Source organism: Bufo bufo, chromosome 2 (genome assembly GCF_905171765.1).
Source record: "Bufo bufo chromosome 2, aBufBuf1.1, whole genome shotgun sequence".
NCBI lineage: Eukaryota > Metazoa > Chordata > Amphibia > Anura > Bufonidae > Bufo > Bufo bufo.
The window spans coordinates 135,975,267-137,128,699 of NC_053390.1; the positions used below are offsets into that span (position 1 = coordinate 135,975,267).

Consider the following 1,153,433-nt stretch of genomic DNA (forward strand, 5'->3'; position numbering starts at 1 on the left):
CTATTTTGAATGAAACGCTTGATTGTTCGATGATCACGCTTCAGAAGCTTTGCAATTTTAAGAGTGCTGCATCCCTCTGCAAGATATCTCACTATTTTTGACTTTTCTGAGCCTGTCAAGTCCTTCTTTTGACCCATTTTGCCAAAGGAAAGGAAGTTGCCTAATAATTATGCACACTTAATATAGGGTGTTGATGTCATTAGACCACACCCCTTCACATTACAGAGATGCACATCACCTAATATGCTTAATTGGTAGTAGGCTTTCGAGCCTATACAGCTTGGAGTAAGACAACATGCATAAAGAGGATGATGTGGTCAAAATACTCATTTGCCTAATAATTCTGCACGCAGTGTATGTCCTACAGGAGGTCCAAAAATTTGGGAGACAAACTTGTACATTCTTCCTCGCGGAAGCCAGAGAAACGACATATCTCCAAGAAGGGCTGTTACCCCTGCCTCAATTGCTGTAATTGCAATAGTCTGCTGAAAGGGGAAACCTTCTCTCATCCCCAAACAGGGAAAAAGTATGATATTAGAGGTTTTTATACGTGTTCCTCTGACTTCATTATCTACACATTGCAGTACCCGTGTGGCCTCATCTATGTGGGTGAAACCACGCAGGCCGGCAAATTAAGGATTAACCAACACAGATACTCCATTCGGAAACTGTTCACAAAGATGCAGAGTCAATCAGGGGACGTGGAGGGTGAACTCCCTGTCCCAGAGCACTTCTACAGATGCAGACACAATGTGGCGCAGTTGCGGTTCAGAATCATTGACGGTATTCCCCCACTACAAAGAGAGGGTGACCGGAAACGATTACTGAAGCATTTAGAACTGAGGTGGATTTTCGAACTTGACACTATTGAACCTAAGGGTCTCAACCGGGAGTTCAAGGTGCGCTCCCTGTTCTAATCGCCACCTGGGATGTGGGATGGTGATATTTTAGTGTGATATAAGTTTTAGTACCCGATGTACCATCGTGATAATATACTCTTTGATTTGTCGTTTTTCTTTTTTCACTTTTAGATTGTGCTACCATTTGAAACCTGAGCGGAGGATCGTATACAGCCCCATCTATGAGCGACCAGAGAGCCGGCCAGTTGGATTACTTCGTTACACCAGTTGTACTCTTATGTTTATTACCTGTGCTGAATGTGTTTACTGGGAGAGTCATGTTGTGCCAATTGTATGATCCCCTCTTCCTAAAGAGCAGCACATTTGATATGGATGGAGGGCGCTGGGGGGCGTCATGGGGGCAATTCTATGCTATTTCACAGGATTTGACTGGCCCTGAACTCAAGCCGTTTACAGGATACTGTTGGGAATAAGCAGGGTAGGGGCGCTCTTCTTTTGGAGTTGGGCCCAGACCAGGCAAGGGCCATTATATTTCACCTCCCCTTGACCGGGGTGGGGGGTATGTCGGCCCTAGTATTCCCCTTCCAAAATGTACGTGTGCGTGTCTCCCCAGCACATCCCGGTGGTGGACACCATAGGGAGTCGTGCGGGGTGAAGCTCACGACTATTAGGCTTTTTGCTGTGGGGCTGCTTAGTTTGATCCTTGTGATTTTATTTAGCCTATTATTGCCCTTTTTCTAATGAGACATACTAGATATACCTCCACCCACGGCTTTGGTGGTGCTCCATCAGCATGGAAGGGGACCTGTAACTAACTATGGTCCATTCCACACTTCTCCCAAAACACAGTCCAGCTAGGTTACAACCACTGCCATTGCAGCGCCATACTATGTATGGGGTATCCACTACTGGCTGGTTCGATTGTTGCTGACATGTGGGCTATTATTTGCATTCAGTCTAAGTCTATATTCTGGATTCCATTATGCGTGGAATGAGTGGCATGACTGATATTACCGTATCTCGCTCACATAATGGTTCTTATCCTCAGCCCTATAGTAGCCTGTATAACAGATTAAGCTTTGGTTCAGGACCTTGGGTTGCCAGGATACGGTTGAAACGCCCTATCACATGACTTTTCATGTGATTGAGGGCGTTGGCGCAGCTTCGGGACTCCCGATCATGTGACCGCTGTGACGAGCACGTGATTTCCGGGAATCTCGTTTCAGAACTCGCGTATGCGCAGAAACAGACGAGGGACGCCACTCACCACACGCATACTGCTGGTAGGATACTCGGCTCAGGTGCATGGTAGGTTTTAATTGAAGTACACAACTGAGATTGTTATGCTGTTTGTCTACTGAATGTTATGATCTCAGAACACGATTAGGTGAATATGTAAGGAGAGGGTTTGACCTTTTTGTGGGACAACCCCCTTAGTCAACTTGGATTGAATGTCACACCTTTATAAGTATTGAAGTTCACTTGTAAACCACATGTAGCTTGAGAAAGACCTGTGTGTCAAACGTTGCTGTATTTTTTCGGTGTAATTAAACACTAAGCTTTGATTCAAGAACAAGAGTGCCGTGACTTTCCTGAAGTTTTATCTACGTTCGAGGGGTCCCTGAGGCCGGGACCTGACGCCACGAGCACCGCCGCCATACCATGGACTATTAGTCCCAGTAAGTGGTGCTGTCCTATTCCATTTTTTTGAAGGGAGCGAGCAGCACAAGCGCAGCCACCTCTCCATTCACCAATATGGGGTGCTGGAAATAGCCGAGCCAGCTTTAGTAACTCAGCATTCACAACTGCTCTCCCTTTACTTCAGGGGCCCTGGTCCCGCACCTATCTGTCATTCATGGCCTATCCTAGCACTATGTTATGAATGTTGAGAAGGGACAACCCCCTTAATATAAAATATTGATCCAGTGATCTGTCCAAGTGCATCACAGGTCAGGAAGGAATTATTTTCCACTTTAAGGTTAATTAGTCTATGCCATTTATTGGTTGCTTTTGCAGTTCTCCCGATAACCTTGGGTTTGTAAGTATAAGGCTATGAATACACAGTAACTGGCCATGTCAGACATGCAGTCAAAGATGATGCTACATCACAACATGTGGTCCTTTGTGACATGCAGGTTTCTGGCTTGTAGGATTTATTGATGAAGATGCTCTACAAATTTGACGCTGTGTGACTTGAACAGAGATCATTGTGCAGGGAGGGGCAAATAAGCTGTGACAGCACATATTGTGAATGTTGGATCCCGTGTTATCTATATATAGGTGATATCTGCCATTGTATTCATGTCTGTTATGATAATGAGATGACCACTGAAACGTGATCTCTATAGACATGGCGCCTATTGTTAGGCTTGGTGGATGGTGCAAAAACTGAAGGATTTTTTAAAATATAGACAGTATGGAGCATGTAAAAAAAAAATCCACCAAAAATTCTAGACAATCAAGAGATTTTCTAATTCCCTTTAAGAAAAAAAAACCTCTGATATCATCTGATGCATGCTGGCTCACCAAAGTACATCTCCCTAAAAACATTTCCAACAAAGGCACCACATAGCAGCACAGGGTATGTAGGGCTTAGAGGTGCACCATAGAGGATCTGTGGACCTGGCATTTACTTTTACATTAGACCTTAAAGGGGTCTTCCAGGTGTAGAACATTGATGACTTAATCTAGGGATAGGTCATCAATACTTGATCGGTCGGGGTCAGTCTCCTCAGACCACCACCAAATCATTGGTGGTGGTCTGAAATAACAGACTTTTGGTCTTCCGACCGTTTGCCTATGACATATCATAAGGTTATTTTGGCTGTATTTTCCCTTTAAAAAGTTTTAATTTAAAAAAATTACGTAAAATAATAAAAATAAAGCATAGCAACTGAAAACTGAGAGCAGGATACTTTGTAAAAACTTATGACTGATTGGGTCTGATCCATGGGCCAACAACTTTGCAAATTCTCCTATACATTTAGTATGTGTACATCTAAATTCACAGTGGCTCCAGATGAAGCACAGATGGTAGTGTGAAATTGGTATAGGACTTAATCTTCATGCTTCATCCTGTTAGAGCGCCTTGATACAGTTCTATCAGTAAATCAGCTCTGTCCAAGCATTTACAAGAACAAGACCACATGTCACAACGATGTACTCACTGGCAGAGTACTGTTTAAAATTCACATACCATATGGTCTATGGAGTTTGTCAGGAATGGCGGGGCCCTGAAACAAGCATTAGAGGACTGCATTTGCTCTCGAGCCACTAGCTGAAAACCGTAGACCTGTTACTAAATTATTCTTTCATAGATGCTAATTACAAACCACCAAGAAAACTTCCCTGATTCTGATCTAACCGTTGTGTAGCAGATGGATGGAGAACTTTCTTTCATGTGTTGAATTAACCTGACAGCAGAAAGGACAACATTCACCACTCGTGTGAGGTTCTCAAACAGCTCTATATACTTCATATTCTAAGTGTTTTCATAATGAAAAGTTTTGAAACTTTCTAATATACCAGACTGTGTGCTTTAAAGGGAATCTGTCACCTGGTTTATCATTTTAAGCTGTTACCATTGCCATGTTCAACAACCTACCTTATATCCTGCAGTGGTCTTCTTTCTTCATTTCGTGTTGTCATTTTGATAAAAAAAAGCTCTTTTTATGATATGCAAATGAACCTCCAAGGTGCCCAGAGGGCGTTTTTTTTCATCTCTGAAGCCCAGTAACTAGTGCCCAGCCCGCCTTAATTTGAAGCCCAAGCACGTCTCCTGATCCAGAAATATCCTCCCACAGCCGAGGCAAACAGCGTTGCCCTCAGAAGTTTTATGATCGCGCAGGTAGGCGCAGGCAGTCGGCGGCACTGTGCCTGCGCCAGATTTCCGGCGGCCGACATGAAGAATAATGGTGCGTATCTGGAAGGTTAAAGATGACGTAACAGAGGGGGCGGCGCCATTTGCCTCGGCTGTGGGGGGATATTTCTGGATCAGGAGGCGTGCTTGGGCTTCAAATTAAGGTAGGCTGGGTACTGCAGGGGGGGCGTTACTGGGCTCCAGAGATGAGGGGAAAAAAACGCCCCTCTGGGCACCTTGGAGATTCTTTTGCATATCATAAGAAGAGCTTTTTTTTATCAAAATGACAACACGAAATGAAGAAAGAAGACCACTGGAGGAAATAAGGTAGTTTTTTGAACATGGCAATGGTGACAGCTTAAAATGATAAAACCAGGTGACAGATTCCCTTTAAAGGGGTTGTCCACTTCATTAAATGGCATTTATCATGTAGACAAAGTTAATACCAGGCACTTAATAATGTATTGTGATTGTCCATGTTTCCTTCTTTGCTGGCTAGACTCATTTTTCAATATATTATACACTGCTCGTTTCCAGGGGTTATGACCACCCTGCAATCCAGCAGCAGTGGCCGTGCTTGTACAATATAGGAAAAAGCACCAGCCTCTCTGTTTGCCGGGACCATGGGGGCACACATAGGCACGCATGCACAGCAGCTCCCGCTAAGACCTCCTAGTATCTGCACCACAGAGGTTGCCATAACCCTTAGAAATGAGCCATGTATAATGAGATGGAAAAATGAATCCAGCCGGCAAAAGAGGCAATATGGAGAATCCCAATACATAGTAAATACCTTGCACTAAGTCTGATAAATAATACATGATAAATGTCATTTACTGAAGGGACACAACCCCTTTAATTCCTTATTACAGTATTTTCAAGATCTCTCTTTGGGGGTCAGTGAATCTGAAAATTCTTGTTTACATCTAGAGGCTGAAATCCCATACATGCCTAGTCCGTCATAAAACTGACAACTGAATGTAAAAAAAAAAGTTGTACAGTGCCTTACCCACCTTGTATTTCGGAATAATTGGAAAAGGTGTTTCATAAATATGGTGCTCATTCTTGTTACATATTGTAAAAGAGGGTGACTGCAGCCACCACTAGGGGCAGCACAAAGGCAGTACAAAGGAATTTATACAGTAAGGCCTCTTTCACACGGGCCAGATAAGATGCACAATTTTTTCAGTACAAGTGCAAAAACATTTTAATACGTTTTGCACGCGCGTGAGAAAAATCGGCATGTTTGGTACCCAAACCCGAACTTCTTTGCAGAAGTTCGGATTTGGGTTAGGTGTTGTGTAGATTGTATTATTTTCCCTTATAACATGGTTATAAGAGAGAATAATAGCATTCTTAATACAGAATGCTTAGTAAAATAGGGCTGGAGGGGTTAAAAAAAAGTATAATAATAATTTAACTCACCTTAATCCACTTGTTCGCGCTGCCCGGCTTCTGTTCTTTCTTCAGGACCTGGGTAAAGGACCTTTGATGACATCACTGCGCTCATCACATGGTCCATCACATGATCCATCACTATGGTGATAGATCATGTGATGGACCATGTGATGAGCGCAGTGACGTCACCACAGGTCCCTTTCCTCCTGCACAGCAAAGAAGAAGAAAGAAGAGATGCCGGGCTGCGCGAACAAGTGGATTAAGGTGAGTTAAATTATTATTATTTTTTTTTAACCCCTCCAGCCCTATATTACTAAGCATTCTGTATTAATAATGCTATTATTTTCCCTTATAACTATGTTATAAGGGAAAATAATAATGATCGGGTCCCCCATCCCGATCATCTCTTAGCAACTATGCGTGAAAATCGCACCGCATCCGCACTTGCTTGCAGATGCTTGCGATTTTCACGCAGCGCCATTCACTTCTATGGGGCCTGCGTTGCGTGAAAAACGCACAAAATAAAGCATGCTGCGATTTTCACGCAACGCACAAGTGATGTGTGAAAATCACCGCTCATGTGCACAGCCCAATAGAAATTAATGGGTCCGGATTCAGTGCGGGTGCAATGCGTTCACCTCACGCATTGCACCCGCGCGGAAATCTCGCCCATGTGAAAGAGGCCTTATTATTTAAATCAATAAAATCTATATATGCACTGAGCTCCTCCTAGTGAAGGACGATGCAGTGAATCTAGTGAAAATGCAGTTAATCATTTTCGGGAGTGCCAGTCCCATACTCATACTCTTTACGCTGGGTTCACACCAGAGCGTACTAAACGTACGCTTTGTATGCGCGATTGTACGGGCGTTTACAATCGCACCGCGGAGACAAGCGAACGCCCATTGTCGCGCATTCCCGGAAGTCTATGTACGGGAACGCGCGACGCTACACCCCAAAGAAGCTCCTGAACTTCTTGGGGCGTCGGGCGCTTTACAGCGCGATTGTACGCGCTGTAAAACGCCCAGGTGAGAACCATGCCGATAGGGAAGCATTGGTTTCTCCTTGTTGAGCGTTTTACAGTGCGTAGGAACGCGCAGTAAAACGCTCAGGTCTGAACCGGCTGCTAGTTCATGGTGAATTTTCTTGACTGAATATGATTGTAGAGAAGCATATATCCAGTTTATTATATCTGCATTTTTTTTTAAATCTACCTCTAGTGGATATTTCTGCAATCACTGTTGGATAGACAAAAGGACTGATTCCTCTTCTTTTTTGTTTTACTTTTATTAATTAAAAGGCCAAAGGAAAAAAAATGAAACTCTGCACTCCAGAATTCTGGGTTCAGAAAGTCGCAAAAAAGGCATCAAAAGGTGGGTGGAAAAACTGGCATGGTTAGCTGTGTTCATTAGTTTCACTCAATATTTATCACTGCGACTTTTTTAAAAAGTCAAAGAAAAGTCACAGACTCACCAGTAGGGGGGTGGCAAAAAAACTGAAGTAGCATTTCTAGAGAAACATGTTAGGCTGAGTTCACATCACCGTTTAGCTTTGCATTCTTCTTATCCGTCAGAAGAAGAGAGAGAGAAAAAACTGGATCCAGTAAAAAAACTGATCCTGTTGCATCAGTTGTCATCCGTTTGAGCCATTTCCGTCTGAGATCAGTTTTTTTTAGGCCCCATTCACACATTCACACATCCGCAATTCTGTTCCGGAACGGAATTGCGGACCCATTAGTTTCTGTGGGGCCGCACGTAGTGCTGCCCGGATACGGAAATGCGGAACGCACATTGCCGCTGTCCGCGTTTTGCGGATCCGAGGATCCGTGGAGCCGCAAAACACACACGGATGTGTGAATGGACCCTAAGACGAAAACAAAAGTACTGCATGCAGGACTTTTTTTCCCCATCTAAAAAACGGATCTCAGATGGAAATGGCTCAAACTGATGACAACAGATGCAACAGGATCCGTTTTTTTTTACTGGATCCTGTTTTTGTTTTTTTCTCTCTCTCTTCTTCTGAATGATCAGAAGAAGGGAAAGCTAAACAGTGATGTGAACTAAGCCTTAGGTTCAAAGATGAGCTAAATGTAACAAACAACACAACTAAATCCTCCCTTTGAAAGAGCAAATGGAGACTGCTAAATTATTTTGAATCTGTTGTATCTTGTGATTAAAATACTGACAGGACAAGGTCAATTTTTATACTAAGCAATGAAATAAATAGTAATAATATATTAATAAGCATTATGACTGATTTTGTTTCCAAATGCCTTATGTACTATTTATCAAACCTTTGATTGTGGAATAGTTTCATTTAGCTACAGTATATATGAAACCAATTACCTACTTTCATATGACAAGCTAAATTCAAGGAAACTGTCATTATTTAGTATTTGGAATTTTGAATTGAAAATGAGGTTAAAAATATAAAAATCTGTATTAGGCCTTATTCACACGTCCGTTGTTTCTTTCCTGATCTGTTCCGTTTTTTGCGGAACAGATCTGGACCAGATCTGGACCCATTCATTTTCAATAGGTCCTGAAAAAAAACGGACAGCTCAATGTCTGATTTTATTTCAGGACCCATTGAAAATGAATGGGTCCAGATCTGGTCCAGATGTGTTCCCGCAAAAAACGGAACAGATCAGGAAAGAAACAACGGACGTGTGAATAAGGCCTTAGGGCTCATGCACATGACAGTATGTATTTTGCGGTCCACAAAAAATGGACCAGCAAATAATACGGAGGACGTCTGTGTGAATTCCGTATTTTGCGGAACGGAACAGCTGGCCCCTAATAGAACAGTGCTATCCTTGTCCGTAATGTCGACTATAATAGGACATGTTCTATTTTTTTGCGGAACGGACACATGGACATACGGAAACAGAATGCACGAGGAGTAACTTCTGATTTTTTGGTGGACCTATTGAAATGAATGGTTCCACATACGGTATGCAAAAATAAAAAAACGGACACAAAAAGAAAATATGCTTGTGTCCATGAGCCCTAAGGCTGGGTTCAGACCTGAGCGTATTCGAAATGCGCGTTTAACGCGCGTTTTTGTCGCGTGTTTTTATGCACGTTTTTTGCAATAGTAAACGCGCGTTTGACGCGCGTTTGTGTGATTGACTGCAGTGTCCTATGGCCACAAACGCGCGTCAAAACGCCCCAAAGAAGCTCAAGAACTTGTTTGAGCGTAGGGCGTTTTTCAGCGCGTTCAAACGCGCTGTAAAACGCTCAAGTGAGAACCAGGGCCATAGGGAAGCATTGGTTTTCATGTGTTGAGCATTTTACAGCGCGTTTGAACGCGCTGTAAAACGCTCAAGTGTGAACCCAGCCTTAGGCTCAGTTCAGACCTGAGCGTTCTGAAAGGAGCGCTCTGTATGCGCGATTGTACGGGCGTTTACAAGCGCGCATACAGAGACAAGTGTACACACAGTGTCGCGCGTTCCCGAAAGTCTATGTACGGGAACGCGCGACAAGCGCCCAAAAAAACGCTCCTGTACTTGTGTGAGCGTCGGGCGTTCACCAGCGCGATCGTACGCGCTGTAAAACGCCCAGGTGAGAACCATTCCCATAGGGAAGCATTGGTTTCTCCTTGTTGAGCGTTTTACAGCGCGTAGGAACGCGCTGTAAAACGCTCAGGTGTGAACTGAGCCTTAGGGCTCATTCAGACGGCCGTATGCTGTCCGCAAAAATACTGAATGCTATCCGTTTTTTTGCGGATCCGCAAAAAAACGGATCTGCAAAAAAACGGATAGCATTCAGTATTTTTGCGGACCCATAGACTTCAATGGGGCCATGTCCTGATTTTCACGGACAAGTATAGGACATGTTTCATTTTTTTTGCGGATCCGCAAAAAAACGGATAGCATTCAGTATTTTTGCGGACAGCATACGGCCGTCTGAATGAGCCCTTAGAGTTAGTTTACACAGCAAAAATCCCTCTCCTTGAATGTGGTAGACCTATTCATGGTGTAACCCCACCGAATGGAACTAAACTGCATTTTTTGCGGCCTCTTATTGAAAACAGTGGACTATTTCAACATGGCCTGCGGTTTTTGGTGTGGAATCAGGCAGTTTTTTTATTTATTTTTTCCTTATAAATGTTGCCAAGTACATTTGCATATTTAGTTTTGTATCTTTTTCTGTGATTTCTGATAAATTTATGCTCTTGAAGGAGTGGCGCCTTCATGTGTTAATGCGCTCCTATTTTATCTGGGGAGCAACATTTTTGTGTACTTTTGCCCCGCCTATCCCATGGGCACCCTTGATTAGTTTGTACATATAGCGGTGTGTTCTCCTCCTCTCATTGGTTGCTTGATGCACCCAGAGGTAACTAGGAGCAGCTGACTATATGTGCAAGGTCTGCTCTCCTGAAAGTAGATGCCCAATGGCATAGGTAGGTTTAGAGTAGGACCTGCCTGACTGAGACCACCTTGGCGCAGGTAGGCGGTCACAGATGTGTTTTGATCAAATATATCGGCTAAGAGTCTCAGATTTTATTATATCAGAATGAGGGCTTAGTCCATATATAATGTTTGCATTTATTGTGTTTTTTTCATTGTGTTTTGATTTTTTCATTGTGTTAAACAGCTTAAAATGGGGAAAGGGGCAGATCAAAATTGTGCAAAAAAAAAAAGAGATAACGAAAAGATATAAAAATCGGAGTCCTATGAGGTAGGTTTAGAGTAGGACCTGCCTGACTGAGACCACCTTGGCACAGGTAGGCGGGCACAGATGTGTTTTGATCAAATATATTGGCTAAGAATCTCAGATTTTATTATATCAGAATAAGGGCTTAGTCCATATATAATGTTTGCATTTATTGTGTTTTTTTCATTGCGTTGTGATTTTTTCATTGCGTTAAACAGCTTAAAATGGGGAAAGGGGCAGATCAAAAATGTGCAAAAAAAAAAAGAGATAACGAAAAGATATAAAAATCGGAGTCCTAGGAGACCTCAGAGTGTCATGTACCAATTTTGCAGGCCAATTGGAGCATGTTTAATTTGTGTAGAATCAATTCAGATACAAATCAAATCAGGCTACAAAAGAATATGGGACTATCTGGTTTTTAATTATTAAAACAAAATAATATAAATTATATTATCCCGTTAAACAATCAATAGAGCACCTTCATTCTCAAAATCAGAAGTCAGGCTGATCAATTTCAAACCCACTTTTCATAACTGGAGTGAGTGGAGTAAATGAGCCCAAAAAGTCCCAAAGCCTTAATATGAGTCTTTTTGAAGGCAGAATTCTGAAATGCAGAGCTTCATAAATTCCTTCCAGTGTCTATACACATCCCAGCAATAAATATATAACTGTGGTTGACTTCACAGGATTTCTCGAAACATGTATTGTGCCTCGTTTGCCCTACAGCTCAATGTAATCAATTGTCGACTAGCAGCAATTTCAGGCTGGGAAGAGTCTGGATGAGATTTAATGATATTATTGACATTAAGTGCAGAAAAAAAGCAATCTGCCCCAATTTGATGTACGGTATATTTTCAGAAGAACATTACTAACATATTTGTGGATGGCAGTGGCAGTTCTTCTTTAGATGTGTGCTCTTGTCATATTACTTTCCCACACTGAATCCGAAATCTGAAGGAAATTTGGACGCGTATAAAGCATACTAGAACCCCATTATCAATCATTTCTGTGCATCTTTCTAATGACTGCCTTCTACTAATATCATTTTCATCCAAAGCAAACACAACTCCAAAATACATACATGAAATTCCCCACTGCCTGAGAGCAGCACACACACAAAAAAAACTAAAATCGTTGCTGACCTGGCCCCATCTGCACAAAAGCACTTTCAAATCAAAGATATTTCAAGAATAGTAAAAATGTCTTTTCTGTGATCTAAAACTGCTGATGTATAGTAGCTGTTTTCTGTGTCTTTGTGAAGCTACTCCCTGTGAAGTGGCCCCGTAGCCCTCGGAGTGATGTCAAGGGAGTACTGAGATGAACAGAAAGTTGACTCAAAAGCCAAACATATAAGATTTTCTCTTTGTTCTTCAGTGTTCAATTCAGGAGAATTTCTGCAACAAATTGCAAAGTCCGACCACAAAACAACATATCCCGATACTGAACATCCTATTTTCTCTTTTTCAACACAGGGGGAATTTTTCTTGATTATAAACAGTGTGCATGCCATTTCGTGCCAGAGGTTGCTGCTGTGCTGACATATGTGTCAATGAAATTATTAGCACTCTCTCCAGACCAGCGTGTAAAAAACATCCCACTAATTAGTTTAACTGAAATATTCCCTATATTTCAACTTTATTTAAAGCCATTGGACTGTATTAGTCTGCTGCGTGCAATAGAAGAGCCAATAAAACAGATAAAAAAAAAACAGATAAAACCGGGAGGTTCACGTGATGCCGCCACGCTGAACTTTTAAACTTTGCATCAATGTAACCTCTGCTAAAGATATTTGATTCATTCATCTTAACTGGTTTTGATTTTAGTAGAAAGGGTGACAGGGATTTTTAACCATTTTCAAATTGTGGAAAATAACACTCACCTTTATGTCTACTCATAGCAAACAGTGATAGGTAAAGGTAAAGGCAATGCTTAAAAGTATCCATACATCACAGCGTTGTGCAAATGTACAGTATCTCAAAAGAATTTCAGTAAGGGCTGCAGGTACGGATGCAGGTAGAAATTCTGCACTAATTTCCGTAAAGATTTCTGGACATTTCTAAACCAAATCTGCATCAAAATCTGCACGTGTTATTTGCAGATTTTATTGCAGATTTGATGTGATTTTGCCGCACTAAAAAGATCACACAATTTTCAAAGACTAATCTCCTACACTTTGCTGGCACTGTATTACACTATAATAACATTTGCAAAGACAGGTGCACTTTGCGGTCGTACTAAACCCTCATACTGATGGTAAAATTGAGAGATTAGCCAACATATCCTACTGTGGAGGACATGTCTAAGCCCGAGCACCGCGCCAAGGTTTCTCAAGTAGCTCGGGACCTAACACTCAGCTACCTATGCCATATGGGCAATGCCAGGGGCCAATGGGCAAATTACAGGAGCGTAAGGTCCGACCCATAGCCAACTCACCAGTTACCTTCAGCATGTAGCCATGCTTCCAATGGGAGGAGGGAGGAGTCTGCGAGTCCCACTCAAGACTGGCTGATATGGTCCAGGCCTCGCAGGTGCACCTAAATGTAGCCTGTGGATTGAAAACAGGGACATTTAAATTGGAGTTTATACACCTCCAAGCATCTCTATATACAAACCAACTGAAAAAATGGCGTGGTGTTAAACAGGCAGGAAATGCTCAAACCCATATGCAGTTGTGCATGTATATACAGGGGAGCAAATCCTGCCCTTGTAGCCTGTTGCTAATGGCGATCCCCAGCAAAAATGCATACAGTGGAGGATGCCCGCAGTGGACCACAAGTACCACAATAGACATCCTACACAAGATAGCAATTGTGGATGTGATAACCAATATAACAATATAATAACATTTGCAAATACAGGTGCACTCTGCAGTCATACTAAACCCTTATACTGATGTTAAAATTGAGAGATTAGCCAACATATCCTACTGTGGAGGACATGTCTGAGCCCGAGCACTGCGCCAAGGTTTCTCAAGTAGCTCAGGACCTAACACTCACCTACCTCATGCTGGAAGTAACTGGTGAGTTGTCTATGAGTCGGACCTTACGCTCCTGTAATTTGCCCACTGGCTCCTGGTATTGCCCATATGGCACAGGTAGGTGAGTGTTAGGTCCCAAGCTACTTGGGAAACCTTGGTGCGGTGCTCAGGCTCAGACATGTCCTCCACAATAGGATATGTTGGCTAATCTCTCAATTTTAACATCAGTATGAAGGTTCAGTACAACCGCAGAGTGCACCTGTCTTTGCAAATGTTATTATATTGTTATATTGGTTATCACATCCATATAATTGCTATCTTATGTAGGATGTCTATTGAGGTACTTGTGGTCCGCTGCGGGCAACCTCCACTGTATGCATTTTTGCTGGGGATCGCCATTATCAACAGGCTACAAGTGCAGGATTTGCTCCCCTTTATATATATGCACAACTGCATATGGGTTTGAGCACTTCCTGCCTGTTTAACACCACGCCATTTTTGCACTGTATTACACTGCATTTTTTTCGCATGAGAATCCACAAGGAAAAAAACATACATATTCTGTAATGTGTGCAGGTAGCCTAAGAGAAACATAATAGTCTTGAAGTTACAGTACAGACCAAAAGTTTGGACACACCTTCTCATTCAAAGAGTTTTCTTTATTTTCATGACTATGAAGGCATCAAAACTATGAATTAACACATGTGGAATTATATACATAACAAACAAGTGTGAAACAACTGAAAATATGTCATATTCTAGGTTCTTCAAAGTAGCCACCTTTTGCTTTGATTACTGCTTTGCACACTCTTGGCATTCTCTTGATGAGCTTCAAGAGGTAGTCCCCTGAAATGGTCTTCCAACAGTCTTGAAGGAGTTCCCAGAGATGCTTAGCACTTGTTGGCCCTTTTGCCTTCACTCTGCGGTCCAGCTCACCCCAAACCATCTCGATTGGGTTCAGGTCCAGTGACTGTGGAGGCCAGGTCATCTGGCACAGCACCGCATCACTCTCCTTCATGGTCAAATAGCCCTTACTTTCAAAGTTTTCCCAATTTTTCGGCTGACTGACTGACCTTCATTTCTTAAAGTAATGATGGCCACTCGTTTTTCTTTATTTAGCTGCTTTTTTCTTGCCATAATACAAATTCTAACAGTCTATTCAGTAGGACTATCAGCTGTGTATCCACCTGACTTCTCCTCAACGCAACTGATGGTCCCAACCCCATTTATAAGGCAAGAAATCCCACTTATTAAACCTGACAGGGCACACCTGTGAAGTGAAAACCATTTCAGGGGACTACCTCTTGAAGCTCATCAAGAGAATGCCAAGAGTGTGCAAAGCAGTAATCAAAGCAAAAGGTGGCTACTTTGAAGAAGCTAGAATATGACATATTTTCAGTTGTTTCACACTTGTTTGTTATGTATATAATTCCACATGTGTTAATTCATAGTTTTGATGCCTTCAGTGTGAATCTACAATTTTCATAGTCATGAAAATAAAGAAAACTCTTTGAATGAGAAGGTGTGTCCAAACTTTTGGTCTGTACTGTATATCTTTCAACAACTAAATGAAATTAAAAAAGATAATGCTAAACTCCAGGCTTTCAAGATTGCTTTCAAGTCTCTTCATCAGGCATGTGTATAACTGGTAATCCCCCAAAAAATATAAACATTTCCAATTTTTTTTTTATTTCCACATGACTCAAATGGCTTAAAATACTGCATAGGAGGTTTTTAGTTCACATACCGTATGTATCTTTTTAGGTAAGCTATGACTATGAACCCTTGGTTGGGTATATAAATTGCACAAGGTTAGGTTTTCTATATATAGCGTTAATTTGCCATATTGGTCCTTTGCTCAGTACTTAGTTAAAGAACCTTTGGCAGTGATTACAGCCTCCAGTCTTCTTGAGTATGATGCCACAAGGTTTGAACACCTGGAGTTGGGGATTTTCTGACATTCTTCTCTGCAGATCCTCTAAAGGTCTGTTGGGTTGGATTGGTTCGATTGGGTTTCAGTCAGCCACACCTATGTTGTCTTGGCTGTGTGCTCAGGGTCACTGTCTTGTTGGAAGTGAACCTTCAGCCCATTTTGAGTATCCAAGCACTCTGGGTAAGGTTTTTATAAAGAATATCTCTGTACTTTGCTCCATTCAGCTTTCCCTCAAACCTGACCAGTCTCCCTGTCCAAGCCGCTGAAAAAGACCCCCACAGCATGATACTGTCACCACCATGCTTCACTGTAGGGAAGTAATTGGGCAGGTGAGCAGTGCCTGGTTTTCTCCAGACATGGCGTTTACAATTGAGGCTAAAAAGGCAAATCTTGGTTTCATGAGACCAGAGAATCTTGTCTCTTGCAGTCTGAGAGTCCTTTAGGTGCTTTTTTACAAACTCCAGGCAGGCTTTTATGTGTCTTTTACTGAGGATTCTAAGGCTTCTTTCTGGCCATTCTGCCATAAAGCTTAGATTGGTGGAGTGCTACAGCAATGGTTGACCTTCTTAAAGTTTCTCCCAATTGCAAACAGGATCTGTGGAGCTCAGCCAGAGCGCCCATTGGGTTCTTGATCACCTCTCTTACCAAGGCCCTTCTTCCCTGATTACTTAGTTTGTTGGGGCGGCCAGCTCTAGGAAGAGACTTAATTGTTACAAACTTCTTCCTTTTAAGAATTGGAGGCCACTGTGCTTTTGGGAACTTTCTGTATACTTTTCCACACAATCCTGTCTATATAGCCAGTTCTTTTCCCCTCATGGCTTGGTTTTTACTCTGATATGCATTGTCAGGTGTGAGGCCTTATACATACAGAGCTGTGTCTGTCCAAATCAACTGAATTTACTACAGGTGGACTCCAATCAAGGTGTAGAAATATCTCAAAGATGATCAAGAGAAATCGGAGGCCCACCGCACCCCAGAGATAAATTTCAAGTGTCATAGCAAAGGGTCTGAATATTTATATCCATGAAAATTTTATTTTTATTCTTGCAGGAGGCTTTTTTTTATTTATTTAGCACAAGGTCATACCATAACAAAATGTGAAAAAGTGAAAGGATTTGAAGACTTTCCAGATGTACACCCTGTACAGAATTATTAGGCAAATGAGTATTTTGACCACATCATCCTCTTTATGCATGTTGTCTTACTCCAAGCTGTATAGGCTCGAAAGCCTACTACCAATTAAGCATATTAGGTGATGTGCATCTCTGTAATGAGAAGGGGTGTGGTCTAATGACATCAACACCCTATATCAGGTGTGCATAATTATTAGGCAACTTCCTTTCCTTTGGCAAAATGGGTCAAAAGAAGGACTTGACAGGCTCAGAAAAGTCAGAAATAGTGAGATATCTTGCAGAGGGATGCAGCACTCTTAAAATTGCAAAGCTTCTGAAGCGTGATCATCGAACAATCAAGAGTTTTATTCAAAATAGTCAACAGGGTCGCAAGAAGCGTGTGGAAAAACCAAGGCGCAAAATAACTGCCCATGAACTGAGAAAAGTCAAGCGTGCAGCTGCCAAGATGCCACTTGCCACCAGTTTGGCCATATTTCAGAGCTGCAACATCACTGGAGTGCCCAAAAGCACAAGGTGTGCAGTACTCAGAGACATGGCCAAGGTAAGAAAGGCTGAAAGACGACCACCACTGAACAAGACACACAAGCTGAAACGTCAAGACTGGGCCAAGAAATATCTCAAGACTGATTTTTCTAAGGTTTTATGGACTGATGAAATGAGAGTGAGTCTTGATGGGCCAGATGGATGGGCCCGTGGCTGGATTGGTAAAGGGCAGAGAGCTCCAGTCCGACTCAGATGCCAGCAGGGTGGAGGTGGAGTATTGGTTTGGGCTGGTATCATCAAAGATGAGCTTGTGGGGCCTTTTCGGGTTGAGGATGGAGTCAAGCTCAACTCCCAGTCCTACTGCCAGTTTCTGGAAGACACCTTCTTCAAGCAGTGGTACAGGAAGAAGTCTGCATCCTTCAAGAAAAACATGATTTTCATGCAGGACAATGCTCCATCACACGCGTCCAAGTACTCCACAGCGTGGCTGGCAAGAAAGGGTATAAAAGAAGAAAATCTAATGACATGGCCTCCTTGTTCACCTGATCTGAACCCCATTGAGAACCTGTGGTCCATCATCAAATGTGAGATTTACAAGGAGGGAAAACAGTACACCTCTCTGAACAGTGTCTGGGAGGCTGTGGTGGCTGCTGCACGCAATGTTCATGGTGAACAGATCAAAAAACTGACATAATCCATGGATGGCAGGCTTTTGAGTGTCCTTGCAAAGAAAGGTGGCTATATTGGTCACTGATTTGTTTTTGTTTTGTTTTTGAATGTCAGAAATGTATATTTGTGAATGTTGAGATGTTATATTGGTTTCACTGGTAAAAATAAATAATTGAAATGGGTATATATTTGTTTTTTGTTAAGTTGCCTAATAATTATGCACAGTAATAGTCACCTGCACACACAGATATCCCCCTAAAATAGCTAAAACTAAAAACAAACTAAAAACTACTTCCAAAAATATTCAGCTTTGATATTAATGAGTTTTTTGGGTTCATTGAGAACATGGTTGTTGTTCAATAATAAAATTAATCCTCAAAAATACAACTTGCCTAATAATTCTGCACTCCCTGTATTGTAGATAGCTAGGTAGATAGATATATGGATTACAGATTGATTGATTGATTGATTGATTGATTGATTGATTGAAAAACTGTATAGTCAGCCATTGACTATGACTGCTGTTAAAGTGGCCTTCGCTAGTCTGCTCACCTCTTCTAGAGGCAGTCCTTCCGTGCAGGCTTGCTGGTCAGTCAGGCCACTTCTTCTCTGTCCATAGGGCATGTGTACATGCTCCTGCTAGCTCCTGGGGGAAGGTGCCTGAGCAATACATATCCTAGCTTGCTAGTGCAGTGTCCTGAAACACACTGCTTTATACTGTGATTGTGTTTCATGTAAGTTGTGCTTGTATATCAGTTCCAATAAAGTTGCATAAGGAGAGGGAGGTTCTAACAAGCCTCCCAGGGCTGACTCCACCCTGGACTCTGTACAGAGGAGAAGGAGGTCAGAGTGTGTGTGTGTGTGTGTGTGTGTGTGTGTGTGTGTGTGTGTGTGTGTGTGTGATGTCTGTGGACAAAGATGCACCTCAGCAGCCATCTTGGAGAGTTACAAAAACTGCAAGGTTAGTTTCATGTACCAGCCCATAGAAGGGAAAGATTACAGAAGAATCAGGCAACTCAGAGGGGGAGTGAGAATATTGGTAAAGGAAGGTAACTGTCGTTTATCAGGCTGTAGTCTCCTTTGCATTAGGTGGAGAGATTCTAAGAGAGTGCCCCAGAGGATTTAGAGCTGTCTTCCTCATCACTGCACGCCGACCCAGGAAGCTGCAAAACCGTGAGTACGACTACTGCCCCCATCAGGCCACTGTGCACTCACATACTGCCCTTGCGGTCCGGTCCGGTCCACTGCAGTAGTGTCCTGCAAAGGTGTCAGTTTATTGGATTCCGACCCTGCACTGCCTGACCTCTGTATTGACCCTCCACTTCCTGTCCTGACATAGAACTGTTTATCTGATTGCTCATACTCTGCTTGCCCTGAATTCATAACTATGGTTTAGCCTGATCTCTTGGTGCTTTGCACCAGTGTCTCTTGACCCCTGTGGGTCAGCTATCAATCGCACAGAGACTACTCCAAGATTTAGCAACTTGGTGATTCCCCTGCATCAAAGTCCAGCTCCCTATACAGGGTTTACAGGGTAAACCCCCCTATGAGTACCCCAAAGCCATTTCTGTTGGTTGACACAGTGGTTCCACACCCACTGCTGAAACATGTGCCAACCATACAGAAAGACCATATTTCAAAGAAAGCCAACTTGAGACACACAGCCACTGCAATTTTCTAGTGCCACTATCATATTGTTGTGATGATTTTTGGAGGTGTCATACTCGTTGAGTCCTGCCAATCATAAACTGGATTGCCATATGTCCCCAGTGAGGCAACCCTTCAATAGCATTTTTCTGTTGCTAATAAGTCGCCATCTGCTTACACTCCTCTGTACATGGTTTTTATGGCTGTATGTTTGATTGGTGTAATGTTCTCTATCCACATCTCAAGTTGCTTTGTGGGTTTGATTTAATATGTATTATCTTTATAAGTTAAATGTGGTAATTGTTTAATTCCCCACGTGTCCAGAGAAGATCCCTGTTTCTTTCTGTTCTGCCTATGTTTTATTCTCCTGAATAGTGAAGAAGAACATTAGTTTCCTGTGCAATAATATAGTTGTGACAGGGCGAACAACCAACTTGAATCACACGGAACCCTGGACGGTAGATATGTAAAATGATTTGTGCAGTTTATATTGGACATAGTAATACATTTGTATAGTATCTTGCCAGATATATTTGTGAATTTAATATGCTAGAAATTGTCCAATTTTGTTCAACCTGTCTTCAGACACGATGCAGGATATTTATCAATTCAAGTGCAAAGGAAAAGTAAAGGAGTTGGTAACAGCAGCCAATCAGGTTATTCCTTTCATTTTGATACGAGATTTTGAAAAATGAGTGCTGAAATCTGGTTGTGCTAATGTTCGGCATTTTGCACTAGTTTTGATAAATCACCCTCAATGTCTAAACATCACAAAGGCCCATTCAATCTCTGCAGAAGTATCTGTTCTCTTCCAAGTGCCCCCAGTTTATAGCATGTTTGTCACACTGAATGCTTCTGCTGCTTAAATAAAATGTAATATTTTAGACATGGAATTTAACGCATCTCAGGGAATAAAAGTATCTCAGAGATTATTTTATTAAAGAGAGTCTGTCAGCAGTTTTGAGCCTGTAAAACTGCTGACCATGTTACTGGCCAACTTTTTTAAGTTGCTCATGGAGATTATGCCTCCCAAATTTTTCCCAGTGGAGACTTGTCCCCTTTAAAATCAGGTCCCAACCCCTTTACATATGCACTAACCCCTTGTGTCTCATGACTCTGGGTCCTGGATTGAAACTTCTATTTTAGTGCCAAGTGGCCATCTGTGAACAGATTGATTTGTACAAGTCAAATTTGTTAAAAAAAAACAGGCTTCCTGAGCAGAATTGGGCTGGCCCCACTGCTTAAAAGACACCCTCCCCCCCTTTGATTGACAGGGTCAGACATCTTGCCTGGCCCTGTCAATTTCTCACTTACGCCGTTGCTCAGAGTAGCAGCGCAAGCGCAGAGGATCTGTTGCCGCTACGTGAGCAGTGCCAATGCTGACTGTGCATGCTCAGCCCCACTTCCAGGTGTACCCAAACTTGAGCGGCGCATGCCATCTGTGCTGCTCAGGTGGCAGCAGCAGATCCTCTGCACTTGTGCCACTACTCAGAGCAATGGGGCAAGTACGAGATTCGCAGGGCCAGACAAGATGTTCTCTCAATCAAGGGGGAGGGGAGAGTCTTATGAGGGTCAGCCCCTCGCTGCTCAAGAGGCCTGATTTTTTACCGAATTTTATTCATATAGATAAATCCGCCCATCGCTAGAACTGTATATGTTTTTCTTTGGGCACTTGGCGTAAAATTTCTGAATACTATATAGTGTATACGTTTTTCTTTATAACGATCAACAAATGGGATGATGCAGAGAAATGTATTTTTTAGAAGGTGTTTTATTTCCACAGAGAGAAGGGATGGACAGTTTAATAGTCAATAATATATCAATATATTATACTCAAAATATTACCAAATTCATCAGTATCACTAAATGTAATTCAGAATTTTATAGAATACTAAATGTAATTTTATAAATGAGTCATTTTTAACTAAGTTTAGGATAATAGAAAGGATTTTCTTTTGTACTTTTTACAATAGAAAATATACTTCATTCTCTATTCTGTGCTTTTCTTTCGCTTCTCTAATGACAGTCCACGACTTAATATGTGGAGAACACACAGCATCTTCCCAGTAAGAGATACATTTTTCCCACAGAGTATTGATATGCTCTAACAGTGTCTGAAATATTCCATATTTGCATCCATTGACATGGACTAATACTCCCCCCTTCTGGATGGAACAGTCATAATGATCTTGGTGTATTTTATGCTTTACCAGGAAGAAATATATTAAAATTGAGGAAAGTTACAATTGTTGTATATTTAAAATTTCTAAATGTAGAAAATACCCATAAAATAGGCACAAAATCCCCAAATTCCTCCCTTCATATTCTCCTCCTTTTGTCTCAAATAACAATGAAAACTGGGCCAAATATACCGTATAAAGGACTCTATTATCTGTGTCCCAGGAGATCAACCACCTTCCCTGCTGTTTCTCAGTAAGCTCAGTCAGACCAGTCTCTGGCTGTAAGGCCTATTCATACTTCTGTATTACGGCATAATAATTCAAATTTAATGGTGCTCCTTTATTCACACTTCCGTATTTAGGTCAGTATTTTGCATCGCTCTAAACTATAAGTGGGTCCAAAACACGGAAGAGGAGCAAACCTGTCCACTATACTTTGTAACTGCTCTTGTTTGTACTCTCTATATATGCAGACTAAGGCCTCCTGCACACGACCGTATGGCTTTTTCAGTGTTTTGCGGTCCGTTTTTCACAGATCCGTTGTTCCGTTTTTTGTTTCCGTTGTGTTTCCCTTTCTGTTCCGTTTTTCCGTTCCGTTTTTCCGTATGGAATGTACAGTAAACAGTAATTACATAGATAAAATTGGGCTGGGCATAACATTTTCAATAGATGGTTCCGCAAAAACGGAACGGAAACAGAAGACATACGGATGCATTTCCGTATGTGTTGTTTTTTTGAGGACCCATTGACTTGAATAGAGCCACGGAACATGATTTGCGGGCAATATTAGGACATGTTCTATCTTTAAACGGAACGGAAATGCGGAAATGGAATGCATACGGAGTACATTCCGTTTTTTTTTTGCGGAACCATTGAAATAAATGGTTCCGTATACGGACCGTATACGGACCGTATACGGAACGCAAAAAACAGCCAGTAAACGGGGGGGGAAAACGGTTGTGTGCAGGAGGCCTAAAGAAGAGCACACTACTTGAAATTAATTTCATGTCTAGGTCATATAATGTTTAAAAAATTAGTTTCATGTCTGAATTGACTCTACCTGAATCAAAGGGCTCCATTTGGCCTGGAAACTGGTATGCTAGACTAATTTTTTTCTCTCGTCTTTCTACCTTTTTGAAAAAAAATTCAAAAATTTTTTGGCTCTCTCTTCCCTTCTCACTTTAAGCTCTAACACAATGACAGCTATAGCAAAAATTATCAGAATGACACTGACCTACATAGCTATGGATAAATACATGGTTGACGGTGTTAACAGTGTGTTTAAAAACACACCGTTATGTTTTTTAATATTAGAAACATTTTAAAAAATGTCCCTAATTGAGGTAAGATAGTGTGTAAAAACACAGACTATCTTATCAGGGGAAAAAACTGGCTTGTTGGGAAAAAGTGTCCAAAAATGATGCCTTAACAAGGGCAGAACGCCTATCCATATTTATGCAAACATGTTCATTGTCAGAAGAAACTGCTGTTTGTTATGAACAATAGTGATGAGCGGCAGGGGCAATGTTCGAATTTGCGATATTTCGCGAATATTTAGTAGAAAATTCGTCATATATTCGAGAATTCGCAAATTCGAGATTATTTTCTTGATTGTGAAAAATCAGCAATGTAATATTCGTGTATCTCTAGCTAACTCTTATCAAACTGATAAGAATGCAACTCAGACAAGTGTTTACGAGCTGTTAGGAAAGTGAAGATAAGGGCAGAGCAAGCAACAGCCTGCAGATGCAGCGAAACTCAACTCTGTTAGAAGACAATCTGTTGAAAATTTTTAATAAAGACCTATTGGAAAAATGTTTTTTAGTCCAAGATAATTAAAATGCAGTATTAAAAATGCTCCCAAAGGTATCCATAGCCTTTAAGTATGTGTACATTCTTAAGGGATCTATCAACTAACCTAGCCGCTAACTTAAAGGAGTAATACACAAGGCCATGTTACAGTTCTGTTTTCGTAGGACTTCCTTAAAGTTGCACAGGGCCTCTACCACACAACAGCATGCCTCCAATTTTATAGGCTGCATATGGAGGTGTTTTCTATTTGATTCCATATGAAGCTTTTCTCATAGGTAGAATTCTTCTGTACACTGGGCACCAAACTGAGCCTGTACACGACTGATCAGCTGTCAGTACCCGACTGATCACGACTGTACACGACTGATCATGACTGTACATGACTGATCAGCTGTCAGTACCCGACTGATCACGACTGTACACGACTGATCAGCTATGTCAGTACACGACTGATCACAACTGTACACGACTGATCAGCTGTCAGTACACGACTGATCACGACTGTACACGACTGATCAGCTATGTCAGTACCCGACTGATCAAAACTGTACACTACTAATCAGCTATGTCAGTACCCGACTGATCACGACTGTACACGACTGATCAGCTATGTCAGTACCCGACTGATCAAAACTGTACACTACTAATCAGCTATGTCAGTACCCGACTGATCACGACTGTACACGACTAATCAGCTATGTCAGTACCCGACTGATCATGACTGTACACGACTGATCAGCTATGTCAGTACACGACTGATCACGACTGTACACGACTGATCAGCTATGTCAGTACCCGACTGATCACGACTGTACACGACTGATCAGCTGTCAGTATATGACTGATCACGACTGTACACGACTGATCAGCTATGTCAGTACACGACTGATCACGACTGTACACGACTGATCAGCTGTCAGTACACGACTGATCACGACTGTACACGACTGATCAGCTGTCAGTATATGACTGATCACGACTGTACACGACTGATCAGCTATGTCAGTACCCGACTGATCACGACTGTACACGACTGATCAGCTATGTCAGTACACGACTGTACATGACTGATCAGCTATGCCAGTACCCGACTGATCACGACTGTACACGACTGATCAGCTATGTCAGTACCCGACTGATCACGACTGTACACGACTGATCAGCTATGTCAGTACACGACTGATCACGACTGTACACGACTGATCAGCTATGTCAGTACCCGACTGATCACGACTGTACACGACTGATCAGCTGTCAGTACCCGACTGATCACGACTGTACACGACTGATCAGCTATGCCAGTACCCGACTGATCACGACTGTACACGACTGATCAGCTATGTCAGTACACGACTGATCACGACTGTACACGACTGATCAGCTATGTCAGTACACGACTAATCAGCTATGTATGAATGAGCCGCATATCTTTAGATGAGAACATACATCCTTAAATGAGAATGAGTCCACATTTAGCCTCTGACCTCTGTCTAAAGCTCTTCTCATTTAGTGAATGTTCTTTCAATACTTTCAATGGAAAAGCCCAATCTTGGCAGATCTGCTTGGTACACCCTTTTGGAAACTGAAAATGTTTGTCCACGTCCTCTTCAAACAAGCACAGGGCTCTTCTATTTCTATCTTCTCTTTCTAAATATACTGCACTTTCTCTCACTTTTGAGATATATAAAGTGTATTGTGTGCTGCCTACAAAGTGATGTGGTTCATGTACAAAGTGTGTCCAGGTTCCAATCCCAGCTATGTGAACCATATCATTCCGGAACCTTTCTTTTCATAGAAATAGTGTCCCTTAGCGAAACATCCTTTAATTTAAGTTCTTCCCTCCTCTGTGGCATGATATGAAAGTTCTACCAATTCTAAATATACCGCTAAAGCTGCAACACTGTGATTGAAGTGTATACATTTTTTCTCTTTTTCATAGAAAGCACGTTTCTAAATCTGAAGGAAGAGAAGCAAAGTGAAACGGAAATATTTTCAACTCTTTTTCAACATTTTCAACCTCTTTTTTGTTGTATTTACTTAAAGAAGACCTGTAATCTCTCCTGTTTTAGTAACTTACGTGCATTCCCAATGTAATAACAATTCTGGAGCATCTATTCTTATGACTGTGCTGTGCCATTCCTTTATTAACCCCTTAGTGACCAGCCTGTTTTGGGTCTTACTGACCAAGCGTTTTTCTTACTTTTTTCATCATCGTGTTCAATTTATATAGCTTTATGAGAGCTTGTTTTTAATAGAAAAAAATGTTTTTACATTGCCGCATCCCCATAACTTTTTTTTTCTATGGAGTTGCGTAAGGGCTTGTATTTTTCATTGGTACCATTTTGGAGTAAATGGCGCTTTTTGATCACTTGTTATTAAGTTTTTTCAGTGGCAACTAAGGAAAAATGAGCAATTCTGTCTTCTTTTAAAATTATTTCTTTTTTTACGGCATTCACCGAAGGGGATAATTTATGTGATATTTATGTAGTCCGGGTTGTTACAGACGCGTCAATACCAAATATACAGGGGAGATTTTTTTTTTTGCAATTTTTTTCATTAAAATGCATATTTTTTCAGGAATTTTTTTTATTTGATAAATGTGTGTTTTTTTCTTTTTTTTTACCACTTAATAGTCCCACAAGGGGACTATAACATACAGTATTTTGATTGCTTTTAAAATGCAATGCACTATCCCTATAATGCATTGCATTGACCAGCAGGCTTGAGAGGTGCAGCCTGCTGGAAATTACTACAGCCGGGACCAGGGCCTACATCGGAAGCGGGGTAGCCTTCAAACACATCGGCCCCCCCGCGATCCCATTCGCGGGGTGCCGATGAGAGACAGGGGGAATCCGCTCCCTCTGTCACCGCTTTACATGCGGCGGGCGCCATTGCCTGTGGCAGCGTGGCATGTAAAGTGTTAAACAGCCTGGATCGGCACTCCTGCCGGTCCGGACTGTTAGAGAAGGGCCGCGGCTCTCATGGGAGAGCCGGGTCCCCGCTCCCCGCTGCACCATTGTTTCTACCATTTCATCTACAGTAATATATAATATAAACTTTATTTATAACTGGAAAACCCCATTAATTAAGCTGAATCAATTTGGTTGTGAATAAATTGGCAGAAAAGATAAAAAAGATTGCATTACAGTCATTCCTCTAGTGCTATCAGTGTCAGGATGTACAGTGAATCCATATGTATTATAAAGTCTTTCTACATGTGTATTTAATGCAGTCCATAGAGACGTCCAGAGAAAAGTCAGTGACTGTGTCATCTGATATCACAAAGATAGCTGCTCAATGGATAATCCTCACGCTTTTGTTGCGTCGAGCATTCCCCTGGGACGCGACTTTTACTAGGCACGATAGCCTTGAGAGTGGCCTCGCATTTGATGTATTTCCACATGGATAACAGCATTACAAGACTTCCAAGTGCTCTCACATTAGCTATTAATTGACAGCTCAGATCTGACAGACTCATGGGAAGATGGAAAACGTGTGAAGTTCGGGGCAGGTTAAAGTACAAAATGTCACTTTGGCACCAAGCTCAGCCTTCTACACCTAAAATGTTTTTCTAGGAACTTTTTTTTAATGGTAAATTTTATTTTATTTCATTAGTAGAGAGTGACTATATATTTTAATCATTTTAAGTCTCTGAAAACATAAATGTTTAGTCCCAGCTGATTTAACCCCTTCCCCATGTATGCATTTTGGGCCTTAGCGACCAATCTTTTTTTTCATTTTTTCTAAGAGCTATAACTTTTTTTATTTTTTTCCATTGATGGAGCCATATGAGGGCTTGTTTTTTGGCGGCACAAGTTGTCATTTTTAATTTTTGGGGTACACATAACTTACTGATTAACTTTCATTAACTCTTTCTGGTGGGGATGGGAAAAGCCAACAATACTGCCACTGTATTTTTTTTTCCATTTTCGAGCATAAATAACATGATCATTTTATTCTCTGGGCCAGTACAATTACAGAAATACCAAATGCAAATATTTTAATTTTACTGAAAAAAAAGAAAATGTTGCCGCATCCCAAGACTTTCTATGGAGCTGTGAGGTCCTGATTTTTGGAGGACAACGTGTAAATTTCATTGGTATCATTTTGGGTACATAACACTTTTTGATTGCTTTTTATTTAGTTTTTTGGTGGTGAATAAGCAAAAATCGGGATATCTGGCATAGTTTTATTTTATTCGATTTTTTTACAGCATTCACCGTAAATGACATGATAGTTGTGTAGTGTGGGTCGTTTTGGACATTTTTCTTTTTGTATTTTTCAACTTGGAATTTTTTTTTTCATTTAATACACTTTTTTGACCATTTTTAACCATTTACTAGTCCCACAAGGGGACTTTAATAGGCAATCTTTTGATCGCTTACATTGTATGATGCTGTCAGTGCTACACTGACAGTCACCACCAGGCTATGCCAGTGAGGCGCAGGATACTAGAAGCACATTACAAGCAGGCCTGGGGCCTTCACTAGGCATTAGGCTGCCATTCTCCTTCTGTACCAGTTTGTAACTCGTCTTGTTCATGCTTGTCAGTATTATGTATGTATACCCCTTTTCATATGTACAGCGCTATGGAATGAATGGCGCTTTAATAATAAATAATAATAATTATTATTAATAATAATAATAATAATAATGGTATAGTGCTGCTGAAAGGTAATGGAAAAACATAAAAGTAAAAAAAAAACACGGTTTTCTATGAATATTACCTTTTTCTGACAGAAGTGTCCCTTTTATGGGGTCCATGAGATGAGTCACCCACTGATCTCTAGAATGAATGGTTTGTGATGCCCTTCTAAATTGCTTTGGCCTAACTTAATCAAATGTTTCCATTTTTGTTTTAAATCAAACCATAAGCTTCCTTTCACATTTGCATAACCGGTCTCCGGCAGGCTGTTCCAGCAGAGAACAGCCTGCCAGAGCACTCTGGATCCAGCATAGCAGGATGTTACTCAGTGGCGTACATACAGGGGTCGCAGTTGCGACCGGGCCTGGCACTCCAGGGGGCCCGGCTGCCTGTGGACCCCTGGGCCCTGCAGTAGTGCCACTCAGACTCAGGTGTGGGCCCGCGGCAGCGGTGGCGGCAGGTGACAGGGAGATGAACGCTTCCATTGTGGAAGCGCTCATCTCCATAGTGATCTGTATCGCCGTCCTCCGGACAGCGATACAGATAGCTGTGCTGCGGCCGGGCAGGGGAGGGAGGCGTCTCCCTTCCCTGTTCCTCTGATAGGCTGCGGGCCTTATGCCGGCAGCCTATCAGAGCGGTGCAGGCGGCGCGATGACGTCATCGCACCGCCTGAGCCGTACAGCGCGGGACACAGGCCAGAAGAGGCCTGCATCGCATCGCTGCTAAGGAGGTAAGTATAAGGGTTTATTTATTGTTTTTAATACCGGCCTTTACTGGGACATGAGGATGCACTTCATACTGGCAAATGAGGGGGAGGGGGTTGGCACTTCTTACTGGAAAATAGGGGGGGTTGGCACTTCTTACTGGCAAATGGGGGGGGTTGGCAACTTGGCACTTACTGGCAAATGGGGGGGTTGGCACTTCTTACTGGCAAATAGAGGGGGGTTGGCACTTCATACTGGCAGATGAGGGGGGGTTTGGTACTTCTTACTGGCAGATGAGGGGGGGTTGGCACTTCTTACTGGCAAATGAGGAGGGTTGGCGCTTACTGGCAAATGAGGGTGGGTTGGCACTTCTTATTGGCAAATGAGGGGGGGTTTGGCACTTCATACTGGCAAATGAGGGGGGGTTGGCACTTCATACTGGCAAATGAAGGGGGTTTGGCACTTGATACTGGCACATGGGGCAGTTGGCACTTGATACTGGCACATGGGGGGTTGGCACTTGATACTGGCACATGGGGGTTGAGAGAGGCACTTGTTACTGGCACATTATTGGGGGCAGTATTGGGGACCACAGGGCACAGTATTGGAGTAGTAGTATGTTTTTTCCAGAAGATGGTAGGATGATGGAAAAGTAGTAAACTAAGATTTTTTTTTTGTCAAACTGCAGAGATTAAAAACGGCGTAAAAATGGTGGTCTGGTCTGAAAGGAGAAGACGAGGACAGAGAACATCTACATCGGAGGAGACGTCACTGGATGTAAGAGGTACGGGCGCAATTTATGTGTGGGGCTGTGTGTGGGTGTGGTTTTAGGGCGGGTGGGGACACAGGGCCCCCATAATCTCCTATTGCCCAGGGAAATGTCCCTCCCGAGACCGGGGGGGGGGGCCCATGGATCAGTTTCGCACCGGGGCCCCATGGATTGTGTGTACGCCACTCATGTTACTGCAATGTCCGCCAGCCCGATTGACTATAAAGGGATCTGGCAGAGATCCGGCCTCTACCCGGCAAATATCCCAGAATTCAGCCGCACAAAAATGGTTGAATACAGCGGAACAGCCGGCCAGACTTATAATGCTAATGTGAAACTAGCCTAAGAAGGGTTTGTTATGGGCCCATATACTGTGATATCAGGCCACTTTACTAATATCCCATAGTGTAAGTAAGGCCATTACGGCTAGATGTAGTCTGACTACTGAGGTCACTCCTGCGGGCTCATTGTCAGGTCAGCAGATGAAATACATTGCAGCGCTGTGATTGCAGTAATTCTGTGGAGATGCCCCACAAACATTTAGGTGCCTTCACATGCGGCACATTTAGGACTCATGCACACGACCATATGTATTTTGCGTGCCACAAAACGGATCCGCAAAAATGGATGACGTTCGTGTGCACTCCGTATTTTGCAGAACGGAACAGCTGGCCCATAATAGAACAGTACTATCCTTGTCCGTAATGCGGACAATAATTGGACATGTTCTATTTTTTTGCAGAACGGAAATACGGACATACGGAAACGGAATGCACACATTTTTTTTGCGGACCCATTAAAAAAAAACTGGAACGGACAAGGAAAGAAAATACGTTCGTGTGCATGAGCCATCAGGGCTTGTTCACACGACCGTTGCCCCTCCGTGCCCGTGTTGTGGACTGCAAATTGCGGTCCGCAATGCATGCGCACCGGCCGTGGGGCTGCCTCATGCAGCTCGTGACCCCATTCACTTGAAGATAGAGCGGTGCGGAGGCACGGAACGGAACCCACAGAAGCACCACGTAGTGCTTCCGTAGGGTTCCGTTCCGTGCTTCCGCTTCGTTACGCACCGCATCTCCGGATTTGTGGACCCTTTCAAGTGAATGGGTCCGCGTCCGTGATGCAGAATGCCCACGGCCGGTGCCCCATGTATTGCGGACCCGCCGTATGCGGGCTACAATACGGCAACGGTCGTGTGCATGAGCCCTTAGTTGCAGACATTTCTGTGACTGAAAATGAGTTCCATTCCGGTGAATGAAGCTTAGAGAAATATCTGGAGAAAGACCGATTCCTTCATAGAAGAAGCCAAGAAGAGTGAACTGCAGAGAGATCTCACTGTCAATGTGCATCCACGTCATGCCACGAGGTCAGAGCTATTTTAATGTATTCACACCTCCCCCTAAAATCTGTATAAATCTTCACATGTTTAATCATGCAACCTCTGCGTTAACACAGATAAATTTATCTTTATTTGCTAAAAGACAGACAAAGAGGAGCTGCAATCTAGACTTCCTCGCTGTAGGGCACACGGGCAGCTGGCTTCTCACATAAGTTAGCTTCCATACATTAAACTGCTGCCTATTCACAAGTCTTAGATGTTCTAATCACGTTTCTTAAGGAAACCAATTATCGATGAGCGGATTTGTGAATTATTGTATGCATCGGAACGTAGTCGTATGTCTCCTGTGATGTATGTTGTCCTTATACATGTACCTCATACTTACGATTCTGCATACATGCAAAAGTAAAAAAAAAGAAGACTTACCGGTCATGAGCGCTCTAGGTCCGGTATTGTGCTGGTCCCGCTAAGCTGCAAGAATGGCATGTGACTGCTGAGATCAGCAGCTCAGGATAAGGGCTCATGCACACGACTGTATGTATTTTGCTGTCCACAAAAAACGGATCCGCAAAAAATACGGATGACGTGTGTATTTCGTATTTTGCGGAACGGAACAGCTGGCCCCTAATAGAACAGTCCTATCCTTGTCCGTAATGCGGACAATAATAGGACATGTTCTATTTTTCTGCGGAACGGACATACAGAAACGGAATAAACACGGAGTACCGTCAGGTTTTTTTGTGGACCCTTTGAAATGAATGGTTCCGCATACGGTCCGCAAAAAAAACGAATGAACACAGAAAGAAAATACGTAGCCCTAAGGCTACATTCACACATAGTGTTTTGCGGATCTACAAAATTGCGGATCCGCATTGTGCGTACTGCAATTTGTGGACCACACCTGGCCGCCGCTACCATAGAAAATGCCTATTCTTTCCGCAATTGCAGACAAGAATAGGACATGCTCTATCTTTTTTGCAGGGCCGGGGAATGGAACTATGGATGGACTTTTGCGGACCTATTGAAATTGCGGAACGGATGCGGACTCATTCATATGGTCGTGTAAATGTAGCCTAAGGAGCACTACTGACAGCATTTTTTTTTGTTTTTTTACTTTTGGATCCTGCCCAGCCCTCAGGCCAGGGGTTCCAGTTCTGGAAAAACCCTCTTTTTTAAAGGGAACCTGTCATCAACTTTAGGCCTCATGCACACGACCGTGCCGTTTTTTGCGGTCTGTGTGCTTTCCGCAATTTGTGGAACGGAACGGGCGGCCTATTGTAGAAATGCCTATTCTTGTCCGCAAAACAGACAAGAATAGGACAGGCTATATTTTTTTGGGGGGGCCACGGAACTGTGCAACCGATGCAGACAGCACGCGGCCCCAATTGAATAGGCATATTCTATTAGTGCCGGCGATGTGCGGTCGCAAAACACACACGGACGTGTGAATGGATCCTTAAAGGGGCTCTCCACTTCCTATAATGATGACTTATGCTCAGGATAGGTGGTCAATATCAGATCGACTGGGTCCGACTGCCAGCACCCCTGTGTATCAGCTCTATGAAGAGAAGTAGTGTTGAGCGAACATGCTCGGCCGAACCGCTGTTCGGCTCGAGCATCGATATGCTCAGCACATTGCAGTGCTCCTCCGAATACTGCAGGTGCTTGAGTACAATTTAATACAGTGAAAGTCAATGGGAGACCCGAGCATCAAACCAGGCACCCCCTGCTCTGAAGAAGAGAGGGTGTCTGGTTCAAAAAAAAAGGTTAGAAATTGATTTAAACCCCATCAAAATGGTTTGGAAACAGCATTAAGAGGATGTCTGGATGCATCTTGGACTCCAATTATCTACGACATACAATAGACAACCACACAAAGGCCATATGCCAAAAGTCAAGTATGTGGAAGCCATCAACCTGTCCATGAGACAGATGACAGGCTTAGTCAGCATACCTTACAATGGCAGCCTTGTGCACTATGAGACATTCCAAACCAGCTCTCCTCTGAGCCAGTAAGCCTCAAAGTTGCTTCACATCTGTTAGATGGCTTGGGTGGACCTGCACACCTAGATCAATATCATTAGGGTGACAAAAGTTTTCTGATTGTCCTAACATAATATTCAATAACCTTTCTATACAGTTTTGTCATGTAAAAACTCATTTGCATAAACATGGGCTTATGGGAAAGACATGCAAATGAGCAGAATCTGCCTTGTTTTTCAGCTGAAAAAACATTTGCATGGAAAATTTGCAATCTACACTACTCATGAACAGCACCATCTATTGGATTCCTAGTCTTGTCATAAGACTATGAAACCAATAGATCGCGCTGTTCTTTATTCATTATGTTATTGATCTTGGGGAATTTGGAGATTTTAAGTTTGGAGTGACGTGTGCATGCCTGCCTCACCATCCGGGCCCGTACCAGCAGCGAATGAGCACCTAGAATATTAGCTTTTAGTTTTTAGTTTTTTTTTGCGTGTGCCAACTCTGGGGGACATTACTGGGGTGGGGCACAGGAGGACATATTAGTGAAGAAACAGTAGGGGCAAATTACTAAATGTGGGCAGTTTGGGGGCAAATTATTATGTTGGTCCAGATTACTATATGGGGGCTGTGTGGGAGTAAATAACCATATGTCTACTGGGGTCACTATTTTTTCAGTAGTATAGTACCTAGGGCATTGGGGAGCACAACGGGCACAGTATTGGGAGTGGCAGCAGGATGACATTGTTGGGACACCAGGATGGGGAGGTTGATGGAAAAATTGAGAAATCTAACGAGTCTGTGTTACAAACTGTAGAGACGAGATGCGGCTGAAAGAATTTGTCATGGTGGTCAGGACTAAATGGAGGAAAAGAGGAAAGAGGAGGTCTGCATGACAGGAGATATCACTGGATGTAAGAGGTATATGGTGCTGTATTAATTTGTCTCCTAAATCTTTCAGTTTAGGAGCCAATGGCTCCTGGGTATTTTTTTTTAGTCTGAAGCACTGTGTGCTGCTGTGTCCTAGATGAGTGTGATGTCGTATGGCCTAGGAAGAGACTGTGGCGCTCACAAAGCACCCAAGCCGCCTCATACAAAAAAAAAAACTAAAATGGAGGGAGGGGCCCAAGTTGGGTAGACAGCCTGGGGTCTATCATGTACTTAATCATGAATAATCGTGACTCTTCTCAGGCAGCTATGACTCTTTTCCAGGGCTGTGATGGCTATACAGCAAGTTCTTGGCAACTGCTTATACTGTATATAGTGCATGAGTGACAGACCACTGAAATCAGCTTATCTGTGGCTACTTTATGCTGCCCTTTAGGGCTCGTTCACACGACCGTGTGAAGCTCGTGCCTGTGCTGTGGACCGCAAATTGCGGTCCGCAATGCACGGGCACCGACCGTGGCCCAAACGCATGGGGATCGTGGACCCTCCGTTTCGCAAAAGCCTGTTCTATCTTTTTGCGGTGCGGAGGCATGGAATGGAACCCCAGTAAGAACTTTGTAGTGTTCCATCCTGTGCTTCAGTTCCGCATCTCCGGATTTGCGGACCCATTGAAGTGAATGGGTCCGCATCCGTGATGCGGAATGCACGCGGAATGGTGCCCGTGTATTGCGGATCCGCAAATGCGGTCCGCAATACGGCAACAGGCGGCACACATTCATGTGAACGAGCCCTTAGTGAGCACAGTATAAGGTCTTATGTACATGAACTTGTGCCGCCCAGTGTCTTGCATTGGGGACCACAAAATGCAGTCCCCAATGCACGCGCACACGTTCATGTGGTCTGCGCTGGTGGATGCAGGCCCATTCAACTTGAAAAAAAGAGCATGTTCTATTTTTTTGCGGTGCGGAGGCATGGACCGTAATGCCACATAGTGCTTCCATGGCCTTCCACTCCATGCCTCTGCTCCGTATTTTCCAGATTGCAGACCCATTCAAGTTAATGAGTCAGCATCCGTTTTACGGTGCGCACGCGGCCTGTGCCTGTATATTGCGGACCCGCTTGTTGCGGGCCGCAATACGGGCACGGCCGGTAAGTGTTCGTGTGCATGATCCCTAAAGGTGATGACAGGTTCCCTTTAAGGCTCCTTAGACAATCTTATGTTTTGTCTTTCAGAAGGGCAACTGCAGGGATGTCTCCGGGCTGCCGTACAGCATACAGTATTTATCAAAATCTAACCACAAACATTGAACACAGTTAAAGGTGTTTTTTAAACCAGCACCCAGATCTGAATACTTTTGTAATTGCATGTAATTAAAAATTTAGTATTAAAATGTATCTATATAGCGCCACCTGCTGTTTGTTATTTTCTTTATTTTTTGTCCATCTCACTGAGCTGGTCGCACATGCTCAGTTTAAATCTTCAACTGCCCCCAGCCATATGTTCTGTTAGAAGCTGTGGCATGTACAGGGAGAGAGCTGCAGCAGAAAGGACACCCCCCTGAGCCACCAGGCTGAAGATACTCAAGCAGAACAATTGGAGCAGTGAATGTGGAGATCTCTGGATCCATGTGAGGTTCAGGGCTGGTTCTAGCTTTCTTAGAAAGGTATTGTCATGTACTGTGTGATGTCTGATTTTCATTTTGTACAGCAATCACGGTATAACCCCTTTAATGGGGGCAGAGCTGTCATAAAACTTGCATCTGTAACACAATACAGACATCTTAAAATAGTTAGATGCAGTTCAGACAATTACCATAAAGCTTGAAACCAGTTGATAAATCATTGGCAGTTTTTACATAGCACCAGCCTATTAACTTCCAGCAGTGTCATAATGTTACACGGATTTGACGTGGGACAGAGAGAAAGGAGAAAACTAAGAGGTGAGGAGCAAGGTCAGCGTGACAAGAACATGGTGAACACGCTGCCAAGGTCTCATTCTTGGGATACTCATATCTAATACGGCATATTCCAAGGTTAGTAGTGTTATCGAACTGGCTCCTGCTGATCATCCGCATGTCCATCTTTATTCTGGCCACAGAAGCTCATCCAAGACCTCCGTTGGATGCTCAGCATGGGTCTCACCAATCAAAGGTTGATGGTCTATGCTTAGGGTAGGACATTAGTGCTTAAGCCTGTATTACACCAGGCAATTGTTGGGCCAATCATTGCTGATCACTGATGATCTGGCAGTGTAATACTGCCGCCAATTACCCTATGAACGAGCAAACTCATTCATCAGGATCTTTCAGCAGGTTTAAAAATCTTCATTTGTCTGCGGCAGATGGTGGTGTCTAATCACAATCTGCTGCTGGAAAACAACTAGACAGCATGGGGACGAGTGATGGCATAACAATCTAAACCCCCCCCAATACTCTAGAGGAGATCGCTCATGTAATAGCATCGGTCTCCTCCACTAGCGAGCAGACGATTGCCGAGAAGGAGCTCTTCCCTCCCAACATTGGGGCAATACTCCTATTTCCACCTTCTTCAGGAGGCTTTGTTACTACGAAGTTGCAATGACTCTAAGACGTAGCCGTTACAGACAAAACAGATGAATGGAAAAAAACTGTTTGTACGAGTCGAAAAGTCCCTTGGAAAAAAATGAATAAAAATAAGTCTTGCAACATGAATTATCCCCAGAGAAATTACCAAAATCATGCTATCCCCAGATGACCTGTACTATTCTTCTATAATTACAGCCCTTGTGCAAATCACAATAATTTTCTCTACTAAGTGTATATTTTCATAGATATATTGTATTCTACAGGACTGTTTCATTGCCAGTGTGTTTTGTTGAAAAAAAAATGTTTTGGATTGAAAAAGGGGTACAACCAAATTTTCATAATTTCTGCTTCTCAAAGCTAAGGCGGCTGAATCCGACCGATTCTAGAAGATGCCAGTGGATTGCTATGGTGTAGATTGCAATGGTTGTCATTTGTCTTGGATGACTACCTACATGGATATCGTTAGATCATGTAGACACTGCTCATGTCCAGGGATTTCAACCACCTTGCAATCCATCAGCGGTGGCCATGCTTGCACACTATAGGAAAATTTCCAGTGGCCAGGACCTTGGGAGCGCACATAGGCATGCATGCGCGGCAGCTCCCATCCCGGCCACCTCCCCTGGTTATAAGCAGTGTATAATGTAATGGAAAAATGAATCAAGCCAGCAAAGGAGGCAATATGGCATAGACAGCTGGCATAGATATCAGTCATGCTTTATGCCAGAAAACTGGTGTTGGCATAAATGATGATAAATGAGCCGGAGCTGAAGGCCCCACTCACACCCCGCATCCTTTTTGGAAAGTGGTGAGGGCGACATGGAAAAGCCACTCATAGATTTAGGTGCAATGGCATATTTTTTACGCCAGAAAACTGGCGTAAGAGGATGATAAATCTCCCGCTGTCTTCATTTTAAATGATATTAGTAAATCTTCATAAGTATTATGACTCTTTGGGTTCATTTATCAACTAGTGTAAAGTAGAACTGGCTTATTTGCCCATGGCAACCAATCAGATTCCACCTTTCATTTTTGACAGCTCCATTGGAAAATGAAAGGTGGAATCTGATTGTTTGCTATGGGCAAATAGGCCAGTTCTACTTTACACCAGTTTGACAAATGACCCCACTTGTGTCAACCCTTAACCCACGATGCTTCACTTCATGCTATTCATTTACAAAATAAGTGGATTTCAATAGGAAAAAGTCATTGGCAGGAGGAAATGTGGGCCAAATGCCCTCCATTATGTTGATTGGTGTTGAGCGAATCGAAGTGCATGAAGTAGACTTCGATCCGAATTTCAGGGAAAATCTTATTTGCCAAGAAGCTGAATTTTCTTGTGCCTCATGAAAACTAATCAATTTTCCCTGAAATGAGGTAAAAAAATAAATTAAAAAAATCATACTTACCTCATCCGCTTGAGCGTGCAGATTCCGCGAAAACCTGTGCGCAGTGACATATGACGTTACCACACCAGACGATATGATGATGTCATCATGGGCCGCGCGTTGGGGGCGACGGGCTCTTTGCCATCAAATGGATGAGTTAAGTATGATTTTTTTTTATTTTTATTATGGACTTAAATATTAAAATTAGATGTGCTGCGATCAGCGATGAACGCGGCATCTAGGGGTAAAATGACGGGAGGGGGAGGCGCAATCGCCATTCCCTGTCATTGCACCAGCTATTTACAAAGAAATGTGCTTCATGATGAAGTAATTGATCACAAAGCAAATATTTTGTAAAAATTAGGCGAAGCAGCCAAATTGAATTTTAGAGAACTTTGCTCAACACTGATGTTGATAGAGGAGGTTCTGATAGGACAAAGGAGCGGGGCTTGTCTGACTACTTCAATAGCTTACTGAATTGTGGGCTACTGGTGCTTGAAGTTTCAGGCTTAGGCCTCAATCACACGGTCAGTATTCGGCCAGTATTATTCATCAGTATTTGAAAGTAAAGCCAGAAGTAGGTCCAAAACAAGAAGGTAGAAGAGCAGATTTTTCCAGGATACGTTTTTCTCTGTTTATGTACCACTCCTGGTTTTGGCTTACATATACAGTGGTCCTTCAAGATACAATGGCCTCATAATACAATCCTTTCAACTTACAACGGTCTTAGGCTACATTGACACTTGCGTTTTTTGCTGGATCCGGCAGGGTTTAGCAAAAACCCTTCCGTTACTAATAATACAACCATCTGCATCCTTTATGAATGGATCCGGTTGTATTATCTTTAACATAGCCAAGACGGATCCTTCATTAACTCCATTGAAAGTCAATGGGGGACGGATCCGTTTTCTATTGTGTCAGATTGTGTCAGAGAAAACTGATCCGTCCCCATTGACTTGCTTTGGAGGTAATGCCGGATCTGTCTTGCTCCGCATCCCAGGATGCTGCGGTTTGCTCTCCGGTCTGGGAACGCAACTAAATGGAACGGAATGCATTTTGGAGCATTCCGTTCTGCTCAGTTCCGTTTTGTCCCCATTGACAATGAATGGGGACAAAACTGAAGCATTTTTTCCGGTATTGAGCCCCTATGACGGAACTCAATACCGGAAAACTGGTAGTCTAGTAGCGCCTCTCTACAGTACAGTGCGGTACTACATGTCCTGTACTGCTCTCTGTCTGTGAGGGAATAAGCTGCTCCCTTGGATGTCAGGAGAGGGTGACTCCCATTTATTTTTCTAGTACACTGTGTGCTATTACAGGGAGCGAAGAGCCTCCCGTCCTCATCATAGAAAGTGATTTACAGCTTCCAGCATCTATTTCTGACTAAGTGAGGACTTACTTTATCTGATCTGCTAATTTTTTTTTTCTTAAAGTTTCGTTTTCTCTTATCTTGGGAATACATTTTAGGACTTCAGATCCAATTACCAATTTTCCATAGATTTATGGTCTTAAAGTTACAATGGACTTAATAAACAATGGTCGGCACAGAAGCAATTAAGAGTACATTCACATGAACATAAGCTGGGCACAATGCATGGGCACCAGCCGTATGAATCCCATATTGTGGCGCGTACCCATTGACTTGAATCGGTCCACAATCCGTAATATATAGCAAAATATATAGCAGTACGGAGGCTTGGACCAAAAAGCCCACTGAAGTGCTGCCCAGTGTTTCCAATCTATACCTCCGCACCACGCCATATCTTGAGGATTGGGGACCCATACAAGTCATTGGGTCTGCATTCATAATACAAGATTCACACAACCGATGCCCGTATATTGTGGAACCACCGTTTGCAGTCCGCAATACGGCCTACAGTCATGTGAATGAGCCCTAATATTGTAACTTGAGGGATCAATGTATTGATGTAAAATACTGACCTAAATACACAGGTGTGAATGTGGTCTTATTCTCCATTTTCCACATGTACTCACTACACAGTAGTTATCTGGCAAATTCAGTGAAATCTTCGAGCTATTCCGTATATCCAAATCACCATCTGAATTAATATCCATATCTTAATCAGCTTAACCCCTTCAGGTCCAGACCAAATTTTGGAAATCTGACATGTGTCCCTTTATGTGGTAACTTTGGAACGGTTTTACTTATCAAAGCCATTCTGAGATTGCTTTCTCGTGATACATTGTAGTTCATGACAGTGGTAAATTTGAGTCGATATATTTCACCCTTATTTTAAAAAAATTCATCCAAAATTTATAAATAATTTGGAAAAATTCATAATTTTCTAAATAAAAATGTCTCTGCTTTTAAGACAGATAGTGATACCTCATAAAATAGCTATTACTTTACTTTTCCCATATACAGTATCAACTTTATGTTGGCATCATTTTGTAATTTTTTTTTTTTTGGGATGTTAGATGGAGTACAATTTAAGATGCAATTTGTAAAATAAAAAAAAAATAAAAAATACAAAACCCACTTTTTAAAGGACCAGTTCAGTTATGAAGTCACTTTGTGGGGCTTACATAATAAAAGCCACTCATAAATGACCATTTTAGGGCTCTTTCACACTTGCGTTGTCCGGATCCGTCGTGCATTCCATTTGCCGGAATTACACGCCGGATCCGGAAAAACGCAAGGGAACTGAAAGCATTTGAAGACGGATCCGTCTTCAAAATGTGTTCAGTTTTACTATGGCACCCAGGACGCTATTAAAGTCCTGGCTGCCATAGTAGTAGTGGGGAGCGGGGGAGCAGTATACTTACAGTCCGTGCGGCTCCCGGGGCGCTCCAGAATGACGTCAGAGTGCCCCATGCGCATGGATGACGTGATCCATGTGATCACGTGATCCATGCGCGTGGGGCGCCCTGACGTCACTCTGGAGCGCCCGGGGAGCCGCACGGACGGTAAGTATACTGCTCCCCCGCTCCCCACTACACTTTACCATGGCTGCCAGGACTTTAGCATCCTTGCAGCCATGGTAACCATTCAGAAAAAGCTAAACGTCGGATCCGGCAATGCGCCGAAACGACGTTTAGCTTAAGGCCGAATCCGGATTAATGCCTTTCAATGGGCATTAATTCCGGATCCGGCCTTGCGGCAAGTGTTCAGGATTTTTGGCCGGAGCAAAAAGCGCAGCATGCTGCGGTATTTTCTCCGGCCAAAAAACGTTCCGGTCCGGAACTGAAGACATCCTGATGCATCCTGAACGGATTTCTCTCCATTCAGAATGCATTAGGATAAAACTGATCAGGATTCTTCCGGCATAGAGCCCCGACGACGGAACTCTATGCCGGAAGAAAAGAACGCAAGGGTGAAAGAGCCCTTAGAAGCTACACCCCTCAAGTTATTCAAATATGATTTTACATACTTTAGGTGTTCCACAAGAGTTAATGGAAAATAGATTGCAAATTTTCCATTTTAATAAATTTTTTCCTGTAAGGCAGCAAGGGTTAACAGCAAAAAAAAAACTCAATATTTATTACCCTGATTCTGCAGTTTAGAGAAACACCCCATAAACTGCTGTATGAGCCCATGGCAGGGCACAGAAGGGAGAGAGCAGCATATGAATTTGTCACAAGCAGACAGCTGAGAGGCTCTGACAGGAGCCGTTCAGATCCTCCCCCTTGAGTTTCTTTGTTTTGGTTTCTGTTCCTCACCTCGTTAGGCTATCTCAGCTGTCATGCAGTCAGACTCATTACCTCCCTTTATATTCTCCCCCATAAGGTAGTTGGGTGTGGCTGATACTACTTCCTGGAATGAGTGTGCATGCTGACTTCAGCTCCCAGCTCTCAGTTCACAGTCGTCTTCAGATAAGTGCTGTTTTGTATTTATGATTTTCTGTTGTCTGGATCCAGGGGACCCTGACTCCCTCCGTGTCTGTGTAGGGAGCCGGTGGTCGTGTCCCCTCACTATTGTAGGGCCTTCAGGTTAAGATAGCCGAGGTACGTGGATATGCGCCCATTCACCTTTAGAGTGGTCGCATAGGCTGAGCATTAAGGGAGAGCGGCAGGTCGATTGCAGGGGTCTCCCTTTATGTTCTTTAGTTGTGGATCCAGTGAGTCATCATTTGTTATTTGTATCATCTTGTTTCCTGTACACCATCCGTGACATTATCAGCCACCAAAACCGTCTCAAGCATGGATCCGGTTTCACTTTTGGCTGAACGCTTCCAGGGTCTTTCATTGGAGGTAGCTGATCTCCGTAAGACTTTTTCTCAGTTTCAAGTGACCGGTTCAGCTTGCGTTCATGGAGTTTGTGCTGAGCCTAAGATTTCGCTCCCGGATACGTTTTCCGGGGGTAGTGAGAATTTTGTACGTTTTAGAGAGGCTTGCAAACTCCATTTTCGCCTTCTTCCCCATTCTTCCGGTGATGAAGAACGGAGGGTGGGGATCATTGTATCGCTGCTCAGGGGTAATGCTCAGTCCTGGGCCTTTTCCCTGCCGGAGGGGGCACAACCCCTCCGTTCAGTGGATGAATTCTTTTTAGCCCTGGGTCAGATATATGATGATCCGGATCGTATTGCTCTGGCTGAGTCTAGACTACGTCTGTTATGCCAGGGTAAACAATCCGCAGAGATATACTGCTCAGAATTTCGGAGATGGGCAGCAGATACGGGTTGGAATGATGCTGCACTCCGAAGTCAATTTTGCTATGGTCTTTCTGAGGGATTGAAAGATGCATTTGCCTTTCATGAAAGACCTACCTCCTTGAATTCTGCTATGTCTCAGGCTGTTCGTATTGACAGGCGTCTTAGAGAAAGAGGAGAGATTTCTCCTTCTTGTCATGCTCAGTCCCGGGACAGTGCACCGGTGTCATTCTGTGCACAGGGGTCTCAGTCGCTGTCAGCCCCTTCTGAGCAGGAGCCCATGCAGCTGGGGTTGATTGCCTCTGACAATAGAGGATTCAGCCCGCAGGGGAGTGTTTGCTTTTGTTGTGGAGGTATAAATCATCTGGCAAATGTTTGTCCCTCTAGGAGATTCAGGCAGTTTTCTGGGAGTAATAAAGAGACAAAAAGGAGGAAATCTTTTAAGAATATTCCGTCTGTTACTATTGGCAGGGTTGAGGCGGAAATTGAAGAATTGTCTTTTGCTTGTAGTTCCCGTTTTGTCCTGCCTGCTAGGGTGGCGCTAGAGAGCAAGAGCATTTTTTGTGAGATTTTTGTGGATAGTGGAGCAGCTGTCAACCTCATTGATAACCAATTTGCAATAACTCATGGTTTCCAGGTTTGCTCTTTGCGAAAAAATATTCCTGTTTTTTCTATTGATTCAGCTCCACTTTCTCAGAAATCATTAAAGGGCATAGTTCACAATATCCGTTTAATTGTGAATGATACTCATGTTGAGGATGTGTCATGTTTCGTCCTTAGCGGTTTGCCTACTCCTCTAGTGTTGGGGCTACCCTGGCTCTCTAAACATAACCCCACCATTGATTGGCCAGCGAGGCAAATAAATGGTTGGAGTGACTTTTGCAGAGAGAATTGCCTCATAACATCTATTTCTGAGGTTTCTACTAAAACTGTACCACCTTTCCTCTCTGAATTTTTGGATGTTTTCTCTGAGAGTAGAGTTCAGGATTTGCCTCCGCACAGGGAGTATGATTGCCCTATTGATCTCATCCCAGGTGCCAAGCTGCCTAAATCTCGTTTATACAATCTTTCCCAACCTGAGAGGGTCGCAATGCGTGCTTATATCTCTGAGAGTCTGAGAAAAGGACACATACGACCCTCAAAGTCACCTGTTGCCGCTGGTTTTTTCTTTGTTAAGAAAAAAGATGGTTCTTTAAGACCTTGTCTGGATTTCAGGGAGCTGAACAGTATCACTATTCGTGATCCGTATCCGCTTCCTTTAATCCCAGATTTGTTTAACCAGGTTGTTGGGGCGAAAGTCTTTTCCAAATTAGACCTAAGAGGGGCATACAACCTGGTTAGGGTCAGAGAAGGAGACGAATGGAAGACGGCTTTCAATACCCCTGAGGGCCATTTTGAGAATTTAGTTATGCCTTTTGGTTTGATGAATGCCCCAGCCGTTTTTCAGCATTTCGTCAACAGCATTTTTTATCATTTAATGGGAAAATTTGTATTAGTGTATTTGGATGACATTTTGATTTTTTCTCCTGATTTCAAAACTCATAAGGAACACTTATGTCAGGTCTTACTCATCCTGCGGGAGAATAAATTATACGCGAAACTGGAAAAATGTGTGTTTGCGGTTCCAGAGATCCAATTTCTGGGGTTTCTTGTCTCCGCTTCTGGTTTTCGCATGGACCCCGAGAAGGTCCGCGCTGTGCTTGAGTGGGAGCTTCCTGAGAATCAGAAGGCGCTGATGCGTTTTTTGGGCTTTGCTAATTATTACAGGAAATTTATTTTGAATTATTCCTCTGTTGTTAAACCACTCACGGATATGACCAGAAAGGGGGTAGATTTTTCTTCCTGGTCGGTAGAGGCGCGTAAGGCCTTTTCTGATATCAAGGAGAGTTTTGCTTCCGCTCCCATCCTAGTACAACCTGATGTTTCCTTACCCTTCATAGTTGAGGTTGATGCTTCTGAGGTGGGGGTGGGGGCGGTCTTGTCTCAGGGTTCCTCTCCTGCCAAATGGCAACCGTGTGCCTTTTTCTCAAAGAAGCTCTCCTCCGCAGAGAGAAATTATGATGTGGGAGATAGGGAATTGTTGGCCATCAAGTTGGCTTTTGAGGAATGGTGCCATTGGCTAGAGGGAGCCAGACACCCTATTACCGTGTTTACTGACCATAAAAATCTGGCCTACTTGGAGTCAGCCAAGCGTCTGAACCCGAGACAGGCCAGATGGTCTTTGTTCTTTTCAAGGTTTAATTTTGTTGTTACGTTCCGCCCTGGGGTTAAGAATGTGAAGGCAGATGCCCTGTCACGTTGTTTCCCGGGAGGTGGGAATTTTGAAGACCCGGGTCCCATTTTAGCTGAAGGTGTGGTGGTCTCTGCTCTTTTTCCTGATTTGGAGGCAGAGGTGCAGGCAGCCCAGTCAGAAGCTCCTGATCTTTGTCCTCCTGGGAGGTTGTTTGTGCCTCTCGCTTTGAGACACAAGATTTTTAAAGAACACCATGATACGGTCCTTGCTGGGCACCCGGGGACAAGAGCCACACTGGATCTCATTGCTCGGAGATTCTGGTGGCCTGCGCTTCGTAAGTCAGTTGAGGGTTTTGTGGCAGCTTGCGAGACTTGCGCTCGTGCCAAGGTCCCTCACTCACGGCCATCAGGTCCTCTCCTTCCTTTGCCCATTCCTTCCCGTCCTTGGACACATCTGTCCATGGACTTCATAACGGACTTGCCTCGTTCCTCGGGGAAGTCTGTGATTCTGGTGGTGGTGGACCGTTTTAGCAAAATGGTGCACTTTATCCCTTTTCCCGGTTTGCCCAATGCTAAGACGCTGGCGCAGGCATTTGTTGACCACATTGTCAAATTGCATGGGATTCCTTCTGACATAGTCTCTGATAGGGGCACGCAGTTTGTTTCCAGATTCTGGAAGGCTTTCTGTTCTCGCTTGGGGGTTCGCTTGTCATTCTCTTCTGCTTTCCATCCGCAGTCGAATGGCCAGACAGAGCGTGTCAATCAGAATCTGGAGACATATCTGCGCTGTTTTGTGGCGGAGAATCAGGAGGATTGGTGTTCGTTTTTGTCCCTTGCTGAGTTTGCTTTAAATAACCGTCGTCAGGAGTCCTCTGATAAGTCACCATTTTTTGGTGCATATGGGTTTCATCCGCAGTTTGGGACTTTCTCTGGAGAGGGCTCTTCTGGTTTGCCTGATGAGGACAGATTCTCCTCGTCTTTGTCATCTATTTGGCAAAATATTCAGGATAATCTAAAGAATATGAGTGAGATATAAGCGTGTGGCGGATAAGAGACGTATGCCTGGTCCGGACCTGAATGTTGGTGATTTGGTGTGGCTGTCTACCAAGAATATCAAATTGAAGGTTCCCTCCTGGAAGTTGGGTCCTAGGTTTATTGGGCCTTACAAGATCCTGTCTGTCATCAATCCTGTTGCCTACCGTCTTGATCTTCCTCAGACTTGGAAGATCCATAATGTTTTCCATAAGTCCTTATTGAAACCTTATGTTCAACCTATTGTACCTTCTCCTTTGCCTCCTCCTCCGATTATGGTTGATGGGAATCTTGAATTTCAGGTCTCTAGGATTGTGGATTCTCGTCTTGTCCGCGGTTCCCTCCAGTACCTCGTTCATTGGGAGGGTTATGGTCCTGAGGAGAGGATGTGGCTCCCAGTGACGGACATTAAGGCCTCTCGCCTCATCAGGGCTTTCCATAGGTCCCATCCTGAGAAGGTGGGCCCTGAGTGTCCGGAGTCCACTCCTAGAGGGAGGGGTACTGTCACAAGCAGACAGCTGAGAGGCTCTGACAGGAGCCGTTCAGATCCTCCCCCTTGAGTTTCTTTGTTTTGGTTTCTGTTCCTCACCTCGTTAGGCTATCTCAGCTGTCATGCAGTCAGACTCATTACCTCCCTTTATATTCTCCCCCATAAGGTAGTTGGGTGTGGCTGATACTACTTCCTGGAATGAGTGTGCATGCTGACTTCAGCTCCCAGCTCCCAGCTCTCAGTTCACAGTCGTCTTCAGATAAGTGCTGTTTTGTATTTATGATTTTCTGTTGTCTGGATCCAGGGGACCCTGACTCCCTCCGTGTCTGTGTAGGGAGCCGGTGGTCGTGTCCCCTCACTATTGTAGGGCCTTCAGGTTAAGATAGCCGAGGTACGTGGATATGCGCCCATTCACCTTTAGAGTGGTCGCATAGGCTGAGCATTAAGGGAGAGCGGCAGGTCGATTGCAGGGGTCTCCCTTTATGTTCTTTAGTTGTGGATCCAGTGAGTCATCATTTGTTATTTGTATCATCTTGTTTCCTGTACACCATCCGTGACAGAATTTTGGAGGGCATATTTAGTTGAAATAATTTTAAGTTGCCATGTGGCTTTTGAAGACCCCTTAATGCACCCCTACAGTAGAAACTCCTAAAAAGTGACGCCATTTTGGAAACTATGGGATAAGGTGTCAGTTTTATTGGTACAATTTTGGGTACCTATGATTTTGGATCACTCGATATTACACTTTTTGTGAGGCAAGGTAACAAAAAAATGGCTGTTCTGGCACCGTTTTTATTCTTTGTTTGTTACAGTCTTCACTTGACAAGACAGATCATATGTTATTTTTAAAGAACAGGTTGTTACAGACGTGACATTACCAAATATGTAAATTTTTTTTTTTTTTTTGTAATAAAGCATTTTTGGAAAAAAATCATGTTTTTTTGTCATCATTTTCTGAAGGCCATATTTTTTTATTTTTTTTATACCGATCATCTTGTGTAGGGGCTTGTTTATTTTGGGAAGCGTTGACATTTTTATTGGTACCATTTTTGGATGCATAAGATTTTTTGATCGTTCAATATTACACTTTTTTGGGGCAAGGTAACCAAAAAATGGCTATTTTGGTATAGTTTTTATTTTTATTTTTTTATGGTGTTCACGTGAGGGGGTAGATCATTTGATATTTTTATAGACCTCGTCGTTATGGATGCAGGAATCCTAATATGTCTATTTTGTATTTTATTTATTTCAAATTTACACAATAAAAAACATTTTTGGCAAAAAAGATTTTTGCGTCTCTCCATTTTCTGAAAGCCATATTTTTTTTATTTTTCTGCCAATTGTCTTATGTTGGGGCTCATTTTTTGTGGCAAGAATTGATGTTTTTATTGGTACCATTTATGGGTACATAAGATTTTTTGATCGTTCAATATTATACTTTTTTGGGGCAAAGAGACCAAAAAATAGCTGTTTTAGCACAGTTTTTCTTAAATTTTTTACGGCGTTCACCTGAGGGGGTAGGTCATGTGATATTTTTTATAGAGCTGCTCGTTACAGGCGCGTCGATATCTAATATGTCTATTTTTTTATTTTTTTTTTAACTTTTTTTATTAATTACTAGTACGTCAAGGGTCGTTAAGGGGTTAAAGATGCACTCTCACAAAAAGTTATTCTGTGACCTATTAGAAAGGTACATGATGTAAACTCTAGTGAAGATAATTTTCTTACCAGTGACTGTATTTGTGAGTTATAACCTCCCTTCTGATCCTCAGCTGTATCATGTGACCAACACTCTGCTTCTCCAAATAACACAGCATCTTCTTATGGGTGGACAGGTCAGTTTCTCTATGTATTCCTATGGCAGCCTCAATGTCAGTCTCCTAGGAATGAATAGAGAAGTAACTGACTTCCTGTCCTGTGTCAGTTGGAGATCAGAGAGTTGGTCACATTTACAGAATGCTTCTTTAAATGTACAGTAGGTAGTTTTGCATGTATTTGGGTAGACATTAATGTGAATAGTGATCTACATCTATACAGTGTGGCAGAGTTACTAATACTGTCAGGGGTGGATTAATTGCATCATAGGCCCGGGGCTGTTTACCCATCTTGGGCCCCCTCTCTCCATTTGCTCCGACCATACCCCCTTTCGTGTTTAGCCCTAAATTTTTTTTTTTCTAGTAAATATTTTTAAAAAATATACCACATTTCTAGTATAACACTCCCAGCCTCACAGAGTATATACGTAGTATAAAACCTCCAGTCCCATGCAATATATAATATAACACCCCAAGCCCGTCCCTCATAGGATATAGTATGTAACATCCCATTGTATGCAGTATGTAGTATACAACACCCTTCAGTATATGCAGTATATAACATCCTACAGTATGCAGTATATAACACCCTTCAGTATGCAGTATATAGTATATAACATCCTACAGTATGCAGTATATAGTATACAACACCCTACAATTTGCAGTATATAGTATAACACCCCATGGTATACAGTATATAGCATAACACCCCACAGTATATAGTATAACACCCCACTGTCACGACTCCCCCGGCCAATGCTGCCTTCATGCAGCAGCAGTATCCGATTTCCGGTGGAACCAGGGCTGCCGTGCAGTCCGTTCTGACATCGGAGCCCTGGGCCAATGAGGTGGTGGGCGCTCCAGAATGTCAGGGCGTACTGCCTGCAGCTCCACCCAGCGTGCAGGCATGCCAGCGTGAGCTGCTCTCTCCTCGGCATAAAAGGCTGGCGCCTGCATGTGCAGGTTCTGGTTTATTTCTCGTCCTTTGTCTCCCCTGCTGTTTCCTTATTGTACTGAAGACTCAGTTGGTTTGGATTTCTGGATTTGGTATTGTACTGATCTCCTGGTTCTTTTTTGGCATGTTGGTTTTTTCTCGTTTGCCTCTGGCGTATCTCGTACTTCATTGTCCGACTGGTATTTGACCGTTTTCTGTACGACCATTCTCTTAATGTTTGTTTGTTGTTCTCTGTTTGTGTGTCACCCTCACACGTATTGCAGGGGCTGTCGTCCAGTTGTGCAGTCACTGCCTAGGGTGACCGTGCAAGTAGGTAGGGATAGTGGGGTCCGGGAATATTTAGGGCTGCACTATCCCTGTTTGTGTGTGACGGTAGTCATTATCCTGACACCCACAATATACAGTATATAGTATAACACCCTTTATTACCTTCTTATGAGGTAATGTCAGCTACATTAAACTTCCACAGCAAGACTCCTCTTGGATGCTGGTAGGAGAAAGGATCTGTGATGACGTCATCGCCATGTGACTAATAACATCCATATGTCATCCCAGGTCCTTTTCTCCTTTGAGCATCAAGTGAGGCAGCAATGAATGTTAGCAGACAACCTGGACCCTGACACTCCTAATCTTCCTTACTGACCCCCCTCCCTCAAGAAGTCTCCTTTCTTTTAATGGATACTTTGGGTGGTGATGGGGCCTACAGGAACATTGGGCACAGGGAAGCCGTCTCAAACGGCTCTATTATAATCCGCCATTGAATACTGTACAGTGTAAACGTAGACTAGACAATCTAAAGAGGTGTCAGATTAATCACGGTGGCCGATGCTGGATGACCTGTCTACCACACCTCTAGGTTGTCTAGGTCTAAAGCCTGATTCACACAATGGATTGCATACTGCCCGAACACAATAAAGTTAATGGTTCAATTCACACATCTGTTCTTTAGCAGTGGCGGCATAAGCAGTGCTGGGTGACACAAAAATGTAGGTCAGTGTGGGAACCAGCATGTTTCACAGGTCGTCAAGAAGGTAATAGTCCAATTAGCTGGAGTAGAGAGTGGCTACTGATTTCAAGGTGACCATGTAATTCTTCATCCCCCCTGTGGTGGAACTGCATGGGAACTGAATACTTGTCACCACACACTGTTAGACCCTAATCGCTGTCGATGCAATATCCAAAGGGTAACCAACCAAGTTTGTCAGGTAAAAGCTATGAACTTATTGATTTCATGGGAATAATATACATTCAGGTGCATGATAAAATACCAAATATTTTTGCACCCTTCATTGCTAACTGAAGATTAATCATATTCATTGTTATGTAGATGAATATATGTATATATATATTTTTTTCAATAAAAATATTTAAAATCAGGTACCGGCCTGCAATCGGTAAACTACAACTAAACTTTTCAGATTAGGACTGCTTGGCTGTAGCTTCATGAACTGTATTCTTGTGGGATCAGGGACATCTAGTGGTCTTCCATGCAAATGACAATGATCTGAGTTCAATACAAGAAAACTCTTAGAATTGCTTTTAACGTTAACCCTCACATAAGCTTCTTCGACTGAATGTAGATAGAAATAAAATATACTAGAATTAAAGGCATGAAAGTTTAGCCTGGAATTCCTTAATCACATAAGGATACAGCCTACCTTATAAGGCCTCTTGTCCATGAACGTAAGGGCCTCATGCCCGTGCTGTGGACCGCATACGGCGGTTCCGCATTACACGGGTCACCAGCTGTGTGCATTCCGCATCACGGATGCAGACCTATTCACTTGAATGGGTCTGCAAATCCGGAGATGTGGTGTGGAACAGAAGCACAGAACATTCCGCGCTTCCGTTGCGCAAGAAAATAGAACTTGTTCTATCTTTTTGTGGAACAGACGGATGGCGGACACCATTCAAGTGATTTGGTCCGCAATTGGCATGCGGCTGCCCCGCGTTCGGTGCCTGTGCACGGAGCCCTTATGTTCGTGGGCAAGGGGCGTAATTCTGATTTTAAAGAGTAACTGTAGCTGGCGCCTGTATTAGCTACAGATAAAAACGACTACTACTTATTTTGTGTTGATGATGAAATGAACATGATAGGATGGAGGAGGTCTATAAATTACATCACAACCATCATGTAAAATTTCCTTTTGAACACCGTCATCCTAAACACTGGAAAATATAACAAACACAAAATAAGGGCTCATGCACACAAACGTGTCCGTTCTTTTTATTTTATTTTTGCGGCCTGTATGCAGAACCATTCGCTTCAACGGGGACACAAAAAAACGGAAATGACCCCGTGTGCATTCCATGTCCATAATCCCGCAAGGCCTATTATTGTTCGCTTACGAACAAGGATAGTACTGTTCGATTATGGGCCAGCTGTTCCGTTCCACAATATGTTGAAAGCACACAGTTAGTATCATTGTCTTAAGGATTTGCAATTCAAGGACCGCAAAACACCCAACGGTCGTATGCATAAGACCTAAGGTAATAGGTGGTTTCAATATAATGGCTTTTTCAGGTGTGGATCACAGTCACACCCATGTAGAGTTTGCTCTGTGAGGCCCCATGCAGACGGGCGAGTTTTCCGTGCAGGTGCAATGCGTGATGCGAACGCATTGCGCCTGCACCGAATCCGGGCCCATTTATTTCAATGGGTCTGTGTACATGAGCGTTGTTTTTCACGCATCACTTGTGCGTTGCGGGAAAATCGCAGCATGTTTTATATTTTGGATTTTTCACGCAAAGCTGGCCCCATAGAAGTGAATGGGGCTGCGTGAAAATCGCATCTGCAAGAAAGTGCGGATGCGATGCGTTTTACATGGATGGTTGCTAAGAGATGTTTGTATACCTTCAGTTTTTTATCATGCGCGTGCAAAACGCATTAAATCGCATTGCACCCACGCAATAAAAACTGAACGCAATTGCTTACAAAACTGAATGAACTTGCTTGCGAAATCGCGCATTTTTTACTGAACGCATCCGCAACGCATCCAGACCTAATCCGCTCACGCTTGTCTGCAAGGGGCCTTAAACCAGCGAAAACTTTTCAGAGCACAGGCTACTCGTACCTTCCCTGTTAATAGTTACCTCAGTTGTAACTCAGATCACGTCTTTTTCTTGTGTTGAGTGTAAAAAACAATACATGTACATCTAGACGTCTAAAGACCCGAATATTAGAACATTTGAATGACATAACTAACCCTAGAAACAGAATTAGGCCTCTTTTCACGGATCCGTTGTTCCGTTTTTGTTTCCGTTCCGTTTTCCCATTCCGTTTTTCCATATGGCATATACAGTATACAGTAATTACATAGAAAAAATTGGCCTGGGCATAAAATTTTCAATAGATGGTTCCGCAAAAACGGAACGGATACGGAAGACATACGGATGCATTTCCGTATGTGTTTTGTTTTTTTGCGGACCCATTGGCTTGAATGGAGCCACGGAAGGTGATTTGCGGGCAATAATAGGACATGTTCTATCTTTCAACAGAACGGAAAAACGGAAAACGGAATGCATACGGAGTACATTCCCTTTTTTTTTGTGGAACCATTGAAATGAATGGTTCCGTATACGGACCATATACAAAAGGCAAAAAACGGCCCGTAAACGGAAAAAAAAACGGTTGTGTGAAAGAGGCTTTATATCTAATGCATTGCAAAAAAAAAATTGCAAAAACACAATGGAGGAAAAAGTTATTTTGGGGTCACAGGCATTGGTAAACAATATTGCTTACCGGTAATTGGTTTTCTTGATACCCATGACGGCACCCCATGCGACCAGGGACCTCCCATCCGGGACAGGAAACCTGAGAAGATAAAAGGTTCACACCCCCACCAAGTACCAGTGATAGTAATAAACAGTACTCCGGAGGTGAACACACATAAGAAAAGAGAGAGAGAGAGAGATCCAATACGGTACATCATATCTCTTCTGAGGGTAACTATAATACCTATAAATCTTTTTTTTTTTTTTGGGGAAGGGAAAATTTTGGGGGTGCCGTCATAGGTATCAAGAAAACCAATTACCGGTAAGCAATATTGTTTTCCCTTCACCCATAACGGCACCCCATGCGAGATAGACTATTAATAAGGAAATTAGGGAGGGACCACCGCCTGAAGCACCTTCCTACCAAAGGCGGTATCTGCGTGAAGTTTGAGCCTGTAATGCTTCAAGAACGTGTGTGGAGGACTCCACGTTGCTGCTCTACAAATTTGAGCCAGAGAGGCATCCGCCTTCTCGGCCCAGGACGTAGCCACCGCACGGGTGGAGTGAGCTCCAAATCCCGAAGGGGGCGAGAGACCCTGTGCTAGGTAGGCTTCGGAAATGGTCCTTTTGACCCATCTAGCAATGACTGCCGTGGACACTTTCCTCCCCTTATTTCTACCCCAAAACTGAATAAGGAGGTTTTCGTCCAACCTCCAGGCCGAGGTAGACTCCAAATAAGCTAACAGACATCTTTTGACGTCCAGGCAATGATACTCCCTTTCTAAATTATTGGAAGGATTTGTGCAGAAAGATGGAAGAATAACATCTTGACTTCTGTGGAAGTCCGTAACCATTTTTGGCTGGAAGGACGGGAGAGGCCTAATAATAACTTTGTCATCTAAGATCTGGGTATACGGTGGAAAAGCCGAGAAGGCTTGAATCTCTGAAATCCTTCTAGCTGAAGTAATGGCCAATAAAAAGGACATTTTAAAGGAGAGCATATCTATGGGGATTTCTGACAGAGGTTCAAAAGGTTTCTGCGACAGGGCCGTCAAGACCGTGTTTAAATCCCAAGGAGGGGACAAAGGTCTTATCGAAGGGTGGATCCTGGAGGCCGCTGAAAGAAACCTCTTAACCCAAGGATGAAGGGCCAGCTGTTTATCGAAAAAGTAACCCAAAGCTGCCACATGCACCCTCAGGGTGGAAGCCTTAAGCCCTTTATCGAGACCAGCTTGAAGAAAGTCTAGGACTTTTGAGACGTTTGGAGGAGAGAAGGGGTCACGATTGACTCCTAAGAAGGAGGAGGATACCTCCCAGATCTTATTATATTTCCTAGCTGTAGTAGCTTTCCTACTTCCCAGAATGGTGATCACTACTGATTGGAACAGACCCCGACCTAACCAAATCCCCCTTTCAGTCTCCACACTGCCAGGTGAAAATTTTTTGGATTGGGGTGCAGGATTGGGCCTTGATGCAATAGATCCTCCCGGGGAGGCAGAATCCATGGAGGGGCTATCGCTAAGTCTAGGAGGCAGGAGTACCAGGACCTTTTCGGCCACACTGGGGCAACTAGGGTAATTATCGCTTTCTCCCTCTGGACTTTCTTCAGGACCTGCGGAATTAGGGAAAAAGGAGGGAAGGCATAACCCTCCTCCTGAGACCAGTCCTGTGCCAATCCGTCTAGGGCTGTTGGATTGTCCAAACGATTTAGGGAGAAGAATCTTTCCACTTTCTTGTTCTTCCTGGAGGCAAACAGGTCCACTGTGGGAGGCCAAATTTCTGAGTTAACTGGGAGAATACCTCTGGGTTTAGACACCAATCTCCCTGTCTTAGCTGGACGCGGCTCAGAAAATCGGCCACTACATTCTCCTTCCCTTTTATGTGAAGTGCCGACAGGGATAGATGTTTCTGTTCTGCTAACTGGAAAATCTGGTGACAGAGTATTGCCAGAGAAGGTACCCTTGTTGGTTGACGTATGCGACTGTTGTTGAGTTGTCCAAGTATAGAATTACTTTCTTGTGGGATATATCCGGAACTATCGCTTTTAACGCCATTTCCACTGCCTTTAGTTCTTTGACGTTAAAAGGTGGCTTTCCTGGTGTTCAAATCCCACCTCCCTTGCCAGACTTTGTTCTCCGAGTGAGCCCCCCACCCCCATGGGCTGGCATCCGTAGTTATTAGTATCGGATCCCGAAAGGACAAGGGCACCCCTGCTGAAAGATTCTCTGGCACTGTCCACCAAAGAAGAGACATCCTCGCTTCCGTGGATAAATGGAAAGACTGGTCTAACGACTGTTTGCAGCCGTCCCATTGGCGCAGGATACATGACTGAAGCTTCCTCGTATGGGCCTGCGCATATGGGACCGCCGGAATTGTTGCTGTCAGGTGGCCCAGTACCGCCATCGTCCTTCTGAACGAGCAGAGGTAAGACCTGAAAAGATCCCAGACATGTTCCCTGATGGAGATTATCTTGGTGGACGGGAGGAAAGTTTTTTCTACCCGGGAATCTAACAGGATGCCTAAAAACACACAAGTCTGAGATGGTGACAGGCAAGACTTATTCCAATTTATTTTCCAGCCCAGGTTTTTCAACAGGGAGCAGGAAACACTGATGTTCTGAATTAACTTTTCTTTGGTCTGGGAAATAAACAGGAAGTCGTCTAGATATGGCAGCAACGGAACCCCTGACAATCTTAGAAAGGAAGCCACCTCCGCAATCACTTTTGTAAAGATTCTGGGGGCTTGTGAAACCCCAAAGGGTAGGGCTTTGTACTGCAGGTGTAGACACTTTCCCTGAACCCAGACTGCTGTCCTTAAAAAATTTTGGGAGGACACATGAATTGGCACATGGTAATATGCGTCCTCTAAGTCCAGAGTCGCCATCCAGCAGTCTCTTGCTAGGAGATCTATGGTTGATCTTATGGTCTCCATGCAAAACTTCTTGTATCTGAGGAACCTGTTTAGCTTCTTTAAGTTTAGGATCACTTGGAAGGAGCCATTGTTTTTTTTATACTAAAAACAGAGGGGAGTAAAATCCCTTGCCTCTCTCTGCCTGTGGAACCGGGACTACTACCCCCTTTCGTAGAAGAAGCAACACCTCTGACTCTAAGGCCTGTCTCTTGATTTGGTCCTTGGGGCAGTCTGTCTGAACGAATGAATCCCTGGGACGGGTCAGAAACTCCAACCGGAACCCTTCTTCGATCCCTCCCAGGATCCATCCGTTTTTGGTTACCGTCTTCCAGGCTGGGAGAAAAAGAGATAATCTTCCCCCTACCTGGGATTCGGCGTCATTGTTTATCCTTAATTAAATATATATATATCCACGGCACACTCATGTAATTTTCAGTTGAATGTAATTTATTGTATTATCAACACGAACTTTATATTGCATATCAAGAAGATTTTGGCCCTAGCTTCTTGATATGCAATATAAAGTTGGTGTTGATAATACAATAAATTACATTCAACTGAAAATTACATGAGTGTGCCGTGGATATATATATTTAATTTGGTATAGTGGCGTGACAGCCCCTCCATTGAGCACCTCCTCCTGGGATCCACATTTTCCTTACCCGGAGTGCCTTCCAAATTTTTGATTGATTTATTGTTTATCCTTAGGCCTTTGGTCCTGGGGCTTAAAAAGGAAGCCGCCGGATTTTTTAGGGAATCTATCTTTTTCCCTTCTGTCATACTGTCTACCCCTTTGTTTTTTATTCTGGTATCTACGAAAAAAGGGGGGGCGTTGAGAAACCAGAAAGCCCTTCTTTTTGTCTGAGGCTTTTTCAAGTATGTCGTCAAGAGATGACCCAAAAAGCCTGTCACCCTCACAAGGGATGGAGCACAGTCTGGCCTTCGAGCCCTGATCGGCTTTCCAGGATTTCAGCCAGATCGCTCTCCTCGCCGCATTGGTCATTGCGGATGATCTGGCTGAAGCGGCGACAGCAGGTCTCAGGCTGGTAGAGGACGATTCCCACGCCTTCTTTAAATAAAAATCTGCCTTTTTGTCTAAAGGGTCAGATAGACTACCCAAGTCATCAAACGGTAGAGCAGACTTCTTGGCGATCTTTGCTACCGGGGCGTCTACTGTAGGGGCCTTGTCCCAAATAGCTGCTACTTTCTCATCAAAGGGATATTTCCTTTTAACTGAATTTGGAATAAAAAATTTCCTATCAGGATTTTTCCATTCCTTTCTAATTAATGCTTGTACGTTTTTGTGAATGGTAAAAACCCTATGCTTCCTGGGGCGTAAACCCTGAAAAGCTAGATCTGCTGTTGACTTAGCCTGTTTCACATCCTCTAGCTCCATTGTCGCTCTGACCAGCGATGGACTGGCCATCGGGAGTACCGGGAGAATCCCGGTGGGCCGATCGAATTATGGGCCGGCTGTCAATCACTGTCATTTTCTGTGTGATTTTGATTCATTTACCTGGCGGCTGGCGTCGGCGGCGCCGTCAGCCAATGACCGGCGTCCATCAAGCTGCGCTGGCCTGCCACTTCCCTCCGGCTCCGCCTCCTCCTATGTTTAGAGCGGCCCTGATCACCTCCCAGCGACGTGAGGTATCTCAGGGGTCACGCTCACGGCCGTATGCGGGAGGAGAGGAGGAGTATGGGAGGAGCCGAGCCCGTTCAAGCAACAAGAGGAGGCGGAGCCAGCGCCGCCGAGGAGGAACGAGGAGGAACGAGAAAGTGTACGAGTACAGCGATAATTCAGTGCCACCACCACAGCGTCAGCAAGTAAGGTTAACAACAAGTGTTACCTATTGCCATTAGGTGTGACTTGCAACAACAAACATGTTAAAACACAAGACTAAACGTAAGGGAGGAGCCGAGAAGTTAAGACACAAAAAAAGGCAAGCACTTGAGGCAGATGCCACTAAATGTGTAAAATTAGATGCATTATTTGCTGGAACGTCCGCAAAAGCTGAGAGCAGTGCGGGCCTGACTGCTATGGTAAGTCAGACATTATTATTTATTCCTTCTTAAACCACATACAGATTTGTGGACTTTATGGAACATATTTAGCCTACAGTTGTGACTTACTATATGTCTATTCTCAGGCTGGGTCCACAATAGAGGAGAGTGGAGAGGAGAGGGAGCATGAGGCAGGCGATGAATGTGAAGACGATAGAGGAGATGAGCAGGAACATGAGTGTAGACAAGAGAGAGAAGTTCTGAAAAAAGACAGAGGATTAGAGAGAGGAGAAGACATAACGCATGAGATAGTAGATGACAGAGGAGATGGAAACATACTTATACTTACAGTGGAATGTTTTTACTTATGTTTTTTTTTGAGTGTGTTTGGGAAAAATAAAGTGGGCCGGTCTGGCTGAAGTCCAGGGCCACTTTATTGTCCCAGTCCATCCCTGGCTCTGACTGCTTTAAGAAGGTTTTGGGTGTCCTCAGGTGAAAAAAAGGGTCTCCCTGCTTCCTCATTTTCTGACGATGTAGCGTCGTCAGAAAATAACTGACCCGCTTCTTTTTCCTCCATGTCGGAGAGGTCTAAATCAGAATCCCTAACTTCCGGGGATTTCTCTGGTGACCTATGGCGGCTTTTATTCAAAGACCTTAAGGAGGCCTTGACCTCGGATCTTATTAAGGACCTCATATTCTTGGAGAGACTCTGAGATTCTTCCGCCACCAATTTATCAATGCACGGCGTGCATAACGGTTTAGAATAGGAGGATGCCAGGGCCACTTTGCATCCCGCACACTCCTTATGTTTCGTCTTTGAAGCCGCTTTTTTGGGGGTCTTTGCCACCTACAACAACCAAACAAACAACACCCCATTAATAAAAAGATCCACCTCACCACTGATCTTTTGTCCCCACTCCTCAGGACTGGTACCGGACTGGCAGGCCTCGAGGGTTCCAGGGGTTCGGCGCGTCCATCTACTGGCTCAGATATTTTGCTGGAAAAAGAGCCTCTTCAGCACAGCACTGTGTGCTTCATCAGCTGGCTGGATTCCCCCCGAAGCCACATTTATATTTTAAAAGACACGCATAGGCTATTCCGGCGCTCTTCCCTACTTCCGGGTTAAGCCCCGCCCCCCTGTGTTGGAAGCGCACGCATGCGCAGACGCCTCCCTGACACCGACAGGAAGCCGGGCACAGATGCCGAACAGCATGAGGGAAGCCGCCTGAACACGGCCACAGCGGCTCCCTCGGGATCGGCGCCGGAATGCGGGGAAAAGGCAGACTATAGGCAGCGGCCCCTGAGAGCCTTCAGCCGCCTGGGGGAGGCCATCTACCGGATAAAAAACCTGGGCCTCCCCCCAGCTGCAGGTGAGAACCATTCTTTAAGAGTCTTCCAAGGAACTTACTTCCTATCCGGAGGACAGGAAACCTGAACTGGTGCTTGGTGGGGGTGTGAACCTTTTATCTTCTCAGGTTTCCTGTCCCGGATGGGAGGTCCCTGGTCGCATGGGGTGCCATCATGGGTGAAGGGAAAAAAATATATATGAAAACCTGGGAGAGGGCTTCAAAATCTGGATTTTTCAGTGCAACCTTTTGGTTTGAATTTCAAGCTGAAATGATGCTACAATATTAGAAGGGTTTTCTGAGATTTTATAACTGATGACCTATCCTCAGAATAGATCATCCGTATCTGATCTGTAGGGGTCCGACACTCAGGACTCCTGCCGATCAGCTCTTTGAGAAGGTAACGGGGCTCCAGTGCTTGGGATCACAGCTCCATTCACTTCTATGGGGCTGAGCTGCCCCTAGGCACTGATGAACATGTCGTCAGAAGGCCGATCAGATACGGGTGACCTAAAATCTCAGAAAACCCCTTAATCCTAATTCCTCATAATATCGTTTTAGTCCGAACCAAGCTTTTCTCTTTTTCACTTATATATGATTGGTCCTGTATTCTGGCGCCTGCTGCTTACAGGTATTGGTTTTTCGTGGAGAATCTACAACATTCACCAGTGTATAACATACGAATATTTGACGCAAAGAGTGGTACCACATCATCAGTGCCGCATAAATACTGCCCAGTATTATTTTCTAGTTTCGAACACTGGCGATGATTTCATATATTTCTCACGTACACTTTATGTATTATTCATTTTTTATGGGCTTTTCTATATACTCCTGTATATTTATTTCATTTTTATTATACATGTTATGTAGAGATCTGTGTACAAGCGGTGGGGTCGCCGATGACAGACCCTCAAACTGGTGCACGCAGGATTTTTTTTTCTGTCTAACATAATAAACGGCTAAAACGGATACAAAATGTGCATAACCGAGCATAATGGATGCTTAAAATACGGGATCCGTTTTTTTCTTCTTTTTTTTTCTCAGATCAGAGGAACGGAAAACTAAACGGTGATGTGAACCTGGCCTAACTCTGCTTTCTGGATTCCGTTTTATCATGCGCCCCCAATGAGGACTCCAGGTGAAATATACGCTCCTTTCAGCTCTTTTCCGCAAACCTCGTTACAATGGGCCAAATTTGTCTTTAAATTCACCACTGCACGTTTGCAACGGAAACTTTTTGTGCAAGTGCCGTTACTCCACCGGCCTTTTGCCAATTTCCTTAAAAGGGGGTGTGGTGAGGGCAGGGCTGGTAGCCCCACCACATTTGTCATCTTCTACGCCAATTTTCTGGCATAGAAGAACAGTGAAATCAGCGAGTCCGTTCAGGCGCACGCACTGCTGGAGGCGCATGCCTCGCCATAAATCAGGCACAGCAACCGACAGCGCGCCTGGTTATCACAGCCCGGTGACCGCTGCCATATCATTAATTTGCCCCAATGTCTGTACAGCACTGCAGAATATGTCGGAGATATGTGAGGAATATAAATTCAAAAATGGGTTATTGCATAAAGGCCACCATCTCGGAGAAAACCACTCGCGCCGAACCTGGCCTATATATTTATTACAGGGGCAGCCATTTATGTAACACTACATTTGGCCACCAGCTTAATCTTCGCCTGAGGCCTCATGCACACGACACGTTGTTTTTCTCGGCCTCCGTTCTGTTTTTTTTTTGCGGATAGGATGGGGACCCATTCATTTCAATGGGTCAGCAAAAAAATGCTGATAGTTCATCCGTTTGTGTTCCGTGTCCGTTGTCCGTGTTTCCCTTCAGCAAAAAAAATAGTGCATGTCCTACTTTTTTCACATTTGCGGACAAGGATAGGCATTTATTACAAGGGATCTGTGGAAAAAAACGGATCCTCCAAAAAAAAACGGAAGCCGCATCCGTTTTTTTTAGCGGACGCACAATTTGCGGACGCAAAAAACAACTGTCGTGTGCATGAGGCCTGGAGCTCATAGTCAATTGCTGAGGGTTTCTAAGGCTATGGCTATAGGCTGATTGGTGGTCAGGACAGCCCCCTGGGTTTGTAAGCATTATAGCAGTCCTGGGAACACAATCCTTTTAGAACAAAGACACATTTTATCGACTAAATTGTACGTTTTTTTGTTTATGCCTGATAAACGTGTATTAAATAAAAGTGAATTAAAATATATGAATTACTGAATGTAATAATTCCTACCACTTTGTAAAACCAGAATAATTCTAATGACTCTTTTGGCTATGATCATACGAGTTGTCCACACATGGTGATATCGGATGATTGCTCTCATGCTGGATAATTATCTGTCTGTATGATTTAGGCCTCATGCACCGTTGTTTTGGTCCGCATCCGTTGCCCGCAAAAAAATATATAACCTGTCCTATTCTTGTCTGCGTTTTACAGACAAGAATAGGCAGTTATATTAATGGCTGTCCGTGCCGTTCCGCAAATTGCGGAACGCACGCGGACGCCATCCGTGTTTTTTGGATCCACGATTTGTGGACCGCAAAACACACAACGGTTGTGTGCATGAGGCCTTAGGGAATTTTTACGTGTTCCTAATATCAGTTTATGAACCGGCTTATATGTCGTTTTGAAATAATCAGTGTCCTAAATCGTGTAATCGGGACGTAAAGACACAGACAAATATATACAAAGTTCTATGTGATTTAATTTCACGGCGGCATAAAAAAATATATTACAACAAAACAAAGTACACTGGAAAGTTGAGAAGAAATCCAATCTGACATAATATGCTACAAACACAGACTGTTAACATGGATGCTGGTCCTTAGGGAAGCGATCGCCGATCTTGACTCCTGGTTATTCATCACCGGTCATTATGGAGATAAATTCTTGCAGATTTACTGAAGAGAAAAGAAAGGAAAATGTAACCTTAGTAAAATAAACTAAAGCAGTAAGGTTCCCCAGCAAAACGACACAAGGGAAGGTAGGAGAACAGCTGTCACCCCTGGGAAGGTGGTAAGAATAGGTCTACACTCGGGATTAGACTGAAGACAGGTCACTATCTGAAGAGATCACTAGAGTTTGTTCAAGATATCAGGTGGCTGAACCAAAACATTGCTTTATTTTAGTCTTGATATGGCTCAGATGAAGAGCAAAGATTTGGCCCCGATCGGAAGGAACAGCTCGAGTCTTTAAGAGTGTATTAGGTACTTTCACACTAGCGGTTTTCTTTTCCGGCATTGAGTTCCGTCCTATCAGTTTTATCCCCATGCATTCTGAATGGAGAGCAATCCGTTCAGGATGCATCAGGATGTCTTCAGTTCAGTCATTTTGACTTTTCAGGACAGAGAAAATACCGCAGCATGCTACTGTTTTATCTCCGGCCAAAATTCCGGAACACTTGCCGGAATGCCGGATCTGGAATTTTTTCCCATTGACGAGCATTAATGCCCCGAGTGTTCCGATAAAACGGATCCGGCATTGCGGTCTGCGCATGCTCAGACCGCAAAAAATGTGAAAAAAATAAATGCCGGATACGTTTTTCCGGATGACAACGGAGAGACGGATCCGGCATTTCAATGCATTTGTCATACGGATCAGGATCCTGATCCGTATGACAAATGCCATCAGTTTGCATGCGTTTTGACGGATCCGGCAGGCAGTTCCGGCGACGGAACTGCCTGCCGGAATCCTCTGCCGCAAGTGTGAATGTACCCTTAGACGGGCAGATTTTCTGGCAGATGATCGCTAACGAGCGTTCCTATGAATGCTCGTTAGCGATCATCTGGCATTCTAATACTGCCTCCAAATGCCCGGTGAACGAGCAAACGTGCTTAAAAATCACAATGGTGCTGGCAGCAGATTGCGCTGTGAAATAGGTAGGGAGACGGGTATAATCTGCTGCCAGACTCCTCCAGCAGCAGCTTTCCTTCTCTGAGAACATAGGATCAGGTATGTTGAAATTAAACATGCCACAAAGTTGCCGGAAAAGTTCGGGTTCGAGTTTGGTGTTCAGGCATTTAATAAAGCTTTTGAAGGCTGCAGGGCAGCCAATCAACAAGCTTCTAAAACTGTGGGCACTTAGAAGCCATCACAGCCATGCCTAGTAATGGCATGGCTGTGATTGGCCGGTGCATCATGTGACCCAGGCTCTATACAAGCTGGATCACGTGTAGCACCGCCCATCAGCTCTGAGTAGTGCAGGGACAGGAAGCAGCTGAAGTGAGAGAGAGTGTTAGGAATCTGGCTATTTGTTTTGTGGGTGGCCTATAGTGATTTTTTGTGGGTGCAATATACCATTTTTGTACCCCTGACACAAAAATATAATAGTTAATCTGACTGTTAGTCTGGCCGGTGACATATACCCATTTTTGGTGTGAGATACACGTGCACTTTATACGTGACAGGGAAATGAATATAGTTAATCCGTCTGTTAGTTCGGGGAACCAGGCATGGATGCCACAGGACTTGTCCGTACCTTGTGCTGAGTAGACAAGTATACCGGCCGCACCCAGCCATGGTTATACTGCAGCGCACTTTCTCTTTGCATTCTCTTTTCTATTTCCCAATATTTTGGGGTCTTCCCAAATTTATAAAAAAATAAAGGGAAAAAAAATAGGCTACCTCCTCCTCCTCCTTCACCACGGCTTCCACCTACACCACCGCCGCATCCACCGCCTCCTCAACCTCCTACTCCACTTTGACCTCCGCCTCCTAGTTCAAGATTATTATTTTTTATTTTCTTCTATTCTATGTTTTTTTAAGTCATTTCCCTATCCACATTTGTTTCCAGGGCAACTGTCCTGCTCTTACCCCCATTTTGCTTCCTTATGCAGCTCTCTAGCCCTTACTATGACTATTAAACAGCCATTTTAGTGCACTAAAGTTCAGGTCCTCATTGACTTTAATAGGGTTCGGGCTCAAGTTCAGGTCGAGTTCGAGTCCCGAACCGGAACTTTGACCCAAAGTTCGGCCGAACACGGCGAACCCGAACAGCAATGTATCCCACCTAGTTGGAACGTATCCCACCGTATAGACATTCAGTGGGATACGCCACCCGTACTGTGCCCACTTAAAGGTAGTTTCTCATTTCAGCAAATGGCATTTATCATGTAGAGGAAGCGAATACAAGGCACTTACTAATGTATTGTGTTTCTCCATATTGTCTCCTTTGCTGGCAGGATTCATTTTCCCATTACATTATACACTGCTTGTTTTCATGGTTACGACCACCCTGCAATCCATTAGTGGTGGTCGTGCTTGCACTCTATAGGAAAAAGCATTAGCCTATGTGTGGTCCCACGGTCTCGGCCACCAGACAGGCCGGCATTTTTTCCTATAGTGTGTAAGCACGAGCACCACCACTGATGGATTGCAGGGTGGTCGTAACCATGGAAACAAGCAGTATATACTGTGATGGAAAAATGAGGAAGCAATATGGACAATCACAATACATTAGTAAGTGCCTTGTATTAACTTCCTCTACATCATAAATGCTATTTGCTGAAGTGACACAACCCCTTTAATCTTTCCCTAGATGCTGGATCCTCGCCGCACACTGAAAAAATGACAGAACCAGAATGTACATTAGTCCAACTAGTCCAGGAAGGTGACCCTCACCACGACAGAGCGTTTACGCTGTGCAGAAGGCAGCTGACAGCCATGTTTGGTCCCCTCTGAGCAGATGCAGGTTACCAGTGTCTCTTCAGCTGCTCAGAAATTGCGCTGCGTCCCCTCCAGTACCTGCTCAAACAGCCGCTGGAGGTGGGGGACACTCTTTTGGACTCCGTCACATGTTAAGCGTGTGCATGAGTACGCACAGAGTAAAAACATGGGGGCAGATTTATCATAGCCCACTCTATGACAGCCAGGCACACTGCCGGAGGCTGCGCTTGATTTAGGACGAGTCGTACGCCTAGTAATTGGGTGCAGCATCTGAGAGTCTTTGCTCCTGAACTGTCAGTGCACCCAAACGTGGCGTAGATGAAGATAAAGAGAGGGCTGCCAGCCCTGCCTCCTCCCGCGTGCCCTTTTTTGGGAAGAAGGCGGAGTAACTGTACTTGCACAAAAAAATTTGCAGTTTTTTTATTTTTTTCACTCCACAAAAATTGGCGTATCTGTGACCTATGAACAGGCCCTAATCCTGCAGGTGACTGTGGCGATCAGCACCCCAGCTTCTGGTGGGTGCTCACCTTGCCTCCTCCCCACTCTCAGGCCACATTGATATTTTATAGGACTGTGTATAGAGCGCTGCCATTCCTAGTCAACTTACTTTCTCCATCACCATCCTTGTCAAACTCCTCAATCATCGCTCGCAGCTCTTCATCCGTCATGTTCTCGTCAAGTTCTCTCGCCACTCGACGGAGATTTCTCAGGCTTATTCTTCCTGAATCATCGTCATCAAACAATTTAAAGGCTTTAAGCATCTCTTCTTGGGGATCACGGTCCAATATTAAATCTGTCACTAGAGCACAAGAGGATATAGAATTACTTTACATACCAAACTGATTTCTCCCAGGTGACTCACTGCCTAGAGGCCGAGGCGTCATTCATATGGACACCAACTGCATCCTCTATAGCGGCGTCACCTCTGCAACCAGTTACTTGCCCCAAATGGTCAGCTAATGGACGACAGGTGTGCAGGGGGGACACAAAGTACAGTGGGGGGGAGACACATTGCCAATAGGGTGTTGGTAAGGAATAAATAAAGTTCGTATATTGCAAAAACTTTTTTTTTTTTTTTCGCTTTTTGAGACCGCTATAAGTGGCAGAGCGTACTCCATTCAGGCCTTATAGGTCTAGCGGTGAGCAATGGCTTGCAAGTACTTTTCCTATAGACACCCTAAGAGATCATGTAAATAAAGCTTTATTCCACCCTAAATATATACTGTATATTTAACCCCTTAAATGCCGGAAAATGTTTCCATTTTAATTCCCTGCTTCTCAAAGCCATAACTTTTTTATTTTTCCATTCACATAGCCGTGAAGACTACCGTACTTTCAAGTTGTACTTTCTAACGGCACCATTTATTGTTGCATACAATGTAGTGGGAAGCTGGAAAAAATTCTAAATGGGATGGAATTGGAAAAAAAAAAAAAAAAAAAGCCACATTTTTTTTTTGTTTTCTTTTTTTTTTTTTTTACACCATTCCCTATGCCGTAAAACTGACCTATGCCCTTCATTTTCTGAGTCCGTACGACTACAGAGATACTACATTTGTATACATTTTCTTGTGTTTTCACACTGAAAAAAAATAAAAGATTAAAAACTTTGGAAAAAACGATGTTTATTCTTTTTATTACCATACTCTGACCCTCAGTACTTTTTTATATTTACATCTACGGAGCAAATTTTTTTGCGGGACCATTTGTAGTTTTACAGATAACATTTTGGGGTGTGTATGACTTTTTGATCACTTTTTATTTAATTGTTTTGGGAAGTGAAGAAACACAAAAATGCTGAATCGGCTTTGTTGTTTTTCTTTTCCAGTTATTCTCGATTAATATATTTATATTTTAACCCCTTAAGGACACGGCCATATTTCACCTTAAGGACCAGGCCATTTTTTGCAAATCTGACCAGTGTCACTTTATGTGGCAATAACTTTAAAACGCTTTTACTTATCCAGGCCGTTCTGAGACTGTTTTTTCGTCACATATTGTACTTCATGACACTGGTAAAATGAGTCCAAAAAATTCATTTTTATTTATAAAAAAAAATACCAAATTTACCAAACATTTTGAAAAATTAGCAAATTTCCAAATTTCAATTTCTCTACTTTAATAATACATAGTAATACCTCCAAAAATAGTTATTATTTTACATTCCCCATATGTCTACTTTATGTTTGGATCATTTTGTGAATGCCATTTTATTTTTTGGGGACGTTACAAGGCTTAGAAGTTTAGAAGCAAATCTTGAAATTTTTCAGAAAATTTCTAAAACCCACTTTTTCAGGACCAGTTCAGGTCTGAAGTCACTTTGCGAGGCTTACATAATAGAAACCACCCAAAAATGACCCCACTCTAGAAACGACACCCCTCAAGGTACTCAAAACTGATTTTACAAACTTTGTTAACCCTTTAGGTGTTCCACAAGAAATAATGGAAAATAGAGATACAATTTCAAAATTTCACTTTTTTTGGCAGATTTTCCATTTGAATAATTTTTTTCCAGTTACAAAGCAAGGGTTAACAGCCAAACCAAACTCAATATTTATGGCCATGATTCTGTCGTTTACAGAAACACCCCATATGTGGTCGTAAACTGCTGTACGGGCACACGGCAGGGCGCAGAAGGAAAGGAATGACATACGGTTTTTGGAAGGCAGATTTTGCTGGACTGGTTTTTTGACACAATGTCCCATTTGAAGCCTCCCTGATGCACCCCTAGAGTAGAAACTCCATAAAAAGTGACCCCATTTTGTAAACTACGGGATAGGGTGGCAGTTTTGTTGGCACTATTTTAGGGTACACATGTATTTTGGTTGCTCTATATTACACTTTTTGTGAAGCAAGATAACAAGTAATAGCTGTTTTTGCACCGTTTTTATTTTTTGTTATTTACAACATTCATCTGACAGGTTAGATCATGTGGTATTTTTATAGAGCAGGCTGTCACGGACGCGACAATACCAAATAGGACTACTTTTTTGGGTTATTTGTTTCAGTTTTACATAACAAAGCATTAAAAAAATAAATTCTTCTTTAGCGTCTCCACATTCTGAAAGCCATATTTTTTTAGGCGAATGTCTTGTGTAGGGGCTCATTTTTTTCGTGATGAGATGACTGTTTTATTGGCGCTATTTTGGGGTGCGTATGACTTTTTGATCACTTGCTATTACACTTTTTGTGATGTAAGGTGACAAAAAAATAGCTTTTTTTTTTACACATTTTTGCACAGTTTTTATTTTCACCTGAGGGGTTAGGTCATATGATATTTTTATAAAGCAGGTTGTTACGGACGCGGCAATACGTAATATGTATACTTTTTTTTATTCCCTTAAGTTTTACACAATACCAGCATTTTTTAAACAAAAAAAATGATGTTTTAGTGTCTCCATATTCTGAGCCATAGTTTTTTTTTTTTTTTGGGCGATTGGCTTAGGTAGGGGCTCATTTTTTGCGGGATGAGGTGACGGTTAGATTGGTACTATTTTGGGGGGCATACGCCTTTTTGATCACTTGGTGTTGCACTTTTTGTGATGTAAGGTGACAAAAATGGGGTTTTTTTTACATCGCTTTTATTTTTATTTTTTTATGGTATTTATCGGACAGGGTGGATCATGTGATATATTTATAGAGCCAGTCATTACGGACGCGGCGATACCTAATATCTGTGGGGTTTTTTTCAGTTTTTTATTATAAAATAAGGGGAAAGCCCCTTTTTTTACTTTAATTTTATTACTTTATTAATTTATTAAAACCACTTTTTAAACTTTGTTTTTCTTTACTTTATTTCTGACATTCACTTTTGGGGGTCTGATCCCCTCTGCAATGCTTTACAATACATCTGTATTGTAATGCATTGCCTGTTAGTGTATGACACTGAGTCATACACTAACAGGTTGCCTAGGAGACCAAGCCTGAGGCTGGATCTCCTCGGCACCCGTAGAAGGCAGCTCCCGATGCCATGCAAGGCATTGGGCAGCCTCTGCACGGCATCGGGCTGCCTTCTGTTATATCGAGTCCCCGCCACAGCAGCGCGGGGACTCGATGCGCTCCCTCAAACACAAACCCCTTCTATGCTGCGATAGCGACATAGAAGGGGTTAATCCACAGCGATCGCCGATAAGGGAGGGGTCACAGGACCCCCCCTCGGCATTGACCCAGGGTGCCTGCTGATTGATTTCAGCAGGCACCCAGTTCCGATCACAGCTTGCCACGCGGCGGTGATCGGAAATACACAGGGCGTACAGGTATTTTTTTTTTGGGAGTATTGGATTGTGGTGATTAATATCACCTTGGTGGCCCTATTTCAACTTTTCACTGTGTATTCAATTACCCCTTAATTCCACATTTTTGTTCTCTGTACTGCCTACGTTTACCTGTGCTTAAAATAGGGTTGCTAGGCATGGTCTGTCTATCTGTTGATAGACGGAGCACGCAGCGTGCAGGGTCACATTACTGACATCCAGGGACTGTAAGTACATGATTAAAGCCAGGTCCTCCCCAGCAGCTGATAACAGTGCCTGGGCTGTGTGCACTTCTCCCTGTCCCTGCGCTTGGCAGACGCTCCCTCACTCAGCAGACTTGGAGAATGCAGAGTTGGAGCAGCGCAGACCAGGGAAGGGAGATCTGCCATCTGCTCAGTGTACAAATGAAAGCAACATGTGGTAAGAGGACCCCTTTGTGCTGCAGGAGATTAACCCTTTAGGCAGGAGGGCTCTGGTTACTGACACTTTTGGGGGGCTATTGTTACTGGCTAGTGAGGGCAGGCGGGATTAGCTTCAGGGTGAGGGCAGTGGCGGCCATCTTAACTGAATAGTGAAATTGCAGTTTTATGCAGACTGGTTTCTAAGGGCTGAATCTTATTTAATATGGGGTAAGTCAGTCTAATAGTAACTGATTCTGGAGTATCATGTTATTAGTAACTACATATATGAAAATTGAAATTAGGGTCTAATTGTGACAGTTATCCTTTAAGTACCGGGACATCAGGGCGCCCTATGTCCGTAAGAGGTTAATAGTACGGGCGTTTTCAGATGTGGCAATGTCTATGATATATATATATATATATATATATATATATATATATATATATAGAACAAAGAAGTAGGACTGCACTCCAAGATAGTGATAAAATCAGCAAGTGGTTTATTCACCCATAATATGGCAAGTCTTGCGACGTTCTGGCTCACAAGAGCCTTCCTCAAGCATCCTTGAGGAAGGCTCTTGTGAGCCGAAACGTCGCAAGACTTGCCATATTATGGGTGAATAAACCACTTGCTGATTTTATCACTATCTTGGAGTGCAGTCCTACTTCTTTGTTCTCTATACCATTGGGGATTGCCGCTACCCTGCGTTGGACCTTGCACCCACATGCTGGCTGGTGCTCCCACTGGACTTTTTCTTCTCTATATATATATATATATCTATATATCTATATATATATATTTTTTTATTATTATTATTATTATTATTATTATTAATTTTTTTAGGAAAGGGGGTAACTATTTTTAGGCCCTCAAGGGCCTAACAGCATGCGATCATCAGATTCAATATAATCCAATGCAGTGTTGCCATCTGCTTGTACAGGCTTAGGTCTATTACTGCTAAAGAAATTCTTCTCCAATCTCAGCGAGGGAAAGGCGTTGCAGCCCTAGGAGCGTGCGTTCCTGAGCTTTTTAGCTCTCAAGATGCCGTGGTCACATTTCACCACGGCATCTGAGGGGTTAAATGTCTGTGACTGGTGTTATTGACGATCGTAAATAAATAGTCATAAATCAGCTTAAAAGATAATACTGGAGACGGAGTAGTCAGATGGATTTCACTGTGAATGGCACTGCGAAGCTTGTTATGTACTGTGATACAAAGAAGCTTCAAAAGAAGTCCATTAGAAAAGTCACATTTGTAAAAAATCTCTACTGCAAAGATGCCTTTCAGCAAAAAGTACATGCATGTCAGTAACAAAGGTGTCCATAGCCTTCAATGCATTTTGTTGTGAGCCATTAGCAAAAGCTTGAAAAAACACAACAAAAACACGGTAATCCTAGAAAGAAAAGACCCTCCGGATCTAAAGGGTTAAACAGGTAAAATGGCCAATAGGAAACAAGCACTTACCAACTTCATTGAAGTCATCAAACGTAATCCTGCCTGTTGATTCACTGTCATAATCTTTCAGGATTTTTAAAACATCTGCCTTCTTAACATCAAACCCCAAAGCTCGCATGGCCACCTAGCGAACACAAAACATGTCGGACCAGCGATTCACCTGGATTAGCGCACACATAAGGGAACACGATCACACCTGGTTATCGCAGACAGTTACAGTATGTGCGCGTGTCGCCTATTACGCGCTGATTTTCCAAGTAGGTTTTCGTGTGGGAAATGTGCACTGCGATACAGTCTGTGCGAGTCAACTGTGCGGGTTTTCAGGGCAGATTTCACCCTCTGGGGCAAAACCACAACAAAATTCCCAAGTAACGTGTGGGTTTTGGTGCGGAAACACAGGAAAAAAACACATGAAAATGTAAGTCTCAATGAGCGAGAACGTTATTTCCTGTTGTTTTGCCGCTAAGCAATGGTGAAAGCTTCAGGAGAGGCGGCTGAAAGGCAGTGGGACATCTCAGCACTGGTGTTAGGGCATCACTTTAAAATGTGCCGGATGGGCATGATGACACAGGCCTATGACCACGTCATCACACGACCCCTGACCTGGTACAGGAGTTTGCAGTGATGTCATTGTGATCGTCTGTCCGTGAAAATAGAAACTAAGGCCCTGTGGCCTGCATCACAGATGGACAACGTGGAGTAGTGGGGAAGGAGAGCATTATACATGGGGGCATTATACTACAGGGGTGAGAGCTTTATATATGGGGTAGGGCAATACATATGGGGGCATTATACTACAAGGGGAGAGCATCATATATAGGGGCATTATACTACAGGGGGAGAGCTTTATATATGGGGTAGGGCAATACATATAGGGGCTTTATACTAGAGGGGGCAAGAGCATTATATAAGGGGGCATTATAGTACAGGGGGAGAACATTATATCTATGGGGGGCATTATACTACGGGGAGGGGAACATTATACTACAGGGAGGGGAGCATTATATAAATGGAGGTGCTTTATGCCCTATGGAAGCATTATTGATATTGGGGGTACTGTGGAGGCATTATTATTGGGCACAATATGGAAGGCACTACTACTAATGGGGTTGCTATTGGGGGTACTGTGGAGGCATTATTATTGGGCACAATATGGAAGGCACTACTACTAATGGGGTTGCTATTGGGGGTACTGTAGAGGGCACTAGTACTACTTAGGGCAGTCTGGGAGCACTATTACTATGGGAGGATTATCTGTATAGCTGTACTATTTTTAATGATCATTGGGGCACACATTGGGCACAGTATTGGGAGTAGCAACAGGATGACAGTGTTGGGGCACCAGGAGGGGGAGGATGATAAAAAAGTGAGGAATCTATGATGTCTGTGTACCAAACTCATGGCGATCTGATCTTTGAATGGAGAAGATGAGGAAAGAGAATGTCTACATCAGAGGAGACGTCACTGGATGTAAAAGGGACATATGTGGCGCTGTGTTACCCTGTATGTTTAGCAGCACTATATGTAATGTCCATCCAAATATGTCTTTAAGGCCTCATGTACACAAACGTATTTTCTGTCTCCATCCGCATTTTTTGCGGATCGAATGCAGACCCATTCATTTCTAAATCCATGTGCCCAGGCCTCATTAAATAGTGAGGAACAGGAGATATTACTATAATATATGGGGGCAACACTGAGACATTTTACTGTATAAGCCCCATACAGTATGTCTCCTTGTGGCCCCCATACAGTATTATTTCTCCTTGTGGCCCCCATACAGTATAACTTCTCCTTGTGGCCCCCATACAGTATAACTTCTCCTTGTGGCCCCCATACAGTATAATTTCTCCTTGTGGCCCCCATACAGTATAATTTCTCCTTGTGGCCCCCATACAGTATAATTTCTCCTTGATGCCCCCTACTAAGAGGGCAACAAGGAGACATTACTGTATACTATTGTGGGGCCACAAGTAGACATTATACTGTATGGGGGCCACAAGTAGACATTATACGATATGGGGGCTATAAGTTGTAACCCCCATAGAGTTTTAACATCTCCTTGTTACCCCAACAGTTTTTTCTTCTAAATGGGTATTTATCACGATATATATCTTTATCATGGAAATATTTTTGACATTGCCCGACCCTAGCTTGACCAGTCAGGGCGAGTCTTAAGAGACCCCTTTACTGGAAACAGGTGTAAGTCCCAGGTGAGGGCTACACTCATCAGACATTTATTTGCCGTCATGTCATTACCTTTAATTCATGATAATCTATGGCTTTGTCTTTGTCGGTATCAAACAGATCAAATGCATCTTTAATTTCTTGCTTCTGTTCCTCGGTGAGTTCTCTTTTTTTCTTCTTTTTTGTTTTGTCAACTACTAAATCCGTTCTGGTAGAAAAGATGAGGACAAATTATTCACATATCACATCCACAGGTCACTGCAGCTACCAGGGGTAAAGAATACTGAGATCCAGATATTCAATCAAACTGCCGAGGACGTCACCATCACTGAAGAAGACCCCAAAGGATTTATTCTTCTTCTTACAAATCATTATGTATAACTTTAAACATAAACTTCATGTCTATAGAGACAGCCCCCCTACATCTGCTGACCTATAGGTCTATGGAGACAGCCCCCCTACATCTGCTGACCTATAGGTCTATGGAGACAGCCCCCCTACATCTGCTGACCTATAGGTCTATGGAGACAGCCCCCCTACATCTTCTGCCCTATAGGTCTATGGAGACAGCCCCCCTACATCTGCTGACCTATAGGTCTATGGAGACAGCCCCCCTACATCTGCTGGCCTATCGGTCTATGGAGACAGCCCCCCTACATCTGCTGTCCTATAGGTCTATAGAGACAGCCCCCCTACATCTGCTGACCTATAGGTCTATGGAGACAGCCCCCCTGCATCTGCTGACCTATAGGTCTATGGAGACAGCCCTCTACATCTGCTGGCCTATAGGTCTATGGAGACAGCACCCCTACATCTGCTGACCTATAGGTCTATGGAGACAGCCCCCCCCTACATCTGCTGACCTATAGGTCTATGGAGACAGCCCGCCTACATCTGCTGGCCTATCGGTCTATGGAGACAGCCCCCCTACATCTGCTGGCCTATAGGTCTATGGAGACAGCCCCCCTACATCTGCTAACCTATAGGTCTATGGAGACAGCCCCCCTACATCTGCTGGCCTATAGGTCTATGGAGACAGCCCCCTACATCTGCTGCCCTATAGGTCTATGGAGACAGCCCCCTACATCTGCTGGCCTATAGGTCTATGGAGACAGCCCCCCTACATCTGCTGACCTATAGGTCTATGGAGACAGCCCCCCTACATCTGCTGACCCATGGGTCTATGGAGACAGCCCCCCTACATCTGCTGCCCTATAGGTCTATGGAGACAGCCCCCCTACATCTGCTGCCCTATAGGTCTATGGAGACAGCCCCCCTACATCTGCTGGCCTATAGGTCTATGGAGACAGCCCCCCTACATCTGCTGGCCTATAGGTCTATGGAGACAGCCCCCCTACATCTGCTGTCCTATAGGTCTATGGAGACAGCCCCCCTACATCTGCTGTCTAATAGGTCTATGGAGACAGCCCCCTACATCTGCTGGCCTATAGGTCTATGGAGACAGCCCCCTACATCTGCTGCCCTATAGGTCTATGGAGACAGCCCCCTACATCTGCTGACCCATGGGTCTATGGAGACAGCCCCCCTACATCTGCTGCCCTATAGGTCTATGGAGACAGCCCCCCTACATCTGCTGGCCTATAGGTCTATGGAGACAGCCCCCCTACATCTGCTGTCCTATAGGTCTATGGAGACAGCCCCCCTACATCTGCTGACCTATAGGTCTATGGAGACACCCCCCCTACATCTGCTGACCTATAGGTCTATGGAGACATCCCCCCTACATCTGCTGTCCTATAGGTCTATGGAGACAGCCCCCTACATCTGCTGGCCTATAGGTCTATAGAGACAGCCCCCTACATCTGCTGTCTAATAGGTCTATGGAGACAGCCCCCTACATCTGCTGACCTATAGGTCTATGGAGACAGCCCCCCTACATCTGCTGTCTAATAGGTCTATGGAGACAGCCCCCTACATCTGCTGACCTATAGGTCTATAGAGATAGCCCCCTACATCTGCTGGCCTATAGGTCTATGGAGACAGCCCCCTACATCTGCTGACCTATAGGTCTATGGAGACAGCCCCCCTACATCTGCTGACCTATAGGTCTATGGAGACAGCCCCCTACATCTGCTGGCCTATAGGTCTATGGAGACAGCCCCCTACATCTGCTGGCCTATAGGTCTATAGAGACAGCCCCCTCCATCTGCTGTCTGCATCTCTTGTGGCCCCATTGTAATTAAGGGGTCCGCATCCAATCCCCCAATAATGGGAATTGGATGCGGAACAAAACTATCATATGTCTGTTCTGTGGCTTGGGTTGCCACCCGGCCAGTAGTTCACCAGCAAGGCTGGTATTTTAGTTCCCTTGCCGGTGCCAGAATTTTCCTGTAAGGACTGTTAGGCTCCTTTCACACTTTCGGCAGGACGGATCCGACAGGCTGTTCACCCTGTCAGATCCGTCTTGCCGCTATTTCGCCGGACTGCCACTCCCCATGGACTATAGCGGGAGTGGAGCTACGGCGCAGCATGGAAGTGCACGGCGTGAGGCCGCCAGACGAAAAAGTCGGACATGTAGTACTTTTAGTCTGGCGGCCTCTCACCGTGCTGCGCCGTAGCTCTGCCCCCATCCCCATTATAGTAGATGGGCACGGAGCAGCGGCAGGGCGAAGTAGTGGCAAGATGGATCTGACAGGGTGAGCAGCCTGTCGGATCCGTCCTGCTGCAAGTGTGAAAGTACCCTTACTAATGAGCGCTTCCATCATGGAACGCCCATTAGTACAGCCTTTACCTCCACCGCTACTTGTGCTAGTAAAAAAAATAATAATAATTACGGTACCTCCACCTCCATTTGCTGACGCTGTGGAGAACACTCCCTGCTGACTAGAAGCTCAGGACAGGACCTACAAGACGCCATCACGTTGGAGCACCGGTCCTGAGCTTGCAGTCAGCAGCGAATGTTCACCGCAGCCAGGTGAATGCAGAGAAGGGGGGCACTAATGGGGGCATTACTCCTACTGGGGGCACTAATGGGGACATTATTCTTACTGGGGGCATTATTCTTACTGGGGCACTAATGTGGCCATTACTAATTCTGGGACTTACCCGGGGCGCTCCACTAGAACTTCAGAGCGCCCCCACGCGCATGGATCACATGATCGCATGGCATCTTTACTGTTGGCATTCAGCTCAGACCCTCACCTGACTGCAGACCCAGGTATGTGGACCTTTAATAAAACTAGTTGAGTACCCCTGGTCTATGGAGACAGCCCTGCTACATCTGCTGGGAGCCGCTAGTTCACTGCCCCATCGATCAATGCCCCGCCTGAGGCCTATGAGGTAGTAAATCCCGGACATGATGAAGTCATGGCTCCCACCTTTGTCGTGACGCAGTGATGTGTGTGCATCTGGCCGCCTGTATCCCACCGTCCCAGGCCCTAGACCACAAGAGGTTGCGGTCTGCATCGTGAACGCCGGCGATTGGGACACAGTAATCAGTAAAATATCTTTAAAAGCCGGAGAACCCCTTTAAATAAACCTCCAGTAAAGCCTGTAGAACAGTATTCCTTGTATAATGAAATGTTATCGGCTCCTCCTGGGTTCTAAGATCTCTGCTTGCTGGCATTCAATAGAAACCTTCTTTCACTTCCAGCAGATAAACATACATCCTGGCCATGTGATGGTCCCATAGGTGGGGGGTCTCTTAGGGTGAGACCACGCAGTGCGGCTCCGCCAAGGGCCCCTGTATTTTGGGGTAAAATCACAAAGTCACCGCGTGCCCTCACAGCGCTGATCACTACAGGCAGTCCTCCATCAAGTGTTACTAGCTGGGAGTGAATAAAGCAGGTCCCTATTAAATGACAGCAAGCAGAGATCTTGAAATTCCTGAGGAACTGATAAAGAAAATGTATAGGAAAATGTCAGAACTTTTCATTACACAAAGAATAACCGATGAGAATAGCCCTGTGCCCCCGGCTCTGGTGGTGAGGAGGGGGCATTACTATCACCCCCAGCCGCACAGCCTGGTCCAGCTGGACTTCCGGGCAACCAGTCCTACCTCACAGCCAGGCTCATGGCTCCTCTCTCACCGCTGTCCGGCCTGGAAACCTAGACACTCCGGGCCCACAGACAGCCAGGCCGTAAGCCCGCCCAGTAAACAATGTTTCAGGTAGGTGATTGGTGAAGACCTCATCACTTCCCCTTAGAAACCAGAGCGGCTGGAAAACGGCTCTGCGTTGTAATTGGTTGTTAGGCCTGTCCATCTCAAAGAATTAGTTTTGATTGGCTGAAAAGCCGTACTTATAGTAGTAACGTATTGCCTGGGTTGGAGTAACGGAATGAACTGGAGGTGCAGGGGGCGGGGAAATCACACTATAGCCCCGCCCATCCGTGTATCCAGTGACGCTCTGGCGTCACCGTGGTGGCGCGGACCTCGGCGGCAGAAGAGAAGAGCCCCATGTCCGGGTAATGACGTGGGATGTGCAGGGGCCATGGGCTGAAGGGAGGACCCGGAGGAGAGAGATCTTATTTACATAGGACTGTGTGTTGGAAAGAGATGTTTACATGGGACTGTATTTTGGAGGTGCTGAAGGGAGGGGAGAGGTTATTTACATGGGGCTGTATTGTGAAGTGGGTTGGAGGGAGGAAATCATACTATTTACATGGGACTGTATATTGGCGTTGCCAGAGGGAGGGGAGGGATGTGATTTACATGGGACTGTACTAGGGATGAGCGAATTGCCTTCAGATGAAACATCCGAAGTTGATTTGCATAATACTTGGTGTGAATACCGTACGGAGCGAGCGCTAGTGTATTGGCTCCAATGAGCCGCAGTTATTACTTCAGGTAATAACTTCAGAAATAGATTTTTACTGTAAAAAAAAAAACATTTCTCAAACTCTGGTTCTGTTCTGTGGTACCTCGGGAAATGGTGCTGTGCTTGGCACCGCTGGGACCCGCACCTATATCGAGAACTGTGCCCCAAAAGTGAAGGAGAGCACACTGCGCATGCTCAGCCGCTCTCCATTCATTTCTATGGGGCCGCCGAAAATGGCTCTGCTATTGCAGTCTGCCCCATAGAAATGAATGGGAGCATGGGCTGCGCATGCGCGGCACGCTCCCATTCACTTCTATGGGAGAGGCGGGGATTAGCGCTTGGTGGTGGACGGACCCCGGGAAATCTGGGGTCCTCCAGCCACAGCGCTCCCCACTCCGTTCTCGATATAGGTGCGGGTCCCAGCGGTGGGACCCGCACCTATCAGACAATGGGGGCATAACCTAGCGCTATGCCCCTATTGTCTAAGATGGGAATACCCCTTTAAAAATGAGGATATGACTATGTGTTTTGTAATGTTTAAAGTTAGATACATCATATTTAACATGTTGTCTTGTTTTTTGTGAAGAATGGAGGACAACCTTGAGGAGACATTGGAGCAGCACTCCAGTGCACGTGAGGATGAAGGTCCAGCATCCCAACCTCCTCCAGACAGTGGTGAAGGGAGAGCCTCCAGTGTGTCCCATGTCAGTGTTCCTCCTCCAATGGAATTGGACCCAGCTTGGCCTCTCCAGACGCAGCGGAAGAGACCTGCTCCAGTTATAGAGACTGCAGTAAATACTCAGGTCCTGGAGTGTCTTTCACGAGAACGCCATGAGGACAGTTTTGATCTCTATGTAAGGAGTCTGGCTACTCGTTTTAGGAATCTGCCTCCAGAACGATACCTTAGAACTCAAGCAGCAATAGGTATTGTTCTGGAGGCAGCCACTCCTCCAAATAACCCCTCCAAACTTTTTATGGCTTTGGAGAACTGGTGCAGCCATGGGCACTTCCCTGGCCCTCTGCTAAGGCCACCTTCTCAAGTTTCACAGCACCCACCAGAATTCCCTCCTCAAGGGTGACATTATGGGCCTACATATAGTGGGGAGTCTACTTACGGCCAACATGTCCCCTCTTCTTCCCAACCTTGCCCTTCTCACCAGCCAACTACCTCTACACATGGCAGTTACCACGGCCAACAGGATGAGGGACCCCCATCCACACCTGGATGCTTTTTTTAATTTGTAATTTTATGTTTTATTTTGGTTTTTGGCCCTGCACAGGTTCATTAAGTGTAATGAAGGTGACAAATCTCACTTTTATAATAAAGGACGTTTTTCTTTGTTCACTTGTATGGTTTTTATTAAAGAGTGCATATTTATATTGTGTACTGACACATTCAACATATTCTTCCTATAAATAACATACCCAATGTACACTGAGGATGTGTTTGTGTGAAAATGTACCTACCGTATTTTTCGCCCTATAAGACGCACCCCCCCCCCCCAAAAAAAAGGGGGGGGGGGGGGGGGGGAAATAGCACTGCGTCTTATGGGGTGAATGCTGCAATTTTACACGCGGCCGGCATGTGTATAAGCGGGAGGGAAGCCGGCATCTTGTTTTGTAATGGCAGCGGGGCCCGCTCACTGTCTATATGATTACTACAATGTTAAACTGTAAATTCATTCATCCAGGCTGTAGTACGGTACTTACTACTAACTTCCATAGCGGGCGGGAGCCGGCAGCGTAACTCACTACGTCGTGCGCCTGCTCCGCCTACTTTATGAATGAAGCAGGCGCGTGACGTAGTGAGTTACGGTGCCAGCTCCCGCCCGCTATGGAAGTTAGTAGTAAGTACCGTATTACAGCCTGGATGAATGAATTTACAGTTTAACATTGCCTATATGATTACTACAGTGAGCGGGGCCCGGTGTAGTAGAATACAGTGACTGCACCGGGCCCCGCTGCCATTACAAAACAATATGCAGACCCCCCACCCCCTGTATTGGGGGTCATTCACTACACAGGGACACGGTTGGGGGATCTGTGGATGACACATAGCATAAGATGCTATGTGTCATCCACAGATGCCCCCCCCCCCCCATAGCAGTGTCATGCCATCCCCAGATGCCCCTATAACAGTGCCTCATCCACAGATCCCCCATAATAGTGTCATCCATAGACCCCCCCCCCCCATAGCACTGTCATGCCATCCCCAGATGCCCCTATAACAGTGCCTCATCCACAGATCCCCCCCATAAGTGTCATCCATAGATCCCCCCCATAGCACTGTCATGCCATCCCCAGATGCCCCTATAACAGTGCCTCATCCACAGATCCCCCCCATAATAGTGTCATCCACAGATCCCCCCCCCCCATAGCACTGTCATGCCATCCCCAGATGCCCCTATAACAGTGCCTCATCCACAGATCCCCCCCATAATAGTGTCATCCACAGATCCGCCCCCCCCCCCCCCCCCCCATAGCACTGTCATGCCCCTATAACAGTGCCTCATCCGCAGATCCCCCCCCCCCCATAATAGTGTCATTCACAGACCACCTTTTGGTTAAAAAAAAAAATTTCTTATTATTTTCCTCCTCAAAAACCTAGGTGCGTCTTATACTGTAAATAAGTATAACCATTGCCTCTAACTTGTAATAGAAAAATAGGTGCTTTATTATACATCCTTATTACAATACATGTCAGGGCTCCAAAAATCGATGACTATAATGTACCCAAATTGAAAAACAATGATCATGTTTTATTATTACTTTACATGTGTAACCATTAAAGTAGGCCAAATACAATTATTACATTGCTCTGTTCCTACCAATGAGGTATTAGTTCATGTTTCACAGACATGGAGAGAATTATCAAACAGCTGTTAGGGTACTTTCACACTAGCGGTTTTCTTTTCCGGCATAGACTTCCGTCCTAGGGGCTCAAATCCGGAAAAGAACTGATCAGTTTTATCCTAATGCATTCTGAATGGAGAGTAATCCGTTCAGGATGCATCAGGCTTTTCAGAAAACCGTAGCATGTTGTATTTTTACCTCCGGCCAAAAATCCTGAACACTTTGACTGAACGCCAGACCCGGCCTTTTTCCCATTGACTTGCATTAACGGCGGATCCGGCGCCGTGTGTTCCGTCAAACCGGATCCGGCTTTTGCATGTTAAACCCGAAAAATGTGAAAAAAAAGTTAAAGTCCATAAATGGCGGATCCGTTTTTTCCAATGCATTTTTTCATTGTGATCAAAATCCTGATCAGGATTCAAATGTAATCCGTTTTTTCTGGATCCAGCGGGCAGTTCCGGTGTCGGAATTGAACGCCGGATTCAAACAACGCTAGTGTGAAAGTAGCCTAAGCTCGTTCTTCTTTACACCAGTTCTGATAAATCTCCCCCAGTATGTCTGCAAAATATGTAAGCACGCAACCCACATGAAGGGTTCTCCTTGTCTTGCGCGTCCCTAACTAACAAATACGAAAACTAAAAAAAAAAAAAAAATCTTTCAGATGCCGATCTATCCACTTCGGAGTCTTCGTCAGGTGTCGACTCATAGGTGCGTATGTAGTTGTGCAGCGCTCACGCACGCTTTGATCACAACATCCACATTTTCAGGGGCCAGCCGTATGGCAGAAAGAAAAACACATCATTTGCTAGAAAAAAACAATTCCAAAGGTGCCCTCCACAAACCTTCTGGCCCTGCTTAAACGATAAAAAAGTGCGCCTCTTTTCTTCTAAACCTCGCCTTGGAAAGGGCAACACCCTTGTCCCCTACAGCCACATAAGGCGCAGGTGGACCAGAGGAGCCAGGAAGGTTTGCTGGCTGTGGTACATCCAGTTGGTTGGACTGAAGCCACCGACCCATTCTGGAAGCCCTAAATATGCGAGCATCTGCAGAACTTCCATAGGACCCAATATCTACAATTATAAACCTGTAGTTTGTGTCGGCCAAGGCCAACAAAACTACAGAGAAAAGCGGTTTATAATTATAGAATCGGGACCCTGAGTTCGGTGGCTTCTTAACCCGTATGTGCTTCCCGTCAAGGGCACCTATACAATTTGGGAATTGAGCCCTCTCCAGGAAGCCCTGGGCTATATCAAGCCACTGCTGCCTGGTTGTGGCAGCACCGAAGCTTTCAGTCCCAACCAAATGGTGGCACATGTAGCCCGTACCACACCAGCAATTGTGGAGGTCCCCATTTTAAACTCAAAATGTAAGGAGGAAAAAGGAATGCCAGATATCTGAAATGAAAAAATTAATAAATATTAGCACCAAGAATACACAAAATATTACATGTTGATAAAACTTCAGCATTACTTATAAGTGGGCAATGTGTCTGGCAAGTTGTAATACAATTATACCATACAACAAGATTGGGACTCTACATTATATTCAAATACACTTTAGGCCACTTGCACACGAACGTGTGCTGGCCGTGCCCTTGCTGCGGTCCGCAATGCATGGGCACCGACTGTGGGCCAGCCGCATGCGGGTCGCAACCCCATTCACTTGAATGGGTTCCGCAAAAAGATAGAAAAGTTCTATCTTTTTGCATAACGGAAGCACTCCGTAGGGTTCCGTATCTCCGGATTTACGGACCCATTCAAGTGAATCGCCATGGGGGGCACACAGTCTTGTGCAAGTAAGGAAAACCGTTTAGCGACATCAACTTCCAGACCATTACCCTATACACACAGGTGACGTATACTCATCATTACAGCCAGTCTTAAAAAATAAACCCCCATGGAACTTGAATACGGTCTGACAAAGAAATTACTTGGTAGTTCACCAAACTACACTATAAAAAGTGGCCGGGGGAAAAGCACACACAGTTTGTTACTCTAAATGTGCTATATACAATACATGTGTAATACTACATAGAAGAGGTAAAGTTCTGATTACACAGGTCATAGACCAAACAGTGGGTCATTCATGTCTGAGTCTGATAATATCGTCTTACCTTAAAGGGTAACTGTCACATTTAGACCAAAATTTCAATTTTCAGATATGTAGTTACTAATAACAGGATATTCCCGAATCAATAACTATTAGGCTACGTCTACACGACGACATTTGTCGCGCGACAGATAGGGCACAACTACACTGCAGCTTTTGTCACGTGACATTTTGTTGCACCAATGTCGCGCAACAATTTTTATAATGGCAGTCTATGGTGTCGCACTGCAACATGCTGCGACTGCGACGCAACAGTCGCAGAAAAATCCATCTCGAATGGATTTTCTGTGACTGTCGCAGTCGCAGCATGTTGCAGTGCGACACCATAGACTGCCATTATAAAAATTGTTGCGCGACATTGGTGCAACAAAATGTCGCGCGACAAATGTTGTAGTGTAGACGTAGCCTAAGACTTACTTACCCCATATTTAATAAGATTCAGCCCTTAGCAACCAGTCTGCACAAAACTACAATCTCACTCTTGTTAAGATGGCCGCCGATGCCCTCACCCTGAGACTAAAACAGCCTGCCCTCACTACCCACAATGCATTCAGCTCCTCATGAACGAGCTTCTGCACCTCAACCAATCGGAGCTCTCCCCACTTAAACACGCCCCCCTCCTCCTTCCATCACATACACTCCAATCTGATGGTATATTCTAACCTGGAGGCGTTCCCATGGTGATGGGGACGCACCTCTGACAGAAACGTAAACTGTTTTAGTCTCAGGGTGAGGGCATCGGCGGCCATCTTAACAAGAGAGTGAGATTGTAGGCAAGCGTCCCCGTCACCATGGGAACGCCTGGAAGTTAGAATATACCATCGGATCTCGGGCGAGACTCGGCTGTACAGCGCTCTCACTTCCGGGAATGGATGTGAGCGCGCACGCACGTAGCAGGGCAGCCTGCTCGTGCGTCTCCCGACCTCCAGCGCAGCCAACAGATAGACAGACCTCTCCTAGCAACGCAGTTTTAGGGTAAGGTGAGAATAGCCGCTATGGGGGACAAATTGAATGATTTTAAGGGTTTAGGAAGAATTAATATAAAATTTGAAGATGGCCACTAAGGTGATACTAATCACCTTTATCAAAATATGGAAAATATATATATATGACAGTTATTCTTTAAAGTAAGGGTACTTTCACACGTGGGTTGTTGGATTCCGGCAGGCAGTTCTGTCTCACAAATGCATTGCAATACTGGATCCGTCTCTCTGGTGTAATCCGGAAAAACCGATACGGTATATATTTTTTTCACATTTTTAATGTCTGCGCATGCGCAGATCGGAAAAAGCAGATCCGTTTTTCCGGAACACTTGGTGTTAATGCATTAATGCATTTCAATGGAAAATTGAAGCCGGGTGTGAACTGACACCCCGGATACCAGGTGAACGTTATTTTGTTTTTTCTGTGTGTGAACAAGCACCAAGCCTGAAAAGATACCATTGTGTTATGTTATGGCCTCATGCATACACGACCGTTGTTTTATTCCGTGTCCGTTGTTCCGTTTTTCGTGATTTTCTGCGGACCCATTGATTTTCAATTGGTCCCTTGAAAACTCGGCTACTGCACCGTTTGTCATCCGCGTCCGTGATCTGTGGTTCCAGTCCATCAAAAAAATATAACCTGTCCTATTTTTTTCACAGAAAACGGTTCGCGAACCCATTCAAGTCAATGGGACCATGAAAAAAAGCGGAGGCACACAAGATTGTCATCCGCGTCCACGTCCGTTTTTTTCCTATCATTTGCATGGCAAACTTGACTTAGATTTTTTTTTACTTTCCTTCATGTCTGGTGATCCTCCAAAAATAAAGGAAGACACACGGAAAAAAAACGGAAACGGATCACGGAACAATGGAACCCCATTTTGCGGAACGGAACACAACAACGGTCGTGTGCATGAGGCCTATGAGTGTGAATAAACACTGAAGATGGATTTAAAACCTGGTCCGTTGCCTCTATACTGCGTCCGCTAACCTGCCTACCAGAGCGAATCCCCACAGGACCTAATCTGTCACACTTGTGTCAAAGAGGCCTTAGGCCCCTTGCAGACAAGCGCGTGTGGATTATGTCTGTATACGTTCAGTGAAAACTGCGCGATTTCGCAGTCATTCAGTTTTGTTTGCATTCGCGTTCAGTTTATATCACGCGGGTGCAATGCGATTTACTGCGTTTTTCACGCGTGTGATAAAAAACTGTATTTTTACAAACAACATCTCTTAGCAACCATCCGTGAAAAATCGCATCCACACTTGCTTGCGGATGCGATTTTCACGCAGCCCCATTCACTTCTATGGGGCCAAAGTTGCGGGGGGGGGGGGGGGGAAATCGCAGAATATAGAACATGCTACGATTTTCACGGAACGCAAAAGTGATGCATGAAAACCACCGCTCATGTACACAGACCCATTTAAATGAATAGGTTCAGATTCCGTTTGGGCGCAATGCTTTCGCATCACACATTGCACCTGCGCGGAATTCTCGCTTGTGTGAAATAGGCCTTAGGATACTGGAGTTTTTTTTTTCATTTTTGTGTTTTCATTTTTCTTCCCTATCTCCCTTGATCCATAACTTTTTCTTTTTTTATCTTTTTTCCGTTCACATATCAATATGAGGGCTTATTTTTTGCGGGACAAGTTGTTCTTTCTAATGCCACCATTTAATATGGCATACAACGTAGTGGGAAACGGGGAAAGATTCCAAATGGGGTGGAATTGGAAAAAAACGCAATTCCTCCACCGTTTTACGGGTTTTTTCCCTATTGCGTTCCCTTTACGGCAAAACTGACCTGTGCCCTTCATTCTCTGGGTCAGTATGATTACAATGCCACATATTATAGGTGTAAAAATAAATGTAAACTTTGAAAGAAAATATATAGTTTTTTTAAGTCACCATATTCTGAACCCCATAACTTTTTTATAGTTATATCTACTGAGCTGTGTGGGGGCTCATTTTTTGCAGGACGATCTGCAGTTTTTATTGATACCCTTTTGGAGTGTATGTGACTTTTTATCACGTTTTATTACATTTTTTGGGGTAAGAGAAGCGATGAATAAATGGCAAATCAACCCTTTTTTTCTATTACGCCATTTATATTTTAATAGGGTGGGCGTTTTCAGACACTATGAGACCCATGATGTTTATATTTTGTTATTTATGTATTTCTTTTTTTTATTCTGTACCACTGTTTATTAAAGGGTTTCTACCACCAGATCGGCTAGTGTCTGCACTACCCAACAGTGCTCTTGTATCACCTTTGTCTGCTGCCGTTAAGCCTAAAAACATACTTTTATTGATATGCAAATGAGCCTCTAGGTGCTATGGGGGCGTCTTTTCAGCACCTAGAGCAGTGGTAGCAAACCTATAGCACTCGGAGCCCTCTCTGTGGGCACCCGCACCCTGGAAAAAAGTCTGTACTAATATGCCTTAGACTTTTCCTGCCATTCTTCAGCGCAGGGCGCACTATGAACAGCACAGGCAGCGCACTGAATGTAGGCAGGTTATTATAGCTAAATGATAAAGTACATGGAAGATATACCATATGGGACTGTAGTGTTCAGGTTACATTGCTGTGTTGGCACTTTGTGATAAATAAGTGGGTTTTGGGTTGCAGTGTGGGCACTCGGCCTCTAAAAGGTTTGCCATCAGTGACCTAGAGGCTCCGTCTACTCACTATTTCTGCCGCCCACCGCGTCCCTCCAGCCCGCCCCGCTCCTCTTGATAGACAGCCAACCTCGCTCCATCTCGAATTCCAGCACCTGCGCCGTGCGCTTCTATATTCGGCGCAGGCGCAGTGACTGTCGGACCACTCCCTGCGCCGGCATCTTCACTGCGGTCCGACAGTCACTGCGCCTGCGCCGAATATAGAAGCGCACGGCGCAGGTGCTGGAATTCGAGATGGAGCGAGGTTGGCTGTCAATCAAGAGGAGCGGGGCGGGCTGGAGGGACGCGGTGGGCGGCAGAAAGGCCCCTTTCACACGGGCGAGTATTTTGCGCGGATGCGATGCGTAAGTTGAATGCATTGCACCCGCACTGAATCCCGACCCATTCATTTCTATGGGGCTGTTCACATGAGCGGTGATTTTCACGCATCACTTTTGCGTTGCGTGAAAATCGCAGCATGCTCTATTTTGTGCGTTTTTCACGTAACGCAGGCCCCATAGAAATGAATGGGGTTGCGTGAAAATCGCAAGCATCCGCAAGCAAGTGCAGATGCGGTGCGATTTTTACGCACGGTTGCTAGGTGACGATCGGGATGGAGACCCGATCATTATTATTTTCCCTTATAACATGGTTATAAGGGAAAATAATAGCATTCTGAATACAGAATGCATAGTAAAATAGCGCTGGAGGGGTTAAAAAAAAATAATAAAAATTATTATTTAACTCACCTTAATCCACTTGATCGCGCAGCCGGCATCTCCTTCTGACTTCTTTCTTTGCTGTGTGCAACAACAGGACCTGTGGTGACGTCACTCCGGTTATCACATGATCCATCACATGATCTTTACCATGGTGATGGATCATGTGACGGACCATGTGATGACCGGAGTGACGTCACCACAGGTCCTGTTGTTGCACACAGCAAAGAATGAAGTCAGAAGAGATGCCGGCTCCTCGATCAAGTGGATTAAGGTGAGTTAAATTATTTTTTAGTTTTTTTTAACCCCTCCAGCGCTATTGTACTATGCATTCTGTATTCAGAATGCTATTATTTCCCCTTATAACCATGTTATAAGGGAAAATAATACAATCTACAGAACACCGATCCCAAGCCCGAACTTCTGTGAAGTTCGGGTTTGGGTACCAAACATGCCGATTTTTCTCACGCGAGTGCAAAACGCATTACAATGTTTTGCACTCACGCAGAAAAATCGCGCATGTTCCCGCAACGCACCCGCACCTTTTCCCATAACGCCCGTCTGAAAGAGGCCAAATAGTGAGTAGGCTCATTTGCATATCAATAAAAGTATGTTTTTAAGCTTAACGGCAGCAGACAGAGGTGATACAAGAACACTGTTAGGTAGTGCAGACACTAGCAGATCGCTAGTGTCAGTCAGCCAAAAATCTCAAAATCTGGTGGTAGAAACCCTTTAAATGTCTATATTGGTACAGAATTGCTTATTTCTTTTGTTGGCCTGCCACCTGCTGGTCAAAATAATAATTGCAGCTTAAATACCCTGGGTCTCTTTAGGATGAGGATGCTGGTAAGGGTACTTTCACACTAGCGTTTTTCTTTTCCGGCATTGAGTTCCGTCCTAGGGGCTTAATACCGGAAAAGAACTGATCAGTTTTATCCCCATGCACTCTGAATGGAGAGAAATCCGTTCAGGATGCATCAGGATGTCTTCAGTTCAGTCTTTTTTACTTTTCAGGACGTAGATAATACCACAGCATGCTACGGTTTTATCTCCGTCCAAAATTCCAGATCAGTTGCCGGAATGCTGGATCTGGCATTAATTTACATTGAAATGTATTAGTGCCGGATCCGGCATTAAAAATACCGCAATGCCGGATCCGTCCTTTCGGTTTGCGCATACCAGTAAAAATGTGAAAAAAGTATATAACGGATCCATTTCTCCGGATGACATCCAGAGAGACGGAAAACATGTTATAAGGGAAAATAATAGTATTCTTAATACAGAATGCTTAGTAAAATGTGGCTTTAGGGGTTAAAAAATAAAAAATAAATTAGATTCTGTAAAAAAAAAAAAAAAGATAAAAAATACCTGCATGCAATAATGGTGGCCACACAAAATAGTGACACTTTGGACACAATTTGGCCATTTTTACCTAGGGGTGTACTCAGGGCCGGTTTTAGACAAAGTGGGGCCCCAAGTCCTAAAATATTGGACCAGTAGTCTTTCAGGATTTTGCAGGCAGGGACAGCGGTTGCAACCACAGCAGCTGAGTGTAGAACGCCACATTCTCTCTATTTCGCCTTTCCACTGTAAGCTGCTGATCCTGCAGGCTCTTTGGGTATGTTCACACAGAGTATTTTCTGTGCTTAAAAACATCTGCATGAGTTTTTTTCTTTTTGTGTTTTATTTTTATACATTTTATAACACACTTTTTGATGCAGTTTTGGCGTGGCTTTTCATTCCTATCCATTATCCCCCATTATGCTATGAGTGTTCTGATAATAGCTGATCACTGGCTCTGCTATTTTTTTGACATTCTATAGCAGTGAATGGAGATAATCCTGGACATGCACACTGTTATGGGGGATCTGTGGATGGCGCACTGTTATGGGGGATCTGTGGATGGCGCACTGTTATGGGGGATCTGTGGATGGCGCACTGTTATGGGGGATCTGTGGATGGCGCACTGTTATGGGGGATCTGTGGATGGCGCACTGTTATGGGGGATCTGTGGATGGCGCACTGTTATGGGGGATCTGTGGATGGCGCACTGTTATGGGGGAGCTGTGGATGACGTATTGTTATGGGGGATATGTGGATGACGTATTGTTATGGGGGATATGTGGATGACACACATATGGGGTATTTGGCTGTGTGACAAAGCTTTACAGATGCCCTGGTCTGCTCCCCCCAAGTACTGAAAACAAAAAAAAGACACTGCTAATTTGGACTCAGATTCTTAATCTATACCCTCCCCCCCCCCCCCCCCCATTAACAATGCAGACCACCTAAACAATGCCGTCTTTATTAGTTTACCTAGAGCCCTCTATGGCCCAGACAGCCATGTGGTAGTTGAACCATGGCCACGTCACAAGCACCACACGAGCACACCATTTAGTGGTGTCGTAAAAGTGCTGCAGACCTAGCTCATACTGGAGTCACACGGAGTGCACAGGACACAAGGAGCTCATACAGGGGGCACAGGAAGCTTACATAGGGAACAGACAGCACACACCGTGAGCACAGGGAGCTCACATAGGGGACACAGCGGGAACAGGGAGCGCACACAGAGGACAGAGGGGGGCACAGGGAGCTCACATAGGGGACACAGCGGGAACAAGGAGCGCACACAGAGGACAGAGGGGGGCACAGGGAGCTCACATAGGGGACACAGCGGGAACAAGGAGCGCACACCGAGAGCTCACATAGGGGACACAGAGGGAACAGGGAGCGCACACAGAGGACAGAGGGGGGCACAGGGAGCTCACATAGGGGACACAGAGGGAACAGGGAGCGCACACAGAGGACAGAGGGGGGCACAGGGAGCTCACATAGGGGACACAGAGGGAACAGGGAGCGCACACAGAGGACAGAGGGGGGCACAGGGAGCTCACATAGGGGACACAGCGTGAACAAGGAGCGCACACAGAGGACAGAGGGGGACACAGGGAGCTCACATAGGGGACACAGCGGGAACAAGGAGCGCACACAGAGGACAGAGGGGGGCACAGGGAGCTCACATAGGGGACACAGCGGGAACAAGGAGCGCACACAGAGGACAGAGGGGGGCACAGGGAGCTCACATAGGGGACACAGCGGGAACAAGGAGCGCACACCGAGAGCTCACATAGGGGACACAGAGGGAACAGGGAGCGCACACAGAGGACAGAGGGGGGCACAGGGAGCTCACATAGGGGACACAGCGTGAACAAGGAGCGCACACAGAGGACAGAGGGGGACACAGGGAGCTCACATAGGGGACACAGAGGGAACAGGGAGCGCACACAGAGGACAGAGGGGGGCACAGGGAGCTCACATAGGGGACACAGCGGGAACAAGGAGCGCACACAGAGGACAGAGGGGGGCACAGGGAGCTCACAGATCAGTAACCATAAGTACTTGAGGGCAGTGCAGGGCATTACAATGAGAGTGTGACCACTAGCAGCCCTGCAACCTCCTCCTCCACAGACACTGCTGCATGTGTTTTACTCCATGGACTTACCAGCTGGAGAGGGAACATGCCAGGTGCTATGATAAGAGGGTCCTGGGAGCTCCTGTAGTCCAGCCGCTGAGGTCAGAGCCTGGGGATCGGATGCAGTAGCAGGCCCAGTCATCCCAATCTGGTTTGGGCCCTGCAGCCTGGAGCAAGTGCAGGCAAAGGATAGGGAGCTCACCTTATCACATGCTCTTCAGGTGTGCGATCCAGTTTCACTCTTTTATATTTTATATGTCCTGTAGAATCTTTCCTTTTCCCCCTCTGGTATCAGCACCCCTCCCCATTCGGCCCAGGGATTTCAATTAGCAGGAGTCTGCATAAGGGTATAAATCCCTACCACCTCTCAGTTGGAGTTCCTGAGAGCATGTGATAAGGTGACCTCTGACAACTGTTCACATGGTGCGGTGGCCATTGTTGCTCTGGTGCTGTGCTGGTAGGTTGGTGGGGCCCAGTGCCAGGGTGGCTCTGCCAGACAGTGGGGGCGTTGTTTGGCTGCTGGGTCCCGCTGCCTGTTGGTGCAGTGCTGTGGCGCCGGTGGTTGCCACACAGCGCCGGGCCAAATTTAGAGTAGGTTCCCACTCGAAGAGGCAACCTTGTTGTGGTGAGAGGGCCTATGCTTTTTGATCAAATTGTATACTAATGCCTCATGTACAGTATACAACATAGAGGTAGTTATACGATAAATTGCACTGAGAAACGATGTTAATTATGCTGAGAAGCAGTTATTAGATTAACCGCCTCCGGACCGCCTAACGCAGGATCGCGTTCCGGAGGCGGCAGCGCTGCGCAGAGTCACGCATATACGCGTCATCTCGCGAGACGCGAGATTTCGCTCAAAGCCGGCCCGCGCATGCGCATCGCGGGCCAGCAAAAGTTAAAGAACAATTTCGTCACCAGCCTGCCAGCAACGATCATTGGCTGGCAGGCTGGCGATTTTCAAAAAAACGAATCACAAGCCATATAACAGATCATATTAGTAAATATGATCTGTTATATGGCTTCTCTGCTCTCTGCTGGTCCTTTTCGTCGGTTGGATCCAGCAGAGGAGCAGACTTCACAGTGAGTAGCACCAACACCACACTTTAGCCCCAGATCACCCACTGCACCCCAATTAACCCTTTGATCACCCCTTTGATCGCCCCTGTCAATCACTTAGTAAAAGACAAAAAGTGATCAGTGTAAACTGTCACTTTTTTTTCCCACTAGTATTGGCTGTTAGGTTTTAGGATAGTTTAGGCCCCTTGGTTAGGGAGGTTAGTTAGCGATCGGTTAGCGCCCAGCCCACCTCACCGCAGTCACTGATTCGCTGATTAGCGTATCGCTAATCAGCATTTGTACTTTTATAGTATCTGTAAGTGATCAAAACTGATCACAGTCAGATCTATAATAGTATTAGTGTCACTTTAGTTCGCCCTCCACCCAAAATGCAGTGTTTGCCCGATCAGGCCTGATCGGTCGCCCACACGTGCGTTCACCCACGCCCGCCCCACCGCAGTGACAAAATTTTTTTATTTTTGATCACTGCACATTCATTTTACAAGCGCTGCGGCGATAAAAAAATCAGTTTTGATATTTTTTATCAACCGCAGCGGCCTCTGGTACTTCGCTAGCCTCCCCTTTGTAAGACAGGCTTGCTTTTTTTCTTGGGTAGTCTCAGGGAATACCCCTAAATTTAGTAGTCCATAATGTCAAACAGGGGGTATTCTTCTGAAGAGGCCTACAGGATTCTGACCCAGTCGGATGAGGAATGGGAACCCTCATCTGACAAATCTAGCGGGTCAGAATATGAACCTGTGGAAAGCAGTGGCTCTCTGACCCAAAGTTCGGACGAGGAGGTGGAGGTCCCTGATAGAACCAGGCGTACCCGGCCCCGTGTCGCTAGACCACAGGTTGCGCAGGATCCGCTTCAAGAGCAGCAGAGTGGGGCTGGCGTTGTCGGATTACGTGGTGAGGCATACACCAGCAGCGCAGCCCATCCTGGACCTAGTACCAGCACTGCCGTACAACATGGTGAAGTGGTGAGCACCAGAAGGGCAGTTGAAGCTGGTACGGTGGCACGTGCAGTAGTTACCCCGTCGCAGCCACCGCACAGACAGGCCCGTAGAGCCCCTAGAATCCCTGAGGTGCTGGCAAACCCTGATTGGCAGTCACCAACTTCAGCCGCACCTGTAGTTCCCCCTTTCACCGCCCAGTCTGGAGTTCGGGTTGAGACGGCTCAGATCGGTTCGGCCACACCCTGGGATTTTTTGAGCTGTTCTTGACTGCGGAGCTCTTGGACTTAGTCGTGGCAGAGACAAACCGGTATGCCACACAATTTATATCCGCCAACCCGGGAAGCTATTATGCCCAGCCTTTCAGGTGGAAACCAGTCCAAGTTTCCGAAATTAAAATTTTTCTGGGCCTTCTCCTCAACATGGGTCTAACTAAAAAGCATGAATTGCGGTCATATTGGTCCACGAACCCGATTCATCACATGCCCATGTTCTCTGCTGCTATGTCCAGGGCACGATTTGAGGCCATCCTCCGTTTCCTGCATTTTAGCGACAACACCACCTCCCGTCCCAGAGGCCACCCAGCTTTTGACCGGCTCCACAAAATTCGGCCCCTCATAGACCACTTCAACCAGAAATTTGCAGATTTGTATACCCCCGAGCAAAACATCTGCGTAGACGAGTCCCTAATACATTTTACCGGGCGCCTTGGCTTCAAACAATACATCCCAAGCAAGCGTGCCCGGTATGGGGTCAAATTGTATAAGCTCTGTGAAAGGGCCACAGGCTATACCCACAAATTTCGGATCTATGAGGGAAAAGATCAGACCCTGGAGCCGGTCGGTTGCCCTGACTACCTGGGGAGCAGTGGGAAGACAGTCTGGGACTTGGTGTCACCCTTATTTGGCAAGGGGTACCATCTTTATGTGGACAATTTCTACACAAGTGTGGCCCTCTTTAGGCATTTGTTTCTAGAACAGATTTGCGCCTGTGGCACCGCGCGAACTAGTCGCGTGGGCTTCCCCCAACGGCTCGTTACCACCCGTCTTGCAAGGGGGGAGAGGGCTGCCTTGTGTAACGAAGAACTGCTCGCGGTGAAATGGAGAGACAAGCGTGACGTTTACATGCTCTCCTCCATTCACGCAGACACGACAATACAAATTGAGCGAGCAACCCGTGTCATTGAAAAGCCCCTCTCAGTCCACGACTATAATTTGCTCATGGGAGGGGTGGACTTCAATGACCAGATGTTGTCTCCGTATTTAGTTTCCCGACGCACCAGACGCTGGTATAGGAAGGTGTCTGTATATTGGATTCAATTGGCTCTGTACAATAGTTTTGTTCTCTACAGTAAGGCTGGGAGAACAGGATCCTTCCTCAAATTCCAGGAAGAGATCATCGAGAACCTCCTGTATCCAGAAGGTTCCGTGGCCCCATCCACCAGTGTAGTTAGCCGTCTACACGAGCGACATTTCCCCAGTGTCGTTCCTGGTACCTCAACCCAACCGTCACCCCGAAAAAGATGTCGTGTCTGTAGCAGGAGTGGAATAAGGCGTGACACCCGCTATTTCTGTCCTGACTGTCCTGACCACCCTGCCCTATGCTTTGGAGAGTGTTTCCGGAAGTACCACACCCAGGTACACTTAGCATAGGGATTGCATCTCACAGGACAGGCACACAGGGCTATTAGGGACCTTTTACTCACAGCTGCTGCAAACCTCTCCTTTCACCTGGGATAAAGTGCATAACGTACTTCGCCACATCTTTGGGCGATTTGCGCTTTGCACATTGTCCCATGGGGAAGGAGAGGTTTGTTCTATAAAGGTAAAAAAAACTAAAGAAAAAAAAAATTACCGGTAAGTAAAAAAGTTAACGTTCAGTTAAAAAAGTTAAAAAAAGTTTATATGTTCTGTTCAAAAGTTAATAAATTTATTGCGTTGCGGCCTGGTTTTTTCTTTTTTGTTTTGTTTTTTTTACCTACCAGGTGGACCAACCAATCGACTAGCTGCAGCACTGATGTGCATTCTGACAGAAGCATTGCGCTGCTGTCAGATTACACGCAAGTCGGTGTATGCGGCGCTGCGAGACGAGATTTCTCCTCTGCAGTAAAAGATACGTTTGCCGAGGCATATGAGCTGAAGAGGTGGCGGTGTTCATATACTTTGGCAAACACTTTGTATATATATAAAAAAAAAAATCCCGGCAAGGATTTATTCATCCACATCGATTGATGTGAATGGAGAAATCTGGTTTGCCAGGGCATACGAGCTAAGTGGGTATGGATGTTGGGCGGAGCTCCTATGTCCTGGCAGACGCCTTTCCCCTCCTTTTTCTTTTTTTGGCAGAGATTTTTTCATCCACATTGATCAATGCGAATGAAGAAATCTGTGCCGTTCATTTTTTTTTTTCAGCCCAGAGGCTGAACGGAAAAAAAAAATCTCATTACCCGTATGCTCAATATAAGGAGAATAGCAGAAACTCCTAATGCTGGGCATACATGTAATGATTGCGGAGACCCTCAAATGCCAGGGCAGTACAAACACCCCACAAATAACACCATTTTGGAAAGAAGACACCCCAAGGTATTCGCTGAGGGGCATATTGAGTCCATGAAAGATTGAAATTTTTGTCCCAAGTTAGCGGAAAGGGAGACTTTGTGAGAAAAAAAAACCAAAAATCTATTTCCGCTAACTTGTGCCAAAATTTTTTTTTTATATGAACTCGCCATGCCCCTCATTGAATACCTTGGGGTGTCTTCTTTCCAAAATGGGGTCACATGTGGGGTATTTATACTGCCCTGGCATTTTAGGGGCCCCAAAGCGTGAGAAGAAGTCTGGTATCCAAATGTCTAAAAATGCCCTCCTAAAAGGAATTTGGGCACCTTTGCGCATCTAGGCTGCAAAAAAGTGTCACACATGTGGTATCGCCGTACTCAGGAGAAGTTGGGGAATGTGTTTTGGGGTGTCATTTTACATATACCCATGCTGGGTGAGAGAAATATCTTGGTCAAATGCCAACTTTGTATAAAACAAAAATGGGAAAAGTTGTCTTTTGCCGAGATATTTCTCTCACCCAGCATGGGTATATGTAAAATGACACCCCAAAACACATTCCCCAACTTCTCCTGAGTACGGAGATACCACATGTGTGACACTTTTTTGCAGCCTAGGTGGGCAAAGGGGCCCACATTCCAAAGAGCACCTTTCGGATTTCACCGGCCATTTTTTACAGAATTTGATTTCAAACTCCTTACCACACATTTGGGCCCCTAGAATGCCAGGGCAGTATAACTACCCCACAAGTGACCCCATTTTGGAAAGAAGACACCCCAAGCTATTCCGTGAGGGGCATGGCGAGTTCCTAGAATTTTTTATTTTTTGTCACAAGTTAGTGGAAAATGATGATTTTTTTTTTTCTTACAAAGTCTCATATTCCACTAACTTGTGACAAAAAATAAAAACTTCCATGAACTCACTATTCCCATCAGCGAATACCTTGGGGTGTCTTCTTTCCAAAATGGGGTCACTTGTGGGGTAGTTATACTGCCCTGGCATTCTAGGGGCCCAAATGTGTGGTAAGGAGTTTGAAATCAAATTCTGTAAAAAATGGCCGGTGAAATCCGAAAGGTGCTCTTTGGAATGTGGGCCCCTTTGCCCACCTAGGCTGCAAAAAAGTGTCACACATGTGGTATCTCCGTACTCGGGAGAAGTTGGGGAATGTGTTTTGGGGTGTCATTTTACATATACCCATGCTGGGTGAGAGAAATATCTTGGCAAAAGACAACTTTTCCCATTTTTTTATACAAAGTTGAGTAAGATATTTATCTCACCCAGCATGGGTATATGTAAAATGACACCCCAAAACACATTCCCCAACTTCTCCTGAGTACGGAGATACCACATGTGTGACACTTTTTTGCAGCCTAGGTGGGCAAAGGGGCCCACATTCCAAAGAGCACCTTTCGGATTTCACCGGCCATATTTTACAGAATTTGATTTCAAACTCCTTACCACACATTTGGGCCCCTAGAATGCCAGGGCAGTATAACTACCCCACAAGTGACCCCATTTTGGAAAGAAGACACCCAAAGGTATTCGCTGTTGGGCATAGTGAGTTCATAGAACTTTTTATTTTTTGTCACAAGTTAGTGGAATATGAGACTTTGTAAGAAAAAAAAAAATCATCATTTTCCGCTAACTTGTGACAAAAAATAAAAAGATCTATGAACTCACTATGCCCATCAGCGAATACCTTAGGGTGTCTACTTTCCGAAATGGGGTCATTTCTGGGGTGTTTGTACTGTCTGGCCATTGTAGAACCTCAGGAAACATGACAGGTGCTCAGAAAGTCAGAGCTGCTTCAAAAAGCGGAAATTCACATTTTTGTACCATAGTTTGTAAACGCTATAACTTTTACCCAAACCATTTTTTTTTTACCCAAACATTTTTTTTTTATCAAAGACATGTAGAACAATAAATTTAGAGCAAAATTTATATATGGATGTCGTTTTTTTTGCAAAATTTTACAACTGAAAGTGAAAAATGAAATTTTTTTGCAAAAAAATCGTTAAATTTCGATTAATAACAAAAAAAGTTAAAATGTCAGCAGCAATGAAATACCACCAAATGAAAGCTCTATTAGTGAGAAGAAAAGGAGGTAAAATTCATTTGGGTGGTAAGTTGCATGACCGAGCAATAAACGGTGAAAGTAGGGTAGGTCAGAAGTGTAAAAAGTGGCCTGGTCTTTAAGGGTGTTTAAGCTATAGGGGCTGAGGTGGTTAAAGCATAGTATTGAGGATGTGCGATCCAGTTTCACTCTTATATTTTACATTCATATAATTACACCTCACTCATTCACAAAATTGCACCTATTCCCAATCTTGGCCACCAGGGATCTCTCTCCTTTACTACCAACCTTCCCCCACTTCTTCCTTTTAACCACCAGAGGTCTCCATTCCCTTACTTCTAAATATCCCGTAATTGCACTTGACTTCGTTCAGACATCTAGCTGAAACACAATACACTGCGTAGAGGTATATTTTCAACTGCGTCCGTAAGCGGCCATCGAACGCCATCTAAATCACACCAAGCAGGGTTTTAAGTCGAACTCAACATTTAATCTGTGAGGCTGTAAGGTATCTAGTTCATAGATCCATTCAACTTCCCGACGGTTAATCCTTGCTATCAGATCTCCCCCTCCCCCCCGCCAATGTGGTTTAACTGCTTCAATCCTAGTATATTTCAACCCACTTGGATTTTTCTTATGGATTCTTTTAAAATGTGCAGATAGACAATGCGTCTCAAGACCCTTTTTAATATAACGTATGTGTTCTTGTATTCTTAATTTCAGTTTCCTAGTCGTTCTCCCCACATATTGGAGCCCACAAGGGCACTCCAATACGTACACCACTCCTACACATTCACCGGGAATATAACCTTGGATTTTAAAATCCAGGTTTTTCTTATTGGAGTGAACTATTTGCGTGTTTCTCAATCGGTCCTTTTTAGCCCTATTTTTACATGGACGGCAAAAACCGCACCATGTGAATTTGTTACTGCATCTTTCCGTACTTGACCTAGGGATGAAACTGTGAACTAAATGGTTGCGCAAATTATTTTTTTATAAATAATTACAGGTTGATCGGGAATTTTAGCACTGTCCAGTTCTTCTTATTCGCTTTCTTCAAAAAACCCGCACTGATGCTATATTGCGTAAGGCATGTGAACCAAAAATCTTTTTCTTTTTTCTTATTTTATTTCCTTTGTCACTACCCTCTATACTGTTACTACACCTATTAAAGGGGTTCTCCGGGCTTTTAATATTGATGACCTATCCTCAGGATAGGTCATCAATATCAGATCGGTGGGGGTCCGACACGCGGCACCCCGGCCAATCAGCTGTTTGACCGTGCCAGCGCTGCCTCCTCTTCACTGTTTACCTTCTCGCCGTCGCCTCTGCAGCGGTGAGCAGGTGTAATTACACCCAAGCCGTCCCATTCATTTCAATGGGACGGATCGCTCCCATACAAGTGTATGGGAACGATCCATCCCATTGAAATGAATTGGTACTGGGCGTAGTGGCATGACGTAGGACGTGCTGCACCCCACCTCCCTATCTCGCTCGGTAGCTCCATCGTCTGCGAGCCCTCCGTGCATCCCTGGAATGGTCGGGTGACATTGACCGTGCGGCTCTGTGGTCTCTCTCCGGCGTGCTCACCATCAGTTGCTGCTCGCTGCTGTAAGCATCCCCCGCTTGGTGCCGTAAGCATTTCCTGGAGTTGGGTCCCGGCATTTGGTGGCGTTTGATGCCCCTGACGAGAGGAGCTTTTCCGGAGGTGTGTGGGGCCGGTCCATATCTTTGGTTTACTTGGTCAGTTTGCCGGTGTGGTCTGTCTAGCCGCGGTGGTCCAGATACAGATGCAGGCATACACCTGGTCGTAAACGCTGCTCTCTCATGTCTGGTCTTCCGGGTGGCTTGCTTCAATCGGCAGTGGTCTGAGAACGTAGACGCCGTGTGGACTCGGTCTGTCTCTATCGGTGCTGGTGCGTGGTGCAGGCGCCCTTTCGCCGGTGAGGCTGTTGGTGTCCAGGGCTGAGGGGCTCGCTTGGTGAGAGTGAGAGTGCTCCCAGCCCTGAAAATTCTGTCTTAAATGCCCCTGGTACCGGCCTGGCCGTGTATTTTATACGCTGATCTCTTCTCTGCACTGCACTGGATGGTGAGGGGATGAAGATTGGATCCCTGTGAGAGAGGGAGAGACTCTCACTTATCTGCTTCTGCGCTGGCACTGTTTTGAACTGCACTGAACTGTATTGTTGGAACTTTGCAGGTCTTCTTGGCAGTCTCCTTGCTGTCCCCCCGATGAAATCCGAGAGAAAGGGGTCGAAGACTGGTGAGATCCGCAGGGGTCACCATGCGTTAGTGTTGGACTTGTGACTCCGTTGACTCTGTTAACAAACCGTAAACACAACCCACGCACTAACAGAGATTGATGTGGATTAACTGGGTCTGAGTGTTGTGTTTTCATATTTGTTGTAATAATATCTAACATCTAATTCAGTTCCTCCTGTCCTTTCCTGTAACATGTGGCCTTCTAGTATGTTTTGAAAATGTGACTGCAGTTTCATGCTCTTGGTCTATTCTGTGTTAAGCTAACTTTTCTCCTGGTAGTTTTTGTGTCTGCTATGTAAACCCTTCCCCTGTCCTTGGACAATTTGTAGTAACATATTTAGCCATAATGCCCCCCAAGTTTCGGAAATCGGGGGGGATAAGTTCCCCGAAAGGAGGCTCAGGTGGTAGCCCGCAGGCGGGATTAGATAAATTCTTGAGGTCACCAATGCCCAAAACCAGGGGGGATCCCAAAAAGCGGGAATTCACTCTGAATCAGGAGGAAATAAGTCTACCTCTACAGAACTGGTCGCCATGGAGGCTAAGGAAATTGATAGGGAAGGCATGGACACTGTTAATAAAAAAAAATAGCTGAAATCTTGGGGGCTGTGAATACGACTAACAGTACTGTATCACAACTAACAGTCACATTGGCTGCATTATAGGGGGGTGTTACGATAATTAGGGATGAAATTACAAAATTAAGAGTAAAAGTAAAAGATTTGGAGTTGGAGACGATGGCTGTAAAAAAGGAGCTGGGTCTTACAAAAAAACGTTTAGATGATGTTGATCAAGAGTGGCTAGGGATGAAAAACAAATTGATAGATCTGGAGGATAGATCGCGTAGGAACAATATAAGACTGCTGGGGTTCCCTGAGGGGGTGGAACAAGATAATCCAGCAGACTTTGTTCAAAAATGGCTGGTGCAAACACTGGGATCGGAGTATGATCTTTCCTCGTTCTGTGTAGAGCGTGCTCACAGAATCCCTCTGAGAAACCCCCCCCAGGTGCACCCCCCCCCCACCCCAGGTGCACCCCCCCCCCCCAGGTGCACCCCCCAGAGCTTTACTAGCCAGATTGGTCTGTTACAAGGACCGTGATTGGGTACTTAGACGTAAAAGAGAACTCCTTAAAACTGCTTTCGATGGTAACGACATCCAAATATACCCTGATTTCTGTCGTGAAACACGAAATAAAAGGCGTTCTTTTTATGATGTTAAAAAAAGATTAATCTCTGCCCGATTGGCTGCTGTTGCTGGGCTCAGGGGACCTCTCATCCCCCCCTGCCAGTCTGCGGAATGTTTTGTTTCTTGATAGCTTATAATGACGCGTAGGGTTCTGTGTTGGAATGTGCGAGGGCTGGGGGATAGAATTAAAAGGACAGTGGTTTTTGATGTCATGGCACGACATCTCCCGGCAATAGTGGCTTTATTGGAGACGCATGCAACGGTTGATAAGCTCCCCCAATTAAAGAGGCGATGGTCGAAACTGGAATATCACCCGTACCTCTCTTCATACTCGAGAGGTGTGAGTGTTTATATTTATCGTGGGGTTGATTTTCATCCGTTGGATGTTAGGGTGGATAGGGAGGGTCGATTTGTTTTCCTCCATGGTCTTCGGAGTGTACAGGAGACTATTTTAGCTTTTGTTTATGTGCCTCCCCCTTTCGCGTCTACTGTCCGATCTTTATTGACTACGTTTATTTGTAGTAAACCCCTGTGTCCGTTGTTATTGGTAGGTGATTTCAACTCGGTCCTAGACCCGATATTGGATAGGGTAGCTATCTCCTCTGAGCAGAAGCGGACTCTGTCTCCCCTGTGCAGTATAACTCGGGAGCTTGCATGGGTCGATATTTGGCGTCATTTGTACAGAGAAAAAAAGAGCATATTCATGCTTTGGTCAGACGTATAAGTCAATGTCAAGAATTGATTTGGCGTTTGCAAATGAGGGTATGTCTGATCAAGTTGTGAAGATGAAATATGAATTGCACGAAATCTCCGACCATTCTCCGGTTCTGCTTCTGCTCAGGGGAGTGGGTTTAAATGCAGGTCCTAATAGAGCCTTTAGACTGAATCCATACTGGTTGGAGGTTATCAGTGAGCGGGATCTAATTAATGAGGAGATTCTCGAATTCTGGCAGCGGAATGAGGGCTCCACCCATATCCATTTTGTATGGGACGCTTTTAAGGCCTATATTAGAGGCCTTTACTGTGGTAAAATAAAGAGACAACGAGTGGAGTTCCATAAGCAGGAAAACGCAATGAAGGAGACAGTTAAGAGGTTGCAGGGTGCTCTGACTAACTATGGCACGGATTCACTTCGCACACAGCTGAAAGAAGCTAATCAACAATATAGGACTTTTATGGTAAATAAGGCCCAACATAAACTTTTTTTTCAAGGACAGAGACGTTTCAGTGAGGAGGGGAAAACAGGTAAATTGTTAGCCGCACTGGTTGCCAATCAAAGGGGTGGGACTAAAATTAGGTCTATTAGAAATACTCGGGGCCAGATAGTTAATGACCCAGATCAGATCAGACAGGAATTTGCCAAGTATTATTCTACTATATACAGATCTGAAATGGTATGTAGTCCCTCTACAATCAATGATTATTTGGACCAATTAGAAATGCCCTTTCTCTCGGCTCAGGAAACCGAAATGCCTAATTACCCTATACGACTGGCAGAATTGCAGGCCGTTCTCTTGTCGGTTAAATATAATTCCTCCCCTGGGGCAGATGGTTTGCCATTTGAAGTATATAGATATCATGCCAAGGTACTCCTCCCTATTTTGCTGCAGGTTCTAAATGAATCATATAGTTATGGTTCTCTTCCCCCATCTTTTAGGGAAGCAATTATCACTTTAATTTAAAAAAAAGATAAGGATGGTAGTGAGGTTGGGTTATATAGGCCCATATCACTCCTTAATACAGACTATAAGATCTTTGCAAAAATTTCAGCAAATCGCCTTAAAAGGGAAATTGCATCCGTGGTTCATCCCAATCAAACGGGGTTAATACCCGGGAGACAGATTCAGGCGAACTTGTATGGGGTGTATCTGAACCTGCAGGTAGGGGGGAGTCCGGACCACTCCATCCTGTCTTTGGATGCTGCTGAAGCGTTTGACAGGGTGGAGTGGTCCTTCTTGTGGCAGACCATGGCCCATTTTCGACTGGGGACTACTTTTATTGCAATGACCCAATTGCTATATACTCAATCAATAGCCCGAGTTAATATTGATGGGGTTAACTCCTCCATTATCGAGTTACAACGCGGTACGAGACAGGGGTGTCCCCTCTCCCCCCTTTTATTTGCGCTTTTTATGGAGCCGTTGACCTGTAGGATTTGTTTGAACGGTCAGATTCGGGGGTTCGGGGTAGCGGGAGAGAGTGATAAAATTAGGCTGTGTGCAGACGATGTCATACTATTTTTGGACGAGGGCTGGAAAGCTGTTTCGTATGTTATGCAGGTGATAGAGGAGTTCAGTCAACTGTCGGGTTATTTAATCAATTGGGCTAAGTCCTCACTCCTCCCGCTAAATCAAAATGCCCCCGAAGGTAGCTCCCGGGTTCGGATATTGTCTTTGGATGATTCTCTGGACTACCTGGGAATAAAGATTGGTGTCCCTATAAGTAGATTTTATGAGTTAAATCTTTCCCCGGTAATAGACAAAGTGAAGGGGAAAATTAGAGCCTGGCAAAAATTGTTACTATCGCAATCTGATCGACTGGCACTAGTGAAAATGATCATACTACCCTTGGTTTTGTACCCGATCTGTGCCTCCCCCATTTGGATAGAGGATGTTTTTTTCTATAGATTAGAAACCTTAATAAATTATCTAATTTGGGGGAGGAAGAGGGTCCGTATAAAGCAAAGGTATCTGTGGTTGGCTGAGTCAGAAGGGGGACTATCACTTCCTTTTGTTCAAGTTATTATTTTTTTCGCGCAGCTACAAAGATGCTGTAATTTTAGAGAGAATGCACTAGGGTAGTATCTTTCCAGGGTAATAGGTAGGTCATCTGAGAATATTTTCATTCACTTGGAAACAGGACAGTTTGGAGTTTTGGACACTAGTTGTTTAATCCCGAGGACTCTACAGAGGGTTTGGGATAAATTGAAAATGATTTTGCAGGTTTCATACGTTTTTTATTTTACCCTGTTGTGGGAGAATCAGAATTTATTTGAATTTCTGAAAATAACAGATCACACTTATTGGAGTTGTAGGGGCATTACCAGAGTGGCACACTTGTTTGTTGCAGATCGGCTTAAAGCCCTACGGGATTTTAATTTCACAAACATCACCTTCCTAGATCGTATTATGTACGCACGCTTAAAACACGCATACGAAGCTACATCTAATAAAAAATACATGGTTACTCAACAACATCCATTTTTTGATTATTGTTTTGTTCACTCAGGGAAAAGGATTAAAATGGCACAGATTTATTTGAAAATGCGAGATTCACTGTCCACGGTTATTTCTTTCAAAAGTACACATAAATGGGAGCAGGAATTGAGATCTCCCCCTCTTCCCTGGCCACAGATCTTTAAAAATATTAAAAAGGTAGTATCTGCAACCAGTTATAGACTGATTCAGTTTAAGATTTTGCACAGGTTATACTATACACTGCAAATGCAGGCTAAGTTTGTTAAGAACAGAGGTCGCAAATTTTTGTGTCAGAAGTGTGGTAGTCCCAATGTTGGATATATTCATCTTTTATGGGAGTGTAGTGTGATAAAGCGGTTCTGGGAGCAGGTATTTACAGCGCTGCAGGGGGATCTTCCCCAATCTTGTGTCCCCCTGGACATGACCTCTGCGATTTTTGGGCCTGTATATACCAGAAAATTCTAACTTTCCCGGTTACCAATTAATCTGGCTGAAGGGCTGTTTGATAGCAAAGGTTTTGATAATTAAGAATACAAGAACACATACGTTATATTAAAAAGGGTCTTGAGACGCATAGTGCATCTGCACATTTTAAAAGAATCCATCAGAAATATCCAAGTGGGTTGAAATATACTAGGATTGAAGCAGTTAAACCACATTGGTGGGGGGGGGGGGAGATCTGATAGCAAGGATTAACCGTCGGGAAGTTGAATGGATCTATGAACTAAATACCTTACAGCCTCACAGATTAAATGTTGAGTTTGACTTAAAACCCTGTTTGGTTTGATTTAGATGCCGTTCGATGGCCGCTTACGGACGCAGTTGAAAATATACCTCTACGCCGTGTATTGTGTTTCAGCTAGATGTCTGAACGAAGTCAAGTGCAATAACGGGATATTTAGAAGTAAGGGAATGGCGACCTCTGGTGGTTAAAAGGAAGAAGTGGGGGAAGGTTGGTAGTAAAGGAGAGAGATCCCCGGTGGCCAAGATTGGGAATAGGTGCAATTTTGTGAATGAGTGAGATGGAGCCCTAAATAGTAAGGGAATGGTGTTTTATAGGAGGAAGGGGATACGCACGATGGATTTTATATCAGAATTATGGTTTTAGCTATTTGTTACCTTGTTTTAAATATGTATAGAAACACCTGTGAGTAATCAAAGGGGGAGGGATATGGTGATTTGTGGGAATAAAAGACAACCCACATTAGGGTGGGATATTCGCCCCTGACTAAGTGTGAGCGAAACCCGGGTCGGGCAGAATCCTGAGGGTTTCATTAATGACGTGCTGTCACGAGTTGGAGGTCCCAGGAGAGACCTCTGCGTCGTCAAGCAATAAACAAATGGAAATCAGGTACAGACACACAAGAGTTTATTGCACAAACAAAAACCAGGGAAGGCAGCACAGACAAAACATGAGCTCTATGTACCGTCAGCACAATGGGAGAAAACCCCCACTGCGCCACTGTCTAGTAATGCTCCAGAGGGGCGTGACTAAGCAACTCCTGGTATTCACTAGTGCCCCAGATGGTAGGGTTAGACTTTGCAGCAGAAAGTTGCCAGGGTCCACTCCAGAGCGTGAACTAGACAGTTACAACAACAGGTACCAGAAGGTACCGACGGCACATAGGCAAACATAACATAGACAGGCAAATACAAACAGGGAAACTAATAACACAAGCAGGAGTACATAGCAAGGAAACAGGAGTGACAATGAGCAGAGATGGACTTGCTCCACCAGTAGTAAACTGCATGGCTTTGCTCATGGCACTCTGCTGCAAAGAAAGGTGCAGCAAGGGCTTGCTGAACAGAGACATGAATACACACAAGGTAACAAACATAACTGGCAGAACAGATAACAAAACACAGGAAAAAGGACAAGAAAGAGGACGTCAATGAACAAGTAGGAAACCCACAGAGCACAGACAGACAGACAGGGATCCCATGGGTCAGCAGCATGGGAGAGTGAGTACATACAAGGAGCAGGACAAGACAACACACACCAGGAGAGCTGACACAGAACTGAGGAAACCTCAGCCTTAGGCCTCATGCACACGACCGTATTTTTTCACGGTCCGCAAAACGGGGTTCCGTTGGTCCGTGATCCGTGACCCTTTTTTCGTCCGTGGGTCTTCCTTGATTTTTGGAGGATCCACGGACATGAAAAAAAAGTCGTTTTGGTGTCTGCCTGACCGTGCGGAGCCAAACGGGTCCGTCCTGAATTACAATGCAAGTCAATGGGGATGGATCCGTTTGATGTTGACACAATATGGTGCAATTTCAAACGGATCCGTCCCCCATTGACTTTCAATGTAAAGTCAGGAGTCCCTATTATACCATCGGATTGGAGTTTTCTCCAATCCGATGGTATATTTTAACTTGAAGCGTCCCCATCACCATGGGAACGCCTCTATGTTAGAATATACTGTCGGATATGAGTTCGATCGTGAAACTCATATCCGACAGTATATTCTAACACAGAGGCATTCCAATAGTGATGGGGACGCTTCTAGTTAGAATATACTACGAACTGTGTACATGACTGCCCCCTGCTGCCTGGCAGCACCTGATCTCTTACAGGGGCTGTGATCCGCACAATTAACCTCTCAGGTGCTGCACCTGAGGGGTTAATTATGCATATCATAGCCCCCTGTAAGAGATCAGGGGCTGCCAGGCATCAGGGGGCAGACCCCCCTCCCTCCCCAGTTTAAATATCATTGGTGGCCAGTGTGCAGCCCCCACCCCCCCTCTATTGTATTATCATTAGTGGCCAGTGTGCGGCCTCCCCCGGCTCCCCCTCCCTCTATTGTAATATCATTGGTGGCCAGTGTGCGGCCTCCCCCCCCTCCCTCCCTTTATTGTATTATCATTGGTGGCCAGTGTGCAGCCCCCCCTCTATTGTATTATCATTGGTGGCCAGTGTGCGGCCTCGCCCGGCCCCCCCCTCCCTTTCTAATGCTCTTATGTGATGCCTCTCATCTCCCTTTAAATGTGCCAGGAGCTGTGTGGCATTCATCATTCGGTTCTACGTGGCATTGTTCACAATGAAGCGGCGGTCATCATTGTGGGATGTGGCCAAAGGACGTCCACTTCTATGCCTTTCTGTGACTCTTCCAGTCTCTGGAAGTTACAACCTGCTGATGACACTCTAAGCTGAGTGGCCACTTCCATCTGAGAACATCCTGCTTGAAGCCTCACGATGGCGAGGTATTGTTGATCAATTGTTAGGTGTCATCTTGGTCTCATGATGTCAAAATGTGAACTGCATGATGAGGACTGTTTAAAAAACTATTCGAATTGAACCAGGAAATTTATTGGGCGATACATTGATCAAACACTTGCTGTGAACTTTGCCATTAATCTCCTTGTTAGAGAACAGCAAGTTGTGCAAAAAGTACTGAAACATTGAACAGTTGGACATATTTATTCAAAAGTTTAGAGAAGGTCACATTAAGTTCACCTGTAAAGGTTAAAGTGCATTTTAGGTTTATCCCAAAATTCGCCCACAAGTCAAATATCCCTAACTTTTTGCGAGTGGTGTATACATATCCAAGATGTGAATGACCCTTAGGCCTCTTGCCCATGACCGTATGCCCTCCGAGATATACAGTCTGTGAGCGGGCCATATGTCCTGGAGCGGCATTGATCGTACGCACGGGAGCTCACAGCATCATAGATTACAATGATGCTGTGCACGTCGGGTCGCCCGCGGGGCTATTGTCCCGCACTCATATGATCATATGAGTGCGGGACAATAGTCCCGCGGGCAGCCTAAAGTGTACAGAATCATTGTAATCTATGATGCTGTGCACTCCCGTTCGCACACACTTGACTGATTAGCTGTGGATTTTCTGCAGCAGAAAACTTACAGCATTTCTGCTTTTAATCTGCAGCAGAAAAAAAATGCACTAAGGCTGGTTTCACACGGGCGTTGCGGAAAAAGATGCGGGTGCGTTGCGGGAACATGCATGATTTTTCCGCGCGAGTGCAAAACATTGTAATGCATTTTGCACGCGCGTGAGAAAAATCGGCATGTTTGGTACCCAAACCCGAACTTCTTCACAGAAGTTTAGGTTAGGTGTTGTGTAGATTTTATTATTTTCCCTTATAACATGGTTATAAGGGAAAATAATAGCATTCTTAACCACTTACCGTCACGCTAACGCCGAAAGGCGTCATTTCTGCGGCGCTCCCAGGTCACACTAACGCCGATTGGCGTCATCTCGCGTCAGCCGAGATTTCCTGTGAACGCGCGCACACAGGCGCGCGCGCTCACAGGAACGGAAGGTAAGAGAGTTGATCTCCAGCCTGCCAGCGGCGATCGTTCGCTGGCAGGCTGGAGATGTGATTTTTTTTAACCCCTAACAGGTATATTAGACGCTGTTTTGATAACAGCGTCTAATATACCTGCTACCTGGTCCTCTGGTGGTCCCCTTTGTTTGGATCGACCACCAGAGGACACAGGTAGCTCAGTAAAGTAGCACCAAGCACCACTACACTACACTACACCCCCCCCCCCCCGGTCACTTATTAACCCCTTATTAGCCCCTGATCACTCCCCTGTCATTGATTACCCCCCTGTCATTGATCACACCCCTGTAAAGCTCCATTCAGATGTCCGCATGATTTTTACGGATCCACTGATAGATGGATCGGATCCGCAAAACGCACACGGACGTCTGAATGGAGCCTTACAGGGGCGTGATCAATGACTGTGGTTATCACCCCATATAGACTCCCTGATCACCCCCTGTCATTGATTACACCCCTGTCATTGATCACACCCCTGTAAAGCTCCATTCAGACGTCCGCATGATTTTTACGGATCCACTGATAGATGGATCGGATCCGCAAAACACATACAGGCGTCTCCCTGGAGCCTTCTAGGGGGGGTGATCACCCCATATAGACTCCCTGATCACCCCCCTGTCATTGATCACCCCCCCTGTCAGGCTGCATTCAGATGTCCGTATGATTTTTACGGATCCACGGATACATGGATCAGATCCGCAAAACACATACGGACATCTGAATGGAGCCTTACAGGGGCATGATCAATGACTGTGGTGATCACCCCATATAGACTCCCTGATCACCCCCCTATCATTGATCACCCCCCCCCTGTCATTGATCACCCCCGTCATTGATCACACCCCTGTAAAGCTCCATTCAGACGTCCACATGATTTTTACGGATCCACTGATAGATGGATCGGATCCGCAAAATGCATACGGACGTCTGAATGGAGCCTTACAGGGGCGTGATCAATGACTGTGGTGATCACCCCATATAGACTCCCTGATCACCCCCCTATCATTGATTACCCCCCTGTCATTGATAACCCCCTGTAAAGCTCCATTCAGACGTCCGCATGATTTTTACGGATCCACTGATAGATGGATCGGATCCGCAAAACGCATACGGACGTCTGAATGGAGCCTTACAGGGGCATGATCAATGACTGTGGTGATCACCCCATATAGACTCCCTGATCACCCCCCTGTCATTGATTACCCCCCTGTCATTGATCACCCCCCTGTAAAGCTCCATTTAGACGTCCGCATGATTTTTACGGATCCACTGATAGATGAATCGGATCCGCAAAACACATACAGGCGTCTCCCTGGAGCCTTCCAGGGGGGGTGATCACCCCATATAGACTCCCTGATCACCCCCCTGTCATTGATCACCCCCCCCTGTCAGGCTGCATTCAGATGTCTGTATGATTTTTACGGATCCACGGATACATGGATCGGATCCGCAAAACACATACGGACATCTGAATGGAGCCTTATAGGGGGGTGATCAATGACAGGGGGGTAATCACCCCATATAGACTCCCTGATCACCCCCCTGTCATTGATCACCCCCCCTGTCAGGCTGCATTCAGATGTCTGTATGATTTTTACGGATCCACGGATACATGGATCGGATCCGCAAAACACATACGGACATCTGAATGGAGCCTTATAGGGGGGTGATCAATGACAGGGGGGTGATCACCCCATATAGACTCCCTGATCACCCCCCTGTCATTGATCACCCCCCTGTCATTGATCACCCCCCTGTCATTCAGACATTTTTTTGGCCCAAGTTAGCGGAATTTTTTCTTTTTTTTCTTACAAAGTCTCATATTCCACTAACTTGTGTCAAAAAATAAAATCTCACATGAACTCACCATACCCCTCACGGAATCCAAATGCGTAAAATTTTTTAGACATTTATATTCCAGACTTCTTCTCACGCTTTAGGGCCCCTAGAATGCCAGGGCAGTATAAATACCCCACATGTGACCCCATTTCGGAAAGAAGACACCCCCAGGTATTCCGTGAGGGGCATATTGAGTCCATGAAAGATTGAAATTTTTGTCCCAAGTTAGCGGAAAGGGAGACTTTGTGAGAAAAAAATAAAAAATATCAATTTCCGCTAACTTGTGCCAAAAAACAAAATTTCTATGAACTCGCCATGCCCCTCATTGAATACCTTGGGGTGTCTTCTTTCCAAAATGGGGTCACATGTGGGGTATTTATACTGCCCTGGCATTCTAGGGGCCCCAAAGCATGAGAAGAAGTCTGGTCTAAAAATGCCCTCCTAAAAGGAATTTGGGCACCTTTGCGCATCTAGGCTGCAAAAAAGTGTCACACATCTGGTATCGCCGTACTCAGGAGAAGTTGGGGAATGTGTTTTGGGGTGTCATTTTACATATACCCATGCTGGGTGAGAGAAATATCTTGGCAAATGACAACTTTTCCCATTTTTTTTATACAAAGTTGGCATTTGACCAAGATATTTATCTCACCCAGCATGGGTATATGTAAAATGACACCCCAAAACACATTCCCCAACTTCTACTGAATACGGAGATACCAGATGTGTGACACTTTTTTGCAGCCTAGGTGGGCAAAGGGGCCCATATTCCAAAGAGCACCTTTCGGATTTCACAGGTCATTTTTTACAGAATTTGATTTCAAACTCCTTACCACACATTTGGGCCCCTAGAATGCCAGGGCAGTAGAACTACCCCACAAGTGACCCCATTTTGGAAAGAAGAGACCCCAAGGTATTTCGTGATGGGCATAGTGAGTTCATAGAACTTTTTATTTTTTGTCACAAGTTAGTGGAATATGAGACTTTGTAAGAAAAAAAAAAAAAAATCATCATTTTCAGCTAACTTGTGACAAAAAATAAAAAGTTCTATGAACTCACTATGCCCATCAGCGAATACCTTAGGGTGTCTACTTTCCGAAATTGGGTCATTTGTGGGGTGTTTGTACTGTCTGGCCTTTGTAGAACCTCAGGAAACATGACAGGTGCTCAGAAAGTCAGAGCTGCTTCAAAAAGCGGAAATTCACATTTTTGTACCATAGTTTGTAAACGCTATAACTTTTACCCAAACCATTTTTTTTTTATCAAAGACATGTAGAACAATAAATTTAGAGCAAAATTTATATATGGATCTCGTTTTTTTTGCAAAATTTTACAACTGAAAGTGAAAAATGTCCTTTTTTTGCAAAAAAATCGTTAAATTTCTATTAACAAAAAAAGTAAAAATGTCAGCAGCAATGAAATACCACCAAATGAAAGCTCTATTAGTGAGAAGAAAAGGAGGTAAAATTCATTTGGGTGGTAAGTTGCATGACCGAGCAATAAACCGCTAAAGTTGTGGAGTGCCGATTTGTAAAAAAGGGCCTGGTCTTTAGGGGGGTATAAACCTGTGGTCCTTAAGTGGTTAATACAGAATGCTTAGTACAATAGGGCTGGAGGGGTTAATTTTTTTTTTAGCTCACCTTAATCCACTTGTTCGCGCAGCCCAGCTTCTCTTCTGTCTTCTTCCTTGAGGTATAGGACCTTTGATGACCTCACTGCGCTCATCACATGATCTATCACCCTGGTGATGGATCATGTGATGGACCATGTGATGATCGCAATGACGTCAAAGGTCCTTTTCCTGTGCACAGCAAAGATGAAGACAGAAGCATTCTGTATTAAGATTGCTATTATTTTCCCTTATAACCATGTTATAAGGGAAAATAATAATGATCGGGTCTCCATCCCGATTGTCTCCTAGCAACCGTGCGTGAAAATCGCACCGCATCCGTACTTGCGGATGCTTGCGATTTTCACGCAGCCCCATTCACTTCTATGGGGCCTGCGTTGCGTGGAAAACGCACAATATAGAGCATGCTGCGATTTTCATTGCCCGGCCGTGTGCACCCCACATCACGGATGCGGACCCATTCACCCCCAATCCGGGAGATGCGGTGCGGAATGGATTGGAAGTACTATGGAGTGGGTTTTGTGTCTGTGCCTCCACACCGCAAAAAAGTAGTGCATGCAGTGCGGACCGTCGGATGTGGATCGCGGACCCCATTCAAGTGAATGCGCCTGCGATCTGCATGCGGCAGCCCCACGGTCGGTGCCTGTGCATTGCGGACCGCAGCACTGGCCCGGCCAGCATACGGTTGTGGGCATGAGCCCTTATTCGGGAAGGAATTTTTCCCCTAAAATGAAGAAAATTGGCTTCTACCCCACAGGTGTTTTTTTATTTGTTTTGCCTTCCTCTGGATTAACTTGCGGGATAACAGGCCAAACTGGATGGACGGATGGCTTTTTTTTTTTTTTAACTGCAATTTCTGAATGCATTTTGGAGAATGTACAGAAAACTCATTCAGATACCACAGCAACAAAATCTAAGCATCCAAAACCGCATCTAAGGGCCCATACACATGAACGTATTTTTTTTCTCTCTCCGTCCCGTTTTTTTTTGCAGACCGTATGCGGAGCCATTCATTTCAATAGGTCAGCAAAAAAACTGAAGTTACTCCGTGTGCATTCAGTTTCCGTATGTCCGTATTTCCGTTACGCAAACAAATAGAGCTTGTCCTATTATTGTCCGCATAATGGACATGGATAGGACTGTTCTATTAGGGGCCAGCTGTTCCGTTCCGCAAAATACGGAATGCACACAGACGTCACCCGTATTTTTTGCGTATCCGTTTTTTGCAGACTGAAAAATACATACGGTTGTGTGCATGAGCCCTAAGGCTGGGTTCACACTTCAGTTATTTTCATCAGTTCTTATGAGCCAAAATCAGTAGTGAAGCCTCCTCAGAGATCAGGTGTATGGAAAGACTTTCTCCTGTTCTGGTTTTTTGACCCGGACCTGGTTTTGGTTCACAGTAAGGGTTCATGCACACGAGCCCATGCTGTGGACTGCAAATAGTGGTCTGCAATGCACAGATACCAGCTGTGTGCGATCCGCAAGATATGGCCAAAGATAGCACATGTTCTATCGTTTTGCGGTATGCAGGCATGAACCAGAAAGCCCACGGAAGTTCTTCGTAGTATATCCGATCCGTGCCTCGGCTCCACAAAATATAGGTGAAGTCCTATCTTCGGTCGTATCTAGCGAACCCATTCAAGTCAGTGGGTTCATGGCCCGCAATATGGGCACTGAGCCATTATGCTCGTGTGGATGAGTCCTAATGGATGGAACTGGCTTTAGGCCTCATGCACACGACCGTTGTTTTGCGGTCCGTTTTTCACGGATCCGTTGTTCCGTATCTGATTTAAGTCCTCTTCCATTCCGTTATTCCACAAAACATATCCGTATGGTTTCCGTATGCGATCCGTTTATTTTGTGGATCGGAAACAGTAACTTATTAATCATCAAACACATGAGCAATATGGGCTGGGCATAGCATTTCTACAGTATGGATCTGCAAAATACGGTTGACATATGGATATGTTCCGCGTGCGTTCCATTTTTTTTTGTGGACACATTGATTTGAATGGGGCCTTGGACCGTGATTTGCAGACAATAATAGGAGATGCACTACTTCTTTGGGGAACGCAAATACGGAATGCACATGGAGCACCTTCCGTTGTTTTTGCGGACCCATTGAAGTGAATCATTCCGCAAATTTTTTATTTTATTTTTTTACCCCTCCAGCCCTACTGTACTAAGCATTCTGTATTAGGAATGCTATTATTTTCCCTTATAACCATGTTATAAGGGAAAATAATAATGATCGGGTCCCCATCCCGATCGTCTCCTAGCAACCGTGTGTGAAAATCGTACCGCATCCGCACTTGCTTGCGATTTTCACGCAGTCCCATTCACTTCTATGGGGCCTGCGTTGCGTGAAAAACGCACAATATAGAACATGCTGCGATTTTCACGCAACGCACAAGTGATGTTTGAAAATCACCGCTCATGTGCACAGCCCCATAGAAATGAATGGGTCCGGATTCAGTGCGGGTGCAATGCGGTCACCTCACGCATTGCACCCGCGCGGAAATCTCGCCCGTGTGAAAGGGGCCTAAGAACCTAGGCTCACAATTATCGGAAACACTTTCTAATGAGCGATATGGAAGCCAGACAGCAGATCTTAGTTCCAGCATTTTATTTGCATATATAGCTATTTATATTTTAGCAAAACAACAAATGCATATAAACCGTACTTTAGAAAAATGAATGCACATCACGTAAATGCAATGCTGCTCTCTGCATCCGTATAAAATACATTCTTGGAATCATGTACTGGCATGGAGATATGGTTCATGGCTGCAAATACTATCTGGTGACGAAGCATAAGCATAGTATTATTTTATAGGCTCCAAAAATAATTTCAACTGACAGTAAATTTAACACTTCATAATTTAAAGAATATATTTATATATTATATATATTTGTATTACTTTAATAGAAAACATTTTCAGATAAACAATCTAGATGTCTACACAATTGCACGAGGACGTTCCATACATTGCACACTCATAGTAGTCGATTATACAGGCTTGCGGTTACTATCACTTTGGCCACTGGGTGGCAGTAAAGAGCTGAAGATAAAACTGCATCAGAACACAAGATCAGTACATGGATAAGGCTATGTTCACACTGACCTCCTACAGCTGTCATCTACATGAGATGTGGAATGGATGACAGCATGCATTCTCTGGTTGTGTCTATTCGTATCTGTTCACAAGAGCTATACCTACAAGACAGACCCACATCATGGTGAAGAATCAATGTTTCGTACGTTTTTTTTTTCTGTCCGTTACTGGAAGTTAGGTTGTTCTATTAAGTCCTTTTATTGGTATGGCAGCTGGGAGAATTATTGTAGGGTGCGGGCAACTATATTATGTAAACTAAAAGACATTTTCTGTGCAAGTACTCTTCCATATAATGAGAGGAATCGGCTTCCTGTGCAGCTCCCCCTGGTGGATACATGCTGAAAGGGATCAGAACACAATAAAAAAAATAAAAAAAACAGGATGGGCCATCAATATCTGATTGGTGGGGGTCCGCCACTTTGCACCCCACCAATCGGACACCAGAATTACACAGCTAGTGGCCAGATCTGGTTACTGCAGTGCTGTTTCCATTCATGTCAATGGTAGCAACTAGAGATGAGCGAATTTCCGCTTATGAAATTCGTTCACTTCGTTTGGTGGTAAAAGCAGAATTGCGTTATGGATTTCGTTACCACGGGCCATAACGCAATTCAATGATGGAATGCCTAACTGAATGCCTTTAGAGGCATTCCATTATTCATTCCGTCATAATAGAAGTCTATGGGCTGCAAAACGGATCCGTCCATAACGCAATTCACCTTTTTACCACCAAACTAAGTGTGACCGAATTTCAAAATATGAAATTCTCTCATCTCTAGTAGCAACATCGCGGTACCCAAGCTTTGTCCACTACACTATGCTGTCTAGTTTTCCCATGACGGGACTATTCCTCAACGAGTCGGACCCCCGCCATTCGCTGCTTGATGGCCTATCCTTTAAGACAGGGATGCTCAACCTGCAGCCCTCAAGCTGTTGCAAAACTACAACTCCCAGCATGCCTGGACAGCATACAGCTATTAGGGAATGCTGGGAGTTGTAGTCTTGCAACAGCTGGAGGGCTGCAGGTTGAGCATCCCTGCTTTAAGACAATATATGGTAAGCCATGTGTTCTCTAAGACGATACACTGGATAAAACAAGTCTAGTCATTCTCCGACAGCGACATCATCTTTCACTGGAAGCCTATGTCCGCAATAGCAGCCTATAGATCAGGGATCAGCAACCTTCTGCACTCCAGCTGCTGTGAAACTACAACTCCCAGCAATGCAAACATGCTCGGCTGCTCTTCTGACTCCCACAGAAGTGAATGAAGCATTCTGGGAGTTGTAGTTTCTGAACAGCTGCTATAGATTAATCCTACGCCTCTTCTTCTTGGCCATGTCCCACCTCTCTGTCCTCCTAGTAGCAGCAGAAATAAAGTGCCTGTTATCGAATGTGCACGTCCTGTATCCTGTTTGCCCCAGACAGAGGTCACCTATTGGCACGAATTTACTAATTCACTTTTAGGTGTAATTTGTCTTGTCTTTTTTTGCCAAACACAGGAGTGGATCCAGCAGGAAGGAAAAGTGTAAAGGAAAGCCGTCTCCTCTACTTTAGAATCCATTCCCCCGGAAACTGCACAGGGGGGACCGTGTCCATTCTGAGGTCCGCAAAACACTAATGCGGTCTGTTTGCATCCCGCACTTTTTGCAGGCCCAAACGTAGAAATGCATATTCTTGTGTGCAAAATGGAGAAAAATAGGACATGCTGTATAATTCTATTATTCTATAATAGTGGATCAGATGTGAACCAAAAATATAGTTGTGTGCACGTGCTTTCTCTTTGCCATAGACATATCAGCAGAGCAGGAAGAGAGAAGGGAGACGGCACGTGCACACTGTGTGCGCCTTCCCTTCACACAGCTGATCGGACCTTCGCTGACATCATCGCGCTCTCCACTGACGTCAGTGCAGGTCCTGCTGAATTAAGATAGAAGGTCATCATTACGTCATCAAAGATCCTTTTGCAGGTCCTGCAAGAAGAACAAAGAAAAGGATCCCGGCTGCGTGATCAAGTGGATGGGGCGAGCTATGGTTTTATTATTTTTTGGACTTTGCATTCTGTATTCAGAATGCTATTATTTTCCCTTATAACCATGTTATAATGGAAAATAATAAAATCTACAGAACACCGATCCCAAGCCCGAACTTCAGTGAAGAAGTCCAGGTTTGGGGTCTGGGTACCACATACAGTTTTTTCTCATGCACGTGCAAAACGCATTGCACTCGCGCGGAAAAAACTGACTGAACTTGCGTGCCTACTCGCACGGGTTTCCCGCAATGCACCCTGAATGCATCCGGCAATCAGCCGCGACGCTCGTGTGAAAGAGGCCTAAGGTTACCTGCACAGGGGGGGGCGGTTTAACAAACAGAATTTCCCCAGGGATTTTTGTGCTGATTTCTCTGTTTTTCTGCACAAATCCGCACCAAAATCCACATTTGTTACTGCAGATTTTGTTCTGCACCGATCTCACCCTTTGCAGTGCAGAGGATGAAATCCACACCAAAAATCTGCAGAAGCAAATGGCATGGTGTCGATTTCAAAATCTGCACGGCAGATCCATTTTTTTTTGCACGGACACAATAGGCAAAGCATACATGAAATTCGTCAAATCTCATTCACTTTGCTGGTACTGTATTAGGCCTCATGCCGGCCGGGGCTGTGCTGCGGACCGCAAGTTTGCGAACCCATTCACTTGAATGGGGTTCCGCGATCCGCACCACAAAAAAGTAGTGCATGGGCAGAAACCCCACGGAAGCTTCCGTGGGGATCTATGCCTTCGTTCCGGATTGTGGACCCACGGCCGGGCAACGGCTGTGTGCATGAGGCCTTACACTGCAGTTTTTTCGACATGAAAATACACACACACAAAAATGCACATAATCGGCAACGTGTGCACAACCCTGAAGTGGCTTTTTTTCCATCCAAAGGTGGACCGACGCTGGATCACTCTCAGGCAAAGTGACTAAATTCATTCTACTCCAGTCTGTACCTACTTCACACCATTTTTAAAGTTCAAGAAATTTTCAAAAAATTTCTTGTCTTATACTTGTATCACATTCACTTAATATTCAGCGAATCCTATGAGCTTGCATAACATTATAAAAAATACATTTTCCACCTCATTTTGTCCATCAATCTATACCTAGATTCATGGGCAGAACATGTCGATAATACAAGCTCATATGGGAGATACTGAAGGGATCTACACACTGAACACCTTGTGAACTTGTTTGGTTTTAGATGTTTGCATAGAAGTTCTCCGTGTTTCGTTCTTCGTTGGCGTTGCCGAGGTTCTCTAAGTTGTTCTCCGAGAATTTGTTACCCGGAGGGCTAATCCAGCAAAGGAGCGCACTGCATAGGTGGACATTTTGTGGCAAACTCCAGCATTTGCTATATATGTGGAAGCCAAACGATAAAGTCTTTCTGCCCCAAACGTGTTGAAATGCCCAGGGAGCACCTTGTCTACCAGACCTCGGTCCACCAAACCCTTGAGACGTTCACAGGATCGGACATACTCAGGGATATTACTGTAAGGAAGCCAGTCTATCATCGATCCATCATAGGCGACATCCCCACTGAACAGGATCTTGCGATCTCTATCATGTAAGCAGATACTGCCTCTGGAGTGTCCCGGCATATGCATCACTGTCAGCTGTCTGTCACCAAGACTGATGATGTCACCTGGAATACATAATGTGTGGCTTGTTTAATCACATGATCTTAACAAAAGATGAACAAGTAAAAGTCAGAGCTCAGCAACCAATCTGTATTACATGCTACATGTAATCCTGCTGATGGGTTATATTCCTCTTTACAGTTTGATCTACGGTGTACCACCTCCTCCCCCTCCCTGCTGCCATCTCTAAGGTTATATCTCTCCACAGCAGTCATGGTGACAAGAACAGAACCCCTAATAATACATCCCATCACTGAGAAAAGAGAGGGCAAGAGCAGAGAGAGAACAGAGTCAGGAGCAGTGTGCTGTATCTGTTAGATTCAGCAGGGCAGCCAGCTAGGTGAAGGAGTTACACAGACTCTACAACCGCAAACTGGCAGGAAATTTTTATTGAATGTGATTTATCAAGTTGCTTAATTTTGCATTTAGGAAGCAAATAAACAATATTCAGTGCAAAGATAGTCTTTAAAGCCAGAAGGAAGTAATCTCTGCCTCCCTCCTTGGCTGCTGTGCCCCACTATATCAGTACATGGGATGGTAATGGTTAAGGCCTCTCGCGCATTTGCGGATCCGCAATACACGGGTGCCGTTCCGTGGGCATTCCGCATCACGGATGCGGACCCATTCACTTGAATGGGTCCGCAAATCTGTAGATGCGGAATGGTGCGGAACGGAAGCACGGAACGAAACCCTACGGAAGCACTGCGGAGTGCTTCCGTGGGGTTTCGTCCCGTACTTCCGTTCCGCAAAAAGATAGAACATGTCCTATCTTTTTGTGGAGCGGCCGGATCGCAGACTCATTAAAGTGAATGGGTCCGCGATCCGCTGCCCCACGGACGGTGTTCGTGCATTGTGGCCCCCATTTTGCGGGCCGCAGCATGACTACGGGGAGCACACATTTGTGTGCAAGAAGCCTAAAGCTGCACCATTGCCGCACCCTGGCAAAAAGGCATTTAACTGTATGGCAGACTATTATCCTAAATAATCAATGGGGTGGGGGGGGGTGAGATTTATCAAGCCTTGCACTCCAGAAATCTGCCTTTAAAAAGTCACATAATAGAGCTTCCGAGGGGTCCCGTTCCGTGCGGCCGTTCCGCAATTACGGATTTGCGGACCCATTGAAGTGAATGGGTCCGCAACCGTGATGCGGAATGCACACGGAACTGTGGCCGTGTATTGCGGCCCGCAATACGGCCACGGATCACACACATTCGTGTGAACTCGGCCTAATAGTAAGTGCCTCCTCACATAATGGGCAATCGATACTTTGGGGGGGGGGGGGGGGGGGGGGGGACACAAAAACAATACTCACATTAACCCTATGTTGCCCCGGAACAAGGGGTTAATGTTTGTTTTTTGTGTAGTATAGCGTATCGCCTAGTGGGGATCCATCAAAAATCCAAGTGTCGGCTTCTGCAGACTGCAGTTCTGAGCTAGACCGATAACATATCCCCCCCCCCCTCATAACTGCAGAAGATAAATGATGATTGGCGGAGGCGGTAATTCTCGCTGCGCAGTGACCAGTAAGTGGCCCCCAGTGACGGAGCTACCAGCGCTCCTTCCAGGAAACCCTGAGATCATCCTCCCCACAGCTCCAAGTAATTATGGCTCGTGATCTAATCTGCACACGACGTCACATACATAATGGATGACCACCTCTCAGTGTGAACAAACATTTAGAAGCCATTACACGAGAAAGAAGCCGGTGCTCCCACAGACATGGGCTCACGTGGCACATTACGTGTCTGCTGCCCATTTAAGAGCTGCTTTCTGAGCGAACCGCTAAAAGGGGTGATCACCTCAATTTGTAAATAGATTGGAAAATGCTTCCGCCACGGGCAGCTCGTAATATCTCCAGGACCTGGATGTGCTTGGTTCACCAGGATTGATGCCAAGGGTTTATGTTACCCTCTACAGGAACATTATGATTACTTCTCAAATATACCGCTGGTGTGTATCAGATATGCGCCACTTTATCTCATCACGATACGGTAATTCAGCGTTCAGTTGACGCCGCCCCGCCGTCCAGTGGACTGCAGGTCCGGCTTCTGGAAACCGCGGCTGTCATGGGAAACTTCTGTCTATGCATCAGGCAACTGCCAGCCAAATAATACATGGATGGGTCAGGCCTATCAGAGAGAGAGACCCTCTTTGTTGCCCCCGTTCTGACCCAAATAAAGCACTGGAACCACTAAGAGGATAATGAAAGGAGACAACCCTTTTAGGGTCCATTCACACTTCCGCAAAATGGGTCCGCATCCGTTCCACAATTTTGCGGAACAGGTGCGGATCCATTCATTTTCAATGGGGCCGTGATGTGATGTCCGCATCCGCATTTGTGGATCCGCAAAAAAATAGAACATGTCCTATTCTTGCCCGCAATTGAGAGCGCCGGCGATGTGCGGAACACACATTGCCGGTGTTTTGCGGATCCACAAAACACATACGGACATGTGAATGGACCCTTAACCTTTTATAAAAGACTGACACAGTTAAAGGGCATGCGCCACAAATTGTTTTTTATTTTCTGTTTACAGATTTTTTTTTATTCTATTTCCGGAATATGATTATGGGGGCGGCCATCTTGCCTGAGCTGTTTACAAAGCATTAAAAAAAATTTGCTTTACGGCAGCCCATGGGTCATAGACACAATTGTCAGGAGAGGACCTCACTGACTTCTAGGGGAGAGTTTTCTGGACATGCTGTGCGCCCTGTGCAGAGGTCATTGTACAAGGAAAGGATATTGTAAATGGAGGATCCTGTGTTATCTATGCGCAGAGGTGGTATCTGTCATTCTAAGGCCCCTTTCACACGGGCGAGTATTCCGCGCGGATGCGATGCGTGAGGTGAACGCATTGCACCCGCACTGAATACCGACCCATTCATTTCTATGGGGCTGTTCAGATGAGCGGTGATTTTCACGCATCACTTATGCGTTGCGTGAAAATCGCAGCATGCTCTATATTCTGCGTTTTTCACGCAACGCAGGCCCCATAGAAGTGAATGGGGTTGCGTGAAAATCGCAAGCATCCGCAAGCAAGTGTGGATGCGGTGCGATTTTCACGCATGGTTGCTAGGAGACGATCGGGATGGAGACCCGATCATTATTATTTTCCCTTATAACATGGTTATAAGGGAAAATAATAGCATTCTGAATACAGAATGCATAGTAAAACAGCGCTGGAGGGGTTAAAAAATAAATAAATCATTTAACTCACCTTAATCCACTTGATCGCGTAGCCCAGCATCTGCTTCTGTCCCCTTTACTGAATAGGACCTGTGGTGAGCATTAATTATAGTTCAAGGACCTGTGATGACGTCACTCCGGTCATCACATGGTACGTCACATGATCTTTTACCATGGTGATTCACCATGGTAAAAGATCATGTGACGTACCATGTGATGACCGGAGTGACGTCATCACAGGTCCTTGAACTATAATTATTGCTCACCACAGGTCCTGTTCAGTAAAAGAGACAGACGAGATGCTGGGCTACGCGATCAAGTGGATTAAGGTGAGTTAAATGATTCTGTGAAGAAGTTCGGGTTTGGGTACCAAACACGCGCAATTTTTCTCACGCGAGTGCAAAACGCATTACAATGTTTTGCACTCGTGCGGAAAAATCGCGGGTGTTCCCGCAACGCATTCGCACATTTTCCCGCAACGCCCGTGTGAAAGAGGCCTAAGGGTCCTAATACACCAGCAGTAGAAGCAGGCGATTGTTGGAGGGAAGCGTTCCTTCCCGGCAATCGACTGCTTGCTAGCGGAGGAGACCGGTGCTATTACATGCAGCAGTCTCCTCCACAGTACAAGGAGGAGCGATCGTTAATGCCATCTTTCGTCTCAATACTGAATCACTGTTTGCCGGCAGAAGATAGCGATTACACGGCACAAACTGCCGTCGGCAAACGATTTTTAAACCTGCTAAAAGATTCCAATTACCCTATGAATGAGCGTTGACTTGTTCATTGGGTAATCGGCGGCAGTATTACACTGCCAGATCATCTCTAACGAGTGTTCATATGAAGGCTCGTTTGCGATGATCTTCACGATTATCTTCAAGTGTAATAAGGGGTTAATCCTGCCTGTAATGACGACAGTAAAGCGATCTGTACAGACCAAGAAGTGCTACCTAGTAGTTTTAGGCCTAATGGGTCAGTGCGAAAACTGCAGGAATTTTTTTTTTGTTGTTTAAATAAAAGGTATAAATATTGACATGGAAGATAAAAATATCAAAAATTCTTTAATATAAAAATGTGATTAAAACAAGAAGTCATTTTCTGATGCCATATTCCCTTTAAAAGCTGGCCATAAATATGAGATAGCTGTCAGCCATAAACGTCCAGGTGGGACCACCGATGACCCATCCCCAGGATACATAATCAGTATCTAATCAGAGGGGCAACTGCGGGCACCCCTGGCAATCAGTGCTGTGGAGAGAGCTGCAGCGATGTCACAGCTCAGCCCTAGTCAAGTGAATGGGGCTGAGCTGCAATACCAAGCACGGCCACTATACAATGTACGGCGCTGTGCTTGTTATACTATGTACAGGTTGCAGGGCTTGTCCCAGCAGTGGCTTTGTCAAGAGTCAGCCCCCCCAAGAGTCTTGCGGATAGGTATAGGACAAGTCACGGCTGCAGCGCTGGAAGCCGCGGGGATCGCAATAGGTGAATATATGTTCTTTTATTATTTTATGGCCATTCCTGCCTGGGGGGGGGGGTCATTTTATTACAACTTAGAGAGCCCCTTTAATCACTGATTTTTCGGACATTTCCCACAGCTCTGTCTGCATCTCTGTGACCTTGAAATGTGAAGCCACTTCTCCGACAATCTAGGAGAGGTGGGGGGTTGTCAGACTTTTCTGGTAGGGCCAGTGGATATCATGGAAGAACCTCTGTGCTTTGTATGGCGGCAGTACATCAGCACTGTGGGGCCACAGCCCCAGGCCTTGTTCACACCCATTTTTTCAATGTTTTTAACCATTTGTAAAAAAAATAAATAAAAAAAATACAGGCATTTTCATGGTGTTCTTACAAGCATTGTTGCATTTGTGTTTGTGGCCTAGAGAGCAACGTAGGGGAAAACTCCAGAAAACCAAAACTGCTGTACCGAGAAAACACCACTAACCCGCGGTCGTGTTTACTGGGTAGAAATACAGTACACGATAGATATTAGACAGGTAGGTACTGTACAGGGCAGGCTGCAGTATACATACATTATAGGTAGGTACTGTACATAGCAGGCAGAGATAGATGGATACTGTAGGTAGGTACTGTACATAGACAGGTAGGTAGATGTTGTAGATAGGTACGGTACATGGCAGGCTGCAGTATACAGACAGGTAGGTACTGCAGGTAGGTACAGTACACAGCAGGCTGCAGTATACAGACAGGTAGGTAGGTAAAGTACAGGGCAGGCTGCAGTATACTGACAGGTAGGTACACTACACAGGTAGGTGGTACAGCACACAGGTAGGTACAGCGCACAGGGAGGCACAGTACACGGCAGGCTGCAGTATACATACAGGTAGGCACAGCGCACAGGTAGGCACAGTATACATACATACAGGTAGGTAGGCACAGCGCACAGGTAAGCACAGTATACATACAGGTAGGTAGGCACAGTATACATACATACAGGTAGGTAGGCACAGCGCACAAGTAGGCTGCAGTATACATACAGGTAGGCACAGCGCACAGGTAAGCACAGTATACATACAGGTAGGTAGGCACAGGTAGGCACAGTATACATACAGGTAGGTAGGTAGGCACAGGTAGGCACAGTATACATATACAGGTAGGTAGGCACAGCGCACAAGTAGGCTGCAGTATACATACAGGTAGGCACAGCGCACAGGTAAGCACAGTATACATACATACATACAGGTAGGTAGGTAGGCACAGCGCACAGGTAGGCTGCAGTATACATACAGGTAGGCACAGCGCACAGGTAGGCACAGTATACATACAGGTAGGTAGGCACAGCGCACAGGCAGGCTGCAGTATACATACAGGTAGGCACAGTGCACAGGTAGGCACAGTATACATACAGGTAGGTAGGTAGGCACAGCGCACAGGCAGGCTGCAGTATACATACAGGTAGGCACAGCGCACAGGTAGGCACAGTATACATACATACAGGTAGGTAGGCACAGCGCACAGCTCAGTGATTACCGTCCTCCAGGATGTGGCTGGGGGTCACCGCCTGCACCTTGAACTGACTGGCGCTCCAGCCCGGGCTCGGGGGCTTCACCACTTCGCTGTCTGACAACCAGGTCACGGTCTCGAAGTTGTCTCCCCGGATGAGCGCGTCCGCCTCGTCCCGGTGCACCGCCACCTGCTCGAACTGGTGCAGGCCACCGGCGTGATCGAAGTGAACGTGCGTGGCCACAGCCATGAGCGGCCGGCGCCCGGACCCCCCCTGCTTGCCGTGCGGGAGCAGCCCGGCCGCGCACAGATAGTCCGGCAGGCTGCGCAGCCCGAGTCCCGTGTCTATAACCAGGTCCTGGTGGGAGCCGTGCACCAGCCAGATGTTCGCCCGGTTCCCCGACTCATAGAAGCGCTCCTGTATCCAGAAGACGCCGTCTCCCAGGGCCTTGTGTGCGTACCACTCCAGCGCGGCCATGGCGGGACCCTCTCCCGGGCGCACGGCGCCTGTTGCAGTCAGCACCTCGGGCAGCGCCCACAGACTTGTCATGTATGTGGAGCTTCCGAACGCCCTCCACCAATAGGAGACGGGACCTGAGCGGCGTCACACGAGAGCCAGCCAATGAGGATGAAGCACTGGGGAAGCTTCTGCCATATAGAACCGCCCCTTCGTCTGAGTTTCTGCAGCAGCTGACCGGAGCCCTCCTCCTGTCACCACAGCTCAGACCTCCCAACCTGCAGAATTGGGAATGCAGCTCTGGATGATCATACCTACCAACTTTTGAAAAGAAGGAAGAGGGACACTATGTGTCTGAAAATTTTTTCAGAACTAGAACACCTAATCCCACCCAGTCCCCACCTAAATGCCCCCAGATATGTGCCCCCTCACAGTAGTGACGCCTAGATATGTGCCCCCTCACAGTAGTGATGCCCAGATATGTGCCCGCTTACAGTAGTTATGCCCAGATATGTGCCCCCTGACAGTAATATGCCCAAAAAAGGCCCACCTGACAGTAATATGCCCAGCAAAGTGCCCCCTGACAGAAATATGCCCAGCAAAGTGCCCTCTGACAGTAATATGCCCAGTAAAGTGCCCCCGACAGTAATATGCCCAGTAAAGTGCCCCCTGACAGTAAGATGCCCAGTACATTGCCCTCTTACAATAATATGCCCAGTAAAGTGCCCAATAATAGTAATATGCCCAGTAAAGTGCCCCCTGACAGTAATATGCCCAGTAAAGTGCCACCTGATAGTATTATGCCCAGTAAAGTGCCCCCTGACACTAATATGCCCAGTAAAGTGCCACCTGATAGTATTATGCCCAGTAAAGTGCCCCTGACAGTACTATGCCCAGTAAAGTGCCCCCTAATAGTAATATGCCCAGTAAAGTGCCCCCTAATAGTAATATGCCCAGTAAAGTGCCCCCTGAAAGTAATATGCCCAGTACAGTGCCCCCTGAAAGTAATATGCCCAGTACAGTGCCCCCTGACAGAAATATACACAGCTGTGCGCCCTGACATTAATATGCCCAGTAAAGTGCCCCCTGGCAGTAATACATCCAGTAAAGTGCCCCCTGACAGTAATATGCCCAGTAAAGTGCCACCTGATAGTATTATGCCCAGTAAAGTTCCCCTGACAGTAATATGCCCAAAAAAGGCCCCCCTGACAGTAATATGCCCAGCAAAGTGCCCCCTGACAGTAATATGCCCAGCAAAGTGCCCTCTGACAGTAATATGCCCAGTAAAGTGCCCCCTGAAAGTAATATGCCCAGTACAGTGCCCCCTGAAAGTAATATGCCCAGTACAGTGCCCCCTGACAGAAATATACACAGCTGTGCGCCCTGACATTAATATGCCCAGTAAAGTGCCCCCTGGCAGTAATACATCCAGTAAAGTGCCCCCTGACAGTAATATGCCCAGTAAAGTGCCCCCTAATAGTAATATGCCCAGTAAAGTGCCCCCTGACAGTAATATGCCCAGTAAAGTGCCCCCTGACAGTAATATGCCCAGTAAAGTGCCCCCTGACAGTATTATGCCCAGTAAAGTGCCCCCTGACAGTAATATGCCCAGTAAAGTGCCCCCTAATAGTAATATTCCCAGTAAAGTGCCCCCTGACAGTAATATGCCCAGTAAAGTGCCCCCTGACAGTAATATGCCCACTAAAGTGCCCCCTGACAGTAATATGCCCAGTAAAGTGCCCCCTGACAGTAATATGCCCAGTAAAGTGCCCCCTGATAGTATTATGCCCAGTAAAGTGCCCCCTGACAGTAATATGCCCAGTAAAGTGCCCCCTAATAGTAATATTCCCAGTAAAGTGCCCCCTGACAGTAATATGCCAAGTAAAGTGCCCCCTGACAGTAATATGCCCAGTACAGTGCTCCCTGATAATAATATGCCCAGTAAAGTGCCCCCTGACAATAATATGCCCAGTACAGTGCCCCCTGACAGTAACATACCCAGTACAGTGCCACCTGACAGAAATATACACAGCTGTGCGCCCTGACAGTAGTATGCCCAGTAAAGTGCCCCCGACAGTAATATGCCCAGTAAAGTGCCCCCTGACAGTAAGATGCCCAGTACATTGCCCTCTGACAATAATATGCCCAGTAAAGTGCCCAATAATAGTAATATGCCCAGTAAAGTGCCCCCTGACTTTAATATGCCTAGTAAAGTGCCCCCTGACAGTAATATGCCCAGTAAATTGCCCCCTGACAATAATATGCCAAGTACAGTGCCCCCTGACAGAAATATACACAGCTGTGCCCCCCTGACAGTAATATGCCCAGTAAAGTGCCCCCTAATAGTAATATGCCCAGTAAAGTGCCCCCTGGCAGTAATACATCTAGTAAAGTGCCCCCTGACAGTAATATGCCCAGTAAAGTGCCACCTGATAGTATTACGCCCAGTAAAGTGCCCCCTGACACTAATATGCCTAGTAAAGTGCCCCCTAATAGTAATATGCGCAGTAAAGTGCCCCCTGAAAGTAATATGCCCAGTAAAGTGCCCCCTGAAAGTAATATGCCCAGTAAAGTGCCACCTGATAGTATTATGCCCAGTAAAGTTCCCCTGACAGTAATATGCCCAAAAAAGGCCCCCCTGACAGTAATATGCCCAGCAAAGTGCCCCCTGACAGTAATATGCCCAGCAAAGTGCCCTCTGACAGTAATATGCCCAGTAAAGTGCCCCCTGACAGTAATATGCCTAGTAAAGTGCCGCCTGACAGTAATATGCCCAGTACATTGCCCCCTGACAATGATATGCCCAGTAAAGTGCCCTGACAGTAATATGCCCAGTAAAGTGTCGCCTGACAGTAATATGCCCAGTACAGTGCCCCTGACAGTAATATGCCCAGTACAGTGCCCCCTGAAAGTAATATGCCCAGTACAGTGCCCCCTGAAAGTAATATGCCCAGTACAGTGCCCCCTGACAGAAATATACACAGCTGTGCGCCCTGACATTAATATGCCCAGTAAAGTGCCCCCTGGCAGTAATACATCCAGTAAAGTGCCCCCTGACCGTAATATGCCCAGTAAAGTGCCACCTGATAGTATTATGCCCAGTAAAGTTCCCCTGACAGTAATATGCCCAAAAAAGGCCCCCCTGACAGTAATATGCCCAGCAAAGTGCCCCCTGACAGTAATATGCCCAGCAAAGTGCCCTCTGACAGTAATATGCCCAGTAAAGTGCCCCCTGAAAGTAATATGCCCAGTACAGTGCCCCCTGAAAGTAATATGCCCAGTACAGTGCCCCCTGACAGAAATATACACAGCTGTGCGCCCTGACATTAATATGCCCAGTAAAGTGCCCCCTGGCAGTAATACATCCAGTAAAGTGCCCCCTGACAGTAATATGCCCAGTAAAGTGCCCCCTAATAGTAATATGCCCAGTAAAGTGCCCCCTGACAGTAATATGCCCAGTAAAGTGCCCCCTGACAGTAATATGCCCAGTAAAGTGCCCCCTGACAGTATTATGCCCAGTAAAGTGCCCCCTGACAGTAATATGCCCAGTAAAGTGCCCCCTAATAGTAATATGCCCAGTAAAGTGCCCCCTGACAGTAATATGCCCAGTAAAGTGCCCCCTGACAGTAATATGCCCAGTAAAGTGCCCCCTGACAGTAATATGCCCAGTAAAGTGCCCCCTGACAGTAATATGCCCAGTAAAGTGCCCCCTGACAGTAATATGCCCAGTAAAGTGCCCCCTAATAGTAATATTCCCAGTAAAGTGCCCCCTGACAGTAATATGCCAAGTAAAGTGCCCCCTGACAGTAATATGCCCAGTACAGTGCTCCCTGATAATAATATGCCCAGTAAAGTGCCCCCTGACAATAATATGCCCAGTACAGTGCCCCCTGACAGTAATATACCCAGTACAGTGCCACCTGACAGAAATATACACAGCTGTGCGCCCTGACAGTAGTATGCCCAGTAAAGTGCCCCCGACAGTAATATGCCCAGTAAAGTGCCCCCTGACAGTAAGATGCCCAGTACATTGCCCTCTGACAATAATATGCCCAGTAAAGTGCCCAATAATAGTAATATGCCCAGTAAAGTGCCCCCTGACTTTAATATGCCTAGTAAAGTGCCCCCTGACAGTAATATGCCCAGTACATTGCCCCCTGACAATAATATGCCCAGTACAGTGCCCCCTGACAGAAATATACACAGCTGTGCCCCCCTGACAGTAATATGCCCAGTAAAGTGCCCCCTAATAGTAATATGCCCAGTAAAGTGCCCCCTGGCAGTAATACATCTAGTAAAGTGCCCCCTGACACTAATATGCCCAGTAAAGTGCCCCCTAATAGTAATATCCCCAGTAAAGTGCCCCCTGAAAGTAATATGCCCAGTAAAGTGCCACCTGATAGTATTATGCCCAGTAAAGTTCCCCTGACAGTAATATGCCCAAAAAAGGCCCCCCTGACAGTAATATGCCCAGCAAAGTGCCCCCTGACAGTAATATGCCCAGCAAAGTGCCCTCTGACAGTAATATGCCCAGTAAAGTGCCCCCTGACAGTAATATGCCTAGTAAAGTGCCGCCTGACAGTAATATGCCCAGTACATTGCCCCCTGACAATGATATGCCCAGTAAAGTGCCCCTGACAGTAATATGCCCAGTAAAGTGTCGCCTGACAAGAAATATGCCCAGTACAGTGCCCCCTGAAAGTAATATGCCCAGTACAGTGCCCCCTGAAAGTAATATGCCCAGTACAGTGCCCCCTGGCAGTAATACATCCAGTAAAGTGCCCCCTGACAATAATATGCCCAGTAAAGTGCCACCTGATAGTATCATGCCCAGTAAAGTGCCCCCTGACACTAATATTCCCAGTAAAGTGCCACCTGATAGTATTATGCCCAGTAAAGTGCCCCTGACAGTAATATGCCCAGTAAAGTGCCCACTAATAGTAACATGCCCAGTAAAGTGCCCCCTAATAGTAATATGCCCAGTAAAGTGCCCCCTGACAGTAATATGCCCAGTAAAGTGCCCCCTGACAGTAATATGCCCAGTAAAGTGCCCCCTGATAGTATTATGCCCAGTAAAGTGCCCCCTGACACTAATATGCCCAGTAAAGTGCCCCCTAATAGTAATATGCCCAGTAAATTGCCCCCTGAAAGTAATATGCCCAGTAAAGTGCCCCCTGAAAGTAATATGCCCAGTAAAGTGCCCCCTGACAGTAATATGCCCAGTAAAGTGCCCCCTGACAGTAATATGCCCAGTAAAGTGCCCCCTGATAGTATTATGCCCAGTAAAGTGCCCCCTGACACTAATATGCCCAGTAAAGTGCCCCCTAATAGTAATATGCCCAGTAAAGTGCCCCCTGACAGTAATATGCCCAGTACAGTGCCCCCTGAAAGTAATATGCCCAGTACAGTGCCCCCTGACAGTAAGATGCCCAGTACATTGCCCTCTGACAATAATATGCCCAGTAAAGTGCCCAATAATAGTAATATGCCCAGTAAAGTGCCCCCTGACAGTAATATGCCTAGTAAAGTGCCGCCTGACAGTAATATGCCCAGTACATTGCCCCCTGACAATAATATGCCCAGCAAAGTGCCCCCTGACAGTAATATGCCCAATAAAGTGTCCCCTGACAGTAATATGCCCAGTACTGTGCCCCTGACAGTAATATGCCCAGTACAGTGCCCCCTGAAAGTAATATGCCCAGTACAGTGCCCCCTGACAGAAATATACACAGCTGTGCGCCCTGACATTAATATGCCCAGTAAAGTGCCCCCTGGCAGTAATACATCCAGTAAAGTGCCCCCTGACAGTAATATGCCCAGTAAAGTGCCACCTGATAGTATTATGCCCAGTAAAGTGCCCCCTGACACTAATATTCCCAGTAAAGTGCCACCTGATAGTATTATGCCCAGTAAAGTGCCCCCTAATAGTAATATGCCCAGTAAAGTGCCCCCTAATAGTAATATGCCCAGTAAAGTGCCCCCTAATAGTAATATGCCCAGTAAAGTGCCCCCTGACAGTAATATGCCCAGTAAAGTGCCCCCTAATAGTAATATGCCCAGTAAAGTGCCCCGACAGTAATATGCCCAGTAAAGTGCCCCCTGACAGTAATATGCCCAGTAAAGTGCCCCCTGACAGTATTATGCCCAGTAAAGTGCCCCCTGACAGTATTATGCCCAGTAAAGTGCCCCCTGACAGTAATATGCCCAGTAAAGTGGCACCTGATAGTATTATGCCCAGTAAAGTGCCCCCGACAGTAATATGCCCAGTAAAGTGCCCCCTGACAGTAAGATGCCCAGTACATTGCCCTCTGACAATAATATGCCCAGTAAAGTGCCCAATAATAGTAATATGCCCAGTAAAGTGCCCCCTGACAGTAATATGCCTAGTAAAGTGCCTCCTGACAGTAATATGCCCAGTACATAGCCCCCTGACAATAATATGCCCAGTAAAGGGCCCCCTGACAGTAATATGCCCAGTAAAGTGTCCCCTGACAGTAATATGCCCAGTACAGTGCCCCCCTGAAAATATGCCCAGTAAAGTGCCCCCTGACAATAATATGCCCAGTACAGTGCCCCCTGACAGTAATATGCCCAATACAGTGCCCCTGACAGTAATATGCCCAGTACAGAGCCCCCTGAAAGTAATATGCCCAGTACAGTGCCCCCTAACAGAAATATACACAGCTGTGCGCCCTGACATTAATATGCCCAGTAAAGTGCCCCCTGACAGTAATATGCCCAGTACAGTGCCCTCTGACAGAGATATACACAGCTGTGCCCCCCTGACAGTAATATGCCCAGTAAAGTGCCCCCTAATAGTAATATGCCCAGTATAGTGCCCCCTGGCAGTAATACTTCCAGTAAAGTGCCCCCTGACACTAATATGCCCAGTAAAGTGCCACCTGATAGTATTATGCCCAGTAAAGTGCCCCCTGACACTAATATGCCCAGTAAAGTGCCCCTGACAGTAATATGCCCAGTAAAGTGCCCCCTAATAGTAATATGCCCAGTAAACTGCCCCCTGACAGTAATATGCCCAGTAAAGTGCCCCCTGACAGTATTATGCCCAGTAAAGTGCCCCCTAACAGTAATATGCCTAGTAAACTGCCACCTGATAGTATTATGCCCAGTAAAGTGCCCCCTGACAGTAATATGCCCAGTAAAGTGCCCCCTGACAATAATATGCCCAGTACAGTGCCCCCTGACAGTAATATACCCAATACAGTGCCCCCTGACAGAAATATACACAGCTGTGCGCCCTGACAGTAGTATGCCCAGTAAAGTGCCCCCTGATAGTAATATGCCCAGTAATGTGCCCCATGACAGTAATATACACAGTAAAGTGCCCCCTGACAGTAATATGCCCAGTAAAGTGCCCCCTGACAGTAATATGCCCAGTAAAGTGCCCCCTGACAGTAATTTACCCAGTAAAGTGCCCCATGACAGTAATATACACAGTAAAGTGCCCCCTGACAGTAATATGCCCAGTAAAGTGCCCCCTGACAGTAATATACACAGCTGTGCCCCCCTGACAGTAATATGCCCAGTAAAGTTCCCCCTGAGAGTAATATGCCCAGTAAAGTGCCCCCTAATAGTAATATGCCCAGTAAAGTGTCCCCTAATAGTATTATAACCAGTAAAGTGCCCCCTGACAGTAATTTGCAAAGTAAAGTGCCCCCTGACAGTAATATGCCCAGTAAAGTGCCACCTGATAGTATTATGCCAGTAAAGTGCCCCCTCACAGTAATATGCCCAGCTGTGCCGCCTTCACAGGCAGTAAAAAATAATAATAAACTCCCCATACTCACCTTGTCCCCAGCAGTATACACGGAGCTCCTGGCCGGCCCGCCCCCTGCCGTGCCCCTTACCCAGACCTGCCAGGGGGAGGAATGATGAAGCAGAGGGCGGACGGACGGCCAGGGTCATTTTTAGACAAAATGTGGCCCTGGGGAAAATCAAAACTGGGGCCCCATATCTTGTAATAATGTACTAACAACACAGTTACATTCTGTCTATTCCGGCGCTCCCTCACAGATTTACACCCCATAAAGCTCCTCACACAGTTCTTCACCCTCATGGCCCCAGAATACGCCACATGCCCCCTCCCCTCACAGCAATGAGTTCCCCTCACTAACGGCATGTGAAAGTGTTAAATACCAGAAGCTCGGGATTCCTCTTCAGGCGCGCTTTCTTCGAGCGGAGATCAGGGAAAGCACCGTCCTAAAAATGAGCCGCAGCCTGTACTAGGCTTCAAGGCTCATTGTTAGTATATCCCAGTTCAGGCCACTAGATGGCAGCACTGAACTGTGATATAGTGATTTCTATACAGAATAATGGAGCAATTTCCATTATTCTGTATAAGTTGCAATCTGATGATTTCAAGTTGTGGTCCACTTGGGGACCTAACAAAAAGTAATAAAAAAAAGTAGTTGTTTGTAAGGCCTCATTCACACTTCCACGTCGCTTTGATGTCCATGGAAAGATTTGTCCGTGTTTCATCCGTGAAGATGTCCGTGAAGAATCTGTGTGTCCATTTGTTTGCCCTCCGTGTGTCATCTGTATTCCACGGACATTGCTCAGCTGAAAATTAATTTCCGGAGCATCTCCTATCAGTTGTCAATGAGAAACGGACCAAACGCAGATGCCATCCTTATTGCGTCAATGACTTTTCAGCACGGACCGAAGTAGTGCATGTCTCCGTGTTTTTTTTTTTACTGATCCACAGTAAGTAAAAAAAAATAATTACTGATGTGTGTACAGACACATTAAAAACAATGGGTACGTGTGCTGTCCATCAGTGAAAAACGGAAATGTTAGGCCTCGTTCACACACTGGTTCTGGCTCACTATAACTGATGGAAGTCACTGACCAAGTCACTGAAGTGTGAACGAGGCCTAACTGGGATATCACGAAGCTCCTGACAGGTTCCCTCTAAGAATGCACTTTTGGCTGCAGTTTGTAGATATCATGGACGCTTTCTTGCTTGCAACATACATATCCAGCATAATTGTAACGTGGGCGTTAGATAGCATGTGACATACTGTATCCGTGGTAACGGAGGTCCTCAGGAAGTGTCATTTATAGGCATGCAGTTTACTCTATGCTTGTAGCATACCACGGGTTTCTAATTTTTAAGAGGACTTGTCCCCTCTGCTGACATGTCTGTTTTACTAATGCATTCCTCATGAAATAACAATTCTGGAGCATCTTTTCGTATAACTGTGTGTTCTGCCATTCCTCTATTATTCCTGATAGAAGTTTATGAAGGAATTGCCAGCAGTTTGCCTCCAAGGTCCAGATAGGTGTTGCCAATTGGGGGGGGGGTGCCCTTGTACAGTCTGACACCGGTAGCACGGACTGAATAATGTCAGACTGTGCAGGGACACCTCCCCAGTTGGTAACACCAAGCAGGACCTTTATTGCAGAAGGCCACTTTTTGACCCGCACCTGGTTTTGGCTCCCAATCACTGATCAGATACCGACCAAACACTGTGGGATAGTGGCCTAATTCACACATCACTGAACCATAGGCTTGTGCTGCCTGTGTTCTCCACCAACAGTACACCTATCCACTGATTTTAATGTATTTAGTCACAAATCCCTGTGTAAACAGAGACCTTCATTTAGTGGAAAAACAACGCCATGTGCCTTACTTTGGCCCGTGCCGCAGACCTAAGGCCACTTTCACACAGACAGTGTTTGGTCAGTGTTGTTGATGGAAAATTGAAGAACCTAAGATGTCATGTGGCTGAGAGAAGTCATCATGGTGGTCTGGTCCGAATGGAGAATATATATATACACACAGATGCAGCTGAGCTAAACTTGATGGATAACGTGTTAAGTATAAAATGGCAAGAAAAAGATGAACTCATTTTTCAATGGATTTTGTCACGAGATAACCGAGATAACACTGAGTCAATTTTAGCTCGGCTACATCTGTAAGTGTACTTCTGTGTGGTGTCTTTGTAAATATGAGTTGTGACACCGCACGTCTGCTGTTCCCCGTTGAGTAGGGCTGTTCTGTAAAAATGGGAATCCCACCCCTGGACCTCAGTGTTGAGTTAATATTTGATCAGTGATTTCCATCAGTGATTGTGAACCAAAACCAGATACCAGTCAAAAACAGGTAAAGATCCTTCCACTCTGCTCTGGTTTTGGCTCATAATCACTGATGGAAATCACTGATCAAGTACTGACCAAATACTGATCGTGTGAGAGTGGCCTCATCAGGGGTGGGATTCAGTCAGTTATGCCCGGCTCTCCCGTTTCAGCTGTTAAAATTACAACCGGATGGTGGAACCGCTTGATAGCTGAATCCCGTCGTTCCTGTGTACGGCAGTACAGAGCACCTTGCCAGCTGCAGACAAGTGTACCAGCACCCTCAGGACGGCAAAACAGCTGAAGACTGCAGCAGGTATGAAACCCAATGGCTCCCCTCCCTACCGTTCACCTTCATAGGCTTCAGGCCACTAGACCTAAAGCCTTTGCGGCTACATTCACACGACCGTATGTGTTTTTCGGTCCACAAAACACTGATCCGCAAAAAATACAGATGACGTCCTTTTGGTGTCCGTATTGAATCTTTTTTTTTTGCGGATCAATTGTAACAATGCCTATCCTTGTCCGCAAAACGGACAAGAATAGGAAATGCTCTATATTTTATAGGGGGCTACAGAACACACATACGGATGTGGACCCATTGAAATGAATGGGACCTCATACAATAAGCAAAAAAAAAAAAACTGGAACGGACACGAAAACAAAATACTTCCGTGTGAATGTAGCCGTAGGCAGTAAAATGGCATATGAGGTCTCAAAGCAATTACATCATCATGACGATCATGCCATTGACCTGTGGCTGCATGGAGCTGGAGCCAGGCAAGTATTTGAATTTTTTTTGTCACTTCAGGGGGTATTCTAACTACTAGGGTACAGCCACATGGTCAGGTTTCTGTATGCAGTTTTGGAAGCCACAATTAGGAATGGATCATAAAAGGAAAGAAAGTATAAAGGCCAGATATGACTTCTACACTTTTTTAAATTCACTCCTGTTTTTGGCTTTCAAAACTACATGCAGAAACCTGACTGTGTGGCCGTACTCTGAGGATTATAAGTACTGATCCACTATAGGGGATATTATTAACCCCTTAAGGACGCAGGGTGTATCGGTACGCCCTATTTCCCGAGTCCTTAAGGACTCAGGGCATACCGGTACGTCCTAACTTGAAATCGGTATTCCGGCGCCCCAAGGGTTAATCGGAACGGGATTTCGGCTGAAATCATTCAGCCGGCATCCCGTAACAATGCAGGGGGGGGGGTCATTTGACCCCCCCGCATCGACGATCGCAGAAAACCGCAGGTCAATTCAGACCTGCGGTTTTCTGCGTTTCCGGTCCATTGGGGTGTCCTGTGACCCGATGAACCGAAAAAAGACTGCGATCGGTGGCGTAATTATACACCACCTATCGCAGTCCGAGGATTTGGAGAGGCGGTGCTGGCCCTGGTGCTGAACACTGCTGTCCAGGGTGCTGATTGGTGCAGGGGAGAGAGGCGCGAGATTTAAACTTCCTGCGCTCCTCTCTCCCCTCCTCTTCCTGTCCAGCACCCTGACCGTTCAGCACCAGCTCCTGTGTCCCCCTAATCGGCATCCATCACCCTCCTTCACCAATCGCCACCCAGGTAGGTTAGGGTCAGTGAGGGAGAGGCACCGTTAGGCAGGGAAAGAAGGGAAAAGTTAGTTAGGGAAAAAAAAAAAACTTTTATTCTAAACTTTTCTTTGATCCATCCATCAGACCCCAGACCCCCCCCCTGCCACTTGCCCCCCCCCCCCCACCAGCCCCCCCCCCCCCCCCCCCCCCCACCACCATTTTGCTGGCAATCCTGGAATCCAGATTCCCACAGTGGGGTTTACTGAAATTGACTATTTTTTTTTTTTTTTTTCAGTAACCCACTGGTGAATCTGATGGTGGAGCAGACGAATCTGTACGCCCAACAGTTCGTCGCTCAAAACCCAGGCTCATTTTTGGCTAGACCCGGTGGCTGGACGCCGGTCAGTGCAGCCGAGATGAGGACATTTTGGGGCCTCGTGCTGCATATGGGTCTAGTCCAAAAATCCAGTGTCAGGCAATACTGGAGTGGGGACGTCCTATACCAGACCCCACTGTACAGTATGGTCATGACACGTCCCCGGTTTGAGGCCATCCGGAAATGTCTGCATTATTCCGATAATGCAGCATGTCCACCCCAAGGTGATCCTGCCTATGACCGGCTGTATAAGATACGGCCGGTCATCGATCACTTTTGGGCCACATTTCAGCAGGCCTACGTACCTGGAAGGGAGGTCGCGGTTGATGAGTCTCTCGTTGCGTTCAAGGGGAGACTCAGTTTCCGCCAATATATTCCCACAAAGCGGGCGAGGTATGGCGTGAAGCTATACAAAATTTGTGAGAGTACCTCAGGGTACACTTACAAATTTCGTGTGTACGAGGGGCGAGATTCCCGGATTCAACCCCCAGAATGTCCCCCCACTCTGGGTGTTACCGGGAAACTCGTGTGGGACCTTATGTACCCACTGCTGGATAACGGTTACCACTTGTACGTGGACAACTTTTATACCAGCATTCCCTTGTTCAGGTCCCTTTCCGCCAGATCCACGTTCGCTTGTGGGACCGTGTGGAAAAATCAACTCGGCCTCCCTGCCTACCCCCTCCAGGTACCTATCCCCAGGGGTGAGACCCGTGCCCTTACCAGTGGAAACCTGTTGCTGGTCAGGTATAAGGACAAGAGGGATGTCCTTATGCTGTCCACAATCCACGGTAACAGCACCACCCCTGTCCCTGTGCGAGGTACCACGGCAACGGTCCTCAAGCCCGATTGTATCGTCGACTACAATCGGTATATGGGAGGAGGTGATCTCTCTGATCAAGTCCTCACGCCATATAACGCCATGCGCAAAACCCGGGCATGGTACAAAAAAGTTGCGGTCTACTTGGTGCAGGTTGCCATGTACAACTCTTTTGTACTATCCCGAAGCGCTGGCAGCACAGGGACATTCCTCCAATTCTTTGAGGCAGTCCTCAAGGACCTGATCTTTCCGGATCGGGAAAGAGCAGGCCGGAGTACCTCCATGTGGTCCCCCATACTGGAAAGAAGGGACGAACCCAAAAAAAGTGCAGAGTGTGTCGCAGGAGGGGGATACGGAAGGACACCACCACTCAGTGCGACACTTGCCCCGATCATCCGGGCCTCTGCGTTATCGATTGCTTCAGGGAGTATCACACTTCCATGGAGTACTAAATTTTTATAATCCCCAACAGTCCACTAGAGAACATAAAAAACTATGGCTCTCAGACTTTGGAGACACGGAAACAATTTTTTTTCCCCAAAAAAATATTAGTTTTAGTGCAGGCATCCTCAAACTGCGGCCCTCCAGATGTTGTAAAACTATAACTCCCAGCATGCCCAGACAACCTACAGCCATCAGCAGGGCATGGTGGGAATTGTAGTTTTACAACATCTGGAGGGCCGCAGTTTTTAGGATGCCTGCTTAGTGTCTCCAAAGTCTGAGAACCATACATATTGGGCATCGTCGCGTGCGTAAAAGTCGTGGCTATAAAAATAACTTTTGCCCAAACGCCTCGGATGAACGGTGTTAAAAATATAAAATAAAAACGGTGCCAAAACACCCATTTTTGGGCAAAATTTCCATTTGAATCCTTTTTGCCGGTAATAAAGCAAGGGTTAACAGCCAAACAAAACTCAATATTTATGGCCCTGATTCTGTAGTTTGCAGAAACACCCCATATGTGGTCGTAAATGGCTATATAGCCGCACAGCAGGGCATAGAACGAAGGGAACTCCATACGGTTTCTGGAAGGCAGATTTTGATGGACAGTTTTATTTTTGACACCATGTCCCATTAGAAGCCCCCCCTGATGTAGCCTAGACTAGAAACTCCAAAAAAGTGACCCCATCTAAGAAACTACACCCCTCAAGGTATTCAAAAGTTATTTTACAAACTATGTTAACCCTTTAGGTGTTCCACAAAACTAAATAGCGAATGTAGAAACAATTTTAGAATTTAATTTTTTTGTTACATTGCGTCAAAAAAGAGTAATATAGAGCAACCAAAATTCATATTTACCCCTAAAATAGTCCCAAAACAACAACCACCTTATCCCGTAGTTTCCTAGATGGGGTCACTTTAATGGAGTTTCTACTCTAGGGGTGCATCAGGGGGCTTGAAAGGGTACATGGTGTAAATAAACCAGTCCAGCAAAATCTGCCTTCCAAAAACCATATGACGTTCCCCTTCTTCTATGTCCTGCCGTTTAGCCAAATAGTAGTTTACGACCACATATGGGGTGTTTCTGCAAACTACAGAATCAGGGCAACCCATTTTGAGTTTTGTTTGGCTGTTAACCCATTTTTTCCAGTAATAAAGTAAGGGTTAAAATGGAAAATTTTCCATAAAATAGAAATTTCAAAATTGTTTCTCCATCTGCCATTAACTCTTGTGGAACACCTAAAGGGTTAACAAAGTTTGTAAACCCAGTTTTGAATACCTTGAGGGGTGTACTTTCTTAGATGGAGTCACTTTTTTGAAATTTCTATTCTAGGGGTGCAACAGGGGGCTTCAAATGGGACATGGTATAAACAAAACCAGTCCTGCCAAATCTGCCTTCCAAAACCCATACGGTGTTCCCCTCCTTCTATGTGCTCCCGTTCGGCCAAACAGTAGTTTACGACCACATATGGGGTGTTTCTGCAAACTACAGAATCGGGGAAACCCATTTTGAGTTTTGTTTGGCAGTTAACCCTTGTTTTACTCCTGGAAAAAATTTATTATATTGGAAAATTTTCCAAAAAATAGAAATTTCAAAATTGTTTCTCAATCTGCCATTAACTCTTGTGGATGACCTAAAGGGTTAATAAAGTTTGAAAAAACAGTTTTGAATACCTTGAGGGGTGTAGTTTCTAGAATGGGGTCATTTTTGGGAGGTTTCTATTATCTAAGCCTCACAATATGACTTCAAACCTGAACTGGTCCATAAAAAGTGTGATTTTGAAGATTTCTGAAAAATTTCAAAATTTGCTTCTAAACTTCTAAGCCTTGTAACATCCCCAAAAAATAAAATATCATTCCCAAAATGCTACAAACATGAAGTAGACATATGGGGAATGTAAAGTCATCACAATTTTTGGGGGTATTACTATGTATTACAGAGGTAGAGAAACTGAAACTTAGAAATTTGCTAATTTTTCAAAATTTTCTGTAAAATGTTTATTTTTTATGAAAAAAAAAAAACTTTTTTGACCCAATTTTACCAGTGTCATGAAGTACAATATGTGACGAAAAAACAATCTCAGAATGGCCTGGGTAAGTCAAAGCGTTTTAAAGTTACGAGCACTTAAAGTGACACTGGTCAGATTTGCAAAAAATGGCCAAGTCCTTAAGGTGAAATAGGGCTGAGTCCTTAAGGGGTTAATACTGGACGCAATATAGGGGCATTATAACTATTTGGGATGGGGGGTGATAAGTACTGTGCCATTATATGGGACATAATAAATACTGGACACACTATGGGGGCATTATAACTATTAGGAGCACTATGGGGGTATTATAAGTAGTGGAGGCACTATGGGAGGGCATAATAAATATTGAAACTATTATAGGGGCATTATAACTACTGGTGACACTATAGGGCAGGCATGCTCAACCTGCAGCCCTCCAGCTGTTGCAAAACTACAACTCCCATGCTGGGAGTTGTAGTATTGCAACAGCTGGAGGGCCGCAGGTTGAGCATGCCTGCCCTATAGTGTCACCAGTAGTTATAATGCCCCTATAGCTGGGAGTTGTAGTATTGCAACAGCTGGAGGGCCGCAGGTTGAGCATGCCTGCCCTATAGTGTCACCAGTAGTTATAATGCCCCTATAGCCTACAGCTATCAGCCTACAGCAGGGCATTGTGGGAGTTGTAGTTTTACAACAGCTGGAGGGCCGCAGGTTAAGCATGCCTTCTATAGGGGCATTCTAACTACTGGGACATTATAAATACTGGACGCACTATGGGGGCAGTATAGCTATTAGGGGCACTATGAGGGTATTTTAAGTAGTGGAGGCACTATGGGGGGGCAAAATAAATATTGGTGCCACTATAGGGGCATTATAACTACTGGTGATACTTTTAGGGGGCATTATAGCTATTGGACCACTAAAGGTATTATAACCATTAGGTAAACTATGAGGGGCATACTAACTACTGAGGGAATTATAACAACTGGAGGCACTATAGGGGGCATAATAGCTACTGGGGGCATTATGGGAAAAACTAGAGGGCATTATTTCTACCGTGAGTACTATGGGGGGGCCTGTGTTTAGTTAATATTTGGTTAGTGGTTTCCATCAGTGACTGTGAGCCAAAACCAGGTCAAAAACACAGAACAGGAGCAGAACTTTCCAGTATACCCGATCTCTGTGTAGCCTCCAGTCTTGGTTTTGGCTCACAGTCACTGATGGAATTCACTGATCGAACACTGGGGGAGATTTATCAAAACTGGTGCAAAGTAAAACTGGCTTAGTTGCCCATAGCAACCAATCATATTCCACCTTTCGTTTTTCAGAGGTTCTTTGGATAAATCTTCCTCACTAAGGCCTCATGCACACGAATGTATATTTTTTCCGTGTCAGTTCCGTTTTTTTGCGGACCGTATACAAAACCATTCATTTCAATGGGTCTGCAAAAAAAACTGAAGTTACTCCGTGTGCATTCCATTTCCGTATCTCCGTATTTCCGTTCCACAAAAAAATAGAACATGTCCTATTATAGTCCGCATTACGGACAAGGATAGTACTGTTCTATTAGGGGCCAGCTGTTCCGGTCCGCAAAATACGGAATGCACACGGACGTCATCCGTATTTTTTGCGGATTCGTTTTTTGCATACCGCAAAATACGTACGGTCGTGTGCATGAGCCCTCATGCACACGAACATATTTTATTTCCACGCCCGTTCCGGGTTTTTTTTTGGATAGGATACGGACCCATTCATTTCAATGGGTCTGCAAAAAATGCGGACAGCACACCGTGTGCTGTCCTCGTCAGTATGTCCGTTCCGTAGACCCGCAAAAAAAATAGAACATGTCCTATTCTTGTCCGTTTTGCAGACAAGGATAGGCATTGTTACAATGGATTCGCAAAAAAAATACGGACGTCAAAACACATACGGTTGTGTGCATGTAGCCTAAGGCCTCGTGCACACGACCGTTGTGTGTTTTGCGGTCCGCAAATTGCGGATCCGCAAAGCACAGATGGCGTCCATGTGCGTTCCGCAATTTGCAGAACAGCATGGACAGCCATTGATATAACTGCATATTCTTGTCTGCAAAAAACGGACAAGAATAGGACAGGTTAAATGTTTTTTGCGGACCATGGAACGGAGCAACGGATGCGGACAGCACACGAAGTGCTGTCCGCATCTTTTGCGGCCCCATTGAAGTGAATGGGTCCGCATCCGAGCTGCCAAAACTGTGACTCGGATGCAGACCAAAACAACGGTCGTGTGCATGAGGCCTAACTGTGTGAAAGTGGCCTGACGCATCCATTGAAGTCTATGGTTCAGTGAAAACCACTGACAGCATGTATAGCATCAGTGTTCTGTAGTTTTCACTGACCATAGGTAGGACATGCTTAGGCTACATGCACACGACCGTATTTTTTTGCGGTCCGCAAAAACTGTTTCCGTTTTTCCGTGATTCGTGACCGTTTTTTCGTCCGTGGGTCTTCCTTGATTTTTGGAGGATCCACGGACATGAAAAAAAAGTCGTTTTGGTGTCCGCCTGGCCTGTGCGGAGCCAAACGGATCCGTCCTGAATTACAATGCAAGTCAATGGGGACGGATCCGTTTGACGTTGACACAATATGGTGCAATTTCAAACGGATCCGTCCCCCATTGACTTTCAATGTAAAGTCAGGAGTTAATATACCATAGGATCAGAGTTTTCTCCAATCCGATGGTATATTTTAACTTGAAGCGTCCCCATCACCATGGGAACGCCTCTATGTTAGAATATACAGTCGGATTTGAGTTACATCGTGAAACTCAAATCCGACAGTATATTCTAACACAGAGGCGTTCCCATGGTGATGGGGACGCTTCAGGTTAGAATATACTAAAATAACCGTGTACATGACTGCCCCCTGTAGTTAACACATTGGTGGCCAGTGCGGCCGGCCCCCCCCCCCCCCTCCCCTGTAGTTAACTCATTGGTGGCCAGTGGGCCCCCCTCCCTCCCCTGTAGTTAACTCGTTGGTGGCCAGTGGGCCCCCCTCCCTCCCCTGTAGTTAACTCGTTGGTGGCCAGTGGGCCCCCCCCTCCCTCCCCTCTAGTTAACTCGTTGGTGGCCAGTGGGCCCCCCCCCTCCCTCCCCTCTAGTTAACTCGTTGGTGGCCAGTGGGCCCCCCTCCCTCCCCTGTAGTTAACTCGTTGGTGGCCAGTGCGGCCGGCCCCCCTCCCTCCCCTGTAGTTAACTCGTTGGTGGCCAGTGGGCCCTCTCCCCTCCCTCCCCCTCCTAATTAAAATCTCCCCCCCTATCATTGGTGGCAGCGGAGAGTACCGATCAGAGTCCCAGTTTAATCGCTGGGGCTCCGATCGGTAACCATGGCAACCAGGACGCTACTGCTGTCCCGGTTGCCATGGTTACTTAGCAATTTGTAGAACCATTATACTTACCTGCGAGCTGCGATCTCTGCGTCCGGCCGGGAGCTCCTCCTACTGGTAAGTGACAGGTCATTAAGCAATGCGCCGCACAGACCTGTCACTTACCAGTAGGAGGAGCTCCCGGCCGGACGCAGAGATCGCAGCTCGCAGGTAAGTATAATGGTTCTACAAAATGCTAACTAACCATGGCAACCGGGACAGCAGTAGCGTCCTGGTTGCCATGGTTACCGATCGGAGCCCCAGCGATTAAACTGGGACTCCGATCGGTACTCTCCGCTGCCACCAATGATAGGGGGGGAGATTTTAATTAGGAGGGGGAGGGAGGGGAGAGGGCCCACTGGCCACCAACGAGTTAACTACAGGGGAGGGAGGGGGGCCGGCCGCACTGGCCACCAACGAGTTAACTACAGGGGAGGGAGGGGGGGGGCGGCCGCACTGGCCACCAATGTGTTAACTACAGGGGGGGGCCCACTGGCCACCAATGTGTTAACTACAGGGGGGGGCTGCCCCCTGCTGCCTGGCAGCACCTGCCAGGCAGCCAAAAATGTTGCAAGACCCTTTTTGAACACCTATGCGACAATATGTTTGCCCTCGACACTTGGGAGCGGAGGGGCCCAGGCCGGGGGTTCAACAATTTTAATTAGGGAGATTTATCTAACTGGTGTAAAGTAGAACTGGCTTAGTTGCCCATAGCAACCAATCAAATTGATCCTTTCATTTTCCAAAAGGAGCTCTAAACATGAAAGGAGGAATCTGATAGGTTGCTATGGGCAACTAAGCCAGCTCTCCTTCACACCAGTTTGATAAAGCTCCCCCACTAACTTTTACACCTAAAAACATAAAAAGAAGGAAGAGAAAAAACTACTCCAGTCAGGGGCAGCAGTAGTTTTTAATCTAGGCGCGCACACACCTCAACATAAATTAGGCAAATTCTCCAGCAGCCCAGAGGGAAACAAAGACCAGTGCAAAAAGCCAGTCTTTGTAAATGGCCCCCATTATTTTCACTGTCACAGAAGTTATAATTTACCGGCAAAAGGTGATAATTTCCAGACAGATGACAGCAGCTCCTGAGCAGAGTATGATACGTCTCCTTCCCCTGCAGGACTGATCACAGGTGAGCTGATTATGAAGGAATTTTTTTTAAAGGAGCAGTGCCTTTTTTCTCTTTCCCTCCAGGTCTTTAGGCCTCATACACACTTGAGCATTTCTGTGAATATTTTGCTTCAGTATTTGTAGGCCATTATCTTTTTTTTATTTTTATTAACTTTATTAGTAGAAAAAAACATAGGCTATTTTCACACTTGCGGCAGGGTGATCCGGCGGGCAGTTCCGTCGTCGGAACTGCGCGCCGGATCCGCCGATCTGGATGTGACTGAAATTATTTGTGAGGCGCATCCGGATGCGGATCCGTCTCACAGATGCATTGCAAGAACGGATCCGTCTCTCCGCTTGTCATGCGGACAGACGGATCCGTCTTGTATCTTTTTTCACATGGATCCGGCATTCCGGTATTTTGAATCCCGGATCCGGCACTAATACATTCCTATGGGGAAAAATGCCGGATCCGGCATTCAGGCAAGTCTTCAGTTTTTTTTCGCCGGAGATAAAACCGTAGCATGCTGCGGTTTTATCTTTTGCCTGATCAGTCAAAATGACTGAACTGAAGACATCCTGAAGGATTTCTCTCCATTCAGAATGCATGGGGATATGCCTGATCAGTTCTTTTCCGGTATAGAGCCCCTGTGACGGAACTCTATGTCGGAAAAGAAAAACGCTAGTGTGAAAGTACCCTTATACAAACTATTATATTTTTAATTTAACATGACAGTATAGAATTATTCTTATTTTCACTTCCCCATGACCACCCATTTCCCAACCCACCCTACCCTTGCGATTATCATTATCTCTATATATTACTTGACTCCTGGCTTTAGCTCACAAATACATATACGATTTACTAAATACAGGTGTGAATGACGCCTTAGACAGCTCCCGGATAGCGGTAATATGGGCGCATTTCACAGTGTGTCCACAGTGGAAAATCCCAATGACTCTGCAGAAAAATCAGCATGAGTTTGGGCTCATGCACACAACCATTGCCTGTTTTGCGCAAAACACAGATACCGGCCATGTGCGTTCTGCAATTTGCAGAACGGAACATCCTGGTCTCTACAGAACAGTCCTATTTGTCTAAGCCATTTTCGTAAGAGATTCGTAATTTTAGATGGAAAAAATTCCTGCATGCAAGACTTTTTTTTTCTATCTAAAATAACGGATCTCTGACGAAAATGGCTCAACGAGATGCCAAATATACATAACTGATGCTCAGGATCCGTTTCTTCTTTATATTTCTGTTTTTCTGATGGATCAGATGAACGGAAAAATAATAGTAATGTGAACTCAGCCTAAGGCCTCATGCACACGACCGTTGTTCTGGTCCGCATCCCAGCCGAAGTTCTTGCGGCTCGGGTGTGGACCCATTCACTTCAATGGGGCCGCAAAAGATGCGGACAGCACTCCGTCTGCTGTCCGCATCCGTTGCTCCGTTCCGTGGCCCCATTTTGTTGCCATAATAGGCATTTCTACAATGGTCCGCCTGTTCCGTTCCGCAAATTGCAGAAGGCACACGGGCGGCTTCCGTGTTTTGCGGATCTGCAATTTGCGGACCGCAAAAACGGAACAGTCGTGTGCATGAGGCTTAAGGGCTCATACACACAAGCGTATTTTTGGTCTGCATCTGATTCTCATTCACTTCAATGGAGCCACAAAAATCTGTGATGTGAACTCAGCCTTAGGCCTCATGCACACGACCGTTGTGTGCACCCAAGGCCGTTGTGCCGTTTTCCGTTTTTTTTTGCGGACCCATTGACTCTCAATGGGTCCGTGGAAAAATCGGAAAATGCACCGTTTTGCAGCCGCATCCGTGATCCGTGTTTCCTGGCCGTGAAAAAAATATGACCTGTCCTATTTTTTTCACGGCCAACGGTTCACGGACCCATTCAAGTCAATGGGTCCGTGAAAGAACACGGATGCACACAAGATTGGCATCCGTGTCCGTGATCTGTAGGTTACTTTTTATACAGACGGATCCGAAGATCCGTCTGCATAAAAGCTTTTTCATAGCTAAGTTTTCACTTCGTGAAAACTCAGAACCGACAGTATATTCTAACACAGAGGCGTCCTTGGTGATGGGGACGCTTCAGGTTAGAATATACTAAAAGAACTGTGTACATGACTGCCCCCTGCTGCCCCCCCCTGTAGTTAACACATTGGTGGCCAGTGGGCCCCCCCCTGTAGTTAACACATTGGTGGCCAGTGCGGCCGCCCCCCCCCTCCCTCCCCTGTAGTTAACTCGTTGGTGGCCAGTGCGGCCGGCCCCCCTCCCTCCCCTGTAGTTAACTCGTTGGTGGCCAGTGGGCCCTCTCCCCTCCCTCCCCCTCCTAATTAAAATCTCCCCCCCTATCATTGGTGGCAGCGGAGAGTACCGATCGGAGTCCCAGTTTAATCGCTGGGGCTCCGATCGGTAACCATGGCAACCAGGACGCTACTGCTGTCCCGGTTGCCATGGTTAGTTAGCATTTTGTAGAACCATTATACTTACCTGCGAGCTGCGATCTCTGCGTCCGGCCGGGAGCTCCTCCTACTGGTAAGTGACAGGTCTGTGCGGCGCATTGCTTAATGACCTGTCACTTACCAGTAGGAGGAGCTCCCGGCCGGACGCAGAGATCGCAGCTCGCAGGTAAGTATAATGGTTCTACAAATTGCTAAGTAACCATGGCAACCGGGACAGCAGTAGCGTCCTGGTTGCCATGGTTACCGATCGGAGCCCCAGCGATTAAACTGGGACTCTGATCGGTACTCTCCGCTGCCACCAATGATAGGGGGGGAGATTTTAATTAGGAGGGGGAGGGAGGGGAGAGGGCCCACTGGCCACCAACGAGTTAACTACAGGGGAGGGAGGGGGGTCGGCCGCACTGGCCACCAACGAGTTAACTACAGGGGAGGGAGGGGGGCCCACTGGCCACCAACGAGTTAACTAGAGGGGAGGGAGGGGGGGGCCCACTGGCCACCAACGAGTTAACTACAGGGGAGGGAGGGGGGCCCACTGGCCACCAATGAGTTAACTACAGGGGAGGTCATGTTAAATTAAAAATATAATAGTTTGTATAAGGGTACTTTCACACTAGCGTTTTTCTTTTCCGACATAGAGTTCCGTCACAGGGGCTCTATACCGGAAAAGAACTGATCAGGCATATCCCCATGCATTCTGAATGGAGAGAAATCCTTCAGGATGTCTTCAGTTCAGTCATTTTGACTGATCAGGCAAAAGATAAAACCGCAGCATGCTACGGTTTTATCTCCGGCGAAAAAAAACTGAAGACTTGCCTGAATGCCGGATCCGGCATTTTTCCCCATAGGAATGTATTAGTGCCGGATCCGGGATTCAAAATACCGGAATGCCGGATCCATGTGAAAAAAGATACAAGACGGATCCGTCTGTCCGCATGACAAGCGGAGAGACGGATCCGTTCTTGCAATGCATCTGTGAGACGGATCCGCATCCGGATGCGCCTCACAAATAATTTCAGTCACATCCAGATCGGCGGATCCGGCGCGCAGTTCCGACGACGGAACTGCCCGCCGGATCACCCTGCCGCAAGTGTGAAAATAGCCTATGTTTTTTTCTACTAATAAAGTTAATAAAAATAAAAAAAAGATAATGGCCTACAAATACTGAAGCAAAATATTCACAGAAATGCTCAAGTGTGTATGAGGCCTAAAGACCTGGAGGGAAAGAGAAAAAAGGCACTGCTCCTTTAAAAAAAATTCCTTCATAATCAGCTCACCTGTGATCAGTCCTGCAGGGGAAGGAGACGTATCATACTCTGCTCAGGAGCTGCTGTCATCTGTCTGGAAATTATCACCTTTTGCCGGTAAATTATAACTTCTGTGACAGTGAAAATAATGGGGGCCATTTACAAAGACTGGCTTTTTGCACTGGTCTTTGTTTCCCTCTGGGCTGCTGGAGAATTTGCCTAATTTATGTTGAGGTGTGTGCGCGCCTAGATTAAAAACTACTGCTGCCCCTGACTGGAGTAGTTTTTTCTCTTCCTTCTTTTTATGTTTTTAGGTGTAAAAGTTAGTGGGGGAGCTTTATCAAACTGGTGTGAAGGAGAGCTGGCTTAGTTGCCCATAGCAACCTATCAGATTCCTCCTTTCCTGTTTAGAGCTCCTTTTGGAAAATGAAAGGATCAATTTGATTGGTTGCTATGGGCAACTAAGCCAGTTCTACTTTACACCAGTTAGATAAATCTCCCTAATTAAAATTGTTGAACCCCCGGCCTGGGCCCCTCCGCTCCCAAGTGTCGAGGGCAAACATATTGTCGCATAGGTGTTCAAAAAGGGTCTTGCAACATTTTTATGCCAAAAACTAGCATAGCAATGTTTGTAAGGGATCCCCAATCTGTAACAAAAGTGAAAACTGTGATTAATAGATGGTTTTATAGCTTTAATCTACATCTTTGCTGTAATATTGTGTATATGTGCCTCACGTATAATGACCCCACAGTACACCGTGATGGGACAGCTGCCATAGAAAAGGATGTTACGGTTTTACTTTCTGTTATATCCAAGGACATCTTTTCCTACTGGAACAGTCCTATTGCAGCCTTTTATATGGCATATTCCCCATTTTGCTTTCAACGGCAGTAAAATACCAAAGTCATGGGGGGGGGGTAATTTATCAAAGACCTGGATTTTTACGCCCCTGAACTGCTGGAGGATGTGCCTTAGGCCTCTTGCACACAAACGTTGTGAGCCCGTGGCCATGTTGCCGGATGCGGACCCATTCGGTTGAATGTGTCCGCAATCACGGAGATGCGGAACGGAAGCATGTATCGGAACTCCACGGAAGCACTACGGAGTGCTTCCGTGGTGTTTCTGTCCGTGCCTCCGCACCGCAAAAAAATAGAACTATTTTTTTGTGGTGCGGACAGATCACGGACCCATTCAAGTTGAATAGGTCTTGATCCGCCCTGGCCGCCGGACTGACGTTGCCCGTGCATTGGGGACTACAAATTGCGGTCCCCCAATGCATGGAACGGATGCATAACGTTCGTGTACAAGAGGCCTTATTGCCTTATTTATGACGAGGCACACGAACTGCTGGAGAAGGCCCCTGACTGGAGTATTTTTTTTTTATTTTATTTTTTGCAATTTTCCAGCTATAAATGTTAGTGAGTTTGCTGGGCCTGATGGCCCCCTGACACGCCCCAGTGGTGAGGACAGCATAAAAACGCCGCAAGTTACAAAATATTGTCACTCGAGCATTTAGAAGTGGAAAAGAGGAGTCTTGCAACCTTTTTTTCTTTTTTACACCAAACTGGTGGTAGTAAATGACCCCCATGGTTTCCTGTAGAAATATGACTGCTGACTGCTGTATTGGCATCCATATCACACAGGTAGGTACAATATTGGCCTCTACTGTACCTATTTGTCCCTACTAGTATTGAGTGAAGCGAGCATCGGATACTTCATCTGAATTCACTTCGTTCAAACCTTTGAATTATGCTGTATGGATATCCGTCTCCGTACAGTATTAGGCTACTTTCACACTTGCGTTTGGAGCGGATCCGTCTGGTGTCTGTACAGACGGATCCGCTCCTATAATGCAAACGCTTGCATCCGTTCAGAACGGATCCGTCTGCATAACTGTTTTTTTCAGATCTGATTTTTCACTTCGTGAAAACTCAGATCCGACAGTATATTCTAACAGAGGCGTTCCCATGGTGATGGGGACGCTTTAAGTTAGAATATACTAAAAGAACTGTGTACATGACTGCCCCCCCCTCCCCCCCCTGTATTTAACTTATTGGTGGCCAGTGCGGCAGGCCCCCCCTCCCTCCCCCCCCTAATTAAAATGACCGACCCCCCCCCCCCCCCCCCATCATTGGTGGCAGCGGAGAGTTCCGATCGGAGTCCCAGTTTAATCGCTGGAGCTCCGATCGGTAACCATGGCAGCCAAGATGCTATTGCAGTTCTGGCTGCCATAGTTACTTAGCAATAGAAGCATTATACTTACCTGCAATGTCTGTGACCGGCTCCTCCTACTGGTAAGTGACAGGTCTGTGCTATAAGCAATTGTAAGGTTGTTTGGACGGCACTCCGTAGTTGAGTTCCGGTGCTCAGCGGTAATGGCAATCAATATATAGGATATATGACCGCGGCACTCGATTTCAATAAGCAGTTGTGTTTATTAAATATTCATTCCAGAAATAGACATAGGCTAAGGCCAACGTTTCGGTCTCATCCCGAGACCTTGATCACGGCCTGTATGTAGAGAGCGTCTGGTGCGGTGGATGGTCATAGGCCTTAGCCTATGTCTATTTCTGGATGGAATATTTAATAAACACAACTGCTTATTGAAATCGAGTGCCGCGGTCATATATCCTATATATGTGCTATAAGCAATGCGCCGCACAGACCTTTCACTTACCAGTAGGAGGAGCGCCCGGCCGGTCACAGACATTGCAGGTAAGTATAATGCTTCTATTGCTAAGTAACCATGGCAGCCAGGACTGCAATAGCGTCTTGGCTGCCATGGTAACCGATCGGAGCTCCAGCGATTAAACTGGGACTCCGATCGGAACTCTCCGCTGCCACTAATGATGGGGGGTCGGTCATTTTGATTAGGGGGGGAGGGGGGGGGGGCGGCCGCACTGGCCACCAATGAGTTAAATACAGGGGGGGAGGGGGGGGGTCTGCCCGGGGGTCTGCTGCCTGGCAGCAGGGGGCAGTCATGTACACAGTTCTTTTCTTTTAGTATATTCTAACTTGAAGCGTCCCCATCACCATGGGAACGCCTCTGTGTTAGAATATACTGTCGGATCTGAGTTTCACGATCTAACTCAAATCCGATGGTATATTCTAACATAGAGGCGTTCCCATGGTGATGGGGGCACTTCAAGTTAAAATATACCATCGGATTGGAGAAAACTCAGATCTGATGGTATATTAATAGGGACCCCTGACTTTACATAGAAAGTCAATGGGGGACGGATCCGTTTGCAATTGCACCATATTGTGTCAACGTCAAACGGATCCGTCCCCATTGACTTGCATGTAAGTCTGGACGGATCCGTTTGGCTCCACACGGCCAGGCGGACACGAAAACGCTGCAAGCTGCGTTCGGGTGTCCGCCTGCTGAGCGGAACGGAGGCCAAACGGTGCCAAACTGATGCATTCTGAGCGGATCCGCATCCACTCAGAATGCATTGGGGCAGTACGGATCCGTTCGGGCCGCTTGTGAGACCCTTCAAACGGAACTCGCAAGCGGAACCCCGAACGCAAGTGTGAAAGTAGCCTTAGGCCTCTTTCACACGAGTGTCATGGATTTGGGTCGGATAAGATGCCGGTGCGTCGCGGGAAAAATGCACAATTTTTCAGCGCGAGTGCAAAACATTTTAATGCGTTTTGCACGCGCGTGAGAAAAATCGGCATGTTTGGTACCCAAACCCGGAAGTTCAGGTTTGGGTTAGATGTTGTGTAGATTTTATTATTTTCCCTTAGACCGTATGCACACGACCGTGGTGTGCTTTGCGGTCCGCAAATCGCGGATCCGCAGAACACGGATGGCATCCGTGCGCGTCCTGCAATTTGCGGAACGGCACGGACATCTTTCAATATAAATGCCTATTCTTGTCCGCAAAGCGCGGACAAGAATAGAACATGTTATATTTTTTGAACGGACCAACGGATGCAGACAGCACACGGAGTGCTATCCGCATCTTTTGCGGCCCCATTGAAGTGAATGCGGACCCAAACAACGGCTGTGTGCATGAGGCCTTATAACATGATTATAAGGGAAAATAATAGCATTCTTAATACAGAATGCTAAGTAAAATAGTGATGGAGGGGTTAAAAAAAATAAAATAATTTAACTCCCCTTAATCCACTTGTTCGCGCAGCCCGGCTTCTCTTCTTTCTTCTTCTTTGCTGTGCAGGAGGAAAAGGACCTGTGGTGATGTCACTGCGCTCATCACATGATCCATCACCATGGTGATGGATCATGTGACGGACCATGTGATGAGCGCAGTGACGTCACCACAGGTCCTTTTCCTCAAAGACGAAGAAAGAAGAGAAGCCGGGCTGCGCGAACAAGTGGATGACTATTTTACTAAGCATTCTGTATTAAGAATGCTATTATTTTCCCTTATAACCATGTTATAAGGGAAAATAATAATGATCGGGTCCTCATCCCGATCGTCTCCTAGCAACCGTGCGTGAAAATTGCACCGCATCCGCACTTGCTTGCAGATGCTTGCGATTTTCACGCAACCCCATTCACTTCTATGGGACCTGCGCTGCGTTAAAAAATGCACAATATAGAGCTTGCTGCGATTTTCACACAACACACAAGTGATGCGTGAAAATCACCGCTCATGTGCACAGCCCCATAGAAATGAATGGGTCCGGTTTCAGTGCGGGTGCAATGCGTTCACCTCACGCATTGCACCCGCGCAGAAAACTCGCCTGTGTGAAAGGGGCCTTAGAATGTATGGGCTCCGATGAGCCGAAGTTATTCATAAAGTCGCACGTAACTCTGCTTCGATTCCGAGGTACCAAAGAAAAAACAAAAAAAACTGTCAATATCCGAACTGCAAAACCACAGTAAAACGCATACAGTTTTGCTGCATATTTATTGGCCACATGGGAAATTATTTTTATTCCTCCTAGAATTTTTTTATATATTGACAACTGGATGTTACCATTCTCCTAGATAAAAGGACGTGTTCTAACAGTCTAATATCATCCGTACTGACCGGATAACACCAGAGTTTGTGGGGATGCTCCCCTAACTCGCCCATTTGTCAATTTATACCCTTTTTGGAAGAATAACAAGGGAACGATAAATTTTATTGTTATTGGTCCTGGACACATCCAGAGAGCTAGCAGATTCTTTTTAAGGCCTCTTTCCTACGGGCGTGTACGCCCCGTTGCCGTATTGCGGACCGCATTTGCGGATCCGCAATACACGGGCCCCGTTCCATGGGCATTCCGCATCACGGATGCAGACCCATTCACTTCAATGGGTCCGCAAATCCGGAGATGCGAAATGGAACGGAAGCACTACGGAGTGCTTCCGTGGGGTTTCGTCCCGTACTTCTGTTCCGCAAAAAGATAGGACATGTTCTATCTTTTTGCGGAACGGCCGGATTGCGGACCCATTCAAGTGAATGGATCCACTGCAGCTGCCCCACAGACTGTGCTCGCGCATTGCGGGCCGCAGCACGACCACGGGGCACACGCGCCCATGGGAAAGAGGCCTAAAGGGAATCGGTCACCTCACAGGGTTTTTTGCCTTCCTCTGGATCAGCTTGAGGATAACAGGCCGAACTGGATGGACAGATGTCTCTTTTTTTTCCGCCTTCTAAACTGTTACATGTTACATGTGCGCTTCTCAGCTGAATCCCATGTTTATAGGTGGGCCGAAGATGTAAGCAGTTTTATATTATGGAAATTAGCCCCTTAGGGCAACAAGTGTGTTGCTGTTATACCCAGAGCTCCAGTCTGTTTCTGTGCCGGCTGCGCCCCCCCTCGCTCTGACAGGGCCAGGGCCCTGAAATCCCTGAGCGTGGTGCAGGTTCCATCAGACTGACGGGCTTTAATGCTGTACAGCGTGTGCGACGATCTTGCTATGAGATATCGGGGCCAGGCTTGATTACCTCTGCACTGCCTGACTCTGTCACAGGAACTGACTGGAGCTCTGGGTGCAAAAGCAACACCTTTGTTGCACCAAGGGCTAATTTGCATAATATAAAATCACTTCTATCTTTGGATTCGTCCCACCTATCAACATGGGACAAATGGGGTTGATTCAGCTGACAAGTGCACATCGCTCATGTCCGCTGGATTTACTTCGAGGTATGTGGGAACAGATTCCATTTAAAATAAATGTCTGTATTTTTTATGCTGAGGCTGGTGTTCACATGAGGCAGTTTTGTAGGTATTTTTCGGAAAAAAAGAAATCCATATGAACAATGGCTACACAAAACGACAACTTTTCTGGCACAATTTGTGTAGTTAAAAAGCCGGTAAATGAGGGGGTCCCTTTATCATCAGTAGGCAGTACCGGTACACGGATGGTGGTAATGGTTTCACCGCTGGTACACCTACAGATAAGTATACATTTACTGGCTTTTCTTGTTGAGGGGTAGAATAAATGACGAGTATGTAGATGTGGTTTCTGCTGCGGTTTTTTGCTCCTGTGACGTAGTAGTACACAGATTTGAGACTGAAGATCATGGAACCCAGCGTAGGGATCTCATGAGAAGAAGGTAATAATTACAGTTCCGATATGATTCTGCTGTATTTTTTTACTTTGATTTTTGTATATATAATAATGTGCTGGATCCCACAAATCACTCAATAGTAATAACGTAAAAAGCACTCCTGTCATCAGTGACATTGCTTATACTGTTCTGTCTCAGGTATGGCTGGTAAAGCAAGGGGGCGAGGGGCAAGCTTTACATTTGACCTGCAAGCAATTGGCTTTTCAAGAGGAGAAGCCCTTCCAGAGACTCAAGCACAGCCCATGCCCATATACCCTGTAAGTCAAGCAATGGTGTTATTGATGAAAGGATTACAAAGTTGAAAAAACGCGTCCAACCCATAATCCTACTGTGCTGAATAGTGGCGTACATAGAAAAGTAAGGGCCCCATAGCAAGGAACAAACCAGGCCCCCCACACAGGACAGAAGGGTTTCCGCCTAAACCCTTTTCAATGACCCATAGGCTATTTTTTTTCCCACTGCCTCGTTTGCTAAAAGTTGTTTATTTAGAGGGTAGAGTCCTGACCAAGTTTTCACCCCCAGTAGAAGAGGAGTTGATCCCAACTGGGCCCCCTCTTGCCCTGGGCCCTATATCGGTCGCATGGTCTGCCACTATGGCAGTTACGCCCCTGGTGCTGATCCAGAGAGTCAAATCCCCTATGAGGCGGGTGCCAATTGCCCCATTAGGGGAAGGAATTCCTTCCAGACTTCAAATCTGGCTATCGACCCTTGATCAACGTCCCACCTCCAGGAATCTAGTTCCCATAATTTGTGATATGATTACCTTCAAGAAAGGCACCCAGGCCCATCTCGACCTTCTTCAGTGAATTGACCGCCACAGACTAAGGGCTCATTCACACGGCCGTTGCCGTATTGCGGCCCGCATACGGCAGGTCTGCAATACACGTGGCACCGGCAGTGTGCATTCCCTGAATGGGTCCGCAAATCCAGAGATGCGGTGTGGAACTGAACCCTACAGAAGCACTATGGAGTGCTTCCGTGGGTTTCGTTCCCTGCCTCCGCACCGCAAAAAGATAGAACTTGCTCTATCTTTTTGCGGAACAGACAGATCATGGACCCATTCAAGTGAAAGGGTTTGCGATCCGCATGCAGCTGCCCCACAGTCGGTGCCCGTGCATTGCAGACCGCAATTTGCGGTCCACAGCACGGGCACAGACAGCACACAGTCGTGTGAACAAGCCCTAACAATGAGGGCGCATTTTAATTTAGTTCTATATTCGGAGAGAGGCAGGGTCAGCTCCTTCCCGTGCCCTATGGTGATGGTTGAAAGTCCTCCTTATAGTTTCGGCTTAGTAAGGGGGTATCTTAACGTGCATCGTATGCTCCTAGTGCATGTTCTTGTCGTTATGGTATTGATGACTGGGTTATGGGAATGTCTGTGCATTATAGATCTATAGACGCTAAATTCTGCTTGTGTTCTTTCCTGCCTATTCTAGCATTCAGACTACAAACCGGCGAGCTTACTACAAGGGGAAGAATATGAATATTTATTGTCATTAAAACAAGAACTACGAGGAAACATGAAATATTTACCGTACTATATGGGAAGAGGCGAACAAAGGCAGAGTATGGTGTATTGCTTTCTGTATACCATGGTGCATCCCAACATAAGCTAGGGGTTATAGAGCTAATCTGTGCTTCCTCTGCGGTGTTTTTTTTTATATGTGACCTGCATCTGTTTCTGAAAATGTTGAACTTAAACATGGCTTCCTTTAATGTTTGCACAGATGTTGTCACCTAATGAGTCCTGAATGAAAAATCCACCTAGTTGTTGAGAGATAAAGGCCCTGTCTTATCATACCTTCACTCCAGAATTCTGGCGTCAAAAAGTCAAAAAAATAGGGCTTTTAAGACTTTTTGCATGTTCTATTTTCTTGTGGTGCAGTGCTTGTGCAAAATTTAAGCAATTGCACAAAATTTGCGACTTTTTTTGCATTTTTGCACCACTCATTCCAGTTTTGTAATGTGGGTGTGGTTAGCCATGTTAATGAGTTTCACTCCAGATTTATCATTTGAGACTTTGCGACTGGAGGAGTTTTTCTAGACAAAAGTGCTCGATTTAAGGATAAGACAAATTTATCAAGTAACATGAGACATTTGATAAACGCCGCATAAAGTTCTCCAAAGCAGACTCAAGCAAAAATGACTTAAAATTTTCCCCTCATGATAAATTCCCCCCCCCCAAAGTGTTTTGGGGAATTAAATATTGATGACCTGATGATGGTCCGTCTCCTAGCAGTCCTGCAGATCAGTTGTTTGAAGGGTTTGCAGTGCCCAGACAAGCGCTGAATCCTCTGCGCAAAGGCCACGTGACCTAACCAAGAGAGGGCTCAAGCCTGTAATTTGCCTTAGATCTACTCCTAATGGCTTTATCTAAAGGGCTCCTCAGTTTTCATCCTCTCACCTCTATACAGGGATCCGGACTTCACTGCAGGCGAACCATCAGGCCACAACCTTTTGGAGTGGTCTTCATTCAGTGACCACTGACCCAGGCAGGTGAAGAGACTGTGGTGCATGGCACCAAGGGGACGGGCAAAATCGCGGTCAGTGGGCAAGCCAAGGTCAGGGCAGACAAAGTTCATTCAATCCGGTAAACATCTAGCAGGTTAAAGCACGTGGCACATTCAGTAGCATAAACAGACAGAAGTCGGGGTGGGTGGACAATTTCAACATGATAAACAGGCAGAGATCAGGCACAGAAGTTTTGATTATGCAATATATCTTCTTGAGTACTATGCAAACTAGGGACCTTTTTGCTCAGGCACCTTCCATAGGAACATCAGCCATTGCCTGCAGACAGATTGGGTCACACAATGTCCCTTCAAGAGGCAAGGAAAGTGTAGGAACATCCGAAGGAAAAGATCACATTAGGAAGGAGACCATACAAAATTCTGATCACTTTAGTGGCCATGTTTGTCTGGAGGAGAGAGACATTGGTGGCCACCATGCTAGGGCTACAAGAAGGTTAAATGTTTTGGCAGTCATATCAATCGATGTGCACCAGCTATTGGCATAACCCTGTGCATCCTTGCTCCTCTTATGTCCTCTGCCAGCACTTCACTCTCTTTCTTGATAGACAGAGCCAGGTTCCTACATAATCATCTCACAACTATGTTATCATAGTTTAGTAAACTCTTAATGCACCAAGTCGTGTTTGGTCTATATTATTTTTTTTTTTTACCCCCCCATCTCAGATCTCATGGTAATACAACCTCCCATATTTTAACCAAAGAGTTGAGAATGACAGGAGGTTGGAGATCAGACAGGGCCATTATCAAGTAGGGTCCCTACTGCACAGGCTCATGCGACTCTACTAAATATTATCTTTGGCTTCTACAAACGTGGTGACTTATGTTTCAGGCATTGACAAATACAGTGTGAAGTATCTGCGGGAGGCGGAGAAGAAACGTACTGATGAGTGGACACCAGGTAATGCTGGATTCTGAATTAACATGAAACCCGCCCTATAAGGCCCCTTTCACACGGGCGAGTATTCTGCGCGGATGCGATGTGTGAGTTGAACGCATTGCACCCACACTGATCCTGACCCATTCATTTCTATGGGACTGCTGTGCACACGAGCGGTGATTTTCACGCATCACTTGTGCGTTGCGTGAAAATCGCAGCATGCTCCTCTTTGTGCGTTTTTCACGTAACGCAGGCCCCATAGAAGTGAATGGGGTTGCGTGAAAATCGCAAGCAAGTGCGGATGCGGTGCGATTTTCACGCACGGTTGCTAGGTGACGATCGGGATGGGGACCCGATCGTTATTATTTCCCCTTATAACATGGTTATGAGGGAAAATAATAGCATTCTGAATACAGAATGCATAGTAAAAATAGGGCTGGAGGGGTTAAAAAAATAAATAAAAATAATTTAACTCCCCTTAATCCAGGGGTCGAGTCGAGGGGGAACGCGTGGGAATGGCGTTGCTGCACTTTTTTCTTCAGTTGAGGAGGGAGGGGGAGCGGCTTCAGTTGAGGAGGGAAAAGGAAGCTGTGTGCACTGTGCAGCAGTGCTGGGCTGGCTGCGAGTGACTCACTGACTGACTCCCCCCCCCCCCCCCCCCCCCCCCCCTCCTGGCTGAGAGCTCCCCTCCTCCTATCCTGAGCCTGCGACTGGCTGACTGTCTGCTGAGGTGAGCGTGGCTGGACCATCCGACTGGACCGGGGTCCTGGTGGTCCGGTCCAGACCAGTCTAAGTGTCTGTGACTGTCCCTGAGTGAGTCCAGGGGCCCTAACCCGCCTGGTGGGAGCGCCGGTGGCCAGCAGCCCCAGACCAGACCAGTCAATACCCCCTCCTTTATCTCAGTCAGTACTCTCATCAGATGTGACTGCAGGCAGCACAGCAGCAGGCCAGAAGAGATCGATCAGCCAGGATTAATTTGCACAGCCTGGGTGGGAGGCCCCCCCTTACCCTGGCCTTAGGCAAGTGACAAACTGCCCCCCCCTTCCTCCTCAATCTTAGGCAAGTGACAAACCCAGCTCTGCTACATCTACAATGAGCAACTACAACAAATGTAATGCCAAACTGCAGTTCCTTTATGTGATTGTGATGCCTTGGATAGCTTCCACTGGACCCACAGCCTGTGGGTCCAGTGGAAGCTATCCAAGGCATCACATAGGGGAACTGCAGTTTGGCATTACATTTGTTGTAGTTGCTCATTGTAGATGTAGCAGAGCTGAGTTTGTCACTTGCCTAAGACTGAGGGGGGGGGGGGGGGCAGTTTGTCACTTGCCTAAGGGAGGCCTCCCACTGTGCACATTGATTCTGGCTGATCGATCGCTGCTGCTCTCACATCTGATGAGAGATTTCCTAAGGGGGTATTGACTGGCATTAGGGACGGGCTGGTGGATGAGGGCAGCCATCCGGTCCTGCCTATGGATCACCCAGTTTGCACTTGGCTATGCCCAGGCCCCATGCCAGGGGGTCCCTGATGTATTAACTGACCAATAACATGGAGATGCCAGTGCCAGCTGCCTTGCTGGTGGACGATTGGCATATACTTATGCTGTGGGCCACAGCAGAAGTATATGCCAATTGTCCACCAGCAAGGCAGCTGGCACTGGCATCTCCATGTTTATTTCATGTTAATTTTGCAGTTGTTTGTGTAAACTGGCACTTTACAATAAATGTTGCACTGAATTTTCAGCGAATTATTATTATTATTATTATTATTATTATATTTTTTATTTTTTTTTGGGGGGGGGGGGGGTTTGCAGTGGATATTGAGTGAGTTCCCACACTTTTTTTTTCCCAGGACTTGACCCCTACCTTAATCCACTTGTTCGCGCAGCCGGCATCTCTTCTGTCTTTATCTGTGAGCAATAGGACCTGTGATGAGCGTAGTGACGTCATCAAATGAACCTCCCCTCCCTATGCAACTTTATGAGAACACATTTACAAGCATAGTTTACATCAAGCACAACATTAAGCAGTGTGTTTTAGGATACTGCACATGTACTTGGCTGTTCTTGTAACTCCCATAGAAATGAAAAGAGGATTCTGGGAGTTGTAGTTTCAGGACAGCGGGAGTGCCAGAGGTTGCTAATCCCTGTTCTACAGCACTATGACGATAAGGCCGGGTCCTCAGGCTGCAGATAAAATCCTGGCACCATATCTTTTACATACAGATTTTGCTACAGATTTCACCCATACATTTTAAATGGTAAGTACAGTGGGATGAGATTGAGCATGCTGCAGATTTTGTCTTCAAATTGCATGTAAAAACACATAGTAGTAGTACATAACATAGTACATAAGGCCGAAAAAAGACATTTGTCCATCCAGTTCGCCCTGTCATCCTGCAAGTTGATCCAGAGGAAGGCAAAAAAAAACTGTGAGGTAGAAGCCAATTTTCCTCATTTTAGGGGAATAAAAAATTCCTTCCCGACTCCAATCAGGCAATCAGAATAACTCCCTGGATCAACGACCCCTCTCTAGTAGCTATAGCCTGTAATATTATTACGCTCCAGAAATACATCCAGGCCCCTCTTGAATTCCTTTATTGTACTCACCATCACCACCTCCTCAGGCAGAGAGTTCCATAGTCCCACTGTTCTTAGCGTAAAGAATCCTTTTCTATGTTTGTGTACAAACCTTCTTTCCTCCAGACGCAGAGGATGTCCCCTCGTCACAGTCACAGTCCTGGGGATAAATAGATGATGGGATAGATCTCTGTACTGACCCCTGATATATTTATACATAGTAATTAGATCTCCCCTCAGTCGTCTTTTTTTCTAACGTGAATAACCCTAATTTTGATAATCTTTCAGGGTACTGTAGTTGCCCCATTCCAGTTATTACTTTAGTTGCCCTCCTCTGGACCCTCTTCAGCTCTGCTATGTCTGCCTTGTTCACTGGAGCCCAGAACTGTACACAGTACTCCATGTGTGGTCTGACTAATGATTTGTAAAGTAGTAGGAATATGTTCTCGTCACGGGCATCTATGCCCCTTTTTATGCAACATGGTTTTTCTAATGCAGTGTAGAAAATCTGCATTAAATCTGTACTATGTGAACCCTGACCAAAACATAAGCCACTCTATATTGCAGAGAGTATATTGAAGAAATTCCTATAATGCATTCCCTTTATTATATCTACAAGTATTACCAGTGCAAGTCAGCACTGTTCTAAAGTGAGGAATGCTGACTATAAAAATTTAGAAAAAGAATTCTCCATAGACCTTGACTTTTATTTGTTCTCCTTTCCAATGATAGATTGGCAGTTACTTCCAAGAGAAATGAAAGCTGTCAAGATGAAGAGGAAGAAAGGTATAAACAATCAGGATGTAGACATAAGTGGTACACCAATAATGTAGCCTATAGTTTGCTGTCTATAATAAAAAATAATAATAATAATATAATCAGTACAGACCAAAAGTTTGGACACACCTTCTCATTCAAAGAGTTTTCTTTATTTTCATGACTATGAAGGCATCAAAACTATGAATTAACACATCTGGAATTATATACATAACAAACAAGTGTGAAACAACTGAAAATATGTCATATTCTAGGTTCTTCAAAGTAGCCACCTTTTGCTTTGATTACTGCTTTGCACACTCTTGGCATTCTCTTGATGAGCTTCAAGAGGTAGTCCCCTGAAATGGTTTTCACTTCACAGGTGTGCCCTGTCAGGTTTAATAAGTGGGATTTCTTGCCTTATAAATGGGGTTGGGACCATCAGTTGCGTTGAGGAGAAGTCAGGTGGATACACAGCTGATAGTCCTACTGAATAGACTGTTAGAATTAGTATTATGGCAAGAAAAAAGCAGAGCAAAGTAAAGAAAAACGAGTGGCCATCATTACTTTAAGAAATGAAGGTCAGTCAGTCAGCTGTAAAATTGGGAAAACTTTGAAAGTAAGGGCTATTTGACCATGAAGGAGAGTGATGGGGTGCTGCGCCAGATGACCTGGCCTCCACAGTCACCGGACCTGAACCCAATCGAGATGGTTTGGGGTGAGTTGGACCGCAGAGTGAAGGCAAAAGGGCCAACAAGTGCTAAGCATCTCTGGGAACTCCTTCAAGACTGTTGGAAGACCCTTTCAGGGGACTACCTCTTGAAGCTCATCAAGAGAATGCCAAGAGTGTGCAAAGCAGTAATCAAAGCAAAAGGTGGCTACTTTGAAGAACCTAGAATATGACATATTTTCAGTTGTTTCACACCTGTTTGTTATGTATATAATTCCACATGTGTTAATTCATAGTTTTTGTCACGGGGTTCCGAAGGTGCACTCGGTCCCCCATTGCCCGCAGAACTGTTGCTTAGCTTTTGGAATGAGGTTCTGTGTTTGACCTCATTCCCAGGGCGGCTTTACTAGCTGGGTGGCTCCCTGCTCCTAGTCTGCCTTGAGCGCCGAGCTGATCACTCGGTGCTCGACTGGTTGGTCTGTCGGTCATGTGACGCTGGCCACGTCACATGACCCTCACTCCCCACTATAAATACAGGCAGCCTGCTGGCTACAGGTTGCCTGTTAATTTCTAGGTTCCTGGCTATTTGTTGGACTACTGAATATTTACCTGATCCTGTTCCCTGACGATCCTCTGCCTGCTCCTCCTGTACTGCGCATACATCCTGGTATTGTGACCTCGGCTCCCACCTGACTACTCTCTTTGGACTCCTCTTGTACTTCGCTACTCTCCTGGTATTTGACCCCGGCTTCTCCTGACCATTCTTTGCTTAACCCGTTGTACTGCGTAGCTCTCTTGGTTCTGACCCGGTCCGTTCATGTTCCGTATTTTGTCTTGTCTGTCTTCCCTGCACATATCCTAAGTTAGGGACTGCCGTCCAGTTGTCCCCTGTCATCAGGACTCGTGAGGCAAGTAGGCAGGGCCAGGGGTGAGGGTGGAGCGCAGTGGTCACTACCCTTCCCCCTGTGTGTGTGTGTGGACGTGACCATTACAGTTTTGATGTCTTCATAGTCATGAAAATAAAATAAACTCTTTGAATGAGAAGGTATGTCCAAACTTTTGGTCTGTACTGTGTGTGTGTGTGTGTGTGTGTGTGTGTGTGTGTGTGTGTATATATATATCTATCAGTTGAAACTAGAAATTTACATACCTTATATAAAAAGACACACATGCATGTTTTCTCAATATCTGACATGAAATCAGAATAAACCTTTTAAACCTTTCCTGTTTTTGGTCAATTAGGATTACCATAATTATTATTTGCCAAATGCCAGAATAATGAGAGAGAGAATGTTTTAATGCATTTTTATTACTTTCTGCAATCTCAAAAGATTACATACACTAAGATTACTATGCCTTGAAACAATTCTGGAATGGGAAGTAAACCACGGCACTCGTAATTGTAATTCAGAAAATTTGGATTTTCATATTTTCATTTTTTCATTACATTTTTCATATAATTTATCATTTCATTTGCATCCAGGAATATTAGCAAAACTGGCCAACGTTTCGGTCCTAACACAGGACCTTGTTCACGGCCTTAGTTGTATGTAGAATGTAGCCTCCCAGAGGCTACATTCTACATACAACTAAGGCCGTGAACAAGGTCCTGTGTTAGGACCGAAACGTTGGCCAGTTTTGCTAATATTCCTGGATGCAAATGAAATGATAAATTATATGAAAAATGTAATGAAAATATGAAAATCCAAATTTTCTGAATTACAATTACGAGTGCCGTGGTTTACTTCCCATTCTATGACCTCCATTACCATTGAGCACCGTACGAAACGACACAAGAGGAGTGCCGCCCAACCCAAGTTATTGAAACAATTCTGGACTGCCCATATCATGATGTCATATGTTTGGAAGCTTCTGTTAGGTTTGTTGGCAACATCTGAGTTAATTTAGAGACACACCTCTGGATGTATTTAAATGCACACCTGAAACACACTGCTTCTTTATGTAGCATCATGGGAAAATCTAAAGAAATCAGCAAAGATATCAGGAAGAGAATTGTGGACTTGCACAAGTCTGGCTCAACCTTGGGTGAAATTTCAAGATACCTGAAGGTGCCTCTTTTATCTGTACAAACAATTATACGTAAGTACAAACAAGATGGGAATGTCCAGCCATCATACCGCTCAGAAAGGAGACTGTTCTGTGTCCCAGAGATGAATGTGCTTTGGTCTGACATGTGCATATCAACCCAAGAATAAAAGCAAAATTCCTTGTGAAGATAATGGCAGAAGCTGGTAAGATTGTGTCAATATCCACAGTGAACGAGTACTGTATCAACATGGGCTGAAGGGCCACTCTGCCAGGAAGAAGAGATTACTCCAAAAGAAACATAAAAAAGCCAGATTAATGTTTGCAAATGCACACAGGAACAAAGACCTACATTTTTGGAGACATGTCCTGTGGTCTGACGGAACTAAAATTGAACTTTTTGTCCATTATGACCATCGTTTGGATAAAAAAGGGAGAAGCTTCCAAGCCTAAGAACACCATCCCAACTGTGAAACACGGGGGTGGCAGCATCATGTTGTGGGGCTGTTTTTCTGCAGGAGGGACTGGTGGTATAGAATTGAGATCAGGGCTTTTGTGATGGCCACTCCAAAACATTGACTTTATCCTTAAGCCACTTTGTAACCAGTTTGGCAGTATGCTTCGGGTTATTGTCCATTTGGAAGACCCATTTCCGCCCAAGCTTTAACTTCCTGGCTGATGTCATGAGATGTTGCTTCAGTATTTCCACAATCTTCTTTCCTTGTGATGCCATCTATTTTGGAAGACCCATTTCCGCCCAAGCTTTAACTTCCTTTGCTGCATCAGGAACTGGTGCATTTCACAAAATAGATGGCATCACAAGGAAAAATGATTGTGGAAATACTGAAGCAACATCTCATGACATCAGCCAGGAAGTTAAAGCTTGGGCGGAAATGGGTCTTCCAAATGGACAATGACCCGAAGCATACTGCCAAACTAGTTGCAAAGTGGCTTAAGGATAACAAGGTCAATGTTTTGGCGTGGCCATCACAAAAGCTGTGTCTCGTGAATGTAAACTTCTGGTTTCAACTGTGTATGTATAAATTTAAACAGTTCAGTGTTTATTCACACATTAAGGCCTCATGCACACGACCGTTTTTTTTTTTAAGGTCCGCAAAAACTGTGTCCGTAGGTCCGTGATCCGTGACTGTTTTTTCGTCCGTGGGTCTTCCTTGATTTTTGGAGGATCCACGGACATGAAAAAAAAGTCGTTTTGGTGTCCGCCTGGCCGTGCGGAGCCAAACGGATCCGTCCTGAATTACAATGCAAGTCAATGGGGACGGATCCGTTTGATGTTGACACAATATGGTGCAATTGCAAACGGATCCGTCCCCCATTGACTTTCAATGTAAAGTCAGGAGTCCCTTTTATACCATCAGATCGGAGTTTTCTCCAATCCGATGGTATATTTTAACTTGAAGCGTCCCCATCACCATGGGAACGCCTCTGTTAGAATATACCATCGGATTTGAGTTAGATCGTGAAACTCAGATCCGACAGTATATTCTAACACAGAGGCGTTCCCATGGTGATGGGGACGCTTCAGGTTAGAATATACTAAAAGAACTGTGTACATGACTGCCCCCCCCCCCAGTAGCGTCCTAGTTGCCATGGTTACCGATCGGAGCCCCAGTGATTAAACTGGGACTCCGATCGGTACTCTCCGCTGCCACCAATGATAGGGGGGGGAGATTTTAATTAGGAGGGGGAGGGAGGGGGGGCCCACTGGCCACCAATGAATCTACAGTACTACAGGGGAGGCCGGCCGCACTGGCCACCAATGTGTTAACTACAGAGCACCTGAGGGGTTAATTGTGCGGATCACAGCCCCCTGTAAGAGATCGGGTGCTGCCAGGCAGCAGGGGGCAGTCATGTACACAGTTCAAAGTATATTCTAACTAGAAGCGTCCCCATCACTATGGGAACGCCTCTGTGTTAGAATATACTGTTGGATCTGAGTTTTCACGAAGTGAAAACTCAGCTCTGAAAAAGCTTTTATGCAGACGGATCTGCGGATCAGTCTGTGTGAAAGTAGCCTACGGCCACGGACGCGGATGCCAATCTTGTGTGCATCCGTGTTTTTTCACGGACCCATTGACTTGAATGGGTCCGTGAACCGTTGTCCGTCAAAAAATTAGGACAGGTCATATTTTTTGGACGGACAGGAAACACGGATCACGGATGCGGCTGCAAAACGGTGCATTTTTTTTTTTTTCCACGGACCCATTGAAAGTCAATGGGTCCGTGAAAAAAAACGGACAACGGCCACGGATGAACACAACGGTCGTGTGCATGAGGCCTAAGTAAACGACAAAACAAAAAGTCTGTTAAACACCATGCAGCAAAGAAGTCCTTTTACAAAGCAGAATCCACTGGCTTTCACAGCAAGAAGGTAGCAGGCCTTAATCCAGGCCCAAACTTGCAGGTCCCAACGCAGAGACTCACAGAGCTCCACTGTCAGAGAGGAGTAATCCACACAATCTGACAGTGCTGCCTGTGTTTTATAGCCCAAAACCAAGACCCGGCCTAGAACGTGGGGAGTAGTCACCCACCCAGCACTTTGACTACTCCCAGTAAGAACCATCCCGGATCAGCTATTACAGCCATACTAAATAGCAACGTGTCAAACAGCAACTGCTGCTAACACATGAAACCGGCTCTTACTTTACTGAGGCCAGGAACCTAGGTGACACATATCTATCATCCACGACCATCCCTTGAACCCTCCTACAATATATATATACATTCACTTCTGGTCTATCTGGCTTAGGATGTTAAACAGTCTGTCACCTCAGTGGTCTCCAGCGTGCTGGATTATCAAAATCTTAGTACTTTCAATTGCAGCTAGTTAGTGAAGGCGTCAATGTCACTTTGTCCATGAAACCTTTTGATATGTGAGACGTATCACATGCCCCCTATAGATATCTCTAATTATAGTGACCCACAGATCTCCTTTTAACGCATAAAGCAGCAGAAAGACCAATAATGGGTTTTGTGTGTAGTTTCAAATGTATTCTTAAATCCCTCATAGGCCTCTTTCACACCAGCGAGTTTTCTATCCAGGTGCAATGGTGAAAGTCATAGCATCTGGACTGTATCCTGACCCATTCATCTCAATGAGTCTGTGAACCTTTTTTAAAGAACATCCGGATGCAATACATTTTTCACTGATGGTTGCTCGGAGATGTAGATTATTTCTTACTTTTCTTACTGGTTGCGCCTGCGTGGAAAAAAGTTAAAACACTGAATGCAATCGCAGACAAAACTGACTGTTTTGCACGCAAGTGCAATCAGATGCACAACCAGGATTGGAGCCTATACAGAGATAAAGTATAAGGGCTCATGCATACGAATGTAAGGGCTCCGTGCCTTTTTTTGCGTACCGCAAAGGGCGGGTCCGCAATGTATGGGCCCTGGCCGTGTGCACTCCATGCTGTTGAATGGGTCCGCAATCCACAAGGTAAGGCAAAAGATAGGACATGTCTTATCTCTTGCAGTGCGGAGGCATGAACCGATCCATGCCACCGCTCCGCAAAAGATAGGAAATGTCCTATCTTTGGCTGTATCTTGCGGATCGTAGACCCATTCAATTCAATTGCTCCTTATCTGCAGCATGGAGTGCACACGGCCCATGCCTGTATATTGCGACCTGCCGTTTGCGGTCCGCAGTATGGGCTCAGAGCCTTTACGTTCCTGTACAAAGGGAAAGATCTGCACCTGTTCTTTTAGACCCGCACCTGGTTTTGGCTCAAAATCACTGATGGTAACACACTGACCGAACACTGTGTGAAGAAGGCATTAGTCTGGGTTCACAAGTGATGAAAAAAATCATTATTTTTTTTTTTTACTGCGTTTGCATAGCAAAAAATGCAGAACTTCATATATTGGATGCAATTATTATTATTTGCTTGCTGAGGAAAAGCCAGCAGATTTCCTCCTCTCCCTTGAGGAGGGTAAAGTCCACTGTATAAATTGACATGCTGTGGATATCAAATCCACAATACCGCAGCTTTTCTGCTGCGCTTTGTTTCACTCAGCATGTGGATGAGAATACAGATTCTCATCCACTTTGCTGTTGCTGTACAACACTGCGGATTAGCTGCATGAAAATCCCTAGCTAATTAGTTATGTGTGACCCCAGCCTTAAGGTATCATTATATTTTATGCCATTTTTCCACACTTTTTCATTTTTAGTGGCTTTTTTTGCACTTGCAATTTTGGTGCATTTATTGGTGAAAAAATGCCATCTACAGATATTAAATGAAAGTCTATGAGAAACACACTCCTCAACATTGCAATTGCAACATAAAAAAGGACAAGCCATAAGGATATGCAATCGAGGAAGTGGCAGGTGGGATCTGGAAATGATCAAATTTTCAAGCACCCGGCCCCAATGTGACATGTGGAGGGGGCATAAAAGCCATTGCCACTTGTCACAAATTAAGAGGGACAGAATCATTAAACTAAGACACCTTGGATGGCAAACACTGTCTACACAAACTATCAGAAAGCCTCTGCACAGGCCAGACGTCCAGCTATAGGTGTTCCATTGACCTCTCGCCACAGGTCTCAAAAGTTCTCATGGCATACAGCAAGAAGGCAATGGAGGCTGGAATGGAGGTCTATCCTCTTTAGCGATGAGTCCCACTTTTGTCTTGGATACAGTGATAGCCAGAGATTGGTCTGGAGACCCCACGGGCAATGCCATGAAAAGGCCTTCACAAGGGAATGTCACATCAGTTCAACTTCTGGTTTTATGGTGTGGGGAGGCATAACATATGGTAGCCGGACCTCTCTAGTCAGGTACATTAACAGCTCAGCATTACATTGATTTGGTTGTAAACCCAGTGGTACAGTCATTTCTCCAAAATGTCTCAGGAGCTGTTTCTAAAGAGGACAACGCCAGGCCGCATTTTGTTCTTGCTACTGTGAAAAGCCTGCATGGACTAAATATGCTATCCTGGCCGGCAGCATCTTTAGACTTGTCTCCCACCTTAAGCACATCTGGGATGTCATCGGTTGGCAAATGCAATGGAAGCTGGCAGCAGCCGATCTTGATGATTTGTGTGCCCAAGTGCATTCAGCGTGGCAGAACATTTCTTAGACAACCCTTAATAACCTCACCAGTGTGTGGTTCTCATACTGAATACTGATTAAAGTGTTTAGAATATTTTGTTTCCATATTTACATAATTTGCATATTTAACATGTCTAGTGATACTATGATTTCTATAATTCCAGGGCTTTTCCTTTTTGGTGTTGCAGTTTCAATGTTGATGAGTGTATGAAATGTAGGACACAAGTGTTTTTTGCCCAGTGGCATTTCTTTCTAATTGGTGCCCTTTTTGTCTCTCTGGCATTTTTTGGGGATCATGTTGAAGCTATGGCTTTTTTTTTATTTTATTCTTTCTATTTTTCCTCCTCTGACGTTTTTTCCATCTTTTTTCCCTGTAGGGAAAGAACACCTGAACAAAAACACCATCCACACATTTATTTTTTTTAAATGCCACAAAAAGCCATGAAAAACTAACTCTATATGTGAAAATAACATGAGTGGTTTCTATGGCATTTTATTAATTGTCAAAAAAGCCAGACTAAATTCATGTGTGTAGGACCCTAAATAGATGTTGTTGTTTTTTTCCTTTGGGGAAAACAATAACCAAAATTATTCTTTTTGGTAACTGGCTTAAATAGCCCTAAAACTTTATGCGACATTATACACCAGAACTTCACCAAACTTTAGTTCATATGAGCAGGTCTAGATGCAGACCGAAAACTGTCCTGACTGGAGCAGATACTATGAGCTGGTGTTTGGAACACACATACAGTAGCAACCCTTTATTTTTAATCATAAGAGGAGATGGAGATTTTTTCTTAAATCACTTGAATGAGTTTTTATTTATGAAGCTACTTCTTGATCATGCTAGTCCCACAGGGACCAGTTCTGTTTACAAAAAATAAGATGATGTCTTCCACCTCCTATAAACGGCCTAAGGCCCGTTTCACACGATCGAGTTTTCAGGGCAGGTGCAATGTGTGAAGTGAACGCCTAGCATCCGCACTGAATCCAGACCCATTCATTTCAATGGGTATTTTTCACGCATCAGTTCTGCGTTGTGTGAAAATGGCAGCATGTTCTATATTCTGCGTTTTTTCACGCAGCCCTGGCCCCATAGAAGTGAACAGGGCTTAAGTGAAAAACACATTGCATCCGGATGCAGTCTACTAACTATTTTATGAGGTATCACTATCTTCCTTAAAAGCAGAGAAATTCAAATGATGGAACAATCATCATTATAATAATTGTTCACCTTCCATTCACTTTGCAAATTGTCCTCCACCCTCTTCTCTTTTGCTCCAGACCAGGATTTTAGGTTCTACATGAATGATGAAATAGTCCACCAAGCTAGCGTTGTGCTCATTTGTCAGGTGATCAGCGGCAGCTTTTCATGGGTCAGTTATCGCTAATAAGAGTTTGTATGAATGTATGTTTTCAGCAGTTGGCCCAATCCTTGCACAGTGTAAAGAGGGTGCATGCACACGTGTACCATGGCTCTGTGCAGCCTCCGGGTTGTATGGAGCTGCAGGACGACTTCGGTGGACATCTAGTGTACCTCTGATTTCATTTGGATGCATACAGAAATGAATTGTTCTATTCTGTCTGATAGCGGCATGCTCTGTCAGATATTATATTGCACAGCTATTCTCTCCATGTGGTGATATAAGTTTGGTTCAGTAGAACTGTGGGAAATTTGGTAATTTGCCTGCTAAAATACAACTGGATTATGGCCACTTGGAACCAGATTTAGGTGTAAGCTCTCAGCCCTTTAGATGACCGTTTTGCAGTTATATAGGACAGGGTTTCATCTAGAGGGGTTCTTGCTGCATCTATTCTCATATTCTCTTCCATTTTCATATTGTGCATATCAGCAGATGAAAAAAAGGCCAAAGCAACTAAACCTGGCGCCGGTGTCGATGTTCTGAAGAAAATTGAGGTGAGTTTCTAATGTTTGCCTATTTGAATGATGCTGCAAATATAATGTCGGGTGATTTTTATCGCAGAATATAATGACTTGGGGATGATCGGATCGATCACATAAAACTTCGTTCCAATACTGTACGGAGCAGGAGCGCTCCGTACAGTATTAGAACGTATTGGCTCCAATGAGCCGCAGTTATTGCTTTGAGAAGTCTAACGAGACTTCGGGGAATAACTTCATAAAATAATTTGTACTGTAATAAAACATTTCCCAAACTCGGGTTCAGTTCCAACCCGAGTTCGGGAAATTGTTTTTTTACAGTACAATTAATTTATGAAGTTATTACCCGAAGTCTCGCAAGACTTCTCAAAGTAATAACTTCGGCTCATTGGAGCCAATACATTCTAATACTGTGCGGAGCTCCTGCTCCGTACAGTATTGGAGCAAATTTTTATGCGAATCGACTTCGGATGCTTCATCCGAAGTCGATTCGCTCATCCCTAATAATGATGTTGTGTTCATAGTCAGGGTAAGGTCCCATTGACAATGCCATATTTTTGGTCCGCATCCAATCCACATTTTTTGGCAGATAGGATGCGGACCCATTTATTTTAAATAATGCAGACATCACACAGTGTGCTTTCCGCATCTATATGTCTGTTCCGTAGTCCCGCAAAAAAGAGTTTGCAAACACGGATAGGCATCGTTACAATGGATCAGCAAAAAAATTGATGCAACACGGATGTCATTTGGACATCATCCTTATTTTTTGCAGATCCTTGTTTGGCGGACCGCAAAATACATACGATCATGTGAATGTACCCTAAGGCTGCTTTCAGACAAGTGAGTTGCACACTCCAGACCCTCAGCGTGAGTATAAGACAGCTCCCATCCTGATCTCCCAGCACTGATGGGGTTGCATAGCATTATATTGATTTATGATGCTATGTAACCCTTACAGTTCAGGAATGTATTGGATAACACTGACCTAATGCTGTCACTTCAATAAAATGCATTCCAGAATTGTAAGGGTTATATAGCATCATAAATCAATATAATGCTTCAGTATCATTTATCATAAAGGGTTTTACATCATTTACAATTTTGGAGTGCAGCCACTAATAAGAGGGGAAAAGAAGCCTACTGTAATATTGCACAACATGACAGTCACATGAGACTTCAGTTTAATCTTATGGGGAAAATTTAACTTTAAAACGCAGTATGTTGGTTACAGTCTCTCATTAGCATCTGTAATTTAGAGGCACAATAAACCTGTTGGCACTAACAGTGATTTAAAGGGGTTGGCCCGTCTCGCACATTGGTGGCATATCACAAGGATATGCTACCAATGACATATAGCTGCGGGTTCCAGGGTTGGGAGCTTTACCTATCTGTAGAACGTAGCACCCAAAGTGAAGGAGCGCACACCACACACGTGTCACGTTTCTCCATTTACTTCTATGGTAGTTCGGAAAATAGCGTGAGTGAGTGTGCTCAGCTATTTTCGGAACTCCTACAGAAGTTAATTGGGGGTTGCCGCACTTGCGCAGGGTGCCCTCCTTCACTTTGGGGGCCTCATTTTAGACATGGGTGCGGGTTCTACCTCTTTTTGACATTAATGGCATATCTTAGCAATGTGCCACCAATGTGTAAGATGGGCCAAATCTCTTTAACTGCATGTAATTACAGGACTAGATCAGGACCCTCCTGATCCAGAGGCGGCATTTGGCCTCCAGGTCTGAAGTGACTTAATTTTAAGCCTCCTCTCTAAATGCAGGTGTCAGAGTTGCATGGGAAATTATTCCACCCAATGCTCTAGCTTTCTCAGGGGCTGACTCAAGTCAGGGTCTTGGTTACTCTTGTTGCCGGTGATCAGTTGATAGACCTGGTCTGTGGCTTAGCGTTGGCCTTTGGGCTGGTGTATTTAGGTCCATCCCAGGGTAGAAAACAGGACAAAAAATAATTTTAGTATTTTAAGGAGGTCTTTAAGGGGATTGTCCACTTTCTGGTTACAGTTGACGAATGGGTTTGTAAGATGATTATATAGCACTTACTAATAAAGCTTTTGAAATTGTGCTCCATTTTCTATATTTCATAAAGTATGCCCCCATTGTTCACACAGAGGTCTTGTCCAAAAAATGGCTGTTGATAGAGGGTCATGTGACCAAGCAAATTATGTCCATCTGATGTGTTCTCCATTCAAATGCACTGTTGGGAGTTTAGAATAGAGGAGACATCACAAGGAGGTGATTTGCCTGGTCACATAACCCTCAATTGGCGGCCATTTTATGCACAAGACCTTTGTGTGAACAAGGTGAATACCTTATGAAATTTAATAAATGGAGCAGAATTTAACAAAGGTTATATGAGTAGGTGCTGTATAATCATCTTACAAACCGATTGGTCAACTGTAACCAGAAAGTGGTCAATCCCTTTAAAGACCTTAGTAAAATACTTAAATAATTTTTGTCCTTTTTCTGTACCCTGACTGGTACCTCCTAAGGCTATATTAGTAAGCAACATATAATCATCTTATATACACATTGGTCACATGTGGCCAAACCCTTTAACAGAAGTTTGTATGTGTGTGACCAGCTTACAGTGTGTACTATCAGAGTCATGGGAAAATAGTAGCTGTGAGCTTCTAGCAATTAGGTTCTTTTACGAGTATGTCGCTCCAAGACCTATGGTCATCACAGCAGCCAGGCTTTATTCCCTTGTAGATTGTTGTCACCAGAGAAGGTGATCTTGTAAGCTTCAGTGGGTTTATCGCTTTCTAGACTGAGGAGCAAATGTAAGAAATCTTCCTGTTCTTCACCTTGAATCTCTGAAGCAGGTATACACAATCGCAGTCTAATTCCCAGGTTATGGTCCACAGAATAGTGACCCATAGGGGGCAGGTGCACTATACTACAGAACTTGCAGTGAGGTCTGGAATGTAACCAAAAGTCTGGAATCAATGGAAAGCAGTTAGGGATGACGTAAGCCAGAGAATGAGACTGAACTGTAGTCAGGATACAAGCCAGAGTCAATTCCAGGAGTGGAAACTGGCAGCAAAACTAGAGGAGCAGACGAAAGCGTAATTCATAAATGAGCCAAAGTCAAAATTAGGAGTCAGTAGTTATATTTCTGGAGGATCCATACATATACTGTAATAAACAAGAAAACATGTCATTATTATATATAGAGAGAGGTGAAAATGACATTACAACCCTAGAGAGAAAACATGTAGAGGCAGATTTCTGATTGAAAATGTACTAGATTTTTGGTGCTTTTTGTCGGAGCTTTCTGGTGGGCAGATGGGGTGCATCTGAACGCGGTAGGGGTGGATATGTGGTGCTTGGCGCTACAGGAGGGAATTGAGGTGGCCCTGAGGATGTGGAGGAACACGCAGAGTTGAGGGGCCAAATCTATGCATTGGTGGCGGTGGGGGGTCCTTGGAGTTGGTTACGGTGGAACTTAAGGACATTGGGAGGGCCCCACTGTTAGGGCTGGCCTCCCATGGTGGCCGAGCTGTTGTGGTGGATTGAGGGGGGCCCATTCTGTGGTGCAGCTAGGGGTTTTGGGGCTTCAAGGACCTCCCCCGTTAGGAGGAATCATTGTTGGGAATTTTACGGTTATGTTATGTTTGTATTTATATTAATAAACGGCTGCTGTGGCCAATACATTCCAACAAGTGTCCGAGTATTTTATGGGATTGTTGGGTGTATTAGTTTGATGGGGTTGACAGAATAAGATAGAGCAGGTAAGTGTGAGAGGGGCGAGCGAAATACAGTCCTCATCAAAAGTTTAAGACCACTTGAAAAATTGCAAAAAATCATTTTACATTTTTGGATCTTAACAAGGTTCCAAGTAGAGCTTCAACATGCAACAAGAAGACATGGGAGTGAGGCAAAACATTTTTTGAGCATTCAATTAATTGAAAATAACGATTAAACTGAAACAGGCTGTTTTTCAGCTGATCCAAATTTTAGTACCACATGCCTTTAAAAGGCCAAGTATGTGCAAAGATGTGGATTCATTGTCATTTTCTGTCAGGTAGTCACACGTTGTGATGGCAAAGGCAAAAAAACTCTCCCTTTTTTGAACGTGGTTGTTGAACTGCATAAGCAGGGTCTCTCACAGCGCGCCATCGCTGCTGAGGTGGGAAGCAGTAAGACAGTCATTTGGAATTTCTTAAATGATCCAGAGGGTTATGGAACAAAAAAGTCAAGTGGAAGACCCAAAAAAATATCAGCACTGAGCCGGAGGATCCAATTAGCTGTCCGTCAAGACACTGGACGATCCTCGACCCAAATTAAGGCCCTTACTGGTGCTGACTGCATCCCCATAACCATCAGACGGCATCTGAGACTGAAGGGCTTCAAAAACAAAAAACTTCTTAAAAGACCTCGTCTCCTTGAACGCCACAGAACTGCTCGTTTGGACTTTGCAAGAGAGCACCAAACATGGGACATTCAAAGGTGGAAGAAAGTTTTTTATTCTCTGAGAAAAAGTTTAACCTTGATGGTTTCCAACGTTACTGGCATGACAAGCAGATCCCACCTGAGATGTTTTCTACGCGCCATAGTGGAGAGGGGGCTATAATGGTCTGGGGTGCTTTTTCCTTCAGTGGAACAATGGAGCTTCAGGAAGTGCAGGGGTGTCAAACGGCTGCTGGCTATGTCCAGATGTTGCAGAGAGCATTCCTCATGACTGAGGGCCCTCGTCTGTGTGGTAACCACTGGGTTTTTCAACAGGAGAACGCTACAGTACACAATGCCCGCAGGACAAGGGACTTCTTCCAGGAGAATAACATCACTCTTTTGAACCATCCTACGTGTTCCCCTGATCTAAATCCAATTGAGAACCTTTGGATATGGATGGCAAGGGAAGTTTAATGGACAACCGTTCCAGACAGTAGATGGCCTTTGTGCGGCCGTCTTCACCACTTGGAGAAATGTTCCCACTCACCTCATGGAAACGCCTGCATCAAGCATGCCTTTTAAAGGCATGTGGTACTAAAATTTGGATCAGCTGAAAAACAGCCTGTTTCAGTTTATTCGTTGTTTTCATTAAATTGAATGCTCAAAAAATGTTTTGTCTCACTCCCATTTCTTCTTGTTGCATGTTAAAGCTCTACTTGGAACCTTGTTAAGATCCAGCCACGCTAAGTATGATTTTTTTTTGCCATTTTTCAAGTGGTCTTAAACTTTTGATTAGGACTGTATAACCAATACCCCCGTCATAACTGTGGAGATTAGCTCTGGTAGACAGGACAAGCGGACGCAGTATAGAGGCAAAGACCAATTTGTAACTCAAAAACTTCAGTGTTTTATTCACACTTATGGCAACAAAACAGTACGACAGTCTATTTGCAGTTTTGGTGTTCGTTCACACCTAGACTGTTTTGCTGTATGAACTGTCACCTGTTATCCTAAGTGTTAGTTCACACCCGATCGGCATTGCTCAGGACAGAGCAGACCTCCCAAACTCAGGCCTCCAGCCTAGCACACGGCTCAGTTTCAAATCCAGCGATTGCCAGAGCTCCTCTGTCGGAGAGAGAGGTAATTACCACCAGCTGACACTGCTGGCTGTTTTTTTTTATATAGGCCAGTCAAGGCCTGGCCTGGAACATGGGGAGTAGTCACCCACCCAGCACTTTGACTACTCCCAGTAAGAGCCAACCTGGATCAGCTATTACAGCTATACTAATAGCAAGGTGTCAAACAGCAACACCCAGCGAGAGAGTAAATTTGCTTCTAACCACATAGTGTTATAAGTAAAATGAAATGCTACATACGTGCAAAAGCACAGCAGTGCAAAAAATATAACCAGGAAAGGCAGTCCTGCGATGACCGCTCTGGGTACTTGCTGAAAGCGCTCATTCGTTTCTTGGAGCTGTGAGACCCAAGATCTTCGGATTCCTAAAATAAATATATAACCAGAAAGCTCAGCGGCTCAACCTCTCACCGTGTGAGATAAGGTGCTCACCTACAAGTCCTACCCTAAGGACCAAAGTGAAACGTGGATGTCAAAAAGCAATGAAGGGGCACACTCAAAAGGGCTCACTTGAAAAAGCAACGATAGACACTTTATTTAACCTAAACATATCCCCTAAAAATATACATAAAATATAGAATACAAATATATGACATATACACTCACCTAAAGAATTATTAGAAACACCATACTAATACGGTGTTGGACCCCCTTTTGCCTTCAGAACTGCCTTAATTCTACGTGGCATTGATTCAACAAGGTGCTGATAGCATTCTTTAGAAATGTTGGCCCATATTGATAGGATAGCATCCTGCAGTTGATGGAGATTTGAGGGATGCACATCAAGGGCACGAAGCTCCCGTTCCACCACATCCCAAAGATGCTCTATTGGGTTGAGATCTGGTGACTGTGGGGGCCATTTTAGTACAGTGAACTTAGTCATGTTCAAGAAACCAATTTGAAATGATTCGAGCTTTGTGACATGGTGCATTATCCTGCTGGAAGTAGCCATCAGAGGATGGGTTCATGGTGGTCATGAAGGGATGGACATGGTCAGAAACAATGCTCAGGTAGCCCGTGGCATTTAAACGATGCCCAATTGGCACTAAGGGGCCTAAAGTGTGCCCAGAAAACATCCCCCACACCATTACACCACCACCACCAGCCTGCACAGTGGTAACAAGGCATGATGGATACATGTTCTCATTCTGTTTACGCCAAATTCGGACTCTACCATTTGAATGTCTCAACAGAAATCGAGACTCATCAGACCAGGCAACATTTTTCCAGTCTTCAACAGTCGAATTTTGGTGAGCTCGTGCAAATTGTAGCCTCTTTTTCCTATTTGTAGTGGAGATGAGTGGTACCCGGTGGGGTCTTCTGCTGTTGTAGCCCATCCGCCTCAAGGTTGCGCGTGTTGTGGCTTCACAAATGCTTTGCTGCATACCTCGGTTGTAACGAATGGTTATTTCAGTCAACGTTGCTCTTCTATCAGCTTGAATCAGTCGGCCCATTCTCCTCTGACCTCTAGCATCCACAAGGCATTTTTGCCCACAGGACTGCCGCATACTGGATGTTTTTCCCTTTTCACACTATTCTTTGTAAACCCTAGAAATGGTTGTGCGTGAAAATCTCAGTAACTGAGCAGATTGTGAAATACTCAGACCGGCCCGTCTGGCACCAACAACCATGCCACGCTCAAAATTGCTTAAATCACCTTTCTTTCCCATTCTGACATTCAGTTTGGAGTTCAGGAGATTGTCTTGACCAGGACCACCCCCTTAAATGCATTGAAGCAACTGCCATGTGATTGATTGACTAGATAATTGCATTAATGAGAAATAGAACAGGTGTTCCTAATAATTCTTTAGGTGAGTGTATATATCCATGAAAAATCAACGCAGCACTCTTCTTGTAAAAAAACCGCAGTGTCTTTATTCACACATGTGACACAAAATAGGCAACGTTTCAATCCCTTTCCGGGATCCTTCTCAAGCCAAGTGCACATGCCTGATGTCAAGGGTGAGACGCGTGCACCTGATAAACTATAAAAGCGAGTGCTGCCGGAATTTATATACTCAATATATATATATCTATATATAATATTGAGTCCCGTGTATCAGTACACCCGTCCCAGGGTGATTCCTGTAGCAAGTATGTCGGCTGAGACCCTTACTAATCGATAGAAAGGTGGTGCATATGTGCCGGCTATATATCACTCAAATGTGGCACGTATGTTAGTATACCGCAACCAAATGTAGATCAATGGACGTGCAGCACCTGTATAGGTGTTATGATGAGGGCTGTATAGCACTAAATGCCAATAGCTTCTGATCGTTCTCCGTCAAAGTCCAATTGATATAGGCGGCAACACGCTCACAGTTGATAACAGCAAAAGTCACTTAGTGCATTCACAATGCCACAATAGATGATCCCCAGGAGCTGGGTCTTACCAGGTCACGTGGGAAGCCACGCCAAGGTCTAGCACACCACGTGGGACGCCGCTGGTGTGCGGCCGCCTGGAATCAGCGCTGCAACAGAGGCAGTGAAGACTGGTAAGACCCAGCTCCTGGGGATCATCTATTGTGGCATTGTGAATGCACTAAGTGACTTTTGCTGTTATCAACTGTGAGTGTTGCCGCCTATATCGATTGGACTTTGACTGAGAACGATCAGAAGTTATTGGCATTTAGTGCTATACAGCCCTCATCATTACACCTATACAGGTGCTGCACGTCCATTGATCTACATTTGGTTGCGGTATACTGACATACGTGCCACATTTGAGTGATATATAGCCGGCACATATGCACCACCTTTCTATCGATTAGTAAGGGTCTCAGCCGACATACTTGCTACAGGAATCACCCTGGGAAGGGTGTACTGATATTATATATAGAGGTCCTATATTTGTATTCAGCCTATATTTTATGTATATTTTTAGGGGATATTTTTAGGTTAAATAAAGTGTCTATCGTTGATTTTTCAAGTGAGCCCTTTTGAGTGTGCCCCTTTATTGCTTTCTAAAATAAATAGAATTCATGTTACTGAAACAGTTTTCAACAATTACTGACTGTATTTTTTGCTTTATAAGACGTGGCTGTGCATCTTATAAAGCGAATACTAGTAAGTGCTTCCATTATGGAAGTGCTCACTAGTATACATTAGGTGCGGGGAGTGAAGCGCTGCAAGCGCTTCTGGTACTCACCCTCCCTGGTCTTCCTTCCTGGGGCCGGCACGGCACTGTCCTGACCCCATACAGTGCAGGGCACACACTATGACTTGACCCTGCACGCAGTCAGGTGATAGTGCAGCGTGGGATAAAGAAGACATGGGAGCATGACTGCTGCCGGAGATGGAGAAGAGCCCACGGTGCAGGACAGGTAAGAGGAGTATTTTATTTAATTCTAATCTGAGGTCTGATGGTTCTGGCAAGAAATTCTGGGGGGGTCTGACATTGAGGGCTCATCTGAGGTCTGATGGGGGGTCTGACAATGAGGGCTGATCTGAGGTCTGATGGGGGCTGAAATAAATGGCTGATATAAGGGCTGATGGGGTTCTGAAATGGAGGGCTGATTGGATGTTCTGATATTTATGGGGGGCTGACTGGATGTTCTGATATTTATGGGGGGCTGATCCGATGTCCTGCTATGAGGTCTGATGAAAAATATATTTTTATTTTTTTCCTCTAAAACCTGGAGTGCGTCTTATCATTGGGTGCGTCTTATAAAGTGGAAAATACGATATGTAAAAACATACATAAAGCATATTGCTGCCACTGTAACAATATATTCTATACAATATTCTATTTTGAACAATGTAAAAAAGGCACGATGGAGCCCTGTGTACTTCAAAATTATAGCAATTAAAACTATAGCTTATCTTGCTGAAAAGAAACCCTTATAGAGCTCTATCGGCATAAAAAAAATTAAGGCTTTTTGTACAGTATACTGTGCATTTGGAAAGGCTTCAGACCTTTTCACTTTTTTCACATTTTGTTATATTGCGGCCTTCTGCTAAAATAAGAGTTCACAATTTTCTTAATTATTCTGCACTTAATACCCCATAATGAGAAAGTGAAAACGGAATGTTCAAAATCTTTACTAATTTATTGACATAAGTATTCAGACCTTTTACTCAGTACTTCATTGAAGCACCCTTGCCAGTGATTACAGCCTTCAGTCATCTTGGGTATGATACCACCAGGTCTGCACACCGTGATTTGGGGATTTTTTGCCATTCTTCTCAGCAGACCCTCTCAAACTTTGTCAGGTTGGATGGGGACCATCTGTGGATAGCCATTTTCAGGTCTTTTTCAGAGATGTTTGATTGGGTTCAAGTCAGGGTTCTGGCTGGGCCACTCAAGGACATTCACAGAGTTGTCCCTAAAGGCCCCTTTACAAGGCCCCTGCTCAACTGAGCAGACAATTTCAGCAAGAAAGCTTTCTTTCCCAACAGTCGCCTTCCAGTCAGTGAATGAGACCAATGCATTTACATGCAGTGATCTTATCCACAGTATGGGGAGGAGTCATCTCTAATGCCATCACTCGTCCCCAGGGGCGTAGCTTTAGGGGGTGCAGGGGTAGCAGTCACTACCGGGACCAGGAGCCTGAGGGGCCCAAAGACCCTTGTGGTGCATAAGAAGACACCGGTATTATAGAAAGTGCAAGCCCCAAGCTGAACTCCTGCACCAGGGTTCCATGAGCCTTTAGCTCCGGCCCTGCTCGTCCCCATACAGAATCATTGTTTGCCAGCAGCTGGTTAGACTGCACGATCTCCTGCTGGCAAACAATGATTTAGGTCACTGCACCAACTGTCCTATTACTCAGTGAGCAAGTATTTTGCTTTTTCATTGGGTAATTGGTGAGGTCTTTACACAAGCAGATTATCGCAGTGTCTTGTTGGAAGGTGAACCTTCTGTCCAGTCTGAGGTTCACAGCACTCTGGATTAGGTTTTCATTAGGAATATCTCTGTACTTTGCTCTATTCAGCTTTCCCTCAACTCTGTCCAATCTCCCTATTCCAGCTTCAGCATGATGCTGCCACCCTAATGCTTCACTGTAGGGATGGTTTTGGGCAATGCCTCTGTCAGGAATAAGGACTGCCTTATCCCTAGTTATTTTAATGTTTGCTGTGATATTAAATGTTTTATGGTTATGTCGTAGTTTAACATATTCCGGTGTGATTCACATATATATATACAGTATGTATTTGTATTACAAGGGCCAGCAGCCATTTATGAATTGGTTTAAGGCTGCATAAAGAGAGAGTCTAGCTGTCTGCCTCGTACCTGGGAAACAGCCAAACTGGTCCCCGGGATGTAGTTAGCACAGAGCTGCTAACGAGGATGGACCCGTTTGCTGGTCACATCTCAGGACAGGGGACTGCAGACTCTCTAGCCCTGTGGCAGGCGCAGCAGTATGAAGTGCCTTTTGCGCTGTGGCATTAGAAGAATTTTGATATCTCTGACTTTTAGTCTAACCAGACTGTCTGTCTATTACTCTGTAATTCCTCTAACGCCGTTCTATGGAAACAGTAGGTCTAAAGAGCACACCAAATGCTTCAACTTTTATTAACTTCAACTTTTCTTCATATAGAACACTGCCGCCTCCACAGCAGATAGTCCATGTACATAACACATGTTGAAAAGATATCACAAAATGGCAGTATGCATAAGATGGTGGTTCAACTGTTCAATCTTGTCATTTAACGTAAAATGGTGGCTATATGTCTCTCTTTAGTAGATGTACTCTCACTTTAAGTTATTTAAGCACTTTTTATGATCTCTCTGAGAGGTATATCTGAGGTCTAACTAATAGTTCAGTTGCTGAATTTGGTCGCAATATGCAGTTAGCAGTGACTATTTGCAGATTGGTTGGTTTGAAATTGGTGGAACTATTTTGGCCTCTCTGCTTCCATAAAACATAGCTCTTAGTAGAGTGAATGTCTGTTCAGATTTTCTCTCTGGTGAATAATAATTTCTAGCAGCTCCTAATAGGGAATTTCCCACACAGGCTGTGTGTGAGGCTGGCTGTGATTGGCCAAGACTCCTGCATCTGAGGCTGGCTGTGATTGGTCTAGACTCCTGCCAAGCAACAACAGTTTAACTCTATACTTCCTGTTGTTTCTGCTGTGTCGTCATTGAGCTTACCTCACATCCATATAATGAATCTTAAAGGCATATTATCTTTTCTGCTTCTATGAACACAATATATATAACAGTTATATGACATCCAAACATGAAGTCAATGTAAATAACTATGCTTTTGTCTTTAACACACAAACATAGGAACTGTATTAAGGTTATTGGCAGGTCTAGCTGTATAAATATACAAGCTATGTTAGCAACGTAGGACAGGTCTTAGCTGGCCAGCTACAGGCCCCTTTTGTCAGCAGGGGGCTTTCTAACCAGAGAATGAACAATAATTTTGTAATCCTTCATAACTTGTTTAGGAGGGGGTGGATGTCCCCAAAATCAAGCTCATCACCGCTGGTGTGATGGAGGCATCGCATGGACCCCAGACATGGCGTATCAACTCAACTTAATCTTCTTAAACGAAGGATCTCACCTTCCGAGCGTCCTGAACATGTCATGTTTGATATGTTAGGACTCGAACGGTGAGATATGAATTATGAAGAAGCGCTGGGGCCTGTATATTTACCAAGTTTTTGGATATTTTCATACCTGTTCCCTAGATGGCCAGGGGGGCAGGCTGCAGGTGTAATGATGCCCAGCCCAGAGGGGCTGAGTCAGAGTTGTGAGGGAGAATCCCCCTCAGGGCTGCCCCTTGAGGGAAGACCTAAAAATGTAATCCCTGGATATTTGTGTGTCACAAAGTGGGAGATCCAATCGAATTGGTTTGTGCACCATTACTCAAATCTCCTGGGAGGAAAGGACTTTTACCACGCAACTGCTAAGTATCAGAACTTTCTATGTTTTCTCCTTTTTATTTTACAAGTGTTTGCCATTTATGTATGTCTCTTGTTAATCATTTTTTGTAACTAAATGCTGTCCATTTTTTAAACCTAAAAGTTTGATGGTTTGTCTTAAGAACTTGTTAGCTCCATGAAGAGTGTGTGTGCAGTCTGAGGCTGTATGTTGTTTTTCCGTGAGGCTTACTATCGTGTGTGTGTGTGTGTGTGTGTGTGTCTGCTTGCGAGTAGAACACTCAGGGATGTCCTCTCGACCTTATAACGGGCAGGTGGTGGCGGCAAACGTTTTTTGTTATTGCGCGGGTGTGCTTGCAGGCTTCAGGTGGCGATTTATGCTCGCATTACGGCCTGGTGCAGGGCGTAACGGCGTGTGAGATGGATCCGCCTGATGGGCTTGGGCAACCCTTGTCACGTGACGCGGTGGGCTGGTCCCCGGTACGTGACAGCCTTGTTTCCTCCAAACATGATGCTTAGAAATGAGGCCAAAATGTTACATTTAGGTTTCATCAGAGAATCTTGTTTCTCACTGTAACGGAACGCCTAGCACCCCGACCGGGTACCTCCGTTGATAGATGCTCCTAGTGCTTCCAGAGGACTCCAAGCACTCCACTTGACACCGTCAGCACTGCAGACCCCACGAACCGCCAAAGCTTGGTGGAGGTCTCGCCGTCTCCTACCCACCCTGGACCTACGACAAGGCTCTAGGCTCCAGTGGGTGAACCTCTCCTAAATGCAGAGACAGGAACAAGCTCCTACAAGAGCTTATACTCAGGGGAGTATTATGATATAGCAATCCCAAGAGTGCAGTTATCCCATCCCCCAAACATGAGCCAAGACTTCATGAAGGTATATAAACAGGAACTCTCTTTATTTGAACACACAAGCATTGATTTATACACTTCTTCCAACAAGGTTACCACCCACAGGGTTTTGTAAAAACAGCCAATCACATGCATTTCCAGTATTCAAACCTTCCCAGCAATTGTACACAAAATCCCCTTCCCTCTGTCTGTAACGCAATCAACAAAATACAATGAGCATTGTCTGAGACGCAATTAACTAACACCCTGGCATTGTCTGAGACGCAATCCACAAAATACAATTACCAAACGTAATGGGCTAACTTAATCACTACCAGACAGAAAACACACATTTTTCCCAACACACAGAAAACACCTCAAAACCCCACACATCCCCATAATGTATACATCCATGGATAGCTCTGATCTGGGTGAACAACATATCCAAAAATCACCCAGATCCGAGCAGGGGTTCCCGAATCCCATGGAAGTCACATTTGGCCGGCCGCAAGCATGGCTTTCTTGTCCAAAACAGTTCCACAGATTTAAGCTGTGCGGCCGGTCTGTCTTCTCCTTCAAAGTTAGTATGGGCCATAATCCTGGGGCAGGAGGCTGGCAAACAGCCCCCTCCAAAACACTGTGGCGAGGTTGGTTTCGCCACACTCGCAGTCTTGTGTCTCTGAGTTCTATGGGTGCTTTTATTTTTGTAAACACTTAAAGGGGTTGTCCGAGTTATGAAAAAAAAATATATATAGCACTGAAAATCTGATGGGCAGCAATATATAACGAAGCTAAGAAAGTTTTATGCAAAAAAATATATATTTCCTCATTTCCCTGGTTCTTTTCTGGCCCTTGTTTACATGCAATAACAAGAATCTCTGCCCCTCCCCCTGCTCTGCTAAGGGAGTGGCTACTAGAGCTGCCCTGAGTGACATGTCTGCCTGCTGGGAGAATCAGCAGCATGTTGTATGTGTAGGACTACAAGTCCCACCTGTATAATGACACTGCTAATACACACCTAATTTTCCCCCTACCTTCTTGTGTGCTCTCTCTAGTCTGTCAGCTCCTGTGCCCAGAATTGTCACTGCCTGCAGCTACCCAGTCTGTGCAGCTGAAGGGGTTAAGAATCCTAGGAGAGAGCAGACAGCCCGGCACTGAAGGGGGTGTGGCCAGCACAGTGACATTTACAGGCATGTGCAACTAATTTTATCAGAGCAGGGAGAGAACCTGACATCACAGGTCATGTGACCCTCAGTCAAATCTGATAAACCAGGCACTGCAGATAAAGTGGGTTAATTGTAAAGTTGTTATATTTGCCTAGTTAGGCACATAGAACAAAAAAATAACTCTGACAACCCCTTTAATGAGGAGAGGCTTCTTTCTGGCAACCTTTTTTTTTTTCTTTGGGTTCTTAGTCACCTCTCTTAGGCCTCATGCACTCGACCGCGCCGTGTGTTGTGGTCCGCAAATTGTGGATCCGCAAAACACGGATGCCGCCCGTGTGTGTTCTGCAATTTGCGGAACAGAACAGGCTGCCCATAATATAAATGCCTATTCTTGTCCACAAGGAACTAATAAAAGCATGGCTGCACAACATTTCACATTCAAACAATAGAACTGAGAAATGGGGATCATTCTAAATTAAAGTGGTATTATACCTACTATAAATGAAAAAATAGAAGCTCGACAAACGTTTGATCAAAAATGTGCGCAAAGAGCTTCTATTTTTTCATTTATAGTAGGTATAATACCACTTTAATTTAGAATGATCCCCATTTCTTAGTTCTATTGTTTTGCATGTGAAATGTTGTGCAGCCATGCTTTTATTAGTTCTCTGTATGCTTGCTTTATGGATATGCACCTGTGACCATGAATGTGCTAGTCAAAATTTTCTTGTAGTATATTCTTGTCCACAAAACATACAAAAATAGGACATGTTCTATTTTTTCTTTTGCTATCCGCATCTTTTGTGTTCGTGTGCATGAGCCCTTACCTAGGCCCTTCTCCCCCGATTTACGGTACTTAGTTTGGTGGGCCTACCAGCTGTAGGAAGAGTCCTGGTTGTTCCAAACTTCTTCCAGTGCTCCCGTGGCCGTATTACGGCGGTTCTGCAATATACGGGGCACTGACTGTGTGCATTCCGCATCACGGATGCGGACCCATTCACTTGAATGGGTCCGCAAATCCGGAGATGCGGTGTGGAACAGAACCACATGGAAGCACTACGGAGTGCTTCTGTGATGTTCCGTTCAGTGCTTCCGTTGCGCAAAATAAATAGAACTTGTTCTATCTTTTTGCAAAACGGACTGATCGCGGACCCCATTCAAGAGAATGGTTCCGCGATCTGCATGCGGCTGCCCCGCGGTCGGTGCCTGGGCATTGAGCCCTTACATTCATGGGCAAAAGGGCCTAAGAATTATGGAGGCCACTGTGCTTTTGGGAACTTTCAGTGTAGCAATTTCTTTTTTGTAACCTTCTTCAGATCTGTGCCACACATTCCTGATCTCTACAGACAGTTTCCTCCTTATGGCTTGGTTTTTGCTCTGATCTGCATCGTCCGCTGTGAGACCTTACATATAGACAGAGCTGTTTCTTTCCAAATCATGTCCAGTCAACTACATTTACTACAGGTGGACTCCAATCAAGGTGTAGAAACATCTCAAAGATGATCAAGAGAAATGGAAGGTCCCCAAAGCTAAATTTCAAGTGTGATACAGTCCTGATCAAAAGTTTAAGATCACTTGAAAAATGGCAAAAAATCATATTTAGCATGGCTGGATCTTAACAAGGTTCTAAGTAGAGCTTCAACATGCAACATGAAGAAATGGGAGTGAGACAAAACATTTTTTGAGCATTCAATTTAATGAAAACAACGAATAAACTGAAACAGGCTGTTTTTCAGCTGATCAAAAGTTTAGGACCACACCTCCAAAAAAAAACTAAACCCCCCCAAAACAGAAATCCAACTTCCAAACATAAACTCAGTAATGAGTAGCTCCGCCGTTATTGTTTATCACTTCCAAAATTCGTTTCGACATGCTTGATGCAAGCGTTTCCATGAGGTGAGTGGGAACATTTCTCCAAGTGGTGAAGACGGCCGCACGAAGGCCATCTACTGTCTGGAACTGTTGTCCATTTTTGTAAACTTCCCTGGCCATCCATCCCCAAAGGTTCTCAATTGGATTTAGATCAGGTGAACACGCAGGATGGCCCAAAAGAGTGATGTTATTCTGCTGGAAGAAGTCCCTTGTCCTGCGGGCATTGTGTACTGTAGCGTTGTCCTGTTGAAAAACCAAGTCGTTACCACACAGACGAGGGCCCTCAGTCATGAGGAATGCTCTCTGCAACATCTGGACATAGCCAGCGGCCGTTTGACGCCCCTGCACTTCCTGAAGCTCCATTGTTCCACTGAAGGAAAAAGCACCCCAGACCATTATGGCGCCCCCTCCACTGTGGCGCGTAGAAAACATCTCAGGTGGGATCTGCTTGTCATGCCAGTAACGTTGGAAACCATCAGGACCATCAAGGTTAAAAAAAATTCTCATCAGAGAATAAAACTTTATTCCACCTTTTGAATGTCCCATGTTTGGTGCTCTCTTGCAAAGTCCAAACGAGCATTTCTGTGGCATTCAAGGAGACGAGGTCTTTTGAAGACGTTTTTTGTTTTTGAAGCCCTTCAGTCTCAAATGCCGTCTGATGGTTATGGGGCTGCAGTCAGCACCAGTAAGGGCCTTAATTTGGGTCGAGGATCGTCCAGTGTCTTGACGGACAGCCAATTGGATCCTCCGGCTCAGTGCTGATGACATTTCTTTGGGTCTTCCACTTGACTTTTTTGTTCCATAACCCTCAGGATCATTTAAGAAATTCCAAATGACTGTCTTACTGCGTCCCACCTCAGCAGCGATGGCGCGCTGTGAGAGACCCTGCTTATGCAGTTCAACAACCCGTCCACGTTCAAAAAGGGAGAGTTTTTTTGCCTTTGCTATCACAACGTATGACTACCTGACAGAAAATGACAATGAATCCACATCTTTGCACAGATTTAGTCTTTTAAAGGCATGTGGTCCTAAAATTTGGATCGGCTGAAAAACAGCCTGTTTCAGTTTAATCGTTATTTTCAATTAATTGAATGCTTAAAAAATGTTTGGTCTCCCTCTCATTTCTTCTTGTTGCATGTTGAAGCTCTACATGGAACCTTGTTAAGATCCAACAATGTAAAATATGATTTTTTGCCATTTTTCAAGTGGTCTTAAACTTTTGATCAGGACTGTAGCAAAAGGTCTGAATACTTATGTCCATGCAAAATTTTAGTTTTTACTTTTTAATAAATTTGCAAACATTTCTAAAATTCTGTTTCACTTTCTCATTCTGGGGTATTGATGAGTGGAAATTTAGATTTTTTTATTTTTTATTTTGGCACAAGGCTGCAGCATAACAAAATGGAAAAAGTAAAAGGATCTGAAGACTTTCAGAGTGTACTATCCAGAAAGATATGTCATTTATACCACACGGTAAACACTGTGCAAACAAAATGCAGAACAAAGTTGTTGTTTATTGTTTTTTTATCAGTTAACAGCATTTTTGGGGGCTGGCATTTTCTTGTCACAATTGGGGAAATCATCAGATCTGATGTAAAGTAGAACTAGCTTAGTTGCCCATAGCAACTAATCAGATTCCACCTTTTCATTTTCTAAAGGAGTACAACAGTGATAAATTCCCCCCGTAATGTTTATCTTGTGTTTTTATTTTTTATTAGAGAAGTCTATGGGAAAAATGCCTTAAGCCAGGAAAATGTGTTAAAATGGCAATACAAAAAAATAAAGTTTCATAATTTCCATACTATGTATTCCATTATACAAGCGATTGCTTCATGTTCCATACGGGACGATATATAAAATTATATACAATAAAGATTCCTTGAAATGAAAAGATACAAAGCCCTCCTCCCCACCAAAAATAAACCCTTTGTCTATTAACTAATTATTTTATTTCTTTTTCAATGGTTAACCATATATATTTGGTGGTGCTGCTGCACTTGTAACGACCCATAGAATAAATATAACTTATTATTTATGACACCCAATGCATACTATCAAAAATTGCAGATTTGCCATGAAACCTCTTTATAAATTATAGGTATCCCAAAATGGGGCCAATAAAAATTACCATGCATCTCGTGTAAAAACAAGCCCTGACACAGCTACATTGATTGAAAAAGGTCTGGCTCACAGAATTTTTTCCCCCCATAAAAACATGTCTTTATTGCACAAAAGTACCAAGATTAAATGCTCCTCCACCGGAACAGCATGCGGGAACAGTTTAGCGCTAACTTGTCCCTTGCTGTACTTTTTCACATGAGGACACTTACTCACTATTTCCTGATTGTTGTTGGTGTTAGGTGACAATCCATCATCCTCCATAATCGGTGGTGGCATTGGATGGCATATAACGTAGGATATCCAGATCAGTAAGAAGTAAAGGTGAAGCATGCTTTCGGTAGCAAACAATCGATGTTGATGTTCTCTCCTCCTTTGCAATCATACCGGCATCTCCTGAAACTGACCTATATCCGAAACCCGATGATGTCATAATAGTTGCTACATCACTGGTGATGTCATAATGGTTACTGCATGACCTTTCTGTGACTTATTACATATCGCCTAGCACATTGTTGTGTTCTTAAAGGATATCTGTCACCTCCTGCAAGCCTTATTAATAATATATTACAGAAATACATGCATAGATGCCCTGCCTCTGATCCCATTATCATTTCCAGCTCATATTGGGTAAATTGTTCCTACCCTAGACAGAGCATGACATTTTGCACCCAACAGTCATCCACATATTTTCTCACCACTTTTCCATAGTGGCGAGAAAAGGGGCCAGGCTTAGCGTGAGGGGGGGGGGGGGGGGGGGGGGGGGGTGGTATGGGAATGCCAGTCTTGATAAATATCCCTCACTGACCCCTAGGAAATGAGGGTTGCACCTGCATCACTGGCCTTCAATTACTAGATACAATTGAGGGGTAGATGGTAAAGTGAGACCTACAGATGAAAGTTGTGGTGTGAAATGTAACATTTATTATAACCAAATTATGCTACTTTCCCACTAGCGTTCGGGGCTCCGCTTGTGAGCTCCGTTTGAAGGGGCTCACAAGCGGCCCCGAACGCATCCGTACTGCCCTAATGCATTCTGAGTGGACGCGGATCCGCTCAGAATGCATCAGTCTGGCAGCGTTCAGCCTCCGCTCCGCTCAGCAAGCGGACACCTGAACGCTGCTTGCAGCGTTCGGGTGTCCGCCTGGCCGTGCGGAGGCAAGCGGATCCGTCCAGACTTACAATGTAAGTCAATGGGGACGGATCCGTTTGAAGATGACACAATATGGCTCAATCTTCAAACGGATCCGTCCCCCATTGACTTTCAATGTAAAGTCTGGACGGATCCGTCTGAACTACTTTAACACTTAGAATTTTTTTCTATAAGCTATAATGCAGACGGATCCGTTCTGAACGGATCCAAACGTCTGCATTATAGGAGCGGATCCGTCTGTGCAGACAGCAGACGGATCCGCTCTGAAAGCTAGTGTGAAAGTAGCCTTAAAACGAGTTCTATGAAAAGTTGAAAGGGCTTATCTGTGGGCTAGGATGTAGGACCACAGTGTAGGTCACTCTGTGTTAGGTAGATGTCTATATTGGTTGGATTTGAAGCTATAATAAAATGCGGGGATTCATTGGGTGTCATTTACTAAGGCTAGAATTTCACACACCAGTCTTGGTAAAAAGCCGACCAATTTTATAGAATGCGCACATCTCTTCATAACTTTTTTTGTCTGTTCTGCTGTCCTTACTGAAAACTGAAGTCTGGCTGCGGAGCTCCTGCCCACTTTTTGTAAAAGATGCGAGGGTGTTGGAAAAATGTTAAGTCACAAACTTTATTGCAAAACACTTGTGATTTAAATTTTAAACTTTTTCTACATCATCGGTTGTTTATTTTATTTTTTTAAGATCCTCATTACATAGAGAAAAAAAAAAGTCGACAATTGAAACAAGAGGAATGAGGACCCTATGAGGAGATAGGGGTGATACATAAGGCTACTTTCACACACAACCATCTGCATGCGTTATGAACTGATCCGATTGTATTATCTTTAAAATGGCCAAGACGGATCCTTCTTGAACTCCATTGAAAGTCAAAGGGCGACGGATCCATTTTGTATTGTCAGAGAAAACGTCTGTAAAAACGTTTTATACCGCAATGCTCTGTGCTGCGTTCTGACAGACACTCGTTCTTATGTAAAACCACTTAGTTGTCATGGTTGGTATTGATTGCAACATCTAAGGAGCTAAATGCTTTGGGATCTCTGATTCTGGCTGTTGTAGTGGGAAGTCACGTGTATGTGTAGCTTACACTCCTCATTGTTGATCGCTCAGACAGTCTTTGGGCCTACACCATCCCTGCGCTGTACATGTACGGCAGTGTGCGACAACTAACTTCCACCAGTGAATGGCATGTATGGCAATGTGTGACAATGAGATCAGTGACCTCTGCAAGGAGACAATACTTTTTCACAGTACTCCACATAGACTATTTTGGGGTGCTCTTTGAGCCTCCCTCTGAAGCTGTTATAATTGTATACAGTCTACTGTTATGTCTAGTCATCTTTTAAGATTGCAGCTTCACCTTCTGATAGTTACTGTATGTTTTCTCATTGATAAAAGGAACTAGAAAAAAAAGGAGATGGCGAAAAATCTGATGAAGAAACTGAGGAGAAGAAGAAAGGAGAGGGTGAAGAGGAAGAGGAAGTTGAAGTAGATGTGGAAGAAGAAGAAAACGAGGAAGTAAATTGTTTATGTGCAGTATTTTATATAGTGCCCTACTATTCACTTTTCTAGATGCTCCTCTACTACCTACCTGTGAGCTAGTTGCTTTAATAATGCCATCAGATGGGTTGGGCCTGACCATCAGTACTTTAAAGGGAACCTGTCACCAGGATTTTGTGTATAGAGCTGAGGACATGGGTTGCTAGGTGGCCACTAGCACATCCGCAATACCCAGTCCCCATAGCTCTGTGTGCTTTTATTGTGTAAAAAAAAACGATTTGATACATATGCAAATTAACCTGAGATGAGTCAGAGCTTGAAAATATGACTCTTCTCTGGTCACACAAGTAAGATATGACTCTTTTATGTTAATTTGCATTTGTATCTAATCGTTTTTTTTACACAATAAAAGCACACAGAGCTATGGGGACTGGGTATTGCGGACGTACTAATGGGCATCTAGCAGCCCATGTCCCCAGCTCTATACACAAAATCCCGGTGACAGGTTCCCTTTAATGTTCAGCAAAATGAAGAGGCTTTGCCCTTCAAATTATAACCGAACACAGATACTTGTCCTTTCCACTCATTTACAATCCATAGTCTATCCTTAGGATAGGCCATCAATATATGATCGTAGGGAGTCCAACATCCCACACCCCGCTGATCGGCACTAAGAGCCGGAAATAGTCATTGGAACTACAGTGCTGTATCCATTGTGTAGTGGATGAAGCTAGTAACTGCAGTACAAATCAATCCACATCAGTGGGAGCAATTCTACAATAACCAGCTGTGTAGTTTCCGCACCTGAAGATCTACCCTGAAATAGCTGATTGGCGGGGTGCCTGATGTTGGACTACCACTGACCAGATATTGATGACTTTTCCTGAGGATGGGCAATCAATAGTAATGGAGTAGACAGCCCCTTTTAAGTGTAGATCTCCCTAAGAAATAAGCTAGAGGTATTTAACTGGCAGACATGATAAGAATTTAACCATGGACACCAGCTGTCCGCGGCAGTAGAATATAAATGTGCTTTGGGCTACAAAACATGCTTTGGTCCTTCTGGAACAGAGGAGGGACGTTGAACGTTGCAACCTTACATCATTGCATCTTGGATGGTGTTCAGCTCGAACCTTCACCTGGCAAAAGACTCGGGTATGGCTGCATTCACATCTCCATTTCGGAGACCCTGCTGCCTGATCAGGCGCAAATGCCAGCTATCGTCCGGAATACTTCCAGAGCTTTTTGCAGTCATTGGGGATCTGGTGGTGAAGAAGAGGATCCGGCAGGCTGCTCTGTGCCTGAACAGCCTGACGTATCTCGTAATGGAGATGTGAACGAAGCTTTAGTGGACTATAAGTGGATGCGTACCCCTGGGATATATTCAGACAGTCATCCCTTTAATTAACCCCTTTAATGCTAAGTTATGGATTTTGTAGCTAGGTCAAGTAAATAACGAGGCTATCTTGACAGACAAAGGGCTACTGTCATGTAAGTGTAAATCGTGTTCATGTTGATCCCATACTTCTAAACCAACATTTTTATTCCACATAGGATAATGACTACATTGCTTCCTATTTTGAAGATGGAGATGACTTTGGTAACAGTGATGACAACATGGATGAAGCTACTTATTAATCCTACATAGAAGCACATACACTACATAAACTATATCATGAATGTGTTCAATTTTCTATTCTAATATGAAAATGTGCCATAATTGTGTTCCAAAAACGACCTAATAAAATACAATGCACTGGGTGCACAAGCCTTAGATCTACCAGGAGAATTTATCAAAGGTGATTGCCTATTTCCAGATTTACCACAGAGTTGTATGTTGCCGCAGCGGACATGGTTTACCACTGCTCCATGTAAACTGTTACTTACCATTGTAGTGCTGAGAAGGGGAAACTGGGCTTTTTTGTTCTATCCGTTGGGTGGGACTCCCAGAGGTTGAACCCTCACCAGTTTAACACTTATCACTTGTCCACTGGATCGGTGATAAACTATATTGGCTGGAATACCCCTAACCTTTGTATGAATGGTTTATTCGAATATATAGCAAGGTATTTTAGTTTTCTTTTTCCCTTTAATTTCTTGTAATGTAGTTGGTTAGTGGGACATGGTGATACCTGGCTTTCCTGAGGTATGAAGTAACTGTACATGCGTACTGTACACTGAAGACTTTTAAGTGGGTCTAGGAGGGGGTGCAGGAGACTAGAAAACATCTAGCTATGTAACAAAGAGCTCAGCCCCATTGAAAACATCATCAGGGTATGTTGTGTCTTGCTACAATCACCTCTCTTTGTATCATCTGGGTGTCGGCTGGGTGCCATGTTGGGCCCTGGTTGATAGTAGGTGGCTCATTGTTCACTTTGTATATTATCCTGTGTGTATAACAAATAGATTATTTATATATATATATATATATATATATATATTATATAATCTCGTATTTTTTGCTTTATAAGACGCACCTGATGATAAGATGCAGCTAGGTTTTTGAGGAGGAAAATAATAAAAAATATATTTTGAATTAAAAGCTGTGCTTTTGGTGGGTTTAGAACGAATGGTGGTCTGTGGATGACACTATTATGGGGGATCTGTGGATGACGTACTGTTATGGGGGCATCTGTGGATGATGCACTGTTATGGGGGCATCTGTGGATGACACAGAGGGTATATAGCATCTTATGCTGGTCCCCTTGTGTCTTCTCATGTCCCTGTGTAAATAGTGACCCCCATTACATCGGATCCTGCTCACAGCAGTCTTCCCATGTAAAGATTAGTCATGTAATCCTCAACAAGTGGCTTCGCTTTGTTAAACTACCTTAATCGTCTGTAGTAGTACTCCCTATCAAGCAGGCAGCCCGGCAGTGTAACATCACTCAGTCAGTCACGCTCCTGCTCCGCCAGCTTCATTAATGAAGTGGGAGAAGCATGAATGACTGAGTGATCTTACGCTGCCTGCCTGCTAGCTTTATAGTGAGTACTACTACAGACGATTAAGGTAGTTTAACAAAGCGGAGCCACTTGAGGATTACATGACTAATCTTTACATGTGAAGACTGCTGTGAGCGGGGCACGGTGTAATGGATTACAGTGACTGCACCGGGCCCCGCCGCGAGTGAAACAGCAGCTGCCGGCCTCTGGCCCCTCCATCCACCTCACGTGATAGAGCTCTGATACATCGCAGGCCGCACTGTGCAGCATAGCGGCCAGCGATGTATCAGTGTCTGCAATGTAAAAAATGCAACCTTCTCTTTAGAAGACGCACTGCCATTTTGCCCCCACTTTTGGGGGGGGGTGCGTCTTATAAAGCGAAAAATACGGTATATATATATATATATATATATATATATATACATACACACAGTACAGACCAAAAGTTTGGACACACCTTCTCATTCATAGTTTTCTTTATTTTCATGACTATGAAGGCATCAAAACTATGAATTAACACATGTGGAATTATATACATAACAAACAAGTGTGAAACAACTGAAAATATGTCCTATTCTAGGTTCTTCAAAGTAGCCACCTTTTGCTTTGATTACTGCTTTGCACACTCTTGGCATTCTCTTGATGAGCATCAAGAGGTAGTCCCCTGAAATGGTTTTCCAACAGTCTTGAAGGAGTTCCCAGAGATGCTTAGCACTTGTTGGCCCTTTTGCCTTCACTCTGCGGTCCAGCTCACCCCAAACCATCTCGATTGGGTTCAGGTCCGGTGACTGTGGAGGCCAGGTCATCTGGCGCAGCACCCCATCACTCTCCTTCATGGTCAAATAGCCCTTACTTTCAAAGTTTTCCCAATTTTTCGGCTGACTGACTGACCTTCATTTTTTAAAGTAATGATGGCCACTCGTTTTTCTTTACTTAGCTGCTTTTTTCTTGCCATAATACAAATTCTAACAGTCTATTCAGTAGGACTATCAGCTGTGTATCCACCTGACTTCTCCTCAACGCAACTGATGGTCCCAACCCCATTTATAAGGCAAGAAATCCCACTTATTAAACCTGAGAGGGCACACCTGTGAAGTGAAAACCATTTCAGGGGACTACCTCTTGAAGCTCATCAAGAGAATGCCAAGAGTGTGCAAAGCAGTAATCAAAGCAAAAAGTGGCTACTTTGAAGAACCTAGAATATGACATATTTTCAGTTGTTTCACACTTGTTTGTTATGTATATAATTCCACATGTGTTAATTCATAGTTTTGATGCCTTCAGTGTGAATCTACAATTTTCATAGTCATGAAAATAAAGAAAACTCTTTGAATGAGAAGGTGTGTCCAAACTTTTGGTCTGTACTGTGTATGTATATGTGTGTGTGTGTGTATGTATATATATATAATATATATATATATATATATATATATATATATATATATATATATATATATATATATAATTTAGTAAACTTTAAAGTCCTGTTAAAAGGGTTTTACGCCTGGGACCCCTGCTGATCGCAGTAGCGCCACGACCTTCTCTCAGCTTTCCGTAGGCCATGTGATGGCACGTTCATTGGTCACATGACCTAGGCACAGCTCTGCACCATTGAAGTGAAATCGCAGCCGCCATATGACGTACAGTGCTGTACTTGGTGAGCAGAGAGAAGGCCTTGGCACTACTGTGAGTGCTGGTGCCTTCCCAAGCAGCTGATCAGCGGCGTTCCTAGGTATCTGTCCCCCATTGATCAGATACTGATGACCTATCTAGAGGATAGGTCATCAGTACAAAAAATAACCTGGAAAACCCCTTTAACGCCTCATTCATAAATCACACGTAAGTGTTTGGTCAGTGATTTCCATCAGTGATTGTGAGCCAAAACCAGGATTGAAGCCTCCACAGACATAAGGTATAAGGGAAAGATCTGCACCTCTTCTCTGTTTAGAGTCGCACCTAGTTTTGGCTCAAAATCAGTGACTGAACACTGATGTGTGAATGAGGCATGAGTCTGTTTTCTCGTAGATCTCATGATAATACATCTATATAGGACATATACACATGTCCATATTTTGGTGACCTTAAATGTCTCATGATACAGAAATTAGTGCTATATTGGTAATAAAGGAGTAGAGCAGGGATCAGCAGCCTCTGGCACTCCAGCTATTCTGAAACTATAACTCCCAGACTGCTCCTTTCATTTCTATGGGAGTTACAAGAACAGCTGAGTAAGTGTGCATGCTGGGAGTTGTAGTTTCACAGCAGCTGGAGAGCTGAAGGTTGCAGATCCCTGGAGTAGAGGGTTTGATGCTTTCCCTTCAGCTATCTAGTTATCATACAACTCATGGGATCTGATATTTTAGGAAAGCCATGTTTCATCTCCCCATTTCTTAGGCCTCTTTCACACGGGCGTTGCGTGTGAGGGCTGGAAAGGATGTGGGTGCGTCGCGGGAAAATGCGTGATTTTTTTCGCGCGAGTGCAAAGCGTTTTAATGCATTTTGCACGCTTGTGAGAAAAATCGGCATGTTTGGCACCCAGACCCGAACCCAGACTTCTTCACAGAAGTTAGGGTTTGGGTTAGGTGTTTAGATTTTATTATTTTCCCTTATAACATGGTTATAAGGGAAAATAATAGCATTCTTAATACAGAATGCTAAGTAAATTGGGGATGGAGGGGTTAAAAAAATAAATAAAATTAAACTCACCTCATCCACTTGTTCGCGCAGCCCAGCTTGTCTTCTTTCTTCTTCTTCTTTGATGACCTGGGAGGAAAAGGACCTTTTGGTGACGTCACTGCGCTCATCACATGGTCTGTCACATGGTCCATCACCATGGTGATGGATCATGTGATGAGCGCAGTGATGTCACCAAAGGTCCTTTAGCCAGGTCCTGAAGAAAGTCGAAAGAAGAGGAGATCCGCTATGCGACCAAGTGGATGGGGTGAGTTAAATTTGTTTATTATTTGTAACCCCTCAATGGACATTTTACTAAGCATTCTGTATTAAGAGTGCTATTATTTTCCCTTATGGTTATAAGGGAAAATAATAAAAATCGGGTCCCCATCCCGATCGTCTCCTAGCAACCATGCGTGAAAATCGCACTTGCTTGTGGATGCTTTCACGCAGCCCCATTCACTTCTATAAGGCTTGCGTTGCGTGAAAAACGCACAATATAGAGCTTGCTGCGATTTCACGCCACGCACAAGTGGTGCGTGAAAATCACCGCTCATCTGCACAGCCCCATTGAAGTGAATGGGTCCGGATTCAGTGCAGGTGCAATGCGTTCACCTCACGCATTGCACCCGCGCAGAATTATCCCCCGTGTGAAACGGGCCTTAGGTTCATGGTCTTGGTAGGGCCATGGGTACAAGGGGAGCACCCAGAAATGTTTTCTAGGGGGGTCAGAGTGGAAAAAAAAAAAATACGGTGCGCGCCACACAAACATTTTTCCCTCCCTGCGACAGGCATGGGAATCACCATCCAGTTCTGTTTTATAGACTGCCCACCACGTGGCTCCGTGGCAGGAGCTGTTGCATTTTCACTTCCTCCCTCCTAGTCCTGAAGGTGCCAAAAGAGGAGTGGAGGAGGAGCTACATGATATTTAAGGTGTGTAGGTCCGGGTGGAGGAGCCCAGCTCTACACATCACATCGGAGAGGGGAGGGTCTGCCCTGGCTGCACTGCGTGCTTCACATTATACAATAGAAAACAGCAGGCTACAGCCAGGAAGCTCTTCCCCAGATCCTGCTAGCGGCCTGTGGTTCCCCCCCCACCATCCGCCCGCAGCTTGCTACCCCCTTATCCCTCCTCAACAGGCCGAAGCCCCCTGCCCCATTTCCAGCCACCACCATGCTCATAGCTGCCCAGCTCTGAATCCTCCTTCTGCAAATGGCAGGGGGAGCAGCCAGAGCATCTCCTCTCCTACACAGCGCCACATATCTCGTACATCTAGTAATGTCACGTTTTGATGTAGACTTTCTCTTTCCTCATCTTCTACATTCAGACCAGACCGCCATGATGATTTTTCAGCCATCTCTCGTCTCTGCAGAGATTGACAAACAGACATTAGTTTCCCAGTTTTCCTTCATGCTCACATCTTCTAAACCCCCCCCCTGCCACCCCCAATACTGTGCCTGCTGTGTTCCCCAATACTATACTGCAGATATAGTCCCCCTAAAAATACTAGTAGCACAGAGATGGTGCCCTGTTCAATAATTATTGGTACACAGTGCTCTATATATACCTGCGTTCAGCAAATGGTATCTCGGACACAAATAGTATAAAAATAATGTACCCCAAAAATAATTGTGCGAAGCTGATACTGTGCCAGGGTGCCCACCAAAGTAATAGTAAAATCTAACCAATAGAAATAATTATCTGCCAGAGCACACTTAGTAGTAATAATGCCCCCATAGTGCCCATATTAGTAATCATGTTCCCCATAGCCCCCCAGTGGTAGTAATGCTCACCCCTCTTAGTGCCCGCAGTTGAGCTAATGTCCCCATATTGTATGCCATTATAAAATACCCCTATATGGTGCTCCCAGTAAATGCCCCCATAGTGCGCCTCTCCCCCTTCCCCATAGTGCCTCCCATAATTTGCCAGTAAAAAATGCCCCTTAGTGCCCCCAGCAAATGCCCCTATACTGTCTGCTCTAGGGGTGCATCAGGGGGCTTCAAATGGGACATGGTGTAAATAAACCAGTCCATAAAAATCAGCCCTCCAAAAACCAAACAGCGCACCTTTCACTCTACGCCCCGCTGTGTGGCCGTACAGTAGTAGTAGTGGAGATCACCTCTATCCTGTAAATACAGAGGTTGACGGAGCAGGTCCGTTTTTTTTTCTTCTTGTCCATGAGCTCTAGTGAATCCAGCAGAATTGTAGACATCACATTTCCACTTCTACATTTGACATTAAAATTGTCTGTGAAATTTACACAAATATTCAGTTTTGTGCACCAGAGGCTTCTATCTGCCGTCTGCAAATAGTATAATGTCCCTCCCTTTGGTCTTTTTCTTATTTTATAACTAATCGCAGTGGATTTAATTATGGGGTTTGTGATGCACATCAACAGAAAACGACTCTTTAATTTTAGAGTGAGAACAAAATCCCTGGAAATTCTCCCACATTAGCTACAGTCACTTACCAAAGAATAGCTAAATATATTCAACATGTCATTGTCACACCCCAAAATTGTCTCTGGAACAGTCACAAGTAATTGTAGTAGTATATATGTATCTAGATCTTCAGTTTTCTGGAGGAAATTATACCAGTAAGATTAAAGAAGGGGTATTCCGGTAAAGTAACTTAATTTTTGAAAAACTGCGTCAAGGCTATAAGCTGTCACCCAACCAGAACCCCTACCTAAACATATAACCAGAGCTTCAATTTACCTTGTAATCCATTTGTCTAGCCCCGATGTGAGCCTGCAACACACTGAGAGTATCATGGCATCTGATCTTCCCTCACAAAACTACAATCCCCACAATCCCTAGCTTTCCTGCTGTACAGCGCGGGACACAGGCCGGAAGAGGCCTGCATCGCTGACATGGAGGTAAGTATAAGTGTTTTTTTTTTTTTTGTGTGTGTGTGTTTTTTGTGTACAATACTGGCGGCTACTGATATGAGGGGGGGGCTCTGGCTACTGGCACATGATGGGGGGCCTCTGGCTACTGGCACATTATAGGGGGGACTCTGGCTACTGGCACATTATAGGGGGGGCTCTGGCTACTAGCACATTATAGGGGGACTCTGGCTACTGGCACATTATAGGGGGACTCTGGCTACTGGCACATTATAGGGGGGGCTCTGGCTACTGGCACATTATAGGGGGACTCTGGCTACTGGCACATGATGGGGGGGCTCTGGCTACTGGCACATTATTGGGGGACATCTATGGGGGCACTTCTTACTGGCACATTATTGGTGGGCACTATAGGGGCATCTACTGAGGCCACAAAGAAGGGGTATTTTATATGGGGGCTCTGTACAGTAGCATTTTATACTGTGACACATTATGGTGAGTACTATGGGGTCCTTTACGGAGGCACTAAGAAGGGGTATTTATACTTACAAATTATGGGGAACACTGAGGGCATCTACTGGGGTGCTATATATGGGGCATTTTATACTGGTACATTATGGGGGCACTAGGAGGGAGGGGGGAGAGGAGCACTATGGGGGCATTTACTGGGGGCACTATATAGGGGTATTTTATACTGGCACATTATGGGGGCACTATTTGGAACATTAGCTCAACTGGGGGCATTGCAAGGGGGTATTTTTTGCACTGTCACATTATAAGGAGAATTATTTCTACTGGGGGAGCATTATGGTGGGCTTTATTACTCCCCTATGGTATGAGCCCCTTAGTAGCAGCACCAGCCTCTCCCTGCTCTGCTATCCCTCTGCCCCTTCTCCAAATCCTTATTATGAAATCTTTCTCATTAGGATAAAACACAACATCCGCTCCGCCGAGCCCCCCGGCCAAAGTGGTGAAGTGGCGTCCGAGATCCCCAAGGGCCAAGCCAAGTAATTGTAAGTTTTCATGTGAAATATGTTTGTTATACACATATAGCATACCCTGTGCCACACAATATACAGTTTCTTCTGTATGAACGTCCACAAATTAAATCTCCAGAGTCAATACGGGACATTAAAGTCAGCAAGTGTCATGGGGGGGGGGGCCTTATTCTTTTTCGCCCCAGTGCCCCATTTCACCTAGAACCGGCCCTGGATGCATGGTAATTTATGAGGAAACAAAGTGGGTGGCAGAGGAAGAAAACTACTTTTATAACTAATAAACGGTAAATATGTGAAATGTACATTATATTAGGTCATTATTGATGATGAATTAGTCTAAAACATAAGTTATATTTATGGTAACCGGAATACCCCTTTAACCCCTTAAGGACACAGCCTTTTTACACCTTAGGACCAGGCCATTTTTTGCAAATCTGACCAGAGTCCCTTTAAGTGCTGATAACTTTAAAACGCTTTGACTTATCCAGGCCGTTCTGAGATTGTTTTTTCGTCACATATTGTACTTCATGACACTGGTAAAATGAAGTCAAAAAATTATTTTTTTTTGCACCAATAAATACCTAATTTAACAAAAATTTGGAAAAATGTAGCAAATTTCAAAGTTTCAGTTTCTCTACTTCTGTAATACATAGTAATACCCCCTAAAATTGTGATGACTTTACATTCCCCATATGTCTACTTCATGTTTGAATTATTTTGGGAATGATATTTTATTTTTTGGGGATGTTATAAGGCTTAGAAGTTTAGAAGCAAATCTTGAAATTTTTCAGAAATTTACAAAAACTAAATTTTTAGGGACCAGTTCAGGTCTGAAGTCACTTTGCGAGGCTTACATAATAGAAACCACCCAAAAATGACCCCATCTAAGAAACTACACCCCTCAAGGTATTCAAAACTGATTTTACATACGTCGTTAACCCTTTAGGTGTTGCACAAGAGTTATTGGCAAATGGGGATGAAATTTGTGAATTTCATTTTTTTGTCTAATTTTCCATTTTAACCCATTTTTTCCACTAACAAAGCAAGGGTTAACAGCCAAACAAGACTGTATCTTTATTGCCCTGACTCTGCCGTTTACAGAAACACCCAATATGTGGCCGTAAACTACTGTACGGCCACACAGCGGGGCGTAGAGTGAAAGGTGCGCTGTTTGGTTTTTGGAGGGCTGATTTTTATGGACTGGTTTATTTACACCATGTCCCATTTGAAGCCCCCTGATGCACCCCTAGAGTAGAAACTCCCTAAAAGTGACCCCATCTAAGAAACTACACCCCTCAAGGTATTCAAAACTGATTTTACATACGTCGTTAACCCTTTAGGTGTTGCACAAGAGTTATTGGCAAATGGGGATGAAATTTGAGAATTTCATTTTTTTGTCTAATTTTCCATTTTAACCCATTTTTTCCACTAACAAAGCAAGGGTTTAAACGCCAAACAAGACTGTATCTTTATTGCCCTGACTCTGCCGTTTACAGAAACACCCAATATGTGGCCGTAAACTACTGTACGGCCACACAGCGGGGCGTAGAGGGAAAGGTGCGCCGTTTGGTTTTTGGAGGGCTGATTTTTATGGACTGGTTTATTTACACCATGTCCCATTTGAAGCCCCCTGATGCACCCCTAGAGTAGAAACTCCCTAAAAGTGACCCCATCTAAGAAACTACACCCCTCAAGGTATTCAAAACTGATTTTACATACGTCGTTAACCCTTTAGGTGTTGCACAAGAGTTATTGGCAAATGGGGATGAAATTTGAAAATTTCATTTTTTTGCCTTATTTTCCATTTTAACCCATTTTTTCCACTAACAAAGCAAGGGTTAACAGCCAAACAAGACTGTATCTTTATTGCTCTGACTCTGCCGTTTACAGAAACACCCAATATGTGGCCGTAAACTAATGTAGAGTGAAAGGTGCGCCGTTTGGTTTTTGGAGGGCTGATTTTTATGGACCGGTTTATTTACACCATGTCCTGTTTCAACCCCTCTGATGCACCCCTGGAGTAGAAACTCCCTAAAAGTGACCCCATTTTGGAAACTACGGGATAAGGTGGCATTTTTTTGGGGACTATTTTTAGGGTAAATATGATTTTTGGTTGCTCTATATTACATTTTTGTGAGGCAAGGTTACCAAAAATTTAAATTCAGAAATTTCATCTCCATTTGCCATTAACTGTTGAGGAACACCTAAAGGGTTAATAAAGTTTGTATAATCAGTTTTGAATACCTTGAGGGGTGTAGTTTCTTAGATGGGGTCAGTTTTGGGGAGTTTTTACTCTAGAGTGCATCAGGGGGGCTTCAAAAGGGACATGGTGTCAATAAAAAAGGCCATCAAAATCGGCCTTCCAGAAACCATGTCAGTCCTTTCCTTTTGCGGCCTCCCTTTTACTGATACAGCAGTTTACGACCACAAATGTGGTTTTTCTGTAAACTGCAGTATCAGGGTAATAAATATTAAGTTTCGTTTGGTTGTTAACCCTTGTTTTGTTACCGGAAAAAACTGATTGAAATGGAAAAGTGCCAAAAATAGCGGTTTTGGCACCGTTTTTTTTTTTTTTTTTTAACCGTGTTAATCTGGGGGGTTAGGTAATGGGATATTTTTATAGAGGAGATTCTTACGGACGTGGCAATACCTAATAAGTCTACTTTTTTTTACAATTATTTAGGTTTTTGACTATATTATCTTTTTTGATACAAATCTTTTTTTTGGGTATCTCTAAAGTCTAAGGGTCATTTTTTTAATTTTTTTTTTATCCAATTATCTCATGTGGGGGCTCATTTTTTGCGGGATGAGCGGACGGTTTTATTGGCACTATTTTGGGGGCTATATGACTTTTTTTTCGCTTGCTATTAAACTTTTTGTTATGTAAGGTGACAAAAAAATTCTTTTTTTGCACCTATTTAATTTTTATTTTTTGACCATGTTAATCTGGGGGGTTGGGTAATGGGGTATTTTTATAGAGAAGATTCTTACGGACGCGGCAATACCTAATAAGTCTACTTTTTTTTACAATTATTTAGGTTTTAGACTATATTATCTTTTTTGATACAAATTATTTTTTGGGTATCTCTAAAGTCTAAGGGTCATTTTTAAAAAAATTTTTTATCCAATTATCTCATGTGGGGGCTCATTTTTTGCGGGATGAGCGGACGGTTTTATTGGCACTATGTTGGGGGCTATATGACTTTTTGATCGCTTGCTATTAAACTTTTTATTATGTAAGGTGACAAAAAAAAACTTTTTTTGCACCTTTTTTTTTTTTTTTTTCTTGACCGTGTTAATCTGGGGGGGTTGGTCATGGGGTAGTTTTATAGAGGAGATTATTACCGATGCGGCGATACCTAATATGTCTACTTTTAATAAATTATTTTAGTTTTTTTGGGTGTCTCAGGTCTGAGAACCATTTTTTTTTTATCCGATGTCAGTGCTAAATTGGGATATAAATTTAGTACTCCATGGAAGTGTGATACTCCCTGAAGCAACCGTCAATGCAGAGGCCCGGATGATCGGGGCACGTGTCGCACTGAGTAGTCGTGTCCTTCCGTATCCCCCTCCTGCGACACACTCTGCACTTTTTTTGGGTTCGTCCCTTCTTTCCAGTATGGGGGACCACACCTGGAAAGTGTTGGCCAGGGACGATCCGGGCACCTACAGTTCCCGAGGTACTCCGGCCTGCTCTTTCCCGGTCCGAAAAGATCAGGGCCTTGAGGACTGCCTCATAGAACTGGAGGAATGTCCCTGTGCTGCCAGCGCTTCGGGATAGTACAAAAGAGTTGTACATGGCAACCTGCACCAAGTAGACCGCAACTTTTTTGTACCATGCCCGGGTTTTGCGCATGGCATTATATGGCTTGAGGACTTGATCAGAGAGATCAACTCTTCCCATATACCGATTGTAGGCGACGATACAATCGGGCTTGAGGACCGTTGCCGCGGTACCTCGCACAGGGACAGGGGTGATGCCGTTACTATGAATTGTGGACAGCATAAGGACATCCCTCTTGTCCTTATACCTGACCAGCAACAGGTTTCCAGTGGTAAGGGCACGGGTCTCACCCCTGGGGATAGGTACCTGGAGGGGGTGGGTAGGGAGGCCGCGTTGATTTTTCCGCACGGTCCCACAAGCGGACGTGGATCTGGCGGCAAGGGACTGGAACAAGGGGATACTGGTATAAAAGTTATCCACGTAAAGGTGGTAACCCTTATCCAGCAGTGGGTACATAAGGTCCCACACAAGTTTCCCGGTAACACCCAGAGTGGGGGGACATTCTGGGGGTTGAATCCGGGAATCTCGCCCCTAGTACACAAGAAATTTGTAAGTGTACCCTGAGGTACTCTCACAAATTTTGTATAGCTTTACGCCATACCTCGCCCGCTTGGAGGGCACATACTGGTGGAAAATGAGTCTCCCCTTGAACGCAATGAGAGACTCATCAACCGCGACCTCCCTTCCAGGTACATAGGCCTCCATGAATTTGGCCCCAAAGTGATCGATGACCGGCCGTATCTTATACAGACGGTCATGGGCAGGATCACCTCGGGGGGGACATGCTGCATTATCGGAATAATGCAGACATTTCCGGATGGCCTCAAACCGGGAGCGTGTCATGGCTGTACTGTAAAGTGGGGCCTGGTATAGGACGTCCCCACTCCAGTACAGCCTGACACTGGGTTTTTTGACCAGGCCCATATGCAGCACGAGGCCCCAAAATGTCCTCATTTCGGCTGCACTGACCGGCGTCCAGCCACCGGGCCTGGCCAAAAAGGAGCCCGGGTGTTGAGCGACGAACTGTTGGGCGTACAGATTCGTCTGCTCCACCATCAGATTTACCAGTGGGTCACTGAAAAAATGACAAAAAAAGTCATATTCAGTGTAGCCCACTGTGGAAATCTGGATTCCTGATTGGCCTACAAAATCAGGAATCACAGGCTCGTATCGCTCTGGGCTACACCAGACAAGTTCACCGGCAGGGGGCTCCGGTGGATTTAACTGGTGGGCCGGGAAACCAGTACGAGCCCCAGAGCTGCTCGTACTAGTGTGGGCCACAGGGTCCCTAACAGCTGTGCTGTGGACCCCAGACACCCTAACTTAGGGTGATGCAATAAAAGTTAGAAAAGTTCAAAAACTAACTTTCCCTTTTTTTTCCCTGCCTAAACCAAACTTTCCCTATGCTGTCCCTATGTACCTGATGGGGGGTGCTGGGGCACAGATCGGGTCCTGGGGGCACAGATCGGGTCCTGGGGGTGCTGGCAGACACACGTGCAGGCAGCTCCTCTCTCCTCCGGCTCCGGAACACAAAAGGAGGAAGAGAGGAGCGCCTGCCTCTTTTGAATTTGCCGCCGGACCGCCCACAGACCAATCAGGAAGCAATCCTGAGTGGTGATGTCACCATCACCACTCAGGATCGCTGGATGGTGATTGGTGGGGTGAAATCACACCACCATCACTATCCTGTTCCGGGTTATCGGGTCTTCAGAGACCCGAACAACCCGGAAACGCAGAAAACCGCAGGTCTGAATTGACCTGCGGTTTTCTGCGATCGCATACTTGGGGGGGTCACCGGACCCCCCGGCGCATTTGCCCCAAGTGCCTGCTCAATGATTTGAGCAATCACGGGGTTACGATCACCGCCCGCCGCGCGGCGGTGATCGAAAATACACAGGGCGTACATGTACGCCCTGTGTCCTTAAGTACCAGGGCACAAGGGCGTACCTGTACGCCCTATGTCCTTAAGAGGTTAACCCCTTAAGGACTTGGCCATTTTTTGCAAATCTGACCAGTGTCACTTTAAGTGCTGATAACTTTAAAACGCTTTGACTTATCCAGGCCATTCTGAGATTGTTTTTTCGGCACATATTGTACTTCATGACACTGGTAAAATGAAGTAAAAAAAAACCATTTTTATTTATAAAAAAAATACCAAATTTACCAAAAATTTGTAAAAAATAGCAAATTTCCATGTTTCAATTTCTCTACTTCTATAATACATAGTAATACCTCCAAAAATAGTTATTACTTTACATTCCCCATATGTCTACTTCATGTTTGGATCATTTTGGGAATGATATTTAATTTTTTGGGGGATGTTACAAGTTTAGAAGCAGTTTCAGAAATGTTCAAAAACCCAATTTTTAGGGACCAGTTCAGGTCGGAAGTCACTTTGCGAGGCTTACATAATAGAAACCACCCAAAAATGACCCCATTCTATAAACTACACCCCTCAAGGTATTCAAAAATGATTTTACAAACTTTGTTAACCCTTTAGGTGTTCCACAAGAATTAATGGAAAATAGAGATACAATTTCTACATTTCACTTTTTTTGGCAGATTTTCCATTTTAATAATTTTTTTCCAGTTACAAAGCAAGGGTTAACAGCCAAACTAAACTCAACATTTATGGCCCTGATTCTGTAGTTTACAGAAACACCCCATATGTGGTCGTAAACTACTGTATGGGCACACGGCAGGGCGCAGAAGGAAAGGAATGCCATACGGTTTTTGGAAGGCAAATTTTGCTGGACTGTTTTTTTTTGACATGTCCAATTTGAAGCCCCCCTGATGCACCCCTAGAGTAGAAACTCCAAAAAAGTGGCCGCATTTTAGAAACTACGGGATAGGGTGGTAGTATTGTTGGTACTAGTTTAAGGTACATGTGATTTTTGGTTGCTGTATGTTACACTTTTTGTGAGGCAAGATAACAAGAAATAGCTGTTTTGGCACCGTTTTTATATTTTGTTATTTACAACATCCATCTGACAGGTTAGATCATGTGATATTTTTATAGACCAGGTTGTCACAGATGTGGCGATACCTAATATGTATACTTTTTTTTATTTATGTAAGTTTTACACAATGATTTCTTTTTTGAAGCAAAAAAAAATCATGTTTTAGTGTTTCCATAGTCTGAGAGCCATAATTTTTTCAGTTTTTGGGCGATTACCTTAGGTAGGGTATGATTTTTGCGGGATGAGATGACTGTTTTATTGGCACTATTTTGGGGTGCGTGTGACTTTTTGATTGCTTGTTAATACACTTTTTGTAATGTAAGTTGACAAAAAATTGTTTATTTAGCACAGTTTTTATTTTACATTTTTTACGGTGTTCATCTGAGGGGTTAGGTCATGTGATATTTTTATAGAGCTGGTCGATATGAACGCGACGATACCAAATATGTATACTTTTTATTTATTTATGTAAGTTTTACACAATAACAGCTTTTTTAAAACAATTTTTTTTAACTTTATTCGGGGAAAATGACGTTTTTGTTTATTTTTACTTGAAACTTAAATTTTTTTGGGGGAAAACTTTTTTCCCCTCCCTCACGACAGCACCATAGAGAGAGGGATCCACCCCCAGCAACAGGAAACCTACAGAAATAAAAGGGTGGAGCCTCTCTTCCCATGCAGTGGTTTCCTGTCCCTGGAGTGGGAGACCTACAGTTTTTTTCCTTTTAGGTCTTACCGTTGGTCTTTTTTCCTAGGAGGTTCCTAGAAAGCTGACAGTTGCTGCCGGGGTCCATCGCGCTGCTGGGCAGGCTGACAGAACCCTAGGATATGGAGGTGCTCCAGGGGTCCTCCGTGTCTTGCGGCAGGCATGCGGGTTACCTCTCAGGGAGAGCTCTGCCCCATGGAAAGCGCCAACTGGAATGGCGGTAAATGTGGTCATCCTTGAAGAAGGGGCTCTGCCACACAGTTTTTCTAAGAGAGAAGGCCGGTGCAGCGCTTCCGGACACGTGGTAGCGACGGGCGGTCACTTCCTGTAGGCGCTGCGCGTGATGACGCGCTTCTGGTTAGTCACATGGGCTCCGTCCGGAGGCAGTGGAATGCAGGACGTCCACGTAATGACGCAGAGTTCAGGTGAGCGGCGTCTTCCGGGAGCTGGACGTGACGTGCTTCTGGTGTGGACGCCGCTCGTGCGATTTTTAAAGAGGTAAAAGCCAGACCAGTCCCTGAGCCTGTACAGGACGGTCTGTGCTTGACTGCATGTATGAGGAACTTCCTTGGAAACATTGCTCGTTATGGACTAAAAGATTAATTATTCCTTTTTTTCCTTAAAGTGTATAGACTCCCTACCTTCTCCTTTCTGACAATGGAGGAAGAGAGAAGACAAGAATCTGCTGAGGGTGAAGTGAATCCCATCCTGGTAGTTGACCAATCTTCCTGGGGGTAAGTGGCTCAGTTCAAAGGCCCCATCTCAAAAATTGCACTTTGTGTTCTCTTTTTTCCAGCCTAAGCCGAAGAAAATGCTGGCAAAAAGAAAAAACAAGGAGTGTGCGCTGTGTAGAACACCGCTATCTTCTTCTTATGGGAAAAAATTATGCCAGACTTGCATCGACAAGACCATTCATTGGTCGCCTTCATTGTTAGAAAACATAAGATCACTCATCAAGACGGAAGTTAAAAATTCCTTAAAGTCAGGCAAGAGGGCGAGAAAATCTGTAAAGGATAAAAGTTCTAAATTTGGCCTATCCCAGGACTTCTCGTCCGATGACAGTGACACACCACCGGGGTCGTCTTCTTCTGGTTCTTCATCTGAAGATGAGACTATGTCTAATACCTTTTTTCCTTCGGAAGACATGGATAAGTTACTGAAAGTCATAAGATCTACCATGAACATTGAGAATGTCAAAGAGGATAAATCAGTAGCAGACTCTTTGTTTGAGGGGTTACAGGAAAGGAAAGGTCGTTGTTTTCCTGTACATGGTAGTATCATGTCCTTAATTCAGAGGGAATGGAGAAAGCCAGGCAGGAAAGTATTTGCCTCTAGGGCCTTTAAGCGCAAGTATCCGTTTGAAGAAGTAACTTCTTCCTCTTGGGGGAAAGCCCCTAAAATTGATGTTGCCATCTCAAAGGTGTCTAAGAGATCCTCGCTTCCCTTTGAGGATACCGGTATGCTTAAAGAGCCCCTAGATAAAAAGGCTGAATCCTTCCTTAGAGGAGCCTGGGAGGCCTCTACTTTATCCTTTGCCCTGCCATAGCTGCTACTGTTACGGTTAGAACTTTAGCTCTTTGGTTGCAGCAACTAGAAGTGCAACTAAAAGAAAGATCCCCTAGGGATCAAATTTTATCCTCCTTGCCAACTCTACAAAAAGCGGCTGACTTCTTAACAGATGCGTCAGTCGATTCTATTAAGCTCGGTGCGCAGTCTTCATCCCTCACCAATTCCGCACGGAGGGCCCTTTGGTTGAAAAGTTGGAGTGGGGGGGATATAGCCTCCAAACAAAGGTTATGTAACATCCCCTGCCAGGGAGAATTTTTGTTTGGACCAGAGCTAGATGACCTTTTAGAAGAAGCAGCTGATAGGGACCGGAAACCTTCTCTTCCTAATCCTGCTGCGGTTTTTGGTTTCAGGAATAGACAGTCCTTTCGTCCCTATAGAAGTAATGCGAGTAGAAGACCAGGCAGAGATAAAGATCAGAGATTCAGATCTAAGAATTTTGGGGGGAAAGGATTCCTATTTGGAAACTCTTCCTCTACTAATAAAAAACAACCCCAACAATGACGCCAGGTTAGAGGTGGGAGGAAGGCTAAAATTCTTCCAGACAGCCTGGGAAAGGGTTGCAGGACCTTGGGTCTTGGAAATTATTCAGTCAGGTCTGAAACCAGAATTCCTTTCCTTGCCTCCGCAAAGATTCATTATTACAAAAAGCATTTGTGTAAGAGGCTGTTTTCCCATAATAAAGGAAGTTTTAGACCTTATTAAGAAAAATGTCCTGATTCCTGTTCCTCCAGGAGAGCAATCCGAAGGCTATTTCTCCCATCTGTTTCTGGTTCCAAAACCGGATGGTACACACAGGACTATCATCAATCTAAGGGATTTGAACAAATTTCTGGTTTTCAAAAAGTTCAAAATGGAAACAATGAGGAATACGACCTAGCTTCTTTTTCCTCATTGTTTCATGGCCGTATTAGACTAAAAAGACGCCTGTTTTCATATTCCCATGCACCAGAAATTTAAAAAATACCTAAGAGTGGCTATTTCGATGGAGGGTCAGTGTCACGACCATGGTCATGACTCCTTAACCGCATGCTGTTGCCTGCAGTCTTGTGTGGTTGTTTCAACCACAGATGAGGGCCGCTTGTATGTTGCCTCACTTGTGGTTGCCGTTGGCAACATGTTCTTAGTATGTACTTGGCAGCATAGCAGCCTGAGCTGTTGTTTGGCAGCTTGCTGCCATCTGCATGCGGTTGCACCTGGCAACCTGTCTTTGTAGGTGTGCCTTTTTATAGGTTTGGTGTGCACGAGGTTTGTGTGTGTGCACTGTCATTTTCCCTTCACTTGTGGCTGCCCGAGGCAGCGTGTTATTGTGTACATGTGGTGGCAGTGTCTCGGCCTTCTGGCTGACTCCCGCGGTTGCCACGCATGTCGTTGCCTGCGGTAACAGCTGCAGTGTAATTGTGTGCGTATTTCCCTTTAAGTTGTGGTCTTCCCTTCCCTGGTGTGAGAAGGGTTAATTCCCTTCCTAGACTGTGAGCACTGGGTGTGTCTGTGTGGCTATTTGGGCCTATATAGCCTTTGCTGAGAGCAGTAGTCAGAGGGGTACTTCAGCCATGGTCTGCTGGAGTCATCCTCCGCCAGTGAGGGCCACCCTTGTGGTCATAGCAAATGTTTATATGTGATGTTAAGTTGATGTTGTTTTCCTTTCATGTTTAATGCAGCTATGGATCTGGGTTCCTGTGTGTGTATGTGTGTTTGCTGTGTCCATTTATGTATGGTGTGGACATCAGCTTGTGAGCACGGGATCCAGTCAGCAAGGCTGTGGCAGGTAGGTGTGAACTACAGTAGTTCTCCTGCCATATCCATACATCTGTTTATGTACCCCATCTCCTTGCAGCTTGGCCAGTGAGACTCCTGTTCCTCCGTGTCCAGAAGGAACTCCTGTTCCTCCGTGTCCAGAAGGAACAGGTCGTCTTACCCTGCTCCTTGTTCCAGGGCAATCCTGAGGGCGAGTAGGAATATTAGGTTCCGGTGTATGAGCCCTCCCACCATCAGGGTTGGCTCATATGGTTAGGATTCAGGGTCAGATTAGGGACGCGATAGGAGGTGACCTGCTCCCTAATTCTGTCGTCCTGGCCGAGCAGCCACTAACATCTTCTGGCATCGCACGTCTGAGGGTTTTCCCCATCCTCAGCCGTGACAGTCAGATTCATCAATATCAATTCCAGGCATTGCTCTTTGGCCTGTCCATGGCCCCAAGGATATTCACAAAGGTGGTGGCAGAGATGGTTTCATTCATAAGAATCAAAAATGTTTTGATAGTTCCATATCTGGACGATTTTTTGATCATGGTGAATTCCCGGTTGAATTGCGAGAAGAGCGTTCAGACAGTTGTTCAGACCTTTCAAGAACTACAGGGAGTGCAGAATTATTAGGCAAGTTGTATTTTTGAGGATTAATTTTATTATTGAACAACAACCAAGTTCTCAATGAACCCAAAAAACTCATTAATATCAAAGCTGAATATTTTTGGAAATAGTTTTTAGTTTGTTTTTAGTTTTAGCTATTTTAGGGTGATATCTGTGTGTGCAGGTGACTATTACTGTGCATAATTATTAGGCAACTTAACAAAAAACAAATATATACCCATTTCAATTATTTATTTTTACCAGTGAAACCAATATAACATCTCAACATTCACAAATATACATTTCTGACATTCAAAAACAAAACAAAAACAAATCAGTGACCAATATAGCCACCTTTCTTTGCAAGGACTCTCAAAAGCCTGCCATCCATGGATTCTGTCAGTGTTTTGATTTGTTCACCATCAACATTGCGTGCAGCAGCAACCACAGCCTCCCAGACACTGTTCAGAGAGGTGTACTGTTTTCCCTCCTTGTAAATCTCACATTTGATGATGGACCACAGGTTCTCAATGGGGTTCAGATCAGGTGAACAAGGAGGCAATGTCATTAGATTTTCTTCTTTTATACCCTTTCTTGCCAGCCACGCTGTGGAGTACTTGGACGCGTGTGATGGAGCATTGTCCTGCATGAAAATCATGTTTTTCTTGAAGGATGCAGACTTCTTCCTGTACCATTGCTTGAAGAAGGTGTCTTCCAGAAACTGGCAGTAGGACTGGGAGTTGAGCTTGACTCCATCCTCAACCCGAAAAGTCCCCACAAGCTCATCTTTGATGATACCAGCCCAAACCAGTACTCCACCTCCACCTTGCTGGCGTCTGAGTCGGACTGGAGCTGTCTGCCCTTTACCAATCCAGCCACGGGCCCATCCATCTGGCCCATCAAGACTCACTCTCATTTCATCAGTCCATAAAACCTTAGAAAAATCAGTCTTGAGATATTTCTTGTGTGTCTTGCTCAGTGGTGGTCGTCTTTCAGCCTTTCTTACCTTGGCCATGTCTCTGAGTATTGCACACCTTGTGCTTTTGGGCACTCCAGTGATGTTGCAGCTCTGAAATATGGCCAAACTGGTGGCAAGTGGCATCTTGGCAGCTGCACGCTTGACTTTTCTCAGTTCATGGGCAGTTATTTTGCGCCTTGGTTTTTCCACACGCTTCTTGCGACCCTGTTGACTATTTTGAATGAAACGCTTGATTGTTCGATGATCACGCTTCAGAAGCTTTGCAATTTTAAGAGTGCTGCATCCCTCTGCAAGATATCTCACTATTTTTGACTTTTCTGAGCCTGTCAAGTCCTTCTTTTGACCCATTTTGCCAAAAGGAAAGGAAGTTGCCTAATAATTATGCACACCTAATATAGGGTGTTGATGTCATTAGACCACACCCCTTCTCATTACAGAGATGCACATCACCTAATATGCTTAATTGGTAGTAGGCTTTCGAGCCTATACAGCTTGGAGTAAGACAACATGCATAAAGAGGATGATGTGGTCAAAATACTCATTTGCCTAATAATTCTGCACGCAGTGTAGAGTGGATATTAAACTACAAAAAATCCAGATTAAAACCTGTAAAAATACAGAGGTTCCTAGGCCTAGTTTTGAATTCAGAGACTCAAAGTATATCTCCCTGAAGAGAAAATTTCAAATTTGGAATCAAATCAAATCCCTTTCTTCCACCTCTCTGACTCTTCGAAAGGCCATGTCGGTCCTGGGGTCTCTAGTTTCCTGCATCCCGGCGGTGTAGTGGGCTCAACTTCATTCCCATCAGTTACAGTCAGAGATCTTGACAGCCTTCAAAAAGCACAAGGGGACATTGGATGTCAGGATAAAAATGTCAAACACGACAAGAAAGAGTCTATCATGGTGGCTGGACAGGAACAATTTAGTTCAGGGAGTTCCATGGTCCTATCCAGATCCTATTGTCCTGACCACGGATGCAAGCCCTTGGGGGTGGGGAGCCCATATTCGAGAGTACAATTTTTAGGGTCTATGGTCCCCAAGTCAAAAATCGTTCTCTTCCAACCGGAAAGAATTAGTGGCAGTAAAACTGGCCGTGAAAGCTTCTCAGTCCCTACTAGGCACAGGCCACGTGAGAATTCTTTCAGGAAACCGTGGCATATGTGAACCACCAGGGGGGGACAAGGTCGATAACCCTAGGGTGGGAAGCAAGGAAATTACTGGGGACATTAGAGAAACAAGTCAGCCACGTATCAGCTCTCCACATAAAGGGGAAGGAGAATGTTCAGGCAGACTTTCTCAGCAGGTATCCCTTGAAGCAAGGAGAATGGTCCCTCAACACCTCAGTATTTTCCAGGATCACAGAGTCTTGGGGCATGCCGATTATAGATCTTTTCAGTTCAAGCCAGAACAAAAAAGTGGAAGTTTTTTGTTCACTAAATCCAAGTGAATCCCCCTATGGGGTGGATGCCTTTCTCCTGAAGTAGGACTTCCCCCTAGCCTATGCCTTTCCCCCCTTCCAATTGATCCCAGCAGTCCTAAAAAAGATCAGGAAGGACAGGGCAAGGGTTATCCTCATTGCCCCCTTCTGGCCCAAGTGGGCATGGTTTACTCTGCTCCAGACCATGTCGATATCAGACCCCTGGATTCTACCAGACCTCCCGGATCTGCTGTCCCAGGGTCCGGTTTTTCATCCGGCAGTCAGTGGTCTCCATCTGACTGCTTGGAATTTGAGCGGAACTTATTAATCAAGAAGGGTAACTATTTCTATCTACGCTAGAACCTGGAAGAAATTTATAGAATTTAGTAATCTCAACCCAAAGCATTTACCCTTATCTGTCTCTATTTCCCAGGTCCTGGAATTTCTACAGAAAGGTCTTGCAAAGAGTACTCTTAAAGTACACGTCTCTGCCCTGTCAGTACTACATGAGCAAAACTTTGCTTCGAATCCATGGATCATTAGATTCTTTAAAGTGGTTGATAGGATGACACCAGTCTTATCCCCTAGGGTTCCCCCGTGCGATCTTAATCTCGTGCTAAATTCCTTAACCAAAACACCCTTTGAACCCATTGATTCTTCAGGCATAAAACTTCTTACTTACAAGCTCGTTTTATTAGTAGCCCTCACCACTGCCAGAAGGATAAGCAAGTTGCAGGCCATTTTCATCAATCCCCCTTTCACTAGGATTCTGGATGATAGAGTTATAATTCTACCTGATCCGGCCTTTTTACCCAAAGTGTCATCTAAATTCCATAGGTCCCAAGAAATAATTCTTCCTTCCTTTTGTGACCATCCAAAAAATTCTGGGGAAGTGGCATTTCATACCTTAGATGTACAGAGATGTTTATTACAGTATCTCAAAGTTACGGAAGAATGGAGAAAGGCTTCTCTTTTCAGGATCAAATAAAGGGAAGAAGACTACCAAAAGTACCCTGTCTAGGTGGCTTAGACTGGGCATTATACAATCCTACTTGGAGGAAGGCCTGTCTCCTCCAGTCTCGGCGAGGGCTCACTCTACTCGCTCGGTTTCCACTTCTTGGGCGGAAAGGTCGGGGGCTTCTATTGAGCAAATTTGTAAGGCGGCCACGTGGTCTTCACCTTCTACCTTTTTCCGTCACTACCGCTTGGATCTGCACTCTTCCTCTGATCTTTCTTTCGGTAGAAAGGTTTTACAAGCGGTGGTCCCTCCCTAGGAAGGGTTCTTTCCTCTGTAATTCTCTCTACAGGGTGGGCTTCCAGTATCCGTAGTTTCAGGTGCTGCACATCTCGTATCATCTGAAGGCAATCGTCTATGCTGTGAAGATACGAGATGTGCAGCACCTGAAACTACGGATACTGGAAGCCTGTGCTAGCATTTCTCCTGCGGTGTTGCTATCAGTGTGTGAAGAGTGGGAGAAGAGGGTTGCATTGACAATCCAACACAATGGGCAGCACATTGAACACATTTTATAAGTGGTCAGAAACTTGTAAATAACTCATGAAAGAATAAAGTTACGTTAAAACCAAGCACACCATTGTTTTTCTTGTGAAATTCCCAATAAGTTTGATGTGTCACATGACCCTCTTCCTATTGAAAAAACAAAAGTTGGATTCAAAATGGCCGACTTCAAAATGGCCGACATGGTCACCACCCATCTTGAAAAGTTTCCCCCCTCACATATACTAATGTGCCACAAACAGGAAGTTAATATCACCAACCATTCCCATTTTATTAAGGTGTATCCATATAAATGGCCCACCCTGTATTGTGCTGTCATGGGGGAGGGGAAAAATGATGATTACACTTACCGGTAATCAGATTTTCCAGACCCCACGACAGCACCCTTCCTAATTCCCTCCCTTGGTGATGGTTTCTGTATTTCACATGGAGTAGCAAAAAAAATAAAAATAATAATTCTTTCATATCTGTATTGTTTATGTGATTTATATGCTGGTTCAGCTCAGATTGATTAATGGTGTAGGAGTCCCTCTCTTGCTCTGTAATCCACTGAATGGGAAGAGAGGCTCCACCCTTTTATTTCTGTAGGTTTCCTGTCCCTGGAGGTGGATCCCTCTCTCTATGGTGCTGTCGTGGGGTCTGGAAAATCCGATTACCGGTAAGTGTAATCATCATTTTTTTTCACTTTATTTTTTGTCCCACTTTAGGACTTGAACTTTTGGGGGTCTAATCCTTTACAATGCATTCCAATACTTCTGTATTGGAATGCATTGGCTGTATGAGTAATACAGTGTGTATTACTCATAGAGCTTCCGGGCCTGTGAGATCCAGGGGGCTGGATCTCACAGGCTCTTTACCAGAAGGCAGCGCAATGCCTTCCTTAGGCATCGCGCTGCCTTCCATGCCATCGGGTCCCCCCCACAGCCCCATGGGGACCCAATGGCACGGCCGACCACCGCCGCCGCACCAGGTAAAACCCGCAAACTGTAGGTCTGAATTGACCCTCCCGCGCATTTAGCCGAGGTGCCTTCTCAATGATTTGAGCAGGCACCTTGTTCCGATCACCGCCCACCGGGCGGCGGTGATCGGAACAACACATGATGTCATGGGTCCTTAAGGACTTGGGAACCATGCCGTACCGATACGTCATGGGTCCCTAAGGGGTTAAAGAGCACCCCCAAGAAGTGTATGATATAGTGACTGAAGAGTACAGGCCGGGAGTCTGGTACAATTTCACTGAATATAATCTGGAATACAGTTAACATGGATCTGCTTAACCACCTCAGCTCCCCTAGCTTAAACACCCTTAATGACCAGACCACTTTTTACAATTCTGCACTACACTACTTTCACGGTTTATTGCTCGGTCATACAACTTACCACCCAAATGAATTTTACCTCCTTTTCTTCTCACTTATAGAGCTTTCATTTGGTGGTATTTCATTGCTGCTGCCATTTTTACTTTTTTTTGTTATTAATCGAAATTGACCGAAATTTTTGCAATAAAATGACATTTTTCACTTTCAGTTGTAAAATTTTTCAAATAAAACTACATTTCTATATAAATTTTTCTCTAAATTTATTTTTCTATATGTCCTTTGATAAAAAAAATGCAATAAGTGTATATTTATTGGTTTGCGCAAAAGTTATAGCGTTTACAAACTATAGTACAAAAATGTGAATTTCCGCATTTTGAAGCGGCTCTGACTTTCTGAGCACCTGTCATGTTTCCTGAGGTTCTACAATGCCCAGACAGTAAAAACACCCCACAAATGACCCCATTTCGGAAAGTAGACACCCTAAGGTATTCGCTGATGGGCATAGTGAGTTCATAGAACTTTTTATTTTTTGTCACAAGTTAGCGGAAAATGATGATTTTTTATTTTTTTAAATTTTCTTACAAAGTCTCATATTCCACTAACTTGTGAGAAAAAATAAAAACTTCCATGAACTCACTATGCCCATTACGAAATACCTTGGGGTGTCTTCTTTCCAAAATGGGGTCACTTGTGGGGTATTTATACTGCCCTGGCATTTTAGGAGACCTAAAGCATGAGAAGAAGTCTGGAATCCAAATGCCTAAAAAATGCCCTGTGAAATCCTAAAGGTGCTCTTTAGAATTTGGGCCCCTTTGGGCACCTAGGCTGCAAAAAAGTGTCACACTGGTGGTATCGCCGTACTCAGAAGAAGTAGGGCAATGTGTTTTGTGGTGTATTTTTACATATACCCATGCTGGGTGAGAGAAATATCTCTCTAAAAGTCAACTTTTCCCATTTTTTTATACAAAGTTGTCATTTTAGAGAGATATTTCTCTCACCCAGCATGGGTATATGTAAAAAGACACCCCAAAACACATTGCCCAACTTCTCCTGAGTACGGCGATACCACATGTGTGACACTTTTTTGCAGCCTAGGTGCGCAAAGGGGCCTAAATTCCAATGAGTACCTTTTAGGAGGGCATTTTTAGGCATTTGGATTCCAGACTTCTTCTCACGCTTTAGGGCCCCTAAAATACCAGGGCAGTATAAATACCCCACAAGTGACCCCATTTTGGAAAGAAGACACCCCAAGGTATTCCGTGAGGGGCATGGTTCCTAGAATATTTTTTTTTTTGGCACAAGTTAGCGGAAAAAGATTTTTTTAAATTTTTTTATTTTTTCTCTTACAAAGTCTCATATTCCACTAACTTGAAACAAAAAATTAAATTTTACATGAACTCGCCATGTCCCTCACAAAATACCTTGGGGTGTCTTCTTTCCAAAATGGGGCCACGTGGGGTATTTATACTGCCCTGGCATTTTAGGGGCCCTAAAGCATGAGAAGAAGTCTGGAATATAAATGTCTAAAAAATTTTACGCATTTGGATTCCGTGAGGGGTATGGTGAGTTCATGTGAGATTTTATTTTTTGTCACAAGTTAGTGGAATATGAGACTTTGTAAGAAAAAACAAAAAAACAATAAAAAAAAAATCTATTTCAGCTAACTTGTGACAAAAAAAAAAAATCTTCTATGAACTCGCCATGCCCCTCAAAAGTGATCTTTTTATAGCGCAGCAGCGATTTTACTGTGTTTTTGCAGTGATCAGAAAAAAATATTCTGTCACTGCGGTGGGGCGGACTGAACGCAAGTGTGCGCACAAGATCAGGCCTGATCGGGCAAACACTGCGTTTTTTGTAGAGCCTATAGAACATGTCCTATTCTTGTCCGCAATTGCGGACAAGAATAGGCATTTTCTATATAGTTCTGGCAATGTGCGGATCCGCAAAATGTGGAAAGCCCATTGCCGGTGTCTGTGTTTTGCGGATCCGCAGTGTCTGTGTTTTGCGGATCCATGGATCCGCAAAACACATACGGGTGTCTGAATGGAGCCTTACAGGGGGGTGATCAATGACAGGGGGGTGATCAGGGAGTCTATATGGGGTGATCACCCCCCTGTAAGGCTCTATTCAGACGTCCGTATGTGTTTTGCGGATCCGTGGATCCGCGTCTGAATGGAGCCTTACAGGGGGGTGATCAATGACAGGGGGGTGATCACCCCATATAGACTCCCTGATCACCCCCGTCATTGATCACCCCCCTGTAAGGCTCCATTCAGATGTCCGTATGTGTTTTGCGGATCCGATCCGCGGATCCGCAAAACACATACGGACGTCTGAATGGAGCCTTACAGGGGGGTGATCAATGACAGGAGGGTGATCAGGGAGTCTAATATGGGGTGATCAGAGGTTAATAAGGGGTCAATAAGGGACAGGGGGGGTGTAGTGTAGTGGTGTTTGGTGCTACTTTACAGAGCTGCCTGTGTCCTCTGGTGGTCGATCCAAGCAAAAGGGACCACCAGAGGACCAGGTAGTATGTATATTAGACGCTGTTAACAAAATAGCGACTAATATACCTTTCAGGGGTTAAAAAAATCGGATCTACAGCCTGCCAGCGAATGATCGCCGCTGGCAGGCTGTAGATCAGCTCGTTTACCTGCAGTTCCTGTGAACGCGCGCTCCTGTGTGCGCGCGTTCACAGGAAATCTTGCGTCTCGCGAGATGATGCGCCGGCGCGTCGAAGAGGAATGAATCAACCGCCTCCGGAACGCAATTCTGCGTTAGGCGGACCGGAGGCGGTTAATCCATATGCAAATGAGGGCTCGCAAGTGCCCAGGGGCGGTGTTTTGTGTGTAGGTGCCCAGGCTGCTCTGCCTTCTTTTTACATTACTCCTCCCCAGCTTCTTTCTTGGCCCGCCCTGCAAGTCCCTTGCGTCATCCACAGGAATAGCCGATATCCCGTGCGTGCGCAGTGCACCGCGGCCTCCAGTCCTCCTGTTTGCTTCTGGTCCACCCTCTAGTCACTGGTTTCATGCCTGTGCTGGCGCATGCACTGTATATCGGCCGGTCCTGTGGATTGATGTAAGGGACTTGCAGGGCGGGCCAAGGAAGAGGCTGGGGAGGAGTAACGTAAAAAGAAGGCAGAGCAGCCTGGGCACCTACACACAGAACGCCGCCCCTGGGCACTTGCGAGTGCTAATTTGCATATGGATTAAAGTGCGTTTTTCCTGCTGGTGAAACTCAGAAGAAAATTATAAAGGTACCATTTGAATCATGGATAGGTGTGCTAGAGAGCCATGTAAGTGGTGTACAATGTCATATTTTGGTGACAGACTCCCTTTAAATATAAAAACTATACTCTATACTATACTATACACTGTAAAACAAAACATGCAATGCAACAGCTCTCTGCAAACCAAATAAAGTACAAAAATGCATAATAATTGCTAGTGCTATACTTATAAATTAGAGATGCTTGGCAAATACATTTTGTACAAAATTATTTGAGCCCGTCTGCCGCACGTCAAGGCAATCTCTGTAAGACGGGTCCTAACACTAAATACTACCCTTTATGTGCCATGACGGCTACCATACAATTCAGGGAGTGTAGGTTCCACATGCATGCTGGGCCTGCTTATAATTTCTGTCATCTTTGGTGCCAAAATGGCCTCCATTATATCCAGCCATAGCAACGTGCCCCTGCGCATTGGGATGTGCTGACTGACCCCCTTTTTCTTTGCAGTTTATACTATACGGTGGTATAGGTCTAATCCAACCCAAAAGGTCTTGACATTTTTAGCAAAGAGTAAACTTTGTAAACACAACCCCTCAAAAAGGCAGATTTGTGGGGGGAGGGGGGGGGGGGGTTTCTCTCCAATTTAAACCTTCAACAGTTTTTTTTGCTATTTCAAGACATATGTCAATTAAATGGTGCATTATAAGATACTTGTCCCACAAAAAAAAGGCCTAGGACTACTTGATGTATGGCTCTTTGAAGGCCAAAAGGGAAAAACGAATCCGCAAGAACAAAAATTGACCCAGTCCTGAAGGGGTTAATCTGTTTCTATTCATTCCTATCTGTGCTGTTAAACAGAATTGAACACTGATGTTTCACTATGTAGTGAAAACTGCAATAAAACAAGGTATCACTTGGTGGCAGCAGTGAGAAAGGAAATGTCTTTTTGTAATCTGGACACCACAGAGCGGTAAAGGGTCAATGTGCGTTCAGAAAATTGGTATGTTATAGGCACATAGCAAAAATTCTCTAGAATGAGGGGAGAGAAGCGCTCACTTAGCACGCTCTCTCCTTGCTGCACAAGACGGGCCCATACACTTTGAATTGAGTCCATATCTTCTTGTCCAGCAGAGAGGAAAGAGTGCGCTAAGCGAGCGCTTCTCTCCCCTCGTTCTATAAGAAACCCTAAAACACAATATAATACTCACATTTTTTGGGTTGGGCTGTGTTCACTTGACATTTTTGTCCCACATTTAACAATTACGGTACTTTGGGGAAAAAAGAAAGCCAAAGCATAGTAGACAAAAAAAAAAAAACGGGTATGGTAAACAGATTTTTTTTTGGTTTCACAATAGAACCCTATCATGACCGATACCACGGTATGACATCCATTTAATGCAGGGATCCGCAACCTCCGACACTCCAGCTGTTCAGAAACTACAACTTCCAGAATGCTTCATTCATTTCTGTGGAAGTTAGAACAGCCGAGCATATTTGCATGCTGGGAGTTGTAGTTTTACAGCAGCGGAGTGCCGAAGGTTGCTGATCTCTGGCCTAACATATACATCGTGTATATGTTAAATGTGGGACAAAAACCTGATGTGAACACAGCATACCAAATATAGTAGCCGTAGTCACTGCAGCCCAGAACCAGGCACATTTTCCATATTTTTTGTACGTGTCTATTAGGCTACTTTCACACTGGCGTTTTGGCTTTCTGTTTGTGAGATGCGTTCAGGGCTCTCACAAGCGGTCCAAATCGGATCAGTTTTGCCCTAATGCATTCTGAATGGAAAAGGATCCGCTCAGAATGCATCAGTTTGCCTCCGTTCAGTCGCCATTCCGCTTTGGAGATGGACACCAAATTACTGCTTGCAGCGTTTTGGTGTCCGTCTGATGAAACTGAGCCAAACGGATCCGTCCTGACACAATGTAAGTCAATGGGGACGGATCTGTATTCACTGACACAATCTGGCACAATATAAAACGGATCCGTCCTCCATTGACTTTCAATGGTGTTCAAGACGGATCCGTCTTTGCTATGTTAAAGATAATACAAACGGATCCATTCTGAACGGATGCAGACGGTTGTATTATCTGAACGGATCTAGGTATAAACTAGAGTAGTGTGTAAATAAAAAATGATGATAATAAAATAGATGCTCACATAATTGAGATGAACAAAAGGCGATGCATAATAAATATAAGAAAAATTAGAGAGTAAAATATATATATATATATATATATATATATATATATATATATATATATAGATGAAAAAGTAGGACTGCACTCCTGAGTTGAAGTGAAATAGAGAAAACTTTTATTCACCCATAATGTGGCAAACTAGCGACGTTTCGGCTTGAGGAAGGCTCTTGAGAGCCGAAACGTCGCAAGTTTGCCACATTATGGGTGAATAAAAGTTTTATCTATTTCACTACAACTCAGGAGTGCAGTCCTACTTTTTCGTCTTCATATTATTGGGTATTGCTGTGACCCATTGCTGGACATTGCACCCGTCTGCTCCCGCTGGATTTTTTCTTCAATATATATAATATTTATCTCGATGGTAAAATTACTTGCGGTCCGAATATATCAATATAGGTAGACAATACTTAAATAAATAAACAAATGGATAAATAAATAGATGCATAATTAAAAAGCTTAAAGTTCAGAATATAAATAAATAAATTCGAAAAAAGTTTGAGGATAAAATTATAAATAAAGATTTTTAAATAAGAGATATCTGAGAAGGATTATTGATGGTGCTTTTATGTGAGCAAGTAGCCAAAGCCAAGATGAGTGCTAAGTAAGGAGAGATAAGCCAGAGAAAATGGTAGATCCGAAGAAATACAAGTCTTCTTTTATTACAACGTATAACTCCAATCATGAGGTCTTAACCCCTTAGGGACTCAGCCCTATTTCACCTTAAGGACCAGGCCATTTTTTGCAAATCTGACCAGTGTCACTTTAAGTGGTGATAACTTTAAAACGCTTTGACTTATCCGGGCCATTCTGAGATTGTTTTTTCATCACGTATTGTACTTCATGACACTGGTAAAATGAAGTAAAAAAAATAAATTTTTATTTATAAAAAAAATACCAAATTTACCAATTTTTAAAAAAAAATTGAAATTTTCAAGTTTCAATTTCTCTACTTCTATAATACACAGTAATACCTCCAAAAATAGTTATTACTAGAGTTGAGCGAACACCCGGATGTTCGGGTTCGAGAAGTTCGGCCGAACTTCCCGGAAATGTTCGGGTTCCGGATCCGAACCCGACCCGAACTTCGTCCCGAACCCGAACCCCATTGAAGTCAATGGGGACCCGAACTTTTGGGCACTAAAAAGGCTGTAAAACAGCCCAGGAAAGAGCTAGAGGGCTGCAAAAGGCAGCAACATGTAGGTAAATCCCCTGCAAACAAATGTGGATAGGGAAATGAATTAAAGTTAAAATTAAAAAAATAAAAATTAACCAATATCAATTAGACAGAGGTCCCATAGCAGAGAATCTGGCTTCACGTCAGCAGAGAATCAGTCTCTTCATGCCATAGCAGAGAATCTGGCTTCATGTCAGCGCAGAATCAGTCTTCATGTCATAGCAGAGAATCAGGCTTCACGTCACCCACCACTGGAACAGGCCACTGTCACATATTTAGGCCCCGGCACCCAGACAGAGGAGAGAGGTCCCGTAACAGAGAATCTGGCCTGATGTCAGCACAGAATCTGTCTTCATGTCATAGCAGAGAATCAGGCTTCACGTCACCCACCACTGGAACAGGCCACTGTCACATATTTAGGCCCCGGCGCCCAGACAGAGGAGAGAGGTCCCGTAACAGAGAATCTGGCCTTATGTCAGCACAGAATCTGTCTTCATGTCATAGCAGAGAATCAGGCTTCACGTCACCCACCACTGGAACAGGCCACTGTCACATATTTAGGCCCCGGCACCCAGACAGAGGAGAGAGGTCCCGTAACAGAGAATCTGGCCTTATGTCAGCGCAGAATCAGTCTTCATGTCATAGCAGAGAATCAGGCTTCACGTCACCCACCCACTGGAACAGGCCACTGTCACACATTTAGGCCCCGGCACCCAGGCAGAGGAGAGGTTCATTCAACTTTGGGTTGCCCCGCAATATAATGGTAAAATGAAAATAAAAATAGTATTGAATGAGGAAGTGCCCTGGAGTAGAATAATATATTGTTAAGGGGAGGTAGTTAATATCTAATCTGCACAAGGGATGGACAGGTCCTGTGGGATCCATGCCTGGTTCATTTTTATGAACGTCAGCTTGTCCACATTGGCTGTAGACAGGCGGCTGCGTTTGTCTGTAATGACGCCCCCTGCCGTGCTGAATACACGTTCAGACAAAACGCTGGCCGCCGGGCAGGCCAGCACCTCCAAGGCATAAAAGGCTAGCTCTGGCCAATGGACAATTTGGAGACCCAGAAGTTGAATGGGGCCGAACCATCAGTCAGTACGTGGAGGGGTGTGCACAGGTACTGTTCCACCATGTTAGTGAAATGTTGCCTCCTGCTAACACGTTCCGTATCAGGTGGTGGTGCAGTTAGCTGTGGCGTGGTGACAAAACATTTCCACATCTCTGCCATGCTAACCCTGCCCTCAGAGGAGCTGGCCGTGACACAGCTGCGTTGGCGACCTCTTGCTCCTCCTCTGCCTTCGCCTTGGGCTTCCACTGGTTCCCCTGTGACATTTGGGAATGCATTCAGTAGCGCGTCTACCAACGTGCGCTTGTACTCGCGCATCTTCCTATCACGCTCCAGTGTAGGAAGTAAGGTGGGCACATTGTCTTTGTACCGGGGATCCAGCAGGGTGGCAACCCAGTAGTCCGCACACGTTAAAATGTGGGCAACTCTGCTGTCGTTGCGCAGGCACTGCAGCATGTAGTCGCTCATGTGTGCCAGGCTGCCCAGAGGTAAGGACAAGCTGTCCTCTGTGGGAGGCATATCGTCATTGTCCTGTGTTTCCCCCCAGCCACGCACCAGTGATGGGCCCGAGCTGCTTTGGGTGCCACCCCGCTGTGAACATGCTTCATCCTCATCCTCCTCCTCATCCTCGTCCTCCTCGTCCTCCAGTAGTGGGCCCTGTCTGGCCACATTTGTACCTGGCCTCTGGTGTTGCAAAAAACCTCCCTCTGAGTCACTTCGAAGAGACTGGCCTGAAAGTGCTAAAAATGACCCCTCTTCCTCCTGGGCCACCTCCTCTTCCATCATCGCCCTAAGTGTTTTCTCAAGGAGACATAGAAGTGGTATTGTAACGCTGATAACGTTGTCATCGCCACTGGCCATGTTGGTGGAGTACTCGAAACAGCGCAACAGGGCACACAGGTCTCGCATGGAGGCCCAGTCATTGGTGGTGAAGTGGGTCTGATCCGCAGTGCGACTGACCCGTGCGTGCTGCAGCTGAAACTCCACTATGGCCTGCTGCTGCTCGCACAGTCTGTCCAGCATATGCAAGGTGGAGTTCCACCTGGTGGGCACGTCGCATATGAGGCGGTGAGTGGGAAGGCCGAAGTTACGCTGTAGTGCAGACAGGCGAGCAGCGGCAGGGTGTGAACGCCGTCAGCGCGAACAGACGGCCCGCACTTTATGCAGCAGCTCTGACATGTCGGGGTAGTTGCGAATGAACTTCTGCACCACCAAATTCAGCACATGCGCCAGGCAAGGGATGTGCGTCAAACCGGCTAGTCCCAGAGCTGCAACGAGATTTCGCCCATTATCGCACACCACCAGGCCGGGCTTGAGGCTCACCGGCAGCAACCACTCGTCGGTCTGTTGTTCTATACCCCGCCACAACTCCTGTGCGGTGTGGGGCCTTCTCTCTCTTGGAGAAGTAGTGCCGGCTGGGAACAACATACTGTGGGACAGCAAGCGACATGAGCTGTTTGAAGCTGTGTGTGTCCACCAGCCTAAATGACAGCATTTCATAGGCCAGTAGTTTAGAAATGCTGGCATTCAGGGCCAGGGATTGAGGGTGGCTAGGTGGGAATTTACGCTTTCTCTCAAATGTTTGTGAGATGGAGAGCTGAACGCTGCCGTGTGACATGGTTGAGATGCTTGGTGACGCAGGTGGTGGTGTTGGTGGTACATCCCATGTTTGCTGGGCGGCAGGTGCCAACGTTCCTCCAGAGGCGGAGGATGAGGCCGAGGCGGCAGCAGCAGAAGAGGCCGAGGCGGCGGCAGCAGCAGAGGAGGCAGCAGGGGGAGCCTGAGTGAGTTCCTTGTTTTTAAGGTGTTTACTCCACTGCAGTTCATGCTTTGCATGCAGGTGCCTGGTCATGCAGGTTATGCTAAGGTTCAGAACGTTAATGCCTCGCTTCAGGCTCTGATGGCACAGCGTGCAAACCACTCGGGTCTTGTCGTCAGCACATTGTTTGAAGAAGTGCCATGCCAGGGAACTCCTTGAAGCTGCCTTTGGGGTGCTCGGTCCCAGATGGCGGCGGTCAGTAGCAGGCGGAGTCTCTTGGCGGCGGGTGTTCTGATTTTGCCCCCTGCTCCCTCTTTTTCTACGCTGTTGGCTCGGTCTCACCACTGCCTCTTCCTCCGAACTGTGAAAGTCAGTGGCACGACCTTCATTCCATGTGGGGTCTAGGACCTCATCGTCCCCTGCATCGTCTTCCACCCAGTCTTGACCCCTGACCTCCTGTTCAGTCTGCACACTGCAGAAAGACGCAGCAGTTGGCACCTGTGTTTCGTCATCATCAGAGACGTGCTGAGGTGGTATTCCCATGTCCTCATCATCAGGAAAAATAAGTGGTTGTGCGTTAGTGCATTCTATCTCTTCCACCCCTGGGGAAGGGCTAGGTGGATGCCCTTGGGAAACCCTGGCAGCAGAGTCTTCAAACAGCATAAGAGACTGCTGCATAACTTGAGGCTCAGACAGTTTCCCTGATATGCATGGGGGTGATGTGACAGACCGATGGGCTTGGTTTTCATGCGCCATCTGTGCGCTTTCTGCAGAAGACTGGGTGGGAGATAATGTGAACGTGCTGGATCCACTGTCGGCCACCCAATTGACTAATGCCTGTACCTGCTCAGGCCTTACCATCCTTAGAACGGCATTGGGCCCCACCAAATATCGCTGTAAATTCTGCTGGCTACTGGGACCTGAGGTAGTTGGTTCACTAGGACGTGTGGCTGTGGCAGAACGGCCACGTCCTCTCCCAGCACCAGAGGGTCCACTAACACCACCACGACCATGTCCACGTCCGCGTCCCTTATTAGATGTTTTCCTCATTGTTCCCGTTCACCACAATTTTGAGAATGGCAAATTTGGGAATGCTTTTTCAACCCAGAACAAAAAGTGTGCTTTTACGGTCACTACAAATAACTTGACCAGCTAAAACAGTACAGATTTGGTTGAATAGAAATGTGAGGCCTGTTTTTTTTTTTTGCGCTGTGTGACAGGTATAGGTTTAATCACAGAATTAGACTTGTATCTGCACGGTAGCGTGTGTCTTAGGTTTTTCTGAATGACACTATCAGCACCTTCAATGTAAGATATTCTTTTTGGGATAGATTTCAAGTAGGCCTCATATAGCAGAAACTAGTTATTTTGAGAATGGCAAATTTGGGAATAGTTTTTCAACCCAGAACAAAAAGTGTGCTTTTACGGTCACTACAAATAACTTGACCAGCTAAAACAGTACAAATTTGGTTGAATAGAAATGTCAGGTCTATTTTTTAGGCGCTGGGTGACAGTCTCAACTTGCCCCTGATGTAATATATGGCCAAAAAATAACCACACTGTTGATGGTTAAATGCACTTCGGTGACACATGCTCAGCCTGCAGCTGATGTAGGATATAGCACAAAATAACCACACTATCGATGGTTAAATACACTTGGTGATAGCTCGTGCTGGCGCACCACAAGTCACAAAATGACCGCCGATCACCCCAGAAAAAAAGTGAAATAAAAATGCTCTGGGCAGCCTCAAAAAAGTGAGCAAGTCAATAATAGCACTTCAATGATCCACAGCTGCAGATCGATCACAGAATGAAGTCTTTTGGAGGAGTTAATCTGCCTAATCTCGCCCTAACGTCGCAGCTGCAACCTCTCCCTATACTGATCATAGCAGAGTGACGTGCGGCGCTACGTGACTCCAGCTTAAATAGAGGCTGGGTCACATGCTGCATTGGCCAATCACAGCCATGCAGTGGCGTAGGGATCGCCATAGCAACCATAGCAGTGGCTATGGGGCCCTACGCCACTGGGGGCCCGTCCAGACCGCATTCATTTTATTTATTTATTTTTTAATTAACACACACAGGCAGCCAGGCCGGGGCGCGGGCAGTCCGCGGCTCGGGCCTGGCTGGGGGGAAGCCAAGGAGTAGTCAGGTCAGGACTGGAGCAGGCGGGCCCGGGGCGCACTGCCGCATGAGCAGAATATGAGGTAGGCGGTGGAGGGGGCCGGAACGGGGGCGTACCTGTGGGTTGGCCACTCTGTGTGAGGTCTGCTGTAGTGTGAAGGACCTGCGAGGATGTCACAGTCATATGATCAATTACAATAGGGGCGGAGTTTAGTGTGGAGGGGATACTAAAGAGTGAGTGAGTGGAGGACCTGTGGTGATGTCACCCGGAGGCGGAGCCAGGCACCAGCGCAGGAAGGAAAGATTTCCTCCTAGTAACTAGAGGGAGGAGGCGGACTCAGGCGGTGGAGGGGGCCGGGATGGGGGTGTACCTGTTGTGGAGCCGGAGGCCTGGAGGGACTAGGGAGGGATTGGTCCCACCGGCCGCACTGGCGCCAGTCAGATTCGCGCTCTCTGACTGAGATTGAGTGAGAGAGCGGAACCTCAGTCTCGCACTGCTACTGCTGCCAGCCTGTGTCTGCGCTGTACTGGACCGGTCCTCTGCTCGGTGCTCCTGCCTCCTCCTCAACTGGTCTCCAGTCCTGCCACTCCAGTCTGTGCCTGCTGTGACTCTAAATAAAAGTAAGAAGTCAAAGTGAATTTAAGAAAGTGAGAAAGTGAGAACTTATGATTTCTGAGATACTTAATCTAAATTCTGAAGTTAAAAAGAGCTGCCTGCAGAGTGGGGCCCCCAAGAGAAGCAAGGGGCGCCCTCCTTATCATTGCAGGTCTGCAGGCAGCTCTTTTTAACTTCAGAATTCAGATCATCAGACTCTCACTAATTACAAATTTACAGCACACACCCCTGTAGTGTCCACCATCAGACAGGGGAGGGAAGAAACCCCAGAACTAGAGTGTGCCCCCCAACTTGGGGGGCACACTGACACTCTAGTTCTGGGGTTTCTTTTCTTCCCTCCCCTGTCTGATGGTGGACACTACAGGGGTGTGTGCTGTCTGATGATCTGAAGTTAAAAAGAGATGCCAGCAGTAATAAGGAGGGCGCCCCTTCTTTTGGGGGGCACTCTAGTTCTGGGGTTTCTATCAACCCCCCCCCCCCCCCCTTATATGACAGACTAAGGGTACTTTTACACTTGCGGCAGGATGGATCCGGCAGGCTGTTCAGCCTGTCGGATCCGTCCTGCCGCTATTTCGCTGGACCGCTGCTCTGTCCTCATTGACTATAATGGGGATGGGGGCAGAGCTCCGGCGCAGCACGGCACTGCGCGGTGAGAGGTCACCGGACGAAAAAGTCGGACTTGCAGTAGCTTTCGGCCGCCAGACTTTCACCGCACACTGCCGCGCTGCACCAGAGCTCTGTCCCCGTTCCCATTATAATCAATGGGGATGGAGTGGCGGCAAGGCGAAATAGCGGCAGGACGGATCCAACAGGCTGAACAGCCTGTCGGATCCGTCCTGCCGCAAGTGTGAAACTACTTGCAAGTGTAAAACTGGTGTGAGATCTAGGATGGGTGTTTGGGTGGGAGCTCTGGAAGGGGTGGTGGGAGGCCCGATAGATATGATGGGGCTAGGGGGGGGGCCATAATTTTTTTTTGCTATGGGGCCCATGCATTTCTCGCTACGCCCCTGCAGCCGTGCCAATAGTAGGCAAGGCTGTGATGGCCTCTTGGGGCAAGTAGTATGACGCTTGTTGATTGGCTGCTTTTGCAGCCTTTCAAAAAGCGCCAAGAAAGCGCCGAACACCGAACCCGAACACAGACTTTTACGAAAATGTTCGGGTTCGGGTCCGTGTCACGGACACCCCAAAATTCAGTACGAACCCGAACTATACAGTTCGGGTTCGCTCATCCCTAGTTATTACTTTACATTCCCCATATGTCTACTTCATGTTTGGATCATTTTGGGAATATTTTATTTTTTGGGGGTGTTACAAGGCTTAGAAGTTTTCAAGCAAATCTTGAAATTTTTCTGGAATTTTCAGAAACCCAATTTTTAGGGACCAGTTCAGGTCTGAAGTCACTTTGCGAGGCTTACATAATAGAAACCACCCAAAAATGACCCCATTCTATAAACTACACCCCTCGAGGTATTCAAAACTGATTTTACAAACTTTGTTAACCCTTTAGGTGTTCCACAAGAATTAATGGAAAATAGAGATACAATTTCAAAATTTCACTTTTTTGGCAGATTTTCCATTTTTATTTTTCTCCAGTTACAAAGCAAGGGTTAACCGCTAAACCAAACTCAATATTTATGGCCATGATTCTGTAGTTTACAGAAACACCCCATATGCGGTCGTAAACCGCTGTACGGGCACACGGCAGGGCGCAGAAGGAAAGAAATGCCATACGGTTTTTGGAAGGCAGATTTTGCTGGACTGTTTTTTTTGACACCATGTCCCATTTGAAGCCCCCCTGATGCACCCCTAGTGTAGAAACTCCAAAAAAGTGGCCCCATTTTAGAAACTACGGGGTAGGGTGGCAGTATTGTTGGTACTAGTTTAGGGTACATATGATTTTTGGTTGCTCTATATTACACTTTTTGTGAGGCAAGATAACAAGAAATAGCTGTTTTGGCACGGTTTTTATTTTTTGTTATTTACAACATTCATCTGACAGGTTAGATCATGTGATATTTTTATAGACCAGGGTGTCACGGATGCGGCGATACCTAATATGTATACTTTTTTTTTTATTTATGTAAGTTTTACACAATAATATCATTTTTGAAAAAAAAAAAAATCATGTTTTAGGTAGGGTCTCATTTTTTGCGGGATGAAATGACTGTTTGATTATTTTGGGGTACATATGACTTTTTGATCGCTTGCTATTATACTTTTTGTGATGTAAGGTGACAAAAAATGGTTTATTCAGCACAGTTTTTATTTTCTATCTTTTACGGTGTTCATCTGAGGGGTTAGGTCATGTGATATTTTTATAGAGCCGGTCGATACGAACGCGGTGATACCAAATATATATACTTTTTTTTTATTTATGTAAGTTTTACATAACAACTTTTTTAAAACAAAAAAAAAGGATGTTTTAGGGTCTCCATATTCTGAGCCATAGTTTTTATATTTTTTAAGCGATTGTCTCAGGTAGGGACTCATTTTTTGCGAGATGAGGTGACTGTTAGATTGGTACTATTTTGGTGGGCAAACACCTTTTTTATCGCTTGCTGTTGTACTTTTTGTGATGTAAGGTGACAATAAATGGTTTATTTAGCACAGTTTTTATTTTTTATTTTTTACGGTGTTCATCTGAGGGGTTAGGTCATGTGATATGTTTATAGAGCCGGTCGATACGGACGCGGCGATACCTAATATGTATACTTTTTTTTTTTTTTTTCAATTTTTTTTTTACTTTATTTGGGGAAAATGACGTTTTTGTTTATTTTTACTTGAAACTTTAAATTTTTGGGGGGGAAAACTTTATTTTTTCAACTTTTTTTTTCACTTTATTTTTTATCCCACTTTGGGACTTGAACTTTTGGAGGTCTGATCCTTTACAATGCATTCCAATACTTCTGTATTCGAATGCATTGGCTGTATGAGTAATACGGTGTGTATTACTCACACAGCTTCCGGCCTGTGAGATCCAGGGGGCTGGATCTCACAGGCTCGTCACCGGAAGGCAGCGCGATGCCTTCCTTAGACATCGCGCTGCCTTCCATGCCATCGGGTCCCCCCTACAGCCTCATGGGGACCCGATGGCACTGCCCGCCGCCGCAACCGCAGGTAAAAGCCGCAAATGACCTGCAGTTTGCGGCGATCGTCGATACAGGGGGGTCACATGAACCCCCCCCCGGCGTTGTGACAGGATGAAATCATTCAGCAGGCATCCTGTTCCTATTAACCCCCGCCGCGCCGCAATGTACTTTTAAAGTTAGGACGTACCGTTACATCCTGAGTCCTTAAAGGGAACCTGTCATGTGGATATTTGATTATAATCTAACTAATTATATACAATCATTAACTACTAAAAAGTACCTTAAATGTATTCACTTACTGGTGTGACAGATGGTTATCTCATAATATACACACAAAGATGCCGCATTCTAATGAGCTGATTTGAGTCCAGTGTGATGTCATTGAGTCCAGCGTATATTTAATTCAGAGCTATAGCCACTCCCCTGCCCACCTGCTGCTGATTCCTACGGAAACAAACTGTCATTCAGCAGCAGGTGGGCGGGGAGAGTCAGGAGCTCATGAATATTCATGACTCATCATTATCAGCTGGAGCTTTTCAATACAAGATGTTGGCAGATTGACTGGGTCAATTAAAGAAAGTGACCCAGCATTGTGCTAAGAGAATCAATCACTTTATTTATGTTGCCCTTAGTTAGGACACCATAAAACTGGTGACAGGTTCCCTTTAAGGACTCGGCAAACATGGTGTACCAGTACGTCCTACGTCCTTTAGCGAGTGATCCTTTTCTTAGGCTGGGTTCAGACCTTAGCGTACGGGATGGAGTGCTCTGTATGCGCGATTGTACGCGCGTTTACAGACGCGGCTCCGGAACAAGCGAACGCCCAATGTAAGTTTTACATAACAACTTTTTTAAAACAAAAAAAAAGGATGTTTTAGGGTCTCCATATTCTGAGCCATAGTTTTTATATTTTTTAAGCGATTGTCTCAGGTAGGGACTCATTTTTTGCGAGATGAGGTGACTGTTAGATTGGTACTATTTTGGTGGGCAAACACCTTTTTTATCGCTTGCTGTTGTACTTTTTGTGATGTAAGGTGACAATAAATGGTTTATTTAGCACAGTTTTTATTTTTTATTTTTTACGGTGTTCATCTGAGGGGTTAGGTCATGTGATATGTTTATAGAGCCGGTCGATACGGACGCGGCGATACCTAATATGTATACTTTTTTTTTTTTTTTTCAATTTTTTTTTTACTTTATTTGGGGAAAATGACGTTTTTGTTTATTTTTACTTGAAACTTTAAATTTTTGGGGGGGAAAACTTTATTTTTTCAACTTTTTTTTTCACTTTATTTTTTATCCCACTTTGGGACTTGAACTTTTGGAGGTCTGATCCTTTACAATGCATTCCAATACTTCTGTATTCGAATGCATTGGCTGTATGAGTAATACGGTGTGTATTACTCACACAGCTTCCGGCCTGTGAGATCCAGGGGGCTGGATCTCACAGGCTCGTCACCGGAAGGCAGCGCGATGCCTTCCTTAGACATCGCGCTGCCTTCCATGCCATCGGGTCCCCCCTACAGCCTCATGGGGACCCGATGGCACTGCCCGCCGCCGCAACCGCAGGTAAAAGCCGCAAATGACCTGCAGTTTGCGGCGATCGTCGATACAGGGGGGTCACATGAACCCCCCCCCGGCGTTGTGACAGGATGAAATCATTCAGCAGGCATCCTGTTCCTATTAACCCCCGCCGCGCCGCAATGTACTTTTAAAGTTAGGACGTACCGTTACATCCTGAGTCCTTAAAGGGAACCTGTCATGTGGATATTTGATTATAATCTAACTAATTATATACAATCATTAACTACTAAAAAGTACCTTAAATGTATTCACTTACTGGTGTGACAGATGGTTATCTCATAATATACACACAAAGATGCCGCATTCTAATGAGCTGATTTGAGTCCAGTGTGATGTCATTGAGTCCAGCGTATATTTAATTCAGAGCTATAGCCACTCCCCTGCCCACCTGCTGCTGATTCCTACGGAAACAAACTGTCATTCAGCAGCAGGTGGGCGGGGAGAGTCAGGAGCTCATGAATATTCATGACTCATCATTATCAGCTGGAGCTTTTCAATACAAGATGTTGGCAGATTGACTGGGTCAATTAAAGAAAGTGACCCAGCATTGTGCTAAGAGAATCAATCACTTTATTTATGTTGCCCTTAGTTAGGACACCATAAAACTGGTGACAGGTTCCCTTTAAGGACTCGGCAAACATGGTGTACCAGTACGTCCTACGTCCTTTAGCGAGTGATCCTTTTCTTAGGCTGGGTTCAGACCTTAGCGTACGGGATGGAGTGCTCTGTATGCGCGATTGTACGCGCGTTTACAGACGCGGCTCCGGAACAAGCGAACGCCCATTGTCGCGCGTTCCCGCTGAAGTCTATGTACGGGAACGCGTGACAAGACGCCCCAAAGAAGCTCCTGTACTTCTTGGGGCGTCGGGCGTTTTACAGCGCGATCGTACGCGCTGTAAAACGCTCAGGTGAGAACCATGCCCATAGGGAAGCATTGGTTCTTGCCTGTTGAGCGTTTTACAGCGCGTAGGAACGCGCTGTAAAACGCTAAGGTCTGAACCCAGCCTTAAAGAGACCATCCCATCCAGGCCGCGTATTGCATTCAGGAGGGCGAACTTTAAAACTTGTTAACTGCTCCTCGTCCTATGTGATCTACCTTTTGTAATGTGATTGTGGACTGCAATACGTTGGCCGCACGATTTAGGCCTTGAGGGAACGCCTGAACAAGCATCGTTGGAATATTAAACTGGGATACCCAAAGCACAGCGTATCACAATTTTTTTTCGCTACCCACGATAAAGATCCCACCAGGATGTCTATTACATCTATTGAACATATCTCTAACAGTTGTTCAGATAGATTTAAAACACTCCAACGGAGAGAAATGTTCTGGATTTTTAAATTACAGACGCATGAACATATGGTCTCAACGAGAGCCTCGAAAGCAAGTGCTCTTGACCAGTGCACCGAATGATTGCAATTACTTACCGGTAATTGGTTTTTCCTCTAGCCCCCACAGCGGCACGACAGGAGGATACCCCGCCTCCCCAGGGACAGGAAACAACGTGGAGATCTTTAAATACTCCCCTCCCCTTACCTGCTCCAGTAAATAACCGAGAAAATCTGGAATGGATGCAACAAAATGAATCTTTATGTGTTATTGCGAAATAAACAAGGATACTCTCCAAGAAAGAGAAAACAACTTTTTCCTTCTTTCATCTTTTTTTTTTTTTTTTTTTTTTAACCACCTCAGCCCCCAGTGCTTAAACACCCTGAAAGACCAGGCCACTTTTTACACTTCTGACCTACACTACTTTCACCGTTTATTGCTCGGTCATGCAACTTACCACCCAAGTGAATTTTACCTCCTTTTCTTCTCACTAATAGAGCTTTCATTTGGTGGTATTTCATTGCTGCTGACATTTTTACTTTTTTTGTTATTAATCGAAATTTAACGATTTTTTTGCAAAAAAATGACATTTTTCACTTTCAGTTGTAAAATTTTGCAAAAAAAACGACATCCATATAGAAATTTTGCTCTAAATTTATAGTTCTACATGTCTTTGATAAAAAAAAAATGTTTGGGTAAAAAAAAAATGGTTTGGGTAAAAGTTATAGCGTTTACAAACTATGGTACAAAAATGTGAATTTCCGCTTTTTGAAGCAGCTCTGACTTTCTGAGCACCTGTCATGTTTCCTGAGGTTCTACAATGCCCAGACAGTACAAACACCCCACAAATGACCCCATTTCTGAAAGTACACACCCTAAGGTATTCGCTGATGGGCATAGTGAGTTCATAGAACTTTTTATTTTTTGTCACAAGTTAGCGGAAAATGATGATTTTTTTTCTTTTTTTTTTTTTCTTACAAAGTCTCATATTCCACTAACTTGTGACAAAAAATAAAAAGTTCTATGAACTCACTATGCCCATCAGCGAATACCTTGGGGTCTCTTCTTTCCAAAATGGGGTCACTTGTGGGGTAGTTATACTGCCCTGGCATTCTAGGGGCCCAAATGTGTGGTAAGGAGTTTGAAATCAAATTCTGTAAAAAATGACCTGTGAAATCCGAAAGGTGCTCTTTGGAATATGGGCCCCTTTGCCCACCTAGGCTGCAAAAAAGTGTCACACATCTGGTATCTCCGTACTCAGGAGAAGGTGGGGAATGTGTTTTGGGGTGTCATTTTATATATACCCATGCTGGGTGAGAGAAATATCTTGGCAAAAGACAACTTTTCCCATTTTTTTATACAAAGTTGTCATTTGACCAAGATATTTATCTCACCCAGCATGGGTATATGTAAAAAGACACCCTAAAACACATTCCTCAACTTCTCCTGAGTACGGGGATACCAGATGTGTGACACTTTTTTGCAGCCTAGGTGGGCAAAGGGGCCCATATTCCAAAGAGCACCTTTCGGATTTCACTCCTCATTTTTTCCTGAATTTGATTTCAAACTCCTTACCACACATTTGGGCACCTAGAATACCAGGGCAGTATAACTACCCAACAAGTGACCCCATTTTGGAAAGAAGACACCCCAAGGTATTCCGTGAGGGGCATGGCGAGTTCCTAGAATTTTTTATTTTTTGTCACAAGTTAGTGGAAAATGATGATTTTTTTTTTTTTTTTTTTTTTTCAAACAAAGTCTCATATTCCACAAATTTGTGACAAAAAATAAAAACTTCCATGAACTCACTATGCCCATCAGCGAATACCTTGGGGTCTCTTCTTTCCAAAATGGGGTCACTTGTGGGGTAGTTATACTGCCCTGGCATTCTAGGGGCCCAAATGTGTGGTAAGTAGGTAAATGACCTGTGAAATCCGAAAGGTGCTCTTTGGAATGTGGGCCCCTTTGCCCACCTAGGCTGCAAAAAAGTGTCACACATCTGGTATCTCTGTATTCAGGAGAAGTTGAGGAATGTGTTTTGGGGTGTCTTTTTACATATACCCATGCTGGGTGAGATAAATATCTTGGTCAAATGCCAACTTTGTATAAAAAAAATGGGAAAAGTTGTCTTTTGCCAAGATATTTCTCTCACCCAGCATGGGTATATGTAAAATGACACCCCAAAACACATTCCCCAACTTCTCCCGATTACGGAGATACCAGATGTGTGACACTTTTTTGCAGCCGAGGTGGGCAAAGGGGCCCATATTCAAAAGAGCACCTTTCGGATTTCACAGGTCATTTTTTACAGAATTTGATTTCAAACTCCTTACCACACATTTGGGCCCCTAGAATGCCAGGGCAGTATAACTACCCCACAAGTGACCCCATTTTGGAAAGAAGAGACCCCAAGGTATTCGCTGATGGGCATAGTGAGTTCATGGAAGTTTTTATTTTTTGTCACAAGTTAGTGGAATATGAGACTTTGTATGAAAAAAAAAAAAAAAAAAAAAAAATAAGCATTTTCCACTAACTTGTGACAAAAAATAAAAATTCTAGGAACTCGCCATGCCCCTCACGGAATACCTTGGGGTGTCTTCTTTCCAAAATGGGGTCACTTGTGGGGTAGTTATACTGCCCTGGCATTTTCCAGGGGCCCTAATGTGTGGTAAGTAGGTAAATGACCTGTGAAATCCTAAAGGTGCTCTTTGGAATATGGGCCCCTTTGCCCACCTAGGCTGCAAAAAAGTGTCACACATGTGGTATCGCCGTATTCAGGAGAAGTTGGGGAATGTGTTTTGGGGTGTCATTTTACATATACCCATGCTGGGTGAGAGAAATATCTTGGCAAAAGACAACTTTTCCCATTTTTTTATACAAAGTTGGCATTTGACCAAGATATTTCTCTCACCCAGCATGGGTATATGTAAAATGACACCCCAAAACACATTCCCCAACCTCTCCTGAGTACGGCGATACCAGATGTGTGACACTTTTTTGCAGCCTAGATGCGCAAAGGTGCCCAAATTCCTTTTAGGAGGGCATTTTTAGACATTTGGATACCAGACTTCTTCTCACGCTTTGGGGCCCCTAGAATGCCAGGGCAGTATAAATACCCCACATGTGACCCCATTTTGGAAAGAAGACACCCCAAGGTATTCAATGAGGGGCATGGCGAGTTCATAGAAATTTTTTTTTTTTGGCACAAGTTAGCGGAAATTGATATTTTTAATTTTTTTCTCACAAAGTCTCCCGTTCCGCTAACTTGGGACAAAAATTTCAATCTTTCATGGACTCAATATGCCCCTCACGGAATACCTGGGGGTGTCTTCTTTCCGAAATGGGGTCACATGTGGGGTATTTATACTGCCCTGGCATTCTAGGGGCCCTAAAGCGTGAGAAGAAGTCTGGAATATAAATGTCTAAAAAATTTTACGCATTTGGATTCCGTGAGGGGTATGGTGAGTTCATGTGAGATTTTATTTTTTGACACAAGTTAGTGGAATATGAGACTTTGTAAGAAAAAAAAAAAAAAATTCCGCTAACTTGGGCCAAAAAAATATCTGAATGGAGCCTTACAGAGGGGTGATCAATGACAGGGGGGGTGATCAATGACAGGGGGGGTGATCAATGACAGGGGTGGTGATCAATGACAGGGGGGTGATCAATGACAGGGGGGTGATCAATGACAGGGGGGTGATCAGGGAGTCTATATGGGGTGATAACCACAGTCATTGATCACGCCCGTGTAAGGCTTCATTCAGACGTCCGGATGCGTTTTGCGGATCCGATCCATCTATCAGTGCATCCGTAAAAATCATGCGGACATCTGAATGGAGCTTTACAGGGGGGTAATCAATGACAGGGGGGTAATCAGGGAGTCTATATGGGGTGATCACCACAGTCATTGATCACGCCCCTGTAAGGCTTCATTCAGACGTCCGGATGCGTTTTGCGGATCCGATCCATCTATCAGTGCATCCGTAAAAATCATGCGGACATCTGAATGGAGCTTTACAGGGGGGTAATCAATGACAGGGGGGTAATCAATGACAGGGGGGTGATCAGGGAGTCTATATGGGGTGATCACCACAGTCATTGATCATGCCCCTGTAAGGCTTCATTCAGACGTCCGGATGCGTTTTGCGGATCCGATCCATCTATCAGTGCATCCGTAAAAATCATGCGGACATCTGAATGGAGCTTTACAGGGGGGTAATCAATGACAGGGGGGTGATCACCACAGTCATTAATCATGCCCCTGTAAGGCTTCATTCAGACGACCGGATGCGTTTTGCGGATCCGATCCATGTATCAGTGCATCCGTAAAAATCATGCGGACATCTGAATGGAGCTTTACAGGGGGGTAATCAATGACAGGGGGGTAATCAATGACAGGGGGGTGATCAGGGAGTCTATATGGGGTGATCACCACAGTCATTGATCACGCCCCTGTAAGGCTTCATTCAGACGTCCGGATGCGTTTTGCGGATCCGATCCATCTATCAGTGGATCCGTAAAAATCATGCGGACGTCTGAATGGAGCTTTACAGGGGGTTGATCAATGACAGGGGGGTAATCAATGACAGGGGGGTGATCAGGGAGTTTATATGGGGTGATCAGGGGCTAATAAGGGGTTAATAAGTGATGGGGGGGGGGGGGTGTAGTGTAGTGTAGTGGTGCTTGGTGCTACTTTACTGAGCTACCTGTGTCCTCTGGTCGTCGATCCAAACAAAGGGGACCACCAGAGGACCAGGTAGCAGGTATATTAGACGCTGTTATCAAAACAGCGTCTAATATACCTGTTAGGGGTTAAAAAAAACACATCTCCAGCCTGCCAGCGAACGATCGCCGCTGGCAGGCTGGAGATCAACTCTCTTACCTTCCGTTCCTGTGAGCGCGCGCGCCTGTGTGCGCGCGTTCACAGGAAGTCTCGCGTCTCGCGAGATGACGCGTATATGCGTGACTGTGCGCAGCGCTGCCACCTCCGGAACGCGATCCTGCGTTAGGCGGTCCGGAGGTGGTTAAATAAAAGTTAGAATAATCATAGGGAGGGAAATTCCCTGTGCCGCTGTGGGGGCTAGAGGAAAAACCAATTACCGGAAAGTAATTGCAATCTTTCCTAACACCCCCACAGCGGCACGACAGGAGGAATAACATGGGAATCCCATATCAGGGGGGGACAACCGCAGATAACACTCTGCGAGCAAATGATAATTCCCTGTTCTTCAACACATCTAAATGATAATGTCTAAAGAAAGTAGAAGGTGACGACCAGGTGGCTGCATGGCAAATCTGTTCCAACGGAACCTCCGCTGATTCAGCCCAAGAAGTTGCTACAGATCGAGTTGAATGGGCCTTTAAGCCTGCCGGGGGAGGAACCTCCCTTAAGTCATAACAAGTCAGGATTGTCGATCTAATCCATCGACTAACGGATGCTTTGCTTGCCGCGTTTCCCCTATTTGGGCCTGCAAACTGAACAAACAGTCTGTCCGTTTTCCTGAGGTCTTCTGTAGCCTTTAGGTAAGTAAGAACAGCTCTTCTTACATCCAGGTTATGGAAGCGTCTCTGCTCCTGACTGCCTGATGGGGATCCAAAGGAAGGGAGGGACACTTCCTGAAGACAATGGAACTTAGAGACCACCTTGGGTAAAAAAGAGGGAGAATGTCTCAGTACTATCCTATCATCCTTGATGGACAAGTACGGGGGCCTGCACGAGAAAGCCTGTATCTCCCCCACCCTCCTAGCCGAGGTGATGGCTATTAAGAAAACTGTTTTAAAGGTAAGCATCTTTAGAGATATCTCAGATAGGGGTTCAAAAGGGCTGTCTGATAAGGCTGCTAAGACTAGATTTAAGTCCCAAGGAGGGACAGTGGACTTCACTATTGGCTGCTTTCTCCGAGCTCCTTTCACGAATCTCCTAACAAGGTCTAAGTCTGCTAATTTTATATCAAGTAAGGCACTCAAGGCTGATATATGGACCTTTATAGTGCTTACTCTTAGCCCCTTCTGAAGACCTGACTGGAGGAGCTCTAGGAACTTAGTGACAATAAGGGGACCTCTGGTATCCCCCCCTGTAAATCTTCTGAAAGACTGCCAGATCCTTTCATAGATCTTAGAAGTCACCTTCTTGCGACTAAAAAGAATCGTGGAAATTACCGCGTCTGAGAGGCCCTTTCCCTTTTAATATTTCCCGCTCAGTCTCCAAGCTGTCAACTGAAGTTGTGTTGTCTTGGGATGCCATACTGGGCCCTGGTGAAGGAGATCCGGGATGTTTGGTAGATGCCACACGTCTCCTGCTGACATTCTCAGTAGGAGAGGGAACCATGACCTCTTGGGCCAGTAAGGAGCAATTAGGATCAGATTGTGGTTCTCCTGTAGTACCTTTTGCAGCACCTTGGGGATTAACGCAAAGGGAGGGAAGGCATACAAGTTTACTCTTGGCCACGGGTGGGAGAGAGAGTCCACTATAAGAGGGTGATCTGAATAAGCCAGAGAGCCGAACTTCTCTACTTGTCTGTTTTGACGCGTGGCGAACAGATCTATTTCTGGAAGGAACCATGTTTGTGCTATCTGATGGAATATCCTTTGGTTTAAGGACCATTCCCCTTCTTTCAAGACATCTCTGCTGAGAAAATCCGCCACTGTATTGTCTTCTCCCCTTATGTGAACTGCCGATATTGATAATATGTTCCTTTCTGCCCACTGGAAAATCTCTTTTGAGACCCTTGCCAAGGATGGGCTTCTCGTGCCCCCCTGTCTGTTCAGATAGGCCACCGCTGTGGTGTTGTCTGAGAGTATTCTCACTTCTTTCCCGTGGACTTCTGAGTGAAGGGCCTTCAAGGCCTCCCATACTGCCCTTAACTCCTTCAGGTTGGAAGAGGCTAGGATCTGATTTTCTTGCCAGCCCCCTTGTATTACGGACCTGTCTGAAAAGGCCCCCCAACCGTTCTTGCTGGCGTCTGTAGTGATGGTGACTACATCTGTTTGCTGCCACGCCTGTGTTTAGGTTTTGGTTGATCAACCACCAATTTACGGAGTCCTTTACGTATTGAGGGACTCTTACTCTCCGTTCTAGAGAAGCTATGCTCTTGTCCCATTCTCTGAGCATGAAAGCCTGGAGGGTTCTTGAGTGAGCCTGAGCCCACTTTACTGCTGGGATAGCTGAGGACATTAGACCCAAGATTTTCATTATTGATCTGATTGTCACTCTTGATTTGCTGCGGAACAGCGTAAATTCCTGTTTGATGGTCTGGACTTTTTCCTGTGGGAGGAAGGTCCTCATGAGGCTTGAATCCAGTAGCATTCCTAAAAAGATCTTCCTTTTTTCGGGCTGGAGGTCTGACTTTTCTATGTTTATTAGCCACCCCAGATCTGTTAGGCTTTGCTTCACTATCTCTATTTGTTCTAATAGGAGACTTTCCGATGCAGCTGCTATAAGGAAGTCGTCTAAGTACGGCACAACTAATATGCCCCTTAGATGAAGATCCACTATCACCTCTGCCATCACTTTGGAGAAGACTCTTGGTGCTGACGTAATGCCGAAAGGAAGGACCTGGAATTGATAGTGGAGTACCACCGAACCCTGTTATACTGAAAATCTTAGGAATTTCTGATGCTCTCTGCAGATTGGAATGTGGTAATACGCGTCGGTAAGGTCCAGGGTTGCCATAAAAGTGTTTCTCTGTAATAGACTTATGGTGGATTTTATGCTCTCCATCTTGAACCGTTTGTAGAGTAGATGTTGGTTCAGTCCCTTTAAATTTATAATGGCTCTGTATGAGCCGTTCGGTTTTTTGACTAAAAATAAGGGGGAATAATAACCTGTTCCCTGTTCTGCTAGGGGAACTGACACTATAGCTTCTTTTTGTAACAGGATTTTTACCTGATCTAGTATTAGAGCTTGGACTGGATCGGCTTTTTTGGTGATGTGGAACACCTCCTGGGGAAGAGTGGAAAACTCCAACTTTAGGCCTGATGAGACTACGTCCAAAACCCAGGGGGAATTGGAGATATTCTCCCAGGCTGGAAGGAAGTACTTCAGCCTTCCTCCTACCCTGCATCTGGCGTCATTGCTTTGATGACCTTTGGGAGGAGTCAGAGGGGTTGAATAAAAAACCTCGACCTCTTCCTCTTCCCGAGCGCCACCGGGGGGAAAAATCCTTTCTCTTTTGATCTTGCCTGCCCCTAGATGTGGGAAAAAACCGTCTCTGACGAAAATTCTTTTGTTCTGAGGGAAACCCTTTCTTTCTGTCTGTGGCTTTTTCAAGGATGTCGTCCAGTATTGATCCGAACACCCTATCACCTTCGCAGGGGATGCCGCAGAGTTTGTTTTTGGATGCTGCATCACCTGACCAGGACCTAAGCCACACCGCCCTTCTGGTAGAGTTTGAGAGGGCCGCAGACCTGGCTGCTAACTTAATAGAGTCGACCGAAGCATCGGCCAAAAAATTTGCTGCCTGTTTAAGAACTGGAAGAGAAGCTAAAATATCCTCTCTAGGGGTTCCTGATACCAGGTGCTCCTCCAGCTGACTTAACCAGATAGACATGGATCTGGCTGTATACGTTGCGGCTACGCTAGGTCTAAGGATGGACATGGAAGCCTCCCAAGATTTTTTTAGTAGAGCCTCACTTCTCTTATCCATTGGGTCCTTTAAGAGACCTAAATTCTCAAAGGGTAAGGCTGACTTTTTCGTAATCTTTGCTACGGGGGCATCCACCTTAGGACATTTGTCCCAAGAGGACGTATCTTCCTCAGCAAAGGGATATTTTCTTTTTAGGACCCTAGATACGCTAGGTCTTTTTTCCACATCGGTCTACTCCTTGTTAATTAACTTTATAATATTAGAGTGGAGGGGGAACACCCTCTTCCTTTTTTCTCCTAAGCCCTTAAACATTAAATCCTGTATAGTTTTGGACTGTTTAGACTCCTCTAGGTTTAGAGTTGCCCTAATGGTCTTCAATAATACTTCGGTCTCCTCAATGGAACAAAGAGGTTTCCCGGACTCATCTTCAGAGGAAAGGGGTTCAGACTCTGAGAGCTCCCCTTCATCAAAGTCCTCTTCCTGATATTCCGACTCTAAAGTCGCGGGTATCTCAGTCATAGAAGTAGAAGGCCTCTGGGATGTAGCAGCTAGCCTTTGATCCACAGCGCTGGTTACTTCATCCTTAATAATATTCCTAATATTATCCAATAAAGGAAGGGGACTCTTCTGCCACAATCTTTTCCAAACACTTGGCACAAAGGGCTTTTTTATATCCTGACGGTAAGGCCTTTTTACAGATGGAACATTTTTTGACACGCTGGGCGTCTGACTTCTGAACTTCCCTGACCTATATTAGATATAAGTCAAAAAACTTGTTTAATAAAATAAGGGGGGCTGTCTAGTCTGTAGAAAGGGAGAGGTACAGTCCCTTATCCAGTGCAGAGGTCAGAAACCTAAACCCACAGTGAATCACAGCAATATAGACATTTATCATTCACCTCCAGAGGAGGGTAACTTACCGGGCTGCCGGTCTTGGAAGGATCCGAGGGTCTACGCATCGCGTCCTCTCCTGATGCCGACATGCTGTTCTCCAGACGCCGCCGATTCCCGCCGCTTTTTTGAATCTGAGCAGGGAAGTGACGTCAAATTCCGGCGCCTGTGAGCTCCGCTCCCGCGATACCAGCGAGGAAGCGCTGCCCGGGGCTTGTGCCTGGTAGACAGGGAGAACCGCACCGCAGTTCCGCGATCCTGCTCCCCCGACTTGCCGGCGATCCTCTTGATGGGTGAAGAAATCCCACCAGCAAAAGAAAACTCCACGTCTTGCTCCCAGAGGGACCGGAAACAACTGGAGCAGGTAAGGGGAGGGGAGTATTTAAAGATCTCCACGTTGTTTCCTGTCCCTGGGGAGGCGGGGTATCCTCCTGTCGTGCCGCTGTGGGGGTGTTAGGAAAAGATACCTTTTACGCTGTCGAGGCGAATTCACTTGGCCAATCCTAGTTCTCCGTCATAATCTCTGTTTCTAAAGCATTATGGAGCCATGTTTATTGATTTATTTTTCACAATTTGCATTATATCTCATCCTCATAATGCATCTGTTAAAGATGTGTGAATTTTATTCTATATTTTGTATCTCTAGGACTGTAATGAGTTAACTTTTTTTCTTTTCCGAGTGCCTTCCTCCCACCCCTCTCTTTGTTTCAAGACTGTAGAAGAGAGGGGGGCAAAGAGCTGTGCTATGAGAGGTGTCTGGTTTCTCATCTTTCTACAGGTGTCCCATAGAGAGTGAAGGAGTGCATAAGCCAATCATATGGCTTGATGATATGTATATATCATTCACTGCCTATAGAGAAGCACCTCTTTGAAGTGTCACATATGACGTATGCAGTATTATTGTTAGAATAGAAGCCATTACAAAATGGCGATGGTAACCAGATGTTTACATTAGTTCACATTCCAAAGTAGGGCCCAGTGCGCAGATGCAGGTGTATTATCTCCTCTCGCTTATCTCTTCTTCCTTTTTAACCAATGAAACAATGTTTTAGCCTCAGAGAGGACTGCCCTCTTCTGAAGATGTATATACGGCTTACCCCATGTAATAAAAGTTAGAGATTGCATTGACCATGTATGTGTCAGCGTCTAGTCTGTCAGCCACGCGTGGATATTAACCCCTGGGGGGTACATTGATTTGGAACATCCACTAGTCCCTCTCTGTCCATATTATATCCTTTAGGCCTAGTTCTATCATCTTAGTCAACATCCAGCAGTTGTCTCTATTTATTTTCAAATTTTTTATTTTATATTTATCCTTTTTTATATTAATTCAATCACTTTTATTTTCATCTTCACACATATATATATATATATATATATATATTCTCACTTTTTTTTATTACCTAGCATTTTATTATTTTTCATCCATCTTATCTTTGCACATTCACACATACATTATCCCCCCTCCTGTGAGGGATACATAGTTTAACCCTTATTCATCCCTCGATCATTTACAAATGCACTCATTCCAGTACCCCTCATTACTGTTTTTTTGTTGCTCACACTCCCCCCGTCTAGCCACCAGCTGCATCGTTCCATTCGGTGAGCGCTGCAGCCAGTATCTCACTAGCTCCACCCTGCCAGAGACGCCGTTCTTCCAGCACTCCTGGTTCCCGCCCATCCCGCTGTAATGACCGGCGTCACGCAAAGGGAGGGAAATGGAAAGGCCCTGTCCAAGGGAGAGGGAAAGGTGGTGACCCCTGACTCACCTTGCGGCTGGCACCTGACTGCCCTGACGTCCCTAGACGGGTTCCTCACCCGTACGCCGATCACGTGCCTAAACCCTGGCTTTCCCTAAGATGAGCCCTATGTAGTGAACGGGGCGTCACTAGTCCGCACCACTGACACTAAGAGGAAAACACCAAGGAGAAGACAGACAATACAGACAAACATATAATCCCAGGTGAGCGACAACAGCAGACCACGAAGGCCCAACAGGGATCCGGAGGGTAACGTTCTGGAACAACCAGGGAACACAGTTACACAGCTCCAGTGGGTCAGTATAGAAGTCCAGGCAGGAAGCTCTATATCTGGCAACCAGAGAAGGTGGGAGAGGGGAATATAAGGAGGTTGGGAGTGCTGGACAAGAAACAGCTGAGGAGAAGGAGCTACGGATCCCTGAGTGAGCCAAAAAGGGTTGCAAGGCAAACCCAGAAAGCTACCATAAAGAAACAGCACAATCTTTCTACATAGAGCGCGCAGCCACCCGCTGCGACTTCCTGACCCTGGATATAACGGAGTCAGGCGTGGCTCTTGACACCCCCGTGACAGTACCCCCCTCTCTACGAGGGGCCTCCGGACACTCAGGACTAGGTCTCTCAGGATGAGAGGCATGAAAAGCCCGAACTAACCTGTCGGCATTTACCTCAGACGCTGGAACCCACATTCTTTCCTCGGGACCGTAACCCCTCCAATGCACCAGATATTGAAGAGAGCGGCGGACCCGACGAGAATCAACAATTTTGGATATTTGAAACTCTAGATTACCATCCACAACAACAGGAAGGGGTGGCAGCGGTGACGGTTCTAGAGGTGGAACATATTTCTTGAGTAACGACTTATGGAAGACGTTATGGATTTTAAAAGTCTGAGGTAGCTCCAGGCGAAAAGCCACGGGGTTAATGATGGCTACTATTTTGTAAGGACCAATGAACCTAGGACCCAGTTTCCAAGAGGGAACCTTTAATTTAATATTCCTAGTAGACAACCACACATAGTCATTCACTCCTAGGTCCGGACCTGGCGACCGTCTCTTATCAGCCATGCATTTATATTTACCTCCCATATTTTTCAAGTTAGCTTGCACCTTCTGCCATACCGATGAAAGAGATGATGAAAACCGTTCCTCTTCGGGAACCCCAGAAGACCCCCCCTCTTTGAAAGTACAGAATTGGGGATGACAACCATATGCACCAAGAAATGGTGACTTACCAGTAGATTCCTGACGGCGATTATTTATGGCAAACTCGGCTAACGGTAAATATGATGACCACACCTCTTGGTTTTCAGACACAAAACATCTTAGATATGTCTCAAGGTTTTGGTTGGAACGCTCAGTCTGTCCATTCGACTGAGGATGGAAAGCTGAGGAAAAGGACAAGTGTACCCCCAAACGGGAACAAAAAGCTTTCCAAAACTTAGAAATAAACTGGGTTCCCCGATCCGAAACAACATCGGAAGGGACCCTGTGAAGCTTCACGATTTCACTGATGAATACCTGAGCAAGAGTCTTAGCATTAGGTAGTGCGGGTAACGCAATGAAGTGTACCATTTTGCTAAACCTGTCCACTACTACCAAGATAACTGTTTTACCCGCAGACAAAGGTAAGTCAGTGATAAAATCCATTGACAGATGTGTCCATGGCCTATTGGGAATGACAAGTGGCAATAAAGACCCTGCAGGACGTGTATGAGAGACTTTCGCGCACGCACAAGTAGAACAAGAAGACACAAAATCCATTACATCCTGACGCAACCTTGGCCACCAAAAACGACGAGACAATAGCTCCAAGGTTGCTTTACTACCGGGGTGCCCAGCAAGTGCCGAATTATGATGTTCCTTTAATAATTCGAGACGCAGGTTCAACGGTACAAACAATTTCTCTGAGGGGCAAGAGACCGGGGCGTCCCCCTGGGCCTCTAACACCTTCCCCTCCAGAACAGAGTGTACCGCAGAGACAACCACTCCTCTTTGTAGAATGGGTACCGGATTACTCACATTACCCCCTCCAGGGAAACAACGAGATAATGCATCTGCCTTGGTATTTTTTGCCCCAGGACGATAGGTAATAACAAAGTTAAACCTGGTAAAAAATAGCGACCACCTAGCTTGTCTAGGGGTGAGACGCTTAGCTGATTCGAGGTACAGAAGGTTTTTGTGGTCCGTAATCACAGTGATGGGGTGAATTGCCCCCTCTAAAAAGTGACGCCATTCTTCAAACGCTAGTTTAATAGCTAATAGTTCCCTATTGCCAATATCATAGTTCTTTTCTGCTGCAGATAGTTTTTTAGAAAAGAAAGCACAAGGACGCCATTTGCCAGGAGACTGACCCTGAGACAGCACAGCCCCCACTCCCACCTCTGACGCATCGACTTCAACAATAAAAGGCTGGGAGACATAAGGTTGGATTAGTACAGGTGCCGAGGTAAACCTCTCTTTTAGAGAGGAAAAAGCAATTTTAGCGGCGTCAGACCATTTAGAAAAATCAGTCCCCTTCCTAGTCATGTCAGTAAGGGGTTTTACAATCACCGAATAATTTTTAATGAATTTTCTATAGAAATTTGCGAAGCCCAAGAACCGTTGCAGTGCTTTGAGGTTCTCAGGAAGATCCCAATCTAAAATTGCCTGGACCTTCCTAGGATCCATACGGAAACCTGAAGCAGATAATAAATAACCTAGGAACTGTATTTCCTGAACGGCGAAGACACACTTTTCAATTTTGGCATATAATTTATTCGTCCGTAGGACCTGCAGTACCTGTCTGACATGCACCTCATGTGTTTTCAGATCAGACGAATAAATTAAAATATCATCTAGGTATATCACCACCATCCTGCCGATAAGATGACTAAAAATGTCATTAACGAAATGTTGGAAGACAGCAGGAGCATTGGTCAGACCGAAAGGCATGACTAGATTTTCATAATGCCCCTCAGGGGTGTTAAAAGCTGTCTTCCACTCATCCTCTTCCTTAATACGAATCAGATTGTAGGCCCCCCTAAGATCAAGTTTGGAGAACCACCTAGCACCCGCAATCTGATTAAACAGGTCAGGAATAAGAGGAAGAGGGTATGGGTCTCGGATGGTTATCCGGTTTAATTCGCGAAAATCTAGGCAAGGACGCAGGCCCCCATCTTTCTTTTTAACGAAGAAAAACCCTGCAGCCACGGGTGAAGAAGAGGGTCTGATGTGTCCCTTAGCCAAGCTCTCGGAGATATAATCTTTCATGGCTTGTCTCTCCGGACCCGAAAGATTATATAACCTGGTCTTGGGTAATTTTGCACCGGGAATAAGGTTAACCGGGCAATCATAAGGACGGAGAGGTGGTAACTTCTGACAACCCTTTTCAGAAAAAACGTCCTCAAAGTCTGAAACAAATGTAGGTAGGGTAGCTATGGAGGCGACTAAGCAATTGCTATTTAAGCAATTTTCTCTGCAATGCTCACTCCACTCCAATATCTCCCTGGCCTGCCAATCTACCACTGGATTGTGCGCTACCAACCAGGGAAGACCCAACACCACCGGAGTGGGAAGCCCCTCCAGAACATAACATGAAAGCAACTCGTTATGGTGGTCCCCTACCCGAAGGTGTAAGTTATGGACAATGTGAGTGAGGTTTCTCTGAGACAGAGGAGCAGAATCAATAGCGAATATGGAAATAGGTCTCTGTAGCGTACAGAGAGACAAACCCATAGTGTGGGCAAAATGGGCATCTATCAAATTTACTCCTGCTCCACTGTCTAGAAAAAAAGAAATAGTCTCCATCTTAACGCCAAAAACAACAACCGCTGGCAACACAAATTGCGATGTTCGTATGGAGGAAACGTATACCCCCCGGCTGACATCCTCCACACAGCCTGGGGTTAGTAGTTTTCCGACGGTCTTTTGTATTTGAGGAAGGAAGGACAGACATTAATAAAATGACCCCTCTCCCCACAGAAAAAGCAAACCCCACGCCTACGGCGAGCCTCAGGAGGATGGACCTGACGAGTAGTTCCTTCTAGCTGCATAGGCTCGTCTAAGTCCTTACAGACTAACTGCTGCTTGGGAGGGGTTACCAATTGCTCCGGTTTTTTCAATCTGTCCCTAAGACGTCTATCTATTCTGATAGCAAGGGACATAACCGCATCAAGGGAAAAGGGAGTCTCATACAGCGCAAGCGCATCCTTAATCCTTTCGGATAACCCAGAGCAGAACTGACTCCTGAGAGCCGGGTCGTTCCACTGGGTATCCGTAGCCCACCTACGGAACTCTAAGCAATACTCCTCTACTGGCCGCTCTCCCTGTAGGAGTCTCCGTAATTTTGATTCAGCCAGTGCGACTCGGTCAGGGTCGTCATATATGAGACCCAAGGCGCCAAAAAATTCATCCACTGACCGGAGAGCCTGGGAATCAGCGGGTAAAGAGAACGCCCAGGATTGCGGGTCCCCCTGCAGCAGGGAAATAACAACCCCCACCTGGTGTTCTTCATTACCAGAGGAGTAAGGGTGCAACTTAAAATATAATTTACAGGCCTCACGGAACGTCACAAATTTGTCCCTTCCCCCAGAAAATCTGTCAGGAAGAGCAACCTTGGGTTCCGCAACAACCTGGTTACCTGTAGCAACCGCTGGGCTTGCGGTCTGTTGTAATTGCTGCTGTTGCTGGAGGACCGACGCCTTCAATCCTGCCACCTCCAAAGACAGGCCTTGAAGTTGCTTTGACAAAGCAGCAATTGGATCCTTACTGGATTCTAAGTAGGTAGAAAGAAAAGTTTTTTTTTTTTTGTTTTTTTTACCTACACAAAATAAGGGCCAGATATAATGTAATGACCGGCGTCACGCAAAGGGAGGGAAATGGGAAGGCCCTGTCCAAGGGAGAGGGAAAGGTGGTGACCCCTGACTCACCTTGCGGCTGGCACCTGACTGCCCTGACGTCCCTAGATGGGTTCCTCACCCGTACGCCGATCACGTGCCTAAACCCTGGCTTTCCCTAAGATGAGCCCTATGTAGTGAACGGGGCGGTGGGATCACTAGTCCGCACCACTGACACTAAGAGGAAAACACCAAGGAGAAGACAGACAATACAGACAAACATATAATCCCAGGTGGTCGACAACAGCAGACCACGAAGGCCCAACAGGGATCCGGAGGGTAACGTTCTGGAACAACAACCAGGGAACACAGTTACACAGCTCCAGTGGGTCAGTATAGAAGTCCAGGCAGGAAGCTCTATATCTGGCAACCAGAGAAGGTGGGAGAGGGGAATATAAGGAGGTTGGGAGTGCTGGACAAGAAACAGCTGAGGAGAAGGAGCTACGGATCCCTGAGTGAGCCAAAAAGGGTTGCAAGGCAAACCCAGAAAGCTACCATAAAGAAACAGCACAATCTATCTACATAGAGCGCGCAGCCACCCGCTGCGACTTCCTGACCCTGGGTATAACGGAGTCAGGCGTGGCTCTTGACACCCGCACCTTTAAAACTCTGCTGTGAGCGCATAGCAAAGCAGACACCCCACGTGCTGGCAGTGTACAGCCGTACTTCTGGTCTCTTCCTTTGCAGCCTCACAGGTAATCCTTCTTTATTCTTGCTTCTTCCACAGCATGAGCTTTTTTTATTTTATTTATTTATTTATTATTTCTCTTACACACCAATAGTTTTTGGGTCATGTTTTTTTATCCTCCTAACCACCCCTACCTCTCAGTCTGTCTAATCAGTTTAGAACATCAACATGAACCTCTTAGTTAGATATAGGGATATACAGTCGTGGCCAAAAGTTTTGAGAATGACACAAATATTAGTTTTCACAAAGTTTTCTGCTAAACTGCTTTTAGATCTTTGTTTCAGTTGTTTCTGTGATGTAGTGAAATATAATTACACGCACTTCATAAGTTTCAAAGGCTTTTATCGACAATTACATGACATTTATGCAGAGTCAGTATTTGCAGTGTTGGCCCTTCTTTTTCAGGACCTCTGCAATTCGACTGGGCATGCTCTCAATCAACTTCTGGGCCAATTCCTGACTGATAGCAACCCATTCTTTCATAATCACTTCTTGGAGTTTGTCAGAATTAGTGGGTTTTTGTTTGTCCACCCGCCTCTTGAGGATTGACCACAAGTTCTCAATGGGATTAAGATCTGGGGAGTTTCCAGGCCATGGACCCAAAATGTCAACGTCTTGGTCCCCGAGCCACTTGGTTATCACTTTTGCCTTATGGCACGGTGCTCCATCGTGCTGGAAAATGCATTGTTCTTCACCAAACTGTTGTTGGATTGTTGGAAGAAGTTGCTGTTGGAGGGTGTTTTGGTACCATTCTTTATTCATGGCTGTGTTTTTGGGCAAAATTGTGAGTGAGCCCACTCACTTGGATGAGAAGCAACCCCACACATGAATGGTCTCAGGATGCTTTACTGTTGGCATGACACAGGACTGATGGTAGCGCTCACCTTTTCTTCTCCGGACAAGCCTTTTTCCAGATGCCCCAAACAATCGGAAAGAGGCTTCATCGGAGAATATGACTTTGCCCCAGTCCTCAGCAGTCCATTTACCATACTTTCTGCAGAAGATCAATCTGTCCCTGATGTTTTTTTTGGAGAGAAGTGGCTTCTTTGCTGCCCTTCTTGACACCAGGCCATCTTCCAAAAGTCTTCGCATCACTGTGCGTGCAGATGCGCTCACACCTACCTGCTGCCATTCCTGAGCAAGCTCTGCACTGGTGGCACTCCGATCCCGCAGCTGAATCCTCTTTAGGAGACGATCCTGGCACTTGCTGGACTTTCTTGGATGCCCTGAAGCCTTCTTAACAAGAATTGAACCTCTTTCCTTGAAGTTCTTGATGATCCTATAAATTGTTGATTGAGGTGCAATCTTAGTAGCCACAATATCCTTGCCTGTGAAGTCATTTTTATGCAATGCAATGATGGCTGCACGCGTTTCTTTGCAGGTCACCATGGTTAACAATGGAAGAACAATGATTTCAAGCATCACCCTCCTTTTAACATGTCAAGTCTGCCATTTTAACCCAATCAGCCTGACATAATGATCTCCAGCCTTGTGCTCGTCAACATTCTCACCTGAGTTAACAAGACGATTACTGAAATGATCTCAGCAGGTCCTTTAATGACCGCAATGAAATGCAGTGGAAAGGTTTTTTTGGGATTAAGTTAATTTTCATGGCAAAGAAGGACTATGCAATTCATCTGATCACTCTTCATAACATTCTGGAGTATATGCAAATTGCTATTATAAAAACTTAAGCAGCAACTTTTCCAATTTCCAATATTTATGTAATTCTCAAAACTTTTGGCCACGACTGTACGCATATACAATTCATGAATTAACCAAGTCTGCAATTTTTTCTGTACTCATATTGAAACTAGTATACAGTCAGGTCCATAAATATTGGGACATCGACACAATTCTAAAATTTTTGGCTCTCTACGCCACCACAATGGATTTAAAATGAAACAAACAAGATGTGCTTTAACTGCAGACTGTCACCTTTAATTTGAGGGTATTTACATCCAATTCAGGTGAACGGTGTAGGAATTACAACAGTTTGATATGTGCCTCCCACTTGTTAAGGAACCAAAAGTAATGGGACAGAATAATAATCATAAATCAAACTTTAACTTTTTAATACTTGGTTGCAAATCCTTTGCAGTCAATTACAGCCTGAAGTCTGGAACGCATAGACATCACCAGACGCTGGGTTTCATCCCTAGTGATGCTCTGCCAGGCCTCTACTGCAACTGTCTTCAGTTCCTGCTTGTTCTTGGGGCATTTTCCTTTCAGTTTTGTCTTTAGCAAGTGAAATGCATGATCAATCGGATTCAGGTCAGGTGATTGACTTGGCCATTGCATAACATTCCACTTCTTTCCCTTATTAAAACTCTTTGGTTGCTTTTGCAGTATGCTTTGGGTCATTGTCCAACTGTACTGTGAAGCGCTGTCCAATGAGTTCTGAAGCATTTGGCTGAATATGAACAGATAATATTGCCCGAAACACTTCAGAATTCATCCTGCTGCTTTTTTCAGCAGTCACATCATTAATAAATACAAGAGAACCAGTTCCATTGGCAGCCATACATGCCCACGCCATTACACTACCACCACCATGCTTCACTGATGAGGTGGTATGCTTAGGATCATGAGCAGTTCCTTTCCTTCTCCATACTCTTCTCTTACCATCACTCTGGTACAAGTTGATCTTGGCCTCATCTGTCCATAGGATGTGGTTCCAGAACTGTGAAGGCTTTTTTAGATGTTGTTTGGCAAACTATAATCTGGTCTTCCTGTTTTTGAGGTTCACCAATGGTTTACATCTTGTGGTGAACCCTCTGTATTCACTCTGGTGAAGTATTCTCTTGATTGTTGACTTTGACACACATACAGCTACCTCCTGGAGAGTGTTCTTGATCTGGCCAACTGTTGTGAAGGGTGTTGTCACCGCCAGAGCTCTAAGAAGCTCTGACAGACGTTCTTCTGTACCTCCTGCATGAAGTTCTTTTGTTTTGGTTTCACTTTCTCATCTCTTTTCCTTCCCCCAGCTGTCATCTATTCACACTGATTGCCTCCCTTTATATCCCCTCCCATACTGCTTCACTTTGTGGTTTATACTACTTCCTGGATTGTGCTCACTGCTAGAAGCTGCAACTGCTGATTCCACAGATAAGTCTCTTCCTCTATTTTGTGTTTCTCTGCTGGCTTGATTCTAGGTGACCCTGGCTTCCTCCGTATTGAGTGCAGGGAGCCGGTGGTCGTGTTTCCTCACTATTGTAGGGTTTTCAGGTGTCATACAATCGAGGCACGAGGGCATGCAATTATCTATCATAGAGATCTTTGCACGGGCTGAGCAGTAAGGGAGAGCACTAGGGCTTTTATAGGGCTTACCCATTTGTTCCTTAGTTTGGGATCAAGTCAGTCTGTTGTTTATTTGTGACTTCTAGTTTTCTGCAACACCATCCGTGACAGGTGTTTTCTTCACCAGGGAAAGAATTCTTCGGTTATCCACCACAGTTGTTTTCCGTGGTCTTCCGGGTCTTTTGGTGTTGCTGAGCTCACCGATGTCTTCCTTCTTTTTAAGAATGTTCCAAACTGTTGTTTTGGCCACGCCTAATGTTTTTGCTATCTCTCTGATGGGTTTGTTGTGTTTTTGATGATGGCTTGCTTCACTGAGAGTGACAGCTCTTTGGATCTCATCTTGAGAGTTGACAGCAACAGATTCCGAATGCAAATAGCACACTCGAAATAAACTCTGGACCTTTTATCTGCTCATTGTAATTGGGATAATGAGGGAATAATACACACCTGGCCATGAAACAGCTGAGAAGCCAATTGTCCAATTACTTTTGGTCCCTTAACAAGTGGGAGGCACATATGCAAACTGTTGTAATTCCTACACCGTTCACCTGATTTGGATGTAAATACCCTCAAATTAAAGCTGACAGTCTGCAGTTAAAGCACATCTTGTTCGTTTCATTTCAAATCCATTGTGGTGGTGTATAGAGCCAAAAATTTTAAAATTGTGTCGATGTCCCAATATTTATGGGCCTGACTGTATATATTTATATGAAGTGCTTATTTATTGTTTGTAACTATTTATAATTTTATCCTCAAACTTTTTCGAAACAAGCATCAATTTATTTATTTATATTTTGAACTTTAAGCTTTTTAATTACTTAAATAAATAAATTGATGCATATTGTCTACCTATATTGATATATTCGGACCACAAGTAATTTTACCATCGTAATATATTATTTTTTTTACCCTCTAATTTTTCTTATATTTATTATTCATCACCTTTTTTTCATCTCAATTATATGTGAGCATCTATTTTATTATTTTTTATTTGCACACTACTCTAGTTTATACCTTTTTTTTTTAGACTTGATAAAGGGGTCCATAGAACCCCGAAACGCGTTGTCTTCCAATAAACTTCATGACATTCTACATCTGGTTGTGATCCTGCGCCTTATGTCCACACGCTCACTTGACTTCTATGGTCCAGTGGCGCTTTAGTACTATTGTTCACCCGGTTGGCGGTCTGGCCCCTGCCTAAGGAGATTTCGGACTGAATCGGCAGCACTAACCAGTTACTTCTCCAGTTGGCCTTCATTGAGGTTGCGCCCAATATTGGTGCAACCTGAACAGGTGAGCACAATTAACCCGCATGTGTTTGGAGGACACTGTTTATTTGACATACTTACCGTATGAGCGCCTTTCTCTCCCCGTGGCCATTTTTTGCTCTTTCTATTGCAATCAGCAGCATGGATAGGGCTGGGCAGGGGCGTAGCTGGAATGAGCCCCACAGAAAATTTTTGTATCTGGAGTGAAACACATTAACACAGCTAACCACACCTAAGCCTTTCAAATCATGTATTGTGCCTGTGAATAAACCAGAAATATGTATATTAGCTTTCTGAGCAGATCTCAGTGTGGTGAAGCTATAGTACATAGTGTATATACACCGCTCAAAAAAATAAAGGGAACACAAAAATAACACATCCTAGATCTGAATTAAATATTCTTCTGAAATACTTTGTTCTTTACATAGTTGAATGTGCTGACAACAAAATCACACAAAAATTAAAAAATGGAAATCAAATTTTTCAACCCATGGAGGTCTGGATTTGGAGTCACACTCAAAATTAAAGTGGAAAAACACACTACAGGCTGATCCAACTTTGATGTAATGTCCTTAAAACAAGTCAAAATGAGGCTCAGTAGTGTGTGTGGCCTCCACGTTCCTGTATGACCTCCCTACAACGCCTGTGCATGCTCCTGATGAGGTGGCGGACGGTCTCCTGAGGGATCTCCTCCCAGACCTGGACTAAAGCATCTGCCAACTCCTGGACAGTCTGTGGTGCAACGTGACGTTGGTGGATAGAGCGAGACATGATGTCCCAGATGTGCTCAATTGGATTCAGGTCTGGGGAACGGGCGGGCCAGTCCATAGCATCAATGCCTTTGTCTTGCAGGAACTGCTGACACACTCCAGCCACATGAGGTCTAGCATTGTCTTGCATTAGGAGGAACCCAGGGCCAACTGCACCAGCATATGGTCTCACAAGGGGTCTGAGGATCTCATCTCGGTACCTAATGGCAGTCAGGCTACCTCTGGTGAGCACATGGAGGGCTGTGCGGCCCTCCAAAGAAATGCCACCCCACACCATTACTGACCCAATGCCAAACCGGTCATGCTGGAGGATGTTGCAGGCAGCAGAACGTTCTCCACGGCGTCTCCAGACTCTGTCACATGTGCTCAGTGTGAACCTGCTTTAATCTGTGAAGAGCACAGGGCGCCAGTGGCGAATTTGCCAATCTTGGTGTTGTCTGGCAAATGCCAAACGTCCTGCACGGTGTTGGGCTGTAAGCACAACCCCCACCTGTGGACGTCGGGCCCTCATATCACCCTCATGGAGTCTGTTTCTGACCATTTGAGCAGACACATGCACATTTGTGGCCTGCTGGAGGTCATTTTGCAGGGCTCTGGCAGTGCTCCTCCTGTTCCTCCTTGCACAAAGGCGGAGGTAGCGGTCCTGCTGCTGGGTTGTTGCCCTCCTACGGCCTCCTCCACGTCTCCTGATGTACTGGCCTGTCTCCTGGTAGCGCCTCCATGCTCTGGACACTACGCTGACAGACACAGCAAACCTTCTTGCCACAGCTCGCATTGATGTGCCATCCTGGATAAGCTGCACCACTTGTGTGGGTTGTAGACTCAGTCTCATGCTACCACTAGAGTGAAAGCACCGCCAGCATTCAAAAGTGACCAAAACATCAGCCAGGAAGCATAGGAACTGAGAAGTGGTCTGTGGTCACCACCTGCAGAACCACTCCTTTATTGGGGGTGTCTTGCTAATTGCCTATAATTTCCACCTGTTGTCTATCACATTTGCACAACAGCATGTGAAATTGATTGTCACTCAGTGTTGCTTCCTAAGTGGACAGTTTGATTTCACAAAAGTGTGATTGACTTGGAGTTACATTGTGCTGTTTAAGTGTTCCCTTTATTTTTTTTTGAGCAGTGTAATATTGCTAGCACACAGGTCTTGAACAGGGCTCTGCATTTCTAGCCCTGTCAATCAAGGGGTGAGCGTGCAGAGCACAGGGGATGTTGCATAGCAGTGCTCAAAGGATTCAGCCGCGCCTCCTGGTGCTCGATCTTCTTATTTGAATGAATAAAAACACATCTCTCTGCAGCTGTTTATCATAAAGACTAAAGAAAGGTATACTTTTAAATCAGCATGATGAGCCCTACCAGGTAGTATGTCTGGTTTAATAGGGTTGATCCTGGGTGAATAGGTGTGAATAGCCTATTTAGGAGGTATCAAGGAGAGCCAAGCTAAATCCCGGACGAAGGATAGCAATCTATCAGAGACGCGTTGAAGTTTGGCACCCGTAGCTTAATAGTAACATCACTTAGTGCTCCCTTTGGAGCACGAGCATTAAGTACAGGAACGGAGTTGAGCTGCCGGCCAGGGCTCGCTTGCAATTCAGGTACCCACCTATAAAACCTTGGATTCCACCACCACTGCTCAAGAGAGAATAGCGCCATGGATCAGAATAACAGCAGAAAAATGTCAAGGTATTTGAAGTAGTCCCTGCATAGAGCTGCATTTTATTCACAGATACCTCTATACTAGCGGTAATAGCAGTTTTGGGATAGGGGAGGGTGATGCGCAGTACTGAGTGTTTAGATTTTTATCAAACCCAAGATTTTTTTTTAGGAAATGAAAACAAAAGCAGAAATTTTAAATTACAGTCCTTAGATTTTAGTATGATGAGAAATATAAAATAAAAGTGGTTATTTTCCACAGTGTAGAAATTTGGCAGCATGTACAAAACTAAACCACACACACACAAAGGAGCGATTGCACTGCAGTGCTAAACAACATCCTCACAGAATCTCATCTTTAAAAGAGTTGTCCAGGGTTTTTAGATTGATAGCCAATCCTCAGGATAGGCCATCAATATCAGACTGGTGGGGTCTGACATCTCGTACCCCCAGCAATCAGCTGTTAGGGTCTAGCGCTGGAACTACACAGGTTCGTCCATTATTTAAAGTAGGGTGCTGGTAAGTGCTACGTTGCTCCCATTCACTTCATCAGGACCAGGGCTGTAGTTGCCAGTTACATTTACTATATAATTTGACTGAGTCAACTTCCAGTGCCAGAACTAAAAGGCAACAGCTGCTCAGCGAGAATGCGGGGTGTCGACTATACCAATCTGAAACTGAGGATAGGTCGTCAATAACCCTCTAAGGTTATTACTGCTGTATGGCTCTTATCGAGGAGCACTTATCGAGGGGATCCTATTGTTAGCAACACCACTGATCATGAGAACGGGGGCCCCGTACCCCATGGAGCCCCCCCGAAATGGACAGAGCTGCTAGTCAGAAAAGAGCACCCCCACTCCTTTCACTTCTATGCAAGCTCCGAAGATAGCCGAGTACAGCATTCAGCCCCATAGAAATGAATGGAGAGGAGGCACACTTTTCCAATCAGCCAATCCATCCATTTCAGGGGGGCTCCATGGGGTACGGGGCCCACTTTCTCGTGATTGGTTGGGGTCCTACTACGGATCTGATAGTTATCCCCTATCCTCTGGATAAGGGACACTTTTTATAACCCGAATACCCTTTTAAATTACATTTAGGGTAATTTTACTGCTGTAGACTAGTTTCAGACTGCTATAATGTATAATTGCATCTGCAATGTCCTAACCTCCCATGGTTGTACTGTAACACATTTAAATCAACACAAAATTAATAAATGTAATGCAGTTGAGTTGGGGTAAGCCAGCCTAAAAACACATGGACCCAGCAGATCCCTGTATATGGAGCCTGCAGGGTCCCTTTTTTAGAGAGCCGCACAGCCTCCTTACACTGCTGAACACAGTCTCGTCTCTCATCTAACCCCAAGTGTATAGGGATATCCTCCCCTAAAAGCAATCCTTCTCAAAGGGAATACTTGGATACAGTACAAAGGAGAAGGATTCATTTTTGTCAAGATTCATACAAAATTTAACAAAAGAAAACCCATCTGCATGAATTAGGAGGCCACATGCACCTCTACAAAAGGTGCCATCATTTTTTTTTGTAGAGAAGTCTATGGGAAAAAAAAAGTCAGAAAAAATGACCCCCTGCCTCAGATTGCTACCAAAAAAAACTAAACAAAAAAAAACGTCAAGGATTATGATTTATAATGGTGTGTGTTACTGTCTGAACTGTACTGGAGTGATCTGTACTGACGGAATTATGTGAGTACCATTCATTAGACTTGACATCAGGCAGCATCAGCCTCATCATCATAACGATCATCATAATGCTGCATTCAGAACGAGAAATACCTCTGACACACGGAGCGTATGTCTCGTGTGAAGTTGGCCAAAGGCAGTGTTTGTGGAGTGTTTAATATCTGGCTGCTAACTTTTCTGCTTCAAAAAAACTACATTTCTGTAAATAAAATACTACCCTTAAAGTGGTTGTTTGAAAATTAACACTTATCACGTGGGACCAGACTGCTGGGACCCTCACCGATGACAGGAAGAGAGGTCCCTTGTCCTCAGGTTGAAAGGATCTGTGGTCATTCATGCAAATTACCGCTTCATTCAAAGTCTATGGCATAGACGGAGGTAGTCAAGCACTTTAGTTTACATTCAAACGGGGACGCCTCTTGTTGTGATCAATGGGTGTACCAGCATTCAGATCCAAAACGATCAGACACTTAACACCTATGCTGTGGACAGGTGCTAAGTGTAGTTTATGAGATAACCCTTTAAAGTGTTTTCTCTGCTCTGCAGTGCATTCCTTCTCACAAGGATACAAGGCTGGTTCTGCCTCACAGGATAATTGCACTTTGAATTCAACAGCAAACTGTGCAAAAATCAGCCTATGTGTGCGGAGTTAGATTCAGGTGGTTCTTTGTTTAGAACTTCATAATAAAGGAAATAAAATACTGGTGTGATTATTCCCACAATGACCATAATGACAACTGCTGTCCACCAGCCCAAGCCCCAGTCCGCTCCATGATCAGGATCTTTTGGTCGGGCCACTATAGGCTCCGTTTCAAAATGGAGTTCTTGACTTAGGGCGGAGACCACTTCGTGCAGACTTTCCTTCTTCATGTCTGTGACCCTCACAATCTGTTCAATATCTCTGTCTACTTCCTGTAAGAAAGAATCAACCGCCTCCTTAGAAAGTCCTTCAAGCGCTGGGTAGAGTTCCTGGGCTTCTAGAGGAGGCTGGGTAGGCACAGTCCTTGACATCTTTCCTTTTGGGGAAAAATGGGTCTCGGTCAGTAAACTGAACCTCTTTACTGGAATTTTTATTGACCGCAAGGCGTAAAAGTCCTGTTCATTAATGAGGTTGTTGGCTCTCTTGAGGTCTGCAACCTGTGGATAGAGAGTTTATAGCAAAAATTAAATACAGACTATGCAAAATATGTAAATTAAATATAACTGAATATGTGACTGCCATTTTAAAGCTCTACAGGTAGTATGTAAGGAATAGTATTGAAGGCTATGTACATCTCTGGGGGCATTTTTTATTATTATTGCATTGTACTAATTTGGAGCTAAAAATATTTTTTCAATTGGTCTTTATCAAAAAATTTGAACCAATGTCTATGTGCAGCCTTGAGTTTCTCTAGTAGCAGGATCTGAATTTTTACTCTGTTCCATAAGGCAGCTCAGCTTACGGCTCCTTATCGCTCATCTCTGACCTTATAAACACTCATTTATAGCTCAATTCTTATTAGTGATAAGAATGTGGCTTAAATAAGTGTTTATGACCTTCTAGTAGACCTTCAGAGACAAATGGGGTCATTTATCAAACTTGTGTACAGTAGAACTGGCTTAGATGCTCAAAGCAACCAATCAGATTCCACCTTTTATTTTCCAAAGGAGCTGTCCAAAGGTTTTATTAGATGACCGGCACAATGTGAATGTACCATTCACACAGCTAGACAGTTAACCCTTTGTAAGAGAATGGCTGAATATTTTTAATAAAGACCCATTGAAAAAAAAAAAAAAAAAAGTTTTTTAGCCCAAAATTAGTAAAATGCAATCATAAAAAAATTGCCCCCGAATGTGTACACAGCCTTTAAGAACTACCAGTTTTTTCTGAGTGACGGAGACCCTGATTCCAGCGCGGAGTCACTTACGTTTTTCTCTTGTAGTAAAGTCAGTTTATGAGATGCAAAAGGAGGAGATAGTAAAATCCTCATGTTTGCTAACCCAGCCATCCCGATTAACATTTTCTTTTCCTATACTGTGCCTGGGAGGAAGCTGTCAATTAGTATTCTAAGCTAACAGACATGTTAATAGCTTTTTGTAATACTAGAGAAATATATGTAATTATGTTTATTAAAAAAAAGCCTTTAAATTGCCCCTTTAACAAAACTTTAACTGAGTGTTGCTAGGGAGAATTTGTCCTCAGCAACCTGCTGAACACGGACAACGGCTTCTTATAAGAAGCAGGGGCTGGTTTCTCAGCCTGTCTCTGCTCTCTCTGTCCCAGCCACAGCCTCCCTATGTGTAACTAACCTATCTTTAAGAAGGAGTTTACTATGATTTGTAATTGCAACTCCTCTCACAATTTTCCCAGCGTTAACCAGAAACTCACTGAGAAGAGAGAGAGGAGCGGGCCCACAGAGATCAGTGAGTGTACTGTACCGCCTGGATTTATCACTTACTGTTCACTGTGGTGCTGTCCTCTATATTCTCAGGGCTTACTAACTAACCAGGGACAGCAGTGTAATAGGTCATCAATATCTGATTGCTTCCCTGGCAAGCAGCTGTTTGAAGGGGCCACAGATTCATAGTATACCAAGCACAGCATTGCTCACTGTAGAGTGACTACGCCTAGTATTGCCCCTCCGTCCCATTCACATGAATGGGACTGAGCTGCATAAGGGCCATGTGACCAGTAGATGTGATGTCACTGGCCAAAGAAAAGGAAGAGGCTGTGGCTCTCATCCAAGAGCCGACTGCCCGGGTTGCAGGGAGTCAGACCCCATCGATCAGATATTGATGACCTATCCTGGAGGATACGTCCTCAGTATTTAATTCCCAGACAACCCTTTCAATTTGTCAATCAGGCCATCTGCATTTTGTGTGTTGAAAGGTTTTTAGGGGCTCCAGATATTGGTGACCTATCCTCCACCGATCTGCTGTTTCCTACAGCCTTCGGCATCAAAACTAGCACTTTGAACAGAGTTGTCAGGTTACCCCAGCTTCGCCCTCTTGTCTGAGAGCTGAGCTGTAGGAATCCGGCACGGTCAGTACACTTTAAGGGGCTGCAGGGAACGGCTGACTGGTGGAGGTGGACCTCGGCTTGATCTGATGTCGCTGACCTATCCTGAGGATAGATCATCAATATCTGGAGCCTGGAAAATCCTTTTAATGTAATGGCCTTGAGTGTCTATTAAACGGTCTATCCTAATTAAGAAAAAATAATAAAAGACAGCGGGAGAGATGTATCAAACTGGTGTAAAGTAGAACTGGCTTAGTTGCCCATAGCAACCAATCAGATTCCACCTTTCATTTTCCAAAGGGGCTGTGAAAAATGAAAGATGGAATCTGACTGGTTGCTATGGGCAACTAAGCCAGTACTCACTGTTCTGAACCAGCTCCACCATGCTCAATGGTATACAACACGACACGGCTGAGACCTAGGATTTGCAGCGGCGATCATGTTCAGTACAGAGGTCACCACTGCATTTATGTAACCAGAGTATGGTGGGAAGATAGGAGCAGCAACGCTGGTGTTTCGGGAGACATGGGTAAAACATTATTTTTATTTTTTTTATGTTTTAACAACCTCTCTGCCTTTTTAGATATATTTTTATTATTATTATGACCACCCCTTTAAATTAGTTCTTGACCCCTTCCTGACTGCCTACTGTGTATATACGTCCTATCTGCACATACCCCGTACAGATAGCACGTATATACACGTTCAGGCAACGCTTTAATTAAAGCTCCTGCTAGATTTTAAACCCCTTTCACACAAGCGAGTTTTCCACGCTGGTGCAAAGCGTGACGCATAGCACCCGCACCCATTCATTTCAATGGGTCTGTGTACAGTACATGAGCGTTTTTTTTATGCATCACTTCTGCGTTGTGTGAAAATCGCAGCATGTTCTATAGCCTGCGTTTTTTTCATAGAAGTGAATGGGGCTGCGTGAAAAACGCTTTGCATTCGCAAGCAAGTGCAGGTGCGATGCGTTTTTCACCAATGGTTGCTAAGAGCTGTTGTTTGTAAACCTTCAGTTTTTTATCATGCGAGTGAAAAACGCATCAAAACGCATTGCACCTGCACAGAAAAAACTAAATGACTGAACACAATTGCAGATAAAACTGACTGAAATTGTTTGGAAAATGGTGCGCGTTTCACTGAACGCATCCGGACCTAATCCGTCACTCTCGTGTGAAAGAGGCCTTAGTATCTGACAGACACAGCGGGGACCCAGGAGTGGTTTATTAGGCCTCTTTCACACGAGCGCGACGGATTAGGTCCGGATGCGTTCAGTGAAACGCGCACCATTTTCCAAACAAGTTCAGTCAGTTTTATTTGCAATTGCGTTCAGTCATTTATTTTTTTCCGTGTGGGTGCAGTGCGTTTTGATGAGTTTTTCACGCGCGTGATAAAAAACTGAAGGTTTACAAACATGTCCTAGCAACCATCAGTGAAAAACGCATTGCATCCGCACCTGCTTGCGGATGCAATGCCTTTTTCACTAAAGCCCCATTCACTTCTATGGGGCCAGGGCTGCGTGAAAAACGCAGAATATAGAACATGCTGCGTTTTTCACGCAACGCAGAACTGATGTACACAGACCCATTGAAATGAATGGTTCAGGATTCAGTGCGGGTGCTAGGCATTCACGTCACGCATTGCACCCACGCGGAAAACTCGCTTGTGTGAAAGCGGCCTTACGCTTCTGCCTTCTCCTGTGCCGGTAGGAGAGCACTGCATGAGCACAGGGGGGAGAGCTGCTTTCTCTGTTAGTCCTGGTGCTCACATGACCGCCGGGTACCTCTGGGCAGGAACAGAGCTGCAGGGTCTAAGGAGATCCTGATCAGCTCTGTCTGTGTGTAATGCCCCTACAGGGGCCCTGTGAATGCCCCCGTTACAGTGGGGGGGGGTCCTCCAGAGGTCTTTTAATGACCTCCCGGGGACATATTATGCCAAAAATATTGTGCTAAAAATAACCTACAATATAAGTTTAAAAAAAATAATAAATATACAAATAAAAAAAATTAAAATTTCGTCGTTAATGGAAACCGTCCCCTCAAACCTATACATGTTATATATCAAAACAATTGTCACAAAATAGGGAACCCATATCAATAATGAATTTTTGCGTCAGTTTTTATAATTAAGGGTACTTTCACACTAGCGTTTTTCTTTTCCGACATAGAGTTCCGTCCTAGGAGCTCTATACCGGAAAAGAACTGATCAGTTTTATCCCCATGCATTCTGAATGGAGAGCAATCTGTTCAGGATGCATCAGGATGTCTTCAGTTCAGTCTTTTTGACTTTTCAGGACGGAGATAATACCGCAGCATGCTACGGTTTTATCTCCGGCCAAAAAAACTGAAGACTTGCCTGAAGGCCGAGCACCATTTTTTTCACATAGGAATATATTAGTGCCGGATCTGGCATTCAAAATACCGGAATGCCGGATCCAGTAAAAATGTGAAAAAAAATCAAAACAGATCAGTTTGTCCGTATGACAAACGGACAGATGGATCCGTTCTTGCAATGCATTTGTAAGACTGATCAAGATCCTGATCAGTCTTAAAATGCAATCAGTTGGCATATGTTTTGCCGGATTCCTCTGCTGCAAGTGTGAAAGTAGCCTAAGAAATAAATACCGTAGCTATAATTTTAAAAAAATGACTTTTTTAAATAAGAATTAGCGGTTTCCCCCCAAATTAAAACAAAACAAAAAAAATGCCAAAAAAAAGTCCTAAGCGTCAAGTAAAAAACATTGCAAAAAATATTTTGGTAGTCAAAACAAATAAAAAAAGTTGGGGTCACTAAACCACCACCTTCACAAAATCACTAAAAATTGCCTGGACATCCAGGCCTATTTTAGGCCCGGTCATGCAAGGGTTAAAGTGTGATCATATACTGTGGATGAGTCGGTACTTACAGTACAACAATGCTGTAGAGATATTGAATTTAATGTGTCCCCTTCCACAATGTCCTTAATGATAAATATAATGTCATCAAGACGTTCTCTGGACGTGCTTCTCCTCGACTTCTCTCTCCCTCGTGGTCGCAGTTCATATTCCTCGGCCTCTTCTTCTGACACGTCATTCTCAGAGTTAGCCATGGATGCAAAGTGATAGCTGTGCCCCGAGGTCGTGGACGATGCTGGTTTCAGGTAACTCCGAGCCTCATGTCTGCCGGCCATCTTCAGCTCATCTGCAGGAGGGACCATCAAGGCTAGATTTCAGAAATACATACAAGATGAAATGTGGATCCAACAGGGATACAGAAGAAGTAATCGTTCACATCTCCATTCGGAGATCCGACAGGCTGTCCAGGCACAGAGCAGCCCGCTGGGTCTCGCAGGACCCCCACTGCCTGCAATGAGGTCCAGACGGTTTGTGGCATATATGCCCAGTTGCATGCAATGTTTTTTTTGTCTGGCCGACAGCCGGCGTTTGAGCTGGATCTCTGAAACCGGGATATGAGGCTGTATTCAAGAAACGTATTTAAATATTAACGGGGTTATCCCATGAAGGATATTACTATGCAAGGAATAGGGTGTTTCTAATAACGTATTACTGCAGTATATATGCAATAAAAAAACTGTTAGTCTTTTATGTACATTTTCCTCTCCGATAGCGCCCCCTGCTGTTTCTAAAATAGGCATAAATGTTAAAAGGAGTTGTCTCACTTCAGCAAATTGCATTTATTATGTAGAGAAAGTTAATACAGGACACTTACTAATGTATCGTTATTATCCATATTGCTTCCTTGACTGGCAGGATTCATTTTTCCATCACGTGATACACTGCTCGTTTCCATGGTTACGACCACCCTGCAATCTATCAGTGGTGGCCATGCTTGCACACTATAGGAAAAGGCACCAGCCTATGTGTGGTCCCATGGTCCCGGCTGGCGCTTTTTCCTGAAGTGTGCAAGCACGGCCACCACTGATGGACTGCAGGGTGGTCGTAACTATGGAAACGAGCAGTGTATAATGTGATGGAAAAATGAATCCTGCCAGTTAAGGAAGCAATATGGCTAATAACAATATATTAGTAAGTGCCTTGTATTAACTTCCTCTACATAATAAAAGCGATTTGCTGAAGTGAGACAACCCCTTTAAGAGAGAACCAAGGAGACTTAGGCCCCTTTCACACGGGTGAGTATTCCGCGCGGATGCGATGCGTGAGGTGAACGCATTGCACCCGCACTGAATCCTGACCCATTCATTTCTATGGGGTTGTGCACACGAGCGGTGATTTTCACGCATCACTTGTCCGTTGCGTGAAAATCGAGCATGCTCTATATTCTGCGTTTTTCACGCAACGCAGGCCCCATAGAAGTGAATGGGGTTGCGTGAAAATCGCAAGCATCCGCAAGTAAGTGCGGATGCGGTGCGATTTTCACGCACGGTTGCTAGGAGACGATCGGGATGGAGACCCGATCATTATTATTTTCCCTTAGACGGAGACTTGTATTTTCCCTGGGAGCGGTTATCTTCTCCCTGGCTGTGAACGCATCCAATCAGAGCGCCCCGCTCTTAGCCAGGGAGAATAAGCTCAAGTTCTCGTGAGAATCGCGAGAACTTAAGCATGTAGCCATCCTCCCTGGCTAAGAGCGGGGTGCTCCGATTGGATGCGCTCACAGCCAGGGAGACTAGAGCCAGTGGTGTGCCCAGGGGAGGGGGGGTGCGGTACGCCCCAGGTGCCGGCTCTGACTGGGGTGCCAGCAGGCCCAGAAGCAATGAGCGCTTCCATCAATACAGATGGAAGCGCTCATTGCTGAAGCGCTGACACCCGTGACCCAGTCCAATATACTGCGGCAGGGCAGGGAGCAGAGCCCACAGTTCCCTGCCCCGCCGCCGATCACCGCCACAGGCTTCAGGCCTAGCAGGCCTGAAGCCTATACAGTAGTGAAATCCAGGTGCAGGCGCGTGTAATGACATCATCAGAACAGTGAAATCCAGGCGCAGGCGCATGTAATGAGACAGCAGAACAGTGCCGGGACTCTGCAAGCAAGTGCAGGTAAGTATTTAGCTTTTCGGGTTTCTTTCTTTCTTTTTTCTTTTATGTGGCAACTTTGGGGGACATGAGGGGGCCGGGGTGGACAGAGGACGTGTGGGGGCAAACTTTTATTTTATATTATAATGGGCAACTTTGGGGGATATGAGGGGGCCGTGGTGCACACAGGACAGAGGACGTGTGGGGGCAAACTTTTATTTTATATTATAATGGGCAACTTTGGGGGATATGAGGGGGCCGTGGTGCACACAGGACAGAGGACGTGTGGGGGCAAACTTTTATTTTATAATGTGGCAACTTTGGGGGACATGAGGGGGGTGCACACAGGAGGACGTGGGGGAATATGGTGGGATACTGTGTGACACAGTGGGGGGGGGGCAATTTATTATGGGAGGAATGGCAATGTGGGGGACACCGTGGTGGGACACTACTGTATAGGGGTAGTGTGGAAGACACTACTGTGTGGGGGGCAGCGTGCGGGACACTACTGTGTGGGGGGCAGCATGCGGGACACTACTGTGTGGGGGAAATTACTGTGTGGGGGAAATTACTGTGTGGGGGCAGTGTGGGGGAAATTACTGTGTGGGGGTCACTACTGTATGGGGGTAGTGTGGAAGATACTACTGTGTGGGGGGCAGCGTGGGGGACACTACTGTGTGGGGGGCAGCGTGGTGGGACACTACTGTATGGGGGTAGTGTGGAAGACACTACCGTGTGGGGGACACTACTGTGTGGGGGGCAGCGTGGGGGACACTACTGTGTGGGGGGAAGCATGCGGGACACTACTGTGTGGGGGGCAGCGTGGGGGAAATTACTGTGTGGGGGTCACTACTGTATGGGGGTAGTGTGGAAGACACTACTGTGTGGGGGGCAGCGTGAGGGACACTACTGTGTGGGGGGCAGTATGGGGGAAATTACTGTGTGGGGGGCAGCATGGGGGCCTTTCTATTGGGGAGGCACTGTAGAGGCCAGTCTATTATTTCTGGGGACACTATACAGGGATTATTACCTGGAGCACAATATAGGGTGTTATTACTGGGGGCACTCTAGGGGACATTATAGCTGCTGTAGACACTAGGGATCGACCGATATTGATTTTTTTTAGGGCCGATACCGATAATTTGTGAACTTTCAGGCCGATAATTTATACCGATATTCTATGAATTTTCATTTTTGAGAAAAAAAATATAAATCCTACACAAATCTGCTGAAAATGAATATGTTTATTGTTAACGTGTAGTTTTTTGTTTTTTGAAATCTTTCTTTTTTATTTATACTTAATATTTTTGGTGGTTTTTTTTTAACTTTTTTTTTTTTTACTAACTTTTAGCCCCCTTAGGGACTAGAACCCTTGTCCTATTCACCCTGATAGAGCTCTCCGCACTGCGCCACCAATGTTTTTAATACTGGGGTGGGGGGCCACAGCCCCTCCCCTCCTCATCTGTCTCTTCATTGGCAACAGCAGCACAGGGGGGGAGGGAGACACTGCTTCCTTCTCCCCTGTGCTGCTGAGGGAACACGGAGAGCGCTGACAGCAGCGCGATCTGTGTTCCCCATACGTTATCGGAATATCATCAAAATAGATGCCGATACCGATCAAAATCCTGAATATCGGCCGATAATATCGGTAAAACCGATAATCGGTCGATCCCTAGTAGACACTATAGGGACATTTGATGTAATTTATCAAACTGGTGTAAAGTAGAACTGGCTTATTTGCCCATAGCAACCAATCAGATTCCACCTTTCATATTTGACAGCTCTTTTGGAAATCCAGTTCTACTTTACATCAGTTTGATAAAGGACTCCAATTATGTCTATTAGGGTCACTATTTTTTCAGCAGTATAGTACCTGGGGCATTGGGGGACACAACGGGCACAGTATTGGGGGGTGACAGCAGGATGACACTGTGGGGACTCCAGGATGGGGAGGTTAATGGAAAAATTTTGAAATCTAACGTGTGTGTGTTACAAACTCTGTAAAGACGAGATGCGGCTGAAAGAATTTCTCATGGCGGTCTAACGGAGGAGAAGAGGAAAGAGAAGGTCTACATGACAGGAGATGTCCCTGGATGTAAGAGGTATGTGGTCAAGTATTGGGGGGGGGGGGCAGAGAAATGACCCGCCCTAGGTGCCAAACACCCTGGGCATGCCACTGACTAGAGCTAGTCTGATGAAAGGTCCTCTTTAAATATACATTCCACCTTTTTATAAAATATGAACTTCTACAGTACACTATATGCTCACTGAGCAGTGTGGCAGAGCCTTCCCCCTGCACTGCCAGCGTGCTGACTGGGGGGCGATGACTGTGTGAGCGGTAAGCGCTCACTCCGGGTAGTGCAGAGAGGCAGGGGGAAGCTGCTGTACAGTATATAGGGACATACCGTAACTGTTCTTATTTCTCCACCAGGCTGTGAGGGAGCAGGGCAGGCAGCTCCCTCACAGCTCTCCTATAGCCCTTAGCATCGCTTATTTGTAAGAGTGCTGCTAAGGGAGTTTTCTACCACAAATAAAGGTTTTCTCTAAATAAAGTATATTACAAAAATGTTCCTTGTCACTGTCCCTACACATTAGAAAAAAGAAAAAAAGAAACGCTAGTTACTCTTTAAAGGGTTTCTACCACCACATTTTCACCTATTTAGCTGTCAGACACTAGCGATCTGCTAGTGTCTGCTCTACCTAACCATGCTATTGTAATCCCTTTCTGTGCAGCGGTTACCCTAAAAAAACGTAGTTTTATTGCTATGCTAATGAGCCTCTAGGTGCTATGGGGGCGTCTTTTCAGCACCTAGAGGCTCCGTCCACTCACTATTTCCGCCGCCCAGCGCGCTCCAGCCTCTGCTCTAGATTGATAGCCCACTCGCGCCTGAGCCGTGTGCTTCTGTATTGGCGCAGTGACTGTTGGACTGCTCCCTGCGCCGTAATCGGCGCAGGCGCAGTGAAGATGCCGGCGCAGGGAGACAGTCACTGCGCCTGCGCCGAATACAGAAGCACACGGCGCAGGCGCGAGAATTCGGCCAAGATGCAGAGAAGTAGTCTGTCAATCTAGAGGAGAGGGGCAGGCTGGAGCGCGCTGGGCGGCAGAAATGGTGAGTGGACGGAGCCTCTAGGTGCTGAAAAGACGCCCCTATAGCACCTAGAGGCTCATTTGCATAGCAATAAAACTACGTTTTTTAGGGTAACCGCTGCACAGAAAGGGATTACAATACCATGGTTAGGTAGAGCAGACACTAGCAGATCGCTAGTGTCTGACAGCTAAATAGGTGAAAATGTGGTGGTAGAAACCCTTTAAATGGGACTGAGCTGCGGTCCTGGGCTTGCTGCCAAATGTGGAGGACATCTGGGGAGCTCCTGACACTCGGAATCTATCAAGCACCATCAGTCCAGGTACGGGCGCCTTCCCTACACCCCAAGCCTTTCATCTGACTTGGCGCATCCCCCGCTATCGGTGTGGACTTTTCTGGACCTCCGGCACTGGAGATCGGGCTGAGGCCTACTAAGTTCTAGAAATCCCCGGCCTCGATTTCTGGATGACGCAGGCGCCACGAGCGGACGCTCACGATCGGAGCACCTAACAAGTAAGCAGCAAGCTCCATCACACCATACAGACTGGCGTATGGTCAGCGCCACTCACCGGCTCTCCCAGACTAGCTGCTCCTGGTCAGGACGCCCTGGCGTGGATTCTCCATCTTGGAGGCCCCCCATCTCCAAACCCAGGACTAAAGCGTGCAGGATACCCCATCCAGCTTCCCAAACATCCCAGTGAGGCTAACTGCAGCATGGCACCATATATGTACTCCGCTTTTAAAGACCTGCTCATAGTGCCTTCTATGTTCTCAGCTTTTACAGATCTGCACATGGTGCTATTTATGTATTCAGCATTTACAGTTCTGGACACGGTGCCATCTAAGTAATCAGCATATAACTTTATAAACCATACCTGGTGTTCTGCCTGCTACTCTGATATTTAAAGGACCAGCGACCCAGGGGCGCATGTGCACCGCTTATAGGAAAATTATGTTTCTGTGAGCCCTGCACCACCTGCCGGATTAATCCCTCTCCAGCACCGATCTAAAGGCTCTACTAGCAATTTCTATCTATGCTAGGGTCCCAAAGAATGACCCGCACCAAAGGCAAGACAAAAGTTGCCGGTACGCCAAATCCGTCACAGACGCTTCTGGAACTATTCAGACTCCCTTCACAATCCATCATGGCAAATCCGGTGGCGTCTCCTGCCAGCCCTGCCTCGTCCACCGATAGTGGACCACCAATTGTCCATGCGACTCACGATCAAGGCCAGGGGGACCTCAGGAATATTGCCTCACGCCAAATTCAGGACATTGGAAACAGTGTCGGATCTTGAAACCCGTGCTGATGAGATATCTAATGCCCTAGGAGTAGACAGGGAAGATATAAACTTCCAAGCTGCCCAGTTGGCCGCACTTGAGCTCAAGATCGAGGGCTTAGAAAACAGGTCATGGAGGGGAAACCTGAGAATTCGGGGTCTGCCAGAATCGTTTCTGATTTTACCATCAACCCTGCTCTCTTTATTCAAGGCCTTGCTCCCTCAGGCTGCAGCGGATCAGTTGCGAATGGATTGGGTCCGCAGGGCCCTAGGTAAACCCCACACTCCAGACCTACCGAGGGATGTGGTCCTCAAATTTCATTACCCGGAGGTGAGAGACCAAATCCTAACAGCAGCCCGGAACATCTCCAACCTACTGGGACTCCCATCATCTGTCCACCTATATGCTGACCTGCTCCCTCCACTCTCCGTAAACGCAGAGAAATGGGGCCAGTGACACAGGCTTTACAGAAGGCTCAGATCCGCTACAGATGGGGGGGGGATTCCGCTTGCCCTAACATTTCCGTTGAACTCTCGCACCCACACGGTGCACTCTCCTCTAGAAGGATGTGAGGTTCTTCAACTTGCAGGGATCCTGCTGGACCAACAGCCACCACCTTCTGCGCCGCCTAGGCCTCAACGCTCAGCCAGGGTTTGGAACAAAGATCCAGCTAACACATCATCATCCCCACGTTCCCCAGCCTCCTCAGAACAGCCTTCTGAAGTTCAACACTCTTTAGAGAAGCGGAGCGGATTATATCTAAAGATGAACGACGCGTTTGCTCCTTTGTCTATGCCTCTATCCATTTGGCTCACCTTTTTGTGCCGACCTTAAAAACGGCACGACTGTTTACCCAGGTACTTAATGTTTTTGTTTTCGATGTTTTTCTTTTACTGTAGGGTTGTAACTTAAGGGGATCAATCTGCTCTCTCTTTTAAATAATTGCAGGTCATGGCCTGGTTGGGAGGTGCGGGTGGGCTCCTTCCAGTGGAGTAATCGGGCGCCCCATCATACATTAGCTTTCTTACCTTCCATTTTGTTATGTGTAAAATCATAACCCACAATGTGAGGGGCTTTAATTACACACAAAAACGCAAAACAGCCTTTTTTAACTATAAGAGGCATGCGCCTGACGTTCTCTACCTGCAGGAGTCGCACTTTACTGCTTCCTCACACCCAAAATATTTCCACCCACACTACACCAGGTTTTTTCCCCTCTACATGTTGCTCTAAAAGTAGAGGTCTCTGTAACACAATCTATCATAGACCCCGGGGGTCGTTATGTGATCTTGGTAGGCACTTATAGGGACGAAACATTGTGTATAGCTAATGTATATGCCCCGACGGAAGACTACATAGCCTTCTTCTGCCATATTAGGAGGATTATTGTACCCCTCACTTATCATAAACGTTTATGGTGCGAGGACTTTAATTTTGTCCACAACCCGGTCTTGGACCGCTCTTCTCCCCTCCCCCAGCCTCGCCCAGCAGGTGTATCGCTCCAAATCCGTCAGGTAATGGAATCCCTCTCGCTGGCTGATACTTGGAGGGAGCATAACGGTTCGCAGAGGAGTTATACTTACTATTCCCCAGGACATAATATATACACTCGCATTGTATCTTGCCCGTTCTGCCCTATTTACTTTACTCTAGGCATATAGTCTCACCCTGGTCTGATCACGATATGGTCATGGTAGAATTAGCTCTCATGGGCCCCAGCTATGCTCCCTATACGTGGAGACTCAACGAATCACTTTTAACCCGCCCGGCCATTCATGACCAGCTCCACATTGATTTGCAGAACTTCTTTGCTGATAATACCACTCCAGAGACTAACCCTATGTTAGTATGTCTTACCCACAAAGTTTTTATTAGGGGCAAGCTGGTGGGAGTAGCGTCCCGGCTAAAAAAGGAGAGGGACTCCACGCAACTTGCACTAGAAGCCAAGCTAGGTAGATTAATTAGAGCTCATCAACAATGCCCCTCCCTGTATCTGCTTAAAGCGGTGAAAGACACTAAGCTACAACTGAATATGCTATTGTCTAAAAACACAGAACGCTCTCCGCTGGACTGCCTCCTATTATTATAAATATGCTAATAAACCTGATAGGATGCTAGCCTGTCAACTAAAGGCCAGGCAGAAGATTAATCAGGTTTACCAGATCCGCACCCGAAAGGGCTGTACTACCTCCAATCCCGATAGCTTCCAGTCGTACTATCAACACTTATATTCCAGACCTCAAACGGTTCCTGGGGCCACGGGGGATGAGTTTCTGACAGCAACCCCTCTCCCTAGGGTTTCTAACGAGGCATTGGGTGCCATCACCCCGGAAGAGGTGGAGTACACTATCAAAACATAAAAAATAGGAAAGGCCCCCGGGGCCAGATGGGTTCTCAGCACTTTATTATAAAAAATGTTCCTCCCTGTTGGTCCCACGTATTACTCAGTATTGTCATTATTTATTACAGGGGGCCAGCCACACCCCATTCAGAGTTTCTCTCTGCCAGAATCACTGTCATTCCTAAACCGAACAGACCCTTTACTGCCCTCTAATTACAGGCCTATCTCCCTACTCAATTTAGACAATAAAATCTTCACTTCTATCCTAGCTCGTCGTCTTAATAGGTTACTACCTGACATCATACACAAGGACCAGGTGGTATTTATCGCAGGTAGGGAAGCCCCGGACAATATTCGAAAAATATTGAATATAATACAAGAGGCTAACAAGACTCATATGCCTCTAGCTATTTTAGCTCTAGATATCAAAAAAAGCTTTTGATACCCTAGATTGGGATTATCTCTCCAAAGTTATGACTACTATGGGTATTGGGGGCTCATTTCTGCAGGCCATTTGCTCCCTGTATTTTACCCCTGAAGCATATCTAAAACTTCCTGCATCCCATTTTTCACCCATTAAGATTCAGAGGGGAACACGTCAGGGGTGTCCCTTGTCACCGGCGTTATTTGCTCTCACCATGGAACCGCTAGCTATTTGCATCAGATCGCATCCCGATATAACAGGACTCCCTATAGGTGGCCACGAACACAAACTAAGCCTTTTTGCCGATGACCTCATTCTTACCATTACCAATCCTGTAATTTCCTTCCCGTCACTGTTGAAGGTGTTGGGTTCCTTTTCCGCGGCCTCTGGACTCTCCATCAACCATTCTAAATCTGAACTTCTCCCTTGTAATTTAAAGGGATTCGGTCACCTGGATTTTAGTGACAGAGCTTTTTACATCATCACATCAGTCTGCTCGTTTTGTATTAAAATATACTGGTATTACTACCCTAAGTGTTGTCCTTTGTCTAGAAAATCGCTTTTATTAATATGGTAATTACCTGAGTAAGGAGCCCAAGGGGCTGTCCCTCCGGCCGTTGGAGCCCAGACGCGCCCCTTCTCCTGGAGCCCAGCACCACCCAACTGCTAATATATTCACTCCTCATTGCCGGCTGGCGCATGTGCAGTGCGTCCTGTGAGGCCAATTCCAGGCGCTGACATGTGTATCCACGGAATGCGTTCGCTGAGCCATAAGCTCGCGCATGCGCTGTTGATACACATGTCAGCGCCTGGAATCTGCCTCAAAGGACGCACTGCACATGCGCCAGCTGGCAATGAGGAGTGAATAAATTAGCAGTGAGGTGGTGCTGGGCTCCAGGAGAAGGAGCACGCCTGGGCTCCAACGGCCGGAGGGACAGTCCCTTGGGCTCCTTACTCAGGTAATTACCATATTAATAAAAGCAATTTTCTAGACAAAGGACAACACTTAGGGTAGTAATAATAGTATATTTTAATACAAAACGGGCAGACTGATGTGATGATGTAAAAAGCTCTGTCACTAAAATCCAGGTGACAGAATCCCTTTAACACCCCAGATCCGGTCCCTTTTACTACAAAACTTCCCATTCCAAATTAAACATCACTTTATCCCCTATCTGGGAATATCCCTAACTAACAGGATCGACAAGGTCTACAAAACCAATTATCCCCCTCTCTACCATAAAATTAGAGAGGACCTTAGAGGCTGGCGTTTCCTTCCAGTTTCTTGGGTGGGTAGAATCCACATCATCAGGATGGTGGTCCTACCCAGACTGTTGTACTTGTTTAGAGCCCTCCCTATGCTGGTGCCCACTTCAGATTTGAAACAGCTGCAAACTGATATTCAAAAATTTACAGTATAGACCAAAAGTTTGGACACACCTTCTCATTCAAAGAGTTTTCTTTATTTTCATGACTATGAAGGCATCAAAACTATGAATTAACACATGTGGAATTATATATATAACAAACAAGTGTGAGACAACAGAAAATATGTCATATTCTAGGTTCTTCAAATTAGCCACCTTTTGCTTTGATTACTGCTTTGCACACTCTTGGCATTCTCTTGGCATTCTCTTGATGAGCTTCAAGAGGTAGTCCCCTGAAATGGAATTCCAACAGTCTTGAAGGAGTTCCCAGAGATACTTAGCACTTGTTGGCCCTTTTGCCTTCACTCTGCGGTCCAGCTCACCCCAAACCATCTCGATTGGGTTCAGGTTCGGGGACTGTTGAGGCCAGGTCATCTGGCGCAGCACCCCATCACTCTCCTTCATGGTCAAATAGCCCTTACTTTCAAAGTTTTCCCAATTTTTCGGCTGACTGACTGACCTTCATTTCTTAAAGTAATAATGGCCACTCGTTTTTCTTTACCCAACCCCATTTATAAGGCAAAAAATCCCACTTATTAAACCTGACAGGGCACACCTGTGAAGTGAAAACCATTTCAGGGGACTACCTCTTGAAGCTTATCAAGAGAATGCCAAGAGTGTGCAAAGCAGTAATCAAAGCAAAAGGTGGCTACTTTGAAGAACCTAGAATATGACATATTTTCCGTTGTTTCACACTTGTTTGTTATGTATATAATTCCACATGTGTTAATTCATAGTTTTGATGCCTTCAGGGTGAATCTACAATTTTCATAGTCATGAAAATGAGGAAAACTCTTTGAATGAGAAGGTGTGTCCAAACTTTTGGTCTGTACTGTATATGGGTGGATAAACGCCCATGTATAGCTATGCGCACGATGTGTTGCCATAAATCCCAGGGAGGCTTTTCTGTTCCTGATCTTCACAAATACTATAAAGCTGCTAGGATAGCATAATTGTTTCTGACACATCTTAACCCTGGCGAGAGCAAATAACGCCAGAGACAACGGACACCCCTGACGTGTTCCCCTCTGAATCTTAATGGGTGAAAAATGGGATGCAGGAAGTTTTAGATATGCTTCAGGGGTAAAATACAGGGAGCGAATGGCCTGCAGAAATGAGCCCCCAATACCCATAGTAGTCATAACTTTGGAGAGATAATCCCAATCTAGGGTATCAAAAGCTTTTTTGATATCTAGAGCTAAAATATCTAGAGGCGTATGAGTCTTGTTAGCCTCTTGTATTATATTCTATATTTTTCTAATATTGTCCGGGGCTTCCCTACCTGCGATAAATCCCACCTGGTCCTTGTGTATGATGTCAGGTAGTAACCTATTAAGACGACGAGCTAGGATAGAAGTGAAGATTTTATTGTCTAAATTGAGTAGGGAGATAGGCCTGTAATTAGAGGGCAGTAAAGGGTCTTTGTTCGGTTTAGGAATGACCGTTGTGGATTGTGTTGGAGCAAACCCTATTTGCCCCATATTCGTGGAAGGCTTTGATTTGGTCAACCCGTCCATTACCGTCTAATGTCTGGCCCAACTCTTTACTATCCCACTACTCGTTATTGCTCTGGAGGTCGGTCAGGTTTAAGGTTTTGGGAAATCCCGCATTTCTGCCTGGCCTTCAAGATCACGCATTTGTTTGGTGGAAATCCAATAAATTATGCACTCTACACAGGTTCCTAGTAAGAGGTAAGCTTATCTCTCTTGCTGACTTCAGGGAGAGGTTTAACCTTCCAATGAGAGAACTATACAATGCCAAGCAGATTTTCTCATTCTTATCTTCTATTCAAACGCATACTGGCACCATCGACTATACTCCCTTTGAACGCTCTATAGCCTACTCGTTATACAAACAAGGTCTACTGTCCAGGATATATGGAATACTTAATGGTGTAGCCGAGGGTTCCAAGTTACCTTACATGAAAGCTTGGGAGAGGACTTAGAATACCCCACTTCTCAACGGTTCCAGCGCCCCAGATACTCACTAAAGGCTCTTGGCAAACCACCTTAGCTGAAATATCTACAAAAATACTTCATAGGACCTACATGGTTCCAGCTAGACTGCACCGCATATACCCTGATGTTTCCTCCAGATGCTTCCGCGATTGCAATACCGAGGGTACAATGTACACATACAGTCAGGTCCATAAATATGGGACATGGACACAATTCTAACATGTTTGGCTCTATACACCACCACAATGGATTTGAAAAGAAACAAAACAAGATGTGCTTTAACTGCAGACTGTCAGCTTTAATTTGAGGGTCTTTACATCCAAATCAGGTGAACGGTGTAGAAATTACAACAGTTTGCATATGTGCCTCCCACTTGTTAAGGGACCAAAAGTAATGGGACAATTGGCTTCTCAGTGTTCCATGGCCAGGTGTGTGTTATTCCCTCACTATCCCAATTACAATAAGCAGATAAAAGGTCCAGAGTTCATTTCAAGTGTGCTATTTGCATTTGGAATCTGTTGCTGTCAACTCTCAAGATGAGATCCAAAAAGCTGTCACTATCAGTGAAGCAAGCCATCATTAGGCTGAAAAAACACAACAATCCCATCAGAAAGATAGCAAAAACATTAGGTGTGGCCAAAACAACTGTTTGGAACATTCTTAAAAAGAAGGAACGCACCGGTGAGCTCAGCAACACCAAAAGACCCGAGAGACCACGGAAAACAACTGTGGTGGATGACTGAAGAATTCTATCCCTAGTGAAGAAAACATCCTTCACAAGAGTTGGCCAGATCAAAAACACTCTCCAGGAGGTAGGTGTATGTGTGTCAAAGTCAACAATCAAGAGAAGACTTCACCAGAGTGAATACAGAGGGTTCACCACAAGATGTAAACCATTGGTGAACCTTAAAAACAGGAAGGCCAGATTAGAGTTTGCCAAACTACATCTAAAAAAGCCTTCACTGTTCTGGAACAACATCCTATGGACAGATAAGACCAAGATCAACTTGTACCAGAGTGATGGGAAGAGAAGAGTATGGAGAAGGAAAGGAACTGCTCATGATCCTAAGCATACCACCTCATCAGTGAAGTACGGTGGGTTAGTGTCATGGCGTGGGCATGTATGGCTGCCAATGGAACTGGCTCTCTGTATTTATTGATGATGTGACTGCTGACAAAAGCAGCAGGATGAATTCCTGAAGTGTTTCGGTAATATTATCTGCTCATATTCAGCCAAATGCTTCAAACTCATTGGACGGCGCTTCACAGTGCATATGGCAATGACCCAAAGCATACTGCAAAAGCAACCAAAGAGTTTTTTTAAGAGAAAGAAGTGGAATGTTATGCAATGGCCAAGTCAATCACCTGACCTGAAACCGATTGAGCATGCATTTCACTTGCTGAAGACAGAACTGAAGGGAAAAATGCCCCAAGAACCAGCAGAAAACTGAAGACAGTTGCAGTAGAGGCCTGGCAGTGCATCACCAGGGATGAAACCTAGCGTCTGGTGATGTCTGTGCGTTCCAGACTTCAAACCACCGTCTAGTTTCTATCCCATTCACCATAAGGGCAATTTTCTTGGAACGTTCTACTCCCTGGTATCAAATGATTTTAGACAAATAAACCAAGAGTCTATTCCACCTTCCCATAGGAAACATAATCTCAAACCATATGAGAGAGTAGCCCTTAAAGAGGACCTTTCATGGATTATTACACTATGAACTAACTATACAGACATGTAGAGCGGCGCCCGGGGATCTCACTGCACTTACTATTATCCCTGGGCGCCGCTCCGTTCTCCTGCTATGCCCTCCGGTATCTTCGTTCACTAAGTTATGGTAGGCGGAGTCTGCCCTTGTTCTTCTGTAGCGCTGGCCAATCGCATTGCAGAGCTCACAGCCTGGGAGAAAATAACCTCCCAGGCTGTGAGCTCTGCGCTGCGATTGGCCAGCGCTAGAGCAGAATAAGGACAGACTCCGCCTACCATAACTTAGTGACTGGAATCTCCACCTACTATAAACTTAGTGACGGAGCGGCGCCCGGGGATAATAGTAAGTGCAGTGAGATCCCCGGGCGCCGCTCTTCATGTCTGTATACTTAGTTCATAGTGTAATAATCGGTGAAAGGTCCTCTTTAAAAACTTACAATCAAACACAAATATCACAATAAGAAGTGTCGATAAAGGAGGAGGAATCGTAATCCAGAACAGAGAGGAGTACATAAAATAAGCTTTAAATATACTCTCAGATACAAACTATTATAAACCGCTATATAGTGACCCTTCCAGCCAATATAGAGACGAATTTGAAAAACTAATAAAATCAGCAGACACTGTTTTAGATAAAAAAGAAAATAAATATATTTTAGTGAAAGAAGGAACCCTTACGACTTTCTATCACCTTCCTAAAATTCACAAGGACCTAAAAAATCCCCCCGGTAGACCAATAATCTTTGGGGTGTCCTCCCTCACCAGGAATCTCTCCCATTACATCGACGTACATCTCCAAAAACATGTTCTTAACCTGAAATCACATCTTAAAGACTCTGCATCGTTAATAACATCTGTAAAAGATATCAAATGGAAAGAAAGCTGGTTGACTTTAGATATATCAGCCCTATATACAAATATACCTCACAATTTGGTACTGGAATGTGTATCCGCTTTTCTAAACAATGACCATGAAATGCCTATGGAACAAAAAACTTTTATCAGTAAAAGTATGGAATTCAACCTCACTCATAATATATTTACTTTCCAAGACCAGATCTATAAACAGATATGGGGCACCGCGATGGGGACGCGTTTCGCGGCAAGCTTTGCGAATCTGTTTATGGGTAGGTTTGAAGAATCTTTTATATATCAAGCTAAGTTCTGGCTCAATAATATCATCTTTTTCAAAAGATACATTGACGACCTGATTTTTATTTGGGATGGTGAGCAGTCCACAATAGAGGAGTTTATATATCTCACTTAAATACCAACAACTGGGGTATCAAATTCATAGGAACGTATGATAAAACGAAAACAGAATTTTTAGACTTAGAGATTTTCATCCTGAATAACTAAATTAAAACCCGAACCTTTTTCAAAAAGGTGGATAGCAACAGCTATCTTGATTTTGGCAGCACACACTATAGAAAGTGGAAGTCAAATGTTCAGTTTAGCCAGTTTAAAACGCATTCGGCGAGATTGCACATTAGATACAGACTTCAGTTCACAATGCAACATCCTCACGTCCAGATTTAACCAAAAGCGGTACCCAAGCAACATCATTGCGGGCGCTAGAGAAAAAGCTAATAAGCTAACACAATCGGAAAGCCTAGCCCCAGCACAGAAGATAGGGGGAAATACTGATATTAGCTCCTACTGCTATAACTTCATAACAACATATAACCAAAACCATAATGCTATTAAGGCGACACTGGGGAAACATTGGCACATCCTAAATAGAGACCCTATACTCAGCCAAATCATTCCGGAGATCCCTCGCTTCACGTATATTAGAGCTAAAACCCTGAAAAACATCCTAGCGCCTAGCAAAATGAGAGCAGCAATACATCCCTCTAATGAGGATAAGGACAGCGAGGCCCCCAAAGGTAGTTCCAAATGCGGTCACTCAAGATGTCTCTGTTGCATTAGTATCAACCAACGATCATCTTTTCATAGTAAGAGTACCGGAGATTCATTTAAAATCCAATACCATTTAACCTGCAATTCGAATTATGTAATTTATTTGCTTGAGTTCTATGTCACCTACAATATGTAGGTCGCACCATACAGACCCTACGTAATCGATTCAACAAACATCGTTCAAACATTAGGAAAAAGTATATGAAACACAGTGTGTCCAGACATGCGGCCGAACACCATGAAGGTAATGCTGTAGGGTTTACTATAACACCTATTGAGTTCATTCCAATACATCAGACGTCGTGAGATGTATTGGATCTTCAAACTCAATAGCCTCAATCCTTATGGGCTCAATGAGGCCTTTGAAATCAATTTATGAGGTGAAAAGATGGCAATAAAATATGAAGGAAGGCCCTATTCTCCCCCTTGCTGTGTACCCAACCATCTTCTGTTTCCACCCTCCCCCTCATTTATCCCATATATAATTTTAGATCTCTCATCCCACATCTCCTCTGACAAAGTAGGAGTCCACATATATAAAAGGATCGAAACAAGTAGAAAGAGAACACGTGCTGGAATGAGACGCTATTTCAGACAGGTTGCAGTGTATGCTACATACTCTATATATTATATTTGAGATTTTATATATATTTGAGGTTATATATATATATATATATATATATATATATATATACACACACACACACATATGAATTCATCTATTTATTTCTTTATCATAATTTTATATATTTTATTTGAGTCCTATGGACATTTTATGATTTGTAATATTTTTGGTCAAACACACTCTTTTTATATACAGTACATATGCATCTATTAAGGATCGTTTGAAATCGTTTGAAATGTACCGATTCCCATGAACTATTAGCTTCTGCGCTGCTGGGACAACGGGTCACATGACCGCACAACTGCGATCACGTGACACCCTATGTCATTGATTGCAGCCGTCGGCTCAGAACATTCATCTGAGCATGCGCTCTTCCTGCGATCAAAGTATCGCGACTTCCGCCCTCTCTCCCCTTGCCTGGCCAGAAGAGAACGGCGCTCAACAGAGAACACTTCCGGGTTCCCGAGTCATGTGACGCTTGTACTTGCGATCACATGACCGGGAGTTATATCGAACATTAAACTAGGGATCGACCGATATTGATTTTTTAGGAAAAAAAAAAATTTCCTACACAAATCTGCTGAAAATTAATATGTTTATTGTTAACGTGTATTTTTTTTTGTAAATCTTTTTCATTTATACTTAATATTTTTGTGGGTTTTTTTTACTAACTTTTAGCCCCCTTAGGGACTAGAACCCTTGTCCTATTCACCCTGATAGATCTCTATCAGGGTGAATAGGAGCTCACACTGTCCCTGCTGCTCTGTGCTTTGTGCACACAGCAGCATGGAGCTGAACATGGCAGCCAGGGCTTCAATAGCGTCCTGGCTGCCATGGTAACCGATCGGAGCCCCAGGCTTACACTGCTGGGGCTCCGATCGGAGGAGGAGGGGAGAGGGGACCCTGTGGCCACTGCCACCAATCATTAATACTGGGTGGGGGGGCGCACTGTGCCACCAATGTTTTTACTATTGGGATGGGGGTGGGGGGCGCACTGCGCCACCAATGAAGATAAGTCTCTCAATCATTCATATACAGGAGGCGGGAGCTGGCTGCAGAATCACATAGCCGTCTCCCGACCTCTATGAGCGTTAGCTGCGATCCGCGGCACCTAAGGGGTTAACTACCGCGGACCGCAGCTATTGCTCATAGAGGTCCGGAGCCAGCTATGTGATTCTGCAGCCAGCTCCCGCCTCCTGTATATGAATTAATGAAAGACTACTCTTCATTGGTGGAGCGGTGGCCACAGCCCCTCCCCTTCTTTTCTCCTCTCTCCTCTAATTGGCGGCAGCAGCAGCAGCAGCACAGGGGGAGGGAGACACTGCTTCCTTCTCCCCTGTGCTGCTGAGGGAACACGGAGAGCACTGACAGCAGTGCGATCTGTGTTCCCAATAAGTTATCGGTATATCGGCAAAATAGATGCCGATACCGATAACGGTCAAAATCCTCAATATCGGCCGATAATATCGGTAAAACCGATAATCGGTCAGTCCCTACATTAAACGATCCTATGTATAATGAAGAAGCGATTCTATCTATAAACCATGTGAACGGTTATACATTGCTATTTTGCCTTGGTTTTATGAAATTAAGTTTGCACTCTGGATGACACCTGGTGATGGCTCCTCCCCACAGAAGGGCGTCACCCAGGTGCATCCTTTTGGCGGTTTTTTGGACACATTTTGTCTATAAATATTGATCTATTTGTATTATTTGTTATATTATTGTGAAACCTGATGAAGGGGAGATCCTGATCCCCGAAACGCGTTGTTTCTATTAAACAGGAAGAATCCATCCATTAAGACCGCCTCTACTAGTGATTTTTTGCGCCGAGGCAGAACCTTTTTCTTTTACTACGAATTTATTTTGGGGGACTGGACATCCTATCCTAGAGATCGTACAATCTGCGGCTGCAGTCCTGGTATAAAAGGTCCTATTTCTATTAAGTCTACAGTAGAGTTGTGCCTGCTGGAGCACAACCCTATAAGGTGAGTCTGGATATTCCTCACTAGATAATATTATCTGGTTGAACATACTACCCTCTTGTGCGCTCTTTTTCCTCTCTGTTTCCCTCTCCTGGAGGGTTATTTAGATTCGTCCTCGGTATATCGTTCCAGACTTCAGGCTGTAATTGACTGCAAAGGATTTGCAACCAAGTATTAAAAAGTGAAAGTTTGATTTATGATTATTATTATACTTGTCCCATACTTTTGGTCCCTTAAGAGTGGGAGGCACATATGCAAACTGTTGTAATTCCTACACCGTCACCTGATTTGGTGGATGTAAATAAAGCTGACAGTCTTGCCGTTAATGCACATCGAGTTTGCTTCATTTCAAATCCATTGTGGTGGTGTATAGAGCCAAAAATGTTAGAATTGTGTCCATGTCCCAATATTTATGGACCTGACTGTATGGTGGACTTGCCCACTAGTTAAAAACTTCTGGGGAAGAATCTGCTCCCTTGTGTCGGCTGTGTTGGGTTGTCAGTATCCTGTCTCCTTACCGCTTTGCCTCCTAGGGGACAAACCGTCCTGGTTGACGTTCACTAAATTTAAGCTGTCCCAATTCATTCTTTTAGCTGCCAGAATTCATATAGCTTTTACAGTAAATGGCGCTCGGCCTCACTTAGTTTTCAGGCTGTACTAGATAGAAGTATCTTATTGTGTCTATTTGAACGACTAACCGCCATAGGTACCGCCACTTATGCGGCCTTTGAGAAGCTCCGGGAGCCCTGGCGGTCCTCCCCTCATTCTACTGATCTCCGCTACTGTATTACTTTATAGCACACCCTCAATGTCATACAGTTATTTTATTGACTGATGATTTACAATCCCCACTGCACTCCAATGTTTAGTTCGTCGTTTCATTCTTGAAATGTTACTAGATTTTTCCCTTTACTTATCTTTTTATCCATGATTTTTTTTTTTTACCTTGTTATTGTTACCCTTTATAATGCAAAATGTATTAGGCCTCTTTCACACTTGCGTTGTTGGGATCCGGCATGCACTTCCGTTGCCGGAGGTGCCCGCCGGATCCGTAACAACGCAAGTGTACTGAAAGCATTTGAAGACGGAACCGTCTTCCAAATGCTTTCAGTGTTACTATGGCACCCAGGACGCTATTAAAGTCCTGGTTGCCATAGTAGGAGCGGGGAGCGGGGGAGCGGTATACTTACAGTCCGTGCGGCTCCCGGGGCGCTCCAGAATGACGTCAGAGCGCCCCATGCGCATGGATGACGTGATCCATGCGATCACGTGATCCATGCGCTTGGGGCGCCCTGACGTCACTCTGGAGCGCCCGGGGAGCCGCACGGACGGTAAGTACACTGCTCCCCCGCTCCCCGCTCCACTTACCATGGCTGTCAGGACTTTAGCGTCCCGGCAGCCATGGTAACCACTCTGAAAAAGCTAAATGTCGGCTCCGGCAATGCGCCGAAACGACGTTTAGCTTAAGGCCGGGTCCGGATCAATGCCTTTCAATGGGCATTAATCCCGGATCCGGCCTTGCGGCAAGTGTTCAGGATTTTTGGCCGGAGCAAAAAGCGCAGCATGCTGCGGTATTTTCTCCGGCCAAAAAACGTTATGGGGATCTGGGGATGACGCACTGTTATGGGGGGATCTGTGGATGACGCACTGTTATGGGGGGATCTGTGGATGACGCACTGTTATGGGGGGGATCTGTGGATGACGCACTGTTATGGGGGGGATCTGTGGATGACGCACTGTTATGGGGGGATCTGTGGATGACGCACTGTTATGGGGGGATCTGTGGATGACGCACTGTTATGGGGGGATCTGTGGATGACGCACTGTTATGGGGGGATCTGTGGATGACGCACTGTTATGGGGGGGGATCTGTGGATGACGCACTGTTATGGGGGGGGATCTGTGGATGACGCACTGTTATGGGGGGGGATCTGTGGATGACGCACTGTTATGGGGGGGATCTGTGGATGACGCACTGTTAGGGGGGGATCTGTGGATGACGCACTGTTAGGGGGGGATCTGTGGATGACGCACTGTTAGGGGGGGATCTGTGGATGACGCACTGTTAGGGGGGGATCTGTGGATGACGCACTGTTATGGGGGGATCTGTGGATGACGCACTGTTATGGGGGATCTGTGGATGACGCACTGTTATGGTAGGGGGGATCTGTGGATGACGCACTGTTATGGGGGGATCTGTGGATGACGCACTGTTATGGGGGATCTGTGGATGACACTGTTATGGGGGATCTGTGGATGACACTGTTATGGGGGATCTGTGAATGACACTGATGGGGGGCTCTGTGGATGACACTGAGGGGGGCTCTGTGGATGACACTGAGGGGGGCTCTGTGGATGACACTGAGGGGGGCTCTGTGGATGACACTGAGGGGGCTCTGTGGATGACACGAGGAGGGGGCTCTGTGGATGGACACTGCGGGGGGCTCTGTGGATGACACTGAGGGGGCTTCTGTGGATGACACTGAGGGGGCTCTGTGGATGACACGGAGGGGGGCTCTGTGGATGACACTGAGGGTGGGCTCTGTGGATGACACTGAGGGGGCGTCTGGTGGATGACACTGAGGGGGGGCTCTGTGGATGACACTGAGGGGGGCTCTGTGGATGACACTTATGGGGCTCTGTGGATGACACTGGTTGGGGCTCTGTGGATGACACTTATGGGGCTCTGTGAGACACTTATGGGCTCTGTGGATGACACTTATGTCATCCACAGATCCCCATAAGTGTCATCTACAGATCCCCCATCAGATGCATCAGTGTGGAGGGAGGAGGCGAAGACACTCATGGCGGGGCCCGGTGCAGTGACTCTACTCTAATACACCGGGCCCCGCAACTGTTAAACATTCAATCTGATCTATATCTAATAGTATATGCTCTGTACGGCTCTTACTGTAGTACCGTAAGTATAGCGCAGACCGGCATCTCCATCAGTCATGCGCCACCTGCCGCAGCTCCCTCCTCATGCGCCGCCTGCCCCAGCTCCCTCCTCATGCGCCGTCTGCTCCAGCTCCCTCTGTCATGCGCCGCCTGCCCCAGCTCCCTCCTCATGCGCTGCCTGCCTGCTTATCTCACTTTATGAATGAACAGGCAGGCGGCGCATGACAGAGGGAGCTGGGGCAGGCGGCGCATGACAGAGGGAGCTGGAGCAGACGGCGCATGACCGAGGGAGATGCCGGTCTGCGCTATACTTGCGGTACTACAGTAAGAGCCCTACAGAGCTTATACTATTAGATATAGAGTCAGATCGAATTTTTTATTCATAGTTTGCGGGGCCCGGGTGTATTAGAGGAGAGTCAACTGCACCGGGCCCCGCTCCTCCTCCACACTGTCACTGATACTTCGCTGGCCGCGCTGTGCAGCATAGCGGCCAGCAAAGTATTCGCTTTATAAGACGCACGGCCATTTTCCCCCCACTTTTGGGGGGGGAAAAGTGTGTCTTATAAAGCGAAAAATACGGTATGCAGTATCTGCACACTTTACTCTATGGTGTGGAGGAGTGGGCTCATTACCCTGCCCCAAATTATCATATTTATGTATATGATTAAAGGGGTTTCTGTCACCACTCTATAAGCCCTGTGAGGTGAAGATATGCTCATGTCCAGGGCAGCATTCTGATTTCTAAGGTGGCCTTATAAAAGCTATTTGTGGCTTTATTCTGCGGAAAAACAGGTTTTACTAACCTGTCAATCATTGAATTAAGGTGCCCCACGCAGGGGAGGTCTGAGTGGAATGCATAGTGCCCGCCGCACGCATCGCCGTTTGTGCCCAGCGCCCCTTCTACTCCTCAGTGCCGCCTCGTCCCTCCCTCCCCCTCCTCCCGCTTTGAGAATCCCGCTCGTGCGCACAGGCTCAGCCTGATGCCCGTTGCGGGACTAGCTGACATACGGCTTCTTCTTGCACTGTGCACACGCGCCGAGAAGTGGAGCACTCGCTCACAGATTGCCGGAAAAGGTTTACTGCGAGTAAACTAGAGATGGGAAGTTCAGATCTTTCACATGAATCGGTTCATTCGCTGAGCCGACAAGAAGCAAGTGAACCAAAGCTTAGGTTGCGCAATGCGCATGCTTCGATTCACTTGCTGATTCGGCTCTTGGTCTGAGTCAGGAAGTTTATTCTATAAAACCCTGTGTGTAATTATCTACCCCACTGTAGGAAAAAACAAGCATCGGGGGGGGGGGGGGGGTGAATTTAACACTGGGGTAAATAATATAATTAAAATGGAGAGTTAAATGTGTAAATGTATTTAAAAAAAATACATCTCTCTCAATAGTTCTATAGCTACTGAATGAGACAGAAGAAGGGATGCCTTTTAACATATATTTCTCCTTGAGAAGCCAATTTGACCCTAAAGGGTTAATTCAACCTGTAATGTAAACTCTGTCCTGTCACTTCTCTTATCTCTCTGCTCTGCTATCAGTGAACCTTTCAGGATATATTGTCTCACATGCGGGGGTCAGGGAGCCGCTATCTAATAGCGGGAGACTCCCTGAACCTCCGGGAGACTTGAGATCCCTGAGAACATCACTTCTGGATGGATCATCCCTGTAATGAGTCACATGAAGAGCGACACTGATGACAAGGAGGGACACAGGACGGACAGGCTGAACCGGTAGTCACTTCCATCATACCGCACCGCGCGCCCTGCAATGTCACAGCACAGGTAGCAGTTGTCACTGACACCACATGACTGAATATTTATGTGCCAGCTGGAAACTAAAAAATACATAATAACCAGTTATAGATTTATGTAAAAAAGGTTTTACAAGTAAAAATCCTCCCTGGACACTACAAAGACCTAGTGCTGAACTTCCACACATTAAACATGAAGCCACCAGTACTAGAGTCCGACAACCATCTGAATGCCACCCCCATAAACCGCACTCTGACAACAGTTCACCCTCCGGTACCGCTACAGAGACTTTACTGAGCAGCAGGTGCTGACATTCGCTGGCACTGCCCACTCTCACCTTCATCGCGCGGCCTCCGCTCTTTTTGCTGGACTCCTCTCGGCCACCGTCCACTCCACTATTGCTGCCTCCGCGCCCCCGCCGACCATCGGAAGCTTCCAGGGGGAACGCGCATCCCTCAAGCCACGTCCTCAAGCGACGTTCTCGCCTGCGTTCCTGCGCGTACGTGTGACGTAGGACGCCTGAGTCCACCTGGTGCCATGTCTAGTGTGGGCAGACGGATTCTTTAGGAGATCTGAATGTGGTGGTTGTAGGTGCGGACTGTTTATTTCTCGGCAAGCCAGCATGTAGGGGCATTGCTGGTATTATTCCGGAGATGCGCACTGAGAATACATCTGGTAACTTTCAGGAGGTCGCTATCCTGTTACTTGGAATGTATATAGGGTTGCCACTTTTCCCAACAAAAAAACACCAGCCAAGTTAAGCCACACCCCAAAGATGGTGTGGTTGTGAGGGGTTGTCATACTGTGGCTCCCAATAATTGTTAATGCCCCCAGAATTAATAATGCCCACATTAGTGCCCCCAGTAATAGTAATGCCCACATTAGCGCCCCCAGTAATAGTAATGCCCACATTAGCGCCCCCAGAATTAATACTGTTCATATTAGTGCCCCCAGTAATATTAATGTCCCTAGTAATATTAATGTCCCCTTTAGTGCACCCCAGAATTGAAGGGGTTCTGCAGTTTCAAGTGAACAGAGCTTAGCCCCGCCCAGGCCAGTGATACTAGTCGTGACGTCACTGGTCCTGCGGTAAACAGCGAGAAGGCCGCGGCGCTACTGCCAGTGCCGCTGCCTTCTCAAACAGCTGATCGGCAGGGGTCCAGGTGTCGGACCCCCGCCGATCAGATGGTGATGATCTAAAACTGCAGAACCCCTTTAATGCCCCCCATTAGTGCCTCCCAGTAAGAGTAATGGCACCATTAATGCGCCCAGTAAGAATAATGCCCCCCATTTGTGCCTCCAGGAAGAATAATGGCCCCCATTAGTGGCCCCCAGGAAGAATAATGGCACCCATTAATGCCCCCCAGTTACAATTATGCCCCCATTAGTGCCCCCAGTTACAATAATGCCCCCCTCTAGTCCCCCCAGTTAGAATAATGCCTCTCTTTAGTGCTCCCAGTTACAACAATGCCCCCTTTATTGCCCCCAGTTAGAATAATGCCCCCATTAGTGTCCCCAGTCTGCCTCTGCAAAAAAAAAAAGGCACTCACCTCCTTCATTTGCTAGCGCCACGGTGAACGCCCCCTGCTGACTGGAAGCTTAGGACAGGACCTGCGTTCCAATGTGATGACGTCTCGCAGGTCCTGTCCTGCACATCTAGTCAGCAGCGCGAGCAAATGGAGGAGGTGAGTTTTTATTTTTTTTAATTAACACGGGGGGTAAAGGCTGCACTAATGAGCGCTCCACAATGGAAGCACTCATTAACATTGCAGGTAGAAAAAAACTACCGGCACTGGCAGGGCCACTAAATTACCAGCCTTGCCGAAGAGATACCGGCAGGGTGGCAACCCTAAATGTATAGCGGCACAGGACCCAACATAATGAAGTAAAAAAGGAAGCATATTACCCCGCACTGCCTCTTACAGTATGTCCAGAGCATATCCATTCCAGTGTCCACGTATCCACTAGAAATCACATGGACAAGGACAGACTTATACCCCCCAATAGCAGCACCTACCACAGAAGTGCCAATTAGGCACACAACCGTATTTTTCGTCCGCACCCGATGATCACACATGGACACATTCATTTCTATCGGTCTACAAAAAATGCTGCCAGCTCACGGATGTCATCCATGTGGCCTTTCCACAAATTATAGAACATTACCTATTCGTGTCCATTTTGTAGACAGGCATTTCTACTGAAGGGTTGAGAACATTGCAGAATACACACGGGCGGTATCTGTATTTTACAGATTGTAGACCACAAAACGGATCTGGTCGTATGCATGAGGTCTTATAGCAGGGATCAGCAACCTCCGGCACTCCAGCTGTGCTGAAACTACGGCTCCCAGCATGCACACTTGCTTAGCTGTTTTCAGAACTCCTATAGAAGTGAATGGAGCATGCTGGGAGTTGCAGTTTCACCACATCTGGAGTGCCAAAGGTTGCTGACCACTGTCTTATAGTATCGCAATGCAGCACAAAATACCGCCCCTGCAGTGCTTAATACCACAGTGCAGCACAAAATACCTCCCCTGCAGTGCTTAATACCACAGTGCAGCACAAAATACCTCCCCTGCAGTGCTTAATACCACAGTGCCGCACAAAATACCTCCCCTGCAGTGCTTAATACCACAGTGCCGCACAAAATACCTCCCCTGCAGTGCTTAATACCACAATGCATCAAAAAATACCTCCCCTGCAGTGCTTAATACCACAGTGCAGCACAAAATACCTCCCCTGCAGTGCTTAATACCACAGTGCAGCACAAAATACCTCCCCTGCAGTGCTTAATACCACAGTGTAGCACAAAATACCTCCCCTGCCGTGCTTAATACCACAGTGTAGCACAAAATACCTCCCCTGCAGTGCTTAATACCACAGTGCCGCACAAAATACCTCCCCTGCAGTGCTTAATACCACAGTGCAGCACAAAATACCTCCCCTGCAGTGCTTAATACCACAGTGCAGCACAAAATACCTCCCCTGCAGTGCTTAATACCACAGTGCAGCACAAAATACCTCCCCTGCAGTGCTTAATACCACAGTGCAGCACAAAATACCTCCCCTGCAGTGCTTAATACCACAGTGCAGCACAAAATACCTCCCCTACAGTGCTTAATACCACAGTGCAGCACAAAATACCTCCCCTGCAGTGCTTAATACCACAGTGCAGCACAAAACACCTCCCCTGCAGTGCTTAATACCACAGTGTAGCACAAAATACCTCCCCTGCAGTGCTTAATACCACAGTGCAGCACAAAATACCTCCCCTGCAGTGCTTAATACCACAGTGCAGCACAAAATACCTCCCCTGCAGTGCTTAATACCACAGTGCCGCACAAAATACCTCCCCTGCAGTGCTTAATACCACAGTGCAGCACAAAATACCTCCCCTGCAGTGCTTAATACCACAGTGCCGCACAAAATACCTCCCCTGCAGTGCTTAATACCACAGTGCAGCACAAAATACCTCCCCTGCAGTGCTTAATACCACAGTGTAGCACAAAATACCTCCCCTGCAGTGCTTAATACCACAGTGCCGTGCAAAATACCTCCCCTGCAGTGCTTAATACCTCCCCTGCCGTGCTTAATACCACAGTGTAGCACAAAATACCTCCCCTGCAGTGCTTAATACCACAGTGTAGCACAAAATACCTCCCCTGCCGTGCTTAATACCACAGTGTAGCACAAAATACCTCCCCTGCAGTGCTTAATACCACAGTGCCGCACAAAATACCTCCCCTGCAGTGCTTAATACCACAGTGCAGCACAAAATACCTCCCCTGCAGTGCTTAATACCACAGTGCAGCACAAAATACCTCCCCTGCAGTGCTTAATACCACAGTGCCGCACAAAATACCTCCCCTGCAGTGCTTAATACCACAGTGCCGCACAAAATACCTCCCCTGCAGTGCTTAATACCACAGTGCAGCACAAAATACCTCCCCTGCAGTGCTTAATACCACAGTGCAGCACAAAATACCGCCCCTGCAGTGCTTAATACCACAGTGCAGCACAAAATACCTCCCCTGCAGTGCTTAATACCACAGTGCAGCACAAAATACCTCCCCTGCAGTGCTTAATACCACAGTGCCGCACAAAATACCTCCCCTGCAGTGCTTAATACCACAGTGCCGCACAAAATACCTCCCCTGCAGTGCTTAATACCACAGTGTAGCACAAAATACCTCCCCTGCAGTGCTTAATACCACAGTGCAGCACAAAATACCTCCCCTGCCGTGCTTAATACCACAGTGCCGCACAAAATACCTCCCCTGCAGTGCTTAATACCACAGTGCAGCACAAAATACCTCCCCTGCAGTGCTTAACCCCTTAAGGACCTAGGACGTACCGGTACGCCCTATTTCCCGAGTCCTTAAGGACCTAGGACGTACCGGTACGCCCTATTTCCCGAGTCCTTAAGGACCGAGGACGTACCGGTACGTCCTGACTTAAAATCGGAACTCCGGCGCCGCAGGGGTTAATCGGAACGGGATTTCGGCTGAAATCATTCAGCCGGCATCCCGTAACAATGCAGGGGGGGGTCATTTGACCCCCCCGTATCGGCGATCGCAGAAAACCGCAGGTCAATTCAGACCTGCGGTTTGCTGCGCTTTTTGCAGTTTCTGATCGCCGCGGTCCCTGACCGCGGGGATCAGAAACTTTAGAGTGGCTAAAATCATTATTTTTCACCCCCCCCCCTGCACCCCTGCACGATTTTATGCCGGAGGGTGGTGCGGGGGGGGGTGTCGCAGGCGGTGGGGGCGTTGCGGGAGGCGGGCGGTGCGGCAGGCGGGATCGCGATCCCCCGCCCGCCTCCCCATGAACGATCGTTGGCTTCTAGTGGGTATACCAGGGTGCCAGCACATTGCTGGCACCCTGGTATAAACGGCTGACATCTGTGAAGATGTCAGCCGTTTAACCCTTTCCATACCGCGGTCCGTACGGACCGCTGTATGGAAAAAGTTAACTGTCATCGGTCAGGGAGCTCCCTCCCTCTCCAGTCGGGGGGCTGCTGTGGCTTTGCAGCCCCCCGATGGGAGAGGGAGAGAGCCCCCATAAAGCCCCCCCTCAGCCCCGTCCTTAACCCTTTCCCGTCTGCGAAGTTCTGAGCAGACGGGGAGGGGTTCCCATGGGCAACAGGACGCCTGCTGCAGGGCGTCCTGCTGTCCATGGTGCTGAACAGATCTGTGCTAAAAGCACAGATCTGTTCAGTGTAAGTAAAATACAGTACAGAACAATATATATTGTTCTGTACTGTTTATTATACAGACACCAGACCCCACTGGATCTTGCAAGAACCAAGTGGGTCTGGGTCACAAAAATGTAAAAAAAAAGTGAAAAAAGTTAAGATAAAAAAAAAAACATTTATCACTGAATAAAAATTAAAAAAATAAAATAAACTACACATATTAGGTATCGCCGCGTCCGTAATCGACCTGATCTATAAAATGGTCATGTTACTTTCCCCGCACGGTGAACGCCATAAAAATAAAAAAATAAAAACTATGAGAAAATTGAAATTTTGCCCACCTTACTTCCCAAAAAAAGTAATAAAAGTGATCAAAAAAGTCGCATGTACGCCAAAATAGTACCAATCAAACCGTCATCTCATCCCGCAAAAAATGAGACCCTACTCAAGATAATCGCCCAAAAGCTGAAAAAACTATGGCTCTTAGACTATGGAGACACTAAAACATGATTTTTTTTTTTTCAAAAATGAACTCATTCTGTAAAACTTACATAAATAAAAAAAAAGTATACATATTAGGTATCGCCGCGTCCGTATCGACCGGCTCTATAAAAATATCACATGACCTAACCCCTCAGATGACCACCGTAAAAAAATAAAAATAAAAACAGTGTAAAAAAAGCCATTTTTTGCCATCTTACGTCACAAAAAGTGTAATAGCAAGCGATCAAAAAATCATATGCACCCCAAAATAGTGCCAATCAAACCGTCATCTCATCCCGCAAAAAATGAGACCCTACTCAAGATAATCGCCCAAAAACTGAAAAAACTATGGCTCTTAGAATATGGAGACACTAAAACATTTTTTTGGTTTTAAAAATGAAGTTATTGTATAAAACTTACATAAATAAAAAAAAATGTATACATATTAGGTATCGCCGCGTCCGCGACAACCTGCTCTATAAAAATACCACATAATCTAACCTGTCAGATGAATGTTGTAAATAACAAAAAAAAAAAACGTGCCAAAAAAGCTATTTCTTGTTACCTTGCTGCACAAAAAGTGTAATATAGAGCAACCAAAAATCATATGTACCCTAAACTAGTACCAACAAAACTGCCACCCTATCCCGTAGTTTCTAAAATGGGGTCACTTTTTTGGAGTTTCTACTCTAGGGGTGCATCAGGGGGGCTTCAAATGGGACATGGTGTCAAAAAAAACAGTCCAGCAAAACCTGCCTTCCAAAAACCGTATGGAATTCCTTTCCTTCTGCGCCCTGCCGTGTGCCCGTACAGCGGTTTACAACGACCACATATGGGTGTTTTCTGTAAACTAGCAGAATTAGGGCCATAAAGTATTGAGTTTTGTTTGGGCTGTTAACCGCTTGCTTTGGGGTAACTGGAAAAAAAATATTAAAGATGGAAAATCTGCCAAGAAATGTGAAAATTTTGAAATTGTGTCTCTATTTTCCATTAAATCTTGTGCAACACCTAGAAAGGGTTAACAAAGTTTGTAAAATCAGTTTTGAATAGCTTGAGGGGTGTAGTTTCTTAGATTGGGGTCACTTTTATGGAGTTGTATTCTACTCTAGGGTGCATCAGTGGGGGCTTCAAATGGGACATGGGTGTCAAAAAACCAGTCCAGCGAAAATCTGGCTTCCAAAAACCAAACCGCGCACCCTTTCACTCTACGCCCTACCTGTGGTTGCCCGTACAGTAGTTTAGACGGGGGCCACATATGGGGTGTTTCTGTAAACGGCAGAGTCAGGGGCAATAAAGATACAATCTTGTTTTGGGGCTGTTAACCCTTGCTTTGTTAGTGGAAAAAATGGGTTAAAATGGAAAATTAGGCAAAAAAATGAAATTCTCAAATTTCATCCCCATTTGCCAATAACTCTTGTGCAACACCTAAAGGGTTAACGACGTATGTAAAATCAGTTTTGAATACCTTGAGGGGTGTAGTTTCTTAGATGGGGTCACTTTTAGGGAGTTTCTCCTCTTGGGGTGCATCAGGGGGCTTCAAATGGGACATGGTGTCAAAAAACCAGTCCATAAAAATCAGCCTTCCAAAAACCATATGGTGCACCTTTCACTCTACGCCCCGCTGTGTGGCCGTACAGTAGTTTACGGCCACATATTGGGTGTTTCTGTAAACGGCAGAGTCAGGGCAATAAAGATACAGTCTTGTTTGGCTGTTAACCCTTGGTTTGTTAGTGGAAAAAATGGGTTAAAATGAAAAATTTGACAAAAATATGAAATTCTCAAATTTCCTCCCCATTTGCCAATAACTCTTGTGCAACACCTAAAGGGTTAACAATGTATGCAAAATCAGTTTTGAATACCTTGAGGGGTGTAGTTTCTTAGATGGGGTCATTTTTGGGTGGTTTCTATTATGTAAGCCTCGCAAAGTGACTTCAGACCTGAACTGGTCGCTAAAAATTGAGTTTTTGTAAATTTCTGAAAAATTTCAAGATTTGCTTCTAAACTTCTAAGCCTTATAACATCCCCAAAAAATAAAATATCATTCCCAAAACAATTCAAGCATGAAGTAGACATATGGGGAATGTAAAGTCATCACAATTTTTGGGGGTATTACTATGTATTACAGAGGTAGAGAAACTGAAAATTTGAAATTTGCTAATTTTTCAAATTTACGGTAAAAATTGTATTTTTTTATGCAAAAAAATTAACTTTTTTGACCCAATTTTAGTAGTGTCATGAAGTACAATATGTGACGAAAAAACAATCTCAGAACGGCCTGGGTAAGTCAAAGCGTTTTAAAGTTATGAGCACTTAAAGTGACACTGGTCAGATTTGCAAAAAATGGCCTGGTCCTTAAGGTGAAAATGAGCCTGGTCCTTAAGGTGAAAATGAGCCCGGTCCTTAAGGGGTTAATACCACAGTGCCGCACAAAATACCTCCCCTGCAGTGCTTAATACCACAGTGCCGCACAAAATACCTCCCCTGCAGTGCTTAATACCACAGTGTAGCACAAAATACCTCCCCTGCAGTGCTTAATACCACAGTGCCGCACAAAATACCTCCCCTGCAGTGCTTAATACCACAGTGCAGCACAAAATACCTCCCCTGCCGTGCTTAATACCACAGTGTAGCACAAAATACCTCCCCTGCAGTGCTTAATACCATAGTGCAGCACAAAATACCTCCCCTGCCGTGCTTAATACCACAGTGTAGCACAAAATACCTCCCCTGCAGTGCTTAATACCACAGTGCCGCACAAAATACCTCCCCTGCAGTGCTTAATACCACAGTGCCGCACAAAATACCTCCCCTGCAGTGCTTAATACCACAGTGCATCAAAAAATACCGCCCCTGCAGTGCTTAATACCACAGTGCAGCACAAAATACCTCCCCTGCAGTGCTTAATACCACAGTGCAGCACAAAATACCTCCCCTGCAGTGCTTAATACTACAGTGCAGCACAAAATACCTCCCCTGCAGTGCTTAATACCACAGTGCAGCACAAAATACCACCCCTGCAGTGCTTAATACCACAATGCAGCACAAAATACCTCCCTTGCAGTGCTTAATACCCCAATGCATCACAAAATACCGCCCCTGCAGTGCTTAATACCACAGTGCTGCACAAAATACCTCCCCTGCAGTGCTTAATACCACAGTGCTGCACAAAATACCTCCCCTGCAGTGCTTAATACCACAGTGCAGCACAAAATACCTCCCCTGCAGTGCTTAATACCACAATGCAGCACAAAATACCTCCCTTGTAGTGCTTAATACCCCAATGCATCACAAAATACCGCCCCTGCAGTGCTTAATACCACAGTGCAGCACAAAATACCGCCCCTGCAGTGCTTAATACCACAGTGCTGCACAAAATACCTCCCCTGCAGTGCTTAATACCACAGTGCCGCACAAAATACCTCCCCTGCAGTGCTTAATACCACAATGCAGCACAAAATACCTCCCCTGCAGTGCTTAATACCACAGTGCTGCACAAAATACCTCCCCTGCAGTGCTTAATACCACAGTGCAGCACAAAATACCTCCCCTGCAGTGCTTGTGAAGAAAACACTGGGACCAAGAAGAGGCAATTTAGACATCAAACTCCTACAGGAAGAGGCCAGATGGATACACAGACTACAGACCCTAAGTCCAGGTGGCCTAAATGAGGGCTTTTCATATACGGCCTTCATCTAAAATTTAACATAACATAATAGTGACAAGTAAAAGAGAAAAAACAAAAAAGTAAAAGAACTAACATATTAAAAACACTAAACCAGAAGAAATGTCAATATAGACCTCAGGTTGACTACAGAGATTACCGCCGTACAACCACAGGACAGCCACAATAAATCCCCCCCCCCTCCTCCCCCCGAATAGACTGCTTATAGAACTATCCTATTAATACAGCCTCCTCCGCCGCCTAACTTAGAAGGCAGGGGGAGTGTTTCAGGATAGTGGGGGAGGAGACTAGTGACGATCGAACCACCTTAGATAGAACGTAGGCGTCCCTCCATTCATGCCCCACGTTATGATTACCTTAGATAGAACGTAGGCGTCCCTCCATTCATGCCCCACGTTATGTTTACCTGTTGGTGGAGATGACGAAGAGGCATAGGGAGGCGCATAGGATATGGCGTCAGTATATCGACCTGGCCGGAAGGCGGGGGGGCTTGGTTGAGGAAGCCACTGTGACTGGTCGCCGGGGGATGGCTCCGACATCTGGGCGGGATCTGTAGAAGTACAAAAGAAGGTCCTATGAAGCGCGCTCATATACCCCGCATCCCCTGACGAAGCCACAGTGTGTGGTGAAACATGTCGGGAGGGGTGGTATAGAGCGATTTTTAAACAGTGAGCAGTTATAGGGTAAACACTGTGAACATGCTGCGGATGAGCAGCCGAGCATACTAGGAGAGATTGTGAGGCTACAGGAGTGTTGAGTGCAGTGGTCACACACACCGCCCATGAGCAAGCTATAGAGGATGTAGTGTAGTGCTGGTAGAGTTCAGAAAGGAGGGCAGACAGTGGACAAGGAGACCGGTGAACTAATGTAGCCCCCACAGCTATACAAACAGCTACAAGTAGTAAATAGCAACAATGTTAGCTGCTGGTAACCTTGTATATAGTGACCAGTTATAGAGGTATTTGGCGGCAGAGAGAGTCTCACCAGTGTACCCTTGTGACCCACTGTTACTAATCTGTCCAACAATTGCCAGCGTGAACACCATCGCCCATCAAGTGGTGGAATGAGGTTTACCCCAAAAAAGGGATCCGTATAAAATTACTGTGCATACAATCACACCCTGTGAAAGCCATCACACTACTCCGATAATATCCCAGATTATACTGTGACACTGACAATTTTAATAGTTTTTCTTTCTGTTGTGTGTGTTTTTCAAATAAATAATAAAGTACAAAAAATTTTAACATTAGTTAGGGACCCCTACAGGGATTCAAGGTCTTGCCAGACTTATGCTGTATTTATATAAATATCCCGAGGGTCTCTAAAAGGGACTTTGAACAAATATTTAATACCACAGTGCCGCACAAAATACCTCCCCTGCAGTGCTTAATACCACAGTGCAGCACAAAATACCTCCCCTGCAGTGCTTAATACCACAGTGCAGCACAAAATACCTCCCCTGCAGTGCTTAATACCACAGTGCCGCACAAAATACCTCCCCTGCAGTGCTTAATACCACAGTGCCGCACAAAATACCTCCCCTGCAGTGCTTAATACCACAGTGCAGCACAAAATACCTCCCCTGCAGTGCTTAATACCACAGTGCAGCACAAAATACCTCCCCTGCAGTGCGTAATACCACAGTGCAGCACAAAATACCTCCCCTGCAGTGCGTAATACCACAGTGCAGCACAAAATAGTAATACCACAGTGCAGCACAAAATACCTTCCCTGCAGTGCTTAATACCACAGTGCAGCACAAAATACCTCCCCTGCAGTGCTTAATACCACAGTGCAGCACAAAATACCTCCCCTGCAGTGCTTAATACCACAGTGCAGCACAAAATACCACCCCTGCAGTGCTTAATACCACAATGCAGCACAAAATACCTCCCTTGCAGTGCTTAATACCCCAATGCATCACAAAATACCGCCCCTGCAGTGCTTAATACCACAGTGCAGCACAAAATACCGCCCCTGCAGTGCTTAATACCACAGTGCAGCACAAAATACCTCCCCTGCAGTGCTTAATACCACAATGCAGCACAAAATACCTCCCCTGCAGTGCTTAATACCACAATGCAGCACAAAATACCTCCCCTGCAGTGCTTAATACCACAGTGCAGCACAAAATACCTCCTCTGCAGTGCTTAATACCACAGTGCCGCACAAAATACCTCCCCTGCAGTGCTTAATACCACAGTGTAGCCCAAAATACCTCCCCTGCAGTGCTTAATACCACAGTGCAGCACAAAATACTGCCCCTGCAGTGCTTAATGCCACAGTGCAGCACACAATACCTCCCCTGCAGTGCTTAATACCACAGTGCAGCACAAAATACCTCCCTGCAGTGCTTAATACCACAGTGCAGCACAAAATACCTCCAATGCAGTGCTTAATACCACAGTACCGCACAAAATACCTCCCCTGCAGTGCTTAATACCACAGTGCCGCACAAAATACCTCCCCTGCAGTGCTTAATACCACAGTGTCGCACAAAATACCTCCCCTGCAGTGCTTAATACCACAGTGCAGCACAAAATACCTCCCCTGCAGTGCTTAATACCACAGTGCCGCACAAAATACCTCCCCTGCAGTGCTTAATACCACAGTGCCGCACAAAATACCTCCCCTGCATTGCTTAATACCACAGTGCTGCTCAAAATACCTCCCCTGCAGTGCTTAATACCACAGTGCAGCACAAAATACCTCCCCTGCAGTGCTTAATACCACAGTGCATCACAAAATACCTCCCCTGCAGTGCTTAATACCACAGTGTAGCACAAAATACCTCCCCTGCAGTGCTTAATACCACAGTGCAGCACAAAATACCTCCCCTGCAGTGCTTAATACCACAGTGCAGCACAAAATACCTCCCCTGCAGTGCGTAATACCACAGTGCAGCACAAAATACCTCCCCTGCAGTGCGTAATACCACAGTGCAGCACAAAATACCTTCCCTGCAGTGCTTAATACCACAGTGCAGCACAAAATACCACCCCTGCAGTGCATAATACCACAATGCAGCACAAAATACCTCCCTTGCAGTGCTTAATACCCCAATGCATCACAAAATACTGCCCCTGCATTGCTTAATACCACAGTGCAGCACAAAATACCGCCCCTGCAGTGCTTAATACCACAGTGCCGCCCAAAATACCTCCCCTGCAGTGCTTAATACCACAGTGCAGCACAAAATACCTCCCCTGCAGTGCTTAATACCACAATGCAGCACAAAATACCTCCCCTGCAGTGCTTAATACCACAGTGCAGCATAAAATACCTCCCCTGCAGTGCTTAATACCACAGTGCAGCACAAAATACCTCCTCTGCAGTGCTTAATACCACAGTGCCGCACAAAATACCTCCCCTGCAGTGCTTAATACCACAGTGCAGCACAAAATACTGCCCCTGCAGTGCTTAATACCACAGTGCAGCACACAATACCTCCCTGCAGTGCTTAATACCACAGTGTAGCCCAAAATACCTCCCCTGCAGTGCTTAATACCACAGTGCAGCACAAAATACTGCCCCTGCAGTGCTTAATACCACAGTGCAGCACACAATACCTCCCCTGCAGTGCTTAATACCACAGTGCAGCACAAAATACCTCCCTGCAGTGCTTAATACCACAGTGCATCACAAAATACCTCCCCTGCAGTGCTTAATACCACAGTGTAGCACAAAATAGCTCCCCTGCAGTGCTTAATACCACAGTGCAGCACAAAATACCTCCCCTGCAGTGCTTAATACCACAGTGCAGCACAAAATACCTCCCCTGCAGTGCGTAATACCACAGTGCAGCACAAAATACCTCCCCTGCAGTGCGTAATACCACAGTGCAGCACAAAATAGTAATACCACAGTGCTGCACAAAATACCTCCCCTGCAGTGCTTAATACCACAGTGCAGCACAAAATACCTCCCCTGCAGTGCTTAATACCACAGTGAATCACAATATACCTCCCCTGCAGTGCTTAATACCACAGTGTAGCACAAAATACCTCCTCTGCAGTGCTTAATACCACAGTGCAGCACAAAATACCTCCCCTGCAGTGCTTAATACCACGGTGCAGCACAAAATACCTCCCCTGCAGTGCTTAATACCACAGTGCAGCACAAAATACCTCCCCTGCAGTGCTTAATACCACAGTGCCGCACAAAATACCTCCCCTGCATTGCTTAATACCACAGTGCAGCACAAAATACCTCCCCTGCAGTGCTTAATACCACAGTGCATCACAAAATACCTCCCCTGCAGTGCTTAATACCACAGTGCAGCACAAAATACCTCCCCTGCAGTGCTTAATACCACAGTGCAGCACAAAATACCTCCCCTGCAGTGCTTAATACCACAGTGCAGCACAAAATACCTCCCCTGCAGTGCGTAATAGCACAGTGCAGCACAAAATACCTTCCCTGCAGTGCTTAATACCACAGTGCAGCACAAAATACCTCCCCTGCAGTGCTTAATACCACAGTGCCGCACAAAATACCTCCCCTGCAGTGCTTAATGCCACAGTGTAGCCCAAAATACCTCCCCTGCAGTGCTTAATACCACAGTGCCGCACAAAATACCTCCCCTGCAGTGCTTAATACCACAGTGCCGCACAAAATACCTCCCCTGCATTGCTTAATACCACAGTGCTGCACAAAATACCTCCCCTGCAGTGCTTAATACCACAGTGCAGCACAAAATACCTCCCCTGCAGTGCTTAATACCACAGTGCCGCACAAAATACCTCCCCTGCAGTGCTTAATACCACAGTGCCGCACAAAATACCTCCCCTGCATTGCTTAATACCACAGTGCTGCACAAAATACCTCCCCTGCAGTGCTTAATACCACAGTGTAGCACAAAATACCTCCCCTGCAGTGCTTAATACCACAGTGCAGCACAAAATACCTCCCCTGCAGTGCTTAATACCACAGTGCAGCACAAAATACCTCCCCTGGTGTGCGTAATACTACAGTGCAGCACAAAATACCTCCCCTGCAGTGCGTAATACCACAGTGCAGCACAAAATAGTAATACCACAGTGCAGCACAAAATACCTTCCCTGCAGTGCTTAATACCACAGTGCAGCACAAAATACCTCCCCTGCAGTGCTTAATACCACAGTGCAGCACAAAATACCTCCCCTGCAGTGCCAAACAAATACCACAGTAGAGCACAAAATACTGTCCCAGCAGTGAACAAACAAATACCACGGTACAGCAGAAAATACCGTCCCTGCAGGGCCAAATAACCTAGGTAATTACAAAATACCTCCCCTGCAGTACCAAACAAATACAACAGTACAAAATACCACCCCTGCAGAGCCCAGTAACCCAGTGCAGCACAAACTACCACCCCTGCAGTGCCAAACAAATAACCCAGTGCTTTACAAAAAACCTCCCCAGCAGGTCCACATAATTTAGTGCATCACAAAATACCTCCCCAGCAGGGCCAAATAACCCAGTGCATTACAAAATACCTGTAATGCATTGGAGTGTGTGAGAGAAGCAGTCTGGTGATTGCTTGTTAGAGTTCTCTATGGGAACTATAAAAACGTGTAAAAAAATAAATACATGTTTTAAAAAAAAAATTACAATTTAAAAATTCAACTCACCCCCTAAATAAAAATATGTAAACAATAAAAAAGATACACATTATGGGCATCGCCACGTGCAAAATTGCCTGTACAATTAAAATATATAAATATTTATCCCATATGGCGAAACTGAAAAAAAGTCAAAATGTCCAATTTGGCATTTTTTGGTCACTTCACCTCCCACAAAAGAATTAAATAAAAAGTGATCAAAAAGTCATACACATCCCAAAATGGTATCAATGAAAAGTACAGATTGCGCCACAAAAAATGAGCTGTCACACATACATGTATCTACAAAAAAAGTTATAGGGGTCAGAATATGGCCATGAAAAGAAAAAAATTATCTTTTTAAAGGTTTTTATTTTTTTCAGTATTAAAATGCAAGAAAAACTGTATTTATATGCTATCATCGTAATCGTACTGACCTGGAGAATGAAAGTAACAGGTCAGTTTTACTGTATAGAGAACGCTACAAAAACAAAACTCATAAAACTGTTGCAGAATTGCCTTTTTTTTTTTTTTCAATTTCACCACATTTGGATTTTTTTTCCAAATCCCCATTACGTTGTATGCAATATGAATGGTGGAATTAGAAAGTGCAACTTGTCCCGCAAAAAGCAAGCCCTCATACAGCTTTGTGAATGGAAAAAGTTATGGCCCGGAAAGGCAGGGAGTGAAAAATAAAAACCCAAATGCGAAAAAAAAAAAAAATCTCAGAGGCTGAAAGGTTTAATTTTCACCCAAAAACTGACATACATGCCTTGTTCTACACTTACTGTTTTAGCCATTTTTTTTTTAGCTTGCCTGACATGGGGGCATGATTTAGCAGGGCAGGGCTAGTGGTGTTCTGTAAAGGGGCATTTCTCAAGGTGTGACAGTGTTCCTCAAAATTTTGAATCAAAGTTCTGGTGCAAAGCAAGCCAATTTATCGGTGGTGTAAACCTAAAGGGGTTGTGCAAGATCGGTGGGGGGAAGATTCACGGCACCCAAGCCAGTCCGCTGTTTGAAGAGGCTGCAGCACTCACCCTCTTCGTAGGGCAATGACGACACGTTTATCGGTCACTGGAAGGCGCTGTGCTTGGCCTCCTCAAACAGCAGATCGGCGGGTCCCGAGTGTTGGACCTCTGCTGATCTGAGGACAGGTCATCAATATCAGAATTTCACAAAACCCAGTGTAAAGATGTAACAAAGGTAACCGCTATGATGGATCTGACACATTTTTTAGACTGTCTACATTCAGAAATATCAGAGAGAACTATTAAATCTGCCCCCCGCTGTTTAGCAATAAGACTCCCATAATGATCACTCTAATATTGCCTCCAAAAGGTTTTAACTAGTAATGTTTTTTTCAGTACTTCCAGCAGTGTGGATTATACCTTCATGCACGGTTTTGTAGGAGAAGGGAATGGACGACTCTACACTTCCTAAGTGCTCGTTCTTCCTTCAGTCTCTCTAGAAAGCAGCAGCTTGGTATTAATTTGGCTAATCCACTGTGGCATCCCTTTCATCAGCATCCAACAATGCAGGAGAGGAGGCGGCCGGCACACATTTTCTCAGGTTCTTAATGAGCAAAATTATCAATTTCTTTATTACTTTCTGTTTTATAATACGTTTTTCAAAGGCAGAGAGATGATCGGTTGGTAGCAGTTCCCTACAGTGGAGCGTAGTAGCGGTAGTACCCAGGATACTCAGCTTGAAGTACACTATTTTTTTCGGTGGTATTCATAAATCACTTTGCTTTTAAGAGGAGCAGTGCAGTATATAATCAGTATCCTGGGAGTACTGGGATAGAGTTTGAGTAGGGAAACACTTGGTAGCTGTGAGATATTGGTGGCCATATATTTCAGTGAGGTGAAATTGTGGACCTTTAAAGGTTATGTACACCTTCGGGGACATTTTTTTATGACTGCATTTTACAAATTTTGGGCAATTATTTTTTTTTTCGATTGGTCTTTATTAAAAATGTGCAGCCGTTTTGGAGGTACAAGGGTTAAAGATCTTGTAAAATATGAGATAGTGAAACTGGATCGCACATCCTCAATACTATGCTTTAATCTAATAACTGCTTCTCAGCGCAATTTATCGTATACCTACCCCTATGTCGTATACTGTACATGAGACATTGGTATACAATTTGATCAAAAAGCATAGGCCCTCTCACCACGACAAGGTTGCTTCCTTGAGTGGGAACCTACTCTAAATTTGGCGCAGCGCTGCGCGGCGACCACCGGCGATCCAGTTTCACTTTCTCATATTTTACATGTCCTGTAGAATCTTTCCTTTTCCCCCCTATCAGCACTCCTCCCCATTCGGCCTAGGTGATTTTTATTAGCAGGAGTCTGCATAAGGGTATAAATCCCTACCACCTCTCAGTTGGAGTTCCTGAGAGCATGTGATAAGGTGACCTCTGACAACTGTTCACATGGTGCGGTGCTATGCGGCGGCCATTGTTGCTGGGTTGGTGGGGCCCAGTGCTTTGCCACCTTATCACATGCTCTCAGGAACTCCAACTGAGAGATGGTAGGGATTTATACCCTTATGCAGACTCCTGCTAATAAAAATCACCTGGGCCGAATGGGGAGGAGTGCTGATACCAGAGGGGGGAAAGGAAAGATTCTACAGGACATGTAAAATATGAGAAAGTGAAACTGGATCGCCGGTGGTCGCCATGCAGCGCTGCGCCAAATTTAGAGTAGGTTCCCACTCAAGGAAGCAGCCTTGTTGTGGTGAGAGGGCTTATGCTTTTTGATCAAATTGTATACTAATGCCTCATGTACAGTATACGACATAGGGGTAGGTATACGATAAATTGCGCTGAGAAGCAATGTTAATTATGCCGAGAAGCAGTTATTAGATAAAAGCATAGTATTGAGTATGTGCGATCCAGATTCACTTTCTTACACTTTACAAGGGTTAAAAATCAGTCTGTTTTCAAGCTGTCACAGTTTGTTTTCTTTGAATTCTGTCATCTGACAACTCATGTGTAGCTCTTATCTCTGAGTTTCTGACCTTATAAACACACATTATAGCTCAATTCTTATAAAACTGATAAGAATATGGCTTAAATAAGTGCTGATGAAGAATCAATAAATGAATTCTCTGGAATTTACATATTGATGACCTATTCTCGGGACCTATCTCATGAGCGGCCTTCTTGCAGCTTACCAAGCACAGCGTTGAACACTGTATAGCGGCCGTGCTTGGTATTGCGGCTCAGCCCCATTCACTTAAATGGGGCTGAGCTGCGCCTAGGCCATATGACTGATAAGCGTGATGTCACACGGCCTAGGAGGAGGCCTAAACACTCACAGAGAGCCGTGGTCTCTTCATACAGCTGATGGGCGGAGTCGGACCCCCACCGATCTCATGTTGATGACCTGTCCTGAAGTATGTAAATCCCAGAGACCTCCTTTTCTATACCTCATTAGCCATGGTAAAGTAGGTGAGGGTGACAATGCATGGCACTTTTCTTTGGTTGCCACTTGAAATGCATTCACAACTATAGGGGTGGACTGGCCATAGACCGTACAGGGAAATTTCCTGGTTGGCCGATGCTCGGGGGCTGCCTGATCCTTCCTCATGGCCGCCACATGTACATAATGATCTGATACTCTCAGCATTAGGGTCCATTCACACATCCGTGCATGTTTTGCGGACCGCACATCGCCAGCACTTAATAGAAAATGCCTAATCTTGTCCGAAATTGCAGACAAGAATAGGACATGTTCTATTTTTTTCGGGAACAGAATTGCGGACCCGGAAGTGCGGATCCACAATTTCGGATCCGGGCAGCACATACTGCGGCCCCATAGAAATGAATGGGTCCACAATTCCGTTCCGCAAAATGCAGTAACAGAATTGCGGACGTGTGACTGGAGCCTTAATCTGTGCTAGGAGCATTAGGTACTGGTGGCCCCTGAACTCAACTGTATCACCGTCTTCAGAACGGTGATACAGTTGAATACTGTGGCGAGAGAGGCAATACACTAAATAGGTCATCAGCATCAGATCAGTGGTGGTCCTATTCAAGGCACCCCAAGATAACTTTTTTTATTTTGCTACTGCTCTCAGTTCCCCTGCTGTCAGTACTCAAAGCTGCCCTGAAATACGCAGTCCGGATTGCCCCGCTGTTCTAACATTGGAAAGGACTCATGCGCATGCACAGCGGTCCTGGCAATGTGTTTAAACTCTGATCGCTGACTGCGGGGGAACAGGGGACAGTAGGAAAAAAATATATAGTGATCTGGACTCCATATCTGCAGTACTACTCATGTTTTATTGTAGATAATAGTCCAAAATCGGGGTGACAGATTCCCTTTAAAGGGTTATTTGCCTACACCTATGCTTCTTTTTAACACTGGTTAAGTAGGGTGTATAAGTCTAGGATGCAGTAAATCTGCACTTAATTACAGTAAGTGATCATAATTAAGTGGACCAGTTACCCTATGGAACCCAGAACCCTGAAATAACTATAAGCAGATGTATCTTGTAGGATCTAATTCCTAATGTAAAAAATCTATAGCCTGACCTGGTCCAATACCTGATGTCCAATGGCAGGCATTTGCTTAGGGCAGCACATTGCTCTGTCGACAACCATCCGTAGAGCTAGACACGAGCAGAAGTTAGAGGAGCTAGTTATGAGCCACGTGGTTGGCAGAAGTGGCTGGCACTCTGCAGGAGCATGCACAGGACAGCCACAGGAAAGTGATCACAAGGTAGCATGGCAGGCAATAACTACCGGCTCTCTGAAAATGTAGTTATGGACTAGCACAGGGGTGGCCAACCCGTGGCTCGCGAGCCGCATGCAGCTCCTTGCACCTTCACCTGCGGCTCTCAGAGGAGCGCGCTCTCCTTTACATATGCGGCTCGCAGGGGAGCGGGCCAGGATTCTCGCTGGTATCAAAATATTAGCAGCACAAGGGAGAAGGAAGAAGAAAGCAGTCCGCCTCCCCCCTGTGCTGCTGCCGCTGCCACCAATTAGAATGCAGAGGGGAAGAGGAGGGGAGGGGCTGTGGCCATTGCCACCAATGAAGGTAACTCACTCATTTATTCAAATACAGGAGGCGGGTGCTGGCTGCAGAATAATTTAGCCCACACCCGACCTCTATGAGAGGTCGCTGAGATCCGCGGCATTTAACCTCGCACCTGAGGGGTTAACTGCCGGGGATCACAGCGCTGTCATAGAGGCCAGGTGTCGGCTATGTGATTTTGCCGACACCCGCCTCCTGTATCTGTATTAAAGGTTGTCATTGGTGGCGCAGTGCACCCCCCCCCCCCCTTAATACATGAAGGCCCGCGCTCTGACCTGACGCTGTGCACGTCAGGTCACTGTGGAGAGGGCGCCACAGTCTTCAGAGCAGCGGCAGCAGAGGTAGGATAAGCCTCCTACACAGTTTTATTTTATTAAAGTACTGATCTGGAGTCTTATCTGACATGGGGGTAGTATGAGCTCAGATAAGACCCCCAAATCCTCATCAGACCCACAAAATAAGCCTCACCAGTGCTCATATAAGACACCAAAAATCACACACCCCATACTCACATCTCCCCTATGTCAAATCACCCCTGAGCATCTGAGCATGGGGTGGTCATCTGAGCATGGGGTGTCATCTGAGCATGGAGCGTCATCTGATAATAAGGCGGTCATCTGAGCATGGGGCAGTCATCTGAGCATGGGGCGGTCATCTGAGCAAGGGGCGGTCATCTATGCAAGGGGCGGTCATCTGAGCAAGGGGCGGTCATCTGAGCATGGGGCGGTCATCTGAGCATGGGCGGTCATCTGAGCATGGGCGTCATCTGAGCATAAGGGTGTCATGTGAGCATAAGGGTGTCATCTGAGCATGGGGCAGTCATCTGAGCATAAGGCGTTCATCTGAGCATGGGGCGGTCATCTGAGCATGGGGCGGTCATCTGAGCAAGGGACAGTCATCTGAGCAAGGGGCGGTCATCTGAGCAAGGGGCGGTCATCTGAGCATGGGGCGGTCATCTGAGCATGGGCGGTCATCTGAGCATGGGGCGGTATTCTGAGCATGGGGCGGTCATCTATGCAAGGGGTGGTCATCTGAGCAAGGGGCGGTCATCTGAGCATGGGGCGGTCATCTGAGCATGGGCGGTCATCTGATCATGGGCGTCATCTGAGCATAAGGGTGTCATGTGAGCATAAGGGTGTCATCTGAGCATGGTGCAGTCATCTGAGCATAAGGCGTTCATCTGAGCATGGGGCGGTCATCTGAGCATGGGGCGGTCAACTGAGCAAGGGGCGGTCATCTGAGCAAGGGGCGGTCATCTGAGCATGGGGCGGTCATCTGAGCATGGGCGGTCATCTGAGCATGCGCTTCATCTGAGCACAAGGGTGTCATGTGAGCATAAGGGTGTCATCTGAGCATGGGGCGGTCATCTGAGCATGGGCGGTCATCTGAGCATAAGGGTGTCATTGTGAAAAACAAAGATTGCCAGAAGTCTCATGTTGACATTACACCTAGAGGCTCTGCTCTCTCTGCAACTGCTGGACCCATTCCATATTGATTGACTTTAAGTCAGGGCTCGATGACATCTTCACTGCTTGGCCCTGTTAATCAAAGTGCAGAGGACGTGGCAGTTGCAGAGAGAGCAGAGCCTCTAGGTGTAACAGCGTGTTGCTCCTACAGGCTCATTCACATATGAACATGGAACCAACACAGATGCCTTCAGCTGCCAAGTGTCAGCCAGTTTCATTGGTGCAAAGCTGCCGACAGATGTCCTTTAAGGTCAGAAGCAATCTTAGAAGACCAGGTCAAGATTGCAAAGAAAAGCAGAGCAAGATAGGCAGTGCTCGCATGGGCAGGAGGCAATGTTGAGAAGCAAGAAAATACCAGGAAATCCGCACCAGGGGTTGTAAGAAGCCAGCACTGACGGCTAGAAAAGCGGAATATTCTGCGTTCTACCAGGTGATGAGGTCTCCCTCCTCTGCAGCCAAAGTATCGTAACATTTTGGCCGGTCACATACAGCATGTCATTTCTAGCATTGTGCTTGGGTTGAAAAACTAATAATGTTCTACATCTTATATCAATATCAACAAGAAGCAGACTACCTCCTGGACACCTGGTCACTTTCTGACCATAAAATCGATCACCTCAGTAGTTTTACTTTTTTGCCTGTAGAGTTCAATCGGATTTAATTGCTTATTCCATGAAGGCTGCAGATGAAGAGCTGCTAACACCATGGCTTTCATTCTGTGCACGTTTTGTACAAGCCCCCACCGTGACTTAGTAACTTGAGGGCAGCTGTCCAGCTGTTACCCTTTTGTTTTATAAGTTGTTAACATCCAGCGGCATCAGATTGCATATGTTATAATACAGTTACATGGCATTTACTTCAAGTACACATTAAATAGTTGCTGTGTGATAGAAAAAATGTGTAATAAAGTGGAAAAAGAAGAAATCAAAGACATGAGAAATTGCTGGCACTTTCATTGCTATACAGTTCTGTTAAGCATTTCGCTGTGAAGGCTTCAGACAGTACCCTTTGTAAGGGACAGGGTCAGGATCTGAAACAAGGACAACTGGAAAATAAAAACGGAATTATACTACAGTGACTGTGACCCTCTGAGATCCTGTGTTCAGATCTGACCCCAGGATGAGTGTCCTCCTAACCTCTAGAAGCATGCGGACAGGTTGAATTTAGTCCCATTGTGTTTTGTGTGTTTGAGACAGGGCACTTAGATTGTAACCCCCCGTTGGGTACAGTGAATGATCTCGGCACAGCTCTGCAGAATATATAAGGCTCTATTCACAATTTTTTTATTTTTCTGTTCCATCAGAGGAAAATAAACATGGATGAAACAAAGTGCCTCATCTGTTATATGATGTCCACCAGCAGCGCCCAATTAATTTATAATAGGAACCGTTGGACTCCGCCGCGGTGTCCGTCATTTTGATGGGAGCAGTAGTGCTACATGGTGCGCTATTCTTCCTGTCCAATATGTTCAGTTAAAGGGAACTCGTCCTCATGAAAATACAGTGCAGTCTGCAAGCAGCGTGTTATAGATCAGGAGGAGCTGAGCAGATTGATATATAGTTTATGGGAAAATATTCAGTAAAACTTGTATTTCTCCCATTAAAATTCCTACTTTTTAAGCTTTGAAGTCAAAGAGGTGGTCCTATCAGTGACTGACAGCTATCCTCTATGCCTGTGTGTACAGAGATAGCTGTCAATCACTGATAGGACCGCCTCATTGATTTCAACGCTCAAAAAGTAGGAATTTGAATGGGAGAAATACAAGTTTTACGGAATCTTTTCCCATAAACTATATATCAATCTTCTCAGCTCCTCCCGCTCTATACATGCTGCCTGCAGATTAGACACCGTGTTCAACCTGACAGGTTCCTTTTAATGAACTGTAGTTTTAACATAATATTTAGAACATTTATAATATTTGCTATCAAATACGCCATTTGGACATGTCATTGTAATAGCTTGTTCACAGCTCAATGACTTGTAACTTCAGGGCCTGGAGTATACATTTATACGGCATCTTATCAGTATAAGGACAACAAAGGGATGAGGTCAGTCCACATTAGGTACGAATGACACAATAACTAGGAAATAATTTGTTTAATCGACATTCCTAAAGGCTGCGGTGGAAAACATTGCACTTAGCATTCCTCAGACTAATAAATCTTAAAAGCTTCAATATTGATTCATTGAAGTGAATGGCCGGATCATTTCTGGGAGGCTCTGACAAGTGGACAATTGCTTCCATGGTTACATTTTGATATGCAGTGTGGTCAGTGCACTTTGTTGGGTTCCTCCCCCCTCCATTGAAGTAAAATAACAAACCACAGGAGACCCTGCCACACATGGTGAGCATCACCCTGGAGCAAGCTGACTGGTCAGAAATAAGCCTTCTTCTAGAGTGGGACTTTTTTTTTTTTTTCGAAAAAGGGAGAGAGAAAAAAAAATCTTGTTGCACACATTAGGTTTTGACGGATAGACACATTTTACTATGCATCAGAATAAAGCTGTAGCAAGCATTTCACGTTCCCGCGGCTCTGTGGAGAGGAGAGGAGTGTGAGCGTAACAAGTGGGACGAGTCTACATCAATTGCCTTTGCGCTTCCAACATCCTGAACATCTGAAGGTAATGTCTTTACTTATGTTCCAGGGTTATGGGACTTTGGAATATTAATATAGAAATGTATTTAAATTACAAGCCAATATGTCACCGAAGACATGAATTTGCAACAAATGTCCAAGATTTTAATTGGTATTTTGCACAGTTTATGAACTGTGATCACTCAATGAGTAATTTGCAGTCCTTTGTAAATATCACAATGAGTTGTGGAAATGACAAACTGCTAACTTTTGTTTTGTTCTGCAAATAAACTTTATTAATAGAGTTTTGTATAGTATATATATATATATATACACAAAGTATACAGAAGAAAACCTTAGGGCCATAGATTATCGTTCTATTTTTGGTACAAATCATTCAATTTTTGGAACAAATAACTTGGTGGAGCAGGAGGGTGAGCTACTGAGCTCCAAAAAAAAAAAGTTTTTACAAATGACAAATTGAAACCAAGTGAGCAAGTAGGATATATAGGAAAAGTCAGATAAACCACATTGATGTTTGCTATACATTAGTAATGATTAAAAAAAATAAGTTGATATATGAAAAAAGCAAAAGATAAAAGAGCAAATAGTAACAAATGAAGACTGGTAAGGCTAAATCTGGGGTAAAGATAAACCGGCACAGGAGAGGAGGGAGGTGTAGAGAAGACAGTATCCAAGTCATGGGCATGACCTAAATGAGGGAGAAGAAGCAAGGATCATCCAGTTTTTGCCATATAGTGGAATATAACTCAGACAGATCCTTAAGTTTTCCCAGATCCTTAAGCCAATCCGTTACAGTGGGAGGATGGGTGTTTTCCCAAAACCTGGGAATGACTGTTAGGGGGATTCTTTTTTACAGGACTGAGTGAAGTGAGTAGTGCATGGAGAGTAACTACAAGTGTCTAGCTTGGTCACACTGTCTTTATATTATTCTCTTTGATAGGTGATGGCTATTTTTTGTGAACAAATAACGGTTACAGTGGTGGGGTTTACAAAGGACCCTGGTAAAATTTATAACCCTTATTGTGTGACAAGTGGGGCTTCTGAGAAAAGATTTGTCCTGAGAAGAAAGCTCATTCAAAAGTAAAGGTCTAGATGCTTCTCTAATAGTCAATGGCTTTGATGGTTAGAGATCTCTGGGTTTTTAGGAAATATTTGTAACTATTATGTGTTTTTTTGTACTATGAGTATTTATCTCATTTAAAAAACAATAATCTAACAATAAATGACAGATTTGATCTGGGAGAGGTTTAACTTGATAGACCTTTATCTTTTTTTCAAATCTATGAAACAATTTGCATTAAGAAAAGTCTAGTTTTGAGTCAGATAACTGATCATTCTTCCTACATAAAAGTAGAGAAGTTCTTCTTCTGACCAATGCAAAAAGCCACAGTGTAAAGAGAGTAAAAGTTGTGTAGGGTAAGTAGCATTGTAAGTTGAATTGTCTCTCCTGTTAAAAATGAATTTATAAAGCCAGCACCCCCAGAGGTGAGGACTGGTGGGCACTTTTACTGGCATAATACATCAGGGGGACGAGAAAGCAATATGTGTTATAGGAGACAGTTTCTGGAGATGTAACCAGTCTGGATGCCACAAAAACTTGGAGTATCAGGGTAATTATGGGACCTCTGATGACTAGGCCTGTTTATAGCCAATCACCTATATTTATTTAGTCTCTTCCTAGCAAGCTCACACTGTTCATTCATAATCCTAAAGTCTAAAGATCTGCCTTGTTAATAAATATGGTTGAAATTTCCCCTTTTTTTCTCCCGAGTTTCATACAGAAGAGAGTTATAGCATAAATTGTCTGTGGTTGTTTCTAAGATATGATCCACATCTTCAAGTAGAACAGAAGTAGTCTTTAAGATACACTAACAAGTATTAAATTGGTTATCAGCAGAAATGGGGATTACCTTTTTGTTTTGACAATGTATCAAGATGTGTATTCGATTACCCCAGACATTGTTGGAAATGTGAACAAGTCTCTTGTATTTCTTAAGCCTTTAGATATGGTGCTCATCTCCTGGTAGTTGAGAACATACAGTATATAGAAAAAGTAATAGAGCACACCGCGGCAGCAGATCTGCATTGCAGGAGATGGTTACATGTTGTTTACTACTGTATTGTAAGCCTGTATTGCACTATTACATAACTGCTGAGGCTGAGTTGAAGCATGGTGGCTCAGTGGTTAGCACTGGTGCCTTGCAGCGCTAGGTTCGAATCTGACCAAAGGCAGCATCTGTATGGAGTTTGTATGTTCTCCTCGTGTTTGTGTGGGTTCCTCCGGGTGCTCCGGTTTCCTCCCACACTCCAAAGATATACTGATAGGGAATTAGATTGTGAGCCCCATTGGGGAAAACTTGATGCTAATGTCTGTAAAGCGTTGCGAAATATGTCAGTGCTATCTAAGTGTGTTAAATAAATAAAATTAAATATTAAGTATCCGAACCCCTATAGTTTTTATTTATGCACAGTAGGGTGTTTCATTTTTCCAAAGATGTGATTTTCATAGGACTTTGCTTACGCCCCGAGTCTCAGTGATGTAAAAGATATTTATGCCAAATTTCAAGAAGAGTGGATAATATTTACGGGTTGCACATATTGATCACTTTTATTACTACTCTCACTCCTGTACCCAGGAGGTTGGTCTAAGAACGCCTTCAGTTTCAGGATCCCACGGGCTCTGCATCAAGCAAGGTGGATGGCAAAGGCAATGTATGCACTTAAAATTGTCCTGTTCACTAAACAGTTAAATATTCCTCAACGAGAATTGAAAGGAATCAAACGGGTTGCACATTTTGTCAGCCTCATATATGTTCGCTTTTTGCGCAAGGCAATTGTAAGTTGATGGGCTCCAAAGAATGATTTGGATATGCTACAGCTTCTGAGCACTTACCCAGATGCAGACGTCAAAAAAAGTGCTCTCACAGTTGCTAAGAGACACCTTTGGTATCTGTCAGAAACAAATGTAGGATTGGCTTTTTTGGACGAACGTATTACTCAGGCTGTTAAGGAAAATATGACAAAAAATTTAGAAACCAAACCTGCAAAGAAAAAGGAAATGAAACGATTAGAGGGTAAAAACCTAGTTTTTGAAGGAAAAGACCTGAGCCATTTCGTTACTAATAAAACAAAGATGTTCTTTGAATTGTTTGGGATCCACGACGTGACAGAATACTGCAGTGAAGAAGCCACGTGAACACTCTTAAGATGGTCAATGATACCGCAGAAAGAGGAATTGCTCTGATAAAAAAGTTTAACAAATCGGTCAGGGGCGAACAACAAAAACAATTCTTGTTGAGGGTAGTTGAGCATCACAGAAAAGTCGTCACCAAGCTAACAAAAGAAGGGATCGCATTGTTCAAAGTTGATTAATATAACCTGTTTTACCTATCATACTACCTATTAATCTTAGTGTCTAGTTTAAATATTATTTTTGGTCTGTGATTTCTAGTTTTCCCAATAAAAGTAATTAACATTGAAAAATCATATTTTTTGCCTAGCTTTACAAAACTGTGTGCAACCTCTATTATCCAATCTTCTTGAAATTTAGCATATATATCTTTTACATTACTAAGACTCGGGGCGTAAGCAAAGTCTGCAAAAATTTTACATTTTTTTTTTTCCATTCCAAAATGAAACACCCTAATGTACAAACATAGTCACAGGTATGTAGAGTAATTTGGTTATTAATTGGCCTCTATTAAGATTTTTATAGCTTCAATTATTACTAGGTTCTGTCATTTGAAATTCAAAAAGTAATGAAAGCAAAGAATTTAAGACTTTGGCATCCACACAGAGCAAACGAACATGAAAGCTTTTCAGGTCCTAAAATCTTGAGCTTCCTGTTAGTCTTTCCTAGATAGTTTACTTACAGAAATATACAAGTAATCATTTACTCAGTGTATGATATTTTTGGTTTTACCTGTTTTCTTCTGAGATGTGTGTGATATGGGTGGGTAAGAGCGCAGCTGGCTAATCAGCTTATGAGTTTAAGTAATCTTCTCTAATTTCGTTTACTCAGCAACTGTTGTTTTTAGGTGACTGTGGTGTCCCATGAAGCATGCGCTGCAAGGATGAGCCGTGGCCGAGATGCAACTGTAGTGTTAACTGGTTGTTAATTTTTATGTTAATAGCCACAGTTTAGGCAACCAGTTAACACTTAAAGAGGGCCTCTCACCTCTCCTGACATGTCTGTTTTAGGAACTTCTTGCATTCCCCGTGTATTTGCAACTCTGGAGAATCTTTTTATATTACTCTATGTTCTGCCGTTTCTTTATTATTCCTTCTAAAAGATTATGAATGAATTTGTTAGCACTCTGTAATAAAAGTCCAATTGGTTGTTACCAGTTGGGGGGGGGGGGGGTGTCCCTGTACAGTCTGACACTGGCGGCACTGAGTGGATAGTTGCTATGCAGGAACAGCTGGACCTTTATTGCAGGCTGCTGGCAATTCATTCATAAATTTAGCTTTGGAATGATATAGGAAGTACACAGCATAGAATCATAAGCATAGATGCTCCATGAATTGTTATTATATGGGAAATGAGAGTAGTTACTGAAATAGACATGTCAGAAAAGGTGACAGGTCCTCTTTAACCACATGATAGTCACATAAATTGAAAAACCCTCCCAAAAATGTCACTTTTTATTGTAGATTATGTATTTATGTCCGAAGTAAATAATAGTTTGCACAAAACTCAGCTGACTTAAGTGCACTGGCGTAACAAATTTTAGCCTTAAGGACCAGTAACTTTTTCCTCCTCTGTGTGCCTATTAGGCAATGAGGGGTGATTAGAGAATAAGTGTTCATCTCACTCCTTTTTTGGAAAAAAAAGACCTCATATGTGGCAAGTTTGCTCTCTGATTCACAGAAGTCCATGTTACCCTCCCCCCTGGGGTTGTTTACAGTTGTGCAGGGAGGTGATCTAATTCTCTCTTCTCCCTGCAGCCTGTCATCACATCCCTCACTGGTCCCCCCTCTCCTCCTCCATCTTGGCGGAGATCACAGCTGGTTCAAGGGGGAGAGGGTGCTGTTTTAACCTTTAATATCTCAGGCTGCAGTTAAGCTAGAGCTGTGTAGAGCTAGCTGCCATAAAACTGAGAATACAGCCAGGAATGAGAGCTGCACATTTAAGTAGGTTTCAATGGGACCCATTTCTAATAGCTGTATGGGTGCTGTGATGCGGCTTAGATTATCAGCTTTAGAACAAGGTGAAGATCATGGCTCTAGCTCGGTTGTAGTCTAAGAAAGAGCCCTCAGAAACTCCCCTCTTTGCATCCACACAACCCGAGCACAGGTCGCTCAAAACAGTATTTTTTTCCTTTTCTGCCTGAATGAAATGCGTTCAGTATGATCAGCATGGGAGGGGAGGGGGGGGATTACTTAATTTGCAAACTGTGCAGACTTGGGGCATTTGGCCACCCTGTAGCGGCACCACTCTGAAGCAAGTTTATCAGGGCATCATTTTAAATTAAAAATCTGGTCCCTGAGAACTGTTGTTAATAATAATCAAGGGGCTGAAATTTTTTCAAAATGGCTAATGATATTACAGGGGTGTAGGCTATTAGTTAGGCATACAAGAAATATTTATCATCATTAACCCCTTAAGGACACAGCCTTATTACACCTTAGGACCAGGCTATTTTTTGCAAATCTGACCAGTGTCACTTTAAGTGCTGATAACTTTAAACGCTTGACTTATCCAGGCCGTTCTGAGATTGTCTTTTCGTCACATATTGTACTTCATGACACTGGTAAAATGAAGTCAAAAAAATTATTTTTTTTGCACCAAAAAATACCTAATTTAACAAAAATTTGGAAAAATTTGCAAATTTCAAAGTTTCAGTTTCTCTACTTCTGTAATACATAGTAATACCCCTAAAAATTGTGATGACTTTACATTCCCCATATGTCTACTTCATGTTATGATAAAAAATTATATTTTATTTTTTGGGGATGTTACAAGGCTTAGAAGTTTAGAAGCAAATCTTGAAATTTTTCTGAAATTTACAAAACCCAATTTTAGGGACCACTACAGCTCTGAAGTCACTTTGGGAGGCTTACATAATAGAAACCACCAAAAATGACCCCATTCTATAAACTACACCCCTCAAGGTATTCAAAACTGATTTTACAACTTCGTTAACCCTTTAGGTGTTGCACAAGAGTTATTGGCAAATGGGATGAAATTTGAGAATTTCATTTTTTTTGCCTAATTTTCCATTTTTAACCCATTTTTTCCACTAACAAAGCAAGGGTTAACAGCCAAACAAGACTGTATCTTTATTGACCGACTCTGCCGTTTACAGAAACACCCAATATGTGCCGTAAACTACTGTACGGCCACAAAGCGGGGCGTAGAGTGAAAGGTGCGCCATATGGTTTTTGGAAGGCAGGTTTTGCTGGACTGGTTTTTTGACACCATGTCCCATTTGAAGCCCCCCTGATGCAACCCTAGAGTAGAAAACTCCATAAAAGTGACCCATCTAAGAAACTACACCCTCATGGATTCAAAACTGATTTTACAAAACTTCGTTAACCCTTCAAGTGTTGCACAAGAGTTATTGGCAAATGGGGATGAAATTTGAGAATTTCATTTTTTTGTCTAATTTTCCATTTTAACCCATTTTTTCCACTAACAAAGCAAGGGTTAACAGCCAAACAAGACTGTATCTTTATTGCCCTGACTCTGATGTTTACAGAAACACCCAATATGTGGCCGTAAACTACTGTACGGGCCCCACAGCGGGGCGTAGAGTGAAAGGTGTGCCATATGGTTTTTTGGAAGGCAGGTTTTGCTGGACTGGTTTTTTGACCACATGTCCCATTTGAAGCCCCCCTGATGCACCCCTAGAGTAGAAACTCCATAAAAGTGACCCCATCTAAGATACTACACCCCTCAAGGTATTCAAACGATTTTACAAAGTTTGTTAACCTTTAGGTGTTGCACAATATTTAATAGAAACTCCAAAAAAGTGAACCCCATTTTAGAAACTACGGGATAGGGTGGCAGTTTTGTTGGTACTAGTTTAGGGTACATATGATTTTTGGTTGATCTATTACACTTTTTGTGCGGCAAGGTAACAATAAATAGCTTTTTTCGGCACCGTTTTTTTTTTTTGTTATTTACAACATTCCATCTGACAGGTTAGATCATGTTGGTATTTTTATAGAGCAGGTTGTCACAGACGCGGCAATACCTAATATGTATACAATTTTTTTTATTTATGTAAGTTTTACACAATGAATTAATTTTTAAAACAAAAAAAAGTTTTAGTGTCTCCATAGCCTAAGAGCCATAGTTTTTTCAGTTTTTGGGCGATTATCTTAAGTAGGGTCTCATTTTTTGCGGGATAAGATGTCGGTTTTATTGGTACTATTTTGGGGTGCATATGACTTTTTGATCGCTTGCTATTACACTTTTTGTGACGTAAGATGACCAAAAAATTGCTTTTTTTACACATTTTTTTTTTTTTTTACGGTGGTCACCTGAGGGGTTAGGTTCATGTGATATTTTTATAGAGCCGGTCGATACGGACGCGCCGATACCTAATATGTATACTTTTTTTTATTTATGTAAGTTTTACACAATGATTTCATTTTTGAAACAAAAAAAATCATGTTTTAGTGTTTCCATAGTCTAAGAGCCAAAGTTTTTTCAGTTTTGGGGCGATTATCTTGGGTAGGGTATGATTTTTGCGGGATGAGATGACGGTTTGATTGTTACAATTTTGGCGTACATACGACTTTTTTGATCACTTTTATTACCTTTTTTGGGAAGTAAGGTGGGCAAAATTTCAATTTCATCATAGTTTTTTATTTTTTAGTTTTATGGGGTAACATGACCTTTTTATAGATCAGGTCGTTACGGACGCGGCGATACCAAACATGTGTAGGGAATTTTAATTTTTAATCAGTGATAAATGTGTTTTTTGATTTTTACTTTATTTTCACTTTTTTTCACTTTCTTTTTGACCCAGACCCATGTGGTTCTTGAAGATCCAGTGGGTCTGATGTCTGTATAATACAGTACAGTGCAATTTATATTGTACTGTACTGTATTTTACACTTTGTCTGAACAGATCTATGCCTTTTAGCACAGATCTGTTCAGCACCATGGACAGCAGGACGCCTGAGACGGTGTCCTGTTGCCATGGGAACCTTCCCCGTCTGCTCAGTACTGGTCAGAACTTCGCAGACGGGGAAGAGTAAGGAGGGGGGCTGTCTGGGGGCTCTCTCCCTCTCCCATCGGGGGGGCTGCTGTGCCTTTGCAGCCCCCTGATGGAGAGGGAGGGAGCTCCCTGCGCTGTTAACCTTTTCCATACAGCGGTCCGTACGGACCGCTGTATGGAAAGGGTTAAACGGCTGACATCGCAGCACAGATGTCAGCCGTTTATACCAGGGTGCCAGCAATGTGCTGGCACCCTGGTATACCCACTAGACGCCAACGATTATTCAAGGGGAGGCGGGCGGGGGATCGCGATCCCGCCTGCCGCACCGCCCGCCTCCCGCACCGCCCGCAACCCTCCCCCTCCACCTCCCATCGGGATAAAATCACTCAGGGGTGCAGGGGGGGTATACAGATAAACTTTAGGAATACTAAAGTTTCTGATCCCCGCGGTCAGGGACCGCGGGGATCACAAACTGCAGAAATTGCAGCAAACCGCAGGTCTGAATTGACCTGCGCTTTGCCGCGATCGCCGACATGGGGGGGTCACGGGACCCCCCCCGCGCATTTAGCCTAGGTGCCTGATTTGAGCAGGCACTGGGTTCCGATCACTGCCAGCCGCACGGCAGTGATTGAAAATACACAGGGCGTACATGTACGCCATGTGTCCTTAAGTACCAGGGCACAAGGGCGTACCTGTACGCCCTATGTCCTTAAGGGGTTAAATGGGTATTCCTGTTTCAGAAAATAAATGTTATTCATTGTGTAATAGAAAGTTATACTTTTTCCATAAACATTTTGTATCAATGATCAATGATTAAGAGACCTCTGCTTGCTGTCATTCCATAGGAATCGACATTGTTTACCTCCAGGGAACAAAACATTCTGTCCTGGTCATGTGATGGACACACAGGGGCAATACGTGTATCAGAGCTGGGTCTCGAAACGAGCTGTGCACTTGTGTGTCCATTAGGTGACCGGGACAGATTTTTATCCACTGAAAGAAAACAATGAGAGTTTGTGTTCAATGACTGCAGGCAGTGAAGGTAACTGTACGTCAAGGTGAGGAATAACTTGCACCTCGATAAACATTTACAGCACAGCAGTTGTTCCTGCCAAATGGCTGCTGATAGTATACAGTGTGATCCTGCTGCAATGACCAAGGATTAAATATTTGTGTGTGTGTGATAGTACAGCACTTCTGATCCCAGCAGTTTAATTCTCAAATTCTGTGATCAATAGTGATGCAATGATGGTGATGGTTCCTATAGTTGATATGGCAGCCAGAGGCCCGTCATTGGCAGGGTCTAATAGGTAGAATACTGACAGATATAATACAGTGCAATACATAAGTGGTGCAGTGAACTATGTAAGCAATCAAGAGTAGGGATGAGCAAATCCGAACTGTACAGTTCGGGTTCGTACCGAATTTTGGGGTGTCCATGACACGGACCCGAACCCGAACATTTTAGTAAAAGTCCGGGTTCGGTGTTCGTCGTTTTCTTGGAGCTTTTTGAAAGGCTGCAAAGCAGCCAATCAACAAGCGTCATACTACTTGCCCCACGAGGCCATCACAGCCATGCCTACTATTGGCATGGCTGTGATTGGCCAGTGCAGCATGTGACCCAGCCTCTATTTAAGCTGGAGTCACGTAGCGCCGCACGTCACTCTGCTGTGCTTAGTGTAGGGAGAGGTTGCAGCTGCGACTGTTGTTAGGGCGAGATTAGGCAGTGATTAACTCCTCCAAAACACTTAAGTCAGTGATCGATCTACAGCTGTGGATCATTGAACTGCTGCTATTCAATTGCTACCTGTTTTTAGGCTGCCCAGAGCGTTTTTCAGTCACTTTTTTCTGGGGTGATCGGCGGCCATTTTGTGTCTTGTGGTGCGCCAGCACAAGCTGCCACCAAGTCCATTTAACCATCAATAGTGTGGTTATTTTTTTGCTATATCCTACATCGGGGCAAGCTGCCACCAAGTCCATTTAACCATCAATAGTGTGGTTATTTTTTGGCTATATCCTACATCAGGGACAAGCTGCCACCAAGTCCATTTAACCATCAATAGTGTGGTTATTTTATGTCTATATCCTACATCAGGGGCAAGCTGCCACCAAGTCCATTTAACCATCAATAGTGTGGTTATTTTTTTTTTTGCTATATCCTACATCAGGGGCAAGCTGTCACCAAGTCCATTTAACCATCAATAGTGTGGTTATTTTTTTGTCTATATCCTACATCAGGGGAAAGCTGCCACCAAGTCCATTTAACCATCAATAGTGTGGTTATTTTTTTGGCTATATCCTACATAAGGGGCAAGCTGTCACCAAGTCCATTTAACCATCAATAGTGTGGTTATTTTTTGGCTATATCCTACATCAGGGGCAAGCTGCCACCAAGTCCATTTAACCATCAATAGTGTGGTTATTTTTTTTGCTATATCCTACATCAGGGGCAAGCTGTCACCAAGTCCATTTAACCATCAATAGTGTGGTTATTTTTTATCTATATCCTACATCAGGGGCAAGCTGCCACCAAGTCCATTTAACCATCAATAGTGTGGTTATTTTTTGCTATATCCTACATCAGGGGCAAGCTGCCACCAAGTCCATTTAACCATCAATAGTGTGGTTATTTTTTGTCTATATCCTACATCAGGGGAAAGCTGCCACCAAGTCCATTTAACCATCAATAGTGTGGTTATTTTTTGGCTATATCCTACATCAGGGGCAAGCTGCCACCAAGTCCATTTAACCATCAATAGTGTGGTTATTTTTTTTGCTATATCCTACATCAGGGGCAAGCTGTCACCAAGTCCATTTAACCATCAATAGTGTGGTTATTTTGTATTTATATCCTACATCAGGGGCAAGCTGCCACCAAGTCCATTTAAACCATCAATAGTGTGGTTATTTTTTGTCTATATCCTACATCAGGGGCAAGCTGCCACCAAGTCCATTTAACCATCAATAGTGTGGTTATTTTTTGTCTATATCCTACATCAGGGGCAAGCTGTCACCAAGTCCATTTAACCATCGATAGTGTGGTTATTTTTTGGCTATATCCTACATCAGGGGCAAGCTGTCACCAAGTCCATTTAACCATCAATAGTGTGGTTATTCTTTGGCTATATCCTACATCAGGGGCAAGCTGCCACCAAGTCCATTTAACCATCAATAGTGTGGTTATTTTTTTTGCTATATCCTACATCAGGGGCAAGCTGTCACCAAGTCCATTTAACCATCAATAGTGTGGTTATTTTTTGTCTATATCCTACATCAGGGGCAAGCTGCCACCAAGTCCATTTAACCATCAATAGTGTGGTTATTTTTTTTGCTATATCCTACATCAGGGGCAAGCTGTCACAAGTCCATTTAACCATCAATAGTGTGGTTATTTTTTTGCTATATCCTACATCAGGGGCAAGCTGTCACCAAGTCCATTTAACCATCAATAGTGTGGTTATTTTTTGGCAATATCCTACATCAGGGGCAAGCTGCCACCAAGTCCATTTAACCATCAATAGTGTGGTTATTTTTTGGCTATATCCTACATCAGGGGCAAGCTGCCACCAAGTCCATTTAACCATCAATAGTGTGGTTATTTTTTTGCTATATCCTACATCAGGGGCTTGGCTGTGCTTGCTATTTTATTGAGGGGTGAAATACAATTGCCAAAATAGCAGTACCCTAAATCTGGTGTTTCAGCTGTGGCCAGCCAATTGTACTACTGTCTGCTGTTTGGCAAAGGATATATTTTTGTTCTGGGTTGAAATACAATTCCCAACTTAGCAATTTCCTAAATTAGTGGTTTCTGCTGTATCAGGGCTACTTTAAATCTATTCATTAAAAGGGTATATTAGATTCAAGGTGCTGATAGGGTCATTCTCAATAACTTCACACACACGCTACTGTGCATTTCCAAGTCTAATTCTGTCTGTAAACGTATACCTGTCACCCAGCGCCTAAATAATAGGCCTCAAATTTATATTCAGCTAATCTGTGGTTATTGCTGTAGCTGGTCAAGTTATTTTGTGTCCGTCAAAGCACAGTTTTTGTTCTGGGTTGAAATACAATTCCCAACTTAGCAATTTCCTAAATTAGTGGTTTCTGCTGTATCAGGCCTACTTTAAATCTATCCATAAAAGGGTATATTAGATTCAAGGTGCTGATAGGGTCATTCTCAATAACTTCACACACACGCTACTTTTTGCTATATCCTACATCAGGGGCAAGCTGTCACCAAGTCCATTTAACCATCAATAGTGTGGTTATTTTTTGCTATATCCTACATCAGGGGCAATCTGCCACCAAGTCCATTTAACCATCAATAGTGTGGTTATTTTTTGTCTATATCCTACATCAGGGGAAAGCTGCCACAAAGTCCATTTAACCATCAATAGTGTGGTTATTTTTTGGCTATATCCTACATCAGGGGCAAGCTGTCACCAAGTCTATTTAACCATCAATAGTGTGGTTATTTTTTGGCTATATCCTACATCAGGGGCAAGCTGCCACCAAGTCCATTTAACCATCAATAGTGTGGTTATTTTTTTTGCTATATCCTACATCAGGGGCAAGCTGTCACCAAGTCCATTTAACCATCAATAGTGTGGTTATTTTTTATCTATATCCTACATCAGGGGCAAGCTGCCACCAAGTCCATTTAACCATCAATAGTGTGGTTATTTTTTGTCTATATCCTACATCAGGGGCAAGCTGCCACCAAGTCCATTTAACCATCAATAGTGTGGTTATTTTTTGTCTATATCCTACATCAGGGGCAAGCTGCCACCAAGTCCATTTAACCATCGATAGTGTGGTTATTTTTTGGCTATATCCTACATCAGGGGCAAGCTGTCACCAAGTCCATTTAACCATCAATAGTGTGGTTATTTTTTGGCTATATCCTACATCAGGGGCAAGCTGCCACCAAGTCCATTTAACCATCAATAGTGTAGTTATTTTTTTTGCTATATCCTACATCAGGGGCAAGCTGTCACCAAGTCCATTTAACCATCAATAGTGTGGTTATTTTTGGGCTATATCCTACATCAGGGGCAAGCTGCCACCAAGTCCATTTAACCATCAATAGTGTGGTTATTTTTTGTCTATATCCTACATCAGGGGCAAGCTGCCACCAAGTCCATTTAACCATCAATAGTGTGGTTATTTTTTGCTATATCCTACATCAGGGGCAAGCTGCCACCAAGTCCATTTAACCATGAATAGTGTGGTTATTTTTTGTCTATATCCTACATCAGGGGCAAGCTGCCACCAAGTCCATTTAACCATCAATAGTGTGGTTATTTTTTGGCTATATCCTACATCAGGGGCAAGCTGTCACCAAGTCCATTTAACCATCAATAGTGTGGTTATTCTTTGGCTATATCCTACATCAGGGGCAAGCTGCCACCAAGTCCATTTAACCATCAATAGTGTGGTTATTTTTTTTGCTATATCCTACATCAGGGGCAAGCTGTCACCAAGTCCATTTAACCATCAATAGTGTGGTTATTTTTTGTCTATATCCTACATCAGGAGCAAGCTGCCACCAAGTCCATTTAACCATCAATAGTGTGGTTATTTTTTGTCTATATCCTACATCAGGGGCAAGCTGCCACCAAGTCCATTTAACCATCAATAGTGTGGTTATTTTTTTTGCTATATCCTACATCAGGGGCAAGCTGTCACAAGTCCATTTAACCATCAATAGTGTGGTTATTTTTTTGCTATATCCTACATCAGGGGCAAGCTGTCACCAAGTCCATTTAACCATCAATAGTGTGGTTATTTTTTGGCAATATCCTACATCAGGGGCAAGCTGCCACCAAGTCCATTTAGCCATCAATAGTGTGGTTATTTTTTGGCTATATCCTACATCAGGGGCAAGCTGCCACCAAGTCCATTTAACCATCAATAGTGTGGTTATTTTTTGTCTATATCCTACATCAGGGGCAAGCTGCCACCAAGTCCATTTAACCATCAATAGTGTGGTTATTTTTTGCTATATCCTACATCAGGGGCAAGCTGCCACCAAGTCCATTTAACCATGAATAGTGTGGTTATTTTTTGTCTATATCCTACATCAGGGGCAAGCTGCCACCAAGTCCATTTAACCATCAATAGTGTGGTTATTTTTTGGCTATATCCTACATCAGGGGCAAGCTGTCACCAAGTCCATTTAACCATCAATAGTGTGGTTATTCTTTGGCTATATCCTACATCAGGGGCAAGCTGCCACCAAGTCCATTTAACCATCAATAGTGTGGTTATTTTTTTTTGCTATATCCTACATCAGGGGCAAGCTGTCACCAAGTCCATTTAACCATCAATAGTGTGGCTATTTTTTGTCTATATCCTACATCAGGGGCAAGCTGCCACCAAGTCCATTTAACCATCAATAGTGTGGTTATTTTTTGTCTATATCCTACATCAGGGGCAAGCTGCCACCAAGTCCATTTAACCATCAATAGTGTGGTTATTTTTTTTGCTATATCCTACATCAGGGGCAAGCTGTCACAAGTCCATTTAACCATCAATAGTGTGGTTATTTTTTTGCTATATCCTACATCAGGGGCAAGCTGTCACCAAGTCCATTTAACCATCAATAGTGTGGTTATTTTTTTTGCTATATCCTACATCAGGGGCAAGCTGCCACCAAGTCCATTTAGCCATCAATAGTGTGGTTATTTTTTGGCTATATCCTACATCAGGGGCTTGGCTGTGCTTGCTATTTTATTGAGGGGTGAAATACAATTGCCAAAATAGCAGTACCCTAAATCTGGTGTTTCAGCTGTGGCCAGCCAATTGTAATACTGTCTGCTGTCTGGCAAAGGATATATTTTTGTTCTGGGTTGAAATACAATTCCCAACTTAGCAATTTCCTAAATTAGTGGTTTCTGCTGTATCAGGGCTACTTTAAATCTATTCATTAAAAGGGTATATTAGATTCAAGGTGCTGATAGGGTCATTCTCAATAACTTCACACACACGCTACTGTGCATTTCCAAGTCTAATTCTGTCTGTAAACGTATACCTGTCACCCAGCGCCTAAATAATAGGCCTCAAATTTATATTCAGCTAAATCTGTGGTTATTGCTGTAGCTGGTCAAGTTATTTTGTGTCCGTCAAAGCACAGTTTTTGTTCTGGGTTGAAATACAATTCCCAACTTAGCAATTTCCTAAATTAGTGGTTTCTGCTGTATCAGGCCTACTTTAAATCTATCCATAAAAGGGTATATTAGATTCAAGGTGCTGATAGGGTCATTCTCAATAACTTCACACACACGCTACTGTGCATATCCAAGTTTTATTCTGTCTGTAAACGTATACCTGTCACCCAGCGCCTAAATAATAGGCCTCAAATTTATATTCAGCTAAATCTGTGGTTATTACTGTAGCTGGTCAAGTTATTTTGTGTCCGTCAAAGCACAGTTTTTGTTCTGGGTTGAAATACAATTCCCAACCTAGCAATTTCCTAAATTAGTGGTTTCTGCTGTATCAGGCCTACTTTAAATCTATCCCTAAAAGGGTATATTAGATTCAAGGTGCTGATAGGGTCATTCTCAATAACTTCACACACACGCTACTGTGCATATCCAAGTCTAATTCTGTCCGTAAACGTATACCTGTCACCCAGCGCCTAAATAATAGGCCTCAAATTTATATTCAGCTAAATCTGTGGTTATTGCTGTAGCTGGTCAAGTTATTTTATGTCTGTCAAAGCACATTTTTTGTTCTGGGTTGAAATACAATTCCCAACCTAGCAATTTCCTAAATTAGTGGTTTCTGCTGTATCAGGCCTACTTTAAATCTATCCCTAAAAGGGTATATTAGATTCAAGGTGCTGATAGGGTCATTCTCAATAACTTCACACACGCTACTGTGCATATCCAAGTCTAATTCTGTCCGTAAACGTATACCTGTCACCCAGCGCCTAAATAATAGGCCTCAAATTTTTATTCAGCCAAATCTGTGGTTATTGCTGTAGCTGGTCAAGTTATTTTGTGTCCATCAAAGCACAGTTTTTGTTCTAGGTTGAAATACAATTCCCAACCTAGCAATTTCCTAAATTAGTGGTTTCTGCTGTATCAGGCCTACTTTAAATCTATCCCTAAAAGGGTATATTAGATTCAAGGTGCTGATAGGGTCATTCTCAATAACTTCACACACACGCTACTGTGCATATCCAAGTCTAATTCTGTCCGTAAACGTATACCTGTCACCCAGCACCTAAATAATAGGCCTCAAATTTATATTCAGCTAAATCTGTCATTACTGCTGTGCCTGTATTAGTGTAATACGGTACCTAAATAGATAGCCAGATAGTGTTAGGTGTAAAAAAAGGCCTGAATTTGAATTCAATGCATTGGGCCAAATAATATTTTTCTTATTGTGGTGAACGGTAACAATGAGGAAAACATCTAGTAAGGGACGCGGACATGGTCGTGGTGGTGTTAGTGGACCCTCTGGTGCTGGGAGAGGACGTGGCCGTTCTGCCACAGCCACACGTCCTAGTGTACCAACTACCTCAGGTCCCAGTAGCCGCCAGAATTTACAGCGATATTTGGTGGGGCCCAATGCCGTTCTAATGATGGTAAGGCCTGAGCAGGTACAGGCATTAGTCAATTGGGTGGCCGACAGTGGATCCAGCACGTTCACATTATCTCTCACCCAGTCTTCTGCAGAAAGCGCACAGATGGCGCCTGAAAACCAAGCCCATCAGTCTGTCACATCACCCCCATGCATACCAGGGAAACTGTCTGAGCCTCAAGTTATGCAGCAGTCTCTTATGCTGTTTGAAGACTCTGCTGGCAGGGTTTCCCAAGGGCATCCACCTAGCCCTTCCCCAGCGGTGGAAGACATAGAATGCACTGACGCACAACCACTTATGTTTCCTGATGATGAGGACATGGGAATACCACCTCAGCACGTCTCTGATGATGACGAAACACAGGTGCCAACTGCTGCGTCTTTCTGCAGTGTGCAGACTGAACAGGAGGTCAGGGATCAAGACTGGGTGGAAGACGATGCAGGGGACGATGAGGTCCTAGACCCCACATGGAATGAAGGTCGTGCCACTGACTTTCACAGTTCGGAGGAAGAGGCAGTGGTGAGACCGAGCCAACAGCGTAGCAAAAGTGGGAGCAGTGGGCAAAAGCAGAACACCCGCCGCCAAGAGACTCCGCCTGCTACTGACCGCCGCCATCTGGGACCGAGCACCCCAAAGGCAGCTTCAAGGAGTTCCCTGGCATGGCACTTCTTCAAACAATGTGCTGACGACAAGACCCGAGTGGTTTTCACGCTGTGCCATCAGAGCCTGAAGCGAGGCATTAACGTTCTGAACCTTAGCACAACCTGCATGACCAGGCACCTGCATGCAAAGCATGAACTGCAGTGGAGTAAACACCTTAAAAACAAGGAAGTCACTCAGGCTCCCCCTGCTAGCTCTTCTGCTGCTGCCGCCTCGGCCTCTTCTGCTGCTGCTGCCTCTGCCTCTTCCTCCGCCTCTGGAGGAACGTTGGCACCTGCTGCCCAGCAAACATGGGATGTGCCACCAACACCACCACCTGCGTCACCAAGCATCTCAACCATGTCACACGGCAGCGTTCAGCTCTCCATCTCACAAACATTTGAGAGAAAGCGTAAATTCCCACCTAGCCACCCTCGATCCCTGGCCCTGAATGCCAGCATTTCTAAACTACTGGCCTATGAAATGCTGTCATTTAGGCTGGTGGACACAGACAGCTTCAAACAGCTCATGTCGCTTGCTGTCCCACAGTATGTTGTTTCTAGCCGGCACTACTTCTCCAAGAGAGCCGTGCCTTCCCTGCACAACCAAGTATCCGATAAAATCAAGTGTGCACTGCGCAACGCCATCTGTGGCAAGGTCCACCTAACCACAGTGGACCAGTAAGCACGGCCAGGGACGCTATATCTCCCTAACTGCACACTGGGTAAATGTAGTGGCGGCTGGGCCCCAGGCGGAGAGCTGTTTGGCGCACGTCCTTCCGCCGCCAAGGATCGCAGGGCAACATTCTTTGCCTCCTGTCTCCTCCTCCTTCTCCTACTCAGCTTCCTCCTCCTCTTCTTCCACCTGCTCATCCAGTCAGCCACACACTTTCACCACCAACTTCAGCACAGCCCGGGGTAAACGTCAGCAGGCCATTCTGAAACTCATATGTTTGGGGGACAGGCCCCACACCGCACAGGAGTTGTGGCGGGGTATAGAACAACAGACCGACGAGTGGTTGCTGCCGGTGAGCCTCAAGCCCGGCCTGTTGGTGTGCGATGATGGGCGAAATCTCGTTGCAGCTCTGGGACTAGCCGGTTTGACGCACATCCCTTGCCTGGCGCATGTGCTGAATTTGGTGGTGCAGAAGTTCATTCACAACTACCCCGACATGTCAGAGCTGCTGCATAAAGTGCGGGCCGTCTGTTCGCGCTTCCGGCGTTCACATCCTGCCGCTGCTCGCCTGTCTGCGCTACAGCGTAACTTCGGCCTTCCCGCTCACCGCCTTATATGCGACGTGCCCACCAGGTGGAACTCCACCTTGCACATGCTGGACAGAGTGGAGTTTCAGCTGCAGCACGCACGGGTCAGTCGCACTGCGGAACAGCACCACTTCACCACCAATGACTGGGCCTCCATGCGAGACCTGTGTGCCCTGTTGCGCTGTTTCAAGTACTCCACCAACATGACCAGTGGCGATGACGCTGTTATCAGCGTTACAATACCACTTCTATGTCTCCTTGAGAAAACACTTAGGGCGATGATGGAAGAGGAGGTGGCCCAGGAGGAGGAGGAGGAAGAGGGGTCATTTTTAGCACTTTCAGGCCAGTCTCTTCGAAGTGACTCAGAGGGAGTTTTTTTGCAACAGCAGAGGCCAGGTACAAATGTGGCCAGACAGGGCCACACTACTGGAGGACAAGGATGAGGAGGATGAGGATGAAGCATGTTCACAGCGGGGTGGCACCCAACGCAGCTCGGGCCCATCACTGGTGCGTGGCTGGGGGGAAACGCAGGACGATGACGATACGCCTCCCACAGAGGACAGCTTGTCCTTACCTCTGGGCAGCCTGGCACACATGAGCGACTACATGCTGCAGTGCCTGCACAACGACAGCAGAGTTGCCAACATTTTAACGTGTGCGGACTACTGGGTTGCCACCCTGCTGGATCCCCGGTACAAAGACAATGTGCCCACTTTACTTCCTGCACTGGAGCGTGATAGGAAGATGCGCGAGTACAAGCGCACGTTGGTAGACGCGCTACTGAGAGCATTCCCAAATGTCACAGGGGAACAAGTGGAAGCCCAAGGCGAAGGCAGAGGAGGAGCAAGAGGTCGCCAACGCAGCTGTGTCACGGCCAGCTCCTCTGAGGGCAGGGTTAGCATGGCAGAGATGTGGAAAAGTTTTGTCACCACGCCACAGCTAACTGCACCACCACCTGATACGGAACGTGTTAGCAGGAGGCAACATTTCACTAACATGGTGGAACAGTACCTGTGCACACCCCTCCACGTACTGACTGATGGTTCGGCCCCATTCAACTTCTGGGTCTCCAAATTGTCCACGTGGCCAGAGCTAGCCTTTTATGCCTTGGAGGTGCTGGCCTGCCCGGCTACCAGCGTTTTGTCTGAACGTGTATTCAGCACGGCAGGGGGCGTCATTACAGACAAACGCAGCCGCCTGTCTACAGCCAATGTGGACAAGCTGACGTTCATAAAAATGAACCAGGCATGGATCCCACAGGACCTGTCCATCCCTTGTGCAGATTAGACATTAACTACCTCCCCTTAACCATATATTATTGTACTCCAGGGCACTTCCTCATTCAATCCTATTTTTATTTTCATTTTACCATTATATTGCGGGGCAACCCAAAGTTGAATGAACCTCTCCTCTGTCTGGGTGCCGGGGCCTAAAAATATCTGACAGTGGCCTGTTCCAGTGTTGGGTGACGTGAAGCATGATTCTCTGCTATGACATGAAGACTGATTCTCTGCTGAGTCGCTGACATGAAGCCTGAATCTCTGTTATGGGACCTCTCTCCTCTGTCTGGGTGCCGGGGCCTAAATTATATGACAATGGACTGTTCCAATGTTGGGTGACGTGAAGCATGATTCTCTGCTATGACATGAAGACTGATTCTCTGCTGACATGAAGCCTGAATCTCTGTTATGGGACCTCTCTCCTCTGCCTGGGTGCCTGGGCCTAAATATCTGACAATGGACTGTTCCAGTGGTGGATGACGTGAAGCATGATTCTCTGCTATGACATGAAGCCAGATTCTCTGCTGACATGAAGCCAGATTCTCTGCTATGGGACCTCTCTCCTCTGCCTGGGTGCCTGGGCCTAAATATCTGACAATGGACTGTTCCAGTGGTGGGTGACGTGAAGCCTGATTCTCTGCTATGACATGAAGACTGATTCTCTGCTGACATGAAGCCAGATTCAATGTTATGGGACCTCTCTCCTCTGCCTGGGTGCCGGGGCCTAAATATCTGACAATGGACTGTTCCAGTGGTGGGTGACGTGAAGTCTGATTCTCTGCTATGACATGAAGACTGATTCTCTGCTGACATGAAGCCAGATTCTATGTTATGGGACCTCTCTCCTCTGCCTGGGTGCCGGGGCCTAAATATCTGACAATGGACTGTTCCAGTGGTGGGTGACGTGAAGCCTGATTCTCTGCTATGACATGAAGACTGATTCTCTGCTGACATGAAGCCAGATTCTCTGCTATTGGACCTCTCTCCAATTGATATTGGTTAATTTTTATTTATTTTATTTTTATTTTTATTCATTTCCCTATCCACATTTGTTTGCAGGGGATTTAACTACATTTTGCTGCCTTTTGCAGCCCTCTAGCCCTTTCCTGGGCTGTTTTACAGCCTTTTTAGTGCCGAAAAGTTTGGGTCCCCATTAACTTCAATGGGGTTCGGGTTCGGGACGAAGTTCGGGTCGGGTTCGGATCCCGAACATTTCCGGGAAGTTCGGCCGAACTTCTCGAACCCGAACATCCAGGTGTTCGCTCAACTCTAATCAAGAGATCACATGTTCATGTCCACTTGTGGGACTAGTATATATAGTAAAACAATATATATATATATATATATATATATATACAGTACAGACCAAAAGTTTGGACACACCTTCTCATTCAAAGAGTTTTCTTTATTTTCATGACTATGAAGGCATCAAAACTATAAATTAACACATGTGGAATTATACACTGCGTGCAGAATTATTAGGCAAATGAGTATTTTGACCACATCATCCTCTTTATGCATGTTGTCTTACTCCAAGCTGTATAGGCTCGAAAGCCTACTACCAATTAAGCATATTAGGTGATGTGCATCTCTGTAATGAGAAGGGGTGTGGTCTAATGACATCAACACCCTATATTAGGTGTGCATAATTATTAGGCAACTTCCTTTCCTTTGGCAAAATGGGTCAAAAGAAGGACTTGACAGGCTCAGAAAAGTCAAAAATAGTGAGATATCTTGCAGAGGGATGCAGCACTCTTTAAATTGCAAAGCTTCTGAAGCGTGATCATCGAACAATCAAGCGTTTCATTCAAAATAGTCAACAGGGTCGCAAGAAGCGTGTGGAAAAACCAAGGCGCAAAATAACTGCCCATGAACTAAGAAAAGTCAAGCGTGCAGCTGCCAAGATGCCACTTGCCACCAGTTTGGCCATATTTCAGAGCTGCAACATCACTGGAGTGCCCAAAAGCACAAGGTGTGCAATACTCAGAGACATGGCCAAGGTAAGAAAGGCTGAAAGACGACCACCACTGAACAAGACACACAAGCTGAAACGTCAAGACTGGGCCAAGAAATATCTCAAGACTGATTTTTCTAAGGTTTTATGGACTGATGAAATGAGAGTGAGTCTTGATGGGCCAGATGGATAAGTCCGTGGCTGGATTGGTAAAGGGCAGAGAGCTCCAGTCCGACTCAGACGCCAGCAAGGTGGAGGTGGAGTACTGGTTTGGGCTGGTATCATCAAAGATGAGCTTGTGGGGCCTTTTCGGGTTGAGGATGGAGTCAAGCTCAACTCCCAGTCCTACTGGCAGTTTCTGGAAGACACCTTCTTCAAGCAGTGGTACAGGAAGAAGTCTGCATCCTTCAAGAAAAACATGATTTTCATGCAGGACAATGCTCCATCACACGCGTCCAAGTACTCCACAGCGTGGCTGGCAAGAAAGGGTATAAAAGAAGAAACTCTAATGACATGGCCTCCTTGTTCACCTGATCTGAACCCCATTAAGAACCTGTGGTCCATCATCAAATGTGAGATTTCCAAGGAGGGAAAACAGTACACCTCTCTGAACAGTGTCTGGGAGGCTGTGGTTGCTGCTGCACGCAATGTTGATGGTGAACAGATCAAAACACTGACAGAATCCATGGATGGCAGGCTTTTGAGTGTCCTTGCAAAGAAAGGTGGCTATATTGGTCACTGATTTGTTTTTGTTTTGTTTTTGAATGTCAGAAATGTATATTTGTGAATGTTGAGATGTTATATTGGTTTCACTGGTAAAAATAAATAATTGAAATGGGTATATATTTGTTTTTTGTTAAGTTGCCTAATAATTATGCACAGTAATAGTCACCTGCACACACAGATATCCCCCTAAAATAGCTAAAACTAAAAACAAACTAAAAACTACTTTCAAAAATATTCAGCTTTGATATTAATGAGTTTTTTGGGTTCATTGAGAACATGGTTGTTGTTCAATAATAAAATTAATCCTCAAAAATACAACTTGCCTAATAATTCTGCACTCCCTGTATACATAACAAACAAGTGTGAAACAACTGAAAATATGTCATATTCTAGGTTCTTCAAAGTAGCCACCTTTTGCTTTGATTACTGCTTTGCACACTCTTGGCATTCTCTTGATGAGCTTCAAGAGGTAGTCCCCTGAAATGGTCTTCCAACAGTCTTGAAGGAGTTCCCAGAGATGCTTAGCACTTGTTGGCCCTTTTGCCTTCACTCTGCGGTCCAGCTCACCCAAAACCATCTCGATTGGGTTCAGGTCCGGTGACTGTGGAGGCCAGGTCATCTGGCGCAGCAACCCATCACTCTCCTTCATGGTCAAATAGCCCTTACTTTCAAAGTTTTCCCAATTTTTTGGCTGACTGACTGACCTTCATTTCCTAAAATAATGATGGCCACTCGTTTTTCTTTACTTAGCTGCTTTTTTCTTGCCATAATACAAAGTCTAACAGTCTATTCAGTAGGACTATCAGCTGTGTATCCACCTGACTTCTCCTCAACACCACTGATGGTCCCAACCCCATTTATAAGGCAAGAAATCCCACTTATTAAACCTGACAGGGCACACCTGTGAAGTGAAAACCATTTCAGGGGACTACCTCTTGAAGCTCATCAAGAGAATGTAACATTTACTAAATCATTTAAAATAATGGTTTCTGTAAGGTGATGGACAACAACAATATCTCCAATATACCACTTCAAATGCATGAAAAGAGGGTGGATCTTACCCCATTCTGTGGGATCCACATTCAATGGAGAAATTTCCTGGTCTTGAATAGTACCAGGAACCGGTGTGACCAGGGTGCTTGCGTCCGTATTGGCACTGCAGATAACTCCTAATAGGCCCTATTCTGCCTTTCCTACCTCATTAGGGGTCAGGGGCTACAAGCAGCGCCTACCTATCACACATGGAGCACCCGCCCCGACAGGGGCGACCCCACACCGAACCTTTCCCTCAGTATGGGTCTAGTGTTCTATATGGCCCTAATTACAAAGCCCTACATGCCATGTTTCAGTCTTTCTTTTGAGACATCATCAGGGGACTTCACACATGTATTCAAGGGCAGCTGGAAATAAAATCACAAACATACACTAAATACAGGTCACATATATTACTGAATACCGCATATGAAATAATCATCAGCAGGCTCAGGTTACTTACTAAAGATCAAGGTGGTTTTGGCCTCGTGTCTTCACTCAGGATATTCAGTTGTTCCTATCCATGCTGTACAATGGGAAGTGTCCCATGGCAGCCAGTGTCTCACCACAAACAGCAATGATTTGGGTGAGCACTCAACAGTTGTTATCCTCATCCTTATATACCTCACCTTCCGGTTAGTGTACCCCCCCCCTAATTACCTACCTCACCTGTCCGTATCCATTGTGGTGCATGTTGCTGCAAATGGAACGCACGCCGCTCCCATGCGTTCCACCGGACCGGAAGTTGCAATCACATGGGTCGGGCTGACCGGAAGTGACGTAAAGACCTGCATCTAAGCGTCGCTGGTAACATAGCAACCTCCAGACGCACGGCCAGTTCCCAGGCATATGATAATTTGCCTGCTCTTTTCTATATGCACAATCGCAAACTAGATTTATTAGGCAGGATTGCCAAACTCGATCTCCCACTCTTCACAGCCTTTACCAAATAGGCCTGGGGGACATACGATATCAGAATTCCATCTGGAAGGGGAGCAAGTGGATCCATATTCATACCGAATAGGCCATCACATCTCACATTTTTTTATTATGAGCGATGATGTTTCCACTCTATCCCAAAAGATCTTCAGTATTCTGGTCAGATCATCCATTACATCTCACATGCCCATCACTGTGGATGAGCTACTGTGAGTGGGAGGGAGATCTGGCCATTTTACAACACTAAACCGCTCCTAGGAATCAGGATTATTCATATAAAGCAGCAGTAATTTTGTTGTTCGTTTAGGCCAAAAGGGTGAACTGTCTTCAAATAGAAGATCCATTTTGCTTCACATTGAAGGATCCTTCTATCAAAGTCGCCCCTTCTTATTCCTGGCTTGATTTTTTCGATCCCCATAAAGGAGAGACAATCAGGCCTGCCATCATGTTCAGTATTCACGTGTCGTGCCACCGACGTATCTCTGCCATTTCTGATGTCACTCACGTGTTCTCCTATCCTTCTCCTCAGTTCTCTCCCTGTCTTCCCCACATATTCCTTTCCACATTTGCATGTAATTTTGTACACCAGTCCCATGCTTTTACAGTTACTCATATCATTAACTGTATACATTTTGCCAGTGTTATTGCTCCTAAATGACTTTGCCTTGGCCATAAAGGGGCACGCCACACATCCTCCGCACCTGAAATTACCACTGATGCCTCTCTCAAGCCATGTTTTTTTATGAGGCACTGGTGTATAGTGGCTATGCACCATCATATCACGGATGCTTTTACCACGTCTGTACGTGATGCTGGGGTGCCCCTTTATGACCCTGCAAATGTCCGGGTCCATCTGGAGCACATGCCAATGTCTTGATATAATATCTCTTATTGCCGAGGAACAGCCATTGTATGTGCTAATGAGTCGGATTTCCCTGTTTTCACTGGCCCCACCAATCCTGGGGATATCAATTTTTGGGGCCAATAAAGACCCCCTGTCCTTGTTTAGGGCCATTTGGTACGCTGGGGTAAGTACACCTCCTGGATATCCACGATCTAAGAAGCGGGTTTTGAGGTCATCAGCCTGTTTAATGAACTCAGAGCGTCTGGAGCAATTCCTCCTTAGACGTAGGTATTGCCCTCTCGGTATTCCCTTCCTGAGGGGATATGGATGGCTACTTTCCCATCTCAGGAGTGAATTTGTGGAGGTCGGTTTCCGATATATGGTTGTCTCCAGGCAGCCCATCCCGTTTATACTGACGCAAATATCCAGAAAGGGGAGTTTAGATGGATCACATTCTGATGTAAAATGGAGGCCTATCTCGTTCTGGTTCAATTCTTGAACCCAGGCAGAGAACGTCTCCTTGCTCCCCTTCCAGATGACGAAAACGTCATCTATAAATCGCGCCCACTTTTGGACACACTGTAATTCCATTGTGGACTCATCCCCAAATACTATGGTGTTCTCCCACCAGCCCAGGAACAGATTAGCATACGATGGGGCACAGGGGCTCCCCATCGCAGTGCCCCTGAGCTGGTGGAAGAAACGCCCACTAAACAGGAAATAATTCCTTTTCAATGTGAATTCCAATAATTCCAACACAAAAGCATTGTGTGCCCCAAAATGTTTGCCTCTAGACGATAGAAAGTAGGCCACTGCATGCAAGCCCCACTTGTGTGGTATGGATGAGTATAGTGCTTCCACATCTACACTCCCCAATATACAGCCTGCATCCAGATGAATACCCTCCATCTGTCTAAGTAAATCCCCCGTATCTTTTACATGGGATGATAAGGAAAGGACGAAGGGTGCCAAGATCTTGTCAATGTACACTCCTAGGTTTTGATTCAGGCTATCAATGCCCGATACAATCGGACGCCCTTTTAAAGGGTCATAGCCCTTATGTACTTTTGGCAGACTGTAAAATGTGGCGATTTGTGGGCATTCTGGGTATAGAAAATCCATTTCTTCCTGGCTGATTAGTTTATTGAGTTTTGCTTTGATCAAAATATTTTTTAACTCTTTTTGATAAGCTATGGTTGGATCACTTTTTAGGATTTCATAGCAATCCCGTGGAGCTAGCAGTTTCTCGCACATCACCTCATAGTTCTTTGTACCCAGGATGACTGTGTTGCCACCCTTGTCTGATGGCTTGATGACAATACTTTTGTTCTTGGACAATTCCTCCAAGGCACACAGTTCATCCTGGGTACAATTATGAGGTGATGAATGCAGGTGGGTGGTCTCCAGGTCAGTGCTGACCAATTTGAGAAATACATCCACGCAGTTTGTCTCACCTACCGGGGGTGTCCTCCTGCTCTTAATTTTAAGAGCTGTAAAGGGCCCTTCACCCAATGACGGTTCATTAGTCCCTGTTAGACTTTCTAAAAGTTTTACATCAGGTACCATCTCTCTGGGGACACCCATCTCTGCACTTTGTTTTTTCTCAATGTTGCAAAAGTACTTGTACCAACGCAATTTACGCGCAAACAATTGCAGATCCACAATCGTTTTAAACGGATTATATTTAGACGTAGGGACAAAGGAGAGACCCTTCTCAAGGACCTGTGTTTCTATCTTTGTAAGGTTATGATCTGACAGATTAATTATTTTAGGGCCAGCACTGTTGCTGTTCCCTGAGGTTGTTGTGGTGCTCGATTCCGTAGGGGGTATGGCGAGTTCTGATCTAAAAAACCTTGTCCACCCTTGTTGTAATATCCCCCCCGGTAGTTTTTCTTCCCACGTCCTCTACCTTTAGTTGGATTTTTTCGATTACCTGTGTATTGTTCTTTCTCTGATCCTGAAAGATAATTATTTGGGTGTAATCAGATATCGCCACAGATTTATCCAGTGTGGTGATATAATTAATTTTATTCTTGAATTGAACAAATACTGGATATGGCGGGATTCCTGAGCACGGGCTTTGACTCGGATAGCTGGCTGACTGAGGCCAAGGAGGTTTTCTCTGACAGAGCATTCTGCCAGAAGAAATATATTCCATCGTATGGTGCTTCCTTTAAGGAGCTAGAAAAAGTGTATAAAGAACAAATAGTTTCCTGGTGGGAGGTTCAAAGTTTGGAACACTATTTAGAACATAATATTGTTCCGCGGGGTCTACGCATTAACCTCACTCCTGCAATTCGTTGCAGAAATACCACCTTAATGAATAAATGGGAGTCTGAGGCCACCAGTAGCTCATTAAGATTTATGAGATTATTAATAGAACAGGAACGACTGACCCTGGCAGGACTTGACACCAAATTACGAGATCAAATAGCAATCACGCAGTCTTTTTCACAGGAGACGGATTTTGGGACAAAGGAGAAACAGCTTCAGACCTCCTTAGATAAGTTTCAATACCATCTTAAGGAGCGTAAACATAAACAGTTTACACGGGACCTAGCCGATTTTAAAGAAAATAAGGTATATGTACAAATATTAGAAAGGAGAAGGGTAATAGAGAGAGACACTGATATCTCATCAACAGAGACAGATCTTTCAGGATCAGAGAAAGAACAATACACAGGTAATCGAAAAAATCCAACTAAAGGTAGAGGACGTGGGAAGAAAAACTACCGGGGGGGATATTACAACAAGGGTGGACAAGGTTTTTTAGATCAGAACTCGCCATACCCCCTACGGAATCGAGCACCACAACAACCTCAGGGAACAGCAACAGTGCTGGCCCTAAAATAATTAATCTGTCAGATCATAACCTTACAAAGATAGAAACACAGGTCCTTGAGAAGGGTCTCTCCTTTGTCCCTACGTCTAAATATAATCCGTTTAAAACGATTGTGGATCTGCAATTGTTTGCGCGTAAATTGCGTTGGTACAAGTACTTTTGCAACATTGAGAAAAAACAAAGTGCAGAGATGGGTGTCCCCAGAGAGATGGTACCTGATGTAAAACTTTTAGAAAGTCTAACAGGGACTAATGAACCGTCATTGGGTGAAGGGCCCTTTACAGCTCTTAAAATTAAGAGCAGGAGGACACCCCCGGTAGGTGAGACAAACTGCGTGGATGTATTTCTCAAATTGGTCAGCACTGACCTGGAGACCACCCACCTGCATTCATCACCTCATAATTGTACCCAGGATGAACTGTGTGCCTTGGAGGAATTGTCCAAGAACAAAAGTATTGTCATCAAGCCATCAGACAAGGGTGGCAACACAGTCATCCTGGGTACAAAGAACTATGAGGTGATGTGCGAGAAACTGCTAGCTCCACGGGATTGCTATGAAATCCTAAAAAGTGATCCAACCATAGCTTATCAAAAAGAGTTAAAAAATATTTTGATCAAAGCAAAACTCAATAAACTAATCAGCCAGGAAGAAATGGATTTTCTATACCCAGAATGCCCACAAATCGCCACATTTTACAGTCTGCCAAAAGTACATAAGGGCTATGACCCTTTAAAAGGGCGTCCGATTGTATCGGGCATTGATAGCCTGAATCAAAACCTAGGAGTGTACATTGACAAGATCTTGGCACCCTTCGTCCTTTCCTTATCATCCCATGTAAAAGATACGGGGGATTTACTTAGACAGATGGAGGGTATTCATCTGGATGCAGGCTGTATATTGGGGAGTGTAGATGTGGAAGCACTATACTCATCCATACCACACAAGTGGGGCTTGCATGCAGTGGCCTACTTTCTATCGTCTAGAGGCAAACATTTTGGGGCACACAATGCTTTTGTGTTGGAATTATTGGAATTCACATTGAAAAGGAATTATTTCCTGTTTAGTGGGCGTTTCTTCCACCAGCTCAGGGGCACTGCGATGGGGAGCCCCTGTGCCCCATCGTATGCTAATCTGTTCCTGGGCTGGTGGGAGAACACCATAGTATTTGGGGATGAGTCCACAATGGAATTACAGTGTGTCCAAAAGTGGGCGCGATTTATAGATGACGTTTTCGTCATCTGGAAGGGGAGCAAGGAGACGTTCTCTGCCTGGGTTCAAGAATTGAACCAGAACGAGATAGGCCTCCATTTTACATCAGAATGTGATCCATCTAAACTCCCCTTTCTGGATATTTGCGTCAGTATAAACGGGATGGGCTGCCTGGAGACAACCATATATCGGAAACCGACCTCCACAAATTCACTCCTGAGATGGGAAAGTAGCCATCCATATCCCCTCAGGAAGGGAATACCGAGAGGGCAATACCTACGTCTAAGGAGGAATTGCTCCAGACGCTCTGAGTTCATTAAACAGGCTGATGACCTCAAAACCCGCTTCTTAGATCGTGGATATCCAGGAGGTGTACTTACCCCAGCGTACCAAATGGCCCTAAACAAGGACAGGGGGTCTTTATTGGCCCCAAAAATTGATATCCCCAGGATTGGTGGGGCCAGTGAAAACAGGGAAATCCGACTCATTAGCACATACAATGGCTGTTCCTCGGCAATAAGAGATATTATATCAAGACATTGGCATGTGCTCCAGATGGACCCGGACATTTGCAGGGTCATAAAGGGGCACCCCAGTATCACGTACAGACGTGGTAAAAGCATCCGTGATATGATGGTGCATAGCCACTATACACCAGTGCCTCATAAAAAAACATGGCTTGAGAGAGGCATCAGTGGTAATTTCAGGTGCGGAGGATGTGTGGCGTGCCCCTTTATGGCCAAGGCAAAGTCATTTAGGAGCAATAACACTGGCAAAATGTATACAGTTAATGATATGAGTAACTGTAAAAGCATGGGACTGGTGTACAAAATTACATGCAAATGTGGAAAGGAATATGTGGGGAAGACAGGGAGAGAACTGAGGAGAAGGATAGGAGAACACGTGAGTGACATCAGAAATGGCAGAGATACGTCGGTGGCACGACACGTGAATACTGAACATGATGGCAGGCCTGATTGTCTCTCCTTTATGGGGATCGAAAAAATCAAGCCAGGAATAAGAAGGGGCGACTTTGATAGAAGGATCCTTCAATGTGAAGCAAAATGGATCTTCTATTTGAAGACAGTTCACCCTTTTGGCCTAAACGAACAACAAAATTACTGCTGCTTTATATGAATAATCCTGATTCCTAGGAGCGGTTTAGTGTTGTAAAATGGCCAGATCTCCCTCCCACTCACAGTAGCTCATCCACAGTGATGGGCATGTGAGATGTAATGGATGATCTGACCAGAATACTGAAGATCTTTTGGGATAGAGTGGAAACATCATCGCTCATAATAAAAAAATGTGAGATGTGATGGCCTATTCGGTATGAATATGGATCCACTTGCTCCCCTTCCAGATGGAATTCTGATATCGTATGTCCCCCAGGCCTATTTGGTAAAGGCTGTGAAGAGTGGGAGATCGAGTTTGGCAATCCTGCCTAATAAATCTAGTTTGCGATTGTGCATATAGAAAAGAGCAGGCAAATTATCATATGCCTGGGAACTGGCCGTGCGTCTGGAGGTTGCTATGTTACCAGCGACGCTTAGATGCAGGTCTTTACGTCACTTCCGGTCAGCCCGACCCATGTGATTGCAACTTCCGGTCCGGTGGAACGCATGGGAGCGGCGTGCGTTCCATTTGCAGCAACATGCACCACAATGGATACGGACAGGTGAGGTAGGTAATTAGGGGGGGGGTACACTAACCGGAAGGTGAGGTATATAAGGATGAGGATAACAACTGTTGAGTGCTCACCCAAATCATTGCTGTTTGTGGTGAGACACTGGCTGCCATGGGACACTTCCCATTGTACAGCATGGATAGGAACAACTGAATATCCTGAGTGAAGACACGAGGCCAAAACCACCTTGATCTTTAGTAAGTAACCTGAGCCTGCTGATGATTATTTCATATGCGGTATTCAGTAATATATGTGACCTGTATTTAGTGTATGTTTGTGATTTTATTTCCAGCTGCCCTTGAATACATGTGTGAAGTCCCCTGATGATGTCTCAAAAGAAAGACTGAAACATGGCATGTAGGGCTTTGTAATTAGGGCCATATAGAACACTAGACCCATACTGAGGGAAAGGTTCGGTGTGGGGTCGCCCCTGTCGGGGCGGGTGCTCCATGTGTGATAGGTAGGCGCTGCTTGTAGCCCCTGACCCCTAATGAGGTAGGAAAGGCAGAATAGGGCCTATTAGGAGTTATCTGCAGTGCCAATACGGACGCAAGCACCCTGGTCACACCGGTTCCTGGTACTATTCAAGACCAGGAAATTTCTCCATTGAATGTGGATCCCACAGAATGGGGTAAGATCCACCCTCTTTTCATGCATTTGAAGTGGTATATTGGAGATATTGTTGTTGTCCATCACCTTACAGAAACCATTATTTTAAATGATTTAGTAAATGTTATGTTTTAAAGTAATCCCAGTTTACAAAACGAATCTGATAATTATTTGGGTGTAATCAGATATCGCCACAGATTTATCCAGTGTGGTGATATAATTAATTTTATTCATCAAGAGAATGCCAAGAGTGTGCAAAGCAGTAATCAAAGCAAAAGGTGGCTACTTTGAAGAACCTAGAATATGACATATTTTCAGTTGTTTCACACTTGTTTGTTATGTATATAATTCCACATGTGTGGATGCCATAGTTTTGATGCCTTCAGTGTGAATCTACAATTTTCATAGTCATGAAAATAAAGAAAACTCTTTGAATGAGAAGGTCTGTAACTTTTGGTCTGTACTGTATATATGTTTTAAGTATTAAAAATACATTCTAACGATAAAGAGGCTTACAAAAAATACAGAAAAAGCAACAAAAACTGATACAAAATTGTTGCATCTGTACCCCCTTAATGACCGCTTATTTGCCTTTTTTACAGTGGTCATTAAGGGGGCTTATTCTAGGCCGCCACCTTTTTACGGTCGCCTACACTAAGCAGAACAGGATCTCCACTCTCACATGACAGCCGGGCTTCTACTCTAATGGCTCAGATAACAGTATAATACACTGTACTACATGAGCAGTACAGTGTGTTGTGTTACAGAAAAGATTGCATGTCCAAGTCCCCTTGTGGGACTAGTAAATGGTTTAAGAAAAAACAATACAATTATCATGTAATTTATCCAACACTGTGAATGCCATAAAAAAGAAACAAAAAAACAATGCAAGAAGTGCTTTTTTTTTTTGCATATCCATCACCAAAAAAAGAATTAACGGTGATAATTAAAAGTACTCTAAAATTATACTAATGATAACTTCAAGTCGTCCCGAAAAAATCAAGCCCTCATGCAGCTCAGTAGAAAGAAAAATAAAAAGGTTATGGGTCTTGGAATACGGCGATGCAAAAACATAATTTTTTTGAAAGACGTTATAGTAAAAAAAAAAAAGTTGTAAAGTATGCAACTAATGCCACAGTGCCAAGTGTAGTAAAAAGTTTTGTCCCTCAAAAAAAACAAAACTGTCAACAGAAAAAAAGGTTATAGTTCTGAGAATATGGCCACACAAAGACGAATTATTTAAAACATGTTTTTTGTGAGGTCACTGTGTAATATCAGTGGGTTTTCTGTGTTGCCAATTTGCTTTAATATTGTAAATAAAGAACTATGGCAGAGATTTATTATGGCTGTGTGCTTGTTTTCTCGTGTACAAGTCACAAATTTTATAGCATGTGCAGTTGTGCAACAAAATGTGTGACTTTTTGGCCTTTTCCAATGTCCTCGCCACTTTACCAAAAAAGTGGGCAAGGGAGGCAGGTGGGTGTTGGGAGCCTCGCAGCCCAAGTGATTAGATGCACAAAGTTTGCTTACATTACACCTGAAATCTACTCCTGCTCATGACTGGCATAGATTTCAATCTGGCTCACAAACAAATCTATTCAGACGCATGAGCCTTTTAATAAATTTGGGGCATCTCACGCCAGTGCAGGGCAAAGTAAGACAGGCGTACACAAACCGGTCTTAATAAGTCTCACCCTAAATGCAGTAAACACACAAAATCTGAAAATTATATATTCTAGTCTTTATTTTTTTTTATTATTATTATTATTATTATACATTTGGGCTTTTAGTTATAACGTTTCCATGTTGTATTTCCAGCTTTGTGCAATGTAAGCACCTCGGAGGAGGTTCAGAAAAGAGCAATGGGAAGAGAATTTCATCTGTTTCTCCAAAGGGACACAGGTGCTGTACCAGATTCATCCTCTGTCATACATTACACAGGTTTGATGCTATTTGATTGTAGTTCAGTGATAACATGTAACACAATATTTGACCTCTTCTTCTGTAATTGTACTTTAGAAAAATTTACAATATTAACGAGTGGTCCAGCACGGTTAAATGTGGTTGCAATGTGTTTTAAATTGAAATTGATAAAATCTACTGATATACTTGTATTGTGAGAGCTGCTCCGATGTCCTGATATCAGCTCCAGACCTGTTCCATTTCCTCAGCCCCCTCACCATTTTTTGGCATGTGACAAGTGACGTTCTTGAAGAGGGCTGGCTGTTTGACGTTGCGGGGGGGGGGGGGTTCATTCTGAGACAGAGAAGGGATCTTAGGTATGTCAAACAGCCAGCCCCCGTCAAGCACATCATGAGTCACATGCCAACACAGAAGGGGAGCAGCTCCGTTTCTATGTCTTAATGAACCTGGAATTGGAGTAGGACCAGGGCTAATATTGGGACATCAGGGCTGATGCTGTAATAGAAGTTTATCAGTTGTATCCATTTCAGATTAACACACATTGCAACAATTTTTGTCTGTCTGGACAACTCCTTAAAGGGGTTGTGCCAAGTTTTCAAGTTATCAGAGTGGGGTCAACTACTGGGAACCCCACCGATCCTGAGAACAGGGGTCCAGTTCCCCTGTTCTGATGGAGCGACAGGTCGAGAATGCACCCTGCTCAATGATTACGATGTTAAACATATATATTGTGGATCTGCTGTAAATTCATTGCCCTTATATACAGTTACTTTGCAATGAAGCTTCACTTTTCTAGACACTTTGGTCAGAATTTATACTGAGGTAAGATTTTTTGAAACAGAGGCATAGCTAGGGGTCAGCACAGGGGAGGGGGGGACAAAACTCATGTTAGTGGGCCCCCAACCCTATGGTTTACAAATGCAGAGGTGCATTCTAAGGCCTCATGCACACGACCGTTGTTTGGGTCTGCATCGGCTCGGATGGAGACTCATTCACTTCAATGGGGCCGCATGCTGTCCGCATCCGTTGCTCCGTTCAGCGGCCCCGCTAAAAAAATATAACATGTCCTATTCTTGTCCGCGCTTTGCGGACAAGAATAGGCATTTATATTGCCGGCGCCCATTCCGTTCCGCAAATTGCGGAAGGCAACACGGGCGGCTTCCGTTTTTTGCGTATCCGCGGTTTCGGACCGCGAAAAAACGGCACGGCCGTGTGCATGAGGCCTAAGGCTGGCTTTCCACACTCAGGTTTTGTTCAGGTTTTTTGTCGAACATTTTTTAAGCCAAAACCAGGTGTGGATCATAAAGGAGGAGAAAGTACTGTATATAGGACAGGCGCTACTACTCCTTTTATTCAATGCACTCTTGATTTTTGGTTTCAAAAACATCACCAAAAAGGGCGAAAATCAAAAGATGTGCACCCCCAACATCAAATAAAGCTTCCTGGCTGTGGGGAATACTGTCAGTTCAGTTCTTCCTACATGCTGCTCGAGGGTGTAACCGTAGTCCAGCAAGGAACATGTTTTTCTGTTTCTGTGCTGGTTTCTTTTGTGACCCGTATGCGGATCCATTCACTTCAATGGGTCTGCAAAAAAACGGAATTTACTCGTGTGTATTCCATTTCCGTATATCCACATGGCCATTCTTCAAAAAAATTGAACGTGTCCTATTATTGTCCGTATTACGGACAAGGATAGCACAGTTCTATTATGTGCCGGACCAGTATCAGATCAGCCCCCAAATTCATACAGACCCCACATTAGCCCAAAAATTCGTACAGACCCCAGATCAGCCTCCAAATTCATACCAAACCCCGATCAGCCCCCATATTTACACAAACTCCAGATTAGCCTCACAATTTATACAGACCCCAGCTTAGACCCAAAATACATACAGACTGCATATCAGCTCCCAAATTCCACAGACTCCAGATCTGCCCCCAAATTCATACAGATCTCAGATCCGCCTCAGATTCATACAGACCACAGATTAGACCACAGATTCATACAGACCCCATATTAGAACCAAAACCTCTTCTCAAATTCACACAAACCCCAGATAGGCCCACGTTTTCATACAGACCCCTGATCATCCCTAGGTGAGACCCAGGAATTAATACAGACCCCGAAAACAGCCCAGAATTAATATAGACTCCTAGACCAGACCCAAGATCAGGTCCCAAATTTATGCAGTCCCCAGATCTCACCCCAGATTCATTCAGACCCCAGATCTGACTCCAGGTTCATTCAATCCCCAGATCTGACCCCAAGTTCATTCAGACCCCAGATGTTACCCCAAATTCTTTCAGACCCCAGATCCAACACCAAATACATCCAGACTCCCGATCTGACCCCAAGATCATTCAGACCCCTTTGCCCCCTATAACTCCCACCCCATCTTCCCCTAAAGGCAGACCTCAGACCAGATAAAAAAATTAAAAAAATACTTAACTCTTCTCCTGTGCCAGCATTGCACACATGCTTTAGCACTGTCCAGGTGCCTATGCGGCACTCTGACCTGACGTTGCACAGGTCATAGTAAGCACCTACATGCTCTACGTCCTGAAGCTGTACACTGTCAGCCTGGGCGCTCATGGAAGAAGACCAGGGAGTGGTGAGTAATGTCTGTGGTGCTATATCCACCACTCCCTGGACCTCCTGTACTAATGGGCGCTTCCATTATTAGTTAGAAAGCATTTCCACATTTTTTTGCCCTTGGTGGGCCCCTTCCTCCTTAGTGGGCCAAACCCGAGTCCGGTACAAAGGTTTTTTACAGTAGAAATTCATTTACAATGTCTAGGGAGACTTTGCAAAGTAATAACTTTGGCTCATCAGAGCCAATACATTCTAATACTGTACGGAGTGCCCGCTCCGTACAGTATTAAAACAAAGTTTTATGCGAATCGACTTCGGATGAAGCATCCGAAGTCGATTCGCTCGTCCCTACTCATTAGTCAAACAGCTGATCATAGAGCAAAAAAGGAGAATTAATCCTTGCAGTACTGCAGAGAGAGGTTCAATGAATAGACACTAATGCACACACAGAAAGAGACCTAGCAGCCAAGCTGCAGCATGGGACACAGGAGTATTGTGGCTTAGTATTGAAAAAGTGACAATCCCAGTATCGAACCATACCAGGTAAAAAAGTATAAAAATAAGTACTGATAATTTGATACCGGGTGCAACCTTAGTCCGGACAGGATTTTTCCTTGCGGAGCCAGACTCATCTGATATATGTGCATTTAGTGAATAGGTCCAGAGGCTATAGACTGATAGTGCCCGACAGAAAAATGTAGCATACAGCATCTTTCTTTCTGGTACTATTTGTCATCCAGCATCACAGCAGATGTGCCACATAGAAGTGATAAAATACTTAATTTTCTACCCCTAACTCATTAGATGACATTATAGATTTCTCATAATTCGTCAAACATCTTGGGGGTCTAGGAGGCCACCACTACTCATTCCCCCAGATGGCTAGTCAGTAATCCAACCTACCTGAGAAGAAGATTTGACCACCAATGTGTGTGGCTTTCTTTATAGCATTATCAGCCTCTGGCACAGTTGTCTCCATAACAAATGAGAAACTTGAGTTGTGCTACGAGGGGTCAGATGGGGTTTTGTTCCCAGCGGTGGGATGTCAGCCTGCTAGGGTTCTCCATCCGCCTTAATTTGGTTCTGGGTCTCTTTACTAGTCTACAATACCTGAAAAGCCACAAGTGGTCTGAACAAGCTTCAACCTTCATGCTAACCAACTCAAAAACCGGTCTGAGATGTATTGATGATCCTGTATGTCATCATGTCCATTCCTAAACACTGAAGATATAGGATTGTGTTACTACACATCACAGCTCCCATCTGTCATATGTCAGACTTGTATATTTTCTATGCTGTGATGTCTGTGTTATAAGCTGCTTCTGACCTGTGTTGGTGATGTCAGTGGCTGGGGCAGAAGGGCAGTGATAGCTTTCAGTGATGTTGTCTGGATTAGTTGCAGGCTGTCCTGCTCCTCCCTCCTCCGTGTACTCAGAATAAGACACTGACAATGTGATACACTCAAGAAGCTCAACACAGCAAGACATGTCCCACTAACCCACCTCATCAGCCCTCTAGCCTTCTGTGCTATCAGCCCCATGGTTCAGGTAAGTGGCATGATCCATGTCAGCTCTTCACCCAGTGCTGCTTCATTAACTTCTACACGTAGAGATGAGGATTTGCTGAAGGCAGGATTACTGATGTGTAGTCAATAGTTCCAGATCATCCCTATGGTCATAGTTTAGGGAATCCCTAATTCAAAGTAATATGAGAAAATAATTATTTCTTCTGTCCCATGTCCCAGAGAATATTTGAATGTTATATGACGACTCACACATGCCTTGTTATATAATTATGCTTTGTTATAATTAGACATGTTGATGACTGCAGTTTCCACAGTGACCTCTAGACATGTGCTTCATCTGATATCCGTGGTGACCTGCATATCTAGAAGTCAGTCATCTATCTGGCCGGTGCGGAATTAGACATTTGGATATACATGATGCTCGGCGCATGCGCAAGGACTCGTGTGATCCTTTGCCTTTTCCAATATGGCCGTGGGAGGTGAGCAGTACAAAGTGCGCAAACTCCACAGACGTTCAATCATGCACGCAACCTTGGGCATGCGCCATGTAGTTACAGACACACTGTTTGCACGGTATCCACGTTCATCCTTAATTGTCCCCTTTTGGTTGATCTTCTGCACATGGCACTTTATTAGGGTATTATTAATTACCTCTCTGTCCACTATATGTATATTAGCTTGTTATTGATTATATCTGGAATCTTTTACACATTTGTTTGGCACATCATCCACATGTATTTATTTATACACTTTAATCATGGTCGATATGTGGTTTTTATGCACTTTTTGGAATCAGGTTTTACATGAATAATGAAATATTATGGTTTGACGTTGATTGATTAATTGATCACATGCTGTAATGATTTAATTACACATTTGCCAGTTACTGGTCACTTTGTCCTGTTTCTTTGCTTGAGAAAGGCTCTGGTATTGAGCCGAAACGTTGCCTTGCCACATGGGTGAATAAAGTTTGAGTTCACTATTCCACGAATTAGAGTGCTGCCCGTTTTTTGTCTTCTGTATATTGGGTAAGCTTATTCCCATTGGGCTTTGCACCCTCTTGTTTTCATTTTTTCAGTCGGTGCTGCCATTTTTTCCCATATATATATAATCTGTAGATGTTACAATAAATGTAGACAGGATAACATAAAAATCTATATATATTAAAAAGGACGTATGTATGTATGCATGTGTGTATGCAAAAACTCAAAAACGCAACCATCCATTTCAACGAAACTTGGTATACACATCCCATGCTACCTGGAAAGAAATTTTGCGGGGGTCTCAGCTCTCTAGGAGGTACCGGTTCCGAGATATTCCCAAAAAATGACCTGCATTATCCAATACAAGCCTGCCAGCCTTTCACTTAAATCCTAACTGCCATACACACGGTCACATGTCCCTTATCAGTCAATAGAAGCTCGCAGGTCCTACTCCAAGTTGCCATAACAACTGATCACAGGTTTTAGCAGTTCACAGGGGCGGGCACAATGGAGTTCACTGTTAAAGGGGCGAGCACCGTGGAGATCACTGTTAAAGGGGCGGCCACTGTGAAAATCACTGTTAAAGGGGTGGTCACTGTTAAAGGGGCGGTCACTGTGAAAGTCACTGTTAAAGGGATGAGCACCGTGGAGGTCACTGTTAAAGGGGCGGCCACTGTGAAAATCACTGTTAAAGGGGTGGTCACTGTTAAAGGGACAGTCACTGTGAAAGTCACTGTTAAAGGGGCGGTCACTGATAAAGGGGTGGCCACTGTTAAAGTCGATGTTAAAAGGGCGGTCACTGTTAAAGGGACGGCCACCGTGAAAGTCACTGTTAGGCGTCACCGTTAAAGGGGCGGCCACTGTGAAAGTCACTGTTAATGGGGCAGTCACCATTAACCCCTTAAGGACGCAGGGCGTATCGGTACGCCCTATTTCCCGAGTCCTTAAGGACTCAGGGCGTACCGGTACGTCCTAACTTGAAATCAGTATTCCGGCGCCCGAGGGGTTAAACGGAACGGGATTTCGGCTGAAATCCTTCAGCCGGCATCCTGTGACAACGCCAGGGGGGGTCATGTGACCCCCCCGTGTCGGCGATCGCAGCAAACCGCAGGTCAATTCAGACCTGCGGTTTGCTGCGCTTTTTGCAGTTTCTGATGCCCGCGGTCCCTGACCGCGGGGATCAGAAACTTTTGAGTGCCTATAATCTATATTTTTCACCCCCCCCTGCACCCCTGCACGATTTTATGCCGGCGGGTGGTGCGGGGGGGGGGTGTCGCATGCGGTGGGGGCGTTGCGGGAGGCGGGCGGTGCGGCAGGCGGGATCGCGATCCCCCGCCCGCCTCCCCATGAATGATCGTTGGTGTCTAGTGGTTATTCCAGGGTGCCAGCACATTGCAGATGTCAGCCGTTTAACCCTTTCCATACCGCGGTCCGTACGGACCGCTGTATGGAAAAAGTTAACTGTCGTCGGTCAGGGAGCTCCCTCCCTCTCCATCGGGGGGCTGCTGTGCCTTTGCAGCCCCCCGATGGAGAGGGAGAGAGCTCCCAGACAGCCCCCCTCAGCCCTGTGCTTACCCTTCCCCGTCTGCGAAGTTCTGAGCAGACGGGGAGGGTTCCCATGGCAACAGGACGCCTGCTCAGGCGTCCTGCTGTCCATGGTGCTGAACAGATCTATGCTAAAAGCATAGATCTGTTCAGTGTAAGTAAAATACAGTACAGAACAATATATATTGTTCTGTACTGTATTATACAGACATCAGACCCACTGGATCTTCCAGAACCAAGTGGGTCTAGGTCAAAAAAAAAGTGAAATAAAGTGAAAAAAGTTAAGATAAAAAAAAAAACATTCATCACTGAATAAAAATTAAAAAAATTAAATACACTACACATATTAGGTATCGCCGCGTCCGTAACGACCTGATCTATAAAACGGTCATGTTACTTTCCCCGCACGGTGAACGCCATAAAAATAAAAAAATAAAAACTATGAGAAAATTAAAATTTTGCCCACCTTACTTCCCAAAAAAGGTAATAAAAGTGATCAAAAAAGTCATATGTACGCCAAAATAGTACCAATCAAACCGTCATCTCATCCCGCAAAAATCATACCCTACCCAAGATAATCGCCCAAAAACTGAAAAAACTATGGCTCTCAGACTAAAGAAACACTAAAACATGATTTTTTTTGTTTCAAAAATGAAATCGTTGTGTAAAACTTACATAAATAAAAATAAAGTATACATATTAGGTATCGCCGCGTCCGTATCAACCGGCTCTATAAGAATATCACATGATCTAACCCCTCAGGTGACCACCGTAAAAAATAAAAAATAAAAACGGTGTAAAAAAAGCCATTTTTTGTCATCTTACGTCACAAAAAGTGTAATAACAAGCGATCAAAAAGTCATATGCACCCCAAAATAGTGCCAATTAAACCGTCATCTCATCCCGCAAAAAATGAGACCCTACTCAAGATAATCGCCCAAAAACTGAAAAAACTATGGCTCTTAGACTATAGAGACACTAAAACTTTTTTTGGTTTTAAAAAGGAAGTTATTGTATAAAACTTATATAAATAAAAAAAATTGTATACATATTAGGTATCGCCGCGTCCGTGACAACCTGCTCTATGAAATTACCACATGATCTAACCTGTCAGATGAATGTTGTAAATAACAAAAAAAAAAAAAAAAGTGCCAAAAAAGCTATTTCTTGTTACCTTGCCGCACAAAAAGTGTAATATAGAGCAACCAAAAATCATATGTACCCTAAACTAGTACCAACAAAGCTGCCACCTTATTCCGTACTTTCTAAAATGGGGTCACTTTTTTGGAGTTTCCACTCTAGGGGTGCATCAGGGGGGCTTCAAATGGGACATGGTGTCAAAAAAACCAGTCCAGCAAAACCTGCCTTCCAAAAACCGTATGGCATTCCTTTCCTTCTGCGCCCTGCCGTGTGCCCGTACAGCGGTTTACGAACACATATTAGGTGTTTCTGTAAACTACAGAATCAGGGCCATAAATAATGAGTTTTGTTTGGCTGTTAACCCTTGCTTTGTTACTGGAAAAAAAATATTAAAATGGAAAATCTGCCAAAAAAGTGAAATTTTGAAATTGTATCTCTATTTTCCATTAAATCTTGTGCAACACCTAAAGGGTTAACAAAGTTTGTAAAATCAGTTTTGAATACCTTGAGGGGTGTAGTTTCTTAGATGGGGTCACTTTTATGGAGTTTCTACTCTAGGGGTGCATCAGGGGGGGCTTCAAATGGGACATGGTGTCAAAAAAACAGTCCAGCAAAATCTGGCTTCCAAAAACCAAACGGCGCACCTTTCACTCTACGCCCCGCTGTGTGGCCGTACAGTAGTTTACGGCCACATATGGGGTGTTTCTGTAAACGGCAGAGTCAGGGCAATAAAGATACAGTCTTGTTTGGCTGTTAACCCTTGCTTTGTTAGTGGAAAAAATGGGTTAAAATGGAAAATTAGGCAAAAAAATGAAATTCTCAAATTTCATCCCCATTTGCCAATAACTCTTGTGCAACACCTAAAGGGTTAACAAAGTTTGTAAAATCAGTTTTGAATACCTTGAGGGGTGTACTTTCTTAGATGGGATCACTTTTATGGAGTTTCTACTCTAGGGGTGCATCAGGGGGCTTCAAATGGGACATGGTGTCAAAGAAACAGTCCAGCAAAATCAGCCCTCCAAAAACCAAACGGCGCACCTTTCCCTCTACGCCCTACTGTGTGCCCGTACAGTAGTTTACGGCCACATATGGGGTGTTTCTGTAAACGGCAGAGTCAGGGCAATAAAGATACAGTCTTGTTTAGCTGTTAACCCTTGCTTTGTTAGTGGAAAAAATGGGTTAAAATGGAAAATTAGGCAAAAAAATGAAATTCTCAAATTTCATCCCCATTTGCCAATAACTCTTGTGCAATACCTAAAGGGTTAACGAAGCTTGTAAAATCAGTTTTGAATACCTTGAGGGGTGTAGTTTATAGAATGGGGTCATTTTTGGGCGGTTTCTATTATGTATGCCTCGCAAAGTGACTTCAGACCTGTAGTGGTCCCTAAAAATTTGTTTTTTGTAAATTTCTGAAAAATTTCAAGATTTGCTTCTAAACTTCTAAGCCTTATAACATCCCCAAAAAATAAAATATCAATCCCAAAATGCTACAAACATGAAGTAGACATATGGGGAATGTAAAGTCATCAAAATTTTTGGGGGTATTACTATGTATTACAGAAGTAGAGAAACTGAAACTTTGAAATTTTGCAAATTTTTCAAAATTTTTGGTAAATATGGTATTTTTTTATGCAAAAAAATTTACTTTTTTGACCCAATTTTAGCAGTGTCATGAAGTACAATATGTGACGAAAAAACAATCTCAGAACGGCCTGGATAAGTCAAAGCGTTTTAAAGTTATCAGCACTTAAAGTGACACTGGTCAGATTTGCAAAAAATGGCCAAGTCCTTAAGGTGAAATAGGGCTGAGTCCTTAAGGGGTTAAAGGGGCGGTCACTGTGAAAGTCACTGTTAAAGGGGCAGTCACCGTTAAAGGGGCAGTCACTGTGAAAGTCACTGTTAAAGGGGCGGCCACTAAGAAAGTCACTGTTAAATGGGTGGTAACCATTAAAGGGGTGGCCACTGTGAAAGTCACCGTTAAAGGGGCGGCCACTGTGAAAGTCACTGTTAAAAGGGCGGTCACCGTTAAAGAGGTGGCCACTGTGAAAGTCACTGTTAAAGGGTTAAAGGGGCGGTCATCGTTAAAGGGGCGGCCATCATAAAAGTAACTGTTATTTAATATAAAATTACAATAAATAAATGCCCGAGCAACACCGGGTCATCAGCTAGTAATAAAATAAAAATAATTATAAATAATTGTATTAAAATGACTTCAGCCTTACATTAGACAAATATTACAATCCTGGAGAGTGAGAACTATTATATTTGTGCTTGTACACTGTATCCAGTAATAATAAATATATTATTACTATCACATATAGAATATTTGATTGTTATATGACGACTCACACATGCCTTGTTATATAATTATGCTTTGTCATAATTAGACATGTTGATGACTGCAGTTTCCACAGTGATCTCTAGACATGTGCTTCATCTGATATCAGTGGTGACCTGCATATCTAGAAGTCAGTCATCTATCTGACAGTCAGAAAGTAACTGTGTAGCTGTGCCGTTCACCTGAGCCCATACCAGGATTGTGTTACCATATTTCAGCTTTGCATTGTCGTGTGGGTTGCATTCTTTCACAATGAGCGGCAGTCAGGTGTTAATATTAAATAATTCAGAGTTTTGGGGTTTGCTAGAGACAGCACAAGCCTTTCTGTGCATCAAGTGGTTCTTTGGTGGAAAATGACGTTACAGTGAAAGAATAGTTTTCTTATTGTATAAGACGCTATTTTCAATAACATCTACATCCACATTTATATAGCATTATTGGCAGTTTCACAATTTGTAGGTTATGCCTACAGCAAGCCACAGGCCACAGATTCCCTGAGGTCTGCAAGCTGACTATTGCTCTGCTGATTGCCGACTGTCTCTAATGTTAAGGAAATGAAAATTTTAGCTTTTATGAAATTATTAATTTGCCTTTCATAAAAAAAAATAAAAAAATTCCTTCAGATTCCTGGTAGAATGCAGAAGCATTTTGTATTATGAGAGCACAGTTATATAGGCAATGGAGCTGTCCTTAGTGGGGTTCTCTTATGTGTGCATTGCTGCTGTGTTTATGGAGGCACTGATATTGGGGTGGTGGTCCTTGTGAAAACACATTTATAAACAGTTTTTGACCCTTTTTGCGACTTTTTAGACACCTCTGCTACAATATTTTATTGGATAGGCATTTTTACACAATCCTCGCCACTTGGTCATGATGAAGGACCCTGATTTACTTGCGGTCTGAAACGCGTTACTGTAACCTGTGATGTCTTGCATTGGATTTTAAACGCACAATAAAGATTCCACCTTTTGCATCTTGGAAGCTGGATTTTTCTTGGTCTTGAATATTTCACAGCAATCAAGTCCGGAGGTTGCCATCCGTGCTCCAGGCAGGTGGACGGTCGGTGAGAGATGCTTTACTTTCCCTGTTTCATATAGTTACATAGTTGATACGGTTGAAAAGAGACATAAGTCCATCAAATTCAACCAAGGGATAGGTGGGGACACGAATCCCAGAAGGAAGTGAGACTCAGATTTCTACACGTTTTCATAAGCATAAATGTTGTTTACTAAGAATTCATCTAAACCCTTTTTAAAACTGTCCACTGTTCCTGCTGTGACCACGTCCTGAGGAAGTCTATTCCACTGAACTTTTTCTTCTCCAGTCGGAGGCAGTGCTCCCTTGTCTTTTGAGGGCATTTTACATGGAACAGTTTTTCACCGTATTTTTTGTATGTCCCATTTATATATTTGTATAGGTTAATCATGTCTCCCCTTAGACGTCTCTTCTCTAATCTTTCTGCATAACTAAGACCCTCCATGCCCCTTATCAGTTTAGTCACTCTCCTCTGTACTTTTTCCAGCTGCAGTGCATCCTTTCTATGGACTGGTGCCCAGAACTGAACTGCATATTCCACTTATGGCCGCACCATCGCTTTGTAAAGTGGTAGTTACATCCCTGCCCCTCGAGTCCATGCCTCGTTTAATGCATGACAATATTTTGGTGGCCTTAGAAGCAGCTGATTGACATTGTATGCTGTTATTTAATCTACCATCTACAAGGACACACAAATCCTGCTCTATAAGTGACTCTCCCAGTGTTACATCACATAGGACATATGAAGCACGGAGATTATTACTACCAAGATGCATAACTTTACATTTTGATGCTCAATCACTCAGAGTGTTCAAGTCAGCTTGTAGTTTATGGACATCTTCCATAGACCGTACAGTACTACATAGCTTAGTGTTATCTGCAAAAATAGAAATGGTGCTATTAATCCTGTCCTCGATATCATTAATAAAAATGTAAATAATAGAGGGCCCAGCACTGAACCTTGGGGTACACCATTTATAACTCGGGACCATTCTGAATAGGAATCATTGACCATAACTCTCTGGACACGGTCCTTCAGCCAGTTTTCAATCCAATTACAAACTATACTTTCCAAGCCTATAGACCTTACAGTACTTTACCTATTAAACGGCTATGAGAGACAGTATCAAAAGCCTTTGCAAAATCCAGAAACACTACATCCACAGCCACCCCTCTATCCAGGCTTCTACTCACCTCCTCATAAAAACAAATCAGGTTAGTCTGACAACTTCTGTCCTTGGTAAACTCATGTTGGTTATCACTTATAATATTATTTGCAGTCACATACTACTGTATACAGTCCCTTAAGAGTCCTTCAAACATTTTTCCCACAACAGAAGTTAAACTAACTGGTCTATAATCACTGGGCACTGTACCAGTACCTAAAGAATCTTTAAAAATTATAAACAGGGGCACAGCAATGACTGAACAGAGCTCTTTAAGCACTCTTAAGTGTAATCCATTTGGACCCGGAGCCTTGTTCACATTTACCTTATTTAACTTATCTTGGACCATATCTACAGTTAGCCAATTGAGTATATTACTGGATGTACTAACAGCCCCATCACCACAGATATCAGCTCCTTTCTCTTCTTTTGTATATACAGAGCTAAAAAACCCATTTAGTAACTCTGCATTTTTCTTAGCTCCCTTTTTACAGTAGCTGTAAGCCATGGGGGGGTTTAATTTTAGCCATTACCTAAAGGAATACATTTTTTTGTGCAATTACTCAATTTGGATTTAAAGCTCTCCCATTTATCCTCAGTATTATTTTGTTACAGTAGATGCTCCCAGTCTATGCATTTTTAAAATTCAGTGTCTTTGCTTTGCCTGACAGAGTTTGCTTCTTATAGTTTAGGGGGAATATAATTATATTACCACCTACACAGCTCAAAGAGCAACCACACAGAGAACCACTATAATTTAATTATTTCCTTTATTGGATATCCAAAAACATTATATGGTATATCAGTTAAAAATATACAAAAAACAGTACGTAATGGGAACGCTACGGTGTAATGACAATTATATAAAAACAGAGAAAGCTCCAAACCAATAAGGGACTAGTATCCCCCCATGCACAAATAAGACAGTATCAGCTTGGTGGGGCACACATAGCAACATAAGCACCCAGCATATGTATACAAGCACACTCTAAACAATTGAAAGGGTGTGAGTCTGGGTGCAGCCCACAACAAGCAGAGGCTGCCAAAGGAGAGGGGGGGAAGAAAAACACACACAATATAAAGTGCAAGTGCAATAGTACCTACTGACCCTGGTCTGAAGCAGCCGCCCGACGATAGTTTCGCTAGTGCTTCCTCTTGGGGCATGATTATATTGTATAATTATATTGTGGTCACTATTACCTAGTGTTTCTCGAACAATAACATTTCCAACAAGTTCTGCATCATTAGAAGTTACCAGATCCAACGAGCTTCTACAACCTGTCCCATAAACTGGTCCTGCAGCAAGTTGAGGAATCTTCTCCCCTTTGCTGTTGAGGCAGAACCATGACCCCAGTCAATGTCTGGGAAGTTAAAATCTCCCATTATGACCACTGTACCAGCCTGTGCCGCCCGCTCTATTTGGTTATACAATTGAGTTTCAATCTCCTCTGTGATGTTAGGGGGTCTATAGATTACATCATGTATTATTTTTTCAGTGTTTATATCCCTTTGAACTTCCACCCATAAGGTTTCCACATCTGCACCATCCTCACCCACAATTGCCTCTTTCACACTTGTCTTAAAATCACACCTCACATCCAGGCACACACTACCACCTTTTCTATTGACCCTGTCTTTCCTAAATAGTGTAAAACCCTCAATATTTACAGCCCAGTCATGCGAAGAATTCAACAATGTTTCAGCCACACCAACTACAGCTATGTGTTATTCTCGTACCATAGCCTCCAGCTCCCCCATTTTTCTACCTAGACTTCTGGCATTTGTGAAAATACATTTTAAATTACTATTACCTATAAAGTGAATATCTGGGATTTTTGGGTTACCTTGGTTGATGTTTGTATGTAACAGGTTCTTGTTACGAGCAGTTCTATTTTTCATCGGTGTATAGTTCTGCCCAGTCTTCTCCCTACTTTCCTCACTAACCCCTAAGGTGCAGCCCGTCCCTATTGTAGAGCCTGTAACCGACAGAGAAGTCGGCCCAGTTCTCCATGAACCAAAACCCTTCCTTCCTGCACCAGCTTCTGAGCCACTTATTTAACTCCCTAAGCTCCCGTTGTCTCTCTGGTGACGCTCGTGGCACTGGTAGTATTTCTGAAAACACTTCCTTGGAGGGCCTGGACTTGAGCTTCTCTCCTAGTTCCCTAAAATCATTTTTAAGGACTTTCCATCTCTCCCTGACTTTGTCATTGGTGCCAATGTGTACCATGACCGCCGGGTCTTCCCCAGCCCCACCCAGCAATCTGTCAATCCGATCGGCAATATGCTGAACCCGAGCACCCGGAAGACAACACACTGTTCGGCATTCATGTTCTCGGCGACAGATGACCCTGTCTGTCCTCCTAATAATAGAGTCCTCTACCACCAGCATCTTTCTGACCTTTGCTGCACTCCTTTTCCCATCCTTCCTGCAGCGGTCATCCTCCCGGTTGCTAGAAGAAACGCCCTGCTGCAGTGTTGCTGGAAAACAGGCATATTTACTAGGGCGATCCAGCTCAGGACTAGCCTCCCTGGCACTTTTCCCTCTACCCTTTCTTCCTACATTAACCCAACTGCTGACCTGATAGTCCTGATCTTGCCCTCCTCCTCCCACCTCCATTTCACTGACCCCAGTCAGTGCCTGCACAGTGAGGTCTAGTCCTCTCTCCAGGTCTGCAATGCCCCTAAGTATTTCAAGCTGCTTATTGAGATCCAATTTCTGGGCTTCCAAATATGCAACATGCTTGCATCTAGTGCAAATGTATTAACCCTCGAATGGCTCTTCAATGCACGCAAAATTGCACAGGACACACACTTAGTAGCATTGTCCAAGGAGCACATGTTTAAATGGGGATGAACAGTAAAGTAGGAAAACAGTAAATATGAGTTAGAATTAGCCCCTGTCTGCTGTAGTTGGAGGACTAGCTAGACTCAAGCCAACAACACACAAGGAAAATCTATCAAACCTTAGTTTCTTGCTCCTTGTCTTAAACTCTGATTTTTTAAACTCCACTTATACACAAGCCCACTTAGTACAGCAAGCCCAGGTAGGGCCTACCTGATTTTGCTAGCAGGAATACACTACTTGGAGGTCTCATATGGACATTTGTCTGGTACTGTTGGGTGCAAAAATCTTGTATTCATCTACATTCAAAATCCCCAAAATCAGCCCTTCGTGGAATAGTGAAAGACTGTTGCAGTTATTTTCTTTTTACAGTCTATGTACTGTGAGTGGTAAAACCTTCAGTGCTGGGAAAGCTTTCATACACACACAGTGCACCTTTCCATTGCTCCGGAGCTGGAGAGCCTTTTGCTATTAAAAGCAATCTTGGCATCTTTGGTTTTGAAGTAGCTGGATGCTTTTATGTGACAACTCTCTTGCATTGTCAATACATGGATTAAAGGATTGCTGTTCCAGCATGCAGGACTAAAGTGGGGAAATTAGAAAGGTTCCCCTTTGGTCACGGCAACTTGAGTTAGTCCTGATGAATAGAAACCATGGTCTGGGTATAAATACTGAGCTGTGTTGTGTCTGATCATTCAGAATAATCCAGGTGGGGGCATTGTTATACCTTCTTGCTGTGCACTTTCTATTCAGAACTAGCCCGTAGGAAACACAAATTGGCTGAAATGCCGCAGATTCTGAAAAAAATAAAATAATTGGCTGAATTGTCTGAATTTGTATTTGGACAAAGAAGGAAGACATCTTGCTGTGTCAGTATAATAAATCTTTGGAAGCGGTAGAAAGAGTTTTTTGTGGTAGAAAGGGTCCTCCACAGCCTGTCTTTAGCAGTGATGTGCTGCTTGTGGCCACATCATCTCTGAAGCCAGCCATTGGCTACTGGCTGGAGCAGTGCATGTGACCATGCCTATGCAGAGCCAGATGTGAACGGGGATAAATGTGCGGGGACCGGAAGATGGAAAAAGTTGAGGCAGCGAGGGGACAGGAGCAGCATGGAGCAGGAAAATATGAATCATCTATTTCAGGCGGTAGGCTGCGGGCACTTGCTTAAGAATCAATATTACCAGAAAACCTCATTAAAGGGCATCTGTCAGCAGATTTGTACCTTTGAAACTTGCTGACCTGTTACATGTGCACTTGGCAGCTAAAGGCATCTGTGTTGGTCCCATGATCATATGTGCCTGCATTGCTGAGAAAAATGATGTTTTAATATATGCAAATTAGCCCGCAGGAGCAGCATAGGCATTACCGTTACACCTAGAGGCGCCGCTCTCTCTGCAACTGCTGTGCCCTCTGCACTTTGATTGGCAGGGACAGGCAGTGATCATGTTTACACTGCCTGGTCAATTAAAGTGCGGAGGGCACAGCAGTTGTAGAGAGCAGAGCCTCTAGGAGTAATGACCACGCCCCTGTTGCTCCTAGAGACTAGGGATGAGCGAATCGACTTTGGATGAAACATCCGAAGTCGATTTGCATAATACTTTGTTTAAATACTGTACGGAGCGAGCGAGACTCTGCATAATAACTTCATAAATCAATTTCTACTGTAAAAAAACATTTCCTAAACTCAGGTTCGGTTCCAAGTGGTACCTTGGAACCGAACCCGAGTTCGGGAAATGTTTTTTTACAATAGAAATTGATTTATGAAGTTATTGTGCGAAGTCTCAAGAGGCTTAGCGAAGTAATACAGTGAGAAACATAAGTACGATTTTGCGATTTTGCAAGTTCTCCCACTTAAAAATCATGTAGGGGTCTGAAATTCACATTTTAGGTGTATTTCCACTCTGAGAGACAGAATTTAAAAAAATTCAGGAAATCACATTGTATGATTTTTAAAGAATTTATTTGTCTTGCACTGCTGAACATAAGTATTTGAACACCTGAGAAAATCAGTGTTAATATTTGGTACAGAAGCCTTTGTTTGCAATTACAGAGGTCAAACGTTTCCTGTAGTTCTTGACCAGTTTTGCACATACTGCAACAGGGATTTTGGCCCATTCCTCCACACAGATCTCCTCTCACACGGAGTTTCAGCTCTCTCCAAAGATGTTCTATTAGGTTTAGGTCTGGAGAATGGCTAGGCCACTCCAGAACCTTGATATGCTTCTTACGGAGCCACTCCTTGGTTATCCTGGCTGTGTGCTTTGGGTCGTTGTCATGTTGGAAGACCCAGCCACGACCCATCTTCAATGCTCTGACTGCTCAAAATCTCACAATACATGGCCCCATTCATCCTCTCCTTAATACAGTGCAGTTGTCCTGTCCCCTTTGCAGAAAAGCACCCCCAAAGCATTATGTTACCACCCCCATGCTTCACAGTAGGGATGGTGTTCTTGGGATGCAACTCATCCTTCTTTTTCCTCCAAAGACGACGAGTGAAGTTTAGACCAAAAAGTTCTACTTTAGTCTCATCTGACCACATGACTTTCTCCCATGCCTCCTCTGGATCATTCAGATGGTCATTGGCAAACTTCAGACGGGCCTGGACATGTGATGACTTAAGCAGGGGAACCTTCTGTGCAATGCATGATTTGAAACCATGACGGCGCAGTGTTCTACCGACAATGACCTTTGAAACTGTGGACCCAGCTCTCTTCATGTCATTGACCAGCTCCTCCCTTGTAGTTCTGGGCTGATTCCTCACCTTTCTTATCATCAGTGATACCCCACAAGGTGAGATCTTGCATGGAGCCCCAGTCCGAGGGAGACTGACAGTCGTCTTTAGCCTCTTCCATTTTCTAACAATTGCTCCAACAGTTAATCTATTTTCACCAAGCTGCTTGGCAATTGCCCCGTAGCCCTTTCCAGCCTTGTGGAGGTCCACAATTTTGTCTCTGGTGTCTTTTGACAGCTCTTTGGTCTTGCCCATGGTAGTAGTTGGTGTCTGACTGACTGTGGGGTGGAAAGATGTCTTTAACCCCTTAAGGACTTAGGATGTACCGGTACACCATATTTGCCGAGTCCTTAAGGACTCAGGACGTACCGGTACGTCCTAAGTTTAAAAGTAGATTGCGGCGCGGCGGGGGTTAATAGGAACAGGATGCCCACTGAAATCATTCAGCGGGCATCCTGTCACAACACCGGGGGGGTCATGTGACCCCCCCGTATCGGCGATCGCCACAAACCGCAGGTCAATTCAGACCTGCGGTTTGCGGCTTTCACCTGCGGTTGCGGCTGTGGGGGGGACCCGATGGCATGGAAGGCAGCGCGATGTCTAAGGAAGGCATCGCGCTGCCTTCCGGTGACGAGCCTGTGAGATCCAGCCCCCTGGATCTCACAGGCCGGACGCTGTATGAGTAATACACACAGTATTACTCATACAGCCAATGCATTCCAATACTTCTATACAGTGTATGCATTGTAAAGGATTAGACCCCCAAAAGTTTAAGTCCCAAAGTGGGACAAAAAATAAAGTGAAAAAAAAGTTTCAAAAATAAAGTTTTCCCCCCAAAAAATTAAAAGTTTCAAGTAAAAATAAACAAAAACGTCATTTTCCCCAAATAAAGTTAAAAAAATTTGGTAAAAAATAGGGGTAAAAAAAAAGTATACATATTAGGTATCGCCACGTCCGTATCGACCGGCTCTATAAACATATCACATGAACTAACCCCTCAGATAAACACCGTAAAAAAATAAAAAATAAAAACTGTGCTAAATAAACAATTTTTTTGTCACCTTACATTACAAAAAGTACAACAGCAAGCAATCAAAAAGGCGTTTGCCCACCAAAATAGTACCAATCTAACCGTCACCTCATCCCGCAAAAAATGAGCCCCTACCTGAGACAATCGCCCCCAAAAAATAAAAAAACTATGGCTCAGAATATGGAGACACTAAAACATGATTGTTTTAAAAAAGCTGTTATTGTGTAAAACTTACATAAATAAAAATAAAGTATACATATTTGGTATCGCTGCATTCGTATCGACCGGCTCTATAAAAATATCACATGACCTAACCCCTCAGATGACCACCGTAAAAAATAAAAAATAAAAACTGTGCTAAATGAACAATTTTTTGTCACCTTACATCACAAAAAGTATAGCAAGCGATCAAAAAGTCACACACACCCCAAAATAGTGCCAATAAAACCGTCATCTCATCCCGCAAAAATCATACCCTAACCAAGGTAATCGCCCAAAAACTAAAAAAATTATGGCTCTCAGACTATGGAAACACTAAAACATTATTTTTTTTGCTTCAAAAATGAAATCATTGTGTAAAACTTACATAAATAAAAAAAAGTATACATATTAGGTATTGCCGTGTCCGTATCGACCGGCTCTATAAAAATATCACATGACCTAACCCCTCAGATGAACACCGTAAAATTTTTTGAATAAAAACTGTGCTAAATAAACCATTTTTTTGTCACCTTACATAGCAAAAAAGTGTAATAGCAAGCGATCAAAAAGTCACACGCACCCCAAAATAGTGCCAATAAAACCGTCATCTCATCCCGCAAAAATCATACCCTAACCAAGGTAATCGCCCAAAAACTGAAAAAATTATGGCACTCAGACTATGGAAACACTAAAACATGATTTATTTGCTTAAAAAAAGAAATCATTGTGTAAAACTTACAGAAATAAAAAAAAGTATACATATTAGGTATCGCCGCATCCGTGACAACCTGGTCTATAAAAATATCACATCATCTAACCTGTCAGATGAATGTTGTAAATAACAAAAAATAAAAACGGTGCCAAAACAGCTATTTCTTGTTATCTTGCCTCACAAAAAGTGTAATATTGAGCAACCAAAAATCATATGTACCCTAAACTAGTACCAATAATACTGCCACCCTATCCCGTAGTTTATAAAATGGGGCCACTTTTTTGGAGTTTCTAGTCTAGGGGTGCATCAGGGGGGCTTCAAATGGGACATGGTGTCAAAAAAAACAGTCCAGCAAAATCTGCCTTCCAAAAACCATATGGCATTCCTTTCCTTCTGCGCCCTGCCGTCTGCCCGTACAGCTGTTTACGACCACATATGGGGTGTTTCTGTAAACTACAGAATCAGGGCCATAAATATTGAGTTTTGTTTGGCTGTTAACCCTTTCTTTGTAACTGGGAAAAATGGATTAAAATGGAAAATTTACTAAAAAATTGAAATTAAGAAATTTCATCTCCATTTGCCAATAACTCTTGTGGAACACCTAAAGGGTTAACGACGTTTGTAAAATCAGGTTTGAATACCTTGAGGGGTGTAGTTTCTTAGATGGGGTCACTTTTATGGAGTTTCTACTCTAGGGGTGCATCAGGGGGGCTTCAAATGGGACATGGTGTCAAAAAAAACAGTCCAGCAAAATCTGCCTTCCAAAAACCGTATGGCATTCCTTTCCTTCTGCACCCTGCCGTGTGCCTGTACAGTAGTTTACGACCACATATGGGGTGTTTATGTAAACTACAGAATCAGGGCCATAAATATTGAGTTTGGTTTGGCTGTTAACCCTTGCTTTGTAACTGGAAAAAAATTATTAAAATAGAAAATCTGCCAAAAAAGTAAAAAATTTTAAATTGTATCTCTATATTCCAATAATTCTTGTGGAACACCTAAAGGGTTAACGACATTTGTAAAATCAGTTTTGAATACCTTGAGGGGTGTAGTTTCTTAGATGGGGTCACGTTTATGGAGTTTCCACTCTAGGGGTGCATCAGGGGGGCTTCAAATGGGACATGGTGTCAAAAAACCAGTCCAGCAAAATCTGCCTTCCAAAAACTGTATGGCATTCCTTTCCTTCTGTGCCCTGCCGTGTGCCCGTACAGCGGTTTACGACCACATATGGGGTGTAAAATCAGTTTTGAATACCTTGAGGGGTGTAGTTTCTAGAATGGTGTCATTTTGGGATGGTTTCTATTATGTAAGCCTCACAAAGTGACTTCAGACCTGAACTGATCCTTGCAAAGTGGGTTTTTGAAAATTTCTGAATAATTTCAAGATTTGCTTCTAAACTTCGAAGCCTTGTAACATAAATAAAATGTCATTCCCAAAATGATCCAAACATGAAGTAGACATATGGGGAATGTAAAGTAATAACTATTTTTGTAAGTATTACTATGTATTATAGAAATAGAGAAATTGAAACTTGGAAATTTGCTAATTTTTCAATTTTTTTTTGCAAATTTGGTATTTTTTTATAAATAAAAATGAATTTTTTTTACTCCATTTTACCAGTTTCATGAAGTACAATATGTGACGAAAAAACGATCTCAGAATGGCCTGCATAAATCAAAGCGTTTTAAAGTTGTCACCACATAAAGTGACACTGGTCAGATTTGCAAAAAATGGCCTGGTCCTTAAGGTGAAATATGGCCGTGTCCTTAAGGGGTTAAGCCACCTAGGTATTTCTCTTAGACTCCAGCATAAACCTACATGTTTGGCTTGGCCTAGCATGTTCATAGCAGCCTATGTCCTGTGGAAGCAAAGAAGGGGTCATATTGAAATCCAACATGCTCGAAATCTCTTTCCTCTGCCATCAAGAAGAGGATCAGTGGCAAGCGTATACATATAGGATTGTTGGCCAGTATAGTCTAATATGGCCTAGTCTAGCATGCCAAAAACAATAGAGGACGGCGCATGCAGAAGATATCAGATTCATTGCGCTAATGGCTGTCCATCAAGATTGAATAAGGCAGGAAGGGGGCGTGGCAAGCTTGACATGAAGCGTGAAGGTCACTGCCCCCTTGACTTCAAGCTGCCTGACTTACATACGCCAAGCCAGTGAAATAAAATGTATTTTCAGCTAACTTGGCCAAAGCAACCAGCTATATCTCCTGGAGGACAAAAGGTACTTCAGGCAGTTGGAGGGAGGGGGGGAGTGCATTACTGAGATGTCAGGTTTCCTTTTTCCTATTCAACACTGATCTGAGCATGCATGTGTATGGAAGAATCAGGAGATATAGCTGTCAGCTGAACAAGCGTAGGCTACTTTCACATATGCGTTTTCCTTCCCAGTTTGAGATCCGGCAGAGGGTCTCAAAACCGGATGAAAATGCTTCAGTTTTGTCCCCATTCATTTTCAGTGGGGACAAAACTGAACAGACTGAAACGGAGTGCACCAGAATGCGGTTTGTTTTGTTCCCATGCCGGCAAAACCACTGCAAGCAGCGTTTTTGTGTGTGGCATGGGAAACTGAACTGAAAAACAATGTAAGTCAAACTGGAGGCGGCGCCACCGGTATGTTCATATTCGATATAATACAACTGGATCCGTTGTGATCAGATGTAGACTATTGTATTATTCAAACGGATGCGTTTTGCTGTGGTTTTGAGATCCCATGCCGGATCTCAAAACCAGAAAAACGCTTATGTGAAAGTAGCCATAGCCATAGCTGGAAATACCGCCAGTGTTATTTTTTATATGTACATTTTAATGTGTGGTTTGGCATTGATATATTTGTTTTATTATAGTTTCTGGAGCGCCTGACACATCATGGTGTTACAAGGATTTATACCAGCCCTGAGATAAAATGAAGTCATCATCCATTATAGAAACATGAAAACCACTTATTGGCGAGGGCAAACCAGTTGCCAGTCTAAACATATTTTTTTATGTAACACACTGCCCAAAATATGTCCTTTTAATCCTTTTTTTAATAATGAAAAACACTCTGCACTGCTTTTCTCAGTCATGGACACACAGTAAGAATATACTCCAAAACCAATAAAGAAAAACACAATAGGACAGAAGAAGTGATGGCTCTGCTCACTGGAGCTTACACTCTAGAAGATTTTAGATGTATTAAATATACCAGTCTAGTTAGGCCTCTTTCACACTTGCGTTGTCCGGATCCGGCGTGTACTCCACTTGCCGGAATTACACGCCGGATCCGGAAAAACGCAAGTGTACTGAAAGCATTTGAAGACGGAACCGTCTTCCAAATGCGTTCAGTGTTACTATGGCACCCAGGACGCTATTAAAGTCCTGGTTGCCATAGTAGGAGCGGGGAGCGGGGGAGCGGTATACTTACAGTCCGTGCGGCTCCCGGGGCGCTCCAGAATGACGTCAGAGCGCCCCATGCGCATGGATGACGTGATCCATGTGATCACATGATCCATGCGCTTGGGGCGCCCTGACGTCACTCTGGAGCGCCCGGGGAGCCGCACGGACGGTAAGTACACTGCTCCCCCGCTCCCCGCTACACTTTACCATGGCTGCCAGGACTTTAGCGTCCCGGCAGCCATGGTAACCATTCAGAAAAAGCTAAATGTCGGATGCGGCAATGCGCCGAAACGACGTTTAGCTTAAGGCCGGATCCGGATCAATGCCTTTCAATGGGCATTAATTCCGGATCCGGCCTTGCGGCAAGTGTTCCGGATTTTTGGCCGGAGCAAAAAGCGCAGCATGCTGCGGTATTTTCTCCGGCCAAAAAACGTTCCGTTCCGGAACTGAAGACATCCTGATGCATCCTGAACGGATTTCTCTCCATTCAGAATGCATTAGGATAATCCTGATCAGGATTCTTCCGGCATAGAGCCCCGACGACGGAACTCTATGCCGGAAGACAAGAACGCAAGTGTGAAAGAGCCCTTATATGAATACATCGACAAGTTCTTGTTTTTTTAGTTCATTATTTTTTTTAAGACTTACTGCCCTGGAAGCATTGTGTAGACGACTGTTTACAGCCTGATCACAATCACAACTTAAGTCAATAGTCAAATCTGTTTAAGTGGAATATTTTGAGGCACAATCTGTTCCCGTACACACAACTCTGTTCCTCTCCAGAAACCTTTTCTTCCTTTACCAGCTTCAAGCATTATTTTATTAAAGCATTAACAAGGACTTAATCCCGCCATCTGGTTGAGGCTTGCTCAGGCCATCCAATTTGTGACGGCCGTCTGGTCTTTAGAAAATTCCCACATTTTTAAAGGTTAGACAAGGAGCTACCTTTATGAATGGATTTTGAATAATTCTCATCAAGACAATGGACCAGGAGTGGAATAAAAAATGTGCGTCGCTCTCTGAGGCACAAGATCTCCTGGCTGTCTATCCCCCATGGCTGAAAGGCAATTAGCATTTCAACTAGCCAATTTGGTGAGATGCAATGAAGTGCATGGGTGTGTAATTTGCTGCTCTCTGCTTGATGCTGCTGAGAACTCACCATTGTGTTGTCCTGCCAAAGTAGCTCGGTCTCTAGCACAGTCACCATTGTCTAGGGTCCTGCAGAATGAATCAACAAAGACATTGCTGTACATCAAGCCATGGGGAATCAGAGGAGAGGAGGCAGCTAAATATTTATTAAATAGAAATTATGATAACACTAGCAGAAGATCTATTTCATTAAATGTTTGTGTGTGTCGTTAAAAGATATCAACAGTATCCACTATAACAGTGACATCTACAGTACCCCGACACCTTAACAATGACCTCCACAGGGGCCTGCCCCCTTAACAGTAATATCCACAGCGCCTTCCCCTTAACACGGTCCTTAGTGGACCGTCCCCTTAACTGTGACCTCCACCATTCCCTGCCCCCTTAACAGAGACCTCCACAGCGCCCGCCCCTTTATCAGTGACCTCCACAGCGCACGCCCATTTAACAGTAACTGCCACAACATCCCACCCCTTTAACAGTGACCTCCACAGCAGCCCGCCCCTTTAACAGTGACCTCCTCAGCATCTCGCCCCCTTAACAGTGACCTCCGCAGCGGCTGCCCCTTTATTAGTGACCTCCACAGTACCCCATCTCCTTAACAGTGATTTCCACAACACCCCGTCCCCTTAAAGGGGTTTTCTCACTTCAGTAAGTAGCATTTATCATGTAGAGAAAGTTAATACAAGGCACTTACTAATGTATTGTTATTATCCATATTGCCTCCCTTACTGGCTGGATTCATTTTTCCATCACATTATACACTGCTCGTTTCCATGGTTACAGACCACCCTGCAAACCATCAGTGGTGGTCGTGCTTGCACAATATAGGAAAAAGAACTAGCCTATGTGAGCTCCCATGGTCCCGGACACCAGAGAGGCTGACTCTTTTTCCTATAGTTATTATGACCTTGCATTTAGTATTTTGTAGTCTAGTGATATCCAGTATATACAGAGACTAACATTTCCATTGAATAACAACCTGTCAGTTTCTCTCCACCTTACTTGGCTCTCTGTTTATGTTCTGTGATGTAAGTCTTTGTACACATATAAGATCAATCACATCATGCATAACTGATAATGTGTTAAAGGGGTTCATTTAAATTTATCACGCAGAGGTTTTTAGCTGGCCAAATCCCGGCATATTTGCCGGGTAGCAGCCGGTTCTCCGCCGGATCCCATTATAACTGCCTGAAGAGCCTGGCGGAAAGACCACTAATGCGAGAGTGAAAGAAGCCTAACTCTATTAACAGGACTTGGCAGCAATCTGATCTTACTTGTAGTTCCAAGATTTCAGAGTCTTACATCTCAGTCAGCAACATAAAGAAATTCTAAAATTGCTTACACGCATAAAAATTGGCCTTGTCAATCTCCTGCCTGCGCTGCTGTCTAAGCTCAAATTCCGCTTCAGGAATGGCTATTGCACATTTGCTGCTACACTTCTGGGTAGGCGACTTGGTAGAAGCTGAGCGGGCGTCATAGGTACCAGGTGCCTTTTTTACATAGTAGACACCCAAACGCATTGTCTGCGATTGGCGATAATGGCAATCATGGAACTTTAGCCCCTCGTCATCAGTTGTGGCATCTGAGTAATAAAATACAGAGAGCACTGTGCTCCTCAGAGCCGAACGGCTCCCCCAAGCCATGATCGAGGGAGCCGTTTATTTGCCATGGCAGCCTCAGGCCTTCCAAGGCCAGCCAGCGTGAAGTTCCTGTGGACCCCTTCCTGTGGCAGGATGCCATAGGAACATAGTGAATCTCCCATAGTCTGCAATGTTAAATCATTGTAGTCTATGGGAGAAGTAATCAGACAATTGCATGTTAGTCCCCTAGAGGGACTTAAATTAAGTGGGAGAAAAGTTCTAAAAAGGTTTTAAGAACAAAAAAATATATACAAATTCAAATCACCCCCCTTCCCTATGTTAAAAATGAATAATAAAAAATAAAGATCAAGAAAAATCCTCCAGTCGTCCGCTGTTAAAATCCAAGTTTTATTCGGTATCAATTAAAAGTACAGGAACATGGATTTCATCCTCCCCGCTGATTTATCTTTGGAACATCTTTGAAATTATATTTCAAAGATGTCAGAAACAGAGCCTGAGGGGGGTCTGCAGAGGCAAAATGCTTATTTGACACGCTGGACTGCACAAAAAGGATGGATAAAGCCACAAGTATGTTTGAGTCAAAGGACACTGTTCAGAACGGCTGCGACTCCCCTGAGTTAATGTTATGGCTCATGTTCCTGTACTTTTAATGTATACCAAATAAAACTTGAATTTTAACAGCGGACAAGAGTGCTGGAGAATTTTTCTTTTTCTCATTGCAAGTTTCCTGGTCCGGGAGCTCCGTGCACGTCTCTTGCTAGCAGCGGGTGAGTTAATAAACTTTATTTATTTTGGTGTAAAAAATAAAGATCATTAGCACCATCTCATCCCCAAAAAAGCCTGTATTAAAATCTAAAAATATAGACCCCACACAATGAATTACCTAATAGATAAAAATCAAAATGTCCAATTTGCCTTTTTTCATCACTTCACTTTCCAAAAAAATTAAATAAACTAATACAAAAAAGGCATTAAAACAGAAGAAAAACTATAAAAATATGGTATCACTGTAATCATACTGACCCAGAGAATGGATTAACATGTCCAATCCTATCACATAGGGAATGCCTTACATCTGTCTATTTGTAAATACTTGAAATATTTTTAATGAATTATAATTTGGATTTTATCCAGAGCAGTAGTTAGAGGGGAATTCTTTTCTGGATTACTGGTTGTGGTCTATAGGTGATGGGAATAAACTGCAAACCACCAAATAAAATAATGTTCAAATAGAGACCGTGCGTGGCTACTAAGAAGGGGAAGGTTTTACTGAATTATTGATCATAATATTATGAAACCTCTTAGGCCACAGAAGTAATTGCAGAGTCTTAAACATCCTTTAGTCTTGGAAATTGAAGACTTGTAACATAAGACATTGTTAGCATCCCTGGAAAAGGTCTTGTTGCTGGTATTAATTACTTGCTGTGTGCACTCAGGGAAGACACATATACAGTAGTAAGTACACCGAACACCTATGTATTTCTACTTGTTTACGACCTTTATTTGTAAGGAGAATTATTTTATACCCTAGATTTCCTTGTGTGACTATGTTATATGCTATGTTTTCATTCAAGTTGATTCTGTTTTGAGAATCAGATCAAGTAATATTAGCTTAGTAGTAGCCCTGTACTAGATGATGTGCATTATTAACTGCTTGTGAAGTTGCACAACTGCTTGTTCGATTGCTACACAGATAGGATGAGTGGTGACTAGGGGCGGATTGGCCATAGACCCTACAGGGAAATTTCCCGGTGGGCCGACCGAGCCCTTACTGCATATGCCCTCCTTAACTCAAATGTATCACCGTCTTCAAGAAACCGGTACAGTTAAATACTGTGGTAAGGGTAGCGGTATTTTGTCCTGCACTGTGGTAGTTGCTTCTGCTGAGGCAGTATTTTGTGCTGCACTGTGGTATTTGGTTCTGCTAGGGCGGTATTTTGTGTTGTTATCGCAATTCATGTGATTCTCATCTTCTTTGTGTGGTGCCAAATCAATTAGAAGAATAAGTACGTACCATACTGCTTTCATAATGAGACCAGACACACAAGTTGGTTTCATGAAAGCATCTTTTCATCCCCCTGAGCAAGGGCACTTTATTCAAGTTACATTCACTTAAATAGCAGATATGACATCACAAAAGGGGGTTCCTTAAAGGGATTCTGTCACCAGGTTTGACCCCTGTCAACTAAACATATGCTGATGTTCAGGGCGTCTTCACGATTCCTAATATGGGCTTATAAATGTCATCTGTGGGCTTATTTAGCTTAAAAACAGCTATTACTAACCTGTCAATCAAACAAATAAGGTGCCCAAGGGGATGTTAATGGGTGCAAGATGCCCGCCGCACCCACCGCCGTTCGTGCTCAGCGCCGCCTTTCCGGACTTCTGCGCCACCTCCTAATCCTCTGTGCCGCCTCTCGCTCTCCCTCCCTCCCCCCTCCTTCTGCTGTAAGATCTCGCGCTTGCGCACAGGGCTCTGCCTGATGCACCCTTGCGGAATTCTCCATTTGGCTTCTTACAGCGAAGTGCGCATGCGCCGGCACTTCGCTCAACCCCTGTATGCGCGAGATCTTACAGCAGAAGGAGGGGGGAGGGAGAGCGAGAGGCGGCACAGAGGATTAGGAGGCGGCGCAGAAGTCCGGAAAGGCGGCGCTGGGCACGAACGGCGGCGGGTGCGGCCGGCATCTTGCATCCATTAACATCCCCTTGGGCACCTTTGTTTGACTGACAGGTTAGTAATAGCTGTTTTTTTAGCTAAATAAGCCCACAGATGACATTTATAAGCCCACATTAGGAATCGTGAAGATGCCCTGAACATCAGCATATGTTTAGCTGACAGGGGTGAAAACTGGTGACAGAATCCCTTTAAGAAAAGACTATTGGCTCTTTAACAAAATGGGAGTAGTTTGCTAATTTTATCCCCGAGTTTCATTGGCAGATTAAAAAATGACAACCTAACTCCCCCTCCCCCAGTGACCTTAAGACAAAGAAATGCACTTGAGGCTCACACATCTGGTTTGCTGCCATCTTGTGGACAGAAAAGAGTAATACAGTACATATATATAGAGAAATAAAACCTATCTCTCACACACTACAGTATTGCGGGCCCTGCCTACTTCTGTTGCCTTGCCTTCTGTCAGCCTGGTTACACATACAACATGGGCCACTTTTAGTTTTTTTTTTCCAGGCCACTTTAAAGGGTTTCTATCACTTTGTTTCACCTATTTAGCTTTCAGACACTAGTGATCCGCTAGTGTCTGCTCTATCTAACCATCCTAATATAAGAGCTTATTGTCCTGCCGTTTAGCTAAAAAAATAACTTATATAGATATGCAAATGAGCCTCTAGGTGCTATGGGGGCGTGATTAGCACCTAGAGGCTCCGTCTACCTTAACAAACTGCCGCCGCCCAGCGCGTCCCTCCAGCCCGCCCATCTCCAGCTGAAGCGATCCTCTCCGTGCGCGTCTCTGTTCTGCGCATGCGCAGTGAATGTCTGATCGCTTCCCTGCTCAGACATCTCCACTGCGCCTGTTCCTCGGAGCACTATGACGTCATCGGCGCAGGCGCAGTGGAGATGTCTGAGCAGGGAAGCGATCAGACATTCACTGCGCATGCGCCGAATACGAGGAGCATCGCATTCCGGAGGAGATGGGCGGGCTGGAGGGACGCGCTGGGCGGCGGCAGTTTGTTAAGGTAGACGGAGCCTCTAGGTGCTAATCACGCCCCCATAGCACCTAGAGGCTCATTTGCATATCTATATAAGTTATTTTTTTAGCTAAACGGCAGGACAATAAGCTCTTATATTAGGATGGTTAGATAAAGCAGACACTAGCGGATCGCTAGTGTCTGAAAGCTAAATAGGTGAAACGAAGTGATAGAAACCCTTTAAGTTCCCTGTTTGCCCCTGATGGTGACCAAAGAAGTCGTTCAAGTGAAATTCAGTCTTTCTCTTTAACAGCTTAGAGGAGCTCAGCTAAACAAATGTATGTGTCAGTGTCCAACATTCCCGAAAAGGCAGATGTTTGTGGAAAGAAGGATTGGGCATGTTGGATTTCAGAAAACATGCATTGTCAGCCAAGCATGCATGTTTACAGGAGAGAATCGGATTGAAGCTAGCTAAGATGTATAGCCACCATTTGACAGAGATTTTTAACTCCTCTCCATCTTTGATCAATGCCCGCATCCTAGCTGCTTTGTCTGCTGTGGGTCATTGGTAATCCGAAGTCCTCCTCCTATATCATCATAGGCTGGTGCTCTGTTTCCTCACTATGTTTAACACTGCAGCTCTTCATGCTTAGATTGCCTGCGACATACAAGCACGAGGTTCGCATAATCTCACCAGCAAGTGGAGATCTGTGTTCTATTAAAGAGGACCTGTCACCAAGAAAAATCCAGTGAAATCTGCAGGCACCATGCTATAGAACAGGAGGAGCTGAGCAGATTGATATATAGTTTTATGGTAAATGATTCTGTAAAACTTGTAATTTATTCATTTCAATCCCTCAGTGACTGACAACCTTCCCCATATGCTTAGTTATGCAGAGATGGCTGTCGGTCATTGAGTTGGCTCCTAAGTACAAAAAGAGCAGAGATTTAACTATACATCAATCAGCTCCTCCTGCTCTATATCCTGCTGTCTGCAGATTGAGCTGCATTTTTATAATGACCAGTTCTCTAAAAAAGCAAGTATAGCAGCAGAGAGTGGCAGCATACATTGGGAAACATTTTTCCATATAATATACTTTTTTTAAGTTTAAGTTCAGTCTTTAGCCATTTACGCATTTCTACTAGAGGTCCCTCAAAGCAGAGGTCTTGCAGGTTTTTGTTACTATTAGATCCAGATGAAATCAGATTTCTTTATACAGATGGCTGGATGTGTTACATAATATGTAGACAGTAAGAGTAGGTAGCCCCTCTCCATTATGTGTGGATCTCATGTTCACTGCCATCTTATTTCCTTCCTCCTGCTACTGTAGGACAATAGTTTTAGACTCTTCTGGGGTTTGAGTAACTTAAAATGACAACAATGCCTACTTAAAGATTACATTGGACTAAAAACGTAACTTGTGTAGCCTGGGGGAAAGAAGAGCAAGAGACAACATGATTTAAACCTTTGAGGACCGTAAGATTACCGTCATCAATATAAACATAATTATATTTTTTTCCATTTAAGAATGTATTTGAACAATAAATAAAACCATTTCCACACTTGTGTCATTTTTGGGGGAGGAGTTATGACACGGGACAAATGTGAATATTTAGGTTACTTTTAATGGAAGGCCAAAAGAAGCTCCATTTTTTTTTACGGCAACTGAAGTTCGTACACTTCAGTTGCTGTAACTAAGCCATTTCATGAAATAACTGGCAAAAAGCTAGAACCATTTGTTGATAAGAACTTATATTTTGACTCAAACAAAAAAAAAAAGTATTTTAAGTTCTTATTCAGACAATACAGGCAATTAAAAAAATGGGACGAATACGTCCCTTGGTCCTCAAAGGGTTAAACCTTGTTAAACGTTTTGATAAGGTTCAGGAGGGAAGTGTTTTACAAGGTATTCCCAGCTCGGACCCAGGTTGTTCTCACCAGGCAGAAAGTGAGGGCCTGGTTTTGAGATAGATGCAGTTCCCTGAGCTTATCCTGTGGAGATGCCATAAAATTCCAAGATGGAAATACCCCTTTAACCCTTTAACCCAAAATCACAGACATGTAAGTAACTTGCGTCAATAGTGATCATGGCTCTGATTGGAGCCCCAGTGGCAAAATTATGGGGCTCCAATTGGTTGCTATGGCAGAATAGGACCTTATGAAGGCTCCTAAGCCTGTCATAGTAAGCTTCCCGTTAACCTCTGCCTGAAGCATCGCTTAACAGGAAGCTCGTCAAAATATTCCCATGACATACTATTGCAATCTATGGTACAAGGGATCAGAAAATCGCATATTCAAGTCCCCTAAGGGGACAAAAAATTACAGTCCAAAAAAAGTTTTATTTTTATAAAAGTAGTAAATGACTAAATGGACCATGTTCTATCTTCTCAAGGCATGAAGGGCACCAAGTATAGCGATTACTGTGGCTAATGTGGTTTCTGCCAAGTGTTTTCAGGTGACCTACAGATGAGTAGAAGGTACTGAAGGTGCAAACTGATAAAATCCTGTCAGTGGGTTGGAGTGTAGCTCTTTCTGCTGGGGGATTCTCTCAGCCCCCAGGTGCTTTCATTGTAGATTCACAAACTGCCTCAATTTGGACTCCTGCAGCCAAGGGCCACATCTTTGGTTGCTTACTTGCTTTTCAAATGATAATTAAAGGAATTGGTCAAGAAGTGTGGTACAAGATCTTGTTGGGTGCGGCCTTCTGCATTGAATTTGAAACACAATTGTTTGCTGCTGATTTTCCTCTCTTGATTGACTTCCTGCTGATATCAATTCCACACCACAGGTCAGCTTACAATGCAAATTTTCATTTTGTAGCATGTGCAAAATCTCATCCACTTCTTCCCCTGTAAAATGCTGCGGATTTGCCCGTATAGGACAACAGGTGGATAACAGTTACCCATGGTGTAAGCCTTTGGTGCAGTGAGGCTGTCACCATTGCTGTGGTTGTACCGAAGCTCCGCTCCTTTCTGTGGCCAGCACTGCTTTGCCACTTGCTGGCCCTGTCAATCAATGCAGCGAGGAAGGCACTGGAAACAGAAATGAGTAGAGCTTGTGTGCAACAAGAGCAATGGTGACACCCGTATTGCACCAAAGGCCTAATTTGCATATTTAGAAAAAGTGTCATAACTCGGAAATGGAGCTTCAGATCAACAAAGGAAAAGCAGCGTTTTAATCAGGTGAACCACAGCTATGTGTCTATGCAAAACTTTGATAGGGAGGTCACTGGTAACAGGTTCCCTTTAAGAGGTTTTCTAGCCTTTATTCTGCTGCTTAGTGTTCTGTGTAGGTTTGGCGGCTTGGGCAGATAAGTGGCAGATGAGGTTTAACATTGACAAATGTAAGGTTATGCACATAGGAAGGAATAATGCAAGTCACCAGTACATACTAAATCGTAAAACAATGGGTAACACTGACATGGAAAAGGGCAACTAAAGTAATAACTGGAATGGGTGGACTACATTACCCTGAAAGAAATTATCTAAATTAGGGTTATTCACTTTAGAAAAAAGACGACTGAGGGAAGATCTAATAACTATGTATAAATATATCAGGGGGCAGTACAGAGATCTTTCCCATCATCTATTTATCCTCAGGACTGTGACGAGGGGACATCTTTTACGTTTAGAGGAAAGAAGGGGGGTCATTTATCAAACTGGTGTAAAGTAGAACTGGCTTAGTTGTCCATAGCAACCAATTGAAGATTATGCTAGCTTTAGTGTACTAATAATCTTAATTTTAATAAAGACAGGAGGCGAGTATTTTGCATTAACTCTCTTTACTAACTCCACAGCAGTGAAGAAAAAAATGTAAAGAGTAACAAGTAGATCACTCCGCCGCATAGTATATAAGGGTCATGCTGCCTGTACACTTCCTCTTTCTAAAAGCGACATCAAAGTCCAGGTTGAGCTCGAACATCCAGAAATTCAACGAAAACTGTAACAGCGGTTTCTGGCGAGCAGAACTTGAGGAGACTTCTGGTAAACGAGGTTGGAGGTAAGACCGAACGAAGCTCTCATCTCATCCTATGGGGTCGTAAGATTAACAAACCAGCGACCAGTGGAGGACCTGAAGAGGGTTACGCTGAAAGGAGAGTATAAAATAGGTTAGGTATAGAATCGTAACTATTCACGCTTATGGGCTTTAACGGAATAGTGTAAAATTAAATCATTACAAATAGCGTGCAAATTATCTAGTGGCTAAATGTATGGTAGGTGTAAGTATGTAATACAACTAAGAACTGCCCGTCAGGGAGGCAATACTTAGGGTGAGAAATTCTGAATATGTCCCAAAACAGAGAGATTATTAAAATCGAGCCCCATATCCGACACCTTGAGATTCACTCCCCCAAAGAGTCAGGGTAGGGAATAGAAGGGAGGGAAAATACTCGCCTCCTGTCTTTATTAAAATTAAGATTATTAGTACACTAAAGCTAGCATAATCTTCAATTTTAAAACATGACAGGAGGCTTCCTATTTTGCAATTTTAACGCTGAAGAAGAGATGTCCCAGCAGAAGGGGGATTGCGAAAATAAAAGGTACGGAAAGTAGATTCCCTAGACCAGTCTGCCGTTCGGAGAATATCCGAAAGGGACGCCCCTGCCATTAGGGCTGCTGAAGCCGCCGCTCCGCGAACGGAGTGGGCGCCGAAAGCGGGGTCTATACCTGTGAGGGAAAGGATCCAGCGGATCCAACGGGCCAGCGTGGTGACAGAGACTGGGGCGTAAGGGCGCACGTAGGAAACTAGGAGTTGACCCGACATAGAGGAATGGAGTGAGGAGGTAACCGAAACATAACTGCGAAGGGTGGACACAACACAGAGCTGCGGGTCGTCTGGAAAAAAGGGATAAGAGACCGACGTCGAACCTGATTTAGTGCGACGAGAGATATGGAAAGTGACTCCTTCAGGGGTCACCTCAACGGCATCGACATCCAAGGCCCGAACGTCCGACACCCGTCGGAAAGACACAAGACAGAGGAGAAAAGCGCACTTAGTGGATAGTTGGCGAAGGGAGAGGCGGTCATTCGGAGGCCAATCCCTGAAAAAACAGAGAACCAGTCCCACGTCCCATAGGTGATGGTATTTGGGGGCTGGGGGGCGGCGAAGCCGCATGCCGCGGAGTAGGCGACAGACCAGAGGATCTTTGCCGACTGGGAGGTCCCCGACGGGAGTATGGGCTGCCGAAATCGCGGAGCGAACGACGTTGATAGAGCGATAAGAGCGGCCAGAAGAAAACAAGGAGGAAAGAAAATTGAGAATCATGGGAACAGGTGCCGTAAATGGATCGGAGTCCCGTTCCATGGACCAAGTAGACCAGGAGGCCCAAGCTGAAAGGTAGCAGCGTCTAGTTCCCGGGGCCCATGAGTCCCATAAGAGGTCCCTAGCAGTCTGCGATAGTCCGCTGACTCGCCAGGAACCCCGGAAAGAGACCAAGCCACCAGGGGTAGTCGATCTTCCAGGATGAGCGGGTGGAGACATCCTTTGGGATCCGTGAGCAGGTCCTGGAAGGATGGAAGGAGGAGAGGATCCATGTAGGAGGAGGCCAGGAGGTCCGGGAACCATGGTTGACTCTGCCACAAGGGCGTTATGAGAACCAGTTTGATTTGCTGTGTCCGCATCTGGTGTAGTGTTCTCGCAATCATGGAGAATGGGGGAAAAGCGTAGGCTCCTGTCGCCAGCCATTGTTGGAGAAAAGCGTCTGTCGCCTTGCTCTCCGGGTCCGGAAGCCAGCTGAAGAACTCCGGGGTCTGGTGATTGTTGCGAGAGGCGAACAGATCCAGGTGAAAGGGACCCCTCCGGGCTGCCAGGGCCCTGAAGATTCTCGTGTTCAGCTTCCAGTCGCTGACGTCTCTCCAGTGGCGAGAGAACCAGTCGGCTGTGAGGTTGATTTCTCCCGGCAAGTATTCCGCTTGTAACGTGATGTTGCGAGGGAGGCAGTAGTCGAAGATGTTCCTCGTGATATCCGACAGTAGGCGTGAGCGAGCGCCTCCTAGGCGGTTGATGTACTGGACTGCGGAGATGTTGTCCATGCGAAGGAGGATGCAACAATTGGAGCTCTCCCGAGCCAGGCTGCGAATCGCGAAGGATCCAGCTAGGAGTTCGAGGCAATTGATGTGCATGGAGAGCTCCTGCGTCGTCCATGCTCCTCCAGTGGAGATGGTTCCGTTGGTGGCACCCCATCCCCACAAGCTGGCGTCTGATTCTAAAACGAAATCTGGAGTGTCTCCGAATATGGCCTTGCCGTTCCAGGCTTGCATGCTGTCCAGCCACCATGACAGCTCTTCGCGAACTTCCGTCGTCACCGGGACGGGTTGATCGTAGGTAGGTCTGTGGCGAAGGTATTTTGCCTTGAGTCGTTGCATGGCCCTGTAGTGGAAAGGACCCGGAAATATGGCTTGAATGGAAGCTGAGAGGAGTCCCACAATCCTAGCCAGGTTGCGTAGAGGGATGGAATCGAGTCGGAGAACTCTGCGAATCTCCTTGCGAATGGTTACGATCTTTGAGGTTGGTAGCCTCAGAGTGCACGTCGTCGAGTCGATCTCGAAGCCGAGGAATTGTATCGTCTGGATAGGGGTCAGCTCCGATTTCTGTTGGTTTACCACGAAGCCCAGAGATTCCAGTAGGGATACTGCCAGGTGAATGTGTTGGCGTAGTCTGCGTTCGTCGGAGCAGAACAGGAGGAGGTCGTCCAAGTAGATGATGCATCGAATGCCCCTGGACCTCAGGTGGGCCACCACCGGTTTTAGGAGTTTGGTGAAACACCATGGGGCTGAGCTGAGCCCGAAAGGGAGGCAAGTGAATTGCCAAGGGCGACCATGCCAGAGGAAACGTAGGAGTGCTCGACAGTCCGGGTGCACCGGGACTGACAGGTATGCATCTTTTAGATCGAGCCTGGCGAACCAGTCGTTGCTGCGAAGAAGGTCCCGCAGGAGGTGGATGCCCTCCATCTTGAAGTGGCGATAGACAACGTACGCGTTGAGGGCGCGAAGATTGGTAACTGGGCGGTATTCTCCCGACTTCTTCCGCACGAGGAAGATGTTGCTGAAGTAACCTCCCTGTTCGTGGACTGGTTGAATAGCCCCTTTGTCCCGAAGCTCGCGTAGCTCCGTGTTGACGAGGTTGTGGTCGAAAGACGACATGTGGATGGGGTGAGGGGGCTGAACCTGAAAGAGGGTTCCCACTAGGTCTATGATATATCCCTGCACTGTTTGTAGAATCCAAGCGTCTGAGCAAAGGGCGGCCCAATTGTGGAAAGAAAGGGAAATACGGCCCGCAGTGCGGGTACATGGTAACAACGGAGGAATATGGGTCCTTACCTGCAGTAAAGCGGGAACGTCCGCAGATTCCACGGCCTCTATCCGAGCCTCTGGAAAAGGGTCGTTGCTGATGATCCCTTGTCGGATAAAATGGTGTTGGTTGAGTACGGGGGCCTGAAGGCCAAAATCGGCTGGCGGCACGGCCCCGTTGCCGGCCAGCCTTTTCAAAAACCCCTCTGGTAGGGTTGCTCCTGAAGACACTGCACATTGAGGATTGCGCCTTATTAAGGGAGGTGAACACGTTGACATGTTTGTTTAATTCCTTGAGGAATGGTTCACCGAAAAGTTTCCCTTGTGCCTGGGGCCCAATCTCTTTTGTGCCAAGGTCTGCCAATTTACTGTTAATACGGAATAACGCTGCTTTTCGTCTCTCCGAAGAGAGCGTAACATTGGCGTTTCCGATGAAACAAAAACAACGTTGTGCCCACTCACGAATGTCATGTGCCCATTCCCTGAAGTCCTCGGTGGATAAGGAATCGGCTTTGGCGTAGGCATCATCCGCCAGATACATAATGCGAGCCAGGGGGCCTACGGAATCCAGTAGGTTATCTTGGGCGCCCCATAGGCCTTTCTCTACCCCCCGTCGAGGGTCTCTGCCACTGCGCATCATAAAGGTCGTCATAACTTTGTCAAATTCTGGGGTCTGAGCGACCTTATCCGGCAGGGAAGGGCGTGGGCATTCAGACCTGAGTCGGTTGCGGACCTCTTTCTCCAGAGGTTTGCGGAGCCACAGGTGCATGAACCTGGAAAAGTGTTCCGGAGGCGACCATTCACCCGATCTGGGGTGTCGTATGTTGCGAGGATCGAACATCGCCTGACCTGAGGGGTCCATAATGGTGTCTGAGTCAAGAGGAGGTTCTGCGTCAGCAGTGTCTTCGATACCTCTTGCCTGGGCCGCACCCAGGAGGGTCTCCTGCATGAAAGCGGAAACAGACTTCTCGTCCGAGCCCCATGCGTCGTAATCCGAATCTGAAGCGTCAGCTTGCCATTCATCTAGCACTGACATGGAGTGGGTAGGGTCCTGTTCTTCTTCTGAAGAGTACTCCTGACGCGGGGCCGGAGTGTGAAGTTTGGCAGTTTTACGTTTGGCAGGTGCCTTACCCTTGGGTGGTACGTCAGGAGCCGAAGCTCGGGCCTTGGAGAGTGCCTTCTCCACAGAGGCAGCGACAGCTGCGTTAATCATAGCCTGGAAGCCTACAGGGACATTCTGGGAATTCTCCATGATAAGGGTCGGCTGGTATGTCACTGAAAGGCACAGTAATAAACGGGCACCCAGGTATTGAGAACAGGCGTATGGTCAGTTTTAATAGTATGGGAACAAAGCCCAGTATAAACCCCAGCAGGGTAAAGTAGTGACCTTATAAACTGGGGCTCACCCAGTTAGAGAGAACTGCAACAGCTAGTCTCTCAATAAGCAGCGTATTAATAGTGGGGGCTCACCCCGGTCGCACAGGGTTGAAACCCTTAAGTGCAGGTCACAATAATAAACAGGCAGCAGCACTGACCTGACTGACCCAGCCACATGAGGCACAGAGAGAACTGAATAGTAGTCTGAGATAGGCACAGGGGTGAAAACCAGTAATGAGGGAGTAACAGCTAATTAGTACAGTCACACTGAATCCCCAATGAGATGTTATGAGGTAAAATTAAGATGGCTGCAAAATCCCGCGATGTCCGCAATCCAAAATGGCGGCCACAAGTGTAGGCTGTAAGCCGGGGACTAAATTTTTTGGGGCCAGCCGTGATTTGGAAGCGGGCCGGCACGAAAACGGCGGGAAAACGGCCGCGAAAATGGCGGGAAAACGGCCGCGAAAAGGAGGGAGCCAGGAGGCACTCCAGGCTAGAGGGGGACCTGAGGAACCCAAGGTAAATGATAATAATACGATATAGTAAGAAATAAATGCACAAGAAGTAATATAGCTCCAGGGGAGCAAAAAGTCTGATAAAAGCCAAACAAGTGGAATGTTTATATCAAAAGGTATCATTTATTATAAAATATAAATAATGGAGAGCAACAGGATGTAATACAGTACACGGAGAAGCACAGGGTAAGTAGATTCAAAGGAACCACCATAGGACTGCGCAAGATAAGGCACAGTTCTTGCGCAATGTAAAGCACAAAATAGGTACGACCAATAAAGCAAAAGCTAAGACTCTGGGAAACCAGATGAATATCACATATATGGTCTCCCCAATAAGGGTATGGTACACAAGTACCACAGGCCAGATATAGTAACCCCAGAGTCGTAGCTAGCATACACGGTATGATGTAGATATCACAATCAGCCAAAAACAGTGATATGATAAATACAAAATCACTAGGCTGACGAAGCCGTTGAGGTGAAACGCGCGTCGAGGTCTCGCGCCCAGGGCCGGTCATTCATCTTGCCACCATGTCTTCAGGTACGTCCTGTACTTAAGCGCGGTTCCATGCTACGTGCGGGGTACCCCTGTATGTATCCACGCTGGGTCCCTTGTACTTAGGCGCACGTTAGTTATGGTTTGATTTCAGCCTAGTGATTTTGTATTTATCATATCACTGTTTTTGGCTGATTGTGATATCTACATCATACCGTGTATGCTAGCTACGACTCTGGGGTTACTATATCTGGCCTGTGGTACTTGTGTACCATACCCTTATTGGGGAGACCATACATGTGATATTCATCTGGTTTCCCAGAGTCTTAGCTTTTGCTTTATTGGTCGTACCTATTTTGTGCTTTACATTGCGCAAGAACTGTGCCTTATCTTGCGCAGTCCTATGGTGGTTCCTTTGAATCTACTTACCCTGTGCTTCTCCGTGTACTGTATTACATCCTGTTGCTCTCCATTATTTATATTTTATAATAAATGATACCTTTTGATATAAACATTCCACTTGTTTGGCTTTTAGTTTACTCTGGATGTGGTACAAGTGGTCATTATAGCTGTCTAAGTTGACAGAGCTGCCTTTTTGTAGGTTAAGAGCAAAAAGTCTGACCTGTCTGCTGATGGAGCAGTAAAGAAAGAGGAAGTGTACAGGCAGCATGACCCTTATATACTATGCGGCGGAGTGATCTACTTGTTACTCTTTACATTTTTTTCTTCACTGCTGTGGAGTTAGTAAAGAGAGTTAATGCAAAATAGGAAGCCTCCTGTCATGTTTTAAAATTAGATTCCACCTTTCATTTTCCAAAGGAGCTGTCAAAAATGAAAGGTGGAATCTGATTGGTTGCTATGGGCAACTAAGCCAGTTCTACTTTACACCAGTTTAATAAATGAACCCAAAGGTTTGTACACAAACATAGAAAAGGGTTCTTTACGGTAAGAGCAGTGAGACTATGGAACTCTCTGCCCGAGGAGGTGGTGATGGTGAGTACAATAAAGGAATTCAAGAGGGGCCTGGATGTGTTTCTGGAGCGTAATAATATTACAGGCTATAGCTACTAGAGAGGGGTCGTTGATCCAGGGAGTTATTCTGATTGGAATTTTTTTTTCCCTAAAGTGAGGAAAATTGGTTTCTACATCGTGTTTTTTTTGCCTTCCTCTGGATTTCATTTGCAGGATAACAGGCTGAACTGGATGGACAGATGTCTTTTTATCAGCCTTATAAACTATGTTACTGTGTTACTATGTATGTGACATTAGATCATATGCTTCTATTTTGTTTTCTATCACAGGCATGCCCCCAGTTCCCTCCTCTGCACTTATTTTCTTCGCATTATTAGTCACTGGGATATCTGGAGAAACACAAGTGCAGTTTGCTGGACAAACTGAATTTTTTGTAAATGAAACTGCGACCACAGTCATACGTCTGGTAATTGAAAGGACAGGAGACCCCGTAAACATCACGGCAATAGTCCTGGTAAGTGTATGGAAATGAAGCCAGGGGTATCGTGCAGATTACATTATATCAGAGGTTATCTATAGCCACTGACTATTTATTTGTCATAAAGGATACATATCTAAAACGTGTAAAAGGGCCAGTCTGCCTTCTGTCATTTTACTGGCTTTGAATCTGCACAATACAATACCATGCAGCACTTTTAAGGCCTCTTGCACATGAACATATTTTTTTTCCATTTCCGTTCCGTTTTCGGTCCGCATTCGGAACCATTCATTTCAATGGTCCAGCTAAAAAAACGGAATGTACTCCGTGTGCATTCCGTTTCTGTATTTCCGTATATCCGTTCCGCTAAAAGATAGAACTTGTCCTATTATTGTCCGCAAATAACGTTCCGTCCCTCCATTCAAGTTAATGGGTCCGCAAAAAATACGGAATGCATACGGAACACATCCGTATGTCATCTGTATTTTGCGGATCCACACCCACTTTGCCCATGTGTTTGCTATTTACAAACATTACAGTACATTACAGTAATGATTACAAATTTTATGTTTCCGTTTGCGATCCGCAAAAAACAGATCACATACGGAAACCATACGGAGATGTTTTTGTGGAAATGTGGAACGGAAACACAATGGAAACAAAAAAAGGAACAACAGATCCATGAAAAACGGACCGCAAAGTACAGAAAAATACATACGGTCGTGTGTAAGAGGCCTAAAGCTGATAGCGTTTGTTTCTGCACTTTTTCGATGTAAATTGGCATTACAGCTGATAAAAGGAGACTGGCAGATCATTACTGCCTATTTAATTATAGTTGGCATACCAGATACAATTATCTTAGCCGGGTTCACACCTGCGTTGTGAATGCACCATTATCTGGTCACTGTATCCAGCGTACATGCTGGCTTGCAGCTGGACAAAAAATGCTACACGCAACAAAAGTCAGCATATATGCCGGAAAGCGGCCCAATTACCGTTGTATCCCCTTACAGTGAATGGGGATCAGGCGGGATATTTTATCAGCATTCTATATTGAACTGTATTCCCTAAGGCACTAGACCCCTCTAATATTTTAGGTATGTGTCAGTGACTGTCCTGTAATCCAGAATATTTGCAGATTCATCACCCATCTGATCCTGTTTAAAATTAAAGGGGTTTTCCAAGACTTTTATACTCATGACCTATCCTCTAGACAGGTCATCAGTATCTAATTAATGGGACCCCCACCAATCAGCTATTTGAGACAGCATTGGCGTCACAATAGTGCAATGACCTTCTTGCAGCTTAGCTGATGTCACGTTTATCGGTCATGTACCCTCGGCGTAGCTCAGCCCCATTGAAGTGAATGAGTGCAATACCAAGTACATGGTGAGCAGAGAGAAGGCCGTGGCACTACTGTGGACAGGACAGGTCCTCAGGAGAGGTCATCTATATCACATCACTAGGGCTACCACTCTCTACACCTTTGCTGATAAGCAGTCTGAAGGGGTCATGGCATGCACTTCATTTTATACATGAGCCATGCCATCTACTTAGTAACGGTTCTGCAGAGTATTTCAGCTTCATCCCATTCAGAAGAACAAAGTCAAAGCTGCAATCCCCCGCACAGTGTGCAGGTAGACAGACCCATATAATGCAGTTGATCGGCTGGGCTGCCAGGAATCGGACTCCAGCCAATCTCATATTAATGACCTATCCAAAGGATATAGGCCATCAGTATGAAAAGCCCTTTTAATACTGACTTAATCAAGTACTGCTGCTCTCTACTGGTTAGTCCCACTCAAATAAATAGGACTGAGTTGCAAAACCAGGTACAGCTATTACTAAAAGTACAGAGCTGTGCCTTGTAAACAATGAAGGGGACGTGGTGCCCGCTGTCTACTTGGGTACCAACCCCCACCAGTCTGATATTGATGAACTATTCTAAGAATAATACATCAGCTTTTGTGGCGTTTTAGAACCCCTATAGCGTGACAAAAGATTACATGATGTCCATGGTAAAATCACCCTCGTCTGGAAAAAGTAAAGGTGATGTAGGAGAGGATTTTCACAGTTTATTATATTGTATACACTAGCTGATGACCTGGCGTTGCTCGGGTATTTATTTATTGCATATTTTATATTAAATAACAGTGACTTTCACAATGGCCGCCCCTTTAACGGTGACCGCCCCTTTAACAGTGACTTTCAAAGTTGCCGTTCCTTTAAAAGTGACCGCCCTTTCAACAGTGACTTTCACAGTGACCACCCCTTTAATAGTGACCACCCTTTTAACAGTGACTTTCATAGTGGCCGCCCCTTTAATGGTGACCGCCCCTTTAACAGTGACTTTCACAGTGGCCGCCCCTTTAACGATGACTGCCTCTTTAACAGTGACTTTCCCGGTGGTTGCCCTTTTAGCAGTGACTTTCACAGTGGCTGCCCCTTTAACGGTGACCGCCCCTTTAACAGTGACTTTGGTGACCGCCCCTTTAACAGTGACTTTCACAGTGGCTGCCCCTTTAACGGTCACCGCCCCTTTAACAGTGACTTTCAAAGTGGCCACCCCTTTAACGGTGACATCCCGTTTAGCAGGGACTTTCATAGTGGCTGCCCCTTTAATGGTGACCGCCCCTTTAACAGTGACTTTCACAGTGGCTGTCCCTTTAACGGTGGCTGCCCTTTTAACAGTGACTTTCACAGTGTCCGCCACTTTAATGGTGACTGCCCCTTTAACAGTGACTTTCACAGTGGCCGCCCCTTTGACGGTGACTTTCACAGTGGCCGTCCCTTTAACAGTGACCGCCCTTTTAGCAGTGACTTTCACAGTGACCGCCCCTTTAACAGTGAACTCCGAGGTGCCTGCCCCTTTAACAATGAACTGCACAGCGCCCGTCCGTTTACTAGTGGCCCCTGCCCCCCATGCATGTAGCAGTGTAGTTGTGCCGTCATACGTCATATGACTGAATATTTCAGGACCTGCGAACTGCTAAAACCTGTGATCAGTTGTTATGGCAACCTGGAGTAGGACCTGCGAGCTTCTATTGGCTGATAAGGGACATGTGACCGTGTGTATGGCAGTTAGGATTTAAGTGAAAGGCTGGCAGGCTTGAATTGGATAATGCAGGTCATTTTTTGGGAATATCTCGGGACCGGTACGTCCTAGAGAGCTGAGACCCCCGCAAGATTTCTTTCCAGGTAGCAAGGGATGTGTAGACCAAGTTTTGTTGAAATGGATGGTTGCGTTTTTGCAAAACATACACACATACATACATATATACGTCCTTTTATATATATAATATTACTCATGCTCGTGCTCTTTAAAAAACATTACTACTTCTTCTACTTACTTGTAGCTACAAGAGGAAAACACAGGAGACTTTATAGCTACTGCTGCTGCTGCGTTCATACCCGAATGGGAGAAGAATCGGACGGTCTATATTTCTATATGCGACGATGACTTGCCAGAGGCAGACGAGACATTTCATTTCTTTTTGATATTACAGGTAAGTAGAAATAAGTAAGTTATACTTAGCACATTCAGTTTATGGGTAGTATGTATAGATGCCTTACAGTCTGGACGTGCGGCCGCACTGCCCTCACCTCACAATTCAGCAATGACAGGTGGGTCTTCTCTTTTTGGTTTACCCGTAAAACCTTTTATACATGACAGAACAGCTTTTTACATGAATATTTCTCTTGGACAACTTACAGTAAAATTAAAATGAGTATCATATATTGCTCGATAAGATCTAGGGCTTCATTCTTGAGATCGACTCAAATAGCAAAGTTGTACATTGTGGTTTCTGAGTTAAATGCAAATGCAGATCTGTATGTAGTGTAATTCTGATATCTGTCATGTGGAAAGCTTTCAAATGGTGGCGCATGGTTACAAGTACTGCTCCAGACCATGGTTAGCTCCAGCGGTGAGGCAACATCCGTGCGGTGGCCAGGACATATCGAGACCCTAATCCGTCCACACCGCAAAAATATAGAACATGAAGATCCCTATTAAAAAAAGGCACTGGAAAAAACACCATAAAGAAAATACAACACATGTGTTTTTTTGAAGCCGGGCAAAAAAATATATATGGATGTCGATGGCACAAAACCGCCATCAAATGAGCTAAAAAATGCTATAGCCATGAAAATAAGCCATGGAGCCAACAAATGCACCACTGTTGAATAAAAGACCACTTAAAAAAGAGATATGTGTGCTGCGTTTCATATGTTTAAATGTATAATGTTTAGTCTTATACAACATCTGAATATTTGATTTCCTTTTCTTATTTCTATGGTGTCAGTAATAGACTGTCAGCCTGTGATTAATGGCCTCCTGAATGTCCTCGTACAAATCTTCCCAGGCGACAATACACCATTCCGTAATGTCCGTCACCCTGGACTGTTTGCATTGCATCACTTGAAAGCATTATTTGACATGAAACAAATTATGTGTTGTTCTCTCGTTTCCAGAATCCCCCACTAAACACACAGCTAGGACCCCAGAAAGTTGCCACTGTCACCATACTGTCCAACGACAATGCCTTCGGGATCATCTCTATCAATATGGTATGGAAGCTTTTTTTTTGTCACATGGAGTAGATGACAAATCCTGTTATATCTGCATTATAAACTAGACAAATATTGAGATTCCTAAAATACAATTTTATTTTGTTGTGCTTGTGTTTCCTTTCATGGGCTTAACTGTAGCCATAGCAGCCATAGCACTTGCTATGGGGCCCAGAGGTTGATAGTGCCCAGTCAAGTGCAAGAACATTCACGTCGGGATTGGGAATAACAATATGTCAGTTTATTGCTATAATGTGGGTTTTCTGATATATTATACCTACTTTTAATTATCGCTGCTTGTGCTACTCTTTTAGTTTTCTTACACTAGGTGGTGGGGTCCCATCTTATTTTGCTATGGGACACTATGAATTGTAGTTATGACCCTGTTGCCTATTTGCAAGGGGTCAGGCTCAGTGTTTAGAACTTTGGGGGTAATTTTCAGCTATTTGTGTATACTTTATTAAGTAAAATATAAAATAAAAAAATAGAAGGAAAGTGCTAGGAAATTGAAGTCAAGGAAGCTGGTTCTTTTCAACTCCAAGTCATGCTTTTTCTGCCTCCTACCCCTTGATGGAGGTTTATGACTTGTGGCACATCATCTCCTTGATTCTCACACAGGAGTGCACTGCCCCCCTTGTCTGGCGCATGCGCAGGGAAATGGGGAAGCTAGGTGCTGAAAACCAAGGTTCAATGTGCAGGCGCCATGGATGAGACAGTGCACCCTGGGTGCAAGACTTGGAGAAACAAGGAGATGACGTGCCAAAAGTCGTAAATGTCTATCAAGGGGCAGGAGGCAGGAAAAGAGCGCAGAGAGCATGACTTGAAGCCTCCTTGACTTCAAAGAGCTTATGTACATACCGCAGAGTCGTTGAATAAAATGGTTTCTCACATCGTCCATTGAACAAACAAGTGCACCAATCCGGCGTCCATAGCCTGAAAATGTGGAGCGTTTGTTTCTGTCTAGTGCTAGGAGACATTTGGCATTAAAACTAATGTACTGGATCCCTTGAATGATAACACAGAAAATTATGGGATCAGTTCTGACATCATTTAACTGATAACTTAACTCTGACATCCACAGTTAAGTAAACAGAAGACAGAGGAGCGTTTCTAAGGCACAAAATGGGCCACTTTAGAGCTATTTTTCTAATAGAAATGTACGATTTCAGTAATTAAAGTATATTACAAAAATGGTCAGTATCACTGCCCCTACACATTCCAAAAATAAAAAAGTTCTAACATCCTTTGTCACTGCTATTCCTCAGATTCCAGAATGGTAAATCTACTATTATCACATGTAATGTATGGTGCAGTTAGGTAAATTTTGATCTCTGGAATTCAAGGAAAGTTGTCTGACAACTCATTTAGAAGGTGTTATTGCAGCTATAATCAGGGAAGGAAGGGTGGTCACACAACTTTCCTAGTAATGACTGGAGAATAACGTTTGTAACAAGACTTAAATTATAAGATGTTGTCCAGGAAAATTATGTAAAATGAAATAAAAGAAACATTACCCACCTCTACAATCCCCCACCACTGCCATACTGTTTTGATGCTTACATGGTCTCCACTTCCTGGTCCCTGTTCAAAGCACACACATTACTAGCTGAGGTGGGTCTCCTCTGCAGCCAGTGATTGGCTGAGAAGGAAGTTCCTGCCATTTTCTGTGCGTTGACATGGGACCAGGAAGTAGTGACCAGTGGCGGATGCAGTAAGCATCTGAATTGGAGTGGCGGGGATCAGTGAGGTGAGTAATGCTTCTTTTATTTTTTAACCTACGCTAATCCCTTTGCATACAATTTTCCCCTCTAGATAACCCCATTAATTAGCACAGAATTTGGAGGCTAAGCATGATACGCTATATAGAATATTAAGTAATCAAATAACTTACCTGCGAGATTGTTTGGAACTGTGAGGGTTTGAAGGTCGCATTGTAATTACCGAGGTGACTCATGCATCAATGCAGACTTCAGAAGATGTTAAGGGAATGTTTTATTTAATCCTTGTTCTTTACCATTTACTTGTCTTGAGATTGAACATTATTGCCCAGAAGCAGTGTCTATTGTAGTGCTTCATAAATATTAATGAGTATTTGGGAAAGATAACAGAACACCTCATGTAAGACATTGGTTTCAATTAGGGATCTTGTCTCAACTGCACTCCTGAGATTCTTATAGTCTGCTAACAATACTCAATGTCACATCACTGCTTAAAAGAAAACAATAATAAGAACAAAGTGGTCCCCATGCTTTAACATACCAGTCCACAAAAAAAAATTCCCCAGTTAAACTTTGCGCTGGCCGCTGTGATTAGTAGACTCTAAAGCCATACACATTCATTAGCTGTTGGCTGAACAATCATTTGGCCGACAGCTGTCTGTCCCGATTCCTTCCCAACTCTCAATGTATTCAGTTAGGAGAGAGGAGAAAGCCACTGCAAAACACTTCTGTGGCACCTTATCTTCTGGGAGAACAAAAGGATTGTCTGAAAATATTCAATTCCCCCTATCCTTCTCAACCCGACGTAATATGTCTAGGAAGAGTTGGGAGCTCCCCAGACATATTACACTGTTGGCCAAAGGCACCGTTCTCAGCGGACTCAGCTGCAGCCACAGTTGTGTATTGTGGGCCTTAAGTGCTAAAACAGGTTTTCCCCAGAGCTCACCATGAGGCACGATGGACTTGGCTGCTGTTAAGCTTCAGGTGATGTCCGCAGAATAGTTACCGACAGACAGAGCAGCAGCAGAGGACACGGTAGGTTAAGGAACATATACAGTAATCAGGGACATCAGAGAGGTTACCCATTTTGGTCTAAACCAGCAAAGCAGACGAAGTACAAGAAGACAAAATAGAGTCTTTACTGAAGTGCGAAAGCTACAAACTCTTCCACACAAGATGGAGGCACAAAACTTAGTAAACGGTGTTCCAACAAATGTTGGTTAAAAGAGGGGTTTTCTCTGGAGCTCCTCTCAAATACAGTCTTATACATCATTATGCCTCACATTCCATCCCAGCTGAGGGGTGCACCGTAATCCAACTTCTTTAGTTATGTCTGCAGTTTCTGGCTGCGAGGTGCAAACTCAAAAGGCAACACTACAAGCTGTCACATGTGTAGGAAAAGATTGCCAGGAGTAGTAAGTACACTAATCAAGGCTATGGGGGTCCAGAGGCTAAACATTTGCACTTCCTATTTCAGCTGCTCAACCTTCTTAGAGTTCTTTATCCACGTACCATCTCAGGGTTTACTCCTTGGAGTTTTCCTTTGGTCTCAGATGAGCTGAGGCTGCATCTGACTGGTTTTGATCGATGGGGATCAAAGTGCTAAGAGAGGATGGAATGGAGATTAACTCATAAAGGTTCTATGGAGCCCGCCTCTTGCAGTGATGAGAGATAACGTGTTATGTGAGCACTTCTTTCTCCTCGTTCTACCTATCGGAGGGGGTTTCAGCACTCATGCCTCCATTGATCAAAAGTTTTTTCAAAGTGCAGTAACACTTTTAAGTCTGTGTGTTAGGTCTCCTTGTTTAATGGTTGAGCTGCTTTTAATACTTTCTCATTTATTTATTTTTTGCACAATCAGTCATCATTCATCACAGTGAATGAGCCATGGGGTAGAGACCAGTCCTTGCCTGTCACACTTCTGAGAGAGAAAGGCACTTACGGAAGCGTGACCGTGACTTTTGAGGTAAGTTCAGCTCCATTTGTCTGAGGATAAGTTTTGTCAACTTGTCATTGTCATTAATTGCTAAAACATTCTTTTCTCCTTTCAAATGGTTTTCTACTCAGAGTGTGGGCAATGTTTGTTACAATATACAGATAGTTCAGCTTTATTTTTGATATTCATACAAATATGTTGTGTTCAAAATAATAGCAGTCAGACATCACTAACCTGATGAACCACTGTTTTTGGTAGAAATGATATTTCTACATGGCAAATAATTTACTAGCAGGTGTAGTAAAGTAATAGAAATCCAACAGACCCAACAGTCATGACATGCATGCTGCTGATTCTCTGTAATTAAATCACTAATTGAAAGGGGCATGTTCAAAATAATAGCAGTGTGGAGTTCAATGAGTGAGGTCATTCATTCTTTGAAAAACAGGTGGCAATTATTGCCCTTATTAACGAAGGAAGGCAGCAAATGTTGCACATGCTGGTTACAGTGTATCTCTCTCAGAAATTCTGAGGAAAATGGGTTGTTCCAGACATTGTTCAGAAGAACAGCGTACCTTGATTAAAAAGTTAATTGGAGAGGGAAAAACATATAAAGAAGTACAGAAAATGATAGGCTTCTCAGCTAAAATGATCGCATATGCTTTAAAATGGCAACCAAAACCTGAAAAACGTGGAAGAAAGCGAAAAACTACCATTCGAATGGATAGAAGAATAGCCAAAATGTCAAGGACTCAGCCAAAAATCAGCTCCAGAAAGATCAAAGAAGGTCTAAAGTTACCTGTGAGTACTGTTACAATTAGAAGATGCCTATGTGAAGCCAAGCTATCTGCAAGAAGCCCCTGCAAACTCACACTGTTGAAAAAAAGACATGTGCTGAAGAGGTTACAATTTGCCAAAGAGCACATTGACAGGCCTAAAGAGACATTTTGTGGACTGATGAAAGTAAGATTGTTCTTTTTGGGTTTACTGGCCGCAGACAGTTTGTCAGATGACCCCCAAACACTGAATTCAAGCCACAGTACACAGTGAAACATGGTGGCGCAAGCATCATGATATGGGGATGTTTCTTATACTACTGTGTTAAGCCAATTTATTACATACCAGGGATCATGGTTCAGTTTGAATACATCAGAATACTTGAAGAGGTCATGCTGCCTTATGCTGAAGAAGAAATGCCATTGAAATGGGTGTTCCAACAAGACAACTACCCCAAACACACCAGTAAACGTGCAACATCTTGGTTCCAGACCAACAAGATTGACGTTATGGAGTGGCCAGCCCAATCCCCGGATCTTAATCCAATAGAAAACTTGTGGGGTGACATAAAAAATGCAGTTTCTGAGGCAAAACCAAGAAATAGAGAAGAACTGTGGAATGTAGTCCAATCATCCTGTGCTGGAATACCTGTTCACAGGGCCAGAAGTTGGTTGACTCCATGCAACACAGATGTACAGCAGTTCTCAGAAACAGCGGTTATACAACTAAATATTAGTTAAGTGATTCAAAGGAAAGCAAAATTTTTAAACATTTTTCAGTTTATATAGTGAATGTTTAGTTTGTAAAGAAGAATACAAACACTGCTATTTTTAATACTCACTTTTCTATTTTTTTTTAGAGGAACAACACAAATTTGATCTTTTTTTTGTTTTGATTTGGAATAGAATGTGTAGTGTTCCCATTGCATTTGTGTGTAAGGAAATAAAAGTTATTAGAAGGATTGTGAGCTTTATTCACCTTTTTAAACACACTGCTATTATTTTGAACACAACTGTATATATATTCAGGCCGTGAAACCGGACATCTGCATCATACAGCTTGATGAAGGGCACCAAGTTTGGGCCTGAAACATTGCTATAACATGTACCACTGATGTTCAGAAATCAATAAAAAAACTATTTTTTTAAGACCAGTTGGTGTGCTGTCTCAAACTAAAAATTGAGGATCTATATACATTTCTGGGGGTGGAAAAAATCATTCTGGGACGTGCACCCACGCAAGCCCCTTTTGGAAGAGTGCTGTGGTCGTATCTCTGTATATACAGTCAGGTCCATAAATATTGGGACATCAACACAATTGTAACATTTTGGGCTCTATAGACCACCACAACGGATTTAACAAACAAGATGTGCTTTAACTGCAGACTGTCAGCTTTAATTTGAGGGAATTTACATCCAAATCAGGTGAACAGTGTAGGAATTACAACAGTTTGCATATGTGCCTCCCACTTGTTAAAGAACCAAAAGTAATGGGACAGTTGGCTTCTCAGCTGTTCCATGGCCAGGTGTGTGTTATTTCCTCATTATCTCAATTACAATGAGCAGATAAAAGGTCCAGAGTTCATTTCAAGTGTGCTATTTGCATTTGCAATCTGTTGCTGTCAACTCTCAAGATGAGATCCAAAGAGCTGTCACTATCAGTGAAGCAAGCCATCATTAGGCTGAAAAAACAAAACAAACCCATCAGAGAGATAGCAAAAACATTAGGCGTGGCCAAAACAACTGTTTGGAACATTCTTAAAAAGAAGGAACGCACCGGTGAGCTTAGCAACACCAAAAGACCCGGAAGACCATGGAAAACAACTGTGGTGCATGACCAAATAATTATTTCCCTGGTGAAGAAAACACCCTTTACAACAGTTGGCCAGATCAAGAACACTCTCCAGGAGGTAGGTGTGTGTGTGTCAAAGTCAACAATCAAGAGAAGACTTCACCAGAGTGAATACAGAGGGTTCACCACAAGATGTAAACCATTCGTGAGCCTCAAAAACAGGATGGCCAGATTAGAGTTTGCCAAACAACATCTAAAAAAGCTTTTACAGTTCTGGAACAACATCCTATGGACAGATGAGACCAAGATCAACTTGTACCAGAGTGATGGGCAGAGAAGAGTATGGAGAAGGAAAGGAACTGCTCATGATCTTAAGCATACCACCTCATCAGTGTAGCATGGTGGTGGTAGTGTGATGGCGTGGGCATGTATGGCTGCCAATAGAACTGGTTCTCTTGTATTTATTGATGATGTGACTGCTGACAAAAGCAGCAGGATGAATTCTGAAGTGTTTCGGGCAATATTATCTGCTCATATTCAGCCAAATGCTTCAGAATCGATTGGAAGGCGCTTCACAGTGCAGATGGACAATGACCCAAAGCATACTGCAAAAGCAACCAAAAAGTTTTTTAAAAGAAAGAAGTGGAATGTTATGCAATGGCCAAGTCAATCACCTGACCTGAATCCGATTGAGCATGCATTTCACTTGCTGAAGACAAAACTGAAGGGAAAATGCCCCAAGAACAAGCAGGAACTGAAGACAGTTGCAGTAGAGGCCTGGCAGAGCATCACCAGGCATGAAACCCAGCGTCTGGTGATGTCTATGCATTCCAGACTTCAGGGGCTGCAATTGACTGCAAAGGATTTGCAACCAAGTATTAAAAAGTGAAAGTTTGATTTATGATTATTATCATGTCCCATTACTTTTGGTTCCTTAACAAGTGTGAGGCACATATGCAAACTGTTGTAATTCCTACACCATTCACCTGATTTGGATGTAAATACCCTCAGATTAAAGCTGACAGTCTGCAGTTAAAGCACATCTTGTTCATTTCATTTCAAATCCATTGTGGTGGTGTATAGAGCCAAAAATGTTAGAATTGTGTTGATGTCCCAAAATTGTATGATGACCACACTTAAAGAGGGTTGTCCTGCTCAGGATCACTCTCTTTAAGCTGGTTCCCTCATCAATAAGAGATGATCAATACATTTTTGAAACTGGACATTGCAGGCATTTCTCTTTAATTTTATGCATGTTTTTCTGCATTGTGAATAGTGTACATATTGTGGTCAGTTACATATCTTATCAATTTACAGATTTTACCAGTAGCTTCATACATCTTAGGAACATTGAAAATTTCATTTATGTTTATTTTTCGAAAAGAAGAATCTAAGTACGATAAAATAATTAAATTTTCCTCCGATTCATATTCATTAGACAACTATATCCTGTAGGTTAAAGAGACACTCATTGTTAAGAAAATCTCCATGCACATTATTTTATAGTTTCATATGTTTTTGCAGATTGAGGGAGGTCCCAATCCAGCTGATGAAGATCTAATTCCAGCTAAAGGAAACGTCACATTCCTCAGTGGGAGGTCAATCTTCATTTACAACCTGACAGTTCTAGATGATCAGGTAAGATAAATGATTTATCTCTTGACAACTGCACTTTCCGTAAAAAAAAATGTAAACTTGATATCACATAATAAAGTTGCAAACCTGGAAATTGTGAGTATTAGCAATGGTGGATTTGGACTATGAAAATCATCTAAGGCTGTGCTTTACAACAGTCTATAGACATCTCAGATGCAGGGACCGAGGCAACGTTCCATTTCAAAGAATATAAAGGGTAGCCTTGAATTTTATGTAGGCAAAATGGGTTAAAGTTAGCGGTGGTGCAGCACAAGGTTGTGTATTGGGCACAGTTTTTTTCCCTATTTTTATTAAAGGGGCTCTCTGGTCCCCAAATCATTTTTTATCGACTTTTAGTACCTCGAACACTTCATATTTATGCACACAATGTCTGGTTTTCTTTTCTCTGCTTCCCTTCACATTGACTGAGCAGGAGAGGATTTTGGCAGGATGTTTACTTTGTGTATTCATCATTTTTCTGTTGGTGCTTCTAACCAAACCCAGCTCTCGGCTATCTCCATAAGTCCTGTAGAAGTGAATTGAGTCCACGGCCACTCCATTTATTTTGGGTGGCTCCACAGGGTACAAGACCCTATTCTCGTGATTGGTGGGGTTTCCAGTGGTAGAACCCCCACTGATCTAATAGTTATACCCTATCCTGTGGATAGAGGATAACGTTATATAACTGGAATACCCCATAAATGTTTCCGTGTAGACCCTTGTAAGTGGAAAACTAGGTAGAATATTTAAAGCCTTGTTTAATTGTGAAATATTACAGAAAGCTCTTGAAAAGATGGTAACCTGTGTGGGTAAATGGTAGAAGAAATCAAATATGTGTCATTGTAAAGACCTAGACCATGGTAATGGGATTGTCACGGCTGAGGATAGGGGAAACCGTCAGCCGTGCGATGCCAGGAGATGGTAGGTCGCTACTTGGCCAGGACCACAGAATTAGGGAGCAGGTCACCTCCTATCGCATCCCTAATCTGACCCTGACTCCTAGCTGCATGAGCCGACCTTGATGGTAGGAGGGCTCATGCTCCAGAACCTCGGATCCCTACTAACCCTCCGCAGATCCCTGAGCTAGGAGCTTGGTAGACAGCCCGTTCCTCCTGGACGTGGAGAAACAGGAGTCTAAAGTGGCCAAGCTGCAAGGGGATAGGAACAAGAACAGCCTATGGATATGGCAGGAGAGCTACACTAGTTCACACCTACCTGCCACAGCCGTGCTGACTGGATCCCGTGCTCACAGCTGATGTCCACACTATACATAAATGGACACAGCAAACACACATACACACACAGGAACCCAGATCCATAGCTGCATTAAACATGAAAGGAAAACAACATCAACTTAACATCACATATAAACATTTATGACCACAAGGGTGGCCCTCACTGGCAGATGGTATAAGGGACCAGGAGGGTGCCTCCAGCTTACAAACAAGGCTGGAGTACCCCTCAGACATCAGGTCTCAACTGAGGCTAAATATCCCATGTAGCCACACCCACACAGACACACCCAGTGCTCACATACTAGGAAGGGAATTAACCCTTCTCACAGCAGAGAAGGGAAGACAGCCACTTAAAGGGGACGTGCACCCATAAATAAACCTTGTGCACAAAAACAGAGACAAGGCACACCTACATAGACAGGTTGCCAGGTGCAACCGCATGCACAACATAGCAAGCTGCCACGCAACAGCTCAGGCTGCTATGCTGCCACATAAATAATGTTGCCAGCGGCAACCACAGGTGAGGCTACATACTTCAGCCCCCACCTGTGATTGACAACCAGACCTAGACCGGAGGCAACTGCATGCGGTTACAGGAGTCAAGACCATAACCATGGTCGTGACAGGGATGGCTACTGTAAGGGATCACTCTCTCACAGGGGGTCGCAATCACAGATTTCTCCTCTGACAACGGGGCTCAAGTCCAAATGGTGCTTTATTCTGGCACTTCAGCACAGCACAAACATAAACATAAACCAAAATAAACACCTGCCCGTCTAATACAGAGGTCTTCTCCCTGACTCAAAAAACGCAGTTTACACACAGGGTCTTCGGGTCCAACCCTCTCTGTAGGGTCACTTCCTCCCCCCAGTCATACACACAGAGGGTTATCTTATCCCTCCTTGATTATAGCCCAGCTGACCTCACCTGTGATCTCAGCTAAAGGTAATATCTGTAGTGGACTAGGGGTGTGGACTGAGAGACTCCCACTGCCAACCTTTCTACCAGTCCAAAGAAATCCAGCCCATACAACTTTAAACAAAACAATCTCCAGCAAGCTATGCCTTGCTAATGCAGCACCATTTCTGAATTTCTCTCACCCAACTAAACTGAACCACCAGGTAAAATACAAACCCCCACCATACCTCTATCATGCACTTTATCACACTACATATTCAGTAAAAGGATGACAAAAGCAATAGTAGTATTTTGGTACGCTGAATGAGTAAATAGCAGCATTTAATGCTAAGCGGCAGCTGTGAAAGCAAATGTACTTTTGGGGTAGATACAGGAGATAACAAAATAGTGCTTTAATAATATTGAACCCGTACAGATTATGTGTAAGCTGGCTAAATAATGGAGAGCCGGAGACAATTCAAGGACAGTTCATTTATAATGAAAGGATGGGAAAACTTTGCAGATGACATAGGTGACCTTATTTATATAGACGAGTACTTATAAGGTCCAGACAGTGAATAGTTGAATAAACTATTCATTAGCAATGTGCAACAGACCAGAGGACATCATCTATTTGTGGAGGAAAGGTTATTTCATCATCACTATAGGAAAGGGTCCCTTACAGTAAAGTAGTCAGACTTTTGAATGTGCTACCATAAAAGATGGTATGACAAAACTGAGATTTTTCTAATGTCTAATAGTATGGAGTTATAATTAACTAGAGGAATTGTGCTGGTAAGTTTGTGCAGGAAAATTATCTGGTGGCTCTATGAGGCCAGGAACAATTTAATTTTTTTGTCTTCTGAATTAAACCATTTGGGTTTGAAAATATGTGAACTTAATGGACATTTGTCTTTGTTCAACCCAAGTAACGATGTAACAGTAACAAATGAAACAAACACGGAAAACTCTTTTTACTACACATTTTCTATTAAAATGTGAAACCTGAATGTAGATGTGTCTAAGCACGATGAATATACCCATTCAGCAAGCTTGATTTGTTAATAATCAAAGACATTACTGATACATACCCACAAAGATATTCATTAGATTCTTGTTTTATTCATAAGCTCCTCAATGTACTGTAATTGATATCCTTCATATGAATATTCATTCAGCCACAAGACAGCTGCCTTCACTGTGCCGATTACAGCATATTCCTTAATTCTTCGTTCCTTTGTTTCAGAATACCCATTGCTTAAATTTCCAATTTCTTAAGAATCTCCATGATTTAGCTTGCTCGTTTTCTGCTTCCTTACCACTCCATTAACTTACTGCATTCTTAAAGGGAATGTCCCATGGAAAATAGTCTGCAGTTTTCACACCAGCAAAAAATCTAGCATAGTAATTGTAGCAATGAATGGAGAGATCTCTGGATCCATGTGAGGTGCAGACCTGGCTCTAGCTTTGTTAGAAAAAGATTGTCATGTACTATATGATGGCTGATTTTCCTTTTTTCCATTAATTATGGGTAGAGATGAGCAAACTCGAACTGCAAAGTTCGGGTTCGTACCGAACTTTCCAAGTTCGGGTACCCAGACACAAACCCGGACTTTTTCACTGAAGTTCAGGTTCAGTGTTCGGGTGATTTTATTGTTTTGCGTTATAACATGGCTATATCTGAATAATAACATTCTTAAGACAGAATGCAAAATAATATGGCCATTTAGGGGTTAAAAAAACAACTAATCTCATCCACTTGATCGCGCTGCAGCAGCTTCTTCTATCTTCACTGAACAGGACCTGCCAAAGGACCTGTGATATGTGTGATGACCTCACTACATCGGAGAGCGCGGCGACGTCATGGCGCACATCACCGATCCTTTGGCAGGTCCTGTTAGGTGAAAATAGAAGAAGCTGATGCAGCGCGATCAAGTGGATGAGGTGAGTTGTTTTTGTTGTTGTTTTTTTAACCCCTAAATGGCCATATTGATTTGCAGTCTGCCTTAAGAATGCTATTATTTTCCGATATAACCATGTTATAACGGAAAATAATAAAGTGAAGTTTGGGTCCCCGTTGACTTCAGTGGGGTTTGGGGGCAAGTTCAGGTCCCGAACCCGAACTTTGACCTGAAGTTCGGCAGAACCCGGCGAACCAGAACTTCCACGGGTTCGCTTATCCCTAATTATGGGATAACCCCTTCAAAGAAATCTGTCCTCCCAATCTTCGACTATTATCTGCAGTAATACATTAGTAGTACTGAAGATAAAGAGTCCATATCACTATTTTGTTTTAATTGTCCTACTGCCCCCTGTTCTCCTGCTGTCAGAATTTAAAGCTGCACTAAAATATTTTGTCAGGACTGTTGTGCATGTGTATAGGAGTCCTCTCCATTGTGTCAGCATGGCAGGGGCATTACTGATGAAGTCCAGAATCACGGTGACAGATTCTGTTTAAACTCTGTGGGCACATTGGTGAATACACCGGTGCAGGATCGGACTGGCCCACCGGGGAGGCGGGAAATTCACCCCTGTACTGTAAGTGAGCCTTCATGTTTGAAAGCTCACTGTCACTAAAACTTTTTCCTTGAGCTGCAGACAGGTGGCGGTCAATGAGCTGTGTGGAGGGGCCCGCCTCCTGCCTACATGGGCCCTGCCCCCTGAACATATCCATGATCCCCTGCTGCAATCTACAAAGATGTCAACCACTCAGGAGCCCACCATGCTGCCCCAAGCTGTAGTACAGGCAGGGCTTCCTTCCTGAATAGAAAGGCTGATAAAGCGGAGGAGAGCCTCCAGTCAGCACTCCCTGTCAGTGAGCTAACAAGCTTATATCCACATGTTCTGATCTTCACAAAAATCGCGGCAAAATGCAACGTTTTTTCCCCATGATTTTTGTGAAAATCAGAACATATGGATATAAGCTCACTGACAGAAAGTGCTGGCTGGATGCACCCCTGTTAATTAAAAGTACTCACAGGCTCTCCTCCGCTTTATCAGCCTTCCTACTCAGTATGGAAGCACTGCTGACACCACTGTGGAGCCCTGCTGCTATGAGAGGATGCTGCAGCCCCAATACACATGCCAGAGAGGGCCACCATATGAAGTAGGTAATGGAGATCTATACTGTCCAGTATGTAGTGCAGTGTTAAAGGGTGCCTTCATATGTAAAAGTGTGTATAAAACCATGCCTTCTTGTGTAAAAGTGTGTATAAAACCATGCCTTCTTGTGTAAAAATGTGCCTGCCTGTGAAGTGTGTTAGGGCTTGCGCTACACACCAACTTTGGCTCACAACACACACTGTGCGGCCAAAAATTGCAGCAACACAATGCTACATTGCAACTAATGAAAGTGAATGGGGTTGTGACTCGCCAGTCACCCCATTCACTTAACTGTAGCACCGCATTGCTGTGCAACATGTGTCACAGGCCAATGATGCTGTGTAGCCCAAGCTTTAATGTGTGTTTATGTGGGTAAAAACGCCTGCCTGTGCATGTTGTATATAAAAGTGTGCCTTTATGTGTAGAAACATAAATGCAGTACCATAAAATAGTAGTGTGCTACACTGGTTTTCCGAATTATATTTCTTTTTGGGGCAATGGCAGGAACATGAATAAAATAATAAAATAAACTCACCTTTCCACTCCTCTCCAATCCATCCAATCCAGTACTACCACTTCCTATTCTTCCAAAGGCTACAACACTGATATACTGTTGTGGTTGCAGTGGTGACATCCCATATACCGCTGCAGCCAATTGCTGGTCTCAGTGGTGTTTGCAATTTGACGGCTGCAAGCTCAACAATACGTCACTATTGCAGCCTGGAGAAAAATACAAATTATTGCATATAAACGTATGCTTGTGTGTAAAAAGAGCATGAAAGTTGCTTATGTGTGTGTGTGAAAACATGCATCTTAGGCCTCATGCACACAACCGTATTTTTCATTCGTGTGCTAGCCACATTTCATGCAGGCAGTACACAGACCCTTTCATTTACACAGATGTCATCTATGTGCTGTCTGCATCCCTATGTCCATTCCGCAAATTATAGAACATGTCCTATTCTGTTACGTATTGCGGACGAGAATAGTTATTTCTAGTGGGAGTGAGAAAACGGTGGAGCACACAACAAAGGTATCTGTATTTTGCAATTCTGTAGTTTGCGGGATGAAATATGAATACAGTCATATGCACAAGCATGTGTGCGCTATTGTCTGTATGCCTGGATGGAGAAGATCGTATTAGGACCCTGAGAGATCTGTTCTTCCCTACATCACTTTAAATCAAAAGAAGCATCAGAGTGACTCAAAGGGGAAAGGATATGTTCACTAATACTTTCTTAGGAATGGTTTCTATTTTTCTTAAAAACACACTGCATTCCTCCTTTTGATCTAAAAATATGTAAGGGAAAACAATCTCCCAAATTTGAAGTAAAAGGGAATGTATTTTGGGGATAGACAGAAGCTGCATGCAACTTAGTGATTTCATAAGGAAAGAACTATAACCCGCAAAGGCCACTGGGTGAAGGAGGGATAAAAAGCCTGAGGGAAGGTGGATCCAGCTCAAACCCAAATCAAAACAAACAGAGAAGTCAGACATGTGCAGCCAGTCTGACAGACCTCCGCACGTTCACAGGGCAAGGCATGACAGTACCCCCCCCCCCCCCTTCTATGGGTGACCTCCGGACACCCCGGACCAACTTTATCTGAGTGTGCCCTGTGAAAGGCCCTCACCAGGCGGCTAGCACTGACATCAGTAGCCAAAACCCACATTCTTTCCCCGGGACCGTATCCCTTCCAGTGCACCAGCTACTGGAGGAAACCCTGAAGAACACGTGAGTCGAGAATCTTAGAGATCTCAAACTTCAAATTGCCATCCACCAGGACAGGGGAAGGTGGCAATGGAGATGGTTCCACAGGTTCCACATATTTCTTTAATAAAGACCTGTGAAACACATTATGGATCTTTCAGGTCTGCAAAAGATCCAGACGAAACGCCACCGGGTTGACAATCACAGAGATTTTGTAGGGGCCAATAAATCTTGGACTCAATTTCCAAGATGGTACCTTCAGCTTAATGTTTTTAGTGGACAACCACACCGAATTACTCACACACAGGTCCAGACCAGTCATACGTCTCCTGTCAGCCATCCGTTTATATCTTTCACCCATCTTTTCCAAATTAACTTGGATCTTCCGCCAGATAGATGACAAGGCGAAAGAGAATCTCTCCTCTTCTAGCATCCCAGAAGATCCAGTCTCAGAAAAACTACCAAACTGTGGTTGAAAACCAAAAAATGGAGACTTATCAGTGGACTCCTGTCTACGGTTATTCAAGGCAAATTCGGCTAGAGACAAGAACGAGGACCAGTCATCCTGGTTCTCAGCAACAAAACACCTTAAATAGGTCTCCAGGTTTTGGTTAGTGCGCTCTGTCTGACCATTCGACTGGGGATGAAAAGCGAAGAAAAAGACAGTTGAATTCCCAGACGAGAGCAGAACGCCCTCCAAAACCTGGAAACAAATTGCGTCCCCCTATCAGACACCACATCAGAGGGAATGCCATGTAGTTTCACAATGTTATCGATACAAACCTGAGCGAGAGTTTTGGCATTGGGCAAGCTAGGTAACGGTACAAAGTGGGCCCTCTTACTGAAGCGGTCCACTACCACCAAAATCACAGTTTTCCCAGAGGAACTCGGTAAATCTGTAATAAAGTCCATGGACAAATGCATCCAAGGATGAGACGGGATGGATAAAGGAAAAAGAGATCCTGAAGGCCAAGTGTTAGCCACCTTCACGCGTGCACAGGTCTCACAAGCTGTCACATAACCCTCCACACCCTTGCGCAACCCTGGTCACCAGAATCTCCGGGAAATAAGATCTATGGTGTATTTGCTTCCAGGATGTCCCGCAAGGACCTTATCATGATGTTCCTTGAACACCTTGTATCGCAGTTCAGCAGGAACAAACAACTTGTCTGGAGGACAAGAATCAGGAGCCGTATCTATGCACAGAGCTTGGTTCTGTTATCGTATCTATGCACAGAGCTTGGTTCTGTTACCGTCTCTAGGCACAGAGCTTGGTTCTGTTATTGTATCTATACACAGAGCTTGGTTCTCTTATCGTATCTATGCACAGAGCTTGGTTCTGTTACCGTCTCTAGGCACAGAGCTTGGTTCTGTTATTGTATCTATGCACAGAGCTTGGTTCTGTTATCGTATCTATGCACAGAGCTTGGTTCTGTTATCGTATCTATGCACAGAGCTTGGTTCTGTTACCGTCTCTATGCACAGAGCTTGGTTCTGTTATTGTATCTATGCACAGAGCTTGGTTCTCTTATCGTATCTATGCACAGAGCTTGGTTCTGTTATTGTAACTATACACAGAGCTTGGTTCTCTTATCGTATCTATACACAGAGCTTGGATCTCTTATCGTATCTATACACAGAGCTTGGTTCTGTTACCGTCTCTATGCACAGAGCTTGGTTCTGTTATTGTATCTATACACAGAGCTTGGTTCTGTTACTGTATCTATGCACAGAGCTTGGTTCTGTTATTGTATCTATGCACAGAGCTTGGTTCTGTTACTTTATCTATGCACAGAGCTTGGTTCTGTTATTGTATCTCTACACAGAGCTTGGTTCTCTTATCGTATCTATGCACAGAGCTTGGTTCTCTTATCGTCTATGCACAGAGCTTGGTTCTGTTATTGTATCTATGTACAAAGCTTGGTTCTGTTACTGTATCTATACATGCAGCTTGGTTCTGTTACTGTCTATATACACAGAGCTTGGTTCTGTCACAGTATCTATGCACAGAGCTTGGTTCTGTTACTGTATCTATGCACAGAGCTTGGTTTTGGTATCATATCTATGCACAGAGCTTGGTTCTGTTACTGTATCTATGCACAGAGCTTGGTTCTGTTATCATATCTAGGCACAAAGCTTGGTTCTGTTATCGTATCTAGGCGAATAGCTTGGTTCTGTTATCGTATCTATGCACAGAGCTTGGTTCTATTATCATATCTATGCACAGAGCTTGGTTCTGTTATCGTATCTAGGCGCAGAGCTTGGTTCTGTTATCGTATCTAGGCAAAGAGCTTGGTTCTGTTATCGTATCTATGCACAGAGCTTGGTTCTGTTATCATATCTATGCACAGAGCTTGGTTCTGTTATCGTATCTAGGCGCAGAGCTTGGTTCTGTTATCATATCTATGCACAGAGCTTGGTTCTGTTATCATATCTATGCACAGAGCTTGGTTCTGTTATCGTATCTAGGCACAAAGCTTGGTTCTGTTATCGTATCTAGGCACAGAGCTTGGTTCTGTTATCATATCTAGGCGAAGAGCTTGGTTCTGTTATCCTATCTAGGCACAAAGCTTGGTTCTGTTATCGTATCTAGGCACAAAGCTTGGTTCTGTTATCGTATCTAGGCACAGAGCTTGGTTCTGTTATCGTATCTATGCACAGAGCTTGGTTCTGTTATCGTATCTATGCACAGAGCTTGGTTCTCTTATCGTCTATGCACAGAGCTTGGTTCTGTTATTGTATCTATGTACAAAGCTTGGTTCTGTTACTGTATCTATACATGCAGCTTGGTTCTGTTACTGTCTATATACACAGAGCTTGGTTCTGTCACAGTATCTATGCACAGAGCTTGGTTCTGTTACTGTATCTATGCACAGAGCTTGGTTTTGGTATCATATCTATGCACAGAGCTTGGTTCTGTTACTGTATCTATGCACAGAGCTTGGTTCTGTTATCATATCTAGGCACAAAGCTTGGTTCTGTTATCGTATCTAGGCGAATAGCTTGGTTCTGTTATCGTATCTATGCACAGAGCTTGGTTCTATTATCATATCTATGCACAGAGCTTGGTTCTGTTATCGTATCTAGGCGCAGAGCTTGGTTCTGTTATCGTATCTAGGCAAAGAGCTTGGTTCTGTTATCGTATCTATGCACAGAGCTTGGTTCTGTTATCATATCTATGCACAGAGCTTGGTTCTGTTATCGTATCTAGGCGCAGAGCTTGGTTCTGTTATCATATCTATGCACAGAGCTTGGTTCTGTTATCATATCTATGCACAGAGCTTGGTTCTGTTATCATATCTATGCACAGAGCTTGGTTCTGTTATCATATCTATGCACAGAGCTTGGTTCTGTTATCGTATCTAGGCACAAAGCTTGGTTCTGTTATCGTATCTAGGCACAGAGCTTGGTTCTGTTATCATATCTAGGCGAAGAGCTTGGTTCTGTTATCCTATCTAGGCACAAAGCTTGGTTCTGTTATCGTATCTAGGCACAAAGCTTGGTTCTGTTATCGTATCTAGGCACAGAGCTTGGTTCTGTTATCGTATCTATGCACAGAGCTTGGTTCTGTTATCGTATCTATGCACAGAGCTTGGTTCTGTTATCGTATCTAGGCGAAGAGCTTGGTTCTGTTATCCTATCTAGGCACAAAGCTTGGTTCTGTTATCGTATCTATGCACAGAGCTTGGTTCTGTTATCGTATCTATGCACAGAGCTTGGTTCTGTTATCGTATCTATGCACAGAGCTTGGTTCTATTACTGGGTCTAAGTACTTGGCTCTTCAGCCATATCTATGTTTAAAGCTTATTTCTGTTACCATATCTGAGCATATCTTATTGCTAAGCTTAGTTCGGTTAGCATATCTAAGTAGCAGCTAAAGCTAGTTTCACACTAGCGTTTTTGCTGGATCCGGCAGGGTTCCGAAAAAACGCTTCAGTTACTGATAATGCAACCATCTGCATCCGTTCTGAATGGATCCGGTTGAATTATCTTTAACATAGCCAAGACGGATCCGTCATTAACTCCATTGAAAGTCAATGGAGGACAGATCCGTTTTCTATTGTGTCAGATTGTGTCAGCGAAAATGGATACGCCCTTATTGATTTGCATTGGGGGTCATGACAGATCCATCTTGCTCCGCATCCCAGGACGGAAAGCAAACTACAACATGCTGCGGTTTGCTCTCCGGTCTGGGAACGCAACTAAATGGAATAAAAAGCATTTTGGAGCACTCCATTCTGTTCAGTTCAGTTTTGTCCCCATTAACAATGAATGGGGACAAAACTGAAGCGTTTTTTTCTGGTATTGAGCCCCTATGACGGAACTCAATACCGGAAAACTTTAACGCTAGTGTGAAAGTAGCCTTAGGATAGTATAGATAATTTAGTGTATACAGGTGCAAGGATTTTTGCCGCCCCCTCATGTCACTCACTCACTGACAGACACACACACTGACAGACACACACACACACTGACAGACACACACTCACTGAATGACGTACACAGAAACTCACTGACAGACATACTCACTGACAGACACACATACACTCACTGACAGACACACACTCAGACACTCACTGAATGACATACACAGAAACTCACTGACAGACACACATACACTCACTGACAGACAGACACACACTCACTCACTGACAGACATACACCTACCCACTGAAACACACACACACACACACATATACTCACTGACAAACATACACATACAGTACTCACTGATAAACACACAGACACTTACTGACCGACAGACATCCACACTCACTGACATACACACACAGACACTCAATGACAGACACACATACATTTACTGACAGAAAGACAGACATACATATACTCACTCACTGACATAAATACACAGGCAGACACTCACTCACTCAGTCAAACACTTAAACTCTCACCTCCCTGGGGGCCAGTGTGGTGCAGCTCCTCAGTCCTCCGCGCGCCGTTTAGTATGTCGGGGCCGGAATGACATCATATTCCAGCCTCCCTTGTCGCCCGCCTCCTCTCCTCCGGTAATTTACTGGCAGAGCAGGCACCTGCCATCAGGGTAAGCAGATGCCTGCTCTGCCATATTTAAGAAGGACTTCCACCTCCTGGCCCCCCTGTAACAGCGCTGGGGGCGGATCAAGAGCCGCTCGCCCAGGGCTGCAGCCCCAGTCAGGGGGAGCCCACCAGGGCTAGTTCGCCTATATGGTTGCATCGGCCCTGAGTGTATATATCATAGTGATATGTTGCACGACATTAACTTTACTAAAATGTACTCTTTTCAAAGGCAATAACTTATATGTATAACAAAGGGGAACCTGGGCACTCTCAAGATAATCAGACTATAAAGAATTTATTGCTACACAAATAGATTAAAACACAAATAGATTAAAACACAAATAGGTAAAATACAAATTAGTTAAATATCCGCTACCCATAAACGTCCTATAGATGCTACTAAAAGACAGGAATATTAATACCAACAAAAAAATCCTAAAATATCCTTAAAATATGGGGGTAAATGCAAAATTAAACTCAAATAGCCACAAGTGGCAAAATGTAGCCAACAAATAAAACAATACTGTCAATTATATAGCGTCCCGCTATATAATATCACCAGCGGCGTCCCACTGGGGAAAACTTTCTTGTGCTCATTGTGACAGCCTGCCAGAAGAATCAGGACGGTCTTACCGTGTAAGTGAATGTCCCACAAATGCTCGGCTAGGTGGTCCTGTGTTTGTCAGACCAGTGTTCACGAGCGTCTCTCGTTCCCGTTCTCCCGCGCTGGTGGTTTGTTTGCCACTTGCAGCTAGACTCCGGCTTATATGGTTAGTCTTGCGCTATATAGTTCAACCTTCCATTCGCGCGGCAGACGGTATTAAAATATACGGCAGGCTAGTCACGACAACTGGGGTCCTGGCTATACGCGTTTCGGGGTATCTGGTCACCCCTTCCTCAGTAGCTGTCGGACCCCTTGGATAACCCTCTCTTTTATAGTCCATGGGCTACTTCAAAACCCTGCATGGATTTTGGGCAAATAGATGGTCTTTCCGGTTATTTTTGGACTTCATGTTCTTGAGTATTTGTAAATCTCTATTAAAAAGGTCCTCACCTCATAGTAAATGATCACGTAGCGGATATTTCTAATATAAGTTCCATCTCATGACAGTCGTATGCGTATATCTCCAAAAATAGCATGAACGCAACCTTCTGCATAAAAAACCTCCCATACACCTGTTTATGGGTATCCATTACCTCCATATCACTCGAAAACGCATCAGCGCCTATGCGGTACCGATTTTTCATATTTTCACCCTAAAATCAATCCTATATCCGTTTGGAATTATGTTAGGTAATAAATTAGAAATAGGAAATAAATACCTTTTATTATACAGAATACTCCTAAAACTCTCTCATACCGATTTTTCCTATAGCATATCCTAGTTATAAATATACGTGTATAATACCTAAATCTAAAATAAATGATGACTGGATAAAATCTAAATAACTATATAAAAAACTATATAACAAAAAGGGACAATAAAAAATACTATAAAAAGTATTAAAGTGCTTCATACAGCTTATTATATACTCTTAGAATTCTTCAGATCAATAGGGAATTGGATCTAGGTGGAAGCCCACTGCCAAGGGAAAACTCCCCCAATAGTGAATACTGGGTGGAGTTGACCATCAGCAGGGGGCATCCACCAAATCTACAGGAAGCCAAATAATTCAAATTCCGCATTCAGTCCCCCTGCAAAAATGCGTTGAGATTCTAAATACTCTTTCTCCACAAAACATACTTTTACAGTTCGAAATTTGTAAACTGAAATAATCTATACAAATCTTATTAATAATGTTATTTATACTGCACTGTTCATGCAATAAAAAAGCCTTGTAATGATAGCGGTTTTACTATTTAAAAAGTTATGTGTCCTGGAATTCTGTGTAAAATTGCTGTGTCATATAGGCCTTACAATGAATTAGCAATATTTGCATGCAACTGTAGGGTGGGCCCCCAAAGTCACTTCCATTGGTGGGCCCTAGGGTTCCCAGTCCAACACTGCACCGGTGGTGTAAGACAAACATTGAGGGAGTGAATCAGGTCTAACACATAAGATATGCTAATGGTTTGAAATATGTGTTGCTTTGATGCTTTGATTGGAAATAATAAAATATTAAAATATTGGGCCAGATGGTTTAATGATTAATGATGACCATTATTCACCAGTTCATTTTCATACGAATTGTGTAAGATATAGATAGCATGGGACATACCAATTGTTTTCTTTATTTTTTAGATACCTGAAAATGATGAAAACTTTACTTTAAGACTTACACATGTATATGGCGGCGCAGAGATCAACACTTCAAAGAGCATGTTGCAGATCAATATTAGAAAAAATGATAGCCCAGTACGATTCAGTCAGAGCACTTACATGATACCTGAGACAGAAGATGTGATAAGTATCCCTGTGATTCGTGGAAGGACTCTTAATGATGTAGTTGTTGGATCAGATGATTCCGTAGTGTCCATCAAATACAGAGTCATAACTGGGAACTCAACATCTAGCGCACAGCTCAGAAATGACTTCTTAGACCTTCAGCCAAACAACACAATAATATTTCTTCCAGGGGTCCAGGAGATTGCACTAAAATTTCAAATAATTGATGATGCAATCCCTGAAATAGCAGAGTCTTTTCAAATTGTTTTGATGGAGGAATCCCTACAAGGTGACGCCGTTTTACAATATCCAAGTATTGTCTACGTCACCATTGAACCTAATGACAAACCCTATGGAGTTTTGTCTTTTAACAGTGCCATTCTTGCACAGATAGCAACTATTGATGAAGATAAAGTATCAAGGTAAGTTTCAATCTTGTATCTTTATTTATATTTTTCATAAATCAATAGAATATATATATATATATATACACACACACACACACACATATATGTACTGAACAGCTGCTGTAACACCATTACCTTGATATTGTGTCTGTAGAAAGCCTAAAAGGAGTCTTCCACCTCCAAATTGATTTCAAAGTAAACATACCACCATGCAGAGTAGGTACCCCAAAGCTTTCTTGGTCCTCTAAGGATATGGATTGTGTCAGGAACTGGTTAGGAAAAAACTGATGGTTTTACATGCAAGTTCAATCAGTTTTGTCTGGGATTGCCTTCAGTGTTTCATTTTTTTTGTCAAATCTCTATTATTGAGTTTAAACATACGAGAAAACAAGTGAACTAGATGTACATGTTTTCAGTAACACATAAGCTTCACAAGAGTCAAAAAACTACAGTTGTACAGTTGTGTTCAAAATTATTCAACCCCCACTGAAATTGAGTGTTTTGGCCAGTTTGACATTGATTTTGATCATTTCAGTCATCTTGTTTACAATTAAATCAAAGAGGCACTTGTAAGTCAGACAAATATAACATAACATTTATAATGAAATAACCACAAATGTCTTTTCTGTGCTCACATCATTATCAGTTTTATTCAACCCCCAAGTGACATTCAATCTTAGTACTTAGTACAACATCCTTTTCCAGTTCTAACAGCTTTTAAACGTGAAGCATAGCTTGACACAAGTGTCTTGCAGCGATCTACGGGTATCTTCGCCCATTCTTCATGGGCAAAAGCCTCCAGTTCAGTCACATTCTTAGGCTTGCGCGCTGCAACTGCTTTCTTTAAGTCCCACCAGAGGTTCTCAATCGGATTTAAGTCTGGTGACTGCGATGGCCACTTCAAAATGTTCCAGCCTTTAATCTGCAACCATGCTCTAGTGGACTTGGTGGTATGCTTGGGATCATTGTCCTGTTGAAAGGTCCAACGTCTCCCAAGCCTCAGGTTTGTGACGGACTGCATCACATTTTCATCCAATATCTCCTGGTACTGAAGAGAATTCATGGTACCTTGCACACGCTGAAGCTTCAATGTACCTGTAGAAGCAAAACAGCCCCAAAGCATGATTGACCCCCCACCATGCTTCACAGTAGGCAAGGTGTTCTTTTCTTCATAGGCCTTGTTCTTCCTCCTCCAAACATAGCGTTGATCCATGGGCCCAAACAGTTCTAATTTTGTTTCATCAGTCCACAGAACACTATCCCAAAACTTTTGTGGTTTGTCCACATGACTTTTGGCATACTGCAGTCGACTCTTCTTATTCTTTGGAGACAGCAAGGGGATGCGCCTGGGAGTTCTGGCATGGAGGTCTTCATTACGCAGTGTGCGCCTTATTGTCTGAGCTGAAACTTCAGTACCCACATCTGACAAATCTTTTTTCAGTTCCTCAGCAGTCACACGGGGACTTTTCTCCACTTTGCGCTTCAGGTAGCGCACAGCAGTCGAAGTCAGCATCTTCTCTGCCACGACCAGGTAGCGTTTCAACAGTGCCCTTTGCCTTGAATTTGCGAATGATGCTTCCTATGGTGTCTCTTGGTATGTTTAACATCTTTGCAATCTTCTTATAGCCATTGCCCTTCCTGTGAAGAGAAATCACCTCTTCTCTTGTCTTCCTGGACCATTCTCTTGACTTCACCATGTTTGTAAACACACCAGTAAATGTCTAGAAGGAGCTGAGTATCACAGTCCTTTTAAATCTGCCTAATTGGTGCTTATTATGCTTGATTGCTGCTCCTTGACATCCACAGGTGTTTTCAATACCTAATCGAAAACACTTGAATGAACCTCTGTTCTTAAGAGTGGTAGTCTTTAAAGGGTTGAATAATTGTGTCAATAAAGAAATCACAAAAAAAACATTTAATACTGTATTACAAAAACAATTGATGTCATTTTAGTTGCATTTGGTTCTTTAAAAAGTCCTTGTAAGATTTCATTCTGAACACAATTACAAATGTACACTAAATTCCCTAAAACCCTTTACAGCATTGGGGGTTGAATAATTTGGAACACAACTGTAAATGTAAAATGTATCAATAATCAACAATGTTATGTTATGGTACATATTGCTTTAGTTTTGTTCATGGAACCATATTATTTAACATAGTGAGATAAAAAAAAGGTGCTTTAGGATCATGAGCTTAATATCTCAAGGGGCATCCATGAACCAATTCCGCTTCTGAGGTACAGTATAACAAAAACACAGGGGAAAAAAAAAAAGTGAGACAAGGACAGAAAGAGAAGGAGGGATCAACAACAACCAAAAAAAGGGAGGAGGGGTAGAGGTAGGGCAGAAAGGGGGGTGATGGGGGGGATTTATGTATGATTTCTGAAGGTCCTCCATGGGGAACAGATTTTTAAAAATTTGTCATGTTTCCTCTCCGTCCACCTTACAAGTTCCTCACAATTGCACACTTGGTCGACTTTCGCCAGCCATTCCTCCATTGATGGTGGGGAAGAGTGGGATCAACATCTTTGCTATTGCTAAGAGATGTGTGACAAGATTTGTCTTAGACGGACGATATGTGTCACTAGGCTTCACCAGGAATATCATGTCCGGCGAGATATCAAGGGAGATTTGGATATTTCCTGAATCACCAATTCAATTTGTTTTCAGAATGCTCTGATTTTGTTACAATTCCACCAAATGTGCAAGTAGGAGCCCCTAGTGTCCCGGCATCTCCAGAAAACATCTGTGTCAGACACGTTGCGTAAAAAGAGGAACTCCGGTGTTTTATACCAACGGCACAATACTTTGTAGTGATTTTCCTGTAGCCTCACACATCTCGAGAACCCTTGAGAATATGATAGAATAAAGCGGGTTTCTGTGTCTGAAACATTAGCGTTTAAAATAAACTGGTGGTATAAGTGTAAAATTTTCCTGCCTTTAGGGGAATTCCCTAGCATTAGTTATTCAAAGACCGTGAGGCTCCTTGTTGGGGAACCTAGGGAGAGGAATTTAGAGCAGATATATTTGAAATGTGCGTAATAGAAAATAATTTGTTTCAGATATGTCTGAGGGAAGATAACTTCTAAAAGCCTAGATGGGCAGGGTAGAGCTCTGGGCCAGAGCTTCTTCTAGTCTCCAGGTTCTCATTGTTTGCCAAATACCTTCCTTGGCCAGGCCGGGAGAAGCGACAAGTGCAGGAAGCAGGACCATCGGTGTTAGGGGGGAGGGTCATGGGGCCAGAGTTTGTCCCATTTGTGGCCAAACATCTATAGGGCCATGTAACATTGGGCTGATGTCTGACAATGTTTTGGTGGAAGATTGGGGAATCCACATGTATTCTAGCTCCTTATAAACCTTGTGAGAGGGAGCTATCGCATAAGGGTCAACCTCTCCACATGGGAACATTAATTGCAACCATCTATTTAGTTGTACCTCCTTATAGTAAGCATGTATATCCAGGAGCCCCAGCCCCCCCATCTCCCTCTTTCTAATCATCATTGAGTGTGAAATGTGTAATTTTTTATCGTTCCATAGGAATTTAGAGAAAAGGCTTTTTATAGTAGCGAAAAAAGCAGGGCTTAATAAAATCGGGACCATTTGTAAGTTGTATAATGTTTTCGGCATTATGTAGGTCCTAAGTAAGTTTCTTCTGCCAAGCCAGGATATCCACATGGGGCTGTACTCCTTTAGCATCTTTGAGATTTCTCCAAGTAGCGGGGTATAGTTCAGTTGATAAAGCTCAGAGAGGTTTTTTGAAAGGCGTACCCCTAAGTAAGTGATTGAGAACTGAGCCCAGGCAAAATCCATACTGGACCTTAGCTTGGCTAATCGCGAGTAAGGCACCGATATGTTGAGTATGTCTGACTTGGTAGAATTTACCTTAAAATTCGAGAGGACTCCAAATTCCTGAAGCAGAAGTGAGACATGAGATAGACTGGATTCTGGTTCAGATATTAGAAAGAGGAGATCATCTGTGAAGGCAAGGAATTTTAGTTGTTTCTTTCCTAGTTTCAGCCCCTTGATGTTCTCCGTCTCCCTGATCTTTTGTGGCAGAGTTTCCATGACTAGAACAAAAAGGGTGGGACAGAGGGGGCAACCTTGCCTCGTTCCATTTGTTATTTCAAAGGTCGGTGACAGGATATTGTTGATGTTGAGTCTAGCATGGGGGGACTGATAAAGCGTAAAAATAGCATGGATTAGAGGTTTCGGGAACGCAAACTTGTCAAGGGTTGCCTCCATGAATGCCCATTTGACCCTATCAAAGGCCTTCTCAGCGTCAATGCTCAAGAGGACTAAAGGTGTCTTAGAGGCTTCGGCGGCATAAATGGAGTGGAGCAGCCTCGCAGAGTTTGTCTTCCCCTCCCTACCTTGGACAAAGCCTGTTTGTTCGGGACCTATTAGAGAGGGAATGATGGGTCTGAGTCTGTTTGCTAGAAGTTTGGCCCAAATCTTCAGATCCTGAATTAAAAGAGAGATTGGTCTATAGCTTCCGCATTCTGCAGGGTTTTTCCCTTCCTTAGGGATAAGTGTAATAAAAGCTTCTTGAGTTTGTCTGGGTAGGGAGCCACCGTTCAGTAGAGCGTTACAAACCTTAGTGAACTGGAGGAGAAGGATTTGTTGGAAAGTTTTAAAATAATGTAGGGAGAAGCCATCTGGGCTCAGGCTTTTATTGGGGGAGAAGCTACTTAGGACCCCTCTAAGTTCGTCCTCAGTGAAAGGGCGGATCAGATCCGCTGCTACTGTAGGGGAAATAGAGGGGAGTTTTAGGGGGAGAATGAACTTCCGAGCAGCCTCTGCAGCATTTATATCTGAGTTCTTCTCTACTGAGGGCTCTAGATTATATAGGTTAGAATAAAAGTGGTGGAATGCTCTAGCAATGTCTTTCGTCGAGGTAACCAGTTTTCCAGTATCTGTCATGGTACTCCATGATAAGACAGTGCCTCTTGTTGGTTGGTCTGCAAAAGCACAGGGAGGAAGGAGCACTGTACAGGTGGGGGCGCAGAAGCTGTTTTAACAGATGCTGGAGGTGGGTAAGGAGGGGTAGCGAGTAGGGTGGTGGTATTAGACAAAACAGACGTAGGGGGAGGGGAGACAATTAGACAAGACAAGACAAATAAGAGCTTTAAAGTGGATGGATGCACAAAGAATAGTGTTATACTGTCTCAGCAAAGATCGCCGAATTGAGGTCTTTGTAAATTAATAACACAAACAATAAAAATGAGAGAAAAGAAAGGACAAGAAAAAGAAAACATACCGCGAAAACAGACAAACATTGCAGAATTCTTGTCGACTATGCGGCTAGAAACGAGCTGTCTTGAGATTGGGTAGTTGGGGTGTGGGGTGTGAGTGGAGGGGGAAGGGTCCTAGACCCGGCATGTAGCTTATAAGGCAAAAGAAATGATGAGCAATTAAAAGTGATTAACTAGCATTATACTCATCAATAAGTTCTTTGGGAAGCTTGGGATGGTGGTTTCGGAATCCTCTAATAGGAGGCGAGGTAATCAGAGTCCTCTCGGATTGATAGTAGACGTCTGCATATCAGGATAAGATCTTAGGCATTCGTTCGAATCATGTGGGGGAGATAGCCCTCTGAGACTGTCTCTTCCTGGTTTTCGGTGAATGGTTCTTATGCTCCACTCTCCACAGTTTGGATCTAGGCAGCTGCGAAAGGCTCGGTTAATCCGATATCCGGAGCCAAGATGGTATTTCCACCGGCGAGATCTCCAGTGTGTCCCATATTTTGCTCAGATCTGATGGAGTATGCACTGTCAGACGACGCCCTTTAGCCCATATCGCTAGGCCAAACGAGAACATCCAGGTATACTGTATATTCTACTCCCGCAGAACATCCAGTAATGGCTTCAGGATTCGGCGCTTAGCCAAAGTAGACGGTGCAATGTCCTGATAGAAGTGTAAGGTAGAATCACCGTATTTAACAGGAGCTTTTTCCCTAGAGGCTGCAACTATTTGCGAAGTGTCTACAGAAGATAATAGACCACAAATGACATCCCGCTGCAGATCACCTTGCTTTGGCTTGCGGCGTAGCGCCCTATGTAAGCGCTCGATAATAATGCCCGACGCTCTGTTAAGGGCCAGTAGAGCACCGAAAATTTTCAGCGCCACTTTCCTCAAGGCATCATTTGCAAACTGTTCAGAGAGGCCCTTGATTCTTACATTCCTCCTTCTGCTCCTGTTTTCCTGGTCCTCGATGAGCAAGTGGGCCTAAGGTTTGGGAAGGTTTGGCTTGCTAAACTGGTGTTCTGAGGTGCCTTTGTGAGGGAGCTGCAGGCTCACGCGTCCATCTCACACAGCGGCCAGGTTCCGCCCCCCCAGTGTTTCATTTTTTTTTCAGGTGGATGTAATACGTTTTTGAGTCATTTTTCATGTATTAGAATTAAAATTGAATAACAATCTAGATCCATCAGTGAAAAGCGCATTGCACCCAGATACCTTTTGTTTTTCATGCTAGCCACATTCATTCCTATGGAGCCAGGGTTATGTAAAAAAAAAAAAAAAACGCACAATAAAGAACATACTGCAATTTTTTCCTGAATGCAGAGATGATGCGTTGAAATGAATGAGTCAAAATTCAGTCCAGATGCTATGAATTAACAATACACAATGCCCCCGGAATAAAAACTTGCTCCTGTGAAATGAACCTAATCCTGAGAAATGCTTTTTTATTTTTATGTACATAAGGTGGGGTGGGGCCACTCCATTTAGTGCACCATCGCTCCACCAGTAATGTCGCACAGGGCCCTTCGTTTCGTTTGACTGTCCTTGAGATTTCAGTGCAATGACACGGGATTCGAGATGCACTAGAACGGAGTTGTTGAACCAAAAACCTTACTTAAAATAAAAAGAAGCATTTCTCAGGATTAGAGGACCGGGTGTTTACAAAAAAGGTATGAGAATGATTCACAACACCTACCCTACCTGGCGGTATGCTTAAAGGCGATGTACACCTTCAGAGGCAATTTTTGTTTATGATTGCATTTTACTCATTTTTCACTAAAAATCATATTTTCATTTGGCCTTTATTAAAAATATTGAGCCGTTCTGCTACAAAGGGTTAACTGTTTTCCTAACTTTGTGACTGGTACTTTAATTTTCACTTTGTGCCGGTTATCTAATAACCCTTATCTCTAAACACTTATTTAAGCCACATTCTTATCAGTAAGATAAGAACTGAGCTATAATGAGTGTCTGTAATGTCAGAGAGCAGAGATAAGGAGTCCATCTGCTCCTCAACTGACAGAAAAGAGAGAAAATCCATAGGCTGCTACTACAGCTTCTCAGCTATGTACACAAAAAAGTGTTCCATATTTTTAATAAAGACCAAAGATCAAAATGAGTACAATCAGTGGCGTAGCTTGGGTTGGCAGCACCCTTGGCAAGTCAATTATTGCGCCTCCCCCAACGCACTTTTTTTTTACAGATAATGTAGTAAATATCAACTGCAGTCCTATGTAACACCACACGTAACACAGTGATAACTCTCAGAGTACAGATAATCTAGTAGATGGATGGGAGGCCCTAGAATTCAGAACACGCACAGTGTCGCCTGAAGTCCTCCCCCCCAACCCTACCATGAATGAAATATGTGGATGGACTTTACATATATTGGTGCACAAAATACAGCAGAATACAGCAGCACATACCTCTTACATCCAGTCACGTCTCCTCTGATGTAGACTCTTTCCTCAATGTCTTCATTCGGAGATAAGACATTTCAGCCGCGTCTCTTTCAGCCGCTTCTCGTCTCTGAAGAGTTTATCACAGAATTTGTTTTTAGATTCCTCACTTTACTATCGTTCTCTTACTCCTGGTGCCTCAACACTGTCATCCTGCTGCTACCCCCAATACTGTGCTAGTGCCATACAGATAGTCCCCCATAATAATGCACTTCCAAACTGACCTCAATGGTAATAGTGTTCAACCCCACTACTAATGGGTGGCATCACCTTCATTAGCAACCCCATTAGTAGTAATGTCAATCCATATTGGGCTCAATTATAAACCCCCCTCAATAATGTCCCCATAGGGCTCCTAGTATAAATAAGGCCTCCTATAGTGTCCCCAGCAGTAACAATGCCCCTCTATAAGGTACCCCTATAGAGCCCACAGTAGTAATAAAGTCCCCTATAGTGTATTCAGTAGTTATACCTCATACAGTGGTCCAAGTATTTATAAAGACCCCTGTAGTAGTCCCAGTATTTTTAAAGACCCGTCGCAGTGTGCTCACTGTATAATTATTATTATTATATGTAATACCCCCCTCTGTATTGTTATTATTATGGCCCCCTCTGTATTATAAGTATAATGGGCCTCTCTGTATTAATAGTATGATGACCCACTCTGTGAGCTGTGTGAGTGCTGTTTTTTTGTGGGGTCACTGGGGAGCTTTTTTTTATTTTGAGGGGACATCATTTTTTTGCAAATTTTTTTAGGAGCACTAAAAACGTTGAATCACGCAATTGGCAAAGACACCTATTTTACCCACAAAAATGACCCCTCTGGGCAGCAAGCCCGGGTCTTAACTGAAGAAATACTTCTCTGAGCAGTACTAACTAGCAGTGCAATCCACTCCCTAACTGGTCTGAGCGGTGCAGCAGGCACGGTTTACTTTACTTTATTGAAATTGTGATTGAGCTCAGGCCCTGAGCCTCAGGGGGACTTGCTTGCAAGCGTTTTGCTGTCCGCTTGACCAAACTGAGCCAAACGGATCCGTCCTGACACACAATGTAAGTCAATGGGGACGGATCCGTTTCCTCTGACACAATCTGGCACAATAGAGAACTGATCCGTCTCCCATTGACTTTCAATGGAGTTCATGACGGATCCGTCTTGGCTATCTTAAAGATAATACAAACAGATCTGTTCATGACGGATGCATGCGTTGTATGGATCCATTTTTGCAGATACATGACGGATCCGCCCAAAACACGAGTGTGAAAGTAGCCTTAGGATAAGGCTGAGTTCACACGAACGTGTGTGGCCCGTGCCCATGCTGCGGCCCGCAATGCACGATCGCCGGCCGTAGGTCAGCCGCATCGGATCGCGGACCCATTCACTTTAATGGGTCCGTGATCCGCCCGTTCCGCAAAAAGATAGGACATGTTCTATCTTTTTGCGGAACAGAAGTACGGGACGCAACACCACGGAAGCAGGGGACCAGTTCCCTGCGGCCTTTCCGCTATTCCGGATTTGCGGACCCATTGAAGTAAATGGGTCCGCATCCGTGATGCGGAATGCACACGGAACTGTGGCCGTGTATTGCGGCCTGCAATTTGCGGGCCGCAATACGGCCACGGATCACACACGTTTGTGTGAACTTAGCCATCAATATTAGATCAGGGAGAGTCCAACTCTTGGCAGCCCTGCCAATCAGCCCTGCCTAACCTTTGTCCCATTCATGTAACCCCTCTAAATGCTATGCAAATTAGATGACCTTTTCTTTGATTTTTTGGGATAGATATGATGGAATAACTATAGTGAGAAATGGAGGGACACACGGCAATGTTTCAGTAAGATGGGTCATTAAGCGGAACAGCAGTGATGTATCACCTGTGACCACCGACATCCTGCCCGATTCTGGAGAACTTAAGTTTTCACAGGGGCAAATGATGGCAACAGTTCCCCTCACAATTGTATCAGATCTTGTTCCTGAAGAAGCTGAGGCATATCTGTTCCAGATCTTTGCAGCTCAAGGTGGAGCAGAACTTGGCTCTCCAACAGAGGTTTGTATTCTGAAAAAATATAAATTTTTCTTATATTTCATCCACAGCTGAATATTATATTTTCTTGTCTTGACCATCTAATATGTGTTTTGCAGCTTCTGTTCTACATCCTAGACAGTGATGATGTATACGGTTTGATTCAATTTCATGCCATACAAGAGCAGAAAATTGAGAGCAGTCCTGAGGGGCGATACTTGACCTTGAGTTTTCTGAGGCAAGGTGGAACCAGAGGAGATGTGAGATTAGTTTATGATGCATTGTACATCCCGGCTGGACCATTGGATCCTATGAGAGCAAAAGACAGAGTCCTCAATGTTTCATCAAGAAACAGTGTTATATTTGAAGAGTCGAGATCAGTTATTACAGTCCAATTGTCAATAAGAAACGATGCATTTCTCCAGAATGGGGCTCATTTTCTTGTACAGGTACAGTATCTTTAAACTGTATGAAAATAGATTTACTAACCTTATGAAAACCTGTAATATGAAGGTGACTAGTGTTAGGGTACTTTCACACTAGCGTTATTCTTTTCCGGTATTGAGTTCCGTCCTAAGGGCTCAATACCAGAAAAAAACGCAATCCGTTCAGTATGCATCAGGATGTCTTCAGTTCAGTCCCTTTACGGTATTTGGCCAGAGAAAATACCGCAGCATGCGGAATGCCGGATCCGGCATTAATTCCCATTGAAATGTATTAATGCCGGATCCGGTACCAAGTGTTCCGGTACTGGAACTTTAAAAATGCGAAGAAAAAAAATACCGGATCCGTTTTTCCGGATGACACCGGAGAGACGGATCCGGAATTTCAATGCATTTGTCAGACGGATCCGCATGCGGATCCGGCTACAAATGATATCTGTTTGCATACGGATTTCCAGATCCGGCAGGCAGATCCGGCAGGCAGATCCGGCGACGGAACTGCCTGCCGGATCCTCACAACGCAAGTGTGAAAGTACCCTTACCAGGATCTTAACTAGTTAAGCTATAACATCAAGAGGCCCTTTGAACATGTTCCAGTCATGAAAAACCATTGGAAATAAGTTTGTAAATTCTGTGGGGAGATTTCTGGCAGAAAAGAGTCACAAACCCTGTGTTTTGCAACTTTATAAACGCCACTGCGGCAATTTTTTTTCCGTATGTGGCGTTTGTATGCCACCCTCGCCACTTTCAGAGAAGGGGGTGTGGTGAGGGTGGGGACCTGGCACATTTACCTTCTTTTACACCAGTTTTACCCCAGCTGGGTACATACTGTAAGTACCTGGCACTCCCAGCATTAACCCCTGAAGGACTCTATTTAACCTTAAGGACTTGGCCATTTTTTGCAAATCTGACCAGTGTCACTTTAAGTGCTCATAACTTTAAAACGCTTTGACTTACCCAGGCCGTTCTGAGATTGTTTTTCGTCACATATTGTACTTCATGACACTGCTAAAATTGGGTCAAAAAAGTAAATTTTTTTGCATAAAAAAATTCCATATTTACCAAAAATTTAGAAAAATTAGCAAATTTCCAAGTTTCAGTTTCTCTACTTCTGTAATACATAGTAATACCCCCAAAAATTGTGATGACTTTACATTCCCCATATGTCTACTTCATGATTGTAGCATTTTGGGAATGATATTTAATTTTTTGGGGATGTTACATAGCTTTGAAGTTTAGAAGCAAATTTTGAAATTTTTCAGAAATTTTCCAAATCCCACTTTTTATGGACCAGTTCAGGTTTGAAGTCACTTTGTAAGGCTTACATAATAGAAACCATCCAAAAATGACCCCATTCTAGAAACTACACCCCTCAATGTATTCAAAACCGTTTTTACAAACTTTGTTAACCTTTTAGGTCTTCCACAAGACTTCATGGCAAATGGACATAAAATTTACGAATTTTGATTTTTTTGGAAAATTTTCCAATATAATCAATTTTTTCCAGGAAAAAAACAAGGGTTAACTGCCAAACAAAACTCAATATGGGTTACCCTGATTCTGTAGTTTGCATAAACACCCCATATGTGGTCGTAAACTACTGTTTGGCCAAACGGGAGGACATAGAAGGAGGGGAACACCATATGGGTTTTGCAAGGCAGATTTTGCAGGACTGGTTTTGTTTATACCATGTCCCATTTGAAGCCCCCCGTTGCACCCCTAGAATAGAAATTTCAAAAAAGTGACTCCATCTAAGAAAGTACACCCCTCAAGGTATTGAAAACTGGGTTTACAAACTTTGTTAACCCTTTAAGTGTTCCACAAGAGTTAATGGCAGATGGAGAAACAATTTTGAAATTTCTATTTTTTTGAAAATTTTCCAATATCATCAATTTTTTCCAGTAATAAAGTAAGGGTTAACTGCCAAACAAAACTCAATATGGGTTGCCCTGATTCTGTAGTTTGCAAAAACACCCGATATGTGGTCCTAAACTACTGTTTGGCCAAACCGGAGGACATAGAAGGAGGGGAACGCCATATGGGTTTTGCAAGGCAGATTTTGCAGGACTGGTTTTGGTTATACCATGTCCCATTTGAAGCCCCCCGTTGCACCCCATGAATAGAAATTTCTAAAAAGTGACTCCATCTAAGAAAGTACACCCCTCAAGGTATTCAAAACTGGGTTTACAAACTTTGTTAACCCTTTAGGTGTTCCACAAGAGTTAATGGCAGATGGAGAAACAATTTAGAAATTTAAATTTTTTGGATAATTTTCCATTTTAACCCTTACTTTATTACTGGAAAAAATGGGTTAACAGCCAAACAAAACTCAAAATGGGTTGCCCTGATTCTGTAGTTTGCAGAAACACCCCATATGTGGTCGTAAACTACTATTTGGCTAAACGGCAGGACATAGAAGAAGGGGAACGCCATATGGTTTTTGGAAGGCAGATTTTGCTGGACTGGTTTATTTACACCATGTTCAAGCCCCCTGATGCACCCCTAGAGTAGAAACTCCATAAAAGTGACCCCATCTAGGAAACTAAGAGATAAGGTGGTTGTTGTTTTGGGACTATATTAGGGGTCAATATGATTTTTGGTTGCTCTATATTACACTTTTTTGAGGCAAGGTAACAAAAAATTGTAATTCTAAAATTGTTTCTACATTCGCTATTTAGTTTTGTGGAACACCTAAAGGGTTAACAAAGTTTGTAAAGTAACTTTTGAATACCTTGAGGGGTGTAGTTTCTTAGATGGGATCACTTTTTTGGAGTTTCTAGTCTAGGCTACATCAGGGGGGCTTCTAATGGGACATGGTGTAAATAAACCAGTCCATCAAAATCTGCCTTCCAGAAACCATATGGAGTTCCCTTCGTTCTATGCCCTGCTGTGTGGCTATATAGCCATTTACGACCACATATGGGGTGTTTCTGCAAACTACAGAATCAGGGCAATAAATATTTAGTTTTGTTTGGCTGTTAACCCTTGCTTTATTACCGGAAAAAAAGATTCAAATGGAAATTTTGGCCAAAAATTGGTGTTTTGGCACCGTTTTTATTTTATATTTTTAACGCTGTTCATCCGAGGGGTTTGGTCAAATGTTATTTTTATAGGGCAGATTCTTACGGACGCGGCGATACCTAATATGTCTACATTTTAAAATTTATTTAGATTTTACACTATATTATCATTTTAGGAACCAAAAAAAATATTTTAGTATCTCCATAGCCTGGGAGCTACAGTTTTATTTTTTTTGCGGAATGAGATGGCGGTTTTATAGGCACTAATTGGGTGTGTATATCACATTTTGATCGCTCGCTATTACACTTTTTCTGGTGTGAGGTGACAAAAAAATGGCTTTTTTTACACGTTGCCCAACGGACGCGACGATGCCCAATATGTATGGCTCTCAGACTTTGGAGACACTAAGCAGGCATCCTAAAAACTGCGGCCCTCCAGATGTTGTAAAACTACAATTCCCACCATGCCCTGCTGATGGCTGTAGGTTGTCTGGGCATGCTGGGAGTTATAGTTTTACAACATCTGGAGGGCCGCAGTTTGAGGATGCCTGCACTAAAACTAATATTTTTTTGGTGAAAAAAAATTGTTTCCATGTCTCCAAAGTCTGAGAGCCATAGTTTTTTATGTTCTCTAGGGGACTGTTGGGGATTATAAAAATGTAGTACTCCATGGAAGTGTGATACTCCCTGAAGCAATCGATAACGCAGAGGCCCGGATGATCGGGTCAAGTGTCACACTGAGTGGTGGTGTCCTTCCGTATCCCCCTCTTGTGACACACTCTGCATCTTTTTTGGGTTCGTCCCTTCTTTCCAGTATGGGGGACCACACCTGGAAAATGTTGACCAGGGACGATCCGGGCGCCTCCAATTCCCGAGGTACTCCGGCCTGCTCTTTCCCGGTCCGAAAAGATCAGGACTGCCTCATAGAGGAATGTCCCTGTGCTGCCAGCGCTTCGGGATAGTACAAAAGAGTTGTACAAGGCAACCTATACCAAGTAGACCGCAACTTTTTTGTACCATGCCTGGGTTTTTCGCATGGCATTATATGGCTTGAGGACTTGATCAGAGAGATCAACTCCTCCCATATACCGATTGTAGTAGAGACGGGGGTGGTGCTGTTACTGTGGATTGTGGACAGCATAAGGACATCCCTCTTGTCCTTATACCTGACCAGCAACAGGTTTCCACTGGTAAGGGCACGGGTCTCACCCCTGGGTATAGGTACCTGGAGGGGGTGGGCAGGGAGGCCGCGTTGATTTTTCCGCACGGTCCCACAAGCGAACGTGGATCTGGCGGCAAGGGACCTGAACAAGGGAATGCTAGTATAAAAGTTATCCACGTAAAGGTGGTAACCCTTATCTAGCAGTGGGTATATAAGGTCCCACACGAGTTTCCCGCTAACACCCAGAGTGGGGGGACATTCTGGGGGTTGAATACGGGAATCTTGCCCCTCGTACACACAAAATTTGTAAGTGTACCCTGAGGTACTCTCACAAATTTTGTATAGCTTCACGCCATACCTCGCCCGCTTTGTGGGAATGTATTGGCGGAAACTGAGTCTCCCCTTGAACGCAACGAGAGACTCATCAACCGCGACCTCCCTTCCAGGTACGTAGGCCTGCTCAAATCGGAATAATGCAGACATTTCTGGATGGCCTCAAACCGGGGACGTGTCATGACCATACTGTAGAGTGGGGTCTGGTAGAGGATGTCCCCACTCCAGTATTGCCTGACACTGGGTTTTTGCACTAGACCCATGTGCAGCACGAGGCCCCAAAATGTCCTTATCTCGGCTGCACTGACCGGCGCCCAGCCACCGGGTCTAGCCAAAAATGAGCCCGGGTGCTGAGCAACGAACTTTTGGGCGTACAGGTTCGTCTGCTCCACCATCAGAGTCACAAATGGGCTACTGAAAAAAAAACTAAAAAAGTCAATTTCAGTAGACCCCACTGTGGGAATCTGGATTCCTGGATTGCCAGCAAAATCCGGAATCTCGGGCTCAAAGTCCACTGGGGGACACCAGCTAAGTTCATCGGCAGGGGGCTCCGGTGGGCTTATTTGGTGGGCTGGGAAACCAGTACGAACCCCAGGGCGGCTCGTACTAGGGTGGGCCACAGGATCCCTAGCATGTGGGGCCCCTGGCTACGCCTGGCGGCGTCTCCGCCGCCTTGGGGGCTCATCGTCATCAGATGATGATGAGGAGGATGCGGATGACAAAAGGAACGTGGGGTCATCCTCATCCTCACTGGGGCTCTCGGAGTCGTAGGCAATCTGGGCGTATGCCTCCTCCGCCGAGAACATCCGGCGGGCCATGGGTATGTGTGTGCGTGTGTATGTGCGTATGTGTAAACCTTTATTGTATGTGCGTGTGTGTGGGGGCACGGGTGTTCGCGTACTAAAAAGTCCAAGCAAAAAAAAGTTCAAACTTACTGATCAGCGGTACAACGCTGATCAGCGGTGGGGCGGGCGATGCGCTAACAGTGGCCGGACGCTAAGAGTGCCGGCCAGTCAGCGCACGCAGAAAAAAAAATATAAGTGATGGTGGGGGGGCTAGTGGTGGGGGGGGGGGGGTGGGCTGGTGGTAAGGGGGGGGGCTGGTGGTAAGGGGGGGCTGGTGGTGGGGGGATGGGGGGGCAAGTGGCAGGGGGGGGGTCTAGGGTCTGAAAGCTGAAACTAACTTTTCCCTTCTATCCCTGCCTAACGGTGCCTCTCCCTCACTGACCCTAACCTACCTGGAGGGCGATGGGTGCAGGAGGGTGATGGATGACGATTAGGGGGACTCAGGAGCTGGTGCTGGACGGTGCTGCAGGGTGCTCGTGCAGAACAGGAAGAGGAGGGGAGAGAGGAGCGCAGGAAGTTTGAATCTCGCGCCTCTCTCCCCTGCACCAATCAGCACCCTGGACAGCAGCATTCAGCACCAGGGCAGCACCGCCTCTTCAAATCTTCGTACTGCGATTGGTGGTGTATAATCACGCCACCGATCGCAGTTTTTTTCCGGTTCATTGGGTCACCGGAGACCCGAATGGACCGGAAACGCAGCAAACCGCAGGCTTTGTTACAGGATGCCAGCTGAATGATTTCAGCCGGCATCCCATTCCGATTAACCCCCGTGGCGCCGGAATTGCGATTTAAAGCCATGACGTATCGGTACGTCATGGGTCCTTAAGGACTCGGGAAACATGCCGTACCAGTACGTCATGCGTCCCTAAGGGGTTAAAGGGGATGGCAACTTTGTGGTTATTTATGACCAATATGTTTGTGTATGGCACTATCTAATATAGTCTTCGCTGAAATTCTGCATCAAATTGTATATTTTATAAGGTATACTCCCTTGTTTACAAAGTTTTTTTGTGCTGTTTTTTTGTGATGGAGGGCCATGTGACCAGGTAAATCAGCTCCATGTGGTGTTTCCTCCATTCAAACACACTGTATCTGCACTAAATTCCCAATAGATCAAGTAGAGATGGAAGGTGCAGTGTATTTGAATGGAGGAGATATCACATGGGGGTGGTTTGCGTGGTCACGTGACCCTCCATTAGCAGCCATTTTATGGACAGGACCTCTGTGGACAGCACAAAAGACTTGACAAACAAGAGGGCATTCCTTATGAAATATAGAAAATGGTGCAGAATTTCAATGGAAACTATATTAGTAGGTGCCATTTAATCATCTAGTATAAACACCAAATATGAACCTGTAGATTCTCACAGAAAACTCCCCAAAAAAATCTAATTATAGAAGCAGCTATCCCAGGAGGGGAAAGGTGAGGGAGATAAAACGTAACTTTTAATTATAGTCAATAAAAATAATGCACTACACCAAATTAGCCATTAAATACCAAATAGTCAATAATCAAAACACCATACTCAGCCAACCACTGAATTGGGATGCAGTAGATGCAGTAGTCCAGTAGATGATCAATCACAGGGCACAGATAGTTAAGGATAATAATAATTGGAAAGTTCTTACCAATCTTTAAGTGCCTCATGCAAATATGATTCAAATGCATGTACTTCAGCTGCAAATGCGCTTCAATTGCATGTAGTTGAGCTTTTGCCATTTAATCATCTCACAAACTCATTGGTCAACAGTAACCAGAAAGTGGCTGACCCCTTTAATTAATGCTGGAAGTGTCGGATCATTATGTACCTGGCCGGCAGCCATAAGGAGGACTCTTACGGCCCACCGGGAATCTTCCTGGTGAGTTCTATGGCCAGTCCACCACTGGCTGTCGGCCAAGCGCAAATATTGTAGGTGTATGCGCACCTTAAATATAGGAGTGGTGACCAAGTAGTAGAATGCAATCTAACAGTTTTTGCTAGAGCAGTGGCCTGATGGCTTCATCCTTACGATGGGTAAACTGGCTCCTCGAAGGTTCATGCTTTACTTTGTCTGTTCAGAACCCTTTTCTAGTAAAAGACTCATTGATAAATGATATACAGTAAGGACTTATACCCCAACCATGCCATTTGCTTGTATGGGTCTCATTTACTCTCTGAAGAGCAGGACAGAAGGTAGAAGCAGCATGGTCATGTATAAGAAGGCAAGACTATGCAAGGATGGAAGTGCAAAAGGTTACCAACTACTATCAATGGGGCACTAAGGCAACTGAAAATGGGGCTTGCAACTTTTTCAACAGCATCCTATGCATGCCGCATGTGACTATCTCTTGTCTCCTGGTAGATCATCTTAAGACTTCACGAAAAGTAGATTATATAGGGAAGAAATGCTGTTTTTGAAATACAGTACATATTTTCCCATCATATGATTAGTGATAAATTCCCAGCCATAGCAACAAGAAGAGCCTTTTTTGTTTGCAAGCTGTGTTTTTTATTAAAAGACAACAATGTACAGCAACAGTGAAGAAGTCTAACCCTTCAAAGATTACGTAATATAACCCGATTTGCAAGAAGAGCTTGTTGAGATCATGAAAATCTGTGGTTCTTGAAGTAGATGGCTGGCTGCCCTCCCAGAAAAGCTTTACTTTTCCTTATAAAAGGCTAAAAACAGTGACCCACTGCTTTATACTAAAAGATTTCTTTTTATACAAACCTCCCTTTCAAGGATAAATGATCTAAAAGATCAGTGTACATGAAAAACACAGCCACAGTGTTAACAAGAAAAGCCCCGACTTTTGTTGTGCTACATGGTTTCGAACAAGAGATTTGGAAAAACTTCCAATATATTTGGGCATTGGGCAAAAAGAAAGAGCCCTTTCGAACTGCAGTCCTGACACTGCTCAAATACTCAATGGAAGGCAAAAGACTATTGAAATGATAGTATTTCAGAATGGCTAAGTGTACGTTTTTCTATCAACATACTGTGAAAATGTCACCTTTTTTTCTGCACTGTATTTAGAGGGATCAGATGATGGGGAGTAGCACATGACTGTAATGGTTGCAAAAGTATCCGGAGAAACAAGGAGTTTTCTGGAAATATTATATTGATAGCCTGTCCTTAGGATATCAGAGATAAATATCAGATCTGCGGGGGTCTGACACCCAGCAACCCTACTGATCAGCTGTCCGGAAGCAGCTCTGGCGCTGGAACTACACAGCTTTATCCATTATGCAGTGGACTGAGCTGGTTACTGCAATGCTGTTCCCTTTCACTTCAATGGGAGCAGCAATCCAGAAATCCAGTGACTACTGCAAATCTTCTTAGCCCTATGTATTCTGCTGTGGTCACTGTAGATGTTTTAAGCTTATTATCAACCAGTAGCCATCTCTGTAGTGGTCTGGATTTTGCACCTGGCACCATCACTGCAAGACACAGTGACCACACCAGTAGTGCTGCGCATGCGCAGCAAGTATAGTGAGGCCGATGCCCTTACTATATACTGTGACGAGCAGGCCAAGGCAGAGTGCAGAGAGGGAAGGGCGTTGGTGACGTCGCAGGCAGTTAAGAGCGCGGGGGAGGTACTGGGCTCTGTGAATGGGCTAACTAAATAGGTGCACTTGGGCTCTCAGAAAGTTTGGTAGCGCCCTGCTGGCCCCCTATTTTGCTTATACAATAAACACATGCCTCCCAACTTTTTGGACATTCAAAGAGGGACACTTATGGTTCATTGTGTGAATAGTTTTCCCTTACAAATTTGTGCAAAAATTATTTGAATACTTTATAGACATTCTTAAAAATCCAATTGCATCAAATAATGAAATAATATACAAGGAGGGCTCTTATATGCTCATGGGAACCAGCCAAACACTTTCTGGATCAGTATTGTAAACGCATCAACAAAAATCTATACCTCAGATCAAAAAGAGAGACATTTATGGAGCAAAGAGGGACTGTTCCTCCAAAAGAGGTCTATAAAGGTTGTTTTCTGAAGATAGAAAACCCACAAAGAAATACCAAAGGTATGTTTTAAAACCAAAAATTAAGTCTGACTGCACAACAGTATGGTAGTGTTACTTACGTAGGCCAAAGGTCGGTGACATATACCCTTTGAAAGAGAACCAGGCAGCAGTATTATGTCCCCTAAATGGCGATATCCTGTTGGTACTGGGCAGATCTTTCTAAACCTAGACGTATGTGGCACCCATTGTACAGTTTAGTCTAGAAAAAAAAAATTTTTGCCTTTCCCTCTCCATATGCAAATGAAAAATGTCCGCTGGGCGCTAAACTGCAAAGTGTTCTGCCACCTTGGGTCCAGTTCTGCCCGGCTTCCTATGATTCAGGTGTCAGACACCGTAGACTAGAATGACGGCACAAGCACAGTGTAGGCATCCCAAAGGCATGTGGAGCCGGTGCACAGACCAGGCTGCTTCCACCGTCCGCGAGTTGGTATTCTAGTCTGGGGCATCTGACAGCGTACATGGTTACAGCAGTTTAGGGGTAAACAATTGCTGACAGGTTCCATTACATTTTAATGGTGTTCAACAACAGTCTCAAATAAAGTGTCACCTTCATTGCTCAGTTTTCTTTGATTTTGAGGCTACAAAAAGCGCATATGTTAGTTACTGTTTTATTACTGATTAATTACAAATGAAAGGCTAACATCCCATAACTCTTACTGCTGACACGAGTGACCAGGCTTCGTTCAGCTATATCAACGTAACAATGAAAACCTTTTGTCAGAATGTAGGCCCAAATGTTTCTCGAAGAGTTAAATAATTTATTTTTAGTGTCTAAATTCTCTTTTTACCCTCAAAGTAATTTCCACTAATGACTGAGCCAAGTTGAAGCGTAATAACACTGGCTGAATTGGCTGAATGTGGCATTTATGTGGAATTCTGTGTTCATGGAATAATTTGTAATTAATAATTGTAATTCATTTTTAGCTGGAATCCACTGACCTGCTGAGACCCAGCCCCCTAGTGCCGCCATTAAGCCCGAGACTTGGAGCGCCGCAAAATGTTTCATTGAAAGTTACTCCTGACATTGCAAATGGAGAAATTGGATTCACAAGTAACCTGCCAATAGTTGTCTCAGAGCCGGAGAATGTCTCCTATAACGTGGTGAGTACAATGGTAATGTATGACGGTGGCTGTTTGATATAAATTGTATTTATTTCTCTTTTGTACCATTATTCGGTATTCTAAATGCAGGCAGCAACGTACAGTAAGTAATGGGTGCTTCATTCTGGAAGCTGTTCTCGTGTCCAGGGGCATGTAGTATTTCTATTGTCATTTTGTTCCTATTTTGTCTAAGGGAAAACATACGTACATGCTGACATCGCACATGTAATGCTCTGTTCACATTGCCATGCTCAGAGGAGCAGAAATATAGGGAAAACAGAGTGCCGGATCTGTCACCCGACAGATACTGTAAGGAGTGCAGATTTCCCTACCGCCCTCCGATCCTCCAGTGTCCGTGCTCGGAGCTGCACAGAAGTACATTGTCAGGACTGCCATGCAGGAGCACTGGAGTCCTCTCCATTATGTGGGCATGGCACAACAGTCCGGACTGTTTTGAGTGCTAATAACGGGTAACGGGGGCTGTAGGAAAATAAAACAAAGTGCAATCTGTTCTCCTTACGAGCAGTAGTACTCATGTAGTACTGCAGGTAACAGTCCAGAATTGTGGTGACAGATTCCCTTTAAACATGACTGCATGAACAATCACAAAGCATAAAAACACGCTTGCTGTCGTGAAAGCAAAACTTTGGAAAATACATAAAAAAATGGTGGTTTTTCATTTTATGTAATACAATATAAGAAAAATTATGTAAAATAGATTGTTTTCAGGTCCATACCTGATGTATTCTTCGCCAGCATTGAACCCCTTCAGGACCTCCCCCGTTATTGTACGGTGGAAGTCCAGCATTTAAACATGGCGGCTGCTCAGAAGCTGAGCATATGCCAGAGCTGCCGGGGTTCTGCTGCTAATGTGTAAAAAAATAAAATAAACAATAAAGAAATGATGATCATTTTTGTCACTTCACCTCCCAAATAAACTTGAATAAACAGTGATCAAAAAGTCATACGCACTCCAAAATGGTAATAAAGAGTACAAATCGCCCATCAAGAATTAAACCCTCTCACAGCTCAGTAGATGTAACAATAAAGTTATGGGGCGGAGGGGGGGGGGGGGGTCAAAATATGGCCATGAAGTTGTTTTATGTATTAAAGAAAAACTACATAAATGTGGTATTGCTGTAATTGTACTGACCTGGGAAATAAAAGTAAGAGGTTAGTTTGACTGCATAGGGAACGCAGTAAAGAAGGTCATTTATCAATCTGAAAAATGCCTAAATTAGGTATTATGTTAGTTGCGCTGCAATCTGTAACTTTTCCCCACTCGCTAAAAAAGTCTAAAAAAGTCGGTGTAGTGTGGGCAGGAAAAGGTCTAAATGTAAGACAGATCGGAAGCTGTCTTACATTTAGAACTGGCAGAGGATCTGCCGGAGTTATGGAGAGGCGCTGGGTTTATTAAGACCATTATCTAAAATGCCGGTCTTAATAAATGTGCCCCAAAATCTCTAAAACTGTGGCAGATTAGTATTTTTTCCAATTTGGAATTTTCCGGCTTTCTATTACTTCATATGCAACATTTAATGGTACCAGTAGAAATTACAACTTTTCCTGCAATTTTTTTTTTATAAATAATAGTCACACATCTATGTGAATAGAAAAATAAAAAAGGTATCGTTTCCGGAAGGCAGGGGGTGTAAAACGCAAAATAGAAAACCATAAGGTCCTGAAGCGGTTAACATTTGCAGTGTGCCGGCCATGCCGTATCGCGGCCTGCCAACAGCAGGTCCGCAGTATACAGGCGCTGTGTGTGCGCACCATATCATGGATCAGACCCCTTCACTTAAATGGGTCCGCAATCTGGAAGATACGGAGCGGCGGCACAGAGCGGAAGGCCACATAAGCATTTGCGGACAGATCACGGACCCATCAGCGCCGGCCACACAGATGGTGCCCATGCATGGGCCCTATTCTTTATAATACGGTGTATTTGGTGTCTCCTGACCTTAAGGAGGTGCTCCTCAGGAGTTGTGGATGCTCCCTGTTGCTGTGACTGATATTTTGTGTAGGCGAGGGGGAGTTTTCCTGGTCTGATGTGGTAGTGAAACCTCCATGGGGATTAGTTTCAGAAATCTGTGTGACAATCCATGGGACAATGCACATGTCAAAGTGAAATTTCTGAGGCAGGTTACCTTGATCCTTTCAGAATCTCTGGCAGTCCCATAGAGAATGAATGGCGTGGCAGCATGCAAGGGCGACCTGCTGCTCCATTAGTAAGGAGAAGTAGGACCCCTCTTCTTTTTTGTACCTTTTTCCTCCCTTTATGACCTTTATAGTAATGCTATTACCGGTCTGCTTTTCCATTTTGATCTTATTTTATACTGGTTTCAGGTGTCGATTGTGCTACATCGTGATGGAACAGGCGATGATGCGGTTGTATATTGGAGCATCAAACCCTATGGCGTCAATAAGAATTCCATCACTCTCGACGATTTAAGTCCCTTCAATGGATCTGTGACTTTTTTATCTGGACAGAATACGACAGAGATAAATGTCACCATTAAAGCCGATGATTACCCCGAAGTCAATGAAACTGTGATCATATCATTGGACAGGTATACGGCCTTTATGTAATAATTTCTATAGATTACTGTAACTCATCATATAGGCACTGTACCCTGCGTCACATTACGGAGAGATGCCAGTAATGGCCACAGTTCAGCAGTGATGCAGCTGCAGTGCAGGCGACAACCGGGCCAGATGTGCTTTTCATTTTTAATGTCGATGCTTTGTTTTTCCTATACATATCTCCACGTTCCTTCCATAGACATATAGACAATTTTAGGCTACTTTCACACTTGCGTACTGTGACATCAGTGTTTGTATAATTCCTGCACTGTATTGTCACTGTGCACATTATGCCTGCAGTGTGCCATCCCCTGTATGTATTATCCCTGTGCTGTGACATCACTGTGTGCATGATTTCACTATTATGACAGCATTGTATGAATTATCTCTGTGCATTAGGGAAACCAAAATCATCTGAAGCTTTTCATGTTCTAAGGTTTATCATGGTGGCAGGGGACCCAGTCTAGGTTTGCTCTGGTGCCCTATAGTCCATACTGCACCCCTGCATACCATCAGAATGTACAGAACAGTGTACTCAGCCTCCCAGAAGCCAATGTGATGCAGAGAATTAGGGACCAATCTTAAAGGGGTATTTCACCCTGTCAGGGATATGCTCTGGAGGATCCCCTCTGGGTCACAGAGCAGTTCTAGGGGCTGGAGCTTTGGATGTACAGATGTAGCAATCCTCATCCTGATTCTTAACGAGTTAAATAAACAATGGCAAAACATTTGTAATTGACTTTTCAATAGCTTTTGGGAGATGAGATCACACTTATGTCTGTAATCATTTCCCTGATGTCCCCTGGTGCTCACAGCCGATCAGGGGGGCGACTTTATGCTGAGAACGGGTTACACCCTGAAAGAATGCCCAGCGTTTGGTCCTAATAATAGAAGCAAATGACTGATGACTGTAGTAGTGGAAGCTTAGTCTGTATGGAGAGGAGATCTGCATCACGGTAACTGCTTAGAAACATTCAGGAATCAACAAGATTACGGAAAAGCAAATCCCTGACTTTCTTTCCAGATGAAGCAGCGCTGGTTGTAGCTTGGCAGCCGTCCTGTGGAGAGGGGCTGGCACGGGAGGTGGTAAATGGGTTCTGACACACTGTCTGGTCGTCTCTCATTAGGCAGAGCTGACAATTCTCTTTCGAGGCTTTGTAAACAGGGCAGCACCCAACAAATAGCACCCCCCGAAAGTCAGCAGCATTATGTGTGCTCAAGGAATAAAAGTGCCTTCTTCTCTCCCCCTGTCGTCCTGAGGTTTTGGCAGCTCTTTCACCCCCTTCTCTTCCTCCCTGATCCCTTTCCTGTTTTGCCAGGGTAGAGACAGACAGATTTGTGGTTTACTTTGGGTAAGTGCTATATGTGTGTGCCCTGCGTGAATAATGCACTTCCAAAAATGTCCGATCTTGTTCTCAATAAACCCTCAGGCCTGTGCATTAGGGCTCATTCAGACGGCCGTATGCTATCCGCAAAAATGCAGATCAGTTTTTTTGCGGATTAGATGCTGACCTATTCACTTCTATGGGGCCTGTTTCTATTCCACGGTTCCGCAAAACAAATGAAACATGTCCTATACTTGTCCCTGAAAATCAGGACATGGCCCCATTGAAGCCTATGGGTCCGCAAAAATACTGAATGCTATCCTTTTTTTTGCGGATCCACAAAAAAACGGATAGCATTCAGTATTATTGCGGACAGCATACGGCCGTCTGAATGAGCCCTTATTGTGATGCTGTGATGTGTGATATGCAGTGGTCTTCAGACGTCTAGTGCAATGTATCTGCTTTCTGTGAAAATATTTCTTGTTCGATTTGTGCAATGGACAAAAACCCCAGGTAAATCCTGCTGCATAAAACTGACATGCTGGTGATTAAAAAACCTTCAGTGTAAGGCCTCATGCACACGGCCGTTGTTTTGGTCCGCATCCGAGCCGCCGTTTTGGCGGCTCGGATGCGGACCCCTTCACTTCAATGGGGCCGAAAAAGAGGCGGACAGAACTCCGTGTGCTGTCCGCATCCGTGTCTCCGTTCCGTGGCCCCGCAAAAAGAAATATATCCTGTCCTATTCTTGTCCGCGTTTTGCAGACACGAATAGGCAGTTATATTAATGGCTGTCTGTGCCGTTCTGCAAATTGCGTAACGCGCACGGACGCCATCCGTGTTTTGCTGATCCACAATTTGCGAACCGCAAAACATACAACAGTCGTGGGCATGAGGCCTAAGTCAGGTAAGTCAGCATAAAGCTGAATTCTTGCAATTTTATGAGCTATAAAACATATTTCCTATTGTTGTTGTTTTTTTTCTAGTAAACATTGTTTTATTATTGACATATTGTGACCACTAGGTCTCTGAAGTTTTTTATTTTAGTTTTTTGTTTACTGCACCAGACATGCAGATGTCGGGCACTGTTCAATGGGATCATGTCAAATAGTCCCACTGAAGATACCCTGCAGCTGGACCTGTTGAGCTTTGTCTTAGGCCGAGTTCACACAAACGTTTTTTTGCGAGTGTACGGGCCGTTTTTTTGTGTTCCGTATACGGTCCGTATACGGAACCATTCATTTCAATGGTTCCGCCCAAAAAACTGAATGTATTCCGTATGCATTCCGTTTCCGTATTTCCATTTTTCCGTTCCGTTGAAAGATAGAACATGTCCTATTATTGCCCGCAAATCACGTTCCGTGGCTCTATTCAAGTCAATGGGTCCGCAAAAAAAACGGAACACATACGGAAATGCATCCGTATGTCTTCCGTATCCATTCCTTTTTTGCTGAACCATCTATTGAAAATGTTATGCCCAGCCCAATTTTTTCTATGTAATTAATGTATACTGTGCATGGCATACAGAAAAATGGAACGGAAAAACGGAAAGGAAATGGAAACACAACGGAAGTCAAAAACGGAACAATGGATCCGTGAAAAACGGACCGCAAAAAACTATAAAAGCCATACGATCGTGTGAACTCGGCATTACAATGTGGCCTGAGAGAATGGGTCTTTTCTATCTGTACAAAGCACTGTTCAGCTGTTTTCCTGGGGCTCCTAGTTTCAGGGTGCGACAGCTCTATACATACAATGACCGTAGGCCTCCGCTACAAGTCACCATATTATTTTTCTATCCTAATATTTAGCGGTGCTACCAATTTCTGCTTTTCTATATGTATATGTGTAACAGTTTGTTTCTGTTCTGCACACTGAAGGGTCAGTGAAGAAAATCAAGTCCTCAAGTCTGGATTTACCAGTTGCGAACTTACAATACTGGAAAATGACAACCCGGGAGGCGTGTTTGAGTTCTCCCCATTTTACAGAGGACCTTATAATGTAAAAGTATGTGTATTATTTCATTCATCCTTTAATTCACACAACTCAGATGAAAGCTAAAAGCTGAAATGTCCTAATTGCTTCTAATATTTAGTATTGCTTTTCATAAGGTGATCTCTTATTTTGGGCTGCAAACATCACTGTAGACCAGGGAACAGATAATGATACATAAAACTAAGGTCCTCGGTAGCTGATGCTTGATAATAGTTTTGTTAACTTAGGGTTGTCGTCTGAAAATGTATAGTAATAGCTAGAGGTGTGTGAAGTTCTCAAAACTTCGATTCGGCTGCTTCCCCGAATTACACTAAGAAATTTGCCACAAAGCGCATTTCTTTGTGAGTAGAGGGCGCAATGACGGGGAATAGCAATTGCTGCCCCCCTCCCCATCATTGAACCCTTCAGATTCCGTGTTCATTGCTGATCATGGCATGATGAGATGACCATTGAGGGTTGTCAGAGGTTAATCTATTCGTGGTAACAAATTAATTTTCCCTGAAACGGTGGTTAAAAAAAATAAATCATACTCGCCTCATCCACTTGTGCGTGAAGAGTTCGCCATGGCCATCTTGATTGAAGATCCACCGTCAAATCTCGCACTGTGCAGCCATGGTGACGTCATACGTCACCGTGCACGAGATTTCGCGCGGGTTTTTCTATCAAGATGGCTGTGGCCAGGGGTGCACCACCAATGAGCCCATACAGCACCAGGTAGGGGAAAGAAGGGGGCACCGGAAGGGCCGTGGGCAATGAGCGCTTTTATTGTGGCAAAGGGGTTAGGTTAAGAAATTGCCATTGGGGGGGAGGCGCTGTTTTAGTTTTCGCCTCGGGCAGCAGAAAGGCTAGGCACATCCCTGGCTGTGGCGGATTCTTTATGCGCAAATGGATGAGGTGAGTATGATTTCTAATTAATTTTTTTACCGCCATTTCAGGGAAAATTGATTCATCCACGAAGCACTAGAAATTTGGATTTGCGGCGAATCAAACCGGGGTTATCGGTAAACTGTGACATCACTGTGTGAATATTCTCTTTGATATTAGTGTGGAGTTTAACTGTACTGTGACTCCTGTGCACATTATCCCAGTACTATGTCATCACTGCAGATTATCATAGTACAATGACATCAGTTTAAACATTATCCAAATACTATGACATTACTGTGCACATTATTCCACTACCATGACACCATCATGCACATTATTCTACTACTATGACATCACTGTACAGATTATCCCACTTCTAGGACATCACTGTACACATGGTCCCACTAATATGACATCACTTTGTGCTTTATCCCACCACTGTGGCATTATTGTGCACATTATAACACTACTATGACATCACTGTGCACATTATCTCTCTTCTGTGACATCACTGTGCACATTATTCCACTAGTGTGGACTATGCATTTTATCCTACTAATACAGAATCTTCATTGTACATTATCCCACTTCTATGACATCACTGTGACAGTCCAACATTACTATGACATCACTGTGACATTCTCACATTACTATGACATCACTGTGAGTCAGTGGTTTAAGGGCACACTCTCATAGTCTTGAGGGTGCTAGAGATGGGTCCCGGACCAGTGTTAACAGTATAGGGGTCCATTCACACATCCGCAGAATGGGTCCACATCCGTTCCGCAAATTGCGGAATGGGTGCAGACCCGTTCATTCTCTAAGGGGCAGGAATGGATGCGGAAAGCACACAGTGTGTTGTCCGCATCCCCATTTCCGGAGCGCACCCCTGATCTTCCGGTCCGCGTCTCCGGAAGAAAATAGAAACATGTTCTAATAGGCAGCTCTATGGGGGTGCCGGCCGGGTGTATTGCGGATCTGCAATTTGCGGATCCGCAATACACTACGGACATATGAATGGACCCTAATAGAAACTCTGCACTCCAAGGAATAATATGCAGTCATTCCAGTAGTATAAATGTTTTCGGCAGTAAGCCTTCTTCAGATACTTGGATGCCGTACTGGATAGGGGTGTAATGAAGTATAGTACAAAAGTTGGAACAGGAAGCTCAGGTAGGTAGCGCTTCAGTGGTAGAGAATGGCGCTCTGGAATGGAGCCTGGGTCCATTGCAATGGGATTTTTTTTTTTCCGCTCTCTCTCTTTCTTTAACCCCTTTTCAAGCTCTTTAACACATAGACAGCAATAGAAAATAATGTCAGAGTGACACTAGCATATATAGCTAAAAGGGAAAACCCATTGTTGATGATATTAATAAACAGTCTGTTTAAAAACACACCACAATGTCGTTTTTGTTATGCTTTTTCAAATAAAAAAAATTGCAACAAGTTTTTGGGAAAAAAAATACTGGCCTAACTGGTCGTCCCCTGAGGGTGACTATACTATTCACTGCTATTAATGCACAAAAATTGCGCACTTCTAAACAGTAGAAAAATTGCAATAGGTTTTTGTAAAGAAAAAAGTTCAAATGCTCAGCATACGCAGAGAAATATATGCCGCTGGTACTGCTGGGAACATGCCTATAAAACACTTATGTTGAAGCTTTGCAACATGTTTTTAAACAAAAAGAAGGCTAGCGCATGCACCGAAAAAGAGTACTGTCCCTTTAAACTGTCTCTTTGTGCAGTCGGTGTAACACATATAGTTATGAATAGCTCCAGCAGCCCTGACTGTAAGACACACAGTACCCTAACTTCACCTATGCTGTCCCTAATGATAAAACCTGAATTCTACCTAGTAATTAAATCTACCTAACTACCGTAAGTATATCTTCTTCACAATCAGTAGACTATTCCTGGCTTGTGTGTCTAATTGGTGTCTGTCAGAGACATGTCCTATCACATCAGTGGTGAGCCCAGCATAGAGCCTGGTAGACTAGCCAATATCCTTCCTCCTTATTGGCTGCAAAGCATTGTGGGCAAACTTGCTGACTGGGGCCCCTCCCAATTTCATGTGATCCTTCATCTTCCCAGCCCTATTTCCCTCATCGAGAGTACTGAATTTTAAAAGTAAATCGGCGGGCACAGTTTTGCACGATTCATCTGAACCAAATCGCTAAAACTTTGGATTCGTTCAGAAAGAGAATTTTTGCCAAATTTGCGATGGATCCAATTTGTTTAGAATTGATTTGCCCAATACTTAATAATAATAATAATAATAATAATAATAATAGCAAATCCTCAGTAGATGACAGGGGCTCAGGTAGTCATTGCGTGAGTTTGTAATGTACAGTGATAGTTTTCTCCCAGATAAGAGGTTATCCCATGACTGATGTAAAAAATGAAAATCAAACATAATCTAGTACATGACAGTCTATTTCTGACAAAGCTAGAACCAGCCGCGTACCTCGCATGGATCCAGAGATCTCCTCACTCCATTTGTTCTGGTAAATTTATTTTAGGCTGGCAGCTCGGAGGGCATGTCCTTTCTCAGGGGGCATGTCCTTTCTTAGGGGGCATGTCCTTTCTCAGGGGGCATGTCCTTTCTCAGGGGGCATGTCCTTTCTTAGGGGGCATGTCCTTTCTTAGGGGGCATGTCCTTTCTCAGGGGGCATGTCCTTTCCCTGCAACTGTTATAGCTTCTAATAGAAAATATGGCTATTGAAGGTTGAAGATTTAAACTTAGCACGTGCGACCACCTCAGTGAGGTGGACAGGGAATATGGAAAAAAAACAAACAGCAGGTGGCGCTATACAGATACATTTTATTGAATAACTCAGTGGCTATACTACATTTTTAATTACAAGCAATTACAAATGTATTCAGATCCAGGTGCTGGTTTGAAAAATGTAGAATATTTTTCTCTATTTAAACATATTAAATCTTTTTCTTTTCCCCAGGAGGGAGATTCTGTTGAACTTAGAATTGCTCGATCCAAAGGGCTTCTTGTTAAACAGTTCCTGCGGTATACCATTGAGCCAAGGGACAGCAATGAATTCTATGGAAACACTGGGATCCTGGAGTTTAAGACTGGTGAAAAAGAGATTGTAATTACATTGTTAACAAGGATGGATGGGGTACCAGAGGTATTAGACTTCTTCACTCACTGGCTGCACTTCTTTCCTGAAGGCTTTGTGCAGAGGTTAACTTTGTCCACAGCTAACACTTACAGCGCTGAAGGAGAGGTTGCATACACTGCCACAAAGGGAGCGATACATGATTAAATAGTTATTAAGAACCTGTGAACCACTATTCACATCCCAGAGGATTGATAATGGTGTGAAAATCCTCTGACACCTATTTAGCATAAAGAACCAATCATTTGCCAATTACACCAGCTTGCTATGCGCAGAGCTGGGGCTGGGGCTGTCGGCTCCTTTGTTAGCGGCTTCTGGTGGAACATGTGAGATGCATGTGAATTTCAGCCCCCGTGTGTTAGTTGTTAAGGACAAAGCTGTACGGAAAGGAAATATGTGAAAATGCATATAACATCCCTGTCAGCTGCAGGAACATGTAGTGAGAAGGAGAAATGCGCACAACATATATACAAATGTAGCAGTACAAGATTACATTTAGGGTAACATTATCGGTGCAGCGGGACACAATATAGGAGGTTCATACAGATGTGCAGACTGAATATGTACTTAGGGGCACATTTATTTTTAATAAAGCCCTGCACTGGCGGTGGATCCGCTGCAGTTATTTAGCGGCACCAGCCTCTATATAACTTCAGCGGATCCACCGCCGACTCTAAATGTAAGACAACTTCCTTGCTGTCTTACATTTAGACCATTTCTACGCCTGAAACAGGTGTAGAAAATGGTAGATGAGACGGCCGACCCGTCCCCTTCCCCGCCCACGTTTTTTAGACCTGGCACGAGCGGGGAGAAGTCGCAGATTGAGGCGCAAGGCACCTGTTTAATAAATGACCCCCTTAGTGTATTCTGTTCTCAGATCGATGTGTAAAGGATTTCTCGACAGAACCTTAGGCTGGATTAATGCTGTATTATAAAACAGGTTGTGTTTGGGACCTGTCTCTTTTAGTGGCCCCTCCGATGACGAGCCATCTGCTGAATTCTTCATAAGCAGCGTTATGTTGGGTCCCACTGATGGCTGTCCATCCCATTCTGTTCAATGGATGCACTGTGTCCTCTAGAGGGGGATATGCTATTTACAACTGATCCTGCCAATAGAGGAGGGTCCTGAATGGGGCGCGCCATCCATTTTATTTGTCGAATATGCACAAGAGCAATCAGTGATCACACATGCTGCTTAAACTTTTTTCTTTTGGGGGGGGGAGCACTCTACTGATCATAGAGAGTGTGCAGCTGTTCAAGCACAGTATTAACCCTTTCTCACCCCAGAGCACTAGTGATACTGATATTAATACATTCACTACTTTAGACAACAAGAATATAGACAATAACCACGTCAATGCCCTAGACCACCAGGGATATTACCATAAATCTATTCACTTTCCCACTAAGCTTCAAGTTTGGCTTGTAGACTATGACGCCAACCATTCTACCTTTTTACTGTAAACAGCTATTTGGATTTTGGGAATACCTGGATTACACATGCATTGTACACACAAGTGCCCACGATACACACCCAAGACAAGAATTCTGATATAAATCTCATTCACACATTCAGGTAGCGTGGCATTACTAACCATATGTAGATATTACATGAAATACAGAATGGTATCTCTACTTTGCTCTTCACAGTTAGAGGAGATGTACTCGGTGGTGCTGAGCAGTCATGGAGAGTTTCCCATCACACTAGGGGAAGCCATAAGAGTCAACATAACCATCTTAAAAAATGATGACCCACATGGAGTTATTGAATTTGTCTCTCCTGGAATAGTCAGAAACATAAATGAAAGCAAAGAAAATGACATTCACTATGGTAAGGATAAGAACTGGTACATTTTATTCTGATAACATCTTAACAAGGGGGTGCGGATTATGCCATAAGGTTACCCCTCCAGCTGTGGTGAAACTACGACTCCCAGCATGCTTCATTCATTTCTATGGAGTTCTGAAAACAGCTAAGCAAGTGTGCATCTTGGGAGTTGTAGTTTTACCACAGCTGGAGTGCCGCAGGTTGGGCTTCCCTGCACTAGTGCATGATATTACTCAGCACTGCACTGACTAGTGCCTGATATTACTCAGCACTGCACTAACCTAATGGGAGCAACACAAGGAGTTAGCAATGCAAGTTAACAGATCAGATGGCCCCTATGCTAATCCGCCATTGGTATTGTACGAGGCTTAGACAAATGAGAATGACATGTCTGATTATGAAGCTTTGCTTCTAGTTTGCCTAGTCTGGATAGTCAGTGCTCTGACCAAGTGATCATATCACATGGAAACTTGTTAATGAGTTAAAAAGGAGCTGTCACCTTTCTCGACTTGTCTGTTTTAGTAATTACCTACTATCCCTATGTAATAACAATCCTAGGGCAACTTTTCATATCTCTATGATGTGCCATTCCTCTATTATTTCTACTATAAGTTTATGAATCAATTGCAGCAGTCTGCGATAAAGGTCCAGCTGGGTGTTACTAGTTGGGAGTGTGTCCCCGCACAAGTTTGCCACTGGCAGCATTGGTTGGATAGTGTCACACTGTGCAGGGACACAACCCTAACTGGCAACGCTCACTTTATTGCAAGCAAACAAACGCTTGGATAATCTGAAGTTTTATGCGGAGCGGCTGCCTGCAAACAATTAATCTGTATGCGGATGACTGATCTCCGCACTGATTGCTTGTTCCCATACAGAGCGTATGATCGCTGCATGTAAAGGCGGTTACCACTCCTATTAAACAATTAGGCAATTATCGGTAACATTTAGTTTAGTTCATGGTAATTGCCTGCCCATTGTCCTGCCTTTACGCCTATCGTGGGAGTTCGGGTATGTACAGATTTTATGGAATAAAATGACAACATGTACAATATCATCATGAACTTCCTTTTACCAACCTTTTTGTAACTTGCCAGAAATATCCAATACTAACTAAATATTATTTGGCTGAAAGTATTTTGTCCAGGTTTCTATGTTGTAGATTTGTCAGTTTTGTCTGTGTTCGCTTTCTTCTACGTGATTACTAAACGTCATAGGAGGATTGTGTATAAGCGTCTCTTTATTTCCAGCTGCATTTGATGTCATGAGGCGACAAGGCAGCTTTGGCGCCATTAATGTGACATGGACTGTAAGCCCAGATTCCACCCCTGATGTTTACCCCTCACATGGCGTACTGCAGTTTAAAGATGGGGAAACTGTGAAGACAATAACCATTTCATCGACTCCAGACGAGGTAAAAGCAAGCCTTCTATTCTCTGTACTAACAGACCTGTAGCACTAGCTTTCTGCTGTTTTGTAAGATAAGAAAAGTCAAAGCTTCCACAGAGAAAAAATAGTATCTGTGAACTTCCGAGCTTCCGGCACAGTTTCCTGGGACCTATCAGATCGGTCGGGGTCCTGTGCACGGATGGAGCCGTATTGGGTGTGCTTTGTAGCGCAACTCAGTCCTATTCATTGGCAAAACCCCTACAAAATGTCCAGTAAAGGGACAGTAATGAAGGGGGTGCAGAGTTCGGCTGACCGCTGTGGCCTCTGAAACCATAAGAAAACCATTGTTGAGGCACCATCTTAAGAGCCAAGGGGGTGGTAATACAAAACCTGTGCGCCTGTCGTATAGAGTCTGTCCACTCAGCTTTGACAGTAGGCCTCATTTATCCAAAATATGTAACAGAAAAACAGGACTTTTTACCACCAGCTACCGATTGCAGCTCAGATTTTAGCAGCTGCTTTGGGGCCCAAACTCAGAAGGGGCCCACTCAGGATGAGGTCTAAAAGATTTTGTCAGGGCCCCCTCAACATTATTATACAGTGATGGTATATATTGTGAAACTGTAGTAACTGGACACAGCAGCTCCCGGGCCTGGTCTGAGAGAGCGATCTTGACTAGCCACAGGAGTGGGGGTTACACAGGAGGAGGGGTTGGATAGACATTTCTGGGGGAGGAGCCCCATTTAAAGATTTGCTGTGGGGCCCACTCATTTCTAATGACGCCACTGAGCAGGAACTCTGCGCTACAATAGATAGTAATGACGTGATCCTGTGTGCAATGTGCTGTGGGGCCTGAGCAGCTGGACAGGAATGGGGAGTTGGATCACATCCCTCCTCCTTGTTCCTGTCAGGCTGCTGAGCCTTGACAGCCTATTGCACATAGAATTGCTCAGTTACTATTTACAGAGGCGGACTTGGCATTTCTGGGGCCCCAAGCAAAGTTAAGCCTGGGGGCTCTAATAAGGACGGCCAGCCAGGAATCACTATTCCCGGCAGCGGTTTCCTGTCTGTCCACAGGGAGGCGTATAACAGTGAACAGCAGGGATGGGAGTCACGAGCTACTGTGTCCCACCGTCAACTAGCACTGTCTGACTCATCTGTCAAGGGGCCCAGAGGACCAATTGGGTGGTTTGCATGGTGGTCAAGACAGCCTCTGACTGTCTGTTGTAGAGCAGAGTTCCCACTTCACAATTACATAATAGAGCGATTGCGCGTGAAATATGCAGTAAGGCTGAGCAGGCTGACAGCGTATCTCAGACACCAGCATGCAGTGTAGCAAGGCCTCGCGCCCTCAGACCCTAAACAGCTCTGCAAGTGGAGACCACCTGTCCTAGTCACATTCTAGATTGGGCTGCAGGAGGCCATTTTTATATAATTCCCAGAGAACCCCTCTAAACAGGTCTGATAAACGAGGCCCATTGTTTGCATTACAAGAAGTATATCCAACAATTTTAGACTAATGAAATCTGGATTGTTTGAAATCCGGTATTATTGTGAAATGTGCATTGGGTCTGGTGGGTTTCCTGATGTAGGAACAGTCTGAGTCATTTATCAAACTAGTGTAAATTCAAACTGGCTTTAGTTGCCCATAAAAACCAAATTTCAGCGTTCATTTTTGAACAGCTCCTTTGGAAAATGAAAATCTGATGGGTTGCTATGGGCAACAAAGCCAGTTCTACTTTACACCAGTTTGATAAATGACCCCAAGTTTGTTTTCTTTTACATTTTGTTCCTTTCTGTTTAGCTGTGCCGTCATGTCTTTACAAGCACTTTTTGCACTTTAGTTATAGTACATATGGTTTGAATTGGTTGATAGTATGCCATGGTCATTCATATTTAGATACATGTGTGCAGAATATCCACCCTTGTCATGTACTGACATACATTTTTTTTAAATACTAAAGATTTGTGGTTGTAGATTGTGTTTTAGTTTAACATTTTAATGTGAAAATAAAGCTCCACGTCCACGTATACGGTCTTTAAAGGGGGTCTGTCACCTGGAAATTCACTGCTACACCAGGCACAATGCCTTGTAGTGCTAGCTCAGATGAATGTCATGATACCTTTCATTTAGCGATCAATTGCTTTATTGTGGAGAAAAAGTATTTTTCCTTTATATGCAAATAAGCAGTTAAGTGCACCAAGGGCGGGTCTAAGGCACCCTTGCTCCTCCTGCTTCCTTTGCCAACCACTTCCTCTGCTTAATGATTGACAGGGCTAGGCGAGATGACTATGGATAAACCTGGCCCCGTAAGAAGGCTAGGGAGGGACTGGCAGAGGAAGCCGGAGGAGCAAGGGGTGAAAAGTATCTTGGGCCCGCTCTAGGATGATGACTATAGCCTAACTCATATGACAGGACAAGCTATATGACATGTAAAGTACCAGTTATATAATCTACATATAGAATCACTGCTCTACTATCTCATTGAGCAGTAAACACTAATTATAAGTAGTTCATACAACATAGTAATTATACAGCACTGATACCTCTAAATGTACTTTCTTGTAATCTGCAACCAATCTATGACACTTTCTAGATTCCAGAGGAGAAGGAAGCATTCACTATAACCATTTTCAACCCCACGGGTGGTGCCAGGATGGGAAACGTCACCACAGCCACACTGGAAATAAAAAAAAATGATGATGCCATTTTCTTTGCAGGTAATATTTGAGCTGAATGGCTTGTATGATGACAGCGCTTTGCTGCTTATAGCTGTGATTTGTCTGTGACGAGCCTTCCAAAAACAAAAAGAAGCATTAAAGGGGTTGTCTGACTTCAGCACATGGCATTTATCATGTAGACAAAGTTAATACAAGGCACTTACTGATGTATTGTGATTGCCCATATTTCCTCCTCCACTGGCTTGATTCGTATTTCTATCACACTATACACTACTTGTATCCAGGGGTTATGACCACCCTGCAATCCAGCAGCGGTGGTCGTGCTTGCACACTATAGGAAAAAGCGCCGGCCTCTCTAGTGGCCGAGACTGCGGAAGTTCGCATAGGACTGTGCTTTTTTCTATAGTGTGCAAGCACAGTTGTAATCATGGAAAGGAGCAATGAATAATGCAATGGAAAAATTAATTAAGCCAGCAAGGGAGGAAATATGGACAATCACAGTACACTAGTAAGTGCCTTGTATTAACATTGTGTAGATGATGAATGCCATTTGCTAAAGTCAGACAACCCCTTTAATGATGCAGCTAGGATTCTCAAAGAGGTTTTTAGTATGTTAAAATCCACCTAGAGCTGGGTCTATGGAAAACAGAGCTGCAGTGATGCATGAAAAAGCAATAAAAAAAAAAATCTTGATTTATGATATGATATGGTTTTCGACATTGAGGGAATTGGGGAAACATTCTGCAAACTGAACAAACTTACAATAGGTCATGCTACACCAGTTAAACTCCAAACAGTTATACCCATAACCATACCTTTAGATCAACGATCTTCAAAAACTCAATCTTAGTAGAGTTGAGCGAACACCTGGATGTTCGGGTTCGAGAAGTTCGGCCGAACTTCCCGGAAATGTTCGGGTTCGGGATCCGAACCCGATCCGAACTTCGCCCCGAACCCGAACCCCATTGAAGTCAATGGGGACCCGAACTTTTCGGCACTAAAAAGGCTGTAAAACAGCCCAGGAAAGAGCTAGAGGGCTGCAAAAGGCAGCAACATGTAGGTAAATCCCCTGCAAACAAATGTGGATAGGGAAATGAATTTAAAAAAAAATAAAAAAATAAAAAATGACCCAATATCAATTGGACAGAGGTCCCATAGCAGAGAATCTGGTTTCACGTCAGCAGAGAATCAGTCTCTTCATGCCATAGCAAAGAATCTGGCTTCATGTCAGCACAGAATCAGTCTCTTCATGCCATAGCAGAGAATCTGGCTTCATGTCAGCACAGAATCTGTCTTCATGTCATAGCAGAGAATCAGGCTTCACGTCACCCACCACTGGAACAGGCCACTGTCACACATTTAGGCCCCGGCACCCAGACAGAGGAGAGCGGTCCCGTAACAGAGATTCTGGCCTTATGTCAGCGCAGAATCTGTCTTCATGTCATAGCAGAGAATCAAGCTTCACGTCACCCACCACTGGAACAGGCCACTGTCACACATTTAGGCCCAGGCACCCAGTCAGAGGAGAGAGGTCCCGTAACAGAGAATCTGGCTTGATGTCAGCACAGAATCTGTCTTCATGTCATAGCAGAGAATCAGGCTTCATGTCACCCACCACTGGAACAGGCCACTGTCACACATTTAGGCCCAGGCACCCAGGCAGAGGAGAGAGGTCCCGTAACAGAGAATCTGGCCTTATGTCAGCGCAGAATCAGTCTTCATGTCATAGCAGAGAATCAGGCTTCACGTCACCCACCACTGGAACAGGCCACTGTCACACATTTAGGCCCCGGCACCCAGACAGAGGAGAGCGGTCCCGTAACAGAGAATCTGGCCTTATGTCAGCGCAGAATCTGTATTCATGTCATAGCAGAGAATCAGGCTTCACGTCACCCACCACTGGAACAGGCCACTGTCACACATTTAGGCCCAGGCACCCAGGGAGAGGAGAGAGGTCCCGTAACAGAGAATCTGGCCTGATGTCAGCACAGAATCTGTCTTCATGTCATAGCAGAGAATCAGGCTTCACGTCACCCACCACTGGAACAGGCCACTGTCACACATTTAGGCCCAGGCACCCAGTCAGAGGAGAGAGGTCCCGTAACAGAGAATCTGGCCTTATGTCAACACAGAATCTGTCTTCATGTCATAGCAGAGAATCAGGCTTCACGTCACCCACCACTGGAACAGGCCACTGTCACAAATTTAGGCCCAGGCACCCAGGCAGAGGAGAGAGGTCCCGTAACAGAGAATCTGGCCTTATGTCAGCACAGAATCTGTCTTCATGTCATAGCAGAGAATCAGGCTTCACGTCACCCACCACTGGAACAAGCCACTGTCACATATTTAGGCCCCGGCACCCAGACAGAGGAGAGAGGTCCCGTAACAGAGAATCTGGCCTTATGTCAGTGCAGAATCTGTATTCATGTCATAGCAGAGAATCAGGCTTCACGTCACCCACCACTGGAACAGGCCACTGTCACATATTTAGGCCCAGGCACCCAGGCAGAGGAGAGAGGTCCCGTAACAGAGAATCTGGCCTTATGTCAGTGCAGAATCTGTATTCATGTCATAGCAGAGAATCAGGCTTCACGTCACCCACCACTGGAACAGGCCACTGTCACACATTTAGGCCCAGGTACCCAGGCAGAGAAGAGAGGTCCCGTAACAGAGAATCTGGCCTTATGTCAGCGCAGAATCTGTCTTCATGTCATAGCAGAGAATCAGGCTTCACGTCACCCACCACTGGAACAGGCCACTGTCACACATTTAGGCCCCGGCACCCAGACAGAGGAGAGCGGTCCCGTAACAGAGAATCTGGCCTTATGTCAGCGCAGAATCTGTATTCATGTCATAGCAGAGAATCAGGCTTCACATCACCCACCACTGGAACAGGCCACTGTCACACATTTAGGCCCAGGTACCCAGGCAGAGGAGAGAGGTCCCGTAACAGAGAATCTGGCCTGATGTCAGCGCAGAATCTGTCTTCATGTCATAGCAGAGAATCAGGCTTCACGTCACCCACCACTGGAACAGGCCACTGTCACACATTTAGGCCCAGGCACCCAGGCAGAGGAGAGAGGTCCTGTAACAGAGAATCTGGCCTGATGTCAGCACAGAATCTGTCTTCATGTCATAGCAGAGAATCAGGCTTCACGTCACCCACCACTGGAACAGGCCACTGTCACATATTTAGGCCCAGGCACCCAGGCAGAGGAGAGAGGTCGCGTAACAGAGAATCTGGCTTCATGTCAGCACAGAATAAGTCTTCATGTCATAGCAGAGAATCAGGCTTCACGTCACCCACCACTGTGACAGGCCACTGTCACACATTTAGGCCCCGGCACCCAGACAGAGGAGAGGTTCATTCAACTTTGGGTTGCCCCGCAATATAATGGTAAAATGAAATTAAAAATAGTATTGAATGAGGAAGTGCCCTGGAGTAGAATAATATATTGTTAAGGGGAGGTAGTTAATATCTAATCTGCACAAGGGATGGACAGGTCCTGTGGGATCCATGCCTGGTTCATTTTTATGAACGTCAGCTTGTCCACATTGGCTGTAGACAGGCGGCTGCGTTTGTCTGTAATGACGCCCCCTGCCGTGCTGAATACACGTTCAGACAAAACGCTGGCCGCCGGGCAGGCCAGCACCTCCAAGGCATAAAAGGCTAGCTCTGGCCACGTGGACAATTTGGAGACCCAGAAGTCTAATGGGGCCGAACCATCAGTCAGTACGTGGAGGGGTGTGCACAGGTACTGTTCCACCATGTTAGTGAAATGTTGCCTCTAGGTAGTGGTGCACTTAGCTGTGGCGTGGTGACAAAACTTTTCCACATCTCTGCCATGCTAACCCTGCCCTCAGAGGAGCTGGCCGTGACACAGCTGCGTTGGCGACCTCTTGCTCCTCCTCTGCCTTCGCCTTGGGCTTCCACTTGTTCCCCTGTGACATTTGGGAATGCTCTCAGTAGCGCGTCTACCAACGTGCGTTTGTACTCGCGCATCTTCCTATCACGCTCCAGTGTAGGAAGTAAGGTGGGCACATTGTCTTTGTACCGGGGATCCAGCAAGGTGGCACCCAGTAGTCCGCACACGTTAAAATGTGGGCAACTCTGCTGTCGTTGCGCAGGCACTGCAGCATGTAGTCGCTCATGTGTGCCAGGCTGCCCAGAGGTAAGGACAAGCTGTCCTCTGTGGGAGGCGTATCGTCATCGTCCTGTGTTTCCCCCCAGCCACGCACCAGTGATGGGCCCGAGCTGCTTTGGGTGCCACCCCGCTGTGAACATGCTTCATCCTCATCCTCCTCCACCTCCTCCTCATCCTCGTCCTCCTCGTCCTCCAGTAGTGGGCCCTGTCTGGCCACATTTGTACCTGGCCTCTGGTGTTGCAAAAAACCTCCCTCTGAGTCACTTTGAAGAGACTGGCCTGAAAGTGCTAAAAATGACCCCTCTTCCTCCTCTTCCTCCTGGGCCACCTCCTCTTCCATCATCGCCCTAAGTGTTTTCTCAAGGAGACATAGAAGTGGTATTGTAACGCTGATAACGGCGTCATCGCCACTGGCCATGTTGGTGGAGTACTCGAAACAGCGCAACAGGGCACACAGGTCTCGCATGGAGGCCCAGTCATTGGTGGTGAAGTGTGTCTGATCCGCAGTGCGACTGACCCGTGCGTGCTGCAGCTGAAACTCCACTATGGCCTGCTGCTGCTCGCACAGTCTGTCCAGCATATGCAAGGTGGAGTTCCACCTGGTGGGTACGTCGCATATGAGGCGGTGAGCGGGAAGGCCGAAGTTACGCTGTAGCGCAGACAGGCGAGCAGCGGCAGGGTGTGAACGCCGGAAGCGCGAACAGACGGCCCGCACTTTATGCAGCAGCTCTGACATGTCGGGGTAGTTGCGAATGAACTTCTGCACCACCAAATTCAGCACATGCGCCAGGCAAGGGATGTGCGTCAAACCGGCTAGTCCCAGAGCTGCAACGAGATTTCGCCCATTATCGCACACCACCAGGCCGGGCTTGAGGCTCACCGGCAGCAACCACTCATCGGTCTGTTGTTCTATACCCCGCCACAACTCCTGTGCGGTGTGGGGCCTGTCCCCCAAACATATGAGTTTCAGAATGGCCTGCTGACGTTTACCCCGGGCTGTGCTGAAGTTGGTGGTGAAGGTGTGTGGCTGACTGGATGAGCAGGTGGAAGAAGAGGAGGAGGAAGCTGAGTAGGAGGAGGAGGAGACAGGAGGCAAAGAATGTTGCCCTGCGATCCTTGGCGGCGGAAGGACGTGCGCCAAACAGCTCTCCGCCTGGGGCCCAGCCGCCACTACATTTACCCAGTGTGCAGTTAGGGAGATATAGCGTCCCTGGCCGTGCTTACTGGTCCACGTATCTGTGGTTAGGTGGACCTTGCCACAGATGGCGTTGCGCAGTGCACACTTGATTTTATCGGACACTTGGTTGTGCAGGGAAGGCACGGCTCTCTTGGAGAAGTAGTGGCGGCTGGGAACAACATACTGTGGGACAGCAAGTGACATGAGCTGTTTGAAGCTGTGTGTGTCCACCAGCCTAAATGACAGCATTTCATAGGCCAGTAGTTTAGAAATGCTGGCATTCAGGGCCAGGGATCGAGGGTGGCTAGGTGGGAATTTACGCTTTCTCTCAAATGTTTGTGAGATGGAGAGCTGAACGCTGCCGTGTGACATGGTTGAGATGCTTGGTGACGCAGGTGGTGGTGTTGGTGGTACATCCCATGTTTGCTGGGTGGCAGGTGCCAACGTTCCTCCAGAGGCAGAGGAAGAGGCCGAGGCGGCGGCAGCAGCAGCAGAAGAAGCCGAGGCAGCAGCAGAAGAGGCCGAGGCGGCAGCAGCAGAAGGGGCAGCAGGGGGAGCCTGAGTGACTTCCTTGTTTTTAAGGTGTTTACTCCACTGCAGTTCATGCTTTGCATGCAGGTGCCTGGTCATGCAGGTTGTGCTAAGGTTCAGAACGTTAATGCCTCGCTTCAGGCTCTGATGGCACAGCGTGCAAACCACTCGGGTCTTGTCGTCAGCACATTGTTTGAAGAAGTGCCATGCCAGGGAACTCCTTGAAGCTGCCTTTGGGGTGCTCGGTCCCAGATGGCGGCAGTCAGTAGCAGGCGAAGTCTCTTGGCGGCGGGTGTTCTGATTTTGCCCACTGCTCCCTCTTTTGCTACGCTGTTGGCTCGGTCTCACCACTGCCTCTTCCTCCGAACTGTGAAAGTCAGTGGCACGACCTTCATTCCATGTGGGGTCTAGGACCTCATCGTCCCCTGCATCGTCTTCCACCCAGTCTTGACCCCTGACCTCCTGTTCAGTCTGCACACTGCAGAAAGACGCAGCAGTTGGCACCTGTGTTTCGTCATCATCAGAGACGTGCTGAGGTGGTATTCCCATGTCCTCATCATCAGGAAAAATAAGTGGTTGTGCGTTAGTGCATTCTATCTCTTCCACCCCTGGGGAAGGGCTAGGTGGATGCCCTTGGGAAACCCTGGCAGCAGAGTCTTCAAACAGCATAAGAGACTGCTGCATAACTTGAGGCTCAGACAGTTTCCCTGATATGCATGGGGGTGATGTGACAGACCGATGGGCTTGGTTTTCATGCGCCATCTGTGCGCTTTCTGCAGAAGACTGGGTGGGAGATAATGTGAACGTGCTGGATCCACTGTTGGCCACCCAATTGACTAATGCCTGCACCTGCTCAGGCCTTACCATCCTTAGAACGGCATTGGGCCCCACCAAATATCGCTGTAAATTCTGCTGGCTACTGGGACCTGAGGTAGTTGGTTCACTAGGACGTGTGGCTGTGGCAGAACGGCCACGTCCTCTCCCAGCACCAGAGGGTACACTAACACCACCACGACCATGTCCACGTCCGCGTCCCTTATTAGATGTTTTCCTCATTGTTCCCGTTCACAACAATTTTGAGAATGGCAAATTTGGGAATGCTTTTTCAACCCAGAACAAAAAGTCTGCTTTTACGGTCACTACAAATAACTTGACCAGCTAAAACTGTGCAGATTTGGTTGAATAGAGATGTGAGACCTGTTTTTTTTTGCGCTGTGCGACAGTTATAGGTTTAATCACAGAATGACACTTCTATCAGCACGCTAGCGTGTGTCTTAGGTTTTTCTGAATCACACTATCAATACCTTCAATGTAAGATTTTCTTTTTGGGATAGATTTCAAGTAGGCCTCAAATACCACAAACTAGTAATTTTCAGGATAGAAAAAAGGGAAATAGCTCACCCTCTCACAGTCACAAAGAGGTGCTCTGGTCTAAAATGATTCACCCTTCAAAATGCAAGAAAACGTATATGATTGAAAAGACCGGCACTCTCAACACACGGGACCATATGGTTAAATGCAGATCACAATGTTTAATTGATACATATATAAAAGAATAAAAATATATAAAAATATAAAATATACACTAATATTGGGTGATAATGGTTTCACACAATGTTGTGCCAATCCTACAAAGGTAACATTAATTTAAAACGTCCAATATTCAATACTGGTTTATATCATGTAAAAAAGACCGCTGTAGGTAAAGAAGACCATGAATATTCACATATAGATTCCTAGAAGGAAAGAGAATAGAAGTCCTTTTTGGTTCTGTCCCGAATATAGACAGACAGTGCAAGGTGGTATTTGCTAAAATAAAGTCAATGTTATATTGTATATAACTGTCTTTTTCTTCATATGGATATCGCTTTAGCGATTAATGGTCATATGCGCTTGATGATCACCCACTGTGTGGGCTTACCTTCCCTTTCTGCCGGTCTGTCAGTCGGATTCCTCGGGGCTCGCTGAGAGCCGGCGTCCCGGCTGAAGCGCTGTCAGCGTCCCACGTGGGTTTGGAGGAAAAGTTTGTCGCTCCGGAAGTGACGTATCGGCATGCAGGAAGGTATTCAATACTTCGCTCAGACTCGGCTGTTCGTTGTAGCGGCTGAGGTAAAACTTACAGTGCACTGTAATTGGAATTATTTGCTTCTCACAGATGGGTCATAATTTGATCTCCAATTTGGATCTCTTAATACCAAACGCGTTTCGGGAAACACTCTTCCCTTCTTCAGTGGTGATGACCCTCCTTCATGCCTGATTGGTTTTTATACCCTCTGTCGGTAATTGCCAAAAACAGACATGGAATCTGTCCATTTTTTTCTTTGTTTTCTTTGTATGTTTTTAGTCATCTACAATATAGTTATTTGGTATCTGTTGTTCTTAACATCTCTTTTATACATAGTTCTTTTCATGTGTTCAGTATTTTTCCATTTTTTCATCTTTTTTTCTCTTTGCGGTTGTGCCGCGTTTTTGGTGCGTTTTATTTTTGACATATGCGGGGGGAAAGGCGCACGTACCCCTCCTACATCCAAACAAAATGACCCTTGGGAAAGAAACGTCCCAGAAGAAATTTTTGTAAAAGAAGATGCAAAGCATAATCTATAGGTACATCCGCACTAATTTGCGGCTGTATTTTTAACATATCACAAGCCACCTAACAACACTAAGATATGCTCTTCACACTCCAGGATAAACATATAGATAGAAATATACATAATGTTATATATTGTTACAACCAATAAAATATGGAGATACAAAATGTATCATATTAGTCAGTCACAATTTTATAATTTTTATGTACTCAATTTTAACATTGGCAAAATTTCTAATATATTCATCAGATGCAAATATATGTTCATATGTTTACTTGCCCATATGTTTATCTGCCCATATACACTTAACAACTATAATAAATGATATATAAGGTTAACCATGGCCCATGCAATGAAACCCTTTATGGACTTTGTACTACAGGGTAAATTGCAACCTTTTGACAAAAAAACGCATATGTCAAAAATAAAACGCACCAAAAACGCGGCACAACCGCAAAGAGAAAAAAAGATGAAAAAATGGAAAAATACTGAACACATGAAAAGAACTATGTATAAAAGAGATGTTAAGAACAACAGATACCAAATAACTATATTGTAGATGACTAAAAACATACAAAGAAAACAAAGAAAAAAATGGACAGATTCCATGTCTGTTTTTGGCAATTACCGACAGAGGGTATAAAAACCAATCAGGCATGAAGGAGGGTCATCACCACTGAAGAAGGGAAGAGTGTTTCCCGAAACGTGTTTGGTATTAAGAGATCCAAATTGGAGATCAAATTATGACCCATCTGTGAGAAGCAAATAATTCCAATTACAGTGCACTGTAAGTTTTACCTCAGCCGCTACAACGAACAGCCGAGTCTGAGCGAAGTATTGAATACCTTCCTGCATGCCGATACGTCACTTCCGGAGCGACAAACTTTTCCTCCAAACCCACGTGGGACGCTGACAGCGCTTCAGCCGGGACGCCGGCTCTCAGCGAGCCCCGAGGAATCCGACTGACAGACCGGCAGAAAGGGAAGGTAAGCCCACACAGTGGGTGATCATCAAGCGCATATGACCATTAATCGCTAAAGCGATATCCATATGAAGAAAAAGACAGTTATATACAATATAACATTGACTTTATTTTAGCAAATACCACCTTGCACTGTCTGTCTATATTCGGGACAGAACCAAAAAGGACTTCTATTCTCTTTCCTTCTAGGAATCTATATGTGAATATTCATGGTCTTCTTTACCTACAGCGGTCTTTTTTACATGATATAAACCAGTATTGAATATTGGACGTTTTAAATTAATGTTACCTTTGTAGGATTGGCACAACATTGTGTGAAACCATTATCACCCAATATTAGTGTATATTTTATATTTTTATATATTTTTATTCTTTTATATATGTATCAATTAAACATTGTGATCTGCATTTAACCATATGGTCCCGTGTGTTGAGAGTGCCGGTCTTTTCAATCATATAGTAATTTTCAGAATGGCAAATTTGGGAATGCTTTTTCAACCCAGAACAAAAAGTCTGCTTTTACGGTCACTACAAATAACTTGACCAGCTAAAACTGTGCAGATTTGGTTGAATAGAGATGTGAGACCTGTTTTTTTTTGCGCTGTGTGACAGTTATAGGTTTAATCACAGAATGACACTTCTATCAGCACGCTAGCGTGTGTCTTAGGTTTTTCTGAATCACACTATCAATACCTTCAATGTAAGATTTTCTTTTTGGGATAGATTTCAAGTAGGCCTCAAATACCACAAACTAGTTATTTTCAGAATGGCAAATTTGGGAATGCTTTTTCAACCCAGAACAAAAAGTCTGCTTTTACGGTCACTACAAATAACTTGACCAACTAAAACTGTGCAGATTTGGTTGAATAGAGATGTGAGACCTGTTTTTTTTTTTTGCGCTGTGTGACAGTTATAGGTTTAATCACAGAATGACACTTCTATCAGCACGCTAGCGTGTGTCTTAGGTTTTTCTGAATCACACTATCAATACCTTAAATGTAAGATTTTCTTTTTGGGATAGATTTCAAGTAGGCCTCAAATACCACAAACTAGTTATTTTCAGAATGGCAAATTTGGGAATGCTTTTTCAACCCAGAACAAAAAGTCTGCTTTTACGGTCGCTACAAATAACTTGACCAGCTAAAACTGTGCAGATTTGGTTGAATAGAGATGTGAGACCTGTTTTTTTTTTGCGCTGTGTGACAGTTATAGGTTTAATCACAAAATGACACTTCTATCAGCACGCTAGCGTGTGTCTTAGGTTTTTCTGAATCACACTATCAATACCTTCAATGTAAGATTTTCTTTTTGGGATAGATTTCAAGTAGGCCTCAAATACCACAAACTAGTTATTTTCAGAATGGCAAATTTGGGAATGCTTTTTCAACCCAGAACAAAAAGTCTGCTTTTACGGTCACTACAAATAACTTGACCAGCTGAAACTGTGCAGATTTGGTTGAATAGAGATGTGAGACCTGTTTTTTTTTGCGCTGTGTGACAGTTATAGGTTTAATCACAGAATGACACTTCTATCAGCACGCTAGCGTGTGTCTTAGGTTTTTCTGAATCACACTATCAATACCTTCAATGTAAAATTTTCTTTTTGGGATAGATTTCAAGTAGGCCTCAAATACCACAAACTAGTTATTTTCAGAAGGGCAAATTTGGGAATGCTTTTTCAACCCAGAACAAAAAGTCTGCTTTTACGGTCACTACAAATAACTTGACCAGCTAAAACTGTGCAGATTTGGTTGAATAGAGATGTGAGACCTGTTTTTTTTTGCGCTGTGTAACAGTTATAGGTTTAATCACAGAATGACACTTCTATCAGCACGCTAGCGTGTGTCTTAGGTTTTTCTGAATCACACTATCAATACCTTCAATGTAAGATTTTCTTTTTGGGATAGATTTCAAGTAGGCCTCAAATACCACAAACTAGTAATTTTGAGAATGGCAAATTTGGGAATGCTTTTTCAACCCAGAACAAAAAGTCTGCTTTTACGGTCACTACAAATAACTTGACCAGCTAAAACTGTGCAGATTTGGTTGAAGAGAGATGTGAGACCTGTTTTTTTTTTTTTGCGCTGTGTGACAGTTATAGGTTTAATCACAGAATGACACTTCTATCAGCACGCTAGCGTGTGTCTTAGGTTTTTCTGAATCACACTATCAATACCTTCAATGTAAGATTTTCTTTTTGGGATAGATTTCAAGTAGGCCTCAAATACCACAAACTAGTTATTTTCAGAATGGCAAATTTGGGAATGCTTTTTCAACCCAGAACAAAAAGTCTGCTTTTACGGTCACTACAAATAACTTGACCAGCTAAAACTGTGCAGATTTGGTTGAATAGAAATGTCAGGTCTATTTTTTAGGCGCTGGGTGACAGGCTCAACTTGCCCCTGATGTAATATATGGCCAAAAAATAACCACACTGTTGATGGTTAAATGCACTTGGGTGACACAGGCTCAGCCTGCACCAGATGTAGTATACGGCCAAAAAATAACCAGACTGTTGATGGTTAAATGCACTTCTTTGACACAGGCTCAGCCTGCAGCTAATGTAGTATATGGCCAAAAAATAACCAGACTGTTGATGGTTAAATGCACTTCGGTGACACAGGCTCAGCCTGCAGCTGATGTAGGATATAGCACAAAATAACCACACTATCGATGGTTAAATACACTTGGTGATAGCTCGTGCTGGCGCACCACAAGTCACAAAATGGCCGCCGATCACCCCAGAAAAAAAGTGATCTAAAAACGCTCTGGGCAGCCTCAAAAAAGTGAGCAAGTCAATAATAGCACTTCAATGATCCACAGCTGCAGATCGATCACAGAATGAAGTCTTTTGGAGGAGTTAATCTGCAACCTCTCCCTATACTGATCATAGCAGAGTGACGTGCGGCGCTACGTGACTCCAGCTTAAATAGAGGCTGGGTCACATGGTGCACTGGCCAATCACAGCCATGCCAATAGTAGGCATGGCTGTGATGGCCTCTTGGGCCAAGTAGTATGACGCTTGTTGATTGGCTGCTTTGCAGCCTTTCAAAAAGCGCCAAGAAAGCGCCGAACACCGAACCCGAACCCGGACTTTTACGAAAATGTTCGGGTTCGGGTCCGTGTCACGGACACCCCAAAATTCGGTACGAACCCGAACTATACAGTTCGGGTTCGCTCATCCCTAAATCTTAGGCCTCATGCACACGACCGTTGTTGTGTTCCGTTCTGCAAAATGGGATTCCTTTATTTTTGGAGGACCAACAGACATAAAGGAAAGTAAAAAAAAGACAGGTTTGCAATGCAAATGATAGGAAAAAAACGGACGCGGCCACGCGGACGCGGATGACAATCTTGTGTGCCTCCGCGTTTTTTAGCGGTCCCATTGACTTGAATGGGTCCGCAAACCGTTTTCCACGAAAATAATAGGACAGGTTATATTTTTTTGACTGACTGGAACCACGGATCACGGATGTGGATGGCAAACGGTGCATTAGCCGAGTTTTCAACTGACCTATTGAAAATCAATGGGTCCGCAGAAAATCACGAAAAACGGCACAACGGACACGGAATAAAACAACGGTCGTGTGCCTGAGGCCTTAGGTTGTTTTTATAATTATGACACATTTTGGACCTGTAGTACGGTCACTATACCCTGGCCATGTCCTTTTAATGAACTGAACATAAACCAAGGCTACATACATAACTACTCTATATTTTATAAAATCATTTTTTTCTAATATACCTTATTTATGTTTTATTAGGTTTTCTATATGAAATAGACACCTGAAGTTCTGTCTCACTTTGGAATCTGTACAATTGTACACCGCTGACCAGGGTGATAGCTAAAGGCTTATGGGCCCTGGTCCAAGAGTTAAGCTTGGGTCCCCCTTCCCTCAGTGCTTTCTAGCCAAGGGCAGGGGAGCAGCTAGCCTTTCTGCTGCCTGAGGCAAAAACGGCACCCCATGCCATATTCTCAACCTAACCCCTTCCCTCCATCCTTACTGTTAAATACATACTTGGAAAACATTACATACAGTGCTACAAAACATGCAGGGTAATACAGTGCCACATACCTCTTACATCTAGTGATGTCTCCTTTGATGTAGACGTTCTCTTTCCTCATCTTCTCCATTCAGACCAGACCGCCATAGTGATTTCTTTCAGCTATCTCTTGTCCATGCAGAGTTTGACAAACAGACATCTTAGTTTCTTACTTTTCCATCATCCTCCCCACCTTCTCAATACTTCATCATTCCACCCCAATAGTGTTCCCCAATATTATAATGCTGAATTAGTCCCCCTGAAAATAGTACCACGCACATAGTGCCCCTTCAATAAGTATTGGCATACAGTTCCCTAAAAAATAACTGTACCAAACAAATAGTGTCCCTGACAGTAATAGTGTAAACATAATGTCCCCCCAAAATAATTGTGCTAAGCTGATACTGTGCTGAGCTCCCCAAAGTCCCACCAGTAGAAATAATCTGCCAGAGTGCACTTAGTGTTAACTGTGCCCCCAATAGTAATAATGTCCCCCATTGTGCCCCAGAAGTAATGCCTCCATAGTGCCCATACTAGTAATCATGTACCCCATAGTCCCCCAGTAGTAATAATTCTCCCTATAATGCGTGCCAGTACAAAAATATCCCCTTATAATGTGACAGTACAAAAACACCCCCTTATAATGTGTGCCAATACAAAAACACCCCCTTATAATTTGTGCCAATACAAAAACACCCCCTTATAATTTGTGCCAATACAAAAAAATACCCTCTTACAATGTACGCCAGTACGAACCCCCCCCCCCCTTATAATATGTGCCAGTGCTAAAAATTCTCCTTACAATGTACGCCAGTACAAAAAAAAACTCTTATAATATGTGCCAGTGCAAAAAATACCCCCTTATAATGTGTGCCAGTGCAAAAAATGCCCATTTATAGTGTGCTCTGGTACAAAAAATACCCCCTTATAATGTGCACAAGCACAAAAAATACCCCGTTATGTGTGCCAGTGCAAAAAATACCCCCTTCTAATGGATGCCTGTGCAAAAAATACCCCTTTATAGTGTGCGCTAGTACAAAAAATACCCCCTTATAATGTGCACAAGCACAGAAAAATACCCTGTTATGTGTGCCAGTGCAAAAAAATGCCCCCTTCTAATGGATGCCAATGCAAAAAATACCCCTTTATAGTGTGCGCTAGTACAAAAAATACCCCCTTATAATGTGCACAAGTACAAAAACTACCCCCTTGTAATGCAACCATGTGGGCCCCTGGCTTTTGAGCCTAGTCTCAATTGAGACCACTGAGATCCCTATAGCTACGCCCCTGCGACATATCAGTGGTTTACAGGTGTAACAATTCCACTGGGGTCACAGTGATGCACAGGCAGGAACACACATCACTACTCCTGCCTGTGCCAGCTCCACTCTGCTAAAGCCTGGCATACATGTGCTATGCCATGCTTTAGAGGAGCGGGTACAGGCAGGAGCAGCAATGTGCTATACCGAGCTCCTGCCTGCACGCTCTTGCTTTGCTAGCAGAGCAGAGCATTTTTTACATACAAGCATTTTACTTGCATTTGGCTGCATTTTATAAAAATTCTGCTTTGCATGTGGACTAGTAGACACTACGTATAAATGCTATGTACGATATAACATCTGCTATATCCTGTGTGAAATTAGCCCTATACTCTTACAAAAAGCATAGCCTTAGGTTTGTTTTGTCTCTTTTCTGCACCATACATTAATAATCAACGTGGAACACTGATTTGTTGTACTTTCCTTCCAGAACCAGTTGTTTTATGGGTTAATGAAGGTGAGAGTGCAAACCTCACTATTATGCGGAATGGATCAGCTGATTTTATCTCTTCTGTCGCCTATGCAACTTTCAGTGGAACAGCTATTGCCGAGGAAAGAGATTTTACTCCCGTTTCTGGAGACATACTAGTGTTTGAAATTGGCCAAAGAATGTTGAATATAGCAGTAAAGACAAATGAAGATGATGCACCAGAGACAGATGAATACTTTTATGTATGGCTTTTTAACTGTACAGGTTAGTGCTGTTGAGTGATTGTTAATTTCATAATAGACCTATCATCCAGGACTTTATTTCAGCATAGACCTAACATAGGACTGACTGTAATGCAGTTTTATTATTCAGAGCACTGTTGTGGTGTTATTTGAAGAGACGTGGAGCATAGGAGTCTGTGGCTGTCATCTAGGTACTCGTTCCCCAGAATCCACCAGGGTTAGTTTTTATAGAATAAAAGTAACCTCTTAGTATATTTTTAGAAGTGTGGGAGAAAACGGGGAGAGCTTACAAACTCTGTGCAAAGATAGTCCTTGGTCAGATTCGAACCCATAACACCAGCACCTCCACCAGAGTCTCCATGCTGTCCTAAAATGTCAAACTAAATTAAGTGAGTACATCACTTCTTTGGACTTGCTGGCAATGCGGACAATTTTTTGGTTTCTTTGTTGTATGTGACTGATATGATTTTGAATTTAAGCACCCAGCCCCAGAAACACACACACCAGAAATGACCATAAAGCACCCATTTTAGGGTGAATTTGCAAACCCTACCCATTTCCTGTGACTATTAGCAAATCTCTCTCTCTGTTCAAAGCCTCCATCCTTGTCTCCCTGGCAATAGCGACTGTAAGTTCTGGTAACACTTTCCAAGCTACAGCACATTTTTTATGACAGATTACGTGAATGGTTCTAATTTGAAAATGGCACGAACAAGTGACTCCTAGTAATTTCATTTTTTTATTTACAGCCTTCTTTCTTTCAATGTCTATCAATAACAACTGTATATAAATGGCACAAAATTCTGCTAAACAGAAACTGGTTATTAGTTTTACCTTGGTAATTCATTTCATACAGTGCTTAGATGATATCCTCCTAGCCAAAACCCAGAGCAGATCCAAAAGAGAAGAAACATATACAGGATAGACCTATTAACATACAACTTTGCCTGTTTCTGCTCCAGAAGCCAGACAAAGAGGAGGAGATGGCACAGATTGAGAGCTGTGATGAACTGATCTGGGCTTTGCTTGAGAGCCAGTCAGTTAGATTTGTGCTCTTCTTAAACCTTGCTCTTTTTTTTGCTCAGTGGCAGCTAGTATTCATTATTTTGGTTTGTCTGTACTTATTTTATTGACCTGATATCATTTACCTGAGTACTCTTTGTCTTCCCCTTTGTATTTGCTACTGTGTATGACCTTGGACTCTTCCTGAGCCATTCTCCTACCTTTTGTTACAATGCTGTTTGTCTTGGTTTGACCCTCATTGTCTCTGTTGGGGATACAGATTTGACTTTGATGTTTTTTGCCCACTGGTTCTAACCCCATTTAGCAAACCATGCTATATGTTCACTCGACCTGCAAGCAGCTCCCCTGACATCGCAACCTAGGATTCTATACCACAAGCAGAGACTGCTCTGGGTGAACTAGTTTTGGTTCCTGAGTGGGATCGCCTTTATTGAGACGGGTGTTCCGTTTCCAGGTTTAGTCCTCCATACTCTAGTTCTTGCTAAGCCAGATGACTAGCGTCAAGACAGATTACAGTTCCCTTGCCTTGTGCTCCAAGCATAATTTTGACTTTAGTAGCACACAAAAAGGACATCAAAGCTGGTTTTGGCAGCTTTCTTTTCTATCTAGAACATTTTTATAGAAATACTTATCTTTTATGTAGGAGACACTGTGGTGAGTGGAAATGGAAATGCCACAATAATTATCAAGGCTAATGACGACCCCAATGGAATATTCTACTTTGAATCCATTGATAAAACTGTAGAAGAAAGTGGAAGTAATCAGTTCAAGTAAGTCTGTGCTAAGTGTGTATTTCATCTTCAATTTCTAATTAGGAAATGTATTTATTTATTAAAACACATCTAATAATATTTTGTAAAAATACAGTACTAAACAAAAATTTAGATCCTTAGTAAATGCATTGCACGACTTATGTTCACATATGGAATATTTGGTGCAGGAATTTCTGTACCTGCCCCATACATCTTAATGGGAGTTGTAGAAATTCATGTGCATGCTGTAAAAAACAACATTTATTCTGCCACAATTCTGCCCTATGTGTTAACATACCCTATCTCTCAGAGATACTTTCACAGTTCTGCTGGTTACTATTAGAAACAGTTAATACCTTTAACTTCAGCTAGGAGTGCTTTGCGTAAAGACTACATTTCCTGAAATAAAAATTATTGTTATATTATGGATTATATGGGATATGGCATTTTACTTTATAAATAAATTGTCCCACTTTCTCAGAATGCTAAGCATGTGCTGCTTTGTGGTTAGGATTAGCTATAGTAATGCCTTTTTTATCCTAATGTCATCACTGAAAATATATTGCATTATGGTTATTATTTATGATATATCCTATTACAAAGTGTTATCCTTTCAGGGTGCTGCGAGACAGAGGACATTTTGGCAGTGTTTTTCTGCACTGGCAGATTATGCAGAATGGATCGGTTTTACGGCCAGGCCAGGAATTTAATGAAACATGGGGCATTCTCTTGTTTAATGACCAAGATGCTTTTAGATATATTACTCTCCATGCAATTTCTGATCAAATTCCAGAGTTCAACGAGTTCTATGTTTTAAAGCTGATAAATATTTCCGGTGCGTATATTTAACATTGTAAGCAGAAGTCAAGCATATTTTTTAAAGATCCTGTTCATTTAGCATATATAACATACATTAATATCTATCTATCCGTCTATCTATTGATTGATCACTATAGATATATACATACAGTGCCTGGAAAAAGCATTCATACCCCTTGAACTTTTCCACATTTTTTCATGTTACAGCCGCAAACTTAAATGTATTTTATTGGGATTTTATGTGATAGACCAGCACAAAGTATCAAGTATGTGTGAAGTAAAGAGAAAATGATACATGGTTTTCAAACTTTTTAATAAATAAAAATCAGGAAAGTGTGGTGTGCATTGAACCCCCCTGAGTCAATACTTTGTAGTACCACTTTTTGCTGTAATTACAGCTGCAAGTCTTTTGAGGTATGTCTCTACCAGCTTTGCTCATCTAGGGGCTGAAGTTTTGGCCCATTCTTCTTTGCAAAATATCTCAAGCTCAGTCAGAATCTGATTTAGGTCTGGTCTTTGACTGGGCCATTCTAACACATGAATATGCTTTGATCTGAACCATTCCATTGTAGCTCTGGCTGTATCTTTCGGGTCATTGTACTGCTAAGAGGTGAACCTCTGCCCCAGTCTCAAATCTTCTGCCAGGATTGCCCTGTATTTAGCTCCATACATCTTTCCATCAACTCTGTCCCTGCTGAAGAAAAGCATCCTCACATCACACATATCATTTTGGATTTAGGCCAAAAAGTTCAACTTTTGTCTCATCTGACCAGAGGACGTTCTTCTGCATGTTTGCTGTGTCCCCTTACATGACTTGTGGCAAACTACAAACAGGACTTCTTATGGCTTGCTTTCAAAAACAGTTTATTTCTTGCCACTTTTCCATAAAGGCCAGATTTGTGGAGTACACAATTAATAGTTGTCTCGTGGACAGATGCTCCCACCTTAGGCTACTTTCACACCTGCGTTAGGTGCGGATCCGTCTGGTATCTGCACAGACGGATCCGCACCTATAATGCAAACGCTTGTATCCGTTCAGAACGGATCCGTTTGCATTATTCTTTGAAAAAAAAGTCTAAGTCAAAACGGATCTGTCCTGACTTACATTGAAAGTCAATAGAGGACGGATCCGTTTTCAATTGCACCATATTGTGTCAGTGAAAACGGATCCTTCCCCATTGACTTACATTGTAAGGCAGGACGTTTCCGTTTGGCTCCGCATCGCCAGGCGGACACCAAAACGCTGCAAGCAGCGTTTTGGTGTCCGCATCCAGAGCGGAATGGAGGCGGAACGGAGCCAAACTGATGCATTCTGAACGGATCCTTATCCATTCAGAATGCATTGGGGCTGAAGTGATCTGTTTTGAACCGTTTGTGAGATCCCTGAAACGGATCTCACAAACGGAATTCAAAACGCCAGTGTGAAAGTATCCTTAGCTGTTGATCTCTGCATCATCTCCAGAGTGACCATGGTCCTCTTGGCTGTTTCTCTAATTAGTGCTCTACTTGCCTGGGCTGTCAGTTTAGATGGACAGCCATGTCTTGGTAGGTTTGCAGTTGTCCCATACGCCTTCTATTTTCAGATGATGGATTAAACAGTGCTCCGTGAGATGTTCAGAGCTTTTGATAATTTTTTAGAACCTAACCACGCTTTACACTTCTCCACAATTTTATCCCTGTCCTGTCTGGTGTGTTCCTTGATTTTCATGATGCTGTTTGATCACTAATGTTCTCTAACAAACCTCTGAGGCTTTCACAGAACATCTGTAGTTATACTGAGAATTAATTATACACAGGTGGACTCTATTTACTAATTAGGTGACTTCTGAAGGCAATTGGTCACACTGGATTTTATTTAGGGGTATCAGAGTAAAGGGCGCTGAATATAAATGCACACATTTCAGAATTAAAAATGTTTAAAACCCTGTATAATTTTATTTTCTTTTCACTTCACACATACTTGCTACTTTATATTGGTCTATCACATAAAATCCCAATTAAATACCAGTTTGTGGGTTTAATGTAAAAAAAATTGTAAACATTCAAGGGGTATGAATACCTTTTCAAGCTAATGTACATACATTAAACCTTAATGTGCCTTGAGATCTTATGATTCATATGTTCTCTTAAAAAAATCATTTAAAAAAATCGAAATGCTTCCATTTTAAGACAGTTGTTGACATATATGCCAGTTTTCCCAAAGGATAGAACATGATATGGATTTGATTTTGTGCATAGTGCCCTTTAATTAGCATGGAACAACAGCACCAGTACATTGGAGATTTCTAATAATCCATTGTCTGTAGCAAGAGGAAGACTGATGTGTGTTCATACCATATTAAAACAATTATTTCAGAGAGTGATCAAATAAGTGACATTCAGGGCTAAGACCAACAGTGCCATACAATGCCTGAACTAAAAGTGCCATAAAATGCCCAAACCAAAAGTGCAGTAACGTGAAACCTAGACCAATAGTTCTAAACAGATCCCTTTTACCTACCTGAACCATCTCACATTTACCTTTTACTTGTACAGGCTGCATTATGGCGTCAGAAATTATAGACCACAATGTGGTCTGGGAAGTAAATTACCAGACAAGGAGCTAAGGGATCATACCGTAGTAATAGGAAATTTTGGGATGAAAAAATTAGAATCTAAATAGATGGCAAGAATGCTTAATGTTGCAGGGTTAATGTTAATGTTACATATACAGCGGATGTCAGCATTTTACAGATGGCACCCTCTCCAGAGCAGAGCGGGCTGGCATATCCTGCAGGGGGCAGTGCTCCATAAGAATATACAGAATCTCCAATACACTGTATTAAAGTACAGTAGTGTATGAGAGAAGCGACTTAAAGAACTCATGTTCAGCTCCCCCCCTTTCTTAAAGTAGAAAAGAAAGTAAAAAAAAGTTATAAAAATTCGAATCACCCCCATTTCCCCATAATAAAAATAAAGATAAACAAAAACGAAATATATAAAGATGATTTGTACCACCGCTTCCCAAAATGCCTGAACTATTTACAAACATATTTATCCTGTACGTTGAATGCCATAACCGAAAAAAATCTAAATGGCCAATTCACAGTTTTTTCATCCCTTAACCTCCCGCAAATTTTTTTATCAAAGAGTCATACACCTTGCAAAATGATGTTACTGAAAACCGTACAGTGGTATAAAAACTTGAATCTTTATTTTATGACATCAACAGGGATAGCGTCTTCAATACACTTGTTGACGCATTTCGATCAAACAGATCTTAATCATAGCATGACATATTACTGATGACTAAGATCAGTTTAATTGAAGTGCTGCAGTGAGTGTACCCATGTTGATGTCTTGAAATAAAGATTCAAGCTTTTATACCACAGTTCAGAGTGCTGGATATTCCTGATCATCAGTTTCTGAGGTCTCAAGGTTTTTTGCACCTAGCAGACAACTGTTTGAGAACCTGGGGAGTTGACCAAGTTTTTATTTATTTTTTAAGTATTAAAACACAAGAAAAAAAAACTATATAAATGTGGTATCACTGTAATTGTACTGAACCAGAGAATGAAGGTAACCTCCTAGGGAACACCTTAAAGGGGTTGTCTCGCTCCAGTAAATAGCATTTATTATGTTGATAAAGTTAATGCAAGCCATTTACTAATATATTATTATTATCCATATTGCTTCCTTCGCTGGCTGAATTCATTTTTCCATCACATTATACACTGCTCGTTTCCATAGTTACGACCACCCTGCAATCCATCAGTGAAGGTCATGCTCGCACACTATAGGAAAAAGCAACGGCCTCTCTGGTGGCCGGGACCATGGGAGCTTTTTCCTATAGTGTGCAAGCACCACCACTACTGCATTGCATGAAAAAATGTGATGAAAAAAATTGTGATGAAAAAATGAATCCAGCCAGCAAAGGAAGCAATATGGATAATACCCATACATTAGTAAGTGGCTTATAGTAACTTTCTCTATATAAATGCTATTCTCTGAAGAGAGACAACCCCTTTAAAAACAAAACCCATAAAACTATGGCGGGTTTTATATTTTTTCCCCAATTCTACCCCACTTGGAATTTTTTCCAGTTTCCCACTACATCCTATACAATATAAAATGGCGCCATTACAAACTACAACTTGTCCCGTAAACAGCAAGCTCTGATATGGTTATGTGTATGGAAAAATAAAGAAAAGTTATGGATTGGGTAAGGCAGGGAGTGAAAAACGAAAACGCAAAAACTGATTGCTGTGTCATGAAGGAGTTAATCCAAAATTTACCATGAAGATTATTTAGAATAGATCTATTCTCTTGGCGCATTGTTCACCATATTGAATCTGGTGGAAAGTTTTCAATGAATGTTCAGTTTGCTTACATCACCACCACAGGGGAAATGAAGCATTACATAGTTTCCATTCAAATGAATGGGCTGCCTGTGCAATGGAAAACAGGACAGTTCCTCCAGAGCAAGGGGTGATGTTTGGAACCACTCCATTCTGAGATGAGGATTCTGAATTGGAAACACTCAGAATTTCCTATGGGTTTTATAACCTACATTGTTCCTTTAAGTCATATATCACCTTTAACATCCTGTTAGTAAGCTTCTACATAGTCATAGAGGAGGCCCCAATTCACACAAGTGTTCAGTTGCTGAGCTCGTTTTTTGTTGTATTTGTTAAATATTATACTTTCCATACACAGGGGGATTTCCAGGCCCAGGCGGTCAGCTGGCAGAAACAAATCTAAATGTGACAGTGATGATTCCTTTTAATGATGATCCATTTGGAGTATTTGTCATTGGGCCAGAGACACAGAATCAGGAGGTGGCTGAAGATGTCATATCGGTAGACGATATGAGATACATCATCAACATCTCCATTTGGAGACGTCAGGGTACATTTGGAGATGTTCGCATTGGCTGGGAAATTTACTCCACAGGCTTCAAAGTGGGCCTACCTCCTATGGTGGATCTCTTGCTTATTGCCTCATTCCCATCTTCTGTGCAGTTGCAACCGCATATGCGCCGACACCACAGTGGAACAGATGCCTTGTTCTTCAGTGGCAACGAAGGTGCTTTTGGAGTGATTGAGTCCCAGTATTATCATAGTTTAAATACGACTCTGACAAACTTTACCTTCTCAGCATGGACCATACCCACCATTAACACCAATGGATTTATCATTTCAAAGGACAATGATAATGGGACAATGTATTATGGTGTGAAAGCTGAAACCAATGACTCTTATATCATGATCCTGCTATACTATGTGACCTTTGGTTCTGATACTACTTTTGTGGCTAAAGCAGGAATTTCAAAATTTATGGAACAAAATGCTTGGACCCATATACTGATTACATTAGATGATGGATTTATAGAGTTTTATATTGACGGAAACCTTGTCCCTGGAGGAGTGAAAAGTCTGAAAGGAGAAGCAATACTGAATGGTAAGTTGAAAATCTATTTCATTCCACATACAGTAAATAAATATATCAGGCTGTATATTTTACAGCTTATTCTGAGATGAGCTTTATGTTAAAAGGTGAAGCTCAAATTTGTTAGGTCATGTCAACAGAGGGGAAATATTGTTGTCTGTTTCCAATGGTAACCAGCAGAATTTTGAAAGCGATCATATGTTGTCATATATTGCACTAGGGCTCCATGGGCCCACCAGAGGAAATTATTCTTGGGGTCAAACCCCTATATCATCAATAGAGGTTTTAATCAATTTTAAATCAAAGAAAAAGACCCCAGTGGCAAGTGATTGGCTCTAAAGGCAGCCAAATGTTTTTTTTTTGTTATGGACCTTTAGGGCCCACTAGGGTATTAGAGCCCGGGACTACCGGAGGATCCTCTGTTACTCTGGTGGGCCAGTCCAACCTTGTATGCAGTATAAGAAGGGAGAAATGAAGTGAAATAATTTCATATGAAAACAGTAAAGCAAACTGTTCATGCAAATGTGCCTTCCCTTAACTTCTCCCTTGGCTCAACATATTCTGAAATAAATTATATGTGGTGACTTAAGCATGTAAAATTTTTAGACATTTAACACATTCTATTAACTGTGCCAAGAATGTATCAATTTTGTATCCTCAGAAATGGTAGACCTTAACAACATTCAAGCAAATCGAATGGATTTCTATAGTTACTCAATACAACTAGAGCCTTTTTCAGTAAAAGTATCCATACAGGCCCAAAAACCACCAGGAACCAACGTGTTTCAGGCTTTCTCATCTCTTAGGCATAACTTCATTATATTATTAATTTCTATTATTAATTTCTTCAACACTTTTACTATTCCTTTAATGCACACTAGTGGAAAATGCAGAAGAGATGTAAAAAAAAGAAGAATCTAACTCCAACATGCTAAAAAATTCCGGGTTATGGGACAGTGTTTTAGACATTTTTTTTTACTCGCCCAACTAGGGGTGTGGCTTAGTGGGAAAGGGGCGTGGTCTAGCAGGAATATGATGCCTTAAGATACAACAATGTGTGCCATATTTTTGGTATAAAGTAAGTCTGTTCACATCACATTTTTGTCTCACTTTTTACATATATTTTGGGGGGAAAAAGAACGCAAAAGCGTAAGACTATGCTTTTCCATCCTGCAGAAAAAAAAAGTAATACCTTAACAGATACATTTTTTTCACAATGGAACCTTATGGTGATGGATACCACTGTATGGCATGTGTGAAAGGCATCCAGTTAAAGGGGATGTCTCACTCAACAAATGACATTTTTAATGTACAGAAAGTTAATACAATCTACTAATATATTGTTATTACCCATATTGCTTCCTTTGCTGTTAGATTCATTTTTCCATCACATTATACACTGTTTGTATCCATGGTTACGACCACCCTGTAATCCAGCAGCGCTGGCCATGGTTGCACAATATAGGAAAAAGCACTGGCCTCTTTAGTGGCCGAGACCGTGAGAGTGTGCATAGTCTACATATCTGGGTGGTGCCAACCATGGAAACGAGCAGTGTATAATGTGAATAAAAAATCAATCCAGCCAGCAAAGGAGACAATATGGACAATCACAATACATTAGGAAGTGCCTTGTATTAACTTACTCTACATGATAAATCCCATTTACTGAAGTGAGACAACCCCTTTAATATGTATTTCATATGTGTGCATTAAAGGTGGGACAAAAACGTGATATGAACACTGTCTAATAGGTCTCAGCAGTCAGAGCCCTGGCAAGTAGACACCTATCGTTTATCTTGTGGATAAAAGATCTGTGCTGCTAAGTGAAAAACCAGGGAATGCACTTTCCTTGCCAACTGCCTAGTAGCTACTGCAAGCAGAAGCCAACTGAAGCTATATGATGTAAGCTTTCCATGATTTCCATCATCTTCACAGAGGATTGACTGTAGTTAATTCTGTGTGACAAGTATTAAGTCTGTACAGGTTTTCAGCTTCTGAGCAGATATGTAGAAAGATATGTAGCAATCAGATATGGAGAAAATTAAACACAGAGATGTAAGTATGTATTATGCAATGAATATAGAGGAGCTGGCCGGTCTCCTGCCTTGTGTGTGTCAGTAAATACTTGCAATGCCCACGAGATGCTGGAGCATCTTTTCAGTGTCAGACATACAGTCATACATTTCTCGGATTAAGGCTCCATACACACGTCCGTGCTGTGTTGCGGACCCGCAAATTGCGGATCTGGAACACACCCGCCCGGCACCCCCATAGAAATGCCTATTCTTGTTCGCAAGCTGCGGACAAGAATAGGACATGCTCTATCTTTTTGCGGAGCTGCGGACCCAAAGATCGGGGCCGCGCTCCGCAAATGCGGATAACACACTGTGTGCTGTCCGCATCCATTCCGTCCCCATAGAGAATGAATGGGTCCGTTTTGCGGACGTGTGAATAGAGCCTAATAGTGGATCGGCTCAATAAGTTGTTCAACATGTCAGGAGAGCTGACAGATCCTCTTTGAGATCAGGCTTAAATGGTATAGATTTTGATGCATTTTTTGGCCAAAACAAGATATTACCATACCATATATTTATTTATTTTATGCACTTATATAGCGCTACTATATTACGCAGCGCTTTACAGACATTAGCTTCCAACTATCCCCAACGGGGCTCACAATCTAAGGTCCCTATCAGTATGTCTTTGGAGTTTGGGAGGAAACCAGAGAACCCGGAGGAAATCCACACAAATACGGGGAGAACATACAAACTCCATGCAGCTGTTGTCCTTGGTCAGATTCGAACCTAGGCACCAATGCTAACTAACCACTGAGCCACGTGCTGCCCATATATAAACAATATAATTTGTATTCCACAGACTAGGAGCTCAAATCATGTAAACTTCTGTTAAACTAGCTAAAGGAGTAGTTCCACGAAGAATATTGTTTATAGCTAAATCCAACTCATAGTTATAAATATTTTTATATTACAAAATATTTATATTAAAGATTTAAATTAAAAAAGATTCGAGGAACAATGTTTAGTATAGAGTCACATGCTGTTTTTGTTGAATAGCCTTCCTGTGGCTACCTCCAAAGTGGACCCACATGCCCAGTCTTGCTTTTTAGGGTTTGTGGAGGGATTCCTAGTGTGGTAAGTCAGCTGCTTCTCTGGGGAGATGCTGAGCGAGTACATTCAGTAAACCTGTCTCACCCTCCTATCACTTGCTCAGCATCTGTTCATAAGAAACAGCAGATGGAGCTATACTAACATTATTTCTGGAATATCTGCAGATGTAATTAATTAATCTGCAGATTAATTAAGGGCTGGATTTAACTATAAACAATACTCTTCATAGGAGAACCCCTTTAAGAGCCTGTTAACCTGCGAGGAAACGTGAGCCACAACCTCTTTAAACAGCTAATCGGCAAGGATGCTGGGTGTTGGACCCCTGCTGATCTGATATTGATAACCTATCTCGAGGCTAGGTGATCAATATTAAACACCCAGAAGACCCCTTATAATTTTAATATCACTGTAATTGTACTGACCTGCAGAATTTTTTTCCAGTTTCACCCCACATAAGTTTGTTCCCATTTTTTTATGCAAGACATTGTAAATGAAATGAGGTCATTGAAAAATACAAGTTTCCCCAAGATATCTATGTGAACAGAAAAGTGAGGGGGGATTGAAACCAAAAAAATAAAAATTGGCTGGGTATTAAAAGGAGTAATAGAAAATGATCATTGACAGAAACGTCCTGTAGTAATGGTCACACAACAGAAAAATTTACTTTAGAATTTACATTAAAGAGAAATCATGGGAGCATGAGAAAATTTAGCTTTTGGTAAAGTAAGGTCACTGGGCATCTTTGTCTAAAATGATAAAAAAAAAATATAAAAATCTATCCTTTTGACATAGCAAAAATACTGTTTTGAAGAACATTTTGTGTAAAAACTCTCAGTTCATATTCACAGATACACAGTATAAGAAAGTTACTTAAACCAAGTTGTTTTGTATTCTAGGTCCAGGAACATTGCGTATTGGTGCAGGAGTAAAAGGAGGCAGCAGATACACCGGCTTTCTCCAAGATGTGAGAATATATGAACAACGACTTTCTCGAGCAGAGATTACTGAACTTCATGGCACTCCAGCCAGAAGTGATCTACACCCAATATCTGGCTATTTGGAATACAGACAGGGAGAAATACATAAGTCATTTGTTGTGTCTGCCAAGGATGACAATGAGGAAGAAGGAGAAGAAGTCTTCATGCTAAAACTGGTGTCTGTGTTTGGTGGAGCAAGAATTCCAGATGAGAACACAACAGCCTTAATAAGGATCCTAAAAAGTGATAATGCCAATGGCTTGTTCGGCTTTACTGGACCATGTATTCCTCAGGTGAGAAAAGAAAGCCATGAAACACAACTCTGCATTTATAATCGTTAATGGTGCCAAAATATATTGGATGTCTTGTTATGTTTTTAGTCTTCAGAGGAGGGGTCTACCATCTCATGTGTTGTGGAACGCACACGAGGAGCACTGGACACTGTTTATCTCTTCTACAGCATTAGTCAGACAGAATCTGATGGCCCAGTAGTTGACTTCAGTACAAGCAGTGGAAATATCACTTTTCTACCATCTCAGAGATCAAAGGTAATAATATATATGTATAAATACTTGAAGTGATTGCTTAGAAGAACACATTAAATCAGGCACTAAATTGGCAGTGTGGTCTCATGTGTACAGTATGTTGGAGGCTTTATGGTACCTTTGCCTAAAGAAGGTGACCAGTTCTGCTGTTACAAATTATACAATATATTCTTTAAGGCAATTTCCGTACCAAAAAGCCTAACCCCTTTTTCTTTTCATCATTGTTGGCTGGTCAACTTTTTTATTTATTTCTTCTGTACATGATTAATGGCTACAGGCTAGGCTATGTGAAACAGGAACAAGTGTCACCAAACATATGCCCCAGAGATGTATAACTGTATAAATTAAAAGGGTTGTCCAGAAGGCTCAGAGTAGGCTAAAAATATTCACCTCACCAATCCCCTGCTGCTACCTTTCCATGCTTACCTGATCCCTGCTGATTTCAACTTTATGGAAATTGTGATCAATGATTGGTGAGGTATCACTGCTGTTATTTCACTCTCAGACCTTTTGCCCATTGGACAGAGAGAGAGAGAGGAGAGGGAAAGAGATTTTATTAATCACAAAAAGTTATCAAGACCTAAAATTGTCTAAAAATTACTATAAGCCCCTTTCCTGATGTCCCTCTCTCAGTAGCAAGCTGATTTTTTTTTTGTACACATGGAGCAGCACTATTTTCTGACCACATATTAATGTATATACTTATTTATTTGCAATTTGTTTGTAACAGGTGTTAAATCTGGATGTTCTAGATGATGATATCCCAGAACTCATGGAGAATTTTCGAGTGACTCTCACACATGCCATATCTGGTGATGGGATACCTGGGTCTACTCCTACCAGCGGAGCCAGCATAGATCCCAATAAGAAATCAGAAGATATTAGAATTAATGCTAGTGATCACCCTTATGGTAAGAGAGTACTGTGATGAAATGGGTGTATTGTTCTGTATGAATGATCACAAAATGTTAAGACAAAGTATACACATGTAGATAGCACCTATGTTCTTGGTTACTTCTAATATCAGCATCAGCACTCAAGATATTTCGCATTGTTTGTAAAGTAAATGTATTTGCAAATGTATATAAGGATTAATGGGGTAATTGATTAAGACCAGTGTTTTAGATGCCGGTCTTAATAACTCTGCACTGGTTCCTGATGCGCCTAAGTTGTGTAGAGGCGCCAGCCTCTACATAACTTAGGCGCATCCACTGCCGGCCTAAATCTATGCCAGCTCCCTTTCTGGCATAGATATAGATAATTTTCTACGCCTAAAACAGGCGTAGAAAATTATAAATGAGACAGGCCGGCCCGCTCCCTTCCCTGCCCACGCCACCACCCCTTCTTTAGAGCTGGCGTACGTGGCGTGGATGGGGGAGAAGTCACAGATTCAGCTGCAAATCCCTCTTGCGACTGAATATGCGACAGAGATACGCCGAAAATTGCCATATATCTACTCATAAATGACCCCCTAAATGTTCAGATTCTCCTGCATTAGACATTTAACATGTTAATCTCAGTAGCATTTTATGAGAAATGCCAAATGCCTGTGAAATAGTTGTGGGAATTGCTTTAAAATGCCTTTTTGTGTTTTTTGATCTATTATCTGTCCGCATATTCTACCAACAGTCACCCTTTCCCAAAACATTCACAGTATGACACCTATAGCAATGCTGTATAATTAGAATTTTTACAGCGCCTATGCCAGCAGTCTATAACTATGGCAACAGACGACAAACAAGCTCTGTGTAGTCTGACCTTGCAGTCTTGCAAACTGAATTTAACATGCAAACATAATACAAAGGACTGTCAGTATACTATGATGTCTGCACCTTTTATTTTTACAATAAATGCAGTAAGAGAGAGGGACGAAAACACTTTGTCATGGCAATGGCCTCTACTTGCATTGAACACAACAAAAGACATCAGTTATCTAAATGGCACACGTATGTAGGGCACTGTTACAACAGCAGCTTGATGGTTGATATGTGTTTTATACAGGATTACTTCAGTTCTCTGTGGACCCTCCTCCAAGACCAGGTGATAACATGACCATTCCCTCAAAATCTGTTCCCTCTATAAAAGTCAAGGAGGAAGTAGGACAAGTTAAGCTGCTGGTGGTACGAGCTCAAGGACTTTTGGGCCATGTAAGAGTTGAATATAGGACATCTCCAATGACTGCATTCAGTCCACAGGACTATCAGGTGACTAGTGTGGAGTGATATATCCTGCATGCATGGTCCAGGAACGAGTAGCCAGCTCACACGTGTGTTCACTATTTTTGTACTTTAAGGAAACAGCTGATTTTTTGGAATTCCAGCCTGGAGAGCGATATAAATACATTTATGTTAACATCACTGATAATGTTGTACCTGAACTGGCCAAATCCTTTAAAGTTCAGCTGTGGAATGCTGATGCTGGAGGTAAGTGTTCCTTTATTCATTTGTCAAAAATGCTGAAACCTGTTTTCTTCACATTTTCACATGTCTACATTTGATACATTTTGTCTCTGATTTGGCCTATTTATTTTAAGATATATTAACATCAAGTGAATCCATGTGATCAACCATTGTTCGGCACTCATCTCCTTTCACTGATTCTTAGGTTATTGCCCCTTTATGGAGCCTTTAGGCCACCTGTATACGAGTGCGGATGGGCTCACATAAGATCCACACAAATTTACATGCGGGTTTATCTGCTTTTTGCACCATATCTGCACCAAAATCCGCAATTTCTAATAGTGTTTTTGGTGCGGATTAGATTTGGTTTTGCCGCAGATCTCACCCTTCATTTGACAAGGGTGAAATCAGCAGATAAAACCTAAAACCAAACATAATTGACATGCTGCAGATTTGTAAATCTACATGGCAGGTCATTTTCTGCAGGGAAAAAAAATCTGCAATGTGTACATGAGATTTGTTTATTCTCATACACTTTACTGGTACTGTACTACGCTGCGGCTTTCCCGCATAGGAATCCGCACAGAAAAAAAGACACACATATAACTCAATGTGTGCAGGTGGCCTTAAACCTCCATGCACAGCTTCTCCGCACCCATTAAAATAAGGGTTGGAGGCAACCTGGCCTGGGCTCCTCTCTTCTAGAGCCCCATAGCAGCCGTATGAGATGCCTCGCTTTGTGGTACATATGCTCTTGCAGCTGCATGCTATTTGTATTCCTAAATGTTAGTTATTGCACCATCTCAGAACTGGCAAAAACTAGTCCTTGTTATATATCTCAAATGGAATGCATTGTCAATTGACCAGGACACTTCAACAGAGAAATGCATTACTCCATGTCAGGTAGGGCAGTCATCAGTAGGGCTGCTGAAGCTGCAAGGCACACAGGGAAAAACAAGTTCTCACTGGATAAAATAGAGAGAAAGAGAGTTTCCTAATTTCTTGAAAAGGTCTCTATCGATTTGTATTGAATTTATTTGGAGTTGGACCCAAATTGAATTGGACAGCCAAATCGTCTGAATAGGACTGAATAGAATTTTAAGAAATTTGTCCATCTCTAGCCATTCATTTATAGAAACCCCTGATTCAGTCTGCTTCCTCAGAGCATACACTTTGTATAAAAGTCCACAGCACACACATTGTATATCCCTTAGGGGATTAAAGCATACAGTGCCATCAGTCCAGGAATCCATAATGGACATCAAGCACAACATAGTAGAAGAAGCGACAGCTTGTGAATGGGTGAAGTAAAAGAGCCTTTATTCTTCCAACATATGTAGCTACGTTTCAGCCCACACCTGGGCCTTTCTCAAGTGCATTGCTGAGAAATACCCCTGTTTGGATTAAAATATTGCTATATTGGAATAAAGGCTGTTTTACGTCACTCATTCCGATGCTGTCACCCCTTTTACCATTTTCATAACCTCTAAGCAGGGGTGGACTGGGAACTTAAAGTGGCCCTGGAAAAAATACTAAAAGTGGCCCCATTTTGTAGTTGGGTGCAAATTGATGGAAGGCAGGGCCAGCAATACCATATTGTGGCACATTATTCCACCCCAACAGAGCCAAATACGACAGTCCATCACAAAATACTACCAGCAGCACAAAATGTATCCCAAAAAACTTCCACTGGAAGGCTGTGAGGAGGGCTCAGGCAGCCCCCATGGGCATCGGCCCACCGGGAAATTTCCCTGTAAGGTCTATGGCCAATCTGCCCCTGCTGCTAAGTTATCATGATATTTCTATGTATAGTACAACACCTCACCTTCTTTTCATTAATGAAGACGTAATCCTTCAGGTCCTTAATGTCAGGCCTCAGTAAGGTTATTCTGCGGTAACCTTTCACTTACTCTACTGTTGAAACCTATCAGTTTAATGTAAAGTTTCATCCTCTGTTCTGCTTGCTAGTATTTGTGCTATCAGTGTCCTGTCTATCTCTTATATGTGTATGTATATATGTGTCTTCTGTGTGTCTCTTCCTGAAGTGGCTGAACTCTTTAGGGACGATGCGTTTGGTAGTGGTGATGGTGAACTGGAGCTGTTCCTTCCAGCTGTACAGCAAAGGGGTAAGCACTTCACGCTCAGTCCTTTCTACTGGAGTAAAGCAGTGTAATGTCATTTCATACCTTTATCTACTGTGTGTTTACAAAATTAACCCTTGGAATTATTGCAAAGAATTAACCTCCCCATACATTAAGGGACCCACATTAGATATATAAGTCAAAAACGCTGATTTTGACGGGACCCACCAACCATCTAATGTGGAGTTGTGAAGGTTCAGGTATGCCTAATGCCTAATTCTTTATTCCCTGTGAGACATAAGCTGCTGTCAGAGTATGGCATTGACTTATTCCCCTCTCCCCTCACGGCTGAGCCCAATGGGCATCGATATGAGGGAGTCAGAGTGGAATAGCTGTCTGCCAGATGAGCACACACCCCCATATACATTAGTATATCAATAAATATTTCGGTCACCATGCAGTTCTTCTTTTACATGTTTATGATTACTTATATCTGCATTTGAGCGATCATAGAACTAGACAAGAAAACTTGCTGGAACCGTGAGGGCCCTAGTTCTAGGATTAGCAGCATATCGTTAACCAGTTCCTGATTGCCCATAGACTATAAACGTCCTAGCGGGCGGGACTGCTCTCTGAATGGACTTTCTGAAACGTCCATTCAGGGATTGCAGCTGCTGAGCAGGGAGCCCACATAGAAGGCAGGGACTGTTCCTCTGTGTCCCTGCCTTATAGATCGCTGGATGAGCGCTGTGTATACAGCTGAGGAAGCGATCTGCCATGAGACTGCAGGAGCTGCCGTGTCTTCCTGAGACCAAGATCAGTCCTGTAGTGAGGCTGTAAAATGTTGTATTGCACTGTACGGCCTCTCTGGGGGTTGTATTCCCCCTGTAACTGGGGCTGACATAGAAATGAGCAGTAAAAAAAAAATTATTGAAAAGTCCCCGAGTGGTCTTGTTTGACCTTATGGGGGACACAAAGTGTAAAATAAAAAAATAAAATAAAGAACTATTTTATAAATAAAGTTTCACATGTAAAAAAGCACCCTTTTCCACAATTAAGTCATTTTAAAATCTTTAAAAATAGAAAAAAAAATAACAGCATCAAATGGCTCTATATAAAATATCACATTAGCTTTCCCATCAGGTGAATTCTGTAAAAAAATAAAATAAAATTATGCCAATACAACAGTTTTTTAGTCACCTCCCAAAATACATAATATCAAGCAATCAAAAAAAGTTGTATGTACCCCAAAATGGTACCAATCAAAATGTCACCTCATCCTGCAAAAAACAAGCCCTTACACAAGATCACAAGATCACAAGAAGAATTAAAACAAATATAGCTCTAGGAAAATGGCAAAACAGAAACATGATTCTTTAAAAAAAAATATATATATATATATATATATATATATATATATATATATTTGGTATTGCCGTGTCTTTAACGACCAGCTCTATAAAACTATCACATGAGCTACCCTTTCAGGTAAACGCCATAATTATTATTTTTTTAATTATGCCAAAAAAGTCTTTTTTGTTTCCTTGCCTCCCAAAAAACTATATCAAGTCATCAAAAAGTCTTTTATACCCCAAAATGATACCAATGAAAACATAACTTCATCCAACAAAAAAAACGAGTCTTCACATAAGACCATAGGCAGAAAAGTAAAAAATATGACTCTAAGAAAATGGCAACACAAAATGTTCTTATTGTGCAAAACATTTAAAAAAAATAGACAAATTTGGTGTTGCTACGTCCGTAATGACTGGCTCTATAAAAATATCACATATCACATCTACCTCATCAGGTGGATGCCATAAAACCATAAATAAAAATTGCACCAAAACAGCTTTTTTTGGCACCTCGCTTCCCAAAAAATCATAATATTAAGTCGTCAGAAAGTCTTATCTACCCTAAAATGGTACTGATAAAAAATGCAGTCTGTCCTTTACAGTCTGCAGAAAAGCCCTCACAAATCTACTTTGGCAGAAAAATAAAAATGTTATGGATGTTTGTTATGTTATGGTGATGCAAAGATTAAAGATTTTTAATAAAAATAGATTTTATTGTGCAAAAGTCTTAAAACATGACAAAAACGATTTCACTTTGGTATCCCCAGTTACCATATACACTGCATGGTGAACCTCCTAAAAAGTTAAAATAGAAAACACTAACAAAATTTTAATTTTTGTCCACCTCACCTCCAAAGAAATGAGATAAAAGGCGAAGAAAAAAACTAAATGTACCCCAAAATGGTGGCAATACAAATTATAGCTTGTCCCACAAAAAATAAGCCCTCACACAGGTCAGTCAACAAAAAATGAAAATGTTATGAGTCTTAAAAACCATTTCAGCAAATTCCATGTTACAAAATCCAGATTACGCTCCTTCCCTTCTGAGACCTGGTGTTACCCCAAACAGTTTACAACCACAAATAGGGTGTTACTGTATTCAGGAGAAAATGAGTAAGACATTGTGGGTGATATTCTCCTGTTATCCCTTGTGAAAAAGAAAGTTTGGGCCTAAAGCACAATTTTCTTGTTAAAAAAAATTGTTATAAATTCTATAAAATGCCTATTGGGTCAAACTGCTCACTACCCTCCTTAAAAAGTCCTTGGGTGGTAGTTTCCAAAATACAGGTATGGTCACTTTTTGGGTGTTTTCACTGTATGGATACATCAGGGTCTCTTCATACGCAACATGGCACTCAAAGACCATTCCAGCAAAATCTGCCCTTCAAAAACCATATGGTGCTCCTTTCCTTCTGCGCCCTGCAATGTGCCCATACAGCAGTTTACAACCACATATGGAGTGTTTCTGTAAACTGCAGAATCAGGTTAATAAATATTGAGGTTTGTGTTGCTGTTAACCCTTAATGTGTTACAGGAAAAAATGGATTGAAATGTAAAATCTGCAAAAATAAGTTACATTCTAAAATTTCACCTCCATTGTGCTTTAATGCCTGTGGTATACCTAAAGGGTTAACAACATTTCTAAAATCATTTTATAATAGTTTAAGGGGTGTAGCTTCTAAAATGGGGTAATTTATGTGTGTTTTTTTTTTATTATTTAAGCTCCTTCTAACATTACCAAAATGAGGCCGACATAAAGTAGACATATGTTGCATGTTAATTTATATGTCTTAAAAACAGAGAGATTCAAAGCAGTGAGATTCAAAGAGTGAAAAGTGAATTTTCCAAAGTAAAAGCATTCCAAAGTTATTCCCAAATAAAGTGACACAGGTTTGCCAAATTAGGCTTGGACAGGAAGGGGGGTAGATGGCCTGGTCTGGAAGTGGTTAAAGAATATACTGTACACATTTTACTGAAGAGCAGTATATGGGCTGGAAAAACAGGAGTTATGGCTTTGGCATCAGGGAGCTTCTTGAAGTAGACCTCCAGGAATATATAAAAAGCTCTAGAAATACAAAATTTTAATACAGTTTGGTTATTCCGTGTGGTTATATCCATATGGGATGTACATAATAATAGCGTGACATTTATGTAAGCTAACTTGATGGTCTACTGAAGAAGGTGAATGTATAAGGAATTTAGAATTTTTCTAAGTACAGTGTATATCTTTGGGTTAACAACGAGGGAGAAAAACACATTTAAAGAATATCTTAGTTAAATTGTTATTCCACTTAAAGATGCAAATAAAAAAATTATATAATTATTAAACTCATGAATGATTTATAACACGTATAACTTGTTTTTAGTGTAAAATGTAGTAGCTAGTATATATTTCAATCATGCTGCTAATTAATATTTTACTATCACATCTAGTCAGAGGGCACCTTCTTTGCTGCACCATGCTAACCTTAGTATTTCTATCTTAATGGCTGTTATTTGAACAGCTAGCCTAGGTATTGCCTCGCACATAATTGTGGTCATTGAAGACTCTGATGATGCTCATGGTGTGTTTGAATTCAGACGAGATTCTTTGTTCATGAACGCAACTGAGCCCGAATCTGGATACAGCGCTGTTTCATTTCAGGCAAGTGCAAAGTGTCTCCCTCAAGAGGATAATTCATAAATTACTTAACCAAACACACATTTCTGCGAATGCATCTGGCATTTTGGATCTCATTACACCAGAGCAGAATTTGAATTGTATATCCAGTGTAGATCCTCATGTCATATTTTCTAACCCTTTTTGGATTTTCTGGGAGAGTTCTTTAGAAAAAGGGGATAATTTCCTGAAACACATTTTCTGAATCCCAGAAGAGGAGTCAAGTTTATTTTTAAAGAGAACATTTATACATCTTGATTCATGTATTGTATATTACAGTAGATGAATGACCTGCAAATCTGAATGATCCTATTCACATGATTTCCATATCTGAATTTATTTCACATTTAATTAACTGTGTGGGCTAAGTGGTGGAAAGAATAATGAACATCAAATGTTTATTAATGTATCTGCTTTTCATAGGTTTTACGTCATCGCGGTGCCTTGTCTTTGGTGTTTCTGTTTTGGAGAATAGAATCTGACCTATTTGGAGACTTGGCTTTTACATCTGGAAATGTAACATTTCAAATAGGACAAATGGATGCAAATATTACAGTTTTTGTGTCTCCTGATGATGTTCCGGAACTGGATAAAGAATTTTCCATTGTAATCACTAATGTTTCCAGTGGACGACTGGGGAATTTTACCAGTGCTTCACTTACCATTTTTGCCAATGATGACCCATATGGTCTTTTTATATTTTCCGAACTTAATCGGCCCATGAAAGTTGAGGAAAAAAATCTCAATGTTTCATTAACAGTAAAACGATTAAGTGGACTGATGGGATCGGTCATGGTTTCCTATCAAACTATTATGGACTCTGAAACATTTTCATTTTTCCCACCGAATATTGCAAGAGCCACTCAATGGAAAGACTACTGGCCCATCTATGGAAGTGTTCTTTTTACATCAAATATCAGTGAAGTCAAGATCTTTCTCCCAATTTTGGATGACAATGATCCAGAGAGATCAGAGTCCCTATTTGTTGAATTATTCAATGTCACATTAGTAGAAAAAATGCAAAGTCGCCCTGGTAAGCTATATTTTCATATACAGTTGCAAGAAAAAGTATGTGAACCCTTTGGAATGATATGGATTTCTGCACAAATTGGTCATAAAATGTGATCTGATCTTCATCTAAGTCACAACAATAGACAATCACAGTCTGCTTAAACTAATAACACACAAAGAATTAACTGTTACCATGTTTTTATTGAACACACCATGTAAACATTCACAGTGCAGGTGGAAAAAGTTTGTGAACCCTTGGATTTAATAACTGGTTGAACCTCCTTTGGCAGCAATAACTTCAACCAAACGTTTCCTGTAGTTCAGAGATCAGACGTGCACAATGGTCAGGAGTAATTCTTGACCATTCCTCTTTACAGAACAGTTTCAGTTCAGCAATATTCTTGGGATGTCTGGTGTGAATCGCTTTCTTGAGGTCATGCCACAGCATCTCAATCGGGTTGAGGTCAGGACTCTGACTGGGCCACTCCAGAAGGCGTATTTTCTTCTGTTTAAGCCATTCTGTTTTTGATTTACTTCTATGCTTTGGGTCGTTGTCCTGTTGCAACACCAATCTTCTGTTGAGCTTCAGCTGGTGGACAGATGGCTTTAAGTTCTCCTGCAAAATGTATTTATAAACTTGGAAATTCATTTTTCCTTTGATGATAGCAATCCGTCCAGGCCCTGACGCAGCAAAGCATCCCCAAACCATGATGCCCCCACCACCATACTTCACAGTTGGGATGAAGTTTTGATGTTGGTGTGCTGTGCCTCTTTTTCTCCACACATAGTGTTGTGTGTTTCTTCCAAACAACTCAACTTTGGTTTCATCTGTCCACAGAATATTTTGCCAGTACTGCTGTGGAACATCCCGGTGCTCTTGTGCAAACTGTAAACATGCAGCAATGTTTTTTTTGGACAGCAGTGGCTTCCTCTGTGTTATCCTCCCATGAAATCCATTCTTGTTTAGTGTTTTACGTATCGTAGATTCACTAACAGGGATGTTAGCATATGCCAGATACTTTTGTAAGTCTTTAGCTGACACTCTAGGATTCTTCTTCACCTCATTGAGCAGTTTGCGCTGTGCTCTTGCAGTCATCTTTACAGGATGGCCACTCCTAGGGAGAGTAGCAGAAGTGCTGAACTTTCTCCATTTATAGACAATTTGTCTTACCGGGACTGATGAACAGCAAGGCTTTTGGAGATACTTTTATAACCCTTTCCAGCTTTATGCAAGTCAGCAATTCTTAATCGTAGGTCTTCTGAGAGCTCTTTTGTGTGAGGCATAATTCATATCAGGCAATGCTTCTTGTGAAAAGCAAACCCAGAACTTGTGTGTGTTTTTTATAGGGGAGGGCAGCTGTAACCAACACCTCCAATCTCATCTCATTGATTGGACTCCAGTTAGCTGACACCTTACTCCAATTAGCTCTTGTTGATGTCATTAGTCTAGGGGTTCACATACTTTTTCCACCTGCACTGTGAATGTTTACATGGTGTGTTCAATAAAAAAATGGTAACATTTAATTCTTTGTGTGTTATTAGTTTAAGCAGACTGCGATTGTCTATTGTTGTGACTTAGATGAAGATCAGATCACATTTTATGATCAATTTGTGCAGAAATCCATATCATTCCAAAGGGTTCACATACTTTTTCTTGCAACTGTATGCTATAAACCTTTGCATATGTTTTATTATTCATTAGATCCGGACTACTTTCTGTAACTAGTATACAAATGGTCAGGTGACGGTCCAATGGTAAAGTTGTCATCTTGTTAACATTTCATAAACTTTTTTGAACTATTTGCGTCAATAGTTATTATATGTTAGCAGGGAAACCAAACCCTAAATTAGTAACCTAAATGAATTCAGACTAGACTCCAAATTAATTAAAACCTCATAACCCTTAAAGTAGTTGTCTCAACTCGCTGCTAGTAAGGCAAAATGAGACTAACCCCTGACCACCAGACAGCTTGGAAACAGCACAGTGGGCCGGTGCTGCTCTGTTTCAGTAGCTCCCAGTGTAGTGCATGGGCTACAAAAACAGCATAGCACAGCAAGCTATACTGTTTCCCTAACTCGGAAAGAGCATAGCTTGCTGTGCTATGCTGTTTCTGCAGCCCCCATGCACTGCAACGGAATCTACAGAAACAGTGTAGCACCGACCCGCTGTGCTGTTCCTGGCCACCTTGTGATCGGGGTTTAGTATCATCTCACCTTAGTAACAATTTGATGAGACAACCCCTTTAACTTATTCAGATCTCAGATGAGATCCCTAAACTCATTCAGACCCTAGACTAGACACACAAACTCATTCAGACCTCAGACCACGCCCTTAAAATTATTCAGACCCCTAATCCCATTCTAAATCTAAATTAATGCACCACACCCCTAAACTGATTGCCGCCATTGGTCAGCACTGGTGTCTTGCGGCACTGGGGTCCTAGGTTTGATTCCAACCAAGGAGGACACCATCTGCATGGAACATCTGTATTTATTACCTATGTTTGCATGGGTTTCCTTTGAGTACTCCAGTTTCCTCCCACACTCCAAAAGACATACTGATAGAGAACATAGATTGTAAGCTCCACTGGGGACAGCATGATGATAATGTCTGTAAAGTGCTGCGGAATATGTGAGTAAGATACGTTAATAGTGCTAAAATAGTGCTCATTCTTTCCTTCAGTGCTTAATTCCCCCCGCCTTGGATCGAAAAGTGACACGGTCGCACATGTCATTATAAATGCCAGTGATGATGCATTTGGAGTCCTTCAGCTTTCTACCACCTCTGTGCGCATTGCGGAAAGTTATGTTGGGCCAATAATTAACGTCACTAGAACTGGCGGGATGTTTGCTGATGTCTCTGTGAAATTTAAAGCAGTGCCAATAACAGCTACAGCCGGTACGTCCAACCTGATTTGATTCTGCTAACATTTTGCATTCATTCACTATAATATCTCCAAAAGGGTTTTCTTCATTCAGCAAATATTTTATGTCCTCCTTGTCCTTGACCACTTTGTCAGCGTCGTGCTTGTTACTCCACAGCCAGCCCAAGAATAACAGGGTTATTAACACGTTCGTTGTTCTGGGTCCGCATCCGTTCCGCAGTTACTAGGAACAAGACTTCCTAGAAATGTTCCTTCCTGATAATTGCCCTGATCATTGACAAATGTAAAAGGGGCTTTTACGTGCTTTTAGGGGTGATTTGTTTCAGTCCTACATTTAATATTGGCCATACACCACAGATAGCTGTTGGACAAACACTTGTTCAGCTGTCAGCTACTCCTCCTGACCCCACCATACATGTGCATCCTTGGCCAAACGTGCATGTGTTTTTAATGGGTGGCTTCATCTCTTCAGAATGAAAGGACCAAGCATGTTGAAACCCAACATGCGTGACCCTTCTTTCCTTTAGTATCCTCCATCAAAGGAAAATCATTATTGCCCCATACAAATTTTACATCATTGCCATCTTAAAAATAGGACCATGCATTTCCTTGAAAATAACATTTACTGTAGCATTTGTAGTAATAATTGTGAAAAAAAAGATGAAAATAGCGTGGAAACATTGTTATGTCTCTTGCTAGATCGTGAGAAAAATTGCTATGTTTAGTTAGGGGGTTGTCCAAGACTTATTTAGGGTTTTTCCAGGATTTTAATATTGATGATCTATCCTCAGGATAGGTCATCAATATCAGACTGGTGGAGGTCCAATACCCCCGCCGATTAGCTGGTTGAAGAAAAGGCTGCGCTCCGAACCTCGGAACCAAATTGAATTCAGTTTCAAGTTTTAAAGTGTTTTTTTCCCACTTTTTCCACCTGAAGATAGGTCATCAATATTTAAATCCCGGAAAACCCCTTTAAATACTGATGACTTATCCTCTAGGGCATCAGTATCTGATTAGTGGGGGTCCAAAACCTGGGACCCCTGCTGATCAGCTGTCTGAAATGGCAGCAGCACTCCCAGTAGTGCCATGGCCTTCTCGCTGCTTTCCCTAGGCTGAGTGACGTCACGGTCATCGGTCACATGGTCTAGGCGCAGCTCAGCCCCATAGAAGTGAATGGAGCTGAGCTGCGATAACCAGCACAGCCTCTGTGCAATGTCCTGCTCTGTGCTTGGTGAGCACGGAGAAGACCACGGCGCTCACTAGAGTATCAATGCCTTCTCAAACAGATGATCGGCAAGGGTCCCGGGTGTTGGACTCCCACCTCATAGTTTTCCTTGTGAAATAGGTGCCTATAGTGATTTGGAGTCTGTACAGTCATAAACTGCTGACATGTACTGGTGTATGGACTCCATTATGGCGCTGCAGTAAATGATGTACAGGCAGGAGACCCTGTACCGATGTGGTATGCAAGGCTTTTAGCAGAGCACATCGCTGCTCCTGCCTGCGCTTGCTCCACTTTAGCAGAGTGGAGTTGGCACAGTCTGGCACAGGCACGAGCAGTGATGTATGCCTGTCTGTACAACGTTCACTGTGGTCTGACTGCGGAATCTGTAAGTACCAAAAGTATTATTAAAATGTAAAAAAAAAAGAAGTATAATACAAAAATTATTTTATGTCATTTAGAATAGTTTTTAATAAAGTGATTTAAAAGTTTAGGTAAAGGAAACCAATTCAGTGCGATGTTGCGATATGCTAGCAAAATCCTTGACAGGCTGCAAGCCACAACACAACCACTGGGTGCCCAGACATAGATACATATGGGATAGAGATCTCATGACACAATATTGCAAAATCATGTTTTTCAGGACATGTGAACCAAGAGGAACAGTAAGGAAGGACATGTTTGAATAAAATAATCTGAGCTATGCAAGTACATTATATGTTGTCATACTCCATGAGACATGAGTTATTTATGATGTGTTCATCGCTGTAACATTTTATACTAATTTTATTTTATTGAATCGGTCAGGTGAAGATTACAGTGTAGCTTCATCAGATGTAGTTTTACTTGAAGGAGAAACAAGCAAAGCGGTGCCAATATATATCATCAATGACATCAACCCTGAAGTGGAAGAGTCATTCCGCGTCATATTGTTAAATGAGACGACGGGGGGAGCATTTGTAGGAGACATAACAGAAGCTATCATAGTTATTGAAGCATCTGATGATCCCTATGGCTCTTTTGGTAAGAGACTTATACATTTTTTTTTTTTACTTTTTTAAAGGGTTATTCCCATCTCGACTATTAATTCCTTAGAAGCAGGGTTTCCGAATGTTCAGGAATTCATAGATGGTCCATAACAATAGGGACTTAGTTCAATGTTTGTGACTTTTTCTTAAAGTTGGGGAGGCTTGTTCAGGTTATTGTAATTCTAATTATCATCATTTTACAGTTCACCGTTAAATGGGTTTTCTGAGATTTGAATCCTCTGGATAGGTCATCAATATCAGATTGGTGGGGGTCCGACACCTGAGACTCCTGACCATTAGCTGTTTGAGCAGGCACTGGTTCTCCTGTGAGTGCCGCGGCCTTCTTGCAGCTTTTCCTAGGCCAGTGACATCGCGTTCATCTGTTATGTGGTCCAGGTGCAGCTCAGTGAATGGGACTGAGTGCAATACCAAGCTCAGCTGCTGTACAATGTATGGCACTGTGCCTGGTAATCACGGTGAAGGCCACATCGCTCACAGGAGCACTGGTGTCTACTCAAACATCTGATCGGCAGGGGTTCTCGGAGTCTGACCCCCACTTATCAGATACTGCTGACCTAAGAAAAAAAAACTCATTCAGCAAAGAAAAAGTTTTAGGTCTTTGAATTCAGTGACACAGTTTGTTTTTAATGTTTTTATTGTGAAATAAAAGATAAAAATAAACAACCGATATATACATTTTATTTTGACATGACTGTACTGACCCACAGAATAAAGGTAATGTCACTTATACCACATGGTGAACATCGTTAAAAAATGCCTTAAAAACAATGCCAGAATTGCTGTGTTCTAGTTCATCTCGCCTCCTACAATTTGGAAGTAAAGGGATCAAAATATCTTATGTAGCCCAAAATGGTACCAATGAAAACTGCAGCTTAAAGCGGTTGTCCGGGTTCAGGCAGCCCCCTGTTATGAGCATCGGAGCATTTCATGCTTCGATGCTCTCCATTGCCCTGAACTGAATTGCGCAGGGCAAGGGCTTTTTCTGTTTATAACAACACACTGCTGGGCGGGGGCTACAGGCTAGGGCAGCACTAAAGCCTGCCTATCAGAGCCAGTGATGTCATCGGGCTCACTGCTGGACAGAAGCTTCCGCCTAGCAGTCCCTATGGAGAGCCCGGTACGTCACTGGAACTCAATAAAATATCTTTTCCCTGCGCTGATAACAGGAAGCTGCCTGGGTTAAAATTCTGGGTATGTCCGGGATCAGCTCTGAACCCGGACAACCCCTTAGTGACCACCCATATGCCTTTTTACGGCGGTCACTAAGGGGCCTCAGGCTGGGCCGACGCTTTTTTAAGGCAGCCCAGTCTAAGCACTGGACGGGTCCTGCCGATCCGGGCTGTTTAACACTTTACATGCCACGGGCAATGGCGACTGCCGCATGTAAAGTGCTGACAGAGGGAGAGGACTTCCTCTGTCTCCCATTGGCACCCTGCAAATGCGATCGCGGGGTGCCGATGTGTGTGAAGGCTGCCTGGGGTCTGATGTAGGCCCCAAACCAGCATTCAGTAATTTCCATTGCAAAAAGAAAAATCTTCCCCATATGTTTGGTATTGCGACCTGGACTACATAAATATCACATAAATTATCCCCTATGGTGAACGCCTTAAAAAAAAAGAAACAAAAAAGATAGAATTGCTCATTTATTCTTAGTTGCCACAGAAAAAACGTAATAACAAGCGATCAAAAAGCGCCATTTGCTCTAAAATGATACCAATAAAAAAATGCAAGTCGTCCTCCAAAAATCAAGCTCTCACACAACTCCATATAAAGAAAAATAAAAAAGTTATAGGTCTTGGGAAGTGGCAATGCAAAAACATTTTCTTCTTTAAAGAAAAAGGGTGTTTATTGCAAAAAAGGTGTAAAACGTGAAAAAAACTATATGCATTTGGTATCACTGTAATCATACTGACCCAGAGAATAAAGATGTTATGTTATTTAGGCCTCTTTCACACTTGCGTTGTCCGGATCCGGCGTGTACTCCACTTGCCGGAATTACACGCCGGATCCGGAAAAACGCAAGTGTACTGAAAGCATTTGAAGACGGAACCGTCTTCCAAATGCGTTCAGTGTTACTATGGCACCCAGGACGCTATTAAAGTCCTGGTTGCCATAGTAGGAGCGGGGAGCGGGGGAGCGGTATACTTACAGTCCGTGCGGCTCCCGGGGCGCTCCAGAATGACGTCAGAGCGCCCCATGCGCATGGATGACGTGATCTATGTGATCACATGATCCATGCGCTTGGGGCGCCCTGACGTCACTCTGGAGCGCCCGGGGAGCCGCACGGAAGGTAATCCATGCGTGTACTCCACTTGCCGGAATTACACGCCGGATCCGGAAAAACGCAAGTGTACTGAAAGCATTTGAAGACGGAACCGTCTTCCAAATGCGTTCAGTGTTACTATGGCACCCAGGACGCTATTAAAGTCCTGGTTGCCATAGTAGGAGCGGGGAGCGGGGGAGCGGTATACTTACAGTCCGTGCGGCTCCCGGGGCGCTCCAGAATGACGTCAGAGCGCCCCATGCGCATGGATGACGTGATCCATGTGATCACATGATCCATGCGCTTGGGGCGCCCTGACGTCACTCTGGAGCGCCCGGGGAGCCGCACGGAAGGTAAGTACACTGCTCCCCGCTCCCCGCTACACTTTACCATGGCTGCCAGGACTTTAGCGTCCCGGCAGCCATGGTAACCACTCTGAAAAAGCTAAATGTCGGCTCCGGCAATGCGCCGAAACGACGTTTAGCTTAAGGCCGGATCCGGATCAATGCCTTTCAATGGGCATTAATTCCGGATCCGGCCTTGCGGCAAGTGTTCCGGATTTTTGGCCGGAGCAAAAAGCGCAGCATGCTGCTGTATTTTCTCCGGCCAAAAAACGTTCCGTTCCGGAACTGAAGACATCCTGATGCATCCTGAACGGATTTCTCTCCATTCAGAATGCATTAGGATAATCCTGATCAGGATTCTTCCGGCATAGAGCCCCGACGACGGAACTCTATGCCGGAAGACAAGAACGCAAGTGTGAAAGAGCCCTTATACAGAGAAATGAACGCCGTAAAATTTATAACTTAAAAACGCAGTGGCAGTATTGCTGTTTTCCAATCTCCCTCCCAGAAAGAATTAATAAAAGTTAATCAGAAAGTTATGTGTACCCCAAAATGGCGCCATTAAAAACGATATTTTGTCCTGCAAAAAACAAGCCCTCATAAACCTTTATAGACGGAAAAATAAAAAAAGATATAACTCTTGGAACGCTATGATAAAAAAAAGGAAGAAAAACGCTTGGTTAGTAAGGCCCAAAAGAGGCTGGTCACTAAAAGGTTAACAACAAAAAAATAACGAGTCCAAACAAGAAAAATGTATGACTTTGAGAATATGGCGACACAAAAATAATTATTTTTTTCAAGTTTATTGGTGGGCTAAAGTGGAAAAACAATAAAAAATTAATAATTTGTTATCATCATAATTATACTGACCCATGCTATAATTTTTTTTGCAGAATTGCTATTTTTGCTATTTTTTTACCATCCGTCAAAAAGAGTTAATAAATGTTAATATGTATACCAAAATTTAAAATAAAAAAATAAAAAAATCTTGATACAACTATGTCAACAGGAAAAAAAATTCGGGCTCTTAGAGGGCAGGGATGAAAAAATGAAAGAAAAAAAGCCACATCATAAAGTAGAAAATTGTAAGAGGGTAATAGAGGACTGAGCTCTCTCTGCATGTAAGAAGAAATTCCAGCATACTCATGTCCGGTTCTAACAATAAAGGACAATTCTTCAGTTTTTCAGGTGACCTCTATCTCTGTAGATGAGCCTGACTTCAATACAGTTCCTGTGAATCTGACAGTAATTCGGAATGCTGGCACTCTTGGCAATGTTGTAGTTCAATGGGTCGCTACCGTCAATGGAAAGGTCGCCGCAGATGACCTCCGAGTGGCATCTGGTAATATTAGCTTTGCTGCTGGGCAAACTGTTCGGACCTTGTTATTAGAAGTCATGCCAGATAACGTTCCTGAAATTGAAGAGGTGAGCAAATATATATGTGCATCAAGGAGATATCTCTTTAGCTTTTGAATTGACCCACACAGGAAAAAAAAATTTGATGGTTAATTTAAAAGAGGAAATATATACATTGTGTTATGCCTGAGGAAGGGCTTGAGAGGGAGTTGCATGGCAAAGATATTCACAGAACATGCAGCTCCCCCCTCATATCCAGCACTAGACTTAGTACAATGTTCAGTTTTGCCCGGAGTTGCATTACCCTCTCACCTTGCTATAATAGTTGTAAACATATTAGTACATTATTTTTCTCATTTATACATAAAACTGACTACAGTGATCCCTCAAGATACAATGGCCTCAGGATACAATATTTTCAGCCTATAATGGTCTTTTCTGACCCATCGTAAGTTGAAAATAGATTCAACATGCAATGTCTCAGACTCAGATCCAACCAATCAAGTCCATTTGTCTGGTAAAATAGCTGGATTATTTGCTAGTTAGCAGCTATTCCTAACTGTTAGGGTCCATTCACACGTCCGTAGTGTGTTTTGCGGATCCGCGGATCTGCAAAACACGGACACCGGCAATGTGCGTTCCGCATTTTGCGGACCGCACATTGCCGGCACTAATAGAATATGCCTATTCTTGTCCGTAATTGCGGACAAGAATAGAACATGTTCTATTTTTTTGGGGAACGGAAATGCGGACCCATAGAAATGCGGCCCCATAGAAATGAATGGGTCCGCAATTCCGTTCCACATTTTGCGGAATGAAATTGCGGACGTGTGAATGGGGCCTTATATGTAAGGACTTGTTTTATCCGTCTTAGTTATCTGCTTATTTTTCTTAAATCTTAATTTTTTCTTATCTTGGATGACATTTTGGGGCATTGGAACCGATTACTCAACTTACAATATTTTAAACATACAATGGTTGTCCTGGAAGCAATTAATATTGTAACTTGAGGGACATACATTGTATATGTATAAATTATTTACTATAGAAGAAATAAAGGATATGACAAATGACATTGTTTTCCTACTAGGTTATTCTAATACAGCTCACAGGGGCCTCAAATGGAGGAATCATTGGACAGGAAGGAGTGGCTAAAATCGTTATTTCACCCAATGACAATCCCTACGGAACCATTTCATTTGACAAGACAGTGTACAAGATTCAGGAACCATTGGAGAAAAGTTATTTTGCAAATATTACCATCAGGAGGAGGTTTGTTCAGCTTTTCTACTAATAGTAATCCTAAAAGGATACTTCATTCAGAAAAAGCATATATTTTTTTTACTTAAAGGCTATGGACACCTTTGTGCACAAAAAAATCAATAACCCCATTTCTTACCATAATGCAGCACATAATACAATTGCACTTGTCAGTTTACTGGTATCAGCTCTGCTTCACATGCACTCAGAAATGCTCTGATATGAGTTTTTCTCAGTGCTGTCATCTCCTGTGAGAATCTGTGGGCGTTCCTGTGGATTTCACATGCACCAGCCCAGGCTCTTTTGCCCCGCCCCCATATCCTGTTACATAGCACAGCTAGCAGCCACTTACATATAGGCTGCTGGAACTTGTAAGATTTCATTCCAATCCACAACATGGTGAGTCTTACAGTATGCTACAACCTGTAATCAGCAGATCTATTTCTCACTTTCCATTCTGTAGGAAGTCCATTATTTGTAGACACAATAGATATTTCTGCTGATAATGTTAGTGCAGCGATCTACAGTCAGAACCATAGCGTTATAAGCCTGATATAAATCTCATTACTGACAGCTCTCACAACATGCACTCTCTTCTGAATACAGTATCGTGTGCAGTCCACACAGTGAGCGGTCACTTTTCCCACACAGATTAGTACAGTGTGACAACACATAGAAGTACACAGTCTGGGAGATTTATAAAAACTGGTGTAAAGTAGAACTGGCTTAGTTGCCCATAGCAACCAATCAGATTCCACCTTTCATTTTCCAATGAAGCTGTGAAAAATGAAAGGTGGAATCCGATTGATTGCTATGGGCAACTAGGCCAGTTCTACTTTACACCAGTTTGATAAATGACATATATATATATGTCTGCACTCTCAAACACTTTATTCACCCCTGTGGTCGCAATGTTTTCAGCTCATTCACAGAGTCTCTTTTCAAGCTATGATCTAAAACATTGCGACTAGCGTTGAGTGAACTTGTGTTTCAAATTCGGCGTACAAGGTTCAGGTTATCTAAGAATTCCGTTATGGATTCTGCTACCACGGACCATAAAGGTCCATTCACACGTCCGCAACTGTTTTGCGGTCCGCAAATTGAGTATCCGCAAAACACGGACCGCACATGGCCGGCACTATGATAGAAATGCCTATTCTTGTCTGTGGCTGCGGACAAAAATAGGACATGCTCTATTTTTTTTGCGGGGCTGCGGAACGGAAGTGCGGTTACGGACAGCACATGGTGGTGCTGTCTGCATCTTTTGCGGCCCCATTGAAAACCAATGGGTCCGCACCCCTTCTGCAAAATTGCGGAACGGATGCGGTCCCATTATGCGAACGTGTGAATGGGCTCTTAGTTATGGTCCGTGGTAGCAGAATCCATAATGAAATTCTTACATAACCCGAACCTGAACCTTGTATGCCAAACTTGAAACACAAGTTCGCTCATCCCTAATTGTGACCACAGGGGTGAATAAAGTGTTTTTCTTTTCACTAATTTTTTGTGAGAGTGTTGCTATTTTTTAAAATTCTTATATTTTCCTGAATTTGTTGCCGGATCCATTGGCCTGCACCTCCATATTGATATTTGGCCTGATGTGCTGCAGTTGTTATATATATATTAGGGTTATTCCTGCAGTAAAGAAATCTTTTGATAGAGGTACTTGTGTATTTTTGCATTTACACAATAAATATATATAAAAAAAATCATGTTTTTGTGTTTCCATTTTCTGAAAGCTATAAATATATAATTCTTTTTTGGGCGATTGTCTTGTTTGATTGGTACCATTTTCGGGCACATATGACTTTTTGATCACTTGGTATTACACTTTTTGTGTTGTAAGGTGATAAAAAATTGCTTTTTGGCACGGTTTTTTATTTCATATATTTTTTTACAGCATTCACCAGACGGGTTAGCTCATGTGATACTTTTATAGAGCAGGTCGTTATTGACGATAACTAATATGTATGTTTTTTTATATATTTTGGTTTTACACAATAAGAGCATTTTTTAAACAAAAAAATCATATTTCAGTGTCTCCATTTTCTGACAGCCATATCTTTTTTTTTTTGGGCGATTGTCTTAGGTAGGGGCTCATTTTTTGCAGGATGAGATGACGGTTTGATTGGTACTATTTTGGGGTACATATGACTCTTTTGATCACTTTTTATACCATTTTGTGGGAAGTGTGGTATGCAAAATTGCAATTCCATCATAGTTTTTCTATTTTTTTATTTTTTTTATGGCGTTCACCGTGTGGTAAAAGTATGTGATCCTTTTATTGATCAGATCGTTACGGATGTGGAGATACCAAATATGTTTAGTGTTTTTCATTTTTTATCAATTATATGTGTGGATATAGGAAGCATTTTTTTTCTTTGTTTTTTTTTTTGTTTTTTTTACACTTTTTTTGACTCAGACCCACTTGGTTCTTGAAGATCCAGTGGGTCTGATGCCTCTAAAATACACTGCAGTACACTGTATATTGTACTGCAGTGTATTGTCACTCACAGTGATCAGGCTGATCAGGCTGATCACGCTTCCACAGCAGAGCAGCAGCCAGATGGTTTTCCCCTCCATGCAGCAGTCCCTAAGGACCGCGACATGGAAGGGGTTAAACGGCCATTTCAAGCAGTGTCAGGGGGGTGACGACTTGTATGGAGGTGAGGACGGACATCCTACACGGCGGGAGAAGGGGTGGGGAGAGGGATGGCCACTGGTTAGCCACTTCCATACAGCGGTCCCTAAGGACCATGACATGTAAGGGATTATGTCTGCTGTTTGAAGCAGACTATCAGCTGTATGTTACAGAAGAGCAAAGATACTCCTCTTAACAATTTTGAGAAGTATTTTTAGCCGAGGAGGAGTACAAATTTTGCAGTAATTTACATATATAATGCATAGGCTACATAGCATTATGAGGCTGATATTTCTGCAGGGAAACCATTGCTAGTCTCCCATGCAGAAATAAATGTAGACAATTTTACATTTATCCAACATCATACACTAAGCGTGCAGTGCACACGTGCCGTCTCCCGTCGCTCTTCCTGTCTGCTGCTGCTGTCTCTGGCAAAGCAGCGGTGAACAGGAAGAGAAAAGAGAGGCGGCACATGCGCACTGCACGCCGTCTCCTCTTACAGCTGATCGGCGGGGGTGCAGGTCATCAATATTAAAAGCCCGGACAACCCCCTTAAGTGGAATTGTAATTACACAGTAATTCCACAATTAATTTTGGGGTTTTGGGGTTTTTGTCATTCACTATGTGTTATAAATGACATGATAACTTTTTTCTACCAAAATGGTAGTTTTTTTAATCATATTTTACTTTTACACAAAGAAAACACCATGTTAATGAGAATCATTTATGTCTGTATGTAGTATGTATTCAAAGGCTTAAAACATTTTATAGTTCCATTAACAGAGTTGTGTCAGGGCTTATTTTTTGCAGAGGTCATATATACAGATATTTACAGATATTTTGTGTGTTTTTTTTCCTCAGTGGGGGGCGATTTGGCCACTTACAGTTACTATACAGTACTAATGAGTTGGATGTGGTTGGTCTTGCAGTTGAAGAAGGACAGGACATGTTGGCTTATTATGAATCTCCATTCCCAGCAGTCCCATTGGTGTCTTCAAGAATTGCTGTGAATGTTTCCTTAGCCAGAGACCCTCTTCAGGCCTGTGCCATCGCATGTCTTAAAAACCAAGTATGCTCCTCTTTTTCTTATAATAATGCCTCCGGCAGTCTTCAGTGTTTCTGGTTAACAGCGCTATCATATCAGCTTGAGAACAGTACACAGTTCTGGACCTATAAGAAGAACAGTACCAGCGTGTCAGTGCTGTTTGGCTCTCAAGCCAGAGCCGGGAGCGATTATGAAACTGTTACAGGACAGTGGTTCACAATGCAGGAAGGAGAAGAGTTTGCAAATATTACAGTTTCAATACTTACCGACGGTTTTCCAGAATTAGATGAGCAATTCCTTGTGTCAATTCTCAAAGTCAGGTTGCTGGACATTTCTGTCAGCGTAAAGAATCAGCCAACAATAGGTCAGCCAAACACATCAGTGGTGGTGATCATGATGAATGGAGATGCCTTTGGCGTGTTTGCCATTTACAGTCGAAGTCCAAATGCCACTGATGGGGGGCACTATGTGGAAGTACAAGAACAACCGCATACAATGGTTCAGCTGGTAATAGAGCGCCGAGAAGGCAGTCTAGGACAAGTGATGGTTGAGTGGGGTGTCATTGGAGGAACTGCATCCATAAATGAAGATTTTATAGCAGATGGAGGACTGTTAGTCTTCACTGAAGGTACAGTTCTTATTCTTTATACATGAAGATTAGGGGTATCAGACATGTTCTGTGCTCTAGTACTGTATTTAAAAGGATTATCTGGGACTTGAGAATTGATGGCCTGTCCTTTGCATAGGCCATCAATATTAGATTAGTGGGGGTTTGACTCTTGACAGCCCTGCCGATCATCTAGAGGAGCCATGGCACTCAACTTCATTGTGTACCATGCACAGCTCCTGAGATTAAGTTGTGGCTGTGCCTGGTATTACAGCTCAGTCTCATTCATTTGACTGAGGTGAAGCTGTGGTGAAATGTAATACAAGATACAGCTGCTATGAAGAGTACAGAGCTGGGCCTGGTAGACAATGAAGAGGAGCGCCACGGCCCCTTCAATCAGCTGATCAGCAGTGGTGCTGGTAGTCAGATCTAATATCGATGGCCTATCCTAAAGGGGGTCTGTCTGCAGTTTTATGCTGCATTTTTCCAACTGAATCAGTTGCAGAGGGGACAGAGAAAGCCAGGAGTTCATAAATATTCAGGACTCATCGTCATGTGCTGGAGCTGTTCAATAACTATTTGTAGCAAAATGGCTCGGTCAAAGTGACCCAGCATTTTGCTAAGGGGATCTGGTACTAGTAAAGTGGCTGAAAGATTCCTTTTAAAGGTACACCATCAATTTTAAAGTCCCGGATAATCCCTTTATTACTTACTGTTATGTTGATACTGATTATTGGATCATCTGTGATTGCCAGCGATCACTTTAGTACTCTATGCAGCATTTGGAGGCGCCACAGTGCTGATTTAGCATTGTGTCCACTTCACTGTTATGCCATCACTTTATAAAACGTTAACAACCCTTTAATATCAGTGTGTTTTAGGTTAGTTTGTTAACAGTACCAGGCTGCAGGATTCTGGGAGCATTCTGCATTAAATTCCTTGAAGTATTACGGTATATAGTTTTATCAGATATTGGTGAATTCATCTTGATCATGGTATTGTTTTGGCAGGTGAAACAAGCAAAATGGTAACGGTTATGATATTGGATGATACAAACCCTGAGGACAGTGAAAGTATTGTAGTTGGGCTGACGCATACTGAAGGAGGAAGCCGTATTCTTCCTAGCTCCAACACAGTCACCATCGTCGTTTTGCCAAATGATAATGTTGCTGGCAGGATTGGTTTTCAAACAGCATCAAGGTCGGTCATTGGTCGGGAAGGTAAGTTCTGTTTGCGTTCTCACATATGTAAGGAGGCATAAGGCTGTATTCACAAGCTGTGGCCTCTCTCACATGCCATAAGGTTAGGCTTTAATACATTCAGGAGATCCATTCTCACATGCATCTCTTTAGATCAGGAGGAGGATCGGATCTTGGGTCACAGGAATGGGAAACATTTCCTAATATTTCCTTAGAGAATGTTTCCCCTCTCCTTTGTGCCATGATCTAATCCTCATTTCATTTTAAACAGATTTCTCAAATGTGATGAGAACCTCTTCGTATACTTCAGTACTCTACAGACTTGCACCCTTCAGTCATCTTAACCATTAGCCAACTATTATCTTAGATTGACCTGAATATGCTTTACATTTACTGTGTAATATTGCAGGTGAAAAACTGCAGTTCCATGTGTTACGGACTCCGCCTGGACGAGGCAATGTGACTGTTCAATGGAAAATTATCGGACACCATATAGAGCTGAACTTTGGAAACAGTACAGGATTTATTTTCTTCCCAGATGTAAGTGTAGGGAACATGTCTGCCTGTTTTAATACAAAAACACTGTTATTAAAAATATTAGTGTGAATGAGGTCTTAAAGGAAAAAAAACAAACATAAACAGACCATACTGTCAATCCTGCATCATGTTTAACATGTTTATGAGCTTTTTGTTTGGTATGTATCTGGTAGACAAATTAAGTATGGCAGAAACTGGATGGAGCAAAGGTGCTTTGGACTGTGGACATGTGTGGGCATTTCCCCATATTGTTTAAAGCCATCAGCTCCCTTCTTTATTGCACTTTGAAGGATTGACTTGTTGTGTGCACTTATACTGTTTCATATTGTTGTAGTGCATTTATATGTTTATTGTAATATATCCTGTTTATTTGCACTATATATTACACTATAGCTGCATTACACTGTGTAACGCACAGCCAGCTAATACTGACAGGCTTTATAACATTCTACCAGTGCAAAATTTTGGAGGGAAAAACAGACCAACTGACCTTCTGACTGTCTGATTCAGCTCTGTTGTTTATGTCTGAAGACTTGTTTATGCCTGGAAAAACTGCTTAGTCTTTCCATATACTTGCATTGAATCTCTGTATAAGTCTATGATAGACAGAAATTGTAACAATGTTTTTGTTTAAGCAATGCTTCTCTACTCCACCCCTCCCACTAGAAAATGTTAGTCCAGCTAGAAACTGTATATAAGGAGAGCAGTCAGAGACCCTAGTTGTCTGCAGATAGGGACCAGTGCTTAATAGGAGAGACTTTGCCAGACTGCATGAGTGACCAGAAGAAGACACGGAGACTGGGATACTCTGCCAGAGATCCTGGGTCACCAGCCCTGTGACCAGAGAGCTAACCGGACGACTGAGCTACAGAGGGACAGATAGCTTAGGCCTTTCTTCAGCAGAAAACTTTTTTCTGCCCAGGAGGAGACTGGAGAAGCCAGCGCAGTGCCATTGCTGTATTTTTTTGCACTTGAGTTCCTCCCCCTGCAGACCCTGACTCTCTGAACTTATTTCCCATTGGGGTGCGAAATACCTTTACCATCCTTTCCAGAGAGCAGCAACATGTGGTGACACCTCAAAAGTATCAGGGGGAACCAGCAAAGTGTTGGGGCCACCTCAAACCCGGCTACTGCATATCCAAGAAGTCTTTATAACGTGAATATTTTTTTTGCATATTTAGGCCACTAGAGATGAACTCTTGCTCTACCAGTACAACAGTTTCATTTTAAGGGCTCATTCAGACTACCCTATTTCTGGCTCTGCATCCATTCTGTAATGGGTGTGGACACATTCATGTCAATATAGAGACTGTCCTAATTTTGTCCGCAATCTGCAAAATTCGGAACGCACACGGCCAGTATCCTTGTTTTGCAGACCGCAAAAACTGATATGGTCGTGTGAATGAACCCTAAGGACTAGATACAACCAAAGACTTCCTTCATATTGAATGTTAAGTTTCCTTAAACACAGAATTGAATGGAGCGTTTTTTTGGATTAAAGTTATGGCTGTCCATGCAGCATGAAACATGTCTAGAATATACAATCCCTTGAAAATGAACACAAATAATTGTATATTTACATTCTAAGTAATAAAAATCAGATGACACATATTTTACTGCTTATGTCTAGGGGACACTGAACACAAGTTTTACTGTTCATCTGCTAGATGATCAGATTCCTGAGGAGAGAGAAGAGTATCAAATTGTCCTACACAATGCCATAACTCAAGGTAAAAAATGTAATAATGAAATATTTTATGTAAAGAAATGTTCCTGTGTCTACCGTAGGTATTGCTGTTACACACTTGTTATGCTGCCCCCCGCTGTACTTTTTGTTTGCTACCAGAACATCCATCTAATGCATGGCAATATTCAACTGCAATATCTATGCACAGGAGAATTTTGATATTGTGTGTGATCTAACAGATCAGTAGATTAGCAGATTAATAATGGGACGCCTTTAAGGGTTTTGCTCGTTCTTTTACAGTTTTATTGCCTGTAGTTATATTGCCCTAGAAGTGTTTTATACACTTCTCTTAGGTTCAGTAATATTTGTAGTTTCACACACGTGTAGATCCTGGAGCCATAAAATGTAAGAATGACACCATATTACAAAATTTACTGTTGGCCCCTGGAATTTTAGGTTTACATGTTTGCGGTGCATAATGTCATCCGCAATTTTACATTGATTTGTGTATTTGGTAAAGAGCAAATGCCGCCGGCAGCAATTACTATACTCTTGTGTCACTGACTTTTGTATCAGGTATTTCAGGCCCTGGTGAGGCTGTTCTTGATGAACAAGGATATGAAGCAGTACTTACTGTGGAAGCCAGCGATGAGCCACATGGACTGCTAAATTTTGCTCCCTCTTCAAGGACTGTGCTAACTCAAGAAGCAAATAAAACCATTCAGCTATTTATCAACCGAGAATATGGATCCTTAGGTTGGTCTAAAGTGACAAAATAATTGTAGGAATATATAAATTTAATAATTTCAGTCTGGATTAGGGATGAGCGAACACGAACTTTACAGGTTCGGGGTTCGGGTGGTGTATAAATTCCGTTATGGATTCCGTTATAACGGATTATCACGGAATTTGTAGACGGAATGCAAAACGGAAGCCTTTAAGAGGAATTCAGTTTTGATCCATCATAATAGAAGTCTATGGCCAAGCATAACGTATCCGTCTGGTTTCCATTATGCAGGACTTTGTTTTTCGTCCTGCATAACGGAAACCAGGCGGATCCGTTATGCTTGGCCATAGACCTCTATTATGATGGAGCAAAACTGAATTCCTCTTAAAGGCTTTCATTTTGCATTCCGTCTACGAATCCCATTATATTCCGTTATAATGGAATTTATACACCACCCTAACCCCGAACCTGTAAAGTCCGGGTTCGCTCATCCCTAGTCTAGATACATCAATAGAGATAAAATTGATTAATAGAAATCACATAGGTGGATTTTACTTTGCCTTAAAGGAGTTTCATAATCATTTTATTTATTTTTTTAAATCTGCACAGAGTACCTCAAACACTGCATATTTTCCTCATTCACTTGTTTTTCACATGTCAGCATTTTCCTTTCCCTTTTCTCTGCCTCCTAACAGGGTGTTTACATGCAGAACGTCCCATTTTCCTCAGCTTCCTGCTGGATTGTCTAACCAAACCCAGCATGTTTTTCTCTCTAATGTATTACATGGCTTGCTCTTCCTAACTAATATGGAGAGGGGAGGTGTAAGTGGTGTGACTACTGCAAAGCAAGAGCAAGACTTGAGAAACATTACAGAGCAAAGCATGCTGGGTTTGGTTAGAAAACGCAGCAGGAAGCTGAGGAAACAGGAAGTTCTGCATGTACACATCCTGCCGAGATGAAACGATGCAGAAAACAGGAATGAAAGTGTTGAACTGTTCTTGCAAAAACAGGTATATGGGGCAAATATATGCAGATAAAAAGAAATTAATTCTGAAACATGAGAGCTCCTTTCATTGTTCTTATTCCTTAAATATCTTTCCATTTGTGAAACCAACATTTGAATCAGATGACGCTGCTATCATACTGTTTGAGAAATGTATTGAATAGCCCACTTGGTCAATAATAGCATGTTGTCTGTGTTGTTTGAAATATCAGTGTTTTACTTTGTGCACTTGTCAGGAGATATTAATGTCACTTACACCACATCTGTGACGCATGCCCCGAATGAGACCAGTATGCTCCCAGCAGAACCAGGCCTCGACTACATTGGCACATCTGGATCTCTGATCATTTTAGATGGGCAAACAACTGCGGCCATTAATGTGACTATTTTAGAGGTAAGGTTATGTTGACTTTCTTAAGTTACAGTGTAAGATAAGAGCATATAGGAAGGGATCACATACTGTACTGCAGCCTTCCTGTAGTTTAACACAAGTGACTCAGTCAGTCTTGTCAAGTAGCTTTCAGTGAATCTAGCCACAAATTTCACATTGCATTATAGCCAAATTGACAAAAACCGTATGTATGTTCTTTTTTCCCTTAGGATGATATACCAGAACTCCAGGAGTACATCTTAGTTACTCTAGTGTCTGTGGACCTGACTGTGAAGGTAGTGACAACCTCTCCTCCACGCCTAGGTATTGCTCCTGATTACTTTATAATATACCAGAGATGCAACTGTTTAATCCTGTGTTTTATGAAATTCTTGCACTTTACTTTCCTAATATTACTGTTTTATGGAAACCTCTCCTGGAGGTCTCCAGTTTGGAGGACTATTATCTTGAGATAGGGAACAAGCAAATTTCCCCAAAAGAAACATAGGGGATAGGAGATAACTTTTAGATCGGTAGGAGTCATGCACCATTCATGCACCTCTGGCTGTAGAGGACAGGGGTTTGCTGCAGCAATCACATGTAAATGGCAGGTGACTGCTGTTGGCCCAGCAGGAATCAGTGCGTCGAGCACCAGAACAAAGGCACAGAAGCGGTAGAGCATTTAAATGGTGAGTGTGGGTTTTTCTTCATTTCATACAGCCCTGTGCTCTTTGCCACTTACAAAGAAATCATGGAAAACCCCTTTAACCCCTTAAGGACACAGCCTTATTTCAGGGACCAGGCCATTTTTTGCAAATCTGACCAGTGTCACTTTAAGTGGTGATAACTTTAAAACACTTTGACTTATCCAGGCCATTCTGAGACTGTTATTTCGTCACATATTGAACTCCATGACACTGGTAAAATGAAGTAAATTTTTTATTTATTTTTTTATTAAAAAAATACCAAATTTACCAAAAATTTGTAAAAAATTGCAAATTTCCAAGTTTCAATTTCTCTACTTCTATAATACATAGTAATACCTACAAAAATAGTTATTACTTTACATTCCCCATATGTCTACTTCATGTTTAGATCAATTTGGGAATGATATTTTATTTTTGGGGGATGTTACAAGTCTTACAAGTTTAGAAGCAAATCTTGAAATTTTTCCGAAATTTTCAAAAACCCACTTTTTAGGGACCAGTTCAGGTCTGAAGTCACTTTGTGAGGCTTACATAATAGAAAACACCCAAAAATGACCCCATTCTAGAAACTACACCCCTCAAGGTATTCAAAACTGATTTTACAAACTTCGTTAACACTTTAGGTGTTCCACAAGAGTTAATGGCAAATGGTGATAAAATTCCAGAATTTTGATTTTTTGGCAAATTTTCCATTTTAATAAATTTTTTCTAGTAACAAAGCAAGGGTTAACAGCCAATCAAAATGCTATATTTATTGCCCCGATTCTGTAGTTTACAGGAACACCCCATATGTGGTCGTAAACTACTGTACGGGCACACAGTAGGGCGTAGATTTAATGGAAGATTTAATGGAAAATAGAGATTTAATGGAAAATAGAGATACAATTTCAAATTTTTTGGCAGATTTTGCATTTTAATAATTTTTTTTCAGTTACAAAGCAAGGGTTAACAGCCAAACAAAACTCAATATTTATGGCTCTGATTCTGTGGTTTCCAGAAACACCCCATATGTGGTCGTAAACTGTACGGGCATACGGCAGGGTGCAGAAGGAAAGGAATGCCATATGGTTTTGGAAGACAGATTTGCTGGACCGGTTTTGTGACACCATGTCCATTTGAAGCCCCCCCTGATGCACCCCTAGAGTAGAAACTCCAAAAAAGTGACCCCATTTTAGAAACTACGGGATAGGGTGGCAGTATTGTTGGTACTAGTTTAGGGTACCTATGATTTTTGGTTGCTCTATATTACACTTTTTGTGAGGCAAGGTAACAAGAAATAGCTGTTTTGGCACCGTTTTTATTTGTTTTTATTTTCAACATTCATCTGACAGGTTAGATCATGTAATATTTTTATAGAGCAGGTTGTCACGGACGCGGCAATACCTAATATGTATACAATTTTTTTTATTTATGTAAGTTTTACACAATGATTTCATTTTTGAAACAAAATAAATCATGTTTTAGTGTCTCCATAGTCTGAGAGCCATAGTTTTTTCAGTTTTTGGGCAAATATCTTGGGTAGGGTATGATTTTTGCAGTATGAGATGACGGTTTGATTGGCACTATTTTGGGGTGCGGGTAAAGTAACATAACCGTTTTATAGATCAGGTCGTTACGGACGCGGTGATAGCAAACATGTGTAGGGATTTTTTTTTTTCATTTTTAATCAGTGATAAATGTGATAAACTTCCGAAACCGCAGCAAACCGCAGGTCTGAATTGACCTGCGGTTTGCTGCGATCGCCGACATGGGGGGGTCACAGGACCTCCCGGCGCATTTAGCCAAGGTGCCTGCTCAATGATTTGAGCAGGCGTCGGGTTCTGATCACCGGGCGGCGGTGATCGGAACTATACATGACGTACCTGTACGTCATGTGTCCTTAAGTACCAGGACAACATGCCGCACCGGTACGTCATGTTTCCTGAAGAGGTTAAAGAAAATATATCACCCAAGATTTTATCTGCTAGTTAAAACCTGATAGAGACACATATCCTTTTTTCTAATCTGTTTACATTTTCTGATTTGATTTTTTTTATTCTATTTCCTGAACATGATTATGGGGGCGGCCATCGTGCCTGAGCTGTTCTTAACAGCATTTAGAAAGCATTAAGAAAACTGCTTTGTGGCAGCCCCATGGTCCATAGACACATTGGTCAGGAGAGGAGAGGACCTCATTGACTCTATGGGAGAGTTTTCTAGGCCTGCTCTGTGACCTGTGCAGAGGTCATTGTACAAGGAAAGAATAGATAAGCTCTGACAATCACCTATTGTGAATGGTGGATCCTGTCTTATCTATACACAGAGGTGATGTTGTTAGAGGCAGTATTAGAATGACAGATAAGCAGATAACTGCAGTGAAGTGATCTGTAAAGACCAAGAAGTGGCGCCTATTATTAAGCTTAGTGGACAGTACGAAAACTGAAGGATTTTATGTGTTTTGTTTAAATATAGATATGGAAAATTAAAAATAACATAAAACACCAAAAATTCTTTAAAAATATGTTAAACATTAAACCACGATTTAAAAAATAGGACATTTTCTGATGACACATTCCCTTTAAGTCTAACATCTTTGCATATCTGTTGAGCTACATTTATGTGGACATGACCATGGATTCATCTTGGTTTTGCTTCATCAAAGCGAACCTGTCACTAGGTTTGTAGCCACTAAACCACCAGCATTATATCATTATACAGCTGGCGTTTAGAGTTCCAAACCTTGCCATATCAAAACCAATTGTTTCTGTATTGTTTAGTAAAAGAAATGATACAATTCTGAAGATAAGTCCTGACAGGAACGGTACATCTCACTGCACTGTGCATGCAGACAGTATATTTTCCCAGTATACACTGTCTATTGTGGAAGATTCCTTATTATATTCTGAAGACGTTTGATATACAGTATTGCTTAGATTATCACTGTTTCAGAAAGTACATATACTGTAACTGAGATATCTGACAATCACCATTGCAACTTTTCCCTGACTTCTCCTATGATGAGAATTTTAGGGGCTCTTTCAACATCTAAATATATTGAATGTACAGTATTTGCCCGTCCCAGATGTCCTCTCTTCTTGCTCATCACACAAGGGGTGTCTGACCTTAATCACAGAGGTGTGAATGAATGCTAACATTTTTTTTTTGTAAAAGTGTTGCTGAAACAGTTTCATAAAATAGGTTAAACACTGTTTTGATATAATATATATATATACCGATGTAGAAGGGTTAACACTCAAGCTCTGAACTCAAATTTCTTAACTCATTGCGTTATCTTGAGACAAAAGCCATTGAAAAGCAATTGAAGGTGTTTGCTTAACGCATTTAGTTTTGATATCATGTCTCATAAATCATGAGTGTTAACTCTACTACATCCGTATATATACACACAGATGCAGCTGAGCTAAACTTGATGGATAACGTGTTAAGTAAAGAATGGCAAGAAAAAGATAACTTACTTTTCAATGGATTTCAATGGCTTTTGTCTCGAGATAACCGAGATAACACTGTGCCATGTGTTATCAGAGTTTTAGCTCGGCTACATTTGTATATTATTGTGTATTCAAGTAACGTTTAGAGTAGAACAAAGGCTACAGGCACTTTATTCTGTTTCTCAATAATCTGCAGTTTACTTTACTTCTTATTTTCCAAAATCTTACAGTTACCTTCTGTTTTCTTCTGTGCATGCTCATAGACTTTATAAGTTACAGGATACAAGGTAAAGAACAAGCTGTCAGCACTTACATTTTGTATGCAATTGATCAAATAATAATAATTTTGCAGAGACTATGAATCCTGGTTTACACATTTGTATAAGAAACAGATCAGATATTATCTGCAGTGGTAGCTTTGAAATTGTCTGCAGGGTTTTGGTAATATAAATATGTCTCTATTACATTTGATGTTTGTACGTTTTGCTTCCTACACTTTTCGAGTCTATGCAATAGGGCAGTAATGGCGAACCTTTTAGAGACCGAGTGCCCAAACTGCACCCCAAAACCCACATATTTATCACAAAGTGCCAACATGGGAATTTTCCCTGAATACTACAGTCCAGTCTAGTATATCTCCCATGTACTTTTCGCTATAAAAGCCTGTTTACACTCCGTGCGCTGCCTGCGCTGTTCATAGTGCGCCTGCGCTGATGAATGGCAGGAAAAGTCTAAGGCCTCCTGCACATGACTGTAGGTGTCCCGTTGCCATATTGCGGACCGCATTTGCGGATCTCCAATACATGGGCACCGTTCCGTGTGCATTCCGCATCTCGGATGCGGACCCATTCACTTTAATGGGTCCGCAAATCCGGAGATGCGTAACGGAAGCACGGAACGGAACCCTACGGAGTGCTTCCATGGGGTTTCATCCCGTACTTCCATTCCGAAAAAAGATAGAACATGTCCTATCTTTTTGCAGATCGTGGACCCATTAAAGTGAATGGGTCCGCAATCCACTGCGGCTGCCCCATGGTCGGTGTTCATGCATTGCGGCCCGCAGCACGGCCACGGGATGCACACGTTCGTGTGCTGGAGGCCTAAGGCATATTGGTACACCATAGACTTTTCCAGGGTGCCCACAGAGAGGGCTCTGAGTGCCGCCTCTGGCACCCGTGCCATAAGTTCGCCATCACTGCAATAGGGGATGCAGCCAAGGAGACGGTCACATGCCACCATCTTGGAAGCTATAGACACACTGGTCTGTTTACATACTGTGCCCATGGACAGCAGAGGGTTTAGGGGGTTGTTTCTGCAGTAAGTGTAGTTTCACATATGCGGCCGTGTGCAGCGGTTTTTATCCGGCCGATTCTCTGCATATTTGCTTGGCAGTGTCCAGATCTCTGCCAGACCCCAGTGGGGTCCAATGGGCAGGCAGCTGTATCGAGCAATGCCGGATCCAAGGAACTCCAACAGGCTATTCTCTACTAGAACAGCCTGCCAGAGGCTTTTCCACATATGTGAAACTAGCCTAAGTAGTTTTAATGTTTCATATGTTGTTATAATGTAAGGGTTCTATGTCAGGAAGCTGGAGAAGGATTTAAAGGGGTTATCTTACTTCAGCAAATGGCATTTATCACATAGACAAAGTTAATACAAGGCACTTACTAATGTATTGTGATTGTCCATATTGTCTCCTTTGCTGGCCGGATTCACTCATTATACACTGCTGGTTTCCAGGGGTTCCGACCATCACTGCAGAACAGATACAAGGTGGCTGGGATGGAAACTGCTGTGCATACGTGCCTATGCGCTCTCCCGCGGTCCCGGCCACCAGAAAGGCCAGAACTTTTTCCTATAATGTGCGACCACTGCTGCTGGATTGCAGGGTGGTCGTAACCTCTGGAAACGAGCAGTGTATAATGTGATGCATCAAGTCAGCAAAGGAGGCAATATGGACAATCACAATACATTAGTACGTGCCTTGTATTCATTTTGTTTACATGATACATGTCATTTAACCCCTTTAACTGTGTCTACAGTATCTATATTTAACAATATCCGATTTCTAACCTAAATCATACATATAGGGTCCAGCATATCTGTGCTGATGTATACAGCGATGTATAAGAGTGTGTGTGTTAACCCTGCTACATCTGTATTTCCTGAACTTTGACAGAAGTTAATGGAGAGCACACCACGCAAACACGGTCACCTCTATGGGAGCTCCCATAGAAGTGAATTGAGGGTGGCCACGCTTGTGTGGTGCGCCTTCGTTCACTTTGGAGGCCCCCTTCTGGAGATAGCTGTGGGTCCCAGAGGTGGGACATGCACCTTTCTGACATTGGTGGCATATCCTAGTGATATGCCACCAGTGTATGAGATGGCCCATTCCCCTTTAACAAAGGAGACAGTTTAAACGTAGACAGAAACACTATTCTGTATTTATGACATTGTCACAAAGTAACACAGCCTGTGAATAAAGAGAACACTGTTCAGACACGTTGATGCACAGGCTAGCATTGAACATATCACTATTAACCTCGCTGAGGATATACATATTTATAGTTGTAAATTCATGCAGTAGGAGCAAATGGATCATAGTGAGCATGAATAAAACGTAACTTTTAATGTTATTATTAAATAATTAATGATCCACCCACTTTAAACAAACAAAGATAAAAATGAACATATATAAGACCTGATAGTCTCGATAGTAATTGAGGGGGAAGACAGAGTAAGAGGGGGAGGACAACGCGAGGGACCTCACTATCCCTATGGGGACCCTCACTATTGCCTCAACCCACAGGAACACCCTGATGGTGGATGGCCTGTGGTCCCGTACCTGCCCTAGCTCTCCCTCAAACAACCCTAAGACCTTACAACGCGTTTCCCCTAAAAAAGGTTCATCAGGGGAGAGATAATGGGTAAAGAAACAGATCAACACATACAATAATATATAAGTCTTGGATAAAAGTTTGATAAATCACCCAATGCCGGGTACAGATATTGCTGTTAATCAGAGGCACCTAAAATAAATAAATAGTCACGCCTATGACACCAGCTCATCTAGTTATAACAGATATACAGGAGTCACACCTATGTAAAGAGACACATGTTGGTCCCTTTACTGATCATTATTCAGATGTCACAAATGATAATCAATCAAGCACTTGTTGCTCAGGGTCACATGTATGAAAATAGCGATGTCACATACTGTGAACCTTATTTTGATGCAAGCACTTAAATCCACCAGTCCACATGCATAAGATTAATGCTACAGATCTTATTGTCACTGCATACTATGACATAAATACATACTACTCCTGTTCATACCCTACGGAGTCAGGGCCGGCGCCCTGTTTGTGCCAAAAACGGGTCTCCTCTTTATAGGGCTGGAGTAAATTGTATCCTGTTAAGTATTTCCGGTCGGTGGAACGCACGCTGACTTCGCCTGCATGCGTTCACCGCCAGATCTTCCCTTGTGTGGAGCGCTCGCTTCACTTCCGGTTATTGGAACGCATATGCTCTCCACCTGCCGCTGACTTCCTATGAATGGAACGCAAGTCCGATGGATTACGTAGGCAAGACGTTTAGAGAACTGCGTCGTCGGATATGTGGAGCATATCAATGGCATAGAAAAAAGAAAAGATACACCTATTGCTAATCATATGGTAGAAGTGCACGACGGTCGTTTGGAGACCCTCAAGTTCTCGGCTTTGGAGGTTATACATGAGTCTGAGAGGAGGGGAGACTGGGATTGATGGATTCTCCAAAGGGAGTCTGAATGGATTTATCGTTTTCGGTCCCAGTCCCCCAACGGTCTCAATGAGAGATTGACATTTTCATGCTTTCTGTGAGGTCCGGTCTCCCTGGTGTATTAACTATGACGATATGGTCTTATTTATAATAATTCTTTTTTCCGTCTCTGGTCTCTTAAAAAAGTGTGTTAGGGACACTATCTGGTCATTAAATTAGACACGGGAAGTGTCACTATATGTATATTCATATATAATTCATCTTTAGGTCTTGAAACTGGTAGCATTATCAGAATCATGAGGCTGCCAAATATAGAATGATACATCTCTGTCCACAGGTGGTTTTTATGCAGTAATGGAAGTCTTGCATGATAGACACTATAGCACCCTAATTAGATGCCACTGGGTTTAAATTGCCCCCCTATATATTAGGTGTGAGGAACGGATGGCCAATTTTATCCAGAAATACAGTACTAGCTTTGTATTTTCTTTCCCAGCCCTGCTAGACCATCGGCATCGTTGTGGAACGCACTTGTGTTCCATTGACAGGAGGTCAGCGGCAGGTGGAGCACATATGCGTTCCAATAACCGGAAGTGAAGCGAGCGCTCCACACAAGGGAAGATCTGGCGGTGAACGCATGCAGGCGAAGTCAGCGTGCGTTCCACCGACCGGAAATACTTAACAGGATACAATTTACTCTAGCCCTATAAAGAGGAGACCCGTTTTTGGCACAAACAGCGATTTTGCTCCCAGGATGTCCGCCTCTGCACAAGTTCCCTTCACCAGCGACGGACATGTAATGTACCCATCAGATTTTCTATCAAAGGACAAGTAAGAGGTCCTTTGGACCGCACCTGTTACTTATTCTTAAGCCGTATAAAAGATTGATATGTACTCCGTAGGGTATGAACAGGAATAGTATGCATTTATGTCATAGTATGCAGTGACGATGAGATCTGTAGCATTAATCTTATGCATGTGGACTGGTGGATTTAAGTGCTTGCATCAAAATAAGGTTCACAGTATGTGACATCGCTATTTTCATACATGTGACCCTGAGCAACAAGTGTTTGATTGATTATCATTTGTGACATCTGAATAATGATCAGTAAAGGGACCAACATGTGTCTCTTTACATAGGTGTGACTCCTGTATATCTGTTATAACTAGATGAGCTGGTGTCATAGGCGTGATTATTTATTTATTTTAGGTGCCTCTGATTAACAGCAATATCTGTACCCGGCATTGGGTGATTTATCAAACTTTTATCCAAGACTTATATATTATTGTATGTGTTGATCTGTTTCTTTACCCATTATCTCTCCCCTGATGAACCTTTTTTAGGTGAAACGCGTTGGGGGGTCTTAGGGTTGTTTGAGGGAGAGCTAGGGCAGTCACGGGACCACAGGCCATCCACCATCAGGGTTGAGGCAATAGTGAGGGTCCCCATAGGGATAGTGAGGTCCCTCGCGTTGTCCTCCCCCTCTTACTCTGTTTTCCCCCTCAATTACTATCGAGACTATCAGGTCTTATATATGTTCGTTTTTATCTTTGTTTGTTTAAAGTGGGTGGATCATTGATTATTTAATAATAACATTAAAAGTTACGTTTTATTCATGCTCACTGTGATCCAATAGCGTTGAACATACACATGAGACACCTGCCACCCAAAAGCTCCCCATATACACCCCCCTTCCCCCCCACTGTACATGCACACATGGCCCAAATTGAACTTGTCCCACTTGAGATTACTGTATATAAATAAAAACTTTTTAATGGGACATCATCCAGATAGCACACAGTGAAGACATCATGACATTATCACAATAGAATACAGCCTAGATATAAAAGCAAACACTATTGAGACATCATTTCAATAAATGAAGGCACAGACTATAGTAATGCTGCACATTCCATACAGTTTTGGCAGTCTGAAGCCCCTCGAGGGGAAAAAATTCCACCTTAAAAATGTTGTTCTCATAACTAACTAGATGTGAGACACTATGGGGTGATAAAAAGTGTCAAATTATGGCCCACGCTATATCTGCCCCATAATTTGCAACTTTTTGAATTTCTCGCCCCTTTTCTAAACTTGCACAGCTTAACTGGAGTGATTGGAGCCTCGTACAGCCCACCTGATTTACTATAATTTTTGACAGAAACTGGCGTAAGTTATAGATCAAGTCTATGCCAGCTGGGATTTGACATCATGGCGCACGAAGGGCCAGAGATGTGCCTAACTTATTAGAGGCGTCTGGCGTAGGAAATGCTAGTCTTGATAAATCTCCCCCTATATCCTTGAAAAAATTTGCAAATTCAAGAAGCACATTGCACATCTGACATTTCTTGTTCTGTCCTTATGCAAAAAATATGTAATGAACTGCAAAAACTGCTTTAATGTTCATTGAAAACTGTTTTAATTTTTTGTACATTTATAGTGTGTTATTTTTTTATGTACTAATGTATAGATGCTGAAGGTTTGACAGCCCAGATTATTATTGATGCAAATGATGGGGTCCAAGGAGTTATCGAGTGGCAGAGGACAAGGTATGTGCAAATTAATTGTTAAATAGTCTTTAAAAGCTGCTTGTTTTCCTATCATATTGGTAAGTAAAGTTGTGCATATACAAAAGTATTGACCCCAATCTCCCCATAAACCTGCACAGCTTGGAGAAGTGTTAATGTTTATGTCAATGGGGAAAGATGTGAATTCTGACAGCCACTTATCTCCTACCGGAGCAAAGGATCAGGCAGCTTCTTTCTCTCGACTTCTGCCATTGAGGGACCTTGGTCTGTTGCTGCATTTATGTGGTGACCCGGAGGGGGAGAGCTGAGAGGAGGATGGGAGTGATAGTTGTGGCACTGATAGGAGTGATGGTGTTTCACGGTGGCCGTCCTCACGCCAATGCTTCCTAGGGCCGTGCAGTGAATGGAGGGCCCACCCTTTCTTCCCTCAGGACACACCCTGGTATTGGGGTTCTGCCTGCTGTTAGGTGCGGTGCCCTTTATTTCAGATAGATGGCTGCAAGTCAGGAGGGCAGAAGTAAGGCTGCTTTCACACTAGCGGCAGCCTTCTCCAGCAGGCTGTTCCAGCGGGTAAACAGCCTGCCGGATCTGTGCTGCCGCTAGTGCACGCATGCCGCCAGAGGTCCGCTCCAGCCCCTTTGACTATAATGGGGGCGGGCCGGAGTTCCGGCGGCAGCACGCCAAACATGCCTAGAGGCGGCCGGAATAAAACTACGACATGTTTGTATCTAGTGAGGTTGTAATCATTGTGTTGTTTATTAGATTTGCATTTATATATTGCAGTGAGTTCCTTCTCAAGTACCTCCTGAAATTTGCACATACTTTCCATATGTGATTTTACTGGGTAATATTGTGTGTTGGTAAATTTAATTTCTTGCCTTGAAATTGTTGGAAAAAAACAGGCATTCTCTATTTGTAAGTTTGTGAGACAAACTAGGGAACATTGTTCCTGAAAAGAAAGACCAGTATATATATTTACAATTGGCTCCATAATCACCCCATCTCCCCCGCTTCTATCCGAAACATCTGAGAAATGTCTCTTAAGGGTTAAATTTCTCAAAAATTTATTAACATCAAGAATCGTAGTGAATAAATCAAAGTCAGTTGTGGGAACAAAATTCAATCCTAGGGATAAGAGATCCACTTGATCTTCCGTTAGTGTTACTTGGGACGAATTAATGACATCATGCCACTTTCGATCATCTGAGCAGTCTTTTACTTCTTTTGATGTCTGGTTATTTTGTTTTGTATCCATTATTTTCTCCTCGAGATCTTTTACGAGGGCTGTAGTTTTTTCTTCTAATCATGCATAGTCTCAAACTTCTCCAGAGACTTTTTACAAACCTATATTTCCTGTTGTATCATGATAGGTTCTCAGGGGGTGTTGATGACTTTATTTGGTTCAGGGAGTCCTGCAGGTTGTATTTTCGTCTGTGGCCGATTTCATCTGGTGACGAGAATCAATGTGTGGGAATCATTATATCTCTGCTCAAAGGGACGTGCGGTCCTGCGCTTTTTCTCTGTTGACCGGTTCACCATCCCTCATGGATGAATTTTTTAGAGCCTTGGGCTTGATTTATGATGATTAAGTAAAAGAAAGGGGTAGTAACGTATTAAAACCTAACTTTTATAAGGATAATTAGAAGTCCCAATGATGGGAAAAGAACCCCTACCAGACAAACAAAACACACAACAACAGGAGACCTGAGGTGGCAGGTCGCCTGATGGTCAGATACACGTTCACGTCTCCGAGTAAAGCGGGAGGTGGACTGTATGACCTATAGACATAAACAAAAAGTGGAGACCGTGGCAGGTCTGCCGTGGTCTATAAACATGCCATAAGGCGAGATAAGGGTGGGTCTAAAAATCAAAATCTGTACAAAGTGACCGCCAACTGGAGTCCACCTCCCACTTTACTCGGAGACGTGAACGTGTATCTGACCATCAGGCGACCTGCCACCTCAGGTCCCCTGTTGTTGTGTGTTTTGTTTGTCTGGTAGGGGTTCTCTTCCCATCATTGGGACTTCTAATTATCCTAATAAAAGTTATGTTTTAATACGTTACTACCCCTTTCTTTCACTTAGTTTCAATCAACGAGTAGTTATTTCGGGGGGTGCCCTCGCACCACCCCTAAGGGACCACCCCTTGCATTTCTTGATTTATGATGGCCCAGACCAGGTCTCTATGGCTGAATCTAAGTTGCGCAGTTTGTTACAGGGAGAACGTACTGCGGAGTCGTATTGTGCAGAATTTAGAAGATGGGCAACTGACTCAGGAAGGAATGATCCTGCACTCCGGAGTCAGTTTTGTCAGGGGCTATCTGAGAGGTTGAAAGATGCCCTTGCTTTTCATGAGTATCCTGATTCATTGGAGACGGCCATGTCTTTGGCAGTGCAGCTTGATGGACGTCTTAGATAGAGGTATAAGATTCCTCTCGAGCGAGGGGTCCCGTCTGAAAGTGGATCCGTCCCACCTCTTTCCCCGGGTAACATGACATTTGAATCTGGGGCAGGAGAGGAGCCTATGCAGTTGGGCCAGGTTTCCTTTCGCTCTGGTGATAGGGATTTTAGGAAGCTGAATAAGCTATGTTACTTCTGTGGAAAAGAAGGTCATTTTGTTTGTGCGTGTCCTTTTGTTAAACCTCAAAGCGGTAATGAAAATCTACGCAGGTATTCACATAAAGAAGAAAAAAAAACTTCCTTGACCCTTGGTAGTGTGAACGGGGAGTCTGAGAAAGCAAATATGCATTCTCCCTGTAATACCCGTTTCCTCCTGCCTGCCATGGTGGACTCAGGAAATTTTGATTTTGAGGTATTTGTTGACAGTGGTGCGGGGATAAACCTTATTGATTTTCATTTCCTCCAAAATCTTGGTTTTAGAACTAGCACATTAGATAAAGAGAGATTAGTGTTTGCTATTGATTCCTCCCCTTTCTCACAAAAGAGCCTTACTCATATCGTTCATGACATTCAGTTAAGGGCGGGTGATTCATATGTTGAGTTCATTTCTTGTTTTGTTATGAAGGGCTTGCCTGCTCCGATGGTTCTTTGTTTACCGTGGTTGATAAAGCATAACCTTACTATTGACTGGCTAACAAGACAAATCAGTAGCTGGAGTGAATTTTGTACGGACAACTGTCTTTGTGCTTGTATTTCAGGGGTGTCAACTACGGTCCTACCTCAGTTTCTCTCTGATTTTGCGGACGTATTCTCGGAGGGTGAAGCTCAGGAGTTGCCCCCCCATCGAGAATATGATTGTCCGGTAAATCTCATCCCTGGAGCTAAACTGCCAAAATATCGGTTATACAACCTTTCCCAAACCGAAAGAGAAGCTATGTGGAAGAATATTGCCGAGAGTTTGGCAAAGGGACATATTAGGTCATCTAAGTCCCCTGTGGCCGCCAGCTTCTTTTTCGTAAAAAAGAAAGACAGATCACTTAGGCCGTGCTTGGATTTCCGGGAATTTAATCTCATTATGGTCCGTGATCTGTATCATCTTTCTTTGATTTCTGATCTATTTGATTTCTGATCTATATTTCAAATTGTCGGAGCCAAGGTGTTCTCGAAGTTGGATTTAAGAGGAGCTTATAATCTGATCAGAATTAAGGAAGGAGATGAGTGGAAAACAGCCTTTAATACACCTGAAGGTCATTTTGAGAATCTTGTCATGCCCTTTGGTTTAACTAATGCGCCAGCGGTCTTTTAGCGATTTATCAATGATATTTAGTGGGAAGGTTCATTGTTATTTACCTTGATGACATACTAATTTACTCACCCGATTTGGAGACCCATCAGGATCACGTGAGACAGATGTTGTCGATCCTTCGGGAGAATAAATTGTATGCAAAATTGGAAAAATGTGTATTTGCTGTCCAGGAGCTACCGTTTTTGGGATACCTGCTTTCTGACTCTGGCTTTCGTATGGACCCCGAAAAGTCCGGGCGGTACTAGAATAGGACCGGCCTGAGAATCAGAAAGCTCTGATGCGGTTTTAGGGTTTTACCAATTACTACAGAAAATTAATCTTGAATTATTTCACCATTGTAAAACCTTTGACAGATATGACTAAAAAAGGCGCCGACTTCGCAGTCTGGTCGGATAAGGCACTACAGGCCTTTTCTGCTATTAAGAAATGTTTTGCGTCTGCTCCCATTCTGATGCAACCTGATGTGTCTCAACCGTTCATTGTGGAGGTTGATGCATCAGAAGTGGGGGTTAGAGGAGTTTTGTCGCAGGGTTCATCTCCTAGCAAATGGCGTCCGTGTGCTTTTTCCTCCAAGAAACTCTTGACCGGTGAAAGAAATTATGATGTGGGAGATAGAGAATTACTGGCCATCAAATTGGCCTTTGAGGAATGGCGTCATTGGTTGGAAGGGGCTACTCATCCTATTACGGTATATACCGACCACAAGAATTTGGCTTACCTGCAGTCTGCTAAGCGCCTGAATCCTAGACAGGCTAGATGGTCACTGTTTTTTACTAGGTTCAATTTTGTGGTCACCTTTTGCCCTGGGGTTAAAAACATCAAGCCAGATGCGTTGTCACGTAGTTTTCCTGGGGGCAGTGATTCGGAGGATCCCGCTCTGATTTTGGCTGATGAGGTGGTGGTTTCCGCTCTGTACCCAGAGTTGGAGATGGAGGTGTTGGGGGCCTCTCCCTGACTCCTGCAAGTATGAGTAGACCCTGAAGATGGAAATACTCATACACCGTAACCTTAGCCTGGAGACCCTGGAAGGCCCGAGGAGTGGTGGCAGGGAATGAGACTACTGGTTCCTCCCCAGATGAAGGAACCAGCATCTCCCTGAGATCTAGACAACAACACACACAAGCGAACGACAAAATGCAAAACAAAATGCACTTAGCTTAAATAAGAATGGAGGAGCAGGAGATCCAAAGGAACAACACACCAGCTCAACCAACTCCAGCAGGAAATATCAATCGCATGGAAAGCAGTGTGATTCAGAACTAAATAGAGCCTCAGTAATGACCACAAGCTGCACCTGACAAGAGGTGTGGTCATTACCAAACAACAACACTGCAAGATGAAAACAGAGAGACTGTCAGATACCCTCACGTGCCGCCAGTCTCTCAGATCTTCTCACCTCTGTCATGGGAGGGACTGTGACAATATCTCTATATGCTGTACAATTTCCACAGTGGAGTGTAGATTCAGTGGATATCGAATCCATGGTAAAAGGGTGGTGGGTGCCTGAGGCAATATACTCTTTCAACTCGCAGTAAGGTCTGTTGCCATTAACAAGCTATTGCACTTATTGTCTGTCCTTTGCACCAATCCTTTAAATGGCCTCAACAGTCTGTATATTCTGTACTTCTTTCTCTCTCAAAGGATGGTGGTAGTTGTTTGGTATGCAAGGATTAAGGTTCCTTGTAACAGTTCTCATTTCTCCACAGGCACATGCAGAAAGTACCTCTCACTTAGCCTGTCTAGACCAGACTGTCTAGCTCCTCACACAGAAAGGGAGGGCTATCCTTCCTCCTGCTGAGAAGGTCACAAAAACTATATGGTGTTCCCATTTCAGCTCTTGGATTACAAAGATTGCATAGAAAAAGTGCATTACCATCAACAATAAACATTAACCTATTTAGTAGGAGAAATACATGGAATTGTAGCTGAGCTGCAGTACTAGCAACCTATGGGCAGGTATGGCTCAGTTTCTAGAAGGAAGCAGCCATGCCTTTCTAATCCTCTATACAGCCTCTTTCACAATCCAGGAACGAATACCATTTGTAATTGTTTTTGTTCCATAGCTCAATATTACTGGTTAATCCAGAAAAATCCTGTTTGTCCAAAAGTTTTGTGAACTAATATGCATAGTATTGCCCGTCTTGTTTTTCAGCTTTGAAGTTAATGAAACCCAGGGTATATTGACCCTTGTAGCTTATCGAAACAAAGGAACCTTTGGAAACGTGTCATTGTTTTTCTACGCACAGAATATAGGCGCTCTGTTAGGAATGGATTATAATGTTTCCTCAACGGTAGGATGTTGCTTCTATCATATGCATTCTAATTTACAAGATTATAGACAAATATCTCCATCCATGGTGATTATGATACAAATCCAACTTGCCATTTACTGTGTAGAGATAACTGTGAACCTGATAGGAGTGCTGGGATTCCTGCAATACTTTGTTTATGTGCATGCAAAGCAGTATCTCCCAAGGTAGAGAACCATCTCACTATCGCCACCTTGTGAAATTGACTCCCTATGAGTCAAAATCTGACTTTTTAACAAGGTTTGGATTTTGACAAGGGAATACAAACAAGCCAAATATCCCTCCATAGACAGCAGTTCAGTTTGCTTGCCCTTCGTCAGTACGGAGTAGGATTCTGACTGGCTGAGTGCGATGCCTTGAATGCGGCTTAGGCAGGGTACTGGATCTCCTTACTGAGACCAGTTCTGTATGGAGACTTATTGGGAATGCTCCATGGGAAAAGAATATGCAAAGTGTTATCTCCCAAGGAAGAAAAACATTTTGCTAGCGCCACCTTGTGAAAGTTCTCACATTCCAGGCATCGCACCCAGCCAACCAAATCTCAAGGCTTGTTAAAAAGTCACATTTTGACTCATAGGCAGACACTTCCACAAGTTGACACTAGCGAGATGGTTCTTTTCCTTGGGAGATAACTCTTTGCATATTTTTGGCCCATGGAGCATTGCCAATAAATCTCCATACGGAAGTGGTGTCTTTAAGGAGATCCAGCACCCTACCTAGGTTTTTTTATGTACAGTAATCGTCTGTCTCAAACCACAATGAATAGGAATTACTTAAAGGCTTTGGGAACTTTATTGTTCATTTGCTTCCTAAATGCAACAGTTAGAAACTTTCAAAATAATCTTTATTAAAAACTTTCTACCATTTTCTACTGTGGAGTGTGTGTAAGTCCTTCATCTAGCTGCTGGTGCTGCCTTTGGCAGCATTGCTCCAGTTTATAAAGTTCTACTCTCCCCCTATCTTCTCCCAGTGTTAGAAATAGTAGCACAGAGAGAGAGAGAGAGAGAGAGAGAGAGAGAGAAAGAAGGACAGCTCACAGAGGCTGTAAGTTGGGAATAACGCACATTAAGGCCTCATGCACACGACCGTTGTTCTGGTCCGCATCCGAGCCGCAGTTTTTGCAGCTCGATTGCGGACCCATTAATTTGTGTGCTGTCCGCATCCGTTACTCCGTTCCGTAGCCCCGCAAAAAAAAAATATAACATGTCCTATTCTTGTCCGTTTTGCAGACAAGATTAGGCATTTCTACAATGGGCCGCCTGTTCCGTTCCGCAAATTGCGGAAGGCACACGGGAGGCTTCCGTGTTTTGCGGATCCGCAATTTGCGGACCGCAAAAATTGGAACGGTTGTGTGCATGAGGCCTAAGGCAGTTTTCAGTGAGAAGGCAGCAGGATCCTAGAAACACAGATCCAGCATGTATTATTGGGAGGGTCACATCCACATGAGAAAAGTCTAAAACTAGGAGCAGGTTACAATCTGAATATTAAGTATTAAGGCTACATACACTTCTGCGTTTTTGCAGATGATTAGCAAAAACGCATTCGGTCAATAATACAACCGTCTGCATCCTTTCAGAACGGATCTGATCGTATTATCTCCAAAGAGAACAAGACAGATCCGGCACTAAAACCATTGTAAGTCAGTGGGTGTCAGATTAGTTTTTTTTGTGTCCGAAAAGACGTATCCGGCACCATTGTGTTTCATGCCGGGTCTGTCTTGATCAGTATCCCATGCCGCACACAAAACGCTGCTTGCAGCAGTTTTGTGTGCGGCATGGGACTGCAACAAAACGGAACGGAAAGCATTTTGGAGCATTACGTTCCGGTTTGTTCAGTTTTCTCCCTATTGACAATGAATGGGGACAACACTGAAGCATTTTCCTCAGGTTTTCAGACCCTCTGCCGGATCTCAAAAACTGAAAGGAAAACGCAGATGTTAAAGTAGCCTAAAGGCATCTGAAAATGAATTAAGGCAGATTGCTGACTGTAATGAACTGAAGCTTTTTTTTTTCACTCAAGGTAACCACTAACATGTAAAATCATTTGTTTCCACTTTTTTGGTGTCTATAGCTTTTAAATATTATATATAAAGACAACATTCTTAAGTGAACTAAAGTAAACAAAAATGTTGTTTCAGATTTTAAAATTTGCTGATGGAGAAAAATACAAATTTATTGATGTAATTATCAACGATGATGATATCCCAGAAGGAGATGAAAGTTTCCAACTGATACTTGCAAATCCTTCCCATGGACTGGAGTTGGGCAAGAATACAACAGGTGATGGCTGATTACACACTACAGTATATTGTAAGGAGTTGTTCTAGGCATATTGATATATGATTATGATTATATATGATTGTATTTTTGTTTTATGGCAGCTACTGTTACAATCCTTGCCAGTGATGATGGTCATGGTGTTATATATTTTAACAACACTGAGCACTTCTTCCTGAGGGAACCCACAGCACTGTACTTGACGGAGAGTGTTGCAGTGCTCTGTATTATCAGGGACCCTCCACAAGGAATATTTGGGACTGTAACCGTCCAGTATTTTATCACCGGAGAGAATGGGTCCGATGCTTCTGGTGATCTGAGTCCTACAGAAGGCTATGTCATACTAGAAGAAGGAGTGAGGTTCAAGGTAACTTCCAGGCAGGGATGACCATTTGTAGGCAAAGCATCAAAATGGGAATTTTCTCTACATGCGTAGGATTTACTACATTATTAAAGAGTTGTCGGGCTGTACGACAAAGTAGGTTCCATTTCTTATACAAGTATCATATGTTTGGTTATTTATTTTTATGCACTTATATAGCGCTACTATATTCCTCAGCGCTTTACAGACATTAGCATCACATTTTCCCCAATGGAGCTCACAATCTAGGTTCCCTATCAGTATGTCTTCGGAGATCAAAAAGTCACACGCACTTCAAAATGGTATCACTGAAAAATACAGATTGCCCAGCAAAACAATGAGCCCTCACACAGCTCCATACACATAACTACAAAACAGTTATAGGGATCAGAATATGGTGATAAAAAAAAAAAAAAAACTTTTTTTTTTCAGTATTAAAACACAAGGAAAACGTACTGACCTGGAGAATGCAGATATCAGGTCAATTTTACCGCATAGTGAACGCCGTTCAAAAATTCCACCCCATTTGGATTTTTTTTTCCAATTTCCACTACATTGTATGCAACCGTAAATGGGGCCATTACAAAGTACAACAGGCCTTGTGAATGGAAAAATAAAAAGTTATGACTCTGGGAAGGCAGGGAGTGAAAAAGAAAAAAGGAAAAAAAGGAAAAGGTCCTCTAAGGGTTAAGAGTGAATAGGCAATCTGAACAGTCCATATTTTTACCACAATCCATGTCCAATATATTGAATAATTTTATATACACGTTTTAGATAGAAACCATTGTCCACGTTGCATTGTATTTAATAGTTATTGGGTGCGGATTTTTATTTCTTGATTTGTTTACAGACCTTGGAAATTGCTGCAGTGCTGGATGAGGAACCAGAGATGGACGAACATTTTACTGTCACGCTGCTTAATCCCACAGGGGGCGCTAGACTTGGCACTAGAATCCATACAGCGATAACTGTGCTCCAAAACCAAGCACCTCAAGGACTGTTCAGCATCTTCCCCACAAATAGGAGGTAACAGGCAGAAAATTTCTATCACAGATTAAAATGTCAGTAATCATAAAGTATACGTGGACAGGCAGTACAACTTGCCGACACGAATAGTTATGTAACTTTATCTCTTTCTCCTTTACATCCTGCTCCGATGTTTAGAACAAGTTCTTTAACAGTTGAGGAGAACAATGTGACGGTCTATCTAAAAGTGTCCCGAAGCAATGGCCTGAACATGTCTGTGAGCGTGGAATGGGAGACGGTCTCAGGGAGCGCCTTTGGCATAAGTAAGACAGATATCTACGGTTTCTCAATGTCCCTAGAGGTGTGATGTATCTGCCACTTCTACACTTCAATCATAGCATGAAAAGGAATAATGCATCTATCTGAATCCAGTTGACCTTCCTTGAAATGTATGTAATTCCCGTATCCAGTATCACATCACTTAGTGTGGATCCAGAGTCTGTATGTATATACAGCATCATTCTTCCACAGCTGTAAGAAAAGATTTCAGATACGTCTTAGGGCTCAGGCACACAGCCATAGTTTCGGTCTGCATCCGATCCGTGTTTTTTGCGGATCAGAGGCGGCAAAAGATGTAGACAGCACACCCATGACGCTTTGTCCCACATGTGTCTAAGGGCTCTTTCACACCTGCGTTATTGTCTTCCGGCATAGAGTTCCGTCGTCGGGGCTCTATGCCGGAAGAATCCTGATCAGGATTATCCTAATGCATTCTGAATGGAGAGTAATCCGTTCAGGATGCATCAGGATGTCTTCAGTTCCGGTACGGAACGTTTGTTGGCCGGAGAAAATACCGCAGCATGCTGCGCTTTTTGCTCCGGCCAAAAATCCGGAACACTTGCCGCAAGGCCGGATCCGGAATTAATGCCCATTGGAAGGCATTGATCCGGATCCGGCCTTAAGCTAAACGTCGTTTCGGCGCATTGCCGGAGCCGACATTTAGCTTTTTCAGAGTGGTTACCATGGCTGCCGGGACGCTAAAGTCCTGACAGCCATGGTAAGTGTAGCGGGGAGCGGGGGAGCAGTGTACTTACCGTCCGTGCGGCTCCCCGGGCTCCCCAAGCGCATGGATCACGTCATCCATGCGCATGGGGCGCTCTGACGTCATTCTGGAGCGCCCCGGGAGCCGCACGGACTGTAAGTATACCGCTCCCCCGCTCCCCGCTCCTACTATGGCAACCAGGACTTTAATAGCGTCCTGGGTGCCATAGTAACACTGAAAGCATTTGGAAGACGGTTCCGTCTTCAAATGCTTTCAGTACACTTGCGTTTTTCCGGATCCGGAGTGTAATTCCGGCAAGTGGAGTACACGCCGGATCCGGACAACGCAAGTGTGAAAGAGGCCTTAGACAGCATGTAAATAAGCTGGCTCTCTAGTCCCACCTAGTGGACAGCAGTAGTTCACTCATGCTGACCTGATGTGATCATAGCTTTAGGAACACATAGATGTGGTTTCAATAAGGCCTCTTTCACACGAGCGTGACGGATTAGGTCCGGATCCGTTCAGGGTGCGTTAAGTGAAACTCGCACTATTTTGCAAGCAAGTTCAGTCAGTTTTGTCTGCAATTGCGTTCAGTTGTTTCCGCACGGGTGCAATGCGTTTTGATGCGTTTTTCATGCGCGTGATAAAAAACTGAAGGTTTACAAACAACATCTCTTAGCAACCATCAGTGAAAAACGCATCGCACCCGCACTTGCTTGCGGATGCAATGCGTTTTTCACGCAGCCCCATTCACTTCTATGGGGCCAGGGCTGCGTAAAAAACGCAGAATATAGAACATGCTGCGATTTTTACGCAACGCAGAACTGATGCGTGAAAAACAACGCTCATGTACACAGACCCATTGAAATAAATGGGTCAGGATTCAGTGCGGGTGCTATGCGTTCACGTCACGCATTGCACCCGTGCGGAAAACTCGCTCGTGTGAAAGGGGCCTAAGGCCCCTTTCACACGAGCGAGTATTCCGCGCGGATGCGATGCGGGAGGTGAACGCATTGCACCCGCACTGAATACTGACCCATTCATTTCTATGGGGCTGTGCACACGAGCGGTGATTTTCACGCATCACTTTTGCGTTGCGTGAAAATCGCAGCATGCTCCTCTTTGTGCGTTTTTCACGTAACGCAGGCCCCATAGAAATGAATGGGGTTGCGTGAAAATCGCAAGCATCCGCAAGCAAGTGCGGATGCGGTGCGATTTTCACGCACGGTTGCTAGGAGACGATCGGGATGGAGACCCGAACCTTATTATTTTCCCTTATAACATGGTTATAAGGGAAAATAATAGCATTCTGAATACAGAATGCATAGTAAAACAGGGCTGGAGGGGTTAAAAACACCATGGTAAAAGATCATGTGACGTACCATGTGATGACCGGAGTGACGTCATCCCAGGTCCTTAAACTATAGTTAATGCTCTCCACAGGTCCTATACAGTAAAAGAGTCAGACGGAGATGCCGGGCATCGCGAGCAAGTGGATTAAGGTGAGTTAAATGATTTTTTATTTTTTTTAACCCCTCCAGCCCTGTTTTACCATGTTATAAGGGAAAATAATACTATTTACAGAACACCGATCCCAAGCCCGGACTTCTGTGAAGAAGTTCGGGTTTGGGTACCAAACACGCGCGATTTTTCTCACGCGAGTGCAAAACGCATTACAATGTTTTGCACTCGCGCGGAAAAATCGCGGGTGTTCCCGCAACGCACCCGCACATTTTTCCGCAACGCCCGTGTGAAAGAGGCCTAAGAGTTACTGGGTTTGGGAACATTGAGAAATATTGCTATAAAATATTAGTGTTATAAGCTCTGTTCACACTAGTCTCGCAGATTTCATTTGTAACGGGGCAATGACATTATTCCAGATCTGCTTTTAAACATTTACCAATGAAACTGAATGGACCCCTTTGACTTATAACATAGTCTATTAGGTTTCCCTCAGGGTTCCAGTATTTTTAAACCACAAGAATGGCTTAGTTCTGATGTAGATTATCCACATACAGGTTGTAGAAGACTGCATACAATCTGAATACTAATAAATAAAAACAGTTAAAGAGGTATTCCGATTTTAATGCTTACATTTATTTGTTTAGAACAGGCATGCTCAACCTGCGTCCCTCCAGCTGTTGCAAAACTACAACTCCCAGCATGCCTGAACAGCCTACAGCTATCAGCCTACAGCAGGGCATGGTGGGAGTTATTGTTTTACAACAGCTGGAGGGCCGCAGGTTGAGCATGCCTGGTTTAGAAAATAGGCAGTTATACTGTTTTCTAATAGAGATGTATTTAAAACTAATGTATTTTTAAAAAAAATGGTATGGCTGTTTTAGTCCTGTAAAATGCATCCGTAGGATATCTGAATAAGACTAAAATGGCATCATGTGACCTCTGACATTCAGTTATCTATCCAAATGTCTAACATTTGGATAAACATGCAAAACATATAAATACAACATATACAGTTTTATTTTTTCCTGTAGCAGCATCTCATCATGTTTGTCAGTATCAGGGTAGAAGCACATCTAACATTGTTCTCCCTGTCTTCCTTGTATGTTTGTGTTTGTAATTTTTACAGTTAATTTTATTAACAACATTATTAAATCACCTAGAGACATGCAGCCATTTTACATATCACTTCAGAACAGGCTGCCATGTAAATACACATGCAGTGAAGTAGTTCTTCTAAGAGCCACCATTAGTCCTATGTAGTTATCCCATGGAAGTGTCCTGAGTGTTGACGCAGCACATGTATGATGAATATAAGGGATTATATGATGTGAAGAATGTCACATGACTGATAACATGTTTCAGTTAGGCCCTGGATAGATTGCGCAGGACTGACTGATTCATGGGCTAAACCATTCTACTAAGCAGATAGGGGTCAACCATCTAAGAAAAGTGTTTAAGCACAATTTTAAATGTATATACAGTACAGACCAAAAGTTTGGACACACCTTCTCATTCAAAGAGTTTTCATTATTTTCATGACTATGAAGGCATCAAAACTATGAATTAACACATGTGGAATTATATACATGACAAACAAGTGTGATTCAACTGAAAGTATGTCATATTCTAGGTTCTTCAAATTAGACACCTTTTGCTTTGATTACTGCTTTGCACACTCTTGGCATTCTCTTGATGAGCTTCAAGAGGTAGTCCCCTGAAATGGTCTTCCAACAGTCTTGAAGGAGTTCCCAGAGATGCTTAGCACTTATTGGCCCTTTTGCCTTCACTCTGCGGTCCAGCTCACCCCAAACCATCTCGATTGGGTTCAGGACCGGTGACTGTGGAGGCCAGGTCATCTGGCGCAGCACCCCATCACTCTCCTTCATGGTCAAATAGCCCTTACTTTCAACGTTTTCCCAGTTTTTTGGCTGACTGACTGACCTTCATTTCTTAAAGTAATGATGGCCACTTGTTTTTCTTTACTTAGCTGCTTTTTTCTTGCCATAATACCAATTCTAACAGTCTATTCAGTAGGACTATCAGCTGTGTATCCACCTGACTTCTCCTCAACGCAACTGATGGTCCCAACCCCATTTATAAGGCAAGAAATCCCACTTATTAAATCTGACAGGGCACACCTGTGAAGTGAAAACCATTTCAGGGGACTACCTCTTGAAGCTCATCAAGAGAATGCCAAGAGTGTGCAAAGCAGTAATCAAAGCAAAAGGTGGCTACTTTGAAGAACCTCGAATATGACATATTTTCAGTTGTTTCACTCTTGTTTGTTATGTATATAATTCCACATGTGTTAATTCATAGTTTTGATGCCTTCAGTGTGAATCTACAATTTTCATAGTCATGAAAATAAAGAAAATTCTTTGAATGAGAAGGTGTGTCCAAACTTTTGGTCTGTACTGTATATATTAGAAAACTGTATCATTTCCTATTATTTAAATATAGTAACATAATTTGTAAGGCTCAATAAAGACATCTGTCCATCCAGTTCAGCCTATTATTCTACAAGTTGATCCAGACGAAGGCAAAAAAAAAGTACCCTGTGAGGTAAAAGCCAATTTTCCTCACTTTAGGAGAAAAGAATCCTTCCCATCTCCAATCAGGCAATCAGAATAACTCCCTGGATCAACGACCCCTCTCTAGTAGCTATAGCCTGTAATATTATTACACTCCAGAAATACATCCAGGCCCCTCTTGACTCATCTTTCTGGCCCAATATATCGTCCCTCTATTCTAAGTAGAAAATAGTAAATGGGTCAGACATCAAGAATTTCTAACTCACTGCCCCTTCCCCTTCCCAATATTATTTGTCTCAAAAGACTTTATACATAAGACCCCAGATGTGATATTTATGCCAGAACCCATAAATTCATGCATAAACCTGCCTCTTCGATTTAAATTGGTGATTTAAATTCCCTAAAGCAAATATACCCTGCAACACTGTAAGGGCTCATGCACACGAACATAAGATCACAGATCAGAAACACTACAAAGCACTTCTGTGGGCTTTCTGGTCCGTGTCTCCGCACCGCAAAAAGATAGAACATTTTTTATCTTTGGCTGTAACTTGCGGATCACGGATCCATTCAAGTCAACCTGCAAACACAGAGTGCACATGGCCAGTACCGAGTATTGTAGCTCCGCAGCTCGGTCACTGAGCCATTACGCTTGTGTGCATGAGCCCTAAAGCTGTAAAGAATTATTGATGGAAATATAATAACTATACTAGCAACTATAACAGAATTTTGTGTTTGGATTTTTAGAGGGTCCCTACTCTGTGCTGTCTGTTTTGCAAAGTTTCCCGAATGAGTCATCTTCTACTTGGTGTTTCTTCTCTCACGATGAAGTAAAATATGGTGTTTTGCTGAAAAAATATTCTGCAACAAACTCTACTTGCACAGTCTATGAATGGCGTGGCGTATTTATAGCTATTCAGGTAGGTATTTGTAGAATATCATCCAGAGGGAACGACTGTAACTGAAACCTACCTACGCTGTCACAGCAGCAGTATCTGCTGTAACTTAAAATAAACATTCAGCATGTTACCTGACACGTGATGTAACAGTGAGTTATCCTACTTTTATACACGTGTGAAAATATATAGCCTCTCACCCCCACCATCACCACCATACTAATATTAAATACAAAACACTGTACTAAGGGCAAAATTGCCACCTTAAAGTGACCGTATAGTGGTACATAGATGCCAGTTCTACACAGGAGCTCTGCAATCTAGATAAGTGAATAAAGTAGAGTTACATGTCTGATTGGTGTTGTTCACTTTCCCGATTCTTCTCCATCTGGCCCAGACTGCCATTAGGACTTTTTACAGTCACAGCTTGTGCCTGCACAGTGTCACACACAGACATCTTTGGCTTATTACTTTCCACCATCCTTACCTCCAGTGCCCTACATAGTAATAATACTCCCCTTTTGTGCTCCCATACAATAATGTCCCCCTTTGTGCCCTCATACAATAATAATGTCTACCTTTGTGCCCTCAAACAATAATAATATGCCTCTACATAGAAATGATACTAATAATCTTTATTTTTTTAGCGCCAACATATTCTGCAGCGCTTAGTTAATAATATGCTCCTTTATGTTAACATACGATAATAATGCTCCCCTATGACTTCCCATATAATAATAATAGTCCCCCTTATGCCCTGTACAATTATAGTGTGCCCTCTTTGTGTTGCCATGCAATAATAATTTCCCCCTCTGTGCCCCTACAATAATAATGTGAACCCTTTGTACCCCATACAATAATAACATGCTCCCATACAATAATAATGTGCCCCTTTGTGTCCCCATACAGGGCTGTTTTTAGACAAAGTGTGGCTCAGGGCAAAATTAAAAGTTAGGCCCCATCTACTGAAATGGTGTACCATTAACACAGTAATATTCAGCCATTTCAGAATACAGTGGACAAAGTGTGTAGCGTGATCTTAAAGGGGCATTGTTGGGGTCTTAAAGGATCAGGTGCACAAGCTCCAAGCTATATATACCCCAACCACACAAAAAAATTATATGAATATATATATAAATATATCAAATAATCCCATTATACTAGGATCAAATATTACCACCGTACAATGATGAAATATTACCTCCCATGTTACTGAACAAAACACCTTATTACAAAGACCAGTATACCAATGATACCAATACACTACACCAAATGAATAACATTACACTATGATCACATATTCCCACTACAAACTGACCAAATAATGTCTATACTGTCAATGCATAAAAACCATTATACAAAGACCAATGTTACCACCAGGGGCGGACTGGGAACTTTAAGTGGCCCTGGAAAAAATACTAAAAGTGGCCCCCGTTTTGTAGTCAGGTCCAAATTGATGGAAGGCAGGGCCAGCAATAGCATATTGTGGCACATTATAGAACCCCAACAGAGCCAAATACCACAGTCCATCACAAAATGCTGCCCCAGTAGGACAAAATACATCCCCAAAAATTTCCACTGGCCAGCCATGAGGAGTGCTCAGACGGCCCCCTGGGCATCGGCCCACCAGGAAATTTCCCTGTAAGATCTATGGCCAATCCGCCCCTGGTTACCACTATAAATTGACAGATACCAGTTCTACACAGACAGTCTGCAGAGCGTATAAGTGACTTCCGTACAGTTACATTCAACGGCTAACAGGTGACGCCTTCTCTGACTGTGGTCGGTCACTTTATCCATCTTTTTCATCTGGCCAAGACCATGACTTGCATCTTAGAGTTGCATAGACTGCTCATCCTGCTGGTAGCCTCAATTCTAGGCCTATTCCTTCCCCATTTGCCCCAGTTACAAACACAAAATAGGTTATTACTGTTTTGGGACAGAAAGCAAGTTTTATTATTAATAATACCACCGTCCTGACCTAAGATAATAATAACCTCCTGTGTGTCCCCTTACAATAAGCATTTCCACCCTTGTGCTGCAAAATAGTTAACAGTACCTCCTTCACAGATTACAGTGCCCCCTTCTCAGACATCAGTACAGTAACCCTTGGCAAAATAAAGTGTACCTGCACTATATAGCTTGTAGTGCCCCCTTGGCAGATTACTGTGCCCCATTTAGATTATACTGCTCCCTTCACAGATAGTTTGTAGTGCCCTCCATAAATAACAGTGTTCCTTTTTGTCCAGAAAAAAAAAATCTTGTTCTAACCTTACCCTGATCCCCCAACGAGTGAAAAGGCTGAGACCTTTTCCAGCCTCCAGCAGTCTGGCACAATGCAGTGATGTCATCACGCCACCTGCGCCGGGACTCTGATCTACTGTGCAAAGTCCTGTAGACCTGCAACTTTAGTATACGGAAAGTTAGTGTCACAAAGAAAGTTACTGTCACAAGTGAAGTTTTCAGATAGCTGGAACTTATGAATAAACGAGCGACTGGCTTGATCCCAAACTAAGGGCTCTTTCACACCTGTGTTCTTTTCTTCCGGCATAGAGTTCCGTCGTCGGGGCTCTATGCCGGAAGAATCCTGATCAGTTTTATCCTAATGCATTCTGAATGGAGAGAAATCCGTTCAGGATGCATCAGGATGTCTTCAGTTCCGGAATGGAACGTTTTTTGGCCGGAGAAAATACCGCAGCATGCTGCGCTTTTTGCTCCGGCCAAAAATCCTGAAGACTTGCCGCAAGGCCGGATCCGGAATTAATGCCCATTGAAAGGCATTGATCCGGATCCGGCCTTAAGCTAAACGTCATTTCGGCGCATTGCCGGACCCGACATTTAGCTTTTTCTGAATGGTTACCATGGCTGCCGGGACGCTAAAGTCCTGGCAGCCATGGTAAAGTGTAGCGGGGAGCGGGGGAGCAGCATACTTACCGTCCGTGCGGCTCCCGGGGCGCTCCAGAGTGACGTCAGGGCGCCCCAAGGGCATGGATCATGTGATCACATGGATCACGTCATCCATGCGCATGGGGCGCTCTGACGTCATTCTGGAGCGCCCTGGGAGCAGCACGGACTGTAAGTATACCGCTCCCCCGCTCCCCGCTCCTACTATGGCAACCAGGACTTTAATAGCGTCCTGGCTGCCATAGTAACACTGAAAGCATTTTGAAGACGGATACGTCTTCAAATGCTTTCAGTACACTTGCGTTTTTCCGGATCCGGCGTGTAATTCCGGCAAGTGGAGTACACGCCGGATCCGGACAACGCAAGTGTGAAAGAGGCCTAAGGAGCTTATAGGTGAGCCCTATAAAACCCCAAGAGCTCTCCCTGACTGCTATGCACATGCAAGGGTCTCGATGATAGACGATTGCATGCCCACGTACCTAAGTCTGTGTGACACCCGAAAACCCTATAATAGTGAGGGGACACAACCACCGGCTCCCTGCACTTAATACGGACGGAGTCAGGGTCACCTAGAATCAAGCCAGCAAGGAAACACAATAAAGTAAAGGACTTATCTGAGCAAACAGCAGAAGCAGCCTCCAGCAGTGAACACTTCATCCAGGAAGTAGTATAAACCACAAAGTGAGGCAGTATGGGAGGGAATATAAAGGAAGACGATTAGTCTAAATAAGTGACACCTGGCAGAAGGAAAGGAGATGAGAAAGTGAAACCAAAACAAAGAACATCATACAAGAGGTAGAGAAGAACATCTGCCAGACCTTCTCACAGAACTGGCGGTGACAGTTAGGGCAGAGAATATATTTCTACCTGCTGCTATTCCATAAGTGTCAACTGAATCAGCGTCTTGAGGACACCGATACAGTTACTGTGCCACTCATCCAATATGTGGCACCAAGCCAAAAGTCTGATGCACCCAGATCTCCAAGAGGCTCCTTTGGAGATGTGGGCCCTATACAGTTGCCCAGTTTGTCCCCCTTCCCTCTACCTGCCAGCCCTGTCCCCATGCCCTTTTTCACCAAATAAAATAAAAAAGGAGTGGTAGTGGCTATGATGCAGCTAGTAATACTCACAGTTTATGGTGGTGGCCCTCACTATCACTCTGGCACCCCTGGGCCGTTCTTTCCTCAGGGCACACTTTGGGGCTCCTGCTTGATGCTAGTCGGGGTGCTCATTATGGCAGACAATATAAGGCTGAATACCATTTAACATAAATTATACAAAGTCCATCAATCCCCTGACGTACCAGTCAAAAAATTCATATATAAATCCTGTTAACATAATTGTCTGCATTCTGTGTTCATACAGGACCTTGTCATTGAAAACCCCGTGCATTGTGCTGCTTTTCCAACCAGTGACTCTCAGGTTGTTGTTATTACAAGTGGAATTGGTAATCGTCCTTCGAATAACAAGGTCTATACATTCACTCGCAAGAATGGATTATTGCTGGTAAATACGATTATTATTGTATTGGGATGTTGCAGCTGGTATTAAATACATTCTTTTCGGTATAGATTTTTTTTTTGTACTTACACCAAAATGTTCCTGGTTACAAGAGTTAAAAGTGTACGTTGTCTGTGAATGGTATATACTGTACATAGTGTAGGAAAAGTTCTACAGTACTGTATGTTGGCTCAAAATGTCCATTGGGACAATAGTCAATGAACCTACTGATATATTCCAGCTCTCTACCCTGCTCCGCTGTTCCATTACTTTAGAAGACTGAACCAGCTCCATTCTCTAATTTTAGGAGCACCCTACATTGTATGAAGTATATATATATATCGTGGCTCACCTGTGTTTGTTACTGTGGTTAAGGTGCTCTGCTTTTTGGATGATTCACCTATTCATCCCACATAAAGAAATATATAAATCAAAAATAAAAGCAGGCACTCACCAGCTGGCAGGTCTAAGAATAGTAGCTTTATATATTGTTGCATAAAATTTACAATAAAATATACGAATGAAATATTCACATAAAATGTTCACATAAAATTTAACATAAATTGCACTGGGGACAATAGATCGTTGTGTATCTTCCTTATATTAGCTAACTGGTTGAATGATAGGCTCTAGGTCAAATCCTTATTATCATGTGTAAAAAATCATGTGTAAAAAATCATGTGTAGAAAATCAAGAGTAAATATCCTCCCGTGAAAATCTGTGAAAAATAAAATACAATAGTAATGGTATCCTGTGGAGAATAAATGTGACACAAAATATATAAATATAAATATAATAATATTTGGTGAAAGAGTGTTCCAGTAAGGTTTTGAGATGGCCTAGTAGCAATTCCTCAATTGAGGTATTAGTTCAGTAGCAATTCCTCTATGCGCCAGAAAGTAAGGGTTTAGGTAAAGAGTAGTCGGGCTTTAAAACTGGGGCGTCCCCCTAGTTCTTCAAACCCTCTTACCTTACCCTTGAATGTGAATTCTCATAGGCGCTAGGGCTCTCGGTTCTCCCGGAATGATGTGGGATCCAACGCTGCAGGAGTTACCTCTCGCCGATCTCGGCGTTCCACGAGGCTACCTCCTTGTGTGTCAACAGTCAGGAAGTAACTTCCAAAGTTCTCGTGGTCTCGCGTAGTCTCGCGATAGCTTGATCCAGCTAGGTTTAGACTGGAATATCAATACAAGCTATATGGTAGTCTTCCGATTGTTATTATGGTCGAATTCAGATGGGTAGTTAAACTACCCATCTGAATTCGACCATAATAACAATCGGAAGACTACCATATAGCTTGTATTGATATTCCAGTCTAAACCTAGCTGGATCAAGCTATCGCGAGACTACGCGAGACCACGAGAACTTTGGAAGTTACTTCCTGACTGTTGACACGCAAGGAGGTAGCCTCGTGGAACGCCGAGATCGGCGAGAGGTAACTCCTGCAGCGTTGGATCCCACATCATTCCGGGAGAACCGAGAGCCCTAGCGCCTATGAGAATTCACATTCAAGGGTAAGGTAAGAGGGTTTGAAGAACTAGGGGGACGCCCCATTTTTAAAGCCCGACTACTCTTTACCTAAACCCTTACTTTCTGGCGCATAGAGGAATTGCTACTGAACTAATACCTCAATTGAGGAATTGCTACTAGGCCATCTCAAAACCTTACTGGAACACTCTTTCACCAAATATTATTATATTTATATTTATATATTTTGTGTCACATTTATTCTCCACAGGATACCATTACTATTGTATTTTATTTTTCACAGATTTTCACGGGAGGATATTTACTCTTGATTTTCTACACATGATTTTTTACACATGATTTTTTACACATGATAATAAGGATTTGACCTAGAGCCTATCATTCAACCAGTTAGCTAATATAAGGAAGATACACAACGATCTATTGTCCCCAGTGCAATTTATGTTAAATTTTATGTGAACATTTTATGTGAATATTTCATTCGTATATTTTATTGTAAATTTTATGCAACAATATATAAAGCTACTATTCTTAGACCTGCCAGCTGGTGAGTGCCTGCTTTTATTTTTGATCTACATTGTATGAAGGTTCCTGAATGCACTAAGAGGACATTATGATAGCCTGCCTTGGGAGGTATAGAGAGATGTGCCCTAGCCAGCTTCTCCCCGATCTATTTATTATCTGTAGTGTTCCGATCTTTCTTATAGATTTTCTTAGTACTTTTACTGATTACAAAAATACTGGAAAATTCGGTCAGTGGACAGCATTTAGGCGATCTTTAAATGTTAACATAGGAAAGTCAACAACCTTCTGTCAGCTCTCCCAAGGCACTGTGCACCAATTTGTAGTGAGTCCAAATCTCCTAACCACTTTACTACTAGAACATCTAGGTTCTGCAAATAAAGGCAGATTCGCAATCCAAATAGCTGCTGAATGCAAGTCTAAATCTATGGAAGTCTCTTTTGGCTGCCCTTCCCAGTAGTTACTTTGAATCCTACTTTCAGCTGATGGAGCTCTGATGTTCTATAATGTAGAAGTAAGGTGATATACCCAGATAAACACATAACACGGTGAATGATAAAAGTTGGCAAGCTGTCCATATTTTCGTAAAATGTGTAGAGGTGAAGATTTAGCTATTTGCAGTAGGTTAAATGCAGAACCGAGTCATTCTTGTAGTTTCCTGCTAAGTCTCTGCTTTACAACTAATACCTGCTACATATGCCTCCAAATGTAGAAACAGACTCTTCAAGTCCTAGGAACGACCAGTTTAAAGCAGTTCTCACTGGGAAATCAGGAATATTATCTGATCATTGGAAGTAATACAAGCAGTTCTCAGGTTAGTTATCTTTTGAGTTATGTTATTACACCTGTAAGCCTTAATAGTGTGTCCAAAAGGTTTTAAGAGAAATTGGCTGTCTGTCTGTCCATCCGTCTGCTTGTCTGTATGTCTATTTATCTGTCTCTTCTAGCTGTCTGTCTATCTATCTATCTATCTACATTATCTATCTATTTATCTGTCTCCTCTGGCTGTCTATTCTATCTATCTATCTATCTATCTATCTATCTATCTATCTATCTATCCCTTCTGTCTGTCTATCTATCTATCTATTCATCTTTCTGTCAATATTTCATTAACTTAACTGTCCGGGCTCCAGCGGCGAGATCTTCAGATTCGGTGCAACCGTGCTGGGAGAGACGCTCTGCGAAGCCGTGTGCTGGAGGAAAACTAGCAGTCCTTGATTATTCAGCTGTTCTGTTCCTTTGTGCTGTGTCTGACTAATGGAGCACCGAGTCATGGACCTATCAGGTTCTGATCCTGGGACTTGGTGCTCTACTTAAATGCCTTGCTGGCAATTCACCCTTGCCAGTTATAGGTTTACTCCCTTGCTGTGCTCGTGGTTCTGTCTGTGAGTGTTTTGGATTGGTTAGTATATTGATCTCGGCTTGCCTCTGATCCTCCTTTGTCTTGTGATTTTGTACTTGTGATACCCGTATGGTTCTGACTTTGGCTTGGCTATTTTGACTACCCTCCGTCCTCTGATTTTGTATTGTATTGTCCTCCCGGTTTTGACCTGTATCTGTATGACCCTTCTCTGTGTGGTTGTTTCTCTGTGTCTGTCTGTCTTGCATTTAGCAGAACAGGGAACGTTGACTAATTGCGGACTTGCCACTACAATGCTGACACTATCTAGCTGTCTGTATATTTGTCTCTTCTGAATGTCTCTTCTGTCTGTCTATCTATCTATCTATCTGCTTATATATAGCCAAAGGTATGTGGCCATCACATCTACTGTATATGAGCTTTTTGGACATCTCTACATTCCAAACCCATGAAGCCCTTTTGTGCTTCAACTCTTCTGTGAAGGCTTCTTACAAGATTTTGGAGTGTGCTTGTGGGAAATTGGGCCCAGTAAGCCACAAGACCATTTGTGAGGTCAGGGACTGATGTTGGAGGAGAAGGTCTAACTTACAATAAGTGTTCCAATCCATCTCAAAAGTGTTGAGGTCAGGACAGCCTCTTGAGTTCCTCCACACCAGACTTGTCAAACCATGTCTTTATGGACCTTGCTTTGTGCATAGGGACACATGCTGCTTTCGCCAAACTCATAAAACAAAATTAGAAGGATAGAATTATCTAGATAGCATGTTCTTGTGAGCAGGGCTTTCACTCCTAGTGTTTCAATTGTATATTAGCATGTGATGTCAATTGTATACTAGCCTGTGATGTCTTTTGATTTGTACATGTAGCCTCTGAATTGTAAAGTGGGATATGGTGGTGCTGTATAAATAAAGCTTATGATATTATTTGTATGCTGTAGCCTGTAACCTTAACATTATCCTACATAAGCCTAGAACAAATCTCAATAAAATATCTCCCTCCACAAAATTTTGGCAGATATCATTCTCCAGGTATTTGTCCATCAGACTGCCAGATAGTAAAACATCCACCAGAGTCAAGTGACAATGTGCCTAATACCACCCCAGCCAACACTTGACATTGCTGATTGTGAATTTAGGATTGGGTGCACTCACAGTCTAGTGGGACGTATCTAGCAGATTAGAAATCTTACAAACTAACTTGTGGCATCAAATTGACTTATCACTCAACATTACAACCAGATCTCTTTAATACGTTTGTTCAAGAAGGAAGTCTTCTCAGAAGAGTATAAACAATAATTCTATATTAAAGCCTATGGATTTTGAATGTTCAACAGTCACTTAAAGTGGTTGTACAGCCAGTACATACAGATGTAGCCGAGCTAAACTTGATGGTTAAAGAAGCTATGTTACTAGGATCAACCCTGTTAAACTAGTATACTGCCTGGTAGTGGTTATCATGGTGATTAAAACTGTACCTTTCTTTTGTCTGTATGATAAATAGCTGCAGAGAAATCAGCGTTTTTTATTATTCTGCAAATGAGAAGTTCGAGTACCAGGAGGCGGGGCTGAATCCTTTGAGTACTGCTTTGTAACACTCCCCTGTCCCCTTGATTGAACAAAATATAGCAAAAAATAGAAAGGAAAAGGCGCTCAGTGGATGTTACGTATAAACCCGTAGGTGCAACAGTTGAATAATTATGCTCACATTTTTGTGTGGTGCAACCATAGGGGTGAGGACGTGTGGATATAATTGGTCGGTGCTGGTGATGTGGTCAGATCCTCACTTTGAGGGGTAACCAACCCTCTGGAGGAGTATATATACTGTAGACGAGAAAAGGGAATGCAGGCTAAGGGTAGCCTGTGTTATTTTGACACATCCTGACGCAATATCACGACCACAATAGGATACATGAAATGTCTTTTATTAGATGCCAAGGTAAAAACGCGTTTCACAGATACAAAACTCCTTTTTCAAGTTGCATGAGTGACTGTCTCCTCTGCCAGTCCTCCTCTTCCGCTGGTTCGCCTCCTTCCCCCCCAACGATTAAGTGACAATCAAACCCCCCCTCCGATCAGCTGTTGGTATAGGAGGCGGAGCACCTCATCTTCATTAATACACAGTGTGTCGTCTCGCTTGCAATGGCAGTGAGTTGTAATTACAAGTACTTGTTCCATTACTTGAATGGAACACTTATAATTACACTGCACCTCCAAGTGTCACGACGGAGCGTGGGGGAAACCCCCCACCGTGCAGTGTCAAAGGGAAAAAGGGGATCAGCCTGGCCAAAAGGAGTAATAAGGGAGCAGGTCACCTCCTACTGCGTCCCTAATCCTCTCCCTGACTCCTCACTGTATGAGCGGACCCCGATGGTAGGACGACTCATACTCAGGATTCCTAGAAACCCTAAGTCGCCCTGGTAATCCCTCACTTAGGAGCAGGGGAGCGACAACCTGTTCATCCCAGTAATGGAGGAACAGGAGTCTCTATCTGAGGCCAGGCTGCAAGGAGAGGGGAACACATACAGCTATAGAGATGGCAGGTAAGCGAGACCACTAACACACTTACCTGCCACAGACACACTGACTGGAACCCGTGCACAAGTGCTGGTGTCCACACAAACGTTAAGGACACAGCACACACCACAAAACACACAGGGACCCAAGACACCCATAGCTGCAATAAAAATAAGACACCATAAAAACATCTTCTATGACCACAAGGGTGGCCCTCACTGGACAGATGGAATATGCCAGGAAGATAGCTCCAGCATACACCATGGCTGGAGTACCCCCCAGCTTCAGGCATCCAGCAGAGGCTAAATAGCCCAAGCAGCCACACCCACACCCACACACACATAAACATAAACCCAGTGTTAAAACACTAGGAAGGGAGTTAACCCTTCCAACACCAGACAAGGGGAGGAAGCCACTTAAAGGGGAAGTGCACACACAAGCATAACATGCGTGGCAACCATGTCACGGCAATCACCTACAAGGCCGAGACACTGCCACTGCATGCACACACAGCAACACGTTGCCGCGGGCAACCGCAAGTGTAGCAACAGTGTCACAGCAAACACCATAGGCCGTGACACTCCCACCCCTCAAAGCCCCCCCACCAAAAAAAAAGGGGAACAAAACAGAACACCCAAAAAACAACAGGACGGGGGGGTGTAGGGGAAAGTAAAAGGATCAGCGTCAGAGCAAGGATGTCTCTCTAAGACTGCCGCCAGCCCCTGGAACAACAAACAGGAACCAGGGCACCAGCCACCAAACAGTCCAGAGAAACCGCACTGAACACTGCGTCCACCACAGACACGGTTCACAGCAGGTCGCTGCCGGCATGCATCCCCAACCAGCACACAGCCAGTACACCAAGGAAAGCATCCAGCACACAACACACGCACCTGAACCACTGAGGAATGGACGAGGAGGGACGCAAACACCAGTGACGGTTCACACCAACTGCGACCAACTGTCACAGAGAATCGCACTGTTAACAGCATCTCGCCTTTCAACCTCCCTCCGGAGGATAAGCATGTGCGCCAGAAAATGGCAGGCGACACATGCTGGGCCCTCTTTCGAAGGCACCAAGCAAGGAGCCTTAGTGGTCATACTGTCACGACGGGGAGTGGGGGAAACCCCCCCACCGTGCGGTGTCAAAAGGAAAAAGGGGATCAGCCTGGCCAAAAGGAGTAATAAGGGAGCAGGTCACCTCCTACTGCGTCCCTAATCCTCTCCCTGACTCCTCACTGTATGAGCGTACCCCGATGGTTGAGCGGACCCCAATGGTAGGACGACTCATACTCAGGATACCTAGAAACCCTAAGTCGCCCCGGTAATCCCTCACTTAGGAGCAGGGGAGAGACAACCTGTTCATCCCAGTAATGGAGGAACAGGAGTCTCTATCTGAGGCCAGGCTGCAAGGAGAGGGGAACACATACAGCTATAGAGATGGCAGGTAAGCGAGACCACTAACACACTTACCTGCCACAGACACACTGACTGGAACGCGTGCACAAGTGCTGGTGTCCACACAAACGTTAAGGACACAGCACACACCACAAACCACACAGGGACCCAGGACACCCATAGCTGCAATAAACATAAGACACCATAAAAACATCTTCTATGACCACAAGGGTGGCCCTCACTGTACAGATGGAATATGCCAGGAGGATAGTTCCAGCATACACCATGGCTGGAGTACCCCCCAGCTTCAGGCATCCAGCAGAGGCTAAATAGCCCAAGCAGCCACACACACACACACACACACACACACATAAACCCAGTGTTAAAACACTAGGAAGGGAGTTAACCCTTCCAACACCAGACAAGGGGAGGAAGCCACTTAAAGGGGAAGTGCACACACAAGCATAGAAAGCTACACGTTGCCGCAGGCAACAACATGCGTGGCAACCATGTCACGGCAATCACCTAGAAGGCCGAGACACTGCCACCGCATGCACACACAGCAACACGTTGCCGTGGGCAACCGCAAGTGTAGCAACAGTGTCACAGCACACACCATAGGCTGTGACACCAACACGACACGCAATGCAATCTTGAAGCGGAAGCAGTGCTTGTATGAGTGCCGCTTCCTCTTCAAACAGCTGATCGGTGGGGAGCGTTGGCCCTCCACCGATCAGATACTGATGATCTATCCTGAGGATAGGTCATCAATATGTACTGTCTGCACAACCCCCTCAACATGTGAAGATTATCTCTCCAAGTACTTGTGACTGTGCAGTAGCGATGAAAACTATCATAGAGTTAGGCTACTTTCACACTAGCGTTCGGAGCGGATCCGTCTGATGTTTCATCAGACGGATCCGCTCCGATAATGCAGACGTTCGCATCCGTTCAGAACGGATCCGTCTGCATTAAAACTTAGAAAATTTTCTAAGTGTGAAAGTAGCCTGAGCGGATCCGTTCAGACTTTACATTGAAAGTCAATGGGGAACGGATCCGCTTGAAGATTGAGCCACATTGTGTCATCTTCAAGCGGATCCGTCCCCATTGACTTACATTGTAAGTGTGGACGGATCCGCTCGCCTCCGCACGGCCAGGCGGACACCCGAACGCTGCAAGCAGCGTTCAGCTGTCCGCCTGGCCGTGCGGAGGCGAGCGGAGCGGAGGCTGAACGCCGCCAGACTGATGCAGTCTGAGCGGATCCGCATCCATTCAGACTGCATCAGGGCTGGACGGAAGCGTTCTGCTCCGCTCGTGAGCCCCTTCAAACGGAGCTCACGAGCGGACAGCAGAACGCTAGTGTGAAAGTAGCCTTATTGTGTAAAATGGAAAAAGTTATGGGGAGATTGATATTGACAATAATGTCGCTGTTGTCTTGCTTTCTCTAGGTTTTTAAATGGAACAATGGTATATTTGTACAATACCAAAATCTTCCAAGCCCTGGTGTTACAGGTCTAACAGTTTTCACTCGTGGGGAAGCTGTCTACATGGTGGTGTCCCGTGGAGGCTCTGACCAGAATTCTTTGATGTTCTTATGGTCTGATAATCAGTTTGGAAATCCACAAGATGTGCCAATTACTGGAACTATGGATGTGCAATCTCTAGCTTTTGGTGGAGACATCTACATTGTATTTCTACAAGGTATGCTGGTGGTAAATTTCATTTTCTTTCTGTGACACCGGCCAGCAGTCCTTCCTGGAATTATATTATGGAAGTCCTGAATATACAGTGAATATCTATTTGATTGTTTCTCCTTAGCCATTGGGTCACAAATTGTACAGCTGCCATCCAATCTCATGGGTATAGTGGCAGTACATAAAAAGGTTAAACTATCTTTTTTTTTTTTACATTGATTTGAGGTGTATTTTTAAAGCGGTCATCAACCCTACCAGGATATATGCCTGGTAGGGTAGTATAGGGTTTATCCGGGTGACAGAGCCTCTTTAAGACATATTGGAAAATGTAAAACATGTTCATGTTTTCCTATTATCAAGTAGTAGATGACAGGAATTAATGATTGCACTTCTAGCCTTGCGAAATGTACTGATCTAATGAATGATGTGTCAAATAATAATAATGCTACAAATACATTGTCAGATAAAATTAAGACCTTTCAATTTTTTGTTCTGTTTTTTTTTTTTTTCTTGTAGCGGCAGAAACAGATTTTATTCATATTTTCCTGTGGGAATCAGGACAGACACTCATTAAAAAACTGCAAGTTATTTCATTTAAAGCTGCGCACACAATTCATACATTTGTCCCGTCATCCGGCCTTGGTAAGCTATACTATTATTTAATGTATGGTGCATTTTTGTATTATAGAAGAGAAAGTTATGGGGCTCAGATTATTGTTGCTTTGGTCAGGAAGCTGCAGCAATAGGCTAGGGCGGCACAGTGATTTATGGCCGTGCAACACTTAAAATTCAAGCGTTATTATGAATTTTGTGCAAATTCAGTGTTTGTCACATAACTATCGCAAGAATTGTAATCTGCCATATAATCATGGGGCCAAAGATTCTTTAGAATCGAAATTTGAACTGATTTTTTTTTAAAACTCGAATTCATTAGAATCAGAATTTGTTTCGATTCAATTTGGGGGAGGTTTTCCAGAGAGAGATATTTAACGTCATTTGGGTGCAAAATTCGGGTAGAATTGATTCATACCCAAATCAAATTTCTTGGCCTATTTGGATGAATGGTACCTGAAACTAATTTCAGGAAGTCCTCTCATCTCTACATGGTAGTCATTTGACTAACGCTGTTGAGCCCTTGAACTCCTGGTTACTGTGAAGCCATTAAATGCATTTACATTTTTAAACAATGTAAAGGGGCATTTTTTTGGCACGGGCATGACAAATTTGGTGCAACTAGACATTTCTTTACTTCATCTCATGCCTGGCATATATAAATGCTAACATTTTGCACCAAACGATAGCACATACAGTCCTGATCAAAATTTTAAGACCACTTGAAAAATTGCAAAAAAATAATATTTTACATTGTTGGATCTTAACAAGGTTCCAAGTAGAGCTTCAACATGCAACAAGAAGAAATGAGAGTGAGACAAAACATTTTTTGAGCATTCAATTAATTGAAAATAACGATTAAACTGAAACAGGCTGTTTTTCAGCTGATCCAAATTTTAGGACCACATGCCTTTAAAAGGCCAAATCTGTGCAAAGATGTGGATTCATTGTCCTTTTCTGTCAGGTAGTCACACGTTGTGATGGCAAAGGCAAAAAAACTCTCCCTTTTTGAACGTGGTCGGGTTGTTGAACTGCATAAGCAGGGTCTCTCATAGCGCGCCATCGCTGCTGAGGTGGGACACAGTAAGACAGTCATTTGGAATTTCTTAAATGATCCTGAGGGTTATGGAACAAAAAAGTAAAGTGGAAGACCCAAAAAAATGTCATCAGCACTGAGCCGGAGGATCCAATTGGCTGTCCGTCAAGACACTGGACGATCCTCGACCCAAATTAAGTCCCTTACTGGTGCTGACTGCAGCCCCATAACCATCAGACGGCATCTGAGACTGAAGGGCTTCAAAGACCTTGTCTCCTTAAACGCAACAGAACTGCTTGTTTGGACTTTGCAAGAGAGCACCAAACATGGGACATTCAAAGGTGGAAGAAAGTTTTATTCTCTGACGAGAAAAAATTTAACCTTGATGGTCCTGATGGTGTCCAACGTTACTGGCATGACAAGCAGATCCCACCTGAGATGTTTTCTACGCGCCACAGTGGAGGGGGCGCCATAATGGTCTGGGGTGCTTTTTCCTTCAGTGGAACAATGGAGCTTCAGGAAGTGCAGGGGCGTCAAACGGCCGCTGGCTATGTCCAGATGTTGTAGAGAGCATTCCTCATGTCTGAAGGCCCTCGTCTGTGTGGTAACGACTGGATGTTTCAACAGAACAACGCTACAGTACACAATACCCGCAGGACAAGGGACTTCTTCCAGGAGAATAAAATCACTCTTTTGGCCCATCCTGCGTGTTCCCCTGATCTAAATCCAATTGAGAACCTTTGGGGATGGATGGCAAGGGAAGTTTACATAAATGGACAACAGTTCCAGGCAGTAGATGGCCTTCGTGCGGCCGTCTTCACCACTTGGAGAAATGTTCCCACTCACCATGGAAACGTTTGCATCAAGCATGCCGAAACAAATTTTTGAAGTGATAAACAATAACGACGGAGCTACTCATTACTCAGTTCATGTTTGGAAGTTGGATTTCTGTTTTGGGGGGGTTTCGTTTTTTTTTGGAGGTGTGGTCCTAAACTTTTGATCAGCTGAAAAACAGCCTGTTTCAGCTTATTCGTTGTTTTCATTAAATTGAATGCTCAAAAAATGTTTTGTCTCACTCCCATTTCTTCTTGTTGCATGTTGAAGCTCTACTTGGAACCTTGTTAAGATCCAGCCATGCTAAGGCTACTTTCACACTAGCGTTCGGGGCTCCGGTTGTGAGCTCCGTTTGAAGGCTCTCACAAGCAGCCCCGAACGCATCCGTACTGCCCCAATGCATTCTGAGTGGATGCGGATCCGCTCAGAATGCATCAGTCTGGCAGCGTTCAGCCTCCGCTCAGCAGGCGGACACCCGAACGCTGCTTGCAGCGTTCGGGTGTCCGCCTGGCCGTGCGGAGGCAAACGGATCCGTCCAGACTTACAATGTAAGTCAATGGGGACGGATCCGTTTGAAGTTGACACAATATGGCTCAATTTTCAAACGGATCCGTCCCCCATTGACTTTCAATGTAAAGTCTGGACGGATCCGTCTGAACAACTTTCACACTTAGAATTTTTTCTAAACTATAATGCAGACGGATCCGTTCTGAACAGATCCAAACATCTGCATTATAGGAGCGGTTCCGTCTGTGCAGACACCAGACGGATCCGCTCTGAACGCAAGTGTGAAAGTAGCCTAAATATGATTTTTTGCAATTTTTCAAGTGGTCTTAAACTTTTGATCAGGACTGTATCTTCAGCTAATGGTACTTTCACACTTGCGGCAGAGGATTCCGGCAGGCAGTTCCGTCGCCGGAACTGCCTGCTGGATCCGTCTATACGGACGCAAACTGATGGCTTTTGTCAGACGGATCAGGATCCTGATCCGTATGACAAATGCATTGACATGCCGGATCCGTCTCTCCGGTGTCATCCAGAAAAACGTATACGGCAATAATTTTTTTCACATTTTTTGCGGTCTGAGCATGCGCAGACCGTAATGCCGGATCCGTTTTGCCGGAACACTTGGGGCTGGATCCGGCATTGATGCATGTCAATGGGAAAATGCATGTCAATGGGCAAGTGTTCCGGAATTTTGACTGAAAAGTCAAAAAGACTGAACTGAAGACATCCTGATGCATCCTGAACGGATTGCTCTCTATTCAGAATGCATTAGGATAAAACTGATCAGTTCTTTTCCGGTATTGAACCCCTAGGACGGAACTCAATGCCGGAAAAGAATAACGCTAATGTGGAAGTACCCTAAGTTTATATATTTTATGACACCGCTTAGTTTACTACTTTTTGTAGAGGTAGGTAGAGATAATAAATTTGGTGCATTCAATTTGTAACATAATTTTGACACCTTTTGCTTAGTAAAGCTTGCCTGCTGTTCCATGATTATATATGTATTACTGCTATTTGATGTATAATTTGGATGTGACACAGAGTACTGTACTTCTGCACCCCTTTACGGGACACTGGGGACCTTATGTTCTCATCTCAAAACCTAAACAATATTGCAAAAAGACACTGTGGACTTTGGATGGAAATTTCAGCTTTATTAGACATTTTTTTTAATGGGATAATCAATTTAAATCATGTTAAGCATTACACATGTTAGAAGCTGATCTGTTAGAAGTTTATCACTAGAGAGAATATAAAGGTTGAAAAGGACATTGTCGGCCACAGGTGGCGTCTGCCTACAGATGTGGACAAGAGAGGTCAGACCTTGTCCATTCAGCTCTTTCTTATTTCCTGTAATGATGTGTCCATGGGTGGGGCAGTGATAGGGGAGTGTATGGTGGGAGGAGCAATAAACTAGCTGGGCGTTGTTAGGGGCGGCGCTGGAGCGTTGGCAGAGGAAGGAGAAGTGCATCATGGGTTTGGTTGAAAACAGCAACAGGAAGTGCTACATACAGGATGTAAAGAAACCAGAAAAAATCATTTACATGTTGACAAAGGGTCAGGAGAGTCCAAATTGAAAAATAAAGATGTACACCAGGTAAAGAACTACAGTCAGGTCCATAAATATTGGGACATCGACACAATTGAAACATTTTTGGCTCTATGCACCACCACAATGGATTTGAAATGAAACTAACAAGATGTGCTTTAACTGCAGACTCAGCTTTAATTTGAGGTTATTTACATCCAAATCAGGTGAACGGTGTAGGAATTACAACAGTTTGCATATGTGCCTCTCACTTGTTAAGGGACCAAAAGTAATGGGACAATTGGCTTCTCAGCTGTTCCATTGCCGGGTGTGTGTTATTCCCTCATTATCCCAATTACAATGAGCAGGTAAAAGGTCCAGAGTTAATTTCAAGTGTTCTATTTGCATTTGGAATCTGTTGCTGTCAACTCTCAAGATGAGATCCAAAGACTATCAGTGAAGGAAGCCATCATTAGGCTGAAAAAACACAACAAACCCATCAGAGAATTAGCAAAAACATTAGGTGTGGCCAAAACAACTGTTTGGAACATTCTTAAAAAGAAGGAACTCACCAGTGAGCTCAGCAACACCACAATACCTGGAAGACCACGGAAAGCAACTGTGGTGGATGACCGAAGAATTCTTTCCCTGGTGAAGAAAACACCCTTCACAACAGTTGGCCAGATCAAGAACACTCTCCAGGAGGTAGGTGTATGTGTGTCAAAGTCAACAATCAAGAGAAGACTTCACCAGAGTGAATACAGAGGGTTTACCACAAGATGTAAACCATTGGTGAGCCTCAAAAACAGCAAGGCCAGATTAGAGTTTGCCAAACGACATCTAAAAAAGGTTTCACTGGAACAACATCCTATGGACAGATAAGACCAAGATCAACTTGTACCAGAGTGATGGGAAAAGAAGAGTATGGAGAAGGAAAAGAACTGCTCATGATCCTAAGCATACCACCTCATCAGTGAAGCATGGTGGTGGTAGTGTCATGGTGTGGGCATGTATGGCTGCCAATGGAACTGGTTCTCTTGTATTTATTAATTATGTGACTGCTGACAAAAGCAGCAGGATGAATTCTGAAGTGTTTCGGACAATATTATCTGCTCATATTCAGCCAAATGCTTCAGAACTCATTGGAAGGCGCTTCACAGTGCAGATGGACAATGACCCAAAGCATACTGCGAAAGCAACCAAAGAGTTTTTTAAGGGAAAGAAGTGGAATGTTATGCAATGGCCAAGTCAATCACCTGACCTGAATCCGATTGAGCATGCATTTCACTTGCTGAAGACAAAACTGAAGGGAAAATGCCCCAAGAACAAGCAGGAACTGAAGACAGTTGCAGTAGAGGCCTCGCAGAGCATCACCAGGGATGAAACCCAGCGTCTGGTGATGTCTATGCGTTCCAGACTTCAGGCTGTAATTGACTGCAAAGGATTTGCAACCAAGTATTAAAAAGTGAAAGTTTGATTTATGATTATTATTCTGTCCCATTACTTTTGGTCCCTTAACAAGTGGGAGGCGCATATGCAAACTGTTGTAATTCCTACACCGTTCACCTGATTTGGATGTAAATACCCTCAAATTAAAGCTGACAGTCTGCAGTTAAAGCACATCTTGTTTGTTTCATTTCAAATCCATTGTGGTGGTATATAGAGCCAAAAATGTTAGAATTGTGTCAATGTCCCAATATTTATGGACCTGACTGTACATGTGCATATCTGTTAAAACCATGGTAATCCTGGAAAATCCCTAAGATCTTCCTGTAAATAAAAAGTAAAGGTCATCACATAGAGTACAATCAAGTAGATGATGGAACATATCTTTTCATATTTTCTTTCTTTTTTTCTTTCTTTTTAAGCTCACCTTTTAATTGCTGGTGGAAATATATCTGAATTGTATCTCTTGAACTCTGAAAGGGGACAGTTTTCGCCATTACTGGTTGCTCCACCCTCTAAACAGTTGATCTCCTCTACTGTCCTCTCCTTAAATGTGTCCAGAACCATCATATCCTTGGCTGGAGATTACCACACACAGATCTTTGAGCTAACTTCAGTGTCTAATCAATCTGATTTCATACCAAGGTAAATGCCAGCTGTCTAAGGGGGAACTCTTAGAGTTAGGCTACTTTCACACTGGCGTTTTTGGCTCTCCGTTTGTGAAATCCGTTCAGGGCTCTCACAAGCGGTCCAAAATGGATCAGTTTGGCACTAATGCATTCTGAGTGGAAAAGGATGCGCTCAGAATGCATCAGTTTGCCTCTGTTCCGTCTCCATTACGCTTTGGTGTCCGTCTGACGAAACTGAGCCAAACGGATCCGTCCTGACACACAATGTAAGTCAATGAGGACGGATCCATTTACTATGACACCACTGAAAACGGATCCGTCCTCTATTGACTTTCAATGGTGTTCAAGACGGATCTGTCTTGGCTATGTTAAAGATAATACAAACTGATCCGTTCTGAACGGATGCAGACGTTTGTATTATCTGAATGGATCCGTCTGTGCAGATCCAAGACGGATCGGCACCAAACGAGAGTGTGAAAGCAGCCTTAGAATACATTGAATACAAATGCTCATTGTGAATATTATGTCACTAAGTAAAAGGAATGCATTAGGCTCTATCCACATTGCATCTAAACGCTTTGCATATGAACCAGAAAAGCTCTTCACATATATGTCAAATGTATCCATAGGGCTGCATTCATCTGATGGAGGCCAAAAAAACCTGTCCTTTTGGCCTCAGTCATGATCGCATGTGTTAGTATATATATACAGTGGATATAAAAAGTCTGTTAAAATGTCAGGTTTCTGTGATATAAAAAAATTAGACAAAGATAAATAATTTCAGAACTTTTTCCACCTTTAATGTGACCTATAAACTGTACAACTCAATTGAAAAACAAACTGAAATCTTTTAGGTGCAGGGAAGAAAACAAAAAAGACTAAAATAATGTGGTTGCATAAGTGTGCACACCCTCTTATAACTGGGGATGTAGCTGTGTTCAGAATTAAGCAATCACATTCAGAATCATGTTAAATAGGAGTCAGCATACACCTGCCATCATTTAAAGTGCCTCTGATTAACCCCAAATAAAGTTCAGCTGCTCTAGTTGGTCTTTCCTGAACTTTTCTTAGTCGTATCCCACAGCAAAAGCCATGGTCCACAGAGAGCTTCCAAGCATCAGAGGGATCTCATTGTTAAAAGTTATCAGTCAGGAAAAGGGTACAAATGAATTTCCAAGGCATTAGATATACCATGGAACACAGTGAAGACAGTCATCATCAAGTGGAGAAAATATGGCACAACAGTGACAATACCAAGAACTGGACGTCTCTCCAAAATTTATGAAATGACGAGAAGAAAACTGGTCTGGGAGGCTACCATAAGGGCCTACAGCAACATTAAAGGAGCTGCAGGAATATCTGGCAAGTACTGGCTGTGTGGTACATGTGACAACAATCTCCCATATTCTTCATATGTCTGGGCTGTGGGGTAGAGTGGCAAGACGAAAGCCTTTTCTTACGAAGAAAAACATCCAGCCGGGCTACATTTTTCAAAAACACATATGAAGTCTCCCAAAAGCATGTGGGAAAAGGTGTTATGGTCTGATGAAACCAAGGTTAAACTTTTTGGCCATAATTCCAAAAGATATGTTTGGCGCAAAAACAACACTGCACATCACCAAAAGAACACCATACCCACAGTGAAGCATGGTGGTGGCAGCATCATGCTTTGGTGCTGTTTTTCTTCATCTGGAACTGGGGCCTTAATTAAGCTAGAGGGAATTATGAATAGTTCCAAATAGCAATCAATATTGGCACAAAACCTTCAGGCTTCTGCTAGAAAGCTGAACATTAAGAGGAATTTCATCTTTCACCATGACAACGACCCAAAGCATACATCCAAATCAACAAAGGAATGGTTTTCACCAGAAGATTAAAGTTTTGGATTGGCCCAGCCAGAGCCCAGACCTGAATCCGATTGAAAATCTGTGGGGTGATCTGAAGAGGGCTGTGCACAGGAGATGCCTTCGTAATCTGACAGATTTGGAGTGTTTTTGCAAAGTAGAGTGGGCAAATCTTGCCAAGTCAAAATGTGCCATGCTGAGAGACTCATACCCAAAAAGAGTGCTGTAATAAAAACAAAAGGTGCTTCAACAAAGTATTAGTTTAAGAGTGTGCACATATTATTTTATTTTTATATTTTTTCTTCCCTCTACCTAAAAGATTTCAGTTTGTTTTTCAATTGACTTGTACAGTTTATAGGTCACATTAAAGGCAGAAAAAGTTCTGAAATGATTTATCTTTGTCTCATTTTTTTTACATCACAGAAACATTTTAACAGGGTTTTGTAGACTTTTTATATCCACTGTATATACAGTAAAGACCAAAAGTTTGGCCACACCTTCTCATTCAAAGAGTTTTCTTTATTTTCATGACTATGAAGGCATCAAAACTATGAATTAACACATGTGGAATTATATACATAACAAACAAGTGTGAAACAACTGAAAATATGTCATATTCTAGGTTCTTCAAAGTAACCACCTTTTGCTTTGATTACTGCTTTGCACACTCTTGGCATTCTCTTGATGAGCTTCAAACTCTTTGAATGAGAAGGTGTGTCCAAACTTTTGGTCTGTACTGTATATTATTATTTTTTTTACAATTAATGGATGTTATATGTTTCTACATGCCTATAAATTTGCATAAATGCAAGCCTTCCTTCGTATACCCCCAGTCCAGTGGAAGGCTCAAACTCAGTCTGCACAGAGTCATCTGGATGCCGTGGCCAGAGTCAAGTGGGCTGTCTTCCAGTTTCTATAACGTCTATACAAGTGAGTGGGAGTTAGATGAACAGCATGACACAGCCCGCTCTGCTGTTCGTGTAGCTCTGAACACCTCTAGCTATGGCATCCAGGTGGGACAAGGGGGTCCATACCAAAACGGGAGCACCCCATCAATCTATAAAATGCATCTGTTACAGAAGGAAGGAATATGCTTTTTCATTCAGGGTATTTAGCAACTTAAACAGATATATTTATAAGACCTGAACAGCATTGACACCTAGATCCCCAGTAATATAAATTAGATTCTTCTACTACCTGTAATCATATTGCAGTGTCCATTATTGAAAATAAATAGGAAGATTGAGAGCTCCATTGGCATATGCGATCATGGCAAGTCTACCAGTGTTACAAAGATATGACCTTCATCAGCCATAAATATATTATACTATATAGCGACGCGTGTGAGCCTACATGCTGCAGTAGTATCAATTTAGTATGGACATTTGGTATTTTCACTGCACTGCTCCACCTTACAGGTAACACTTTTCATGTCAGATTACATAATGCGTAAGATGGCATGACAGAAGAATCCTTCACTACAGTAGTTTGCACTTCTCGCTCTATATAGTGTACGTTTTAATTCATTTTGCCTTTTTGCATCATTATTTTGTTGTTTTTTCCATTTTTCGATAGTTTGCTCCCCATAGATAAAGATGCACAAACTGACTTCACACCTGCTGAAGGCAGAAGTGAAAACCATTCTGATTTGATCCCCTACAGCAGGCATGCTCAACCTGCGGCCTTCCAGCTGTTGCAAAACTACAACTCCCACAAAGCCCTGCTGTAGGCTGATAGCTGTAAGTAGTTCGGGCATGCTGGAAGTTATAGTTTTGCAAGAGCTGGAGGGCCGCAGGTTGAGCATGCCTGACCTACAGTATATACTTGTTAGTTTTTGCTTGTTTCTCTGGAGTCCACTGTGTGTTACTTATGCCGTTATATTAATCTTATGCTGTGTATACCTTTCTGCTAGTTCAGGTGAGTTGAAGTTTGAGCCTGGTCAGAGTGAAGCCATATTCGCAGTTAATATCCTTGATGATTCAATCCCGGAGGAGGATGAAACTTTCAGAGTGAGGCTGAGAAACCCAAAAGGAGGCGCAGAGATCGGTGTACATTCCTATGTCACCATAATCATTCCAGCCAACGACCATGCCCATGGAGTTATTGCTTTTGCTCAGGTGATGGCATGATTTTACTTGACTTTCTAATGACACTATTACTATGCTGCATTATATATAAACTATGTTGTTGTTTTTTGTAATTTTTAGAACTCATTAATGAAACAAGCAGAAGAGATGGAACAGGATAATCTCATCAGCTTTAGCATTGAGCGTCTCTATGGAACCTACGGCCGGGTTGTGGTAGAATGGTTTGCCAATGGCAGTGTAACTGATATATTTCCTGCATCAGGAGTGGTATGCAAAATTCCCTATCATATGTCTCTATGAGAAGAGATATAGCATTCTACCTTAAAGGGGTTATCCCATGAATAATGTAAAAAATGAAAATCAGACATCATATAGTCCATGACAATACCTTTCTAAGGGTACTTTCACGCTAGCGTTTTTGTTTTCCGGTGTTGAGTTCCGTCACAGGGAGTCAATACCAGAAAAGAACCGATCAGTTTTATTCTAATGCATTCTGAATGGAGAGCATTCCGTTTAGGATGCATCAGGATGTCTTCAGTTCAGTCCCTCTTTTTTGGACGGAAAAAATACCGCAGCATGCTGCAGTTTTATCTCCGGCCAAAAATACTGATCACTTGCCGGAATGCCGGATCCGGCATTAATTTACATTGAAGTGTATTAGTGCCAGATTCGGCATTAAGTGTTCCAGCAAAACTGATCCGGCTTTCCTGTCTGCGCATGTGCAGACCTTTAAAAATGCAAAAAATAATAATACCGGATTCGTTTTTTCCGGATGACACCGGAGAGACGGATCCGGTATTTCAATGCATTTTTCAGACGGATCCGCATCCGGATCCATCTGATAAATGCCATCAGTTTGCGTCCGTATTGACGGATCCCTCAGGCATTTCCGGCGACGGAACTGCCTGCCTGAATCCTCTGCCGCAAGTGTGAAAGTACCCTAATAAAGTTAGAACCAGCCCTGTACCTCACATGGATCCAGAGATCTCCCCATTCATTCCTCTGCTAGATTTATATCAAGCGGACAGCTCAAGGGGAGTGTCTATTGTGCTGCAGCTCAGGGGGTGTGTCCATGCTCTCCCTATCACAGCTCAGGGGCAGTTGAAAGATGAAACTGAGCATGTGCGGCCTTCTTAATGAGCTGGTCAAAGAAATAAGAAATTAAGTGGCACTATACAGATACATTTTATTGAATAACTCAGTAGCTATACAATTTTTTTTATTACATGCAATTACAAAGTATTCAGATCCAGTTGCTGGTTTGAAAACTGTAGAATATTTGTCGTGGGATAACCCCTTTAAGTATAATAGTTGAACTATAAATCATGGTCTTTCAGATGCTGTTAAAGGCTTTGAAGGCCTTTGCACTCATTTTTTTTATTGTTCATAAATGGAAAATCAACCAACTTGGGGAGATCACACAGGCTGTAGATAGGAAGGTGGCAGACACAAAGCAGTCTGCAGGAGGAGGAGGTTGAATCGCTTATTTTGTGTGTGAGTGTAAAGAAAAAGGAGAGACAACGCAACAAACTCAGCAGTAGAAGTGTCTGTCAACAATAAATCCACCCAGGAATGAAGCTGTGCTAATACATGAGAACTAGTGAAGATAGCAGCATCCTGGATCCACATCCAGCATGTATTGCTGGAAGTGACACATCTGCATGAAAAAAGTTTACAACTAAGAGCAGGTTACAAACTGAATATTAGAGGGGTGAACGTGAATAAAGAAATAAATATTGCATCCTGCAACTTAGTGTTATATGCAACATCTTATGTAACATATGCAACATCTTTTTTTTCTGTGTCAAATGTATCCAAAGCCCTTAAGCTTCATCACCATGACCAATTCAATACATTGCAGAGGCTATACATTTCCAACCTTACTTTTAGTTTAAGCATAGCTCTGCATTAGTGATGATTGAGCATGCTCGGCCGAGTACCACATGTGCTCGAGCGTAATGCTTGAGTCTCCTCCCCGCATAGAAGCACTCACTAGAAGCGCTCACTAGTATAATTGGGCCCCCTCACATGCCAGGCCTCTGTGCAGCTTAACCGGCTGTACAGGCGATATGTCCGCCCCTTAGCACAACGCCATAGAGCTGTGGGAGGGGATAAGAGACCAAACTGAGCTGTGGCTCTCGCCACTCAACCTAGAACCAGGCATGGTTGTGTCTAATAAAGGCCGTAACTTGGTGGCGGCTTTGGAGTTCGGCAAGCTCACACACATCCCATGCCTAGCCCACTTCTTAAACTTAGTAGTTAAGCGGTTTCTCAAAACCTACCCCAATTTGCCTGAGCTACTGGTGAAGGTGCGCCACATGTGTGCACATTTCCGCAAGTCATCGACAGCTTCATCTGGTCTGTCAACACTGCAGCATCGCTTGAAATTGCCAGCTCACCGACTTTTGTGTGACGTGAGCACGCACTGGAACTCGACGTTCCACATGTTGGCCAGGCTTTGTGAACAGCAGAGGGCAGTAGTGGAATACCAGCTGCAACATGGTCCTCGCCTTTCCAGTCAGCTTCCGCTATTCACAAGCGAGGAGTGGGCATGGATGTCTGACCTCTGTGAGGTTTTAAGAAACTTTGAGGAATCAACACAGATGGTGAACGGCGATAACGCTATTATCAGCGTAACCATTCCACTTCTGTGTCTACTCATACGCTCGCTGCTCACAATTAAGGACGACGCTTTGCATGTGTAAGAGGTGGAAATGGGGGAAGACATTACACAGGGTGATAGCCAGACCACCCTCAGTTCGTCTTCTCAGCACAAATTGGACGATGAAGAGGAGGAGGAGCAGGGGATGGTTGCCTCTGCTACAGAGGGTAGGATCCGTGGAAGTTTAATTCCATCTGTTCAGCGTGGGTGGGCAGAAAAGGAGGAAGAGGATGATGAGATTGAGAGTGATCCTCATGATGACAGCAAAGTCTTGCCTGTTGGTACTCTGGCACACATGGCTGACTTCATGTTAGGCTGCCTTTCCAGTAACCTGCGCGTTATACGCATTTTAGACAACACAGATTACTGGTTGTTCACCCTTCTCGACCCCCACTACAAAGAGAACTTCTCATCTCTCATTCCTTTGGTGGAGAGGACAAGCAAAACGGTGCAATACCAGAAGATCTTTGCTGAAAAATTGCTCCAAAAATTTCCATCTGACAACGCTGACGGCAGAGTCCGTAGTTCCTTGACCAACCGAGGAGGGGAGACAAGGGGAACACATAACAGTTCCAACAGAGGCAGGGCAACACTCTTCAAAGCCTGGGACAGTTTCATGACACCCCGACAGCACCCTCACCCTGATGCGTGGCCTAGTGTCACAAGGAGGGAAAATTTTTGGAAGATGGTGAAGGATGGTGAAGGAATATATAGCAGACCGTGTCAGCATCCTCAATGATCCCTCGGTGCCTTACAACTACTGGGTGTCCAAGCTGGACACTTGGCACGAACTGGCGCTCTACGCCTTGGAGGTGCTGGCCTGCCCTGCCGCCAGCGTTTTGTCTGAGCGGGTATTTAGTGCTGCTGGTGGCATTATAACAGATAAGCGTATCCGCCTGTCAACTGAAAATTAACAAGGCCTGGATTGACCAAGATTTCTCTACTCCACCAGAGGAAAGCGGCTGAACATAAAGGCACTTTAAATGTGGCTTTTATGGTGTATTGAATACACTGTATTCCCATGCATCCCTTCCACCACAAACAAGGGTATATGGTTGAATCTTCCCAGGGGCGTTGCTAGGGTCTAAAAAGATTTGGGGCCCAAGCCCCAATGCATATGCCCCAATTCTCTAAGTCGAACAACCGACCCCTAAGCCCTCTATAGCTATACAGCAGCACGTACCTCTCACATCCAGTTCCTCCCAGGTGACGTCTCCTCTGATGTAGATCTTTTCTGTCATCATCTTCTCCATTCCGTCCGGACAACTCTCAGCCGTGCCTCGTCTCTACAGAGTGTAACACACAGACATCTTAGCTTCCTTATTTTTCTGTACCCCCAGATACTATCATGAAGAAAAATGAGTGTCCCCCCATAGTTATAGCACTCCTCATAGTCTCACCAATAGTAATTCCCTTCTAGAATTCCCTCATTAGTAATAGTGCCCCCAACTGTGATAATGATCCCCAAGAGTGCCCCCATTAGTAGAAGAGCCCTCCAGTATTAATAATGCCCTTACAGAGCCCCTAGTAGAAATAAGGCCTCCTATTGTTCCACTAGTGGTAATAAAGCTATCTACTATCCCCTCGGTAGAAATAAGACCCCCACAGTGCTCTTAGTAGAAATATTGCGGATCTATAAGTCCCTCCTATAGAGCCCCCAGTAGTAATAAGAATGCCTAATGTCTCCTGGATTTAAAATGCCTCCACAGTGCCCCCAGTATTTATAATGCCCCCTACTGTTATAATGCTCGCCCTGAAGCCCTCCCAGTATTTATAATGCCCCCCGCAGTGCCCCCTGTAGTTATATTCCTCCATTTACTGTCCTCAAAAATTATAATTCCTCAGCCCCTCCACCATACAGTCCCATGTAAATAACATTATTTCCCTTCTCCGCCATAGAGTGCCATGTAAATACCATCACACCATCTCTCCAGCCCCCTCCATTATACACTCCCATGTAAATAACATCCCTTTCTATCTACAGCCCCCTCTAAAATACAGTCCCATGTAATTAACATCACACCATCTCTCCTGCCCCTCAATATACAGTCCCACGTAAATAGCATTACCCCCTCCCCAGCCACCTTCAACATACAGTCCCATGTAAATAACATCTCCCCCTCAATATTCAGTCCCATTTAAATAACTTCACTTCCTCCCCAGTCACTTTCAACATACAGTCCCATGTAAATAAAATCACCCCCTCCCCAGCCACCTCTAACATGCAGTCCCATGTAAATCACATTACTCCTCAACATTCAGTCCCATGTAAATAATATCACTCCCTCCCACAGCCGCCTTCAACATACAGTCCCATGTAAATAACATCACCCTGCCACAGCCACCTCCAACATGCATTCCCATGTAAATAACATCACTCCCTCAACTTTCAGTCCCATGTAAATAACTTCACTCTGCCCCACTGTCCCATGTAAATAACTTCCCTCCCTTCAGCTCTAACATACAGTCCTAGTTAAATAACTACAACTCCCAACATTGCTCTGCCTCTCACACTGAGTAATCTACCCCTTTACTTACCTCTCCTCATGTAGCTGAGCCGTCCTCTTCTGCACTGGTCACATGACGGTGAGATCATTGCAGTTTTTTTTCAGCTACTGCATCTGATCACTGACCTGTGATGTCATCACAGGTCAATACAGCTGGATCTAGAAGGCAGGCAGTACATTCGGGGCCTGGGACAAAACATCAGGGGCCCAGGCCTTGAATGTTTTAACCTCGCATATTATGTTTTACAGGGTCAGCTCACCAGCAGGCCCGCACCTAAAATCTTTTACAGGGTCAGCTCACCAGCAGGCCCGCACCGAAAATCTTTTACAGGGTTAGCTCATCTGCATACCCACGCATATAATGTTTTACAGGGTCAGCTCACCTGCAGGCCCTCGCATATAATTTTTTAGAGGGTCAGCTCACCAGCAGGCCCTCACCTACAATCTTTTACAGGGTCAGCTCACCTGCAGGCCCTCACCTACAATATTTTACAGGGTCAGCTCACCTGCAGGCCCTCACCTAATTATACCTAATAGTTAATTTGCGCGCATGCTGCCTTGCTTGGATGTGGTAGCCATAGCTGTTTCTCTGTCGCCCGCTCTGGAATCAAACCCTGATTCCCCGTTACCCATGGTCACCGTGGTTCGTTCTGAAAATAACATTGAAAGTTCATAGGGCAGACGTCCGAATGGATCGTTGCCGTCACGGGGACGTGCGATCGGGCCCAGGTTATCTAGAGTCACCAAAGAGGCAGCAGGCCCTCGCACAGAATGTTTTAGATGGTCAGATCAGCAGGCCCATGCTCCAAATGTTTTTGAGGGTCACCAGCAGGCCATCAATCATAATTTTTCAAGGCTGTGCATGATGCCCTCCTTTATGTGTAACAAAGGGAGTATTGTAGTGCCGGTTCCTTGTAATTTTTGGCAGCCCTTTCCTGAGCCCTTTCCTGATCACACTACCTGAACAATTGTACCACAATGTGAATGAGGCCCTCCTTTATGTGATATACAGGTTGTATCAGAGTGCCTCTTCCTTGTAATTTTTGGCAGCCCTTGCACTTTATATACAAGTAAATATACAGGAAAGAATGTTTCCTAACAATTTTCCCTCTAAAATCGATTTTATCTTCGGTTTTGTGCATATTATTGTCAGTCTGTAAAAGTGGCGTACTACTCGGACAACATCCTTCCCAGCAGCGACCTGGGAGTCCAAGATGCATCCAGACATCCTCCCCATGCTGTTCTCGAACCATTTTGGTGGTGTTTCCATCAATTTGTGACCTTTTTCTATGAACCAGACACCCTCCCCTCTTCAGAGCGGGTGGTGCCTGGTTTAATGCTTGGGTTCTCCCATTGACTTCCATTATACTTGGGTGCTCGGTAGAGCACCGAGCATCCTGATGTGTTTGGCCCGAGCAGTCGAGCACTATGGTGCTCGATCAACACTACTCTGCATAGTTCATTCTCAAGCCGAACTTGGTGTTAGCTAGACTGGGGTTGGAGTCTAAGGTATTCCACAAAATGTATCATGTAACCTCTTTACAGAGCTGTTGATTTCGCTGCTAAAGATCCCCAGGTCACAGCCCCCAGAATAGTCACAGACTGGCGGCAGTAGAACAAGTGAAGCAATCACTAAACAGAAGGTGGAGTAGTAGAGTTACTTCAGGTTTTAGGAACATAACCAAGGGTCCAGTGAATAGGCTCTGACATTTTAGTATATTCCAGATGTGGTATTCAAAACGTAAAGTAGGAGCATAGTCTAGTCAGGAATAGCCAGGAGTCAGGTCAGGGTAGGAATTCACATTCCAGGCATGCAAACCCAATGAGCTAGGTGAAAGGCAGAGGGCAAGAACAGAACTGACATCAAAACCAAGATTATACAGAGTCCTCAGAGCAATCCAGTAACAGTCAGCAAAGCTGTGTACAGACCCCATAACAGCACAAACTAAGATTATCCAGAATTACTTTACTGCTATCCTTAGTGTACATAGAAACTCTGCCAATGACAAGGTGGTCTGTTTATATGGGAACATTCACTTATCAGACTTGTGTCTCCTGGGCCTAGGCCTAAAAGATGATCTCAGGGTATGTAGGATCCAGCTGTACTTTGCTGTAATTAAAAGTCTTGAACAGGGGCAGACAGAGACAGGAGAGAGTCCCTTTGCAAGACCAGTATATGTGCCCCTGAGAATGAAAATTCTTAGCTCAGTCCATTTCATGCACTCTAATAGGCTGCAGAAAGCATTGTTGCTTGTGGGCCCCTCTAGCTTCTGGACTTTTATGCATCTGTACAGGTTTCACATATGGTATATCTGCCCCTGGATGGGTAGGAGTGCATGGTCCAAATGGAGGAAGCAATTCTTCTAAATGTACAATGCAAAAATCTAAGTTAGACCAGCACCCCTAAATAATTTGAAATAAATGTACACGTGCATACTACCAAGCACAAAGTTATATGCAGACATTGAAAACTTACCCTGAAATGCATTGCAGCTCTATTTGCTGTACATAAAAATCTGAGGCTCTTAGAGTAGTGCAGGTTCCCACCTGAAGATCCACCTTGTCGTTGGTAGATAAGCAAACAAAATTTTGATCAAAAATGTGCATTAAGCCTCAAATTTCTTGTTCATGAACTATAGCAACAATGCAATTCAGTATAATCCATCTTTTCAGTGTTTGAGCAATGTGCTTCCTCATGTAGTGTGTGTGGCAGCGTGCACCTGTAACTTCACGTCATATTGTTTGGAGGTGCTTGTCTAACGTTGTTTTTTGCAGACAGCCAACTAAGTGGACCAGAGTTCACCCAATAAACGCTCGAGTGCAGCATTCTGAGGATTCATATGGGACACCCAGCTCTCTGGCTCAGATGCTCTGATTGTCTTGGTGTTGATCTGTTTTGCAACCGTGCAATATTTGCATATACCACGTGACCATGACACTCATAGCTGTAGTGGCAGCATCTTTGGCATTGGTCTATGGAGTAACATATTTTGCATTTCTCTTTATATTATAAAAGCCAATTAAACAGTTTTGCTTTTGTCTCACTTTCACTCCTCTGTGTAGGTTACCTTCTCAGAAGGCCAGGCCCTCACCACAATCACTATCACAGTTGTTGCAGATAATATTGCTGAGCTTGCAGAGACTGTCATGGTTGTCCTTACAAAAGTCACCACTATAAATATTGAGGATTCCAGTAGAGGCGCTATACTGGACCCTAAGAGATCAACAGCTGTGCTGACCATCCTGCCCAGTGACTCTCCACATGGAGTGATCGGCTGGCATGCCAGTTCATCTTCTGTTAAAGTGGAAGAACCTGTAGGTAGGTAATTAGTAAAGAAAACAGAAACAAAGATATAAAATACACACCAAGGGGAAGATTTATCTTGAGGGGAATTTTTTAAGTCAGTTTTGCAGCATTAAAGGCTATGGGCACCTTTGGGGCAATTTGTTTTAAATGATTGCATTGTACTCATTTTGAGCTAAAAATAATTTATTCAGTTGGTCTTTATTAAAAAATTGTCAGCCCCTTTCTCTCTACAGCCTTGAAATTTTCTGGAGCCAGTTTATACTGTTTCCTGTCAGGCAGCTCAGCTGACGGCTCCTTATCTCTGATCTCCTGACCTTGTAAACACTCATTATACGGTAGCTCAATTCTTATCTTACTAATAAGAAATCGGCTTAAATAAGTGTTTAGGAGCTGTTAGGCCACGTTCACATCTGTGTTGTAAACTCCGGCAGTGTGTTCCTCCACCGGAGTAGACTGCCATAGTTTACCATATCCGACATAGCCCCGCACCCCACCGCATTCACATTCACTATAATGGGATCCAGCCACTTTCCAGTAGATATGCTGGCTTTCGGCTGGGTAACAAATGCTGCATGTAGTATTTTTTGCCCAGCTACTTTCCGGCATACCGTATATGCCGGATACAGTGACTGGAAAAGACTGTCGGAGTTCACAATGCAAATATGTATATTAATTAGTTTTAGTAATTCAAAGTATTACTCATAGTAATTCAAAGATAATGGATATACATAGCCGGCAGATAATTGCTCAGAGTGAAAGTAAGATGCTCACAGCTAGGCTAAGAGTTAATTCTTTATGACAAAAACTGCAGATTTTTTTTTTATAAAGATCAATTGAAAAAATGATTTTAGCCCAAAATGAATACAATGCAATCATAAAAAAATGCCATTGAAGTCTAACACTTCTGTCCTCAGATGTTACTAGGCCACCCCTTTACCAGAGTAAGATTGTGGCAACTTTTTTTCACAGTTAATAAATCTGGCATAAACCAGCTCGACAGGCCAACCACGGCTACTTTCCCAAACTGGAGTGATTAGTGTAAAAATGTAAGATGTCCCAATTTTTTTTAACAAATAAGCTATAATAGTTATAATAGCAGAAGTGGATATTTTTTCAATTCCAAGGATGTTTGGCGGTATGCTGTGGGCTGGGTTTCATTTGTGGCAATGCTGTATAAGATCACAATTTATGTCTACTAAACTCACAACTACTGAGTCAGTGATTTTGATTCCCATGTTATATGTCACAGTCACAGTGTATTATATCAGATCCAACGCTGTAATACTGTATATTTTCAATTTGCAGGGAAGACCATGATCGTAACCCTGCAAATTACAAGGGAACAAGGCTTTGTGGGCGACATTGCCATTTATCTTCAGTCCGTACCAAACATCTCTTTGCCACTCATAAACAGAGCCACGGAATACGAAGATTATTTCATAAAAGATAAAGTCGTGATTATAAGAGAAAACAGAGCTTTTGGTCAAGTTAATATTACTATCCTGTCTGTAAGTAAATGCAAAAAAATACAATATAAGTCCTCATGCACATTCCCGTTGTTGACCTGTGCCCGTGCTGCTGACTGCAAATTGCAGTCCGTAATGCATAGGCACGGACCATGTGCCCGCCGTATGTGGACGTGGACCCATCTACTTAAATGGGGTTTGCAATCCGCATCCGATGGGCCGCACTGCAGAAAAGTTGTGCATGCACTACTTCTTTTGCGGTGCAGAGGCACGGACAGAAAACCCACAGAAGCACTCCGTAGTGCTTCTTTGGGGTTCCGTGCCTCTGTTCCGTGCCGCACCTTCCAGATTGCAGACCTATTCAAGTGAATGGGTCCGCCTCTGTGAAGCGGTGCACAAACGGCCTGTGCCCATGTGTTGTGGATCCACTGTTTGCGGGCTGCAATACGGGCACTGGCCAACAATGGCTGTGTGCATGAAGCCTAACATGCCGTTCATGAGTTCGCCCTTGTTGAACCTACACCAGTATATTGCATAAGTAGTGTCCGTGACCAGTAAACACGTTTTCCTCTTTGCAATTCTTCTTTCAGGATGATATTCCAGAGTTAAACGAAGCTTTTCTCTTAAACATCACTGATGTCCAGTTTGTGAACTCATCCACCTCACGTGGAGTACCTCTTGTCAAGAGGCCAGGGCTAGAAATCTGTGAAGTAACAATCCTGGAGAATGATGAGCCAAGAGGGATATTTCAGTTCAATGTTACTAAGGTAAGTACATTCTGCTCCATTTAATCCTGTACATTTAGTATGTATATTGTATACCTTTGAAGAGGACTTTTTCGGCCTTCCCGTCATTTTTAGTAAATATATGTATCCTTCATGAAATATCAATTTTGAATTATGTTTTTATCATCTTCATGCTTTGATTTTCCACTGTTATTCCTCCTATAAATCTATAAATAAATATTCCACTGGGTGTTACAAATTGGGGTGTACTGCTGTGTATTCTGACTCCGTCCAGTCAGTGATGCAGGTGGCAGACTGTGTAGAGACACATCCCATTGACAAGCGGAATGGTAGAACTCAATTGTCAGTTTATTCATGTATATTCAGGAGAAATACCAAGGGAACAGCACAAGGCAGTGTGTTCCAGAATTGTTACTTCGTGGACAATGCAATTTGTGTAGAGACCTTGTGTACCCATCCTGTGTTACAAACTTTTCTTCAGTAGCCCTCATTCACACACCAGTGAATCATGGATGTGGTCTGTCCCTGTTTTCCACGGACTATGCGCTGATCCATTGACTTCTGTGTGTCTATTCACACATCAGTGGTTTTCCACTCACCGTGAGCAAGTGAAAAAACAATGGAGACATGCACTGTAATAAGGACCAATCATACTCAATGAAGTCTATGGGTTTGTGAAAACCACTGATGGCATCCATGTTCTCTCAGTGTTTTTCACTGACCATTGGTAGGAGATGCTCTGGAAATGTCTTCTTCAGCCTTGCAGTGCATGTGGAACACAGATAACTGAGGGCAAAAAGTGGACACATGGACCAACAACAGTCCCTTCGTAGTCATCTTCACGGACAAACACTGGCCATCTGGTCACAGACTTCACGGACGTCACGTCACATAGACATGGACATGTGAATAAGGTCTTAGGGTCCATTCACACGTCCGTTGTTTCTTTCCTGATCTGTTCCGTTTTTTGCTGAACAGATCTGGACCAGATCTGGACCCATTCATTTTCAATGGGTCCTGAAAAAGAATCAGACATTGAGCTGTCCGTTTTTTTTCAGGACCCATTGAAAATGAATGGGTCCAGATCTGGTCCAGATCTGTTCAGCAAAAACGGAACAGATCAGGAAAGAAACAACGGACGTGTGAATGGAGCCTTAAACTTACAATTCTGGCTGAAAACAATCAAGAAGGTTGTCAGCTGATATAATATATCTGAGTTCATCTGCATTAGGACAATTTTTCCTACATCTGATTATAATAGAACCTGATGTAAGTATTATACTTCCCAGAGTGCGGATCACTGCAACAGGTTCTGTGGATACATTGGGAGGGAATGATTGGAGATTTCATCTCTAAAGTATGAATGCAACTAGTGCTCAGGCAGCATTTCAGAATGAAGTTAATGAAATACTAATTTAAATGAGGTGTGTAAGGGCTGTATTTTTTTTTTATGATGTCTCATTGAATTTTATTCCAAAATCAAATTTTATGACACATGTAAACTTATATTTATTCACTAGGTGGCAGCACACTATCAGACTATGCTTAGAATGCAGTCCTTTTTAAACGTTTCAGCTGATGGCCTTTGTAAAGGCTAATTCAGACAAGGGACATTCCTATCCAGGTGCCATCCATGTTTAGAACAGACATCACCTAGACTTAACACTGACCCATTCAAGTCAATGGGTAAATTTACTTGAGCAGTTTGGGTAATGTTACTTGAGCCTGATTCTTGTGGCGAAAATCACAGAATGCACCACCCAGCTCCGATTTTTCCACAAGACTTATTCACTCAAATGTGACATTCACTGCAAGAAAAACGGATAGCATATGGACACCAACTGTGTACGGTCTGATTAAACACCAATCTGTATTTACCATCCAGAACACTGAATAAGCCCTTAAACTGACCCAATGTTTTGTTCGATTTGCCGCCATCTTTTAATATTAAATACAATTTTGGTTTAAATCTATAAAAGTTCTTACTGTGCAGTTGCCTTAAAATTTCAGTTAGAGAATTCACTTCACAGAAATGCTCTGGTGACTTTTTCTTTTCACTTTCAGTGTCAGGTCAGACCATGTATACTTTGTAAATTAATCTATCGAAAAATATGATTTCCACCCAGAATATAACATTTTAGTAAACTGTCCAAAAAGACAATATTTCTGTAAGTAACATCAGACATAATCAGGCTCCGACTGGCCCACAGGGGTACAGGTGAATTCCCCGGTGGGCCCCTAGTCTCCCACCCCCTGCACGAGTGGCACCTAACACAGTAGACTTACTGCACTATATACATATTCAATGTACAGCACCTCAACCAGCCTATGTTCATAAACGTGACAGATTCTTAAAGAAACTACCCAGTTTATTATTATAGACACGATCAGATAGCTGACATGAATTCTAGGTACAGAGGAAAGCTAGCCAGTGTTCTCTTTTCCCCAGGACCTACATTGTACCTTCTCAAAGTTGCTGCAGGGACCCCTATATTCAATCATCTGGTAGTATCTTGCTGCTGGTAATATTTGAATGTATCTGTGCAGTAGGCCCCCAAAATAAATTTTATTGGTGGGCCCTATTCACCCCAGTCCGACACTGAACAGAATTATCATATGTTGGCTATCACTTTGACTTCTAATTTAGTATGTTTATTCCTCAGATAATTCTTTACTTGAACAGTTCCCAAATAATGGCGCAATACAGTGTCCAAGTAATACTACCAAATAGTGACCAAACAGCAGTAGTATGGAAATGCAATCCTTTGACGATTCTGACAACCTATGTCAATTCTGTATGAACATTTTGCTCAAACATGCCTGTAAGAGTACAATACAGTGGTCCCTCAAGTTACAATATTAATTGGTTCCAGGATGATCATTGTATGTTAAAACTATTGTAAGTTGAGTAATTGGTTCCAAAGCCCCAAAATGTCATCCAAGATAAGAGAAAATGAAGATTTAAGAAAAATAAGCAGATAACTAAGACGGATAAAACAAGTCCTTGAATATAACAGTCAGGAATGGCTGCTAACCAGCAACTAATACCGATATTATATCGGAGAAGTGGCCTTCATTTGGTTGGATCTGAGTCTGAGACATTGTATGTTGAGTCTAGTTTCAATTTACGATGGGTCAGAAAAGACCATTATATGCTGAAAATATTGTATCCTGAGGTCATTGTATCTTGAGGGATCACTGTACTGTATTTCTAATGGGGCCCATTAACAGAAATTACAAAAACATCTGGTCTGACGTGGCAATGGGCGGCCCTTGCACTATCATGTGTCATTTATAAGACTGGGGTCATCTTATTTGGCAGGGGAGCTGTTGGCACCAGGTGTATAAAGTGAAACCTACATAATACATTTCCCTTCAGTCTTTTCACACAGGACCAATTTATGTAAATAATGTTGGGTAGAAATCGACAGTGTTGCCGGTCAGTCTGTCCTGAGATCTTCGAAATTAAGAGTGACGCCACTGCAAATGAGACAACATGTTTTGTGATGTTGAAGAGGAAGCAGTGCTCACACGAGTGCCACCTCCTCTCTTCAAACAGCTAATCAACAGGGGTGCCCAGAGTCAGACCCCCACCAATCAGATATTGATGACCTATCCTGAAGATAGGTCATCAGTATTACTGGCTTCAAAACCCCTTTAATTACAATGCAACGTCATCTACTTTTTTTTGTGATGTAGTTTTCATAATATCACTGTTGAGCAGCTCCAGTGTGAGCCAGAGCTGAAGTCTGCTAAGTGATGTGCACCAGCTCTAAAATCCTCAATATTCAGGAGATGTTGGCTTCCGCCATAATTGGGGGCCAACCACTGACCTTAGTGGTGTACTCCTGTAGACTGCTGAAGCTATTGACTTGCTGCAGTGTTCACATGTGTAGACGAGCACATGACTGCATTAAACAAGTAAGCGGAGAACTGCGGGGAGCGCAAGAGCAGTGGCACTGGAATGGTGGAGGATCTGAGGCCTGTTTCGGACGGGTGTGAGTAGTCCATATAATGGCAGCATTTCCTGGACCGACCGCTGCTCTTCTTACCCGAACTCACTGCATTATATGAAGTACAATACAGTTCAGCTGGAACTCACGGCATGATAACTTACTCTGATGCTGTGAGTTCAGGTCAGATGGACAGTGTTCAGACCAGGAAATGTGACAGTCACCTGGGCCCTGTTTCATGGACCGCACATGCTCATCTGAAACTGGCCTAACAGGTGAGTAATGTTTAAGCCACAATACCCCAAATGGTGTAAAGATATTATAGTAAAGCATAAATTATTTTCTGTCCTACTTCAAGCAGGTCTGTGGATCCACACTGTGATTTTTCTTTGGCCATAAGCGTATATATTTTTTTGTGTTCCAGGGTGTAACTGGAGCTGTGATAGGTTATGAGGTCCCTCCTCCGCAAAATGTTCTCAGACTCCCCGTTGTCAGACAAGCTGGAAAACTTGGCCTTGTGACTGTTTATTGGGAAGCAATGCCAATCACCGCAAGTCATGAAGATTTTACACCAACCTCCGGGAATCTTACATTTTCTGATGGACAGGTCTGTGTTTTGTAAAATGCATTTGTATGTTTTAATAAATTCACGCAGCGTGCATTACATATCGCTCAACGTGTAAACATTAAAAATCTCCCAGTCATTTACACACATACACAAATTTAATTTTAATATTTCTTATGATGGTCAATATTGAGCTGTATACTTATATATTTGAGGATAAGTAAGGCGGACACATGGTAAATGTAAGAATTGGCATTAGTCAGTTTGCAACAGTTATACAAAAAATGGAAGAATATACAAAAATATAAAGAAATCCTTTATAGTTTCTACTATGCTGTGAGAACATGGAATCAACCTGACTCTTTCAGAGGGGGGTAAAATCCAAAAGCTTTCTAAGGCAATTTCTGGTTTACTGAAGAAATCTGTCTAGAATGTGGTGTATATTGGTGCAGTTTGGTGCAAGTAGGGTTTCTACGTTCTTTCAAAGGGCCGTTCCCGATAATTGCTCCATGTAGAGGTGCACTGATCGCCTGACTAAAGACAGATTGCTCGTTCATCAGGTGGTCAGATCACATCCTTGTTCGTCAGCAACATATCACCCTATGTAAACAAGTATTTGCTGCCAACAAACAAGGAAAGTGTAAGAAGAGAAAACAGTCGTAGTAAGGATCATTCAACCTATTCCATATAGCCCCGATTATCGCTGCATATAAATGCAACTGATAAGTGGGCAATGATCAAATATATAGGAACGCTCGTTCTCGATCTTTGCCCACGTTCTCGGCCCACAGGGCCTTTAGAAAGTAGTATACCTACTGTATAATTCTCAAATTAATTAAAAGTAACTTGTATTTTGCCTTAACAGTCTGTGGGAGTAATTGAAATCTTTATATTGGATGACACCATTATTGAGTTCTTGGAAACATTCAATGTCTCCTTAAAACAAGTGACAAATGGTTCCACACTTGGGAAAGAAACTACAGTTATGGTCAACATCCCCCCTAATGACTCTCCATTAGGATTGTTTGGCTTTGAGAAAAAAGTTGTAAGTATTTGATAAATTCTGTATGTTCTGTGTCTTAACCCACCCCCCCAAAAGGGTTTCAACACCACTGAAAAGATATACTATAATTGTCACAGCACAATTCAGTATTAGCATGTGTTATGTAGTGGTTTTATAGAAGACTGCAGGTTAGCCCCCGGCATTATCTTAACTCAGAATATTCACAGGTACAACCCCCTAAGATGCAGCCCTGGAGTTAAATTCAGCTATGCTATATCAATGCTGTGGCCTCTTCACTGTTTTTCTCTGCTCAGCAGCACCCTCAACCTCATGATGTGCAGAGAAATTTAGCTGGCCCCACTCTCTTGCTGCAGTTCTTCTGCACAGAGTTTACTTGGCACCACTGTGCAAAAAAAGACCGTGCAGGGGCCGTAACACTGCCAGATATCAGACCACCAGCGATCATAAAGTGATGGCACATTTTAGTAATATGTCATTCACCTTTATAAGCGATAAAAGGTTTTTATGAGGTTCTTTTTAAAAATGCATTCTAGTTTTCTGGTTTTCCTTAAAGTCTCCCAGCTTCTCTCTCTAACCTCCTCTCTTGGCCTTTCACAACTTTCTAACTCTCAGACACATAAAGATGGTAACACACTTGGCCTGGTCTTCTTCCGGCTTTGTTCAATCTCCAATAACTCACCTCTCCTGCTTTCTGACTACAACGTCTTCTCCTTCACTCTCTCAAAGCTTCACCCATCCCAGCACACTCCTACTTATTACACATTCAGAAATCTACAGGCCATTGACCCTCATAGACTTACAGACACTCTACACTCAAAACTTCTCCCGAGCTGCACCAGTTTTCTGAAATGCTCTACCCCAAGAAATGAGGTTAGATCACAATGTACACAGTTTTCGGTGCTACCTAAAAACACATCTTTTAGGATGGCCTATCATATCTCCTGATCTAACCCCTCTCCATATATAGACCATTTATCATCATTTCAGGAACCTGATCCTCCACCAAACTGTCCACCACACCCAGAAGCACTTCATATATCGCCTGGTGACTGGCTCATGTCGTTTTATATCTGCTCCCCTATTTCCCCAAGATAGCTGGACCATTGTATAAAGCAAGCACTTTTACCTTTTGTCTCACCCCTATCTCCTCATAGATTGTAAGCTCTTGCGAGCAGGGCCCTCATTCCTCTTGGTGTAATTATTGACTTGTCTGTTGCTATGTTATTTATGAGGGTTTGTACTTGAACCCCTGAACTGTAAAGCGCTGCGTAATATGTTGGCGCTATATAAATAAAGATTATTATTAGGTGGCAAACATACTATAGCCAAAATGGCAACCCAGAGTTAGACCTCAAGTAGAAATCTTGCAAGGCTACCCACTAGGAAGCTGTAGGGACTCACCGTGTGACCATATACTGCTGTGCATAATGCCATATGTTGGAGCTATTCTCCCCTAGAAGCAACGTTCTATAATATGGCACTCAGGCTGAACTGGTAGGATGGATGTCATTTTTCAGCCTAAAAAACTATGTTGCTATTAAGTGGAGCAGCAATCCCTAAAATTTAAAAACCCACCAAAAAAACTTTGTATGCCTTCGTATTATATAGATGCCGATGGGTGCCCTTAAACAGCTCCAAGTTTATATGGGGACATTGCCTTAGTCCTAAGATGCATGTTTGTAACATAAAGTATCGAAATCAGCTGCCGTATACTGTTGTAAATGGCGCCAGTGCAGAGAATATCAGGACTATCAGTTCCGTGTATGACATTGTAACTGTATCACACATTGTGAATAAGATACATCTTCATTCTTTTCTTATTTGCAAGGTACTGGTTTCTGAACCGCAGAGAACAGGAGACCCGGCTGGTGAAGCATATTTGAGTGTGGTGCGAAGTCAAGGTGGTCACGGAGCTGTCAAAATAATTTGGATGGTAGAAGAAGCTGCACAATATGACCTCAGTCCATTAAATGGCACCCTTATCTTTAATGAGGTGTGGAATTTGTAGGCATTTTTAAGACTCTTCTCATTGTATGAGCTGTGTTACATGTTCCTAATGTACTAGACAAGGCTGCTAAAAAAAAAGATGACGTAAGCTGAATGAAAGGATAAGACCTTCTTTCTGAGAAATCACTTTCCATTGTACAAATTGTCACAATACGGTATAAAATGAAACTTACATAATACATTTCCTTTCAGTCTTTTCACACAGGACCAATTTATTTAAATAATGTTGGGTAAAAATTTACAGTGTTGCCGGTCAGTCTGTCCTGAGATCTTCGAAATGATTTCTATATTACGTTTTATCATCTAATGAACTACTACTCATCAGCAAATCAAATAAACAATAAAGCCTTTAGCAGAGGACATCATGTTTTTCATTTTAGGCTGTGTGTGCTACAGAGACTGCAAAAATAGACATCACAGGGATTTGGTTAATATCAGAATGTGTTAAAGAGGATCTATCGGTAGATCACAATACAAACTGCATAGATTACAGTGGTCCCTCAAGACACAATGGCCTCAGGATACAATATTTTCAACATACAATCGTCTTTTCTGGCCCGTCGTAAGTTGAAACTAGAATCAACATACAATGCCTCAGACTCAGATCCAACCAATCAAGGCCACTTATCTGGTAAAATAGTTGGATTAGTGTATTTAGATCTCTTAGAACTGATGAGGCAGGTGTACTTACTTTGAAAACCCATGTTAGAATGGCTGTGCAATCTGTTATACAGCTGGAGAGTGAAACCGATCAGCTAAAACTCAAGTTTGCCCACCTAGAGCTTAACTGACAAGCATCTTTAACTCAACTTGTACTGAGCAGTGAGAAATGTCAGCATCAGCAGGGGAGGAGGTATACTGAAAGGCGCTTGTGGGAGAAGATTGAGTTTACTTTGTGAATACACTTGGACTTATCAGCTATCTCAGTCTTCTCAAAGTTAGTACCCCGGTCTTATCAGGTCTAAGATCTACTTAATAACGTATGCAGTATCTATTGTGGAATCTGGTGACAAATCGTCTTTAAATGCATTGAAGCAGTTGTGCAAGGGGTTTATATTGATGACCTATCCTGAGGATATCAGAGCGGTGGGGGTCCGACTCCTGGCACCCCACCAATCAGCTGTTTGAGGAGGAAGTAGTGAATGTGCGAGCGCTGGTTCCTCTTCAAGATTACCCTGCACGTTGTCTTACTTGCGCAGAGTAACTACAAGTGCTGATCTCTTATACTTGAATGAGACAAGCTCTTGCAATTACACAGTGCTGCCGCTGCAAGCGATAGAAGGGGCCATGTAATCTTGGGGAGGAAGAGGAACTCACACGAGCACCGCATCCGAGGTGGGAGTGTCCTCTTAAGTCCAGACTACACATCAACTTATGGTTGATGTGTTAATCAAGGTAAAATCGACAAGGTGATAGCCATTTTCTTTGCCTGAGGCAATCATTGATATTGTGTTTTACTGCAACGTACAGCTGCAAGCCCCGATGGAGCCCAAACCTAAAGCAGACAGCTTATTGAAATCTTCAGGTGTTAAATGTAGCATTTCATGTTCACCATTGTACAAATGATATTGATTTTCTGGTAACTAGTGATGTAGCTTAAGGGGCTCAAAAGACCTCTCTGCCATATTATAGAATGTGGTGTCATAATTGACCAATATTGCCCTGTCACTAGACCAAAAAATTCCTATTGATGTCTGTCTGTCTGCCTATCTATCTTGAAATCATTACATTTGAGGGCATCTAGACTCTGGTAGAGATTTTACATCATGGGGCAGGTACTTCCAGCTGTCCCTGTAATGACTGATTATACCACACTAAAACACTGGTTATGCTAGATTTGTTATTAAAGGGTTTCTATCACTTCGTTTCACCTATTTAGCTTTCAGACACTAGCGATCCGCTAGTGTCTGCTTTATCTAACCATCCTAATATAAGAGCTTATTGTCCTGCCGTTTAGCTAAAAAAATAACTTATATAGATATGCAAATGAGCCTCTAGGTGCTATGGGGGCGTGATTAGCACCTAGAGGCTCCGTCTACCTTAACAAACTGCCGCCGCCCAGCGCGTCCCTCCAGCCCGCCCATCTCCTCCGGAATGCGATGCTCCTCGTATTCTGCGCATGCGCAGTGAATATCTGATCGCTTCCCTGCTCAGACATCTCCACTGCGCCTGCGCCGATGACGTCATAGTGCTCCGAGGAACAGGCGCAGTGGAGATGTCTGAGCAGGGAAGCGATCAGACATTCACTGCGCATGCGCAGAACAGAGACGCGCACGGAGAGGATCGCTTCAGCTGGAGATGGGCGGGCTGGAGGGACGCGCTGGGCGGCGGCAGTTTGTTAAGGTAGACGGAGCCTCTAGGTGCTAATGACGCCCCCATAGCACCTAGAGGCTCATTTGCATATCTATATAAGTTATTTTTTTAGCTAAACGGCAGGACAATAAGCTCTTATATTAGGATGGTTAGATAAAGCAGACACTAGCGGATCGCTAGTGTCTGAAAGCTAAATAGGTGAAACGAAGTGATAGAAACCCTTTAATCATGCTCTATTAATATATCCTTTTTTTTTCAGAGCGATACCAAAAAAACATTCACAATCCAAGCTATACAGGATGGCCTACTTGAGGGAGAAGAAAGGTTCACAGTTCAGTTGGTGTCAGCAGAGTATTCCGTCATTTCCCCAGTAGATGGTAAAGCTTATGCTTTCAACATGGCCGATTCTTTTGAAGAAGTTTCTGACAGCGCCATTTTCTCCTTTCACTGTTTAGAACACAAGCATTCATGTGCATGGGAGTGGGGGTCAGCCGATAGCTATCAAAAGATTATGGTCAGCCTCATATCTTATCTGCTGCAGCAAAAATCACAAATTTTTGTGCAAAAGGGGGTTTTGCGGAAACGTTTTTGACGTGGCACCGCCAGTTTTATAGTGCAAGGGACTAGATAAATACCTCCAATAAGTCTACACAAATAGGGACACAAATAAGCACCTGTATTACACCTGCCTGAACAAGGTCCCCTACTGTTTTCTTTTTGTAAAACTAACGAACAACAATTGACAAAGATTGTTTATGGAGGGATTTAGTGAGTAGGAAATGGGTTTTCTGACTGATGAAAATATGAAAATCTTTCCCATCTCTCAATACAGTACATATTCCTCTTTAGTGTTATTCGTTTTCTCTATTACTGTAGTAGTAGTAGTAACAGGTACAGTCTCACAGAAAAAGTGGTCAGTATATTTTACTCTAATGATTGTATATGGACAGCGATACAGTGTAAAATGTACACCTTAGTGATGTTTGTGTGTGTGGTGCAAGTGTTTGCTGTGATTTATTCGACACCGGTGTCCAGATGCTGTTAATGTCTAGGTCATGGCATCAGTAAAGTCAATAAATGACCTAGAATGTAAGTGGGAAGTGGAGGGTGCGTGACTAGATGAGCAGGTATTGATCATCTTGCTCCATAAAAAAAATAAAAAAAAGGCATGACAATCAGAGAGCAAGTGTGCTCCTGGATTATATTGAGAGGAAGGTTTATAACATGCAGAGAAGTCCAAGTTACCCTTCCCCTGTGGCCATGTACGGGTATGTAGGGAGAGGAGGATCTATGTCTGTCCTCCTTTCTCTGTAGCTTGTCGGTACTTTACCACTGCCCCTCCATCCGCGCTAGCGAAGATCATAGCTGGCTAAAGAGAAGGGAGTTATTTCAATCTGCCATATCTCAGGGTTGTTTAACAGATAAGAATCTAAGATTTTTTGGACAACACTACTGTATATGCTAGCTGCAGTACAGCCCAAGATTTAGAAATCTGGTTGGGAGTAAGAGTTGCTGGTTTTTTCAGCTCTCAGTTCAGGGCTCTATTTCCAGCTGTATCTCTGGCAGTTTTTCTGCTTTAAAAGACCTTGCTCATATCTCTGGCTGCTGTACAGCCTGAGATATAGCCATTAGTAGCAAGGACTATCATATATCCTTAGCTACTAAAGCACCACCCTGCAAGGACATATGAAATATGTCTTTGGCAGGGAAAGGGTTAAAAGAGTATTTACAGATCACATTTCATGACATAACGTTTATCACAAAGTTGGTTGTGTGTTTTGTCCTTTGACATGTAATATTATATTTACAATTTCTCATACTGCATTTCAGGAGCAGCCACTGTTGTTATTGCTGGAGATGTTGGAGCTTCTGGTGTGGTTGGGATAGCACCCTCATCCCTTCATGTCCTTATTGGTGAACCATCTACAAACTATAATGGAACAGCTCATATCAGGTATGATTATATCTTAATGGGCATCTGTCAGCAGATTTGTACCTATGAAACTGGCTGACCTGTTACATGTGCGCCTGGCAGCTGAATTCATCTGTGTCGGTCCCATGTTCATATGTGCCTGCATTGCTGAGAATAATGATGTTTTAATATATGCAAATGAGCCTCTAAGAGCAACGGGAGCGTTGTCATTACACCTAGATGCTCTGCTCTCTCTGCAACCGCCACTCCCTCTGCACTAGGATTGACAGGACCAGGCGCAATATCGTTTACCTGGCCCTGTGAGTAAAGTGGAGAGGGTGCAGTAGTTGCAGAGATAGCTGTCACGTTCAGTGTGGGGGAAAAACTCCACACTAAACACAGGAGGGAAGGGGAACAGTAACTGGGCCTGGAAACTAGGGAAGAAACAGGTCACCTCCTAAACAACCCTTATCCGAGCCCTACCTACCTATCAATATGAATAACCCTTGAAGGTAGGAATATTCATATGCTGTATACCTAGGCCCTTATATCCCTATAAGGCCCTGGAATGAGATTAGGACCAGAGACAAACCATTCCTCCCCAGATGGAAGTCTCTGTCTTAGGCCCAGATACAAACAACAGGAAATATAACAAACACAAAACAATAAGAACAGACAAGACTTATGTGAAAGTAGAAAACTGGCAACTCCAGAAGCACCACAGAGTACAACCGACCAACTAGTTAGAAGGCAGGAAGAAAATCTATAAACCGCACCTCCAAGAGTGAGAAGCAGCTACTTATGGGAAAGGTAGTTTACCAACAAGCAACACCTTAAGCAAGGGGTGTGGTATTCACCAAAACACAACCACAATAAGATCCACAGTGAACTTTTCGCTCCGATCTCCTGGTACCTGCCACGGGAACGTCCGTCACCATAGCAGAGCGGACCGTATGCGGAACCATTCATTTCAATGGGTCCGCAAAAAAACTGAACAAGGATAGCACTGTTCTATTAAGGGCTAGCTGTTCTGTTCCACAAAGTAGGGAATGCACACGGACGTCATCTGTATTTTTTGTGGACCGCAAAATACATACGATCGTGTGCATGAGCCCTAAAGCAGCTGAAAAACAAAGACGCTAACTACTCAGTAGAGTGCTACAACCACTTAGTTCTAGCGAGTGGTGAGGTCACAGCACTCATCCATCACAGCTTCTATGATGTTCTCTTTGACATGTCAGAGTTTTTTTTAAATGACAGGGAGCCTTTAAGTGAAATTCTTCAATATGTATTTCCATCTATTGCCCAATGTTTGTGGCACACTGTCAAATGTCTCAATTAACAACCAGGTTTATTATACAACTTTCTTGGACATCAATGATACCTACCTGAATCCAAGAATCCCATTGCCACCATGTTCCTGTGTAGGTACGGCATCCAAAGCAGAGAAATGTTTATCAGTTGATGCTTCTGATTGTTGTTTAACAGATACATAATATCATTTCAATCTGTTATTTTTGGGACCTTTCCAAACAACATTTATGACAATGCAAGATCATAATTTTTCCACTGTTAAATTACAGCACAAAAAAAATCTTGGCAACGTCTTACATGGGGCAATGAGGTCCTTCTAGTTTTCTGCTTAAGCATAATTTGCGTGTTTACAAGGCATAAATGTGTTTGGCTTGACGAAATGGAATAACTGTTTCTGCTATCAAATATCTTTCCCATAGTCTGATCCGTGGTCCAGGAATTTTCGGTGACGTAACAGTGTACTGGAACATAACTCCAGCCCACCCTAATGACTTTGTAGAGACATCAGGAATGTTGACATTGAAAGACAGGCAGTCTGCTGCCGTAGTCATTATACAGGTGGGTTATATCTTCAGTGGAATAACTATTTATACATATCATGTAGTGTGCTACATATTATCATTTAGGTGATTCAGTATTTTAATATTCATTAGCCCATTAGAAAAGTAAAGGTAGGCTTTACAAAAGAACAGATTTTTTCTATCACAGAGTAGACTTCCACATTAAGTCTACACAGTAGGATTCATTTTTTTTCTATAATTAGGCCTCATGCACACGACCGTTGTTTTATTCCATGTCCGTTGTTCCGTTTTTCGTGATTTTCTGCGGACCCATTGACTTTCAATGGTTCCGTTGAAAGCTCAGCTAATGCACCGTTTGTTATCCGCGTCTGTGATCCATGGTTCCAGTCCGTCAAAAAAATATAACCTGTCCTATTTTTTTCACGGAAAACGGTTCGCGGACCCATTCAAGTCAACGGGACCGTGAAAAAACGCGGAGGCACACAAGATTGTCATCCGCGTCCCTTTTTTTCCTATCATTTGCATTGCAAACTTGACTTACACTTTTTTTTACTTTCCTTCATGTCTGGTGATCCTCCAAAAATAAAGGAAGACACACGGAAACAAAAACGGATCACGGAACAACGGAACGGAACACAACAACGGTCGTGTGCATGAGGCCTTAGATTGAGTTCTTACATCTTCCTGATTATCCTGTGGAGATGATGAACTGATTATATAAATGATTAGTATTTATTCGCTGTGCAGACATTACATTGTCCAGTATCATATTTATAGGGGTGGGAACCCTACTCCAGCAGAACATCCACTGTGTGCTACAAGGGCTCTGCTTGCAATTGTCCAGTATCATTTCATGGTGCTAAATAGTGAAAATCTACATGAATATCATAGCAACCCTTTCACAGTTCGCATCTGTCAGCAGATTTGTACCTATGAAACTGACTGACCTGTTACTGGTGCGCTTGGCAGCTGATGGCACCAGCCTCTCCCCTCTGCTCTGAGTGATAGCTGTAGCATCCAAACAGGAGACTACTACAGCTGTCAGACAGAACAGCAGGATTAAGAAGTCCCTACCTAGCACTGTCAGCAGATTTGTACCTATGAAAGTAACTGACACCTGTTACTGGTGCGCTTGGCATCTGATGGCACCAGCCTCTCCCCTCTGCTCTGAGTGATAGCTGTAGCATCCAAACAGGAGACCACTACAGCAGAACAGCAGGGCTAATAAGTCCCTACCTAGCACTGTCATCGGTTTTGTATGGTTAAAACTACTGGCAGACTCAATTTAAGGTAAGAAAAGTAGAGACTTTACCATTTTAGGGCATTTTTCAGCAGATTTGTATCTATTAAACCGGCTGACCTGTTACATGTGCTCTTGGCAGCTGAAGGCATCTGTGTTGGTCCCATGTTCATATGTGTTCACATTGCTGAGAAAAATTATGGTTTAATATATGCAAATGAGCCTCTAGGGGCAATGGGGGTGTTACCGTTACATCTAGAGGCTCTGCTATCTCTGCAACAGCCATGCCCTCTCCACTTCGATTGATAGGGCCAGACATGATGACATTTTCACTGCTTGGTACTGTCAGAAGGCACTTCAATTACAGAGAGAGCTGAGCCTCTCTGTGTAATGGCAAAGACCCCGTTGCTCCTAGAGGGTCACTTGCATATATTAAAACTTCATTTTTCTCAGCAATGCTGGCACATATGAACATGGGACCAACACAGATGCCTTCAGCTGCCAAACACACAGCCAGTTTCATAGGTACAAATCTGATAACAGATTGGAGTCTGCCAGTAGTTTTGACCATACAAATAGAGTCTGCCAGTAGTTTTGACCATACAAATCGAGTCTGCCAATAGTTTTGACCATACAAATCGAGTCTGCCAGTAGTTTTGACCATACAAATCAAGTCTGCCAGTAGTTTTGACCATACAAAACTGTTGACAGTGCTAGGTATGGACTTGGAAGAGCAGGACTTCTTAGCCCCGCTGTTCTGCGTGACAGCTGCAGTGGTCTCCTGTTTGGATGCTACAGCTGTCACTCAGAGCAGGGGGGAAGCTGTAGAGCAGCTTCACAGTGAAGCTCCACCTTCTGGACATTTGCAGGAGCAGAACCTTTGAGAATGAAATTACATATTCACACTGCTCCTACTATTTTGCAAAAGGTATATTTGTTGTGCTCTCCCTGGCTCCAACCTAGCTGCTGACATGTACCCTTTGATTTAATGAGAACAGTATCATGTGCTACCTCAATGTTTCCTTATCACTGAAAATCATATAATTGCTACTTGGAAATAAAATTTGATGCTACACCTACAGCTCTTCTCCTCCTTTATGTTCTATTTCCCATATTTAGGCTCTTGATGACATTGCTCCAGAGGAAAAAAGCTACTATCAGTTTTGTCTAAGTAAAATCAGTGAAGGAGGAATAATAAATGAATCAGCTAGAGTTGCCAATATCACCATGGTTTCCAGCGATCTCCCATATGGAAAATTTCAGTTTTCACAAACACTGCTGCAAATTTCTGAAGATGTTACTTGGGTAAATAACCATAAACATCCTGATTGTCATATAAATATAAATTTTGTCTCCTGTAACTTAACTAACATTTCATGAAACTTACTTTTATTTTCTACTTCTAAATTTTGACACATATAATTGTAGTTGTATCCATACATGTTAAATCCTTTCTTTATGGACATCTGTGTCATGTGATCCCCAGTCTAACTGCCAGTCCAGTGCTTGCTCTCCTGTATGGTTGACTTCCTGTGAACTTCAGGATAGCATTATCTTCTGCCAAAAGTAAAATCTCAGACACTGCTCCCCTCTATCAAGCAGCATCCTCTTTGTTGCCCTGTTTGTTTCTACATGTACAGAGTGTTACTGAAAATATCATTTATGCCGTATCCAAGACAGCTGTAGTGTCGTGAAATAGAGGACGAGTCCATACAATGATTTGCTGCAGAGTTATACAACTCCCCTGACTCATACTACCTGCCTGTACTATCTGTGTGTGCAGAATCTCCAGGGTATTTCTATGCTCTGCCCTTCCTCCTTCTCTTAGAAGCACGGAAGGAGTAACCTACAACAAGCAGGAGGCAGAGGAGAAAGGCTGCAGCTGCTTCACAAAGAAATTTACTAAGGGATAAGAAGTTTTGCCTCATTTGCTGCCATTAGATAGGACTCAGAGCAGAGCAAGTGCAGTGTAGTGAGACTCCAAACCCTCTGTCTTGAGCAAGCCAGAGATATAGGAGCACATTTATTAAGACCGTCATTTTAGACACTTAATAACCATTATACCTGGCGGTGGCGCCGGCCTCTTCATAACTTCGGCGGACCCACTGCCATTTCTAAATGCAAGACAGCTTCATAGCTGTCTAACATTTAGACCGTTTTCTACGCCTAAAACAGGCGTAGAAAATGGTAAATGAGACGGGCATGCCTCTGTGTGTAATAAGATTTTTCATGGTAATGTAGTTAGAAATATCATGTTTAAATATGTTGTACAGTATGAAATACTATAATGAATAACCTGTTGTTTGAATTATATATATAATGATGATGATGATGATGATGGTGGCACAACACATGGAGCTCTGTGGGATGTCACCCAGTATCTCTTGCTGTTTTAGCCTACTTCTGGACTTCTTTCTTGACCTAAGCCCAACTTCATTACGCAGCATTCACATCACTGTTGTTCAACAAATCCAAAAGTTTATTTCTAAATGTATCTCTGTTGTTAACAATTTAAAAGGTAAATGCTACCATCGCTCGTTCGGGTGGTACATTTGGAGAGGTCCAGCTCAAATTTCAAACCAAGAGTGGATCTGCACAAAGGGATTTGGATTACACAGACATTTCAGGACAAATCGTGTTTGGACCATATGAAACCATGAAAAGTGTTTCTGTAGAAATTAAAAATGATCTATTACCAGAAGGACCCGAAGATTTTTTCATCATCATCACAGAAGTGACCCTTCTTGGAAGGTAATATAAACTTCACTTTGTACCCTTACCTTTACATACAATGGATAGCTAGAAACGGATATGCTTCTAAAACCCTTTCCCAAATAAGTGGGGAGCATCTCAGTTCAGGGACCCTCAAGGAAACATATATTGGAAGTGTTCTAGGTTGTTGCCGCTGCCGAAATGGACGAAGTTGACCTTCCAGGGCCAGCCTATGTGTGAACTTTACAGTGATATACAATACCTACCTCACAGTGGTGATAGGACTTGGAGAGAGAACCATCTTGCTAGTACCTCCTATTAGCAATCAATTTCTGACACTTTAGCAAGCCCTAGAATGTGAGATATTAGCCAAGCCATATATACATCTGTAGAGAGCTGTCCCTCATCAGAATAGAGTAGGATTCTAGCTGGCTGTTTGAGATGTGCTTTTTGCGGCTTTAGGGTACTTTCACAGTAGCTTTGTGAGGATCTGGCAGGCAGTTCCATCTGGAAATCTGTATGCAAACAGATCTTTTTTTTCTGGATCCGTTAGACTTATTCTTTGAAATACCAGATCCGTATTTCCGGTATCGTCCGGAATACCGGATGCGGTATTTCATTTTTTTCAAAGTTAGAAAGAACTGAGCATGCGCAGACTGGAAAACCGGATCCGGCGATGCAGCAACTTCCGGCGATGCAGCAACTTGGTACCGGGTCAGGCATTAATACATTTCAATGTAAATTAATGCCGGCAAGTGCGGTAGTGTTCCGGGATTTTGGCCAGAAAAATACCGTACAAGGAACGGAACGGAAGACATCCTGATGCATACTGAACGGATTGCTTTTCATTCAGAATGCATTGGGACAAAACTGCAGCGTTTTTTTTCCCGTATTGAGAATAACGCTAGTGTGAAAGTACCCTTAGGCGTGTTGTAGATGCTCTGATGTACAGCCGATTGTCGAAAAGGAAGCGTTCCTTCCCGACAGTCGGCTGCTTGCTCAGTGGAGGAGACCCCTGCATTTACATGCAGCAATCTCCTTCACAGTATGATGACGAGGGATCGGTATTGCAATCGCTCGTTCTTATACAGAATCATTGTTTCTGGGCGGCAGATCGCTGTTTAGACCACATGATCTACTGCCCAGAAACGATGATTGGTTTGCCTGCACGAACGACAGGATCACCCAATGAACGAGCTCATTCATTGGGTGATCGCTGGCACATTTAGATGGGCAGATTGTCAGGAATGAGCGTTCGCAGGAATATTCGTTCCCAATAATCTGCCCAATTATCGGGCAGTGTAAATCCACCTTTAGGGAAGATACTGGCTCTCCTTAACAAGACCAGCAGCATATGGAAATTTATTGGCAATGCCCCATGGGAACATAATATGCAGATTGGTATTTTCCAGAGAAAGAGAGCCATCTTGCTAGTGCCACATACTGAAAGCCAATATCTCCATATGCCACTGGTCTCTTCAAGGATAGCCAGTACCTCCCCTAGTGTCTATATCCTGCAAGGATTTTTGGATACAATCCTGGATTACGCTAAATAAAAAGTGCTTACAGAACAGGGTAAAGGTTCTTTTATCTGTACAATTTGGACGTTTAATGAAAAATTCCCCCAAACCGTACCGTAACTACACTGTGTGCAGTCCACACAGGTATACTTTCTAGATACTGCTATTTTGATTCTCATAGTTTTGTATGAATTGAATTGCCCCAATACTTGTCATGCATGTTTATTTTTTATGAATTTTACACAGAGGCTATGACCATACTGTTAGAGAGAACGGACTCCAGATTGATGAACTGCCTATAATAGGGAACAATTCGATGATCCGAATCATTATTCTTATTAACGATAATGCGGAAGGGATCATAGAGTTTGATCCACAGTTTGTTTCATTACAAGGTAAGTTTCTGCTTTTACTTAAATATTCCGTTTTATTCTTATATTAGTATATCAAGATTATTTTTCTAGATGTAATCCAGTATGCTCTGCTTATACAAAGTACAGGATGATATACATTCTTCCACACAAGGCTCAATTTTCAACTGATCGGTTTTTAGTAAAGACATTTCATTGTAGAAAAATAAGAAAATGTTACTGATTTCAGTATCAAATATGCGTTTCATTTCATACATTGGTGGGTCAATTCTCAAAGATCGATGTGTGCTACATATCACTTGTTACATGGAAGATGCCCTTAATTTATGACGAAGTGCACGCTTCATAATACACTTAGGACGCTTTAAAAAAATTTTTGCGTGACATTTTCTATATTCTGCGTTTTTCACGCAGCCCTGGCCCCATAGAAGTGAATGAGACTTCAGTGAAAAACGCATTGCATCCGGATGCAATGCGTTTTTCACTGATGGTTGCTAGGAGATGTTTGTAAATCTTCAGTTTTTTTTCACGCACGTGAAAAACACATCAAAACTGATTGCACCCGCGTGGAAAAAACTGAAATACTGAACACAATTGCAGAGAAAACTGACTGAACTTGCTTGCAAAATGGTGCGAGTTTCACTGAACGTACCCTGAACGCATCCTGACACAATCTGTATCGTTCGTGTGAAAGAGGCCTCAGTGTATCGTCCTGCAGCCTGAGCGAGCTGGTGTAGATTTTAGTCATCATTTACTCCAGAAAACTGGTGCACATGATATTAAATGCACAGGGGTTCGATGGCCTCACCCACACCATGCCCCCTGCAGCACCCCTCTTGAGAAAGTGGGGAGAGCAGCATAGAAATTCCATTTGCACTTAAATTTACATGCAATGGCGTTTAAAATGTTGCAAACTTGCCATTTATGACGTGTGCCATAGTAAATGACCCCCACTGTTCTATATGTAAATTGCAGACTTTATTACGTAACTTTTGAGTAATATACATTTTTTTGCAGTGGAAGAAGATATAGGAACGTTATTGATTCCAGTTTTGAGGTTACAAGGTGCATATGGATATGTGACAGCTGATTTCATCTCTCGGGGTATTTCCGCTTTGCCCAGTGGTGTTGACTATGAAATCTCTAACACTTCAGTAACATTTCAACATGGACAAAATAGGAGCTTTATCCACATCTGGATTACTGATGATGAAGAAAGGTAAGACATTCACAGCCAAACACGCAGCATGTATACACACATAGTATTGTACAGCCTGTGGCAATGGCAGCATTCTTTTCTGGATGGACATTGGCCACAGCTTCATTAACAAAATGCTGGTACGGTACGTAATGAAACCATATGGCTCCTGATCAGTTATCACAACAGCATATTGACTCCCAGCAGTGACCGTCAGAATTAATAGACCAGCAATGTTGTTCATGTTATTTTTTCTTACATATAAATTAGAACCGTATGGGCTGGGTGTGTAGGAGCCACAGTTTCGGGGGATGTGATAGACGAGCCATCTGACAGCACCTCAACCATTTGTAGAAGGACTCACAAGTCCCTGTGAAGGCTTAACTATTTCCAAACAAAAAGTGGATTTATTCATTGAAATACACACATACACACACTGTTGGGATATCATCACAATAACGGCTCATGCACACAACCGTGGTTTGGGTCCACATCCGATCCGCATTTTTTGCAAGCAGAAGCACAAACTACTAAGACACTCCCAGGGCCGGTGCAAGGATTTTTGCACACACAAGCGAAGCTACATTTCGGCGCCCCCCCCCCCCCCCACAACTCGGTGGGGTGATGTAAAAAGGAGGGCGTGATGTGACATGGAGGGGGTTGAAATGTGACATGGAGGGGGGAGAAATGTGACATAGGGGGGTGATGTGACATGGATGGGGAGAAATGTGACATAGGGGCGTGATGTGACATGTAGGGGGAGAAATGTGACATTTCTCCCCCTCCATGGCACATTTATCCCCCCATGTCACATTTCTCCCCCCATGTCACATTTCAACCCCCTCCATGGCACATTTATCCCCCCCCCCATGTCACATCACCCCCCCAACATGGCACATTTTTCTCCCCTCTATTAATGTTGTGTAAAAAATTATGCTCCTCACCGGGCCTGTTCCCGTCTGCAGCAGCTCCCCTTCTCCTACACAAAAAGACACTATAGTTACATCTTCACAAAACACTCTGTGATGGCAGCCTATTACTTCACATACACAGAAAAGACCACCACAACAGAGTACAGCCTTTAAATACACATATAGCATTATGAGATCATCAGAACAAAGCATAACCTGAAGACGCACATGTGACAATAGGGCACATTGTACAAATAGACATAACAGTACAGTGCAGTCTTATGTGACACCATCAGAGTGCAGCTTAGTCAATAAATACACACTTACTTAATCATGGAGAACACCGAGGCAGTGTGCAGCCATTAAATGTACACACTCTGTATTGTGACATCACAATAAACTGTTACACAAGCTATTGTGACATTATCACACAGAAGCCTGTGACATCTTGACAGATATAAAGCATAGTTGGCAGAGGCACACAGATCCTGGCAACATACAGTAACGACGGAGCCATTCATATAAATATGCATTGAGCATGAGGGTCAAGCACAGAAGATTCAAGTGTATAAAACATATATTTTATTGCAGTCAACAGGGGCATACTGCCCATAGACCCTACAGGGAAGTTTATCTGTGGGCTGATGCCTGCTGGCCAAGTATATAATGATCTCATCCTCTCAGCTCTAATTAGTGCTGGGAAAATCAGGTACTCGTGTACCTGGCTGGCGGCTGCTGATGCCCTCCTAAGTTCAATTGCATAGCTGTCCTTAAGACGGTGATGCAGTTGAATACTGCAGTGGGGCATGGGTGCTCATGGCTCCATATCTTAACTAGAGACAGCTGGAGGAGGACACAACTTGCATCTATTGATGGCCACCACAGAAGGACAGCTTCTGGAGCAGTATCCAGTGCTGCACTGTGGTATTTAGTTCTGCAGGGGCGGTAGTTTGTGCTGCACTATGGTATTGCTGACCCCGCCTACTTGTGTCGGCCCCATCTACTATCAATTTAGACCCGCCTACAACTCTTTTTTTCCAGGGCTATTTAATGCTCCCAGTCCGCCCCTGGTAGCCAATCATATGCAGAAATTCAAATGCCAATCTTAACTGGCTACAATTTGCTAAAATGTGTGGATCTGAATTTTTTTATATGATTGGCCGCAGTAACAGCTATGATTTTTACACAGTAATCCTGTTTTATGCTGGAACTTCAGTCTTTTACCGATCCATTGGACAAGGCATTTCCTTGCATGAAGAGACGAGTTGCTTTATTGTGACATTAACACAATAGAGCTCAAGCTACCAAAACCTGCACTCTGTTGTGACCTCATGGCAATAAGGCACAGCCTATAAATACGCACGCAATATTGTGATTTAGTGACTTTCTTTTCACACTGCCGTTACTAGTTCCGTCATAGAACAGCCTGTTCTGTTCTTGATCTTGCATTGCTGGATGTTACTGAAATGCCCACCAGCCCCAGTGACTATAATGGGGTCCAGCAGAGATCCTGCAAAATTACTGGGATTCGTCCGGACCCAGAGAGCCACCATGAATACACATATAGGTGTAATTGTGACATCATTACAATTCAAGCTCTGCACACATAACATTATTATTACAACAGCCTATTGATGTAGCTAGCAGTATAAATCGAAGCAGAAAATAATTGAATACAGAAGATTTGTCATTCACTCTGTTTTGTAGTATACTTATTTTAAGCTGTTTATTAAGCATAATGGAAACAGAGCAGTGATTCAGAGCTGTCAGATACAGCTAATCAACCATTGCTATTGTTTTATTGTCATTAACAATCGTGGGTTTTACTTTCCTATTCAAGTGAGTTCGCTGAGCAGTTTGAGATTCGCCTGGTGGGAGCGAGTGGAGGAGCCATTCTGGGCCAGCACATTGTGTCAGTGATTACAATAGCTAAAAGTGACTCCCCCAATGGAGCTGTGAGGTTCCTCAACCAAAGTCAGATAACACTCCCTAACCCGAATGTGACAGTCACCATATCGTTGATGTTGGAGAGAATCGGTGGACATATAGGAGAAGCTCAGGTACTGTGTAGACACTGCTACTTCCGACTAATGTATGAATTATATGATTAAACATAAAAGTTCATGCTTACCGTATATAGTACATCAATGAGATGTCTCACAAGATGTCATTGACTGTCTATGGCTTCTAAACCCCATCGAATACAAGAATGAAGAGGCCTGCAGAGCTTGTCTGATCTCCACACATCTTTGGATCTTGGAGTGCTGAGTGGCTGTCCCATTGAATTATTTCAGATTTAAACAAGCTGTCCCAAAACTACAGGGTGGGCCATTTATATGGATACACCTTAATAAAATGGGAATGGTTGGTGATATTAACTTCCTGTTTGTGGCACATTAGTATATGTGAGGGGGGAAACTTTTCAAGATGGGTGGTGACCATGGCGGCCATTTTGAAGTTGGCCATTTTGAATCCAACTTTTGTTTTTTCAATAGGAAGAGGGTCATTTGACACATCAAACTTATTGGGAATTTCACAAGAAAAACAATGGTGTTCTTGGTTTTAACGTAGCTTTATTCTTTCATGAGTTATTTACAAGTTTCTGACCACTTACAAAATGTGTTCAATGTGCTGCCCATTGTGTTGGATTGTCAATGCTACCCTCTTCTCCCACTCTTCACACACTGATAGCAACACAGCAGGAGAAATGCTAGCACAGGCTTCCAGTATCCGTATTTTTAGGTGCTGCACACCTCGTATCATCTGAAGGCAATCGTCTATGCTGTGAAGATAGAGATGTGCAGCACCTGAAACTACGGATACTGGAAGCCTGTGCTAGCATTTCTCCTGCGGTGTTGCTATCAGTGTGTGAAGAGTGGGAGAAGAGGGTTGCATTGACAATCCAACACAATGGGCAGCACATTGAACACATTTTATAAGTGGTCAGAAACTTGTAAATAACTCATGAAAGAATAAAGTTACGTTAAAACCAAGCACACCATTGTTTTTCTTGTGAAATTCCCAATAAGTTTGATGTGTCACATGACCCTCTTCCTATTGAAAAAACAAAAGTTGGATTCAAAATGGCCGACTTCAAAATGGCCGCCATGATCACCACCCATCTTGAAAAGCTTCCCCCCTCACATATACTAATGTGCCACAAACAGGAAGTTAATATCACCAACCATTCCCATTTTATTAAGGTGTATCCGTATAAATGGCCCACCCTGTACATGTTATTTAATATAATTGAAAATGAAAAATGCAGTTACCTTTGTAGTTTACTTTCTGGTACAAAAATGCTCCAGTTGCCAGATATTTCCTTTACATTACTAAGGCACCAACTGGTGTCCAATATGTATAGCACGTCCTGCTACTGAGCTAAATGAGCGGGTCACACATGCTCAGTTCTATCCTTCATCTGCTACTCTTCGGAGAAAATCGAGCAGAGCAATTGGAGTAATCACTGGGGAGATCTATGGATCCATGTGAGTTACAGGTCTAGCTTTGGTGGAAAGAAATGGTCAGGCATTACATGATTTATGCATGGGATAACCTCTTTAAAGGGCATCTGTCAGCAGATTTATACCTATCAAACTGGCCGACCTGCACTTGGCAGCTGAAGGCATCTGTGTTGGTTACTTATTCATATGTGTCTGCATTTCTGGGAAAAATTATGTTTTAATGTATGGAAATGAGCATCTAGGAGCAAAGGGGGCGTTGTCATTACACCTAGAGGCTCAGCTCTCTCTGCCAAACTGCCACGCCCCCTGTACTTTGATTGACAGGGCTAGATATGATGATGTTTTCACTTCCTGGCCCTGTCAATCAAAGTGCAGAGGGCGCAGCAGTTGCAGAGAGAGCAGAGCCTTTAGAAACATAGAAACATAGAAACATAGAATGTGTCGGCAGATAAGAACCATTTGGCCCATCTAGTCTGCCCAATACCCTTTAGGTGTAATGACAATGCCCCCGTTGCTCCTAGATGCTCCTAGAGGCTCATTTGCATATATTAAAATATAATTTTTCTCAGCAGTGCGGGCACATATGAACATGGGACAAACACAGATGCCATTAAGCTGACAAGCTCACATGTAACAGGTCAGCCGGTTTCATAGCTACAAATCTGCTGACAGATGACCTTTAAAGGGGTTATCAACCCCTATAATGCCCCCAAAATGCCCAGGCCCCTCATACTGGTTATACTTAGCCTGCTCCTGCACCTGTGTTGCTTCTGAAGCCCGCACGGCCGCCGCTGCATTTCTCTGTCGCGCGGATCAAAACATCCGGTGATGGGGAGGAGAGGGGTGGCCAATGGCAGGCCGCGATGGGAACGAGCCTCCCTAGCATCGCGGTTGATGCTTTGATCCGCGCGACAGGGAGAAGCAGCGGGACATCAGAAGCGATGCGGGTGTCGGGGAGCAGGGTAAGTATAAACAGTATGAGGGGCCCGGGCATTTTGGGGGGCATTATATTCTTAAAATTCTAAACTGCACAAGCAGTGCATACTTTATGCATGATACTTTGAAAGGGTGATCTTGCAGTCTAGGGCTACAGGGTTTGTGGTATAAATTATTGCACCTTTTTCTGGACAAATATTTTTGTGAACATAAGTACATAATGTATTGTTTTTTGGACAAATATTTTGCATTGTGTAAATATATGAACTGGTACATAATGTGTTGTTTGAATATGACTATGACATACTGTGAAGGATATGAGGTGTGTGTTGTGCCAAGAACACCAACGGGAAGTGAATAGCTCCTGAACAGTCTGGTATCCTATAAATATACCCACTGCTCAGGAAGTGGGATACTTTACACCTCTCATCAAGCAAACAGCAGGAATCGCTGGTATGTTCCATGTCAGCCAGGCTGTATTTATATGCTGGTACCTGGAAGTGTGTCCATGAGATAAATAACCAGTTGTCAGGTAGACATCTGGTAGATTGTAATCGCCCTGCTTTGTGTTTGTTTATGGGTAAAATGTAGTAAAATGTATTTAACTCTTACGGCCCAAACAGTCCTGTATTTGATTTTAGCGCAGACGTTAGAAGGTCTGTATATGAGAAGCATTAGATCACAAGCTGGACATGACCTCAGAAATGAAGATTTTCAGAATCTCTCTAAAGATTCTGAAAATCATACACAGTATGTTGAGTATATTTTAAGGCTCCATTCACACGACTGTGTTTTTGGTCCACATGAGATCCACATTTTTTTGCAGATCGGAGGCGGACCCATTCATTTCATTCCAAATCCATGTGTCCATTCTGCGGCCCTGCAAAAAAAGATAGAGCACGTCCTGTTCTTGTCCGTTTAGTGGACAAGAATAAGCATTGTTACAATGGGGCCTGCAAAAAGTGCGGGATGCACACAGGCCGCATTAGTATCTTGCCGATCCGCGATTTGCAGATTTTATAAGCCATATAAAATGTTGATTCTGGGGCTTCTATTCTTATGACTCTGTTGGCCATTCTGCTGTTATTCTTACTGGATGTTTCTGAATTGAGTATTTACCAGATGAGGATGTGTCCCTGTCTGACACTGTCCAATCAGCGCTGGCCATGGCCGACTGTGCAGGAACAAAACCCTTCAAAAAAGGAATAGTTACATCCAATTGACAATTCATTCATGCATCTAGGAATAGGAATAACAGAGGAACAGCAAAACATTTAGTTATATGAAAAGACTGCTCTACAGTTGCTATTTCATGGGAAATGCAAATATAAGTATGCACTAAAACAGACATGTCAGGATATGTCCTGTTTAAAGGATGTTATTACCAGGAAACTCACTGTTAAACCAGGCAGAAAGCAATGCAGGACTAGCTCGAATGAATGTTGGGATGTCTTTCTCTAAGCATTATGTTGCTTCATTCTGGAGAATAAGTTCTTTTAATCCATATGTAAATGAAATGTAAAGTGTACTGTGGACGGGGCCAAGACGTTCTGTGCACCCTTGCTCGTCCTCCTTTCTTTCCTCTCCTTCTTGAGTGACAGGACCAGGCAAGATGACTTTGCAGGGGCCCGGCCAATTCCCATCCACATTAAGCCAGGTATGTTCACATGCCTCCCAGCTTTTTGGACGGTCAAAGAGGGATACTTATGGTTCATTGTGTGAAAGTCCATTTTTAATAGACACTTTAATAGTTTTCTTAGAGCACAATAGCGCAAAAATTATCTGAATATAGACATTTCTAAAATCCTAATTGCATCAAATAACGAAATAATATACAAGGCAGGCTTTAATATACAGAGAGGAACCAAACAAACATTTTCTTGATCAATATTGTAAATGTAATAATGGAAATCTATACCTCAGATCAAAAAGAGGGACATTTAAGGAGAAAAGAGGGACAAAGGGACTTGAGTCCAAAATAGGGACTGTCCCTCCAAAAAAGCGACACTTGGGAGGTCTGTATTCATATTCATCAGTCAGGGCTGCCATCAGGAAATTCAGGTCAAACCACGTGGCCTCCCCCCCCAGCCCTTCTCACAGTCGTAGCAATTTTACAATATACATTTTTCATTTCTATAAACTTTATTATTATTATTATTATTATGTATTCCATTAATTTCATGGCGCTGTACATCCAGTCGGGGTTAGGGTACTTTCCCACTTGCAGCAGAGGATTCCGGCAGGCAGTTCCATCGCCGGAACTGCCTGCCGGATCTGGCAATTCGGACGCAAACGGATGGCATTTGTCAGACAGATCCGGAAAAACGGATCCGGTATTATTATTTTTTCACAGATTTAAAGGTCTGCGCATGCGCGGACCGGAAGAACGGATCCGTCAATGCGGCAATTTCAATGCACTAATACATTCCAATGGAAATTAATGCCGGCATTCCAGCAAGTGTTCAGGATTTTTGGCTGGAGAGAAAAATACAGCATGAGGGACTGAACTGATGCATCCTGATTGCTCTCCATTCAGAATGCATTAGGATAAAACTGATCAGTTCTTTTCCGGTATTGAGCCCCTGTGACGGAACTCAATACCGGAAAAGAAAAACGCTAGTGTGAAAGTACCCTTACACGAATATAAAAATACAATAAACAAGAAACTATTAACAGACTGGTACAGAGAGGTAGAGGACTCTGCCCGCAAGAGCTTACAATCTACAAGAGAAGGGGAGAACACAGTAGGTGAGGGTATAGGCTGCTCTTGTGGCAGTGTGGGGGCAGCATGCTCATTGCAGATGGTAGGCTTTCCTGAAAAGGTGGGTTTTCAGTTTACTCTTGAAGGTTTAGATGTTGGGGGAGAGCCTGATGTGTTGGGTTAGTGAGTACCAGAGTAGGGGAGAAGCTTGTGAGAAATCTTGTAGTCGATTGTGTGAGGAACAGATGAGAGGAGAACAGAGGAGGAGGTCCTGTGAGGATCTGGGATTACGCGTAGGGATGTATCGAGAAAGCAGGTCAGAGCTATAAGGAGGGGACGGGTTGTGGACGTCCTTATATGTAGTTGTAAGTATATTAAACTGAATTCGCTGGGCAATGGGGAGCCAGGGAAGAGATTGGCAGAGGGGAACAACAGTGGAGAAACGAAGGGAGAGGTGGATTAACCGGGCAGTGGAATTGAGGATAGATTGGAGGGGAGTGAGAATGGTGGATGGGAGGCCACACAGGAGGATGTTGCTGTAGTCCAGGTGGGAGGTGACGAGAGCATGCATTTTATGGGTTAAAGGGCATCTATCAGCAGATTTGTACCTATAAAACTGGCCAATTTGTTGCATGTGCACTTGGCAGCTGAAGGCATCTGTGTTGGTCCCATGTTCATATGTGTCCACCTTGCTGAGAAAAATGAAGATGCAAATGAGCCTCTAGGAGCAAGGCCATCAATATCAATGGATTATCCCATAAGAGCTAATTGAAATGACTCCTAGCAGAGGCAGGTGCTTGGCAAGCTGCTGCCCACTCACAAAAAAAGCCAGCAAGTCCTCCAGATGTTTCAGTTAAATTGCTGAAAACCCTTTTAACATACTGTCACTATATCATATGGGGGATATTTACATACTTTGTATCTGCAAAATAAACAGGACATCTGCTCAGAAAAAAATATACCGTATATACTCGAGTATAAGCCGACCCGAGTATAAGCCGAGGCCCCTAATTTTACCCCCAAAAAATGGGAAAAATTATTGACTCGAGTATAAGACTAGGGTGGGAAATGCAGCTATAATGCAGAGTGTATGTGTACAGGGAGTGCAGAATTATTAGGCAAGTTGTATTTTTGAGGATTAATTTTATTATTGAACAACAACCATGTTCTCAATGAACCCAAAAAACTCATTAATATCAAAGCTGAATATTTTTGGAAGTAGTTTTTAGTTTGTTTTTAGTTTTAGCTATTTTAGGGGGATATCTGTGTGTGCAGGTGACTATTACTGTGCATAATTATTAGGCAACTTAACAAAAAACAAATATATACCCATTTCAATTATTTATTTTTACCAGTGAAACCAATATAACAGCGCAACATTCACAAATATACATTTCTGACATTCAAAAACAAAACAAAAACAAATCAGTGACCAATATAGCCACCTTTCTTTGCAAGGACACTCAAAAGCCTGCCATCCATGGATTCTGTCAGTGTTTTGATCTGTTCACCATCAACATTGCGTGCAGCAGCAACCACAGCCTCCCAGACACTGTTCAGAGAGGTGTACTGTTTTCCCTCCTTGTAAATCTCACATTTGATGATGGACCACAGGTTCTCAATGGGGTTCAGATCAGGTGAACAAGGAGGCCATGTCATTAGATTTTCTTCTTTTATATCCTTTCTTGCCAGCCACGCTGTGGAGTACTTGGACGCGTGTGATGGAGCATTGTCCTGCATGAAAATCATGTTTTTCTTGAAGGATGCAGACTTCTTCCTGTACCACTGCTTGAAGAAGGTGTCTTCCAGAAACTGGCAGTGGGACTGGGAGTTGAGCTTGACTCCATCCTCAACCCGAAAAGGCCCCACAAGCTCATCTTTGATGATACCAGCCCAAACCAGTACTCCACCTCCACCTTGCTGGTGTCTGGTGTCTGAGTCTGCCCTTTACCAATCCAGCCACGGGCCCATCCATCTGGCCCATCAAGACTCACTCTCATTTCATCAGTCCATAAAACCTTAGAAAAATCAGTCTTGAGATATTTCTTGGCCCAGTCTTGACGTTTCAGCTTGTGTGTCTTGTTCAGTGGTGGTCGTCTTTCAGCCTTTCTTACCTTGGCCATGTCTCTGAGTATTGCACACCTTGTGCTTTTGGGCACTCCAGTGATGTTGCAGCTCCGAAATATGGCCAAACTGGTGGCAAGTGGCATCTTGGCAGCTGCACGCTTGACTTTTCTCAGTTCATGGGCAGTTATTTTGCGCCTTGGTTTTTCCACACGCTTCTTGAGACCCTGTTGACTATTTTGAATGAAACGCTTGATTGTTCGATGATCACGCTTCAGAAGCTTTGCAATTTTAACAGTGCTGCATCCCTCTGCAAGATATCTCACTATTTTTGACTTTTCTGAGCCTGTCAAGTCCTTCTTTTGACCCATTTTGCCAAAGGAAAGGAAGTTGCCTAATAATTATGCACACCTAATATAGGGTGTTGATGTCATTAGACCACACCCCTTCTCATTACAGAGATGCACATCACCTAATATGCTTAATTGGTAGTAGGCTTTCGAGCCTATACAGCTTGGAGTAAGACAACATGCATAAAGAGGATGATGTGGTCAAAATACTCATTTGCCTAATAATTCTGCACGCAGTGTATATAATGCACACACTCTACATTATATACACACATCTGCAAGAGGGTTACTCCCTGTATTTAATGCAGAGTGTGTGCATTATATACACACACACTCTGCATTAAATACAGGGAGCCATCCACAGATCTCCCCCCTAAACAGTGCCATCCACAGATCTCCCCCCTAAACAGTGCCATCCACAGATCTCCCCCCTAAACAGTGCCATCCACAGATCCCCCCTAAACAGTGCCATCCACAGATCCCCCCTAAACAGTGCCATCCACAGATCCCCCCTCCCCTAAACAGTGCCATGATGGCACTGTTTAGGGGAGGGGGGATCTGTGGATGGCACTGTAGGGGGATCTGTGGATGGCACTGCCATCCACAGATCCCCCTACAGTGCCATCCACAGATCCCCCTACAGTGCCATCCACAGATCCCCCTCCCCGACGCTCACAGCAGTATATTTAAACTAATCAGTAACCTTTAACTTTGGATATCTTACTTTGTCTTTGCTCCGGTAATAGCAGGTAGTGCGGGGAGCGGCGCTCACTCACTGACGTCACGCGCCTGCTCCCACTAGGCGGCGCAGGCGCGTGACGTCAGTGAGTGAGCGCCGCCCCCCGCACTGCCTGCTATTACCGGAGCTAAGACCTAGACTCGAGTATAAGACGAGGGGGCTTTTTGAGCACAAAAATATGTGCCAAAAAACTCGTCTTATACTCGAGTATATACGGTACATTGGTGATTGTCTCCTACTTCTGTATTCTTCTCGTGAGTTCCTGATTCTTATGCAATTTTAGAGGAACAACTTTAAGGTCATCCGATAAAATTTGCCCTGCTGTGCTGCTTCCATTGCTGCCTTTATAATGATCATGTCCCATGATTACTTATTCAGACTTGACCAATATTCTTTATTTTATTTTTCTATTTTAAAAATTATAGCAAACTTAGGTTGAGTTTTGGGTGTACATACCTGACGCCACTTATGTCCATGCAGTGGTGTATTCTGTTTTCCCCTGTTCTGTAATATTAATAATTCACTATGATTAGCTATAACTACAATATGTCAGATTGTTCATCTGCTTCTAATCCACGTTTAAATAGCAATTAGTTTTTTTCCGCCTTCATTTTACTGTTTTTTTGATTGTTTTCAGATTTTGTGGCACATATTAGGGCCTAACTCTAAAGCCATCTTGACCTCAGGTAATAATGACTTTGGTGAACCTGTGAATGGCTCTTTCCATTACAATGATGGAGAAGGAGGACTAAGGATAATTACCCTAACTGTTCTGCCTCATGGAGAAATTGAAGTCCAAGAAAAGTTCATTGTTGTATTACGTGTGGCAAGTGGGACTACCGAGATTGATCCAAAAGCTGAAAATGTGACTCTAACAGTAAGAATTTTTATTTTACTACTAAATTGGTTTTCTGAGACTTTTATACTGATGAAATATCCTCTGGATAGGTCATCAGTATTGCATCTGAGGGGGGTCCAGCACCTGGGACCCCCGCTGATCAGCTGTTTGAGAAGGCACAGTTCACAGTAGCGCATCTGCCTTCTAACAGCTTTTTCTATGATGTTATGTTCATGGGTCACATCACCTAGGTGCAGCTCTTCCCCCTTTGAAATGAATGGGGCTGAGCTACAATACCAAGCACATCCGTTATACCAGGCATCCTCAAACTGCGGCCCTCCAGCTGTTGTAAAACTACAACTCCCACAATGCCTTGCTGGAGGCTGATACCTGTAGGCTGTTCGGGCATGCTGGGAGTTGTAGTTTTGCAACAGCTGGAGGGCCGCAGTTTGAGGATGCCTGGGTTATACAATGGACGGCACTGTACTTGGTGAGCTAAGAGTAGACCACGGCACTGCCTAGAGCGCCGCTGCCTTCTCAAACAGCTAATTGGTGGGGGTCCTGGGTGTTTAAACCCCCCCCAGATACTGATGACCTATCCAGAGGATAGGTCATTAGTATAAAGTCTCGGAATACCCCTTTAATTATGCATGAAAGCAGAGAAATATTACATCAGATTAATTTTAAATGTTTTTAAAGTGATTCTTGTTGTTGTTAGTTGTTCTTAGTTGTTGTTTATTGTTTTTTTTTTCTTTAGTTTGCACACTTTTTCCCATGTGTTTGAGTAGTGTCTTCCTGTGAAAGATCTTCTCACTAGTATTACTGGCTGACCAGAAGGGACAGGGTGTGTTGCAGTTATTTCTCAAATTTACAAGTCTTGCTCATAAAATCAAGCACTGACTAAAACATAATTGGAGGTTTTGTTAAAATAATCCAATAGCACAAGTCCTGGTTCCTAATGTAAAATTGCATTATGATTGTTACTAATTGTAGTCATTTCTTTGAGTTTCCAAAAGAAAATTACAGTATTTGACCAAAGATGAGATATGTCTAATAGGCAGTTATATAGAAAATCTGAAAGGGTTTAGAAATTAGCAGGTTATTGGGAAATTCATGAAATACTGGCCTACTATGTTTTATATTAACTGTATTTTTCAATATGCTTTTTTTAACTTCTTCAGATACTGAAATTTGGAGATCTAAATGGAATTGTACAGTTTGCAGCTGAGTCACTTCTAAAGAAGAACTATACAGAACCAGAAACCACGGACGGTCCTTTAAATATAACTCTCATTATAAAAAGAATTCAAGGGACACTAGGAATCCTTACGGTACTGATGTTTTTTTTTGCTATTTTATTATACTCACTTATATATCGCTGACATATTTCGCAGCGCTTTACAGACATTAACATCACACTGTCCCCAACGGGGCTCACAATCTAAGGTCCCTATCAGTATGTCTCTGGAGTATGGGAGGAAACCAGAGTACCTGGAGGAAACCCACACAAACACGGGGAGAACATAAAAACTCCATGCAGATGTTGTCCTTGGTTGGATTCAAACCAAGGACCCCAGCGCTGCTGGTCAACTAACCAATAAAACAGAAACAATTCATCATTTACAGTGGGGAAAATAAGTATTTGATACACTGGCGATTTTGCAAGTTTTACCATTTACAAAGAACGGAGAGGTCTGTAATTTTTATCGTAGGTACACTCTAACTGTGAGAGACAGAATCTAAAAAAAATCCTAAAAATCACATTGTATAATTTGTAAATAATTCATTTGCATTTTATCGCATGAAATAAGTATTTGATACAATAGAAAAACAGAACTTAATATTTGGTACAGAAACCTTTGTTTGCAATTACAGAGGTCAGACGTTTCCTGTAGTTCTTGACCAAGTTTGCACACACTGCAGCAGGGATTTTGGTCCACTCATCCATACAGATCTCTAGATCTTTCAGGTTTCCGGGCGACCGCTGGACTACATTGAGTTTCAGCTCCCTCCAAAGATTTTCGATTGGGTTCAGGTCTGGAGACTGGCTAGGCCAGGGATGGGCAAACTGTTGCAAAACTATAACTCCCAGCATGCAAAGACTGTCTACATCTATCAGCCTATAGCAGGGCATGGTGGGAATTGTAGTTTTTCAACACCTGGAGAGCTGCAGTTTGCTCATCCCTGGACTAGGCCACTCCAAGACCTTGAAATGCTTCTTACTCCTTATTTGCCCTGGCTGTGTGTTTTAGGACATTGTCATGCTAGAAGACTTAGCCACGACCCATCTTCAATGCTCTTACTGAGGGAAGGAGGTTGTTGGCCAAAATCTAGTGATACATGGCGCATTCCATCCTCCCTTCAATACGGTGCAGTCGTCCTGTTCCTTTTGCAGAAAAGCACCCCCAAAGTATGATGTTTCCACCCCCATGCTTCACAGTTTGGACAATGTTCTAAGGGTTGTACTCATCCTTCTTCTTCCTCCAAACACGGCGAGTGGAATTGATACCAAAAAGTTCTATTCTCGTCTCATCTGACTACATGACCTTCTACCATGCTTCCTCTGGATCATCCAGATGGTCACTAGTGAACTTCAAACGGGCCTGAACATGTGCTGGTGTGAGCAGAGGGGCCTTGCGTGCCCTGGAGGATTTTAATCCATAATAGCATAGTGTGTTACTAACGGTAAACTTTGAGACTGTGGTCTCAACTCTCTTCAGGTTATTGACCAGGTCCTCCCGTGTAGTTCTGGGCTGATTCCTGACCTTTCTCAGAATCATCCTTACTCCACGAGGCGAGATCCTGCATGGAGCCCCAGACCAAGAAAGATTGACAGTCATCTTGTGTTTCTTCCATTTTCAAATAATTGCGCCAACAGTTGTTGCCTTCTCACCAAGTTGCTGGCCTATTGTCCTGTAGCTCATCCTAGCCTTGTGCAGGTCTGCAATTTGGTCCCTGGTGTCCTTAGACAGCTCTTTGGTCTTGGCCATGGTGGAGAGTTTGGAGTGTGATTGATTGAGTGTGTGGAAAGGTGTCTTTTGTACAGGTAACGAGTTCAAACAGGTGCAATTAATACAGGTAATGAGTGCAGAGTAGGAGGGCTTCTTAAAGAAAAACTACGCTCTCCATTCACCACTATGTGAGTTCCAAAAAAAGCTTTGCTATTTTCAGCATTCCCATAGTAGTGAGTGAGAGCTTGACGAACATGCGCAGTGTGCTCTCTTTCACTTCGGACGACCCATTCTGGACTCACACATTTTTATACAGAATAAAATTTATTAAAGGGGTATTTGCATCTCAGACAATGGGGGCATATCACTAGGATATGACCCCATTGTCTGATTGATGTGGGCCCCACCTATGGGACCCGCATCTATCTCGTAAACTGAGCTGGTAAAGTGAAGGAGGGCGCACCACGCATGCGTGGCCACCCTCCATTCATTTCTATTGGTTTGTTGAAAATAGCTAAGCCCCATAAAAATGAGTGAGAGCGCACCAGCGCTCGGCTTTTTTCGGCGGGCCCATAGGAATGAATGGAGGGCGGCCATGCAGGTGCGGTGCACCCTCATTCCCTTTTCTGGCTCAGTTTACAAGATAGTTGCCCCCACCTCTGGGACTCGCACCTATAAGACAATGGGAGCATATACTAGCGGTATGCCCCCATTGTCTGAAATGGGAATACCCATTTAAGTCCCAAGATACAACAAAACGTAGACATTTTGGTATCTTCAGAACTTTAACAACCTGTAGAATAAATTAGCAAAATCGCTTATGATAATAATTCAACTTACAAAGTAAACTAAATTAAATGTTAATATGTTTGTACCCAAAAAATGGCTAAAAGTAAAAAAAAAAAAAAAGCTTCATTCAGCTAGTGAAAGTTGTGTCTCTCAGAATGGAAAGAGGCATAATCAAAAATGTCTCAATGTCTAAATTGACCAGATCGTCAAGAGGTTAATTTTTAAAAATGTTTTCCATAATCTTGTTTTGATTATTGTTTCAATAAGTTACTTACATAATTATGAGTTTGGGATAGGTTTTTTATTTTATTTCTTCCTTCTGCTTTTCATTTTGATGTGCAATTGTCTCAAATTTTCCATGGAAACAGGAATTGTCTGTTACATATAGAGATGAGCAGTCTCAATGATTATCAGTTACAATTCTGAAATTACTGTCCTCTGCGTGCACTCTGCTCATAGGTCAACAGGGGAACTAGATGAAAAATGCAGACATTGCTTACAGACATCAACTCTAAGCAATGTCTACATTCACCTCTCAATTTTCAATAATGTATCTTCATGTTTTAATCATTCATATATAGTTCCGGGAGTTACGGTATTAGCTTTGGACAATCTCTTTTTCTGTGAAAGACTCACAATTAGCAGTACTTTGATAAGTAGCAAGTTTTCAATTCCCCTGCACTGCTACCCCAGGACAATTGAAGTATTACATTATGTCCATTGAAATTAATGGGCTGTCCTAGCATGGACACACTGGGTCCTCCAAAGGACTAGACGTTTTTTGTAGCTGCTTTGTACTCTGACAAAACAATGTATATCCCAAAGGAGATGCTAATCTTTATTTACACCTTAATCAGAGCTTAGGCTACTTTCACACTCGCGTTTGGTGCGGATCTGTCATGGATCTGCACAAACGCATCGGTTCAAATAATGCAACCGCATGCATCCGTTCAGAGCGGATCCGTTTGTATTATCTTTAACATAGCCAAAACTGATCCGTCTTGAACACCATTGAAAGTAAATGGTGAACGGATACGTTTTCTATTGCGCCATATTGTGTCAGTGAAAACGGATCTGTCCCCCATTGACTTACATTGTATGTCAGGACGGATCCGTTTGGCACAGTTTCGTCAGACGAACACCGAAACGCTGCAAGCAGCACTTTGGTGTCCGCCTCCAAAGCGGAATAGAAGCGGAATGGACCCAAACTGAGCCAAACTGATGCATTCTGAGTGGATCTTTATCCATTCAGAATGCATTGAGGGCAAAACTGATCCGTTTTGGACCGCTTGTGAGATCCCTGAACGTATCTCACAAACAGAAACCAAAACGCCAGTGTGAAAGTAGCCTTAGTAAAACATACACCTAATTTAAAGTTGTCCTTAAAAGCTATGAACACCTTAAGGGGTATTTTTTTTTTTTTACAATTGCATTTTACACATTTTGGGCTCAAAATATTTTTTTCAATTGATCTTTATTAAAAATGTTCAGACGTTTCTGAGATACAGTACAAGAGTTAAAAAATCTATCTGTTTGCAAGCTGTCACATTCTGTATACTTTGAATCCCATCAGCTGGCGGCTCATGTGTACCTCTTATTTTTGACCTCCTGACATCATAAACACTCATTATCACTTAATTCTTATAAAACTGTTAAGAATATGACTTAAATAAGTGCTCATGAGATCAGAGATAAGATGTACACATGAGCTGCCAGCTGACGGGATTCAAAGAAAATAGAAAATGGCAGCTTGCAAACAGAGTAATTTTTTTTAACAGCTTAACATTTTTTATATAGAAATGACTTTTAACGCAAAATGAGTAAAACACAATCATAAAGTGTACATAGCCTTTAATGATAATATCAAAGTGAAATGTACATTTTATTTACCCCAATAATTGTATTGTAAGATATGCATGACGTGAACCAATCACTTGTTCCCTGTTTTAGGTTTATTGGCAGCTGACGAGCGTCTCTGACATTGATGGTGACTTCACAGCGACTTCTGGATGGATTCTTATTCCTGATGGGCAGACCGTTGCAGAGATAACTCTTCAGCTCCTACCAGATGATGTACCGGAGCTAGAGGAGACCTATATGGTACAGCTGACCTCCGTAGATGGAGGGGCAGACTTGGATAAAGGCAAAAGTGTGGTGTGGTTCACTGTTTTGGCAAATGACGATCCTTATGGTGTTTTCGTTTTGGACCCAACAAGTCAGAGCATTATTGTACACAGTGACATGGGTCGTTATGTGCAGGTTAATGTCACGCGGCTTGCTGGAACATTTGGCAATGTCACTGTGCAGTATCAGATATCCTTGGGAAAGTTAGAAAAAGTTAATCTAACAGAAACAATTGAGGGGAATGTGCTGATCCAAGATGGTGCAAGCTTTGGAGTTGGTACAGTGCCAATCAGCAGCCAGGTCAGTTATTTTCTAGCTACAGTATATGGTATGTAATCAATGTAATATTGATATACTATGGTTATGTGTTATTTATAGGTTTTCCTTTCACCTGGCTTTAATTTTACCCTTGAGTTGACAAATGTCACACTAATGGGTGAAAGTAGCTTTGGAAAGCCCCATATACATAAAGAACAGAAGCCAACTCCAGTACCGGTACCAAATCATGCTGCCAACTCAGAGGTATAGTAACAATAATTAACACACGTCTATAATACATTTAACAAAATTTTTTTTTAAAGTTATGCCGATGTATACCATGCAGTAAGCATAGTCTTCTACAGGGAAGACTAATATTAAAGTATGTCCTTTTGGCATAATTCTGTCAGGTTTACATTTAGATACTTTTTTTAAGGCCCCCTGCACACGGCCGTTTTTTTTCCTCGTTTACTGGCCGTTTTTTTTGCGTTCCGTATACGGTCCGTATACGGAACCATTCATTTCAATGGTTCCGCAAAAAAAACCGGAATATACTCAGTATGCATTCCGTTTCCGTATTTCCGTTTTTCCGTTCCGTTTTAACATAGAACATGTCCTATTATTGCCCGCAAATCATGGTCCGCGGCTCCATTCAAGTCAATGGGTCCGCAAAAAAAACGGAACACATACGGAAATGCATCCGTATTTCTTCCGTTTCCGTTCCGTTTTTTGCTGAACCATCTATTGAAAATGTTATGCCCAGCCCAATTTTATCTATGTAATTACTGTATACTGTATATGCCATACGGAAAAACGGAACAGAAACGGAAACACAACGGGAACAAAAAACGGAACAACTGATCCGTGAAAAACGGACCGCAAAACACTGAAAAAGCCATACGGTCGTGTGCAATAGGCCTAACTCTGAAAGCTGCTATACATTACAAAACAACAGACAACTACAAAAAAGCATGTGTGAAGGTATACTTTTTCCATAATGGGGGTCTTTGGCAGATTGATCTAGATGTATGGTTATGCATCAGCGTGTTTTTTGATGGCATACACTTGGATCAGTCAGAAGTAATTATGGTCTGTGGATATGATATAATTCATATCAATGTTATCCTGTTGTTACTGCTATAATAAAGATTTAGGCCCCTTGCAGACAAGCGTTTGTCACGCTGTGAGTCCGCAGCGCAGCTCCCATCCTGACCTCCCAGCACTGCTGGGGTTGCGTAGCATTATATTGATTTATGATGCTATGTAACCCTTCCAGTCCTGGAATGTTTTAGATGACACTGACATAATGCTGTCAGTGTTATCCAATACATTCCAGAACTGTAAGGGTTACATAGCATCATAAATCAATATAAAGCTATGTGACCCCGTCAGTGCTGGGAGGTCAGGCCTGGAGCTGCGCTGCAGACTCGCAGAGCGACAAATGCTTGTCTGCAAGGGGCCTTAGGCAATGTCGTTCTTGCTCTAGATTGGTTTTGAATCAGTGGCCTTTCACCTTACAAATATCACATCAGGCATGGGCCATGCTGTTATATACAGAGAAGGATCTTATGGTGCTGTAACTGTAAGTTGGAGAACTGGATATCCCACTGGCCTCATGCCAAAGAACATCCGTCTTGGTAAACTTACGCCAGAGTCCGGTAAGTCATTTGTTGTTGTTAGAACCATTATTTCTAAGTTACAGTACAAACATATAAAATTATTCACTTAACCCCTATCCGACATCCGCAGTACATGTATTGCGGATGTCAGGTCTTTAAAGATGGCGCCCGCTCCGGAGTGAAGGAAGCGCAATAGTGACTGATGTGACTGATGTTACACACAGTAGACAGTGAGACACCCGCGGCTAATTTCTGCAATCCCTCGGTAATGCCAATCGGGGACATTTAACCCCTCAGGCGCTGTGGTCAAATGCGACCACAGCATCTGAGATGCCAAAAACCTGGAAGTGCACGCTTCACGGGCAGGAATGCCTCCCCCGGGCAGAGATCGGGGGAGACGTTCCATGTCAGTAATGAGCCAGAGCCTGTACTAGGCTTCTAGGCTCATTACTTGTATATTACAATTCAGGCTAGCAGGTGGCAGCACTGAATTGTAAAATAGGAATCTATGGGGGAGATTTATCAAACTGGTGTAAAGTAGAACTGGCTTATTTGCCCATAGCAACCAATTGCATGATTTTCCTAACATATGACGTAAAGTCATGATTTTATTAAAGACACGGAGGCGAGTATTGCTTTCTCTTCCTTTACTGACCAACCAATAGCAGCAAAGAAAACAAAAAGAAGTATCCATGGTAACAAGAACCTCCCACATAAGACCCATATAATAGTCCTGCTTTGCATAGATTCCTCCTCTTTCTTTGGCGGTGACACTCCTCTGTAGACGCTGAAGGTCTATCCACTAAACTCCAACAAAGAACTGAACTCGAACAGCACATGAACTCTCCAACTGAAGAACGGAACTGGAGAATAACCAAAACCGACTGTAGGTATCAGGCGGAGCTTGCCGGAAATATTCATCCTAAAGAAAACAAAAAAGAAGAAAAAAACGGTAAAACGGAACTGCTCAGAACTATGGATCAATTACCAAACCTGAAAAAATGCATATACAGGCGTCCGTAATTTGCAAATTACACAAATGAAGGCAACAATAGACCCCACACCAAACTTAGGGAGGGAAGAAAAAACGGGGAGGGGCAATACTCGCCTCCGTGTCTTTAATAAAATCATGACTTTACGTCATATGTTAGGAAAATCATGCAATTTTATTACATGACACGGAGGCTCCTATTGCGAGTTTAAATCTGACTTACCACCGAGGAAAAAACATGAACAGGAGGACGAAAATAAAATTCACGAAACGTAGACACCCGAGGCCAATCTGCTAGCTTCATGATGTCTTCTAACCTCGCTCCCGCAACTGCCATGGAGGTCGCAGAAGCACCTCTCGTAGAGTGTGCAGTAAACACCGAAGTGTCCACCCCTGCCAAGGCCATAATCCACTTAACCCATCGAGCCAGAGTGATGCTAGTGACAGGGAGAAAGGGACGCCGGTATGACAGAAAAAGCTGAGGGAGCGTTGTCTCGCGGTGCGAGGCAGTGCGTGACTCATACTCCCTCAGACAGGCGACTGGGCCGAGGGCTGGAGCATCCGGGAAGCTGGGATAGGAAACGGATCTAATTTTGGTCTTTGTGCGGCGTGTAATATTGAACACTACCCCGATCGGAGTGAAGGAACGAGCGTCATGGTCCAAGGCTCGGACATCTGAGACTCTCTTACAAGAAATCAAACAGAATAAGGAGACCAACTTGGCTGAAAGTTGACGCAAAGCAAGATCCGCGTTAGGAGGCCAAGAAGAGAACAAGGATAATACAGAAGCCACATCCCACATGGCTGAGAAACGGGGTCTGGGAGGACGGGAAAGACGAGCGACACACCAAAGGATGTTGACTAGCTGGGCAATCGTCGAATCCCTGATGAGAGGAAGAAATAGCTGAGCGAAAAACATTGATGGTACGATATGCCTTACTATCCTCGAAAAGCGAAGTGAGAAATTGAAGGATCTCCGTCACAGGAGCTGAAATGGGATCCACGTGCCTAGCCAGGCACCAATCAGCCCATGACTTCCAGGCTGCCCGATAAGCCCGTCTAGTACCGGGGGCCCATGCATCCTCCAAGAAGCATCTAGTAGATTCCGAAACTCCTGCGACGTTCAAGGGTTCCCTGAAATCTTGCAGGCTAGGAGTTGGAGGGTTTCTTCTAAGACGAGAGGATGTTGCAGACCTGACGGGTCTAACAAGAGATTCGGAAAAACTGGAAGAAGGAGAGGACACTGAATCAGGCATTGCATCAGCTGAGGAAACCATGACTGGGAGGTCCAAAAAGGAACCACCAGGACTAGTTCGGCCTCCTGTTGGGGGGAAGGCATACATGAGGTTGTCGGACCAGTTCTGTAGAAAAGCGTCGGTGGCTTCCGCGTCCGGATCCGGGCGCCAGCTGAAGAATCTGGGAAGTTGGGTGTTCAAGCGGGATGCGAATAGATCTATACAGCAGGGACCCCATCGGGAGGGTATAGATGAGAAGACCGTCTTGTCCAATCGCCAATCGCTGGAATCGGAGAAAAAACGAGAGCTCCAGTCTGCGTGCGTATTGTGAAGGCCGGGAAGATACTCCGCAACAACGGTGATCTCCCTGGACAGACAGAAAGTCCAGAAGTCTCGAGCCAGATGGGACAATGCAGTCGAGTGTGTGCCGCCCATGGCGTTGACATATCGCACTGCAGAAATGTTGTCCATCCGTAATCTGATGCAGGTGCTGGTCAGTCCGTTCGCAAAACTGCGAATAGCGAAGAATCCTGCGAGAAGTTCCAAGGCGTTGATATGGAGTCTGGACTCTTCCTCGGACCAGCGTCCCCCGGTGTTCACTCCGTCGCAATAGGCGCCCCATCCCAACAGGCTGGCGTCTGATTCTACTGTGAAGTCCGGACGCGGGCTGAAAATAGCTTTGCCATTCCAAACTTCCAAGTTCCGGATCCACCATGTCAGCTCGTCCCTGGACTCCTCGTCTAACGTTATAAGGTCTGCGTATGATGCACCCGAGCGAAGGTGAGATATCTTGAGGAGTTGCATGGCACGATAATGTAATGGTGCTGGAAAAACTGCCTGGATAGAGGACGAGAGGAGGACTATGATGCGGGCCAGGTGACGTAAGGACACTTGTGGAAGGGATAACGTCTGGCGGAGTTCCTTTGCGAATGGCCCGGACCTTGGATGACGGAAGGCTGAGGGTTTCCGTCTTTGAATTGATTGTGAAGCCTAAAAACTCCATGGATTGGGAAGGAGTATGGCAGGATTTCTCCAGGTTGAGGAGAAACCCGAGGTGGGACAACAGGTCCATTGTCCAGGATAAGTGTGTGAGTAAGGTAGGACGGTCCTGGGCCATGAGGAGGATATCGTCTAGGTACACAATTAGACGAACTCCGCGACTGTGGAGGCAGGATACCACAGGGCGCAGTAACTTGGTGAAGCACCAAGGATCTGAGGAAAGCCCGAAAGGGAGGCAGGTGAACCGCCACATCTTCCTGTTCCATTGGAAACAAAGCAGGTTCCTGGACGTCTCGGAAACCGGTACTGTTAAATAGGCATCCAAGAAGCACCACGGTGGGGAATAAGGCGGAAGGCTGGCGGAATTCCTGGTTGGAGGATCTGAATGACACGGAGCCTCGACCCGAACCACGGGTCTGGAAAGATGACCGGCCGGACAGACAGCCCCTAGCACTGCCGGCCCTGGTGGAGACCCGTCCCTGGAAAACCCGTCTCATTGACGATTGGGCTTTATCCAGCGCCGTGAAGGCACCAACAAAACGGGACAAATCTTTAATAAAAGAGTCTCCAAAGAGGAGACCCTGGGCATCTTTGCCCGCCTCAGTCAAGGCCAGATTGGAAAGCTTCGGTTCTATCTTGAACAGAATGGCCTTCCTTCTCTCAATGGAGAGAGAGGTATTAGCGTTGCCAGTGAGACACAGAGCCCGCTGTATCCATCCCCGGAGTTCCTCCGGATCTACCAGTGTTCTGGGTTCTGGCGGATTCCGCCAACTCAAAGATCTTAGTAAGGGGCCTAGGACATCCAGTAATTTATCCTGGCAGGCCTTTAGAGCTGACTCAAGACCCTTACGTGGGTTCCACCCAGACTTGGCCAGAAATTTTATCATTTTTGGATCCACAACAGGTGTGTCACAGACCTTGTTAGGGACAATGGGCCTAGGGCACTCAGCCCTCAATTTGTTCCTAGCCTCCTTGCTAAGGGGCTGACGTACCCGTGACTCCAAATATTTGGCAATGTGGTCCGATGGGAGCCACTCCGCGGACCTCGGATGATGGAGTGCATCCGGGTCGAATAGCGGCTCTCCAGAAGGGTCCAGTATAACCTCTAATGTATTAGAAGGGACCTTGGGGGGGTTGGAAAGGGGGGGGTTAGGAACTGACGGTGGCCCTGGAGCGTCCACCTCCAATAGTTCCAGGTCCTCCTGCTCTGATCCAATGTCAGGATCTGACTGCGCCTCCTCTTCTGATCCGAGTTTGGACTCGGACTGTGTATCAAATTGCGCTCTGGCGCATTTCCATGGCCTCGCCTTTTCTGCCTGGCAGGCATAGGCTCTTTTGCGCGAACTCAGCACGCTCTCTTGGGTGGCAAGCATCACACCAGTCTTAGTGGTTCTGGAGGCTGGAGGATCAGCATTAGCCGTCCCTGAGGACAAGGGTCTAGGTCGGCTACTGGGACCAGAAGAAGGGCGATAAGGGCGTCCGAAATAGACAGCGAAATAGCAGTGGACATGGAACCCATGGCGGCCTGGATAGCCACAGCCACTGAACGTTGGATTGCCATAGCCTGTGCCTGATCAGAATTGGAACCCGCGGCCTGGGCATGGGGCTTGTCCTCCATGTCCTCAGGAATGCGGATACTGGGGAGGCGTCCTCTGACATGATATCTGTTAATATAGGGGCACACAGAAATACCTCTGACTACTATGGCTATAATCTACTGTGTTTACAGAAGGGGGGGACCAGGTGGTAGAGAAAAGTAGGCCAAGAGACAAAGGGTTAATACCAGAGGGTCGCAAGGGCTGACAAGAGCGACGGAGCGTCCGGAGTATACTAAGAGCGCTCACGAAGGAGAAAACGCTGGTGAGCGTGCAGGTAAAAGAACCGGAGGCAGGAGAATTAAATAGCAGGTAGAAAATAAGAGATAAGAAATGACAAACCAAATCAGGAAGCGACTCCTGAAAGACAAGTGGGGAAAAAGCAAGAACTGAAGGGAAAATCAGAAAGGAGGGGGAAAAACCCTGTACAGGATATAAATAGATACTGAATATACACTGCGTGCAGAATTATTAGGCAAATGAGTATTTTGACCACATCATCCTCTTTATGCATGTTGTCTTACTCCAAGCTGTATAGCCTACTACCAATTAAGCATATTAGGTGATGTGCATCTCTGTAATGAGAAGGGGTGTGGTCTAAGGACATCAACACCCTATATTAGGTGTGCATAATTATTAGGCAACTTCCTTTCCTTTGGCAAAATGGGTCAAAAGAAGGACTTGACAGGCTCAGAAAAGTCAAAAATAGTGAGATATCTTGCAGAGGGATGCAGCACTCTTAAAATTGCAAAGCTTCTGAAGCGTGATCATCGAACAATCAAGCGTTTCATTCAAAATAGTCAACAGGGTCGCAAGAAGCGTGTGGAAAAACCAAGGCGCAAAATAACTGCCCATGAACTGAGAAAAGTCAAGCGTGCAGCTGCCAAGATGCCACTTGCCACCAGTTTGGCCGTATTTCAGAGCTGCAACATCACTGGAGTGCCCAAAAGCACAAGGTGTGCAATACTCAGAGACATGGCCAAGGTAAGAAAGGCTGAAAGACGACCACCACTGAACAAGACACACAAGCTGAAACGTCAAGACTGATTTTTCTAAGGTTTTATGGACTGATGAAATGAGAGTGAGTCTTGATGGGCCAGATGGATGGGCCCGTGGCTGGATTGGTAAAGGGCAGAGAGCTCCAGTCCGACTCAGACGCCAGCAAGGTGGAGGTGGAGTACTGGTTTGGGCTGGTATCATCAAAGATGAGCTTGTGGGGCCTTTTCGGGTTGAGGATGGAGTCAAGCTGAACTCCCAGTCCTACTGCCAGTTTCTGGAAGACACCTTCTTCAAGCAGTGGTACAGGAAGAAGTCTGCATCCTTCAAGAAAAACATGATTTTCATGCAGGACAATGCTCCATCACACGCGTCCAAGTACTCCACAGCGTGGCTGGCAAGAAAGGGTATAAAAGAAGAAAATCTAATGACATGGCCACCTGATCTGAACCCCATTGAGAACCTGTGGTCCATCATCAAATGTGAGATTTACAAGGAGGGAAAACAGTACACCTCTCTGAACAGTGTCTGGGAGGCTGTGGTTGCTGCTGCACGCAATGTTGATGGTGAACAGATCAAAACACTGACAGAATCCATGGATGGCAGGCTTTTGAGTGTCCTTGCAAAGAAAGGTGGCTATATTGGTCACTGATTTGTTTTTGTTTTGTTTTTGAATGTCAGAAATGTATATTTGTGAATGTTGAGATGTTATATTGGTTTCACTGGTAAAAATAAATAATTGAAATGGGCATATATTTGTTTTTTGTTAAGTTGCCTAATAATTATGCACAGTAATAGTCACCTGCACACACAGATATCCCCCTAAAATAGCTAAAACTAAAAACAAACTAAAAACTACTTCCAAAAATATTCAGCTTTGATATTAATGAGTTTTTTGGGTTCATTGAGAACATGGTTGTTGTTCAATAATAAAATTAATCCTCAAAAATACAACTTGCCTAATAATTCTGCACTCCCTGTAAGACAGCTATATATACCAAAAGAGATATAACAGTATAATACTCAAATCACTACTGAAAAGAAGACCACAATGAGTACTTATCTGAGTGGTCAGCAGCAAAGAAAGAGGAGGGATCTATGCAAAGCAGGACTATTATATGGGTCTTATGTGGGAGGGTCTTGTTACCATAGTTACTTGTTTTTTGTTTTCTTTGCTGCTATTGGTTGGTCAGTAAAGGAAGAGAAAGCAATAGGAGCCTGCGTGTCATGTAATAAAATCAGATTCCTCCTTTTATTTTCCAGTTTGATAAATCTACCCCTATGTGTAAAATAATTGAGAACACTCCATTACTCTATTAAAATTACATGTTGTGGTCCATTTGGGAACCTAAAAAAAGTGAAAAAATCTAAAAAAAATAATATATAAAAATTAAAATTATCCATCTCAACCCCAAAATCAAAATACTTAAACCATAAAAAAATAAACATCATGGTCATTGCCGCATGCGAAAACGCCTGCCTGTACTTCTAAAATATAAAAATGTTATCCCAAATGCTGAATGGTGTAAAGAAAAAAAAATAGAAAAATGTCCAATTTGCTGTTTTTTCATCACTTTACCTCTCCAAAAAATTTAAGAAAAAGTGATCAAAAAGTCATACACACCCCAAAATGAGCCTCATACATCTCCGTAGACATAATTATAAAAAAGTTATTGGGGTCAGAATACAATGAAAATAACAAATTTATTGTTAGAAAAGTTTTTTTTTTTTTCAGTATTAAAATACAAGAAAAACTATACAAGTGTAGTATTTCCGTAATCATACTGACCTGAAGAATGAAGAGCTCAAGTCAGTTTCACTGTATAGTTAACGCCGTGAAAACAAAACCCATAAAAATGTGGCAGAATTGCATTTTTTCCAATTTCACCCCATTTTAATTTTTTTGAGCTTCCCACTACATCCTATTAAATGGATTAGAAAGTACAATTTGTTCCACAAAAAGCAAGTTTTTATACGGCGATGTGAACAGAAAAATAAAAAAAGTTATGGCTCCTGGAAGGCAGGGAGCAAAAAATAATAATTGCAAAAATATCAGGAAAGGGCTACAGTTATTGATGATCATCAGGATAGGTCATCAATATCAGATTAGTGGGAGTCTGACTCCCGGCACCCCCACAAATCAGCTGTTTGAAGGGCCCGTGGTGCTTGTGCTATCGCTGTGTCTTCCTCAATGTTTACCTGCACCCCATATAGATTGTAGTGGTGGTGCTGGGTAATTACACCTCCTTCTCCCATTCACTTGAATGGGATTAACAACTGTCATTACACTGTACCGCCACTACAATGGAGACAGCATGCAGTGTAAACATTGGAGAGGACAGTACCATTGCCTCTTCAGCTGATCTGCAGGTGTGTTTGGAGTCAGACCCCCAATGGTCTAATATTGATGAGGATAGGTCATCAGTATTTGTAGCCCAGACAATCCCTATAAATCAGCCATAAACTCCTTGTTGACCAAAAAAAAAATAATGGAAAAAAAAAATTGCAAGACATATTTTAACATATAATTGTAACAGTTACAAAGCAACTGTTTGATAAATGTATTAATTTATTTAAAGGCAGTTTGTCAACAAATCTATGTTCCCCTCACTGAGGACGGCATAAAGTAGTGGCAGATGTGCTGATTTCAGCAGTCTGTCACTCATGTGCTAATATTAGGTACAGAAGAAGAGTCACAGTCTGCCTGAGAAGAGTCATGAGCTCTTTCTTCCCCACACACCTGCTGATTGACAGTTTTCTCCTAAGCTTTCTTTCTATGAGAAAACGGTCAATTATTGGTGCATGGACAGTGAAACCAGGAGCTTCAGCGGGTAGTCATGGTCTCCTGGTCTCCTAGTCCATCCACCAATGATTGACAGTTTTCTCCTTTAAGGTGATTAGTGAATGGTGTAAAAAAAAAAAAAAAAAGTACAATAAAGTATTTTTATTGCATTTCTGTCAAAATGTATATGAATAAAAGGATTAACATATTCCTACACATGGTACTTAAAGAAAGAGAAACTTTTTTTGCAAACACTATGGCCATAAAGTGCGTTGTCCTAAATTTAAAAAAATATGACTGCCAGAATACCGAAAGGCAGAAACAAAAAATACAATTTTTGGGCCTTCCCGGTCTTCAAGGGGTTAAATCACTTAATTTATTCTTGTCCATATCGAGGCTAGACTAAAAATGGTGAATAGGATTTAGAATGTATACAAGTTTTATTCCTTAATCCATGTGTCAAAGTGCCTTCATATAATTTTATCCTAGGGGTTGTTGTCTTTAAGCATGGAGAAGACTGGAAATCAGTTCCTCTGCACTTGGAGGCAAATACTAGTGGGCCAGAAGGTTTTGCTTTGCAACTAACCGGGTTGAATAGCAGTGTACCCAGTGGAGCACGTCTGAGGTAAGCGTGCAATGTATATACAAACTCATTGACAATAAAATTACAAAGGATTTGTTGGAATCGTATGTAACTTTACGGGCGTGAGTACAATGATGATAGATAGAAGTGATTACAATATTACAGTGGAAGGATAAGTTTATTGGGGAAAACTGTACAATTGAAAGGAGGCTCTGATGGGCCGCCTCTAGCAAGGATACAAGATGAGATATGATTTAGCATGGAGGCCTACAGGTTCTGTATGGTATCCTGCGGAACATTTGCATACAGATGTTGCAGCTGGGCCTGTAGATCTTGTGTTTTTGCAGGTTGCCAAAGTTGGCATTTATGATCCCATAAATGCCCAATTGGTGATAAATCTGGCGACTGTGCAGACCAATGAAGGGTTGTAATCTTGGAAAAGCATTCCTGGGAAACCCTTGCTGTGTGTGATTGAGCAACATCCTGCTGAAAATTACCAATTGGAAGCCCTGCCATGAGAGACAACACATGTGGCCACAGGATGTCCTGCACATATCATTCGTATCACTACTTGGGGTGACCGACTATATTATGCGATGGCTCACCGATCATTAAACCAGCAGTTGGGGCTGTGTGTTGCTTCACAGCAAAGGTAGGACTGAAGTCCTCACCACAAGGCCTCCATACTCAAATCTGACCATTGCCAGACCCCAAACAGAAGTTAAATTTGTCGCTATATGGTTCTAGCCCATAGCAGGTCGAGTTTCTCATTCACGACACGACTGTAAATGAAGGTCACAGTGGCTGGCTGTCAATGACAGAACATGTAATAGACTCCATAAAAGCAACTTTCCTTCTGCTAAGTGCCTGGAAATGGTTCCGGCAGAGACAGGGGTGTGTAATGAAGGTGCCACCTTTGTCTGGATGGTGGACAACAAAATTGTGGGAGTTGCATGTGATTGTTGGCATATCAAACAATGCTGTCTTCTGGTAGTCTGTCTGGGCCATCTGGAGCCTATTTGCAATATATGTGTGTACTGTCACAAAACCACTGATCCCAACACCTCTTAACAACTAGGTCGGAATGGCCTAGATAACAGGCAATTTGTCTGCTTTTCTCAGTCCTATAATACACTTAATATATGTCAATTGTGCAAAATGTCTTGGAGTGTGTCGTAGAGGCATTTTTAGCAGTCGAATATCTCTCATTAAGAGGTACACTATTCAAAGGTAGCCTCTGAGAACCTTTTATATTTCAGCAGGGGAAGCATTTCCGTGCCCTTTTGTGGCAAGACCCACTGTCTAATAAGACTACACCTGTAATCATTCACATTTCTGTGCATTCTGCATGCTGAGTTTTGCAGTAATTCAACATTTATATCTGGTATGTGTTGATACAAACATGGGCTCATAAGAATAAATGTTCCAGAATTGACACTTCGTGTGGTATAAAGTACTAAAACAGGCATGTCAGGTAGGTGTGATGACAGGTTCTCTTTAACCCATTCCTAACAGTTGCTATACAGGCACGGCACACTGATCGGGCAGGTGCAGAAACTTTGCCCGCTCAATCAGCGGAAGGGGCCCGGCTGTTCCTGACAGTTGAGCCCCTGCTACATCCACCGGCATTGCTGAAGACACAGATGCCGGTGCATTAACCTCTGTATGCCACTGTCAGTGATGACTGCAGCATTTAAGGGCTTTGCGGAGGGAATGGGCTCCCTCTCCAACCTCATTGGGTCCCATTTCTGAGGCGTCGGGTCCCTTACTGGTATGGCAGCCCCATGCCTTCCACAGACATCGGAGCCTGCCAGCTACGGATGCCTTTGAGACTCTGGGACTCATAAGCACTATGTTAGTGTAAAATCTGACAGGCAATGTATTACGATACACAATGTATTGTAATGTATTGTAGATCAGATTGTAGATGTATTGTAGATCATCCAGTGGCACACACCTGATTTCAGGCAGTCAAGGCTCCACCACCTCAGCCGAAGGGAGCTGTCTGTCCTTCCCATCATCTACCAGTCCTAAAGCTCCTGCTCCTCGCCCTCCTACTCCTCGTCAGTCATTCCGTCAGCAATTGATCACCAAAGCGATTTCCAAGAGACAAGAGTATGCGTGCACTCATCCAACGGCGCAGAAGCTGAACGTGCCTGGCCAAGTTGCTGGTGCTGTAGTCCCTCCCTTTTCAAGTGGTGGACTCTGCACTTTTCAGAGAACTAATGGCTTGTGCCGAGCCGAGGTTGAGAGTTCCAAGCTGTCATTACTTTGCCAAAAAGGCAGTACCAGCCCTGCACAAATATGTAGAACAGAAGATGGGACAGTCCTTGAGCCTGTTGGTGTCTGCCAAAGTGCTTGGCAGCGCAGAGATGTGGAGCTGTAACTACGGGCAAGGACAATATACTGTATCTACTTTACAGCCAAATCAGCAACTTGGCCATGTGACGCCGCTTCCGCCTCCACGTTCTCACACCGCTGGTCCTGCGACAATGTCCGCCTCTGCCTCCTCATCCACCACCGTGTCCTCAGCCTCCACTGCAGGGACAATTCACAGTGCTCCTCCAGGATACCACATGTGCAGGGCACATTGGAATTCCACCCTCCATATGTTGGACCGACTATACGAATAGAGAAAGGTCATAAACGATGTCTTGATGATCCAAGCAAACAGGAGTACTCCCCTGTGTAACTTTGATGTCAGCCAGTGACAGCTCATGCATGACACCTGCCGTTTGCTCAGGCCCTTTGAGGATGCCATGTTATTTGTCAGTGACCAGGACTACGGGATGAACGTCATTCCACTGCTTCATATCCTGGAACAGATACTGGTAAATATGGCTGGTCAGGGGACTGGAGACGTGGCGCCTACATCTCACGGCCTTATGAGCCCTGTGGGGGCTGAACTGGAGGAGGAGGAGGAGGACATTGGAGCACAAGCAATGTGTAGCGAAATGGGTGGTTTTTCTACACAGGTGACAGGAGAGGAGGAGCAGAATCAGCCGGAGGAGCAAGAGGCAGATGAGAAAGATGAGGCAAATGACCCAGGCACACCGTGGCAGTATGCAGTGGAGATGGAGGCAGGGAGTCCCTCGAAGCCACTTGCACAAATGGCCCGCTGCATGCTCACTTGCTTGGGTAGTGACAGCCGAATTGTCACCATTCGGCAGAGGGATGACTTCTGGCTCCCGGCCTTGTTGGACCCTCACTACCGGTCCAAAATGGGGGCCTTTTTTTACACCCGCTGAGAGACATCTTATGTAGTCAGTTGGCCGCTGCCTATCTGCACCATCGTCTATCCTCTCGCAGGTCTGACTGGGGGGGCGCTCTGTGCTCTTGTTCCAATGCCATGGCTGCTGTGGCAGGGTGGGGAGGGGTAGGAACAGTACCAGCTCCATCAGCAGCAGCTTGAGTCTAGAGTCGATGATGAGCAGCTTTTTTAACCCGCCTAGTGAAGAAACTACTCACCAGCAGCATCAGCTAGACCTGGACCAGCAAGTGGTGGCATACTTGGACAGCACCCTGCCACCCCACATTGAAGATCCGCTGGACTACTGGGCAGCCAAACTGGATTTGTGGCCGCAACTGGCCTGGAAAAGCTGTCCTGCCCGGCCAGTAGTGTGGCATCAGAGCGGGTGTTTAGTGCAGCTGGGGCCATAGTTTCCCCAATGGGGAACTCGCCTGTCCACCCAAAATGTGGGGAGAATGATCTTTGTCAAGATGAATCAGGCGTGGATCAGCCAGGATTTCCACCTACCAATGCCTGATGCATAAGATTAGATCATCCATGCTGCCTCACCCAATCCTTGACAAAAGAGACCAGTTTCTTCTGGCTACCTTCCTCAGCTACTATTCTGATGCTGCCACCCGTCTGATGCCACACCTCTGATGCCAAGTGCTCCTTCTTACACCCACCATCGTCAGTGGGTACTGTTATTGTCACCTACCTTCCTACTCTGTCACCAGGTCACTCTGTGGTCCCCTGATACTGCTGCCACCTCACCACTAAGGTCTCCTCATGCTGCTGCTGCCACCTCCACACTCTGTCATTGTGCCACTCTGTGGCCTCCTCATGCTGATGCTGCCACCTCCACACTATGTCACATTGCCAGTCTGTGGCCTCCTCATGCTGCTGCTGCCACATCCACAGTATATAACCATGACACTCTGTGGCCTCCTCATGCTGCTTTATATAAAAAGAGACCGCGCAGCTTATAAATCTTCAACGGGAAACTGTTTAGTCAGATTCAGAAGCAGAGAATATCCGTCAGATGTATTTGATCACTGGGCTTGTAATCCCATTCCAATCTCAGTCATTCACTCTATTTCCTAGATGTTATACGGAAAGAGCTTGACATAGTGAAGTACTGCAAGTATTTCTTTGGTCACACATTTTTTTTTATATTCAGCACAAATAAAATCATATGAAGTATTTTACTCTTGTGAGTATAAAAATGAATGCGTGACCAAAGAAATACTTGCAGTACTTCACTATGCCAAGCTCTTTCCGTATAACATCTAGGAAATAGAGTGAATGATTGGAGTGGGATTGCAAGCCCAGTGATTAGCCCCTTCAAGACCAAGCTAGTTTTTACCTTCAGGACCAGGCCATTTTTAGCAAATCTGACATGTGTCACTTTATGTGGTAATAACTTTAAAACGCTTTTACTTATCCAGGCTATTCTGAGATTGTTTTCTCGTCACATATTGTACTTCATGACAGTGGTAAAATTGAGTAAAAAATTGTAATTTTTATTTATAAAAAAATACAAAATTTACCAAACATTTGCAAATTTCCAAATTTCAATTTCTCTACTTTTATAATACACAGTAATAACTCCAAAAATAGTTATTACTTTACATTTCCCATATGTCTACTACATGTTTGTTTCATTTTGTGAATGCCATTTTATTTTTTCGGGGCGTTTAGAAGGCTTAGAAGTTTAGAATCAAATCTTGAAATCTTTCAGAAAATTTCCAAAACCCACTTTTTAAGGACCAGTTCAGGTCGGAAGTCACTTTGTGAGGCTTACATAATAGAAACCACCGAAAAATGACCCCATTTTAGAAACTACACCTCTCAAGGTATTCAAAACTGATTTTTACAAACTTTGTTAACCCTTTAGGTGTTCTACAAGAATTAAAGGAAAATGGAGATTAAATTTCAGAATTTCACTTTTTTGGCAGATTTTCCATTTTAATCCATTTTTTCCAGTAACAAAGCAAGGGTAAACAGCCAAACAAAACTCAATATTTATTACCCTGATTCTGTAGATTACAGAAACACCCCATTTGTGATCGTAAACTGCTTTACGGGCACACGGCAGGGGGCAGAAGGAAAGGAACGCCATCTGGTTTTTGAAAGGCCATGTCACATTTGAAGACCCCCTGATGCACCCCTAGAGTAGAAACTCCCAAAAATGACCCCATTTTGGAAACTACGGGATAAGGTAGCAGTTTTGTTGGTACTATTTTAGGGTACATATGATATGCTATGAGTTGCTCTATATTACACTTTTTGTAAGGCAAGGTAACAACAAATAACTGTTTTGGCACCATTTCTATTTTTTGTTATTTACAATGTTCATCAGATAGGTTAGAACATTAGCTATTTTTATAGAGCATGTTGTTACAGATGCGACAATACCAAATCTGGTTGTTTGTTTCAGTTTTACATAATAAAGCATTTTTTTTTTAATGATTTTTTTGGGTCTCCATATTCTGAAAGCCATAGTTTTTTTTATTTTTGGGAGACTGTCTTAAGTAGGGTATCATTTTTTGCGGGATGAGATGACGGTTTAATTGGTACAATTTTGGAGTGTGTATGACTTTTTGATTGCTTGGTATTACACTTTTTGTGATGTAAGGTGACACCGGGTGACAAATGGGTAAGGGGGGAACTAACTCTCCTTAGGGAGAGAGCACTTTAATCAGTTAATCAGTTAGTTCTCCCCTCACCTGGACACAGGCCTCTCACCCAGTTAAGCCAGTACTTTCTGCTCTGCACTGATGAAGAGCAATTACCCCGAAACAGCTGTCTGCAGATGAGGTGCTGGCTTATTAAATATCCAAGTCATGTCTCAAGGCTTATTTTAAGAGCTGAACATTGACTTATAGGATAGCTGCCTTACATCTGGTGGCATTAAAGGCAGAGCTTGTTAAGAGCTCATTTGCATCCCTTCCCTCCTTGGGGGGTTATTGTTCTGACAGATCAGAGGAAGGGCAAAATAATCAGTGACGTCAACACAAACTTACTGCTGACACCCTCTCCACTCTGTCAGGGGGGCTCTACTTGTATAAGCGTTTAATAGAACAGGTTCTGATAACATCTATGTGGAATCAGCTGACGCTACAGTAGGATCTTGGCCGCTGCACGGTTCTTTATACCTGGCGCTAACATTGACCTGTAAGGCTGAGTTCACACTTGAGTTATTTGGTCAGTTTTGGTCCTGTAACTGCTCAAATAAGTGAAGTGTACACTGATTCTAACAGCGACGCCTGTCATCTGTCATACTGACCCACAGCAGACTCCCTGTACGTGTTACTGCAAGGCACAGTGTTCTACACCACTATACAGGCTCTCTGCAGCTAGGAAATAGCAGTTTTTCAACGCGATTTGCCGCAAATAAATTTGTATCGAATTGAATTTTTTCGGAAAATTCAGCGAACCGTCCGAATCAAATTTTTGAGAAATTCGCTCATCTCTAATAGTACTCTTAGTGTATGTAAACTTTTGACATTGCAAAAAGTTATAAAAATGCCTTAAAATATTCTCCCTCTCTCATTATTCTGGCTTTTGGCAAATAATAACAATTATGGTAATCTAATTGACCAAAAACAGGAAAGGTTTATTCTGATTTCATGTCAGATATTGAGAAAAACATGCATATGTGTCTTTTTTATATAGTGTATGTCAACTTCTGGTTTCAACTGTATAAAGACCACACCGCTCCTGTGGGACCTGTGATAAAAGGGGGCCCTGCTGCCCTCTGCTTCCATTCTGCTTCCTGTAGCGAAGATTAAGCTGACATTAGATGTATGTTGGTCCAACCCAATGATGTTCTTGTTGTAGTACATGTCAGCAGAATGACGAATTGGGCAAGTTGGTCTTCAGCTGTTTGATCATTTTGTTTTTGGAGAGATGACTGCTGTATAAATACATAAGGTTACTTTCACACTTGCGTCAGAGTGATCCGGCAAGCAGATCCGTCTTACAAATGCATTGCAAGAACGGATCCGTCTGTCCGTTTGTCATACGAACAAATGGATCTGTTTCTATTTATTTTCACATTTTTAAAGGTTTGGGCATGCGCAGACCGGAAGGACGGATCCGGCATTGTGGTATTTTTAATGCCGGATCCGGCACTAATACATTCCTATGGAAAAAAAATGCCAGATTCGGCATTCAGGCAAGTGTTCAGTTTTTTGGGCCGGAGATAAAACTGCAGCATGCTGCGGTATTATCTCCGTTCTGAACAGTCAAAAAGACTGAACTGAAGACATCCTGATGCATCCTGAATGGATTACTCTCCATTCAGAATGCATGGGGATAAAACTGATCAGTTCTTTTCCGGTATAGAGCTCCTAGGACGGAACTCAGTGCCGGAAAAGAAAAACGCTAGTGTGAAAGTACCCTTAGCTATACTCATCATCCAGTGGCTACCAGAATTGTATTTTTTAACTTTGTCATCCATATGAATAGTGGAAGAGGAATTAGAGCTCCGTGGTAGAGAAAAGGGCTCATTCTGAGATTAGTTTTGAGACCTTACAGGCCCCTTATTCCATCTATATTGTTAACATTATTGTGACATCTTTCATACTTTATGTGGCATTTTGTAAATATATAGGAGGACATTTATTAAGACTGGTATTTTCCATGCTGGTCTCAAGTCCCTCTGCACTGCCGTAGTGCCATCCCTCTTGCTGGCATAGATTTAGGCCATGTTTCACGTGAAAAACCGGTATGGAAAATGATAAATCAATCAGGCCTGCTTACTCACACCACACTGCTTTTTTCAGCACTGTGGAAAAGTGGCGTGAGCGGGGAAAAGTCGCACATTTTACCACACACATGGCGTGCAACAAAAGTGGCCTAAATAGATTAGTAATTGTCCTCCATAATCTTCTTTAACTTTTTTGCTCTTTATCTAATTTTCTGACTTTTATTCCCTTTTTTTTTTGCAGACAGGGGTTCACTTTTGCAGAATTTGAACCAATGGGAGTTTTCCAGTTTTCTCCTTATTCAAAGTACATTGTGGTGCAGGAAGACAACCATACAGTGTCACTACACGTTCAACGGTTGTATGGTTTCAGTGGCAACAACACAAGAGTGACTTTTCAGACCATTGCAGGAAGTGCCAAACCAAAAGAAGATTATGTGCCCGTTGATAATGGAGAAGTGATATTCGAAAAATATCAAACAAGTTCTATGGTACAGGTTTCCATAATTGATGATAAAGTGTATGAACCAGATGAAGTATTTTACGTGAACCTAACATCTGTGGACAATGTTGATGCTCACCATGAGAGACCACGATTACATTCTGACTTTAGTCTTTCAACTATACAAATTTTAGCAAATGATTTAATGTCTGGGGTCTTAAGCATTGGACCTGCCGTTACATATATCGATGAAGATTCTAATCATAGTGCCCTGAATATAGTCACCGTTCACGTCAGACGCACCCATGGATCTAGTGGGATTGTTCAAGTCGTGCTTTCAACTTTTGGAGGCCGGAAGGCTCAAAATGGTTTACAGGGTCTTCCTTTTGAACAAAGCCATGGAGCCAGAAATATTTCATGGGCTACCGAGGGCTTAGACTTTGAAGATCAGGCTGTGCTAATCACAATGCTGGATGGACAGAGTGAAACAGAAGTCTCACTCAGGATTATAGACGATGAGGAACCAGAGGGTATGGAAATATTCTATGTCTTTCTCACAGAGCCCCAAGGAGGAGCTCATATAATGGAGGGGAAAGATGAAAGTGGATATTCATCATTTTCAGCCATTGTTATTCAAGGTAGTATTTTTACATTTTATCTTGTACTGTTTTTATGAAATATGCAAAATATAACTATATCTATGACAGAAACCTCAAAGTAAGCAGGATTCCTATACTACCTACAGCCTTTATTCAAACATCTGCAAGTAACATTGCTACCTCATCATGGGGATATATGGGATTTAAATATTGATTACCTACCCTCAAGATAGTTCATCAGTATCTGATCATTGGGGGTCTGACTCTTGGCATCCCTGACAATCAGCTCTTTGAAGAGGCTGTAGCTCCTTGTTGAGTGCCATGGTCGTTTTCTAGGTCAGTGATGGTCACATGGCCTTTGTGCAGCTTAACCCCATTCAAATGAATGGGATTGGGATGCAAAATTGAGCACAGTCACTATACCATGTGCAGTGCTGTGCTTGGTATAGTATGAAAGAGGCTGCAGTGCTATAAAATGATCAGTCATCAATACTTAAATCCTGGAAAAGCCCTGTAATAGAAGTAGCTTCAGTTTTATGGTTGGCTGTTAAGGGCTAATGTGCATTAAAGAGGACCTTTCACTAGTTTAAAAACTAAAAACTAACTATATCAGTGGGCAGAGCGGCGCCCAGGGGTCCCCCTGCACTTACTAGTATGTCTGGGCGCCGTTCCGTTCGCCCGGTATAGGCTCCGGTGTCTGCAGCTCCCTCTGTTGTACTGGGTGGAGTTTTTGTATTAGGGTTGTCCCTTGCTGCAGCGCTGGCCAATCGTAGTGCACAGCTCATAGCCTGGGAGTCCTGTAATTAACCTCAAGACTACCATAATTAAATATAAAAATAGCCAATGTCATCATGAATCTAATGAAAGCTTACTCAGGTAAAGAGTGTTGCACCGTGAGTAACAGATCTACTTCATATTTTAGGAAATGATATACAAAATGGCATCTTGGGATTTTCTATAGAGTCAATAGATGGCCATGTGCTTGATGAAGACTCAGTGGATAGGACAACTCAGTTAAAAGTGTCAAGACAAGAAAACAGGTTGGAAATATGCTCTTTCAAATAATTTTTGGGTCTTTACAATATTTATGTAGACGTCGTTTAAACAAAAAATAAGCATTTATAATGGACTACTCAAAAGGGTATTTTGTGAATTTAAAATTGATGGCCTATCGTTAGAATAGGTCATCAATATCTAATTGTGTGGATCCAACACCTGGCACCCCGTAGATCATCTGTTCTGCAAAAGCTTTGGTGCTGGAACCACACAGCTCTGTCCATTGTTTAGTGGACATTGAAATGAATGGGAACAGCACTGCAGTTATCACCTCCGTCCACTGCATGATGGACAAAGCTGTGTAGTTCGAGAGTCACTGCAGAATAGCTGGCTGGTGGGGGGTCCAACCACCACCAATAAGATATTGTTAGCCCATCCTGAGGATAGGCCGTCCATATTGAAATCTAAGAAAACCCTTTTTAAGAGGTTGTGCACCTTTTGGGGGGAAGGCAACCGGCCTCCTTCTCAGTCCTGAGAAGGGAAGCTGTCACGCCCTGCCCTGTGGGTGGTTTGAGGAGATCTGTCAGAATTGCTGCACGTGACTCGACCTGATAGTTTGTTTGTTGTGGGTTTGAGCACAGTTCCACCTTCTCTCAGGTGGTGTTCTTTTGGTGATTAGTGAAGCTACTTGTACCTCCCCTTTTCCCTATAGCCTTTGCAGGTTATAGTTCTACCTTGTGTAAGCTTTGGATGCTTGGTGGATCGTCTGCTCCTTCTCATATCAGATAAGTCTTTTCCCTTCTCTTTTCCCTTTTGGTTTCTGTTTTGTCTTGGCCTCTAGTGGGGACGCTAGCTCCTTTGGTGGTAGAAGGCGCTGGGTGTCTCTTACCCTTTTTCCCTTTTACTGAGGGTCTGTTTAGTGTGTTATAGCCTTAGGCACGGGGACATGTGTATATCTACCATTGAGGTATGCACATGGGCTTAGCAGCCTAGGGAAAGTGTGTCAGGGATTGCTAGGAGGTGACCTTGTTTTTCCCTAGCTTGTGGGTCCTAGTCCGTGGTTTAGTTTGTCTTTCAGTTTGCTGTTCTCTTCCCTACCTATTGTGACATTATAACCTGCCCTACCATCATCTTTTGCAAAATGGAGACTATTGATGCTTTGGTTGATCGCATGCAGGGATTGTCTTTGGAGGTAGCTGACCTCCGCAATTCGGTTGCACGGTATCAGAGTACCTTGGCGTCTGGTGCCGCCGGGGGAAACCAGGTCTGCCTGGAACCTAAGGTCGCTCTCCCTGATAGGTTTTCGGGGGAAGTGATAACTTTGTCCGGTTCAGGGAGTCCTGTAAATTGTATTTTTTTGTCTGCGTCCGATTTCATCTGGAGACGAAAACCAGAGAGTAGAGATTATTATTTCTCTGCTAAGAGGTGACGCTCAGTCCTGGGCTTTTTCTCTGCCGACCGGTTCTCAGTCCCTCCAGTCGGTGGATGAATTTTTTGGAGCCCTGGGCCTGATTTATGATGACTCTGACCGGGTCTCCATGGCTGAATCTAAGTTGCGCAGCTTGTGCCAGGGAGAACGCACTGCTGAGTCGAATTTAGAAGATGGGCGACTGACTCGGAGTGGAATGATCCTGCACTCGGTAGTCAGTTCTGTCAGGGGCTATCAGAGAAATTAAAAAATGCCCTTGCATTTCATGAAAAACCTGATTCTTTGGAGGCGGACATGTCTTTGGCTGTACGGATTGATAGACGTCTTAGAGAGAGATGCAAGGTTCCCTTCGAACAGGGGGTCCTGTCTGGTGGGGAATCAGTCCCTCCTGTCCCTCGGGGTACTTTGACACCTGAATTAGGGACTGGAGAGGAGCCTATGCAATTGGGTCAGGTTACTTCTTGCTCTGGTAATAGCAATTTTAGGAAGCTGAATCGACTGTGTTACTTCTGTGGTAATAAAGGTAATTTCATTAATGTATGTCCCTTTATTAAACCGCTAACTGGTAATGAAAAACAATTAGGGTATTCATTCAAAGGAAAAAAATACTCCCTTACGCACGGTAGCGTGAATGGGGAGTCAGAGCAGGCATATTCGTATCCCACCTGCAGTACCCGATTTCTCCTGCCTGCCATGGTGGCGCTAGACTAGGGAAATTTAGAGTTAAAGGTATTTGTTGACAGTGATGCAGGGGTTAATCTTATTGATTTTAAATTTCTTCAGAGTCATGGTTTCAAAACTAGCTCTTTAAGCAAAGAGATACCAGTGTTTGCTATAGATTACACCCCTCTCTCGCAAAGAAGTCTAACTCATATAGTTCAGGATATTCATTTGAGGGTGGGTGATTCTCATGTTGAGTTTATTTCTTGTTTTGTTATGAAAGGTTTGCCTGCTCCGAAGGTTCTGGGTTTACCATGGTTGATAAAACATAACCCTACCATTGACTGGCAAACTAGACAAATTTGTAATTGGAGTGAATTTTGTATGAACAACTGTCTTAATGCATCTATTTCGGGGGTATCCACTATGGTGTTGCCTCAGTTTCTTTCCGATTTTTCGGACATATTCTTGGATGGTGGAACTCAGGAGTTGCCCCCTCACCGAGAGTATGATTGTCCGGTCAAACTTATTCCCGGATCTAAAATGCCTAAGTCTCGTTTATATAATCTTTCTCAACCCGAAAAAGTAGCTATGCGGGAGTATATTACCGAGAGTTTGGCAAAGGGTCATAATAGACCATCTTAGGCTACTTTCACACCTGCGTTCAGGTGTCCGCTAGTGAGCTCCGTTTGAAGGGGCTCACGAGCGGTCCCGAACGCAGCCGTCCAGCCCTGATGCATTCTCAATGGAGGCGGATCCACTGAGAATGCATCCGCCTGCCAGCGCTCAGCCTTCGCTCCACTCAGTGAGCGGACACCTGAACGCTGCTTGCAGCGTTCGGGTGCCCGCCTGGCTGTGCGGAGGCGAACGGATCCATCCAGACTTATAATGGAAGTCAATGGGGACGGATCCGTTTGAAGATGACACAGTATGGCTCAATTTTCAAACGGATCCGTCCCCCATTGACTTTCAATGTAAAGTCAAAACGGATCCGTTTGCATTATCATGAAAAATGTTTTTTTTTTTGTTTTTTTTGTTCATGGTTATGCAAACGGATCCGTTCTGAACGGATGCAAGCGTTTGCATTATAGGAGCGGATCCGTCTGTGCAGATACCAGACGGATCCGCTCCTAACGCAAGTGTGAAAGTAGCCTTAGTCTCCTATGGCCGCTGGCTTCTTTTTTGTAAAGAAGAAAGATGGATCCCTTAGACCGTGCCTAGATTTTTGGGAACTGAATCTCATTACTGTCCGGGACCCTTATCCCCTTCCCTTGATTCCGGATCTATTTGATCAGATTGTCGGTGCCAAGGTGTTTTCTAAGTTGGATTTAAGAGGAGCTTATAATCTGATCAGAATCAGGGAAGGGGATGAAATGAAGACTTTGAGAATTTAGTCATGCCCTTTGGTTTAACTAATGCCCCTGCAGTCTTTCAGCGCTTTATCAATGACATTTTTCATAATTTGGTGGGGAGGTTTGTGGTTATTTACCTCAATGACATACTTACAGTCAGGTCCATAAATATTGGGACATCAACACAATTCTAACATTTTGGGCTCTATACACCACCACAATGGATTTGAAATGAAACAAACAAGATGTGCTTTAACTGCAGACTGTCAGCTTTAATTTGAGGGTATTTACATCCAAATCAGGTGAATGGTGTAGGAATTACAACAGTTTGCATATGTGCCTCCCACTTGTTAAGGGACCAAAAGTAATGGGACAATTGGCTTCTCAGCTGTTCCATGGCCAGGTGTGTGTTATTCCCTCATTATCCCAATTACAATGAGCAGATAAAAGGTCCAGAGTTCATTTCAAGTGTGCTATTTGCATCTGGAATCTGTTGCTGTCAACTCTCAAGATGAGATCCAAAGAGCTGTCACTATCAGTGAAGCAAGCCATCATTAGGCTGAAAAAACACAACAAACCCATCAGAGAAATAGCAAAAACATTAGGCGTGGCCAAAACAACTGTTTGGAACATTCTTAATAAGAAGGAACGCACCGATGAGCTCAGCAACACTAAAAGACCCGGAAGACCACGGAAAACAACTGTGGTGGATGACCGAAGAATTCTTTCCCTGGTGAAGAAAACACCCTTCACAACAGTTGGCCAGATCAAGAACACTCTCCAGGAGGTAGGTGTATGTGTGTCAAAGTCAACAATCAAGAGAAGACTTCACCAGAGTGAATACAGAAGGTTCACCACAAGATGTAAACCATTGGTGAGCCTCAAAAACAGGAAGGCCAGATTAGAGTTTGTCAAATGACATCTAAAAAAGACTTCACAGTTCTGGAACAACATCCTATGGACAGATGAGACCAAGATCAACTTGTACCAGAGTGATGGGAAGAGAAGAGTATGGAGAAGGAAAGGAACTGCTCATGGTCCTAAGCATAGCACCTTATCAGTGAAGCATGGTGGTAGTGTCATGGTGTGGGCATGTATGGCTGCCAATGGAACTGGTTCTCTTGTATTTATTGATGATGTGACTGCTGACAAAAGCAGCAGGATGAATTCTGAAGTGTTTCGGGCAATATTATGTGCTCATATTCAGCCAAATGCTTCAGAACTCGGCGTTTCACAGTGCAGATGGACAATGACCCAAAGCATACTGCAAAAGCAACCAAAGAGTTTTTTAAGGGAAAGAAGTGGAATGTTATGCAATGGCCAAGTCAATCACCTGACCTGAATCCGATTGAGCATGCATTTAACTTGCTGAAGACAAAACTGAAGGGAAAATGCCCCAAAAACAAGCAGGAACTGAAGACAGTGGCAGTAGAGGCCTGACAGAGCATCACCAGGGATGAAACCCAGCGTCTGGTGATGTCTATGTGTTCCAGACTCCAGGCTGTAATTGACTGCAAAGGATTTGCAACCAAGTATTAAAAAGTAAAAGTTTGATTTATGATTATTATTATGTCCCATTACTTTTGGTTCCTTAACAAGTGGGAGGCACATATGCAAACTGTTGTAATTCCTACACCGTTCACCTGATTTGGATGTAAATACCCTCAAATTAAAGCTGACAGTCTGCAGTTAAAGCACATCTTGTTCGTTTTATTTCAAATCCATTGTGGTGGTGTATAGAGCCAAAAATTTTAGAATTGTGTCGATGTCCCAATATTTATGGACCTGACTGTATTTATTCTCCCGATATGAAGACCCATCAGGATCATTTGAGACAAGTGTTATTGATCCTTCGGGAGAATAGATTGTATGCTAAGTGGGAAAAATGTGTGTTTGCTGTTCAAGAGCTGCCGTTTTTGGGGTACTTGCTTTCTGCCTCCGGTTTTCGTATGGATCCCGAAAAGGTCCGTGCGGTACTGGAATGGGATCGGCCAGAGAATCAGAAAGCCCTAATGCGGTTTTTAGGATTTACGAATTACTATAGAAAATTGATCCTGAATTATTCCACCATTGTCAAACCTCTGATAAATATGACTAGGAAGGGCGCTGACTTCTCTGTCTGGTCAGAGGAGGCATTGCAGGCCTTTTCTGCTATTAAGAAATGTTTTGCTTCTGCTCCCATTCTGATGCAGCCTGATGTGTCTCAACCCTTCATTGTGGAGGTTAATGCATCAGAAGAAGGTGTCGGATCCGTCTTGTCGCAGGGTCCCTCTCCCAGCAAATGGTGTCCGTGTGCTTTTTTCTCCAAGAAACTCTCAGACGCTAAAAGAAATTATGATGTGGGGAATAGAGAGTTGTTGGCAATCAAACTGACCTTTGAAGAGTGGCGTCATTGGCTGCAAGGGGCTACTCATCCGATTACGGTATTTACCGACTATAAGAATCTGGCTTGCCCGCAATCTGCTAAGCGTTTAAATCCTAGGCAGGCTAGATGGACATTATTTTTTACCAGGTTCAATTTTGTGGTCACCTATTGCCCTGGGGTTAAAAACGTCAAGGCAGATGCGTTGTCACGTAGCTTTCCTGGGGGAGGGGGGAGATTCGGAGGATCCCCCTCCAATTTTGGCTGATGGGGTGGTGGTTTCCGCCCATTACCCAGAGCTGGAGACGGAAGTGTTGGGGGCCCAAGAGGAGGCACCTGATTCTTGTCCTCCAGGCAAGTTGTTTGCTCCCTCTGAACTGCGATACAAAGTGTTCAAGGAACATCATGATACTGTCCTTGTGGGACATCCTGGAAGTAGATCCACGGTAGATCTTATTTCTCAGAGATTCTGGTGGCCTGGGTTGTGTAAAGATGTTAAAGGTTATCTAGCAGCTTGTGAGACCTGTGCTCGCGCAAAGGTGGCTCACACGCGGCCATTGGGATCTCTTCTTTCTTTGTCCATCCCGTCTCGTCCTTGGACGCATTTGTCAATGGACTTTATTACTGATTTGCCGAGTTCTTCTGGGAAAACTTCGATTTTGGTGGTAGTGGACCGCTTTAGCAAGATGGCTCACTTTGTACCATTATCAAGTTTACCCAATGCGAAAACCCTTGCTCAGGTTTTTATTGATAATATTGTGAAACTACATGGTGTTCCCTCTGATGTGGTGTCTGATAGGGGGACGCAATTTGTTTCCAGGTTTTGGAAGGCATTTTGTTCTCGTCTGGGTATTCCGTTATCTTTCTCTTCGGCATTTCATCCTTAGTCGAATGGTCAAACAGAGTGCACTAACCTAAGCCTGGAGACATATTTGAGGTGTTTTGTCGCTGAGAATCAGGATGATTGGTCATCGTTCTTTTTTTTAGCGGAGTTTGCCTTGAATAACTGCAGGCAGGAGTCATCTGATAAGTCGCCATTTTTTGGCGCATATGGTTTTCCCCCTCAGTTTGGTACTTTTTCTGGTACCATATCTTCTGGGATACCGGAGGAGGAGAGGTTTTTTTCCTCTTTGTCATCTATCTGGCGGAAGATTCAAGTCAATTTTAAAAAGATGGGTGAAATATATAAAAGGATGGCTGACAGGAGACGTATGAATGGTCCGGACCTGTGTGTGGGTGATTTGGTGTGGTTGTCCACTAAGAATATTAAGCTGAAAATACCCTCTTGAAAATTGGGTCCTAAATTTATTGGTCCATACAAAATAGCGGCCATTGTTAATCCGTGGCGTTTCGTCTGGAACTTCCGCAGGCTTGGAAGATCCATGATGTATTTCACAGGTCCTTGTTGAAAAAGTATGTAGAACCTGCGGAACCATCTCCTTTGCCTCCTCCTCCTGTTTTGGTTGATGGTAATCTGGAATTTCAGATCTCTAGGACTCTCGACTCTCGTGTTCTTCGGGCTTCCCTTCAGTACCTGGTGCATTGGAGGGGATATGGTCCCAAGGAAAGAATGTGGGTTCCGGCTACCGATGTTAACGCTAGCTGCCTTCTGAACGTCCTTCACAGGGCACACCCGGATAGAGTTTGGCCTGGGTGTCCGGAGGTCACCCGTAGAAGGGGGGATACTGTCACGCCCTGCCCTGTGGGTGGTTTGAGGAGATCTGTCAGAATTGTTGCACGTGACTTGACCTGATAGTTTGTTTGTTGTGGGTTTGAGCACAGTTCCACCTTCTCCCAGGTGGTGTTCTTTTGGTGATTAGTGAAGCTATTTGTACCTCCCTTTTTCCCTATAGCCTTTGCAGGTTATAGTTCTACCTTGTGTGAGCTTTGGATGCTTGGTGGATCGTCTGCTCCTTCTCGTATCAGATAAGTCTTTTCCCTTCTCTTTTCCCTTTTGGTTTCTGTTTTGTCTTGGCCTCTAGTGGGGACGCTAGCGCCTTTGGTGGTAGAAGGCGCTGGGTGTCTCTTACCCTTTTGCTGAGGGTCTGTTTAGTGTGTTATAGTCTTAGGCACGGGGACATGTGTAGATCTACCATTGAGGTATGCACATGGGCTTAGCAGTCTAGGGAAAGTGTGTCAGGGATTGCTAGGAGGTGACCTTGTTTTTCCCTAGCTTGTGGGTCCGAGTCTGTTGTTTAGTTTGTCTTTCAGTTTGCTGTTCCCTTCCCTACCTATCGTGACAGAAGCATACTTATCTTCTTCCCAATGCTGGCTTCTGGCTCCTTCTCTCCCCGGATCCTGTGCTGGTAAGTATGCTTCCCTTTGAAGGTCTTCCCAGGAGGAGGAGTTGGCAAAAACACTGCCCCAAAGGTGCACAACCTCTTTAATGTTACATAAGTAGGCATTGCAGTGAGGTACAGTGTATGCAACTAGTGCAGGTAAGAAGGGAGGCTGTTACCTATAGTTACTATATCTGTAGACCATTATTTTAAACTGCCCGTACTGAGATTTAATTGATTACTATACAAAACGGTACCTTTTGTGTGTGTTAGTCTTTATGCATCCTCTACTCTTCTGAAGAAGGCTTTTTACAATATTTTGGAGTGTGAAATCTGACAGTGATGGTGGATCAGAACGTCTGGCTTTCAAATGGTGTTCCATTTCATCCCCAAAGTGTTTCAAGGGGTTGAGGTCAGGTGTCTGTACAGGCCATTCGAATCCCTTCACACCAAACTCATTACACTATGTATTTGTGGCTGGTGCCACTGATTACTTAAAGGGGTTCTGCAGTTTTTTTAAACTGATGATCTATCCTCTGGATCGATCATCAGCATCTGATCGGCGGGGGTCCGACACCCGGGACCCCTGCCGATCAGCGGTTTGAGAAGGCAGCGGCGCTGACAGTAGTGCCGCGGCCTTCTCACTGTTTACCGCAAGCTCAGTGATGTCACAACTAGTACTAGTCAAATGAACAGAGCTTAGCCTCGCCCAGGCCATTGACACTAGTCGTGAGTCGTGACATCACTGGGCCTGTGGTAAACAGCGAGAAGGCCGCGGTGCTACTGCCAGTGACACTGCCTTCTCAAACAGCTGATCGGCAGGGGTCCTGGGTGTCGGACCCCCGCCGATCAGATGCTGATGATCTATCCAGAGGATAGATCATCAGTTTAAAAAAACTGCAGAACCTCTTTAATGAACGAGTGAAACACTCGTTCATCGGATAATAGGATTGTTGGTGCGGTGACTTAAATCATCATTTGCCGGCAGCAGATCATGCTGTCTAAACAGCCTCTGCTGCCAGCAAGCAGTGATTCTGAGATGGATGGCATTAGCGATCATACTGTAGAGGGGATCCCTGCATGTACATGCAGCGGTCTCATTCACTGATGAAAAGGCACTTGTCAGGAAGGAACGCTTCTTTCCCGACAATCGTCTGCTCCGTCGGGCCATGTAAAAGGGCCTTTAGTTTCACCTGTTAACCACTGATAAATTAAGTCTCCTATGAACCCAGGGCATTTCAAAATGCGAAAAAAATGTCATTGGTCCTGTCTAATATTATCTTACTGTGCTATTTTGCTATTCTCTTTTTTTTAGTCTACATCTTGGTTCTGCTTCCATGTTACTCTAAATTGCCTTTCTGTTGGTTAAATGTATATTTCTGTACTTCAGGGCATTTGAAGACGTGAAGATCTATTGGCGTGCTACCTTTAATAAAACTTCAGTTGAACTTTCCAGGGATGATGTGAGCTTGGTTAATGAACTGCAGGCAGTATCAGGATACACCATCTGCACTGCTGGACAAACAGAATGCTTAATTACCGTGGCAGTACAAGACGACAAGGTCAGTGCTGAGAAAGCAGTGAAGGCTAATTTCGTGGGAGTGCAGTGTTCAGCACAGCAAACACGTGCTCCTGGAATGTTAAAAAGTGTATTTTGCACCTTTATGGTGGGTGAAATGACATTTCTAAAATATTTGATTAGTTGCCTTTATATGAAATGAAGCATTATTAGATTTGGAAGTAAATGTAAGCATAGAGGTTGCTAGCCTCTTCTTAGGATGTGCAGTATTCACACATAGCAGTTGAGGTGCTGTTAAAACTGCATCAAAACCACATCTGAAAATTTACATGGGGTTGTGCTGCTTGCAATAATTGACCATGTGGCTTTTAAAACCCATCAATTGAAAGAAATTCACACAGTTTTTCCGATGACATTTTGATGTAGTTTTAACTGCACCTCATCTGCTATGTTTGAATGCACCCCTCCTATCGGATTAAACTTTAGCAATGTCTACCAATGTATGTCTAGTTCCATTCCTTAAAATAGTGGTCTTCAACCTAGAGCTCTCTAGTTGTTGTAGAACTACAACTCCCAAAATGCCCAGACAGCCTATACCAGGGGTCAGAAACCTCCGGCACTCTAGCTGTTGTAAAATAACAACTCCCAGCATGTACACTTCCTCACCTGTTCTAAGAACTCTCATCTAAGTGCATAGAGCACGCTGGGAGTTTTGTAGTTTTGTGACAGCTGGCATGCCAGAGGTTGGCAACTGGTATTCCCATATAGTGAGATGAATAAACATGTTTTAACTATTTAATATAAATTAAATTTTTTGTGGTCAGCATGTGAAAAACCCCATCAGATGGGTACTAATTTAAAGAGGTTATTCCAAGAATAATGTAAAAAGTGAAAATAATATTGTACATGACAATCTCTTTCTAACAAAGCTAGAACCAGCCCTGTCCCTCACATGCATCCAGAGATCTTCACATCCACTGCTCCAATTGCTCTGCTAGATTTATATCAAGCTGGTAGCTGACAGCATGTCTTTCTCAGGGGCATGTCCTTTTTGCTGCAGCTGTCTCCCTATCACAGTTAAGGAGGCAGCTAAAGGGTGGAACTGAGCATGTGCATCCACCAAAAATTTGAATTACATGCAATTACAAAAGTATTCACATCCAGATGCTGGTTGGAAAACTTGATAGTTTTTCTTGGCACAACCCTGTGGAACCTGCAATCTCCTTCTCCCTGTGAGCTGCCCAATCGCAGCGGAGAGCATCATAGCCAGGGAGAAGGTTAGCTTTTTTTCTCTCTCTGTCTGCGACGCTCTCCGCTGCGATTCGGCAGCTCCCAGCCGGACAGAAGGAGACGCCCATTAAGAACCAGAGCTGTCTCCTTCTCCCTGTACTGATGCAGCTAATTAGCATACAGGGTGGCAAAAGTGAACGGGGGGTACAGTGGGGCAACAGAGCAGCCAATGTGAAAAAGTAAAAGTGCCCTGACATCTAATAAAGCCCTACACTGTCAGGTAATAATATTGTAATGTGAGGACCAGTGAAAAATCATTTTATCAGCAGTATCCGTAGATGGCTGTTTCTCCCCATATATGTCCTTCATATGTGCCACTGTAGAGGCTGGACAGTTGCCACACATGCCCCTATCCACCATAAACTCTTTAAACGGTACAACCACATGACATGCGGCCGTGTTCTGTTTGAGTATCGTGTAGCCAAACAGACCACAGGGGGTTCTAATTAAACTAATGAAGACCACATTGTTAGGTTTTTCTCTATTGTTAATGGCTTGGTGGCACCTTCAATGTTTTGCTGCCATTAACAATAAAGACCGACTAAACAGTGTGGTCTTCATTAGATACTCAAATGCAGCACGGCCGTGTCATAAGTGCCGCACGACAATGCCATGTGGTCGAACACATGGTCAATTTTCCATATGCAGTTTTGGAAGCCAAAACCAGGAGTGAATTTTAAAGGGAACCTGTCATCAACTTTATGCTGCCCATACTAATGGCAGAATAAAGTAGACAGGTGAGTTGATTTCAGCGGTCTGTCATTTATAAGTTAAAAGTAAGTGGTCGCCAAGAACCAACATCACAATCATTGCAGACTGGGCCTGGAAAAGAGTCACAGCCACCTGAGAAGAGTCATGGTTACTCATGAATTCCTGCTCCCCCTGCCCACCTGCTGATGACTGACAGCCTTCTACCTAGTTTTCTCCCTTTCTGTCTAGGAGAGAACTGCCAATCATCAGCAGATGGGCGAGGAGAGCAGGAGATTATGGATATCCATGACTCTTCTCAGGTAGATTTGACTCTTTTCAAGGCCTGGGCTGTAATGATTATGATGCTGGTTCTCGACAACCACTTACTTTTAGCTCATGAGTGACACACCGCTGAAATCAGCATTTCTGTCACTAATTTATGCTGCCCATAGTGAGGTCAGCATAACGTTGATGACAGGTTCCCTTTAAAAATCGAGAAGTTGTATGTGTCCTTAATACTCTCCTTTTATGATGCACTCCTGAGATTGGCTTCCAACTCTGAATTAGGAAATCTGACCGTGTGGAAGCACCCTAATATATCTGCTATGCTTCTTATGAAATGAACTAATCATGGGGCCATAAATTAGGCACGCATACACCCTCTAGTTCAGATTTAATAGGACAATATAAAGGGTCATATCTAGGGAGGCTGGGTGGTGCCAAACAGCGACTTTGCCTTGGCTAGGTGTGCCCTGGATAAAGGGAAGACTAGCTACTGCTCTGATTCATGCAATTGTATCGCGAGCAAGCTTCCCTTCAAAGTCTGCTTATATCAGTGCCAATACCTAGACTATCTAATTTTGGAGTGCATTATTTTCATAGTAGACCGTATGTGACAAAACCAGCCTTGTGTATAGCAACCAGTTTATATTTCTATTTCATTATATATATATATATATATATATATATATATATATATGTATGTGTATATGTGTATATATATATATATATATATATATATATACACTCACCTAAAGAATTATTAGGAAGACCTGTTCTATTTCTCATTAATGCAATTATCTAGTCAACCAATCTCCTAAACTCCAAACTGAATGTCAGAATGGGAAAGAAAGGTGATTTAAGCAATTTTGAGCGTGGCATGGTTGTTGGTGCCAGACGGGCCGGTCTGAGTATTTTACAATCTGCTCAGTTACTGGGAAAAGGGAAAAACATCCAGTATGCGGTAGTCCTGTGGGCAAAAATGCCTTGTGGATGCTAGAGGTCAGAGGAGAATAGGCCGACTGATTCAAGCTGATAGAAGAGCAACGTTGACTGAAATAACCACTCGTTACAACCGAGGTATGCAGCAAAGCATTTGTGAAGCCACAACACGCACAACCTTGAGGCGGATGGGCTACAACAGCAGAAGACCCCACCGGGTACCACTCATCTCCACTACAGTTAGGAAAAAGAGGCTACAATTTGCACGAGCTCACCAAAATTGGACTGTTGAAGACTGGAAAAATGTTGCCTGGTCTGATGAGTCTTGATTTCTGTTGAGACATTCAAATAGTAGAGTCCGAATTTGGCGTAAACAGAATGAGAACATGTATCCATCCTTTGATGGCTACTTCCTGCAGGATAATGCACCATGTCACAAAGCTCGAATCATTTCAAATTGGTTTCTTGAACATGACAATGAGTTCACTGTACTAAAATGGCCCCCACAGTCACCAGATCTCAACCCAATAGAGCATCTTTGGGATGTGGTGGAACGGGAGCTTCGTGCCCTGGATGTGCATCCCTCAAATCTCCATCAACTGCAAGATGCTCTATCAATATGGGCCAACATTTCTAAAGAATGCTATCAGCACCTTGTTGAATCAATGTCACGTAGAATTAAGGCAATTCTGAAGGCAAAAGGGGGTCCAACACTGTATTAGTATGTTAGCAATAAATTATCTGTGGATCGTTTCAGCTGGACAAGATGTAATAGGTGCTCTTGGTCTAAGTGGCACACCCAGCCACAAGCAAGTATGTATTAGTATGGTGTTCCTAATAATTCTTTAGGTGAGTGTATATATATATAGTAGATTATAAATTTGGACACTTTTGATAAATGAGGCCCAGTAGTTACTATATTTTGTAGCCTTGGGTACAAGGCTTTATTAAAACTCTACTACAAGAAGATTATTAAAAGAGAAGTCTCTTTACTATGCCAAATATCGGGAGATATACTGTATTTAGCCTTAACAGTATGTAGTGGATGCTGTGGCCTACTGCTTCCCTGACTTCTGATCTTCCTGGTAGTGATGTCCCTTATGATGTAACATGACTATGGCAGCCAATTATGGCACAGCGATCTGGACTCAATCTATTTGGCAGACATTTTTGCCCCACTGCTTATGGTATGATACATTGAAATAATAATCTCTCCATGTTTGCCGCCACAGATACCTGAATTTGAGACATATTTCTTTATTGAGCTCTATGACGTAAGTGCTGGTGCATTAATAAATGGCAGCACTCGATTTGCCAAAATAATAATCGTGGAAAGTGACTCCCCTCGTGGCCTGATTTTCTTTGCTGTGGGATCTCGAGTGGCCGTTGCAGACAAGAAAACAACTGTAATCAGTCTGCAAATTTCCAGGCAACCCAGCTCTGTTCAGTCCATTTCCTTGACATATATTCTAATGGTGAGTTGTACTGTCGTAGACTGTAAATGATTGATAGCTATTCCATACAGATGCTGTATACTTTTATAACTTTGTAATATACTTGTTGTGGTCCCCAGTTTTCCTCAGTCCTGTAGGCCTCATGCATGTGGCCGTAGTATCGGTCTGCATTCAAACCGCGTTTTTATGTAACGGATGTGGACCCAATCATCTCAATAGGGCCACAAAAGATGTTAAGTCTGTTATGCGGCCCCGCAAAAAAGTAAAACGTCCTGTTCTTGTCCATTTTGCAGAATAGAAAAGAATAGAAAAAAAAGGCGGCTGGGATCCTTGTTTTGCGGATCCACAATTTGCAGACCACAGAACACTTACAACTATGTACATGGGGCCTTAGACAGCTGTATACTATGGCCCCCAGTTGTCAGCATTCACATTTTTCATACTGATTCTCCTTTTCTTGTATTCCTCCATTCAACTAAATGCATTGATGTGCATCACCAATTCTCTAGAACGGGTGCATATTGCGAAATTTGTTCCAAATGCATATACCGCTCCACGTTGGAGATAAGGTTGCAGCTGAGTAAAAGCAGCCTTTAGGGAAAAAAAGGGTTGTACGGTGGGGGAGATTTATCAAAAGTGGTGTAAAGTAGAACTGGCCTAGTTGTCCATAGCAGTCAATCAGATTCCACCTTTCATTATTCACAGCCCTTTTGGAAAATGAAAGGTGGAATCTGATTGGTTTCTATGGGCAACTAGGCCAGTTCTACTTTACACCACCTTTGATAAATCTCCCCATATACCGTATGTATATTCTACATCTTTTGGCTTTTTCAGGGAGACAAGGCGAAACCTAAGTGTGTTTTAATGGAATTTTTTGGCAAGGAGAATATTTCCACTGCCATTTAATCAGTGTCGGACTGGGACTCCTTGGGCCACAAGGCTTTATTCTCGAGGCCCAACCCCTATATCATTATTAGAGATAAGCAAACTTTAGAAAAATTAAATTCATCAGCCTCACCGAACTTCGTCAAATTCAATTTGTTATGAATTACTTTGTCACAAATCTCTTTTCATTGTATGTAGCGGGCGCAATGAAGGGGCACGGCGATCTCGCTGCCCCAACGTCATTTAACCCCCCTGATGCTGCGTTCAACGCTGCTCACGGCATCCGAGACTCATATTTAGGTGCTCTAGAGGTTAATCCAGGGTTAAATTATTTTTTTTTAATTACTCACCTCATCTAGTTGATCGCAGAGAAGCCACCAGCTCCCGTCTTGGTTGAGGAATCGAGGAAACCTCGATTGAAGGTTTTCTTCAATCGAGACGGGTGCGGACAGCCTCTCCGCAATCAAGTGGAATTTTTTTTATTTTCAGACACCATTTTAGGGAAAATTAATTTGTTAACACAAAGCGTGAAGAAATTTGGATTTGTGCCGAATCAAATTTTTCCTAAAATTCGGATGCTTTGATTCACTCAACACTAATCATCATCTAATAGGTTTTGAATTAAAAGAAATAGACCATAGTTGCAAGTGATTAGCTCCAAAGGCAGTGACATGGGGCTTTTTTTCTCCTGGACCTGTAGAGCCCGGTATGGTATGAGAGGCTGAACCCAGGAACACTGCATATGAGGCAACGGCCTTACCACTGAGATAAAGGCCTTTAAAAAAAAAAGACAACCCCTTAGCTCAGTGGTAAGGCTGTTGCCTCATATACAGTGTTCCTGGGTTCAAAACCCCTTTCAGCCTTATGGTATTAGAGCCTGGGCCCAGTGGAGGATCCTCTGGTGGTCCAGCCCAACCCTGGTTTTAATTCATTAGCAGTTTATGTATTTCTAAATGGGGCCTTTTGAACTGATTTTTTTCAGTGCTTAGCCATTTGCAATACAGTCTTCTCCTGCTTTCTAATTTAAAAGCAGGAATGTTTCTCATATTTAAAATGGAAGGGCTTTTTGTTCTCTGGAACTGGCCAGTAGCCACATGATTTGCTTCTGATGGTCAGAGCTGACAGTTAATGACCTGCTAAACTGTGACATCACTATGTGAATGACCCTGAACCGACTGTAGTGAAGATCCTTTTATTACAATATCTGCAAATGAAAGGAGCAGCTTCACTGAAATTAAAAACAGGTTTCAAGCAAGATTATCACAAAACAAATGATGAAAAGTCTAGAATCTATTTTTGTTTTTACATTATGTCACGGTCTTTTCAGCTTCATATGATGAATTGTCTTAAATCTCACTAATTAAACAACACATTGCATTCTCACAAATGCAGCACAACTCAAAGTGGTTCACACATGGCAGATTTCATGCAGAAATTTCTCCGACTGAAAATCAGTTGTGCTCATCATTTTGAGGCAAGAACATGGATTTTTGCAAGCCTCATGTAGACATTTCTACAACAGAGAAAAGTCCAGCTCAACCCAATTATCCAAACACCTGCGTGCACGGAAAAGGCTGGTGAGCCTGTATATCTTTAGTATGAAGCACAACAAAATTCCAGCACTCACGATTTTGGTAGCTAAAATCTTCGTCTTTTATTCAGGCAGTAGACAGTTTAGACAGGACATCCACCCACAAGTGTAGCAACTTTGACGCGTTTCGAACAATAGTTCTTAGTCGTAACAATGAGCTGTGTTATCTCTGGTGGTTTTATGTTGGTTTGTAGAGTAATTACTCACTGCCCCCCACCTGCAGGGCGGGGGAGCAGAGGAGGCAAAGCACACTTTAACCTCTTATTTTCCAGATGTAGCAGTGCTCATGTGTTTTACAATATGCATTGATAATTTATGCATCCACATATAGTCATCAGTTTGTCAATTAAATCAAACGTGAAATATAACATAAATAAAAACAGTATACATAATAAAATTAAGGTAGAGTATCAAATGTCATGATAGCAGTAGAACACCACACCAGCTATATACAAACGCATCCATGCATGGATCCATATGTGACAGTGTTCCACTGCTATATTGCTATATCTGACATAGGCTCTTTCCCTCTCCCCGCTCCCGCTAGTACTCTCAATTGCAGTGTAAAAGGTAATATGATGCAAAAAGACCATTGGTCAATAGAAATACAAGCAATTTCAAAGCTTTTGCAATAGAACAAGTGAGACTACCTAGCAGAGGAGGAGATTTTAAACGTCTAGTGAGATTGAGAGAAGCCTTCTGGATTTTCAAATTGAATACCTGGCATCCTAATGGCCTGAATATGAAAAAAGAGCTCTTGTATTTCTATTGACCAATGGTCTTTTTGCATCATATTACCTTTTACACTGCAATTGAGAGTACTAGCGGGAGCGGGGAGAGGGAAAGAGCCTATGTCAGATATAGCAATATAGCAGTGGAACACTGTCACATATGGATCCATGCATGGATGCGTTTGTATATAGCTGGTGTGGTGTTCTACTGCTATCATGACATTTGATACTCTACCTTAATTTTATTATGTATACTGTTTTTATTTATGTTATATTTCACGTTTGATTTAATTGGCAAACTGATGACTATATGTGGATGCATAAATTATCAATGCATATTGTAAAACACATGAGCACTGCTACATCTGGAAAATAAGAGGTTAAAGTGTGCTTTGCCTCCTCTGCTCCCCCGCCCTGCAGGTGGGGGGCAGTGAGTAATTACTCTACAAACCAACAAAAAACCACCAGAGATAACACAGCTCATTGTTACGACTAAGAACTATTGTTCGAAACGCGTCAAAGTTGCTACACTTGTGGGTGGATGTCCTGTCTAAACTGTCTACTGCCTGAATAAAAGACGAAGATTTTAGCTACCAAAATCGTGAGTGCTGGAATTTTGTTGTGCTTCATTTCTACAACAGATCTGCAATGGGTGAATTTACCTAAGGGTATTTTAACACGTGTTGGATACGCTGTGGATTTTATGACACACAATTGTGATGAATAGCAAATCCACACCAAAATTCATGTGTTACATGAGGATTTCTCACAGATTTTCCGTTAAAAAAAGACTAAAGTATTATAGCAGTGATACCTTTATTGGCTAACAACATAATTTTCTGGTTAGCCAATAAATACTTTTTGTCTTTTTTAAGGCAAAATCTGTGAGAAATCCTCATTTAACACCTGGATTTTGATGTGGATTTGTCTATGCAGAAACTCAACAAAATCTGAGTTGGAAAATCTGCTCTGTTTGGCCTTACCTTAAGTTACATATAATACGGTTGAAAAAAGACATGGGTCCATCAAGTTCAACCAAGGGAAGAGTGTCATGGTCTTACCTGCTTGCTGCTCTCCTTCGTTTGACATGTGCTGGCGGCCATCTTGGGTCCTGGGTTTCTTGTAGCCTTCCACCCTGCGGCTCCTCCTTCCCCTGGGAGGAGCTGGATGCCTAGCTCATATATATAGGAGGTCTGTGGCTTCAGTTCCTTGCTTGGTCCTCTTGTGTTCACATGCTTCTAAGACTGCTGCTGCTTCTGGTTCCTGATCCTGGCTTCGTCTGACTACCCTGCTGGTTCCTGATCCTGGCTTCGTCTGACTACCCTGCTGGTTCCTGATCCTGGCTTCGTCTGACTACCCTGCTGGTTCCTGATCCTGGCTTCGTCTGACTACCCTTCTGGTTCCTGACCTCTGGCTTCGCAAAGACTCTGCTCGGTTTCACCATCCGTTTGGACTTTTGCTTTACAGCTTTATTTTCAATAAAGCCTTCTATTTTCACTTATCTCTTGTTGTACGTCTGGTTCATGGTTCCGTGACATTAGGACCAAGCCATGAATTCTGACGGTACAGGGCCATCCTCGCTACCCACGCTGGTTGCCAGACTTGATCAGCAGGATCACCTGTTGGGTCGGTTCGCTGTGGCGTTGCAAACCCTGCTTGAACGCACGGCTCATTTCGCTCCCGTTGCCGATGGGTCGGTTGTCGCTCCTGGGCTCGCTCCTACTGCCGCTCCGGTTGTTGCGCCAGAGTCTACCCCGACACCTGTTGTTGCGCCTGCGGTGTTTCGGGGTATGACCGGTTCTGCCCCTCTTCCACAGCGCTTTGGGGGAGAGCCAACTCAGTGCCGAGGTTTCCTTAACCAGGTGGGCATTTATTTCGAGTTGCTGCCACATGCCTTTCCTACTGAGAGATCAAAGGTGGGCTTCTTGATCTCTCTGCTCTCGGACAAGGCCTTGGCCTGGGCCAGCCCTTTATGGGAGAACAACAATCCGGTGGTTGCCGAGTTTTCCGGTTTTGTTGCTTCTCTTCGGAAGGTATTCGATGTGCCGGCTCGTGCTGCCTCTGCTGCGAAGCTCCTTATGTCCATCAGACAGGGTTCACGATCCGTAGCTGAATACGCCATTGAGTTTCGTACCCTGGCAGCAGAGGTGGGCTGGAATAATGAGGCTCTGGTCGCGGCTTTCTCTCATGGTCTCTCGGATGCCTTGAAGGATGAGGTTGCAGCTAAGGACCTACCAGTTGAGCTCGAGTCTCTTATTTCTTTCCTGATTTTGATTGACACCAGACTCAGGGAGAGACCTTCCTTTAAGGAGAACCTGCGGAGGTCTTCTAACAGATTGGTGCCTACGTTTGCTGTCCCACCCGTGCCTCCCTCTCCTCCCACGCCTCCTGGGGATGACTTGTCTGGGGGTGAACCCATGCAGCTGGGGTTTGCTCGCCTGTCCGAGGGGGAGAGGGCACTCCGGAGACGCGAGGGCCGATGCATGTACTGTGGTCTCGGTGGGCATTTTCGGTTGGCATGTCCGAAACGTCCGGGAAACGCTCGTACCCTGAGATCCTGTCGGGGGCAGATCTTGGGTGGAGTCTCCTCGTCCCCGGTTTCCCGTGTTGACAAACCACTGATCACTGTTGTCCTCTCCTGGGTCGGGGGCTCGGTGACGACCCAGGCGTTGGTGGACTCTGGTGCTGGTGGTTTGTTCATTGATAATGTGTTCGCTGCCGCCAATTCCATTCCTCTGCAGGCTCGAGGTTCCCCACTGGCTCTTGAGGCGATAGACGGCAGACCCCTTCTGCCGCCACACGTGACTCATGAGACCCTTCCAGTGGGGATAGCCATTGGTGCCGTTCACAGAGAGTCGGTCTGCCTCCAGGTTATTTCGTCTCCACACTACTCGGTGGTCTTGGGGTACCCCTGGCTCCAGAAGCATAATCCGACTTTCGATTGGAGATCGGTCGAGATCCTCTCGTGGTCACCGCAGTGTGGGGCTAGTTGCATCCATGGGTCTGTCAAGTTGCTGTGTACTTCCTCGGACTCTCTGTTGCCTCCTGAATACGAGGAGTACCGGGATGTATTCGATAAGGTGCGCGCGGTTGCCCTACCTCCGCACCGCCCATACGATTGTGCCATAGAGTTACAATCTGGTGCCGTTCCTCCTCGTGGCAAAGTCTATCCACTGTCGGTAGCGGAGAATGAGGCCATGGAGGAGTACGTGAGGGAGGCGCTTTCACGCGGACACATTCGCAAATCTTCGTCCCCGGCAGGGGCTGGATTTTTCTTTGTGAAAAAGAAGGGCGGTGAGTTGAGGCCTTGCATCGATTACAGGGGTCTCAATCGCATCACGATCAAGAACGCTTACCCGATACCCTTGATTTCCGAGCTGTTCGATCGCCTTAAAGGGGCCACGGTCTTTACCAAACTCGACCTGAGGGCGGCATATAACCTGGTAAGGATCAAGGCGGGCGATGAGTGGAAGACCGCGTTTAACACCAGGACCGGTCATTACGAATCCTTGGTTATGCCCTTTGGGTTGTGCAATGCGCCCGCAGTCTTTCAGGAATTCATCAACGATGTTTTCCGTGACCTGTTGCAGCAGTGTGTGGTAGTCTATTTGGATGACATCTTGGTATATTCTGAATCCATGGAGGCCCACATTCTGGATGTCAGACGAGTGTTGCAACGGTTACGAGAGAACAAGCTGTTCGGTAAGCTTGAGAAATGCGAATTTCACCGATCCCAGGTAACCTTCTTAGGTTACATCATTTCCGCTGAGGGGTTCTCCATGGATCCTGAGAAGGTTTCGGCTGTCTTACAGTGGCCCCAGCCCAGTGGTCTTCGTTCCCTGCAGCGCTTTTTGGGCTTCGCCAATTATTATCGGAAGTTCATCAGGGACTTTTCCATGCTGGCCAAGCCTCTCACGGATCTGACCAGGAAGGGCAGTAATTCCCAGGTCTGGCCGCTCGAGGCCATCCGAGCTTTTGAGGCCCTAAAGTCCGCCTTTGTGACGGCTCCGATTCTGTCGCATCCCAACCCTGGGTTGCCCTTTGTCCTCGAGGTGGACGCGTCTGAGACGGGAGTAGGCGCCCTTCTGTCTCAGCGTAGAACACCAGAGGGTCCTCTGCTTCCTTGTGGGTTTTACTCCCGGAAACTGTCTTCCGCGGAGTGCAACTATCAGATTGGTGACAGGGAGTTATTGGCCATCGTGCAGGCCCTTAAAGAATGGAGGCACTTGCTCGAGGGTTCGGTGGTTCCGGTTCTCATCCTGACGGACCACAAGAATCTGACCTACCTTTCTGAGGCCAAGAGATTGACACCACGTCAGGCCAGATGGGCTCTGTTCTTGTCACGTTTTAATTACGTGGTCTCCTACCTACCCGGTTCCAAGAACATCAGGGCGGATGCCTTATCACGGCAGTACTCCGAGCTGTCCAGGGAGGAGTCGATTCCGACTTCGGTCATACCTCCGAATCAGATCCTGGCCGCCATTCGCACCAGCCTGACCTCTCCCCTGGGTGAGCAGATTTTGGCGGCTCAATCTGGTGCTCCCTCTGGGAGACCCAACGGCAGATGTTTTGTGCCTGAGGAGTTGCGCACTCGGTTGTTGCGAACCTACCATAACTCCAAGACCGCGGGGCATCCTGGAAAGAATCAGCTGTCCTGGGCTGTTTCACGTCTGTTCTGGTGGCCTTCCCTACGTTCCGACATCGCCGCATATGTAGCGGCATGCTCCGTTTGTGCCCAGAGTAAGTCCCCTCGGCACCTTCCGTTGGGCCTTCTGCAACCCATAGCCACCGGGGAGCGCCCATGGTCACACCTGGGGATGGATTTCATTGTGGACCTCCCTGCATCCCGAGGCCATACGGTCATTCTCATGATTGTGGATCGGTTTTCCAAAATGTGCCACTGTGTTCCTCTCAAGAAGTTACCCTCTGCACAAGAGTTGGCCACGATTTTTGCCAGGGAGGTCTTCCGGTTGCACGGTTTGCCTAAGGAGATTGTGTCGGATCGGGGGAGTCAGTTTGTGTCCAGGTTCTGGCGCGCCTTTTGCTCCCAGTTGGGGATTCATCTCTCCTTCTCCTCGGCCTACCACCCTCAGTCCAATGGGGCCGCAGAACGATCCAATCAGGCCTTGGAGCAATTCCTTCGTTGCTATGTCTCCGATCACCAAGACAATTGGGTTGACCTCCTGCCTTGGGCTGAGTTTGCCAGGAACACGGCGGTGAACTCTTCCTCTGGGACGTCTCCCTTCATGGCCAATTATGGGTTCCAACCTGCCGTGTTACCGGAGGTATTCTCTCCCCAGGATATTCCGGCTGTGGAGGATCACCTTTCCGTCCTACGTGCTTCTTGGGTACAGATCCAGAAGTCCCTTGAGGTCTCTGCGCAGCGCCAGAGATTCCAGGCTGATCGCAGACGAGCGCCTGCTCCTTCCTACCAGGTCGGAGACCGTGTATGGTTGTCCACCCGCAACCTCAACCTTCGAGTGCCCACTCCCAAGCTGGCGCCTCGCTTTGTTGGTCCCTTCCGAGTGCTTCGCAGGGTAAACCCGGTAGCCTATGCCCTTGCGCTTCCTCCTGGCATGCGGATCTCCAACGTGTTTCATGTCTCCCTGTTGAAGCCACTGGTGTGTAATCGTTTCACTTCCTCGGTTCCTCGGCCTCGTCCGGTCCAAGTGGGCAATCGTGAGGAATATGAGGTGAGCAATATCCTGGACTCACGCCTGGTCCGCGGTCGGTTGCAGTTTTTGGTCCATTGGCGTGGTTATGGTCCAGAGGAGCGTTCCTGGGTTCCCTCCGCAGATGTCCATGCTCCTGCCTTGCTCCGAGCCTTCCACGCACGCTTCCCTCAGAAACCGTTTTGTGCTCCGCGGAGGAGGGGCCCTTGAGGGGGAGGTACTGTCATGGTCTTACCTGCTTGCTGCTCTCCTTCGTTTGACATGTGCTGGCGGCCATCTTGGGTCCTGGGTTTCTTGTAGCCTTCCACCCTGCGGCTCCTCCTTCCCCTGGGAGGAGCTGGATGCCTAGCTCATATATATAGGAGGTCTGTGGCTTCAGTTCCTTGCTTGGTCCTCTTGTGTTCACATGCTTCTAAGACTGCTGCTGCTTCTGGTTCCTGATCCTGGCTTCGTCTGACTACCCTGCTGGTTCCTGATCCTGGCTTCGTCTGACTACCCTGCTGGTTCCTGATCCTGGCTTCGTCTGACTACCCTGCTGGTTCCTGATCCTGGCTTCGTCTGACTACCCTTCTGGTTCCTGACCTCTGGCTTCGCAAAGACTCTGCTCGGTTTCACCATCCGTTTGGACTTTTGCTTTACAGCTTTATTTTCAATAAAGCCTTCTATTTTCACTTATCTCTTGTTGTACGTCTGGTTCATGGTTCCGTGACAAAGAGAGGGAGTGTGAATTTTAGGAAGGAGAATGAGACCCAGACTTTTTACACATTTACAGTACATAAGCATTAATCTTATTTAGTTCTAAGAATTTATCTAAGGCTTTTTTTTAAACTGTCCACTGTTTCCACTGTGATCACGTCCTGAGGTAGACTATTCCACGGATTCACAGTTCTTATGGTGAAGAAGCCTTGACGCCTCTGGAGACTGAACTTTTTCTTCTCCAGACGTAGGCAGTGCCCCTTGTTTTTTTAGGTGATTTTACGTAGAAAAGCTTTTCACTATATTTTTTGTATGACCCATTTATATTTTTGTACAAGTTAACGAGGTTCCTCCTTAGATGTCTCTTCTCAATACTAAATAAATTTTTGTCTTTAATCATAACCCTCCATGCCTCTTATCTGTTTAGCTATTCTCCTTTGTACTTTTCCCAACTCCAGGGCATCCTTTCTATGGACTGTGCACAAAACTCACCTGCATATTCTAGATCAGGCCTTACCAGAGCTTTGCAATGTGGTAATATTACATCCCTGTCCCACAAAACAATATCATGCTTGCTTTAAAAGCCACTGATTGACATTCCATGCTCTTATTTTGTCTATGATCTACAAGTACACCCAAATCTTTCTTTACAAGGGTCTTTCCTAATGTTGCTATTTCTACACAGAAAATGAGAGTCACTTAGGATAGTAAATATAGCTAGGTGTAAATGAAAATGATATCTAACAATATGATATTTATTTGTGTTTCTTAAGGAACTGAAAAAGTCTGCAGTGGTTGGACATACAGTGATTTATCCGGCTGTTGCAGGACAGGATTTTTTAAGCTCAGAAGGCAAACTTACCTTTGGACCAGGACAAAAAAATATTGTTCTGGATATCACCCTAACACCAGAAACTGCATCACTCAATCCTTATCCAAAGCGGTTTCAGGTCCTACTTCTCAATCCCACAGGAGGTGCCAAAATAGATAAGGAATATGGGACTGCCAACATCACCATCTTGTCAGACTCTTCTTCTCAGTCTACCTGGGGGTTACTTGACCAACTCTATCAACCCTATGATGAAGCTGTTGTAAACAGGGTTCTCCAGACCCTCAACAATAAGGCAGGTGCTGAATTCACACAAGAACAACTCGGTGCCACCATGAATATCCTGGAAAAGGTAAACATGCAAATGCCCAATTTTATCACAACAATTAACACTTCAGTTTTGCCTTTCATTATTCTTTGGACATATTTGTGTGTTTTTTTTTCATGTAGAGCTACATTTACATAGAACAGTCTTTTAGTTAAGGCATTTACGGGCACATTACTTATCTTTTACACTTGGACAAATGACCAGTTAAATTATTTATTTTGTAATATGTGGATGCACTAATGTAATCTCAACATTTATAAAAAAAAAATAAATTAAAAGTTAATAGCTGAGCACTCAAGAAAACTGACAACTATTTTCCTTGAGGCCTTGTAATTAGACCTATATAGTTTAGTGGGAAGACTCAGTCATCATTGGAGTACTCACCACAGAGGTAGACCATAGCCCTGCCATGGGGCCTCTGTCACGGCGGACAGGATATAAGATACACAGAAAAATAAACAAACAAGTTTCTAGGTGAGAAGCTGGGGATAAAGGTCACCTCCTAACATATCCCTACCAGCTCTCCCTATACTGCTATGCCCACGATCAGACCCTTAAGGTGGGAATACTGTGTCCTCGTGCCTGGGCTGAAAATACCCTAAAATCCCTAAAATGGTGATAGGGAAATAGAGGCAGCCTGCTCCCTCAGAACCTGGAGGGGCAGGTGTCTCTCTAACAGCCTAGACAGAAAAACCACAAGAGAACAAAAACCAACTTATCTTTTGAGCAGGAACAGCCAATCCTTCCTTCCTTGCATACACAGACCCAGACAGAAGCTATAACCCGCACGGAACACTGGGAGTGGGTGTGATTTAAACTGAAACCAACGACCCCACCCAGTGCACCTGAAGGGAGGCGGATCTAGCTTGACTCCAAAACAAAACAAAAAGCTAGACACGTGCTGCCAATCTGGCAGACCTCCGCACATAGCCTGAGCAGGGCATGACAGCCCCTTGTAAAAAGGGAGCTCCACATTAAAGATGTTGTCTCACTTCAGTAAATGGCATTTATCATGTAGACAAAGTCGATACACTTACTAATATATTGTGATTGTCCATATTGCCTCCTTTTCTGGCTTGATTTATTTTTGCTCATTTTGCCTCTATGGAGGCCGGGACAATGGGAGTGCAAGTAGGCCAGAACTTTTTCCTACAATGTGCAAGCACGGCCACCACTGCTGGATTGCAGGGTGGTCGTAACCCCTGGATACAAGCAGTGTATAATGTGATGGAAAAATGAATCAAGCCAGCAAAGGAAGCAATATTGACAATCACAATACATTAGTAAGTGCCTTGTATTAACTCTGTCTACGTGATACAGTAAATGCCATTTGCTGAAGTGAGACAACCTCTTTAAGTCCTTCTCCAGCTTCCTGACATAGAACCCTAGCATTTTTCTGCAACCACCACTATGAAGAGCTCAGCTTATAAAGATTGTTACAGTTTCTATTAAATTTAATGGTAGTAACTAGCTATAAGTGATGACTGTTGGCATTCATTTTTAATATAATTTGTGAATGGCAGCTGGTACTTACGGTTGTGTGAGGGAAATCAATGCATAGCAATGTATTTATGACAGCTACCGCCTCTTTACTTAAAAAAAAAATTGAAAAGGTCCAGCCTGGCGTTTTAAGCCTAAGTCAGATTTATTAATGGTTATTTGCATATGAATATTTAGGGCATATCCACAAGATAGGAGATCCCCAGTCTTGCAGGTGCTTTGAATGCAATGGTAGCCACGCATTAACTGTTTTTTCCAATCACTTCTATTGGAGTTCTGAAAATAGCCAAGTAAGCTTGCTTGGCTTTTTAACAGCTCTCACAGAAGTCAATGGAGAGAACTGTGCATGTTTGGTCACTTCTCCATTCACAGCAGCTATGTAATTGGTAATGTCACTGTTGTGCCATATGTGCCATATTTACTCCACTAGATGATGACTGTCTTCACTGTGTTCCATGGTATATCTAATGCCTTGGAAATTCTTTTGTACCCTTCTCCGGACTGATACCTTTTAACAATGAGATCCCTCTGATGCTTTGGAAGCTCTCTGTGGACCATGGCTTTTGCTGTGGGATGCGACTAAGAAAATTTTAGGAAAGACCAACTAGAGCAGCTGAACTTTATTTGGGGTTAATCAGAGGCACTTTAAATGATGGCAGGTGTATGCTGACTCCTATTTAACAGGATTTTGCATGTGATTGCTTAATTCTGAACACAGCTACATTCCCAGTTATAAGAGGGTGTGCACACTTATGCAACCACATTATTTTAGTTTTCAGTTTGTTTTTACAGTTTATAGGTCACATTAAAGGCGGAAAAAGTTCTGAAATGATTTATCTTTGTCTCATTTTTTTACAGCACAGAAGCCTGACATTTTAACAGGGGTGTGTAGAATTTTTATATCCACCGTACGTTCCTGTTAGGCCTCATGCACATGACCATATTTTCCGCTTTTTTGTGGATTCGAACCCGTTGATTGTGATGAGGCTGCAAAAGACAACACACTGTCCATTTGTAAATTCCGCAAAAAAGATAGACTGTGTCCTATTCTTGTCTGCTTTTATGTGGGCAAGCATAGAACATTCCTGCAGGGGTAAAAAAAAAAATGGCATCATGCGCATGGCCGGGATCTTTGTCTTGTGGATATGCTTTTTGTGGAGCCCAAAACGCACATGGTGGTATGCATGAGGCTTTACACTGAAACTAAGCTCAGCCCAGACAGGTTAGAAAACAGTGGTTGGAAGTAATGCAGCATGGCAACTAGCTAACAACATACATATATAATGTTTTTATGCATTTTATATCATTATCTTCAACCCTTAATCCATGAAGGATTCCAGATTTATTTAATAACCCGCTTTACCTAGGTAATCTCATGGTTGTGAGGGTCAGATGACTTGAATTCTTGTGTTTCCACCTGAGCAGTAGATTGAATAAAATGTTAATATTTTTGTGATCTGGCAGGTAGCAAGTGATGGAGAAATACAAGTTCTAAGTGAAGAGAGCCGCATTCTGTTTTATGATATACTCTGTAGTCTTGTTCATCCAGACCGTTCGGACACACGTGGATATAGCCCATTGATTGAAGTTGCTGAAGATTATTCCTTCTCCCTCCTTACTGGAGTCACCTGTGGGTCCCCGAGCATAAGGTAACAATGATATCAGGAAGATGTGAGAAGAAATATATTGTCCTGGCTGGTTGTATGGAAAGACAGAATCAATGCAGGCCTAGGAGCAGAGTACAAGGCGTGTTTCTGCTCTACTTAGCATATCCCATACTGTGAGACTTGTTACCGTACCTTTTTATACTATATACGCCTACACAAAAAAAGGCTGAGTCTACAGGGCCTTATATAGAAAATATACCTTTATTAAATATAAAAAAAACAGAAGCAAAGACAAAAAATACATCAATGTGGTGCGGTATACACCTGAGGAGGACTCATGGTAGTATAATTATCACAGGATAATGTAAATATATTCATCACAAGGAGGGGAAACAAGTATCAGGCATAAAAAAATATATAAATAAACATCCCTGACCCACAAAAAAAGGGGAAACATAGGGAAATATATAAGGGCAAGTGCATTATACTGGTAAAAAGTTCCACACCAAACATCCTACATGAGAATAAGGAATGTAACATTCACATACCCATAAGAAGAAGTCACCTCATGAGAACCGCACACCCCGACGCGCGTTTCAGAAACACCTTCATCTGGTTGTGCGATTCGCTTAGAAAGGGCAACACATTTAAATACCAAGCCCACCAATCAAATAACAGTGATTAGTTACCCATATCAGATCCACATGTGGGAGATATAAATGTAAACAGTCATGCACCTGTGTGCAACCGCCAAACCTGTTCAAACAGGTGCATGGCTGTTTATATATAGGGGTGGTTATGTGGTGCCCGACAGCATAAAATCTAATTTGATACAAGTTAGCGAGAACAATTTAGAGTCAGTTTGGGTTACCTTGCAGCTTGATAATCATAAGGTAACTTGTGTAGGTGTGATATATAGACCACCTAGCCAAGTCAAAGAATTAGATGATCTACTAGTTGAGGAAATGGCTAAAATGACATTGAAGGGGGAAGTTATCATTATGGGAGACTTCAATCTTCCTGATGTAAACTGGAAAACCAAAATAGCTAGTTCTGCCAGGAGTACAGATATTCTAAATTCCCTACTGGGATTATCTCTACAGCAAGTAGTTGAGGAGCCAACCCGGAAGGAGGCCATTTTAGATTTAGTATTCACAAATGGGAATTTGGTATATGATATTACTGTAGGGGAAAGCTTGGGATCTAGTGATCACCAGTCAGTGTGGTTTACTATAAGCACAGTGACTGAGTCACACCACACAAAAACAAAAGTTTTAGATTTTAGAAAAACTGACTTTTCTAAAATTAGATTAGTGGTATACGAGTCCCTATCAGATTGGAACAGTTTCATTGGAGTCCAGGAGAAATGGGACTACTTAAAAGAGGCACTATTGAAAGCAACAGAAAATTGCTGGATGACAGGCTAATTTACAAGATTAGGCAGAGAGAGGCCAAACAAGTTATAAGAGCTTCTAAAGCACAGGCAGAAGAGAAATTAGCTCAGTCAGGGAAAAAAGGCGATAAGGCATTCTTCAGATACATAAATGAAAAAAGGAAACTAAAACAAGGAATTACAAAATTAAAAACAAAAGAAGGAAGGTATATGGAAAAAGATAAAGAACTAGCTGACTGCCTCAATGAATACTTCTGTTCAGTCTTTACGAAGGAAAATAAAGGAAATGGACCTCAGTTAGGAAAGAAGACTAATGAATCTTTTGATGCATATGTCTTTACAGAGGAAGAGGTCCTAAGTCAGCTGTCTAAAATCAATACAAATAAGTCACAGGGGCCTGATGGGATACACCCAAAACTATTAAAAGTGCTCAGCGGTGAACTAGCAAAACCATTAACAGATTTATTTAACCAATCACTGGCAACAGGAGTCGTCCCAGAAGATTGGAAATTAGCAAATGTTGTGTCGGTTCACAAGAAAGGTAGTAGGGAGGAATCGGGCAACTATAGGCCAGTAAGCCTGACATCAATAGTGGGGAAATTAATGGAAACCATGGATTGAACGATGAAAAACAGCATGGGTTTACTTCAGGGAGATCATGTCAAACTAATCTTATTGATTTTTTTGATTGGGTGACTAAAACAATAGATGGCGGAGGTGCAGTAGACATCGCTTATCTAGACTTCAGTAAGGCTTTCGATACTGTCCCACACAGAAGGCTTATTAATAAAGTGCAGTCTTTGGGCTTGGACTCCCATATTGTTGAATGGATTAGGCAGTGGCTGAGGGACAGGCAACAGAGGGTTGTAGTCAATGGAGTATATTCAGACCAAGATCTTGTTACCAGTGGGGTACCTCAGGGATCTGTTCTGGGACCCATATTGTTTAATATCTTTATCAGCGAAATTGCAGAAGGCCTCGATGGTAAGGTGTGTCTTTTTGCTGATGACACAAAGATTTGTAACAGGGTTGATGTTCCTGGAGGGATACACCAAATGGAAAAGGATTTAGGAAAACTAGAGGAATGGTCAAAAATCTGGCAACTAAAATTTAATGTGGATAAGTGCAAAATAATGCACCTGGGGCGTAAAAACCCAAGAGCAGAATATAAAATCAGTGATACAGTCCTAACCTCAGTATCTGAGGAAAGGGATTTAGGGGTCATTATTTCAGAAGACTTAAAGGTAGGCAGACAATGTCATAGAGCAGCAGGAAATGCTAGCAGAATGCTTGGGTGTATAGGGAGAGGAATTACCAGTAGAAAGAGGGAGGTGCTCATGCCGCTCTACAGAGCACTAGTGAGACCTCATTTGGAGTATTGTGATCAGTACTGGAGACCATATCTCCAGAAGGATATTGATACTTTGGAGAGAGTTCAGAGAAGAGCTACTAAACTGGTACATGGATTGCAGGATAAAACTTACCAGGAAAGATTAAAGGACCATAACATGTATAGCTTGGAAGAAAGACGAGACAGAGGGGATATGATAGAAACTTTTAAATACATAAAGGCAATCAACAAGGTAAAAGAGGAGAGAATATTTAAAAGAAGAAAAACTGCTACAAGAGGACATAGTTTTAAATTAGAGGTGCAAAGGTTTAAAAGTAATATCAGGAAGTATTACTTTACTGAGAGAGTAGTGGATGCATGGAATAGCCTTCCTGCAGAAGTGGTAGCTGCAAATACAGTGAAGGAGTTTAAGCATGCATGGGATAGGCATAAGGCCATCCTTCATATAAGATAGGGCCAGGGGCTATCCATAGTACTCAGTATATTGGGCAGACTAGATGAGCCAAATGGTTCTTATCTGCCGACACATTCTATGTTTCTATGTTTCTATGTGGTCCATTATTGGTAGTTGGCCTTCGCTTGTTGTTGCTGTTGGTAACCTGTGTGTACTACTTTTTTATACTATCTAGGATTCCAGGACTTGTCTTAAGGTCAGGGTTTAGGTTGTAAGCATTAGGGTACGACCACACTGTCAGATTTCTGCATGCAGTTTTCGAAGCCAAAACCAATAGCGAATTCAAAAAAAGTGGAGAAGTCGTATCTGTCCTTTACACTTTCATTTTATGATCCACTCCTGGTTCTGGCTTCCAAAACTACATCAGGAAACCTGACTGTGTGCCCGTACCCTTATTCTGCTTTCAGTAGTATTTCATTCATGCACAAACATAGGAAACCTTTTAACATTTGCTTACCTTGGTATGCCAAGAATAAATTTTATCAGAAGTTTTATCCGAAATCAATTTACATCCCCACATGCAGCATGTTTGTAATTTTCCTAAATTTTAGATTCTGGCCCAGTCTCTCGGCTGCTCAAGTGACCCCGCCAGCGTTGTACTTTTTTTTCAGTACTGTTGTCACATGAATGGGTCACTTGTTTTTCGGCTTCCTTCTCCGTTGCCTTGTCAATGGAACACCAGCAATTACTTTGTACTGTGGTGCCGAAAACGCTCATGTGCAGATCAAAAACACAGTAGTTGGATCCACACATGTGTGCATGAAAGAGTAGGGCCTAACCTTTTCTGGAGTAGGTCTACTATAGCGTATGTGCCACAGACATGCCTGTCAGCTCAGCCACGGGATGTAAACAGACAACCTCTTAATTTAGCCTTATAACTTAGCCAACAAATAAGTGATGTAAAGATAGACTAGACAGTCTACAGATGCGCGAAGATTTATCATCCAGCATCAGCCAGTGTGACAGAGTTTGCGTAGGTTTAAGGGATGTTCACATATACCTTGAAAAAAAAGTATAGTATAGTATAAAATATAGTATATTGCCCTTATACATCCTGCAGAGTACAGCAAAAAGTATGTTTACGTTTAACGGATACTTTTTTTTCACAATGGAACCCTATGGTGAAGGATGCAACTGTATAGTATCCATTGGAGGCATCCGTTTAACATATATGTCATGTGTATAAGTTAAATGCAGGACAAAAACATTATGTGAACACAGGCTAAGACTGTCTAGTAGTAACTATTAAACAGTTTGTAAATTTGCCCCATTGTGTCTTTAGTATGGAGCAATACCGAACTCCATGTGTAGTTCCTCAGGCTCCACGGTAATGTGCTTGTGGGTACCACAAATGATGTGGTAAAATGAAATGTTAAGATCCAATGTGACTGTAAAAGGACACACTACAGTGGCATGCAGAATTTTGAGCACCCCTTATCAAAATGACTATTAATGTGAACAATTAAGCAAGTTGAAGATGTAATGATCTTCAAAATGCATTAAGTTAAAGATGAAAACCCACACCCACAAAGCAGGAGAAGGCTATAAGAATATAGCAAAGCTTTTTCAGGTTGCCATTTCCTCATTTTGAAATGTAATCAAGAAATGACAGTTAACAGGAACAGTGGAGGTTAAGAGAAGGTCTGGAAGACCAAGAAAAATTTCAGAGACAGCTGCTGGTAGGATTGGTAGAAACGCAACTCAGAAACACCTCTTGACTGCAAAAGACCTTCAGGAAGGCCCTGGAATTGTGATACATTGTCTGACTCTTCAGTGACACCTGTACAAACTAGTCTTCAGGGAAGAGTCATCAGAAGAAAATCTCTCATGTGTCCTCACCACAAAATTCAGTGTCAGAAGTTTGCAAAAGAACATCTAAACAAGTCCTGTGGACCGATGAGAATAAAATAGAACTCTATGGCCACAATAGGCAAAGGTACAGTGTGTTTGGAGAAAAAACGGCACAGAATTACATGAAAAGAACACCTCTCTAACCATTAAGCATGGGGGTGGATGAATCATGCTAGGGGTTGTGTTGCAGCCAATGGCATGGGGAACATTTCACGAGTAAAAGGAAGAATGGATTCATGAAATTCCAGCAAATTCTAGAAGCAAACATAGCACCAATTGTAAAAAACCTGAAGTTAAAAAGAGCATGGCTTCTACAAATAGATAATGATCCTCAACACAACTCAGAATTAACAATTCTCACGCTGAAGGTTTTACCATTGCCCTCACAGTCCCCTGATCTAAGCATCATTGGAAATCTGTGGATAGACCTCAAAAGAGCAGTGCATGCAAGACTTCCCAGGAATCTCACAGAACTGGAAGATTTTTGCAAGAAGGAATGGATGAAAATCGCTCAAGCAAGAATTGAAAGACTTGGGTGGCTACAAAAAGTAATTACAGACTGTGATACTTGCCAAAGGGGGTGCTACTGGGTACTAACCATGCAGAGTGCATACTTATGCTTTGGGCCCTTTTCCTTTTTTGTTATTTTGAAAATGCAAGAGATGAAAATAAAAAATAGTTTTTGTTTAAAATACAAAATAAATGTGTCACCTTTAACTTTATGCCTTTTGGAGATCAGTTCATCTTCAATATGCGTAACTGTTCACAGTAACAGTCGTTTTGACCAGGGGTGCCTAAACTTTTCCATGCCAGTAAATACACTATTCTCTTTTGGATTACAATCCTTCACCTATTTTTTTGTTCCATGTACTGTATCAAAATCTGGCCATAAACCTGAGATTTGATTCTGCCAACATATACACAAATGACCGGATATCTGACTATACTTTTGGCGGATAACATTAGAGACCTTCTATCCTATCAAAGATTACCAGATGCAATAAAAAAAAACAAAAATAAAAAAAAATAAAACATTTGTCATGTTCCATCAGCTGTGTATTAGTTTGGATGTACCACGAATGCCCGGATGTAGTTGAAATGTACTAATGTATAAACAGCATATTTGCCAATTAATGGTCATTTACATGAAAGTACGGTACGTGACCAGTTAATGTGTGACAAATGAGAAAATGCTGGTAATACTATCATTTTACTGTATATTAGTATTCTGATACTATCTTTGATGCCACATAAAAGTGTGTAAATGTAATCTCTTTTATTTAACAGAGGGAAGACCCAGTTTGACACATGCCCCTTTATTTCTATAAGTGCCTATCATTGGTACCCACAGCAAATCAATGGACACAAGTTTGATGGAAAGAATGATGATTCGATCCGGCTTCCCGAAAGGGTTTTGGCAGTATTTCCTGGGAACACAACTTCAGATGAAGGCTGTACATTCTTACAGTTTATAGAATATAGCAGCCAGCAGTGGTTTCTTACAGGAGGAGAAGAAAGTGCATTAAATAACAAGGTAACATATGTAGCTATAGGAGAAGTCTTCCATCCCTTCCCCCTGATGTGCCCATGGCAGGAGCCTGTGATGCTTTGCCTGTTTATTTTTACACTCATGTCTGATTCATTGCATTCTTCCTGGAACTGAGATGCAATGAACTTCACTGTTCCAAAAGAGCAATTAGTTACAAGCTTTATTTATAGCTATGCACCATTGACATGTCTGGTAAATATGTGTGTACACCATGCTGTCTAAGAGAACAAATGCAAAAATGATATGTGTTGTGGAGATTGAAGAAAGATCCATCTTCGTGATAGCTCTAGCGATTCTGTCCCGAAGAATATGAAACACTCACCACACAGTTATTTTCAGTATGGAGAATGGGATGGCTGGGAGGTGGCTTGGTACCATTTAAAATGTAAACTTTACAATATATTACTTATGTGCTGAGATATGATCCCTGGAAACTTAAGAGAGTTTTCTGGGACTGTAATATGGATGTCCTGTCCTTAGTATAGGTCATCCTGATCAGAGGGTCGGACTGAACCTTGGGTTGAACTTGCCACCTTTCCCAATAAAAAATACCAGCCAAGTTTACACGGAGAAAGGGGATGTGGTTTCAGGGGAGTGGCTGGATATTATTTGGCAACAATGCCAAATGGCACTGAATGAAAGTAAAATGCACAGGGTTGTCCCCAGGCATACTGACCTAGTGCTTTGGAATACCTGTCCTGCAAGGTCAAGGGACTCCTAAGCCATATATGGAGTCAGAGAAGGGACTCCTAAGCCATATATAGAATAAGAGCAGGGACCCCTAAGAATATATGGAGTCAGAGCAGGGACTCCTAAGCCATATATGAAGTCCGAGCAGGGACCCCTAAGCCATATATGGAATCAGAGCAGGGACCCCTAAGCATATATGGAGTCAGAGCAGGGACCCCTAAGCATATATGGAGTCAGAGCAGGGACCCCTAAGCATATATGGAGTCAGAGCAGGGACTCCTAAGCCATATATAGAGTCAAAGCAGGGACTCCTAAGCCATATATGGAGTCAGAGCAGGGACTCCTAAGCCATATATGGAGTCACAGCAGGGACTCCTAAGCCATATATGGAGTCAGAGCAGGGGCTCCCAAGCAGCGCAGAAAAAAGTCAATGAGCTGCTAAAAAAAATACTGTCAGTTTGAGCAAAATAACCCCTATGCCGGTGGAATACTGGCCAGGTGGCAACCCTACCTGTACCCATACCGATCAGCTATTAACTGTAAATAACTCATGAAAGAATAAAGTTACGTTAAAACCAAGCACACCATTGTTTTTCGTGTGAAGTTCCCAATAAGTTTGATGTGTCACATGACCCTCTTCCTATTGAAAAAACAAAAGTTGGATTCAAAATGGCCAACTTCAAAATGGCCGCCATGGTCACCACCCATCTTGAAAAGTTTCCCCCCTCACATATACTAATGTGCCACAAACAGGAAGTTAATATCACCAACCATTCCCATTTTATTAAGGTGTATCCATATAAATGGCCCACCCTGTATATTACTCATCCGGCTTATCAAACCCCTCTTCGGTTACATAGAGCTGGTGACATACCTACTCCTCAGTGCCATAGATGTGCTGCTATGGATGTGCCTTTCTGACATCTTGTAAGGGCTTGCCCATTATTAGTCATCCTTTGGAAGGAGGTTATAGCAACTATAATGGCCATATTACCCATTCATATCATCCTAGACCCCAAATTATTTCCCTTTGGCTTTGCGTATGATGTGGAAAATGACCCCGTTCATCAATTTATCTTCCTTTGGGAGTCACTCTTTATGGGGTGTAAGGCTATTGCACAGAGATGGATGGCTCCATCTTCATCCACTAAAATGCAACGGATGCAACTTATTAATGATATGTTGTCCTATGAGAGGCTGGTCTATCATCATCGTCAATGCCCAGAAAAGTTTGAGAAGATCTGGGCCCCACGCTGTTGTGCTCACTGCACTGCACTGATGATGCTACGGGAGGTTAAAGACTTTTATCCACTATCTAATGTTGTTTTTAGTGACTTAGACGATGCCATTTGGATAACACTTTTCTTCCTTTATTGGTTTTCCTCTTCTTGTTGTTAATCTGTTTTGTTAACTAATTGTTCTTCATCTCTTGCTATTGCATGTGATGTAACATGCTTTGTTATGAAACTTTTTTTGAAATTGAATAAAAATAAAATCTGCATAAAATATAAACTAGAGAGTTACGGTTACTATTCAACATATATAGCTTTGTGTTTTAAGCGGCTTCTCCAAGACTGAGAACAGCAGTCTGAAGGGGTTAAAAAAAAGACACCTTGTCAATGGCAATCCAGTCCTAGCACTAAGCTCCCTTCTTCTCTGTTACCAGTTCCTGGCTAGACTGGAAATATGATATGAATTGTACACACGCGTCCCCACTGTCTGCCAATCCGTGGCCTCAGAGTTGGCAGTGGTCACCTGCCTGCACACATCTATGATTAGTCTGCATTGGTGATGTGCGGGTAAATGAAATGCCACACTTCTCCTCTGCTGCTGGACTGGGTACTTGGCACTGGAACCAGAGTGTCAGTGACAGGGGAGTATTTTTTTAATTTATTTTTAACCCTTGCAGCTTGGCCTTATGAAAAGAGCTTCCTGGTCTAGTAGAAGCCATTTAAAGGTTTGTCCAAGAAAATATCCCTGGCTTGTTAAACAAGAGCTATACATAACTAAAGTCCTGTCTAATAGAAGTCATAACAGTGGAGAACTGGTGTTTACCAGTAGATGTGATGGTTTAAGGAGTCACAAAATGGGTCCATCAGAGTCAATATCTTGGGGGTTATACAGTGAGATTAATTTCCAAGCGCTAATTACACCCCATGTCAGTCAGTTGGCAAAGGTGATTTCACACAGACCAGCAATCAGAGCAATTATTGGAAACCAGTGTTCCTAGAAGCGCTTATTCCCAATAATTGCCCTGTGTAAATGTGCCACCTGTCACCCACTGAATGACCAAATGCTATTGATCGGGTGATTGTATCATTCCTACGGCACATTAAATCATTCCTTCTGCTTATATAGTCTTTCTGACTGCTGTTGATCAGTGTTTGTGACTATATCACATCTGTCACTTACTAATATAGCCTTTGTAGAAATTCTGTGCCATTGTCTGTATGCCATAAGCTATGACCCTTTTGTTGTCCAAGTATTTTGGGCTGCCTGCACAGAAGTCCTGTCCATAAAACGGCCACTGAGAGTAAGTCACTCAGTCTCCTCCTTTCAAATAAATTGTACCTGCCGTCTGCAGCTGCACTGTTGGGGATTTAGTACAGGTGCAGTGTGTTTGATTGGATGAGGCTGAGTCATGTGTCTGGTCACATGACCCTCCATCAGCAGCTGGACAGAAGATTTGCCCAACAAGGGGGCACAGCTTCTGAAATATACTGAAGCAAACGGCATAGAATATCAACAAAGGCTATACTAGTAAGTGCCATATAGGTCAACTTAAGCCAGAAAGTGGACAACCCCTTTAATGATCAGTTTGTTCCCAATAATTGCCTGTTCAGACTGCCAATGTAAAATATATCCTTTTTTTTGCAATGGAGGATGCAATTGAATGTATTTTCAAGGCATTTTGGTTATATTTGACTAATAATTTACTGTTCTTATTTGTCTGACTGCAGATTTTATCAGTGAGTTTGAAGGTTAACAGTTCTCACCGCTTAGCCGATAGCAATGAGGTCATCTATAGAATTAATACAGCTGGTGGGCGCATCATTCCACGCATGTCACTATGTCTTCTGTGGAACCAGGCGGGAGAAAGGTACCTTTTTTAGTATCATTTAATAGACATATCTTTCATTCTCAGTACAAGAATTATTAAAAAAGTAGTTGTATCTCCCAATTTTGGAGGCATCTTTTCTCAGAACTCTGTCTTGTGCCGTATTCTTGTTATTCTTCCAAGCGAAATAATTAATAAATTAACAACAGGGTGTTACCGATTAGGGGTGTGTCTCTGTAGACCCTAAGGTTACAGCCATACATTGCAGCCGTGCCACCGTTGGGACACGTGGCCGAGTACCATGTGGCAGTACAAACCTCAGGGGGATCATATTAACTAATTAGAATTGTATCATTTTTTCGGTGTTCATTGTTAATAGCCGCAAAGTGTTAATAATGAACACCGAACAGGATATTTGGTTCTTATCAGTTAAGGCTAGTTTCACACTAGTGCTATGGTCCCCGACAGGTTGTTCCGGCAGAGAACAGCCTGCTGCAGCTGTCTGGATCCGTTGTGTGCAGCGTTTTTTGTCCGTCCGAATCCTGGCATATTTGCCAGGTAGAGATCTGATTTCTGCCAGATCCTTACATGGTTACATAGTTGTTGAGGTTGGAAAAAGACAAAAGTCCATCAAGTCCAACCTGTAATCCTGCTATATTGATCCACAGAACAAATCCCTATTATAGTCAATAGGGCCGCTAGACATTGAGGTGACATCCGGCTATGATGGTTCCAGAGAGCTCTGCCAGGCTGTTCACTAGCGGAAGTGTGAAAAAGCCTAATGTAATCCAGCGCAGCTTTGTGTGACTGCATAAGGACAGACCAATTTGACAGTGAGAATGGTAAGACTCAGTTACCAATTTATTCTTAAATTACTAGGAGCAATAACAGGGGGATGGCACAATGCATAATTCTAAGTAAAACGCCCCAGAATTGTTGTTCTATTCGTTATACAAGTATTTCCCAAAACAGACATGTCAGTAATGGTGACAGTCCCTCGGTACATGTTGTTTACACTTGATCATGTATTTTTACACACCATATAAAACCCTTGGATGCCTCTGTAGTGCAGTAATAAGGGTTTGTGACTACTGTGCATATTAGCCTTTTTTAGCCTTTTTTCCCTCTGTTTAGAGAGCCGTCCCTTGCTCGGATTTTATCCTCATTCACTCTCATGTTATCTGTTAGGCTCCACCGGTTCGAGCCTAGGCAGAGCCACACCGCCAGCGTGCTCTCCTACATCCTCTACTGCCACGCCGGCAGCCTCACCGAATGCCTCCATTGGCGCCATAAGGTCGGAGCATGAAGGGCAACCTGCCGCTCACCTCACTGAGGATATCATGCGTGCAATGTTAGAGACCCTGCGTTCCTCTATGAAAAAATACCTGATGGGATTGCTGCGGGACCTCAAACGGGATATTCAAAGTATTGGAGACCGCACAGCGCATTTAGAAACCAAGGTGGAATTCGACACTTCTCATAATTCTCTCATAGACACCTATGAGGCCATGGAGGAAGTGATTGCCAAACTCACAGCTTAACTGCATGATTTGGAGGATCGGCACCGCCGTAATAATATCAGAAAACCCGTGCTTAAGGAGCTCCTCAAAGCAGCGTTGCTGAAGGCCACCGACAGGGACCTGATTATTGATCGTATCCACAGGCTGCTGAAACCGCAAGGTCTGGATGCGTCCCTGCCTTGTGACTTAACAGCAAGCATTCATTTCTACACAATCAAGGATTCATTCCTCTGAGCCCTAAGGCTAAACCCCACACCAACAGATATGTTCAGGTATTTCTATCTACTCAGATCTCTCCGCGGCAACGCTGGCCAAGTGAAAGGAGTTTGCCCCTCTCACCAAAATCTTAAGGGATCATCATGTAAAGTACAGATGGTGGTTTCATTTAATGGGGCCTCTCATGTGCTCAAATCTGTTAAAAAGACACTAACAAGATCTGTTCATATGACTGACGTACCTACATTAGAAAGAGAAGCTCGGTGCTGAGAGTGCTCTGGGCTAACAATGGTTCTCTAGTAAGCAAATGTGCAGTCTAGCATCTTCACAGTGTATCTTCATTGCTATCTGGAAAGGGTCAACAAGCTGCTGCCAAGGGTCTGCTTTTCTGTGGTTTTAATGAGGCTGTGAAAAGCACTAGTCTCTTTAACGAATGCCTACCGCAGCATTGATGGTTAATACGTGAATACAGGTATTACGGTAATACATTAATACAGCTATTAGGTAGCGGTATTATTAGGATGATCATATGTCCTCTTTTTCCTAGACATGTTCTCTTTCTGAAACCTAAAAAAAAAATTCCAACAAGGAGAGGGCACCGCTGGGGAGGCTCTATTACTTATGAGTGTGTCCTGCCCTAAGTGTCCTCTTTTTTTTAACCAAAATATGGTCACCCTAGGTATTATATACAGTGGATATAAAAAGTCTACACACTCCTGTTAAAATGTCAGATTTCTGTGATGCAAAATGAGACAAAGATAAATAATTTCAGAACTTTTTCCACCTTTAATGTGACCTATAAACTGTACCACTGAATTGAAAAACAAACTGAAATCTTTTAGGTAGAGGGAAGGAAAAATATAAAAATAAAATATGGTTGCATAAGTGTGCACACCCTTAAACTAATACTTTGTTGAAGCACCTTTTGATTTTATTACAGCACTCAGTCTTTTTGGGTATGAGTCTATCAGCATGGCACATTTTGACTTGGCAAGATTTGCCCACTCTTCTTTGCAAAAACACTCCAAATCTGTCAGATTGCGAGGGCATCTCCTGCGCACAGCCCTCTTCAGATCACCCCACAGATTTTCTATCGGATTTAGGTCTGGGCTCTGGCTGGATCAATCCAAAACTTTAATCTTCTTCTGGTGAAGCCATTCCTTTGTTGATTTGGATGTATGCTTTGGGTCGTTGTCATGCTGAAAGATGAAGTTCCTCTTCATGTTCAGCTTTCTAGCAGAAGCCTGAAGATTTTGTGCCAATATTGACGGGTATTTGGAACTGTTCATAATTCCCTCTAGCTTAACTAAGGCCCCAGTTCCAGCTGAAGAAAAACAGCCCCAAAGCATGATGCTGCTACCACCAGGCTTCACTGTGGGTATGGTGTTCTTTTGGTGATGTGCAGTGTTGTTTTTGGGCCAAACATATCTTTTGGAATTATGGCCAAAAAGTTCAACCTTGGTTTCATCAGACCATAACACCTTTTCCCACATGCTTTTGGGAGACTTCAGATGTGTTTTTGCAAAATGTAGCCTGGCTTGGATGTTTTTCTTCGTAAGAAAAAGGCTTTTGCCTTGCCACTCTACCCCATAGCCCAGACATATGAAGAATACGGGAGATTGTTGTCACATGTACCACACAGCCAGTACTTGCCAGATATTCCTGCAGCTCCTTTAATGTTGCTGTAGGCCTCTTGGTAGCCTCCCAGACCAGTTTTCTTCTCATCTTTTCATAAATTTTTGAGGGACGTCCAGTTCTTGGTAATGTCACTGTTGTGCCATATTTTCTCCACTTGATGATGACTGTCTTCACTGTGTTCCATGGTATATCTAATGCCTTGGAAATTCTTTTGTACCCTTCTCCTGACTGATACCTTTTAACAATGAGATCCGTCTGATGCTTGGAAGCTCTCTGTGGGCCATGGCTTTTGCTGTGGGATGCGACTAAGAAAATTTCAGGAAAGACCAACTAGAGCAGCTGAACTTTATTTGGGGTTAACCAGAGGCACTTTAAATGATGGCAGGTGTATGCTGACTCCTATTTAACATGACTTTGAATGTGATTGCTTAATTCTGAACACAGCTACATCCCCAGTTATAAGAGGGTGTGCATACTTATGCAACCACATTATTTTATTTTATTTTTGTTTTCTTCCCTCCACCTAAAAGATTTCAGTTTGTTTTTCAATTGAGTGGTACAGTTTATAGGTCACATTAAAAGGTAGAAAAGGTTCTGAAATGATTTATCTTTGTCTCATTTTTTTACAGCACAGAAACCTGACATTTTAACAGGGGTGTGTAGACTTTTTATATCCATTGTATGTGCTAACCAGACTACTTAGATGTCCATATTCTATTGAGCTGAGATACACAATCTTGCCATATTTAGAATAAGACTGACACCATGATAAGATCTGTCAACAGCAGCTAATGGATGATTCCTAAAGCTGATCATACATTTTTGATTGCCAGTTATTACTCCTAATCCTCCCACTCAACCGAGCATGCATGTGTTCCGAATGGGAAGAGCGGAGATGAATTGTCTGGCAGCAGCTTATCTCTCCAAAAGAGAAGGATCAGGCATGTTTAAGTCCAAGTGTCTAATCCTTCTGCATTCAGAGGAGAGTCTGGAGGCCCCCCATACGCATTAAATGGTCAGCCAGACAAGATGAAATTAGTGGGTTCGGTTGACATTAATTTAATGTGTACGCCCAGCTTAAAGGGGTTATCCCATGAATAGTGTTAAAAAATGAAACCTGTACAAAGTCTAGTACATGTCAATCTCTTTCTAAGAAAGCTAGAACCAGCCCTGTACCTCATATGAATCCAGAGCTCTCCCCATTCACTGCTCCAATTGCTCTGCTAGATTTATTTAAAGCTGTCAGCTTAGGGGGTGATTCCTTTCTGCTGAAGCTGATAACAGTTGAAGGATGGAACGAGCATTTGCTTCCGTCTCAGTGAGCAGGACAGAGAAATTAGAAACAGAGCAAACAGCAGGTGGCGCTATACTAATAGATTTCATTGAATAACTCAGTAGCTATAAAAAAAATTATAATTACATCAATTACAAAAGTATTCAGATCCAGGTGCTGTTTTTGAAAACTGTCGAATATTTTTCATGAGTCACCGTTATCCCATAATTAATGTAAAAAATGAAAATGATACGTCATATAATACATAACAATCTCATTACATACAGCCCTGTACCTCACATGGTTCCAGAGATCTCCCCATTTATTGCTCTGCTAGATTTACACTCACCTAAAGAATTATTAGGAACACCTGTTCTATTTCTCATTAATGCAATTATCTAGTCAACCAATCACATTGCAGTTGCTTCAATGCATTTAGGGGGGTGGTCCCGGTCAAGACAATCTCCTGAACTCCAAACTGAATGTCAGAATGGGAAAGAAAGGTGATTTAAGCAATTTTGAGCGTGGCATGGTTGTTGGTGCCAGACGGGCCGGTCTGAGTATTTCACGATATGCTCAGTTACTGGGATTTTCACGCACAACCATTTCTAGGGTTTACAAAGAATGGTGTGAAAAGGGAAAAACATCCAGTATGCGGCAGTCCTGTGGGCAAAAATGCCTTGTGGATGCTAGAGGTCAGAGGAGAATGGGCCGACTGATTCAAGCTGATAGAAGAGCAACGTTGACTGAAATAACCACTCGTTACAACCGAGGTATGCAGCAAAGCATTTGTGAAGCCACAACACGCACAACCTTGAGGCGGATGGGCTACAACAGCAGAAGACCCCACCGGGTACCACTCATCTCCACTACAAATAGGAAAAAGAGGCTACAATTTGCACAAGCTCACCAAAATTGGACTGTTGAAGACTGGAAAAATGTTGCCTGGTCTGATGAGTCTCGATTTCAAATTGGTAGAGTCCGAATTTGGCGTAAACAGAATGAGAACATGTATCCATCCTCTGATGGCTACTTCCAGCAGGATAATGCACCATGTCACAAAGCTCGAATCATTTCGAATTGGTTTCTTGAACATGACAATGAGTTCACTGTACTAAAATGGCCCCCACAGTCACCAGATCTCAACCCAATAGAGCATCTTTGGGATGTGGTGGAACGGGAGCTTCGTGCCCTGGATGTGCATCCCTCAAATCTCCATCAACTGCAAGATGCTATCCTATCAATATGGGCCAACATTTCTAAAGAATGCTATCAGCACCTTGTTCAATCAATGCCACGTAGAATTAAGGCAGTTCTGAAGGCAAAAGGGGGTCCAACACCGTATTAGTATGGTGTTCCTAATAATTCTTTAGGTGAGTGTATATCAAGCTGATAACTCAAGAGGAGTGTCTTTTCTGCTGCAGGTATAAGAGAGAGAGAGAGAAAGTGTGAGGGTCAAACGGATCTCTTGGAATGGCTTTCCACTAGATCTGAAAGACTTGAGGCGCCTCGGGTGGATAGGAGCGGGGTGGAGAGAAAGTAGGGTGATAGATGCTAGAGGCTGCTCCGGGTTTGGTCAGGTCGACAAGGGAGTCTGCCTGTATAGGGTGAGGTAGTGAGCCAAAAAAAGGGGGACTGGTGGGTGGGGATACCCTCCAAATCTCGCCTCTTATTTATATAAACCCTTGTGAGCGCCAATAGAGGATTAGTGTTGGGCTGCTGGAGTGTGTGATAGGTTGTTGTTGGGGTTATGTTATATTAATATGTAGAGGGATATCAATTGTGTAGGAAAAAATTGTACAGGAAAAAAGTTGTACATACATGTAAAAAAATTTTTTTTTAAAACAAGCGAAATAAAACAAAATCTGCATACAAAGAGCGAGTGAAAAGTATACACGTATAAAATCTGCTGAGAGAATAAAAGGATAAAAAATAAAAAATAGATTGTACGTAAAAGTGGGATCACTGCATACAGCCTCTATTGCCTAAGAGGCCGTGTTCTGCAGCGTCGTACACAATAGATGTGGTACAGTAGGATAGAGCAATGGATAAAAGTTTTTTTTGTTTAAAATACCGACATATATATTATAATATTGTGGTATCATAAGTAAGTTTACTCACTTCACGGGGGGGGCGGTTTACCAGGATAAGCATAATACACCTGTAAACCGAGTACCCCCCCAGCCTGGATCGCTTCTAGAGTTATAACGGATGAAGGCAGCCAAACAACACGGGTGCTTCTCTTCAAAGGTCTTTACTTGCAAGTAAAAAAATCCGGCTCAACGCGTTTCGGGACAGGCACGTCCCTTCATCAGGAGCAATAGTGTCTCTATGTATGGTCACAGGTATTTATACCCTAATAATCCTATTAGGATCTTTGTTAAAATGCTTTTAACAAAGATCCTAATAGGATTATTAGGGTATAAATACCTGTGACCATACATAGAGACACTATTGCTCCTGATGAAGGGACGTGCCTGTCCCGAAACGCGTTGAGCCGGATTTTTTTACTTGCAAATAAAGACCTTTGAAGAGAAGCACCCGTGTTGTTTGGCTGCCTTCATCCGTTATAACTCTAGAAGCGATCCAGGCTGGGGGGGTACTCGGTTTACAGGTGTATTATGCTTATCCTGGTAAACCGCCCCCCCCGTGAAGTGAGTAAACTTACTTATGATACCACAATATTATAATATATATGTCGGTATTTTAAACAAAAAAAACTTTTATCCATTGCTCTATCCTACTGTACCACATCTATTGTGTACGACGCTGCAGAACACGGCCTCTTAGGCAATAGAGGCTGTATGCAGTGATCCCACTTTTACGTACAATCTATTTTTTATTTTTTATCCTTTTATTCTCTCAGCAGATTTTATACGTGTATACTTTTCACTCGCTCTTTGTATGCAGATTTTGTTTTATTTCGCTTGTTTTAAAAAAAATTTTTTTTACATGTATGTACAACTTTTTTCCTGTACAATTTTTTCCTACACAATTGATATCCCTCTACATATTAATATAACATAACCCCAACAACAACCTATCACACACTCCAGCAGCCCAACACTAATCCTCTATTGGCGCTCACAAGGGTTTATATAAATAAGAGGCGAGATTTGGAGGGTATCCCCACCCACCAGTCCCCCTTTTTTTGGCTCACTACCTCACCCTTTTCTGCTGCAGCTCAGGGGACGTGTCTCAGCTCTCTCCCTATCACAGCTCAGGAGGTAGTTGAAGGATGAAACTGAGCATGTGCAGCCTTCTAAGTGAGCTGGACAAAGAAATAAGAAAAAGAATAAAGACAGGTGGCGCTATACAGATATATTTTATGGAATAACTGTCTATCCCAAATTTTTTATTACATGCAATTACAAAAGTATTCAGATCCAGATGTTGTTTTAAAAACTGTTGACTATTTTTTGTGGGACAACCCCTTTAAGTAGCGACAGATTTCTCTGCTCAGTAATGAATATTTACCATACAGCTATTAAACAGACTGACAACATTTTTGGGGACAAATTGGAAACTCATAATGAATAATAAGGATTATAAGTAATAGGCCTCTTTCACACGGGCGTTGCAGGTGAAGGCCGGATGCGTTCAGGGTGCATTGCGGCAAACCTGCGCGAGTAGGCAAGTAATTTCAGTCAGTTTTGTCTGCGATTTCGTTTCGTTGTTCAGTTTTTTCCGCGTGAGTGCAATGGTTATAAGGGAAAATAATAGCATTCTTTAATACAGAATGCTAAGTAAAATGTCCCTTGAGGGTTAAAAAATAATAAAAAAAATGACTCACCTCATTCACTTGATCACGCAGACGGTATCGTCTTCTTTCTTCTTCCTGCAGGGCCTGCAAAAGGACTTTCGATGATATCATTGCGCTCACTATAGAACATGCTGCGATTTTCACACAACGCACAAGTGATGCGTGAAAAACATTGCTCGTGTACACAGCTCCATTGAAATGAATGGGTCCGGATTCAGTGCGGGTGCAATGCGTTCACGTCACGCATTGCACCCGCGCGGAAAACTCGCCTGTGTGAAAGGGGCCATACAGGTCTTTAGCTCAGTATAATGATAAGAATTCATTACCAGCATTAACTGGAAATAATAATTACCACAATAACCTAAGTATCACCGGCCTCAAGAAATTACGGACACATCTGTTTTTTTTCACGGACACCAGGAAAAAGTCGCCTATTTTAACAGACTGTCCAGGAATTTCTGGACGGTTGGCAGCCCTGCACATCATATAAAGTAGAAAGCTTGTAAATGAAAAGCTTATAGTAAGACCTGCTGTCATTCACAATTATGTATATACTGTAAATGTTTCTAAAGGATCTCAGAACTGGAGATATGAAATAAAGTACTCTTTTTTTTCTAAGTTTTTGGAAAAAGTGGAACAATTAGGAAGGGTGCACTTGCCATTAAATTGTCTAGAGCTATAAAATGTGAGACTAAGGGCATTCTCTGTAGAGCTGTACTTTGTATTGACTGTAAATGATTAAGGAGAAAATGGCTATGTCACCCAGTCCTTTCTGTGTATTATATTAATAGCCCCTTTTACTGACACTCTGGTATTCCTTGCAGGCTGAAGTGAACGAAAATAGTTCCTACCCTGAAGCTATGCAAACTCAGTGACCTGCACTATGGGAATGAGGCCTGTCAACAGTGTCTTCATGCCCTCGGGTCCCAGCAGGCAGTCACTATCGGTGCCGTATTAGAAATTTGTAAGCTTCACCAAGGCCAAAGTGCTTATAGGGAATGTGTTGCCAAAAGTTTTTTTCTACCAGTTAAAACTAGAGAGCAACACATCTCCTTTTTTTCTAATCAGTTTTTATTTTTTGAATACAGATTATTTTAATTCTATTTCCTGAACATGATTATGGGGGCGGCCATATTGCCTGAGCTGTCATTAACGGCATGTAGAGAATTGCTTTATTGCAGCCACATGGGCCATAGACACAATGGACAGGAGGGGACCTCATTGACTTCTACTGTATGGGAGAGTTTTCTAGGCAGGAGAGGTCAGGAGGGAGATGATAAGTTTTGACAATCCCCTATTGTGAATGGTGGATCCAGTGTTATATATACACACAGGTGATATTTAACACTATATATATTGTAATCCTGCCTGTAAGGATAAGCAGATAACTGCAGTAAAGTGATATGTACACACCAATAAGTAGCCCCTATTGTTAGGTCTAGTGGCTGGTGAAAAAACTGCAGGATTTTATGTTTTTTGTTTAAATATAGATATTAACGTGGAAAATTAAATATAACATCATCAATTAAAAAAAATATGTTAAACATGATTGAATTAAACAATAGGCCATTTCCTGGTGACACATTCCTTTGAACTACACACGACTACTGTGAAAGAGTTAATAAATCAGTGCATTTTGTTTTGTAGGTGGCTGTCAAATGGACAGCTGTGCAGAGTGGTGGCCGACACGACACAGTATGTGGAATGTGCTTGTACTCACATGTCCTCCTATGCTGTGCATGCTCATACTGACAAGCTCTCCTCCTACAATGAAGCCTTCTTTTGTGCTGGATTTATATGCATTTCTGGTTAGTGGATATATGTTTATATTGTAAACCTGCTGCAATTAAGTTATCATTATACTTATTATATGCAATGATTTAGAAGAAGCTGGACACCTTTATATTGGATGTCCCTATCCTGCCTCTGAGCAAGGCTTACCCAAGGGTACAGTGTTATAAACATGGGGGGAAATTTAGCAAAGCCAGTACAGCAACTTTCCGGTAGACAAAAGTCACACGTTGTTTGCACTAAAAATGTTTTTGTTTTTGCAAATTGTGCCATTGAAATCAAAGCGGTAGCAGAGCTCACATCAGGCTTGCCGTGCCACTAGACAGCGTGTTTACTGCCGCTTAACATCTATAAACCAGCAGATGTCAGACACGATGGGCCCGAGATCCTGTGCAAGCGCCGTTTAAGATTCTCTCCACGCCCATTCCAGTATACTCTTGGTTCCCAGATGTTTGCTTCTCTGAAGTCTAAGAGTCTACAGTAGTGTTGATTGAGCACCAAAGTGCTTGGGTGCTTGGGCCGAACACCTCGGGATGCTCGGGTGCTCTACCGAGCACTCGAGCACAATGGAAGTCAATGGGAGAACGCGAGCATTAAACCAGACACCCTCTGCTCTGAAGAGGGGAGGGTGTCTGGTTCATAGAAAAATGTCAGAAATTGATGGAAACACCTCTGAAATGGTTCGGGAACAGCATGGGGATTATGTCTGGATGCATCTTGGACTCCCAGGTCGCTGTTGTCAGAGTAGTACGCCACTTTTACAGACTGACAATAATACGCACCAAACCGAAGATAAAATCAATTTTAGAGGAAACATTCTTTCCTGCATATTTACTTGTATATAAAGTGCAAGTGCTGCCAAAAATTACAAGGAAGAGGCACTAAGTTACAATCTGTATATCACATAAAGGAGGGCCTCATTCACATTGTGGTACAATTGTTCGGGTAGTGGGACTCCTACACTCATAAAGCCTATGCACTAAGTGAAAGGGCTGCCAAAAATTGCTAGAAACTGGCACTCCAATACACCCTTCATTACACATAAAGGAGGGCATCATACACCCTTGATAAATTATGATTGATGGCCTGCAGGTGAGCTGACCCTGTATAAGATTGTAGGTGAGGGCCTGCTGGTGAGCTGACACTAAAAAAATATATGCGAGTGCCTGCAGGTGAGCTGACCCTGTAAAACATGATATGCGAGGGCCTGCAGGTGAGCTGACCCTGTAAAACATTATATATGAGGGACTGCAGGTGAGCTGACCCTGTAAAAGATTGTAGGTGAGGGCCTGCTAGTGAGCTGACCCTCTAAAAAATTATATGCGAGGGCCTGCAGGTGAGCTGACCCTGTAAAACATGATATACGAGGGCCTGCAGGTGAGCTGACCCTGTAAAACATTATATATGAGGGACTGCAGGTGAGCTGACCCTGTAAAAGATTGTAGGTGAGGGCCTGCTAGTGAGCTGACCCTCTAAAAAATTATATGCGAGGGCCTGCAGGTGAGCTGACCCTGTAAAACATTATATGCAAGGGCCTGCTGGTGAGCTGACCCTGTAATAAATTGCAGGTGAGGGCCTGCAGGTGAGCTGACCCTGTAAAAGATTGTAGGTGAGGGCCTGCTGGTGAGCTGACCCTCTAAAAAATTATATGCGAGGGCCTGCAGGTGAGCTGACCCTGTAAAAGATTGTAGGTGAGGGCTTGCAGGTGAGCTGACCCTGTAAAACGTTAGGGCCAGATTTATCATTAGCTCAAGTCAAAATTATGGAGTGAAAAAGTTGCAAATTTTTATGCAATCATTAAAACTGCGCAAAAATTGGTGACTTTTTTATTGGCTCTGCGCTATGCACTCTAGTTTTCTGAAAGTGGTCGTGATTTCTTATGTAAATTAATCTCTAGACAGATTTACTATTGCGACAATTAAAAAAGTCACAAAAAATTGCGCAATTTCACTCCAGTGAGGACCATGCTTATCTTATGCGACTTTTTAATAGAACATACGACTTTTTCATAAAGACGTGCGACTTTTGTAAAGCCGCTTACTGAAGGATAAACTGCTACTGTCAAACCACATTTATCACAGTATTAAAGGACCATTAATAAATCTGACTTAGCCAAAAGTGACTTTGGACATATGTAAAAGTGGAGTAAGATGTAAGTGTAATGATAAATCTGGCCTTATATGCAAGTGCTTGCAGGTGAACTGACCCTGTAAAACATTATATGCGAGGGTATGTATGTGAGGGCATTATATGCGACGAATAAGCATGTTGATGTGATGGAAGAGGAGGAGGAAAGGAAGATTCAACCATATACCCTTGTTTGTGGTGGAAGGGGTGCATGGGAATACAGTGTATTCAGTACATTATAAACAACACATTTAAAGTGCCTTTATGTTCATCAGCTTTCCTCTGGTTGAGTCGAGAAGTCATGGTCAATCCAGGCCTTGTTCATTTTTTGAAGAATCAACCTGTCAGCATTTTCAGTTGACAGGCGGATACGCTTATCAGTTATTATGCCACCAGCAGCACTAAATACCCGCTCAGACAAAACGCTGGCGGCAGGGCAGGCCAGCACCTCCAAGGTGTAGAGTGCCAGTTCGTGCCACATGTCCAGCTTGGACACCCAGTATTTGTAAGACACTGAGGGATTATTGAGGAAGCTGACACGGTCTGCTATGTACTCCTTCACCATCTTCCAAAATGTTTCCCTCCTTGTGACAGTAGGCTGCGCATCAGGGTGAGGGTGCTGGCAGGGTGTCATGAAATTGTCCCAGGCTTTGGAGAGTGTTGCCCTGCCTCTGTTGAAACTGCTGTGTGTTCCCCTTGTTACGGGACACATGTTGGTGTAAGACGGGCACGGCACACCTTGAAAAATAGTGGCTAGGGACTGCGTAACGCAGGACGGCCGCCGACATCAGGCTGCGGAAGGCCTAAGTGTCCACAAGCCTAAATGGCAACATTTCCTGGGCCAGTAATTTGGAAAGCTGCACATTTAGTGCTACGGCCTGTGGGTGGGTGGCTGGGTATTTGCGCTTGCATTCAAATGCCTAGGGTAAGGATATTTGGACGCTGCGCTGGGACGCGGAAGTGGATGTGGTCGCTGATGGTGCTTGCGAAGGTCCAGGTGCAGGGCGGGAGGCACTCGGGCCTGCGCTTTCGACAGGGGATTGGCCAGCATGTAACACAGGGGATTGGCCAGCATGTAACACAGGGGAAGAGGATGCAGTGGTGTGACCTGCAGACACAGATTGTGGACCCAGGCATTCTTCCCAATTACGGTTCTTGGATGCCATGTGATGGATCATGCTGGTGGTGGTGAGGTTGCTAGTGTTTACACCCTGGCTCATTTAAGGGCAGCACAGGTTAAAAACTACTATTCTTTTGTCATCCACACTTTCCTCAAAAAAGCGCCATACTGCGGAACACCTACCCGTTGGCAAGAGAGATTTCCGCAAGGAGGTGCTCCGTGGAACAGTTGCGGGCCTGTTTGGTGTTGTCCGCCTTCTCCCTTTTGGCACCCCACTGCCTCTTCCAGCCTGTTGCAATGCTGCAGATCCCTCCACCTCTGTACTGCTGTCCTCGCTCAGCTTTCCACCTTCCCAGGTTGGGTCAGTGACTTCATCATCCACCACCTCCTCTTCCACTTCCTCACTCTGCTCATCCTCCTGACTTGTTGACCTAACCACAACCTCAGGGATTGACAACTGTGTCTCATCCTCTTCATCAACCTCTCGAGACAGTAATTGCCGTTAACTTATTAGCAACTGTGTCTCATCATCATCCACCTCATTATACAGTAATTGCCGTTCCCCACCGTCATCTTTTTGTGACTGTGGATGCTCAAGAGTTTGGGAATCTGTCCCTCTTCAAGCGTGCTTGGCGAGAGGGCCAAATCAAGGAATGGTGCTAAACAGAGCTCCTGGGAATATCCGAGTGTGGGATCACTTGTTTGCCCAGACTTTCCATGGTGGGAGGAAGGAGGATCAGGGTGAGGATTGTGTTGATCAGACCCGTGGCTACTAAGACTAGACTTGGTGGAAGACAGGATGGTGCTTAAACGACTGGAAGCATTATCTGCTGCAATCCAACCGACCACCTGGTCGCACTGGTCTGACTTCAAAAGTGGTGTCCTCTGCGCCACCCTGCAAACTGGGACATGAAGCTAGGTATCGTGGATGATTGTTTTTCTTGTGCTCTAGCAGCTGGCACAATTTCCACGGCCTCTGCGTGCACCATCAGCATCACGACCACTTCCCCGTCCCTTACTGCTCGCCTTCTTCATATTAAATGTTATATATGCTTGAAAGTATGTCACACATACAGTAGCGTAGGATTTGGAAGTGTATGCGCAAACAAGTTTAAAAAGGTATTTGGGGTTTTTAAACTTCACACAGGAGATATACCGCAGATAATGTCAATGCTGTCACCAGCGGCTAATAAAAAATTACAGATATTTTTTGGATGCACACACTTTACACAGGAGATGTGGCACAGCTAATGTCACTGTCCGCAGCGGACACCGTCTATGGAAAAAGTACACTGGATGTCAGATATTTTTTGGATGCGCACACTTTACACTGGAGATGTGGCGCAGCTAATGTCGCTGTCTGCAGCGGCCTAACTATTGTACGCTATTTAGCGTAGGATGCGCTAAAAATAGATATTTCTGCCACACACAATAGTCCTTAAAAGGACTTTTGGGTCTGTAGAGTTTTAGCTATTTAGCGCAGTTTGAGCTAAAAATATATTTTTATAAGAACTTTTGGGTCTCTGAAAAGTTTTTCTAATAAGAATATTCCTATATCACTCCCTACACTGTCTGTCCCTTCCTCAACACAGCTCTCCCTGACTAAGACTGAGTCGAACACACGTCATCGGGTGCTATATAGCACCCGATGACGTGTTCCGGCCAGCCAATCACTGTAATGCCAGTAACCAACATGGCTACGGCATTACAGTGAGGGCAGTGCTTACTTGCACGTTTATTGGCTGCATACCAGCCAAGAGACGTGCGGAGAGGAGACTCGAGCATTGCGCTCGAGCACATGCGGTATTCGAATACCGCCATGTGCCGAGCATTGAAATGCTCGAGCCGAACTGGTGTTCGGCCGAGCATGCTCGATCATCACTAGTCTACAGCTGGGCACACTTCGCAGGCGCAGAGAAGAATCACTAAGAGCACTTGCACAGGCTCTGAAGTATATCACATACAACCCTTGAGCCCCGCCTCACACTCCAAAGGCACAATCTGCTTGTGTATGGGCTTGGTGTATCTAAAAAAAATTTTTTACAAAATGAAAAAACTGAAAAATTTACAATTAACATGAATGGAGACTTAAGCAAGAAAGTTAGGGCTTGTTCACATCACCGTTATGTATTCCGTTATTGCTTTCCATTATAACATGGTTATAAAAGAAAATAACGGAATCCATAAGATGGAAATCAAAATGGAAACCTTTTGAGGCATTCTGTTTTGATCGTCACAATAGAAGTATATGGGCAAGCGTAACAGAATATATAACGGTAATATGAACAAGCCCATACTTTTGGTAATTGGGGGGGGGGGCTGATATGGTGGTGACAGGTTCCCTTTAAGAGGGCATGAAACACTTGTGTTAATAAATTCCCCCCACTGTGTTTTTTATATTTTTTTATTTATTTTATGTCCTGGCTGCTTAAGTGGCAAGGACATAGGGGCAGATTTACTAAGACTGGCATTTCATAAGACAGTGTTAGCATAAAATCTGGTGTAGTAAGTTGCACAGACCTCTTAAGAAATGCAGTAGATTTTAGCAGTAATTTACATCTGTTTTCTGGTGCAAAAAATGATGCAAGTGATAGGCCAAGGAGTCACTCCAGCTAAGCCAGTCCACTTGTTTAAAAGTGCCTTAAAGGGAACCTGTCATGTGGATATTTGATTATATTGATTATAAGCTAACTAATTATATACTATCATTAACTAATAAAAAGTGCCTTAGATGTATTCACTTACTGGTGTGACAGATGGTTACCTCATAATATACACACAAAGATGCCACATGCCGCATGCTAATGAGCTGATTTGAGTCCAGCGTGATGTCAGTGAGTCCAGCGTATTTTTAATTCATAACTATAGCCACTCCCCTGCACACCTGCTGCTGATTCATATGGAAAATAACTGTCAATCAGCAGCAGGTAGGCGGGGAGAGTCAGTAGCTCATGAATATTCATGACTCATCATTATCAGCTGGAGCTTTTCAATACAAGATGTTGGCAGATTATTTATGTTGCCCTTAGTTAGGACACCATAAAACTGTGACAGGTTCCCTTTAAGCCATGTAAAATACCAAAAAGTTACAAATATGTGTAACTGCTGTATACCTGAAAACTGACATAAATTTCCTCCAAAAGGCCCTTTTACATCAGGGGAGAATTGGGGAAATTTTCTGGGATGAACTTTCTTAAGAACACTTGTTCCCCATAATTGTTCTGTCTAAATGTGCCACAGATCACTCAACAAATGAGCAAAGCACTGTCATCTTGTTCAGGCCGATATGTAAAAATTTCTATAATCCTGTATTCAGATTTGTGAAATGGAAATTAGCTGCAGTTGCACTCCCCCTGCAACCAGAGCCTGCTAGAGAGTCTAGGCGCTGTTGCAGTACCCCGGAAGAACAAAGGGTTATTTTCTATTGACAGACTTAATGCAATGTTTCTTAATGGCATTGTATGGACAACATATGGTTAACAACTTGGCAAATTGGGTTAGGTTGGTCGGAGATACTATAGAGTAGGTCCGCCCCCTGACTGTTTAGTCTAGTCTGAAGCAGCCTGGAAGGAAAACGTGATATTGATGGGCTATCCTCAGGGTAGGTAATCAATATCAGATTTGTGGAGGTCTGAGCCCCGACACTCCCGCCTATCAGCTGTTTGAAGCGGCTGTGATGCTCCAAGAATGCTCAGGCCTCTTCCTAGGACAGTGATGTCATTGTACATCGGTCACATGACCTATGTGCAGCTAAATCCCATTCAAATGAATGGGTCTGAGCTGCAATTCCACACACAGCTACTATAGAATGTATGCTGATGTGCATGATAAGCTGTGAGGAGACTGCAGTGCCCATTGGAGCGCTGGTGATAACCTCTTTAAGTAATTATACTAGTATTAAAGGGGCTATCCAGTTTCACGTGAATGCCGCAATGGTGGTTAGTGCAGTTAATTAAAAAAAGCTCCTGTTTTTCTGGCCAGGCTTTGTTTACCTGGCTGCAGCGGTGACATCAGGTCTCCATGCTGCAACGAGTCACTGTATTGGCTGCTTTTGCATCATTTTCACTTGAAACTAAACAACCCTTTTAAATCAACTGTGGCTACCCTTAGGCCCCTTTCACACGGGCGAGTATTCCGCGCGGATGCGATGCGTGAGTTGAACGCATTGCACCCGCACTGAATCATGACCCATTCATTTCTATGGGGCTGTGCACACGAGCAGTGATTTTCACGCATCACTTGTGCGTTGTGTGAAAATCGCAGCATGTTCTATATTCTGCGTTTTTCACGCAACGCAGGCCCCATAGAAGTGAATGGGGTTGCGTGAAAATCGCAAGCATCCGCAAGCAAGTGCGGATGCGGTGCGATTTTCACACACGGTTGCTAGGTGACGATCGGGATGGGGACCCGATCATTATTATTTCCCCTTATAACATGGTTATAAGGGAAAATAATAGCATTCTGAATACAGAATGCATAGTAAAATAGGGCTGGAAGGGTTAAAAAATAAATAAAAAATAATTTAACTCACCTTAATTCACTTGTTCGCGCAGCCGGCATCTCTTCTGTCTTTAACTGTGAGCAATAGGACCTTTGATGACGTCACTACGCTCATCACATGATCCATCACCATTGTGATGGATCATGTGCTGAGCGTAGTGACGTCATCAAAGGTCCTATTGCTCACAGTTAAAGACAGAAGAGATGGCGGCTGCGCGAACAAGTGGATTAAGGTGAGTTAAAAAATTTTTTTCTTTTTTTTAACCCCTCCAGCCCTATTTTACTATGCATTCTGTATTCAGAATGCTATTGTTTTCCCTTATAACCATGTTATAAGGGGAAATAATACACTCTACAGAACACTGATCCCAAGCCCGAACTTCTGTGAAGCCCGAACTTACAATGTTTTGCACTCGCGCGGAAAAATCGTGCATGTTCCCGCAACGCACCCGCACCTTTTCCCACAACGCCTGTGTGAAACCAGCCTTAAAGGGGTATTCCGGTTGGTACAAGTTATCCACCATCCACCGGGCCCCCACCGATCACGAGGGTCTCTTACCCCTTGCAGCTGCCCTGAAATGAACGGAGCGGCCAGTCGTACATGCGCAGGGCTGATCCATTAATTTCTATGGGAGTTCTGAAGATAGCTGAGTACAGTGCTCTGCTATCTCTGTAACTCCCATAGAAATGAATGGAGCAGCTGTGCGCATGTACGACTAGCCTCTCTAGTCATTTTAGGGGAGCTGCAAGTAGCCTTCAGGGGGTATGGGACCCTCGTTCTCAGAATCCGTGGGGTCCCAGTGGGAGGACCCCCGCCAATCTAAAAGTTATCCCCTATCCTGTGGATAAGGGATAACTTGTACCAACCGGATAACCCCTTTAAGAGAGGGTCTGGCAGGGACACTGTTAAAATAATAATGATCTACTCCTCTGCTCCACGCTGCTGCAGTCATGACATCATGCTGTGGCTGCAGTGATGACGTGTCAATATATCGCTGCAGCTGAACACCGGCCTCAGCGGTATAGTGCACAAGACCGCTGAGGCCAGTGATTGGCTGCAGTGGTCACGTGCGACTTATGGGCAAGTCACCCCTGCACTCAGGAAAACTAAGGGCTCTTTCACACTTGCGTTATTGTCTTCCGGCATAGAGTTCCGTCGTCGGGGCTCTATGCCGGAAGAATCCTGATCAGGATTATCCTAATGCATTCTGAATGGAGAGAAATCCGTTCAGGATGCATCAGGATGTCTTCAGTTCCGGAACGGAACGTTTGTTGGCTGGAGAAAATACCGCAGCATGCTGCGCTTTTTGCTCCGGCCAAAAATCCGGAACACTTGCCGCAAGGCCGGATCCGGAATTAATGCCCATTGGAAGGCATTGATCCGGATCCGGCCTTAAGCTAAACGTCGTTTCGGCGCATTGCCGGAGCCGACATTTAGCTTTTTCAGAGTGGTTACCATGGCTGCCGGGACGCTAAAGTCCTGACAGCCATGGTAAAGTGTAGTGGGGAGCGGGGAGCAGCATACTTACCGTCCGTGAGGCTCCCCGGGCGCTCCAGAGTGACGTCAGGGCGCCCCAAGCGCATGGATCACGTGATCGCATGGATCACGTCATCCATACGCATGGGGCGCTCTGACGTCATTCTGGAGCGCCCCGGGAGCCGCACGGACTGTAAGTATACCGCTCCCCCGCTCCCCGCTCCTACTATGGCAACCAGGACTTTAATAGCGTCCTGGGTGCCATAGTAACACTGAACGCATTTGGAAGACGGTTCCGTCTTCAAATGCTTTCAGTACACTTGCGTTTTTCCGGATCCGGCGGGCACCTCCGGGAACGGAAGTGCATGCCGGATCCCAACAACGCAAGTGTGAAAAAGGCCTAAGCTCTGGAACAGAGGAGTTTTGAGATGCTAAGTATAACATGTATTTTATTATTCTCATAGATTCTCTGTCTTTAAGAAAATAAATGAATGAATAACACAGACAACCACTTTAAGATTTATGTGACTTTTCAAGTTATGAAGACCATTGATCATTATCAGCCATTAGACCAGCATTCCTGCTATACAGTTTACAATAAGAGATTTATGATCTGTTAGGGTCAAGATGAAATTCAGCCCTGTTACCAATACCGTTCTGTGGGCACCAATGTTTCTTCTTTTTATCTGCAGGCTTTACCTTGGCCATCCTTTCCCAGCTATTCTGTACAAGGTCTTCCATGTTTGCAGCTAAACTCCTAACTCATATGATGGTGGCTTGTCTAGGGACACAGGTAAGTCCACCATCATTTATTGTTATGGTAGAGCTCAGATATTGAAATCAGCAGGAGTTTCACATTTGTACATGAAAATTAACTCTTCTCTTAACACAGGCCTAAACGAGTGGTTATGACCACCATCTACATGTAGGTTGAAAATGGTAAATATGGGATTAGGCCATGCCAGATGTGTTCTGTGCGTTATGGTATGGAGCATGTTGTAAGGGTTGTAAACTACTTGACGTCCACATGATTTGACCAAGTTGAGAAATTACAGGATTCATCTGGCATTTGGATTTCTAGTAGGTTACGCATTATTATTCATGGCATATTCATTTATGGCAGCTGAGCCATGTAACTTTTTTTTTTTTAATCTGGAAATAGTGTCTTTAATAACGGTAGGTATCAGGTGCTGGATGACGCATAGTCGATTTTAATGTTTTTTTTCTTTGCCAAGCTTCTTTTTTTTTTTTCAACAATTGCTCCTTGAAGATTAAGTTTTTCCTGCATGCTATTCTAGGTTTAGATACTTCCTATGGATGCACGAAACAAACTGACCTAGTTTTATCATAGATGGCCCAACCAGACACTACCAAGGAAAAGCAAAGTAAGGGCACCTTCCGTGGGGCAGGCGCAATGGGATCGCAGACCCATTCACTTGAATGGGTCCGAGATCCCTCCGTTCCGCAAAAAGATAGAACATGCTCTATCTTTTTGCGGGGCGGAGGCACGGAACGGAACGCCAGAAATCACTCCGTAGTGCTTCCGTAGTGTTCCGTGCTTCCGTTCTGCACAGTTCCGCATCTCCGGATTTGCGGACCCATTGAAATGAATAGGTCAGCATCCGTGATGCGGAATGACAATAGAACGGTGCCCGTGTATTGCGGATCCGCAAATGCGGTCCGCAATACGGGAATGGGACACCAACGGTCATGTGAGCGAGCCCTAATTTCCATGTTCCTATATACAGGCATAGAGCCTTTCAGATACACATTGACCCAGATTCACTGTGCCAGAAATCTGTCCAAAAAAAAAGCTGCCATTTGGCACATCTAAGGTGCTTCACGTGAAAGGGGGAAGGCTTAAAATGCGCCATTTTGCTTCAAAATTTTTGAACAATTCTGGGGTAACAATCTTAAAGGGAACCTGTCATGTGGATATTTGATTATAATCTAACTAATTATATACAATTATTAACTACTAAAAAGTAGCTTAGATGTATTCACTTACTGGTGTGACAGATGGTTATTTCATAATATACACACAAAGATGCCACATGCCGCATGCTAATGAGCTGATTTGAGTCCAGCGTGATGTCATTGAGTCCAGCGTATTTTTAATTCAGAGCTATAGCCACTCCCCTGCCCACCTGCTGCTGATTCATATGGAAAATAACTGTCAATCTGCAGCCGGTAGGCGGGGAGAGTCAGGAGCTCATGAATATTCAGGACTCATCATTATCAGCTGGAGCTTTTCAATACAAGATGTTGGCAGATTGACTGGGTCAATTAAAGAAAGTGAGCCAGCATTTTGCTAAGAGAATCAGTCACTTATTTATGTTGCCCTTAGTTAGGACACCATAAAACTGGTGACAGGTTCCCTTTAAAGTAAGCCAGCCAATAGTTAGTATGGAGTCAGAGAAAAATGTCTGTCCCTGCACCACATTTATCATCCAGCGTGAGCCCCGGTGATAAATCCAGTGCAGGTCTAGACAACCTACCTAAGCTTCAGACATCTACAGGATTAGTAAATCTGGACCTTTTTATGTATGTATGTATGTATGTATGTGCTAAAAAAAAGCTAGCTAAACCCTACAAAATTGGGGATATTTGCAAATGATTTCAAATAGAGTTTATTACTATCGTCACAGAAAGAGATTAAGCTGGTGTTCCAGCCATGGCAAGAGGAAGCATATCCCAGAAATGGTAGATGCATCACTTGCTGAATGGATCCAGCTAACCTAACCCATCACAAAGCCATTTTAGCAATTTTCTGCAGCATTACTCCCGTCAACTGAATGGGGCTGAGTTGATGTAACTGCACAGCACCCCGGTGACCTGTTTGTTTAAGCAATCAGTGCTGGTCTCTGGTCTGTACCCAATTGATTTTAGCAATTGATGGCGTAGATAAGCTGTTACTTGATATAATTGGGCTACCAGTTTAACTTTTTTCCAGGTACATAAAACTGTATACATAAAAGCTCCTAAAGGTGCCTTTAGACAGAGCAATGGGAAGCTGATTGTTGGGAAGGATGCATTCCTGTTCAGTGGAGGAGACTGCATTTACATGTAGCCATCTCCTTCACAGTATGAGGATGAAGGATTGCTCCTCCTCATACAGTTGAATTTTTTCTGGGCAGCAGATCGCTGTTCAGACAGCACGGTAATTTAGGAGGAACGACAGGATCACCTGATGAACGAGCAGGCCGAAAAATGGATACGGTCCTGGGCATGAGGCCTAAGGGGATTGTGTCATCAAAAAAATGACCTATTATTTAAATCGCTGTTCTATATTTAAAACAAAAGTACCTAAAATTGTGCAGTTTTCACACAGGCCTAATAATATGTCAAGACTTTCTGTTCTGTACAGGTAACTTTTCAGTAGCTATTATCATTATCTCCACAGGCAGAATTACAATGACAAGTAACACACGGGATCCACCGTTTACAATAGATGATATGGCAGCTTGTCTACTCCCCCTGACCTCTGCACAGGTCACATGCCTGGAACACTCTCCCATAGAAGTCAATGGGGTCCCCTCCTGTCTGTTGTGTCTATGGCCCATGTGGTTGTTCTCAAAGAACAGGCCAGTGTGAAAACAGCAGGATTTTAGGATTATTCTTTTTTTATATAGATAGGAACGTGGAAAATAAAAATAAAAAAATCTCCAAAAATTACATAAAATTTTATGAAAAACAAGAGGTCATTTTCGGATGACACATTCCATTTCACCTTGCAATTTTTAGTTCACATGACATGAAAAGTCATTGTCAAACTTTTTGTCCTTCATGTGTCTGCCAAGTTCTGCACTTCTCATAGGAACTGTCAGCAGATCTCCCTTCTTTCACATTACTCCTCTTCACGGCAGGCTACGTCTATCTCGGGAATTCCCAGGATGATATGTGAGCTATGATTTTAGAGTAAAAGCACTGCAGCCTGTTACATCCCATAATAAGCAAACAGGGTTCTGGTGTTTCTTCTTATGTGGTGGAACAAAGCTAATGTTTATACAGTCACTGGTCCAAATCCTGCAGCAGAGCGTGCAGCAGGTATAGTCCAAGATCAGTTAGAGGGCCAGGTATTTCAGGTGTGTTTTGCCACAGGCAGGAAACACTTAATACAATCTTCCACAACATATTTGTGTACAACGTGATCCTTACTGTTCAAGAGACACAGAGAATATACCGTAAATCACACTTCCATTATGTGCACAGCAGGCTGTGTCAATAGAATTATCTGTGTATGCATTCAGGACATACAGCTATAGGCCTCTTTCACACGCGCGTGTGCGCCCTGTGGTTGTGCTGCGGCCCGCAAAATGCGGGCTGCAATGCACGAGCACAGTCCGTGGGGCAGCCGCAGCGGATTGCGGACCCATTCACTTGCGGACCCATGTTCTATCTTTTTGCGGAACGGAAGTACGGAACGAAACCCCACGGAAGCACTCCGTAGTGTTACGTTCCGTGCTTCCGTTCCGCACCATTCCGCATCTCCGGATTTGCGGACCCATTCAAGTGAATGGGTCCGCATCCGTGATGCGGAATGCCCACGGAACGACACCCATGTATTGCGGATCCGCAAATGCGATCCGCAATACGGCAACGGGGCGCACACGCCCCTGTGTGAAAGAGGCCTTAATGCCACTGTTACTTTGGGGGTTTTAAAGAGAACTTGCAACCTTCTATGTTATTTCCAGTGCCACCAAAACTACTGTTTACCCCCCCCCCCCCCCCCTCAGCTTAGACACATTTATCACCTTATATGCATTCTATCCTCTAGTCCAAGTGTCCTCTCAGCCCCTGCTCAGAGATAACTCCCCCTAGGCCCCTCTTTGAACAATTTACTATGATCATCACAATTAAAGTCCTCATACACATTAGTGTTTTGTTGGCCGAACCTGCCAAGAGCAATGGGTTTGGCCAATAATCTAATTTGTATGGGTAACTCCCAACAGTCCCTCATAGAGGACTCCCCTGCATAACAGAAACGGGACGGATCAGTTATGCAGCCCATAGACTTCTATAATGACGGAATGAATAACAAAATGCCTCTTAAGGCATTCCGTTATGCATTCCGTCATAGAATTGCGTTATGGTCCGTGGTAACAGAATCCATAACGCAATTCACCTTCTACCAACAAAGTGTGAGCGAATTTCATAAGCGAAAATTTGCTCATCTCTAAAGATCATACATCAATTCATATACAGAGTTATTATCATATTATATAAAGCCACATATAGCATCCAAACGTTTCGGTTACACAGTGACCTTTGTCAACAGAATCTGTGGCCATCGGCATGTATTGTGTGTCTGGATATGCACTGTTTGACTGAAATGTTTGGATGCTATATGTGGCTTTATAAAATAAAAGAAGTGTAGCTTTCAGAAAATGAAGACACAAAAACATTATTTTTGTTTTCAAAAATGCTTTACTATCTAAGGCTACTTTCACACTAGCGTTCGGAGCGGATCCGTCTGATGTCTCATCAGACGGATCCGCTCCTATAATGCAGACGTTCGCATCCGTTCAGAACGGATCCGTCTGCATTATAACTTAGAAAATTTTCTAAGTCTGAAAGTAGCCTGAGCGGATCCGTCCAGACTTTACATTGAAAGTCAATGGGGGACAGATCCGCTTGAAGATTGAGCCATATGGTGTCATCTTCAAGCGGATCCGTCCCCATTGACTTCCATTATAAGTCTGGACGGATCCGCTCGCCTCCGCACGGCCAGGCGAACACCCGAACGCTGCAAGCAGCGTTCAGGTGTCCGCTCACTGAGCGGAGCGGAGGCTGAGCGCTGGCAGGCGGATGCATTCTCAGTGGATCCGCCTCTATTGAGAATGCAACAGGGCTGGACGGCTGCGTTCAGGACCGCTCGTGAGCCCCTTCAAACGGAGCTCACGAGCGGACACCTGAACGCAGGTGTGAAAGTAGCCTAAGACTGAAACAACAACAAAAAATACACATATTTGATATTTTTGCATCTGTATCAACCTGCTCTATAAAAGCAACACATGATCTATCCTGTCAGGAGCACTCCGTAAAAAACTAAAAATATAAACTGTTCCACAAAAGCCATTTTTTGGTTACCTTGCCTGACAAAAAGCGTAATATAGAGCAATAAAAAATCATATGTACCCCAAAATAGTACTAATAAAACTGTCACCTCATCCCGTAGTTTACATAATGGGGTCACTTTATGGAAGTTTCTTCTCTAGGGGTGCATAAGGGGGTCTTCAAATGTGACATGGCACATCTGTCCTTTAAAATCCTTATGGCGTTCCTTTCCCTCTGCGCCCTGCTGTGTGCCCATACAGCAGTTTACCACCATATGTGGGGTGATTCTGTAAACTGCAGAATCAGGGTAATGAATATTGAGTTTTCTTTGGCTGTTAACCCTTGCTATGTTACAGGGAAAAATAGATTAAAATGGAAAATCTGCAAAAAAAAGTGAAATTTTGAAATTAACAAAGGGTTAACAAAGTTTGTAAAATCTGTTTTGAATAACTTAAAGGGTGTAGTTTCTACAATGGAGTAATTTATGGGTGGTTTCTACTATGTAAGCCCCACAAAGTGACTTCATAACTAAAAAAGTCCTTAAAGTGGATTTTGGAAATTACCCTAAAAATTTTAAGAATTGCTTTTAAAATTCTAAGCCTTCTAACGTCCTAAAAAAATAAAATGACGTGCAAAATGATGCCAAAATGAAGTAGACATCTGGAAAATGTAATGTAATAGCTATTTTATGAGGTATCACAATCTCCTTTAAAAGCAGAGACATTTAAATGTCAAAAAGTTCGAATTTTTCCCAAAATTTTTTGTCCTCATGGTGAAAACTGGCTTGGTCATAAAGAGGTTAAAAAAAAAGCACTGAACAAATCATTCCAGGAGTGCCGTGGATTACTTCATATTTAAATTTTAGGCTTTAACACCTTAAGGCCTCTTGTACATGAGCGTTGTGCATCCGTTCCGTGCATTGGAGACCGCGTTTTTTTTGCGATGCGGAGGCACGGACAGAAACACCACGGAAGCACTCCGTAGTGCTTCTGTGGGGTTCCGATCCGTGCTTCCGTTTCGCATCTCTGTGATTGCAGACCCATTCAACGTTCATGTGCAAGAGGCCTAATACTTGAATTTTAGGTTTTAACACAAAGCCAATTCCACTAATAATAACTGGATTCACCGTGGGTTCACACCAGGCAGATACACAGTGCAGTTTAGTGCAGAAAAAGCCACAGCATTGTACAGTACCAGCAAAGTGGATGGGATTTTAAGAAATGTCATCCACATGCTACATAAAAAAGTCTGTAGCATAAACTGATTTTCAGGAGCGGATTTGAAATCTGCAGAATGTCAGTTTACGCTGAATACTGTATCCCACTGTGGATTTCACCCTTTGCAATGAACAGAGGGAAATAAATCCACAGTCATTTCCATGGCAAAAAACACAATTCATGTGCCTTTTGCCACAGTTTTTGCCGTGGACCCACTACATAATCTGCAGGCAACCTTTCTGCTGTATTTTACATCTCTTGTGGAAGTATCATTAATTCTGTGAGGGATACAGAAAAGGCTGAGTTTGATTATGGAAATTTTAATAGCGAGTGACCCTTCAGAAGTGGCCACTGCACCATGGGAAATAGAACTCCATGTTTTTGGGATCAATGACACTTCGGTGATAAGGCTTTTTTTTGTTCTATGTGGTCTAAATTTGTGGAAAACACCTTCAGCCATTTGTATATCACAGAGACTGGGTTATCTAAAGGGGAAGGTCAAGGGGCCCTGAAACTTTGGCTGTTAGAGGCCCAAGAAGTTTTGATGATGGCCCCAATTAAGTGCACTGTTCTGTAGTAATGCAGGCATAGTGGGACACCCTCTAATTGTGGAATCTTTCTTGACGGTATACCTCGGCCTAATATAGAAGAAAAGCAGCAGCTTGATCAAATATAGTTGACACATCAAAAAGGACTTATTTCCCAGCTCTTGCTAAAAAAACTGTCCTGAATCATATCTCCAAGGTCTGATCTGAACAACTGTGTAGAACATAGATCTGGTGACTTTGTGCTTCTCATCTTTTGTACCTTCTTCTGTGGTATTCCGATATCCACCTATTCTCAGTCACTGTAGTATTTGTTGGCTGCTGATGGAAGTGTTTAACGGTTTCAAGCATTTGGCAGAAAGCATACTATCAGCATTGTGCATGTTCACGATCTCATTGTTCACAGGGGCTGCCTCCTTTGTGTGGATGAAACCACCAAAAAAATGATTAGTACATTTCTTCAAAAAGTCTCCGAACCTTTTCCATTTTGTAAGAATTTTTTTTAACTTTTACTTCTCAGTTCTTTCAATATGCATTAAACTCTTCACTTGTCCTACCACCTCCTGTCCTATGGGTATTTCAGAGTCTAACCACCTTTGAAGTATTATTAGCTTTGCTATCATCATTGTATTCAACAATTGCAGTACGTTATTTTGCATTGGAAGGTTTTGGGGCTCATCTGCCTTTACTTAATAATTGACATCAAAGATGCATCACTGAAACCCCCTCCCTCATATATAACTCACTCTGTCCATCTAAAACCCGGATACCCTTGGACATAGTCACAAGCCTTTATAAAGATCAGTTTTTCCTTCCTGGCACCTTGGACAAGTCATGTTTCTAGGCGGGTGGACAGTTAATGTCTCTTGTTTCTGTTCTTTTGAAAGGGCAAATAGCTGTATTGTATTGTCAGATAAAATGTCAGATTAAGGGCTAATCCACACAGCAATTTCCCAGCCATTCCGTGCATTGGGGACCGCAATTTGTGGTCCCTAATGCTCGGGCAACATCTGTGCGGCTGCCACAGACAGATTCAGACCCATTCAGCTTGAATGGGTCCGTGATCCGTCTGCATCACCAAAAAATAGAGCATGTTCTATTTTTTGTGGTGTGTAGGCACGGAGAGAAACCCCACGGAAGCACTCTCCTGTTAGCGGGCCGCAATATGGGCACGGACGGCACACATTCGTGTGTATGAGCCCTAAGATGTGCAATGCAAACTAGTCTAGTTTTCACACATGTTAACACAGGGCAAGAATCACGACAAGAGTAGGGGACACTTTTTCCAACCTCTCTTTTTCCAATTAAAGTATATAAAAATGGACAAAAAATCCCCCTTTAAATTGTTTTATTTATCCAGAGTCTCAAGGCTATCCTCACTGTGTTGCACAATCCTCTATTCTTCAGTAATATAATAATAGCATTTTTACATTTCCTCTTTCACGTTATCTCTCTACCACTGGCACCACTAGAATTATACTTCAACATATTGACGGAGCGACAGTTGGGTGGTTTGACATCACTGGGTCCCAGAAGGCTCCGGCCTTGTTTTCCACAGCTTGCCATTTATGCATTCATGATGCAAATCTATATTAATAGCATGACAATACCCTACGCAGTTTCTCCGAAGCCTGAGAAAACAAGAGCTGGCTGCAGCACGGAGAGGGGAAGTGGAATGTAAACAGTGTTGTGAGAAACTAGTAGAAGAGGAAACACTCCGGCCCTGCGATCCGTCAGATTTATCAGATATCCACCCCTTTACAGTTTATATACTACTGCCAAGTCCTATCCAGTTCACGGTGCATCTCCTCGGGGGCTCCTTATTCACTTTATCCATTACGTCAGTGACACCCTCTGATGGCTAAGATCATGTTTGTCCAAGTTCCTTTTGTAATAGATTTTGAAATACATTATATAACTATTGTTTTTCTTGGAGGAAATGTGCGTACAGAAAAACTACTGGCAAAGGTGGAGGTTGTATTGTGCTACACATAAAACTATATGGTATCAGAGGCGTTTTTATGAAACATAAAACACAGAATGTTATCTGTTTTTACTGAGGGTGTGCATGCGCCCAGCAGCTAATGATAATGGAATAAACTGCTGTGATTGCCAAATCATCAGGTTTGTATATTTTGGCCATTTTAGGAGAGCTCAAGTCCAACACAGGATAGCTGCGTTAACATCAGTAGTCATGTTATTGTGATTATGTCCAAAAGTTCAGAGCCTAAAATGGAAACACATTGGGAGTTAAATTGTAAGTTAAAGGCTCTGGACTCCTTTGGAGGCTTATTATTATTTTATTATTATTATTAATACATTACCAATTATCTTAGGCTAAATATCATTTTGAGTTGGAACCCTTCTACAGCCTTTAGTTTTTACTGATCTGCAGACTGTTCTTCCCGCTTCTCACTGAAATCCATCAGATTGCTCGGAGTGCTTGATCTGTAGCCCTTATCTCTGGTTCCCTGATAGCTAAACACTCATTGAAAGGGAGTCTGTCACCATGCACAATGTCTTGTAGCACTACTGTAGCTCAGTTGAATGTATTTATACCTTTCACCAAAGGGTGTATTAGACACCCCGATGCTGCAGATTATTGTCGGGAGGGAAGCGTTCCCTCCTGGCAGTCGTCAGATAACTAGTGGAGGACACCACTGCTATTACATGGAGCGATGTCCTCCGTGGCATGGGGATGGCTATGCCATCGCTCGTCCCCATGCAGGGCAGTGGTGTGCCAGCGGCAGATCGTTATTACACAGGGCAATCTGCCGCCGGCATCATTATGATTTTTAAGCATGCTGAAAAATCACAATTGCCTGATGAACGAGCAGGCTCGTTCATCAGGCATTTGGAGGCAGTATTAGGGTACTTTCACACTTGCGTTTTTCTTTTCCGGCATAGAGTTCCGTCACAGGGGCTCTATACCGGAAAATAACTGATCAGTTTTATCCCCATGCATTCTGAATGGAGAGTAATCCGTTCAGGATGTCTTCAGTTCAGTCGTTTTGACTGATCAGGCGAAAGAGAAAACTGTGGCATGCTACGGTTTTATCTCCGGCGAAAAAAACGGAAGACTTGCCTGAATGCCGGATCCGGATTTTTTTTCCCATAGGAATGTATTTGTGCCGGATCCGGCATTCAGAATACCGGAATGCCGGACCTGTCCTTCTGGTCTGCGCATGCGCAGACTGAAAAAAAAGTGAAAAAAATAAATGCCGGATGCGTTTTGCCGGATGACACCGGAAAGACGGATCCGGCATTTCAATGCATTTTTTCAACTGATCATGCATTTTTAAGACTGATAAGGATCCTGATTAGTCTTACTAATGCCGTCAGTTGGCATACGTTTTGCCTGATCCGGCAGGCAGTTCCGGCGACGGAACTGCTTGCCGGATCTCTCTTCCGCAAGTGTAAAAGTACCCTTACACTGCCAGATGATCGCTAACGAACATTCATAGCATCTGCACTGTGAACTCTGACAGTCTGTTCCGGCGGAGGAACAGACTGCCGGAATTCACTGTATCTGGCGTAGATGCTGGATTTTGGCCGTACACAAAATACTACATGCAGCTTTTTTTGTCCGGTCAAAAGCTGGCATGTACTCAAGAAAGCGGCCGGATCCCAGAATAGGGATCTGGCAGTGCACGGTGGTATCTGGCTATTCTGGATATGGTGAACTCTGGCAGTCTGTTCGTTCTGGAGAAAAAGTACATTCAATCCATATGCAAGGGAGCAATTCAGTACACCAAGGTGGGCCCAAGTTACTCTGTGCACCCTTGTACCTTCTGCTTCCTCTGCCAGCCCCTCCCTCTCCTTTTTGATGGACAGGGCCAGGTTCCTGTGTAGTCATCTCTCCTGGCCCTGTCAGGGTGCACAAAGCGAATCTCGCGAGAACTTGAGCTCCTTCTCCCTGGCTAAGAGCGCGGCGCTCTGATTGGATGCGCTCTTAGCCAGGGAGAAGAAATCCGCGCCCTGTACAAATCTTTGTCAATGCCTACTCAAACCGAATCGCCTCATTAGCATATGAGGTGCCAGAATTACCGGAGACCACAGCGGACGAAAGAGGGGGTCCTCTGAAAAAATTATAATCGGAATTACATGACTGGGGGCCGCACTGTTAGGTAATGTTACTGTTTCCATACAAGTTTTTTGGTTAAAGGTCCTCTTTAATGAACAGACTTGACATGACATTGACATGGCTGCATGGGGCCTTGTTTTATGCATTATTTTTCCAAACTGATTCTTATTTTTTTTTACCATTCATGTTTTACACTAACTACACTAATAAATGTATTCTTCAGGTTATTACAATAGCATTTTTAAAAGTTAGCATTTTACATATGCACAATAAATTATATTTTATGCTTAATAATAACTTTTCTATTTGCATTGTTTATAACCTTTTTAAAATTCTATCATGGAATTACTTTAGTGCAGACATGCTCCGAAAGTTGGTAACCTATCTCTACTGCAGCAACACCAGTAGATGTCGCTACACACTGAGGATCTACATTGTCTGCTGTCAAAAGATGGTGGGGTGTCATTAAGGGTTTAAAATATTTTTTAAATCTTTGCAGATTTTTCCTAATCTCTCATATAATTTTCTATATTTAAAAAAAATTATGGAATTATGCAGCTTTTACTCTGTTTTCACTGGACCTAATAATAAGCTGATACATGCTGCTCTGCAGAGATCACTTCTCAGCTGTCATTTCATTATCATAATATATATGAATGTAGTGTCCCACTACGTAAAGGTGGGCACTACTCAAGGGTCAATTGGGTCATGTTGTTCTCCACCTCCTGTGGAACATGGTCCTGGTATTTTATATTGCATTGTAATGTATAATTTCATGTTATTTCCTGTGTACCAGGCCTGTTAGGGGTGTAGTTTCTCCTCCCAAGCTGTAGAGGGAGCTAGGGAACCACCTAGTATATATAGACAGGTGCAGTCCAGGGAGAGAGTGTGTGGTCAGAAGCCAAGATTTACTTCAGCCAGGTAGGAGCTGAGGTCCAGCTTCTAACATGCAGCTAGATAGCCCAGGATCCTAACTAGTTTCTAGGAGAAGAAGTTCCCTCCTGAAGTTATCCTGCATCAAGCAAAGTACAGAGCAGAGCTTATTGTATCCAGCCAAGTAGCAAGCTGAAGGGCAGAAGTTTATTTGCAGCAAGTGGATTTATACCAGAGGAAGGTTTCCCTACCCAAGGATAAAGACAGCTATTAGGCATTCGGGCCTTGGAGAAAGTCAGACAGGATTCTGCAGAAAGTACAGCCTGATCTGTGAGTTTATTCCCTCTGATGTAGATAAAAAAGAAAGAGACAGGAGACAGCGCCTCGTGTGTAAAACCGTATGGTGGTTTAAAACAACAATACACTGATTGTGCTTACCACTTTTGCTGGTATAAGCCCGTCCAGCTTGCGGGGGTGACTGCTGCTGCTGCCGAGGTTCTTACCTGTTGCTGTGGGATACGGTGTCTGGGGTATGGAGAATAATGGATCGATTGTAAAAATTGAACCTTATTAAGAAGCGCCGCTGCTGCAGAAGACAGGACTCAGGTAGGTAAATAAAAATGGATCTTTATTTGTATTAGTCTACGCGTTTCAGGGGCGGACTGCCCCCTTCATCAGGACAATATGTCTGTACCTAGTTATGTTTATTCCCTCTGAGATATCTTGCTAGGATTCTACCTGCCATTTATGTAAAACCTGCCTGTTACTAAATCTAGTTCATATGGAACTGTCTGAAGCCTGTATATAGTTGAACTGTTCAGAAAAGAGGAGTTCTAGTTCACCATAATCGTGTGTACCTCAATTATTCCTCCAACAAATCGGTGTGCCACCGTTACCGACACTGGCGTCATGAACTATAAGGGATCTTGCCACCGGCATGCTAAACTTCCAACACCCAGGGCACCTCACCTACCATCCGGCCTGGTCCCTACATACAGAGAGTGCCCCAGAGGATCCACGTGCCAGCCTCTCCATCACTGCTGTACGCCTGCCCAGGGTATACTACAAACTGTGAGTACCAAGAGCAACCCTCGGTCTGTTAACTGACCCCCGTGACCTCACATTCGCTCCCCCTGAAGGACTGGCGTACTGCAAATGGTAACATCTCTTTTATGAAGCTTTATAAATCTGGAGGCAGATAACAGAAGACCTTCCATTAAAGGGATTGTGTGAATTATATAAAAACTCCGGCAACCCCTGTAAACAGCCTAAAATAACAAATGAATGGATACTCACCTATTTTCTCCACTGTTTCTTGGAGCGTTGCGCTCCAGTCCTCCCACTGCTGACATCATCCTCTTGGCTGTAGCAGTGACATTCCGTATATATTTAAAAAAATCACAATTACCAGATTGTATCATTTACTTTTTATACCAGTTGGAAAGCAGACATCTGTTTGGTTTATCATGTGCTTTACTTTCTCACTGTAGTCATTCTTTTCTCTTGGTCAAATCAACAGAACTCACTCACTAGGCATACATGGATGCTGAATTATACAATTGTATAATACTTTTAGTAGAAATCCTGAACGGGCATAAGCATGCTTTTGCATGGCCATTTGTGGTCCATGAAACACAGTCCATGTGTCCACCGCATTTCTCTGACCAACATCATAGTCATGTACTGATAAACTTTGGTCTCTGTCCGGAACCACAGCGAGTGGACTACAAAACTGGTACCAGTCTTCCTAAACCACTCTGGTTGGTAGGAATCCAAGGTTACCTCTCGGTATTCACCACAGCCTGCTGCAAGGAAGGATGGATTTGGCTGCTAGAGACATAGGTTACAAGTGTGGAGTAAGACAGTGAACTACTGGTGTGAGCTCGCTGGAAACAGATCTGTGAGAATGAATGAGGGGTAGTCGACAAGCTGGGTCAAAACCAGGAGAGATGGATAAAGCAAAAAAAGCAGTCGACAGGTTAATCCAAAAACAAGCCAAAGTCAAGTCACATACTAGTACTAATTAGAAGAATCCAAATCAGCAGACAAGAAGTAAATCCAGAAAACAGGCTACAGTCAGGTACCAGGAGTACTAAAGAAGGAATAGTGAGAAGCACAATGGTCAAGAACCAAGAATTTAATATAGAAAATCACAAGCAAATCAATTAGGAATCAGCGGTCCTAAATGCCCCTTTTAGTTCTGGGATTGGACACATAGTCAGAAACCTGATTAGCTTTTCTACCAGTCACACTAACATCTCGACCAGCTGGCTGTGAGTTCCAGCGAGTCTACTGTCTATTCACAGCATCATTTCAGCACAGGACCACAGAGACCTGTGGTGGGACTAGATCTCACAGCAAAATAGATCACTATTGACACCATTCAGAGGTTTTATTGGAAATCTGACAACCTTCTAAGCACATTGTGATGGATTTCAATAATACTGTTTTGCTTAGAATGTTCTGTCATATGTACTGCACAAAGAAGTTTGGATTCCTCTTTATATGGTAATGCCCACCAGAGATTTTACAACATATAGAACAGACATGCTGTGAGTGTCTGACCTGTGTGGTCCAAGTTGCTTGGACATTCATGATGCCAAGAAAAGGTGTACATACTTTTTTCAGTGGAGATGTAGTAATAAATAGATGGCCACTCTCCAAAAAACGTTTCATAGCACAATTGTCATAACAATGAGACTTTTAATAAATACAAAGGCCATTAAAGTGTTAAAAGAGTGGACTCAGGACTCTTTGTAGGAGCCTCAGGCACAGTGCATGTGTCTGTCCTATAGTCCTTTTGAAAACAGCAATGTTGGGAGCGAGTCTGGTCGCTGGCAGCCCACGTGCCATGGGTTTGTCTCCAGGGCATGTACACACTTCCTACGGTCCTTTAATGTTCTGTTCTGCGTACCCTAGTCTTCCCCAGCCATTGGCTGGGCACTTAAAGCACTTTCCCCCTAGGGGAAAGTTCCTGGGCATTAGGTTACCTAGCTTGCTAGTTACCCGTGAGCATGTGCTGTTCTGTTTTTCTTCTTGTGTACCGATTTCTGCCTATTTACTGACTCTGACCCACCGCTGCCTGCCCTGACCATAGCCTGTTTACCATATTGACCCTTTGCTGCCTGCCCTTGGACTAGTTTCATGAATTAGCATTAACTGCTAATTGCCCTGACCTGGGCCTGCTTCCTGATCACAAGTGTTTCCTGAGTGCTCGGTGCTTTGCACTAGTGTCTCTGTCAATCACATTGGGACTATTCCAAGAGGTAGCGGCCTGCTGCCTCCCCTGCAGTGAAGGCCAGATCCTTGTATAGGGATTAAAGGGGGAACACCCAGGGACTGCCTGGATGATGCCCTTATGTCTGGCCAAAGTCAGACTGGTTAGTTGGTGCACCGGTTCTACACCATCTGCCCGTAACACCAATGCTGTGTCTTGTAGGTTTCTAAGTTATAAAGTGTCTGATAGATGTGCCTAGGCCATTGAATGCAACAAATGTTAACCTTCTCCAGTAGTAAAATAGTCTTGCCTGTCATTTTGATTGCATTGATGGCATAGTTATCTTTCCTATAGCAAGAGAGACAATTTACCCCTGGATTACAGTGAGTTCACCCTTGAGTCTTCCTGAGTTTCTTCAACTGATTTGCTAGCCAGTATAACGATTGACGGCGAATCAACTAAGTTTTGTTGTATCTTTGAAGAGTAATTACAAGATTGAACCAGTAGAGGAGCTTTGGGACTTTACTATTTAACTTGTTAAGCTTGCTTTATAAATGATTTGCTCACATATTGTATTTCTATTCTGACTATTGGCTTCCAATTTGTTCTGCTAGTAAGTACAAATTTACTCAGTCTTTGTTTCATCCCATTAGCAAATATAAACATTGGAGCTTCCTGCATGCTCCTACTAACCTACCGGCCCTAATAGCTCTTATCAAGGTTCAAAGTGTTCACATTAGAGAAAAACATCCACTTGTCCTTAACTGCACATGATCCTGCAGTTACAGAAACTGCTAGAAAAAAATGCACATAGATTTCTGCTTTGTAATATAGTGTATTTGAGTAGAAGTCCTAAAGAAAAATTGCAGTGTGCAGTGTTATACTTCTGCTTATTTAGGATGCATCCCAGTTGTGTAGAAGCATGATGGCAGATTCTTCAGAGATGGGCAAAGTAATCCTGAGTAGGTATGGTACCTAAATGTGCCTCAAGCTTGTGATACACATCTCTCCCAACTCCCTCCCGACTCCCTCATAAAAATACACATTTGGTTCTACCGAGTGTGTAAGTGTTGTCAATAGGGTAGAGGAGTGAGCTGCTGACAAGTCTATGTTAGTCTATGGTTGTGGCTTATCTCCTGAGAAAAGAAAAGGATAGGGAAAAAATGTAATTCACGGAATCCCTTTTTCCACCCAACATTATCTTTCGGGGAGTCATTCAACTCTGATTTGATTTAAAGGGGTTATCCAATCCCTATAATGCCCCCCAAAATGCCCAGGCCACTCATACTGATTATACATACCCCTAGTTGCTTCTGATCCCCGCATGGCCGCCGCTTCATCACCCATGATGCTAGGGAGCTCATTCCTGTCGCAGGCTGCTATTGGCTGCCTATCATTGAAACCCCCCCCCCCCCCCTGTGCTGGATTTTTTGATCCGCGCAACAGGAAGAAGCAGCGGTGGCTGTGCGGGCATCAGGAGTGACGCAGGTAAGTATTACCAGTATGAGGGACCCTGGCATTTTGGGGGGCATCTTCCACTTTAATTTTAACAGTGGAAGATATCTGGTTTTATTCTTGTACCTATGATATATTATAGCTTGTATCATAAGTAGATTTCTTTAAATGCATGTGTCCAACATGAATAAATCATGAAAGTAGGTCATCCAGGCCACAAAATATGTCCTGATACTTAGATATGGCATAATTTGGTGAAAATTGGTCATTCTATTCTAATAACTTTCTGTTCCAATGCCGCCAGTCAAGGTATGTACCTGCACATGACCATCCCCAAATGCCCCCTGCTGCCTGATCCTGAGATGGTCTCTGGAGCTTTGACTGCACAGACACATGACCAGTCCATCCAATCACTGGCCACAGCAGTCATCTCAGGAAGTACAGCCCATGACCATCTCCATGGTCCGCAACTCCACAGTTATTGAGGTCACCACTGCCACCAGAGACAGCCTGAAGTGGTCATATGCAAGTATCACTTGTTACAACTCTAACATAGACTAAAGGGATCCAGGCCTGGAGCAGCAAGGAATTAGAAGGTGAGTGTTAGCTATTTTTACAAAATGTTGCCATATGCAAGTTGTGGGGATTCGCTCTGGTAGTTAGGATAAGCGGGCGCAGTACAGAGGCAAAATACAAGTTCGTAATTCAAACTTCAGTATTTTTTCACACATGATGCCAAAAATAAAACGTCACTTTTGCAGTGTTGGTGTTACTTCACACCCAATGGCAAGTTAATATAACAAAAGTCACCTTGGTGGCAGTTCTGCCTCAGAAAGTTCAAATACAGGCTTTAGGGGCCTGTTCCCCTGACACACGGGTCTCCGCTCTCCATTCCAGCACAGGCCTCAGATCCCAGCACACAGACCTCCTGAGCTCCACTGTCAGACGGAGGTAATCCTCTCCATCTGGCAGTGCTGGCTGGTTTTATGAAACCAAAAACAAGCCTCAATATACAAAGCTATAAGTCTGGGCAAAAGATTAGGAACCAATATAAACCTACAGTGTTGTTTACCAACAAACAATGACACAATGCCCAAAATAATCAAAAATATAGTTCATTTTATTATAATAAATACATAACATATCATAATGTACATAAAAATAGAGATAGTGGAGAAAGAACCAACAGAAAGGCACATGCCATAATCCACTGGCCTATGCCGCTGTCACCCACCAAGAGATGTAAAACATGTCAGGCACACAGGTTACACATGCATAAATTATCCAATCACAGAAAATGATATCAATGATAATATGGTTAATATATGACATAAAATGATCATCTAAATAAATAACAGTCCCAGGGGGAAGAAAACTCTAAAGTGAAACCTATCACTCAGATAGGGTGATAGAGATGATAGAGACAATAGCCAAAGACAGACATTCAGCAGAGGCTAAGTATAGAAACAAGAGAGAGGATTAATCCCTCAAAAAATAACAGTGCAAAACCCTATAGTTAAAGGGTGAACTGAGCCAGATAGATAATCATAATCAAATCAATGTATACCGCAAGACATGATGGGGGGTGAAGAAAGCAGCACAGGTCAGGATAGGAACCTTGACGCACGTTTCGCTTCAGCTTTGTCGGGAGGTAAGGAACATGTAGCCATAAGCCCCTATTTATACCTCCCATAAATGCCAGGTGCATGTGATGTTAATAAAAATCAAACAGCTGCTGCCTAATATCGAGCGCTTCATACGTGGTGATGCAACAATGGCGACGCCGCACTCATCAGGAGGCGGGGTGGAACGCAAGCCATGCGTTCCAGCCCGCCTCCCAAGGAAACGTTGTGGCGTTCTCATGTGACACGGTGCACAGTGCACCACTGCAGAGCGTTGCATCAGCTGATCTAGTAATCAAGATACCCAGGTAAATAGAAATGTGCCCGGCGCCTCAACCCCATAAATATGTAGTCCGGCAAATGGGAGATATGAGCCACCATCTAAAATGGAAATACATATAAATATAAGTATAAATATAAGCAGAGGGATAGAGAGATCCCCCTAGATATTTTCAGGTGATCCCTACATAGCATGGGATAAATCGCTGAATATAGTAACCAAACATTAACCATCACCAGGTATGAAGCGCTCGATATTAGGCAGCAGCTGTTTGATTTTTATTGACATCACATGCACCTGGCATTTATGGGAGATATAAATAGGGGCTTATGGCTACATGTTCCTTACCTCCCGACAAAGCTGAAGCGAAGCGCGCGTCGAGGTTCCTATCCTGACCTGTGCTACTTTCTTCACCCCCCATCATGTCTTGCGGTATACATTGATTTGATTATGATTATCTATCTGGCTCAGTTCACCCTTTAACTATAGGGTTTTGCACTGTTATTTTTGAGGGATTAATCCTCTCTCTTGTTTCTATACTTAGCCTCTGCTGAATGTCTGTCTTTGGCTATTGTCTCTATCATCTCTATCACCCTATCTGAGTGATAGGTTTCACTTTAGAGTTTTCTTCCCCTGGGAGTGTTATTTATTTAGATGATAATTTTATGTCATATATTAAGCCATATTATCATTGATATCATTTTCTGTGATTGGTTAATTTATGCATGTACAACCTGTGTGCCTGACATGTTTTACATCTCTTGGTGGGTGACAGCTGGCTGGTTTTATGTCTGGCAAAACCGGGCCTGGAACGTGGGGAGTAGTCACCCACCCAGCACTTTGACTACTCCCAGTAAGAGCCGTCCCGGATCAGCTATTACAGCCATGCTAAGTACCAAGGTGTCAAACAGCAACTGCTGCTGACACATAAAAACCGGCTATTACTCCACCGAGGCCAGGAACCTCAGTGACACGTATCCTATCATCCACGATGATTCCTTGTACATTCTTACAAAGTTCAAAGTATTTTTTTTAATAAAGCCCAGATAGTGGGACAGTGAGTTAGGTTTATCTAGTTTACTTATAGATATCCCAGTTTCCTCACACCTTTTCGAAACATATATTGGTCCTAGTGTGTGCCTCTCTGATATATGGAAATTAGAACAGTAAGTTAAATACATTTTGGACAGTCTTTTGGAACACAGTGGCAGGATATAATAAAGAGAAATACGTCAATAAGCAAATTACAAAATTATTGACGACCTGTTATTACCAGAAGACGTGTTTGTTTCTGATGTTTTTCTCCAGGTTGCCTTAAAGCCTCATTGGCAATTACGATTAAGAAGATTAACTCCACCCTGGAGAGTGGTTTCAGGTGCTTGATGTGACTGCTTACAGGGTGATAGCTAAGCGTTTTCTGTTTGGGGTTTTTTGCAGATCAGCACCATAGCTTCCTCTCTGCCATGGATACCAGTTGATAGGCTCTGTAGTGAAAGCTATGCAGTACAGAATGTAAGCAATCACACGCAAGTCAGAGAATAAAACCGAGACAGACTAACCACTCATCCATGAAGGCAATGCTCAAGTACACTGCTCAAAAAAATAAAGGGAATGTCACGGAACCATGAACCAGACGTACAACAAGAGATAAATGAAAATAAGAAGGCTTTATTGAAAATAAAGCTGTAAAGCAAAAGTCCAAACGGATGGTGAAACCGAGCAGAGTCTTTGCGAAGCCAGAGGTCAGGAACCAGAAGGGTAGTCAGACGAAGCCAGGATCAGGAACCAGCAGGGTAGTCAGACGAAGCCAGGATCAGGAACCAGCAGGGTAGTCAGACGAAGCCAGGATCAGGAACCAGCAGGGTAGTCAGACGAAGCCAGGATCAGGAACCAGAAGCAGCAGCAGTCTTAGAAGCATGTGAACACAAGAGGACCAAGCAAGGAACTGAAGCCACAGACCTCCTATATATATGAGCTAGGCATCCAGCTCCTCCCAGGGGAAGGAGGAGCCGCAGGGTGGAAGGCTACAAGAAACCCAGGACCCAAGATGGCCGCCAGCACATGTCAAACGAAGGAGAGCAGCAAGCAGGTAAGACCATGACAGTACCTCCCCCTCAAGGGCCCCTCCTCCGCGGAGCACAAAACGGTTTCTGAGGGAAGCGTGCGTGGAAGGCTCGGAGCAAGGCAGGAGCATGGACATCTGCGGAGGGAACCCAGGAACGCTCCTCTGGACCATAACCACGCCAATGGACCAAAAACTGCAACCGACCGCGGACCAGGCGTGAGTCCAGGATATTGCTCACCTCATATTCCTCACGATTGCCCACTTGGACCGGACGAGGCCGAGGAACCGAGGAAGTGAAACGATTACACACCAGTGGCTTCAACAGGGAGACATGAAACACGTTGGAGATCCGCATGCCAGGAGGAAGCGCAAGGGCATAGGCTACCGGGTTTACCCTGCGAAGCACTCGGAAGGGACCAACAAAGCGAGGCGCCAGCTTGGGAGTGGGCACTCGAGGTTGAGGTTGCGGGTGGACAACCATACACGGTCTCCGACCTGGTAGGAAGGAGCAGGCGCTCGTCTGCGATCAGCCTGGAATCTCTGGCGCTGCGCAGAGACCTCAAGGGACTTCTGGATCTGTACCCAAGAAGCACGTAGGACGGAAAGGTGATCCTCCACAGCCGGAATATCCTGGCGAGAGAATACCTCCGGTAACACGGCAGGTTGGAACCCATAATTGGCCATGAAGGGAGACGTCCCAGAGGAAGAGTTCACCGCCGTGTTCCTGGCAAACTCAGCCCAAGGCAGGAGGTCAACCCAATTGTCTTGGTGATCGGAGACATAGCAACGAAGGAATTGCTCCAAGGCCTGATTGGACCGTTCTGCGGCCCCATTGGACTGAGGGTGGTAGGCCGAGGAGAAGGAGAGATGAATCCCCAACTGGGAGCAAAAGGCGCGCCAGAACCTGGACACAAACTGACTCCCCCGATCCGACACAATCTCCTTAGGCAAACCGTGCAACCGGAAGACCTCCCTGGCAAAAATCGTGGCCAACTCTTGTGCAGAGGGTAACTTCTTGAGAGGAACACAGTGGCACATTTTGGAAAACCGATCCACAATCATGAGAATGACCGTATGGCCTCGGGATGCAGGGAGGTCCACAATGAAATCCATCCCCAGGTGTGACCATGGGCGCTCCCCGGTGGCTATGGGTTGCAGAAGGCCCAACGGAAGGTGCCGAGGGGACTTACTCTGGGCACAAACGGAGCATGCCGCTACATATGCGGCGATGTCGGAACGTAGGGAAGGCCACCAGAACAGACGTGAAACAGCCCAGGACAGCTGATTCTTTCCAGGATGCCCCGCGGTCTTGGAGTTATGGTAGGTTCGCAACAACCGAGTGCGCAACTCCTCAGGCACAAAACATCTGCCGTTGGGTCTCCCAGAGGGAGCACCAGATTGAGCCGCCAAAATCTGCTCACCCAGGGGAGAGGTCAGGCTGGTGCGAATGGCGGCCAGGATCTGATTCGGAGGTATGACCGAAGTCGGAATCGACTCCTCCCTGGACAGCTCGGAGTACTGCCGTGATAAGGCATCCGCCCTGATGTTCTTGGAACCGGGTAGGTAGGAGACCACGTAATTAAAACGTGACAAGAACAGAGCCCATCTGGCCTGACGTGGTGTCAATCTCTTGGCCTCAGAAAGGTAGGTCAGATTCTTGTGGTCCGTCAGGATGAGAACCGGAACCACCGAACCCTCGAGCAAGTGCCTCCATTCTTTAAGGGCCTGCACGATGGCCAATAACTCCCTGTCACCAATCTGATAGTTGCACTCCGCGGAAGACAGTTTCCGGGAGTAAAACCCACAAGGAAGCAGAGGACCCTCTGGTGTTCTACGCTGAGACAGAAGGGCGCCTACTCCCGTCTCAGACGCGTCCACCTCGAGGACAAAGGGCAACCCAGGGTTGGGATGCGACAGAATCGGAGCCGACACAAAGGCGGACTTTAGGGCCTCAAAAGCTCGGATGGCCTCGAGCGGCCAGACCTGGGAATTACTGCCCTTCCTGGTCAGATCCGTGAGAGGCTTGGCCAGCATGGAAAAGTCCCTGATGAACTTCCGATAATAATTGGCGAAGCCCAAAAAGCGCTGCAGGGAACGAAGACCACTGGGCTGGGGCCACTGTAAGACAGCCGAAACCTTCTCAGGATCCATGGAGAACCCCTCAGCGGAAATGATGTAACCTAAGAAGGTTACCTGGGATCGGTGAAATTCGCATTTCTCAAGCTTACCGAACAGCTTGTTCTCTCGTAACCGTTGCAACACTCGTCTGACATCCAGAATGTGGGCCTCCATGGATTCAGAATATACCAAGATGTCATCCAAATAGACTACCACACACTGCTGCAACAGGTCACGGAAAACATCGTTGATGAATTCCTGAAAGACTGCGGGCGCATTGCACAACCCAAAGGGCATAACCAAGGATTCGTAATGACCGGTCCTGGTGTTAAACGCGGTCTTCCACTCATCGCCCGCCTTGATCCTTACCAGGTTATATGCCGCCCTCAGGTCGAGTTTGGTAAAGACCGTGGCCCCTTTAAGGCGATCGAACAGCTCGGAAATCAAGGGTATCGGGTAAGCGTTCTTGATCGTGATGCGATTGAGACCCCTGTAATCGATGCAAGGCCTCAACTCACCTCCCTTCTTTTTCACAAAGAAAAATCCAGCCCCTGCCGGGGACGAAGATTTGCGAATGTGTCCGCGTGAAAGCGCCTCCCTCACGTACTCCTCCATGGCCTCATTCTCCGCTACCGACAGTGGATAGACTTTGCCACGAGGAGGAACGGCACCAGATTGTAACTCTATGGCACAATCGTATGGGCGGTGCGGAGGTAGGGCAACCGCGCGCACCTTATCGAATACATCCCGGTACTCCTCGTATTCAGGAGGCAACAGAGAGTCCGAGGAAGTACACAGCAACTTGACCGACCCATGGATGCAACTAGCCCCACACTGCGGTGACCACGAGAGGATCTCGACCGATCTCCAATCGAAAGTCGGATTATGCTTCTGGAGCCAGGGGTACCCCAAGACCACCGAGTAGTGTGGAGACGAAATAACCTGGAGGCAGACCGACTCTCTGTGAACGGCACCAATGGCTATCCCCACTGGAAGGGTCTCATGAGTCACGTGTGGCGGCAGAAGGGGTCTGCCGTCTATCGCCTCAAGAGCCAGTGGGGAACCTCGAGCCTGCAGAGGAATGGAATTGGCGGCAGCGAACACACTATCAATGAACAAACCACCAGCACCAGAGTCCACCAACGCCTGGGTCGTCACCGAGCCCCCGACCCAGGAGAGGACAACAGTGATCAGTGGTTTGTCAACACGGGAAACCGGGGACGAGGAGACTCCACCCAAGATCTGCCCCCGACAGGATCTCAGGGTACGAGCGTTTCCCGGACGGTTCGGACATGCCAACCGAAAATGCCCACCGAGACCACAGTACATGCATCGGCCCTCGCGTCTTCGGAGTGCCCTCTCCCCCTCGGACAGGCGAGCAAACCCCAGCTGCATGGGTTCACCCCCAGACAAGTCATCCCCAGGAGGCGTGGGAGGAGAGGGAGGCACGGGTGGGACAGCAAACGTAGGCACCAATCTGTTAGAAGACCTCCGCAGGTTCTCCTTAAAGGAAGGTCTCTCCCTGAGTCTGGTGTCAATCAAAATCAGGAAAGAAATAAGAGACTCGAGCTCAACTGGTAGGTCCTTAGCTGCAACCTCATCCTTCAAGGCATCCGAGAGACCATGAGAGAAAGCAGCGACCAGAGCCTCATTATTCCAGCCCACCTCTGCTGCCAGGGTACGAAACTCAATGGCGTATTCAGCTACGGATCGTGAACCCATGTCTGATTTACATAAGGAGCTTCGCAGCAGAGGCAGCACGAGCCGGCACATCGAATACCTTCCGAAGAGAAGCAACAAAACCGGAAAACTCGGCAACCACCGGATTGTTGTTCTCCCATAAAGGGCTGGCCCAGGCCAAGGCCTTGTCCGAGAGCAGCGAGATCAAGAAGCCCACCTTTGATCTCTCAGTAGGAAAGGCATGTGGCAGCAACTCAAAATAAATGCCCACCTGGTTAAGGAAACCTCGGCACTGAGTTGGCTCTCCCCCAAAGCGCTGTGGAAGAGGGGCAGAACCGGTCATACCCCGAAACACCGCAGGCGCAACAACAGGTGTCGGGGTAGACTCTGGCGCAACAACCGGAGCGGCAGTAGGAGCGAGCCCAGGAGCGACAACCGACCCATCGGCAACGGGAGCGAAATGAGCCGTGCGTTCAAGCAGGGTTTGCAACGCCACAGCGAACCGACCCAACAGGTGATCCTGCTGATCAAGTCTGGCAACCAGCGTGGGTAGCGAGGATGGCCCTGTACCGTCAGAATTCATGGCTTGGTCCTAATGTCACGGAACCATGAACCAGACGTACAACAAGAGATAAATGAAAATAAGAAGGCTTTATTGAAAATAAAGCTGTAAAGCAAAAGTCCAAACGGATGGTGAAACCGAGCAGAGTCTTTGCGAAGCCAGAGGTCAGGAACCAGAAGGGTAGTCAGACGAAGCCAGGATCAGGAACCAGCAGGGTAGTCAGACGAAGCCAGGATCAGGAACCAGCAGGGTAGTCAGACGAAGCCAGGATCAGGAACCAGCAGGGTAGTCAGACGAAGCCAGGATCAGGAACCAGAAGCAGCAGCAGTCTTAGAAGCATGTGAACACAAGAGGACCAAGCAAGGAACTGAAGCCACAGACCTCCTATATATATGAGCTAGGCATCCAGCTCCTCCCAGGGGAAGGAGGAGCCGCAGGGTGGAAGGCTACAAGAAACCCAGGACCCAAGATGGCCGCCAGCACATGTCAAACGAAGGAGAGCAGCAAGCAGGTAAGACCATGACAGGGAACACAAAAATAACATCCTAGATCTGAATTAATTAAATATTCTTCTGAAATTCTTTGTTCGTTACATAGTTGAATGTGCTGACAACAAAATCACACAAAAAAAAAAATGGAAATCAAAATTTTCAACCCATGGAGGTCTGGATTTGGAGTCACACTCAAAATTAAAGTGGAAAAACACACTACAGGCTGATCCAATTTTGATGTAATGTCCTTAAAACAAGTCAAAATGAGGCTCAGTAGTGTGTGTGGCCTCCACGTGCCTGTATGACCTCCCTACAACGCCTTTGCATGCTCCTGATGAGGTGGCGGACGGTCTCCTGAGGGATCTCCACCCAGACCTGGACTAAAGCATCTGCCAACTGCTGGACAGTCTGTGGTGCAACGTGACGTTGGTGGATAGAGCGAGACATGATGTCCCAGATGTGATTCAGGTCTGGGGAACGGGGGCGGGCCAGTCCATAGCATCAATGCCTTCGTCTTGCAGGAACTGCTGACACACTACAACCACATGAGGTCTAGCATTGTCTTGCATTAGGAGGAACCCAGGGCCAACCGCACCAGCATATGGTCTCACAAGGGGTCTGAGGATCTCATCTCGGTACCTAATGGCAGTCAGGCTACCTCTGGCGAGCACATGGAGGGCTGTGCGGCACTCCAAAGAAATGCCACCCCACACCATTACTGACCCAATGCCAAACCGGTCATGCTGGAGGATTTTGCAGGCAGCAGAACGTTCTCCACGGCGTCTCCAGACTCTGTCACGTCTGTCACATGTGCTCAGTGTGAACCTGCTTTCATCTGTGAAGAGCAGAGGGCGCCAGTGGTGAATTTGCCAATCTTGGTGTTCTCTGCCAAACGTCTTGCACGGTGTTGGGCTGTAAGCACAACCCCCACCTGTGGACGTCGGGCCCTCATATCACCCTCATGGAGTCTGTTTCTGACCGTTTGAGCAGACACATGCACATTTGTGGCCTGCTGGAGGTCATTTTGCAGGGCTCTGGCAGTGCTCCTCCTGTTCCTCCTTGCACAAAGGCGGAGGTAGCGGTCCTGCTGCTGGGTTGTTGCCCTCCTACGGCCTCCTCCATGTCTCCTAATGTACTGGCCTGTCTCCTGGTAGCGCCTTCATGCTCTGGACACTACGCTGACAGACACAGCAAACCTTCTTGCCACAGCTCGCATTGATGTGATATCCTGGATAAGCTGCACTACCTGAGCCACTTGTCTGGGTTGTAGACTCCGTCTCATGCTACCACTAGAGTGAAAGCACCGCCTGCATTCAAAAGTGACCAAAACATCAGTCAGGAAGCATAGGAACTGAGAAATGGTCTGTGGTTACCACCTGCAGAACCACTCCTTTATTGGGGGTGTCTTGCTAATTGCCTATAATTTCCACCTGTTGTCTATCCCATTTGCACAACAGCATGTGAAATTGATTGTCACTCAGTGTTGCTTCCTAAGTGGACAGTTTGATTTCACAGAAGTGTGATTGACTTGGAGTTACATTGTGTTGTTTAAGTGTTCCCTTTATTTTTTTGAGCAGTGTATATCCTGCCTTTAGTGGTTGGTAATGGGTCCATAACCTTTAATGACTGGACACAGATCACTCTCAGGCCATCCCTGGAATTGTTTTTTTCTGTAAACCTTTACTCAAAGAAAAACTTTGCAGTGTTGAGTTGGCTGCCAACCCCTTTATGTGACCATAATTTTATTTTTCACCTCCTAAAAATGTCAGTTCACACTTGGAGAAAGAAACTGTGCACACAAGTCATACACCTGAGGCCAAGTTCACACTACACTTATTTGTTCAGTTATTTCCATCAGTTATTGAGACCCAAAACCAGGTATGGGTCAAAAACACAGAACAGGTGAAGCTCTTTCCATTATACCTGAGCTCTGTGTAAGCTTCACTAATGGTTTTGGCTCACAATAACTGATGGAAATAACTGACCAAACTGAAGTGAGAACTTGTCCTAACTCCTCTCTTAAGCCTCATGCAGACGTCCATGGAACAAGGTCTGTGAGATACCGGAGTGGCATTGCAGGAGCGCACGGTGTCATTGGTTGCTATGACGCTGTGCGCTCCTGCAATGCCAGTCTGCTATCTCACGGACTGTGTTCCACGGACATCTGCATGAGGCTTAAGAGAGGAGTTAGGACAAGTTCTCACTTCTGCATGAGGCTTTAGACATCGGTGTCCAGTGTTCAGCAGTCTACAGTTGAGTATCTCTCTAGCTGACCTCAGGTGTCCTAACACGGAAAATATGTGGAAGATTATATCTCCAGTTGCAGGATGCCCATTTCAAGTCAGAGTGTTGCTATTAAAATGTAGGGAGAAATATACACTGCTTTATTGTATTCACCTTTGATTGAAAAACAAGATTTTATCATATCATCAAACCATAGCACACTGACAACGCCCCAACAGCCTCAATCTAAGCTGGATGTGCCTGCTCTTATCAGATCCAAGGTGTTACACAGCTTCAGGCCTGGCAAGTACCAGCATGGGAGACTGGCTAGGACACCCTGGTTTTGTTGACTCTGCATGGTGTCAGGTTGTAGTCTTTTACAGCATTACAGATATATGTAATTTATTGTTTTTTTTTATGAGTTGAATGGAAAAAAAACTATCTCTCCATTCTTTTCACGCCATGTGTGCTATAAGTAATTTGTTATCTTCTTTGATTTGATTTTTTTTATTTGATTTCATTTGATTGCTTAAATTCTTGGTCAACCTCCAATTGCATTACAAGGTGCCAATTGGCTGACAGAGGTAGCTCCCTCTTTTTGTCAATCTTCTTAGACTATGTTCACATGAATGGGAACAACCGCCGTCAAACTGTCATTTTCAGAACCAGCAGAAGTCTATGAGGCTCTTCACTGGTTTTTAACGGTCAGTTTTTAGCGGCCTTCAAAAAATTGTACATATTCTATTTTTGGCCATTTTCATGGCCACATGGACCCCATTGAAAACACTGGGCCCATTTTTAATCGCCGTTTTGGAGTCCACACATCTAACAGCCGTTAAAAACTAAAAACAAAATACTCACCTTATCCACTTGAATGTGCGGAAACACTCACTGTACACTGGAGGGATCAGGATCTGATGCTCCTAACCTTGTGACATCCCTTCAGCGCAGAGCAAGTGTTCCCTCATGTTCAAGTGAATGAGGTGAGTATTTTATTTTTCACACCCAGCAGAATGTAGGGCACTATTGGGAGCAATATTTATACTTGAGGGCACTATTGAGTGGCATTTTATTTACAGGGGCCACTATGGGGGGCATTATAGATACTGGCAACTGATGGCCACAGTTGGCTATTATTTATAATAGGCCACTGTAGGGGTGTATAATATATACACAATCATGGATTTTTTTAACAGCCATGAAAAATGAATGAAAAACGGCCATTAAAAACAGATAATTGACAAGAAAATGGAGGCAGAATGGCCATGAGAAACAGTGTGTCCGTTTTTAATAGCCGTTTTTTTTTCACTGTTATGTGAATGTAGCCTTAGATAATGTGGTCTGGGTTAAACAGCCTGGATCTAAGATAACTGTAAACCCAGGCATGATATAGGTTGTATATTACAGTCCAGGCACAACTGGTAACATGGGCACTGTTCTTCCCCTTTATAAAGGTATGGCCCTTGTGGTATCTTGTGCTGCTACCTACATGAGGCCAAGCCAATGGCAACCAGTGGCCATATGATTTAACCGCAAATCGTCCAACCATTGGTTTCTGTGGGTGGGCTTTGGTTTTCTGTATGTGACCAACTTCAATATTGGGCCATACTATGTTGCTCAGTGAGTTCTTATCTAAACCAATATGGTTCATTGCATTCATGTCATTCATACTGCTCTGAACCCATATCATGGTGTATATTTTATGTTGTACTGTAGGTTTCTCTTTAATGTCAAAGAGCCGTACGAAAAGTGACAAAGGGTCATGTCATCTTACGATGGTTTACTTATTAACCAATGTAGACATTTTTTAGTAGAGAATTAATTTTTTTCTGTTAATTTTGTTAAACATTTTTGAATACCCATGTCCTATGTAACCTTATCTCTATGTAAACAGACAGGTATGCCAACATTTCCAAACCCAGTCATCACTCTCTGGCTGCATGCTGGGCGCATTCATCGTTACCTTTGTATTCTTCCCTGAGTTCATCCTGAGGTCTCTTCTATGTTCATTCTCTTAGTGTTTCCAGGGAAACAATCTGTTCTGGCTACGAGAATTTACTTTTGAAATGACAATATCTAGGAGCAAAGTACACTTAGTGCACTAGTTATGTTTAGATTTTTCTTCCATTTTCAGAGACTGGATATTATTTTGCTAAAAGGGCTCATTCGGATGAGTGATATAAAATTCATCCGGATGATTTTCCGTCTGCGTTGAATCACTTTTGTCTCAGTCGGTTTTCTGTTTGTGGTATCGGTATGTCGTCCCTATTTCATGCCTATCAACAAAAAAAAGGATGCACACCCAGCATCTATTAGTAACCATCAGTGAAAAACTGTCCACACATGAATGGCGTTTTTTTCACGGACCTATTGATTGAGTGGGTGAGTCTAGCGGGAAAACAGACCAGAATAGAGCATGCTGCAATTTTGTCTGAACGGGCCAATGGTCTGTGAAAAAAAAACTTGACATGGCAATTAGCCCTAAGAGGGATGCAGCAATACAAAAACAATGTGGCACTGTTGTGATCACACTATTTTGGACAATACAGTATGCCATGTATTGTGTTTGGATAATTAAAGGGGGTCTGTCAGCAGTTTGACCATTCTAAACTGCTGACAGCACTAGCTAGGACCTGAGAGGAGTAGGGCAAACATACCTTTTTGTGGAGCTTTTATCATCAAGAGTAGTGAGATTAAGAACTGTTATTCTGCTCCTGCAAGTGCCCAGGGCTGGACTTCACTGTGAAGTGCTCTCTGCATCGAGCGGCTTCATAGGCCCTCATGCAGAGGGGAGGGGCTGTAAACCAGGTTAATGCAAAGAGCACTGCACAGTAAAGCCCCGCCTCCTGGGCACTTGCAAAAGCACAATGTGTCAGAATCAGACATCATATCCTCACTTCTCCACAATAACAGCTCCCAGCAGGTGAAATTGCGGTTCATACCTCCACTCCAGAATCAGCTGTGCGCTTTAAACTGCGGCCTCCTTGCAGCTTACTAAGCAAATCTTCGTACATTGTATAGCGACTGTGCTTGGTATTGCAGCTCAGCCCCATTCACCCCAACTACTAGTGTGATAATCTGGGAGCCATCGCATACAGTCAGTCACCCCTAGTAGTGATACGAGGGACACTAGCAGCTCAGTAATATCTGCAGGACATCCTGCGCCCACAGTAATATCTGCAGGACATCCTGCGCCCATTTATTGCCATGGCAGGGCTTCCAACTGGCGTTTTCCAGCAGGATAATGCTTGCCCACACATAGCAAGGATTTCCCAGGAATTTCTCCACCAGATTTCAAAACTGTCTTGACCTGCCCAGTCGCCAGATATATCGCCAGTAGAGCATTTATGTGACCAGCTGGTCTGGGCTGCCAGCTTCCGCATCCTACAAGTGTGTGCAGGAACAACAGGCCCAGCTGCAACATCTAGTGGCTAGTGTTGGGCGAGCATGCTCGGCTGAACCCCATTTTGACATTGCTGTGTTCGGTCGAACACCGCGTGTGCTCGAACAATATGCTCATATCTCCTCCCTGCACATTTGTTGGCTGCTACGCAGCCAATAAACGTGTGGGGAAATACTGGCACTCACTGTAATGCCATAGCCATGTTGGTTACTGGCATTATATTGATTGGCTAGCCGGAATGCGTCAGCACCCGATGACACGTGGTTTGGCTCAGTCTTAGTCAGGGCGAGCTGCAGCAGAAGGAACAGATAGTGTAGGGACAGGAACAGTTTTTTTTTAGGCAGGGTTTAGTGTTGAAAGGTGTTAGAGACCCAAAAGTCCTTTTAAGGACTATTGTTTTATCTGGCTGCAATATATATTATTAGTGCAACCTGCGCTAAATTGCGTGCAATTGTTTGGCCGCTGCTGACAGTGACACAACCTCTGCTAGATCTGTTGTGTTACATTTGCGCATTCTAAATATCTGTGACATTCAGCGTAATTTTTTCACTGCTGGTGACAGCGACATTACCTGTGCTACATCTCCTGTATAAAGTTTGCGCATCCTAAATATCTGTGACATTCAATGTAATTTATTTGCGCAGAAACTTACAAAACCTGCGCTACTGTACGTGTGACATACTTGCAAGCATATATACCATTTAATATGCTCAAGGCAAGCAGTAAGGGACGGGGAAGTGGCAGTGCTGCTGATGGTGCACGAAGAGGCCGTGGCGCTGGGTGAGGTGAAACTGTGCCTGCTGCCAGAGCACAAGAAACACACTCATCCACGATACCTAGCTTCATGTCCCAGTTTGCAGGGCGGCACAGGACACCACTCTCGAAGTCACACCAGTGCGACAAGGTGGTCGGTTAGAGCATATAATGCTTCCAGTCAGTTAAGCACCACCCTGTCTTCCACAAAGTCCAGTCTCAGTAGCCAAGAGTCTGGTCAACAGAATCCTTACCCTGATCCGCCTTCCTCCCACCATGGAGAGTCTTGGCAAACAAGTTATCCCACACTCGGATATTCCGAGGGGCTCTTTTCATAACCATTCCTTGATGTGGGCCTCTCGCCAAGCTCGCTTAAAGAGGGACATGAAGAGATCTTGTGCACTGATTCCCAAACTCTTGAGCATCCACTGTCAGAAGATAACGGTGGGGAACGGCAATTAGTGTTTCACAAGGTGGATGATGATGATGAGACACAGTTGCCAATAAGTCAACGGCAATTAGTGTCTCAAGAGGTTGATGATGAGGATGAGACACAGTTGTCAATAAGTGAGGTTCTTGTTAGGTCAAGAAGTCAGGAGGATGACCAGAGTGAGGAAGTGGAAGAGGAGGTGGTGGACGATTAAATCACTGACCCAACCTGGGAAGTTGGCAAGCCAAGCGAGGACAGCAGTACAGAGGAGGAGGGATCCGCAGCACCGCATCAGGCTGGAAGAGGCAGTGGGGTGGCAAAGGGAGAAGGCGGGCCACGCCAAACAGGCCTGCAACTGTTCCCCAAAGCACCCCCTTGCGGAAATCTCCCTTGCCAAGGGGTAGATGTTCCACAGTCTGGCGCTTTTTTGAGGAAAGTGCGAACGATGAAAGAATTGTCATTTGCAACCTGTGCCGTACCAAAATGAGCAGGAGCGTGAACACTAGCAACGTCACCACCGACCAGCATTATCCACCACATGGCATCAAAACACCCTAATAGGTGGGCCAAACGCTTGGGTCCACCATCAGTATCTGCGGGTCACACCACTGTCTCCTCTTTTCCTGTGTTATGTGCTGGCCAATCCCCTGTCCAAGACACAGGCCAGGATGCCTCCCGCCCTGCACCTGGACCTTCGCAAGCACCATCAGCTAGCACATCCACTTTCGTGTCCCAGTGCAGCGTACAGATGTCCATACCCCAGGCCTTTGAACAAAAGCCCAAATACCCAGCCACCCACCCACAGGCCATAGCACTAAATGCGCACCTTTCCAAATTGCTGGCCCTGGAAATGTTGCCATTTAGGCTTGTGGACACTGAGGCTTTCCGCAGTCTGATGTCGGTGGCCGTTACTCAGTCCCCAGCCGCCACTATTTTTCCCGTTTTGCCGTCCCCGCCTTACACCAGCATGTGTCCCGTAACATCACCCGTGCCCTGATCAACGCAGTTATTGGGAATGTCCGCTTAACGACTGACACATGGAAAAGTGCTTGTGGCCAGGGATGCTACATTTCCCTGACGGCACACTGGGTGAACGTTGTGGAAGCCGGGAGTGAGTCGTACCCTGGGATGGCACAGGTGTTACCGACGCCAACCATTACGGGCCCTACTTCCATCAGGATTTCCGCCACCAACTACATTAGTGGCTGCAACCCCCCCTTCTCCTCCAACACTTCCACCTCTGAATTTTCATCTTGGAGCACCAGTCAGCCATCAGTCAGTAGCTGGAAGCAGTGTAGCACTGCAGTGGGGGAGCGGTAACAGGCCGTGCTGAAAATAATTTGCTTAGATGACAAACAGCACACAGCTGCAGTGCTGTGACTGGGTATAAGGGACCAGTCTGAGCTGTGGCTCTCCCCATTCAACCTACAACCAGGCATGGTTGTGTCTGATAATGGCCGTAACTTGGTGGCGGCTTTGGAGCTCGGCAAGCTCACACACATCCCATGCCTAGCCCACATGTTCAATTTAGTGGTTCAGGGGTTTCTCAAAACCTACCCCAATTTGCCTGAGCTACTGGTGAAGGTGCGCCACGTGTGTGCCCATTTCCGAAAGTCATCTACAGCTGTCGCCGGTCTGGCAACGCTGCAGCAGCGCTTGCAATTGCCAGCTCACCAACTGTTATGCGACGTGAGCACGCGCTGGAACTCCACATTCCACATGTTGGCCAGGCTTTGTAGTGGAGTACTAGCTGCAACATAGTCATCGCCTTTCCAGTCAGCTTCCGCTCTTCACAAGTGACGAGTGGGCATGGATATCTGACCTCTGTGAGGTTTTACGCAACTTTGAGGAATCAACACAGATGGGGAGCTGCGATGCCGCTATTATCCGTGTAACCATCCCACTTCTGTGTCTACTGAAATGCTCGCTGCTCACAATGAAGGCGGACGTTTTGCATGTGGAAGAGGTGGAAATAGGGGAAGACAGTACACAGAATGATAGCAAGACCACCCTCAGTTCGTCTTCTCAGCGCGAATTGGATGATGATGATGAGGAGGAGGACGGTTGCCTCCGCTACAGAGGGTAGTACCCTTAGCAGATTTATTCCATCTGTTCAGCGTGGATGGGCCGAAGAGAAGGAAGAAGATGAGGAGATTGAGAGTCATCCTCCTGATGAGGACAGAGAAGCCTTTGCTGTTGGGACTCTGGCACACATGGCTGACTTTATGTTATGCTGCCTTTCCCGTGACCCGCGCGTTATACGCATTTTGGCCAACACCGATTACTGGTTCTTCACCCTTCTCGACCCCCGCTACAAAGAGAACTACTCATCTCTCATTCCTGTGGTGGAGAGGACTAGCAAAATGGTGCAATACCAGAAGGTCCTTGTGGAAAAATTGCTCCAAAAATTTCCAGCTGACAACGCTGATGGCAGAGTCCGTAATTTCCTTGGGCAACCAAGGAGGGGAGACGAGTGGAACACACAGCACTTCCAACAGAGGCAAGGAAACACTCTCCAAGGCCTGGGACAGTTTCATGACACCCTGCCAGCACCCTTACCCTGATGCGCGGCCTAGTGTCACAAGGAGGGAAAAGTTTTGGAAGATTTTGAAGGAGTACGTAGCAGACCGTGTCATCGTCCTCAGTGATCCCTCTTTGCCTTACAACTATTGGGTGTCCAAGCTGAACACGTGGCACGAACTGGCACTCTACACCTTGGAGGTGCTGGCCTGCCACCAGCTTTTTGTCAGAGGGGGTATTTAGTGCTGCTGAGGGCATAATAACTGATAAGCGCATCCGCCTGTCAACTGAAAATGCTGACAGGTTGACTCTTAGCAAAATGAACAAGGCCTGGATTGCCCCTGACTTCTCTACTCCACCAGAGGAAAGCGGCTGAACATAAAGGCACTTTAAATGTGGCTTTTATGGTGTATTGAATACACTGTATTCCCATGCACCCCTTCCACCACAAAAAAGGGTATATGATTTAATCTTTCTTTTCTCGTCCTCCTCCTCCATCATATCAACATGCTTATTAGGCTGCCCTCGCTCTTAATGTTTTAGAGAGTCAGCTCAGCAGTAGACCCTCACCCCTTATGTTTTAGAGGGTCACCAGCAGGCCCTCATCCATAATGTTTTAGATGGTCAGATCAGCAGCAGGCCCTGGCCCCTAATGATTTAGATGGTCAGATTAGCAGCAGGCACTCGACCCTAATGTTTTAGAGGGTCAGCTCAGCAGCAGACCCTCACCCCCAATGTTTTAGATGGTCAGATCAGCAGCAGGCCCTCTCCCTTAATGTTTTAGAGGGTCAGTTCAGCAGCAGACCCTCGTCCCTAATTTTTTAGATGGTCAGATCAGCAGCAGGCCCTCACCCCTAATGTTTTAGATGTTCAGATCAGCAGCAGGCCCTCGCCCCTAATGTTTTAGAGGGTCACCAGCAGGCAACGAATCATAATTTTTCAAGGGTGTGTATGATGCCCTCCTTTATGTGTAATAAAGGGTGTATTGGAGTGCCGGTTCCTTGTAATTTTTGGCAGCCCTTTCCCTTAGTGCATAGGCTTAATGAGTGTAGGAGTCCGACTACCTGAACCATTGCACCACAATGTGAATGAGGCCCTCCTTTATGTGATATACAGGTTGTATTGGAGTGCCTCTTCCTTGTAATTTTTGGCAGCATTTGCACTTTATATACAAGTAAATATACAGGAAAGAATGTTTCCTAACAATTTTTCCTCTAAAATCGATTTTATCCTTGGTTTTGTGCGTATTATTGTCAGTCTGTAAAAGTGGCGTACTACTCGGACAACATCCTTCCCAGCAGAGACCTGGGAGTCCAGGATGCAACCAGACATTCTCCCCATGCTGTCCCCGAACCATTTCGGTGGTGTTTCCATCAATTTCTGACCTTTTCCTGTGAACCAGATACTCTCCCCTCTTCAGAGCAGGGGGTGCCTGGTTTAACCCCTCAGGGACCCATGACGTACCGGTACGGCATGGTTCCCCAGTCCTTAAGGACCCATGACGTACCGGTACGTCATGTATAGTTCTGATCACCGCAGCCCGGCGGGCGGGGATCGGAACCCGATGCCTGCTCAAATCATTGAACAGGCACCTTGGCTAAATGCGCGGGGGGTCCCATGACCTTCCCTGTGTCGGCGATCGCCGCAAACCGCAGGTCAATTCAGACCTGCGGTTTGCGGCTTTTACCTGGTGCAGCGGCGGCGGCGGTGGTGCCATCAGGTCCCCATGGGGCTGTAAGGGGGACCCGATGGCATGGAAGGCATCGCGCTGCCTTCCGGTAAAGAGCCTGTGAGATCCAGCCCCCTTGATCTCACAGGCCGGAAGCTGTATGAGTAATACACACAGTATACAGCCAATGCATTCCAATACAGAAGTATTGGAATGCATTGTAAAGGATTAGATCCCCAAAAGTTCAAGTCCCAAAGTGGGACAAAAAATAAAATGAAAATAAAAAAACTTGAAAAAATTACGTTTTCCTCCCAAAAATTAAAAGTTTCAAGTAAAAATAAACAAAAACATTTTCCCCAAATAAAGTGAAAAAAAATTGGTAAAAATTAGGGGGGAAAAAAGTATACATATTAGGTATTGCCGCGTCCGTATCGACCGGCTCTATAAACATATCACATTAACTAACCCCTCAGATGAACATCGTAAAAAATAAATAATAAAAACTGTGCTAAATAAGCCATTTTTTTGTCACCTCACATCACAAAAAGTCCAACAGCAAGCGATCAAAAAGGCGTTTGCCCACCAAAATAGTACCAATCTAACCATCACCTAATCCCTCAAAAAATTAGCCCCTACCTGAGACAATCGCCCAAAAAATAAAAAAAACTATCGCTCAGAATATGGAGACACTAAAACATCATTTTTTTTGTTTTAAAAAAGCTGTTATCGTGTAAAACTTACATAAATAAAAAAAAGTATACATATTTGGTATCGCCACGTTCGTATCGATCGGCTGTATAAAAATATCACATGACCTAACCCCTCAGATGAACACCGTAAAAAATAAAAAAATAAAAACTGTGCTAAATAAACAATTTTTTTGTCACCTTACATCACAAAAAGACAATCGCCCAAAAAATAAAAAAACTATGGCTCAGAATATGGAGACACTAAAACATCTTTTTTTTTGTTTTAAAAATACTGTTATCGTGTAAAACTTACATAAATAAAAAAAAAAGTATACATATTTGGTATTCATATGCACCCCAAAATAGTGCCAATCAAACCGTCATCTCATCCTGCAAGGAATGAGACCCTACCTAAGATAATCGCCCAAAAACTGAAAAAACTATGGCTCTCAGAATATGGAGACACTAAAACATGATTATTATTTTTTTTCAAAAATGATATTATTGTGTAAAACTTACATAGATAAAAAAGTATACATATTAGGTATCGCCGCGTCCGTATCGACCGGCTCTATAAAAAGATCACATGACCTAACCCCTCAGATGAATACCGTAAAAAATTTAAAATAAATACTGTGCTAAATAAACCATTTTTTGTCATCTTACATCACAAAAAGTGTAATAGCAAGCGATCAAAAAGTCAATCACACACCAAAATAGTGCCAATAAAACAGTCATCCCATCCAGCAAAAAATTATACCCTACCCAAGGTAATCGCCCAAAAACTGAAAAAATTATGGCTCTCAGACTATGGAAACACTAAAACATGATTTATTTTGCTTCAGAAAAGAAATCATTGTGTAAAACTTACATAAATAAAAAAAAGTATACATATTAGGTATCGCCGCATCCGTGACAACCTGGTCTATAAAAATATCACATGATCTAACCTGTCAGATGACTGTTGTAAATAACAAAAAATAAAAACGGTGCCAAAACAGCTATTTCTTGTTATCTTGCCTCACAAAAAGTGTAATATAGAGCAGCCAAAAATCATATGTACCCTAAACTAGTACCAACAATACTGCCACCCTATCCCGTAGTTTCTAAAATGGGGCCACTTTTTTGGAGTTTCTACTCTAGGGGTGCATCAGGGGGGCTTTAAATGGGACACGGTGTAAAAAAAAAAACAGTCCAGCAAAATCTGCCTTCCAAAAACCGTATGGCATTCCTTTCCTTCTGCGCCCTGCCGTGTGCCCGTACAGCTGTTTACGACCACATATGGGGTGTTTCTGTAAACGACAGAATCATAAATATTGAGTTTTGTTTGGCTGTTAACCCTTGCTTTGTTACTGGGAAAAATGGATTAAAATGGAAAATTTGCCCAAAAATTGAAATTCTGAAATTTCATCTCCATTTGCAAATAACTCTTGTGGAACACCTAAAGGGTAACGACGTTTGTAAAATCAGTTTTGAATACCTTGAGGGGTGTCGTTTCTTATATGGGGTCACTTTTATGGAGTTTCCACTCTATGCAACCCGCATCAGGGGGGCTTCAAATGGGACATGGTGTCAAAAAAAAACAGTCCAGCAAAATCTGCCTTCCAAAAACCGTATGGCAGTCCTTTCCTTCTGCGCCCTGCCGTGTGCCCGTACAATAGGTTACGACCACATATGGGGTGTTTCTGTAAACTACAGAATCAGGGCCTAAATATTGAGTTTTGTTTGGCTGTTAACCCTTGCTTTATAAAAGTAAAAAATCTGCCAAAAAAGTGAAATTTTTAAATTGTATCTCTATTTTCCATTAATTCTTGTGGAACACCTAAAGGGTTAACGACGTTTGTAAAATCAGTTTTGAATACCTTGAGGGGTGTAGTTTATAGAATGGGGTCATTTTTGGGTGGTTTCTATTATGTAAGTCTCGCAAAGTGACTTCAGACCTGAACTGGTCCCTAAAAATTGGGTTTTTGAAAATTTCAGAAAAATGTCAAGATTTGCTTCTAAACTTCTAAGCCTTGTAACATCCCCAAAAAATAAAATATCATTCCCAAAATGATCGAAACATGAAGTAGACATATGGAGAATGTAAAGTAATAACTATTTTTGGAGGTATCACTATGTATTATAGAAGTAGAGAATTTGAAACTTGGAAATTTGCAATTTTTTTACAAATTTTTGGTAAATTTGGTATTTTTTTATGAGTAAAAAAAAATTATTTTTACTTCATTTTACCAGTGTCATGAAGTACAATATGTGACGAAAAAACAATCTCAGAATGGCCTGGATAAGTCAAAGCGTTTTAAAGTTATCAGCACTTAAAGTGACACTGGTCAGATTTGCAAAAAATGACCAAGTCCTTAAGGTGAAATAGGGCCGAGTCCTTAAGGGGTTAATGCTCTGGTTCTCCCATTGACTTCCATTGTGCTCTGGTGCTCTGTAGATCACCCGAGCATCCCAAAGTGTTCTACTCGAGCACCAGAGCACCCGAGCACTTTGGTGCTCGATTAACATATCTCCTGGGAAAACAAAAGTATTGGTGAAAAAAAATGTATTTGCATGATTCCTTTCTCCTCCAACATCATCTGTTTTGGAAGAGCTGGGAGCTCCTATAGATGGTCAGCCGGTCGAACGATAGTTTTATCACCAAGTTAATCACAATGGCTTATACTGCATGATTAGTTTGGTGAACACATTGCCATGCACCATTTCTGCTATGTCACAGCCCTCTAGCACTTAGCCACACCCATTTCCCGCTAAGCTACACTCCCTAATGAGGTACAATGGAGTGGTATATTCTTTTTAGTGCATTTACCTAAGAAATGAGTCTAAAACATGATGCAACATTATGCACCAGGAATGGCACCAAATGTGGCAGTCTTTTATGACACAATATATGTGTAATCACATTATTAATTGCTGGCCAGTATTATCTCACTTAGTTATTTCATAATCTTTCTTTATAGGAACTGGAATATACTTGAGTTGCCTAAATATGATATATATATATATATATTTTTTTAGAAAATATCATAATGCTGAAGGTTTTGTGCTGACCTTCCATTCCTTTTGTCAAAATAGGACCTGCTGTCAAACCACACTTCAGTCATATCCACATTTAGCTCATCTTATTATTAACGGGTGCAAGATGGCCATCGCCAGATAAGTGTGCACAATTGTTCTTCATTCTGGACATCCCCTTTAATAACTGTTTCAAGATACAGCTTGTCACCTTAGCCTTTTTCTGTTTCCATATGAAGAAAAATTGATGAAAAACAAATATAAGTAAAAGATAAAATAAAGGACATTTGCTGTCATTTGTGCCATCGGCCTTTTGTTGTAAAATAAAGGCTCAGAAAAAAAAAGATTGAATGTCACTCAGCTTTTTTCACCTGGAAGTCAATAGGAAAATGGATTGAGAGAAAGCATACGCCAAAAAATTTTCTACTCATACATCTGTTGCCTCACAGATTTCAGTGAAAAGGCCCTTTTACTGGGGTCAAAGATTTTAAGCAATTATCGGGAATAAACATTTTCCTGTATAAAGGAGCCACTCATCATCCGACGCTCCTATGTCAGGTGACTACATCTTTAATGTGGCACCTAAAAATCATCTTATGTGGGCAGCAGATAGGTCTGAGGAAACAGGGATGTATTGCCCACAAAGAATGCATTTGTATGGGGATGAATGATCACTTCACAGCAGTGGCGGATCCAGAGCCTGGTCCCGGGAGGTGCACTTCCAGATTATTTTCTGTCTGCCACAAAACAATGGTGCTTATAGAACAGACTACACAGTGTAGCGGTATACTGTATATTGTGTGGCACAGTGTAGGCTATATGTGTATAACAAACATATTTCACATGAAAACTTACAGTTACTTGGCTTGGCCCTTGGGGATCTCGGACGCCACTTCAACACTTGGCTGGGGGGCTCGGTGGAGCTGAAGTTGTGTTTTATCCTAATGAGAAAGATTTCATAATAAGGATTTTGAGAAGAGGCACAGGGATAGCAGAGCAGGGAGAGGCTGGTGCTGCTACTAGGGGGTCATACCATGGGGGAGTAATAAAGCCCCCCCCGTAGAAATAATTCTCCTTATAATGTGACAGTGCAAAAAATACCCCCTTGTAATGCCCCCAGTTGAGCTAATGTCCCCATAGTGCCCCCATAATGTGCCAGTATAAAATACCCCAATATAATGCCCCCAGTAAATGCCTCCATAGTGCTCCTCTCCCCCCTTCCTCCTAGTGCCCCCCCCCATAATGTACCAGTATAAAATGCCCTAGTAGATGCCCTCAGTGTCCCCCATAATTTGCAAGTATAAAATACCCCTTCTTAGTGCCCCCCGTAGATGACCCCATAGTACTCCTCTCCCTCCTTCCCCATAGTACCAACCATAATGTGTGCCAGTATAAAATTCTACTGTACAGAGCCCCCCATATAAAATACCCCTTCTTTGTGGCCTCAGTAGATGCCCCTATAGTGCCCCAATAATGTGCCAGTAAGAAGTGCCCCCAATAATGTGCCAGTAATAAAAGCACTCCCCCCAATCATGTGCCAGTAATAAAAGCACTCCCCCCAATCATGTGCCAGTAATAACAGCCCCCCCATTATGTGCCAGTAATAACAGCCCCCCCATTATGTGCCAGTAATAACAGCCCCCCATTATGTGCCAGTAATAACAGCTCCCCCATTATGTGCCAGTAATAACAGCCCCCCCATTATGTGCCAGTAATAACAGCCCCCCCATTATGTGCCAGTAATAACAGCCCCCCCATTATGTGCCAGTAATAACAGTCCCCCCATTATGTACCAGTAATAACAGCCCCCCATTATGTGCCAGTAATAACAGCCCCCCCATTATGTGCCAGTAATAACAGCCCCCCCATTATGTGCCAGTAATAACAACCCCCCCATTATGTGCCAGTAATAACAGCCCCCATTATGTGCCAGTAATAACAGCCCCCCCATTATGTGCCAGTAATAACCCCCCATTATGTGCCAGTAATAACACCCCCCATTATGTGCCAGTAATAACAGCCCCCCCATTATGTGCCAGTAATAACAGCACCCCCCAATATGTGCCAGTAATAACAGCCCCTCCATTATGTGCCAGTAATAGCAGCACCCCGCATTATGTGCCAGTAATAACAGTTCCCCCCCAATGTGCCAGTAAAAGTATTGTGTGTATATATATATATATATATATATAAAATAAATAAACACTTATACTTACCTCCTTGGCAGCGATGCGATGCAGGCCTCTTCCGGCCTGTGTCCCGCGCTGTACGGCTCGGTAACTTCATCGCGCCGCCTGCGCCGGCCTCTGATAGGCTGCCGGCCTAGTGCCGGCAGCCTATGAGAGGAACAGGGAAGGGACACACCTCTCCCCTGAGGACAGCGATACAGATGACTATGGAGATGACTATGACTATGGAGATAAGCGCAATATGAGCGCAATGGAAGTGCTCATGGGCACAATGGAAGCGCTCATCTCCCTGTGTCCCGCCGCCGCCGCCCCCACCTCTGAGCAGCTGGGGGGGGGGGCAATTGCCCCGTTGCCCACCCTGGATTTGCCACTGCTTTACAGTAGCGATTATTCATCCCGAAGGGATGATGGCTGCATGTAAATGCTTCTCTACTGCAGCGCAGTGATTGCGAATGAACAGTTTGTTTCAAACATTGCTCTGTGCTTCGGCTCATGTAAAAGATCTCTAATGCTCTGTCCACATCAGCAACATGGTTTCCATTATGACTTAGACGATGATACAGGACTGGATCTATCACATGATGGACACCAACAGGGCCCAACAGACGCAAATAACTTATAATGAGGTCTGTGGGGTTCAGTTGAAGTGTCCGTCATTTTGTCAGAAGAATAGCGCTGATGGAGCCTCACACACAGACATGAACAGAGCCTAAATAAGACAGATGGAAAAAATGTACAGTTTTGCCCTGCACTTGCATAATCTAATATTTCAAGGCAGTGAACATACCTGAAACCCAAGTACTGTGCACATTCATACATTACTATTTCACCACTGTCATGGCAAGACATTTATCAAATACGAGAATGTGTATTACACCCAACATGTGTATAACCATTAATGCGGTGTAGTTAAAAATATCTCTGAGAAATGAAATCCATAGCTTCTGTAGATCGTTGTGGAGGGATACTTTACCTTTGAGTTTTGACCTATATTTTAAATGTAACTAAATGAGTAAACGACAAAATGACATGACCCGGTCACTAACAAAAAAAAAGAAAAAGAAAACCCATACATAAAGTTCAGTGCATACATGTACATGTTAAATTATTCATTTTAGGGCAACTCAGTTTGCTGCGTGGATGTTGTTAGCTGAGCCAGATGAGCTGTCATGTTAACACACAGAGGATATAGTCCAGGTGATATCAAGGGCATGGTCTTCAAATAGTGTGAGCTGTCTAAAGTGCTGGCCTCTGGCACATTGCACTCATTTTTGTATACTTTGAAAACAGAGGACATGGATTCTGGATTATTCGTTGATGATCTGCAAATATGTTGTTTTCTTCAAATTGCTGGGATAAACCCTTTCCATTTGATTTATGAGAGGACGTAGATGTAATAGAGAGTTGTCCATCACTTAGGATCCCCTTTTATTGGTTATAGATCTACTGGAAAAAATGTGTGTTAAAGGGAACCTGTCATGTGGATATTTGATTATAATCTAACTAATTATTTACAATCATTAACTACACTGCTCAAAAAAATAAAGGGAACACAAAAATAACACATCCTAGATCTGAATTAATTAAATATTCTTCTGAAATACTTTGTTCTTTACATAGTTGAATGTGCTGACAACAAAATCACACAAAAATAAAAAAATGGAAATCAAATTTTTCAGCCCATGGAGGTCTGCATTTGGAGTCACCCTCAAAATTAAAGTGGAAAAACACACTACAGGCTGATCCAACTTTGATGTAATGTCCTTAAAACAAGTCAAAATGAGGCTCAGTAGTGTGTGTGGCCTCCACGTGCCTGTATGACCTCCCTACAACGCCTGTGCATGCTCCTGATGAGGTGGCGGACGGTCTCCTGAGGGATCTCTTCCCAGACTTGGACTAAAGCATCTGCCAACTCCTGGACAGTCTGTGGTGCAACGTGACGTTGGTGGATAGAGCGAGACATGATGTCCCAGATGTGCTCAATTGGATTCAGATCTGGGGAACGGGCGGGCCAGTCCATAGCATCAATGCCTTCGTCTTGCAGGAACTCCAGCCACATGAGGTTTAGCATTGTCTTGCATTAGGAGGAACCCAGGGCCAACCGCACCAGCATATGGTCTCACAAGGGGTCTGAGGATCTCATCTCGGTACCTAATGGCAGTCAGGCTACCTCTGGCGAACACATGGAGTGCTGTGCGGCCCTCCAAAGAAATGCCACCCCACACCATTACTGACCCAATGCCAAACCGGTCATGCTGGAGTATGTTGCAGGCAGCAGAACGTTCTCCACGGTGTCTCAAGACTCTGTCACGTCTATCACATGTGCTTAGTGTGAACCTGCTTTCATCTGTGAAGAGCACAGGGCGCTAGTGGCGAATTTGCCAATATTGGTGTTCTCTGGAAAATGCCAAACGTCCTGCACGGTGTTGGGCTGTAAGCACAACCCCCACCTGTGGACGTCGGGCCCTCATATCACCCTCATGGAATCTGTTTCTGACCGTTTGAGCAGACACATGCACATTTGTGGCCTGCTGGAGGTCATTTTGCAGGGCTCTGGCAGTGCTCCTCCTGTTCCTCCTTGCACAAAGGCGGAGGTAGCGGTCCTGCTGCTGGATTGTTGCCCTCCTACGGCCTCCTCCACGTCTCCTGATGTACTGGCCTGTCTCCTGGTAGTGCCTCCATGCTCTGGACACTACGCTGACAGACACAGGAAACCTTCTTGCCACAGCTCGCATTGATGTGCCATCCTGGATAAGCTGCACTACCTGAGCCACTTGTCTGGGTTGTAGACTCCGTCTCATGCTACCACTAGAGTGAAAGCACCGCCTGCATTCAAAAGTGACCAAAACATCAGCCAGGAAGCATAGGAACTGAGAAGTGATCTGTGGTCACCACCTGCAGAACTCCTTTATTGGGGGTGTCTTGCTAATTGCCTATAATTTCCACCTGTTGTCTATCCCATTTGCACAACAGCATGTGAAATTGATTGTCACTCAGTGTTGCTTCCTAAGTGGACAGTTTGATTTCACAGAAGTGTGATTGACTTGGAGTTACATTGTGTTGTTTAAGTGTTCCCTTTATTTTTTTGAGCAGTGTACTAAAAAGTACCTTAGATGTATTCACTTACTGGTGTGACAGATGGTTACCTCATAATATACACATAAAGATGCCACATGCCGCATGCTAATGAGCTGATTTGAGTCCAGCGTGATGTCAGTGAGTCCAGCGTATTTTTAATTCAGAGATATAGCCACTCCCCTGCCCACCTGCTGCTGATTCATATGGAAAATAACTGTCAATCAGCAGCAGGTAGGCGGGGAGAGTCAGGAGCTCATGAATATTCAGGACTCATCATTATCACCTGGAGCTTTTCAATACAAGATGTTGGCAGATTGACTGGGTCAATTAAAGAAAGTGAGCCAGCATTTTGCTAAGAGAATCAGTCACTTATTTATGTTGCCCTTAGTTAGGACACCATAAAACTGGTGACAGGTTCCCTTTAAGCCATAGATCTCCTAGGGGAGTGTTTCAGCACCAGCAGCATCGCATGACTATATGGACAGCGTTTTCAAAAAGGACTTTCCTAATTAGACAACTGCCCTATTTCAAGTTAACGAGGACCTGTCACCACAAAATGCAGTGTAATCTGCAGCCATGATGTTGTAGAGAAGGAGGAGCTGAGCAGATTGATATAGTTTTGTGGGAAAAGATTCTGTAAAACTTGTAATTTATACATTTATATATTTTCTTTTTAAAGGGGTTCTCCATGCTTGTAATATTGATGACCTATCCTCAGGATAGGTCATCAATATCAGATCCATGGGGGTCCAACGCGCGGCACCCCTGCCGATCAGCTGTATGAGAAGATGGTGCGCATGTGCCGTCTCCCTTCTCTCTTTCTGTGCACTGCTGCTGCTGTGTTTATGGCAAAGCAGCAGCGGACAGGAAGAGAGACGGGAGACAGCATGTGCACGCTGCACGCTCCGTCTCCTCATACAGCTGATTGGCAGGAGTGTTGGAACCCCGCTGATTTGATATTGATAGAGTGAGATGCTTCTTAATAAATAAGTTGCATCTTTGGCATTCTGTGCGCCATGAACTCAAGGGACTAGTGTAGACTTCAGTTATAACGCAATAGAGGCTGGCTTCATTTCTGGTGTAAATTATAGAAATCGGTTGGGCTGTGCAAAGCTCTTCCCCTTCTGCTAAGCCCTGCCCCTTTCTCCTAACTTTAGAAAAGTGGAGAGAGGCTTAAAAAGTTGTGGCATAAATAGGTTAATAAATGTCCCCCACTGACTTTAGGACAGTGCTAGTTGTTCACCTACTGGCTGGAACAAAGAGCCAACCAGTACTGTGAATCAGTGGTTCGGACCTTTAGAGGTGGTGCATGGATGGAATGAGCTCACAGACCCTCACTGCATCTCCAAATGAAGTACAACCCTTTTGTTGTGTTCAATACCCCTTTAGCGCCGGTTCATATGAAGAAGTTGATGTTACTTCCCAACCAGTAGACTGAGGTGGCCTGAGAAAGCTGTATTTTTTTTATGAAAAAAGTTTATATACTGTATGGGTATTTCAGCAGAAGATAATGGCTGCAGTATTTTCATTCATCATAAAACACATTGCAAAGCAGGTTGTGGGTTTTACAGGAGCAAAAAAGTTGAAGTTAAAGAAACCAGGCAGGAAAATGCTATATTTTTCCCTTGATATTTGAAATAAGAATACCGGTCGGCAAAGATAATAAATAAGTGGGTCCTTTAATATGGCTCTTTAAATAAATCAGGCTCATTTTTGCATCAGAAAGGCTGAATGTTATTTGGGACAAAATAAGATGGATGAGATAACAGAAATCACGACTTCATCGTCAAAAAGTCAGAAGACTCAAACTGAGGACATGACAGTCTGGAAAAATAGCATTCATATTACCAAGGAATAACATGAGTAAAAGATAAAGATTGCCACAAGAGTGTAGCCATAGTCTGTGCAGAGGTAGCAGTTACACTCAAGCCCCAGTACACGAGGGTGCTCCAAAAGCCCCTTTACCACAAGATACCCATATTATAAATGGCATATGGTTGCTGGAGGGATACTGTTACAAATTTGACATTGAGGCCCAGGATCTTCATGGTACACCTCTGCATTTCTATCAACCTAAAAAGTGCAATTTCAGAAGTGGAAATTTACTTGACAATAAACCGATGTCTTTGCTCGAAGGACTGGGACATTCACGTTTATCTAGTCTGTTGATAAACAAAGCCAGTAGTTAGGTACAGGGTCAATTTGGCAAATGAAGAGCAATGTCTTTCACAATCCTCTTTACTGTGGCAAGTCTTCCAACTGTGCAAGAGGTGACTGTTGTGACAGCACCTGATCACAGAGGAGAGACGCCAGAGCCTGGCAAAGGTCACACAGACTTGGAGAAAAGTGGAATTTTGTGTCAAGCATAATTTACTTCTCAATGCTGTTATCCATCACTTCTGACTATTTAATAACATTTTAACTTGGGTGTCATTTGCAAATGAGGGGTTTTACTGTTTGTAGGTCACTGTGTTGTTTGATTTGGCTGGAAAATGACAATATCTGCCTGTCCAGCACTTTTATGTGCTGGGGATAACTTACTGATCTGTTGATCTCATCATGCTACATTTACTAACAAGAGCAGTTTTTAACCCCTTCATTACGGGAGTGTTTACCCCCTTCCTTATCATGCGAATCTTCCAGTTTTAGCAATGGTTTACGGTAACTGCAAATAACGAATTTCTGAGCCAACCTACCTGTATTTGATATTATTTTTCACTGGACACCTTATACCTTTCTTTTTTGCCATTAGATATAATATTAAAAAAAAATATTTAAGGAACATGTGAAAATTATGAATCAAATTATGTATCAATATTTTTTCTGTCACAAAAGATTTCAAGACCAAACATTTCAAAATCCGTTACCATAGTTTTTACTATGAAAGTGGATGCTATTTTTTTTATGTATCTACAGGCTGTAACCACTGCATAACTTTCACATTTTGGAGGCCTATTTTTCTATTGGTGTTTCTATTGCACCATACTGCCAGAATAGATGTTGTACAGCGCCAAAACATTAGAAACTCCTTCAAAGTTACCTTTTTATGTGGATCCCCTAAGGTATTCGTCTTTGGACATTTGGACATTTTAAGCTTTTGGCTTTTTTGTATAAATGAAAAAATTATGCATGCACTTGTATATTTTTATGCACAAGCCACCCCCTGCTATAGTAAAAATAGCTATATAATACCTATATTTAAAAAAATATATATATTATAGAAAAAGGAAAAAAAAGTGTGTACATTTGCTATACTATTGCTAAAACTAAAGCTATAACCATTTAATTTTTTTCTATTTCACTTATAATTATATTTTTTATTTTTAACGAAAATGTGAATTAACCCCTTCCTGATACAGTCAGGACAGGAAGGGATTAATTCACAGACTGGAGGCTCGCAGTTAATTTTACAGCCAGTAGGGGGTGCTCGCACATCAAGTAGAGCACACTCTGCTGGCTTTCTCACTTTACATTGCGATGGATCGCAGTGACCCCCCTGTTACAACCATACCATGCAGGGAGTCCACTTTGGCTGGTCTCCGGGATACTTATGGGGTGCCAGCAGATCATTATGTAACCCTGTGCATTTATCCGTTGGGTTACAGATAAGACCTTACTGCCATGATGTTTATAGTCGTGTGGTTGTAAGCAAGAGGTTAAAGAGGAACCACCATCATTCAGCTATTTGAAGAGGCCACGGCACTCCGGTGAGCGCTGCAGCCTCCTCACTGCATACTTAGAACAGCACTGTATATTGTATATGGCTGTGCTTGGTATTGCAGCCAAGGCTCATTCACTTGGATAGGACTGAGCTACGCCTAGGCCATGTAACCGATAAATGTGATGTCATTGGCCTTGGAAGAGGCCTGCAGCATTTTCCTGGAGCACCGCTGCCTCTCAAATAGCTGAATGGTGAGCGGTCCAAGACCGCCACCATTCAGATATTGATGACCTATCCTGAGAATAAGTAATCAATATTGTACTGCATGAAAACCCCTGTAACATTAATGCTCATCTTACATTTAAAAAACACCTGTAAGAAACTTAAGCTACGTACTTGTAAATTAGATTATGCAGTTAGAAAATTATCCATCTCGTTATGACTTCCAAAAGGTGAAGGTTATTTATTCAAAAAACATTTTCATATATAATTCACTTGTGTGTGAATGCAATTTGAGGATTGTGTTGTTGTTAATTGCCCATAAGAGCATTTACTATGATTCATAAATCATCAGACCTTCCTGCTTCATGCATTAGGCAGTATAAACTTACTTAATGGTGTTAAGTAGGCCAAGATATTGCAAGTATCACATTACAATTTTGGCCTGTAGTGCAACAAATATTGTTTGATATTGCAAATAACTGGTTTCTCATAGTAACAGTGTCAGACTTAGGTTCCATCTTCCATCTAAACACAACATGTGCAAATCCACATTTAATTGCATTGTAATGTTTGCAGTTAAAGGTCAATAAGGTCAATATATTACTTGTGAAATAAACCCGTAAGAAATAGAGATTAGTAGTAAGTAATTGTCTCAAACTCCTGCACAGGAGAGAGAGTAAAAATGTTTACAGTATACTGTCCAGAACCTGTATGACTACTTATTGCCCAACACAATAGTTATTCCCCCTTAATGCCTCCTTCACAATAATGATACACCCTTATTGCCCCCATACAGTAGAATGCTCCATTAATGCCCCCTTGACAGTAATGATGCTACTTTTATGCCACCATGGAATCCATGCTCCCTTAGTGCCCCCATACAGTAGAATGCACCCTTAGTGCCTCCAACACGGTAAATACAGTATTGCTGCTCCTTAGTGCCCCCCTTGCAGTAATGCTGCCCCTTAATGCCCCCATTACAGTAGTACTGCCCCCTTACAATAGAAAAGCCCCTGTAGTGTTAATAAAATTAAAAAATGAATACTCACCTATCCCCATTCCCCCAATGAATGCAATGATCCCTGACCTGTGCGCTCACCTACTCAGCCCAGGGAATAAGGCCCAGGCCATAATGGATGACAAACACAGCAGCCAGACTCTGGCCCAATTTTTGTTTGTCATCCCAGGCTTCTCCTGCCAGTTCACACAAACAGTAATCATTACTGTGTGTGTACTGGCATGCCCCACTACCGCTAATGCTTCTACGGTGGTAGTTCTGCCCCTGCTTCAGACCTAGGCCCTTCGCTGGATCCTCTTGTCCAACCCTGATATGCAGTGGCCAGGTTTGGGGTGGCCCCAAGACTACACCGGGCCCCCCAGACACCATCGAGGTGTCACCACATATTGCTGCTCTCCGGAAGGGATGGTAAGGCATAGTGCACCCCAAGGGGAAATAAGTCCAGAGAGTCAGGGTCTGTAATGTGCTGTCTTTACTGAAGGAATTCAGCTGTAAAACAATACACGGGCGGGCAGAAGAAAAGTTTAATGCTGAGGAAAGACCTTAGCTAGCTGTCCCTCTTTCTCTCAGAAGGTTGGTACCCCGACCAAAGGCTGGTGGCCCAGGATCTGTGGCAGAGTATCCTCGTCTCAGCATCTTCTTCTGGTCACTGAAGTAGTTTGGCAGAGTCTCCTCTTCTAAGCACTGTCCCCTAAGTGAAGAATTTCAAAGGCTTTGGCTGCTCACCTTATATACAGTTTCTAGCTGAACTAGAACCTTCTAGTGAGAGGGGTGGAGTGGAGAAACTCAGCACAAACAAATACAATGTTAAACTTTCCATCTCTCATAGACTTGCATTAGAGCTTCAATGATACGCAATAGCAATGACACAGCAGTTTTTCCAGACAAAAACAGGTTTTCAGTAGTGTTGATCACTAATATTCGAATTTCAAATTTCTATTGCGAATATCGGCACTTCGAGAATTTGCGAATATTTAGAATATAGTGATATATATTTTTTTTTAAACAGTACACATGATCTCTCCCTGCTTCTAGCTTGTGGGCCAATGAGAAGGCTGCAATATCTTTGACTTAAGGAGTAGTGTTGATTGCGAATTTTCTTACTGCGAATTTTTATCGCTAATTTTTCAATTGCCGATTTACGCAATCAAGAAAATAATGACTGAGATAACGAATTCTCGAATTAGTGATTATATGGCGAATATTCGCCCAAATATTCGCCAAATATCACAAATTTGAATATTGCCCCTGCCGCTTATCACTAGTTTTCAGATGTAACAACATAGCAGCAACTGCCATTCAAAAGGTCTGTCTGGGTTTTGGTGGTAAACAAGTCTGGCTTTTTCCCTCCAAAACATGCTCTTTTTTAAACTCTATGGTGGCTGTTGAAAATTACCAACTTCTCATTATTAACTAGAAAGTCCCAAAAGTCTGTCAGCATTCATTAACCCTTTCCGCAGTTCAAATCCAGTGCAAATGAACAGGCTATATATATATATATATATATATATATATATATATATGCACTCACCTAAAAGAATTATTAGGAACACCTGTTCTATCTCTCATTAATGCAATTATCTAGTCAACCAATCACATGGCAGTTGCTTCAATGCATTTAGGGGTGTGGTCCTGGTCAAGACAATCTCCTGAACTCCAAACTGAATGTCAGAATGGGAAAGAAAGGTGATTTAAGCAATTTTGAGCGTGGCATGGTTGTTGGTGCCAGACGGGCCGGTCTGAGTATTTCACAATCTGCTCAGTTACTGGGATTTTCACGCACAACCATTTCTAGGGTTTACAAAGAATGGTGTGAAAAGGGAAAAACATCCAGTATGCGGCAGTCCTGTGAGCAAAAATGCTTTGTGGATGCTAGAGGGCAGAGGAGAATGGGCCGACTGATTCAAGCTGATAGAAGAGCAACGTTGACTGAAATAACCACTTGTTACAACCGAGGTATGCAGCAAAGCATTTGTGAAGCCACAACACGCACAACCTTGAGGCGGATGGGCTACAACAGCAGAAGACCCCACCGGGTACCACTCATCTCCACTACAAATACGAAAAAGAGGCTACAATTTGCACAAGCTCACCAAAATTGGACTGTTGAAGACTGGAAAAATGTTGCCTGGTCTGATGAGTCTCGATTTCTGTTGAGACATTCAAATGGTAGAGTCTGAATTTGGCGCAAACAGAATGAGAACATGTATCCATCCTCTGATGGCTACTTCCAGCAGGATAATGCACCATGTCACAAAGCTCGAATCATTTCAAATTGGTTTCTTGAACATGACAATGAGTTTACTGTACTAAAATGGCCCCCACAGTCACCAGATCTCAACACAATAGAGCATCTTTGGGATGTGGTGGAACGGGAGCTTCGTGCCCTGGATGTGCATCCCTCAAATCTCCATCAATTGCAAGATGCTATCCTATCAATATGGGCCAACATTTCTAAAGAATGTTATCAGCACCTTGTTGAATCAATGCCACGTAGAATTAAGGCAGTTCTGAAGGCAAAAGGGGGTCCAACACCGTATTAGTATGGTGTTCCTAATAGTTCTTTAGGTGAGTGTATATGTATATATATATAAATATATATATATATATATATATATATATATATACATACACAAGAAGCATATAAAATGCAGTTACACAATATTAAACAGTATAAAGTAAAATAGAGTGAAGTGTTGGTGACTTTGCATAGGGAAACAGGGGCAAAAGTCCAAAAATGCCCAGACTTCAAAGTACCCCTGCTCCAGGGCACTACAACTACTGTAGTTAACCACCATTATCAACATCCCAGTATACCATACCATGAATTTCCACTGCAGAATCTCTGCTGCAGATTTTGCTGCATCTTCATGTGTTACATGCAAATTTGTTACGGGTTTTGCTGTAGATTTGCAGAAGATTTCACCTTAAATTGACATACCGTTCTGCAGATTTTGTTTGCCACTGTAAAATACTGCAGATTTACCACACGCAAATCTTTGGCTGCAAATCCGCAGTGCATGCATATTGTGTGGACGTACCCGAGGAATATTTCTCTGATGGCCCCTTTAGTGTCTGTGATCACAATGACAGCGAGTGATCATAGGGTTTTCAGCACTCTGCTGGCTGTGCAGCTTCCTCAGCAGAAAGCTACAGCTATGTAGGCACATCACTTTACCCACAGTGTTCAGCAAAGGACAGGCCTGAAGACCAAGATCATACTAAATCATTTGCTGACAATTCTGGCCATCGATTTGTACCAGGGAGTCGATGGGAATAGACAAGCGGCGATATTGTTTTCTTTTTAACCAACCTATATCTGTTAGCGTTAGATGTCATGTCCTTCTATGATAACCAACATTAGTCTACAGTTTATACAGCGCTCGGTTTACATTCCTCATCCTGTTTTGTAATAAAGCACATGTTATATAGAGAAAATATCTGCTGATATGTAAAGGTTATCTCTGAAAGAAAGTACTGTCCGTTTGAAGGATAAAACCAGAAAAGTCTGACTGTGACCTGGGGCAGCCTCCTTGTGATAGCCCTCTGACTATGGTATGATCAGCTTCATACTGTATATGAGTGATCGTCTTCACTCATTTATTTACTGTTGTTTTGTGGATACTTTTCTTTTACCTATTCGAGTACATGGGCATTACGGTAGACCCATGAAACAGGCATCCATGTGACTTTATAGTTTATGCGTATCTAATCGGATCATTTCCACGCTGTGTGCTGTCCTGATATAAGGAGTTCATGTATTTAAGTTATCTAAACAGAAGATACTTTTTATTATCAGTAGTACTCATTGTTCACTGGAGGAAGGCCAGCACCTTATGATCCCTTGTCTTTGCCTACGGAACAGTTAAGCAATGAAGTACAATTCGATGACGTGCAAGCTGGGGGCAAAAGTGTTTCAAATTAGCAGAACTATGTAAGAACGTGTATTGGCAAAGTATCTGTATTAGCAGACTGTTGGACAGAATGCATTGTGAATTGAGGAACATGCGGGATTTTTATTTTTTTAAGTTACATGAGATTTCTTTGGCAAAAGCCAGTTATGCAATCATCATTTAAACTGAAAATAAAACGTAAATGTCCCTGAGATTTCTGTACTCCGTGTACAGTACATGTGAAATAAATCATAGTATAAAAAAAATGCTCAAGTTCAACAAATCAATGCTAACTGACAACTGCTGGTAAGAACATTTAGGTTCAAGAACACAGGACTTCCAGGCCTCCTTCACACGTAAGTGAATCATGGACGTCTGCTGTCCAAGGTCTCCACAGACAGCACACATACCCATTGACTTTAAAGGGAATCTGTCACCACTTCTATGGTGTCCTAACTAAGGGTAGCATAAATTAGTGACAGATCCCCTTAGCCAAATACTGGGTGACTTTCAATAATTGACCCAGCGATTTTATCAAAACCTTGTATTGAACAGCTCCAGGGCATGGCGAGAAGTCTTAAAGGAAATATGTCATGTTGAACATGGAGTTTGAGGTGCAGGAGGATTGAGCCAATTGATATATAGTTTTATGGGAAAATATTCAGAATAACATAATTTATACATTTATATCCATGCTGATTCTGGGCTTTGAAGTCAATGAGGCGGTCCTATCATTGGATGACAGACTTTCTTCTAGGACTGTGCATACACAGAGATAGCTGTCAATCACTGATAGGAAACCCACTTGACTTCATAGCCCAGAATGAGCAGAATTTTAAATGAATGAAATACATGAATATTTTCCCATAAAACTATATATCAATCTGCTCAGCTCCTACTGCTCTATAACATGCTGTTTCCTAATTATTTAGCATTTTCATGGTGACAGGTTTCCTTTAAATATTTATGAGCTCCTGACTTTCTCCACCCCCTACTGCTAATTAAGTTGGGGAAAAAACTGTCGATTAGTGACAGGGGGCCGAGAAAGCCAGAAGCTCATGAATATCAGGACTCACTGGCATGGGCTGAAGCTGTTAGAACCTAGCAACATAAAACTGATTCATAGTAACATAGTAACATAGTTTATAAGGCTGAAAAAAGACATCTGTCCATCCAGTTCAGCCTGTTATCCTGCAAGTTGATCCAGATCGTGGGTCTGTGGTGCCACCAAGGAAGCATGTTTGTCTGTGATAATAGATACTTCACACATATTGTTGTCTATGGGTCTGTGAAAACCACAGGCATAACATGGATGCCATCTGTGTTTGGTTTACAGTTTTTACAGATTGCTGCTAGGAGATGCTCTGGAAATAATATTCAGCCTAGCAGTGTCCTTTATATACTGATAACACATGAAGGGCGGAAAACAGACACACGGACCAAACGCGGATTCTTAATGGATGAACCACTGACGATCTTGTCACATGTTATCACAGATATATGAAAGAGGTCTAACTCTGTACAGGTTTGTGATTAAAGGCTATAGATACCTTTGAGATAAAAAAATTTATGATTGCATTTTACTCATTTTGAGCTAAAAATATATATTTTTAATTGGTCTTCATTAAAAATATTGAGCCACTCTGTCACAAAGAATTAGCTGTTTCTCTGGCTGTGTGAATCGCCCTTTTTACTTTGTGCCATCATCTAATAAACCTTAATCTCTAAATTACTAAGAATTAATAAACACTTATTTAAGCCACATTCTTATCAGTAAGATAAGAACTGAGCTATCATGAGTGTTTATAATGGCAGAGATCAGAGATAAGGGCCTGTGAGGTGGGCTGGCTAATGGCTCAGATAGAAAATTGATATCCTGCTACTAGAGAAACTCAGCCGTCTACAGACAAAAAGACTCCGCATTTTTAATAAAGACCAATTGAAAAAATGACTTCAAGCTCAAAAAAAGTACAATGCACTAATAAAAAAAATTGCCCCCAAAGGTGTACATACCCTTTAAGGCCCTTTTGCAGACGATTGTCAGGAACGAAGTTCCTTCTCGGCAATTGCCTGCTCATCAGTAGAGGAAACCGCTGCATTTACATGCAGCAATCTCCTCCCCATACTGGGGAGGAGCGATCGCTAATCCCAACGCTCGTCACCGTACAGAAGCATTGTTTGCCAGCAGCAGAGTGCCGTTTACACACCATGATCTGCTGCCTGCAAATGGTGACCGCACCAAAGATCTGATGAACGAGCGTCACCATTACACAGGCAGGTTATTGCTAATGAGCGTTCCTACGAACGCTTCTTAGTGATGATTTGCCCAATGCTCGGGCAGTTTAAAGGGGCCGTTAGACAATCAGGTCATTAGAAGATGAAATGTAATATGGTGCTGGTCCTTCCAGATGCTGGTTCACAGAAGTGATGAGCACTCATCCCCTAATATATGTCTAATCTTCTAGAAGACAATAGTCGCGTCTCCCATGAACTAGCTTCTCCTTTCCTTGCTTGCTAATTTTTGTGGTGCCTGTGAAGAAGAGGAACCAAGTACAGGTTTTTAACACCCGTAAGGTTGAGCCAGGGCTGTGTCTCATCACAGATCCACAGCAGGGTTATCACTAGAGTATGTGCAGATGTAGCAGGGATGGTTTGGTGCACCAAAAAAGAAAGGACAAATAATAGAACATATGTATATAATGATATCAGATATATGCTATAGATTATGGCAACATCCTTATCTGTGGCCTCCTATCTAAAACTCTTGTGCTCCTCCAGTCTATCCTCAACTGTGCTGCCTTGTTAATTCACGTCTCCCCTTATTTCTCCACCATCTCTCCCCTGTGACAATCCCTTCAGTGGCTCCCCATTACCCAGTTACATCAGTTCACAATATTAAAAAGTATATACAAGCTGTCCACAGCCTGTCCTCTCCATACATAACTGACCTATTCTCCTGGTGCTACCCATTTGTAATCTCCGGTCCTCACAAGACTTCTTCGGATGCTCTCTTGTATGCTTTTAAGATTTTCTCTTGCATAACCCATACTTTGAAACTCAAAGATCAGACTTTTCCATTGAACATCCAAACCTTTAAAAGCAACCTTAGAAGTTGTCCACATTTTTGTTTTTTTTCTTGGCAAACCTCCTTCCTGGCCAGATGTACAAAAGGGAAGCATGATCATCTGCTCCCCGCCTCTAGTTCCCAGCTCCTTCACTCCCTGTCGTCCACTGCCACCCTTGGGTTCCCCCTCTGTCAACATTGATGTGATGCTGTGCAGCCAATCACTGGGCACACCTGTAACCTGCTCCCATTGCGTCAGAACAATTGGTCATGTGACACAAGGGCGTGCAGGTTTCCAATGCAGCCAATCACTGGCCGCAGCAGTGACCTGCTCACCTTGCGTCATCTCTGGTTACGTGATGCAAGGGGGCAGGTCACGTGACCAACTGACCCAGAATAAGGCGAGCAGTGGCTCAGTGGAAAATTGGGCCCAGTGGGATCAAATCAGATGTTGACAGTGGGGGACTCGAGCTAGACAGCAGAGGATAGGAGGCGAAGGAACTGGGACCCAGGAACAGGGAGCAGGTAACTATGTTTGCTGGTCTGACCAGGAGGGGGGTTTAACAAAAACATCCCCAAAGGTGGCCAACCCTTATAAAATCCACCTCTTTACAAAAACCTACAACCTACAGTATCCCTGTTGCCACTACACTGCCATATAAGTAGCTTCTACCCTCACGTACTGTCTCCTTCACCCTTCTCTTGGAATTTGTAAGCCCTCATGTGCAGGGTCCTCTCTCCCCTTTACCAGTCACTAACAGTATTCAGTTCATGTATATTGTACTTGATCTTAGTCTTGCTCTGAAATTAATGGAACTTTAAAATGAATTATAATTATAATGTTACTTGTGCTTGAGAAGGGAACCATGGGAGAACCATGGAAAAATACTAGAAAAGTAGCTGTTTATCTGAGTATGGCAGGTTAGTATTTCATGGGTTGGGGTACTGTAATAAGACTATGTGTGAAATATAAATAATCTACATAATACAATTATTAGGCAGTTTAATGACTTATATGGGTTAAAGCTGATTATGGGGCTATATCATGGCCATTGATATCTGTACACCCACTGCTTAAAGCTTGTCTGGACTTATTATGGTGCATAACATCTTTATACATATTATTTCAAGTATGACTTGGAGAAAATATGTCTGATAACAGTGTTAGTCCTTTCAGCATATTTATTTTTTACTGTAATGACACATAATGAATGTACACCAGGAAAGTCAGGTGGGATAAGGGAAGTTACTTGTGTCACGCCTAAATCATGCCTCACGTAAAGAAGTAGGTCAAAAGAGCCTATTGGTTTTTGTTACATTTAAAATTCTGCCCACAAGGGGGCACTCTGTACTTGTTTTCAAGCCTGTATAGTTTGTATCTCAATGAAGACTGCTCAACAGGTAATTTTGGAAAATTATAAAATGTGGGTTCTCTAGCTTTCTAGCAGGAGAAAAAATATAGAAAAATACATGTTGACCGCAATTAGAGCTCAAATACACTAATAATATGTATAGGGAAGCAGAAATATACAGATCCAATAAAATATTTTTATCAAAAATCTTTTACAGTCGGTGCTGTAATATTAACCATTAGATGTAACATAGCATGATGTCATGGGACATCATAATAGTGACCATAACAATATAACATAACAATATAAGCTGTAAAAAAACAAACATTTTAATGGCATTTTAAAATGAAAGTGGTATAGCATCCTAAAAAATGAGTGCAGTAGCTACATAGGATGTATTTAAAGTCTCTTGTGTATGGACTGAAAGAAATACCTTGTGGAAATAAAGGAGTTAGACTTTTGGTCTTGTGAGGTTCATGATAAATGTTTTACTATGTAGAAAAAAGTTAATAACCGCTGGCAGCTATCACAAGAATTTGGAGCACGTCAGATTTATTGTGAACATCACACAACTTTGTACTTCATAAGGAAACACTGAAGTCATGCAGCGGCTGCAGTACCCTGCTGTTCTATTGTAACTGGTGCGTGACCAAAGTCACTGTCGAGCCCTTTCCTTGGAAATAGAAGTCAGGGATGAGACTAGACATTAGCTAGGAATCATTATAAAAATTTAAATCTGTATTCATAAATTATATACAGTACAGACCAAAAGTTTGGACACACCTTCTCATTCAAAGAGTTTTCTTTATTTTCATGACTATGAAGGCATCAAAACTATGAATTAACACATGTGGAATTATATACATAACAAACAAGTGTGAAACAACTGAAAATATGTCATATTCTAGGTTCTTCAAAGTAGCCACCTTTTGCTTTGATTACTGCTTTGCACACTCTTGGCATTCTCTTGATGAGCTTCAAGAGGTAGTCCCCTGAAATGGTCTTCCAACAGTCTTGAAGGAGTTCCCAGAGATGCTTAGCACTTGTTGGCCCTTTTGCCTTCACTCTGCGGTCCAGCTCACCCCAAACCATCTCGATTGGGTTCAGGTCCGGTGACTGTGGAGGCCAGGTCATCTGGTGCAGCACCCCATCACTCTCCTTCATGGTCAAAAAGCCCTTACTTTCAAAGTTTTCCCAATTTTTCGGCTGACTGACTGACCTTTATTTCTTAAAGTAATGATGGCCACTCGTTTTTCTTTACTTAGCTGCTTTTTTCTTGCCATAATACAAATTCTAACAGTCTATTCAGTAGGACTATCAGCTGTGTATCCACCTGACTTCTCCTCAACGCAACTGATGGTCCCAACCCCGTTTATAAGGCAAGAAATCCCACTTATTAAACCTGACAGGGCACACCTGTGAAGTGAAAACCATTTCAGGGGACTACCTCTTGAAGCTCATCAAGAGAATGCCAAGAGTGTGCAAAGCAGTAATCAAAGCAAAAGGTGGCTATTTTGAAGAACCTAGAATATGACATATTTTCAGTTGTTTCACACTTGTTTGTTATGAATATAATTCCACATGTGTTAATTCATAGTTTTTTTGATGCCTTCAGTGTGAATCTACAATTTTCATAGTCATGAAAATAAAGAAAACTCTTTGAATGAGAAGGTGTGTCCAAACTTTTGGTCTGTACTGTATATACAGTGGCGGAAATAATTATTTGACCCCTCACTGATTTTGTAAGTTTGTCCAATGACAAAGAAATGAAAAGTCTCAGAACAGTATCATTTCAATGGTAGGTTTATTGTAACAGTGGCAGATAGCACATCAAAAGGAAAATCGAAAAAATAACTTTAAATAAAAGATAGCAACTGATTTGCATTTCATTGAGTGAAATAAGTATTTGAACCCCTACCAACCATTAAGAGTTCTGGCTCCCACAGAGTGGTTAGACACTTCTACTCAATTAGTCACCCTCATTAAGGACACCTGTCTTAACTAGTCACCTGTATAAAAGACACCTGTCCACAGAATCAATCAATCAAGCAGACTCCAAACTCTCCAACATGGGAAAGACCAAAGAGCTGTCCAAGGATGTCAGAGACAAAATTGTAGACCTGCACAAGGCTGGAATGGGCTACAAAACCATTAGCAAGAAGCTGGGAGAGAAGGTGACAACTGTTGGTGCGATTGTTCGAAAATGGAAGGAGCACAAAATGACCATCAATCGACCTCGCTCTGGGGCTCCACGCAAGATCTCACCTCGTGGGGTGTCAATGGTTCTGAGAAAGGTGAAAAAGCATCCTAGAACTACACGGGAGGAGTTAGTTAATGACCTCAAATTAGCAGGGACCACAGTCACCAAGAAAACCATTGGAAACACATTACACCGCAATGGATTAAAATCCTGCAGGGCTCGCAAGGTCCCCCTGCTCAGGAAGGCACATGTGCAGGCCCGTCTGAAGTTTGCCAATGAACACCTGAATGATTCAGAGAGTGACTGGGAGAAGGTGCTGTGGTCTGATGAGACCAAAATAGAGCTCTTTGGCATTAACTCAACTCGCTGTGTTTGGAGGAAGAAAAATGCTGCCTATGACCCCCAAAACACCGTACCCACCGTCAAGCATGGGGGTGGAAACATTTTGCTTTGGGGGTGTTTTTCTGCTAAGGGCACAGGACAACTTATTCGCATAAACGGGAAAATGGACGGAGCCATGTATCGTGAAATCCTGAGCGACAACCTCCTTCCCTCTGCCAGGAAACTGAAAATGGGTCGTGGATGGGTGTTCCAGCACCACAATGACCCAAAACATACAGCAAAGGCAACAAAGGAGTGGCTCAAGAAGAAGCACATTAAGGTCATGGAGTGGCCTAGTCAGTCTCCGGACCTTAATCCAATCGAAAACCTATGGAGGGAGCTCAAGCTCAGAGTTGCACAGAGACAGCCTCGAAACCTTAGGGATTTAGAGATGATCTGCAAAGAGGAGTGGACCAACATTCCTCCTAAAATGTGCGCAAACTTGGTCATCAATTACAAGAAACGTTTGACCTCTGTGCTTGCAAACAAGGGTTTTTCCACCAAGTATTAAGTCTTTTTTTGTTAGAGGGTTCAAATACTTATTTCACTCAATGAAATGCAAATCAGTTGCTATCTTTTATTTAAAGTTATTTTTTCGATTTTCCTTTTGATGTGCTATCTGCCTCTGTTACAATAAACCTACCATTGAAATGATACTGTTCTGAGACTTTTCATTTCTTTGTCATTGGACAAACTTACAAAATCAGTGAGGGGTCAAATAATTATTTCCGCCACTGTATAAATGTAAAAATAAATGAGCACACATATCCCATGTTGTTCTTATAGGTAAAAGGGGCAATTTATCAGCATTGCTAAAAGAGATGATGATTGGCTTTCTGGCCCTGGGTGGCAGTATTTCTGACACTGTGTAGTTTGTGAACTGTTCGTGTGCTGCTGTGGTGAGTGTATCGTAAGTGAACAAATGGCACCACTGCAAATAAGCGACATGGAAACTAACAGAGCACCATGTGCCATTGATGTAAAAGGGCGAATGGCTACGACGGTGCGCGAGGGTGGCCTGACACTCTACTGTGGAACAGCTTACCACCAAAATGAATCAGTGGGCTACCAGATGTGTGTCTAAAACAGTTCGGTAAACCATACTGCGTATGGGGCTCCAAAGCAGATGGATGGTCACTGCATCTCTGCTAATGAAGTTGCATTGGCAGAAAAGGATTCAAATTTCTCAGCATAATTAAATTGGACCTCTACTGATTGGCAAAGGGTTACCTTCTCCGATGAGTCATGTTTTCTGCTGCATTGAACCGATGGACGTTGGCGTGTCTGGCGAACAAACACCCTGCAACCATTGCTGGAAAAACACAAGCTGGTGGTGTTAATGTTATGGTCTGGTAATGTTTTCATTGTATTCTCTGGGCCCACTGATCCATGTAAAAGGCACTATCAATCGATTTGGGTATGAATCCATCCTTGCATATCACATACACCTATACATCCTGATTGCCTTCCCTGGGGTGGATGGGATCTTTCAGCAAGACAATAAAACATGTCACACATCTAGAAATGTCCGACATTGGTTGGAAGAGCATGACCAAGGCTTCAAATAAGACCACCTCGATCATTGTGTTCCCTCTATGGATCCTCTTCCATGCACCCTGCAGCAGCTGTAGGATGCACTGCAGTTATTATGGCTTCAGATACCTATGACAACCTACCAGGACCTTATTAAGTCACTGTATAAAGGGCTTTCCGCCCTTTGATCATCACCAAATGCTGTGCCTTTTATACTACTGGTGCTGCCTTCTTTGGCAAAGTGACCTTTGAGCTTCCTCAGACCAGACACTAGGAGCCTGGGTACAACTGCAACCTCTACCCACTGTAACTATGTTTGATGGGCCAGAGTCCTGACTTTTGGCACCCCCAGCGGTTCTATGAATGAAGGAGCCAGTGTGCGCCACAATAAGGATCCTCTATTCCAGTTAAACCTGTTGGCCAGCAGTGTTACTGCACAGTGCTACACCAGCGTGGCGACCAAACAATATGTCATCACTTTTTTTTAAGATGGAAATAATTCTTTAACACTGAGTTTTTTGGTACGTTTTCCATGTCAGAATCAGCACAAAAAATGGCTCTAAACAGGCTCCAATTCATTTTAATGTGAAGCAGCACTTGCTTTTTTCTGGTGTTGTTCATACCAAGACAGAAAAAAGAAGCAGCGTGCCCTATCTTGGCATGGAATCCGCTCTGAATCTCACATTGTAAAGACACCAATGGGCTAAGGTCATCGCACCGTTCCTGGCGTCTGGACCCCAGCGGGTGTTTTTCAACTTACCAGATGGTCAAGTGGCCAAATACCGTAAAGGGTGAGATTCTGGCAAGACTGGGGGTAAATGTATTGGTCCGGGCCCAGCGGGTGCATCAGTGGGAAATTAACCCGGCTGAACCTGCCAGACCGCAGTATTACGATCTGCTACACCGGTTGCAAAAATGGCTGCAGCCTGAGTCCCACTGCTATGCTGGACCGTCTGTTGGATGATGTGTTCTGGAGGGCTTTGCCATACCCTCTCCAGCACTGGATCGGCCAGGTGTCCCCTGGTAATTCCCTAGAGAGGGTCGACCTGGTATAGCGCTGTGAGGCCACCAGAAACCCACAGTTTTTTTTTTTGGGAGGGGGCCAGTTAAACCCCGGAAATCTCCACCCTCGACCAGGAGGCCAGTGCCAGCAAAACCCGCTCGGGATATACTCCCTACAGTCCCAGCTCCGATGGTCTGTTGGCGTTGTCAAGAGCCTTGTCACATAAGGGCCAACTGTCCCCATGGGGGGAACCCATGGACGCTAACTATGGCTTCCGCCCCTCAATGTATGCCAGGAGGCTGTGTGCAACCGGTACCCCCGAGACAATAGACAATAGTCACCTGTGCCAGGTGCAAGTGGGAGATACCCTGGCGGTGGCGCTGCTAGACTCAGGAAGCCTGGTGTCCCTGGTAAGAGCTGCCGTGGTGCGGCCCGCCAAGTGTACTGGCTGAAAAGTCGGCGTTGTGTGCATACTTGGAGACTTAAAGGACTATCCCACCGCCCTGGTGTCTCTATCCACGGTGGCTGGCAGGTGGACTCATGAGGTGGCCGTCGCCACAAATTTACATTATGAACTAATAATTGGGAGAGACTTCCCCGGTTTCCCGTCACTGTGGCCTGAGGCGAGAGTCACCGATACCCATGGGTCAGGAGTAGCCCCAATAGAATGGCCTTGCTCAGGGGGGAAACCGGAACGCTCGGAACCTGAGGCCGAAGAGCCAGCAGTAGGGGTGGCCACCACTGCGGTGGAAGGGGGGGAGCCAACCCCTCTGAATGTAATGGTGGGAGACGTGGAGGATTTGCCCCCGGGTCTGGAGTTGGCAGACCTCAATGTCTCAATGTCTCAATGGTGGGAGACAATTTTGGTAGAGCACAGCACCAGGACCCGACTCTAACTCGGGCCTGGGAAAATGTGGTAGTGGTTGAGGCTGAGCCGTAACAACCGGGGGCTGAGTCTATGTTTCCCCGTTTTGTGGTTCAACAGGAGATGCTGTACCGGGTAAATCAAGTACGGGATGAGCATATTGAACAGTTGGTGGTTCCCAAGGCATATCGCAAGCTCGTGTTGGAGTTAGGCCATCAACATGTTCTTGAGGGACACCTGGGCCTGCAGAAAACGCAGGATCGGATTCTACAGTGTGTTCAGAGAGGTGGAAGAGTATTGCAAGTCTTGCCCAACCTGCCAGATAACCAGCCCCCAGCCACATTTCCGTAGTCCCCTGGTACCTCTCCTGATTATTGAGGTTCCATTGGAGCGGATCGCTATGGATCTCATAGGCCCAGTACCGAAGTCCGCTAGAGGGCACCAACACATCTTAGTAGTCCTGGACTATGCCACTCGATACCCGGAGGCGGTGCTGCTGCTACATACCTCCGCTAAACTCATAGACTAAGAGTTAATGAAGATGTTTTTCCTGAGTGGGCCTACCTAAAGAGATTCTGACCAACCAGGGGACTCCTTTTATGCTAAAAGTCATAAGGGAACTCAGTAAACTACTACAGATAAAACAGTTATGGACGTCCGTCTATCACCCACAAACGGACAGCCTGGTAGAGAGGTTTAATCCAACCTTGAAAAAAATGTTAAAGCGGGTGGTGTCTAAAGATGGGAGGGATTGGGATCTTCTACTGCCCTATCTCATGTTCGCAGTGTGAGAGGTGCCCCAGGCCTCTACTGGGTTCTCGTCCTTCGAACTGCTGTATGGCCGACATCCGTGTGGTCTGTTGGACATAGCCAAAGAGGCGTGGGAACAACAACCCACACCGCATAAAAAAGTGATTGAGTGTCACTCGGATGCAAGAGCGGATGGAGACAGTGTTGCCGCTGGTTAAGGAACATATGGAGCCAGCTCAGAGAGTCCAGAGTAGAGTCTATAATCGCCAGACTGCTGGTATCCAGGGTAACAGGGGGGAGGGGATACCACCTTTAACTCACCCTTGGCCCCTTTACCCAACCTTGACCCATAACAAAAGACACGACAACTGTATCACTTTATTGCTGGATGGTGATCGGCCACAGCTTCTTTATTAAAGCGGCAAACCTTAATAAACCATAATATCGGAACGGTATGCCAAAGGCTGGACTCCCAGCGGGCAAGTTAAACCGTAATCATCCGAGCTGTCTGCCAACCGCTGGACTCCCAGCGGGCAGTTACTCCATCTGCAACCACCATATCTCCGCTGTACTCAAATGCCGCCAGCTGTGACTTTTTTTTTATTTATTTTTTATTTTTTCACTTTATTGATAAACTCGACCAAAATTCGCAGCTTCTCCAAAGCCGTAATCATCGGAGCAACATCCAAAACCGCTGGACTCCCAGCAGGGTCTCTTAAAAATAGAAAAACAAAACAGAATAACCAAGTATCCATAACTGAACAGAACCGTGCACTTCGACCCGCCTCCCAAGAATAACCGCAAAGGGAGGGAGGGAGGGCCAATCTGCTTCCACTTGCAAGAGGAAGTGACCAGGAGAGAGAGGAGGTATATGTGACCTTCAGGATTTCCTGCACCGCCCTCATCCTGTCTAAGGAGGTTCCCCAGTGATTAACCCTCAATGACCCTAATCTGCAACCTACTTAACCATTACTGAGACGGGGCCAGATTCCTAAATGCCCCTAAGGGGAAAAGGGGGGGGGGGGGAGGACCATCAGTCCCTAAGCACCCTCCCTATACAGTCAGGCGCTTTCCAGACTGCTGGTATCCAGGGTAACAGGGGGGAGGGGATACCACCTTTAACTCACCCTTGGCCCCTTTACCCAACCTTGACCCATAACAAAAGACACGACAACTGTATCACTTTATTGCTGGATGGTGATCGGCCACAGCTTCTTTATTAAAGCGGCAAACCTTAATAAACCATAATATCGGAACGGTATGCCAAAGGCTGGACTCCCAGCGGGCAAGTTAAACCGTAATCATCCGAGCTGTCTGCCAACCGCTGGACTCCCAGCGGGCAGTTACTCCATCTGCAACCACCATATCTCCGCTGTACTCAAATGCCGCCACGGAGGAGGCCCGTTCTCCCAACGGGGCTCCGACCACCACCCAGCATAACCGAGTCCGTTTTAGCTCACGTACAGGCCAGAAAAGGAATTGTCCAAATTAACACCCAAAAGGAAGACACCATCAGGTCCCATTAAAAACCAAGGCCAATAAGGCCCGTGATGAGAGCATAGTCCAACCACTTTTCAAATCACTAGCCAGACCACACATGGAGTACTGTGTACAGCTCTGGGCTCAGAGGAGGGCAACTAAAGTAATGACTGGAATGGGGCAACTACAGTACCCTGGAAGATTGGCAAAATAAGGTTTATTCACTGTAGAAAAAAGACGACTAAGGCGAGATCTAATAACTGTGTATAAATATATCAGGGGTCAGTACAGAGATCACTCCCCTCATCTATTTATCCCCAGGACTGTGACAAGGGGAACATTCTCTGTGTCTGGAGGTAAGAATGTATTTTCACAACATAGAAGAGGATTAATTACGGTAAGAGCAGTGAGACTATGGGACAATCTGCCTGAGGAGGTGGGTGAGAAAGGGATAATCATGTCAGGACACATGAGGTCCAGAGCTCTGGAATAGACAAAGGCGCATTACCACAGCGCGGGTCACCAGCATCACCGCGCCTCCGGCGGAACTCTATACCAACCACCTCTGGATGGAGTTATGACCACCAGAATTCCAGGATCCTTGTCCAAAAGACTTCCACCTCTCGAAAAACCAAAGAGCGCCCACCAGCCTCTGTTCCTCTCTCCGCACCGCACAGAAGGTATACGAAAGCCAGCCATCGAACCGCTAAACGCCCCAAATCTGAAAGAAAAAACAATTAGCCCGAGCCACAACACGCAAAAGAGGATCGCACAACTAGACACAGAATAGTTATATTTCATCCAAAAAGTATTTTCTTTTTTGTTATTATTATTATTATATATATTTTTTTTTTTTTTTAAAACCAAGGTAAATTGTCAAACCATAGTGCACTTGGAAAGAGTAAACGGATGGCTCACTGTGAGTGATCACGCTAGGTGCTCTGGACGAAGAGAGCCACCCCTTGCTCTGGAGAAGGTAAGATACATGCATAAAATTAAAAAGCAACTAACAAAACAATATCCTTAATCGATGAATACTCGATTTTCCTGGAGACCTAGATGTTTCTCACAATTAAAGTCCCAGTGTAATAAGCCCATATCATATGCCTATGCAGACTGGCAGAGATAATAAATGCAACCAGATTTATTTTATTTTACCGTACCCGAACAAACCAGTCCGGGTACACACCCCCCCGGGCGCCCCGAGCGCCGGCCCAAATCACCCACAAATTGTCAAACCGCCTGGGGAAAACCTAACCTAAAGGGAAAAACAATTGGAGCCCCACCATGCGTGAAGTCATTACAGAATACCAAACGAACCGACCAGCCGGATCGAAACCAGGCGGAGGGGAGGTACACACCCCTTTATATTAACTGGATCGACAGGTATAGACGGACCCCAATCCCGAGTACTATTACCCCATACAAAAATTCTGGAATAACAACCCCCCGCGCAGTGCGGCCTTGAATGAAGAGACAAACACCTTGGAGAAAATATCAATCAGCCAGAACAGAAGGCTGAAGGAGACGGGACGTGACTATCCAAACTAAATACTCCCTAACTATACCGGTATCGCCTACCATACAATGAAACGATACATGCAAATAATGCTTGGAGGGTCACCATGCCGACCTGTGAAGTCCTGTCAAGAGGACCAGTCAGTGGGTCTGACCCGCATCACAACATAGATCCGAACGGGGAATGAAAGGCTGCAGTTTTACAGTGTAACTCCATGAATGGTGTTATATCAAGGCTCCCCCTGAGCGATGTCTACGAACGGACCTGGTTATCCGCTACTGGCTTACATCTAGTTATACCTGCGACTACTGATTCCGCCATATCCACTCAACAAGGGGCAGCCCTGCTTCGTACAAACCATGTGGCACCAGTATACTAATACCGCCCTAACGGCAACCAACCCAGCTGGACTAGAAGAAAGTCTCATGAACTGCTAACATCGTGGACATCTCCCCTGGATTCGACCCAACTGGATCCCACCGCACTGTAACTCCTGTAGCACTGGACATGAGGAAAGTGCATCACCACCAAGCTGCCCGCCTGCACAGACATGTTAGAAGCTCAGCCGAAGTGCCCGGTATAAACCATACCAACGGAACCTTGGCCGGTGACCCGTACCGTAGACTGCAGAAAGAGAAAACCGTAATTGCGGCTGTGATGATATGAACTCACAACCATTTACATTAAAGGAAGGTCCATAGCCACGAGCTATAGAGCTGAATGCTAGAGGGATTACTACTTCTGCGTCTCGCCTCCGTATATATGTACTAACCATGTCCTGTATGTCATTGTTGAAAGGCCAAATAAAACGCTTATATATATATTTTTTTTTTTTTTTTTTTTTTTTTTATATACACACGGCCTAGTGCCCGCAGATAGGAGCATAACAGGCAGTACTACTTTTTATTTTATTTTATTTTATTTTTTAAATACTACACTCCATGCTGAAAGGGAAATTGGGAGAACACCCGGCAGGACTGATCTATCCTGAAAAACATCCACAAAAAAAAAAAGGCAGCCAATAAACAAGACACAAGATAGAAACAAGGGTTCTCATGCAGGAGAATATAAACATACATAATAAATATATACATCGATCAAACCTGTTTAGTTATTTATATATGTATTTATTTTTTTATTTATTTTTTATATACCTTTATCGTAATATGTATATTCCAGATTTTATTCATTTTTTTCTATCCATAAAATTACATTGTTAAATTATTTATTATTAGTATCATTTCATTCTTTTTAATCACGTTTTATTTTAATTTTTTTTTTTTTTTTTTTATAATACCTCGATATATATATATATACTCAGTTCCATTATTTTTAATTTTTTTTATTTTTTTATTTTTTTTATAATACCCTTTGTTATTCATTTATATATTTTAATGCCTATAATATATTAATTCGGTTAGTAATTTTTTTTTTATTTTTTTTTAAAACGTATAGACAGAAAAAACCTCCATATATGCTAATGATATCCCGTTGCTCAGGGCCCTGAAGCCATTAAACGACCATCGAGATTGTTTTTCTTTGTATTTTAAATTTTTTTTTTTATTAAGGCAGGGACACCGCCTCTACCAGTGATTCTAACTCTGCACAAGAACCATCCTCCCCGCAGTACTCACCAGTCACAGAGAGGGACGGAACCTCCAAAGGAGCGGGTACGGGCTGCAGCAACCAGGCCGAGCCCTGGAGTGACGGTCAGGCAACAGCCTCGATACGGTGATTGTATAACCAGACTCCTCCGATGCGCCTGACATCCGTCCTAAAGACGATGATAAGCGCCACCTGAGGATCTGGAGCGCCCATTTCTCCCTGAAACCCAGGAACGGCGACAGGACTGGCGCATGTGGAATCCATTACGGCCATGCCTCCAGGCAACCTAAGGGAAGAAAAAACCGCACCTGTGCCTGCGTGAAGGGGAGGAAGGAGGGGGGGGGGTGTCGCCATAATGGCTGCAAATAAGACCCAGAGAGCCTCATTGTACGGAAGGGGCTCTGATCGCAAAGCTGGGACAGTAGGAAGCTATAGGCACAGGTGCACCGAAATCGGACATGGCAAGCACGAGAGGTTAATCTATAATACTGGACAGGAGACTGGGGGAAGCTAAAACAAGCACCACATATGAAAACTCGCCTGCCCAGCGGTGCCCAGTACGGGACCCGGTAAACGCTGCAGGGGAAGGGGGGGCGGGGGTTAGGCGAAGCGACCTAGCTTGCGCCATGGGAGCTAAAGGAGGCCGTCCAAAGCAGCAGGGGGGGGGGGGGTGAGGACCCCATATTGCCCTACATTACCGGGGAGACCAACAATCCCGCCCGGCTTGCTTAGCCCTAACGCCATGGAACAGAAGCTAGGAAGGGAGGGGGGGGGGGGCGTTGACACAGCGCAGCACCACAGACATCACAGGATGGGTCGAAAGAAACAGCGCACACACGCGGGAAGCTGGGGGATAATAAAAGTCGGGGGGGGTTAGGAGGAACGGCGAGCAGACCGCCGGACCTTCGCTGAAGCGCTGGAGCTGCATGTATACCGCAGCAGCAGCTGCACAAAGCCCCAGAAGCAGGCACAGGGGAGGAGGATGGCAGGGTAGAGCTCAAGCTGCTCTAACAGAGCACAGCTAACCCTCCCCTCCTCATGTAACTCACCAGGAAGCAGCCAAAGGGCAGAACCACCTGTGGACTCCTGGTGTGGACAGAGCAAAGGGGTATGTCCATACCAATCTGCTTCCACTTGCAAGAGGAAGTGACCAGGAGAGAGAGGAGGTATATGTGACCTTCAGGATTTCCTGCACCGCCCTCATCCTGTCTAAGGAGGTTCCCCAGTGATTAACCCTCAATGACCCTAATCTGCAACCTACTTAACCATTACTGAGACGGGGCCAGATTCCTAAATGCCCCTAAGGGGAAAAGGGGGGGGGGGGAGGACCATCAGTCCCTAAGCACCCTCCCTATACAGTCAGGCGCTTTCCAGGCTCAGGTTTGGAATTTTAACTCTGGAGATCGAGTTTTGGTTCTGATGCCTACAGTGGACAGTAAGTTCCTGGCTAGGTGGCAGGGTCCCTACGAAGTGCTCGAAAAAGTTGGGGAGGTAACCTACAAGGTAATCCAGCCCGGGCGGAGAAAGCCGGAGCAGGTGTACCATGTAAACTTGCTGAAACCGTGGAAAGATAGGGGGACCAGTACGGACAACAGCCCCCGGCCGGGTTTTTTGGGGGTAGAGTTTCCAGTCCCACGGTCTGATACGAGGGAAGCAGTTGCCACAGTAAAGATTGCTGACAACCTTTCCTCTAAACAGACTCAGGAGGCCAGGGAGTTCGTCAGCAGGAACACGGATGTGTTTTCGGACCTCCCTGGACGCACTTCTATCATCCGACATAACATTGTCACTGAGCCTCAGGCCAGAATCCGGTTGAAACCATACCGGGTACCTGAGTTGCGGCGACAAGCTATCCCAGAAGAAGTGCAGGTGATGTTACAGCTAGGTGTCATCGAGGAGTCAAAAAGTGAATGGGCCAGTCATGATAGTCTTACTACCCAAGACGGACGGGACGTTATGATTCTGTAACGACTTCCGCAAACTTAATGAGGTTTCCAAGTTTGACGCATATCCCATGCCCCGAGTGTATGAGCTTATTGAGAAGTTAGGCCAAGCCCGGTATTTCTCTGTTTTAGACCTCACCAATAGTGATGGACGAACATCTGCCGGGACGGTTCGTGAACGCGATCGCGATCAAATGTTCGCGAACCGCAAGTTCGCAGCGGGTCCCATTTTAATGGCATGCGAACCTGAAAAACCTTCAGCTCATATTTGCAGCCAAGAAATAATTACTAGAAGTGCACAAATAGTCCCACAACATGGACAGTGACATACCAGATGTATTATTCGAATTTGCGATCTCCATTTATTATTTTTTTCAGGCAATAATATCGGCAATATATTTTTCGCGTACGTACATGCGCAAATGCACTATACAGTACCCAAATGCACTATAAAGAAAGTATATTGGTATATAACACCCTGACCCCGCTTCAATCAGTTTTTTGGGGGGGCGACTGGTATATCACACCAGTAGAAATTATTTGTTCCAATAACGCTTGTCCCTCTATATACCTGCAGTATCGCAGCAGAACCGCACACAACTGCCGCACAATACAAATGCACTATAATATACTTTCTAACATAGAAAGTATATTATACCATTGTACTAGAATTTACATAAATATAAAACGTAACCTTTAATAATGTTACTATGAGGGTCCATTCACACGTCCGTAAGTGTTTTGCGGATCGGCAAAACACGGACACCGGCAATGTACATTCCGCAATTTGTGGACCGCACATCGCCGGCACTATAATAGAAAATGCCTAATCTTGTCTGCAATTGCAGACAAGAATAGGACATGTTCTATTTTTTTGCGGAAACGGAAGCACAGATGCGGAAGTGCGGATCCGCAAATGCGGATGTGGACAGCACATTCCAGCCCCATTGAATATGAATGGGTCTGCACCTGTTCCGCAAAATTGCGGAACTGATGTGGACCCATTTTGCGGACGTGTGAATTGAAAAGATATCCCTCAAAATGAAAATAAATTAAATTATTGAAGTTAAAGGGGTTCTGCACTTTGTTTTAACTGATGATCTATCCTCTGGATAGATCATCAGCATCTGATCGGCGGGGGTCCGACACCCAGGACCCCCGCCGATCAGCTGTTTGAGAAGGCAGCGGCGCTCCCTTCTCACGAGTTAAAACAAAGTGCAGAACCCCTTTTAGCAAAAAGCATAGATGTGGTAGGCAATAACAAGTGCTCTGCGGCACTAAATCAGGTGCTCGGCGGCACCAAATCAGAAACCATATGTCTTACCACAATCCGGGGGGTTCAGGTGCACATCCATGAATCCCGGAGGGAAAGCAAAAACCATCTATCCCTGGGCTAGATGATGATGTGGTATTGAAGGACAGGGTGGGCAAAGAACTGTCCCTGATATTGCCCTACAGGGGGGTGCTATTCTGGCCCTGCTAGCCTAACCACAGACCACCCGCCCTGATAAGTGACCCCCTCTGGAACCTTACCCTATATAAAAATGGCCCTAGTAAGCCCCTAACCCCTAGGCCCCTGACTTCCAGGTGATCACTATATAGATCTATGTGTTTTTGACTCATTATAAAAGTATAAGTATATCGCACCCCTCTGTGTATCACACATATAGATAGCACACCTATACTAGTCCTTAAAATGACTTTTGTGGCCCTATTAGCTAGCGTTTGGTGTCCCTAACAGCCTGTCCCTGCTCCACACAGCAACCTCTCCCTACACTGGCAAAACACTGAATGTAAAATGGCGGCCAGATCAGGTTTATTTATAAGGTAGGGGGTATGTCCATGTGCTGAAATGTCTCAATTGGCTGTCCTGTACCACCTGATGGATGTGTCATGGGTCAAAGTTCTTCATAATGTAAAAGAATATGGCGGACGTGAATTTCTCCATATGTTCGCATGTTCGGCGAATCGTGAACACGCAAAGTTCGCCGCAAAACGACCGCCGGGCGAACCGCATGGCCATCTCTACTCACCAAAGGGTACTGGCAAGTACCCTTGACGAAGGCTGCCAAGGAGAAAACGGCTTTCATCACACCAGAGGGGCTGTATCAGTACAAGGTATTACCCTTTGGTCCATATGGCGCTTCCGCCACGTTTCAAAGGCTAATGGACATTGTACTCCATCCACATCATCGGTACGCTTTGGCGTACCTGGACGATATCGTTATCCACAGTACCGACTGGGAAAGTCACCTACCTAAGGTACAGGCTGTAGTGGACTCCCTTAGGAAGGCTGGCTTGACCGCTAACCCAAAAAAGTGAGCGATAGGGTTAGAAGAGACCACGTACCTGGGGTATGTAATTGGGCGTAGAGTTATCAAGCCTCAGGTGAACAAAATTGAGGCAATTTGGAATCGGCACCTGTCACTACTCGGCAAGTAAAGTCATTCCTGGGAATGGTGGGATACTATAGGAAGTTTGTCCCCCACTTTGCTACAATGGCCGCACCATTGACATGCCTTTTGAAGGGACGCAAGTCAGTGACGGTCCACTGGAATAAGCAGGCGGAAAACGCTTTCTTCCGCTTTGAAGTTGGCCCTGTGTAGGTCCCCGGTTTTAGTGAGGCCCAACTTCAAAAGGGAGTTTATAGTACAGACCAATGCCTCCGAAGTGGGTCTCGGTGCTGTACTGTCTCCAGAAGTCAACGCGGAGTCGGTTACTAGGAAACGCGGATGCCCTGTCCCGGGTACACTGTTTAATGTGTGTCCACCCCCTCAGGGTTGAACAAAGGGGGGAGGTATGTAGGAAGGAACAACGGTCCATCATTGATGGTCGGTACGTGTCACCGAGGTTCCTGGCCTCGGTGAGATAAGAGCGTTTTTTTTTTTTCTGAAGTGTCAGTATTGCAGATTGCAGTCTGACAGTTCAGCTGTATAGTATGGCTGTAAAGCTGATCCGTGACAGCTTTTACTGGGAGTAGCCAAAGTGTTGGGTGGGTGGCTACTCCCCACGTTCCAGGCTGGGTCTTGGCAGGTTTAAAAGCAGTCAGCAATGTCAGTTGGTATGGATAGGGGAGCGCAGTCAGTCTGTGTTTGGGATCTGAGGCTTTGTGCCGTGCTGGAGGGCTGAGAGCCGCATGCTGGGAAACAGGCACCCCAAAAGCCTGTTGTGGACCGCTGGTGAAAAAACTGCTAATAAGGTAATTGTTTTGTTCCTTGGACTTTCCATTGTGTGAATTAACACCAAGACTGCAAACTGTCATTTTGTTTTTTCCTTATGTGTGAATAAACACTGAAGTTTTGCTTTACCAACTGTTTTTTGCCCCTGTACTGCTTCCGTTTACCCTGTCTACCAGAACAAATCCCCACAATACACATTTCCTGAATGGATCATCCATAGTGAAGGAGAGTGTACTTCACAAGCGCAGTCATCCTTTATTTACCGTGTGCATTTTCTGGTGGTCACCCTTCATTCCAGTTTATTTTCTAGCTCTCAGCTTGAGTAGATTTCACTTTTGGGCGCACAGACTGCAGAAGATGTGATAGATTTCACTGAATCCTGGCCCTACCTCTGTTGCTAACTTCAGCTTCTCCTCTGCCACACACAGAAACCCCCAAAATCTTAATAATGTTCACTGCACATCCTCTCCAGTCTCTTTTAACTGTGCACTCTGGAACGCACGGTCGGTTCGTAATAAACTCCTCACAATCCACGATTTCTTCCTGTCACACTCTTTGAACTTGCTGGCCCTTACAGAAACATGGATTCAACCCTCTGACACTGCTTCCCCTGCTGCCCTATATATGGTGGACTTCACTTCTCCCATACCCCCAGAGCTGATGACGGGCACGGTGGAGGAGTAGGCATACTACTTTCGCCACAGTGCACGTTTCAGGTCATTCCCCCTGTACCCTCTCTCACATTCCCCTCTTTTGAGGTTCACACCATCAGACTCTTCGATCCATTCCCCCTTAGAGTTGCAGTTGTCTATCGTCCCCCAGGCTCCCCCCACCAATTCCTGGATCGCTTGGCTTCCTCACTTCCTATCTTCTGAATCACCAACTCTTATTATGGGTGATTTTAATATCCCCATTGATGATCCTACGTCTCCATCAGCCTCTCACTTTCTTTCTTTAACCTCCTCTCTTGGCCTATAACAACTTTCTTCCTCTGCCATGCATGATCAGGGCAATATACTTGATCTAGTCTTCTTCCGTCACTGCTCAGTCTCAAACTTTAGTAACTCATCCTTCCCACTTTCAGACCACAATCTCAACATTGCCAAACAAAAGTACTTCACCTCTCTCATCTCCTCACTCTCAAATAACCCAAAACGACGCTTTGACACTTTTCATTCCGTTCTAAGCCCTTAAGTTCCAGAACCTGTCACTGACCTCTGCGCTGATGGCATGGCCACCTACTTCAGAGACAAGATTGGCAGCATCCGGCAGGAAATAATCTCCTAGTCCCCACATAATTTCAATCTTCCTCCCTCCCATTCCTCCACATGCTCTCTCTCCTCTTTTGACCCTATAACACAGTGTTTCCCAACCAGTGTGCCTCCAGGTGTTGCAAAACTACAACTCCCAGCATGCCTGCACAGCCAAAGGCTGTCCGGGCATGCTGGGAGTTGTAGTTTTGCAACAGCTGGAGGCACGCTGGTTGGGAAACACTGCTATAACAGAGGAAGAAGTCTACAGGCTTCTCTCTTCTTCTCGACCCACGACCTGTAGCAGTGATCCTATTCCATCACACCTTCTCCAGTCTCTCTCCCTGGCTGTCATTACTCACCTAACTACAATTTTTTACCTCTGTCTCTCTTCTGGTATATTGCCCTCCTCTTTCAAACACTCTGTTATAACAGACTACTAAAAAAAACATCTCTTGACCCGACCTGTGCTGCAACTACCGACCTGTTTCTAACCTCCCCTTCATCTTTAAACTCCTTGAACGTCTTGTCTACTCTCGCTTAATAAGCTATCTCTCTGCAAACGCTCTTCTTGACCCTTTACAATCTACCTTTCGCCCTCTTTACTCTACAGAAACTGCCCTTACTAAAGTGTCTAACGATCTCCTAACAGCAAAAAGAAATGTTGATTATTCTGTAATGATTCTTCTGGATCTCTCTGCAGCGTTTTGCACCGTAGACCATAAATTCCTCATCATCATGCTCCACTCAATTGGCCTTAAGGACACTCCTCTCTCTTGGTTCTCTTCCTATCTCTCTGGCCGCTCCTTTAGTGTATCATTCACTGGCACCTTTTCCTCTTGACTCACTGACTCACTTCTCCTCTTCCTCTTGATGTTGGCATTCCTCAGGGCTCAGTACTAGGTCCTCTACTCTTCTCCCTCTACACAGCCCTCATCGGACAGACTATCAGTAGATTCGGCTTTCAATACCATCTCTATGCTGACGAAACCCAACTATACACTTCTTCCCCTGACATCACCCCTGCTTTACTCTAAAACACCAGTAATTGTCTGGCAGCTGTCTCTAACATCATGTCCTCTTTGTATCTAAAACTAAACCTCTCAAAAATTGAACTTCTTGTCTTTCCTCCATCTACCAACCCACCTAAACTTGATATTGCAATTTTGGTCTACAGCCCTATCATAACTCCTGTGCAACATGCCTTCTGTATTGGGTCCACATTTGACTCTGATCTTTGCTTTGTTCCCCATATTCAATCACTTACACAGAGTTGTCGTCTGCACCTCAAGAATATCGCCAGAAACCGCCCTTTTCTTACGGTGGAAATGGCAAAAACTCTTGTTGTTGCCTTGATTCATTCTCATCTTGACTACTGCAGTGCATTACTAGTCAGTCTCCCTCTAACTAAACTCTCCCCCCTTAAGTCTGTCCTAAATGCTGCAGCCAGGCTCATCTATCCATCCAACTGCTACACTGATGCTGCTAGTCTGTGCCAGTCACTTCACTGGTTGCCCATCCACCACAGAATAAAGTTCAAACTTCTCACCCTCATCCACAAAGCTCTCCACAGTGCTGCACCTCCATATATCTCATCCCTTATCTCCATCTACCACCCTACTCGTGCTCTCCGTTCTATTAGTGACTTAAGATTAATAATCTCCATAATTCTTACCTCTCATTCCCTTCTTCAAGACTTTTCTCGAGCTGCACCTACTCTCTGGAATACTCTGCCTGGGAATATTAGGTCAATTCACAACTTCTCCACCTTCAAACGTGCCTTAAAAACACATCTTTTCAGGCAGGCTTATCAAGCTACCTAAAATTAATTTTACCCGACTAAACCTCTCCCCCATCAACTCCTCTGGCCTGAACTCAATCCTCTGACAGTCCCAAACCCGAAGCAGTTCGGCCGGCACCACTCCTTTCAGTTCAATAATGGCTCGAATCCTACTTATCACAATCAACAACCTGATATGTCACCCCCAATTCCTCACAGATTGTAAGCTCTTGTGAGCAGGGCCCTGACTCCTAGTGTTTCAGTTGTATATTAGCCAGTTACTTTTGTTTTGTACATGAACCCTAAGAATTAGTAAAGCGCTGCGGAATATGGTGGCGCTATATAAATAAATATTATTATTATTATTTATAGTGCAACTCTTAATAGATTGTTTGGATTTTCCTCCAACAAGATGTTTTATAAAGACTTAAGGCACCTTTACACGGGCCAATTTAGCAGGCAATTATCGGGAGGGAAGCGTACCTTCCCGGCAAGGACCTGCTCATTAGCGGAGGAGAGCTCTGCTATTACAGCATGGGAAGGAGCGATCACTAATGCCAATACAGACTTTTTATTTGCCGGCAGTAGATGTCATTTACACAGCACGATCTGCTGCCGTGAACTATTTTTTTGACCGCATGAATAATGTGATTACCTGATGAACAAGCGTTTTGCTCGTTCATCAGGTAATTGGCAGCACCAGATAATCGCTAGCAAGCCTTCCTATGCACGCTTGTTAGCCATCATCTGACCGTGAATCGGTCCATGTAAAGGGTCCTTAAAGAGGACCTTTCACCAGAAGAAAGCCTCTAAACTGACTATACAGAAGTGTAGAGCGGCGCCCAGGGATCCCCCTGCACTTACTGTTATCCCCGGGCGCCGCTCCGTTCTCCGGTTATAGCCTCCGGTATGTAAGTAGTTAGGCTCCACCCACTTGATCCTGCCGGCGTCTTCTTCTCCTATGCTGTAGCGCTGGCCAATCGCAGTGCTCAGCTCATAGCCCAGGCCTATACAGCTCAGTGAGCAACATCTGTGTGACTGCATGATGCCTGCTGGGTTGCCCAGAATGTGTTCCAATCATTGGGGGAATGGCCAAGGTGAGTATTTCAGTTTTTTATTTTTTTTATTTTATTAACAGTATGAGAGGAACACTACTGAAAGGGGCATAACTATTGTAAAGGGGCACAAAGTGGGCATAACTACTGTGAGGATACACAGTGTGGGCTTGTCTACTGGGGAAGGGGCACAATGTAGGAATAACTACTGTATAATGGGCACAGTGTGTGCATAACTACTGTCAGGAGGCAAAATGTGGGCATAACTACTGGGTGGGAGAAAAATGTGGGCATTACTACTGTGAAAGGGGCACAATGTGGGCATAACTACTGTGTGAGAGCATAATATGGGCATAACACTGTGTGGGGGCACTAAGGGGAAATAATTATCCCGTAGGGGCACTAAGGGGACTTGGCAGGATTGGACTCGTATAACTAGGCATTGGGCGGAGTTAGAGGCTTGGTTAGTATTAAAAAATTTCTGCAGTGTGCTACACGTGCCGCTGCTATTGTCCCTCTTTCTGATTTTTATGAGTTGGAAGGTACGCCAGTTTTGATAAATCTCCCCTGGCCTTACAGCTATAAAATGTAAAAATGAGGAAGAACTGCTACTACTTGGTCAGGCATATGTTAGCAAGTGATGCCACCAACTTTGCCGGTCCACTTCATTCATCAGGGGCGTTGCCAACCAAGCAGCTTCCACCCTTGGCAACCAATGTCCACATAAATTTGTGGCAAAATCGTTTGGCCATTGGTTGCAGCGGGTGGGCATCGCTTGGGTGTGCGCTTACAGTGAGCTGCTCAGGGCGGTCTAAGATTACTATTCCCCCTGTATTGCTACTAGAGGGAAGCAGTAGTCTGAAATTGTGATGACCAAAGGCAAATAGCGTAATATTACTGGAAAAAGGAGGTCAGTAAGTTAACTAATAATTAAAAAATTAAAAAAGGGAGTAGAATATGAAATACGTGACTATCTATAAAGGTATCTTTCTATGTTGTGCACAGATTGTCAGATGCTGTTTGTTATGCTGATCTCTTTCTTGTGTATTTGCTCACACAACTTCATTAAATTTGTAGAAGTTGGAAAAATGCAAAAGACATAGGCTTTGAACACATTCAGCTGGGAGTGAATTACCTGATATTCCAGTGTCAAGCAGGTGCGAGAGTCTAAATCTTCAGTAGAATCTGCATAGAGCCACGGCACTGCCAGTCATTTTAGGATTGTTTTTCTCCTGACATATTTTTTTTTCTGCTCCAACGGGAAACAAAGGCTTTAACAGTGAGAACAAACCACAGAGAGGATGCTGCTATATCTAGAGCTAGCCAGTTTGAACCAGCATCATCTGCCAGTGAAGGACAAATGCGAGGTGGGATGGAGGAGAGGAACACAAGAGAAATATGCTTTATAATACAGCTCACCTCTCACTTAGTCGAATATGTACATAGACAGAGATGCGGAGCGATCTCAGCTACATTTTCAATTAATTATTTTGCAATAAATTCCAAACAAAAGTATACAAACAGTATAGTGTATAAAGTGTACACTAAGTTTATATGAATAAATAATTTAAATAGGACATCAATGGAGCCTAACAGGTGTCATATTATTAAATGGAATTTGAAAACAAAATCTGCAGCTATAACTTAGGCTACTTTCACACTTGAGTTGTTGTTTTCCAGTATTGAGATCCGGCAGCGGATCTCAATACCGGAAAAAAAAACGTTTCTGTTTAGTTCCCATGCATTCTGAATGGAAAGAAATCCGTTCCGGCAGCATTCCGTTTTTCCGATGCAAGCTGCAATTTTGTGTCCGGTCATAAAAACTGAAAAAAACAGACCCGTCACTGAAAACAATGTAAGTCATTGGTGACAGATCCATTTTTTTAGGCTCCTAAAAAAAGCCTAGGAGCCTAAAAAAACTGAACCGTCACCCATTGACTTTCAATGTATTTTTTTCTGTTTTGATTTCACACAACTGCATCCTAACGAAACGGATACATCCTCGTGTGCAAAATCTAAACGGATCTGTTTATTTCCAGTATTGAGATCCTCTGCCTGATCTCAAAACCGGAATTAACAGCGCAAGTGGGAAAGTAGCCTTAGTTTATTAGAAGAATTTCCTAATTAGTAGTCTACTCAGCCCTTATGCCATAGAGGTACTGTAGGCCATGTAGCTGCTAGTGAGCCTAGCACCCCTGACCGCCTGTTCAGTTAATATTTGCTGGCTCTTCTTCTTGCTGTAAGAGTTCCTCAGGGTTCAGTCTTAGGTTTTATTTTCTGTCTGTGTATTACCTATATGCAGATTTGGCTTCTAGCACTGTGTCTTTGTTGATGACACCCAATTGTTGTTTGACTCTAAGATTCAGATTACCATCTCCCTATTTTATGGTTTGAAGATTAAAAAGTAGCAAACCCCGGTTTTGTGACTTTTTAAACACCCTTGTGACTAAATCTACTTAATAGTAAATCTTGCAAATTATGACTGAAATCTATGACCGCTACAAACTGGAGAAGATTTCAGTCAGATACACAGACTTCTGGAGGAGGCCTGTGCCTCATTATAAATGAAATGCCTCTGCTGGCACAGGGTCCCCTTCTACCTTAAAGTAGTTGTGCCAAGTATCAAAGTTATGCCCTATGCACAGGATAGGGATAAATAACTTATCAGTGGAGGTCTGACTGCTGGGGCCTCCAGGCCCAGCATGCACCCTGTTGCTCCATTCATTCTCTCTAGGCCTGCTGGAAACAGCCAAGTGCTGGCAGCCCCATAGAGAATGAAGGGAGCAGTAGGGCTCATGCTCAGCCTGCTGCTCCATCAGGACGGGAACATGGTACTCCATACATTCTTGGGATTGGTGGGGGTCACAGCGGTCAAACTCCACTGATCAGTTAGTTCTCTCCTATTCTGTAGATAGGAGATCACTTTCATACTTAGAACAACACCTTTAACCTCAAAACGGGCTCCTTCATTTAATTGTAGCCTGTATACTTTCCCCATAATGCAGTTCGTATTTGTAGATACACAAATACTGGCTGGCTCATGCAGCTTTGTATATACTCCTCTATTTCTTCTAGATGTCTGTATCACTGAACAAAACAAGCATATTTAACTTTTTGTGTCACCCCTATTTCCTCATAGACTGTATGCTGAGCTGGGACAAGTTGTTTTGGTGCTCTAGGCAGACTAGGAAAATGGCAACCACCCCTCCCATCATCAAATCCATAAAAAAATGACCTTCCTCTATACTAAAGAGATTAAAGAAACATTTTAAAAGAGGGTGTCACATGCATAAGAAATGTAAATCCATTGATTCACAGGTGACATCTCCGCTATGTTGAGATATTTCCTTTTCTTCTCCATTTGATCCAGACCATCATGCGGAGAGACATCTTTGGGCCAAGCGTGTGCATCCTTCTCTGCTAAAGAAGATACCAGTATTAATAAATGACACATGGTAGATGGGGGCCTGTTACAGATTTTGCATTAAGGCCCAGGAGATTCAGGCTACATCTCAGACTTTAACTTTGATTGTTTCTGCAGCCCATCCCCACCCTTTATAGCACAGAAAGCCTCTAGCCAGTTGCCCCTTTTAACAATGTCATCCTGTTGCTTCCACCAATACTGTGTCTGTTGCTGCCCCATGTGCTCACATTACTGTAATGTCAGTGCTGCCTAATATTGTCCTGCCAAAATAAAAGTGCCTAAGCAGATTTAGAAGTCATAAATGATGGGTCCCAAAGCAGACTTTAAGCAACAAACCCCATACCAGACCCCAAAATAGATTCAAAAACTGAAAATTAATGGGGTTGTTCAGCCATGTTTTTTTTTATTGCTTATAAAGGTTTAAAATAATAAAAGTAGTGATACCTTACTGACCCCTGGCTCTTGCTTCCCAATTAGTGACCACAGCAGACTTGGAAGTCCAGAAGTCTAGCAAGGACACATGAAGTAGTGGAGAGAGAGTGGTGGGGATCAGAATTAATACTGACTCCCACACCAGACTCTAGAATTAATACAGACTCTGCCACCAGACCCTAGAATTAATACAGACCCCCACACACACACACACCAGACCCAATACAGACCCCCACACCAGACCCCTTAATTAATGCAGACCCCCAGATCAGCCTCAGATTCATACAGATTCCATATCATCCCCAAAAATTCCTATAACAGTAGACAAATAAGAACTGGTCCTAGGTAAATCCTAGGACCCTAAGGCGGGGGGGACCTAGTAAGCCCTATCTATCTAAATACAGAGCACGCATTTGAAAGGGACGATCCTGATAAGATGTCATCCCCGTTATTCATAGTGTAGTCCACTGGCTTATATGCTATTGCTTTTATGGCCACCTGACTCTTTCACCATGGGATCAGGCAGTTTTTTTTTTACTGGCCTGTACTTGCGTTTATGCTATCTAGGCTCCTTTTGTACCAATGAACCCCTGATGTGTCTGGTGACAATGGACAGAAACGTGTCACACCTGGTGGTGAGTTAGGAGCAACATAGGGTTTTATATGATTAATGATACACTTAACCTACTGGACATTCCAGATGTTCTTAACTATTGATATTTATTCTATTGTTTGAGTCCTTGAATTTAGATTCTGAGTATCAGTGTTTTGTATTGTTTACTTTTGTTTTAATTAGCTTTACATTCCCCTCTTGGTTTTGCTGGTGATAATTACAGGGATGATGTTGCGGTGGAATTGTCTATATGTATATTTGCAATAATATGGAAAAATATTAATGCTAATAGCTAAAATGTAATGTTACATAACAATATAAAAAATGGAATAACAACAGCATTAATAAGGTTTTATGTTGCAAACATATCTGTCAGCAGGTTTAAAATAGGTACTGCTTATGTAATTGGACATTTGACACCATTAAATAAGGGTGGGGCTGTACAGACTTCTTGTGTATTTGGATAGTGTGGTCTTTGGCAGCTACACATATCTAGTGTAGAATATTGGCAGGTATAGTATATTAAAAAGGAATGTAAATGTTTAGTTTTCTAAACCTTGGAAGCTGTCTCTATTTAAAAGAGGTTATTAGAGACAAAAAAAAGAAAAAACTTTTGCAGGGTGGCTAAGAGGGTAAGACTTCTTAAAAAGAACCCCACTTACTTTTCAATGGGCCCTGGTTCCAGTACGGAAGCTCCTGTCCAACGCCGTGCTTGTGGTCTACATTCACGCTAACCCTGCCGGCCACTCCCCAGTGGTGACCAGGGTTGCTAACCAGATTTTATCTTTTCTTCTGGGCAACTTATCTCAAAATCATGCACAGTCAACATTTTTTATGGACAGATTGGCAAACCATGCTGAATGATAAAGATAATACGTGTCTATAGCTCAATATACTGATAATACCTAATTACCAGCATTTAAAATGATGATAATTACCACCAAAATAATCTAGTCAAGTACAACCACATCTATTCATTTTCACAGACACAGGAAAAAAGTTGCCTATTTTTTAGGATTGTCCTTAAATTTCAGGAAGGTTGGCAACCCTGGTGGTGATGCGTCATAAGCAGCACGTGAGTGCCAAGCCTCAGCGATTCTTGTGTCTGTGGTGTTTTTGTCTCCATCAGCCTCTTCTCTGGATACATTATTAACTAAAGCAGAACTATCATTTGTCTGGAAAGGTCAGATCACAAATGTTATATTAATCCAAATGTAATTGAGAAGAATGGCTAGGTGTGGGCCAATTAGGTTATGTTTATTGTCACGGAGGCTAAAGATAGAAACCTAAGGAGGCCGAGGCCAGATCATTATAATTATGGCAGTCAATATGCTGTGATAAATGGTGTTTTTCAGAGGGTTCTTCATGCTGTACTTTTATGAATAACAGAATAACACAACCCCATACAAACACCTTCCACTAATAGTAAATTATATTACAGGACATTATTCACTGGGACCTAAACTGGAACCTTGTTTAATAACAAGACAGTGAGTCCAAGGATTTAGTGATCTCTGCAATAAGCCCACTATCGGCAAAGGCAAAAATAACATCTGAAACACCACAAAGTATAGACATATTAGAGGTGGATATATTTTTTTTATGGGCTCTGGGTCCTGTACTGTAGAACCTTTTCCTCTAATGTGTCATGTACGGTGCCATACAGAGTCCTTGTCAATCTGTATTGCAAATCCATAGGCACTTTGGGGGAGATTTATCATTGGCTTTATGCTAGAACACTAGCCTTAAAAAGCTGCAAATTTTGGCACATGCATAATTTTTACAACAATTTGTGACTTTTGGTCATGTTCCGCTGCTCACAGCATGGCCCCCAGTGGCCCAGTGAATTTACTATAACTTACACCAGGTCATGGCACCTTACTGTTTCCTAAATAAGCCTTAAGGTGCCCACACACCTTCAATAGCTGCCAAACAAACTTTGGACCAACAGCAGTCGCTTGTGAGTCCCCCACGTGCATACATGGTTGGCTTGGCCGAGTGTGCATGTTTTTTCGATGGGGAGAGAGGAGAAAGCCGCTGCCAGGCAACAAAAAGACTGAGCAAGAAAATGTATTTATTTTTTTGTCCGTCATTTTCTCCCGTGCCATCACTCCTCTTTTGGAGTAGTTTTGAAAAATCTACTCCACTTAACGTTTCAAAGGCAATAAAAGTTCCATGTACAAAATAGGCAAAGAGATCGGTAAAGATAATTATGGAAAGGTTATCAATTCTGACTACCAACTCTGCTGATCAGCTGTTAGAGGCCTTGGCCCTCTGTGAGCGCTTAGCCCTCTTCCTAGGCCAGTAAGCCAGTGACCTTACCGCACATCGGCCACATGGCCTAGACGCAGCTCATTGTCATTCAAGTGAATGGGCCTGAGCTGCAGTATCGAGCGCTGCCATTATCCAATGTACGGTGCTGTGCTTGGTGAGCTGTTAGGAGGCCGCAATGCACACCAGAGCTCTGGTGAGTGGAGCAGCTTCTTCTAACAGCTGATCAGCAGGGATAACAGGAGTTGGACCCTTTCCAATCTGTAATTGAGAAAGTTACAAGTCCAGCAACTGGACTTATATCTTCAACAGAAAATACAAGTCCAGTTGCTCTAACTTATTACTACTGATATAATAACCTGTAATAGTTATCACACTACTTCTGCTGCCAGTGAACAGTATTAAAAATATCTCTAAAACAGATATCAGAATACCTGTTTTTAGCCCTCTAAAACAAATAAAATTAACAAATATCTACCATGCAATATAACCATAAAAAATTGATAAAACCTACCATCATACAGTATACCTACAACAACAGAAAAATCAAAAAATATGTCCTTAGCCCTTCCCGACATATGACGTAATAGTACGTCATGGCGGCAAGTGACTTGCTGCATTTTGACGTACTATTACATCATGGTGATCGGGGCATGCCCGATCACTGCAGGAGCCTGGCAGTCCCTGATAGCCGGGCCCCTGCTGCATCCCCTGGGATTAACAACTTCTATGCCGCGGTCAGTGCTGACCGCGGCATAAAAGGGGTTTGCGGCGGGTGAGGGAGCTCATCGGGTCTCCGCGCTGCTGTGGCGGGGACCCGATGGGTGACAAGGCAGCCCGATGCCTTGCATAGGCTGCCCAATGCCTTGCATGGCATCGGGACCTGCCTTCTACGGGTGCCGAGGAGATCCAGCCCCAAACATATTAGCTATTGCCGCGTCCGTATCGACCGGCTCTATAAAAATATCACATGACCTAACCCATCAGATGAACACCGTCAAAAACATAAAAGAAAAACTGTGCTAAAAAAAAAAAATTTTGTCACCTTACATCACTAAAAGTGCAACACCAAAAAGGCGTATTCCCCCAATAAAACAGTCACCTCATACCTCAGAAAATGAGCCCCTACATAATAAAATCGCTCAAAAAAAAAATATAGCTCTCAGAACATGGAGACACTAAAACATAATTTTTTTTGTTTCAAATATGCTATTATTGTATTAAAGTGCATAAATAAAAAAAGTATACATATTAGGTATCGCAGCATCCGTAACAACTAAAATATCACATGACCTAACCCCTCAGCTGAACACGGTAAACAAAAATTAAATAAAAACAGTGCAAAAAAAGCCATTTGTTACCTTACATCACAAAAATTGCAGCACCAAGCGATTACAAAGGCGTATGCCCCCAAATCAAACCGTCATCTCATTCCAAAAAAAATGAGATTCTACCTAAGACAATCAGTCAAAAAAAAATAAAAAATATGACTCTCAGACAATGGAGGCACTAAAATATGATTTTTTTTTTGCTTCAAAACGGCTATTATTGTGTTAAAGTGAAATTAAAAAAAAGTAGACATATTATGTATTTCCACGTCCGTAACAACCTGCTCTATAAAAATATCACATGACCTAACCCCTCAGGTGAACACCTTAAAAAAATAAAAATAATAAATAAAAACAGTGCCAAAAAGGCAATTTTTTGTCACCTAACATCGCATAAAGTGCAACACCAAGCGATCAGAAAGGCATATGCCCCCCCAAAATAGTACCAATCAAACCATCACCTTATCCTGCATAAAATGAGACCCTCCCTAAGACAATTGGTCAAAAAATAAAAAAGCTATGGCTCTCAGAACATGGAGACACTAAAACATAAAAAAAGTATTGTTTCAAAGATGCTATTATTGTGTTAAACTGAAATAAATAAGAAAAGTATACATATTAGGTATTGCCACGTCCATAATGACCTGCTCTATAAAAATATCACATGACCTAACTCCTCAGATGAACGCCGTAAAATTAAATAAATAAAAACTGTGCCAAAATTACCAATTTTTTGGTCACCTTGCCCCAAAAAGTGTAATAATGAATGATCAAAAAATCATATGTACCCAAAAATGGTACCAATAAAAACATCAACTCTTCCTACAAAAAAGAGCCCACAAGACGATTAGCAAAAAAATAAGGGTTGGTTTCCCAAAGACTTTTATTAGGACGTAAAGCAAACAGAATGCATTCTGTCTGGGTATTTCATTATTTTCCGTTATAACCATGTTATAACGGAAAGCCATAACGGAATCCCTAACGCTAGTGTGAACCCATGCTAAGGCTTTTTCAAAAATTCCTTATTATGTAAAACTGAAACAAACAAACAAAGAAAGTAGACATATTTGATATCATTGCGTCCGTAACAACATGCTCTATAAAAATAGCACATGATCTACCCTGTCAGATGAATGTTATAAAAAATAAAAACTGTGCCAATACAGCCATTTTTTGGTTACCTTGCCTCAGAAAAAACTTAATATAGAGCAATTAAAAATCATATGTACCCCAAAACAGTACAAATAAAACTGCCACCTTATCCCCTAGTTTCCAAAATGGGGTCACTTTTTGGGAGTTTTTACTGTAAGGGTGCATCAGAGGGGCTTCAAATGGCACATCTGAAAATCAGTCCAGCAAAATCTGCCTTCCAAAAATCATGGCACTCCTTTTCTTTTGCGCCCTGCCATGTACCCTTACATCAGTTTACGACCACAAGTGGGGTGTTTCTGTAAACCGCAGAATCACGGTAATAAATATTGAGTTTTGTTTGGCTGTTAACCCTCGATGTATTAAAGAAAAAAATTTATTAAAATGGACAAACCTGAAAAAAATGTAATCTCCATTTTCCTTTAAGGGTTAACAAAGTTTGTAAAATCAGTTTTAAGTAACTTGAGGGGTGTAGTTTCTACAATGTGGTAATTTATGGGTGGTTTCTATTATGTAAGCCCACAAAGTGAAGTACATCATGAAGTACAATGTTTCACGAGAAAACAATCTCTGAATGGCTTGGATAAATAAGTGTTCCAAAGGTATTACCACCCAAAGTGACACATGTCAGATTTGCAAAAAATGGCCTGGGCAGAAGGGTGAAAACTGGCCTGGGGTGGAAGGGGTTAAAGGGCATGTGTCAGCAGATTTGTACCAATGAAACTGGCTGACCTGTTACATGTGCACTTGGCAGCTGAAGGCGTCTGTGTTGTTCCCATGATCATATGTGCCCGCACTGCTGAAAAAAATTATGTTTGAATATATGCAAATGAGCCTCTAGGAAGGGGCAACAGGGGCGTTGTCATTACACCTAGAGGCTCTGCTCTTTCTGCAACTGCCGCACCTTCTCCAGTTTAATTGACAAGGCCAGGCAGTATAAAAGTGATCACACCTAGCCTTGACTTTTCCTAAAGTCTTGCGCTGCACCATGCGCTTCAGTTTCTGGTGCAGGTGTGGTACAGGAAAGAGGCTTGCAGCACAGAAGAGAACCGCCGGTGAGCCACTTACTGTACCTGTACTGTTCCTGTGCCGGATACTGAAGCACACAGCACAAGATTTTAGGAGGAGTCGGGGCCCAATGAGATCACGTTTACACTGCCTGGCTCTGTCAAAGTACAGAGGGTGCAGCAGAGGAACTGATCCTGCAGGTGTAACGGCAACACCCCTGAGGCTCAATATGTTTATATACAGGGTGGGCCATTTATATGGATACACCTTAATAAAATGGGAATGGTTGGTGATATTAACTTCCTGTTTGTGGCACATTAGTATATGTGAGGGGGGAAACTTTTCAAGATGGGTGGTGACCATGGCGGCCATTTTGAAGTTGGCCATTTAGAATCCAACTTTTGTTTTTTCAATAGGAAGAGGGTCATGTGACACATCAGACTTATTGGGAATTTCACAAGAAAAATAATGGTGTGCTTGGTTTTAACGTAACTTTATTCTTTCATGAGTTATTTACAAGTTTCTGACCACTTAATAAAATGTTCTCAATGTGCTGCCCATTGTGTTGGATTGTCAATGCAACCCTCTTCTCCCACTCTTCACACATTGATAGCAACACCGCAGGAGAAATGCTAGCACAGGCTTCCAGTATCTGTAGTTTCAGGTGCTGCACATCTCGTATCTTCACAGCATAGACAATTGCCTTCAGATGACCCCAAAGATAAAAGTCTAAGGGGGTCAGATCGGGAGACCTTGGGGGCCATTCAACTGGCACACGATGACCAATCCACTTTCCAGGAAACTGTTCATCTAGGAATGCTCGGACCTGACACCCATAATGTGGTGGTGCGGAAGTTAACATGCAGTGTAGGAATTTTTGGACATTTCACATGAAGTGATAAATTAAAATGTCCAGTGCTGGCACAAAGAAACTTTTCCTTAAAGGGCTTATGTCACCCCCCAAAAGTCATTTTTCATTTTTGGGCTAATTAAAATCCTTATAGTGCGATTATTCAATATATAGTGATCTTACCTTTTTCGGTTGTTTCGTTTCTTTAAAAACCGCACTTTTATAATATGTTAATTACCTTGCTACCAGCAAGTAGGGCAGTTACTTGCTGGTAGTCGCCGCATCCTCCTTTCCAAAAAACGCCCCCTCCTCCTGTTGATTGACAGGGCCAGCGAGCGTTCTCCTCCTCCGGCTGGCCCTGTCTGCAATTCAAATCCCGCGCCTGCGCCTTACGTGTCTTTATTCGGCGCAGGCGCTCTGAGAGAAGGACGCTCGCTTCCTCAGCACTCCCTCAGTGCGCCTGCGCCAATGACGTCACCTCTAAACCCGAAATAGAAGACGTCATCGGCGCAGGCGCACTGAGGGAGTGCTGAGGAAGCGAGCGTCCTTCTCTCAGGCGCAGGCGCGGGATTTGAATTGCAGACAGGGCCAGCCGGAGGAGGAGAGCACTCGCTGGCCCTGTCAATCAATAGGAGGCGGGGGCGTTTTTTGGAAAGGAGGATGCGGCGGCTACCAGCAAGTAACTGCCCTACTTGCTGGTAGCAAGGTAATTAACATATTATAAAAGTGCGGTTTTTAAAGAAACTAAACAACAGAAAAAGGTAAGAGCACTATATATTGAATAATCGCACTATAAGGATTTTAATTAGCCCAAAAATGAAAAATGACTTTTGGGGGGTTACAGAAGCCCTTTAATAAAAAAATTGCAAGCAAAGCAAACAACTTTAGTACCAACACGTAGCTCTTTCCTTTACACAGTGATCTGTACAAGGGTGAGCTGAGATCAGTCAGATCACTTGTTCCTCTGTTTTGCTAGATAATTAGGAATTGTTGACAAATGCTTAATGTGAATGGCAGCTCTATGCTGACTCGTACATCCTGTTTCATGACTATTATTTTCCAGTAAAAGTCAGAGAACTCTGCAAAGCAAGATATGGATCAAGGTTGATTTCTCAAGTCATTTTATGGCTGAAACATCACCCACACTGTAAGCATATTGGCCTTGTTAACTCCATGAAGCACATATAAAATATGAGAGCTTTATTAGTTTATGGTTCTGTTCCGTTTTTCCATTCCGTTTTTCCATATGGCATATACAGTAATTACATAGAAAAAATTGGGCTGGGCATAAAATTTCCAATAGATGGTTCCGCAAAAACGGAATGGATACAGAAGACATACGGAGTACATTCCGTATGTGTTCCATTTTTTTTGCGGACCCATTGACTTGAATGGAGCCACGGAACGTGATTTGAGGGCAATAATAGGACATGTTCTAGCTTTGAACAGAACGGAAAAATGGAAATACAGAAATGGAATGCACACGGAGACACCAGTTTTTTTTGCTGACCCATTGAAATAAATGGTTCAGTATAAGTAACGCATACTGAACTCAAAAAACGGCCACTATACTGAATGCAAAAAACATTTGTGTGTATGAGCCCTAAAACTAATGGGACACCTGCAGGAGTCACCTATGATTAGGTCAAAAATGGGTCAGACATGCACATTTTAAAACCCCTAAAGTCATAATTCCAAACAAAATTCATACCTGAATGAGTATACAAAAAAATATATATATATTTATATGACTATATGAATAAAGTGCATATGCATTAGCTAAAAAAGACCAACCTTGTAAAACAATGATAAAAAGTTATAATGAGAGTCATAAATGATGTGAAATGCAAAAAAAAAAAAAAATAGAGAATGTGGCACATTTACTAAGGCTAGCACTTCATATAGCAGTCTTATTAAAACGTAATTTGGAGTGAGATGTGACAAATGTATTAAGAAGTGGACACCTTGTAATGAATTTCTCACATCTTGTGCTGTCCATGCACCTGAAAATGAAATGTATAACAGCTGTACGATGGCGAATATATCCGTTTTAATTTACACCAGTTTTCTGCCATAAATTATATTTAATATGTCGCGTTGTGGAGGACCAACCTCTTTCTGCAAAAAAGTTGCCGATTTTTGCACAAAATGTTGGTTGCACAAATATCTCCTACACCAGAAAACATACTCAAAAACTTGGCACATATGCCCCACAGACCGAAGTCCTTGTTCAATATACTGTGTTATCTGTATCACTTCCTCACCATTTTCAAGATCATTGCTTAATGTCATGGAATCATGACCTCCATTGCTTATATCCAGAGGCTGAAAATTTGTCCTGGTTATGTGACAAGACACAACTGCCTTGTAACTGAAACGAGTCAGGAACATCACAGTCTCTGCAAATAAACAATAAAGATTTCTAATACAAGCCTAGATCTTGAAAACATTAAAGGGGTTTTCCAAGACGGTATCTGATCGGGGAGGGTCCGACTCCTGGGACCCCTGTTGAACAGCTGTCTGAGAAGGCGTCAAGGCCTTCTCTGAGCTCACCAAGCACAGCACTGTACATTGTATAGTGGCCATGTGAACGATCAATATGACGTCAGTGGCCTAGGAAAAGCTGCCAGAAGGCCGTGGCACTCACATGAGCGGCAGTGCCTTCTCCAACAGCTGATCGGCAGGGGCCCCAGGTGTTTTTGACCCCCCACCGATCAGATACTGATGATGACCTATCATGGTGAGTGCAAGCACACCCATGTCGCAGGTAATGTTTTTGAAAAATAAATAATTATATTTTTATATCAACGATGTGCACCGAGAGGCTGACCCTAAAATCAGCACATGCGAAGCTTCGGTTCCCACATCGGGGACAGCTGTCCACTCTCTGAGAGTACAGTCAGCGCAGTTCAGATCTCAGAGAGGGCCCCGTACCTGGGAACCAAACCGTGCATGCAGAGGTGCACGCGCGCGATATCAGGATCAGGCATCCAAACAATGAGGATGCCTGGCGCTGTCAATCAGTGCAGGTGGGGGGGGGAGGAAGGGGAGCATCGGGGGCCTCAGTCAGCTCCTCATTAACATAAAAATACAAGTATACATTTCTGTAAAACGGTACCTCTGCTTTTTGTAACAGAGGTGTCATTGCACTCAGCATTATCAACCCTATCTGACAGTATACCTGTTTAATAGGGTTGCCTATGTTGACAGATGCTCTTCAAACAGACCTGCTAACTCCTGCTGTCAGTAAAAGAAATTCTAATATTCTTCTCTCCAAACACATTGCTTTTCTTGGGCCGTTCTGGTCTATATAAGTGTGAGCCGTTACCCGATGTGACACCTTGGTTACATTATTTGCAGTACTAATCTGTTAAATAGACCCTCACTTGCACAATAATATATCTGCCATGCTCTCATTGTCCAGTTTTTGCTATCACAGGCAAAATTAGTTTTTGTTTAGACATGAACTGGAATACTTTTGAGAGCAGCAACGCAACCGTGCCGTGGCATGTTACTGGCTTATCTAGTCAAACGTGAGACTACATTAATCCAGTTACCTCTGGGTAAGCAAGTTCATGGCATTTTTCTATCAGATGAGTCTTCTCTGCACTCTCCAACTGTGAGTGATGATGAAGGGAAAACCATTTTCTCATGTTTTTTATCATAAATCCTATAATAACGCTCTTATTTCTGCCTAATATGAAAGCATGCAATTAGCTGGTATTCATTTTACAGGTTTCTAGAGTGGGCATTAAAGTGGTAGTCTGGGATTTTCAAAAATGTGAGAGGAGGCAATGTGATAAAATAGAAAAAGACATTACTTATGGTACTTCCTTCACCTAACCACAGAGGGTAGTGATTGGCTGCAGTGGCCACGTACATGAGGTGATGCCTTTGCTTCAGGGCCACTGGAAAAAAAAAAATGGCAGTGCTGGAGCAGCGGTTCCCCCCCCCCCCCCCCCCCCCACATTGTCTATTGTTATCCACAATTTTTAAAAGCCTGGACAACTCCTTTATTCCCTCAGTGACCACCTATATGCCTTTTTACAGAAGTTGCAAAGACGCTTTAGCTCCCATGAGAGCTGGGCTCCTGCTCTAATGGTCTGGACTAGCAGAAGCGCCGATACAGGCCATTTAACCCCTAAGTGGTTTAGAGGGAGAGGACTCCCTCTGATTCCCATTGGCACCCCACAAATGAAATAGCGTGATGCCAGTGTATTCGCATGGCAGCCTGGGGCCTACTGTATATCCATATCTCTCTGGCACAGCATGCTGATGACTGGCAGTATATCACTGGCAGTATAAGACCTCTTTCACACGGGCGAGATTTCGACACGGGTGCAATGTGTGAGGTGAACGCATTGCACCCGCACTGAATCCGGACCCATTAATTTCTATGGGGCTGTGCACATGAGCGGTGATTTTCACGCATCACTAGTGCGTTGCGTGAAAATAGCAGCATGCTCTATTTTATGCGTTTTTCACGCAACGCAGGCTCCATAGAAGTGAATGGGGCTGCGTGAAAGTCGCAAGCATCCGCAAGCAAGTGCGGATGTGGTGCGATTTTCACGCACGGTTGCTAGGAGACTATCGGGATGGGGACCCGATCATTATTATTTTCCCTTATAACATGGTTATAAGGGAAAGTAATAGCATTCTTAATACAGAATGCTTAGTAAAATAGGGCTGGAGGGGTTAAAAAAAGAAATAATAATAATTTAACTCACCTCATCCACTTGGTCGCGCAGCCCGGCTTCTCTTCTGCCTTCATCTGTGAGGAAAAGGACCTGTAGTGATGTCACTGCGCTCATTCCATGGTGATGGATTATGTGATGGACCGTGTGATGAGCGCAGTGACGTCATCAAAGGTCCTTTACCCGGGTCCTAAAGAAAGAAGAAAGAAGAAAGAAGAGAAGCCGGGCTGCGCGAACAAGTGGATTAAGGTGTGTTAAATTTTTATTTTATTTTTATAACCCCTCCATCACTATTTTACTTAGCATTCTGTTTTAAGAATGCTATTATTTTCCCTTAGAACCATGTTATAAGGAAAATAATACAATCTACACAACCTTGAACCCAAACCCGAACTTCAGTGAAGAAGTTCGGGTCTGAGTATCACATTCAGTTTTTTATCACGCGCGTGCAAAAAGCATTGCACCCGCGCGATAAAAACTGAGCAACGGAACGCAATCGCAGTCAAAACTGACTGCAATTGCGCACCTACTCGCGCGGGTTTGCCGCAATGCACCCGGGACGCATCCTGAGCCAAAACGTGACGCCCGTGTGAAAGATACTTTGATGATGACTGACAGGATTCTACCTAGTTGTCTCCCATTCTCTCTAGGAGAGAACTGCCAATCGTCAGCAGATGGGCGGGAGAGCAGGAGATTATGAATAACCATGACTCTTCTCAGGTAGATTGGACTCTTTTCAAGGCCTGGGCTGTAATGATTATGATGCTGGTTCTCGGCAACCACTTACGTTTAGCTGATGAGTGACACACCGCTGAAATCAACATTTCTGTCACTATTTTATGCTGCCCTCAGTGAGGTCAGCATAACGTTGATGACAGGGTCCCTTTAAGGATAAAGCCAGGGGTATTATAGATCTGTTTTATATGGTTCCATAATATGGCGCTATACCTTGTTGTGGACCTATTCCTTACCACCGTGAACTTACCCAAACCAGAGACACTTACAGTATAAAAAAACAAAAGTATGTCTCTGGTTTGTCTGGTAACCCGAGTCATGTTCCTAGGCTGTTTAAAAGGTCAGGCACTGACTTCAGGGTAGACCATTTTCTTTCTTCTACAGGATAGCTATTGTGTATTTTTTTCCAGGTAGCCTTGCCATGAAAGAGACTTACCTGGTGGAATCCCACAAGAAGAACCACTACTTTTATTGCAATCTCAACAACTAAAACTTGATTATGATCCCATATTATTTGTCATCTTTATGCATGACAGGTATTGCAGATTCTTAGGATGGGAAATGATTACTGTATATGTATTTTAGATCTCCTTTATCGAAGCTCCCCAGCTTAGGAGGCTGCTGCTGATCACTACCAATAATGGAAATATATAATGAAGTCATTGCCATGTTAAAGGGGTTGCCTCACTTCAGTAAATGGGATTTATCATGTAGAGAAAGTTAATACAAGGCACTTCCTAATGTACTGTTATTATGCATATTGCTTCCTTTGCTGGCTGCAGGGCCGTCTTTAACGCAGGGCAAAAGGGGCAGCTCCTGGGGGTCCCAAGGCAGCTGCCTCTTGAGCCCTGCTGGCCAGTGGCATAGCGTGAGGAGGGCCGTTGCCCCAGGCGCAAAATTCAAGGGGGCGCTAGCAGAGCCGCACCGCCAATTAGGCAAAGTAAGGGAATGGCCCCAGGCGGCGCGGCCCTGGTGACAAGTTGGGGGTGGCGACAGGGCACAGGGAGATGAGCGCTTCCATTGTGGAAGCGCTCATCTCCATAGTCATCTGTATCGCCGTCCTCAGGACAGCGATACAGATAGTTGTGCTGCGTTGGGGCAGGGGAGGGAGAGGCATCTCCCTTCCCTGTTCCTCTGATAGGCTGCAGTCTATCAGAGGCCGGTGCAGGCGTCCCGATGACATAATCGCGCCGCATGAGCCGTACAGTGCAGGACACAGGCCAGAAGAGGCCTGCATCGCATCACTGCCAGCCTGATGGAGGTAAGTATAAGTGTTTATTTTTTTATATGGTACTACTTACTGGCACAACATGATTGGGGGACATCTATGGGGGCACTTGTTAATGGCACATGATTGGGGGGCATCTATGGGGGCACTTGTTACTGGCACATGATTGGCGGGCATCGATGGGGGCTCCTGTTACTGGCACTTGATTGGGGGGCATCTATGGGGGCACATGTTACTGGCACATAATTGGGTGGGCATCTATGGGGGCACTTGTTATTGGCACATGAATGGGGGGCATCTATGGGGTACTTGTTACTGGCACATGATTGGGGGGCATCTATGGGGGTAATTGTTACTGGCAAATGATTGGGGGGCATCTATGGGGGTACTTGTTACTGGCACAAGATTGGGGGCATCTAGGGGGGCACTTGTTACTGGCACATGATTGGGGGGGCAACTATGGGGGAACTTATTACTGGCACATGATTGGGGGGCATCTATGGGGGCACTTGTTATTGGCACATTATTGGGGGGCATCTATGGGGGTACTTGTAACTGGCACATGATTGGGGAGCATTTATGGGGGTACTTGTTACTGGCACATGATTGGGGGCATCTATGGGGGCACTTGTTACTGGCACATTATTGGGGGGCATCTATGGGGGCACTTCTTACTGGCACATTATTGGGGGCACTATGGGGGCATCTACTGAGGCCACGAAGAAGGGGTATTTTATATGGGTCCTCTGTATAGGGACATTTTATACTGGGGCACATTATGGTGGGTACTATGAGGAAGGGGAGAGAGGAGTACTATGGGATCATCTATGGGGGCACTAAGAAGGGGTATTTTATACTTATGGGGGACACTGACGGCATCTACTGGGGCACTATATAGGGGTATTTTATACTGGCACATTATGGGGGCACTATGGGGACATTAGCTCAACTGGGGGTATTAAAAGGGGGTATTTTTGCACTGGCACATTATAAGGAGAAGTATTACTACTGGGGGGCATTATGATGGGCTTTATTACTACGGTAAGACAAACTCCAGCAAAATTTGCTTTGGTGTTCTTAGTGTTTATTGTAATGCGGCAAAGTAACACTTTGTGTGACGTTTTGGCACAATAGCCTTTTTCAAACAAATGGCGCTCTGGAGAAAGGAGCCAGATAGTGCTGCGCTGTGGAGATGTATAGCATGCAAATGCATACAATGGGTATAGGCGCCTATACCCATTGCATGCATTTGCATGCTATACATCTCCACAGCGCAGCACTATCTGGCTCCTTTCTCCAGAGCGGCATTTGTTTGAAAAAGGCTATTGTGCCGAAACGTCACACAAAGTGTTACTTTGCCGCATTACAATAAACACTAAGAACACCAAAGCAAATTTTGCTGGAGTTTGCCTTATCATATATACAGGGTGGGATCCCGACTCCACGCAGCACCACCTAGTGTGCCACACTGTTCTACTATTATCAGGGCTTTATTACTACTGGGGGTCTATGGGGAACATGATTACTAGTATGGGCACTATGGGAGCATTAGTACTTCTGGGGCACAGTGGGGACATGTTGGGGGCACTGTAGGAGCACTATTACTACCATGTGTTCTCTAGCAGAGAATTATTCCTATTGGTGGGACTTTTGGGCGCACTATTACTGTGGGGCACCTTGGCACAGTATCAGCTTACCACAATTATTTTTTGGGGATGTTATGTTTACACTAGTGTCAGGGGCACTATTTGCTGGGCGCAGTTATTTTAGGGCACTGTGTGCCAATAATTAGTGAAGGGCACTATCTGCATGGTACTACTATTATCAGGGGGTTTATCTGTTTCTGCAGTATAGTTTTGGGGAGCACAGCGGCACAGTATTGGGGGTGGTAGGATAATTTGTCAAGAAGATAGGAGGATGATGGAAAAGTGGCAAACTAAGATTTTGTTTGTCAAACTGACAAGAAATGGCTGAAAAATGGTGGTCTGCTCTGAAGGTCTGAAAGGAGAACATGAGGAAAGAGAACATCTACATCAGAGAGACGTCACTGGATGTAAGAGTTATTAGTAGTGCAGTGCTTTTTTAATTTTTAGAATAATGATACAGCCATTTTATTTGATACTTTTGTGCTGATTCTTTTTTCCGCTCTATATTAAGGCATACTATAGTCACCAGACCCACAACAGCTAAACGTAGTAGTTCTGGTGTCTATAGCATGTCTCTGCAAACTTTTTATTGTAAACACTGCCTTTTCAGAAAAAAAGGCAGTATTTACATTACTGCCAAGGAACACCTCTAGTGGGCACTCATCATTATTAAAGTTTACTACTCTACGAGGTGTGTGGATTTTTTTGTGTGTGTGTGTTGTGGTGGAGGTCATGATTGCATGCTAGGGTGTGGGAAGGCGGGATCAAGTAAATTCTTGCCCAGGGTCCAATCAATATTAAAGACGGCACTGGCGGGCTGGATTCATTTTTCCACCACATTATATACTGCTTGTTTCCATGGTTACAGACCACCCTCGAATCCATCATTAGTGGGCGTGCTTACACACAATAGCCAAAAGCGTCAGCTTCTCTGGTGGCAGGGACAATGGGAGCACACATAGGCTGGTGCCTTTTCCTATATTATGCAAGCACGACCACCACTGATGGATTGCAGGGTGGTCTGTAACCATGGAAATGAGCAATGTATAATGTGATGAAAAAATGACTCCAGCCAGCAAAGGAGACAGTATGGATAATCACAATACATTAGTAAGTGCCTTGTATTAACTTTCTCTACATGATAAATGCCACTTGCTGAAGTGAGAAAACCCCTTTAAGTGAAATTGCATTGTTGATGAACTCTTGCCCTTACAATGTAATATCTTTATTAATAGGGATTTGTGTTCTGTTGTAGGTCTCATTTCTGGCTTCTGCTTACATTAGCCCTGAACTCTCCAATGAAAGTTGTGCAGGTCTAGCATCTATCACCCACTATTTCTACCTCTGTCAGTTCATGTGGATGCTTATACAGGTAAGTTAAGAATCTTATAACAGGACATGCTTTATTTTAAGTTGTCAGCAAATAACTTAGAAAAAAAAATATTTGCAACTTGTCTTGTGGATCTTTTTAATTGTCGACATATAAACCTTCTTACGAATATAATAGGACATCTAAAGCAGTGATCAGAAGTGTAGCTATGAAGGGTGCAGAGGTAGCAGTTGAATCATGGTCATGGTGCTTTAGGGTGTCCAAACGCCTCTCTGCCACAAAAGAAGACACCGAATGGTAGATGAGGGGCATGTTGCATATTTTGCACTTGGGCCATGAAGCATCCAGTTACTCCTTTAGAAATCATCTGATCTCTAAGGCTTTGCAGTGTGATATGATTAACAGTCCTAGGATGTCCTGGCAGCCATAGCCGATGACTGTCAGGGCCTGCTGGAAGTTTTAGTTTGAAGACCACTATTCTAAAAGATACTTGTTTCAACATTTTGTATTTGCATAAACACATTTTGGTCTTAGATGTAGAGATCTTCAACTAGATTTATTGGACAGAGTTGGGCACAGGTGAAAACCCCAAAGAAGCTTTACACTTTTTTCTGGTCCAATAGTAAGCAAGTATTAGCAAAGAACAAACAGTAGTTGCCAGCCTACAAATTAGAGGAACAGAGAGTGGAAGTGGATGGGAGTGGTGGCTGAGGTAATGGGAGTGGTTGTAGTCCTCATGGTGGCCAATCCTGGCTTCAGCACTCTTCTGGACAGGGAATGGGGGCGCAACACTTCTTTCCCTCAGGGCACACCTTTGATCTGGAGTCTCTTGCCTGGTAGTGACCAAGGTGCACTTGGTGCTGGATGGGTAGTGGGGTTCCAGGCAGGAAAAGAGGTTCAGGACCAGCAGATGGTGGAGGCAATGACCAGGAACGTTTGGTTGAAATAAATAGAGTCTCTCTTTACTGAATAGATGAAGGGTGTTACAGTACAAACACAAGCAGCAGGCACAGTTCTCTGATATTGCACAAGGTAGGCTTTTCCCAAAGGTTGCATATAGAAGGTGGCAATGATGCTAGTAGTACTCCCTGAGTCTCTTTCTATAGATTAGATACTAGTAATCTCTTTAAATTGGCTAAAGGTGTGCAATCACTCTGAATATACTTTCTGCAGTACCTATTTGCAGGGTGCAGTCCTAGATCAGATGGTTAGTCCATCTCAGAAGTATGGTGGGCACCAGAAGCAATTAACTCTTTCCACATAATAATGTGGAAAGAGTTAATTAATAATAGATGGAGGAGGTGCAGTAGACATCGCTTATCTAGACTTTAGTAAGGCTTTTGATACTGTCCCACATAGAAAGCTTATCAATAAAGTGCAGTCTTTGGGCTTGGACTCCCATATTGTTGAATGGATTATGCAGTGGCTGAGGGACAGGCAACAGAGGGTTGTAGTCAATGGAGTATATTCAGACCAAGGTCTTGTTACCAGTGGGGTACCTCAGGGATCTGTTCTGGGACCCATATTGTTTAATATCTTTATCAGCGAAATTGCAGAAGGCCTCGATGGTAAGGTGTGTCTTTTTGCTGATGACACAAAGATTTGTAACAGGGTTGATGTTCCTGGAGGGATACACCAAATGGAAAAGGACTTAGGAAAACTAGAGGAATGGTCAAAAATATGGCAACTAAAATTTAATGTGGATAAGTGCAAGATAATGCACCTGGGACGTAAAAACCCAAGAGCAGAATATAAAATCTGTGATACAGTCCTAACCTCAGTATCTGAGGAAAGGGATTTAGGGGTCATTATTTCAGAAGACTTAAAGGCAGGCAGACAATGTCATAGAGCAGCAGGAAATGCTAGCAGAATGCTTGGGTGTATAGGGAGAGGAATTACCAGTAGAAAGAGAGAGGTGCTCATGCCGCTCTACAGAGCACTAGTGAGACCTCATTTGGAGTATTGTGCTCAGTACTGGAGACCATATCTCCAGAAGGATATTGATACTTTGGAGAGAGTTCAGAGAAGAGCTACTAAACTGCTACATGGATTGCAGGATAAAACTTACCAGGAAAGATTAAAGCACCTTAATATGTATAGCTTGGAAGAAAGACGAGACAGAGGGGATATGATAGAAACTTTTAAATACATAAAGGGAATCAACAAGGTAAAAGAGGAGAGAATATTCAAAAGAAGAAAAACTGCTACAAGAGGACATAGTTTTAAACTAGAGGGGCAAAGGTTTAAAAGTAATATCAGGAAGTATTACTTTACTGAGAGAGTAGTGGATGCATGGAATAGCCTTCCTGCAGAAGTGGTAGCTGCAAATACAGTGGAGGAGTTTAAAGGGTTTCTATCACTTCGTTTCACCTATTTAGCTTTCAGACACTAGCGATCCGCTAGTGTCTGCTCTATCTAACCATCCTAATATAAGAGCTTATTGTCCTGCCGTTTAGCTAAAAAAATAACTTATATAGATATGCAAATGAGCCTCTAGGTGCTATGGGGGCGTCATTAGCACCTAGAGGCTCCGTCTACCTTAACAAACTGCCGCCGCCCAGCGCGTCCCTCCAGCCCGCCCATCTCCTCCGGAATGCGATGCTCCTCGTATTCGGCGCATGCGCAGTGAATGTCTGATCGCTTCCCTGCTCAGACATCTCCACTGCGCCTGTTCCTCGGAGCACTATGACGTCATCGGCGCAGGCGCAGTGGAGATGTCTGAGCAGGGAAGCGATCAGACATTCACTGCGCATGCGCAGAACAGAGACGCGCACGGAGAGGATCGCTTCAGCTGGAGATGGGCGGGCTGGAGGGACGCGCTGGGCGGCGGCAGTTTGTTAAGGTAGACGGAGCCTCTAGGTGCTAATGACGCCCCCATAGCACCTAGAGGCTCATTTGCATATCTATATAAGTTATTTTTTTAGCTAAACGGCAGGACAATAAGCTCTTATATTAGGATGGTTAGATAAAGCAGACACTAGCGGATCGCTAGTGTCTGAAAGCTAAATAGGTGAAACGAAGTGATAGAAACCCTTTAAGCATGCATGGGATAGGCATAAGGCCATCCTTCATATAAGATAGGGCCAGGGGCTATCCATAGTATTTAGTATATTGGGCAGACTGGATGGGCCAGATGGTTCTTATCTGCCGACACATTCTATGTTTCTATGTTTCTATGTTTCACATGCTGTAAAATCTATTGCCATAAACATGTGTTTATCTTACTGTTTCAGTCCGGCATGGCTTAAATTGGTCCTTAACATTCTGTAAATATCCAGTTATTCCTTCTCTTAGAGAGTAATAGTAAAGTTGCTTTCTGGCAGTTTTCCACCCTCAGGAGTGGTGTTTTCCTGGATAAGAGTTCTGTTTCAGGGCCTACTTGATAGAGCACACCAAAGCAGCCTGTCTCCCAGCAACTACATTAAGAACTGCCAGTTAACTATTTTCCACCGATATACAACTTTTTGAGATACACAGTGCACAGATCCTTTTAAGAGGACCTTTCGTGGCTTTTTTGTATCGTGAGGCAACTGTAGATGTAAATACTTTTTTTTTCAATAATATCCACTGGTTTCCTCAGTGGACGTCTCCTTCTCTCTGGCTGTTAAGCCGTCCAGTCACAGTGGACTGCGTCACAACCAGGGAGAAGGTGAGCTGTTCTTGTAAATCTCACGAGAACAGGCTATCTGAACGAGTATAGTACTTGCTGTACTCGCATACATAGTCTGTTTACCAAATCTCACGTGAAGCCAAGGAGAAGGAGATGCTCACTGAAGAGACCAGGTGTCTCCTCCTACCTGTACCAATGATCTGAATAGCAGGAGGCACAGTGGAGCGGAGGGATGTTTTTGAAAAAAAGCATACCAGTTTGTGATACAAAAACCTATAGAAGAAGGTCCTCTTTAAGTAAACATTTTAACAGCTTTTAAAGTGTGAAACATAACATTAACCCTTTAGTAGTGAACCTGATATTAACCCTTTAGCAGTGACGGGTCATTGCAACTACAGCCATTAAAACTTTTAGGGCTTATACAAATCATCCATCAAATTTTAAAAAGTACATGTAATACATATACAGTATCTACCTAAAAGTACATGTAATACACAAACAGTATCTACCTAAAAGTACATGTAAGTACACATATGTACTTGAAATATGTTGATTTCATGTCTAAGGTGTTGCCATTTGGACTCCTTCAAAATTATCCCATTGGAGTTTTATGGGCGCCATGATGAGTGAAAAATTTCTTAAATCTCAATAGTTTGTTCTCACACATTAGTTTTAATCCGACACATGATAAATTTGCTGTTACAGGTATGGTGGAATGCAGATAAGAAATTCAGTACCAATCAGAACCTGATTAAACAACAAAAATTTGTTGCTTAAGGCTACTTTCACACTAGCGGCAGCCTTCTGCCACTACTGCACGTGTGCCGCCAGAGGTCCAATCCGGCCCCATTGACTATAATGGAGGCAGACCTCCGGCGGCACGCGTGCACTAACGGCAGCACGGATCCGACAGGCTGTTCACCCGCCATAACAGCCTGCCGGAGAAGGCTGCCGCTGGTGTGAAAGTAGCATTAGAATATTATTTACTTATGTGTTATATAAGCATAAGAAAGTCACTTTACAGCCCTCTGAAGCATAACACAAAGTCCTGAATGTAAAAATAGCTGCAGGAAATTAATATTTTTTCTGGATTATATCATTTAGGGTCCATTCACACGTCCGTAGAATGTGTTCGCACCCGTTCCGCAATTATCTGGAACGGGTGCGGACCCATTCATTCTCTATGGGGCAGGAATGGATGCGGACAGCACACGCATTCCGGAGTGCGGCCCCGAACTTCCGGTCCGCAGCTCCAGAAAAAAATAGAAAATGTCCTATTCTTGTCTGCAATTGCGGACAAGAATAGGCAGTTCTATGGGGGTGAGGGCCGGGTGTATTGCGGATCCACAGTACACTATGGACATGTGAATGGACCCTTACAACACAGCAAAACATGTATAAGGTACAAATATAGAATGTTATCATGTTAGTTAGGCCTCATGCACACGACCGTAGTTATGGTCCGCATCCGAGCCGCATTCACTTCAATGGGGCCGCAAAAGATGAAAAAATAGAGTATGTCCTATTCTTGTCTGTTTTGCGGACAAGAATAGGGCATGTCTACAATGGGCCGCACGGGCGGAAGGCACACGGGCGGCTTCCGTTTTTGGCGGATCTGTGGTTTGCGGACCGCAAAAAACTGCACGGTCGTGTGCATAAGGCCTTAGAATGGTAGTTTCACCAAATAAAGCTTAGTTTTCTATACTGGAAGTTTTGTAATTTGTCTATCATACTTTGTTCTGCATAGGACCTTTTGAGACATTTATAAATCTCTTTATGCTAAAGGCAGGAGCCTGACCAGGCTAAGTGTAATAGAAAATACACTGCAGTACACTCTACAGTGTACTGCAGTGTATTATAGAGGCATCAGACCCAATGGATCTTCAAGAACCAAGTGGGTCTGAGTAAAAAAAAGTAAAAATCGAACATTTTCCCATATACGCACTTTTATAATTCTGTAAAAATTAAGAAAATAAAATACCCTAAACATGTTTGGAATCGCCACATCCGTAACGACCAGCTCTATAAAAATATCACATGACCCAATCAAACAATCACCTCATCCCGCAAAAAATGAGCTCCTACCTAAGACAATCGGCCAAAAAATAAAAAAGCTATGTCTCTCAGACTATGGAGATACTAAAACATTATTTTTTTTGTTTCAAAAATGCTATTATTGTGTAAAACTTAAATAAATAAGAAAAAGTACACATATTAGGTATCACCACGTCCATAACAACCGGCTCTATAGAAATGTCACATGACCTAACCCCTCAGGTGAACACTGTAAAAAATAAAAATAAAAACTGTGCCAAAAAATACATTTTTTTGTCACCTACTATCACAAAACGTGCAACACCAAGTGATCAAAAGGGTGTATGCTTCCGAAAATATTACCAATCAAACCGTCATTTCATCCCGCAAAAAATGAGCCCCTACCTAAGACAATCGGCCAAAAAATATAAAATCTATGGCTCTCAGACTATGGAGACACTAAAACATTTTTTTGTTTGTTTCAAAAATGCTATTATTGTGTAAAACTTAAATAAATAAGAAAACGTATACATATTAGGTATCGCCGCGTCCGTAACGACCGGCTCTATAGAAATGTCACATGACATAACCCCTCAGATGAACACTGTAAAAAAAATATAACTTTGCCCAAAAAAAAAAACTTTGCCAAAAAAGATTTTTTTTTGTCTTTTTTATCACCTACTATCACAAAAAGTGCAACACCAAGCAATAAAATCGGCCAAAAAAATTAAAGAGCTATGGCTACTAAATAATACAAAAAAAAGCTATGACCTGCTGTATAGAAATAGGCAGCCCGATGCATTCTTTTATGAGGTAATAAATTGCCATAGAAGCCAAGAGGAAGCTTTTTTGGCCTCCTCCATCAGGTGAATACAGGCCTATGGCTACATACGTCAACTGCGTCCACTGACTGCGCAGGTTTATCAACACTGGTGCATGGTACAGAGCAGCGCTTCATAAATACAGCATTTTGTCCAAAAAATGTATAGATATGCCCCGTAATTTTTCAGTTATTTGCGTAAAAGGACATGAATAAGGGTAAGTTCACCCAGAGATTTTTGGAGGAGGTTTTGAGGCAAATTTTCCTGCAGGTATTTCATTCAAAACCAGAAGTGGGTTCGAAAGGAATCGGAAATATAAAAGAAGGACTCAACGTTGCCTGCCTTCTGGATTCACTGCTGGCGTTGGCTGAAAAATCTGAAGGGAAATCTGCCTCAAAACCTTTTTCAAAAAACCTCAGTGTGAACCTACCCTTAGGGCTCATGCACAAGAAAGAATTTTTTGTCCGTGTCCGTTCCATATTTTTTTTCTTCCGCCCGTATATGGAACCATATATATATAGCAGAGCTGTATCTGAAGCTGTTCTGCCACAGTGCTAGTGGGGAAAGGGAAGACAGATGTAGCAGAGCTGTATAGGAAGGGGTTCTGCCACAATGCTGGAGGGTACTGGTGGAGACAGATGTAGCAGAGCTGTATAGGAAGCGGTTCTGCCACAGTGCTAGAGGGTACTGGCGAAGATAGATGTAGCAGAGCTGTATATGCATCTATACAGATACATGGTCTAAGGCTACTTTCACACTTGCGGCACAGTGATCCGGCAAGCAGTTCCATCGCCGGAACTGCCTGCCGGATCCGGCAAAACGTATGCCAACTGATGGCATTTGTAAGACTGATCAGGATCCTGATCAGTCAGAAAAATGCATTGAAATGCCGGATCCGTCTTTCCGGTGTCATCCGGCAAAACGGATCTGGCATTTATTTTTTTCACCTTTTTTTTGGTCTGCGCTTGCATTACGGTATTTTGAATGCCATATCCGGCACTAGTACATTCCTATGGGGAAAAATGCCGGATCCGGCATTCAGGCAAGTGTTCAGTTTTTTTGCCCGGAGATAAAACCGTAGCATGCTGCGGTTTTATCTCCGTCCTGAACAAAAAGACTGAACTGAAGACATCCTTATGCATCCTGAACGGATTGCTCTCCATTCAGAATGCATGGGGATAAAACTGATCAGTTCTTTTCCAGTATAGAGCCCCTAGGACGGAACTCAGTGCCGGAAAAGAAAAACGCAAGTGTGAAAGTACCCTTAGGTGTATACACAACTGTAGTAGAGCTGTAATGGAAACAAATCTGCATCAGTGCTGGTCGGTGGGGGATGGTAATATTTTAGGAGAGGCAAAAGCACAGATCATTTGGCTACTAGCTACCATGCTTTTGGGCTGATTTATAGTAGTGAATTATTGTTTTGCTGCTCAGAATGGGTTTTGTGTGTAAAACTGTATTAGAATGCAGGACAGCCACATGTTACTGTCTTCGCTCACTTCCCATGGCCCTCTGAGCACGATTCCCCAGCAGGGGGAGGGGCCTCACAGACACTGCAGGCTGCCAGACTGATGAGTCATTCTCTTCACATGAACCAGCATGCAAGGACTGAGTTCTCAGTGTGATGTCATAAGGAGGTGTGGCCAGCCTTCACTCAAACTGCCTAAGCCCGCCCAGCCTTAGAAGCAGGAAACCAGGAAGTGAACAGCATAGCTGGCTGCAGGTGAGGATGAAGTAGCAAGATCGGAATACCCCTTTAAGGCTATGGCCTTTTAGGCCATAAATAAAGTCTCCCATAGGAACATCCTTTCACGGTGTCTCCACGCATCATCCGATATCACCCCCAATAAACAGAACCCAGGATCCATAGGAACTGGGTACACCATAAGCTGGCAAAAGACATCTACCACTGCCGACCAGAATGTATTCACATAAGTGCAGGACCATATGAGATGCCAAAAATCAGCCCGAGGGGTACTATGACAGTTGGTATATGATAGGCGGCCCATGTGGAACAGTCTTGTCGGGGTGATATATCAACGATGATATATAAACAGCTGGATTAACCAGCCAGTCTTCACTAGACAAGGAGATAAGAAATTTCATCCATTTGAGGGAGCGTGCAATTGGCATGCTGACTGCAGGAATGTCTACCAGAGCTGTTGACCATGCAATGAATGTTAATTTCTCTACCATAAGCCGTCTTCAAAGGCGTTTCAGAGAATTTGGTAGCACATCCAACCGGCCTCACAACCGCAGACCACGTGTAACCACACCCTCCCAGGACCTCCAGCATGTTCATTTCCATGATCGTCTGAGACCAGCCACCCAAACAGCTGCAGCAACAATCGGTTTGCATAACCAAAGAATTTCTGCACAAACTGTCAGAAACCATGGGAAGGGAAGCTCATCTGGATGCTCGTTGTCCTCATTGGGCTCTGGACCTGACTGCAGTTCGTCGTCGTAACCGACTTGCGTGGGCAAATGCTCACATTCGATGGTGTTTGGCACGTTGGAGAGGTGTTCTGTTCACGGATGAGTCCCGGTTTTCACTGTTCAGGGCAGATGGCAGACAGTGTGTGTGGCGTTGTGTGGGTGAGTGGTTTGCTGACGAAAACGTTGTGGATCGAGTTGCCCATAGTGGCAGTGGGGTTATGGTATGGGCAGGCATATGTTATGGATTACGAACACAGGTGCATTTTACTGATGGCATTTTGAATGCACAGAGATACCGTGACGAGATCCTGAGGCCCATTGTTGTGCCATTCATCCACAACCATCACCTCATGTTGCAGCATGTTAATGCACGGCCTCATATTGCAAGGATCTGTACACAATTCCTGGAAGCTGAAAACATCCCAGTTCTTGCATGGCCAGCATACTCACCGGACATGTCACCCATTGAGCATGTTTGGGATGCTCTGGATCGGCGTATACGACAGCATGTTCCAGTTCCTGCCAATATTCTGCAACTTCGCACAGCTATTGAAGAGGAGTGGACCAACATTCCACAGGCCACAATCAACAACCTAATCAACTCTATGAGACGGAGATGTGTTGCACTGCATGAGGCAAATGGTGGCCACACCAGATACTGACTGGTTTTCTACCCCCCCCCCCTCTCAGTAGGGCAAAACTGTGCACGTTTCAGAGAAGCCTTTTATTGTGGGCAGTCTAAGGCACACCTGTGCAATATTCATGCTGTCTAATCAGCACCTTGATATGCCACACCAGTGAGGTGGGATGGATTATCTCGGCAAAGAGAAGTGCTCACTAACACAGATTTAGACAGATTTGTTAACAATATTTAAGAGTAATGGGTCTTTTGTGTATGTATAAAATGTTTCAGATCTTTGAGTTCAGCTCATGCAAAATGGGAGCAAAATCGAAAGTGTTGCGTTTATATTTTTGTTTAGTGTATTAAATGTGTATGCAGCATAGAAATTATGCCCTGGGCGCCTTGTGTGTTATAGACACTAATCAGGGGGTATACCGAAATCGCTCTCCTATCTGCTATCAATTGGGTCTGGAATGCATGCCAAAGCTGTAGAAATCTATAGAATTGATCTCAGGTAACACCATATAAGTCTTGAACCTGCTGAAATTATAAGATGGCACCATCCTTATAGATATACCCTACTGACTTTATCCCCTGCCTCTGCCAAAAACCACTCCCCTCCATTTTGAACAACTACCCAAACAGATTATCCCCCAAAGGGGCCACCGTAGACATGACCCTATAACCTCGCAGCTCCTTCGCCGCCTTCCAAACCTGATTAACTAATTGATAAATAGGCAAAAAGCTCCCAGAGACCGTAGAAATCCCTTCCAGAACATGCCAGAGATGTATGAGAGCATCCTCAACAAGTGTTCAGAACTGGACAGATTGGAGTTGCAGATACCTCAGTTGGCCCGCTAGAAAGTAGATGTAGAAATCAAGCAGAAAGTATCCCCCTCAGTACCTCGGCCGCTGAAGGGTTGAGAGTTGTGACGATTGTCTCCCCAAATAAAATTGGCCATCAGAGAGTGCAACCTGTCAAAGAAGCCCCTCAGGCAAAAGTATCATTTTAATAAGATTGATGCGTCCTGCCGTGGATAGAGGGAGCGTACGCCAAGTCTAAAATCTATCAATGAAATACACCTCTAGTAGGGCAACATTTTTAGGTATAAACGTTTTTAGGTATAAACTGGTCAGAGCTTTTAGTAATCTACAGTATATACCGAGATACTTAAAAGAATCAACCACTGGTAGATTATAATGTACTGCAGGCCATTGTGGATTCCATAAGGGCATGAGCAAAGATTTAGACCAATTGATCTGTAAACTGGAAAAGGACCCAAAATAATCTGAGATCCATAGTATATGAAACAGTGTCTTCTACCTGTGACATAAAAAGCATAAGATCATCAGCGTATAGGCCAACCCTATTATCCCTGTCTCCCACCTTTACTCGCCTATATCTCTCGTCTTGACGTAGCCAAAGCACTAAAGGTTTGATTGCAAGAGCAGACAATAAGGGGGAAAGTTGACACCCCTGCCAGGTGCCTCTACCCAGGGCCATGGTAGGCGAATGGTGCCCATTAACCAAAACACTCAATTTAGGCTGCTTATATAAAGTCTTAACCTAGTGGATGAAGGAATTTCCTCAACACCTCATGCAAATACTCCCACTCTACAGAATCAAAGGCTTTAGCGGTTTCTAGAGATGCCAATGCCCACCGTTCACCTTCCCCACACCCACTTGCACCGCAGCCTGCACTCTGCGAATATTCAATGATGTACAACACCCCAGAATAAACCCCAACTGGTCATCATGCGCAAAGGATGTGATAACCTTATTTAATCTGTTTGCCAGAAGTTTAGTCAGAACTAGCAGAAGGACCCAGCTTTCTCACGGGTATATTTCATCTATTTCATTTAATGTTTGTGTGTCGTTAAAAGATATCGACAGTATCCCCCATAACAGTGACCTCTACAGCACCCCGCCCCTTTAACAGTGAACTCCACAGTCCCCCACCCTTTAACACTGACCCCCCCCCCACAGTGCCCCACCACTTTAAAATGGGACCTCCACAGCAGTCTATCCCCTTAACTTTGACCTTCACAGCAGCTCGCCTCGTTAACAGTGAGTTTCACAGCACTCCACTCCCTTGACAGTGACCTTTTCAGGGGCTCGCCCCTTAACAGTGACCTCACAGTACCCTGCTGCCTTGACAGGGACCTCCACAGCAGTTGCCCCTTTAATAGTGGCCCCTGCCCCCTTAACAGTGACTTCCACAGTGTCCGCCCCTTTAACAGTGACTTCTACAGCGGCCTGCCCCCTTAACAGTAACATCCCCAGTGAACGCCTCTTTAACAGTGACCTCCACAGCGCCCTGCCCCTTTAATGCTAGGGCTACACGACGACATGTGTCGCGTGACATTTTGTCTCAACAAACTTTATAATGATAGGCTATTATGAATATACAGCTAAAGAATTACCACTTTCTGATGTGTCCCCCTTAATATTTTCCTAATTTTTGTAGAGTCCCTTTTTTTTAATTAAAGGTATACAGCAGGGGGGAATTTGAAAATGAAAACCTCTTCTGTATAGCTTTTATTGCATTTAATACAACATGTTGACAGCCAATAACTATGCAAATATCGGTAACATACGGTTATTATATTCATATCAAGTGAGAAGACACATACATCAATTTAGAGTCATTTAGAATATTTTGTGAAAACCTGGACTTCTAAGTGGCTGTTTGTAAATTAATTAATATCTATTTTGACAATTCTGATTGCTAATGGAAGTCATTAATGCCATTTTATGGCCACATTATGGTTTCTTGCCTTTCAATCATTAAAAAGAAGAAAAGGCATCACTAAAAAGATAACAAGTGTAGCTGGCCTTATGTCTGCCTCATTCCTACAAGGCAGTGCAGCTGCTATGAAACTGAATAATAAATTCCACATTTAAGAAGATTATATATGCACAAACTGTCACTGATGTAATATGTTCATTTTACACAGCATACAACATTATAGTGGTTCACTGTGAAAATCTGGGTTAAAATGTTGGTAAAATGACGTATAGTAATAGGGATGTTGGAAATTACAAGAAGGAAGACAAAGGGGGTCATTTACTAAGCTTAAATACGCCTAAAATTAGTCTATATGCGACTTCGCCATTTTCTACGCCTGTTTTAGGAATAGAAAATGGTCTAAATGTAAGACAGCTCGGAAGCTATCTTACGTTTAGAACTGGAGCTGGATGCGCCAACGTTATGGAGAGGCCTGCGTCTCTTCATAACTCCAGCAGATCCTCCGCCAGCACAAGGCCTTTATTAAGATTGTCATCTAAAACACTATCTGCCATCCAGTTGACACAAAGAAAGTAGAGGGGTATCTCCTCCCTAACTGTCTCACAATGGAGGACATTACAGAGAAGTACTGATCTGTATTTTTTGTGAATGAACCTTGTGCTGAGCTGTAACCTTCCTATGTAGCTGTGCAGTCTCTCTGTCTGTGCCTGTCTCATCAGCTCCTGCTCACTCCCCCCTCCCCTCTCCATAGACTTGCAATCACATACATTATATGATACTCCTGCAGAGATGATCGAAGGGAAAAAGGCAATTTTCAAGGAGAATAGTAATCAAAAAGGTAGGGTGTGTGGTCAGGAGGGGCTTGTGATAAACAGCTGATGACAGGAGAACTAGATATTTCTCATTGATAAAACATATTACAAAGTTTCTTATAGGGCTGCACCGGGTATCAAACTTTTGATACTTTTGCACCCAGATCGATACGATACTGAGATCTGCTATTTTCCGATACTAGGCTGCACTGCTGCGCAGCCTAGTATCTTATAGAGAACATGGTGCACGCCGCCCTTGACGTGCACCATGTTCTCCTGAGCTGACACAGTGGAGAAGGAGGGAGTCCCTTCCCACTGTGACGCGGCCACCACTGAAAGGATTAAGGGGAGGAGGCTATGAAGCTGCCGCTGACCACCAATGAAGATAATGCTGAGGAGGGGGGATGCCACTGTTCCACCAATGAAAATAATTAACCCCTAAATACAAATGAAGTGGTGAGATACAGCCGGCACCCGGCTTTAATGACAGGGATCCCGCCGAACCCCATCGACGTTCCCTGTCATTGAGGCCGGGTGCCGGCTGTGTGATACCCGCACCCGCTTTGTATTTAGGGGTTAATTATTTTCATTGGTGACGCAATGGCCTCCTCCACCTCCTCAGCATTATCTTCATTGGTGGTGCAGTGGCCACAGGGCCCCCCTCCTCAGTATTTGCATTACTATTGTAAGCTCCCTGCTGCTGTGTACACAGGGCAGCAGGGACAGTGTAAAATCCTATTCACCCTAATAGTGCTAAAAAAAGGTTTAAAAAAACACCAAAATATTAAAAGTTTAAATCGCCCCCTTTCCCAATTTTACATATAAACAATAAAAAAATAAACATATTAGATATCGCCACGTCCAAAAAATTAAGAACTATTAAAATATTAAATAATATCTTCTATGTGGTGAATGCCATAACAGATAAAAATAAATAAAAATCATACGATTCGCCATAGTCACTTCATTCCCCCCAAAAATAGGACTGTACTATTATGGTCCGAACGTTTCATAAAATGCGGAATGCACACGGCTTTTTTGGTGTTTTATTTTTTTAACGTGGTATTGAGAATCATAATACTTTTTTATGGTATCGAAATCAAATTAAATTTTGGTATCGTGACCACCCTAGTTTCTTGTGGTCTCTTGTGCTATTGATTTATGCAAAGTTACAAAGTGGGGTGTTTCTTACATAAGATTATGTGGAACAGAGTTTATGTGGAATGAAATATAAAGTGAAACTGTGAAAGATGTGTCATATCCTGCGCATGAATACAACATATGGCAAATATGAACACAACTTAACAGATTTTTCCATTGCTAATGAATTCATGGCAAATCCTTGCTATATTTATAGATTTCTTAATTAAAACTTAAAAATGGAATTACAATTCTGAAATAAGAATGATCTATTGTTCAGAAATGCTATTATTTTAAACAAGCTTATTTAATAAAAAGTTTAAACATTTTGTAATGTACTATTGGGGGAAATTCATCAAGCCCTGCACTCAAGAATTCTGGCTTTGCATCAAAAATTTTTTAGACACTTTGTATTTTTTAGTACCGATCAGCTGTTGCACAGCGCCGACATCTTGATACTTCAAAGGGGCTGCGCTGTGACCAATGAACGTGACGTCACATGGCCTAGGGAAAGCTGTGAGAAGTCCGTGGTGCTACTGCAAGCACCAGTACTTTCTCAAACAGCTGATTGGCAGGGGTCCTGGGTGTCGGACCCCACCGATCACATACTGATGACCTATCCAGAGGATCTTAGAAAACCCTTTTAACTACAGTTTTGAAAATTGGGTGGGAAAGTGACCATTGTTAGCCTGTTGATATGATTTAAAGAGGTTCTCCAGGCTTTTAATGTTGATGACCTATCCTCAGAATAGGTCATCAATATCAGATTGGTGGGGTCTGACACCTGACACCCCTGCCGATCAGCTATATGAAGGGAAGGCACACACATTGCACGCATGCCATCTCCATTCTCTCTTCCTGCTCACTTCTGCTATGTCTATGGTGAGCAGGAACAGAGAAAGGAGATGGCATGTGCGCACTGCACGCGCCTTCCCTTCATACAGCTGACTCCTGCCGATCTGATATTGATGACCTATCATGTGGATAGATCATTAATATTAAAAGCCCAGAGAACCACTTTAAGTCAGATATTTTGATTGTAACTTTAAAAGTCACAATAATTGACCCAATCTTACTCCAGTAAAGGGGTGGCTTAGAAAGCAGAGTAACATGACAAAACATTTGATAAATGTGGTGCAAATTATAGTAACGCAAGCTTCTGCAAATATCACACAAATATTTAGACAGCACTCCTTGATGATGATAAATAGTGATTTTATTTCATTTCACATTATTTCAGCCAGAGTTAGTAGTATATCAGTTGCGTGCAACGTTTCGGGCTAACATTCGCCCTTCATCAGGCACTCTGAGGACCACGGTGTGTGTACAGCCGGCGCTTGTTGGAACATGAGAAGCGCTTCTCATGTTCCAACAAGCGCCGGCTGTACACACACCGTGGTCCTCAGAGTGACTGATGAAGGGCGAATGTTAGCCTGAAACGTTGCACGCAACTGATATACCACTAACTCCGGCTGAAATAATATGAAATGAAATAAAATCACTATTTATCATCATCAAGGAGTGCTGTCTAAATATTTGTGTGATATCTACAGTTCTTGAGGTGGAGCTATAGAACATAACCCGGACGTGCACCCACCCTTGCCTTTTATTGAAAAGAGTGCTGTGGCCTATTTACTTGAAAAGATTGAAGCAAGCTCCTGCAAAACTGACTTCAAAATTTCCCCTATTATAAATCTCCACTTTTGTGTATGTCCCATCATTTCTAAAATCTATTTTTTTCTTTCTAGTAAACTTGTAAAAATCTGTCCTGATCATGTGATAAACCCTTAAACTAGTATTACACTATCAGATACAGCAGGTGATTGTCGGGAGGAAAGCGTTCCTTCCCAGCAATCGCTATTACATACAGCGATCTCCTCCAGAGTATGAGGAGGAGCGATCACTAATGCTATTGCTCTTCCCCATACTGACTAGTTGTTTGCCGGCAGCAGATTGTGATTACACAGCACCAGAGGCGTAGCTAGAACTGACTGGGCCCCACAGCAAATTTTTGTACGGGGCCCCCCACACACACACTTACACACTTCTTCACAAACCCCCTCCCCCTGTGCAAACCCCTCTTATATGGCTATTTTGTGACTTTTTATTTACTGTATTTACTGTCATTTTTAGCACAACTTTATTGTTTTTTAAAATGTAGGGTCCATTCACACGTCCATATGTGTTTTGCAGATCCGCAAATTGCGGATCCGTAAAACACGGACACCGGCAATGTGCGTTCCGCATTTTGCAGATTACACATCGCCAGCGCTCTCATAGAAAATGCCTTTTCTTGTCCGCAATTGTGGACAAGAATAGGACATGTTCTATTTTTTTGCAGAACAGAAGTGCATATCCGCAAATGCAGACAGCACATTCCGGCCCTATTGAAAATGAATGGGTCCACACCTGTTCGGCAAAATTGCGGAACGGATGCGGACCCATTTTGCGGACGTGTGAATGGACCCTAACAGTTGCTGACAGAGTTTATATTCAACTCAACCTCTTTAAAACTTGTGCTGCAATTGTAATAGACCTGTCTGATTTACCTCTACATATCCACAAGTATTTTAGCCTCTGTACCTTGGAGAGCAATCCGTTCAGGATGCATCAGTTCAGTCCCTCTTACGTTTTTTGGGCGGAGAAAATACCGCAGCATGCTGCAGTTTTCTCTCCGGCCAAAAATACTGAAAACTTGCCGGATGCAGATCCATCTGACAAATGCATTGAAATACCAGATCCGTCTCGCCGATGTCATCCGGAAAAACGCATCCAGTATTATCTTTTTTTTTAAAGGTCTGAAAGCCGGATCTATTTTGCCAGAACACTTAATGCCGGATCAGGCACTAATACACTTCAATGTAAATTAATGCCGGATCCGGCATTCCGGCAAGTGTTCAGTATTTTTGGCCGGAGATAAAACTGCAGCATGCTGCAGTATTTTCTCCGTCCAAAAAACGTAAGAGGGACTGAACTGATGCATCCTGAATGGATTGCTCTCCATTCAGAATGCCTCTGTTTTTTTCCGGTATGACGGAACTCAATACGCTAGTGTGAAAGTACCCTTAAGAAAGCGTATAAGTATTGGATTGATACTGCAAATCACTCCCTCTTCCAAAGACAGCAATTCTAGTAACACATTATATCTGTATTTTGTTATTTTTAGGCTAATTGCAGACAATTTAAGAGAATTTTGCCAGGGACACACAGAAATCAGCAAAACGAATCAAGGAAATCACAATGTAATTCAATATGGTGCCCACTAAAAACAATGGGGGGGATTTATCAAAACTGGTGTAAAGGAAAAGTGGCCTAGTTGCCCATAACAACCAATCAGATCCCACATTTCATTTTTAGAGTTTCTTTTGAAAATGAAAGGTGGAATCTGATTTGTTGCTATAGGCAACTAAGGCTACTTTCACACCTGCGTTAGGTGCGGATCCGTCTGGTACCTGCACAGACGGATCCGCACCTATAATGCAAACGCTTAGATCCGTTCAGAACGGATCCGTTTGCATTACCATAAACAAAAAAAAAAATAAAAAATTCTTTTTTTTCTTTTTTGTTCATGATAATGCAAACGGATCCGTTTTGACTTTACATTGAAAGTCAATGGGGGACGGATCCGTTTGAAAATTGAGCCATATTGTGTCAACTTCAAACGGATACGTCCCCATTGACTTACATTGTAAGTCTGGACGGATCCGTTTGCCTCCGCACCGCCAGGCGGACAACCGAACGCTGCAAGCTGCGTTCAGGTGTCCGCCTGCTGAGTGGAGCGGAGGATAAACGGTGCCAGACTGATGCATTCTGAGCGGATCCGCATCCACTCAGAATGCATTAGGGCTGGACGGATCCGTTCGGGGCCGCTTGTGAGAGCCTTCAAACGGAACTCACAAGCGGAGCCCCGAACGCTAGTGTGAAAGTAGCCTAAGCCTGTTTTACTTTACTCCAGTTTGATAAATCTCCCCCAATTTTTTTTATATATACTGTGGTCTTCCAGTGCAGATCCATCTTTCTGGTTTTGCTGATCCAGGTGGTTCCCATGTTCCATCAGTTGACATGCCTCTTTAGCTGGACTGCTATAGAGACATGAGAGAGAGAGAGAGAGAGAGAGAGATGGCCAAATCAGACCCATATCTTATTTTTCAGAAATTTACTCATCTCTATTCTCTAGCAAGCGGTAATGGTGCACTCTATAGCCACCTCTGGGTCCACCATACAGTATATTAGGAGAATGGGTCCCTCAAGCCTGTTGACAATCCATAAAGGAGTATATTAGTTATAAGTGGCCATAAATGCCTGCGTATCTCTCCATATGGGACTTGTGAAATGCTAGGCTGTTACCACAACACCCAAAATCTACAATGGACAGAGCTACATGCAAGTATGATCGTCTCCTCTCTAAAGTGTTGATTGGGGGAGAAGGGAAACCTCATACGTCCAATAGGTTGGAGTTCTTGAAGTGGAATCTGCATTATCATTTATAGCATATACTTATAATATGTGATAAATGTCTCAGATGATAATACACTTTTACATTTATTGAAGCCCTTTCAGGAGTAGTTGGGAGTAGTTCAGTATGATACTGTGGCCTCCTTGTGTACCCCTGCTCTATAAGATATTAACAGTGGAGGAGATATATCTATGTCTCTGTGTCTGAAAAGTGACTTGATTTGTGTCAGAATTGGTGGTGATGGTGAACAATTGCAGCACCAAACATATGAAGTGCTTGCACCACAATTTTATTTATTTTATGACATGCTGGAAATGAATATTTTTAGATAACTAATATACCAACTTTTTGTCTTGTCTTATTTTGAACCTTGATTTTTCTTAGTCTTAGTTTTTGATGCATGATATAGATTAAAACGTGTGGCGCATTGTGTTGCATCTTTCCTTAGCCACTTTCTAAAACAACATCACAGCTTTAGACACCTATTCACATGACAATACATGGCATATTTTGCCTACCTTTATACTTATTTAAACCATAATATTAAAACATTAAAGAAACACTGACTAAAGAGTGGAGGTAAAAAATGGCCAAGGCCTGTTTATTAAAACCAAACATTAACAAATCTTACGGAACCATTTATGAGTCTAGTCATAAATTCAGACTCCATTAACCATAAATATATCTATCAGAGTCCATCCCATCACAGGATGACTATCCTTACATCACCCACCAGACCTGAAACCGCCATTAACAAGGCTGCACTGGCCCCACCCCACCAACAGCTATTTCCACTATAGCCTGAAGGTTGAAGTTGAAAATATCACATCCAATAACAGATAAATGAATACCATCACGAAAAAATAGGCCTGCCTCTCCACTCTAGATCGAGATGTCTAAACGAAAACACCCCCTACTAAAGGCATAAAGCTGAACATTGCACAATTGATCCTCTTCCGGACTTTCTCCTTGAACTTTAATTCGGGGAAAACTCTCCAACACCACCTGGAAATAATTTCTAAAAAAAAAAGATTAACCGTGTGTGCGGAAAAAGGCAATGAAGGTCCGTCAATGTCCTTTTCATTTGGAAAATTAACTCCATGGTGTCTTCACATCCTATGTCATTACCCCCTAGATGAACAATGATAATGTCCGTATTAGAAAAGACATCATGTAAATGCAGAACAAGGTCTACCAAACCTAACCAGTGAAGCCCTCTGACTCCAGCCCAGCAGATCTTGACGGCCTGCCATGATAGGGACAGATTCACTCCATAGCAGCACTCTGCAGCCCTCCTATTAGCCCAATAGATATAGGAGTGGCCCAGAATCCAGACCGTGCGTCCTGTAACAAATAAATTAAATGGTTAACAAATGGGGTCTTACATACAGCTGATACCTATTAGAAGACCACCTACCAATCCGCCTTATCACTGACTCCTTTAACCCTGCTTGAGCAGCAGCAGTCGAGGCTCCGATCCGGAACGAGTGGGAAGAGAAAAACTTTGCACCTAAACCCAATTAAAACTGCTCTAAATTGAAACTGCGACAGGGGGGACAGATCCTGATGAACAAGAAAACAATCTACATTACCCCTAGGGCGGATATCTAAATAATGTGACACTGCGGCCACCGGACAGATCCTCTGATCAGCAATAGCGCCAATCCTTATATAACAGCCTCTACCCGCTTGGTCGGTTTTAGATCTCTCAATGAATATGGACACAAATGAATCCTGAACAAAAATGTGACGCAAGGCTAAACCCGCTTTTGTCAAACGGGAACGAGGTAACAATTCCCTGATCCGCAAGGCCCCAAGAAAATAATACAATAAATGCTGTACAAAATAAGGACGCTTCGAACTGCGAAAAACAAACCGAATTCGTAATCCCACACAGCTTCACTAGCAAATCTGGGAAAATAGGACGCCTCCAATCAGGTAAATGACCCAACCATCTATAACCTTTTAACAGCTGTTTAATCAGGAAGAAATCCAAAAAAGACCCAGACCCAAACAACTTAAGAAAAAATGACACACCTGCCAAGATCCTACACACTGAGCTGTGCGCCAATTTCTCCTCAAACAAACGTAAACAAAAAGCCAAAGCCAGTGAATCTTTCATCAACAAAGGTGAGACCGATAAACCCGCCGCAAAGCGTTCCCAGCGCAGCCACGCGGACAGGTAACCTTGCCATGTTGAAGCTGCCACAGAACGACTTAACAAGTTCAGGGCTAAGCCCACATCAGCCCCCACAGGTGTTCCGGATAAGGAGTCCCGCAAGCGTGAAAACAATCCATCTGCAAACGGGACAAGGCATCAGCCACATCATTATTAGCCCCCGGGATATGAACCGCCTTGATCCAAATATTCAGCTTTAAACACAACAATATTAAATGCCTCAATAGTTTGACCACCAAAGGACACCTGGAAGATAGACAATTGACTGCAAACATCACACCCTTGTTGTCCGTATGCAAACGATTGCGTCTATTCCGAAAAACCTGACCCCAAAGCACTAAAGCTACCACTACCGGAAAAAGGTCTAACAAAACTAAATTGGACAACACAGAGTTAGAAACCCATGAATCATGTCACTCCGCTGCACACCAATGTCCGTCCCAGAATGCACCAAAACCAATACTACCTGCCACGTCTCTAAACAGATTCAATTGGGAAGCATCCACAAATTCTTCCTGCCACAGAGACCTACCATTAAATTCTTGCAGAAAACTCAACCAAACTAATAAATCATCTTTTAAATCCCTATTCAACGGTATGTGTAAAGAAGGATTCCGCAGCCCAGCCACTCTCAAAGCTAACTGCCTACAAAAAATCTGCCCCATCGGCATGACTCTACAACAAAACGCAAGCAAACCTAACAACGATTGAATCTCCTTTACTGTAACACCATGGCGAGACAAAAATCCAATGATCAACGAAACTGCTTTTAAAACCTTCTCCATAGGTAACCGAAACTCACCAGCTTCAGAATCTATCACTATTCCTAAGAACTCAATACAACTGGAGGGCAACACAGTTTTCTCAGAAGCAAGGGGAACACCAAACTCTGCACAAACTGATACAAATAACGACAGCACTTCCAAACAGACCAAAGAACCAGCTGGACCAACAAGCAAAAAATCGTCCAAATAATGAATAATCCCAACTTTCATTGCACGCACGCACAGCAACCACTCATTCAATAAATGTGGAAAAATCCTCAAAATAAAAACAAGAAATATAACATCCCATGGGAAGGCATCTGTCAAAATACAGTCAGGTCCATTAATATTGGGACATCGACACAATTCTAAGATTTTTGGCTCTATACACCACCACAATGGATTTGAAATTAAACAAACAAGATGTGCTTTAACTGCAGACTGCTTTAATTTGAGGCTATTTACATCCAAATCAGGTGAACGGTGTAGGAATTAAAACAGTTTGCATATGTGCCTCCCACTTGTTAAGGAACCAAAAGTAATGGGACATAATAATAATCATAAATCTAATTTTCACTTTTTAATACTTGGTTGCAAATCCTTTGCAGTCAATTACAGCCTGAAGTCAGGAATGCATAGACATCACAGACGCTGGGTTTCATCCCTGGTGATGCTCTGCCAGGCCTCTACTGCAACTGTCTTCATTTCCTGCTTGTTCTTGGGGCATTTTGCCTTCAGTTTTGTCTTCAGCAAGTGAAATGCATGCTCAATCGGATTCAGGTCAGGTGATTGACTTGGCCATTGCATAACATTCCACTTCTTTCCCTTAAAAAACTCTTTGGTTTCTTTTGCAGTATGCTTTGGGTCATTGTCCATCTGCACCGAAAGCACCGTCCAATGAGTTCTGAAGCATTTGGCTGAATATGAGCAGATAATATTGCCCTAAACACTTCAGAATTCATCCTGCTGCTTTTGTGAGCAGTCACATCATCAATAAATACAAGAGAACAAGTTCCATTGGCAGCCATACATGCCCACGCCATGACACTACCACCACCATGCTTCACTGATGAGGTGGTATGCTTAGGATCATGAGAAGTTCTTTTCCTTCTCCATACTCTTCTCTTCCCATCACTCTGGTACAAGTTGATCTTGGTCTCATCTGTCCATAGGATGTTGTTCCAGAACTGTGAAGGCTTTTTTAGATGTCGTTTGGCAAACTCTAATCTGGCCTTCCTGTTTTTGAGGCTCACCAATGGTTTACATCTTGTGGTGAACCTTCTGTATTCACTCTGGTGAAGTCTTCTCTTGATTGTTGACTTTGACACACATACACCTACCTCCTGTAGAGTGTTCTTGATCTGGCCAACTGTTGTGAAGGGTGTTTTCTTCACCGGGGAAAGAACTCTTCGGTCATCAACCACAGTTGTTTTCCGTGGTCTTCCGGGTCTTTTGGTGTTGCTGAGCTCGCCTAATGTTTTTGCTATCTCTCTGATAGGTTTGTTTTGTTTTTTCAGCCTAATGATGGCTTGCTTCACTGATAGTGACAGCTCTTTGGATCTCATCTTGAGAGTTGACAGCAACAGATTCCAAATGCAAATAGCACACTTGAAATGAACTCTGGACCTGTTCTCTGCTCATTGTAATTGGGATAATGAGGGAATAACACACACCTGGCCATGGAACAGCTGAGAAGCCAATTGTCCCATTACTTTTGGTTTCTTAACAAGTGGGAGGCACATATGCAAACTGTTGTAATTCCTACACCGTTCACCTGATTTGGATGTAAATACCCTCAAATTAAAGCTGACAGTCTGCAGTTAAAGCACATCTAGTTTGTTTCATTTCAAATCCATTGTGGTGGTGTATAGAGCCAAAAATATTACAATTGTGTTGATGTCCCAATATTTATGGACCTGACTGTAAAAGAATCCCTGAAAATGAAAACCCAAAGAATTAAACGCAGCCGGATGAATGGGAAGGAGCCGATATGCTAATTTTATATCAGCCTTCGCCATTAAGGCCCCCCTTCTAAACATCCTAACCACTGAAACTGCTGAACAAAAGTAGCATAACATACCCTGGTTAATGACGTATCAATTTAATCATTTAGAGAATGACCAAAAGGATACCATAAAAGATGGATAATCCTAAAAGCACCTGGCTCCTTTTTTGGCACCACCCCCAGAGGAGATAAACGAAAATCCTCAAAAGGCGACACCGCAAAAGGGCCAGAAATTCTTCCAGCGGCGACCTCCTGCAATTTCTCCGCGACAACCAGCGGAAACTGCTGAACTGAAGGCAAATTTTTAACCATAACACACCCTTGACCAGAGGCAACACAAAACCTTTTGAAAAACCCATGATTAACAAGTCAGCTATCTGCTGATTTGGGAACCTGTTTAACCAAGGAAGCATTCTCGCCAGGTATACCGGCTTCAAGGCTTTTAAGAAGAAACTCTTTTGCCATCGGCTGCGATGGCAAATTGGCTCTTTTAAAGCATCTGGACATTGGATGGCTCGCTCCGCAAAACCCACATTCATGCTTGTACTTACAACTGGCAGGCCATTTGCACTGCGACTCGTTATAAGCAAAGCAGAGACCCCTTTTCATGGCACCCCCAGCAGGAGACACCCTCTGACTGGCAAATGGCAGCTTCTGGGGCACCAAGAGATTTAACCACAAGCCAACATCCTTGGTGCCCCATTGCAAATACGGATAAACCGCCAATTTCTGCCTGAAATTTTCATCATATTGAAACCAACCTAAACCTCCAAAACTCTTGTAAGCGTCCAACACTATATCAACATGTTGAAACAGACCAGAGCATTTCTCAGGGCATCTTTCACCCAAAACACCCGCAAAAATACAGAATGCCTGTAACCAGTTATTAAAAGAGCGAGGACGGCGCCTATCCTCCTTCAATCTTTCCTCCTTGCGCTCTAACTTGAACATAAATTCCTTAGAGGCCGGGAGGAGAGATAAAATATCAAGATATTCACCATTCCAGATTTTTTCTTTAACAGATGTAGACAAGTGAAAACTTAACAGGGACACAGAACAAGGTAAGACTTCCTTAAAACAATTCTCAGAAATACCCTTAGATTTATCAAAAACTGGTAAACATTGTGGAACAGATAATGGTTCAATAATACTGTCAGCATCACCTCCCCCAGCCCCCTCTACTGCAAGCAAAGCAGAAGCAACATTATTTAGAACAGGCTCAGAAGCAGCAACCTGAGGAGGGGGGGCAGCTGAGGACCGAGGGATTAACAGCTCAAGGGAGGACAAAACTCTAGACAGGGAAGACATGACAGGGGCAAGCTGGGCAGCAGACCACTCACCCGACATAGGACCCGGTGTAGGTTGAGGCGCTGCAGCAGCTGCTGGAGTGGCTCCATCCCGCGATCCAGCCGAGTCCACCTGACGGTCCTGAGGTCTGTTATCCTCCTGTACATCCAGTCCCCCCAAACCCTGCGACCCATTGCCAAGGATCCGCGGGGAGGGGTTAGAAACCGGAAGGCTCCCCGCGCTGATGTCCGATGATGAACCTTGACCCGCCGTTTCAGACGTCCTCTTGCGTCGAACTCTCGCGAGACCAGCTCCGGCACCTCTTCTCTCCTGCAGACACGGCTGCGCATGCTCGGAAGGTGATGGGTAGAACCTCCTCTTCTGTTTCCTCTGCCTGCGGCTCCTGTCGCAGGATCCCGGCGTCACTCCTTCATTGTGCACTTCTTGCTGCTGCTCCCGAACTCCTCCAGACAAAGCTCCCACTGGAACACCGCCAATGGAATCCCTGAGCTCATGCGATGACACAGCTGACACGTCAGACGGTTCCTCAGCCGGATGGAAAGGCGGACCACGAAGCTGTAGCAGACACTCCTGGATCCAAGCCAGGGCATCCACTTCCGAGGCTCGGGAGGAGAGTTCATTCATCAGGACATCCATCACAGGTAGCGGCAGAGAATCCTCACAGGTGATGCGGGCACGAAGGATCCAGCTCCACGGGCAGGTGCAGATCAAAGGCAAGACCAGCCAGCGGAGCTCGGATACTTATAGCCCGTTTCCTCACCTCTCCACCAATCAGCCCTTGTTACCAGGGTTCAGGTAACCCTACCAGAGACCCTGGGATACCATAGGTTACCTGCCTGAACCAATTATGGGCAAATCACCAGGCAAAATCAAACTTCTGCCCAGTGATCCCATAAAGAGCGGGAAAACCTTTTCCCTCCAAAAATCCAGCATCTAAAAATACACATCTTGTCACTGGGCAGAAAATTATCTTAGCCCAGGGTCAAAAGCAGATAACAGGCAATGCCAGTATGGCCATGTGTACCCCTCCATAATGTCCGGGGTACTTTCAATCCAAATACTGTTCATACTAGTCTTAAATTTAGTGCAAAGTAAAAAATTTACAGGTACAATTCTGAAACAAAATTATCGTAATATATCTCTCCTAATGTGCAGTCAATCAGGAAACACTTTACAACAATTCAGTGATCCTTTCTTTAGTCCTTGCATGATTATGCCAAAGCAGAAAATTTCTTTTTGACTTGATTATTAAGTGCAGAAAGATTATGTCCTAAACATAGTCTATAGATAGATATTCCTGGGAAACCCCTTTAATTCTTCATGTCATTGTATTATTATGTGCGATTATTTCTTTATCTGTGTATTCAGGTGTTTTAGTCTTTCTTGTCTTTATAGAGTATAACTGTAATGAATGTTCTATTATTTTTCAGGCAGTCAATTTCTGGTATGTTCTGGTGATGAACGATGAGCACGCAGACCGTCGGCATTTGATCTTCTTTGTGGTGGGATGGGGACTTCCTGCAGTTGTTGTTGTCCTGCACCTGGTCATTCTTAAAAGTATCTACCATAAGAACATAATCGAGATTTATGGTTTGGTCCATGGAGACATGTAAGTTTTCCAAAATGTAAAAGTTCAATGCAAGCAAAAAATTTGATTACATTTTTTTTCTATTGTCCTCATTAGAAATCATCTGTATGACTCACATTTTAAGGGATACTAAAGTATCTTCTTATATATGAATGGCAATTTCTCCACTGAACTTAAAGGGGTTGTCCCATCTCAATATTTATGATATATCATATGCTACAAATACCAGAAAGGTGAGACCTGCTTTTGTCTCCAGAATGGGACCCCAAAGTAAAGGAGACCACCCTTGCATACACAACGTCCTTTCAATTCACCCTTATGGGAGTTCCGAAAATAGACGAGCGCTGGCACAGCTATTTCTGGTAATCCCATAGTGGTGAATAGAGAGGTAGCCGCACTTGGGTGAGTTGCTCTCCATTCACTTATATGGGATTTCCGAAAATAGTCAAGAGTTCTCACTCGGCTATTTTCTGAAGTCCCATAGCAGTGAAAGGAAAGGATGCTGTGCCTGTGAGGTGTGCTCTCCTTCGGATCTGGGGCCTCATTCTGGAGGTAGGAGGGGGTCACATAGTTGGGACACACGCCTATCTGACATTGGTGACATATCCTAGTGATACGCCTTAAATGTTGAGATGAGACAACCCCCCTTAATGTATCTTTGTGCTTTTTTATTGAAAAAGCTTAAAGGGGTTTTCCTGGCTCTTAATACTCATTATCAGGATATCTGATCCATGAAGGTCTGAAGCCCCACGCCCCAACTGATCAGCTGTTCCGTGCAACCTCCGGCACCAGAACTAGCAGTTTGAATGGAACAGGAAGAACAGCTTCATTCAAAGTGTAGTGGCCTGCCGGGTTATTGCATCTCAGCTTCAATTCACTAGCTGTTTTTTTTTTCTTCCTTTGAAACAATAAGGATATGTTCACACTTAGCCCCATACACTGCTGTATCATATCTAAATACTACCATACAGTTACTACATAACGGTATCACTGTGGGGCCCAGGTGAATAATAGCAAAACAATACTACTATACAGCACTACAACATAATATAGTAGTTTAAAGTTGGTAGAAGTTTAGAATATAGGGTGTGCACAGGTTCGGAGGTCCCTAAGATTTTTTCTGATTTTGCCCATGCCATAATATAGTACATTAGTATTGTTACTAATAATGTATTAATTATTGTGTATATGCAAATTGTATTACAAAATGGATCTCTGAAAACAACATATCTATAGCACCATATTCTTCTGTATGCTCCTGGCTCATTAAGGCCTCATGCACACGACCGTTGTTTTGGTCCGCATCCGAGCCGCAGTCTTGGCGGCTCGGATGCGGACCCATTCACTTCAATGGGGCCGCAAAAGATGCGGACAGCACTCCGTCTGCTGTCCGCATTCATTGCTCCGTTCCGTGGCCCCGCAAAAAAAATATAACATGTCCTATTCTTGTACGCGCTTTGCGGACAAGAATAGGCAGTCATATTAAAGGCTGTCCATGCCTTTCCGCAAATTGATCCGTGATTTGCGGACCGCAAAACACACCACGGTCGTGTGCATGTAGCCTAAGACAGAGTAAAATCAGATGCATAGAAATAAAAGTCATAGACAAGGTTTATTAATGCCACTGGATGACAATCTCAGTTCAAGAAATAAGTTGAGTTTGAAACCCCAACTTTCCTGCAGTATATTCAGTATGAGGAAATCAGATCCATTCATTGTGGAAATTGGGATCTACAGACGCTGACGCCTAGAATTATGATTTGCATGTCCAAATTGGCTTTGAACAGTTGGATGTTTGTCCTGTGAAACAGTTCACAGTCAGACTCTTTACCCTGTGCTCCTTATCACAGTGTGTGATATTGCTGCGATAGTCTGCCCGTACTTGTTATGTTCTCCTGGTTACAAGGTGACTTCTGTATTCCTGCTAATGATCATTTATAGTTTCTGGAAGAGAATTGAGAGTAACAATTGCCTGGCACTGCTGGCGACTGAGAAAAGCATTCCAGTGTTGAAATTGATGGATAAACTGCTCTGAAATTATAATAAAATATGTAATAAGTAAATGCTGTTTAAGAGTATAAATATACTTAATTTACTATCTTCTCATATCTTCTAATATTGCCTTTGTTTGTGTCACGGCGTTTCCACACAGTAACTTTTCATAGAAGAAACATTTATTGCACCATATACCGTAGGTACATGATGGAGGCCCTAATGTACCTAGCAGTGTCAGACTTAGGCTACTTTCACACTTGCGCTTGATCGGATCCGTTCTGAACGGATCCGATCATATTAATGCAGACGGAGGCTCCGTTCAGTACGGATCCGTCTGCATTAATAACTTAGAAAAATTTCTAAGTGCGAAAGTAGCCTGAGCGGATCCGTTCAGACTTTCAATGTAAAGTCAATGGGGGACGGATCCGCTTGAAGATTGAGCCATATGGTGTCATCTTCAAGCGGATCCGTTCCCATTGACTTACATTGTAAGTCTGGACGGATCCGCACGCCTCCGCACGGCCAGGCGGACACCCGAACGCTGCAAGCAGCGTTCAGCTGTCCGCCTGGCCGTGCGGAGGCGAGCGGAGCGGAGGCTGAACGCCGCCAGACTGATGCAGTCTGAGCGGATCCGCATCCATTCAGACTGCATCAGGGCTGGACGGAAGCGTTCTGCTCCGCTCGTGAGCCCCTTCAAATGGAGCTCACGAGCGGACAGCAGAACGCTAGTGTGAAAGTAGCCTAACACTAGCCAGGGTCATAGCTAGAACTGACTGGGTCCCACAGCAAATTTTTTATGGGTCCCCCCCTTCACTTGAAATAAAACCTTTGAAAAAAAACTATTTGTCTTTGTATCGCTGGGTCAGGTAGGGCATTCTTTAATATGAGACAGGGGCCAGGGCACATACCTGTCGAATTTGCATGAAAGAAACAGTGGTGTGCCTAAGGTGTTTTGCACCCAGGACGGGTCTTTTCTCTGCCTCCCCCCCTCATACTTTAAAACATTGTGCCCCTCACAGTTGTGTTGCCTTCATTTTCCACCCTCACAGTAGTTATGCCCACATTGCACCCTTTCACAGTAGTAATGCCCTCTCTGTGCTCCCATCACAGTAGTAATGGCCTCTCTGTGCCCCCTTCACAGTAGTTATGCCCTCTCTGTGCCCCCTTCGCAGTAGTAATGCCCTCTCGGTGCCCCCTTCACAGTAGTAATGCCATCTCTGTGCCCCCTTCACAGTAGTAATGCCCTCTCTTTGCCCTCATCACGGTAATGCCCTTTCTGTGCCCCCTTCACAGTAGTAATGCCCTTTCTGTGCCCATTTCACAGTAGTTATGCCCTCTCTGTGCCCCCTTCGCAGTAGTAATGCCCTCTCTGTGCCCCCTTCACAGTAGTAATGCCCTCTCTGTGCCCCTTCACAGTAGTAATGCCCTCTCTGTGCCCCCTCAGTGTTAATAAAATAAAAACAGTAACTGCTCACCTTGTCCTGTTCTAGATATTTAGGACACTAATACTGAGATACAGATACTTGTAATTATATATATATATATATATATATATATATATATATATATATATATAGAGAGAGAGAGAGCGGGGGAGTAGTAGTTTATATATATATATATATACACATGTGTCGTAAAAAGATATTGACAGTTTCCCCCATAACAGTGACCTCTACAATACCCGCCCCTTTAACAAGACTTCAACAGTGCCCGCCCCTTTAACATTGACCTCCACAGTGGCCGCCCCTTTAACAGTGACCGCCCCTTTAGCATTGACCACCCCTTTAACAGTGACCTTCATAGTAGCCGCCTCTTTAACAGTGACCTTCACAGTGCCCGCCCCTTTAACAGTGACTTCCGAAGTGCCCGCCCCTTTAACAGTGACTGCCCCTTTAACAGTGACTGCCCCTTTAACAGTGACCGCCCCTTTAACAGTGACTTTCACAGTGGCCGCCCCTTTCACAGGGACTGCCCCTTTAACAGTGACCGCCCCTTTAACAGTAACTTTCACAGTGACTGCCCCTTTAACAGTGACTTCCACAGTGACCGCCCTTTTAACAGTTACTTTCACAGTGACTGCCCCTTTAACAGGGACCTTCATAGAGCTCGCCCCTTTAATAATGACCTCCACTGTGCCCGCCCCTTTAAAAACAGTGACCTTCACTGTGCCCACCCCTTTAAAAACAGTGACCTCCACAGTACCCGCCCCTTTAAGCAGTAAAGAAAAATGGCTGGGTTGTTATGGAAACCTGGAGTAAAACTGTGTTTATGGCAGTTGGGATTTGAAGAGAAAGACTTGCAGGCTTGTATTGGGGGGGGGGGCTCATTTTTTGGGAATATCTCAGGAACGGTACGACCTAGAGAGCTGAGACCCGGTCTAAAACCTTTCCGGACACCTGATGTACCTGTGTGCCAAATTTGGTAAAGATCGGTCCAGTCGTTTGGTCGCGCATAAAGAACATCCATACAGACAGACAAACTCATTTTTATATATATGAGATATATACACACTACTACTCATATCCAGATATCTGGTGCTATCTCCTAATATATACAGAATAAGCAGATGTTGACACACACACACACATGCACACACACACATACACACTTATTTACTTACAGGCTGCAGGTTTTCTGTTCTCCTCCTTCACCTCTGGTGTCTTTTGGAGGCTAAAGGACCTGCGATCATGAGACATGATGACATAATCAAAGATCCTTTAGACTACCATTACTATTTTTTAAAGGTCCTTCATACTCTAGTATGTACAGCTCTGACAGGCACAGGCCCCCAATATGACTGTATTTGGAGGGGGCCTGTCCTGGTCTGAATTGTACTAGAAAATACACTGCTCCTGGGCCCCTTCTCAACTTGAGCCCTGAAGCAGTCCCTTCCCCGGTATTTATGCTACTGACACTGGCTATACACATTTAATAACTATCTGCTGAATGCTCGTTGAGCTAAAAGCTTTCTCTCCTGAGACCTCTATACACATGCTCACTCTGCTCATTGAGCTTGCAAGTACTTTGAATGGCAAGAATGGAGAAAGCTACTAACAGATAGGATTGGGTAGATGAAATCTAGCTGCCTGATTTTTATTTCCCCCAATATCTGTTGTCGGGCAGAGTCAGGACATCCACCTTAAACATTAGATGGTTGGCCAGTCCCATCAAAATTGGCAGTCCTGCCAACATTTATCTAATGTGTACGGTCAGCTTTAGATTCCTTGGGAAAGGTAATCCTTGTTATCACTGTACACACAGGAAAGACCATCAATGAGGTAATAGGTTATTTTTAAAGATTTGGGCCCTAATGGTGCTAAAGGCAGCTATATATGGTGTTTTCTACTGCTTTGGGGTCATTACTGTAAAAGCCTCAGCCTACTGGATAATTCTCTGGTGCCACTGACTGACCCTGAGTTGGGCCCTTGGATAAATTTGTTCAGAGACCCATTCATTTTCATGCCTTCTCCAGAGACTGAGTTTCCACAACCGACTGTATGGGTATAATAAATACTGGGTATGACAGTATCTCATGTATGGAGGATTTCATGATTTTATTACAGATGGCCAGACATGGACAAAATCAGCTTGTGAGAACTAGTGTTGCGAAGTATTCAAAGACGAATTTGGTCTGAAGTTTAGGAAAACTCCAAATTTCCTCGCGCTCCATGTTAACCAATCTTTTTTTTTTCTAAAATGGCGGCTGCACTTGCTACAAAGTAAAAGTAAGAAGCCCGGGAAGGTGAGATCACCAATAATGTCGTGCAGCAAAATCTGCAATCCCCTGTGATGTTACAGCCCTATAAAACCCTCATCTCGCGTGGTCTCCTCCATTTTCCTGTGAGCTAAGCATAGGGAGAGACATGGCAAATGCTCATTACCAAGGGATAGTGTTGCTGAAAACGATATATAGAAGAATATTGGAGAGGGAGAGTGCAGGTAGACTGCAGGGAGAGTGCAGGGAAACGTATGCTGCATCAGTTTTATTTATTTATTCCTACAGTCGTGGCCAAAAGTTTTGAGAATGACACAAATATTAGTTTTCACAAAGTTTGCTGCTAAACTGCTTTTAGATCTTTGTTTCAGTTGTTTTTGTGATGTAGTGAAATATAATTACACGCACTTCATGCGTTTCAAAGGCTTTTATCGACAATTCCATGACATTTATGCAAAGAGTCAGTATTTGCAGTGTTGGCCCTTCTTTTTCAGGACCTCTGCAATTCGACTGGGCATGCTCTCAATCAACTTCTGGGCCAATTCCTGACTGATAGCAACCCATTCTTTCATAATCACTTCTTGAAGTTTGTCAGAATTAGTGGGTTTTTGTTTGCCCACCCGCCTCTTGAGGATTGACCACAAGTTCTCAATGGGATTAAGATCTGGGGAGTGTCCAGGCCATGGACCCAAAATGTCAACGTTTTGGTCTCCGAGCCACTTAGTTATCACTTTTGCCTTATGGCACGGTGCTCCATCGTGCTGGAAAATGCATTGTTCTTCACCAAACTGTTGTGGGATTGTTGGAAGAAGTTGCTGTTGGAGGGTGTTTTGGTACCATTCTTTATTCATGGCTGTGTTTTTGGGCAAAATTGTGAGTGAGCCCACTCCCTTGGATGAGAAGCAACCCCACACATGAATGGTCTCAGGATGCTTTACTGTTGGCATGACACAGGACTGATGGTAGCGCTCACCTTTTCTTCTCCGGACAAGCCTTTTTCCAGATGCCCCAAACAATCAGAAAGAGGCTTCATCGAAGAATATGACTTTGCCCCAGTCCTCAGCAGTCCATTCACCATACTTTCTGCAGAAGATCAATCTGTCCCTGATGGTTTTTTTTGGAGAGAAGTGGCCTTTTTGCTGCCCTTCTTGACACCAGGCCACCTTCCAAAAGTCTTCGCCTCACTGGGCATGCAGATGTGCTCACTCCTGCCTGCTGCCATTCCTGAGCAAGCTCTGCACTGGTGGCACTCCGATCCCGCAGCTGAATCCTCTTTAGGAGACGATCCTGGCGCTTGCTGGACTTTCTTGGACGCCCTGAAGCCTTCTTAACAAGAATTGAACCTCTTTCCTTGAAGTTCTTGATGATCCTATAAATTGTTGATTGAGGTGTAATCTTAGTAGCCACAATATCCTTGCCTGTGAAGCCATTTTTATGAAACGCAATGATGCCTGCACGCTTTTCTTTGCAGGTCACCATGGTTAACAATGGAAGAACAATGATTTCAAGCATCACCCTCCTTTTAACATGTCAAGTCTGCCATTTTAACCCAATCAGCCTGACATAATGATCTCCAGCCTTGTGCTCGTCAACATTCTCACCTGAGTTAACAAGACGATTACTGAAATTATCTCAGCAGGTCCTTTAATGACAGCAATGAAATGCAGTGGAAAGGTTTTTTTGGGATTAAGTTAATTTTCATGGCAAAGAAGTACTATGCAATTCATCTGATCACTCTTCATAACATTCTGGAGTATATGCAAATTGCTATTATAAAAACTTAAGCAGCAACTTTTCCAATTTCCAATATTTATGTAATTCTCAAAACTTTTGGCCACGACTGTACATTTACTTATTCTTACATCAGCTGTTAATGTAATTCTATACCAATAAGATTGTTCTGTCTTTATACACGTTCACATAGTGTGCAGTCTGACATTCAGTATAAACCATTCCTGTCTTCCAAATAAGAGGACTGTTCTCTGTAGTCTGAGTGGAGTATTTGATGTGATCAATCAATTGTGTGGTAAAACTATAAGAATACAAATAACATGTATAAGTGTAAAGCATAACATGTATCAGCAGAAAGCATAGAACAGGATGTATTATAGCATTACATTAACACTGGGCAGATGTCCAAAATGGCTGCCTATACATAGGAATGCATTTCTAGCATCTAACAGTTAGAACCTCTTTCCCTAAGTAACACTTATACCTAGCTAAACAGCACTGCATAACACAATATCCCTGAAACAAAGGTAGAAGTCTCACCAGATATGCTTGCAAAAGGATGGTGGAGTTTGAGAAGATATGCAGAAGGACAGCTCTGCTGGTGTGTCCTTGATAACTGTAGACTGAGACTGGGCTTCTCTTGCCCAGAATACATTACACTCCCACAATACAATAATCTTTATTAACAGAAAAACAAAGTGTAGTACATTTTTAAGACCGCTAGATGGTGCTATTACCAAACTAATAACTACAGAAATACGAGAATTGCAGCAGAATGAATTAGAAATGAAATACACGTGATCTGAAATAAATCTACCTGTGCTGGGGCAGAACACAGATGGAAGCCTTTATTATTCCAGTGCCAACATGCCAACCAATACCATCCAGTCTGCACCCCTTAGGAGGGCCAGGTCTTAATGATGACCATCCTCATCTTTTGCAGCAAGATGCAGAGAGAGGAGAATATAAGGTGATGTGGAGTAGGAGGAAAAGAAGATTGCAGAAGAAGGGCTCCTACCTGTAGGGCAAGAGAGCGCTGAGGTTGGAGAAGTGGGTATGCCACAGCTGATTAATATTCAATATTTACTGTCAAATAACTTGCAGGAGATTGCAGGCCAGAACAGCAATAATTTGCATATTGTCCCCCCACTTAACCAGACAAACCCCATACCAGAAACAGCCCCTGTTTAAAGGTGCAGCGTGGGCATTAACAATAAAGAAGGACTATACAGTTTAGTCTTGAAAGGCAGCTTCCGGCTAATTGGCTGCCCAGTTCACAGAATGGCCGCAACTCACCCGCAGCATGCCTGCTCTGTGTGGCCGTACCCTAAGGCATAGTGGCCTGGGTATACCTGATAAATCAGGTATGCCTGATTTATAGCAATTTGTGACAAATTAATTTGGAATGAATCAAATTTCTTTGCTAACTTCGGCAAAGTTGCCAAATCAAATTTTTCAAAACTTCGCTCATCTCTAGACAGAACCTCTGAAACCATGCACAGTGGGACCCCAGGGTTTATTGGGTTGGGGGATTTTGCTGAATTTTTACTTATGGAAACCAGTTTACATTAATTCATAGCTGAAACAGTTATATATAAGTAAGGTTAGTTTCACACTAGCGGAAATTTTTTTCGGCAGGCTGATCCTCTAGAGTCACCATATTTGGCATAGCTGGATACTATCTTTCCCCACTGAAGCCCATTGACTATAATGGGACACGGCAGGTATCTGGCCTGTTTCTAGCATTAGTGCCGGTATTCAAAAAACACTGCTTGCAGCTGTATCTGTCTGGCCAAATCTCAGCACTAACAGGCCGGATTGCTGGGTCTCATTATAGTCAATGGGCCCTGGCGGTGCTCTAGTGGTCTCCGGTAAACTTCGACAGGCTGTTCCTCTGCCGGGAACATTTTAGCGTTGGTGTGAAACTAGTCTAATCCAAGCTAGTTCCTCACAAAAGCAATGTATAGTAATAAGGCTGTAGGATTTGGGTATCATCAGAAAATAATTTTCCTAGAGCTCAGTAAAGAAATTATAAAGTAACATCAGACGTATAGTATCATACAGTGTAGATTACATTGCAGTATGTGGAATCATCAGGGTATTTCCTTCACGAGACACTATAAAATGAATGGAACTGAATCACTGGCAAACATTATATTCCATCCATGGGTATTTAGCTGAAATTAAGCAATTTTCCAGTCCTACATTTTTATTTCATAGCTAAACACAACTAAAAATAATGCGGATGGCTCATCAGCAGAAGCGCACACTAACCGCATCTATATTAAGAAAGTGACGTCACGCCAGTCTGTCAAAGCTGTGGCAGGTAAGGTTCAAACTACACAATGTCACATAGAACAGGCTTGAAAGAAACCTTTCACTCGCCTCTACTGCTAAATTAACATAAAATAAAATAGCACAATACGGGCAGAGTAGAAGCAACAAACCAGCCTAGCATGGAAATAAAGTCATTGGGAGGTCCCATGCTTCTAAATATAGAAGGGCTGTGGTCATAGCTGTGGTCAGATGGGCTGGAGGCCACTGCTGCTGCCATGGAGTGAAACTGTGGTCTGCATTTGGGCAGTTACTCGCTGTTATGGGGGCTATCTGTCCCATTTGTCCTGGCAGGGAAAGCCGCATAGCCCACACTAGGAGGTCCAGTACTTCCTCTAAATATAGAGGGACTTTGGTGATATAAAGTGTGGGGGTGGTTGTAGCTGTCCTAGAGTGAAATTGTGGCTTTCATTGGGGTAATCTCTGGCTGTCCTGAGGACCATCTGTTGTCATCGCAGGAAGGCAATGTGTATCTGTCAGGAGGCAATCTTTGGCTATCATAGGATGGAAGAAATGAATAACAACAATTAGAGACATTTGGAACGGCTCACGCAATGCTTCTACAGGTTGTCAGCAGCCAAGCGTTACAGGACTATAGTGACCCCTCTGGTGAGGCACAGTATTTCATTGGGTCTCATGCAAACACGTAGGTTACATGCCTATGGGAAATACTTTGTATACAGTGCATATACCTCTATATGATAAATAATCCGGGCACAGGACATACCAGGGAACATTGTGATACTTGTGAGACATTTCTTGCAATGTGAATTTTGGATTATGTGTGGCCGTGCTGTATAAAAAGCTAACAACTTAGAACTGTTGTGGGTTAGGTCAGGTCAGGGAACAGAGAAAACCCTTGGAACAAAGTATTTTCATGTGAGACAATGAACTAATCCATGTGCCGCTAGGACCTTGGTGCAGTGTACAGTGCTGCTATATACAGTGTAGCCTCTGCTTATTATTAATAGTAACCTGACGAGGCAAATAACCATTGTCTCCGGCTGATATCCAGACACAGATTACAGCAGGAAGATAAGGGATTGATTTGTCACTCCTAAGGCCTCTTTCACACGGGCGAGATTTCCGCGCGGGTGCAATGCGGGAGGTGAACGCATTGCACCCGCACTAAATCTGGACCTATTCATTTCTATGGGGCTGTGCACATGAGCTGTGATTTTCACGCATCACTTATGCGTTGCGGGAAAATCGCAGCATGCTCTATATTGTGCGTTTATCACGCAACGCAGGCCCCATAGAAGTGAATGGGGCTGAGTGAAAATCGCAAGCATCCGCAATCAAGTGCGGATGCGGTGCGATTTTCACGCATGGTTGCTACGTGACAGTCTATTCACTGTATTATTTTCCCTTATAACATGGTTATAAGGGAAAATAATAGCATTCTTTAATACAGAATGCTTAGTAGGTGGTCAATTGAGGGTTAAAAAATAAAAAATTATTAACTCACCTTCTCCTCTTGATCGCGTAGCTGCCGGTCTCTTCTTACTTCTTTAATCATGAGCTGCCGGCTAAAGGACCTGTGGTGACGTCATATCACATGGTCCAATCACATGATCCATCACCGTGGCGATGGACCATGTTATTGGACCATGTGATCTGACGTCACCACAGGTCCTTTAGCTGGCAGCAGCTCATGATTAAAGAAGTAAGAAGAGACCGGCAGCTACGCGATCAAGAGGAGAAGGTGAGTTAAAGGGAACCTGTCACCGGGATTTTGGGTATAGAGCTGAAGACATGGGTTGCTAGATGGCCGCTAGCACATCCGCAATACCCAGTCCCTATAGCTCTCTGTGCTTTTATTGTGTAAAAAAAACGATTTGATACATATGCAAATTATCATAAAAGAGTCATATCTTACTTGTGTGACCAGAGAAGAGTCATATTTTCAAGTTCTGACTCATCTCAGGTTAATTTGCATATGTATTAAATCGGTTTTTATACACAATAAAAGCACACAGAGCTATGGGGACTGTATATTGCGGATGTGCTAGCGGCCATCTAGCAACCCATGTCCTCAATTGACCATCTACTAAGCATTCTGTATTAAAGAATGCTATTATTTTCCCTTATAACCATGTTATAAGGGAAAATAATAACATCTACACCGAACCCAAACCTGAACTTCTGTGAAGAAGTCCGGGTCTGGGTACCACAGTCAGTTTTTTATCACGCGCGTACAAAACGCATTGCACCCGCGCAATAAAAACTGAACAACGGAACGCAATCGCAGTCAAAACTGACTGCAATTGGGTACCTACTCGCGCGGGTTTGCCGCAACGCATCCGGACCTTATCCGGACACGCTCGTGTGAACTCAGCCTAAGGCCTCATGCACACGACCGTTGTGTGCATCCGTGGCCGTTGTTCAGTTTTCCGTGATTTTCAGCGGACCCATTGACTTTGAATGGGTCCGTTGAAAACTCGGAAAATGCACCGTTGTTCATCAGCGGCCGTGATCCGTGTTTCCTGTCCGTCAAAAAAATATGACCTGTCCTATTTTTTTGACGGACAACGGTTCACGGACCCATTCAAGTCAATGGGTCCGTGAAAGAACACGGATGCACACAAGATTGGCATCCGCGGCCGTGATCCGTGGCCGTAGGTTACTTTCATACAGACGGATCCGAAGATCCGTCTGCATAAAAGCTTTTTCAGAGCTGAGTTTTCACAAAGTGAAAACTCATATCCAACAGTATATTCTAACACAGAGGCGTTCCCATAGTGATGGGGACGCTTCTAGTTAGAATATACTACGAAATGTGTAGATGACTGCCCCCTGCTGCCTGGCAGCACCCGATCTCTTACAGGGGGCTGTGATCCGCACAATTAACCCCTCAGGTGCTGCACCTAAAGGGTTAATTGTGCATATCATAGCCCCCCATAAGAGATCAGGGCAGACCCCCCTCCCTCCCCAGTTTTAATTTCATTGGCAGACCCCCCTCCCTCCCTCTATTGTATTATTTTCATTGGTGGCACAGTGTGCGGCCCCCCCCCCCCCCCCCCCGGCCCCCCTTCCCTCCCTCTATTGTATTATTTTCATTGGTGGCACAGTGTGCGGCCTCCCCTCTCCCCCCCCCTGATCATTGGTGGCAGCGGAGAGTTCCGATCGGAGTCCCAGTTTAATCGCTGGGGCTCCGATCGGTAACCATGGCAACCAGGACGCTACTGCAGTCCTGGTTGCTATGGTTACTTAGCAATATTAGAAGCATCATACTTACCTGCTGCTCTGTCTGTGACCGGCCGGGAGCTCCTCCTACTGGTAAGTGACAGATCATTAAGCAATGCGCCGCACAGACCTGTCACTTACCAGTAGGAGGAGCTCCCGGCCGGCACCTGAGGGGTTAATTGTGCGGATCACTGCCCCCTGTAAGAGATCGGGTGCTGCCAGGCAGCAGGGGGCAGTCATGTACACAGTTCTTAGTATATTCTAACTTGAAGCGTCCCCATCACCATGGGAACGCCTCTGTGTTAGAATATACTGTCGGATCTGAGTTTCACGATCTATCGAATTGGAGAAAACTCCGATCCGATGGTATAATAGGGATTCCTGACTTTACATTGAAAGTCAATGGGGGACAGATCCGTTTGCAATTGCACCATATTGTGTCAACGTCAAACGGATCCGTCCCCATTGACTTGCATTGTAAGTCAGGACGGATCCGTTTGGGTCCGCACGGCCAGGCGGACACCAAAACGACTTTTTTTTCATGTCCGTGGATCCTCCAAAAATCAAGGAAGACCCACGGACGAAAAACCGGTCACGGATCACGGACCCCGTTTTTGCGGACCTTAAAAAAAAAACGGTCATGTGCATGAGGCCTAACACTGCACACCATGTTATTTTTAGTAGAAGTGACAATGCCATAGGTGTTTCCCAGTATGCTAAATTAGAGCCGCTGCCATGATGATTAATTGCTCTAGTCAATTTAGACTCAGGCGTGTAGCACTGAATACACTGGCAGGGTGCCAATGGGGAGACAGGGCATCTTATTAGGACTGCCTATGACTAACCATGTAGATGGAGAGACTTTCATAACAGCACACGAGCACTTTTTTCTCTGCATCCGATCTGCATTTTTTGTGGATCGGATGCGGAATGCTTCATTTCAATAGAGCAGCAAAAACTGTGGACGGCACACTGTGCTGGTCTAAATTTTCTTGCATTCATAGAGGGAAGAGTGTCAATCATTTATAGGACCTCTTTTCTTGACTTCAGAGCATAGAATAAGCATAGATCTAAATGTATAAATTATAATAAAAGTTTTACTGAATCTTTTACCCCCAAAAAAACACATATCAATCTGCTCAGCTCCTCCTGCTCTATAACATGTAGCTCAAACATCAAGTTGAGGCCTCATGCACACGACCGTTGTGTGCACCCGTGGCCGTTGTGCCGTTTTCCGTTTTTTTTCGCGGACCCATTGACTTTCAATGGGTCCGTGGAAAAATCGGAAAATGCACCGTTTTGCAGCCGCATCCGTGATCCGTGTTTCCTGGCCGTGAAAAAAATATGACCTGTCCTATTTTTTTCACGGCCAACGGTTCACGGACCCATTCAAGTCAATGGGTCCGTGAAAGAACACGGATGCACACAAGATTGGCATCCGTGTCCGTGATCCGTGGCCGTAGGTTAGTTTTTATACAGACGGATCCGAAGATCCGTCTGCATAAAGCTTTTTCAAAGCTGAGTTTTCACTTCGTGAAAACTCAGAACCGACAGTATATTCTAACACAGAAGCGTTCCCATGGTGATGGGGACGCTTCTAGTTAGAATACACTACAAACTGTGTACAAGACTGCCCCCTGCTGCCTGGCAGCACCCGATCTCTTACAGGGGGCCGTGATCAGCACAATTAACCCCTTCAGGTGCGGCACCTGAAAGGGTTAATTGTACTATCATATCCCCCTGTAAGAGATCAGGGCTGCCAGGCAGCAGGGGGCAGACCCCCCCCCCCCTCCCCAGTTTGAATATCATTGGTGGCCAGTGCGGCACCCCCCCCCTCCCTCTATTGTAATAATTCGTTGGTGGCACAGTGTGCGCCCCCCCCCCCTTCCTCCCTCTATTGTAATAAATCGTTGGTGGCACAGTGTGCGCCCCCCCTTCCCCCCCCCCCCCCCCTCTATAGCATTAACAACGTTGGTGGCCAGTGTGCAGCCTCCCATCTCCCCCCCCCCTCCCCCCCATCATCATTGGTGGCAGCGGAGTTCTGATCGGAGTCCCAGTTTAATCGCTGGGGCTCCGATCGGTAACCATGGCAACCAGGACGCTACTACAGTCCTCGTTGCCATGGTTACTTAGCAATAGTACAATAGTAGAAGATTAATACTTACCTGCTGCTGCGATGTTCGTGTCCGGCCGGGAGCTCCACCTACTGGTAAGTGACAGTGACAGGTCTGTGCGGCGCATTGCTAAATGAACCGTCACTTACCAGTAGGAGGAGCTCCCGGCCGGACACGAACATCACAGCTCCCAGGTAAGTATGAATCTTGTACTATTGCTAGTAACCCGCTGCCACCAATGATCGGGGGGGGGGGGGGGGGCGCAAGATGGGAGGCCGCACACTGGCCACCAATGTTGTTAATGCTATAGAGGGAGGGGGGCCAATGATTGCCACCAACGATTTATTACAATAGAGGGAGGAAGGGGGGGGGGGGGGGGGGGGGGGGGGCCACACTGTGCCACCAACGAATTATTACAATAGAGGGAGGAAGGGGGGGGGGGGCACACTGTGCCCCCCACGATTTATTACAATGGGGGAAGGGGGGGGGGGCCGCACTGGCCACCAATGATATTCAAACTGGGGAGGGGGGGGGGGGGGGGGTCTGCCCCCTGCTGCCTGGCAGCCCTGATCTCTTACAGGGGGATATGATAGTACAATTAACCCCTTCAGGTGCGGCACCTGAGGGGTTAATTGTGCTGATCACGGCCCCCTGTAAGAGATCGGATGCTGCTAGGCAGCAGGGGGCAGTCATGTACACAGTTTGTAGTATATTCTAACTAGAAGCGTCCCCATCACCATGGGAACGCCTCTGTGTTAGAATATACTGTCGGAAATGAGGTTTCACGATCTAACTCATATCCGACAGTATATTCTAACATAGAGGCGTTCCCATGGTGATGGGGACGCTTCAAGTTAAAATATACCATCGGATTGGAGAAAACTCCGATCTGATGGTATAAAAGGGACTCCGGACTTTACATTGAAAGTCAATGGGGACGGATCCGTTTGAAATGGCACCATATTGTGTCAACGTCAAACGGATCCGTCCCCATTGACTTGCATTGTAATTCAGGACGGATCCGTTTGGCTCCGCACGGCCAGGCGGACACCAAAATGACTTTTTTTTCATGACCGTGGATCCGCCAAAAATCAAGGAAGACCCACGGACGAAAAAACGGTCACGGATCACGGACCTACGGACCCTGTTTTTGCGGACCGTGAAAAAAAACGTTCGTGTGCATGAGGCCTGAATGTGACAGGTTCTCTTTAAAAAAAAAAGGTTCCCATTTTTGCAGATGCAAAAAATTGATCAATTGCTTAAAAAACACTAAGGCCTCTTGCACACGACTGTATGTATTTTGCGCTCTGCAAAAAACGGATCCGCAAGAAATACAGATGACGTCCATGTGCATTCCGTTTTTTTGCGGAACGGAACAGCTGGCCCCCAATAGAACAGTTCTATCCTTTTCTGTAATGCGGACAATAATACGACATGTTCTATTTTTTTACGGAATAAAAATATGAACATACGGAAACGGAATGCACACGGAGTACCTTCCGTTTTTTTTTTGCAGACCCATTGAAATAATTGGTTCCGTATAAGGTTCGGAAAAAAAAACATAACGGACACAAAAAGAAAATACGTTTGTGTGCATAAGCCCTAATACTCATCTTGAACTTGGACCTTTGTGGATGCAAAACGGTCCGAGTTTTTGCACCTGTAAAACAGACGCAGACGTGTGAATAAGGCCTCTTGCACACGACCGTATGGATTTTTCAGTATTTTGTGTTCCGCAAAAAACGGATCCGCAAAAAATACAGATGACATCCGTGTGCATTCCATTTTTTGCGGAACAGAACAGCTGGCCCCTGATAGAACAGTACTATCCTTGTCCGTTATGCGGACAATAGGACATCTTTGAACGGAATGAAAAAACGGAAATACGGAAACTGAAGGCATACGGAGTACCTTTCGTTTTTTTTGAGGATACATTGAAATTAATAGTTCCATATATGGTCTGTCTGTTTCACATGAGCGAGTTTTCCGAGCGGGTGCAATGCGTGATGTGAACGCATAGCACCTGCACTGAATCCTGGCCCATTCTTTTCAGTGGGTCTGTGTACATGCAGCATGTTCTATATTCTTCTATTTTCACGCAGCCCTGGCCCCATAGATGTAAATGGGGCTTCAGTGAAAAACGGAAAAAATCCAGAAGTAATGTTTGTAAACCTTCAGTTTTTTATCACGCGCAGGAAAAACACATCATAACGCATTACACTCGCCGGAAAAAACTGAACAACTGAACGTAATCACAGACAAAACTGACTGAACTTGCTTGCAAAATGGTGCGAGTTTCCCTGAACACATCCTGAACGCATCCGGACTTAATCCTTCACGCTCATGTGAAAGAGACCTAAGTCTTAACTCTCTTAGTGGTTTCACGCATAGGTTCCTGCTGGTATGTTTCTGCAGTTTTGTTTTTTTAGAGGTGTTTTTTGCAGCATTTTTTGTTGTAAAAACGCCAGCTCCAGATGCAAATTCATGTGTGTAAGGACCCTAAGGCCCCTTTCACACGAGCGAGTTTTCCGCGCGGGTGCAATGCGTAATATGAACGCATAGCACCCGCACTGAATCCTGACCCATTCATTTCAATGGGTCTGTGTACATTAGCATTTTTTTCACGCATCAGTTCTGCGTTGTGTGAAAAACGCAGCATGTTCTATATTCTGCATTTTTCACGCAGCCCTAGCCCCATAGAAGTGAATGGGGCTTCAGTGAAAAACGCATTGTATCCGCAAGCAGGTGCGGATGCAATGCGTTTTTCACTGATGGTTGCTAGGAGATGTTGTTTGTAAACCTTCAGTTTTTTATCACGCGCTTAAAAAAATGCACATTGCACCCGCGCGGAAAAAACTGAACGCAATCGCAGACAAAACTGACTGAACTTGTTTGCAAAATGGTGCGAGTTTCACTGAACACATCCGGACCTAATCCGTCACGTTCGTGTGAAAGAGACCTAACAGTCAGATATCTAATGCTCCATCCACTCATCAGTGAAACTGTGCACTTGTGTGCGTAAAAAAGGAAATGTGCTTTAAAAAGTTCTCAATAGAGATCCAACACCCACTTCTCATATGCTGCTGTATGTATAGCCACAATTACAATTATTGCTGTGGATACAGAATATTAGATAACCTGGAAACTAACAGAACATATGTAGCAGAACTTTTAACAACATATTTAAAGCGAACCTTTCACCAGGATTTCACCTAATAAACTATTAACAGTACCTTATAGATTATGCTCATTCTGTTTAAATGCATTCTTGTCCCGCTTTCCTGGGATGTATATTGATGAAAAAAACGACTTATAAAGTTCTTGTCTCCAGCTCCTGCAGTCACGGTGGAAGTCAAGGGGGTAGCCCTTCCCTCACTCCGGGCTGTACCTCCCCTGCCCTAACCCCTCCTCTAACTAGTGAAACTGACACCCGGCTCAGTCGCCGGGACCGCGCTTGTACTGGCGGCGCATGCGCCGTTGGTCTCAGTAGCAGCGCTATCCCGTCTAGGCGCGGACTGAAGCGCGATCCTGTGAGTGAATTGCGCATGCGCTGTCCGTCCCCGATGCCTCCCTGTCTTCTGTTCTTCAGGCGCGCGCCTGAATAGAAGACAGGGAGGCATCGGGGACGGACGGCGCATGCGCAATTCACTCACAGGATCGCGCTTCAGTCCGCGCCTAGACGGGATAGCGCTGCTACTGAGACCAACGGTGCATGCGCCACCAGTACAAGCGCGGTCCCGGCGACTGAGCCGGGTGTCAGTTTCACTAGTTAGAGGAGGGGTTAGGGCAGGGGAGGTACAGCCCGGAGTGAGGGAAGGGCTACCCCCTTGACTTCCACCGTGACTGCAGGAGCTGGAGACAAGAACTTTATAAGTCGTTTTTTTCATCAATATACATCCCAGGAAAGCGGGACAAGAATGCATTTAAACAGAATGAGCATAATCTATAAGGTACTGTTAATAGTTTATTAGGTGAAATCCTGGTGAAAGGTTCGCTTTAAAGTGATGTTCCACGTTTCAAGCCAATTTAAAGACAATATTAGGGCACCGGTTAATTCACAGTTCTTTAATATAATCTTCTTATTACAGGCCCTCTGATTCAAGCACTTGCTCAACATCCACTTAGGAAAAAGAAATGAGCCAGTCAAATGAGCACAGCTTGCATATTTTACATAGGCTGTTGTATGAGATTATGATTGCAGAACATTGTCATGAAAACAACAACCAGTATTCTGCCCATGTGTCCTGCTGGGCTAGTGCAAGAAAAACTGACGTTCTGCCCGGCATATTTTGTTTCGCTTTATTCCTTTTCAATATATATATATATATATATATACACTGCTCAAAAAAATAAAGGGAACACTTAAACAGCACAATGTAACTCCAAGTCAATCACACTTCTGTGAAATCAAACTGTCCACTTAGGAAGCAACACTGAGTGACAATCAATTTCACATGCTGTTGTGCAAATGGGATAGACAACAGGTGGAAATTATAGGCAATTAGCAAGACACCCCCAATAAAGGAGTGGTTCTGCAGGTGGTGACTACAGACCACTTCTCAGTTCCTATGCTTCCTGGCTGATGTTTTGGTCACTTTTGAATGCTGGCGGTGCTTTCACTCTAGTGGTAGCATGAGACGGAGTCTACAACCCACACAAGTGGCTCAGGTAGTGCAGCTTATACAGGATGGCTTATCAATGCTAGCTGTGGCAAGAAGGTTTGCTGTGTCTGTCAGCGTAGTGTCCAGAGCATGGAGGCGCTACCAGGAGACAGGCCAGTACATCAGGAGACGTGGAGGAGGCCGTAGGAGGGCAACAACCCAGCAGCAGGACCGCTACCTCCGCCTGTGTGCAAGGAGGAACAGGAGGAGCACTGCCAGAGCCCTGAAAAATGACCTCCAGCAGGCCACAAATGTGCATGTGTCTGCTCAAACGGTCAGAAACAGACTCCATGAGGGTGATATGAGGGCCCGACGTCCACAGGTGGGGGTTGTGCTTACAGCCCAACACCGTGCAGGACGTTTGGCATTTGCCAGAGAACACCAAGATTGGCAAATTCGCCACTGGCGCCCTGTGCTCTTCACAGATGAAAGCAGGTTCACACTGAGCACATGTGACAGACGTGACAGAGTCTGGAGACGCCGTAGAGAACATTCTGCTGCCTGCAACATCCTCCAGCATGACCGGTTTGCATTGGGTCAGTAATGGTGTGGGGTGGCATTTCTTTGGAGGGCCGCACAGCCCTCCATGTGCTCGCCAGAGATAGCCTGACTGCCATTAGGTACCGAGATGAGATCCTCAGACCCCTTGTGAGACCATATGCTGGTGCGGTTGGCCCTGGGTTCCTCCTAATGCAAGACAATGCTAGACCTCATGTGGCTGGAGTGTGTCAGCAGTTCCTGCAAGACGAAGGCATTGATGCTATGGACTGGTCCGCCCGTTCCCCAGACCTGAATCCAATTGAGCACATCTGGGACATCATGTCTCGCTCTATCCACCAACAGGCAGACAATTGGATTATACCTCTTTTGCAGGGACTAGGGCAAGCAAGTGAAAAAAAAAAAGGAATCTTTTGCTCGGGTCAGGAGTGGAACAAATATCCCAGCATTTATGGGAGGGCTGAAAAGCTCTTTAGTTAAACAGCTGAACACAAAGCTCAAAAGGGAATTAACCATTGCAGTGCTACAGGGAGAGGTTCAATCAATAAACACTAATACACACACAGAAAGAGACCCAGTTGTCAATTTATTTCTAGTAGGAACAGAGGAACGGCACAACATATAGTCTGTGAGACAATGGGGCAGGTTTATGGAACTTATGAAACACATCATATCTGCAGCATAATTTGCAAGCTTTTGCAGTTCTTAACAATTATAGCTGGTGTAGATTTAAATTTCTTGTGCCTGTGCCTCTTTATAAATGTGGAGCATCTTACTCCAGTGGACTTTTTATAAAGACTGGGGTAAGTCAGAAAATGGCGACGAAAAAAAAATGTATGTTTTTTCAAAACGCAAGAAAAACTATACATATGTGGTATCAGCGGATTCGAACTGACCTGGATAATGAATAGCAGTAATGCCATAACCCCACCCCCCTCCCCCCGTAAATCTGTGGCAGAATTGCTTTTTTTTCCAATTCCACCCTGTTTTAAAAAAATGTCCCACTACATCCTATGGCAATATAAAGTACAACTTATCCCACAAAAAACAAGCCCTCATATAGCTATGTTAAAAAAAGATATGGCTCTGGGAAGATAGGGAGCAAAAAAAGGAAAACGTAAAAACTGAAAATTCCCTAATAAGAGAAGGGTTAAAGGGGTTGTGCCACATTGGGTAGAGGAGGAGGGTTCCCTACTGGGCAGACCTTGTGAACATAAGCATACTTAGGCTACTTTCACACTGGTGTTTTGGCTTTACGTTTGTGAGATCCGTCATGGGATCTCACAAGCGGTCCAAAATGGATCAGTTTGGCCCTAATGCATTCTGAATGGAAAAGGATCCGCTCAGAATGCATCAGTTTGCCTTTGTTCCATCTCCATTCCGCTCTGGAGGCGGACACCAAAACGCTGAAAACAGCGTTTTGGTGTCCGTCTGACGAAACTGAGCCAAAGGGATCGGTTCTGACACACAATGTAAGTCAATTTACAACGGATCCATTTTCTCTGACACAATCTTGCACAATAGAAAACGGATCCGTCCTCCATTGACTTTAAATGGTGTTCATGACGGATCCGTCTTGGCTATGTTAAAGATAATACAAACGTTCTGAACGTATGCAGATGGTTGTATTATCTGAACGGCTCCATCTGTGCAGATCCATGACAGATCCGCACCAAATGCGAGTGTGAAAGTAGCCCTACCTGCTTCCCAGCGCTGTCTCCTACTCTCTTCGGCCTCGGCTGCTCCACTGAGCTCACTGTACAGTCGTGGCCAAAAGTTTTGAGAATGACACAAATATTAGTTTTCACAAAGTTTGCTGCTAAACTGCTTTTAGATCTTTGTTTCAGTTGTTTCTGTGATGTAGTGAAATATAATTACACGCACTTCATACGTTTCAAAGGCTTTTATCGACAATTACATGACATTTATGCAGAGTCAGTATTTGCAGTGTTGGCCCTTCTTTTTCAGGACCTCTGCAATTCGACTGGGCATGCTCTCAATCAACTTCTGGGCCAACTCCTGACTGATAGCAACCCATTCTTTCATAATCACTTCTTGAAGTTTGTCAGAATTAGTGGGTTTTTGTTTGCCCACCCGCCTCTTGAGGATTGACCACAAGTTCTCAATTAAGATCTGGGGAGTTTCCAGGCCATGGACCCAAAATGTCAACGTTTTGGTCCCCGAGCCACTTAGTTATCACTTTTGCCTTATGGCACGGTGCTCCATCGTGCTGGAAAATGCATTGTTCTTCACCAAACTGTTGTTGGATTGTTGGAAGAAGTTGCTGTTGGAGGGTGTTTTGGTACCATTCTTTATTCATGGCTGTGTTTTTGGGCAAAATTGTGAGTGAGCCCACTCCCTTGGATGAGAAGCAACCCCACACATGAATGGTCTCAGGATGCTTTACTGTTGGCATGACACAGGACTGATGGTAGCACTCACCTTTTCTTCTCTGGACAAGCCTTTTTCCAGATGCCCCAAACCATCGGAAAGAGGCTTCATCGGAGAATGTGACTTTGCCCCAGTCCTCAGCAAAGAAGGACTATGCAATTCATCTGATCACTCTTCATAACATTCTGGAGTATATGCAAATTGCTATTATAAAAACTTAAGCAGCAACTTTTCCAATTTCCAATATTTATGTAATTCTCTAAACTTTTGGCCACGACTGTATGTAAACCTCCTGTTTGATGCCACTACAGCCACATACTGGCCACAGCGGTGACCTGCTCCCCTGGTACTACATGACCATTTGTCAAGATGAAAAGGGAGCAGGTCTCCACTGCGGACAGCAGTTTGCTGCAGAGACATCAACAGTAAGTTATATCCACAGAGTCACATCCAGGAAGTTACATCTGCGGAGCCCAGTGTAACGGCCAAAGCTAGGGAGCATAGAAGCCAGTGTCGGGAAGCAGGTAAGTATGCTTCTCTTTGCAGGTCTGCACAGGAAACCCGGAAACCCCCTTCCCTCCCAAAAGTGCACAACCCCTTTAAGTCAAAGGGAGCAATAATGTATATATACAGCACCCCTCCCCCCCGCCCTTCCTTGTCGTAGCTGCTAGGAGCCTATGCATAAGCTCAGTAGATCTCATTTCTCAATAAGCAAATACTGTATGAGATATAGAGAGACAAAGGTGGACGAGACTTGACGGTTGTCAAATTACTTGAAGATGATGTTGTTGCTAGAAAAAAAATACATAAGTGCTGCCCATTAATGAACATGAATAGTTATTATCATTAGCTCCCTAATGTCCCACAGAGATAATATAGCATTTATGACTATCTAGACGCCTAGTGAAGGGGCCCCAGAGAATTGATTATAATGGCCTGACCCAACAAAAAATCTGCAATACTGCCCGAAAAAGGGGAAGAACATTGAAACAACTAGAATGTGCTAAAACAATATAGCCATATATAAGCATAAAGCACAGGGTTTCCCACATCTGAAAGTGATCCTGATGTTGTGCTCAGAAGATCAGTCAGTGTGTAACCAGAGATGGAGGATTACACAATATCTGCATGCATCTGCTTAAATGTCACTGTGGGTGTAAACAAGTCCCAGAACGAATAGACCTAAATCACCAGTAATTCCAGCTACATTCCCCCAGCAACAGTACAGCCGCAGCCAATGAGCGCTCCCCCCTGCACAGCACAGTGCACTTCAGTTTAGGAACTTCCTGTTTACAGTCTGGGAAGTTCAGCAGATTCATGACACCAGACGTCAGGACGGAGCAGAAGACACTTGTAAACATGTCTGATGTGTGTGAGATGAGGATATGAGTAAAGAGCAAATGACGGCTGAGATTTTAGAATAATCTCCCCATGCAATGAAAAATATCTACACTAGACTTAGGCCTCATGCACACGACCGTTGTTTGGGTCCGCATCCGAGCCGATGCGGACCCATTCACTTCAATGGGGACACAAAAGATGCGGACAGCACTCCGTGTGCTGTCCGCATCCGTGGCTCCGTTCCGCGGCCTTGCTAAAAAAATATAACATGTCCTATTCTTGTCCGCGCTTATATTGCCGGCGCCCGTTCCGTTCCGCAAATTGCGGAAGGCAACATGGGCGGCTTCCGTTTTTTGGGGATCCGTGGTTTGCGGACCGCAAAAAACTGCACGGTTGTGTGCATGAGGCCTTAGAGTAACCACACTCTTCAATAAACTTTTGATATGTAATAGTTATATATGGTTGTGGATCGACGGGGGTCCTAGTGCTAAGACCCTTGCCGATCACCTTGGAAAAACTCAACTGAATGCTGTCTGTCCTCACTGCTGAGGATCGACTGAAGACAACCTCATAGGATTTCTATTGAGCCATCTTCAGCAGCGATGAAAGATTTAACTCAGCTGAGTGCTTCAACTCTTGGTTTAGACGATCAGCAGGATTCTTAGCACTAGGACCCCCACCAATCAAAACCCTTGATATGTAATGTCCTAAATACTATACCATGAGTATGAGGATCACTATTAAAGGGGTTTTCTCATCAGAGACTGCTCCATTCAGATTAGCTAGTTTTGCCCGGAGAGGCCACAGCCAGGCAGATGTCTTCTGCAGTGGAAAGGTAGTATTACCTGGCAGCCATCTAGACCCCCTGTCTATGATGTAATATGCCCTAATAGTTCTTCTTAAGACAACTCCTTTAAAAGGGTTGTCCAGCTTCAACAGTGCACTAATTTGCTCCAGTCCATCTCCTTCTGGTCCCGTTTTGTGTAAACTTATCAACAAGGCCACTTGTGCTGCAATGGCCAGTCAGTCGCCTCAGTGGTGATGTGTCCCCAAGCCAGTCCTGACCCAGCAGTGGCGTGCTGCTAGGGACACATCACCACTGAGACCAGTGATCGGCTGCAGAAGCACCTGTGATCCGGTCCAGAAGTTTATAGGCCAAGTTCTAGAAGGATCCAGATCCTTGGTACTAGGTCTAATCAACCTCATAGTTAGAGGTATCAGCTGTGCCAGGATGGTCACTTTTACGGAACTTCTTGTATTAATGCAAAGCTACCTGCACACGTTACAGATTACATGCGTTTTTTTTTCTGCACAGATTGTTGTGCGGAAAAACATGAGCGTAATACAGTACCAGAGAAGTAAAGGAGATCGGACAAATCTCATGTACACTTAGTTTTTTTCCTATGGAAATTGACCTCCCATGCGGATATTGAAATCCACAGAATGTCAATTGTTTGTTACAATGAGAATGGGGCAAGACAGCATTTAAATCTGCCCTGAGGATATCCATAGTGCAATATGTATCCTGATTACCACACCACATGGTTTGGCAACTATTTTCATAGGAGTGAGCATGTTTATTAGTATGAGACTTATTTGATAAATCATTCCTAAAGTGTTAAAAAGTAGAGCCATATCCTATGAATGTGCACACACCCTAAGTGTTACCTAACGTAGTCCGTAAGCGTAAAGAAATGCGGGATAATTTGTGTGAAGAATTAATTTCTGCTACCAGAATGTGGGTTTGATATTCACATAAGGTAACCTGACCCTGATATCAGCTGGACCATGTGCTATACTATCTGTTGTTTAAATCTTTGCCATGACCACCACTGTCCTGCCAAATGTCATGCTATTAATGTGCCTATCATGCTCTCATATTAAAAATCTTGAATGTCATTCTAGGACAACCCTCACTGAGCTATGCCCACCACATGGCATTGCCACCTGAATATATCTGAGAGCTCAGGCTTCTTTTACTGGAATGTTTACAGGAGCAAGGAACATAAATCTTCCACTTGTCTATGTGCATGTCATCCACATCTGGTCATCTACAAAGTCGCCAGCCCATGACTAACAATTCTGCCTATTTAAACAGTGTATTACATCCCAGTCCATATTACTGAATTAATATACACATTTGATGTCCTGTGGAAGCTATAGTGGTGATGAGTATAGGTTATTTTCTAACCTATTTTCTCCTTCTGGCTACAATTTTTACCATCTCAGAAAACCCCTCCAGCACCTCAACAGAAGAGGACAACTCACGGGCCAATACTGTTGTGTACCCTATTTTATGAAGGAATGATCTAATGTTGGATAGGCGTGTTTGGACATAGACATGACTGTTTGCAGAGGTGTAACTTGAAGGTCATAGTTTCCAGTTCCAAAGTTGTACCTGGGCTCACCACCTAACCCCTGAGAAATCATGGTGTATAGGATGTAAACACCATAAATACAATCCCTGCCAGGAAAGTACTGCACATAAAATCAGATCAGCAAGTGCACATTGTACATTGTCACAGTGGTCCTTTACTTGCCTTTTCGGTTGAAGTGAATTCCCTTCAGGTCCAGAGATGTTCTCTTATGTTCCTCAGTTAATTATATTGTATGGCTTTAATAAAGGCAGAGCATAAAATACACAATGCTCCGAAGGAACTATCGAGCCTTGAAATCTGCTTGTTGTGTCATACCATTGCTATATATTTCCTAATGCATCTTGCAATTGTCCCAAGTGGAATATTTCTTATCAAAAGTGAGCCACCCCATCTATGAGTCTGACGTTAAAACTGTTGGCGGCCTTTTTAACTAAAGGGTGACCTTATAGTATATAGCTGTGTTGAGCCCAAAAGAGTGAAGTCACTCTTCGCTGAAGTCTTCTGCTCTGGCTACTAGAGCAAGGGATCCCTCTCTGTGATTCCCATACCATATGGCAAATAATGCCCAGGGGATAGAAAAAGGCGCTCATAGGGTGAGTATGTTCAATAGGTGGATAATCCACAGGAAGAATTGGTTTGCTCACCTATTTTGGTTGCACCTATTGGGCGCAACCACAATGAAGGCTCGTCCAAACACCTTGGACAGGAGCCACCCCACCACTTTGGTGTGAAGTACAAATGGAAGGATGCTTGACCTTATCAGTCTAAGAATGTGGGTTTCATATTCACATAAGGTAACCTTACACAACTGGGTATTTCACAATATTTAGTTTATTAGTAGACAACGCGTTTCGGGGTACTTCTGACCCCTTTATCAAGTCTTGTACGTACCAGAGGTTATGTTGATTGATGTAACACCTGGTTTGAGTGGCATGGCTGGTGTGTCAGCAGCACGTGGAGGATGCCGACCAACCCATACCATATGGACAGGGGTTGTCCACTTGCATGAAACTGGTAGCATACAGCTCAACCTCACTGGTTCCAGTGCTCTTTTTATATTTTGTCTTCCCTCCCCACTTCTCCCACAATTAGGGTCGTTACTTTCGGCAGCTGATACTAGTAAGTTGCACAGTAAACTGGATATACAATTGATCCCATCTAGGCTGACTGACAGGATCATTGCATACTACATCCTCATCGTACGGCTCTATATCCATTCGGTGGAGGGAACTTATCCCCTGTGTAATATAATTAAATGAGCCTAAGTACGTCATTGTATTGAAAATGATCAGAAAACAATAATTATAAGGCCTTATAAAGTATTTTTTCACGGTCCGCAAAACGGGGTTCCGTTGTTCCGTGATCCGTTTCCGTTTTTGTTTCCGTGTGTCTTCCTTGATTTTTGGAGGATCACCAGACATGAAGGAAAGTGGAAAAAAATCTAAGTCAAGTTTGCCTTGCAAATGATAGGAAAAAAACAGACGCAGATGACAATCTTGTGTGCCTCCGTGTTTTTTCACGGACCCATTGACTTGAATGGGTCCGCGAACCGTTGTCCGTGAAAAAAGGTCATATTTTGACAATGGTCGTGTGCATGAGGCCTAAGGCCCCTTTCACACGAGCGAGTATTCTGCGCGGATGCGATGCGGGAGGTGAACGCATTGCACCCGCACTGAAAACCGACCCATTCATTTCTATGGGGCTGTTCACATGAGCGGTGATTTTCACGCATCACTTGTGCGTTGCGTGAAAATCGCTCCTCTTTGTGCGTTTTTCACGTAACGCAGGCCCCATAGAAATGAATGGGGTTGCGTGAAAATCGCAAGCAAGTGCGGATGCGGTGCGATTTTCACGCACGGTTGCTAGGAGACGATCGGGATGGAGACCCGATCATTATTATTTTCCCTTATAACATGGTTATAAGGGAAAATAATAGCATTCCGAATACAGAATGCATAGTAAAACATCGCTGGAGGGGTTAAAAAAATAAATAAAAATTATTTAACTCACCTTAGTCCACTTGACCGCATAGCCGGCATCTCCTTCTGGCTTCATCTGATCTCTGTGCAGCAACAGGACCTTTGGTGACGTCATTCCGGTCATCACATGATCCATCACATGATCTTTTACCATGGTGATGGATCATGTGATGACCGGAATGACGTCACCAAAGGTCCTGTTGCTGCACAGAGATCAGATGAAGCCAGAAGGAGATGCCGGGCCGCGAACAAGTGGACTAAGGTGAGTTAAAAAAATTCAGAATGCTATTATTTTCCCTTATAACCATGTTATAAGGGAAAATAATACTATTTACAGAACACCGATCCCAAGCCCGAACTTCTGTGAAGAAGTTCGGGTTTGGGTACCAAACACGCGCAATTTTTCTCACGCGAGTGCAAAACACATTACAATGTTTTGCACTCGTGCGGAAAAATCGTGGGTGTTCCCGTAACGCACCCGCACATTTTCCCGCGACGCCCGTGTGAAAGGGGCCTAAGGCTGATGCACCGATCACAACTATCAAGTAGGTACAGGACAAACAGCTATTGTCACTATACTGGTAGTGATCTCAAGCAAGTAGGTGAGCAACTGAAAATTAAAGACTCAATGAAAGCAACCAAAACCCTTTTATCACCGGGACACATAAGTACAGTAACTAGTTGAGGATTTCTATGTGTCTATTACTTTATGTGGATTTCATACTTACTAGTATGGTAGTATACATGTGCACCTCACATTGCCCCATTGTGATTATGAAGACAGCAAAGCAAATCCTGTCCTGCCCTACATGTGCATTCTGCATATTGTATTATATACATAACCTCATATAAACAATGTTCATATAGTAATATTTCATATGAACATCAAACGAATAAGAATTGGAAAAATAAATGCAATTCCGCTATAGTTTTATAGGTTTCTGTTCCCTATGTGGTAAAACTGTTCTCTTCATGCTCCAGGTCAGTGGGGGATGTGAAGCGACAAAACAACAGCAAATCAGCTATTTAGATTTTTTGTTCTTTTATGGCATTCATAGTACAGATACATATGCATATATTTTAATAGTTACGGGTGTTTTAGAACCTGGCAGTGCATTATATATTTATTTTTATTATGGGGAAAGAGGAGTGATTTGACTTTATAATATTTTTTTATTGTATTTTTAAAAACTTTACTTTTTTTAAAACTTTTTTAAGTCCTCCTAGGGGACTTGAACATGCGATCTTCAGATTGCTTCGGCCACATACTGCAGTGAATTACCATTGTAGTATATGGGAGATTCGATACATTCCAATGGAGTCCTGCCACCCGCAGATGACCTCTGTAGATGGATTCCTATTAGTTATATATAAAAGCATTGAAGGCCTGCAGGAGAAGGAGGCAAGTAAGTAATTTTCCCTTTGCAAGTCTGGCAGAATGGTGGGGGTTTCCCCCCCCCCCCCCCTTCCCCGCATTCTTGCATAATCCCTTTAAAGTTGTATTAGGCTACTTTCACACTAGCGGCAGCCTTCTCCGGCAGGCTGTTCCAGCGGGGGAACAGCCTGCTGGAATCGTGCTGCCGCTAGTGCACCGTGCAGCTGGAAATCCTCTCCGGCCCCATCACGGCAGGCAGGAATAAAACTACGACATGTTGTAGTTTTATCCCGGCTGCCTCTCTGCATGTTTGCTGTGCTGCGACCGGACCTCCAGCCCGCCCTTATTATAGTGAATGGGGCCGGAGCGGACGTCCGGCTGCACGGTGGGCTAGCGTTAGCACAGATCCGGAAGGCTGTTCCCCTGCCGGAGAAGGCTGCCACTAGTGTGAAAGAAGCCTTAATTACTTATGTCGTTAAAAACATTTTTTATTTTTTTTGGGGGGGGTCAGTTTGTAGCTTTTTTTTTTTCGAAGGGAACACTGTACAACTTTTTCTTTACACCAGTTTTGATAAAGTCCCCTGAAGTTTTAGAAAAGTCCTAGGTAGTGTAGTTTCAGTAGTGATAACTCTGTTGGGTTCTCCACTGGTGGCCACAATGGTGGCATTAACTATAAACTGAATGCAATCAATCAGTGATTATGAAACTGAATATATTGTATTTAGCTAGTGAGCATTTGAGAACAGTTTAGAAAGAACAGTAATGCAGAAAAGATAGCTATATGCCTAAATATATTATTGTCATGTGTTGTATTATTACTAAATGTCTTAAGCAATACAAGGCACATTAGTGATAATGTTACATGCCAAGAATAAAGGACGGGTGGAATCTAGTTTAAGGAGGAATGAAGATTGCTACATTATCCCTGAATATTTAGACAGTTGCTGTTATTATGCCAAACAGGCTTCAACACTAGCAGTGTGATGTCATTCTAAAGCACAGTAGACAATCTAACCAGGGGCGTAACTAGAAATAACTGGGCCCCATGGAAAATTTTGAACGGGCCTTTCCCCTCAGCTACTCCCCTGCAACCCAATCAAGATCGCCACTCTCAAAATACAACCCCCCCCCCCCCACTCTGTCAGATAACAACTATGAAAATAAAATAACCAGGAGGGTTTCATTTTTTGTGATTCACCATTCATTTCCATCGCTGCGATCCTTAGTTGTGTGACATCTGTCACATCGCAATCTGTGATTGCAGTGTAGCCCCAGCCTAAGGGCTCATGCACACAACCATTGGCTGTTTTGCGGTCCGCAAATTGTAAAACTGCAAAACAATGATACCGACCGTGTGCATTTCTCATTTTGCGGAACAAAACGTCAGGTCCATAATAGAACAGTACTATCCTTGTCTATAATGCGGACAAGAATAGGACATGACCTATATTTTTGCGGATGCAATGGAATGGACATACAGATGCAGACAGTACACGAGTGCTGTCCACATTTTTGGCAGCTCCATTGAAGTGAATGGATCCGCATCATATACATGTTAAGCTAGCAAAGGCCAAAAAGTTCTCCAGCCTGTGTGGTCACTAACCGGTGCTGGGGGAATTTTCCAGACATTAAAGGGACACTGACAGGCCGTTAGAGCATATAAAGTGACATATATTCTTCTATTGGTCTTAATATGATAAATTAAACTATACCATTATCACCCCTCACTGCCTTTCCGTTACTTATAAAAAGTGTTTTTATCAAAATGCAAATTACCTTACTTTGCGCCCAAGGGGCTGTCCCTCATTCAGTGCTGTGCCCAGCCGTGCCCCAACTTCCGTCTCCTAGTGCCGCCCAGCTCATTAGTATTCACTGCACTGGGTGGCTTTTTTTTCTCCCGACGCGGCGAAATCCTGCGCATGCCCAGTACTATCTTCTACTGGAGCTAGAGGGTGTCGGGGACCTTATCCGGCGCAGGCACGGAGCGACAAGATGAGGCTGATGCCAGGAAGATAGTACTGGGCATGCGCGGGATTTCGCCGCGTCGGGAGAAAATAAAGCCGCCCAGTGCAGTGAATACTAATGAGCTGGGTGGCACTAGGAGACGGCAGTTGGGGCACGGCTGGGCACAGCACTGAATGAGGGACAGCCCCTTGGGCGCAAAGTAAGGTAATTTGCATTTTGATAAAAACACTTTTTATAAGTAACGGAAAGGCAGTGAGGGATGATAATGGTATCGTTTAATTTATCATATTAAGACCAATAGAAGAATATATGTCACTTTATATGCTCTAACGGCCTGTCAGTGTCCCTTTAAATTCACAGTCCTTGATCATGTTCATTTTGTACCTTCTACCCGAATAAACCTGAAGTCTGCAGAGCTCAGGACACCTCAGCTCACATTTAGGGCTCATGCACATGAACATAAGGGCTCCGTGCCCGTATAGCAGACCGCAGATGGCCGCAATATACAGGCACTGGTTGTACGCACGCTGGACTCATTGACTATAAAGGAGCAGGAGAATGGAAAGGCTGAACGCTGATGTTAACTCAGCCTAAGGGTACCTTCACACTTGCGTGAAACTTTTCCGGCACTGAGTTCCGTCCTAGGAGCTCAATACTGGAAAAGAACTGATCAGTTTTATCCTAATTCATTCTGAATGGAGAGCAATCTGTTCAGTATGCATCAGGATGTCTTCAGTTCTGTCACTGTACGGTTTTTGGACGGAGAAAATACCGCAGCATGCTGCAGTATTTTCTCCGTCCAAAATTCCGGGACACTTGCCGGGCATTATTTTCCATTGAAATGCATTAATGGAAAAACGGATCCACAGACCTTTAATAATGTGAAAAAGATAAATACCGGATCCGTTTTTCCGGATGACAACCGGAGAGACGGATCCGGTATTGCAATGCATCCGGATCTGTCTACAAATGGTATCCGTTTGCGTACAGATTGCGACGGAACTGCCTGCCGGGATCCAACAACGCAAGTGTGAAAGTAGAGATCCGTTATTTTAGACAAAGGACTCTATTTCCCATAAAAAACAACTGATCTCTGATGAAAGTGACACAAACTGATCATAACTGATGCTCAAGAAATGACAGTTCAGTTATTTTTAGTGCAAACTGATGCTAACTGAGCACAACTGATGGTCACAATGAAAGATCCTTATTTTTCAAATTTTTCTGATCTGACAGATCAGAAGAACGGAAAACAAAAAGGTGATGTGAATGCGCGCTTAGGTGTCATGCATACGGCCATGTCCGATTTTGGTAAGCAAAAACAGATCCTTCAAAAAAAGGAAAGATTCCGGGTTCATTCAATTTTTTTCACTTCAATGAACAGAAAGTGCTATTCTCATTTGCAAAGATAGAAAAGAATAGGACCTGCTGTGAGATTCTAGGATCAGACACTGAAACTGATTTGTATGGGTCAGTGAGCTATCCCTTTCAATGATAGACACCACACTGAAGAACAATAATGTCGTGCATGAGGCCTAAGTTTACATTTTAGATATGATTAGTAAATCTGCCCCATTGTATGTCTTTACCCTGAGCTCTTCCAGAATTGTCCCTTCAGGAATATGGCTGAGGCCTAACTGCAAGATGCCATTTAGATACCAAAATTAGACTACAACTGGAACAGAACCAGGGAGCAGTTTGGGCACTAAACAGGCAAGTCATTGTATGTATTGATCGGCTTTCTACAACTCAAGGCCCAAAATCAACAGTTTCCACTCATCTCTACTTGTACCTGGAAATGCAATCTGCTAAAACATGAGCTTATGAGTACAGGACACCAATATTACCACATCCATTAGAGGGCATTGTCTCATCAGAGACAACTCCTCTCAGAATGTGCCCCGCTGGGACGATCAGTTGATCATCCCAGGTCCCATTCCCAATATCGCTGACAAACATAGATTTAGTTGGGGGAAGATGCGTCCATCAAGACATTTTGCCCAGCTTCTGCTGATGAAGGGGAAATGCATTATTATATGGAGACCATTCAGATGACACAGGTGCAGGCGCAGACTAACCAAACCATACTATGCATCCATTTATAAAGCTGGGTAGATCGGGAGGTTGGGAGTCAGGCCAGCCAGTATTGTCTTTCCCCAGGGACCTGTCTTCTTGATGTCACTAGAGGGGTCCCCATAATCAGTCATCTTGCTGCTGCCTACCACTGTGTGAGCATGTGTTCTAGGCTCATGTAGCTATGAGGGCTGTAGTCCAAGGCAAGAGTAAGTCAGAAGGACACTGACAGGGGCTCCAGGGGGCTGAGGCACAGGCTAGACAGCAGGCTACAACTTGAAATCTGTTGGCAGACTTTTAGGGAATTACAATTGAGGGCAGGTAAGTTATGCACACATTTGTACAGTGAGCGCCTAGAAAGAATTTCTCTAGTGGACACTAGACACCCCGGTCCAACAGTGGACAGGTGACAAGAGAAGATTGCTTTCAAAAACATTTTCACCATTACAGTTCAGGCTGGATGATACAATCTGATATGTCAAAAATAGCCAATGTGCTGTCAGCTATATTGATGCCACCGTATGTCCTCAAAGAGGAACCTCCACATTGGACAGAGAAGAGCAGCCTGGGTTGAGTGGGGACAGTGCTGTGATGAGTGGTGGTCTATGAGTTTTGATGAAACCATCACATTTCTACTGATTTGCGATTATACTTAGTCTTGCATAATGTGCAGAGCTGATGATGCATCCTTTCAGTAAGTCTTGTGGACTTACGCAGAATATGAAGCCCACACTATACCACTGAATGGAAGCATTTGTTGAACAGATGACCACAACAATTATCTATGACAGACTTGCTGTCCTCCTTTTACTGCCCATTTTGCATTAACGTCAATGGACTTCATTCACTATTGAGGATGCCCACTGAAAACTGGCATGGTATTTTCACCGGATAGAAAAACAATAAAACATGTCAGTGTTTGCCCTAAGTATCATACCACTTAACTTCCCAGAAAACACTTAATAGAACAGTCATAAAAACTCATGTCCGGGAAAGTGTAAGAATGTAAATTAAGAGCCGATTTAACCGCCTACGGACCGCCTAACGCAGGATCGCGTTCCGGAGGCGGCAGCCCTGCGCAGGATCGCGAGACACGAGATTTCCTGTGAACGCACGCACACAGGCGCGCGCGTTCACAGGATCGGAAGGTAAGCGAGTGGATCTCATGCCTGTCAGCGGCGATCGTTCGCTGGCAGGCTGGAGATGTGATTTTTTTAACCCCTAACAGGCATATTAGACGCTGTTTTGATAACAGCGTCTAATATACCTGCTACCTGGTCCTCTGGTGGTCCCTGTTGTTTGGATCGACCACCAGAGGACACAGGTAGCTCAGTAAAGAAGCACCAAAAACCACTACACTACACTACACCCCCCCCTGTCACTTATTAACCCCTTATGAACCCCTGATCACCCCTGATCACCCCATATAGACTCCCTGATCACTCCCCTGTCATTGATCACCCCCCTGTCATTGATCACCCCCCTGTAAGGCTCCATTCAGATGTCCGTATGATTTTTACGGATCCACTGATACATGGATCGGATCCGCAAAACGCATGCGGACGTCTGAATGGAGCCTTACAGGGGGGTGATCAATGATGGGAGTGATCACCCCATATAGACTCCCTGATCACCCCCCTGTCATTGATCACCCCCCTGTCATTGATCACCCCCCTGTAAGGCTGCATTCAGATGTCCGTATGTTTTTTACGGATCCACGGATACATGGATCGGATCCGCAAAACACATACAGGCGTCTGAATGGAGCCTTACAGGGGGGTGATCACCCCATATAGACTCCCTGATCACCCCCCTGTCATTGATCACCCCCCTGTCATTGATCACCCCCCTGTAAGGCTGCATTCAGATGTCCGTATGATTTTTACGGATCCACTGATACATGGATCGGATCCGCAAAACACATACGGACATCTGAATGGAGCCTTATAGGGGGGTGATCAATGACAGAGGGGTGATCACCCTATATAGACTCCCTGATCACCCCCCTGTCATTGATCACCCCCCTGTCATTGATCACCCCCCTGTAAGGCTGCATTCAGATGTCCGTATGATTTTTACGGATCCACTGATACATGGATCGGATCCGCAAAACACATACGGACATCTGAATGGAGCCTTATAGGGGGGTGATCAATGACAGAGGGGTGATCACCCCATATAGACTCCCTGATCACCCCCCTGTCATTGATCACCCCCCTGTCATTGATCACCCCCCTGTAAGGCTGCATTCAGATGTCCGTATAATTTTTACGGATCCACTGATACATGGATCGGATCCGCAAAACACATACGGACATCTGAATGGAGCCTTATAGGGGGGTGATCAATGACAGAGGGGTGATCACCCCATATAGACTCCCTGATCACCCCCCTGTCATTGATCACCCCCCTGTCATTGATCACCCCCCTGTAAGGCTCCAGAAATTTTTTGGGCCCAAGTTAGCGGAATTTTTTCTTTTTTCTTACAAAGTCTCATATTCCACTAACTTGTGTAAAAAAATAAAATCTCACATGAACTCACCATACCCCTCACGTAATCCAAATGCGCAAAATTTTTTAGACATTTATATTCCAGACTTCTTCTCACGCTTTAGGGCCCCTAGAATGCCAGGGCACTATAAATACCCCACATGTGACCCCATTTCGGAAAGAAGACACCCCAAGGTATTCGCTGAGGGGCATACTGAGTCCATGAAAGATTGAAATTTTTGTCCCAAGTTAGCGGAAAGGGAGACTTTGTGAGAAAAAAAAAAATCCATTTCCGCTAACTTGTGCCAAAAAAAAAAAAATTCTATGAACTCGCCATGCCCCTCATGGAATACCTTGGGGTGTCTTCTTTCCAAAATGGGGTCACATGTGGGGTATTTATACTGCCCTGGCTTTTTAGGGGCCCTAAAGCGTGAGAATAAGTCTGGGATCCAAATGTCTAAAAATGCCCTCATAAAAGGAATGTGGGCCCCTTTGCACACCTAGGCTGCAAAAAAGTGTCACACATCTGGTATCGCCGTACTCAGGAGAAGTTGGGCAATGTGTTTTGGGGTGTCATTTTACATATACCCATGCTGGGTGAGATAAATATCTTGGTCAAATGCCAACTTTGTATAAAAAATGGGAAAAGTTGTCTTTTGCCGAGATATTTATCTCACCCAGCATGGGTATATGTAAAAAGACACCCCAAAACACATTGCCCAACTTCTCCTGAATATGGCGATACCACGTGTGACACTTTTTTGCAGCCTAGGTGGGCAAAGGGGCCCACATTCCAAAGAGCACCTTTCGGATTTCACAGGTCATTTACCTACTTACCACACATTAGGGCCCCTAGAATGCCAGGGCAGTATAACTACCCCATAAGTGACCCCATTTTGGAAAGAAGACACCCCAAGGTATTCCGTGAGGGGCATGGCGAGTTCCTAGAATTTTTTATTTTTTGTCACAAGTTAGCGGAAAATGATGATTTTTTTTTTTTTTTTTCTTACAAAGTCTCATATTCCACTAACTTGTGACAAAAAATAAAAACTTCCATGAACTCACTATGCCCATCACGAAATACCTTGGGGTGTCTTCTTTCCAAAATGGGGTCAATTGTGGGGTAGTTATACTGCCCTGGCATTTTAGGGGCCGAATGCGTGAGAAGTGGTTTGAAATCAAAATCTGTAAAAAATAGCCAGTGAAATCCGAAAGGTGCTCTTTGGAATGTGGGCCCCTTTGCCCACCTAGGCTGCAAAAAAGTGTCACACATCTGGTATCCCCGTACTCAGGAGAAGTTGGGCAATGTGTTTTGGGGTGTCTTTTTACATATACCCATGCTGGGTGAGAGAAATATCTTGGCAAAAGACAACTTTTCCCATTTTTTTTATACAAAGTTGGCATTTGACCGAGAAATTTATCTCACCCAGCATGGGTATATGTAAAATGACACCCCAAAACACATTGCCCAACTTCTCCTGAGTACGGGGATACCAGATGTGTGACACTGTTTTGCAGCCTACGTGGGCAAAGGGGCCCACATTCCAAAGAGCACCTTTCGGATTTCACCGGCCATTTTTTACAGATTTTGATTTCAAACTACTTCTCACGCATTCGGGCCCCTAAAATGCCAGGGCAGTATAACTACCCCACAAGTGACCCCATTTTGGAAAGAAGACACCCCCAGGTATTTCGTGATGGGCATTGTGAGTTCATGGAAGTTTTTATTTTTTGTCACAAGTTAGTGGAATATGAGACTTTGTAAGAAAAAAATAAATAAAAAATCATCATTTTCCGCTAACTTGTGACAAAAAATAAAAAGTTCTATGAACTCACTATGCCCATCAGCGAATACCTTAGGGTGTCTACTTTCCAAAATGGGGTCATTTGTGGGGTGTTTGTACTGTCTGGCCTTTGTAGAACCTCAGGAAACATGACAGGTGCTCAGAAAGTCAGAGCTGCTTCAAAAAGCGGAAATTCACATTTTTGTACCATAGTTTGTAAACGCTATAACTTTTACCCAAACCATTTTTTTTTACCCAAACATTTTTTTTTATCAAAGACATGTAGAACAATAAATTTAGAGAAAAATTTATATATGGATCTCGTTTTTTTTGCAAAATTTTACAACTGAAAGTGAAAAATGTCATTTTTTTGCAAAAAAATCGTTAAATTTCCATTTATAACAAAAAAAGTAAAAATGTCAGCAGCAATGAAATACGACCAAATGAAAGCTCTATTAGTGAGAAGAAAAGGAGGTAAAATTCATTTGGGTGGTAAGTTGCATGACCGAGCAATAAACGGTGAAAGTAGGGTAGGTCAGAAGTGTAAAAAGTGGCCTGGTCATTAAGGGTGTTTAAGCTAGGGGGGCTGAGGTGGTTAAATAATTCCATCATGCTCGGAAGCAATTTGTGCCAAGTGCCATATTATACTCTATATACAGGCTCGGACCGGCCCACCGGGGAGCCGGGAAAATCCTCGGTAGGTCCCCGAACCAAAAAGTGAGCTTTCTTGCTTAAAGGGAACATGACATCAACTTTATGCTGACTGTACTGAGGGCAGTATGAAGTAGTGACAGAAATGCTGATTTCAGCGGTGTGTCACTCACAGTGGCGTCTCTAGCTTTCAAATTTTGGGGGGGCACACTGGGGGCCAGGACAAAAGTAGGGGGGGCAGCTATAACAACGATACATTTACACAAGTACGCTTAGAAATGCTGCAATACTTTACCCAATACCTAAAACCGCAACAGGGAAGAAAAGTCCAGCTGTCTGTGGATGACACTTTTATAGAGAGGGGGATCTGTGGATGACACTGCTATGGGGGGGATCTGTGGATGCCACATACCGTATATAGCATCTTATGCTATATGTGTCATCCACAGATCCACCCCATGACAGTGTCATCCCCATTTCCCCCTCCATAACAGCGTCATCCACAGATCTCCCTCCCTATAACAGTGTCATCCACAGATCTCCCTCCCCGCCTCTCACAGGATTGTACATATATAAAATAAACATATTTCACATGAAAACGTACAGTTACTTGGCTTGGCCCTTGGGGATCTCGGACACCACTTCAACACTTGGCCGGGGGCTCGGCGGAGCTGATGTTGTGTTTTATCCTAATGAGTAAGATTTCATAATAAGGATTTGGAGAATGGGCAGAGGGACAGCAGAGCAGAGAGAGGCTGGTGCTGCTACTAGGGGGTCATACCATGGGGGAGTAATAAATCCCACCATAATGCCCCCCAGTAGAAATAATTCTCCTTATAATGTGCAAAACATACCCCCTTATGCCCCCAGTTGAGCTAATTTCCCCCATAATGTGCCAGTATAAAATACCCCTATATAGTGCACCAGTAAATGCCTCCATAGTGCTCCTCTCCCCCCTTCCTGCTAGTGCCCCCCATAATGTACCAGTATAAAATGTCCCATATATCGTGCCCCAGTAGATGCCCTCAGTGTCCCCCATAATTTGCAAGTATAAAATACCCCTTCTTAGTGCCCCCCGTAGATGACTCCATAGTACTCCTCTCTCCCCTTCTCCATAGTACCCACCATAATGTGTCCCAGTATAAAATGCTACTGTACAGAGCCCCCCATATAAAACACCCCTTCTTTGTGGCCTCAGTAGATGCCCCTATAGTGCCCACCAATAATGTGCCAGTAATAAGTGCCCTCAATAACGTGCCAGTAACAAGAGCCCCCCAATGTGCCAGTAATAAGCCCCCATCACGTGCCAGTAACAAGAGCCCCCATCACGTGCCAGTAATAAGCCCCCCATCACGTGCCAGTAATGAGCCCCCCATCACGTGCCAGTAATGAGCCCCCATCACGTGCCAGTAATGAGCCCCCATCACGTGCCAGTAATGAGCCCCCATCACGTGCCAGTAATGAGCCCCCATCACGTGCCAGTAATGAGCCCCCCATCACGTGCCAGTAATGAGCCCCCATCACGTGCCAGTAATGAGCCCCCATCACGTGCCAGTAATAAGCCCCCCATCACGTGCCAGTATTAAGCCCCCCATGTTCCAGTATTAAGTCCCCCCATCATCATGTGCGAGTATTAAGTCCCCCATCATCATGTGCCAGTATAAAGTCCCCCCCCATCATCATGTGCCAGTATAAAGTTCCCCCCTATCATCATGTGCCAGTATAAAGTCCCCCCCCATCATCATGTGCCAGTTTTGTAATAAGCCCCCCCAATGTGCCAGTAACACTATTGTAAAAAAAAACAAAAAAAAAACACTTATACTTACCTAAGTGTCAGCGATGCGATGCAGCCTCTTCCTGTGTCCCACGCTGTAATGTAAGGCTCAGGCGGCACGATGACGTCATTGCGCCGGCCTCTGATAGGCTGCCGGCCTAGTGCCTGCAGCCAGGGGCGTACATAAAAATCACTGGGCCCCATAGCAGGAATCTAAATTGGGCCCCCATTCCCCTTTTATAGCCCCTCCCTTTGTTCCATGAACTATTCTTGCTGCTGCGTTTTATAATTTATGCCATCAGGGCCGGAATGGGATTACAAAACAGCCCTGGCACACAAAAGAGGTATAATAGATGCAGATGTATATTATATACAGCAGTGTACAGTTATGTGAGGTACGCGGTATAATAGATGCAGTGTGTACAGGTATATAGTATATTCCCTAGTGTTCTGATATGTGAGGTACAGGGTATAATAGATGCAGTGTGTACAGGTATATAGTATATACAGCAGTGTACTGATATGTGAGGTACGGGGTATAATATATGCAGTGTATACAGTATATACAGTAGTGTAATATGTGAGGTACGAGGTATAATAGATGCAGTGTGTACAGGTATATAGTAAATACAGCAGTGTATTGACACCTCGTACCTCAGATATCAGTACACTGCTTTATATACTATATATCTGTACACACTGCATCTATTATACCTCGTACCTCACATATATAGTATATACAGAAGTGTACTGATATCTGTACACACAGCATCTATTATACCTCATACCTCACATATCAGTGCACTGCGGTATATACTATATATCTGTACATATTGCATGTATAATACTGTGTAATATATGCAGTGTGTGTGCATGTATGTGTGTGTATATATATATATATATATATATATACAGAGCAGTGTATTGATGTGACACATAGAAGGTATAATACTGTAGATGCAGTGTTTATAGAAATATGTGGTCAGTTATGCATTATAGTCACTGTGAGGTACATGAGGTAGTGGTAACTGTCTGAAGTATTATACATGAGTGAGCAATGAGTAAAAACAGGGCATGGGGGGGGGGGGGGGTAAATGACGAGAAGTGGAGGACCTCCTCTTACCTCTCCATTCCAGTCTGTATGGATCAATACAGAGCTGCTTGTGAACTTTTAATACTTGCTGTTAGGGGTTGAAGGACCTGTGATGATGTCATCACAGGTCCTGGCAGATGTACCTTTGAAACCTAGGAACTACACCATTTTTGGTGCAGTTCCTTTGCTAGATTCTGCAGGACCTGTGATGTTGAAGATGATGTCATCACAGGTCCTGGCAGATGCACTGTTCTAACCTGGGAACTACACTTTACACTGTGCAGTTCCCTTACAGGACCTGTGATGACATCATCAAAGGTCCTTTAGCTTTAGAAAGGTAAACAGGAGTAATTAGGGGGCGGGGCCTCTCCTCCACTTCGGTGCCTGCCTGCAGCCTATCAGAGGAAAGGGAAGGGACACGCCTCTCCCTCCCCTGCACCTCCGCTGGCACAGACAGTTTACAATGGAGATGAGCGCAATGGAAGCGCTCATCTCCCTGTGCCCGGCGGCGGCTGCTCACTTGGGGGGGGGGGGGGGGGGGGGGGGGGTCATTTTAGTTGGGGGGGCACATGGGGGGGCACAGCATGATGTAGGGGGGGCCGTGGCCCCCTCTGGCCCCCCCCCTGGCGACGCCACTGGTCACTCATCAGCTAAAAGTAAGTGGTTGCCGAGAACCAGCATCATAATCATTACAGCCCAGGCCTTGAAAAGAGTCAAATCTACCTGAGAAGAGTCATGGTTATTCCTAATCTCCTGCTCTCCTCGCCCATCTGCTGATGATTGGCAGTTCTCTTCTAGAGAGAAAACTAGGTAGAAGACTGTCAGTCATCAGCAGGTGGGCGAGCAGGAATTCATGAATAACCATGACTCTTCTCAGGTAGATTTGACTCTTTTCAAGGCCTGGGCTGTAATGATTATGATGCTGGTTCTCGGCAACCACTTACTTTTAGCTGATGAGTGACACACCGCTGAAATCAGCATTTCTGTCACTACTTTATACTGCCCTCAGTACAGTCAGTATAAAGTTGAGGACAGGTTCCCTTTAAAAGTGTTCTGCGATAAGCTCCGCCCCCATACACAGTAGGATGCATGCTGCCTGCGATTCATACTAACTGAGAAGGAAAGGCTCCATACCAGCGCCGATTCATGGGAACTGCCAAGTTTTTGTGTAATCAGCACTCCTGGTCAGTAAGGCTGTTTCCACATGATCTGATTTTCATAAAATCGCTGCAAAAAACATAGCAATTTGCCGCGAATGTATGTAAATTAGATCATGTGGAAAGAGCCTTACTCTGACCAGGAGTGCTGATTGGACTAAAACCTGTCAGTCAATAGCACTGACAGCCTCTCCTCCAATGAGGCAGCTCTGCTAGGACTGCTGCCTGTATGATCAGTCTGGAGCGGAGCCCTGCTGCTGCGAGGGGAAAGAGCCTGGCTCAGGACCTGGGGACACAACCAGCAACACACAATGCCATGAGTTAAGGAAGGAATCTACATGTATTGCAATTGGTTTAAAAGAGTGCCTACATGTATGACAGTGTGTGTATGTAAGAGTGCCTGCATGTATGACAGTGTGTGTATGTAAGAGTGCCTACATGTATGACAGTGTGTGTATGTAAGAGTGCCTGCATGTATGACAGTGTGTGTATGTAAGAGTGCTGCATGTATGACAGTGTGTGTATGTAAGAGTGCCTGCATGTATGACAGTGTGTGTATGTAAGAGTGCTGCATGTATGACAGTGTGCGTATGTAAGAGTGCTGCATGTATGACAGTGTGTGTATGTAAGAGTGCTGCATGTATGACAGTGTGTGTATGTAAGAGTGCCTGCATGTATGACAGTGTGTGTATGTAAGAGTGCTGCATGTATGACAGTGTGTGTATGTAAGAGTGCCTGCATGTATGACAGTGTGTGTATGTAAGAGTGCCTGCACGTATGACAGTGTGTGTATGTAAGAGTGCCTGCATGTAGGATAGTGTGTGTATGTAAGAGTGCCTGCATGTATGATAGTGTGTGTATGTAAGAATGCCTGCATGTATGATAGTGTGTGTATGTAAGAGTGCTGCATGTATGACAGTGTGTGTATGTAAGAGTGCCTGCATGTATGACAGTGTATGTATGTAAGAGTGCCTGCATGTATGATAGTGTGTGTATGTAAGAGTGCTGCATGTATGACAGTGTGTGTATGTAAGAGTGCCTGCATGTATGACAGTGTATGTATGTAAGAGTGCCTGCATGTATGACAGTGTGTGTATGTAAGAGTGCCTGCACGTATAACAGTGTGTGTATGTAAGAGTGCCTGCATGTAGGATAGTGTGTGTATGTAAGAATGCCTGCATGTATGATAGTGTGTGTATGTAAGAATGCTGCATGTATGACAGTGTGTGTATGTAAGAGTGCCTGCATGTATGACAGTGTATGTATGTAAGAGTGCCTGCACGTATGACAGTGTGTGTATGTAAGAGTGCCTGCATGTAGGATAGTGTGTGTATGTAAGAGTGCCTGCATGTATGACAGTGTGTGTATGTAAGAGTGCCTGCACGTATGACAGTGTGTGTATGTAAGAGTGCCTGCATGTATGATAGTGTGTGTATGTAAGAGTGCCTGCATGTATGAAAGTGTGTGTATGTAAGAGTGCTGCATGTATGACAGTGTGTGTATGTAAGAGTGCCTGCATGTATGACAGTGTGTGTATGTAAGAGTGCCTGCACGTATGACAGTGTGTGTATGCAAGAGTGCTGCATGTATGAAAGTGTGTGTATGTAAGAGTGCTGCATGTATGACAGTGTGTGTATGTAAGAGTGCCTGCATGTATGACAGTGTGTGCATTAAAGAGTGCTGGCATATATAGAAGTATGCGTGTAAAAGAGTGGCGGCGTTTTGTCAGAAAACCTTAACTCGTCATATTCCATTTCCAAACGTGACTTCCGGGGGTGTGTCAGGGGTGTGCGCCTCCACGCAAGGACACCGCGTGTGCGCTCTCAGGGGTAAGGAGATCTGGCGGTCTTTTGTCTTGTTAAATCTCCTTACCCTCACACTGCGCACGCACGGATTGTAAAATCTCCTTACCCTTAAAGTGTGTATATGTAAGAGTGCTGCATGTATGAAAGTGTGTTTATGTAAGAGTGCTGTATGTATGACAGTGTGTGTATGTAAGAGTGCTGCATGTATGACAGTGTGTGTATGTAAGAGTGCCTGCATGTATGACAGTGTGTGTATGTAAAAGTGCCTGCATGTATGAAAGTGTGTATGTAAGAGTGCCTGCATGTATGACAGTGTGTGTATGTAACAGTGTGTCTAGGTAAGAGTGCTGCATGTATGAAAGTGTGTGTAGGTAAGAGTGCTGCATGGATGACAGTGTGTGTATGTAAGAGTGCCTGCATGTATGACAGTGTGTATGTAAGAGTGCCTGCATGTATGACAGTGTGTGTATGTAAGAGTGCTGCATGTATAAAAGTGTGTATATGTAAGAGTGCTGCATGTATGAAAGTGTGTGTATGTAAGAGTGATGCATGTATGACAGTGTGTGTATGTAAGAGTGCCTGCATGTATGAAAGTGTGTGTATGTAAGATTGATGCATGTATGACAGTGTGTGCATTAAAGAGTGCTGGCATATATAGAAGTATGCGTGTAAAAGAGTGCCGGCGTTCTGTCAGAAAACCTTAACTCGTCATATTCCCTTTCCCCACGTGACTTCCGGGGGTGTGTCAGGGGTGTACACCTCCGAGCAAGCACAGTACCACGGCACGGTGCCTCCGCGCAAGCGCAGTACCAGGGCATGGGTAAGTTAAAATTACAGTGAGCCTTGACTCATGGACGCGTGCAAGGACACCGCGTGTGCGCTCTCAGGGGTAAGGAGATCTGACGGTCTTTTGTCTTGTTAAATCTCCTTACCCACACACTGCGCACGCACGGATTGTAAAATCTCCTTACCCTCACTACGCAGCGCGCTTCAGATTAATTGCTGGCTGGCTTCAATCCGCGCGTGCGCAGTGTGAGGGTAAGGAGATTTAACAAGACAAAAGACCGTCAGATATCCTTACCCCTGAGAGCGCATGCGCGGTTGGGCGCGTCGCGCGTCCATGAATCAACGCTCACTGTAATTTTACCCTACCCATGCCCTGGTACTGCGCTTGCGCAGAGGCGCCGTGCCGTGGTAGTGCACTTGCGCAGAGGCGCACACCCCCGGAAGTCACGTGGGGTAAGGGAATCTGACGATTTAAGGTTTTCTGACAGAGCATCGGCATGTGTAGAAGTGTGCGTGTAAAAGAGTGCCGGCATGTGTAGAAGTGTGCGTGTAAAAGAATGCCGGCATGTGTAGAAGTGTGGTTGTAATAGGATGCCGGCATGTGTAGAAGTGTGTGTGTAAAGAGTGCCGGCATGTGTCGAAGTGTGCGTGTAAAAGAGTGCCGGCATGTGTAGAAGTGTGCGTGTAAAGAGTGCCGGCATGTGTAGAAGTGTGTGTGTAAAGAGTGCCGGCATGTGTAGAAGTGTGCTTGTAAAATAGTGCCGGCATGTGTAGAAGTGTGCGTGTAAAGAGTGCCGGCATGTGTCGAAGTGTGCGTGTAAAGAGTACCGGCATGTGTCGAAGTGTGCGTGTAAAAGAGTACCGGCATGTGTAGAAGTGTGCATGTAAAGAGTGCCGGCATGTGTCGAAGTGTGCGTGTAAAAGAGTGCCGGCATGTGTCGAAGTGTGCGTGTAAAAGAGTGCCGGCATGTGTAGAAGTGTGCGTGTAAAGAGTGCGTGTAAAGAGTGCGTGTAAAGTATGTGTGTAAAGAGTGGCGGCATGTGTAGAAGTATGCGTGTAAAAGAGTGCCGGCATGTGTAGAAGTGTGCGTGTAAAGAGTGCGTGTAAAGAGTGCGTGTAAAGTATGTGTGTAAAGAGTGGCGGCATGTGTAGAAGTATGCGTGTAAAAGAGTGCCGGCATGTGTAGAAGTGTGGTTGTAATAGGATGCCGGCATGTGAAGAAGTGTGGTTGTAATAGGATGCCGGCATGTGTAGAAGTGTGTAGATGCCGGCATGTGTAGAAGTGTGCGTGTAAAGAGTGCCGGCATGTGTAGAAGTGTGCGTGTAGCAGAGTTCTGTTGCTGTATCTATGCACAGAGCTTGGTATTGTTATGGTATCTAAGTACTGAGCTTGAAGGGGGTGCCTAAGTTCAAATTTTTGAGGCCAAACTACAGGGATGCTGTTAAAATAAAAAAAATAAAAAAACACTTAAACTCACCATCCTGATCACTATTTGATCCAACACCAATACACTGTTCTCTCCGTCAGGCTGCAGCTGGGACATCATGTTTTGGCTGCCGCGATAAAATGCCTGTGTACCGCACCTGACCGCTGTAACTAATCAATGATCTCAGTGGTGTACAGCACCAAGGCCAGTGATTAGCTGCAGCGGTCATGTGCGCTATTAGGGTCCATTCACACGTCCGCAAATGGGTCCGCATCCGTTCCGCAATTTTTCGGAACGGGTGCGGACCCATTTATTCTCTATGGGGTCGGAATGGATGCGGACAGCACACAGTGTCCTGTCCGCATCCGCATTTGCGGAGAGCGGCCCCGATCTTCAGGTCCGCAGCTCCGCAAAAGATAGAACATGTCCTATTCTTGTCCGCAGCTGCGGACAAGAATAGGCATTCCTTTAGGGGTGCCGGGCGGGTGTGTTGCGGATCCGCAATTTGCGGGTCCGCAACACACCACGGACGTGTGAAAGGAGCCTTACACTACAGCTTCCTATATAAAGGATTATTTTAAAGTATGTTGATGCAAATTGGAAAACCCCCTTAAGTGTCAATATTTGCATGAAACTATAGGGTGGGCCCCTAGAGTCACTTCTACTGGTGAGCCCTTGGCACCCCATTCCGACACTGTATATATACGTACAGTCATGGGCATAACTATAGTACTTGCTATGGGGCCCAGAGGTTGGCGGGGGCCCTATCAGGGACAAGAACATTGTGCCTTTTTGTGGGAAATAACAATAGAGTGTCTTACTTCTATGATATGGGTTTTCTGATATATATGGTGCTATTATGCATACCTTTAGTTATTGCCACTTATGCTGTTCCTATTTTCTTACACTAGGTGGTGGAACCCCCATCCTATTTTGCTATGAGACTCTATGAACTATAGTTACGCCCCTGCATACAATGCATTCGGAAAGTCCTTACACTCTTTCACTTTTTTCATATTTTGTTATGTTGCAGCCTTTTGCTAAAATTACAAGTTTTCCCCTATCATTCTGCACTCACTACTCCATAATGACAAAGTGAAAACAGAATGCTCAAAATCTTTGATAATTTATTGAAAAGTAAAAACTAAAATATTACCTTGACATAAGTATTCAGACCCTTTACTCAGTACTTAGTTGAAGCACCTTTGACAGCACTCACAGCCTCTAGTCTTCTTGGGTATGATGCCAGAAGGTTTGCACACCTGGATTTGGGGACTTTCTGTAATTTTTTTCTGCAGATCCTCTCAAGATCTGTCAGGTTGGATGGGGACCATCAGCAGACAGCCATTTTCAGATCTCTCCAGAGCTGTTCAATTGTGGGTGCTGACTGGTTTGCTCCAAACATGATGCTTAGAATTGAGGCCAAAAAAGTTCTATATTTGTTTCATCAGACTAGAGAATATTGTTTCTCACAGTCTGAGAGTCCTTTTGGTACTTTTTTGCAAACTCCAGCTGTGCTTACATGGTCATTTACTGAGGAGAGGCTTCCTTCTGGCCACTCTGCCATAAAGCCCAGATCGGAGGAGTACTGGAGTGATAGTTGACCTTGAAGGCTATGTACATCTTTGGAGGCAATTTTTGTTTATGATTGCATTTTACTCATTTTTGTCTAAAAATCATATTTTCAATTTGCCTTTATTAAAAATATTGAGCTATTCTGTTACAAAGGGTTAAAGGACTTCTGTCACCCCACTAAACAGTTTTTTTTATTTTTTTTGGTTACTTATAATCCCTATACTGCGATTTATCCATACATACTGTAATTAATCAATTTGCTTCAGCAGATTCTGTTAAAAACGTACTTTTTAAATATGCAAATTACCTTGCTACCAGCAAGTAGGGCGCATCCTCCTATCCTAAAGACGCCCCCTCCTCATGTTGATTGACAGGGCCAGCGGATGGGATTGTGCTCTGGCTGGACCTGTCTGCTATCAAGATCTCGCGCCTGCGCCGTAACGGTATTAAGTCGGCGCAGGTGCACTGAGAGGCGGACGCTCGCTCGGCCGCTCCATCCTCAATGCGCCTGCGCCGATGATGTCACATCTACACCCGGCGCAGGCGCATTGAGGAAGGAGCGGCCGAGCGAGCGTCCTCCTCTCAGTGCGCCTGCGCCGACTGAAGACAGGTACGGCGCAGGCGCCAGATTTTGAATGCAAACAGGGCCAGCAGAGAAAGATCCCGTTCGCTGGCCCTGTCAATCAACATGCGGAGGGGGCGTCTTTAGGATAGGAGGATGCGGCTGCTACCAGCAAGTAGCCGCCCTACTTGCTGGTAGCAAGGTAATTTGCATATTTTAAAAGTACGTTTTTAACAGAATCTGCAGAACCAAAATGATTAATTACAGTATGTATGCATAAATCGCAGTATAGGGATTATAAGTAACCAAAAAAAAACAAAAAACTGTTTAGTGGGGTGACAGAAGCCCTTTAACAGTTTTTCTAACTGTGTGACTGGTACTTTCACTTTCACTTTGTTGCGCTAATTTAATAACCCTTATCTCTAAACTACTAAGCGGTTATAACACTTATTTAAGGCACATTCTTAGGCTAGTTTCACACTTGCGGCAGGACGGATCCGACATGCTGTTTACCATGTCGGATCCGTCCTGTGGCTGTTCGCCGTGCCCCCGCTCCGTCCCCATTGACTATAATGGGGATGGGGCGGAGCTCCGGTGCAGCACGGCGGTGCACGGAGAAAGCCGCCGGACTAAAAAACCTGACATGCAGTAATTTTAGTCCGGCGGCCTTAAGCCGTGCACCGCCGTGCTGCGCCGGAGCTCCGCCCCCATCCCCATTATAGTCAATGGGGACGGAGCGGCGGCCCGGGGGCACGGCGAAACAGCCGCAGGACGGATCCGACATGGTGAACAGCCTGTCGGATCCGTCCTGCCGCAAGTGTGAAAATACCCTTATCATTAAGATAAAAGCTGAGCTATAATGAGTGTTTACAATGAGAGCAGAGATAAGGAGTCCGTCTGCTCCCCAGATGACGGAAAAGAAAGAAAAACACAGGCTGCTGCTAGAGCATGTCAGCTCTGTACAGAAAAAAAGGATTAAATATTTTTAATAAGGACCAATTGAAAAAATGATTTTAGCTCAAAATAAGTACAGTGCAGTAATAAAAAAAATTGCCCCAAAAAGTGTACATAGCCTTTAAGTTTCTCTTATCTGACTGCAGAAACTTTGGAGCTCAGCCAGAGTGACCATTGTGTTCATAGTCATCCCTCACCATAATAATCTGGAGCTCAGCCAGAGTGACCATTGGGTTCATAGTCACCTCACCATAATAATCTGGAGCTCAGCCAGAGTGACCATTGTGTTCTTAGTCACCTCTCACCATAATAATCTGGAGCTCAGCCAGAGTGACAGGTTCTTAGTCACCTCTCACCATAATAATCTGGAACGCTTCCTTTCCGACAATCACCTGCTTCATCAGGCTGTGCAAATCCGCCTTTAGTTTGGTGGGGCAGCCAGCTCTAGGAAGAGACCTGGTTGTTTCAAACTTCTTCCAATTAAGATCTATAGTGTCCACTGTGCTTTTGGGGACTTTCGGGGAAGCAGAATTTTTTTGTACTCATCTCCAGATCTGTACCTCCACACAGTCCTGTCTTTAGGCTCTACAGGCAGTTTTTTTGCTCCTCATGGCTTGGATTTTTCTCAGATATGCATTGTTAGACCTTTATATAGACAGGGGTGTATCTTTCCAAATCATGTCCAGTCAACAGAATTTACCACAGGTGGACTCCAGTCAAGTTATAGACACTAAAAGATGATTAAGAGAAATGTGAGGTCCCCAGAGCGAAATTTCAAGTTTCATAGCAAAGGGTCTGAATACTTATGTCCATGCAAAATTTACATTTTTTCTTTTTCATAAATTAGCAAATATTTCTAAAATTCTGTTTTCACTTACTCTTTATGGGGTATTGAGTGCTGATTGAAGGGGGGGAACTTGAATTGTTTTTGTGGGACATGGGGAATGCTGTGAAGATACCTTCATAGGTGAATGTCATGCTGGTTCTGATCCTGGGATTATGATGTAGGGTGGCATAATGAATGGTAACCGGACCCCTCTAATGTTAATTCCAGGTCCACTAACAGCTTGGAGTTACATTGATTTGGTCATGGAACCGGTGGTATGACTATTTCATCAAAGTGTCCAAAAAGCCGTTTTTGTATTTTTTTTAAATGCCAATCCGCATGTTCCCCGTGTTACTGTGAGCAGCCTGCTTGGCCTAAACATGCTTCTATGGCCTACTTTGGTCTCCAGACTTGTCTCTCATTGAGAACATCAGGGACATTGTTGGTTGGCAATTGCAGCCTCCTCACAGGTCACCAGGCACAGTGCAGTGCCTTGTATAGTGAATGTGCTTGGTATTACAGCCCAGGCCCTTTCATTTGAATTGCAAATAGGCTATGTGAGAGATGAATGTGATATTACTGGCCTAGAAAGAAGCCACAGGGCTCCTCTACACAATACTTAGTGGTAGAAAGATAAATATTAACAGTTTTCTTTTTCTTTTACAGGTGTTTTATTCCGAATGTCTATGCAGCTCTCTTTACAGCTGCCCTTGTGCCATTAGTTTGTCTTGTGGTTGTACTTGTAGTTTTCATCCATGCGTACCAAGTCACACAGCAATGGAAAGCATACGATGACGTGTTTAGAGGCAGACCCAATGCTACAGGTACAGTACGGGGAATTAATATTTCTTCCTACAGAAATAATTATCAACACTGTGATGTCACAATTAGGCTTTATTCACACTGGGGGTTTTCTCTATGGTAATTTAGTTTTGTTATTTTTTACACAAAACTCCTTTAATTTCACTAAGATTCTTATTATGGTAAATGCCACTGGTTGGCATCAGGTAGTCTCTTTTTAGTTAGATTCCTGTTTTCTCTATTTTATTCCTCTGCATCATGAATACTACCCAGTAAACCAGAAACCTTATATTATTATTTTTTTTAGTATTATTATCACAGATACTAATAGAAGGCATATTCCTGTTTTCATTTGTAAAAAATGGAAGCTTGACACGTGGTGTGAACAGAGCCATAAAGGGGTTTTGTTATTTCAGCAAATTATTTATTATGTAGAGAAAGTTAATACAAGGCACTTACTTATGTATTGTGATTGTCCATATTGCTGCCTTTGCTGGCTTGATTCATTTTTCCATCACATTATACACTGCCCATTTCCATGGTTACGACCACCCTGCAATCCCGCAGCGGTGGGCGTGCTTGCACGCTATATAAAAAAGGCACAGGCCTATGTGCACTCCCACAGTCATGGCCACCAGAGAGATCGGCATTTTTACCCATAGTGTGAAAGAATGACCACCGCTGCTGGATTGCAGGGTGGTCGTAACCATGGAAATGAGCAGTGTATAATGTGATGGAAAAATGAATCAAGCCAGCAAAGGAAGCAATATGGATAATAACAATATACTGTATTAGTAAGTGACCTGTATTAACTTTCTCTATATGATAAATACCACTTGCAGAAGTGACAAAACCCCTTTAACATAGCTATTGCCACTCTTGTACATGAGTTGTGTGTGGTATTGCAGCTCAGTCCTATTCAATTGAATGGGACTGATGTGCAATACCACATGCAGCCATAGCATAGGCAAAAGTGATGCTTTCTCTAAAAGGAAGCAGACTTCTTTTTCTAACCTCTTACAACTCCTTTAGAATTTAAATAATTTGTCATGCAAAAAATCATCCATAACATTACTAACCAGTGAACAAAAACTACACAGTGCCAAACAAATACCTTACAGTGCCCAAATACACCAAGCCAAGCCAAAAAATTAAAATAAACACTAAATAATGCACATAATACCCCCTAGCAGCACCAGATACCACAGTGCACCACAACATATGTTCCCAGAAGCCCCAAACAAAAGCCACAATACAGCACAAAGTAACTGCTCATAAGCATCAAATACCACAGTGCAGCACAAAACACCTCTTCAGCAGGACCAAACAAACACCACAGTGCAGCACAAAGTATCTCTCCAGTAGCACCAAAAAGCACCACTGGCAGTAGATTAGTCCCCAATGGTTGCAGCATTGGGCCTCTTCCCACCCCTCCTTCACTGGTAACAACATTGTCCCTCTTCCTACTGCTCCCCCACTTGCAGCAACATTGTCCCCATTGCAATATATTTTCACTGCCAGCAGCATTGTCCCCATTCCCACCTTTCCTGCACTGGCAGATGCAGTGTCCCCTAAACACCTTTCCCACTGGTGGCAACATGATTCCCACCTCTTCCAGACTGTCAGAGCACAGGTGATGCTGGAGGCTGAAGGAAAAGTGTCAGGCACCTCTCTCATCTCCTCTGCAGATTCTATTTTATCTCCAGGCTCCCTCTGAACTACTGGATGCTGGATCTGTGGTTAAATGACCTTGATGCCATGGCACATCCTTTACCCCTTCTAGCCACAGAAATTGCACTGATAATGCAGGACTGGCATCATTGCAGCTTTAGCTTTGCTATAGCAGGCAGTTCTCCGACCAACCAGCCCACCAGGAATCTGCCTAGTAGGACAGATTACACATCTGAGTCTGTCTTTGAGAAAAATAATGAATTGAATGATTGTTAGGAGCATGTTGAGAAGTCTTCTAGTGTGATACTGATCACTTCTCAGTAGGTCTTTATATACTATTGATAAAATGTTTTCACCCATAGGCCACAGTGGAGATATTTTGTAAAAATTATCTGAAATCTTCCTAAACCAAATCATTTTAAGTATGAAAGTCAGACAGCTGACACACCTAATAGATGGCTTTTTAAAAACAGAATCAAATCTTTCTCCAGGGCCTAAAATCTATGATTTCATAAGAAAATGAACCTGAAAAGCCCTTTGTGAATATTGTTGTTTTTTTTGTTGTGCAGAATTTCAGGTTTATCACTATATCTCAGATTCTTAGAAACCCTATTTATGTGTTCTTTCTGCTTAAGGCTATGTTCACATCAGCGTTCAGCCTTTCCGTTCTCCTGCTCCGTTATAGGAGCAGGAGAACGGAAAGGACGGATTCGGCTCATAACTGCATGCAGGACTTTTGTCTCCGCTCCAAAATCATCTTCTGAGCGGAAACCTAACGGACCCCATTATAGTCTATGGGGGTCTATGAGGCCCGTAGGCTCCGCTCGGCTCAGTTATGAGCCGAATCCGTCCTTTCCGTTCTCCTGCTCCTATAACGGAGCAGGAGAACGGAAAGGCTGAACGCTGATGTGAACATAGCCTTATAGTGTTGGCTGTAAAATATATTATATTAAAAGAAATGTGAAATCATATATACTGTATAAGTGTTATACAGTGTATATGTAAAACTGATAAAAATTATATATAGTATAATACTTCTATTATACATATATTCCCTACAAATAATACAAAACTTTACTAATATAGTGCCAGCATATTCCAATGAAATGACAAGTAATCTGGGCAACTGAACAAACCATGAAACAGAAAAAAACTAAAAGAGAGAGGTCCCTGTCCATAAGAGATTACACTACAGTATAATAATAAACCAGTAGACAGATGCCTGTCCACTACCCTCAAATTAGTGCCTTGAGGTCACAAGCTAAGTAATCTGCGACAGACTGGTAGCTAAGGGCATACTGCCTAGCAGCTCCTCTTAAAAGGCATAGCAGCCAATTAGATTTAGGTCAATCTGCTATTCCGAAAAAAAGGTGGCCATACACAAAAGATTTAAGCCAGACAGAACGGCAGATATTGGCCATTTTGTGAGGCTGTTGTTTGAAAAACTAGCGCAAACTATAATTCACGAAGAGTCTGCTGAAAATGTAAGCTGCCATGCTGGCAAACATCGGCCGAAACTACTACTACAGTATGGTGATGGCATGAATTCAGTTGCCATTGTGCTCAAGCACCAGGGAGTAAGTTTTTATTTTAAAAAAACCTGACTCCCTGATCGGCCAGTTGGGACTGTCAATCGTACGATTGCGGCCAATTATTCTATCAAAAATATGGCCATCTTAAGGCTGTGTTCACATCTCTGGCACAAATTCCAGTAGTCTGTTGCGGCAGATGAACATACTGCAAGGTTACCATATTGGGTACAGCTGCACACCGCCGTCTTTCAGCTGCGCGAATACAGCTGCATTTGTCTGTCCGGATGCCGGCATTTATGCAGGAAAGTTGTCAGATTCCAATTAAATCTCATTATAGTCAATGGGATCCGAAGGTGTGTGGCGGTTTCTGGCTACGCCGCATACAGTGAACTCCAGTAGTCTGTTCCTCTGCCGGAATGGATTACCAGAGTTTGTGTAGCAGATATGAACCTAAATAGAACAAAAATGGTGGGTGACCTTAATTAATACTTAACTTAATGTACAATTAAAATACTAGCCCAATAAGGATAATAAACAAACAATCGCACACAGTGGTGCAGACACACATAACACACAGTGGTGCAACCTCAAAATTACTGACCCCATACCATAGGAGTATTCTCTGAGGTAAATAACCCTTGATTAGGGTATATGTAGGTATAGGAGGGGATCCACGTGCTGGGTCTCTTCCCCTATAAATCCCTACTATAATTACACTATCTATCCATACACACGGGGTGAAAAACGCTCACCCTCAAAAGGGCGACCCCCCCCCCGTGACTCCTGACTCTTAAGGTGTCCTTTCTTGTCCCTGCGCCGTGCCAGTTGACTGCCTAGCTTCGTCAGAGGGAAGGAAACAACCACAAGGGCCCTGGTATGGATAAAGATAACTTCCCCAACGTGTTTCGTTGGCCTTGGGCCAACTCCTCAGGGGACTCACAACAATATATCAGCAGTTTATCAACAAACTTAACCTCAGAGTGGAGAGTAAGGCTCAATTGGATGCAGAGGTATAGTCTGAAAGTCGCCATCCATTCCACCCCACAAAAGGAGGCCCTCCGTTTTCACATGCTGTATGGTGTCCAGTCGGGCTTGTGGCAGTAGCGCAATGACACCTTAGGAGTCAGGAGTCACGCGGTAGTCGCCCTTTTAGGGTGAGCGTTTTTCACCCACTGTGTAGGGATAGATAGTGTAATTGTAGTAGGGATTTATAGGGCAAGAGACCCAGCACGTGGATCCCCTCCTATCCCTACATATACCCTAATCAAGGGTCAATTACCTCAGAGAATACTCTTGTGGTATGGTTCAGCAATTTTGAGGTTGCACCACTGTGTGTTATGTTACTGTCCTTATTGGGCTATTATTTTAATTGTACATTAAAAGTTAAGTATTAATTAAGGTCACCCACCATTTTTGTTCTATTTTAATTGCTTAATATTGGGTACTTATTTTGTTTGTAACCACAATTGACCATTATTTCCTATGGTTGTGCGATTAGTCAGATATGAACCTACCCCAAAGGAAAGGCACCAAAGCGTCATTCACACCATCTGCTATTTTTTTCTTTTTCCTGTGTTAAATCCCCTATATATTTGCTAGATAGGATTGTAAGTAAATGAAGCGAATGGAGAAATGATTACAATACCATCCGAGAGTAATGTGATGTTTCCCTTGCAGAGATCCCACTGATTTTGTATCTTTTTGCTCTTATATCGGTGACATGGCTTTGGGGAGGATTACATGTAGCCCACAGACACCTCTGGATGTTGGTTCTCTTCATCATTTTTAATAGTTTACAGGTAAGACTTGTGACCGGTGACAGCTCAACGCACAGACTGACTGTTCCTCTCTATGGTATGAGTGGTATAATAACGTAAGAAGCAAACAAAAACTTTACTCAGATAATAGCAACTTGAGTAACTAATTTTCAACTGTGCATATATGTTATATTATCCAAGAATCATCTCCATGGACATTAGTGCTTATCGTGGCTGATCCAACAATAATTCTGTCTATGAGCGTGGTCCATGAGTCAAGATTACTCTCCTCTATGTCAGTCTTTGATCTCTCACACAGCCTGACTCCCAAGAAGCCAAACTATGGGAGTTTACCACATATGTATTTATACACCTCCCACTGACTTCAATGGGCGATGTATGTAAATCAGTGAACTCCCTTAGGGGTGGTTGTATGCAGCCAGAATTTTATTATACAGCTCTATACTAATGTCATAAAACGTGTCATAAAGTGTGGTAAAATTTGCTGCACACTATGCCTAGTTTGTCAATGGGGTGGGGCTTATTTGAAAAGGGGCACGGCTTAGCTGCAATATATTATGCCAAAATAGTGCCATATTTCATAAAAATTATGTTGCAGAGTAAGCCAACCAATAGCTGGTATAAAGTTGGACAAAAGTGTCTAGCCATGCACTGAATTTGTCATCTAGCCTGACAGACTGTGACAAAATTGGGACAGGTCTAGACAGCCTGTCTAAGCTTACGCCATTTATAGGATTAATAAATGTGTCCCTATGGCTGTGGATGAGGAAACGGGATTTGGTGTTTTTTTTAAACCAGAGAAATACAACTTTAACCCATATAAAAATATTTCATGACACTTGTCAGCACAGAATTTTGAGCCTACAAACAAAACAAAATGATAGTGATATTGTAACCTCTTTACTACCCTAGACCACCACAGGTGTAAACATTAACCCCTTTACTGCCCTACCCACCACAATTAATACTACTGCTTGCACTATTGTTTATGCTTGGGAGTTAGTTTGCTATTTACATGAGCAGTGCGGTATATAGTCATATTATGTGTATACTGCAGAATGGAAGGATTTATTTGTACGGTATGATAGAATTAACTGTGTGCTGTATGGTGGCATTTATTATCTGTACATAATCTATGGCTACCTGTCGTGCACCTGTTTGTGTCTGCATGCTCTATATTGAGAACTGGACACATTAATACCCCTTCCCTATATACAGTAACTTGCAGTCGAATTATGTTAATTCCATGTGTAGGAAATGAGAACATTTCAGTGGCCGAAAAAATGAAGCTGTCCCATGCCCTTGTACGATGTAGAACTGTACTAGCAGCTTGTGTTTGCCAACTAATTGACAGTCCCTCACATTGTCCTGCTCACTCTGAGGTTATTTATAGTCCGCTTACTTTGCCTTCGAGGAAAATGTGGTGGCTTCCCATAAATCTGTATATTTTATTACAAGAAGTCCCCACGATAATGTCTCCTAATATAGTGCGACTCTGACAGAGTGTTTATATAGTCATGTTATCCGAATAAAAGATTAGATGTCAGAGTGGAAAGTACCTGTAAGATACACTTACCCTGCTGCATATCTCCTCCAGGCAAACACAGTTTCAGGGAAATTCTTTGTGAGATATTATGGATCACCGTGTGACATGTCACACTGCAAGCACTCCAAACAAAAGTCTTTAGTTTCAGTGTATAAGGGGACTCCTTTAGAAAACCAAAGTCACAAAAATCTGGAAGTAATACCCTCTGCAGCCAGTCAGATGCTAGACATTTTTTCCTAATGCAGATTAAAAAGTAGAAAGACATAATCTCAAAATGTAGTACTGTACTATACAGTAGAAAGGTGCTCCTAGACAGCTGATAGGTGCATGCGCTTCACTAGTACTGGTGTTGACTGGCAGGATCTTATGATGAACCGCACGTAGACTACCTGTGACATTGTATGTTGAATGTGGCTCAGAAAGCACCACCAAATGTTAAAAATATTGTATCCTTTCCCACTGAAAGTTTATATGTATACAGTCCTGATCAAAAGTTTAAGACCACTTGAAAAATGGCAAAAAATCATATTTAGCATGGCTGGATCTTAACAAGGTTCCAAGTAGAGCTTCAACATGCAACAAGAAGAAATGGGAGTGAGACAAAACATTTTTTGAGCATTCAATTTAATGAAAACAACGAATAAACTGAAACAGGCTGCTTTTCAGCTGATCAAAAGTTTAGGACCACACCTCCAAAAAAAAAACGAAACCCCCCGCAAAACAGAAATCTAACCTCCAAACATGAACTCAGTAATGAGTAGCTCCGCTGTTATTGTTTATCACTTCAAAAATCCGTTTCAGCATGCTTGATGCAAGCGTTTCCATGAAGCGAGTGGGAACATTTCTCTAAGTGGTGAAGACGGCCGCACGAAGGCCATCTACTGTCTGGAACTGTTGTCCATTTTTGTAAACTTCCCTTGCCATCCATCCCTAAAGGTTCTCAATTGGATTTAGATCAGGGGAACACGCAGGATGGGCCAAAAGAGTGATGTTATTCTCCTGGAAGAAGTCCCTTGTCCTGCGGGCATTGTGTACTGTAGCGTTGTCCTGTTGAAAAACCCAGTCGTTACCACACAGACGAGGGCCCTCAGTCATGAGGAATGCTCTCTGCAACATCTGGACATAGCCAGCGGCCGTTTCACGCCCCTGCACTTCCTGAAGCCCCATTGTTCTACTGAAGGAAAAAGCACCCCAGACCATTATGGTGCCCCCTCCACTGTGGCGCATAGAAAACATCTCAGGTGGGATCTGCTTGTCATGCCAGTAACGTTGGAAACCATCAGGACCATCAAGGTTAAATTTTTTCTCATCAGAGAATAAAACTTTCTTCCACCTTTGAATGTCCCATGTTTGGTGCTCTCTTGCAAAGTCCAAACGAGCAGTTCTGTGGCGTTCAAGAACACGAGGTCTTTGAAGACGTTTTTTGTTTTTGAAGCTCTTCAGTCTCAGATGCCGTCTGATGGTTATGGGGCTGCAGTCAGCACCAGTAAGGGCCTTAATTTGGGTCGAGGATCGTCCAGTGTCTTGATGGACAGCCAATTGGATCCTCCGGCTCAGTGCTGATGAAATTTTTTTGGGTCTTCCACTTGACTTTTTTGTTCCATAACCCTCAGGATCATTTAAGAAATTCCAAATGACTGTCTTACTGCGTCCCACCTCAGCAGCGATGGCGCGCTGTGAGAGACCCTGCTTATGTAGTTCAACAACCCGACCACGTTCAAAAAGGGAGAGTTTTTTTGCCTTTGCCATCATAATGTGTGACTACCTGACAAAAAATTACAATGAATCCACATCTTTGCACAGATTTGGCCTTTTAAAGGCATGTGGTCCTAAAATTTGGATCAGCTGAAAGACAACCTGTTTCAGTTTAATCGTTATTTTCAATTAATTGAATGCTCAAAAAATGTTTTGTCTCACTCCCATTTCTTCTTGTTGCATGTTGAAGCTCTACTTGGAACCTTGTTAAGATCCAACAATGTAAAATATGATTTTTTTGCCATTTTTCAAGTGGTCTTAAACTTTTGATCAGGACTGTATATATATATATATATATATATATATATATATACACACAGTATGTATATATATATATATATATATATAATAGACCCTGATAACTATAAAAAACACAATTAATTGGTCACCTTCTAAACTAGATTTCAATGGAAATAAAGTTATTCTCCTGCGTGTTAATGTACTACTTTAGCGCAATCCTGAAAATGTAACTGTACTTAGTGACATATCCAAGGTTTTGATTGCTAGGGGTCCGAGTCCTTCTAACTCCTAGGTTTAGCGACCAGTGGGGACCTCAGCACTTGGACCCCCACCAATCAAGACTTTTGATATGTCACTATGACATATCAAAAGTTTTTGGGAAAATAAAAGTACAATGCGGCAGATTAATACAGTCTAATTTTAAACTTAGACTAGACAATCTAACCTGAGACATCAAAGGTGCTCATGCTGGATGATAAATTTGGCGCACCTTTAGACTGTCTAGTCTGTTTACACCACTTATTAGTTGGCTTACTTTACACCACAATCATGCACATTTTCTCTATACATTGTCGCACCACAAGCCATCCCTCTTTTCGAAAGCCACGCCCCTTTTCCCACTAAGTCACACAAGCAGCAAAAATATTTTTGTGGCAGTTTTTAATTCAGCTTTTTGAGTCAAATCCAGAAGTAGGTTGGAAGGGAAAGGACTCCTTCTTTCTGGATTCATTTTTGTCTTTGGTCCAAAAGAAATGCACCAATAGCTGCCACAAAAAGTGGTATGTGAAACAACCCAAACACAACAAATGTGGTACAAAGAATGTACACCTGGTTTTGGCACAAATTACGTCAGAATTCTGGCTCATTTTGATTAGTAAATCTCCCTCTTCACAGAAAGAATGCATTATAGCCCACTAGAATAAATAGTTGCTCCCCTATCTAGCTAATAGACCAGGGTCCTGAACAAGAGACCACCCTCTATTATTTACATGGAAATAATATCACAAAACTATATTTATTTCATATTTTGTTTTCACTTTAGGGTCTTTACGCCTTTGTGGTTTACTTCATTATGCACAATCAGCTATGCTGTCCGGTTAAAGCCAGCTACAGTATAGAGATGGATGGACATAGAAGCCCGGCCTCTGCTTTCTTCACACCAAGCAGTGGGATGCCACCTGCCGGGGCGGAGATCAGCAAGTCCACTCAGAATCTTATCAGTGCTATGGAAGAGGTACATATAGCCAATACAATACAGTATGTTATAATATGGTGTAAACTCTAATGTTTAGGGACTTTTCACACTGCGTTACTGACTCCAGTGTTAAACCTCCAACATGTCCGTTAAAGGGAGGCTGTGCCAGATGCCTACCAAAGACTATTATGATATCCGTTTAACAGATGTGATTTTTTTACAGCATGCATCTGGATGGAATAGCGCAGTCTACTGTGCTACTCCATCCAGTAAAAAACAAAATAAAGCATTTTCCCTGCCAAATGGAGGTTAAAAAGGCCTCCGTCCATTGGGGACCTGTCGTCTTCTACTTTAAGTTCATACTGTAAAAGTGCACCGCAGACACAGTGTGAAAAGACTCTGTACAGATGTCACTTTTTCTTCTGCTACATTCTTGCTTTTTTATATTGTTAAAGATTTCAACAGAATGGGACAGATCTGGCACCCAAGAGAAGCAAAGCCCCCAGAATGGTGCAGCCTATACCCCATCTGGAGGGTACAGCAATGGGTCACTGGTCGCTGATGAAGAACTACAGGAATTTGATGACTTAATATTTGTATTAAAAGCTGGTAAGTTACAGGCTGTTCTAATAGTATAATTCAGTCTTGATGTAAAAAGTGTTCACAGGTTTTTATAAGCCTCAGGTTTTCCTTCCTTTGTTTGCCAGCTCACTTCTGTTTACCTTAGGTTTTCCCTCTATCTTCGAAAATTGCTGGCAAATACAGTCCATTTTATGGGAGTGTCTGCAAAACATATTGTGAAAGATTATACTCATCAGAATGTGTTTACCAGACATTAAGACGTGATCGCACAGTGCAGTTTGATCCAGAGGAAAAGTTTAAAGGATTATTAAAATGTCTTGTTTATGATTCCAATTCTTTGGCTAAACTTAAATGGAGTCTGTTACCAGGAAATGTACTTGTTATTCAAGGCTGTTTGTTATGGCAGTGGGTGTGGAACCAAATGTGGCTGTGGGCTACTGCTAAGGATATTATTCTGGCGTCCCCTGGTTTTCCCCCTGTAACCCCTGTACAGGGAAACCACTGCGCCTCTGCTTCCTGGAGTAGGGCAGGCAGAGTATTTGCTGGACATTAAACAGTTTGAGGTTGTCTGGTAGTGATGCAGGCAGCGTAGGGTTAATACGGAGATCAGGTCAGTCAGTGGAGGGAAAACGGGCAGTAAGTCTGTACGTGGGCACACAACACAACGGACATCTTTGTAGGTTACTAGCACACTAGAAAACCTGTTGCTCAGTCACTATTCCACAGGGGAAGGTACCTTAAATGAGTTTTCCTGGATTTTCAGGATAGGTCATCAATATCAGATTTGCGGGTGTCTGACACCCAGCACCGCCGCCAATCAACTGGTTGAAGGGAAGGCTGCACTCGGTGTGAGTGCTGCCTTCCCTTCATTGTTTACCTGCTCACCGTCGACATCACAGTGGTGAACAGGTGTAATTCCAAGCCATGCCATTCATTTCTATGGGATGCCTCGTTCCTAAACACTTGAATAGGAAGAAGCAATCCCATAGAAGTGAACCTACCTGACTTCTGGATTTAACCATCTGCTGCCTGCCTGTTCCTCGTACTGACCTTGTGCTGCCTGTCCTGACCCTCAGGTTGCATTTCTCTACAGCGAAATTTCCCGGTGGGCCAATGCCCATGGGGGGCTGCCTGAGTCCTCTTCCTGGCCGCCAGCCAGGTACATAACAATCTGATGCTCTCGGCATTAACTAATGCTAGGAGAATCAGGTACAGGTGTAGCAGGGGTAACACACACACTCTTAACTCAAATTTCTTAACTCATCCCGTTATCTTGAAACAAAAGCCATTGAAAAGTAATTGCTTAACGCATTTAGTTGCATTTAGTTTAGATAACATGTCTCATAAAGCATGTGTGTTAACCCTGCTACAACTGTACATATGCACCTGTCTGGCGGCCACAGGTGCCCTCCTAAATTCAACTGTATCAACATCCACAGGTGATATAGTTGAATACGGTGGCAGTATTATGTGCTGTACTGTGATAGTTGGTTCTGCTGGGGTGGTATCTTGTACTGCACTATGGTATTGCTGGCCCCCGTCTACTTCTGTTGCCTGCCTTCTGTCAGTTTGGATTTGCCTAAAACCATAGGGCCACTTTCAGTTTTTTCCCCGGGCCACTTTCAGTTCCCAGTCCGCCCCTGCATTTGCATATGGATCAAACACACCTTTTCTCCAAGATGAATCAATGGTTTGTTAAGTGAAAGGTTTCATTACCTTCAACTAAGCTAACAGTACAAGGCATTATGCCTGGTGAATTTCCTGGTAATAGACTCCCTTTCAAGAGAAAGCCTATTTTTAGCATCATGTCATTTTTATATCTAGAAGAGCTGATTAGTTTTTTAGTAAATAGTATCTTTTCTGATACAGAGTTTCCATTCCCCTATATAGAAATAGGGGTCATTTATAAAAGACCATACTCTAGTTCTCTGGCATGCAGAAGTCGCAAGCACCATTTTGCAACGTTTTTCATTTTTACACCACTTGAAAACAGTGGGCAAGACTTTGCAGGTAGGACATGGCCTGTTGCCGCCTGACATAAAACATAAAAGTTATAGTGAGTTAATTATAGTGCAAATCTATGGCATATCCTAATTGGAGTCCATTTGCCTTGTTCGGACTGCCAAAAGATGTGCCAACGTTTTTAAGAGATCTGTGCCTCTTAATAAATGGGACACGACTAGCACGCTTTTATTAAAACTGTCATGTGTAACGCTAGTATTTGCCCCATAGATTTATATAGGTACATAGTATGGCTGCAAAAGACGCAGGTCCATTAAGTCCAAACTATAATTCTACCGTGTTGATCCAGAGGAAGGCAAAAAATCCCTATGAGGCGGATGCCAATTGCCCCATATTAAAGGAGGGAAATTCCTTCTGGACTTCAGATATGACAATCAGAATAAATCCCTGGATTAATCAGTCTGTCTAATCAGGGAATTTCAGCCAGCCTTCCATGATGGTACTTGCCAGCCCTAGCTGTATGACAGATCTGATGAGGGCAGGCACATTCGGCTTAGAATGGCCGATGACGATAACATACATTATTACATTCTGCCACCACCAGAGGGAGCTAAGCAGCTTACTATATGTGTGTGTGTGTTTATTGAGGGTAATGTATAAACATTATGCAATAAGGTCTCCCTAGTGGTGGCAGAAGTGTGTCATTTAACTCTTGCTTTGCAGTTAATTTACAGCTCTGTAACAAGAAAACCTAGCTCCAGATGCCCTATATATAGTTATATTAAAGGAAATGCAGATTGTGCAAAAAATGGCAGGTCACTGAGCGGGCTGGCAGCAGTGACTGTGATTCCAGTAATACAACCTTGTGACTCCTGGTCCCACAAAAAGACTTTCATTTCAGCAAACAGCTTTATGGTTAGTTTTAAGAAAACTAGGTATGAAAACTGTGTAATATGCCAGGTTCCCTTTAAGATATTAATTAACCTCTTCCCGACTGCCCACTGTTTATATACGTCCTATCTGCACATGCCCTGTGCAGATAGCACGTATATACATGTGCAGGCAGCGCTTTAATCCCAGCGCTTATTATAAAGAAAATACGTTTGTGTGCATGACCTCTAGGGCTCATGCACACGACCGTATGTACAGTCGTAGCCAAAAGTTTTGAGAATGACACAAATATTAGTTTTCACAAAGTTTGCTGCTAAACTGCTTTTAGATCTTTGTTTCAGTTGTTTCTGTGATGTAGTGAAATATAATTACACGCACTTCATACATTTCAAAGGCTTTTATCGACAATTCCATGACATTTATGCAAAGAGTCAGTATTTGCAGTGTTGGCCCTTCTTTTTCAGGACCTCTGCAATTCGACTGGGCATGCTCTCAATCAACTTCTGGGCCAATTCCTGACTGATAGCAACCCATTCTTTCATAATCACTTCACTTCTTGGAGTTTGTCAGAATTAGTGGGTTTTTGTTTGTCCACCCGCCTCTTGAGGATTGACCACAAGTTCTCAATGGGATTAAGATCTGGGGAGTTTCCAGGCCATGGACCAAAAATGTCAACGTTTTGGTCCCCGAGCCACTTAGTTATCACTTTTGCCTTATGGCCCGGTGCTCCATCGTGCTGGAAAATGCATTGTTCTTCACCAAATTGTTGTTGGATTGTTGGAAGAAGTTGCTGTTGGAGGGTGTTTTGGTACCATTCTTTATTCATGGCTGTGTTTTTGGGCAAAATTGTGAGTGAGCCCACTCCCTTGGATGAGAAGCAACCCCACACATGAATGGTCTCAGGATGCTTTACTGTTGGCATGACACAGGACTGATGGTAGCGCTCACCTTTTCTTCTCAAGGACAAGCCTTTTTCCAGATGCCCCAAACAATCGGAAAGAGGCTTCATCGGAGAATATGACTTTGCCCCAGTCCTCAGCAGTCCATTCACCATACTTTCTGCAGAAGATCAATCTGTCCCTGATGTTTTTTTTTGAGAGAAGTGGCTTCTTTGCTGCCCTTCTTGACACCAGGCCATCTTCCAAAAGTCTTTGCCTCACTGTGCGTGCAGATGCGCTCACACCTGCCTGCTGCCATTCCTGAGCAAGCTCTGCACTGGTGGCACTCCGATCCCGCAGCTGAATCCTCTTTAGGAGACGATCCTGGCGCTTGCTGGACTTTCTTGGACGCCCTGAAGCCTTCTTAACAAGAATTGAACCTCTTTCCTTGAAGTTCTTGATGATTCTATAAATTGTTGATTGAGGTGCATTCTCAGTAGCCACAATATCCTTGCCTGTGAAGCCATTTTTATGCAACGCAATGATGGCTGCACGCGTTTCTTTGCAGGTCACCATGGTTAACAATGGAAGAACAATGATTTCAAGCATCACCCTCCTTTTAACATGTCAAGTCTGCTATTTTAACCCAATCAGCCTGACATAATGATCTCCAGCCTTGTGCTCGTCAACATTCTCACCTGAGTTAACAAGACGATTACTGAAATGATCTCAGCAGGTCCTTTAATGACAGCAATGAAATGCAGTGGAAAGTATTTTTTGGGATTAAGTTAATTTTCATGGCAAAGAAGGACTATGCAATTCATCTGATCACACTTCATAACATTCTGGAGTATATGCAAATTGCTATTATAAAAACTTAAGCAGCAACTTTTCCAGTTTCCAATATTTATGTAATTCTCAAGACTTTTGGCCACGACTGTATTTTGTCGTCCGCAAAACACGGATCTGCAAAAAATATGGAAGACGTCTGTGTGCATTCCGTATTTTGTGGAACGGAACAGCTGGCCTCTAATAGAACAGTCCTATCCTTGTCCGTAATGTGAACAATAATATGACATATTCTATGTTTTTTACGGAACGGACATACGGACACCGAATGCACATGGAGTAACTTCCGTTTTTTTTTTTTGCAACCCATTGAAATGAATGGTTCTGCATACGGTCCGCAAAAAAAAAAAAAAAACGGACACGGAAAAAAAATACATTCGTATGCATGAGCTCTTATAAAGGGAGCCCACAGGGTACATTAGCATACAGCACATAGACGCTTTCCAGGCTTACTGCACTGGGATGCATATTCTGTATTTTGATAGATCCAGCCATTTAAGCAGTTCAGGGAGGTTTCTGTGATGACAGATTCCTGGGTCTCTATCATGGGCGTACATAGAGAAGTAAGGGCCCCATAGCAAGGATCAAACCAGCCCCCCCACATAGGACAGAGGGGTTCTGCCTAAACCTTTTTTTATGACCCTTGGGCCATTATTCCACTGCCTTATTCGCTAAAAGTTGTTCTTTTAGAGTTGAAGAGGAGATAATCCCAACAAAGACTGGGCCTCCTCTTGCCAAAGACTGGTCTGCCACTATGGTAGTTACGCCCATGGTCTCTATACACAAGGCCAATACATCCCTAGGGGGGCACACTTAAATAGTCCGGAGTGCCGGTCAATAGTCTATGCAAACCATAGAGTGACACAAATCCCAGAAAGACTATACAAACAGACTGCCAAATCAATCTTTATTCATCACCACCACATTAAAATACTGTATACAATAAAATAAACCTTATGTGGGACTTTATATGTCCTTGTATAAATCACAATAACCAGGACCCCTACATAAAGAGAATAATGGCATAGATTATAATATGCCATCCAATGATAAAAATAGGATAACCGCTGCACCATGACGCAGCAGTGGGGATCCAGGATGGTGGGCACATAATATTAGCCCCACGCGTATCGCTGGTAAAATCTGCTTCCTCAGGGGTCTCTGAACACAGAATGTGGTGAAAGAAACATCCTTCAAGTGCAACTCTTTAAGTGCACATACTGAATTATACCAGAATTGAACCAGATGGGGACCAAAGGTAATTAGAGACATAGTTAATGCGAACAATGTTTCAATCTTTTATCTTACTCTTCCAACTTTTCCAAAACCTCCTGAAATACCCCCACATCCGTTCACCCAGCAAGGATCTATTCATCTCTCCCTCCATCTTACCTTCTCATCTGACCGCTTGCACAAACCTGTTTGGCAACCAAAAACACTTCCTTCCCAAATACAGATACCTCATGCCCTCTCTTATTCTCACCTACTAGCACTTTCTCTGCTTCTCTTTATTGCTGGTGATATCTCTCCGAATCCCCCTCAGCAAATACCCACTATCACCTCTACGTCCCACTACAAATCTCCTTTTACAAATTTCTGCAACCCCTTAAACCTAATAACCATTCCTCTGACTCCTGCTCCTTTGGTTCCTCTTGCAGGAGCATTATGGAATGCACACTCTGTGTGTAACAAACTGTCCTCCATTCATGATCTTTTCATCTCTCGAAAACTTTCCTTTCTGGGTCTCACAGAAACATGGCTCACACCCTCTGACACCTGCTCCCCTGCTGCACTTTTATATAGTGGTTTCATTTCACTCACACACCCCGCCCTGGCTGCAAACATGGTGGAGGAGTTGGTCTTCTCCTATCAGACACCTGCTCCTATAGCCCAACTCCACTGCCACCCTCCATCATGCTCACTTCATTTGAAGTACACTCTGTTCGCATCTACTCTCCCTCCAACCTCCAAGTAGCTGTCATTTACCGCCCCCCAGGTCCAGCCACCATCTTTCTTGATCTTTCTTGACCACTTTAACACCTGGCTCCTACACTTTCTTTCTGCTGACATCCCCGCTATCATCATGGGTGACTTCAACATCCCTATTGACACCTGCACCTAAGACGACTCTAAACTCCTATCGCTCTCTTCCTCCTTCGGCCTCTCACAGTGGTCTTCCGCTCCCACCCACAGAGATGGTCACACTCTGGATCTTATCTTTACCCGCCTTTGCTCCCTATCTAACCTCCCCCTATCTGACCGCAACCTACTCACCTTCTCTTCATTGGTCTCTTCTGCTGCTCCGCCGGTCCACACCCCCGCAGGAACATTAAACATCTCGACTTTCACTTGCTTTCTGACTCTTCTGCCACTCTCTACTATTTGTTCCCTCCAAGTCCCATATACTGCCACCACCCTGTATAACACCACAATAAGTACAGCTCTGTACTCAGTTGCCCCCCTCACACACAACAAAACCCGAAAAATCAACAAACAACCCTGGCATACCAACCTGACCAAAAAACTCAGACAAGCTTCCATGGCTGCTGAGCTGCGATGGAAGAAATCACATTCTAAAGATCAATTCACTGCATACAAGCAATCCCTCCTCATATTCAAATCCTCACTCGCTGATGCAAAACAGGCCTACTTCTCATTTCCCATATCTTCCCTGGCCACAGCAGTCCCCACAGACCTTCTAAACAACTGCTCAGTCCTCTTCTCCCAAAACCCGCTTCTCCACCATTACAGAAGAAAAACTCTCCACTCTACTCTCCAGATTACATCTCACCACCTGTGCACTTGACCCTATCCCATTCCACCTCATACCTAACCTCACCACAGTGTTTATCCCAGCCCTAACTCATCTCTTCAACCTATCACTAACCTCTGGTGTCTTCCCCTCTGGCTTTAAACATGCTACCATTACACCCATCCCCAAAAAGCCTTCACTTGACCCATCTTCTTTGTCCAGTTATCACCCCATATCACTTCTTCCGTATGCCTCAAAGCTACTTGAACATCATGTCCATTCTGAACTGTCCTCTCACCTCTCCTCCTGCTCCCTCTTTGACCGGCTACAATCTGGCTTCCGACCCCACCACTCTACTGAGATTGCCCTTACCAAAGTCACCAATGACTTACTAACGGCCAAAACCAAAAAAACATTACTCTGTCCTTCTTCTCCTTGACCTGTCCTCTGCCCTTGACACTGTCGACCATTCCCTTCGGTTGAAAACTCTTTCATCTCTTGGCATCACTAACCTGGCCCTCTCCCCTATCACATCATACCTCAAAGACACCACCTTTTCGTCTCATTCCCTCTCTGTTGGTGTCCCGCAATGCTCTGTCCTAGGACCCCTGCTCTTCTCTATCTACACTTTCGGCCTGGGGCATCTCATGGCTTTCAGTATCACTTTTATGCTGACGACACACAAATCTACCTCTCTGGTCCAGACATCACCACCTTATTATCCAGAATCCCACAATACCTATCTTCCATATCATCCTTCTTCTCCTCTCATTTTCTAAAACTTAACACGGATAAAACAGAATTCATCATCTTTCCCCCAACTTGCTCAACCCACCAACAGACCTATCTACCACGATCAATGGCTGCCTTGGAGTGACCTTGGATTCTGCCTTCTCCTTCCGACCGCACATCCAAGCCCTTTCCACCACCTGCCGCCTCCAACTCAAAAACATCTCCCGCATCCACGCTTTCCTCAACTCTGAATTTGCGAAAATGCTTGTACATGCCCTCATCATCTCCCACCTAGACTACTGCAACATTCTCCTGTGGCCTTTTATCTAGCACTCTCGCACCCCTCCAATCTATCGTCAACTCATCTGCCCGACTAATCCACCTCTCACCCTGTTAATCCTCTGCCTCTCCCCTCTGCCAATTCCTTCACTGGCTCCCCAGCAAATTCAGTTCAAAATACTAACAAATACATACAAGGCCGTCCACAACCTATCCCCTCCGTACATCTCTGATCTACTTTCAAGATACATCCCCACACGCAATCTCTGATCCTCACAAGACCTGCTACTCTCCTCTCCTCTTATCATCTCTTCCCACAATCTCCTCCAAGATTTCTCCCGTACATCCCCCACACTCTGGAACTCGCTACCCCAAAATATCAGACTCTCACCTACAGTGGAATCCTAAAAAAATAAATAAAACCCACCTCTTCAGACAAGCCTACAACCAGTGACCCTGCTGCCTCTATACCGCCATGACCAGCTTCACCCTCACCTACTGTGTCCTTCTCCCATACCATGTAGATTGTAAGCCATTACGGGCAGGGCCCTCTCTCCTGCTGTACCAGTCTGTAACTCGTCTTGTTTATGCTTAGTGCAATGTATGTATACCCCTTTTCATATGTACAGCGCTATGGAATGAATGGCACTTTAATAATAAATAATAATAATAATAATATATGTATATAGGATAAGCAATACACAAAAATATAAGATCACAATGTCTGCAAGTATACTCAATAGAATATTCATGATGAAATCCTCAGATACCAGCTGCGCAAATGCAAGGACCACATGACCAGATGTGCATTCCAAATGCCGGAAATGCGTTCCAACATGCTTTCCAGGCAACAGAAATTATGTAATAGGCATTCCAAAGTGCGTTCCATCTCAGGAATATAATAAAACCATTGATAATCTTATGCAATACTAGTATGGATTCAAGAAAAAAACATTGGTCACCACAAGGCAAAAAGTGTATAAAAATATTGCACACCAACCAGAAAAAGTGCACTAGTGTAATATAAAAAAAGAGAGATTTGATTTGCAACATGCATATATATAATTATTTAAAGAGGACCTTTCATCTGGCAAAACATTGTGAACTAAGTGTCATGATCTGTACAGCGGTGCCCAGGGAACTCGCTGCACTTACTATTATCCCTGGGCGCCGCTCCGTTCTCCTGCTATGCCCTCCAGTATGTTCGGTCACTTGGTTATAGTAGGCGGAGACTGAGGGGACTTGATTATAGTAGGAGGAGACTGCTCTTGTTTTCCTGGGCGTCTTCTTCTCCCAGGCTGTAGCGCTGGCCAATCGCAACGCAGAGCTCACAGCCTGGGAGTTTTTTTTTCTCCCAGGCTGTGAGCTCTGCGCTGCGATTGGCCAGCGCTACAGCCTAGGAGAGGGAGACGCCCAGGAGAACAATGGTAGTCTCCTCCTACTATAACCAAATGACCGAACATACCGGAGGGCATAGCAGGAGAACAGAGAGGTGCCCAGGGATAATAGTAAGTGCAGTGAGATCCCTGGGCACCGCTGTATTTATCATGACACTTAGTTCACAATGTTTTGCCAGATGAAAGATCCTCTTTAAACTAACTGTTCATAACTATATATCTAAATAACACAGTTGGGTCTCATGAATGTTGTCTCTGCATGTGGTTCAGCGTGTGTATTAAATGTCTGTGGTTAGCCCTCGTCTATGACAAACCGCACAATACACTGATAATGCCAGCAGACATTCACTTAGGGTTATTGCGTTCTCTCTTTCCTATATGCATGTACTTGTATTTCTATGTGCATTGATGATGTATTTTTATCTTTCAAAGTGATGCTTCCATCGTATGTGCTCCAGACAATGATCTAATTGTACGGAAAATACAGTACATTATACATCAGAGCTCAAGTACAGGTGTCATGTTTTCTATCCACTTGTTAGGGAGACCATTTATGAGATGTAATTACTGTCCATTATCAGCCTGAATGTGCTGAGCATGGAAGGGCAGTGTCATCACCTGCTGCAACAGACAATAGATTATCCACGAGTATAGGAGAAAGATATTGCTGGCAGAATCATTTATGAAAAATATAACAAGGAAAGAAAGTGTTAATCTGACCATTTGGTCAATAAAGTCCTTAATGTTAGGAAAATTATCAATGTCTTCATTTCATATAAGTGCTGCATTTACATCCCAGGAAAAATCCTACATGGACACCGACATTTGTACCAAAGACAACAGCTAGCAAAACATCTATTCTTCTTTCACCTCATAAACTATATTTTTGCCCTTACCCCGAGAAGGTGTTGTCTGAGGTTGGGGAAAAATGTGGCACAGGCAGGGAGTGGTGTAAAATAACAAATATGCATCACTTAACTGTTGAATCCCCCTTGGCTTCATTACTGCCGTTCCAGGCCTTTCCTGACCAATTTTATTTACAGGGCTACAGCTCTGATGTCATGTTAACAACACGTGACCACTGCAGCCAGTGACTGGTCTCAAAGTAACACGGTGGAGTCCAGTGATTTGGCTGCTGTGATCACATGTTGTCAACAGGAGATCAGAGCTGCAGACTTGGGTAAGTAATACTAATTTTGTCATGTTGCACAATCTCCCGCTTGTGCCCCACTTTTTCCATTATCTTGGATAACCCCTTTAGGGCTTTATAAGTGATGTCACAAGGGCAGTCTGCCTTATAAAATGTAGGTTCACTGCAGCCAGAAAGTCATTGAAGCTACACCTGTGAGCATAAGGACCAGACTGTCAATGTGCCTTATGGAAAATCGGGCCACACTAGAACTAGCTTGCCATCTCTTTAATTTTAGATGGCAATTTTACAGACACTCGCTGTCCCCAGTGGAGCTCACAATCTAAATTCCATATCAGTATGTCTTTGAAGTGCTGGTGGAAACCCGCACAAACACAGGGAGAACATACAACTCCATGCAGATGTTGTCCTTGGTTGGATTTGGACCTGGGACCCAACACTGCCACTGTGCTGGCCAATTCTTCGTCTTCTTTTTCTTCTTTCTTCATTGTCTTCTTTTGTCTTCTTCTTATTTCTTCTTCTTCTTCATTTCCAGTCACTTTGTATTATTAAGATGCAGATGTTTATTATGTTATGCTTATATCTGATTAGATTTGTTTTGTCATATCATCCTCAGGGTCTGGGCTGAACATCAGCGATACTGAATCATGCCACGGCAGTCAAGATGGAGGTAGCATGGCCAACTCACAAATTGTGGAGCTCCGGAGAATTCCTATAGCTGACACTCATTTATGAATAATTTTGATGGAAATATGAATAATTTTGAATTCTTCATTTTGCACTAAACTGTAATGTGCCCCAATGTAAATTAATACCGGATAACAGCTAATTATGAGGACTTATTGAGGATATTGATGAAACTTGACTTCAAATAAAACTAAAAGGACAGTGACGAAAATCTTTTTTTATTAACCCTTTTATTGTAGTATGTAATAAAACAATTTGTTTAATGTATTTGTGGTTTATTTTGTTACAGTGTTTGTCACAGTGTCACATTAGTCTGCTTAAAGTATGTGATGAGCAGGGGCGGGCTGGGCTAGTAGATATTCAGGGTCTCTGCGGCCCCTGAACTAAATTGTATCTGTGTCTAATAGACGCAGATACAATTGAGCCTGCAGCAGCTCCGGTGGGACAAGGGAACCACTGGTTCCCTGCCCGCTATTCCAGGCACATTGTTACATAGGTGGCGTAATGACGTCATTGTGCTGCCTGCGACGTTCCTCAGGAGCAGACCTTCCAGAAGAAGCCGGGTCTGCATCGCTGCATCGTGGGACTGGCCCGATACAGGTGCGTATAAACTTCACCCCCCCCCATTCTCTCTATACGCTCTAACCCTAATATTGGCCCCTGACCCTTAACCCTAATACTGACTCCTAACCCTAATATTGACCCCTAACCCTAGTACTGGCCTCTAACTCTAATACTGGCCCCCAATGCTAATACTACGCCTTACTCTAATATTGACCACTAAACATAATACTGACCCCTAACCTTAAGGTTACATTCACACGATCGTATTTCCATTCACTTCAATGGGGCTGAGCTGCGCCTAGGCCATGTAACAAATGAAAAATGGAGCTCAAAGTACCAAAGAATAAAAATATTTTATTGAAGCATGATTAAAAATACACATAAATATGATGCCGTAAACAGGACAAATGAGAGCAATGGAAAGAAAAGATACGCCACCCTGGGAGGGCACACAGGTCGCAAATACATAAATATATATGACAATCATAGAGAAATACTTGGTACCCAGACCGATCTATGAGTGGAGTACATACAAGAAATAAATAATAAAGATGAAGCGGTGAGTAAAAGGTCAATAAGGAAACAATCACGGCCTGCAACAAGGTATGTTGAACAAAAGGCTGCAAAGTAATGAATAGTATCCCTGGAACCAGGACTCACCTAAAGCGGACCGTGTATAAAACAACCCAGGGTGGCGCTACCCCAACGCGCGTTTCGGCGTGCCTTCGTTGTTTTATACACCGTCCGCTTTAGGTGAGTCCTGGTTCCAGGGATACCTCCACGGCTTTTGGACCCTGGTGTTCTACTTCACCTGGTCTTTAACTATTCTAGTCTGGCTGTTTATTTATTTTCTATTCATTACTTTGCAGCCTTTTGTTCAACATACCTTGTTGCAGGCCGTGATTGTTTCCTTATTGACCTTTTACTCACCGCTTCATCTTTATTATTTATTTCTTGTATGTACTCCACTCATAGATCGGTCTGGGTACCGAGTATTTCTCTATGATTGTCATATATATTTATGTATTTGCGACCTGTGTGCCCTCCCAGGGTGGCGTATCTTTTCTTTCCATTGCTCTCATTTGTCCTGTTTACGGCATCATATTTATGTGTATTTTTAATCATGCTTCAATAAAATATTTTTATTCTTTGGTACTTTGAGCTCCATTTTTCTGTTCTTCTGCTATTGTACTCGGGAGCTTGTACCGAGTTACCCTTTACGGGTGCCCCTTGTGGTTACATTGTGTGGGCACCGCCCTTTCCCCCTTTGGGACACCCGGGGTCCCTTTTTGTTTTTGGTTTCCATGTAAAAAATGAACATGACTTCACACGGCCTAGGGAAAGCTCAGTGAAGGCCGCTGCACTACAGCGAGCGCCACTGCCTTTTCAAAAAGCTTATCGGCAGGGGTCCCGGGTGTCGATCCCCCACCGATCAGATACTGACCTAACCAGAGCATAGGTTATCAGTATAAAACTCCCTGAAAACTGCTTTAAACACTATATAATAACATATACTGTGCAAAGATAGAGCTAGATAGCACAAGGGATGAAATATTGTCATCTTGTAGCCAAAGCACTAAGTCACAGCATCTGTAAACAGCTCGGAATTCAATGTGGCTACGGCACAATGGACACTATAGCACTCTTTAATGCGCCATGTTATTATTGGTATTATTGATATTATTTGCCTGTGTGACTCCACACCCTCTGAGCGCCTATTTCTCTACTCGATTCTGCTCCACAGTGGCTTTAGTTTGATGAAAGTCCCGTGGACTGAAACGTCATGCGTGTTATTGCTTGAAAAGAAATCACAATTTGCATTATAATTTCTTGGAATGCTGTTTGCATTATATGTATGTGAAGGGAACCCTTTTCCTAGCACCAACAATTACAGAGTGCCACAAGATATCTCTAATACAGCTCATGTGGCTACAACACAATGGACACTATAGCACTGCTTTAATTAAATTTTGATTATTGGTAGGGAATGTGGAAACTACTTGCTGCCAGTGGATCTTTTTGTGGTTGTTGGGGTTATCCCATGACTAATGTAAAAAAATAAAAATCAGACATCATATACATGACAACCTCTTTCTAATAAAGTTAGAACCAGCCCTGTACCTCACATGGATCCAGAGATCTCCCCATTCATTGCTCTGCTAGATTTATATCAAGCTGACAGCTCAAGGGGAGTGTCTTTTCCGCGGCAGCTCAGGGGGCGTGTCCATGCTCTACCTATCACAGCTCAGGGGGTGTGTCCATGCTCTCCCTATCACAGCTCAGGAGGCAGTTAAAGGATGGAACTGAGCATGTGTGGTCATCTTACTGAGCTGGACAAAGAATTAAGAAAAAAACAAACAGCAGGGGGCCCTATACAGATACATTTTATTGAGTAGTTCAGTGGCTATGCTAAATTTTTAATTACATGCAATTTCAAAAGCATTTAGATCCAGGTGCTGGTTTGAAAACTGTAGAATACTTTTCAACCCCTATTACACATAGTTATAGAATAATGAAAACTTCTATGACTTTCCATGATCCTTAACATCTCCAGCTTGAAAACTTGTCCTGCAACAGGTGCCCAGCTTGGTTCCTTTATGTATATGGTCTATTAGTACATATTAGTGTAATAGTGGAAGGTCCTTCGCTTAGGACCTCCTCTGTTAAAGGACGTTCCATTTTAAAATATGCAGTTCACTAATTACAGCTAGAATTTTGGACGCATATGACTAGAACATCAGTGTCTGGTGACTAAATACAGATAAATAATAGCCTGATAGCCCAATATGTCCTAGTTATCTGTGTCCAGAACATGATAAGCATGTGTGAAGCCAGTTGCAGATCTGGGCATAATCATAAAGTCAACAGAGATTGCAATCTCACCAATCTGCTTGTCATAATTCAGTGAAAGAACAATTACAGTAAATGACGAAAATAGGGAGTGATCATCTTTATGGAACGTACAATTACAGGTAATTTCATCTAAAGTTGGGGATAGTCAGTAGATGTGTTGGGCAATGTATGACATGTACTGATGTGTAATGCCTGCAATACAACAACCCCAAAGCTTCAGGGAAAGTTTCATGAAAACAGATTCTATTGCCAGAATATTGTCACAAGACCCAGCACCTGAGTATGCAGAGCATTAAAGCCAAAATCTTTTTCACATTATAATAGAGCCGACATATTGTAGATGGATCCTTACTTGTAAAACCATTGTTTGTCAGCAGCACAGGGTCATACCTATAGGGGATGCAGGGGAGGCAGCTGCTTTGTGGCCCGAATTCAGAAGGGGCCCAGCAAGGAGGAGGACTAAAAAATGTATTGTCAGGGTCCCCTCAACAGTATTATACAATGACAGTATATACAGTGACACTATAGGAAACAGATGGAGTGGCTGTCGGGCCTCGTCTGAGAGTCCAATCTTCACTAGCCTCAAGAATGGGGGTTGCACAGGAGTCAGGGGTTGCATAGAAGTTGCTGTGTGTGTAGGGGGTCGGGGTTAAAAAATTTGGTGTGGGGCCCGGTCATTTCTAGTTACACCACTGCAGCGGCACATTTTCCTGTGAAACAGGATGTGCTGCAGACAAACTGTGATCCTGTATGGGGACGAATGACTGTAGTAGTGATCGTTCAGCCCCACTCGGGGGAAGGGGGGGGATGATTGCTGATTGTAAATGCAGTTGAACAAACATGCAATGATTAGGAATGAACTATTTATATTCCCGTCCATTGCTCTATGCATTGGAGCTTGTAACCTGGACTTTAATTGTAGCTAAAGTCAGAATTAAATCAACTCTCAGCCAAACATACTAAAAGAAAAACTACTCAGCATTAATGACACATCAAATCATATTATGTAGTTCAATACTGGATATCTAGTATTAAGTTGGCTTGTCTATGTAAGAAATTTCAACACCAGTCTTTATCCCTATGTGGTTTATCAACCTACTTTAGCCCATAAAATTGGAAAGAACTTGTTGCCACTAAGGTAATGAAACACTAATGAAACATCCGAAGTCAATTCGCATAAAACTTCGTTTCAATACTGTATGGCTTAGATGAGCCAAAGTTATTACTTTGCCAAGTCTCGCGAGACTTTGCGTAATTACTTCATAAATTGATTTCTGCTGTAAAAAAACATTGTAATAACTTCGGCTCATCGAAGCCAATGCATTCTAATACTGTACGGAGCGCTCTCTCCGTACAGTATTGAAGCAAAGTTTTATGCGAATCGACTTCAGATGTTTCATCCGAAGTCGATTCGCTCATCCCTAGTTACCACTAAGTTAGAGCGTGTGGTACACATCAATACGTTCAGAGATTCTGGTCTTTGGGTTCATTATAGTCCAGCCTACATAATGTAATTGCCAAGGTATGTATTCAGTAATATAAACTATATATTTACAGTCACAATTCATTTAGTTCATGCATATTGGCATACTTTCTTCTTGCGGAGCACATTTACAGTAACCCCCTGTGTTTCAATCATTTAAGTGTTGGTTTTTGGCTACTGAAATAACTGGATGACAAGATTACTCCCAGTAATTTGCCTTACTTAAGCTGGCCATACATGTTCAAAATGAAAAAAAGAGAGAAAAGCATGGATCCCACATCCACATGCCCTAGGCTGATCTATTATTGCTGCTCAGCACAATTCACAGCTTTTCAGTGTAAATTAATAGTATACCACACCATAATCTACATACTGTACAAGAGTCATCCATTTTGATCAAAATGCATTGGCTACTCACTACGGCAAGGTTGCCTCTATGAGTGGGTACCTACTCTAAATTGGTGCAGCACCATATGACAACCACTTCCACCACAACACCACCCCTGCTGTCAGACTAAGCCCCCCAGACACTTACAATGGCAGGTTATCTTCTGGGATAACAAAAAGCAAAAACATTCAGTTCCACTGACCATCTGTTGGGGGACAGTTGGGATTAGATTGTTGTATGAACCCACTGTTCTCAGCAAGTTCAGTGGACAGCACGCGGATGTATATGGAGACCTTTAGAAACATTATTTCTATTTGCAACATTATTGCTTGGCTTTATTTTTATATTAGTTAATTTTATTCTGACTTTAGGTATTGAGTAAGAGTCCTGTCTTGAAATGCGAAAGTGTGTCTGTATGCTAACTTTATTAACTCCTTAAGGACACAGCCTTATTTAAGGACCAGGCCATTTTTTGCAAATCTGACCAGTGTCACTTTAAGTGGTGATAACTTTAAACGCTTTGACTTATCCAGGCCATTCTGAGATTGTTTTTTCATCACATATTGTACTTCATGACACTGGTAAAATGGAGTAAAAAAAATCCTTTTTATTTATAAAAAAATACCAAATTTGCCCCAAAAAAATTAAAAATAGCAAATTTCCAAGTTTCAATTTCTCTACTTCATTAATACATAGTAATACCTACAAAAATAGTTATTACTTTACATTCCCCATATTTCTACTTCATGTTAGGATCATTTTGGGAATGACATTTTATTTTTAGGGGACGTTACAAGGCTTAGAAGTTTAGAAGTAAATCTTGAAATTTCTCAGAGATTTTCAAAAACCAACTTTTTAAGGACCAGTTCAGGTCTGAAGTCACTTTGTGAGTAGAGTTGAGCGGACACCTGGATGTTCGGGTTCGGCAGGTTCGGCCGAACTTGAAAAAAAAGTTCGGGTTCGGGACCCGAACTTGACCCCGAACCCCATTGAAGTCAATGGAGACCCAAACTTTTGGGCACTAAAATGGCTCTAAAATAGTCCTGGAAAGGGCTAGAGGGCTGCAAAAGGCATCAAAATGTGCTTAAGAGCATGACAACTGTTCTGCAAACAAATGTGGATAGGGATACAGAAAAATAAAAAATAACAATCTGGATCTAGGAGTAGGAGGTTGAGGAGGCGGTGGATGTGGCGGTGTAGGTGGAAGCGGCGGTGAAGGAGGAATAGGTAGCCTACACTGATTTGTGTTATTTTTATTTTTACATTGGGGTATCCCCCAAAATATTGGGACATATAACAAAATAAAACTAAGAATAGGTGGACTTGAGTACAAGAATGGATGGTTGAGGCTGGTATAAATGTCTATTCTGCACAAGGTACGGACAAGTCCTGTGGGATCCATGCCTGGTTCATTTTAATAAACGTAAGCTTGTCCACATTGGCTGTGGCCTGTGATAATGCTCTCTGCTGTGCTAAACACACATTCACACTATACACTGGCTGCAGGGCAGGTCAGCACCTCCAAGGCTTTTCCAAAGCTTTGGCCATGCTAACCCTGCCTTCTCAGGTGCTGGTGATGCCCCAGCTGCGTTGGCGACCTCTTCCTCCTACTCTGCCTTCGCCTTGTGCTTCCACTGTGCCCCTGCTGTCAGGTGGGAATGCTATCATCAGCGTGCGCTTGTAGTCGCGCATCTTCCGATCAGTAACAGATGCTTTCACTAAATTTAGTTCCCTGTCAGCAATGCAGAGCAGGGGTTCATTCACTGCAAAAGGGGGTTCATGTCACCCAGCAATACAACAGAGGATTTTGAGAGATTTAGGCCCCTGTCAGCAATGCAGAGCAGGGGTTCATTCACGGCAAAAGGGGGTTCATGTCACCCAGCAATAGAACAGAGGATTTTGAGAGATTTAGGCCCCTGTCAGCAATGCAGAGCAGGGGTTCATTCACAGCAAAAGGGGGTTCATGTCACCCAGCAATACAACAGAGGATTTTGAGAGATTTAGGCCCCTGTTAGCAATGCAGAGCAAGGGTTCATTCATGGCAAAAGAGGGTTCATGTCACCCAGCAATACAACAGAGGATTTTGAGAGCTTTAGGCCCCTGTCAGCAATGCAGAGCAGGGGTTCATTCATGGCAAAAGGGGGTTCATGTCACCCAGCAATAGAACAGAGGATTTTGAGAGATTTAAGCCCCTGTCAGCAATGCAGAGTAGGAGTTTATTCACTGCAAAAGGGGGTTCATGTCACTCAGCAATACAACAGAGGATTTGGAGAGATTTAGGCCCCTGTCAGCAATGCATAGCAGGGGTTCATTCACGGCAAAAGGGGGTTCATGTCACCCAGCAATACAACAGAGGATTTTGAGAGATTTAGGCCCCTGTCAGCAATGCAGATCAGGGGTTCATTCACGGCAAAAGGGGGTTCATGTCACGCAGCAACACAACAGAGGATTTTGAGAGATTTAGGCCCCTGTCATCTTCCGATCACGCTCCAGTGAGGGAATTAAGGACGGCACATTGTCTTTGTAACAGGGATCCAGCAGGGTGGCCACCCAGTAGTCAGCACACGTTAAAATGTGGACAACTCTGCAGTCGTTGCGCAGGCACTGCAGCATGTAGTCGCTCATGTGTGCCAGGCTGCCCAGAGGTAAGGACAAGCTGTCCTCTGTGGGAGTCGTATCGTCTGCGTCCTCCATATCCCCCCAGCCACGCACCAGTGATGGGCCCGAGCTGCATTGGATGCCACCCCGCTGTGAACATGCTTCATCCTCATCCTCCTCCTCCTCCAGTAGTGGGCCCTGGCTGGCCAAGTTTGTACCCGGCCTCTGCTGTTGCAAAAATCCTCTTTCTGAGCCACTTCTAAAAGACTGGCCTGAAAGTGTTAGAGATGACCCCTCTTCCTCCTCCTCGGCCACATCCTCTTCCATCATCGCCGTAAGTGTTTTCTCAAGGAGACATAGAAGTGGTATTGTTATGCTGATAACGGCGTCATCGCCACTGGCCATGTTGGTGGAGTACTCGAAACAGCGCAACAGGGCACACAGGTCTCGCATGGAGGCCCAGTGATTGGTGGTGAAGTGGTGCTGTTCCGCAATGCGACTCACCCGTGCATGCTGCAGCTGAAACTCCACTATGGCCTGCTGCTTCTCGCACAGTCTCTCCAGCATGTGCAAGGTGGAGTTCCACCTGGTGGACACGTCACATATGAGGCGGTGAGCGGGAAGGCCGAAGTTACGTTGTAGAGCAGAAAGCCGAGCGGCGGCAGGATGAGAACGCCGGAAGCGCGCACAGACGGCCCGCACTTTATGCAGCAGCTCAGACATGTCGGGGTAGTTGTGAATGAATTTATGCACCACCAAATTCAGGCAAGGGATGTGCGTCAAACCGGCTAGTCCCAGAGCTGCAACAAGATTTCGCCCATTATCGCACACCACCAGGCCGGGCTTGAGGCTCCCTGGCAGCAACCACTCGTCGGTCTGTTGTTCTATACCCCGCCACAACTCCTGCGGGATGTGGGGCCTGTCCCCCAAACACATCAGTTTCAGAATGGCCTGCTGACGTTTACCCCTGGCTGTGCTGAAGTTGTTGGTGAAGGTCTGTCGCTGACCAGATGAGGAGGTGGTAGAAGAGGAGGAGGAAGCTGAGTAGGAAGAGGAGGCAACAGGAGGCAAAGAATGATGCCCTGCGATCCTTGACGGCGGAAGGATGTGTGCCAAACAGCTCTCCGCCTGGGGCCCAGCCGCTACTACATTTACCCAGTGTGCAGTTAGGGAGATATAGCGTCCCTGGCCATGCTTACTGGTCCACGTATCTGTGGTTAGGTGGACCTTGCCACAGATGGCGTTGCGCAGTGCACACTTGATTTTATCCGATACTTGGTTGTGCAGGAAGGGCACGGCTCTCCTGGAGAACTAGTGGAGGCTGGGAACGACGTACTTTGGGACAGCAAGCGACATGAGCTGTTTGAAGCTGTCCGTCTCCACCAGCCTGAATGACAGCATTTCAAAGGCCAGCAGTTTAGAAATGCTGGCATTCAGGGCCAAGGATCGAGGGTGGCTAGGTGGGAATTTACGCTTTCTCTCATAGGTTTGTGAGATGGAGAGCTGAACGCTTCTGTGTGACATGGTGGAGATGCTTGGTGACGGAGGTGGTGTTGTTGGTGGCACATCCTCTGTTTGCTGGGCGGCAGGTGCCAACATTCCTCCAGAGGCGGAGGAAGAGGCCGAGGCAGCAGCAGAAGAGGGAGCAGGAGGGGCCCTTTCTTGGTTTTGAAGGTGCTTACTGCGTTAATGCCTCGCTTCAGGCTCTGATGGCACAGCGTGCAAACCACTCGGGTCTTGTCGTCAGCACATTGTGTGAAGAAGTGCCATGCCAGGGAACTCCTTGAAGCTGCCTTTGGTGTGCTCGGTCCCTGTTGACGGTGGCCAGTAGCAGGCTAACTGTTTTGGCGACGGCTGCTCTGCTTTTGCACCCTGCTCCCGCTTTTGCTACGCTGTTGGCTCGGTCTCGCCACTGCCTCTTCCTCCGAACTCTGAAAGTCAGTGGCACGACCTTCATTCCATGTGGGGTCTAGGACCTCATCGTCCCCTGCATCGTCTTCCACCCAGTCTTCCTCCCTGACCTCCTTTTCGGTCTGCACACTGCAGAAAGACGCAGCAGTTGGCACCTGTGTTTCGTCATCATCAGAGACGTGCTGAGGTGGTATTCCCATGTCCTCATCAGGAAACATAAGTGGTTGTGCGTCAGAGCATTCTATGTCTTCCACCCCTGGGGAAGGGCTAGGTGGATGTCCTTGGGAAACCCTGCCAGCAGAGTCTTCAAACAGCATAAGAGACTGCTGCATGACTTGAGGCTCAGACAGGTTCCCCGATATGCACGGGGATGATGTGACAGACTGATGGCCATGGGTTTCAGGCGCCACCTGTGTGCTTTCTGCAGAAGACTGGGTGGGAAATAATGTGACCGTGCTGGATCCACTGTCGGCCACCCAATTGACTAGCGCCTGTACTTGCTCAGGCCTTACCATCCTTAGAACGGCATTAGGCCCGACCAAATATTGCTGTAGATTCTGGCGGCTACTGGGACCTGAGGTAGTAGGTTCAGTAGGACGTGTAGCTGTGGCAGAACGGCCACGTCCTCTCCCTGCACCAGAGGCTCCACCAACACCACCAACACGACCATGACCGCGTCCCTTATTAGATGTTTGCCTCATAGTTAGCGTTCACAAAGCAAAGTTTTTTTTAAAACTCTATATGACAGCAGTATTTGTGTCCTAAATGTGACACTCACGTATGCACATCTTATCCCAGATGTGCAGTATATCAGAGGGTTTTTTCACCCCAGTATGCCAAAGCCATATTTATGGCCTAAATGTGACAGTCACTTATGCATGTCTAATCCCAGATGTGCAGTATATTAGAGGGTTTTTTCACCCCAGTATGCAAAAGCCGTATTTATGACCTAAATGTGACAGTGACTTATGCACGTGTAATCACAGATGTGCAGTATATTAGAGGTTTTTTTCATCCCAGTAACCAAAAAGCTGTGTTTCTGTCCTAAATGTGACAGTGACTTATGCACGTGTAATCACAGATGTACAGTATATTAGAGGGTTTTTTCACCCTAACCAAAAAGCTGTATTTCTGTCCAAAATGTGACAGTGACTTATGCACATGTAATCACAGATGTGCAGTATATTAGAGGGTTTTTTCACCCCAGTAACAAAAAAGCTGTATTTCTGACCTAAATGTGACAGTGACTTATGCACGTGTAATCACAGATGTGCACTATATTAGAGGTTTTTTTTACCCCAGTAACCAAAAAGCTGTATTTCTATCCTAAATGTGACAGAGACTTATGCACGTGTAATCACAGATGTATAGTATATTAGAGGGTTTTTTCACCCCAGTATAACAAAACCGTATTTATGGCCTAAATGTGACAGTCACTTACACACGTCTAATCCCAGACGTGCAGTATATTAGAGGTTTTTTTCACCCCAGTATGCCTAAGCCGTATTTATGGCCTAAATGTGACAGTGACTTATGCACGTGTAATCACAGATGTGCAGTATATTAGAGGATTTTTTCACCCTAACCAAAAAGCTGTATTTCTGTCCTAAATGTGACAGTGACTTATGCACGTGTAATCACAGATGTGCAGTATATTAGAGGCTTTTTTCACCCCAGTAGGCCAAAGCCGTATTTATGGCCTAAATGTGACAGTCACTTATGCATGTCTAATCCCAGATGTGCAGTATATTAGAGGGTTTTTTCACCCCAGTATGCCAAAGCCGTATTTATGGCCTAAATGTGACAGTGACTTATGCACGTGTAATCACAGATGTGCAGTATATTAGAGGGTTTTTTCACCCCAGTATGCAAAAGCCGTATTTATGACCTAAATGTGACAGTGACTTATGCACGTGTAATCACAGATGTGCAGTATATTAGAGGTTTTTTTCATCCCAGTAACCAAAAAGCTGTGTTTCTGTCCTAAATGTGAGTCACTTATGCACGTGTAATCACAGATGTGCAGTATATTAGAGGGTTTTTTCACCCCAGTATGCCAAAGCCGTATTTATGGCCTAAATGTGACAGTGACTTATGCACGTGTAATCACAGATGTGCAGTATATTAGAGGGTTTTTTCACCCTAACCAAAAAGCTGTATTTCTGTCCTAAATGTGACAGTGAGTTATGCACGTGTAATCACAGATGTGCAGTATATTAGAGGCTTTTTTCACCCCAGTAACCAAAAAGCTGTATTTCTGTCCTAAATGTGACAGTGACTTATGCACGTGTAATCACAGATGTGCAGTATATTAGAGGCTTTTTTTACCCCAGTATGCCAAAGCTGTATTCATGGCCTAAATGTGTCAGTGACTTATCCACGTGTAATCACAGATATGCAGTATATTAGAGGGTTTTTTCACCCTAACCAAAAAGCTGTATTTCTGTCCAAAATGTGACAGTGACTTATGCACATGTAATCACAGATGTGCAGTATATTAGAGGGTTTTTTCACCCCAGTAACCAAAAAGCTGTATTTCTGACCTAAATGTGACAGTGACTTATGCACGTGTAATCACAGATGTGCAGTATATTAGAGGGTTTTTTCACCCCAGTAACCAAAAAGCTGTATTTCTGACCTAAATGTGACAGTGACTTATGCACGTGTAATCACAGATGTATAGTATATTAGAGGGTTTTTTCACCCCAGTATAACAAAACCGTATTTATGGCCTAAATGTGACAGTCACTTACACACGTCTAATTCCAGACGTGCAGTATATTAGAGGTTTTTTTCACCCCAGTATGCCAAAGCCGTATTTATGGCCTAAATGTGACAGTGACTTATGCACGTGTAATCACAGATGTGCAGTATATTAGAGGATTTTTTCACCCTAACCAAAAAGCTGTATTTCTGTCCTAAATGTGACAGTGACTTATGCACGTGTAATCACAGATGTGCAGTATATTAGAGGCTTTTTTCACCCCAGTATGCCAAAGCCGTATTTATGGCCTAAATGTGACAGTGACTTATGCATGTGTAATCACAGATGTGCAGTATATTAGAGGGTTTTTTCACCCCAGTATGCCAAAGCCGTATTTATGGCCTAAATGTGACAGTGACTTATGCATGTGTAATCACAGATGTGCAGTATATTAGAGGGTTTTTTCACCCTAACCAAAAAGCTGTATTTCTGTCCTAAATGTGACAGTGAGTTATGCACGTGTAATCACAGATGTGCAGTATATTAGAGGCTTTTTTCACCCCAGTAACCAAAAAGCTGTATTTCTGTCCTAAATGTGACAGTGAGTTATGCACGTGTAATCACAGATGTGCAGTATATTAGAGGCTTTTTTCACACCAGTAACCAAAAAGCTGTATTTCTGTCCTAAATGTGACAGTGACTTATGCACGTGTAATCACAGATGTGCAGTATATTAGAGGCTTTTTTCACCCCAGTAACCAAAAAGCTGTATTTCTGTCCTAAATGTGACAGTGACTTATGCACGTGTAATCACAGATGTGCAGTATATTAGAGGCTTTTTTCACCCCAGTATGCCAAAGCTGTATTCATGGCCTAAATGTGTCAGTGACTTATCCATGTGTAATCACAGATATGCAGTATATTAGAGGGTTTTTTCACCCTAACCAAAAAGCTGTATTTCTGTCCAAAATGTGACAGTGACTTATGCACATGTAATCACAGATGTGCAGTATATTAGAGGGTTTTTTCACCCCAGTAACCAAAAAGCTGTATTTCTGACCTAAATGTGACAGTGACTTATGCACGTGTAATCACAGATGTGCACTATATTAGAGTTTTTTTTTACCCCAGTAACCAAAAAGCTGTATTTCTATCCTAAATGTGACAGAGACTTATGCACGTGTAATCACAGATGTATAGTATATTAGAGGATTTTTTCACCCCAGTATAACAAAACCGTATTTATGGCCTAAATGTGACAGTCACTTACACACGTCTAATCCCAGACGTGCAGTATATTAGAGGTTTTTTTCACCCCAGTATGCCAAAGCCGTATTTATGGCCTAAATGTGACAGTGACTTATGCACGTGTAATCACAGATGTGCAGTATATTAGAGGATTTTTTCACCCTAACCAAAAAGCTGTATTTCTGTCCTAAATGTGACAGTGACTTATGCACGTGTAATCACAGATGTGCAGTATATTAGAGGCTTTTTTCACCCCAGTATGCCAAAGCCGTATTTATGGCCTAAATGTGACAGTGACTTATGCATGTGTAATCACAGATGTGCAGTATATTAGAGGGTTTTTTCACCCCAGTATGCCAAAGCCGTATTTATGGCCTAAATGTGACAGTGACTTATGCATGTGTAATCACAGATGTGCAGTATATTAGAGTTTTTTTTCACCCTAACCAAAAAGCTGTATTTCTGTCCTAAATGTGACAGTGACTTATGCACGTGTAATCACAGATGTGCAGTATATTAGAGGCTTTTTTCACCCCAGTAGGCCAAAGCTGTATTTCTGGACTTGCAGATAGCCTATGCTCGTGCACTATCGTTGCATAAAATGGCTGCCGATCATATGTTGTTATTGAATAACTGAAGAAAAAAAAGTTCGTTTTCAGCAGTATTTGGCTCAAGGCAGGCTCAAATTAATTGTTCACTGCACCCACAATACACTTTTTTGTAGATCGCTGAGTACATAAACCAGTTCTTGATCAGATTTCTCCCTGATCTCTCCCTCACAGCAGCTGCAGCCTCTCCCTACACTAATCCGAGCAGAGTGACGGGCGGCGCTACGTGACTCCAGCTTAAATAGAGGCTGAGTCACATGCTGCAGTTGGCCAATCACAGCCATGCCAATAGTAGGCATGGCTGTTATGGCCTTTTGGGGCAAGTAGTATGACGCTTGTTGATTGGCTGCTTAGCAGCCTTTCAAAAAGCACCATAAAAATCGCCGAACACCGAACCCGAACTTTTATGTAAATGTTCGGGTTCGGTTCCGGGTGCCGAAAACCCTAAAGTTCGGTACGAACCCGAACTTTACAGTTCGGGTTCGCTCAACTCTATTTGTGAGGCTTACATAATAGAAACCACCCAAAAATGACCCCATTCTAGAAACTGCACCCCTCAAGGTATTTAAAACTGATTTCACAAACGTTGTTAACCCTTTAGGTTAGATTTTCCATTTTTATATTTTTTTTCCAGTTACAAAGCAAGGGTTCACAGCCAAACAAAACTCAATATTTATGGCCCTGATTCTGTAGTTTATAGAAACACCCCATATGTGGTTGTAAACTTCTGTACGGGCACACGGCAGGGCGCAGAAGGAAAGGAACAGTTTTTTTGACACCATGTCCCATTTGAAGCCCCCCTGATGCACGCCTAGAGTAGAAACTCAAAAAAAGTGACCCCATTTTAGAAACTTCGGGATAGGGTGGAAGTTTTGTTTGTACTAGTTTAGGGTACATATGATTTTTGGTTGCTCTATATTACACTTTTTATATTACACAAGGTAACAAGAAATAGCTGTTTTGGCACAGTTTTTTTTTGTTATTTACAACATTCATCTGACAGGTAAGATCATGTGGTATTTTTATAGAGCGGCGATACCTAATATGTATCCAATTTTTTTATTTATGTAAATTTTACACAATAATTTCATTTTTGAAACCAAAAAAATCATGTTTTAGTGTCTCCATAGTCTGAGAGCCATAGTTTTTTCAGTTTTTGGGCGATTATCTTAGGTAGGGTCTCATTTTTTGCAGGATGAGATGACGGTTTGATTGGCACTATTTTGGGGTGCATATGACTTTTTTGTCGCTTACTATTACACTTTTTGTGATGTAAGATGACAAAAAATGGCTTTTTTTACACCGTTTTTATTTTTATTTTTTTACGGTGTTTATCTGAGGGGTTAGGTCCTGTGATATTTTTATAGAGTCAGTCGATACGGACGCGGCGATACCTAATATGTATACTTTTTTTATTTATGTAAGTTTTACACAATAATATCATTTTTGAAACAAAAAAAAATCATGTTTTAGTGTCTCCATATTCTGAGAGCCACAGTTTTTTCAGTTTTTGGGCGATTATCTTAGGTAGGGTCTCATTTTTTGCAGGATGAGATGCCGGTTTGATTGGCACTATTTTGGGGTACATATGACTTTTTGATCGCTTGCTATTACACTTTTTGTGATGTAAGGTGACAAAAAATGGTTTATTTCGCACAGTTTTAATTTTTTACGGTGTTCAACTGAGGGGTTAGGTCATGTGATATGTTTATAGAGCCGGTCGATATGCACACGGCGATACCTAATATGTCAATTTTTTTTTCTATTTTTTACCTATTTTTTTTACTTTATTTGGGGAAAATGACGTTTTTGTTTATTTTTACTTGAAACTTTTAATTTTTGTGGGGGAAACTTTATTTTTTCAACTTTTTTTTTCACTTTATTTTTTGTCCCACTTTGGGACTTCAACTTTTGGGGGTCTAATTCTTTACAATGCATTCCAATACTTCTGTTTTAGAATGCATTGGCTGTATGAGTAATACAGTGAGTATTACTCATACAGCTTCCGGCCTGTGAGATCCAGGGGGCTGGATCTCACAGGCACGTCACAGGAAGGCATCGCACTGCTTTCCATGCCATCGGGTCCCCCCTACATCCCCATGGGGACCCGATGGCACCGCCGCCACCCGCACCATAAAAAGCCGCAAACCGCAGGTCTGAATTGACCTGCGGTTTGCAGCGATCGCCGACATGGGGGGGTCATGGGACCCCCCCGCACATTTAGTTGAGGTGCCTGCTCAATGATTTGAGCAGGCATCGGCTTCCGATCACCGCCCGCCACGCGGCGGTGATCGGAAATACACAGGGCGTACAGGTACGCCCTGTGTCCTTAGGTACCAGGACATCAGGGCGTACCTGTATGCCCTGTGTCCTGAAGAGGTTAATATGATGAAATAAATAAAGACATTGCTTTAATACTAGAATGTTATCATTTTCACTTCTGACTTCCAATGAAGCTACTGTATGTATATGTAATGCAAAAGAAATCTCATACACGACCAGCTCTGGGTAGATATGGGCTCCTGGATGATGGCACCACAGTGGACCCCTCTTCTTTTATATTTTACCTTGATAAACATGAAATGACTGTACACTCCAAACAGTTATAAAGGTATGATCACACGGCGAGTAATGAGGTGGGGCAAGAAAGCCTGGGTAATAAAGAAAAAAAGAATTTATAGAGATTAAGAAAAAGATGTCAAAAGTAGAGTTGAGCGGACACGTGGATGTTCGGGTTCGGCCGACCTTGAAAAAAAAGTTCGGGTTTGGGACCCAAACTTGACCCGAACTTGAACCCGAACCCCATTGAAGTCAATGGGGACCCGAACTTTTGGCCACTAAAATGGCTCTAAAATACCACTGGAAAGAGCTAGAGGGCTGCAAAAGGCAGCAAAATGTGCTTAAAGGGACACTGACAGGCCCAAAAAGCATATTTAGGTATATATATGAAAGTACAGGTCTTATAAAGTGTATTAGAATCATCTAAGTATCCCCCCTGTCCACCTTATAACTACAGTAATCTGAAGTTTTATAACCTGCTTGAATCGTGTTCAATCTGCCCAAGGGGCGGTGTTTCATCTCAACTTGCGCCCAGCCAGCCTGGCCACAACTGCCGTTTGAAGCGCCGCCCAGCTCATCAATATTCACTTCGCTGGGCGGCTACTAGTGTCCCCGGCCATCTTCAGCGCATGCGCCCGGCACCCTCACTGGCCGGGATCGCATCGCGCCTGCGCACAGTCTGATTCTCAGAGGCTGCATGTTTAAAAAACATAAAAGACCTTAAAAAAAAAAAAAATTAGGAATGATGTAGGAGGAAGAGGTTGAGGAGACGGTGAATGGGTGGATGTGGCGGTGTAGGCTCACGTGGCGGTCTAGGTGGAAGCGGCGACGAAGGAGGAATAGGTAGACAACACAGATGTGTGTTATTTTGCATTTTTACATAGGGGTATCCCCCAAAATATTGGGACATATAAAAAAAAAAAAGGAATAAGTGCACTTGAGTACAAGGATGGATGGTTGAGGCTGTTAGAACTGTCTATTCTGCACAAGGTACAGATACGTCTTGTGGGATCCAGGCCTGGTTCATTTTAATGAACGTGAGCTTGTCCATGTTGGCTGTGGACAGAGGGTGACAAAGCTTTTCCACATGTCGGCCATGCTAACCCTGCCTTCTGAGGTGCTGGCGCTGAAACAGCTGCGTTGGCGACCTCATCCTCCTCCCCTGCCTTCGCCTTGTGCTTCCACTTGTCCCCCGGCATCAGTCGGGAATGCTCTCAGGAGCGCGTCTACCAGCGTGCGCCTGTAGTCGCGCATCTTCCGATCACGCTCTAGTGAGGGAATTAAGGACGGCACATTGCCTTTGTAACGGGGATCCAGCAGGGTGGCCAGCCAGTAGTCAGCACACGTTAAAATGTGGGCAACTCTGCTGTCGTTCCGCAGGCACTGCAGCATGTAGTCGCTCATGTGTGCCAGGCTGCCCAGAGGTAAGGACAAGCTGTCCTCTGTGGGAGGCGTATCGTCTGCGTCCTCCGTATCCCCCCAACCATGCACCAGTGATGGGCCCGAGCTGCGTTGGGTGCCACCCCGCTGCGAATATGGTTCATCCTCCTCCTCCTCCTCCAGTAGTGGACCCTGGCTGACCAAATTTGTACCCGGCCTCTGCTGTTGCAAAAAACCTCCCTCTGAGCCACTTCTAAAAGACTGGCCTGAAAGTGTTAGAGATGACCCCTCTTCCTCCCCCTCGTCCTGGGCCACATCCTCTTCCATCATCGCCCTAAGTGTTTTCTCAAGGAGACATAGAAGTGGTATTGTAACGCTGATAACAGCGTCATCGCCACTGGCTATGTTGGTGGAGTACTCGAAACAGCGCAACAGGGCACACAGGTCTGACAGACTGATGGGCATGGGTTTCAGGCGCCTGTGCGCTTTCTGCAGAAGACTGGGTGGGAAATAATGTGAACGTGCTGGATCCACTGTCGGCCACCCAATTGACTAGCGCCTGTACTTGCTCAGGCCTTACCATCCTTCAGAACGGCATTAGGCCCGACCAAATATCGCTGTAGATTCTGGCGGCTACTGGGACCTGAGGTAGTAGGTTCAGTGGGATGTGTAGATGTGGCAGAACGGCCACGTCCTCTCCCTGCACCAGAGGCTCCACCAACACCACCACCACGACCATGACCGCGTCCCTTACTAGATGTTTGCCTCATAGTTAGCGTTCACCAAGCAAAGTAAAAAGTGGTTGAGTCTGTTAAAAATAATTATCCGCCAATAAAAACCCTGTAGTTTGCACTCAATGTTTTTTTTTTAAAACTCTATATGACAGCGGTATTTGTGGCCTAAATTTCACAGTCACTTATGCACCTCTAATCCCAGATGTGCAGTATATCAGTTTTTTTTTTAACCCCAGTAAGCAAAAGCCGTATTTGTGGCCTATATTTCACAGTAACTTATGCACCTATAATCACAGATGTGCAGTATATAAAACACAGTGTTTTTTCCACCCCGGTATGCGAAAGCTGTATTTCTGGCCTCAAATGAACAGTCCCTTATGCACCTATAATCCTAGATGTGCAGTATATGAAACAGAGTTTTTTTTTCACCCAGTATGCCCCAGTATGCCAAAGCCGTATTTCTGGCCTAAATGTAACACTCACTTATGCACCTATAATCACAGATGTGCACTATATAAAACAGAGGGGTTTTTTTTCACCCAGTATGCCCCAGCCGTATTTCTGGCCTAAAGGTAACACTCACTTATGCACCTATAATCACAGATGTGCACTATATGAAACAGAGTTTTTTTTTTCACCCAGTATGCCCCAGTATGCCAAAGCCATATTTCTGGCCTAGATGTAACACTCACTTATGCACCTATAATCACAAATGTGCACTATATGAAACAGAGTTTTTTTTGTTTCACCCCAGTATGCCGAATATGAGAAAGCCGTATTTCTGGCCTAAATTGAACAGTCACTTATGCAGCGATAATCCTAGATGTGTACTATATGAAACAGAGGGTTCATAGGTTTTGGAACCGCGCTGCTGGGAGCTATGTATTCCGGTCACAGGTGGATGATACAAGGGTGTCAGCCCCTCTCCTCGACAACCAAAGGATATGGTCCTCCCAGACCTCCTCCTCTACAGGGTTTAAGGGGATAGGCAAGATAGTGAAGCACCCTTGAGAATGTTGTTCTAAAAGGTTTTATTCTACTTACAACAGGTCAGTAGACAAAAGGCATAAAAATACAAGATGATCGTCACGTTCCTGCCCGACCCGGGTTTCGCTACCTCGCTTCTTCAAGGGCGATGACTTGTTGTAAGTAGAATAAAACCTTTTAGAACAACATTCTCAAGGGTGCTTCACTATCTTGCCTATCCCCTTAAACCCTGTAGAGGAGGAGGTCTGGGAGGACCATATCCTTTGGTTGTCGAGGAGAGGGGCTGACACCCTTGTATCATCCACCTGTGACCGGAATACATAGCTCCCAGCAGCGCGGTTCCAAAACCTATGAACTTGACTTTGCCAGTGTGAAACCTACCACACGAACCCGGGACCAGCAGCAGCGCAAGTAACTGTCCGTGTTGAGACGCAGGACTGACTTTCTGTTTTTTATGAAACAGAGGGTGTTTTTTCACCCCAGTATGCGAAAGCCGTATTTCTGGCCTAAATTGAACAGTCACTTATGCACCTATAATCCTAGATGTGCACTATATGAAACATAGGTTTTTTTTCACCCCAGTATACCCCAGTATGAGAATGCCGTATTTCTGGCCTAAAATGAACAGTCCCTTATGCACCTATAATCCTAAATGTGCACTATATGAAAGCGATGTGGGAACATGGCGCCCGCTCGCACGTGCAGCGGCCGTCATGGCCGGCAAGTCTCTGCTGTTTCAAGCAGCAGAGACCTGAAGCTAATTATCGCGACCGACAATAATGCCGATCGCGATTATTAAAGGCTTTATATGCCATTATCAAGTGAGATCACGGGATCTAAATGCGCAAAAACCCGGAAGCGTGAGCTGCGGCCAATGGGGGCATCGGTAGTTGTGCTGAACACTATAAGCCTCAATGACGAGGCTGATAATGGCCATGCTGCAATTCTTATTTTGGCTACCAGATGGCAGGCCAGGATAAGAAATTAGCAATTTTCAGTCCAAACCCCATTTTAAAAACCCTTGATAGTACAAAACTGAAAAACATAATTTATAGGCTCATATATGAGCTTCAAAATCATCACAACATTTTTTTTTTTAAATGTGAAAAAATATATAAAAAATAAAAATAGTTAAAAAAAGTTTAAATCACCCCCCTTTCCGTATAATAAAAAAATAAATACCTAAATTGCAATAGATATAAACATCATGGGTATCACCACGACCAAAAACGTCCACACTATTAAAATATAGAAAAAAAAATTCCAATACTGCAAATGGCGTAAAGGGAAAAAGGGTCAAAATGGCCGATTTGCCATTTTTTTTATTGCTTCTCTAACCAAAAAAAAAGTTATAAAATGTGATCAAAAAGTCACTCACACTCCAAAATAGTATCAATAAAAACTACGGATTGTCCCGCAAAAAATTAGCCCTGAAACAGCTCATTAGACATAAGTATAAAAAAGTAATGGGGGTCAGAATATGGGGATGTAAAAAAAAATTTTTTTAATCAAAATTTACATTTATTTTTACACTATTTAGACATAAAATTACCTATACATATGGGATATCGTTGTAATCATACTGACCCAGAAAATGAAGGGCATGGGTCAGTTTTGCCGTAAACGAAACTCTGTAGGAACAAAACCCGTAAAACAGTGGAGGCATTGTGGGTTTTTTTTCAATTCCACTCCATTTTGAATTTTTTTACCGCTTCCCACTACATTTTATGCCATAATTAATGTAAAGTACAACTTGTCCCACAAAAAAGCAGCATGTTGTATATTCTGCGATTTTCACGCAACGCTGGCCCCATAGAAGTGAATGTGGCTGCATGAAAATCGCACCCGCAAGCAAGTGCGGATGCAATGCTTTTTTTTTACAGATGGTTGCTATTTCAGTTTGCGTGTGCAAAACTCATCAAAACCCATTGCACACACGCGATAAAAAAAAACTGAATGACTTTGCATGCAAAATCGCACATTTTTCACTGAACGAATTCACAACGCATCCGGACCAAATCCGGACACACTCGTCTGCAAGGGGCCTTACTTTATCAATAGTGAGTTGAGTTTGAAAAGTTTAAAAAAAGATTACTTACATGTTCAGACAGAGAGCATAAGGAACACAAACTTTTCTGTACAATCTTCTGATTTATGAAATGAGATCTGATTAAAAGAAAATAAGCAGAAAAGTTACAAAACATTTGAGTGGCTTCATAAAAAAAATCTCTCATTCTGGAGGGCCGGGTATGGCCATGCGTTAAATGGACAGTCCAATGATTTCAAAGGGAGCCATGTAATACTGCATAGTCCCTGTGGTGGGAATGGGGTTATGAACACCGGTGATGGACTTTTGGATTCTTCTATATGTTACAGCTGATTGCTGGGGTCTCAGCAGTCGGACACCCTCTGATCTTACTATCTTCGAGGCACCCTTCTAACAAAAATAAATAGTTAAGTCAAATACAAAAAAAGTTATTATTTGCTTTATCTCCAGAACCTAGTTATTCCCTTTTTCAAATACTCTATTGAGTTAGAGGATGGGAAGGTCCCTCACTTATTAGCCAGAGCAGATGCCTAGTGGATCCTTCCATTGCGTAGTTAGCCCATTGATTTCAATGGAAACTATGTGATGCTCCATTTCCCTTGTGCCATCGCTAAAGGGGGATTATCATGACCGGCGTGCCGATCACATACGTGACGCAAAGGGAGGGAAATGGGAAGGCCCTGTCCAAGGGAGAGCGAAAGGTGGTGACCTGTAACTCACCTTGAGGCTGGCACCTGACTGCCCTGACGTCCCTAGACGGGTTCCTCACCCGTACGCCGATCACGTGCCTAAACCCTGGCTTTCCCTGAGATGAGCCCTACGTAGTGAATAGGGCGGTGGGAACACTAGTCCGCACCACTAACACTAAAGGAAAACACCAAGGAGAGGACAGACAATACAGACAAAACATATAATCCCAGGTGGGCGACAACAGCAGACAACAAAAGCCCAACAGGGATCCGGAGGGTAATGCTCTGGAACAACAACCAGGAATCACAGCTACACAGCTCCAGTGGGTCAGTATAGAAGTCCAGGCAGGAAGCTCTATATCTGGCAACCAGAGAAGTGGGAGAGGGGAATATAAGGAGGTTGGGATTGCTGGACAAGAAACAGCTGAGGAGAAGAAGCTACGGATCCCTGAGTGAGCCAAAAAGGATTGCAAAGCAAACCCAGAAAGCTACCATTAAGAAACAGCACTATCTTTAGACATAGAGCGCGCAGCCACCCGCTGCGACTTCCTGACCCCGGGTATAACGGAGTCAGACGTGGCTCTTGACACCCTCGTGACAGGGATTGAACACTTGGTGAGAGATTTATCAAGACTGGTGTTCGGATACGCTAGTCTTGAGTTTTGATTCCCTGTGCACCAGAGTAAAATGTGCCTAATTTATTAAGAAGCATCTTGTGCTAGAACTTAACCCCTTAGTAACCAGCCTGTTTTGGGCCTTACTGACCAAGCGTTTTTCTTCCTTTTTTAATCGTCGCGTTTCAAGAGTTATATCTTTTTTATTTTTACGTCTATATACAGTACAGACCAAAAGTTTGGACACACCTTCTCATTCAAAGAGTTTTCTTTATTTTCATGACTATGAAAATTGTAGATTCACACTGAAGGCATCAAAACTATGAATTAACACATGTGGAATTATATACATAACAAACAAGTGTGAAACAACTGAAAATATGTCATAGTCTAGGTTCTTCAAAGTAGCCACCTTTTGCTTTGATTACTGCTTTTCACACTCTTGGCATTCTCTTGATGAGCTTCAAGAGGTAGTCCCCTGAAATGGTTTTTACTTCACAGGTGTGCCCTGTCAGGTTTAATAAGTGGGATTTCTTGCCTTATAAATGGGGTTGGGACCATCAGTTGCGTTGAGGAGAAGTCAGGTGGATACACAGCTGATAGTCCTACTGAATAGACTGTTAGAATTTGTATTATGGCAAGAAAAAAGCAGCTAAGTAAAGAAAAACGAGTGGCGATCATTACTTTAAGGAATGAAGGTCAGTCAGTCAGCCGAAAAATTGGGAAAACTTTGAAAGTAAGGGCTATTTGACCATGAAGGAGAGTGATGGGGTGCTGCGCCAGATGACCTAGTCTCCACAGTCCCCGGACCTGAACCCAATCGAGATGGTTTGGGGTGAGCTGGACCGCAGAGTGAAGGCAAAAGGGCCAACAAGTGCTAAGTATCTCTGGGAACTCCTTCAAGACTGTTGGAAGACCATTTCAGGGGACTACCTCTTGAAGCTCATCAAGAGAATGCCAAGAGTGTGCAAAGCAGTAATCAAAGCAAAAGGTGGCTACTTTGAAGAACCTAGAATATGACATATTTTCAGTTGTTTCACACTTGTTTGTTATGTATATAATTCCACATGTGTTAATTCATAGTTTTGATGCCTTCATAGTCATGAAAATTAAGAAAACTCTTTGAATGAGAAGGTGTGTCCAAACTTTTAGTCTGTACTGTAGCTTTATGAGGGCTTGTTTTTTGCGGGACAAGTTGTAGTTTTTAATGGCACCAATTTGGGGTACACATAACTTTCTGATTAACTTTTATTAACTCTTTCTGAGAGGGAAATGGGAAAAACAGCAATACTGCCACTGCGTTATTACTTTAGAAATTTTACGGCGTTCATTTTTCGGTATAAATAACATAATATCTTTATTCTCTGGGTCAGTATGTTTACCGTGATACCAAATACATATAGTTTTTTTTTACGTTTTACTACTTTTTTTCAATAAAACCCCTTTTTTTAAAGAAAAATCCCACATCCCAAGACCCATTACTTTTTTATTTTTCTTTATATCGAGTTGTGTGAAGGCTTGATTTTTGGGGGACGACTTGTATTTTTAATTGGTATCATTTTGGAGTAAATGGTGCTTTTTAATCGCTTGTTATTAGATCAAATGAGCAATTCTTTCTGTTTTTTTATTTATTTTTTACGGCGTTCACCGTAGGGGATAATTTACGTGATATTTATGTAGTCTGGGTCGTTACAGACACGGCAATACCAAACATATGGGGAAGTTGTTTTTTTTTAAAAAAAATTTCATTGAAAAGCGTATTTTCTATGGAAAAAAGTGTATTTTTTATGGGATTTTTTTTATTGAATAAATGATTTTTTTGAACTTTTTTTTACCACTTTATAGACCCACAAGGGAACTATAACGGACAGCTTTTTGATTGCTTTTAAAATGCAATGCACTATCCCTATAGTGTATTGCATTTTAATGGAAATGCTATTCTGACATTGAACAGCAGGCTGCGACAGAGAGGCGCATCCTGCTGGAAATTACTGAAGGCTGGTCTGGGGCCTTCATCAGACCCCAGGCAGCCTTCACACACATCGGCACCCCGCGATCGCATTTGGGGGGTACCGATGGAAGACAGAGGGAGTCCACTCCCTCTGTCAGCACTTTACATGCGGTGGGCACCATTGCCCGTGCCATGTAAAGTGTTAAACAACTCGGATCGGCACTCCTGTTGGTCCGGGCTGTTAGAGCAGGGACACGGCTCTCATGTGAGAGCCGGGTCAGTAAGGGGTTAAAGGGTGGTCACTAAGGGATTAAAGGAAATGTGTCACCAAAAGATTTATCTGCCAGTTAAAACCAGATAACAACACATACCTTCTTGACAACCGGCTGCTCGTTCAGTGGAGGTGAAGCACTGCATTTACATGCAGTGATCGCCTCCACAGTATGAGAACTAGAGATGGACGAACATCGGCTGGGACGGTTCGAAAACGCAATCAAATGCTCACGAACCGCAAGTTTGTGGCGGGTCCCATTCACATTAATGGCAGGTGAACCTGAAAAACCTTCAGCTCATATTTGCAGCCAGCAAACACTTACTATAAGTAAACAAATAGTCCCACAACATGGACAGTGATATACCAGAGAAGGATCATTGACAAAAATTCCCGCCAAAAATATGTATTTTAATCAAGGGCCATTTTTATGCGCCTTAAAGGGAAACTCTCAAAAATGTGCCCTGCTGGAGCCTAGAAAATGTTTATTTCCTATCGGTTTGATGTATACAAATGTGCAGCACTCCACGTTTTTGTATCCTGCAGAGTCCATTAAAAAAATGCATACGTTAATGTAAAAAAAATTTCTACCATGGAACTGTATGGTTAACGGACGCCACTGTACGGCATCAGTCTGAGGCATCTGTTAACGCATATATTTTTTGTATGCATTAAATGGATGGCAAAAATAGGATGTGAACCCAGCCCTAGTGTCAGAATCAGCACCAGTACATAGCGGAGCAGCGTGGCGGAGAGGGGAGGCCGCCATGTACTAACAGAGCGCTAACTGGTCCTGTTGGTCAGGGATGAGGGCTGTGTTTCCCAAGGATCATTTTCTACTGGGAAATACAGGGCACAGTATAATGGAATCTATATAATATAAAGATATTAGCTCTACCCCCGAATAATAATACAATTAGGTGGTCATTTATTATATAGAAATACGTCTATGTTAGTCGTATTTCTGACACAGATTGTGGCGCAAAGGTCCTTAGCACCGCAATCTGCATATTTTTCCCGCTCATGCCAGGTCTAAAATTGGATGGCGTGGGCAGGGAAAGGGAAACAGTTATGGCCATCCAGATATTGGATACCACCGCCATACATTGACCGGATAACACCTCTGCACAGTGACCAGATAACACCGCCATACCATGACCGGATTAAAGAGTATAAGAGGGCACAGTACAGGGAATGACTAGGAGCACTGCACAGGGTGTGGTAAGTGGGCACAATGCAGGTTATAATGGGGCACAGTACGGGGTGAGGGGCACAGTACAGGGTGGAGGGCACAGTCACATGACCCTGTGACATTAGAAGGTCCTTATGGTGAATGCAGGTCATACGCCACCATAATGAGAGGCAGAGGAGTGAGACAATAGGGTGATTATGTGGCTAGAGATAAAAAATTTAACTGTCGGCCAGTACAGGCCCCAAAAATTAGCCAATAGGCATTCACCTGACAGCAAAGAACTTTGGATTCTGTGGCTAGAGGTACATTAGGCGTTCACAGGATGAATATGTAACTGTCGGCCAGTAAAGGCCCCAAATATTAGGCAATAGGCATTACCTGACAGCAAAGAACTTTGGATTCTGTGGCTAGAGGTACATTAGGCAGTCACAGGATAAATATGTAACTGTCGACCAGTACAGACCCCAAAGACCCCAAAAGGCCTTTTATGCCGCTGTATTTACCTAAAACAGGGACCATGATTTGTTCTGGGTGGTGACGGTCGGATAGTTGTGGGCTGTCATGAGGAAATTCAAACAAACGTGGTCGACTCGTCACGTGTTGAATTCCTCCGAGATCTATGCCTCATTCATTTTTAGAAATGTGAGGTAGTCCACACTGTCGTGAGCTAGGCAAGTGCGCTTATTGGTCACGAACCCCCCTGCTGCGCTAAACATCCTATCGGACAGGACACTGGACAAGGGGCAAGCCAACAGTTCTATGGCAAATTGTGCCAGCTCTGGCCACAGGTCAAGCCTGCACACCCAGTAGTCCAGGGGTTCATCGCTTATCAGAGCATCCACATCAGCCGTTAACCCGATAAAGTCGGACACCTGTCGGTTTAGGCGTTCCCTGAGGCTGGATCCAGAGGATGGCTGTCGATAGGTTGGCTGCAAGAATGATCTCATATCCGAAGTCACCAACACATCTTCAAACCGCCCTCTTCTTGCAGGCACTGTTGGATTAGTACCCGCAACTGTTTCTCTGTGAGTGGAAATTCCTCTGCCAACGCCCGCAAAAGCAGAATGCAGCATTTCTCGAAGCAAGGCCTGGAAGTGCTGCATTCTGACACCCCCTGTGATGGTGGTAACATTTCCGCCATTTTGTGTTTGTACCGGGGGTCTAAGTACGTTGCCACCCAGTACTAGTCCTTGCCCTTTATGCTTTTTATACAGGGGTCCCTCTTCAAACACTGGAGCATGAAGGCCCACATTTGTACTAAACTGGAGGCGGTGGAGTGGCCTGGCTCCCGCTCATCATCCAGGATAATGTCGTCCTCGTTCTCCTCCCCCCAGCCACGGACATCAGGGATCCCAGAAAAGTTTAAAGCATACTCTTCTTGCTCTTCCTCCACCCCGGCACCATCCTCCTCTGACTCCTCTTCAGACTCCTGTTGTTGACTTGTCTCAGATGGAGTAGCCCCCCCTTGGAATTCATCCAGCATTGCAACTTCCTCATCTTCCTGCTCATGCTCCTCGACGGCTTGATCAATGACATGACGCAATGCACGCTCCAGAAAGAAGGCGTAAGGTACAATGTCACTGATGGCGCCCTGGCTGGGACTGACCAGTTTGGTGATCTCATCAAATGGCTGCAGAAGTCTGCATGCGTCGCGCATGAGCAGCCACTAGCACGGTGAAAAAAAAACAAGCTTCCCAGAACCTGTCCTGCCGCAGAGTTCGTACAGGTAGTCGTTAACTGCACGTTTCTGCTGGAGCAGCCTATCAAGCATATACAAGGTGGAGTTCCATCGCGTCGGGCAGACACAAATCAGACGTCTGACGGGCAGGTGGTGTCGCCGCTGAATGTCAGCAAGACGAGCCATGGTCGTGTAAGATCTTCTAAAATGGCCAGAGATTTTCCTGGCCTGCCGCAATACATCCTGGACCCAGGGTATTTGGCAACGAATCGCTGCACGACTAAGTTCAGGACGTGTGCCATGCACGGCACGTGTGTCATTTTGCCCTGTTTCAGTGCACTCAGCAGATTGGCACCGTTGTCGCACACCACTATACCAACTGTCAAATTGAGCGGGGTTAGCCACTGATCGGCCTGTGACCGCATAGCTGAAAGGAGTGCAGGACTGGTGTGGCTCTCGGCTTCCAGGCACAACAGACCCAGCACTGCATGGCAACGTCTCACCTGGCACGTCAAATAGGTTCTGGGGAGCTTGAAGGACATAGCGGAAGAGACGATAGCAGAGGAAAACGGTGATGGACCATGTGATTGGAGCATGAGATCTGATGTCACCAAAGGTCCTTTAGCTCACAGCTCATCATTAAAGAAGTAAAGAAGAGACCGGGAACTACGATCAATTGATCACCTACTAAGCATTCTGTATTCAGAATGCTATTATTTTCCCTTATAACCATGTTATAAGGGAAAATAATACAGTGAATAAACTGTCACCTAGCAACCATGCGTGAAAATCGAACCGCATCCGCACTTGCTTGCGGATGCTTGCGATTTTCACGCAACCCTATTCACTTCTATGGGGCCTGCGTTGCGTGAAAAATGCTGAATATGCGTGAAAATCACCGCTCATGTGAACAGCCCCATAGAAATGAATGGGTCGGTATTCAGTGCGGGTGCAATGCGTTCACCTCACGCATCGCATCCACGCGGAATACTCGCCCGTGTGAAAGGGGCCTTATAGTTCCTTCCGGGGACCTTCCATTGTGGTGTTCCAATGGCCACAAATTTTTTAAAGGCCTCCGAGTCCACCAGTTTATATGGCAGTAGTTGGCGGGCTAGCAGTTCTGACAAGCCAGCGGTTAGCCATCGGGCAAGAAGGTTATCCGGCATCATCATCTTTTTTCGCTCTAACATTTGGGGCAAGGAAGTCTGCCTTTTGCCAGATGAACGCGACGACGGCACGGTGGAAGGTGGAGTGGAGGACAACTGGGAGGAGAGAGGAGAAGGAGAAGAGGCAGGACAGGGTGCGCCGGGAGTGTGGTTTGTGGGTTCTGATGGTGTTGCTCCCACTGGGCTCGGTGATGGGAGGCCAGGTGCCTTCTTAAGTCGGTCGTCCCAAGGTGAGTGTTGGGCTTACCGCGACTTATGCGTTGACAGCAGAGGCTGCAGATGACAACACTATTGTCAGCAGCGGACACGTTAAAAAAAGCCCACACTGCGGAGCCATGTGCCGGCATCCTGGGAGCACCAGATGTGACCGTGCATGGTGGATGGCTTGTTCCAGATACATTAGCAGTCTGCTTTTTGCCTTCTGTGCACTGTAAGTTCTGCCTGCTTCTTCTCCTTCTCCTCCCTATCTGCTGCTCCGTTCTCCCTCTGAACTCCCCTCCTCTTCCTCTGTTGTGGGAACCCACGTGACGTCCATCGACACATCATCATCGGATTTGTCACCTTCCCCACCACTGACATTAGATATCTCGGAGTAGGCAGCAACAGTGGGGACCACCCTTCTTGGTCTGATCTGGGTACTGTTGTCAGACTGCTGGGTGGCGACCGTTGATACCTCCTCTTCCTGATCCGATGCTAATAATGGCTGCGCATCGGTAAGATCTTGTAATGGGAGGGGATATGGTGGTGGTGGTGGGGTCCTTGGGAGTGCACACAGCAGAGAGTGAAGATGGTGCAGATAGAGAGGATGAGGAGGGTGCAGAAGCAGAAGGCTGAGTGAGCCACTCAGCCAAGTCTGGTGTGTCCTTTGACGTAATCGCACACACCTTCTGCAACTTCCCACTTAGACTCTGGCCTGGAGCACCTGCCCGGCCCCTACCACCCCTGCGGAATGTCCTGCCTCTTCTTCTGCCTGTTATTTTCAAAATGACCCTATGACAAAAGTCCCTATAGAAGAGCAGTATTTGTGGAAGAAGGTATATCACACCCCTGCCTCAATCAGATATTTTGGGGGGCAGCTGGTAAATCACACCAGTAGAAATTATTTCTTCAAATAGTGTTTTTCACTCTGTGTAGCTGCGGTAACGCAGCAAAACCGCAAACAAATGCTGCACTACCTAAATGCACTATATATAAAGTATATTATTGGTATATAACACCCCTGCTTCAATCAGTTTTTTGGGGGGGCAACTGGTAAGTCACACCAGTAGAAATTATTTGTTCCAGTAGCATTTGGCACTCTGTGTGGCTGTAGTATTGCAGCAGAACCGCACACAACTGCTGCACAATACAATTGCACTATAATACACTTTCTATGTTAGAAAGTATATTATAAGTATATAGATGCCCGTGATAAGAACATAGTCCTACCACTTTACAAATCATTAGTCAGACCACACATGGAGTACTGTGTATAGTTCTGGGCTCCTGTGAACAAGGCAGACATAGCAGAGCTGGAGAGGGTTCAGAGGGGGACAACTAAAGTAATAACTGGAAAGGGGCAACTACAGTACCCTGAAAGATTATCAACATTAAGGTTATTCACTTTAGAAAAAAGACGACTGAGGGGAGATCTAATTAATATGTATAAATATATCAGGGGTCAGTACAGAGATCTTTCCCATCATCTATTTATCCCCAGGACTGTGACAGTGACGAGGGGACACCCTCTGCGTCTGGAGGAAAGAAGGTTTGTACACAAACATAGAAAAGGATTCTTTACGGTAAGAGCAGTGAGACTATGGAACTCTCTGCCTGAGGAGGTGGTGATGGTGAGTACTATAAAGGAATTCAAGAGGGGCCTGGATGTATTTCTGGAGTGTAATAATATTAGAGGCTATAGCTACTAGAGAGGGGTCGTTGATCCAGGGAGTTATTCTGATTGCCTTATTGGAGTAGGGAAGGAATTTTTCCCCCCTTAAGTGGGGAAAATTGGCTTGTACCTCACATATTTTTTTTGCCTTCCTCTGGATGGCCGAACTGGATGGACAAATGTCTTTTTTCGGCCTTATATACTATGTTACTATGTTACTATATTACACCCCTCAGTATGTCACACCTATCGATAGAACAACTATACCAGTCCTTAAAAGGACTTTTGTGGCCCTATTAGCTAGTGTTTGGTGTCCCTAACAGTCTGTCCCTACTCTACACAGCAACCTCTCCCTACACTGGCAAAAGACTGAATGTAAAATCGCCGTATGTTTGCCTGTTCAGCAAACAACGAATAAGCAAAGTTTGCCACAAAACGACCGCCGGGCGAACCGCAAGGCCATCTCTAATGAGAACCAGCGATCACTATTGCTATCGCTCATCTGACTACAACTGCATTGTTTCTGGAAAGCAGAGTGCTGCTTTGACAGCACGATCTGCTGCCCAGAAATGATCATTTATGTGCCTGCACAAGGGACTCTTTCACCCGATGATTGATCATTTCTGTCGGGTGATTGGCTGCACCTTTAGACAGGCAGATTATCAGAAACAAGCATTCATAGAAACGTATAGTCTCCAATAATATGCCCAATAATCGGGACATGTAAACCAGCTATTAGAATGACAGATAAGCAGATAACTGAAGTAAAGTGATCTGTACAGACCAGTTGCGCCTATTATTAGGCTAAGTGACCAGTGCAAAACTGCAAGACATACTGACATGGAAAAATAAAACTTAAAGAGGACCTTTCATGGGTCCAGACATTATGAAATAACTAGCAGGTTATGTAGGGCATAGTGCAGGGATGTAATATCGCTTACTATTTTTTCTGGGCGCCACTCCGTTCGCCCGTTGTGCCCACCGTTCACTTTTCCCGCCTGGTATGCTAATTGATAGCATCGGTACAGGGAGGAGGAGACTGCCCTGTTTCTCAATGGGCGTCTCCTTCTCCCTGGCTGTAGAGCGGTTCAATCACAGCGGAGAGCATCACAGCAAGGGAGAAAAATAAAAACTCACCTTCTCTCTTGCTGTGACGCTCTCTGCTGTGATTGGACCGCGCTACAGCCAGGGAGAAGGAGACGCCCATTGAGAAACAGAGCAGTCTCCTCCTCCCTGTACCGATGCTATTCATTAGCATACCAGGCGGGCAAAGTGAACGGGGGGCACAGCGGACGAACAGAGCGGCGCCCAAACAAACTAGTAAGTGATATTACATCCCTGCAAATCCGGCTAGTTATAATGTCTGGACCCATAATAGGTCCTCTTTAAAGGGAACCTGTCATCAACTTTATGCTGCCCATACTAAATGCATCATAAAGTATAGACTGGTGAGTTGATTTCAGCGGTCTGTCATTTAATAGTTAAAAGTAAGAGGTTGCCGAGAGCCAACATCACAAACATTGCAGACTGGGCCTGGAAAAGAGTCATGGCCACCTGAGAAGAGTAATGGTTATTTATGAATTCCTGCTCCCCCTGCCCACCTGCTGATGACTGACAGGCTTCTACCTAGTTGTCTCCCATTCTCTCTAGGAGAGAACTTCCAATCATCAGCAGATGGGCGAGGAGAGCAGGAGATTATAGATATCTATGACTCTTCTCAGGTAGATTTGACTCTTTTCAAGGTCTGGGCTGTAATGATTATGATGCTAGTTCTCAGCAACCACTTACTATCAGCTCATGAGTGACATACCGCTGAAATCAACATTTCTGTCACTAATTTATGCTGTCCTCAGTGGGGTCAGTATAAAGTTGATGACAGGTTCCCTTTAAATTATCACAAATTCTCTAAAAATATGTTAAAAATAAAAACAATATTTAAACAGTAGGTAATTTTCCAATGACACATTCCCTTTAAGCCAATTTCTCTCCACTCCTCCGCTAACTCCTGATCCTGCTCATTTTAAAAAAGTAGAGAGAAGTTCAAAAAGTCACAATGTCTCTACAGCGCTGCAAAATATGTCAGCGCCATTTAAGTGAGTAAAATAAATAAAATAAAAATGATGGTGCAAATATAGCTTTTTAATGCCACAAATGTATTAATAAATCTTCTCCTTGATGCCAGGTTCCTCCACAGACTACTGATTACCTTATTCATTACAGAAGTCTACTCCCTGGAGCTCCTAGCTTCTCGAGAACCACCAGTATCCCACCAGTCACTGGTATTACATATAGTATTATACAGAATATCATTCTGTATAAGATAATGCCCTGAACATTTGACATTCTTACTTTTGCATACTTTCCACCAAAAGCAGCCATTTCATTTGGAAAATGCCTGCATTAAAACACTGCCGCTCCAGTGGACTGGAATATACTGTGTACCTCCACATATGACATATAGATTGTACCTTCATTGGAGATATGATGACAAACATTTGTTGCGCTTCAAGGACAAAGTTTGCTGCAAAGTAAACAGCATTGGAGAAGTTCAAACACTGTGTCGGCTGTTAAAGGCTCAGGGCAGCGGGTTCACATAAGCCATAAAATATCATAAGTTATAAGAAAAGCTTCAAAATTACTGGTATAATAAACCTGAATTGGAATAATTACTTACATAACACCAACATATTCTGCAGCACAGCACAGTAAGAATAATTACTTACATATAGTGATGAGCGAGCATGCTCGGCCGAACTGCTGTTCAGCTCAAGCATCGCTATGCTTGGCAGATCTCAATGCTCGGCCAAATAATTTGGGTGATCGAATACAATTTAATACAATGGAAGTCAATGGGAGAACCGCAAGCACCCCCTGCTTGGAAGAGAAGAGGGTGTCTGGTTCATAAAAAAAGGTTAGAAATTGATGGATACCCCATCAAAAAGGTTTGGCAACAGCATTAAGAGGATAGCTGCATGCATCTTAGACTCCTATTATGTACGACATACAATAGACAACCACACAAAGGCTATATGCCAAAAGCCAGGTATGTACAAGCCATCCATCTATCTATCCATCCATGAGACAGATAACAGCCTGCATACCTTACAATGGCAGCCTTGTGCGCTGAGATATTCCAAACCAGCTCTGATCTGACTGAGAACCAGTAAACCTCCAAATAATTGTGCATCTGTTGGATGGCTTGGGTGCTCCTGCACACCTAGATCAATATCATTAGGGCGTCAAAAAGTTTTCCGATTGTCCTAACATAATATTCAATAACCTTTCTATACAGTTTTGTCATGTTAAAACTCATTTGCATAAACATGGGTATATAGAAAAGACATGCAAATGAGCAGAATCTGCCTTGTTTTTCAGCTGTCATAAGACTATGAAAACCAATAGATGGCGCTATCGAGTTATGAATAGCGCCCTCAATTGGTTTCACAGTGTTATGACAAGAAAAATATTCTTGTCAGAAGACTATGAAACCAATAGAGGGTGCTGTTTATAACTCAATAGCGCCCTCTATTGGTTTCATAGTCTTGTGACAAGAATATTAGACTGAGGCTTATGACAAGCTTATTAGTGTAGCTTTTTGCATGGAAAATTCACGATTAGAATATTCGCTATTAGCATATTCGTGATCTACACTAGGATGATATCTGACACTGGGAAAGCTGGGTAATAACTCAATGATAAAATCTGACATTGGGAAAGCTGGGTAATAACTCGCGATCTACACTGAGTTATTACCCAGCTTTTCCAGTGTCAGATATTATCACTGACTTACTACATAATTATTACATAATATTTGCTATATTGCTATATATTCCTTTTTTTTAGAATATACATAATATTCTAATCTGACACTGGAAAAGCTTAGTAATAACTCAGTGTAGATAGCGAGTTATTACCCAGCTTTCTCAGTGTCAGATTTTATCACTGAGTTATTACCCAGCTTTCCCAGTGTCAGATATCATCCTATTGTAGATCGCGAATATTCTAAACGTGAATTTTCCATGCAAAAGGCTACACTAATAAGCTTGTCATAAGACTGCAAAGAAAAAGGGGGTCAGTCAGCACATCCCAATGCGCACGGGCATGTTGCTATGGCTGAGAACAACACTGTAAAACAAAACATGCAATAGCTCTCTGCAAACCAAATAAAGTACAAAAATGCATAATAATTGCTAGTGCTATACTTATAAATTAGAGATGCTTGGCAAATAATTTTATACAAAATTATTTGAGCCCGTCTGCCGCACATCAACGCGATCTCTGTAAGACGGGTCCTAACACTAAATTCTACCTGTTATGTGCCATGACGGCTACCATACAATTCAGGGAGTGTAGGTTCCACATGCATGCTGGGCCTGCTTTCATTTCTGTCATTTTTAGTGCCAAAATGGCCTCCATTATATCCAAGGAATGTCTTGTCACAAGACTATGAAATCAATAGAGGGCGCTGTTCATAACTCAATAGCGCCATCTATTCGTTTTCATAGTCTTGTGACAGCTGAAAATCAAGGCAGATTCTGCTCATTTGAATAGAGTGTCTGTGGATCACTCCAGCTGGACAATATGGAACAGGTGCTCTTGGTCTGAGTGGCCCACCCAGCCACACAAGGGGTAATAGATAATTATAAAAGGTAGACCAGGCACTCTATATATGTAGCCAGTAAATGAGATGTTTATTTGATAAAATGTAATTTGATACTACAAGCATAAAATAGCAGCATAAAATAACGGCATAAAATAATGACACAGTATACAACAATGATATAGCAGCAATGTTAATTAGCAGCAAAATATCAGCAGTCAAAATAACGTAAGCAGCCTCCAGAATTTAGCAGAGAAAATGATATAAAGTCCATCCACATGAATCGCAATTGCGAATCAAATGTTCCTTTATACCCGTAGCGGTAAAATATCAAAGTCTTTCTTTCAACTGAATTGTCCAAGTGACGGGTCAAATGTCCGTATTAATATAGTTACTCTTCTGGTTAATTTACGGTATAGCGGGAAGGCTAGAGGGTATAGTATAAAAAGCAGAGTGGCGTCCCACTCAGTTATATACGCTTATTCAATGTTACCTTACTCTTGCTCAATTCCCGTCTCTAAATACCGGCTTGTTGCTCTCAGCTGATTCTGTATCCAGTATCGCCAGCGAATTCAGCGCTTGTTGAGGTCAAGTGCCGCCAGGATTTTTCGTTCCAAAAACTTAGATCAGATCCAGGGGGGATTCTCTACCAGCATGCCGGTGCAAGGTATAGCCCGGATTCTGCTCATTTGCATGTCTTTCCCATAAGCCCATGTTTATGCAAATGAGTTTTTACATGACAAAACTGTATAGAAAGGTTATTGAATATTATGTTAGGACAATCTGAAAACTTTTTGTCGCCCTAATGATATTGATCTAGGTGCACGGGTCCACCCAAGCCATCCAACAGATGCACAATTATTTTGAGGTTTACTGGTTCTCAGTCAGATGAGAGCTGGTTTGGAATATCTCATAGTGCACAAGGCTGGCATTGTAAGATATGCTGACTAAGCCTGTCATCTGTCTCATGGATAGATTGATAGCTTACACATACGTGGCTTTTGGCATACAGCCTTTGTGTGGTTGTCTATTGTATGTTGTACATAATAGGAGTCTAAGACACATCCAGCTATCCTCTAAATGCCATTTCCAAACCATTTTGATGGGGTTTCCATCAATTTCTAAGCATTTTTTAAGAACCAGACACCCTCTTCTCTTCTGACCAGGGGGTGCCTGGTTGTCTCCTATTAACTTCCATTATACTCGGGTGCTCGGCAGGGCTTACGCCACCCATAACCAGAGTAGGCCACCGTGTAGAGTGCACTCTTGCTGGGGGCGCCAGCGCTCTGGAGTTTGGCAACACCACTAGCACTCGCCCCCTTATACTTGTGTCGCTGATCTGATCCTGTACTTGTCGGCTGCGCGGGCATGAGTTCAGTCACTTCGGCGCGCAATCCCGCGAGACCCGTGACTTCCTAAGGTGGGTCTCGCGGGATCACACGCCGCAGGACGGGATTGTGCGCCGAAGACACTGAACTTAACTGAACTCATGCGCGCGCAGCCGGCAAGTACAGACTGTACAGGATCAGCGACACAAGTATGGGGGGGGCAAACTACATAATGGAGGGCAGTCTGGGGGCAAAATTAACTTGTGTGGGGGCAAAATTAACTTGTGTGGGGGCAAAATTACTTAATGGAGGGCAGTGTGGGGGCAAAATTACTTAGTGTGGGGGCAAATTACTTAGTGGGGGCAAATGACATAATGGAGGACATTGAAGGGGGGGAAATTAATGTGAGGCAGTGTGGGGGCAAATTACATAATGTGGGGCAGTGTGGGGGCAAATTACTTAATGTGAGGCAGTGTGGGGGCAAATTACATAATGTGGGGCAGTGTGGGGGGCAGATTACCTAATGTGGGGCAGTGTGGGGGCAAATTACATAATGTGAGGCAGTGTGGGGGGCAAATTACTTAATGTGGGGCAGTGTGGGGGCAAATTACATAATGTGGGGCAGTGTGGGGGGCAAAATACAAAATGTGGAGCAGTGTGGGGGGCAAATTACTTAATGTGGGGCAGTGCCTAGGGTGGCAAAACTCCTTGCACCAGCCCTGGTCCTCGGCCAAGCACACGAATATAGCAATGTGTTCGGGCCGAACACCCAAATACTTTGGTGCTCGTTCATCACTACTTACATAGCACCAACGTATTCTGCAGCGCAGTACAGAGAGAATAATTACTTACATAGCACCAACATATTCGGCAGCGCAGTACAGAGAGAATAATTACTTACATAGCACCAACATATTCTGCAGTGCAGTACAGAGAGAATAATTACTTACATAGCACCAACATATTCTGCAGTGTAGTACAAAGAGAATAATTACTTACATAGCACCAACATATTCTGTACTGTAGTACAAAGAGAATAATTACTTACATAGCACCTACATATTCTGCAGCGCAGTACAGAGAATAATTACTTACATAGCACCAACATATTCTGTAGCGCAGTACAGAGAGAATAATTACTTACATAGCACCTACATATTCTGCAGTGCAGTACAGAGAGAATAATTACTTACATAGCACCTACATATTCTGCAGTGCAGTACAGAGAGAATAATTACTTACATAGCACCAACGTATTCTGCAGCGCAGTACAGAGAGAATAATTACTTATGTAGCACCAACATATTCGGCAGCGCAGTACAGAGAGAATAATTACTTGCGTAGCACCAACATATTCGGCAGCGCAGTATAGAGAGAATAATTACTTACATAGCACCAACATTTTCTGCAGCGCAGTACAGAGAATAATTACTTACATAACACCAACATATTCTGCAGTGTAGTACAAAGAGAATAATTACTTATATAGCACCTACATATTCTGCAGTGCAGTACAGAGACATGTAGCACCAATGTATTCTGTGATGCCAGAAAGACAGTCTGAGTGTTCATGAGGGAGGTTTATGGTACACAGGGCCGTATTTACAGTCCATGCTGACCTAGAAACTAAGCATGAATATACCCTCATTAAATACCCTTTTACATTGGTCAACTATCATCATGATGATTTGTTCTTCTCTGAACAATCGCAATATGATGATTACTGGTTGGTGTTAACAAAGGAGAAAATCAACCATAAGACTATAGTTTTATCAATGGCCATTTGATTCTGTAAAAATAATTATCAGCAGCACGATATATAAATGTTAATGCCGCTCTTAGTATCATACAAAGAATTGCTGGCTAGTGAGCAGCCAGGTCGCAGTATTCTGTGGTATGGACTGTGCTTTATTAGAAATACCAGGCATACTATGCTAGTCCAGAATATGGGATCTGTATACATACCTAGCCCCAAATAGAGTGACTAAATAATTCCACCATACTGTGTGTGGACAACACCACCATATCATGATTGGCTAATACCATCATACCTTGACTGGTCAACACCCCCATACAGTGACTGGATAACACCACCATATCATGTTTGGATAATACCACCATACGATGACTGGATAACACCATCACACAGTGACTGGATAAACACAACCATACCGTGACTGGATAATACCATTGTACAGTGACTGGATAAACACCAGAATATCACAACTGGATAATAACACCATACCCCAATGGATGATACTGTCAGACCATGAGTGGATAGTATCACCATTCAGTGACTGCATAACACCATCATATAGTAACCAAATAATATCACCATATGTTGACTGAATAACACAACCATAACTTCACTAAATAACACTTTTAGGAGTAATTGCAGATGACAATAAGTAGGCATGTGACCATTTAATGACTAAAGTCCCTATACTAGTAAATATCACAAATTAGATTTGGTCAAACTGTCCTATGTTCTGCAGAAACACCCAAGAGATGTGGAATTTGTAACATTTGTAACCTAGAGAAGCTGCACTCCCCCTGCAGGCTGAGCCTGGCGAATGTCTAGGTCAGGAGTGGCCAAACCGTGGCTCTTGATCCGCATGCAGCTACGGCTAGAACTGATCTGAGCATGGGGGGGCCTGATCTGAGCAATGGGGGTCTGATCTGAGCAGGGGGGCAGATCTGAGCATAGGGGGGAAGATCTGAGCATAGGGGGGAAGATCTGAGCATGGGGGTTCAGATTTGAGCATGGGGGTCAGATCTGAGCATGGGTTGGTTAGGTCTGAGCATGGGGGGTCAGATCTGAGAAGGGGGGAGATCTGAGCATGGGGGGGAGATCTGAGCATGGGGGGGATCTGAGCATGAAGGGGGGGATCTGAGCATTGGGGGGGAGATCTGAGCACTGAGGGTCTGACACTGGGAGTCTGATTTGTGTTGTCTGATCTGAGCATTGGGGGTCTGATTTGGATGTCTGATGAGGTTTGGGGATCTTATTTTAGGTCAGATGAGTATTGGGGATCTGATTTAGGAGTCTGATCTGAGGTCTGATGAAAAATATATTTTTTCTTTTTTTCTCTGCTAATGAAAAATAAGAAAAAATATTTTCTTAGGTGCATATTGTAGGGCGAAAAATACGGTGACTCGAGTGTAAATGTATAGCTTGTGGCACTTGGTAGTCATACATTGTTTTTTTTTTGCTCTTTGTGTCTGTAAGGTTGGCCACCCCTGGTCTAGATGCTGTGTGTCAGCAAGAGGGAGGTGGAACCAAAGTTCAGGAGACAGTTGGGGAAGTTTTAGGAAAGTGCACCAGAGTTCTTGGATTGCAGCACAAAGAATGTAGTGTGGTTTCGACTGAGAGATGGCAGAAACAGAGTTGTCTGCAGTCCAAAGTGGGAAAAGCTGGTCCCCCAGTATGAGCTGTTTAATTCAGAAAGAATGAACTATGTGACAGCCCAGGGGTGTGCATGAACTTGGGTCTTTATGAAGTCTGAATAAATGAATGGGTTGATCCGTGGTCTAAATGAATTTGGAGTCTGATCTATGGTCTGTATACATTTGGGGTCTGATCTGGGGTCTGTATGGACTTGGGGGATGATTTGGGGTCTGTAGGAATTTGGGGACTGATGTGGGGTCTGCATGAAATTGGTGGCCGATCAAGGGTCTGTATAAATTTGGGAGACTGATCAGAAGTCTGTATGAATTTGGGGTCTAATGTGGAGTCTGTATGAATTTAGGGTTTGATGCATGTTGGAATGGTTGTAGCAGAAGTTAGAACACTCCATCCATTTATATCTCATTTCTATATACCGATAACACGGCCTGTATCTCAAATTGCAGCAGAGGTGTGATGAGACAGAGGCCATGTTATATACACATATAAATGGATGGTGCAGTATTTTATTGATCTTCATGTGGTGGGTTGGATGCATGGTATTCTACAGAATGAAGATCAGCAGCTGCAGAAGTTAGAACACACTGTCTGTATACAAGTGCCTTGCAAAAGAATTCACCAGCCTTGACTTTTTTCATGTTTTGTTACATTACAGCCTTAAGTTCAATGTTTTGTTCATCTGAATTTTATGTGATGGATCAGAACACAATAGTCTAAGTTGGTAAAGTGAAATGAGAAAAATATATAAATAAAACTATTGTTTAGAAATTGAAAACAGAAAATTGGCATGTGCGTATAGGTTCACCCCCTTTGTTAGGAAGCCCATAAAAAGCTCTGGTGCAACGAATTACCTTTAGAAGTCACATAATTAGTGAAATGATGTCCACCTGTGTGCAATCTAAGTGTCACATGATCTGTCATTACATATACACACCTTTTTTGAAAGGCCCCAGAGGCTGCAACACCTAGGCAAGAGGCATCAACCAAACACTGCCATGAAGACAAAGGAACTCTCCAAACAAGTAAGGGACAATGTTGTTGAGAAGTACAAATCAGGGTTAGGTTATAAAGAAAATATCCAAATCTTTGATGATCACCAGGAGCACCATCAAATCTATCATAACCAAATGGAAAGAACATGGCACAACAGCAAACCTGCCATGAGACGGCCGACGACCAAAACTCACGGACCGGGCATTAATCAGAGAGGCAGTACAGAGACCTAAGGTAACCCTGGAGGAGCTGCAGAGTTCCACAGAAGAGACTGGAGTATCTGTACATAAGACAACAATAAGCCGTACGCACCATAGAGTTGGTCTTTATGGCACAGTGGCCATAAGAAAGCCATTACTTTCAGCAAAAAACAAAAAAGCACGTTGTGAGTTTGCAAAAAGGCATGTGGGAGACTCCCAAAATGTATGGAGGAAGGTGCTCTGGTCTGATGTGACTAAAATTGAACTTTTCGGCAATCAACAAAAACGCTATGTCTGGCGCAAACCCAACACATCTCATCACCCAAAGAGCACCATCCCCACAGTGAAACATGGTGGTGGCAGCATCATGCTGTGGGGATGGGACTGGGAAACTAGTCAGAGTTGAAGGAAAGATGGATGGTGCTAAATACAGGGATATTCTTGAGCAAAACCTGCACCACTCTGTGCGTGATTTGAGGCTAGGACGGAGGTTCACCTTCCAGCAGGACAATGACCCCAAACACACGGTTAAAGCAACACTTGAGTGGTTTAAGGGGAAACATGCAAATGTGTTGGAATGGCCTAGTCAAAGCCCAGATCTCAATCCAATAGAAAATCTGTGGTCAGTCTTAAAGATTGCTGTTCACAAGTGCAAACCATCCAACTTGAAGGAGCTGGAGCAGTTTTGCAAGGAGGAATGGGCAAAAATCCCAGTGGTAAGATGTAGCAAGCTCATAGAGACTTATCCAAAGCGACTTGGAGCTGTGATTGACATAAAAGGTGGCTCTACAAAGTATTGACTTTAGGGGGGTGAATAGTTATGCACATTGACTTTTTCTGTTATTTTGTCCTATTTGTTCATCTTCAAAGTTGTGGGCATGTTCTGTAAATTAAATTATGCAAATCCTCAAACAATCCATGTTAATTCCACGTTGTGAGGCACCAAAACATGAAAATAGTCAAGGGGGTGAATACTTTTGCAAGGCACTGTATGTATATTGCGGTCTGTATCTCATTGCAGGTTTCTGCTACAGAAGAACTGAAGGGACAGCATAGCCCGCAGCCAAGGTAGCATTATTTAGCATTTAATGGGGGGCCCTTTTCTATGTTCACCCTGTTAGTCAAATTCCCTAGAATTTGGGTTATTATATTTGATTTGACATTTCTCTTTATGACCAGGCTTCTCGCATGCCAGCATTAATCATCTATATACACGCCCTACACACAAAAATTTACGTGTTTTCGTCTGGGTCAGGATCCTTGGGCATATAAGATAGGGCCAGGGGCTATTCATATTATTCAGTACATTGGGCAGACTAGATGGGCCAAATTGTTCTTATCTGCCGACACATTCTATGTTTCTATACTTGCAAAGCTGGCAAGTATGTAGGTGCTAGAAGCTCAACACAAAGCTGCAACTAAAGGAGAGAGTTCATCAGGTAAATGAATTGACTATTTTGTAAGCCTGAGTAAAGCAGAAGATGCTGTGTCTCCTGCAGAGGGAGCTTTTGCATTTCACGCAACAAAGCATTGCAATAGCTACAGCTCAATGGACTGTACATCTGCCTTGTTAAAAACGGCTTTGCCTGATTCTGATACGAGGCAAAAATTTTCAAGTGCTCCTACTAAGGGTCCATTCAAACGTCCGCAAATTGCGGATCTGCAAAACACGGACAACGGCGGACCGCACATGCCAGGCACTTTAATAGAAATGCCTTTTCTTGTCTGTGTCTGCAGACAAGAATAGGACATGTTCTATTTTTTTGCGGAACGGAAGTGAAGGTGTGGAACAGAAGTGCGGATGTGGACAGCCCCATTGAAAATTAATGGGTCTGCGCCCGTTCCGCAAAATTGTGGAACGGAAGTTGACCCATTCATGCGGTAGTGTGAATGGACCCTAAGACAGAGGCAATTGTCAAAGCCGTGATAGTGCCGCATTCTGTCGACACAGCTCTGAAAGCGCTACAAGGCATACCTTATTGTGGGGTCTCTACTGATGGAAGTAATCGTGGCGCTGTAAAAATACTCCTGCTTATTCAGTATGGCGGTGTGCAAAGTAAATTGACTGAAGTTAAAAACATCCCAAAAGAGTCAGCTAATACCACCGCGCAATACAACAGAGAAACTATAGAAAAGAAAGGGATTTTTTCAAACTGCATTACAATGTTTGGGGGATTATGGTGCGATGAAGAAGAAAAGAATGTTTTTGTAAACTTAAAGAAGTCATTATAGAACAAGGCTTTGATCGGTGTGGGCTTCCTACCACACACGGGCAGAAACACTAGATGTCGATATTCAGAAGATCGTCTTCAAAATATATCAGTTCTTTCATATCTACACTGTGCATACAGAGAATCTGGAATACTTTGAAGTTGTTGATGTTCAAAATAGAAATCTCCTTTCTCACTGCAAGACATGATGGCTATTATTATTCCTGGGTATTGCAAGTTTGCTAAAGATGGTCCCATTCTTGACCGCATTCTTTTTGTCACAGTAAAAAATACACTGCTCCATCAAGAGGTTTTTTGAAGATGAGTTCAGTGAGATTTACCTCTGGCACATTCACTCACTTCATGTGTTTGTTTCAGTCAGACATTCAGGAGATTGAAGGGGGAAGAACAATTCAATTGTAGAACTAAAGAACATTTTGAACAAAGTCCACGCCATGCTTTCTGAATGCAAGACCAACACTTCATGTCCCTTAAAGTCAAGGAACTATTGGCACAAAAGCACAAGGCTGGACTTGGTAAGAGGCATGACCATTTTATTTCTCAAGTAAAAGGTATTTATGGTTCATGCCTGGAGTATCTGGAAAAATGGATGGCAGTCATGGAGGAGTTCTCTTCTTTCATGTGGATGAATCTTGGTGAGACACTGGAATAACATAGAAGCCTGTATCAAACACCTGGGAGAAAAGGGTGTTTTTTTTCCAGGATTTCGATACTGATGACCTATCTTCAGGATAGGTCATCAGTATCTGATTGGTGGGGATCTGTCAGCGCCACGGCCTTCTCCATGCTCAACAAATACAGCGTCATACATTGTATAGTGTCTATGCTTGGTATTGGGCTCAGCTCCAGTGGCGTGCACGGGGCTGAGCGTGATACCAAGCACAGCCGCTATACATTGTACGGTGCTGTGCTTGGAGATTTCGCACTGTGCCGTCAATCAAGATGGCTGCAATGGTCTCTACACAAGCAAATGGATAAGGTGATAAGTCTGACAGTCATTTGAAAAACTAGCGTGAACTATCATTCGCCATGACCGATGGCAGTCTTTTGTCTGCAGTAAATGTAATCTGCCATGCTAGAAAACTTCAGCCATTCATTGGCCAAAACTTCATGCTTATGGCATGCCCGGCTAATTTCAGACAACTGATCAGCCACAAAGTGAGTCTAAGTCAGCAAGTAGCAAGTATAAAGGGCACCTAGTGTAAAAACTGTTGATCTTGTATCCTAAAGATACTATTTGCTAGTTTGCATTGCTTTTGTTGCCCTTGACAACAGAATAGTATTTCTAGAGGCTGTTCACAATCTGAAGTTGAAAAGACATTTAAGTTACATGTTGGTTACATCTGTCACATTATTTGCTGAATCATACCATTATCTTATCATACCGTTATCTTTCAATTCTGTGTTATTGTCGCCATTCACCTGCACATTACAGGATGGATGGATTCATGTATGGTGACATACAGCTCAATATCTTCCTCCAACCTGACACAGCCAATGATCCTAGTCGGGGGCCCTGTTGAACCACTTACCAAAATTTTACGGAGAGAAAATTCAAAGAAATTTGATTCATGACAAATTACTTTGTCACAATGCGCATTCCTTTGTATGTAATGGGTGCAATGACAGGGAATAGCGATCGCGCTGCCTCCCATCATTGAACCCCTCAGAGGCCGTGTTTATCGCTGATTGCGGCATCTGATGCTCAAATTTAGGCCTTTCAGGGGTTAATCAGGATTAAAAAATAAATAAATACTCACCTTATCTATTTGCTTACATAAAGGCTGTTGCAGCCATCTTAATTGAAGATACCGAGTGAAATCTCGCGGGTGATGTGATGACGTCATCACACTGGCCGGGCGTGGTGATGTCATCACTGATGATGTCACCATGCCCCGTCAAAGCACTGGCGTGGTGACATCATACTCAACCCCGGGCGAGATTTTGCACGAATTCTCCAATAAAAATGGCCACGACGGCCTGTTCACACGCAAATGGATGAGGTGAGAATGTATATATTTTTTTAACCTCATTACCCTGAAGCACGAGGAAATTCTGCCTCGTGGCAAATCAAGTTTTTCCTGAAATTCAGATGGAAGTCCACTTCAAGTTAACTTCGATTTGCTCAACACTAGATCTAACCTAGTATTCAAAGATTGGAAAAAGTGACTAGAAAGGGCAGCCCAATGTGCCCCTCTCTTCTGAAGGCTGAACTGGACCTAAACAAATTAAAAGAGGAAGTTAGGAAGATAGTACTACTGCAGCCTGGAGATGTGTATGGTGATACATCATCTGAAGCTATGGTGAAACCTCAGAAATCAGCCACTGCGGAGGACCTTGCATGAGAGGCTTAGACTGAAACCTAACTTAACTCTACACTAGGTGCCGAAGCCCTCATTTTAGAGAAACAGGGACTGGTTAAGGCAGTTGTGGTGGTTGAGAAAGCAGAGGTGGTGCCAAACCGAGATAAGCACATGGAGGCCCACTTGATATCCTTAAAAGAGACTATAAAGGAGTTAAAGGAAGCACTGACAGTCTGGGGGAAAGGAGCTATGCCACAAGTAATCGACAGAGGGAAATGCTACCCCATGGGAAGACAGACTGAAAGAAGGGGATCATCAAGAGAAAGATGAGTGTGACCATGAGAGACATTTTTCTCAAGATTACTACGCTTGTCATTGGTATGCCAACTGAAGAAATTTGAAGTGGTGCAAGGTTATCATAGCTTGGGAAGTGCCTCCATTCAAGTTGTCAAGTCTGCAACTGATGAAATGGTGGGACTAGTGTGGAATGGCGGGTCAAGTAACAGCGAGATAAACAGATAGACACTGTGAATATGTGGCTTATAGAAGGGTATCAGCCCATTCTCAGAGACAAGGAGAAGCTAAAGCCCTCTGGGAGGTGACCATGAACATCATGCTATGCTCTTAGCTTTCTTTAGGTGTTTTCGGTGAGTGGGGAGAGTTGTTTCCTCCTGGGCTATGTCTGGGTGCAGAGTGAAGAGAGCCCCGATCAGTGGGACAACATAGAGAAGTCACTGCTAATCTCTGCTCCACCAATCAGCACTCATTTTGCCCTGCAGTGCAGAGGAGAGAGTGAGGATAACTGTTATCTTCTCTGCCATGTCACCCCCCTTGCACACTGGTAAAGCATGTTTTTTAATAGTAAATCTAGCAGGCAGAATGAGACAAGTTATAAAAAAAATGTTTAATGTCAACATTACTAGCTGTTAGAGCCACCCCCTGTAAGGTGCCAGCCTTTGCACTGGTTCTCCAGTGCCTAGTGGCAAATATGGCCCTGATAGTACATGTCATGTATGAAAACTGCCATTTCAAGTGACCAAGGTGTGACTGCCAAAGGTTGATCTATTTCACAAACTTAATCTCTCACGCACCTATACACAGGCCTCAGATTGAGCCTCGATCACACCCTGACACAGCCTGTCATGCACCCCAACACGCTGCCACCATAGATGACATTTAAATGAATACATCAATTATTAGGGGCTCATAGAAAAGCCCACAGCGCCCCACTTGCAAGCAGGCTCACAGTAGCACTAGCCATACGTCTAGCAAACATACACTAAAAAATGGAGGTTAGTGGGCTCATTCAGGGCTCAAGGCAAAACCATTAAAGATGTGCTTTATTGTACAAAAAAGGGTACAGTACTTAGTTAATTTTTTTTTTAAAGAGATGGGAGACATACATGAACGTGCACAAAACAGTTATAAAAATAAAAGCATAAAAACAGAAAGGTTCTTACTACTTGTGTGATAACAGTCCGTTCTTCTGGTTTCGGGGACAGGAGAACGTGGAACACAACCCAATGTTAATCGAATCCCCAAATTATGTCAATGAAAGGTTAAAAATCCCACATTTTTATCCCCATTCAGAGGGTGGAGCTTAGAGGGGTCTCCCTCACATGCTCGGCCCAGCCTTCTGGGAAGGCCTTCATTATGGGTGAATGCTCCACCTCTATCTCTCGGCTGGCAAGCATAAAATATTAATAAAACATGGCTTTCCGTCCACACCTATGGATATATGGGCCCCGACATGTTTTATTAACGCATATTTCATCAGGCCGATCATTCTGATACCAAATATGACCAGTGTAGGGGTTTCGGGAATGAGAGATTCTCATTATGCGGGAATGCTGGCTGTCAGGGGGAGAATGTTTGGACTCCCTACGATGCTCAAATTATACAGAATGCAATGATTATAATAATTAATATGTGAGTTGTACCAGAGTTGAGTTATTGCTTATGATATATTTTCTTCATCTTCCGGTACTCTAGCTGAAAAGCTTACTGACCTCTACTGTGAGAGGTGCCATGCTGTCTAGGTGTATATGGGCTCCAGGAAATATCTTCATTACCACCTGCAAAGTGACACTTTCTAACAGTCCCGTCCAGGAAACCTCACTGCCACTAGTTCACACAGATAATAAAAGTTATGAGAAAGGTTTTCCATTTCTCACAGTACACCCTCAGATTGCGTCACAGTCATCAGTCGGGTAGCACAGAGGTCAGTATTTTTCTTTTTTTCTTTACTATGTTTATTATATTGACCTCATGGAGGTGTATGGATGATACTAAGCTCTGTAAGGGTACTTTCACACTAGTTTTAGAAGAATCAGGCTGGCAGTTCCGTTGCCGGATCCGGAGGCAGATTCGTCTGACAAATGCATTGAAATACCGGATCTGTCTCTCCAGTGTCTGGAAAAACGGATCCAGTATTTATTCTTTTCACATGTTTAATGCGACAATTTCCGGATCCGGCATTCATACATTCCAATGGAAATTAATGCCGGATCCGGCAAGTGTTCCAGAAGTTTGGCCGGAGAAAAAACTGCAGCATGCTGCAGTATTTTCTCCGGCCAAATACCATAAAAGGGACGGAACGGAAGACATCCTGATCTATATTGTCTTGGATTGCTTTCCATTCAGAATGCATTAGGACAAAATTGATGCATTTTTTTGCGGTATTGAGCCCCTAGGACGGAACTCAATACCGGAAAACTTTAACGCTAGTGTGAAAGTACCCTAAAGTAATTGACCCCCAAAGAAAATAATATAATATTATTGTGGGATTTGGATGAGCTAGAGAGTTGGGTGTAGAAATGGCAAATGAACTTACGCCACGGAAGCTATTTTAATATATTCTACAATTATGTACTAAACAGTAAAACACAGGGCAAAACTGCTGAAAAAGACTAGGGTATATTGGTGTACAGTAAACAGAAACTGACAGCTCAGAAACACCTTTCAAAATACAGTAAACAGTGATTAGTGTAAAGGAGACTGAATTGAGATCTGTACTTCTGTACTTTTTTATTCAAACTTCTTAATCCACTCTACCCTTCCCCCACCATGAGTCTACAAAGTGACAGTGGAACGCACTGAGAAAACGACTAAGTGTGCGAATTCCAAGAGGAGTCTTCTTAATTTACTACCAGTTTGCTTGCACACAGTGGGAGGAACAGGGATGAGTAACCAGTGCCAGGTAGCTGCTGCCAAGGCAAATAAAATCATAAAAAAGGTACAGATGCTCATAACAAGAACATAGCTTTGCCTCTATACAAATCAGTCAGACAGAATACAGTATACAATTTTGGGCACCTGTGTATAAGAAGAACATATCTGAACTAGAGCAGTTGCAGATGAAGGCAACCTAGGTAACTAAAGAAATAGGTGGAATGAAGTATTAAAACAGGGTATCAGATTTCGGATTGTTCCGTTTGGAAAAAAAGACAGCTTATTGGCTGCCTACTGTACAAATAAATGAATTGATAGCACAGAAAGCTTTCTACTGATATTTTTTTTAGATATCTAGAAAGAAATTTTCACCATCATCAAAGTGTTATATCGGCGGCCGGAGCCCCCCTCTGCCCTTCTCCCCCCGCACCGCTCTCTTCACTACTACTCTTCTTCTCTAGTGACCTGGACCCACAGGCCTTCCTCTACGCCCTCATGGTGGGTCTAGCCACCGGAGCCTGCGGCTGCTCTTCCCAGCAGGCCACAGCCTGCTTCTTGCCAGAAAGGTCTCTCTCCTCTGCCTGTAGTGCACATTCAATCCTTCAGTGTGCATGCACTCTACTTCACATCAGCCAATCTCTGATTAGGCACCTTGCCCTATAGGAAGGTGCCGGAGCAATAGGTTTCCTAATTTACTAGTATCCTGTGAAGGCTTGCTGTTTTATGTTGTTTGCCCATGTACCGACTTTCTGCCCATTTTTCCTGGATTCTGACCCTCCATTGCCTGAGCCGACCTGCCCCTGACCTCCATATTCACACTTCACTGCCTGCCCTGACCTCAGACCATCTACTATATTGCTCATACTGTGTCTGTCCTGACCTTGGCCTATCCCTGAGTACAGTTTTGCCTGTTCTCTCGGAGCCTTGCACCAGCGTCTCTGACCCCCATGGGTCAGCTGTCAATCACAGAGAATAATCCAGGAGGTTGGGGCCAGGTGGTTTCCCTGCAGTGATGTCCAGATCCCTGTACAGGGGTTAAAGGTTGAAACTAGGGGACTACCAGGATAAGGCCCTGAAGAGTAGCCCTAAGCTAAATCTGTTGGTTGACACGGTGGTTCCACACCCACTGCTGTAACACATAGACAGGGAGTCTTTACTGTAAAAGCAGTGAGACTATAGATGTTGAAATGGCTGTTTCATTGAAGTTCAAGTGCAGTCTGGATGTTTTTCTTAAAATAAATAATACTACAAGTTATAGGTAAAAGATTTCTTTAGAATTGATAATGACATGTGGATTTATACTGATTGCAATATTTGGAATCTGGAAGGAATTTTATCCTATAATAAGGGGCAATTGGAATACAGGTTTTTGCCTTTCTCTGGAGCAACACAGTAAGAATACTGGTTGGACTTTATGGACCTGTCTTTTTTCAACTTTATCAAAATGCAAAATGCGATATATAGTACCATAGTGTAGAAATACTGTATATAAATACAACAATAAACAAAAGGAAACAAAACAGTAAACTACATAAGTTAATATATTATAGTATGAAATGCATCAAATTACATGATTGCATAGCTATATAAATTAGGATTTATTATCACTTATTATTATTGCAACACCCATTTACCGTAAGTAGCACATCATAATTAAAAAAAAAATGTTTCTTAGTTTCCTTTGACAATTACTGTAGGTCTTTCAACATCTGTATGTCTCATCATTCACGTGGCTTCAACCGCAGTTACTTCAGAACACCTGAGATACTGAGCAATGTGCCAGAGCTCTTCTTGTTTGTATTCACGTGCAGAATAAATCATTGTAATTATGAAGCTCACTTGCCATGCAGTTTCAAACATGTACAGTATTTGTATTGCCACCCAATCTTGTTCATCTGCCTTGACCTGCTTTGTCTGCTGAATTTAATAATTGTGATGTTATTCTGTATTAAAGACTTAAAACTATGTCAGATTTTTACTCTCAAGTCCAAAAAAAACCCACATAAAACAAATTAGCCAAAAATATTATACTCGGTTTTTTATTTATGGAGGGAAATGATCAAAGATTACATGGCTGTGAGTGACAAAAGTATGTGAACCTTTAGGATTAGTAGATAATTTGATGGTGAAATTAGAGTCAGGTGTTTTAAATCAATCGGATGACAATCAGGTGTGAGCGGGTGACCTGCTTTATTTAAAGAACAGTGATCTATCAAAGTCTGATGTTCACAATACATTTGTGGAAGTGTATCATGGCATAAACAAAGGATATTTCTGAGGACCTCAGAAGACCATCATGCTCATAAGGCTAAAACAGCTACAAAACCAGCTCTAAAGAGTTTAGACTCTACCAATCCAAAGTTAGGCAGATATAGTGTACATATAGAGGAAATTCAAGACCATTATTACCTTCTCCAGTAGTCATCAACGAACAAAGATTACGCCAAGAGCAAGGCGTGTCATGGTCAATGAGGCCACAAAGTAACCCAAGGTAAACTCTAATCAACTAAATGCCTTTCTCACACTGACTAATGTTTATGTTGATGAGTCCACCAACAGGAGGATATTGAACAACAATCATGTGCATGGAAGGATTGCAAGGAGAAAGTCAAGGCTCTCCAAAATGAACATTGCTGCCCATCTGCAGTTTACTAAAGATTACTTGGACAAGCCAGAATGCAATTGGAACAATGTTTTGTGACCAGATGAGACCAAAATATAACATTTTGGTTTAAATGAGAGGCGTTATGTTTAGAGAAAGGAAAAAATGTGCCTTCCAGCACAAAAAATAAAAAAACTCATCCCATCTGTGAAACACAGGGGTGGTTGTATCCTGGTTTGGGCCTGTTTGCTGCATCTGGGCCAGGACGGTTTGCCATCATTGATGGAACAATGAATTCTGAATTATACCAGCAAATTATAAATAAAAATGTCAGGACATCTGTCTGTGAACTGAATCTCAAGATAATGTGGGTCATGCAGCAAGACAATGACCCTAAGCACAAAATTCGTTCTACCAAAGAATAGTTAAAGAAGATTAAAGTTAAAGTTTTGGAATAACCAAGTCAAAGTCCTGAATTTATTCCAATAGAAATTTTGTGGAAGGACCTGAAGTGAACAGTTTGTGGGAGGAAACCCACCAACATAACAGGGTTGAAGCTGTTTTGTATTGAGGAATGGGCTAAAATTCCTCCGAATCGATGAGTAGGACTAATCAACAATTACCGGAAACGTTTAGTTGCTGCGTTACACCAGATATTAAAAGTAAAGGTTTGCACACTTTTGCTCCTCGAAGACATGTGATATTGGATCATTTTCATCAATAAATAAATGACCAAGTCTAATATTTTTAACTCATTTATGCCATTTGGTTATCTTTATCTACTTTTTGGACTTGTGTGAAAATCTAATATAGAGAATTATGAAGGATCACAAACTTTCCACTGTACAGTATGTACCACTGTACAGTATGTACTTTTAGTTGTCTTTATTTCCTGCCTTTTTGTGCATTGTTTACGGCTGCTTTCACACATCTTTTTTATGGTGGTGTTTTTCTGCACTTTTGTGCTTTTAGCAGAATTTTCTGCAGCATTTTTCTTTTAGTATAAAAACACCACCTCAAAATGTTAGCTGAAGGTCTATGGGGAATCTTTTGTGACTGACCGTGAAGAAAATCCTAGTGGTAAGACACACGTCAAAAGCCATAGGTGGAAAAAAAATATGCTTAGGCCTTATTCACACATCAGTGTTTTGGTCAGTGATTTCCATCAGTGATTGTGAGCCAAAACCAGGACTGGAGCCTCCACAGACATAAGGTATAAGGGAAAGGTCTGCACCAGTTCTGTGTTTAGAGCCGCACCTGGTTTTGGCTCAAAATCACTGATGGAAATCACTGAGCGAATACTGTGTGAATAAGGCCTTATTCTGGTGTTTTTAACTAGTAAAACAAATGCCAGTGAGTTTTATTTCGGGAAATACTATATATCCATAGGGAGAGTGCCTAATCAGCATTAGGAGTCTTGTAGGCCAGACAATGCTCCTCTGGAATTCTGGGAAGATGGTATGCACATGAGCTCTTAGCAAGCTCTGCCTCTAATGCCACTAGATGGAAGGTAGCCATCCTACGGTAAATGTTCGACCTTTTAAACAGGCCTTGAGACATGACTTAACTGGGTGAGTTTATTGACTTAATAATTTAGAGATGACAATGGGCCAATGTTCTTTGTGTCATGTTTCCCTATCTTCTAATATAACCGGTTCTTCTGCAGGAAAGTACACTAGCAGATAATGTGCCGGAGTTCATGGTCAGAGTCTGGCATTAAAATCAATGATACCTTTGTCATTGCAATGTACTCAATAGGTAGCAGCTATTTTTCACATTTACACTTTTATCCTAAATAAAAAGGTGATTCCAAAAATTTGACAATTTCTGGTGATTTCCAACAAAAATAAAAAAGGGCAATTCAGAATCTGAGCTGTCAGGATCCATACCACTGCACTCATAGACTGCGATAAGCCAATATTTCACCTCTACTTGCTTCCAATTTAAATAGAGCACAAAGAGGTCCAGATTTACTAATGTGTCTAAGCCTAAAATCTGTATAAAAAGTGGTAAAATTCTACCCTTTTCTCTGGACTTTCCTGAAAGGGGTGGGGATTCAATTAAAATGGGTGGAGTTTCCACACAAGGGGTGTGGTCTAATAGCGTACAATTCTGTCTCAAAGTAAGCTGACCAGTAGTTGGTATAGAGAAGTGTCTGTCCCTCCACCACTTTTATCATCCAGCCTGAGCCACTGTGATAATCTCGTGCAGGTCTAGACAGTCTGTCTAAGCTTACAGCTTCTATAGCAGGGGTGGCCAACCCGCGGCTCTTTGCCTCTTTAAGTGCGGCTTGAGCGGTGGAGCTAGGAAGCAGTCAAACCAGCGCACTCTCCACCCCATGCTCAGATCTCCTTTCCTGATTGGGCACCGTTGCTACTCTGCAGCTCCAGTTTATTCGCCACTACGTCCTGATGCGCACAGTGTCAGAACGTAGTACGTGGAGACGCGCACTATGACCTGACGTGGTGCACATTAGGTAACAGTGAAGACCGTGTCAGACCTGCAGAGTAGCAGGTGCCTGTTCAGGAACCCAGTGCCCGATCAGCAGAGGTAGGCGATTTTTTTAAATTATAGTACTGATCATGGGGGTCTGATCTAAGCATGGGAAGTTCTGATCTGAGCATGGGGTATCTGAGCATGGGGGGTCCTGATCTCAGCATGGAGAGTTTGATCTGAGCATGTGGGGGTCTGATCTGAGCATTGGGGGTCTGATCTGAGCTCAGGTCTGAGCATGGGGGGTCTAATCTGAGTATGGGGTCAGATTTAAGCATGTGCGGGTCAGATCTGAGCATGGGGGTCTTATCTTAGCATGGGGAGGTCTGATTTGAGCATGGAGGGTCTGATCTGAGCTTGGGGGGTCTGATCTGAGCATGGGGGGTCTGATCTGAGCAGGGGGGGTCTTATCTGAGCAGGGGGGGTCTGATCTGAGCAGGGGGGGTCTGACACTGGGAGTCTGAATTGTGTTGTCTGACCTGAGCATTGGGGGGACTTATTTTGGGGGTCTGATTTGGAGGTCTGATGAGAATTGGGGATCTTATCTTAGGTGAGATGAGCATTGGGGTTCGGATGAAAAATAATTAATTTTCTTCTCTGCTAATGAAAAATAAGAAAAAACCTTAGATCAGATGAAAAATATTTTTTTCTTATTTTTCTCCCCTAAAACCTAGGTGCATTTTATAGGGCGAAAAATACGGTGACTTGTGTGTAAATGTATAGCTTGTGGCTCCTGGTAGTCATACTGTTTTTTTCTGGCTCTGTCTGTAAGGTTGGCCACCCCTGTTCTATAGGTTTAGTAAATCTGGGCCAGAGTCTTCTCTTCACTCATTCTACATGCTGTATTACAGAAGCAACCTATTGCAGTGCCCAGTGGTCCATATTGTGGACCCACAATACAGTCTGACCGAGAATACAGGTCACCAGACAACAGTTCTCCCAAAAGATGAGGATTACAGAGGTGGGACCTGCACCTATCAGGCATTAGCATCTTAAAGAGCAATGCAATCTGACAGCACCATGTTATAGAGCAGGAAAAGCTGACCAGATTGATATGTAGTTTTGTGGGAAAAGATTCAGTAATTTATCCATTTAAACCTTTACTTTTTCCACCTCCTGCTTCCCATTCATTTCAATGGGATTGCCGAAAATAGGATATTTTTGAAGTTCCCATAGGAATGAATGGAGGGTGGCCGCGCATGCACGGTGCACCCCTCTTTACTTTGCGGGCTCCGTTCTAAAGATAGGTGTGAGTCCCAGAGGTGGGTTCTGTCGTACCTTCGTCTAGTATTCCGAAACGTGCGTTGGGGTTGGCGTCATCCTGGCTGCATACACCATGAATAATGTCACTATATTGTTACTTTAACATGATCTGATCATATTGTATGGCTTGGGATGCTGCTGAATCCCCTATTCATTAATTGTTTTGGCCTCTCTTTTTTTACATCTTGGGCCCCTGATACATTATATTGTATAGATCTGTGTCTGGTGGCTGATGATGTATTGGTCCTATTACCACTATACCCCATATACTTTCAGCCTCCTTGCCCTATATATTTATACATGTGATACTCATTGATTTATTCCCGGGTGGTGTGTGTCACCATTAATGATGTCTTTTTCTGCCTCTCATCCTTATTTTAGGCATTCTTCTTTTCAGTTAATTATTCACGAATAAAGATCTTCATCTTTTTGGTATTTTGTTGCTAGTTTTCTTTGTAGGTTTTGATAATTTTCTTGAGCCCTACGGGTAATCATGGTACTAAATAATAAGGGTGTTTAGATACATTTCAATAGAACATGTCTACAATTACTGTTTGGTTTCTTTTGGACACGTACGTTATATGGCAGCACTCAGTAGTCACTAATATCTTTGATTTAAGAAATGCATGATTCTACCATAATTAAGGTAATTGCTGTTCCTTTTCCAATGTATCTCTTGCCTTCTGCATGAAAACTATTGATAAACTTGCCAGCTAGGAAAAAAATCAACTATACATAAATTGGTTCGAGTCTGAGATTAATGAATGCTGTTCAAAGGTGTGGACGTACAATGACAGGAAGAGAACTTTAATGAAAGTGTATTTCCAGTATGTGGGACAATTGCTGTAATCATATAAACCCACATATCCCATACATAGGATATGTGGATAAAGGGACATTATATTCTGACAGTAAAGGTCGTGTTCTCTGCACTAATTATAGACCTTGGGAGAAAAATACTCCATTCAAACCTTCCTAATTGTAGCTTCTAGGATGTTTTATCACCCGCACAGGTTAATTATGTGTTGAAGTTAGAGACATGCAGATACAGTTGGCTGATATTAATGGAATGTGTGATGTCTAGACGATTAAATGATAAAGAAACACTGTTTAAACTAAGCAGCCGCTCTTATTCCTGTACATCAACCTCATCATATGCACTCGTTTAGAAGTACACACAGTAAAGCCTGTACTACACCTGCAGATGATCGCTAACAAGCGTTCGTATGAGTGCTCACTACGGATCATCTTGCAGTGTAACACTGCCGCCAATTGCCCAATGAAAGCTCAATCATTGGGCAACCCAAATCTTTTAACATATTAAAAAATGATCGCTTGCAGGTGGCAGATCGTGGTGTCTAATCATGGTCTGCCTCTGGCAAACCACTATGCAGCATGGGGATGAGCAATGGCACAGCAATCGCACCTCAACATGCTGCAGAGGTAATAGCATGCACTTGAGGCTGTGTAATACATCCTTAAGCGTTGTCACTTGAGTTTGGTTAGCATGCTATACTGTATGACACTGCCAGCGTGAACTTTGCTTAAAGGATTTTTTCAGTTTTATATAAATAATAAAGCTTAGGCCTCTTTCATACGAGTGTTTCATCCAGACGCGATGCGGATAGCGAATGCCTAGCATCCGGACTGAATCCTGACCCACATTCATTTCAATGGGTCTGTGTACATGAGTGCCGTTTGTCACCAATCGTCTTTGCGTTCATGAAAAATCACAGCTTGTTCCATATTGTACATTTTCATGCAGCTCTGGCTCCATAGAAGTGAATGGGGCTTGTGTGAAAAACAGAAGGCATCCGGATGCAATCCAGATATATTCGTTTTTTTTTTACTGATGGCTGCTAAGAGATGTAGATTTATATTCTTCGGTTTCACCCATGCAATCTAAATACATGAAATGCACACACTGAACGCAATCGCAGACAAAACTGATTGAACTAGCGTGCAAACATCAGGTTTGCCCTGAACAGATCCTGACACAATCCTCATAAATTAAAGTTTCTGCAACTTTTTAATATATTTGTTCAAGATGTTATTTCCTGTCAGTGAATGAGAACATCTGTGTATATTCTGAGGCAGCAATCCCTACATAACTAATCTTTTGCACAGTCTTTATCAGTCTAGGTCAGGGATCAGTAACCTTTGGCACTCCAGCTGTGGAGAAAGCAGGACTCTCATACATATGCACATGTTCTCAGAACTCCCATAAAAGTGAATGGAGCATGCTGAGAGTTGTAGTTTCACAACAGCTGGAGTGCTGGAGGTTGCTGACCCCCTGATCAAAGACCCCATACTGATACACTGTAGCAAACTAGCAGAGACATTTGTTCAGCTGCTGAACATTGCCTAGAATCTAGATTTTATAATTCTATCCATTTCTCAGCTGAGAGAAGCTTTGGATATACATAGTAACATAGTTCGTAAGGCTGAAGATCCATCCAGTTAGGGTCCATTCACATGTCCGTAGTGTCACACGTCTGTAATACACCCAGCCGGCACCCCCATAGAACTGCCTATTCTTGTCCGCAATTTCGGACAAGAATAGGACATGTTCTATTTTTTTCCGATGCCGCGGACCGGAAGATCGGGGGCGCGCTCTGGAAATGCGGATGCGGACAGCACACTGTGTGCTGTCCGCATCTATTTCTGCCCCATAGAGAATGAATGGGTCCGCACCCGTTCCGCAGAATTGCGGAACGGGTGCAGACACATTCACGGACATGTGAATGGACCGTTATCCTGCAAAGTTGGTCCAGAGGAAGGTAAAAGGTAGAGGTAGAAGCCAATTTTCCTAATATTAGGGGGGGGGGGGAATCCTTTCTGACTCCAACCAGGCAATCAGAATAACTCCCTGGATCAAAGACCCCTCTCTAGTAGCTATAGCCTGTAATATAATTACACTCCAGAAATTCATCCAGGCCCACGTGAACTCACCATCACCCCCTCCTCAGGCAGAGCGTTACATAGTCTCACTGCTCTTACCGTAAATAATCCTCTTCTATGTTTGTGTACAAATCTTCTTTCCTCCAGATGCAGAGGATGTCCCCTCGTCACACTCCTGGGTATAAAGAAATCATGGGAGAGATCTGTGTACTGACCTTTGATATATTTATATATGGCTATGTAGGGGGTTTGCAGCCTTTGCAGGAGTGAGAGGTGGGGTTCAAACAACAGGTTCCCTACTTGAAGTGCAGGATGGCTGCAGTGTAGCACGCCACTGAAAATGATTCCAACCCTAATAATTAAATAAACTAATTCCCAACCCTGGTCGTCAAGTGCTATATAATGTCCTATGGTGTGAAACTTCAGCTCCCAGTATGACCTGAACATTAGCAAGGGTATGCTGGGAGCTGATGGTTTACAAACAAGAGTGGTACCACCCAACATCGCTGTAGGGCATAGTGAATACAGTACTGATGCCGTGAAATTACAGGGCAGAATAAACATTTACATTTCGTGACTCACAGGTGACATCTTCTCTGATTGTTGTCATTCTCTTTCCTTCTTTTCCCCATTAAGCTTAGACCGCCATGATGACTTTTTCCAGCTATGCATCTCATTAGCAATTTTCTTCCCAGATGTCTTTGTCTCCTTGTTTTTGGGCCAGACCTCACCCTCTATACTAGAACACGTCCCCTACACTGCACTCCTTAATATAATACTGCCATACACTGTGCCCTAAATATAACATTGTCAATTTGTCACACGTTGTGCGCCCTATAATAAAAGCATACTCCTAAAAAAGCCACACTGCTCTCCTGAATATAATAGTTCTACATACTGTGCATTTTGGACTGCCACACACTGTGTCCCATTATAACAATATGAGAAATATGCCAAGAGAATAGCCATCTCAAAATAATAGTGACATACAGTCCCTCTTAAAAACAGGACTACAGAGGGGCGGAGACAGGGCCTGAAGTGAATGGCCGCTTGAAGCTGCAGCTCAGTCTGTGAACTCGCCCTTACAGCCTGGTAATACTGCCTGACTGATCCAAAATGGTGAAGATAGGAGGCTTTAAAGCGGGAGACACCTCAGGACACCACAAAGCAAAAAATAACGGCGGCGACATGGAGAAATTCATCAAGAAAGCCGCATCAACCTACATCGCGAGGGAGACTAAGATGGCGCCGACCTCACTGCGCGCTGCTAGCCACAAGCCGGCGGAGACTCCTGATAATGCACAGGGAGGTGAGGATGAATCTGACACCTTTCCTATCTCCCGCACATACCTCAAATAAACCCTTGTCTCCTCCCTGGCTTCAGCCCTGGAGCCACTGAGCACAGATCTTATGGCCATTAAACAAGATGTCCGACACATAGGACGAAGGGTGGAATCACTAGAGGACTCTCAAACTGCTATGATACAACATCAAACAGCAGTTAAGCAAAGTCTGCATGTGATCCAATCTAATATAAACACCCTCTACAATGCCATAGAAGATCAAGAAAACCGGGGGAGATGCAACAATTTGCATTTCAGGGGCATCCCAGAATCAGTTGCCCCAGGAGACATACCTAATACAGTAGTCCAGATCTGCTTATCTCTCCTGGGTCGAGACTCAGCCCATGAAGTACTACTGGAAAGAGCACATAGGGCTCTAAAGCCCAAACCAGCTCCCACAGCCCCTCCTAGGGATGTTATCTGCAAGTTTCTGAACTTCCCTGTGAAAGAAGCAGTTCTAATTAAAGCCAGAGACGATAAATCTGTAAAGTGGGATGGCCACGATATCCTTATCTTTCAGGATGTCGCTCAATCGACCTTGAAGAAAAGACGGGCCTTAAAACCCATAACAGACTGGCTCAGAACAAAGAATATACCGTATAGGTGGTCATTACCATTCGGACTTTCTTTCATGCATGAGGGTCGCAGAATGACCATTACATCGTTCCTGGACCTGCATCAAGTTTATGAACACTTGAAGATCGACCCACTAGATATTCAAAACTGGGATCCCATCCAGGACTTGACAACTCTGCCGGACCTACCACCATTAGAACTCTGGGACAAACAACATACTTCCAAGCCTCAAAGGAACAGAAGAGGAAATTCGAAGTCAACCCCCAGAAGACTACCGCTGGGAGAGTGAGATGAGCTTACTTAATGTTTCTCTCAATGAGCCTTTTATACGGCTAAGCTAATCTAACCATAATTGATAAGCTTCTCCCCACTCCCCCCTCCTGGCAAATATTTCTGCTCTCCTTATAATGCTACCCCCCTGATCTTTCACCGGATCCCCATCTCATAAAGGGGCGATGAAACATGTCACTTTTATCCCCCCTTACTCTCTTATTCTCTTACTCTTCCACTTACCCACTTCCCTACCTTTCATCAAAATAACCCACACTTCCTATCTGCACCTTCTACTGCTTATGACATTGTGGTATTGTTACTTTTAATTCAGTTTTTTTTTTGTTGTTTACTGTTCAAGTAGATGCTTCTCTGTGCATATGAACACAGGTTACATGCTGATGAGTTCCCAAAAAAACACCAAAATACTTTTATGGGTGACCGATCAGATTTTCCTCGCACTGATCAATATAGAATACCTAGCCATATGCAGAGCATTGTACTACCCTCAAATTGAAGTGAGATGGCTGATATGAAAATAGCATCATTCAATGTCAAGGGCTTTAATGCCCCATCTAAGAGATGCCAAATCCTTTCCTACATGAAGAGGAATAATTGCTCAGTTCTTCTATTACAAGAAACTCACTTCAAATTTAATCATTATCCTAATCTATCTCACTCCAATTTTCCTCAGTGGTTCCACTGTGGCTCTGGCTCCTGGGCCTCTAGAGGTGTTAGCGTGGGCTTTGGGAAAGGAATCCCATTCCAATATTGTTCCCATACTCAAGATGTTGAGGGAAGATATATACCATTGAAGGGTTCCATAGCCAACCAAATGTGCACATTTATAAATGTCTATGCCCCCAATACCAACCAAAAAGCCTGGTTTGAAGACCTCTTTCCAATCATCAACGCATTCAGAGGAGTGGTTATCATGGGAGGAGATTTTAACTTAACACTAGAACCTTTAATGGATTCTACATCCCAGAAATCCGCCCAATCATATAGAGCCCTTAGCTCTATCTGTAAAAGAATCCAAAATTCACATTTGATAGATGTTTGGAGAACCCTTAACCCATCTGTAAGGGACTATACCTTTTTTTCGATTGCACATGGTTCCTACCAAAGACTAAATCATATTTTAATATCCAAAGAACACCTTTGTTTCTGTTCCAAGGCAAAAATAGATTCAATCCATCTATCCGATCACTCTCCTGTAATGATTTCTATTTCAACTCCACAACTGCGCCCTAGATCTCAAAAACTCAATAAACAACTGATCTCTTCTCCAGATGGTATAAGTTCTACACAGAAACTTATGGAAGAATTCTTCCTTCTAAACTCCCATCCAGACATTTCCCCCCAAATATTATGGGATACCCATAAAGCCTATATGCGAGGCCAATTTATTAGTCTAGGCTCCCAACTGAAAAAAAAAAAATAGAGCCAATATAGATGCACTACTAATTTTTGTAATGATCATGGAACCACTGCTCCAAACTATCCGTCAAGAAAACAAGATTTCTGAAATTGGGAGAGTTGGGAAAGAGTTGGGAAATCAGGAACACAAGGTGGCGGCATTCGCTGACGACCTTATGGTAATAACAACTAACACGGAAACCTCTCTTCCCCTCATTTATGACCTGTTGGAGAGATTTGGACCTATATCCAATTTCAAAATTAACATGAAAAAGTCAAATGTATTGTGCACTGGTCTTAGCAATTCAAAACGCTTAGATCTAGCTAAGCATTCTCGATTCAATTGGGAAGCTCCCTACTTAACATACTTAGGGATCAAGATTCCCTCAGGCATACACAAACTTTTTCAACTTAATTATATTCCTCTGCTACATTCTATGCAGGAACAACTGTCCAAACTGCATTCCCCGACACTATCATGGCTCGGACGCAAAAATATGGTCACATCATTAGTACTTCCTAGACTTAACTATATTCAACAAGTTTTACCTCTTCCTATCCCTAAATCTTACTGTATAATGCTAACTAAGCATATAAGAACCTTTATATGGAGTAAAAAGAAACCCTGTTTGGCCACAAAAGTCCTCCAGAGACCTAGGACATATGGAGGGATTGGTCTACCCGATCCATCACTCTACAATAAAGCTATCCTTCTGACAAGAGCCTTAGATTGGTTTAGACAAACGCCCCACAAATCTTGGGTTGGGATGGAGGCTTCACTCTCACAATCAACTTTTAGAGGTTTATTAGCTGAAACTAAAAACAATATCGCCAACAACACGAAACCTTAGCCTAGCCCAACAGTTAAAGCCACTCTTGAGGCATGGAGATGGTTTCAAACTTCAGCCTATGGAATTCCACTACCCTTCCCCCCTTATACAAGTCAGAGACATGATAGATCTAACCTCAATCGAATTGAAACAGAGCCTCCCGTCAGCCATTCGGAACTCCGAAATCCTAATCCTCTCCTTGTTTAATGAGAATGGGAAATTGTTAGATGGCGGGGATTTGTCATCTGTGTTCCCTGGGTCTAAGGCGTACCCCTTACTTGTCTCATTCCTTCGCCTACACATTTCCAACCATGTCCCATACCAGTCGCTAATCAGGCCACTCACAGGGTTCGAAAGCTTGGTGAGCAGTCACACTCCCCCAATCAAACCGATCTCCCAATTTTACAAACGACTCAGTTGTCCAATTATGATGTCAAAACCAGCTTTTATTGGGCTTTGGGAGAAGGACTTGAAGACTCCTTCTCCTCAGCCGTTTTTGTTATAAAAGCACTTTTATAGATATGCTAATGAGCCTCTAGGTGCTATGTGGGCGTCATTAGCGCCTAGAGGGCTCCGTCCACTAACCATTTCAGCCGCCCATTGCGTCCCTCCAGCCCGCCCCACTCCTGTTGATTGACGTGAAACTTCTCAGTATCTCGTACCAATTCCCGCGCCTGCGCCGTGCGCTTCTGTATTCGGCGCAGGCGCAGTGAGTTAATACCGCGCTCCTGGTGCCGGATTCCTCATTGTAACGTAGTTGGCGCAGGCGCAGTGAGGAAGCTGGCGCCGGGAGAATACAGAAGCGCACGGCGCAGGCGCGGGAATTGGTACGAGATACTGAGAAGTTTCACGTCAATTAACAGGAGCGGGGCGGGCTGGAGGGGCGCGATGGGCGGCTGAAATGGTTAGTGGACGGAGCCCTCTAGGTGCTAATGACGCCCACATAGCACCTAGAGGCTCATTAGCATATCTATAAAAGTGCTTTTTTAACAAAAACGGCTGCAGGGACTAATGTTAGAAACATACTGTTATGTAGTGCTGACATTAGCGAATCGCTAATGTCAGTCAGCTACATAACAGTATTTCTGGTGGTAGAAACCCTTTAAGGACCAGGCCATTTTTTGAAAATCTAACCAGTGTCACTTTAAGTGGTGATAACTTTAAAACGCTTTGACTTATCCAGGCCATTCTGAGATTGTTTTTTTGTCACATATTGTACTTCATGACACTGGTAAAATGGAGTAAAAAAAATGCATTTTTATCTATTAAAAAATACCAAATTTACCCAAAATTTTAATAAATTAGCAAATTTTTAAGTTTCAATTTCTTTACTTCTATAATACATAGTAATACCTCCAAAAATAGTTATTATTTTACATTCCCCATATGTCTACTTCAAGTATGGATCATTTTGGGAATGACATTTTATTTTTTTGGGATGTTAAAAGGCTTAGAAGATTAAAAGCAAATCTTGAAATTTTTCAGAAATTTTCCAAAACCCACCTTTTAAGGACCAGTTCAGGTATGAAGTCACTTTGTAAGGCTTACATAATAGAAACCACCCAAAAATGTTGAAAAACCACCCCTCAAGGTATTCAAAACTGATTTTACAAACGTTGTTAAACCTTTAGGTGTTCCACAAGAGTTATTGGCAAATGAAGATGACATTTAAGAATTTAAATTTTTTGGCTAATTTTCCATTTAATTTTTTTTTTCCAGTAACAAAGCAAGGGTTAACAGCCAAATAAAACTCAATATTTATTGCCCCAATTCTGTAGTTTGCAGAAACACCCCATATGTGGCTGTAAGCTACTGTACGGGCACATGGTAGGGCGTAGAGGGAAAGGTGCGCCATGTGGTTTTTGGAAGGCAGATTTTGCTGGACTGGTTTATTTACACCATGTCCCATTTGATGCCCTCCTGATGCACCCCTAGAGTAGAAACTCCATAAAAGTGACCCCATCTAAGAAACTACACCCCTCAAGGTATTCAAAACTGATTTTACAAACTTTCTTAAGCCTTTAGGTGTTCCACAAGAGTTATTGGCAAATAGAGTTTTGGCACCGTTTTTATTTAATTTTTTTGACGTGTTCATCTGAGGGGTTAGGTCATGGGGTATTTTTATAGAGCAGATTCTTACGGACGCGGCGATACCTAATATGTCTACTTTTTAAAAATTTATTTAGGTTTTACACTATATTATCCTTTTATAAACACAAAATAAACATTTTAGTATCTCCATAGTCTAAGAGTCATTTTCTTTTTTAGTTTTTAGCCGATTATTTTAGGTAGGGGCTCATTTTTTGCGGGATGAGAGGACGATTTTATTGGCACTATTTTGGGGGGCATATGACTTTTTGATCACTTGCTATTACACTATTTGTGATGTAGGGTGACAAAAAAAAATACCTTTTTTTGCACCGTTTTTTTTAATTTATTTTTTACCGTGTTCATCTGAGGGGTTACGTCATGGGGTACTTTTATAGAGCAGATTCTTACGGACACGGCGATACCTAACATGTCTACTTTTTTTTATTTATTTAGGTTTTACACTATATTATCCTTTTATAAACAAAAAAATAAAACATTTTAGTATCTCCATAGTCTGAGTCAGTTTTTTTTAAAAGTTTTTAGCCGATTATCTTAGGTAGGGGCTCATATTTTGCGGGATGAGAGGACGGTTTTATTGGCACTATTTTGGGGGGCCATATGACTTTTTGATCGCTTACTATTACACTATTTGTGATGTAAGGTGAAAAAATAATACTTTTTTTGCACCGTTTTTTTTTTTATTGTGTTCATCTGAGGGGTTAGGTCATGGGGTATTTGTATAGAGCAGATTCTTACGGACGCGGCAATACCTAATATGTCCACTTTTTATTTTTATTAGTTTTACAAAATAATATTTTAGAAAAAAATCAATTTTTTGGTTTTAGTGTCTCAAGTCTGAGAACCATAGTTTTTTTTTCCGATTGTCAGTGGCTAAATTGGAGAAGGGGATTATAAATGTAATATTCCATGGAGCAACCAATAATGCAGAGGCCTGGATGATTGGGGCACGTGTCACACTGAGTTGTGGTGTCCTTCCATATCCCCCTCCTGTGACACACTCTGCACCTTTTTTGGGTCCGTCCCTTCTTTCCAGTATGGGGGAACCACACCTGAAAAGTGTTGGTCAGGGACGATCCGGGCGCCTCCAGTTCCTGCGGTACTCCGGCCTGCTCTTTCCTGGTCAGAAAAGATCAGGTCCTTGAGGACGGCCTCATAGAACTGAAGGAATTTCCCTGTGTTGCCAGCGCTCCGGGACAGCACAAAAGAGTTGTACAAGGCAACCTGTACCAAGTAGACCGCAACTTTTTTGTACCATGCCCGGGTTTTGCGCATGGCATTATATGGCTTGAGGACTTGATCAGAGAGATCAACTCCTCCCATATACTGATTGTAGTCGACGATACAATCGGGCTTGAGGACCGTTGCTGCGGTACCTCGGACAGGGACAGGGGTGATGCCATTACCGTGAATTGTGGACAGTACAAGGACATCCCTCTTGTCCTTATATCTGACCAGCAACAGGTTTCCACTGGTAAGGGCACGGGTTTCACCCCTGGCGATAGGTACCTGGAGGTTGTGGGTAGGGAGGCCGCGTTGATTTTTCCGCACGGTCCCACAAGCGCACGTGGATCTGGCGGCGAGGGACTGGAGCAAGGGGATACTAGTATAAAAGTTATCCACGTACAGGTGGTAACCCTTATCTAGCAGTGGGTGCATAAGGTCCCACACAAGTTTCCCGCTAACACCCAGAGTGGGGGAAAATTCTGGGGGTTAAATACGGGAATTTCGCCCCTCGTACACACGAAACTTGTAAGTGTACCCTGAGGTACTGTCACAAAGTTTGTACAGCTTCACGCCATACCTCGCCTGCTTAGAGGGAACATACTGGCAGAAAATGAGTCTCCCCTTGAAAGCAATGAGAGACTCATCAACCGCGACCTCCCTTCCTGGTACATAGGCCTCCACAAATTTGGCCCCAAAGTGATCGATGACCAGCCTGATTTTATACAGGCGGTCATAGGCAGGATCACCTTGGGGGTGCATGCTGCATTATCTGCATAATGCAGGCATTTCCGGATGGCTTAAATCCGGGAGCGTGTCATGGCTTTACTGTAAAGTGGGGTCTGGTAGATGACGTCCCCACTCCAGTAATGCCTGACACTAGGTTTTTTGACTAGGCCCATGTGCAGCACGAGGCCCCAAAACATCCTCATCTCAGCTGCACTGACCGGAGTCCAGCCACTGGCCCTTGCCAAAAACGAGCCCGGGTGCTGAGTAACGAACCGTTGGGCGTACAGGTACGTTTCCTCCACCATCAGATTTACAAAGTGGTCACTGAAAAAAAGACTAAAGTAGTCGTATTCGGTGAAGCCCACTGTGAAAATCTGGATTCCTGGTTGGCCTACAAAATCAGGAATCGCGGGCTCAAAATTCTCTGGGGTACACCAGATAAGTTCACCGGCAGGGTGCTCAGGTGGACTAATCTGGTGGGCTGGAAAACTAGTACGAGCCCCAGAGCTGCTTGTACTAGTGTGGGCCACAGGGTCCCTAGCATGGCGGTCCCCTTGCTCCGCCTGGCACCGTCTTCGCCGCCTTGGGGGCTCATCATCATCGCTAAATGATGAGGAGGACGCAGATGACAAAAGGAAAGTGGGGTCACCCTCGTCCTCACTGGGGCTCTCGGACTCGGAGGCAAGCTGGGCGTATGCCTCCTCGGCCGAGAACTTCCGGCGGCCATAGGGGAGTGTGTGTGTGCGTGCGTATTAAACTTTATTTGGTGTGCGTGTGTGAGGGGGCACGGGTGTTCGCAGACTTACCCTAAACCTAAAAAAATATATATATATAAAAAAGGCCAAAAAATAAAATAAAAATTCAAACTCGGACGGTTGATCAGCGGTGGGGTGTGCGATGCGCTAACAGTGGCCGGATGCTAATAGTACTTGGCCACAATCAGCGTACGCAAAAGAATAAAAGAATAAAAGAACTGCTTGCGCTCCCCAAAAAATTGTGGGGGGAGGGCAGGGGGGCAAGCTGCAGCACCCCTTGGGGGGTCTAGGGTCACACAGCTGTGCTGTGGACCCCAGACACCCGATTTAGGGTGATGCAATCAAAAACTTTTTTTTTTCTTCCCACTAACTTTCCCTGAATATCCCTGCCTAACCTAACTGTCCCTAACCTTTCCCTAAATACCTTTTACTGTGGAGGGTCAGAAGGGGGTGCTGGGGCACAGATGGGGGTGCTGGCTCTGGAGATCCTTGCAGCTTGCTCCTCTCTCCTCAGCTCCCGGACACAAAAGGAGGAGGAGAGGAGCGCTGCACTAATTTGAATGGCCCGCCGACCCCTGCAGCCAATGAGAGCCGATCCTGAGAGGTAATGTCACCATCACCTCTCAAGATCGCAGGATGGTGATTGGTGGTGTAGTATCACACCACCGATCACCATCCTGTTCCGGGTTATCGGGTCCCCAGAGACCCGAATAACCCGGAAACGCAGCAAACTGCAGGTCTGAATTGACCTGCTGTTTGCTGCGATCGCCGACACGGGGGGGATCAATGATTTGAGCAAGCACCCAGTTCCGATCACAGCCCGCTGCGCGTACCGGTACGTCATGTGTCCTTAAGTACCGGGACATCATGCCGTACCGGTACGTCATGTGTCCCAAACAGGTTAAGCCACTTGTTTGCGCAACCCGGCTTCTCTTCTTTCTTCTTCTTTGCTGTGCAGGAGGAAAAGGACCTGTGGTGACGTCACTGCGCTCATCACATGGTCTGTCACATGATCCATCACCATGGTGATGGATCATGTGATGGACCATGTGATGAGCGCAGTGATGTCATCAAAGGTCCTATACCCTGGTCCTGAAGAAAGAAGAGAAGCCCGGCTGCGCAAACAAGTGTATTAAGGTGAGTTAAATTATTATTATTTTTTTTAACCCCTCCAGCCCTATTTTACTAAGCATTCTGTATTAAGAATGCTAATATTTTTCCTTATAACCATGTTATAAGGGAAAATAATACAATCTACACAACACCTAACCCAAACCCGAACTTTCTCACGTGCGTGCAAAACGCATTAAAATGTTTTGCACTCGCGCTGAGAAATTGCGCATTTTCCCGCGACGCACCTGCATCTTATCCGGCCCAAAACGACGACACCCGTGTGAAAGAGGCCTTAGACTTCAGTTTCTGGCACACAGCATGGCAGAGATGCGCCTAATTTGTTAAGAGGCTTTTGCCTCTTAACAAATCAAGCGCATCTCACGCCAGCGCAGGGAGATCAAGACTTGATATATCTCCCACACTGTTTCTCCGGCAGGACCAACGAGGCCAAATCCTGTGCTCCACCTCTTTTGTCCTGCCCTATGGAACGTTTTAAGGCCAAAACGTCTAAAACAGGTACACTGCATGTCAGAACACTTGAGAGGTTCAATTCTTGTAGCTCCTCTTCATAAACAGATTTCTACTTTTGTATTAAACCTGACAAATTATTTATAAGCCTTGTAATAATTCTTTTTTTTTCTAGAATTTAAAACGCTTTTACTTATCCAAGCCATTCTGAGATTGTTTTCTTGTCACATATTGTACTTCATGACAGTGGTAAACTTGAGTCAAAATATTTCATTTTTAGTTATACAAAAATACCAAATTTACCAAAAATTGTGAAAAATTTGCATTTTTTTTTTTATTTCAATTTCTCTGCTTTTAAAACAGATAGTGATACCTCCTAAAATAGTTATTACTTTAAATTTCCCATATGTCTACTTCATGTTTGGATCATTTTGTAAATTAATTTTCCATTTTTTTTTGGGACGTCAGAAGGCTTAGAAGTAAATCTTGAAATTTTTCAGAAAATTTCTAAAACTCACTTTTTAAGGACCAGTTCAGGTCTGAAGTCACTTTGTGAGGCTTACATAATAGAAACCACCCATAAATGGCCCAATGTTAGAAACTACACCCCTCAAAGTATTCAAAACTGATTTTAAAAACTTTGGAAACCCTTTAGGTGTTCCACAAGAATTAAAAGAAAATGTATATGTAATTTCAGATTTTTTTTGCCAGATTTTCCATTTTAAGCCATTTTTGTCCAGTAACAAAGCAAGGGTTAGCAGCCAAACAAAACTCAATATTTATTACCCTGATTCTGTAGTTTACAGAAACACCCCTCATGTGGTTGTAAACTGCTGTACTGACACACGGCAGGGCGCAGAAGGAAAGGAACGCCATATGGTTTTTGGAGGGCAGATTTCACTGGAATAATTTTAAGTTGCCATGTCACATTTGAAGGCTTCCTGATGCACCCCTAGAGTAGAAACTCCAAAAAAAGACCCAATTTTGGAAACTACGGGATAAAGTGCCACTATTTTAGGGTACATATGATTTTTGGTTGCTCTATATTACACTTTTTGTAATGTAAGTTGACAAAAAATGTTTTTTTTTTTATGTTGTTAACCTGAAGGGTTAGGTCATGTGGTATTTTTATAGAGCAAGTCATTACGGACGTGGAAATACGTAATATGTATACTTTGTTTTATTTAAGTTTTTCACAATAATATTTTTGAAACAAAAAAAAAAATCATTTTTTAGTGTCTCCATAGTCTGAGAGCCATAGTTTTTTTTTATTTTTTGGGCGATTTTCTTAGGTAGGTTACCATTTTTGCGGGATAAGATGACGGCTTGATTGGCACTATTTTGGTGTGCATATGACTTTTTGATCGCTTGCTATTACACTTTTTGCTTTTTTGACACCGGAACAAAGAAAATCATGGTTTAGTGTCTCCATAGTCTGAGAGCCTTAGTTTTTTTTACTTTTTGGGCAATTGCCTTAGATAGGGGATTATTTTTAGTGGGATGAGGTGAAGCTTATATTGGTACTATTTTGGGGGGCATACGCCTTTTTGATTGCTTGGTGTTGCACTTTTAGTGCTGTAAGGTAACAAAAAATGTTTTTTTTAGCACAGTCTTAATTTTATTTTTTGACAATGTTCACCTGAGGGGTTAGGTCATGTGATATTTTTATAGAGCCAGTCGATATGGACGCAGCGATACCTAATATGTCTACTTTTCTTTTTTCCCTACAGTTTTGTTTTACTTTTTTTTACTTGAAACTTTACATTTTTTGTAAAGCTTTATTTTTTTTAACTTTTTTTTTTGTCCCACTCTGGGGATTCAACTTTTGGAGGTCTTCTGTATTGTGATGCATTGGCTGAAAGTGTATTACACAGTGTAATACACTTACAGCTACCTGCCTGTGAGATCCAGGGGTCTGGATCTCACTGGCTGTCATGGAAGGCAGCCACGATGCCTAAGGAAGGCATCGGGCTGCCTTCCCTGCTATCGGGCCCCCGTCACAGCCAGGGCTGTCTTTAATATTGATTGGACCCTCGGTAAGAATTTAGTTGGGCCCCCTGGATTCCGCCTTCCCACACCTTAGCTCGCAATCACGCCCACAACACACACACAAAATAAAAAATCCACACACCTTGTAGAGTAGTAAACTTTAATAATGATGAGTGGCCACTAGGGGTGTTCCTTGGCAGTAATGTAAATACTGCCTTTTTTTCTGAAAAGGCAGTGTTTATTAGTGATGGACGAACATCGGCCGGGACAGTTCGAGAACGTGATAAAAATGTCCGTGAACTGCAAGTTCGCGGCAGGCCCCATTTACTTTAATGTCAGGCGAACCTGAAAAACCTTCAGCTCATATTTGCAGCCACCAAATACTTAGTAAAAGTGTACAAATAGTCCCACAACATGGACAGTGACATACTAGAGGGGGATCAATGACAAAAATTCCAACAAAAAATATGTATCTTAATCAGGGGACATTTTTATGCGTTTTAAAGGGAAATTCTCTGAAATGTGGCCTGTTGCAGCCTAGAAAATTTAAATTTTAGGCCACGGGAGTACGGGCCTTAAAAATTAGGCATTCACCTGACATAAAAGAAATTCTGATTATGTGGCTCGAGGTATATTATGCGGTCAATGGATACATATTTTACTGTAGGCCACTGGACTACAGGCCCCAAACATTAGGCATTCACCTGACAGAAAAGATCAAGTGATTATGTGGCCGGAGGTACATTACACGGCAGGGACGTCGTTAGGTCAAAACATTCGGGGCTTGAGCCCCGGATGTTTTGTCCAATGCCCCGAATGTTATGCTGGTAGCAGTTTTTTTTTATTTGGCTATTCCAGGGCCCTTTAATATTGATTGGACCTGGGCAACCCACCACAGATCATCCCCCCACCCCCCTTGTACTTGTTCCGCTGATCTGCTACTTGCAGGCTGCGCAGGCATGAGTTCAGTCACTTCGGTGCGCAATCCCGTCCTGCGGCAAGAGGTCACGGGTCTCGCGGGATCACGCGCCGCAGGACAGGATTGCACACCGAAGTGACTGAACTCATGCCCCCGCAGCCCGCAAGTAGCTGATCAGCGGAACAAGTACAAGGGGGGTGGGGGGATGATCTGTGGGGTTGCCCAGGTCCACTCCCATCAATACTAAAGGGCCCAAGCAAAGATTTCTGCAGTGGTGAGAAAATGAAATATAACAGATATTGGAAAGTTACCGAATGTTTTATTACTGTATATAATGACTGCAGTCTGCAGTACTGCACTTCATTTGCGTAAACCAGAACACCCCTTTAACCTCCTCAGAACCGCCGTAAGCAGGATTGCGTCTTTGCGGCGGTCCTGTTTCTCTGGGTGGATGCGCCGGTGCGTCCTCTCGCGAGATTTCGGGCATTGCCGGCCCGCGCATGCGCATCGCGGGCCGGCAAAAGTTAAAGAAGTATTTCGTCACCAGCCTGCCAGCCAATGATCGTGGCTGGCCGGCTGGCGATTTTCAAAAAATCAAATCAAAAGCCAGATAACACATCATATTAGTAAATATGATGTGTTAAATGGCTTGTCTGCTCCTCTGCTGGTCCTTTTCGTCGGTTGGTTCCAGCAGAGGAGCAGACATCACTGTGAGTACCCACCAAACACTACCCTTAGCCCCAGATCACCCTCCATCACCCCCATCATCCAAATTAACCCCTTGATCGCCCCCTGTCAATCACTTAGTGAAAGACAAAAAGTGATCAGTGTAAACTGTCACTTTTTTTCCCCACTAGTATTGGCTGTTAGGTTTTAGGATAGTTAAGGCCCCTTGGTTAGGTAGTTAGCGATCGGTTAGCGCCCAGCCCACCGCACCGCAGTCACTGATTCGCTGATTAGCGTATCGCTAATCAGCATTTGTACTTTTATAGTATCTGTAAGTGATCAAAACTGATCACGGTCAGATCTATAATAGTATTAGTGTCACTTTAGTTCGCCCTCCACCCAAAACGCAGTGTTTGCCCGATCAGGCCTGATCAGGCCCACACGTGCGTTCACCCACACCCGCCCCGCCGCAGTGACAAAAAAAAATTTGTTTTTTGATCACTGCACAATCACTTTACACGCACTGCGGCGATAAAAAAAATCTGTTTTGATATTTTTTATCAACCGCAGCGGCCTCCGGTACTTCGCTAGCCTCCCCTTTGTAAGACAGGCTTGCTTTTTTTCTTGGGTAGTCTCAGGGAATACCCCTAAATTTAGTATTCCAAATGGCAAACAGGGGGTATTCTTCTGAAGAGGCCTACAGGATTCTGACCCAGTCGGATGAGGAATGGGAACCCTCATCTGACGAATCTAGCGGGTCAGAATATGAACCTGTAGAAAGCAGTGGCTCTCTGACCCAAAGTTCGGACGAGGAGGTGGAGGTCCCTGATAGAACCAGGCGTACCCGGCCCCGTGTCGCTAGACCACAGGTTGTGCAGGATCCGTTTCAAGAGCAGCAGAGTGGGGCTGGGGCTGTCGGATCACGTGGTGAGGCATACACCAGCAGCGCAGCCTTTCCTGGACCTAGTACCAGCACTGCCGTACAACATGGTGACGTGGCGAGTACCAGAAGGGCAGTTGAAGCTGGTACGGTGGCACGTGCAGTAGTTACCCCGTCGCAGCCACCGCGCAGACAGGCCCGTAGAGCCCCTAGAATCCCTGAGGTGCTGGCAAACCCTGATTGGCAGTCACCAACATTCACCATTAGTTCCCCCTTTCACCGCCCAGTCTGGAGTTCGGGTTGAGACGGCTCATATCGGTTCGGCCATGGGATTTTTTGAGCTGTTCTTGACTGCGGAGCTCTTGGACTTAGTCGTGGCAGAAACAAATTGGTATGCCACTCAATTTATATCCGCCAACCCGGGAAGCTCTTATGCCCAGTCTTTCCAGTGGAAACCAGTCCAAGTTTCCGAACTTAAAATTTTTCTGGGCCTTCTCCTCAATATGGGTCTAACTAAAAAGCATGAATTGCGGTCATATTGGTCCACGAACCCAATTCATCACATGCCCATGTTCTCTGCTGCTATGTCCAGGACACGATTTGAGACCATCCTGCGTTTCCTGCATTTTAGCGACAACACCACCTCCCGTCCCAGAGGCCACCCAGCTTTTGACCGGCTCCACAAAATTCGGCCCCTCATAGATCATTTCAACCAGAAATTTGCAGATTTGTATACCCCCGAGCAAAACATCTGCGTAGACGAGTCCCTAATACATTTTACCGGGCGCCTTGGCTTCAAACAATACATCCCAAGCAAGCGTGCCCGGTATGGGGTCAAATTGTATAAGCTCTGTGAAAGGGCCACAGGCTATACCCACAAATTTCGGATCTATGAGGGAAAAGATCAGACCCTGGAGCCGGTCGGTTGCCCTGACTACCTGGGGAGCAGTGGGAAGACAGTCTGGGACTTGGTGTCACCCTTATTCGGCAAGGGGTACCATCTTTATGTGGACAATTTTTACACAAGTGTGGCCCTCTTTAGGCATTTGTTTCTAGAACGGATTTGCGCCTGTGGCACCGCGCGAACTAGTCGCGTGGGCTTCCCCCAACGGCTCGTTACCGCCCGTCTTGCAAGGGGGGAGAGGGCTGCCTTGTGTAACGAAGAACTGCTCGCGGTTAAATGGAGAGACAAGCGTGACGTTTACATGCTCTCCTCCATTCACGCAGACACGATAATCCAAATTGAAAGGGCAAACCGTGTCATTGAAAAGCCCCTCTCAGTCCACGACTATAATGCGCTCATGGGAGGGGTGGACTTCAATGACCAGATGTTGGCTCCCTATTTAGTTTCCCGACGCACCAGACGCTGGTATAAGAAGGTGTCTGTATATTTAATTCAATTGTCTGCCTATAATAGTTTTGTTCTCTACAGTAAGGCTGGGAGAACAGGATCCTTCATCAAATTCCAGGAAGAGATCATCGAGAACCCCCTTTATCCAGGAGGTTCCGTGGCCCCATCCACCAGTGTAGTTAGCCATCTACACGAGCGACATTTCCCCAGTGTCGTTGCTGGTACCTCAACCCAACCGCCACCCCGAAAAAAATGTCGTGTCTGTAGCAGGAGTGGAATAAGGCGTGACACCCGCTATTTCTGTCCTGACTGTCCTGACCACCCTGCCCTATGCTATGGAGAGTGTTTCCGGAAGTACCACACACAGGTACACTTAGCATAGGGATTGCATTTCACAGGACAGGACAACACACAGGGCTATTAGGGCCCTTTTACTCACAGCTGCTGCAAACCTCTCCTTTCACCTGGGATAAAGTGCATAACGTACTTCGCCACATCTTTGGGCGATTTGCGCTTTGCACATTGTCCCATGGGGAAGGAGAGGTTTGTTCTATAAAGGTAAAAAAAACTAAACAAAAAAAAAATTACCGGTAAGTAAAAAAGTTAAAGTTCAGTTAAAAAAGTTAAAAAAAAGTTTCTATGTTCTGTTCAAAAGTTAATAAATTTATTGCGTTGCGGCCTGGTTTTTTCTTTTTTGTTTTGTTTTTTTTACCTTCCAGGTGGACCAACCGATCGACTAGCTGCAGCACTGATGTGCATTCTGACAGAAGCATTGCGCTGCTGTCAGATTACACGCAAGTCGGTGTATGCGGCGCTGCAAGACGAGATTTCTCCTCTGCAGTAAAAGATACGTTTGACGAGGCATATGAGCTGAGGAGGTGGCGGTGTTCATATACTTTGGCAAACACTTTGTATATATAAAAAAAAAAATCCCGGCAAGGATTTATTCATCCACATCGATTGATGTGAATGGAGAAATCTGGTTTGCCAGGGCATACGAGCTAAGTGGGTATGGATGTTGGGCGGAGCTCCTATGTCCTGGCAGACGCCTTTCCCCTCCTTTTTCTTTTTTTGGCAGAGATTTTTTCATCCACATTGATCGATGCGAATGAAGAAATCTGTGCCGTTCATTTTTTTCTATCAGCCAAGAGGCTGAACGGAAAAAAAAAAATCTCATTACCTGTATGCTCAATATAAGGAGAATAGCAGAAACTCCTAATGCTGGGCATACATGTAATGATTGCAGAGACCCTCAAATGCCAGGGCAGTACAAACACCCCACAAATAACACCATTTTGGAAAGAAGACACCCCAAGGTATTCGCTGAGGGGCATATTGAGTCCATGAAAGATTGAAATTTTTGTCCCAAGTTAGTGGAAAGGGAGACTTTGTGAGAAAAAAATCAAAAAAATCAATTTCCGCTAACTTATGGCAAAATTTATTTTTTTCTATGAACTCGCCATGCCCCTCATTGAATACCTTGGGGTGTCTTCTTTCCAAAATGGGGTCACATGTGTGGTATTTATACTGCCCTGGCATTTTAGGGGCCCCAAAGCGTGAGAAGAAGTCTGGTATCCAAATGTCTAAAAATGCCCTCCTAAAAGGAATTTGGGCACCTTTGCGCATCTACGCTGCAAAAAAGTGTCACACATGTGGTATCGCCGTACTTAGGAGAAGTTGGGGAATGTGTTTTGGGGTGTCATTTTACATATACCCATGCTGGGTGAGATAAATATCTTGGTCAAATGCCAACTTTGTATAAAAAAATGGGAAAAGTTGTCTTTTGCCAAGATATTTCTCTCACCCAGCATGGGTATATGTAAAATGACACCCCAAAACACATTCCCCAACTTCTCCTGAATACGGAGATACCACATGTGTGACACTTTTTTGTAGCCTAGGTGGGCAAAGGGGCCCACATTCCAAAGAGCACCTTTCGGATTTCACCGGCCATTTTTTACAGAATTTGATTTCAAACTCCTTACCACACATTTGGGCCCCTAGAATGCCAGGGCAGTATAACTACCCCACAAGTGACCCCATTTTGGAAAGAAGACACCCCAAGGTATTCCGTGAGGGGCATGGCGAGTTCCTAGAATTTTTTATTTTTTGTCACAAGTTAGTGAAAAATGATGATTTTTTTTTTTCTTACAAAGTCTCATATTCTACTAACTTGTGACAAAAAATAAAAACTTCCATGAACTCACTATGCCCATCAGCGAATACCTTGGGGTGTCTTCTTTCCAAAATGGGGTCACTTGTGGGGTAGTTATACTGCCCTGGCATTCTAGGGGCCCAAATGTGTGGTAAGGAGTTTGAAATCAAATTCTGTAAAAAATGGCCGGTGAAATCCGAAAGGTGCTCTTTGGAATGTGGGCCCCTTTGCCCACCTAGGCTGCAAAAAAGTGTCAGACATGTGGTATCTCCGTATTCAGGAGACGTTGGGGAATGTGTTTTGGGGTGTCATTTTACATATACCCATGCTGGGTGAGAGAAATATCTTGGCAAAAGACAACTTTTCCCATTTTTTTATGCAAAGTTGGCATTTGACCAAGATATATTTATCTCACCCAGCATGGGTATATGTAAAATGACACCCCAAAACACATTCCCCAACTTCTCCTGAATACGGAGATACCACATGTGTGACACTTTTTTGCAGCCTAGCTGGGCAAAGGGGCCCACATTCCAAAGAGCACCTTTCGGATTTCACCGGCCATTTTTTACAGAATTTGATTTCAAACTCCTTACCACGCATTTGGGCCCCTAGAATGCCAGGGCAGTATAACTACCCCAGAAGTGACCCCATTTTGGAAAGAAGACACCCAAAGGTATTCGCTGATGGGCATAGTGAGTTCATAGAAGTTTTTATTTTTGTCACAAGTTAGTGGAATATGAGACTTTGTAAGAAAAAAAAAAAAAAATCATCATTTTCCGCTAACTTGTGACAAAAAATAAAAAGTTCTATGAACTCACTATGCCCATCAGCGAATACCTTAGGGTGTCTACTTTCCGAAATGGGGTCATTTGTGGGGTGTTTGTACTGTCTGGCCATTGTAGAACCTCAGGAAACATGACAGGTGCTCAGAAAGTCAGAGCTGCTTCAAAAAGCGGAAATTCACATTTTTGTACCATAGTTTGTAAACGCTATAACTTTTACCCAAACCATTTTTTTTTTACCCAAACATTTTTTATCAAAGACATGTAGAACAATAAATTTAGAGCAAAATTTATATATGGATGTCGTTTTTTTTGCCAAATTTTACAACTGAAAGTCAAAAATTTCATTTTTTTGCAAAAAAATCGTTAAATTTCGATTAATAACAAAAAAAGTAAAAATGTCAGCAGCAATGAAATACTACCAAATGAAATCTCTATTAGTGAGAAGAAAAGGAGGTAAAATTCATTTGGGTGGTAAGTTGCATGACCGAGCAATAAACGGTGAAAGTAGGGTAGGTCAGAAGTGTAAAAAGTGGCCTGGTCTTTAAGGGTGTTTAAGCTCTGGGGGCTGAGGTGGTTAAGCATCCCTTTAATGTGCAATTTCAACACAGTGGGCCTGTACCCCGAATGTTTTCAGACCCTAGCAACGCCCCTGTTACACGGTCAATGGATATCAATTTTACTACAGGCCAGTACAAATACAGGTCAAATACATATGTTTAAAAGAACTAAAAATATTAAATTCGATTAAATATGGCTAACGAAATCCCACCTCTTGAAAAAAAAATATAATGATAATAGTTAAAATTCGATAACACATGGTCGTCTCTGGTGTTGAATTCCTCCGAGGCCGCAACAATTATTTTAATTCACCGTACAGAAAAGAACAAGTAAGTATGTGGCTGGAGGTAGATTACCGTATGTTTCGCCCTATAAGACGCACCTGCATAAGACGCACCTAAGTTTTTTAAGGAAGAAAATAAGAAAAAAAATTTTTTACCAAAAGGTGTGCTTTTGGTGGGTTTTGAACTAATGGTGGTCTGTGCATGACACTATTATGCGGGATCTGTGGATGACGCACTGTTATGGAGGGGATCTGTGGATGGCGCTGTTATGGGGGGATCTGTGGATTGCGCTGCTATGGGGGGATCTGTGGATGGCACTGTTATGTAGGCGATCTGTGGATGGTAATGGGGGGATCTGTCGATGGCACTTTTATGGTGAGGGGCATCTGTGGATGGCACTGTTATGGGGTGGGGGATCTGTGGATGGCACTATTTTGGGGTGGAGGATCTGTGGATGACACTGTTTTGGGGTAGATCTGTGGATGACACTGCTATATATGTGTCATCCACAGATGTCCCCCCCATAACAGTGTCCCCCCGCCGCTCACAGCAGTATTTCTAGTAATCACTACTCTAGTAACAGTAATCCTTAACCTCTTGATAAATTTGCGCTCTCCCCTGTATCAGCACTTACTAACAAGCATCCGGAGCAGGCAGAGCGGTTAGCAGCGTTACGTTACTCACTGACGTCGCGCGCCTGCTCCGCCTGCTTCATTCATAAAGTGGGAGGAGCAGGCACGCGACGTGAGTGAGTGACGTAACACTGCCAGCCGCTCTGCCTGCTCCGGATGCTTGTTAGTAAGTGCTGATACAGGGGAGAGCGCAACTTTAGTTAAATTTATTAAGATGCTAAGGATTACTGTTACCAGAGTAGTGATTACTAGAAATACTGCTGTGAGCGGCGGGGCCCGGTGCAAGAGTACAGTGACTGCACCGGGCCCAGACGCAAGTTCCCGGACTTCAGCTCCTCCTCCCTCCCCGCTGATACATCTCAGTCTGCGATGCTGCAGCATCGCAGACTGCGATGTAAAATGGCAGCATTTGCCCCAAAAGACGCAGGAGCATTTTCCCCCCACTTTTGGGGTAAACAAAATTGCATCTTATTGTACACGATCATTGGATATATATTTTTCAGCAGGCCAGTGTACTACAGGCCCCAAAAATTATGTATTCAGCGTACATAAAAGAACAAGTAAGTATGTGGCTTGAGGTAGATTACATGGTCATTGAATATCAATTTTCCAGCAGGCCAGTGTACTACAGGCCCCAAAAATTATGCATTTAGTGTTCATAAAAGAACAAGTAAGTATGCAGCTGGAGGTAGATTACACGGTCATTGGATATAAATTTTACAGCAGGCCAGTGTACTGCAGGTTCCAAAAATTATGCATTAAGCGTACATAAAAGAACAAGTGAGTATGAGGCTGGAGGTAAATTACACGGTCATTGGATATCAATATTCCAGCAGGCCAGTGTACTACAGGACCCAAAAATTATGCATTCAGCGTACATAAAAGAACAAGTAAGTATGTGGCTGGAGGTAAATTACACGGTCATTGAATATCAATTTTCTAGCAGGCCAGTGTACTACAGGCCCCAAAAATTATGCATTCAACGTACATAAAAGAACAAGTAAGTATGTGGCTGGAGGTCTATTAGACAGTCAATGGATATCAATTTTACTGAAGGTCAGTACAAATAGAGGTAAAATACATATGTTTAAAAGAACTAAAAATATAAAATTGGATTAAAAACATAGCTAACGAAATCCCCCCTCTTGAAAAAAAATCTAATGATAATAGTTGAAACACGTGGTCGTCACAAGTGTTGAATTCCTCCGAGGCCCAAAACATTAGGCATTCAACGGACAGAAAAGGCCTTTTATGCCGCTGTATTTACCTAAGACAGGGAGCAATATTTGTTCTGGGTGGTGGCGGATATTTGTAGGCTAGCATGAGGAAATTCTATTAAATGTGGTCGTCACGGGTGTTGAATTCCTCCGAGATCCATGCCTCATTTATTTTTTAGAAATGTGAGGTAGTCCACACTGTCGTGAGCTAGGCGAGTGCGCTTATCGGTCACGATCCGCCCTGCTGCTCTGAACATTCTTTCGGACAGGACACTGGACGTGGGGCTAGCCAACAGTTCCATGGCAAATTGTGACAGCTTTGGCCACAGGTCAAGCCTGCACACCCAGTAGTACAGGGGTTCCTCGCTTCTCAGAGCGTCCACATCGGCTGTTAACCCGATGTAGTCGGACACCTGTCGGTCTAGGCGTTCCCTGAGGCTGGATCCGGGGGGCGGCTGTCGATGGGCTGGCTGCAAGAATGATCTCATATCCGAAGTGACCAACAAACTGCCCTCTTCTTGCATGCGCTGTTGGATTGGTACCTGCAAGTGTTTCTCTGTGAGTGGAAATTCTTCTGCCAGTGCTGCCAAAAGCAGAATGCAGCATTTCTCGAAGCAAGGCCTGGAAGTGCTGCATTCTGACAGCCCTCTGTGATACTGGTAACATGTCCGCATTTTGTTTTTTTACCGGGTGTCTAAGTATGATGCCACCCAGTACTGGTCCTTGCCCTTTATGCTTTTTATACGGGGGTCCCTCTTCAAACACTGGAGCATGAAGGCCTCCATTTGCACTAAACTGGAAGCAGTGGAGTGACCTATACTGCGTCCGCTAATCCTGTCTACCAGAGCAAGACCACACAATTGGTGGAGGATGCGGGCAAGAGTAGTGAGGCTGGCGTGAATGCCGATATTTTAGGTTTCTGCATTTTTCAGGCATGGTTGTATGTCGTACATTAAACCAGCTGTATTACAACCAGTGCCCCACGACAAAATGGAGGCTGTTGTGAAGGTCCTCATGGAGGCTAATCTGCAGCAGCGAGAGACAAACCTGCAGCAACGCGAGGCTAATAAGCAGCAGCAGGAGACTAACCAGTTGCTGCTACAACACGTGATGACTTTGCAGACAGCAGGAGCAACCCCGAGCGTCCACGATGGCCAGAAATCAGTCCATGCCGCGATTCCTAAGATGACTCCCGCAGACGACATCGAAACCTACCTGGCGATGTACGAGAAAGTGGCCGTTAGGGAAAAGCTACCCCGTGAACAGTGGGCTGAGGTCGTCGCTCCGTTCCTGGCATTCGATTCCCAGCGGGTGTATTTCGACTTGCCGGACGATCAAGCGGCCGACTACCAGAAAGTCAAGGGTGAGATTCTGGCAAGACTGGGGGTGAATGTGTTGGTCCAGGCCCAGCGGGTGCATCAGTGGGGGTTCACCTCTTGCAAAAATGGATACAGCCGATCGTCTGTTAGCCGATATGTTCTGGAGGGCTTTACCATACCCTCTCCAGCATTGGATCATTCAGGTGTCTCCTGGCAATGCCCTTGAGATTGTGGACCTGGTGGAACGCTATGAAGCTACCAGGAATCTAAAGGAGGGTTCTATCGGGAGGGGGTCGGCAAACCCCCGAAATCTCCACCCCAGGCCCGGAGATTTGAGCCGATAAAACTGCCCAGGATGTACCCACGGCGGACCTGGCTCCAATAGTCTGCTGGCGGTGTCAGGAGCCTGGCCATATAAGGGCTAACTGTCCCCATCGAGTTGAGCCCATGGACACTAACTATGGCTACCGTCAGTCGCTATATGCCAGGAGGCTGTGTGCAACAGGTACCCCAGAGTCTCTAGATCACTTGTGCCAGGTGGAGGTGGGAGACACTCCGGCGGAGGCTCTGCTGCACTCAGGGAGTCTGGTGACCCTCGTAAGGGCTACCCTGGTGCAGTCCACTGAGTATACTGGCTGGAAAGTCGGGGTGATGTGCATCCACAGAGACTTAAAAGACTACCCCATTGCGCTGGTGTCTCTAACCACAATGGCCGTTAGATGGACCCACGAGGTGGCTGTCGCGACAAATCTACATTATGAACTCATAATAGGGAGAGACTTCCCAGGCTTCCCGGCACTGTGGCCTGCTATGAGAGTGACTGATACCCATGAGACAGGGGTAACCCTAGCAGAGTGGCCAGGCTCAGGGAGGAGACCATAATAATGGGAACCTGAGACCGAGGGTGATGGTGGGAGATGTGGAGGACTTGCCACCAGGTCCTGAATTGGCAGGCCTCAATGTTTCCGGGGATAATTTTGGTACCACCCAACATCGGGACCCAACCCTATCCCGCGCCTAGGAAAATGTGTTAATAGTAGATGTTGAAACACAACAACCTGTGGCAGAGTCCGTGTTTCCCCATTTTGTAGTTCATCAGGATATGTTTTATCGGGTAAACCAACTACGGGGTGAGCCTATTGAACAGTTGGTGGTCCCCAAGGCTTATCGCAAGCTTGTATTAGATCTAGCCCACCAACACGTTCCCGGGGGTCACCTGGGGCAGCAGAAAACTCAGGATAGTATTCTACAGCGGTTTTACTTGCCCAGCATATTCAAATAAGTGGAAGAGTTTTGTAAGTATTGCTCGACCTACCAGATAACTAGCCCCCAGCCACATTTCTGTATTCCCATAGTACCCCTCCCGATTATCGAAGTACTGTTTGACCGAATAGCTATGGACCTCATTGCCCCAGTACCGAAGTCCGCCAGAGGGCATCAACACATGTTTGTCATTCTAGACTACGCCACTCGGTAGCCGGAGGCAGTGCCATTGTGACATACCTCGGCCAAACTCATAGCTAAGGAGTTAATGGAGATGTTTTCCCGAGTGGGACTATCTAAAGAGGTTCTGACTGACCAAGGGACCCTTTTATGTCCAAGGTGATGAGGGAACTCTGTAAGTTGCTGCACATAAAACAACTACGGACGTCCGTTTACCATCCGCAAATGGACGGTCTGGTAGAACGGTTTAACCAAACATTAAAAAATATGTTGAAAAAGGTAGTGTCTAAAGAAGGGAAGGACTGGGACCTCCTTCTGCCCTATCTCATGTTCACAGTGCGAGAGGTACCCCAGGCCTCTACTGGGTTCTCGCCCTTCGAACTGCTATATGGCAGACACCCTCGCGGTCTCTTGGAAGTAAACTACAAGGTACACCAGCCAGGGCGGCGAAAGCCGGAGCAGGTTCACCGTGTGAATTTACTCAAACCGTGGAAAGATAGGGAAACCTGTACAGAAGACAGTCCGCGGCCGGGTTTTCTAGGAGAAGAGGTACCGGCCCCTCTGTCTGATGCAAGAGAGGCGGCTGCCACAGTAAAAATTGCTGACAGCCTCTCCTCTAAACAGATTCAGGAGTCCAGGGAGTTCATAGTCGAAACACGGATGTGTTCTCGGACCTCCCTAGACGCACTTCCATAATCCAGCATGACATTGTCACTGAGCCTCAGGAAAAAGTCCAGTTAAAACCATACCGGGTACCTGAGGCTCGGCGACAAGCCATATCAGAGGAGGTGCAGCTAATGTTGCAGCTAGACATCATTGAGGAGTCAAAAAGTGAGTGGGCCAGTCCTATAGTATTGATACACAAGCCAGATGGGACGTTGCTGTTTTGCAACGACTTTCAAAAACTTAACGAGGTTTCCAAGTTCGATGCGTATCCCATGCCCCAGGTGGATGAGCTCATCGAGAGGTTAGGACAAGCCTGGTATTTTTCTGAAAAAGAAAGATATTTAGTCACCAGTCCGCAAAAATGTTCCGCTGCAGGTCCGAGGAGTGTTGTGGGGTCAATCACACTTTCATGAAGTATACAGTAGGATGCGAAAGTTTGGGCAACCTTGTTAATCGTCATGTTTTTCCTGTATAAATCGTTGGTTGTTACGATAGAAAATGTCAGTTAAATATATCATATAGGAGACACACACAGTGATATTTGAGAAGTGAAATGAAGTTTATTGGATTTACAGAAAGTGTGCTATAATTGTTTAAACAAAATTAGGCAGGTGCATAAATTTGGGCACTGTTGTCATTTTATTGATTCCAAAACCTTTAGAACTAATTATTGGAACTCAAATTGGCTTGGTAAGCTCAGTGACCCCTGACCTACATACACAGGTGAATCCAATTATGAGAAAGAGTATTTAAGGGGGTCAATTGTAAGTTTCCCTACTCTTTTAATTTTCTCTGAAGATTAGCAACATGGGGGTCTCAAAACAACTCTCAAATGTCCTGAAGACAAAGATTGTTCACCATCATGGTTTAGGGGAAGGATACAGAAAGCTGTCTCAGAGATTTCAGCTGTCTGTTTCCACAGTTAGGAACATATTGAGGAAATGGAAGATGACAGGCTCAGTTCAAGTTAAGGCTCGAAGTGGCAGACCAAGAAAAATCTCGAATAGACAGAAGCGACGAATGGTGAGAACAGTCAGAGTCAACCCACAGACCAGCACCAAAGACCTACAACATCATCTTGCTGCAGATGGAGTCACTGTGCATCGTTCAACCATTCGGCGCACTTATGCGAGAGTGATGCAGAGGAAGCCTTTTCTCCGCCCACAGCACAAAAAGTGCCGCTTGAGGTGGGCTAAAGCACATTTGGACAAGCCAGCTTCATTTTGGAACAAGGTGCTGTGGACTGATGAAACTAAAATTGAGTTATTTGGCCATAACAAGGGGCGTTATGCATGGAGGAAAAAGAACACAGCATTCCAAGAAAAACACCTGCTACCTACAGTAAAATATGGTGGTGGTTCCATCATGCTGTGGGGCTGTGTGGCCAGTGCAGGGACTGGGAATCTTGTCAAAGTTGAGGGACGCATGGATTCCAGTCAGTATCAGCAGATTCTGGAGACCAATGTCCAGGAATCAGTGACAAAGCTAAAGCTGCGCCGGGGCTGGATCTTTCAACAAGACAACAACCCTAAACACTGCTCAAAATCCACTAAGGCATTTATACAGAGGAACAAGTACAATGTTTTCGAATGGCCATCTCAGTCCCCAGACCTGAATATAATTAAAAATCTGTGGTGTGACTTAAAGAGAGCTATCCATGCTCGGAAGCCATCAAACCTGAATGAACTAAAGATGTTTTGTAAAGAGGAATGGTCCAAAATACCTTCAACCAGAATCCAGACTCTCATTGGAACCTACAGGAAGCGTTTAGAGGCTGTAATTTCTACAAAAGGAGGATCTACTAAATATTGATTTCATTTCAATTTTGTGGTGCCCAAATTTATGCACCTGCCTAATTTAGTTTAAACAATTATAGCACACTTTCTGTAAATCCAATAAACTTCATTTCACTTCTCATATATCACTGTGTGTGTCTCCTATATGATATATTTAACTGACATTTTTTATCGTAGCAACCAACAATTTATACAGGAAAATCATGACGATTAACAAGGTTGCCCAAACTTTCGCATCCCACTGTACATATAGGGTTCGGACCGCGCGTGTCATAAATAGATGGTATACAGTTTTTTTCTCCTTCTCCTTTTAGAAAAGTACCGAGGTCTGCAGATGTCCTATTTGCAGATATCCTGCAACTTATAAAAATTATAATAGTGTAAATCCGTACGGTTGTGCTGCCCTGCAGTGCACAGATTGTACTTACACGGCACTCCACCAACAACAGGCATGTCTAAGATATCCTCCGCGGCTTGTTAGGTTTCTCGCGGCGAAGGTCCACGTTCATACACCACCACACAGGGCTCAACCACGGACTTAATTCCAGCACACACCAGATAAGTCTGCTAGTATTCCCGACTTCCTTTATTTAAAAATTCCTGTGGATACAAGTGGCTCCTACCATAGTGAAGCTCCGGTAACTATTTTAAAAGGTTTATTTGTACATACTTACAAACATGCACTTTAAAATTCGCATTGAAAAATCCCAGTGTCTTTTTCTTTGGGCAAAGTGGATGAGCCAGGCCAAGGACAGAAATGCCCGGATCACCCGATGGTTTCTCTCCCTACAAAACTTTACGTTTTTGGTGGAACACAGGGCATGCCGGTTACAGGGAAACGCTCTTTTGTCATGTGGCTTAGGGGCCTTTATGCCCACTTAGGCACTAGGGTGTCAGGTGCACCTGCAGCCTCTGCTCCCCTTAAAGCTATGCTCTTGCTGTAAATGCAATAACCTAACCCTAATATATTAGTACAGCTTTACCGTGCTACTCCAAGAACCTTGCTTTCTAGTTAACTATTACCTACTTAAAATATAGAGCTGATACGCAAGAGAGACTAAATAATGTATAAACAAAGGAATACCGATATTATGTACCCTGGATTTTGAATATAATTATTGATCACATGTCATTTTCCAGTTGACACAGAGAAAACTTTGACCTGTGCAGCACAAGACCCTAACCATAACATAGATCATCAGAGTCATAGTAAATCATATGCTAACTTCAAAGGGAAATCACTTTTTAAACATCAGCAGAAAATGTTCTCCTTTAGAATGTCACTGAGTGCCAACAATACGTGCCAAGATCAAACTTCACGTGCGTCATTGCTCAGGTAGCCTGGAGCTAAGGTCTGCCACCAGGCCCATTGTGCAGATAACCTTGTAACACATGAGATGTGATGATAATTTCGAAGGGTTAGTAAGTCACGCTTCGTAGTCAAGTAATTCTAATGTAAACTGTTACCTTAACAATGAATTATAAGGACAAGTATCTTAATGGGGCCATCAAGTGTCAATGTTCCAGAAGAATAATACTAGAGGAAACACACTTCTGTTAAAGACCACATAGCTGCTCAAACTGCGTGAAGGTTGTCCTGCTCTGAACCGACCCGATGAGGCTTTTATAGTAAATGCATTAGTGTATTTCACTTGGCCTTTTCGTGATAGGCTGCGCACAACAGCTGAGCTGACATACTAGGAAATCCATTGGCAAAGAATTCAGTAAGTCCGAGCTGAGTCATCTTTTGGCCTACGTGACAGCTGAATGCATAGAGCAGCAGTGACTGGATTAGAAGTACCTACGATTGCACTGACTACAAGATTCCAGACTACCCTTTCCAGGAAATGTCTTTAGCGTTTGGAAAACGGCATACGCTTGATAAATGACCCCAGGCATTGAACTCAAGTGAACCTGAAACTCAACAGAGCTATACCATTCACATATTGACCCTATGTAACTACACATTATGTAGATACATCAATTTTCACATTCTCTTTTGTTAATGTTGCTCATAATTAGTTGTGAAAAAAAATAATAATAACTTCACAGTGAAAATCCAGCAGTTAATTGTCACAGTAGAGGGTAAATATTAGGGGCATACACAGATCTCATAGGGCCCCATAGGAAGATTTAGTATGTAGCCGGTGCCTCTTAATAACTGCAGCAGATCCACCTTCTTAATAAATGACCCCCCCCCCCCCCATATTTATACCAAAAACTGCATAAATACATTGATAAGTCTCCTGCTTCTCCAGACCTGATGGTTTATAGAACTGCCGGGATTAATACCGGAACCGAGAAAGGAATTCAGCAGGGGGCCCTCCTCTCCCTGGGCCACATTGCAGTCACATGGTCTGCCTCCATGGTAGGTGCCACTGGAAAAGATGCTTTAAAGTGATTATTCGGCCATTAAAATGTAATACTCCCAATTTCCCACCAGTCTGAACCCTTATACTTCCGCTGGTCTCTATTTCCTGGATCTTTTCAAGAAGGACATGTGATGCTGCACACAATCATTGGGTGACTACTGTGGCCAGTCAATGGCTGAGTGGTCCCATTTCCTTGTCAAGAGAGACCAGGAAGTAGAGGCCAAAGGACACGGGCACCATTGGAATGGGAACATCATGGGATCAGTGAGGTAGCTATCATTTTTTTTTATAATTAATAATTTCATCATTATTAAAATGGACCTGTCTCACCAGGAAATTTGCTGTTAACCAGACACAATGCTTTGTAAAATAAGCTCTGCTGAATGTAATGATACCTTTCCCTAAATGATCCGTTGCTTGATTCTGGAGAAAAAATATTTTTCATCCATATGCAAATGAGAAGTTAAGTGCACTGAGGGCGGGTTCAAGCCACTCTTCTCACCCTCATCCTCCTGCTTCCTGTGCCAGGCCCTCCCTCTCATTCCTGATTGATAGGGTCTGGCGAGATGACTATGTAGGAACCTGGCCCTGTCAATCACGAAGGAGAGGGAGCATCTGGAAGAGGAAGAATGAAAGAATAGATCGCTAAGTGAAGCATATCATTACGTATTAAATATAAGAAAAAGAACTGGATCGCACATCCTCAATACTATGCTTTTATCTAACTGCTTCTCAGCATAATTAACATTGCTTCTCAGCGCAATATATCGTATACCTACACCTATGCTACATATTGTACATGAGGCATTAGTATACAATTCGATCAAAAAGCATAGGCCCACTCACCGCGACAAGGTTGCCTCTTTGAATAGGACCCTAACCTAAATTTGGCGCAGCACTGCACAGTGACCACCAACGCAACAGCACCGCCCCAGCAGGACCCAGAAGCCAAACAGCACCCCCGCTGTCTGGCAAAGCCACCTTGGCACTGGGGCCCACCAACCCATCAGGACAGCACCAAAGTAAAAATGGCCACCGTGCAGTACTGCACCATGTGAACAGGTGTGAAACACACCCTATCACACACTCTCAGGAACCCAGTGCCAAGGTGGCTTTGCCAGACAGCGGGGGCGCTGTTTGGCTACTGGGTCCTGCTGCCTGCTGGGGCGGTGCTGTTGCGTTGGTGGTCGCCGTGCAGTGCTGCGCCAAATTTAGGTTAGGGTCCCAATTAAAGAGGCAACCTTGTCGCGGTGAGTGGGCCTATGCTTTTTAATCAAATTGTATACTAATGCCTCATGTACAGTATTTAGCATAGAGGTAGGTATACGATATATTGCGCTGAGAAGCAGTTAGACAAAAGCATAATACTGAGGATGTGCAATCCAGTTCTTTTTCTTATATTTTACGAAGCATATCATTACATTCAGCCTAGCTAGCCCTACGATGCATTGTGCCTGGTTTCACAGTGAACTTCCTGGTGACAGACTCTCTTTAACATTATTTCTTTCTGGTCCTCCAAATGCAAATCTCCAGGTGCTTTCTACAGTAGTACCCCTTTAGTACAGTTTTGCTAATCATTATCAATCACATTTCCTGGTCAAATTCATGTCTTTGCTTTATCTCCAAATCCTACCCAGGTCATACCACTATATACTCATCTGAAGGCCAAATATTTAAAAAAGAAACCCTCTTCTTATCAGCCCTTGGAACAGGTATGTGTAGTAATCTGCTTGTTTCTATTCCAAATATGTGGTCAGCTGAAAAATGTGACCTTCTTGTCTAAATTTGTGAACCACCATGTGACCCAAATCTCTGGCTTGCTTTTTGTTCCAGACATGTTCTCATTGACAGTGGATGTAAACTGTACTTTGTAACAACCCCAGACATTGTCCAGAAGTCCATCTGCTGCTGCCCTCTCCCCTCAGCTCATGGCAGATGATCTATGGTAACTTGCATGTAGTGCCAGGAGTAGTAAGCCAATACTGAAAGGACGAGGGACATAAACAGACGTGGTAGCACTGCACGTATCCATTTTAATATCCCATGAGAAAGAAATGTATTGTGTACATTGGTAGTAGTTGGATTTTTTGGATAACTGTGAATTTAGTAAATATCAAACTGTACAGAGGTTGATCTACTCTACATCTTTGAACAGTTCTGCCTTCAAAGAGTAGAGGTAGGTTATATGAGTAGCCCATGAGCTGGCCATTTAGCTTCTTATGGGTGGTTTCATTTCCTTTAAAAAAAAAAAAAAAAAGCTGCTTTTTTTTTTTTTTGCTAAAAATGCAGCAGTTTCATGCCATTTCTGATCAATTAGAGAGACCTGCCAAGTTCACCTGCAAAAAGTCAGCCTGTTTCACAGCTACAAATTTGCTGACAGATGTCCTACAAGGGATTTGTGCACTCCAGGGGTTGCACAGGTGAGTAATTAGGGTGTGGCTGTCTAATTAGGAGACTATAAAAACTCAGCAGTGAGGGCAGCACAGCCTTTTTGAATCCAGAGCGAAAACAAACCAGGCTGTTGTAGTGAGCTTCATTTATATTATATTTATATAAGCAGATATATAACGCGAGTTTGAGCGCGATGTGAGTTTGACCGCGATGCGTGGTTGTCTAAGTGTGTGACTTAAGATTAAGTGACTTTAGATTCAGGGACTTCAGTGGGGGACTGCAATTAGCCAGTTTTTCATTACTACATTATATTGTATTTTTCGCTTTTGTGGTGTAATCCCCATTTAGTATGTGTTGCACAATTGACAGCGCAGTCCAGTGCACATCTTGCATGATGTATTCAGTCCTGGAACAGCCGTTCGAGGGTGTATATCTTTGTTCAAGATGTGAGCAAATTACCCGTTTGGAATCGCAAATCGAGTCTCTAAACGGGCAAATTGCAACAATGAGAGGCATTGACAATTTGCAAAAGAGTTTGCTTCTCACCGAGCAAGCACTCTTTGGGGTAGATGAGGGGGAGGGTGACAGAGAGGAGGCTGAGGAATGTGAGGTAGCTAGCTGGGTAACAGTTAGAAAGCGGGGTAGTTTGCACGTTTGGCAGATGAGGGGGATGTCAGTTCAGAGACAGCACTGCTGCAGCCGGACACTTCCTCTGCCAGTCAGGGGAATGTCAGCTCCAGTAAGCAGGGAACCAGGAGAGCAGGGCGGGCCAGACATGTGCTGGTAGTGGGAGACTCCATTATTAGGGGAACAGATAGGGCAATCTGTCACAAAGGCCGTGATAGCCGAACAGTGTGCTTGGACTTCCTGGTGCTAAAGTTCGACACATCGCGGATCAGGTTGACAGATTACTGGGAGGGTCTGGAGAAGATCCAGCGGTCATGGTCCATATCGGAACCAATGACAAAGTTAGAGGTAGGTGGAGCGTCCTTAAAAATGATTTCAGGGATTTAGGTCAAAAGCTTAGGGCAAGGACATCAAAGGTAGTATTTTCCGAAATACTGCCTGTACCACGGGTCACACAAGAAAGGCAGCGGGAGATTAGGGAGATTAACAAGTGGCTCAAGAACTGGTGTAGGAAGGAGGGGTTTGGGTTCCTGGAGAACTGGGCTGACTTCTCTGTCGGCTACAGGCTCTATCATAGGGACGACTGCACCTCAATGGGGAAGGGGCAGCTGTGTTGGGGAGAAAGATGGCTAGAAGGTTGGAGGAGGGTTTAAACTAGGGGGACTGGGGGGAAGGAAATTACATTATAGGAGGGGAAGATAGTGCAGATAGAGACCGGGGGCAAGGTAGTGGGACTGGGGGAGGAATGGAAGGAGGGACTAGAAAAGTTCATAAGGAAAGGTGTAGGGTAAAAAATATACATAAACCTCTCAAATGTATGTATACTAATGCCAGAAGCCTGACTTATAAAACTGGGAAGCTGGAATTAGTGATGTGTGAGGAGGACTATGACATAGTCTGAATAACTGAGACATGGCTGGATGATAGCTATGACTGGGCAGTTAATGTACAAGGTTACAGTCTTGTATATCTCATAAAGGAAACAGGTTCTTGGCAATAAGCAAAGACAATTACCTCTCCCAACTGGTTCAGGACCCGACTAGAGGGACGGCCATACTGAACTTAGTATTAACCAATAGGCCTGACAGAACAACAGACGTGCAGGTTGGGGGACACCTGGGAAATAGTGACCATAAAGTAATAACCTTCCAATTATCATTCAAAAGAGCGTTTCTACAGGGAGGAACAAAAATACCAAACTTCAAAAAAGCTACATTTAGCCAACTAAGAGAGGCCATAGGCCTAACTAACTGGGACAAAGTCCTCAAAAATAAAAATACAGCCACAAAATGGGCTATCTAAAAGCATCCTAAAATCTCATTGTGAGAGGTACATACCGTATGTGTAACGGGGTTCCGAAGGTGCACTCGGTCTCCCATTAGCCGCAGACCTGCTGCTTAGCTTCAGGAGCGAGGATCTGTGTTTGACCTCGTTCCCAGGGCGGCTTTGCTAGCTGGGAGGCCCCCTGCTCCTAAGTCTGCCTTGAGCGCTGAGCTGATCACTCGGTGCTCGACTGGTTGGTCTGTCGGTCATGTGATGCTGGCCACCTCACATGACCCTCACTCCCCACTATAAATACAGGCAGCCTGCTGGCCACAGGTTGCCTGTTAATTTAGGTTCCACCTGTGATTTTGTCTTTCCTGGGGAACTTACCTCCTGCTGAATTCCTGACGATCCTCTGCCCGCTCCTTGTGTACTTTGCTGCTCTCCTGGTATTCTGACCCCGGCCTCCTCCTGATGATCCTCTGCTGACTCCTTTGGTACTTCACGACTCTCCTGGTATTTATGACCCCGGCTTCTCCTGACAATTCTCTGCGTGCTCCATTTGTACTTTGTAGCTTTCCTGGTATTGACTCGGTCCGTTCACGTTCTGTTGTTTGTTTGTCTGTCATCCCTGCACTTATTACAAGCTAGGGATTGCCGTCCAGTTGTCCCCTGTCACTAGGACTCATGAGGCAAGTAGGCAGGGCCAGGGGTAAGGGTGGAGCGCAGTGGTCACTTCCCTCCCCCCTGTGTGTGTGTGTACGCGACCGTTACAGATTAACAGGCCCAATAACCACTGTATAATAAATTCTCTGGTGACCCTGACTGACCATGTCTCTAATCTGACGCAGATGGTACAGGAGTTAGGGGAAAAACTCAGTTCTTTTGAGTTAGGGCAAGGTTCTTCCACTCCTCAGGCCTCCAGTCCACATTTTGAGCCCCAGATTAAGCTCCCAGAACCCTTTTCTGGAGACCGGAAGAAGTTTCTCTCTTTTAAGGAGAATTGCAAACTTTACTTTTGTTTGCGCCCCGTGTCCTCTGGCCCCGAGAGTCAACGCGTGGGCATTATCATTTCCCGACTACAGGGTGATCCCCAGGACTGGGCGTTCTCTTTACCAGTTGTATATCTTCTGTGGAGGGGTTCTTTCAGGCTCTGGGTACCCTCTATGATGAACCAGACAGGGCTCTAGTAGCCGAGACGGCTCTAAAGGCACTGGTTCAGGGCAATCTACCTGCAGAGGATTATTGCACCCAATTCAGAGGGTGGTGTGTCCCCTCAGGATGGAACGAACCAGCCCTGAAGAGTCAGTTCAGGTCAGGTCTGTCTGATAATTTAAAGGATCTTCTGGTCAGTTATCAACTTTCAGAGACCTTAGAGGAGATGATGACCCTTGTTGTCCGACTTGACCGACGGGTTAGAGAGAGACGACAGGAACAACAGTTCTCTTCCCAGATGGTGGTCCAGCCAGACGCCTATCCCAGAGACAATGCTGAGGTCTCCACCGAGGAACCCATGCAGGTTGGCATGACCCGAGGGAATCTTCGCCGCAGACGTGGAGAATGCTTTTACTGTGGAGATCCTGACCATTGGATCAACCAGTGTCCTAAGAAGGTCCTCTCTGTCAAGTCTCCTAAGGCAAGGCAACCTAAAGACCAGGTACACCCTGAATTTTCTAAATGTAAGCTTTTGGTACCCATTACGATTTCTCTGGGAGTAGATAAATGGCCGGGTAAGGCCTTTATTGATTCTGGCTCAGCGGCCAGCTTTATTGACTCTGAGTATGCTGTAAGATTGGGTATTCCAATGTTTGCTTTTCCAACTCCTATCGATGTCATGGCTATTGATGCTACTCCTCTTATTGGTGGTACGGTGAGCTCATGTACCTCGGAGATTTCTCTAACCGTGGGTGTGTGCCTTTTAGTCCTGGAGAACCTACCGGCTGAGGTGGTACTAGGGTTGCCTTGGCTCCGACTACATAACCCCACTATAGATTGGTCCAATGGGGAGTTGGTGAGATGGGGGCCTAAGTGTGACTCGTGCTTGTCCGTGGTACAGGCTGGGGTCTCAGTAAAGTCTGATACTTTACCCACTGTTGTTAGGGAGTATTCTGATGTATTCTCATCACCAACCCCGGAGGTTCTACCCCCCCATAGACCTTATGATTGTACTATAGAGCTAGTAGAGGGGGCCAAGTTTTCTAAGGGGCGAATTTATAATCTTTCTAAGCCCGAACGCAAGGCCATGGAAGATTATATTAAGGAGAGCCTTGGTAAAGGGCATATTAGACTTTCTGTCTCTCCTATGGGGGCGGGGTTTTTCTTCGTTAAGAAAAAAGATGGTGGTCTTAGGCCATGTATCGATTACCGGAGATTAAATAAAATCACTGTCCAGCATAGATACTCCCTCCCATTGATTCCGGATTTATTTAACCAGGTTCTGGGGGCAACCTGGTTTTCCAAAATTGACCTGAAAGGGGCATACAATCTAATCCGAATCAAGGAGGGAGACGAATGGAAGACGTCGTTCAATACTCCGGTAGGACACTTTGAATATCAGGTGATGCCTTTTGGACTCAGCAATGCCCCAGCTGTGTTCCAAAACTTCATGAATGACAATCTTAGGGAGTTCTTAGGTAAATTTGTTATTGTCTATCTTGACAACATTTTGATATTCTCTCCTGACTTCGAATCCCATGTGTCTCATGTTAAACAGGTATTAGAGGTGTTGAGGGAGAATCAGCTATCCGCTAAGCAAGAGAAATGTGTCTTTGGTGTACAGGAGATTCTGTTTCCAGGGCATGTTCTGACTCCTCACGCCTTCAAGATGGATCCTGGTAAGGTACTAGCAATTAAGGAATGGGTAAGACCTTCAGCCTTAAAGGCCTTACAACGGTTCTTAGGTTTCGCCAATTACTATCGTAAATTTATTATGAATTTTTCCGTAATTGCTAAACCGTTGACCGACCTTACTAAGAAAGGGGCGGATTTGGAGAATTGGTCTACTGAGGCCATTTCTTCATTTGAAAAATTAAAAAAGGCATTCAGTAGCGCTCCCATTCTGATCCAGCCTGATCAGGAGAAACCTTTTATTGTGGAGGTGGATGTGTCCGAGGACGGCGCAGGAGCAGTCCTTTCACAAGGTCCTGCTAGCCTCACTAACCTGAGGCCATGTGCCTTCTTCTACAGAAAATTCTCTCCCACGGAGAGAAACTCAGACATAGGGAATAGGGAACTGCTGGCCATTAAATGGGCATTTGAGGAGTGGAGGCATTTTCCGGAGGGGGCACTGATTGTGTAACTGTTGTCACTGACCATAAAAACCTTATGTTTCTCGAGTCTGCTAAGAGGTTGAATCCCCGTCAAGCCAGATGGGCTCTGTTTTTTACTCGTTTTGATTTTTCCATTACGTTCAGGCCGGGAAGTAAAAATGTGAAGGCGGACGCATTATCTCGGAGCTTCCATGCTTTTCAACCTACTGAGGTACCACCTGAATCCATCCTACCAGCAAAAATCTTCATAGCAGCTCTAACCCAGGATATCTCGGCTCACATTAGGTCTGAACAACATCTGGCACCGGTATCCACCCCAACAGATAAGTTGTTTGTTCCCGTACAATTTCGTCTCCAGCTGTTGGGTGAGTGTCTTGATTCTGCATTTTGTGGACATCCGGGTGTTGAGGGCACTAAGGATCTGGTTTCTAGATCTTATTGGTGGCCCACTCTTACTAGGGATGTCAAGTCCTACGTGTCAGCCTGTGAGGTTTGTGCCAGGTCCAAGACACCTAGGACTCGCCCTGCTGGTAACCTACGACCCCTACCTATTCCCAGTAGACCCTATCCCATATCTCGATAGACTTTAGAACTGACCTACCGCCGGCGGAGGGTAAGACTGTAGTTTGGGTAGTGGTCGATAGGTTTAGCAAGATGGTCCATTTCATTCCCCTGTCTAAACTCCCGAATGCCAAAACCCTGGCGTCTATTTTTGTGAAAGAAATTGTTCGATTGCATGGTATCCCAGAAAAAATTGTTTCTGACAGGGGTGTGCAGTTTGTGTCCAAATTCTGGAGGGCCTTCTGTCAAAAATGTAAAATTTCATTGTCTTTTTCTTCTGCCTACCACCCTGAGAGTAATGGGCAGACTGAACGCCTTAGGCTACTTTCACACGAGCGTTCGGAGCGGATCCGTCTGATGTTTCATCAGACGGATCCGCTCTGATAATGCAGACGTTTGCATCCGTTCAGAACGGATCCGTCTGCATTATTACTTACAAAATTTTCTAAGTCAGAAACTAGCCTGAGCGGATCCGTTCAGACTTTACATTGAAAGTCAATGGGGAACGGATCCGCTTGAAGATTGAGCCATATGGTGTCATCTTCAAGCGGATCCGTCCCCATTGACTTCCATTATAAGTCTGGACGGATCCGCTCGCCTCCGCACGGCCAGGCGGACACCCGAACGCTGCAAGCAGCGTTCAGGTGTCCGCTCACTGAGCGGAGCGGAGGCTGAGCGCTGGCAGGCGGATGCATTCTCAGTGGATCCGCCTCCACTGAGAATGCATTAGGGCCAGACGAATGCGTTCGGGGCCGCTCGTGAGCCCCTTCAAACGGAGCGCACGAGCAGACACCCGAACGCTCGTGTGAAAGTAGCCTTAATCAGTCTGTGGAACAATTCTTGAGGTTGTATGTTGCTGATGACCAGCAATTATGGGTGAAATTTCTTCCATTGGCTGAATTTGCTTTGAATAACCGTGTCAATTCTTCTGCTGGGGTTTCACCTTTCTTTTGCAACCATGGTTTCCATCCCCGTTTTCATTCTGGGTCATCCGTCTCCTCCTCTAACCCTGAGGCGGATAGGCTCTCCTCTGAACTGTGCACAGTTTGGGCCCGGGTTCAATCGAACTTAGAAAAGGCTCAAAGTTCTCAGAAACTCAAGGCCGATAGGAGACGTTCAAGGGGGGTGAATTTTCAGATTGGGGATAAGGTATGGTTGTCCTCCAAGAATCTCTCTCTTAAGGTAGATTCTAAAAAGTTTGCTCCTCGTTTTATTGGACCATATAAGATCACGGAGGTGATTAACCCGGTATCATTTAGGTTGGAGCTGCCCGAGTCATTCCACATTCATAATGTGTTCCATAAATCTCTGCTTAAAAAATATTTTGAACCGGTAGTACCATCGAAAGCCTCGCCTCTGCCGGTTCTTGTTAATGATGCTGTCGAGTATGTGGTGTCTAAAATAGTGGATGTCAGGAAGGTGCGTAATTCCTTGCAGAGAGATCTTGGGTACCTGCCAGGGAGGTTCATGCTCCTAGACTTGTTTGAAAATTTCATTTAGAACACCCTGAAAGGCCATCGCCTGAAGTCTTGGGTCCGGTGGCACCTCGTAAAAGGGGGGGGTACTGTAACGGGGTTCCGAAGGTGCACTCGGTCTCCCATTAGCCGCAGACCTGCTGCTTAGCTTCAGGAGCGAGGATCTGTGTTTGACCTCGTTCCCAGGGCGGCTTTGCTAGCTGGGAGGCCCCCTGCTCCTAAATCTGCCTTGAGCGCTGAGCTGATCACTCGGTGCTCGACTGGTTGGTCTGTCGGTCATGTGACGCTGGCCACGTCACATGACCCTCACTCCCCACTATAAATACAGGCAACCTGCTGGCCACAGGTTGCCTGTTAATTTAGGTTCCACCTGTGATTTTGTCTTTCCTGGCGTACTTACCTCCTGCTGAATTCCTGACGATCCTCTGCCTGCTCCTTGTGTACTTTGCTGCTCTCCTGGTATTCTGACCCAGGCCTCCTCCTGACGATTCTCTGCTGACTCCTTTGGTACTTCACGACTCTCCTGGTATTTATGACCCCGGCTTCTCCTGACAATTCTCTGCTTGCTCCATTTGTACTTTGTAGCTTTCCTGGTATTGACTCGGTCCGTTCACGTTCTGTTGTTTGTCTGTCTGTCATCCCTGCACTTATTACAAGCTAGGGATTGCCGTCCAGTTGTCCCCTGTCATTAGGACTCGCGAGGCAAGTAGGCAGGGCCAGGGGTAAGGGTGGAGCGCAGTGGTCACTTCCCTCCCCATGTGTGTGTGTGTACGCGACCGTTACAGTATGGGAATAAAAGGTTAAGGAACAAAAAGAAACCAATGTGGATAAATAGAACTGTAAAGAAAGCAATAAATGACAAAAAAGAAAGCATATAAATCACTAAAACAGGAGGGTAGCACGGAAGCACTGAAAAACTATAAGGAAAAAAATAGAACATGTAAAAAACAAATAAAAACGGCCAAACTAGAGACCGAGAGATTAATTGCCAAAGAGAGTAAAACTAACCCTAAAATGTTCTTCAATTATCTAAATGTTAAAAAGTATAAATCTGAAGGTGTCGGCCCTTTAAAGAGTAATGAGGGGGGAGTCGCAGAGAGCAATGAGGAGAAAGCAAAGCTGTTAAATATTTTTTTCTCCAATGTATTCACTGAGGAAAATAAACTGTCAGATGACATGCAGAATGTAAAAATAAATTCCCCATTAAAAGTGTCCTGTCTGACCCAGGAAGAAGTACATCAGCGACTTAAAAAGATTAAAATAGATAAATCGCCAGGACTGGATGGCATACACCCCCGTATCCTAAAGGAATTAAGTAATGTCATAGCCATACCCTTATTTATGATATTTGCGGACTCTATACTGACAGGGAATGTCCCACAGGATTGGCGCATGGCAAATGTGGTGCTAATATTCAAAAAGGGTCCAAAAACAGAGCCTGGAAACTATAGGCCGGTAAGTTTAACATTTGTCATTTTAGCATTTGACACTGTACTACACAAAAGGTTAGTATATAAAATGAGAATGCTCGGACTGGGAGAAAACGTCTGTATGTGGGTAAGTAACTGGCTCAATGATAGAAAACAGAGGGTGGTTATTAACGGTACACACTCAGATTAGGTCACTGTCCCTAGTGGGGTACCTCAGGGGTCAGTATTGGGCCCTATTCTCTTCAATATATTTATTAGGCCCCTTTCACACGGGCGAGATTTCCACGCGGGTGCAATGCGTGAGGTGAACGCATTGCACCCGCACTGAATCCAGACCCATTCATTTATATGGGGCTGTGCACATGAGCGGTGATTTTCACGCATCACTTGTGCGTTGCGTGAAAATCGCAGCATGCTCCTCTTTGTGCGTTTTTTCACGTAACGCAGGCCCCATAGAAATGAGTGGGGTTGCGTGAAAATCGCAAGCATCCGCAAGCAAGTGCGGATGCAGTGCGATTTTCACGCACGGTTGCTAGGTGACGAACGGGATGGGGACCCGATCATTATTATTTTCCCTTATAACATGGTTATAAGGGAAAATAATAGCATTCTGAATACAGAATGCATAGTACAATAGGGCTGGAGGGGTTAAAAAATTTTTTTTTTAAATTTAACTTACCTTAATCCACTTGTTCGTGCAGCCGACATCTCTTCTGTCTTTTTTTCTGAGGAATATGACCTTTGATGACGTTACTACGTTCATCACATGGTCCGTCACATGATCCATCACCATGGTAAAAGATCATGTGATTGACCATGTGATGAGCGTAGTGACGTCATCAAAGGTCCTATTCCTCACAAAAGAAGACAGAAGAGATGCTGGCTGCGCGAACAAGTGGATTAAGGTGAGTTAAATTTTTTATTTTATTTTTTTAACCCCTCCAGCCCTATTGTACTATGCATTCTGGATTCAGAATGCTATTATTTTCCCTTATAACCATGTTATAAGGGAATATAATACAATCTACACAACCTTGAACCCAAACCTGAACTTCTGTGAAGAAGTTCGGGTCTGGGTACCACATTCAGTTTTTTATCACGCGTGTGCAAAATGCATTGCACCCACGTGATAAAAACTGAACAACGGAACGCAATCGCACTCAAAAATGACTGCAATTGCGTACCTACTCTCGCGGGTTTTCTGCAATGCACCGGAACGCATTCGGATCTAATCCGGACACGCTCGTCTGCAAGGGGCCTTAATGAATTATTTAATAAAGGCTTGCATAGTAAAGTATCAATTTTCGCAGCTGACACTAAACTGTGTAAAGTAATTAACATTGAAGAGGAAAGTATACTACTACAGAGGGATCTGGATAGATTGGAGGCTTGGGCAGATAAGTGGCAGATGAGGTTTAACACTGACAAATGTAAGGTTATGCACATGGGAAGGAATAATGCAAGTCACCCGTACATACTAAATGGTAAAACACTCGGTAACACTGACATGGAAAAGGATCTAGGAATTTTAGTGAACAGCAAACTAAGCTGCAAAAAACAGTGTCAGGCAGCTGCTGCCAAGGCCAATAAGATAATGGGTTGCATCAAAAGGGGCATAGATGCCCATGATAAGAACATAGTCCTACCACTTTACAAATCGCTAGTCAGACCACACATGGAGTACTGTGTACAGTTCTGGGCTTCTGTAAACAAGGCAGACATAGCAGAGCTGGAGAGGGTCCAGAGGAGGGCAACTAAAGTAATAACTGGAATGGGGCAACTACAGTACCCTGAAAGATTATGAAAATTAGGGTTATTCACTTTAGAAAAAAGACGACTGAGGGGAGATCTAATTACTATGTATAAATATATCAGGGATCAGTACAGATATCAATCCCATCATCTATTTATCCCCAGGACTGTGACTGTGACGAGGGGACATCCTCTGCGTCTGGAGGAAAGAAGGTTTGTACACAAACATAGAAAAGGATTCTTTACGGTAAGAGCAGTGAGACTATGGAACTCTCTGCCTGAGGTGGTGGTGATGGTGAGTACAATAAAGGAATTCAAGAGGGGCCTGGATGTATTTCTGGAGCGTAATAATATTACAGGCTATAGCTACTAGAGAGGGGTCGTGGATCCAGGGAGTTAGTCTGATTGCCTGATTAGAGTCGGGAAGGAATTTTTCATTCCCCTAAAGTGGGGAAAATTGGCTTCTACCTCACAGTTTTTTTTTTTTTGCCTTCCTCTGGATCAACTTGCAGGATAACAGGCCGAACTGGATGGACAAATGTCTTTTTTCGGCCTTATGTACTATGTTACTATGTTACCTATCCTCGGGATAGGTTATCAATATCGGATCAGTGGGGGTCTGTCTCCCAGCACCCACGCTGATCTGCTGTTGGAAGGGGTTGTGACCTGCACATCGTCAACTTTGTAGCGGCGGTGCAGTGTAATTACAGCTTTCTCTCCCGTTCACTTGTAATTACACTGCACCGCCGCTACAGGGAGAGACGTCTACGGAGAGGTCCTGCAACACCTTCATACAGCTGATTGCCGAGGATGCCCACAGATCTGATATTGATGACCTATAGTAATCGGTATCATTACAGCATATAACCCTTTTAACCATCGCATACAGTATCATACAGTCTACAACATTTCAGACTGCAGATAGGGTTGTCTTCCACTACAGAGCAAAACTGTAAAAATCCCAGAACCAATGACAAATTCGTGCTTTCAGCTTTTTAATCCAGCACCGGGCTCTGTTCTGAATCCTGGAAGCCTGCACTGGGCAGAAGTGACAGGTTTGACAGGTCGTCTATAGCGGATCAACCTGGGTGAGCAGACATGGTCATCTAGAAGCAGGATTTAGTTAGTTAGTGTTTACTAGTAATACATGAATGGACGCACCATTAATACACACTTGTGTTGTCTGTAAATTAGGAATAGGTAGCACTGCATTCAGCAAGTCCCTGTAACCTTAAAAAATCAGCTTAGTGAAGAATAAAACTGTGTTGACTATAAACTCAAATGATTATACTTTATGTCAAAAAGACACTTTTTTACTTTATATATTTTTTTTATAGTTTATACATCAGGAAGACAAGCTCCGCTCATACTGTGTGCCCTATATGGACTCCACAAAAGTTGGTTCTGCTTTAACCCCTTAATGACCGGGCTATTTTGCACCTTCGTGACCAGGCTTATTTTTGAAAATCTGACATATCACACTTTATGTGGTAATAACTTTGGAACACTTTTACTTATCCAAGCCATTCTGAGATTGTTTTCTCGTGACACATTGTACTTTGTGACAGTCATAAATTTGAGTCAATATATTTCACCTTTATTTATGAAAAAATCCAAAATTTACCAAAAATTTTCAAAATTTCTATTTCTCTGCTTTTAAAACAGAAAGTGATACCTCATAAAATATTTATTATTTAACATTCCCAACATAACATGTTGGCATCATTTTGTAAATGTCATTTTATTTTTTTGGGACATTAGAAGGCTTAGAATTTTAGAAGCAATTCTTAAAAAAGAAAATTTCCAAAAACCCACTTTTTAAGGACCAGTTCAGGTCTGAAGTAATTTTGTGGGGCTTACACAGTAGAAACCACCCATAAAGTATCCCATTTTGAAAACTACACCCCTCAAGTTACTCAAAACTGATTTTACAAACTTTGTTAACCCTTTAGGTGTTCCACAAGAATAAAGGAAAATGAAGATGACATTTCTAAATTTCACTTTTTTGGCAATTTCTACCATTTTAATCAATTTTTCTTTAACACATCGAGGGTTAACAGCCAAACAAAACTCAATTTTTATTACCCTGATTCTGCGGTTTACAGAAACACCCCACATGTGGTGGCAAACTGCTGTATGGGCGCATGGCAGGGCACAGAAGAAAATTTTTGGAAGGCAGATTTTGTTGGACTGGTTTTTAGACACCATGTCCCATTTGAAGCTCCCCAGATGCACCCTACAGTAGAAACAATCAAAAAGTGACCCCATTTTGGAAACTACGGGATAAGGTGATAGTTTATTGGTACTATTTTGGGGTACATATTTTTAATCGCTCTATATTTAGTTTTTTGTGAGGCAAGGTAACCAAAGAATGGATGTTTTGGCACCGTTTTAATTTTTTGTTTTTTACGTTCATCTGACAGATTAGATCATGTGCTATTTTTATAGAGCAGGTTGCTACGGATGCGATAATATCAAATATGTCTACTTTGTTTGTTTGTTTCAATTTTACATAATAAAGCATTTTTGAAAAAAAATATGTTTTTGTGTCTCCATTTTCTGAACGCCATCTTTTTTTTTTTTCTGCCGTTCTTCTTGTGTAGGGGCTCGTTGTTGGTAGGAAGAGTTGGCGTTTTTATTTGTACCAGTTTTGGATACATATGATTTTTTTGATCATTCATTATTACACTTTGGGGGCAAGGTGACCAAAAAATTGGTAATTTTGGCACAGTTTTTATTTATTTATTTTTACGGCGTTCACCTGAGGGGTTAAGTCATGTGATATTTTTATAGAGCAGGTCCTTACGGATGTGGCAATACCTAATATGCATACTTTTTTAAATTTATTTAAGTTTAACAACTTTAGCATTTTTTAAACAATTTTTTTTATTTTTTATGTTTTAGTGTCTCCATAGTCTGAGAGCCATAGCTTTTTTATTTTTTGTTCGATTGTCTTAAGTAGGGTATAATTTTTTGCGGGATGAGGTGACAGTTTGATTGGTACTCTTTTGGGGGGCATATGCCTTATTGATCGCTTGGTGTTTCACTTTTTGTGATAGTAGGTGACAAAAAAAATCTTTTTTACGGTGTTCACCTGAGGGGTTAGGTCATGTGATATTTTTATAGAGATGGTTGTTATGGACGTGGCGATACCAAACATGTTTAGGCTATTTTCTTTTCTTAATTTTTACCCAATTATAAATGTGCGTATATGGGAAAATGTTAGATTTTTTTTTACACTTTTAGTTTTTTACACTTTTTTGACACAGACCCACTTGCTTCTTGAAGATCCAGTGGGTCTGATGGCTCTACAATACACTGCAGTACACTGTATAGTGTACTGCAGTGTATTCTCATTCACAGTAAGCCTGATCAGGCTCCTGCAGGACCCTGTCAGGCTTACATACCATGGCAAGCCTGGATGCCTGTGTAAGAAGTGCAGTTGCCATGGTAACCACCGGGACACTGCCACAGTAGCGCAGCGCCCGATGGGGGAGGGAGCTTCCTCCCTTTTAACCCCTTCTATACAGCGGTCCTTACGGACCGCGGAATGGAAGGAGTTAAACGGCCGACATCAGTGCCAGCAACAATGTCGGCTGTTACAGTAGATTGCCAGCCTGAAGGGGGCGATCTCCTCAACACTTACTGAGGAGATCGGAGTTGCGCTGCTGAACGCTGCGATTGGTCAATCAAATCTAACTGACCAATCACAGCGATCTAAAGGCAGGGACAGCTGTGATTGGTCCCCACTCCAGGTGCTCAGCTGTCCGTAGCACCCGTTTAGATGCCGGTGTCACTTTGATCTCATGACGTACTGTGCATGTCATGATGCGGTAACTAACAGCACATCATGATGTACACAGTACGTCATTAGTCACTAAGGGGTTAAACCCCTTTCTATGACCCAAAATGGAAAGCCACCCTGCAAGAGCAGCTCATGCTGTGGTGAAGCTGTCCCCATCCACATGTTAGGGTGGGTTCACACGTATCTTTTTGTGCACTACTTGACTTTTAGTGGAATTTTTTGCACCTGCAGTTTTTTTTTGTGGCAAAGACACCAGCTCCAGATGTTAGCTGAAAGTCTATGGGAAGTATGAAACTCAGGACACATAAGCGTTTTATGCTACTAGTGTTTTTTTTAAAACAACAGTTGCTTAGAAAAAAAAAGATTGCTAAAAACCGTCAAAAACTGATTGTGTCATCAAAGAAATTGTGTTTTTATGGCATTTTTTTGCTGTCGAAAAATGGCAGCACAAAAATAAGTTTGTAGGGGCCCTTTGGGACCATTCATATTCAGTGATTTGTCAGCTCAATTTGGCATGATTTTCAGAAAACCGCCTCCCATTGTTTTCAATGGGAAGTCACACTGCCATTCACGCGACAGTGGTTTGTTGTGTGAATGTGGGAACATGTCCTTTGTTGGCGCAGTCACAGCAATAAACCTTTGGCTTCTTATTCAAAACATTATGAGGCAGTTTTCACACGGTTGCCTGGCAGTTTTTGGTGTGGAATCTATGCCAAATTCAACTGGCAAAAAATCTGCGTTAACAGCCCCTTAGGGTGGGTTTTTGTGCACTTTTTAGTGGCCATTTCGGTGGCATTGTAACCAGATACAAGTGCAGATGATCTGGAAAAGTTCAGTTAGGATTTTTTCATATGGATCACAGCAAAGAAGCTTTATGTTTGGTATCAAAAACTGGTTTGGATACTGTCATGGGAATGGAAGAAAACTTTTACCATAGTGTTTTTTAACATGCCCCAAAATGGAATACATAAGTGACTGGATAACAGGTAACATGATGTGCTATTCTATCCTGCATTAGTAATTTCATTGATACTGTTCAGAAAACTATGCATTGCAGTAACTGTAGTGTGAAAATAAAAACTAGTGACTTACTTGGGTGCACAATGTCACACTCCCATTATACACGCAAACGCAGCTGTGATGTCCCAGTGACCAAAAGTTGAGGTCGGAAGTCAAAAAGTTTAGAAACAATCCTGGATACCATGAACAGGGGCAGGGGTCACTGAATTACTTAGGCTACTTTCACACTTGCATTGTTGTTTTCGGTATTGAGATCCGGCAGAGGATCTCATTACCGGAAAAAAAACATTTCCATTTAGTCCTAATGAATGGAATGGAAAGAGATCCGTTCAGGATGCATCAGGATGTCTTCCGTTCTGGCAGAATTCTGTTTTGTGTCCAGATACAAAACCGCTGCAAGCTGCGGTTTTGTGTCTGGTCATAAAAATGGAAAAAACAAAAACAAACCTGCACTGAAAACAATGTAAGTCAATGGTGACGGATCCTTTTTTTTAGAAGCCTAAAAAAACGGATCGGTCACCCATTGACTTTCCATGTATGTAGTGACAGATCGTTTTTTCCCGTTTTGATTTGACATAACCGCATCCTAACTAATGCATCCTGATGTGCAAAATCAAAACGGATCCTTTTAATTCCGGTATTGAGATCCTCTGCCAGAAGTGTGAAAGTAGCCTAACTCTTCTGCATGTCTATTTAGGTATATACAATATTCAATATATTGTTTACTATATTCGTAGTCATACTGTATTTTTAGGCTGTTTCAATATCTCATTGCGCAATATAATTGTGCAATAATTTGTGACTTTTTACTTTTGTGACTTTTTAAAAGTGGAAAGTAGGAGGGGCTTAAAATAAGGGGGCATAGCCTCCAGAGGCCTGCCGGATTTACTATAGTTTACGCTGGGGCAGACTGCCTGGAAATGCTCCAAATTTAGGCCTCATGCACACGGCCGTTGTTTCGGTCTGCATCCGAGCCGCAGTTTTTGCGGCTTGGATGCGGACCCATTCACTTCAATGGGGCCGCAAAAGATGGGGACAGCACTCTGTGTGCTGTCCGCATCCATGGCTCCGTTCCGTCGTCCGAAAAAAAAATATAACCTGTCCTATTCTTGTCCGTTTTGCTGTTCTTCACATTGCATAGGGTTGTGGGTGACTTTCTGCCATTCGGCTGCTATTTATAACAGAGCCCTTTCTCTTTACAGATCTTCAAATTCCTCTTGAAGATAGTTTGTTCACTGAGATACATGATGTCAGACTGACAAGTTAAAAACAATGTGGTGTTGTAAGAAACAGAACACAAGTCGTTCTGCCCTTTATTCCCTGAGCATGAATGATAATTATGATTATCAAGAAGTCAATCAAAATCTTTCTTGTCTTTGTTAATAGACTGAAGCAAAAAAAAAAGAAGAAAAAATCAAAAGAAAACATGTTCAGAGTTGTGATGGGTAGCAAACAATTCACTGTCTACTTTTAAGCTTGTGAATTATGCCATGTGGTTTCAATTTATTCTTGACTCAGATTTACAGTCATAAGAGAAACAATGTACACCCTCTTTGAATTACATGGTTTTATCAAGGCATATTAATTAAAATAAAAAAAACATCTGAAGAAGATCTTAAAATAAGGTAAATAATCAGTTGCACCGTGTCACTATTTAGTCAACCAAACCAAAGCCAAAATGAAAAAGCCATGTGTGAAAAACTAAGTCCACCTCATGAATCAATACCTTATAGAACCACATTTGGCAGCAATAATGTGAAGTAATCATTACCTGTATGACTTTATCAGTCTCTCGCATCGTTCGGGAGGAATTTTGGCCCATTCTTCTTTACAACACTGCATCAGGTCACTGAGGTGTGTGGGCATTAATTTATGCACAGCTTTTGAGCCCATTCCAGGCTTGGATATGCCATCAATGTCAGATAGGTTTGAGTCCCACTTCTGGAACCCGCTCCTATCTTGAGAACAGGGCCCCCGAAGTGGTGGAGTAAGCGCGCTCAATTATTTTCAGAACTCACACAGCAGTGAATTGAGGTTGGCCATGATTGCATGGTGAGCTCTCTTACTGTGCAGGTCAGACCCTAAAATAAATTCCAAGTACCCCTGGATTAGACCTAAAAATTAATTCAGAAGCCCAAACCCCATTCAAAACAACATATTGATGCCACCCAGCATCTGGGTTTTTTGTTCAGTGGTCCTTGGAAGTAAAAGGGACCTCTGAATGGTGGAGTAGCAGTGTAGTGGTCATTAGCAATAAGTCAGAGCAACTGGATTTGTATTTTCTCCTGAAGACATTAACCCCTTAAGGACACAGCCTTTTTACACCTTAGGACCAGGCCATTTTTTGCAAATCTGACCAGAGTCCCTTTAAGTGCTGATAACTTTAAAACGCTTTGACTTATCCAGGCCATTCTGAGATTGTTTTTTCGTCACATATTGTACTTCATGACACTGGTAAAATGAAGTCAAAAAAATTATTTTTTTTGCACCAAAAAATACCTAATTTAACAAAAATTTGGAAAAATTTGCAAATTTCAAAGTTTCAGTTTCTCTACTTCTGTAATACATAGTAATACCCCAAAAAATTGTGATGACTTTACATTCCCCATATGTCTACTTCATGTTTGAATTGTTTTGGGAATGATATTTTATTTTTTGGTGATGTTATAAGGCTTAGAAGTTTAGAAGCAAATCTTGAAATTTTTCAGAAATTTACAAAAACTAAATTTTTAGGGACCAGTTCAGGTCTCAAGTCACTTTGCGAGGCTTACATAATAGAAACCACCCAAAAATGACCCCATCTAAGAAACTACACCCCTCAAGGTATTCAAAACTGATTTTGCATACGTTGTTAACCCTTTAGGTGTTGCACAAGAGTTATTGGCAAATGGGGAGGAAATTTGAGAATTTCATTTTTTTGTCTAATTTTTCATTTTAACCCATTTTTTCCACTAACAAACCAAGGGTTAACAGCCAAACAAGACTGTATCTTTATTGCCCTGACTCTGCCGTTTACAGAAACACCCAATATGTGGCCGTAAACTACTGTACGGCCACACAGCGGGGCGTAGAGTGAAAGGTGCGCCGTTTGGTTTTTGGAAGGCTGATTTTTATGGACTGGTTTATTTATACCATGTCCCATTTAAAGCCCCCCTGATGCACCCCTAGAGGAGAAACTCCCTAAAAGTGACCCCATCTAAGAAACTACACCCCTCAAGGTATTCAAAACTGATTTTACAAACTTTGTTAACCCTTTAGGTGTTGCACAAGATTTAATGGAAAATAGAGATACAATTTCAAAATTTCACTTTTTTGGCAGATTTTCCATTTTAATATTTTTTTTCCAGTTACAAAGCAAGGGTTAACAGCCAAACAAAACTCAATATTTAAAGTAATCAATAGAATGGAGTGGCTCACTGCTGATTGTGGGTGGTGAGGTGCTGCAAACTCAAATAGAGGACACCCAACCTCAATTGATAAAAGGCAAATTAGAAGAGCGAGCACTCACACTATGGCATCTACTAATATTTATTGGAATGGAATAGGATAAAATAAATCTGTCTATTGGCTAGAATAGCACATGAAAACATATAATAACATAGAATAAAATGCATAAGATTTGATCAAATCAAGGCTAAAATATAAGCAATAGTAATATACAATAGACCGCAACAGTATAAGCAATAGGAATATGCAATGGACCACAACAGATTAGCAGCAAGTAGCAACAAAGTAACTTCTGATGAATGGAAACAATTAATGGTATAAAAGTAGCCAGTGGTGTGCGCCACCAATAGAGACTGTATCTATTATGGTGCAATGTGCTATTGAATAAAAATATAAATATAAAGATAAAAATATAAAGTACCAAAGTGCAAAAATAGTGATGATGTCACTCAGTCCTGGAATCCAAATCAGATGAAAGTGTCTCAATAATAGTAAAGAAATAATGAGAAAAGTTTTTTTCTCTGTGAAGCTTTGTGTCACTGTGATTTAACCAGTGATAAAATCCACATAAATAAGTGTAAAAACAGCCTCTTCTGCGGCTATAAAGGATTGTCACACCACTTGAATTGTCCCGTTTTATCAACTCATCCACACAGGATGATGCATATACGCTGCTTGAAGGACTCGTGGTTTTTTTAAACAAGATCCCAATCAGCAGTCCATATCGGACAGTCGAGCTGAATGCGTGGATTATATAGAGTCCTTGAATAGGAGAAAATTCTTACCTCCTTCCACGTTTGGTTCAGGGTAAAGCTTCTGGCTATGTGCCGATAGTACTCTGGAGACGGCAATACGGCCTCGTTGTTCGTGTTGTACACTGCTCTCACCTGGATCTCGCGGTGATACAAGCAGGATTTCCGTCCGGTAAGCCGAATCACTTGGCTCAATTTGATCAGTTAATTATATCCAGAATGTTCCGATTTAGTATATACCAAATGTGGAGTCTAGCATGGCCATGCAAAAACTGGTTGTAGTGGAGGTTTTACCAGAAAGTCCAATGTCCCAGACGCGTTTCGGGATGATTCCACATCCCTTCCTCAGTGGTCATGACTCAATATTTATGGCTCTGATTCTGTAGTTTACAGAAACACCCCATATGTGGTCGTAAACAGCTGTACGGGCACACGGCAGGGCGCAGAAGGAAAGGAATGCCATACGGTTTTTGGAAGGCAGGTTTTGCTGGACAGTTTTTTTTTACACCATGTCCCATTTGAAGCCCCCTGATGCACCCCTAGAGTAGAAACTCCAAAAAAGTGACCCCATTTTAGAAACTACGGGATAGGTTGTCAGTTTTGTTGGTACTAGTTTAGGGTACATATGATTTTTGGTTGCTCTATATTACACTTTTTGTGCGGCAAGGTAACAAGAAATAGATTTTTTGGCACGTTTTTATTTTTTGTTATTTACAACATTCATCTGACAGGTTAGATCATGTGGTAATTTTATAGAGCAGGTTGTCACGGACGCGGCGATACCTAATATGTATAAAAAATTTTTTATTTATGTAAGTTTTACACAATGATTTTATTTTTAAAACAAAAAAAATGTTTTAGTGTCTCCATAGTCTAAGAGCCATAGTTTTTGTCAGTTTTTGGGCGATTATCTTAAGTAGGGTCTCATTTTTTGCGGGATGAGATGACGGTTTGATTGGCATCTATTTTGGGGTGCATATGACTTTTTGATTGCTTGCTATTACACTTTTTGTGACGTAAGATGACAAAAAATGGCTTTTTTTACACCGTTTTTTTTTTTTTTTTTACGGTGGTCATCTGAGGGGTTAGATCATGTGATATTTTCATAGAGCCGGTCGATACGGACGCGGCGATACCTAATATGTATACTTTTTTTTTATTTATGTAAGTTTTACACAATGATTTCATTTTTGAAACCAAAAAAATCATGTTTGAGTGTTTCCATAGTCTAAGAGCCATAGTTTTTTCAGTTTTTGGGGGCGATTATCTTGGGTAGGGTATGATTTTTGCGGGATGAGATGACGATTTGATTGTTACAATTTTGGCGTACATGCGACTTTTTTGATCACTTTTATTACCTTTTTTGGGAAGTAAGGTGGGCAAAATTTCAATTTCATCATAGTTTTTTATTTTTTATTTTTATGGTGTTCACCGTTCGGGTAAAGTAACATGACCGTTTTATAGATCAGGTCGTTACGGACGCGGCGATACCAAACATGTGTAGGGAATTTTATTTTTTTCATTTTTAATCAGTGATAAATGTGTTTTTTGATTTTTACTTTTTTTTCACTTTTATTCACTTTTTTTTTGACCCAGACCCACTTGGTTCTTGAAGATCCAGTGGGTCTGATGTCTGTATAATACAGTACAGTACAATATATATTGTACTGCACTGTATTTTACACTTGTCTGAACAGATCTATGCCTTTTAGCACAGATCTGTTCAGCACCATGGACAGCAGGACGCCTGAGAGGCGTCCTGTTGCCATGGTAACCTTCCCCGTCTGCTCAGTACTGGCCAGAACTGCGCAGACGGGGAAGGGTAAGGAGGGGATCTGTCGGGGGACTGTCTGGGGGCTCTCTCCCTCCCCATCGGGGGGCTGCAAAGGCACAGCAGCCCCCCGATGGGAGAGGGAGGGAGCTCCCTGCGCTGTTAACCTTTTCCATACAGCGGTCCGTATGGACCGCTGTATGGAAAGGGTTAAACGGCTGACATCGCATCGCAGATGTAAGCCGTTTATACCAGGGTGCCAGCAATGTGCTGGCACCCTGGTATACCCACTAGAAACCAACGATTATACAAGGGGAGGCGGGCGGGGGATCGCGATCCCGCCTGCCACACCGCCCGCCTCCCGCACCGCCCACACCGCCCGCAACCCTCCCCCTGCACCTCCCGCCACCATAAAATCATTCGGGGGTGCAGGGGGGGTTAATAAAACGTTATTTTAGGAATATAAAGTTTCTGATCCCCGCGGACCAGAAACTGCAGAAATCGCAGCAAACCGCAGGTCTGAATTGACCTGCGGTTTGCCGCGATCGCCGACATGGGGGGGTCACGGGACCCCCCCGCGCATTTAGCCTAGGTGCCTGCTCAATGATTTGAGCAGGCACCGGGTTCCGATCACTGCCGGCCGGGCGGCAGTGATCGGAACAACCCATGACGTACCGGTACGTCATGTGTCCTTAAGTACCAGGACATCATGACGTACCGGTACGTCATGTGTCCTTAAGAGGTTAAAAAAAATTTTTTGTAGGTTTACAGACACACAATTTATATGATGCCAGTATTGTCAATGCACTGGCCGACCATCTAATATGCATGGGGGTTTCCGATTATCCCCCATGTTGGCCGAGCCTGGTTAGCGTGGATGGTGTTGTCAGGAACAAGAGCCGACAACTATCTAAATTATACGTTCAGCCTTATCAGTCTCAGCACAATTAACAAATGTTTTTCTAATAAATAGCAATTCAATGTTTAGTTAGTCTCCTATTACAACATATGAACAATGGCTTCTGAAAATGTAATCATATAATAATATAGTATAAGTCCAGTGCACATTGTAACTGGGTATAGGTTACATAGGGCAGCAAATTAAGCTGAAACTGACTCTTTAAAGGGGTTTCCTCAAATCCATATTCACAAACTATTCACAGGATAGGTGATAGATGTCTGATCACTGAAGCCCCCACCACTGGCACAATCACTAGAACAGCGGTCCGCCTGTTCTTCTTTACTGCACCACTGAGGTACGAGGGAAATTGAATAGACCGATTCTATATTTATGTAGCATGTGGATGAGATTTCCTCAAAGTGGTTGTCTCATCTGAGACATTGGTGCCATATTACTAGGATATGCTACCAATGTCATATAGGTGCAGGTTCCACCCCTGGGACCTGAACCTATCTCCAGAACAGGTCCCTGGAAGCAAAGTAGAGTGCATCACAAGTGTGGCCAGCACTCGGCTATTTTCCCTCAGATTCAGGGCGAACAGGATGTTGCGCCCATTGTCACTGACCACCTTGCCCAGTTGGAGTCGGCGGAGGATGTTTGCTGCTTGATGTACTTTAGCAACTGCTCATCTCTGTGGCTACTGTCACCCAGGCCGATCAGCTCCAACACCACATGGCAACATGTGCCTTGACACATGAGATAGAAAGGAGGAGGAGCAATGGTGTACCCTGCTGTTGTTGGGGACAGGGGCGCGTCCAAGGAGGAGGCAGATAAGTGCATGCTGTGGAGGCCAGGCTGTTAGAAACTTGAAATGAGGGGTGGTCAAAGGGATCTGGCCATGTTGCTGGGGAGTTGCCTCTCTACTGCCACAAAAAACATTGACCCAGTGGTCTGTGAAAGACATGTACTGTGTCTGCCTGTAACAGCTACTCCAGGTGTCCACCGTGGAGTGCTGCTTGCCACACAGCAAGAATAGCGTGTCCCGGCATCTCCACTAGGTCAGAGTACAAGGGTCTAATACAATGGCATGGCAGCGACTGCACCTCCAGCAACGTGGCCCAGTGGGGGTTCAGCCGGTAGACAAGCTAATTGATGGTGGTGAAAAGTTTTTTCACGGCTAAACATTCCGTTATAGATGTCTCACGATGGAGCACAAGACAAGGAGGAGTCTTAGCAGAAGAAGAAGCTGATGATGATGACAAAGATACCACATTGCTTGGGTTGGCTGCCACAAAGAGGACCAGAAAAAGGAGGAAAGACTGGTTCTGATTGGGAATGCTGGCCAGTTGTATTTTCTCAAAGGATCCGGTGATGCCGTCTCATGTACTGCAATAGACCTCTGGTATCTATGATTGTGTTTGAACATCCACAGATTATCTTAATCCTGCACACGGCAGTGGTTTTGTATGCCCGCCTTGTGGAGAAAAAATGCCATAGAGGCGTTGCTCAGACACAGCTTGGGATGTACGCCTCTGCTATTTATTGCTGCTGCTCCCGACATCACCTTTCTCCACTGATGTTGCCTCCACCTCAGCACTCCAATCCAGCTACCAGGTCCTGTCCAGCACACAATCTTCATTGGAGTCCTCACCCTCCCTGCCGCTTTTTTTTATCAGACTGCTCTGCATTTCCCCTGACTGTTGCTTCCCCCACTGCCAATGCCATAGCTACAGGTACCACTATTACAATCACCATCAACACAGCTGTGAGGAATATGGATTAATATTTACTGTCAGCCATGTCCTCACACCCACCATTTGCTGAAAGATGGCAGAGGAAATCAAGCTCCACAGGGAGGCCCTGCTTCAAAGCCGCAGCCAGATAGCAGAAAACTCCTAACAGGCCACATTTGGTTACCTTTCACACCTCCAGTCAGACAGCACGGATCCTGCAGGAAAACCCCCAGCAGGAGGTATCAGTCCTTACCAGGATCAAAGATACCTCCCAGACATGTTGGCACCTACATTTCATAATGAATTATGAATCACCCGGCCATCGCAGGCACAAACTGGATACATATTTGTGTCCTGGTGGCCACGATGAACATGCCCATGGTCTTTGTTTGAGGGTTGGATGCCAGGGAAGGGAGATATCCATATCTCCCCACAGAAACCCAATAGCAGCACAATGTTTGGACTCTAGTTGTAGCCGGAACCCAGGTGGATCCATTGGTCCCAGAACCATCTCCCTTTGACCTTCTGGACTGAAGCTATAAACCCTAAAGGGTTTTGTGGGTCATTTTTGGCCAGTCCAGCAGAGGGGGGAAGGGGGATCCCTCCGAAAGGCCGGGAGGGACCGGCTACAGGTGTCACGGCTGTATGTGAGCAACAAGAGCATGCACAGAAAATAGAGCTACTGACCGGACCCAAACTAGGGAGGATAAAGGGTGACCCCTGTCAGACCCTCAAAAGCTCTCCCTATGCTGCTAAGCCCATGCCCGGATCCAAATGGTGGAAGGAGGCATGCCCGCGTACCTAAGACTGATGACCACTGTAACCCCTACAATAGTGGAAGGGGCACGGCCACCGGTGCCCTGCTCAGTATATGGAGGGAACCGTGGTCGCCTCGGATCCAGTCAGAAAACACACAGATACACAGCAATGTCTGCACACTTAGCTGAAGGGCTGCAGCCGCAGTGAAGACGGATCCAAAGACAGGCTGGCAATATCCGGAGTACTTGCTGCAGCAGAACACAGGTCCAGTGAAAGGATAGCATACAAGGGAAGATACTCAAGCAAGAGCTACAACCCAAATGAGAAATATAATCCACACCTACAATAGGAGGAGGGGGAATATAAAGGCAGGGGAATCAAACGGAGGAGGAACAGCTGGGAGGAAGGAAACAGAAAACTCCTCCCAGCTCTAGTAGTGACATCATCACAGGGGTGGAGAAACAGAGCTGTGAGAACGTCCCAAAGCTCTGGTAGTGACAGTACCCCCCCCCTCTACGGGTGGACTCCGGACACCCAGGACCCACCTTCTCAGGATGAGCCCTATGAAATGCCCTGATGAGGCGAGTGGCTTTAATGTCCGACACCGGAACCCACATCCTCTCCTCAGGACCATAACCCTTCCAATGAACGAGGTACTGGAGAGAACTGCGGACAATAAGAGAGTCCACAATTCTGGAAACCTCAAACTCCAGATTGCCATCAACCAAAATCGGAGGAGGAGGCAAAGAGGAGGGTACCGTGGGTTGGACATATGGTTTTAAGAGAGATCTGTGAAATACATTATGCATCTTCCAAACCCGTGGAAGATCAAGACGGAAGGCAACAGGATTGATGACTGACAAGATTTTATAAGGCCCAATAAACTTGGGACCCAATTTCCAGGAGGGAACCTTCAGTTTAATATTTCTTGTAGACAACCACACCAGATCACCCACACTCAGGTCCGGACCAGGCACACGTCTCTTATCAGCCACACGCTTATACTTCTCACTCATCTTTCTAAGATTACTCTGAATCTTTTGCCAAATGGTAGACAAAGACGAGGAAAATCTCTCCTCCTCAGGCAAACCAGAAAGAGCCCCTCCCGAGAATGTCCCAAACTGCGGATGGAACCCATATGCACCAAAGAATGGCGACTTATCAGAAGATTCCTGACGGCGGTTGTTCAGAGCAAACTCAGCAAGAGGGAGAAATGAACACCAATCCTCCTGGTTCTCTGCCACGAAACAGCACAAATATGTCTCCAGATTCTGATTGAGGCGCTCAGTCTGACCATTCGACTGCGGGTGAAAAGCAGAAGAGAAGGACAGCCGAACCCCCAGGCGAGAACAGAAAGCCTTCCAGAACCTGGACACAAACTGCGTGCCTCTATCGGAAACAATATCAGATGGAATGCCATGCAATTTAACAATATGGTCGACAAAAGCTTGCGCCAACGTTTTAGCATTGGGTAAACCAGGGAAAGGTACGAAATGAGCCATCTTGCTAAAACGGTCCACCACCACCAGGATCACCGACTTCCCTGAGGAACGAGGAAGATCCGTGATAAAGTCCATAGACAGGTGTGTCCAAGGACGGGAAGGTATAGGTAACGGGAGAAGGGAACCTGAAGGCCGTGAACGAGGGACCTTAGCGCGAGCGCACGTCTCACAAGCAGCCACAAAACCCTCCACCGACTTACGAAGAGCCGGCCACCAAAATCTCTGAGCAATGAGATCTACCGTGGCTCTACTCCCGGGGTGACCAGCAAGAACAGTATCATGATGCCCCTTGAAGAGTTTGTGACGTAGCTCAGGAGGCACAAACAACTTCCCAGAAGGACAACGGGCAGGTGCCTCAGTCTGGGCAGCCTGGACCTCGGCCTCCAAATCCGAATATAGAGCAGAAACAACTACACCCTCCGCCAAAATGGGACCCGGGTCCTCGGAGTTTCCTCCTCCCGGAAAACAGCGAGAGAGAGCATCAGCCTTCACATTTTTGATCCCAGGGCGGAATGTGACGACAAAATTGAATCTAGAGAAGAACAGAGACCATCTGGCCTGTCTCGGATTCATACGCCTGGCCGACTCCAAGTATGCCAGATTCTTATGGTCGGTAAAAACGGTGATAGGGTGCCTGGCCCCCTCCAACCAATGGCGCCATTCCTCGAAAGCCAACTTGATGGCCAACAACTCCCTATCTCCCACATCATAGTTTTTCTCTGCCGGGGAGAGTTTTTTTAGAGAAAATGGCACAGGGTCGCCATTTGGCAGGAGAAGGTCCCTGGGACAAAACCGCACCCACACCCACCTCGGAAGCATCCACCTCAACAATAAAAGGTAAGGAAACATCGGGATGCACCAAGACGGGAGCAGATGCAAAACTCTCTTTAATCTTAGAAAAAGCTGCAAGCGCCTCCTCCGACCAAGAGGAAAAATCCGCCCCCTTTTTTGTCATGTCAGTGAGGGGTTTGACCACAGAGGAATAATTCAAAATGAACTTTCTGTAATAGTTCGCAAAACCCAAAAAGCGCATCAATGCCTTCTGATTCTCAGGAAGCTCCCACTCAAGTACAGCACGGACCTTCTCCGGATCCATGCGAAAACCAGAAGCAGAGAGGAGAAAACCCAGAAATTGAATCTCCGATACCATAAAAAGACATTTCTCCAGCTTGGCGTACAATTTATTTTCCCGCAGAATCTGCAGAACCTGAAAAAGATGATCCTGATGGGTCTGAACATCAGGGGAAAAAATATCATCAAGATACACCAATACAAATTTCCCCATTAAATGGTAGAAAATACTGTTAACAAAATGCTGAAAGACGGCCGGAGCATTCATCAGGCCGAAAGGCATAACGAGATTCTCGAAATGCCCGTTAGGGGTATTAAAGGCCGTTTTCCATTCATCCCCCTCTCTGACCCTGACCAGGTTGTACGCGCCTCTCAAATCCAATTTGGAAAAAACCTTGGCCCCAACAATTTGGTTGAAGAGGTCCGGGATCAGAGGAAGGGGATAGGGATCGCGAATCGTGATACGGTTCAGCTCCCTAAAATCTAGGCAAGGTCTCAGAGAGCCATCTTTTTTTTTAACAAAAAAAAAACCAGCGGCAACAGGTGATTTTGAGGGACGAATATGCCCCTTATCGAGACTCTCGGAGATATAGGTTTGCATTGCGATTCTTTCCGGTTGTGAGAGATTGTAGAGGCGAGCTTTTGGCAGCTTAGGCCTCTTTCACACTTGCGTTGTCCGGATCCGGCGTGTACTCCACTTGCCGGAATTACACTCCGGATCCGGAAAAACGCAAGTGTACTGAAAGCATTTGAAGACGGAACCGTCTTCCAAATGCGTTCAGTGTTACTATGGCACCCAGGACGCTATTAAAGTCCTGGTTGCCATAGTAGTAGTGGGGAGCGGGGGAGCGGTATACTTACAGTCCGTGCGGCTCCCCGGGCGCTCCAGAATGACGTCAGAGCGCCCCATGCGCATGGATGACGTGATCCATGTGATCACATGATCCATGAGCTTGGGGCGCCCTGACGTCACTCTGGAGCGCCCGGGGAGCCGCACGGACGGTAAGTACACTGCTCCCCGCTCCCCACTACACTTTACCATGGCTGCCAGGACTTTAGCGTCCCGGCAGCCATGGTAACCACTCTGAAAAAGCTAAATGTCGGATGCGGCAATGCGCCGAAACGACGTTTAGCTTAAGGCCGGATCCGGATCAATGCCTTTCAATGGGCATTAATTCCGGATCCGGCCTTGCGGCAAGTGTTCCGGATTTTTGGCCGGAGCAAAAAGCGCAGCATGCTGCGGTATTTTCTCCGGCCAAAAAACGTTCCGTTCTGGAACTGAAGACATCCTGATGCATCCTGAACGGATTTCACTCCATTCAGAATGCATTAGGATAATCCTGATCAGGATTCTTCCGGCATAGAGCCCCGACGACGGAACTCTATGCCGGAACACAACAACGCAGGTGTGAAAGAGCCCTTAGCGCCGGGAATGAGGTTAATGGGACAGTCAAACTCCCGGTGAGGAGGTAGCTCCTGAACACCGCTCTCGGAAAACACGTCCGAGAAATCAGAGAGAAATGATGGCACAGTTTTAGTAGACACCTCTGCAAAAGTCGCTGTAAGACAATTCTCTCTACAAAAGTCACTCCACTCATTTATTTGCCTTCCTTGCCAATCAATAGTGGGGTTATGTCTAGTGAGCCAGGGTAACCCCAAAACTAGAGGAGAAGGCAATCCGTTAAGGACAAAACAAGATATATCCTCCACATGAGTGTCACCTACAGCTAACCGGATATTGTGAACAATGCCCTTCAGAGATCTCTGTGAGAGTGGAGCAGAGTCAATAGCAAAAACAGGTATATCCTTTTCTAATGTGCAAACCTGAAAACCATGCATGGCTACAAATTGAGTGTCAATAAGATTGACGGCCGCTCCAATATCAACAAAAATCTCACAAGAAATGACTTTGCTCTCTAGCGCCACCCTGGCAGACAGGAGAAAACGGGAACTGCAGGTCAGAGGAAAAGCATCAATTCCTACATCAACTTTGCCCAAAGTAGCAGATGAAGCAGAGTTTGATGATTTACCTTTTGAGGTTTTTCTCTTATTATCGCTCTTAGTACAGTTCAAGAATCTCCTAGACGGACAAACATTTGCCAAATGACCTATGCCCCCACAACAAAAACACACCATACTCTGAGGACTAAATCCTCTTTTATCAGGGGCAAGTCGACCTAGCTGCATGGGCTCCTCCTCAGAGGGGAGCGAGACAGGATGAGGCCCCTGCACACTGAATGAGTCCGCACCACTGCCCCTAGACTGACAATGGCTGGACAGAGAGGTCTCGTTTCTTTCTCTTAGACGCCTGTCAAGGCGTACCGCCAATGACATGGCAGACTCTAAGGACGTTGGTCTCTCATGGAAAGCAAACGCATCTTTCAATCTCTCTGAGAGACCATGACAGAACTGACTCCGGAGTGCAGCATCATTCCAACCTGAATCAGCTGCCCATCTCCGAAATTCAGAACAATAAAGCTCCGCAGACAGTTTGCTCTGGCATAAAAAACGTAAGTTAGATTCGGCCAGAGCAACACGATCCGGGTCATCATATATCTGCCCCAGGGCCACAAAAAATCCTTCCACGGATCGAAGGGAGGGATCCCCTGATGGCAGCGAAAAAGCCCAAGTCTGAGCATTACCCCTGAGCAGGGAGATGACAATCCTCACCCTCTGCTCCTGATTACCAGAGGAATGTGGACACAAGCAAAAATGGAGTTTGCATGCCTCTCTGAAGCGAACAAAACTCTCACTGCCCCCGGAGAACGTTTCCGGAAGTGAGACCTTTGGCTCGCAACAGACTCCATGGGCCGGAGCAGAGCCCAATGCTTGAAGCTGAGTCATAGATTGACGGAGATCCGCTACCTCCAAAGAAAGACCCTGCATGCGGTCAACCAGGCCAGAAAGCGGATCCATGTCAAAAAAGACGGTTTAGGTGGATTATAATGTCACGGCTTTATGTGAGCAACAAGAGCATGCACAGAAAATAGAGCTACTGACCGGACCCAAACTAGGGAGGATAAAGGGTGACCCCTGTCAGACCCTCAAAAGCTCTCCCTATGCTGCTAAGCCCATGCCCGGATCCAAATGGTGGAAGGAGGCATGCCCGCGTACCTAAGACTGATGACCACTGTAACCCCTACAATAGTGGAAGGGGCACGGCCACCGGTGCCCTGCTCAGTATATGGAGGGAACCGTGGTCGCCTCGGATCCAGTCAGAAAACACACAGATACACAGCAATGTCTGCACACTTAGCTGAAGGGCTGCAGCCGCAGTGAAGACGGATCCAAAGACAGGCTGGCAATATCCGGAGTACTTGCTGCAGCAGAACACAGGTCCAGTGAAAGGGTAGCATACAAGGGAAGATACTCAAGCAAGAGCTACAACCCAAATGAGAAATATAATCCACACCTACAATAGGAGGAGGGGGAATATAAAGGCAGGGGAATCAAACGGAGGAGGAACAGCTGGGAGGAAGGAAACAGAAAACTCCTCCCAGCTCTAGTAGTGACATCATCACAGGGGTGGAGAAACAGAGCTGTGAGAACGTCCCAAAGCTCTGGTAGTGACAACAGGTTAAAAGACTTTTCTCTGAAAGGAGGTCACATCGTGCAATGTGTTTAGAGGGACCTGCAACCGGCTGACATCACTGCCTCCGACGTGAATACAGCTAAGAACTCATCACTACCCAAAGGACTCATATATCTGGTAAACTGACTTATTGTTCTGCTTAACCCTGTTGTTCCTATATCACCTGTATCTGTAACCTCAGACCACTGTATATATTCTGTGTGTATAGTGTTATATCTAGTGTGCCCTTAAGGTGATGAAATATATAATTTAATCTTGCGCTATCTTGTATCTCGATCACGAATCCCCACGTCCATGTTTCGGCCTAGTTATAGGGTTTCTCACCCTATATAATCCCGTTAGCGGACCGGGCTTATATCAAACGAGAAGCTGGTGGCAGATACACGGGCTGAGACAGCGCTGTTTTCACTGCCGCAGTAAAAAGACTCTCTCAGCTTGTTGCCTCTGTGCCCGCGTGGACAGGAGGTGTCTGTGTAAACTGTACCAAGCTGACCTTACCTGCTCCCCTGGAGGGCGTATCACGCTTTGATAACCCGTGACTAGGGATGAGCGAACCCGAACTGTATAGTTTGGGTTCGTACCGAATTTTGGGGTGTCCGTGACACGGACCCGAACATTTTCGTAAAAGTCCGGGTTCGGCGCTTTTTGAAAGGCTGCAAAGCAGCCAATCAACAAGCGTCATACTACTTGCCCCAAGAGGCCATCACAGCCATGCCTACTATTGGCATGGCTGTGATTGGCCAGTGCAGCATGTGACCCAGCCTCTATTTAAGCTGGAGTCACGTAGCGCCGCACGTCACTCTGCTATGATCAGTGTAGGGATAGGATGCAGCTGCTGCTGTTAGGGCGAGATTAGGCAGTGATTTACTTACTGAAGTGATCGATGTACAGCTGTGTATCATACAATCTCTGCTATTCAATTGCTCACTGTTTTAAGGCTGCCCAGAGCGTTTTTCAGTCACTTTTTTCTGGGGTGATCGGCGGCCACTTTGTGTCTTGTGGTGCGCCAGCACAAGCTGCCACCAAGTCCATTTTTAACCATCAATAGTGTGTTTGTTTTTTTTTTGCTATATCCTACATCAGGGGCTTGGCTGTGCTTGCTATTTTATTGAGGGGTAAAATACAATTGCCAAAATAGCAGTACCCTAAATCTGGTGTTTCAGCTGTGGCTAGCCAATTGTAATACTGTCTGCTGTCTGCCGAAGCACAGTTTTTGTTCTGGGTTGAATACAATTCCCAACTTAGCAATTCCCTAAATTAGTGGTTTCTGCTCTATCAGGCCAAGTTTAAATCTATCAATAAAAGGGTATATTAGATTGAAGGTGCGGATAGGGTCATCTTCAATAACTTCACACGCTACCGTGCATCTCCAAGTCTAATTCTGTACGTAAACGTATACCGGTCATCCAGCGCCTAAATACTAGGCCTACAATTTATATTCAGCTAAATCTGTTGTTACTGCTGTGGCTGGTCAATCTATTTAGTGTCTGCCAAAGCACAGTTTTTGTTCTGGGTTGAAATACAATTCCCAACTTAGCAATTCCGTAAATTAGTGGTTTCTGCTCTATCAGGCCAAGTTTAAATCTATCCATAAAAGGGTATATTAGATTGAAGGTGCGGATAGGGTCATCCTCAATAACTTCACACGCTACCGTGCATTTCCAAGTCTAATTCTGTCCGTAAAAAAAGGAAGTGACTGGAGATGGAAATACACAGATTTAGAACTAATTCTACTCACAGATAATGTTGTGCGCTACCCGGGGTATTTTAAGATAAGTAATCACATATATGCTGGTTTTAATAAATTCTACAACCCCCTTCCCCCCAAAAAAAATAAATAAATGGAACCGTATGGAGATATAAATAAACAGAAATAGATTGAGAAGGGGAGCCTGTGACCGGAATAATAACTGGAGGGCTGGTAACCATGGGAACGATCGCCTACTTATTTGCAAACAGGACGAGCCACAACCATCCCTGAGGAAGGAATTCGGTAATTCTGAAATGCGTATTGTGGTCCAAGGAGGCACCCGTCCCCAGTGTGATGTCACACAGAACTTTTGTTTCCTAGGTTTTCCAGCATGGTTCCCCTCGCGAGCACGTGTCACCGGCCGGGACAGCACGCGCTTGCAGAGGAAACTGAAGATTCTACAACCTGAATCCAGCTACCGGGACTACTCTCAGAGAATCCTGTACATCATCGGAATCCAGGCAAGAAGTCATCCTGTACTGTTGCCCCAATAAAGGTTAGTGGAAAAGCAATGTATCAACTATAGAAATAAATAGGGACATAAGAACTGAGATGATTTGGTATTGCTTGCAAACAGTAATGTAGTAGTCCCGTAGAAAAGATACAAATACACGAACTACCTGATTCATTACTATTGTCACACTAAGGAGTCAGCCGGGTCTAGGTTTTTACTTTTGGAAATAGATTGAGGCCTAATATCACATTATCACTCACAGATAATGTTGTGCGCTACCCTGTGTATTAGTGTAATAATCACCTATATGCTGGTTTGAATTGAACCCCCCACCCCCAAACAAAAAAAATTGGAAGAGTGTTAAAATAGAAATAAACTGAAACAGATTGAGGCCTAATATCACATTATCACTCACAGATAATGTTGTGCGCTACCCTGTGTATTAGTGTAATAATCACCTATATGCTGGTTTGAATTGAACCCCCCACCCCCAAACAAAAAAAATTGGAAGAGTGTTGAAATAGAAATAAACTGAAACAGATTGAGGCCTAATATCGCGTTATCACGCACAGATAATTTTGTGCGCTACCCTGCGTATTTTAAAACACATAATCACGTATATACTGGGGAACTGTGTGGAGATAGAAATAAGCGGGAACAGATTGAGGCCTAATACAGTATCACGTTATTTACAGATAATGTTGTGCACTATATGCTGATTTGAATCACTTCAACCCCCCCATACCAAAAAAAAATTGGAACTATGTGGAGATAGAAATAAATGGATTTCAGCCTAAATTTGTTATCACTCACTCATGTTTTTGTCCACTACCCTGCGTATTTTATACGATTTTTAAAACTTAAACACAAAAAATGATGCCCTGACGCAGAGTTCGGACTAGTATTTCAGGTGTTTTCACTGATATTTAAAATGCTACATTGATAGTAAAACATGTGTTGTACAGTTTTGCACTTATTTCATCCCACCCCCCACCCCACCAAAAAAGAAAGGCTATCTGTTAGGGCTCGTTTACACGAATGTGTGCTGCCCGTTGCTGTATTGCGGACCGCATTTGCGGATCCGCAATACACAGGCACCATTCCGTGTGCATTCCGCATCACGGATGCGGACCCATTCACTTCAATGGGTCCGCAAATCCGGAGATGCGGAACGGAAGCACGGAACGGAACACTACAGAACTACGGAGTGCTTTCTGGGGTTCCGTTCCGTGCTTCCGCACCGCAAAAAGATGGAACTTGCTCTATCTTTTTGCGGAATGAAAGGATCGCTGACCCATTCAAGTGAATGGGTCTGCGATCTCCATGCGCCTGCCACATGGACGATGCCCGTGCATTGCGGACCGCAATTTGCCGTCCACAGCACAGGCTTCACACGTTCGTGTGAACTAGCCCTTAAAATGAGAAAAAATGAAAGTAATGTCCTTGCAGGTAGCTTTTGAGGCTTGCAGCCGTTGCAGTTGTGCTAGGAGGCACAGCAGGCCTCAGCTCCCCACTTCTCACTCCCTGGCTGACAGCTTTCCCTGCCTGTCCTTATTCTACACACACAATTCTTCTAGCCTTTCCATTTGATGTCCCTGACAGTAAAATTCAAGCTTGATTGATTTCTCCCTGTTCCTGAATCCCTAAGACCATTTTCCTGGCAGACTCTGCTATACCCAACCACCCTCATTCACTGCCAAGCACAGAATGATGTTCTGTTCGTTCTGCTAGGGCACCTCCCTGCCTGTTGCACAGGCTCGGACTGACCCACCGGGGAACCGGGTAAACCCTCGGTGGGCCCCTGGCATTTTCATTCATAATGATTAGTGAGTGCGGCAGGCAGCTCTCCAGCTTCCAGCTGGCCAGCACCGCTGCCTGCCACTTCAATGAGCACGATTCCTCAGACTTGTCATATAAGTGGGCGTGGCGAGATGACTGATCCAGGACATGATCATTCACCTCGCCACTTCACTTGCCATAGCCGCCGCCTGCCAGTGCTTCCTCTCCAGATCGCTCCCCGCAGCGCTGCTCGTGGGCCCCGCCTCCTCATATGTGACGTGCCTGCGCTGCGCTCTCCGTACAGAGCATCCCTACGCAGCGCAGGCACGCAGCCAGTAAGGTTTCCCGCCGCGCCCTGGAGACTGCAGAGCGCAGTGGCGGGTTTATAGTGTGCCGAGGGTGCCCAGCAGTTAGCTGCCTCCTGCCTGTGAGCAAGACGGATGGAGCCGAGGCAGTGGACGTCACGCTCTCTGTCTCAGGCTAGTCCAGATAGGTAATACCATAAATTCCAGTAATAACTGTTAAAATACTATTAAATTAAAAATATTATTCACATTTTATTGCCTCCCCCCCCCCCCCCTTGGAAAGTACAACTCCCAGCATGCCTTGTCAGATGCAAACCTTCAGGACCTGCTGGGAGTTGTAGTTTTCCTTTCTGCAACTTGCTGTCATGTTATGTTGCAATTATGATGCGGGCACAGGTCCGCTGCCCGCACCATCAATTGCCAGTACCAAAATCACTGTATACAAGCAGATAAGGGTGGGTTTACACTCGCGTTCTTGCTTTCCGTTATAGGCTCCATTTATAACTGAATACCCCGATAGAATGAAAAACGGAAACCTTTAAGAGGCATCCCATTTTGATAAGTCACAATAGAAGTCTATGGGCAAGTATAACGGATCCGTCTGGTCTGGTTTCCGTTATGCAAGACGGAAAACAAAGTACTGTCGCCAGGATCTGTTATTATTGCCCATAGACTTCTACTATGACGGATCAAAACAGAATGCCTCTTAAAGGTTTCCGTTTTGCATTCCGTCTGTGCGTTCCATTATAATCAGAACCTATAGCAGAATGCCAGAACGCAAGTGTGAACCCACCCTTAACCTGTTTAGGACATAGGGCGTAGCGGTCCTTAAGGACACAGGGCGTACCGGTACGTCCTATGTATTTCCGATCATTGCCGAGTGGTTTCTATTATGTAAGCCTCACAAAGTGACTTCAGACCTGAAGTAGTCCCTAAAAATTGGGTTTTTGAAAAATTCTGAAAAATTTCAAGATTTGCTTCTAAACTTCTAAACATTGTAACGTCCCCAAAAACTAAAATATCATTCCCAAAATGATCCCAACATGAAGAAGACATATGGGGAATGTAAAGTAATAACTATTTTTGGAGGTATTACTATCTATTATAGAAGAAGAGAAATTGAAACTTGGAAATTTGCAATTTTTTGGTAAATTTGGTATTTTTTTTACTCCATTTTACCAGTGTCATGAAGTACAATATGTGACAAAAAACAATCTCAGAATGGCTTGGATAAGTCAAAGCGTTTTAAAGTTATCAGCACTTAAAGTGACACTGGTCAGATTTGCAAAAAATGGCCTGGTCCTTAAGGTGAAATATGGCCGAGTCCTTAAGGGGTTAAAAGGTTTCTGTCACCACAATTATCCCTATTAAACTGGCTGACATTATCCATATGCAAATGTTCTTCTCCACCTGCCGGTGTTCTAACGAATTTCCCTACCTGATAAATTTCCCTACCCTCGTCACTTCCTGTTGTGCCACGGCCGCACCGGACATGACGTTCCCAGCTTTGGAAGGAGGTGTGCCGCGCTGCACAGGCGCACAACGACGGTAGGGAAACTTCTGCAGCCGTTCAAGGGTAAGGAAAAATGATGGACAAGTGCGCACGCGCGGCTAATTACTCCCGTCGGGATACACCGCACGTGTGTATCAGCGGGCAGGGAGATCTCTTCAACCGAACATCCATCCGATCACCGCGCCTGCGTAGTGTGGGGGGTAGGGAGATCTGATGGACATTTGTTCTGTTAAATCTCCCTACCCCTCACTGCGCACACGCTGTGTCTGATCCTGCATGTCCATTTTACGTTCCCCGCAATGTTTATATGCACCACAGCATGGGCATAGTCAAGCGCTCTGCTTCTGCCAATGACATGCAATGACGTGCTGCTTGTGGCCATGTCACTGCTGAAGCCAGTCATTGGCTGCAGCAGAGCATACTACTATGGCCACACTGTGCCAGATGTAAACACAGTGCAGAACAGAACATGGATATGCAGACGGCAGTGTGGGGAACCAAAGTGGTGGGGAGCAGGTAAGCATGAATCATCTGTTTAGAGAGGCAGGCTGCGGGCACTTGCCAAAAATCTTTTTTCCCAGAGAATCCCTATAGAGGCCACGTCTTTAACAGTGGTAAAATAAAGTAATGCAGAACAGTTTCCTCTTTACAATGAATGAAATGATAGTATTAAGCATTCTTATATCTAGGACTAACGGGAATGCTGTGTAATGTGAACAGCAAAGTGACGTCACCAGAGCACGTGTTCTTCCTGCGCAGACCGCAGGGACCGCCGGATCAGTTGATAGCCAGTTATACAGTGATCTAGTATTGGAATCTAGTATTGACAGCTAGCTTTTGGTTTTAATGGTAGAAACTTGACACATAAATAGAAAATGAAATAGGTGTATTTCAGGTTTTTTTTTAAAGGGCACCTGTCACCAGTTTTATGGTGTCTAAGAGCAATATAAACTAGTGGCAGACCCCTTAGCAAAATGCTAGGTCACTTTTAGTGCTGAACGAACCAAAGTATCCGAAGTGGACTTCGATCTGAAATTCAGGAAAATTTTGATTTGCTGCAAAGCTGAATCAATTTTCCCTGAAATGGAAGTTAAAAACAAACAAAAAAAACATACTTGCCTCATCCATTTGCACACGAAGAGACCGCTGCGGCCATCTTGATTGAAGATACAACAAAGGTAGCCCTTGGCTGCCTAACTTTTCTGAGACTTGTTGTAGTGTGAAAGTTTACTGGAGTGAATACGGCGTTCGCCACCACGTATCGACTCCTATAGGGTCTTACTCAAGTGGTCAAGACACTTGAGAAAGACCCTATAGCAGGCATGCTCAACCTGCGGCCCTCCAGCTGTTGTAAAACTGCAACTCCCACAATGCCTTGCTGTAGGCTGATAGCTGTAGACTGTTCGGGCATGCTGGGAGTTGTAGTTTTGCAACAGCTGAAGGGCCGCAGGTTGAGCATGCCTGCCCTATAGGGATGGCATGTAACTGGTGGCCTATTCACTCCAGTACACTTTTCTATTTGAAGATGCTGACAAACATTCACTTTACTTTGGATATTGTTTAGGATGAGGGGAGGGTGGTTCATGAAGGATAAGGACTTTCCATGTGTGAGTGTTATCCAAACTACTACTGACTGTAAATGACAGATACATTATCAACTACAACGAGTTGCTTAATGATAAACACTTTGATATCGTGCTGTGCACAGTACCATCCTGATTTGCATTGTGAACTAAACTGCAAAGTTTCATGTATGTAAGCCCAAAAAATAAACAAGTAATATTTCCGTTTATGGCAGCTGTAGGGTGGGCCCCTAGAATGACTCCCACTGGTGGGCCCTAGGCACCCCAGTCCGACACTGCTGTTGCAGCACTGATTCGCTCATCCAGGCTGTCTGTCATGTGAGCACCCTTCTTCTTCAACTCGAATGCTTTTTCCCACCAATATGTAATAAAACGGTACTACGCACCGTTTTACTGGATTCATCCGTTCGTATTCGTCTGCCAGACGAAAACTTGCAAAGTTTATAATGAACCATTTTTTTTTACAAACTGGTTCGCTCATCTTTAATTTATATCATAGACTACAACTTTTTTATTTTACAAAGCTCCAGGCTGACAAAGCAACAGATCAAAACCTAGTGATTTTGCCGTGGGGGTCCAATCAGAGGACAGAGAGAGCCTAGATGATGTGGACACTATTGACTGCAGCATCTGAGGGGAGAAATGAACAGAACTGGAGTTATCTCCAAGCCCTATCAGTATTAGGGAGCATTCACACGACCGTATAAATGGATCCGCATCCGTTCCGCAAATTTGTGGAATGGGTGCGGACCCATTCATTTCAACGGGGCCGCAAAAGATGCGGACAGCACACCGTGTGCTGTCCGCATCCGTTGTTCTGTTCCGTGGCCCCGCAAAAAAGATAGAGCATGTCCAATTCTTGTCCGCAACCGGACAAAAATAGGCATTCTCTATATAGCGCCGACCATGTGCGGTCCGCAAAATGAAAAACGCACACGGCCGGTATCCGCGTTTTGCGGATCCGCAATTTGCCGACCGCAAAACACTTACGGTCGTGTGAATGCTCCCTTACACAGCCGGCACCCACCATGTATGTAGCGGGCTCAGCTCGTGATTCCACTCCATACATTCTTTGCACGCAAATGACATACTTGTAAGTCATTTTGCGAAGAGGTGGTAACGTCATGTACGGTCATGTTGCCTGAAAAGAAATGGGTTCTAAGGTCTGGAAAAGCAATTATTCCACTAAGACTTGGGCTACACAATTTTGAAGATCTCCACAGATGAACAGGATAAACGTATTTGTACAAGGAAAAAAAAAGGAAATGAAAAGCAAAGGTATTACATAAGCCTTAATCATTGGTTTCTATTTAAAGGTCATTTAAGGGCAAGCAGTGCTCCCAGAGGGGGTCTGGAAGCTTTGGGCAGAGCCGACTCCAGGGCTGCAATGATTATCACTTCAAACAGCTGCTTCTTGCTAGGAAGGATCTGGCTGGTCTTAGCTGGTCCGTGATGACTCATCACATGAAACGGAAACTTTTATATCTAGACATGACTCATTTTATCTTCCATAAGTCTATATATATATATATATATATAAAAGGAAAATCGGACAGCACTCCAGGTAAAAAACCAAAGATGTATTCTCCTATGTGGCAAAAAAGGAAGCAACGTTTCGGCTCAACAATAGAGCCTTTCTCAAGCATCGACCACAAGAGCAAGTGACCAATATATATAAGCCAAACAGTTCATCTAATCAGTAAACATGATGCCAGAAAGCTGTGTACAATTCATAACATAATTAATCAATATACAAAGAAAAATACTATATTTCATTAGAAACCAGTGATCAATGTCATATCATATATATGCAGTGTTACATAAAGTGCAAAGTGAATAAATAAGTAGCTAATAAAGTGCATATATACATTGTATTGAGGTATATAACTCAATAAAATCATCGATATAAAATCTAATCAGGGGGCGGAGACCCGAGAGCAAGGAACCTATAATCAGACCCAACAGGTGGATCCAATATGTAGCAGACTGTAGCGCCATGTTCGGCGTCTAGAAAGTCACAGTGCGCATACTCCAGGGGACGGCATGGGTGCGCGGAAACAGGAAGTGACACGCAGCGAAGAACCGCGCATGCGCACCTCAGACCTGCTCCACGCATCGCCATCATATAGATAAAACACTCTGAAACACCATTGACCGGTTGAACAATGATACTGGCCAATAATAGAACATTAATTAAATAACTAATAATGAATAAATATTTTAGCAAATAAGTGGCAATACAGTACAAATATTGAAAAAAAGTATTATGCTGTTCCACTAGTCCTCCATAGCATCCAGGGTGGAGAGGCAGTGGCGGCCGTGCAGGCATCAGGAGCGACGCGGGGGCCGGGGTAAATATAACCTATATGAGGAGCCGGGCATTAGGGGGGACATTACATAGCTGTTGGCTGAATGATTGTTCGGCTGATAGCTGTCTCTCCCATCTTCCCCATATAAATACACATATGGCTCCGACAAAAGTGTATCTGTATACTGTGGGAAGAGAGGAGAAAGCCGCTGCCAGACAGTTCTTATCTTCCCGGGGAACAAAAAGATCGGGTGGAAATATTGATTTCACCCGATCCTTGTCTCCCAACACAAATTAGTGTGTGGGCTGTACCCGCTGTTCTCAGCAGGTTTGGCTGACGATAGTATAATGTGTATGGCCAGCTTCAGAGATATGCTTCACAGCAGCCACCATGAGACATAGACAGAACAGACTGGAGAGGGCTAACTGACTTCTTATGAGAGGGTTTTCTAGACATGCTCTGTCGCTTCTGCAGAGGTCACCTTACAGAGAAGGAGTAAAAAAAGCTGTGGCCCATCCCATAAATGATGAAACCTGTGTTATCAATGCGCAGGTGTCATTGTAATCCTGCCCGTGATGATAATAAGATGACTGCTGAAAAGTAATCTTTACAGAACAGGAATTGTAAGTGGTGGTCAGTGAGTTACTGGCTTAGTGGTCAGACCTTTCTGGTGCAAGCATGATTTTACATAAAAAAATGCAACACTGCAATCCTCCATCTCTCTTGGCCCTTTTTTAAAAAGAGGGGGGAGACCAAAACATCATTTACATCAGAAAACTAGCTTAAAATATGACTGACATCTACATCAGCTCATAGCCTGCCATTTCAGTTTGTGGCACATGGACAATACAAGATTACAAGATGTTACACATTTATGGAGAGGTATTTGCCTTGTATTAAATTTGGCAAATCTTACTCCAGTTTTTTTTTTTCTTTTTTAGAGTGTGAAACAAGAGTCTTTAGTAGATGTGCTTGCATGGTGGTAAAACATGCTGATTTCATAGGATTCAGTGGGTGCACCTGCAATGCTTTAGGGAAATGCCAGTACTGTAGGAAAATCAAATACTTATTCAGTAGTTTCCCTGGAAATATTAGCTGATTGTGCCCCTCATCAAAGGCTCAGCTAATTTCTAAGGTACTGCTGCCTGCATAGGATTTGAACAAAGTGGCAGGCTCACTAGATTGTTGTATCCTAAACCACCAGTATGTTATTTACTACCAGGGTAGCACACAGATCTTAGGGTCCCATAGGAAAGCTTAGAATGGGCCCCCTGTCCCAACCAGTTTCCCAGTATGTGTGCGTCAATCACTCTCAGGCAATGCAGCATGCAAAGCCCCCATGCCCCAGATTTCTGACAAATGTTGTATTATTTTTTTAATTAAGCAAATTTTAATAAAAAAATTGTAATAAAAAAACAGACTTGGACTTTATTCGACTTCTATGTCATTCTAACCTCCATACTTCTCAATGTATTCCTGCCAGACAACTGGCATAAATACACTGATAAATCTACTGCTTCCCATCTACTACAAAGCTGGCTACCTGCGGCCACCACTAGGGGGAGCTCAATGTATAGGAACTGATGCCGTTACGAGTGGCTGAAAGAGAAGCTGTAACCACCTGTTTGTACTGAGTTCTCCCTAGTGGTGCTGCATGAAAATGTCGTGTTTTTACATCGGAAAGACAAGAAGGAGTTCACCGCTGAACCCCCTCCCCCAGACACCACAGCAGTCGTCTAGTCTGCTCCATTGAAGGTACACTACTGCACATGCTGCATCGTAAGAAGAGTCCAGCGACATCCAAAGCATGTGCTTTGTACACATGAGGCCGAGGGCAATACACCTCGAACCACAGTGCAATAAGTGCATGCTCTGAATGCTTCTGGAGTTTGGACCAGTGTTCCCTCTAAGCTGCGCGGGTGCACGGCAATTATAGTGCCCCCGCTCACAAGTTTTTAAAGTCCGCCCAGCGCTCACCCTGCTGGCAAAATGCCCACATTTATTTCTCCTATGTCTTACTCCTATAGGACGTTATGTGTGCGGCTCAGCGGTGCGCCGCCTATCCCATATGGCCGTGCTACTGCTGCCTTCTCCTTCTTTTTCCGACCGGAAGAGGAGGACTGAGCACACAGCAGCAGGGCGAGGTAACATGAAGGCTAGAGTGAGTCTCTAATGAGTGTGGTGTTTTTCTTCTCCCTTCATCTCAGGGTAAGGCCTCATGCACACGACCGTTGTGTGCATCCGTGGCCGTTGTGCCGTTTTCCGTTTTTTTTTCGCGGACCCATTGACTTTCAATGGGTCCATGGAAAAATCGGAAAATGCACCGTTTTGCAGCCACATCCGTGTTTCCTGTCCATCAAAAAAATATGACCTGTCCTATTTTTTTGACGGACAACGGTTCACGGACCCATTCAAGTCAATGGGTCCGTGAAAGAACACGGATGCACACAAGATTGGCATCAGCGTCCGTGATCCGTGGCCGTAGGTTACTTTCATACAGACGGATCCGAAGATCCGTCTGCATAAAAGCTTTTTCAGAGATGAGTTTTCACTTCGTGAAAACTCATATCCTACAGTATATTCTAACATAGAGGCGTTCCCATAGTGATGGGGACGCTTCTAGTTAGAATATACTACGAACTGTGTACATGACTGCCCCCTGCTGCCTGGCAGCACCCGATCTCTTACAGGGGGCTGTGATCCGCACAATTAACCCCTCAGGTGCTGCACCTGAGGGGTTAATTGTGCATATCATAGCCCCCTATAAGAGATCAGGGGCTGCCAGGCAGCAGGGGGCAGACCCCCCCTCCCTCCCCAGTTTGAATATCATTGGTGGCCAGTGTGCGCCCCCCCGCCCCCCCCCCCCTATTGTAATATCATTGGTGGCCAGTGTGCGGCCTCCCCCGGCCCCCCCTCCCTCCCTCCTTCTATTGTAATATCATTGGTGGCCAGTGTGCGGCCTCCGTCGGCCCCCCCTTCCTCCCTTTATTGTAATATCATTGGTGGCCAGCGTGCGGCCCCCCCTCTGTTGTATTAATATCATTGGTGGTCAGTGTGCGGCCTCCCCTCCCCCCCCCGATCATTGTTGGCAGCGGAGAGTTCCGATCGGAGTCCCAGTTTAATCGCTGGGGCTCCGATCGGTAACCATGGCAACCAGGACGCTACTGCAGGCCTGGTTGCCATGGTTACTTAGCAATATTACAATATTAGAAGCATCATACTTACCTGCTGCGCTGTCTGTGACCGGCAGGGAGCTCCTCCTACTGGTAAGTGACAGATCATTAAGCAATGCGCCGCACAGACCTGTCACTTACCAGTAGGAGGAGCTCCCGGCCGGTCACAGACAGCGCAGCAGGTAAGTATGATGCTTCTAATATTGTAATATATACACTGGCCACCAATGAAATTACAATAGAGGGGGGCCGACGGAGGCCGCACACTGGCCACCAATGATATTACAATAGAGGGGGGGCCGGGGGGGGCCGCACACTGGCCACCAATGATATTACAATAAAGGGAGGGAGGGGGGCCGACGGAGGCCGCACACTGGCCACCAATGATATTAAAATAAAGGGAGGGAGGGGGGCCGACGGAGGCCGCACACTAGCCACCAATGATATTACAATAGAGGGGGGGGCTGCACACTGGCCACCAATGATATTCAAACTGGGAAGGGAGGGGTGTCTGCCCCTGCTGTTTGGCAGCCCCTGATCTCTTACAGGGGGCTATGATATGCACAATTAACCCCTTCAGGTGCGGCACCTGAAGGGTTAATTGTGCTGATCACAGCCCCCTGTAAAAGATCGGGTGCTGCCAGGCAGCAGGGGGCAGTCATGTACACAGTTAGTAGTATATTCTAACTAGAAGCGTCCCCATCACTATGGGAACGCCTCTGTGTTAGAATATACTGTCGGATCTGAGTTTCACGATGTAACTCAAATCCGATGGTATATTCTAACATAGAGGCATTCCCATTGTGATGGGGACGCTTCAAGTTAAAATATACCATCGGATTGGAGAAAACTCCGATCCTATGGTATATTAACTCCTGACTTTACATTGAAAGTCAATGGGGACGGATCCGTTTGAAATTGCACCATATTGTGTCAACGTCAAACGTATCCGTCCCCACTGACTTGCATTGTAATTCAGGACGGATCCGTTTGGCTCCGCACGGCCAGGCGGACACCAAAACGACTTTTTTTCCATGTCCGTGGATCCTCCAAAAATCAAGGAAGACCCACGGACGAAAAAACGGTCACGGATCACGAAAAAACGGAACCCGTTTTTTTGCGGACCGAAAAAAAAAAACGGTCGTGTGCATGAGGCCTAAATGTATGAGGAGAGGAAGTGTCAGGCTGTCGCCTTAGCATCAGCAATAAGAGTTAGAATGCACTCAGCAGCACTACACCCGGTCACATTGTTTTTCCCTACTAGCTCTAGAATGATAGCCCCCTCATTGTAAATAGTGATATGGGCTATGATGGTATAACCTGGGTGTCTATACTCCTATACATAATTATATATGTATAGCTGGTATAAGTTATACATTTTGCAATTATATGGACCATGATGCTGGTATAAACTAGGTATCGCCTGTATTATACAGGAGACACCCACTTGCCCAGGTTATACCATCATGGTTTATCTCACTATATACAAGAAGATGTATAACTTATACCAGCTGTAAATATATATTTGTATATAGGAGATACTGAGGTTATACCAGCATGGTCCATATCACTATAACGTCCTGGAGCTCCGCTCTCCCCGCCCACAGACTTCTGTGTGAGCAAGGAGAGAGGAGCCCCGTGTTGTTCCCTCTGCCTCCCATGCGATCCGCCGCCATCTGTGGCCCCTGAGCCACCATAAAGTGCCATCTGGCACATAAACATTCAGGGAGAGCTTTAGTTAGGCAGGGAGAGTGAAAAAAAAATATGTTTTTTTTGTGTGCAGCACTCGGATCTGAGGGTGTCTGGGGTCCACAGGGGTGCTGCAGCTTGCCCCCCTCCACATTTTTTGGGGTGCAAGCGCTTTTTTTTTCTTTTTGTAGGTGCGCTGACTGTGGCCGGCACCCCACCAGTGATCAGCTTGATACAGTGGGGTGTGAGCAATTTTTCGGGGATTGAAGCAGGTTTTTTTTTGTACCACTTTTTAGGGCTTGCGTTTTTTATTTGATTTAGTTTTATAAAAAAAAAATTCTGTTAGGTTAGGGTGGGTTAGGGTAGGGCAGTGATACGCAAACTGCGGCTCTCCAGCTGTTGCAGAACTACAACTCCCAGCATGCAAAGATTGCCTACAGCTTTCAGCCTACAGCAGGGCATGGTGGGAGTTGTAGTTTTGCAACAGCTGGAGAGCCGCAGTTTGCCTATCATTGGGTAGGGTATATGTAAAAACACACTGTCCCCCCACACACACTAAATAAAGTTTTACACACACACACATACACACACACACACACACTCCCCTTTGGCGTTAGAAGATGGCCCGCCGGATGTTCTCAGCCGAGGAGGCATACGCCCAGCTGCTCTCCGACTTAGAGCCCCAGTGAGGACGAGGATGACCCCACTTTCCTGTTGTCATACTTGTTCTCCTCATCATCTAGTTCACCTTACATCACAAAAAGTGTAATAGCAAGCGATCAAAAAGTCATACGCACCCCAAAATAGTGTCAATCAAACCGTCATCTCATCCCGCAAAAATCCTACCCTACCTAAGATAATCGGCCAAAAACTGAAAAAACTATGGCTCTCAGACTATGGAGACACTAAAACATGATTTTTTTGGTTTCAAAAATGAAATCATTGTGTAAAACTTACATAAATAAAAAAAGTTTACATAATAGGCATCGCCGCGTCCGTATTAACCTGCTCTATAAAAATATCACATGACCTAACCACTCAGGTGAATACCGCAAAAAAATTAAAAAAAATTGAAAAAAAGCCATTTTTGGTCACCTTACATCACAAAAAGTGTAATAGCAAGCGATCAAAAAGTCATATGCACCCTATAATAGTACCAATAAAACCGTCATCTCATCCCCCAAAAAATGAGCCCCTACACAAGACAGTCGCCCAAAAATTAAATAAAACTACGGCTTTCAGAATGTGGAGACACAAAAAAATCTATTTTTTTTCAAAAATATTGTCGCGTCCGTAACAACTTGCTCTATAAAAATACCACATGATCTAACCTGTCAGATGAATGTTGTAAATAACAAAAAATAAAAACGGTGCCAAAACGGCTATTTCTTGTTACCTTGATTCAGAAAAAGTGTAATATAGAGCAACCAAAAATCATATGTACCCTAAAATAGTACCAACAAAACCGTAGTTTTCAAAATGGAGTCACTTTTTTGGGGTTTCTACTCTAGGGGGGCATCAGGGGGGCTTCAAATGGAACATGGTGTCAAAAAACCAGTCCAGCAAAATCTGCATTCCAAAAACCGTGTGGCGTTCCTTTTCTTCTGCGTAATGCCGTGTGCCCGTGCAGCAGTTTACGACCACATATGGGGTGTTTCTGTAATCTACATAATCAGGGCCATAAATATAGAGTTTTGTTTGGCTGTTAACCCTTGCTTTGTACCATATTTTTCTCCCTATAAGACACACTCTCCCCTCCCCCAAAAGTGGGGGAAAAATAGCAGTGCATCTTATGGGGCGAATGCTGCGGCAGTGGGGTGTATCGGCTGAGAGTGAGGAGGGGGGGCTGGGGGCCGGCATCTGGTTCTGTAATGGCAGCGGGGCCTGGTGCAGTCACTGTATTCTACTACACCGGGCCCCGCTCACTGTAGTATAATCATATCTAACCTGTAGGTATTGTTAAACTATTCAAATCATCTGAAATCCAGCGCTTGTAGTACTTACTACTAACTTCTTGGCAGTCAGGAGGCCGGGCGGGCGGCAGCGTAACTCACTACGTCACGCACCTGCTCCGCCAGCTTTGAAGTAGGCGGTACAGGTGCGTGATGTAGTGAGTCACGCTGCCAGCGCCCGCCCAGCCTCCTGACTGCTACGACGTTAGTAGTAAGTAGTACAAGCGCTGGATTTCAGATGATTTGAATAGTTTAACAATACCTACAAGTTAGATATGATTATACTACAGTGAGTGGGGCCCCATTCACTACACAGGGACACTGTTATGGGGGATCTGTGGATGACACATTAGATAAGATGCTATATATGTGTCATCCACAGATCCCCCCATAGCAGTGTCCTGCCATCCACAGATGCCCCCATAACAGTGCCATCCACAGATTCCCCCATAACAGTGCAATCCACAGATGCCCACCTAATGATCCCCTATAACAGTGTCATCCACAGATGCCCCCATAACAGTTCCATCCACATAAGCCCCCATAACAGTGCCATCCACAGATGCCCCATTACAGTGCCATCCACAGATGCACCCATAACAGTGCCATCCACAGATGCCCCATAATAGTGTCATCCACAGACCACCATTAGTTCCAAACCCACCAAAAGCACACCTTTTGGTTCAAAATATTTTTTTTCTTATTTTCCTTCTCAAAAACCTAGGTGCGTCTTATGGGCCGGGGCGTCTTATATGGCGAAAAATACGGCAACTGGAAAAAATGGATTGAAATGGAAAATCTAGCAAAAAAGTGAACTTTTTAAATTTTATCTCTATTTTCCATGAATTATTGTGGAACACCTAAAGGGTTAACAAAGTTTGTAAAATCTGTTTTGAATACCTTGAGGGGGGTAGTTTGTAAAATAGGGTCATTTTTGGGTGGTTTCTATTATGTAAGCCTCACAAAGTGACTTCAGACCTGAACTGGTCCTGAAAAAGTGGGTTTTAGAACTTTTCTGAAAAATTTCAAGATTTGCTTCTAAGCCTTCTAAATGTCCCCAAAAAATAAAATGTCATTCAGAAAATGATCCAAACATGAAGTAGACATAAGGGGAATGTAAAGTAATAACTATTTTTGGAGGTATTACTATCTATTATAAAAGTAGAGAAATGGAAATTTAGAAATTTTTCCAAATTTTAGGTCAATTTTGAAATTTTTTATAAATAAAAATTACTTTTTCTGACTCAATTTTACCAGTGTCATGAAGTACAATACATGATGAGAAAACAATCTCAGAATGGCCTGGATAAGTAAAAGCGTTTTAAAGTTATCACAACATAAAGTGACACATGTCAGATTTGCAAAAAATGGTCTGGTCCTTAAGGTGAAAAATGGCTGTGTCCTTAAGGGGTTAATACGAATCCTCCCAAAAAAATTGCATTGAGAATTTTTTTGTGTCGAATTACTTGATTCAATAGAGTAATCGTTTCAGCCCTAACACCCAGGTTATACCAGCATGGTCCATATCACTATATAAAAGATCTCTAACTGATACCAGCTGTACATATATAATTATATACAGGAGATACCCAGGTTATACCAGCATGGTCCATATCACTATATACAAGAAGATGTATATCTGATACCAGCTGTACAAATATACCGTAATTATATAGAGGAGATACCCAGATTATACTGTCATGATCCATATCACTATATACAAGAAGATGTATAACTTATACCTGCTGTACATATATATTTATATACAGGAGATACCCAGGTTATACCAGCATGGTCCATATCACTACAGTTGCAAGAAAAAGTATGTGAACCCTTTGGAATGATATGGATTTCTGCACAAATTGGTCATAAAATGTGATCTGATCTTCATCTAAATCATAACAATAGACAATCACAGTCTGCTTAAACTAATAACACATAAAGAATTTAATGTTACCATGTTTTTATTGAACACACCATGTAAACATTCACAGTGCAGGTGGAAAAAGTATGTGAACCCTTGGATTTAATAACTGGTTGAACCTCCTTTGGCAGCAATAACTTCAACCAAATGTTTCCTGTAGTTGCAGATCAGACGTGCACAACGGTCAGAAGTAGTTCTTGGCCATTCCTCTTTACAGAACTGTTTCAGTTCACCAATATTCTGAATCGCTTTCTTGATGTCATGCCACAGCATCTCAATCGGGTTGAGGTCAGGACTCTGACTGGGCCACTCCAGAAGGCGTATTTTCTTCTGTTTAAGCCATTCTGTTGTTGATTTACTTCTATGCTTTGGGTCGTTGTCCTGTTGCAACACCCATCTTCTGTTGAGCTTCAGCTGGTGGACAGATGGCCTTAAGTTCTCCTGCAAAATGTCTTGATAAACTTGAAAATTCATTTTTCCTTCGATGATAGCAATCCGTCCAGGCCCTGACACAGCAAAGCAGCCCCAAATCATGATGCCCCCACCACCATACTTCACAGTTGGGATGAGGTTTTGATGTTGGTGTGCTGTGCCTCTTTTTCTCCACACATAGTGTTTTGTGTTTTTTCCAAACAACTCAACTTTGGTTTCATCTGTCCACAGAATATTTTGCCAGTACTGCTGTGGAACATCCAGGTGCTCTTGTGCAAACTGTAAACGTGCAGCAATGTTTTTTTGTACAGCAGTGGTTTCCTCTGTGGTATCCTCCCAGAAATCCATTCTTGTTTAGTATTTTACGTATCGTAGATTCGCTAACAGGGATGTTAGCATATGCCAGAGACTTTTGTAAGTCTTTAGCTGACACTCTAGGATTCTTCTTCACCTCATTGAGCAGTCTGCGCTGTGCTCTTGCAGTCATCTTTACAGGACGGCCACTCCTAGGGAGAGTAGCAGCAGTACTGAACTTTCTCCATTTATAGACAATTTGTCTTACCGTGGACTGATGAATAGCAAGGCTTTTGGAGATACTTTTATAACCCTTTCCAGCTTTATGCAAGTCAACAATTCTTAATCGTAGGTCTTCTGAGAGCTCTTTTGTGCGAGGCATCATTCACATCAGGCAATGCTTCTTGTGAAAAGCAAACCCAGCTGTAACCAACACCTCTAATCTCATCTCATTGATTGGACTCCAGTTGGCTGACACCTCACTCCAATTAGCTCTTGGAGATGTCATTAGTCTAGGGGTTCACATACTTTTTCCACCTGCACTGTGAATGTTTATATGGTGTGTTCAATAAAAACATGGTAACATTTAATTCTTTGTGTGTTATTAGTTTAAGCAGACTGTGAATGTCTATTGTTGTGACTTAGATGAAGATCAGATCACATTTTATGACCAATTTGTGCAGAAATCTATATCATTCCAAAGGGTTCACATACTTTTTCTTGCAACTGTATATACAAGATGTATAACTTATACCTACCATACATATATAATTATATACAGGAGATACCCAGGTTATACCAGCATGGTCCATATCACTATATACAAGAGGATGTATATCTGATACCAGCTGTACAAATATACCGTAATTATATAGAGGAGATACCCAGATTATACTGTCATGATCCATATCACTATATACAAGAAGATGTATAACTTATACCTGCTGTACATATATATTTATATACAGGAGATACCCAGGTTATACCAGCATGGTCCATATGACTATATACAAGAAAATGTATAACTGATACCAGCTGTACATATATACTGTAATTATATAGAGGAGATACCCAGATTATACCGTCATGATCCATATCACTATATACAAGAAGATGTATAACTGATACCAGCTGTACATAAATAATTATATACAGGAGATGCCCAGGTTAAACCAGCATAGTCCATATGACTATATACAAGAAGATGTATAACCTATACCATCTGTACATATATACACTGCTCAAAAAAATAAAGGGAACACAAAAATAACACATCCTAGATCTGAATTAATTAAATATTCTTCTGAAATACTTTGTTCTTTACATAGTTGAATGTGCTGACAACAAAATCACACAAAAATAAAAAAATGGAAATCCTAATTTTTAACCCATGGAGGTCTGGATTTGGAGTCACACTCAAAATTAAAGTGGAAAAACACACTACAGGCTGATCCAACTTTGATGTAATGTCCTTAAAACAAGTCAAAATGAGGCTCAGTAGTATGTGTGGCCTCCACGTGCCTGTATGACCTCCCTACAACGCCTGTGCATGCTCCTGATGAGGTGGCGGACGGTCTCCTGAGGGATCTCCTCCCAGACCTGGACTAAAGCATCTGCCAACTTCTGGACAGTCTATGGTGCAACGTGCCGTTGGTGGATAGAGCGAGACATGATGTCCCAGATGTGCTCAATTGGATTCAGGTCTGGGGAACGGGCGGGCCAGTCCATAGCATCAATGCCTTCGTCTTGCAGGAAGCACCAGCATATGGTCTCACAAGGGGTCTGAGGATCTCATCTCGGTACCTAATGGCAGTCAGGCTTCCTCTGGCGAGCACATGGAGGGCTGTGCGGCCCTCCAAAGAAATGCCACCCCACACCATTACTGACCCAATACCAAACCGGTCATGCTGGAGGATGTTGCAGGCAGCAGAACGTTCTCCACGGCGTCTCCAGACTCTGTCACGTCTGTCACATGTGCTCAGTGTGAATCTGCTTTCATCTGTGAAGAGCACAGGGCGCCAGTGGCGAATTTGCCAATCTTGGTGTTCTCTGGCAAATGCCAAACGTCCTGTACGGTGTTGGGCTGTAAGCACAACCCCCACCTATGGATGTCGGGCCTCATATCACCCTCATGGAGTCTGTTTCTGACCGTTTGAGAAGACACATGCATATTTGTGGCCTGCTGGAGGTCATTTTGCAGGGCTCTGGCAGTGCTCCTCCTGTTCCTCCTTGCACAAAGGCGGAGGTAGCGGTTCTGCTGCTGGGTTGTTGCCCTCCTACGGCCTCCTCCACGTCTCCTGATGTACTGGCCTGTCTCCTGGTAGTGCCTCCATGCTCTGGACACTACGCTGACAGACACAGCAAACCTTCTTGCCACAGCTCGCATTGATGTGCCATCCTGGATAAGCTGCACTACCTGAGCCACTTGTGTGGGTTGTAGACTCGGTCTCATGCTACCACTAGAGTGAAAGCACTGCCAGCATTCAAAAGTGACCAAAACATCAGCCAGGAAGCATAGGAACTGAGAAGAGGTCTGTGGTCACCACCTGCAGAACCACTCCTTTATTGGGGGTGTCTTGCTAATTGCCTATAATTTCCACCTGTTGTCTATCCCATTTGCACAACAGCATGTGAAATTGATTGTCACTCAGTGTTGCTTCCTAAGTGGACAGTTTGATTTCACAGAAGTGTGATTGACTTGGAGTTACATTGTGTTGTTTAAGTGTTCCCTTTATTTTTTGGAGCAGTGTATATTACAAAGCTTCATATATTCACCTGCAATACTCATTTATGGTAAAAAAAAAATAAACAACACTTACTCTATAATTACATTTTAATTACATTTTAAATTAGGCTGCTATCATTATGCAAACATGCAATAATAATGCTATTTGTGAATCCACCTATACAAATAGTTTCTAACAACATGTAAATTAGCTTTAAACGGGGTTATCTTCTGCTAGACCTTTGGAGCTCATTATTGTGTCACCACACGATCTTCTGGTACACCCATACTAACCTATATACATGACTAACTCACCTTCACTGCGGACTTAGTCAAGGTATACTGTAGATTTCTAAGACTGTTCGTAAATGACAAAAAGTGATCAAATTAATTGGATTTAAAAATGCTTAGTCCAATATACATTATTGCTATGGATGTAGATGGTTATTTTTAATATGAGTGGTTTTAATAAGAAATCGCACTGTAAATGTGAAATATAATAAAAAACAGATTTCAGTCCATGAACTACATACAGATGTTTTGAGCCTCAGGCGTTGCACAGTTATGTTCAGAAGACCACAGCTGCTCGAAAGAAAACTATGTACGGAATATTGTTCCTTGGTGAAAACAATTCCAGGAACGATCAGCACATCCCAATTCCTAGTACTGCAGATTCTTACATGCATACTGTATGCCGAGTGACCAACCCTGTACTTTTTATATACAGTACATAAAGAATATCAGACGGTAACTCTAACAGACAAGCAAATAAGGATATTTACTTACTGATTTACACATACGGCTGTGAGGTTTTGTAGCAGGGTCTTCTTTCAAGTTATTCCAGCTGTTAGTTCAACCATACAATATCTGAAAATTGACTTAAAGGGGTTGTCTCACTTCAGCAAATAGCATTTATCATTTAGAGAAAGTTAATACAAAGCACTTACTAATGTATTGTGATTGTCCATATTGCTTCCTTTGCTGGCTGGATTCATTTTTCCATCACATTATATATACACTGCTTGTTTCCATGGTTACGACCACCCTGCATTCCATCAGCGGTGGATTGTGCACTATTATAAAAAAAAAAAAAGCACCAGCCCATGTGCGCTCCCACAGTCTTGGTCACCAGAGAGGCTGGCATTTTTTCCTAGAGTTCAAATCTCAGCCGAACGGAGCCTACAGGTCCAATAGACTATAATGGGGTATGTTAGGTGTCCGCTCAGAGGAAGATTTTTGAAGCACGCGTCAAAAATCTTCCTCTGAGCGGAAACCTAACGGACCTCATTATAGTCTATGGGGTCCGTAGGGTCCATTCGGCTCAGTTATGTCCCGAATTCATCCTTTTAGTTCTTCTGCCCCTATAACGGAGCTGGAGAATGAAACGGTTGAACGCTGATGTGAACTCAGCCTAAGGGGGTAGTATAAGATAATAAAAACCTAAACAAAGGGAGGGAATGTATTTATTTTACTCGCTTATATAGCACTGACAGCGCTTTACAGACATTATCATCACTCACTGTTCCCAACGGGGCTCACAATCTAAGTTCCCTGTCAGTATGTCTTTGGAGTGTGGGAGGAAACAAGAGGACCCGGAGGAAACCCACGGAAAGACGGGGAGAACAAATGTGATAAAACAACAAGAACCAGTGCTTACCTTTTCAATTCTCCTTCCCCCCGTCCTCCTGGTTGCATTATTTCAATGCTGCCACGACATGTTTGCTGCAGCCAAATCACTGGCCTCAAAGGCATAAGGCTTGAGACTGCTGAGGCCAGTGATCGACTGCAGCAGTCATGTGGATATATGGACACGTTAATCCTGCGGCCAAGCAAAAAAAGAGGAGCTCTGCAGTGGTGGCGCTGGAGTGACGTGGAACTAACAGGTCAGTACTGTTTGTTTTTTTGTTATTTTATCACATTCCTTTTCTCTGGCCAGGTTTTCTATGAACTTGAACAACCCCGTTTAAGGAAAGCATCTTCACAATATATGCGAGTGTGTGGTGACATGAAGTGCCGAACCAGAGACTTCACTAACAAGCTGCTCAAACACCAGAGGAATGGACAAATAGCTTTAAACAGGAAGGTCTACTATTTACTCTGTCTTACAGCATGTCGGTAGAACGGTAGAACATGATATTACTTTCTACATCTACGTATCACGCCACCATACAGTAGAGTATGTCAAACAGTGAGCAGGGTGCGGGTACTTGGCCTATATAGTTAGTCAGCACATCCCGTAAAATAAAATAAATGCGTACAAAAGCTAAAACACAATGCATGTTAATTTGTATGTAATAAATAACAATGCAGTCAATGTAATATTGATATAATAGGTAATCAATATCACATTGGCGAGGGTCTGACTTGTGGCTCCCCTGCTAATCAGCAGTTTGAAGAGATTGCGGTGCTTTTGTAAGTACTGCTTCCTCTTCAAAGTTTACCTACATGTCATCTCCTTAGTACCGGCGATGCAGCGTAACTACCACTGCGTGTACCATTCACGTTAAAGGGCCGAGCAGATGTAATTAAACTTTGCAACTGCTACAAAGGAGACGACATTCAGGTTAACCCCAGGATAGGTCATCAATATTACGCAACTGCACAACCCCTTGAGATAATCTGGCACGCTTTAAAAAAAAATAAAAAAATTACCGACCCAGACCTTCACTCTTCTCAAGAGCAACCTGGCACTTGTAGGTAAAGGGGCAGAGCTACAGTGGGGGAAATAATTATTTGACCCCTCACTGATTTTGTAAGTTTGTCCAATGACAAAGAAATGAAAAGTCTCAGAACAGTATCATTTCAATGGTAGGTTTATTGAAACAGTGGCAGATAGCACATCAAAAGGAAAATCGAAAAAATAACTTTAAATAAAAGATAGCAACTGATTTGCATTTCATTGAGTGAAATAAGTATTTGAACCCCTACCAACCATTAAGAGTTCTGGCTCCCACAGAGTGGTTAGACACTTCTACTCAATTAGTCACCCTCATTAAGGACACCTGTCTTAACTAGTCACCTGTATAAAAGACACCTGTCCACAGAATCAATCAATCAAGCAGACTCCAAACTCTCCAACATGGGAAAGACCAAAGAGCTGTCCAAGGATGTCAGAGACAAAATTGTAGACCTGCACAAGGCTGGAATGGGCTACAAAACCATTAGCAAGAAGCTGGGAGAGAAGGTGACAACTGTTGGTGCGATTGTTCGAAAATGGAAGGAGCACAAAATGACCATCAATCGACCTCGCTCTGGGGCTCCACGCAAGATCTCACCTCGTGGGGTGTCAATGGTTCTGAGAAAGGTGAAAAAGCATCCTAGAACTACACGGGAGGAGTTAGTTAATGACCTCAAATTAGCAGGGACCACAGTCACCAAGAAAACCATTGGAAACACATTACACCGCAATGGATTAAAATCCTGCAGGGCTCGCAAGGTCCCCCTGCTCAGGAAGGCACATGTGCAGGCCCGTCTGAAGTTTGCCAATGAACACCTGAATGATTCAGAGAGTGACTGGGAGAAGGTGCTGTGGTCTGATGAGACCAAAATAGAGCTCTTTGGCATTAACTCAACTCGCTGTGTTTGGAGGAAGAAAAATGCTGCCTATGACCCCCAAAACACCGTCCCCACCGTCAAGCATGGGGGTGGAAACATTTTGCTTTGGGGGTGTTTTTCTGCTAAGGGCACAGGACAACTTATTCGCATAAACGGGAAAATGGACGGAGCCATGTATCGTGAAATCCTGAGCGACAACCTCCTTCCCTCTGCCAGGAAACTGAAAATGGGTCGTGGATGGGTGTTCCAGCACGACAATGACCCAAAAAATACAGCAAAGGCAACAAAGGAGTGGCTCAAGAAGAAGCACATTAAGGTCATGGAGTGGCCTAGTCAGTCTCCGGACCTTAATCCAATCGAAAACCTATGGAGGGAGCTCAAGCTCAGAGTTGCACAGAGACAGCCTCGAAACCTTAGGGATTTAGAGATGATCTGCAAAGAGGAGTGGACCAACATTCCTCCTAAAATGTGCGCAAACTTGGTCATCAATTACAAGAAACGTTTGACCTCTGTGCTTGCAAACAAGGGTTTTTCCACCAAGTATTAAGTCTTTTTTTGTTAGAGGGTTCAAATACTTATTTCACTCAATGAAATGCAAATCAGTTGCTATCTTTTATTTAAAGTTATTTTTTCGATTTTCCTTTTGATGTGCTATCTGCCACTGTTACAATAAACCTACCATTGAAATGATACTGTTCTGAGACTTTTCATTTCTTTGTCATTGGACAAACTTACAAAATCAGTGAGGGGTCAAATAATTATTTCCCCCACTGTACATCCCGCTCAACGTCTTATCTCACTGGTCCTGCAATAACTCTCCTCAGATATACAGAATATACACTGCTCAAAAAAATAAAGGGAACACAAAAATAACACATCCTAGATCTGAATTAATTAAATATTCTTCTGAAATACTTTGTTCTTTACATAGTTGAATGTGCTGACAACAAAATCACACAAAAATAAAAAAAATGGAAATCTAATTTTTCAACCCATGGAGCTCTGGATTTGGAGTCACACTCAAAATTAAAGTGGAAAAACACACTACAGGCTGATCCAACTTTGATGTAATGTCCTTAAAACAAGTCAAAATAAAGCTCAGTAGTGTGTGTGGCCTCCACGTGCCTGTATGACCTCCCTACAACGCCTGTGCATGCTCCTGATGAGGTGGCGGACGGTCTCCTGAGGGATCTCCTCCCAGACCTGGACTAAAGCATCTGCCAACTTCTGGACAGTCTGTGGTGCAACGTGACGTTGGTGGATAGAGCGAGACATGATGTCCCAGATGTGCTCAATTGGATTCAGGTCTGGGGAACGGGCGGGCCAGTCTATAGCATCAATGCCTTCGTCTTGCAGGAACTGCTGACACACTCCAGCCACATGAGGTCTAGCATTGTCTTGCATTAGGAGGAACCAAGGGCCAACCGCACCAGCATATGGTCTCACAAGGGGTCTGAGGATCTCATCTCGGTACCTAATGGCAGTCAGGCTACCTCTGGCGAGCACATGGAGGGCTGTGCGGCCCTCCAAAGAAATGCCACCCCACACCATTACTGACCCAATGCCAAACCGGTCATGCTGGAGGATGTTGCAGGCAGCAGAACGTTCTCCACGGCGTCTCCAGACTCTGTCACGTCTATCACATGTGCTCAGTGTGAACCTGCTTTCATCTGTGAAGAGCACAGGGCGCCAGTGGCGAATTGGCCAATCTTGGTGTTCTCTGGCAAATGCCAAACGTCCTGCACGGTGTTGGGCTGTAAGCCCAACCCCCACCTGTGGACATCGGGCCCTCATATCACCCTCATGGAGTCTATTTCTGACAGTTTTAGCAGACACATGCACATTTGTGGCCTGCTGGAGGTCATTTTGCAGGGCTCTGGCAGTGCTCCTCCTGGTCCTCCGTGCACAAAGGCGGAGGTAGCGGTCCTGCTGCTGGGTTGTTGCCCTCTTACGGCCTCCTCAACGTCTCCTGATGTACTGGCCTGTCCCCTGGTAGCGCCTCCATGCTCTGGACACTACGCTGACAGACACAGCAAACCTTCTTGCCACAGCTCGCATTGATGTGCCATCCTGGATAAGCTGCACTACCTGAGCCACTTGTGTGGGTTGTAGACTCCGTCTCATGCTACCACTAGAGTGAAAGCACCGTCAGCATTCAAAAGTGACCAAAACATCAGCCAGGAAGCATAGGAACTGAGAAGTGGTCTGTGGTGATCACCTGCAGAACCACTCCTTTATTGGGGGTGTCTTGCTAATTGCCTATAATTTCCACCTGTTGTCTATCCCATTTGCACAACAGCATGTGAAATTGGTTGTCACTCAGTGTTGCTTCCTACAGTAAGTGGACAGTTTGATTTCACAGAAGTGTGATTGACTTGGAGTTACATTGTGTTGTTTAAGTGTTCCCTTTATTTTTTTGAGCAGTGTATATATACACACATGTATATACAATACCAGTCAATAGTTTGGACACATTCATCCATGTTTTTTATTCTTTTTATGCTGATCAGTATGCATTAGTTCTGTTGCGTTTTGGGCCAGAAACCAAACCGCTGCAAGCAGCGCTTTTGTGTCCAGTTTCCAAAACTGAAAATCCTGATCAGGCATGGAAATCAATGGTGCTTAAGCCTTTCTTTTTCATTACAGAAAAAAACGGATCAGGCGCCCCTCTGGTTTCTTCAGTTTTGATTTAATACAACCGGATTTGGCCGAAAAGAGAGCAACGTAGGAACGGATCCTTTTTATTCTTTATAAGGGTCCATTCACACATCCGCAGTGTTTTGCGGAACCGAAAAAAGAAACACTGGGCCGGCACCCCAATAGAATAGGACATGTTCTAATTTTTTGCGGAGCCGCGGACCGGAAGTTCGGGGCCGCAGACTGGAAATGTGGATGCGGACAGCACACTGTGTGCTGTCCGCATCTTTTCCGTCCCCGTTGAAAATGAATGGGTCCGCACCCGTTCCGCATAATTGCGGAACGGATCCGGTCCCAAAGTGCGCACATGTAAATGGAGCCTTAAATTAAAAAGGCAGATGTTAAAGTAGCCTTAAAGTGGTATTCCCAGGTCACTGATCATATTTTAATTTGTTATTGAAGTGTCTGTGATCATTTTTCTAATTATGTTCCTTTATCAAATCCCTACCTATCTTGGCAAAATTCATTTACTCCTACGCCACTGTTGTCTTCTGGTAACCACTAGGTACGACCACCGCTTGTGTTGCGCATCAGTGGGCCGCGCCTGCGCAGAAAACATTGTCTTCCCCTGGCCGGGATGCACATTGTTGTCTTGAACGCGCACGCCGCCGTGCATGCGCAATTGTGACTTCTTCCTGGCCGAGTATAGTACAGAGCTGCGCTGCATACAGAGCATGCGTGGCTCTGTACTATACTCAGCCAGGAAGAAGTCAATATTGCGCATGAGCGGCGGCATGCGGCAGCGCGGACATCGGCAATGGACTTCCAGAGAGAGAGGCATAAACGAGCACGCAAGAACTGAGTTCTCAGTGTGATGTCATAAAGAGGCGTGGCAGGCCTTTACTTAAAGTTTCTGACTGCCCATAGACTATAAATGCCCAGGCGGTTGGGCCTTATCTCTGAACAAATATTCTGGAACGTCTGTTCACAGATCGCAGCTGTACGCTAATTGTGCAGCTGCTGAGTCGGGGGCCCACTGTCAGCGACAGTAGGGCACCCTATAGAGACGGTTCCTAGGTGTCCCTGCCTTCTAGATCGCTGTATACAGAGCACCGTGAGTGCTGTTTATACAGATAGGAAGCACAATGCTGCTTCCTGTTCCGTCCCTAGCAATCATATGACCGCCGGGGATGGGAGACTGCCGGAGCTGCCGAGTCTTCCTTAGACCTCAATCAGCATTGCAGTCAGGCTGTACAGTGTTGTATAGCACTGTACAGCCTCTCTGGGGGTTGTATTACCTCTGTAACTTGGGGATACTATGTCAGCCCCAGTTACAGGAGAAATCAGCAGTAAAAATAAATGTTAAATGTCCCCAAAAGATTTTGTATGACCTTATGGGGACACAAAGTGTACAATAAAAAGTCTAAAAAAAAAAGTGCTCCTGTCTCTCTCTATATATATATATATATATATATATATATATATATATTATCGCTATAATCCTTTCACCCTCATAACAAAATTGTCACATCATATATACCACATGGTTAACCTCATAAAAAATAAAAAAACACTGAGAGAATTGCAATTTGCCCACCCCCCCTTCCAAAAAATTAGGTAAAAAGCGATCAGAAAGCCAAATGTATCCCAAAATGGTGCTAATAAAAACTACAGCTTGTCCTGCAAAAAATAAGCCCCCATACAGCTCAATAAAAAAAAAATAAGTTATGGCTCTAATATTTCAGCAAATTCCATGTTAGAAAATCCAGAAGTCATTCCTTCCCTTCTAAACCCTGGCGTATCCCCAAACAACAGTTTATGACCACATATTGAGTGCTGCTGTATTAAGGATAAAATGGAACGCAAATTGTGGGATGATTTTCTCATCTTAGCCCTTGTAAAAAAGAAACTTTAGGCCTAAAGCCCCATTTTCTTGTAAAAACAAGACAAAAAAACAAAAGAAAAAAAACCTGTTGGGTCAAAGTGCTCACTACACTTCTTAAAAATTCCTTGGGTAATGTAGTTTTCAAAATGTGGTTGCTTTTTGGGGGTTTCCACTGTGGGGGTACCTCAAGGTATCTTCAAATGTAACATAGCTCCCTAAGACCATTCCAGCAAAATCTGCCCTTCAAAAACCATATGGCGCTTCTTGCCTTCTGTGCCCTGCCGTGTGCTCATACGGCAGTTTACGGCTACACATGGGGTAGTTCTGTAAGGCCCCTTTCACACGAGCGAGTATTCCGCGCGGATGCATTGCACCCGCACTGAATACTGACCCATTCATTTCTATGGGGCTGTGCACACGAGCGGTGATTTTCACGCATCACTTTTGCGTTGCGTGAAAATCGCAGCATGCTCCTCTTTGTGCGTTTTTCACGTAACGCAGGCCCCATAGAAATGAATGGGGTTGCGTGAAAATCGCAAGCATCCGCAAGCAAGTGCGGATGCGGTGCGATTTTCACGCACGGTTGCTAGGAGACGATCGGGATGGAGACCCGAACCTTATTATTTTCCCTTATAACATGGTTATAAGGGAAAATAATAGCATTCTGAATACTGAATGCTAAGTAAAACAGGGCTGGAGGGGGTTAAAAAAAATAAAAAATCATTTAACTCACCTTAATCCACTTGCTCGCGATGCGGGCATCTCCGTCTGACTCTTTTACTGTATAGGACCTGTGGAGAGCATTAACTATAGTTTAAGGACCTGGGATGACGTCACTCCGGTCATCACATGGTACGTCACATGATCTTTTACCATGGTGATTCACCATGGTAAAAGATCATGTGACGTACCATGTGATGACCGGAGTGACGTCATCGAAGGTCCTTTAGCCAGGTCCTAAAGAAAAGAATACAGAAGCAGATGCCGGCTGCGCTATCAAGTGGATTAAGGTGAGTAAAATTATTTTTTATTTTTTTAACCCCTCCAGTGCTATTTTACTTTTCATTCTGTATTCAGAATGCTATTATTTTCCCTTATAACCATGTTATAAGGGAAAATAATACAATCCACAGAACACCGATCCCAAGCCCGAACTTCTGTGAAGAAGTTCGGGTTTGGGTACCAAACACGCACGATTTTTCTCACGCGAGTGCAAAACGCATTACAATGTATTGCACTCGCGCGGAAAAATCGCGGGTGTTCCCGCAACGCACCCGCGCATTTTTCCGCAACGCCCATGTGAAAGAGGCCTAAGGCTACTTTCACACCTGCGTTAGGTGCGGATCCGTCTGGTATCTGCACAGACGGATACGCACCTATAATGCAAACGTTTGTATCCGTTCAGAACGGATCCGTTTGCATTACTATGAACAAAATAAATAAATAAAAATTCAATGGGAGGCGGATCCGTTTTCATTTGCACCATATTGTGTCAGTGAAAACGGATCCGTCCCCATTGACTTACATTGTAAGTTAGGACGGATCCGTTTGGCTCCGCATCGTCAGGCGGACATCAAAATGCTGCAAGCAGCGTTTTGGTGTCTGCCTCCAGAGCGGAATGGAGGCAAACTGATGCATTCTGAACGGATCCTTACGCTGGGTTCACACCAGAGCGTTCTGAAAGGAGCGCTCTGTATGCGCGATTGTACGGGCGTTTACAAGCGCGCATACAGAGACAAGCGAACACACATTGTCGCGCGTTCCCGAAAGTCTATGTATGGGAACGCGCGACAAACGCCCAAAAAAACCGCTCAAGTACTTGTTTGAGCGTCTGGCGTTTTACAGCGCGATCGTACGCGCTGTAAAACGCCCAGGTGAGAACCATTCCCATAGGGAAGCATTGGTTTCTCCTTGTTGTGCGTTTTACAGCGCGTAGGAACGCGCTGTAAAACGCTCAGGTGTGAACTGAGTGTTATCCATTCAGAATGCATTGGGGCTAAACTGATCCATTTTGGGCCGCTTGTGAGAGCCCTGATCTCACAAGCGGACCCAGAAACGCCAGTGTGAAAGTAGCCTAAACTGTAGAATGAGGGTAATAAATATTGATTTATGTTTTGCTCTTAAACCTTGATGCATTAAAGGAAAAAATGGAATCAAATGGAAAATCTGTTTAAAAAAAAGTGACATTTTGAATTTTCATCTCCATTTTGCTTTAATTCTTGTGAAAAACCTAAAGGGTTAACATCATTTCTAAAATCAGTTTTTAATAATTTAAGGGATGTAGCTTCTAAAGTTGGGTAAGTTATAGGTGAAAACTGAATTAGTCCTTAAAAAGTTGAATTTGAAAATGTTCTTGAATATTTTAAAAATTGCCTCTAAAATTCTAAACCTTCTAACGTCCTAAAAATGTTATATATGGTGAATGTTAACTAGCTTAGGAGTTATCACTATCTGTATTAAAAGTAGAGAGATTCAAATTTCGAAAATATCTAATTTTAAAATTTTTGGTCAATTTGGGATTTTTTTACTAAATAAAGGTAAAACATTTTGTTGTAAATTTACCACTAACAAGATGCATAGTGAGTCATGAAAAAAGCAATCTCAGAATGGCTTGGATAAGTAAAAACATTCCAAAGTTATTACCACATAAAGTGACAAGTCAGATTAGCAAAATTAGGCCTGGTCGGGAAGGGGGTAAATGGCCCGATTTGAAAGTGGTTAAAGATGCAAAAAAGTTGCAAACTCATTCCAGTAGGGGGGGGGATGGGTGGAGTGGGAAAACTGCAGTAGCATTTCTAGACAAAAGTGTTAATTTTAAATTTGCTCCAAATTTACGGTGTGCAAATTTGGTAAATTTTAAGCAAAATACTCCCAACGCAGACTACTGCAAAACTGACATGACAAATGTTACCCTCATGATAAATTCCTCCCGTTATAAAGGCAAGAAATTCCATAAATTATGGCCTCATGCACACGAAAGTATTTTTTTTCCTCATGTCCGTTCAGTTTTTTTTTGCAGCATGTATGCAGAATAATTTACTTTAATCTCGCTGCAAAAAAAAAATAGGAAATTAGTCCGTCTGCATTCTGTGTCCGTATGGCCGTTATACAAAAAAATAGAACGTGGCCTATTATCGTCCGGATTACGGAAAAGGGTAGGTCTGTTGTATTAGAGGCCGGCCCTTCCATTTTGCAAAATGCATCATGTGCCCAGTCGGTATCCGTGTTTTGTGGATCTGCAACTTGCAGACCGCAAAACCCCCAATGGTCGTGTGCATGGGCCCTAACTCTTGACGAGGCATACCTGCTTAGTGAAAACCATTCCAGGTGACTACCTCATGATTGAAAGAATGCCAAGAGTGTGCTAGGTTGTCAACAAAGCAAAAGGGAGCTACGTTGAAGAACATTCCATATTATGTACTTTGAGTTCCTTCATCGTTTTCATGTCTTCAATATGTATCTATAAAGTAGAAAGCTAAATAAACAAACAAACAAAAACCACAAGAAAAATCACAAAATCAAAAAGTGTGTCCAAACATAGCAAAAATGGACCAGGTAATGAGATTTGGCATTTCGGTGTACAAAATGAACTGCCCTAAGTAGCCCTGACCTTGTATATTCAATAATTGGATGTATTAGGAGCTACAAGTCAATATCATGTTTTATTTTATGCACATTGTATTTTGGATCTGAATGGCATCAATAAAAATCAGGTGAGGCAGGCCGGCTAGGGAAGTGCTGCTCTCTACTTGTTACTTGACCCTGTCTGTTAAAAACAGCAAAAAAACTAAACAAAAGTGTGATGTACCAGGACTATATTCCAAAAGAAACTCCACAGTCTTGTTAGCAATCAAAAATGACTTTTCATGATTCATTTCGGTAAAATCCAGCATTAGGCCTCCTGCACACGACCGTATGGCTTTTTCAGTGTTTTGCGGTCCGTTTTTCACGGATCCATTGTTCCGTTTTTTGTTTCCGTTGTGTTTCCATTTCTGTTCTGTTTTTCCGGAAAAGTTAAAGATGCACTTGTCACTACTACATTGCACGAGGCTTCGTTGTGCTGGGCTGAAACGTTGCCTTGGGAATAAAGGGGTCTTCCACCACAATTGGAGTGCTGCTACTTTTTGATTATTGGATCACTTTCTGGATATAATTTTTGAAGTTGCTCCATGTATTCTACTTCTCCCTGTTTGGACTTTTAGCGCAGCAAGCAGCCTTTCTTCATTTTCTCAGACCATTCACTCCAACTAGAGAAGGAAGGGAGGATGAGTAGGGCTACTTTCACACTCACGTTTTGTGCGGATCTGTCATGGACGGATCCATTCAGATAATACAACCACATGCATCCGTTCAGAACGGATCCGTTTGTATTATCTTTAACATAGCAAAAGACGGATCAGTCTTGAACACCATTGAAAGTCAATGGAGGACGGATCCATTTTCTATTGTGCCAGTGAAAACGGATCCGTCCCCATTGACTTACATTGTGTGCCAGGACGGATCAGTTTGGCTCAGTTTCATCAGACGGACACCAAAACCCTGCAAGCAGCGTTTTGGTGTCCGCTTCCAGAGCGGAATGGAGACTGAACGGATGCATTCTGAGCGGATCCTTTTCCATTCAGAATGCATACTGATCCGTTTTGGACCGCTTGTGAGAGCCCTGAACGGAAAGCCAAAACACCAGTGTGAAAGTAGACTAACTCAATTAGGGCATCACACTGATATGTGCAATGCTCTTCTATTGACATCTTTTATCTAGGCGATCAAGAGAACAATACAGCTATCCTAATTCTATTATACTAGACTCGGATGGCATCTTCCTCACACTGCAGCAGTAAACTGACAATAGGTTACCTATGTATATAGTAGTTTCTTCTCTGTGCCGACTGCAACAGAAGTATAATATTTTGTACTTTAACTTTCAATATATTATTGTATTGCCAAAATGAAAAGGGAAAACAATCAAAAAATCTTAAAGAATATTTTCTATGGAGTTTGTCAAGGGCATTTTTATATATATATATATATATATATAGAATTATTTTTTTTAGACGTGTCCCTTTAAATTGACAAATCGATGACCTGGGCTTCTGCCTTGATCTGTGATCTATTGTTAAGGTGTAAATCTGTTTGGCACAAGTATCACCAACGACTGTATCCAACAAGGACCAAAAAACACACGACTTTTCAGATTTTCTTGTGGCAGGACTATTGTGGCTTGTAAAGGGAGGCTTGACAGCACCAAGCACGATTATGGATGAGAAATATCACTAGTGTGTGGCCTCATTTCTGTAATCCAGCTGATTTACACATTCCTCCCGCCACCCCTCCAATAAGGTTCTTCTGTGATAAATTGCGGCATGTATGAAGTGCCTTTGCGGAATATGAGGGGAAAAAAAAAAAAGTTATGCATTTTATTTATTTTTTAGGCTACATTAGTCTGTGACTAATCCACATTCTTTGCAGATCGCACGCGGACCCATTCATTTCTATGGGGCCGCAAAACATGCGGACAGTACCTATCGTGATCTGTGTGCTGTAAATTGTAGAACATGTGCTGTTCTTGTATGTTTTGTGAATAGGCATTTTAAAGATGGGCCCCATGAAAAGTGAGGGATGCACATGGATACGGTCGTGTGACTGTAGCCTTAAATGGTAAGCACCTCTTACAAGTGCAGTCTGTGACCTAAACATGGTCGCTCCTCTTCTGTGAGAAAACCGGACGTATTTATTGCGGGAGATCTTCAGTACAACTAAAGCAGATCTCCAAGGTGGTCTACAAGACCCATTCTGTCTCAGATGTTTCACAGTTGTGTGTGTATCCATTATCTATTACATTGTCCACCAAGAATATTTGTTCTTACACTATGTATATGTAAATAATCCAAGACGTTGTTATAAAACAAAAAAAAATAATGAACTTTTTATTTCTTGAAACAAGGAAGAACAATAGGAAAATATAACATTTTCCACAGAAGTTTGTTTTGAACTGGAGCTTACAATAACATTTTCAGCACCAAAATGAAAACAAATATATATATATAAAAAGAAAATATACAAACAGCCATAGATTAGTATCTATAAGCATACACGTAATATTGCACTTTTTTTTCTCTAGAAATTTGGATTCATTCATTTTGTTCCTACATCGGAAACCATCTTGAATACTGGGCTATATTTGCCAACTTTTTTTTTTTTTCTTCTTCATTTTTTTAAGAAAAACCAATACATGTAAAAAAAAAAAAAAAAAAAAAAAAAACATAATGCCTCTAAACAACAGAGCAAATAAATATTTTCACAAACGTTGCAGAAGTTTTTAAGCATTTTTTTTTTTGATTTACCACATTTCATGCGATACAGTGCCAGTGGCCTTAATGCTAAACCTCACATACATCTGCAGTGGCTATTAATATTGGTCAACCCTATTCAGACATAAACGTTGCCGACAGCTTCGTAGGCAAGCCAGGAATTGTTCCCCATTTTCTAGATTATGAAAAAAAAAAAAAAAGAAAAGAAAAATACATATGTTTTAATGCTAATTACATAAGAACTAATCAGCGCTTAAAACACAAACAGTGATCCAGGGGAGGAATAAGGAGAACAAGAAGGGAAATGTCAAGACTACTGTCATTTCCTCTTATGTCGGATAGAGAAAACCAAAACGTCAGACGAATCACTTAAAACGTGACTAATAATTTCTCTCTTCACTATGGAAGTTTTTTTTTTTCTTTCTTCTTTTTAAACTGAACCTTAACTAAAATTAGCTTAAGAAGGACACTTGCAAAGAGCATGGATTATAGTGGATGTCACAAGCTCTTTCTCATCAGGAGAGCAACTGTATCTGTAATATTCCCGACCCGGTGGCGGATCCTTCCTGCTAGGCCGTACAGCGGACAGTGATCGGACGTGACTTGGTTTGATGCAAGCACTCATCTCATGTGCTACGCTTTAACCATTTTGTAGCGATGAGCGCAGTAATACATTAGCTTTTCAATGTCCCATTAAAAAGGCTACTTCATTACAGCAGTGCATAAATGATTCAGTAACAAAAATGCACAAAAAAAAATAAAATAAAAAAAATGAAACACCATATGTCAAATCTCAAGCAAAATTAACAACTTTGTGCATTGGTAAAGTGTTATTATATCAGTGGGGACGGACTGTGTGCCTGCACGCCCTTCCTAATTTTCATGACGTAACACTTACAAAATCTTATCTGCTAGCAAGCCAAGGAAAAAATAAAAAAAAAGCAAAAATATTTAATGCCCTATCTTCCTGCAAAAAAAAAAAAAGGGAGTTATTTTTTTTCTTCTCATTTTGCTTTCTTGTGCATATTAGCTAACACCGCCTCATAACTCCCCACACTGTACAGTGCAACGTACAGACACAGAGCATTCTAAAGTTTGGCAAGTGATGAAATCTCCTGAGATTAAGTGATTTGTAGGAAGTCTGTAACAAAATCCTGCTTGGGGTGACAGTATAAAGGCGAGATGTCTTTGATAGAAGGTAAGCTTATCTTACAGAAAGTCTGATTTCCTAATATAGTCTTTTTCGCTCTCTCTTCTGCATTTTTCTCTAACCCACTGGAATTGATGCTATTCTACAACAGTAGGCTGCAAAATCATAACAGCAATAAAATGGCATGAAGGCATTGGATGGGTGTAAAGAAATCCACTGCTGTATGCAAGCTGAAGATGGTGCACATGCAGCCATAGTGGACAGTACTAAGCAAGTAGAGCCCAGGCTACAATAAAACAAAAAAAATATAGTGCATCTGTCACTGCATTGTCTCTTCGTTGCGTCTTGGTGTGCACAAGACAACCAAGCGCACGGAGGAAAGCTGTAGTGATTCCGGGCTGCTCTACATACAGGCTGAAGGGGTGGTAATTCAGTGTTACAGAGGAACCCTAATCCTCTTTTCACTACGCACAGAGCATCTTGCCGCTTGACTGTGTGCCCTGAGTGCGCAGCATCTTTGTGTGCCAACAGCAAGGCAGTCCGACTTCCAAAAAGTATGGAGCGCAAACGTGTTAGAAAGCTGTAAGCGCCATAATTAGGACCACAGGTTGATTCAGTTTCCAGCTTCCAAGGAGAGGCTCAAACTGTAGTCTCCACTATGGCCGCCACGTCTCGTGGTCGGCAGTTAACTTAAGTCTCATCGGCAGAATATTGCACATTACTTCAACGAGATGGGCAGGAGGGATGTTCAGCTATTGGCTGATCTGGGTTTGGATCAACCTAAAGAAAAAAAAAAATTAAAAAAAACAACGGATGTCGAGGTTAAATGAGTCCTACAAATACAGGTAAGTTGTAAGTACAGACAATGCAACCACTGGCAAATATATCGTGGGGCCAATGTGAAAACTCGTCGGGGAGCAGGACACCCAGTACTTATGGATTGTTTAGCTGCCAATAGTAAAACTAACATAGTACTGAACATTTCATGTAGTTCATAACCTGCAATGTATACTATATTGCATATTAACAACCTGTGTGACTATTAGGGTCCATTCACACGTGCGTAGAATGTGTCTGCACCCATTCCACAATTATCCGGAACGGGTGCGGACCCATTCATTCTCTAAGGGGCAGGAATGGATGCGGACAGCATACAGTGTGTTGTCCGCATCTGCATTTCTGGAGCGCGGCCCTGAAAAAAATAAAAACATCATATCCTATTCTTGCCCGCAATTGCAGACAATAGGCAGTTCTATGGGAGTGCCAGCCGGGTGTATTGTGGATCCGCAATACACTACGGATGTGTGAATGAACCCTTATTATATGTAGATTTAATCAGTTAGTGCAATACAAATTACACCAATCAATGCAACTGTTTTCTGTGGACATATTTTTCGAAGCCCAATCAGAACAATATAGTAATACATATTGTTATCCCAATTCTACACTTACTATTTTCACAAGGATAACCCTGGAGATGACATCTACCCCTCACAGCAGCAGTAGACTGACAACAGTTTACCCATCTATTTAGCTTTGGTTTTGGCTGCAGCAGTCAGAATTTTTTATTTTATCTTTAATAGTATAGTTCTACCGAATTGAAAGTCTAAAAGACGGTTTCCTACAAATATCAAGTTGAGCGGAAAGTGTCCCTTTAAGATAATAAGCCATCAAGCTTTCTGCTGTATCCAGCTAGGTTTAGAACAAATATAATTTCTATTATAAAAAGTGACCATAAAACACTACACCCTCATTATAGGGATTAGGGAATCTAGAACTAATAATCAGTCAATGCCTCCAATAATTGCCACCTTCATCAGGAGCATAAAGCTTTTCCCATATTGCGAGCCGAACATTTGCTTACCTCTGAGTAAAGAGGTGGAGGCAGGTAACGAAATTCTTGGATATAAGCAAACAGTGGTCCTTGAAGTGCCAACTCAAAATTATCACAAATACTCGATGAGCCCATATTCTGTCTTTGCTCTTCTGTGACAATTTCTGCATAGCTTGGAGGTGCTAAAATAAAACATAAAGAGAACCTTGTAAACAGCTGTACTGAAAAGTGATGATGTAGCGCATGGAAGAACATGATGGGATCGCAACACCTGTCAACAATTCATACCTTCAGGTCGCTCTGGTAGAACTAATCCCAGCCAGTTATTCATGCTGTACTGACTGCTTACGCTGGATGTCCGACTGCCAAATGGGTGCAAAGGAATTGTCCCAATGACCAGAGGTAAGTTAAGAAATAAATCCATGGCGCCTGGAATATCCACATATACCTAAAAAACAAGAAAGGTTATAGAAACGGTTATAAAATGAAAACAGCCAGTTTAAATATAATAAACTAAACATTATGAAGAATGGACAGCCCCCCCCCTTTAGTGTGCTCAGATATCAAAAATTAGTAGGGATTACACCGATAGGGAGCTGTATATATTCCAGCTCACTGGCCACGTGGCAAATCAGCCCTGGTGGGCTCCAGTACAGTGGCAGTGGACTAACACCTAGACTGGAAGTCTTTAGCGCCACCTACTGACACTACTTCGGCAAGTCCCATCTATGAGACTCCCTCGTAGCTACTAAGTAGTTCATAATTACTATTCCCCGCGAGTAAATAATAGATAGATTATCAAATGTCCCTTTCAAAGAGTCAATACTTGAATCTAATCCGGTCACACATACCATGAGAGAATATTCTACGCGGATAATGCTGCAGTCAATGATTGAGGGGGATACAGGCGGAATCTTCAGCAGCTTGCCATTCCAGGTTTCCGTTTTTCCAGAAGAAAGGGATTCTCCCCGCAAGTTGGCCACAAGCTGCTTCACCTCCTTCATTTTCCCTTTGGCATAGAAAGTCTGCGTCTGATAAATGGCTGCCTTTGGCACGACCATTCTGGCAGAGCAATTCTCAATCTCTGCGAAGATCTGAATGGATTCACCTTCAAAAAAAAAAAAAGGGACAGGCTTTAAGGAAGCTGCGGCGACCAGGTAAAACATGAAAACCCAAAGTGCTAACTTCATCTGAGATACCAACATTTATCTTGGCTCGAGCCATCAATTGGCCAAGAAGAGGACTCCACTCAATCCCATCAATAACCAAAAAAACACCCTAAATAAATGAAATGAAAGTTCTCTCTGCACACTTACCTGGGGTATAGCCCTTCCTTTCGATTTTGGCACTTAAGGATATTGGACCTGAGGTACAAAACCAGCAACACAGAGTCTTCTCTTTTGTGCCCGCTTGTGGTGACTGAAAGAAAAAAATTATAATTAAATGAAAACCAAAGAAATTAAAGAGAACAATGTACAGAAGAAATGTGTGGGAATATAGGGTAATACAGTCAAGTCCCTACCTATGTATAGTCATGGGATAGGAAGCTACAAAATGACCCCCTGCACTAAAGATGGGGGGGGGAGGTTTAAAAAATAAAATAAAAATCCCTTTGTGGTAAACTATATATATTTTTAAAATCTGTATATATATTTTTTAACAATAATATACAGGAAGAGAAAAAAGAAAAAGAAAAAATCTCTTCCTCAATGTCTAATACATAATCTGGCCAGGCAAAGGTTAACAATAGACTCCATCCTTCCATGCCATTAAGAAGCAGTATCTGCATAGGCTTGTAGAAGCGTTATTTATACTCAGAGATTAATTAAACTATAAAAATCCATTTTAAAAAAATGAAATAAAATATGGAAATTTTGCTGTTAAAAAAAAAAAAAAAAAAAAAAATATATATACCCAAATTCCTTACCAGTAATGAAGGAGTGTTGATATCTATATGTTCAAACACGGTGAATTCCTTCTTTAATTTTACTGGTAGCAGCCAGGCTCTGTGCAACTCTGCCTTTACCCAATAACGTACACTGCCGTGTCTGCCTTCAAATGAGGTAGCGAGTGGTCTGCGCAGGAGAGGAAGGCAAGATTAGTGACAGTGTTCATTACAGGCTCGCTACTACTGCCCATTGCCGCTTGCAGCAAATTCAACTATTAGCTGGAATTTTATAGCAGAATGAGGCAATATATAGATTTTTTTTGTTATAGTAGACTAGTCTGGCCAGTTACAAAAGAATTGACTTGAGACCTTTGCCCTTTAAATTTTACATTAAGCCCCCCCCCCCCCCCCCCCCTCCTATGTATGAAGTATAGCTATATAGTGAGCGGGGGTTACTCCTGTATTTGTGGTAAGGAGCTTCTACATCAGGGGCACGAGAGGGGGTACTTACATCTGTGGAAGCTCAAAACTAAATGCATATTCATGGCGTCCTGAAAGAATAGTGGTCAGTCCTTCTTCAGAATTATCATCATCTGGAAAAACAAGAAGATACCAGTTTAAGCCACGATTCATCTCATCTCCTCCTGCTAGATTCCCCCCATTTAGATTTGAGGGCACAGGGGGTTAATGCCGTGTAGTCTGGGTGTGCGGTTTTTGTAAAACGAGGACAAAGCGATTTTATTCCTAAGAACCAGAGACGGTTCTGCTCCAGCACTGACCTACATGGCCCGAGAGGGAGGACAATGAGATAAAACCCAACTAACTAGTCTTCTGCAAACAATGACACCGAGGTTACACCCCACCCGAATATTCCAGATAAGGAGGGGTTCACAGTGGCAGTAAACAACTTGACCTTCATGGTCTACAAGTGATATTTTAATTGGATTCTGGGTGCACACAAAGGGTTAGAAAATATAAACTTCGAAGTGTGGATGAACGGAATACTTCTAGAAGACAAAGCCGTTTTCTTTCCTGAAGCTCTAAAGCCACTTGTCGGTGGAATCCGTACAGTCACCCATTTTTTATTTTTCCTTTTATCATTTTTTATTACATATAAAAGCACAGCATACTTTCTTTTCTTTGCTGCAAAGATTTTTTCCCCTCGTGCCAGCTCAGCAATCCCCTGGAAAAGCGCCCCAGCAGCAGTACAGTGTGGTAAACAAGTGCCGAGCTGTCAATCACAGGCAGACTCCAGCAGGAGAGGACCGGCCTGAACCGGTGCAAGCAGATCCTCAGCCAGTCTCTCATATGCATAGACATGACGTAGCTTGCTGCAGAGACAGCTCGTGCACAGCCTAACCTGCTGCAGCCCTCCGCCTCCGCTCCTCCAGCCATGCCCGCCCACCACTTCCGGGTCTACTGTAGACCACGCTGGATGGAGCCAAGCCAACGTGCCGCTGGCCCCTGTGGCGGTGCATTCCTAGATAATCACTAGTTGTAGCCATATACTAGAAAACCACAACAGCATGTCCAGCGTGGTCATCCATGAGGACCTGCTCCACGGTTCTCAAGCAGATGCCATGTCCTACACGACACCACAGCGCTCCCTCTCCTTTGCCTAAAGCTCTTCTACCCCCCCCCCCCCCCAGCTACAACATTACATATTAGGCTGTGACTTTCATAGTCCTCGAAATGTAGTCTACACAGCATTATTAATAAGCCCCCCAGTACTCCCACATGCACTCTTTATAGTGTCAAATGTGCCGAGTATTGTCAGATGTTACTTCATTTTATTACTTTTTTAGTGCCGGCTACTGAACTTGCCATCGTCATGGTTTATTATAGGTTACCTTGTTTTTCTGAACATTTACAGCTTCCCCCAACTACAAAGTGCCATGTACTCCATTTGTATCATTGGCACAGGTTATTAGGTTTGTTAAACTTTTTTGTATGTCCTGTATTGGTACAACCACTTGGCCAGGTAGCACGCGGCCGTACAGACCACAGCGGGCCCCAAAGAAACTAACAAGGGCCCCAATATTTAGCCGGTCTGTATTGTTAGGCCATTAACAGCACAGATTAAACAGCATAGTCCTCACTGGTTTAATCCGGACCAGTTGTGTCCTGTACAGCCACATGGCACGTGACCGGGGCACACGGGGGTCGTACCCTACACATGGTACGCGACCGGGGCACACGCGGGTCGCACCCTACACATGGTACGCGACCGGGGCACACGCGGGTCGTACCCTACACATGGTACGCGACCGGGGCACACGCGGGTCGTACCCTACACATGGTACGCGACCGGGGCACACGCGGGTCGTACCCTACACATGGTACGCGACCGGGGCACACGCGGGTCGTACCCTACACATGGTACGCGACCGGGGCACACGCGGGTCGTACCCTACACATGGTACGCGACCGGGGCACACGCGGGTCGTACCCTACACATGGTACGCGACCGGGGCACACGCGGGTCGTACCCTACACATGGTACGCGACCGGGGCACACGCGGGTCGTACCCTACACATGGTACGTGACCGGGGCACACGCGGGTCGTACCCTACACATGATGCGTGACCAAGGCACACGGGGGTCGTACCCTACACATGGTACGCGACCGGGGCACACGCGGTCGTACTCCATCTATTCTACAACCTCCCAGCTATGAAGTGCCGTCTACCCAATTTGCATCCTCCTTACATGACTTTTCTATGCCCATTGCCCCCCCTGACTGTATAGAGCTGCAGAATACACTGGTGCTATCAGAACTACAGGACATGACTACCTTATAACCAAGGCCACATGCCCGCTGACTATGGCACTGCCATTCTGGAGATCGGCTTGTGAAATGCTCTAGGGAATCTATCTGTCTAAAGTCTCGCCTTCTCCTCTTGCAGCTGCCTGTAGTGGCCACCACATTATACCACATAGCTCCAGCTCTGCTCAGTGACTGCTCTTCTACAAGCTCCGGATTTCCTTGCTCACAATACACTGTGTATATAAAATGGCGGTCAGGGCCCCCATCTCAGACTACAGGACAGCGCACACCGTGACCCTTCAGCCATTTAATGAAAAAGACCAAACGTTCCTGTCACCGCTCTACGGGCTTAGTCAGCGTCACGGCCACGCCCACCTCTCGCCACCTGCTCCCGGGTGCCCTAAGCAACAGCATCAGCCAATCCCAGCACACAGCCGTTTCCATGACAATAGCCTAACAAAAACCTCGTCGTCCAATCGGCGGCTGGCTGGGTGCGGCATTCCGTCGCTGCCTCTCCCCCCCTCCTTTCCCATAACCAAGCTTGTGTGAGAGCTACTTTCTGAGCTGCACGTAACAGCAGAGTGACTATCTTAACCCCTTCACTGCTGCAGACTGCAACTTGCCTGTGGAATAATAGCCCCGCACACAGCAGACGTTTATCACGGTTATACAACATCTACATCATTGTAAAGCCTGATAGACGTAACGAGCCCATGCACTGCTCTGGAGAAAACAAGGCACACTTGTAATAGAAGAGAATGATGGGGCGTGCTGCTATTAGATACATATGCGGGGTCCCCAGATCTGCAGAACCGGGGGCAACAAGCACCAAGGCACAGCAATGGAGCAGGCACATCCTGGACACGCACAGCCTAGAGATCAGTCATGTTTCATAGATCAGCCATGTCTTAGAGGATGAGGCAGATCCCAGAGGTTCAGTCATGTCTAACAGAAGAACATGCACAACCTAAAGATCAGCCATGTCTTATGGACGATGGGGCAGATCATATAGATCAGTTATGCCTTACAGAAAATCGGTAAGATCCTAGAGAAGATCAGGTAGATCACATAGATCAGTCATGTCTTATGGGCGATGGGGCAGATCCTAGAGATCAGTCATGTCTTGTAGGAGATCAGGCAGATTTAGAGACTGGATCTCCACAGAACGCTATTTCGGCTGAGGCTCTCTCCTCTATTATGTCATTGCCCCACCTGACAGCCCCGCAGCCAATGCCTGGTGAGCAGAGGAGGCGCCCCCTCCCACTCTCTCCACTGACACCACTAGCCCAAAACAGGATTGAACCGCTTCTAACAAAGGCTGCTGGAAACTTCAGAAAAACAAGATGATTCCTTCACCCCCCCCCCCCCCCCCTCCATGACTTCTCCCATTCAGTCCCCATCACCAGAAGTCTATGGAGATGCCTGCATTGTAGCACCCGGGAGACTCGGTACGAGCCAGTGCCAGCATGCACACGGCCGTGTCACACTCACCTCTCTCGTGGCCGATCAGGATGTCCTTGTGGCTGAAGTACTCCACCTCCTCGGTGTAGTTCTGGGTGTAGGCAGTGTTGGAGCCGGCGTTCCTGGACTCCGTCCACCGCACTTTGGCATGTCCCCTGGCATGGATCTTCAGGGACTTCACCCGGATCTCCCCGGTCACTTCCAGATTCACCTTCCCTGAGACGGAGTCCCCGCTGGAGTACACGGGGACATGGCTGCCGTTCAGACAGTCGAAGCTGATGGTTAAACTCTTCACCTTCCCCAGCACCATGATTGTAAGAAAAGGTAGAAAAGGCGATGCTGCTGTCACAGGAGACGGGCTCTGCAGTGCGGGCGGCTCATCGGGGAGGCCCCGCTGTCAGCGCTCGGCTCGGCGGTCTCCCTACAAAGACGCGCTCTGCAGTCCGCCGGCTCACTTTATGCACAGCTCCGGGAAAAACAAGCGCTCTGCGCATGCGCCGCCTCCTCCGCTCCTCCTGCACCTTTATCTCTTCTAGAAAACTTTGCAGGACACGCCCCTTTTTCACACTTCAGGATCAGACGTTTGGCTCGTCCGTATCTGAACTGCTACCTGCGGGTTAATGCGTTAGGGTCAGCAGGTAACAGTGCAGTGCTCCGGGGCTGAGACAAGGGATGTGATCGGCTGCAGAGCAGGGAGGATCCGTCTCCTGGCTGCGGAGTCAGCGCGGCATCTCCTCACAGTGCTGATGGGGCTTTATATTCTGCACCACACAGAGGGGGGGTATATTCTGCACCACACAGAAGGGGGGGGGGGGGTATATTCTGCACCACACAGAAGGGGGGCTTTATAATCTGCACCACACAGAAGGGGGGCTTTATATTCTGCACCACACAGAGGGGGGGGGGGGGGGGGGGTTATATTCTGCACCACACAAAAGGGGGGCTTTATATTCTGTACCACACAAAGGGGGGGGGGGGCTTTATAATCTGCACCACACAAAAGGGGGGGGGGGGTTGTGATCTGTACCACACAGAAGGGGGGCTTTATATTCTGCACCACACAAAAGGGGGGGGGGTATAATCTGTACCACACAGAAGGGGGGCTTTATATTCTGCACCACACAGAAGGGGGGCTTTATATTCTGCACCACACAAAAGGGGGGCTTTATAATCTGCACCACACAAAGGGGGATTTATAATCTGGTTCACACAAAGGGGGGGGGGACTTTATATTCTGTACCACACAAAGGGGGGGGGTTTATAATCTGCATCACTCAAAGGGGGGGGGGGGGGGGGTTATAATCTGTACCACACAAAGGGGGATTTATAATCTGCACCACACAAAGGGGGGGGCTTTATAATCTGCGTCACACAGAGGGGGAAGGGGGTTTTATAATCTGCACCACACAAAGGGGAGGGGGGCATTATAATCTGTACCACACAAAGGGGGGATTTATAATCTGCATCACACAGAGGGGGGCTTTATAATCTGCACCACCTAGAGGGGGGAGGGGGCTTTATAATCTGCACCACACAAAGGGGGGCTTTATAATCTGCACCACACAGAGGGGGGAGGGGGCTTTATAATTTTCATCACACAGAGGGGGCTTTATAATCTGCACCACACAAAGAGGGGGCTTTATAATCTGCACCACACAAGGGGGGCCTTATAATCTGTGCCACACAGAGGGGGCTTTATAATCTGCACCACACAAAGGGGGGTCTCTATAATCTGCGTCACACAGAGGGGGCTTTATAATCTGCACCAAACAGAGGGGGATTTATAATCTGCACTACACGGGGGGGGGGGGCTTTATAATATGCACCACACAGAAGGGGGGCTTTATATTCTGCACCACACAGAGGGGGGGGGGGTTATATTCTGCACCACACAAAAGGGGGGCTTTATATTCTGTACCACACAGAAGGGGGGCTTTATATTCTGCACCACACAAAGGGGGGGGGGGCTTTATAATCTGCACCACACAAAGGGGGATTTATAATCTGGTTCACACAAAGGGGGGGGGACTTTATATTCTGTACCACACAAAGGGGGGGGGGGCTTTATAATCTGCGTCACACAGAGGGGGAAGGGGGCTTTATAATCTGCACCACACAAAGGGGAGGGGGGCATTATAATCTGTACCACACAAAGGGGGGATTTATAATCTGCATCACACAGAGGGGGGCTATATAATCTGCACCACCTAGAGGGGGGAGGGGGCTTTATAATCTACACCACACAAAGGGGGGGCTTTATAATCTGCACCACACAAAGGGGGGCTTTATAATCTGCACCACACAGAGGGGGGAGGGGGCTTTATAATCTTCATCTCACAAAGGGGGCTTTATAATCTGCACCACACAAAGAGGGGGCTTTATAATCTGCACCACACAGAGGGGGCTTTATAATCTGCACCACACAAGGGGGGCTTTATAATCTGTGCCACACAGAGGGGGCTTTATAATCTGCACCACACAAAGGGGGGTCTCTATAATCTGCGTCACACAGAGGGGGCTTTATAATCTGCACCAAACAGAGGGGGATTTATAATCTGCACCACACAAAGAGGGGGCTTTATAATCTGCACCACACAGAGGGAGCTTTATAATCTGCACCACACGGGGTAGGGGGGGGGGGGGCTTTATAATCTGCACTACACAAAGAGGGGGCTTTATAATCTGCACCACACAAAGGGGGGCTTTATTATCTGCACCACACAAATAGGGGGCTTTATATTCTGCACCACACAAAGTGGGGGCTTTATAATCTGCACCACACAAAGAGGGGGCTTTATAATCTGCACCACACAGAGGGGGGGCTTTATAATCTGCACCACACAAAGGGGGGGGGCTTTATAATCTGCACCACACAAAGAGGGGGCTTTATAATCTGCACCACACAAAGGGGGGCTTTATAATCTGCACCACACAGGGGGATTTATAATCTGCACCACACAAAGGGGGGGCTTTATAATCTGCACCACACAAAGAGGGGCTTTATAATCTGCATCACACAAAGAGGGGGCTTTATAATCTGCACCACACAGAGGGGGCTTTATAATCTGCACCACACAAGGGGGGCTTTATAATCTGTGCCACACAGAGGGGGCTTTATAATCTGCACCACACAAAGGGGGGTCTCTATAATCTGCGTCACACAGAGGGGGCTTTATAATCTGCACCAAACAGAGGGGGATTTATAATCTGCACCACATAAAGAGGGGGCTTTATAATCTGCACCACACAGAGGGAGCTTTATAATCTGCACCACACGGGGGGGGGGGGCTTTATAATCTGCACTACACAAAGAGGGGGCTTTATAATCTGCACCACACAAAGGGGGGCTTTATAATCTGCACCACACAAATAGGGGGCTTTATATTCTGCACCACACAAAGTGGGGGCTTTATAATCTGCACCACACAAAGAGGGGGCTTTATAATCTGCACCACACAGAGGGGGGGCTTTATAATCTGCACCACACAAAGGGGGGGGGGCTTTATAATCTGCACCACACAAAGGGGGGCTTTATAATCTGCACCATACAGAGGGGGGGCTTTATAATCTGCACCACACAAATAGGGGGCTTTATAATCTGCACCACACAAGGGGGGGGGGGGCTTTATAATCGGTACCACACAAAGGGGGGGGGGGCTTTTTAATCTGTGCCACACAGAGGGGGCTTTATAATCTGCACTACACAGAGGGGGTTTTATAATCTGCACCACACAGAGGGGGCTTTATAATCTGCACCACACAAAGGTGGGGGCTTTATAATCTGCACCACACAAAGAGGGGGCTTTATAATCCCCACCACACAAAGAGGGGGCTTTATAATCTGCACCACACAAAGGGGGGCTTTATAATCTGTGCCACACAGAGGAGGCTTTATAATCTGCACCACACAAAGGGGGGGGGGCTCTATAATCTACGCCACACAGAGGGAGCTTTATGATCTGCACCACACAGGGGGGGGGGGGGCTTTATAATCTGCACCACACAAATAGGGGGCTTTATATTCTGCACCACACAAAGAGGGGGCTTTATAATCTGTACCACGCAAAGAGGGGACTTTATAATCTGCACTACACAGAGAGGGGGCTTTATAATCTGCACCACACAAATAGGGGGCTTTATAATCTGCACCACACAAAGGGGGGCTTTATAATCTGCACCATACAGAGGGGGGGCTTTATAATCTGCACCACACAAATAGGGGGCTTTATAATCTGCACCACACAAGGGGGGGGGGGGGGGGCTTTATAATCGGTACCACACAAAGGGGGGGGGGCTTTTTAATCTGTGCCACACAGAGGGGGGCTTTATAATCTGCACCACACAAATAGGGGGCTTTATATTCTGCACCACACAAAGAGGGGGCTTTATAATCTGTACCACGCAAAGAGGGGGCTTTATAATCTGCACTACACAGAGAGGGGGCTTTATAATCTGCACCACACAGAGGGGGGGCTTTATAATCGGCACCACACAGAGGGGGGGCTTTATAATCTGCACCACACAAATAGGGGGCTTTATATTCTGCACCACACAGAGGGGGCTTTATAATCTGCACCACACAAAGGGGGGCTTTATAATCTGCACCATACAGAGGGGGGGCTTTATAATCTGCACCACACAAATAGGGGGCTTTATATTCTGCACCACACAAAGAGGGGGCTTTATAATCTGCACCACACAGAGGGGGGGGGGGGGCTTTATAATCTGCACCACACAGAGTTGGCTTTATAAACTGCACCACACAGAGGGGGCTTTATAATCTGTGCCACACAGAGGGGGCTTTATAATCTGCACCACACAAAGGGGGGGCTCTATAATCTACGCCACACAGAGGGGGATTTATAATCTGCACCATACAGAGGGGGATTTATAATCTGCACCACAGAGGGGGCTTTATAATCTGCACCACACACAGAGGGGGCTTTGTAGTCTGCACCACACAAAGACGGGGCTTTATAATCTGCACCACACAGAGGGGGCTTTTTAATCTGCACCACACAAAGGGGGGGCTCTATAATCTACGCCACACAGAGGGGGATTTATAATCTGCACCATACAGAGGGGGATTTATAATCTGCACCACACAAAGAGGGGGCTTTATAATCTGCACCACACAGAGGGAGCTTTATAATCTGCACCACACAGAGGGGGGGGGGGGGGGCGCTTTATAATCTGCACCACACAAAGAGGGGGCTTTATAATCTATACCACACAAAGAGGGGGCTTTATAATCTGCACCACACAGAGGGGGGCTTTATAATCTGCACCACACAGAGGGAGCTTTATAATCGGCACCACACAGAGGGGGGGGGGCTTTATAATCTGCACTACACAGAGGGAGCTTTATAATCTGCACCACACAAATAGGGGGCTTTATATTCTGCACCACACAAAGAGGGGGCTTTATAATCTGTACCACACAAAGAGGGGGCTTTATAATCGGCACCACACAGAGGGAGGGGGGCTTTATAATCGGCACCACACAGAGGGGGGGCTTTATAATCTGCACCACACAAATAGGGGGCTTTATAATCTGCACCACACAGAGGGGGGCTTTATAATCTGCACCACACAAAGGGGGGCTTTATAATCTGCACCACACAGAGAGGGATTTATAATCTGCACCACACAAAGAGGGGGCTTTATAATCTGCACCACACAGGGGGGGGGGGGGGGGCTTTATAATCTGCCCCACACAGAGGGGGCTTTATAATCTGACCCACACAAAGAGGGGGCTTTATAATCTGCACCACACAGAGGGGGGGGGGGCTTTATAATCTGCACCACACAGAGGGGGCTTTATAATCTGCACCACACAAAGGGGGCTTAATAATCTGCACCACACAGGGGGGGGGGGGGGCTTTATAATCTGCACCACACAAAGAGGGGGCTTTATAATCTGCACCACACAAAGGGGGGGGGCTTTATGATCTACACCACACAGAGGGTGGAGGGGGTTTTATAATCTGCACCACACAGAGGGGGCTTTATAATCTGCACCACAGAGGGGGCTTTATAATCTGCACTACACACAGAGGGGGCTTTATAATCTGCACCACACAAAGGGGGGGGGGGCTTTATGATCTGCACCACACAGAGGGGGCTTTATGATCTGCACCACACAAAGGGGGCTTTATAATCTGCACCACACAAAATAAGTTTTATTTTTTTATTTACTTTATTTTTTTTAACTTGCTCTGGAAGTTGTCAGGTTGAGGACGCAATCACACAACTGTATGTATTTTCTGGTCAGCAAACAATACGGATGTGTGACGTCGATGTTGCATCCGTCATTTTTTCAGACCCATTGTACAATGCTTATTCTTGTCAGCAAAACAGACAACAATAAGACATACGGATACGGACAGCACACAGTGTGTCGTCCGCATTTTTTCTGACCGCATTGAAATAAATGGGTCCGTATCCGATCCTCAAAAAATGCGGACCAAAAATACAGTTGTGTGAATACTGCCTGAAGGCGATGTCTTATTCTCAATAAAGGCTCATGCGCTCGACTGTAGCCTGTATTCTGGTCTGCAAATAACAGATACTGGCCGCATGCGTTGCGCATTTTACAGAAAGGAACGTCTCGGCCTCTATAGAACTGTCCTTGTCTGTAAAGTGGACATTTCCTATACTTTTGCGGGGCTGCAGAGCTGACAACTTTTGGGGCCCTATTGACGTGAATTGGGTCCACATTCGATCCACAAAAAATGCAGAAAAAAAAAATACATTCCTGTGCATGAGCCCTTATTCAGATCCTGTATGTGACAGCTCTTCCATGGCACATGTCGTAGGCATTGTGGAGAATTTACTATATTACTATAGACTGCTGTCCCACGTAGGACACGTGCTCACCGCGCTGTAGGGTATAGGAGTTATCCACACGTATTTATGCCCAGTTTCCGCACCAAAATCCACGTGTGTTTTTTGGGAATTTTGTGACTGATTTTGATGTGGATTTATCCCAGGGCTTAACATTTTCATTGCAAAATGTGAAATCATTGAATAGTTAATGGCATTTAAAACGCAGCGTGCTCTAATCTGGGGGTTTTATCCTTTTTACATCCAGTTTTTTGTTCTGCTTGAAAAATTGCAAGTGCCATTGTGTTTTTGTGATTTTTTGTTTTTTTTATGGTGTTTTTCTTCCTTTGGTCTCATGCACACGGCCGTGTTTTGAGGTCCACAAATCGCTGATCGGCAAAAATACGGATGACGTCCATGTGACATCTGTGTTGCATCAGTTTATTTTTTTTTGCCTACCTATTGTAACAATGTCTATTCCTGTCCTGTCTTTTTTGAAGGACTGTGGAAGGGACATATGCATGAGGACAGCAGACCCATATGGGTCCGCGTACAATCCTCAAAAATGGCAAATCGAAGGCGGACCAAAAATACTATCGTGTGAATGGGGCCTTACTGTACTACAGAGGAAGACATACAAAAAAAACACCTTGAAAAAAGCACCAGGTGGTAAAATACAATATGTGAGCAAAACACCCTAGAAATTCCTCAAATAGACTTTTTTTTAAAATCAGGAGTTTTTTAGCTGTTTTTTTTTGTCCTATGTCGCACAGGCAGCACCAGAAGGGGACATTCACACCACAGCTTTTTCAGCAGAATTTTGGTGCAGACAGACACGCTAAAAAAACATCTCAATAGAGGCAGCACTGAGATTGCGGAGGGGCGGCTTAAAGCTGTGGCCGCACAGAGAACGGACATGTCCCTTTCCGGGACTGCTGCGGCTATAACCCACTGCTCTGCGATCCTCTGCCCTGTCTCCCATTGAGATGTATGGAAGGCTGAAAGGACAGCCAGTGGCGGGTTTCTTGACGGAATTTCGGTGAGGCTATCCGCGGCAAAGTTCTTCTGTAAAAGCCATGTGAATGTCCCCTCATGGAACTAACCAAAACTGAGGCAAACTGAGCACAACTGATGCCCAAAATAACATTTTTTTTTTTTTTTTCGAAACAGATTTGAACTCGGCCTAAGCTGTTTTCACACATAGTGGGAAATTTATTCTGAAATATACGCCACTTTTTGGAGTATTAATGCCACAGATTTTGTCGCAATGGCCCGTCTCATTCATCATTTTCTACGCCGGTTTTTGGTGTGGAAAATGACTTAAATCTACTACAGCAAGGGGGCTGGCGTAGAATTTAGTATGTTGCACATCCTGCTGGAGAAAGCGGCAAAGTTATGAAGAGGCCTGCACCTCAACGTAACTTAGCGCAGAGGGACTAAGACCGGTGTCTAAATCGCCCATCTTAATAAATATCCCCCATAGTTTTTATTAAAACCGCTTTTGAGCTGCGTTTTATAATGGTGGTGTTTATAGAAAAACACCACCTCTATGTGTCCGCTATAATTTAGTGGGAATTATGAAACAGTACAAACATGCATTGTTTAGTAGTGGTCTTATTCTTCACTGGAGTTGCATATTTTTTTTTTTTGGGGGGGGGGGGGAGATTCTGGGTATGGCATTTTTTTCACAGTTGTTTTCCCATAGCCTGCTCTGTAGGGAAAGAAAAGCATTAAAAATGTGTGCAAAAAATGGACACAAAACGCGTCACAAAAAAGCATTTTTTACAAATTCCCCAAAAATGTTTCAAAAATGTATTAAAAAATGATGTGTGAAGGTGGCCTAAATGATATTAAAGGAGTATTCCAGTTCCAGTTGTGAGAATTTCTCCAATATCCACAGCATAGGGGATAACTATTAGATTGGTGGGGGTCCTACTGCTGGGACCCCCACAAGAACAGGGACCCTGCACCCCTCAGGCCCCCACTACTGAGCGGCAGGAAGGGCAACCTAATTCCGGCACTTCCATAGAGATGAGGCAGTGTGCATGCCAGACCTTTGTTTGTTTCTAGGGGCCCCGAAGGGTACAGGGTCCTCCTTCTCATTATCTGTGGAGATCCCAGTGGTAGGCCCCACCAATCTAATAGTTTTTCACTAACTTGGGAATAGGGGATAACTTTTAACAACCGGAATACCCCTTTAAGCATAATGTATGCTGCATAAAGCCAACTTCATACCGCTATTCACACAGGAATGAATCAGCAGACGGATTTCAGGCTCCTGCTATTTTTTTTTATTATAGACGCTGGACAAACGTTATCTATTATTTGGATTGTATCTACGTATATGAAGGCTTGGCGACGCTGCTGCAGTGTGTATAGATCGGCCGTTATTTCTAATACATAGTACGGCGCCAAGGCCCGGCTGCAGCACCAAACATTGTACTAGATATGTGAATGTGTCTTTCAGAACCCCGTTGGCGTATAGTGGATGTTCCTGCTTTGGATTTCAGAGCATAACGTGAACCCCACGGCGAACACATGCAGATTTTATACAGAATTGATGTATATGAGCGAGGCCTAGTAATTCTATGTGAGTGAGGTGAACACCTGTATCCCCTCCAAAATGCTGTACATGTAGCGGCATTATTCTGTGTGAGGGCACATTAGTGGCATTATACTGTGTTAGGGCACATTAGTGGCATTATACTGTGTGAGGGCACATCAGGGGCATTATACTGTGTTAGGGCACATCAGTGGCATTATACTCTGTGAGGGCACATCAGGTGCATTATACTGTGTGAGGGCACATCAGGGGCATTATACTGTGTGAGGGCACATCAGGGGCATTATACTGTGTTAGGGCACATCAGTGGCATTATACTCTGTGAGGGCACTTCAGGGGCAATATACTATGTGAGGGTCACATCAGGAGCATTATACTGTGTGAGGGCACTTCAGGGGCATTATACTGTGTGAGGGCACATCAGGTGCATTATACTGTGTGAGGGGCACATCAGGTGCATTATACTGTGTGAGGGCACATCAGGTGCATTATACTGTGTGAGGGGCACATTAGGTGCATTATACTGTGTGTGGGCACATCAGGTGCATTATACTGTGTGAGGGGCACATTAGGTGCATTATACTGTGTGTGGGCACATCAGGGGCATTATACTGTCTAAGGGCACTTCAGGGGCATTATACTGTGTGAGGGCACATCAGGTGCATTATACTGTGTGAGGGCACATCAGGTGCATTATACTGTGTGAGGGGCACATTAGGTGCATTATACTGTGTGTGGGCACATCAGGGGCATTATACTGTCTAAGGGCACTTCAGGGGCATTATACTGTGTGAGGGCACATCAGGTGCATTATACTGTGTGAGGGCACATCAGGTGCATTATACTGTGTGAGGGGCACATTAGGTGCATTATACTGTGTGTGGGCACATCAGGGGCATTATACTGTCTAAGGGCACATCAGGGGCATTATACTGTGTGAGGGCACATCAGGGGCATTATACTGTGTGAGGGCACATCAGGGGCATTATACTGTGTGAGGGCACATCAGGGGCATTATACTGTGTGAGAGCACATCAAGGGCATTATACTGTGTGAGGGCAAATCAGGGGCATTATACTGTGTGAGGGCAAATCAGGGGCATTATACTGTGTGAGGGCACTTCAGGGGCATTATACTGTGTTGGAGGCACACAAGTGGGCGCTATAATGTGTGAGTGGCACATAAAGGGTCAGCATATTAGCGGTGTGATGGACCGGTGTTTAGCAACACTACAAGGTGGAGATTAGCGGTGTGACAGGGGCACCTAGATATAAATTTGCCTGGCTCAGAAATGCCAAATCCGCCCCTGGCAGTGGCACATATAACGCTTCCTTCTCCAGTCTCAAAACCAGTCAGTCTTATGTACACTGTGAAATTATAAAAAATAGTCTGCATTTATTTGAATTGTAATGTATGGCAGAATCGCCTCTGACAAAAAAAAAAAAAATTGTGTTTCCTTCAGTATTTCAATACATATGTCATTTCCTCATGGACACCTTCAACGTATACTGCAAGCATTGTAAATATAGGGGGTCATTTACGCCTAAATTAGGCGTATTTCAGGCGCAGATGGAGGTGCAACGGTTGTTGTGCAGCTATCTGTGACTTTTCACCGCTCACGCCAGGTCTAAAATTGTGGCCGTGGCATGAGCGGGAAAGGAGACGGTTTTAGGCATAGAAAAAGGTCGAAATGTAAGACAGCTCAGAGGCTGTTTGACATTTAGAACAGGCGCTGGATGCACTGAAGTTATGGAGAGGCCTGCTCCTCTTCATAACTTCGGCAGATCCTCCGCCAGTGCAGGGGCTTAATACTGCTCTTAGTAAATGTGCCCCATAGTGTTCAAATCCCTACCATACAAAACAAGAGCTTTCATGGGTTCTACCACTGCAGTAGTAGTTATAACAGAACTCCAGTGCTCCCAAATGTAATAAAAAAGAACATATATTGACCACTTAGTCCCCCACTGCCGCTTCAATACTTACCTACCACCATTTTCAGTACTGCTGCTCCGGTCCTCATCTCCCACCATCTCCAACACTGCCGTTTTGGTCCTCACCTCTCACTGTCTCCAGTACTGCCGCTCCGATCCTCACCTCCCACCGTCTCCAGTACAGCCGCTCCGGTCCTCACCTCCCACCGTCTCCAGTACAGCCGCTCCGGTCCTCACCTCCCACCGTCTCCAGTACAGCCGCTCCGGTCCTCACCTCCCACCGGGCTGGAACAAAGTACTGTAGACTTAGAGAAGTGAGTCTAACATGTATAGACTTTAAAGGCTATGTACACCTTTGGAGGCAATTTTTTTATGATTGCATGTTACTCATTTTTGGCTAAAAATCATTTTTCAATTGGCCTTTATTAAAAAATATTGAGCTGTTCTGTCACAGCGAATTAACTGTTTTTCTAGCTGTGTGCATCCTACTTTCACTTTGTGCCGGTCATCTAATAAACCTTATGTCTAAACTACTGAGAGGTCATAAGAAGATTTATTTAGAGAGGACCTGTCCCCACTCCTGACATACCTGTTTTATTAGCTTCATGTATTCCCCATGTAATAACACTTCTGGAACATCTATTCTTATGTCTCTATGTTGTGCCATTCCTTTATTATTTGCACTAGAAGTTATGAATGAATTGCTAGCAGTCTGCAGTAAGGGTACAGAGGGGAGGTAACCAGTTAGGGGTGTGTACCTGCACAGTCTGAAAATGACAGCACTGACTGGATAGAGTGAGACTGTACACCCCCCAACTGGTTACCACCCCTCTGTACCCTTACTGCAAACTGCTAGCAATTTATTCATAACTTCTAGCAGGAATAATAAAAGAATAGCACAACATAGAGTGATAAGAATAGATGCTTCTGAATTGTTATTACATGGGGAATGCATGAAGCTATTAAAACAGGCAAGTGAGGACTGGTGAAAGGTCCTCTTTAAGCCACATTCTTATCAGCAAGATAAGAACTGAGCTATAATTATTGTTTATAGGGTCAGAGAGCAGAAATAAGGAGCTGTCAGTTCCTGATCTGACGGAAAAGACAGAAAATCCAAAGGGTGCTACTAGAGCATTTTTGCTCAAATTGAGTACAATGTAATAATAAAACAAAATTGCCCCCAAAGTTGTATATAGCTTTTAATTTAACCAAATTTATCATGGCAGTTGAGTCAATTTGAGACAACTTATGCCATTTTTGCAGTCTTGTAAATTGAAGCATACTACAGCAGTATCGACAAAGCTCCCATAATGTTCCCACTAACTGTCATGTCAGCTGGGGGAATCGAGGTTGACAGCTGTAAGTTTAAGGGCACATGCAACAGGTCGGTCAGTTTCATAGGTACAAATCTGCTGACAGATTCCCTTCAAATGACTGTTAATATCACAGCTATCATGTTGAACTTTTGGGACCAATGAAGGTGCATTCTAAACCCCTGCCTTGGGCATCAACAAAGCTTGTCCTACCCCTGCACTTCGATAGGTATTCTTTTGTCTTTCACTTATGACCGTCTTGTTAATTGTGGGCTGTAGTTGAGGCTGTAGACCTCCTTGGATGTAGAGGGAACATGTTAAAATTGGCATGTATTACACTGGTCTTAGTGAAAAGATCCACTGGTGTACAATGCGCCAAAGGCTTCATAATAATTGTAGTGCATCTTTGAGAGGTCAGAAAATAGAATCTTCTCCAGCAAGGAGCCAGTGTAGATTTCGTAAGAGTAAATATGTTGGGCCAGGTCCCCTCCATCCACACATGTTTTACAAAATTAGCGATCGTGGTGGAAAAGGAAGAAAAGTCAAAAATGTTCTTGTGAAACAGGACTTGTGCCAAAATTTGTGACTTTTTTATGCCTGAAAACTGGCAAAATCCTCACAATTCTGGGAGTCCAGAAGCTCGAGAAGTGTCTAAGGCTGGGTTCACACGGGCGTTGCTGGTGCGTTGCGGGAAAAGATGCGGGTGCGTTGCAGGAACATGCACGATTTTTCCCCGCGAGTGCAAAGCATTTTTTTTATGTGTTTTGCACGCGCATGAGAAAAATCGGCATGTTTGGTACCCAGACCCGAACCCGGACTTCTTCACAGAAGTTCGGGTTTGGGTTCAGTATTCTGTAAATTTTATTATTTTCCCTTATAACATGGTTATAAGGGAAAATAATAGCATTCTTTAATACAGAATGCTTAGTAGAAGGTCAATTGAGGGTTAAAAAATAAATTAACTCACCTCCTCCAATTGATCGCGTAGCTGCCGGTCTGTTCTTTCTTCAGGACCTGTCAAAAGACCTGTGGTGACGTCACTGAGCTCATCACATGGTCCATCACCATGGTGATGTATCATGTGATGAGCACAGTGATGTCACCACAGGTCCTGAAGAAAGAACGGGACTGGTCAGATTTGCAAAAAATGGCCTGGCCCTTAAAGGGAACCTGTCACCAGGATTTTGGGTATAGAGCTGAAGACATGGGTTGCTAGATGGCCGCTAGCACATCCGCAATACCCAGTCCCCATAGCTCTGTGTGCTTTTATTGTGTATAAAAACCGATTTGATACATATGCAAATTAACCTGAGATGAGTCAGAGCTTGAAAATATGACTCTTCTCTGGTCACACAGGTAAGATATGACTCTTATGTTAATTTGCATATGTATCAAATCAGTTTTTTTTACACAATAAAAGCACACAGAGCTATGGGGACTGGGTATTGCGGATGTGCTAGCGGCCATCTAGCAACCCATGTCTTCAGCTCTATACCCAAAATCCCGGTGACAGGTTTCCTTTAAGGACCAGGCCATTTTTTGCAAATCTGACCAGTGTCACTCTAAGTGCTGATAACTTTAAAACGCTTTGACTTATCCAGGCCATTCTGAGATTGTTTTTTCGTCACATATTGTACTTCATGACACTGGTAAAATGAAGTAAAAAAAAATCATTTTTATTTATAAAAAAATACCAAATTTACCAAAATGTTTTTAAAAATTGCAAATTTCCAAGTTTCAATTTCTCTACTTCTATAATACATAGTAATACCTCCAAAAATAGTTATTACTTTACATTCCCCATATGTCTACTTCATGTTTGGATCATTTTGGGATTTATATTTTATTTTTTGGGGATGTTACAAGGCTTAGAAGTTTAGAAGCAAATCTTGAAATTTTTCAGAAATTTTCAAAAACCCAATTTTTAAGGACCAGTTCAGGACTGAAGTCACTTTGCGAGGCTTACATAATAGAAACCACCAAAAAATGACCCCATTCTATAAACTACACCCCTCAAGGTATTCAAAACTGATTTTACAAACTTTTTTAACCCTTTAGGTGTTCCACAAGAATTAATGGAAAATAGAGATACAATTTAAAAATTTAACTTTTTTGGCAGATTTTCCATTTTAATAATTTTTTTCCAGTTACAAAGCAAGGGTTAACAGCCAAACCAAACTCAATATTTATGGCCCTGATTCTGTAGTTTACAGAAATAGCCCATATGTGGTTGTAAACAGTTGTACGGGCACTCGGCAGGGCGCAGAAGGAAAGGAATGCCATACGGTTTTTGGAAGGCAGATTTTGCTGGACTGTTTTTTTTGACACCATGTCCCATTTGAAGCCCCCCTGATGCACCCCTAGAGTAGAAACTCCAAAAAAGTGGCCCCATTTTAGAAACTACGGGATAGGGTGGCAGTATTGTTGGTACTAGTTTAGGGTACATATGATTTTTGGTTGCTCTATATTACACTTTTTGTGAGGCAAGATAACAAGAAATAGCTGTTTTGGCACCGTTATTATTTTTTGTTATTTATAACATTCATCTGACAGGTTAGATCATGTGATATTTTTATAGACCAGGTTGTCACGGATGCGGTGATACCTAATATGTATACTTTTTTTTTATTTATGTAAGTTTTACACAATGACTTCATTTTTGAAGCAAAAAAAATCATGTTTTAGTGTTTCCATAGTCTGAGAGCCATAATTATTTCAGTTTTTGGGCGATTACCTTGGGTAGGGTATGATTTTTGCGGGATGAGATGACTGTTTTATTGGCACTATTTTGGTGTGCGTGTGACTTTTTGATCGCTTGCTATTACACTTTTTGTGATGTAAGGTGACAAAAAATTGTTTATTTAGCACAGTTTTTATTTAATTTTTTTTACGGTGTTCATCTGAGGGCTTAGGTCATGTGATATTTTAATAGAGCCGGTCGATACGGACGCGGCGATACCTAATATGTATACTTTTTTTTTATTTATGTAAGTTTTACACAATAATATAATTTTTGAAACAAAAAAAAAATCATGTTTTAGTGTCTCCATATTCTGAGAGCCATAGTTTTTTCCAGTTTTTGGGCGATTATCTTAGGTAGGGTCTCATTTTTTGAGGGATGAGATGACGGTTTGATTGGCACTATTTTGGGGTGCATATGACTTTTTGATCGCTTGCTATTACACTTTTTGTGATGTAAGGTGACAAAAAATGGTTTATTTAGCACATTTTTTTTATTTTTTACGGTGTTCATCTGAGAGGTTAGGTCATGTGATATTTTTATAGAGCCGGTCGATACGAATGCGGTGATACCAAATATGTATACTTTTTTTTTTATTTATGTACGTTTTACACAATAACAGCTTTTTTCAAACAAAAAAAAATTATGTTTTAGTGTCTCCATATTCTGAGCCATATGGAGGGGCTAATTTTCTGCGGGATGAGGTGACGGTTAGATTGGTACTATTTTTTACGGTGTTCATCTTAGGGGTTAGGTCACGTGATATGTTTATAGAGCCGGTCGATACGGACGCGGCGATACCTAATATGTATACTTTTCTTTTCCCCCCTATTTTTTACCAATTTCTTTTAACTTTATTTGGGGAAAATGATGTTTTTGTTTATTTTTACTTGAAACTTTTTTTTTTTTGGGGAAAACTTGATTTTTTCAACTTTTTTTTTTCACTTTATTTTTTGTCCCACTTTGGGACTTGAACTTTTGGAAGTATATTCCTTTACAATGCATTCCAATACTTTTGTATTGGAATGCATTGGCTGTATGAGTAATACTGTGAGTATTACTATTACAGCTTCCGGGGCCTGTGAGATCCAGGGGGCTGGATCTCACAGGCTCTTCACCGGAAGGCAGCGCAGATGCCTCAGGAAGGCATCGCGCTGCCTTCCATGCCATCGGGTCCCCCCCACAGCCCCATGGGGACCCAATGGCACCGCCGCCGCACCAGGTAAAAGCCGCAAACCGCAGGTCTGAATTGACCTGCGGTTTGAGGCGATCGCCGACACGGGGGGGGGGGTCACGGCACCCCCCCCCCCGTGCATTTAGGTGAGGTGCCTGCTCAATGATCGGAACAACACATGACGTATCGGTACGTCATGTGTCCTTAAGGACTCGGGAAACATGCCATACCGGTACGTCATGTGTCCCTAAGGGGTTAAAGAATGCTATTATTTTCCCTTATAACCATGTTATAAGGGAAAATAATACAGTGAATAGACTTTCATCTTAGGAACCCATGCGTGAAAATCGCACCGCATCTGCACTTGCTTGCGGATGCTTGCGATTTTCACGCAGCCCCATTCACTTCTATGGGGCCTACCTTGCATGAAAAACGCACAATATAGAGCATGCTGCGATTTTCAAGCAACGCACAAGTAATGCGTGAAAATCACCGCTCATGTGCACAACACCATAGAAATGAATGGGTCAGGATTTCGTGCTGGTGCAATGCGTTCTTCTGGGAAGATTTGCTACAAGAGTTTGGCATGTGTCTACGAGAATTTTTGCCCGTTCATCCAGAAGAGCATTTCTTTGATCAGACACTTATTGGATGAGAGGACCTGGCTTGCAGTCTCCATTGTAAATGATCCCAAAGGTGTTCTATGGGGTTGAGCTCGGGGCTGTGTCAAGTTCTTCCACACCAAACATTTAAGGACCTTGCTTTGTGCACTGGGTCACAGTCATGGTGGGACAGAAAATGGCTTCCCAAAACTGTTCCCCACAAAGTTGGAAGCATACAATTGTCCAAAATGTCTTGGTATGCAGAAGCATTAAGCATGGCCACGGAAACTCATGCCATGAAGCTCCGGGTGCACAGTTGTTGTGCCGATGTTAATGTCAGAGGAGGTTTGGAACTCTACACTTGAGTCAGCAGCCTGTATGTGCTGTGTGCCTCAGGATTTGGTGTGTAACTTTACCTGGTCTGCCACTTTGTGACTGAATTCCCAGTTAAAGGTGGAATATCTAGGAGGAAAGAAATCTCATGAACTGACTTGTTTCAGTGGAGGCAACCTATTACAAGACCATACTGCTCAGAGAGATCTTGAGATTGACCTATTCTTTCACAAATGTTTGTAACTTAGACTGCATGACTGCATGTGTAATAGGTGATTTCCTTATCTTTCATCATCATTAGTCTGTCTTTCAGTACTTGATGATGGAAGGAGACCTGTAGTGTCAACGACTCACAAGCTCTAGTACGCTGAATGTGACCTGTGGTATGTCTTTCTTTAAATACACACGACATAGCGGTTCTGTAATGATTTTCTAATTGTTCTCATGTAGCATGCAGCAGACGAACTGAATAGCAGCAAAGATGGCAGTCTGTATTCTGTTAAAAAATGCATAAGCAGGAGGAGCTGAGCAGAATGATATACATGTATGTGGGAAAAGTTTCTGGGCTTAGGAGTCCAGTAGGCGGTCTTACTGACCAATTGACAGCCTTTCCTGCCTAAGCATACATACAGAGGTAGCTGTCTAGGGCCACTTTAACTTTCCAGTGTGTCCCTGAATAAATTAGTAGTTCTACTAAATCTGCTGCTATGAAACTATATATTGGTGTGCTCACCTCCTTCTGCTCTATAACATGCTGCCTGTACATTAGATGGCATTTTCAAAGTGAGGGGTTCCCTTCTTATCCCATCATATCTGTACCATCCGCTGTGGGAAGGGGGTTTGTGTAAACAATTTACAATGGCAGTGATGGCGGTAGTGGTCATGTGATTGATCGAATAACTACTGCATCTACAGAGTCCTCTGCCTGCATGTGGACAGTGACATTTTTTTTAAGCACTTATATAGCACTGACATAGTATGCCGCACTTTACAGACATCATCATGCTGTTTTCCTGGAGCTCATAATCAGTCTTTCGAGTATGGGAGGAAACCGGAGTACCCGGAGGGAACCCATGCAAACATGGGGAGAACTCCATGCAGAAGTTGTCCTTGGTCAGATTCGAACCCAGGACCCCAGTGCTAACCCCTGAGCCACCGTGCTGATATTATATACTGTACAAGTTGTATAAATCTGAGAAAACAGATTTTAGCGAGGCAGTTGTTTACATGTGCCCCCTCCAGCAGCACAAATAAGAGATCCACTAGGGGCAGCAGAACTTAAAGGGTTTCTCCTGTCTCTTGATGACATTTTATTACCTGCCCAGAGTACCTCAAACACTCCAAAAACCTATTTTTCATGTCAGCATCATTTTAGCTGGGCAGAATGTTTACATGGAGAACTTTCAGTTTTCTTCAATTTCCTACTGCTCTGTAATTTTTCACTTGCTCTGCCGGACACAGTTTTGTCTCTGCAGTAGCCATGCCGCCTTCACCCCCCCTCTAAATGTTAGCTAGGTGTAGCAAGCCCTGTGATACATTACAGAGCAAAGCATGCTGAGTTGATTAGAAAACTCAGTAGGACGCTGAGGAAACAGGAAGTTCTGAATGTAAACTTCCTGTCAGGATTAGCTGATGCTGAGAACAGGGGTAGGAAAGTGCTGACATGAGGAACAGGTACATGGGGAAAATATGCAGTATTTGGGTACGCTGAGCAGATAAAATATTCATTATTTAAAGCATGTTGTGAACAAGTCTCAGAACTTTTCATGTAATGCATATGCCAGATATGTTTGTGGCCAACCCATTTGCATCTGGCTGAACTATCCTTTGACTGTCATTTATAAGTCCTGATTACGCTTGTAAGTTGAACACATCAGTAATCACAGACATCAATGGTGCCGGTGATCTACAGTGGGAGCAAAAAGATCAGGAAGGGGAATCCATCCTGTTGGATGCAGGATTCTAGCTCTTGGCTGAGGTTCTGCAGGTCCTACAGAGATACAGTACATAAGATTGCTAGTGAATCATTTTCATCATATAAACCAATCTTTATTATAGCAACACATATATAAATTTATATGAAATAATACAATGTAAAAACACGGGAAAGGATCACACACAAGGGGGGGGGGGGGGGCAGAATCTGGCATACACTGATTAGCAGTTCACTTTCTTAGAGTATATCATATACATGTAGCAGAATCACTCAGGCTTCCCATCAAAGTCTGATCCGAATAGCTTCAGCACTGGAGCTGCTGCTGTCGAAACTTTATGTAACTGGTAGAATTCCCCAACAAAAACATAATGCCAACTTTGGTCAGAATACTCACAGAAACAATGGCTCCTTATAACTTTGATTTATTGTGTAAGACGGAGAACAATGAGAAGACTTATTATCCAAAGAGGTAGTGTTACAGCAGTAGCAAAGTAAACAAGAATCTGAACCAACATGTAGCCAGCTTATTCCACAGATGAGTACCCAAGAGATCCTACTGCAGATAGTGATATACAGTACAGAATTAATTTCTTTGTGATTCCGTTTGTATTAAAAATACTAGTCCAAAATATTGTCAAAAACGATGCAGGAATGTGTTATTATATACTGTCAAAAACCTGCAAAAAGTCCATCCCTGAGGTAGAGGACCTAGATCACTGATAAGAAGGGCAGGAGTTACATGCTTAGCTATCAGATTGATGTTCCAGCACATATGACAGGTATACACAAACTTCCTTCTAATGTACACCAAATGCATTTGATGCAGAATATGTAAAATTTCACAAAAACATGCAGTTTGGAATTTCACCCTTTAGCAAAACCTTTCCATGCACGTCACATCTGACGTGGTGATAGCTAGTCAGTAGTTTCATTGCTGGAGCAGAACATGCCACTTGCATTTACAATCAATCCAGTAACAATAAGGGTAGGTTCACACAGAGTATTTGGAGGAGGATTTAAGCCAGATTTTCCCGTAGATTTTTTTGCAGCCAACGTTAGAAGTGGATTCAAATAGAATCAGAATTATAAAGGAACCTGGTCCAAAAAACTCTGTGTGAACCTACTCTAAACTTGTGTGCTGTAGCTACTGCCTACATGAGGAAGGATGTAGAAAAGATGCAACAGTTTTAGGTGAGGAGCGTCCGAGGTTGGACTGGCCCACCACAGTACCAGAAGATCCTCCGGCAGGCCCAGGCTCTGATACTATAATGGGCTCCAAAGATTCAGGAGAAAAAAAACATTTGGCTACCTTTGGAGTCTAGAGTTTTAATGATGATGTAGAGGTTGGGCCTTGAGAATAATTAGTTCTTGTGCGCACAAGAAACCCCAGTCTGATACTGGGAGTGCCTATAAAGATGTGTCCAAGTTAAATAAAAACGTGGGCAGCCCCTGTAAATGTGGTGAAATAACAAAAGATTTGATACTTACCCCATTTCTCCACTGCTTCTTCCGGTGCTGTGGTCTAATCCTTCTGGACGCTGACATATTTTTGAACCTTGAGTGCGTTTTTTGGTTCCATGACCTTTTTTTATTTAAAGGGAAATTCCTTTTGTTTAGATCATGTTAAAGATATTTTTAAATACCGTTTTTTTCGCTCTATAAGACGCACCTAGGTTTTTGAGGAGGAAAATAAATAAAAAATATTTTGAACCAAAAGGTGTGCTTTTGGTGGGTTTTGAACTAATGGTGGTCTGTGGATGACACTATTATGGGGGATCTGTGGATGACACTATTATGGAGGGGATCTGGGAATACCGCACTGTTATGGGAGATCTGTGGATGACGCACTGTTATGGGGAATCTGTGGATGATGCACTGTTATGGGGGATCTGTGGTTGACGCACTGTTATGGGGGATCTGTGGATGGTGCTGTTATGGGGGATCTGTGGATGACACTGTTATAGGGGGGATCTGTGGATGACACTGTTATGGGAGGGATCTGTGGATGACACTGCTATCTTATGCTATATATGTGTCCTCCAATATAAAATACAGGGGTATTTTATATTGGCACATTATGGGAACATTAGCTCAACTGGGGGCATTATAAGGGGGTATGTTTTGCACATTATAAGGAGAATTATTTCTACTGGGGGGGCATTATGGTGGGCTTTATTACTCCCCCATGGTATGACCCCCTAGTAGCAGCACCAGTCTCTCCCTGCTCTGCGACCCCACTGCCCCTTCTCCAAATCCTTATTATGAAATCTTTCTCATTAAGATAAAACACAACATCAGATCCGCTGAGCCCCCGGCCAAAGTGTTGAAGTGGTGTCCGAGATCCCCAAGGGCCAAGCCAAGTAATTGTAAGTTTTCAAGGGCCAAGCCAAGTAATTTTAAGTTTTCATATGAAATATGTTTGTTATACACGTATAGCCTACACTGTGCCACACAATATACAGTATACCGCTACACTGTGTAGTCTGTTCTATAAGCACCATTGTTTTGTGGCGGCGGACAGAAAATAATTTCACTTAGATATTGTGTTCACCTGCACTCATTAGGATCTTTTTTATGTAATACAAGAATGCTGTATTCTATATTTATGTTTTTATATGCACTATATTTGTTAAACTGTGGCAGTTTTCCACATGGATTTGTATATTCACAGGCATCACTATATTCATGTTTTTTGCTTATATATTCTTAATTGATGTTAATCTTTTGTTGATCAATGTCCCTATATATCACATGCTTGTAGCACATGTGCATTAGGCTTGATAAAGACAGCAATGAGCTGTTGAAACGTCGCTTCATTTTTGGGTCAATAAACCACACGTTTTCTTCAATCATCTGGAGTGCTGCTGGCTTTTTTTCCTTTCTATATATATATATATATATATATATATATAGTCATATAAAGAAAAAAATGTCTGCACTCTCAAACATTTTTTTCACCCCTGTGGTTGCAATGTTTTCAGCTCATTCACAGAGCTTTTTTTCAACCTACTGTAAGAGCTGAAACGTTGCGACTAGTGTTTCAACTTCAGCGTCCAAGGTTCAGGTTATCTAAGAATTCCGTTATGGATTCCGCTTCTACGGACTATAACTTATGGTCCGTGGTAGCGTAATCCATAACGGAATTCTTAGATAACCCGAACCTGAACCTTTTACTCCGAACTTTAAACACAAGTTCACTCATCCCTAGTTGTGACCACAGGGGTGAATAAAGTGTTTTTCTTTTTACTCATTTTTTGTGAGAGTGTTGCCATTAATTCTTATATTGTCCTGGTTTTGTTGCCGGATCCATTGGCCTGCACCTCCATATTTGGCCTGATGTGCTGCCATTGTCATAAATATATATATCTATATATATATATTATCTATATACTGTATATATTATGTCATATTATATATATATATATATATATAAAAGAAAGAAGAAAAAAGAGAAAAGACACCGCAGCACATCCGTAGGTGAAAAATGTGGATCTTTATTCACCCTTGCGACGTTTCAGTCCACTTGCTGGGACTATTATCAAGCAATGCATCATACAGGGTTGTGGGTATTTATGTGGTCATAGCAAATTAACATACATAAGTGGCAGTTAAGAAAATATACAAGAAATGTGCAGCAAAATATCTCATATACAAATGAGAAAAACATCATACCTGGAAAACAATATAATCGATACAAATATTTGTATAAAAAACATCCAGGTATAGTGATATTTCAAAAAACATAGTATAATATACAAGTGACAATCAACAAAATATAATAATCATCACCTGTGTAAGTGCAGGTGTAAACAGGGCCAGCAAGGAATCAGGTGAGCTCAATGGCAGGCGGATACACTATTGCGGATAACACCGCATGGATACTATCACGGTCGGCGTGGCTATCACATACGTGACACAGAGGGAGGGAACGAGGAAGGCCCTGCCCAAGTGAGAGGGAAAATGGTGACCCCTGACTCACCTGGCGGCTGGCACCTGGCTGCCCTGACGTCCCTAGACGGGTTCCTCACCCGTACGCCGATCACGTGCCTAAAGCCCTGGCTTTCCCTGAGCTGAGCCCTAGGTAGTGAACAGGGCGATGGGAACACTAGTCCGCACCACTAACTCTAAGGGAAAACACCAAGGGGAGGACAGACAACACAGACTCAACATATATTCCCAGGTGGGCGACAACAGGAGACAACAATAAGCCAAACAGGGATCCGGAGGGTTGGACACAGGAACAACAACCAGGATTAACCACTCCAGTGGGTCAGTATAGATGTCCAGGCAGGAAGCTCTATAACTGGCAACTAGAGAAGTGTGAGGGGAGAATATAAGGAGGTAGGGAGTGGCAGACACGAAACAGCTGAGGAGGAGAAGCTACGGATCCCTGAGAGAGACAATAAGGATAGCAAGGCAAACACAGAAAACAATAACTAAGAAACACCATGATCTTTAGATATAGAGCGCGCAGCCACCCGCTGCGACTTCCTGACCCGGGTATAACGGAGTCAGACGTGGCTCTTGATACCCTCGTGACAGTACCCCCCCTTTCACGAGGGGCCTCCGGACACTCAGGACCAGGTCTCTCCGGATGAGAGGCATGGAAAGTCTGAATTAACCTGTTGGCGTTTACCTCTGACGCTGGAACCCACATTCTTTCCTCGGGACCGTAACCCCTCCAATGCACAAGATACTGAAGAGAGCGGCGGACCCGACGAGAATCAACAATTCTGGCTATTTGAAACTCCAGATTACCATCCACAATAACAGGAGGAGGTGGCAGCGGCGATGGTTCTAGAGGTGGAACATACTTCTTGAGTAACGATTTATGGAAGACGTTATGGATCTTAAAAGTCTGAGGTAGCTCCAGGCGAAAAGCCACAGGGTTAATGACGGCTACTATTTTATAGGGACCAATGAACCTAGGACCCAGTTTCCAAGAAGGAACCTTCAACTTAATATTCCTAGTAGACAACCACACATAGTCATTCACTCCTAGGTCTGGACCTGGCGACCGTTTCTTATCGGCCATGCATTTATATTTACCACTCATCTTTTTCAAGTTAACTTGCACCTTCTGCCATACCGATGAAAGAGATGAAGAAAACCTTTCCTCTTCGGGAACCCCAGAAGACCCCCCCTCTTTGAAAGTACAAAATTGGGGATGAAAACCGTATGCACCAAGGAATGGTGACTTGCCAGTGGACTCCTGATAATGATTATTTATGGCAAACTCAGCTAACGGTAAGTATGATGACCACAACTCTTGGTTTTCAGACACAAAACACCTTAAATATGTTTCTAGGTTTTGGTTGGTACGCTCAGTCTGTCCATTCGACTGAGGATGGAAAGCTGAGGAAAAGGACAAGTGAACCCCCAAACGGGAACAAAAAGCTTTCCAAAACTTAGAAATAAACTGGGTTCCCCGATCCGAAACCACATCGGAAGGGACCCCGTGAAGCTTCACGATTTCACTGATAAACACCTGAGCGAGAGTTTTAGCATTAGGAAGTGCGGGTAGCGCAATAAAGTGTACCATTTTGCTAAACCTGTCTACTACTACCAAGATAACTGTTTTACCCGCCGACAACGGTAAGTCAGTGATGAAATCCATAGACAGATGTGTCCATGGCCTATTGGGAATGAAAAGTGGCAATAAAGACCCTGCTGGACGTGTATGAGAGACTTTCGCGCGTGCACAAGTAGAACAAGTAGACACGAAATCCATTACATCCTGACGCAACCTTGGCCACCAAAAACGACGAGATAAAAGCTCCAAGGTTGCTTTACTACCCGGGTGTCCAGCAAGTGCCGAATTATGATGTTCTTTTAATAATTCAAGACGCAGGTTTAACGGTACAAACAATTTCTCTGAGGGGCAAGAGGCCGGGGCGTCCCCCTGAGCCTCTAACACCTTTCCCTCTAGAACAGAGTGTACAGCAGAGACAACCACTCCTCTTTGTAAAATAGGTACCGGATCACAAACATTACCCCCTCCAGGGAAACTACGAGATAATGCGTCTGCCTTGGTATTTTTTGCCCCAGGACGATAGGTGATTACAAAGTTAAATCTGGTAAAGAATAGCGACCACCTAGCTTGTCTAGGGGTGAGACGTTTAGCCGATTCTAGGTACAGAAGGTTCTTGTGATCCGTAATCACCGTGACGGGGTGGATTGCTCCCTCTAAGAAGTGACGCCACTCTTCAAGCGCCAGTTTAATCGCCAACAGTTCCCTATTTCCAATATCATAATTCTTCTCTGCAGAAGATAATTTTTTGGAAAAGAAAGCGCAAGGACGCCATTTGCCAGGAGACGGACCCTGAGACAATACAGCTCCCACTCCCACCTCTGACGCATCTACCTCGACAATAAAAGGCTGGGAGACATCAGGTTGAATTAGAACAGGTGCCGAGGTAAACCTCTCCTTTAGAGAGGAAAATGCATCTTTAGCGGCGTCAGACCATTTGGAAAAATCCGTCCCCTTCCTAGTCATGTCGGTAAGGGGTTTAACGATCACTGAATAATTTTTTATGAACTTTCTATAGAAATTAGCGAAACCCAAAAACCGTTGTAGGGCTTTAAGGTTCTCAGGAAGATCCCAATCTAAAATTGCCTGGACCTTCCCAGGATCCATGCGGAAACCTGAAGCAGATAATAGATATCCCAGGAACTGTAATTCCTGAACAGCGAAGACACATTTTTCAATTTTCGCATATAATTTATTCGTCCGTAGGACCTGCAGTACTTGCCTGACATGCACCTCATGTGTTTTCAGATCAGCCGAATAAATTAAGATATCATCTAGGTATATGACTACAAACCTGCCGATGAGATGACTAAAAATATCATTAACGAAATGTTGGAAGACAGCAGGGGCATTGGTCAGACCGAAAGGCATAACAAGATTTTCATAATGCTCCTCAGGGGTGTTAAAAGCTGTCTTCCACTCATCCCCTTCCCTGATACGAATCAGATTGTAGGCCACCCTAAGATCAAGTTTGGAGAACCACTTAGCACCCGCAATCTGATTAAAAAGGTCAGGAATGAGAGGAAGAGGGTATGGGTCACGGATGGTTATCTTGTTTAACTCACGGAAATCTAAGCAAGGACGCAGGCCCCCATCTTTCTTTTTAACAAAGAAAAACCCTGCAGCCACGGGTGAAGAAGAGGGTCTGATGTGTCCCTTAGCCAGACTCTCGGAGATATAATCTTTCATGGCTTGTCTCTCGGGACCCGAAAGATTATACAACCTGGACTTGGGTAATTTTGCCCCGGGAATCAGGTTAACCGGGCAATCATAAGGACGATGAGGTGGTAGTTTCTGACAACCCTTTTCAGAAAAAACGTCCTCAAAGTCCGAAATAAATGTAGGTAGGGAAGCTATGGAGGCGATTAAGCAATTGTTATTTAAGCAATTCTCTCTGCAATGCTCACTCCACTCCAATATCTCCCTGGCCTGCCAATCCACCACTGGATTGTGCGCTACTAACCAGGGAAGACCCAATACCACCGGAGAGGGAAGGCCCTCCAGAATGTAACATGAAAGAAACTCATTATGGTGGTCCCCTACCCGAAGGTGTAAATTACGAACAATGTGGGTGAGGTTTCTCTGAGACAGAGGAGCAGAATCTATAGCGAATACGGGAATAGGTCTCTGCAGCGTACAGAGAGACAAACCCATAGTGCGGGCAAAATGGGCATCAATCAAGTTTACCCCTGCTCCACTGTCTAGAAAAACAGAAATAGACTCCGTCTTAACACCAAAAACAATAACCGCTGGTAACACAAATTGAGATGTTCGTATGGAGGAAACGTATACCCCCCGGCTGACATCCTACGCACAGCCCGGGGTTAGTAGTTTTCCGACGGTCTTTTGTTTTTGAGAAAGGAGGGACAGACATTAATGAAATGACCCCTCCCCCCACAGAAAAAACAAGCCCCCCCCCTACGGCGAATCTCGGGAGGACGGACCTGACGAGAAGTTCCGCCTAGCTGCATAGGCTCATCTAAGTCAGTACAGGCTGACTGTTGCTTGGGAGAGGTAACCAATTGCTCCGGAATTTTCGATCTCTCCCTAAGACGTCTATCTATTCTGATAGAGAGGGACATAACAGCATCAAGGGAAAGGGGGGTCTCATACAGCGCCAGTGCATCCTTAACCCTTTCAGATAACCCAGAGCAGAACTGACTCCTGAGAGCCGGGTCGTTCCACTGAGTATCCGTAGCCCACCTACGGAACTCTGAGCAATATTCCTCTGCTGACCGATCTCCCTGTAGGAGTCTCCGTAACTTCAACTCAGCCAGGGCGACTCGGTCAGGGTCATCATATATGAGACCCAAAGCCCCAAAAAATCCCTCCACTGACCGAAGAGCCTGAGAACCAGGGGGTAACGAGAACGCCCAGGATTGCGGATCCCCCTGAAGCAGGGAAATGACAATCCCAACCCGCTGTTCTTCATGACCTGAGGAGTAAGGGCGCAACTTAAAATATAATTTGCAGGCCTCACGGAACGTTGCAAATTTGTCCCTTCCCCCAGAAAATCTGTCGGGAAGAGCAACCTTGGGTTCAGTGACAACCTGGTTACCCATAGCAACCGCTGGGGGTGCGGTCTGCTGCATTTGCTGCTGTTGTTGGAGGCCTTCAATCCTGCCACCTCCAAAGACAGGCTTTGAAGCTGTTCTGCCAAGGCATCAATAGGATCCATATTGGATTCTAAGTAGAGAGAGAAAAAAAAACAACAAACAAAAAATTAAAAAAAAAATATTTTATTTTATTTTTTTCTCAAAAAGTAAGGGCCAGTTATAATATCACGGTCGGCGTGGCTATCACATACGTGACACAGAGGGAGGGAACGAGGAAGGCCCTGCCCAAGTGAGAGGGAAGGTGGTGACCCCTGACTCACCTGGCGGCTGGCACCTGGCTGCCCTGACGTCCCTAGACGGGTTCCTCACCCGTACGCCGATCACGTGCCTAAAGCCCTGGCTTTCCCTGAGCTGAGCCCTAGGTAGTGAACAGGGCGATGGGAACACTAGTCCGCACCACTAACTCTAAGGGAAAACACCAAGGGGAGGACAGACAACACAGACTCAACATATATTCCCAGGTGGGCGACAACAGGAGACAACAATAAGCCAAACAGGGATCCGGAGGGTTGGACACAGGAACAACAACCAGGATTAACCACTCCAGTGGGTCAGTATAGATGTCCAGGCAGGAAGCTCTATAACTGGCAACTAGAGAAGTGTGAGGGGAGAATATAAGGAGGTAGGGAGTGGCAGACAAGAAACAGCTGAGGAGGAGAAGCTACGGATCCCTGAGAGAGACAAAAAGGATAGCAAGGCAAACACAGAAAACAATCACTAAGAAACACCATGATCTTTAGATATAGAGCGCGCAGCCACCCGCTGCGACTTCCTGACCCCGGGTATAACGGAGTCAGACGTGGCTCTTGATACCCTCGTGACAGATACGGCGTCCCGGAACTAAAGCTGCGCATGTCCATGAGGTCACTCCAGGGATATGAGTAGAGAAGGAGGGGAACAGCGCTGTTCCCCTCCTTCTCTACTCATAACTCTCGGATGATAGTGCATCGCAAGATAGCACGTCACCCGATACTTTACCCGGGGTGTCACATCCTGATTTAATAGCCGACACCTTCGATATATATAGAATTACGCTTGCACTAACAATTTACGTTTCATCATAATAAACTGCTATGCGGCGTGTCAGGTGACGTCTCCGTATGGGATCATGTGCCCATTTTCAGACATGTTTCACAGGGGATCACGTGATTATCCCTGGAGTGACCTCATGGACATGCGCAGCTTTAGTTCCGGGACGCCGTATCCATGCGGTGTTATCCGCAATAGTGTATCCGCCTGCCATTGAGCTCACCTGATTCCTTGCTGGCCCTGTTTACACCTGCACTTACACAGGTGATGATTATTATATTTTGTTGATTGTCACTTGTATATTATACTATGTTTTTTGAAATATCACTATACCTGGATGTTTTTTATACAAATATTTGTATCGATTATATTGTTTTCCAGGTATGATGTTTTTCTCATTTGTATATGAGATATTTTGCTGCACATTTCTTGTATATTTTCTTAACTGCCACTTATGTATGTTAATTTGCTATGACCACATAAATACCCACAACCCTGTATGATGCATTGCTTGATAATAGTCCCAGCAAGTGGACTGAAACGTCGCAAGGGTGAATAAAGATCCACATTTTTCACCTACGGATGTGCTGCGGTGTCTTTTCTTTTTTATATTATACACCTTGGTAAGGTGTCTCCACCGCTGGCACCCATCTATTCACTATCAGGTGTGCTGCCCTGACTCTTCGTTGTCTATATATATATATATATATACACTGCTCAAAAAAATAAAGGGAACACAAAAATAACACATCCTAGATCTGAATTAATTAAATATTCTTCTGAAATACTTTGTTCTTTACATAGTTGAATGTGCTGACAACAAAATCACACAAAAATAAAAAAAATGGAAATCTAATTTTTTAACCCATGGAGGTCTGGACAGCACTGTGCTGTCTGAGTGTGAGCTGCAGGGAGAAAGTCACCCTTCCCTCCCACCCCTGCAGCTGACAGAAGTTGATTTTTACCTTCATTTTTTCAATCCCCAATGGCTGCGGGTTTGTATATAGAGATGCTTGGAGGTGTATAAACTCCAATTTAAATATGCCTGTTTTCCATCCACAGGCTACATTTATGTGCACCTGCGAGGCCTGGGCCATATCAGCCAGTCTTGAGTGGGACTCGCAGACTCCTCCCTCCTCCCATTGCTAGCATGGCTACATGCTGCAGGTAACTGGTGAGTTGGCTATGAGTCGGACCTTACGCTCCTGTAATTTGCCCATTGGCCCCTGGCATTGCCCATATGGCATAGGTAGTTGAGTGTTAGGTCTCGAGCTACTTGAGAAACCTTGGTGCGGTGCTCGGGCTCAGACATGTCCTCCACAGTAGGATACCTTGGCTAATCTCTAAATTTTAACATCAGTATGAGGGTTTAGTACGACCGCAGAGTGCACCTGTCTTTACAAATGTTATTATATTGTTATATTGGTTATCACATCCACATAATTGCTATCTTGTGTAGGATGTCAATTGTGGTACTTGTGGTCCGCTGCGGGCAACCTCCACTGTATGCATTTTTGCTGGGGATCGCCATTAGCAACAGGCTACAAGGGCAGGATTTGCTCCCCTGTATATACATGCACAACTGCATATGGGTTTGAGCACTTTTTGCCTGTTTAACACCACGCCATTTTTACAGTTGGTCTGCACCTATGGAGGCCAGAGGTCCAGTTTGAGGCCAGACAGACTCCATAGGTGCAGACTCCTTGTCATCCGTCCGGCGCAGGGCCTGGACAGATACAGGGATATCCTTTTGAACAGCTCACTCTCAGACAGCAACACTGTGCATTTTTTTAATTTGTCTTCGCTATTTTCCTTGAGCTTATTTTTTGTGGGACAAGTTGTACTTTCTAATGCCTCCATTTAATATGGCATACAATATATTGGGAAGCGCAAAAAAAATGGGGTGGAATTGGGAAAAAAATGCTATTTTACGGGTTTTGTCTCTATGGCAATCCCTTTGCGGCAAAACTGACCCATTCACTTTATTCTCTGGGTCAGTATGATTAAAACGATACCACATATGTATAGTTTTTTTTATGTCTAAATAGTGGAAAAATAAATTACAACTTAAAAAAATATATATTTTTTACGTCCCCATATTCTGACCTCCATAACTTTTGTATAGTTATATCTACTGAGCTATGTGGGGGCTCATTTTTTTGTGGCACGATCTGTAGTTTTTATTGATACCATTTTGGAGCGTGTGTGATTTTATTTCATTCTTTTAGGTAATTGAAGCTATGAAAAAATGGCAAATCAGCCATTTTGAACCTTTTTTTCCATTATGCCATTCGCCATATTGGAAAAATATTGTTCACTATGTTTATTAAATATCCATATTGGTACAGAATTGCTAATTTCTTATATTTGCCTGCCACCTTCTGGCCAAAATAACAATTGCAGCTTCAATACTCTGGGTCTCTTCAGAGAGACCCAGCATATTGAAATCAATTACTGGCATCCTCATAGGCCGCAGAGGATGCCGGTAAGAAGCCCGGAAGCATGAGCTTCTGGGTTTTTCATCCTTTAGATGCCGTGATCTCACTTGATCACAGCATCTAAATGCTTTAATGACTGGCAATTGGCATTGTTGCCAGTTGCGGTTATTAGCCGTGGGTCTCTCCTTCAAGTGCCAATGGGCGCCATGTTTGCCCATGTACATGCACAGTGCTGGCTGTGAAAGGGTTAAACACTTCAGGCACCGCAATAAATGCAGGCAGAGGCGTAACTAGAAATGACTGGGCCCCACAGCAAATTTTTTAATGCCCCCCCCTACCTTCTCCAGCAACTTCTTTGCAACCCCCTCCTCTTGTGCAACCCTGCTCTGTCCGTTTCCTACACATGTATACTCTATGACATTCTGTGATGGCTAACCTTCTGCACACCAGCTGTGGTAAAACTACGACTCCCAAGATGTACACTAGCTTGGCTGTTCTCAGAACCGCATTGAAATTGATGGAGCATGCTGGGAGTCGTTGTTTCACCACAAATGTAGTGCCGAAGGTTAGCCATCAGTGTCATGTCACTGTATATAGTGTCACTGTATAAGGCCTCATGCACACGACCGTTCCGTTTTTTGCGGTCCGCGAAACCACGGATCCGCAAAAAACAGAAGCCGCCCGTGTTGCCTTCCGCAATTTGCGGAACGGGCGCAGGCAATATAAATGCCTATTCTTGTCCGCAAAGCGCGGACAAGAATAAGACATGTTATATTTTTTTAACGGGGCCGCGGAACGGAACAGCGGATGCAGACAGCACACTGAGGGCTGAAGTGAATGGGTCCGCCTCCGAGCCGCCAAAACGGCGGCTCGGATGCTGACCCAAATAACGGTCGTGTGCATAAGGCCTAATACTGTTGAGGGGGCCCTGACAATAAAATTTTAGTCCTCATCCTGGTTGGGCCCCTTTTGAGTTCAGGCCCCAAAGCAGCTGCTTCCCCTACATCCCTATTCTGATATACAGTAATAGAATCATTAATGTCACATATAGAAACCATGTCTATAAATATTTCTCTGATGATAGGTATTAGAACACACCTAAAGACAAATACGAGATATGCCTCTTTTATAATCTTTACCAGTGGATAACTCTAGTTGGAAGGATGTGGGGTGGATGTTCTGTATTTTGTAGAATATGCAACCTGTTGCCTCTTCCCAGTCATTTTGTATTTTAATTCTCCGACCATTTTATATTTTTCATCCTACCTTACTATATAATTTTTCTTTACTATTTATTAAAGAATATGATTAAAAATGACTGTCTCATAAGCAATTTTGGTTCATGATTCATATGGTACACAGAGAATTGAAGTGTCACCTCTGCTCAAACAAAGGAAGTGCTCAGGATTAGGAGCAGCCTCGGCCGGTGAGTCAGAGCTCCGCTTTCAGTAAGCTTCCACTTGGTAAATGTCTTATTACAGTTTTTATTCTTCCCATTATTTCATGAAGTGTAGGTTAATTTTTAGCAAATCGACCTAAAGACGGTAGGTAGTTGTTTAACCCCTTCAGGTCATTTTTCACCTTCAGGACACAGCCTAAGGGCTCATGCACACAAACTTATTTTCTTTCCTCTTCCGTTTTTTTTGGGGACCTTATGCGGAACCATTCACTTCAATGGGTCCGCAAAAACAACAGAAGGTACTCCGTGTGCATTCCATTTCCGTATTTCCGTATTTCTGTTCCGCAAAAAAGGAGTGCATGTCCTATTATTAAAAACTAGAAATATGTCGCACAATAGTGACAAGGAATCAATTTGAGGTGCACCCACTGACAGATAACAGCCAATCCGACAGAAATCAAAATATGTAAATAAGTAGTGGTGGGGCACTCTCTATAGTATTGAGAACAGTAGGGTTTATTAATAAATATGAATATAAAAGTGAATGGATATCCGAAAAATCTATATTACAATTAATTTAGCAGCAATAATAATACATAGAATGCTAAAACTCATAACGCAGTGTTCCCAAAAGACATCTCCTTCAATAGTCCATCAATAATTCCCTATGACTGGATGGGATACTGGTCATCCAGACCTACAACAGTATTGATTTGTCCACAATGTAAAAAGGTATATCAAATACGATTAAGTTACAGCCAGATATCTTCCAAAATTCTAATCAATATGCCAGGTAGTCTCCAGTCTAAAGCGCAAGCAAGCGCTGATAATATTCAGAGCGGCGTCCCGCTCACTTGTCTGAGACAGCGGCGTCCCGCTGTATTATTCGGATAATGCGATCGCTAACTTTCACAAAACTGACACGATCATACCAGGAGGACTTCAGTGGATTTCTCCTGCCCTCGACGCGGTGTGCCCCTTGTGTGTTTCGGCGCTCCGGTCTCAAGGGCTGTTACTTGCCAGAAAATCTCGCGCCAACGATGGCAATGCACATGGACCCGCAAAGGATAAGGGTTTCTCTCCGTACAGCAGGCGTTGTTCGCGCGAATGGATGTTGCAGAATGGTAAATTCCACTCCTCCTTAGGTGGTAGATAATCGTGTGTCTATGTTCCAATACTGGGGGGATAATACCATACGCGTTTCGGGTTTTAAAAGGATGACCCCTTCATCAGTGGAACCAGCATTGAATTTCAATTGCAATCCGCCACACAGCCATAACATCACACCACTGGCACCTTATTTAAACCTGTCTCTGACAACGGGATGCTGCCTGATTATTCACAAAGCCACTATGCCAGCTCTGCTTTACTGGCCCTGCCAGTACAACAGCTCTGCCAAATCCAACTTTTATGCATTGGCCCTGCCACTACGTCAACTCAACTACATTAGCTTTGCCACCACATCAGCTTTGTTCCATGTCTGCAGCTCTGCATCTGTCCAGCAGATTTGCTTCAAGTGTGCTTTAACTCTGCTTCAATGCTACCTTTCCACAGCTCTGCTGCACCAGGTATTCTTCAGCACTGCTTCATTTGTACCACCACTCCCCTCCTGCTGGATTTGTACTTCTGCTCTGCTGCATCAGTGCCGGCTGTAAGTACCGCTGAAGACCTGCTTGTCTGCACCAATGGCTTCAGTGGATCTGCCTCACAAGGTGAAACATAACTTTCCCACCTGCTTAGGCCTCATGCACACAAACGTTTTTTTTTTTCGTGTATGTTCCGTTTTTTTGCGTTCCATATACGGACTGTATACGGAACTATTCATTTCAATGGATCTGCAAAAAATATGGAAGGTACTCCGTATGCCTTCCGTTTCCGTTTTTCCGTTCCGTTCAAAGATAGAACATGCCCTATTAGGCTTATGTGCGCTCCGTGGCCCTATTGCGGACCGCATTTGCGGATCCGCAATACACGGGCACCGTTCCGTGTGAATTCCGCATCAGGGATGCAGACCCATTTGGTCTGAAAATCCGGAGATGCGGAACGGAACCCTACGGAAGCACTACGGAGTGCTTCTGTGGGGTTTCGTCCCGTACTTCCGTTCCACATAAAGATAGAACATGTCTTATCTTTCTGCGGAACGGCCGGATTGCGGACCCATTAAAGTAAATGGGTTTGCGATCCGCTGCGGCGGCCCCACGGTGGGTGTTCGTGCATTGCGGCCCGCAGCACGGCCACAGGGCGCACAAGATCGCGTGCAAGAGGCCTTATTGTCCGCATAACGGACAAGGATAGTACTGTTCTATTAGAGGCCAGCTGTTCAGTTATACAAAAAACGGAATGCACACGGACATCATCCGTATTTTTTGCTGGCCGCAAAATACTGAAAATACCATAGGGTCGTGTGCAAGAGGCCTTAGGGCTCATTCACACGAATGTGTGCTGCCCGTTGCCGTATTGCGGACAGCATTTGCGGATCCGCAATACACGGGCACCGTCCGCATCACAGATGCGGACCCATTAACTTCAATGGGTCCGCAAATCCAGAGATGCGGAACAGTGCAGAACGGAAGCACTGAACGGAACACTAAGGAAGCACACATCCATTTGTCAAACTCTCAGCCATGTCACCAAAATGGTAGGATTTCCTATCTTATACGATATTTGGAAGCAACAGAATTTGCTGAAGTGAAGCAGTTTGCTGACATTACTGCCAGCATTGTTCTGCTCTTAGCCAGCATTACAGAGGTTAAAGTCTCATGCACAGATGCGGACCCATTCACTTGAATGGGTCCGCAATCCAGGAAATGCGGAACGGAGGCACGGAACCCCACGGAAGCACTACGGAGTGCTTCCGTGGTGTTTCTGTCCGTGCCTCCACATCGCAAAAAAATAGAACATGTTCTATTTTTTTACGGTGCAAACGGGTCACGGACCCATTCAAGTTGAATGGGTCTCGATCTGTCCCGGCCTCCGCACGGATGTTGCCCGTGCATTGGGGACCCCAAATTGCGGTCCCCAATGCACGGAATGGCCGCACAACAGCCGTGTGCATGAGGCCTAAATTTAAGGAGAACGGACTCCTTCATAGTCTGTCCACAGATGACCTCTGGATTTTATATGATGCGCCTTCACACCTAACGTTCTGTCCACAACTTAGGGGGAGCTTTATCAAACTGGTGTAAAGTAGAACTGGCTTAGTTGTCCATAGCAACCAATCAGATTCCATCTATCATTTTCCAAAGGAGCTGTGAAAAATGAAAGGTGGAATCGGATTGTTTGCTATGGGCAACTAAGCCAGTTCTACTTTACACCAGTTTGATAAAGCTCCCCCTTAGTGCTTAGTCATAAGGAAGGTTATCTAAGCATCTCGTACTTCTGAACGTCATGACTAACAAATCTTTTCTTATTTGCCCTGCTGAAGGACGTACATTTTTGGTGAGGATATCAATCGGTCATGGGATGATTTCTAAGCATTTCACATTAAAGAGGATGTGTGTTTCAAACCATCTAAAATGATAAATTAAGCAACTTTGCAATTAGCCTTAGTTAAAAGTCTACCCTTTTGGATCTGCAGCCCGTGCATATGTTTTCATAGTAACAGACTACAAACAAAGCCTCTGTAGTCTGAAGCTGCAATTGTACTCCCTTCTCCTTAGGCCTCATGCACACGGCCGTTGTTTTGGTCCACATCCGAGCCGGATGCGGACCCATTCACTTCAATAGGGCCACAAAAGATGCGGACAGCACTCCGTGTGCTGTCCGCATCCGTGGCTCCGTTCCGTGGACCGCAAAAAAAAAAAATAACATATCCTATTCTTGTCCACTCTTTGCGGACAAGAATAGGCAGTTATATTAAAGGCTGTCCGTGCCGTTCCGCACAACGGTCGTGTGCATATAGCCTAATTCTTAGTAACAAGATAATTTAATAAGAAGTAAGAAATAGGTAAGAAGGAATATGACTGCAGGGTCAGACTACACAGGGTTTGTTTGTAGTCCCTAACCATCCATACACATGGGTTTTTATAGACCTGTTGAGTAAACCCCTTAATGACTGCCAATATGCCTTTTCACAGTGGCCACCAAGGGACCCTTATTCTAGGCCCCCACCTTTTTACAACAGCCAAGTCTAAGTGCTGCATGGTTCTCCTGTGCCGCAAAGAGCAGGAGCTCGGCTCTTGTATGATAGCGGGACTCCTGCTCTAATGGCCTTGATCACCAGAAGCGCCAATTCCAACTATTTAACCCCTTAGATGCCACATTTAATAGTGACCATGGCATCTATGTGGTTTTAGAGGAAGGAGAGGAGCAGTGGTCCAGAGGCACGGCCTAATAGGTTGCCTGTCAGTTTCACACTGACATCATAATACACTGTACTATGGAAGCGATTGGAGGATTGCATGTCAAAGTCCCCTTGTTGGACTAATAAGTGGTAAAAATAAGCGTAAAAAATGCTTTTCAGTGAAACAAAATTGCAAAAATAAAATCCCCTCCAAACATTTGGTATCGCACATCTGTAACGACCCACACTATAGAATTACCACGTAATTTATCCCACACGGTAAACACTGTAAAAACAAAAAAACTATGGCAGAATTGCTGTTTTTTTGCTTGTTCACCACCAAAAAGATGAAATAAAGAGTGATCAAAACATTATATACACCATAAAAAGCAAGCCCTCACACAGCTCCGTAGAAAGATAAAATAGTTATGGGTCTTGGGATGTGGCGATGTAAAAACATAAAAAAAAGAATTTTTATTGTACAAAAGTAAAAAAAAAAATACATTATATGTATTTGATATCTCTATAATTGTACTGACCCAAAGATTTAAGTTAGCTTGTTATTTAAGTGGAAGGGTCCAGCTTCTGATAAAATGATATCCTATATTCAATGCGGTAAAATCCATACAAAACAAGACAGATGCAAAATCGGCGCGTTTCGGATCTCAAGTTAACGATCCTTACTCATGATATAAAATGCCATCTGTGACTCTCCCATATAAATACACTTGCTCCAATCAAATGCATAGAAACAGCATCACATGATAATTGGGTGTGGGCAAATCACAAAACATGGAATGACAAAAAAAACAACTATGATGCCGAGTGGAGTGAAGGGATTTCAGCAGGCATTAGATGTGCTGCGCGCAGATGCCCCTACTTTGGGTTATAGGATTAGTCCCAGCCTTTTCTGTGACCGCCCAAAGGCCAAACCAGTGTGGCTTTCATATCAGGGTAGCTCTAAATGTGGCCACTGAAAATGCACATGCTGTGAACATACTGTATGTCTGTTAGGGCTCATTCAGAGCTGTCCGCAGAAATGCGGATCCGTTTTTTTTGCGGATTAGATGCTGTCCCATTCACTTCTATGGGGCCCTTTTCTTCCATTGCTCGGCTGAGCAAAAACATGAAATATGTCCTATACTTGTCAGTGAAAATCAGGACATGGCCCTATTGAAGTCTATGGATCAGCAAAAAACGGAATGCAATCAGTTTTTTTTGCAAACCTGCTGATATATCCACAAAAAAACGGATCCGCATTTTTGCGGACAGCATACGGCCGTCTGAATGAGCCCTTAGTCAAACAGTCACGTCCACAGTGAATGGAAGAAGTCACAAAATAAAACAATATATTAACTGCAACACTGAGTTTGCATTTAATTGCATGTATTAAATGCTCTATGCAATTATAGGATGTACCACCAAACAGATTAAAACCAGAATATCATTTATCTGATATACCTCACCATCAAACACGTAATGTTTCTTCTGCCACTTTGCACTTTGCCATTGTACATGAGGGTAATAGAAAAAGTTTTAGGCCTCTTTCAGACGGGCGAAATTTCTGCGCGGGTGCGATGCGTGAGGTGAACGCATTGCACCCGCACTGAATCCGGACCCTCTCATTTCTATGGGGCTGTGCCCACGAGTGGCGATTTTCACGCATCACTTATGCGTTGCGTGAAAATCGCAGCATGTTCTATATTCTGCGTTTTTCACGCAACGCAGGCCCCATAGAAGTGAATGGGGCTGCGTGAAAATCGCAAGCATCCGCAAGCAAGTGCGGATGCGGTGCGATTTTCACGCATGGTTGCTAGGTGACGATTGGGATGGGGAAAATAATAGCATCCTTAATACAGAATGCTTAGTAAAATAGGGCTCGAGGGGTTAAAAAAATAATAATAATAATTTAACTCACCTTAATCCACTTGTTCGTGCAGCCCAGCTTCTCTTCTGTCTTCTTCTTTGAGGAATAGGACCTTTGATGACGTCACTGCGCTCATCACATGGTCCGTCACATGATCCATCACCATGGTAAAAGATCATGTGATGGACCATGTGATGAGTGCAGTGACGTCATCAAAGGTCCTATTCCTCAAAGAAGAAGACAGAAGAGAAGCTGGGCTGCACGAACAAGTGGATTAAGGTGAGTAAAAAAAAAAATATTTATTTTTTTAACCCCTCTAGCCCTATTGTACTATGCATTCTGTATTAAGAATGCTATTATTTTCCCTTATAGCCATGTTATAAGGGAAAATAATACAATCTACAAACACCTAACCCAAACCCGAACTTCTGTGAAGAAGTTCGGGATTGGGTACCAAACATGCCGTTTTTTCTCATGCGCGTGCAAAAAGCATTACATTGTTTTGCACTCGCGTGGAAAAATCGTGCATGTTCTCGCAACGCACCCGCATCTTTTTTCCCGCAGTGCCCATGTGAAACCAGCCTTAGAGTTCAGGGTGTGGAGAGGGTCACATTCCCAGTTAGAGGGGGTGACCATAGACGCAGTGGCGTAACTATCGGGGCTCGAGCTCAGAAGGGGCCCAGGAGCAGTCACTGTACTTCGTCACCCCGGGCCCCTGTCAGAGCAGCTGACTTCTTCTGCACTTGCACCTCTGACCTGACATCAGTGACATTGCTCCGCCTCTCCCCTCCTTAGTTCTTATGATGGACACTGACCAGCAACAGGACGGCCCGATGTGGGCGGAGCTATGACAGCCACGCCCCTTTTCTACCCACGATTCCTGCAGCCTGAACCTTCCCTGCCCAGCAAGCTGAACATCAGTTGCATTGCCACAACTGCACCAGTGACGTGAGGTTATATTCAGCTTTCCCAGACTGTGCACATGTGACATGCAGTACAGTAGGAAAGCTGGGTGAATTATATCATAAAATGTCATCCAGCTTCCCTACTATCCTGCATGGCACAAGTGCAGAGGCATTAGAGTATGCGGGAGGGGCACAGCAGGAAAGCTGGGTGTCTATATATGTGTATTGTATATGTGTGCGTCCATGTATGTGGTGACTGTGTGCATGAATGCATCCATGTATGTGGAGAGTGTGTGTATGAGTGTGTCCATGTATGTGGAGACTGCGTCCATGTATGTGGAGAGTGCGTGTATGACTGCATCCATTTATGTGGTGAGTGCGTGTATGACTGCATCCATTTATGTGGAGAGTGCGTGTATGACTGCGTCCATGTATGTGGAGAGTGTGTGTATGAGTGTGTCCATGTATGTGGAGAGTGTGTGTATGAGTGCGTCCATGTATATGTGGAGAGTGTGTGTATGACTGCATCTATGTATATGGTGAGTGCGTGTATGAGTGTGTCCATGTATATGTTGAGTGTGTGTATGACTGCGTCCATGTATGTGGAGAGTGCGTGTATGACTGCATCCATGTATGTGGAGAGTGCGTGTATGACTGCGTCCATGTATGTGGAGAGTGCATCCATGTATGTGGAGAGTGTGGGTATGACTGCATCCATGTATGTGGAGAGTGCGTGTATGACTGCATCCATGTATGTGGAGAGTGTGTGTATGACTGCATCCATGTATGTGGAGAGTGCGTGTATGACTGCGTCCATGTATGTGGAGAGTGTGTGTATGACTGCGTCCATGTATGTGGAGAGTGTGTGTATGACTGCATCCATGTATGTGGAGAGTGTGTGTATGACTGCATCCATGTATGTGGAGAGTGCGTGTATGACTGCGTCCATGTATGTGGAGAGTGCGTGTATGACTGCGTCCATGTATGTGGAGAGTGTGTGTATGACTGCATCCATGTATGTGGAGAGTGCGTGTATGACTGCATCCATGTATGTGGAGAGTGCGTGTATGACTACGTCCATGTATGTGAAGAGTGCGTGTATGACTGCTTCCATGTATGTGGAGAGTGCGTGTATGACAGCATCTATGTATGTGGAGAGTGCGTGTATGACTGCGTCCATGTATGTGGAGAGTGTGTGTATGACGGGTCTATTACAATTGCAGCGCAGGTTTTAAAGGGGTTGAGTTGAATATAAACTCCGTCAGCAACTGGAAATGTTAAAAAACAAAGTTGTGCTAAAAATGACAGTAAATACAGTAAATAAAAAGTCACAAAATAGCCATATAAGAGGGGTTTGCACAGGAGGAGGCGGTTTGTGAAGAAGTGTGTAAGTGTGTGTGGGGGGCCCCGTACAAAAATTTGCTGTGGGGCCCAGTCAGTTCTAGTTACGCCTCTGCATAGACGCAAACTACTAAGTAGAGAGGCATATTGGATGTTCGAACTTGGTAGCCCCTTCCAGTGGCGTCGCCAGGGGGGGGACAGAGGGGGCCACGGCCCCCCCTACATCATGCTGTGCCCCCCAACTAAAATTCCCCCCCCCCCCCCCAAGTGAAGTGAGCCGCCAGCGTCTTCATACAGCGTCCGGCTGCAGAGCAGAGTGAGGAGGGGAGAGGGGGCGGGGCATGCACGGCAGTACCCAATAGGCTCCGCCCACCTTCCAGGCAGGAAAGGCAGTGAGTGCAGAGCCAGGAGCTGGAGCATGAATGAAGGCAGACTCCAGGCAGAGAGTGATTCAAGCGACCCAGAGTGAGTGACAGTCCCTGAGTGCAGAGTCCCCCCCCTGTGTAATTAGGTGAGAGGAGGGGAGAGGCGGCCATTATATTAATAACAAAGAGGGGGACATTATATTAATAATAAATAGGGGGCCAATACATTAGTATTAATGTAATGTCCCCCTCTTTATTATTAATATAATGGCCCCCTCTTTGTTATTAATATAATAGCCCCCTCTTTATTATTAATATAATGGCCCCCTCTTTAATAACAAAGAGGGGGCCATTATATTAATAATAAAGAGGGGGCTATTATATTAATAACAAAGAGGGGGACATTATATTAATAATAAAGCGGGGGCTATTGTATTATTAACAAAGAGGGGGACATTATAATATACAGGGGAAATAATATTATGAGGAATGGGGGACTATCTGTCTGGCTCTAGCCCAGTATTGGGGGGCAGCAGGATGAGTGTTGAGACACCAGGAAGGAGAGGATGAGAGTAAAGTGAGGAACCTAAAAAAAATTCTGTGAAACTCTGCAGAGACGAGAAGCGGCTGAAAGAAAGTATCATGGCGGTCTTATCTCTGAATGAAGACGTCGGGGAGAGTCTACATCACAGGAGACGTCACTGGATGTAACAGGTATGGGGCGGTATTATACTGTAATAATAATGTCCATGCACATATCTGTTTCACAGTAGGGTTGGGGGAGGAGATTGAGAATATGGCCCACCCTGCCGCATTCGGCCCCAGACTTCAGGTCACACTGTGTGTGTTCTGAATTCTGGGGGCTTACACCCATCTACTACATTATCTGTACTCAGAGTTATCACTGTGTTATCTGTGGTGCTACATAGGACTGCAGGTGATCTACTACAGTATCTGTTAAAAGGGGCGTGCCTGGGGTAGGGGGGGGGCGCAATTTTTGGCTTGCCCTGGGTGCTGGCAACCCACGCTACGCCACTGGGGGAGGGAGAGGCGTGTCCCTTCCCCTTCCTCTGATAGGCTGCAGGCACTAGGCCGGCAGCCTATCAGAGGCCGGCGCAGGCGGCACGATGACGTCATCGCGCCGCCTGAGCCTTACAGCGCGGGACACAGAAAGAGTCTGCATCGCATCGCTGACACTGAGGTAAGTATAAGTGTTTTTTTTTTGTTTGTTTTTTTACAATAGTGTTACTGGCACATTATGGGGGCTTATTACAATGGGGGGGGGGACTTAATACTGGCACATGATGGGGGGGACTTAAAACTGGCACATGATGATGGGGGGGACTTAATACTGGCACATGATGATGGGGGGGACTTAATACTGGCACATGATGATGGGGACTTAATACTGGCACATGATGGGGGGGACTTAATACTGGCACATGATGATGGGACTTAATACTGGCACATGATGATGGGACTTAATACTGGCACATGATGATGGGGGGGACTTAATACTGGCACATGATGATGGGGGCGACTTAATACTGGCACATGATGGGGGGGGACTTAATACTGGCACATGATGATGGGGGGGACTTAATACTGGCACATGATGGGGGGGACTTAATACTGGCACATGATGGGGGGGACTTAATACTGGCACATGATGGGGGGGACTTAATACTGGCACATGATGATGGGGGGACTTAATACTGGCACATGATGATGGGGGGGACTTAATACTGGCACATGATGATGGGGGGGACTTAATACTGGCACATGATGGGGGGGACTTAATACTGGCACATGATGGGGGGGCTTAATACTGGCACATGATGGGGGGCTTAATACTGGCACATGATGGGGGGGCTTAATACTGGAACATGGGGGGGCTTAATACTGGCACGTAATGGGGGGGGCTTAATACTGGCACGTAATGGGGGGGCTTAATACTGGCACGTAATGGGGGGCTTATTACTAGCATGTAATGGGGGGCTTATTACTGGCACATTGGGGGGCTTATTACTGGCACGTGATGGGGGGCTTATTACTGGCACGTGATGGGGGGCTTATTACTGGCACGTGATGGGGGGCTTATTACTGGCACGTGATGGGGGCTATTGTTACTGGCACGTGATGGGGGCTTATTACTGGCACGTTGGGGGGCTCTTGTTACTGGCAGTGGCACGTTATTGAGGGCACTTATTACTGGCACATTATTGGTGGGCGCTATAGCGGCATCTACTGAGGCCACAAAGAAGGGGTGTTTTATAAGGGGGGCTCTGTACAGTAGCATTTTATACTGGGACACATTATGGTGGGTACTATGGAGAAGGGGAGACAGGAGTACTATGGAGTCATCTACGGGGGGCACTAAGAAGGGGTATTTTATACTTGCAAATTATGGGGGACACTGAGGGCATCTACTTTGGCACGATATATGGGGCATTTTATACTGGTACATTATGGGGGGCACTAGCAGGAAGGGGGGAGAGGAGCACTATGGAGGCATTTACTGGGGCACTATATAGTTTTTTTTTATACTGGCACATTATGGGGGACATTAGCTCAACTGGGGGCATAAGGGGGTATGTTTTGCACATTATAAGGAGAATTATTTCTACTGGGGGGCATTATGGTGGGTTTTATTACTCCCCCATGGTATGACCCCCTAGTAGCAGCACCAGCCTCTCCCTGCTCTGCTATCCCTCAGCCCCTTCTCCAAATCCTTATTATGAAATCTTTATCATTAGGATAAAACACAACAGCAGCTCCGCCGAGCCCCCGGACAAAGTGTTGAAGTGGTGTCCGAGATCCCCAAGGGCCAAGCCAAGTAACTGTAAGTGTTCATGTGAAATATGTTTATTTTATATATGTGCACTCCTGTGAGAGGCAGGGAGGGAGATCTGTGGATGACACTGTTATGGAGGGGGCAATGGGGATGACACTGTCATGGAGGGGGAAATGGGTATGACACTGTCATGGGGTGGATCTGTGGATGACACATATAGCATAAGATGCTATATACGGTATGTGGCATCCACAGATCCCCCCCATAGCAGTGTCATCCACAGATCCCTCTCTCTATAAAAGTGTCATCCACAGACAGCTGGACTTTTCTTCCCTGTTGCGGTTTTAGGTATTGGGTAAAGTATTGTAGCATTTCTAAGCGTACTTGTATAAATGTATCATTGTTATAGCTGCCCCCCCTACTTTTGTCCTGGCCCCCAGTGTGCCCCCCCAAAATTTGAAAGCTAGAGACGCCACTGGCCCCTTCCCCTCAGGCATGAACAAAAAACATGACTTAATTTTACAGTATTAATTTGTTATGTTTTTTTTTCCCCTGTACATGTTGGATTTGTCATTCCATGTTTTGTGATTTGCCCACACCTGATTATCATGTGATGTTGTTTCTATGCATTTGATTGATGAAGTGTATTTATATGGGAGAGTCACAGATGGCATTTTATATCATGAGTAAGGATCGTTAACTTGAGATCCGAAACGTGTCGATTTTGCATCTGTCTTGTTTTGTATGGATTTTACCTCATCAAATAAAAGATATCATTTTTATCAGAAGCTGGACCCTTCCACTTTTTACACAGTTTATATTGGCTTTGTCCTGGCCACATCCGTGCCTCTGATACGATACGCAGCTGAGCGCTGCAATTTGACTTTCTATATCTAACTTGTTATTTATGCCGCAATGTGAATGAATCAAAATTTTAAATGTAAAAAGACAAAGATAGTATTGCTGATTCTTCTCCCAAAAAGAATAAAAATGAATCGGTAAGTTTTGTGTGCCCCAAAATGGTGCCATTAAAAACTACAACTTGTCCTGCAAAAAGCAAGCCCTTAGGGCTCATGCACACAAACGTATTTTCTTTCAGTGTCCGTTCCATTATTTTTGCGGACCGTATACGAAACCATTCATTTCAATGGGTCTGCAGAAAAAAAAAAACGGAAGATGCTTCAAGTGCATTCCGTTTCCGTATGTCCGTATTTCCGTTCCGCAAAAATATTTAGCACGTCCTATTATTGTCCGCATTACGGACAAGGATAATACTGTTCTATTAGGAGCCAGCTGTTCCATTCCGCAAAATACAGAATGCACATGGACGTCATCCGTATTTTTTGCGGATCCGTTATTTTGCGGACCGCAAAATACATACGGTCGTGTGCATGAGGCCTTATACAACTATAGCGACGGAAAAACAAAAAAGTTATAGGTCTTGGAATGTGATGATCAAAAAATTAAAACAAACTGCTAGGTCACTAAGGCGCAAAATGCATACATGGGAAAGAGGTTAAATTTTTTTTAAAAATCCATAATTAAAGGAGCTGTTTTATCAGGGTAACACATTTCAAAATGTAGCCACCTGGGTCTCACTGCCCGGACCACTAGCAGGCTGCTGATGGCATGGCCAGCCAGGCATTACCGCTGAAGTGGTCGCTGTAGGGGAAATATAGCATTACATGGTAGCCTTTCAGACGTATGACCTTCTATGTAAAAAGTTTGGTTCAAGTCTGCACCTACAGAGTGGCTTTCCATTCTGCCTCACAGAGCGGGACCCGAGCGCAGGACCCCCTCTGTGATGTCCATATGCCCTGATTTGCATCATCATGGTAGATAACAAATCTTCATATTCCCTGTCAGAACATATGGGCAGGGCTGGAATTCCTGTCTATCAGCCACAGAGTAGAGCCACTGCCGAGAGAGGCTGCCTCTATGGTGGTCTCTTCTTGACGATGTACCTTCATGGCTTGTTTCGGAATTTAGCAAAATATACCAATTTGAATCCTATAAATATATGTTCTGTTCTATCAAGCTAAGGCCCCTATTTATCAAAAAAACTGTGATAACTGGGGTGTTGAAGCAGCAGTAGAAAAGCTGTTATCATCTCTCATTTGTTCTGTCCTCTCCCTAAAAGGGGTTGTCCCACAAAAAATATTCTACGGTTGTCGAACCAGCATCTGGATCTGAATACATTTGGAATGGCATGTAATTAAATAAAAAGTATATGTACAGTATATTGTCACGGTCATATTGGTGTTTGACCGTGACGTGGTTGCCATGCAGACTGGTTGCCGGTGGCAACGTGTTGTTGGCAGTTTGCATGTGCACTTCCCCTTTAAGGTTTGCCTCCCTGCTGTTTGGTGAGCAAGGGCCGCAGGCTTGATATAAACCTGTGGCTTGCTGGCTGGGTGCAGTTGTACTACAGCCTTGCTTGGTGTTGGAGCTTTGCTCCTTGCCTGGGTGTTTCTGCCCAGTCCTTGAGGGCCACCTTATGGAACATAAATTGTCCTCCCTTTTGTTTCTTCCTTGTACCTTTACCCTCACTTGTTGTATGTGTGGTGTGGGTTTATGTTCTGTGTGTGTGTAGCGTTTTGTTGATTGTTACATGTCTGGGCTTTTGTTGGTGATGGTCCCTGCATGTATGCTATACGTCACCCGGTATGTTGATACCTCCTTGAGGCGGCTGGTATCCCGGAGGGGTTAACCATTAGTCTATATGGAGTGCTGCTTGGGGCTGCCGTGCTCCTTGCGGCATGGGGTCCAGGCAGTATCAGGAGTGCTGGATACCTGTGTGTGTTGTCTGTATGGTGTCCTATTTGGTGTGTGGACACCTGTACTTATGCACGGGTTCCAGTCATGGTGGCTGCAGCAGGTAAGTGTGTTTCTGGTGTTCTTACCTGCCGACTCTGTTGCTGTATTCAGTCGTCCACTTTTCCCTGCAACTAGGCCTGTGGAGACTCTGGTTCATCTGTGTCTTGGATGAACCTGGTTGTCTCTTGTCCCTGTCTCCTAGCCTCAGGGATTTCAGGGTTCTGTGGTTTCCAGTGTATGGGCCCTCCTACCTTAAGTGTCGGCTCATACTGTTAGGAGAACAGGGCCAGATTTAGGGATGCTATAGGAGGTGACCAGCTCCCTTTTCTTGGCAGCCTGGCCTAGCTGCTACCCCTATCCCTTTTACATTGTACGGGTTTCCCCCACTCCCCACCGTGACATATATGTACACTGTCCACTTTGTTTGTCAGGGCCAGGCAGGCATTTTGATGTTTTCACTGCCTGGTCCTGTAAATCAAAGTGCCTAGGGTGCAGTAGTTGCAGAGAGAGCAGAGCCTCTAAGTGTAATGGCAACGCCCCTGTTGCTCCTCATTTTCATATATTTTCTCATCAGTGCGGGCATATATGAACATGGGACCAACACAGATGCCTTCAGCTGCCAAGTGCACATGTAAGAGGTCAGCCAGTTTCATAGGTACAAATCTGCTGACAGATGCCCTTTAATGGGTAATGTTAAAGTGTAAAGGGGTTGTGCCAGGCATTCAAGTTAACTCCTATGCACAGGATACGGAATAACTAACTGATCGGCAGGGCTCCAACGCTAACACCCTCGCCAATCCAGAGAATGGAGGTCCCGTTCCCCTGTACTGATGGAGTGGCAGACAGTACATGTGATCCATTAATTCATTCTCTATGGGACAGCCAGAAATAGCCAAGCGTTGTACTCACCTGTCTGGCAATCCCATAGAGAGTGAATGAAGTAGCAGGATGAGGGAATGAGATCCTCATTCTCAGGACCGTTCAGGGTTCCAGCTGTCGGACACCCACTGATCTGTCAGTTATTTCCTACCTTGGATGGCTAACCTCCGGCACTCCAGTTGTGGTGAAACTACGACTCCCAAGATGCAGACTTGCTTGGTTCATCTCGGAACTTCATAGAAATGAATGGAGCATGCTGGGAGATGTAGTTTATATGAGGCAATGGAGGCTGTTGGGGGCTGATGAGAGGCATATGGGGACTGATGAAAGGTATGGGGCTCTTATCGGAGGTCTGATTGGGGGATCATTCACATTCGGGTTTGATCTGAGGTCTTGTTGGGGTCTTATTAACATTGGGGTTCTGATTGGGACTGTTAGCTGAGGTCTGATTAACATTGGGGGTCTGTTTGGTGGTCTGACCTGAGGTCTAATGAAAAATATATTTTTCCCTTTCATCCTCCGTGACGGCATACCATGAGAGATGACCCGCCTCCAACCAGGTAGGGACAGGAAGTTTAAATTAGACCCTCCTTCAGCTCTTCCTCAGTGTCTTCTTGTCCCTTCAGGTAGAAGAAGGATCATCCTCATGGCACATGCTATGAGCCCGTTTTGTTTCAGGCAGGCAGAGCGGTAAGAAGAAAAACATGCCTTATCTGCACATGAGGGAGCGACAGCACCCGTGCCCTAGTTGGGTATTGAGGTGCTGTGAAGATGGCCGAGATTGCTGCTCCTTACCTCCCGCTGTGCGCGTCGGGCGCGGAAGTCCATGTGCGACCGGACACTCAGTGAGTCCCTCCGGTCTGTTGGAAAACTCCTCATCGCGATCCGATAGTTTCGGCTCTCGTTATAACGCCACCGGAAGTCGTATGCGGCTCACGTGCGTTCCAAACGGAACTTCCGCTCTGTGGAACGCACGCTGAGGGGGCGGAGCTACAAGTCGGCGCGCTGGATCATGGCGGAAGTCGCCCACTGATCTGAGGTCTGCAGGTGAGAGTATTTAAGAGGGGTTTGTAGAGGGGATGGTGCAAACATGTCTGAGCAAGCTGGTCAGATGGAAACCTCTCAGGGACCCTCTATCGTAGGTTAAGGTCCTGAGGAGGGGGAAATGCTGTTTACATTACCCTTTGCTAACCCCAGTATGTGTCCATCTCTCTCTCTCTCTCTCTCTATGGTTTCTCTCCCTGTGTGAATGCAGAGTGAGAAGGACGTAGCTCAGAAAAAAGCTAGTCCAAAAACTAAAAAATGTGTGATGTGCTCAGCTTGATTGCCCGACACATATAACAAAAAGCTTTGCAAGAAATGTACCTCTAATATGGTGAAGGACTTAGTCCCGTCAATTAGAGAGGAGCTGCAAGATGTAATAAGGGAAGAAATGAGATCTGCCATTGCAGAAAGTCCTGTAGTTACCCCTTGGACATCTAGCTCTAAACACAGAGATCCTAAAATGAGCATCTCCGGGTCGTCATCCTCTGACTCAGAACTCGAGTCGGATTCGGAGGATGAGGATTCCGAGATCTCTTCCGGGTCTGATTCAGAATATAAAAACTTCCTTTTTTCCTCTGAGGACACAAAGGAGTTAGTAAAAGCCATTAGGGCTATGGGGCTTTCAGACAAAAAAGTGCAGAGGTCCGCCCAGGACCAAATGTATAGTGGTCTAGAACAAAGAAAAAAGAGGGTGTTTCCGGTCTATAAAAACATGATGGAACTAATTAAAAGAGAATGGAAATCCCCAGATAAAAAACTGTTCATTCCAAAAACAATAAAATGTCTCCTCCCCTTCTGTGAAGAAGACGAGACCCTATTAACAACCTGCCCCAAAGTTGATGTATCTCTATCTAAACTAGTTAAAGGGGCTAATGCTCTCCCATTTGAAGATATGGGGACTTTAAAAGACGCCATGGACAAAAAAGCTGATCAGGTTCTTAAAAAGGATGCTAGCACAGCACTATTTAAGCCAAATCTGGCGGCCACATCCGTATCGAGGTCTTTAAAAAGGTGGCTGTTACAGTTAGAGGTTCTCCTGAAAGAAGTAGCCTCTTATTGTACTCTAAAAGACTCCTTTCCCCTACTAGTGAAAGCCGTCGATTTCCTGTCAGACTCCACGGCAGAGTCAGTCAGAATGGCTGCTAAGACCTCAGGCCTAGCAGTAGTAGCTAGGAGAGCTCTCTGGTTAAAATCCTGGTTCGGCGATACCAGTTCAAAAACAAGACTTTGTAGTTTACCCTTTCATGGGAACCTACTGTTTGGCCAAGACCTTGAATCCATTTTAGAGAAGGCCTCGGACTCAAAAAAAGTCATTCCCTAAAGATACAAACAAAAGGAAATTTCCTTTTCGCAGGATTAAAAAAGGGAGTTCTTTCCAGGCCAAGAGAACATCTAGGGACACTCCTTGGTCAAAAGGGAAAAATAAAAAAAGTGGTAACAGAGGTTTCCTATTTACCCCAAGAAATACAGACTCTACTAAACAATGACGCCAGGGAGGTAGGAGGAAGACTGAATCTTTTCTTAAAAGAATGGAAAGATATCACAGTAAATCCCTGGGTGTTAAACATCATTTCAAAAAATGACAATATTACCTTTCACCTTCCTCCTCCCCCAAATGTATTCAGAATAACCCCCATTCAAAGATCGGCTGTTCTACAGAAAAAATTGGAAGAGGAGATTCGGTATTTGTTGGCCCAAAAGGCCATTATTCCGGTTCCTCTCTCTCAACAGAGGAAAGGTTATTATTCGGCCTTTTTCCTGGTAAAAAAAACTGACGGAAAGTCTTGACTAATAATAAACTTAAAAAGATTAAACAAATTCATATAATACGTCCGTTTCAAAATGGAAACAATAAGATCTATAATAAACCTGTTAAAAGAGGGAGATTTTTTTTAGCATCAATAGACCTAAAAGATGCTTATTTCCATATCCCGGTTTGCGAAGAATCTCAAAAGTTTCTCCACATAGCGTTTTTCTTAGGAAAAAAACTGTCATTTCCAATTTCAGGTACTCCCATTTGGAATTACCTCTGCCCCAAGGGTATTTACCAAGGTAATGCTGGAGGTAGTGGCCCACTTAAGAAGACGAAACATCTTGATATTCCCCTACTTAGACGACCTGTGGATCATAGGCAATTCAGAGACAGCTTTCGAAAACAACCTATTTCTGACTTGCCAAACACTGTACCGAACAGGGTGGCTGATAAATTGGAAAAAGTCAAATCCTTGCCCATCTCAGAATTTAACCTTCCTGGGGGTTCGTCTAGATACGATTCACCAGGAGACAGTTCTTACAACCCAGAAGGTAATGGGGATAAGCGAAAAGGTAACAAATTTCCAAAATCAATCCGTATGTACCATGAGAGAAGCGATGAAACTACTGGGCTCCCGGACCTCATGCATCCTGGCTGTAAGATGGGCTCAGTTCCACACCCGGATCCTGCAACAATGGATTTTAGAGTGTTGGAACAGAAGCCCGGATTCTCTAGAGATAAAAATTAAAATCCCTGGACCAGTGTTTTAGTCCCTGCAGTGGTGGAAACAGTCAGAACATCTGTCAAAGGGAGTTCCTTGGAACCCCGAACACCTGGTTGTTATCACGACGGACGCAAGCCTTTGGGGATGGGGAACACATTGTTCCCATCTCTATTCCCAAGAAGAGTGGTCCATCACTCAAAAATCTCTGTCGTCAAATCAAAGAGAATTGACGGCAGTCTGGGAAGCATTAAAGGTGTTTTCTCATCTTATACAAAACAAAAACGTTCAGGTAAGAACGGACAATACAACACTAGTTGCTTACCTATACCATCAAGGCGGGACAAGAAGTTTAAAACTGAGCTAACTAACAGAAAAAATATTCTCCTGGGCGGAGGTTCACTTAAGATCCCTATCATCGATTCATCTAAAAGGATCCCTAAACATAGAAGCAGACTTTTTAAGTAGAACTTCCTTAAAAACAACAGAATGGAGCCTAGAAAGACACGTCTTTCTCCAAATCACGGAATTGTGGGGAACTCCACAAGTAGATCTTTTCGCTTTAGTCACAAACACAAAACTAAAAAAGTTTTTTTTCTCTGAATACGCTCGACGGAAACATAGGGGTAGATGCGCTGTCCCAAAAATGAGATTTTCAACTAGCCTATGCCTTTCCCCCTTTTCAATTAATTCCCAGAGTCCTAAAAAAGATTCGGTTAGACAGGGCTCATGTGATACTAATAGCCCATCTATGGCCAAAAAAACATGGTTTCCGTTACTGAAGACTCTTTCAGTCCAGAGCCCATGGATCCTTCCTTGGCAACAGGATCTACTGTCCCAGGGCCCGATCTACCATCCCCAAATAGAAAGGTTACACCTAACGGCCTGGAACCTGAAAGGATGATTTTTTAAACTCGCTTTATTGAAAAATGGTAAGCAAATTATGTGACAGTACATTCCAAAATTACTGTGATGAACATAGTCATACAATGTTATAAGGAGATCAATGCACAATTATACATTTCGCATCAGTACATACAGTAATATACAGGACACAGTATCCATATTACCTCGTTTTGACTGATGTCATTGGGCAGAGCAATACATTTATGCTGTGAATTATTTCAGTTGAATCTAATTAACAGACCCTGATATCGTACATTTGGACGGGTGCATCCCTCAATCCATCGAATACAGATGGGCCGTCGTAGCAGTCAGATGGGAAGCACACCAAGGTCCCCATATTTTCTCGAATTTTTGAGGACAGCCCCTACAAGAATAAATGATCCTTTCGAAGGGAATAATATTATTAACCATGGTTTTCCATTGTCCAACCGTAGGAGGTCTGTCCGCCATCCATCTGATTGCAATGGCTTTCCTAGCCATAAATAGGGTTTCTCTAATGAAGGTGAGGGTGTAACGTGATCATGATTCATCCTCCACAATACCCAGAAGACAAGATTTAGGGCAAACCACCAGTGAGCCCGGGATCAGGGACGAGACCACATCCACCACCCCTCTCCAGAACAGTTGTATGTGACTACAATCCCACATTAGGTGCCAAAAATCCGCATTCAGTTGTGAGCACCTGTGGCACTCTGTGTGCTGTCTCCTACCCATTTTAAAGAGCCTGGTTGGGGTCAAATAACACCTATTTAAAATGAAGAGCTGTGTCAATCTGTTATTGAGAGATGGAGATACCGCCACTGGAGCCTCCAGAGCTTCTCCACATTCCTCATTCGTCATAGTAGGTATATTCTCTCTCCATTTGCTTTCCGCGCCTAATGGAGAAGCTGAGATTTTGAGACTAAGTAAATGCGTATAGATAGCGGATATCAATCCCTTCGGGCCTTGAGTCCTGAAGACCCCTATCAAGGGATATACTGACACAGACCTCTTCAGATCCTTCAACTGGGCTTGGAGGGCATGTCTCAGCTGCAAGTATCTGAAAAAATGTGATCTCAAAACCCCGGCTTTGGACTGTAGCTGGGAGAAAGAGAACAGTATACCCTTTTCATATAGGTCCCTCAAATAGCACACCCCATAACCTCTCCAAATCACCTCCCAATCACTCTGCATCAGATGAGGAAACATTGGGTTGTTCCACAATGGTATATCCTCCGGTAGATCCTTGTACTGCTGCATCTTTGCAGCCCCCCACACCTGATGCGCCAATTTATGAATCGGAAGGAGCGAGCCTGACACCGAAGATCTGCCCTCAAGTACAGGCCACAGGGTGGGGAGCTGCAAAAACTCCCGTAAGTAATATTCAGAGCTAGGGAGCACGTCCCGGGTCACCCATGGCACCAGATACCTTAACTGACCAGCAAGGAAATATAAGTGCAAGTCCGGCAGAGCTGCTCCACCCTGATCCCAACTTCTCTGTAGAGACCTGACGGCTAGTTTCCTTCTATTCCTACCCCAGATAAAAGTTGCCATAAGGGAGTGCAATTTATCAAAGAACGCGCGTGGTACAGGTGTGCAAGCGTGCTCTAATAGATATAGGACCTTGGGCTGGAGAACCATTTTGATTAAGTTCACTCGTCCCATTGTGGACAGCGGTAAAGTATTCCAAGATTTAAACTTGTCTATGAAGTATGCCATCAAAGGAACTATGTTCAGCAAATGGGATGTTTCCGGGGCTTTTGTGATGATCACTCCTAGATATTTAAATTTATCTACTACTATCAAATTCCTATACACCGCTGGCCAGTCTGAGGCCCACAAAGGCATAATGGCCGACTTGGCCCAGTTTATACATAGTCCGGAGAATGTGCCAAATTGTTCAATAATGGATATAGCTCTAGGCAAAGTGCACTCCACGGAGTCCATGTACAAAATGAGGTCGTCAGCATATAAGCCCAACCTGTCCTCTCTGTTACCTAGCTTTATACCGCTATATACATCATCTTGACGAATTCTCAGCGCTAGATGTTCTATAGCTACTGCAAATAGCAAGGGAGAAAGGGGGCATCCCTGCCTGGTACCTCTGTTAAGTCTAAACGTGGATGATAAAGAACCATTAATCAATATGTTCGCAGATGGGGAGCTATATAGTATATTGATCCACTTGATGAACCCAGTGCCAAAGCCAAAAAACTGTAAGACCTGCACCAAGAAGGGCCACTCGACAGAGTCAAATGCCTTGGCGGTATCCAAGGCCGCCAAAGCCCATGACCTCCCATCCGCACAACCCAGCTGAGCAATAACCTGCGCTCTGCGTATGTTGCTAGAGGTAGATCTACCTGGTATAAAACCTGATTGGTCGTCATGTATAATAGTAGATATAACTCTGTTCAGTCTATTCGCTAATAACTTAGTAAGAATTTTGTAATCTAAGTTTAACAGCGAAATAGGCCTGTATGAACCGCACTCTAGGGGTTCCTTATCAGGTTTTAATAAAACTACTATGGAAGCCTCGTATAGTGACTCCGGAAGGACACCACTGTCCAAAGACTTCTTGTACATGCGCAGGAGCTGCGGCGCTAGAATCTCAACATATTTGGAGTATACCTCCAATGGTATCCCGTCCGGCCCGGGGACCTTTCCCAAATTTAACCCTGCGATCGCCTCACTTACTTCTTCCAGTGTGATCTCTCCATCTAGTATTTCCCTATCCGCCTCAGATAGTTGTGGGTGATTTACTTCCTGTAAATAATTCTCTAATGACTGAGGAGAGTACTCAGCGTGGGAACAGTAGAGGTCCTGGTAAAATTCCCTGAATCGGTCTATAATACCCCCAGGGTCCGACACCACTGTTCCATCCTTGTTTGAAATGCGAAGTATCGGTGGGGACATGTTATTCCTCCTCACTATCTGCGCTAGGACTTTACCCACTCTGCTTCCCTGTTCAAAGGTCTGTTGTTTTAAAAAGAGCATTTTGCGGTCTCCCTTCTCCTGTAGATGGTTCATATATTCCCTACCTTTCAGCAACCATTCACTCCTATTCTCCTCAGTGGGATCTAAGACAGATGCACATTCAGCATTTCTGCACTGCATGCCCAACTCCTCCTCTTTTCGGCGGGTGACCTTCTTGATATATGAGATGGAGGATTTCAGACATCCACGCAGGAAGGCCTTTAGAGTATCCCACAATAAGGCCGAGTCCGTATCAGCTGGGTGAGCCATTAAAAAGGTGTGAAGTTGGTCAGGCACTCTATCATTCAGAGATATTAGAGACAACCAAAATGGATGAATACGCTGTTTAGGTGTTCGGGTTGCCACATAAGGGTCTATTAATGAGGCCATTATTGGTGCATGGTCAGATGGGCCTTGGAACCCATATCGGATCTCTCGTATTGCCATAAAGGTGCCAGGGGTGCCCAGGAGGTAGTCAATCCTAGACAGAGCTCCCCTGGAGGGTGTAAAACAAGAATATTCTACCCTGTCTGGATATCTCTCTCTCCATACGTCCATCCATCCCAGCTCAGACAGGAGGCGTGCTAGAGCGATTTTATTTAAGGGCCGTCCAGACTGACCAGCAGACGGATTGCGAAATCTGTCTTTTGAGTCATCCAGTATCATATTAAGGTCTCCCATGCCAAGAATCCCGGCTGTGGGGAACTGCGCTGCAAATCCCGCCGCTGCCTGAAGTAGTGATAGACTGGCCGGAGGAGGATTGTACATATTCATAATCACGTATGGCATACCATTTATGTGAGCATAAACAAAAACAAATTTCCCCTCCGGGTCAATACTCGTGTGGTGCGGTTCCCATCTGACTGCTCGATGAATCAACAACGACACCCCTTTAGAGTATGAGTTCCCATACGCGTTTTCCACCCATTGAGCCCAGGGTTTCCGTACCCTCCCCCCGGTTTCAGTGGTGAGGTGCGTTTCCTGTAACCCTAGGATATGGGGAGCGTAACTTCGGATATGTGAAAATACAGCCATGCGTTTCCTGGGCCCGCCTAGCCCTCTGACGTTCCATGACATTACTCTAATGTCTGCCATAGTGGGCACCAGATATTGGAGGAGGATTAAATCCCAGATGCTGGGGGACACTATGGCAGAGGAAATGTATATGGATCATAATACTCAGTAAGCTACTGTACATTTTAGAAAAAGCGAATAACCTAAGGCATACATTTAACCACCCAAACAGAGGGTGAACCAGTAGAACATAAACATGGCCTTTGTACCTAGTGGCCTCGTACATTGGGGGACCTGCACGGTGTATAGGGATGTCAACCCAGTGCAGGTAGAGTAGCAGACCTCCACCATTTGCAGCGGGGTGTACCAACTGGATATTCACTAACAACCCAGTAACTTGTATATATGCATGTGATTAACCCTCAACAACTCTGAGAACCCAGATTAAATGGAGGAGTAAGAGCATAGGACAGCCGCGTCCCATATTCTGCGTAGGAAGTCCTAAGTCTCTTTTGATGACATTGGATCTTCATCCATTTCCCATATCAGTTTGGAGGGGAACGACGAGGTCTCCCGGAAAGCCAATCCTCCGCCTCTGCAGGTGTAGAGAAGAATAACGACTTTTCACCGTCGACGATCCTCAAACGCGCAGGGTATGCCATGGAGTATTTGAAGTTCATCTCGCGGAGATGTCTTTTAATGGAGACAAAGGTAGATCTTCTTTTTTGTAGGTCAGCGGAAAAGTCCGGGTATAAAGATATGTTTGCCGATCCCAGAGTAACAGCCTGTGCGACTCGGGCTTGTGCTAGGATAAGATCTCTGTCGCGCCAATTTAACATGCGGGCAAGTAAAGGCCTTGGCGGGGCACCCGGCGGTAGCGGTCTGGCCGGGACACGATGCGCTCTCTCAACAGCGTAAGCAGTGGAAAAGGTGGTGTTCGGGAATACCTCCTTGAACCACCCATCCAGGAAAGCCGCCGGGTCTGCACCCTCCGCCCGTTCAGGCATGCCTATGATGCTGAAAGGATGATTTTGAGATCAAAGGGCCTATCAGAAGCCATTATTAACACTATGTCAGCCAGCAGAAAAGATGTAACTTCAAAAATGTATCGTAAGGTGTGGAGTAAATTCTGCTGTTGGTGTATCCAGGAAAAAACTTCTTCTCAGAAGTTCTCAGTCCAAGCAGTTCTAGGTTTCTTGCAGTCTGGCTTCGAAAAAGGATTACGCCCAAACACTTTAAGAGTGCACATATCAGCCTTAAGCGCAGTGTTTGGAGAAAAAATTGCGGAACATCCATGCGTTATCAGTTTTCTAAGAGGGGCAGATAGGTTAAGACCGTTCCTAAGGCCTACAGTTTCCCCTTGGGATCTCAATTTGGTGCTATTAGGTTTGACAGACGCCCCATTTGAACCTTTGTCAGAAACCTCGTTTAGATATTTATCACTAAAAACTTTATTCCTGGTATCAATCACCTCAGCGCGTAGAGTGAGTGAAATCCAAGCTCTAAAAATAGTGGAACCTTTTTGCATCGTATTTCCGGACAGAATTGTATTCAGATTGGACAATTCTTTTCTTCCTAAAGTGGTATCAAACTTCCACAGACAGGAGGAGATTATTGTCCCATCATTTTCCTCAAACCCAAAAACAGAAGGGGAAATTAATTTCCACAAGTTAGATGTACGTAGGGCTGTATTACTCTATCTAGAGGTTACAAAAACGTTCAGGAAAACAGACTATCTATTTGTCCAATTCAGTGGAACACATAAAGGGCAGAAAGCCACAAAAAACTCCTTATCCAGATGGATAAAAATGGCGATTTCAGAGTCATATAAAGTGTCAGATATTCCTCCACCAAAGTCCTTTACAGCACATTCCACAAGATCTGTGGCTGCATCCTGGGCAGAGAGGGCGAGTGCCTCAGAACAGATATGCAAAGCAGCGACATGGTCAAGTCCTCATACATTTATTAAACATTATAGAGTGGATACTACAGCTAGTCAGGAGCTCGCTTTCGGCAGGAAGGTGCTTCAGGCCATAGTCCCCCCCTAATAAGAGTATTAATCTGTTATAGTTCATGGTATGCCGTCATGGAGGATGAAAGGGAAAAACCAAATTACTTACCGGTAATTCCCTTTTCATCAATCCTCCATGATAGCACGGATTTCCCACCCTAAAGTATATGAATAAATATATGTAAGAATATGTACATACAGGCCCACATATAGGCCAATAATTAGGTGAAGGAGTGTGTGGGTGTGAATGCAAAAAAATATAAATAATATTTGTAGATATATAATAATTCTTTATATGTGAGGATAAGACTCTCTAGGCTGTCGGTCCAGAAAGACACTGAGGAAAAGCTGAAGGAGGGTCTAATTTATACTTCCTGTCCCTACCTGGTTGGAGGCGGGTCATCTCTCATGGTATGCCGTCATGGAGGATTCATGAAAAGGGAATTACCGGTAAGTAATTAGGTTTTTCTTATTGTCCTCCTCTAAAACCTAGGTGCGTCTTATGGGCCGGTGTGTCTTATAGGGTGAAAAATACGGTATGCACCTTTACAGATGCACGGCAGTTTTTTGTTATTGTGGTCCTCATTTGTTACCGACACAAGGGAGAGGGTACTAAAGTGCAGCACCTTACCAACCCCTTTATTTCAGGAGAAAATAACTAATTTCCTGGCCACCTGGGCATTATGTGCCCACCAGACTGACCACTGGATTTCTACAACCACTGCTGTGTCAGCCTGAGGTATGGCAATATTCTCTATGCAAGTCTACAGTACGGGACTCACATCGAGGTTTTCATAGACTTGCATAGAAAGTCTTAAATCCAGCTTGTAGAAATCTGGTGGTCAGTTCGGTGGACATGTGATGAGCAGCACCCAGAAACCGATTCTATTCTCTTTTTTTTTTTTTCACTCCCCCACGTGTAGGTTACAAACTGGGAGCACAATGAAAAAAATGAGTGCTTCATTAAAGAAAATTCTACATATGACTCAACAGCTTCTCTTTATGTCACTAAATTAGATGGGTCTCAGATCCCTAGGAGCATGACGCTCTTGTCTTGGGGCAATCCCATCCTGATACTGAACAAGTCCGTTTTTTAGTGTGAATGATTGTGACTCAAAGGAGAAGTTGAGTGTCAAGACTGAAATTATTAATTTACTCGTATTTTATGCAGAAGCTGTCTATAAGCTTGTCTATGACTTAGTGCTGCTGCGAACCATTCAGTGAGTAAGCTCAAAAGTATGCAAATGATTCAGAGGATGTTGAGAAAAGACCCCCAAAGCATATTTAAAGCAGATGGCTATAATAAATCTGTGAGAAAAAGAACCTGAGAAGACAATCGTAAATGATGGTTCGTATGGATTTTAATTGAATTTAACACTTTAGTTGAAAGCTTTAGTACACACTCAGGCATGGAAACATATATACTGTATATGAAGTGTGTGGCATATATAACATTACTCCTCTCTACAGTATGTGTTATTATGATGACATCAATAATAAGTATGTATATATAAGCCGTACAGCGCGGGACACAGGCCGGAAGAGGCCTGCAACGCTGACATGGAGGTAAGTATAAGTGTTTTTTTTTGTTTTGTTTTTATATATGTACAATAGTTTTACTGGCACATTAGGGGGGGGGGGCTCATGTTACTGGCACATTAGGGGGGCCTCGTGTTACTGGCACATTAGGGGGGCCTCGTGTTACTGGCACATTAGGGGGGCCTCGTGTTATTAGCACATTAGGGGGGCCTCTTGTTACTGGCACATTAGGGGGGCCTCTTGTTACTGGCACATTAGGGGGGCCTCTTGTTACTGGCACATTAGGGGGCCTCTTGTTACTGGCACATTAGGGGGGCCTCTTGTTACTGGCACATTAGGGGGGCCTCTTGTTACTGGCACATTAGGGGGGCCTCGTGTTACTGGCACATTAGGGGGGCCTCATGTTACTGTCACATTAGGGGGGCCTCGTGTTACTGTCACATTAGGGGTGACCTTGTGTTACTGTCACATTAGGGGGGGCCTCTTGTTACTGGCACATTAGGGGGGGGGCTCTTGTTACTGGCACATTAGGGGGGGGCCTCTTGTTACTGGCACATTAGGGGGGCCTCTTGTTACTGGCACATTAGGGGGGCCTCTTGTTACTGGCACATTAGGGGGGCCTCTTGTTACTGGCACATTAGGGGGGGCTCTTGTTACTGGCACATTAGGGGGGCCTCTTGTTACTGGCACATTAGGGGGGCCTCTTGTTACTGGCACATTAGGGGGGGGCCTCTTGTTACTGGCACATTAGGGGGGCCTCTTGTTACTGGCACTTTGGGGGGTTCTTGTTACTGGCACTTTGGGGGGTTCTTGTTACTGGCACATTGGGGGGTTCTTGTTACTGGCACTTTGGGGGGTTCTTGTTACTGGCACTTGATTCGGGGGGTTCTTGTTACTGGCACATGATTCGGGGGGTTCTTGTTACTATTACATGATTGGGGCGGTTCTTGTTACTGGCACATGATTGAGGTGGCTCTTGTTACTGCCACATTTTACTGGCACATTATTGGTAGGCACTATAGGGGCATTACTGAGGCCACAAAGAAGGGGTATTTTATATGGGGGGGCTCTGTACAGTAGCATTTTATACTGGGACACATTATGATGGGTACTATGAGGAAGGGGGGAGAGGAGTACTATGGGGTTATCTATGGGGGGCACTAAGAAGGGGTATTTTATACTTGCAAATTATGAGGGACACTGAGGGCATCTACTGGAGCATTTTATACTGGTACATTATTGGGGGCACTAGGAGGAAGGGGGAGTGGAGCACTATGGGGGCATTTACTGGGGGCACTATATAGGGGTATTTTATACTGACACATTATGGGGGCACTATTTGGAACATTAGCTCAACTGGGGGCATTGCAAGGGGGTATTTTTTGCACTGTCACATTATAAGGAGAATTATTTTTACTGGGGGGGCATTATGGTGGGTTTTATTACTCCCCCCATGGTATGAGCCCCCTAGTAGCAGCACCAGCCTCTCCCTGCTCTGCTATCCCTCTTCCCCTTCTCCAAATCCTTATTATGAAATCCTTCTCATTAGGATAAAACACATCAGCTCCACCGAGCCCCCGGCCAAAGTGTTGAAGTGGCGTCCGAGATCCCCAAGGGCCAAGCCAAGTAATTGTAAGTTTTCATGTGAAATATGTTTGTTATACACATATAGCCTACACTGTGCCACACAATATACAGTATACCGCTACACTGTGTAGTCTTGTGGCGGCGGACAGAAAATAATCTGGTCGGATCTGTCCTGCTGCTAGTGACCGTGTGCCCCGGACTGCTGCTCCGTCCCCATTAACTATATTTCCGGCGGAGGCACGGCAGCGCACGGTGAGAGGCTGCCGGAATAAAACTACGACATGTCCGTCATTTATTCTGGCAGCCTCTCGCCGTGCCTCCGCCGGACTCCGCACCGCCCCCATTAGAGTCAATAGGGACGGCAGTCCGGGGGCACATGTTCAGTAGAGGCAGGACGGATCCGACAGGCTGTTCACCCGACGGAACAGCCTGCCGGAGGTTTGTGCCGATAGTGTGAAAGTAGCCTTAAAGTAGTTTAGCACAACCAGTAAACTGGTAAAATGTATTGTTTATGGCTACAAATTGAATAAAAATCAGATAAATCAAAATCAAAGCTTTATTGGAAACGAAGAACTGATTTTGAGAATCTGCTTTTTAATGCTTTACCTTTTCATTTCTAACACTATGAAAAATTCCTAATTATACACTGCGTGCAGAATTATTAGGCAAATGAGTATTTTGACCACATCATCCTCTTTATGCATGTTGTCTTACTCCAAGCTATAAAGGCTCGAAAGCCTACTACCAATTAATTATATTAGGTGATGTGTATCTCTGTAATGAGAAGGGGTGTGGTCTAATGACATCAACACCCTATATCAGGTGTGCATAATTATTAGGCAACTTCCTTTCCTTTGGCAAAATGGGTCAAAAGAAGGACTTGACAGGCTCAGAAAAGTCAAAAATAGTGAGATATCTTGCAGAGGGATGCAGCACTCTTAAAATTGCAAAGCTTCTGAAGCGTGATCATCGAACAATCAAGCGTTTCATTCAAAATAGTCAAAAGGGTCGCAAGAAGCGTGTGGAAAAACCAAGGCGCAAAATAACTGCCCATGAACTGAGAAAAGTCAAGCGTGCAGCTGCCAAGATGCCACTTGCCACCAGTTTGGCCATATTTCAGAGCTGCAACATCACTGGAGTGCCCAAAAGCACAAGGTGTGCAATACTCAGAGACATGGCCAAGGTAAGAAAGGCTGAAAGACGACCACCACTGAACAAGACACACAAGCTGAAACGTCAAGACTGGGCCAAGAAATATCTCAAGACTGATTTTTCTAAGGTTTTATGGACTGATGAAATGAGAGTGAGTCTTAATGGGCCAGATGGATGGGCTCGTGGCTGGATTGGTAAAGGGCAGAGAGCTCCAGTCCGAATCAGACGCCAGCAAGGTGGAGGTGGAGTACTGGTTTGGGCTGGTATCATCAAAGATGAGCTTGTGGGGCCTTTTCGGGTTGAGGATGGAGTCAAGCTCAACTCCCAGTCCTACTGCCAGTTTCTGGAAGACACCTTCTTCAAGCAGTGGTACAGGAAGAAGTCTGCATCCTTCAAGAAAAACATGATTTTCATGCAGGACAATGCTCCATCACTCGCGTCCAAGTACTCCACAGCGTGGCTGGCAAAAAAGGGTATAAAAGAAGAAAATCTAATGACATGGCCTCCTTGTTCACCTGATCTGAACCCCATTGAGAACCTGTGGTCCATCATCAAATGTGAGATTTACAAGGAGGGAAAACAGTACACCTCTCTGAACAGTGTCTGGGAGGCTGTGGTTGCTGCTGCACGCAATGTTGATGGTGAACAGATCAAAACACTGACAGAATCCATGGATGGCAGGCTTTTGAGTGTCCTTGCAAAGAAAGGTGGCTATATTGATCACTGATTTGTTTTTGTTTTGTTTTTGAATGTCAGAAATGTATATTTGTGAATGTTGAGATGTTATATTGGTTTCACTGGTAAAAATAAATAATTGAAATGGGTATATATTTGTTTTTTGTTAAGTTGCCTAATAATTATGCACAGTAAAAGTCACCTGCACACACAGATATCCCCCTAAAATAGCTAAAACTAAAAACAAACTAAAAACTACTTCCAAAAATATTCAGCTTTGATATTAATGAGTTTTTTGGGTTCATTGAGAACATGGTTGTTGTTCAATAATAAAATTAATCCTCAAAAATACAACTTGCCTAATAATTCTGCACTCCCTGTATTCTTACCTGTCATGTAGGTGACCACTTGTTTTTTTTTTACAGCTGGTACTGCCACCTAGTGGTAGAATATGTGACCTACAATATTTATTCGCTGTTGAGTAACAGTTATTGTAGGCGTCACAGATGCCGCTGTGTGATCAGGGAGCTGCACATTGTCGCACACACAGATAGACTGGTGTTCTTGGGTTGTAACAAGCTATGGTGGCTTCTGGCAGGTTTTCAACTGATAGGTTTTTGGACAAAAATAAGAAAAAATTAGCTGACATTAGCTAATGCCAATAAGCACCCGCCAGCACACACGTCTTTGGAGAGCTTTGTGTAAAGTCTTGCATGTCCTCAATGATGAAGTCTGGTACAATGGAGTTTCCCCTTCCTGAATACCGATGAGGTCCCTTACACAACTTTAAAACCACTTGCCGTCACGGTAACACCGATAGGCGTCCGGGCGGCAGCGCTCTCAGGTCTCAGTGATGCCTATTGGCGTCATCTCGTGAGACCTGAGATTTCTTGTGAACGCGCGCTCACAGGAGCGCGCGTTCACAGGATTGCGAAGTATACAAGTTTAACTACAGTCTGCCAGCGCTGATCATTGGCTGGCAGGCTGTAGATTTTTAAAATAACCAATCAAATAGGTATATCAGATGCTATTTTGTAAATAGCGTCTGATATACCTGCTACCTGCTCCTCTGGTGGTCCCTTTTGCTTGGATCGACCACCAGAGGACACAGGCAGCTCTGTAAGTAGCACCAAGCACCACACACACATTACACCCCCCCCCCTGTCACTTATTAACCCCTTATTAACCCCTGATCACCCCATATAGACTCCCTGATCACCCCCCTGTAAGGGTCCCTTATCACCGCCAGTTAGTTAGCTACTTGTTAGGTAGTTAGCGCCCAGCCCACCGCACCACAGTCACTGATTAGTCGCTGATTAGCGTCATCGCTGTCGCTAATCAGCACTAGTACTATATAGTATCTGTAAGTGATCAAGACTGATCGCAATCAGATCTATATCAGTACATTAGGGTCACCTTAGGCTCTACAAAAAACGCAGTATTCACCCGATCAGGCCTGATCTTGTGCCCACACTTGCATTCAGTCCGCCCCACCGCAGTGACAGAATTTTTTTTTCTTCTGATCACTGCAAAAACACCGTAAAATTGCTGCGGCGCTATAAAGATCAGTTTTGAGCTTTTTGGATCTTTATTAGCGATCGCAGCTTTACTTCGCAAGCACTCCTTTTTACTAGGCAGGTGTGCTCTTTTTCCTGGGTAGTCTCAGAGGAATACCCCCTAAATTTAGTTAGCCCAAAATGTCAAAAAAGGGGCATTTTTACGCATTTGAATTCCAAACTACTTCTCATGCTTTAGGGCCCCTAAAATGCCAGGGCAGTATAAATACCCCACAAGTGACCCCATTTTGGAAAGAAGACACCCCAAGGTATTCCATGAGGGGCATGGCGAGTTAAAAGAAGTTTTTTTTTTTGGCACAAGTTAGCGGAAATTGATTTTTTATTTTCTTTTGTTTATTCTTACAAAGTCTCATATTCCACTAACTTGTGACAAAAAATAAAATCTTACATGAACTCACCATACCCCTCACGGAATACCTTGGGGTGTCTTCTTTCCAAAATGGGTTCACTTGTGGGGTATTTATACTGCCCTGGCATTTTAGGGGCCCTAAAGCGTGAGAAGTAGTTTGGAATCCAAATGCGTAAAAATGCTCTGTGAAATCCTAAAGGTACTCATTGGAATTTGGGCCCCCTTGTGCACCTAGGCTGCAAAAAAGTGTCACATATGTGGTATCGCCGTACTCAGAAGAAGTAGGGCAATGTGTTTTGAGGTGTATTGTTACATATACCCATATATGCGTCATCTCGCGAGACGCGAGATTTCCTGTGAACGCGTGCACACAGGCGCGCGTTCACAGGATCGGAAGGTAAGCGAGTGGATCTCCAGCATGCCAGCGGCGATCGTTCGCTGGCAGGCTGGAGATGCGATTTTTTTAACCCCTAACAGGTATATTAGACGCTGTTTTGATAACAGCGTCTAATATACCTGCTACCTGGTCCTCTGGTGGTCCCTTTTGTTTGGATGGACCACCAGAGGACACAGGTAGCTCAGTAATAAGTAGCACCAAGCACCACACTACACTACACCCCCCCTGTCACTTATTAACCCCTTATTAACCCCTGATCACCCCATATAGACTCCCTGATCACCCCCCTGTCATTGATCACCCTCCTGTAAGGCTCCATTCAGACGTCCGTATGATTTTTACGGATCCACTGATACATGGATCGGATCCGCAAAACGCAAACGGACGTCTGAATGGAGCCTTACAGGGGGGTGATCAATGATGGGGGTGATCACCCCCTATAGACTCCCTGATCACCCCTCTGTCATTGATCACCCCCCTGTCATTGATCACCCCCCTGTAAGGCTGCATTCAGATGTCCGTATGTTTTTTACGGATCCACGGATACATGGATCGGATCCGCAAAACACATACAGGCGTCTGAATGGAGCCTTATAGGGGGTTGATCACCCCATATAGACTCCCTGATCACCCCCCTGTCATTGATCACCCCCTTGTAAGGCTCCATTCAGACGTCCGTATGATTTTTACGGATCCACTGATACATGGATCGGATCCGCAAAACACATACGGACGTCTGAATGGAGCCTTACAGGGGGGTGATCAATGACAGGGGGTGATCACCCCATATAGACTCCCTGATCACCCCCCTGTCATTGATCACCCCCCTGTAAGGCTGCATTCAGATGTCCGTATGTTTTTTACGGATCCACGGATACATGGATCGGATCCGCAAAACACATACGGACGTCTGAATGGAGCCTTACAGGGGGGTGATCAATGACAGGGGGGTGATCACCCCATATAGACTCCCTGATCACCCCTTTGTCATTGATCACCCCCCTGTCATTGATCACCCCCCTGTAAGGCTGCATTCAGATGTCCGTATGATTTTTACGGATCCACTGATACATGGATCGGATCCGCAAAACACATACGGACATCTGAATGGAGCCTTATAGGGGGTGATCAATGACAGGGGGGTGATCACCCCATATAGACTCCCTGATCACCCCCCTGTCATTGATCACCCCCCTGTCATTGATCACCCCCCTGTCATTGATCACCCCCTTGTAAGGTTCCATTCAGACGTCCGTATGATTTTTACGGATCCACTGATACATGGATCGGATCCGCAAAACACATACGGACGTCTGAATGGAGCCTTACAGGGGGGTGATCAATGACAGGGGGTTGATCACCCCATATAGACTCCCTGATCACCCCCCTGTCATTGATCACCCACCTGTAAGGCTCCATTCATACTTTTTTTTGGCCCAAGTTAGCGGATTTTTTTTTTTTTTTTATTACAAAGTCTCATATTCCACTAACTTGTGTCAAAAAATAAAATCTCACATGAACTCACCATACCCCTCACGGAATCCAAATGCGTAAAATTTTTTTGACATTTATATTCCAGACTTCTTCTCACGCTTTAGGGCCACTAGAATGCCAGGGCAGTATAAATACCCCACATGTGACCCCATTTCGGAAAGAAGACACCCCAAGGTATTCGCTGAGGGGCATATTGAGTCCATGAAAGATTTAAATTTTTGTCCCAAGTTAGCGGAAAGGGAGACTTTGTGAGAAAAAAAAATAAAAAATCAATTTCCGCTAACTTGTGCCAAAAAAATAAAAATTTCTATGAACTTGCCATGCCCCTCATTGAATACCTTGGGGTGTCTTCTTTCCAAAATGGGGTCACATGTGGGGTATTTATACTGCCCTGGCTTTTTAGGGGCCCTAAAGCGTGAGAAGAAGTCTGGGATCCAAATGTCTAAAAATGCCCTCATAAAAGGAATGTGGGCCCCTTTGCACACCTAGGCTGCAAAAAAGTGTCACACATCTGGTATCGCCGTACTCAGGAGAAGTTGGGCAATGTGTTTTGGGGTGTCATTTTACATATACCCATGCTGGGTGAGATAAATATCTTGGTCAAATGCCAACTTTGTATAAAAAATGGGAAAAGTTGTCTTTTGCCGAGATATTTCTCTCACCCAGCATGAGTATATGTAAAAAGACACCCCAAAACACATTGCCCAACTTCTCCTGAATATGGCGATACCACATGTGTGACACTTTTTTGCAGCCTAGGTGGGCAAAGGGGCCCACATTCCAAAGAGCACCTTTCGGATTTCACCGGCCATTTTTTACAGATTTTGATTTCAAACTACTTCTCACGCATTCGGGCCCCTAAAATGCCAGGGCAGTATAACTACCCCACAAGTGACCCCATTTTGAAAAGAAGACACCCCCAGGTATTTCGCTGATGGGCATAGTGAGTTCATGGAAGTTTTTATTTTTTGTCACAAGTTAGTGGAATATGAGACTTTGTAAGAAAAAAATATTTAAAAAATCATAATTTTCCGCTAAATTGTGACAAAAAAATAAAAATTCTAGGAACTCGCCATGCCCCTTACGGAATACCTTGGGGTGTCTTCTTTCCAAAATGGGGTCACTTGTGGGGTAGTTATACTGCCCTGGCATTCTAGGGGCCCTAATGTGTGGTAAGTAGTTTGAAATCAAAATCTGCAAAAAACGGCCGGTGAAATCCGAAAGGTGCTCTTTGGAATGTGGGCCCCTTTGCCCACCTAGGCTGCAAAAAAGTGTCACACATGTGGTATCGCCGTACTCAGGAGAAGTTGGGGAATGTGTTTTAGGGTGTCATTTTACATATACCCATGCTGGGTGAGAGAAATATCTTGGCAAAAGACAACTTTTCCCATTTTTTTATACAAAGTTGGCATTTGACCAAGATATTTATCTCACCCAGCATGGGTATATGTAAAATGACACCCCAAAACGCATTGCCCAACTTCTCCTGAGTACGGAGATACCACATGTGTGACACTTTTTTGCAGCCTAGGTGGGCAAAGGGGCCCACATTCCAAAGAGCACCTTTCGGATTTCACCGGCCATTTTTTACAGATTTTGATTTCAAACTACTTACCCTAGAATGCCAGGGCAGTATAACTACCCCACAAGTGACCCCATTTTGGAAAGAAGACACCCCAAGGTATTCGCTGATGGGCATAGTGAGTTCATAGAAGTTTTTATTTTTTGTCACAAGTTAGTGGAATATGAGACTTTGTAAGAAAAAAAATCATCATTTTCCGCTAACTTGTGACAAAAAATAAAAAGTTCTATGAACTCACTATGCCCATCAGCGAATACCTTAGGGTGTCTACTTTCCGAAATGGGGTCATTTGTGGGGTGTTTGTACTGTCTGGCCATTGTAGAACCTCAGGAAACATGACAGGTGCTCTGAAAGTCAGAGCTGCTTCAAAAAACGGAAATTCACATTTTTGTACCATAGTTTGTAAACGCTATAACTTTTACCCAAACCATTTTTTTTTTACCCAAACATTTTTTTTTTATCAAAGACATGTAGAACAATAAATTTAGAGAAAAATGTATATATGGATGTAGTTTTTTTTGCAAAATTTTACAACTGAAAAGTGAAAAATGTCATTTTTTTGCAAAAAAATCGTTAAAGTTTGATTAATAACAAAAAAAGTAAAAATTTCAGCAGCAATGAAATACCACCAAATGAAAGCTCTATTAGTGAGAAGAAAAGGAGGTAAAATTCATTTGGGTGGTAAGTTTCATGACCGAGCAATAAACGGTGAAAGTAGGGTAGGTCAGAAGTGTAAAAAGTGGCCTGGTCATTAAGGGTGTTTAAGCTAGGGGGCTGAAGTGGTTAATTCTATTGTATCGGAATGTATCTATGAAGTATGCCATACATTTCACAGGTGGGAAACGACCCTATCAAAGGAGAAGAAAACAATTCCTATATATATATCTATCTTTAATGGGTGAGAAAGTAAGAGAGACTGGATGAAACTGAAGAACAATGGTTTATAGATATTTCAGCAAGTTACATCAGTAAGGAAGGAGTAGTGAGCATGACTCATACGTTTGCTGTCTCGTTTGCTGGCACGTTTGCTGTCTCCCTGACATAATTTCAGGACTTTGAGAAATGTCACAGTTTGTACTTGTATTTGACTTTCTTTGCTTACTTTCATATTTTTTGCTGCTTTTGATGCCTAACTTTGTCAACAAAAAAGTAGAAAATAAATAAAACATAATTATGAAGTGAGATCTTGTTAGTTTAATACTGAGAGCTGGGACAAGGGGTTGATGATCCCTTATCTAAAGGGGTTGCAGCATTATTTTTGCCTTGATCAAGAGGGGAACCCCCACAGTGATACAAAATAATATTTCGGAGAGCACAGGAGCATGCTCATGAAGGTGGCCAGCACTGGAGGCAGTGGGGGAGATTTATCAAAACTGGTGTAAAGTAAGACTGGCTTAGTTGCCCATAGCAACCAATCCGATTCCACCTTTCATTTTTCAGAGTTCCTTTAGAAAACAGTGAATGCAGACTACACAGCAAGACTATGAAGAACAAGTCTAATACCTTGGGTGAAAGTTTCAGTTACCCCAGCATGCTGATGTCAGCGGGCATATACTTTTAGAATATTCTCATTAGTCTTGAATGATAAGTTTAGTACTTTATCATTTTTTTATTCTGTCTCATTTAATGAAGTCTGCTCGGCGTTGTGTCCCACAAATACTCTCCAGAGCTCCTCTGCTTTCCTGAAGATGATTATAACTGTCTTGAAATGACTTGTTTCCCTTTCCTTTGAGACAGGAAGCTAAATGAAGCATCACATGATGAGAAAGACAACTGCGCTCAGTCTCTTCTTCTGTCTGTGTAAGCAGCTGAACGCACTCTGTGTGTGCCAGACATCAGGATTTTGGGGCGGACTGACCCTCGTTTGACAGGACAGATTTTGTATCGTGTCAGCTGATGAAGTTGTCACTGTTGTAGTTCTCTGAACTTTTTAAAGGTGTTCTCCCATTAAGACAACTTATCCCCTACCCACAGAATAGGGAATAAGTGTCTGATCATCGGAGGCGAACTGTAAGGTCAAGTAAGCAAACTTGACCAATTACTCCCAAAAATTAAATGGCAAATGTGCTGATCCCCTAGGGGAAAAAGGGGTAAAACTTAACATTTATTGTAAATATTTATAAAATAAATAAGCGCTAACAGATGGAGCCCCTAGAACAAACAAACATAAAAGTCCAAGTGCGACCCTAGGATACGTACTATCCAAATTGGCTGTCAGCAAGGAGTGTCTACCTGTCAGCGCCTTTTAAAAGTACCAAGTCGCACGCCAGTGTTCCCGATCTGCCCTATTTTCGGTCACGTGACGCCGAGTACAGGAAGTCACGTGACCGGTGGAACGCATGGAAGTAGGCCGGCGCACCGGCGACGCACCCCAGAGCTTGCAACGCCAAGGAATGACGTCGCAAATCACGTGGCATGCCACATGATCGGACCGAGCCGGCCCTGGAGGGCGGCACCGAAGATGCGCCACGCCCCAAAACACACGGACCATAGTAGGGGCGGTTACATGTATAATCAGGAGGCGGGACTATGTACTTAGCAACCAATGTGTCTGACTGTTGATACAGACAACAAGGTAGCGAATGGGGCCCATAATAAAAAGGAACCTCTAGTAACAATACAAATACGTAGTATACAGAGCTAAAAATGGCCAGCTTAAAAAGACACCGACCTCAGAAGGAGTTAACTAGTTAATCGCCAGTAAGACCTAAAGATAATGTAATAAGATGGGAAGGAGGGGGGGGGGGGGAAGGTTGAAGGATTCAAATATAACAACAAAAATTCAGTTGCTCATTTAAGCCCAATTTTTTAGATAATAAATCCAGTGGGTCTCGTGCTGAAGGATAGCGCGGTCCCAATCACCCCCACGCCTTGGGGGGAAGATTTGATCTATGCCCATAACCGAAATACTGGCTTTCCCATTGTGGTAATTACTAATTATGAATGTGATTAGCCACAGGTGTATCTTTGGCCTTAGATATATCATTTAGATGTTCCCCAATTCTTCTGCGAAACTCGCGGATGGTCTTGCCCACATATCCTCTGCCACATTCACATGTCAGAAGATATATCACTCCGCGCGTTCGACAGTTAATGAGATGGTGAATAGAATACTCTTTGCCTTTGACTGCACTGCTGAAAACCTTCCCAGTTTTCAGATAGGTGCAGGCGTTACAACCACTGCACCTATAGCAGCCTTTCACATTAGATTTTAACCATGTGGAACCAGACAGGGAAGGGGGTATAAACTCACTGGAAACCAGCCTGTCGAGGAGACTACGGCCGCGACGATAAGTGAGGTGTGGATATTCACCCACCACCTCTCTCAAGTCGGGGTCCAGCAAGAGAATGCCCCTATTTTTTTGGAAAATCTCTCTGATTTCACGTGACGCCCTATCATAAGTGGTAATTGGACGGATACGTTTTAAAGTCTGCACTGAGCTCGGTTTAGGGGTTAAAAGAGTCGTTCTATCCAAATGAAGTGCAGACCCAAACGCTCTCCTCAGAACTTTGTCTGGATATCCTCGCTGGCGAAACCTAACACGTAGGGCAGCCGCCTGCCTAATAAACTCACGCTTAGTGGAACAGTTCCTCCTGAGATGGAGGTACTGTCCCTTAGGGATTCCTCGTTTAAGCGGGAGAGGATTACTACTCTCCCACCTAAGTAGGGTATTGGTAGATGTTGGTTTTCTGTATACAGATGTCTCAAGTTCACCAGTATCTGTCTGGTGAACTTGGACATCAAGAAAGGGGAGCTGTTTACCGTCCACCTCACAGGTAAAATGCATACCAATGCTATTGTCATTGAGCATCTCCACCAACGAACGGAACGATGATTCGCTTCCGCTCCATATGATAAAGACGTCATCAATGTACCGCGCCCACAAGCCCACCTGGTCCATAAGTACAGACCGGTCCTCCCTGAAAACCAAGGTCTCTTCCCACCAGCCCAGGAACAAATTGTCACCATACTGCGTATGTCTTGTTTAGGCCCTAATGGACTGTCTTATGTTTGTTTGTTCTAGAGGCTCCTTCTGTTAGCGCTCATTTATTTTAGAAATATTTACAATAAATGTTAAGTTTTACCCCTTTGTCCCCTAGGGGATCAGTACATTTGCTCTCTGATCATCGGAGGTCTGACCACTGCCGTCCCATGAAGTCTTAAAGGGCATCTGTCAGCAGATTTGTACCTGACTGACCTGTTACATGTGCACTTGGCAGCTGAAGACATCTGTTTTGGTCCCATGTTCACATGTGCCTGAATTGCTGAGAAAAATTATGTTTTATTATATGCAAATGAGGCTCTAGGAACAACGGGGGCATTGCTCTTACTTCTAAAAGCTCTGCTCTCTCTGCAACTGCCACGCCTTCTGCACTTTGATCGACAGGACTAGGCAATGTAAACACAATCACGTCATCACCTCAAACATTGGTGGCATATCACTAGGATATGCCACCAATGTCAGATAGGTGTGGGTCACACCTTTGAGACTCGCAGCTATCTACACAACAGAGTGCCCAAAGTGAAGGAGATCACACCGCGCATGCGTGGCCACCATTCATTCATTTCTATGGTAGTGCAAAAAATAAAAAAGGTGCTTGCTCGGCTATTTCGAGCAGTTATTCTTTTCTGGTGATAGTTGTGGGTCTCAAAGGTGGGACCTGCATCTATCTGACAGTGGCATTTCCTAGCGATACGCCACCAATGTGTGAGATGGCCATCCCCTTTTTAAGGTGGCAAGAATGTACTGAATGTTATTTTCTGATGTTGCATTTAAGGTCAAACTTGTATTCAAAATGTTAAATCCTGTATTAGGGACCAGTGGCATAGCTATAGGGATCGCAGAAGTCACGATCGCAACCGGACCCCTAAGCCAGGGAGAGACCCACAGAGCCCCCCTGTCATGGATGAAGTTAGCAGATAGCTGGAACATATAAATAAACGAGCGACTGGCTTGATCCCAAACTAAGGAGCTCATAGGTGAGCCCTATAAAACCCTAAGAGCTCTCCCTGCTATGCACATGCAAGGGTCTGTATGGTAGACGATTGCATGCCCACATACCTAATACTGTGTGACACCTGAAAACTCTATAATAGTGAGGGGACACGACCACTGACTCCCTGCACTTAATACGGATGGAGTCAGGGTCACTTAGAATCAAGCCAGCAAGGAAACACAATAAAGTAAATGACTTATCGGAACAAACAGCAGAAGCAGCCTCCAGCAGTGAACACCTCATCCAGGAAGTAGTATAAACCGCAAAGTGAGGCAGTAAGGGAGGGATTATAAAGGAAGACGAAATAAGAGACACCTGGCAGAAGGAAAGGAAATGAGAAAGTGAAACCAAAACAAAGAACATCATACAAGAGGTAGAGAAGAACGTCTGCCAGATCTTCTCACAGAACTGGTGGTGACACCCCCTTGCCAGTGGTGTACCGCCAATTTTTCTCTTTATAAGGGATACTAGTGAGTGCTTCCGATATGGTAATATGCAGGGGGAGCGGGGAGTGAAGTGCTTTACTCACCTTCCCTGGTTTTCTCCAGGTCCATGCTGCGCTGTCCTGACTGCATACAGCGTCCTGATATGGGGTCTGATCTGAGGTCTGATATTGGGGTCTGATCTGAGGTTTGATATGGAGGTCTTACATGAAGGTCTAAAGGGGATAAGATCTGATGTCTTATATGGGGGTCTAACATGTAGGTCTGATGGGGTCTAATTTGAGGTTTGATGTGGGGGTATGAGGATCTGATATGGGGATCTGAGGATCTGATATGGGATCTGAGGATCTGATATGGGATCTGATATGGGGGTTTGATTTGAGGATCTGATATTGGGGTCTGATATGTGGGTCTGATCTGAGGATCTGATATGAGTGTGATTTGAGGTGTGATATGGGGTCTGATTTGAGGATCTGATATGGGAGTCTGGTCTGAGGATCTGATATGGGAGTCTGATTTGAGGTGTGATATGGGGGGTCTGATCTGAGGTGTGAAATAAGGGTCTGATCTGAGGATCTGATATAATGGTCTTATCTGAAAGGTAAGGGGGTATTTTTTGTACTGGCACACATTATAGGGTGGTATATTTTGTACTGGCACAATTATAAGGGGGTATTTTTCTACTGGCACACATTATAAGGAGAATTATTATTACTTGGGGACTACGGGGAACATGATTACTAGTATGGGTTCAATGGGGACATTATTGCTATAGGGGGCACTGTTAACACTGAGTGCACTCTGGAAGATAATTTTTTCTATTGTTGGGACTTTTGAGAGCACTATTACTGTGGGGGCATCCTGGCACAGTATCAGTTTAGCACAATTATTTTTGGGGGACATTATGTTTACACTATTAGTGTCAGGGATACTGTTTCCTGGGCGCAGTTATTTTTAGAGCAATAATGGCAATAATTATTTAAGCGGGCACATTTTACCTTGTACTAGTATTTTCTGGGGGATTATCTGTTTCTGCAGTATAGTATTGGGGTGTTCAGAAGGTGGGAGGACGAGGAAAAAGTAGGAAACTAAGATGTCTTTTTGTCAAACTCTGCAGAGATGAGAGATGGCTGAAATAAATCATCATGGCGGTCTGGTCTGAAAGGAGAAGATGAAGAAAGAGAACGTCTACATCAGAGGAGATGTCACTGGATGTAAGAGGTATGTGGCGCTGTATTACCCTGTATGTTTTGTAGCACTGTATGTAATGTTTTCCAAGTATGTTTTTAACAGTAAGGATGGAGGGAAGGGGGTTGGTTTAGAATATGGCATGGAGGGTGCTGTTTCAATTTTTGCCTCAGGCAGCAGAAAGTCTGGCTGCCCTCCAGCCCCTTGCTACAAAACACAGAGGGAGGGGGGGCTCAAGTTAAACTCTTGCACCAGGGCCCACAAGCCTTTAGTTATGCCACTGTTAGGGACTGTATTTTCAGTATTTTCCTAACATATACTGTATCTGGGTAATAGTGCAGGGCAGCTGCAGGGAACTTAAATACCCTGTGGCTGACTCCCTGGTTCTGCTTGCAGACACCATCACTCTGCTCCATTCAAAAAATTAGACTGTTCTCACACCGCCACGTGTGGCCTGTGGGGCAGACTCATTTCCCAGACTAACTGCAGCTCATGTGACTACAACGCAGTGCATCATAAAGAACTATGATGCAGGGAGTTTGACCACACAGACAACAACCAGTCAGCTAAATACAACTGTTACACAGACCACATTTGATGGACCACACATGGCTGTGTGAATGTGGGAGTAAGGTACCTTAAACACCAACGTTATTTGCTGATGGTATCTAGAAGACAACTATTTTGGGAATCTAAATTTCCTGTTCCTTCCAGACACTATTACCTCTGCTACTAGTCAGTGAATAGTGACATACTTGTCTACATCAAAAGGCTGGATACTTGTTCTGATCAAATGAGAACATTATCAACGTGTACATTATTTTTTACGGTTCTGTTCACACTAGCATTTTCCTTTATGATTCTGTTTAGTGACGTTTGCCTAAGACAAATGGTTGCATTCTTATTTCCATTGATTTCAGTGTGATTTTTCTTTTGATAAATGCTATCCATTGGCTTCCATTAGCTGTTCTGTAGAGTAGAGTGGTCTTCTATACTATACTACCCAGTAAAAATTGGAAGCCTCAGGTATCTCATTAAATCAGTTAGGATCTGTTAAGGTTTGCATTTAAAATACTGTAAAGGAAGCAACAGAAACAGGAAGAACGCCAAGCAGGGTTGAATTCTTTTGCAAGGCACTGTAAACTGGATACCATAGACATTTGGTTTGAAGACGCTTTAATGCTACTAATGCAAATATTTCACATCAAGGTCTAGTCACCGTTGTGAAGGAAGTTGTGAAACTGTCAGTCAGCTAATAATACATATTATTCTTTGTAGGATATTTATTAAGAAAAAGTAGCATTTCATACTTTATATGTTTATGTGTTGAGGCTTTAATTATTTTGCTGTAAATATTCAGTAACACATATGACAACATTTTATTTCCACACATTTGTGTAAGATCTGTTGGGGTAATTTATCAAACTGGTGTAAAGTTGAACTCGCTTAGGCTACATGCACACGAACGTGGTTTGGTTCCGCATCCGAGCTGCATATTTTGCGGCTCGGATGCCGACCCATTCACTTCAATGGGGCCGCAAAAGATGCAGACAGCACTCCGTGTGCTGTCCGCATCCGTTGCTCTGTTCCGTAGCCCCGCCGTTTTGCGGACAAGAATAGGCATTTCTACAATGGGCCACCCGTTCCGTTCCACAATATTCTTAATGTGTATAATCAGCGGCTCACCTATTCGGATTAATGGATAAGGTGCTCTATCCAACGGCGTACCCACCGCCTAATTATAACAAGGAATGTAATTAGAAGACAAATGGATGGCACTCTAAACATTTGTGGAGCATGGGTCTAATGTTCATTTATTGGTAATTATGATAAAAAATAAGTTAAAAAATTTAATTGAAAAGAGTTTAAAAAGAAGATTATCCTCTAAGGCCTCTTTCACACGGGTGTTGCGGATTGGGGCCGGATGCGTTCAGGGAAAATGGTGCGATTTTGACACTAAAACAAGTCAGTTTTCACTGCGATTGCGTTCCATGTTTTGTGTTTTTTCAGCGCAGGTGCAAAACATGGTTATAAGGGAAAATAATAGCATTCTTAATACAGAATGCTTAGTACAATAGAGCTGGAGGGGTTAAAAAATAAAAAATTTAACTGACCTTAATCCACTTGATCGCGCAGCCCGGCTTCTCTTCTGTCTTCTTCTTTGAGGAATAGGACCTTTGGTGACGTCACTGCGCTCCTCACATGGTCCATCACATGATCTTTTTACCATGGTGATGTATCATGTGACAGACCATGTGATGAGCGAAGTGATGTCATCAAAGGTCCTTTTCTTGTGCAGAGCAAAGAAGAAGACAGAAGAGAAGCCGGGCTGCGCGAACAAGTGGATTAAGGTGAGTTATATATATATATATATATTTTTTTTTTAACCCCTCCAGCCCTATTGTACTATGCATTCTATATTAAGAATGCTATTATTTTCCCTTATAACCATGTTATAATAATAAAACCATGGAAAATAATAATGATCGGGTCCCCATCCCGATCGTCTCCTAGCAACCGTGCGTGAAAATCGCACCGCATCCGCACTTGCTTGCGGATGCTTGCGATTTTCACGCAGCCCCATTCACTTCTATGGAAATAGACACAAAGAGGAACATGCTGCGATTTTCACACAACGCACAAGTGATGAGTGAAAATCCCTGCTCATGTGCACAGCCCCTTAGAAGTGAATGGGTCCGGATTCAGTGCGGGTGCAATGCGTTCACCTCACGCATCGCACCCGCACGGAAATCTCGCCCGTGTGAAAGGGGCCTAAGTGCTCATGCACACAACTGTTCCGTTTTTTGCAGTCCGCAAACCGCGGATCCGCAAACAACGGAAGCCACCCGTGTGCCTTCCGCCATTTGCGGAACGGAACGGGCAGCCCATTGTAGAAATGCCTATTCTTGTCCGCAAAATGGACAAGAATAGGACATGTTATATTTTGTTATATTTTTTTTGCGGGGCCATGGAACGGAGCAACGGATGCGGACAGCACACGGAGTGCTGTCCGCATCTTTTGCGGCCCCATTGAAGTGAATGGGTACGCACTCGAGCCGTAAAAACTGCAGCTCAGATGCGGACCCGAACAACGGTCGTGTGCATGAGGCCTAATATAGCAGGTGATGAAACTCAACATGGTCAATAAATTATTTTAAAATGCTGCAAAAACTGATCAGATCAGGCGGTTTTTGTTGTTGTTTTTTTTGGGCCCAAAAAAAAATCCACGGATTTTGTTGCAGATCTTTCCGTGCAGAGTTTTCCACTGCAGAACCAGTTTCCCATTGAATTGAATGGACAGATTCTCATATAGGAATTCCGCAATACAATTATTTACGCTGCGGAATGTAAACTTTACAGTGAAAGTAGATGGACAATTTTCAGCCCCATAGGATAATGTGGGAGAAGTCTGGATGTTGCGGATTTTCTGGTAGAATTTAATGCTACGTGGGAAGGCAATCTTACTTTGCTGCAGTTTATACCAAACCTGTAATTCAGCATGTAGGAGATGACTAGTTATCATAACATTCTATGGAGAAACAGATTAATTATTGCCATCTAGTGGTCAAATGGATAACTCCCTGCTGACATCATCACCCAGACAGTTTCCTCAGAAAACTTTTAGGCAGTCACATACAAATCCTGCGGTCAGCAGATATTGCAAAACTGACCTTTTACATTTCTCATCTGAATTTACACAAGCATTTCTCCTCAAAGGGTTAGTCATCTCATGAACAATGGCGATGGGAAATAACACTTAAAGGGAGATCTTTTGCCATATTCTATTAGGCTGCATAAACAATTTAAAAAGAAACCTAACCATACACATGTTACATTAGAATTTGATATTTTGATGTAATCTTGTTTGGATTTCTGTCTATTTCTAATAGGTATAGGGGGCACACTACCCATAGTGAGGAGTGCAAAAATGTTTTGAATGCAATACTAAACAACCAAAAAGCCAGAGAGCTTAGAAAACCATAACTAGATGCACATCCAATGGATATAAAATCAGTAAAGCAATTTTATTAGACAGGACAAACTTTAAAAAAACACTTAAAAAATTGTATACAATGAACAATGTGCCGTTATTGATGAACCAGGCTCAGACACACAGCCCACCAAGGTCCACAAAATAGGGATCAAACACGTGCAGTCCAGGAGAATTTAAAGTCCAATTCAATGCCAAAAAAAAAAATAAATAATGCAGAAATGATAATGTAGCATCAAGAAATATAGAACAATACCTGAAGAGGATAAAGTGCAATAATATGAAACCCGGACATGTACACTGAACAAAAATATCAACGCAACACTTTCGGTTTTGCTCCCGTTTTGGATGAGCTTAACTCAAAGATCTGAAACATTTTCTACATACACAAAAGACCCATTACTCTCAAATATTGTTCACAAATCTGTCTAAATCTGTGTTAGTGAGCACTTCTCCTGTGCCGAGTTAATCCATCCCACCTTACAGGTGTGGCATATCAAGGTGCTGATTAGACAGCATGAATATTGCACAGGTGTGCCTTAGACGTCTCCCACAATAAAAGGCTTCTCATGCAAAATGGGAGCAAAACCGAAAGTGAAGACTGCCTCACGTGTATCACTGGGAAAACCCAGCTTCCTCAGTTAGGTGCTACAATTAGGTGCTACAATTATTACTTTAAAGTAATAAAACATGTAAAGTACAATCACATAGATATTAGATGAAAGAGTAACGCCTCCTGCACACGACCCATTGGCGGATCCAGGGGGGAGGGGGGCAACGGGGCAATTGCCCCCCCCAGGACAGCGATACATATGAATGGTGCGGAGGAGCAGGGGAGAGGCGTCTCCCTTGCACATTCCTCTGATAGGCTACAGGCACTAGGCCTGAGCCGAACAGAGCGGGATACAGGCCGGAAGAGGGCTGCATTGCATCGCAGTGTCATGGAGGTAAGTGTCGCGCCTTGCACTGTGAATGTGCGGAGGTCTGTCAGACTGGCTACACATGTCTGACTTCTCTGTTTGTTTTGTTTTGGGTTTGAGCTGGAACCTCCTTCCCTCAGGTGTACTGGGTTTCATTGTTAGTGAGGCTATTTATCCCTCCTTCCCCCAGTGGCCTGTGCAGGTTATAGTTCTTTCCTGGGAGCTCTTGATGTGTGGTGGATTGTCTGCTCCAGCTCTGCTCAAGATAAGTCCTCTCCGTTATTTCCCTTTGTGTGTTTTATCTAGGCCTCTAGGGAGACGCTTGCTTCCTCCTGGTTTAAAGAAGCAGGTTGCCTCTTCCCGTTTCCCTGCTGCTTAGGGTTTGCCCAGGGTGTTTAGGTTTAGGCACGAGGGCATGTGCATATTCACCATAAGGGTATGCACATGGGCACAGCAGTTTAGGGAAAGCTTTTAGGGATCGCTAGGAGGTGACCCTTTTCTCACTAGCTTTTGGGCCTAGTCGTTTGTTCTGTTTGTTTTCCTGTGTTTGGTTATTTCCCCGCTTACCTACCTATCGTGACATTATAACCCGCCCAAAAAAACTGTCATATCCCTGCTGTTTGCCAAATAGAGGCTATGGATGCCATGGTTGATCGCATGCAGGGATTATCGCTGGAGGTTGCTGATATCCGCAGTTCTGTTGCACGGTGTCAGAACGCTCTGGCGTCTGGTGCCGTTGGAGGATTTTAGAAAGCTGAATAAGCGATGTTACTTCTGTGGAAAAGTAGGTCATTTTGTTTGTGCGTGTCCTTTTGTTAAACCTCAAAGCGGTAATGAAGAACTACGGAGGTATTCACATAAAGAGGAAAAAAAACTTCCCTGACTCTTGGTAGTGTGAATGGGGAGTCTGAGCAAGCAAATATGCATTCTCCCTGCAATACCCGTTTCCTTCTGCCTGCCATGGTGGCACTAGACTCAGGAAATTTTAATTTTGAGGTACAGTATTTGTTGACAGTGGTGCGGGGGTAAACCTTATTGATTTTAAGTTCCTCCAAAATCTTGGTTTTAGAACTAGCACTTTAGATAATGAGATACCAGTGTTTGCTATTGATTCCTCCCCTCTCTCACAAAAGTCTTACTTATATAGTTCATGACATTCAGTTAAGGGTGGGTGATTCACATTTTGAGTCCATTTCTTGTTTTGTTATGAAGGGCTTGCCTGCTCCAATGGTTCTGGGTTTACCGTGGTTGCTAAAGCATAACCCTACTATTGACTGGCAAACAAGACAAATCAGTATTTGGAGTGAATTTTATTCAGACAACTGTCCTTGTGCTTCTATCTCAGGGTTGTCAACTACGGTCCTACCTCAGTTTCTCTCTGATTTTGCAGACATATTCTCGGAGGGTGGAGCTCAGGAGCTGAATATGATTGTCCGGTCAATCTCATCCCTGGATCTAAACTGCCAAAATCTCGACTATACAACCTTTCACAACCCGAAAGAGAAGCTATGCGGAAGTATATTGCAGAGAGTTTTTGCAAAGGGACATATTAGGCCATCTAAGTCCCCTGTGGCTGCCGACTTTTTTTTCGTAAAAAAGAAAGACGGATCACTTAGACCGTGCTTAGATTTCTGGGAATTGAATCTCATTACGGTCCGTGATCCGTATCACCTTCCTTTGATTTCTGATCTATTTGATCAAATTGTCGGAGCCACTGTGTTCTCCAAGTTGGATTTAAGTGGAGCTTATAATCTGATCAGAATTAAGGAAGGAGATGAGTGGGAAACGGCCTTCAATACACCCGAAGGTCATTTCGAGAATCTTGTCATGCCCTTTGGTTTAACTAATGCGCCAGCGGTCTTTCAGCGATTTGTCAATGATATTTTCCATCATTTAGTGGGAAGGTTCATTGTTATTTTCCTTTATGATATACTAATTTACTAACCCGATTTGGAGACCCATCAGGATCACGTGAGACAGGTGTTGTCGATCCTTCGGGAAAATATATTGTATGCAAAATTGGAAATAGTCTATATGCTGTCCAGGAGCTACCGTTTTAAGGATACCTGCTTTCTGACTCTGGTTTTCATATGGACCCTAAAAAGGTCCGGGCGGTACTGGAATGGGACTGGCCTGAGAATCAGAAAGCTCTATTGCGGTTTTTGGGTTTTACCAATTACTACAGAAAATTCATCTTGAGTTATTCCACCATTGTAAAAACTTTGACAGATAGGACTAAAAAAGGCGCCAACTTTTCTGTCTGGTCGGATGAGGCATTACAAGCCTTTTCTGCTATTAAGAAATGTTTTGCATCTGCTCCCATTCTGATGCAACCTGATGTGTCTCAACCGTTCATCGTGGAGGTTGATGCATCAGAAGTGGGGGTCGGAGCAGTTCTGTCACAGGGTCCATCTCCTAGCAAATGGCGTCCGTGTGCTTTTTTCTCCAATAAACTCTCGGCCCCTGAAAAAAATTATGATGTAGGAGATAGAGAGTTGCTGGCCATTAAATTGGCCATTGAGGAATGGCATCATTGGTTGGAGGGTGCTACTCATCCTATTACGGTATATACTGACCACAAGAATTTGGCTTACCTGCAGTCTGCTAAGCGCCTGAATCCTAGACAAGCTAGATGGTCACTGTTTTTTACTAGGTTCAATTTTGTGGTCAACTTTTGCCCTGGGGTTAAAAACATCAAGGGAGATGTGTTGTCACGTAGTTTTGCTGGGGGGAGTGATTCGGAGGATCTTGCTCCGATTTTGGCTGATGGGGTGGTGGTTTCCGCTCTGTACCCCAAGTTGGAGATGGAGGTGTTGGGGGCCCAAGAGGAGGCTCCTGATTCTTATCCTCCAGACAAGTTGTTTATTCCTGCTGAACTGCGAAACAAGGTGTTCACGGAACACCATGATACGTTCCTTGCAGGACATCCTGGAAGCAAATCCACCATAGATCTTATTTCCCGGAGATTCTGGTGGCCAGGGTTGCACAAGGGTGTGGAGGGTAATGTGACAGCTTGTGAGACCTGTGCACGCGTGAAGGTGGCTCACACTCGGCCTTCAGGATCCCTTCTTCCTTTATCCATCCCGTCTCGTCCTTGAACGCATTTGTCCATGGACTTTATTACCGATTTACAGAGTTCCTCTGGGAAAACAGTGATTTTGGTGGTAGTGGACCGCTTCAGTAAGATGGCCCACTTTGTACTGTTACCTAGCTTACCCAATGCCAAAACTCTCGCTCAGGTTTTTATCGATAACATTGTGAAACTACATGGCATTCCCTCTGTGGTGTCTGATAGGGGGACGCAATTTGTTTCCAGGTTTTGGAGGGCGTTCTGCTCTCGTCTGGGAATTCAACTGTCTTTTTCTTTGGCTTTTCATCCCCAGTCAAATGGTCAGACAAAGCGCACTAACCAAAACCTGGAGACCTATTTGAGGTGTTTTGTTGCCGAAAACCAGGATGACTGGTCCTCGTTCTTGTCTCTAGCCGAATTTGCCTTGAATAACCGTAGACAGGAGTCCACTGATAAGTCGCCATTTTTTGGTGCATATGGTTTTCACCCACCGTTTGGTACTTTTTCTGGGACTGGATCTTCTGGGATGCCAGAAGAGGAGAGATTCTCTTCTGCCTTGTCATCTATCTGGCGGAAGATCCAAGTTAATTTGGAAAAGATGGGTGAAAGATATAAACGGATGGCTGACAGGAGACGTATGACTGGTCCGGACCTGTGTGTGGGTGATTCGGTGTGGTTGTCCACTAAAAACATTAAGCTGAAGGTACCATCTTGGGTCCAAGATTTTTTGGCCCTTGCAAAATCTCTGCGATTGTCAACCCGGTGGTGTTTCGTCTGGATCTTCCGCAGACCTGGAAGATCCATAATGTGTTTCAAAGGGTCTTTATTAAAGAAATATGTGGAACCTGTGGAACCATCTCCATTGCCACCTCCCCCTGTCCTGGTGGATGGCAATTTGGAGTTTGAGATCTTCGGGGTTCCCTCCAGTACCTGGTGCACTGGAAGGGATATGGTCCAGAGGAAAGACTGTGGGTTCCGGTTACTTATGTCAGTGCTAGCCACCTGGTGAGGGCCTTTCACAGGGCACACCCAGATAAAGTTGGTCCGGGGAATCCGGAGGTCACCCGTAGAAGGGGGGGTACTGTCACTCCTTGCCCTGTGAATGTGCGGAGGTCTGTCAGACTGGCTGCAAATGTCTGACTTCTCTGTTTGTTTTGTTTTGGGTTTGAGCTGGATCCACCTTCCCTCAGGTGTACTGGGTTTCATTGTTAGTGAGGCTATTTATCCCTCCTTCCCCCAGTGACCTGTGCGGGTTATAGTTCTTTCCTGGGAGCTCTTGATGTGTGGTGGATTGTCTGCTCCAGCTCTGCTCAAGATAAGTCCTCTCCGTTATTTCCCTTTGTGTGTTTTATCTAGGCCTCTAGGGAGACGCTTGCTTCCTCCTGGTTTGAAGAAGCAGGTTGCCTCTTCCCTTTTCCCTGCTGCTTAGGGTTTGCCCAGGGTGTTTAGGTTTAGGCACAAGGGCATGTGCATATCCACCATAAGGGTATGCACATGGGCACAGCAGTTATGGGAAAGCTTTTAGGGATCGCTAGAAGGTGACCCTTTTCTCCCTAGCTTTTGGGCCTAGTCGTTTGTTCTGTTTGTTTTCCTGTGTTTGGTTATTTCCCCGCTTACCTATCGTGACAGTAAGTGTGTTTATTGTTTTAATTATTTTTAGTATAGTATGGCAAGAAGGTGGGTGGGGCCCTATATACTGGCACATTATGGGGGGAGCACTATGGAGAGGGGGGGGAAGACACACTATGGGGGCATCTTATGGGGTCCTATATACTGGCACATTATGGGGGGAGCACTATGGAGAGGGGGGAAGGAGAACTATGGGGCATCTAATGGGGGCCCTATATACTGGCACATTATGGGGGGCACTATGGAGAAGGGTGGAAAAGAGCACTATGGGGGCATTATATAGGGGCATTTAATGCTGGCACCCATTTTGGTGACACTATGGGGAAGGGTGGAGAGAAGCATTATGGGGGCATCTATGTGGGGCAGTCTATAGGGGCATTTTATATTGCCACATTATGAAGGGCACTATGGGGATGGGGTAGGAGCACTATGGGGGCATCTTCTGGGGGCACTATATAGGAGTATTTTATACTGACACAAATTATAGGGGCACTATGGCCACCTTAGCTCAACTGGGGGCACTAAGTGTTTTTTGAAGTGCCACACAGTACAGTCATTGGATCACATAAGGGCACTCTGGGGACATTGACTGGGGGCACTAAGGAGTTTTTTTTTTTTTTTTTTTGCTGCCACACAACAGAGCATTTTTTTGTACTAGCGCACATTATAAGGGGGCTTTTTTTTTTACAACTGGGGGACTATGGGAGCATTATTACTTCTGGAACACAATTACTTTTGGGGGCACTGTAGGAGCACTATTGCTACTAAGTGCACTCTGGCACAGAATTATTACGATTGTTGAGATTTTGGGGACCACTATTACTGTGGGGGCTTAGCAGTTATTTTGGGGGGACATTATGGTTACCCTATTAGTGTCAGGGGCACTATTTGCTGGGTGCAGTTATTTTTTAGAGTATTGTGTTTCAATAATAACAACTAGTATTTTCAGGGGGTTTAACTGTTTCTACAGTATAGTTTTGGGGGGCACAGCATCTCAGTATTGTGGGTGCATAATGGGATGTTGAGAAGGTGGGAAGAAAAGTAGGAAACTAAGATGTCTGTCTGTCAAACTCTACAGAGATGAGAGATGGCTGAAAGAAAGCATCATGGTGATCTGGTCTGAATGGAGAAGATGAAGAAAGAGAACATCTACATCAAAGGAGACGTCACTGGTAGAGTTGAGCGGACACCTGGATGTTCGGGTTCGGCCGAACTTAAGAAAAAAGTTCGAGTTCAGGACCCGAACTTGACCCCGAACCCGAACCCCATTGAAGTCAATTGGGACCCAAACTTTTGAGCACTAAAATGGCTGTAAAAATGTCATGGAAAGGGCTAGAGGGCTGCAAATGGCATCAAAATGTGGTTAAGAGCATGGCAAGTGCTCTGCAAGCAAATGTGGATAGGGAAATGACTTTGAATAACATAAAATACGTAAAAATAAAAAATAATAATCTTGATCTAAGAGGACGAGGTCCATATGGAGAAGGAGGTTGAGGAGGTGGTGGATGTGGCGGTGTAGGTGGAAGCGGCGGTGGAGGAGGAGGTAGCCTACACTGCTTTTTGGTTTTAAATTTTTTTCAAATTTAAAATTATAGTTGAAATATGGGAGAAATTATTAAAGCATAAAAGTGTGAAAACTTTTCAAAGTTTAAGCATTGAATGAAAGGATGTGGCGCGCATTAATTACTGAATATTATATTAAATTTTATTCCCTGTCACCTATGCATAGCAGGTGTTTATTCACGTCTAAAATTGTATAATGTCAACCCAAGAATGTAACAGAAAAATTATTGAAATTTATTAAGCTGTCAACTAGGTAGAGGAGGGATATACAGTTGCAATAAAAAGTATGTGAACCCTTTGGAATGATATGGATTTCTGCACAAATTGGTCATAAAATGTGATCTGATCTTCATCTAAGTCACAACAATATACAATCACAGTCTGCTTAAACTAATAACACACAAATAATTAAATGTTACCATGTTTTTATTGAACACACCATGTAAACATTCACAGTGCAGGTGGAAAAAGTATGTGAACCCCTAGACTAATGACATCTCCAAGAGCTAATTGGAGTGAGGTGTCAGCCAACTGGAGTCCAATCAATGAGATGAGATTGGAGGTGTTGGTTAACACCCACCAGTTCTGTGTTTGCTTTTCACAAGAAGCATTGCCTGATGTGGATAATGCCTCGCACAAAAGAGCTCTCAGAAGACCTATGATTAAAATTGTTGACTTGCATAAAGTTGGAAAGGGTTATAAAAGTATCTCGAAAAGCCTTGCCGTTCATCAGTCCACGGTAAGACAAATTGTCTATAAATGGAGAAAGTTCAGCACTGCTGCTACTCTCCCTAGGAGTGGCCGTCCTGTAAAGATGACTGCAAGAGCACAGCGCAGACTGCTCAATGAGGTGAAGAAGAATCCTAGAGTGTCAGCTAAAGACTTACAAAAGTCTCTGACATCCCTGTTAGCGAATCTACGATACGTAAAACACTAAACAAGAATGGATTTCATGGGAGGATACCACAGAGGTAGCCACTGCTGTCCAAAAAAACATTGCTTCATGTTGCACCTGGATGTTTTACAGCAGTACTGGCAAAATATTCTGTGGACAGATGAAACCAAAGTTGAGTTGTTTGGAAGAAACACACAACGCTATGTGTGGAGAAAAAGAGGCACAGCACACCAACATCAAAACCTCATCCCAACTGTGAAGTATTGTGGTGGGGGCATCATGGTTTGGGGCTGCTTTGCTGTGTCAGGGCCTGGACGGATTGCTATCATCGAAGGAAAAATGAATTCCCAAGTTTATCAAGACATTTTGCAGGAGAACTTAAGGCCATCTGTCCACCAGCTGAAGCTCAACAGAAGATGGGTGTTGCAACAGTTCAACGTCCCAAAGCATGGAAGTAAATCCAACAGAATGGCTTAAACAGAAGAAAATACGCCTTCTGGAGTGGGCCAGTTAGAGTCCTGACCGCAACCCGATTGAGATGCTGTGGCATTACCTCAAGAAAGCGATTCACACCAGACATCCTAAGAATATTGCTGAACTGAAACAGTTCTGTAAAGTGGAATGGTCAAGAATTACTCCTGACTAGAGTTGAGCGAACACCTGGATGTTCGGGTTCGAGAAGTTCGGCCGAACTTCCCGGAAATGTTCGGGTTCGGGATCCGAACCCGACCCGAACTTCGTCCCGAACCCGAACCTCATTGAAGTCAATGGGGACCCGAACTTTTCGGCACTAAAAAGGCTGTAAAACAGCCCAGGAAAGAGCTAGAGGGCTGCAAAAGGCAGCAACATGTAGGTAAATCCCCTGCAAACAAATGTGGATAGGGAAATGAATAAAAAATAAAAATAAAAAAAATTAACCAATATCAATTGGACAGAGGTCCCATAGCAGAGAATCTGGCTTCACGTCAGCAGAGAATCAGTCTCTTCATGCCATAGCAGAGAATCTGGCTTCATGTCAGCAGAGAATCACTCTCTTCATGCCATAGCAGAGAATCTGGCTTCATGTCAGCAGAGAATCAGTCTTCATGTCATAGCAGAGAATCAGGCTTCACGTCACCCACAACTGGAACAGGCCACTGTCACATATTTAGGCCCCGGCACCCAGACAGAGGAGAGAGGTCCCGTAACAGAGAATCTGGCTTCATGTCAGCACAGAATCAGTCTTCATGTCATAGCAGAGAATCAGGCTTCACGTCACCCACCACTGGAACAGGCCACTGTCACACATTTAGGCCCTGGCACCCAGACAGAGGAGAGAGGTCCTGTAACAGAGAATCTGGCTTCATGTCAGCAGAGAATCAGTCTTCATGTCATAGCAGAGAATCAGGCTTCACGTCACCCACCACTGGAACAGGCCACTGTCACATATTTAGGCCCCGGCACCCAGACAGAGGAGAGAGGTCCCGTAACAGAGAATCTGGCTTCATGTCAGCAGAGAATCAGTCTTCATGTCATAGCAGAGAATCAGGCTTCACGTCACCCACCACTGGAACAGGCCACTGTCACATATTTAGGCCCCGGCACCCAGACAGAGGAGAGAGGTCCCGTAACAGAGAATCTGGCTTCATGTCAGCACAGAATCAGTCTTTATGTCATAGCAGAGAATCAGGCTTCACGTCACCCACCACTGGAACAGGCCACTGTCACACATTTAGGCCCTGGCACCCAGACAGAGGAGAGAGGTCCTGTAACAGAGAATCTGGCTTCATGTCAGCACAGAATCGGTCTTCATGTCATAGCAGAGAATCAGGCTTCACGTCACCCACCACTGGAACAGGCCACTGTCACATATTTAGGCCCCGGCACCCAGACAGAGGAGAGAGGTCCCGTAACAGAGAATCTGGCTTCATGTCAGCAGAGAATCAGTCTTCATGTCATAGCAGAGAATCAGGCTTCACGTCACCCACCACTGGAACAGGCCACTGTCACATATTTAGGCCCCGGCACCCAGACAGAGGAGAGAGGTCCTGTAACAGAGAATCTGGCTTCATGTCAGCACAGAATCAGTCTTCATGTCATAGCAGAGAATCAGGCTTCACGTCACCCACCACTGGAACAGGCCACTGTCACACATTTAGGCCCTGGCACCCAGACAGAAGAGAGAGGTCCCGTAACAGAGAATCTGGCTTCATGTCAGCACAGAATCAGTCTTCATGTCATAGAAGAGAATCAGGCTTCACGTCACCCACCACTGGAACAGGCCACTGTCACATATTTAGGCCCCGGCACCCAGACAGAGGAGAGAGGTCCCGTAACAGAGAATCTGGCTTCATGTCAGCACAGAATCAGTCTTCATGTTATAGCAGAGAATCAGGCTTCACGTCACCCACCACTGGAACAGGCCACTGTCACATATTTAGGCCCCGGCACCCAGACAGAGGAGAGGTTCATTCAACTTTGGGTTGCCCCGCAATATAATGGTAAAATGAAAATAAAAATAGGATTGAATGAGGAAGTGCCCTGGAGTACAATAATATATTGTTAAGGGGAGGTAGTTAATGTCTAATCTGCACAAGGGATGGACAGGTCCTGTGGGATCTATGCCTGGTTCATTTTTATGAACGTCAGCTTGTCCACATTGGCTGTAGACAGGCGGCTGCGTTTGTCTGTAATGACGCCCCCTGCCGTGCTGAATACACGTTCAGACAAAACGCTGGCCGCCGGGCAGGCCAGCACCTCCAAGGCATAAAAGGCTAGCTCTGGCCACGTGGACAATTTGGAGACCCAGAAGTTGAATAGGGCCGAACCATCAGTCAGTACGTGGAGGGGTGTGCACAGGTACTGTTCCACCATGTTAGTGAAATGTTGCCTCCTGCTAACACGTTCCGTATCAGGTGGTGGTGCAGTTAGCTGTGGCGTGGTGACAAAACTTTTCCACATCTCTGCCATGCTAACCCTGCCCTCAGAGGAGCTGGCCGTGACACAGCTGCGTTGGCGACCTCTTGCTCCTCCTCTGCCTTCGCCTTGGGCTTCCACTGGTTCCCCTGTGACATTTGGGAATGCTCTCAGTAGCGCGTCTACCAACGTGCGCTTGTACTCGCGCATCTTCCTATCACGCTCCAGTGTAGGAAGTAAGTGTCACGACTGTGACTGATCCAGACAGGTCTGGGAGGAGAAGGTCGCAGCGACTTGCTACTCGCGATAGCTTGTGAGTTTGCTCCGTGGTTCAGGGTATGTCATCTGGGTTTTGCCTTGTGAACCTTTTTGTCCTGACTGGGAGTTTGTAGGCATCCTTCTCAGGTGAGTCCTGTCTGCCACTCCCAGCTACTATATTAGTTTCACTTTCACTTGCAGTCATTGCCAGATATAGTCCTTACTTCCAGTTCTATTCTGACCTTTGAAGGAGATCGTTTGATGGTGTTGCTGTGGAGCTCTTGTCCGGCGTGGACTGTCGTGATTGGGATCGCCTTCTCTGCTCGTGACTGGATAAGTCTATCTCTGATATAGTTTGTTTGTTGCTGTCTTCCCCTGCTGTTCTCCTAGACATGAGTGATGGTGACTAGTGCTCCCATCGGCCTTTCCCCACTCTAGGCTTTAGGGTGACTGAGGGTTTAGGCATACTGCTCGCAGCACGGGTTCACACCCCATCTAGGGTATCAGGGCAGACAGGTGCCAGCTTAGGGTTAGTCAGGGGTGGCCATACTATTCCCATCCGTAGATAAGGGTCCCCCTTCCCCTCCGTCTGGTGCGACACGACTGCTGCTGGGGTAGCGGTCGTGACAGTAAGGTGGGCACATTGTCTTTGTACCGGGGATCCAGCAGGGTGGCAACCCAGTAGTCCGCACACGTTAAAATGTGGGCAACTATGCTGTCATTGCGCAGGCACTGCAGCATGTAGTCGCTCATGTGTGACAGGCTGCCCAGAGGTAAGGACAAGCTGTCCTCTGTGGGAGGTGTATCGTCATCGTCCTGTGTTTCCCCCCAGCCACGCACCAGTGATGGGCCCGAGCTGCTTTGGGTGCCACCCCGCTGTGAACATGCTTCATCCTCATCCTCCTCCATCTCCTCCTCATCCTCGTCCTCCTCGTCCTCCAGTAGTGGGCCCTGTCTGGCCACATTTGTACCTGGCCTCTGCTGTTGCAAAAAAACTCCCTCTGAGTCACTTCAAAGAGACTGGCCTGAAAGTGCTAAAAATGACCCCTCTTCCTCCTGGGCCACCTCCTCTTCCATCATCGCCCTAAGTGTTTTCTCAAGGAGACATAGAAGTGGTATTGTAACGGAATTAAGGACGGTACGTTGTCCTTGTAATGGGGATCCAGCAGCGTAGCCACCCAGTAATCAGCACAAGTTAAAATGTGGGCAACTCGGCGGTCGTTGCGGAGACACTGCAGCATGTAATCGCTCATGTGTGCCAGGCTGCCCAAAGGCAACGAAAAGCTGTCCTCTGTGGATGGTGTATCATCTGTGTCCTCTGTATCCCCCCCATCCACGCACCAGTGATGGCCATGAGCTGGTCTGGGTGCCACCCTGCTGTGAAAACGGTTCCTCCTCCTCCATCTCCTCCTCCTCATCCTCCACCTCGTCATCCTCCAGAACTGTGCCCTGGCTGGACAATTGTGTACCTTGGGTTTGTGGGTGCAGGAACCCACCCTCGGAGCCACTTGGGAATGACTGGCCGGAAACCCTAAAAAATGATCACTCTTCCTCCTCCTCCTCCTGTGCCACATCCTCTTCCATCATCGCCAGGAGCGTTTTTTCAAGGAGGCATAGAAGTTGGATAGTAACGCTGAAAACGGCGTTATCGGCACTGGCCATGTTGGTGGAGTACTCGAAACAGCGCAACAAGGAACACAGGTCTTGCATGGAGGCCTAGTCATTGGTGGTGAAGTGGTGCTGTTCCGCAGTGCGACTGACCCGTGCGTGCTGCAGCTGAAACTCCACTATGGCCTGCTGCTGCTCGCACAGTCTGTCCAGCATGTGCAAGGTGGAGTTCCACCTGGTGGGCACGTCGCATATGAGGCGGTGACCGGGAAGGCCGAAGTTACGCTGTAGCGCAGCAAGGCGAGCAGCGGCAGGGTGTGAATGCCGGAAGCGCGAACAGACGGCCCGCACTTTATGCAGCAGCTCCTGACATGTCGGGGTAGTTGCGAATGAACTTCTGCACCACCAAATTCAGCACATGCGCCAGGCAAGGGATGTGCGTCAAACCGGCTAGTCCCAGAGCTGCAACGAGATTTCGCCCATTATCGCACACCACCAGGCCGGGCTTGAGGCTCACCGGCAGCAACCAATCGTCGGTCTGTTGTTCTATACCCCGCCACAACGCCTGTGCGGTGTGGGGCCTGTCCCCCAAACATATGAGTTTCAGAACGGCCTGCTGACGTTTACCCCGGGCTGTGCTGAAGTTGGTGGTGAAGGTGTGTGGCTGACTGGATGAGCAGGTGGAAGAAGAGGAGGAGGAAGCTGAGTAGGAGGAGGAGGAGACAGGAGGCAAAGAATGTTGCCCTGCGATCCTTGGCGGCGGAAGGACGTGCGCCAAACAGCTCTCCGCCTGGGGCCCAGCCGCCACTACATTTACCCAGTGTGCAGTTAGGGAGATATAGCGTCCTTGGCCGTGCTTACTGGTCCACGTATCTGTGGTTAGGTGGACCTTGCCACAGATGGCGTTGCGCAGTGCACACTTGATTTTATCGGACACTTGGTTGTACAGGGAAGGCACGGCTCTCTTGGAGAAGTAGTGCCGGCTGGAAACAACATACTGTGGGACAGCAAGCGACATGAGCTGTTTGAAGCTGTCTGTGTCCACCAGCCTAAATGACAGCATTTCATAGGCCAGTAGTTTAGAAATGCTGGCATTCAGGGCCAGGGATGGAGGGTGGCTAGGTGGGAATTTACGCTTTCTCTCAAATGTTTGTGAGATGGAGAGCTGAACGCTGCCGTGTGACATGGTTGAGATGCTTGGTGACGCAGGTGGTGGTGTTGGTGGTACATCCCATGTTTGCTGGGCGGCAGGTGCCAACGTTCCTCCAGAGGCGGAGGAAGAGGCCGAGGCTGCAGCAGCAGAAGAGGCCGAGGCGGCAGCAGCAGAAGAGGTAGCAGGGGGAGCCTGAGTGACTTCCTTGTTTTTAAGGTGTTTACTCCACTGCAGTTCATGCTTTGCATGCAGGTGCCTGGTCATGCAGGTTGTGCTAAGGTTCAGAACGTTAATGCCTCGCTTCAGGCTCTGATGGCACAGCGTGCAAACCACTCGGGTCTTGTCGTCAGCACATTGTTTGAAGAAGTGCCATGCCAGGGAACTCCTTGAAGCTGCCTTTGGGGTGCTCGGTCCCAGATGGCTGCGGTCAGTAGCAGGCGGAGTCTCTTGGCGGCGGGTGTTCTGATTTTGCCCACTGCTCCCTCTTTTGCTACGCTGTTGGCTCGGTCTCACCACTGCCTCTTCCTCCGAACTCTGAAAGTCAGTGGCACGACCTTCATTCCATGTGGGGTCTAGGACCTCATCGTCCCCTGCATCGTCTTCCACCCAGTCTTGATCCCTGACCTCCTGTTCAGTCTGCACACTGCAGAAAGACGCAGCAGTTGGCACCTGTGTTTCGTCATCATCAGAGACGTGCTGAGGTGGTATTCCCATGTCCTCATCATCAGGAAACATAAGTGGTTGTGCGTTAGTGCATTCTATCTCTTCCACCCCTGGGGAAGGGCTAGGTGGATGCCCTTGGGAAACCCTGGCAGCAGAGTCTTCAAACAGCATAAGAGACTGCTGCATAACTTGAGGCTCAGACAGTTTCCCTGATATGCATGGGGGTGATGTGACAGACTGATGGGCTTGGTTTTCATGCGCCATCTGTGCGCTTTCTGCAGAAGACTGGGTGGGAGATAATGTGAACGTGCTGGATGCACTGTCGTCCACCCAATTGACTAATGCCTGTACCTGCTCAGGCCTTACCATCCTTAGAACGGCATTGGGTCCCACCAAATATCCCTGTAAATTCTGGCGGCTACTGGGACCTGAGGTAGTTGGTACACTAGGACGTGTGGCTGTGGCAGAACGGCCACATCCTCTCCCAGCACCAGAGGGTCCACTAACACCACCACGACCATGTCCACGTCCGCGTCTGCGTCCCTTACTAGATGTTTTCCTCATTGTTCCCGTTCACCACAATTTTGAAAATGGCAAATTTTGGAATAGTTTTTCAACCCAGAACAAAAACTGTGCTTTTACAGTCACTACAAATAATTTGACCAGCTAAAACAGTACTGATTTGGAGGAATATAAATGTCAGGGCTATTTTTTAGGCGCTGTGTGACAGATATACCTTTAATCACAGAATTAGACTTGTATCTGCACTGTAGCGTGTGTGTTAAGTTTTTCAGAATGACACTATCAGCACCTTGAATCTAATATACCCTTTTTGGGATAGATTTAAAGTAGGCCTGATATAGCAGAAACTACTAATTTAGAAAATGGCAAATTTGGGAATAGTTTTTCAACCCAGAACAAAAACTGTGCTTTTACGGTCACTACAAATAATTTGACCAGCTAAAACAGTACTGATTTGGAGGAATATTAATGTCAGGGCTATTTTTTAGGCGCTGGGTGACAGGCTCAACTTGCCCCTGATGTAGTATATGGCCAAAAAATAACCACACTATTGATGGTTAAATGCACTTGGGTGACACAGGCTCAGCCTGCACCTGATGTAGTATATGGCCAAAAAATAACCACACTGTTGATGGTTAAATGCACTTGGGTGACACAGGCTCAGCCTGCACCTGATGTAGGATATAGCAAAAAATAACCACACTATTGATGGTTAAATGCACTTGGTGGTAGCTTGTGCTGGCGCACCACAAGCCACAAAATGGCCGCCGATCACCCCAGAAAAAAGTGATATAAAAACGCTCTGGGCAGCCTAAAAAAAGTGAGCAATTCAATATCAGCACTTCAATGATCCACAGCTGGAGATCGATCACAGAATGAAGTCTTTTGGAGGAGTTAATCTGCCTAATCTCGCCCTAACGTCGCAGCAGCAACCTCTCCCTATGCTTGAATCAGCAGAGTGACGTGCAGCGCTACGTGACCCAAGCTTATATAGAGGCTGGGTCACATGCTGCACTGGCCAATCACAGCCATGCCAATAGTAGGCAAGGCTGTGATGGCCTCTTGGGGCAAGTAAAATGACGCTTGTTAATTGGCTGCTTTGCAGCCTTTCAAAAAGCGCCAAGAAAGCGCCGAACACCGAACCCGAACTTTTACGAAAAAATGTTCGGGTTCGGGTCCGTGTCACG

General features: G+C 44.0%; 6 protein-coding genes across 7 annotated transcripts; 2 read left to right on the forward strand and 4 right to left on the reverse strand.

The window, feature by feature from the left end:
• Positions 1–61,694: 61,694 nt before the first annotated feature.
• On the reverse strand, positions 61,695–77,098 carry CETN3 (centrin 3). The gene is made up of 5 exons (XM_040420195.1): positions 76,988–77,098; positions 73,042–73,177; positions 70,792–70,906; positions 65,282–65,473; positions 61,695–61,910 (listed from the first exon to the last, which is right to left on the reverse strand). Exons 1-5 carry the CDS (start codon positions 77,002–77,004, stop codon positions 61,867–61,869), a joined length of 504 nt encoding a protein of 167 aa, XP_040276129.1. The 5' UTR covers positions 77,005–77,098; the 3' UTR covers positions 61,695–61,866.
• Positions 77,099–116,949: 39,851 nt separating this feature from the next.
• On the reverse strand, positions 116,950–125,073 carry MBLAC2 (metallo-beta-lactamase domain containing 2). The gene is made up of 2 exons (XM_040421535.1): positions 124,570–125,073; positions 116,950–118,399 (listed from the first exon to the last, which is right to left on the reverse strand). Exons 1-2 carry the CDS (start codon positions 125,018–125,020, stop codon positions 118,014–118,016), a joined length of 837 nt encoding a protein of 278 aa, XP_040277469.1. The 5' UTR covers positions 125,021–125,073; the 3' UTR covers positions 116,950–118,013.
• Positions 125,074–155,207: 30,134 nt separating this feature from the next.
• Positions 155,208–194,214, forward strand: POLR3G (RNA polymerase III subunit G). The gene is made up of 7 exons (XM_040420197.1): positions 155,208–155,324; positions 156,504–156,633; positions 158,428–158,496; positions 161,787–161,840; positions 171,456–171,520; positions 192,438–192,557; positions 194,094–194,214. The coding sequence occupies exons 1-7, from the start codon at positions 155,208–155,210 to the stop codon at positions 194,175–194,177; spliced, it is 639 nt and encodes a 212-aa protein (XP_040276131.1). The 3' UTR covers positions 194,178–194,214.
• A 66,574-nt stretch (positions 194,215–260,788) lies between these two features.
• On the reverse strand, positions 260,789–292,119 carry LYSMD3 (LysM domain containing 3). 2 transcript variants are annotated; one of them, XM_040421536.1, is made up of 3 exons: positions 291,997–292,119; positions 268,186–268,481; positions 260,789–263,416 (listed from the first exon to the last, which is right to left on the reverse strand). In XM_040421536.1, exons 2-3 carry the CDS (start codon positions 268,474–268,476, stop codon positions 262,910–262,912), a joined length of 798 nt encoding a protein of 265 aa, XP_040277470.1. In that variant the 5' UTR covers positions 268,477–268,481; positions 291,997–292,119; the 3' UTR covers positions 260,789–262,909. The 2 variants fall into 2 exon arrangements, with proteins under 2 accessions (XP_040277470.1, XP_040277471.1); XM_040421537.1 differs by having other exon boundaries at positions 268,186–268,460; positions 291,997–292,111.
• A 23,522-nt stretch (positions 292,120–315,641) lies between these two features.
• On the forward strand, positions 315,642–890,393 carry ADGRV1 (adhesion G protein-coupled receptor V1). The gene is made up of 91 exons (XM_040419646.1): positions 315,642–315,732; positions 349,314–349,397; positions 390,024–390,208; positions 393,529–393,678; positions 394,646–394,741; positions 398,321–398,425; positions 402,488–402,601; positions 416,843–417,408; positions 426,874–427,138; positions 427,234–427,563; positions 437,861–438,037; positions 440,384–440,607; positions 443,823–443,949; positions 447,762–447,947; positions 449,589–449,769; positions 451,017–451,180; positions 453,753–453,876; positions 469,057–469,320; positions 470,965–471,091; positions 471,691–471,908; positions 476,588–477,331; positions 481,344–481,717; positions 481,805–481,972; positions 482,700–482,880; positions 483,971–484,173; positions 484,263–484,392; positions 486,414–486,494; positions 490,309–490,448; positions 490,887–491,496; positions 494,158–494,373; positions 496,389–496,604; positions 500,418–500,662; positions 501,684–501,865; positions 505,356–506,167; positions 507,157–507,366; positions 507,755–507,885; positions 509,513–509,612; positions 510,146–510,325; positions 511,537–511,694; positions 511,901–511,994; positions 522,033–522,111; positions 527,948–528,086; positions 530,242–530,383; positions 530,485–530,747; positions 531,592–531,767; positions 531,906–532,030; positions 537,492–537,664; positions 541,910–542,050; positions 544,767–544,868; positions 550,774–551,026; positions 551,542–551,661; positions 557,408–557,630; positions 561,371–561,575; positions 561,666–561,812; positions 569,778–570,033; positions 571,327–571,529; positions 572,078–572,254; positions 576,611–576,793; positions 577,617–577,796; positions 579,604–579,768; positions 582,355–582,472; positions 583,926–584,049; positions 585,741–585,879; positions 588,202–588,378; positions 589,601–589,833; positions 591,561–591,709; positions 592,703–592,904; positions 595,635–595,854; positions 604,686–604,925; positions 606,068–606,217; positions 610,577–611,050; positions 611,129–611,272; positions 612,495–612,666; positions 621,715–621,850; positions 629,993–630,828; positions 631,712–631,829; positions 641,258–641,429; positions 645,820–646,062; positions 656,390–656,797; positions 659,738–659,922; positions 666,217–666,463; positions 670,129–670,268; positions 680,284–680,444; positions 690,344–690,444; positions 790,275–790,391; positions 816,717–816,895; positions 868,162–868,319; positions 873,177–873,298; positions 877,861–878,052; positions 878,469–878,622; positions 890,102–890,393. Exons 2-91 carry the CDS (start codon positions 349,358–349,360, stop codon positions 890,218–890,220), a joined length of 18,600 nt encoding a protein of 6,199 aa, XP_040275580.1. The 5' UTR covers positions 315,642–315,732; positions 349,314–349,357; the 3' UTR covers positions 890,221–890,393.
• A 157,898-nt stretch (positions 890,394–1,048,291) lies between these two features.
• ARRDC3 (arrestin domain containing 3) lies at positions 1,048,292–1,057,990 on the reverse strand. Its single transcript, XM_040421538.1, has 8 exons — positions 1,057,549–1,057,990; positions 1,053,801–1,053,882; positions 1,053,329–1,053,476; positions 1,052,718–1,052,820; positions 1,052,253–1,052,509; positions 1,051,690–1,051,849; positions 1,051,432–1,051,583; positions 1,048,292–1,050,347 (listed from the first exon to the last, which is right to left on the reverse strand). The coding sequence occupies exons 1-8, from the start codon at positions 1,057,826–1,057,828 to the stop codon at positions 1,050,291–1,050,293; spliced, it is 1,239 nt and encodes a 412-aa protein (XP_040277472.1). The 5' UTR covers positions 1,057,829–1,057,990; the 3' UTR covers positions 1,048,292–1,050,290.
• Between the last annotated feature and the right edge of the window lie 95,443 nt (positions 1,057,991–1,153,433).

Coding starts and splice junctions, on each gene's coding strand:
- POLR3G (XM_040420197.1), top strand. CDS start 155,208: ATGGCTGGTAAAGCAAGGGGGCGAGGGGCAAGCTTTACATTTGACCTG. Junction 158,497..161,786: donor TACTGATGAGTGGACACCAG/GTAATGCTGGAT, acceptor TTCCAATGATAG/ATTGGCAGTTACTTCCAAGA. Junction 161,841..171,455: donor CAAGATGAAGAGGAAGAAAG/GTATAAACAATC, acceptor TGTGCATATCAG/CAGATGAAAAAAAGGCCAAA.
- ADGRV1 (XM_040419646.1), top strand. CDS start 349,358: ATGGGAAGAGAATTTCATCTGTTTCTCCAAAGGGACACAG. Junction 390,209..393,528: donor ACATCACGGCAATAGTCCTG/GTAAGTGTATGG, acceptor ACTTACTTGTAG/CTACAAGAGGAAAACACAGG. Junction 868,320..873,176: donor AGGCAGACCCAATGCTACAG/GTACAGTACGGG, acceptor TTTCCCTTGCAG/AGATCCCACTGATTTTGTAT.
- ARRDC3 (XM_040421538.1), bottom strand. CDS start 1,057,828: ATGGTGCTGGGGAAGGTGAAGAGTTTAACCATCAGCTTCGACTGTCTG. Junction 1,053,477..1,053,800: donor AGTTTTGAGCTTCCACAGAT/GTAAGTACCCCC, acceptor TCTCCTGCGCAG/ACCACTCGCTACCTCATTTG. Junction 1,051,584..1,051,689: donor TCTACCAGAGCGACCTGAAG/GTATGAATTGTT, acceptor GTTTTATTTTAG/CACCTCCAAGCTATGCAGAA.
- MBLAC2 (XM_040421535.1), bottom strand. CDS start 125,020: ATGGCCGCGCTGGAGTGGTACGCACACAAGGCCCTGGGAGACGGCGTC. Junction 118,400..124,569: donor CAGCCACATCCTGGAGGACG/GTAATCACTGAG, acceptor TATGTATTCCAG/GTGACATCATCAGTCTTGGT.
- CETN3 (XM_040420195.1), bottom strand. Junction 70,907..73,041: donor TAGATTATCATGAATTAAAG/GTAATGACATGA, acceptor TGTGTTCGCTAG/GTGGCCATGCGAGCTTTGGG. Junction 61,911..65,281: donor CAAGGATGGTGATGGAGAAA/GTAAGTTGACTA, acceptor TTTTCTCTTCAG/TAAATCTGCAAGAATTTATC.
- LYSMD3 (XM_040421536.1), bottom strand. CDS start 268,476: ATGGTCCCTCCTGCAGATGAGCTGAAGATGGCCGGCAGACATGAGGCT. Junction 263,417..268,185: donor CTCTACAGCATTGTTGTACT/GTAAGTACCGAC, acceptor CTCTATCCACAG/GTTGCAGACCTCAAGAGAGC.